This window comes from Macaca thibetana, chromosome 8 (genome assembly GCF_024542745.1).
Source record: "Macaca thibetana thibetana isolate TM-01 chromosome 8, ASM2454274v1, whole genome shotgun sequence".
Lineage (NCBI taxonomy): Eukaryota > Metazoa > Chordata > Mammalia > Primates > Cercopithecidae > Macaca > Macaca thibetana.
Window position 1 is genome coordinate 100,667,685 of NC_065585.1, and position 1,043,247 is coordinate 101,710,931.

The window sequence follows — 1,043,247 nt, forward strand, 5'->3', positions numbered from 1 at the left end:
CAAAAAACTCACACGTTTGTATGGTAATAATTAAGAATTAGGTCCCCTGTTAGGAAACCTGCTGGGTTAAGGATTTTTGATAGGATTGATAAGAAGGCTATGAGTTGTCAGGGGCCTCAGTGCTTTTGGGCTATGCCCTCATTTGCACTGACAACAAGATGGTATTGGAGTGTTATAGGGTCACGGAGAAGACCTTCAATTATCAATTAGAGGTTTTAAATTTACCCTGGCTTTTAAAGGAATAGGGTATACTGTTTTTGTTGCTGTTGTTGTTGTTTTGATTTTTTTTTTTTACTACTTGCATTTCTCTGTCTTTGTCTCTCTTTTTGACTCCCTCTTTGTCTGTCTCTTCCTTTCTATCTCTGACTTTGTCTGTCTCTTCCTCTCTCTGTCTCTCTCTTTGACTTCCTATCTTTCTCTTTCTCTCTCTCTCTCTCATCTCTCTGACACTTCCTCTCTCTCTCTCTCTCTCTCTCTTTCTCTGACTTTCTGTCTCTTTCTCTCTTTTCTTCTTTGACTTTGTCTCTCTCTTTCTCTCTGCTGGTCTTTCCCTGCTGCCAACTGCTTATGCTGCTGTTCTCCCCTCTCCTTCCCCTTTCTGATGGCCTCGGCAGCGTAAGACTGCCACTTCCTTGGGTTTTTGCACTGTGTGCAATAACTCCAGGATTTCCTTGTGGTATTTAATGGGGGTCCCCCAGAGGTTAGGAACTCCCTTACTTTCCATATTGCAGCATGGGCATGTAGAATTAGATAAACATACTTGATATCTGTATACACATTTTTTCTTTTTCCCTTTCCCAGTTCTAAGACTCAAGTAAGTGCCACTAGTTCTGCTAACTGGGTGCTGGTCCCTGGGGGAAGAGGCTTACTTTCAAGTATGGTTATATCACTAACTATGGCATAATCTGCCCTTTGTATCCCATTTTCCACAAATGAACTTCCATCGCTATATAGGTTAAAGTCAGGATTAGCTAAGGGGACTTCTAAGAGATCATCTCGGGTGGCATAATTCTGGACTATAATTTGTTGACAGTCATGCTCGATTGGTTCCTCATCCTCTGGGAGAAAAGTGGCAGGGTTGAGGGCCATGCATGTACGTATTTGAAGCACCAGTTCCTCAAGGAGTAGCACCTGGTATCTAAGTAGGCAGTTGTCTGATAGTCATAAACTTCCTTTGGCACCAAGTATGACATTTACATCATGAGTAGTCCAGACAGTGAGATCCTTTCCATGTATTATTTTGATAGCCACTGACACTAAGACGGTCACCACTGCCACTGCCCATAAACAGTGAGGCCAGCCTTTTGCTACTACATACTACATCAATTTCCTTACTTAGGTATGCCACTGGTTGTGGGATTGTCCCACAAGTCTGAGTAAGGACTCTGAGAGCTATCCCTGCTCTCTCTGTGATGTATAAAGAGAAGTTTTGTCCTGTGGGAAGGCTTAAAGCTGGAGTTTGTACTAGGGCCTGCTTTAAGGTTTTGAAGGCTGTTTCTGCCCCTGGCTCCCATTCTACTAGATAAGTATTTGCCCTCTGAGTCTCCTTGATTAGAGTATAGAGGGGCCTGGCTATCTTGCTGTATCCGGGGATCCATAGTTGGCAAAAGGCGGTAATTCCAGGGAACTCTCACAACTGTTTTACTGCCTTAGGATGAGGATAAGCCAGTATAGGCTGTATTCGTTCCTTGCTGAGGGCCCTGGTTTCTCTGGCTAAGATTAGGCTTAGATATTTGACCTGCTGTAAGCAAACCTGGGCCTTTGACCTAGATGCCTTGTATCCTTGATTAACTAGAAAGTTCAAGAGATCTAGAGTAGCCTGCTGGCATGAGGCTTCCGAACTGGTAGCCAAAAGTAAATCATCCACATACTGAAGGACCAGAGTGCCTGGACTTGAGAAGTGGCCTAGATTTTGGGCCAGTGCCTGACCAAACAGGTGAGGGCTATCCCTAAACCCTTGGGGCAAGACCGTCCGCGTAAGTTGGGACATGTGGTCTGTGGGAGCCTCAAAGACAAAGAGAAACTGCAAGTCAGAGTGCAGGGGAATACAGAAGAAGGCATCCTTGAGGTCCAGAACTGTGAACCGTTCTGCTTCTTCTGGTATTTGAGAGAGCAGGGTATAGGGGTTGGGTACAACTGGATATAGAGGAATTACTGCCTCATTGATGAGTCTAAGATCTTGCACTAGTCTCCACTGACTGGTTTTTGTACTCCTAGAATTGGGGTGTTGCAGGAACTGCTGCATTTCCTTACTAAGCCTTGAACTTTTAAATGTTTAACAATATCCTGTAATCCTTTATGAGTTTCAGACCTTAAGGGATATTGCCTTTGATAAGGAAAAGTGGTGGGGTATTTTAGCCTGATTTGGACTGGGCGGGCATTTTTTGCCCTTCCAAATTGTCCTTCCAATGCCCAGACCTCAGGGTTGATTCCCTCCTCAAGTAGGGGACAAGAAATGGGTAATCTGTTCCCCCTATTCATGTAGATAATAGCTCCAGCTTTGGCTAATATATCCCTCCCCAATAAGGGTGTGGGACTTTCAGGCATGACAAGAAAGGCATGTGAAAAGAGCAAAGTCTCCCAATTACAACTGAGGAGGTGGGAGAAATACCTAGTTACAGGCTGTCCCAGGATTCCTTGGATGGTAACGGTCCTTGAGGGCAGTCATCCAGGACAGGAGATTAGCATGAGAAGGCCATGCCAGTGTCCAGGAGGAAGTCGATTTCCTGGCCCTCAATGGTTAAACATACCCGGGGCTCAGTTAGGGTGATGACATGAGCTGGAGCTTGTCCCGGGCATGCTCAGTCCTGTTGGATCATCTGGTTAGGGGCTTCTGACCCAGAGAACCTTTGTCCTTTGGGTCAGTGCACCTTCCAGTGATTGCCTCAGCATAGCGGACATGGACAAGGGGGCGTCTTGTTTCTTGTTGGACATTCTTTTTTAAAGCATCCTTGTAAACCACACTGATAATATGCCCTACCAGGTGATGGGCCTGCTCCATTTTCTGTCCTCTCTGAACCACCAAAGTTTGTTTGTCTGAGGGCCATGACTAAGGCTGTGGCCTTTCTCTCATCTTGCTTTTCCTTTTGGGCGTGTTCCTCTTGGTCCCCGTTATGGAACACCAAGGTTGCCAGGTTTAATAATACCTCCAGATTTTGTTCAGGGCCCAGGGCTCATTTTTGGAGCTTTCCCCTGATATCTGTGGCTGATTGGGTAATAAATTTAACTTTTAGGATCAATTGACCCTCTAGCAAGTTGGGTGACAGGGGAGTATATTTCCTTAAGGCCTCCCATTGCTGCTTGAGGAAGGCAGGATTTTCTTCCTTTCCCTGAGTTATGGTAGACATCATTGACTGATTCATTGGCTTTTTCCTAATTCTTCTTAGTCCTTCTAGAAGACAGGTCAACAGATGCTTACGACTCCAGTCCCCATGATATGAGTCAAGGTCCCAGTGGGGATCCATACTGGGGATGGCTTACTGACCAGTAGGGAATTTGTCCCTTTCTTTGGCTGTCATTCTATCATTTACTTGACTAAGATACCAGGTATCTCCAAACTCTCGGACTGAAGTTAAAGCTACATTCTTTTCATTAAAGGCCATGGTTTAATCTAACAACAGCATGACATCTCTCCAAGTGAGATAGAAGGTTTGCCCTAGACCCTGTAGGACATCTATGTACCTATCAGGGTCATCTGAAAACTTCCCAAGTCTGCCTTGATCTGCTTGAAATCAGAGAGAGAGAAAGGGACATGTACCCGGGTTTGGCCAAATTCCCCTCCCCCTGCAGCTTGAAGGGGACATAACCAATAACTTGGGGGTTTCTGTGGTCCTTTGGAGATTTCTTTGCTTGTTTCCTTCTGGGTGGGGGAGATTAGAGGAGGCTTATCATTAATAGGAAGGGGAGCTATGGGGAGGTTAGCATATGGGGGTAAGCTGAGAGGTCCTCCTGTGGGATGTAAATTGCAAGCTTTGCATAGTTGTGGATTCTCCTTCAATGAAAAGAAAGCTTAGACATAAGGTATTTCACTCCATTTGCCTTCCCTCTTACAGAAAAAGTCAAGCTGCAGGGTAGTATTGTAATTTATACTTCCCTCAGGTGGCCATTTTTCCCCATCAGAGAGAGAATATTGGGACCAGGCCATAGTACAGAAAAAAATGAGCCACCTCTTTTTCAGGGTTTGCAGGTCAAATTGGTCCCAATGGCTTGGATACATTTCAAGTGTGAGCCTGTTGATGCCTGAGTGTTTCCCATCTGACAGAAAAAGCTGCCTGCGGTTTTAGTTTGTTTCTCTTCCTGCCCAAGAACCCACAATGGTCCCTGGACCCTGTTGATTGGAATAGTTGTGCTCACCGACGTAGCAGCAGAAACAGTAGCTTTCCTCATAGACCACAAGGAGGAGCGAGGAAGGTTGGATTTAGTGGCCCTTACTGACACATTCTCGAAAACTGTTAGAGTCCTAAGCATTCTCCTGTTAGTATTGGGACTTTACTCCTGTCCTATTATGATGTTATGTCCCAAAAATGAAGTGGAGGGCTATACCCTGAGGGAGGGAAGGGATCTCCAGAGTTGGAAGAGTGATGCCTTTTGTACTCACTTATATGAATAGGAAGAATACAATTTCTGAGGCTCCCCTATCCTACCTCAGGAATAGCTGTTGTTAGGCCTGCTTGTCTGAGGAGGGATCCTAAAATTCCAGATAGTACCCCCTACGATGGGACTTTGGGCAAAAACTATGTCTTTCCAATTGGTGAGCCCAGGTCCCTACTAGAAATCATTCTTATAGGAGAAACTAGAAAAGCACCAGAGACAGGGAGTGGTTTTTAGAAGCAGGACTAGTCTTGGAGAATAGAGGTGAGAGGAAGTTTGTCTGACAGGCTTTAGGACCCAGGAGTCAAGGGTCAGCATAGATAGGATAGATAGGCAAGTCTCGCTTGGGTGACATGCCTTTGAGAGTTCCGCTCATGGCCGCAAAATCAACTAACTTGTTGTTGGGACCCGGAGCTGAATGGCTTTCCTCTCTGTCAACCCTAGGCTCAGCCCAGTACAGGAAAAGCAGAAGCTGTTTCCAGGCAAACCAATGCCCCCAACTCTGAAGAGTCAGGAGTTGTTAGAGAGCCCTTTCCCAGAAAGCCTGACACCCGTGTCTTTAGTTCTGTGGCCACACTAGTCTCTTTTAACTGGCCGACACGTGCCCAGTATTTAGCCCCCAAATTCTAAGGAAAAATAGGACAGAATAGCAAACGAAAGGGGTCTGATGGTACTCATCACTTGGTGATTGTCCCATCTGGGTTGCCAAAATGTGCCTGGAATTGGTTCCTTCTGGGGGGTTCTTGGTCTCGCTGACTTCAAGAATAAAGCCGCAGACCCTGGCGGTGAGTGTTACAGTTCTTAAAGATGGTGTCTCCAGAGCTTCGTCCTTCCGATGTTCAGATGTGTCTGGAGTTTCTTCCTTCCCGTGGGTTTGTAGTCTCGGTTGACTTCAGGAGTGAAGCCACAGACCTTCGCAGTGTTACAGCTCATAAACGTAGTATGGACCCAAAGTGTGAGCAGCAGCAAGATTTATTTCAAAGAGTGAAAGAACAAAGCTTCCACAGCAGGCAAGGGGACCGCAGTGAGTTGCTGCTGCTGGCTTGGGTGGCCAGCTTTTATTCCCTTATTTGGCCCCACCCATATCCCGGCCCGCGGGATAGTCAGAGCAGGCCCTGGAGGAGGGGGTGGGAATTTGGGGAACAAGAGACAGGAGAAATGGAGACAAGACAGTGCTCTGATCAAGTCTCGTTTAATGGCGGTAATGCACTGCCTTATATACACTTGGAAGGGAAGGGGTTGGGCTAAGGCGGAAATTATCTCATTGCCAAGGGCGTGGCCAGGTTAGTTTCGGTTTCTCCGGTCGGATGTCATGTTGCGCTTGCGCTATTAAGTAACAATTTTCCCGGGCGCGGGAAAAGTGAGTGAAGAAGAAGCAGGAAGAGCGCCATCTTTAATGAGGTATTAGTACAGGGGAAAAAAAGGCAAAGATAGGGAGAAGGTGTGGGGTGGAAATGAATATAGCTCAGGCGTTTAATCCTCAATTATTATTCACTATGGCCGGGGCGTGCAGCTCCAGACACACCCACATCCTGCCGATTGGTCCATTTTACAGAGCGCTGATTGGTCCATTTAACAGAGTGCTGATTGGTGTGTTTTACAGAGTGCCGATTAGTGCATTTACAAACCTTTAGCTAGACACAGAGTGCTGATTGGCGCATTTTTACAGAGTGCTGATTGGTGCGTTTACAAACCTTTAGCTAGACACAGAGCACTGATTGGCGCATTTTTACAGAGTGCTGATTGGTGCGTTTACAAACCTTCAGTTAGACAGAAAAGTTCCCCAAGTCCCCATCCGATCCAGAAGCCCAGCCCAGCTTCACTTCTCTTCCTGAGTAGCTGAGAAGCCCAGCCCAGCTTCACTTCTCTTCCTGAGTAGCTGAGACTATAGTGCACACCACCATGCCCAGGTTCTTTTTCTTTATTTTCTCTAAATTCTAGGATGCTTTCTCAAGTTTGTGTTATCAGCTACTGCTGTGACAAACCATCTCAAAATGCAATGGCTTAAAACTATTTCTCACAAATTCTTTTTTTTTTTTTTTTTTTTTTTTTGAGACAGGGTCTCTGCCCAGGCTGGAGTGCAGTGGCACAATCATGGCTCACTGCAGCCTTGACCTCCTGGGCTCAGGCAATCCTCCCATCTCAGCCTCCCAAGTAGCTAGGACTACAGGTGCGCCACCATGTACAGCTAATTTTTGTATGTTTTGTAGGTAGAGATGGGGTTTTGCCATGTTGCCCAGGCTGAATTTCTTGCAAATCTATAGGTGAGCTAGGTGGTTCTGTAAATCTGGGCTGGATTCAGCTAATCTTGGCGTGGTTTGCTCTTGTGTCTGTGGTCAGCTGGAGGGCTGACTAGCAGGTGGCTGTCTAGCATAGCTGATGTTGAAATGACCTGGTTCTACTCCAAGTGGTAACTCAACCTCCAGAAGGGAAGCCTGCACACAATCTCATGTCAAAGACACAGGAGCAGTAAAGATTGAAACTCTTCAAGCCTCTGTGTAGATCAAGTATGCAAATGTCTCTTTGGCAAGTTACATGGCTGAGACCAAAATCAAAGTGGGAGGGACTTCAAAGTTACAGGGCAAAGGGCATGGATAGAGGAAGACTATTAATGAGTGCCATTAATGTGATCAGTCTACCACATTTTTTCTTTGTTTTTTTTTTGAGATGAAGTCTCACTCTTGTTCCCAAGGCTGGAGGGCAGTGGCATAATCTCAGCTCACTGCAACCTCTGCCTCCTGGGTTAAAGCAATTCTCCTGCCTCCTGAGTAGCTGGGATTACAGGTGTCTGCCACCATGCCTGGCTAATTTTTGTATTTTTAGTAGAGACGGGGTTTCACCATGTTGGCCAGGCTAGTCTCGAACTCCTGACCTCAGGTGATCTGCCCGCCTCGACCTCCCAAAGTGCTGGGATTACACGTGTGAGCTACCGCACCTGGCCTTCTTTGTTTTATTTATTGATATTCGGCAGAATCAACTCTGTAAATTATGTAGTTTGTTACTGTGTTTTCAGTTTCCACATTGAAGGAGGAGAAGACAGTCAGAGGACTGACACAACCTGCCTTCAAGACATACTACAATGCTACCATAATCCAGACAGTGTGGTACTGGTGACAGAATAGACAAATAAGTCAATGGAACAGAATAGGAAGCTCAGAAATAGACCCACATAAATATAATCAACTGATATTGATAAAGGCTCAAAGGCAATGGAATGGAGAAAGACAGTCTTTTCAACGTTGGTGCTGGAACAACTGGGCATCCGTACGGAAAAAAAAAAAAGATGAATCTATACACAGCCTTTACACGTTTCACAAAAATTTACTCAAAATGGATCATAGAATGAAATGTAAAATGCAAAACTATGAAACTCCTAGAAGACAATGTAGGAGAAAACCTAGACAACTTTGGGTTTGGAGATGATTTTATATTTATTTATTTATTTTTGAGACAGAATCTCCTTTTGTTGCCCAGGCTGAAGTGCAGTGGCATGATCTCGACTCACTGTAACTTTGACCTCCTGGGTTCAAGCAATTCTCCTGCCTCAGCCTCTCGACTAGCTGCGACTACAAGCACACGCCACCAAGCCCAGCTAATTTTTTTTTTTTTTTTTTGTATTTTTAGTAGAGACACGGTTTCACTATATTGGCCAGGTTGGTCTTGAACCCTCACTTCAAGTGATCCCCCTGCCTCAGCCTCCCAACATGCTGGGATTACAGGCATGAGCCACCACTCCTGGCCTTGGAAATGACTTTAGATATAACACTGAAGGCATGATCTGTGAAAGAACTGGTAAGCTGGATTTCACTAAAATTAAAATTTTCTCTCTGTGGAAGACACTTTCAAAAGAGTGAAAAGACAAGCAGAGACTGGGAGAAAATATTTGCAAAAGACATATCTGATAAAGGAATGTTACATGAAACATGCAAACAAACAAACAAAAAACTCTTAAATTACCACAATGAGAAAACAAACAGCCCAATTTAAAAATGGGCCAAGGACTTCAACAGATCTCTCACCAAAGAAGATATACAGAAAGCAAATAAGCAAATGCAAAGATGCTCCACATCATAGGTCATGATGGAAATGCAAATTGAAACAATAACGTATCACTACACACCTATTGGAATAGCATTAATTCAGAATACTGACAACATCACATGCTGGTGAGAATGTGTAGTAACAGAAATTCATTCATTGCTGGTGGGCATGCAAAAATATATATATATATATATCCAGGCCGAGGCCGGGCGCAGTGGCTCATGCCTGTAATCCCAGCACTTTGGGAGGCTGAGGGGGATGCGGATCACCTGAGGTCAGGAGTTCGAAACCAGCCTGGCCAATATACTGAAACCCCGTCTCTACTAAAAATACAAAAATTAGCCAGGCGTGGTGGCAGGCGCCTGTAATCCCAGTTACTCAGGAGGCTGAGGCAGGAGAATCACTTGAACCTGGGAGGCAGAGGTTGCAGCGAGCCGAGATGGTGCCATTGCACTCCAGCCTGGGTGACAGAGCAAGACTCTGTCTCAAAAAAAAGAAAGAAAGAGAGAGAGAGAGAAAGAAGGAAGGAAGGAAGGAAGGAAGGAAGGAAGGAAGGAAGGAAGGAAGGAAGGAAGGAAGGAAGGAAGGAAGGAAGGAAGGAAGGAAGGAAGGAAGGAAGGAAGGAAGGAAGGAAGGAAGAGAGGAAGAAAGAAAGAAAAGAGAAAGAAAGAAAGAAAAGATGCCTTTTCTTTGCTTGGGGTTTAAACACCTGGCTACAAGACACTTTGTATAGGGAAGTTGGGGACTCTAGGGGTAGGATTTGTTTTAATATAATTTATAAATCTTTGGACTGGGGCATGGTGGCTGTTGCCTGTAAGTCAACATTTTAGGAGGATGAGGAGGGAGTATCACTTGAGCCCAGGAATTTAAGACCAGCATAGCCAACATAGGGAGGGAGGTCCCATCTCTACAAAAAGTTTAAAAATTGGCTGGGCGAGGTGGTGCACACCTCTGGTCCTAGCTACCTGGGAGGCTGAGGTGGGAGGATTACTTGAGCCTGGGAGGTTGAAGCTACAGTGAGCCATGATGGCACCAATGCATTCCAACCTGGGTGACAGAGCAAGACCCTGTCTCTAAATAAACAAAGAAATGAAGAAACCTATGATAAATCTCCCTGTTTTCAGACCCACTTTGACCTGCCTAGGAGTCCGAAGGCTTTCTAGGCTCTGCTCTCTGGGTCATGCTCAGCCCCAGCCCTGCAGTCGCAGCCCTGGCTATCAGCAACTTAGGCTTTCCACCGATCTCATCTCTCACCATCACTTCTGTGCACTTTGTGTTTACAGAAATTTGTTGAACTCTCTTGTTTGTTGATGATACCCTTTTCTATTCTCTTTATTGTTGGAGTTTTTAAAATATTAGTAATTAGCATTATAATAGAGTTTCTAAATTTATGTACTCAGTCTGCCATCTGAGATGGAAAATCTTCCATTTCCTTTAGTAATCAAGAAATAATTTCATTGTGGTTTCTCAGGAAGAAAAGAAAGAATATTTTGAATCACAGGGCGTTTTGATGACTAGAATGACTAGAGTTGAGGAAATTCGTGGAAGCTGAGAATGTCTGTCTTCTCATTTCCAAAACAGCTCCTTAAGGCATGAGGACAGGCAGAACTACTGGCTATTCCCAAGCCACGTTAGATGTATTTGGTTCTTTTCTCCCAGGAGCTGAGATCGCGCCATTGCACTCCAGCCTGGGCGACAAAAGCAAAACTCCGTCTCAAAAAAAAAAAAAAAAGTCTCTGCAGATAATTATGGCAACAGCTCATGCTTGTATAGTACTTTATCTTTTGCAAAGTGCAATAACATTGTGACATAATTCTGGTTTTATAGATGAAAACTGTGGCTAAGAGTGTTTGGATATAATCCAACTCAACTTTGCAAACTCAGGGCTGAAGCTTGGGTCTTACTTCTCCAAATTCCATAATTACCCACTTTATCGTGGTGCCACCTTGTTTTACAAGATCATTCTTTAATTATTAAATAATTAACAAGAGAATTCCTTCACAGAACTTAGTCACTTGAAGTTCTATTCTTTCTATTCATAATTTTATTCATATACTTCTTTTCTGGAACTCATCTATTACATTAAGTAGAATAAAGCTATGTTCATTATTTATTATTCATTTATTACTTATATTTTTTCTTTTCTTTTTTTTTTTTTTTTTTTTTTTTGAGACAGAGTCTCACTCTGTTGCCAGGCTGGAGTGCAGTGGCATAATCTTGGCTCACTGCAACCTCCACCTCCCGGGTTCAAAAGATTCTCCTGCCTCAGCCTCCCAAGTAGCAGGGACTACAGGTGCACTCTACCATGCCTAGCTAATTTGTGTATTTTTAGTAGGGACAGGGGTTCACTATGTTGGCCAGGATGGTTTCGATCTCTTGACCTCGTGATCCGCCCACCTTGGCCTCCCAAAGTGCTGGGATTACAGACACCACGCCAGGCCTACTTAAATATTTTAAACTATATATAATGGCTGAAAAGTATGAAGCAAATCTTTAAAGGTGCTTAAATTAAAACCAATAAGAAAATTAGGCCTGAGGCTCGGCGTGGTGGCTTATGCCTGTAATCCCACCACTTTGGGAGGCCAAGGTGGGCAGATCACCTGAGGTCAGGAGTTGGAGACCAGCCTGGCCAACATTACAAAACCCAGTCTCTATTAAAAACACAAAAATTAGCTGAGCATAGTGGCACACACCTGTAATTCCAGCTACTCAGGAGGCTGAAGCACGGGAATCACTTGATCTCAGGAGGTGGAGGTTGCAGTGAGCCGAGATGACACCATTGCACTCCAGCCTGGACTCTGTCCCTTTTTTTTTTTTTTTTTTTTTTTTTTTGAGACGGAGTCTCATTCTGTTGCCCAGGCTGGAGTGCAATGGCACAATCTTGGCTCACTGAAACCTCTGCCTCCCTGGTTCAAGCGATTCTCTTGCCTCAGTGAGCAGCTGGGATTATCGGCATGCACCACCACACCCTGCTAATTCTTTGTATCTTTCATAGAGACAGGGTTCCACCATGTTGGCCAGGCTGGTCTTGAGCTCCTGACCTCGTAATCCACCCGCCTCAGCCTCCCAAAGTGCTGGGATTACAGGCATGAGCCACTAAGCCTGGCCAAGGACCCTGTCTCTTACAAAAAAAAAAAAAAGAAAAAGAAAGAAAGAAAAGAAAAGAAAAGAAAAAGAAAAACAGGAAAAAAAGAAAACAAAAAAAAGAAAATTAGGCCTGACACATTTGGCACATATCATGATCCCTGGCACCACTGCTTACCAAATAAAAAGCTAGCCTGGCCGGGCACAGTGGCTCACGCCTGTAATTCCGGCACTTTGGGAGGCTGAGGTGGGTGGATTGCCTGAGCTCAGATTTCACGACCAGCCTGGGCAACACAATGAAACCCCATCTCTACTAAAATACAGAAAATTAGCCGGACATGGCGGTGTGCTCCTGTAGTCCCAGCTACTCAGGAAGCTGAGCCAGGAGAATTGCGTGAACCTGAGAGGCTGAGGTTGCAGTGAACCGAGATCGCGCCACTGCACTCCAGCCTGGGCGACAGAGCAAGACTCGGTCTCAAAACAAACAAACAAACAAACAAACAAACAAGCAAACAAACAAACAAATAGTCTACATACTAAGTATCTAATTTTTTTGCCTGGTGCGGTAGCTCACACCTGTAATCCCAGCACTTCGGGAGGCTGAAGCAGGCAGATCACCTGAGGTCAGGAGTTCAAGACCAGCCTGGCCAACATGGAGAAACCCCATCTCTATGAAAAATACAAAAATTAGTCCGGGCGAGGTGGCTCACGCCTGTAATCCTAGCACTTTGGGAGGCCGAGGCGGATGGATCATGAGGTCAGGAGATCAAAATTATCCTGGCTAACATGATGAAACCTCGTCTCTACTAAAAACACAAAAAATTAGGCGGGCGTGGTGGCATGCGTCTGTAGTCCCAGCTACTCCGGAGGCTGAGGCAGGAGAATCGCTTGAGCCCAGGAGGCAGAGGTTGCAGTGAATCGAGATCGTGCCACTGCACTCCAGCCTGGGCGACAGAGTGAGACTCTGTCTCAAACAAACAAACAAACAAACAAACAAAAAACACAAAAATTAGCCTGGCGTGGTGGCGAGCACCTGTAATCCCAACTACGCTGGAGGCTTAGGCAAGAGAATAGCTTGAACGCGGGAGAAGGGAGGTTGCAGTGAGTCAAGATCATGCCACTGGACTCCAGCCTGGATGACAAGAGCAAAACTCCATCTCAAAAGAAAAAAATCTATCTAATGTTTTTAACATCCTAGCAAGTAACATAATGTGTACGTGCTTCTTCGATGTTGGCTCGAATACTTGATTGTCAAATAAGCTGGATTTGACATTTTACTCTGAGGGTTCGTTTGTCCGGACTGTGTTTAGGTCTCCATGCAGCCTGCTCATGGATGAGTGAGACATAGCCATTAAGCCTAGGACACAGGGTACAAAAGGAAGGAGGAGAGACTGGGGCTGAGACAAAACAGGGAGCGAGGCAGAGAGAGGAAACGAAATTAGAAAACTGGAAGCAAATAAGAAAAAGGACTTTGTGTTTTCTCAGTGCTGGCATTGCTCTGAAATGGGGAGATGTACAGGAAAGAGAATGACATGCTAATTAATATTCAGGTTACAGAAGCCAAAATGAACTATTTTTTAAGAGTAGAGGTAATTAAATCTCTGCACATACAAAGCAGAAGCTAATAAGCACTTACTGACCATCTACTTCATTGGACTGGTGAGCTTCATGCCTTTAAAATCACAAGAACTGCATAGGTGCCATCATTGCAGAGAACCTGCGCATAGCTGGGGCCTTGCTTTCCTGCCCTCCTCAGGGAGCCAGCTGCTCTGCCCACCCCATGATTGGGCACCAGTGACATCAGCTGCCAGCTGAATAACCAATTAGTGTCACAGAGAAACTGGGTACAGATTAAGGATGGATGTATAACCTCATTGTAGACACCACAGGAACTTTTTCAAAAGACATTTTGAAAAATTACCCATAATCTCATAAACTCAGAGCAGTTACATTATGTAAAGAGTGATTTATGTATAACTAGGCTTTACATTTTTTCTATCCTTTTTTCTTTTTTTTTCTTTTTTCTTTTGAGACAAGGTCTTGCTATGACACTTAGGATAGAATGCAGTGGTACGATTATGGCTCACTGCAGCCTCAAACTCCGGGGCTCAAGTGATCCTCTGGCCCCAGCCTCCCAAGGAGCTAGGACAAAGGTATGCCACCATGCTCAGCTAATTTTTAAATTTTTTGTAGAGATAGGGTCTCACTGTGTTGCCTCCACTAGAATGCAATAGTGAGATCATAGCTCACAGCAGCCTCAAACTCCTGAGCTCAAGCAGTCCTCCCACTTGAGCTTTCTGAGTAGCTAGGACTGCAGGCACATACCACCACTCTCAGCTAATTTTTAAAAATTTTTGTAGAGGCGGTTTCCCACTATGTTGCCTAGGCTGGTCTCGAACTCCTGGCCTCAGGCAATCCTCCCACCTCGGCCTTCCAAAGCACTAGTATTACAGGCGTGAGCCACTGTGCCTGGCTTAAATTTTCGTAACTGTCATATAAAAAACATATAGGCCGGGCGCAGTGGCTCACGCCTGTAATCCCAGCACTTTGGGAGGCTGAGGCGGGCGGATCACAAGGTCAGGAGATCGAGACCACGGTGAAACCCCGTCTCTACTAAAAATACAAAAAATTAGCCGGGCGCGGTTGTGGGCGCCTGTAGTCCCAGCTACTCGGGAGGCTGAGGCAGGAGAATGGCGTGAACCCGGGAAGCGGAGCTTGCAGTGAGCCGAGATCGCGCCACTGCACTCCAGCCTGGGCTGGGCGACAGAGCGAGACTCCGTCTCAAAAAAAAAAAAAAAAAAAAAAACATATAAAAAGTCAAACCACCAAAGTCTGCTGAGCCTTTACCTGTCAGACGAGATCAAAGAATAATGACTCTAGACTTAATCTCTGTGTACTTTTTGTTTGTTTAAGTAACACTCTTAATGTTTAGGCCCCAGGATTCTAAACAATTTTGTACAATTAAAAAAACCATAAACAGGCTGCTGCCTGGGAAAAAAGAATCCTTTGAATATTAAACATGGTATGCTCAATTACAGATTCACTTCTGATCTTAGTAAACATACTCTGCCAATCTTAACAATAATCGCTAGTCTCTGCATACTATTGTGCATTCTTCTTTAATCATCGTATCATTTCCTAAGCAGCCACCTCTGTCTCCAGTCTGTTTTTAACCTTGGGAGTTGCGTCAGTTTTGTTCTGGCTGTGTCGCGGGTCTGCTTAGAATCTTCTCTTGATTCTCCTTTGTCTTTAGAATAAAAAAAACAAGCTTGGGAGTCAGAACACCCTTCCGAGCTGGTTCCTCACTCTATCCTCATCTTCCTTGAGAAATCCTTCTAGGACAGAAGCACGGGTCAGCTCTCCCAGCCCAGAGCTCAAGCTCTGTCCACATAGGGCGCCTACTGGTTTTGCTGGTCTTGTTGGTGTAAAGTGATCATGGTTGAGTGTTATCATCTCCTCAGACGCCTGGCACTTTTGGCTCTTTCCTCTGGTGTGAGCATTACTTGTGTATAATGCGTGCACATCGCCCAGTGGAACAGCCATCATTTTCTTACCGATTTGTATTAAATCCCTGTCAGTTTTCATGATTGAGAAAGTCTTTTCTTGGACCTGTCATTTGCGTTCACTTTGTCCATAGTGTCCTTCAATGAAGAGAAATTCTAAAGTTGACATAAGTTAACTCACGTTTAGCCTAATGCATGTGCTTTGCGAGTTTATAATGCATTCTTCCAGATCTTTCTGTGTTACACCCTCTATCAAATTAGTCATCAACTCCCCTAGAGTCCTGAATTATTTTACTCATACTTCTTGTATTTTGTCCTCGTTAAAGCGTTTCTTTAGTTGTCCTGTCTTGTTTTCTGAATTCTGACCTCCTCAAGGCTAGGGACTGGGAATTATTCATCCTTGAGTCGCCAGCACAGCCTGACTCATGATAGTCAGTGCTGGTGGAAGGAAGGAATGACCCATTTTAGTGGCCGTGTCATTGTCTCCGTTGAATTCTAGGAAGTCATCTCCTCTCACCCTTACAATGCCTTAGCCAAGAACTTTCCATTCCCATGGTCTCTTGCTCACAGTAATTTGGACCATTTGTGGACACTTGGCTCAGACTGAGTGAATCAGAATCTCTCTCCTAAGAATTTAGAACTGGGGCTCAGACAGACTGAGTCAGTTTGCATCTAATGCTGGCCCCAAGAGGTCATGTAGCATCAAGCAGCCATGCAGGGACAGCTGTGCCGGTGATCAGGGATTGAGACTAAGAGGTGGTGTACAGGGAGAAAGCTGTCCTACAGAGCAAAACAGAGCAAGAGCTGGGAAGGGGAGAGAGACTCTGGATCTTCCTTGGTTCCTGACAGGTTTCCAGTTCCTGGTTCTGATTCCTTATGGAGGCTCGGAGTTCAAATCTCTGTCTTCTTTGACCTTGAGAAAGCTTTAGTCGGTCCTTTTTCCTTATAAGCATAGAATCCTTACAGTAGTGATTCATATGTTTTCTACATAAAGAATAATTGCTATTTTCACATTGGTCACTGGAGACAGTATTAACTTGTTCAATATATATTATAGGTAAGGCATCTTCTCAACTCTTACAGCCACACAAAAGTGGACTTAGACATTCAACTTGTCACTAGCTGAGCTCTTTTTTTTTTTTTTTCTTTGAGATAGAGTTTTGCTCTTATTGTCCAGGCTGGAGTGCAGTGGTGCAATCTCAGTGCGAGGCTCATTGCAGCCTCCACCTCCCTGGTTCAAGCAATTCTCCTGCCTCAGCCTCCCAAGTAGCTAGGCTAGGATTACAAGCACCTGCCAACAAGCCCAGCTAATTTTTTTTTTTTTGAGACAAAACCTCGCCCTTGTCCCCCAGGCTGCAGTGCAACAGCACAATCTCGGCTCACTGCAACCTCCACCTCCCAAGTTCAAGCGATTCTCTTGCCTCAGTCTCCCGAGTAGCTGGGATTACAGGCGCCCACCACCACACCTGGCTAATTTTTGTATTTTTAGTAGAGACTGGGTTTCACCATGTTGGTCAGGCTGGTCTCGAACTCCTGACATCAGGTGATCCACCCACCTCAGCCTCCCAAAGTGCTGGGATTACAGGCATGAGTCGCTGTGCTCGGCCAAGCCCAGCTAATATTTTTTTGTATTTTTAGTAGAGACAGGGTTTTGCCATTTTGGCCAGGCCAGTCTCAAACTCCTGACCTCAGGTGATGCACCCACTTCGGCCTCCCAAAGTGCTAGGATTACAGGTGTGAGCCACCATGCCCAGCCCGCTGAGCTCTTTTTTTAACTACACTTTCTATTCTTTTTTTTTTTTTTTTTTTTTGGCTCTGTCACCCAGGCAGGAGTGCAGTGTTGTGATCTCGGCTCACCACAGCCTCTGCCTCCTGGGTTCAAGTGATTCTCCTGCCTCAGCCTCCTGAGTAGCTGGGATTACAGGCGCACCATGCCCAGCTAATTTTTGTGTTTTTAGTAGAGATGGGGTATCGCCATGTTAGCCAGACTGTACATGTTTTATTCTTGAAGTGGGCATGACTATGCTTACCACTTCTGAAATCATGAGGCCTCGTAAAATTTGATTCAGGTTTTGAAATTAACAAAAGTGCCAGGCATGGTAGCTCACACTTATAATCCCAATGCTGTGGGAGGCCAAGGCAGGAGTATCACTTAAGGACAGGAGTCCAAGACCAGCCTGGACAACATAAGAAGATGTCTCTACAAAAAAAAAAAAAAATTTAAATTAGCTGAGAGTGGTGGTGCATGTCTGTAGTCCTAGCTACTCAGGAGGCTGAAGTGGGAGAATCACTTGAGTCCAGGAGTTCAGGGCTGCAGTGAGCTACGATTGTGCCACTGCCCTCCAGTCTGGGCAACAGAGCAAGACCCTATTTTAAGATAAAAATAAAAATAATAAAAGAAATAAATTGGCTGGGCACGGTGGCTCACACCTGTAATCCCAGCACTTTGGGAGGCTGAAGTGGGTGGATCACAAGGTCAGGAGTTCAAGACCAGCCTGTCCAAGATGGTAAAACCCTGTCTCTACTAAAAATACAAAAATTAGCTAGGCATGGTGGCAGCCACCTGTAATCCCAGTTACTTGGGAGGCTGAGGCAGGAGAATTGCTTGAACCCAGGTGGCAGAGGTTGCAGTGAGCTGAGATCATGCCACTGCACTCCAACCTGGGCAACGGAATGAGACTCCATCTCAAAAAAAAAAAAAAAAAAAAAAAAGGAAAATCAAGGTCTAACACCCCTTTCTCCTTAAATCCTGCTATGGTAATTCTAAAGGGTTCTTATCTATTCATTTGAGTAGCTTTGGAATAACATATGCATGTAGTTCTATTACTGTATGTTACTTAAAGTGTGAAACTTCATTATTTAAAAAATTATATAATACAAATATTTTACTCCTAAGAATGATTTTTTCCTGATTTATCCTAGTAATGTATTTATTTATTTACTTACTTATTTCCTTATTTTAGAGACAAGATCTTGCTCTGTCACCCAGGCTGCAGTGCAGTGGTATAGCTTACTGCAGCCTCAAACTCCTGGGCTCAAGTGATCCCCCCACCTCAGCCTCCTGAGTAGCTGGAACTACAGGCAAGCGCCACCACATCTGGCTAATTTATTATTATTATTTTTTGAGATGGAGTCTCGCTATGTCACCCAGTCTGGCCTCAAACTCCTGGCATCGATTATCTGCCTTGGCCTCCCAAAGTGCTGGGATTACAGGCATGAGCCACCATGCCCACCTCTCACCTTATTTTTAGCATAACTTATATAGAGTGGCTCAAAGCAAGCACAACACCAATAATAACAACTCTAATGGAATACATATTCTGTCGGACACTGTGCCAAGCAGTTAACATTGGACATTTCATTTAATCCTGAAAATAATTCTTTATGGGAGAGATATCATCTCCATTTTATAAATGAGGGTGCAGGGCACTGCTGGTAAGAAAAAGAGCTGGGGCCAGGTGTGGTGGCTCACACCTGTAATCCCAGCACTTTGGGAGGCCGAGGCGGGTGGATCACTTGAAGTCAGGAGCTCAAGACTAACCTGGCCAACATGGTGAAACTCCGTCATTACTAAAAATACAAAACATTAGCTAGGTGTGGTGGCAGGCACCTGTAATCCCAGTTACTCTGGAGGCTGAGGCTCAAGAATTGCTTGAAACCGGGAGGCAGAGGTTGCAGTGAACCGAGATCGTGCCACTGCACTCAAGCCTGGGTGACAGAGTAAGACTCTGACTCAAAAAACAAAACAAAAAAACAAAAGAAGAAGAAAGAAAAAAAGCTGCGATTTAAATCCAGGTCCCCAGGTCTGTCTCTGTTCATAGCTTGCATTGCTAATCCCTCCAATATATGCCTAGGGGATGTAGCTACTGACTTCCGTGCTCTGGCTTTTTTTACTGCATATACCTGAACTGCAGGGGAGCCTTTTTTTGTCTATCTTTTGTAACTTGGATATTCTTGAGTCACTGAAGGGAAACTATAGCAAAAAGAGCCATTAGAGGAAGGAAATGAACAAACTTCAAGTCTTATCTTCTTATCTGTGCTCCTAAGGTTATGACTCTTGACTCTCTTTCTGTGATTTATAAAGTGTCAGTATAACTGCTTTGGGGGAAAAGCTAGACTACATTCAGTCCTCAGTTGGAAGCCTGGGTGGCTGCAGACTCAGTGACTCACAGAAGGAATAAACAGGAGAGGAGAAAAGGTACGGAAACCTTCATGTCATACATACACATTACTGAGGATATAGTGTTTTTTTGTTTATTTGTTTTGTTTTGTTTTTGAGATGGAGTTTTGCTCTTGCTGCCCAGGCTGGAGTGCAATGGCGTGATCTCGGCTCACCACAACCTCCGCCTCCCGGGTTCAAGCAATTCTCCTGCCTCAGCCTCCCGAGTAGCTGGGATTATAGGCATGTACTACCATGCCCGGCTAATTTTTTGTATTTTTAATAGAGACGGGGGTTTCTCCATGTTGGTCAGGATGGTCTCGAACTCCCAGTCTCAGGTGATCTGCCCTCCCCGGCCTCCCAAAGTGCTGGGATTACAGGTGTGAGCCACTGCGCTCGGCCACTGAGGATATTTTTTAAAATATCAGAAAGTATTATGGCAGAGTGTCAGTAAAAGAATAACTTTTTCAACAGGAAGTTTTTCTGAATTTAGTTTGTGCAGCAATTTATGTAGACCTGCCTATCATTATGAAAGAGTTTGTCTTCTTTTGTTCTCAGTTATAACCTAAATGACAACCAAGTATGTGAAGTGGCTTTTGTGAACTTGCTACAATCTTTGCATGCCCAGACTTGCCTGGTACAAAATGTACAAAATAGACTTGTGATTTATAAACTGTGGGGTAATCATGTGAACACAAAGGAAAAAAAAGAATCTCTTATATTTGAGTTTTTGAAAATGATACTTTAAAAATATTGTATGAAAAAATTACTTGCTGCCATTTGCTTGACTTTTCTTTATCTCAGAGGGACTTGAATAATAAGGTGGCTTTGTTATCTGATAAATTAGGCATGCTACACCATTCCCCAGGAATAATATCTGTATTATTTTTCTCCCAGAAACAATGCTTGGACCTCTAAATCTTTCTGTTTCTATTAGGAGAATCATAGAAACACAGAGTGGAAAGTCTTTCTTTTTTTTTTTTGTGACGGAGTCTTGGGTATATACATTGGTAACCTATTAAAAACTATACTCTTGAGTATATACATTGGTAACCTATTAAAAACTATATTAAATAACAACAAAGGATTTTACATTATATTCCAAGGGGCTTAGATTGTGTATCACTTAGAATGAACAATCTAGGGTAAAGGAAGTCTTATTCTTAGCAGATGAACAAAGTGAAGCCTACCAAGGTTAATAATATGCTCAAATTCAGTCAGGCGCGGTGGCTCATGCCTATAATCACAGCACTTTGGGAGGCCAAGGCGGGCGGGCGAATCACAAAGTCAGGAGATCTAGACCATCCTGGATAACATGGTGAAACCCTGTCTCTACTAAAAATACAAAAAACTAGCCGGGTGAGGTGGCGGGCTCCTGTAGTCCCAGCTACTCCAGAGGCTGAGGCAGGAGAATGGTGTAAACCCGGTAGGCGGAGCTTGCAGTGAGTTGAGACAGCGCCACTGCACTCCAGCCTGGGTGACAGAGCAAGACTCCATCTCAAAAAAAAAAAACCACACAAAACAAAACAATAATAATAATATCCTCAAATTCAAACAGATACAGCATAGATTGAAACATGCTGGAACTGTTTCTAGTCATGTGTTTTATTAACTGAGTTGCCTAACTCATTTTCTACCTATATTGGTGCTTTCAAACTTGTCCTATAGTACGCAGAAACGTAGAGTTGCCTTTGATTGCATTAAATATAACAATACAAACTGAACAAAAGTCAAATTTTATTTTAACTACTTAGGAGAAAGATAAACTTGATCCTTTCAATTGGCCAATAATGACAAGTAATTATAGAGTTCAAAAGGAAAAAGATTATTTGGACCATGAAGTGACTTCCCTCCATTCAGAATAGTTTGGAGCTAAAATTACTCTCAAACAGCTTGAAAAAGCAAATGTCAAGCTTCAGTCAAAGCTGTTAGTGAGCAGAACTGTGTCTACATTTGTCATATGTTGTTAATGTGTTCATCTCAAATTTCTAAACAGCTATAATTAAGGAGTAGGTTTCTAAAAATTTATAATACTTTTGAAGTCTACCAGATTTGCCAGGGTCTTTTTTTTTTTTTTTTTTTTTTTTTTTTTAACAAAGAAAGGGTATATTTGACAAGTATTAAGTTTGCATAAGTAAGAATTGTTATTAATTCTGTTTCACCATGGCAACGGACCACAGGCCATTAAATAAGGCAGCTTAAGGCCAAAAACATCCAGAAGTTTAAGTAAAGTTAGAATGCAATTAAATAAGCAAATTCTGAGTAATTAACTTTTCAACCACTTTTTATTCATTTAAAATTTGTAGATAAATGAAAATCTGTCCTTGGAACTTGCATTTCTAAAACCCAGTCTCCAGTCCTCTGTGGAAAACATCACAAGTCTTAAAGATGAAAAGAGAGAGCTGACTGATGATCAAAAGTCTCCAAGAAGAAAGGGAAAGAAATCCTTTCCCAGAAAGATTTGCTGATAAAAGCCTTGACTGTTCAAAAGGGAGTATAAAGTTTATCTGCAATTAGCCAGGCTGGCACCTTCTTCAGTGATCTGGGCTATTGACATATTTCCTCAGTAGCAGTCAGTTTCCAATACACACTGTTTGATTATCAATGTTTTATTGACATGTAAGACAGTAATGGGATGTTAGACTTTGCTTAAGAACTATAAGCTGTGGGCAGGGTGTGGTGGTGCCCACCTATAATCCCAACACTTCGGGAGGCTGGAGGATCACTTGAGGTCAGGAGTTTGAGACCAGCCTGAGCAACAGAGCAAGACCCTATCTCAACAACAACAACAACAACAAAAATTAGCCAGGCATGATGGCACACATCTGTAGTTCCAGCTATTCAGGAGGCTGAGGTAGGAGGACTGCTTGAGTCCAGGAGGTGAAGGCTGCATTGAGCCATAATGATGCCACTGCACTCCAGCCTAGGTGACAGAGCCAGACTTTATCTTAAAAAAATTTAAAAATGGGCAGGGTGTGGTGGTTCACACCTATAATCCCAGCACTTTGGGAGGCTGAGGTGGGTGGATCACGAGGTCAGGAGTTCAAGACCAGCCTGGCCAACATAGTGAAACCTCATCTCTACTAAAAATACAAAAATTAGCCAGGTTTGGTGGCAGGCACCTGTAATCCCAGCTACTCGGAAGGTTGAGGCAGAGAACTGCTTGAACCCAGGAGGCGAAGGTTACAGTGAGAGGAGATCATGCCACTACACTCTAGCCTAGGCAATAGAGTGAGACACTGTCTCAAATATAAATAAATAAATACTATAAATTGTGGAAGACAGTGACTCAAATAAATTCAAAACATGATGTTGTGACACTTGGACTAATGTGGTAGTTTGCTAATACTGAGTATAAAAATGGAAAAAGTTAATGTGTAAAAAAATCACCTGCACCATGACTACTCTTTTCTTTTTTTAATTTTGAGACAGAGTCTTGCTCTGTTGCCAGGCTAGAGTGCAGTGGCAGGATCTTGGCTCACTGCAATCCCTGCCTCCCCGGTTCAAGCGATTCTCCTGCCACGCCCAACTAATTTTTGTATTTTTAGTAGAGACGGGGTTTCACCATGTTGGCCAGGCTGGTCTCAATCTCCTGACCTTGTGATCCACCCGCCTTGTCCTCCCAAGATGCTGGGATTACAGGCGTGAGCCACTGTGCCTGGCAGTGGTTTTCCTCAGTCTTAATGGGACATAAGATAGGGTTAAACATGTGATTGGTCCGCCCAAGATTTCCCAAATACCAACTGGGAATTTTGTAGATCACCTGCACCCCCTTTATAGTTCCTTCCCTTTGGAATGCAAATGGATTTGTGTTTGCTGGGATTATCATAAATTGTAAGAGCTTAGAGATGGCAAACCAATTAAAATACTGGTATAGCAAACTAATTTGGAAAGGCAAATGTGTGACTTGGATTGTTTGCTTTTTCAGGTTTTCCATGTAACCACTTTCATTGGCATGATAAATTGAAAGTTTGTTACTGAACATTTTTAAAGAGTAATTATATATTTTTTGAAAAATTTTAACTCCTGGCTGGGCATGGTGGCTCACACCTGTAATCCCTGCACTTTGGGCAGCCAAGGTGGGTGGATCACCTGAGGTTGACAGTTCGAGACCAGCCTGGCCAACATGGTGAAACCCCATCTCTACTAAAAATACAAAAAAATTAGCCAGGCATGGTGGAAGGTGCCTGTGATCCTAGCTACTAGGAAGGCTGAGGCAGGAGAATTGCTTGAACTCAGGAAGCAGAGGTTGTAGTGAGCCGAGATCACACCACTGCACTCCAGCCTGGGCAACATGGCAAGACTCTATCTCAAAACAAAAACAAAAACAAAAACAAACACAAAACCTCCTGAAAAATATCTAGAACACTGTACTCTGGAGTGTTTTCAGGGAAAAATCTATCTTCCTTTTTGAGGGGAAAATCTATTCTGCTTTTTGGAGGGTATTAATAGGATAAGTTGTGCAGATTTACTGACTTTCACAACATGCACTGGACTGCCAGCAAAGAGCTGCAAGAATGGTAGAATCCCTGTTGCTCTCTTTTGTGCTGGGGGAAAAAAAATATGAGAATGAAGTTATTCCATAGACTTGCTACTTTCTGAGACAGCATGGCCCTGGATTCAACCTGATTTGATTAAGTAAATATTTGTTGAACACCTACTATTGTGTCCAGAATTTATTCCTTCCGGTGGGTTCTAGGTCTTGCTGACTTCAAGAATGAAGCCGTGGACCTTCGTGGTGAGTGCTACAGCTCTTAAAGATGGTGCGGACCCAAAGAGTGAGCAGCAACAAGATTTATTGTGAAGAGTGAAAGAACAAAGCTTCCACAGTGTGGAAAGGGACCCGAGCGGGTTGCCACTGCTGGCTGGGGTGGCTGCTGCTGGCTGGGGTGGCCAGCTTTTATTCCCTTATTTGGCTCCACCCACAACCTGCTGATTGGTCCATTTTACAGAGTGCTGATTGGTCCATTTACAATCCTTTAGCTAGACACAGAGCACTGATTGGTGTGTTTACAATCCTCTACCTAGACAGAAAAGTTCCCCAAGTCCCCACTCGACCCAGGAAGTCCAGCTGGCTTCACCTCTCACTATTTCAAGGTACTACAGTGGATCAAGGAAAAACTTGACATGAGAAGAAAGGAAATCAAGTTTTATTTATGTGTGTGTTTTTCTAAAACCAGTTGTAAGTTAAAAACATCCATATATATAGTATTTTACCATATGTTTGTCAGAAACTATCTTTTTATATACCTGCCTTTGTAATGCTCCCATTTGTCCCTGGGCAAACATTTTTTTCCCTGTCTAATCTTCACACTTCTCAATACTGTAAAAGTTTAGGACTGGAAGAGTCACTCACACGTTCACTTTTCTTCATGACTAAGGTGGTGACAAAAAGATTATTATCTGCTGGCCGGGTGCGGTTGCTCACAACTGTAATCTCAGCACTTTGGGAGGCCAAGGCAGGTGGATCACAAGGTCAGGAGTTCAGGACCAGCCTGGCCAACATGCTGAAACCCTGTCTCTGCTAAAAATACAAAAATTAGCCGGGCGTGCTGGCAGGTGCTGGTAATCCCAGCTACTCAGGAGGCTGAGGCAGAGAACTGCTCAAACCTGGGAGGCGGAAGTTACAGTTAGCTGAAATCATGCCACTGCACTCCAGCCTGGGTGAGAGAGTGAGACTCCATCTCCCAAAAGAAAAAGAAAAAAAAGATTATTATCTGCTGTCCTCTGGGCTTCTGGGTTGGGTTGGACTTGGAGAACTTTTCTGTCTAGCTAAAGGATTGTAAACACACCAATCAGCACTCTGTGTCTAGCTAAAGGTTTGTATATGCACCAATCAGCACTCTGTAAAATAGACCAATCAGTGCTCTGTAAAATGGACCAATCAGCAGGATGTAGGCAGGGCCAAATAAGGGAATAAAAGCTGGCCACCCGAGCCAGCAGCGGCAACCCACTTGGGTCCCCTTCCACACTGTGGAAGCTTTGTTCTTTTGCTCTTCACAATAAATCTTGCTGCTGCTAAATCTTTGGGTCTGCACTACCTTTAAGAGCTCTAACACTCACTGCAAAGGTCTATGGCTTCACTCCTGAAGTCAGTAAGACCAGGAACCCACCGGAAGGAACAAACAACTCTGGACGCGCCACCTTTAAGAGCTGTAATACTCACTATGAATGTCTGTGGCTTCACTCCTGGAGTCAACGAGACAATTAACCCACCAGAAGGAAGAAACTCCGAACACATCTGAACATCTGAAGGAACAAACTCCAGACACACCTTCTTTAAGAACTGTAACACTCACCACAAGAGTCTGCGGCTTCATTCTTGAAGTCAGCAAGACCAAGAACCCACTGGAAGGAACCAATTCTGGACACATTTTGGCAACCACAAAGGGACTATTGACTATCACCAAGCGGTGAGTACCATCAGAGCCCTTTCGCTTGCTATTCTGTCCTATTTTTCCTTAGAATTTGGAAGCTAAATACCGGGCACCTGTTGGCCAGTTAAAAGCAACTAGTGTAGTCAGGAGTTGGGAGCATTGGTTTTCCTGGAACCAGCTTCTGCTTTTCCTGTACTTCTGAGCTGAGCCTAGGGTCAACAGAGAGGAAAGCCATTCAGCTTCAGGGTCCCAACAGCAAGTTGGTTGACCCTGAGGCCATGAGTGGAACTCTCAAAGTCACTTTGCCCAAGTGAGACTCGCCTATCTATCCTATCTATCCTGACCCTTGCCTTCTGGGTCCTAATGCCTGTCAGACAAACTTCCTATTGCTTCTCTTCTCCGAGGCTAGTCCTGCTTCTAAAAACCACTGTCCCTGTCTCTGGTGCTTTTCTAGTTTCTTCTATAAGAATGATTTCTAGTATAAACTCCAGGACTCTCTTGCCTTCTTTAGGCACCCGGGCTCCTCACTGATCAGAAAGACATAATTTTTGCCCAAAGCCCCATTGGCGGGGGGACAATCTTCTCTGGAATTTTAGGATCCCTCCTCAGACAAGCAGGCCTAACAAAAGCTATTCCTGAAGCTAGGATATGGGGAGATTCATAAATTGTATCCTTCCTATACATATAAGTGAGGACAAAAGGCATCACCCTTCCAACTCTGGAGATCCCTTCCTTCCCTCAGGGTATGGCCCTCCACTTCATTTTTGGGACATAACATCTTTATAGGACACGGGTAAAGTCCCAATACTAACAGGAGAACGCTTAGGACTCTAACACGTTTTTGAGAATGCATTCGGTAAGAGCCACTAAATCCGATTTTTCTTGGTCCTCCTTGTGGTCTAGGAGGACAGGCAAGGGTGCAGGTTTTTGAGAATGCGTCAGTAAGGATCACTAAATCCGACATTCCTTGGTCCTCCTTGTGGTCTAGGAGGAAAACTAGTGTTTCTGCCGCTGCGTCAGTGAGTGCAACTATTCTGATCAGCAGGGTCCAGGGACTGTTGCGGGTTCTTGGGCAAGGGGTGTTTCTGCTGCTGCGTCAGTCGGTGCAACTATTCCAATCAGCAGGATCCAGGGACTGTTGCATGTTCTTGGGCAGGGAGAGAAACAAGCAAACCAAAATTGCAGGTGGTTTTGTCTTTCAGATGGGAAACACTCAGGCATCAACAAGCACACCCTTGAAATGCGTCCTAAGCCATTGGGACAAATTTGACCTGCAAACCCTGAAAAAGAGGTGGCTCATTTTTTTCTGCACTATGGCCTGGCCCCAATATTCTCTCTCTGATGGGGAAAAATGGCCACCTGAGGGAAGTACAAATTACAATGCTATCCTGCAGTTTGACATTTTCTGTAAGAGTGAAGGCAAATGGAGTGAAATACCTTATGTCTAAGCTTTCTTTTCATTGAAGGACAATCCACAACTTTGCAAAGCTTGCAATTTACATCCCACAGGAGGACCTCTCAGCTTACCCCCATAACTTAGTCTCCATATAGCTCCCCTTTCTATTAATAAGCCTCCTCTAATCTCCCCCACCCAGAAGGAAACGAGCAAAGAAATCTCCAAAGGACCACAGAAACCCCCAGGTTATCAGTTTTGTCCCCTTCAAGCTGTGGGGGGAGGGGAATTTGGCCCAACTCGGGTACATGTCCCCTCCTCCCTCTCTGATTTAAAGCAGATCAAGGCAGATCTGGGAAAGCTTTCAGATAATCCTGATAGGTATATGGATGTCCTACAGGGTCTAGGGCAAACCTTCAATCACACTTGGAGAGATGTCATGCTATTGTTAGATCAAACCCTGGCCGTTAATGAAAGGGCAGCCCAAGAGTTTGGAGATACCTGGTATCTTAGTCAAGTAAATGATAGAATGATAACCAAAGAAAGGGACAAATTCCCTACCAGTCAGAAAGCCGTCTCCAGTATTGATCCCCACTTGGACCTCGACTCAGATCATAGGGACTGGAGTCACAAATATCTGTTGACCTGTGTTCTAGAAGGACTAAGGAGAATTAGGAAAAAGCCCATGAATTATTCAATGATGTCCACCATAACTCAGGGAAATGAAGAAAATCCTTCTGCCTTCCTCTAGCAGCCATGGGAGGCCTTAAGAAAATATACTCCCCTGTCACCTGAATCACTTGAGAGTCAGTTGATTTTTCTTTTTTGAGATGGAGTCTTGCTCTGTTGGCCAGGCTGGAGTTCAATGGTGCGATCTCGGCCCACTGCAAGCTCTGCCTCCTGGGTTCATGCCATCTCCTGCCTCAGCCTCCCAATTAGCTGGAACTACAGGCACCTGCCACCACACCCGGCTAATTTTTTTTTTTGTATTTTTGGTAGAGACGGGGTTTCACCATGTTAGCCAGGATGGTCTCAATCTCCTGAGCTCGTGATCCGCCCACCTTGGCCTCCCAAAGTGCTGGGATTAAAGGCACGAGCCACTACGCCCGGCTGAGGGTCAATTGATTCTAAAAGATAAGTTTGTTACCCTTTCAGCTGCAGATACCAGGAGAAAGCTCCAAAGGTGAGTCCTGGGCCCTGAACAAAATCTGGAGGCCTTATTAAACCTGGCTACCTTGGTGTTCTATAATAGGAACAGGCCCAAAAGGAAAAGCAAGATCAGAGAAAGGCCATAGCCTTAGTCATGGCCCTCAGACAAACAAACCTTGGTGATTCAGAGAGGACACAAAATGGAGCAGGCCAATCACCCGGTAGGGCTCGTTATCAGTGTGGTTTACAAGGACACTTTAAAAAGATTGTCCAGCGAGAAACAAGCCTCCCCTCGACCATGTCTACTATGCTGAGGCAATCACTGGAAGGCACACTGCCCCAGAATGCAATGGTTTTCTAGGCCAGAAGCCCCCAACCAGATGATCCAACAACAGGACTGAGGGAGCCAGGGGCAAGTGCCAGCTTATGTCATCAGCCTCACTGAGTCCCAGGTACGTTTAACCATTGAGGGCCAGGAAATTGACTTCCTCCTGGACACTGGCGCAGCCTTCTCAATGTTAATCTCCTATACTGGATGACCGTCCTCAAGATCTGTTACCATCTGAGGAATCCTGGGACAGCCTGTAACCAGGTATTTCTCTCACCTCCTCAGTTGTAATTGGGGGACTTTGCTCTTTTCACATGCCTTTCTTGTCATGCCTGAAAGTCCCACACCCTTATTGGGGAGGGATATATTAGCCAAAGCTGGAGCTGTTATCTACATGAATATGGGGAACAAGTTACCCATTTCTTGTCTCCTACTTGAGGAGGGAATCAACCCTGAGGTCTGGGCATTGGAAGGACAATTTGGAAGGGCAAAAAATGCCCACCCAGTCCAAATCAGGCTAAAATACCCCACCACTTTTCCTTATCAAAGGCAATATCCCTTAAGGTCTGAAGCTCATAAAGGATTACAGGATATTGTTAAACATTTAAAAGTTCAAAGCTTAGTAAGGAAATGCAGCAGTTCCTGCAACACCCCAATTCTAGGAGTACAAAAACCAAACAGTCAGTGGAGACTAGTGCAAGATCTTAGACTCATCAATGAGGCAGTAATTCCTCTATATCCAGTTGTACCCAACCCCTATACCCTGCTCTCTCAAATACCAGAGGAAGCAGAATGGTTCACTGTTCTGGACCTCAAGGATGCCTTCTTCTGTATTCCCCTGCACTCTGACTTGCAGTTTCTCTTTGCCTTTGAGGATCCCACAGGTCCTCACGTCCCAAATTACACACGTCCCAAATTACATGGACTTTCTTGCCCCAAGGATTTAGGGATAGCCTTCATCTGTTTGGTCAGGCACTGACCCAAGATCTAGGCCACTTCTCAAGTCCAGGCACTCTGGTCCTTCAGTATGTGGATGATTTACTTTTGGCTACCAGTTTGGAAACCTCATGCCAGCAGGCTACTCTAGATCTCTTGAACTTTCTAGTTAATCAAGGGTACAAGGCGTCTAGGTCGAAGGCCCAGGTTTGCTTACAGCAGGTCAAATATCTAAGCCTAATCTTAGCCAGAGAAACCAGGGCCCTCAGCAAGGAATGAATATAGCCTATACTGACTTATCTTCACCCTAAGACATTAAAACAGTTGTGGGGGTTCCTTGGAATTACCGGCTTTTGCCGACTATGAATCCCAGGATACAATGAGATAGCCAGGCCCCTCTATACTCAAATCAAGGAGACTCAGAGGGCAAATACTCATCTAGTAGAACGGGAGCCAGGCACAGAAACAGCCTTCAAAACCTTAAAGCAGGCCCTAGTACAAGCTCCAGCTTTAAGCCTTCCCACAGGACAAAATTTCTCTTTATAACGTCACAGAGAGAGCAGGGATAGCTCTCAGAGTCCTTACTCAGACTTGTGGGACAACCCCACAACCAGTGGCATACCTAAGTAAGGAAATTGATGTAGTAGCAAAAGGCTGGCCTCACTGTTTATGGGCAGTTGCAGTGGTGACCGTCTTAGTGTCAGAGGCTATCAAAATAATACATGGAAAGGATCTCACTGTCTGGACTACTCATGATGTAAATGGCATACTAGGTGCCAAAGGAAGTTTATGGCTATCAGACAACTGCCTATTAGATACCAGGTGCTACTCCTTGAGGGACTGGTGCTTCAAATACGTACATGCATGGCCCTCAACCCTGCCACTTTTCTCCCAGAAGATGGGGAACCAATCGAGCATGACTGTCAACAAATTATAGTCCAGACTTATGTCAACTGAGATGATCTCTTAGAAGTCCCCTTAGCTAATCCTGACCTTAACCTATATAGTGATGGAAGTTCATTTGTGGAGAATGGGATAGAAGGGCAGATTATGCCATAGTTAGTGATGTAACCGTACTTGAAAGTAAGCCTCTTCCCGCAGGGACCAACGCCCAGTTAGCAGAACTAGTGGCAACTACCCAAGCCTTAGAACTGGGAAAGGGAAAAAGAATAAATGTGTATACAGATAGCAAGTATGCTTATCTAATTCTACATGCCCATGCTGCAATATGGAAAGAAAGGGAGTTCCTAACCTCTGGGGGAACCCCCATTAAATACCACAATGAAATTATGGAGTTATTGCACACAGTGCAAAAACCCAAGGAAGTGGCAGTGTTACACTGCCAAAGCCATCGGAAAGGTGAAGGAGAAAAGGCAGAAGGAAACCGTCAGGCAGATGCTGAGGCCAAAATTGCTGCCAGGTGGAACCTTCCATTAGAAATACCTATGGAAGGACCCTTGGTATGGAACAACCCCCTCTAAGAGATTAAGCGCCAGTATTCCCCAACTGAAACAGAATAGGGACTTTCACGGGGGCATAGTTTTCTCACCTCGGGGTGGTTAATGACAGAAGAAGGAAAGGTACTTATACCCAAAGCCAGCCAGTGGAAAAATGCTTAAAACCCTCCACCAAACTTTTCATATGAGTATTGAAAACACTCATCAAATGGCCAAATTCCTATTTACAGGGCCAAGTCTCCTCCGTACTATTTGACAGGTAGTCAAACCCTGTGAGGTGTTCCAAAGGAATAATCCCTTGGTCCATCATAAGGCCCCTTTGGGGGAACAAAGAATAGGTCACTATCCTGGAGAGCACTGGCAGTTAGACTTCACCCATTTGCCTAAGTCAAAGGGATTTCAATATTTGTTGGTCTGTGCTGATACTTTTACAAATTGGGTAGAAGCTTTCCCCTGCAAGACAGAGAAGGCTCAGGAAGTGATTAAAGTCCTAATTCATGAAATAATTCCTAGATTTGGGCTTCCCCAAAGCTTACAGAGGGACAATGGTCTGACTTTTAAAGCCATAATAACTCAGGGAATGTCCAGGATGCTAGGGATACAATATCACCTTCACTGTGCCTGGAGGCCACAATCCTCAGGGAGGGTTGAGAAGGCAATGAAACACTCGAGAGACATTTAAGGAAACTAACACAAGAAGCTTATCTCCCATGGCCTACTATTTTGCCCATGGCCTTGTTGAGAATTCAAAATTCTCCTCACTTATCTTCACCCTCACAAAATAGGGCTCAGTACATATGAAATGCTGTGTGGACGACCTTTTCTCACAAATAACCTCCTACTTGATCAGGAATCAGCCAACTTTGTCAAAGATATAACTTCTTTGGCAAAATATCAACAAAACCTTAAAAACCTACCTGAAGGATGTTACAGAGAAAAAGGAATAGAGTTGTTTCAACCAGGAGATATAGTGTTGGTCAAATCTCTCCCCTCTACCTCCCCATCTATGGACTTTTTGTGGGAAGGACCATACTCAGTAATCCTCTCTACCCCCACTACAGTTAAGGTGTCAGGAGTGGAATCTTGGATTCACCACACCCGAGTCAAATTTTGGACACCCCTGAGGAACCTGTGGGACCGTCAGCTCAGGAGTCCCAAGATCAGCCAGACCAGCCTCGATACACCCGCGAACCATTGGAGGACTTCATCTCCTATTTCGGAAGGAAACATCCCAGACTAAAGAGGCTCCTACCACTGATCCTGAAGAAAAACCCCATCCTCCTTAAAAAAGATAAGTGAAAACCTACATAATCTTTATCTTTAACACCTCTCCTTGCCCCTTCAATGGAATCCTTTTACTATTTCATCATATTATTAAGCAGCATACTAACCATACTCTTTGCGACAGGACTATATACTGTAGCTCCTGCCAGGATGAAAACGAAATAGAACGCAGGGAGCCACTCAGTATGCTCCCAACACCCCTTTCCAGCCACTCACCAGAGCTACCTTGGCAAGTACTCTAGCAGTATGGGAAAATGAAAACAACAAATTCACACACCTTTTTAACATACACAACCAGTTCTGTCTACCCAGCCAAGGTATATTCTTCTTATGTGGAACGTCAACTTATATCTGCCTCCCCACTAACTGGACAGGCACCTGCACCTTAGTCTTTCTAAGTCCCAACATTAACATTGTCCCAGGAAATCAGACCCTATCAGTACCCCTCAAAGCTCAAGTCCATCAGCACAGAGCCATACAACTAATACCCCTACTTATACGGTTAGGAATGGCTACTACTACAGGAACCAGAATAGCCAGTTTGTCTACTTCATTATCCTACTACCCACACACTCTCAAAGGATTTCTCAGACAGTTTGTAAGAAATAATGAAATCTATCCTTACTCTACAATCCCAAATAGACTTTTTGGGAGCAGTGACTCTCCAAAACTACCGAGGTCTAGACCTCCTCACTGCTGAGAAAGGAGGACTCTGCACCTCTTAGGGGAAGAGTGTTGTGTTTACACTAGCCAGTCAGGGATAGTACGAGATGCCACCTGGTGTTTACAGGAAAAGGCTTCTGAAATCAGATGCCTTTCAAACTCTTATACCAACCTCTGGAGTTGGGCAACATGGCTTCTCCCCTTTCTAGGTCCCATGGCAGCCATCTTGCTATTACTTGCCTTCAGGCCCCGTATTTTTAACCTCTTTGTCAAATTTGTTTCCTCTAGGATCAAGGCCATCAAGTTACAGATGGTTTTACAAATGGAACCCCAAATGAGCTCAACTAACAGCTTCTACCAAGGACCCCTGGACCAACCCGCTGGCCCTTTCACTGGCCTAGAGAGTTCCCCTCTGGAGGACACTACAACTGCAGGGCTCCTTCTTTGCCCCTATCCAGCAGGAAGTAGCTAGAGCAGTCATCACCCAATTCCCAACAGCAGTTGGGGTGTCCTGTTTAGAGGGGCTTTGAGAGGTGAAGCCAGCTGGGCTTATGGGTCAGGTGGGGACTTGGAGAACTTTTCTGTCTAGCTAAAGGATTGTAAACATGCCAGTCAGCACTCTGTGTCTAGCTAAAGGTTTGTAAATGCACCAATCAGCACTCCGTAAAATGGACCAATCAGCAGGATGTGGGCGGGGCCAAATAAGGGAATAAAAGCTGGCCACCTGAGCCAGCAGGAGCAACCTGCTGGTGTCCCCTTCCATGCTGTGGAAACTTTGTTCTTTCGTTCTTCACAATAAATGTTGCTGCTGCTCATTCTTTGGGTCTGTACTACCTTTAAGAGCTGTAACACTCACTGTGGAGGTCTGCAACTTCACTCCTGAAGTCAGTGAGACCACGAACCCACCAGAAGGAAGAAACTCCAGACACATCTGAACATCTGAAGGAACAAACTCCGGACACACCATCTTTAAGAACTGTAACACTCACCACGAGGGTCTGCGGCTTCATTCTTGAAGCCAATGAGACCAAGAACCCACCAGAAGGAACCAGTTCTGGACACATTCTGTCTTCCTGTCTCAAGGGGATAAGACAATAGAGTTGACAGCCCTGTTTTAAATGGATTCAAAACTGTAAAATCACCTTTTTTTGAGAAGGAGTTTTGCTCTTGTGGCCCAGGCTGGAGTGCAATGGGGCGATCTTGGCTCACCACAACCTCTACCTTCCGGGTTCAAGTGATCCTCCTGCCTTAGCCTCCAGAGTAGCTGGGATTACAGGCCTGCGCCACCAAGCCCAGTTAATTTTGTATTTTTAGTACAGAGGGGGTTTTTCCGTGTTGGTGAGGCTGGTCTCAAACTCTAGACCTTAGGGGATCCTCCCATCTCAACCTCCCAAAGTGCTGGGATTACAGGCGTGAGCCACTGTGCCCGGCCAGAATCACTTTTTTTTTTTTTTTTTTTTTTTTTTTTTAGGAGTTCTAATGCATTTAATAATTTTGATGGGGAACAGTTGACACTCTGATTGCTAATGTTTAAGATGATAGAGGAGGGCCAGGCGTGGTGGCTCACACCTATAATCCCAGCACCTTGGGAGGCTGGGGTAGGTGGATCACCTGAGATCAATGGAGACCAGCCTGACCAACATGGTGAAACCCCATCTCTACTAAAAATGTAAAAAAGGGTGTGGTGGCGCACATCTGTAATCCCAGCTACACAGGAGACTAAGGCAGGAGAATGGCGTGAACCCAGGAGGCAGAGGTTGCAGTAAACCGAGATTGCAGCTGCACTCCAGCCTGAGCAACAAGAGTGAAACTCTGTCTTGGGGCAGGAGGAGAAAAAAACAAAAAAAGATGATAAGAGGAGAGCAGAATTGGAAGTGGTGGCCAGACAAGAAGGCGAAGTTAATTGCTTACATGATGTGATTTCAGAAGCCATAAACACTTTCTTATCTCTAAAAATTACCACTGCTCTCTAATGTCTAAAAACTTCCTTTCCCTCCTATTGAAACCTCTCTCTGTTAAAATGCAGACCAAACACCCTGTAAGTGTAACGCTTTGACTGTTGTCAGTCATCCAGACTTTTGTGGAAGTGTGTTTTAGATTCCTTTCTGGAAGTAGATTTTGATAGGGAACAGGAGGATATTAGATACTATGGGACTAAGTAGAGAATAAAGAAGCGTAAGCTTGTCTAAGACACCTTAGACACCTCGCCTATTTTTCAGTTTTACTGATGATTGGTATGAGAGGAAAAACAAAACCTGGTTAAATAAGAAATGGATGCATAAATGCTTTTTCTATAAATTAACAAACTTCAAGCTTATAGAAAAAGTTATTCCAGTGCAAGAAACTCCTATATGCTTTTGATCCCCACTTGGTAAAAGCCCCACTTGCTCCATCCGTGTCTCTCCTCATCTGTTCACTCATATGCCTGTAGTTTGCTGAGAACTGACTTTCCATCCGCTGTCACTTCTCTTCAGGCCAAATAGTTTCCTTTAGTATTTCTTGTAGAAAAGATCTGCTGCTGATAAATCCTTTCAATGATCATTTATCTGAACGTATTTCGTTTCTCTAAACATATATGTAATAGCTGCTTTAAAGTTCTTATCTGTTGGCTGGGCATGGTAGGTAGCACATGTGCCTGTAATGCTAGCACTTTGGGAGGCCAAGGTGGGCAGATGGCTTGAGTTCAGGAGTTCGAGATCAGCCTGGGCAACATGGGCAAAACTCCGTCTCTACTAAAAATACAAAAAATTAGCTCAGCATGGTGGTGTGTGACTGTAGTCCCAGCTACTCAAGAGGTAGAGTTGGGAGGATCGCCAGAGCCCGGGAGGTCAAGGCTGCAGTGAGTTGTGATTGTGCCACTGCACCCCAGCCTGGGTGACGGAGTGAGACCCTGACTCAAAAAAATAAAAAAATCAATAAAAATTAAACAAAGTTATTATCTGCCAATCCAATATCTGGGTAATTTTGAAGTCAGTTTCCATTGACTGCTTTTTCTCGGCTACGGACTGCATCATCACATTTTTTTCTCTTTGACTATAGTCTCATTTTCCTGTTCTTTCTGTTCTCATTTGCCTGTTCTTCTCAAATTCCTGTAATTTTTTTATTACATATTGGACATTGTGAATGATACAAAGTCTCTAGATTCTGTTATCTTTCTCTGAAAAGTGTTGATTTTTGTTCTAGCAAGCAAAATTAATTTGGCAAGACTTGAATGGCAATTCCTGTGGTGGCAGCAGCTGAAAACTGCTCAGTTCTTTCAGCTTTTTTTTTTTTTTGAGATATACTTTTTTTTTTTTTTTTTTTTTTTTTTTTTGAGACAGAGTCTTGCTCTGTCACCCAGGCTGGAGTGTAGTGGCCGGATCTCAGCTCACTGCAAGCTCCGCCTCCCGGGTTCCCGCCATTCTCCTGCCTCAGCCTCCCGAGTAGCTGGGACTACAGGCGCCCACCACCTCGCCCGGCTAGTTTTTTGTATTTTACGGGGTTTCACCGTGTTAGCCAGGATAGTCTCGATCTCCTGACCTCGTGATCCGCCCGTCTCGGCCTCCCAAAGTGCTGGGATTACAGGCTTGAGCCACCGCGCCCGGCCTGAGATAGACTTTTGCTCTGTTGCCCAGGCTGCTGGAGTGCGGTGGCACAATCTCATCTCACTGCAACCTCAGCTTCTTTCGTCTTTTTAGCCATTTGCTTCCTGCTAGGCTCCTGAGAGACTACAGACCATAGTTCAAGGATCAGCCAAAAACTTGCCCAAATTTACATGCAGTTCTTCTGTGGTTCACTTCTTTCTGGGATGTCCTGTCCCTGTCATCTCTCCAGAGCCCTGAGTTCTGTCCTCAGAGACCGTGGCTTTCTGCCTGTGTTTCCCCATAGTCCTGAGCTGTGGACTGGGAAATGCCTTCAGGCAAAAAACTGTAGAAATGAGAATCTCAACCGGTGCCCTTCTCTTAAAGGTCATCTTCCTTCTGGTTTGTTTGTCTACATAGAGTTACTTCCATATAGTTGTTGGCGGGGGGGGGGGGGGTGTTCCATTATGTGTTTCGAGATGGAGTCACTCTCTAATGCCCAGGCTGGAGTGTAGCAGTGCGATCTCGGCTCACTGCAACCTCTGCCTCCCGGGTGCAAGCAATTCTCCTGTCTTGGCATCCTGAGTAGCTGGGACTCCAGGCGTGTGAGTTTTGTATTAGTAGAGATGGGGTTTCACCATATTGGCCAGGCCGGTCTCAAACCCCTGACCTCGTGATCCACCTACCTTGGCCTCCCAAAGTGCTGGGATTACAGGCGTGAGCCACTGCACCCAGCCCAAATAGTTGTTTTCTAAATATTTTGTCCTGAACTTATTGTCTCTATCTCCAAGAGTTAGTCTGACACAATTACTCTGCCATTACCAGAAGTGGAGACTACACTTTTAAAAAACACACATAAAAAAATCACCTCTATAAACTATTACAAGTAAATTAATTAATTCAACAAGTAGTTATTGAGCATTTACTTTGGGCTAGTTACTATGCCAATATTAGGTGCTAGAAATCCTTTCAGATATAAAGAATTATATAAAACTAAAGTCAACTTGAATGGGCCTGGTTCTTTAGACTTCAAAATAAAGATGTTATTCAGAGACATTACAATCCCTTCTCCCTACCCACTAAATGAATACCATGTACATTTACTTGTTTTCTCATAGACATTTTACACTTACATGGTTCATTTTCTCAAGAAATTCTGATTGCAGCATTTGCAGTTACCACCACCAAATCAGCTGTAGTTAAACATTCTCAATTTCCTTTGACTAGTTTGAAATTTGTCAAAATATATATTCATAAAAACCCCAGAGATAGAGCCACTCTTTCCTAACAGTGAGACCTCTGTCACTTCTCCATTTGGAAGAAAAGAAATTCTGGAGCTAGAAACATCACCCTGAAGGAGGTGAAAGCACAGTGCTCCTTCAGCATCAAAACCGGCACCAGGGAGGGGCCTCCCCTTTCATTTACCCCACCTTCCAATCTGGATTGTGGAATGTTACTAACCTCCACAAATGGTCTTAGTTTTTTACTATATCTAAATAAAATAAAGGTAAGGCTGGACGCAGTGGCTCATACCTATAATCTCACTTTGGGAGGCCGAGGTGGGTGGATTACCTGAGGTCAGGAATTCGAGACCAGCCTGGCCAACATGGTGAAACCCCATCTCTATGAAAACTATACCAATTAGCCCAGTGTGGTGGCACATGCCAGTAATCCCAGCTACTCGGGAGGCTGAGGCAGGAGAATCACTTGAACCCAGGAGGCAGAGGTTGCAGTGAGCCGAGATGGCGCCACTGCACTCCAGCCTGGATGACAGATTAAGACTCCGTCTCAAATAAAATAAAATAAAATAAAATAAAATAAAATAAAATAAAATAAAATAAAATAAGATAAAAATAAAATAAAATAAAATAAAATAAAAGTAGCGGTTTCATTAGTATAAGGTCCAATGCTGAATGCCACTTATTTTGTTAGAGGTCAAAGAAAGTTTGCATGTCTGTTGTGATGTGTAGGGTTCACCACTTTAGTTCTGAGTTCCTCATTCCCATTCTTAAATCCTCATTCAAGACCTGTCTCACTCACAGGCTTATGGGAGGATAAAGAGGGATGTAAATGGGAGAGGTGGGACATTTTTCCTGCTTTATAGCTTTGTCTAAGTTTGGCTTTGGCTTCATTAAGGAGCCAAGTGGGAAGTACAGGAGCACCAGCCCCTGCCCTCTGGTCCTCACTATTGTGAACATGTTGGAGGTTAGCTCAGTGCCCTTCCTATTTCCGTTAGTTTTCTGGCACCTCTTATTCTAGTTCTGCTATTAGAATAGCCTATGGAAGAGGATCACATAGAGCAAGCACAGGGGAAACACTCTAGAACCAACCATTGAATGAATTACTTGGCTCTATACAATGTTCTTTTGTTCCTTCTCCATTTTCTAGGTTAAATTTATTCTTATATCATCTTAACATCTGAAACTATTTTTTATTACTATTTTATCTTATAGTGAACACTTAAAATACTTCTGATGTTACAGCAGTTTTACCATAAACCTTGCATGTCGTTTTCCGATGAATCATGAGTAACTCAACCAGACACAGCGTGAGGTCAACAGCAAACATCTGTGCCCTTGGAGACGGCCTTCTCCCCTTCACGCAGCTGGCTGGCATCAGCTAAATAGCCAGTTATTTAACACACTCAAGCCGAGCACCAGGGCAGACTGACCAGTGCTTACTGCTGAATATCTTATGCATTAAAAAGGGAAGATGAAACCAGAAGAATACAAGGGTTAATTACTAGCTTATTAGTCGTTCCACTTTTCTTCCAAAGAAAACAGTTCCGTTGAGTCTCAGGTGGATGTTGGGTAGAAGCAGGACAGCCAGACCGCGCCGCTTTGAAGTGTGGTTGCAGGGCTTGCACTCTCCCCAGTTCAGCTGTTGAAGCAGGGAAGAGACTTCAAAGCCAGCTTGCTGTTGTTCCTGCCAGTGGGGTGTGTGCAATTCCCATCGGTTTGCTTTAAGGAAAAAACGGAGAGGAATTCATCTCTCACTTGCCAGGGTTTGATGCTCATCAAACGATCTACTAGTTTGTAGTTATGACCATCTCTATCTAGTGGACACAAAGAAAACAATTCATTTCATTGTGTGACTTATATTTATTTATGTACATTAATTTTACAAATCTGATAGCCAGTTTGTGTAATTTGTTGAGATTGTGCCACGTCAGTGACAAGTAAACCACTCCTACTGCTGATTAAATTCGCTCATGGAAATATACAGTAGTTCTCCTAGGCAAAGGCAAGTTTAGAAGATTGTCCCCTTGCTGCTTTGCTACTACAACCCATAATTACAACTGTTTACAATCCTTTAGTCAGATTTAAATTCGATATATAGGCAGTGCGCTCAAACTCCTTTGTGAGTTAAGAATTATTCTATTTGGTCAGTTCACTTTGTACAATACATTTTTGAACAACACATTTTTTAAAGTAAGTGTAATTTCCCTGAATGATTTTATTTGATTTAAACCTTAATTTTCATTTAAAATGTATATTTTATTTCACAATAAGGGGAAAAGAAAATAATACTTGAAGTCATTATTAACTTTTTTTTTTTTTTTCTGAGATGAAGTCTTGCTCTGTCGCCTAGGCTGGAATGCAGTGGCATGATCTCAGCTCACTGCAACCTCCACCTCTCAGATTCACGCAATTCTGCCTCAGCCTCCCGAGTGGCTGGGATTATAGGCGCAAGCCACCACACCCTTCTAATTTTGTATTTTTAGTAGAGATGGGGTTTAACCATGTTGGCCAGGCTGGTCTCCAACTCCTGACTTCGTGATCCTCCCATCTTGGCCTCCTAAAGTGCTGGGATTTCAGGCATGAGCCACCGGGCCCAGCCAACTAATTCTTATAATTGAAAATAGCTCTAGTTCAAAAATGGATTCTTTTGACTTACGTGGACAATTAAACTTCCCCACTACTACCCAGTCAGTTTTTATTTAAATAAATATGAAAAATTAGGTAAAAACATTTCATTGTATAGTACAGAACAAGAAAAAGAGATGAAGCTCTTTGGGAAAGCTTGGCATGCCAAGTAACCAGACGGCAACATTCGCCAGTGGTAGTACTATTACCGCACAGTTGCCAACACCAACATAGAGGCATCCATTTATTCAACAGCAGGGGCCCAGTATGGCCTAAAGTAGAGCTACCTGGTGGAAATGAAACTGGGGGAAAAAACAAACTCGCTCCTGGGAGCATAATGAGGAAAAAATCTAGTTACAGAAAGCTTTTAAAATTAGCACAGGAGAATGCATCATGATGTAGAAAGGACAGTCTACCATACAAGTTCTGAAGAAGCAAAGGTCATTAATTAAAGAGCTGTTAACAGCATATTCAGGAGGCTGCAGCAGGAGAATTGCTTAAACCTGGGAGGTGGAAGTTGCAGTGAGCAGAGATTGTGCCACTGCACTCCAGCCTGGGTGACAGACTCTGTCTCCAAAAAAAAAAAAAGAGCTGTTAACAATAAATTAATGTTATTGATCTGATCTGATACTTATCACTCACAGAATACAATCGAACAGGAAGTTATTCCAATGGTTGCATTTTTATTTTTTAATATTGTAAATGGTATAAACTCCAGGATTCCCGCTTCCCAAGATGTGTTTTTATTTCTCACTGATTGTATCCTGAAGGAATCACAGGTCTTTGCAAGGTCAAGTCACCATCGCTGGTTACATATATCCTGGATATGTGCAGGTTCCCTGTGTCAAGGCCTTTTGAGCCACTTGTATTTACCTAACAATGACTTGGAGATGCAATTTAAAAAAGCAAAACAATGCACAAAACAATTGGGGAAAAGTCACAAGTAAAATAATTTTATGCAGACAGAAATGTTTTTAAAGCTGTTCACGATTTAGTAGAAAGAATCAGGAGCTTGCAACAATTACTTCTGTTGCTCATTTTCTGAGGCTTCATTCCAATGAGAGCTGCACACTGTCAGCTTGGTTTTGTGGCTGCTGATAGTCGTACTTTCTTGCTATTCACAAAAACAACAAGAAAAAGAAGAGATAAAATTAATAAAACTGCAAAATGATTACTACTTAATATCATTAAATTACAGTCAAGTCATGATTCTTAATAAAGAAATAGTTTTGTCTGTTTCAGAGATAGAGTCTCCCTCTGATGCCCAGGCTGTGGTGCAGTGGCACAAACACAGCTCACTGCAGCTTCAACCTATTGGGCTCAAGCAATCCTCCCACCTCAGCTTCCCAGGTAGCTGAGACCACAGACAGACACCACCACACCCTGCTAATTTTTTTTTTTTTGCAGAGATGGGGTCTCGCCATGTTGTCCAGGCTGGTCTTGAACTCCTGGCCTCAAGGGATCCTCTCGCCTCTGCCTCTTAAAGTGCTGGGATTACAGATACGAGCCACTGCACCCGGCTAAGTAATTAGTCTAGAATTAAAACAATTTTGTTTCTTTGGAAAAGATGTATTACACTTCATGATCCTCTAATTTCTCAACACTGCTGATGCCCATTTTTATATGTTTATTATTATTCATGTATCAGGATTATTCAGAGCTTTAAAACATAAACATTAAGCTATTAAAACTTCAAAATTATATTAATTTTTGAGACAGTGTCTCACTCTGTCACCAAGGATGGAGTGCAGTGGCACAATCATGGCTCACTGCTGCTTTGACCTCCCAGGCTCAAACAATCCTGCCACCTCAGCCTCCCAAGTAGCTGAGACTACTGGCTAACGTCACCACGCCCAGCTAATTTTTTGTATTTTTAGTAGAGACAGGGTTTCACCATGTTGCCCAGACTGGTCTTGAACTCCTGGGCTCAAACGATCATTCTGCCTTGGCCTCCCAAAGTGCTGGGATTACAGGTGTGAGCCATCATGCCTGATCTAAGCTATTAAAATTAATGTTTTGTAATTTCTTCCTTTATTACCTGTCACTTCCATCTTAAAGTTAATAATAATGCTTTTGTCCACACCATAAGGAATTTGACTATATTTTAACTTATAAATCTAACAGGCTTATTGTTGATTAAACATATAATGTCTTCAATATAAACTAGAAGAAAAAATAGATATGCAATTCTGTCTTCTTTTTGTACTTCTAAGAAATGTTTATTGAAGAAAAACTGTCTTAACCTGAAACTAGAGAAAATACAGGGCTAAAAATCTTTGTGTCATCCACTGCTTAGCTTTAAAACTTTCAATTTCTTCTGAGTTCTTGTTTTTTTGAGATGGAGTCTCACTCTGTTGCCCAGGCTGGAGCGCAGTGCACAATCTGGGCTCACTGCAAGCTCTGCCTCCTGGGTTCACGCCATTCTCCTGCCTCAGCCTCCCGAGTAGCTGGGACTACAGGTGCCCGCCACCCTGCCCTGTTCATTTTTTGTATTTTTAGTACAGATGAGTTTTCACTGTGTTAGCCAGGATGGTCTTGATCTCCTGACCTCGTGATCCACCCGCCTTGGCCTCCCAAAGTGCTGAGATTACAGGGGTGAGCCACCGCGCCTGGCCACTCTCTTCTAAGTTTTTCACTAGCCAATAAGGAGATATTATTTGTTTATGCTACTCAGGGTAGATTCAGATTTTTGTAGCCCAAAGCGTACAACTTCAGGAGTCTTCTATTTAAAAAAAGAATTCTGTTGCCTGTTTCTTCTGGAAGCACCAGATTCTGTCAGGACAAGATACATCACGAGCACTAAGGACCCTTTATGCTGGGATTCATTAAATGTGCAAATCCACACATGTGCTCACTGCTTATAAGCATAATGGCTCCCAAAGATGTCCACATCTTGTCCCATAATCTGTGCCTATGTTACCTCACAGGACAAAAGGGACTCTGAAGATGTGATTAAGGTAGGGACCTTGGCATGGGGAGATGACTCTGGATTATCTGCCCAATATAATCAGATGGGCCCTTAAAATTACAGTTTTTTTCCTGCCTAAGTTCTGAGAGAAGGAGATGTGGACATGAAATAGTCAGAAAGATGCAATGCTTTGCAGATGGAGGAAGGGACTGTGACCCAAGGAGTGTGGATGGTTCTGAGAAGCTGGAGGAGGCAAAGACAGGGATTTTCCTTAGAGGCTCTAGAATAACAGAACCATGCAGGCACCCTGAAGTTAGCACAGTACAGCTGCTGTGGAGCTTCTAACCCACACAACTGTAAGACAACATGTTCGTGTGGTTTAAGCCACTACATTTGTGGTAATTCGTTACAGCAGCAATTAGCACAGAAAACTAATATACCTTGCAAACAGAAATTCGGATCAATTTTATTTTATATCATTCCCATCAAAAAAGAAATAAACTGTGGGTTTATAATGTATCTGCTGTGTTACTGAGCATATTACTGACAGTGGATAACTTGTTTTGCGTATGTGTCAATAAAAACTTAGTTCTTTACTTAGAATTTTTCATACAGAGCTCCTGGCTCTGTATTTTTTTTTTTTTTTTTTTTTTTTTTTTTTGTGAGATGAAGTTTCACTCTTGTCCCCCAGCCTGGAGTGTAATGGCGTGATCTCTGCTCACTGCAACCTCTGCCTCCTGGGTTCAAGCGATTCTCCTGCCTCAGCCTCCTGAGTAGTTGGGATTACAGGTGCCCACCACCACGTCCAGCTAATTTTTGTACTTTTAGTAAAGACGGGGTTTCACCACGTTGGCTAGCTGGTCTCGAACTCCTGACCTCAAGTGATCCGCCCGTCTCAGCCTCCCAAAGTGCTAGGATTACAGGCATGAGCCACCACGCCTGGTCCCAGGCTCTGTACTTTTTTTTTTTTTTTTTTTAGCAATACTTATGTTTCTTTAAAAGAATTTTTTTAATGTGGTAAAATATACATAACATAAACTTTACCGCTTTAACCATTTTTAAGTGTACAGTTCAGTGGTATTTCATGTACTCGCATTGCTGTGACCATCACCACCATCTATCCACAGAGCTCTTCTCATCATCCCCAACTGAACTCTGGACCCATTAAACTCCCTATTCCCCTCTTCTGCAGCCCCTGGCAACCACCATTCTACTTTGTATCTCTATGATTTGCCTCATGTAAGTGAAATAATCCAATATTTGTTCTGTTGTGACTGACTTATTTCACTTAGTATACCATCTTCGAGGTTCATCCACGTGTAGCATGTCAGAATGGACTTCCTTTTTTTCTTTTTTTGAGACGGAGTCTTGCTCTGTCGCCCAGGCTAGAGTCCAGTGGCGTGATCTCAGGTCACTGCAACCTCCGCCTCCTGGGTTCAAGCGATTCTCCTGCCTCAGCCTCCCAAGTAGCTGGGATTACAGGCACCCACCAATGCGCCCAGCTAATTTTTGTATTTTTGGTAGAGATGGGGTTTCGCCATCTTGGCCAGCCTGGTCTTGAACTCCTGACCTTGTGATTCACCTACCTCAGTCTCCCAAAGTGCTGAGATTGTAGGTGTGAGCCACCGCTCCCAGCCAGAATGTCCTTCCTTTTAAGGGCTGAATAACATTCTATTGTATGCACCACACTTTGTTTATTCATTCATCTGCTGAGGACATGTGGGTGATTTCCACCTTTTGACTATAGTGAATAATGCTGCTATGTTGAATTAAGTTATATGCCTTATTTTGAGCCAGTATCACATGCAAATGGCATAAAATACAAAAGGAACAAAGGATAAGTATCTGAAAAACATATTAAACATCTGAAAAAAGTACTAAGTTTTCATTACTTACGATTTCTAATAACATTTTGCTAAATGAACTCAATTCCAGAAAATCTATTTTAAACATGCATATGTGTATCTTTCAGCACAGAATACACTTACAAATGGAATACATTTCCAGTTGTTGTCTCAAACGAATCTTGCTTATTGTGTCATAAAAGTTGGGCTCTGACAAAGTTTCCTCTGTAGGTGGCACGCTGAATATCCTCATAATTCTCCTTTTGTTCCTAAACACAAAATCCATGCAGTTTTGTATTAATGTCTATAGAGTTGTAATATGCTTATAATCCTGGTCATCAGCAGCTGTGGCAAAAGGACTTAAATGACAACAAGCCCATTTTACTTTCTATTTTGTCTTTGAGAGCTGCTTCCTTGGCTCAAAGTATTATTTCTTTCATTAAAAAGTATGAGGCTGTGAGAAAAGTAAGTAGCTGAACACATCCAATTAACACAACAAAGTGAAGTTCCTCCATTGTGATTCTCCTCAATCCCCAAAAGCCAAATATCCTATGAGAAAATCACAAACAAGAAAACAGCTGATTTTTCCTTCCTTTCCCGTCATCCAGATAAAGCTAAATGACTGAGCTGGAGAATAAATTGAATGTGAGCAGACCTTAATTTTAGAAAGTAATGAATAAACATATTTCTTAAATACAATAGCATGGCCTTAGTGGAGACATCTTTTTAAAATTAAGAACAGCGTGCCTCCGCTTTTAAAAGAAACATGGGGAGGCGGTGGTGGCTTAGAGGAAAATGGTCACCTGCCAGGTCATCAGTGATGGTCAGGGAGCCTCCTCTCACCACCCCTAGAGTTCATGAGCCAACAGGCCAGCTGCTCCAGGAGGGTTCAGCTGAGATCTGGGTGCAAGTGGGGGCTCTGAATGATTCCTCAGGCCAAACTTAAATTATTTCTGGATTACTAATTACCTTGAACTCTCGAATGCCTTTTTACCTTGGGAGAGGATACCTGTAAAGTATGTGTCTGCAGAAGTATCCCAATGTAACACTGCTCTTCCTCTTTTTAAAGCATCCCCGCACCTCCCCCTTTTTACTGTACTTCTGGGAAAGGAGCCAGGGAATGTGGAAAAGCAGTTAAATTAAGCTACAACATCTGGAATTAAGGCAGGAAATATTCATTGAAGATTTACACTATACGGCACACCAGGGACCCAAAGGTAAAAGACAATAAAGACATGTTGTAGAAAGGACAAACAAGTAATCAGATAAGACTAACGCTGTTTAATAAGTGCTATCATACAGTCATGCACAAAAAAACAAGGAAAAGCTTATACTGGTTGAAGGGAGATTTGCTGAATACATAGGAGTCAGTGTTTCTGCATTCAGGGACTTAAGCCAAAACAATGTGCTCAATGAAGGGTGACAATGAACCCAGGCTGGATGATAAAATTGGGCTATATTAGAAATTACAGAATTGAGAGTTTAGTGCAGCTGGCCTGGGGGCTAAGAGTGGTACTTAACTCTCTATTTCTTAAAGCAATGGGTTTTTTTTGTTTTTGTGATGGAGTCTTACTTTGTTGCCCAGGCTGGAGTGCAGTGGCACGATCTTGGCTCACTGCATCCTCCTCCCAGGTTCAAGTGATGCTCCTGCCTCGGCCTCCTGAGTAGCTGGCATTACAGGATCGCGCCATCACGCCCAGCTAATTTTTGTATTTTTAGTAGAGACGGGGTTTCACCATGTTGGCCAGGCTGGTCTTGAACTCCTGATCTCAGGAGATCCACCTGCCTCAGCCTCCCAAAGTGCTGGGATTACCGGTGTGAGTCACCATGTCTGGTCAGCAATGGGGTTTTCAGAGCCAAACCTTGGCCACCAATGCTTGAGACCAGAGTGGACAGTGTCTGTCAGCACTAGAACAAAAATTATAATGAAATTTATTTTATTTATTTATTTTTTGAGATGGAGTCTCGCTCTGTCACCAGGCTGGAGTGCAGTGGTGCGATCTCGGCTCACGGCAACCTCCAACTCCCTGGTTCGTGATTCTCCTGCCTCAGCCTCCCAAGTAGCTGGGATTACAGGCACGTGCCACCACGTCCAACTACTTTTTGTATTTTTAGTAGAGACAGGGTTTCACCATGTTGTTCAGGATTGTCTCAATTTCCTGACCTCGTGATCCACCCATCTTGGCCTCCCAAAGTGCTGGGATTACAAGTGTGAGCCACTGCACCCAGCCTGATGCAATTACTTTTACGTATTCATTTCATATTTCTTAAACTTGCAAAACTTGTAAATGCACAGTTTTTATCTACCCTGAGAAACAAAAATTTACCTTTTGGCATACATGAAGAGACCGAAGCTAACAAGGATAACTATCAAGTAAACATTGGTGGCTTCATTCCAGGCTTCGTGAACAGTATAATCAATAGAACCATCGTCACCCATCACTCCATAACCCCCAGCCATGGGGCTGTAAGAGAGAAAAGAAAGTAGGGTTTCTTTTAATTAATGATGGTAGCACTGTCTGGAGAAGGGCTGGCAAACATATGGCCTACTGGCCAAATCCAGTCCACTGCCTGTTTGTGTGTGGCCCGTGAGCCAAGAATGGGATTTACATTTCTAAGTGGCACATTTTAAATGGTGCAGTTGGCCCTCTCTATCTGACAGTTCTGCATCTGCATAATCAACCGTGAAAGGAAAATATTTGCAAAAACAATACAAATTTAAAAAAATACATTATACCAACTATTAACATAGCATTTACATTGTACTAGGTATTATAAGTGCTTAGAGATGATTTAAAGTACACAGAGGATGTGCTTAGGTTATATGCAAATACTATGCCATTTTATATCGGGACTTGGGCATCTATGGATTTTGATATCTGAGGGGGTCCTGGCACCAATCTCCCGAATACCAAGGACTGCACCTATACAATATTGATTTTGTTTCAAAGTCCACAAAACCTAAAATATTTACAATCTGGCCCCTTAAGAAACTTGGGATAAAAAATAATATTACTAAAAGGACTGAGCTTGAAATGTTATTGCAGCTTCCAAATTGTAACACCCAGAGGAAAGTAACAGAATACTTTAAAACAGAGACTTCGCTGGTGCCTGTAATCCCAGCACTCTGGGAGGCCGAGGTGGGCGATCACCTGAGGTCAGGAGTTCAAGACCAGCCTGGCTAACATGGTGAAACCCTGTTTCTACTAAAAATACAAAAAATTAGCTGGGCATGATGGCAGGTGCCTGTATTTCCAGTTACCCGGGAGGATGAGGCAGAAGAATCGCTTGAACCTGGGAAGCGGAGGTTGCAGTGAGCCAAGGTCAGGCCACTGCACTGCAGCCTGGGTGACAGAGTGGGACTCTATTCAAAAAAACAAAAACAAAAAACACAGAGACTCAACACCTGGCTGTGCTGCTACAAAAGTGTTGCACAGCAGCCTAGCAAGGATGTGACAGCCAGAACACGGCTCTCTCACCCCCCATGCCTCCCATACTGGGAAAGGTTTGGAGCTTTATCTAGCTTTGGCCTGCTGGACAAATTTGGTTGAAAGAAGCTATGGGATGAAAAGATACATTTTGCTATTGACACAGCTGTGACATCTACCCTAGGAAATGCATTCTTTGGACATTCCCACAGAAAGTTAGAGTGGTCACAGCAAGTGCATCAAACAGCAAGTAAAAGTAATGACTTCTTCTTTGTGTTAGAGAAGTTCACTGAATTTTTCCTTAAAGAGAAAGTTCCTCCCTTGTGTTGGGACATAAAAGGTAAGGCTAAGTAAAATGACCTAATACGTAAAGAAAATCCAGAAGTGTTGTTTTAGACACTCTATATACAGGAGAAAAATGGACAAATATAGGTGATAGCTGCACTGTAGTTTCTGAGAATCAGTCATTTTCTAATACCAAGAAAAAGAGTCTAAAAAGTTTTCGGTGACTTTTTCTACGCTGCCTACAATAATGAAGGCATTGCAAAAATTCTTCCACTAAAATGTCTTGCAGGAGTCCATGCTGTAAGCCTCCGAAGTGTTCATTAGTGTAGATTTGGCCAGCTAGTTAATATATATGTACTGAGGGCAGAGTTCTTTCTTCTAGCTTGCCTCTATATAAGAAGAATGCAGTTTCATTAAGAACAGAGAGGTCTGTTCCTAAGCTACGTGGCATGTTTTTGCCTTTCTGACAACTTGTCTTTGTCAGAAGTTTGGGGACATACTGTACTCCTTTAGAATAAAGTGAGTATCATGAACAGCCATTTAACTTCAACTCTTCAGACTGAAGGCAGGAGTGATTTCACTAAAATAACTATGGGTGTCTGCTGAATATAAAGATTGGTCTCGTGAAAATTAGCCAGGAACAATAAAAACAGAACTTAAATTGTAAACATTTGTAGATGCACTATCTAAATATTATTTAAACACTAGACTATACCCAATTCCTAGATACTGAAGACTGGCTGTGGATTTTTTTTTGAGTGAGAGGTACAGAGGTATTTGGCATATTGACAGTTTGAATTCTTATTCCTCAAAACTAAATTCCAGAGTTCCTCTGAATGTAACTTTATGGTTTATAGTAAGTAATCAGCCTACTTCAGACATGGAAACTTTTGGAAGCCCAGACACTATAACTGTCTGTATAATTTATGGAATCTCAAACTTCGTTGGTGCCAAAGTGTAAAATAGCAACCACCACCACCGTGTTTGGCAAAAAAAAGATGACTTTATGTGTCTTGATTTGAGATGCTGCAGAAGCCCCAGGACAATTATGCAGCAGGGAGGCAGCTTTCGGGATTGAGAGTTATTAACAAATTAGGCAAGAAACGGGGAGCCATACAGCACTGGCCACTAAAACATTTCATCAGTGTCATTTATCTGACAAATTACAAAATGTTTCCTATTTTCTAATGACAAAATGGATCAGAATCAGGTTAATTTCTTGCTTTAATTTTTCGCAAGATGTTGTTAATGTGCCACATGGAATGTATATACATGTACCACAGTAAATGGTATATTCCTACTTAAAGCGCTACTTCCTCCTGCCCCAAATATGCAGGTCTTTAATTACACTTAGGAAAAAATTTCTAATTACTGCTGACACAGAACGGTAAAATTAAACGTGAATTATACAACCTATATTATACAACATGATTGGTATGTCATGAGGTCACTCTTCTGTGCTTCCAGGGACATGCACTTGAGTTATTTTTAGGAGTGTAGTTGTGAAAGATTTGCAGAGGGGAGGCCTTTCCCTCCCAGTCCTCAATCATGATCAATGGCATGACTTTGTAAGGCTGCCAGGAGTAAGGAGTGCTCTGGTCCTGAGTCACAGTACAGACCCACAGCCCACATGCAGCCTGAACTATGACCCCGTCCCCTCCTTCTCGGCATGCCACAGTGTAACCAAGTGTACACACATACACCTGTTGCGTGCTTACTGCGTACCACCACAGCCTTCCTCTGGAATCTAAAGCAAGATACCTTTTTTCACATTTTCCTGTAATGTAATGCTTGAACTATTTCAGTAAGGAGAGGCTAGGATGGGCTGAATTAAGTTCCAAGTGAACATGTGTATCTAAAGTTGCCAATATATGACAACTAGGAGTTGGTTTTAGGTTGCCAAACTTTCAGGATGAGAACTACGTTTTCTTTCCTTTCTTTTCTTTTTTTTTTTTTTTAAAAACAGGGTCTCGCTCTGCCACCCAGGCTGGAGGGCAGTGGTGCGACCTCGGCTCACTGCAGCCTCCACCTCCCGGAATAGAGGGATTCTCCTGCCTCAGCCTCCCAAGTAGTTGGGAATACAGGCAAGTGCCACCATGCCTGGGTAATTTTTTTTTTGTTTTTTAAAGTCGGGGGAGTGGGGGGTCCTCTCACTATACTACCCAGGCTGGTTTCAAAACTCCTGAGCTCAGGCAATCTGCCCGCCTCAGCCTCCCAAAGGGCTGGATTACAGGCGTGAGCCACCATGCCCAGCCGAGAACTACTTTTTCTAGGGACTAGGTCACTGTATCATAGGCTTTAAAATCTGTGTCGTGATTTTGGGTTCCTCATGCCACGTCTAGGTGGTTCTAAAACTGACCACCGCTTGTCATCGTACATTCATGTTACCATTTTTGTCTCTCACTTAGAACTTTGTTATTTTGATACAAATTCACATTGGAACCACTTAGTTCCTAGAGTCCCTTACAACAAAATCCTCTGCATCAATAAATGGGATTTCTTTCTCTCATCCCTCTGAAACACTAAAGGCTTGGCATCCTGAAGCAGAAGAGTACATACAAGCTCACAGGCCTGCACCCAACATCGAGGAAAGCAATTCACAGGTGCTGGGCAGTCCACAGAGTCACTGAATCATCCCAACAACCCTGCTGGGCGGCACTAAAGCTCCATTTCACAGGAAAAGAAGCTGGGGTGGCGGCGGTGGTTATATAACTTGCCCAAAGCCACACGGGCCAGGGCGTGGAGGCGCGGGGCTGTTACACACACGACTCCCAAACCTGAACTCTTCCAGCCTTGGCCCCGATCCTGCGAGACCTGCTCCTTCCGGAAGAAAGTCAAGTGGAGCAGGGAGAAAATGTAATCCTCTCCCAGGAAGCGGCCCGGGTCCCGGGGCGGCCAGGCTCTAGGGACGTTTCCGCCGCCCGCAGGCTGCGCGTGATTCAGCCTCAACCCTCCCGCTGAGCCCCCGCCGCCCTGGCAGATGGGCCGCCGCGACTGGGCCGTGTGCGCTTCCGGAAGCGGGCGACTGGCTGCTCCACGCGACGCCGAGGAGCTCCGCGCCTGGACCGGGCAGGTGGTCGGAGCTTCGGGGACCGCACGGGACCTGGGGCGGGCGGGCGGCGACCCCCCCTTACTCTCGCGTCCGGGGCGGGGCGGGCGGCGCGGGGCGGGGCCGGGTGACGCGGCCCCGCCGGGGACTGGGAGGCGCGGGGACGCGGGGCCACTCACGCTGCCAGCTCCGGAGGCGGCACGCGGCCAGCGCTGCTCCGCTCCGGGGCTCTTTCCCCCGGAGTCGGGGCCGGGCGCGCGGGAACCGGTTACCGAGCGGACCTGGACGCCCTCTGCCTTCGTCATTTCCTGCCGGCCGATCGGTTTCCGGATGAAACGAGGAGCCAGGTCTTTTTTTTTTTTTTTTTTTTTTTTTTTCCCCCCTCCCTTTCCCCTTTTCAGTTTTTTGAGCCGGAGAGACGCAGCTGCGGTCCCCGTGCCGCCCCCGGGCGCGTGAGTGGAGCCGGGCTCCTTTCCCCTCCCCCGCCGCGACCCCCGCCCGGGCTGCGCGCACCGCCCCCCGCAAGCCCCCTGCCCGGACTCCCGGGCTCCCGCGGGTGGGGGCCGGGCTGGCGGGCGCCGGCGGGGCTAGAGGCGGCGGCGGGTTGCGTCCCACGCGCCTGCTGGCCCACGTGGACCTGGCCGTCGCTTGCCGTGCGGCGCCTTTGCGAAAACTCGACGGAAGTGTCAGGGACCCGGGATTACCTGCGAATGCCGGGCGCCTCCTGCCCCGCTGTGCGCGCGTGGGGCGGGACTCGGAGGGGGAGGGGTCGTGTATGTTGTCCCACCTGGCGCGATGAAGCTGGGCAGCGCAGAGGATTTCTTTTTTGGTCTTGAGGGCATAGAGTCCCTTTTCCTATTCACGTGTACTCTTAAGAAAGCGGCTGTTCTCCAAACTGGCTTTCTATTCTCCCCGTCCTAAATGGTGCGTGGCTGACACCGTAGTGTTTTCAAAACTGGATTTGGCCAGGATGCTATAGCGTTGTCAGTGTAAGTGCCTTTTGGCTATTTTTATTTAATTGTGTGGTGACTTGACAGAAGTGTTTCCCAGCTTGACATAGGTAATGAATTTGCATAGGATTTCAGCATCAGTATGGAAGTGATCAGATGTCAGTGGTTGGTGCCACCTTGCAAATAAATGGCCACTGGTCCACGTAGTTCGTCTTTATACATTTTGAGCAAGTTCTCTAGGACCAGCTGACTGGTAATTATAAGTCACAGGAAACCCTGCAGAGATGAGAGCTAACATTGAACACTTAACAAGTTTTCTATTCTTTGTTTCATCTGTTACAATTAAACTCACTTTTGTCTAGGATAAGACCATTAGTTTACGCAAAAACATACTAGCTTAATTTACGGTATTTATATGTATTTATATATAGTGTATATATAATCATATATATATAGTTGTATAACATTTAGTTTGACTCTAAAGTTGGAAAATGAGGAAAATAACAGGTGATGTTGAGTACTGATTGTTTGCGTGGCCTGTGCCAAATGGTGTGCATGCTTTATGTCACTTAATCTCAAAAGATTTGAATACATGAGTTTGATTTCAGTGTGTCCACGTGTGAAACGTGTACATTATTGTTATTGTTTTGTTTTTTTGAGACAGGGTTTTGCTTTTGTTGTCCAGGCTGGAGTTCAATGGCACTATCTTGACTCACTGTGACCTCCGCCTCCCGGGTTCAAGCGATTCTCCTGCCTTAGCCTCCCAGGTAGCTGGGATTACAGGCGCCCGCCACCACGCCCAGCTAAGTTTTGTATTTTTAGTAAAGACGGGGTTTCACCATGTTGGCTAGGCTGGTCTCGAACTCCAGACCTCAGGTGATCCGCCTGCCTTGGCCTCCCAAAATGCTGGGATTACAGGCGTGAGCCACAGCCACCGCTCCCAGCAAACGTGTACATTAAATACTTGTTTCTGCTTTTGTAAAATAAGAGTGTTGGCAATATAAAATGTTACCCATAGAGTAAATTAATGTGTTGTTTCAAGTTGGAATATGGGTTTAAAAATTCATAAAAGCACAATTAGTCCCTTTATTTAGGTGCTGAATAGTTTCCAAAGCCCTGTGTCTCTTATTTATCAAAGTCTCCATTATATAACATTGTTGCCCAGTGAACAGGCGACATTGGAAAAAGGTAAATATTGAGAAAGCCCTAATGGTCCTTTGTTAAATGGCCCCCTCTTTCCATATTTAATTTCTAAGTGACATTCCTAATTAAGGGTAAACAAACATAATGAAACAAGACTAATTTTCTAATACCAAACTAAAAAAAAAACAAAAAACAGTGGACTGGCTATTTGTTGATGAGTCTAGCGCAGTTTTACTGGGCATTTGAATGTTAAGGATGTTATTTACATTGTAGGTAGTTGTGAAAGATTTGTGTGTCTAAGTTTTTGGTTTGCCTTTAAATGTCTTGAACATATGCTTAGTATTGAGTCCAGTACTTTGTGCATTAATAGTAAGTTTTTGATTGGATTTAATTGAATAGTTTTGGCTTCCTTAATTTTAGTTTGAAGATAGAATTTAATGATTTGTGTAGGCATAACAGTTCCAATTAACAATGATTCTGAGATGAGCGTAGGGTTTAACTTAACAGTTCACATTTTCTTGGGAGTTGAAAGGACTGTGTGTCTTCTTTGTAATTAAAAAGCATATGGAACTTAGCTATCAGAAGATTCTGGTGGTCCGTCTTTGGGAAGAGGAAGAGATTAAGAATGCTTTGCTAGTCAGTATTTACAAAAGGGTTTCTTTACTTAAAGTCATTTTCTTTGGGGAGGGGAGGAGTTGAGAGTTGTCATCAATGGAAGGATCTTAGAATGAAAAAGATGTACATGTTTTCTTTTGGAGTGAATTTGTGACTGGAGATGGGGTTTCATCGTGTTAGCCAGGATTGTCTCGATCTCCTGACCTCATGATCCGCCCGCCTCAGCCTCCCAAAGTGCTGGGATTACAGGTGTGAGCCACTGTGCCCGGCCTATGTGCTTTTTAAAGATGGCACTGATTTAGAATACAGTATATTACAGTACATGAAAAAATTTTGGAATTTCTGTATGGTTGTCACTGTTGGAAAGCCATAGTGAGTGTAGTAACAGCATTGGCTCCTGTTCATAAGGCGTTTAAATGATGTGTTTCCTATGACAGGAAGACAAGCCTTTCTCATTCCTTCAAAATTTGGCTCTCAGATGGAGTGCCCTTTAAGCTCCCTGAATGCAGGGACTTCTTCTGTTTCACTCATTGTCTTTTCCCTGGGGCCTAGAACAGAACCTGGCAAACAGTGCTACGTAAACCTTTGTAGAATGAGCACATTCCACTTTCCACTAGTGAAGATCCCACCTGCCTTTAGGTGCAGGGCCACTCCAGCCTCACTTTCTCTGCAATCTGCAGCCCACAATGACTCTTTGAACATTTACTGTGTATACCACACTCTGTGACAGTTAATCTTTTATAGCTTTATATTGATACATGAGTGTTTCATGTATTTTGTTTCCTCACCCAAAATATAAGCTCTTCAATCTATAATATATTACATCTATAATATATAATATATATTACATATAATATAATATTACATCTATTTTATATAATATATATTACATCTATTATATATTATATATGTAATAATATTATATAGAATAGATGTAATATATATATAGAGAGAGTAGGTTTATATTTACCTATTAAATGAATGTTACTGTGGGGAAACATCAAAGATATTCAAAATGGTAGGTAATATTTTAGTTAGGCAAACCTAGTGTACACATGTGAAACAGTACTAGAATTCGGAGCTAAATAAGAGTTAATGCTTATGTTGTGCTTAAAATGTGAACCTCACAACAATCCTTTGAAGTAGGTACAATTATTTCCTCATTTTTCAGAGGAAGAAATGGAGACACAGCAAAGTAATTAAGTTTCTTGCTCAAGATCGTACCGGAAATCATAAGGAGGCAGTCTGGCTCCAGAGGCAGTGTGGTTTCTCTGGGGATATTTACTTTATACTTCGAAGGGAGATCTAAGCACTACTTTTGCAGCTGTAAGAGATGCTCTTTTAAAAATTTCAAAGTAGCGTAAGAGATTGCAGTGTCTCTAAACTGCAGAAGGAATGCTGGATTTTCTATAGAGAGGACATTGATAATGGAATGGTTAAGGGGACATTATATATTGAAATGACTAAAGATGGGGGAGAGAAACTGAAGTTTGAATCTCAAAGCTGAGGATTATAATTCTTTATAGATGCTGAATTCTAGAACAGTGATTCACCAGGACATAGGACAATGACTGCTTGTTACTAATTTAGTATCAAAAAACTTATGCCAAATAAAATAATACTGAATGACACTGGATATCTTACTGCATTTCTTTTTTTAAACGCTTACCAGATTTGATGCCCTAGCGGTAGTAATTTACCTTAATGTGGGTATTACTAAAGGTTTCCTATACACTTCTGTCCATTTGCTTTGTCTTTTTGTGAAAAAAAAAATTTTTTTTTTTTTGAGACAGGTTCTCACTCTGTCGCCCAGGTTAGAGTGCAGTAGTGTGATCTCACTGCAGCCTCTGCCTCAAGCAATCCTCCCACCTCAGCCTCCAGAGTAGCTGGGGCTACAAGCACGCACCACTGTGCTCAACTAATTTTTAAATTTTGTGTAGAGATGAGGTCTCACTATACTGCCCAAGCCAGTCTTGAACTCCTGGGCTCAAACAACCCTCCTCCTCAGCGTCCCAAAATGCTGGGTGCGTCAGTGAGCCATTGTGCCTGGCCTTTTTGTATAATTTATTTTTTTTTAGACAGGATCTGGCTTTGTCGCCCAGGCTGGAGTGCAGCAGCACCATCTCGCCTCACTGCAGCCTCCGCCTCCCGGGTTCAAGTGATTCTCCTGCCTCAGCCTTCTGAGTAGTTGTGATTATAGGCACTTGCCACCACACCAGCTAATTTTTGTATTTTTAATAGAAGACAGGGTTTCACCATGTTGGCCAGGCTGGTCTCAAACTCCTGACCTCAGGTGATCCACCCACCTTGGCCTCCTAAAGTGCTGGGATTACAGGTGTGAGCCACCATGCCCAGCTTTTTTGTAGAATCTTGATCCACTTTTTCAGGTTGTATTGAGCAATAGAGAACACTGTTGGGGTCAGGAGGTCTCTTCAAACCAAGTAATACTGTGGTGGGAAAAAATGTAAAATTGCATGGTTGATTTGGTGACACACCTGGAATAAAGTCAGTTTGAAGCTGTTTAGAATTAGATGAGGGCCTACAAATATCAGCAAGATTAAGAACAGTGGTATTTCTCTGAAAGCGTCAGTATGTCTCCCTTTTGTTGGGAGCTGACAGTATGATTTTGGGGGGCATTGGGCATCAACGGTCACTGAATCTAAATGGCTCCACAGATAGGGGAGTATATACATCACCATACCAGCTGTCCAAGAATCAGGAGGAAGTACCCTTGAATGAAGCATGGGCTGCAAGCCTGGTTAGCAGCCAGGGAGGACACACATACACGTTGCAGGTACAGTATTCTGTATTACACAGATTGTTTCCACTGGGAAGGCTGTTATGTCATTTATCTTGAGGGTAGCTTCAGAATTTGAGTCAGTGATGAAATGACGTGCTGCTTTCGTTATGCTCCCGTAAGAAGAACATTACATATTTTGGGATGGCCTGCGTAAAAGAAACTTGTGATAATGAATATTGACCTACACCTTGTGTTCTGTTTAAGTATCTGAGGAAGTAATTTGGAAAACTTGAATTAAAATAATCTATATTGAAGTTTTTATCCAATTTGCACGTTAGCCCTAATCTTCATTTCAGGCTCTTCCCTGAATGGAAAACTTTTAGGGAAAGAGAGACTGATACACTGATTAATTTATTTTTAGCCTACAAAGCTAGGATAATTTAATGAAATCTCTACTAGTGCCATGTTATGAATTTTAGGGTTGGAGAGCTAGATTCTGGACATGATCTATTCTTTAACTAGGAATGTACAGCAGAATGACCCAGGGTTTATCCTGAAAGTAACACTTAACCCTTGAGATGCAGATTTGGTAGAGCTGCTGCCACAGGCCCTGGACATCAGTATTAAACCATCCTTAAGTGATTCTGGTGCCTCTTCTCCCGTAAGAAAAACCAGTCCTGTATTTTATATTTAAGAAGACCTGGGCAAACAAATGACTTGCCTAGATTTGGTTCAGTGGCACGAAGATTTAATCACCAGATAATACAGTTTCAGAATCCTATGGCTGGAAGAAGTTTACCAAGTCATCAATTCAGTAGTTCATCTTACAGTGGATTATAAACCATGCTTGTCAATTATTTGCAGTACTTTTATTGTATACCCTGTGATGCCCTTTTAAGTTTTTTTGAAAATATTATATACTTAAAACTGAAGTAAAACATTAAAATTTCTTATTAGAATTATTTTTCAGTCTTAGCTGAAATATAATATTGTATGAAAATTTGCACTGCATTATTAGTTTTTTTTTTTTTAATCTAGTTGATTTTCAACTTTTCTTTTTTAAAGGCATCTCCTTGGAAACAATGCCATCTTTGAATGTGAGAGATAAACCTAGTTTCAGCATATCTGCAGCAGAGACCAGTGCATCAGGCTTATTCCCACAGGAAGCCGCCTAAAGCCTGTGGCGCGGCAACCATTTCCAGGACTAAATAATAATGTGTCAGATGCCTGTGAGTGGACTGCCTGGCCAAATGACTCATGAAGATATTCACGGAAGAATAGTCAAAAAACAAAGAAAAGGCACATTATAGAAGCACCTTCAATTCCATCGAGGATTTTTGAGCAGCTAAAGAAGAAAGTTCTGAAAATATGAGTGACAGTTCTCCAGCATGTTTTTTTAGTTGTTTCTTACATTATCTTTGTTAACCCATCCGCTTTTGTGTATAATATTTGAGTTATTTTCCACTACTGCAATGGCTAATAATTTACTTAGGCTCAGAGTTTTACTCTGTATGGACAGAAACACAGGAGGTACCAACAGTGGGAGAACAAATAGGAACAGTTCACTGGGATGTTGGTCCCCAGAAATTGGCTTTTATTGAATAATTCCTAAAGGGTGTGGTGTGCTGAATTGCTTTTTATGGTGATGTGCTGCTGCTTGTTCATACCCATATGACTTTAATTTCACCTTCCTTTATCTACTCCCAGCCTCGGTATATGCCTACTTTTTTTTGAATAATTTTTGGCACTAAAGATCTGATTACCATATTTTTTCAATTTAAAAATTATATCTTCACAAATAGACCTTTGGTATAGTTGCATTTTACCCTAGGTTATTTTCTAGGATCAAGAATAGAACAATTTCTGTTCTTTCCAGCATTATTCTTTACTAATCATATGTTCTTATTCAGTGTTTTGTTGTTCTCATATTCTAGGTGAAAATGAAGGGTAATCTCTATGTTCTATTTTCAGTTTTCTGGGAGATCAGAAAAACATGGGTAATAGAAATGTATGGAAAATTTACAAGGTCTCTTAACCATTGTGTTAAACTTGCATTAAGCTTCTTTTTTAACAATATTGATGTCAGTGTTACCTCTTCTTTCCTTTTTATTTATTTATTTATAGACAGAGTCTCATTCTGTCTCCCAGACTGGTTGGAGTGTGATGATGCAATCATGGCTTACTGCAACCTCTGCCTCCCAGGTACAAGTAATTCTCATGCCTTGGGCTCACGAGTAGCTGGGATATTTAGTAGAGACCAGGCTTCACCATATTGGCTAGGTTGGTCTTGAACTCCCAACCTGAGGTGATCCACCCACTTCAGCCTCCCAAAGTGTTGGGATTAAGGCATGAGCCACCATGCCCGGCCCCTTTTGTTGTTTTGAGGGGCAGGCAGTAAGAAGCAGGGATTTCTTCAAATGCTAGTAAGCACAAAGAGAGAGAGGAAGAAGTTTTTGTAATTAACAAATGAACAGGGCCAGGCATGGTGGCGTGAGACGCCAAGGTGGGCGGATCACAAGGTCAGGAGTTCGAGACCAGCCTGAGCAACATGGTGAAACCCTGCCTCTACTAGAAATACAAAAATTAGCCAGGCATGGTGGTACACGCCTGTAATCCCAGCTAGTCAGGAGGCTGAGGCAGGAGAATCGCTTGAACCTGGGAGGTGGAGGTTGTAGTGAGCTGAGATCACGCCACTGCACTCCAGCTGGGCGACAGAGCGAGACTCTGTCTCAAAAAAAAAAAAAAAAAAAGTCGATCATTAAGGCCATTAATGTGCATGGACAGTTTTTTTGAGATGGAGTCTTACCCTGTTGCCCAGGCTGGAGTGTGATTACTCAGTCTCGGTAAATATAAACCTGCTCTGCAACCTCCACCTCCTGGGGTCAAGCGATTCTCGTGCTTCAGCCTCCCAAGTAGCTGGGATCACAGGCATGCGCCACCACGCCCAGCTAATTTTTGTATTTTTAGTAGAGATGGGGTTTTACCATGTTGGCCAGGCTGGTCTTGAACTCCTGGCCTCAAGTGATGCGCCTGCCTCACCCTCCCAAAGTGCTGGGATTATAGGTGTGAGCCACTGCAGCTGGCCTAATAGACACATTTTTAGTAAGTAGTTTGTTGATTAGAATGAACAGCACTTGCCATGTCGTTGTTTTTAGCTATTATGGCTAAGTCAACCTCATCAACATTTTTTTCTTCTGTAAATTGAGGACAATTTTTACTTTTATGAATGAAGTCTTACCCAGCAGGGAGAAGTATAAACAAAGAAACGTATTTTTAATTTAATGAAGCAAAATTCCATACGTCATTTTAAAAATAGTGTTTCTTTCCCTGATAGGCCTCTTCTGCATCATTCTTTTAGCTTCCTTTTGCCCTGTTTATCACTTGGTCCCACTTTTATATTTTTCCTCTTCAGTCCAGAATTTCTTGTTTAGTTTCTTGTATTTTGCCTACTCCCTCCCTTCTCCATGATTCAGCCTAGTCTTTCCGCCCTCTCTGGATTTGGGTGTGCCTCCTTCCTGTGGGCCACCTCATCTTTTGCTGCTGTTAGCCCTCCTGCCTGCTCACCTGCCGCTTCACCCTCGCCTGTGGTCCACTCGCATACCACTCAGCCCGGTCAGTCCTGCTCCGTTCTCCACTGCTTCGGTCTCCCATGTATTTTTATCTAGCTCTGGTCCCTTCTCGTCTCCACATTTATTTTGTTTTCTTTCTGTGCTTGTTAGTCCTTGTGCACTTGGTCCTTGAGCTCTTTTTCTATTAATAGGTATTACTAGATGGATTTGTTGTCTGCCTTTACATAGAACACACATCCTTAATGTGCATTTCCTGGGTAGCCGGGATGAATCAATTTTTATTAACTTTCCTTCCAACATTGAGCTTCCTGTGTTTTCTGCTTCTAAGAATTAGATTAGTATTCTAGAAGACTAATACAACTTTAAAGACAGTCAAGATAGTCATACTCTACCATTTCAGCCCTTTATTCTAGAGTTTGTGACATTTCTCACTCCCTTAAAAGATTAAAGAACACCCAAAGCAAGTTTGGGGTGGAGGTGGGGAAGGGCAGGAAGAGAAAGGTAAGTGCTATAAAAGGACTCATTGTTAATTTCTAGAAATTGGACTGAAATCTGAAAGCAGAAGCCTTAACATTTTTTAGATAGAAGATCCCTGAAAAGAATAAAAAGTATCCATACTTCTGTTAACTAGTTTTAGTATTGAGTCATTTGTAGTTTACATTCTCCTTTAAGTTTTAAGACCTTCAGTGTTTAACGAAGCAGAGACTGACCAGGCACAGTGGCTCACACCTGTAATCCCAGCACTTTGGGAGGCCGAGGTGGGCGGATCACAAGGTCAGGAGATTGAAACCATCCTGGCCAACATGGTGAAACCCCGTCTCTACTAAAAATACAAAAAAAAATTAGCTGGGCCTATGGCGGGCACCTGTAGTGCCAGCTACTGGGGAGACTGAGGCAGGCGAATCGCTTGAACCCGGGAGGTGGAGGTTGCAGTGAGCTGAGATCACACCATTGCACTCCAGCCTGGGTGACAACGAGACTCAAAAAATAAAAAATAAAATAAATAGAGACTTAATCTTGTAAATACTCATTTTATTTTTGAGAGGCTCGATGTCTCCTTAAATATTAACCTGTGGCATTTTGTAATTATACTGTAATAGTGTCAGAATGCCATTAACAACCAACCCTTTTTGTTTCTTGTGTGGGAAAGCTTATAAATTATGTGGTCTTGCCCCTCTGGACCCTGTAGTTGTAGCATAGTGAAAATGGAGCTTTTGGTAAAACTTTGTATTATGCTGTTGACTCACATTGTCTCATATTTTTCTTTTATACTTCTGTATTCTATGAATATGGTGCTGTCCTGTCATTGAATTATTATAATGTATGTGAACTGCTGGAGGTAGACTGATGTGAGTACAGTTCTTCAACTTAAAAACCCTTATATATCACATTTGTGGTGTTTAAGATATAAGAACAGCCCTACAAAGAGGGGATGATTGTATTGAATATTCTTTCTGCTGAGCCTGCCTTAATTGTGAGGGTGGTGGTTTGGGTATCTTGGAGCTAAAAGAATGGCTAAGAGTCCACTAATGGTCCTGTAGTGTTTACCATCCCTGAGCAGTTAGTAAAGAATGGTCGCAAAGCCACAGTGAGGCTACTAACAAGGAACTTACGTAGATATGCCAGGTCCGGCCTGTGTTCTGGAACTATAGAGATGAATAAGGTATGGTCCTTTCTCTCTGGAGGGTCACAATTGAATAGGGAATATTAATACATGAATGATTGCAGTACAGTGTGGCAAATGCTAAAATATATGCATGTAGCAGCTATTACAGGAGAACTGATTAATAGGGAGAGTCTGGCCAGGCTCGGTGGCTCACGCCTGTAATCCCAGCACTTTGGGAGGCCTAGGTGGGCAGATCACTTGAGGTCAGGAGTTTGAGACCAGCCTGCCCAACATGGTATAAACCCTGTCTCTACTAAAAATACAAAGAAAATTAGCCAGGCGTGGTGGCGGGTATCTGTAATCCCAGCTACTGGGGAGGCTGAGGCAGGAGAATTCCTTGAACCCGGGAGGCGGAGGTTGCAGTGAGCTGAGATCATGCCACTGCACTTCAGCCTGGGCGACAGAATAAGACTGTCTCAAATACAAAACGAAAAAAACTAACCATATTACTTTATAGTCTGTCCCCTCAGACTATAGTTTTTTAACTAAAAAAAAAACCCCTTTTTTTTAGTTAAAAGAAGTTTATTTAGCCTGATCAGTTTACCAGATGTCTTTTTCAGTGACTTTTGTCTCTTCCATAAATCCATTCTCAAAATTTGCAACAGTTGAGCGTATTTGACCAAAATGTGCCACAGGCTTCTGAAGCCTATTCAAGAAGAAGCATGTCAGCATTATTGGAGTAGGTCTTCGCGATGACTGCTTTTGGGAAGATTGGAGTAAAATTTATGGATACAGAAGTTTTGGAGTATGTTAGGAAATTACTAAGTCTTTTTATAGTTGTAATCCCAACACTGGGTTATATATATTTAATACCAACCTGAGTATATTTCCTGAATAATATCTTTTTTGGAGACTTGGACAAAGTTAACTTTTTTGCTTTTTTAAAAGGTGCTGCTTAAACTAACTTCCTTTAACAGAACCAGACTAAACAATCTGCATTTCTAATGTAGAAAAAATATGGCACAGTGATTTGATATTTTGTTTATGGTTTATTATCTTCCTAAGTTATCGGTTCTTTGAAATATGGGTCTCTGGCCTGTATACCATCTGATAAATTAGGTTGGGTAAATTTTTCACCTGAAAAAATTCATTCTTCTGACCCAGGTTGTATGGCTTGGAAAAAAAAAAATCACATATTCATTGCATGATTAAACTTGTCCATTAGATTGTGATTTTGCACGTTATAAGGATTATAACTGGGGTAATTTTAAAATGTTGGTATTTGGATAGAACTACCAGCCCAGGATTTTGATAAAAATCAAAATATATATTGTATCTAAAGTTTCTTTTTAAAAAGTTATTATTTCACTTATAATCAAAAGGTTTAAATAAGTTTAGTGTATATTTTATGATTATTATTATTTTGTATCTATTCAGAGATAGGAAAACTGCATTCCCATAGAAAGGGAGACATGGTGCATTAATATTCCAAAGCTTAGTTTAAGCTGGTGATGATTAGAAAAGTGGCTTTCATTTGTGTTCTCTAGAAGGTTCTCAGTAGTCCTGTGGGCATGTGAACAACAGCATGTATAATCTCCATAATGAATGTCTTGTTAGCAGAAATGTCTGAGGCATTGCTGAGATGCAGAATGAGCTGAGGTACTGATTTTGTCTTTCATGGCTCCCTATTATGTTTTTTGAGAAACTGAGCTTTTCCTGACAGTGTTTAGTTTTTCTTGGATATTAATGCTATTAATAGTAACAGTTTCCATTATGGAGCCTTAGTAGGTTCTTGACATACCTTAACCCATTGCTATTACTTATGTAATTTTCTAATAAAACTTGATGTGATAAAATATATTTTCTGTAATATACTCATAGAATATATGGTTATAAGTAAATAAATAGATGTTGGGGGAGTCCTCCAGATTGGTTGTATTACATTTTTTTTTATTCTTTTAATTTTAAAATTTCTTATTTATTACATTTTAAAAAATGAGGAAATGGGCCAGGTGAGGTAGCTCACACATGTAATTCCAGTGCTTTCAGAGGCCAAGGCAGGAGGATCACTTGAGCCTTGGAGTTCGAGAGTAGCCTAGTTAACATAGCAAGACTCCATCTCTTCAAAAAAAATGTAGCTGGGTATGGTGGCATGTGCCTGTAGTCCCATCTGCTTGGGAAGGTGAAGTGGAAGGATTGCTTGAGCCAAAGAGTTTGTGGTTATGGTGAGGTATGATCACGCCACTGCACTCCAGCCTGTGTGACAGGGGTAAGATCCTGTCTCAAAATAATAATAATAATAATAATAGGCCGGGCTCAGTGGCTCACACCTGTAATCCCAGCACTTTGGGAGGCCAAGGGCGGGGGATCACCTGAGATCAGGAGTTTGAGACCAGCCTGACCGACATGGAGAAACCCCGTCTCTACTAAAAATACAAAAATTAGTCGGGCATGGTGGTGCATGCCTGTAATCCCAGCTACTCAGGAGGCTGAGGCAGGAGAATCACTTGAACCTGGGAGGCAGAGGTCACGGTGAGCCAAGCTCGCGGTGAGCCGAGATCGCACCACCACACTCCAGCCTGGGTGACGAGCGAAACTCCATCTCAACAAAAATTAACAAAAAATAAATAAAGGGGACTTTGAGGGAGGATATGATGGAATTGCCCAAGATTGTGCAGAAAGTAAATGATTAAACCAGGGTTTTAATCTAAGTCTGATTAAATCCTGTGCTTTCAACCAGTTTTCTGTACTGCCTTTTCAAATATTTCCCCTTGAAAAAGTAAAATTTGGCTGTTTTTTAAATGCATATTTTTTTCTTTTTGTGTTTTTGTTTTTGTTTTTGTTTTTGAGACGGAGTCTCGCTCTGTCACCCAGGCTGGAGTGCAGTGGCACAGTCTCTGCTCACTGCAACCTCCGCCTCCTGGGTTCACGCCATTTCCCTGCCTCAACGCCATTCTCCTGCCTCAGCCTCCCAAGTAGCTGGGACTAAAGGCGCCCGCCACCACACGCGGCTAATTTTTTGTATTTTTAGTAGAGACAGGGTTTCGCCGTGTTAGCCAGGATGGTCTCGATCTCCTGACATCATGATCCACTCGCCTCGGCCTCACAAAGTGCTGGGATTACAGGCATGAGCCTCTGTGCCCTGCCATATAAATGCACATTCTTTTGAGCTAAGGAGTACTCTATCAACCTTGTGGTATACTCCTGTTTTTTTTCCCAAAATAACATATCTTTGTTCCCGGTTGTAGAAGTAATGAGGTTCATTGTAAAGAGTAATCAGTGCTTAGTGGTAATAGAAAATCAGGTAATACAGAAAGCTATAAAGAAGAGAGTGGTGAAAATGACTAGTAATTCTACCACCCAGAGGTTAACATTTTGATGTATGGTCTCGCTGACTTTTTGGTGTATAAACACATACACATAATGTTTTAAAAATACAAATAGATTTATAACAGGCATGTTGTTTATAATTCTAATTTCATTTATTATATTTTGGCCATTATTCTATGTCATTATACATTTATATCTTCATTTAAATTTTTTTCCTCCTTTTTTTTTTTTGAGATGGAGTTTCGCTCTTGTTGCCCAAGCTGGAGTGCAATGGCATGATCTCGGCTCACCGCAACCTCCACCTCCTGGGTTCAAGCGATTCTCCTGTTTTAGCTCCTGAGTAGCTAGGATTACAGGTATGCGCCACAATGCCTGGCTAATTTTGTATTTTTAGTAGAGATGGGGTTTCTCCATGTTGGTCAGGCTGGCCTTGAACTCCCGACCTCAGGTGATCCGCCTGCCTCGGCCTCCCAAAGTGCTGGGATTACAGGTCTGAGCCACTGGGCACCCGGCGTTTTCCCCATTTTTAAAAATAAACTGTTTTTAAGAAAAGTTTTAAATTTACAGAAAAGTTGCAAAGATTAATAGAGAGAGCTCCTGTATACTGCACATCTAGTTTCTTTTTTCTTTTGTTTTTTTGAAGTGGAATCTTGCTCTGTCCCTCAGGCTGGAGTGCCATGGCACGATCTTGGCTCACCGCAACCTTAGCCTCCCCAGTAACTGAGATTACAGGCACGCCCCAGCACACCCGGCTAGTTTTTATATTTTTAGTAGCCACGGGGTTTCACCATGTTGGTCAGCCTGGTCTCGCACTCCCGACCTCGTGATCCACCAGCCTCTGCCTCCCAAAGTGCTGGGATTACAGGCGTAAGCCACCACTCCCGGCCCACCTTTTTTTTTTTTTTTTTTTTTTTTTTTTTTTTTTTTTTGTGAGACAGGCTCTTGCTCTGTCACTTAGACTGGAGTGCAATGGTAGGAACTCAGCTAACTGCAGCCTCGATTCTCAGGCTCAACCAGTCCTTCCACCTCAGCTTCCCAAGTAGCTGGTACTACAGGCGGACACCACCATGCATGGCAAGTTTTTCTATTTTTTTGTAAAGGCGTGGTCCTGCTATGTTGCTCAGTCAGTTCTCAAACTCTGGGACTTACGTGATCCACCCACCGTGACCCCCCAAAGTGCTGAGACTCCAGGTGGAAGCCAGTGTGCCTGTTGTCAGTTTCTCCTATTGTTAAGATTTTACATTCATGTCATACATATGCTAAAATTAATGAACCAATATCAATACATTATTATTATCAAAATGTTATACTTTATTCAGATTTCAGTCATTGACTGTGACAGTTTCTGAGGCTTCTTTTTTTTTAATGACCTTGACAGTTTTCAGTCAGATATTTTGTAGAATGTTGCTCAGTTGAGATTCGTTTGTTGTTTTTCTCATGGTTATGCTGGGGTTAGGAGTTTCAGGGAGGGAGAGGCAGCAGGCCGTTTTCATCACATCATTTCAGAGATATATACAGTCAACATGACTCATCAGTGTTGATGTTGACCTTAGTCAGTCTGCTGGGGTCGTGTTTGCCCGGTTTCTCCACTGCAGAGTTTACCTGTTTCTCCTCCTTATGTGTTTCTGTGCTTCCCTTTTGGGAAGGCAGCCCACGCATCAGGAGTGGGAAGTTATGCCTACCTCCTTGAGGGCAGAATATCTATGTAGATGATTTGGAGTTCTGTACAGGAGCTATCTGTCTCCTCCATTTCTTTATTCAACATTTATATCTGTATATACTAGTGAATATACCCTGGGTTAGAATCCAATGCTGCTTTATTTATTGCTCATATTGTTCTAGCTTTTGTTATTGGGAGCTATTTCAGTTGGTTCCTGTGCCCCCTTGCCATATCCTATCATCGTGGGTTTATGTCTTAATTTTTTAAATATCTGCATGGTACTCCATTGTAAGAATGTACTCTACTATAATTTAACCAATCCCTTATTGATGGTAATTTAGGTATCAGATCAGTTGTAAACAATACTGTGATAAGCAGTCTTCAGAAGACATTTATGAAAACGTTCATGTATTCAGAAAGGTCTGCCTATTTTACTTTTTTTTTTTTTTTTGAGACGGAGTCTTGCTCTGTTGCCTAGGCTGGAGTGCAGTGGTGCGATCTTGGCTCACTGCAACCTCCGCCTCCCAGGTGTAAGCAATTCTCCTGCCTCAGCCTCTTGAGTAGTTGGGATTACAGGTGCTCTCCACCACGCCCAGCTAATTTTTATATTTGTGGTAGAGACGGGGTTTCACCATGTTGGTCAGACTGGTCTCAAACTTCCGACCTCAAGCGATCCACCCACCTCGGTCTCCCAAAGTGCTGGGATGATAGGGGTGAGCCACCATGCCCAGCCATTTTACATTTTATGTGATATGTGACTCTTAACAATACCTAAGCGGATTTCAGAGGCGTGAGCATTCTCACGAAAAATAGAGGCATATCTGTCACCAGAGTTGCCTTTCTTCCTTTTTCTGTGTTTTCTTTAGCGAGGGGGTGATGGTGGGTGTGGCACCAACAGTCCTAAAGAGCTGCTTTGAGATCACACTTTTCTGAGACACCTGTGCCTTCTCACTATAGAGTCAGCTACTGTAGACAGCTAACAAAAGATGAATTAAAACTCAATTCAGGAAAAAACGAACAGCATTCTCAGAGTAAAAATATTAGACCTGGAAGCAACCTTAGAAATCATCATGCCTCAACCATGGGTTTTAGAAACAGGAAACTTTTTATTAGGTGAGATGGTTTGCCTGGAATTATGCATTAGCAAAAACATTTAAGAATCTGGATTTCTGCCTAAGTCTCAGAATTTCTTGTTACATGGGTATATTTTATTTTATTTTATTTTTATTTATTTATTTATTTATTTATTTATTTATTTATTTATTTGAGATGGAGTTTTGCTCTTGTTGCCCAGGCTGGAGTGCAATGGCGCAATCTCGGCTCACTGCAACCTCCCGGGTTCAGGCGATTCTCCTGCCTCAGCCTCCCAAGTGGCTGGGATTACAGGCGCTCGCCACCACAGCTGGCTCATTTTTGTATTTTTAGTAGAGACAGGGTTTCACCATGTTGGCCAGGCTGGTCTCAAACTCCTGACCTTGTTTTCTGCCTGCCTTGGCCTCCCAAAGTGCTGGGATTACAGGAGTGAGCCACAGCGCCCAGCCTGCATGGATATATTTTATATCTCATGCAAGGATATACACAATTTTTTATGTTGGAAATTTTTAAACATAAAGAAGACAAAATAGTGTAATTAATCATGTCCCCACCCCCCAGCTTTATCAATTTGTGGCCAATCATGTTAAAACTTCTACCTACTCCCCCCATTACCATGTTACTTTGAAGTAAATCCCACATATTAAATCACTATAAATATTTCAGTATATTCAAAAGGAAAAAACTTTTTTCAAAGCATAACCATAATACCATTTTCATACCTTAAAAGCATTTCTACTTAAGAATATTTAGTTGTAAAAATTTCCAGAAGTTGTGTTTATCATGAATTAAAATGTGGCTTTAGTGAAAATACAGTTCCTTGGTATACCCTCCCAGCAATTAGGGAGAGATTCTGTCCACCAGCAGAATGGCCTGGGTTACAGCTTTTATCAAAATCTGCTGTCTGAGGGTCTTAGTTGAAATAAATAAATTAATCTCCTATTTGAGTTCTTCCGAGGCCGAAAGATTGATAATGACTGTATGGCCCATCTCTCCTGACTATATATTGTTGCTTTTTTACCTTAATTAACTCTTAAGCTTTGTCCGTGAGGAAGAAATTCCAAGGACATATCACAAGAAGAATTATTTTTCAGATTTCGCCACTAGCCGAAGCCACTGATTGGAATGTGGCAGTGGAGCTGTTCCACTCTGATCTTCTGTGAGGGATTTCTGAAGGTCAAGTAAGATTCTTACGTGTAATTTCCTGCATTGGGACTTTACAGATCTTCTAAGAAAACCAACATGTTGATTTTGCATTTGTTTTTAAGAAGATGACTTCAGAGGAAAGAATACCCTTGATATCAGAGATGAACCTAAAGGCAGAATGGACAGTGATTATTCTGTTTTCTTCAGTCAGCACATTAATTGGATTACTTGACTGTTTATGACTTAAAAGGATGATTACTAGTCTCGATGTTTTAAATATTGTCTTTTCCTGGGGTTTCACTTGATCTTTAAAATTAAGTGAGCTACTAGTCCTGTCTCAAAAGCTTTACAACCAGAACAGCAAATTTCCTTTTAAATACCCATTTACTTGCATTGAGTATATGCTATAATTGCCTCTGTCTGTTCACATACTGTTAAAATATGCAGTTTAAATGTCTAAATTGGAGATTAGGTGAAAAAGGCAGAAATTTTCCTCTTGCTTTTTCTAAGAAAGATGAAAACAATCTTAACTGCATGATTTTATTTAAAACTTTTATTGGAAATATTCATTTGCTAGCCAGTATTGTTCATTATACACAGATTTGTGTTTTACTCTAACCTAAGGTTGGAAAAGTCCAACCTTTCAAATGTCAAAACCTTTTGCTTTTGACAACATTGCTGACTTTCCTTTTCCCTGTTTTCTTTCTTGAACAGGCTTTGTTATACTTGATTAGCTTTTTCTCTCCCATTTTGAGCAGCCTCTTTGTATTATTTATGAATTTTAGCTTTTATCTATTTATTTCCATTCAGTGGATACCTTTTGAAAAGGAGAAATCAATGCTAGTTTTCTTTTTGTTTCTGAGTAAAATTTGAAAGATTAATAAAAATAGCCACAGCTTCAAATATATCCTTGGTCAAGTGTATTCAGTTATTATAGGCTGAAGTATAATATGGATTTGAGGTTCTTGGGAGACAGTGTTCAGCCTGCATGCTGTATGTGAATTATGGGCATATTTAAGATTCAGTTCTACAGCATTTTTACCTACTCTATCTATTCTAAGCTACTTTTTTTTTTTTTTTTTTGAGACAGAGTCTTGCTCTGTGGGCCAGGCTGGAGTGCAGTGGCGCGATCTCGGCTCAATGCAACCTCTGCCTCCCGGGTTCAAGCGATTCTCCTGTTTCAGCCTATGCACAGCTGGGACTACAGGCGTGCACCACCACGCCCAGCTAATTTTTGTATTTTTAGTAGAAACTGGGTTTCACCATATTGGCCAGACTGGTCTCGAACTCCTGACCTCATGATCCGCCGGCCTTGGCCTCTCAAAGTGCTGGGATTACAGGCATTAGCCACTGCGCCTAGCCTATAAGCTACTTTTAAACCCCCTTTTTGCTGGGTGCAGTGGTGCATGCCCACAGTCCCAGCACTTTCGGAGGCCAAAGTGGGAGAATTGCTTGAGGCCAGGAGTTCAAGACTAACCTGGGCAACATAGCGAGACTCCTATCCCTACAAATTTTTTTTTTTTTATTAGCCAGGTGGTGCATACCTACAGTCATAGCTACTTTGGAGGTTGAGGCAGGAGGCTCACCTGGGCCCAGGAATTCAAAGGTGTAGTGAGCTATGCTCGCACCACCACACTCCAGCCTGGGTGACAGAACAAGTCTCTAAAGAGAAAAGAAGAGAAGAACCCTTTTTGCTACAATAATACCTTTTTTTTTTGAGATGGAGTCCCACTCTGTCGCCCAGGCTGGAGTGCAGTGACACGATCTTGGCTCACTGCAACCTCCGCCTCCCAGGTTCAAGTGATTCTCCTGTCTCAGCCTCCCAAGTAGCTGGAATTACAGGCACCTGCCACCACACCCGGCTGGTTTTTGTATTTTTAGTGGAGACAGGGTTTCACCGTGTTGGCCAGGCTGGTCTCGAACTGCTGACCTAAGGTAATCCGCCCACCTCGGTCTCCCAAAGTGGTGGGATTACAGGCGTGAGCCACCATGCCCAGCCAGTAGTGCTTTGTCTTAATCCTTTTTGCTTTGAAATTGTATTACTTTCTTAACTTCGACACCTTGGCTACTTGCCAGCGGAGGTTGAATGACTTTCTTGTCTTCTCCATCCTTCAGTGTCCTCCTCTGAAAAGTAAGGATATTTATCAGCCACCACCTCATTGGATTGCCTGTTGAGTTAAATGAGATAGGCTCTAGTACCTGGCACATGACAGCTGCTTGCTCACTATTATTCTGGCAGTCTTGTCTTCTCTAGCCATCCATTTGTATCTTTACCCCCTTACATGTTTGTACCTTCACTTAGGTTAGGGAAAATGGTTTATGTCTCCTAAATAGGTGACCCTCTTCACAAACTTTTAAAAACTTTTTGTTTTTAAATGATTACAGACTCACAGGAAGTTACAAAAGTAGTACGGAGAGGTCCTGTTTACCTTCTACTCAGTTTTCCCCAAAAACCCAGAAAATTGCCATAAATCTGGATAACCCACAGAGGTTATTCAGATTTCCCTGTTTTACATGCACTCATTGGCGAAGTGTTTGCATAGTTCTGTACAGTTTGATCATGTGTAGATTTGTGTCACCACTACCACGATCAAGATACAGAATTGGTTGGACATAGTAGTTCGTACTTGTAACCCCAGCCCTTTGGGAGGCTGACGCAGGAGGATCACTTGAGCCCAGGAGTTTGAGACCAGCCTGGGCAACATGGCAAAACCTCATCTCTACAAAAAGTACAAAAATTAGCCAGGTGTGGTGGCGGTGCACCTGTAGTCCCAGCTACTCAGGAGGCTGAGGTGGGAGCATCACTTGAACCCAGGAGGTTGAGGCTGCAGTGAGCAATGACGATGCCATTGTACTCTAGCCTGGGCAACAGAGGGAGACCCTGTCTCAAGAAGAAAAATACAGAATCGATTCATCACCCCAAGGCTTTTCCTTTGCTACCCCTTCATAGCAAGCCCCTAACCTCCGGTAACCACTAATCTGTTCTTATCTCTGTAATTTTATCATTTTTAGAATACTATATAACTGGAATCATGCAAAATGCAACCTTTTGAGATTGGCTTTTTTCACTCAGCATAATACACTTGAGATCCATTGAGTATTGAGTACACATTGACTCCTGAGTGTCAACAGTTTGTTACTTTTTATTGCTGAGTAGTATTCCATGATGTAGATATACCACAGCCTAGCCATTTGTCCATTGAAGGACATTTGGGTTATTTTCAGTTTTTACAAATAGTATTGCTATGAACATTTGTGTACAGGTTTTTCTGTGGACCTGAGTTTTCATTTCTGTGGGAGAAATGCTGAAGAGTGTGATTGCTAGATCAAATTTTTAAAAAATGGAACATTAGGCTTTTTTGAATATACATGCTAGTGCAGTCAGCACGTATAAACAGTCATTTCTTAATGGCAGCCATTATAAATAATATACATTGCCCCTTGTTTTAAAATATCTTTCTGTATAATTTGCAGCTGAGTCCAAAATATAGAATCCTGTCTTATGTATACTGTAAGACAACACGTACTCAAATATTATTTCCTTTTGTTAATGAATCCCTTTTAATGTTTTATTGAGCTTTTTCTTGTGGGGAATAATAACCATTCTCAGATAGTACATTTGGATGGGAAAAATATTTCAAGTAATGAGTTTTTAAAAAATCAATTACTTGTAATGTGGTAGAGGTTAATTTTTATTTATTTATTTATTTGGTGTTCCTGGGTGGACGTGAAGAATTTTTAAAATACTTACGAAGATTAGCATAAAGAGGCTGGGCGCGATGGCTCATGCCTGTAATCCCAGCACTTTGGGAGGCTGAGGCGGGCAGATCACTTGAAGTCAGGAGTTTGAGACCAGCCTGGCCAACATGGTGAAGCCCCTTTTCTACTAAAATTATAAAAATTAGCCAAGTGTGCTGGTGGGTGCCTGTAATCCCAGCTGCTTGGGAGGCTGAGGCAGGAGAATTGCTTGAACCCAAGAGATGGAGGTTGTAGTGAGCCGAGATCATGTCACTGCACTCCAGCCTGGGCAACAGAGTGAGGCTCTGTCTTAAAAAAAAAAGATTAGCATAAAGAGGTGGGAAATTGGGAAGCTCATTAATTGACTAATGTCCAACAGCATTTCAACTTATTGGTAGAGTAGCACTGGCACTTTTGTTTTCTAAAATGTTTGGGGTCCTAATATGTTTTATAAAATCATTGTGTCCCAGGCTAATACATGATAAATTATTAGAGTGAGGCTACAAATATTCTTTTGAATGCGAGGGGCTCCTAACTATGACAGCCATAAATTTAAGTCACTTTAAGTTGGGCATCAAAAGCCAACGTAAGGACAGTCCAGGTTATGGATGGGAGACAGGCAGGGGCTAGTCCATAGGTTTTGGCTTTCCCAGATGTATCTGACTAGCCTTTACATAACTGATAAAGGAAGTGCTCTTTGTAAGAAGTTAGAAAAAGAGAAGGAAAAGAGTGAAATATAAAAAGCAGTAGTTCTTGACCCCGACTGCATATTCAAAATATTCAAAATGTAGCTTTAAAAACAAAGCAAGTGTCTATGCTGGGCCAGTTCAATTAAAATCTCTGAAAGTGGCGCCCAGGTGTTGGTTTTTTTGTTTTGTTTTGTTTTGTTTGTTTTTGTTTTGTTTTGTTTTTTAAGTTTGAGTCTCGCTCTGTTGCCAGTCTGGAGTGCAGTGGTGCAATCTCGGCTTACTGCAACCTCCGCCTCCCGGGTTCAAGCCATTCTCCTGCCTCAGCTTCTTGAGTAGCTGGGACTACAGGTGCACGCTACCATGGCCAGCTAATTTTTGTATTTTTAGTAGAGACAGGCTTTCACCATGTTGGCCAGGATGGCCTACATCCCTTGACCTTGTGATCCACCTGCCTCAGCTTCCCAAAGTGCTGGGATTACAGGCGTGAGCTACTGCACCCGGCCAGTATTTTAAAAAAATGCTTCCAAGGTGATACTTCTGTTGAGCCAAGATCGAGAACCATTGAACTAACAGGAACAGCATCTATGCTCAAATTTCAGTGCCTTACAGTTTGAGTACACTGCCTGCATCTGTCCTCTGCACATTGGACTACTGTGCGTTCCACATAGCTTTTATTTATGGCTCTGCTGAGATTAGTATTTTCCTGAGGGTGGGGAAAATCACATTTGTGAATGGTGGACACATTTAAACTTCAGATCACAGCTTTAATATGTACAGCAGAATAGTGCTTATGAAGTGGAATCAAATACCCAAAACAGTGAGCAATTCAGAATCATTGAGTAGTCAAAAAGGAGAGTGGGCTTCATCTAGGATACACTATGGGTGGGAAACTTTTTGGGAAATAGAGCATTTAGAAAACCTGTGTGGAGTGTGGGACTGAGCCATCAGAGTACTGACAGAGCCTATTGTGGGCCACATTCTTCTCTTTTTCTAGCTTAATTTTTTACTTTGTAAAACAATATTTACTTGTAACAAGAGAAAGTATACACAGATGAATAAAATACAAGAGTTAATGTCCCACCCATGTTCATAGCCTGATGGGAATTCCTCCCCATTTGTTTCTGTACTCAAAAGTGTGTATAATGACATAGGGTTTGTGAGATTTTTGTTTTTCAAATAGGCTCAAACTCTGAACATGATTCTGAAGCTGGATTTTCCTCCTCAGTATATCATAGATATGCCTCCAGGTCAATAGAAACAGATTTAACTCTTGTTTAAAAAATGTGAATAAAATTTGATAGCCATTATGAATAAAATATGAATAGCCATTTGGTATGACTTTATGTAAAATAATATAGTCAACCATTTCCCTGTGAATGGACATTGAATGGACATTTAGGATGTTTCCTTTCTTTAAAAAAAAAAAAAAGGTTGGCCGGTTGCAGTGGCTCACGCCTGTAATCCCAGCACTTTGGGAGGCCGAGGTGGGTGGATCATGAGGTCAAGAGATCGAGACCATCCTGGCTAACACGGCGAAACCCCATCTCTACTAAAAATACCAAAAATTAGCTGGGCGTGGTGGCACGCACCTATAGTCCCAGCTACTGTGGAGGCTGAGGCAGGAGAATCCCTTGAACCCGGGACGCGGAGGTTGCAGTGAGCCGAGATTGCACTACTGCACTCCAGCTGGGTGACAGAACGAGACTCCGTCTCAAAAATAAATAAATAAATAATTCTTAAAAAAAAATTTGCCACTACAAACAATGTTTTTGTACATACAACCTTAGGGACTTGTGCTTTTTTTCCTAAAGTATTCTTACAATCCATGATTTTGTTTTGGTCAGATTTCTTAGTTTCTGGATGTCTTCTCTATTAGAATAAATGAATTAGTGTCAGTTGATTTCCAGTTAATTGACTCTTTCTGGGTATTAAGTTGGGCTTTAATAGGAAAATCAACTATGTTAGGAATATTTGGATACCGATGAATCCTGGCAACCAAGATGTTCTCCAGAGGCCCTACAATCCCTAGGATGGGGCTCCTTAACAGAAGGCCCATGGTGGTCTTCGTGGAGGTCCGTCAACCACATGGTATTGATTGCAAAATGGTGTGCACTTGGACATTTTATGGCTTTCATTAGATTTTCAAAGGGGCTTTTGCTGCAGATATGGTTAAAATTGATAATATATTTATATTGTCAATTAGAGAATATTACCAAGCCTAAAAAACCTGTAAGGTACTCTTAAGTTCCCATCAATAGCACATTTTTATTTTATTATTTATTTATTTATTTTATTATTATTATTTTTTGAGACAGGCTCTCACTGCAGTTGCCCAGGCTGGAGTGCAGTGGCATGAACACGGCCCACTGCAGCCTCAACTTCCCAGGTTCAGGTGATCCTCCCACCTCGCCCTCCCAAAGTGCTGGGATTATAGGCGTGAGCCACCTCGCCCAGCCTCAGTGGCACATTTTGAATCACAGTATCCTCTTTCTGTAAAGACCTGGATCAAAATAAGTTTATCTAATTTCCAGGTCACATAAAATTAGGAGAGATGACTAATACTATAGATAGCAGATTCTAGTTTCAGAATAATCTGAATAGGTTGTAATAATGTTCTAAAATCAGCAACATGAGATACTAAGGATAAATCATCTCCAGGAGTTGAGAAATGCTTGGGGGTGGTGGACTGTCTCAAGTGCACGAGATGAAAAATAGCTCAGAGTTTATTGGGGCACAGACTTATGTGAGGCATCTCTGTGATGTGGCTGCTAAAAACAGCAAGCTCAGGTTGCACTGATGCGTGCCTAGATTACATCGAGTCTGTTGTCCTGTTTTGTGGGCTAGTTAGAGCACCCTTGATGAATTGTGTTTTAGTCTCTGAACCACAGTTTAGATGAGACATTGGCAAACGAGGGAGGCAGGACTAGTGGTGGATGGAGAAAGGAAGTCATATCAGGAACTGCTGCTAAAGGAGTTTGGTGGTTGGATATGAAGGATGGTATAAAAGGAGAGTTGTAGCAGCCCTTATAGACTAGGGAATAGGAAGACCAGAGGGTGGTATGTAGCTCTTCTGTGCTCAGTAACTGAATGAATGAGTGAAGATTATAAGGCAAAGGATTTTGACTTGGTCTAAGACAGATTCTTGCGGTGGTAAGAGCTCTCCAGCAATGGGATGTGCTGCCCTGGACAGCAATGACCTCCCAGGTCGGGGAACCCTTCAAGCCCAGCCATGGACTAGTCCAAGCTCCAGACCAGATTCCTGCTCTAAGTGAAGGGTTGTACAACAGGACTTCAGAAGTTCTTAACTGGAGTTTTACATTTCTTCTCTTAGGTACTTTAATTCTAAAACAGGAAAAGATTCTAGGATAATATTGTGTTCCCTTTAAAAGTACTTTTATGGAAGGAGTGTTTTTGACTCAAAGGCTACGTGATTGTCAGTACAGGTTTTTCAGAGGTGCTGAGAATTGAAATATAACCGATTTTTATCTGAAACTGCAGTGCATAAGTTACTCCGCTGTTCTACCTGAAGTAACTAGTCTGGACTTGTAGGATAGTGTTTAAGATTTCATTTTGGTTACTTTAGAGAGGAGAAGAATCACAATTTTCCAAATTACAAAAATGACTAAAAAAGGAAATTTCATCACTTCCTGCCCTTGCTATGGCTTCAGGAAGCACAGTCTCCACTAGACCAGTTGTCCTGGCTTCTGACTTGCGTAGCAGCTCTGTGTTTTATATAAAACTGGTGTCATGCTGTGTCATGCCCATGGGTTTGCACCCAAGCTTGCATACCGACCTGTGGAAGTACACCGCCAATATTTGTTGAAGCTGGTTGAGACTAAGCTATCCCTTATGACCCTTTGGTAATTGAAACAATATAAAAATCCTTGAGGTTGTGGAAATACATAAATATTGTCAAACATTTTTATGTAAAACTTTTTTTAAAAAACCCTGTATTTTAGACCCCTGTTCCAAGACACACTAGCAGTCTTAGAATAGTTGGGAGGCTACAGCCACTTATGACCCCAGGATTTCTACTTTTTAGAGTGCCAGGGGGTGGGTTAGAGGTTAGGAAGGTAGCCTCGTGGATTCAAATCTGGCTTTAGCACTTAGTGGCTATGTGACCCTGGTTTCCCAGGTCTGTTCTCTCACTTGCAGAAGAAAGATAGTGATAGACTTTTGCCATTGTGAGTAAGCATTCAGCACAGCGCTGGCGCCGGAGAGAACTCAGAAATACTATATTCTGTTACCATACTTTCTTCTCTCACCTCTTGATCTCTTTCCGATTTTTTCTGATTTAACAGATACTGTCATCTGTATATCTTGTATTATCTTGAACACAGCATGTCTAAAACTGATTTTTTATATCCCTACTCCACCTTGCTCATCCTAAACCTACTCCTGCCATACTCTCCTGTCACCCCTGTTTAATACACAGGTACCATTCATCAGAGGTAGCATGGGGAGAGGTTAATACCACAAGCTCCGGAGTCAAAACTGGGATTCAATTCTGCCCCACTACTTATCTCCATGTGACCTTGGACAAGCCAATTTAACGTCTGTAAATCTCAGATTCTTCAGCTATGAAACAGATGTGATATCAGTCTGTCTTAAAGAATTGGGAAAAATCAGTGAGATCAATACACGTTAAGTGCTTTGTACAGTTCTTGATACTTTGGTGCACAGTACATGTTTATTATTTATAATTCTCACACTAGAAGTGATAGTGTCATCCTGAATTCCTCTTCTTTTCCCCACTGAAGTCATCAATGCTATGATTCTACCTCCAGTCTCTCTTTTTCCATCACTGCCTTTACACCAGGCTTCCCTAAGCTGAATCCATCACTCACAGAGCTTTATCAGCCCCAGAAATTACATGTATGTTTTTTGACATATGTGCATGTTTCTTAGAAAAAGGGCCTTTCTTTTTTTTTTTTAACGGAGTATTACTCCATTGCCCAGGCTGGAGTGCAGTGGTGTGATCTCAGCTCACTGCAACCTCTACCTCCTGAGTTCAAGCAATGCTTCTGCCTCAGCCTCCTAAGTAGCTGGGACTACAGGCGCGTACCACCATGCCCAGGTAATTTTTGTATTTTTAGTAGAGATGGGGTTTCACCATGTTAGCCAGGCTGGTCTCTAACTCCTGACCTCAAATGATCCACCTGCCTCGGCCTCCCCAAGTGCTGGGATTACAGGCATGAGCCACAGCGCCCAGCCGGGGAAGGGCTTTTTAACTTTTATCGTTGGCATTCATGCAAGTCAGTAACCCAAAAAAGGCTAATAATTACTTTTATCTCTTGCCTGTTTCCAGTAGCGTATAAACTAACGGACATTTCTCCCCTAATCTCTGTTTCTAATCTGCTCTTCACACTGTTACCCAATTAACTATTGTTTTAATGTTTTTCTATTGCTATCCTAAGCTGATGCAGTGGTGTTGACTCCCTGTTGCCCACCGGAGTGGTTCTTGCCCACAGGTTAGAATTGCTACATGGGAGTTTTTAAAAACTGCTGATGCCTGGACCCAATTATTATTGCTAACAAATAACAGGCCATCAGCATTTTGTTCTAAAGCTTCTCAGGATATTTTAATTTGTATCCAGAGTTGAGAGCCTCAGAGCTACAGGATAATGGACCCACTCCTTAGCATGGTGCTTATAGGCCCCAGCAATCTAGCACCAATCTATTTTTGCAAGCTAATCTTCTACCTCTTCTCCCATTCATATCCCATCACTTGTATTCAAAACACATACTTCTTGCTATTCCCAGAACCTGCTACATTGTTTTCTACCCCTGAGCCTTTGCCTGTACTGATTGCTCTTCCTAGAATGCCTTTCACTGTTTTTCTGCCTGGGTATTTCCATCGCACAATCTCCCCAAGCCCCAGAGAGAATTGCATCCCTTACTTCTGTTACAGGATTTACCTGCGTTATTATTTATGTACCTGTCTTCCAGGGTACACTGAACTCCTGGAAGATAAGATCCTATTCATTTCTTTTCTCAAGCACTTGTCACCAGGTTGGGAAGCTCCCTGAGAGCCTGATGGATAAATGAACACATGAGAATGTACAACCAGCCGCCTACTCAGGGGAGTCAGGAAATCTATGGGGTTAGGGAATGCAAGTCAATGTGGTATAGGAGTGGTTAAAAGTGCTCAGCAAAGTTTTATCCTCTTCTATTGCTTTTTCATACTTGTGTGAAAAGGAAAGATCTAAATATATGAAGTTTATCATCTAGGATGAGGAAAGTTCAGACCAGCTTTTAAAATACCCCCAAACATTGACTGTCTGAATATAACAGCATAAAGTCATGTCATATGTGTCTCCCAAGACTCCAGCGGTTTCTGAATGAGAGGTGGAGAGGCAGCCACTGTGATAGTGGCAGCTGTTAATTCTGCCCGGTGGATTATTCCAACTGAGTTACTGATATGAAGATGCCCTTATATGGACAGTTCTCCAGACATTATATGTTTCTAATTTTGATCTCACCCCTGGCCTTTGTGTTTTAGCTGCTGTCTAATCCTTCTCTTGGCTATTTTTAATACTTTTTTTCCTCCATGCATCTCAGAATTGTCCAGCATTCTAAAGAATGGCAAGTTAAATGTAATTTATTCTTCCTGTTTTTTCAGTGCCTAGGATTAGTGTAAGCATAAAAGTGGTTTTGAGAGAGATTACTTTAGTAAATGATCTCAGAGATACTCTGTTGGATATTGTTTGAGGGGTGTTTTGTGTTATTCGTTCCTTATCTTAATTATTTTCCTGAGCACTGACTACCACAACACTCTTATGAGAAGAGATGGTGTATTTAAAGCTGATACAAAGAACAGTGACTACTAATCTGATGTTGTGATTTGGGCATGCATAGTTCTGATCTGCTGTGTATGAGCAACCTGAATGCTCTTTATCTAACTAGCTGCTTATTACTTTAATAATTTTAAATAAGAAGGGCAAGAGTTTTCTTTTTCAAAGCCACAATGTTGGTTGGACCTTATAAATATGCTGCGCTTTTACATTTCTATCCATCTTATTGAAAAATATTTTTGGGCTGGGTGTGGTGGCTCAGGCCTGTATTCCCAGCACTTTGGGAGGCCAAGGCGGGCAGATTACTTGAGATCAGGAGTTCGAGACCAGCCTGGCCAATATGGTGAAACCCCATCTGTACTAAAAATGCAAATATTAGCTGGGTGTGGTAGTGCACACCTGTAGTCCCACCTAGTCGAGAGGCTGAGACAGGAGAATCGCTTGAACCCGGGAAGCGGAGGTTACAGTAAGTTGAGATCGTGCCACTGCACTCCAGCCTGAGCATAGCAGTGAGACTCCATCTCCAAAAAAAAAGAAAAGAAAAGAAAAGAAAAAGAGTTTTTTGAGGTTTTTTTTTTTTTTTTTTTTTTTACTGTAAAGAAATCTGGATCTATCCAGAGCTGTTCCTTATGGTTTATATAAAAGGTTCTTAGTTTGGGAAACAAAAAAGGAGAATTTTCAGTTGTTTTTAAAGAGCATTTTTAAAAAACAGATCTGAGTCAAAGAAGTGGGAAATGCATCCTGTCCTGGCAATTGGAGAGGCAAGAATATAATGTCAAAAAGAAGAAACCATCTCTTACAATGAAAGCATTAATGTCTAAAATGGATAATTGGCTTTTATTTTGTGGTCTACAATCAACCATGACTATCCCAGTACTGTTTGTCCACTCCTCTTTTGTGAACCATCCCCCTGTATGATAAAGGAACTGGTCTCTGGCATTTCTCAGAATGGTCTTTTGGATTATTATAATTATTGGGCTATTATAGTTCTGAGAGCCGAGTTGTTGATCCTTCTGGGTTTGGTTTTATGGTTTTTTGGTGGTTTTTTTTTCTTTGTTTTTTGCTTATCTCAGCTACTTTGAAAACGAACACTCATGTTTTTAGTACTTTTTAAATGAAAGACTTAGTACCTAAGGATACAATCACGTACGTTTATCAGGAGACCTATGGAAGTAGCCACCTGCTGTGTTCTTATAGCCAAGTGCAACTAGATCCTCTTATGAATATTTTGTTTCTTAATTTGAGCTTGACTCTGAACTGCTTACCCTAAAAGTGACCACTTTTTTTTTTTTTTTTTTTTTTTGAGATGGAGTCTTGCTCTGTCACCTAGGCTGGAGTGCAGTGGCGCTATCTCGGCTCACTGCAGCCTTTGCCTCCCAGGTTCAAGCGATTCTCCTGCCTCAGCCTCCCGAGCAGCGGGGATTACAGGTGCCCACTATCATGCCCAGCTAATTTTTGTATTTTTAGTAGAGATGGGATTTCACTATGTTGGCCAAGCTGGTCTTGAACTTCTGACCTTGTGATCCACCTGCCTTGGCCTCCCAAGTGCTGGGATTACAGGTGTGAGCCACTGCACCTGGCCAAAAGTGACCACTTCTTAGTTTATCTGTTTGAAAACAGATCATACCCATTTACAGCAAAACTTACAAATTAGAAAACAAATTCTTGATTTCCATGTCTCTTGGAAAATTGGTATCAAGTGTTGTCTTCCACCACACACGTGGGCATCTGCCCTTCAAGCGCCTCTCACAGATGCTCAGAGACTTGAGCAGGAGCCTTGAGAATAGACTTGAAATTATTCACAGTGAAGCTGGAGGCTCTTGGCTGTCATTATGAGGGTCCTTTCAGGCATACCCTGCAAGTTCCCTGTCTACCTGAAATAGGGCTTACATATAAAATACGTATATTTTATAGCTTACATATAAAATATATATATTATATGTATATTTTCTTTTTTTAAAAAAATCCATGTATAAAATATATTTTTTTTTCAAAAATCCATGCCAAGCTCTGATGTAAGTGCTTTATGTGCATTAAGTCATTTTTGCAACAGTCCTAGAAGGTGGATGAATCCTTATCCTCATTTTACAGATGGGCAGGGAGAACTCTGTCAAATAATTTGCCTACTGTCTCAAAGCTAGCGGTTGGTTCAGTTTGACTGAACCCAGGAATATGGCTCTATTAAAAGACTCCTACAGCCCTCTGTTCCTCAGAAAGTCTTAAATTTCAAGTTAAAAGTAGGGTAATCCTTACCTAAAGACTCTAAGTGCTCTTGATACAGACTTGAATGATTGTGAAACAGTATAGGTTTAAATCACAAAAATTCTTATTTTATACCATGTATCAAAAGATTTAGGCAATCAGTAGCTTGTTGCCTGATACTTAATAGTTTTCCTGTTATCGGAGGGAATAAACTGAGAAGTGGATGTTTATGATTAGCAGTTTAGCACAACTCATTATTTCACATTCTACCCAATACAAAATTGGCAATAAGGTTTTGTTTGTGATGGGTAAAGTTTACCTTGGTGACACCTATGAAAAAGTGGTTTCTAAAGAAGTAAATACTATAAAATTGCAGGAAAATGTTACTTATTTCAACATAGTAGAATATTTTCAAGCACTTTTGGTGGGTTTTTTTTTTTTTTTTTTGGTTTTGTTTTTAGTATAATCCAGTAACTATCCTTAGTACTTTCCTTTTAAAAACAGAGGAAACTCAGTTTAACATTGTGTTGATTCAAGTAATAAAACTGCATTTAGAAGTATTTTCAGTTTAGATGTATATCTAGTTCAAGCCAAATTAGTCTGGGATTAGTAAGGTTTTTGTTAACCTAACCTTCAAATTACTGTGGCTGTAAATCTAATGTTTGACTTTTTCTCCAAAATCTTACTGCATTCAGGGTTTCTTGTTTTAGATTAGCTTGCATAGTAATAAATTATAGAAGTGAAGGTTGCAGTTAATAAGCCTGTGCTTGTTTTTCCATTTGAGGTGCATTTATCACATAAGGTATTAGTGCTCTTTTGTTTTGAAGCTAGTGGCCGTGTTGTATCTGTCTCTAGTGGTTTCAAGCCTAGCATCTTTTTGTTTTGTTTTATTTTGTTTTGTTGAGACAAGTTCTCGCTCTGTTGCCCAGGCTGGAATGCATTGGCACAATCATAGCTCACTGCAGCCTCAAACTCCTGGACTCAAGAGATCCTACCACCTCAGCCTCCCAAGTACCTGGGACTGCAGGCAGGTACCACTGCACCTGCTAATTTTTTTTAAATTTTTTTTTTTTTTTAATTTTTAGAGACAAAAAATCTCACTATGTTGCCCAGACTGTTTTCGAATTCCTGGGTTCAAGCAATCCTACGCCCTTGGCCTCCCAAAGTGCTAGGATCATAGGCATGACATTGTGCCTGGCTAAGCCTAGCATCTTGTATCAGCAAGTGCAGAATTATTGCCCCCAAGAGAAAGGAGAAAGCTTCCAGTGTGAAAGTAGAGGAAGGACAGCCTGTGTTCTTTTAACTGAGTGGAGGATGATGTTGGGGTGCATGAAATGTGTCTGACTTGGTGCTCTAGATCTCTATGGACTCCAGACAAAGGAGGAGGAAGGGAAACATTTAAATATGTTTAGCATTTTCTACATACCAGGTACTGTTCTTGGTGATAAAGCTGTATCTATATATCTACACTTATGCATGCCTTTCTATATATATCTATCTGTTTGCTGTATGTGCATAAACATATAAGTTTATTTAACAAAACGTTTATACCAGACACTATTCTACATACTTTACAAATAGAAAACTCATTTAGTCTTCATAATAACCCCATGAGGCATGTATAATTATTATTCCCATTTTAAAAGTGATGAAGGCACAGTGAGAAAGTAATTTCCCAAGACAACTACAAAGTGATGAAGCTGGCATTTGAACCAGGCAACCTTGCTGCAGATGCCACTTTCATTGGATACTTTATAGCCTAGATTTGGAAAAATTAAGTAATTTAGTCATCAAAGCAGCTATTACTTGATGGAGCTTGAATCTCAGTACAAGCTGTCCCCTAGACAAACATAGCTTTCCTTTTTCTCCATCTTTGCTTGTGTGTTGCTTCTGTATAGTGTTCTTTCTACTCCTGCCACTGTTGAGAGCTTAGGAGAAGGTTCCCTTCAAATGCCACTCCCAGGTTGGGTGTGGTGGGCTGTAATCCCAGCACTTTGGGAGGCCGAGGCAGATGGATCCCCTGAGGTCAGGAGTTCAAGACCAGCCTGGATAACTTGGTGAAACCCCATCTCTACTAAAATACAAAAATTAGCCAGGCGTGGTAGCAGATGCCTGTAATCCCAGCTACTTGGGAGGCTGAGGCAGGAGTATCACTTGAACCTGGGAGGTGGAGGCTGCAGTGAGCTGAGGTCATGCCACTACACCCCAGCCTGGAGTTACAGAGCAAGACTCCATCTCAAAACAAACAAAAACAAATACCACTCCCTCCAAGATCCCTTTTTTGAAAATGGAGATGGGCTCTCGATATGGTGCTGAGGCTGGTCTGGGACTCCTGGCCTCAGGCGATCCTCCCACCTCAGCCTCCCAAAGTGTTGAGATTACATTACAGGTGTGAGCCACTGCACCTGGCTGAAGATACCTTTCTTTTTTTTCTTTTTCTTTTTTTGAGACAGAGTCTTGCTCTGTTGCCCAGGGTGGAGTGCAGTGGCACGATCTTGGCTCACTGCAGCCTCTGCCTCCTGGGTTCAAGCGGATTCTCCTGCCTCGGTCTCCTGAATAGCTTGGGACTACAGGTGTGTGCCACCATGCCTGGCTACTTTTTTTTGTATTTTTAATAGAGGCGGGGTTTCACCATGTTGGCCAGGCTGGTCTCGAACTCCTGACCTCAGGTGATCCACCCGCCTCGGCCTCCCAAAGTGCTGGGATGACAGGCGTTAGCCACTGCGCCCGGCCAACCTTTCTTGATTAACACAACTGGAAGCCTCTTCGTTACTTATGTTCCTATTGGAATGAACTTTTAACTTTTGGGATGCTTACTAATTACTAATTACTCCCTTATATGATAAGTTTATGGCCAGTGTCATGACTCTTATCATATTATGAGCCTCTTAAAGGCAGAACTGTCGTTGACACCACTTTCTGTTGTGGTCATGGGCATCCTGCCACTTATACAAATCTTGCAAATGCTTGGGAGTTTCCTGATGGTGCTTTAACAAATGTTTGTTAAATCGATGGCTGTTCTGAATGTAGAGCAGTATGAAAACCCCAAGAGAATTCTAATATAATTTTTAAAATCAACTATGTTAAAATGAGTGTTCAAACAACAGCAGTCATAATGCTGCCTTTACTTTCACAATCCTGATCAAAACTGTCATAAAATTATGCTGAATTAGCTATTTATCAGGGTTTTTAAAATCAATGTCTTGAAGAGTTTACGTCTTTTTTTTTTTTAGCTGAAGAAGATAACAATTTCTTCTGTGTAGAGTTAGAACTCTCTGTTCGTATGTATGTGAATACAGTCCATTTCTGAAGTGTGAAGACTGCATCGCTGTGGATCACACTGGTGTAGCCCTCCTGAGCATGCAGCCTTTTTGGAGAGTATGTATGAGTCAGCTTTTGCTGCATAACAAACCACCTGCTACTAGTGGCTCAAAAAACCAAACATTTATTTCTGTACCTCACAGTTCTGTACGGCACCGGAGTGATTCTGGCTTGAGCGAGCCTGGCTGGACTTTGCAGTTAGCTGGCAGCTGGTTGGCTGTGTGGTTTAAGATGGCCTGACCCACCCATCAGCACTCAGCGGGCTGATCGGCAGCAGGGACTTAGCAGTGATGGCGTGTCCCCACTCCGTGTGGCCTTCTCATATGCAGTAGGGAAGCCAGGGCAGGGCATTTTGGAGTCGCAAGAGAGGGTGAGCCCCCACACGCCAGCACTTTCCAGGGCCCAGCATTATGTTTGCTCTTGTTCTACTGGCCAAGCCCAGAGTCAGTGCGGGAAGGGACTCCCTGGGGTAAGGAAGGAATAGGGGGACTTTACAGCAGCTGTCTGCCCAGACACGTGATTCGCCTGTGTTCTTCAGTCAGTGTCCCTGAATCCTGTGCTAACCTCTGGTTGGGGACATGAGGCCATATCATGGAGAAAATGAAACAGGCTGGCGCAGCTACAGAGTTTTCCAAAGGAGTTAACAAACCTTGGTTTTCCTGAAATACTTAACAACCATTTGAAGTTCCTTTCAACATTTTATTTTTTGAAGAAGCTTCATGCTATAAAAACAGGGAGCCTTTAATCCACACTCAGTCAATATCCCAAATTGCCCTTCAGCAAGTACCACACTGCTGCTAGACCTGCTGTGAGCATAATGGCTCCGGCCGTTTATTGAGACTCTTTGTGTGCCTGTGCTATACACATCTCACTTCCTTCCAACACCGACCCTTGATGTCAGCATAATTATCCCCATTTTACAGGCGAGGAAGCCGAGTCACGGAGGTGAGCTCAGTTACTCAAGGTCAAACAGCTAGTAGGTGGTGGGGTACATTTTGAACCCAGGTCTTTGTGAGTCCACAGCTACAATCCAAAGAATTCCTAACGTAGGCCAGGCACATTTGGTTCACGCCTGTTATCCCAGCACTTTGGGAGACTGAGGTGGGTGGATTGCTTGAAGTCAGGAGTTTGAGACCAGCCTGGCCAACATGGCGAAACCCTGTCTCTACTAAAAATACAAAAATCAGCCGGTCATGGTGGCACACACCTATAATCTCAGCTACTCAGGAGGCTGAGGCAGGAGAATCCTTGAACACAGGAGGCGGAGGTTGCAGTGAGCCAAGATTGCACTACTGTGGCAGAGCGAGACTTTTTCTCAAAATAAATAAATACAGAGAATTCCTAACAAGTTGAGTTTTTTCTTCAATGTTCATTTTTTGGTGGCTTTTTTTCCCTTTGAGATAGAGTCTCACTCTGTCATCCAGGCTGGAGTGGTGGCGTGATCTCGGCTCACTGCAACCCCTGCCTCCCAGGTTCAATTGATTCTCATGCCTCAGCCTCCCAAGTAGCTGGGACTACAGGTGCGTGCCACCATGCCCGGCTAAGTTTTTTGTAGAGATGGGGTTTCGCTACATTAGCCAGGCTGGTCTCGAACTCTTAACCTCAAGTGATCCTCCTGCCTCAACCTTAAATAGTTAGATCAAATAACCAGGTTCAATTTGTTGATAAATAGCTCAGAATAGAAACTTCACTGCTATTTCCAAATGTCATTTTAAAATATTTTAGAATACCTGATTTCTCCATGACCTATCCATGCTTTTCTAAGGTTCCAAAGTAAAATGCAGAATCTTGAGTCATTCCAGAACATAAATTTAAAATTTAATCAGAAAATAACCTTCATTTAAGAAATGAGGGGCCAGGTATGGTGGCTAACGCCTGTAATCCCAGCACTTTGGGAGGCCAAGTTAGGTGGATCACTCGAGCCCAGCCTATTTATTTACTGTCCTATCATAGGCTTGAGACCAGCCGGGGCTACATAGCAAAACTCCTCCGTCTCTACAAAAAATATAAAAATTAGCCAGGTGTGGTGGTGTACACCTGTAGTTCCGGCTACTTGGGAGGCTAAGGTGGGAGGATCGCTTGAGCCTGGGAGGTGGAGGTTGCAGTGAGCCAAGATTGTGCCACTGCACTCCTGCCTGGACAACAGAGTGAGACATCTTCTCAATTAAAAAAAGAAGAAAAGAAAGGGTACTGTGTCCCTCTTGTGTGGCACCCTCCCTCCTCTCCCTGCTGCAGCCATAGCACATCACACATAAACTGCATCTTATACTTGACCCAAGTATTGTATCTGCCTGGGTGAGTCTATTCCTGTCGCTAAAAGGTGAACTCCTTGGACATAGAGACCTTGTCTTTCATCTCTGTATCTGTCCCCAGCACCTGTCATAGTAACTGGAACATGCCAATTTATTTTTTTTTTATTTTTTTTTTTTTTGAGACGGAGTCTCACTTTGTTGCCTAGGCTGGTGTGATCTTGGCAGTGGCGCGATCTTGGCTCACTGCAGCCTCTGCCTCCCGGGTTCAAGAGGATTCTCCTGCCTCAGTCTCCTGAGTAGCTGGAACTACAGGCGTGCAACACCATGCCTGGCTAATTTTTTTTGTATTTTTAGTAGAGACGGGGTTTCACCATGTTGGTCAGGCTGGTCGCAAACTCCTGACCTCGTGATCCACCCACCTCGGCCTCCCAGAGTGCTGGGATTACAGGCATGAACCACCATGCCTTGCCGCCAATTTTTATTGTATGATTTTATAACTAAAATTTCATGTCTAGCAGTGAAATTCTTCTGTCTTCTTTGTTTATTTATCTTCCTTTTAGTCCTTTCTTTCTCCTCAGATCTTTCCCCTTCTATCTATGTCAGTTCCTTCGTTTTCCATAGCTCTCCATTTCTCCCAGCATCTGCTGCTAGTCTAGTCTCCTGGCTCTTAACCTTTTTGAGACACAGACTCTTTTAATGAAGTGATGAAGAAATTTCTCTCTCCAGAAGAAGACACACAGAGAACACAGAATATTTTGCTATTATTTCAAAGGTAAAGAATGCCAAGAAGCCAGGGGCAGTAGTTCATGCCTGTGATCCCAGCACTTTGGGAGGCTGGGGTGGAAGAATCACTTGAGGCCAGGAGTTCGAGGCTGGCCTGGGCAACATGGTGAGACCTCGTCTCTACAAAAAAATTTAAAAATTAGCCAGGTGTGCTGGCACATGCCTGTAGTCCCAGCTACTCAGGAGGCTGAGGTGGGTGGATTGCTTGAGCTCAGGAGGTTGAGGCTCCAGTAAGCCGTGACTGTGCCACTGCACTCCAGCCTGGGTGACAGAATGAGACCCTAGCTCTAAAAAAAGAATGCCAAGTGTCTAAACTTTGAGCTCCTTGAGGACAAAAACTAGGTTTTTTTCATCTTATATGCCTAGTATCTTAGTTGATGTTTATCGAGTGTATGTAAGTGTGCACTTGCCCACAAACACGTAAATATTAGTATATGTTGTAGAAAAGCTGTTGTCAGGAAGATATTTGTACACTCAGGCTTTCCACTATTATAGTCACCAGGCACATGTGGGTACTGAGCATTGGAAGTGTGGATTGTCCAGATTGGAATGTACTAATTGTAAAATATGCACTGGATTGCACAGGCTTGGGGCAGTACAAACAAAAGAATGAAAATATCTCATTAATAGTTTTTATGATTATTACACATTGAAATCTATATTGAGTTAAATAAAATATATTATTAAATTAATTTTACCTCTTTATTGTTACTTTTCTGAAAGCAGCTACTAGAAAATTTTAAATTATACATGTAGTTGCTCATAGAAGGTTGGTATCCGGGTTAATTCATTAGTGTAGATTCATAAACACAGTAATTTTCTTTAATTTCATGGATTCGTTGAACTAAAGATCCCATAGGTCACCGCCTTCCCTGTCCCTCCTCTACCACCAAAAATTAATGAGAACAAACGGGAAGAATTTACTCTGCTTTTAAAGGTACTCTGATACAGATTTTTCTCTACTGTCATAAGTATACCTAGAACAAAAGCACTGTTGACTCAAGTCGTTTCACTAATGAAAAGGAAGCAGCAGAATGACTAATGTAAATTGGAGGAGGCACTGTTTTATTTGGAATGCTTTGGTTCTTCCACTGTGGAACAAGTGTGGCTGCAGTTGAAACAGCAGAGTCATACTAGGCATATCTGATGTGTGAGGAACCGGAGCATTGCTCAGGGTCCCCTGCCATCCGATGAATGGATGTAGGATCCATCATACATCAGATTGCTCCTCTCCAATACAAACTCTGATGCAGAAAAGCACTTGGTGTCGTTGCTTTTTCTTACTTTGTGGTTTAGGGCAGAAATAATATTTTGGCTTAGAGACTTTTCTCCTGAACTATGACATAATAGGATAAGAATATTGTGTCAAAAATAGCCTTACAAGGTCCTTTTTGGCATTAAGACTTCTGGAGTGAGTTTGCGGTAGATTATTGAGAACAGTTCTGTTCATTAGCAGCTAGCCATCTTTGATGAGTGCTGACTTCTCTCCTTTCAGCACAGAGTGGGAAATGGCTGCCTCCCATGACTCTGGGTTGGAGTGAAGGGGAATGCATACCAGCCACCCTCTTGCAGAGGTGGGGCGGGTGCTGGCATAGAGCCTCAGGTTAGGCCGAGGGGATGCAGTCTCAGGCCAGCAGCCGGCAGTGTTTGTAAACAACAGGAGGGAGATTGTGCTGGTGATGTCCAACTCACACCAATGAAGATCAACCGTTTGCACTTTGGGCAGCAGGCTGCAGATAGACAGTGCCTCCTGAGGGCATCGCCATGTTTTAGGGATCCATGTTGTAGGATGCCTGCCTGCAAGAGAGAGTCTAGGAATGCTTTTTAAGCCCCTGGAGTTCAGGCCTGGCGTCTGGGTGTCAAGTAGAGTGAACCTCCTGAAGTCCAAACTAACATGACATTTTAAAATGAGGAAAACAAACAGCTCTGAAAAGGTCTATAGGATTATAGATAAGTGGTTAATATGGAAGATGTTATAAAGGGCTCAGGAGGTGATGGGGTGATCCAGGGTTGGTTGAAGTCATTGACATTGGATCACCCTGTCTTTTATCCATCTGTGGAAAAAAAGAGGAAAACGACATCTCCCAAAGATGCTTGGAGATTTGATTGACGTTTGTAAAGTGCTTTGATATCTTTCATAGAGTGTCCAATAAGAGCAAAATGTGTCATCAGAACTTAGTCTAAAGCAAACTATTCTAAACCATCTTGAGTAGATACTAAGCAGTTAATGTCTTCGTTATAAGTTGTACTTATATTTTTGAGAGAAAGTTTTTCATGTTCTGATTTTCTTTTAAGTATCAGCTGTATGCTTGGTGTCTTTACCTGTTAGCTTGAGTTCCAACATGCTCTGTAGATGGTCAGTCACCTACAGAGGACAATTTTTCTAGCCAAGCAGTAAATCCACCTTAAAATGCTTCTTGCCAAGGACAATGCCTTTGCAAATATTTGAGATGTTTATTCTCAGTTGTGATTTATTACTGAATCTGTGTCTTCATAGCTACTCCTTGGGAGGTGCAGAAGGAGGCAGAGCCAGAAAGCAAGTCCCTGCAATCAGTTCATTATAGAGAAAGAAAAAGCTGTTATTTCAGGGTTCTGGTGGATAGACTTTCCGATATGTATGTTCTGTGTCTATTTAATTTCATGTAGTGCTGCATCTAATCACGCTGTTTAATCGAATAGAATGTCCTTTTGCTTTGCTTTTGCTTGTAAAGAGCACACAGCACTGCCACCTTGTTGCCAAAGTTTGGTCTGATTTGAATGTGCTTAGAAATCAAGTGAATGCCTGTTAGGAAAAAGCTTACTCCTTCTCTTTGTCAGTACTTGCAAAAACAACTTAAAAGAAGTTAGCATTATTGGACTGAATTCAGTAATTAGCATAATCATGATGCTATGTATTGTTCACCAGGGCACGCCCCTTGGCCGCATTTCCCATTAAGAGGACACCGATGTTGTCCTAGTGAATAAATCCCGGCACACATGATGCAAATCAGCGTGTTCCTGCCTGCCGCTTGGCTGCGGTTAATTTTAGCCGGGGTTAGTTCTATGAGTTGTAAAAGTAGAAGTTAGCAAGCTGAAATGTGACTTCTCGGCCTAAGGTGATAGGATATCTATTTTAGACTTCAGATTGTGTTTATGATCAGGAGAGCAGTCTTCTGAAGAATTGTGGCTCAGTTTTCTTGGAAACTACTTGTAAGTACTGGGTGGAATTTTAAGACTTCTCTTTGTTCTTTTCTCCTTAAATCTTCCTAATGTTACCATCATAGTAATGTTTATCTCTTGGGAAAACTGGAAGCTTTGAGGTTGGTACGTTAGAGAAAGCTAAGAAAGGTGGCAAAAGGTTTTTCTTTAAATATCTCCTAGTGCAATAAATCTGCCTCATTCAATTTTCCCAAGAAAAAGTTTTCGATTCTTTCTTATTTTTGCAAAAGCAATCTGTAGATTATTATTTTATGTTAAAATATTTGACTAATGGATATGGTTTCTGTAAATACAGAAACATTGTATTGTGTCATTGAGCTTATTTTCTACTATGGTAACCTAACTCTTGAGAAAAAAAATGTTAAAAGTTCATTCCTGTCATACTCTATGCTACAAGTTTATTTTGTAGAAATAATGGAGTGTCAAATGTAATTTTCTTTAATGTACAGATGGACAGTTTTTTATCTTTTTAAGGGGAATTTTGTGCTACAAAATAAACCCATATACGCCTAAAGAGAAGCACTTTTAAAAATTAATTTAGGAGGAAGGTTTTAGAGAATAATTTAAAGCATCCTCTTTTAGACTGAGTTAGTTATCAAAAGTAACCAAAGACCATGGGATTCTGTAACCTTAACTGCAGTTCATCTAACACGTTATTGCCAACTTAAATTTGTACTGAAGAACACAAAAAATTTTGATATTGAGTATTTTAAACTACATTTGAATCACCTTGCTTATTTAGAAGTGTGTTTGCAGTGTGGACTGACTTCATGCCAAACAGTCTGCTTACAGCAGGGAACCAGGCAGGAATTTCTTCATCAATTAGCAAGTACATGTATCAGCTTTAGGAATATAGATGTTAATGAAACAATTCTCCTAGGCAGTAGGATAGGTGCTTACCAGCTATCTGTGCCTGTCAACTCTAGAGCACGGAAGGAGGCAGGTCCTCGGTTAGTATTGTGAATGCCGTTTTCCTATTTTGAAAAGATGTAGTTAAAGACTTCTTTGTTACTATGTATTGTCTGATTTTAAATGCAAATGACATAAAGTGTCAACAATGAAAGGAAATATTTCAGTGTTCCATTTAATAGGAAAAGAACGAAAGAAAGAAAAGCAGTACTGAATTCTTGGGCTATTTTTAGAAAGAAACTTACTTCATACTTAGTTTTTACTGAGCTGAAGAGAAATTTGCTGTCCAGATGAATTATAATGATAACAGAAGCCTCTAATGTCATCTTCAGCAGTAAAAAGGGTTTCGTTCCAGTAATCCTTTATAAAGAATACGTTTATCCAAAAAATTCTGACTTATTGCTGTTACTTCTTAGTTTTAATTGTTAATAAGGCACCATCAGAATCTCAGTGGAGCATTTTTAAAGGTACACTGTAGTTGGGTATTAGTTTTCAAGCCAGTATTCACTTGACTTATTGTATTTTTAGTCCTGCAAAAAGAGAAAAGCTGATTCGAATTTATCCATTGTTTAATTTCACAGACATTTCTGTAGGTTTTTCTACTACTAGGAAGCGTGTGCTTTATGACGAGTTGCTAAAATGCACATAAACACTTGCGGAGTGTTTGTTTTAATGATTTACGTGCTGAGAGTGGCAGCGGTGAGTGAGAGCGGAGATAGTTTTCCTTATGTAAGTGTTTGCCGGTGCTGCGATTCTCTTTGCTGCTTCTACCCCGTGTGCCTGGTGAAATGATGCTGGCCGTGACTGGTTATGACTTTGGGCGACAAATCATGATGAGCTCTATGCAGAGTCACACACGGGGTGCCCAGGTGCCGAGAAACAGGTCAGCCTTGTGGCCTCAGGAGGAGTCCAGGAGCCGAGCCCGCCTGCCCTTGCCCTGCTGTCCCCACGCGGCAGGTGACCACACGTCTCCCCTGCAGCCCTGTTGGAGCCACTCTCTCCAGCTGCCCGTGCTCTTATCCTACTCCTCCACGTCTTAAAATAGTTACAGACCCAGAGGCTCTGACAGAACCGCTGCCGGTTGCAGGAGATTTATTTCACTGTTACTTTCTGCCTAGAGGGATAGCCTTCGGCTCGGAAGCTTTGAGGGGTTTCTCAGGAACGCAGAGAGGAACGTTTTCTCTGGGACCCCTTGACTCACACGAGGTTTTAATGGGTCCCTTGCCTGCATGGCTAAATGGGAACTGCGCTATGTAACAGGTTGCCTTTTGGCTTGGAGCTGGGATGCTCAGTGATCACATCCCTAGAATGTTCTTTCTCTAAAAGAAATCTTGTCGGAAGAGGCTATGTTATGTGAGTTCCAGCTGTTCATCTAAAGTGGAAGGAGCACCTGCTCCTAAAGTGGAAGGAGCAGGAGGGATGCCTTCAGCTTCCGACCGTCTTAAACACAAGTGTAACATAATGGGATATGGCCCTCGGAAGGAAGACTGACTTCTCGGGCATACAGAGGACTGCTGTCATAATTTAACATGTATTAAGCACCCCACAGCACACGCAGTACACAAGGAAAGCATAGTTCCAACCCACATGCTACAACAAGGCAGGACACAGAAACTGGGCCGCTGACATTCAGTAACTACACTGGCAGAAAAAAATGTGAAAATGAAGAAAAGGGAAACAAAATGAGTGGGGTGGGTTGAGGGTACTTCAGCATTCAGCTCCTCTGGGCTTTTGCCACCTGGGCTGTGCCAGCTGTGCCACCTGGGCTGTGCCTTCCCTTTCTCTTCCATAGCTGGGAAGTGATGGGGACAAGTGACAAGACTGACCGCAGAAGCCTTGCCCCCCACTCTCAGTCCTCTGTTGCAATCCTCCTGCAAAGAGGAGAAGCTTCACAGTTTCACTTGCACCTGAAACTATTATTATTATGTGGAGGGGATAGACTTGTTATAAAGTCCAATAAATATCAAAGCATCTTTCTCCATAAAATGATATTTAGGTAGAAATCTGGAGTTCCGGATTCTCCCTTCCTGAACTGGTTTGCACTTCAACAAGTTACTTAACCCTGCACTGGTTTAGGATATTGAGTCAACTGTAACATTAGCTAGGGAAATGCCTTCAGCTTCTCAGAAGAAAGGCATTATGAAGGTCTACTGAGCATTACTGCAGCTCGTAAAGGAGTTAGAAGCACATGAATCAGAAGAAGGGCTGATAGGCAGACTTGGGTACTGGAGAGTAATAACGTGAGCGGCCTGCGTGGTTCTGTGGTTCTGTGAGTCTGTGAGTCCCTCCCCTCCCCGTGCCCAACCTCAGCCAATCTCTAAGGTTCTGGGTCTAGTTCATGGCTCCACAATGAAAAGAGACTGGGAGAGGGCTCCACAAAGAACCCCCCAAAAAACAAAACAAAACAACACAAAACCAAAAACCAATTGAGGGTTGGAAAATGATACCTATGATAAGAGGGTAGGGAACTTCTGTTATTTAGTGTTCTGTAGCCTGAAAGAGGAAATGAATGACCGGGAGACTCTTAGATTGTTCTTCAAGTATATGTGTGTCTCAGTGCCAAAGAATGGTGACCCACTGGTATCTATTTCCATCGAGAATGAAAGGGTCAGGTCCAGCAAAGGTTAGGCTGGAACAGAGGTGCTGACAGTGGGGACCCTGTTCCTTCAGCATCAGCACAGCCTGGAAACATGTGAGAAATGCAGAATCTCAGGCCCCACCCAGGCCCTGCTGAATCAGAAACCACGGGGTGGGGCCGGCAGCCTGTGTTAAAAAAGTCTCCCAAGTGATTCTGCTGGATGAGATGCAAAGATGGAGGGTATTATAAAATGGGGAATCTGGATGCCAAAAAATGTAACCCTTTTTCCTGAAGTCATCTAAACATGGTATTATATTTGTTTGCAGTATTTTCAATGTACTCTCTAAAGCCAGGAGATAAATGACCTCTCAGAGTCCCTTCCAGCCCTGACTTTGCTCTGGATTTCCTTTTGTCACTTAGAGAAGATTAATAATTAACCAGGAAAATTTTGCAATTACTTTTCTGAGCTAAGACAGTGTTCCTCTCAAATGAGGCTCACCTGAGATAATGTGAGAATAATATTGTGTTAGCATGTGGATCTACTGTATTTTATCATCAGTGTTACCAGATAGACTCTCTCCTCCCCATCTGACCTCACAGCCACCTGAAGGGGTTCTGGGCAGTGTTAGTGAGTAGCCCATATGAGGGGTGGGGAGCTTCATGTTGGCTCATGAGCACTTTATATCACAGACTGCGGCCAGGTTGGTCCCTGTCTTCACAGAGCCCATTTCAGAAGAGGGGGAGCTGCAGGGAAAGTTGGACCCTACCCACCACACCCTAGGAGCAGGAAGCAACATAGAAGGCCCTAACAAATCCAAGCACAGTGGAATGTATTATCTGTGTGTCAGCTCTCCACTAGAGATAGAGGAGAGGGACACATTTTATCTCAACATTTTGTATCTACAACAAATAGCCCAGTGGCACACATAGGATGGACTTAATACAAATAAATTCTAATTCCATTGGAATGGCTAAGGCCACAAGTAAGTGCTCTGCCTTCTCATCTGTAATCAGTTCTCTAGAGTCAGGAAGGTGGCCATTCTCACCTTTCCCGATCAAAACTGTTACTCCTAGGAGTCCCCTATTCATCTCTCTGCTCTCTCTTCCACCCACCTTTATTTGCACATAATAGAAATGCATCTGAATTTAGTTACGCCTGTGCCCTTTTGTATGTTTATTTTCCTTTGTGCTTTCGCTTGACAGAAGTGTCTCCGGTTGAAAACACAGGCCGCTGAGAGTGTCTATTCGTTATACTTTGTATAGCATTTAGGACAATAAAACCTTTTTGTGATCATAATGAAGAAAGGGCTCTCTGAGGACGTTTTGCCAGTGCTGTTTAAAAAGTGTTACACTTCCTGCAGGAGCTAGGTTTTTAAAAATAATAAAGATAAAAATAAAAACTGTCACACAAGTAACGCACTGCCATGTCTGAAAAAGACCCGCCTTACCTTAGCCAGGGAATTTTGGCCCTAATATTTCAGCACTTGAAAATGGGATCTGACCAGGTGCGGTGGCTCACGCCTGTATTCCCAGCACTTTGGGAAGCCACGGCAGGCGGATTACTTGGGGTCAGGAGTTCAACACCAGCCAGACCAACGTGGTGAAACCCCCTCTCTACCAAAAATACAAAAATTAGCCAGGCGTGGTGGTGCACACCTGTAATCCCAGCTACTCGGGAGGCTGAGGCAGGAGAATAGCTTGAACCTGGGAGGTGGAGGTTGCAGTGAGCCAAGATCGCGTCACTACACGCCAGCCTGGGCAACAGAACAAGACTCTGTCTGGAAAAAAAAAAAAAAAGGAGGGATCTGTAGAATCCTTGGCTTTTATAGCATAGTTAATTACATGTTTGCAGAGTATTGAAAATTGCCTCAGGTGAGAAAAGACTGGTGAGGACAGTTTGAGCCAAACTCTAGTTTGCCTGGTCATAAGATATTGATGCTACTATTCAGTCTTTCAATCTTTCAACCTCATTATGTTTCAAACAACTGACCTCTCAGACATGAGGCTGCATGCACTGTTATTTCTACATCTGTGTCTGTTTTCAGAACATATGAGGCCCAGTGAACATGGTGGCTGTACAGAGATAAGATCGACGTGTCTCCTCACTCCAGAGAGCACCGGGAGCTGATCTTAACCCTGAATGAGCCTTTCAATATAAGTAGAGTCTGTGAAACCCATGAACTTCCAATAACTATATAGCCAGTAGGTAACATTCCATGTGTCTGTTTAATTTGGTTCTTAATAATGGCAGCCAAAAAGCTATTTTCATTTCTGTACAAAGAGGAATTACAAATAGTCATTCTTTTCTTGGTATTTCTTCCTTGGAAAAATCACGTTTCTAAAATCAATCTGTAGCTAGTTCACAAATGTGTCATTAAAAATAAGAGAGGTGGCCGGGCACGGTGGCTCACAGCTGTAATCCCAGCACTTTGGGAGGCCAAGGTGGGCGGATCACGAGTCAGGAGATCGAGATCATTCTGGTTAACACAGTGAAACCCCATCTCTACTAAAAAAAAAAACAAAAAAACAAAAAAAAAATTAGCCAAGTGTGGTGGCACGTGCCTGTAGTCCCAGCTAGTCGGGAGGCTAGGGCAGGAGAATCGCTTGAACCCGTGAAACAGAGGTTGCAGGGAGCCGAGATTGCACCATTGCACTCCAGCCTGGGTGACAGAGTGAGACTCCATCTCAAAAAAAATAAATAAGAGTGGTTAAGTGATTTGGGATAAACTTTGTCTCCTTATAGCTGTCCAGTCAAAAAAAATTAAACTTGAAGAAAAAGGTAAAAAAATATATTTTACTTATTATTAGACTGTACAAGATTTATGGACCTAATAATTGAACACAATATCCCCAGAAACAACCTAGTAAGTTACTGATTAAATAATTTATGGTATTTCCATAGCATAGAACACTATGCAGCCATTCAAAATGATGGCGTTAGATGTATATCAAGTAAAAACCAGCAGGTTACAAAACATTATGTGTTTATTACCCCATTTTTATAAAAGCAAGGCACATGTATGTATGTACCTGAGAAAAGAATGTTGCATTTATTATGAGCAATAACTATCTCTAGGAGGTGAGCTTATATGTGATTTTCAACCCTTCTTTTTGGTTACCTGTATGTTAATTTTTTTCTTCAGTGAGCATAGATTACTTATGTAATAATAGAAAACTTTCTTTTTAAAAAAGAACTATTTTAATTCATTTTTATTTTGACTTTTATATTTTATTTAATTCGGCAGTGGCCTCTCAGTTGGCTCATATAAGTAGTGCCTAGTCCAGCCGATAAAGCTAGTATACCAATACATTAATTGTGGTTTTTTTGCAGTAATGGGCCAGTAGCATTTTTCCTTGTTTTACTTTCCCATTTTCTATATTTATCAAATTTTTTGTGAGCACATATTATTATTATTATTAGTTTTGAGACAGGGTCTCATTCTGTCATCCAGGCTGGAGTGAGAGGGGCCATCAGGGCTCACGGCAGCCTTGACTTCCCCGACTCGAGTGATCCTCCCACCTCAGCCTGCCAAGTAGCTGGGACTACCGGCACACACCACCACACCTGGCTAATTTTTTTAATGTTTTATAGAGATGGGGTCTCACTATGTTGCCCAGACTGGTCTTGAACTCCTGAACTGAAACAATCCTCCTGCCTTACTCTCCCAAAGTGCTGTGGTTACAGAGGTGAGCCACCATGCCCAGCCAATATTATTTTTACACTGGAAAAATCTGATTCATTTCTAAGGCAGAGACTTGGGATCATGGCTTTTGGAAAGACACCCACATAAACTGATGTGTAGTGGTCACTGAAAAAGGTTAAATTCTGTTAATTCTGGAGTATTAGAGGTATCCAGCAAGTGTCTGCTTTCATTACCACATTGGATCTTAACAAACTCTATAATCTGATCTCAAATTGGCCAGGATCTCAGACTCAGTATTATTTGGAGAGCAATGGCAGCAAGCTGGGGACTTCAGGATATTTTGAAGTCAATTAAAATAACACTTCTGGTGTTATGATTATCCATTAAAATTTCAGAAGGGCCCAGAGTTCAGAATGTTAAATTCAAAGCAGTGAACGGTGGAACCATGTGCAGTAGGCCTCAGGTAATACAATTTTGAGTGACAGTGATGAGGGATGATGGAAAGAACGCATCCCCTAGCCAGTGTTTCCAGGGCACTTATCTGTGTAGTATCGTGGTGTATCTCACCAGTGTTCACTACATGTGAGAACACTTTAAGAAAGTCTTGGCTCCCTCAGTCACTTCTGCCAGACGCTGCCAGGATGTCCTCATGGCCTTAATCAGAAGGTTATTTTGGGTAACCGTTTTGGTGCTTGTGGCACTTGATTTAAGAAAATCTGGAACAAAGATTGTAGAAAATCTTGAACAAAGTGGGGCTTCCCACCAAAGCAGGCCCCCTTTCCACCTGCTTTACACAGTGCCGCATTAGAGTAAGTTACTTTTGATGGTCATTGAGAGAGGCTCTCCTAAGCCTGGGCCTGGAGCAAAATGGCATTTGTCACTAGGTTTCCTTTGGGCATTGAGGCTGAAATTCAGACTGAATTGAATCTGCTTTCAACAGGACTAAGACCTTAAACTTAATTGAAAACCAAGGCCGGGCGCGGTGGCTCACGCCTGTAATCCCAGCACTTTGGGAGGCCGAGGCGGGCAGATCATGAGGTCAGGAGATCGAGACCATCCTGGCTAACACGGTGAAACCCCGTCTCTACTAAAAATACAAAAAATTAGCAGGGCGCATGGTGGCAGGCGCCTGTAGTCCCGCTACTTGGGAGGCTGAGGCAGGAGAACGGTGTGAACCCGGGAGGCGGAGCTTGCAGTGAGCTGAGATGGCACCACTGCGCACCAGTCTGGGCGACAGAGCGAGATTCCATCTCGGAAAAAAAAGAAAAGAAAAGAAAACCAAGTGCCTTGATAAACTAAAAGGAATCTGGAATCATGTGCTACCATGTTTTGGCCTAGCCTTTAGTTTAGAGCCTTTGTTACTCATAGAAGAGTGTTTCCTGGAATGCTCGGAACTGAGAAAGCTGGTTTTTCAAGTTTCATCTTTACATTTGTCATCCATATGAGGAATGCTCTTCTTTTTATGCTCACCTTCCTTTCTTCATCGTCCTGTGTCTTTCTACTGCAAGTATACGAGAGGAGTAGTCATGACATTCCTCTCTGCCGTATTACTTCCTTAGGAAGTGAAGACACGCCTTGCATGGGCGCATCTTCGTTTTCTTTTTTCTTTTTTTTTTTTTTTTTTTTTTCTGAGGCAGAGTCCTGCTCTGTCACCCAGGCTGGAGTGCAATGGCACAATCTCAGCTCACTGCAACCTTTGCCTCCTGGGTTCAAGCAGTTCTCTTGCCTCAGCCTCCTGAGTAGCTGGGATTACAGGCGCCTACTACCACGCCCAGCTAATTTTTTATATCTTTAGAAGAGACAGGGTCTCACCATGCTGGCTAGGCTGGTCTTGAACTCCTGACCTCGTGATCCGCCCGCCTCGGCCTCCCATGTGCTGGGATTATAGTCCTGAGCCACTGCGCCCGGCCAGGCGCATCTTCATTTTCTCTGGGGGGAAGAAAGAGGTGTGGGTGAACACCTTCACTCATCAGTCAGATATTCAATGAATCGAGTACTGTTCCCAGTGAGATTGTGGGGGGACAGTTCCTAGGACATCAGCATGTCCTGGCTGCCAAGTAGTTCCAACTGAGTTGAGTCCCAAAGCTCTCCTGCACACCATGTGAGTGTAGACGTGCACAACGCCACATCACGATGGAATAGTAGGTGTTAAAATTTGGTTACTTGGCAAGTTGAATGCCTTAAAAGAAGAAGGAGTCTTCTTACTTCCTTAGAAGGGATAGAGCCAGATAAAAAGGATTTTCTGAGACTGTAGACTATGTTGGACAAGGCAGGAAAACTGGTGGTCATCAAGAGAAAGAGAGTGACTTTTTTTTTTTTTTTTTTTTTTGAGATGGAGTCTCACTCTGTCACCCAGGCTGGAGTGCAGTGGCACGATCTCGGCTCACTGCGACCTCTGCCTTCCACGTTCAAGCGATTCTCCTGCCTCAGCCTCCCAAGTAGGTAGGATTACAGGTGCCTGCCACCATGCCCAGCTAATTTTTTTTTTTTTTTTTTTTTTTTTGAGACGAAGTCGCACTCTGTTGCCCAAGCTGCAGTGCAGTGGTGTGATCTCGGCTCACCGCAACCTACACCTCCCTGGTTTAAGTGATTCTCCCGCCTTAGCCTCCTGAGTAGCTGAGACTACAGGCATGTGCCACCGTGCCTGGCTAATTTTATTTTAGTAGAGACGGGGTTTCACTGTTGGCCAGGCTGGTCTTGAACTCCTAACCTCGTGAGTCGCCCGCCTCAGCCTCCCAAAGTTCTGGGATTACAGGCGTGGGTCACCGTGCCCGGCCAATTTTTGTACTTTTGATAGAGACGGGGTTTCGCCATGTTGGCCAGGCTGATCTCTAACCCCTGACTTCAGGTGATCTGCCCGCCTTGGCCTCCCAAAGTGCTGGGATTATAGGCGTGAGCCACCACACTAGCCTGAAAGAGGGTGACTTTTATAAGAGGAAGAAGAGAGTGGATCTCAACTTAAAAACTTGAATTGCATTTATTTCCCTCTTTTTTATCTTTTTTTTGTTTACTTGTTTTTTGCTTATTTGTTTTTATCTTTACTCTGAAGACTAAAAGCAAAAGTAAGAGAGATGAATGTAGTTAACATAGGTGTTAGGAGTTATGAAAGAGCTCATTTGTTATAAAGGTTTTTAAAAGAGTGATTGCCTGAGACCTGACTTGAAATTAAAGTGGCAGCTGTCAGAGGAAGAGGGAATCACTGGGATGTTCTGTCACTTTCTGCCTTGGCTGCTGTGTAGTTAAGTGTCCCTAGGGACTTAGAGGGCAGAGCGCCTGGCAACGCACCTCCTTCTCTTGGGCCTGGTTTTTGCCACCTCTGCTTTTTTTTACATTTGTTTGGTTTCCCCCTAATCTTTAAGCATAGTGTCTTCAGGCCCGTGAGGCATGTCAGCAACAATTAAGTAAATCCAGAGTTTTGGGGTTTTTTGTTTTTGTTTTTGAAACAGAGTCTCACTCTGTCTCTCAGGCTGGAGTACAGTGGCAGGATCTTGGCTCACTGCAACCTCCACCTCCCGGGTTCAAACAATTCTCCCGCCTCAGCCTCCTGAGAAGCTGAGATTACAGGTGGATGCCACCATGCCCGGCTAATTTTTGTATTTTCAGTACAGACAGGGTTTCACCATTTTGGCCAGGCTGGTCTTGAACTCCTGACCTCAAGTGACCCACCCACCTGGGCCTCTCAAAGTGTTGGGATTGCAGACATGAGCCACCACACCCAGCCAAAATCCAGAGTTTTTACTTGAAGAGAAAAGACTCAAAAGCCTCATCCAGAAGAAATGTCTCCTGGTCAGATATAAAAGCCTGACAGTATCATACTATTAACTATTATAATGATAATTTTTTAAGTTTATATTTGTATTGTATTCTGAGAAGAAGTTATCCTCAGCGAGCAGTGGTATAAGAAAGCTTCTGTTTTCTATGTCCCCACTAACTAGTAAGCAGTGAACTTCTAAGAACTCAAGCAATCAAATTGAATCCAGCTTTGTAAGACCAATACAGATATAAAAGTATGTTTTTCTAACAGCAAATCCTGTTTTTTTTTTTTATTTGCACATGGTAGAATTTGCTTTTTCTGGCATACAGTTTTGTGAGTTTGTACACATGCACAGATTTTTGTGACCACCACCACAAACAGGATACACAATAACTTCAGCTCCCTGAAGACCCCTCTTGAGCTGCCCCTTTATTCAGACCCTGCCTTCAACCCTTACTCCCTGAACTGTGGAAGGAGTCTTCGAGCCACACACAGCCATGGTCAAGGGTGAAACTTTGCAGGCTACGGGGGCTTAAGCGCAACCTCTGGCCACTAAGTGGCTTGTGCTGTCCCACAAGTAATCCCTAGCAAGTTGCACTAAAATATAAAAACAAGGGGAAAATCTGAGCGGGGCTGGCAGCTGCACACTGTAGGGGAATAGACTTCAGAGAATCATTAATAGTTCAACCAAGTACCCACACAATTAAGTGACAGCTGCAGGCCTCTGGGAAGTGGGAGTATGAGTGAGCAGAATTGTTATAGTTTATTATTTAAAAGATCCAGTTTTCAATGAAAAGTTATAAGACATGTAAAGAAACTAGCTCGTGTGAAACACACACAGGGCGGGGTAGGGGGCAGACAGTGGAGACGGCTTTTGAGGGGGCCCAGATACTGAACTTAACAGACAGTCTTCAGAGCAGCCATTACACATACGTTCACAGACTAAAGGAAACCATGTTTAAATAATGAAAAGAAGGTATGCTGGCAGACTCACCAAATAGAGAATATTCATGAAGAGATAGAAATTATAAAATAAAAAAAGAACCTGGCCGGGCACGGTGGCTCATGCCTGTAATCCCAGCACTTTGGGAGGCCGAGGCAGGCGGATCCTGAGGTCAGGAGTTCGAGACCAGCCTGACCAACATGGTGAAACCCTGTCTCTACTGAAAAGACAAAAATGAGCCAGGTGTGGTGGCACGCACCTTAATCCCAGCTACTTGAGAGGCTGAGGCAGGAGAATCACTTGAACTCGGGAGGTGGAGGTTGCAGTGAGCTGAGATTGTGCCACTGCACTCCAGCCTGGGAAACAAAGCGAGACTCTGTCTCAAAACACAACAACAACAAAAACCATTTGGAGACACCAAAAGCACAAGGCAACAAAAGTAGGAATATTGGACTATATCAAAATTAAAAGCTTATGTGTATCAAACGATACCACAGAGTGAAAAGGCAACCTTTCAAATGGGAGAAAATATTTACAAATTTATACCTAATAAGGACCCAGAATACATAAAGAACTCCTACAACTCGGCCAGGCGTGGTGGCTCACGCTTGTAGTCCCAGCACTTTGGGAGGCCGAAGTGGGTGTATCACCTGAAGTCAGGAGTTTGAGACCAGCTTGGCCAACATGGCAAAACTCTGTCTCTACTAAAAATACAAAATTAGCTGGCCATGGTAGCAGATACCTGTAATCCCACCTACTTGGGAGCTGAGGCAGGAGAATCCCTTGAACCTAGGAGGCGGAGGTTGTTGTGAGCCGAGATTGCGCCATTGCATTCCAATCTGGGAGACGGAGCAAGACTCCGTCTCAAAAAAAAAAAAAAGAACTCCTATAAGTCAAAAACAAAAAGCAAATGACCTGATTTTTTAAATGGGCACAGGACTTTAATAGACATTTCCCCAAAGAAGACAATACAGACAACCAATAAGCATGTGAAAAGATGCCCAATATCACAAATTATTTGGGAAATGAAAATCAAACCGCAGTGAGATACCACCTCCACCCATTAGGATGGCTATCATATAAAAAGATAAAACCTACAGAAGATAACAGGTGTTGATGAGGGTAATGAGAAATTGGAACCCTTGTACACTATTGGTGAGAATACTAAATGGTGAGGCTGCTGTCAAAAACAGTATGACAGTTCCTCAAAAACTTAAACTTAAGAATTACCACATCCAGCAATTCCACTTCTGGGTATGTATCCAAAAGGACTGAAAGTCTGGTCTCGGAGAGATATTTGTATACCCATTTTAATAGCAGTGTTCGTCTGTAATCCCAGCACTTTGGGAGGCTGAGACAGGCGGATCACGAGGTCAGGAGTTCGAGACCAGCCTGACCAACGTGCTGACACCCCGTCTCTACTAAAAATACAAAAAAAAAAAAAAAAATGGCCGGGCGTGGTGGCGTGCGCCTGTACTCCTAGCTACTCAGAATTGCTTGAACCCAGGAGGCGGAGGTTGCAGTGAGCCAAGATCAACCCACTGTACTCCAGCCTGGGCGACAGAGGCAGACTCTGTCTCAAAAAAAAAAAAAAAAAGCAGTGTTATTCACGGTCGCCAAAAGTCACAGCACAAATGCCCGCTGATGGATGAATAGATAAACACAGTGTGGTCTACATCTACAAGGAAATATTGCTCGGTCTCAAAAAGGAAGGAAATCCTCATACATGCTGCAACGTGGATGAACCCTAAGTGAAATAAACTAGTCACAAAAGGACAAATGCTGTGTCGTTCCACTCATCTGAGGTCCTTAGGCAGTGAGATTCATAGAGGCCGAGGTTGGAATGTTGGTGGCTAGGGGTTGGGGAAAGGCGAGAATGGCAACTTATTGTTTAATGGGTACAGAGTTTCAGTTTTGAAAATGAAAGGAGTTCTGTGGCTGGATGGTGGCAGTGGTTGCACAGCAATGTGAATATACCTAATGCCACTGAACCATACACTTTCAAATGGTTAAGATGGTAAATGTTATGCAATGTATATTTTACCACAATTTAAAAACATTTTTTAAAAGAAACTCTGCAGTTGAAAAGTATGATAACCAAGATGAAAAATTCGCTAGAGAGGTTCTGCAGTAAATTAGAGTTGTCAGAAGAAAGAGATGTTGCTGTAAGGAATGAAGCAATAGAGATGTTGCTGTAAGGAATGAAGAAAAATGAACAGAGCCAGAGAAATGTGGGCCACCATTCAGTGCATCAGCGGGAGAACCAACAGAGAAGGTGCAGAAAACAATATTTCAACACTTAAAAATAATCATGGCCAGGCGCGGTGGCTCACGCCTATAATCCCAACACTTTGGGAGGCCAAGGTGGGTGGATCACTTGAGGTCAGGAGTTCCAGACCAGCCTGGCTAACATAGTGAAACCCTGTTTCTACAAAAATACAAAAATTAGCCCGACGTCGTGGCACATGTCTGTAATCCCAGCTGCCCAGGAGGCTGAGGCAGGAGAATCGCTTGAACCCAGGAGGTGGAGGTTGTAGTGGGCTGAGATCATACCATTGCACTCCAGCCTGGGCGATAGAGCAAGACTCTGTCTCAAAAAGATAAAAAATAAAAATGTTCTGTAGTAATTTAACTTCCCAAATTTGATGAAGAACACTAATGTACACATCCAGACAGCTTAGCCAAATTCAGTTAGGATAGACACAGACATACTGCAGTCAGAAATTTAAGAGACAAAGAAAAACTCTTGGAACCCGCAAGAGAGAAGTGACTGTCAAGTCCAGTGTAACTCAAGGAAGATGGACAGCTGACTTCCATCAGAGGCAGTGAGACTGGGAGGCAGTGGATGACATATTAAAGTGCTGAAAGAATCCTACATCCAGCAAAACTGTCTTTCAAAAGTAAGACAAAATAAAAACACCGCCACGTAAATAACTAGCAGACCTACCTCACTAGAGGAAGGCAGACACGGCAGCTCATGCCTGGAATCCCAGTATTGTGGGAGGCCAAGGCCAGAGGATCGCTTGAGCCCAGGAGCTCTAGGCCAGCCTGGACAACATAGTGAAACCCCATCTCTACCAAAAAAACTAGCGAGGCACATTGGCACACACCTGTAGTCCCACCTAGTTGGGAGGCTGAGGCAGGAGGATCAAGGCTGCAGTGAGCCATGATCATCATGATCGTGCCACTGCACTCCAACCTGGGTGTCAAAAAAGAAAAAAGTAAATAAAAATACTAAAGGAGGTTCTTTAGGCTGAAAGGAAGTGACACTAGACAGTGATTTGAGTCCACACATACACACACACAGCTCTGCTAAAGATAAGTAGTTAATGATAAAAGACAATATAATTACATATTCCTTTTTCTTTCTTAACTAATTTAAAATATCATGAAAGAGCACCTTCTGTCTGGTTGCCCTCCAGTCTGTAAGAAAGTTGTATGCTGTTCTTGAAACAATCTCTCTAGACTCAAGTTTTCTTTTCTTTTCTTTTCTTTTCTTTTTTTTGAGACTGAGTCTTGCTGTCGCCAGGCTGGAGTGCAGCAGCATGATCTCGGCTCACTGCAACCTCTGCCTCCCAGGTTCAAGTGATTCTCCTGCCTCAGCCTCTCGAGTGACTGGGATTACAGGCATGCGCCACGCCACCATGCCCAGCCAATTTTTCTATTTTTAGTGGAGATGAGGTTTTACCATGTTGGGCAGGATGGTCTCAATCTCTTGATCTTGTGATCTGCCCGCCTTGACCTCCCAAAGTGCTAGGATTACAGGTGTGAGCCACCGCATCTGGCCTTTTTTTTTTTTTTTTTGAGATGAGTTTTGTTCTTGTCGCCCAGGCTGGAATGCAGTGACACAGTCTCGGCTCACTGCAACCTCTGCCTCCCAGGTTCAAGCGATTCTCCTGCCTCAACCTCCTGAGTAGCTGAGATTACAGGTGCCTGCCACTACACCTGGCTAATTTTTGTATTTTTAGTAAAGATGAGGTTTCACCATGTTGGCCAGGCTGGTCTCGAACTCCTGACCTCAGGCGATTCACCCGCCTTGACTTCCCAAAGTGCTGGAATTACAGGCGTGAGCCACTGCGTTCGGCCTAGCCCCAAGTTTTCTGAAGGAAAAATGCAGGCACAGGGAGCTTGACAAGCTCCCCTTTTTTTGGAGGGGGGTGCTTTCTGGGTCTTTTATTTGTATGCATTGGGTCCATCACCCCATGAGTGTACCTAGGGAAATCAGCTGACCTCCCTGAACATTCCATGCAGTGAGAGAAGCGGTGAGGAAATAAATGAGTGACTCTGATGCCTGGTCATCTCAGCCCCCCTTTACAGGCACAGTGGGTGGGAGAAGGGAAGGGCTGTGATTGTCCTGACCTCTGGGGAAGGAGGAAAGGTAGGCTGGAGGCTGGGCTGTTAGCACCTCCCGCCCACAGTTTCGAGGGCTCACTCCGGGCCTAGGTTTGCCAGGGTGCCCTTTGGTCCAAATGCAGGCCTTGTGCTTAGTCCTGTGCCCTGTTTCACTCTTGGCCTGGAGGCATTTTTGTACTGCTGATGTCTCAGGGCCAGCTGTGTGGCCGAGATGCTTAGTGGCTGCATGTAGACCAGCAAGCAGAGCACCCGGCTGGCTGAATGCCCTGGGGGTCTGGAAGGCCAGACCCAAGCGCTCCTGCATGATCTGGGAGCAGCCTTTAGCTGCCTGGCTGCCCTCCCAAGTCAGGCTCTCTTGGATCATGGTGGCTGCCAGCCATAGACCACACCCACCCACACTTCATCAGACTGCACACTGTATCTGTCAGGGGACACCGTGGGACTACACCCCATTCTGCCCCCATGGCCTCTCCTGCAAAGCTCGAAGATAGCTTGGAAAGCACAGAGTGCAAGAGAGATGATCTTTATCGTGCATAAGGAATTAAGAGCCATGAGCATTCTCAGAGTGAGGAAATAGTTTTCAAAGAAATCTTATAAAATGTCTTTTCTGTATTGTCTTTTTTAACTGTCATCCCACGGTTTTGTGAAGGTATTAATAATATCAAACCAGTGTTCATGGTTTCTTAATTTAGTAAAAAGATTTCACTCTTAGTAGTCTCCACAGAAGATGAGAGGAGCTGCTAAATTTCTACCTGACTTACCGATCAAATGAACGTTCTTGGGACTATATTGCCTTGTTTAGCCTGTTTATACTGCCAATTTAGCAAGTTATTAGTGGAGTGGAATCAGGTTTTCAGATTTCTGATGAAGCACTTCAGAGACTTGAACAGATTCTTCCAAATCTGTTGGGAGAATGACAAAGAGGAAGAGGCTGCCTAGATCAACTTAATAATCATTTGTCCTCTGTTGCTTTTTCTGCTGGCTAAGAACAATTGCTTAAGAATCTCTGGAATGATAACAAGAAATATGGGGCTGTAAGTTGAGCATGGAAAGGAGTTAAGATAATTTCATTTGTCAGCTCCTCTGTTTATATTAATGTTGCATTAATGGAAAGAATATGCGGTCTTACCAGGAACAAAAAGTTTTATAAGTACCATCCATATTTTTATTGAACCTCTAATAGAATCAAAACAAAGTTAGCAAATAAACATGTAAGAGCCATATCTATTTTCATACATGGTTCCATTTTAAACTGTCGCTGAAGGGAAAGTATTTCCCTAATATAGCTCTTGGAACTTAGCCAAACAGTCCAACATTTCAGGGCACAGAATTGGAACCAGTGATCCTAGGTTTGTCATTTGATAGAAGTTTCGTATGTTAAGCAATTTGCTCACGAATATCTCCCTATTTTTGGTTATGAGTGAAGAAAATATCTAGAATATCTGGGAGGGCGAGGAATCCATCTATGGTACATATGGAAAGGAAGAAAGGAGAAAATGTTGAAGAGCCTTTTCTATGTTAGAGAGTGGGAATAAATTCATAAAGCTTGGCTGTTCTTGTCCCTTGCTTCCAGACAGTAGCGTGCCTCAGACTCTCCAGCAAGGCGATGATCTACTTTAAAAGTCTCTACTGCTGGGGAGTCCACATTTCCAGTGGGAGCTCACTTCGGTGGGCTGCAACCTATTCTGTTATAAATGTGTTTCTCCTATCCAAATACAGTTTGTTTGTTTGTTTTTAAGATGGAGTTTTGCTCTTGTCACCCAGGCTGGAGTGCAGTGGCATGATCTCGCCTCACTGCAACCTCTGCCTCCTGGGTTCAACCAATTCCTCTACCTCAACCTCCCTGGTAGCTGAGATTATAGGCACCCGCCACCCTGCCCGGCTAATTTTTGTATTTTTAGTAGAGACGGAGTCTCACCATGTTGGCCAGGGTGGTCTCAAACTCCTGACCTGAAGTGATCCACCCACCTTGGCCTCCCAAAGTGCTGGGATTACAGGCGTGAGCCACCGCGCCCGACCCAATTTTTTTTTTTTTTTTTTTTTTAAAGAGACTGAGTTTCACTCTTGTTGCCCAGGCTGGAATGCAATGGCACAATCTCAGCTCACTGCAACCTCTGCCTCCCAGGTTCAAGTGATTCTCCTGCCTCAGTCCCCTGAGTAGCTGGGATTACAGGGGCCCGCCACCACGCCTGGCTAATTTTTTGTATTTTCAGTAGAGATGAATTTTCACCATGTAGAGAGATTTCCACTGTGTTGGCCAGGCTGGTCTCGAACCCCTGACCTCAGGTGATCCACTTGCTTTGGCCTCCCAAAGTGCTGGGATTACAGGCATGAGCCACTGTGCCCAGCCAAATACAGTTTTGTTTTTTTTAAGACAGGGTCCTACTCTGTCGTCCAGGCTGAGTGCAGTGACAACACTCCAGTCTCACTGTAACCTCGACCTCCCAGGCTTAGGTGATCTTCCCATCTCAGCCTCCTGGGTAGGTAGGTAATTTTTGTATTTTTAGTAGGGATGGGGTTTCGCCATGATATCCAGGCTGGTCTCAAACTCCTGGGCTCAAGTGATCCGCCCACCTTGACCTCCCAAACTACTGGGATTGCAGGCATGAACCACCTTGCCCAGCCTAAATAATAGTCTTTTTTCTTACATGAAAGACTGTTTCCTTGTGCTGTGTCCTCAAATTAGATAAAGAGAGGCTGATATATTTCCTAATAATAACTTTTTCATTGACTCATTGAATTATAAATGTAAAAGGAAAATGACAAATAAAATCTTATAATTACCTGTCATACGGTCATTCAGATTCCATTTGAACGTCACCAAGGATGGCACTTAGATATCCTGAGGCAGCCTTTCCACTAAAAAAGAAAATATTTTCCATGTAAGTCATGTCGGACCTTGGAAATCTTTTCCTCTTCAGGCCAAATCATCCTAACTCCTCTGACTTTATCTCATTTTAATTATTTTTTGCTGTTTATTTCCTTTTCCTTTAAAAATATATGCACTTAGATTTATTTATTGTAGATTTATGCAATGCCTTCCCAGAGAGTAAGAGGCTGTGTGGAAAACATCTAAATATCACAGAAGCTTTAGGGCTGGGAAGAAACTTCCCTGTAGGAATGAGAAGAATGCAGAGGGAGCGTGGATGGAGCAGGAATGAGACCTGGAAGGAAAAAGGGCAGGGAACGCTGAACCCTCAGGGTCCGAAGCAGGAATCTTAGCTAGAGAACCAAATGGCAAAGTAAGTCTGTCCATGTTCCATAAGTCCACGAAGACCGTTGACTGCACTGCTCAAGACAGGGTCAGAATTTTCCACCCCTCCCCACAGGACAATCCTGTGGCTCACAGTTTCAGGCTAAACGGCCTCTTCCTGGCCCTGTGGTCTCTGGTTGATGTAGAATAATAGACTTGGACAGGACCAGAAGATGTCATCTGATATTGACAATTTTGAAGGGTGAGGGCCCGGCAGCATTCTTGTGAGTCCATTCTCTTTATTAGCCTCCCTCCTTCCCATGTCTCTACCTGCCCACCCCTAGCTTAGGCCAGGAACCCAGGGAGCCTCAGCACCCAGAGTTGAACCTCGTATCATCAGGGCCTGGCAAGTGTCAGCCAGGAGCATCACTTCCTAGTTTCTCAGCATTACTTTCATTTCAGTGCCTCCTACTGTGGTGTGGTGTGGTGTGGACTCATGGGAAGGAGATAGTGCATTTAGGGACTCATTGTTTAAATCTACTTTCAGTGATGCAGCCACATCTTTAAAATGACCAAAATTGGACTCGATTACTGCTAAAGTCCCTTCATACCCTAATGTTCTATGATCTTCTAACTCTGTAAACCAAAACAGGAATAAAAGCGTAATTATAGGTTGCTTCTTGTAAGCATTAGCTTCAAACAGTTTCAGGAGAAAAGAGGCCAGCAGAGTCCTTGGCATCATCGAGATATTTTCTATTCAGTTCAGTCCTGAGGGCCAAACCTCAAGAGAAGCATAAGGAGGATGAGGGAAGAACTGAGAAAGACTCTTTGTGACTGATCGTGGGCCCTTTGGAATATAAGTTGAATACAGGGCTGGGCACAGTGGCTCACGTCTGTAATCCCAGCACTTTGGGAGGCTGAGGCAGGAGAATCAGTTGAGCCCAGGAGTTTGAGACCAGCCTGGGCAACATAGTGAGACCTTGTCTCTACCAAAAAGAAAACAAAATTATCCAAGCATGATGGCGTGTGCCCATAGTCCCAGCTACTAGAGAGGCTGAGGTAGAAGGATTGCTTGAGCCCAGGAGTTTGAGACCAGCCTGGGCAACATAGGGAGACCCCTCCAACCTGTAAAAAAATAAAATAAAAATTACCGGGTGTGGTGGCGCTTGCCTCTAGTCCCAGCTACTCAGGAGGCTGAGACAGGAGGATTACTTGAGCCCAAGAGCTTAAGGCTGCAGTGAGCCATGATCGTGCCACTGCACTCCAGCCTAGACAATAGACTGAGACTCTGCCTCAAAAATAAAAACAAAGGAATAAATAAATAATTGGAATATAGTAGAAGACTCCACACCATGCAGAGACCTTTTTACTAAGCGCTCCAATACTAGACAAAAGGATATTCTTGATGGTGAAAAAGATAAATAAAGAGAATACAAAATGTGTTTTACGTTTTACATCGTAGGTAGTAAGCCTGGAGAAAAATTGAGGCCCCGGCTGAAAACATAAATAGATTAATGGTGAATTCATTTTGTTTATTTAAGAAAACTAAGCCTATTTTTGTGATATGTTCCTAACTTTTTTTTTTTTTTTTTTTTTGAGACAGAGTCTTGCTCTGTCACCCAGGCTGGAGTGCAGTGGCGCGATCTCAGCTCACTGCAAGCTCCGCCTCCTGGGTTCACGCCATTCTCCTGCCTCAGCCTCCCGAGTACCTGGGACTACAGGTGCCTGCCACCACGCCCGGCTAATTTTTTGTATTTTTAGTAGAGACGGGGTTTCACCGTGTTTGCCAGGATGGTCGCGATTTCCTGACCTCGTGATCCACCCGCCTCGGCCTCCCAAAGTGCTGGGATTACAGGCGTGATGTTCCTAACTTTTTTTTTAAAAATGTAGTGTTTTGAAGGGTCTTCCAGTGATAAAGTGGTCATTGCACATCGTAGAAAATTTTGGATAACGTCAAAAAAATAAAAAGAGACCTAGAGAGAAGTGCAATTAACCTGTGGGCTTATTTCCTGAAACTCTTAGCCCACACTCTCTTAAACACAGCGGAGGCCATGTGGCTAATGTCATTGTGTGTTCCCATGTTTCCCCTAGGATCACCATGTTCCAGTGTCATGAAAATCTCTCAAGTTACATCATTGCAGTGGCTACCTAATATTTCATCTTTTAGAAGAAGTTGCCTTAGCCACACCCCTGACTGGGAACATTTAGATGTTTCTTCTTTTTTATGATCATAATAAATGACACTATATTCCACGTCTGCATTATTTGCCCACATTTCAAAGTCTTTGCCTATTTTCTTGAGCAGTTGAGGCTGATGTCATGAAGAGCACTCATACCCCACTGAGTGCTCCTCATTCACAGTAGGGCCCTGGAGTTGCCGTACATCTGACCTGGTCAGTGGACAAGAGCCATTTTCTTTTCTTTTCTTTTCTTTTTTTTTTTTCCCAGACAAGGTCTCGCTCTGTCACCCAGGCTGGAGTACAGTGATTCAATCTCAGGTCGCTGCAACCTCTGCCTCCCAGGTTCAAGTGATGCTCCTGCCTCAGCCTCCCGAGTGGCTGGGATTACAGATGCACACTGCCATGCCGGCTAATTTTTGTATTTTTAGTAGAGGCAGGGTTTTGCTGTGTTGGCCAGGCTGGTCTTAAACTCCTGACCTCAAGTGATGGGCCCGCCTCGGGCCTCCCAAAGTGTTGAGATTACAGGCATGAGCCACTGCACCCAGCTAAGAGCCATTTCAGTAGGAAGATAGCTACTTTTTAAATTATTATTATTTTAAAGAACTGTATAAACCATTTCTAACTGTACTTAGGTAGATACCATTACAGAACCTCTCATCACAGATTCATGACAGTTACCCTTGCAGAACTGATTTCAGAGTTGACTTTGGGGTCACAGATTCAGAGTGACCCTGTGATTGTAGCTTGCCCACACTCAGACTTTCTCTGAGTGACGTCCTTGCAGGTCTTGGTCTATGAAGTGCCCAGAACTTCAGATTTAAAGGATCTTCAGTCTGTGGTTCCCCATGGGAATGATTTTCAGCTGAAATGTTTATATTTGCGTAAACTTAATACTAACAAATGGGTTTCTACCGTGAGATCCTCTAGAAGCCATCTGGAAGGCTTGTCTGTGGAAAGCCGGCTTTTAAAGAAAAGCCTTGTGGATTTGAAGAGAGGTCTGTAGGCTGGCTCTGGAGCAGGCCTTTCCTCTCTTCCCTGGTCCCGGAAGAGTCACGTCCCGAGCCCCTCTCTGTGGGCTTCATGTCTGCAGCACTAAGTCAGCGCCCCCTCGATCGGTCTCCTCGCTGCCATTGTTTCAAATGTGCTGTGACGTACATCACCCCTCCCTGAGTCCTTACTTGACTGAGTGAACTGGCTGGGTTTTCTGTGTCTCAGTGGAAGATTCCTTTTCTCATTGAAAAGAGAACCGTTTTTTTTCTTTCTTTTTTTCACCGTGTAATCTACATACCATCCTAGGGGACTTGGTGGAGGTGGGGGGCAATGCTTGCAATATAGATAAGGGAAAATATCAAAAGTGAACATTACCTTTTATGACCAGTATTTTTTCTGATCACTTTTTTTGAGGTAGACTGTATATACCTCAATAAATAAAGCTCAGCAGTTGTGAGTGAACAGTTTCGTGAGTTTTGACAACACGTGCAGTAACACAGCTACCACCACACTCAAGGTGCACAGCAGAGCACTCCCTGTGTAGACATGGGTTGTTGTTTCTCTTGGGTAACTACACACCAGATTGGGGCTGCTGGGTCATGTGGTGAGTGTACACTGCACTTTTAAGAAATTGCCAATAGTTGGCCAGGCGCAGTGGCTCACGCCTGTAATCCCAGCACTCTGGGAGGCCAAGGTGGGTGGATCACTTGAGGTCAGGAGTTCAAGACCAGCCTGGCCAACATGGTGAAACCCTGTCTCTACTAAAAGTACAAAAATTAGCCAGAGGAGGTAGTGCAGGCCTCGCTACTGGGGAGGCTGAGACAGGAGAATCACTTGAACCTGGGAGGCAAAGGTTGTAGTGAGCAGAGATCGCACCATTGCACTCCAGCCTGGGCGACAGAGTGAGACTACATCTCAAAAAAAAGAAAGAAAAGAAATTGCCAATTGGCTGGGGACGGTGGCTCATACCTGTAATCTCAGCCCTTTGGGAGGCCAAGGCGGGTGGATCACAAGGTCAAGAGATCGAGACCATCCTGGCCAACATGGTGAAACCCCGTCTCTACTAGAAATACAAAAATTAGCTGGGCGTGGTGGTGCGCACCTATGGTCCCAGCTACTCGGGAGGCTGAGGCAGGAGAATTGCTTGAACCCAGGAGGTGGAGATTGCAGTGAGCCGAGATCATGCCACTGTACTTTAGCCTGTGACAGGGCAAGGCTCCATCTCAAAAAGAAAAAAAGAAAAAAAAGAAAAACAAATTGCCAATAGTTTTCCAAAGTGTCTTTACCATGTTGAGTGGTTTTTTTCTTAGCACCCTTTTAGTGTTTCTCTTTGCCTCCCTTCTTCCCTTAAAAAGTCCCTGTCCAGGCTGGGTGCAGTGGCTCGTGCCTGTAATCCCAGCACTTTGGGAGGCCGACCGAGGCAGGCAGTTCACGAGGTCAGGAGTTCAAGACCAACCTGACCAACCCATATGGTGAAGCCTTGTCTCTACTAAAAATACAAAAATTAGCTGGGCATGGTGGGGCGTGCCTGTAATCCCAGCTACTTGGGAAGCTGAGACAGGAGAATTGTTTGAACCCGGGAGATGGAGGTTGCAGCGAGCCGAGATTGCGCCACTGCACTCCAGCCTGGGCCACAGAGCAAGACTCCATCTCAAAAAAAAAGAAAGTCCCTATCCCTCACAACGTGTGTCAGTCTTTAACCAAAAACAAGGTCAGAGTCTGCATGTTGAGGAAGAAGAGCAGGTCTAAGGGAGGAGGCTGGAGAAACCCACAGGACTGGGAAGAGAGTGGGGCACAGGGCTGCCTGAGAAAGATCCTTTCAGAAGGATTTGGGAACCTCTTGTTTGTTATTCTTCCTGTGACAACAGTGATGCCAGTAACTTCAAGTTGCTTGAGGCGAAACACTTCTGCGCAATTAAGTTTGATCCTCACAATAATTCTGTAAAGTGCATGCGCTGTCACTATCCCCATTTTATAGATGCCGCAATTCAAAAAGTGTGTGTGAGGTTCCCAGGGTCAGCCACTAGAGAGGAACAGAACTGCGACAGGACCTTATGCTTCCTGACCTTCACCCCAGGGCTTTATCTGCTAAGAATGGTAATAGTCACCACGTATTGATTGCTGGAATTGAGCTTGGGCCTTCTTTGCATGTAACCGGTGGCGAGGCATCTGCCACAGTCTCCACGGTTCAGGTGAGTCATTGAGGTGACTTACCCAGGGTTGCATAGCCAGGAGCTGGCCGGACGGGAATGGACCTAGAGTCCCTGATTGCAGGTCCTGTGCTCATTGCCCTTCTCCACACAGGAGAAACAAATGCTCCTTTTGTAACCACAGAGAGGAAAGAAGGTGGCAAGCCTTTCTCCTTAGGCAGGTGCTTGCTGGACTTAAGCTGGTGGGCTGAGGGTGTGAGTGTGAAGGAGAAAAGCCGCGTTAAAGAGCATAGGCACAATTGTGGAAATGAGTTGTTTAAGACTGTTTAAGTAGGAGAGGGGATCTCTGGGCTGACACAGTGCCAAGGGGAACATCAAAGTGATTAACAACCTCCCCAAGCAGAACCAGGCCAGGGCGAAGCTGCTCGGGGGCTTGTGCCCGCCACTCTTCCCACCCACGGCGGTCCTGTGGTTCACCTGTGTGAGTTTCACGAGTTTTGACAACATGTACAGTAGTACAGCCACTGCCATATTCAAGGTGCACAGCAAGGGAATCGTCCATTAAGACACAGTAAACCGGCCGGGCACGGTGGCTCAAGCCTATAATCCCAGCACTTTGGGAGGCTGAGGCGGGCGAATCACGAGGTCAGGAGATCAAGACTATCCTGGCTAACATGGTGAAACCCCCGTCTCTACTGAAAAAACAAAAAAATTAGCTGGGCGTGGTGGCGGGCACCTATAGTCCCAGCTACTTGGGAGGCTGAGGCAGGAGAATGGTGTGAACCCGGGAGGCGGAGCTTGCAGTGAGCAGAGATCACGCCACTGCACTCCAGCGTGGGCGACAGAGTAAAACTTCATCTCAAAAAAAAAAAAAAAACACACACACAGTAAACCCGCCTGGTTCACCCATTGAAAAGCCCACCTGTGGTCAGACCCTATCCTAGCCCCAAAAAGCAAAACTGAAAACAATGTGAAAGAGAAGAAAAACCTACTTGGTATTTTTCAGTTCAGTTCCATAAACCATCTATCCTCTCTCCACCCCCATGTTTAATCCACCATCTGGTCCTGTTGGATTTTGCCACTGCAGTTCTCTTAAATCATGGTATTCCCTCCCACCCACCACCATCCACACCCTGGTCCCAGATGCTTCGTCTCATGCCTAAGCCATGCAACGGGCTCCTGACTCATCCTCCATGTTTTTGCTTGCCTTCTATCCAATGTGGTCACCACACTGCAGCCAGAAGGATCTTCTGGGCCCCGGTGTGGTGGCTCACGCCTGTAATCCCAGCACTTTGGGAGGCCAAGTGGGGTGGATCACCTGAGGTCAGGAGTTCAAGATCAGCCTGGCCAACGTGGTGAAACGCCATCTCTACAAAAATACCAAAAAATTAGCCAGGCATGATGGCGGGTGCCTGTAATCCCAGCTACTCAGGAGGCTGAGGCAGGAGAATCTCTTGAACCCGGGAGGCAGAGGTTGTAGTGAGCCAAGATTGCGCCACTGCACTCCAGCCTGGGCGACAGAGTGAGACTTTGTTTTGACTCAAAAACAACAGAAAAATTCCGAAGTCTGGGCCGGGCATGGTGTCTCACACCTGTGATCCCAGCACTTTGGGAGGCCAAGGTAGGAGGATCACTTGAGGATAGGAGTTTGAGACCAGCCGTGGCAGCATAGGGCAACCCACATCTCTACAAAAGATTTAAAAATTAGCAGGGTATGGTGGCACATGCCTGTAGTCCCAACTACTGAGAAGGCTGAGGCAGGAGGATCGCTTGAGCCTGGGAGGTTAAGGCTGCAGTGAGCCATGCTTGTGCCACTGCGTTCCAGCCTGGGTGACACAGCAAAAAAAAGAAAAGCCAAGTCTGGTCACGCCAGTACCCCTCTCTGATTAAAACCCTTCAGTGGCACCCCACTGTCCACATGGTGGCCAGTCTTTAACCAGACCCACCCGACCTTCATCCTGGTTCCTCTCACCCTGGCCTGCCTCCAGGCCCCTCCTTCCCACCATGAGAACCATCTGGAATGAGTGTTTCCCCCGCACCTCCCACACCAGGCCCAGCATGACTCTGGCCGTCTGAGGTCTCAGGTGAGCCTTTGCTGCCTGCTACACCACGTCCCACCGGCTGTGCTCTCACAACACTGTGTGGCACCATCTCCTACCTGCATAGTTCTTGTCACCAGTTTATAGACATTTATGTGTTGATATGATTAGTGTCTGTTTCCTTCACTGGACTTCCCAGATGTGCCAGGACCACATCCATTTTTGTTCATTGCCATATTTCACAGTCAGTAATTGAATATTGTTCATGTTTGCCCTATTGGCAAGGTAGCCCGGCAAACAAGATTTTATCAAGAATTTGTTTATATCTTGAGATAGATCATACTGGCCCCCAATTTTTAAAGTTTTGATTTTCATGTATAGATTTAGTGTGCCTGTCATATTAATAAAATACTCTTTCAGTGGAATGTTGTCTTTTGCCCTTAGAGTGGTCTTTTCATTTGTCTCACTTGGGATCTGAATCTCCAAAATTGCATAGGCTGAAAAATCTTAGAAATGATAACAACTATCAGTGTATATTTTCTGTTTCATTGTGTGCTTATAGCATTGCACATTGATGATGCTCAATATATTTGTATATTTGTTTATTATTTTCATTTGAAAAACATGTAACCACAGTATATAGTTTGGGGAGGAAAGGGAAAAAATTGTCTATAACCTTGCTGTTCAACCTCTGTTATAATTTTAGTATATATTCTTTGGTTTTTTTATATGCATTATTATTTTTTATTTTTATTTTTTATTTTTGAGATGGAGTCTCGCTTTGTCACCCAGGCTGGAGTGCAGTGGCATGATCTTGGCTCACTGCAACCCCTGCCTCCCAAGTTCAAGCAATTCTCCTGCCTCAGCCTCCCGAGTGGCTGGGATTACAAGCATCTGCCACCAGGCCCAGCTAATTTTTGTAGTTTTAGTAAAGATGGGGTTTCACATGTTGGCCAGGCTGGTCTCGAACTCCTGACCTCAAGTGATTCAACCACCTCGGCCTCCCAAAGTTCTGAGATTACTGGCGTGAGCCGTCGCACCCAGCCTTTTATATGCATTTTCAACATTGCCATAATCACAGTGTACATAAAATTGTGTGTCCTGATTTTTCCCTTTAAATAACGTTATTGATGGGTCAGATTATTATATTGTATATGGTGTGGTATTTATTCAGTTCAACTCAAGCGTTTATATGCTTGATACCATTCAAAGAAAATATACAGTGCCTTGGCTCTCCAATAATAGAATACCATAATTACGAAGCTTGCAGTGACATTTTTACTTCATGGATGTATCTTGTGGCATCTCCTTTCCCTCTCAGAAGCAGGAACAGTGGCGTGGGGGAAGGGCTGCTCCTTCTGGGGTCAGGGGAGGCCTCTCTTACATTTGACATTTGAGCAGGCACCTGAATGCAGGGAGGAGGGAGCCGTGCAGCTGTGGGGGAAGATTCTTCCTGCAGAGGGATCCTCAGGTACAAAAGCCCTGAGGTGAGAATGTGCCTGGTCTTTCCAAGGGATTGCAAGGGGACAGTGACACCAGGGCATCATGGGGGAGGGGAGAGGAGCTGAGGCCAGTGAGCTGCAAGGAGGCCTGAAGGGTCTTCCTGACCCTGGTGGGGCCTCTAACTTTTCCTCCTAGTGAGATGGGATAGTGGCATCGTGATAGGATTGCCTCATTCTCCCGGCTTCTGTGTTCCTCTCTGGGGCCCATCAGTTCCTGCCTTGGTCACCCTCCAGATAAGTGACCTCTCGCCAGGCCTGTAAACTCTACCAGACACATGCATGATAACATACTGTGTTCATTGCGTATGCATAAATGTGGAGGTGGGTCGTTGGCCACACCCAGTGGTATCACAGACTCAGATTTGGTTATTGCTGTTCCAGGAAACTGGGCACATTCCACATATTTGAAAAACCATGCAACTAAATTTCTCATTTCTTAATCTTTTGCTCATTTGAGGCAATTGTTCCTTGCTGAAAATAATGATCAAATATGTTTTTCCAATTGCATAAAACAATGTAACCTAGTAAGGATTACTATTAGTCTGTAGTTATTAAGCATGCTTCAACTCCTGACAGTTCTAGAAACCAGGTTTTTTTGTTGTTTTTGGTTGGGGGTGGTTATCCTAATTATAATCTTCCTTGAATTGCTTTATGGTTAGGTCCGTCACATGCCAAAGTTAGATCCCATTAGCAGGCTTAAAACATTTATTTCTGAAAGAACAAACTGTTACAGGTTGCTGAGTATAATTGATTTCTTTTGTTTCCTTTCTGCTACAGGAGGAGACATCACAGCTTTCCCAGATCAGGAGGAAAAATATGGAATGTGTTTTACCGCTGACTGAACACAACCAAATGAACTGTCCTGACAGTAGTTTGCAAACCAGCAGCTAGCAGTTTGTCCAGCCTCTAACATTGTCCAGCACTTTCCAGAGCAAACTCACTGTTTACAAGAACTCTTGGCCTTACGAAGTTTATAACCTCAAGCTTTGTTTATTTAAAATATTCCTGCAAAAGAAAAGTACCCGGCACCCACTTTCCAAAATGGCCATGGATGAGTATTTGTGGATGGTCATTTTGGGTTTCATCATAGCTTTCATCTTGGCCTTTTCTGTTGGTGCAAACGATGTTGCCAACTCCTTTGGTACGGCCGTGGGCTCTGGTGTGGTGACCTTGAGGCAGGCGTGCATTTTAGCTTCAATATTTGAAACCACCGGCTCCGTATTACTAGGAGCCAAAGTAGGAGAAACCATTCGCAAAGGTATCATTGACGTGAACCTGTACAACGAGACGGTGGAGACGCTCATGGCTGGGGAAGTTAGTGCCATGGTTGGTGAGTAGCCTCTTCTCTACGCCGATGGGACATCCGCCCACTGACCCGCTTCCCTACAGTACTTTGCCCATATCCATAAATGTGATTTTTGCTTTGGCTTTTCAAAAACTGGTTGGATGTTTCATATTTACTTTCTTATTTTTGCTTTCTGCATGTTAATTTATGATTTTTAAAGTGTTTAAATATCAGGCAACCATTTATTTTCTCAACTTTTGAGCAAATTTGGTTGCTAAAATAGATTTCAGCTAAGTGAATAATTTTCAGAAAATACAGAAAAAGATCTTGTAGAACAGCGCTTTATTATTTTAGAGTTCTTTGAAAGTTGTCTAAGTTTCCAGGAAGGTTGATTTAGATTTTTTTCTTAAGGTTTTTCATCAATTAGGAGGCAATGTTTTGAAAACTTGGATGTCAAAAATAATATTTATTAGTCTAACTTTTATATTCACAGTTTAAGTTCTAAAGAAGTTACCAAATAAATCTTAAGTGCGTGTGTTTCAAGAAATTCTGGTCTCTTACATTATCTGTCATCCTTTTGTCGACTTTTGTTTTGATTTTCTGATTCTACCTCTGGGAGCTCCATTTGGTATGTTTGTTTTGTTTTCTGGCCAAAAAATAATGTACGTGTTGCCTGGTGATAGCGTGACCTTTTATTGCAGTTTCAAGTTGTCTAGATGAAGTGTGGAGGTGTGTGAACTGTGTGAATAAGCAGAGTGGCTGGTTGGACAGAGTGATTTCCCCATGGCCTAGGCAGACACAGATCCCAGCCCTGTGGGTCCTCCCATCACCTCCCTCGCTACGACAGAAAAGAACCTTCCGGGCAGGCGTGTGTTAAGTGCAGCTGACAGGATTCTTTCTCTGCTTGCCTCTAGGTAGAGATGACGGCACAACAGACAGCTGATGTATACGGGTAATTTGGTTAGGGAGAAGAGGGTTAGAGAGGAATTCTACCACCTTCTGCTTTCAACAGGACATATCCTCTTGTAGGAAGAGTCCTGCAGCAGGAGGTAAGATGCTGGTATACTGAGAATACAGCCACATTCCACGATTCCCGAGTTCTTTATTTTGTCACTTACATTTTATCTTTTTTTTCTTTTTCTTTTTCTTTTTTTTTTGAGACAGAGTCTTGCTCTGTGGCCTAGGCTAGAGTGCAATGGCATGATCTCCGCTCACTACAACCTCTGCCTCCCGGGTTCAAGCTATTTTTTCACCTCAGCCTCCGGAGTAGCTGAGACTACAGGCATGTGCCACCACACCTGGCTAATTTTTGTATTTTTAGTAGAGACAGGGTTTCACCTTGTTGGCCAGGCTAGCGTTGAACTCCTGAACTCAAGCAATCTACCCACATTCGCCTCCCAAAGTGCTAGGATTATAGGCATGAGCCACCACGCCTGGCCTGTCACTTGCCTTTCTTAAACACCCAGAATTTAGAGATTATTGACCAAGTTTACAATGGCCCAATCTCATTTTGTTCCGAAGGCATTTGATCAGAAGCAGCCTGGTGTACTAAGAAATTCCATATGTCCCAAGCACTGTAGGCCGGTAACACATGCCAAGGAGCTCCTACTTCTCAGCTTGACGCTTTGTGTTGTAAAGATGTCAGGTTCAACTTTGGGAGGCCCCCCAAGATGGGGGCCTCTTGATCCCAGGAGTTTGAGACCAGCCTGGGCAACATAGGGAGACCCTGTCTCTACAAAAAAAAATTTAAAAATTAGCTGGGCGTGGTGGCATATGCCTATAGTCCTAGCTGCTTGGGAGGCTGAGGTGGGAGGATTGCTTGAGCCCAGGAGATTGAGGCTGCAGTGAGCTGTGATTGTGCCACTGCACTCCAGCGTGGGCGACACAGTCAGACCCTGTCTCAAAAGAAAAAAAAAAAAAAATCAGGTTCAAGATCACCTTTATTCCAGCAACTATAGTCATTATTGAATTTTACTTACCTTCACGGAACGTATGTATATCTCAGCATAGTCAGATATAATGGAAATTTACCTTAGAAAAATAACCGTTATTTGTAAAATTCACCTTTTTAGTTGTGATAGATATCTAAGATTTAATTCCATCAAGCGGAAATTAAGATTTTTCTAGTCAGGAAAATCTGACTAGATGTGTTGAAAGTATGGGACAAATCAAGAAAAACACTGACAAAATTAAATCTTTTTCTTTCTTTTTTTTTTTTTTTGAGATGGAATCTCGCTCTGTTGCCCAGGCTAGAATGCAATGGCGTGATCTCGGCTCACCTGCAACCTCCGCCTCCCTGGTTCAAGCGATTCTCCTGTCTCAGCCTCCTGAGTAGCTGGGATTACAGGCACCCACCATCACAACCAGCTAATTTTTATATTTTTGGTAGAGACGGGGTTTCACCATGTTGGTCAGGCTGGTCTCGAACTCCTAATCTCGTGATCTTCCCACCTCAGCCTCCCAGGGTGCTGGGATTACAGGCGTGAGCCACCATGCCTGGCCACAAAGTTAAATCTTAACTAAGTTTTTTTCCTTTTGATGGATAAACCTTAGAGGCATGGTGCTGCTTATTAAAGAAATTTGTTAGGGAGGCCACACTGAAGACCTCCGTGTGACTGGAGGGTTCATGAACAGGGCCTCATCTGCTGACTCTTCCTGCGGACAGGATAACTTTTTTCACTTCTCCGTTCCCCACCCCTGCCGTTTGGCTCTTTACTGAAAGAATGAAGGATACTTACCTCAACAAGAATTTGGGTTTACCAAAGCAATTTGGGGTTTTGCTTGAATAACTTGATTTTGTTTGCTTTGGTTTTTAAACTTTTTTTTTTTGTTATGTGGTTAAATGAATCTCAAAGCTTATTTTGTTGGGAATTTGTGTGAGTTACCTAGATTTGTAAAATTGGGGTCTTTGCCCTGGGAGCTATAAATTTAAGGTGGTGGCGTAATTACCATTGGCCAAAACCACAGCTGATTCTGTCCAGATGCCTGAATTCTCCAGTCTTCTGCTTCTAAATCCAACAGTCCTTTTTTCTTCTCCCTCTCTCCCCCTGTCCTTAATTCTATTCTGTTTGATTCTTTTGTTTTCTGTTTTAGTCACTTCTCCCCAAGCCCCTGAGCATCTGTGCTTCCTGACAGAGTTGTGTTAGAGTTAAGGTGGTTGGGTAGAAATTATTGCTGCCAGCAAAACGTCCTGAACAAGTCATCATGTGGGACTAGCTCAGCCCTAAAGCAGTAGTCTGTCCATTTTGTAGGAAACCAGCAATGGTTCCAAAAGTCTGAGAATTCAAAACTCTGCATCTTTTTGTGGAAAGACCCACACTAGCACAAACGAGCCAGCTCCTCGAACCCCTTAAGAAGCACACAGCCCTCTTCCAGCTCCCTCTGCCCAGCCACACTCTGCCACCTCACACCTGCCCGGCAACCTCCCTGGAGCCTGAGCCTTTGCTCTGCCGTTTCTTTCCTCTGCACGGGAATGGTGGCCTCTGAGATGCCCATCTCCCCACTTTCCCTAGGTTGTGTCTTGTACTCTTATCCCATGCTTCATCTCTTTCCTCTGTCAGATGCCATTATCTTACATTAAAGTATCTTTTTCCCTCTCTTCTTCTTGACACTAACGTGATCCCATTTATCTTCAGACATCCCTGAGGCTAAAGTGCTATCACCTACTCCCAGGCCCTCTTGCAGGTATTTCCTGGCCCCGCCAGGCCCTCCCTCAGCTGCCCCCTCTCTCCTCCCCTCCCTGCTAGCCTCACAGGTGGTCCCATTACTCCCTACCTTTCTTTACAAACTCTCCTGCTCCAGGATATATTTTGTAAAGTCAGCCACAGAAAATAGAACAGCTTTCAGGAAGGACAAATCTTATGGTCTGAATTCAACTGGGCAGGTTGATATCATTGTTTCACATCATGAGATTATTTCAATTGTAAGAATCTAGGCCAGGCGCGGTGGCTTACACCTGTAATCCCAGCACTTTGGGAGGCCAAGGTGGGTGGATCACGAGGTCAGGAGATCCAGACCATCTTGGCTAACACGGTGAAACCCCATCTCTACTAGCTGGGCATGGTGGCGGGTGCCTGTAGTCCCAGCTACTCGGGAGGCTGAGGCAGGAGAATGGCGTGAACCCAGGAGGCAGAGCTTGCAGTGAGCCAAGATTGCATCACTGCACTCCAGCCTGGGTGACAGAGTGGGACTCCGAATCAAAGAAAAAAAAAAAAAGAATATAAACCGTATCATGTATTTTCTAAGCTATGAATCTGTGCTATGAAACATGCTCCAAACCCTGGCTCTCTTTTTAAAACCACTAGTCCCCGAGGAGCCCAGGGCTCAGATGTGGAGGCTTAAGGACGTGTCCGCGGGTAGGCCTGGCGCTGCCATGGAGCCTATTATGGGTTTGGCAGCACCAGGCTGGCCCCTTCTCCTCCCAAAGCACGCCTTAGGGATTGACACAGGGTCACAGCCAGCCTCAGCTCAAAGGTCAGCACGCCTAGCACTCATGGGAGCAGCTGTGTGTGTTGCTTCATAAACTGGGTCCTGCACAGCCATAAATGATCCTTCTGCAACTCAGATGCCTTTGAAGGAAATACCAGGGGTTCCCTGAAAAGTGCTGCTGCTGCCAGGCAACCAGGTTTCCAGAATTAACATTCGGGATTAATAACGTGCCCAGCTTATCAGCCAGGCCCTTTGTTCCCCTACAGTTCCATGGGAGCTTTTCAACAACTGCTTCTGAAAGTGATCTCTCCCAGTTGATGCTTTGAATACTCACTACAAAATCTGATCTGCTTATGAAAATATCTGAAGTGAACTGTAGCCTAGAAAAACATTAAACCTAGAAAAGAGTTGGTGAAATTGAGGTAAAAGGACACAAAGCCAACACTAATGAGAACCTCTTAACAATGAGGAATCAGACATACAAATAAAAGGTCCAACATTCTGGGCAGGATCTGAGAGCAGATGCCCAAATTTGGGTTAAATATCATAGTTACTTCTCATAGGAGAGGCACCATCAAAAAGCAGTGTGGGCTAGGTGCAGTGGCTCACTGCATCCAGTGAGCCTGTCATCCCAGCACTTTGGGAGGCCATGGCGGGAGAATGGCTTGAGCCCAGGAGTTCAAGACCAGCCAGGGCAACATAGCAAGACCCCTGTCTCTGCAAACAATTTTAAAAATTAGCTGAGTGTGGCAGCTCATGCCTGTAATCCCAGGGCTTTGGGAGGCTGAAGCAGGAGGATTGCTTAAGGCCAGGAGTTCAAAACCAGCCTGGGTAACATAGCAAGATCCTGTCTCTGCAAAAAAATTTTAAAATTAACCAGGTGTGGTGGTGCACACTTGTAATCTCAGCTACTTGGGAGGTTGAGACAGTAGGATCATTTGAGTCCAGGAGTTTAAGGCTGCAGTGAGCCAAGATTGTGCCACTGTACTCCAGCCTGGGCAAGAGTGAGACCCTGTCTCTACAAAAGAAAAAAAGAAAAGAAAAAAGCAACACGGTATTATACTCTCTTATATAGATAATATAACCTAGCCAATATCTAGTCCTTTTCATTATGTGACTGTAAGGCATAACTACAACAAAATCTTTTCCCAATATATAGCCTTTCTTGTCTTTCTGTGTTCATTCGAGACTTTAATGTCTTGCTTGGTTTTGGCCAAACTTCACCCCAGAACTAGTTCATCCACAGCACCCTCACTGAAAAGTGACAAGGGCAGCCAGTGTGTAGCACCAGGAGACGTGCCTTTAAATGCATCATCTGGCCGGACATGGTGCCTCATGCCTGTAATCCCAGCACTTTGGGAGGCCAAGGCGGGTAGATTACTTGAGGTTAGGAGTTCGAGACCAGTCTGGCTAACATAGTGAAACCCCATCTTTACTAAAAATACAAAAATTAGCCAGATGGGCTTGCTTGAACCCAGGAGACAGAGGTTGCAGTGAGCTGAGATCAGGCCACTGCACTCCAGCCTGGGCAACAGAGCAGGACTGGCTTCAAAAAATAAGTAAATAAATAAATAACCAACATCCCTGTCCCCTCTGTGTTGAGGAAGGGAGAAGCATTCCTTTAACTGAAGTTAATTGAATGATTTTTGTCCAGGCTCTAGCACTTTGTAAAGAAACAATTCACAGAAAATTAAACTCTGAAAGATGTTGTTATTGAGAACATTTCGATTTCTTCCCTTGGTGTCTGCACCTTTGTACTCTGTATCTGATGGGTTTTTGTCCTTCAATCTGTAGGTTCCGCTGTGTGGCAGCTGATCGCTTCCTTCCTGAGGCTTCCAATCTCAGGAACGCACTGCATTGTGGGTTCTACTATAGGATTCTCGCTGGTCGCAATCGGTACCAAAGGTGTGCAGTGGATGGAGCTTGTCAAGATTGGTAATTAGCATTTTATTTTACCTTTAAGAAGGAAAGTTTACGTTTTCTAGAGTAAGTTTTATGTTTTATTACAAGTTACTTTTTTTTTTTGACCCAGAGTCTCACTCTGTTGCCAGGCTAGAGTGCAGTGGTGCAATTTTGGCTCACTGCAATCTCTACTTCCCGGGTTCAAGCCATTCTCCTGCCTCAGCCTCCCGAGTACCTGGGACTACAGGCGTGTGCCACCACACCTGCTAATTTTTGTATTTTTAGTAGAGACGGTGTTTCACCATGTTGGCCAGGATGGTCTTGATCTCTTGACCTCATGATCCGCCTGCCTCAGCCTCCCAAAGCTCTGGGATTACAGGCATGAGCCATCGCACCAGCCACAAGTTAATTTTATATATTTTTCTTCAAATGTTAAAGTTTAAAAGACCTCGATGGGCCAGACGCGGTGACTCGCGCCTATAATCCCAGCACTTTGGGAGGCCAAGGTGGGCAGATCACCTGAGGTCAGGAATTCAAGACCAGCCTGGCCAACATGGTTTAACCCCATCTCTACAAAAATACAAAAATTAGCTGGGCATGATGGCAGGTGCCTACTCGGGAGGCTGAGGCAGGAGAATCACTTTAACCTGGGAGGCAGAGTTTGCAGTGAGCCGAGATCGAGTCACTGCACTCTAGCCTGGGCAACAGAGCAAGACTCTGTCTCAAAAAAAAAAAAAAAGACGTAGATGGTATGGGTAATGCATTTTCCCTTAAAATTCCTGTTTTTTTGTTTTGTTTTGTTTTGTTTTGTTTTGTAGAGATGGAGTCTTGCTCTGTCACCCAGGCTGGAGTACTAGAGTGCAGTGGCGCAATCTCGGCTCACTGCAACCTCCGCCTCCTGAGTTCAAGCAATTCTCCTGCCTCACCCTCCTGAGTAGCTAGGATTACAGGCACATGCTGCCACGCCTAGCTAATTTCTTTTGCATTTTAGTACAGACGGGGTTTCATCATGTTGCCCAGGCTGGTCTTGAACTCCTGAGCTCAGGCAATCCACCTGCCTCGGCCTCCAAAAGTGCTGGGATTACAGGCGTGAGCCACCGCGCCTGGCCAAAATTCCTGTTAATAGAGATAGTGAACTATTATGTGCTAGAGAGTTGTTTAACTCTACTCTTTTGAAATGTTACCTTGTCATCCAGCTTTGGAAATCACCCTCTGTTCTTCCCAGGCAGGTAAGAAATGTATTAGACTTAAGTCAATCTGTAGGTCAGAGAAAGACTGGGCACAGGTGAGGGAGATGCCTGGAATCCAGGAGTTCATAGTCTTGGGGAAGCCTCAAAGTGAGCCCCATGATATGTCCCTGCATTCAACAGATCATCCAGGCCAGGCGCAGTGGCTCAGGCCTATAATTCCAACACTTTGGGAGACCAAGGCAGGAGGATTGCTTTAACCCAGGAGTTCAAGACCAGCCTGAGCAACATAGCAAGACCCCATCTTTACAAAAAAATAAAAATAAAAAAGGAAAATTAGCCTGGTATGATGGTGCACACTTGTAGCCCAGCTACTCAGGAGGCTGAGTTGGGAGGATCACTTGTGCCTCGGAGGTTGAGGCTGCAGTGAGCCGTGATTATGCCACTGCACTCCAGCCCCTGGGTGACAGAGCAAGACCCTGTCTCAAAAAAAGAAAAAAAAAAAGAGGTCATCCAGCCTGCCCTTTGGGAAGAAACACTCTGCCAAGTGTCCTCTCTACCTTGTAAGCCTGCCCGGCAGGGACCAAGACGTAAACCTGCACCCATTCTCAGGTGTCTAACAAGTTAGTGCCTGGCTCGGCTTTTAGCAAGAGGTAAATCCATTCAACTCCACAAATACCAACCCACCCATCGTGAACGGTGCTCTTTCACTCCATTCCCATATTCTGGCTTACTCAGTTTTTTAGAAGAATCATGATGGCCTTAGGAGTCCTGGGTCAAACGGGATCCCTGAGCTGCCCGGTAGGGGCACAGACCACAAGGAAACCCACCTTCCATCCCAGGCTTCTAGAACAGTGGTTCTCAACTCTGGCTACACTGTAGAATGACCTAGGAAGCAATTTAAAAATGCTAATGCCCATACCCCATTCCCAGCCTTTTAAATCAGAATTCTGGGGGTCCAGCCAGAGCCAAACTAGTTTTTGAAAATGCCACAGATGGTTCCACTGTGCAGCCAGAGGCGGGAACTACTTGGCTAGAGGCTAAAAGTTTCAGAGTTCTAGCAGTTAGATGGCAGGAATGAAAGTACCCGGCTGGCCTTGGCACAGGAAATGGAAGTTGACCCAGCTTTTAAATAACCCTTACTGTTGGAACAGCGACCGAGTCTCCGTATGTGCTGATAAGAAGGGCAGGCAGAAAGACTCCATGGGAGGCAGGACTCAGGATGCTGTCTTCTGAGGCCTGAACTCGGGGCAGGGGTTTCTTGACCCTGCACTGGTAGTGTGGTCAGTGGTGTGTGACTGTGTATTGGTGTCTGAGTGTGGCCATAAATGCGTGAAGGTCAGCTCTGCCAAGTCACAGGGCTCGTTAGGTTCTGAATTAAAGGTAAATAATTCTGGAGATATTTATGATTGTATGTAATACATTTTGTTTATCATTGTGTTCTATGAATAGGATCATGATTATGGATGAATTTGAACATTCATTAGATTTTTTTTTTAATTATTCAGTTGCTTCTTGGTTTATATCTCCACTGTTGTCTGGTTTCATGTCTGGCCTGCTGTTTGTACTCATCAGAATTTTCATCTTAAAAAAGGTAAGTGGGGCTGCTACGTTTAATTAAATCCTAGGAACTAATTTTGGCTCTGCTCAGTAGAAATTAATAATGAGAGGGGTGAGAGGAATAATTGTATTCATACATTGTTAAGGAACAGCACCCTGCAGTTAGCGTCAGATGTTATTATAAATAGCCAGAAAGAGCCAAGGTAAATTACCCAGAGATTCCCCCAGAAACAAGCACTGTAAATAGTGTTTCTTGGCTCTGTACTTTAATTCATTAATCAACACTCCCAGAAATTGTGCTGAGAACTCAAAAAGGAAAGGTAATTATTTCCTGAATGTTAAGCAGAATAGAATGAGATAGTGTTAAGCTTTTGAAACTGTCATTAAAAAACAGCTGGAGAATTTCCTTACCCAAATGTGAAGGTGTTTTCCTTTTTTTTTTGTTTGTTTTTTTTTTTGTTTTTAATGGATAGAGCAAGACTGAAACACTGACTCAATTTCAGGAAAGGATAAAAAGAAGGAAATACACCTATTGGGTACATCTTGTCTAAAAAAAAATTAGTGCTTACTGAGATCAGTGTTCTAGACACAAATGTGGCTATTTTTTTTTGTTTGGTGGTCACGAGGTTGCTGCAGTGTTTGATAACCATCGAGTGCGCTCTTTCTCTGCAGGCAGGGACGTACCCTCCAGGCTGTACCTTGCTTGGAAGCTAGCGCAGCCCTTTTCTCGCAGCCTTGCTTGGCCGTCTATTGAAGGGTCCATTCTCTCAGAGAGCACGAACTTGCCCTCACCGTTTCTCACGCTTGCTTCTCCTGGGACCAGGCACACTCATATTCACATCTTAAAGGCACACCCCTGTGTAACCTGCCAGCCTTCACCCCTCCCCTCCTGTCTCTGGAATCCGTGCTCACCTGGCAAGCCCCACTCAGCCCTTAGGTGTCACTTCCCAGGAAGCTGCTCCTCTCCTCCCTTCCCCCAGATTCGCTTGGTCCCCTCTCTTGTGAGCTCTGGCCACAGTCCACCTACGTTTCTTGCTTAGTTGCCTGTTCACTATTTGACTGTAAGATCTCTGAGAGCAGAAACCGTGACCGCCCTGGCCACTTCTGTATTCCAGGGCCCAGCACTGTGCTTAGCACTTACAAGACACTTGGTAAATATTTAGGAGGAGGGAATAACAGATGCTTGGATGAGTGGCAGATGATGGAGGGATGGATAGGTGGAAAGGAGAGAGGGAGAGAAAGGAAGTAGGGGGAAGAAAGAAGACAGGTCAAACAAGAAGTCTGTCAATGAGTTTCGAGAATAAGTTATTTTAGGCCAGGCGCGGTGGATCACTTGAGGTCAGGAGTTCGAGACCAGCCTGGCAGACATCGCGAAACCCCATCTCTACTAAAAAATACAAAAAGTTAGCCCGGCGTGGTGGCTCATGCCTGTAGTCCCAGCTACTTGGGAGGCAGAGACACGAGAATCGCTTGAATGCTGGAGGCAGAGGTTGCAGTGAGCCAAGATCGCACCACTGCACTCCAGTCTGGGTGACAGAGTGAGACTCTGTCTCAAGAGAAAAAAAAAAAAAGATATTTGAGAAAACATACGGTGATTTAATTGAAAACACAGACTCAGCATTGTCCACCTGCAGAAGTTATTGGTTGGGAATCTGTCTTTAGCAGCTGTTGTCCCTAAGAAAACAATGCTGTGGAAACCAGAGGCTACAGGAATTGAGCCTCCCAGCATTTTGTTTTCAGTTCCTCCTGGGTTCTTTTCACGTGATATGTCACAGATGATCATAACTGGCTGTGTCACTCATGCCAGGCTCCAGTGCATTAATCTCGGTGTTTGCCACATGGCTGCCTCCCCTTCCTGGTCTGGTGTGACACTCCCACACTTGAGTCTCATTCTGCCCTGCTCTTGCTGCATCATGCCTCACTGCATTCAACTTGAGCCTCTTGACAAGTGCTCTTGGCTCCTTGAGACATTCCAGAACAGCTCCTTGATGGGCTGTGCTGTTCTGCAAACATACTTGACTTCCAGGTATGTTTGCATTTGGCAGTAGCAGTCTTTGAGATGCTTATCCATACTTCTGCAGCTCTCATCAATTTTTAGACCTAATTTTCCTTTTATCATGGCAGGTAGCATGTTCATGTAAATGTGGCCTTCGTGGTTATTAGAAGTTAGTCACTTTTTGAATTATTTGAGCCACATCTGTGTGCCAGTGCTACATTGATGGGAGTTCCTGGCCCATATTTTTACTTCAAAATTCTCTGTAGATCTGCTAAAAACTCTAAATGTCTCATATTCTCTTAAATGTTATTTAACTGAAAACATGCACAGTACCATTCTTGTGGAACTTACTACATTTAGGGAATGTTGTAGCAGAAGCCTAAAGTAGTAAATAAATGTCAAATGCCAAATAAGTTATTTGACAAGGAACTGCAGTTCTTTTTAACTTCTAATAGTTGAAGGTTAAATACTATACCTTGTGAAAAGATTCGGAAATTCATAGCACATGGTAACGTAGCTAAGATGCGTTGTGTAATAGAGTGTTGTAAAATCTCATGAAGTAATCTGACTCTCTTAGAGGATGCTTGGCGGTTGGAATCTCAAATTATTTGTTGAATGTAGCCAGTTAGGGCCAAACCTGGATTTGGCTGTAGTGAGCACAACGGGTTTTGAGGAAGGAGATGCTGAGCTCTGGGCTTTGGTCCTCCGGAACCGGCTTGACCCAACAGTTCTTTTCTGTTTCCAAGTGTGACATCAGCTCATGTGATTCCAGTGCTTTAATGTGTCTACTGGCCACAACAGTGGGCTCTTTGACATTGCATTTGTGTGGGAGAGATGGCCCCAGCCAATGCCATTTCTGTAGAAGTGGAGCAGATCATAGGCAGTAACAACGCCCATCCTTTTGGCCACACGGGTTTGGGAAGAGTTTCTTGTAATGGTGTTTTGTATCATTGTGTCTGTGTTGGCTCCAAATGCTGCTGGGATCCTGACCTCCCACTCTATCTCCTTGTCCCACAGGAAGACCCTGTTCCCAACGGTCTCCGGGCACTCCCAGTGTTCTATGCTGCTACCATAGCAATCAATGTCTTTTCCATCATGTACACAGGAGCACCAGGTAAGGATCATTGGAAGCACACTCCAGAGGCAAAGGGCATTGTATTCTAACAGTATCAGTTTATTTGGTGCTGGCATTGTTGGCTGACAGTAAAAAGCATTACTCATGGTCATTATGGAATAGGTGCTGGAGGTGTTGGCTGATAGTAAAATACATTACTCATGGTCATTATAGAATAGTAAAAAGAGTGGTAAATGCATTTACTTGTCTTAGTTAAATACCCAAGAGATATGTAGAGTACAAAGGCAGCAGATTTTCAAGTTAGAAAAAAAAATTAAATCCCCACTCTGCCGTTTATGCAGCTGTGTTGCCCCCACAGCTTACTCAGCCCCTCTGAGCCTCAGAACCTGATCTAATCCCACATGCCTGCAGGGTTGCGCAGGGGTCAGGAGAGGGTGTGGAGCACCTGGGGCCACGCCTGGCACCCAGTGAGTGGGACAGTCCATACAACAGCAATGCCCAGCGGAGCTCTAAAGCCATCCACAGCACAGAGTACAGCCCCCTGGAAATATCAGACCAGTTAATCCAGAGACTAGAAGCCATGCTTTGTTTTTTTAGATACCAAAGCCAATGATGCTTTTCTTTGCTGAATTACTCCTTTTCTTGTCATTCTCATGGGTTTTGTTGTTGTTATTGTTGTTGTTGTTGTTGTTGTTTCGAGACAGAGTATCGCTCTGTCACCTAGGCTGGAGTACAATGGCGCGATCTTGGCAAACTGCAACCTCCGCCTCCCAGGTTCAAGCAATTCTCCTGCCTCAGCCTCCTGAGTAACTGGGATTACAGGTGCCCACCACCACACCTGGCTAATTTTTGTATTTTTAGTAGAGACAGGGTTTCACGATGTTGGCCAGGCTGGTCTCAAACTCCTGACCTTGTGATCTGCCCGCCTTGACCTCCCAAAGTGCTGGGATTACAGGCGTGAGCCACTGTGCCCAGCCGCTTTTGTTTTTTGTATAAAGGTTCAGAGGGTTTTTGTGGAGGGGGTTAAACATTATTTATTTATTTTTATTTATTTATTTATTTATTTTGAGATGGAGTCTCGCTCTGTCACCCAGGCTGGAGTGCAGTGGCACGATCTCGGCTCACTGCAACCTTCACCTCCCAGGTTCACACCATTCTCCTGCCTCAGCCTCCCAAGCAGCTGGGACTACAGGCGCCCGCCACCACGCCGGCTAATTTTTTGTACTTTTAGTAGAGACAGGATTTCACCATGTTAGCCAGGATGGTCTCGATCTCCTGACCTCGTGATCCACCCACCTTGGCCTCCCAAAGTGCTGGGATTTCAGACATGAGCCACTGTGCCCGGATTTTTTTTTTTTTTTTCTGTATTGTTCAGGCTGGAGTGCAGTGGTGCAATCATAGCCCACGGCAGGTTCAACCTCATGGGCTGAAGCAATCCTCCCACCTCAGCTCCCTGAGTAGCCGGGACCACAGGTGTGCACCACCATGCCCAGCTAATTTTGTATTTTTTGTAGAGATGGGGACTCTATATTGCCCAGGCTGGCATCGAACTCCTGGCCTCAAGTAATCCTCCTGCCTCAGCTTCCCAAAGTGCTGGGATTACAGGTGTGAGCCATACTGCACCTGGCCTAGTTCTTTTCTTTTAGACCTTGAATAGGAAAAGGAATAAACTTATGTATGGTATTCTTATTTGCACCCATTTCAGCACTGATGAGCTGCTAGCATTCTGTTAAGTATTTCTGTACGTGTTTGCTAGAGAATATCCCTGTTCTATTTGTGAGATGCGCCTCCTACAGCCAGATTGTGGGATCTGTGGTGACAATAGATGGGTTAATTTGTGCTAGTTTTCATCTTGTTAATGTCCTTTATAGATGAAGATTCGGTTATTGGCCATATTTGACAGAAAAGCCTCCCTCTCTGTGTTTTAAAGATGAAATTTCTGCTAACTGACATGTCTTATCGTAATTGAAAAGTGGCCTCTTCCAAAATAGTGGAAATCCTTATTACTTTCTCAAACTAGGACTTCTCAATGTAATGTTCCTCAGATTTTATTACACATATCTAATTATATTTTGTATATTTCAGTACTGCAAATAAATTATTTCTAAATGATTCTAACATTATATAACCTTTTACTGTGACATTTGTGCAGCATTCAGAACATTGATTGTAAAGGCTTAAATACTCAACTGGGCATAGTGGCTCACACCTGTAATCTCAACACTTTGGGAGGCCGAGGTGTGTGGATCACAAGGTCAAGAGATCAAGACCATCCTGGCCAACATGGTGAAACTCCATACCTACTAAAAATACAAAAACTAGCTGGGCGTGATGGTGCGCACCTGTAGTCCCAGCTACTTGAGAGGCTGAGGCAGGAGAATTGCTTGAACCCGGGAGGTGGAGGTTGCAGTGAGCCAAGATTGCACCACTGCACTCCAGCCTGGGTGACAGAGCGAGACTCTGTCTCAAAAAAAAAAGGTTTAAATACTCTCTGTGGGGCTTCCAGACTTTGGGTGATTTGAGGATGAGGGAAGGGGGAGCGCCAGAGCTGCTTTGGGTTCTAGGAAAGCAGGAAGCAAAGGTTGGAGGGATGAGGAGAGCAAGAGGAAGGTGAAATCCCAGTCACAGGTAACAGCAACCTGCTGCCCGTTTAGGTTTGATAATTCATGGACTGGGAAGTGTGTCACAGCTTTTTGAAGCGTGGGCCCCAGGATAAATTTTTTTTTAATTTTTTTTTATTGTACTTTAAGTTCTAGGGTACATGTGCACAACGTGCAGGTTTGTTACATATGTATACTTGTGCCATGTTGGTGTGCTGCACCCATCAACTTGTAAGTGAGGAGGCTGGGCGCAGTGACTTGTGCCTGTAATCCCTGCTGTTTGGGAGGCTGAGAAAGGTGGACCTCTTGAACGAGGTCAAGATTTCTAAAGCAATGTGGCCAACATGGTGAAACCCCGTCTCTAGTAAAAATACAAAAATTAGCTGGGCATGGTGGCGGGCGCCTGGAGTCCCGGCTACCTGGGAGGCTGAGGCAGGAGAATCACTTGAACCTGGGAGGTGGAGATTGCAGTGAGCCGAGATCCCGCCACTGCACTCCAGCCTCGTCGACAAAGCAAGACTCCATCTCAAAAACAAAACAAAACAAAACAATTTCTTTTAAGTGAGTGACAAAGAAAAGCCCCGTTCTAAACCATGGAGCCAGAGTTAAGTGCACCACCTAGCGTGTGAATCCCTCAGACATCTCAGTGCCAGGCACTTGGAAGGCCTGGAGCGCTGGGTTGGAAGTGAACTCTATAGGGGGAGATATCTTAGTCCTTGTTTTGTTTTTTTTTTTTTGAGATGAACTCTTGCACTGTCGCCCAGGCTGAAGTGCAATGGCGCAATCTCAGCTCACTGCAACCTCTGCCTCCCGGGTTCAAGCGATTCTCTTGCTTCAGCCTCCCAAGTAGCTGGGATTACAGGCACCTGCCACCACACCTGGCTAATTTTTTGCATTTTTAGTAGAGATGGGATTTTACTGCGTTGGCCAGGCTGGTCTCGAACTCCTGACCTCGTGATCCGCCTGCCTCGGCCCCTCAAAGCGGGATTACAGACGTGAGCCATCGTGCCTGGCCCCTTGTTCTTATTTTATATGGGCTCTTAGAGCTCAAATTAGCTGAACAGAAAGCAAAGCCTCCTGCAATCACCAGACACCTCCCAGGTTGTTGACTTAAGAGACTGAGCCAGTGAAAGCTGAGGACACCTTCTGTGGTGCCAAGTCCTGAACATGGGAATTGGCATTGATATGGATGGGGTTTTTTCATTTCTGTGTTTTATTTTTTCCACCCTCTATTCTTCTTGCTTCCTGTTTCTCCCAACTGTCAGAAGAAGACAATTATGATTTTTAATAAAAGTCTGACTTTTTCTATACATGGCCTTTTTTTTCATCTCTTCTTTTCCCCATCTTTTGGCTGCAGTTGGCACATTCGCTAAAAATATCATTACTGGGAGAGTAAATTATCTTAGGGAAAATTAAACTGTGATGAATGAGACTCTAAAAATAATATAAATACTAATATAAATACTTCATAGGGTTGTTGTGAGAAATAAATAATGTAAGTGTATTGAACTGAGCTTTATGTGGATTAATCCTTTTAGTCCTCCCAGCTACTCTTGGTGATTGGCAATACAAATAACCTCATTTTATAGGTGGGAAACTGAGGCAGGGCAATGCTGAGTACCCAAGGTCCTGTAACTAGTAGGATGCAGAACCAGAATTTGAACCACACCTCCAGTCCTGAGCCCTGGGGTCTTAGATGTGACATTATACAGATACAGGAGGTAGTTTAAAACACCATGTATAATACCTGGTATGTAATGTTGCAGTTAATGACCATAAAAATTGCATCAACCTTAACAAATTCTTTTTTTTTTTTTGGGACAGAGTGTCGCTCTGTCACCCAGGCTGGAGTGCAGTGGTGCAATCTTGGCTCACTGCAAGCTCCGCCTCCTGGGTTCATGCCATTCTCCTGCCTCAGCCTCCCGAGTAGCTGGGACTACAGGCGTCCGCCACCACGCCCGGCTAATTTTTTGTATTTTTAGTAGAGATGGGGTTTCACCGTGTTAGCCAGGATGGTCTCGAACTCCTGACCTCGTGATCCGCCCACCTCGGCCTCCCAAAGTACTGGGATTAGAGCTGTGAGCCACTGCGCCCGACCTTAACAAATTCTCTCTCTTCTCTTAACTCTCTTTAAAATGTCTTCTGGTATATTTGGGAACCTGGCACACGCTGTCTCTCACTCACTCTCGCTCTCTCTCTCTCTCCCCCCCTTCTCTCTCTCTCTGTCTCTCTCTCTCTCTCTCTCTCTATATATATATATATAATTATTATTTTTTTTTTAAGACAGAGTCTTGCTCTGTCTCCCAGGCTGGAGTGCAGTGGTGCGATCTCACCTCACTGCAAGCTCTGTCTCCTGGGTTCAGGGATTCTCCTGCCTCAGCCTCCCAAGTAGCTGGGACTATAGATGCACGCCACCACACCTGGCTACTTTTTGTATTTTTAGTAGAGACAGGGTTTCACCATGTTGGCCAAGCTAGTCTCAAACCCCTAACCTCAGGTGATCCGCCCATCTCGGCCTCCCAAAGTGCTGGGATTATAGGCGTGAGTCACCATGCCCAGCTATTTTTGTATATATTTAATATACTAGTTAGTGTGAAGCAGCAGCCACCTTCTTAATTAGGAATATAAAAAATCTGGGCTGGTCATGGTGGTTAACACCTGTAATTCCAGCACTTAAGAAGGCTGAAGAGGGAGCATCACTTGAGGCCAGGTGTTCAAGACCAGCCTTGGCAACATAGCAAGACCCCATCTCTACAAAAATAACAAGAATAATAATAAAAATTGTAAAATCTGTATAAGGGAGTAAAGGCTGTCATGAACTATGATTGTGGTCCTGCACTCAAGCCAGAGGACAGAGCGAGGCCCTGTCTCAAAAAAAAAAAAGTCTTTATAAGGATCTTGAAGTTCATTATTCCCTCGAAGCACAAGCAGTATTCCCAGTCCTAAAGTTAGCGTTAGGTTCTGTAGTTGGGTGACTGTTCTGTCAGGAATGTGACATCCCTCCGCTCCCTAAGTCTTATTCCTGATTATAAAGTAAGGCCAGGAGTGGCACCTCCAATCAAGGGACACTATACCCCTGAGATAATGGAGGCAGGGTACCTGGCACAGGGCCCAGCACATCATCAGTGCTTCATACAGTCATTGTCCCGCCCTCTCCTTGGAGATTGGCCCTAGGACCTCCACAGATACCAAAATCCAGCTGGGCATGGTGGCTCACGCCTGTAATCCCAGCACTTTGGGAGACCAAGGCGGGTGGATCACGAGGTCAGGAGATCGAGACCATCCTTGCTAACATGGTGAAACCCCGTCTCTACTAAAAATACAAAAAACTAGCCGGGCGAGGTGGCAGGCGCCTGTAGTCCCAGCTACTTGGGAGGCTGAGGCAGGAGAATTGCATGAACCCAGGAGGCGGAGCTTGCAGTGAGCTGAGATCACACCACTGCACTCCAGCCTGGGAGACTCCGTCTCAAAATAAATAAATAAATAAAGATACCAAAATCCATGTATATTCAAGTCCCTTAAGTTGGCCGGCAGTATCTGCTGAACCACGAACGGAGAAGGCCAACCGTGCCTGTTGGAGGCTATTTTGTTACCCTCAGTCATAATTAACCTAACCCAGTCTTTTGGCCTTAACTTGCCAGAAATTCCTGAGTCATCCTGTCTTTCTGTTTTTCCGCACATCTTTGTATGAAAGAATTCTTACTGGAAGTTTTTCAAGGGGCTTGCCTAGAGGAGAAGAAGGTCATGGCTCTGAAGGTCCCACCATTTTGTTCCTCCAATGAGTCAAAAAAGGACTTTGCTAATATTTTGATTCCTGGGGAATGTTTCTAGAATGTCCAGTGAGTGAGTCAAAATCTTATTTTTATGTAAGCCTTGAAGGTCTTTTGCCCTTCAATGTAGACTTTCATTACATACTGTTTCCTCATGTGGGGTATCTCTGCGAGTCCAGCTGTGTCATCAATAGCCGTGGTGTCCTGGTTCGTGGTTTTGGTGTTTTGTTTTGATTTCCTCTGCTTCTCTACTCTTAGTTATTGTGAAGTTGATTATTTCTTAGGGTTACTTAGTTTGATTTGTGTTACATTTGACATGACTTTTCTCAAAAGTCATTCTTACACTTCAGAGACTAAGTTCGCACTTTTAAAAAATTGTCTTTGCCTTTTTGTTCTTAAAAAATGACTTGCAAGGACTAAAAAATAACTTTAGGAAATAAAATGCTTACTTGGATTAGATACAAGCCTAAGCTTCATTTTTAATGAAAAAGTCTTCAGTTGTGTGGGGCCTGGTTTTGTTCAGTGTTTAAACAGTGAATGCTAAAGTTCATGGCACGCCCCTTTGAACAGTCAAAGCAGGTCACCCAGTTAAGCCTCTGGTAAAGCACCTTCTAAGGCAATGTGTGGTCCCTAGCCAGCAACAGCATGCAGGAACTTGTCAAAATGCAGATTCTGAGGCCCAGCCCTGAACCCACTGAATGCAGCCCAGTGCCCTGTGGTTTCATAGGGAAGCCTCAATGATTTGGAAGCACGTTACAGTTTGAGAACCGTTGCTCTAGGCACGTCTCTTAGCAGAAACATGACTTCCTCATTACTGTTCTAATGTAATGGGTACTCCCAAAAGTTCTAACCCTAACCCAACCTTTGCTCACTCTTTTCCACCAGCAAAGGAATTCCCAACTTAACCAGACCTGGTTCCTGACTTCCCCAGAGCATGTCTGTACCTGAGACATGCCTGCCCCTGCCTCTGCGGCTTCCTCCCCATCCTCTTCCTCCCCCATCTCCTCCCCCTCCTCCTCCTTCCCCTCCTCCTCCTCCCACTCCTCTTCTTCATCTCTTCTTCCTCTTCATCTCTTCCTCCCCCTCCTCCATCTTTTCCTCCTTCTGCTCTTCCATCTCTGTCTCCTCCTCTTTATCTCTTCCCTCTCCTCCTCCTCTTCATCTCTTCCTCCTCCTCCATCTCTTCTTTCTCCTCCTCTTCATCTCTTCCTCCTCCTCTTCCTCTTTATCACTTCTTCCTCCTCCTCTATCTCTTCCTCGTTCTCTTCATCTCTTCCTCCTCCTCTTTCTCTCTTCATCTCTTCTTCCTCCTCCTCTTATCTCTTCCTCCTTCTCCTCTTTATCTCTTCCTCCTCCATTTCTTCCTCCTTCTATCTCTTCCTCCTCCTCCATTTCTTCCTCCTCCTCCATTTCTTCCTCCTCCTTCTCCATCTCTTCCTGTTTCATCTCTTCCTCCTCCTCTATCTCTTCCTCCTTCACTTCATCTCTTCCTCCTCTTCCATCTCTTCCTCCTCCTTCTCCTCTATCTCCATCTCTTCCTCCTCCATCTCTTCCTCCTCCTCCTCCATCTCTTACTCCTCCTCTTCATCTCTTCCTCTTCCTCCTCCATCTTCCTCCTTTTTCATCTCTTCCTCTTCCTCCTCCTCTATCTCTTCCTCCTTCTCCTCTTCATCTTGTCCTCTTCCATCTCTTCCTCCTTCTCCATCTCTTCCTCCTTCTCCATCTCTTCCTCCTTCTCCATCTCTTCCTCCTCCTCCTTATTTCTTCCTTCTCCTCCATCTCTTCTCTTCCCTGTCCTCCTCCTCTTCTTCCTGTTTCTCCTCCCTCTTTGCCCCCTCTTTCTTCTCCTCATCCCCCTCCTCTGGTTTCTCCTCTTCCTTCTCATCTTCCTCCTCCTCCTCTTCTTCCATCTCTTCCTCCTCCCCCTGTTTCTCCTCCAGTTGCAGCTGCTTCTGATCCAGTTTCTAGGAAACCAGGACATCAGAAACCTCTCAGGCCCCCAGTTGGCTTTGTGAGAAGGAGCCCTGCACTCAGAGGGCCTCTTTCTTCCATGCTGTGATTGTGAAGTGCAGGTTGTGGAGAAGCCAGAAATTGCCATTACAGTGATTCCTAGTCTTGGATTGGGGAAGCCCTGGGGTGAGAAGAGTCTCCAGTTATTACCAAGAGCTGGATTCAAAACAAGGTCATTTAAATTCACCTCATTTTCAAAATTATTGCAAATGTACCCTGGTTTGAAAAAGTTGGTACCAGCCAGGCTCAGTGGCTCACACCTGTAATCCCAGCACTTGTGGGAGGCAGAGGCAGGCAGATCACCTGAAGTCAGGAGTTAGAGACCAGCTTAGCCAATATGGAGAAACCCCGTCTCTACTAAAAATACAAAATTAGCTGGGTGTGGTGGTGAGTTCCTGTAATCCCAGCTACTTGGGAGGCTGAGGCGGGAGAATTGCTTGAACCTGGGAGGTGGAGGCTGCAGTGAATGGAGATTGAGCCACTGCATTCCAGCCTGGGCAACAGAGTGAGACTCCATCTCAAAAAAAAAAAAAAAAAAAAAAAAAGGGCCGGGCGCAGGGGCTCACACCTGTAATCCCAGCACTTTTGGGAGGCTGAGGTGGGTGGATCATCTGAGGTCAGGAGTTCGAGACCAGGTTGGCCAATATGGCAAAACCCCATCTCTACTAAAAATACAAAAATTAGCTTGGCATAGTGGCATGTGCCTGTAATCCCAGCTACTTGGGAGGCTGAGGCAAGAGAATCACTTGAACCTGGGAGGTGGAGGTTGCAGTGAGCCGAGATGGCACCACTGTACTCCAGCCTGGGCAATAGAGTAAGACTCTGTCTCAAAAACAAAACACAAAAAGAAACTTGATACCATCTGCTATCTCTCTGTCTCTCTCTCTCTCTGTCTCTCTCTCTCTATATATATATATATTTTTTTTTTTTTTTTTATAGAGCAAATTAGGAAATCACATTTTTAAAATTTTATTTTCTCAACTAAGTTGTTTCAGGATTCCTGTTACATAGGTAGCCCCTCTAATGCTTTGAACATCTTGATCTATCTAGAGCAAAAGACAAAGCTCAGTTTATAAGGCAAGATATTAGAGCAGTTCTGCAAAGGAGATAATCTCTGTGTGAATGTTTACTGTGAGAAGATATTCATAGTATATTGTTATATGACAAAAGCATAGAATAGTTTATAGTGGGATTCTGCTTCTGTTTAATAAAAGGAAAAGAGAAAAATAAATATTCGACATGGTGTCCGTGCCTACCTAGAAAATGCCTGGAAAGATACACACCAAATAGTTCTTACTGTCTCCCTGGGAAATAAGTTGAAGAGGGGAGGATGATGAGGAAGGTTCATATTTGTCCGTCATACACTTCTGTAGGTACTGCTGATATTTTTACGCTAAGCATAGATTATTTATATAATGAAGACAGAGAATCTGTGCATTGAGTCACTGAGAAGGAAGGTTGTAGGGAGGAGATGATGGGTCATGGTATAAGGAAACTGATATGGACTAAAGCCTTATCGGTCCCATATAAGTTTTATTTGTTTATAGATCCTTAGTCATGAGTGTTAGATGTGAAAAACAAGAAGTACAAGGCAATAACAATGGAGACTGAGCTTGTATAAAAAGTTCTATGTACTTCTCCCTAAATGGCTTGAATATTCATCTTATCTTTTGGGAATGTGGAATAGAATTGTAAAGATGCTTGAGGTTAGAGCTAAATCACTATTCATCGTATCTTTGCTGCTCCGCAAATGAAAGGCGCTTGACATGAAAGGCCATTTAGTGGCTAGAGCCAAGAATGGAGACCCAGAGCTCCCAGTGCTGGTTCCTGGCAGCCACTTTTGGCTGAGTGAACATGAGCCACTGAGGCTGTGCCCCACTATGTCCATCCGCAGGGGGAAATGACAGCCGTGTCTTACTGCCTGCTGAAGGCATGATTGTTTGGAAACAATTTGAGATCCGTACCAGAAAGACAATTTAATAGAAAGTATTTTAGTCAAAAACGTTGTTGTGTAGAAGCCAGTCTTGACTTTTTAGGAGAAAAACCGTTTGCCTTGGGTGTGCATTGATTCAGGTGCTGTCCTGTGCTGAATCTTTGTATTGAATTGTTTTTTATCCACAAAACTGGATTTTATATACTTAGTACAATTTGGAGCTGTGTAACACAGGTAATTGTCAGTTTACGTTTTTCACATGCAGGCCTTAAACGTAAATCCTTGTGCTCGTCTGATTCTCTGCTAAATCACCAAACTGCTGGAATACTTCAGTAAGATCCTGTCCGCATTGTGCTCCCCTTCTCACTACTGTGAACAGCTTCCCCTGTTTTCCCAAGTTCCTTCTCTCTTCTTCCTCCTCCATGACGTGTTACTCTGTTTCCCCACCACTCCCCCTGGGTGATGTGTTTCTCTCCTGCTTCCTCTGCCAGTTTCTCATGACTGGGAGGTGATTTTCGAGTTTTCTGGCTATTTCCCAGGCCACATCAGTGGTAGAGGCAGGTGTGACGGCAAAGGTGCAAAGGGCAGGTGATACTATCTTAAGTCTAAGCACAGGGTGAGAAGTCTTGCCCCCGACCTCAGGTTCACCCTTTTGGTGTTGGTCCTGACACTATCTGGGACCCCATGTGACCCTGCTGGGAGCCTGGTGTGGTCCTAGAAGGAGCCCATCAAGTAACCCTTCTTGACTTCTGTTCCGGGCCCGGCTCAGCATGAATGGTAAAAATAGGACCTGATGGCCACAGTGTTCACTCATTTTTGAAATATGTATTTCAGATTGCTTCTCTCTCCCTGTGGTCTGAAGGGTTTGCCTCTCGTAGATCAGTTTGGCACGGTAGCACTAAGCCAAAGTAGCACAATTAGCAATTTTATCATCAGCAAAACCAGAGAAGCAGCAGCAAAACCTCTTCAGGAACCATGCTTTGAAGCCGTGTGGGAGATTGGTGTTGGTGTCAGTTGTTAGTTTGAGGTTGGTAAAGAGCAGGTACCATTCGAGTTGGCAGGAACCAGCTTTGGTGCAATCCTTTGCCACGTGTATGAACCCCTACGTGAAGCTGGACAGCAGACGCTGGGAAGCCTTGGCCCCAGACACAGCCCAGTGCAACCAGCCGAGGGGTCACACAAGCGGCTCTCAGCTTTGGGTGCAGGCGCAGAGCCTGCGTTGGATGGGGCCTACTGGGTGTCAGTGCAGCCGCGTGACAGGGCCAAGTCCATAGCCCTCCAATGTAGTCAGGGGGTTGGGAGCCGAGCAGTTAAGTGTCTGTCCTCCCCCAGTGACCTTCGCTATCACTGAACTAGGTGATTCTGGATTTTTGTTTTTAATACTTATATACATTAATTCTGACTATATATAGTATTAACTACCTATTCTATTAATACAACCTCTTACAATTATAAAAAAAAATTTTTTTTTTTTCTTCTGAGACAGTATCTTGCTCTGTTGCCCAGGCTGGAGTGCAGTGGTGTGATCTCGGCTCACTGCAACTCCGCCCCCTGAGTTCACGCCATTCTCCTGCCTCAGCCTCCTGAGTAGCTGGGACTACAGGTGCCTGCCACCATGCCCAGTTAATTTTTTTGTATTTTTAGTAGAGACGGGGTTTCACCGTGTTAGCCAGGATGGTCTTGATCTCCTGACCTCATGATCCACCCACCTCGGCCTCCCAAAGTGCTGGGATTACAGGTGTGACCCACCGCGCCCAGCCCAAATGTTTAATAGTATGTTTTTCTGTGTGTGTGTGTGTGTGTGTGTGTGTGTGTTTGTTTTGTTTTGTTTTGTTTTGTTGAGGCAGGATCTCACTCTGTTGCCCAGGCTGGAGTTCCATGGCACTATCATAGCTCACTGCAGCCTCAAACTCCAGGGCTCAATAAATCCTCCCACCTTAGCCTCCCAAGTAGTTGGGACTACAGGCATGCACCACTACTCCCAGCTAATCTTTTTATTTTTATTTTGTAGAGACAGGGTGTCACTATGTTGCTCAGGATGGTCTTGAACTCCTGGCTTCAAGTGATCCTCTCACCTCAGCCTCCCAAAGTGCTGGGATTACAGGCATGAGGCACCCTGCCCAGCCTAATAGTACTTCAGTTGAGTAACTTTGTGCTGCTTTGTATGTATAAAATGGTTAACAATATAACAAAGACTGCAAATTTATTTAAGAGCAAAGTGTTAAATAGTTAACCCCTTTGAATTAAATTTTTTAACAATTTACAAAAGTGACATTCTTACTGTATATATATTTTTATTTCTTTTTCTTTTTTATATTTTGTTTTTTACTTTTTTTTAGTAAATTCTCGCAGATCCTTATCTTGTTGTATATATTTTTTAAGTTACCACTATAAAAGTATATGTAATAAAAAGTGAAATTTCCACTCCAGTCTCCCATCTCTCCATAAAGAAATTGGAAACCACTGTATCTTCCCAGAACCTTTTCTGTAAATTCACAGATATGGCAGGAATGTGGAAAGGTGGATGTTTTATTTTTCAAACATAAATTGCATGATGCTATGTGTATATCATACAACTAGCCAGCATTACTCATTGGATCTTGGGCCTCTTTCCTTATCAGTACATACAGACCTACCTAATTCTTAAGACTGTCTACAATAATTATTTCACATTTTCATAATGGTGCATATATTAGTTGTTCTACAAATTCTTGCTATTACAAATAATGCTGTGGTGAGTATTCTTGCACATCTTTCAGTGAGTTTATATACGAGCATGAGTGTTTAACTTGTGCATATATGTGTGTGAATGTGCCTATTGTCACCATTGACAGCAGATGGACAAAATTCAGGGTGATGAGTGCTGGAGATATGACAGTGCTATGAAAAGATGACGTTTTCATACCATGTGCACGTCCACCCTTGGATTGACTAATGTTATTATTGCTAAGTGTGCATTATGGGATTTGAGTGAAGTTTTTCTGCACTGTAATTCCATAAGTTGATGCTTCAAAGAAGAGTTAAATTTGAGGTTAATGTCCTTTTAAAAAACTCTTATTCCTTGGGCCAGGTGGCTCACGCCTGTAATCCCAGCTCTTTGGGAGGCCAAAGCAGGAACATCCCATGAGGCTAGGAGTTTGAGACCAGCCTGGGCAACATCGCAAGACCTTGTCTCTTAAAAATAAAAATAAACAAACAACAACAAAAATCCTTTTATTTCTCAACTGATTTCAAAGAAGTTCTGTGTATGTGGCTAGGGCACATGTCTGTTTAAAGTAGGGCTGCTGGCTGCTGAGGAACTAGGAGAGGCCTCAGTTGTGGGAGCCAGGCAGTGTCCAGACAGCAGCTTCCTGCCACAGGTGGGCTGGGCTGGGGTGGGCATCAGGATGGAAGACAGCTGACTCCTTTCTTTTTTCTTCTTTCTTTTTTTTTGAGACAGAGTTTTACTCTTGTTGCCCAGACTAGAGTGCAATGGCACGATCTCGGTTCACTGCAACCTCCGCCTCACAGGTTCAAGCGATTTTCCTGCCTCAGCCTCCTGAGTAGCTGTGATTACAGGCGCCTGCCACTGCACCCGGCTAATTTTTCATATTTTTAGTAGAGATGGGGTTTCACCGTGTTGGTCAGGCTGGTCTCGAACTCCTGACCTCAGGTGATCCCCCTACCACAGCCTTCCGGAGTGCTGGGATTACAGGTGTGAGCCATCATGCCCGACCTCAGCTGACTCCCCTCTCAGCCGCATTTGTGCGTGCAGCCATTTAGATATCGAAATAATATGTAAATGGATTTCATCCCAACTTAAATATGCTGTTTGTGCCCAGTTGTTAAAATTTTATTTATTTATTTATTTTTATTTTATTTATTTATTTGTTTTGAGATGCAGTCTCACTCCGTTGCCCAGGCTAGAGTGCAGTGGTGCAATCTTGGCTCACAGCAACCTCCCCCTCCTGGGTTCAAATGATTCTTCTGCCTCAGCCTCCCAAGTAGCTGGGATTACAGGCATGCGCCATCGTGCCCAGCTAATTTTTGAATTTTTGTAGAGACAGGGTTTTACCATATTGGCCAGGCTGATCTCGAACTCCTGACCTCAGGTGATCCTCCCACTTTGGCCTCCCAAAGTGCTGGGATTACAGCACCCAGACCCCAGTTGGTAAAATTTTAATAATTAGCTTACTAACTAGTTTAAGCACATATTCGCAAGATATAGGATGTCTTGAACATACAGCTTTCTACTCCAAAAAGTACAGCATGTTTTTTTGGTTGAGAGTTTTATTTACTACAAAATCCAGGCGATTCATTCTCGATTTGGGGAGTGGGAACTCCACTGCCCTGAGGCCTAACCTTGTAGAAGTTTCCCGTAATGACACTGCTTCTCATTTTCCTTCCCAGTGCTCGGCCTGGTTCTCCCCATGTGGGCCATAGCCCTCATTTCCTTTGGTGTCGCCCTCCTGTTCGCTTTCTTTGTGTGGCTCTTCGTATGTCCGTGGATGCGGAGGAAAATAACAGGTATGGGCTTTTTGATTCTTCTGATTTACAGAAATTCTCCTGATTTCCAAAACCTCACATGTAATACGCCATGATCCTTACTTATGGAGGAAGAGGAAGTGTGGGTGACTCCCGAACATACCCCATCCTCTGTCACTCGGTTCCTGAGTGCTTTCTGGCTCAGATGTTTTCTTGATAAGTTGTAACCCAGGTGGGCAGTAAGGTCCCAGTTGCCATGAGTAACTGAAAGTTAACCGTGTAGTCCAGTTCTGCCAGCCTGTGGAAAAACATTAGCCTTCATAGAAATGCAAATTAACACCACAAGGAGATTTTGTTTCCCACCCACATGAATGGCTAAGAGTAAAAAGTTCTCGCCATTCCGTATGTAGGTGAAGAAGTGAAATAATTGGAACTCTCCCAGGTTTATGCTGCAATGTAAAATGGTGCAACCACTTTGGAAGTTAGGTTTGCAGTTTCTTTATAAAGTTAACCTTACACTTACCATGTGGGCCAGTAATTTCACTCCTAGCTATTTATCCAAAGAAATGAAAACATGTGTTCATAAAAAAACTTGTACACAAATCTTTTCGTCATAAAAGCCCAAAGTGGAAACAACCCATGTGTTGGTCAGCAGGCAAATGGGTAACCAAATTGAGTAAATTCATGGGATGGACGACCACGCAGCAATGGAGAGAATGAACTGCTGGGGACCCTACATCGGAAGGCATCCCACAGCCGTGATACCGAGCAGAAGCCCATGATCCAGAAGAGTAGCTATTCTGCATGCTGGCATTTTTCATAGCATTTCCATAAATTTTCATTTAAAAGTTTTATGGATCTTTCCATTAAATTTAAGAATACGGAAAATTTTTCTGTAGCAACAGAAAGCACTGATCGCCTGGGATGGGTGGGGGTTGGAAAAGGCAGCTCAGGAACTTATCAGGGACATAAAATGTCTTTGTTTTCATCGGGGAAGGGGCTTTAGGGTGTGCCCACTTGCAGCAGGTCATCACCTGGGTGCTTAAACTGTATGCAGTTTTGACTGGGCATGGTGGCTTACACCTATAATCCCAGCACTTTGGGAGGCCAAGTTGGGTGGATCACCTGAGGTGAGGAGTTCGAGACCAGCCTGACCAACAAGATAAATAAATCCCTGTCTCTACTGAAAATACAAAAATTAGCCAGGCCCTGGTGGCAGGTGCCTGTAGTCCCAGCTACGCAGGAGGCTGAAACAGGAGAATTGCTTGAACCAGGAGGCGGAGGTTGCAGTGAGCCACTGCACTCCAGCCTGGGCGACACAGCGCAACTCCATCTCAAAAAAATATATATATGCATTGTATTATATTTATATATAAAACCTATAACAATAATTGTATTATTATAGTACTGTAATAATTATACTGTGGAATAATATAATTATTATACTATATAATAACTATAGTATAATATACAATATAGTACTCTACTGTATAGTACTATAATAATTGTATTATTATAGTTATAGTAATTATAACATATATATAATAAAACAAAACAATAAAAATAAAACACATGTTATTAAAAGGAAAGACAGTTTTTAAGAAGAGGAAGAATATGGCTTAGGAAGTCAGTCAGGGCTGTTTTCCTATTCCCAATTCCCCATATTTGAATTTCAAGCCTTGAAGCCACATGCTTTTTACAGAGCTCTCAAAAAACAAGTATTTACATTTGGTCTCAGCATGTACCATAGGGTCACATTTCAGTATGGATATATCTGCATTTGGAGATTCACATTTCGAAGAAGACCAAAATACATGAGACAAAGCATGCTCCTGAATTGGAAGACAGTATAGTAGAGATGCCAGTTCTTCTCAGATTCATCTCTAGACTTTAGACGATTTAAATAGAAATCCCAGCAGGATATTTTGTAGATTTAGACAAGCCACTTTTAAAGTTCATGTAGTAAGTCAAAGAAACTAGATGAGCTGGAACAATTTTGGAAAAGAAAAAAGTTGGAGGATTCATATTAACCTGACTTCAGTACTTGTTATGAAGCCACAAAGCAGTGTGGAATTCGGGAAGAGAGAAACACATAGATGAATGGAACAAGAATAGAGTCTAGAAATAGACCCACACTAATGTGGCCAGTGGGTTTTAGACAAGGGTACAGAAACAGTTCACTGGAGAAAGGACAGTCTTTTCAACAAATGGTTTTGGAGCACTTGACATCCATATGCCAAAATAAGAACCTTAACGTAAACCTTATTTTAAAAATTAGCTTAAAGTGCATCATAGATCTAAATACAAAATTTAAAAAAAAACAAGACTTTTAGGGGAAAAAAATATAAGGGAAAACTTTGTGACCTTGGGTTAAGAAAAGAGATTTTAGATATGACACCAAAAACATGTTCTATAAAAGAACAAGTTGGGCCAGGCACGGTGGCTCACGCCTGTAATCCCAGAACTTTGGGAGGCCAAGGCGGGCAGATCACCTGAGGTCAGGAGTTCAAGACCAGCCTGGCCAACATGGAGAAACCCTGTCTCTCTTAAAAATACAAAATTAGCTGAGTGTGGTGGCTCATGCCTGTAATCCCAGTTACTCGGGAGGCTGAGGCAGGAGAATTGCTTGAACCCGGGAGGCGGAGGTTACAGTGAGGCGAGATCATGCCATTGCACTCCACCCTGGGCAACAAGAGCGAAACTCCGTCTCAAAAAAAAAAAGGGAAAAAAGGACAAATTGATAAATTGTACATCATCAAAATTTGAAATTACTGGTCTGTGAGAAGCACTGTGAATAGAATGGGAGAAAATGTTTGCAAATCCCATACCTACAAAGGACTTGCATTCAAAAAATAAAAAGAAATTTTAGAAAACAAATAACTCAATTAAAAAATGAGCAAAATAGGCCCGGCACAGTGGCACACACCTGTAATCCCAGCACTTTGGGAGGCTGAGGCAGGCGGATCACAAGGTCAGGAGATCGAGACCATCTTGGCCAACATGGTGAAACCCCGTCTCTACTAAAAATACAAAAATTAGCTGGGCGTGGTGGTGCATGCCTGTAATCCCAGCTATTCAGGAGACTGAGCCAGGAGAATCGCTTGAACCAGGGAATCAGAGGTTGCGGTGATCCCAGATCGCGCCACAGCACTCCAGCCTGGTGACAGAGCAAGACTCTGTCTCAAAAAAAAAAGCAAAATAGGCCGGGCTTGGTGGCTCATGCCTGTAATCCCAGCACTTTGGGAGGCCGAAGCAGGCGGATCACAAGGTCAGGATTTTGAGACAAGCCTGGCCAACATGGTGAAACTCCATCTCTACTAAATATACAAAATTAATTGGATATGGTGGCGGGCGCCTCTAATCCTAGCTACTCAGGAGGCTGAGGCAGGGGAATCACTTGAACCTGGGAGGCGGAGGTTGCAGTGAGCCGAGATCATGCCAGTGCACTCCAGTGCACTCCAGCCTGGGCAAAAAGAGTGAAACTCCATCTCAAAAAAAAAAAAAAAAAGCAAAATATTTGAATAGACACTTCACCAAAGAAGATAGATGGGACCAGACACGGTGGCTCACGCCTGTAATCTCAGCACTTTGGGAGGCTGAGGCGGGCAGTTCAGGAGGTCAAGAGATCAAGACCATCCTGGCCAACATCCCGTCTCTACTAAAAATACAAAAATTAGCCGGGTGTGGAGGCGGACGCCTATAGTCCCAGCTACTTGGGAGGCTGAGGCAGGAGAATCGCTTGAACCTGGGAGGCAGAGGTTACAGTGAGCCAAGATTGCGCCACTACACTCCAGCCTGGTGACAGAGCGAGACTCCGTCTCAAAAAAAAAAAGATAGATGGATAGCAGATGAGTCCATGAAAAGGTGCTCAACATCACTAGTCATCGGGAAGTACAAATTCACATCACAGCGAGGTACTACTACCACCTACTTGAACGTCTTTTTAAAAATACTGACAGTAAAGGCCGGGTGCGGTGGCTCACACCTATAATCCCAGCACTTTGGGAGGCCAAGGCAGGCAGATCACAAGGTCAGGAAATCAAGACCATCCTGGCTAACGTGGTGAAACCCCGTCTCTACTAAAAATACAAAAAAATTAGTCGGGCGTGGTGGCGGGCGCCTGTAGTCCCGGCTACTGGGGAGGCTGAGGCAGGAGAATGGCATGAACCCGGGGGATGGAGCTTGCAGTGAGCCGAGATCAAAATTCCGAGAAAGAGAGAGAGAGAGAAAGAGAGAAAGAAAAAGAGAGAGAGAGAAAGAGAAAGAAAGAGAGAGAAAGAAACTGACAGTATTAAATGCTGTCAGTATTTACAAGAATGAAGAGCAACTGGAACCTTGTACATTGCTGGTAAGAATGTCAAATGGTACAGGGAAACTGTTTGTCAACTTCTTATATGGCTAATACTTGCCATAAATATACTCTTAACCACTCCTAGATACTTCCCTAGCAAAATGAAAACTTAAATTCACACAGAAATCTGCACATGAATGTTTATAGCACCTTTATATGCAATCTCCAAAAACCCACATTATTCACAGAATAAATAAATTGTGGTGCCTTTGAACATTTGAATACTACTCAGCAATTAAAAGGAACACATTATTGATCCATGTAACAACATGGATGGATTTCAAAGGCATTATGCTGAGTAGAAAAAGCCAGTCTAAAAAATCACATATTTTATTATTTATTTATGTGACTTTCTGAAAAAGGTAGTTTTTCAGAAATTGAAGTTTCTTATTCTGAGGTTTAAGAAACAGAAGGCCAGTCTAGGTGACTATAGATTTACAGAACATTAGCACTGGAGGGAACTGTGGTATTCGGAACTAACCCTTTTTGTTGTTGTTTTTGGATATGATAACTCAGGCCCTAAATTTCCATCTTTTCCTCAATTGCTGAATTTTCTAGCTAGAGTTTTCCAGGTAACTAATTGAACTTTTGACTTTCTTTTTCTATTTCTTTTCTTTTTTTTTTTTTTTTTGACAGAGTCTCGCTCTGTCACCCAGGCTGGAGTGCAGTGGCACAATCCTGGCTCACTGCAAACTCTGCCACCTGGGTTTAAGAGATTCTCTGCCTCAGCCTCCCAAGTAGCTGGAATTACAGGCGCCCGCCACCATGCCTGGCTAATTTTTATATTTTTAGTGGAGACAGGATTTGACCATATTGTCCAGGCTGGTCTCAAACTCCTGACCTGGTGATCCACCTGCTTCGGCCTCCCAAAGTGCTGGGATTACAGGTATGAGCCACCATACCTGGTTTTGACTTCATTTTTTCTATCTAGCTATAACTTTTTTTGTTTTTTTCCAAAATCAGTGCTAAAGCATAAAGATACAGATTCACTTTTTAATATTCATGTTTCAATAATAAGAATTCTCTTCCAGAATGTTTGGTATGACTTTGTTTTTTTAGGCAAATTACAAAAAGAAGGTGCTTTATCACGAGTATCTGACGAAAGCCTCAGTAAAGTTCAGGAAGCAGAGTCCCCAGTATTTAAAGAGCTACCAGGTGCCAAGGCTAATGATGACAGCACCATCCCGCTCACAGGAGCAGCAGGGGAGACGTCGGGGACCTCAGAAGGCACCTCTGCAGGCAGCCACCCTCGGGCTGCATACGGTAAGATGTGCCTGGAGAGCTTTGGTTCCGTGGCAGCACAGAGAAGTTCCCTGGGGAGGACCAGCTGGGCCTGGCTGTGGGCAATCTGGTTTTAATGCACAAAAGGATCCCTCGGTTTTATAATTTGAGAAAACCCAGAAGCTAGGGAGGCCTCAGGAAACCATTCCAGTCAGCAGAGCAGGCTCACTCTTGTCCTGTGATTTCTTCCAAGAGCTGTTTATAGTCTCACCGGAGGCGCTGGGGCCATACACTGTATGTCTGTGCTGCACCCACTCAGCTACTTATGCAGATCTCCATGCCCCAGGAGTTACCAAATTGCTGAACATCGGTTAACCCAGCTTACTATGGAAGATGCAAAGAGAAAGCTAAATTTGTAACCAAGGAGGTGGTCCCACCATCAAATCACAGAAACCTTAGAAAATGTCCAGACTGGCTGGGTGGTGGCTCACGCCTGTCATCCCAACACTGGGAGGCCGAGGTGTGTGGATCACCTGAGGTCAGGAGTTCAAGACCAGCCTGACCAACATTATAAAACTCCATCTCTACTAAAAATACAAAAAGTAGCTGGGCACGGTGGTGGGCGCCTGTAATCCCTGCTACTCAGGAGGCTGAGGCAGGAGAATCGCTTGAACCTGGGAGGCGGAGGTTGCAGTGAGCCGAGATTGCGCCATTGCACTCCAGCCTGGGCAACAGAGTGAGACTCCATCTCAAAAAAAAAAAAGAAAAGAAAAGATCCAGACCATTCTGTGTCCTTTAGACTCTCAATGTTTGTGGCAGTACCAGGGGAGCACAGCTTCACCAAAGCCAGCCCCGGTGGGTTCTGGCACCTGCCTGCCATAGGTGCAGTCTCAGATGTGGCCCAGAGAAGGCAAATTCATTTTGCCTGACTCATCTCAGATACTGCCTATGACAGTCATGACTGACCTTTTAAGATGCACCTAAAAAATTAGCCGGGATGATGGTGCACACCTGTAATCCCAGATGCTTGGGAGGCTGAGGCGGGAGAATCACTTGAGTCCAGGAGTTGGTGTGCAACTATGATTGCACCGCTGCACTCCAGCCTGGGTGGCAGAGCTGAGACCCTGTCTCTAAAAACAAAACCAAAACAGAAGTACCTGGAATATCAACCTTACATGAAGTGGGTTTTGTCTCAAGTATGAAGTTTTTCTAAGATGAGTTTCTTAACATTCTCCTTGTGTTGGTTTCTAGAAACAGAAAACAAGCGCCAAGTGCCATAGTAATTTCTGGAAGACACTTTTTAGCAGAACTTAAGATGTTTTGAAAATACCACATTCTTAGTTTTACCCTTTTATTGTATGTTTCCACGTTTATTATTATTATTATTATTATTATTGTTATTTTTAGTGGTAACCATATTACATGTCCTTTATGGCCAACTTAGAAAAGAAAGTATATGTTAATAAGTCATCCCCAGCCTTCCGGAGATAAGTGCCATGAAATAGTAGGGAGTGTTTCCTTTGCTTATATTTGAAAGGCTGGGGCTGGGCACGTTGTCTCACACCTGTAATCCCAGCACTTTGGGAGGCCAAGGCAAGCGGGCGGATCACAAGGTTAGGAACTTGAGACCATTCTGGCTAACATGGTGAAACCCCGTCTCTACTAAAAATACAAAAAAAAAGTTAGCTGGGCATGGTGTCGCGCTTGTCCCCGCTACTCAGGAGGCCGAGGGAGGAGAATCGCTTGAACCCTGGAGGCAAAGGTTGCAGTGAGCCGAGATGGCGCCATTGTACTCCAGCCTGAGGACAGAGCGAGGCTCCGCCTCAAAAAAAAAAAAAAAAAAAAAGACTGGAAAATGAGACCTTCTCTAACCCTTTTCAGGAAGGGCGCTGTCCATGACCCATGGCTCTGTGAAATCGCCCGTCTCCAACGGCACCTTCGGCTTCGACGGCCATACCAGGAGCGACGGTCATGTGTACCACACCGTGCACAAAGACTCGGGGCTCTACAAAGACCTGCTGCACAAAATCCACATCGACAGGGGCCCCGAGGAGAAGCCGGCCCAGGAAAGCAACTACAGGCTGCTGCGCCGTAACAACAGTTACACCTGCTACACCGCAGCCATCTGCGGGCTGCCAGTGCACGCCACCTTCCGAGCTGCGGACTCATCGGCCCCAGAGGACAGCGAGAAGCTGGTGGGAGACACCGTGTCCTACTCCAAGAAGAGACTGCGCTACGACAGCTACTCGAGCTACTGCAACGCGGTGGCAGAGGCGGAGATCGAGGCGGAGGAGGGTGGCGTGGAGATGAAACTGGCTTCAGAGCTGGCCGATCCTGACCAGCCACGAGAGGACCCTGCGGAGGAGGAGAAGGAGGAGAAGGACGCGCCCGAGGTGCATCTCCTGTTCCATTTCCTGCAAGTCCTCACCGCCTGTTTCGGGTCGTTTGCTCACGGCGGCAATGACGTGAGGTGGGTGTGTTCATTCATTCAACAACGGTCCTTGAGGCTTCGCCAGGGGCCAGCGCTGTGCGGGTGCCGGGATCCAGCAGTGAACGGCACCGATGGAAGCCCCTGCCCGGGGTAGGGGTGCACAGGCGGTGGTGGAAAGATCCATAAGTAAGCATTGCGTGCAGGACAGCGAGAAGTGTTAACAGGAAAGTAAGGTAGGTAGACTCGGGGCAGGAGCCTCCGGGATGGCAATGCGACCTGGGCTGCCCAGGGAACGGTTGGCCGGTGACGGAGGTGCAGGGGCGGCCACATGGCGTTAGCAGGAAGGAAAACGGCAGGTGCAGTCTTGAGGCGGGCACAAGATGCCTGCCTCCAGGATGAGCTAGGATAGGGTCGCCGGTCTGCGGGTTGTGGATGCAGAGCGCGTGGCCCATGGACATAGGAAGGAAGGTCTCACCTGGAGAGGGGAGCAGTGGAGATGTGATCAGGGGCCACACAGGGCACGTTTGACAGGGGCACTGGCTTTGGACAACGGCCTGGACATGGATGTGAGAGAAGAAGGAAAGAGGCAGCTGCCAAGACTGGAGCCGTGGCCTTGGCAAAGGCGAGAGTGGAGCTGCTGTCTGTTAGGGATGACCGAGGCCCTGGATGCAGCCAGGGAGCAATGCTGCTGTTCAGGCTGAGCAGACAGCGGCCGTGTACACCTGAGTTCAGGACAGGCCAGGCTGGGTGCCGAGCAGGTAACATGGGTTACCTGGGTGAGAAGCGCTGGGGCAGCGAGGCAGGCAGGCGGGAGGCAGAGTGCACGGACGGAGGAAACAGCAAGAAGGTGTGCCGAACCAGGATGCTAGAACTTCTAGGAAGTGATTTAATTTTAATTTTTTTTTTTTTTTTTTTTTTTTTTTAAGACAGAATCTCACTCTGTTCCCCAGGCTGGAATGCAGTGGCCTGATCTCGGCTCACTTCAACCTCCTCCTCCCAAGTTCAAGTGATTCTCCTGTCTCAGCCTTCCCAAGCAACTGAGATTGCAGACGCTCACCACCCAGCCCAGCTAATTTTTCTATTTCTAGTAGAGACGGGGTTTCCCACGTTGACCAGGCTGGTCTCAAACTCCTGACCTCGGCCAGGCGCGGTGGCTCACGCCTGTAATCCCAGCACTTTGGGAGGCCAAGGCAGGCGGATCACGAGGTCAGGAGATGGAGACCATCCTGGCTAACACAGTGAAACCCCGCCTCTACTAAAAATACAAAAAAATTAGCCGAGCATGGTGGCAGGCCCCTGTAGTCCCAGCTACTCGGGAGGCTGAGGCAGGAGAATGGTGTGAACCCAGGAGGCGGAGGTTGCAGTGAACTGAGATCCGGCCACTGCACTCCAGCCTGGGCGACAAAGTTAGAGTCCATCTCAAACAACAACAACAACAACAAAAATCTCCTGACTTTAGGTGATCCGCCCACCTCAGCCTTCCAAAGTGCTGGGATTACAGGTGTGAGCCACCGCGCCCAGCCATCCTTCAGTGACATCTTTAACCCAGTGAGAAGGCTCCACCCCTCTCGTGGGCTTTAGTTCTCCCCACTGCATGGTGCAGCCGCTGGAGCTGCCACCTGAGCCTGCAGGTCACCCCACATGGTAATGTCACAGGCATCCTGCAAATGAGTGTGTAGTGACAGGCAGATATGACCCTCCAACCTTGACCCCACCAACCCCACCCGCCCCACCCCATGCCCAGGCCTGGTGTGCAAGAAGCAGGGCGGCCTCCTGGGGCCTCAGAGCCCCAAGTTTGGGTCTCTGCTGTCGTCTTCCAGCTGTGTAACCCCTAGACAAGGCACTTGCTTTTCCGAAGTCTCTGTTTCCCAATCTGTAAAATGCGGGAAAACGAGTCCCAACCTCCCAGGCTTCCCCTGTGTAACATGCTCAGGATGGTGCTCCCCACTCACTCGGTTTCCGTCCGTTTCTGCTTGTGCTGTCACTGGCATGGTCAGCCACTGACGGTTCAGGGGACTGTGCCGTTGTCGTCTTCTGTTGCAGTCAGTGACTCCCCATGGGCTGCGCACAACGCCTCCCCACATGCAGCTGCGTCTCTGCTCTTTGCTGCAGACGAACCTGGGCATCTTATGTTCTGCTCAGCATCACATGGGCGTTTCTGTGATATTTTATTTGGTATTTTCTTGGAGACAGCATGCTCTGTCCTACGTTAGTAACTTTTTGTCTGCCCCACACCGTCCTGCTTCCTCCTCATCAAGCATTCTTGATGGAAGGCCTGGCACTGGCAGAGCACTAGAAACTGGGCCCCCATCCATTAGAAGTTTAAACGCCAATTAGGGAGATGAGAAAAACATATTCATGGAAAAATCACAACATACTCTCTCCCACTCACACACTCAGCTGCACACACACACGCACAGACACACATGCACATTGACACATGCACTCACACACACTCACACATGCACTCACACACGCACACTCACACATGCACTCACACACACGCACACTCACACATGCACTCACACACACGCACACTCACACATGCACTCACGCACCCTCACACATGCACTCACACACGCACACTCACACATGCACTCACACACGCACATTCACACATGCACTCATGCACATTCACACACACCATGTTTCATTTCAAAGGAAGCGTCTAGGCAGTGGCTGCTCGGGTAACTGTAGAATTCCGAGCAGTTGCTTGCAGTGTGGGGACTTCTGGGGCTTTGGAGCAGGGAGGGTGTCTAGTGAAAACACCATTCTAGAAGTCATCTGAGAAGAGGCGTCCATGCATTCGGCATGAGGTTGAGCTCCGAGGCCTCATCACTGAGCTGCCATGGCCTATCCTACCCCGTCTCTAACACCCCTCTGAGCCGGGGTGGGCATCTCTCAGAGATGGGATCTGATGCTCAGGGTCACGCAGCGAGACCAAAGCCAACTTGGAAGCCAGTTCCAGTGACTCAGTGACACCCAGTCTACATAGCTGGCTGGGGGAGGAGACAAGAGCCAGGGAAGCTGTTAAGAGCACCTCGGGGCCTGTATGGGCTCCAGGGGCCTGACAGACATAAGCAGTGAAGGGACTGGAGCCCATGCAGGAGGGCCTGAAGCAGCCTGGGCCGTGCCCACTCTGCCACCTCAGAGGTGGGATCCTGGCCTCGGTTTCCTTGTCAGTAAGACGGGAGCAACAGTGCCCGCTGTGCAGGGCAGCTATGGGAATGGATGCTTAGCAAAATGTTGCCACCCATAGTATGGGGCCTGACAGTCTGTCCCAAACTGGCAGCTAATGTTAGTACCAGCAGCAGGGGGTGGCAGAGAAAATAGAAATTTGAGGAAAAAAGGAAGAAAAAAATAACTTGGCTGTTGTGTTGTGAACTTGGTTGTTTAAAAAATTAATTTTGGCCAGGCGTGGTGGCTCATGCCTGTAATCCTAGCACTTTGGGAGGCCGAGGTGGGTGGATCACTTGAGGTCAGGAGTTCGAAACCAGCCAGGCCAACATGGTAAGTGAAACCCCATCTCTACTCAAAATACAAAAATTAGCTGGGTGTGGTGGTACGTGCCTGTTGTCCTAACTACTCGAGAAGCTGAGGCAGGAGAATCAATTGAACCCAGGAGGTGGAGGTTGCAGTAAGCCAAGATCGCACCACTGTACTCCAGCCTGGGAGACAGAGTGAAACTCGGTCTCAAAAAAAAAAAAAATCAATTAATTTAATAGACCGGGCACAATGGCTTACACCTATAATCTCAACACTTTCGGAGGCCGAGGTGGGCAGATCACCTGAGGTTGGGTGTTCAAGACCAGCCTAGACAACATGGTGAAACCCCACCTCTACTAAAAATACAAAAATTAGCTAGGCCTGGTGCTGGGCACTTGTGGTCCCAGCTGCTCGGGAGGCTGAGGCACGAGAATCACTTGAACCCAGGAGGCAGAGGTTGCGGTGAGCCGAGATTGCGCCACTGTACTCCACCCTGGTGAGATTGCGCCACTGCACTCCAGCCTGGGCAACAGAGGGAGACTCTGTCTCAAAAATAATAATAAATTACACACCTATTAGGATGGCTACCACTTAAAAAAAAAAAAAGTAACAAGTGTTGTGAAGGATGTAGAGAAATGGTAACCCTGTGCACTGTTAGTAGGGGTGTAAAATGGTGTAACCACTATGGAAAACAGGATGGAGGCTCCTCAAAAAATTAAACAGACCTCCCCTATGATCCAGCATTCCTGCTTCTGGGTATACATACAGAAGAATTGAAAGCAGAGTCTCAAAGAGATATTTGTACCCCATGTTCAAAGCACTGCCGTTTGTCGTAGGCAAGAGGGGAGAGCAACCCAGATGTCCACTGAATGGAAACAAAATGTGTCCGTGCATACAGTGGAGTATTATTTAGCCTTAAAAAAGAAGGAAGTCCTGTCACCTGCTGTAACATGGATGAACCTGGAGGACATTAGGCTAAGTTAAATAAACCATCACAAAAAGATAAATACTACTCATGCCTGTAATCCCAGCACTTTGGGAGGCTGAGGGGCGGATCATGAGGTCAGGAGATCAAGACCATCCTGGCTAACATAGTGAAACCCCGTCTGTACTAAAAATACAAAAAATTAGCTAGGCATGGTGGCACGTGCCTGTAGTCCCAGCTACTCAGGAGGCTGAGGCAGGAGACTTGCTTGAACGCGGGAGGTGGATGTTGCAGTGAGCCAAAATCACGTTGCTGCACTCCAGCCTGGGCGACCGAGCAAGACTCCGTCTCAAAAAAAAGATAAATATGATTCCACTTCTGTGAGCTGTCTACAGCAGTCAAATTCCTGGAACTAGAAAGTAGAATGGTGGTTGCCATTAGCTGCAGGGAGGGGCAGTGGGAATTTGTTTGAAGAGTACAGAGTTTCACATTTGCAAGATGAACAAGCTCTGGAGATCTGTTTCACAACAATGTAAATATACTTAACACTGCTGAACTATAAATAAGATTGATTACAATGGTAAATATTATGTTATGCTTTTTACCAAAATTTTAAAAAAAATCATTTTGACCATGAATAGATGATATAGATGAACCTCAAATACACCAAGATGAGCTATGCTCAAGACAAAAGTCACCATGTACGGGAATACCTGGGAGACACTGTGGGTTCCATTCCAGACCACTGCAATAAAACAAGTTTCACAATACCCATGAAGTTTTTGGTGTCCCAGCACATAGAAAAGTTATGTTTCTGTAATGGTGTACCATAGTCTATTAAATGTGTCTAAAAAACAATGTATATACCTTAATTTGAAAATACTTTATTGCTAAAAAATAATGCTAGCAACCCTGTGAACATTCAGCAAATCATAATTTTGCTGATGGAGGGTCTGGGCCTTGATGTTGATGTCTGCTGACTCATCAGGGTGGTGGTGATTAAAGGTTGGGGTGGCTGTGGCCATTTCTTAAATTAAGACAGCCATGAAATTTGCTGCATCAATTAACTCTTCCTTTCACAAAAGATTTCTTTGTAGCATGCAATGCAATTTGATAGCATTTTACCCACTGTAGAATTTCTTTCAAAATTGGAGTCAGTCCCCTCACACCCAGCCTCTGCTCTGACAACTGGGTTTGTGGAATATTCTAAATCCTTTGTTGTCATCTCAACAATGTTCACAGCATCTTCACCAGGAGTAGCTTCCATCTCAAAAAGCTTTCTTTGCTCATCCATACCAAGCACCTCCTCATCTGTTCAAGTTTTGTCTTGAGATTGCAGCAGTTCAGTCACATCGCCAAACTCCACTTCTAGTTCTCTTGCTATTTCCACCACATCTACAGTGGCTTCCTTCATTAAAGTTTTGAATCTCTCAAAGTCATATGTGAGAGTCGGAATCACCTTCTTCCAAACTCCTGTTAATGTTGGTATTTTCACTTCCTCCCATGAATCACAAATGTTCTATTGGCATCTAGAATGGGGAATCCTTTCCAGAAGGTTTCAATGGACTCCCTAGACCCATCAGAGGAATCACTATCTATGGCAGCTCTAGCCCTACAAAGTGTATATCTTAAGTAAAATAAGACTTGAAAGTCAAATTGCTCCTTGATCCATGGGCTGCAGAACAGATGCTGTATTTGCAGACAGGAGAACAACATTTATCTCCTTGCATATCTCCATCAGAGCTCTCTGGTGACCAAGTGCATTGTCAATGAGCAGTAATATTTTGAAATATTAATTTTTTTTCTGAGCAGTAGGTCTCAACAGTGGGCTTAAAATATTCAGTAAACCATACTGTAAACAGATGTGCTTTGTTGTTCCATTTCTAGAACACAGGCAGAGTAGATTTAGCATCATTCCTAAGAGCAATAGGATTTTTGGAATAGTAAGTGAACATTGGCTTCAACTAAAGTTACCAGCTGCATTAGCCTCTGAGAAGAGAGTCAGCCTGTCCCTTGAAGGCAGGCATTGCCTTCTCTCTGGCTATGGAAGTCCTAGCTGGCATCTTCTTCCAATAGAAGACTGTTTCTTCTACATTGAAAATTTATTGTTACTGTAACCACCTTCATCAATGATCTTAGCTGGATCTTCTGGAGAACTCGCTGCAGCTTCTCCATCAGCACTTGCTGCTTCACCTTGCACTTTTATGCTATAAAGATGGCTTCTTTCCTTAAACCTCCTGAAGCAACCTCTGCTAGCTTCCAGCTTTTCTTTAGCTTCCTGACTTCTCTCAGCCTTCACAGAATTGAAGAGAACTAGGGCCTTGCTCTGGATTAGGCTTTGACTTAAGGGAATGTTGTGGCTGGTTAGATCTTCTATCCAGACCACTTAGACTGTCTGCATGTCAGCACTAGGGCTGTTTTGCTTTCTTATTATTCATGTGTTCATTGGAGTAGCACTTTAAATTTCCTTCAAGAAGCTTTCCCTTTGCATTCACAACTTGGCTAACTGGCCCAAGAGGCCTAGCTTTTGGCCTATCTCTGATTTTGATATGCCTTCCTCACTAAGCTTAATCATTTCTAGTTTTTGATTTAAACTGAGAGACATGCAACTCTTCCTTTCAGTTGAACACTTAGAGGCCACTGTAGGGTAATTTATTGGCTTAATTTCAATATAGCAATATCTCAGGAAATAGGCAGGAGGAGAGGGAGAGAGACAGGGGAGTGAGCGGTCAGTGGAGCAGGGAGAACACACATAGCAGTTATCAGTGAAGCTTACCGTCTCATATGGGAACAGTTCATGGCACCCCAAAACAATTATAATAGTGACATAAAAGATCACTGATCACAGATCACCATAACAGACATGATAATAATGAAAAGGTCAGGAATACTATGAGAATTACCAGAATGTGACACAGAGACATGACGTGAGCACATACCGCTGGAAAATCGCGTCAGTGGACTTGCTCGATGCAGGGGTGCCACAAACCTCAAATTCGTAAAAAAACGTCGTATCTGAAGGCCAGGTGCAGTGGCTCATGCCTGTAATCCCAACACTTTGGGAGGCCAAAGTGGGCAGATCACAAGGTCAGGGGTTCGAGACCAGCCTGGCCAACATGGTGAAACCCCATCTCTACTAAAAATACAAAAATTAGTCGGGTGTGGTGGCCCACAGCTGTAGTCTCAATTACTCGGGAGGCTGAGGCAGGAGAATCGCTTGAACCTGGGAGGCAGAGGTTGCAGTGAGCCGAGATCACACCACTGCACTCCAGCCTGGGCAACAGAGTAAGACTCCGTCTCAGAAAAAAAAAAAAAAAAAAGAAAAAGAAAAAACATCATATCTGTGGAGTGTGATAAAGTGAATAAAATGAAGCACAATAAAACAAAGTCACCTGTATCATGTACATATATCGTTAATCTTTTCTCTTTTTGCATATATCGTTAATCTTTTCTCTTTTTATTTTTCCCAGTAATGCCATCGGTCCCCTGGTAGCTTTGTGGCTGATTTACAAACAAGGCGGGGTAATGCAAGAAGCAGCTACACCCGTCTGGCTGCTGTTTTATGGAGGAGTTGGAATCTGCACAGGCCTCTGGGTCTGGGGGAGAAGAGTGATCCAGACCATGGGGAAAGACCTCACTCCCATCACGCCGTCCAGGTAAGCCTGGGCTGGTCACGGGAAGGGCAGGTCTTGTCATCCGAGGCCTGGCTAGAGCTGCCTGGCTGTGTCTGAACAGCCTGCTCAGCACCGGCAGTCGGCAGCGAGTCACAGGGAGGAGGGGACAGTGGGCAAGAATGGCCCTACTTACCATGCCACCTATCCTTGCCCTCCCTCACTGTGTCCCGGCCCCCAGCCACAGGGTCCCTGAGATGAGGAGCGGGAAGGGCAGACAAGCAGGGGTAGCAGAGCAGAGCAGGCAGGGAGGAGAGAAGCAGCTCACCCTTAGCCAGCACGGGGGCCAGAGGCAGGTGGGCAGGGAGGGCACAGACTTAAGCAAGCCCCCAGGCTGGCCTTTCCTGAAAGTTCTCTGGCCACCCCAGCTCTCAGCAACCTCCCTGCTGGGGTTACTTTCCTCTTGCTCTGCCAGACAGCGAGGCGCCCCCTGTCATCATGGGTGAGCTCTGGAGGCTTTAAATGTGGTCTCTCAACTGCATAGCCTTTAGCTGCATCAGGGGTTAAAGGAACTTCCAGAACTTTCAGAACATGACCAAAAATTGGAGCCACCTGTGGTAGGAAATCTCTCTCTTTTTAAAACATACGGGAGGTTTCCTTTTCCTACAGGCTCTGGGAGTTTCAGGAAGTGATCCAAAGGCACCCAGGGTGGGGAGGACCGGAACCCAGGTTTCATCACGCAGCTCTGCCCTGCATCTGCAGAGAAACCTAAAATAGCTCCAGTGAGCCTCCTATATAAATTTCCAATTTTAAGTTCTCATTTGAAAATAATTTCAATAAAAGATATTTTAGAATATTGATTTGAAGAAAAATTCGTAATCTGAGAAAAATACATTTTTGCAATAAGTGCACATTTTTTAAATGAGAGCATAGTTTTTCCTTTGCGTTTTAGAAATGACTGATTTACTATCTTACTGCACAGCAGGAATGTCTGGCCCAGTGTGTGGTCTTTGAAACGTATCAGAAAGCCAGGCTTCTGGGGGCCGTGCACAAGAAAACGCAGCCTTGGTGGGAATCGCTGTCATTGAGCAGCGACCTCTTGTTCTGTTAAAGTTGATCTTGCCCAGTCAGCAGTCGGCAGTCACCCCAGAGAATGTTCTGGCAAGCCTTTGTCACCCGTGGGGTGTCAGGGAGGCGATACAGAGGACGCCCGTGACGTGTCTCATGCTCCCCCCGCAGCGGCTTCACGATCGAGCTGGCCTCAGCCTTCACGGTGGTGATCGCCTCCAACATTGGGCTTCCAGTCAGCACTACGCACTGCAAGGTAGGCCCCTGCTAGCCGGGAGCCCTTCTCCAGGCCACTGGGATGGGTCAGGGCCACCGGACCACATGCGAGGGAAGCTGTAGGGCTCTGTAGATGGTTGTGCAAAACGCATCTCCAGGTTCTCTGGGTCTCTGAGACCTTGTTTTCCTCCATCTGCCCCCTCCACCATCCTCCTCTCGGTAGGACAACACCATCCCTTGTTCAGACCTGGCTTTTCCAAGGCAGAATGAATGCTAGGGCTGGTCTGCCTGGGACTGTCCTGCTGCCCTCCCACTGCTTCCACGGTGAAGTTTGATTGGCATCCTGTGTGCCCTGAGCATACCTATGGGCTCACTTGGGAGCCTGCCACTTGGTCCAGCCATTGAGGGGACTGGGGGTTGACAGTGGAAATAGCAATTAACAAAAATCATCTCTGTGGAATTGTAGGGCACGGTTGTTTCTGGTTTTGTTCCTTATATGATGTTCAAAGTGACTGTATTGCCATAAATTCCCCATGAGGGGTAATGACTGATACCGACCACTGAGGAGTGCTCTGAAACCTACAGCTGGACGAGAGAGGGCTGCTGGTCGTGGTGTGGAAAGTTGGAGCTGCAGGGAGGAGCCCTGAAGACCAGTGAAGAGGAAATGGGCTCTGGGAGTTTCAGGGAGTGATCCATAGGTGGCCAGGGTGGGGAGGACCAGAACCTGGGTTGGGAGGACCACAGCCCGGGTCTCATCACCCCACTCTGCCCAGTATCTGCAGATACTTCTAAAATAGCTCCGGTGAGCCTCTGTATATAGACACACTCACCAGTCTCAACAAAGCGAAAGTCACTTCCGGATTTTTCCTAGGTTCATTCATTTGTATCATTCAAGAAAAACTAATTGGCGTTTGCTGCGTGGGGGCAGAGTCCTCGGCACTAGAAGGAATATATGAGCCCTCATAACAGACACAGCCACCCATGTTTATATTTACTCATAATTTTAAGATTCCAGCCAATATGTTTAAAAGAAAACTCCAAGCAAAGGCAAGTGGCTTCATGCTTCAAACACCCAGGTCAGGTGGCCCTCACAAGAGTATCTGGAGTGGCCCAGCAGCGTGTTTCCAAGCTGGGGCTCTGCGCATGCGGAATCAGCCTCAGTGGAAAGAGTTTGTTTTGTGTTTTCCTTTTTTGCTACCATATACAGAAATATTTCAATTTCCACAAAGTTTCTGTATAGAAATCCCCCTACTCACTGATTATCAGGAGAGTGCTGGTACTGTGCTCCACACCACACACGTGGTGTGCCGCCTCCTCTCCACAGGAAGCCTGTGGGGGCGGAACTGTCACTCCCAGTCCACAGGTGAGGAGACTGGGTTCCCTCAGAGCTGGGCCGCTTGCTGTGTGCACACAGCCACATGTGGTAGATCCAGGATTCAGATCTTCGCCTCAGGCCACACACCTTCTCGTTCAGGTCCCCATCAGCACCATTGTGGTGCCCAACCATGGCCAAGGTGCCTGGGGCAAGCACTCCACTGGCGCCATGAACATGAGCTCCCTCAGTCTCCCCAAGAACCTTCCCCAGCTTCACAGATGAGGAAACTGAGGCAGAGGAAAGTTAAGTAATGTGCCCGAGATTACACAGCCAGGGAGCAGCCCAGCTGAGGCGCCCACGTGGACAGCATAGCCAGCGTCGTCCTCCCCCGCTCCGCCTGGCAAGCATGGGGGAGGAAGGCAGGAAGAGGTGCGGGTGCGCCCGCCGCCCATTCATTGTGATTTCCTAATGTGGGTTATTTAAAACTTACCAGAGAAGTACATATTCACTGAAATATTTCAAACAATACAACACTATAAGGAATGAAAAGTAACATCTTCCCCGGACTCCACGTTACTTCCATTCACTGTGGTGTGTGGAGCGTGGAAGAGACGCATGTAGCTAAATATATTCTTTTTCCAAGGACACGGGCTTGTGACTTTTCTATAGGCCTCAGTTGTCTTTTGGAATGCTTTTAAACACATGTAATGCCATCTTTTTAATGATTAACCTACACTTAAGCAAGACTGCTGAAGGCTAACTCTTCCACACCAGTTGAAATAGCTTTTTTTTTTTTTGAGATGGAGTCTCACTCTGTCACCCAGGCTGGAGTGCAGTGGCATGATCTTGGCTGACTGCAAGCTCTGCCTCCTGGGTTCACGCCATTCTCCTGCCTCAGCCTCCTGAGTAGCTGGGACTCCAGGCGCCTGCCACCACGCCTGGCTAATTTTTTATATTTTTAGTAGAGATGAGTTTTCACCATATTAGCCAGGATGGTCTCGATCTCCTGACCTCGTGATCCACCCGCCTTGGCCTCCCAAAGTGCTGGGATTATAGACATGAGCCACCATGCCCGGCCAGTTTTGTTTCCTTTGAGCTGGTGATGGGTAGTATTAGGATAGCTTGTTGGCACTTAAAGCAGGTCTCCCTGAATGGGACTGCAGTGGGGTGCCATCTGTAAAATAGACAAGACAGGTCACAACTTGGGTTTGAGTCAGTTTGTCCGATATCATTGATCATGGACTTCTGGACAAGGCCCAGAGCTATTCCCTGTGAGCACTAAGGACACAGCCTCAGCTCTCAGGAACTTGCAGTGTAGTTGGAGAGCAGATGGCTCTCATCAGAGTCCAAATAATAGAAGTGCTGAGAAGAGTTCACAGTTGTCGTTACTCCACAACACTTATTCTCTCATATCACATATTTCCCCTGCACACAACAGTCCCCAAATGGCAAATGTGGGATGAACTATGAGAGCCGTGGGATGGCGTGAAGAATGGGGCCCTCTGTGAGTGAGGCTGTGAATCTGGAAACATTCAAAGGGTATTGATGTCCACATAAAGTCATAGTTGAATTGCATCAGTTTTCAGGATAATTATCCTGTGTTTGATTTTTAAGTTTCTTGCTTAGAGCCATCTAATAGAAGGTAGGGAAAAGTTGGGGACTTGGCAGGAAATAAGATGGAAACTATTGTTTAAAATGAGTTTTTGAATGTATCTAGGTACATGTTATTGATTTATGCTTCCTTCTAAGTATACATGGCTAAGTGCATAGATTTGTTTTATTTTGTTTTGTTTTGTTTGAGACAGAGTCTCGCTTTGACGCCCAAGCTGGAGTATAGAGGCTTGATCTTGGCTCACTGCAACCTCTGCCTCCTGGGTTCAAGCAGTTCTCCTGCCTCAGCCTCCTGAGTAGCTGAGATTACAGGCATGCACCACCACACTTGGCTAATTTTTGTATTTTTAGTAGAAATGGGGTTTCTCCATGTTAGCCAGGCTGGTCTTGAACTCCTGACCTAAAGTGGTCTGCCTGCCTCGGCCTTCCAAAGTGCTGGAATTACAGGCATGAGCCACTGCGCCTGGCCTAAGTACATAGTTTAAATTTTGTTGTAGCCTATTTCAAAACATTTATGAAACCATACTATATTATGTGATATATGTGCTGAATGTATAACGTGGGAAAAAACAATTAGAAAAGTCCTGTTATCACATTTTATTCCAGAAGGCATATATAAGACAGTCTGTTTGATGAATTTCACCCTGTATGTGTTCCGGTTTCATACATTTTGTATTTCATATCAGAGGACTCAGTTTATCAGATACTTTCCTGGAATAATTCCTTTGAGTAGGGTCAAAAGCCTTAATTGGCCAGGCACAGTGGCCCATGCCTGTAATCCCAGCTACTCGGGAGGCTGAGGCCGGAGAATCGCTTGAACCTGGGAGGCGGAGGTTGTGGTGAGTGGAGATTGCACCATTGCACTCCAGCCTGGGCAACAAGAGCAAAACTACCCCCTGCCCGCCCCCCCCCAAAAAAAAAAACAGAAGCCTTAATTGAAGACATAGAAACTGGTCTTGAAAATAAAAGAATCCTCAGATGTTATGTTTCAGCAACTCGTTCGTCGTTCTTCCATTCTGTGATCCTTAATCACCTTTGGTCTTTAGCCCTAGCAGATAACACACAGTGCCGCTACTGAGCACAGTCGCTCTTGTGTGTGCTCTTTAATAGGAATTTGGAAGTCATGTTCTACAGAATGTTTTAATTCCATACTGGGTGGATTGAGATTATTCCTGTTTGTGGATCACCCACATTGTCAATCTTCACTGATGACATAGATGATGATTCAACCACCATTTCAGTTTGGAACAGCATATAGGGAACACTACTTATTTCAGATGTAGGATTATAATTTCTAATTTAATTTATAATTCTTGCTCTCTGGTCCCCATTCTTCTCAACAATTTTTTTGCTATAACTACCTGATGATGGCCTTAAACTGGAAACACACTCGATTTATTAAAAGGGAAGTTAGAACACAGCAAAAAATACCATTTTACATCCACAGAAGACATGATCAGTAACAAAGACATAGTACTCTGGATCTTTTATGAATCAAATAACATATAACTAAATACATAAAATTGTTAAGAACTCAGAAATTACTGTCTTAGCCTATGATAAATGAAGTATAGAAAAAGTATGTGGGAATATAAAGAATTTGAACATTTATTTAGAGCAGCATAATTAATAACTACGTACAAGCTTTTACCCTGCTGATCATATGCCTTCCTGTCAAGCATCATGAAACATTTATAAAAATCCTAAAATCAGAAAACCATGATAAAAATCTCTATAAAATTTTAAAAACAGGCCTGGCATCGTGGCTCACACCTATAATCCCAGCACTTTGGGAGGCTGAGGTAGGAGGATCACTTGAGCCCAGAAGTTTGAAACCAGTCTGGGCAACATAATGAGGCCCTGTCTCTATTTTATAAAAATTAAAATTTAAATTAAAAAACAATTTTTAAACATACATTGTGCTAACCATGATCTCTAATTACAATAAAATTAAACTAGAAATTAATTATATATTGAAATAAGAATGTATCCCAACGGAGACTTTTTAATGGGTTTTTAAGGTAGCAATTGAATTAAGGAGTTTAGAAAAATACAATGATAGCTTTCTCAGAAAATAATAAAAGCTATAATAATGTGTGTGTCTGTGGGTGGATACAAATGGCAAAACCTGTGGCAACCAAGTTATGCTAAGATGAAAATTCATATCTTTAAATGGTTTAATTGATCAAAGGGAAAATAAAATAACCAAGTATTAAAATTAGGATTTTGTAAAAAGTCCAGGACAATAAAAATTGAGGAAACAGGTTGTAAGAAATATAGAAGCAAAATTAAGTAAAAACAAAATAAGGGGAGAGGAAAGTGGCTACTAATAAAATATCAGATCACATCAAGGAAAAGAGGGAGGGAATTAAGTGGGGGAAGGAGGAAGACATTGTGATGACAGATAGAGAAGACCATTGTTTCCATTATTAAATAAACCACACAGCTATATGCTAAGAATTTGAAAACCCCTGTGAATTATTTTCTGCAACAATATACATGACAAAGAAATATTGGCCTAAGAAGTAGAAAAAAGTGGAAAATCTGACCCAGAACAATAGGATGAAATTAAGGGAGTTCTCCAAAAATAACTGTTCTCACCTAAAAAAGCAAAAAGTTGCTAGGGGTGGGGTGGGTGAGGATACTGCTGACTAGATGAATTAATTAGAATCTTTTCCACTTAAACAAAAAAAGCAGCTCTCACACGATCTAAACTTTGCCACCATGTAGGAGGAAAAACAAAACTAGAAAACCTCTCCCGTTTGTGCTCTGGCGTACACCGAATAACCCTAATACCAAACCTAATTTAAACTATCACGAACAATGGTATCTCTGTTTACTGATGAATATTGATTGTAAAAACTTTAAGCAAGATGCTGATAAATGACATCAACAATATTTGGCTGGGCGTGGTGCTCACGCCTGTAATTCCAGCACTTTTGGAGGCTGAGGTGGGCAGATCACATTAGGTCAGGAGTTCAAGACCAGCCTGGCCAACATGGCAAAACCCTCTCTCTACTAAAAATACAAAAATTAGCCAGGTGTGGTGGCGGGCGCCTATAATCCCAGCTACTAGGGAGGCTGAGGCAGGAGAATTGCTTGAACCCAGGAGATAGAGGTTGCAGTGAGCTGAGATCATGCCACTGCACTTCAGCCTGGGCGACAGAGCAAGACTCCGTCTCAAAACAATACTATACAAGAACCTTTCAGCAGGACCAAATTGATCAAGATTACCAGAAGGTGGGCTCCCTTCGTGACAGGGCAGGGCTGCATCACCCACCACCAGCGCCTGTGCAGGGCTAGGCCCTTGCAGGGGCTCAAGATGGGTATATGGGCAGCTTCAGTATAGTATGCCTTAGCAATCCACTTAAAAAGAAAAAAAAAAAAAAAAAAAGATGTCTGTTGAGATATAAGCCAAAAAGACATTTGATGATACTCAATTTTTATTTATTTTTTTTTCTTTCTTTTTTTTTTTTTTGAGACAGCATTTCACTCTTGTTGCCCAGTCTGGAGTGCAATGGCATGATCTTGGCTCACCACAACCTCTGCCTCCCGGGTTCAAGCAATTCTCCTCCCTCAGCCTCCCAAGTAGCTGGGATTACAGGTGTGCGGCACCACACCCGGCTAATTTTGTATTTTTAGTAGAGACAGGGTTTCTCCATGTTGGTCAGGCTGGTCTTGAACTCCCGACCTCAGGTGGTCTGCCCACCTCGGCCTCCCAAAGTGCTGGGATTACAGGCGTGAGCCACCGTGGCCGGCCAATATTCAGTATTTCTAAAACACTACTCAAGTTCATAAGAGTGACCAAGTCCAAGATAAAAATAGAAAAATCCAGCACTTACTCATCAACAATAGCCAATTAGAAAATGTAACGGAAGGGAAAAAAACTGCCATCATAATTGCAGCAAAAATAAAAGGTCTCTCAGAATTATCCTAATAAGCACTGTGAGTGGCACCAGGTACAGTGGTGTGTTCCTGTAGTCCCAGCTACTCAGGAGGCTGAGGGCACGAGGACAGTCCGAACCCAGGAGTTCAAGACCAGTCTAGGCAACATAGTAAGACCCCATCTCTAAATAACTAAATAAATAATTTTTTAAAGAAGAAATGTGAGTGATATATGTGGAAGAGGCATAAAACTGCTCAGAGGTATAAAAAGATAATCTGAATATGAGACGTAACATGCTATTGGATGGGAAAACCAGATGTTGTAATGAAGTCACTTCTCCCTAAATACATCCTGAACAGGATTTACTTGGAACTTTACAAAATGAGACTAAAGAATACATTTTGGGGGCCGGGCGCGGTGGCTCAAGCCTGTAATCCCAGCACTTTGGGAGGCCGAGACGGGCGGATCACGAGGTCAGGAGATCGAGAGACGATCCCGGCTAACACGGTGAAACCCCGTCTCTACTAAAAAATACAAAAAAATAGCCAGGCGAGGTGGCGGGCGCCTGTAGTCCCAGCTACTCGGGAGGCTGAGGCAGGAGAATGGCGTAAACCCGGGAGGCGGAGCTTGCAGTGAGCTGAGATCCGGCCACTGCACTCCAGCCCGGGCGACAGAGCAAGACTTCGTCTCAAAAAAAAAAAAAAAAAAAAAAAAAAAAAAGAATACATTTTGGTGAAATAAATTATCAGCAATATAATGATCTAACAAGAAAACTGATCTAACAAGAAATGATCTAACAAGAAAACTGAAAGGAGGAACTAGCCTTACCTGACATGTAATGTCATATAAGGAAACAAAAGTCAAGAGTAGGTCCCGGGAGGAGGGGTTGGGAACTGGGCATTAGTGTTTTATGGGGCAGTTTCCATGTGGGATGATGGAAAAGGTTCTGGAGACACATTGTGGAGATGGTCTGCAAAACAATGTGATGGTACTTAATGCCTCTAAATGGTATGCTGAAAAATCACTAAAACTGTAAGTTTTATGTTATGTATATTTTACCACAACAATTGTTAAAAGTAGATACCTGGATAAGAACAGAGTAGATAGCAATGGATGGAACCTGTTCCATATGAGCATATATTTTGAAAAAGGGAAAATTTAACCAGTAAGTGTTTGAAAGGTTGGATAGCTGACTGTCAGTCTAGAAAAACAAAATTAGACCACTCTCAAAATACATGAATGTAAATCTGATGGCTTAAATAATATTTTTTAAATATTCTTAAATTTAGAGTAAAATGGAACTTTATTTTAGAAAAATAAAATGGAATTAAATATTTATCAAATATTCAAGCCAAAGATAAATCACAGAAGAAAATTATAGCATATTTTACTGCATGAAGTTAGAAACTTGAAAGTGAAACAAAGCAAAATACTACCTAGAGAAAATATGTGTATTCAGTATCACAGAGTTAATATCATTATTCAGTGAAGACTACACATAAATAAGGAACACATTAGATTTTATGTAAATGGACAAAATACATGAAGAGACTTTTTTTTTTTTTTTTTTTTTTGAGACGAAGCCTCACTCTGTCGCCCAGGCTGGAGTGCAGTGGCACAATCTCGGCTCACTGCAACCTCCGCCTCCCCAGTTCAAGCGATTCTCCTGCCTCGGCCTTCTGAGTAGCTGGGACTACAGGTGTGTGCCACCATGCCCAGCTAATTTTTTGTATTTTTGGTAGAGACAGGGTTTCACCATGTTAGCCAGGATGGTCTCGATCTTCTGACCTCGTGTCCGCCCGCCTTGGCCTCCCAAAGTGCTGGGATTACAGGTGTGAGCCGCTGCGCCTGGCCGACAATTTGTATATGTCAAAGCTAGAGAGAGTGAAATTCAGTAAATATATTTTTAAAAGTTCAGCCTTAATTGTTACTAAAGATACGCAAATTAAAGCAGCAACAGTGCATCTTTTTGCCGGTTAATTAGCCAAAAAAAGAACAACTTACATGATATTTATCATGCGCTGATATTCACAGATTATGGATGACACTACATTTACAGCTGTTTATAAAACTATTTGTCATTAGGTATTAAGATCCTAAAACATGTTGGGAGAGGAAAGAGCTCTTCCTTGAAGTAGAACTCCATGTGAGAAATTGGAATGGAGTTTGGTAAATCACCATTTTATTTTATTTTATTTCTTTTTATTTTATTTTTTTGAGACTGAGTCTCATTCTGTTGCCCAGGCTGGAGTGCAGTATCGCGATCTTGGCTCACTGCAAGTAGCTGGGATTCCAGGTGTGCACCACCATACCCGGCTAATTTTTGTATTTTTAGTAGAGATGGGGTTTCACCATGTTGGTCAGGCTGGTCTCGAACTCCTGACCTCAAGTGATCCACCCACCTCGGCCTCCTGAAGTGCTGGAATTACAGGCATGAGCCACCACGCCCAGCCTGGTAAATCACCATTTTATAGCCATCATCATAAACATTGGATTGTGAAATCTTTAGCAGAAGGGGAAAGTGAGGTTTGATAAGATGCAGGATATTTTAATCATATTAAAATATCTCTTCACAGATTGTGGCAAATGTCAAAAATTAGTGAATTTGGGTAAAGAGAAAACAGGAGTTCTTGCAGCTTTTCTCTAAGTTTCAAATTATTTCAAGATACATTTTAAATGTTCCTTGTTAACTACAGTCGATTTCAGGGAATTTTTTTTTTTTTTGAGACAGAGTCTTGCTCTGTCACCCAGGCTGGAGTGCAGTGGCGTGATCTTGGCTCACTGCAAGCTCCGCCTCCCGGGTTCACGCCATTCTCTTGCCTCAGCCTCCTGAGTAGCTGGGACTACAGGCGCCCGCCACCACGCCTGGCTAATTTTTTGTATTTTTAGTAGAGACAGGTTTTCACCGTATTAGCCAGGATGGTCTCGATCTCCTGACCTCATGATTCGCCCACCTCAGCCTCCCAAAGTGCTGGGATTACAGGCGTGAGCCACTGCGCCCGGCCGGGAATATTATTTTTAAAGCCAAAATCCAGCCTGGGCACAGTGGCTCACACCTGTAATCCCAGCACTTTGGGAGGTCGAGGCAGGCTGATCACTTGAGGCCAGGAGTTTGAGACCAGCCTGACCAACATGACAAAACCCCATGTCTACTAAAAAATATGAAAATTAGCTGGATGTGGTGGCGCTTGCCTGTAATCCCAGCTACTCAGGAGGCTGAGACAGGAGAATCACTTGCACCTGGGAGACGGAGGTTGCAGTGAGCTGAGATTGCACCACTGCACTTCAGCACTTTAGGAGGCCGAGGAGGGAGGGTCACTTGAGGTGAGGAGTTTGAGATCAGCCTGGCCAACATGGTGAAACTCCATCTCTACTAAAAATATGAAAATTAGCCGAGGGTGGTGGCGCACACCTGTAATCCCAGCTGCTCAGGAGGCTAAGGCAGGAGAATTGCTTGAACCTGGAAGATGGAGGTTGCAGTAAGCTGAGATCACGCCACTGCACTCCAGCCTGGGAGACAGAATGAGACTCTGTCTCAAAACAACTATATAAAAACTATATAAAGAGCTATATGCTGAAGAGAAGAATACCCAAACAATTCTACCTAAAATCTAAGCTATTTTACAAGCTTTAACAAATGTAGGGGACTGGGTAATGTTGTAGTAGAGCTTGTTTCTGAGATTAGCCCACGTACCTTGGTTGAGTATAGCCTTTGTGGCTCACCTGTTTTTACTTTGCAATGTCTGTACTCCCACAGGTGGGCTCGGTGGTGGCCGTGGGCTGGATCCGCTCCCGCAAGGCTGTGGACTGGCGCCTTTTTCGGAACATCTTCGTGGCCTGGTTCGTGACCGTCCCTGTGGCTGGGCTGTTCAGCGCTGCTGTCATGGCTCTTCTCATGTATGGGATCCTTCCATATGTGTGATTTGTCTTCTTCCAGCTGCAAACAGCTAAAGGGATGGTCTGGTGTGGGCGTGTGGGAAACACGTGCCCTTGTGCCACACATACACATCCTGGCCTTGCACGGCTCTCATGACCAGCTCTCCGCCTCCCTTCCAGGAGGCTCCATCCCACACTGTTCACCTGGGCTGCGGAGACTCACCTTCTCGAGCTAACTTAACTACTGTACATAATAATATGTATTAAACTGGTATCCTGGTGATATAATGTGGTGCAGTTACTTATATATTAAATATCTATTGTATCCATAGAATAGGCAGCGTTATTTCAAACATATTCAAGTTGGAAGTGGAAATCATTGCCTAGAAGTCAATATTCAGTAAATCTTGTACATAACTATTTCGATGGCAAATGTTAAGCCTTTTAAAAGGAAAGAGTAGATTGGAAAATGATTTTTTTCCAAATGATGTTTTTCCCTTCTAATATACTATAAGGTGATGAGCTTCAGGACAGGCGACACGACCCTGCAGAGGCTGCGTGCCGTGGGATGCCAGCGGGATGGGAGCTCACAAGTGCTTTCACTGAAGATTTGTTCATATATTGTGTATTGATTCTTGTGTAATATATCATCATTGCTTTTGTAAATACGTAAAGCTGTAATTTTTTAATGGTGTGCTTCCCTTACACTTTTTTGATCAGAGAATTTTGGAAAGTACCAAAGAAGCAGGGGAATCGTTGGCCAGTGTTACATTTTCACATTGTCTGTCTCCCACCCTCACTGATCATGCCTGCCCCGGACCAGCGTGTGGCGGTGACACCGTCACCCAGCATGCGCCACGCCGTGGCTCCCACCAGCAGTGCCACCGCCGCCACCACACCCCAGATCCCGCCCGCCCTGCAGTGGCCTTTCCTTGTCATCAGAGTAGAGAATGCACAGGTGTTGGTGAGGGCATGCGGCTGAGCACTACATGTCAAGTCCAGGGTCAGTTTTCATCCCAATTCTCCCGGCAGCCCGAAGAATGGATCCTTGTCTCAAATGTCAGCACAAAGGAGGCTTTTTCTGTGCTTTGACATTCTAGCGGTTCAGGGATGGGAGGGAGGGGAAATCCTGGACGCTGGATGGAGTATTTCTCTGAGGCCCACACGAAGCTGGACATCCCCAGGCTCTACTCTATCCCATTGGAGTCTCTTCTTTTTTGATAGCGGGAGGGAGGAAGTACGACTAATGTTGGAGCCTGAAACTATGGAAATGCTGCTAAAATTTTTATATTGACAAACATTTTCTTGGTACTTCATTGTGATTTTTCATTAATCAACCATATTAAATTTATAATAAAAAATGCCCCTCGGAAGTTTGCCTCTGAAGCCTTTTCCTCAATATTGACAATTTTTCTTTCAGCGTTTCCACAAAAACCAAAGCTATAAAATTTGGTCCTTGTATTTTTTCACATACCCTTTGTTCATTTCCCTTATTTGACTACTGTACGGGTTTGTACAGAAAACACAGGTGAGCAGGAAAGGGAGGCATGGCATCCCCACCCCGCACTCAGAAACCCACAGTCAGCAGCTCATGGAGCAGTCGGTTGCCACGTTCAGGGCTGAGGACCAAGCAGGGAAGTGCAGATCTTATCCTTTGCTCAAGCAGCCAAAAACACCCTGGCTTGCAGCTTCTGGAGCCCCCAGAGGGAAACCCCTTAATCCTCTGCAGCGGTGGCGGCACAAGCTCCAACTCCCTTAGGAGCTGTGAAGGCGACAGATGAAGCAAAGTGGCAGGTATAAAAAATGCATCTTGTGACTGGGCGCGGTGGCTCACGCCTGTAATCCCAGCACTTTGTGAGGCTGAGGCGGGTGGATCATGAGGTCAGGAGATGGCGACCTTCCTGACCAACATGGTGAAACCCCCATTTCTACTAAAATACAAAAAAATTAGACCGGCATGGTAGCGTGCACCTGTAGTCCCAGCTACTTGGGAGGCTGAGGCAGGGGAATTTGCTTGAACCCTGGAGGCAGAGGTTGCAGTGAGCCGAGATTGTGCCACTGCACTCTAGCCTGGTGACAAAGACTCCATCTCAAAAAAAAAAAATGCATCTCCACTAAGAGCCCTGCCCTTTCTGGTGTTTAAAATGGCACCTTAAGTCCTTCATTTCCCCACTTCAAGAAAAGATCGATTTTCCTCCCAAATCTATGTAAGTAATAGCACAACACAATGCAGGTGAACCTTGTGCAGCCCAAACAGTGCAGGATTCAGGCAGAGGCATGTTAGCCACCCCTGTCCAGGGAGGAGGGCTGCCACCTGGGAGCCCCAGCCCGGCCCGGCAGACAGGACAGGCAGGACGGCAGGGGCAGCATCTTGGGATGAGAGGGGAACAGGCCACACTCACCACGTTGAGCATTCTTGTGACTGAGCACAGGCGCCTCAGTGGCAGTTCTGGGAGAAGCCTCGCCTACCCACACCCCTGCCCAGCCTCGCTGTGATCTGACACACAGGGCCGCCTGGCCAGCCAATCCCCGACAAGGGAGAGAAGTCACTCCACCTGGGACCCCTCCTGCAAGGTGGCTCCTGTGGGTGGCTGGGGGTGCTGCAAGCCAAGGGCGGGAAAGCAGAGTGCCCAGGGAGCCAAGCAAGGTGGTGGGAGAGTTTGGTCAGCTGAGGCCAAGCATGGACCATCTCCAAGCCGGAGGGGACGCTGGCAGAGGCTCCCTGTCTTGGGCCACCAGCCCACAGTTCTACCCAGAGAATCTTTCCTGAGTTCACCAGCCTCTTCCTCTGATAATGCAGAGTCCTCAGACAGAGGGAACCCCGGCCTGCTGCTCACTGCGATTCTTTTCATGGGATCCCTTTACTCCACCTGAGAGAACCGTGGGGAGGCCTAGAGACTCCTCTCTTTCCTGCTGTCTGGGCTTCTCTGAGGGGGCAAAGTCTGGATGCTGTCAGAGGAGCTTGAGTTCCGAAGACAATGGTCTTTTTTAACTTCATTACTGCTTTTCCAAAGGGAATGAACTTTTTTTTTTTTTAGACAGTCTTTGTAACCCAAGCTAGAGTACAATGGCGCGATCTCAGCTCACTGCAACCTCTATCTCCCATGCTCAAGTGATTCTTGTGCCTCAGCCTCCCGAGTAGCTGGGACTACAGGCACCTGCCACCACACCCGGCTTTTTTTTTTTTTTTCTGTCTGTTTGTTGAGATGGAGTCTCACTCTGTCGCCAAGGCTGGAGTGCAATGGCACGATCTCAGCTCACTGCAACCTCTGCCACCAGGGTTCAAGCAATTCGCCTGCCTCAGCCTCCTGAGTAGCTGGGACTACAGGTGCCTGCCACCGCACCTGGCTATTTTTTTTTTTTTTTTTTTTTTTTTTTGTATTTTTAGTAGAGACGGGGTTTCACCATCTTGGTCAGGCTGGTCTTGAACTCCTGACCTCATGATCCACCCGCCTCAGCCTCCCAAAGATATTTGGGATTACAGGTGTGAGTGACCACTCCCAGCCAGGAATGAACTTTAGAGCAAATATCTAGACACAACAGATTCATTTTCAACAAGATAATTTTTTTAAATAAGCCCTCTCCACCTCACCTTCTTTAAAGAAGCTGAATTCTTAATCAGTAGGGATCTCAAGCTGCAGAATAAACATTTAAAATCAGCATCGTTCAGGATGACATGTAAAGATCTCTGGCCTCTGGGTTTATTTGATGACAAAGTGAGGTGACGAAAAGGCCCTCCGTGTAGCTGGCACAGTGAGTTTTGAGGCATCCCAGGACGAGGCTGTTGCTGAACTGTGCTTGTCCAGGGCAGACCACACTTGCCAGTGCCTTGAAGGGTCCTGGAGTCTGGCAGAACCGGGCGCAGAGGTCAGCTCCTGCTTCACTAACCCTGGGCCACTTCCATTGCTCCTATTAGAGCCAGTTTTCTTGTGTACAAAATGGGCCAAGGGACCCTTTCCCAGGAGTGTGAGGAATCAGGGCATCGGCATGAAAAAGGGATCACCCCAGGGCCTGGCACCAAGCAGGGGCTCCCTGGGTAAGCATTTGTCCCTCTCGTGAGTGAATCCTTTATTTTTATGGGTGATTCCCCTCAGGAGGACGACTCTCAGGACAGCATTAATGGGATGATCAAGAAAAGGAATAGAAAAGAGACCACAGTTAAAACAAAACCACTAGAGACAAGAACGCTAGCGAATCGGTTTCCTGCATGATGGGGGACTGGGGAGACCTGTAGAATGTGGTTACATAAGTGGGCAGTGGAGCTCTGCTCTTGGATTAACTGTCACCCTCTTAAATATTTTTATGTTTTATTATATTGAAAAAACAATAGGCCAGCCGCAGTGGCTCACAACTGTAACCCCAGCACTTTGGGAGGCTGAGGCGGGTGGATCACTTGAGATCAGAAGTTCAAGACCAGCCTGGACAAAATGGTGAAACCCTCTACTAAAAATACAAAAAAAAATTAGCCGGGTGTGGTGGCACACACCTATAATCCCAGCTACTCGGGAGGCTGAGGCAGAACTGCTTGAACCCAGGAGGCAGAGGTTGCAGTGAGCCGAGATCATGCCATTGCACTCCAACCTGGGCAACTGGAGAGCGAAACTGTATCTCAAAAAAAAAAAAAAAGCATGACTCATATTATGAAAAAAAAAAAAAAAAAAGTCACTTATATCCCATCATCCTGCCAGCACTCTTCTGAAACATTTTCATTTCCCTTATTTTACTGGATCTTTGAAACACCTGTAGCTGGCCGGCCACTGCAGGCACAAAAGCCCCGAATGAGAAAAAGTTTCGGGGCCAACTCGTCTGGGGCCAGGGCAGGCCCCAGGCTTCCTGGCCTTATCTGGAGTCTTCCGGTTCAGCAACAGCCAGGCCCGTCCACAGCTGTGGTCTCCATAAAAGGGGACTGTGGGTAGGCCCAGGAGGAAGTTCCAGGAAGGAGCACTGCGAGAGGTGGCTAGGAGCTTGGAAAGGAAGCCTAGGAAGAGAGGGTGAGGGCTCATTCCGCCTGTTTCTATAAACGAAACACGAGAAATCAATATGATCTTAAGTGAAGGGTTTCAGACTCAGTGAGGATGAGCATCTGCTCTCCGTGTGGCTAGAACAAAATCTACTTACACAGCAAAAGGGATTTGGGCCAGAGTAAGATGGAGAATTTCCTTGCTTTTCCCGAGACTTGCCATTTAGAGGTTAAACCAGACCCTGATTAGAGACTGCAATGAGTGGTAGGGAGTGGGGCAAGGAGGTCAAAAGTAAGAGGGTCTTAAAGGGCTCCAGGCAGAAAGCACGGACGAGGAAGCTGTGGGCATCTCTGTTTGGCAGCAACAACAGCGGCACCTGGTGGGGTCGAGTTTAATTGCAACTATAACTATCTGTCCCTTTCGATTGCAGCAGTGAAGTCACCTCACTGAGTGTTAATTATACCATAATTCAGAGTTGCAAGAAATGCTCAGAAGTGCCAGGAATGGTCTGTGTTTCTTTGGTGGTCACAGGGAACTGTGATCGCCTGCCGAAGGAGAACCTCGGTCCCTAAACAGAAATCCCCTTGCCTGGGAGGCCTGACCAAGGTTCGCCTGCCTGAGGGCTCCTGTTCAGCAAACATCATCCACCAGTGCCTACCACCTGGCACGCGACGGCCTGGCCGCTGCAGGAAGGAAGACAGAGAGGCCTCCAGTGCTCGTGGGCAGAGGAGAGACAGGCACACAGCTGCAGCACAGCGCTTGCCGCCCAGGCTGTGTTCACCGGAGCTGGGAGAGGTCGGGAGTTATCAGAACAGAGGCGGCAATGCGGCCGAGACTCCATGTGCGAAGGGCACCCAACGCACAGGTTCCGCCTAGGGAACGGTGACTTTTGGATGCCTGCAGAATTTCCGAGGAGAGACATCCGCCAGGCAGCTCGAAATAAAGGTTTGGAGTTCAAGAGGGAGTTCTGCTATGGAGAAATGCTTCGGGAAAGAGCTTCAGGAGGCAGCTGTCCAGGAGGCAGGTGGGAGTGGCAGTTTACCGAGCAGGGCGGGTTATGAGCCCCGGAAGGCGGCAAGCACAAGCTCCACTCCCCTAGCCCCAGGCTTGGACGCCCTCCGCAGGTGGGCAGCCAGATCCCGGGGAGGGCCGGGGCCAACTGTGCCTACGCTGCACAGGAATGCTGTGCCCCGTCCTTAACCTTCCTTCCACGTGACTGGACCCCATTTGGAATCCACTTTTTCTTCCCACCCCCTTTAATCCACTCCGCCAGAGGAAAGGAGTGTATTTGGTAACTATTGGGGAAGAAGGAACTGGGCGTGTTGGAGTCTGCCCCCCTTGGGAGGGAGGCTGACCTCAGAACACAGGCGCTCCGGTCTCCTCCGGGCCATCCAACCTCTGCAGGAGGGGAGGCGTGCCCGGCTCGACATTGCCGGTGACTAACGCTAAGCCACAGCCTCACCAGGCCTTTCTCGGTGGGAAAAGCGACATTCATGGAGGTCTATCCAATAGCACCCTGTCCTAATTTACAATTCGCTGTTTTTTTAAGAGACGGGGCTCTCTTTATGTTGCCCAGGCTGGTCTCGAATTCCTAGGCTTAAGAGCTACTCCAGCCTCGGCCTCCGAAAGTTTTAGGATTCCCGGTGTGAACCACCGCGCGGCCACACCGCGTGGCCATGATTTGTTCAAAGCTGGGCAAGGCCGGCGGCGCTAGTATCCCACCACCCTTCCCTGAGAGGCCGCTGGGGCGCAGTGCGGCCCACGATTAAGGGCGCGCGGGATCTGAAAATGCCCCTCGTGCTAACACACACGTCTTCACCCAGAATCGGGGTGTGGGTTACAGGGGAGGCAGCACCTGAGCGCCAGCACTGGTGTGGTGGGCAAGGGAAAAGGGGGCTTTGCTTCTCAAGGGCAGCCGAGGAAGCGGCATGCGGAAGGCCGGGCTTGGCGTGGGGACCCCAAGCGTTTACAGAGAACGCTCAGAGGGCCGCGCGGCTCCGGCCCCTTCTGAGCTCCCTTCCGAGTCCCTGCGCTAGAAGCGAGCCTCCGAGAACAGGCACAGGAAACCAGACGAAACCGTAGGACAGCACTGTCCTCCTCTGTCCCTTAAGCAGACCCTCGGCATAGGACGACGGTCAGCGATGCACCGCGACATCGTCCCGGTCACTTGCGGGAAAATTAGTATGTAAAATAGGATGCGTTCACTTAACATTTGGCTCACGCCTGTAATCCCAGCACTTTGGGAGGCCGAGGCGGGTGGATCACCTGAGGTCAGGAGTTCCAGATGAGCCTGGCCAGCATGGTGAAACCCCGCCCTCTACTAAAAACACAAAAAAGTAGCTGGGCGTGGTGGCTGGCACCTGTAATCCCAGCTACTCGGGAGGCTGAGGCAGGAAAATCGCTTGAACCCAGGAGGCGGAGGTTGCAGGGACCGAAATCGTGCAGCCTGGGCGACACAGTGAGACTCCGCCTCAAAAAAAACAAAAAGAAAAGAAAAGAAAAACCCCATGCTTGTTAGTCTCTTACCACAAGAAACACTCGTCCTCCTGCGTCACCCTCCATCGGGGGAGCCTTGCTAAGGGCAGCGAGCGGAAACCAGGGCGTCTCCCCTAGGCCGGAACCGTGCTCCACGTGGGACGCCCGCCAGCCAGTGCAGCCGCTGGGCCTCCGCCTCCTCCAAACTGTAAGAGTCCTAAGAGCTTTCTCCTGATTACAGAAATAATGCGAAACTTGCTTTAGAAAACTGGAAAAGTATACAGTAAATAAGGATATTTATAATTCCACCTTCCTGAGATAATGAGTATTAACATTTTGGAGCATTTTCTATATTTGCAATCACATTTTTAAAAATAAAATATTAATATAAACCTAGAGGCATATCCCTTTCATCCACTTCAAGCCATCAATACAAATAACTTCCACCCAAGAAACAGAGGCCTCAGGGTTCCCCTGCTGCCCCTTCCTCTCTGTCCCTTACCTGCAGGTGGAATAGTCCTGCCTCTGACACAGAGCCAGGGTCCCGGGCAGCTCATTCATCCCCCATACCCCAGAGGGACGCCGGCAGCCACTGTTGGCCCACGGGGCCCCCTCCACACTCGCGCTGCAGGGAAGGGCCTTCCAGTAAAAGACACAAGGTGAATTATACTAAGTTACAGTTCACCCCTTCTCACCCCTTTTCCATTTGTTTTACTTTATCTCTGGTAATGGTGGTTCAACCCACAAATATAACATCAGAGAAATAGAACTGTCATGTGGTTGGTATCATAGATGTTTTCTGACATACATGCCATCTAGTTCCTACCCAGTTACCCCTAATTTGGGTAAAGGATATTGTCTAGTTAAGATCATCTTTGAGGGAGGATACCTTGCACTGACATTTCCAAAAAGCAAATGTGTCTAGTTGTTTGTAAGACAACTCATGTGGAAATGCAGCAAGGAATCTGAAGGGGCAAAGGAGAACTGTAAATAACCAGTCAACGCAGTTCCATCTCACTGGCAATGGAGGGAAAGCAAAAAAAAACAAGCTATCATTCTCACCCATAAAACGTAAAAACTTCAAACTTAGGTAACAGTCAAAATATTGCTGAGGATGGGCCGGGCGCTGTGGCTCACGCCTATAATCCCAGCACTTTGGGAGACCAAGGTGGGAGGATCATGAGGTCAGGAGTTCGAGACCAGGCTGGCCAACATGGTGAAACCCCGTCTCCACTAAAAATACAAAAATTAGCCCAGCGTGGTGGCACACATCTATAATCCCAGCTACTCAGGAGGCTGAAGCAGAATTGCTTGAACCTGGGAAGCGGAGGTTGCAGTGAACCAAGATCACCCCATTGCACTGCAGCCTGGGCAACTGGAGTAGCAATTTGCAAGACTCCATCTCAAAAAATAAATAAAAATTAAAATTAAAAAAAAAATACTGAGGATGTGGGGAAACGGACACTCAAGCACCATCGATATAGAAATTGGTACAAAATTTTTGGAGGGCAAGTCTGTACTACTTAGCAAATGCATATGCCCTATGGCTCAGCAATTTCAATTCTAGAAATCTATTCTACAGAACTACACTGTCCAATATCCAATATAGTAGCCACTGGCCACATGTTATTTAAATTTAATTAAAATTAAATTAAGCCTGGGCAACATGGTGAAACCCAACCTCTACAAAAAAATACAAAAATTAGCCAGGTGTGCTGGCATGAGCCTGTCGTCCCAGCTACTCAGGAAGCTGAGATGGGAGGATCACCTGAGGCTGGGGAGGTTGAGGCTGCAGTGAGCCATGATCACACCACTGCATTCCAGCCCAGGCAACACAGCAAGACTGTCTCAAAAAATTAATTTAATTTGAATTAAAATTTTAGTTCTTCAGTTCCCCTAGTTGCATTTCAGGTGATCCATAGTCCTATGTGGCTAGTGCCTGCCACACAGGATAGTGCAGAGACAGATCACCTTCGTCACCCAGAAAGCTCTGCTGGGCAGTGCTGGCACAGGAACAGTCACAGAAATAGACAAGGGGCCGGGCGCGGTGACACACACCTGTAATCCCAGCACTTTGGGAGGCCAAGGCAGGCAGATTCCTTGAGGCCAGGGGTTCAAGACCAGCCTGGCCAACATGGTGAAACCCCATCTCTACTAAAAAAAAATTAGCCAGGCATCATGGCAGACGCCTGTAGTCCCAGCTACTCAGGAGACTGAGGCAGGATAATTGCCTGAACCCAGGAGGCAGAGGTTGCAGAAAGCCAAGATTGCGCCACTGTACTCTAGCCTGGGAGACAGAGCAAGACTCAATCTCAAAAAAGAGAAAAAAAAAAAAAAGACAAGGACATTCAATGCAGCATTGTTTATAAAGCAAAAAACTGAATATAAGCAAAAAAGGGGAATAGTTAGGTAATGTCACATTTATACTACAGCATGCAAAAAACAAAAATATGAAGCAGACGTGAGCAAATAGTATACTGCAAAACAAGATATCCAATTCTTTTTTTTTTTAGATGGAGTCTCACTCTTGTCACCCAGGCTGGAGTGCAATGGCGCCATCTCAGCTCCCTGCCACCTCCGCCTCCTGCTTCAAGCGATTTTCCTGCCTCAGCCTCCTGAGTAGCTGGGATTACAGGCGCCCGCCACCACGCCCAGCTAACTTGTATTTTTAGTATTTTTCACCATGTGGCCAGGCTTGTCTTAAACTTCTGACCTCAGGTGATCCACCTGCCTTGGCCTCCCAAAGTGCTGGAATTACAGGCATGAGCCACCACGCCCGGCCAAGGTATCTGTGTTAATGTTTTGTATATATAAATAGATATTTACGTAATCTCTAAAGATACTGAAACATATCTTCAAGGACATATCAAACTGTCAGTGGCAGAAGAAAAGGAATTAAGAGAGAAGAATGAGAATTTTCACTTTTATTTACTTCTAAATTGAACTTGTTTAGAAACAAACTCAAACAGCAAACTGCATTGCTGTACTTTTTTAAAAAAAGAGATATGCAGGGAAGACCCACTCAGGAGCCCCTCTCTGCAGGAGAGAGCTTTTCTTTCCTCTTTTCTCTTGCCTATTAAACCTCCACTCTTAAACTCACTTCTTGTGTGTCCATGTCCTCGATTTCCCTGGCATGAGACAACAAACCTCGGGTATTTACCCCAGACAGCAACGCCGCTTCATTTTGGGGCCCTGTCCAGGATTGGAAAGTGCACTCATCGGAAAGAATGTTGCTGAAGATGCAACATCCAAATGGTGCTACAGATGGAGCCACGCATGGACACACCTACCTTTCTTCCGAGGACCCTTAAATCAACCCCAGGAGAAGCCTTAACTGCTGTTCCCCACATGACACCCCTCTTCAGCAGGAAGTAGCCAGAAAGAGTCATCATCCAATACCCCCTTAACAGCAGTGAGTTACTACTCCTTATAGGGGAAATGATACCAGAGCTAGAAGGAAATTATTTAGGCAGATAGTGAGAGTAAGAGACTCATTGGTAAGGTTTCCTTTTAATAAAAAGCAACCCCCAAATCATTTCTAACAAAGAAACACCCTGAAAAAAATCAAGCTGCAAACATAGATTAAGCAAGCTGGAAGCTTGCATGGGTACATGCCAGCAGCTGTGCCAGTAGGAAAAGGCTATCGGCGGGCCAGGCATGTTCAACATGGAGGCTTCCTCTTCCCTTTTGTCACATGTGCAGTAAAAAGGCAGGCAACACGGCACTAGCCAGGTAGAGACCCCATCAGCATAATAAAAGATTAGGGTGGGATGGCCAGCTTCTTCATGCTAACAGCACACCTGGTCCTATCAATCTCTCAGACCCGATGTAAATCAGACACCACCTCCTCAAGCTAGCCTATAAAACCCTATGCATTTCATCATGAAACCGGAAGACCCACTCAGGAACCCCTCTCTCTGCAAAAGAGCTTTTCTCTTTTCTCTCAACTATTAAACCTCTGCTCTTAAACTCAAAAAAAAAAAAGATTTTCAAAGGACTTCTACTTTTAGGAAGATGATTTACCAGTGATCCCTGAGGATATTATAGTCTGCTCATTTCTTCTCTAAATTGGTACTTCATTCCTTGGTTATCATTTTTCTATACTAGTAATAAAAAATGATGTTTCTGCAGCCCAGGAGGAGCCCCAGAAGTGTCCACCCAGCTCTGGCCTCCTCCCATCTCTCCTCCCCATGCTTCCCCAAATGCACTCTTCCCTCAACCATCTTTTCACCCACTCACACCCACACTTTCTCAGCAGCTGCACACAACTCCTGGGGTGATGCGACCCTATCACACCACAAGCCAACAGATGTGCCGCTCCCCAGCACAACCATGTTCACTGCTTCCTTCCTCAGCCTGCCCTGTGAGAGCAAGAGCAGACAGAGCAGGGCTCAGTGAAGTGAAAGGGACTGGCGGCAGCCCCGACACTTTAGACACAAATCTCGCCTGTGAAAGTGCTTCTTAAAACAAATCACATCAAAGGTAAGAAAACCACCACCAGCAAGTCAGATGAGCAGTTATGTTCCAAATGTGATGGGTTTATTTTATTTTACTCTGATGCAAAACCAAAGATTCCACTATAGCACAGAGACCAATATATTACAAGGTCATGAAAAAATGGTGTGGGACATGCAGGACGTGATGTACAAATTGGAGGGTCAGATCGTCTCCTCTAACATGACACTACACTGTCGCTGAGGAACACATTTAATAACACTGCAGAACTGAACTGAAACATGGCACAAACATGACAACTTCCAGGCATGCCTTCAAGCGCCTCCCTCAGGAGGGATTCGCAACCCCTAGACTTCAGTGTGGGGAGAATTACAATTCTTTGGAAGAATAAAAAGTTCACACTTTTGAAATTTCACAGAAGAATTTTAAGGCCAAAACACAGTGGGTTCATTTCTCTTCACTTCCAGGGACAAATCTGATGCTTTCCTCAAACCACATTAAGCTTCCAGTTCAAATCCCAAGCCAACCTTGTGACCTCCTGCACTGAAGTTCTTCCCATCGATTAAAGCTGATAAAGTCAATTTGACTCCTAGGAAGAAGAAAACACCACAATCACTTGTAACAAGTAACAATTAGATCTGAACTTTCTAGAAACAACAGATGGAATCAATGGTGTGGATTGTAGCTGGGTATAAGAGCTATAAGCAAACAGCTATTGCTCAATTGGTTATTTATAACCATCTGATGTGTAATGAGGAACGCATGATCATGGCAAACTTTCTCTGAAGTTCAGGGTTAAGGGCAATGAGTGATCAACCAAACTCAAAAGGCCAGAGTGACCACATTATAGTCAGAAATACATACTTTTTTAATGAAAAAGTATTTGATCTGTTTTGTTTTCTGTCTGAACAACCAAATGTTACAAAATGGTCCGAATCAACTTACAGTGACTATAGGTTGTTCTGCAGGTTATTTTCATTTTTTTCCTCTATCACTTTCCACCCCAGACCCTCTGTTACTAATTCCTTTACTTACCTGGTCGAAGGGTCTGAGTATAACCCAGTCCAATCAGGCTGGCATTATTTACTTTAGCCTAAGATTAAGAGATAGAATAATAACATAAAACAGTGAATTACAGATCAGTCCAATACAACTATCACTTTGTGCATCAGGTTTCCAACGCTAAAAGCACCCTAGGGCCAATCTGGAATTACTGATTTTTTTTTTTTTTTTTTTGAGATGAAGTTTCGTTCTCGTTACCCAGGCTGGAGTGCAATGGCACGATCTCAGCTCACTGCAACCTCCGCCTCCCGGGTCCAAGCCATTCTCCTGCCTCAGCCTCCCAAGTAGCTGGGATTACGGGCATGCATCCCCATGCCCAGCTAATTTTGTATTTTTAGTAGAGATGGGGTTTCACCATATTGGCCAGGTTGGTCTCAAACTCCTGACCTCAGGTGATCCCCCGCCTCAGCCTCCCAAAGTGCTGGGATTACAGGCGTGAGCCATCGTGCCGGGCCAGAATTACTGATCTTTTAAGTCAGCAGGACTTGTATGGGTGGGACGTACCTTAAGAATGCATGCTTCAAGGCCTCCAGCAAAATTTTTAAACACTACACAACCAAACACCCTGAATTCCCTGAGATACCAGCTGACAATCTCTCACAGTGGTTACAGCATGAACTCGGGTGACAGAAAAACAGATCTAGGTTCAAACTGTGGCACTGCCAGTTACTACGTGACCTTGGGCAAGTTAGCTGACCTTTCTAAGGCTCAGTTTTCTCATCAGTATAACAGGGATGAGGATAACACTACTCGCCACATGGAGTGGTTGTGAGGGTTAAATGACATAATATACGTAAAGCCTTTAGCACAGTACATGAAATTTAAGAGCTCAGTGTTATTTTTAATAAGAGTTACTATAGCAACAGAAATAGTCATCTAATCTCATGAATTTCCAAATAAGAAAATTCTAAGGCCAAAGTGATAAAATGACTTGAGAAGGTCAGACAACAAATATACAGGAAGAGCTTGGCACAGAAGAACCCCTATGTCCTGACTTCAAGCATAATTTTTTTTTTTTTTTGATAGACTCTCACTCTGTCACCCAGGCTAGAGAGCAATGGTGTGATCTTGGCTCACTGCAATCTTTGCAACTGCCGGGTTCAAGCAATTCTCCTGCCTCAGCCTCCCTAGTAGCTGGGACTACAGGTGTCCCCTACCACGCCCACCTAATTTTTGTATTTTTAGTAAAGATAGGGTTTCACCATGTTGGCCAGGCTGGTCTCGAACTCCTGAGCTTAGGTGATCCACACACCTCGGCCTCCCAAAGTGCTAGAATTACAGGCATGCGCCACTGTGCCTGGCCATATTATATTCTTTTCACTACACAATGAGCTGGCTTATTAACGTTAATAAAGAATAAGCAAGCTACACTCATATCACAACATTCACTGAAAAGTTAGACACAAACATAAGAGCAGATCCAATCTGGCAGCACATTCTTACAGAGAGAGAAGTTCTACAATCCAGCTTGTACTTAGCAGCAATGCCAAAACGGGTGTTGTTACTCCCAGCCGTCCAAGCAAGGTTTATGGATGTTTCAATCTTCTCATTAACCTTCTGGTAGATAGAACCTCCAAACTCAGTGCCGTCGTTCCTGTTTTCATAGATAAGAAAACGTCATAAATATCTAGTTTGTACCATTGTTATTATGGTATGAAAACAAATTCTAAGACTATCTAAACAAGGATCCCATTTTGTAACTATAGATTTCGGCAAATTTCTAGCATAAATGACTACTAAACAAAACACAGAACTAAATCCAGCTATGCCAGTAATGACTGCTTAATTAAAACGTAACACTTGATCCATTTACTTGGCTCCTCCACATGATGTGAGTTTCTTAAGACAATTCAATTAAGCACAAAGGCAGACACCTCAGGTAAGTATAATCTATAGGTCTCTGAGAAGTTCATAGAACTTAGAAACTTCAAAGTAGAGTTCAATAAAGATTCTGCAAAAAAAATAAAAAGGTAGAGGTACAGGAATAAAACCAATTCTGGATTTCCTTTGAAACACAATCCTACAGTTACAAAGCACCCTCCTACAATACCTAGGGTGCACTGCTCCAGCAAACCACCTTAGTTATTGCTTCCAAGCATGCCAGAGATGAGTCCTTGGGTTTTCACGGTTTTCCTGGTAATACTGTTTCATCAATTTCAGTAACTGTCTGTCTGTACCACTGCTTGCCTTTGTTTTAGCCATCATTAAGTGAATTAGAGCATCTAGCAGAGAGGAATCTGCGACAGTTTAAAAACACAGTTTGCCCTTTGCTTCTTCTTCCTGGTACAGGAGCAGTGTCCAGTAGGCCCAACATAAAATACTATGTAAAAGTTCCGATTCATCCCGCCAACATGGTTCGGCCTACATAGCTGAATCCCAGGACTCTCTCAGAGCACCTGTTACTTCTGAATGCATTAGCGGTACCTGGGTTCCAACCAAGAATACCTGAAACCTCCACAGAATTACTGGGATGTCCCAGGATGCTCTAATCAATTTGGTGGTTGTTGTTGGTGACCCAAACAGACCTGCTTCCACATACTGTCAAGATAAGAGGGGAGCAGAGAAAGCAGTAACATCTCCAAAGGGTCATCTTACCATGAGGTAAGCCATGCTCTGGGCTCCCTCTATCCCAGTGGTTCTTCTACAGAGACTAGAGCTTCCTGAAGTTTGGGGTGTAGGCTGAGGGGCCAGTGACCACCAGCAGCACAGCCTGCACACCACATGCACCAGCCTCCTGGCAAGGTTTTGCTATGAGGATAGCACCACAAGGATGGATATTCACCAAGACATGCTAAATCTAAGCACCATCACCTCTCAGTATGCTAATAGCAACAATCTTTTGGGCAACTGCAATGACACTAAGGAATAAATTATAAACACTCACACATGTGTGTGCAGCTGGAAGTCCGCAGCCTTGTAACCCAGGGCGAAATTATTCTGTGACAGTTTGGATTTGGCTGTGTCAAAACTCATCTGATAGCCAGCAAGCCACCCTTCGAAGGCCAACACAGCCCAGCCATAGATGGTTGGTCCAGAAAAATCTATATCAACATTACTGCCAACACTAAAACAATCCCGTTTATAGGAAGCCTTCAATTTCCCACTCTTCTTTCTGCAACAAACCAACAAACAAACAAAAATGATGAAAACAACATGAGTTTTTACTATTGTCTAAGAATTTTTGGAGTAAGATCCTCTCTCTCATCTTCCAGTGTAAATATTGTTTTGCTACATGCCACATATATATTAAAAACATTTCAAATGACCTAGTTCTACAAATATATTACTCATTATAAGTTCAAATGACAGGATACTTCATGATTTATTTCGTAAAGGCATGAACAAAAGTACAAGAATGAGTAAGAGGCTGGGCGCAGTGGCTCCCATCTGTAATCCCAGCACTTTGGGAGGTCGAGGTGGGCAGATGACGAGGTCAGATTGAGACCATTCTGGCCAACATGGTGAAACCCCGTCTCTACTAAAAATACAAAAATTAGCTGGGTGTGGTGGCACATGCCTGTAGTGCCAGTTACTCAGGAGGCTGAGGCAGGAGAACCGCTTGAACCTGGAAGGCAGAGGTTGCAGTGAGCCAGGATCATGCCACTGTACTCCAGCCTGGTGACAGAGCAACACTCCATCTCAAAAAAAAAAAAAAAAAAAAACAAGAATGAATGAGACACTTCACTGCCAAATTAATAATCTGAAGATGTACATATACAGACGTATGAGAAGCCAAATCTCTTTAAATGTTTCCAAATGCCAAATGCCACAAAGAGTTAATCCCCAATACACATTATTAACCTATCATGGAGAGAAGTGTGCTTTTATGAAGGATGATATCAAAAAAATGAAATTAGGCCAGGCACGGTGGCTCACACCTGTATTCCCAGCACTCTGGGAGGCTGAGATGGGTGGATCACAAGGTCAAGAGATCGAGACCATCCTGGCCAACATGGTAAAACTCCGTCTCTACTAAAAATACAAAAATTAGCTGGGTGTGGTGGTGCGTGCCTGTAGTCCCAGCTACTTGGGAGGCTGAGGCAGGAGAATTGCTTGAACCCAGGAGGCAGAGGTTGCAGTGAGCTGAGACAGCGCCACTGCACTCCAGCTGGGGCGACACAGCAAGATTCCATCTCAAAAAAAAAGAAAAAAGAAAATAATATTTGTCCGAAAGATAACTGAGGTGTGTGACAGAAAGAACACACCTGTTGTTACGGCTGAGACAAATGTCACTTTGCATTCACCTAGCACCTCTATCCTTCAGATAGTATAGACCCACATTAGGCAGATAGGAAATGACACAATCCCCCTTTTTTCACATGAGGAAATTGAGGCCAAGACGTTGGGGGATTTACAGAGGCTAAGAAATCAAGTAGGCAGCAGAACTAATCATTATAGCATTTGAGAGCCAGGAGATCACCCTCTTAAGAAATTAACTTTTCAGCACCATAAGATAGGGTGAGGAAAAAAAAAAAGGAATTTTCTTTTTTTTTTTTTTTCTTTTTTTTTTTTGAGATGGAGTCTTGCTCTGTCACCCAGGCTGGAGTATAGTGGCGTGATCTCAGCTCACTGCAAGCTCCGCCTCTCGGGGTTCACACCATTCTCCTGCCTCAGCCTCCTGAGTAGCTGGGACTACAGATGCCCACCACCACTCCTGGCTAAGCTTTTGTATTTTTTAGTAGATATTTAGTTTCACCTTGATAGCCAGGATGGTCTCGATCTCTTGACCTCGTGATCCTTCCGTCTTGGCCTCCCAAAGTGCTGGGATTACAGGCGTGAGCCACCGCGCCCAGCCAAAAGGAATTAACTTTTTCAGCAGAATACCACGTCCATCAAACTTCAGAATTGCTTAAGATTCATCTATGGTCTCAAGACTCTCCTAGCTCCTAAATTTTTTCTACTATGTGTCTCTCTGAAATAGATTTATACATTTTTGTTCATCTATTCAGTTTTCAAATTGTTCATCCTGCCTTGGGGGGGAGGGATCTTCCTTTATCTGTACTACATATACAAGGTCTCCAATATTCCTTATAGCAACCTTCTAAGTTCTTCCTGCCTCTGAACTTTGTACTATATCTTCTTATTCTAAAGTTCTCTACCCCTTCAGCCTCCAAAAACATTTCAGGAAATAGGATTTGAACAATTACCCTGTGTTCGGTACAAATATGGTATCAAGAGTCAGTTTCAACCCTTCAGCCAACTGAAAAACAAAGATTTAAAATAAATAATTAGTAATTTTCAATCATTTATCCAACTGAAGAAACCAATTCTAAAGTCTCCTCTAAGTTCTTTAACAAAAAAAAGAAGTCATTCAAGAAAGCAAAATATTAAATTATGTAATAAGTGAGCTCTCCATCCTCCTGTCCCCTCACCCCAGCCTTCATCATGGTTCTCTCACCAAAAAATGGGGCAAATCCTATTTTAACAAGTTACATAAAATACAGTTCAAAACCAAACAGAATTCTCATACAACAAAATCATCTTGATACCTTCTTGAAAGAGTGGCAATGAGATAACCTGACATTTAACAAGCAAGCTAAGTCATTTTGCTCAGTTTTGCATGTACATTATCTATACATGGCGTCTATATCAAAAACAGTGCCCTGTACAGAGTAGGCACTTGACAAATATGTAATAGATTTTCTCCTTGAAAACATGAGAACATTTTAGAAGAATTTTTCTGTCAAGCCAATTTTACAACAATTACAAAACTAAACCAAATTTCCGCAAATAGTTTGTTCTACCCAGGAGAAGCTCAGCTGTGTAACACAGAACCAGTCAGAACAAAGATGTAATGTAATAATCAGAGTAGTCACAAATAAAGCCTTATTTTCTAGAAACATAAGACATCAAAAAAGGCCACATGCAGAGAAAAAATATGGCTACTAGATAGGTTGTAAGATCTCTTTTGATTATATTTGAGGTATGTTCATCATTCAGTCTACAAGATAAATTGAACCTATGAATAACTTCTAATGCTTTCTCTTACCTTATTCTCCCAAGAGATTTCTGTCCCTAGAGTATTGTCCGTGTTCCATTTTTGGGTGAAGGTAAGTCCATAGTTACAGACCTTATATTTGGTTTCTAGGTTGCCTGATGCTTTCCCTGTATCAGTGTAAGCATGACCAGAAGTAGAAAATTCCTGGTAAGCAAGAAAAAATAATTACTTTAAAATTAGCTCATCAAATAGAAAATACTCACTTTGGAAGGCAGTGTTCAATGCATCAGAAACAATACCATTTACTGTTTGCCACAGCCCTATTCTAGAGAAACTTCTTTCCTCCTTTCCCCTTGCTTTTCCAGTCCCTAAATATTTTAACCAGTTCCGCCAGGCGCAGTGGCTCACGCCTGTAATCCCAGCATGTTAGGAGGCCAAGGCAAGTGGATCCCTTGAGTCCAGGAGTTCGAGATCAGCCTGTGCAACATGGCGAAACCCCATCTCTACAAAAGATACAAAAAATTAGCCAGGCATGATGGCACACGACTATAGTCCCAGCCTGAGTCCAGGAGGCAGAGGTTGCAGTGAGCCGAGATCATGCCACTTCACCCTAGCCTGGGAAACAGAGTGAGCCCTGTCTCAATACCAGTTTCAGATCTTTCCATTATTCTATTTCTCTTACTGATATTTCTTTTTCCATATACTCTCTTACTAAATGGAAATCCTAAATTCTCTCCTTTAAAAAAGAGGTATCTTTACTGAAAACAAATGCCTTTACTAAAAAGACCAAAAATATTGCATCTTAAACATTTTACTTTCATGACCTAAAAAAAGATTATCGGTTCTCTGCTATATGTTTCAAACTATCAGTTAATTTCAAGGTCCTTAAAAATTCCAAAATACTGCCCTCTTCCTTTTTAATAGGGTCAACACTTTACTACTTCCTTTAAAAAAATATGTATTATTTTATTGTGGTAAATACATTTAACATAAATTTTACCATTTTAATAATGTTTTAAGTGTACAGTGAAGTGGCATTAAGTACAGTCACACTGCTGTGAAAACTTTAACGCTTTTGTGTGCAAAACCGCAAAACTTCTGCTTAGACAATTTCAATATTTGAAAGTACTACCCATTTTTCAAAATAAAGTGGAATGCTATAATTTATCCTTCTTTCCCCCTTTATATCCTGTCTACCTTTAAGAGTGCCTTCTATCAAACAGTTACTATGAATGATTTAAAATACATCCTTTGCCCTAGTTCAGTGTCCTTTAAGTCATATGACAATAAGCAATTAGAAATAGACCTCCTTCTGCAGAAAGCAGTCAGCACCTGTCACTGACAATCTATGAACTGTCAAGAAAAAACATTCTGATTGGTCCTGTTTTAGGGAGCATTTCTGAAATCCTGCCAACAGTAATGAGATGCTGCCAACCCTGACCAGTCTTTTTCACTGCCTGCAACATGAATCCTCTCCTTAACAAATACCCTGCCCCCTACCTCTAGTTCTACAGGCAGATGAGACAACTGGGAAGCTATGATCTGTTTATCAACACCACACAGAATGGTTTCAAAGACAGTATCATGCTGCACATTTAGGGGAAGGCCTTAGTAAGAAAATGATAACGTGTTAATCATGTTTACCTGTTCACATAATTATTTTAATGTGACAATCATTTTTCTTTTAGTAGATCCAACTATCTAGTGTTTTATTTTTTACATTTACTTTTCACAAACTTGACAAGTATAACAAATGCAAATCTTAATTTTGGTGTTAGAAAAACCTTATGGACAAAATTAAGGTAGAGGGGTAGTCTACATTTCTCCCTTGTCAGCATCAATTCTTAGTTTGAAGGTCTGTCACAAATCTAAAATGCCACAGGTACAAATCTCAAAAACAAAGGCTAGAATTGTTCTAAGTTGAGTTCCAGGCTCATGATTCACAATTCAGTTTGTGGCCAATTTCAAAATTTGTTCAAACAAGTGCAAAACACATTTGTAACATGCATATAACATGCATATAGCTCTACATTAAATGCTTAGTAAGCAACAAAACAAACAAAAATGTTACTGTGAAGTAGATGGCATATGAGAAAAATATCAAGACACAATCTAAGAAATTTGGAACAATGATTGAAATTTATCCTAAATCAATACCAGAAACCAAAAGCAGCCATAAAAACAAGCATACAAATAAGCTTTTTTTTCTTACCATCTGAATGAATATTACCACACAACAGCAGCATGAAAGGGAGATAAAATTTTAGTTGATAATTTTTGCAACACAAACCTAACGAGCAAATTCTGGAACCTACACAAAGTGAGTATGATTCTTCTATTTTAACAGAACTATATACACAGCGTGCCCATCTTAGTAAGGTAGGTGCATATATATTTATTTACTCTAGAGAAACCCAGGGAAAGAATGATGGTCACGAACCATAATTATATGCAGTATCATTAGAATTCCACATGCCTTTGTCCTTCTAATTATACATCCAGAAATAAAATCTGCATGGGTTTGAATGGATAAATACCAAAAACAATGCAGCCAATGAGAAGAAATCAGAGTAAGATGAATCAAAACTTAACCTACTAGCTGAAATTTACTGAATAAAACCAATTTTGTTTGTTTGTTTTGGAGACGGAGTCTTGCGTTGTCGCCCAGGCTGGAGTGCAGTGGCGCGATCTCTGCTCACTGCAAGCTCCATCTCCCGGGTTCACGCCATTCTCCTGCCTCAGCCTCCCAAGTAGTCGGGACTATAGGTGCCCACCACTACGTCTGGCTAATTTTTTGTATTTTTAGTAGAGACAGCATTTCACCATGTTAGGCAGGATGGTCTCGATCTCCTGACCTCGTGATTCGCCCACCATGCCCGGCCCCTTTTTTTTTTTTTTTTTTTTTAAGACGAAGTCTCACTCTGTCACCCAGGCTGGAGTACAATGGCTTGGTCTCGGCTCACTGCAACCTCCGCCTCCTAGGTTCAAACGATTCTCCCGCCTCAGCCTCCCGAGTAGCTGGGACTATGCGCGTACCACCACACCCAGCTAATTTTTGTATTTTTAGTAGAGACGGGGTTTTGCTATGTTGGCCAGGCTGGTCTTGAACTCCTAATCTCGTGACCCGCCCACCTTGGCCTCCCAAAGTGCTGGGATTACAGGTGTGAGCCACCATGCCCAGTCAAAAGCTATTGTTAATGATACTTTGAAAATATGCCAACATAGCCTTTACTATAGTCTTTACTTCCAATAAAAAATACTTTATAAACATAAGTTAAAAACTGTAGAATAATGTACATGTATACATGCAGAAATACATTTTATATATTTTGTTTCTACTAATCATAAAGGGGCAAAGTAAAGTTAATTTGTTTTTGTAAAAGCTTAATAAAATTTCCATGAATCCATTATCATAGAAGTAAGGTTTTTGGTGCCCATATACATATTCATGAAAGTATATATTTTTTGATATTTCTTGACCCATGTCAAAAAATATATATTCTACATTTTCTGAGTGAAAGCTGTAGTATACTCTGAGAAACACAAAAGGTCTCTTCAAGAATTCAACTTGGTTGTTTATTTTAATTGGCTAAGAATGCTGTTTGGAATCTGAGAGGACAAAGCTGTGGGTAAGACAGCATGGTGCTGGTTCAAGTAACTAGACTGTCATGATTTTACACAGATTCCTTTAAGTTAATTATGTTACATCCATTAAAAATATATTAGATACTCACCACTCCACTACAAGACTTGGTTTTCAGGTCTATCTTGACCATGCCAAAGCCTATACAAGCACACACAAAAACACAGTAATGTACAAAATGTGACATTCACTACAGTTTTTGCAACTCAGAAATTATGAAATAGCCTATAGTACCTTTCATATGAAAAATGCATTCATATGAAAAATTTCATTAGGTGAGAGTTCCTCAAGAAACTGAATTATAAACAAATAAATTCAGTATAATTTTCAAGCCCTTAAAATGAATAAAGATATACTTTTAAAATGTAAGTTAAAGAAAAAAATAAATGAAAGGAATATGCACTATTCCAAGAATCAAAATTGCTGAAAATAGTGTGCTGCTGTATATATTGCTCAAAATATACAGCTAACATTACTAGTTAATAAGAAAAAATCAAATATGTACAGCACAAAAATTTAGGTTAAATTTTAAAACCTAAAAAATAATATTTAGGATCACAATACACATTACTTCAAATAAGTCAAAAGTTATGTTGTCACTTTCATAAAAACAATGCCATTGTTTGGAGGGAGGAAAAGTATTACCCCTACTTTAATTGTCCCCAGGGCTAGACAAAGAAGACATAAATGTTATATATATTATTCTACATTACAGGTAACATTAAATATGGACATATATATCCATCTGTATATGTATATAATTGCTTTTAACGCTTGAAAGGGGTTCTACCTCTAAAGAATGAGGTCTAATAGCCTGTTAATAGTTATCCCCTTAAATCTTGTGAAGTGGATTAATGCTGACTTACCCTTATTTTACTAGCACAGTATTTACACACAGTAGGCATTCAACACTAACTTTTACCCCAAATTGTAAAGTTACAATAGCATACTTACCATATCCTTTGTTGAAGACATCCTTAGCAGCCTTTCCTAGGTCACAGTAAGTTGGTGTGTTACACATATCTTATAAAGAAAAACAGGGCAAAGGAATAAAAATAACCATTTAGTATTTATTCACCCACAGTTCTGCTGTTTCATCCTATGAGAAGAAGTATACAGTGTTCTCTTCCTTTGTATCATTGATGCTTTAACGCAATCAAAGGTATGAGATGGCAATCTGCTCCTTAAAAAACAGAGCTTTCCAGAATACTGAGAATAAAACAGTTTTCCCGTGAGATTCAGAGGTCATCTTTCTGATTGCATTTCAAAGAAAAGTAAGTTCTTACAGGATGAAAAAGATGCTATGTTAAACTGGACTTCTTTTAAAAATATATGCAAAATTTACCTTAGAAAAATCTCTCTCAGGCTCTTATGAAACCAAAGACCTGTATAAGACAACAATGGAAATTTTTGAAGAAACTGTTAAAAGATGCAATCAAAATCCTCAGGGTTAACATTTTTCTCCTCTGAAATTCAGTTCTTAAAATAAGAATTTACCATATGAATTGAAGTGTATTCATCTAGAATATATTTTCTCTCAAAGCTCTTAAAAGTGCCATAATTTTACCCATTAACCAGAAATATGATAGATTCTACCTGCAGCAACCTGCTTACCAAAAGTGTAGTAAACTCTGAAGTTAAAGCCTTCAAAAATCTCAGGTGCCTTGGGTTTTCATCTTGCCTACTAAAAATTTGCCCAGCTTTGCTACTGGTAATATGACCCTCACATCAAATTCTGAGAGCTATCAACACTGCTGAATATCTCATTCCTTTGCCCTCTTTGTATCATGGGAAATCTTCCTGCAGCAGGTTCTTCTGTATTCCTCTAGCAGACTCAAAAGCTATGTCTAAGCAGTTACAGAGCCACCTCTAGCAGTGCCATTAGCCCATAGTCAGAAAAATCCAGAGTATCAGCTAGCCCTTGCAATTGCTATGCCTGAATGATCTACATATTTAAGCTCGTATTTATTTATATATAGCCCAGCTCTTAATCTAGACTCCTGCTAAGCTTCTGCCTACCCCATCATACCAAACATATAGATATGATGCACTTAAATGGGAATGCATTTAAATTTTGTTCCTTAACATAAACCTATCAAATATGACAGACACTATGATATAAAGAGACTAGTATAAAAAACTAAAAAGGAAAAAAAATGAAAGAGCAAAGGGTACTATAAATATACTGACTCATTCCATAGTAAAACTTTGCTCTAAGCTACAAGGTTTCATAATTCACTTACGGAACGATTATTTTACAATTCAATCCTTTGTACTAAAGTGATCAATTCTAGCCTTTTTATATTATCCCAATTGCAATTTGATATTACTCTTTATGATTACAACGGATGTTGATATTTGTTGAAATTTTATCCAGTATTATCCCAATTGCAATTTGATATTACTCTTTATGATTACAACGGATGTTGATATTTGTTGAAATTTTGCCAGAAGTCTGTAATTTGGGAGGTAAGCAGGCAGTATATATTGAAATAGAAATGTTAAAGCTTTACAGTCTGGTTTTTCATACTGCCGAGAAAAGATACACTTAAGTGTTTAGAAGCACCATATATACGTCTAGGGACTATTTAAAATATTTCAGCATATTGTTGTTTTTCAAAACCAGTACCAGATACTATGCAAAAGTCACGTAGCTGGTTTAGTTTACTAACTGACCTCAATTCTGCCTAGTTCAAGCTGACTTTTTCCGGCCTATGACTCTGATGGGAAATGCACTGCTAGTATGATCAAGCAAAAATCGAGAACAGAAACTTCATGTTCCTCGAGAGTAAAGCTACAACCACACGTCTCCACCAGCTCTACAGAATGCACCTGCCCATAGATGTGCACACTGCACAGAGGCTGCAGGAGACGCAGACGGGGAGAGGCGTTAGCCGGGTACTACTGGTTTACAAAGCCACTAACTTGACAGCCAGTACAGAGCCCGTTTCGTTCCTCGCTTCTCCGTTTTGAATTGCACGCAGGGCACCCTCCGTCGGCCGTAAGGAGAGGAGGACTGGCCTGATGCTCCACAGCAATTCCGGAAGGCAGGGGCGGGAGGGGGACGGGTGTGGGGTTCGAGGATTCAACTTCCCTAGAACCGATCTCCTTTCTAGCTGACCCCTGGGAGGACAGTGCGGTCCACACGCCGGCGGGGGAGGTCGCGGCCCGCGCCCGGAGGCCACTTGCCCCGCCGTGCTGCGGCTTCATCGCCTGAGGTGGCCCGGGGTGGGTCCCGGCGGGAGCCAGCGGCCCCGGTCCGCCGCGCCCCGCCCGGCCCGCGCCCCAGTAGCCTGCTCTCTGCCCACAGAGCCTCCGTTAGGGCCGCCTCCCGCCTGGCACTCTGCTCGGCCGTGGCCCACCGCTCTCCGGGCCTGGAGCCCACGCGGCCTCGGTTCTCCTCACCTCCACCCCGAGGGCCTGTCTCCGCTCTGCCCGGGCAACGCTGAAGGTCTTCAAATCAACGCCGTCCGCGCCTGCGCGGCCTCGCACCCCCAGCTGCGCCTGCGCGCCGCGCCTCCACCAGAGCGCCAGTGCGCCGGCGTGTTGAGCCACGGTCGCGCGCTACGGAGCAAGGCGCGGAGACGAACAGCCGGGCAGAGCCAGCACCACCAACTGTCCGGCTCCGCGGCGCGCATGCGCATGAGGGTCCGGTGTGCACAGTGGGGTTAACTGGAGGCGCAAGAGGCCGGGGACCGCACCTGTGCCCGCGAGGGGACTCAATCTCGCGAGAATGCGCGAGGTTGCTAGTTACTGTTGCCATGGGCGCGGCCGCGAAAAGGCGGCGGTGTGCCGGATCCCTGGTTGAGGCATGACGCAGGCCGGAGTGTAGTGGCACGATCTTGGCTCACTGGCGCCTCGACCTCCTGGGCTCAAGCCATTCTCCTGCCTCAGCCTCCTGAGTAGGAGGGTACACAGGCGAGCGCCACTACTTCCGGCTAGTTTACTTTTTTTTTTTTTTGTAAAGACAGGAATCTCCCTGTTTCCCAGGCTGGTCTTGAAGTCCACGGCATAAGTGATCCGCCCTCCTGCGCCTCGCAGAGTGCGGGGATCACAGGCCTGAGCCCACCCCAGCCCCTTATGGGAATTTCATTTCAGACTGACCAGGCTTCAAGAGTGTCACTCTTAGGTCATCTCTTAAGGATGAGAATACATAGGTCCCAAGGGAGTAAGTGATTGATTCAAGATCCCACAAGTAGTGATCAATCTCTCTGATGTGAAGGTAGCCTTTTCTCTTTAGTGAGTAATCTATGGGAGTGATACTTTGAAACCATATGAACATCCTCAACGGTCCATTGATCATTTCAGCCTGAATCAATTATTATTATGGTGGTTCAATTATTATTATGGAGTTTGAGACAAGCCTAGGCAATATGTTGAACCCCTAGAGAGATGATAATTCCAACGGGAGAGGATGTGGAGGAGAAAAAGCTCTTCCGTAGAGGAGAAGACCAACTAATAAAGGTAGAATAGATGATAGATACAGAAAATCATCATCTTGGAACCACCATAATAATAATTGATTCAGGCTGAAATGATCAATGGACCGTTGAGGATGTTCATATGGTTTCAAAGTATCACCCCCACAGATTACTCACTAAAGAGAAAAGGCTACCTTCACATCAGAGAGATTGATCAAACGGGGGATGGTAGGGACTGACATATGCCCCCGGTGTGAGGCACAGAGAGGGACACAGAGATAATATTCTAGTAAAAGTGTGTAATTTGCCTCTCTTCACGACGAAACAATCAGGCAAATCCAAACTGAGAGACCTGCAAGACAACTGCCAGTCTTCAAAAATGTCAGTTTCTTGAAAGATTAAGAAAAAGGCTAATGAACTGCTCTAGATTAAAGGAAGCCAAACACGTGACACTAAAAGCAATGTGTGATCCTAAATTAGACCCTGAATAAAAACCAAACAAACAAAACCAGCTACTGAGGAGTTATTGGGACAATCGGGGAAATTTGAATAGAGAGTAGATTATCATTGCAACAATGTAAAATTTTCTGAGGGGGCCCTGGGTGCAGTGGCTCACGCCTGTAATCCTAGCATTCTGGGAGGTCGAGGGGGGCGGATCACTTGAGGTCAGGAGTTCCACACCAGCCTAGCCAATATGGTGAAACTCCATCTCTAGTAAAAATACAGAAAATTAGCTGGGCATGGTGGTGGGTGCCTGTCATCCCAGCTACTGGGGAGGCTGAAGCAGGAGAATCACTTGAACCCAGGAGGTGGACGTTGCAGTGAGCCAAGATTGTGCCATTGCACTCCAACCTGAGTGACAGGGTGAGACTCCTTCTAAAAAATAAAAAAATCCTAAAGTTAGTGTACCTTGGTTATGCAGAAATGGCCTTGATTTTAGGAGACGCATGCTGAAGTATTTAGAAGTGAAATAACATGTATCTGCAACTAACCCTCAAATGGTCCAGAAAAAAGAAAAAACAAATATGAAAAAATGTTAACAATCAAGGTGGAACGTATGTGTGTTCATTGCACTATTCTTGAAAATTTCCACTGAGTTTTAAGTATTTTTGAAATAAAAGAAATAGGCCCGCACAAACTCTGTGATGCTCCACAGTACACAATACCAAGTTGCTGCTTGAATCAAATATCAGATTTGCCCTCTGTGTGAAAGGTATTTGAAGTTGATAAGAGATAAGACACATGTCCCCAAGAGACTCATAATGTAAGACTTGGACAAATATCTGCTGAATGAGGCCAAATATGGTCAATGTCATAAGCAAAGTAGTATAACCTAGAAGCGGAAATAAAGTGAGCTTAGGAGTCCAAAGAGCTGAATTTGTGTCTCAGCTCTGCCAACTCTGTGGTCTTAGGCAAGCATTAACCTCTCTCTGCCTCAGTTTCCACATCTGTGAAATAGAACTAACTTAATATCTACTCAGAGGATTGTAGTGGATATTAAATAATGTATCCAGGCCGGGTGCCACGGCTCACTCCTGTAATCCTAGCAGTTTGGAAGACCGAGGCAGTGGATCGCTTGAGCCCAGGAGTTTGAGACAAGCCTAGGCAATATGTTGAACCCCATCTCTACAAAAAATACAAAAATTAACCGGGCACGGGTGGCCTGTGCCTGTAGTCCCAGCTACTTGGGAGGCTGAGCTGGGATGATCACTTGAGCCCAGGGAGGTCAAGGCTGCTGTGAGCTGTGATTGCACCACTGCACTATAGCCTGGCCGACAGAGGGAGGCACCATCTCCAAAAATAAATAATGTATCCACAGCACATAATTTACCTGGCATATGGAGAATGCTCATCAGTAAATAACAATGTGAAAATAAAGGAGTTGGTTGGGCGCAGTGGCTCACGCCTGTAATCCCAGCACTTTGGGAGGCCAAGGTGGGCAGAACATGAGGCCAAGAGGTCGAGACCATTCTGGTCAACACGGTGAAACCCCATCTCTACTAAAAATAAAAAAATTAGCTGGGCGTGGTGGCAGGCACCTGTAGTCCCAGCTGCTCGGGAGGCTGAGGCAGGAGAATCGCTTGAACCCGGGAGACAGTGGTTGCACTGAGCCAAGATCATGTCAGTGCACTCCAGCCTGACAACAGAGTGAGACTCCGTCTCAAAAATAAATTAATTAATTAAATTAAAAAAGAAAAGAAAAGAAAGGAGTGTAGACCACATGCGGTGGTTCACACCTATAATCCTAGTGCTTTAGGAGGCTCAGGCGGGTGGATCACCTGAGATAAGTTCGAGACCAGCCTGGCCAATATGGTGAAAACCCATCTCTACTAAAAATACAAAAATTAGCCGGGTGTGGGGGCACATGCCTGTAGTCCCAGCTACTCAGGAGACTGAGGTAGGAGAATTGCTTGAACCTGGGAGGTGGAGGTTGCAGTGAGCTGAGATTGCCCCACTTCACTCTAGCCTGGGCTACAGAGCGAAACTCCCTCTCAAACAAAACAGAACAAAACAAAAAGAAGAAAGAAAAGAAAGGAGTTTAAAAGCTATACAGGCAAAACTCACATTTTTCATATACATATGAATATTAGAGCCACAACTTCAGCCTATGCTGTAAGGTCAGGAGTAGAAGTGTAGGCTGAGCAACATAGTGAGACCCCATCTCTAAAAACATCATTTTTAATTAGCTGAGGGTTATGGTGGCCTTCTGTAGTCCTGACTACTGAGCAGGCAGAGGTGGGAGGATGGATGGCTTGAGCCTGGGAGGCTAAGGCTAGAGTGAACTATGATCATACACTGTACCCCAGCCTGAGTGACAGACCAAGACCCTTATCTGTTAAGAAAAAAGTTTTTAATGGAAATTTCACAACATTCTGTTATCTGAAGGTTTTCTTCTGAAAGGACCCAATACCACCAGTCCCAGGTAATCCAGAAAGACCTGAAGCAAGAAGGTGATGAGAAGACCATGAAGGAAGTCAGCTGCTGCAGGAAGGATCCGTCCTTTGCTTCCCGTCCCTCTAGTCCTGTCCAGTTAGCTGGGTCTAGATTCACACTTAATGTCCTTATCAAGACTGGCCTTCATTGGCCAGGCGCAGTGGCTCACGCCTGTAATCACACTTTGGGAGGCTGAGGCGGGTGGATCACCTGAGCTCAGGAGTTTGAGACCAGCCTGGCCAACATGGTGAAACCCTGTCTCTACTAAAAATACAAAAAAAAAAAAAAAAAAATTAGCTGGCATGGTGGCAAGCATCTCAGCTTGCCAGCTTGCCAGTAATCCCAGCTACTCAAGAAGTTGAGTCAGGAGAATCGCTTGAACCCAGAAGGTGGCAATTGCCCTGAGCAGAGATCGTGCCATTGCACCATTGCACTCCAGTCTGGGAAACAAGAATGAAACTCTGTCTCAAAAAAAAAAAAAAAAAGAGAGAGAAAAAAAAAAGACTGGCCTTCACCACCTCAGAACTACAGCCAAATAATGCACTGGTTCTCACATTCTCATTCCCCACTCACACTGCGATCTAAACTCTTGGGAAGTGTGGAAAGGGCTTTCTCGGTCCAAATCCTGATACAAATACCATGGCATTCTCCTGTCAAATCAATAGAATCAGAGTTTTAGAGCTAGGAAGGGACTCTCAATGCCTTCCTTTAAGGAATGTTTGCTAAGCGCCTTTCGTGTCCAGGGCATGATGACAGTGCTCAGAGCTGCCATCCAGGGAGACACCCACAGCGTCCGAGTGCAGAGTCCCAGGGAGATGCCGTCCCCAACGGAGCAGGCTCCCAGCACAGGTCACCCACTGAGCCAAGGTAACCTTCTGGTCTTCCCCTGTGGCCTTGTTCAGATAAAATTCTTGGAAGGTTAGTGTAGTTTTACTCTCAGAGATTGAAAAACCAGCTGGGAACAGAAGCTCTTCTGTAAAGATTTCATAGCTCAGTTACCATGAGTGTAGGATATGATAAGATTCTAAAGCCAGCTGTGTAATTCAATTCCATTTCTTTAAAGAAAAAGGGCTGGTCTGGCATAGTGGCTCATGCCTGTAATCCCAGCACCTTAGGAAGTTGAGGCAGGAAGATCACTTGAGGCCAGGAGTTGAAGATCTGCTTGAAAAACATAGCAAGACCCCCATCTTTATAAAAAATAAAAAAATTAGCTGAGCATGGTGGCACACGCCTGTGTTCCCAGCTACTCAGGAGGTGCTGGGAGGATTGCTTGAGACGGGGAGGTTGAGGCTACGGTGAGCTGAGATGGTGCCACTGCACTCCAGCCTGGGTGACACAGTGAGACACTATCTCAAAACAAAAACAAAACAAAATCAAAAGACAACCCAAATGGCCAACATCTACAGGACATTAAATGAACTATAATACATCCATATTCTGGGTTGTGGTATAGCCAAGGGTTCTGATAATACTTGATGATCTTGAAGAAAGGCTCAGTGAAAAAAGAAAAAGGAGGGAACAAAAGTGTATGTACAGTGTAATCCCAATTGTGTGTGTGTGTGTGTGCGCGCGCGTTGTAATTTTACTTTAAGAAGCAAGGGAGCAATAAACATAAACATCAAGTTGGGTACAGTGGTACACACCCGTATCCCCAGGTACTTGGGAGGCTGAGGCGGGAGGATCACTTGAGCCCAGAAGTTCCAGGCTGTAGTGCACGCTGATCCTGCCTGTGAATGGCCACTGCACTCCAGCCCAGGCAACATAGTGAGACCTCGTCTCTAAAAACAACAATCTCAGTGTATACCTCCAATGGGGAGGCAGACAGAGGGATTGGGAAGAAGAGGCACACATGAGCAGATGTAGGCATTAGTAATGGCTAGTTTTGGAGCTGACGGTAGATTAATTATATTGTATATTAAATAAATAAATGCTGCATGTACATATGTATACATGACTGCATAGAAAAAATTGGGAAAATTTTACCAAAATTTCTAGATATCTGATTTTAATTTTCTTCATACTTTTCTGTATTTTCCAACATTTCTAAGATTTGGGGATGCATTTCTTTTATAATTGAAAAAGTGAGGCTCACTTGCATAAGATGGGGAAGTACCTAGATGTATGAGAAGGACAGTGCTATCCCATGGGGAATTTCCACCAGAAATTGAGAAATGCTCCTGGAATCACGAGCCTGGACTTTGTGCTGGGCCTTCTGAATGTGCACCTCACTCTTTGCCACAAGGGGGAGCAAGGAGACAAGGTAAAAGAGAAGCCAGACCTGTGGGGGCGGGGGAGGGGCAGGTGGGGTGGCGGGGGTCGGGGGAGGGGCAGGGGTTGTGTGTGGAGGCGCCAAGGTGACAACCACCCGTCCCACTCCCCCCGGGTCCCCAGAGCCTCACCCAAGAGCTTCATGAGGTTATGAACACAGCTATGAATTAGGATCAAAGCTGTGTCTGAGGACTTTCTACCAAAGAATCTAATTTGTTTTGTTTTTAGATCTTTTTCTCTTTTTTTGAGATGGGGTGTCACTCTGTTGCCTAGGCTGGAGTGCAGCAGTGCCATCTTGGCTCACTGCAGCTTCAACCTCCCAGAATCAAGCGATCTTCCCGCCTCACCCGAGTAGCTGGGACTATAGGTGTGAACCACCACGCCAGGCTAATTTTTCTATTTTTTATAGAAATGGGGTCTCAATATGTTACCCAGACTGGTCTTAAACTACTGAGCTCAAGCAGTCCTCCTGCCTTGTCCTCCCAAAGTGCCGGAATTAGAGTGCCTGGCCGCAAGTCTAATTTGAATGTCAGAAGGGCAGCAAGTAATTACTAAGTCGTTTTATGGAGAAACTAATGTTGTCACTGTACCACACACAGCTACGTTACAGCCCTGATGACGCCACCTACAAGTCATTTAGTCTCAGTCACTTCCTAGTGAAGCTCTAGCCTCCCATTTAATCAGAGACAGTTTGACTAAGAAGGAGGTGACATACACCCAGAGTCGTAATTGGAAAATAGCCCAGGCAGTGTTCCTTGTGATTTTATGTTGTTTCCATCAACTTGGTGTTTGGAAATAGACGTCAGTTAGTGAGTGTAGTGGGCACAGAGGAAAGAATGAGCTTTGAAACAAGAATTCTTATGTTCAGATCCCAGGTCTGCAGCCCCCTGGTTGTGCACCTGTGGCAGGTTACTGGTCCCTCCCAGTCTCGGTGTCTTCATTTTTAACATGGAGATGCCCAAAGGGAAACTCCTGGCTGGGTAAGGCCCCCCCTAGAGGGAGGCTTCAACTGCAGGCAGCTTTCTTTGGCCAAAGTCCTGGGAAGGCCTGGACAACACTCAAGGTAGGAGCCTGGGACAGAGGGGCCAAGATCACACCCGTTGAGCCAGATACACCTCAACACCTAGAAAGACTGGGTTTCCTAATGCAACAGAATTCACAACTTACATCTAAGGAAAAGAATCAGACGTAGCTGTGCGCTGTGGCTCATGCCTGTAATCCCAACACTTTGGGAGGCCAAGGTGAGAGGATTGCTTGAGCCCAAGAGTTCAAGACCAGCCTGGGCAACATAGCAAGACCCCATCTCTACAAAAAATACAAAAATTAGCTGTTGTGGTGGCATGCGCCTGTAGTCCCAGCTACTCGGGGAGCTGAGCCCAGGAGTTTGAGGCTACCAGTGAGCTGTGCTTGCACCACTGCACTCCAGCCCAGGTGGCAAAATGAGACCCTGTCCCTAAAAATAAAGAATTGAAGAGTGATACCCAGTTTGGTCTGCATCTTAGGGCCCAGATCCAAAGATGGCAGACCCCCCCACCCATGTTTTGTGTCCCATGAACATGTCAGCCACAGCGTGGCACAGAGGAAGGAAAGCAGGATAGTGCCCAGGAACAAGGCAGGGAGGGTGAGGCACGTAGGACCTAGGAAGGCACAAATGGACACAACTTAATGATTTTTTTTTTTCTTTTTTGAGACAGAGTCTTGCTTTGTTCCCCAGGCTGGAGGGCAGTGGCGTGATCTTGGTTCACTGCAACCTCCTCCTCCCAGGTTCAAGTGATTCTTCTGCCTCAGCCTCCTGAGTAGCGGGGATTACAGGTGCGCACCACCATGCCTGGCTAATTTTTGTATTTTTAGTAGAGACGGGGTTTCGCCATGTTGGCCAGTCTGGTCTCGAACTCCTGATCTCAAGTGATCTGCCCGCCTCGGACTCGCAAAGTGTTGGATTACAGGTGTGAGCCACCTTGTCCGGCCAACCTGATTTTATTTTAAAACAAAACAATGGCAGAGCCTATCTTTGAGGAAGGAGAGTCCAGGAAGCCTGGTGCTACTCCCAGCCAGATGCCTGATGTGGAATCAGGACAACTCCAAGGCTGTTGCTGTGGAAAGGGAGGTTCCCTGCACCAGCACATTGCACAGCTCCAAAGGCATGGGCCATGTGCATGGAACACGGTCCAAAGGTGCCTCCTGGAGCTGAGCAACTTGGGGGCCATGGCAGATGCCAGTCCAATCTCCCAGAACACTGGTGTGTAAAAGGCCCTCAAGACCAGAAGGAACTGAGGCTGAGCATGACATGACCTGCCACAGGCCACACGGTCTGCAAAAGTGGCTGGCACCAGTCACCCTGGCATCCCCCCTGTGCTGTCCCTGGGTGCTGCCTTTCACTCCCCAGCCTTGTGGAGGGCTGGCCTTACCTTCTGACCTCAGGGAACCAAATGGCAACGTTTCTGTCATCTCTGTGATCACATCCTGTGGTTGTCTGCCTGCCCCATCAACATGCCCCTTCTCATCTTTTATTTTATGGAACATTTCCTGTGAGATTCTGCCAAAGACCTGCTTGCTTCCGTTACTTTGATTTTATTTTAAGGAAAGCAAAATTTATGGAAATCAAACTGGTTTTGACACAGGAGGCATAACAAATAAAACTTTCCATTCCTGGGTGAGTATAAACAATCGGACACCCAGCCTTTGACGTGAACCACAGCAGCTGTCGTGCAGGAGGACACAGGTGGCAGGTCTCAAACACAAGTCTGCAATTTTTATCCAAAGAGTGGAATTAGTGTGGAAACTGGAACCTCTGGAAATTTCTTTTTGAGAAATTTCATTTGCTCTAAGCTTAGTCAGTATTACTCGATTTTAGTGTCCCCATGGGCCAGGTGCTCACTACAAAACTTGAAGCATCAGCCTGAGATTTTCAGTTAACCCATAATCCTTGCCAGGGGGCATCAATATGGCAGCGCCTTGGCCAGAACTTTGCACGACGGCTTCCTTTGTTCTGTGGCTAAAGAAGTGTCTTGCAGTGCCGCTTTTCAAAAGACAGCCATGGCTCCAGGTGCCACTCAGGAAGGCTTGTGGAGTGGGTTCTGCGAGGTCGTCGCTGCTGTGGCCTGTGCATGAAGCTTGTGGCCTGGCCTAAAAGCAGAGAGGACGCCCTTTAAACAGAAACATTTTTAAAGTTTTCCTCTCCCCACTTACTTCTCCCTGCCATCCTCTCCCCACTGCCCCATCACCTCTAATCCCCAAATAATGGAGATGCAGGCTCCTGGCAGTAGACGCTGCCACAGGGGCATTTCACTTCAGTTGTTAGCATTCTTGCTGAGGGACAGTGTGCTGATTAGTAGAGGCAAGCAGCCTTGGGAAATCTGAAAATATACCGAAAGTCATTTTCCAGAAACTACTTCACATACCTACTTTCCTCCAAAATTGCTCTGGCTTTTTAGAGACCGAAATCCCAGTCTTATTGCAAAACGAGGCCTCAGATTAACAGATATTTTTCTTTGATGAGTTGTATTGAACACATATCCATTGACAGCCTGCCAAGGTAGGGCCATGGTAGATGCTAGGCACTAAAGTCTATGGAAGATGGAAAGTTCTGGCCTGGAAAATGGATGAGAGGCATTTGTTTAGAGGGTTTTTTGTTGTGTTTTTTGTTTGTTTGTTTGTTTTAAGATGGAGTCTTGCTCTATTGCCCAGGCCGGAGTGCAGTAGTCCAGTCTTGGCTCATTGCAGACTCTTCCTCCTGGGTTCAAGCAATTTTTCTGCCTCAGCCTCCCGAGTAGCTGGGATTACAGGTGTGTGCCACCACGCCCAGCTAATTTTTGTATTTTAGTAGGGATGCAGTTTCAACCATGTTGGCCAGGCTGGACTCGAACTCCTGACCTCAAGTGATCCACCCTCCTCAGCCTCCCAAAGTGCTGGGATTACAGGCATGAGCCACCGCACCCCGCTCGAGTTTATGGTCTAGTTGCAGAGACATAGAAGTAGGTGATTACAGTGGGGTTTTAGAAGCACTGTGACGAACTGGTGTATGCACAGAGCAGGGCAGACAGCGGAGGGGAGGCCCAGCTAGTGATGGAGTCAGACCCGGCCCCAAAGCCCACATTCTCTCAGTGCTGAGACAGAGACAGAGACGGACAGACATAGACAGACAGGGGGTCGCTTTTCAGCATTGTTCAGCCCCTGTTGGTGACCCTCTGGCATCTGGTGCCTGCACCCGCTCCTCTCCTCTGTCTCTCACAGGCAAAACGGAGAGCATGGTTCCTGAAAGACACAGTGGCTACTCTTATATCTCCACAGTAGATATCCTGCAAACGGTTGATTGTGCGGACAGCTTTTCTCAAGGCACCCTGTTATCCTGCTCCCTCAACCTGATTTTCATCCTGAATTCTCTGTCTCTAGGCCCACCTCTACCCACCCAGTGCACCAAATCGGAGAGGGCAGGATCATCCCAACTCCCCACTCCCACATCCAGTGATGCAGCTTGAACTTCAGACTCCCATCCTTTGCTTGGTTCCCATTGTCACTGTGCACTGCCTCAAATTGGACCCTTCATTGTCATCGGGGCAATGATAACTGAGTCCTAAGTGGCCCCCAGCCTCCCCTCTCTCCCAGTGCAACCTAAGCACCACACTGCCACCAGCATTGTGCCCTGAAAGCAAATTAGATAACACCAGTGTCTTTCTTTCTCTTTTCTTTCTTTCTCTCTTTCTCTTTCTTTCTTTCTCTCTTTCTCTTTCTCCTTCTTTCCTTCTCTCTTTCTTCCTTTCTTTCTCTCACTTTGTTTCTCTTTTTCCCTTTCTTTCTCCTTCCTTTCTCTCTCCTTCCTTCCTTTCTTTATTCTTCCTTTATTTTTTCCTTCCTTCCTCCCTTTCTTTCTTTCTTTTTTCCTTCCTTCCTTCCTTTCTCTCACTTTCTTTCTTCTTTCTTTCTCTCTTTCTCCTTCCTTTCTCTCTCTTCTTTCCTTTCATTTTTCTTCCTTTCATTTTTTTCCTTCTTTTCTTCCTTTCACCCTTCCTTCCTTCTTTCCTCTCTCTCCTTCCTTCCTTTTTTCCTCTCTCTCCTTCCTTCCTTTTCTTTTTCTTTCTTTCTTTCTTTCTTTCTTTCTTTCTTTCTTTCTTTCTTTTTCTTTCTTTCTTCCCTTTCTTCCTTCTTTCTCCTCTCTCTTCTCTTCTCCTTCCTTCCTTCCTTCCTTCCTTCCTTCTTTTTGGTGGGAGGACAGGGTCTCGCTTTGTCACCCAGGCTTGAGTGCAGCGATATGATCATGCAGCCTTGAACTCCTATGCTCAAGCGATCCTCTTACCTCAGCCTCCTGAACAGCTAGGACTACAGACACGTGCCACCACACCAGGGTAATTTTTGTATTTTTCGTAGAGATGGAGTCTTGTTATGTTGCCCAGGCTGGTCTTGAACTCCTGGCTTCAAGTGATCCTCCCACCTCAGCCTCCCAAGTAACAGAGACTCCAGGCACATGCTGGCATGCCCAGCTGATGTTTTTTATTTTTTGTGGAGACAAGGTCTTGCTTTGTTGTTCGGGCTCCCTGCCTCAAGTGCTCCCTGCTCCCTGGCCTCAAGTGGTCCTCTTGCCTTATCCTCCTCACGAAGTGCTGGGTACAAGCATGAGCCACTGCACCCAGCTGACCATGCCATTCTCAGTCTGAAATATCTCCAATGACTTTATATCGTGCAGAGAATAGAATCTGATTTTCTTAGCACAGCATATCAGGGTCTGCATCTTGCTTCATCTCGTCCTTCCATCATCTGCCGCAGCCACAGAATCTCTCACTAGCACCTGAGTGCACCTCCTCGCCCTCGCACACACCTCACCCTCTGAGCCCAGGTGAGGACATCTCCAACTTCCCAACCTAGGAAGCTCCTATGCAACCACAAAATTCAGCTCAAATATTACCTCATCTGTAAACACATTCCTTTATTTCTCTAGAAAGTCTCAATCATGCCTTCCTCTGTATTTATATCTTTATAAGTCCTCCACCCTTACATTATACCTTTATTTTAGTGCTTGACATAATATATTGAAATCAATTATAATATATTGAAATCATCCATACATATATGTCTTCTGTCTGGACCTCACACTTGCTGTCTCTCTCACCCAGGCCCAGTCATCCATACATACAAGTTTTCTGTCTGAATCTTTCTCTCTCTGGATCTCTCTCTCTCTCTTTAGAGAGAGAGAGAATATGTATATAGAGAGAGGGTGGAGTGCAGAATATATATATATAGAGAGAGAGAGGGTGGAGTGTAGTGGTGCAATTATAGCTCACTGCACCTCACTGCAGCCTCAATCTCCTGGGCTTAAATGATCCTCCCACCTGAGCTTCCTGAGTCGCTGAAACTACAGGTGAACACCACTATGCCTGGCTAATTTTTTTGTGGGGGGATGGAGTCTCACTCTGTCGCCGAGGCTGGAGTGCAGTGGCACCGTGTTGGCTCACCACAACCTCCGTCTCCTGGGTTCAAACAATTCTCCTGCCTCAGCCTCCCAAGTAGCTGGGATTACAGGCGCCCACCACCACGCCTGGCTAGTTTTTATATTTTTGGTAGAGACGGGGTTTCACTGTATTGGCCAGGCTGGTCTCGAACTCCTGACCTCAGGTGATCCACCCACCTTGGCCTCCCAAAGTGCTGAGGATTACAGGCGTCAGCCACCGCGCCTGACCTTTTTTTTTTTCTTTTTTTGTGGAGACAGAATCTCAATATTTTTTTTTTGTGGAGACAGAATCTCAGATTTTCCTGAACGAAAATCTGTTTACCCCATTCTCAACTCCAACAATCCTAGGCCAACCCGCTACAATCCCCATCATCCTATTCCCCATGTTACTAATCCCAACCTCTAAATATCTTATTAACAATCGACTAATTACCATTCAACAAAACCTAACTCAACTTACTCTAAAACAAATAATAATAATTCACAACGTTAAAGGACAAACCTGATCTCTAATACTAACGTCTCTAATTGCCTTTATTACCACAACAAACCTCTTAGGACTCCTGCCCCACTCATTTACACCAACCACCCAACTTTCCATAAACCTAGCCATAGCAATTCCCCTATGAGCTGGCACAGTGATCATAGGGCTTCGCTTTAAAACTAAAAATTCCCTGGCTCATCTTCTACCACAAGGTACACCCACACCACTCATTCCTATACTAGTAATAATCGAAACTATTAGCCTACTTATTCAACCAGTAGCCCTAGCTGTACGACTAACCGCCAATATCACAGCTGGCCATCTACTAATGCACCTAATTGGAAACGCTGTACTAGTACTATTAACCATCAACTTCTCCATTGCCCTACTAACCACTATACTCCTAACACTACTAACCGTCCTAGAAATTGCAGTAGCCCTGATCCAAGCCTACGTCTTCACACTCTTAGTCAGCCTCTATCTACACAACAACACCTAATGACTCACCAACTCCATGCCTATCACATAGTTAAACCCAGTCCCTGGCCACTGACAGGAGCCCTATCAGCTCTTCTGATAACATCTGGCTTAGTTATATGATTCCACTTCTACTCTACCACCCTACTGGTAGTAGGCCTACTAACCAACACACTAACCTTATATCAATGGTGACGTGATATTGTACGAGAGAGCACATATCAAGGCCACCACACAACACCCGTCCAAAAAAGCCTTCGATATGGAATAACATTGTTCATCATCTCAGAAGTCTTCTTCTTTATTAGCTTCTTCTGAGCATTTTACCACTCAAGTCTTGCCCCAACACCCTGCTTGGGAGGCCATTGACCACCAACAGGCATTACCCCTTTAAACCCCCTAGAAGTACCCCTCCTAAACACCTCCGTACTACTCGCATCCGGAGTCACAATCACCTGAGCCCATCACAGCCTCATAAATAGTAGCCGAAAACAAACAATCCAAGCCCTACTTATTACAATTCTACTAGGTACCTACTTCACTCTACTACCAATCTCAGAATACTTTGAAGCACCTTTCACCATCTCCAATGGCATTTACGGTTCAACATTTTTCGTCGCCACAGGCTTCCATGGGCTTCACGTTATTATTGGATCCACATTCCTTTTTATTTGCCTCATTCGCCAACTACTATACCATTTCACATCAAACCACCATTTCGGCTTCGAGGCCGCCGCTTGATACTGGCACTTCGTAGATGTCGTCTGACTATTCCTCTATATTTCTATCTATTGATGAGGGTCCTACTCTTTTAGTATAACCAGTACAATTGACTTCCAATCAATTAGTTTTGACAATATTCAAAAAAGAGTAATCAACCTAGTACTAGCCTTAATAATCAATACCCTCTTAACCTCGCTACTAATAATTATCATATTCTGATTACCCCAACTCAACTCCTATGCAGAAAAAACTAACCCCTACGAGTGTGGATTTGATCCCCTAAATCCTGCTCGCATCCCATTCTCAATAAAGTTTTTCCTAGTCACCATCACTTTTCTACTATTTGACCTAGAGATCGCTCTACTACTATCCCTACCGTGAGCTATCCAAACAACAAACCTCCCAATAATAATCAAATCAACCATTGCTTTTATCATTATCCTAATTCTCAGTTTAGCCTACGAATGAACTCAAAAAGGACTAGATTGGACCGAGTTGGTAAGTAGTTTAAACAAAACAAATGATTTCGACTCATTAGATTATGATAGCCATACTAACCAAATGACTCCTACCCACATAAACATTATATTAGCATTTACCATCTCACTTCTAGGCATATTAATTTACCGTTCACACCTAATAGCTTCCCTCCTCTGTCTAGAAGGAATAAATAATATCACTTTTTATCATAACTGCCCTCATTGCCTCGAACATACATTTCCCTTTAATCAACATTATACCCATCATCCTACTAGTATTTGCCGCTTGCGAAGCAGCAGTAGGCCTTGCCTTACTAATCTCAATCTCCAATACATATGGGCTAGATTATATTTGCAACTTAAGCCTGCTTCAATGCTAAAAATAATCATTCCCACAATCATGCTACTACCTGTGACATGATTCTCCAAAAATAATACAATCTGAATCAACTTGACTACACACAGCCTAACTATCAGCCTCATTCCCCTATTATTCTTTAACCAAACCAACAACAATCTCCTTAATTACTCAACCTACTTATCCTCCGACCCACTAACAACACCCCTCCTAATACTGACTGCCTGACTCCTACCCCTCATAATTATAGCGAGTCAATATCACCTATGCAACGAACCCCCTTCACAAAAGAAACTTTACCTTTCCATAATAATTTTCCTACAAATCACCTTAATTCTGACATTCATGGCTACAGACCTAATTATATTCTACATTCTATTTGAAACCACCCTCATTCCCACCCTAATTATCATCACTAAATGAGGCAACCAAGCAGAACGTCTCAACGCAAGCACATATTTTCTATTCTACACACTAACTGGCTCTCTACCCCTACTCATTATACTAAACCACACCTACAACAACACAGGCTCACTAAACATTATACTACTAACATTCACAAACCAAAAACTAACAACTACCTGATCCCACAACTTTACCTGACTAGCATGCATAATAGCTTTTATAACAAAAATACCTCTATATGGCTTACACTTATGACTCCCCAAAGCTCATGTTGAAGCCCCTATTGCAGGATCAATAGTTCTTGCCGCGGTACTCCTAAAACTAGGTGGCTATGGCATAATATGACTTACTTCCATTCTTGACCCCTTAACAGAACACATGGCCTATCCATTCCTTATGTTATCCCTATGAGGCATAATCATAACAAGCTCAACATGTCTCCAACAAACAGACTTAAAATCACTCATCGCATACTCTTCTGTAAGTCACATAGCCCTAGTAATCGTAGCCTCCCTCATCTAAACCCCCTGAAGCTTCTCTGGCGCAACCATCCTTATAATTGCCCATGGACTTACCTCCTCCATATATTTCTGCCTAGCTAACTCAAACTATGAACATACCCACAGCCGCATCATACTACTATCTCGAGGACTCCAAACCCTACTCCCATTAATAGCCTTTTGATGATTCACAGTAAACCTCACCAATCTTGCCCTACCCCCCACCATCAACCTACTAGGCGAACTCTTTGTGATCACAACCTTATTTTCCTGATCCCATATTACTATTATACTAACAGGACTCAACATACTAATCACAGCTCTCTACTCCCTCCACATGTTTATCACAATGCAACGAGGAACACTTACATACCACATAATTAACATAAAACCTTCCTTCACACGAGAAAATACATTAATATTTATACACCTCGCCCCGATTATTCTTCTATCCCTCAACCCCAACATCATTCTAGGGTTTACCTCCTGTAAATATAGTTTAATCAAAACATTAGATTGTGAACCTAACTATAGAAGCCTACCACTTCTTATTTACCGAGAAAACTCGCAAGGACTGCTAATCCATGCTTCCGTGTTTAAAATTACGGCTTTCTCAACTTTTAAAGGATAACAGCTATCCATTGGCCTTAGGAGCCAAAAACATTGGTGCAACTCCAAATAAAAGTAACAACCATGTATACTCCTATTATAATAACAACCCTCACCTCCCTAACTCTCCCAATCTTTGCCGCCCTCATCAACCCTAACAAAAAACGCTCATACCCAAATTATGTAAAATCAACTGTAATATATGCTTTTGTTACTAGCTTTCTTTCAACAACCTTATACATTTTCCTAAACCAAGAAACAATCATTTGGAGTTGACATTGAATAATAACCCAAACATTAAATCTAACATTAAGCTTTAAACTAGATTACTTCTCCATAATATTCATTCCAATCGCACTATTCATCACCTGGTCCATTATAGAATTCTCGCTATGATACATAAGCTCAGATCCAAATATCAATCAATTCTTCAAATACCTCCTTATTTTCCTCACTGCCATACTAATTCTAGTCACCGCTAACAACCTTTTCCTACTCTTCATTGGCTGAGAGGGCGTAGGAATTATATCTTTCCTCCTAATTAGCTGATGACATGCTCGAACAGACGCCAACACAGCAGCCATCCAAGCAATCCTATATAACCGCATTGGTGACATTGGTCTTATCCTAGCTATAACATGATTTCTCTTACATTACAACTCATGAGACTTTCAACAAATACTAGCCCTGAACTCCAACTTAAATCTCCTTCCACTAATAGGTATTCTCCTGGCAGCAGCAGGAAAATCAGCCCAATTTGGCCTCCACCCCGACTGCCTTCTGCCATGGAAGGCCCAACTCCAGTCTCAGCTTTACTTCACTCTAGCACCATAGTCGTCGCCGGAGTATTCTTACTCATTCGCTTCCACCCTTTAATAGAAAACAACATATTGATCCAAAATCTTACATTATGCCTAGGAGCCATTACCACCCTATTCACAGCCATTTGCACTCTCACACAAAACGATATTAAAAAAATTGTAGCCTTCTCTACTTCAAGCCAACTAGGTCTGATAATAGTCACCATTGGCATTAACCAACCATACCTAGCATTCCTACACGTCTGCACTCCCCAGTTCAGGAGATCTTCCCACCTTGGCCTCCCAAAGTGCTGAGATTACAGGTGTGAGCCACTCTGCCAGGCCATTGGAGTTTCAAATTTTATTCCCGACATCTAATCTGAGGCTCTGCTCCTGCTAAGTGCTCAGTGGCTGTTTGTGCCGTGTTACAGGAGTTCCCATCGGTTCTTTTCACCTGTGTATATTGCCAGGGGCTTTTGGTAACCTGAAATTCCCTTACAGTGAGGCAGCAGGAAGCAGAGAAACCCAGCAGAGACAGAACCCTGGGGCTCTCTCCTTTATCCTTGGTCATAATTGTCCAACTTCAAAATAAATTCTGTAACACCCCTAGTCACCAGGGTTATCACGCTATCAAAGGGTGTTTGATGTTGTCAGTTTAAGGGATTAAAATAAGTAACTTCCATTATGAGAGGTAGACAAGCAACACCAACCCAAGGACGAGAGCCAAGTAGTGGGAAGGCTTGAATCACCTGCATCACCTTCAGAACGGCGCTGCATTACTCAAAATTGAGAATGTTCTCATGCACAGAATGCCGAGATTCATGTTAATGAACTGATGTTAGGTTGTTCTGCAGGAAAACGTAGTAAATAATAAGATTATCATTTATGGCATAGAAAAAAATGCACTTTCAGATGACTCTATGCTAAGAGCAATGAAACAATGAAGAAAAAAATGATTTTTTGACACAGATCTAGATTGTTCTACTCTTAAAGTATTTACGACAGTGATAAGCACATGTCTAAATTACCTGAGTTCTCTAATAGTCCAAATGGGGAAAAAAAAAAAAATCAGACAGGAAAGGGATGAAGCAGAAGTTTTAAAAAATTCGTATTAGGAAAATTGGAAATACATGAAATTTCATCTGAAATCAGCCAGAGACTTGGATCCTCATTTTGCTTAAGTGAGTTTTACATAATGCAGTGCACCTGATCTTAGCCAAAAGGCCGAGAAGCGATACATAATACCATGCAAATTAAATATATTGCTGATAAAATGGACCCAAAGCTTCTACTGAATTGTGTAAAATGGGCTTTCTATCATTGTCCCCACCACTGAAAAATGGGACTTTCATAAATTACATTACTTTCCTAAGAACCTTAACTTCAAACAGTTCAATTTTCATTTAAAGGAAAGTAATTTCCCAAATGGCATTTAGTCAGAACAGGTGCTGTTACATCTGGATGCCAGAGCTAATCAGGGGGCGTTTTCTCTTTTTCTATCTGTCTTCACTATCTGAAGCCCAGTTTACAGCTTCTCATTGTATTTTGTACCTCATTAGTTTTTGGCATCCTCTATAGCATATTGGCCAGTATGATTCATCCTTTCTTTGAGCACAATTAGCTGTGAAAACAGATCTTAGGACAGACTCCCTCCCTACCCCCAAAGGATTACTGAAGGTAGGAAATGCAGGTGATTATCAGTTTGCCTTTGATACAGACATCCTGCTCTGCCGTGGCCCTTTGAACTATCTTTGATATGCAATAATTAAGAGGGATTCAACCCCTGGAGGAGAAGCCGCGTGGCCCTGCCTCTTCTCTCCTTCTATTGAGTCCTTGTTTTGAACGATTGATCAAACAGATTTGAAGGGATTTGTTGAAGCTTGTGTGGGGCAGGAGGAAGGAACAGAACGGGGAGGGGGCACATCTGGTTATAAATAGTTTCAGGAGGAACCTGCTGGTCAGACTTTGCTCAGCCGATTTCACGCACCTTACTCACACTAAGGTTTGCTTCTCTTTCAGAAAAAGCAGTGACAAACAGACGACATACTGAGTTGCCACCTTAGTGGAAGCTCTGCTCTGGGTGGAGAGCAGCCTCGCTTCGGTGACGCACAGTGCTGAGACCCTCCAGGAGCCCAGGGATTGAAGGATGGCGGCGGCCGTCCTGCTGGGACTGAGCTGGCTCTGCTCTCCCCTGGGAGCTCTGGTCCTGGACTTCAACAACATCAGGAGCTCTGCCGACCTGCTTGGGGCCCGGAAGGTAAGGCTGCTAGGGAGGGGTTGAGGTACGGGGCTGCTGACAGTCGGGGTGTTCTGTTTGGGCTTCAGTAAGTCGTTTTGATTCATGTGTGAAATGTCTTATCTAGCAGGTAAATTGAATTGGTTTTGGATTTGGGAGGGCACCCTGGTAGGATCAGTGGCCTTAGCATGAATGTATGAAATAAATACAGTGGCTTTTCACATCATTTGGCCATAAGTTTGTCTATAAATCAGGGAATAAACGAACACTTTGGAAGCTCTACCATGTGCCAGCTCTTTTACATGTGATACCTCATGTACTCCTTCCTCACAATTTGAGATAGATGAAACACCCCCTAATTCCAGATGAGGAAATAAGACTCAGAGATTTTGAAGAGCTTACCCAAGCTCACAAAGCTGGCAAACATGGGAATGAGAATTTAAACAGAGGACCATGATGCATTGCCTTGTCACCGTCTAACTTCACAGAGAGAGTTGTTTTAGGGATCGCTTTATATATGTGTATATGTTATTATATATCCTATCTATTATTACATATATCATATATACTATACCAACATTAAAAGTATCAACTGTGGATGAGAACAATTGATCTTCGCTATCTCTTTCTCTATGTCAATGAGGCATCATTGAAAATCAAAGGACAGTTCACTTAGGGAGGGTCTGCAAGCTAAATGTGATTCACTAGAGTGAAAAATCAAACAAGAATGCCCAAAACATCAATAGTATATTTAATTAAACTGCAGCCAGCTTCTAGAGTTAAGATATATTGAAAATCTCATAATCACCTGTTAAGACACACATAGGAAACCATTTTTTTCCATTTTCACAAAGAGCACAGGAAAACTAAATTCTGAGTTAAGACAATTTTTCAAACTCAAATAGCCTTTGCAGGGCCTGGGTCTCTCCCCAGGTGACCTGAGCTTCCCTTTGTGGGAGAAAACCATTTCCACTGGAAAATAAGATGCTGCCTGGGGTTTGTCACAGCGCCACTGTCCTTTGGCTCCCTCCACCTCCTGCCTTCCATCGTGTTGGGTTTCCTAGCCTTGTGACAACAGATTCCCTCCACAGGGCTCACAGTGCCTGTCTGACACGGACTGCAATACCAGAAAGTTCTGCCTCCAGTCCCACAATGAGAAGCCGTTCTGTGCTACATGTCGTGGGTTGCAGAGGAGGTGCCAGCGAGATGCCATGTGCTGCCCTGGGACACTCTGCATGAATGGTGAGCGACCATAACACCAACAGTGGTTTTTAAACCAAAGGTAGTGTCTAAGCCCCATAGACTAGCACATTCCAGGGTAGATACTCTCTAATGGCGCTTCCTAGATTCATGCTTGAAGTAAGTTTATGCAGCTGCCTTTTCTTTTCCTTTTTTTCGGAGATGGAGTTTCCAGGCTGGAGTGCAATGGCATGATCTCAGCTCACTGCAGCCTTGGCCTCCCGGGTTCAGGCGGTTCTCTTGCCTCAGTCTCTGGAGTAACTGGCATTACAGGCGTGCACTACCACGCCCGGCTAATTTTTGTGGTTTTAGTAGAGACAGGGTTTCACCATGTTGGTCAGGCTAGTCTCGACCTCCTGACCTCAGGCGATCCACCTACCTCGGCCTCCCAAAGTGCTGGGATTACAGGCATAAGCCACCAGGCCTGGCCTGCCTTTTCTTCATGAAACAAAATAATTTATTTCCTGGCAACAGCTCTTGCCAATGACTTGGAGATAATGATTTTAAAGGAAAGACTCAAGTTGGAATCATTCAAATACTTCCATTTCCACTTGGATACCATTAACTACCTTTAATGGAATCCAACTTCCACTTAACTACTTTCTCTGCCATATGTGAGCATGTAAATATTTAGTGCATGTCCCAGAAATCTAGAAAGTTATATATAAACTGAAGGCAGAGGTGCTACTAAACTATGCAACAGTAGGATAATTAGTGTGTCTGTGTTTCTCCCCCTTGAAGTTAGTAATTCTAGTTATACCTGGTTGTCCCTCAGATGTTTGTATTACGATGGAAGACGCAACCCCAAAATTGGAAAGGCAGCTTGATGAGCAAGATGGCACACATGCAGAAGTAACAACTGGGCACCCAGTCCAGGAAAACCAACCCAAGAGGAAGCCAAGTATTAAGAAATCACAAGGCAGGAAGGGTAAGAACAGCATTCTGAGCACATTTTATTTCAGAAATGCATTTTCTCCTCCCAGCCTCTTAAGGATAGGGTGAGATTGATTTTATTCTTCTCCATCCCAGAAACACTTAGGGAGCACGTGCTGTTTGTAATCTCTTTCTATAAGAAGCTGTGGGGGTCATGTACAGAGTACCCTAAGGTAGTCTGCAGCCAGTAACAACAATTCCGATGGGTAGGGGTGGAGTCGCCATTGCATTACCGCTTTTAGCGTAAGACCTAGCTCTGTGAGACCCACGTGCTGTGTCTATTTTTACTTTGTGTCTGTCAGTCGTAGGTCCCATTCCCTTATCCCAGTAGCAAACCCCCGGCAGGCCACTTTCCTTATTTATCACTAAAGCCCACATTAACCTTGTTACAGGACAAGAGGGAGAAAGTTGTCTGAGAACTTTTGACTGTGGCCCTGGACTTTGCTGTGCTCGTCATTTTTGGACGAAAATTTGTAAGCCAGTCCTTTTGGAGGGACAGGTCTGCTCCAGGAGAGGGCATAAAGACACTGCTCAAGCTCCAGAAATCTTCCAGCGTTGCGACTGTGGCCCCGGACTACTGTGTCGAAGCCAACGGACCAGCAATCGGCAGCATGCACGGTTACGAGTATGCCAAAAAATAGAAAAGCTATAAATATTTCAAAATAAAGAAGAATCTACATTGCATTTGAGCTCAATCTTGGACATTAACTTTAAAATGCTTCCATACAGATCTCTCTTAAAATCAAATCTTGTAGCAAGTGAAATAGCCTGAAACTAGAGAACTAAGAGTTGGCGACCTTGTGATGAATGAAACTAGCTTTAGCTTTTTGTCCGGTTTTCCAGAAAACTGATGGGACTCTGTAACAAAAAAAATTTATTTCTAATCTAGGGACTCAATTAATTCAAATCTTCAAGAATTGAGGCCCGGCGCAGTGGCTCACGCCTGTAATCCCAGCACTTTGGGAGGCTGAGGCGGGTGGATCACGAGGTCAGGAGTTTGAGACCAGACTGGCCAACACAGTAAAACCTTGTCTCTGCTAAAAAATACAAAAAATTAGCTGGGCATGGTGGCAGGCGCCTGTAATCCCAGCTACTTGGGAAATTGAGGCAGGAGAATTGCTTGAACCCAGGAGGCGGAGGTTGCAATGAGCCGAGATCGCACCATTGCACTCCAGCCCAGGCAACAGTGCGAGACTCCGTCTCAAAACAACAACAAAGAATTGAAATTGTATATATTTACAGTGTACAGCATGATGTTTTGAAATACATATACTATAACCGAGTCACATCTCTCTCTCCAAATACATCTTTAAGCAATTTCTGGTAAAGGGCTGGTGCCTGACAGTATCCTAGGGGGTAAAAATGATAGCACCTAAAGTTTTTTTTTTTTTTTTTGAGACGGAGTCTCGCTCTGTCGCCCAGGCTGGAGTGCAGTGGCCGGATCTCAGCTCACTGCAAGCTCCGCCTCCCGGGTTTACGCCATTCTCCTGCCTCAGCCTCCCGAGTAGCTGGGACTACAGGCGCCCGCCACCTCGCCCGGCTAGTTTTTTTGTATTTTTAGTAGAGACGGGGTTTCACCATGTTAGCCAGGATGGTCTCGATCTCCTGACCTTGGATAGCACCTAAAGTTAAAAGTAAGTTAATTCTTACATCTTACCAGGGAAAATTATCACAGCAAATACTATATTTTTCCTTAAAAACTCTATTGTTTATTTCCATTCATTTCTTAGAAGGGAAATGGCATTTCACTACAAAATAATTTGGTTAATAAAGAAGTTTCAAAAGATATCTTATATTTGTATAGTCCTTTGCAAGTTATAAAGCATTTTCACGTTTTCAGTAGCTTTACTTACCATTTGATACCTTTGTCTATTTTATATTTATATAATTTTAATATTTGAAAGGCAGGGCTTTCAAGGAGTGTTTTTATTTATACATTTTGACCACTTGCACTTAAAAGCCCAGAGGAAGACTCGGGCAAAAAAGTGAAATTTTTGTTTGGAGTTTAAAAGGCTGTATTTTGTGCATAGTAGAAGTGGTTGTGCTTAGGGGAGCTCTTTCTAGTGGATTTCAAGCAAGTGCTACAGATTTCATTTAAGAGATAAACCATACACCTGTTTTTCTATTCAGGTTATAAGTATATATTGCAAGATTCAATGATATGGTTTGGACATTTGTCCCTTCCGTAACTCCTGGCTGAAATGTGACCTCCAGTACTGGAGGTGGGGCCTGGTGACTGGACAATGAGGGCGGACTCCTCATGAATGGCTCAGCACCATCCCCTTGGTGATAAGTGAGTTCTGTTAGTTGACACAAGATCGGGTTGTTTAAGAGTGTGGCACCTTCTCTCTCTCTCTCTCGCTCCTGCTTTCGCCATGTGAAGTGCCTGCTGCTGCTTCATCTCCCACCAGGAGTAAAACCTTCCTGAGGCCTCCCAGCAAGCTTAGCAGATACCAGTGCCATGCTTCCTATACAGTCTGCAGAACCATGAGCCAATTAAACCTTTTTCCTTCATAAACTACCCAGTCTCCAGTATTCTTTTAGAGCAATGTAAGAATGGACTGATACAATCAAATATGGGCAAAACAAAAAATTAAATTTATGAAGGTCTCTAGTTTATTTTTTTGAGATGGAGTCTCACTCTGTTGCCCAGACTAGAGTATAGTGGTATGATCTTGGCTCACTGCAACCTCCGCCTCCCAGGTTCAAGCAATTTTCCCACCTCGGCCTCCTAAGTAGCTGGGATTACAGGCACTTGCCATCACCCCTAGCTAATTTTTGTATTTTTGGTAGAGACAGGGTTTCACCATGTTGGCCAGGCTAGTCTCCAACTGCTGACCTCAGGCCATCCACCTGCCCCAGCCTCCCGAAGTACTGGGATTACAGGCATGAACCACCGTGCCCGGCCCCCCTAGTTTCTAGAAAATATTGAACAATCTTCCAGAGGCTAGTCTCTGGGTATACCTTAATTAACTAATTTGTGATCAGTAAGTAGGGGTAATGTGGTTTATAGCCTAGAGCAGAATATGAGAAAATAAAAACTCCCATTAAAGATCTGCTATCATCTCATATTTCTCTCTACCAAACCCATAGTAAAGTATGATCATGAACATAATATGAAAATTTAAACTAAACATATTTGCTAAGAAAATAAGAACATCATTATCCAATAACAGTACACAAGGTTTTATTGACTACATTGCAAGCGAAAGCATGAAGAAGAAACAATCATTTAAAAACACTAAAGACCCTTACATAGCAAAGGTTAAGAAATAAATTAAGACTCCTATTGTGCTGTGTCTGCCAGGGAGGACACAGGCCTCATTCACTCCGGTCCTTGGGTTCTCGGTATTTCCACTGGATGTAATCAAAGATGTCTTTCTCACTATCCACTGGCAGGGGTTCTCCAGCAACTCCTACAAGTACAGAGAGAAAAAACTTATTGTAAGAACCCGTTTTATAGTTTAGTTATAGAGGGTTCAAAATTAAAAGCTGTGTGGGATTTGCTTTCAGAAGAAAAAGGAAAATGGTAACCAAGTCACTAAAAAAGAAAGACATTGGCAGACGTGGTAGCTCACGCCTGTAATCCCAGCACTTTGGGAGGTTGAGGCGGGCGGATCACCTGAGGTCAGGAGTTCAAGACCAGCCTGACCAACATGGAGAAACCCCATCTCTACTAAAAATACAAAATTAGCCGGGTGTGGTGGCGCATGCCTGTAATCCCAGCTACTCAGGAGGCTGAGGCAGGAGAATCGCTTGAACCCAGGAGGCAGAGGTTGCAGTGAGCTGAGAATGTGCCATTGCACTCCATCCTGGGCAACAAGAGCGAAACTCTATTTCAAAAAAAAAAAAGACACTGACCACTCTATTGTCTCCCAGGAGCCTGTGCTGGAGCTTCGTCTTGTGAGTCACCAGTGCCACAAAGGGAACCTGGGGATCCCAGCTAGAGTCACTCAAGTCATCCTCACTCTTGATTGTCCTCTCTGCTGGAGCCAGTATGTATTATATAAAATACTCTAGTGAGTTCCTTTGCAACTCGGTTCTTGGACTAGCAGCACTGGCATCTAGAACAAGCTTATCCAACCTATGGCCTGTGGGCCGCATGCGGCCCAGCACAGCTTTGAATGTGGCCCAACACAAATTTGTAAACTTTCTTAAAACACGATGAGATGTTTTCGTGATTTTTTTCTTTAAAGCTCATCAGCTATCATGAGTATTGGTGTATTTTATGTGTGGCCCAAGACAATTATTCTTCTTCCAGTGTGGCCCAGGGAAGCTATAAGATTGGAAACCTCTGATCTAGAAGCTTACTAGAAATGCAGAATCCTGAGCCCCACTGCAAGCCCAAGGAGTTAGAATCTGAATTTAGTGAGGCCCCCGTGTTGCTGGTATGCATACTGAATTGTGAGAAGTTCTGCCCTAGTCTACCAGGGATGAAAGCCTTATTTTATACTTTGAGGACAAAATGACAAAAATTCATTCTCCTAGTAGAGAACGGTAAACCACATAGTATACTGTGAAATGTTAACAGGACCCATTAAGCATAGATTCAGCAATCCTTATTCTTTAAACTTTAAAAGCATGGGGCCAAAGATACTGTGGCACTAAAAGCAAAGTGTGTGGCAATGAAAACAATGATACTTGAGTTTTTCAGGGGTCTTGGAGGTACATTAAACAACAGCAAAAAACAAAAACCTTTTTAGATGAGTAAGATATTTTACTGAGCATGCAAGGATTTAATCCATTTTAACAAAGCTAGAAATAACACTTGCCTTGATGGCTTTCAACTGAGGGCCTAGGAGCATGTTATGCATTACATCCTTTCTTGTTGCCTGAAGGACTAAAAATACAAAGAAACTACACTAACTGGCATAGTTATTAGAAGGTTTGCTAAACCAAAGTATCTTTGAAAATTACCTTCTCTCGAGATGAGAAATGATCTCTAATACACACATGGACACTCACCAGTGACTCCCAAGGGACGGATGGTGTACTCATTGATTGTGAAACCCTTTTCTAGGGCATGAGCCCTCATATTCTTATTGAAAATATCACTCCCAGTGAAATAGAGAACACCACAGTAATACTGATCTTTGGGTATCAACCTAAAAAAAATGGACAGTAGATACATTTTTTTTACCATGCATTTCAAGTTTAGCAAATATAGGACTCCTAAAATCAATAAGGAACAAAATACCTAAGATAAGCCTAAGTGGTCTAATAAATTGAAGAGAAGACTATCATGAGGTAGACTGCTCAAATCACCCCAACCTTGTAATTTGTTTACGTTTCTATGAACTTTGTTCTGAAAGAGGCGTGGAGAAATGAAATCGCATTATCACTTAATACAACTAACTTAGCCCAGGCAGGAAATGACTTTTGAGCTGTGGAAGGCATCATGGTGAGGTGCAAATCTGGAGAAAATAAATCAGAGTCTGTAGACAGTCATTACTCTTCATATACTTTGGAGCTAAACATTGCATTTGGCAAGAACATATGGCTCTCGGGAGTAAAAAGAGGCTCTAGATATGAATGTGAACTCCAAGATACAAAAAGGGAGGGAGAAAACGAGACAAGTTTGGAAAAGTTAACAGGTCAGCAACAAAGTCTGAACAATACCTGATATCAATTCTTCTGTGTGGATATTCTTTTTCATCATTTTTACTGGGAAGCTGGCAAACACCCTAAAATGAATATTTTAAACCAAGTTTAAAGATGTTCTAAACTTAAGGCTTAATTTTAATCAAGCAAAACACAAGGTCATTTTTGTTTTTAATATTAGCAGCTCTAGAATTCTGAGTACTTTTAGCAGCTTCTGTGAGTGATACACTATCCCACCTTTCTATTACACTTCATGATAATTAGAGAACTACACGAAACCGCAAATGAGGATTCTCATTATGAGGATTTGGCCTTTGCATGATTCTAAACAAGAAACTAATCAAAGAAAACACTGAACACAAAACACAGACATCAAAATAAACAGAAGAGAGCAAGGTGGAAGAAACGATTATGCAGGAAGAAGAAAATAAACAAAAAAGCTACCAGTAATAGTCTCAGATAACGGAAGATAGTCTATCCATGAAGCAAGGACAGAATACTACAGAAAACCCTCAGGGAAAAGTTTAAATCAAAATTTAAAATGATAGGTAGCAGAAGTAAAAGAGTTTGAAATTGAAGAAATCTCTCAGATACTAGAAGGGAGAAAGACACGGAAAATAAGAAAAATATGAGATCAGAAAATGAGAGGATCACTTTCTTCCTTCTCCACAGGTTAAGTTTTCATTATACTTCTACAGTTTCCAAACAAAAGTTATTCAAGTCTGTTTTATCTTTTCCCTTTCCAGAAAAATGGACAAAAAATCTGGACTGGTCAGTAACCCATACATATGTAAAACAAGCTATTAGCACCACCAAATTTCCAATTAAAAGTATCAAATGCTACATTCTAAGAAAAATACACAAGTGACAAGCTTCTGGTCCCCAAGAGTGGTCAAGTTAACACATGCCACTAAAAGCCATACTTTTTCACTCAGCAAAATAGAAAAATTAAAATCTAAACTAATTCTTGAGCTGTTCCTATGGAAGAAAGATTAATGAAACATGTTTACCTTCAAAATACCTACCTTCTTAGGAACTAACAAGTTCCAACTCAACTTCCACCTTCAAGTGGATCAGAAGTCATTTCCACCTGGAATTACCAGGAGGTATTACCTTGCGGATGCGGATGTCTAGATGCCACAGGGAATGATGTTGCTGTTTGTCACATCAGTAATAGGATTTTATCTCATGGCTTTGTTCCTTTCCTTGAGGCTAATTTTATTTCCTGCACTTTTTCTGAAGTGCTAATGTTAAAGAATTTCTCTGTTTTACTGTAAATTCTGTATTAGATTGAGTGGATTAGCTTTGTTTGGCATTTCATCTGGGGAGCTTCATACTGAGTGTCTGAAATAAAGCCTCTTTCATTTCCTCACAGTAGCCATGGTATCTCCTATTGTCCCTTGAATTCTTACTGCAGATATTTCACAGAAAATCACCCAAGGCCAAACTTGCACAAAATACTGAAATTTGAATGACACTCACCTTACATAAAACCAATAGTTAAATGCAGAGGAAACTGTTTTTTTCTTCTGAGTGCTACTATATTCACAGGAAGAACAGCTCAATTATCTAAAGACTATGATTGTACAAGATGATCTGGAATAACCATGGCTTTCCTACTGTTTGTTTACTATTAGCTTAAAGGAATTTGTATCTTGAAGATAACTTGCAAAACACATGGAGAGGCATATCTTTAAGACTAGTAAGTGGTGATAGCAAGAAGAGGTTTTGCAAAAATATGGAATGAGAATGGTTTATTTCACTACCTAAGTTGAAATCATTTTGCAGCCAGTTTCCTTTTAGAAGCCTAGAGCTCTTAGCTTCTTCGGATATCTTGGTCACGCTCATTCCCATAGGCTTGCTGCTTGGACTCCTGCCTGGCTCTCTCTTCCCTCAGATATCTGCTTAGCTAACTCCCTATGTCTTTCCCTAAGTCTCATGTTCTCAATGAGGCTGCCTCCAACCACACTATTTAATACTGCCTCCTGCACTCTCCTCTCCCCTACACCCTGTTCCTCCTTTTTAAAAAATAGCACTTAACGGCCGGGCGCGGTGGCTCAGGCCTGTAATCCCAGCACTTTGGGAGGCCGAGGCAGGTGGATCACGAGGTCAGGAGATCAAGACCATCCTGGCTAACACGGTGAAACCCCGTCTCTACTAAAAATATAAGAAAATTAGCCGGGCGAGGTGGCCGGCGCCTGTAGTCCCAGCTACTCGGGAGGCTGAGGCAGGAGAATGGCGTGAACCCGGGAGGCGGAGCTTGCAGTGAGCCGAGATCGCGCCACTGCACTCCAGCCTGGGCAACAGAGTGAGACTCCATCTCAAAAAAAATAAAAAATAAAAAATAAAAAATAAAAAACACTTACTACTCTAACCTATTATATAATTCACATATTTATTATGTTCATTGTTAACTATCAGTCCCTTCCCACAATCCTCAAATGTGAGTTTTACTTAAATTCATGGATACATCCCAAGCTTCCAGAACAGTGCCTGGAATGCTTGTATGTATTTGCTGAATTGACTGAATACAACTTCTGCCCTGGGGGTGCTCACTCTCCTCATTCTGTTCTTCTTTCATGGCACCATCCTCTCTCTATCCCTTCCTTTGTTCCCCAATCTAATCCTTACCAGGTCACCTTCCTCTCCTGATCCATTTCCACACAGATGACATCTTATATTTGTGCAGCTCTCTTTGTACAACTCTTGGAAGATCCAGTATCTCTGAAGTTGTGCAAATTCTTATTTGTACATCAAATAATTGCACAAACTCTTCAAAGTTTCCACATATATTATTTAATTTTGATCTGCATAACAGTCTTCTGATGTAGGGCAAATATCAATTTTAAAGATAAAACTCAGGCCTTTTAGAAGTAAATCCACCTTCCCAATGCCACACAGAGTATTAGTAATGGAGCCAGAATAAGACCCTCTATCTTCTATATCCAAATCTATTCTTCCATAATGAAAGATACAAACCACCTCTTAACTGTCTCTAAAATTGATTTGAAAGTTGACCTCGAGTGCTTCTCTTCCTAACAATGATTACAAATGTCAAAACAGCACGCTCAACTATGGTATTTTTTTAAGTTCCAGGGACTATGAACCACAGGTATAACATCCAAATTTTGTCAAAAACCACCGAGATGGATTCCTACGTCGCAACCTAAAGATCTTAGTTTCTTGTTCTTATTGTCATCTGAATCTTCTACACTTAAAAACAAATAAACAGACCCAGTCTTCTTGTGTTTTAGCCTGTTTTCTTCTGGAGATATGTCTGGGGGATGCTTTCCTGTCAATACCGCTAGATGTGCTGCCAGATGTATGATTTAAAGACTGGGAAGTCAAGATAGGGCATGGTTCCTACAATCCCAGGTCTATCCTAGGATGGGTGAGTGGCCTTAGTCTTCATTCCTGTGGCACACGCACAGTGAGGTCTAAACTAGCCTCATCTCTAGCAATAACTGGGATTTGGCTGCCCTTGCACTTCCTAGGCAAAGCGTTTTCTTTCTTTGATTGAGCAACTACTGGGACAACCCAAGTCCACCACTATCAACAAGATCACAAAGACCTGGCTACCCACCTTTCCTTTTCAGGTTACATCCAGCCCACTAGATGATACTTTTTCCTTTTTTTGGGAGGGTGAGGGAGTCTTGCTCTGTCGCCCAGGCTGGAATGCAATGGCGCAATCTCAGCTCACTGCAACCACTGCCTGCCAGGTTCAAGCGATCCTTCCATCTCAGCCTCCTCAGTAGCTGGGATTACAGGCGCCCACCACCACGCCCAGCTAATTTTTGTATTTTTAGTAGAGACGGGGTTTCGCCATGTTGGCCAGGCTGGTCTCAAACTCCTGACCTCAGGGGATTCACCTGCCTCAGCCTCCCAAAGTGCTGAGATTATAGGTGTGAGTCACCATGCTAGGCCCTTTTACCTTGTATTCTTGCTAGCTGGATTCCTATAGCTTCTGTTGGTTTTTCCTCTGGATTTCTCTTCAAATACAGCAGAACACCATTAAGATTATAAAAAATGGCTTCTGCCATGGTAGTGTGGAAATACCTTCCTAGTCATTAACTCTGAAAATAGTTGGCACACTTCCCAGTAAGGATTTCTAGTGACTTTCCCAGGGATGATACTTGAGGAAGAGATTTAGGCCAGAGAGGTCCCCAGAATATGCCCAGATGTAGCAAGACACTTTTCTACTGTGCAAAACATCCAGCTTGTCTAGCAGATATTGTTTTCAGGATTTTATCTGACTGAATATTCTTAAATGTAAGATTCATGAACATTCATTTGGAGTGAATTAAAATTCACCTAAATTTGAAAAGGCTGTTCATGGGGCATACACAAGCCCTATTTTTAATACCATCTCATGTATGTATATACTTTTGGAAACAGAGTAAGACTTCAAAACCTCACAGAGTCAAGAGAACAAATCAGAGATTTAATTTCCAAAGACTGACTAGAACCTTTACTTTTATCTTTCTAAAGTTCGTTTGGAAGCGTTGTTGAAGTGTGACCAGCTTAGAAAATACACTTTCACAGCCCACTAATATCACCATGCTGAACTTAATGACATGATTTTTTATATGTGTGTGGGTTAAATATACACGACATACAATTTACTATCTATTTGCCATCTCTTTTTTTTTCTTTTCTTTTCTTTTTTGAGATGGGGTCTTGCTCTGTCACCCAGGCTAGAGTGCAGTAATGCGATCATGGCTCACTATACCCTCAAACTCCTGGGCTCAAGCCATTCTCCGACCTTAGCCTCCCAAGTCACTGGGATTATGGACATGAGTCACTGTGCCTGACTACTATTTTAACCATTTTTAAGTGTACCATTCTGTGGCATTAAGTACATTCACATTGTTGTGCAACCATCGCCACCATCCATGTCCAGAATGTTTTCATCTTCCGCAACTGAAACTCTGTGCCATTTAAACAGGAACTCCCTATTACCCCCTCCTTCCAGGCCCTGGCAAACACCACTCTACTTTCTGAATGACATGACAATTTAATTATCTTTCTCAACTATCTTCTAGTTTTGGCTAAAACTCTTGTCAAATCTATGCACTGAGACGCTTACTAATTTTAGCATGTCAACTCTCTAAAAGCACAGTCTCTTTCCTTTCAGTCATATAACCCGGGAAAAGTGGGGTGTGGAGAAAATTGACTCAAATGATGTATATAAGTGACAGAACACTAAATGTCACCTTAAGAAAGAAGTAAGAGGCCCGGGCACAGTGGCTCATGTATGTAATCCCAGTACTCTGGGAGGGCAAGGAGGGTGGATCACTTGAGATGAGGAGTTCGAGACCAGTCTGAGCAACATGGTGAAACCCCATCTCCACAAAAAATACAAAAATTAGCCGGGCATGGTGATGTGTACCTTTAGTCCCAGCTACTCAGGAGGTTGAGGTGGGAGGACTGCTTGAACCCCAGAGATTGAGGCTGCAGTGAGCCATGTTTCGCCACTGCACTACAGCCTAGGTGACAGACCAAGACCCTGTCTCAAAAAAGAGGAAGAGTCTTAATTCTAGGCTGGGCACAGTGGCTCATGCCTGTAATCCCAGCACTTTGGGAGGCCGAGGCAGGCAGATCACCTGAGGTCAGGAGTTCGAGACCAGCCCAGACAACATGGTGAAACCCAGTCTCTACTAAAAATATAAAAATTAGTTGGGCATGGTGGCAGGCGCCTGAAATCCCAGCTACTCGGCAGGGTGAGGCAGGAGAATCGCTTGAACCCGGGAGGTGGAGGTTACAGTGAGCCGAGATTACCCCACTGCACTCCAGCCTGGGTGATAAGAGTAAAACTCCATCTCAAAAAAAAAAAAAAAAAGAATCTCAATTCTAGATTTCTATCTGCCTTCCTGTTGGTATACAGAATCACTTATTAATCTGCTTTTAATCCATTAGCCATTCATCTTGAATTATTAAGTCTTAATTCCCCCCCAATCAACTTCCCTCGTTACCATTCCATGTAACATGTTTCTTCCCCTGAGTGTTCTATCACAGACCGTGATGACTTTTCTTTCTTTGGTGTTGAAATAGATTAATATTTTTCAATCAATTCTAACTTCACTTATTGAAGAATTCTGAGTCAGAGAAGATGAGAACCATTTGCTATTTTAGGGAAAAACTTAATGTGTGTCAAAGTCATTACTGATATTTTCAAAAAGCAGATTATGCCTCATTAACTATTCTTTTTTTTTTGAGACAGAGTCTCGCTCTGTCACCCAGGCTGGAGTGCAGTGGTATGATCTCGGCTCACTGCAACCTCTGCCTCCCGGGTTCAAGTGATTCTCCTGCCTCAGCCTCCCAAGTAGCTGGGACTACAGGCGCCCGCCACCATGCCTGGCTAATTTTTGGTATTTTTAATAGAGACAGGGTTTCACCATGTTAGCCAGGATGGTCTTGATCACCTGACCTCACGATCTGCCCACCTCGGCCTCCCAAAGAGCTGGGATTATCCTGCCATGCCCGGGCCTAATTAACTATTCTGATGACACCTGTTATTTACAAGTGGAGAATTAAAAGAAAATTCTTTCCTAAAATATTCTGAGAGTAGTTATGAGAATCAGGCATCCTGCTGATTATTTTTCTTTAAAGTCTCATGGATACTCTATTTGTTGACAGTAATTCAAAGCTACCATGAAGTCACACACTCAGAATGGTTACTAAACAGTCTCCAAGTTTTTTTTTTAGATGTGCTAACTCTTAACAAGTACTTACCATGAACTTTGTCTCACCCTTCGACAGGGTATCTGTGATAAAACGAACCTTCTGTAACTGCTCCACAACCTGATGTAACAGTTTTGGCTGCAGAATCATAATTAGGGAATAAGAAAAAGAGTAATTACTTTGTAATGGTAAGAAAATATTTAACAATATCTTTAGAGACAGAGTCTTGCTATATTGCACAGACTAGAGATTGTGCTCTTCACAGGTACAATCATGGCAAACTATAGCCTTGAACTCCTGGACTCAAGTGATCCTCCTACCTCAGCATCCAGAGTACCAGGAACAACATCATGCCTGGCTAAGAAACCGTTTTTTTTGGCAGCGAATTGAGCCCGGAAAGAAAACATTTTTAACATGAGTTTTCTAATTATTTATGGAGAAATCTCTCTTTTTTTTTTTTTAAGACAGAGTCTCGCTCTGTTGCCAGGCTGGAGTGCAGTGGTATGATCTCAGCTCACTGCAACCTTTGTCTCCCAGGTTCAAGTGATTCTCCTGCCTCAGCATCCCGAGTAGCTGCGACTACAGGCATGCACCACCGCGCCCAGTTAATTTTTATATTTTTAGTGGAGACGGGGTTTCACGATGTTGGGCAGGATGGTCTCGATCTCTTGACCTCGTGATCTGCCTATCTTGGCCTCCCAAAGTGTTGGGATTACATGCGCGAGCCACCGTGCCCGGCCATCTCTATGTTTTTTAATGTTCTGAGCAAGTACTTTTTCCAATAGAAAATTCACCTTTGAAACATATTTTTAGAAACCACTGTTTAAGGTATTATGATTGTTAAAATAATGATCAGTTGTATTTATCTGTTTCCTTAAATCAAAGAGTTTTACTGTTCTTGAAATGGCTCATGGGAAAAAAAACCAAAGAGTCAGCTGTTTCATCTTTTAAAGGCATATGTTGTAAAATAAAAAATGTTTTGCCTTCACAGGTTTTCTAATAGAAGTAAGGTTTCTCAATATTTCATTTTTTAAGTGAAAATATTCCTTTAATGAAAACCTGATTATAGTATTTCTAACATATTTATCACAGATAGTAAGTCGTTCTAAAACTATTGTATTAGATGTCATCTCTTTCAAATGTTAGACTGTCCTCCCAGCTCCTCATGGAAGAACAATAGGTATCCCTTTGGAGAAATTTGCCTTTCGCAGAATTCAATCAGTACAGAGCTCTTCAGTAGACTTTTCGGGAAGGCAAAACCAAAACTTATTCTGAAAATATCAACTATCATTTAAAAAGTGAAATTCACTGTTGTGTAAGACTGATCACATTGATTATAAATGCTGAGGCACCTGTTTGGTTGATTCCGAAGTGAAGCTGGGATGGGTCAGGAGAACATCCATGTCACCACTGGACTCTGCACCTGTGATGACAGAAGACACATATGAGATTGTCCACATAAATGTATCAGTTGGGCAAATGGAACCAAGCTGATGACACACACAGAAGAGCCTTACTTCTTACAGCCTAACTTTCTATTTCACTGTGCTTCATAGTCAGAATTAGTTAAAAGATTTCAATTTTCTGTCCAACTATTCAGGTGTATTGATGTAGACAGCAGAATCTGTGATGACAACAGTAATCGGCATTAGATACACATTGCATACAGTAAGTTAATTTAATGTGTTAAAAATGCACCTAAGTAACTACTCAATAATGAATAAAAACAATGTTTTAAAATAGCTTTAAAATACACCTATGAACAACTCTATATGTAAAAATCTCAAATTAAACAATATACTGTAACTCTATAAAAGTCAATCAGAAAACTCATTTCGGCCGGGCACAGTGGCTCATGCCTGTAATCCCAGCGCTTTGAGAGGCTGAGGCCACAGGATCGCTGAGCCCAGCAGTTCGAGACCAACCCAGTCAACATAGAGAGACCCAGGCTCTCTCTTTTTTTTTTTTTTTTAAAAAAAAGAAAACTCACTTCAATTCCTATGATTGAACTCAATTAATCGATCTATACTCTACAACCACATAGCTTCAGGCAAGTTACATGCAGCTATTTAAACCTTTCTTTTCCTATATTCTATGAAATTCTGTCTCCACTTAGATGGAATTTGTTCATTTTACTTTTTTTCAGTGTTGCAAATGAGGACTCTTCATTCCTCTAGACCTCAGTTTTCTTATATGTAAACTACTAAAAACTACTTCATCTGCTATTGTGTAAATAAAAACATATGTAAAAGCATCCACTATAGTGCCTGGTATACAGCATAAAAGAATCCAGTCTATCTCCTGCCTTGCATTTTGATAAGTACAATAGAGGCCAAACATACTTTTGGTGACTAAAGATCTTGCAGTGTCTTTGAGATCCTCTCACTTCAGCCTCCCAAAGTGCTGGGATTACAAGCATGAGCCACGGCGCCTTAACCAAATATTTAAATATAAAGAAGGCTAGGCCGGGCACGGCAGCTCACATGTATAATCCCAGAACTTTGGGAGGCCAAGGTGCGCGGATCACTTGAGGTCAGGAGTTCAAGACCAGTCTGGCCAACATGGTGAAACCGTATTTCTACTAAAAAAAAAAAAAAAAAATGGGGCGGAGCAAGATGGCCGAATAGGAACAGCTCCAGTCTCCAACTCCCAGCGCGAGCGACACAGAAGACAGGTGATTTCTGCATTTTCAACTGAGGTACTGGGTTTATCTCACTAGGGAGTGCCTGAAAATCAGTGCTGGTCAGCTGCTGCAGCCTGACCAGCAAGAGCTGAAGCAGGGCGAGGCATCGCCTCACCTGGGAAGCGCAAGGGGGAAGAGAATCCCTTTTCCTAGCCAGGGGAACTGAGACACACAACACCTGGAAAATCGGGTAACTTCCACCCCAATACTGCGCTCTACCAAGGATCTTAGCAAATGGGCACACCAGGAGACTATATCCCACACCTGGCCGGGAGGGTCCCACGCCCACAGAGCCTCCCTCATTGCTAGCACAGCAGTCTGCGATCTCCCAGCAAGGCAGCAGCAAGGCTGGGGGAGGGGTGCCCGCCTTTGCTGAGGCTTAAGTAGATAAACAAAGCAGCTGGGAAGCTCGAACTGGGTGGAGCTCACAGCAGCTCAAGGAGTCCTGCCTGTCTCTGTAGACTCCACCTCTGGGGACAGGGCACAGCTAAACAACAACAACAACAACAACCAGCTGAAACCTCTGCAGACGCAAACAACTCTGTCTGACAGCTTTGAAGTGAGCAGTGGATCTCCCAACACGGAGGCTGAGATCTGAGAACCGACAGACTACCTGCTCAAGTGGGTCCCTGACCCCTGAGTAGCCTAACTGGGAGACATCCCCCACTAGGGGCAGACCGACACCCCACACCTCACACGGTGGAGTACACCCCTGAGAGGAAGCTTCCATAGCAAGAATCAGACAGGTACACTTGCTGTTCGGCAGTATTCTATCTTCTGCAGCCTCTGCTGCTGATACCCAGGCAAACAGGGTCTGGAGTGGAACTCAAGCAATCTCCAACAGACTTACAGCTGAGGGTCCTGACTGTTAGAATGAAAACTAACAAACAGAAAGGACACCCACACCAAAACCCCATCAGTACATCACCATCATCAAAGACCAGAGGCAGATAAAACCACAAAGATGGGGAAAAAGCAGGGCAGAAAAGCTGGAAATTCAAAAAATAAGAGCACATCGCCCCCTGCAAAGGAAAGCAGCTCATCGCCAGCGACGGATCAAAGCTGGACGGAGAATGACTTTGACGAGATGAGAGAAGAAGGCTCCAGTCCATCAAACTTCTCAGAGCTAAAGGAGGAATTACGTACCCAGCGCAAAGAAACTAAAAATCTTGAAAAAAAAGTGGAAGAATTGATAACTAGAATAATTAATGCAGAGAAGGCCATAAACGAATGGACAGAGATGAAAACCATGACACGAGAAATACGTGACAAATGCACAAGCTTCAGTAACCGACTTGATCAACTGGAAGAAAGAGTATCAGCGATTGAGGATCAAATGAATGAAATGAAGCGAGAAGAGAAACCTAAAGAAAAAAGAAGAAAAAGAAATGAACAAAGCCTGCAAGAAGTATGGGATTATGTAAAAAGACCAAATCGACGTCTGATTGGGGTGCCTGAAAGTGAGGGGGAAAATGGAACCAAGTTGGAAAACACTCTGCAGGATATCATCCAGGAGAACTTCCCCAACCTAGTAGGGCAGGCCAACATTCAAATTCAGGAAATACAGAGAACGCCACAAAAATACTCCTCGAGAAGAGCAACTCCAAGACACATAATTGCCAGATTCACCAAAGTTGAAATGAAGGAAAAAATCTTAAGGGCAGCCAGAGAGAAAGGTCGGGTTACCCACAAAGGGAAGCCCATCAGACTAACAGCAGATCTCTCGGCAGAAACTCTACAAGCCAGAAGAGAGTGGGGGCCAATATTCAACATTCTTAAAGAAAAGAATTTTAAACCCAGAATTTCATATCCAGCCAAACTAAGTTTCATAAGTGAAGGAGAAATAAAATCCTTTACAGATAAGTAAATGCTTAGAGATTCTGTCACCACCAGGCCTGCCTTACAAGAGACCCTGAAGGAAGCACTAAACATGGAAAGGAACAACCGGTACCAGCCATTGCAAAAACATGCCAAAATGTAAAGACCACCGAGGCTAGGAAGAAACTGCATCAAGTAACGAGCAAAATAACCAGTTAATATCATAATGGCAGGATCAAGTTCACACATAACAATATTAACCTTAAATGTAAATAGACTAGATGCTCCAATTAAAAGACACAGACTGGCAAACTGGATACAGTGAAGACCCATCAGTTTGCTGTATTCAGGAGACCCATCTCACGTGCAGAGACATACATAGACTCAAAATAAAGGGATGGAGGAAGGTCTACCAAGCAAATGGAGAACAAAAAAAAGCAGGGGTTGCAATACTAGTCTCTGACAAAACAGACTTTAAACCATCAAAGATCAAAAGAGACAAAGAAGGCCATTACATAATGGTAAAGGGATCAATTCAACAGGAAGAGCTAACTATCCTAAATATATATGCACCCAATACAGGAGCACCCAGATTGATAAAGCAAGTCCTTAAAGACTTACAAAGAGACTTAGACTCCCATACAATAATAATGGGAGACTTCAACACCCCACTGTCAACATTAGACAGATCAACGAGACAGAAAGTTAACAAGGATATACAGGAATTGAACTCATCTCTGCAGCAAGCAGACCTAATAGACATCTACAGAACTCTCCACCCCACATCAACAGAATATACATTCTACTCAGCACCAAATCACACTTATTCCAAAATTGACCACATAATTGGAAGTAAAGCACTCCTCAGCAAATGTACAAGAACAGAAATTATAACAAACTGTCTCTCAGACCACAGTGCAATCAAACTAGAACTCAGGACTAAGAAACTCAATCAAAACCGCTCAACTACATGGAAACTGAATAACCTGCTCCTGAATGACTACTGGGTACATAACGAAATGAAGACAGAAATAAAGATGTTCTTTGAAACCAATGGGAACAAAGATACAACATACCAGAATCTCTGGACCACATTTAAAGCAGTGTGTAGAGGGAAATTTATAGCACTAAATGCCCACAAGAGAAAGCTGGAAAGATCTAAAATTGACACTCTAACATCACAATTAAAAGAACTAGAGAAGCAAGAGCAAACACATTCAAAAGCTAGCAGAAGGCAAGAAATCACTAAGATCAGAGCAGAACTGAAGGAGATAGAGACACAAAAAACCCTCCAAAAAATCAATGAATCCAGGAGTTGGTTTTTTGAAAAGATCAACAAAATTGATAGACCGCTAGCAAGACTAATAAAGAAGAAAAGAGAGAAGAATCAAATAGATGCAATAAAAAATGATAAAGGGGTCAGCACCACCGACCCCACAGAAATACAAACTACCATCAGAGAATACTATAAACACCTCTATGCAAATAAACTAGAAAATCTAGAAGAAATGGATAATTTCCTGGACACTTACACTCTCCCAAGACTAAACCAGGAAGAAGCTGAATTCCTGAATAGACCAATAGCAGGCTCTGAAATTGAGGCAAGAATTAATAGCCTACTAACGAAAAAAAGTCCAGGACCAGATGGATTCACAGCTAAATTATACCAGAGGTACAAGGAGGAGCTAGTACCATTCCTTCTGAAACTATTCCAATCAATAGAAAAAGAGGGAATCCTCCCTAACTCATTTTATGAGGCCAACATCATCCTGATACCAAAGCCTGGCAGAGACACAACAAAAAAAGAGAATTTTAGACCAATATCCCTGATGAACATCGATGCAAAAATCCTCAATAAAATACTGGCAAACCAGATCCAGCAGCACATCCAAAAGCTTATCCACCATGATCAAGTGGGCTTCATCCCTGGGATGCAAGGCTGGTTCAACATATGGAAGTCAACAAACGTAATCCAGCATATAAACAGAACCAAAGACAAAAACCACATGATTATCTCAATAGATGCAGAAAAGGCCTTTGACAAAATTCAACAGCCCTTAATGCTAAAAACGCTCAATAAATTCGGTATTGATAGAACGTATCTCAAAATAATAAGAGCTATTTATGACAAACCCACAGCCAATATCATACTGAATGGGCAAAAACTGGAAAAATTCCCTTTGAAAACTGGCACAAGACAGGGATGCCCTCTCTCACCACTCCTATTCAACACAGTGTTGGAAGTTCTGGCTAGGGCAATCAGGCAAGAGAAAGAAATCAAGGGTATTCAGTTAGGAAAAGAAGAAGTCAAGTTGTCCCTGTTTGCAGATGACATGATTGTATATTTAGAAAACCCCATTGTCTCAGCCCAAAATCTCCTTAAGCTGATAAGAAACTTCAGCAAAGTCTCAGGATACAAAATTAATGTGCAAAAATCACAAGCATTCTTATACACCAGTAATAGACAAACAGAGAGCCAAATCATGAATGAACTTCCATTCACAATTGCTTCAAAGAGAATGAAATACCTAGGAATCCAACTTACTAAGGATGTAAAGGACCTCTTCAAGGAGAACTACAAGCCACTGCTCAGTGAAATAAAAGAGGACACAAACAAATGGAAGAACATACCATGCTCATGGATAGGAAGAATCAATATCGTGAAAATGGCCATACTGCCCAAGGTAATTCATAGATTCAATGCCATCCCCATCAAGCTACCAATGAGTTTCTTCACAGAATTGGAAAAAACTGCTTTAAAGTTCATATGGAACCAAAAAAGAGCCCGCATTGCCAAGACAATCCTAAGTCAAAAGAGCAAAGCTGGAGGCATCACGCTACCTGACTTCAAACTATACTACAAGGCTACAGTAACCAAAACAGCATGGTACTGGTACCAAAACAGAGATACAGACCAATGGAACAGAACAGAGTCCTCAGAAATAATACCACACATGTACAGCCATCTGATCTTTGAGAAACCTGAGAAAAACAAGAAACGGGGAAAGCATTCCCTATTTAATAAATGGTGCTGGGAAAACTGGCTAGCCATAAGTAGAAAGCTGAAACTGGATCCTTTCTTTACTCCTTATATGAAAATTAATTCAAGATGGATTAGAGACTTAAATATTAGACCTAATACCATAAAAACCCTAGAAGAAAACCTAGGTAATACCATTCAGGACACAGGCATGGGCAAGGACTTCATGTCTAAAACACCAAAAGCAACAGCAACAAAAGCCAAAATTGACAAATGGGATCTAATTAAACTAAAGAACTTCTGCACAGCAAAAGAAACTACCATCAGAGTGAACAGGCAACCTACAGAATGGGAGAAAATTTTTGCAATCTACTCATCAGACAAAGGGCTAATATCCAGAACCTACAAAGAACTCAAACAAATTTACAAGAAAAAAACAAACAACCCCATCGAAAAGTGGGCAACAGATATGAACAGACAGTTCTCAAAAGAAGACATTCATACAGCCAACAGACACATGAAAAATGCTCATCATCACTGGCCATCAGAGAAATGCAAATCAAAACCACAATGAGATACCATCTCACACCAGTTAGAATGGCAATCATTAAAAAGTCAGGAAACAACAGGTGCTGGAGAGAATGTGGAGAAATAGGAACACTTTTACACTGTTGGTGGGATTGTAAACTAGTTCAACCATTATGGAAAACAGTATGGCGATTCCTTAAGGATCTAGAACTAGAAGTACCATATGACCCAGCCATCCCATTACTGGGTATATACCCAAAGGATTATAAATCATGCTGCTATAAAGACACATGCACACATATGTTTATTGTGGCACTATTCACAATAGCAAAGACTTGGAATCAACCCAAATGTCCATCAGTGACAGACTGGATTAAGAAAATGTGGCACATATACACCATGGAATACTATGCAGCCATAAAAAAGGATGAGTTTGTGTCCTTTGTAGGGACATGGATGCAGCTGGAAACCATCATTCTCAGCAAACTATCGCAAGAACAGAAAACCAAACACCGCATGTTCTCACTCATAGGTGGGAACTGAACAATGAAATCACTTGGACTCGGGAAGGGGAACATCACACACCGGGGCCTATCACGGGGAGGGGGGAGGGGGGAGGGATTGCATTGGGAGTTATACCTGATGTAAATGACGAGTTGATGGGTGCTGACGAGTTGATGGGTGCAGCACGCCAACATGGCACAAGTATACATATGTAACAAACCTGCACGTTATCCACATGTACCCTAGAACTTAAAGTATAATTAAAAAAAAAAATACAAAAATTTGCCAGGCATGGTGGTGTGTGCCTGTAATCTCAGCTACTCAGGAGGTTGAGGCAGGAGAATTGCTTGAATCTGGGAAGCAGAGGTTGCAATGAGCTGAGATCACACCACTGCACTCCAGCCTGGGCGACACAGCGAGACACCACCTCAAAAAGAAAAAGAAGACTAGACTGTGTACTGGACATCCATGGAAGCTATTTTAGTAAAGGAAATTCTACGCCTTCTCTTCTTCTCATTTCCTTCTCCTAAAAGCTGGATGTCTTTCACCCTCTGCCTACCAACAACGTTTCACTTTATCTAAAAAAACAAAAACCAAAAAACTGTATGAGCAAAAAAACAGAAACAACCCAAGGGTCCATTAATAGGGGACTGGATAAATAAATGAAGTATGATACATGCATACAACTGAATGTTATGCAGCTACAAAAAAGAATAAGGGGCCAGATACGGTGGTTCATGCCTGTAATATCAGCACTTTGGGAGGCTGAGGTGGGTGGATCACTTGAGCCAAGAGTTGAGACCAGCCCAGGCAACATAGTAAAACCAGGTCTCTACCAAAAAAAAAAAAAAAAATTAGCCGGGTGTGTTGGCACATGCCTGTGGTCCCAGCTACTCTAGAGGTTGAAGTGGGAGGATCACTTCAGCACAGGAGGCGGAGGTTGCAGTGAGCCGAGATCACGCCACTACACTCCAGCCTGGGTGACAGAGAGAGACCCCATCTCAAAAAATAAATAAAGAAGGAAGTTTTCTACATACTGATATGGAAAAATCTCCAGGATATATTTGTAAGTGAAAAAAGCAAGGTATAGTATTGTATACGTATTATGTTACTTTATGAAAGAAAGGGAGAAGAAAGAAATAAAGGTGGTATACTAACATGTAGTTGTATTTTCAGGAAGAAACATTACAAGAATCCATAGGGAAGTGGTTCTTAATGGGACTTAGTAGGAAGAAGTAGGAAGGAGTGCACAGGGACTGTGGAAGTGAGACATCTTAGTGTATACCTTTTTATGTGAAAGCATATAACCATACAACATACCCCAAAAAAGTAAAAATAAAATAGAAATAAATAAATCCAGGAAGGTTGTCATAGCCATGATAGCAAGCATGTGGCTTGCTGTACCTCCAAATCTACATTTTGAAAAGACAGAATCCCAATTCCCACCTAAGGAGGTTCTTATTTAGCAGATTTGTAGGAGGGTACAACAACATGTATTTTTTTTTTTTAAGTCCTAGGTATTTCTGATGCAGACATACTTGAACAACTGGTTAATTTCAGTTCTCTCATTTTGCAAGTATGGAATCTAAGATCAGGAGAGACATAACAGTGGTAGATTTGGCCTCAGACCCCAGGTCTTTTGACCCCGGTCCAACGTTCTTTCTACTAATCAGTGAGTATGGATTTAGTCTTCTCTCCCCAACTCTAGATTCTTACAGCAGCTACCCAGAGTATTCCTGACAGGCCATCACCTACTTCCTAGACAAAATTCCATAGGTGACCAGAGATTCAGTTCAGGTATCTATTCTATCTACTCCAACATACTCTAAAATGTTTTAAATAAGGTTTTTCTACTCCAATTTTAAAAGTTAACTTTTTTTTGAGACGTAGTCTCGCTCTGTTGCCCAGGCTGGAGTGCAGTGGCGCGATTTCGGCTCACTGCAAGCTCCACCTCCCAGGTTCATGCCATTCTCCTGCCTCAGCCTCCCAAGTAGCTGGGACTACAGGTGCCCGCCACCACGCTCGGCTAATTTTTTGTATTTTTAGTAGAGACAGGGTTTCACCGTGTTAGCCAGGATAGTCTCGATCTCCTGACCTCATGATCCGCCCGCCTCAGCCTCCCATAGTGTTGGGATTACAGGCGTGAGCCACTGTGCCTGGCCAAAAGTTAATATTTTTAAGCATGTATGAGTTTTTCAAAATTTTAAATCAGTAAGACACCAGGATTGTGTGGTTCTTTCTTTGCTCACATTCACATAGTAAGCAGAACTCTTCTGATGAATCCGCTTGTTGTAAGAATTGGTTTTGAACTGGTACTTCTAAAACATTATTCTTAGCTCTATTATAGAAAACTTGGGCAGTCAGGCATGGTGGCTCACGCCTGTAATCCCAGCACTTTGGGAGGCCGAGGTGAGCGGATCACGAGGCCAAGAGATTGAGACCATCCTGGCCAACATGGTGAAACCCCGTTTCTACTAAAAATACAAAAATTAGCTGAGCATGGTGGCACGCGCCTGTAGTCCCAGCTACGCAGGAGGCTGAGGCAGGAGAATCACTTGAACCTGGGAGGCAGAGGTTGCAGTGAGCCAAGATGGCACCACTGCACTCCAGCCTGGTGAGAGAGTGAGACTCTGTCTCAAAAAAAAAAAAAAAAAAAAAAAAAAAGAAAGGTAAATTAACAAAACTACCCACAATTTCACTATCATCTAGCCAAAGAGCCAAAGACTACCATTACTAGCATTTCAATATACTTAAAGTCATTTAATAAGTGTCATTAAAACTAGTCATTAAAATATCATCCTATAATAAAATCAGGATGAATTTCCCCTTGTTACATATTCCCATCTATAAACAAATACCCTTAACTAATACTACTAGGTCTTAGTGAGTCTATGAAGTACCACAAATTACATCTTTTTAATCCAAGTTCTTCACATACATTAGGCAATTTTAGTATCAGGGCAAAAATAACCCAACATTAGGAAGTATGTTACCTCTTCTAAAACTGCCACAGACTGTAGCAATGTATTCAGAATCCACTTTTTTAACTTCATTTAGTACAATATCCTAATAGAAGAAAAATTAAGTCAGTATTCCCAAAATGGCTTTTCACACGTGACACTCTCAATTCTAATCAAAGAATATAATTTGACACATCTTACTTGCATTTGTAACATCTCTTCACGAGGAATTCTTTTTTCAAAGTCCCCAAAGTATCTATAAAGACAGAATAAGTAGACAAAAGATTTTTGCAAAATTTAAATCTCCTTAAAAATTAAATTGTCTTTTATAACAATTGTCCAGGCCATACCAGCAGATCATTCTCACAAATCAAGGCTAGAATGAATTCATTGAGAAGACAACAGCAAAATTGGGGGTGGGATGAATGGGGGAAGGTTTATTCCTAAATTGGATCAAAATCCTTAAGTGTCATCCTTTGTAATATTTGAAAGACTCCATCTAAACTTATTTGTAAATAAGCTACCTATTCATGTAACAAGAGTAAATAAATACATTTAAGTTAGGGCATAATTTCAAAGTAGACTGCTCTCTACTGACAAGGCAAGGGGTTATGGTTTATGGCTCTTACAACCTGCAAAATTATATTTTCAAATACTATCCTGTAACATGGATGAACTCAGACAACAATATGCTAAGTGAAAGAAGTCAGTCACAAAAGACCACATACTGTATGACTTCATTTACATTAAGTGTCCAGAATAGGCAAATCCGTAGAGATAGAAAGTAGATGAGCAGCTGCCTAGGTCTAACGTGGGTGTAGGGGGAGGCAATGGGGGAATGACTAGTAATAGGTACAGGGTTCTTTCTGAGATAACAAAATGTCCTAAAACTGACTGTAGTGATGGTTGCACAACTCTGTGAATATACTAAAAGTCACTGAATTGTATATTTTAAATGGATGAATTACAGGACATATGAATTACATCTCAATAAGGCTGTTAGGAAACTCAGTGTGAAACAACATCTAAGCATATGCTTCAGCATGATGAAGCGCCTGTTCACAGCCAATTCTCACCAAACCAGTTCTTCAGAAGACCTCCATTTACTACAGAAATGCCAGGAAAGCAAGAATCATACCATCTAGGTCTCTTACTGGCTCAAGATTTTGGAATGGTAGTGTAAGTTTAAAATATTATGGTAAAGCATCAATAGGAAAATTCAAAAGGTTATTAGAACTGAATCACCCACAACACTATATAATGCCAGAAGAGATATATATAGTGCTTATGCACTATAACTGTACAAAATAATTATTGATGCTGATATAGAAATATGCCTAGGAGTTATTCCTATATGGTTATTTAGGTATGAGGTTTGTCCTTTTTTTTAATTTAGTTTTTCATATTCATGTCCTATCTTCTTGGGTAGACTATAAACTCCTTAAAAGTTATACTCAACCTCTCTATATCTTTACCTCAAACCTAGTGTAGTGCTTTGTACAATGTGAGCATGAAATAAAAACCCACTGACTGCCTGATACACTCAGTCCTAGGTATTTCAAGAGGAAGTTCCCTGCTAAAGTCGAAAGAATAAGGGAAATCCTCAAAACAAGTAAACTAGAAAGCAAAAGTGAAAGCATTGTGTGAACACAGGTAGATACTCTATAGAAGTCCACAAATCTTAGCACTTCTGAATAGGAAAATGGTTGTGGTTTAGCTAAGTTTGAAGAGTCCTTGTGGTATATAAAAGAATGTCTATAAAAATTTTACTTTTACATCTCAAGTGTCAAAAGAAAATTTGCCATCTTACTTCAGCCCAATTCGCTGATGATGGTTCAATTTATCTTCATTTTTTCTGAGATCTGTACAGAAGATAAATAAAGATAAATAAATTGACATGTTAATTTAAATGCTTTTCAGGGGAAAAATGCTAAACTCAATGACTTTTTATAAAGAACCACCTGGGGAACAAATACACTGAAATGACTGAAAACATAATGAGAAAAAAATTTCAGATATGAAGAGCTAGATAAAAGTGACTCTTAGGGCTGGGCACGGTGGCTCACACCTGTAATCCCAGCACTTTGGGAGGCCAAGGCGGGCGGATCACGAGGTCAGGAGTTCGAGACCAGCCTGGCCAACATGGTGAAACCCCATCTCTACTGAAAATGCAAAAAATTGGGCATGGTGGTGTGCCCCTGTAATCCCAGCTACTTGGGAGGCTGAGGCAAGAGAATCACTTGAACCCGGGAGGTGGAAGCTGCAGTGAGCCAAGATTGCACCACTGCAATCCAGCCTTGGCAACAGAGTGAGACCCTATTTCAGGAAAAACAAACAAACAAACAAAAAACCAGAATGACACCAAATTTTACTGACTACAGCAAAAAACAACCTTATAAGAACCAATATGGTTTAATTTATTCTAAGAGTAGCAGTAGTAACAACAACTTCTAAATGTTTTCTGATTAACTAGGTTTATTCATATTATTCATTTTTCTTTCACTCTTTCATTCCATTAGTACTGAGTAGTAGATTTGTGCAGTCATTGTGCTAAAAATCCTGTGAAGCCGGGCGCAGTGGCTCATGCCTGTAATCCCAGCACTTTGGGAGGCCGAGGCGGGAGGATCATGTCAGGAGTTCGAGCCTAGCCTGACCAACACGGTGAAACCCCATCTCTACTAAAACTTCAAAAATTAGCCAGGCATGGTGCTGCGCACCTGTAATCCCAGCTACTCAGGAGGCTGGGGCAGAAGAATCACTTGAACCCAAGTGGCAGAGGTTGCAGTGAGTTGAGATCGCACCACTGCACTTCTGGGCAGACAGAGCAAGACTCTGTCTCCAAAAAAAAAAAAAAATCCTTTTGAAAGGAAAACTATTACTGTACCTGCATTTTTTAACTTAAAAATTGTCGTAACATCCCATATTAAGTCTAAAAGTGACTTAGTTCCATTCAGGTGTCCCTTTATTGGACATGAGTCCAGCTGTGAGCCTTGTTAAAGAAACAGCAAGATAAACATGCTTAAAAAGCAATTCCTACAAGCCCCCTTATAGTCACAAATACACACATTCACTCTGGAGATATAAAATGGAGAAAAATAAGCATCTTTATGAAACATAGAGCACTTAATATTTCCTATGGTTGTGTGCACACAGAATACACTAAGGTATATGACTAAAACTGAAGTGGAAATATTGAGTGTGTTATATAGATATATATAGTTATAGATATCAATAGTTGTATTACTTATCTGTGAATTGTAAAATAATATAAAAACCAGAACAGTAGATCCTTGACACTCCCAAGAGATGCAACTCAATACCTCCAAGAAACCCACAGATTCTTGACCCCTTTAGCCAATCATTTCTCTCATATAAGCTGTCTATACCACAAGCAGCAAAGCATAAACCCCCTATGAGATGCACATGTAGAGTTCATTCTCTAGCAATATGGCTCACACAAATTCTTAACTTAGTAATATTACTAATCATGCCTCATAAGAGTTGGTTACCATTTTTAAGTAGTACTTACTATGTACCAAGCACTCTGCTAAGGGCTTTAAATACATTATTGCATTTAATCGTATGAAGCACAAATACCCATTTTGTAGGTGTGAAAACTGAAGCAATAAGGTCATCCATTCTTAAAAAAGTAGTGGAGGTGGGATTCAAAGCCAGGTCAGTCTCCAAAACCTGCCTAACCACTGGACTGCTTGCAAACAGCTGAACTCACAAATACTAAATCCCAAATGCCAAGGATACGCTGTAATGAATCCATATGTGTACATACACCCATGAAAAGTATAAAGAGATACTTACATGTAAAGGATTACTATATTTAAGGAAAACATTTTATAATTACTTGTTAGGCTCTATTTTTATCTTTTTTTTCAAAGCAAAAATTTCTTTAATAACCATTACAAATCTCTTACAGAATCTTTCTCAATAATATATAACTTAGCTTTTAATCTGATACAAGATTTTATTGCTTAAAATTTTATTAAAGAAATAAAGGGGGCTGGGCGCAGTGGCTCACGCCTGTAATCCCAGCACTTTGGGAGGCCAAGGTGGGCAGATCACGATGTCAGATCGAGACCAACCTGGCTAACACGGTGAAACCCCGTCTCTACTAAAAATACAAAAAAAAAAAAAAAAAAATTAGCTGGGTGTGGTGGTGGGTGCCTGTAGTCCCAGCTACTTGGGAGACTGAGGTAGAATAGCATGAACCCGGAAGGCAGAGCTTGCAGTGAGCCTAGATCACGCCACTACACTCCAGCTTCGGTGACAGAGCAAAACTCCATCTCAAAAAAAGAAAAAGAAATAAAGGCAATTTAGATATTTGAAAAATCTGCAAATGATAACTATTTCATTGCTTTTAGGGCAAGAGATTGGTTCTTGGTCTTTTTTTTTTTTTTTTTTTTTTGAGACGGAGTCTCACTCTGTAATCCAGGCTGGAGTGCAGTGGCACCACCTCGGCTCACTGCAACCTCTGCCTCCTGGGTTCAAGCAATTCTCCTGCCTCAGCCTCCTGAGTAGCAGGGATTACAGGTGCCTGCCACCACGCCTGGCTAATTTTGTATTTTTAGTAGAGATAGGGTTTCACCACGTTGGCTATACTGGTCTTGAACTCCTGACCTCAAGTGATTCGCCTGCCTCCCAAAGTGCTGGGATTACAGGTGTAAGCCACCATGCCCGGCCCTAGTTCTTGGTCTTCTTAGTTTTCTCTGAGTTAGTTACAAACCTAAAAATGTTTATGATGGTAATATAAACTATACCCTATACCTACTCTACTACAGAGTTAAAAAGAAAATCTTATCATTTGTATCTGATTGAGAATGGATTTTTCAATTTGAAGTTTGTTAGAGCACTAATGGTACTTCAGGACCATATTTAACCTGGAATTAGTGACCTACAGTCATACTCACCTTCTAGTGTTTTAATTCCTTCATCTACAAACTTCCTTGCAGCAGATGGACTACAAAAAGAAAAGCATTACTTCAATAATGGGTGAAACTTGGGATTCTTGTTAACAACCATGTCTTAATAGTAAGAAGAGTTGCTATTAAGCTAAACAAGACCTGCTAAAATGTTGCATGGCCACTTTGGTAATGTTTAACTTTATCCAAAGTATGAATTATTGAAGTGTCAATCATTAGGAAGACAACTATGAACTCAGACATGAAAAAGATGTCTAAGCAGCTGCTGTCATACTGCGCATGTACAGATGGCACTTGAAAACCGTTCATTCATTGAACTAAGATTTACTAAGAGCCATTATGTGTCAGATACTCTTCTGGGTGGTGAAAACGTAGCAGGAATAAGAATGTAAGTGGGTAGATAGAGACAATAGATAGTTACATAAACAAGAAAAATATCAGTGGATAAATTAAAATAGAATGATATGACAGAATGGCTGGGTCCTACTTTAGACTGAGTGGTATAAGGCCTTTGAGATGATACCTAAGCTGAGGTTTGAATGACTAAAGAACCAGCTATCTAGGGGATCAAAGAGAAAAACATTTCGGGAAAAGGAAACAATTAGTGCCAGGGCCCTAAGGCTGGCATGAGCTTGGCCTGTTCAAGAGAAGAGAAAAATTAGGATGCATAGAGTGATGTAAGTGATGGTATGAGGTGCTATGGAGCAGTACACAGGTGTTACACTCTGCTGTGCTTTTACAGTCATGGTGATAGGTTTGGATTTTATTCTGAGTGCAATGGAAAGCTATTAGAAGACACCACACAAAGCAATGACAAAATCTGATTTAGGTTTCTAAAATATCACTTTATTCATATAAATAAATCAGAATGTCAGAAATGACTAAAGATGCTCTTATAGGATGGGCGCAGAAGGAACCTTACTGACTAACCCAACTTCTCTCTTATTTCATAAGGAAGAACACAGAAACCTAGAAAGATGAAGCGATTTGCTAAGGTCACAAATCTAGCTGGTGCTAGCATTGGGACCATTACTCAGATTTCCTGACTCTCTTCTCACCATACCAGTTTGTAGCATAATAAAGCAGGAGCGGGGAACAGAAAGAAAAGGATACACACAAATATAAACATGCAAGCACAACAGTCTGAGGCCACAGTGTTTTGGGACAAATAAACCTATATCATTCAATAAGCTGTGCAAATATCATCACATTATATTGTGATATAGAAACTGATACTGATGTTAGTTAGGAAGGCAATGCAGCATAGAAGAAACAGAACTGAACTCGGAGTCAGAAGATATGGGTTCAAATCTGGCTCTGCCATGGTTACTCATGTTCTATATTCAACTTTCAGTTCTCTTGCCTGGAAAAAAGGGATAATAGATGCTCTCTAAAACACCTTGTGGTTCACACCTATAATCCCAGCATTCTGGGAGGCTGAAGTGGGAGGATTGCTTGAGGCCAGGCATTCAAGACCAGCCTAGGCAACATAGGGAGACATCTTCTCTACAAAAAATAACAAAAATTGGCCACACATGGTAGCACAACCCTGTCGTCTCAGCTACTCAAAAGGAGTACTAAGGCAGGAGAGTCACTTTACCCCAAGAGTTCAAAGTTACAGTGAGCTATAATAGCACCACTGCACTCCAGCCTGGATGGCAGAGTAAGACCCTATCTCTAAAAAAAAAAAAAAAAAAAAAAAAAAAAAAAAATTGTAATTCCTCTAATGAAAATTTTAAAATGGCCTTGAGTCCCCCAAGGAGTCATGCTCATTTTCAATATACTAGGTTTAAGAATTTAATATGTTTTAGAATAACTTTCACTGAAAATGCTGCCATTTAAAGAACAAATCATTATATTTAAAGGAATGCCCCATGCCATAAAGATGAGAGCACTAAAGTCTTAATATTTCAATGTTAATCTTTACTTCAGCCAGTGTCAAAAAAGCCCCCCTTGGTACTAGTTCAAATTTTAAGATAATAATCCCTTCATTTAAAAATGCCTGAAGCTGGGCAAGGGGGTGTGCACCTATAATCCAAGCCTTACTTGGGAGGCTGAGGAAGAAGAATCACTTGAGCCCAGGAGTTTAAGGCCTGCATGGGCAATATAGCGACCCTGTCTCAATAAAAAATAATTTAAAAAAAAATTGAGGGCTTGTTCCATTCATGAGGTGCTATGATAAATATCATAATAAATATAAATAGAAACAAAAGACGCCAAGCTGGAGCAGGAAATAGATGCACACGGAACAAGTGGTAGTGGAGTTCAGAGGAAGGAGAGGTTCTTTCTGGCTGGGGAACCAAACTGGTTTCATGAAGGAGGTAACATTTGCCTTGGATGGGGCCTTTACAGTAGAGGCATTATCTGAAGAATCAGCCTCAGATCATAAGCTATGGAAGGGTGAACTGTATGGCTAAGGTAGAGAGGTGGTGAAGTACAGGTTTTGAGAAACAGCAAGTAATTTACTTTGGCTAACAAGAAAAATAAGCCAATTGACGACTGTGTCTGCTTAAAAAATAGTTCTTACCCAATGCCACTAACTCGAGTCAGGAAATTGATGGATGAACTCGTATCATCCTGCCGAATCTTTAAGAAAAGAAAAAAGTCTAACAATAATTTAAGAATGCTTTGAGGACTTAAATGATCTTATTGGAAACATACCAGTCTGCTAAAAGACATGAAGAGCTATTTACAATTGCCTGGATGACCCACACAAAATTATTCACAGGTAATCTAGGGAGTAAAAGGTGAATAACAGAGTAACTGAAGATGTCTTATCTCTTAAGTTATCCAATACTTTTAAAAGGTCTATTCATAACAGATCAGAAGTGATATAATTACTATCATAGGGCTGAAATAAAACCATAAAAATGCTTGGGAGAGTTTAAACACAGAAATTCTAAAAGATGACCGGGTGCAGTGGCTCATGCCTGTAATCCCAGCACTTTGGGAGGCCAAGGCAGGTGGATCACGAGGTCAGGAGTTCAAGACCATCCTGGCTGACACGGTGAAACCCCATCTCTACTAAAATACAAAAAATTAGCCAGGCATGGTGGCAGGCACCTGTAGTCCCAGCTACTCGGGAGGCTGAGGCAGGAGAATGGCATGAACCCGGAAGGCGGAGCTTGCAGTGAGCCGAGATCGCACCACTGCACTTCAGCCTGGGTGACAGAGCAAGATTCCGTCTCAAAAAAATAAATAAATAAATTTTAAAAGATAACGATCTTTTAGTCAAAAGTTCATAATCTCTTTTCTGAATAGTACTGAAAATGATGAGCCAACTCTACTATAGGTATTAACAGTCGCTTAAATGCCACATAAAACAAGTGAACATTTTATAGAAACAATATTCAAAATTTTAAAGATACAATAGTTAAAGCCATCAACTCCACTCACCTCATTTCCTGTGAGTTTCACTAGAGTGAATGGCATCAGTCACCCTGCAATGACGCTACATAGTGGCCATAAAGGCAGATACTATAATTAATGAAGTAAACAAGTTAAAATTTTACCTTTTCCAGTTTACGTAATTTTCCAGTTGCTAAAAACTCATCAATCTTTTCAGCAATTTTTGTTCCTACTCCAGGCTACATGGAAAATTAGAAATATAAAAGTCATATGAATATAATGCTTACCAAATCATTAAAAGATAAAGTAAAAAGCAGAAAATGAAAAACAAATGAATACCATGTGATAAGGTTCTGAAATAAAGGATATAGAAAATTGAACCCCAGTGAAAATAAATTCTCCCAAAGACAGAATGCTTATATGAATGACAAGAGGGAAACCCTGACAAAATAATTATAAATATATCTTATTTAAAATTAACTTTTGTTATAGAAAAATTAGAAAATACAGAGTTGCATAAAGAAGAGCATTCACTTACCAGTCTCATTACCCTGAAAAGTAAAATCATCTGTAAACTCATTCTCCAACATTTGGTATATATTATTTGACATCTTTTCTGCTTACAAATATAGGCAGAATTAGTTGGGTGACGTACACACTCTGTTCTTAATACATCAGGAGCAAATTTCCATACCAATAAATAAATCCAACAGTATCTTTAATGGCTGCACAGTATATCATTGTATAAATGCATAATAATTTAATTAGCAAATACCCTCCAGGTAAACATGTATATTGTTTCCAATTATTTGACAGTATAATAATATTCATAAAATTCCTTTGGAACAGAGGTTGTCAAGCTTCTGCATACATCAGCATCACATGGGGGCACTTGGTAAAACACAGAATGCTGAGTTCCACCCTAGAGTTTCTCATTCACCATGTCTGGGGTAGGGCCAAGAATATGCCTAAGTTCTCAGGGGACGCTGATGCTGCTGGCCTAGACACCTCGTTCTAAGAAGCACTGCTCTGGAACTGCACATTCCAACGTGGTACATTAGCCATATATGACAATTTAAGTTTAGATTAATTACAATTTAAAATTCTATTCTTCAGTCACAACATCCACATTTCAAGAACTCAACGGCCAAATGTGGCTCGTGGTTGCTGTATTGGGCAGCACTTCTCTAGAATCTAAGTTTTAGGAGAGCAGAGATCCTGTCTTTTCATTGTTTTATCCCTAGTGACTGGCATACAGGTGATCAAAAATTATGAATTAATGAATCCTAGTAGTTACACATCTCTATTAGTTTCCTTAGGAAAAATATGTCAAAGTGGAATTGCTAGGTCAAAGGATATATACATTCTGACAAAGCAGCCTTCGGAAAGGCTGTAACAACCAACACTTTCATGGGCAGTAAATGAGTGTCCTTTTTTTCACATCTTTCTCCACACTGCATGTATTTGATGGGCACTATATAGTGTTTTGCTTAATTTGCAACTTTGGTATCAGTAAAATTGAACTTTTTTTCATGTGTATTGGTCCTTTTTAGTTAAACATTCAGCATGCTTAATAACAGGTGTGCCAGTTATTTCTGACTGCCTCTTAGGCCTAAGTTCACTCATCAATATTCTTGATTTATTTGATGTTTAATAAATGTCCCCAAATTACTGAAAGCATATTCAAGCTTGGAAAATAGCAATTACCAGATAGAAATGAACAAAAGAGTTAGAAAGCAGAATAGATTAGAAAAAGGAAACTGCTCAGGCTCATTTCCTGTATCAGAAGATTTTTTAAAAGGTAATTATTTTTCCCTTTACAGATAGCGCTACAATAATTTTACTCAATAACATACTGACCTCAAGCAATTTAGACCCAAGCTACTTTCTATACCTAACATTAAGGAATAAAAGGCAAACTACTCACTCTGGAAATTTCAGATTTCTAGAATTACTGAGAAGTAATAGATTAGATAATCTAGAATAATTTCTAGAATTACTGACAAGTAATTCTAGAAATGGGCTAGATAGTAGCTCTGTGATTCTTAAATGATTGTGAAAAGGCACAATGATGAGATTTTTACATCCAGTCTTGTGCAAAAGGAATTTTGGATACCTTTGTATTCTTTTTAGGAATATACCATAAGCGCAGATTTCAGATGAAGTGTATCAGAGCTTTTCAGAAGTTTTTCTCTAAGAAATGAGCAGGCTATTTGCAATAAACATAAAAAAGGAAGTACTGCAGGGATAAAAGAGGAACTGAAAGGAAGCAGGAGTGGTTCCTGAGACTATCAATGGGTCAGTTCACCAAGACAGAAACTCAGAATTAAAGTCTAATGTATTTGTAACTTACTTGGCTAGTCTATTTAAGGAGGATATACTGATGCTGAGAACTGTCTATGCCACAAGGATTTAAAGCCTATATATCAGAGCATGATTTGTACTGAATAACAAAGTCAAGGTTAAGATGTGGCACATGTTGAATGTGGACAATTTGTCACTAAATTACAAGATGTCCAAGATTATGATAATGTTATGACTCTGAAGGGCAAAAATATAATGGCAATTATGGGCCAGGCATGGTGGCTCACACTTGTAATCCCAGCACTTTGGGAGGCTGAGGCAGGAGGATCACTTGAGCCCAAGAGTTCAAGACTAGCCTGGCAACATAACAAGATCCAATCTCTACAAAAGAAATTTTAAAAAGTATATATATATATAGAGAGAGAGAGAGATATATCCGAGTGTGGTGGTGCATGCCTGTAGTCCCAGCTACTCAGGAGGCTAAGATGGGAGGATCGCTTGGCTGGAGATCAGGGCTGCAGCAGTAAGCTGTGATCATGCCACCACTGCACTCCAGCCTGAGTGACAGAGCAAGATCCTGTCTCAAAAAAAAAAAAAAAAAAGGGGCAATTATGGCTCATCTCCTGAGAAGGTTAAAGATAATCAAATATTAATACTCAAATTCCAGAGAACGTTTGTGAAACATTAATAGGTAAAGAACAAAAGGAGGTGATAACTATCAGGATCTGGACTAATCAAAAGTCATCTCAGGCTAGGCGCAGTGGCTCACAACTGTAATCCCAGCACTTTGGGAGGCTCAAGGCAGTGGATCACCTGAGGTCAGGAGTTTGAGACCAGCCTGGCCAACATAGTGAAACCCGGTCTCTACCAAAAATACAAAAATTAGCTGGGCGTGGTGACGCATGCCTGTAGTCCCAGCGATTCGGGAGGCTGAGGCAGGAGAATCACTTGAACCCCAGAGGCGGAGGCTGCAGTGAGCCAAGATCGTGCCACTGCACTCTAGCCTGAGCAACAGGGTGAGACTCTGTCTCAAAACAAACAAGTCATATTAATTTGACATCTTTCACAAAAGATGAATAAGATATGGTCCTTAAATTTGAGGAACTTTGAATCATTTAGTAAGATTTAGATGAGACAACAATCTGACTATCAATAGATAGACCATCTCAGGATATTCTTAGTGATATTACAGGTTGAGTATCCCTAATACAAAAATCCACATTCCAGAATGTCCAAAATCTGAAGCATTTTGAGTGCTGACATGACACTCAAAGGAAATGAAATGCTCATTGGAGTATTTTGGATTTTGGATTTTCCGGTTAGGAATATTCAACCATATACAAATATTCCAAAAAGAAAAAAAAATCCAAAATCCAAAATACTTCTGTTCCCAAGCATTTCAGATAAGGGGTATTATATTACAAATTAACAAGGGATGTGACCCTCTAGAAACTGTGATACGGTACACAAGGCTTCATGGAAATTACAGAGAATAGGGCTAAATGCCATAAAATAAAAGGGGCTTAATCATGTGCTTATTAGTAAGATCTCTCTGGGGAACACGCACCCTCACTAACTCACATAGGTTCCTACACCTGGGGATCAGAGAAAAATAGGTGGGGACCAGATATGCTAGTGCCACTTGGTCGCCCTTCTTAAAAACCAACACTCAAGTTGAAATTCAATGTGAGTACATGTATATATTGTAACAGAGAGGAAGAAAACTGTAATTACAAATATTTTAAAAAATTTTAACCCATCTTCCCCCAAATGAAAACATTTTGAGCTTGAAAAAGTGTGTATGAAACAGCATGAATGCCATTCCAAGAAATCAGGAGTAGTGAAATCAGCCTGTGTGGGTCAAGGCCGCTTCACATAGGCAAGTTTGGTTTGGTGGAAACCCACCAAATTTGTACACATGTGAACTCTTCGATCAACATGCTAACTAAACTTACCAATTTCTTAGCTTCAGCTCCACTCTTTATTTTGTATGGGTATTTTGCTATAACAGATGCTGCTTTTCTATAAGGAAAGAGAAAAAGGAAAACCAATTAGAAATCCAGCAGGGCCTTCATTTTTCTTAAACTGGAATATATATACAAGCAAATATCTATGCTTATGGTTTCACCAAGATAACTAATTTTCTTTTTTTTTGTTTTTTGGTATTTTTTGAGATGGAGTCTCCCTCTGTCACCAGGCTGGAGTGCAGTGGTGTGATCTCAGCTCACTGGAACCTCCGCCTCCCGGGTTCAAGTGATTAACTTGCCTCAGCCTCTCGAGTAGCTGGGACTACAGGCGTACATCATCACACCCGGAGTTTTCTGTATTTTAGTGGAGATGGTGTTTCACCATGTTGGCCAGGATGGTGTCGATCTCCTGACCTCGTGATCCACCCGCCTTGGCCTCCCAAAGTGCCAGGATTACAGGAGCGAGCCACTGTGCCTGGCCTAATTTTCTATCTCCATATGAAATTTCAAACTCACATGAGCTGACAGACCACCTACTATATGTCTAGCTTTTTTTTTTTTTTTTTTTTGAGACGGAGTTTTGCTTGTTGCCCAGGCTGGAGTGCAATGGCGCAATCTCAGCTCACCACAACCTCTGCCTCCTGGGTTCAAGCGATTCTCCTGCCTCAGCTTCCCGAGTTGCTGGGATTATAGGCGCCTGCCACCACACCCGGGTAATTTTTTGTATTTTTAGTAGAGATGGGGTTTCTCCATGTTGGCCAGGCTGGTCTCGAACTCAGACCTCAGGTGATCCACTTGCCTTAGCCTCCCAAAGTGCTAGGATTACAGGCGTGAATCACTGCTCCCGGCCACTTTTTTTTTTTGAGACGGAGTCTCGCTCTGTCGCCCAGGCTGGAGTGCAGTGGCGTGATCTCCGCTCACTGCAACCTCCGCTTCCTGTGTTCAAGCAATTCTCCTCCCTCAGCCTCCCGAGTAGCTGGGATTACAGGCATGAGCCACTACGCCTGGCTAATTTTTTTGTATTTTTAGTAGAGACAGGGTTTCACCATGTTGGCCAGGCTCATCTCGAACTCCTTACCTTGTGATCTGTCCACCATGGCCTCCAAAAGTGCTGGGATTACAGGCATGAGCCACCGCGCCTGACCTATGTCTAACTTTTAAAGTATCTTGAAAAGCTCCACATTTGAGAATAACTGAATTTAAACCCTATACGTCAGAGTATGATTTGTACTGAGTAACCAAGTGACTTGTTTTGATTTGTGCTGACTAACAAAGTGATTTAAACTGTATACATAATACTCAAGGGATGGGGAGACCAGCTGTCTTTCTTTCTTTAGGAGTAGAAATTATCACTGGGTCCCCTTTTTTAAAATAGCCAGTTTTTAGAAATTGTTCATAACTCCCTCATAAAAATGTGCCACATTTGAATTATTAGACACCAGATCTGCTTATGGATACCTATTTTATTTTGAGATGGAGTCGCCCAGGCTGGAGTGCAGTGGTGCCATCTCAACTCACTGCAGCCTCTGCCTCCCAGGTTCAAGTGATTCTCCTGCCTTAGCCTCCTGAGTAGCTGGACTACAGGTGTGTGCTTCCACACCTGGCTAATTTTGTACTTTTTTTTGAGACGGAGTCTCGCTCTGTCGCCCAGGCTGGAGTGCAGTGGCACGATCTCGGCTCACCGCAAGCTCCGCCTCCCAGGTTCACGCCATTCTCCTGCCTCAGCCTCCCGAGCAGCTGGGACTACAGGCACCTGCCACCACGCGCCCTAATTTTTTGTATTTTTAGTAGAGACGGGGTTTCGCCATGTTAGCCAGGCGATCTGCTAACCTCACCTGCTAAGATCACCTTGTGATCTGCCCGCCTTGGCCTCCCAAAGTGCCGGGATTACAGGCATGAGCCACTGTGCCCAGTCAATTGTGTATTTTTAGTAGAGACAGGTTTTCACCATGTTGGCCAGGCTGGTTTCCAACTCCTGACCTCAAATGATCCACCTGCTTCGGTCTTCCAAAGTGCTGGGATTACAGGCATGAGCCACAGCATCCAGCCCTTGGATAGCTATTTTAAAATTCATAGTTTCAAATTGTATTCCCTTATGTCCCCACATCAATTTATTTATTTTTTTAATGGAGATGGGCTGTTCCTATGTTGCCCAGGTTGGTCTTGAACTCCTGGGCTCAAGCCACCCACCCGCCTTGGCCTCCCAAAGTGTTGGGATTATAGACATGAGCCACCATGCCTGGCCCCTATATCAGTTTTTAAAAATTGTTTCCACCTTTCCACCCCCTAGTGCTGCTGGGCCTGCAGATCTCTGTTCCACAGCATGGAGTTTGTTAAAGTTGTTAAGAATAAGGCCTACTTTAAGAGATACCAAATGAAATTTAAAGATGACAAGATGGTAAAACTGACTACTATGCTCAGAAATGCTTGGTAATACAGGATAAAAATAAATACAACACACCCCAATACAGGATGATAGTTCATGTAACAAACAGAGATATGATTTGTCAGATTGCTTATGCCCGTATAGAGGGGGATATGATAGCCTGCGCAGCATATGCACATGAACTGCCAAAATATGGTGTGAAGGTTGGCCTGACAAATTATGCTGCAGCGTATTGTACTGGCCTGCTGCTGGCCCACAGGTTTCTCAATAGGTTTGGCATTGGACAAGATCTATGAAGGCCAAGTGGAGGTGACTGGCAATGAATACAATGTGGAAAGCATTGATGGTCCACCAAGTGCCTTTACCTGCTATTTGGATGCAGGCCTTGCGAGAATTACCACTGGCAATAAAGTTTTTGGTGACCTGGATGGAGGTTTGTCTATCCCTCACAGTACCAAATGATTCCCTGGTTATGATTCTGAAAGCAAGGAATTCAATGCAGAAGTACACCAGAAGCACATCATAGGCCAGAATGTTGCAGATTACATGCGCTACTTAATGGAAGAAGATAAAGATGCTTACAAGAAACAGTTCTCTCAATACATAAAGAATAGCATAACTTCAGACATGATGGAGGAGATGTATAAGAAAGCTCATGCTGCTACAGGAGAGAATCCAGTCTATGAAAAGAAGCCCAAGAAAGAAGTTAAAAAGAAGAGGTGGAACCGTCCCAAAATGTTCCTTGCTCAGAAGAAAGATCGCATAGCTCAAAAGAAGGTAAGCTTCCTCAGGGCTCAGGAGCGGGCTGCTGAGAACTAAACCAAACCAATTTTCTATGAGGATTTTTCAGATAAAGACAATAAACTTATGGACAGAAAAAAAAAAAAAAAACTGTTCCCATTGCAGTTCAGCATAAATCAGTGACCTGTAATTCTTGTCCACCTGCACACATATCCAGCTTGTTAATCTGCTGACAGATTAGATACATCCTGGGAGCTCGCCGATGGTATTCTGTCCATAATTTCAATGCAAAATGTAATTCAGAGTTGATGCTGATGAGAAGTGACAGTACAGCTAAGTCAAAAGCATAAATACTGGATAGTCTTTGGAACCTTGGATTTTCATTCTGTTATAGCACAAATAACCCTTTAGATTTGGATCTGAACTTCTTTCTAAGCACATGACTGATGATGAATCTGAAAAGATATATTTATAAGTAAAGAAGCAGGCAACAACAGTTTATGGAGGGGATCATTTCAGGAAAGGCAAGTAGTTCCAGGTCATTGGCACTGTGAGGCAAAGTCTAAAAGGGAAGAAGAATCAGATGAAAGGCCTTTTATATGTTATGATGTATTTGGGTTTTATCAAGGTAAAGAGAAAATATTATTTAATTATTTGAATGACAAGATCAGATAACTATTTTCAAAAGAATATTTTGGCCACAATCAAGAGAAATGCCTACTGGGAAAGAGAGAAGCACGCAGGAGTGGTAGGGAATCACCTGCTTTTCCAGACTTACTTCCCACTCACACCATACCCCTTAAGCAAACTGAATTTCTGACTCCTAGAAAACATTATACTCTTCATGTCTCAATGCTTTGGCACATTTTATTTGTCTAGACTGCTGGCCCTCTCACTTATCCCCTGATGAGCTTCTTCAAACTAAACACCTCCTTTCTGAGGCCTGCTGCGATCCAAATAGAATACAAAGTTGAATATCTCTACGATTTTGAATGATCAAATGCATAGATGATAATACAATTATTTTACTTTACATAGGAAGTCACAGAAGTAAGGAAGGAAGGGAGCACAATCAGCTCTGAACTGTGTGGAGTGGAAATGAAAGAAGGGAGCTGACTTGGGATAAAGACAGCTGACTAGGGCTAAAAATGTGGAAAACAGTCCAGTGATACAGATTTGGAGTCACCAATATAAGTGGCATTTCAAAGTCAAGAATGGCAAGATTGCCAGGGAAACTACAGAAGTAAGAAAAGAGGGCTAAGGGCAGGCAGACTTCCTGGAACCACAGGTTAATTATCCCTTATCTGAAATGCCTGTGACCATCATTGTTTCAGATTTTGAATTTGTTTCAGGGTTTAGAATATTTGCATATGCATAATAAGATATCTTAGGGATATGTGAGGTCCAAGTCTAAACACAAAATTCATTTACATTTCTCATACACCTTACACACATACCCTGAAGGTACTCTTATACAATCATTTTAATAATTTTTTGCATGAAACACAGTGTTGACCATTTTGACTGCCACCTACCACATGAGATTGGATGTGGAATTTTCCACTTGTGTCATCATGTCGGCAATCATTCAGATTTTAGAGCATTTCAAATTTTCAGATTAGGGATGCTAAACCTATACAAACATTAAAAGGTAAGACAGAAGAAGAGATGAAAGACCAGAAAGAGTGTCACTACAGAAGTCACGAGACTTTCACAGCATGAGCTATGGAGGAATGCCACTGAGAGTCCAATAAGATGAGATGTAGGTGAGAGGATTTTCAGAGCAGTGGTAGGTCCAGGCAAGGACTGAACTTCTTAATGAGTAAATGATTAGGTATTAAGAAGTCCAGGCAAGGAATGAAGATTTTTCAAGAAGATTCACTGTAAAGTGAGAAAAGAGATAAGGTACTAGCTAGAGGGAAGTTAAGATTGTTTTGGTTTTGCTTTTAAGAGCTGAGGGACTTGTACATATTTATAGGCTAAGGAGGGCTGGCACCGAGGCTGATGCCTGGAATCTCAGCACTCTGGGAGGCCGAGGTGGGTGGACCATTTGAGCTCAGGAGTTGGGAGACCAGCCTGGGCAACATAGCAAAACCCAGTCTCTACAAAAAACCGAAAAAAAAAGAAAGAAAGAAGGAGAGAAAAAAAAAAAAAGAAATAAGGTGGGTGTGGTGGCATGCGCCTGTAGTCCCAGCCACTCAGGAGGCTGAGGTGGGAAGATCGCTTGAGGCTGGAAGATTGAAGCTGCAGTGAGCCGTGATCATGCCACAGCGAGACCCTGTCTCAAACAAACAAACAAACATACATACATACAAACATACATACATACATAAATATAGGCTAAGGAGTAGAAGTAGGTGGATGTGGAAAGAATGAATGGGATAAGGTCCCTGGTGAGATGAACAAGGACAGGATCCCATGAAGGTGAGATCAGGATCCCACAGGATCAGCTTCAGACCAACCAGAAGAAAAAACGTGATTCCTTGAACCACACGTATTTCACAGTATGGACTTCATCCGCTGTCTTTCATTATTGTTAAAATTACACCGCATTTCTAGTAATTCGTGTTTGATGATGAGAAAAATACATATCAGGCTACAGCTATCTGCAATCAGAATTGGGAACTTATCTGAACTGATCCTATAAAGCGCTGCCCACATTCTTCAAGAAATACTGAGTAAAGTACCAGCCTCGATTCTTGCTTTTTTCCCGCTCTTGCAGATGGACCAAATATCCACTGGGCCCTCAGTCCTGTTAACTGCCACACCAAACAGGGTATCCCAGAACGTATGCTACCCGAAAATGCTGCACTGTCCCACCTGTAAGCATTGTACTTGTGGATAGCTTGGCTCACGTTCTTCTCAAAGTTTGCGAGTTCTGAAAGGCAACAGAAGGCTCGAGTGAACAAGAACCACGAGTAAACAAACGAGAACTGTTTTCTGGAAGGGCATGTGGCAGCCTCTAAGATACAGTGACCACCCATTTCCTTCAAGGGCCAGACCAAAAGCAGCCCAAGCGATGGCCCAGGTGTCGCCGGCAGGACTGACGACCAGCCAGGGGCGCCGGAGGGAGATCCCCACGGAAGACGACCCGCTGCAAGGAGCCAACCCCACCCACTGGACAGTCGGGGTGGGAGAGAAGAAAGGCAGGCGAAGGGGCTGGAAAGAAAGAAGAAAGCCAGCGGGGCCCGGCCCGGTGCTAACCCGTGAGCATGTCGGTGATTCCCCCGTTGAGAGTCTCCTGCGGCGCCTTCCGTTTGCTCATGGCGGCCTGCACCCGAGAACCCCAGAGTGTTCAGAACCAGGGCCCTCTCCCAGCTTGAAGGAGGTACCAGGACTTAGACAGGGGTGCAGGAGCAACCCAGCTCCGGCGCGACCGGCGCGACCGGCGGAACAATGGCTGTCCCTGACAGGGGGCGCGGCGCACGGCGCTTGTTGTGACGTCACGCGTCCTGGGCAGGGCGGGACAAAGCGGGGCGGGGCTAGAGGGGCGCGCCCGCCCGCGGCCGGTGAGTAGAGGGAACCCGGAGGGTTTGTGGACTCGTGGACGCGGACTCGGCGCGGAGGAAATAGGCACCTCAGAATGACAGCCCAGGGGCCTTCCTTTGGGAAGACCTGGAGTTCTGACTTAAGAGATTAAATCCGTTTTCCCAGTATTTATCTGGCATCCTTTCCTTAGAAGGGAAAACAGGAGTGCGATCTTGATTCTGAAATACTTGGCGCTGGTGGGTTGGCTTCCTGCACATAAATGTGCATTGTAATAGCGACCCAATGCATGGCGCATTTTGTTCGAGGTCAGAGGCGACTCTGGCGTCACACTGTCAAAACTTTCTCTAACGATACCGGGCAGTCCACACTCCAGTGCAGCCCCTTAGTACTAGGGCGCTGCCGGAGCCTGTCGTGAACCATGCCGAGGAGTCCTTCCGCACACAACGTGTTAGTACACCTGCCAACCAGTGTCAAAAGATATTTTATTTTTAATCCCCCTACCTTTGCGGTAGGGACCAAATTAATGAAGAGACTGCAAGAAACGGAGAAGTGTTTTATCTAGATCATGAGCAATGGAACCCTCATTATAACATGATGACCTACATCTGAGAAATTTACAATCTGCTCGAGAAATGGAAATGTGACATCAGCAATAGTTTATTTTACAAGCGTAACTCCTGGGTTCATATCGAACTGCAATTCCAGGCAATTGCTTTGTGCATCGACAAATTAAAATCTTATTACAAAATGATATGTAGTTGCTGTAGAGAAATCTGGAAAATGTATAAAAGGAGAAAATGAAAATCAGTGATCTCACCCTACAGCTGAACTATTATTAATATTTTGGGACATACACTTCTAGTCTTCTAACCCAGTCTGTTAAAAATTCCCATTATTTTCCAATATTTTCCAATAAATATTAGTTTCTTTGATTAGCAAGGCTGTGGTGATTATGTTTCCTTACAGTATCAGTGTATATCTTAAGTTATGCTTATTGGAAATCTGTAATTCTTCTTTTTTTGAATTTCCTATTCATATCATTTACTCATTTTTCTAATGGGGGTAGTTTGTTACTAATCTGGTAGATCTTTCTATATATTACTATTTGCCCTTTTATGGATAGCTTTTGTAAAAATTTTGTAAATATTTGTTTTCCTCAATTTAGTACTTGCTTTTTAACTTTATGCCTGCAACTTCTTAACTATCTGATTAGTTAAGCTGCAGTGAGCCATGATCACTCTCATTTATTCTCTTTATTCTCACCGTCATTTACTTATGACTTGTCCTAGTTTTTCCCGTTCACATTTTTTTCTGTCCAATCTCTATTCCAGGTGATATTCAGATTATTTTGCTCTGAAGAATTATTCCTCCTTAAATAAAAATGTATTTACCTCTGAATTTTAAAAGTTACAAACGTAGGGAACTGTGGGATCATTTTTACAATTTTCTTTGGTTTTTTTGAGACAGAGTTTCGCTCTTGTCCCCCAGGCCAGAGTTCAATGGCATGATCTCGGCTCACTGCAACCTCTGCCTCCCCGGTTCAAGTGATTCTCCTGCCTCAGCCTCCCTAGTAGCTGGGATTACAGGATCCCGCCACCACGCCCAGCTAATTTTTGTATTTTTAGTAGAGATGGGGTTTCACCATGTTGGCCAGGCTGGTCTCAAACTCCTGACCTTGGCCTTGGCCTCCTAAAGGGCTAGGATTATGGGCGTGAGCCACTGCACCCAGCCCATTTTTACAAATATTATATTTTTAAAATTAGTGCCAGAGAAACCAAGGAAAATAATCCATTATCTGTCATCTTAGAATAACCTACATTTGATCTGCTTCACAACTTTCTTCTTGAAATAACTTGCTTCAATTGGCTTCTAAGATTCCACATGCTCTGGGTTTCCTTTTTCCTCACTGGCTGCTCCTCAGCAGGGTGTGTGTGTGTGCGTGCACACGCGTGTGCACGTGAGCAATGGTTCCCAGCTCCTCCTCCACTCTCCAGCCTTTATGGGAAATGGCTTCACACTTCAATCTTCAAACCAGCTTTTCCACCTTGTCCAGTTTTACCTGTTTAAATGGCATGTCTAGCTTGAAGTCTCCTAAACTCATAGTTCAAGTCCTGACCTGTCCCTTGAGTTCCAGTCTCATACATCAGGCTGTCTGCTGGATAGCCCTAGTCCATTATAGGCATCTCAAAGATAAAGTGTCCTAAAGAACTCCTGACTCTTGCCCCACCAGCTTCTCTTTAACTTTCCCCCATCTCAGTTAATAGCATTTTAATCCACCCTGCTATCAGGCCAAACCCATAGGAGTCATTCTTAATTGCTCTTTTCACACCCCACATCCCGTCTGCCAGCAGACCTTATCTGTTCTCTCAGGAATATGTGCTGAACTGGATGACCACTCAACCCTTCAGCTGCCACTGCCCTAGCTCAAACTTCCATGACCTCCTGAACTGTTGCCAAAGCCTCCTCAGTGGGCTTCCTGCTTCTGCTCTTGTCCTCTTACAGAACATTCCCCAAACAGGACGGGTGATCTTTTCAGGATGTAGTATCAAAATATGTCCCTATTTATTTATACACCCTCCCACTGCACTTAGGATAAAATCCAAGCTCCTGGCGGGGCGCAGTGGCTCGTGCCTGTAATTCCAGCACTTTGGGAGGCTGAGGCTGGTGGATCACCTGAGGTCAGGAGTTCCAGATCAGCCTAGTCAACATGGTGAAACCCCATTTCTACTAAAAATACAAAAAGTAGCCAGGCATGGTGGTGGGCGCCTGTAATCCCAGCTACTTGGGAGGCTGAGGCAGGAGAATTGTTTGAACCCTGGAGGCGGAGGCTGCAGTAAGCCGAGATCGCGCTACTGCCCTCCAGTCTGGGCAACGAGAGAGTCTTAAAAAAAAAAAAAAAAAAAAAAAATCCAAGCTCCTTTTCATGGCCCACAAGGCCTTATGTGATCCATCTCCTGCCTGCTCTCCTACTGCATTTCTTCCCACTTTTCTCGTTTAGGACACACACATGTCCCTATTTCATGCATACATGTGCCTGCTCAGTGTTGTCCCCTCATTGTATGGGTCTTTCCCTGGCTGCCTTCTTCTCATCACTCAGGTCCCAGACTGGCAGTCACACCCTTGTCACGTTCCTGGACCAGGCCCAGGCCCAGGTTTTTACCGTGTGTGTGTTTCCTTCATAGCACTAAGAAGGACTGGAAACTTTCACATATGGCTTGCACATTATGCACTCCTGCTCACTCCCACCAATGTGCAATGCCAGCTCCATGGGAGAAGGGACTTAATTTTTGTTTCCACATAAGTACTCGATAAATATTAATATCTTAAATTGCAGTTTTGCTGAAGTGTCAAACATGGCCACCTGTAATCCCAGCACTCCGGGGGGCGGAGGCAGGAGGATCAAGTCCAGGAGTTCAAGACCAGACTGGGCAACATGGCGAGACCCCATCTCTTTTACAAAAATAAGAAAAATGTACCGGGTATGGTGGCATGAAGAGATGAAGCATGGGACTCTTGGACTCACTCAACCATCTCAATAGATGCCAGGAATAGAGATGGGATTATCCCAGAAAATTTGTGGAGGACCCTCTTGTCTAATGGCATTGAACTCCAAGACATACACAGGGGACCCACAAGGTTTTTGAGAATGTTACATCAGCAGAAACAGCTTAGCCTGGAAGTGACAGACAGAGTGTGAAATGAGAAAAGCCTATTGAATTCCAAACTGCTAAAGGCAGGAAATGGATTGATAGAGCTACTGGGCTGCAAACATGCCATCCTTCAAGAAAAAGCAAGAATGACTCCAGGGGCGGATCCAGGGGCACAGAGACAGAGGCTAGAGAAGCAGACAGAAGTGATGGATGCAGAGACACAGGCCTATGATGTCACTGTGAGCACAGACTCAGAGGCCTATGGAGCCACCATGGGTACAGAGAGGCCCATGGTTCTGCTGTGAGCAGACACAAAGGTCTGCAGAACTGCTGTGGGCCCAGTGGGTGGCACTTCAAGCTAGGGAATTATTTTCAGGCCTTGAATCCTAATAGAATTTTCTCTGCTGGATCGAAATTGGTTGGGAATGGTGACTTCTTTATCCCTTCAAATTTTCCCTTTCAGAATGAGAACATCTATCACATGCCTATTACATCAGTCTTAAATAAATGTATTTATCCAAATTCCAAAGTTATTTAGAAGCTGATAACCTGTAGTATCACAGGTCCACAGCCAGAGAAATTTAATCCTAAAATGAATCATGCATGGGGTCTCACCCACATCTGATTAGATGATGAGATGCAGGACTTCTGAGCTAATATATAGATGCAAATTTGGTCTTAGTTCATGCTGTATGAGTTGACACTTTGGGAGATGTTGGGCAGAATAAATGTATTTTTCATGCAGGACAAATACAGATTTTGGGGTGCCAGAGAGTGGATTGTAGTGGGCTGAATGGTGGCCCCCAAGAAGAGGTCCATATCATAATCCCCAGAGCCTGTATTACCTCATATGGCAAACTGTGATTACATGAAATATCTTGAGAGAAAGTGCTTATCCTGGGTTTTTCAAATTGGCTCTAAATCCAATGGCAAGTATTATTGTAAGAGATACATAGCAGAGATGTGACAGAGAAAACGGCAGCAATATGACCTAAAGGCAGAGATGCAGTCACAAGTCAAGGATTGCCTGAAGCCACCAGAAGCTGGATGCCACCAGGGACAGAACCCCCCTAGAGCCTTCAGAAGAGGTGTGGTCCTGTTCACATCTTTATTTCAGACTTCTGGCCTCCAGAACTGGGAGAGAATAAGTTTCTGTCATTTAAGCCACCAAAGTTGTGGTAACTGACTACAGCAGGTCTAGGAAACTAACGCAGGTAGAGAGAGCAGGCTTTCTTGAGGCTTTCTTGTCTGTGCCCATTGGTCGGCTTCTCCAGCACTCAATCTTTTTGTTGTTGTTGTTTTGAGACATAGTCTCGCTGTGTCACCCAGGCTGGAGTGCAGTGGCATGATCTTGGCTCACTGCAACCTCCGCCTCCCGGGTTCAAGCGATTCTCCTGCCTCAGCCTCCTGAGTAGCTGGGATTACAGCTTCATGCCACCACACCCAGCTAATTTTTGTATTTTTAGTAGAGATGGGGTTTCACCACGTTGGTCAGGCTGGTCTCAAACTCCTGACCTCCTGATCCACCCGCCTTGGCCTCCTAAAGCCAGCACTCAATCTTGAGACAAAAAGAAAAGCCACGGAATAACTACCAGAGTCGTTCCTCAGATCCCAAGGTCCAGGGATAGTCTTCCATCTTATATCTACATTTCAGAGTCTTGTGTTTGTTTACATGACCAAGGAGTTTAGCTGTACTTACTGAGAGGAAAAAGTGTATCTTTTTATGTTTTAAAAGTGTATGTTTAGTAGAGACAGGGTTTCTCCATGTTGGTCAGGCTGGTCTCAAACTCCCGACCTCAGGTGATCTGCCTGCCTCAGCCTCCCAAAGTGTTGGAAATACAGGCGTGAGCCACCGCGCCTGGCCTGGCTTTTCACTTTTTAATCAATTATACTGTTCCAGCCATAAACTTTTTTTTTTTTCCATTTTTCTTTCTTTTCACAACTTGTTCTGTAACTGAACAGCCATAAACTTTTAAAATGACTGCTTTGGTTGGCATTTTCCTGGTCAAAATTCTTCAGTGGCCTGTAACATAAGCTTACAGCCTTTAGCCCAACATCCTTTCCCTCCCCAATCTGACCCCATCCTTGCCTTTTGGGTGTTATTTCCCACTGTCATTTACCAGGTTTCCAAAATCGTGCTTTATTAAATGCTACTTCATTGGAATGTTAATACATGTTTCACACACACAATCAGCAGGAGAAAATGTTTCTATAGCCAAATGACATTGGTAAACAGTGTTTTTACACAAAGTTAAGCGGGTTTCTTTATTTTAAGTCTTTTCAGATACTTTCCCAGTACATAGTGTGAATCTCCATAAAGCAAGTGAAACATTAATCATTCCCTAAACTTACTTGACCAAAGAACGCTTCATTCTATCTCCATACTTGTGAAAGTCTCCTACTCCAACTTTCTTCTCCAAAAACACTCACCTGTTTGTGATCATCTGAACTCATTTTATGCTCTTGCCTTTATATAAAAGAGAAGTTCTGTGAAATGTTGAAGAAGCAGGGTTATGGCACTAGTAATGATCCAGGCACGATACATTATTTAGTTCAGAAACCCTAACCATCGGTATTCTAACAGTGGATTGTGGAACCCAGTATGAGTGTTTGAGACATGTTACAAAATATAGAAGCTATTTTTAAAATGAATCCATTTAATACTGCTAGATGCTGGGAGAGACAGGGACTCCCCAGCCCAGCACTGCCACACGCACACATTCTTGAGCAGGAACGGAGACGTGGGCATGGTGTGGGCAGGCCAGCGGTCAGCAGATATCCTTTCTGTCCCTCCTCTGTGACAATCACCCCCAAGTAATCTTTGGGACTCAGAATAAGGCAGCTGCTCTCCTACCCTTACTACGGTGAGTCTCTCTGTGGCTGAAAGGACCACAGATGGAGAGCTTGGCACTCACTCCAACTTTGCCGAAAAGAGGACAACCCCCAGAGCAGTAGGTAAAAATACAATTTTAGCAGCAGTGAAATAATAAGAGGAAGTGAGGATGGGGCCAGGCCACAACTATAATTAAACTGTCTGTTTAAGAGAAGCTGAATCCAGAAGAAACACAAGCTGTAAAGTGAGAGAGGACAGGGAGCGGGGCCATTGGAGAGCAGGAGAGGACAGGCTGGCACCAAGCGCTGCTCCGACTCTGCCCTGAAAGATTTGAATTGGACACTGTCCAGTCACGTGTGTGGCAAACCGTACTCCAAGCACTTTTCTCAAGGCAGAGGAAGGAGCTGCTGTGGCTGTAGCCCTGAACGCTCGTGGGGCCGGCATCGTGCGCTGGGCCTCTGTAATGGAGGACCTCCAGTGTGCAGACAAGGTGCCGGCAGTGCCTGCGGAGGGCTGCGCCCTGGGTCCTGGGTGAAAGTCACAGCTGCTTAAGTGAGAGCTCCATCTGGATACCAGAGACTGCTGGGCCATCAGTGCAGCAGGAACCGCCATGTGAGAGCTGCAGCCAGGCAGCCCCACGTCAGGAGGCCTGCTCCAGGCAGCCACATGTCAGGGGGTCGAGTCCCCCCACTGCACAAGGTCTGCTATGGACAGCCCCATGTCAGGGGGTCAAGTTCCCCCACATCAGGAGGCCTGCTCCAGGCAGCTGTGCTCTTCTTCTTCCGTCTGTAACCAGCTCCAGTCTAGGGCCTGAAAGTCAACAGACATGTTACACAAATACAACAGCCACCAACACATTTCAGGTTATTGTTACTCTTCAGGAGGCAATCAGGACAATTTAGAAATATACTGAAACCCGGCCGGGTGCAGTGGCTCACGCCTGTAATCCCAACACTTTGGGAGGCCAAGGTGGGCAGATCATGACGTCAGGAGTTCGAGACCAGCCTGGCCAAAATGGTGAAACCCTGTTTCTACTAAAAATACAAAAATTAGCCTGGCGTGGTGGCAAGCTCCTATAGTCCCAGCTACTTAGGAGGCTGAGGCAGAAGAATCACTTGAACCTGGGAGGCAGGGGTTGCAGTGAGCTGAGATCATACCATTGCTTTCCAGCCTGGGCGAAAGAGCGAGACTCCATCTCAAAAAAAAAACAACAAACAAAAATAAAAAGAAATATATTGAAACCCCTTTATTGGCTAGGTATGGTGGCTCATGCCTGTGGTCCCAGCACTTTGGGAGCCAGAGGCGAGCGGATTGCTTGAGGCCAGGAGTTCAAGACCAGCCTGGGCAACATAGCAAGACCCAGGCTGCATAAAATAAATAAATTAATTAAACAAATACAAATTAAAAAGCCAAACCCTTTTATTAATAAGTTTTGTGACTGCAGGGCACTCTTGAGCTAAGTTACATATTCAAACTGTACAGGATCTTTTCTTTGGATTGGCTCAGAGTCCTTAAGATTCTGTGACTGTGGGAATTAGAAAGGCGATGTCAGTACCACCGTGGCTCACAGCACTCACTCTCGTGCTCACTGTGGGTAGCTAATCTCAGCTATGGATTTCCAGCCTCACCACATGACTCGGCCTGATGAGACTTCCTCTTCCTCCCACGGACGTGCAAGTAAGCAATGAACTGATCAAAACATTATTGTGCCAGGAGGAAGAGAGCAGCAAGAAATACAGAATGCCCACAGACTGGAGGAGGACATGCGACTACATCAGCAAAGGCTGCAATTCACAGTAGTATCCCCTGCAATTCTTCTGAAAAGCTTAAAGTTAGGGGAGGTTAGCAAGTGATTAGCAGGTAAAGACCATGTAAAGATCTAGGCAAATGATGCAGGATTCTCTCAACAATGAAGCTTTGTCTTAATGTACCTATATCTTGACTAGTGGTCTCATAACTAGTACTACCTACTGCTAAGCTCCAAGGCCCTGAGGACATGGCCATGGCTGGTTCCCGCTCCCAGCCCAGCACTCAACACACAAATCCTCAGCAGTAGTACCAACGGTGCAGGTGGGGACAGGCTTCTGGGGAAAATGCTACCTTCCTCCTCATCATAGGAATTAAGTGTTGCAAGGATTAAATAAGATAATGCATATATGTAGTTGTAAGCCTTCAATAATTGTTAGTCATCACTATTATTATGAATAATAAAAAATGTGTAATGGAAAATTATAAATATGCACTGAAAAAATCAGCTGGGTGTGGTGACGCACGCCTATAGTCCCAGCTACTCAGGAGGCTGAGGCATGAGAATCACTTCAACCCGGGAAGCAGAGGTTGCAGTGAGCCAAGATCATGCCACCGCACTCCAGCCTGGGTGACAGGGAAAGACCCTGTCATAAACAAACAAACAAACACTGAGGTTGGGGATAATGCCAGATTGTGTTTCCATTTTCTTTTCTCTTTTGCTATAGAATGAAAGGACATGGAATCGCAGGGGGCTCACACAGGCTGTTACCGTGAAACTCTGGTCTTGCTCCCTCACGGTGTCCTGTATGGCATTTTCTAGCAGGGTGCACAGGTTATGTGCTTCGGCCACCAGTTCTTCACTAAAGAAAATGATCAAATTATTAGAAAGCGATCATTATTAGTTATCAGAGCTAACACTGCTATTTTAAAATATGCTAAAGAGTTTTGATAATACTTTTTAAATGAAGTAACAATTATTTTGATCCTGAGTGTCTTAAAACACCAACCCATTGACTAATACTTTCATCTTGTTATGCACTTTCCACACATGAGCATTACTGCCAAAAGGGCAAACAGATCTCCATAAAAAGTCAGAAGTAAAAAGAGCTCTTTCTGCTTTCTGACTTACTAGATAGCTGAATTTAATTCTCAAACTGCCAAAATCTAAAGATATTCTCCAAATCACCTGTTTTCCAATTTCTGAAGTAGACAAAAAAAAAAGGGCCAACCAATTTATCAGGGTTCCATAGTTCCTTGGAATCTGTTGAAAAGCAGTTCTGGGATTTGGTTTCATCTAATCTGATCTCTCTCTTTTCTATAATAAGAAACCCATGTTTCCTCTGAGGATTGGGCCACATTGAGAAAGCGCAGCATGTAATAAAACATCTTTTTCTAACCTCAGCTCTATGCTGTGGGGAGACAAGAGACATCCTACATACCCAGGTCTACCTTTCTAGAGCTTTGAGGACATCATTGAAGGGAATAAGCCACGTAAGGGAAGACGGTGCCCCGGAACTCCTCTCACTCTGCAAAATGTGACAATCTGATGGCAGGAGCTCAGAGTACATTTTTGCCAAACCTCAGCTACAGGGCCTCTAGCTAGGCTAAAGGCTCAGTGCCTGCCCCAGAAGGGAATGGAAGAGGCTCCTGGCCTAGCTACTATACTCCAGGAGCTCATGAGAGGTTGGGGAAGTACTTTTTATTTAACAAAAAAAAGGGCCGGATGCGGTGGCTCACGCCTGTAATCCCAGCACTTTGGGAGACTGAGGCGGACGGATCACCTGAGGTCTGGAGTTTAAGACCAGCCAGACCAACAGGCTGGAGAAACCCTGTCTCTAATAAAAACACAAATTTAGCAAGGCCTGGTGGCTCATGCCTGTAATCCCAGCTACTCGGGAGGCTGAGGCAGGAGAATCGCGTGAACCCAGGAGGCTGAGTTTGAGGTGAGCTGAGATTGCGCCATTGCACTCCAGCCTGGGCAACAAGAGCGAAACTCCGTCTCAAAAAAAAAAAAGAGAAGCAGTCTCACTACGTTGCCCAGGCTTGCCTCAAACTCCTGCAAACCTCCTGCCTCGGCCTCCCAAAGTGCTAGGATTACAAGAATGTGCCATACGGCCGAGAGAAAATTAAGTATCCAAGGTCACATAAATATCAAAATAGGCTACAAAGTCCCCAAGGACAAGAACAAGATTCTTCAAAGCAGACTGTATTGAGATATAATTTACATACCATAAAGCTCACCCATTTAAAGTGTACAATTCAAGGGTTTTTGCATATTTACAGAGTTGTGCAACCATCACCATGTCTAGTTTCAGAATGTTTTCTTCATCCTCAGAAGAAACCTTGCATTATCAGTCACTCCCATCCTCCTCCCCTGCCCCAGGCAATCATCAGTGTTTCCCATGCCTAGAGATTAGTTCCTGCAGAAACCCATAGAGCCCTGCACACAGAAGGTGTCAAACAAAACAAACCACAGGAAGGGACGACCGTGGGAACAGAGGTGGCCTGCAGTGTGCTGGAGAATGGGCGGAGGGCTGCTAGACACAGACTGCTGGGCCCCAACCCTGAGCTCCCAAGTGAGGTCTCCGGCAGGACCTGAGAATTTGATACTGTGCTACTGGCACAGATGAGACCTGAAGAAAGCTCAGACCTGAGCATCTATAACGGAGGGGGAAGCTGTTATTCATGACTGACCAAGGAATACCTTGGTCAGAGTGGTATTTTGTGAAGATTAATTCAACCACACAGGGCTTGGCAGCAGAAAGGCAGGAGGCAGGAGGCAGAAAGCCCTGCCGCCATGGTTCAGGCAAGAGGAGGCAGAGGACGGGAAGAACGGGAAGGTCAGTGGCACCAGAAGGAGGGTGGTGACTCGGTAACTCAAGGGAGTGGTAGGGTGAGTGGGGGCAGATGGCTCAGGGGAGATGAAAGATGAAGTGGGCCTCCCTGAAGGGAATGTGGCTTCCTATGGATAAAAGGTAGCAGCATGTGCCCAACCAGCATTTCCAATGTTCTCATTAAGCAGTTAGTCATCCAAGCCTTGGACAAAGAAACTAGTTAGTAAGTTTCAAGGGACTAGGAGAGCAAAACATGTAACACTTTTGTCCCCACAGGACCTAGCAGATGCAACAAACATCCAGAGAGGTAGTGATATCATTGGACAGACATTTACCAGTGACAAACGCCTCCATCCCCAATCTCCTGACGTGCCCTCGACAGTCACACTTGGCGCTGCTAACGGGGACCTACCTCTTCTTGGCTGGTTCGGGTAAGCTGTTGGAGGCCGTGGAGGGCTGAGACATCAGCTGCCCAGGCTGGCTAAGTCGAGAGGCATTCATGCTATCCGGGCTTCCACTGACAGGACCACGGACCTTGCTCTAGGGGACAAAATCAAAAGAAATTAGGAGCCAAGTGACGAATCACATTTTGCATTCACACCACAGTATTTTCTCAGGAGACAACTGACTGCCAGATGCCAGAGCTAACCCTACAGCCTACCAGTCGGCACCCCTACCTGGGGGGCAGCTGGTGCTTCACATCTGGCTTCAAAAGTGTTTCTGTATCAACAGGGGGACTTTTGAGGAAAGGATTCTAAATTTAAGGAGACCTGGGTGCCTACATTTATTGCAGGTTTTTTTATTTTCATCGGCTTTATTGCTTGATTGATTGATAATGATTGAGAGTCTCGCTCTGTCACCCAGGTGGAGTGCAATGAGCGATCTTGGCTCACTGTAACCTCCACCTCCTGGGTTCAAGCAATTCTCCTGCCTCAGCCTCCCAAGTAGCTGGGACTACAGGCATGTGCCACTACACCCAGCTAATTTTTGTATTTTTAGTAGAGACAGTGTTTCACCGTATTGACCAGGCTGGTCTCGAACTCCTGACCTCAGGTGATCTGCCTCAGCCTCCCAAAGTTCTAGGATTCATGATCCACTGCATCCGGCCCCTTAATGAACTTTTACAAGAAAAGAACAGGAAAGTATTTTTACTCTTTTCCAGGTAGAAGACAGACACACACACAAAGGCTATGGGAGTTCCTGTGGCTCATATCCTCTATGACCTGGCTGAGAAGAAACCAGGATGCACTGACTCCGAAGGGGCTGCAGCCACTGCTCCTCCCAGCCCAAAGGGTCAAGCAGGGGCTCCTGTTCCAGCTACCTGAGCCTCCTCAGCTCACAGCCCATGACCGCCGGCCAACCTTCAGGTCACCCCTCCACTGATCTCTGCCCTGCATGGTCCCCAACCCACCTGTGTAGTCCCCCAACCCCCGCTCCTGGCACTCACTGCGGCCTGCAGTCCTTCATCCCCTCACATGTCCCTCAGGCCGTGGAACCCTCCTGGCTCCACATCCTCCCCTCTAGCGAAACCTCAAGGCCCACAAGTCAAGGAGCCATGCAAGCGCCCAAGCCTCCATTCCTGGTCCTCCTGCTGCACCTTCCCTGCTGACCATGCCTGGGAGAGGCCCAGCATTGACCTCCTGTGCTTCTGCCCTTGACCGAAAGTGTGGCAGGGGATGGCTCCTGCGCTGCCTGGCTCCCTCCCTGCCAGGCCCTGCCCCAGCTCCTGCCCCGCCCCGTCCTGTGCTGCACAGGGGTGGCTCAACTCCAACCCTGCTGAGGGGCCCTTCTCAGTGCTGAGGTTGGCCAAGGGCTCAGATTCTCCAGCTGCCTGGAGAGGGACTTCCCAAAATCCCAGATGTGATCATATCCCCACACTCAATTCCTTTAATATCAAGGGAAAAGACAGATACTGCGATGTGTCCTGTGTGCTTTGAAAATGGACATGGGCCAGGCGCAGTAGCTCATGCCATTAATCCCAGCACTTTGGGAGGCCAAGGCAGGTGGATCTCTTGAGGCCAGGAGTTCGAGACCAGCCTGGCCAACACGGTGGAACCCCATCTCTACTAAAAATACAAAAATTAGCCAGGTGTGGTGGGATGAGCCTATAGTCCCAGCTACTCGGGAGGCTGAGGCAGGAGAATCACTTGAACCTGAGAGGTGGAGGTTGCAGTGAACTGAGATTGCACAGCTGCACTTCAGCATGGGAGACAGAGCAAGATGTTGTCTTGAAAAAAAAAAAAAAGAAAAGAAAACAAAGTGTGGCCCGCGTAAGCTCACCCTTGCCTACCTCAGCAGCTTCATCCTCCATCGTAGCCTTCCCCACACACACCAGCCTATCCCCACTCGGAACACACTGACTCCCCAGGCTCTCTGCCTTTGATAAAGCAACGTCTCTGTCCTGGAACATCCTCACTCTTCAGCTGGAACAGCTCCTTGTGAACCTTCTTGTTGCTCCCTCTCCTCTAAGACAAACTAGAGCTCCCCCTGTGCATGGAAACTGCAGCTCATGCCTCCTGGAGCTGCTTCCTAGCCCTTCCTGCCCTGAACGGCTCTTACTCATGCCTCTATCTGTGCCCCTCAAAGGATCAGGCCCTCCTTGGAACAGGTGCCATGCCTTCTCACCTGTGTGTCTTGCTGGGCATACAGTTAGCACTCAATAAATGCTCAAGGGATATAGACGGCACATCAGGCTATCACCTGTGCACACCTGCACCTCCCTCTCCTCTTCAGATCCTCTCTACCTTGTCATCCTGCTTTCTCCCTTTCTTCTCTTCTTACCGGAGGATGTGTCACTCCCACTCCCAAGGCATGCCCAGTGCTCTGGCACGTGACCCCAGCCCCTCTGTTCTCTGCACTGTGTGTGGATTGTCCCCTCTGCCTTTGACAATGAGAATCTCCTAATGCACCACCTCCTGCTTCCACCATGAGCAATGATCTCCCTGTCTCCTTCCCTTTGCTCTTAAAGGCAACTGATGCCTAAATCACTCTTCCATTCATGTCACCTTCTCTGCAGCCTTTCACAATGGGGCTTGCACTCCCAGCAGCTCTGGCTCCCATGACACGGCCAGGTCTGCCCGTCTTAGTTCTTGGCTGTTTCATTTCCCATTTCCCCACCGTGTGGCATTCCGTGGACTCACAGCTACGTTAAGATGGTGTGCACAGAAAGCCTGGCTTATGGCACTGAGGGCAGCGCAGACGCAGATGATGGTCAACCAAGGTGCACTGCTGTGCATGATGGTGGGCTGAATTGGTGGCCCTAAGAAGGATATACCCACATCCCAACTCCTGGAGCATGTGAGTGTGAGAGTACTTGGAGAAAACGTCCTTAGAGATCCTGAGATGACATCACTCTGGGCTATTTGGGTGGGACCCAAATCCAATGACAAGTGTTCTTGTAAGAGTCACAGATAAGGGACACAGGGGTCACACGAAGACAGAAACAGAGACTGGAGTCACACACCAAAGAACACCTGGAGCCACCGGGAGCTGGAAGAAGCAAGGATGGTCCCTCCCCAAGAGCCCTCAGAGGGAGCTCAACCCTGCTCACACGGGACTTCTGGGCTCTAGAGCTCAGATAACACATTTGTTTTTGTTTTTAGTAGAGACAGCTCTGTTGCCCAGGTTGGAGGGCAGTGGCATAATCACAGCTCACTGCAGCCTTGAACTCCTGGGCTCAAGCAATCCTCCCACTTTGGCCTCCCCAAATTGCTGGGGTTACAGGCATGAGTCACCGTGCCTAGCCCAAATTTCTGTTGTTTTAGCCCTTCAGTTTGTGCTAATCTTTATAGTAGCCACAGGAAAGTAATACACAGATGAATGAAAATGATTAGCACAGGTCCTTCCTCTGACCTCCCTGCTCACACCAAGTCAAATAACAGCGAAGTGAAACCTGAGCAGCAGCCGAGTGGACTGCTGGTGGCTCTATGGCGTCCCGTGTGGAATGGCGGCAGTACACGGAGGCAGAAAGGCACAGGAGGCTGATGGGCCAAGGGCCTGGGGCCACAGCACTCACTCACACAAGCAATCTTCAGGAGATTCCAGAGCTCCTTCTGCCGCTTCTCCTGCAGCCGGACAACAGTCTTCTCATCCTCATTCATTAAGCTCACCACCTCTTCCACCTTGGGCAACAGTTCCAGCGCCTTCTGCTTGCAAACCACAGTTTTACTGCAAAGAATAAACATGACAAACTAATGGCATTTGGGCTGGAGAAAATGGAACCCATGGCAGCTGTGCATCCAGTCAGCAGCTGCAGAAAGTCTCTTCATGAGGTCCAGTGAATCAGAGAGGAGGGAGGAAGGTGGCCTCACACCCAGCCTGCATCTCCCAGTCCTTCCTCCAGAGTAGGAAGGGCGGGGCTCATACCTGAGCTGTGTATAGATCACTCGCACTTTCTTCTCGAAGCTCTGAATTGCCTGAAGCAGCAGCCGTACCATTTCCTGACTGTCACCCTCAGTTCGCTGGTCTGGAGAGGGGAGGGTAGCATAGTTCCTCAAGGAAGCCAGCAGAGAGTAGTGATGCCCCATAAATGAGATAAGGAGAAGCCCAAGGCAGACACAGAACCCCACTTACCTCGAGGCTTTTCCCTTAGTCTCCTGTACAGCTCCCTTGCTTGCTCCTCTCTAAAATATACAAAGAAGTTCTGTCTAGATTTGAGGTCAAATATGGCTAATTTTTATATTTTTTTGGTAGAGATAGAGTTTCACCACATTGCCCAGGCTGGTCTCGAACTTCTCGGCTCACAAGCAATCTTCTTACCTTGGTCTCCCAAAGTGCTGAGATTACAGGTGTGAGCCACTGTGCCCAGCCAAAAATATATATATATTTTTAAATTAGCTGAGCACGGTGGCATGCGCCTGTAGTCCCAGTTACCTGGGAGGCTGAGGTGGGAGGACTGCATGAGCCTGGGAGGTCAAGGCTGCAGTGAGCTATGATTGTGCCACTGCACTCCTGCCTGGGCAACAGGGCAAGACCCTGTCTCTTAAATAATACAAATACAAATAAAAGAACTAGAGGAGAATAAAGGGTTGATTAGAGAAAAGACAGAATCAAAGTTCTGACATTTGGAGCTCCTGTCCTAAGAATCCTAGTGAGAGAATCAGGGAACACTGCTGAGCTCACGGTGACACAGCCCTCAAGAGGCTGACCCGGCCTGCCCGGTTCCCTCCATCTGCACGCCAGGAGGACATGTGATCTCCTTCAGGTAGGAGTGATCTGCCTAGACCCCTCCTCCCCTCCTGGAGTCAATGCCAAATACCTGACAAAGACTCAAACGAACGGATTCCAGGTCCGAATTCCCCCTTGTCAGGTTCTTCCTTCTCTACTTCTCTATCTTACTTTCTGTTCTGAGCTATGCCTGGGTCAGGGTGGGTGGGACAAATCAGGGGAGTCTGATACAGGGGTAGAGGCTGCTTGCATTTTAGAGCCTTTACAGATTATGGCCTCCGTCTCAAATGCGTTACCTGAATTCATCCTTACAACTTCGTGAGGTAAGACTGCTTTTCTTGCCACTGAACAGATTTGGAAACTGAGGCTCAGTGATGATTTGCTGGAGGTGACCCCACAGGGGAGCATGCTCTAGAGAATGGTCCCACACAGCCACTGAGGGTGCCCTGGACACACACACCGAAGCTCCAGGGTTATCTGTATGTGCTAGGCACAGAGGGGCCCCCCAGTCAGTACTCACAGGTCGTCCAACGTTCCCCCCTGCTTCCGGCCCATGGGGCTCCTCTGTAAGTCCACGATGTCCGTCTGCAGAGCCATCATCCGTTCTACCAGGAGTTTCACTTCGTTCTCCTAATGGAAAAGCTGTGCTAATGTCAACTGATGTGGTAGGAGCATGCTGAGATGCAAGATCTGAGGAGGAGCGAGACCTGGGGACCCTCCACATTGCCTGAGGACTCTCAATGGACTGGCTCAAAGGAATGTGGACTGTGGGGTCAGAATGGCTGCGCTTACATCTAGGGTCCACCACTTTCTAGCTATGTGACCCCTTGGCAAGTTACTTACCCCCAGCTGCAGTTTCCTTTTGCATAAAATAGGCTTCTAACAGGGCTATTTGAGGAGTGAAGTAAGATGAAGTACTTAAAGCCTCTGGCATGGTGCCTGGCACACAGAAGATGCCCAAGGCACATTACTTTCTCTTCTCTTCATCTGTCTATGCCGATGCTACGGGGCAGGGAGGCCCAGACTGCTTTATTTCATAGATTATGAGGCTCAAGATGGGGAGGAGCACTCACCCCTTCTATGGTTAATATTCACCATGAAACACACATACACCCCATCAGTACTGATTGATAAAAAGCGATACTGAGACACAGGGGAAGATCCTTGCCCAAGCACACAGGGGAAAACAGAGGATTCGTCCAGGAAAAAGCCCCAGAGCCTGACTTCAATCTTCAGTTCGTGTGACGTTCATTTAGTCACACATATTTCCTTTGCCTTCATAATTAACGTTTTTTGGTGACATCTGATTCACGTTGTCCTGAGACTTTCTGCCTGGACCTTTTATTTCCTATGGATTTAGCGTCCCAACAAAATTAGTCAAAAACCTTCAACAAGAGGGGGTGTTGATCATCCATCCAATGCCCTTCCTAACAGGAAATGGTCTCGGCTTTTCCCCAAGGGAACCTAACACTTGCTTCTTATTTAAATCTGGACCATCGCCATCCATTCACGCAACTCTTGCATTTGGCCACAGAGGGGCTCCCTTTACTGGCTACTCTTAGCCTCTTTCCAGCTGGTCCAGTCAAGTTCAAAGCATGGTGAGGAACACCTGATTTTTGACAGAGATCGACCCAGTGTTTGATGAGAAAGTGAAAAGTAGGAGCAAAACCTCACCCCCTCGGTAAGTTCAGAAACCCCAAATGAGTCTCCTACCCGCCCACAGAGCTCCACGGCCTGCTCCATTTCCCTCCAGGCCAGCAGCAGTTTATCTGATGCTGAAAAAAAAATTGAGAAGGAAAAACAAAACAAAACAAAATAAAAACACCACAAAACTGAAACAGAAATAAGCAACTCAATTATAATAGGACAAAAGAAACCTTAGAAAAAGAAAAAAAAAATGGTGTCTTTAAACTCATTGCAAAGTGCACACTCACTGATCCCAAACTCAGTTTGCTCGCTGTACTTCTCCAGGTCAATCTGGATGCTGGTTTTGAAGAAATCCAACTTGGCCTTGAGCTGCTGAGACATGGAAGCCATGGAATTCTTCATCTTGGAGAGGCAGCTGTTGTTCCGGAGGAGATTCATCCTGCAGGGACCACAAGGAACAGAGTCTAGGAGCATCTCTGGGATCCAAATTCCATTTCCTGCACAATAACAAAACCCCCTCAAATGTCAAGGGAGGTCCCTGCTATAATTATCATCATCATCGCTATTATTATAGCAGCCACTTATAACCCAAGGACGATTTCCTCGCCCTCAGCAATGCCTGAGGTTCTGCACCAAACTTGGCACCAGGCAAAGGAAGACACGAAAGGCCAATAATGTTGGCAAACGAGTCACACTGGAGAAAGAGTCCATAAGTCCCCAGCAGCACAGTCAGGGGAGTTTTGCTAATCCACATGGCAGTGAGCTCCTCTGGGTTCCCAATCCGTCCACAGCGCGGCCAGCCCAGCCTCAGTTCCATACTCCTCGCCCTGGGCCGACCACACTCACCTCATCAGGTCTAAAGGGGCCTGCCTCAGTCCAGCCCACCCAACTGCTTCCCGTCTGTCCAAACCAGTGTCTCCCTTTTGTTGCTCATTAACAGTTGCTTCTGGGTCCCTGCCTCAGCCACCTCCCTGTGGCCAAAGCCACCAAGCAATTTTAAATAAATTAAGTTTAAAAAAAAAGCCTGGCACACTACATGGCGGCTCGCTGTCCCTGCTGCAGCCGGTTGCAATCCTCCTTTAGGGTCTGGATGCTGTGCCAGACCTGGCCCCACACCTTCCTCAGCTGGAAGAAGGCGAGGTTCCTCTTGGGCTCTTGAACTGGAGACAAAGACAGAGGCAATTGTCAAAAAATAACCACAATAACTCTCCTACAATTAACCACATCCTGCCTTCAACACTGCTGGCACTTTCACGTTTTATACCTACTATAGGATCATGTAACTTTGGAGGGTGTTATGCCTGGTTACTGTCACATACATGTATTTGTACCAACAGCATGTACCAGTGGTCAATAAGTAGCTGTTGATTTGAAGAAACACTTTATGAACCATTTGGACACATATGTATATAGGGTCATATATTTTCAATAGAATTTTTTTTTTTTTTTTTTAAGAGACAAGGTCTCACTCTTGTCACCCAGGCTGGCATGCAGTGGGAGTGATCATGACTCACTGCAGCCTTGAATTCTCAGGCTCAAGTGATCCTTCTGCCTCAGCCTCCTGAATAGCTGGACTACAGGCATGCACCACAACATCTGGCTAATTTCTAAATTTTTTGTAGAGATGAGAGCTTACTATATTACCCAGGCTGGTCTTGAACTCCTGGGCTCAAGCGATCCTCCTGCCTCAGCCTCCCAAAGTCCTGGGATTACAGGCGTGAGCCACCATGCCCAGCCTAGGAGGTTGAAATTCACTAATGGTTTCCTGTACTGTCTCTTGCCTGGCTACTCTTTGCATGTCCTAAATAAGGAAGGCTGCCCTGAGGACTGGCGATACTAATTTCCTTCATGTGGCTCCCCTTTCCTTAGTCCAGTCTCCCTCCCCTGCCTTGTCCCACATATTATAACTGATTATTTAGAAAAACAAAACAAAACAAATTCTTACGGATACAGCTGACACTTTCAGGTTGGGGCCGTGGGGAGATCTGAGTCTCATAGGTGATTTTACTGTTGTCAAAGAGAAAAACAAGATCCATGTCCAATGTGCGGCCCTCATTTAACTGCAAAGGGACAAGAACAAAATGAATCTTGTGGATCCAATCCTCTCTTTTCTAATAATGAAGAGGTTCCAGAGCTTTCCCCACTGTTTGGCAAGAGCATCATCTTCAGCCAGCAAGTACGAAGCATACATGAAGTCTTTCTCCCAACGTTTCCAGCCTACACTTACTGTTGGAACACACTCCTTATTTACAAACTTATTACATTCTATTTTACTGTCATCCCTGTGAAGTTCAGAAATTCACTATATACTTCCCTATGCAATGATTATTTCTCATATGATAACTTTATCTCCACAAGTCAGGTGAGAAGCTCTTTTTGAGCAGAGGCCATGTCTTACACGGCTATAGTTAACACAGGTGCCTAACACAGAGGCCATCATAAATAGTTTCAGTTGACTCAAGACAGTGCAGCATCTTTTTTTTTTTTTTTTTTTTTTTTTTAAGTATACTTGGAAGAGGGCCAAGCTGGCAACTTGAGCGATTCAAGTACTACCGCATCATTTTTTGCAATAAAGGCAAGAGAACGGTCTTGGAGGGTCTGGAAGTAACAAGTCCAGCAAGGAGATTTGTGTTTCCTATCAGGCCACACAGAGGACACCATACTCCAACTTAAACACCAGGCAGGTATCCACACTGTATGATAAACAGACTACATGACAAAGCAGAATTGAAATCTGAAGGTGTGTTGAGTTTCCCAAGAGGCACAGCCAAGGGAAACAGGGTGGTGTGTACGAAGCCAGGGCTTACCTTGCCATCTGAAATACACTGAGTGGCAGGTTTATCGGGGATCAACGCCAGGCCCGCTTCCTGCAGCAGCTCCTGGTCCTCCTCTGGGATGCCCGTGTCCTGCTGGATTCTGGCCTTCAAGCTCTGCAGACTCTCGTCCTCTGTCACAGGGTAGGTGTGGATGGTGCCTGTGACCATGTTCAAGATATGAACCAGCTGCAACACAACCCAGATGTTACTGGAAAACCAATTTCTTCAAGGAGATGCGCATCTATTTGCCTAGGTCCTCTCTCTGCTACTCCCAACATTTCCCAACCACACAAAGCAACGGCCTGGCTTGACGGAGGGAGGTCAGGTGCCATGTTTCGCATATTTTCGTCTTTCATAATCCTGTCTGTGGCTATGACCTCATAGCCAATGTCAAATAGCACAACTGTCCTTTCTTTACTTATGCAGAAAGACTGATGCAGGAGCCTAAACTTTCTCAGTAAGTCAGCTGGCCCCATCCCCTGCTCTATCCTAAGAAGTGCATGCTCCGCTGGGGACCCCAGCTTTTGCCTCAGGGCTAACTTGGCTCCATGCTCACCTTTAAGTTTAAGATGTCATCCAGGGCCTTGAAGCAGCCATTGGGCCCATACGTGGGATCTGTGCCCCTCTGTCGGGGATGCCACATCAGCATCAGTTGCAGCCACTTCTCCAGTCGCTCAGCCAGGACACTGTGGAGAGGAGCAGAGTGTGTGAGGAGACACTTCCAGCCAATGTTGGGCTACAGTGTGTGTCTCCCAGTATATGCACAGATGGCAGCCAACAGATGGTGATTGAAAATGAAAATGGGTTTATCAGAAACAGTATAGACATTTCCAATCAATTATTCAGGTGTTCACACCTCTCTCCTGAATTCTAAAATACCCTGAAATTAGAGATTCCTGACCTCCAAATAGCTGCCTAAGAATGACCCATGAAGGCCAGGCACAGTGGCTCATGCCTGTAATCCCAGCACTTTGGGAGGCCAAGGCAGGTGGATCACTTGAGGTCAGGAGTTTGAGACCAGCCCGGCCAACATGGTGAAACCCCATCTCGACTAAAAATACAAAAATCAGCCGGGCATGGTGGTGCGCGCCTGTAATCCCAGCTACTCAGGAGGCTGAGGCAGGAGAATCAGTTGAACCTGGGAGGCAAAGGTTGCAGTGAGCCGAGATTGTGTCACACTGCACCCTAGCCTGGGTGACAGAGGGAGACTGTCTCAAAAAAAAAAAAAAGAAAGAAAAAGAATGACCCATGAGGTTTTTAAAATACACTTTATAAGCACATCCTAGCTCAGGTGACCCCTACAGAATCTAGATCCCACGCTGCCAGATGTAGTGGTTCACATGACAAACTCCAAGCTCCTTCCCCTGGCCCTGCAGAGCCTGCCTCCTGTGAGCACTCAAACCCTTTCCTGAGGCCAAGACAGCTACCCACCACCTCCCAAACGTGCCTTGCTCACTTTAATCTTTCCCCTTAGAATTTCCTTCCTCCTTCCTCTTCATCTGTCCACGTCCTGCACATCTGTCTAGACCCTTCCAAAAAGTTCTAGCTTTTCCCACGTCATTCCTTATAGCACTAGTCCATCCAATCTTCTCTTCCACCCTTTAAATATGGTAATCATTATCCATGCCACTCAATTATGTGTGACTGCCTCGTAGCTTTCTTTTGCATTGTTACCCAATTCTGTACAATTACACAATATTATTAATTGTTTAGATTCTGGCTCTGAGACTGGATTGTAATGCCATTCAAATGACAAAGATTTATTTGTTGACTGTGACACAGAATTGGGCCACATGAGGGGTAGAAAGAGAAATAAGGTATAATTCCCTGCCCTTAAAAGGACTGCTGTTGAATCAGAGACAAACCCTATGCAAAACCAAATGTGATACAAGGTAGAGGCTATTAAGGGTAATAAGAGGCACAGATAAATTGTTATGTGAACTTAGAATAAGAGATGATTTCTAGGGAGATGAGGGAAGGAAACCCATTCTAGATTTAAGATTAAGAAGGACTATGTCAATTTCTTACTCACAGGACGATATTCTGATAACCTGTTTAAAAGTTATCAGATGTCACTTCAGACTTGAATTTCTTTTTTTTTTTTTTTTTTGAGATGGAGTCTCACTCTGTCACCCAGGCTGGAGTGCAATGGCGCAATCTCAGCTCACTGCAACCTCTGCCTCCTGGGTTCAAGCGATTCTCCTGTCTCAGCCTCCTGAGTAGCTGGGATTACAGGCGTGTGCCACCACTCCTAATTTTCGCATTTTTAGTAGAGATGGGGTTTCACCATGTTGGCCAGGCTGGTCTTGAACTCCTGACCTCAGGTGATCCACCCACCTTGGCCTCCCAAAGTGTTAGGATTACAAGCGTGAGCCACCACGCCCAGTCCAGACTTGTATTTCTAAAAAAGGGAAGAAAAATATGTATTCGTGTAATGCTGCTGTGCCTTACCTGTTAAGATTATTGGGGTAGGGTAAAGAGCTTGAAAACTTCACTGTTCCATTCAAGTCTTCGCTGACAACAATATCCACCTCACTCTTCTGCCGGACTTTCGAATGCCTGCAAATATGAATCTTGTTAGGTGCAGTCACACGTTGCTATAACAGGGACACATTCTAAGAAATTCATCATTAGGTGATTTAGTCCTTGTGTGAACCGAACACAAACCTAGATGGTTTAGCCTACTACACACCTAGGCTATATAGTACATCCTATTGCCCTAGGCTACAAACCTGTACAGCATGCTCCGGTACTGAATACTGTAGGCCAGGGTTAACACAATGATAAATATTCGTGTATCTAAACATATCTAAACCCAGAAAAGGTACAGCAAAAATACAGTATTATAATCTCATGAGACCACTGTCATCTATGCAGTCAATTGTTGACTGGGATGTCAATGAAATATACAGTTATACACATCCCTATGACACTTAGCACTCAAGAGCCACTTTACATTTATAATATCAGTTTACAACTATACAGATTTATAGCCCCAATCTTTTCATTCACATTGAGTCAGGCGGATTCTTTGAGAGTTTAAGACTGGTCAGGACTGCCTGAATGAGTTTTTGAAAAGCAACCTTTAGCAGAGTCACTGACCATCTTGTGCCCAGAGTTCTGCAGACAGTACTACTGCCTCCTTATCTCATCCTTGTTTTTTCCTTCTCATTTGCTCTATCTTCTGTTTCATCTACTACACACTCTTGTGTTTTGACAGAGGTTAAAACTGGGACTTCCAAACCTAGATTACAGTATGCATACAACATTTACATAAAATATGCAAAACCTACGCACACACATAGATACTTCCCTCTAAATGTACACAGCTAAATACTGTTTCTAAGGATAAATGAACTTATACATTTCCCAACTTAGGGAACTTCTTGGGGTATCTGAAGTAGTATTTGAAGGTAAAAATAATTTTTTTTTCTGTCACCCAGGCTGGAATGCAGTGGCACAATCACAGCTTACTGCAGCCTCAACCTTGTAGGCTCAAGCAATCATCCCTCCTCAGCCTCCTAAATAGCTGGGACTACAGGTGTGCACCACCATACCCAGTTAATTTCTGTATTTTTTGTAGAGATGGGGTTTCGCCATGTTGCCTAGGCTAGTCTGAAACTCCTGGACTCAAGCAATCCACCCACTTTGGCCTCCCAGAGTGTTAGGATTATAGGGGTAAGCCACAGTGCCTGGCCAATAAAAATAATCTTTTTTTTTTTGAGACGGAGTCTCGCTCTGTCGCCCAGGCTGGAGTGCAGTGGCTGGATCTTGGCTCACTGCAAGCTCCGCCTCCCGGGTTTACGCCATTCTCCTGCCTCAGCCTCCCGTGTAGCTGGGACTACAGGCGCCCGCTACCTCGCCCGGCTAGTTTTTTGTATTTTTTAGTAGAGACGGGGTTTCACTGTGTTAGCCAGGATGGTCTTGATCTCCTGACCTCGTGATCCGCCCGTCTCGGCCTCCCAAAGTGCTGGGATTACAGGCTTGAGCCACCGCGCCCGGCCAAATAAAAACAATCTACATGCAACTGGCTTCAAATCTTGGTAATAAGAAGAGTAGTTTGAATAATACTTCATAGATAACCAAGTATTCTGACACAGATCATTTATTCACTTAAGGCCATGACAGGCCCATGTGGCAGACATTATTTTTAGTCCCCCAATTTGGACCAAAGGAAATGATGATCAAATGATTTGTCCAAGGTCACGCAACAGAGTAGCAGAATCAGGGGCTCAAACCCAATGTCTGGTGTTCTTTCTATTCTGTCTGAATGTCCAACTATTCTCAAAACATCTGGGAAATTCAAATAAAAAATGCTTTGCTCCAAACAATTTTCATTGGCAAGTGGTGAACCAGCCTATCAGGAGCACACTGGAAAGCTAGAAGAGCCGGAGCATGGCAGAGGCTGGTGCTTTACCACTTGGGCTGAAACTGACAGCTGTAAGTCGGGGGCTCCAAGACTTTCTAATTATCTAAGTGTGGAATAAGCCTCTCATAGAAAACTGAAGTTGTTGATGGGAAATTTAAAAAGGACCCAAAATAAGATGCTTATTGCTGGGGCTTGTCCTAAAATGTATTTCAAAGTGGCTTTATAATAGAATTGTAAAGCCCAAATTGCATTTGTCTGGAAATCACTATTTGCCTGCCATCTGAGAGAAGATAGTGAAATTTTTTAAAAGTTGCCCAAAGCATTAAAAACTAGATTAGTCCACAAAACAGCTCCTTATTGGGTTTCAGAAAAATCTACTTGAAACTGGCCACCTGGCCCTCCAGCGCTGATAAGGGAAGCTCTAGGAAGATGGCTCTGCAGACAACAGATTTCCTACGAGGATGCTGGGCCATTAGGAATGTATTTTCAAAAAGCACCTGCTCTTCTAGTTCTAATGGATTTTAACTCATCTTGTCATAAATAAGAGAAATGCTCAACAAGTGATCAGAAGAAATGCAATAATTCCTTTAGTTAAAACCACTATAGATGTGCAGTGAGCCCAGATCATGCCACTACACTCCAGCCTGGGCAACAGAGTGAGATTTTGTCTCAAAAACAAAAACAAAAACAAAAAAACACTATAGATGTACATGTAATTTAAAGCGATTTTTATAATGCGTACACTGTAAAGTGTGACTATAAATTAATGAACAAATTCCTCAATATTCCAGAACCTATGTAGCTAAAGGAGCAATGCCTGTTTTAAAATAAGTCACCACAGTGGGGCAAACTTTGCCATTTCTCCAAACTCAGGGCAGGGACCTCCCTCACTGGGAGGTAAACGTGGAATTGAACAGACTGCCATCACCTAAGACCACTTTTCTGGAATTGATTTCAAAGGATACACTTTATTCTTTTTCTTTCTTTCTTTTTTTTTTTTTTTGGTAAGACCACAGAGTCTTGCTCTGTTGACCAGACTAGAGTGCAGCAGTGCGATCTTGGCTCACCACAACCCCCGCCTCCTGGGTTCTAGCAATTCTCCTGTTTCAGCCTCCCAAGTAGCTGGGATTATAGGCGTGTGCCACCACGCCCAGCTAATTTTTGTATTTTTAGTAGAGATGGGGTTTCATCATGTTGGCCAGGCTGGTCTCAAACTTCTGACCTCAGGTGATCCACCTGCCTCAGCCTCCCAAACTGCTGGGATTACAGGTGTGAGCCACCATGCCCGGCCCACTTTATTCCTATAAATAGATATTCTCATGATGTACACACTTGTCCTCTGAAAACATTCATGTTTTGTTTTCATTACTTCCAGAAGGTGACAATAGCCAGCATTGGCAAGGATGTGGTGAAAGGGGCAGTGTCCACACTCCAGGTGGAGACGTGTATTTATATGACCTTCCTGGTGAGCAATTTGCTAACTAACATGTATCAAAAACCTTTACAACGTGCAAAGTCTTTAATCTGTTATTTCCCTTTCTAGGTATTATCCTAGGGAAACAACTGTGTGCAAGAATTTCCCTACAAGGATGTTATTCTTAGTGTTATTTTAAGAAATAAAAATTATCAACGTGCTTCCAACCACGGGGGATAAGTTAAATGAACCACAGCACAGCCATCCAATGAAATAACAGACATTATAAATAATACGGAAAAACATAAAGCATTTTCGACATCTAGTTTGAAAGGCAGGTTGTATGAGGATATTATAGTAACCTATTTTTGTTTGTTTAAAAAGTACAAAAATATAACACTGAAGAGCCTGGAGACACAAAACTGTTCATAGTGATTGTTTTCCAATTATGGGATGACAGTTGATTCCTGCTTTTTTACTGTTTCCATATTTTACAAAACACAAAAATGAAGCAAAGTTAATCTGGCAAATATTAAGGGGTAATTAAACTGTGCAGTACTATTTAAGTTCAAAAGAATAATTTTTTGTGTTGCAGATAAATTGACTCAAAAAGAAATTCTCATGGTGTGAAAAGCTTGAAAGCATGTGCAGGACCGTGTTCAGATAATGCTACCATTGGGGTAAAAAAGAGGGGAAATATCAATGTACAAATAAACAAACATATGCCAATTTACTGGAACACATAGCAAACATCCCTGGAAGATACGAAAACCCTGGAAGATATGAAAACGTTCTTGGAAGACAGCAGGTGCCTGTGGGGAGGGATATGAGTGCCTGGGAGGCTGGTGTGACTTTTCACTGCATACTCCCTTATTCTGGAAATTTGAGCCACGTGAACTTACTATGGTTCCAAAAAAATTAAAACTTGAAATAAGTAAATTTTGAGCAGCAGGAGCATCATTTAAACTAGTGTGTGGCCTCTCAAGGAAAAATCCTAAATGAAATCTAACTGATTTGGGGGAATATTCATTTTTAAATTATGCCTTTCAGTAATAATTAACTTTTTTCTCTTCTTTTCTGCCCCCAGTTCTTTATTTAAACTGACAAATAAAAACGGTCTATATTTATCATGTACAACATGATGTACACATTGTGGAATGACTATATTGAGCTAATTACCATATGCATTACCTCACATACCATTTTTGGTGGTAATAATTAACTTTTATATAAACATATCCTGAACAATGCATTATTTCTTTAATCAGTAAAACAAAAGCTAAAGAATACAGAGTAATTCTACAAATCTTCATTGTATCCTTTAATTTATTAGAAAAATTTTTGTGTAATTTATTAAGTTCACAATTTCAGCTACATTCTTATGCTTTATGCTCAGTTTTTTTTTTTTTTTTTTTTTTTTAATCTTTGTTTATTTTGAGACAGAGTCTCACTCTGTTGGCCAGGCTGGAGTGCAGTGGTGCGACCTCTGCCTCCTGGGTTTAAGCAATTCTCCCACCTCAGCCCAGCTGGGATTACAGGCACCAGCCACCACACCCGGCTAGGGTTTTTAGTAGAGATGAGGTTTCACCATGTTGGCCAGGCTGGTCTGGAACTCCTGGTCTCAAGTGATCCACCTGCTTCGGCCTCCCAAAGTGCCGGGATTACTGTACCCGGTCATGTTCTTACACTTTAAAAAAAAAATTTATATTGAGGTTGTGGTAAAATTTGTCAACAATTTTCCACATATTTCCTCCTGACTTGTCATGCATACATGTGTTTTCTTCCTGTTTACTAACACACAGCATTCTCAGTGTAAGTGCACATATTCACACAATAGTCTTACTTCTGAACCCAGAGCAGATGATATTGACACAGCATTGTATTTAAAAGATGTGAAGGCTCAGAATCCACATGAAGACTTAACAGCTACTCTGTATCTATTAACAGGTCCTTGGAGCACAGACCGCCCCCCTACTCGTGCTAGATCCTGACAGGCCTTCCTCTCGGAAGAGACACAACACAGATCTCCCAGGCCCGGTGATGGGGCGCCAGGGAAACAGGGTACGTGAAGAGAAAGGAGCAGACGGGCTCCCTCCTCCATCCAGGTGCCCCGGCCCCACTCACCACTGCACGGGCTGCCAGTTGGGGAGGAAGGGCCGGAAGCCCGTGATGCACTCGAAGGCCAGGGTGCCAAAGCTCCAGTAGTCGACGGTCACTGTGTACTTCTGCTGCTCCAGCAGCTCTGGGGCCTGCAGCGACACGAGGGGGCACACCTGAGCTGCTCCTCTCATGGGGGACCATGGCAGGAGGGGGCAGCCAGCCAACTGCTTTTACCCCAGGCTTTCCTGGCTCCATCCCAGGGGGCACTGGCACATGCCTGCAGGGCGAGGAGGGCACTCCAGGCATGTTTAGCGGGTATGTCATGCTACCATTTCTAAGACCTTTCTATGCCCCACTCACTCCAGTAAGTCCTGATTGAGGGGCTAAAGATTCAGGGCCAGAGTACATCACACACCCCTCACTGGGCTTTAACTTCTCCCCTTTAAAAATGAGAGTTGCAGGCCAGGCGCAGTGGCTCACACCTGTAATTCCAGCACTTTGGGAGGCGGAGCCAGGCAGATTACTTGAGGTCAGGAGTTTGAGATCAGCCTGGCCAACATGGTGAAACCCCATCTCTACTAAAAATACAAAAATTAGCTGGGCATGGTGGCATGCACCTTTAGTCCCAGCTACTCAGGAGGCTGAGGCACAAGAATTGCTTGAACCTGGGAAGTGGAGGTTCCAGTGAGCCGAGACCATGCCACTGCACTCCAGCCTGGGCAACAGAGTGAGCCCCCATCTCAAAAAAAAAAAAAAAAAAAAAAGAACGAAAGAAGGAAAAAAGGAAAAAAAAAAGAGAGTTGCAGCATTTCAGGCGCTCATTGAAAATTAGCTTAAGGCAGGATGCAGTCGTGGGTGCTGTGTAGACATGGGAAGAGAGGCTACAAATGTTAAAGGAAAATGATGCCAGGCTGTCTACACCAAATACACACATTAAGTGCTGGCTGAACCCCTGAACCAGGTACCATGTGGTTGCAGAAAAGGCCAGGATATTTAGAAACAGGCAGGGAAAATGTGATGCATGGCTGCTGCTGAGGCAGAGAGAGCTGGGGTGACCGAGGAAGGGAACGCAGCACAGGCGTGCTGGGGGTGCAGACTGGGCTCAGCAGGTGGGTGGAGACAGAAAGGACCAGGGCAAGCAAAAGCACAGAGACAGGGTGGTGCATGGTCTGGTTGGAAATATGAAGCTTAAGGAAGGGCCTGGAAGACCAAACCAAGAGAAGACATTCCGGGATGGGTAGGTCAACCTCTATGTCTGGTTAAGGACAGATGTTTTAGCTCATGTGAGTACATGACTTGACTCAGCTCCTGGTTAGAGCATGGGGTCCCCCTTGCTCAGCTGCTGCTGAGCTGAGGAGGACTCCAGAAGGACCTACCAAATCACACGTCATATGAACACAGGCACCTGAATCACTGTCCCCTGCGAGTCCTGCTCTGAAAGCTGCAGACTCCTTAAGTCAATCCCAACTGTGGAGGCTACTGCCATCAGCAAGCAACCTAAGACAGGTCTTGCTGGGGAGCTGTGCTAAGCCCTCCTGGAATCTAACTGCCTTCTGCCTCTTCACTGCCCCTACCTCGCCCGCTATTCACTCCTGTTTGGTGTGATTCCTTCTCTACACAGTATCAGGAGTGGGCTTTCCAAAGAGTTGCTCTTTCTCCCACTTAAAACCTATCAATCTCTGCAGAGGTTTTAAGATAAAGTCTAGAACTTAGCCCAGCCCTGAAGGCCCTTCATAATCTGTGCCCTACCTCGCTGTCAGCTTCAACTCAAGACTCTCTTTTCCTTTTGTGCTCAGTTCCGGCCACACCTTCAGGTCTTCCTGTGTGTGATCCCTTTGCATGGAATTCCCCCTCCTGTCCCCCACCTCCAGCCCTTTTCACCTCCTCACCCTTCAAGTCCCAGACCAGGCTGAGGCCACCCAATACATAATTTCGCAACACCCTGCACTCTTGCTTTGTAACATTCACCGCAACTGTAATTTCTTAGTTATCTGTGTAAGCATCACAGTAATGCCTGCTTTCCTGCTAAACTCTAAGGTCTGAAGGCAGAAAAGGGCTTCTCTTTTTTCCCCATTGCACCACCAGCCCTGAGCACAGTGCCTGACACAATATTCTTGAATTAGTGACTCAAACAGAAACCTAATATTCAGACCAAATAATGTAAACAAAGAGTGGGGAGCTCAGAGCTCTGATCCCTCCTCAGTGGCCCCTGAGATACCTCATAGAAACTGTGGTCTCAGCCAGACTTAGTGACTCCTGCCTGTAGTCTTAGCTGCTCAGGAGGCTGAGGTGGGAGGACCACTCGAGACCAGCATGGATCTGTTTAAAACCCTTTCCTTTCAGAGAAGACGCTGAAGCACAGAGAGGCTAGGAGATGGTGCAAGGTACATGAGCCCTCTGGACATCAGAGAAGATGACCACATCCCTCCACAGGGCATCTGGTGGCAAAAAATGCTGACTCGACCAGGTTATGGGTGTGACCTTATGCATCTCCAAAACATTCAGAGAGCAGGTGGGACTCAGGTGCTGGGAGTAAGGTGGGAGAGGAGCCCCACAAATGCAGAAGCAGGGAGGAGCCGACAGGCAAACAGGCAAAGCCCACTTCTTACCAGGTACTGCAGGGTCCCCACGAATGACGTGCAAAGACTGCCCTGATCCAGCTCCTTGGCATATCCTAGGTCAATAATTTTGTGTATTAACTAAAACAAAAGGAAGGAGAAATCTGAGGGTTACAAGAACACAATGTCCTTCTACAAGGAATCTGACTGCCTGGTATTAGAGCAGAGGTATTTCTGAATTCCCAGGTACTATTAGATCCCAAACTCCCAAGGAGCTGCCAGATACACAAAAGAATGTCCTCGACATGGTAGATTCAGGGCAAAAGAAGAGGCATATTGTAAAAATGCTAGGCACATGTCCTCCCACACTCTGCCACGCATCATCAGAGGGAAGCTGAATGAACAGAACAGGCACCAGCCCTCAAGATGGCTAAACCCAGACTTGAAACAGGAAGGACCGCGCCAGCCTCTTCTCAGTAAATACCCTCAGTTCCCAAATCTGAGCACCACTGACAGGAGTGAGTGTGAACTGGAACAAGGGCGAGCCCTGTGGTAGTCACAGACCAGGCCTAGGTGCTGAGGGCAGCTGTATGGGAAGGGATTAGGTGATCTAAGAACTCAATCACGGCATTCCACTCAGCTGAGCCTGTGCTCACCACCCCAGCTGAACACATAGAGTGGGTAAAAACCGCAATGTCAAGCTCGAGGGGCAGTCAACACCATGTCCGAGCCAGGTAGCCACTGAGGAGGCCACAAAGAGCTCTGGGGAAACTATAGGCTGGACCAGGCTCGGCAGCAGACGCCAATCCCGGTGCCTCTTCCCAGCCACATACACAACCAACTGATCACTGGTTTCCATATAGCATTGAGAGGCGAGGCTCTTAAGGAAGATGGAAAACAAGAAGTCGATTTCCAAGAAGCGCTAGTCCCAGAGGCTAGGGGTGGAGGTAGGAAGGCAAACATTATTTTCCTTATCAGATTCCTGCAACTTGAGCAACTAACAATGTAATCCATTCAAACCTGCCTCAATCTGCAACAACTTTTTTGCTGAATTTTGTTTCAAATCAAACAGCATTCCCAGAGAATCAAAGCACAGGCAAGGAAATGCAAATACACACAAATATGCAGAGTATGCTCCTTTCCTCCCAGGCCACTTCCCGGCGCGCCCACCTGAGGCTTTCCAAGTCCCAGGAGCGTCACTTACCCTCTGTTCTCCTTGCTGCAGGACGATGTTTTCTGGCTTTAGATCCCGATGGATGATTCTGTTTTCATGAAGGTATCTAAGTGCAGAGGCTGAGGAAGGCGGGATGAGGAGTGAGTTTTTCTTAAGCCTAAAAAATGCTTTTCATGACAGAATCGCCTCTCCTGCAAAAGATAAATGCTGCGTGCCCCTGAAACATACTCTGACTTGTAGCGCAACACCTCACGGTGGAGGGCAGGGGCCCTGCTATATGAGGCTTAACATCGGAATCTGGCTTACTTGAGCAAAGCGCTCTTTGCCTTGCATCCATGAGGTCACCAACTGCAGCCTAGAGCAGTGCTTCTCAAACTATACTACCTGGACCAGCAGCAAACACGCTTGTTCAAAATGTGAAATTCTCGGGCCCCACCTGAGACCTCTGGATTCGAGTCTCAGGGGATGACCCCACCATCTGTGTTAACAAACTCTCCAGGTGATGCTGACGCCAATAAAGTTTTGAGAAGGGAAGCGTCTTTGGTCTAGGGGCTCAAAAATCTAAATTCTATAGGGTAGGCAAGGAGGAAGGGCCCTTGGGGACAGAATCCTATGGTCATATGATTGACAGTCCCAAGAGGTCAGAACCGGCTTCCAGGAACAGCAGGGAGGCAGAAGAGAACAGGGACACCTCCCACACATACAGACAGCCCAACACAGATTTACTATGTGCCCAGTTCTCTGGGAGGTTCTATGAAGGATATAAAATAAGAGGTGTGATCCCCAACTTTAAAGAGCTCAGAATCTAGTTGGAAGAAAGCAGACTGCACAACACTGGCTACGGAGGCATTTGATACCAAGAGCTTCTGCTGTGAGGAGGCAACATGATGATGTCACACAAGGAAGGAACAGCCTGCAGCTCAGACGGCAAGAAGGACATGATTTTACCCTCAAGAGAGGGTGAATAACTTTGACAGACATCCTAGCTCACTGCACTATAAAAGAAAGAAATGAAATAAATAGTATTGAAATGAGATAAAATTATTTTTATTTGGAGATGCTATGACTGTAGCCTAGAGAGCTCAACAGACTAAACACCAGAAAAAATTTAGCCAGTTGTCTGGAAACCAACAAATCAATAGCTTTTCTCTATGTTAGCTATATCCAGTTGCACTGGAAAAGAAAAAATATCCCATTCACATTAGCAACAAAAACTCTAAAACACCATGGGATACATGTAGCAAAAAGAGCAGTGTATGCAGGAAAGCCATATGGTATAAATAGAACAGTGCAAATAACATTAAAAGGTTTTCAAAGTTTATGTAAAAGATATTATAAGCAAAGCCAAAAGACAAGAGAGGTGGAGAAACAATATCCACAACACATATGCCAAAGAGTAAAGATACCTAATAGATAAAAAGCACTTACAAATCAGTAAGAGAGCAACTCAGAAGAAAAATGGGGCTGGGTGCGGTGGCTCATGCCTGTAATCCCAACAATTTGGGAGGCCAAGGCGAGCGAATCACCTGAGGTCAGGCGTTCAAGACTAGCTTGGCCAACATGGTGAGACCCTGTATCTGATAAAAATACAAAAAAATTAGCTGGGTGGGGTGGCGGACCCCTGTAATCCCAGCTACTCGGGAAGCTGAGGCAAGAGAATTGCTTGAACCCAGGAGGCAGAGGTTGCAGTGAGCCGAGATAATGGCCACTGCACTCCAGCCTGGGTGACAGAGTAAGACTCCATCTAAAAAAAAAAAAGAAAGAAAAATGGGCAAAGAACGTCAAGTGGTGAGAACGCACAGAAAAAGAGATATAAATGGTGACAATTATATGAAAAGTTGCTTCACTTCACTGGTAGCCCAAGGATACTTACTGCATATCTTGAATGAAATAATTAGAAACAAACAGAAAGTCATTAGGAAATGGTAGAACAAATTATGGTAGTGCCACATTAGAACAGGCAACTCTTGGGTTTGTATTTTCTGACTCAGAGGGATAGTTAATGGTATGATCTGTTTCTTGTTTAAAACTTAAAAAGTCAAAACCACTAACACTGAGAGGTTTAACGATGAGCCGCTATGCTGCCGCTGCCACCACCATTCTCCCTCTCTCTGTCTCTAAGGGCAAACCGGGGAGGGGAAGACCCCTGAGGCCCGGGCAGCGATCCTGTCTGCTGTCATGGGCGTGGGCCTCTGTGCAGGGCAGCGGAAAAGCCTTCCACAGAAACTGAATGAGCAAACACGCTCTGCACACGCTCTAAGCTGAGCATTTCCTGAAGACATATTTAAGAGTCAAACTGAGAGCTGAACAACTGACTTCCACCTTATTAACGGAGTTCCAGCTCAGAACATTAAGCTATATATGGTGAGTATCTCTTATCCAAAATGCTTGGGATTTTTCGGTTTTTCGTTGTTTTTTGTTTTTTTGTTTTTTTTGATTTTGGAATACTGGCATATTCCTAATGAACCCAAGCTTAAACGCAAAATTCATTTGTTTCATATATACCTTATATGAAACAACTGAATTTTTATAAATGATTTTATAGTCTGATGGTAATTTTATACAACAGTTTTAATAATTTTGTGCATGGAACAAAGTTTGTGTTAAGTACTTAAGTGTGGAACTTTCCACTTTTGGCATCATGTCAGTGTTCAAAAACCTTCAGATTTTACAGCCCTTTAGATTTTGGACTTTGGGATTAGGGATGCTCAATCTGTGGTGCCAGATCCCTTCTTACATCTGCTCTTTTAAGTCCAGCCTTCGACCATGTGGTTCCAACATTTCATACTGTTCCTTATTTTTCATTTCCTTCCTAAGTGACAGAGTAGATTAGCTTAGGTCCAATTAATGTCCAGATGAGGTGAAAGACTCGCTGCTTTCCATGGGCCTAAAAAATTCTATTTCATCTTGTTCTCAATTGTGTTAATGTTTAAAGATCAATGCTTCTCATCAGCACTTCTATTTTTGTTTTACTAGTTTTTATTTAAAGTCAAAGCAAAGCATAATGAAGTAAATGAAGTATAAAAAATAGCTGCAGTAACACAGCCTTGAGACGGGGATGGCACTGCTGTTGAATATGAACTACTGGCTGGCAGAGAGCAAAGCCATGTGATAACTCAAAGTGTCTGTTAACTGATAGGTTCACAAAAGACCTGTGTTGGTATATGTCAGGCTGCTGAAGTGTATCAGGATGTAATACATAAAAGTGTAGGTTTGTTTTTTCCAAAGCAGAATGTATGGAAGTTAAGATATTGTAATTTGTGCAAGTACACAAGCCCAGACTAAGACAAGGCCCCCAGAGCTGGAGGCATAACATCTCAGGGCAAAACCCAGGGCAGAAGCAGGTGAGATGTCCCCAGGACCCCCCAGTGTAAAGGAGAAGCATTCAGATCAGACTGAAGGCACCACTCTCTATGCCACACGGATTAGAGTTGTCACCAGATCTTCAGTGAGGAGGGGCAGGAGGTTGGTAACTGAATACTCTACTATTAATATCTGTCTATTTTTATGCTTAAACAACTGTACAAAACAAACTTTATTCCTCATTTCGGGGTTGTTATCTATTCTCAAATACCTCTGTCAACTTAATAAAGTCCAGATTTAAAGAGTCCAACAGGTATTGATACACAAAGTTTCTGGTACTGAAATGTAAAAATTCTGATAGGCAAGTCCTCTTAAATGTACCCTGCAGAGAATAAACTTTCAAAATGCTTGGTTCAGTATCACTGTGCTACATTTTACAAAACAGTACTTCAGAGCTGAAGTGAAATGAATCAAAATTGTCTCAAGCCCAGAGAATCTAACTTCGTTTAAATTCAATGGAAAATGAGATATTGAGATAAAGAAAAATACTGTTGTATCTGGAAGTCTATTAAAAATCTAAATGCCTGGCAATAGCAATAAGACATGTTTATAAAAATTGAAAGCCACACCACAAAGCATAAATGTGTACCAGGTTATTTCTCATGTTCCCATTACAGAGAAGAGCTGTGAGAAGCACCACACTGCAAACTGTTAAGCTGTTCACAACTACACAGTGAGGCCGGGCATGCTGGCTCACACCTGTAATCCCAGCACTTTTGGAGGTCGAGGTAGGAGAATCCCTTGAGGCCAAGAGTTTGAGACCAGCCTAGGCAATATAGCAAGACCCTGTCTCTACAAAAAATTTTTTTAATTAGCTAGGCATGGTGGTGCCCACCTTCATCCCAGCTACGTGGGAGGCTGAGGTGAGAGGGTCAGTCACTAGAGCCCAGGAGTTCAAGGCTGCAGTGAAACATGATCATGCCACTGCCCTCCAGCCTGGACAACAGAGCAATACCCTGCCTCTAGAAAAATCCAAAAACTAAAATAAACGACACAGTACAGTGTATGCAGGAAAAACACAAAAAGTAAGATAAATGACACAGCGCATTTCCACAGAGCGGGTCCACGTGGCAGACTTGCCATAGGAAGATAACAGCCTCCTTCTCTCGCCCTCTCAGGAGCCGTGCCCCAGTGGTCACCCCAGCCTCTCCCTGGCTCATGAGGAAGGCACAAACACACAACTGAAGAACATGACAATCCTGTGGGTCTTATTGATGAATCACAGCTCCAAATAACAGCCCTATGTATTTTTTTCCGATGACAAACCACAAACTGGGGAACAGATAAGGGCAGTTAGACTTCCAAGGAAAAAGCAGTTTTATAAGAGTGGGTCCATGAATCTCTATTTATCACAAGTTTAGAGGGATGACTAAGTTCCCTTCAGAACATTTTTGTTAGAGCTACATTCTATAGAGAACAGGTGGAAAGATAAATGGTCCAAAAGGCTGAGATAGAGGTTAGAAGGGTCACTGGCTGGTAATCCAAGTCACCACTGAGTAAGAACGGCAACAGTATGTCCGTTCCCTCGGTAAAACCCCTGCCTGGGTCCTACTGTGCCAGCCACTTCAATGTCACTGGGCTTCCCAAACAAAACAGACTGGAAGGCCAGCTGTGGACACAGGGAGAGAGACTGAGTCTGGCTAATTAGGGTACTTGGCTAAAATAGCCTTTGATTAATCAGTGAGGCAGCAAGGCAGTAATGCTGGGTGCCGAGGAGAAAGTGTGACAACTTCACTAATTCATTCAACAAGGCTCTATTGAGTGTCCACAATCTGCACACAATGGGAAATGTTGTCACTGAATCAAAGCCTTTTCCTAACTTCCTGCACAGTCTGGACAACTGGGTCCCCAAACCCAGAGGTCAGCCCTCACTGCCAAGGCACAGATAGAAATCACAGAGCAGTAATGGCAATGCCAAGTGTCAAAGGAGCAAATGAGGTGACACCAGCAGAAGGACCCACAGGAGAATCAGGCAGCCCCCACAGAGGGGCAGGTCTGCAGCTGTGCGCAAAGGACGGGCAGGTTCAGGGTCTCTGTGAGGTGCGAGAACGCGTGCGAGGCCAGCTTCCACAGGGGGTTTGGAATCACACACACAGAGGCTGTGTGGGTCACGAGAGGTTGGCAGCAGGATCATGCCTAGAATCTGGGGCTGTGACAGGTGGGTTTGGAATCACACACAGAGGCTGGCGAGTGGGTTCCGAGGATTAGAATCTGTGGGTTCTGTGTCACACAGAGGTTGGCAGGTGGGTTCCACACACAGAGGAGGTGGGTTCATGCCTAGAATCTGGCGGGTGGGTTCTGTGGGTCACACACAGAGGCTGGCAGGTGGGTTCTGTGGGTCACACACAGAGGCTGGCAGGTGGGTTCCGAGGATCATGCCTAGAATCTGGCGGGTGGGTTCTGTGGGTCACACACAGAGGCTGGCAGATGGGTTCTGTGGGTCACACACAGAGGCTGGCAGGTGGGTTCCGAGGATCATGCCTAGAATCTGGCGGGTGGGTTCTGTGGGTCACACACAGAGGCTTGCAGGTGGGTTCCGTGGGTCATACACAGAGGTTGGCAGGTGGGTTCCGAGGGTCACACCCGGAGGCTGGCAGGTGGGTTCCAAGGGTCACACACAGGTTGATGGGTGGGTCCCGTGGGTCATGCCCAGGGCTGGCTGCCATGGGTGGGAGAAAGGCACAGTGAAGGGGCTGGGAGTGCCCTTCCAAGACAGAAGGGTAGGTTAGCACACAGGGTTAAGGAGGCCAGGGAGGAGGTCACTGCAGGGATTTGCTCTGATATTGAATCAGTGGAAGCAGCGGTCTGCAGCCTCCGTAATGCAAGGCTATGAGCAGGAGCGGGGGCTGACTCTGAGGGACCAGGTTCGACACGGACACTCGGTCCTGGGCAGCAGGCAGAAAATGGCACCGTGACACAAGAGACAGGGTGGCAGGAGGGACCTGGCTGAAGAAGACGACCAGGGCTTCTACTGGAAGTGACTTTGGAAGAAAGACCCAGCGGACGTGGATATGACTTTAGGATGAGTTCAGGGTTGAATTCCAGATTCTGGGAACAATATGGTGAGAAACAGGCCACGAGAACAGCCAGGCAAACAGAAAGTCGAGGAGCAGCAGCCAGCTGGCGCAGGGGCAGGGAGGGAAGGATGGACAGGCCAACGGAGGGGCAGGCAGTGGAGATGAGACACAGAGCCTGTGGGAAGCAGTTAGGCCACCAGCTAGGGGATGTCAGAGATGTCCCGGGGTCACCATTCCGAAAGCCAGATTCCTGGACAGTGAAATGGAGTTGTTAGAGGGAGATGGGACCGTAGAGAGCACTCAGAGGTCCAAACCCCTCATCCTAAAGCAGGGGACGCTGTGGCCACGACATTCCGTGCCTCACCCAAGGCTCTAGAGCTGTAAAGTGGAGGAGCCATGACTGAGGGCTGGCTGTCTTCTCTCTCACTGTTACTGTATTTATTAACCTGGTTACTTATGCTTTCCAAAAAGCTTTCTGTGCAAATGATCTGTGGTCAGGTCATCATCTTTTGTTATAATCCACACCTCAGTCAGACGGATGCATTCAACAGAACCAGTCAGAAGATCCACAGTGCTAGACAGTGCACCTGATGTGCAGTTCCCGGAATGGAGTTGTCTTCCCCAAAGCCAAGTGTTTTCTCTGAAACCCTCTGCTCTTTAACACTGAAGTCCTGGACACCTGTTAGGAGCAGCTCCGGCAGGAACAGAGGTGGGGCTCAGAGAAGGAAGCAGGGACAGCAACAGAGGGGTGGGTTCCCGAAGGCTTGGGGCACAGGATGGTGTTACCACAGCAGACTGGCCACCTGCAGAATCCAGGAAGGCTGATTCCAATCTAAGATCTGGTAAGGCCCAAGCGGGCCCAGCAGAGTCACACCCCACCAGGCAGGAGAGAGTGCTGCAGCCTGCCCCATAATCTCGAGTGCTCAGAATTTGGCGCCTCTGTTACCAAAAGAAAACACACGCCAATGTTTTCCAAAGGATAATGAGCAAGACTGTTTAAATAGAGTCCACGCACATATAACTTCCTTGAGCTATTTTAGGGTCACATTATGTGGCAGTCCACATCATTTCCAGCTGCTCCACCTAGGTCCCGGGTCTCCTATCAGCATGGAGTGATGGTCTGGCGGAAGAGTCCTGGCCAGGACGCAGGGGGCTCACCTCTGTGCCCACCAGGCAGCTGCTCAGTTCCTTTTTTTTTTTTTTTTGGAGACAGAGTCTCGCTCTTGCTGTCCAGGCTGGAGTACAATGGCACAATCCCAGCTCACTGCAACCTCTGCCTCCCGAGTTCAAGTGATTCTCCTGCCTCAGTCTCCTGAGTAGCTAGAACTACAGGCACACACCACCACACCCAGCTAATTTTTGTATTTTTAGTAGAGATGGGGTTTCACCATGTTGGCCAGGCTGGTCTCAAACTCTTGACCTCAGGTTATCCACCTGCCTTGGCCTCCCACAGTACTGGGATTCTAGGCATGAGCCACCCTGCCATCTGCTCATTTCTCACAGGCACTCTGCAGCATCTTCTTGGGCAATTTGAAATTCAGTGGAAAAATCCTATCCATGTCTATTATCTTGACACTGTTCTGAGCAGGTGTCTCTGGGAGGTTAGCGGCACAGAAGAGAGTGGGGGCCAACAGTTTAATCCAGAAGAGTAGGAAATGAATCCGGACCCAGGGGTCAAGGGTGTGGCTCTGCCACTTATCTTAAGTCAACCTGGCAGAGAATAGCACTGGCAACTCCAACAAAGGAAATGTGGGGCCAGCACTTGGAACAAACTGGAACAAAATATGCTCAGGAAATGCTCCAAAATACAAAAGAGCTATGTTAGATGAACTCTGGCTCAGTCACCAGATCCTTGCAAAAAGAAATTTAATGGATTTGGTACACAAATCAGAAACAGGGATAAAAGTAAAATACGAGCTCATACGAGCAGCCTCAACCACAAAACTGGGGCTGCACTGCACCCAAAATGTGGTGGAGACGGGAACGGGTCTGAGGAAGGCCGGCCTCTTCTAGGATGGGAGTCTCAGAAGGCATCCACCCATGTGGTTCTCTGGATCCAGCCTCAGCTCATGCCCTAAAGAAGGCACTGAGGGTTTCCAAAATGGGGAGGCCAAAAATCAAAATCCAGAGCAGGAAGGAAATGAGCAAGGAACTAACACTTGCTGACTGCATATTCTGCAGAAACAGAGCACTGTGCTAGAAGCTTTATTTATATCACCTCATTTTATTCCACAACAATTCTAACAAGGTAAGTAACACTCCCATTTTACCACTAATAAGAGGGTGTAAGTAACGTGCCCACAGTCACACTGCTAATACGCAGAGGAGCTAGTATTGGACCTGGAGCTGTTCATGATGTGTGGACATCTGATTTAAATAATAATAATAATAATAAAATAAACTAGGTCCTTACTTATTTTAATTTCCTTTAGGATTTATTTCATTCATTTGACAATTTTTTTTTTTTTTTTTTTTTTTTTTTTTTGAGATGGAGCTTCACTCTTATTGCCCAGGCTGGAGTGCAATGGAGCCATCTTGGCTCACTGCAACCCCCGCCTCCCAGGTTCAAGTGATTCTCCTGCCTCAGCCCCCAACAAGTGGCTGGCATTACAGGCATGCACCACCACACCTGGCTAATTTAGTTTTTGTTTTTGTTTTTCGTACTTTTAGTAGAGACAGGGTTTCACCATGTTGGCCAGGCTGGCCTCAAACTCCTGACCTCATGATCCGCCCACCTCGGCCTCCCAAAGTGCTGGGATTACAGGTGAGAGCCACCGCATCCAGCCTAATTTAGTATTTTTAGTAGAGACGGGGTTTCTCCATGTTGGTCAGGCTCGTCTCAAACTCCTGACCTCAGGCGATCAGCCCGCTTCCGCCTCCCAAAGTGCTGGGATTACAGGCATGAGCCACCGCACCCAGCCCTCATTTGATAAGTATTTATAGAGAAGCTGATATACTGCTATTCTAGATGCTGGAGATATAGCAGTGACTGAAGTTTGTGCCCTTAAGAAGTTTAACTGTAGTGTACTAGTTAGTACTTCAAAGTCGAATTATTTCCAACCTCAGGGTCACAGAGAAGACAGAGAATCAGCAACGTACAGAATTTAATATTCACCTACCTATCTATCTGTAAGAGACCTGTAGCACACAAGCACTTAAGAACCCACCTGTTTTCATTATTCTAATTTATGTGTAACTTAAATACATAGACACACACAATTTGAATACAATAATACAAAAGCTACCACACAAGTCAATGGTAACTGAATTCAAACTGGACTCAGACTAAAAGAATACGTAACCAGAGCACCTGCAGAATAAACAACCATGTGAGGAAGCTGAGAGTTATGTGCACTTGTGCCTATATATATATTTTTTTTTTCCAAGACGGAGTCTCACTCTGTCACCAGACTGGAGTACAATGGCTCGATCTCGGCTTACTGCAACCTCTCCGCCTCCTGGGTTCAAGCAATTCTCTGCCTCAGCCTCCCGAGTAGCTGGAATTACAAGCGCCCGTCACCACGCCCAGCTAATTTTTGTGTTTTTAGTAGAGATGGGGTTTCACCATCTTGGTCAGACTGGTCTTGAACTCCTGACCTTGTGATCCACCCGCCTCAGCCCCCACAAAGTGTTGCAGGCATGAGCCACGGCGCCCTGCACTTGTGCCAATAATTTAAAGACTTTTGGCCAGGCATGGTGGCTTATGCCTGTAATCCCAGCACTTTGGGAGGCTGAGATGGGTGGATCACTTGAGGTCAAGGGTTCGAGACCATCCTGGCCAACATGGTGAAACCCCGTCTCTACTAAAAATACAACAGTTAGCCAGGTGTGGTGGCACGCACCTGTAATCCCAGCTACTCAGGAGGCTCGCGGAGGAGAATCACTTGGATCTGGGAGGCAGAGGTTGCAGTGAGCCAAGGTCGCCTACTGCACTCCAGCCTGGGCAACAGAGTGACCCACCGTCTCAAAAAAAAAAAAAAAGGACTTTCGTAATAACTACTTGCTAAAGTCATCAATAGCCTAAGGAGTGAAAGAAAAATATCTAAGAGAAAAACATCAAAAAAATAATAATAATAATAATAACTTGACAAAGCTCTAACCAAAGAGAAACAAAATAAAAGTCACCCATGAAAAGCAAGAGAATATTCTCTAACCTGCTAACCTGCCTTCAACCCAGTTCGACAGAGAACAAATGAAGAATCTGGCCACTGATGTAAAAAATACAATCGAGTAAGCCTCCAAGCAAAACATGGATGGGTGAGCCTTGGGTCAGGCAGTCAAGAAAACAAGTGAAATTTCTAACTGATGGATTATGCTCTAGGAAGACAGACAAGATTCATGCGGGCCATGCACAGGGGGTCCCTTGGGCCAGCACTGGGTGCTCACTTGAGTCAAATAAAACTGGTGTAATGTCAACTTATCCTCCATGTGAAATCCACCCAAAGGGACGAAGACATAGCACAGAGAAAGATGGGAATTTTCTATGTCAGACTATTTGGATCTTAACCTTAATTATGTCATTGCTTGACTTTTCCCCTTCCTTTTCTTCTTGCTTCTCCTCTGTCAAAAGCAGCAGTCAGGAAGAGACCAGATCCACACTAGCAAGACAAAGTGTTGGACCATCAACCCTTCCAGGCCCTGGCTTAGAGAACACAGCTTTACAAATGAAGGAGAATGTTAACATCTGGTGAACTGAGGGGAATGGTATGTGAGTTTCGCTGTAATACTCTTTTAACTTTTCTATATTTTTGACAATTTTCAAAAAAAAGCTTGAGCAAACAAAAAGAAAAAATATATACAGCTTTGAAAGGTTGAGGTAGGGGAGGGATGAAAATGGCATCAGTCTCCAAATCTGGGGGCAAAGAGTCAAAGATAAATTATCGATAACTCTAAACCTTAGACCCCAACTATCAACTTGCACCAACAACCTTGGAGATTATTTAAAAAAAAAAAACCCTGAGCAAGTCCCTCTCTCTTGTGACGTCTGTCTCCCCAGGCTGGGGCCCGGTGCTGACCTTCAGCACCCAGCCCTCAGGCCCCTACTGAGTGGGCGCCAGGGTCTAGGAGGCTCCATTGGCCTCTGCAGGCTGAGGCCACTCTTCTCAATGAATGGCCAGCTTGGCCTTCTCAGAGGGTGCCGCAGATGCCCTCATTTGGGGATGCCAACAGTACCCAAGGGATTAAACAAGGACAGTTTTTCCTACGCCTCTCATTGGCAAAGAACTGCCAACGTGGGAGCGGAAAAATTCACTGCCAAGGGACAAAACTCATTCGAATGACAACCTATTCCAGTGCCAGCCATTCCAGGAAAGGAGGGAGGGGAGCTTCATAATGGGAAAGGAAATCTGTTATTCCCTACACATCATAATTCACCTGATGAGTTAATCAGGAAGGAAGGGAAACCTATTTGAGTTCAGCGTCTGTCTGGCTGACTCCTTTTTGATCTCCCTACTCCACTACGGTCCCCCCTCCCCCGGCTCCCATTACCCCTCCACAGAGACCAAAGGATTGAAGTGTCTGCCTGCAGTGCTCCGCAGGGACTCATGGGGCACCACACTCTCCCTGAAGGACATGGCCTGACTTCCAGGGCTGGGATTTACCAATGTCACTCAGCAAGGTGAGGATGGCACCTTCCCGCAGACCACAGCAATTCTCAAACTGGTTCAGGTACTGTCAAGAAAGTGAGAAGCGGCATCAGAGCTGGTGGTCACAAACCACCAGAAACCCACACGTGTCTCTTACCAGCCCATGTGATGGAAGTGCTGACCCTGGGCCCTAGTCTTTAGGGGACCTGCTTTTGAGGAAGCTAGGGCAGCAGGACTAGCAGGGATTGGCCGGAGGAGGAGGAGGAAGAAGAGGAGGACGAAGCAGTCCTGACCACCCCAGGGCTCTCACATCCTCACAGCAAGGGGCCCCTGGGGCGAGGAAAGTTCGATTCTCACTGGCTGCTGCAGTTCTGAGCAAGGCAGGACGAAGTCTAAGCACAGGAAATAGGAATTATCTGTGCCTGAGGGTCCTAGAGACAGGCCAGGCTGGGAGGGCATCACTGGAAACCACCCTCCGACCACCATCCTGCCATCTCCTAGCCACGTAGGTGTCGGTAACAGTAGGGAATGGTTACTGAGCACTGACTACGTGCCAGGGGCTGGAAGAGCTCTGCACGGATTAGCTTGGCAAAGCCTTCCCTGCGTGACCTCATTTAATACTAACCACCACCACTGAGTAAGTACGGGTGGAATCCCCATGTTGGAGGAGGAAACTGAGGTTACACGGTTGAATACCTGTCAGCTCGCACAGCTGTGAAAGGGCAGTGCTGGAATGCGGTGCCAGGTCAATCTGAAACTCAAGCCCAGGTCCTTAATCCCCTGCCTTCCTGGCCCCCTCGACTGTCAAGAGGCTCCGTGTGCTGCTGGGAGCTGGCCTCTGAAGAAGGCAGAGAGAGGAGCTTCCCAGCTGAGCCTCACCGTCAGGAACTCACATCATGTTCATAAACCCTCAAGAGTCTGTTCACGTACCTAGCATGTATACTTTTAACATTGACTCTTACATGTCCCCATGTGCTGGCCAAGCCTGCCTCTCCTTGCCCACGGATGTATTATAGATTTGAACTTTTTAGAGGGAACAAAGGAAACAACAGACAACAAGACAGTGGGCAACAGTGTCCTCCCCTAACCCCACTGGGTGACAGCAAGGATAGGGGTTCCTTAGGATGCGAGTCCTTCCTGCCTCCCCCTCAATCATCCTGCAACCCACGCCAGGTCAGTCATGTTAAACTTTCCATCTCTTCTTCTCTGGCTCATTGGCTCTTTGCCACCTAAAAGACCAAGTCGAAAAGCCTCTGCCTCACTTCAGAGCCCTCTGTAATCTGGCCACATCCCACCTACTTCCAGGCTGCCCTCTGGGAAGTCTCCACTTGACTACAACATGGCTTTATCTCTACACAGCTGCAGTCAGTAATGGGTGACTGTCAAAGGTTAGAAAAATAAGGAAAAAATCAAAGTGCTGTCAAGTTCCCCCATCTCTCACTGTGGGTCATGCCAAGGGCTGTGTTCATATCCTGCTGTGAGTGCCACTCCCAGGACATGCCTATCTCCAGGGAGAGCCACTCTGGCAGGCCAAGCCCACGGCAAGTTTCCTTTTATTTTATTTATCTGTCTATTTCTTCTGAGACAGGATTATCTTTTTTCATGAGACTGAGTCTTGCTCTGTCGCCTAGGCTGGCATGCAGTGGCGCAATCATAGCTCCCTGTAGCCTCAACCTCCCAGGCTCAAGCCATCCTCCCAGTCCAGCCTCCGAAATAGTAGGGACTACAAGCGCACACTACCACACCTGGCTAATTTTTCGTTTTTTATTTTTTGAGGAGATAGGGCCTTGGTATGTTGCCCAGGCTGGTCTCAAACTCCTGGCCTCAAGCTATCCTCCTGTCTCAGCTTCCCAAAGTGGAAAGCTTTTGGTTTTTTTTTAAGAGGCACAAGGGCCTGGAGGAACAGTAAGAGTAGCACCTGAAGTGTGTCTGGGAATAGCCACTGAAAGGGAATAAACGCCTGGGCTCCCACCCTCACTATTGTGACCCTTCCAAAGTAAAGAGGTGCACTCGCAGAGTAACCGACCTCGTTTTCAATTAAAATAAAAATTTTTTTGGCTGGGCGCAGTGGCTCACACCTGTAATCCCAGCACTTTGGGAGGCTGAGGTGGGTGATCATTTGAGGTCAGGAGTTCGAGACCAGCCTGGCTGGTATGGCGAAACCCTGCCTCTACCAAAAATACAAAAGTTAGCTGGGCATGGGGGTGGGCACCTATAATCCCAGCTTCTCGGGAGGCTGAGGCAGGAGAATCGCTTGGACCCAGGAGGCGGAGGCTGCAGTGAGTCGAGATCACGCCACTGCACTCCAGCCTGGGCAATAGAGCGAGACTCTGTCTCAAAAAAAAAAAATATTTTGTTCAGAGCTTCCAGTTATCATGTTATATGGCCTTATTCAGTCTTAGAGATGGAGAGGTGGCCTGCGGCTAGGTCTGTGTGGACTGGGACCCAGGCTCTGTTGCTACAGCTGTGTGAGGCCCAACCTCTCTGGGCTGTGATATCCACCCGTGATGTGGGAACCATACCTGTGCACTCATGTGTGAGCTGTTGGAAATCGAATGAGGTAACATGTACTAGCAGGCTATGTGGTACTATCATAGGGAACAACGGGGAGGAGGGCACCCAACTGCCCCTGAGACCAGAAGGGGCTGCCATCCACCCACCAGAAGTGAACACTCTAGGGAACAGGAGGTGGTGTGGTGAGAAGGTGGAGAGCAGAGCCCCACAGATGAGTCCAGGTGGGTCAGGTGGGTTGGGTGGGTCGGATGGGTTGGGGCAGGTCTGCAGCCCTGGCCCAGCTCTCTGATCATGAATCCCACTCCCTCTCTTCTATGCTCCCTGCCCCCATGTGTGGTGCTGTCCCATCTCTGGAATAAGATCCCTCCTAATAAGGAGAGCAGTGGCGCTGGCACCAAAGGCCTAACGTGGCCCTAACACGCCCAGGGAGGAAGCATTTGTTTTGGAACTTGCCCAGTCCTTCCCCACGCCCAAACCTGTGATGAGTTTTCCTTGTCATTGGAATAATCCCAGCAGAGTGTGCAGCACGCCCTTCCCCCTTCCCTGGTGTTCTCGGAAGTGCCTCTGACTTACACACACACCAGCCCCAGGTGGGCAGGGAACAGAGGATCTGAGAGGCAAAGCAGCCCTGCTGGAGTTGCTGGGGGTCCCCAAGCTTCCTGATGATTACAGAAGTGAAAGGTCTTCCCATCCCCCTTCCTGGTGTCCCACCTGCCCAGACAGGCTGTATGCCTGGCAGCCGCGGGAGCCTCACCTTCCGGAGATCTCCTCCTTGGCAATACTCCATGGCCAGCAGGGGCAAGTCATTGGGCGCCAAGTTCTGCATCCCCTCAGGGACATCTCGGGCAGCCACCACATTGGGGTGCGTCAGCCTAGGAAGGAGGAAAACCGATGAGAGCAGAGCCAGACTCCTGCCCAGACCCATCCCTATCACCCCCATCAGGTCTCAGCAACAAAGGCCCAGGATAACCCAGGGCTTCGAAACAGAGGAAGACAGAGCCCAGTACGGGTGGCCAACTGCAATGCCCCGGTCAGTGGCGTGCACCCAGCCCCACCCGCAGCACCAGAACTCAGACCCTGAGGGCACACTCCGTGTAACTTCCATTTTCTGTGCGTGCTACATCCCAAGTCCTCATCGTGCTGCCAAACTGCTCCTTTGAAGACCTTCCAATCTCATGCCCTCCACATGGGGGGGATGTGTCACACATGCAAGCAGGCAAACGAGGTGGTGCCTGCTCTTTTTGTTCTCGTATTTTTTTTCTTTTCTCTGTTTATTTTTCGGCAGGTTGATTCACTCACACACATCACCCCAAGGTGGACACACAGAGAGGGATTTGAGAAGGAACTCATGTAACCAGATAGAACCATGATGTAACCAAATGGCACTTCCTCTTTTTAAGAGGCTGGCAGAGGAGCCCCTGCTTGGTGTCCTCCTCGCTGGCTCTTTTGGAGCCCACCTCACTAGCTAGGGGGTCAGCAGCCACCGGGCAGATGGACGGCCCAGTCTCCACACTAGAGGAATAAATGTCAGCGGCAGCATGACAGCAGAGAACGGTCATGTACCACCTTGGAACTGGAAATACAGGAGGAAAGAAGGCTTTTTTTTGGCTGACAAAGGAAAAGTCACTGTGATAACTGTGTTAACTTATTTAATATAATGAAACTGATGAAAAGTCCCCGACAAGGCCCAGTGTGGACTTTAGCTGCTCTTCCTCTGGCATCTTTAGAAGCAGCAGAGTCACCGTGGAGACTGTCGGGCTGGCGCCCTGATGGAGGGGCAGAGATTTAAGACTCTCCTCTTTTTTTTTTTTTTTTTTTTTTTTAAATTAGACGGAGTCTCGCTCTGTCGCCCAGGCTGGAGTGCAGTGGCGCGATCCTGGCTCACTGCAAGCTCCGCCTCCCGGGTTCACATCATTCTCCTGCCTCAGCCACCCAGGTAGCTGAGACTACAGGCGCCCACTACCAAGCCTGGCTAATTTTTGGTATTTTTAGTAGAGATGGGGTTTCATTGTGTTAGCCAGGATGGTCTCAATCTCCTTACCTCGTGATCCACCTGCCTCAGCCTCCCAAAGTGCTGGGATTACAGGCGTGAGCCACTGCGCCCAGCAAGACTCTCCTTTCTAGACACACCAGGGGCTGCTGCTCCAGCTTTCCCTTGGGGTGCGCAAGGCCCTCACCTTCTCATGATCTGGATCTCCAGGCACCACCGCTCTCGATTCCGGGGGCTGAGCTCCTGCCGGCACTGCTTGATGGCAATCTGCTCACCTGTTTCCTACAGAAACAGCACAGTGGGGACCAGCAGAGCGAGCTGCAGGCCAAATCCCACCCTGTCTGCTGCATGGGAGGGATCTCCAGTCCTCAGGTGTCACCTGCAATCACCTCCTGGTGCTCCGAGGTCACATGTACACACCAATCGACAGCCACGTAGCACCTGCCCTTCGGGCTGTCTCCTTACCACCCCACCTCTCACCCAACCGCTCCAGCCTCATTTCTTTTTCTTTTTTTTGAGATAGAGCCTTGCTCTGTCGCCCAGGCTGAAGTGCACTGGCACAATCTCAGCTCACTGCAACCTCCACCTCCCGTGTTCAAATAATTCTTGTGCCTCAGCCTCCTGAGTAGCTGGGATTACAGGCATGCGCAACCATGCCTGGCAAATTTTTGTATTTTTAGTAGACACGGGTTTCATCATGTTGGTGAGGCTGGTCTTGAACTCCTGACCTCAAGTGATCTGCCTGCCTTGCCCTCTCAATGTGCTGGGATTACAGACGTGAGCCACCACACCCAGCCTCTCCCACCTCATTTCTATCCATCCAGAGACTACAGAGGCTTCAGGGCCCTGCTCCATTCCCAGCCCCGCCATGAAACCTCTGCTGACCATTCCTGCCCAGAGAGGTTTCTCTGTCGGAACCCTGGCTGCTGCTGTATTAGGCTGACCCATGGGACACTGCTAATTGACCATATTGACCTACAAAAATAGCACCTGCATGTGGTTCAGCCTAATAGTGAACACCACGTTGAGTGTCTTCATTGTTTCATGTGAGTTTTGTCCTTTCAGAACACAAGCATAATGTAACATAATATAGCAGATGAAACACTGGCTAGTTCAAATTCTAACTGTGCCATTTACTAGCTATGTGACCTTGGGTAAACCACTTGGTCTGACTCAGTTTCTTCTGTAAAATGGGAATACTGACACCCATATTTCAAGGCTTGAAAACAAGCCTCTAGCAGGTATTGGTAACCCCGCAGAGCAGGGAACCCAGGTCATCTGAGTACTCCTGTTTAAAATCCTGCAGAGATTGGCTCCCACCTGCATTTCCAGCCGCTCTCCCACGACACTGCAGCCAGATGGCACCACCCACCCTGGCGCTTGGCCCTGCTCCTCTACACTTGCCAGCACAGGTGCATGGGCACCACAGTCTGCCCAACTCAAGAGGGTCTCGCCCTCCACTATACTCAGTGCACATGCCAAAGAGTTACTTTCTGCAGAGTAATGGGCTGTTTTCTCTTCTCTTTGTCAAATTATAGACTTGTCCATCTTCATGGGCTTTAACTTCTACCCAGGTAACCAGCAGCATCCTCAGCAGTGGCTCCTGCACCTGGCGAATCATGAACTGAGCCACTGGCTCCTGGCGGTCTCCCCTCTTCTCCCTGGTGCATGAGTGGGGACTCTGGAGACAGGCAGGCCCTGAGGCTGTGGCACAAGCAGCAGGGAGAGCGGCTCTGGCCTCAGGCACTCCAGCTGCCACAAGGGAGTCACCACTGCACCACTGTCACCTCTTTTGGCCATGGGGGGTCTCCAGGACAACTGCGGGGCAGCAGCTGCCCCAGGCAGCAGCTCCCAGAGCCCCAGCCTGAGAGCCGATCCTGCCACCGCTAAACAAGCTGACCTGCACCAACATCCTGCACCTCCTGTGTACCTACAGCACAAAACTCCCAACCCACACACACACCTGGGCAAGAGCCGCGCCTGCAGTGTGGCACAGGGTACCCAACAGTAGAAGATTTCAGAACTGTACCAGACCCTACTGTGGCTCACTTGAAGGATGTCCTAGAGGCCCTGTTAGGCCAATTTCTGTTTTCTCAGTTTATGAAGATACAAACTTGATGGCTCTGTACCCCAGGTGGGACTGATGGTTATAAAAGGACAAGTTTGGCCCTTTTTGTATCTTGCCCTTTCGCCTTCACCCTGCCTTGATCTTGGACTTCCTAGCCTCTAGGACTATAAGAAATAAAATTGTTATAAATTACGCATTCTCAGTTACTCTGTGATAGCAGCACTGACACACTGCTACAGACACTTGCCTCCAGTTAGGCGGAGTTTGCAGAGGAGCTTAGACGTGGGGAACACAGGGTTCCACAAACAGAGACTGATGGCCCCGCTGCAGCGTGAGGTGCCGTTGCCAAGAGCATCTATCCACCTCCATCCACCCTGCAACATTTCCATGGACAGTATTCCAAGCAATGGTTTAGCCAAAGAGACTGTAACTCATGGTTCGCTACCTCAGAATGACTGAGACTAAACCAAGATACCAAAAAATCTGCAGCAACTTAACTTCAATACACAGAAGAGTGCACTTGTTGTCTATTGCTGCTGTAACAAATTACCACAAACTTGGTGGCTTAAAATAATACACCTTATTTCCTTGCAGTTCTATCTGCTGAAGCCTGACGTGCGTCTGCCAGAGCTAGGATGTTGGTGAGGCTGTGCTCCATCTAGAGGCTCTAGGGGAGAGTCTGTTTCCCTGCTTTTCCCTCTGCATCTTCTAGAAGCGCCACTTTCTTCAGCTCGTGGCCCCTTAGCCCATCCTGGCGTCAGCCATGGCCCGCCATTTTCCTCACATGCATCAGCTGACACTGGCTCTGCTACCTCCCTCTCCCACGTTTAAGAACCCTTGAGATTACACTGGGACCCCCAGGGAAGCCAGGTCAATCTCCCCATCTCAGGTCAGCTGATTAGGAAACCTAATTTCATCTGTAACCTTAATTTCCTTTTGCCATGCTGCCCCACCCAGTCATAGGTTCAGAGATTAGGATGCAGATTTCTTGGTGGGGTTGGGGGGAATTATTCTACCTACCACAAATGAAACAGGACAGATAATCAGATTTAAAAAGTAGATTAGATGACTCAGTTTATTAAGTGATTTTAGGTCATCTGTCTAGCTACAAATTGGATAATTGCAGTCTTTTGCCCAACACAAACACTGGACCTGATACACAGCTGTCACTTGGCCCAACCCAGAATCAGGAAGAGATTTTGATACTGAAGACTTGAAATTAGTCTTAAATATCCAAATGCAAACTAAAAAGACTGAACTCAGCAATGTGAACACTGAACAAGTCTTTAAATATCTGGGCATAGAGACCAAAACTAACTTTCTACTCACAGACAGCTCAGCTTCGCCCTAGAGTTGAGGTGAAATCCTAACTTCCTGGGCCTAGGAAGGTCTGCTGTAGATACAGACACACTTAAACTTTTCCTAACACAGTGGCCTTCATCTGCCTCTAGGAAGTATTCTGAAATATTCCCAGTTTTTCCATGAGTAATGTTTCATTTGAAACAGAAATGCAAACAGAATTACTTTGTTATTAAAAACATGCCTGCTCTAGAAAGCGAAATTCAATTAAAACAGCACAGAAGCAGGCTACGAACACCGGTTCTGAAACCCCGGGGAGTTTGTTCTTCACTAGCAGTGGAATTCGAACAGATGTAAAGTAAGAAGGTTGGCTTACTTTATTTTTCCTAGAATCTACTGAGTCTTAGCTTAGTTCTGTGGAAACCCAGACTAGGCCTGAGCCATGTCAGTACCCAACTTCTGGTACGTGAACTCCTCGTGAAGGACAAAACTCAAAACTGCTTTGTGGCCGGGCGTGGTGGCTCATGCCTATAATCCCAGCACTTTGGGAGACCAAGGCAGGTAGATCACTAGAGCCCAGGGGTTTGAGACCAGCCTGGGCAACATGGCAAGACTCTGTCTCTACTAAAAATATTTTTTTAAACTAGCCAGGCATAGTCATAGATGCCTGTAGTTCCAGCTACTTGGGAGGCCGAGGTGGGAGAATCTCCTGAGCCTGGGAAGTCAAGTCTGGACAATACAGTGAGACCTGCATTGAGCTGTGATCGCGCTGCTGCACTCCAGCCTGGGCTACTGGAGTGACACCCTGTCTTGAAAAATAAACACACACAAAACAACAACAGAAAACTGGTCTGTATTTTGAGAAAAGGGAGAAAGGTTCCCCTGTATGTCCAGATTGAATGTAGTGATTATGAAGGTCCTCAGAGTTTGCAATTCCTTGCCTTTGATGCATGAAAACATAAAACTTGTGTATAAGCATGTGTGTCATAAGGTGTAAAAAAGGCAGAGGGGAAGCACATCCTCAGACTAAAAGGTGCCTGGCAGATGCGAGCTGAAGACCAGTCACAGGAGAAACAAAAGGGGCTGGCCCAGCTTCCTGAAGTTCACCTCTTTCAATGACTCAGGGGAAACTCACAGAGGCAAAGAGCTACGTTTAGACCCTTAGCACAGAAAGCCCAGTGTCCCGTTATCATGGCAAGCGTCCAACCAGGCCACTGTGGACACGGGGACAATTAGTAACAACCTCCTCCTCCTTCTCAGACCCCACCTCCTGAGATGAGTGCTTCAGAAAGGAGGCACAAGGCTGGGGGCAGAGAGACTGGGCAGGAGGACCCAGAGCTGGAAGCCAACAGGTCCGGGATCCAGCTGCAGTTTCACCCGACTCAGCAGGTAGTCGACTGAACACACCCTGGGCCCCAGCATCGCCTGCTCTATGCTATGAGGGCCATAACTTCTTCACCCTACTCCCTATAGTGCAGACCCCCACTGGGCACAGTGGCCTCCCGCCTCACCCATGGGAGCTAGGCGCTTGGGCTCCGGAGACAAGTAGGTCCAGGTATAACTCCCTCCCCCACCGCATGGTAAAGGTGCATTAGGAGCCCATGTATAAGCCCTGGGTCCTTATCCATAAGATGGGGATGGGTCCATCCACTCCAGGGATGTCAGCTAAAATGAAACACAGCATCCGAACACAGGGAGCCAGGAATAAACGACCACAGCCTCACTTTCTTTTCTGGCCCCGTGGAGATGCTGCTCTGCCCACTTGAGTCGACCTCTGTTTTCCAGCGAGGCCCTCGAAAGTCTACCTCCTTTCCAGATCCTGCTAAAGCTCCATTCACCCCAAGAAGCCTCCCTTCCCCAGCATTCAGGAGAGATCATGCGGACAGGGAACCCAGCTCGGCTGCCATATGATGCCCTGGAGAAACAGCAGCCATTGTTATCCATGCAGTTCGGTGCTTGGATTTAGACTCACTTACCGCGTTCCTGAATGCTCCCTGGATCACTGTGATCAGAGAGTAAGCACACGAAGGGCAGGGCCCTTTTTTTCCTGGTATCCCCGACAGAGCTTGGGCCCAGGCTCTATAAATCCCTAGAGAAGTGACTGAATGGAGCAGAGGCTTTAAGGCTTCCAAGCACAGAGATAAGCTGGGGTGAGCTTTGTCTTGTCCCCTGAAGGGGCGAGTTCAGGTCCGTGCTGCTTCATAGAAGGGATTGTTAACACTCTGCCTTCTAACATCCAGTGCACACACTGCCTCCTCCACCTCAACAAGCATTCCACAGGGCTCCAGGCAGCACTTCCTGGCCCTCCTCACAGCCAAGTGCACACAGAACATGACGATATCGCAAGGTACTCTGGGTCGCTTCCAGAAGGCAGCTGACCTACCTCCTGCCCAGCCATATTGGGGACCCAGCAATGAGGGGATCAATATTGGAGAATCCCCATCATCCATGCGAAAAGTGGGGACCCACAGCCAAGATGCTGACAGAGCCAGGATCTGAACCCAGGTCTGTGTGACTGAGTCTCATGTTCCCACCCCTACTCCCAAACCATGTTGCCAGGTGGGGGCACTTGGTTACCTCCTCCTCCTCCTCCTTTGTATTTAACAGAGGTCTCACTGAAAATGTCAGCCTGTCTAAACCGTACTGGGAAGCGGTTTGTGCTGACCCTGAGCTGGAGGTCTTAGCGAGTTCCAACACAGTGTGGAATGGTGAGGCCCACGCATGGCAGGAGAACCACAAGAACAGGGGAAGCAGGTTGGTGGGGCTCGCTTGTTAACTGCCCTCCCTCCCTGGGAAACACTCAATGTGGGGTTCTTTGTCTAACAAGGAAGACTTATAAGTGTTTTGTTCTCCAAAGAAGCATTTTTCAACCAAGCGCAGTGGCTCATGCCTGAAATCCCAGCACTTTGGGAGGCCAAGGCAGGAGGACTGCTTGAGCCCAGGAGTTCGAGACCAGCCTGGGCAACATAGAACGACCTCATCTCTACAAAAAAAAAAAAAAAATTAGCCAGGCATGGGGTCTCATGCCTGTAGTCCCAGCTACTCAGGAGGCCAAAGTGGGAGGACTCCTTGACCCTAGGAGTTCAAGGCTGCAGTGAGCCCTGATCGAGCCACTGCACTCCAGTCTGGGTGACAGAGGGAGACCCTGTCTCAAAAAACAAACAACAAAAAACCAATAAAGAAGTGTTTTCCCCTTCCTGCTTCAAAGAGGTTCAGACTGTAGGGAACAAGGAGAGCCTAAGGAACACCGAGGCCCCACCCCGAGTCCCCACCACGGAGAGGCCACAGGCACAATGGAAAAACACGAGGTTGGGTTCCGAACAGACGCAGGTTCCAATCCTAGCCTCTTTGCTTGCGAGCTCAGCCTCTGTGGGTGAGTCACAGAGACTGTGCTTCAGTCTCCTCAACTACAAAATGGGAACAAAGACAACAGTACTTCCTTTTAGAGATGTGAGGGCTGGAGAGAAAGCACATAAATACGTAGTTTGATGCTGGTGCATAGTAGGTTCTCAGTAAATGATACTTCTGATTATCAGGCCACTATCTCTGACTGAGGATACCCATGCTTAGGGGCTTTTTCATGTAATTTCTATCGTGATAACTAAAACATTCCCTCTTCTGCAGACCAGATACAATGCATGGAGTGTCAGGAAAGTGCACACTTGTTATGTGGAGTAAAACCATGAGAGTTAAGGAACCAACACTACCATAGCCCAGCTGCTTCTTTTACGAGGCTGTGAACAGAGGGGTCCCCAACAGAGAACACAAACGCTCATCTTCTGAACTTGGACAATGACCAAAGACCTCTCCTTAGCACCCAAAGCAGCCCTAGAGATTTCCCAAACTTAGGGAGAACCCATGGGGAAGGAAGGTAGAGAGCTTCCTGGCCTGGGCCGCTCACGGGTAGGCATCCACTGAGGACCTGCAGGCACTCCACTCCTCCTGCTCCCTTCCACCTCTACTCCACCACTAAGCCCTGTTGATTCCACCCCTTAAATATACTTCTCTCTCTCTTTTTTTTTTTTTTTTAGACAGAGTTTCGCTCCTGTTGCCCAGGCTGGAGTGCAGTAGCACAATCTCGGCTCACTGCAACCTCCGCCCCCTGGGTTCAAGCAATTCTCCTGCCTCAGCCTCCTGAGTAGCTGGTATTACAGGCATCCGCCACCACACCTGGCTAATTTTGTATTTTTAGTAGAGACAGGGTTTCTCTACGTTGGTCAGGCTGGTCTCGAACTCCCAACCTCAGGTGATCTGCCTGCCTCTGCTCCCAAAGTGCTGGGATTACAGGCGTAAGCCACCGCACCAGGTCTAAATATCGTTTAAGTCTGCCCTCCCCTCTCCATCTCTCACCTGGACGACTCCAAAACATTCAGACCTGGTCTGCCTGCATCACTGGGACGGTGCCAGTGACACTGTAGTAGCAGCCACCGAGAGCTAGTTGTTAACTATTCAGGAATCTGGCCGGAGCGGGCTGTTAAACTGCTGGTGGCTTGAAGTCAGCCCTGGTGGGAGTAGCTACCCCATAAGAACTGCTGCGCACTATGGATCAGGGCATTTCTTCCCAGAGCTGATTTTTTCCTAGCACGCCGCCCACTGCTTGGGCCCTCCCAATCTGTTCCCATGGGCACAGCACCTCCCTCTAACATTGTTCCACAGCTCCTCCATAAAAACAAAACCTCTTCAGCTGAAACTGCCCAAAAAACGCCACAGGGTCTGACTTACACAGTCCACCCTCAGCCACCCAGGCACTTGTACCCCATCCTCCCTTCGGGCCACACTGGCCTTCGGTCCTGCCCACTTGCCACACCTGCCCTCCACAGGGGCCCTCAGGAGCCTCTCCCTTGGCCTGGAACTCTCCTCCCACCTTCTCTGCCAAGCTGACTTCTACTAGGACCTCAGTTCAAGTGCCACTTCCTTGGGGAACCTCCTCTGACACTGACTGATCCCACCCCAACGAAAGGTCTCAGTGCACTGGGTCCTTCTCCCAACTTGCACTTTATAATACTTAGGAGCTTACATTTATAATTAGTTGACTAATGGCTCTTTCCCTTCTCCAAAGGTCCGCTTTAGTCACCACTGTACACATAATAGACATTAGATAAATATTTGTGGACTGGCAGAGTGGATGATTTGGGTCACCTAGCACATATACAACGTCAGGCACTTGCTACAGAAGAACTGAAGGAACTCCAAGGCCAGACCCAACCCTGGCTGACCAGGAATGCAGGGTCCTGACGACACTTACTCTCGTCAGACAGGAAGGGCGGCACAGGAGCCGGCCTGGAGAAACTCACCGGGAGAACCAGTTCCCACGGAACAAAGTCATCCCAAACAGGTTTGTGGAGGAGGTAGCCTAGAGTTCATCCTGGAGGAACATGCAGGAGAGGGAGGCCTGTTCGACGAGAGGGCTCAGCACCCGAACCAGGGGCAGCCAAGGGAAGGAATGACAGAGAGGCAGGTGCAAACAGACTGCATGGGGTTCAGCCGGCAGGAGGAGGAAGCTGGCTTTTGGCTTTTTAAAAGTACATAACAGGCCAGGCGCCTGTTAGTGGCTCATGCCTGTAATCCCAACACTTTGGGAGGCCAACATGGACAGATCACTTGAGGTCAAGAGTTTGAGAACAGCATGGCCAACATGGTGAAACCCTGTCTCTACTAAAAATACAAAAACTAGGCTGGGCACAGTGGCTCATCCCTGTAATTCCAGCACTTTGGGAGGCCGAGGCGGGTGGATTGCCTGAGATTGGGAGTTCAAGACCAGCCTGGACAGCATGGTGAAACCCCGTGTCTACTAAAAATATAAAAACTAGCCGGGTGTGGTGGCAGGTGCCTGTAATCCCAACTACTTGGGAAGCTGAAGCAGGAAAATCGCTTGAACCCAGGAGGCGGAGGTTGCAGTGAGCCGAGATCGCGCCAACGCACTCCAGCCTGGGCAACAGTTTGTGACTCCGTCACACACACAAAAAAGAAAAATTAGCTGGGTGTAGCCAGGTGTGGTGGCTTATGCCTGTAATCCTAGCACTTTGGGAGGCCGAGGTGGGCAGATCACAAGGTCACGAGATCGAGACCATCCTGGCTAACACGGTGAAACCCCATCTCTACCAAAAATACATAAAAAATTAGCCAGGCATGGTGGCAGGTGCCTATAGTCCCAGCTACTCGGGAGGCTGAGGCAGGAGAATGGCATGATCCCGGGAGACGGAGCTTGCAGTGAGCCAAGATCACGCTACTACACTCCAGCCTGGGTGATAGAGCAAGACTCCGTCTCAAAAAAAAAAAAAAAAATTAGCCGGTCATGATGGCGCTGCCTGTAATCCCAGCTACTCAGGAGGCTGAGGCAGGAGAATCGCTTGAACCCAGAGGATGGAGGCTGCAGTGACCCGAGATCACACCTGTCTCAGCTGAGCGTGAGACTGTCTCAAAAAAAAAAAAAAAAAAAAAAAAAAAAAAAGAAAACATGGGAAGTGCTTCAGGGTCTGGGAAAAGATTTTATGGATAAGCACAGTTAACAGAGGCAAAAGTAGACAAATGAGATTACATCAAACTAAAAAGCTTCTGCACGGCAAAAGAAAAAACAGAGTAAACCTATGGAACCTGTGGAGACAACCTATGAAATAGGAGAAATTGTTTGCAAACTATCCATCCAACAAGGGATTAATATCAAGAATATGCAAGGAACTCAAACAACTCAACAGCAAAATAATAAATCATCCAATTTTTAAAATGGGCAAATGATTTGAAGAGGAATTTCTCAAAGACTTACAGATGGTCAACAAGTATATGATAAAATGTTCAATATCACTAATCATCAGACAAATGCAAATCAAAACCACAATGAGATGTCATCTCACCACAGTTAAAATGGCTATTATCAGAAAGACAAAAAAGAACAAATGAAGGCAAGGATGTGGAGAAAGGGAAACTCTATACACTATTGGTGGGAATGTAAATTAGCACAGCCATTATGGAAAATAGTATGGCGGTTCCTTGAAAAACTACAAATAAGGCTAGCGCAGTGGCTCACGCCTTAGTTTCAACAGGTTGAGAGGCTGAGGCAGGCAGATCACCTGAGGTCAGGAGTTCGAGACCAGCCTGGCCAAAATGGCAAAACCCTGTCTCTACTAAAAACATAAAAATTAGCCGGGTGTGGTGGCACACACCTGTAATCCCAGCTACTTGGAGGCTGAAGCAGGAGAACTGCTTGAACCCAGGAGGCAGAGGTTGCAGTGAGCCGAGATCATGTCACTGCACTCCAGCCTGGGTGACAGAGCCTGAGACCAGCCTCCGTCTCAAAAAAAAAAGAAAAACTATAAATAGAATTACCATATGATCCAGCAATCCCACTAGTGGGTATCTATCCAAAGGAAAGGAAATCAGTTTATCAAAGAGATATTGGCACCCTCATGTTTACTGCAGCACTATTCACAATGGCCAAAATATGAAATCAACCTAAATGTCAACCTAATGTCCATCAATGAACAAATGAATAAAGAAAATGTAGTACACAGACACAATGGACTCTCTTATTCAGCCATAAAAAAGAACGAAGTCCTGTCATCTGTGGCAACATGGATGAGCCTGGAGGGCATTACATTAAGGGAATTAAGCCAGGCCCAGAGAGGTAAATACCGCATGTTCTCACTCATCTGTGGGAGCTAATAAAAAACAGATCTCAGTTGGTTAAAATCAGTAGGCTGACACCTGGGATTACCAGCACTTTGAGAGGCTGAGGTGGGAGGATCACTTGTGTCCAGGAATTCGAGACCAGCCTGGGCAACAGAGACCTCCTATCTACAAAAACACAAAAAATCAGCCGGGCGTGGTGACACATACCTGCAGTCCCAGCTACTCAGGAGGTTGAGGCAGAAGGATCATTTGAGCCCAGGAGGTCAAGGCTGCAGTGACCCATGATGGCACCACTGCTCTCAGCCTGGATGACAGATTGAGACCCTGTCTCCAAAGAAATTAAAAATTAAAAAAAAAAAAAGGCCAGGCATGGTGGCTCATGCCTGTAATCCCAGCATTTTGGGAGGCCGAGGCAGGCAGATCGCCTGAAGTCAGGAGTTCGAGACCAGCCTGGCCAACATGGTGAAACCCTATCTCTACTAAAAACACAAAAATTAGCCAGGTGTGGTGGTGCACGGCTGTAATCACAGCTACTTGGGAGGCTGAGACTGGAGAATCACTTGAACCCAGGATATGCCGGTTGCAGTGAGCTGAGATTGTGCCACTGCACTTCAGCTTGGGCAACAGAGCGAGACTCCATCTCAAAAAAAAAAAAAAACTGATCTCAGCCAGCCTCGGTGGTTCACACCTGTAATCCCAATACTTTGGCAGGCTGAGGCGGGGGGGGATCACCTAAGTTCAGGAGTTCAAGACCAGCCTGGCCAACATGGTGAAACCCCATCTCTACTAAAAATACAAAAATTAGCCAGGTGTGGTGGCAGGCACCTGTAATCTCAGCTACTCGGGAGTCTGAGGCAGGAGAATTGCTTGAACCTGGGAGGCAGAGGTTGCAGTGAGCCAAGATCGCGCCATTGCACTCCAGCCTGGATGACAAGAGCAAAACTCCATCTCAAAAACACAACAACAACAACAAAAGACTGATCTCACAGAAGTAGAAAGTAGAACAGTGGTCACCAGAGGCAGGAAAGGGTGAGGGTGTGGGGGCTGGGGTGTGGAGGGGAATAGGGAGGGACTGGTTAATGGGTACAAAATTATAGTTAGGTAGAATAAGTTATAGTATTCTATAGAACAACAGGGTGACTACAGTGAATAAAACTTTATTATACATTTCAGGCCGGACGCAGTGGCTCACGCTTGTATTCCAAGCACTTTGGGCAGCTGAGGTGGGTGGAACACCTGAGGTCAGGAGTTCGAGACCAGCCCAGCCAACATGGTTAAACCCCATTTCTACTAAAAATACAATAATTAGCCGGGCATGGTGGTGCACACCTGTAATTCCAGGTACTCAGGAGGCTGAGGCAGGATAATCACTTGAACTCGAGAGGCGGAGGTTGCAGTGAGCCAAGATCGCACCACTGCACTCCAGCCTGGGCAACAGTGCTAGACTCCATCTCCGGGGAAAAAAAAAAAAAATTATTGTGTATTTCAAAATAGCCAGAAGAAAGAATTTTGACTGTTTCCAACAAAAAGGATAAGTGTTTCAAGTGATGAATATGCCAATTACGCTGATTTGATCATTACACATTAGGTGTCAAAATATCACACTGTCCCCCATAAATATGTACAATTATTATGTGTCAATTAAAAATAAAAACAGGCCAGGTTCAATGACTCATGGCTGTAATCCCAGCACTTTGAGAGGCCAAGGCAGGAAGATCACTTGAGGCCAGGAGTTCTAGACTAGCCTGGACATTGAGAGACCACCATCACTACAAAAAATTAAAAAAAAAAACCTCAGCTGAGGCCATGTCCCATGGCTCAGGCCTGTAATCCCAACATTTTGGGAGGCAAAGGCGGGAAGACTGCCTGAGGACGCGAGTTCGAGACAAGCCTGGGCAACATAGCAAGACCCCATCTCTACAAAATTAAAATAATTCTCACTTTCATGTGGATCTGCTTATTTTGTACCGTGCAATACTGGGAAGACATCATAATTGGCAAATATTATAAATACTTTTTTTTTTTTTTGAGACAGGGTCTCATTTTGTAGCCCAGGCTGGAATGCAGTGACACTGTCTCAGCTCACTGAAACCTCCGCCTCCTGGGTTCAAGCGATTCTCCTGCCTCAGCCTCCTGAGTAGCTGAAGTTACAGGCACGTACCACCACAGCAGCTAATTTTGTATTTTTAGTAGAGATGAGGTTTCACCATGTTGGCCAGGCTGGTCTCAAACTCCTGACCTCAAGTGATCCTCCCTCCTAGGCCTCCCAAAGTGCTGGGATTACAGGCGTGAGCCAATGTACCTGACATTTTAAATAATTTCTAAAAAATGGTTTTGAAACAAGGTCTCCCTCTGTCACCCAGGCTAGAGTGCAGTGGCACAATCATAGCTCACTACAGCCTCAAACTCCTGGGCAAGAAATCTTCCCACATCAGCCTCCAATGTAGTGGGACTACAGGTACGCACCATGGCTGCCTAATTTTTTTTTTTTTTTTTTTTTTTTTTTTTTGAGATGGAGTCTCAATCTGTTGCCCAGGCTGGAGTGCAGCAGCGCAATCTCCGCTCACTGCAACCTCCGCCTCCTGGGTTCAAGCGATTCTCCTGCCTCAGCCTCCCAAGTAGCTGGGACTACAGGCACGTCCCACCAAGCCTGGCTAATTCTTTGTATTTTTAGTAGAGATGGGGTTTCACGGTGTTAGCCAAGATGGTCTCTATCTCCTGACCACGTGATCTGCCTGCCTCAGCCTCCCAAAGTGCTGAGATTACAGGTGTAAGCCACCACGCCCAGCTGGCTGCCTAATTTTTAAAACTTTTTTGTAGAGACGAGGTCTTGCTATGTTGCCCAGGCTGTTCTTGAACTCCTGGCATCAAGGAATTAAAATATTTTAAACTATTTAATTATCCTCATCCTTTAAATTTTCCTATTTCTGTATGTTTTATAACATATATCAGTATATATTAGTACATGATATTCTACTGTAACCATATATATATATAAAATACAGACTAAGAGCTTATCTTTATTTTACTGTTTATTTAGGTGACATAGTCAATAAAGCTTGGAGACCACTAACCTGGAGTCAGCTCAGAAGTCCTGAAGCCCTCTTCCCAGTCCCCTATTCACTGTCCCAAGATGACCAAAGCCAAAGGTGAGCCCTTGGCCCAGTAGGATCAGAGAAAGTGGAGGCAGTGAGGAGGGAGCCTGGCTTCCCGCCCCTCCCCAAGCTGCACAGAGGGCCTACCTGATTGTGCCATCGGATGACATTTCCAAATCCCCCTGTCCCAAGGCGCTCTTTCATTTCCCAGGCCCCACATGTCTGGGTTGTCAGGGAAGGTGACCAGCTCATACTGATGTCGTGCTAACTCTGTAAGCAATTTGGGATGGGGAAAAAAGGTTAGGATTAAGAAAAAAAAATGGAGTTCAAAGAGATGGAGAAGGCAAGAGATACCACTGCTCTCGAATGGGAGAGAAGAAAAATACAACTGGTTTTTTACTTTGTAAAGAAACTAATGTGTTTGGTTTGTCCAAACTTTGTGGCAAACTTTTGTCCCTCTCACCCTCCCCCATCCGGTTGCTGTGGCATCAGGCAGGGAAGAAAGTCACCGAGGGAGGCGATGTCCACGCCCCTGCCCCAGCGAGGGGATCCCCGGCGGACTCCACCAGGGGCGCCCGGGCCTGCCCGCCTTCTGCCCGAGGTGGCAGGGACAGAACCTACTTCTGAGCGTCCCCTCGGTCACGTGTTTCTTTACAACGTTCCCATAAATCGCAGGTTTCCCTCAAAGCCACCCACCCCCAAGAAGCCATCCCAGCCAGGGCTGTTTCTCCTGGCTTCCCGAACTCCAATCCGCACGAGTGAAACGCTCCCCAGTCCGCAAGCTGCGACTTTCCAGCGGCACAGAGGGGTCTTCTGGGCCTTGCAGGCAGCGGAGCGGCGGGGCCTGCAGGTGGCACCCGGGCCGCACCCGCGAGGGGGACTCACCTGTCGGCAGGGACGCGGGGCAGGGGGAGGGCTCCCCGGGGCGGGGGAGGCGGGTCTGGGGCGGCCGGACCCTGGGCTCTGATACCCCTCTGAAAACATTAAAATGCGGGAATCTTAACGCGGGCAGCGCGGCGCGACTTCCTCAAACACTTCCTGCTCTGACATCACTGAGCACGTGGGCCGCGGCCGCTCTTAAAGTGGCCGCGAGGGGCGCGAGGCTGACCAGGTCCGGATGCTGCGAGCGCCGCGGGCCAGGTGGGCCTGTCCCGGGACCCGCAACCGGGCGACTTCCCGGGGGCGGGGGTGGCGTGTGGCCTCTAGAATAAACTGAGGGAAAGTGGACAGACTGTGCTCACCGATTTAAAAGAACAGCCCTGAAATGACCCCCGTTACGCCCTGTTCTCTTTAGACAAGTGACTTCCACCTGGAGCCGTTTCTGGGCCCGGGCATGGGGATTTCCTCACCCGGCCGCCTAGGCTTTCACCTCGGTGGAATTTCCCGCGCCCCTGCTGGGATGATTTAGGGACTGTTGGCTATAACTGCCCTTGCCGCCCGCCCTACTGCGGGCGCTCCCCTGTCTGTGGGGGGTGCTTGGCTGGGTGTGGAGAAGGATCAATCACAGCTGACTCCTCAGAGGTGACAGCCCCCGCCCCCTTAAAAACAAGAAAAGACCTAGAAGTGTGAAGCCAAACTGCAGCCCCACCCCCAGTGACAGGAGGAAACCGCGAGGCGCACAGCCTAAGGTTCATCATTCATCTCCTTCTGCTTGGAGTCAGAATGTCCTCCCTGCTGAGTTCCTCCGTTTTGTGGCATTACATTAGTGGACAAAGGAGGTGTGTGTGTGTGTTGCTATATTTTATTCAAGCAGGAAAAAACTACCAAAGGAACCTGAAGATGATAATAATAGCTCACATCTATAGAGTGCTTACACAGTGCAGGGCTCTGTTCTAAATCTCTGAACTTAGATTTCCTTACTCAATCCTCAGGGCAACCCTGTAAATTGGACAATACTGCATTATTATTATTATTATTATTATTATTATTATTATTATTATTTCGCTCTGTCACCCAGGCTGGAGTGCAGTGGTGTGATCACAGCTCACTGCAGCCTCCAACTCTTGTGCTCAAATGATTCTCCTGACTACAGGTGCATGGCCGCCATACCTGGTGGCGGGGGTCTCACTCACTGAGTTGCCCAGGCTAGTCTCGAACTCCTGGGCTCAAGGGATCCAGCCGCCTGGACCTCCCAAAGTGTTGGAATTACAGGTGTGAGCCACCGCACCTGGTCTGCATTATTATTATTTCCAAGGCACAGGGCTGCTACGTAGATGAACTGATACTCAAACTCTAGCAACTGGTTCCCGGGTTCTAAATGGGTGGTTAAAAGTAGCATGTTAAGTTCAGAGGGAGGCAAACTGGATTTTGAATTCAGATACTGCTGTTGACTACCTCTGAGGCACTGGGGCTGGTTTGTTAAACACTCTGAGCATCTATTTCCTCTTTTAAAATTTAGGCAGTATTAGGTTGAATTGCATTTAATTGTCATTTTTTGGAAATTGAAAACAGCCAAAACATCAGTGACAAAGATCAGCAGTTTCATCTGCTTCACTGTAATAGCAGGGGGACAGGCGGGCTCACAGAAAGTCATAGAAAGGAGGCCACCCCAGAGTTGTTGTGAGGGACAAATGAGGTATTGATAGCAGCAGTGCCTGACAGCCCTGGGGTTGAAGTTAACTCAGGGACAGATCTCAACCCAAACATAGGGGTCAGTGGTGTCCAGGGCTGTGCTAGGCAGGCTGGCTGCTCTGTTTCTTTTCCCTCCCCCTCCCCTCCCCTCCCCTCCCCTCCCCCTCCCCTCCCCTCCCCTCCCCTCCCCTCTCCTCTTTCTTTTTCTTTCTCTCTCTCCTTTCCTTTTCCTTCCTTCCTTCCTTCCTTCCTTCCTTCCTTCCTTCCTTCCTTCCTTCCTTCCTTCCTTCCTTCCTTCCTTCCTTCCTTCCCCCTCCCCTCCCTCCCATCCCCTCCCCTCCCTTCCAGGCTACTTAGTTTCTTTCTCCCTTCCCCTTCCCCTTCCCTTTCCCCTTCCCTTCCCTACCTTTCTTCCTTCCTTTCTTTCCTTTCCCTTTCCTCCCCTCCCCTCTTCTCTCCTCTCCTTTCTCTTTTTCTTTCTCTTTCTCGTTCTCTCTTTTCCTTGCTTCTTTCCTTCCTGCATGCATGCCTGCCTGCCTGCCTTCCTCCTCCCCCCTCCCCTCCCCTCCCCTTCCCTTCTCTTCCCGTCCTGGCTACTTAGTTTCTTTCTTTTCTTTTCTTTCCTTCCCTTCCCTTTCCTTCCTTCCTTTCTCTCTTTCTTTCTCTTTCTCTTTCTTTCTCCTTCCTTTCTTCTTTCCTTTCCTTTCCTCCCTTCCCCTCCCCTCTCCTCTCTTCCCTTCCCCTCCCCTCCCCTTCCCTTCCCGGCTGCTCAATTTCTTTCTTTTCTTTCCTTTCTTTTTTCCTTTCCTTTCCTTTCCTTTCCTTTATTTTTTCTTTCTTGACAGGGCCTCTCTCTATCGCCCACTTTGGAGTGTAGTGGCAGGATGCTCACTGCAGCCTTGACCTCCTGGGTTCAAGGGGTCCTCCCACCTTAGCCTCCCCACTACCTGGGATTACAGGCACACGCCACCATGACCAGCTAATTTTTAAATTTTATTTTGTTGAGACGAGGTCTCACTATGTTGCTCAGAGTTGGCTCAAACTCCTGGCCTCAAAGCAATCCTCCCACCTTGGCCTCCCAAAGTGCAGGGATTACAGGTGTGAGCCACCGCTCCTGACCTGGCATTTCTTGATTACTCCCAGCTAAATGGCAAGCTCAGCCTCAAGGCTGGAAGCAACAGGAACATGAGTAAATAGTTGTAACACAAGTAGAATAGTGCCTGCATTGTCTAAATGCAATATAAGTGTTTGCTTAATAAGTAACTTTTTTAAATAAAATATGTATTGGCCAGGTGAGGTGGCTCATGCCTGTAATCCCAGCACTTTGGGAGGCTGAGGTAGGCAGATCACTTGAAGTCAGGAATTTGAGACCAGCCTGGCCAACATGGTGAAACCCTGTCTCTATGAAAAATACAAAAATTAGCTGGGCATGGTGGCGAGTGCCTGTAATCCCAGCTACTTGGGAGACTGAGGCAGAAGAATTGCTCGAACCCAGGAGTTGGAGGTTGCAGTAAGTGGAGATCGCACCAGTGCACTATAGCATGGGCAACAGAGCTAGACTCCATCTCGGGAAAAAAAAAAAAAAATTAGGCCGGGTGCAGTGACTCACCCCTGTAATCCCAGCATTTTGGGAGGCCGAGGCAGGCAGATCACCTGAGGTCATGAGTTCAAGACTAGCCTGGCCAACATAGTGAAACCCCGTCTCTACTAAAAATACAAAAATTAGGCCGGGCACAGTGGCTTACGCCTGTAATGCCAGCACTTTGGAGGCCGAGGTGGGTGGATCATGAGGTCAGGAGATCAAGACCTTCCTGGCTGACATGGTGAAACCCCATCTCTACTAAAAATACAAAAAAAAAAAAAAAAAATAGCTGGGCATGCTGGTGCGTGCCTATAATCCAAGCTACTTGGGAGGCTGAGGTAGGAGAATCACTTGAACCCAGAAAGCAGAGGTTACTGTGAGCTGAGATTGTGCCATTGCACTCTAGCCTGGGCGATGAGGGAAACTCCGTCTCAAAAAAAAAAAGAAAAAAAAATTATTCAGCATCTGTATGTGCTGGGCACTGTGGAGAGTCTATTTCCAGTACCATGTCATAAAAAAGTTCTCTTTAATCCTATCATCTCTGAAAAACACTGTCCCTGAGAAACTTACCGAGACATCCGCTAATATGCCAAAAGTTTACTCTGCGCTCCTGTAATTTGAATCTTCATTTTGCTCAGCTCAAAATAACTTGGCTTTCAACAGAACATAAATCTCTCTGATAGGGTCACGTATTACTAGACTTTTTTTTCTTCAGTTAATCATGGCCCAGGAAGGGGCCTCTGGGTTTTATCATATTCCAAGATATTTATTATCTTAAGCTCAATTTTCTATCCAGATAAGACATGTTTAGATATCTCTGCCTGCATCTGGTTTCTGTCCTCCTCTGGAGACATGAGCAGACAGTTTACAAAAGATATTTTCAGATTCAGCAGAAAAAGGTCCCTTTTTCTTCCTGCTTTGAGGCTGACTGTGCTATTTAGCTGTGCTATAGGGAAATCAAGAAATACTGACCAGCCAGAGTGCCTAGCTCAGCCCAGGGCATTACTGACCCAGGGGATCCAAGCAATGGAATGAGATCTCATCAGAAGCACTTAGAATCTTACTGGGTTTTTAAGACCCACAGAGAGCCATCAAGTAAGGACAGACAAAGGCCAGGCAATATAAAATCACACACGAATTTGGTCTGCAGTAATTAGTACCACAGTACAGTACCGTTATAGGAAAGGGGTCCTGATCCAGACCCCAAGAGAGGGTTCTTGGATCTGGTGCAAGAAAGAATTCAGGGTGAGTCAGTAAAGTGAAAGCAAGTTTATTAAGAAAGTAAAGGAATAACAGAACGGCTACTCCGCAGACAGAGCAGCCCCCCAGGGCTGCTGGTTGCCCATTTTTATGTTTATTTCTTGATGATACGCTAAACAAGGGGTGGATTATTCATGCCTCCCTTTTTTAGACCGTATAGGGTAACTTCCTGACGTTACCATGGCATTTGTAAATTGTCATGGCGCTGGTGGGAGTATAACAGTGAGGACAACCAGAGGTCACTCTCGTGGCCATCTTGGTTTTGGTGGGTTAAAGCCGGCTTCTTTACTGAAACCTGTTTTATCTGCAGGGTCTTTATGACCTATATCTTGTGCTGACCTCCTATCTCATCCTGTGACTTAGAATGCCTTAACCATCTGAGAATGCAGCCCAGTAGATCTCAGCCTCATTTTACCCAGCTCCTATTCAAGATGGAGTTGCTCTGGTTCAAATGCTTCTGACAGTACTAGTGATAAGGATAAGGTTTCTGAGCACTGTTAAATTTAAAATGAAATCTTGTTCCCAGAGTAAGTCAAAGATAACTGTCTTCTTACTCAGTCTTTTATGTCATCCACTGATCAGACTCTGCTCTCTCACCTGATGGCAATGAAGCGCAGCAACACTGAGCTCCTCCGAGTGAAGAAATCATTGTTTTCTGCACAACCTGGAGCTGAATCATAGAAGAAGACAGCTTGAAAGATAAGAGGCCGTAAGGCAGACCACAGAGGATGGGGAGGATTTCCCCAGAACCCCAGCCCCCACAGTCAGTTCTGGTTCAGCGATTTCAGCAACTCTTTCTTGACCCATCTGATTTTGTTTTATCCCAGCCCTGCAGAGAAAGGACTCTACAGGTCAGGACTTGCTTCTTCAACAAACAAAAACTCCTCTGCCAGAAAAGTTGGAGAAACTAGTTTAGTCGGAGGATATGAAGAAGTCACATCCTCTTTGTTCTGGGGACCTTGTTCTGGGGACCTTGGTGGGAGATGAGGGTGGGCTGGTGGAGACGAGGGTGAGAATGAACCTTACCGCAGACCCTTTGGGCTCCCCTTCTGGCTGCAGAAGAGGAAGGGAAGGAAATTGGCCAGCTGCTGTCTCTGTGACTGGACTTGGGCCAATCAAGAAACTGAGAGGAGCAGGGCCAGCCAGGCTGTTGTGCCTCAAACTTAGGCAGAAACAAGAAAAGGCAACGATTTGGGGCTCTGAGTCACCCTCTCTGGAGAAAAGAGAGCTTGGAGGAGGAAATCACTTTTTGAGCTCCCTTTGCTTTTACACACACATGTGTTTATTCCAGTAAATTCAAACCAAAGAGGAAGAAGTCATGAAAGGGCAGCTGCCACCTCAGGCTGTGGTGGCCGAGACAAAGGATATGGGCTGGATGTAGATGTCTAAGAAACCAACAGGTATGCTTTTCGGCTTACCTTGGTTCTGAGCGCCTACTTTTGACCCATGGGATCAAAGATATTGTTCACTGCTCCATTCCCAGCACCTGGTACATCATAGGTACTCAATAAAAATTTTACCAAATGAATGAGAGAAATGGCCAATACAAAGACTGGCCAATACTAAGAGTGAAACAGCACTCTTTAGCCTTGGGCTATGCATTGTCTTTGGAGCTTGAGAGATGTGAGTTCCAATCCTGGCTCTGTCTTTTCTCGGCTTTGTGAACTCAGGCAGTTTATTGACCCTCACGGAGCCTCAGTTTTCTCTTCCATGAAGTAGGGGTGAATAAAACCTACTCCTCATGGAGATAATATACATAAAAGTGCAGAGCCTGATGCTTGTGAAGCCCCCTTTGAATATTAGTTATTAATGCGTTACTTTTTTAATGCGGTAACCCAGAAGTTGGCTGATATTCTTGTTCTGTGATTCAAGTGAAATGGGCTCTGGCTGGGCGCAGTGGCTCACGCCTATAATCCCTGCACTTTGGGAGGCCGAGACTGGCGGATCACCTGAGGTCAGGAGTTCAAGACCAGCCTAGGCAACATGGTGAAACCCTGTCTCTACTTTAAAAAATACAAAAAAATTAGCCAGGCGTGGTGGTGGGCACCTGTAATCCCAGCTACTTGGGAGGCTGAGGCAGGAGAATTACTTGAACCCGGGAGGCGGAGGTTGCAGTGTACTGATTGTGCCACTGCATTCCAGCCTGGGCGACAGAGCGAGAGTCCATCTCAAAAAAGAAAAAAAAGGGCCGGGCGTGGTAGCTCATGCCTGTAATCCCAGCACTTTGGGAGGCCAAGGCAGGCAGATCACATGAGGTCGGGAGTTTGAGACCAGCCTGACCAACATGAAGAAACCCCGGCTCTACTAAAAATAGAAAATTTGCCGGGCATAGTGGCACATGCCTGTAATCCCAGCTACTCAGGAGGCTGAGGAAGGAGACTCACTTGAACTCAGGAGGCAGAGGTTGTGGTGAGCCAAGATCAGGCCATTGCACTCCAGCCTGGGCAACAAGAGTGAAACTCTGTCTCAAAAAATAATAATTAAAAAAAAATGAAATGGGCTCCAAGCTCCACATCTTCCCCACTCCCCTTGCAATGCAAGGCCCCTATCCTTTCACCTCTCCCCTCTCCCCGGGACCTTGGTGTCAGAGGTGGCAGTGTGCACTGGTGGTTGAGGCAGTTGGATGTTTTTTAGTCACCTCTGCCTCTGACCTTCTACTTTTGCTAAACTCTTAACTGCCTTTGCGTTTTTTTTGTTTGTTTGTTTTTGTTTTTGTTTTTGTTTTTTTTGGAGTCTAGGTCCTACTTTGTCATCCATCTTGGAGTGCAGTGGCATGATCATAGCTCATGCAGCCTTGAAGTCCTGGGTTCAAGTGATGCTCCCACCTCAGCCTCCCCAGTAGCTGGGACCACAGGTGTGCGCCACCACTCCCAGCTAATTTGCTCTACTTTTTAAAAGATAGGGTCTCACTATGTTGCCCAGGCTGATCTGGAACTCCTGGGCTCAAGCAGTCCTCCTGCCTTGGCCTCCCAAAGTGCTGGAATTTCAGATGGGAGCCACCCTGCTTGGTTCAATTCCGTTTGTTTACTTTTTAGTGTGAAGGTTGTTCTCCACTACCACCAAATATAGGGTCAAGATTCCACATTTGGCCTGGGTACTGTGGCTCACACCTGTAATCCCAGCACTTTGGGAGGCCAAGGCAAGTGGATCAATTGAGCCCAGGAGTTTGAGACCAGCCTGGGCAACATGGCAAAACCTTGTCTCTACTAAAAATACAAAAATTAGCCAGGCATGGTGGCGGGTGCCTGTAATCACAACTACTCAAGAGGCTCAGGCAGCAGAATCACTTGAACTTGGGAGACAGAGGCTGTAGTGAGCCAAGATCGTGCCACTGCACTTGAGCCTGGGTAACAGAGCAAGACTGTCTCAAACAAATAAATAAATAAAAAGATCTACATTTGGGGAAGTGGCAGGGGTCAGCACATCTGGAGTGCAATGGATAAGCCTCACTCTGGGAGAACCACGTTCGTGAGCATGGCCTCTCCCCTGCCAGGTCAAGATAAAGGCCAATTTTGATTTATTAGGTTGGTACAAGAGTTATTGAGGTTTTTGACGTAATAATTTCTTAATATCCTTTCTAGAGAATTTCTAAGGTGTGGGCAGACTGCTGGGTTGGGCTGGATTTCTCCTGTCTGAGGAATCAGAGGCCAGAGGTGACCAAATGACTGACCCAACTGGGTAAATCCAGGCTTAGTGACCCCAGAACAACACGAGGCTGGCTGGGCTATGGTGCGAAAGGACCGCTCATCACTGAGACTGCAGAGCCTGTGCCAAGAAAGAAGAAGAGAGGCTAGGCGTGGTGGCTCACGCCTGTAATCCCAACACTTTGGGAGGCCAAGGCAGGCGGATTGCAAGGTCAGGAGATCAAGACCATCCTGGCTAACACGGTGAAACCAAGTCTCTACTAAAAATACAAAAAATTAGCTGGTCGTAGTGGCAGGTGCCTGTAGTCCCAGCTGCTCGGAAGGCTGAGACAGAAGAATGGCATGAATCTGGGAAGCGGAGCTTGCAGTGAGCCGGGATCACACCACTGCACTCCAGCCTGGGGGACAGAGCAAGACTCTGTCTCAAAAAAAAAAGAATGAGGAAGAGAGAACAGAAGAAAAAAAGAAGCTGGTTTGGAGGGAGCATGGTGGAAAGGGTCACTAGGCAGCAGAGATGTGAACTTTAACCAAACCCTGGGCTGTGTTGCAACTCAGCTACAGACCCCAGTCCCTCCTGGGCTCACGCCTCTCTCTGCACTTCCCCTTGTCATTCGTGCCTGGCCCTCCTACCTGCCTGTCCCAACTTTTCCTTTCTGCAGGAGTCTGCTGGTGACTATCCGGGAGGCCAGATCACTGTAGGAGACTGGAATATGCCACTCAAGATAGGCGTTTTTGGCATACGGATTATTCTGAGAAACAGCAACTGAAGAAGCAGCTCTGAAAGCAGAGTAAAAATGACCCTTTTGCCTGGGCATTGTGGCGGGCACCTATAATCCCAGCTACTCGGGAAGCTGAGGCAGGAGAATCACTTGAACCTGGGAGGCAGAGGTTGCAGTAAACTGAGATGGCGCCATTGCACTCCAGCTTGGGTGACAAGAGTAAAACTCCATCTCAAAAAAAAAAAAAAAAAAAAAAAAGTTTAAGGCCGGGCATGGTGGCTCACACCTGTAGTCCCAGCACTTTGGGAGGCTGAGACAGGTGGATCACCTGATGTCAGGAGTTCAAGACCAGCCTGACCAACATGGTGAAACCCTGTCTCTACTAAAAATACAAAAATTAGCCAGGCATGGTGATGGGTGCCTGTAATCCCAGCTACTTGGGAGGCTGAGGCAGGAGAGTCGCTTGAACTAGGGAGGCGGAGGCTGCAGTGAGCTGAGATCATGCTACTGCACTCCAGCCTGGGTGACAGAGTGAGACTCATCTCAAAAAATTAAATTAAATTAAAGATTGTAAAAGCTACCCTTTTGTAAGGGAAATTGACATCTATAGAAACCATCTCTCTGCTGTTTTCTGATAGTCTCAGAAACAACAAAAAATGTCTCTTTCCAGGCATAGCGGCTCATGCCTATAATCCTAGCACATTGGGAAGCCCAGGCAGGAGGATCACTTGAGCCCAGGAGTTTGAGACTAGCCTGGGCAATATAGGGAGACCCCATCTCTACAAAAAAATCAAAATATTAGTTGGGTGTGGTGTCATGCCTGTAGTCCCAGCTACTGGAGAGGCTGAGGTAGGAGGGTCACTTGAAATCAGGAATTTGAGACCAGCAAGACTTTATCTCTAATTAATTTAAAAATGTATAATTAAAAATAAAATTAAAAATACTATAAAAATGTATAATTAAAAATAAAATGTATAAATAAAAATAAAAATGTATAATTAAAAATAAAAATAAAAAAATAAAAATAAAATAAAATTAATTTAAAAATAAAATATAATTCTCTATATATACTTAAATACCAGAAAAACCCAGCTGGCCATGGTGGTTCACACCTGTAATCCCAGGACTTTGGGAGGCCAAGGCGGGTGGATCACCTTAGGTCAGGAGTTCGAAACCAGCCTGGCCAACATGGTGAAACCCCATCTCTACTAAAAATACAAAAAATTAGCCAGGCATAGTGGCGGGCGCCTGTAATCCCAGTTCCTCGGGAGACTGAGGCAGGAGAATCGCTTGAACCCGGGAGGCAGAGTTTGCAGTGAGCCAAAATCATGCCATTGCATTCCAGCCCGGGCAACAGAAGTGAAACTGCATCTCAAAAAACAAACAGAAAAACGCATCTCCATTTGTAAGGGTTTCTCTGTCCCTATACCAGGAAGAGAAGTGTGGCTCTAATTCACCAGAAACTCTAATCATTAGAGAAGACATCAACATAAATCTGCACTACAAACCTTAGCTTTGCTTACCAAGCTTTTTCAGGACACCACCCCATAACTGTCCACCCCCAAACCGTCCTTGCTTTGTTTCACCTGGAGATGGTATTTAAGTCCGAATTCTAAGTCACCCTTCTAGATTTTACTCATTTCTCTGGGTATCTCCTATGAATACTTGAAATATACATATTGTTAAACTTCCGTTTGTTTTTCTCTTGTTAATCTGCCATTTTGTTACAGGAGGTCTCAGCCGGGAACACAGAAAGGATATAGAGAAAATTATTGTTCTGCCCCTACAGTTTTAGTGACCCAGATGGGATCTCTGGTACACCCTACCTGCTCTACAATTGGGATCCCTGGAAAAGTGACAGAATCTGGCAACGGGTAAGAATGTAGCGTCGGCCGGGTGTGGTGGCTCACACCTGTAATCCCAGTATTTTGGGAGGCCAAGGGAGGTGGACCACTTTAGCCCAGGAGTTTGGGACCAGCCTGGGCAAGATGACAAGACCCAGTCGCTACTAAAAATACAAACAAATTAGCCGGGCGTAGTGGCTCCTGCCTGTAATCTCAGCACTTTGGGAGGCCGAGGCTGGTGGATCACTTGAGTCTAGGAGTTTGAGATCAGCCTGGTCAACATGGCAAGTCCCCGTCTCTACTAAAAATACAAAAAATTAACCGGGCATGGTGGTGTGCACTTGTAGTCCCAACTACTCGGGAAGCTGAGGCAGGAGGATCACTTGAGCCCAGGAAATTGAGGCTGCAGTGAGCCGTGATTACACCACTGCACTCCAACCTCAGCAATGAGCATGAGACCCTGTCTCAAAAAAATAAAAAGTAGGCCGGGCGTGGTGGCTCGTGCCTGTATTCCCAGCACTTTGGGAGGCCAAGGTAGGCAGATCACGAGGTCAGGAGATCGAGACCATCCTGGCTAACAAGGTGAAACCCCATCTCTACTAAAAATTCAAAAAAATCAGCCGTGTGTGGTGGTGGGCACCTGTAGTCCCAGTTACTCAGGAGGCTGAGGCAGGAGAATGGCATGAAGCCAGGAGGCAGAGCTTGCAGTGAGCCAAGATTGCGCCACTGTACTCCAGCCTGGGTAACAGAGCAAGACTGTCTCAAAAAAAAAAAAAAAAAAAATTAAAAATTAAATAAATAAATACATAAATAGATAAGCAAAATAATATGGTAGGTAGCACTTCTGGATCTGTGTGGTACCAGTCAAGGGAGGAAGGTACAAGTTTCTCTTTTGTGCCTTCTATCTCAAGTTCACATTAGCAGGAGAAATCATTTGTAAGAATTAATTTTTTTGGACAGTGACTCTGGTGAAATGTGGTTTGGGGTAACCATTGGTTATTGATCCTTTCACTCCCAGGGACAGTTACTGCTTTCCTGTTTGTGTCCTAAAAACGTAGCGTGGCTATCCAACTGCTGGGGCACCCAGATTATCCAGGCTGCCTGTCCTGGCTACCAACTGCCAGGCTAGGGACACCCCAGAATATGGCCAGCCAACCACCAGGTCAGGGACACCCAGGAATATAACCAGACAGAAAGAGAAGCGTGGGCTGCATCCCATCTGTGACCAGTGTCTGTCAACCTAAAATCATTGAATGGTCAGAACCTAGTTCAAAGACAGGTCATCAGCACAAAGTTGAAGACTGCAGTCCAGGACACACTTCCAAGTTGCCTTGGGGACTGCTCCAGACAACAAAAGAGAGGCTCAAGTTTTTAAAGGAAAAAAATAACAAATCAGGAAAGGGAGATTTACAAAAGTTGTTTGTCAGGAATTCTCATTGGTTTACAGAAATAACTTTGGTTATTTTTATAAATAACATTGGTGATTGGCTGTGCATTGTTGAACTACAGGGTGTATGGCATTTTATGGCTACTTGGTGACAGTTAGTCTAGAGCCCCCATAGCAAGTGGCTGCTAGAGGTAATTATTTCACTCAAGGGGGAGAGGGACGTGACTGGTATTACATTTTAAATGCCTTTCTGGGTCTCATAATTTAAAGGGGCTCGCATTCCTCAAATGAAATATATTTCTTGGAAGGGGAGGTGAATAGGGTCTCACTGTCACCCAGGCTGGAGGGCTGTGGCGTGATCATGGCTCACTGCAGCCTCGACCTCCCCAGGTTTAAGCAATCCTCCCATCTCAGCCTCCTGAGTAACTGGGACTACAGGTGTACATCAGCACATGGAGCTAATATTTGTATTTTTTTGCAGAGGCGGCGTCTCACCATGTTGCCCAGGCTGGTCTCAAACCCTTGAGCTCAAATGATCCACCTGCCCCGGTCCCCCAAAGTGCTGGGATTACAGTGTAGGCCATAACATCTAGCCAGATGAAATCATTTTTCTTTTTCTCATATCCTACCAACCATTGCCAGCTCTTGGGGTGTTATCTAAAACTTTCTTCCCTTGACTGTCTATGGGAATGGCTCCCTAGTCTATGGAAAGGGCTGTATCTTTGCATCCTGTTTGGAGAGGCCTCTCATTTCTGTGGTTAAGCCATAAAAGGCTCATTGGTTTTAAGTCCTAAGAGGCTTATGACTTTGGTCTTCAGTCATTTGCTAAGTACACATTTTCTGTAAAAGAAAAAGGAGAAAAACTATTCAAATAGGAGTTCAATATTGCCAGGAATACTTAGTGTTTGTCCCAGGAGAATTTGATAATAGGTTTTGTGTGGTTTTTTTTGTTTGTTTGTTTTTGTTTTGAGACGGAGTCTCGCTCTGTCACCCAGGCTGGAGTGCAGTGGTGCCTCTCGGCTCACTGCAACCTCCGCCTCCCAGGTTCAAGTGATTCCCCTGCCTCAGCCTCCCAAGTAGCTGGGATTACAGACATGTGCTATCACGCCCGGCTAATTTTTGTATTTTAAGTAGGATTTAAAATGGGGTTTCACCATATTGGTCAGGCCGGTCTCAAACTCCTGACCTCCTGATCCTCCCAACTCGGCCTCCCAAAGTGCTGGGATTATAGGCATGAGCCACTGCGCCCAGCCTTGAAAGCCTTTTTTTTTTTTTAAAGGAGCTCTATGGTCAGAAGTTGGCCTGACTAGAAGCCAATATTCAGACCCTAGTAGGAGTTACTGTTTTAAGTCGTCTCTGTTCTGTCGAGCTAATCCTGCAGCTCCCATGGGAATGTCTCCATCGCCTGAAACTCCCTTCCTGAAGCCCCGCTGTCTATGTGCTCAACCAACTCTGTCACCTACCTATGGCTGGTGCAGTTTTGCTGAGCCAATAAATACGGGACTTTATTGGCTTCTTTGGAGAACTTGAGATCTCCCGACCCTGGCTCCGCGACAACCTCTTCCTTCCTGTTGCTCCTGTTTCTCTTCCCTTCTCTCATGTTCTCTCCAGTTCTCTCTTTTTTTTTTTTTTTTTTTTTGAGATGGAGTCTTACTCTCTTGCCCAGGCTGGAGTGCAGTGGCATAATCTCAGCTCACTGCAACCTCCACCTCTGGGGTTCAAGCAATTCTCCTGCCTCGGCCTCCCGAGTAGCTGGGATTACAGACTCCTGCCACCATGCCTGGCTAATTTTTTGTATTTTCAAAGAGACAGGGTTACGCCGTTTTGTTCAGGTGGTCTCGAGCTCCTGAGCTCAGGCAATCCACCCACCTTGGCCTCCCAAAGCACTAGGATTACAGGCGTGAGCCACTGAGCCCGGCCAATTAAACTCTTAACTTTACTGCAATGCCGTGCTCTTCGTTTGTGCAGCAGGCAGGAAGAACCTGTCAGGCAGTTATAAAAATAGGATAAAAGTATATAAATGAGCTTTTAACAATGATTTTGGTTTATAACATGTCTACTAAAAATAGTTTCCCAAATCTCTTTGGTAACTTATACTCAGGGTTTTGCTAAGTTAAGTTAAATTAAACGATAAATATTCACTGCATACCTGGATATTTTCCAAATATAATAAAACATTGAAGCATTAATTGCTGAATATATGTCTGTCTACTCTTGGCTTCTTAGTACGAGAGACTCCAGATGTTTGAGTGTGTTAGTAAACATGTCCCATGCCACACTGAAAAACTGTGGACACAGGCTGGGCACTACAGGCTGGGCACGGTAGCTCATGCCTGTAATCCCAGCACTTTGGGAGGCCAAGGGGAGCAGATCACCTTAGGTCGGGAGTTTGAGACCAGCCTGACCAACCTGGAGAAACTCTGTCTCTACTAAAAATACAAAATTAGCCAGATATGGCGCATGCCTGTAATCCCAGCTGCTCAGGAGGCTGAGGCACAAGAATCACTTGAACCTGAGTGGCAGAGGTTGCGGTGAACGGAAATTGCGTCATTGCACTCCAGCCTGGGCAACGAGAGTGAAACTCCATCTCGAAAAAAAAAAGAAAAAAAGAAAAACTGCTATGAAAAAATATATGTCTCTAAAAATTATAAAACGGTATATTCATAAATTTGCCTGTCTACAGAATGCTAGTGTGACAGTTCATGATTGCTTAATTTCTAGTGAACACTAGAAACTTCTTAATGATTGCTTAATTTCTTAATGATTGCTTAGTTTCTAGTGAAAACCGGAAGGTGTAAAGAACAAAAGTTGTATGCAAGGAAAATAGGATATGGGATTTCTGTAAGATAAAGTATGAAGCAGTTGGGCGTGGTGGCTCAAGCCTGTAATCCCAGCACTTTGGGAGGCCGAGGCAGGCAAATCACCTGAGGTCAGGAGTTCAAGACGAACCTGGCCAATATGATAAAACCCTGTCTCTACTGAAAATAAAAAATTAGCTGGGTGTGGTGGCATGCGCCTGTAGTCCCAGCTACTCAGGAGGCTGAGGCAGGAGACTCACTTGAACCCGGGAGGTGGAGGCTTGCAGTGAGCCAAGATGGTGCCACTATACTCTAGCCTGGGTAACAGAGCGAGATTCCATCTCAGAAAAAAAAAAAAAAAAAAAAAAATGAAGCATTAATATGTGTCTCTGTTGAGAAAAAGGAGAGTAATTTGATTCATGTTTAGAGTTTATATAAAGGCAGTTTCAGAATGAAAAAGGAGAATGAATGAAAGACAAAAATTGAGGCCAGGCACGGTGGCTCACACCTGTAATCCCAGCACTTTGGGAGGCCAAGGTGGGCAGATCACGAGGTCAGGAGATCGAGACCATCCTGGCTAACATGGTGAAACCCTGTCTGTACTAAAAATACAAAAAATTAGCTGGGAGTGGTGGCGGACGCCTGTAGTCCTAGCTATTCGGGAGGCTGAAGCAGGAGAATGGCGTAAACCCAGGAGGTGGAGCTTGCAGTGAGCGGAGATCACGCCACTGCACTCCATCCAGCCTGGGCGACAGAGCGAGACTCCATCTCAAAAAAAAAAAAAAAAAGAAAGACAAAAACTGAATGGAGCCAGGCATGATGGCACATGCCTGTAGTTGTAGCTACTCAAGAGGCCAAGGCAAGAGTATTGCTTGAGCCCAGGAGTTTGAGACCAGTTGAGGCAACATAGCAAGACTGTCTCAAAACAAACAAACAAATAAACAAAAAAACCCTGAATAGATTTAGAAAGTTAGAAAGAGAGAGAGATTCTTGTGTGATTAAGTTGGCTAAAATTGAATCAATTTATTATAAGGATCTCAAAGATGAGCTTTAATATCAAAAGTACAATCCAAAACTAGAGTTTCATCTTCTCTCTTAAAATTACAAAGTTTTATTGGAGTATTGGACTTCTCTTGATAAAATACTATGGAAGGGTTTTCTTTACCGTCTATGTAATCTGTGTAGGAAATCTAGAATTTGCTTAGGTGGAAAAAAATATGCGTCTTATCAGAATAGTTTCCTGTGTTTCATATTGTCTTTATCAGGTCTTTGATTACTTAAGAAGACTCAGTCTTCTCTATTAAAAGAGCTAAGTTAAAAAAAACAAAATCTATATACATTTCTGTGATTACCTCTGAAATTTTCCAGTGCTTTGGTTAAATGGATAACTGAGTAATGTTTTACAGTGACCTGTGATCCTATTTAATCAAAAACTTTAGTCTTTTGCCTTTTTTAAAAAAATCTGTCCTTTAAAAACTTTGTTTAGAGATGAGGTCTCCTCCTATGTTGCCCAGTCTGATCTCGAACTCCTGGGCTCAGGTGATCCTCCTGCCTTGGCTTCCCAAAGTGCTGGGATTATAGGCATGAGTCACTGAGCCCAGCCATCTTTTGGCGTTTTTGACAACTTTGCAAAATCAAACTCTACATGAAGTCTTTGACCTTGAACTAACTTTGGAATTTTCCTGAAGACCCCTAAAAAGTCACAAAGGACTTGTCTTCCTTCTTTTTTATTTTTTTTGAGATGGAGTCTCACTCTGTTGCCAGGCTGGAGTGCAGTGGCGTAATCTTGGCTCACTGTAACCTCTGCCTCTGGGTTCAAGAGATTCTCCTGCCTCAGCATCCCGAGTAGCTGGGCCTACAGGCATGCACCACCACAACCAGCTAATCTTTGTATTTTTAGTAGAGATGGGGTTTCACCATGTTGGCCAAGATGGTCTCAATTGGTTGACCTCGTAATCTGCCTGCCTCAGCCTCCCAAAGTGCTGAGATTACAGGCGTGAGCCACCGTACCCAGCCTTGTCTTTCTTCTTATAAAAACAAACTTGTTAAATTAATTTGGTATGTTAAATTACATGGGAAGCATTGTTAAAAAAGAAGTGATGCTAAACCTTCTTTATATTATATTTGTATGTATTTATGTTATAATGTGTTCCAGAAATTGCGTGAAGTTCCTAGAGATCTGATGGGTCCTGATATAATGGTGTCAGTTATAATTCTAGTTATTATCTTAAAATGTATGTGACAGAAGTAACTGAATTTTTTTCTCAATTGTATTACAATGAATTGTCATCCTTTAACCATGGCCATTTAAAGTATTTTGTCATCCACAGACAGTTAATTGTTTTATTTTGATGCATTCCTAAAAGCTTTTGCAAACAACTGTAATATGAACCACCATGCTTATGTGGTTTCTTTGCATGGCTACTGTGCTAATGAGTAAGAAAAGTCACTTCCTGGTAGGCCCAGAAACCTCAAGAAAGTGCATTTGTATTTAAGGAAATTCATGGAGAAAACTCAAGTACACATTCCTGATGACTTTAAGATCATACCGTTGAACTTCCTGAACACTAATGGAAAAACTGACTCATTCATGAAATTGCTAACCAAAGATCAAGCAGAACAAGAATTAATTACATTGGACTAGATGACTGGCTCACTGCCACCTCCGCCTCTTGGGTTCAAGTGATTCTCCTGCCTCAGCCTCCCGAGTAGCTGGGATTATAGGTGCCTGCCATACCCACAACTAATTTTTTGTATTTTTGGTAGAGACGGGGTTTCACTATGTTGGCCAGGCTGGTCTCAAACTCCTCACCTCAGGTGATCCACCTGCCTCAGCCTCCCAAAGTGCTGGGATTACAGGCATGAGACACCGTGCCCGACTGATGGTTGTAATTCTTAGGACTTCTTGTTTTAGGACATTTCTGGGTCTTTAATGGTTTTTCTCTTTTTTCTTAAGCTAACTAAAATTTACAGCAATTGGGTAAATTATACCTTCGTAAACAGAATTAAAACATTTATCCTTTTTTCTCTACCTGATCCCTGTAGAATTCAGAAACTCTTACTAGCTATTCTTATTTTCATGACTATATAGTTACTTTCTTTTTCTTTTCTTTTCTTTTTTTTTTTTTTTTTTTTTTGAGATGGAGTTTCACACTTGTCACCCAGGCTGGAGTGCAATGGTGCAATCTCAGCTCACTGCAACTTCCCCCTCTGGGGTTCAAGCGATTCTCCTGCCTCAGCCTCCCGAGTACCTGGGATTACAGGTGCCTGCCACCATGCCCGGCTAATTTTTTTGCATTTTTAGTAGAGATGGGGTTTCACTATGTTGGCCAGGCTGGTCTTGAACTCCTGAACTCGTGATCCACCCACCTCGGCCTCCCAAAGTGCTGGGATTACAGGTGTGATCCACCGTGCTTGGCACTATATAGTTATTTTCATAAATTCAGTAAGAATCTAGTCTCCTTATAACAGGGACACAATTGAAAACCTTGATTATATTGCTAAGATGTTGACTGGAATATCAAATATGAAAATGAACATATAATCAGATATGATCAGACAGTTTTAAGGAACTAAGGTTGACTTTATGGAGCCAAAAAGCCAACCTCGTGCTTTGCTTATGTGGTTTCTTTAAGTGGTTGCCTTACAGATGAATAAGAAAGGTCACTTCCTGGCAGACCTCAGGTATATTGGGGACATCAAGAAAAGAATAATTCATCAAAGTCTATAGATATTGCAGGCAAAGTTGAAACAAGCCAGACAAGTTCTCTTTGTATTCTTGAGAGACTAGGAAAGTCTGACCTGAGATTCCTTATTAAAAGTTCCAGCAAAGCAGACTTAAAAAGAGCCTTTTTTTTTTTTTAATTAAAAAGTAAACTTTAATGTCAAAAATGCAAACTTGGGGAAGACAGAAAAGATCACACACAAGACTGTCACTTCACACTTGGAAGGTTGCACAGCAGCCAGACAGAGGCACTCCTCACTTCCCAGACGTGGTGGCAGCAGGGCAGTGGCGCTCTTCACTTGCCAGACAGGGCAGCAGCTAGACAGAGGTACTCCTCATATCCCAGAGGGGGCAGCAGCTGGGCAGGGGTACTCCTCATATCCCAGACGGTGGGCAGCCGGGCAGAGGGGCACTTCACTTCCCAGACGGGGTGGCCGGGCAGAGGCGCTCCTTATTTCCCAGACAGTTGGGCGGCTGGGCAGTGGCGCTCCTCACTTCCCAGATGGTGGGCAGCTGGGCAGTGGCGCTCCTGACATCCCAAATGGGACGGCAGCCGGGCAGAGGCCCTCATCACTTCCCAGATGAGTTGGCCAGGCAGAGGCGCTCCTAACTTCCCAGTCAGTTGGGTGGCTGGGCAGAAGCGCTCCTCACTTCCCAGACAGGGTGGTGGCCAGGCAGAGGCGCTCCTCACTTCTCAGATGGGGCAGCGGCTGGGCAGAGGCCCTCATCACTTCCCAGACGGTGGGCAGCCAGGCAGGGGCGCTCCTCACTTCCCAGACTGTGGGCAGCTGGGCAAAGGCACTCCTTACTTCCCAGATGGTTGGCAGCTGGGCAGAGGCGCTCCTCATGTCCCGAATGGTTGGCAGCTAGGCAGAGGCGCTCCTCACATTGCCGACGGTGGGCGGTGGGCGGCCGGGCAGAGGTGATCCTCACTTCCCAGACGGTAGGTGGCCGGGCAGAGGTGATCCTCACTTCCCAGACGGTAGGTGGCTGGGCAGAGGTGATCCTCACTTCCCAGACGGGGCAGTGGCCAAGAGCCTACATGATTAATCACTACTCTTGTTGCACTTAATCAGGGCAAGTATAATGAGACTAGACTGATTTTGCAAATTAGTCTTTACTGTGACTATCTTTGGAAGAAATGGGGGTGAAAGAGAGAAATATTGTTTTAGTAAAAAAACTATCATGCATCTGTAAAAAGTAAAGTAGAGGTTCCTCTTCAAAGACTTTCCTCCCCGTCTAATTAGGAATAAATAGTAACTTCTCTCAGAAGCAAAATTTATTCAAAGACCTGTTCTTAAATATCTGCTAATTGTAATAAAGAAATCAATGTACTTTATGTTCTTAGCTCCCACAATTTAGCCTAAATATTTGCCCTGGCATGCTTATACTGGTCCAAGCAAGCATTGGTCATAGCCTGTTCCTCTTCCTTATTTGAAGGTGTTTTTACCTTTCTCAGCATTCCACGTTACTTCCTCCTTCCTTTGTTCTCCTCTGCCTTTGCCTCTTTTAAAAAGTTGTAAGTTGCTAGAATACAGAATGTGAGGTCCTGTTGCAGCCAGTGGAAACCGGGCACAGCAGTAGGGTGAATGCAGCAGGTTGTAAATCACTCTGTCTCCTTTGTTTGGTGTATTCTTGTGGCAAAACTGCTGGCGAGTGAACCCTTTCTGCAGAAAGTATAAAAATGGCCTTGCTGAGTAAATTAAATTTATGTTCAAGTACTATTTCTTTACGGCACCAGGGAACAGGCATTTCAAACACACCCATGATTAGATTCTAGTTCTGTTCATTGTCTTTGAAGTTTTGTTATTTACCTGCAAACTGGACTGGATCCCCAATTCTAGTTTCCTCCAATATCTGGTTATGACTCTCCAAACTAACATTCCAATTTTTTTCCAACCCTTCTGACTTGAAATCACTAAGAACAAAAGCTGCTCTTTTCATGAAGCTGCAAAACCTGAAGCTGCTTGACTTCATATTAACTTCAGAGTGTCGATGAAGAGTCAGACTCTTTGATCGATGATCAAATCAAACATTTGATTGATGTCAAATGTATTCATCATCAATCAAATACATTTAAGAAATACATTGGTTTGGTCCAGAAAGACAAGACAACTGAAAGCAGGGGCATTCAGGCTACAGGTAAATTGAAACATTTTCTGGTTGAAAATTGGTTGAATTTGTCTAAAGACCTGCGATGATAGAAAGGAAATGTTCAGGTTAAAATAAAAGATTGTGGAGACCAAGGTTCTTTTGAAGTCTTATAGTGGCTGCCCTTAGAGATGATAGATGTTTAGATGATAGATGTTTCCTATTCAGATGTTTAAAAAGTGCTAGACTCTTAGTTAATCTCTTCAGAATTGGGAGGGCCTGGAAGAAAAAGATCTAGCTTTGTTAATAGAGATTCTTTACAGATACAAATTTTCCCCCATAAAGGACAGCTTTGCAGGGCCATTTCAAAATATGGCAAATACACGTTTTGGGTTAAAATATTTTAATTTTCTTCTTTGTCACATTATACCAGGGTCAGATTGGAAAGTAAGTCACAATATATAGGGTTAAATAAAACCCATTGGATGAGAATTTATGGTTTGTAGAGGAATGACCCCTTTGTACTTTTTAAGGTGTAATGATTCATTTGAAATTTCCTTTTGTATGAGGAATGAGGAAGGGATTCAGCACTATTTCTTTTCCCCAGCAGACTAGCTTATTATTCCAGACATTTATTTAAAAATCTGTCTTGGCTGGGTGCGGTGGCTCATGCCTGTAATCCCAGCACATTGGGAGGCCAAGGCAGGAGGATTGCTTGAGCGCAGGAGTTCAAGACTGGCCTCATCAACGTAGTGAGACTTGGTCTTTACCAAAACTTTAAAAAATTACCTGGGTGTGGTGGCACGCACCTGTAGTCCCAGCTATTAGTGAGGTGGTGTTGCTTATCTGGGGTAATACCTGAGGTTCATTGCCTTACACCAAGGAAATAGAGGATGCAGACATACGCAGGAATCAGTTTAAGAGCAGAGGTTTAATAGGCAAAAGAAAGAGAATAGCTGTCTCTCCTGCAGAGAGAGAGGGACTCCTGAGTGGGTCATCCTGTTTGGTGGTGGGACACATGGGGATTTATAGAGGAGCTTGAGGAGGTGGTGTCTGATTTACATATGGCACAAGAGATTGGTCGGACCAGGTGTGCTGTTTGCACAGTGCAAAGAAGCTGGCCATCCCACCCTAATCTTTTATTATGTAAGTGGGGTCTCTACCTGTCCAGTGCCATGTTGCCTGCTTTTTTACTGCATATGTAGGGACAAAGAAAAGGGAAGATGGAGCCTCCATGTTGAACGTGCCTGGCCTCCAGGCAGCCTTTTCCTATTGGCGCAGCAGCCAGCATTCACTTGCTTATCTATGTCTGCAGCTTTATTTTACAGGCTGCTCTTTGTTTGAAAAGAAATGATTTGGGGACTGCTTTTTATTAAAAGGGAAACTTTGCCAAGGACTCTCTTACCCTGACTAAATGCCTAAATAATTTATTTCTAGCTCCTGTATCATTAGGAGGCTGAGGTGAGAGGTTTCCTTGAGCCTGGGAGGTCGAGGCTGCAGTGAGCTTGACAGGCAACTGCACTCCAGCCTGGGTGACAGAGCCAGACCCTGTCTCAAAAAAAAAAAAAAAAAAAAAAAGAAAAAAAAAAACCCCTAAAAATGTGTCTTATTTCTCACTACACTGAAATGCCACTTGTATCATAAACTTCATTCTCACTTGTTTTAATCTATTTTTGGACTCTATTTTGTTTAACTCATTTTGTTAGAGTAGGTGATTTGGCAGACATGAGCAGGGCAGGAGAGCACCTCCCCCAAACCACCTCCCGGCCCCACCACAACCACTCCAGGAATATCAGGTGACCATCTTGCTGAAATAGTCATTGGTCACAACTGGTGCCAGGAAAAGGCAGTCTCCCAATGGCTAGAAACACCTGAAGCTGGTGATCGGCAGCTTCACATTAAGATCTCAGGAGTTGGGCGAGTGGGCTCAAGCATGCACACCAAGAGGCAAAATGCTGGAGTTTAACTGGTATATGACCTTCCTCTAGGAATGTTCGACTGGTAAGGGAAGAATGCCCCACATGACCATGCACACAACTGCAGTAAACACACTGCGCATGTGGCCCCTCCTAAGTGCTGGCAGGCCACGGTGCATGTATAAGACCCCAAGTCAAAGCTCAAATGGTGCACTTGGATCTCTCAAGTCACCTACTTGGCCCTCTTCAAGTGTACTTCCTTTCCTTCCTGCTCTAAAACTTGCCTCAGTCTCTCACTCTGCCTTATGCCCCTTGGATGAGTTCTTTCCTCTGAGGAGGCAAGAAATGTGGTTGCTGCAAACCCGTATGGATTTGTCTCTGCTAACAATCTCTCCATTTGTTTCTTTTCTTTTCTTTTTTTTTTTTTTTTTTTTTTGAGACAGAGTCTTGCTCTATCACCCGGGTTGGAGTGCAGTGGCTCAATCTCAGCTCACTGCAACCTCTGCCCCAGGTTCAAGCGATTCTCCTGTCTTAGCCTCCGTAGCAGCTGGGATTAGAGGTATCTGCCACCATGCCTGGCTAATTTTTGCATTTTTAGTAGATGTAGAAAATAAAAAGTTTCCTCTTCAAAGTTTTCCTTCTTATTAAAGAATAAATCATAAGTGTTAGAAATAATAGTTTCATTTAAAGACTAACTTTCTTCAAGCCTCCTGGCTTTGTACTAATAACCGTGTGTTAAGCCCTATCCTATGTAACTGTTGGACATGCTCACAGGCACGTTACAGCTCACAGCCTATGCTCCTTCCTTATTTGGAAATGTTATTGCTTCCTTAAACCTTTCGTAAGCAACTTCTTTGTTCTTCCCTGCACTTACCTATTTAGGAAAGTTTTAGGATATTAGCAAATCGGGTGTCAGTTTAAGATTGTGATGTCCTGCTCCAACCAATGGATGCAGAATACAGCAGTAAGGATGACCCAAATGCGTAAGGAATAAATATGTCTGCTTTTCCTTTGTTCAAGGGTGCTCTCGCCATTTTTCCATCTGCAATTGAGCAGCCTTTCTGCAGAAAGTAAAGATGGCCTTGCTGAGATATCTTTTGTCTCTGTGCTGACTTTTCTTCGTGGCACTGATTATCTATTTCTAACAATTTTGGTATTTCTGACAGTAGAGGTGGGGTTTCACCATGTTGGCCAGGCTGGTCTTAAGTTCCTGACCTCAAGTGATCCGCCCACCTTGGTCTCCCAACGTACTGGGATAACACACGTGAGCCACTGCACGCAGCTCTTCATTTGTTTCTCTAGGAACTATTTTAATCACTGTAACTTCATAATATGTTTTTTGTTTGTTTGTTTGTTTGTTTGTTTGTGAGACAAACCAGCCCAGGCTGGAGTACAGTGGTGTGATCATAGCTCCCTGCAGCCTTGATCTTCCAGGTTCTAGCAATCCTCCTGCCTCAGCCTCCTAGCTGGAATTACAGACACACACCACTGAAACCACCATTACAAAAAGCATATCAGTGAGAAAATGATGGCAATGGGAAAGATCTGATCTTGCCAAGCCCCCTCACCACCATCCCCCACCCTGTCTTTGGCCTTCTGGCTGCCCTTAATTATTCCTGGGCTTAGGCCAAGATAACTTTGGGAGACATTTAGTTTATAGTTTAAACGATAGTAGCCCTTCCCCAAACTCAACTGCCTTTATAATACTAATGAGAGAGCACCAGGCTAGGAGGATAGAGGATCCTGAATTCTCCTAGGGTATAGATGTAAATGATTGCCAGCCATTATTCTGAAGGTCACAAAATATGCAACTTCCCCCAATTACTCCTGCAGATAACATCACTACTGTAGAACCAATGATTGGCCTTTTGAGATGTCTTTTCAGGTTTTTTTGCATGTCTAATACGGATGGCTCCATGTGGATCCACCAACTGCTCCTGTGGCCCCATCCGGAAGTGACTCAGTGCCCGGAAGGACCATTTCCCACACCCCTGTGATTGCATTCCCAACCAACCAGCAGCAAGCACTCATTACCTAGTCACCCCAATCCCTTTCCTCAAACTACCTTTTAAAAACCGTAGCCCCCAAATGCTCTAGGACACTGATTTGAGAAAAAAAAAAAAAAACTCCAGTTTTTCATTCAGCCAGCTCTGTGTGAATTAAACTCTCCACTGCAATTCCCCTGCCTTGATAAATTGGCTCCATCTGGGCAGTGGGCAAGAAGAATTCATTGGGCAGTTACACCACCACGCCCAGCGTATTTTATTTATTTATTTATTTATAGTGAAGACGAGGTCTCACTGTGTTGCTCAAGCTAGTCTTGAACTCCTGAGCTCAAGTGATCCTCCTTCCTCCACCTCCTAAAGTGCCAGGATGACAGGTGTGAGCCACCGTGCCCATCCCATAATGTCTTAACATCTGGAGAATAATACATGTTTTCTTTAATACTCAAAATAATTCAATGAGTAAAATCCTTCTTCCATGATTGCAAATGAGGAAATGGAAGAGCAGTGAAGCAACTTGTCCCTGACCACAGGGATGTTAAGTGCAACCCTGAGATCTGCACTAGCCTCTGCATTTCTCTCCAGGGCCTTTTTGAATGCATGGCCTTCTAGTAGAGCTTTGTGGTTTCTCATGTCATCCTAAGACTCAGAAAGGCCGTCAGGTTTCCCGTGGTACAATCAAAAGTCTTATAATTTGTTGGTCTTGTTAGTCTTAGATAGTCCCAGTTAATAGAAAAATAATATACACACACACACACACACACACACACACATACATATATAAATTATAAGGATATTTTGTCTTTTTTTTTTTTTTTAAACAGGGGCCTGCTCTGTCGCCCAGGCTGGAGTTCAGTGGCACTAACACAGCCAACCGCAGCCTTGACCTCCCAGGCTTATGCAACCCTCCCATCTCAGCCTCCCAAGAAACTGGGACCACAGGCATGGGCCATCACGCCTGGCCAATTTTTCAATTTTTTTGTAGAGATGGGGTCTCCCTGTGTTGCTCAGGCTGATCTCAAACTCCTGGGCTCAAGTGATCCTCCTGTCTTGGTTTCCCAAAGTGCTGGGATTACAGGTGTGAGCTACCATTCCCAGCCCAATAAAAAAAAATCCTGTTCTATGTAAGAAATGTTGAATAAGAGTTGTATTATCAAATTTTTGTAAAGTGAATCCCTTTTCAAATGAACCATTGTAAAAGAATTCTTGAAAGAACTTCCAGTAAAGCAGAGTCCTTTTGCAATTGTAAAATTTGCACCTGTGCTTATCTGTTTTGTGATTCAAATTTGGAGGGGATATTTGGGTCTCTTTTTTTGTTTGTTTGTTTGTTTGTTTGCTTTTTAGGCAGAGTCTCTGTTGCCAGACTGGAGTACAGTGGCATGGTCTCAGCTCACTATAACCTCCGCCTCCTGGGTTCAAGTGATTCTCCTGCTTCAGCCTCCCGAATGGCTGGGACTACAGGTGCATGCCACCACACCTGGCCCTTTTTGTATTTTCAGTAGAGACAGGGTTTCACCATGTTGGCCAGGCTGGTCTTGAACTCCTGACTTCATGATCCACCCGCCTTGGCCTCCCAAAGCGCTGGGATTACAGGCATGAGCCACTGCGCCCAGTTATTTCGGTCTCTTAAAAAGAGGCATACCCACCCAATTAAAGTCAAATTGCATTATGGAAAATGTTCGTGAAAATCAAAGCTCTCTGTAAAAAGAGCAGTAACGTTGGACTCTAAGGTAAAGATCAGTGCTTCCTGGAAAACATCTATCTTTCTACATCACCAGCAATTGATATGCACTGAACAGCTGCTTGGCAAAAATGGCCAGAATGATGAATGGTAGTATCAATACTCCAAGACAGGGGTCTCCAAACCCTGGACCGAAGACAGGTCCCTGTCTGTGGCCTGTTAGGAACCAGGCTGTACACCAGGAGGTGAGTGGTGGGCAAGTGAGCATTACCACCTGTATTAGTCCATTTCCACACTGCTATAAAGTGTAAGATATACCTGAGACAGTAATTTATAAATGAAGGAGGTTTAATTGATTCACAGTTCCACATAGCTGGGGAGGCCTCAGGAAACTTACTGGTGGAGGCAGTTTTTTTTTTTTTTTTTTTTTTTCCGAGACGGACTCTCACTCTGTCACCCAGGCTGGAGTGCAGTGGCGAGATCTCAGCTCACTACAGCCTCCGCCTCCTGGGTTCAAGCAATTCTCCTGCCTCAGCCTCCTGAGTAGCTGGAATTATAGGCGCCCATTACTGTGCCCAGCTAATTTTTGTATTTTTAGTAGAGACAGAGTTTCACCATGTTGGCCAGGCTGGTCTTGAGCTCCTGACCTTGTGATCCACTCGCCTCAGGCTCCCAAAGTGCTGGGATTACACTATGAGCCACCACGCCCGGCGCAGGCACTTTCTTCACAAGGCAGCAGGAAAGATAGAGAAAAGCCCAGAGGAAACTGTCACTTATAAAACAATCAGATCTCATGAGAACTCCCTCACTATCATGGGAACAGTATGGGGAAACTGCCCCCATGATCCAACCACCTCCCACCAGGTCTCTCCCTCAACACCTGAGGATTCCAATTCAAGAAGAGATTTGGGTGGGTACACAAAACCTAACTATATCATTCTGCCCCTGCCCCCTCCCAAATCTCATGGCCCCTTCACATTTCAAAACCAATCATGTCTTCCCAACAGTCCCTCAGAGTCTTAATTCATTCCAGTATTAACCCAAAGTTCCAGTCCAAAGTCTCATCTGAGATTAGGCAAGTCCCTTCTGCCTATGAGCCTGTAAAGTCAAAAGCAAGTTAGTTACTTCCTAGATACAGAGGTACAGGCATTGGGCAAATTTTCCCATTCCAAATGGGAGAAATTGGCCAAAACCAAGGGGCCAGGCGTCTCACGCAGGTCCAAAATCCAGCAGGGCAGTCATTAAATCTTAAAGCTCCAAAATAATATCCTTTGACTCCATGTCTCACATCCAAAATGTGCTGATGCATGGCCTTGGGCAGCTCTGCCCCTGTGGCTTTGCAGGGTACAGCCCACCCCCTCCGACTGCCGGCTGCTTTCACAAGCAGGCATTGAGTGTTTGTGGCGTGTGTCTGTGGCTTCTACAGGTGCATGGTGCAAGTTGTCAGTGAATATACCATTCTGGGGTCTGAAGGATGGTGGCCTCTTCTCATAGCTCCACTAGGCTGCCTGAGCTCCGCCTCCTGTCAGATCAGTGGCGGCCTCAGATTCTCCTAGGAGCAGGAACCCTATTGTAAACTGCACATATGAGGGATCTAGGTTGTGTGCTCCCTATGGGAATCTAACTAATGCCTGATGATCTGAGGTGGAATAATTTCATCCCAAAACCGTTCCCCCTCACTCCCACCCCAACCCCAGGTCCGTGGAAAAATTGTCTCCCACGAAACCGGTCCCTGGTGCCAAAAAGGTAAGGGACTGCTGCTGTAAGAAACCAGTCCCAATTTCCTTAGACAGAACACTTGAAATTGCCATGTAGGGATAGTCAAAGGGTGGAAAAGCTGCTTAAGAAGCTGTTTTCTCCTGGTCCTTCTCCCTGAGATTCTGCAGTTTTATGCAACAAGATCAAGAAGGTATCATTGCACATAGATGTTTACTGATATCGCAGAGCTAAGATTTAGTGAGCATCGCTTGATGCCTGATCTGTGCTAGGGGCCTGATAAATCTCACCGGATCCTGACATAGAAGTTTTATTATACATATCTTTCCCATTTTGATACTTTTTAAAGTGCGAGACAATGTATTTTGGGGAGACGGGAACCAGAGCAATAGAGAATCATTTTTTAGAAAGTGAAACTCTGACAAAGCCATTCACAGACATAAACTCTTCTGCAATTTTTTTTTCACTTAGTACTATATCTTGAAACCATATCTGGGCTGAGCACTGTGACTCACACCTGTAATTCCAACACTTTGGGAGGCCAAGGGGGGTGGATCGCTTGAGCTCAGAAATTTGAGACCACCCTGGACAACATATCGAGACCCTGTCTCTACAAAAATTAGCCTGGTGCGGTGGCATGCCCCTGCAGTCCCAGCTGCTCAGGAGGTTGAGGTGGGAGGATTGCCTGAGCCTGGGAGGTTGATGCTGCAGTGAGCTGTGATTGTGCCACCGCACTCTAGCCTGGGTGACAGAGCAAGACCCTGTCTCAAAACAAAAAACAAAACATAAAGAAAGCATAAAAGAAAATATCTCTGCATCAGATCTTATTCTTTTTAACAGCAGGATCATATTCCATTGGATTGATGTATCACTTCTTAATTAACCATTTCCTTGTTTATGGTTGTTTCCAATTTTGGCTACTGCAAAAGTGCTGCAATAAACATCCTTTTACGTGTATCTGCAGTAAACATCCTTGTACATGTCAAGAGTTTCAGAGAAGTTCCTAGAGGTGAAATGGCTGCTTCAAAAAGTAAGCAGATATAAATATTGTTAATAGTTCTTGCCCAACTGCTTTCCAGAATGTTTGTGTTTTCAGTACATTTTCCAGATAAGGGCTCTTGGGTCTTGTAAACTAAGGGCTGTCTTTCCTTTCTGAGCTTTAGAGTACTTGATTCTATAATGATTACAGAACGATGAAACGATGAGCCCCTCGAGACAGGATTTCACTCTTTCTTTATCTTGCTGTCAAATGCATGCCAAGTGTGTTCAGACAGAACCTGCATTACTCTCTGCCTGGCCGTGTGATTCTCCACCACTCAAAGGCTTCTCCAACACATTTCTGTGTGGCTCCCTGGGAGCTGCTGGCAGATGGCCTGGGGCCTGTCAATGAGCCTTTGTGAACACAATCAGTTTGCAGAACTGAGGGAGTGAGGTGTCCTGACCCATTTTCTGCTTCCATCACACCAGAAGTTGTAAACTCATGGTGTCATTGGAGACATGAGGGAGAGGTATTCCCAACACGTAAAGAATCATCAAACTAGAATTTCTTTTATTATTAATATTAATATTAATATTATTATTATTTTAATTTATGAGATGGAGTCTTGTTCTTTCACCAGGCTGGAGTGCAGTGGCACGATCTCAGCTAACTGCAACCTCCACCACCTGGGTTCAAGCAATTCCCCTGCCTCAGCCTCCTGAGTAGCTGGGACTATAGGTGCACACCACCACACCTGGCTAATTTTTTTTTTTTTTTTTTGTATTTTAGTAGAGATGGGGTTTTACCATGTAGACCAGGATGGTCTTGATCTCCTGACCTCGTGATCCTCCTGCCTCGGCCTCCCAAAGTGCCAGGATTACAGGCGTGAGCCACCACACCCGGCCCAAACTAGACTTTCTAAAGAAAGGGCCCAAAAGCCCTTGGAAAGTAAATCATTTTGGCAACAACATGCTCTCAGACCAGTCTCTCAAATGCCACAGAAGAGCTTTTTCCATAGGTCATAAACTAGAGTACAGAGCTAGCACTGAAGTGCAGTTCAGCCTGGTAGGGCATAGGAAATAGCACTTTTGTGTGTGGTCAGTTTGGACACTGGGTCTTTCTAAACCCTGACCCAATTACAGACGGCATCCCAATGTAGCTAGATAATCTATTGATAGACAACAATTTCACATATAAAATGAAATTCTAATTGGGAGGCTGAGTCAGAAGGATCACGTTGGCCCAGGAGGTCAAGGCTGCAGTGAACTGTGATCGCACCAGTGCACTCCATCCTGGGTGACAGAACAAGATCCCATCTCTAAAAATTAAAAAAAATATTCAATTACTTTTTCAAATTATTATTAATTAGCACAGGAATACCTCAAGGGAGATTAAAAGAAGTAAAAGGAATGTGGCATACTTAAATCAGGTCTATTTACCCAAAATATAACCAATAGCTCCATATGTGTCTGTTTGTTAACCATCTCCATCAATGACACAGTGCTGGGACTGCCTGGGAAGCCCCTTCCCTTATTTTCTAAAGGGGAAACAGAATGGGCTCTGTTCCATGATCTTCTCCCAAATAGGATAATTGACTACCCTGTGTCAAGTAAGACTGGAAGACTCTGAAGATTTAAAAATAATTAATCCTTTCAAATAAAATTACCTGACCTGTGTAACAAACACATGGGCCTGGATTTTCTCATTTTGGGTGGGTGACCTCAAAGCACGGCAAAACTTCCAAATAAAATAAGGAATGCATTTTGTGAAACATGTTCATAAATATAATTGACAGAAACAAAACTTGGTTTCCAGAAGCAGTTACCCTAAGGATAGTAGGAACTTGTTTTGCAGTTTGTATAGACAATCGGGCATACAGGCTTGGAGTTAGATTAGAATGCCCTAATGGGGTAGCTGTAGATTAATCCACACCTGCCTAGATGATCCTACATCATCTGAGTTCAGCCAGTTTCTACATATATTCTGATTTTTCCATATGAACAAAATTCTAGACCATGTGCAATTGCAAAACCTCAAATATTATGTGACCCAATAAATGAGCTTGTCCAAATACATAGACTCTTAAAATGATTAACCCAGAATCTAGGACTGTTTATCCTTATTTTAACGTTCTGAACAACATGACCCTACTCACTACCAGTTACAAACTGGCTTCCTGTGAATACTGTCTGTTTAAATTAAACTCAATTCTACCATCTGACCAAACTTCAAACCGAAGTGTCTTTATGGAGTGCTATAAGCAGTAGCACCAACACTTTCATGTGAAGTTACACTAGTTATTCTTCTACTGTCCATGATGTCAATTAATAGTTGAGATCATGATGAATCCTAACCAAAACTCAGGAAAGCGGTGGGATATAAAACCTCCAGAGATGTTTTGGGGCTCTGAGAACACAGATCTGTAACCAGCTACCCCAATTTTTCTAAGAAATAGTTTAATTATGTTTTCTCTTTCTTCTTTTTCCTCCTTTTCCCCACCTCCTACTTTAGCTCTTTAGAAATGCAATAGCAGCCTATTACTGCCTCTTCATCAGACATTTCTTAGAGGGCAAATTCATCTAACGTTGTGCTTAGACACGAACAGAACGTTCACCCACCATGAGGCTGCCTCAAGAGATAACAGTCGATTTACAATCCAAAGTCCCACTACAGAACTCTCTCCCCCACTGGAGAGTTTTAGGCCAGTTTTACAACCCATTTCTGCCCATGAAAATGCCAGTCCAACTGCCCAGTAGGTAAGATACTAAGCTGGCATGAGGACCACCCCCCACCTGCTCACCTCCTCCCCTGCCTTTCAAAAGTGCCCACTTTCTGCTCCAAGAGCAAAGCAGTACCCTTAAGCCAGGAAACCTGTACTTCTTCCCCTAAACTGGCTTTGGAATAAAAGCCACTTTATACCAGACCTTGCTCTTCTGAATTGGATTCTGCAAGTAGTAGAATAGACCCTGCATTTTGGTTACAATCTGGGCCTTCGTCAAGTGGCCTGCTCATTACTGTAAAGTCTGGTCCTACAGCCATCATGTGGAAATGGCACTGGATGTGGCCAGGGCCAGTGTCCCTCAGCTCCCTGTAGAGCATCAGAAGGGACTGGGGGAGGCTCAGAGCACCAGCAGCAACTTCTCAGCATGGATGAGGGGACACTGGGCAGAGGTGACACTGGCTATACAAGCCAGAGGCCGTGGAAGGACTGCAGGCATCAGTGGCAGATGCTGCAGCAAGTGAGGTCAATGACCAGCGACCAGGCCAAATGGAGGACATTGCTGTACAGGGTGGCGGAAGATAGTGTGGACCAGTACTACTCCCCACCCTCTACAGGACTCAGCTACAATTCATCTATCAACCACATACATAGAATTCTCATTATACCTTAATTATGGGTTAGAGACCCTACTTCCTTGATGCATCCACTTGACAACATCCACCTTAATATCTCTAATTTACTTTTAGTGTAAAATACTGCTATAAGGTGAGCTCTGCTAATAATGGCATCTAAACCCCACAATACTAGTTCTATTCAAAATCCTATTTTTCAATGCTAGGAATCTTTATCCCAACCATAGGGATGATGCCGTAATCTGCTTACTTTATTTATTTATGTATATTTATTTACTTTATTTCTTATGTATATTTATTTATTTATTTATTTATTTATTTTTGAGACAGAGTCTCGCTTTGTCACCCAGGCTGGAGTGCAGTGGTGCAATCTCAGCTCACTGCAATCTCTGCTTCCTGGGTTCAGGCGATTCTCGTGCGTCAGCCTCCTGAGTAGCCGGGATTACAGGCGTGCACCAACATGCCCGGATAAATTTTGTATTTTTAGTAGAGATGGGGTTTCACCATGTTGGCCAGGCCGACTTCAAACTCCTGACCTCAAGTGATCTGCCTGCTTCAGCCTCCCAAAGTGTTGGGATTACAGGTGTGAGCCACCACGCCAGGCCATCTGCTTACTTTAAATGGGTACCCTTTTTCATATTAACTGATCTCTCTCCTCTGATATTAGTTCGACCATCTAACTGAAGCTTGAGTTCCATACTAACCAGTTCTACCCATTCTCTTTGTGTTCTCCTGCCAGCATTAACATGACTTTTACCACTGCTACTTATAAGCAGGTGGTCTGATAGATGCCTATCAATTCCACTCTATTCTACCACAAAGGGTTGAAGCTTTCTATTTTTTCATTTGTTTCCAGTAGGTTTGTCATTGCTCATTGAAGCATTTTTAGGATGACTGCTTTAAAATCTTTGTCAGATAGTTCTAACATCTCAGCGTTGGCCTCTGTTGATTGTCTTTTTTCATTCGGTTTGAGATCTTCCTGGTTCTTGCTGTGATGAGTGTTTTTTTAAAGGAAAATTCCTTGCTTATTAAGAATGTCACATTTTGAAACTAGAAGCAGTAAAGTGTATGAAAAGTTTAAAATATAAATTTCAGAAAACTCTTACAGCAACAGAAAAGCAGAATAAAGAAAACTTAAAAACACAGACACAGCCTTTTCCTATTACTGTGCCATAATTAACATCAAGTAGCCAACCAGTTTTTCCCCAGAAAACGGTATTACATTCTCTGCCTCCTGGGCCACAGATTTTCAACTGGCCCTTCCTAAGCAAAACAAACAAACAAAAAAAACAAAAACAAACAAAACAAAACAAAAACAGAAAAGAAAAAGAAAAAGAAAAAAAAAAGATTCCAACATATCTAAAGGCATCAACAGTTGGGAATAAACCAGTAGCTTCTTAATTCAACCCTGACAAACAGTGGAAACAAAGATTAAAAGCATCTGATTTTTTCTTTTAACATTTGACTATAATGGCAAAAATGATAAAGATCATGTAATATCTGTTTTCCTAGCACAGCCAGACAGAAAAGAAGGTTGAATTGCAATAAGAAAAAATTCATTTTGTGGGTGTCCTAAATGTACCACATTATATATATATAATATATATAATATATATATATATTTTTTTTTGGCGGGAACAGAGTCTTGCTCTGTCACCCACGCTGGAGTGCAATGGCATGATCTCGGCTCACTGCAACTCTGCCTCCTGGGTTCAAGCAATTCTTTTGCCTCAGCCTCCCAAGTAGCTGGGACTAAAGGCACGTGCCACCATGCCCAGCTAATTTTTGTATTTTTAGTAGAGATGGGGTTTCACCATATTGGCCAGGCTGGCCTCGAACTCCTGACCTCGTGGTCCACCCGCCTTGGCCTCCCAAAGTGCTGGGATTACAAGGCATGAGCCACAGTGTCTGGCCCACATTCTGTTTTCAAGGTGTGTGGCAATATAGATTACTTGCTGTTTCTTTCTCTTTTTTTTTGAGACAGAGTCTCGCTCTGTCCCCCAGGCTGGAGTGCAGTGGTGCGATCTCGGCTCACTGCAAGTTCCGCCTCCTGGGTTCAGACCGTTCTCCTGCCTCGGCCTCCCGAGTAGCTGGGACTACAGGTGCCCACCACCACGCCTGGCTAATTTTTTTGTATTTTTAGTAGAGACGGGGTTTCACCGTGTTAGCCAGGATGGTCTCAATCTCCTGACCTCATGATCTGCCCACCTCGGCCTCCCAAAGTGCTGGGATTACAGGTGTGAGCCACCGTGCCTGGCCCCAATTACTTGCTATTTCTAAATAAACTTAAGAGACAGGCTAAGAACGAACACTTCTAATAAGGTTATAAATAATGGGGGAACAAAAAAAACCAAAGTGATTCCTCAAAAAAAAAAAACCAAAACAACCAGTATTTGGCTAACAAATTGTCAAGTGGTGTCACATGTTTGATTATGAAAGCATCTTGTGCAACCATCTTTAATTTTTCAAATTTTCTTATGTCTAGAGGCTGTATCATAGTTTATGTACAGAACAAGCAAATTTAAGTATTCTGTTAACGTGCAAATGACTTGGGAATCCAAAAATCAGTTTGTTATAAAGGAAAACAGAAATTCAAAAAGGTTTTTCCTGGAAGGCATATCATCATTCAGTTTAAAATCTTGTATTTATGGTTTTTAAAAATTGCCTTTTACAGTTGGGCACTGTGGCTCACACCTATAATCCCAACACTTTGGGAGGCTGAGGTGGGTGGATCACCTAAGGTCAGGAGTTCAAGACCAGCCTGGCCAACATGGCAAAACCCTGTCTCTACTAAAAATACAAAAATTAGCTGCACATGGTGGTGGGTGCCTATAATCCCAGCTACTTGGGAGGCTGAGGTGGGAGAATCACTTGAACCTGGGAGGCAGAGGTTACAGTGAGCTGAGATTGCGCCATTGCACTCCAGCCTCGACGAGAAGAGCAAAACACTGTCTCAAAAATAAATAAATAAATAAAAATCACCTTTTACAAAAATGGTTGGCTCATTTGAAACCATTCAAAAGAAAGTATTTGTTTTGGAAAAACAAATACACTGTTGTTGGGCCTCAAATTGGTAATTTGTCAATTTTGGATGCTGACTCTTAATACAATATAAAGGAGGTCCAATTTAAAAACATGTTAAATTAGGCTGGGCTGGTGGGGAGAGCCAAGCAGGTCGGGCTAGGCCACTTGAGGAATGGCAGAGGCAGCGGCCCGGAGGGCAGGTAAAGGGAGCAAGAAGGAAATGGGAAGGGGGATGAGGGTCATGCTGTTGGGCTTTGAGGACAGTCGCCCCCGGCTCACAGGAGAGGCCCCATGGCTGTGGCTGCTGACATGAAGACTCCAGTCAAAGGAACTGTGTTGAGTGTCTTTTGATTGACCCATGGACATTTGGGGCATTAGACTATGAGTCTCTGGATCTTACTTAAAGCATGTGTTTTAGCTTGCTTGCTCTGATACCACTCTGGCAGGGGAGGAGAAGCAGCCTCATCACAGTCAGATGGGGGTACAGGTCCAGGTGTAATCACTAGATGGATTCTTCTTGTGTTCTGCACAGACAAAACCAAATCACAGAGACAGCAGTGTTGCAGTAGAGAAAGAGTTTAATTAATGCAAAGCTCGCCAAGCAAAAGGATGGGAGTTTATTACTCAAGTAAGTCTCCTGAAGAATTCAGAGGCTAGGGATTTTATGGCTAATTTAGCAAGCAGAGGCTAGGGAATGGGTGCTGCTGATTGGTAGGGGATGAAATCACAGGGGTGTGAAAATGAGTCCTCTGGGTGGTGGCCACAGGACTGGGTGAGTCATGACTCTTGGGTCCAGGTGGAGTCAGTTGGTCCCAGAATTAAAAAGCCTGAAAAATACCACAAAAGACCAATCTTAGGTTCTACAACAGGGATGTTATCTATAGAAGTGATTGGGGAAGTCACACATCTTGTGACCTCTGGCACCATGACTCCCAACTAGTAAAGGATTATAGGAAAGCCACCTAAGGAACCATGGTTGGTTATCATTTAACTACACCTGCATCTTAGCAAAATTCAGGCCTCTCCCATCATCCTCATCTTGTGGACTTTCATTAGTCTTACAAAGGCTGTTTCAGTCCCTGAACAAGGAGGGAGTCAGTTTTATGGAGGGGCTATTATCATCCTTGCTTTAAAGTTAAACTATAAACTAAATTCCTCCCATGGCTAGCTTGGCTTGCACTCAGGAATGAGTGAGGACAGCCAGCCTTAAGACTAGAAGCAAGATGGACCCAGCCATGCTAGATTTCTCTCACTCTCATAATTTCAGCAAAGATGATTTCACATGCTCCCTGCTCCCCACTCAGCCAATGTTGGTTCTCAAGGGTGGGGACTCATTACTGCTAGGCAGGGACAATGTTTTCCACTAACACTTCTCTGGCTGGCAGGGATTGGAATTCCTAGTTACTGCTCCCCACTTGGTCTCTACTGATACTAAGTTGTGGGGTCGCCTTGTTACCCCTCGGTCTTGGTGAAAGTCCTTATTCTTTTTTTTTTTTGAGACAGGGCCTTGCTCTGTTGCCCAAACTGAAGTGCGGTGGTACCATCTCAGCTAACTGCAACCTTGACCTCCTGGGCTCTAGTGGTCCTCCTACCTCAGCCTCTGAAGTAGCTGGGACTATAGGCATGCACTACCACACCTAGCTAATTTTTGTAGAAAGGGGGTCTTACTCTGTTGCCCAAGATGATGTTGAACTTCTACATTCAAGCAATCCTCCTGCCTTGGCCTCCCAAAGTGCTGGGATTACAGGTGTGAGCTACTGCACCTGGCCAGTCCATATTCTTCACCAGGCTCTTCTGTAACCCCCAGAAGAGAGGAGCAGATCCCCCTCATCATAACCTGGGGAGAGAAAGAGTCCCCCACTTGGCCTTTACTGGTAGGGGTGGGTGTCAGTCCAGAATTTTTTCTTCGATGTTTGGCAAGGTATAAACTAAAAATAAGATCCTAAGGCCCACATCAACTGAATGGGCCCCCTCTTGACCAAGGGAACCCTAGAAAAACCTTAAAAACTGAATTCCCAGGCACTACGGGAAGGGAGGTCAGATATGCCCTATTATATCCCTCCCTTTCAGAGTTTAGGTGGAGCAACTGATGAGTATTAATGTTAAAATAGAGATCATAAGACTAGGCCAGGCACGGTGGCTCATGCCTGTAATCCCAGCACTTTGGGAGGCCAAGGCAGCAGGATCACCTAAGCTCAGGAGATCGAGACCAGCCTGGCTAACATGATGAAACCCTATCTCTACTAAAAATACAAAAATTAGCTGGGCATGGTGGTGGGCATCTGTAATCCCAGCCACTCAGGAGGCTAAGGCAGGAGGATTGCTTGAACCCGGGAGGCGGAGATTGCAGTAAGCCGAGATTGCACCACTCCACTCCATCCTGGGCAACAGTGAGTCTCTATCTCAAAAAACAAACAAAAAACATCAGCCTTCTCTCATAAAAGAGATAAGATTGGGGGTGTTTTTTTAAAAAACAACTACATTGGCTGGGTGTGGTGGTTCATGCCTGTAATCTCAGCACTTTGGGAGGCTGAGGTGGAAGGATTGCTTGAGCTCAAGAGCTCAAGACCAGCCTGGGCAACATGGTGAGACCTTGTCTCTAATTTTAAAAATATTTTAAATTAAAATTTTGAAATATTTTTTAAAAGCTATGTTAGTTTTTGTATTTGCTCTTGAAATTTTTTTTCACTTTGGTTATATGGATAACTAAGTATTGTTTCACAGTTACCTGTGATTTCTTTGTGTGTGTGTGTGTGAGAGAGAGAGACGGAGTTTCGCTCTTTTTGCCCAGGCTGGAGTGCAGTGGCACAATCTCAGCTCACCGCAACCTCCACTTCCTGGGTTAAAGCAATTCTCGTCTCAGCCTCCGAAGTAGTTGGGATCACAGGCATGCGTCATCACGCCGGGCTAATTTTTAGTAGAGACGAGGTTTCTCCATGTTGGTCACGCTGGTCTCAAACTCCCAGCCTCAGGTGATCCACCTGCCTCGGCCTTCCAAAGTGCTGGGATTACAGGCATGAGCCACTACACCCAGCCCCTGTTGATTTATTTTAATCAAGAATTTTAAACGTTTTGACAGTTTTGACAACTTTCCCAAATTAAAATCTAAATGAAGTCTTTTTGACCTAGAACTCACTCTGAGATTTTACAGAGAGGTATTAAACTAATTAGGCTTATTTGATATGTTAAATTACATAGGAAGCATGACTGAAAAAGAAGTAGCCAGGCACAGTGGCTCACACCTGGAGTCCCAGCATTTTGGGAGGTCAAGGTGGGGGGATTGCTTGAGGCCAGGAGTTCAAGACCAGCCTTTGCAACATGGCAAGACCCCATCTCTAAATATTAAAAAAAATAAAAAGAAAGAGAGAGAGAGAGAGAGAAAGAAAGAGAGAGAGAGAGAGAGAAGTGATGCTTAATCTTTTAAAAGTTTCCTTTGTATGGATATATGTTATTAATATGAATGTTCCATGCTATGTCCTGGTATAATGCTATCAGTCATAATTCTAGTTTTTTGTTGTTGTTGTTTCTTGAGATGGAGTCTCACTCTGTTACCAGGCTGGAGTGTAGTCATGTGATCTCAGCTCACTGCAATCTTCGCCCCCCAACCCCCACCTGGTTCAAGCAATTCTCCTGCCTCAACAGGCGCCTGCCACCATGGCTAGCTAATTTTTGTATTTTTAGTGGAGATGGGGTTTCACCATGTTGGCCAGGCTGAGCCAGTGGGTTCTTACCGCCCACTGCACAAACAAAATCAAGTCACTCAGACCATGGCATTGCAGTAAAGACAGTTTAATTGACATGAGGCTGGCCATGCCACGTGGGAGATGAAGTTATTACTCAAATCAATCTCCCCAAACACTTGGAGGTTAGGGGGTTTTCAAAGATAGTTTGGTGGGCAGGCCGGTAAAGTAGAGGGAATGCTGATTGTTTGGGTTGGAGATGAAATCACAGGAAATTGAAGCTGTCCTCTTATGCTGAGTCAGTTCCTAGGTGGGGGCCACAAGACTGGTTGGTGGGGCCATCTGGTTGTCAGAAATGCAAAAACTTGAAAAGTCATCTCAAAATGTCAATCAGGCCATGTGCGGTGGCTCATGCCTATAATCTCAGCAATATGGGGCACCAAGGTGGGTGGATCACTTGAGGCCAGGAGTTTGAGACCACCCCGGTCAACATAGAGAAACCCTGACTCTAGTAAAAATACAAAAAATTAGCTGGGTGTGGTGGTGTACACCTGTAATCCCAGCTACTTGGGAGACTGAGGCACGAGAATCGCTTGAACCTGGAAAGCAGAGGTTGCAGTGAGCTGAGATTGTGCCACTGCACTCCAGCCTGGGTGACAGAGGAAGACTCTGTCAAAAAAGAGAGAAAGAAAGAAGGAAAGATAGAAAAGAAAGGAGAGGAAAGGAAAGGAAAGGAAAGGAAAGGAAGGAAAGAAAGAAAAAGAAAAAGAAAGAATGAATGAAAGAAAGAAAGAATGAAAGAAAGAATGAAAGAAAAGAAAGAAAGAAAGAAAAAAAGAAAGAAAGAAAGAAAGAAAGAAAGAAAGAAAGAAAGAAAGAAAGAAAGAAAGAAAGAAAGAAAAGGAAGGAAGGAAAGAAGGAAGGAAGGAGAAAGAATCCACAGTAACTAAAGTAAAAAGAAAAAAATCAAAAAGAAAAAGAAAAACATTTTGACATCAAAAAGCCAACGTTAGATTCTAGAGTAGTGATGTTATCGTCACGAGTAATTGGAGAAGTTGCAAATCTTATGACCTCCGGAATAACGGCAGGTAATTATTTGGAATTCGAGCCCTTCTCTTTCTCTTAACTTGGTGGCCTTTCATTAGTTTTATAACAGTTCAGTTTTGGGGAAGGACCATCATCATTTAAACTATAAAATAGGCCAGCACAATTGCTCACGCCTGTAGTCTCAGCACTTTGGGAGGCCAAGGTAAGCGTATCACCTGAGGTCAGGAGTTCGAGACCAGCCTTGCCAACATGGTGAAACCCCATCTCTATTGAAAGTACAAAAATTAATCAGGTATGGTGGTGAACGCCCGTAATCTCAGCTACTTAGGAGGCTGAGGCATGAGAATTGCTTGAACTTGGGAAGTGGAGGTTGCAGTGAGCCAAGATTGCACCACTGCACTCCAGCCTGGGTGATGGAGTGAGACTCCGTCTCAAAAAATAAAATAAAATAAAATGAAGTATAAAATAAATTTCTCCCAAAGTTAGCTTGGCCCACGCCCAAGAATGAACAGACAGCCAATCTGTGCAGCTACAGACAAATGCAGTCAGACACATCAGATTTATCTTCCTGTCTTAATTTTGCAAAGGTGATTTCATTATTGCCTTAAAATGTGTATCACGGAAATAATCACATTTTCTTATCAATTACATTATAATGAACTCTCATAAAATCTTTAATCATGACCATTTTAAGAATTTCATCATCCACAGTTAATTGTTTTATTTTTGTTACAGTGGGAAGCTAGTCAGGCAGAAACAGGGCAGGAGCAGGCCTCACGCCTCACCAGGCGACCATCAGGTGATGGTCATGGAATTGCCTTTGCAAAATGACTGAGACAGTGAAAGAGGTCTAACTTAACCCACCCCATCTTGCTTCTAACCTCCAAGCTGCCCTTATTCATTCCTGGGCATAGGTTGAACTAACTTTGGAAGAAACTCAGTTTATAGCTTATAGTTTAAAACAAAGATGATAGTGGCCCATTCCCAAAGCAGATCTGCTTCTTGCCTGGGAACTAGATTACCTTTGTAGGACTGACACTAGCCACAAGAGTAGAAATTATGGTTTAGGAGTCATGCAGCTGGAGGCTACAAGATTCTGACCCTCCCTAAACTGTTCCTAAGATCAGTGCTTGATATTTTGCAGACCCTGTACTTGATGGATCAGCTGGCACCATCCAGTTCAATAAACTGACTCATCTGATCTTGCAGCCCGCACCTAGGAACTGACTCAGTGAAAGACAGCTTCAACTCCCTATGATTTCATCCCTGACAAATCAGCTCTCCTGGCTCCTGGCTTCCTCCCACCCACCAAGTTGTCCTTAAAAACTCTGCTCCCCGTCTTCCGGTATGTCCAGAATTGGTGGGTTCCTGGTCTCACTGACTTCAAGAATGAAGCCACAGACCTTCATGGTGAGTGTTACAGTTCTTAAAGATCGTGTGTCCGGAGGTTGTTCCTTCTGATGTTCGGACGTGTTTGGAGTTTCTTCCTTCTGGTGGGTTCGTGGTCTCCCTGAGCCTCAGGAGTGAAGTTGCAGACCTTCACAGTGAATATTACAGTTCTTAAGGCAGCACGGCTGTTCATTTCTCCCGGTGGGTTCATAGTCTTGCTGGCCTCAGGAGTGAAGCTACAGACCTTCCCCCTGAGTGTTACAGCTCATAAAGGCAGTGCGGACCCAAAGAGCAAAAGAATAAAGCTTCCACACCAGGGAAAGGGAGGCAACCAGACTGCCGTGGCTGCCTTGGGCAGCCTGCTTTTATTCCCTTATCTGGCCCCACCCACATCCTGCTGATTGGTCCATTTTACAGAGAGCTGATTGGTCCGTTTTGACAGAATGCTGATGGGTGCATTTACAATCCTTTAGCTAGACACAGAGTGCTAGACAGAAAAGTTCTCCAAGTCCCCACTAGATTAGCTGGATACAGAGTACTGATTGGTGTATTTACAAACCTTGAGCTAGACACAGGGTACTGATTGGTGCGTTTAGAATCCCTGAGCTAGACATAAATGTTCTCCAAGTCCCCACTAGACTCAGGAGCCCAGCTGGCTTCACCTAGTGGATCCCATGCCTGGGCTGCGGGCGGAGCTGCCCGCCAGTCCCATGCCACCTGCCTGCACTCCTCAGCCCTTGGGTGGTCAGTGGGACCAGGCACCACACGGAGCAGCGGGTGGTGCCCGTTGGGGAGGTTCGGGCAGCGTGGGAGCCCACCGGCGGGGAGGCTCGGGCATGGTGGGCTGCAGGTCCCCAGCCCTGTCCTGCGGGGAGGTGGCTGAGGCCCTGCGAGAACTCCCGTGGGTGGGCCACCAGTGCTGGGGGACCTGGCGCACCCTCCATAGCTGCTGACCCAGCTGCTAAGCCCCTCACTGCCAGGGGCCAGTGGTGCTGGCCGGCCGACCAATCCAAGTGTGGGGCCCGCCGAACCCGTGCCCACCCAGAACTCACGCTGGCCCGCGAGCGCTGCATGCAGCCCCAGTTCTCGCCCATGCCTCTCCCTCCACACCTCCTTGCAAGCAGAATAAGCTGGCTCCGGCCTCCGCCAGCCCAGAGAGGGACTCCCACAGTGCAGTGGTGGGCTGAAGTGCTCCTCAAGCACGGCCAGAATGGACGCGGAGGCTGAGAAGGCACAGAGAGGGAGGGAGGGCTGCTAGCATGTTGTCACCTCTCACTGGGAGAGACTGATTTGAGTAATAATAAAACTCCGGTCTCCTGCACAGCCAGCTCTGTGTGAATTAGTCTTTCTCTGTTGCAATTCCCCTGTGTTGATGAATTGGCTCTCTCTAGGAGGTGAACAAGATGAACCCCTTGGGTGGTTACAATCAGGCAGTTGTCACACTGCCTCTCTAAAATAATAATTCGTCCCAGCCACTGCCAAAGAAAGGCAGTCTCCCTATAGATTAAAAAAAACCCTGAAACTGGTGATCAGCATCTTCCTGATAAGATCTCAGGAGTTGGGCGAGTGAGTTCAAGCATGCACATTAAGAGGCAAAATGGCGGAGTTTAACTGATATATGACCTTCTTGGGGTATTCCACTGGAAAAGGAATGCAAGATGCTGGAAGTATGCCAACATATAAAGCCCCAAGTCAAAAGGTCAAACCTGGCTGGGCACGGTGGCTCACACCTGTAATCCTAGCACTTTGGGAGGCCAAGGCAGGCAGATCACTTGAGGTCAGAAGCTTGAGACCAGCCTGGCCAACATGGTGAAACCTTGTCTCTACTAAAAATACAAAATTAGCCGTGCATGGTGGTGTACACCTGTAATCCCAGCTACTCACTTGGGAGGCTGAGGGAGGAGAATTGCTTGAACCCAGGATGTGGAGGCTGCAGTGAGCTGAGATCAAGCCATTGCACTCCACCCTGGTCAAGAGCGAAACTCCATCATATAAAAAAAATTAAAAAATAAAAAGGTCAAACCCCACACTTGACCTCCAAGATGTCCACATGGCTCTCTTCCAAGTGTACTTTCTTTTCATTACTGCTCTAAAGCTTTTTAATAAACTTTCACTCCTGCTCTGAAACTTGCCTTGGACTCTTCTTCTGCCTTATGCCCCTCAGTCCAGAATTCTGATAATGAAACTGGTGGGTTCTTAAAACTGCTAACCAAGATAAAGCAGAACAAGAATTAATTACCTGGGACTAAATAAACTGAGGAGGCTGATTATAATTTTTATGACTCCTTGTTTGAAACATTGCTTTTTTAAATGTTTTGTTTTTTCCTGATTTAAGGAAATTTTTTTTTCTTTTTCTTAAGCTAACTATAATTTACAGCAATCTGGTAAATTATACGTTTGTAAACAGAATTGAAGTATTTATTTTTTTCTCTCTACCTGTTCCATCTGGAATTCAGAACTCTTACGAAGCAGTCTTATTTTCATGGCAATGTAGTTTTTTGCATAGGTTCAATGAGAATCTGTTCTGTGTATAATAGAACACAACTGGAAACACTGGTGATATTACCAATTATTTCACTGAGCCATACATGAGAAGAACGTGCACAGAATCAGATATGACCTGACTGTTTTTGGGAACTAAAGAGGACTTTAAGGAACCAATAAGGCGTTTTGGAGGAATTGACTTGGTACCTGGCTCAAAAGGGCTCCTGGCCTTATGGTGTCAACCTAAAAGGAAGAAGTTGTGGCAAAATTAGTACAAGTAAAATGTTTATTTGAGTCACGCTTGAGGATTGCAACCCAGGAACACAGATTCAAGTTGCCCTGAATACGTACTCTGCTTAGCAGCAATTACAAGTGGATTTTTATGGGAGAGAAGAGGCAGTTTCTGAGTTGTTTACGAAGAATTTACATTAAAACAACATGAGTTATTGATTGGCTATACATCGTTAAACTGAGAGTGTGGGTTATAGTGTCTGTTATAGCATTGTTGTGTTAATTTATAGCTACCTGTGGTAATAGCAACAGGTTCAAGAGATGAATACATAGCTCAACAGAGGGGGAGTAGAATGTGTAGAATGTGATTGCTGTCAGCACACTGATCATAAGACCCCCTCGTTCACCAAAAGCTAAAGGGCCTTAGCAGCAAGCACACTGTAAGGCATACCACATCTTGTTTGACCATGTCACCCCGGAATCAGCAGTGATTTTTAAAACTCAAATGATACATGAGGGTTTGACTAAGCTATCCTCAGAATGGTAAATTTCATCCTAGCAACTGAATTTAAGTGAATGGTGTCATTGACTTAAACAAGTACTCTCCAGTGTGCAGTATGTTTAAAATTTAAAAAGTGGCTGGACGCAGTGATTCATGCCTGGGATTTACTCATTTTTTAGGTATCACCCATGTATACATGAGGCACACATGTAATTAAACATCTGCTGCTTTTTCTCTTGTAATCTGTCTTTTGTTACAGGGGTCTATCCTGTCCACCTAAAAGGAAGGGATTGAGACACAAAGTATAATTTAAAGAGTCTACTTGAGACAACGTGAGGACAGCTGCCTAGAGGACTCTGACTCAAGCAACCTCGAATAGAAGCTCCATTTGGTCTTGGCTACAAGTGGATTTTTAAAGGCAATAAAAGGGGGATACAAAGTTGCTTGTCCAGAATTCTCATTGTTTACAGAAATAGCACTGATTTGTGATTGGCCGTATATTGTTATAAGGTACAGGGTATGTGTCATAGTGTGCAGTGCACCATTCTTAGGTTAATTCACTACTTGTGGCACTAGCCGTCTCAAAAAAAAAAAAAAAAAAAAGTAGTTTCAATAGATGAACACATAGCTCAGTGGGGAGCAGGACATGATTGCTGGCTCATTTTTATGCCTCTCTGGGGTTGAATAATTTCTTTTCTTTTTTCTTTTTTTTTTCCTGAAACAAAGTCTCACTCTGTTGCCCAGGCTCCAATGCAGTGGTGCAATCTGGGCTCCCTGCAACCTCTGCCTCCTGGGTTCAAGCAATTCTCATGCCTCAGCCTCCAGAGTAGCTGGGATTGCAGGCATCCGCCACCACACTCAGGTAATTTTTGGTGTATTTATTAGAGGTAGAGTTTTGCCATGTTGGCCGTGCTGGTTCTTGAACTTCTGGGCTCAAGTGATTTGCCCGCCTAGGCCTCCCAAAGTGCTGGGATTACAGCCTGGGGATGCTAATTTAAAAGGCTCACTTTCATCACATAAAAGTTATTTTCTCAGTTCCAATTAAGAACTGTGGGCCAGACGCGGTGGCTCAAGCCTGTTATCCCAGCACTTTGGGAGGCCGAGACGGGCGGATCACAAGGTCAGGAGATCGAGACCATCCTGGCTAACACGGTGAAACCCCGTCTCTACTAAAAAATACAAACTAGCCGGGCGAGGTGGTGGCGCCTGTAGTCCCAGCTACTCGGGAGGCTGAGGCAGGAGAATGGTGGGAACCCAGGAGGCGGAGCTTGCAGTGAGCTGAGATCCGGCCACTGCACTCCAGCCTGGGCAACAGAGCGAGACTCCGTCTCAAAAAAAAAAAAAAAAAAAGAACTGTGTATAATAGAAAATGATCTTTCCTCCTCTACGTAAACATTACTGTTTTATTGGTAGGTCTAAATTAACTATTTACAGCTCTCTAGTTGTATGGAATCATTATAATAGAATGTAGGAAATTTGTATATCAATTAATTAATTAAGACAGTGTCTTGCTCTGTCACCCAGGCTGGAGTGTAGTGGCACAATCATAGCTCACTGCAACCTCAATTCGCCTAGGCTCAAGTGATCCTCCTGCCTCAGCCTTCTGAGTAGCTGGGACTACAGGCGTGTGTCACTAAACCCAGCTAATTTTTTAAAAATTTGTAGTAGAGGTGAAGTCTCACTATGTTTCCCAGGCTGGTCTCCAACTCTTGAGCTCAAACAGTCTTCCTGCCTCAGCCTCCCAAAGTACTGGGACCATAGATGTGCCCCAAGGTACTTGGCCGAGGATCCTTCTTCTTGGCACTGGGCCACTGTTCAAAGCAATTTCTAGGCTGAAATATAGACAGCTAGTATCTGAATCTTTCTTCAAGATCATGCAACCCAAAATTAACCTTCATTCTCTTAAATAAAACATTATGACAATGAATTCATGACTAATAGATCTATAGTCATGCATAACTGGTTTCATATGTTGGATATCTTTTGTTTTGTTTTATTTTAATGTAACCTTAGCAGAAAAACAGAAAAGTGCACAAATCATATGGATACAGTTTGCCATCACCCAGGTCACATGGTATCTTATTAAATATGAAGGATGCTGCAATCCTGATATGGCCATGGAAACCGAAAAATAGGATCACAGCTTGCCAAGTGCAATCTGGAAATGCTGTTTACTTAATGTTTGTGAGTAGTCAGGCGCGGTGGCTCACGCCTGTAATTCCAGCATTTCGGGAGGCCGAGGCCACTGCACTCCAGCCTGGGTGACAGAGTAAGACTCCATCTCAAAAAAAAAAAAGTATAAAGTAGAAATAAATATAAAATTAAATTAATCTAATTAATTCACCACAAATCCTCCCACCTCCCTGAATTACTAACCCTATTACTTTTATTATCTTGTTAAGCCTCTAAAGGAAGATTAGTATCTACAACAGCAATAGCTATTACACTATATGAGAAGGCTAATTGTTAAGTATAAACAATGTTTAAGTTACTAATGCGTCCTATAATACTTGTAAATTGGATTTACATTTATGTAAACTACTTGATTTTGTGCTTTAATAACGACACAGGCTGGGCATGGAGGCTCACACCTGTAATCCCAGCACTTTGGGAGGCCGAGGTATGCGGATCACTTGAGGTCAAGAGTTTGAGACCAGCCTGGCTAACATGATGAAACCCTGTCTCCACTAAAAATACAAAAATTAGCCAGGTGTGGTGGTGGGTGCCTGTAGTCCCAGCTGCTTGGGAGGCTGAGGCAGAGAAACACTTGAACCCCGGAGATGTAGGTTGCAGTGAGCCAAGATCACACCACTGCACTCCAGCTTGGGCAACAGAGTGAGACTCTGTCTCAAAAAAAGTAATAATAATACAGACACAGGACACAAAAGCTTCCCGAGTTAACTTAGCTTATATGAGAGCCGGGCAATGGAAACCCACAGACGGGCTTTTATAGGCCCAGAAGCATAGAGGTTGGGCCTGGCTTCACTGTTAGTTGTCAGCAGAACTATGCATGGGAGCATCAGCACACTGATCATAAGGGCCCCTCGTTCACCGAAAGCTCAAGGGCCCTGGCAGCAAGCACACCATGAGGCAGTTCACCATATCTTGTTCGACTGTGTCACCTGGAAATCAGCAGTGATTTTGAAAAATCAAGTGATACCTGAGGGTTTAACTAAGCTATCCTCGGAATGGTAAATTTCATTCTAACATAGTAACTGAATTCATACCATTCACTTAAACCAGTACTCACCAATGTACAGTATGTTTAAGATTTACAAAGTGAAGTTAAGTTTCAACTAAATCATGGATGGCTCCAGCTGAAATAAAAATGAAGCTAAAACTATTTTTCCATTTTTGAAGGGGAGGGGTTCCAACACAGAAAAGTTGAAAGAATGGTACTATGAAAATCTATACACCTTCCACCCAGATTAAACAATTGCTGACATATTATCATATTTGTGCATTCTTTCTCTCTCAACCTGTCTCTTAGGTGGACAGATGAGAGATACATAGATAGCTAAATAGAAAATGTTTGTTTAGATTTTGCTATACCATTTGAAAATAAGCTGTAGAAATTATTATGAATGACAGGTCATCCCTAAATATTACAGTGTGAATATTCTTTTTTTTTTTCGAGATGGAGTCTCACTCTGTGACCCAGGCTAGAGTGTAGTGGCATGATTTCGGCTCACTGCAACCTCCCCCTCTTGGGTTCAAGCGATGCTCCTGCCTCAGCTTCCCAAAAACCTGGCACTACAGGCACCACCACCTCACCCGGCCTTTTTTTTTTTTTTTTTTTTTTTTTTTTTTTTTTTTTTTTTTGAGACAGAGTTTCGTTCTCATCACCCAGGCTAGACTGCAGTGGCGCAGTCTCGGCTCACTGCAACCTCCACCTCCCAAGTTCAAGCGATTCTTCTGTCTCAGCCTCCCAAGTAGCTGGGATTACAGGCACCAGCCACCACCCCCGGCTAATTTTTGTATTTTTAGTAGAGACAGGGTTTTACCGTGTTGGCCAGGCTGTTCTCAAACTCCTGACCTTGGGTGATCTGCCCACCTTGGCTTCTCAAAATGCTGGGATTACAGGTGTGGGCCACTGCTCCCAGCCTCCAGTGTTAATCTTCTAAGAATAATCTCCTATGTAAGCACAGTACTATTATCAGACCTATAAGAACAAATCATATTTCCATAAGATCATCTACATGCAAACCGTATTCCAATTTCTGAAATGATCCCAGGAATGTCTTTTGTAGCTGTCATTGTTTGCAAGCGCTAGTTGTGTGTTCTTCCATCATCCCTTTCAGCCTAGCCCTGAAACACCCAGACCTTTTTTTCCCCCTCCATAACTTTAATTTTTTTTTTCTTCTTTTTTAGAGACAGGATCTTGCTGTGCCACCCAGGCTAGAGTACAGTGGTGCGATCGCAGCTCACTGCACTTTGAATTCCCAGGCTCAAGCGATCCTCCCACTTCAGTCTCCTGAGTAGCTGGGACCACAGGCACATGCCACCGTGCCCTATCCGTTTAATTTTTAAACATTTTTTTGTAGAGACAGGGTCTCACTATGTTGCCCAGGCTGGTTTTGAACTCCCGGCTTCAAGTGGCCCTCCTGCCTTGGCCTCCCAAAGTGCTAGGGTTACAGGTGTGTGCCACTGCATCTGGCTGACCTTGAATTTGTGGTAAGTCTGGGACAGTTGTCTTGTGGAATGTTACACAGGTTGAAGTTGCCTAGATTTGTGTAATTGATCTCTTGATGGCTTTTTAAAGTTTTTCTCTATCCCCTCTGCTTCCAGGGACCTGGAAGTTACATTTACCACCTTGAATAGACTCAGATTAAACATTGTGGACAAGAAAGAGTTCATGAATGATAGGGTGTACTTTTTGCATCACATAAGGAGGTACATTGGGTGAGGTTGTTCCACTATCTGTGAGGCTAATTTTGATTGCCTTATTAAAGTGGTGACTGCCAGATCTCTCCATCATAAAACTACATTTTCTCTTTGCAACTCGCAATGAATCTGTGCATAATTATTTAGTGCCATGAAAATATTCTGTTTACCATAACCTTTCACCTGATGGTTTTAGTATCTGTTGATAATTCTTGACTAAATAAATTATTACATTTAGGTTTGTAAGTAGGTGATATTACAAAAATGATTTTAATATTAGAGAATACATAAGTCGAGACCCTGACGAGAAGTAGATATCTCACCATGTTTTGTCCTAAATACAGACAAAGAATTTTTTTACCAGAGAACTGCAAGTAATGGCTTAACATTAAATGTGTGGTGCTAATATCTCTCTGAGAACCTCTTCTAGAAATGATATTCTCCTATAACCTCAGCTTATTTGCCCACCATATCAGCAAAGCCTTGGTTGAATAGAAGAGTCAGTACAAGTGTAGTTATAAAACTGTTAGGAAGGCCGGGTGCAGTGGCTCACACCTGTAATCTCAGCACTCTGAGAGGCCAAAGCGGGAGGATCATGAGGTCAGGAGTTTGAGACCAGCCTGACCAGCATGGTGAAACACCGTCTCTAGTAAAAATACAAAAGTTAGCCTGGCATGGTGGCGTGTACCTGTAATCCCAGCTACTTGGAAGGCTGAGGCAGGTTAATTGCTTGAACCCGGGAGGCAGAAGTTGCAACGAGCACAGATTGCACCACTGCACTCCAGCCTGAGTGACAGAGTGAGACTCCATCTCACAAAAGAAGAAAATAAAAAACTGTTAGGAAAAGCGCAGACTTTAAATTTAAATCAACAGGCTACATTCACTTGCTTAGACTACAATGTTAATGAAGGTCTCCATGGTTAAATAGTCCAAAGGAGAATTTGACAATTAATAAAACAGTCCATAAAGTGCTCATACACCACCCCTCTCTCTCCTCAATGAAAAATCTGTAATTCATAATATGATGCATTTTATTGGAACTTCTAAGGACATGAGTCAGAACATGGTAAGAATGCTAAAAGGTTTCGATGATCAAATTATAGCTCAGTCCAAGAAACTAATTTACTAGGGGTAGTTTTGGGGACATCTGATTACTCTGAATTCACCCTAGTCCTTTCCCAAGTCTAATTAAATTGTGTTTAACATTTCCCAAAATATTCATATTCAGTCATTGACATGAACAACACTGGGAATCTAGAAGAAGTGCTACGTAATCCTTTCGTAGCTCATAAGCAGATGGTTGAGTTTTCATGCTCATGGGTGGATGTGCCTCCCTCAAAACTTATCAAGATGTCGGCACACTACCTGTGTGATGTAAATTTTTAAAAAGAAAAAAAAGAAACAGTGCTGTATGAAAATAACAAAGTAGGCCGGGTGCGGTGACTCACACCTGTAATCTCAACACTTTAGGAGGCCGAGGTGGGTGGAACACCTGAGGTCAGGAGTTCGGGACCAGACTGACCAATATGGTGAAACCCCATCTCTACTAAGAATACAAAAGTTAGCCGGGCATGGTGGCATGAGCCTGTAATCCCAGCTACTCGAGAGGCTGAGGCAAGAGAATCGCTTGAACCTGGGAGGCAGAGGTTGTAGTGAGCTGAGATTGCGCCACTGTACTCCGACCTGGGTGACAGAGTGAGACTCCATCTCAAGAAAACAAAAACAAAACAAAACAAAACAAAAAACAACAACAACAAAAGAAAATAACAAAGTAATAATAAAAGTGAGCAAAGACAAAAACTTACGTAGTTAGCATAAAAAATTAACTGGAACTATACACCCAACTCTTATCAGTTTAAAATCCCATAACTAACGTTAACAGTTAACAGAATGAAGTCATCTATGTTGCAAAATAGTGAGAAGATTTATTAATAGTGGAAGAGGCCAACTTCACTTTGACGTAGTTGTTTAAATGGAACTTGGGTTAAACTTTAAATACGCTTTTACCAATAATAACCTTAGGATTATTTTAATAGAAAAAGGAGGTACAGCTATTTGGAAATAAGGAATATTATTTGCCCATGAAGAAAAACACCAAAATTCCCTAGCAGGCATAAGAGAAGTCATCAATTAAGTGGCTTAAGTCCTATAATCAACCGGCACTTTTTTTTTTTTTTTTTGAGACGGAGTTTCACTCTGTTGCCCAGGCTGAAGTGCAGTGACGTGATCTCTGCTCACTGCAACCTCCACCTCCTGAGTTCATGCGATTCTCCTGCCTCAGCCTCCCCAGTAGCTGGGACTACAGACATGTGCCACCATGCCCAGCTAATTTTTGTATTTTTAGTAGAGATGGGGTTTCACCATCTTGATCAGGCTGGTCTTGAACTCCTGACTTCAAGCGATCCGCCCACCTCAGCCTCCCAAAGGATTACAGATGTGAGCTACTGAGCCTAGTCTCAACCAGCACTCTTAACAGTCCGTTGAAGAATTCTCCAACCTTTTTGGCACCAGGGACTGGTTTTGTAGAAGACAATTTTTCTATGAACCAGGGTTGTGGGTCATGGTTTCAGGAAGATATAAGAGGATTACATTTATTATGCACTTTATTTCTATTGTTATTACATGTAATATATAATGAAATAATGGTACGACTCAGCATAATGTGTAGAATCAGTGGGAGCCCTGCACTTGTTTTCCTGCAACTAGACAGTTCCGTCTAGGGGTGATGGGAGACAGTGACAGATCATCAGGCATTAGATTCTGATAAGGAGCACACACACAACCTAGATCCCTCGCATGCGCAGTTCACAATAGGGCTCACACTCCTGTGGGAATCTAATGCTGCTGCTGATCCGACAGGAAGCAGAGCTCAGGTGGTAATGCTAGCTGGCCTGCCACTCACCTCCTGCTATGTGGCCCGGTTCCTAACAGGCCATGGACTGGTACCAGTCCATGGCCCGGAGGTTGGGGATTCCTGTGCCATTGGACTTGTCTATATATTTCTAGAAAAAATAATATTATGTAAATTAGAAATAAGAAAATCAGATTTGTTAGCACACTTTCATTTAAAGGAGAATTAGGATAGAAGTAGGCTGGAAGTGTGAGATAGGGACCAGATCCGGGAGACCTTGAGTTCTAGAGTCTGCACATTTTCCCACAGGTAGCAGAGTGTCAGTGAAGGTTGTGGAACGAGGTGGCAATGTGTACAACACGTGGTTGGGAGATGACTAGGGGCACCCCTCTGAGAAATAACATCTAATACAAGCTGAACACTGCAGGCCCAGCTGACATGTTTTCTTCAGTCGTCAGAGCTATTCTGCAAAGTGAATATTGTCCCTGTCGGAACAGGCTCAGAGAGCATGTGTCTCGCTGAAGGCCACACTACTGGTAAATTGTGGAACTAAGATTTAAAACAGGTGTCTGATGTGGGAGCTGGCATTCTTCCTTCCACCACAGGCAGTGGCCATGAGGAAGCAGCTGCTGCAGCCAGAAATGTAGAAACCCTGCCTGCCACGGCAAGAGAGGGCACTGGCCTGGCACATGGGTTTCTCCTGTTTTTCCGGGGACATTGGCACAACCAGGGCATCCTCTGGGCTTACGTGTCCCTCTCCTCTCCCCATCCCTGCTGCTATGTGCGTGACCTTGGAAAAACCACCTTATCTTCTCTTTAGATGGCTAAAGACTTGGCAAAGGAATGAATTAACAGGGCACAGGATGTACACACCCTACGCAGAGTGGCAATTTCAGAGACGAGGTGTTCGGCTGTCACCCTCAAATGTGTCATTTCAACATTTTTCTACTCACTTCCTTCTTACCTACTTAAAACCATTATTGTTGCCAAAAACAGGGATGGGACAGGTACACTCAAGGGGAAGAATTTGGAAGAGGAAATTTGTAGGGGCTCATGATGTTTTCTGAACTCGGAATGTAACTTGATTCTGAATATATAAAGAATATCACTTTAGAAGTTATCAAAGGAATGGAATTGGGGTTAGTGATTGTTTCAGGGTACAAGTGCAAAGTCACGTCTCCATTGTTTCTCAGATCTTAACGTGCACATGAAACACTGGAGGATCTTTTTGTAATAAAGCTTCTAGTTCAGCAGGTCTGGGGTGGAGCCCGGGAATCTGCATTTCTCACAAGCTCCCAGTTGCTGCTGGTCCCAAGTCCACACTTTGAGTTGCAAGGAGCCAGATTTCTTTGCTGTTTTTAAAATTTTATATATATATATATATATATATATAGAGAGAGAGAGAGAGAGAGAGAGAGAGAGAGAGAGTCTCAGTCTGTCACCCAGGCTGGAGTGCAGTGGTGCTATCTCAGCTCACTGCAACATCCACCTTCTGGGCTCAAGCGATTCTCCTGCCTCAGCCTCCCGAGTAGCTGGGATTACAGGCACCTGCCACCATGCCTGGCTAATTTTGTATTTTTAGTAAAGACAGGGTTTCGCCATATTGGCCAGGCTGGTCTCACACTCATGACCTCAGGTGATCCACCCACTTCGGCCTCCCGAAGTGCCTGGATTACAGGTATGAGCCACCACACTTGGCTGAACCAGACTTCTTTAAAGATAAATCTCTATAAAATGGTGGCAGAAGGTCTTGCTTGGTGTGGAGTAAATGTGAAGGAGTAAATAAAAGGCATTTGTACAAATGATGCACTTCAGTACTAATTGTTTAACTCAACAGATATTCGGTGAGGATTCCCCAAATGCCTGGTGCATATGACAGAGGAAAAGGGACCTGTTCTTGCAAATGGCTCCAACTTTCAGAGAGTGGAATGAAAAGAACCAAAATGTTCTGCAACTAAGCAACCGAGTAAACTGGGTGCAGAGAGGAGATGAGCTGGGGCTGACGCCTCAGCAGGAATCTCTGGAATTCCTCTCGCCTGGTGACCTCAGTCACAGAGCTGCGGAGCCACGACCCCTTGGGTGGGCTCCGGGTGGGTCTCAGCCAGGACGAAGGGAGCAGAGCAGACAAACACTCCACTCCCTTCTCCCCAAGGGAGCCAGGCTTTTGCATCCCCAGGCAGCTTCCCAGAGTGAGTGGCCAACGCCTTGAGGTCCCCACCCTGTACCACCCCAGGTTCCAGGGTCCAACTCTGGGAAATCGTGGCATTCTCTGAACCCTTCCTGCTGGTGGGGTGAGGAGGGGGGTGGTTCCTGGCAGTAGGATGAGGGAGGAAAAGCATCCTGGGTCTCAGGCTCCGTTGGAGGCTGCGCTGTGGAGAGAGCAGGGGTCCAGCTCCTGGAGGATCTGGGTTGGACCGGACTCTGCCACTTAGAGAAAGCAGTGAACGTTGAGCTAGTGTTGCTGTTGCAAAATGGGATGTGTAACACCTACCTCATCAAATTTCGTGAGAATGAATGAGATCATTAATCATTTACGTAAACTATCTGGAACAGCGATGAAACCCAGAGGCTCCATTAGTTCCTATTCTCCCTGCCCTGAGGATAAAGACCAAAGCCCTTAGCGTGGCTCACAGTGCCTCTCAGAGCTGGCCCCGCCTCCCTGTCTAGCCTAATCTCTGGCTTTCACCTCCCCCAACTCCAGCCACACTGATGGGCTGAGACTGCCACGGCCGCCACGATGCCATGCTGCAGGGCTTGGGCTCCCACCTATGCCCCCCTTTCCAGCAGTGCCCCTCGCCCCAGCCTGCTTGGCAAATGCCTACTTCCCTTATTCAGGTCTGCACAGCAATGCCTGTCCTACGAAGCCTGTCCCATTCTAACCCCCTGCTCAGTAAAAGCGACCCGTCCCTCCTTTGAGCTGCTTCTGTCCTGTGTGTCTCCTCTCTAGTGTAAGGTGGCAAACAACAGCCTACGGACTAAATCCAAATCACCACCCGATTTTGTAAATAACCTCTCACTCTGTCACCCAGGCTGGAATGCAGTGGCACGATCTCAGCTAACTGTAACCTCCGCCTCCCGGGTTTAAGTGATTCTCCTCCCTCAGCCTCCTGCGTAGCTGGGATTACAGGCACGCGACAGCACTCCTGGCTAGTTTTTGCATTTTTAGTAGAGATGGGGTTTCACCATGTTGGCCAGGCTGGTCTCCAACTTCTGACCTCAAGTGATCCACCTGCCTCAGCCTCCCAAAATGCTGGGATTACAGGCATGAGCCACTGTGTCTGGCCTAGAAATAACATTTTATTAGAACACAGCCACACTCATTGCATAGGGTCCCTGGCTGTTTTCACACTGCAAGGGCACAATTGTGTAGTTACGACAGAGATCATGCGGCCTGTACAGCCTACACTATTCACCACCCGGCCCTTCCCAGAAAAGTGTTTCCACCCGTCAGCTCTAGCACTTCCCTGTCTCCTTTCCCTAGACTTCTGAGACTTTGTCCTGAGGGCCAAGAACAAATGTCACAGCTTCTGCAGCACGCTACCTGGCCTAGCAGAACCCAGCACTGAGGAGGAGAAGGCTGAGCACATAATCATATGCGTGTTTTCATCTTTGTCCTTCTCATTCCCAGGGGAGTGAGGGCCCCTCCTGTGCCTTGAATTAGAGGCATAGGTTCTGTTTGATGGAAGCAAGGCTTCCTGGGTCCTAATAAGTAGACCAGAGTGAAACTGTGATGTGAAGCAGCCTCTCTGGATCAGGAAAAGCTCCGTCAGGAGAGATTCCCCTCCTGGCACAGTGCTCCTGAGGACAGCTTCCAGGACGTCCTAGAACCAGAGAGAGGACTCTGGGGATAGGAGAACAGCAGGGAAACCTGGCAGAAGTTCTGTCCGAGGAAGTGTTATACAGTCAGATTTTATAAATGTCAGATTTTGACAAACGATCAAATCAGTTTCTTAGGAAGTGATGATGACATTAAACTGGCTGAGACTTTTTTTTTTTTTTTTTTTTTTGTAGAGACGGGATCTCCCTATGTTGCCCAGGCTGGCCTCAAACTCCTGAGCTCAAGCAATTCTTCTGCCTCACTCTCTCAAAGTGCTGGGATTACAGAAGTGAGCCACTGCTCCTCTCCCTACCCTTTTTCTTCAAGAGACATGGTCTTGCTCTGTCGCCCAGGCTGGAGTGCAGTGGAGCAATCATAGCTCAATGCAGCCTCAATCTTCCAGGCTCAAGCAATCCTCCTACCTCAGCTTCCTGAGTAGCTGAGACTACAGGTGTGTGCCACCATGCCTGGCTAATTTTTTATTTTTTATTTTTTTAGAGATGGGGTCTTGCTATATTGCCCAAGCTGGTCTGAAACTCCTGGCTTCAAGCAATCCTCCCACCTTGGCCTCCCAAAGCTCTGGGATTGTAGCCGGGAGTCACCACACCTGGCCTGTTTTTAAAATTATAGTCAGGTCAAGGGAACCCGTGGTGGTGAAATGTTTGAAACCTTGACAACAGGAGTGCCAGTGGTCACGGTTGGTTACAGCAAGAGGCCAGACCCCAGAGGCCTCCCCTGCATGCTGGATAATCTTGTTGGGGGCACAAGAGAGCCACACAGAATCACAGAGACATGCGTTTGCTAATGGCAGTCACTCTCAGGAACACAGCCTCTCCCAGGGACCTGAAACCACCAGGAAATAAGAATGCAGGTTCCTGGGTTCCCAGAATGTTCTCTGCGGTGGGCGTGCCAGCACACACCAACAGGGGGCCCTGGTCCTTTGATGTCTTCTGTCACCACTGAGGAAGTTTGGACCATCCACTGAAGCACATTCTCCTTTCAGCTTGGGAGGGTAGGTGACTTAATATATTAATACACACTTGAGTTTGACTTTTTGTCCAACTCCTGGCTGCTGGATAGGAGCACTTCAGATGTATTTTTGTTTATTCCTTTACCTTGAATCGTTTATAGGAATTTGGCAGTCAGGCACTACTTGCTTTTTAGGGGAGGCAGGAGTGCTTCAGGGAAATGGTGCCGTTCAGCCACTGGGTGCTTTGCTCCCTGCACTGTTGACCCCCTAAACCCCCAGTGCTTCCACTAGCACAGCTGGAGGACCCCAGGGCGGCCTGAACAACATCCCATGCAGCTGGGCTCCCAGGCAGAGCTGCAGAGGTAGCTGCATTCCTTCCCACCTTCTCTGCTCCCGATCCTCCTTTCTGGTCTGTGCAGTTTACAAAGTTACTTATTAGGGAATAATAATTTAATGTATGCTTGATTATAGAAATGTTGCACAAAATCTCCTTTGATCCTCTAAACCCCCTTTAGGGTAGATAGTGTCAGGTGCATTCCCATTTTATTTAATTTTGTTTTATTTATTTATTTAAGAGACAGGGTCTTGCTCTGTCACCCAGCCTGGAGTGCAGTCACATGAACATGGCTCACTGCAGCCTCAACCTCCTGGACTCAAGCAAACAATCCTCCCACCTCACCCTCAGCCTCTCGAGTCACTGTTAGCACAGGCAGACACCAAGCCAGGCTAATTTTCTAAAATGTTTTGTAGAGACGAGATCTCACTGTGTTGCTCAGGCTGGTCTCAAACTCCTGAGCTCAAGTGATCCCTCTGCTTCAGCCTCTCAAAGTGCTGGGGTCACAGGCAGGAGCCACTGTGCCCCGCTCACATTCCCATTTTACAGATGAGGAAACTCGGTCCAAGAAGCGAAGTGGCTTGCTCAGTGGCTCACGGCAGATGGTTTTGCGTGTGGTTTGACCTCTGGATCATGTTGATGTTAATGCGGGATGCCAGGGCCTTTGGGTAGATGTGTTGCACGTGTGGGCCTGTTCCCCCATTGGCCTCCTTCAGCCTCGTTCAGCTGGAAAATGGCTTCCCCTCCGGGCCCTGTGGCACAGCCAGGACAGCTCTGCCCTTCCGGAGCACAACCTCCTGCTGCTCTGACATCCTAGTGGCTGAGCGCAGGCCAGGAGGCTGCCAACATCTGCAGGGACAACTTAAAGACTCTGGCCAGGCGATGCCTTTGGCATCTGTGGGGATGCAAAATGGGCCACCTGTCCTGGCCCCGCACGGTGGAGGCTGCTGTGAGGGCAAAGTGCCACCGCAGCTGCAGCTTCCCGGATTGGCACCTGCCCTCTGGCCAGGAGGGCTGCAGCCACTGAGACCAATGGTTCCTGTGCTCAGCCGGGGGCTCCTAACTGGGAGATGGGCACAGAAGGCCCCAGAGGAGATGTGGGGCAGTTGTGGGACTCAGGAAGGGTTCTCTGTTCCCATCATGAGTGAGCAAGCAGGAGGAAATATCATGCAAAGTCTCAGGAATGTTCTGCGGAGACAGGAGCCCCACTTGCCCCCTCTGCCTTGGGGACCAGCCGCAGCATCTGCAGGGGTAGCCTGAGCTCCAGGAAGCCACAGGACATGCAACTGCCACCGCAATCCCTCCTGGCCAGCATGCTGTCATCGGTGTTTCTCCTCTGGTGTGGGCTCTGCGTGCAGCGCAGCAGACAAAACATCAACAAACTCCGTCCTCACTTGAGCTGCCTTCTGGGAGGCTGACAGGTGGCCCAAAGGCATGGAGTGTCTCTGTGCATGGTGCCCTGGCTGGAACCCAGATTCCACTGTGGTTGGCCTTGTTGGTTTCCCTTATGTACCGATGAGCAAACCTGTGGCCATAGGCAAGTCACCTGACCTCTCTGGGCCTTGGTTTCCTGTTCTGTGCATTGGGTATGACACCATCTCTGTCTGTTTCTCAGGATATGACACTTGTGAAGAGCAGATGTGGTGGTGTGCATGAAGGAGTTTTGTGAAAGGCGATGCACTTACAAAGTTGGTCCTTAGGCCCACCTGGGGTCTGCAAGGCAGGCTCTTGGGGAATTCTCTTGCTTCTCCTTGTTCGATTCTCCTTCCTCTCTCCCTCTTCTCTCCAAATCCTTACCATCCTTGAGGTATCGTGGTGGTGGTATGATGACTTGGAGGGCCACGCCATGCAGAATCAGGAATCACTGTCACCTTCCTTGATGACTCAGAATACTTTCATTTCCCCACCGCTGCTTCCTTCTCTGCTCCATGTTAGAGTGACCCCCCTGGCTTATCTGTGGTTTCACTTTCCACAGGGTAACTACCCGTGGTATAGCACTCACTGCAGCCTTGACCTCCTGGGCTGCAGAGATCGTCTTACCTCAGCCTCCCAAGTAGCTGGACCACAGGCGCAAACCATCATGCCTGGCTAATTTTCTGTACTTTTTTGTAAAGATGAGGTCGGTCTCACTATGTTGCCCAGGCTGATCTTGAACTCCTGGCTTCAAGCGATCCTTCACCTTGACCTCCCAAAGTGCTGGGATTACAGGTGTGAGCCACACCGTGCCCAGCTCAGAACTATAATAAGTTGAGAAAGTGGTATATAGAGAGAGACCACAGTCACATAACTTTTATTATAGTACCTTGATATGATTGTTCTATTTTACTATTGGTTGTTGTTGTTAGTCTGTTGCCACGCCTAATTTATACATTAACCATGTTTTTTTGTTTGTTTTTTTTTTTTTAATTTTTTTTTGAGACACGGTGTCCCTCTGTCGCCCAGGCTGGAGTGCAATGGCACGATCTCGGCTCACTTCAGTCTTCGCCTCTTGGATTCAAGTTATTCTCATGCCTCAGTCTTCTGAGTAGCTGGGACTACAGGTACACGCCACCACACCCGGCTAAGTTTTTTATTTTTAGTAGAGACAGGGTTTTACCATGTTGCCCAGGCTGATCTCGAACTCCTGACCTCAAGTGATCCACTTGCCTCGGCCTCCCAAAGTGCTGGGATTACAGGCATGAGCCACCGCGCCCGGCCACATTAACCTTGATCCTAAGTATGGATGTATAGGGAAGAGCATTTTATATATAGTGCTTGGTACTACTCATGGATTCAGGCATCCATTGGGATCTTGGAACACATCCTTGTGGTTAAGGGGGACAGCTGTGTGTGATGGCCCTCCCAGCTCCCTGCCTCCTGCTCCTGGAGTCTCCACAGCTCCTCAGCGCTACTCCTCCCTATCTTTCAGCCCTTTGCCCTCTGTCAGCCTAGACTCAATGACCCATCGTGAACCATTGCCACCGTGCCCATTGACATGCTGGAAACTCTTTCCTTCTTATTCTAAACCCAAGTCCCTGTCAACACTCTCTACTGGGGAAGCACACTTACTGCTTTGGTTTCTAATATGATTTCAGAGCAATTACCTTGCAAACCTTTAGCAACAACCTCTCCTGTGCTGTTAACCCTTTGAGGGAGTGTGCATTTTTTAAAAGTTGGCATCGGGCACAGTGGCTCAAGCCTGTATCCCAGCACTTTGGGAGGTCAAGGCGGGTGGATCACCTAAGGTCAGGAGTTCAAGACCAGCATGGCCAATATGGTGAAACCCCATATCTACTAAAAACACAAAAATTAGCCGGGCATGGTAGTGGGCTACACAGGAGGGTGAGGCGGGAGAATCGTTTGAACTCGGGAGGCGGAGGTTGCAGTGAGCCGAGATCACATCATTGCACTCCAGCCAGGGTGACAGAGCAAGACTCTGTCTCAAAAAAAAAAAAAAAACAAGTTGGCATCAATGTGTTTTTCCATCTGATTTATGTCTTCACATTATAGCATACTTTCTGCATGAGCCCACACATATCAGATGGTAACTTTGGAATGGGTGGGTCTGTGCCATTGTCCCGGCACAGCTGTGAGAGTGGTGACAGGCAGGTCAGCAGGTGCGTGCAGAGGGGCTTTCTTCTACATTGGAGTTCAGGTCGGATGATTCGGGTCCATAGTGCTCATTCAGGGCTCTGTGTTCTGGTGGCTTCTGTTGATTTCTAATAAAAGCTGCAGACTGAGCCAGTCCTGCACACACAGGGAGATAGGACAACGGACATTTGGAATGTGATTAAGCCCATCAATCCAATCGGTGACTAAAATCAGACAGGAAGCTGTGTGCCCCTAGATAAAGACAGGCTGGGGGGAAAATGATCTCAAGTTCATTTCGATTGGCGCAAACTCCTCACAGAGGAAAAAATGTACAGTTAGAATGAAGCAAAAGAACAGCTCTATAAAATATGTGTCACTTCCCCTGGCGAGGAGGAGAGAGGAGATACGGAAAGCTGCACCAAAGCTGTATTCACTGGACAAAAATGCTTGACTCAGGAAGGAGGCCGGGGCGGCGAGTCCTGTGATGCCATGGCGGGAGGTGGGTCCCACGTAAACAGTGGTGTTCCTGTCACCCCGAGCACATGCAGTCTCCCGTGGGTGACCAGAACTGATGCAAGAGCCTCTGCTGCGGAAGTCATCATGCTCTCCTGGAACGCGCCTGCCCCCAGGTCTGAGTGATCTCATTACTGAGGTGAGTAGGGCTTTGGCCACTCTCCCAAAGGAGCCCACCCCAGACGCAGCCATGGCCTGGGACTCTGGAGTCACCCTGGGGTCAGAAGGAATTGAGTTATCCATATTCACTTGGTTTTGGTTATTTTCAGTGTTATTTGTTTGTTTATTTATTTATTTTTTAGTTTTAGAGACAGGCTTTCACTCTGTCTCCCAGGCTGGAGTGCAGTGATGCGATCACAGCTCACTGCAACCTCAACTTTTCAGGCTCAAGGGATCCTTTCACCTCAGCCTCCTAAGTAGCTGGAACTACAGGCATGTGCCACCACACCTAATTTTTGAATTATTTGTAGAGATGGGGTCTCGCCATGTTGCCCAAGCTGGTCTCAAACTTCTAGGCTCAAGGAATCCTCCCACCTTGGCCTCCCAAAGTGCTGGGATTACAGGAGTGAGCCACCTCGCCTGACCTGGTGTTGTTATTTTAAAACAAGAAAAGAAATGACCAGAAAGGCTGAAAGGAAACAAGCACCATCCTCCATAGGAGGCTGCAAAGGTTGGTGGCACCAGGTCCAGAAGAAGAAGGACCCATAGAGCAGAAACCAAAACTCCAGCACCAGCCGGGTGGCATTTGGAAGTGCCTCAGCACAGCCACTTTGCAGAGTTTGCACGTTTAAAATAGGGAGTAGGCTGGGCACAGTTGTTCATGCCTGTAATCTCAGCACTTTAGGAGGCTGAGGCAGGCAGATAACTTGAGTTCAGGAGTTCGAGACCAGTCTGGCCGACATGGTGAAACCCTGTCTCTATCAAAAAAAAAAAAAAAAAATTAGCCAGGCATGGCTAAGTAGTGCCTGTAATCCCAACTACTCAGGAGGCTGAGGTGAGAGAATCACTTGAACCGGGGAGGTGGAGGTTGCAGTGAGCCAAGATCATGCCACTGCACTTCAGCCTGGGCAACAGAGTGAGACCCTGTCTCAAAATTAATTAAGTTAAATAAAGAGTAGCTCAATTTTACCGAACAGATTGACCATAGACACCCTTAAAATTATAAGACTGTGATAAAATTCCTATATTCATTAGCTATGATATACTTGGATATGTAAATAAGCAGATGGCAGTGAATGTTCTCACAGACCAAATATTTCTGCAAATAAAATTAAATTCTTATGTATAATATGCATACATAAATATAGATATGATTTTATAATATCAGAAATGATAATATTTTTCATTTGCAAGTACTTTCTTTTTTTTAATTTTTAGAGTTTGGGGTCTTGCTCTGTTGCCCAGGCTGTACTGCAGTGGCATGATCATAGCTCACTGCAGCCCTGGGATCCTGGGCTAAAGTGGTCTGCCTGTCTCAGCCTCCTGAATGGCTTCTTCTTTTTTTTTTTTTTTTTTTTGAGACGGAGTTTCGCTCTTGTTGCCCAGCCTGGAGTGCAATGGCACGATCTCAGCTCACAGTAACCTCCACCTCCCAGATTCAAGCCCTGAATGACTTTTAAAAAATATTTTCTCAGAGTCAGGGTCTTGCTCTGTTGCCCAGACTGGTCTCAAACTTCTGGACTCAAGCGAACCCTCCTGTCTTGGCCTCCCAAAGTGCTTGGATTATAGATGTTAACCACTGCATCTTGTCAATATTTTTTGAATTAATAGACATTCCTTAGAGCAGTTTCAGGTTTACAGAAAAATTGAACAGGAAGCACAGAGTTCCCCTATTATTATCCCTTCTCTTCCCTCCGCAGTTTCCCCTGTTATTATCTTCCACTTAGTGCAGTGATATTGTTTTTTGTTTAAACTACTATTGTTTTTCGGTTTTTAGACAGTCAAAACAAAGTTGTAGACCTATCATTATCTTGTATGGGAATTTTAAAAATGTATTTTACTCGGCTAATGTATTAGTCCGTTCTCATGCTGCTGTAAAGAAATACCCGAGACTGGGTAATTTATAAAGAAAAGAGGTTTAATGGACTCAGTTCCCCATGGCTGGCAGACCATCAGGAAACTTACAATCATGGAGGAAGGCACCTCTTCACAGGGCGGCAGAAGAGAGAATGAGCACAAGCAGGGGAAATGCCAGACGATAATAAAACCACTAGAACTCGTGAGACTCACTCATTATCACTAGAACAGCTTGAGGAAAACCGCCCCCATGATCCAATTACCTCCACCTGGTCCTGCCCTTGACACGTAGGGATTATGGGGATTACAGTTAAAGGTGAGATTTGGGTGGGGACACAGAGCCAAACCATATCAGCTAAATAGTCAAAAAAATTACTGCTCTGAGAGAATTCTCCAATTCTTAACTTTGTAGCCTTGGTTCTTTTTCGTGTGTGTGACCTATGTTGCTTAGGAGACAGTTGGAGAAAATTTCAGTCAGGGGCTCTTTAAAGTTCCTTTCTTCATCTTTGAGAGAAGAGTATGAGGCTTTCCCTTGCAAAGTTCTTTCCTTCTGAGGATGGATATAGCTAAAGAACAAAGCTACAAAAAATGTTTATAAAACAGTTTACTAAGTCACCAATAGCATGTCCCAAAGTGTTTTCCTTCCCATGGTATCCTATTTGAGTCAAATAATAATCCTGTGAGTTTACTTCTCTTATCTGAAACGCAAGGAACCTATAGCTTAGCAAAGGCAAATGGACTTGCCCAGAGTCGCACAACTGACCTCAGAGGAGAGAAAGGAAACTTTTTGACTTCCAGGCGCAGGCTCATTCCAGTAGTCTGCATATTCACCAGCTCGGGGCAGGGTTGGGGGGGGGGTGTTTATTTGAAGATTGATAGCTGGGGATGTGGGATGTGTTAGGAGGCTCAAAAGAGGTAGATTTAGGAGCAGAGAAAGTTCTGTGTTGAAGAATCAGCAAACCAATCTAAGAAACTCAACTCACTCCACAAAAGAATTGATTGAAAATGAGATGTGTTCAAAAATAATTTGAATAAACTCATGGACACTCCATCATAAGGAATAAGGAAAATTCCTATTCTTCTGACATGCTTCCATGAACAACCAGGCCCTTCCAGGGCCAGAGAGAGAGTGTTGGGCTGGTCACCCAGTGTGGAGCCAGTACGTCTACTTTTATGAAAGCCATTTAGAAGCATCACTAAAGGAACTGAAAAACAATTCACCAATAATGACAGTACTCCAACATCTAATTTTCTCTTCTAATCTCTATCCATACATCTATGTAGTGTTTACATTACTATTATTTTTTGAGATGGAGTCTCACTTTTGTTGCACAATCTTGGCTCACTGCAACCTCCACCTCCCAGGTTCAAGTGATTCTCTTGCCTCAGCTTCCCGAGTAGCTGGGATTACAAGTGCCCGCCACCACGACTGGCTAATTTTTGTATTTTTAGTAGAAATGGGGTTTCACCACGTTGGCCAGGCTTGTCTCGAACTCGTGACCTCAAGTGGTCTGCCTGCCTCAGCCTCCCAAAGGGCTGGGATTATGGGCGTGACACACAATGCCTGACCTACATTATTTATATCACAGCTCATGTACAAATTTATTTTCTTCTTCTTTTGGGCAAGGCAATTTTATGACTGATTTTGATATGTCGGTATAATTATGTTACCAGTCATCCCAATGGTTACACAATATTGCACTATTCTAACATGTCCTAGTCTACTAGGCCCCTATTTTTTGACATCTAAGTTATTTTCAGTTTTTAGATAGTCAAAACAATGTTGAATACCTATCATTATCTTGTATGGGGATTTAAAAATGCATGTCAGCAGGCTAAATATTCAAAAAATTACTACTCCAAGAGAATAATCCAATTTTTAACTTAATATTTTGAAACAATCTCAAACTTACCAAAGAGTTGCAAGAATAAAGACCTCCTGCTACAGTTTGGTGAACAGCTCTTAACAAGAATAAGATTTGTAAGAGTTCTTCCCATGCCTTCAGCTTGTCCTGTTTTATGTTTCTCGTTGTTTGTGTGGAATTCACACAACTGGTGCTGTTACCACCATGGGAGTCTAGTCTAGATCAGTGGTCTTCAGCCTTTTTTGCACCAGGGACCAGTTTTGTAGAAGATAGTTTTTCCACGGACGGGGGAGGGGAGATACTTTCGGGATGATTCAAGAGGATTACATTTATTGTGCACTTTATTTCTATTATTATTACATTGTAAAATATAATGAAATAATGGTATGACTCAGCATAATGTAGAATTAGTGGGAGCCCTGAGCTTGTTTTCTTACAACTAGACGGTCCCATCTGGGGGTGATAGAAGACAGTGACAGATCATCAGGCATTAGATTCTTATAAGAAGTGCACAACCTAGATCCCTCGCATGTGCAGTTCACAGTAGGGTTTGCACTTCTATGAGACTCTAGTGCCACTGCTGATCTCACCGAGGCGCAGCTCAGGCAGTAATGCGAGCGATGGGGAGCAGCTGTAAACACAGATGACGCTTCACTGGCTCTCCAGCCACTCACCTTCTGCTGTGCAGCCTGGTTCCTTACAGGCCATGGACAGATACCAGTCCACGGCCCGGGGGTCAGGGATTCCTGGTCTAGATTGAGACCCAGACAAGACGTGCACAATAACACCGATTTCAGATCCATCATGACATTTACCCCATCCCCTGGAAAACCAGATGACTACCAAAATTAAATTTTAGTTTAGACACAAAATGTCCGTCTTCTGGTCCAAAACCAGCTTGTCATAAGTTTCTTGCCCACTTTTCCTTTCTCTGAGTTTCCAGAGACATCACATCATTTCTTACCCAGCTGAAAAGAGTCTCAGCATGGCTCTCTTTCGAATGCCCATCCTGCCACCTGCCCCAGTGAGAAGGGTCCGAGCAGCCCCTGTTCTCTGCCCCTGCCACCTGCATGACTCATGCATTCCACGGAGGAGGCGCCCGCTGCAGAAACAGCCGGGCTGGGAAAAGCTCTGCAGCAATTCCCCATCCAGTTTCCCTGTGCCCACTTTGTATCTGTGTTATCTAGGCCTGGATTTATTTCTCTGTTTTGAAAACGAAGGACTTTGATAAAATGTTCCCAGGATGTGAGGTCACCAAGATTTATTTCCCATTTTTTCTATTCTTTTCTTTTCCTCGAAGTGATCCCTTGACTAAAATCAAGCCTCCCACTGTCACCTTATCAGCCTGCCCACTCCTACTTCTGCATTCTCAGGCTTCCCCAGAATCTGTCCAAGGGAAACCGATCTCAATTCAGAAGGAACACAGATACCCCAGTTTCTAGGGCTGCAGGGTATTACTGGGTCTTAATCATTCGGGTATATTTCAGCAAAGCTCAGGGCCCCGGCTAATGATCTGCAAACCCTCTCCTCTCAGTCTCCCATTGTTTAGCCCCTATTTATGAGTGAATGCATGTGGTCGTTCACTTTCTGTCCCTGAGTTATTTCAGTTAGGATAATGGCCTCCAGTTTCATCCATGTTGCTCCAAAAGACAGACTTTATTGTTTTTTATGGCTTTGTCATATTCCTTGGTGTATATGTGCATTTTCTTTATCCAGTCCTCCATTGATGGACACTTAGGTTGATTCTGTGCCTTTGCTACTGTGAATTGTGCTGTTATGAATTGTGTGTGATAAACACATGAGCGCAGGTGTCTTTTTGATGTAATGAATTCTTTTTTTTTTTTGAATAGATACTCAGTAGTGGGATTGCTGGGTCAAATGGATGTCCTATTTTTAGTTACTTGGGAAATCTCCATGTTGTTTTCCATAGAGGTTCGAGTTCCAGTATTTAAGTGCAACCATTCAGTGGAAAACCATCCTCTCAAGAGTTCAAATGAGAGTCCTCCTGACCAGCACTCCCTGCTGAACCACAATGCCCCACCCCCCAAAAAAGCTTCCCTCCTCACCATCTTAGACCACCTGACCATCTTAGACCACCTGACCATCTTAGACCACCTCACCATCTTAGACCACCTCACCATCTTAGACCACCTCACCATCTTAGACCACATTGCAGCAAAGCAGCCCCGTGCCCACCAGACAGACCCACAGTTGCTGCCGCTCATGGGAGGTCTACCTCCCACGCTCAGCAGGCGACCCACCCCCAGTGCCCCTTTTCTACAATGACCATCAGCAGGGCTGCAGCTTGATAAAAATGTGGAAAAGCAGTTTGAAAGCAATGTGAAAAGCAGTTAGGTGCCTTTCAACTTCAAACTCAGCACTCATGGTTTGACACATATGAGTATATTTAGGATCAGAATGTATGAAATCTGGCCTCTCCTGGATAGTCGGTCATCCCGCAATTTCCTCTGCCAAACTTCTCTTCCCTCCCTGCATTCTTTCTTTCACCTCTCTCTAATTTTTAAAAGGTCTGGTCTCAGCCAGACATGAACCAATGATGATAGATGCTCCTGCTGAGCCCCATGATGTGCCAGGGACCTGACATGCATGGCTTCTCTCTGATCCTCACGTGACCTGCAGATGCAAAAGCCAGAGCTCAGCATAGTTGAAAACCTTGACTGAGGTCATACCCCAGTTACTGGCACAGCCAGATTTAAACCTAAGACTTTCCCCTACACCACAGGGCTTTTATTTCTTAGTCATCTGAAAAGGTGTCAGCAAGGGAAATGGCTTGTCTATTTCCAGGGGCATTTTACAAGCAAACACTGAAAGGCTTCTGTGGGCTTAAGGGCTGATGGCTTTGATCGAATTTCAGGCATGTTGGCCCCAAGGCCCTGTGTATATTCCCTGGGCCCACTCGAGGGGATGCTGGCGTCAGAAACTCCCCAGAGGCCACCTACTGCAGCCCTGCACTTTACAGGGAAGAGAGAGATTCTCCCTAAAATTACAGAGCTGGGCCTGAGATGCCTACTGGAGCAAATCCCCATGGGGGCACCTCCCACCGCAGGTGAGCCAGAGGCTAGTCCTGCCTTCTCAGTGGCTACCCCCCTAAGCTCCCGCCACCACACAAAGTGTTCCAATCTTAACCTCTCATGTCCTGAGAGGCCAGAGCTACAGCCACAGATTCCAGAAGGCACCCCACTCCCAGCCCCAGCCTGGTGCCTTTAGAATTATAAACACTTCTTGTCATCACAGGGTCCTGAAAGTCCCTTTTAAGTCTTGGACATTAAGACTCTAAAGGAAGATGAATCTTAAGATCCCGTCCCACTTCCAAATTCCTGCGATTCGATGACATCAGGGCTGTGAATAATCTGCCTGGCCCGAAGCCAGGATGGGCTGTGCTGCTTCCACCGTGAACTTCCTCCCCCTGCTTTATAAAAACAGGCCCGCCCCAGCTCCCTCATGGCCCTGTCCACTGAGCATCCTCCCGCCACACAGAAACCCGCCCAGCCGGGGCCACCGACCCCACCCCCTGCCTGGAAACTTAAAGGAGGCTGGAGCTGTTCAGGGAGCTCAAAGCTGAGATCCTACCGGAGTCCAGGGCTAGAGAGAAAACCTCTGCGAGGAAAGGCAAGGAGCAAGCCGCGGTAGGTCGGGTTTCTGTGTTGGGGTCTGTCTCCTCTTCTGTCTCTTAAAAGTCTTTCCAGCAAGCTAAGCCAGTGAAGGAATGCTTTAACCAACGGACCAACTTTGTAATTCAGGCAACTAGAGGATCCGCTAGAATCCACTCCAGAGGGGAGGTGTCTGTTTGCATTTGCATGTGATTGGGATAGGCTGGAGTGTTTTGGAGGTGAGAGGGAGTCAGGGGAAGGGAGACTAGGGAGTTTGCATTCATTGGAGGAGCCTCTGCTGGCAGAGTAAGGGGGAAGGTGAAAAGAACGATACAGAAATGCCTCAAATAGGCTGTGGGAGCACCTCAAGACGAGCAGGCAATAAAAGGAAAATCGGCTGCCTTGGGACACGTGGCTGTGACAGCTGGGAGGGCCCTCTGGGGTCCCCCAGTTTCCTCCCTCCCCCGATGAACCCCCAGGAAGGAACTGAGGCTGTGGATGGAGCAGAGGGGCCTTACTTCCAGAGCACTATTCGCTAGTTGCTGGGAGAGGGAAGCAGGTGGCTTTCGCGCCCCACATTACCCCGTGGGGTAGAGAAATGTCTCTGATCTCCTCCCTAGGTGCCACCCCCACAAGTCTCCACAGGTCAGTTTGGCCCTCTGGCTTTTTGCCCAGGGTGCATCAGTCAAGCGTGCAGTCCTCCTTAAAGGACATTTTAATTACAGGGGAAAAAACTAACATCAATGTCTTTTATTCCTAAAGCACTCTGCAGAAAGCATGTGGGGTTCTCTAGATTTTCACTGTTATTATCTTTATTTTCTTAACCTCACAGGGAGGGAGAGAGGAAGGGAGGGAGGGAAGAGGAAAACATGCCGAGGTCCCAGGTAACTAATGACAAACTCAAGCTCAAAGAAGTGTGGTAACAAGGATGCATTTGGCGGCCAATTGGGAATAATATGGTAGTCTCCTGTAGCTCCTTGATGACAGAAAAAATGTCGTGTGTGTGTGTGTATGTGTGTGCATTGCAATCCCAGGAAGCGGTCCTGCAAATACCATTGTCAGGTGGAGTTCCCTCAAAGGTGACTTCCTAGCAGTACTTGCTGTGGCAAGAACACTCATTCTGGGATCTAGAATCAATCCACGACGGTCAGCTTGAGCTGCTGGGTGCGTGCTTCCTGTGCAGGCAGAGTCGGACTCCAGCACTGGCAGGGACACCGTGAGTATTGAGATATGAATAGCTCCATCCTGCCCACCCATTTATTCCACCTAAAATGTTCTCAAAGACACCAGCCTCCAAGCTCTGGATCAAATGATAAAGCCCAAGATCAAAATCTCAGGAGCAAATGAAAGCTGCCCTGTCTCCAAAGTGCTCCTTCTCTGCCCAACTCCCCAAGACCAGCTCGGTTTATTTCACGATGGCTTGCATCGGATTCTCCCAGTGTCTGTGGCTCCCCCTGCTTCATCACAGACCTGGGACAGTCCAGGCAGCCAGGGAGTAGCTGGGAATAGCAGTTCCCCTTTGTTGGTTTTTGAGTTCACTGAGGCTTTGATTTCCCCCAGGGCCTGACATTGCTGAGCAGAGTCAGTGGCCAGTAGATTTCAAAGGATTTCAACAAACAGCCCAGGCATTCCTTTGTCAACCCAAAAGTAACTGAGACAGGTCTGTCAATTTAGAAAGTTTATTTTGCCAGTGTTAAGAACACACCTGTGACACAGCCTCCAGAGGTCCTGAGGACATGTGTCCAAGGTGGCCAAGGTGCGGCTTGGTTTCATACATTTCAGGGAGACATGAGACATCAATCAATGCATGTAAAGTGTGCACCCGTTCGGTCTGGAAAGGCAGGACAACTGGAAGTAGGAGCTTCCAGGTCATAGGTAGAGAAGAGAAGATATCATTCTTCTGCGTCTTTGTCAGCCTTTCACTGAATACACAATTTACATGTGAGGGGGGGCAGAGGAAGAGTCACTTATGCCTTAGTTGGCTCAGTGAATCTACTTTTTTTTTTTTCCGAGACGGAGTTTCACTCTTGTTGCCCAGGCTAGAGTGCAATGGCGTAATCCTGGCTAGTGCAACCTCCACTTCCCAGGTTTAAGTGATTCTCCTGCCTCAGCCTCCTGAGTAGCTGGGATTACAGGCGCCTGCCACCACACCCGGCTAATTTTTGTGTTTTTAGTAGAGACAGGGTTTCACCATGTTGGCCAGACTGGTCTTGAACTCCTGACCTCAGGTGATCCACCCACCTCGGCCTCCTGAAGTGCTGGGATTACAGGCATGAGCCACCATGCCTGGCCTGAATCTTCATTTTTACAAAAACAATAGGGCAGAGGAAGCAATCAGATATGTGTTTGTCTCAGGTGAGCAGAGGGATGACTTTGAGTTCTGTCCTTTGTCCTGCACCCATTTGCATTGCCAAGGTGAAGTTCAGCAGAACTGTTTTAGCGTACAGATCTTGAAGTCCACAAGGAGTTTCCTTGTGGGTAAATTGTGAGGGAGGTATGTAGCTTTTTATCTTTGTAGCTGTCTTATGTAGGAATAAAATGGGAGGCAGGTTTGCCTCATGCAGTTCCCAGCTTGGCTTTTCCCTTTGGCTTAGTGATTTGGGGGTCTTGAGATTTATTTTCCTTTCATACCTTGGTAGTGTCACTTGAAGCCACCATTACCATCTAAGGCTTTTCTTTCTTTCTTTTCTTTCTTTCTTTCTTTCTTTCTTTCTTTCTTTCTTTCTTTCTTTCTTTCTTTCTTTCTTTCTTTCTTTCTTTCCTTCCTTCCTTCCTTCCTTCCTTCCTTCCTTCCTTCCTTCCTTCCTTCCTTCCTTCCTTCCTTCCTTCCTTCCTTCCTTCCTTCCTTCTTTCTTTCTTTCTTTCTTTCTTTCTTTCTTTCTTTCTTTCTTTCTTTCTTTCTTTCTTTCTTTCTTTCTTTCTTTCTTTCTTTCTTTCTTTTTGTTTTTCTTCTTTTTGGTAAGTGAGTAGCCAGGACTAAAGCACATTTGGGAAAACTTACTGTGTAGCTCAGGCGAGGCCTATTACTCTTCTGCCAACAGGTGTTTTTTTGGTCAAGGGGTTTTATAGCAGCCTAACAGGGCCTTTTGCTGGGTTCCTCCATTTGGAAAAAGTAGTGCTGGCTTCAGGATTTCCAAAGAGTATGTAAAGGTTATTCTCAATCCTATGGCTGAGGGGGCAACATGGCTGATAAACAATGGTGGTGAATGTAGCTCCCCTTGGAATTCAAAATCCTCCTACTTCTCTGTGATACTGAGTATCTGGTGGTGAGGAGAACTTTAGGTTTTTAGTTGAGATGCCAAGTTTTCCTTTTATTTTTATTTATTTATTTGTTTATTTTGAGATGGAGTCTTGCTCTGTCGCCCAGGTTGGAGTGCAGTGGCATGATCTCAGCTCACTGCAACCTCCACCTCCATGGTTCAAGCAATTTTCCTGTCTTAGCCTCCTGAGCAGCTGGGATTACAGGCATATGCCACCACGCCCGGCTAATTTTTGTATTTTTAGTAGAGATGAGTTTTCACCATGTTGATCAGGCTGGTCTCAAACTCCTGACCTTGTGATGCCCTCCTCCTCCAAAGTGCTGGAACTATAGGCATGAGCCACCGTGCCCGGCCAATGTTTCTTTTTTTTTTTTTTTTGAGACAGAGTCTCACTTGGTCACCCAGGCTGGGGTGCAGTGGCACGATCTTGGCTCACCGCAGCCTCTGCCTCCTGGGTTCAAGCGGTTCTCCCGCCTCTGCCTCCTGAATAGCTAGGATTGCAAGTGCCCGCCATCACACCGGGCTAAGTTTTCACCATGTTGGCCAGGCTGGTCTTGAACACCTGACCCTAAGTGATCTGCCTGCCTTGGCCTCCCAAAGTATTGGGATTACAGGCGTGAGCCACCACGCCCAGACAGGTTTTCCTTTGATTATTTGGCATTACGCATCTGCAGTCTCAAAATACATTTTTTCCTTTCTCTGAGTGACTTCCGCTTCTGCTTTGACGAGACTGTTGGGACGGACAATGAGGGACCAGTGCATTCTGCTCATTCCTTCTTGGGGCCATTTCTTTCATATATACGGGAGAAAATTTCTGTCCATAGTGTCAGGCTATAAACCTCATCCTAGTCAGCCAGCTCACAAAACCATATGGTGGGTCTCACATCAAACCAGGTAAAAGAGTGAGGATGATTTAGACTCAAAGAAAATTAGAGCTAGAAAGAAATTTAAAGCTCATCCACTCTGCTCCAACCCTAAGTCAAGCCACATGGTCTTCTGATAGTGACTGTTTTCTACCTACATATAAAGACAGCACATTCTCTTAGCAATATGTGTTTGTATATGTGTGTGTGTATATACATATATTTAGAGACAAGGTCTGACTCCATCACCCAGGCTGGAGTGCAGCAGTGTGATCATAGGTCACTGAACCTTCAAACTCCTGGGCTCAAGTGATCCTCCATCTCAGCCTCCCAAGTAGCTAGGACTACAGGTGCATGCTGCCACATCCAGCAAATTACAAAATTTTTTTTGTAGAAGCAGGGTTTTGCTTTGTTGCCCAGGCTGGTCTCAAACTCCTGGCCTCAAGCGACCCTCTTGCCATGGCTTCACAAAGTGCTGGGATTGCAGGCAAGAGCCACTGTGCCCAGCCCCTCTTAGTGATAATTTGCATATTATATATTCAAAAAATATTTTCTATTTATGCCACTTGGGAAACTTCTGTAGAATGGGATAGAGGGACAGATAAACCCAATTCTTGATCCACTGAAAAATAACACCTGTGACAGAGTGAAGATGAAACAGGTGCTGGGCGCACACCAAGTGTTTTAGAAACATTTTTGAACTCAACTTTGCCTGAGTTGTGGTGCTGATCATGACTGCCAGGGAATGCTAGCCAGCTGTTCTTCCTATACAAGTTACATGACTGGGTGTCTGCAGCAGCTGCCCCACTGTGAATTGCACACACCAATGGCCAAGACCCAGCAACAACTTGGCCAACAGGCCCAACCGACGCGCATGGGTGGCCACGTGATGCTCCTGACACACGCACCGGTGGCTAGGGGAAGTTTTTTGAGGATTGATCAGAAGATCTGATTCCACCTGGAGCCTCTGAAGTGATCACTTCCGGGCTAGGCTGAACCCGGATACCAAGAGACCTATGTATTGAGAGCCTTTTGTGTTTATTATGTAGTCACAAATATTCCATTAACATATAGTTAGGCATTAGAGAATCCATGCTGGATTCCTCCAAAGGCCCCTAGATCCTTAGAACACTCAGAGATTCCAAAGCACACGTCCTCCTAGGACACCCTGGCAGGAGAGCCCGTGGGCGACTCTCACCTTTGCCTGCTGTCGGGGCCTGTGCTGATGGGTAGGGGCTCTGTGCTTGCTGTGGCCCAGGCCTAAGCTGTGGGGATGTGCTCTGTCGGGAGCAGACCCCTTCGCTGTCTGCCTAACTCCTTCGTGTGTTCCCGGAACAGCTTCTGTGTTATGCATTCCAGAAAGCCTGCCTGACCACCCCCACCTCAGCAAGCCTGGGATGGACAACCTCCCCCACATTCCACTCCAAGCCTACTCCCATCCCCCGCCTGCTGAGTGGTATGGCACTGCTCTGCTGTACCCTGAGTGTCTAGTTATTCATCAGGCCCCATCCTAACTATGAGCTCTTTCAGGATAAGAGCTGTGTCTTTGCATGGCCAGAGCCTGTGCCAGGGCACGGCTGGTGCCCCATACACGTTGATGGTGAATAGATAGCACAGGTAGATCATTGTCTGTGAGTACTTAACAGAGAAGCAGCTCACACGGGTGCTTGAGACCTGTGGGGGAGAGGTGGGGGTCTGGTAGGCGCTCGGAGGAGGACACCCCTGTAGCTTCTCCAGTCCCATAGATGGGACTCTTGATGTGGGCAGTTTTATTTTAGCTGAGTCTCCAGAAGGCAGGGGACGGGGACTGGTAGGGGATGCTAAACCTGGTAACCCAGTATGGATGAGCTAACAGAGGCCAGGCGCGCAGCTCCTGCCTGTAATCCCAGCACTTTGGGAGCCCAAGGTGGGCGGGTTGCTTGAGCCAAGGAGTTCGAGACCAACCTGGGTCCCAAACCTAGCGAGACTCTGTCTCTACAAAAAAATGAAAAAAAAAAAAAAAAATTAGCCGGACATGGTGGCATGCACCTGTAGTCCCAGTTACTTGAGAAGCTGAGGTGGGAGGATCACTTGAGTCCGGGAGGTTGAGACTGCAGTGAGTTGCGATCACGCCACTGCACTCCAGTCTGGGTGACAGGGCGAGACCCTGTCTCAAAATAAAGAAATAAATAAGAAAGAGAGACTACTGGTCAACTTGATTTCTGCTGGTTATTCTCTTTCTGTCATGTTCACCGAAAAGAGAAACTTGTTGTATTTTATCTTGTTGTAACAAGAGCCAGTGTCTACCACCTGGGCTACTGAGAGAAAGGGAAGGGGTTTTTTCTGGGAAGCTCCAATTTACTTATTTCTCTCATGTGATGCCTCTGACTTTCATGGTGTGGCCTGGTCAGATGGGCCTTATCAATAGAGATGGCCTGATGTCCCAGCTGTCTCATCTCAGCGGCTAGTTCCGGCTTCTGCTGGGAGTCCACAGTGGCCTCTGCATGCATGGTGTGGGAAAGGCAAATAAAAAAGCAGATTAAAAACCAGATTAAAGACACCACCCTGTATTTAGGAAATAATGGTTCCTGTTGATACTGTTCTACGAACACAGATGAAGGCACAAAATTCTACATCAACTGCAGAGAATTGGTTATAGACTAACACAGGTGGTCAGATGATCTAGGAAGCAGGATTCAGGATTAACAGGGATCCCTGAGGACCCCATGGAGCATGGCATCTCCTCTGCATCAGCAGCTTCAAGTCGTTCCAGGGAGAAGCTGGAAGCCTCAGTGCTTTTGCTGAAGAAGGATGTTCATGACAGTAGGTGCAGGTCGTTCCTGCCGTGCACCCAGGTGTGGGGGAAGGACTTTGCTGCTGCTTCTCTAACTACCTTACAATTCAGCAAGACGGAAATGATTAGCCCATGACAAAAACCAGGAAACAGGCTCAGAGAGAGTGAGTTGCTCACACAGGACCTGTACTATAAATGCAGTTAGATTTCCAGGTTGAGAATCCAGTGACCACGCCCCTTCTTTGTGGCATTCTGCTGTTGTATACCACGTGGAACACATTAAGAACGTTATGGCCAGGTGTGGTGGCTCATGCCCGTAATCCCAGCACTTTGGGAGGCTGAGGCGGGCGGATCACCTGAGTTTGGGAGTTTGAGACCAGCCTGGCCAGCATGCCGAAACCTTGTCTCTACTAAAAATACAAAAATTAGCTGGGCGTGGTGGCATGCACTTGTAATCCAAGCTACTCGGGAGACTGAAGAAGGAGAATTGCTTGAACCCAGCAGGTGAAGTTTGCAGTGAGCTGAGATTGCTCCATTGCACTCCAGCCTGGGCGACAGAGTGAAACTCCATCTCAAAAAAAAAAAAAAAAAGAATGTTACAATTCGGTGTCACATAGACAGTGAGGAATAGTGGAAAGAGTGTTAGGTTTGGGGTAAGAGAACTGTGTCCCCTGGGCTTGAGTCCTGATGCCAACTCTCACAGGATGTGTCACCATACAGCACGACCCTTATACTTTTTTTTTTTTTTTTGAGACAGGGTCTCGCTCTGTCACCCAAACTGGAGTGCAGTGGTATGATCACAGCTCACTGCCGCCTCAAACACCCAGGTTAAGGCCATCCTCCCACCTCAGCCTCCCAAGTAGCTGGGACTACAGGCATGCACCACCATGCCCAACTAATTTTTTTGTATTTTTTGTTGAGATGGGGTTTTGCCATGTTGCCCAGGCAGGTCTCAAACTCCTGGACGCAAATGATCCACCCTCCTCAGCCTCCCAAAGTGTTGGGATTAGAGACGTGAGCCACTGCTCTCATCCCCTTACACTTTTTTGAAGTTCAGTTCTTCCGTCTGTAAAAACGAGGTAATAATATTGCCTCAGATTACTTAATGGATGTGAAAGCGTTTTGTAAACTCTGTGCCTGGAAAGGTGGAAGCTACTCAAATACCTGTTGAGTGAGTGGCATTAATCCGTGTACATTTCTCAGGCAACAATAATGTTACTTTCATGTAAGGCCAGTAAAATGTGGGTAAAGTCATGTAACAATACAATGAAAGTTTCTGATCAGTATTTCCTAATTCAAGTGTGTTGAAATGTGGAGTTGGGCTGGAGAATTGTCAAATCATTGAGTATTTAATTACCATGTGGTGATGTTTGCTTTAGGGAGTGGAAGGAACATAAGGAACGAACCACCTCCATCACGGAAGATGACACTCATTTAGATTCACTTTAGATCTCAGGGCTTGTTTAGATGCAGACTTTGCGGTTAACATTTTATTGTACTGACTGATTTAGTTTTCACCAGGTGGACCTTGTGTTTGCTTCAGAAGGATCTAAGTTTATTAGGACAGGGTTTCTTCTGTTTTGATTGTGGGAGGAGGCAGGATAGACTTCTGTTTTCCTAGACCGGAAACCAACATTCCCCACTCCTCTAAATAACCAGGATTACCAGGCAGAGGGTGGGGCATCGAGGAGATGACAGCTGTGCATGCCTGCTCTAGGTTTTTCTGAGTTTAATTCCATATAGCTTAGACACAGGCCATATGCCTACATTTGGAAGATGCTTTGGAGAAAATTCTGCTCTGATGGGTGGGGGACAGGGTGTGCCAGGAAAAGATTCTATTCTTTTGAAGACACGGGGTCTTGCTATGTTGCCTAGGCTGGTCTTGAACTCCTCACCTCAAGTGATCCTCCTGCCTCAGCCTCCTGAGTTGCTAGGACTACAGATGCAAACCACCACACCCAGCTCTGAGATGATTCTATTCTCTTCACCTTATTGGAATTGGCGAAATTAGATAAGAAACAGACTCTTCCTCTCTTCTCCCCTGGATATAAATGTTCTGTTAAGAGAGGGAAAATAACCATTTAGCCTATAGCAAATCACCTTTTCAAAAAGTTAAGAATTACTTATGTGATGGTAGTTTTTGAAAGTGGTTTTTATTTTGAGATCATGGCCTCTGTAATACACAGGGCCTGGAGAAGTCAGATGAGAGCTACCAGGCTCAAAGCTCCTGTCCCGAACAAAGTGGTGCTTTCGTGGGAGCACGCCACCCTTTCCAAGGCTAGTTCCTCTCCCAGCATCACACTTCGGCTCTCATCCTGCTCTAGAAACGTGCCTTTGCTGGTCCAAGGAATCCTGGTCGTTTCTTTTCTTAATTGTTGGCATCCATCTGGGCTATGGTGGTTGTGGCGGGGGTGGCAGTGGAGAGTGTGTTGTTTTAAACCCGTGAGTCATTTTAGGGTATTGATACTCTTGGAGACTGACTTTCTCTTGCTCAGATTTTCAGAGAGACCTTTTGCAAAGCAACAATAACCTAAGAATCTCCTTGACCAAAGACAAATGTAGCAAACTTTGCACATGGTGCAACATTTGATAATGGTATCAATTTACATTTGTGTTTTCCTTGCAATTTCCCTCCTCCTCTAGCTTGCTCATGTTTCTGCCTTCTTCTTGCTGGCAAGAGTACAGACTATAATTCTCCAGTTCACTAACATCTGGAGTGACTGCACTGTTTGCAATTTGATTGATTGACTACATGTGTACAGTTCCTGTACTGCAAGTCACTTTTCTATATAATCTTTTTTGAGATGAAGTCCTGCTGTGTCACCCAGGCTGGAGTGCAGTAGCATGATCTTGGCTCACTGCAACCTCCGCCTCCCGGGTTCAAGCGATTCTCCTGCCTCAGCCTCCCAAGTGACTGGGATTACAGTCATCTGCCACCATGCCCGGCTAATTTTTTTGTATTTTTAGGAGAGATGGGGTTTCACCATGTTGGCCAGGTTTGTTTTGAACCCCTGACCTCAAGAGATCCACCTGCCTCGGCCTCCCAAAGTGCTGGGATTACAGGCATGAGCCACCGCATCTGGCCATATAATCTATTTTTTTAAAAATGTTTTTGTATTAAAATAGATAGAGACAGAGTCTCATTGTGTTGCCCAGGCTGATCTCGAACTCCTGGGTTCAAGTGATCCTCCCACCCTGGCCTCTCGAAGTGCTGGGGTTACAGGCGTGAACCACCTCATGAGGCCTCACTTTCCTATATAATCGAAACAATAGATCTATAGCGCCATTTGTAAGAGTTTCCCAGTTTATACCGCATGTGACACTCCCTATATCACATGTCCTCACAGCAGAACAGAAACCACAGGATGTCAGCCCCAGAGGCAACCTTGGAGCATCCAGTCCACTTGGTTTTGCATTGCTGGCAGGAGCTTTTATGTCAAAATATAGATACTTTTTCGAAGGTCAGCACATTAATTTTTTTTTCAGTCATTTTTATCTTATGTGAATAAGCTGATTAGTTCCTTTGCTAGGAGCTGGTTTTTATGGAGGGAAGATGGGGCTGGTAGAAGCAGATAGAGGGAGAAGTAATACACAGGCACTGAGACAGCACCCCACCGACTTTCCCCTGTCCCTCTTCCAGTTGGCCTCCTCCTTTCCAGGGGCTGTGCCCAATCCAGAATCAGTTATTCACTGGTGCCCATCGACCATCATTTCCCCATGTGGCCACCACAGAAATGAACACCACCTTTCTGGTTGGCATGATCATCAATTTCTCAGCCAAAACGGCACACATCCTTGGCTCTGGGAAACAGTACATCTCCCAGGAAAGGGAGCTTACAGCACAGTACCCCACTTCCTGGTTACCAGACTATTGTTCCTATTTTCCCCGAGAACAGTCATCATTCACAGGTTGTTCGGCGGGGCCCGGGAACAGAGTCACTCCGGTTGCTACAGCCAACAGACCAAACACGGCTTCCAGGCAGGAAGGTCAGAGCTGCTCTGCAGGACGCACACGCAGATTGGAAGCAGATAGGGCCGGCCAAGCACAGATATGCTGGCTGTGTCCTACACACAGGTGCCTGCACACACATGCTTCAGATCCAGGCTGCACTCTATCAGCCAACCCATGGACTCTGTTTTTTCTAATTTGCACAGATTCTTTGTCAACCTGCCATGCCCTGAGGCTGTTGAACTTCATCCAACAGAGAGGGAGCCTTTTGCAAATCTAAAAAAATCAACTTTGTGTGCTAGGGTGGCCTGACAGGGCTAGGCCTTGGGGTCTTGGGGACCAGCATTCCACCTCTCCTCTCATATAGTGATTCCGGATTCCAGCCCAGCAAAAGTCAGTCAACCTTGGGGCCTTCCTTTCTTTTATCCTTTCTTTTTTTTCCCTTTTCTGTCTTTCTGTGCGTCCCTTCCTACCCCCTTCCTTCCTTCTTCTCATTTGCCCGTTTTTTGATTTTCTTTTTTTTTTCAGTTCTTTGATGATCCTGAGAAGCTACTAAATATAGCAAAAGGGAGATAACACATAACAAAATTAGAAGTCTTTCTATTTATAAAAATGAGCCTCTGAAGGCTTCTACCATCCCTTCCGCCAATGTCATCTCTCACCCGGGCCTCGCCAGAGCACTCGTGGACCTCCCTTCGGTGAGGCCCAAAGTCCATCCCAGCCACGCCCTGCGGTCCCTAGTCTGAGTCCATGGTTCTGGCTTTCACTCTGCTCTGCATCCCGGCACTGCCCCCAGACCTCGACGCCCACCTCTTCAGCGAAGGCAAAACAAGGACACATTTTTCCTCCCTCTCTTCTCTCTTTCTTGTTTTCAGACTGCACTGTTTTTCTGCTGGCCGGATGACTCATTTCTTTGTCATCTCTTACCCCACTCGGCCTTTCCAGCTGCTCGAATCGCCTCTGCGTGGTGCAGACTGAGCTATCGCCCCGCTGGGGTGAGATTCACTTGCACTGAATCAGCTCAAGGTGCAGGAAGGTCCAGGGAGGCCAAGGAAGAGAAGAAACAAGTCTCCAACTCTCTCAGGAGCAAAGACAAAAATATGTTCCTGCTCTCTTATCTCGTATTCAGATTGTTCAGTTGCAAAAGGGTTGAACATGATGCAGCCGGTGGTGTGTGTGGACCGGCCCTAGGTCGTGCTCCTCCTCCATCTGGTCCCCCCACCCCTAGTTATCCAGAAAGGGGGATGTTCCCAGGCAATGCCAACATGTCCATACTGCACTCTTTTTTTTTTTTTTTTTTTTTTTTTTTTTTTTTTTTTTTTTTGAGACGGAGTCTCACGCTGTTGCCCAGGCTGGAGTGCAGTGGCGCGATCTCGGCTCACTGCAAGCTCCGCCTCCCGGGTTCCCGCCATTCTCCTGCCTCAGCCTCCCGAGTAGCTGGGACTACAGGCGTCCGCCACCGCGCCCGGCTAATTTTTTGTATTTTTAGTAGAGACGGGGTTTCACTGTGGTCTCGATCTCCTGACCTTGTGATCCGCCCGCCTCGGCCTCCCAAAGTGCTGGGATTACAGGCTTGAGCCACCGCGCCCGGCCATACTGCACTCTTGACGTTGCAGTTTCCCGGCATCTGGGATTGCATTCCGTTTAGAAGGACTTTGAGTTCTTGAAATAAAACAGTATCTTGGTGGGCATCTGGAAAAAACACCCAAACTGATATCCCAGGCTGGGGTGCAGGACCCTATCGAGAGGGCTGGGTGGTGTGGACAGCACAATGAAGAAGGTCAAGTTCCTTGTACTCACTTATTTGTTGTTTCATTCAGAATTCCTGTGAAGTGGGAGCTCTCACCATCCTTGGGTCTTACTTAAGAGTAAGGAGTGGGGTAACCTAGAAATACATGAACATCAGGGAGAAATGGGGAGGGAGTTTCACATGAGCTATTTTTACAAGATTAAGTAATGGGATAAAATTAAAAAGGGGAATTTAAGAGGAATTTTGGGAAGTTCTGAGAAACAGGACATTTGAGGAAAGCTGAGAAAGAGAAGATCTGGAGTAAGTCTCCGTGATGAGAAGATTCCACCCCACACTTCTGTTTTGGGTGGCCTTGGCTTCTGACTCCCTTTCCTCTGAAACTGCCTGGAGCCAGGGAGTAGCACAGCTGCTTCCTCCCAGGGAGAAAGGGATCCCCGAAGAGCGCACTGCAGGGAGACCTCGGGCACTGCGGGCACAAAGGCTGGAGACGGCACTTCTGTTCCCTTGTGATGGGATAGGTGCAGGGAGGCTGGGAGGGTGCCAGGCTCGTGAGCCTCCCTCTGGGCCATGTTTTCCCATTGGAATCACTGTACCCAGAGCCTCCTGCAGGCTTCCCTCTCCCTCTCCCTACACCCCTCTGCCTGACACAGCAGCCCAGGGAGAATTCGTCAGGCATGAAATGTAGTGAGGCGAGGAGGGTGATCAGCACCTCCCTCGGAGGAGCTCTTTTGAAAGTAATGATCAAAGATCCAGAGCCGGACCCAGGCAAGGAGGCAAGGCCTGGAAGCCCCTATGCATGCCTCCATGCCCTTAGGACGCTCAGGGAAGCGGGAGGGTGGGACCTAAAGTTGTTGTGACCAAAGGGAAATGAGTCAGGGAAAGAAATGCCATGCTTCAATTTTTGTGGATGAAGGAGGGAGCAGGCCGCCAGACCACAAAATAACACCCGACCGACTAACCTACTTTGAGCTGCCAAGGGCAGGATCACAGGGGAGAAGCAGATGGAAACTGGGGCTCTGGGGTCCAGGAAGATCTGAGTCTTCCGACCAAACACCAGCTGCCTCCCCTCCTTCCTGCAAATATGCACATTGCCAGATCTGTTGCAGTCTATGGAAAAGGAGACAGATGTTCGGCAGAGTGGTGGGGAGGGGTGGAGGTTGGGCTGGCGGCCTCTGCTTTGTGGGGAGACCCTCAGGCAGGGGAGTAGGCTCCATCCCGCATGGAGGAACCTGGGCAGTCTAAGACAGGCTGGCTGTATGATGTGCTGGCAATAAAATCCCGACGGCTTCCGCTGCAGAGGTCCAGGAGGACATGACTGTGGCTCCATCTAGTCAGGCCCAGGGCGGGAATGCCCTTCCAGGAAACCAAGCCAGAGTGCTGTGGTCTCTGGGCTGCCAAAGAAGTCTCAGAAATGGTCTAGCCCTTCAGCCCACAGAAATCTCTGGGCAAAATTATCTCCCAGCATTGACAGATGAATGGATAAACAAAATGTGTTCTATCCCACAGTAGAGTATTATTCAACCTTAAAAAGGAAGGAAAAATGCTGGGCGCGGTGGCTCAAGCCTGATCCCAGCACTTTGGAAGGCTGAGGAAGGAGGATCATTTGAGCCTAGGAGTTTGAGACTAGCCTGGACAACATTGAGAAACCTTGTCTCTACATACACACACACACACACACACACACACACACACACACACACACACACACACAGACTCTCTCTCTCTCTCTCTCTCTCAGCCAGGCACGGTGGCATATGCCTGAAGTCCCAGCTCTTTGGGAAGCTGAGGCAGGAGGATGTCTTGAGCCTGGTGGGTCAAGGCTGCAGTGAACCGTGTTCGTGCCACTGCACTCCAGTCTGGATGACAGAGCGAGACCCTGTCTCAAAAAAAAGAAAGAAAGAAAAAAGGAAAAAAAAAAAAAGGACATGCTACAGCATGGATACACCTTGAAGACATTTGCAAAGTGAAATAAACCAGTCACAAAAGAAGAAACACTGTCTGATTCCAATTCTAGGATGTATGTAGAGCAGTCAGATTCCTACAGACAGAAAGTAGCAGGGTGGCTGCTGGGGGGAAATGGGGAATGGGGAGTTACTCTCTGGTGGCTACAGAGTTTCAGTTGGGGGTGATGGAGAAGTTCTGGAGATTGGTGGTCACAATGTGACATGCTTAATTCCACTGAACTGTGCACTTAACATCATTAAGGTGGTAAATTTTGTGCTATGTGTATTTTACAACAATACAAAATACGTAGTTTCTAGAATCCTCTTCTAGATGTATGTCTGGCGTTTCTCCCGCCGGGCTGGCGCTGGAGGAAGCCAGCCAGGACAACATTGCGACTTCTCCTCCTCTGTTGCCATCATGGACTTCTCGCACCACGTGATCAAGCTCTTTTTTTCTCTTCTTCCAGAATTTAAGGGACGCTGTGAAGCAATCATGAATGCAATGAAGAGAGGGCTCTGCTGTGTGCTGCTGTTGTGTGGAGCAGTCTTTGCTTCGCCCAGCCAGGTGGGTGTCCAGGATCCCTATGTCCTGCCCCTCGAGGCTGCAATGCTTCCGGAGGCTCCAGGAGTCTGCATCCATCTGGGCCACGGGGGTGGGAATGCTGTCAGGGAGCAGAGAGGCACAGGGACCAAGGGCTGCATCGCTGCAGAGCACACAGCACACACTCCCTTCGGTACAGCAGACTCTGTATTTTCGGCCCAGTGCAGAGCCCAGGCACTTATTTTGACCTGAGTAAGCAGTTAATTCCACTCCCTGCCTGTGCCTGCATTTTTTTGCCGCTGTTTTTAAAGAATGTATTTGAATTAATCCATAAAATACAGTTGTCCCTCATATCTGTGGAGTATTTGTTCCAGGACCCCCAAGGATACCAAAATCCAGAAATACACAAGTTCCTCATATAAAATGGTGCAGAGTTTGCATATCCTATATACACCCTCCTGTATACTTTAAATCATCTCTAAATTACTTATAATACCTAGTATAATGTTAATGCTATGTAAATAGTTGTTATAATGTATTTTTTAATTTGCGTTATTTTTATTGTTGTATTATTTATATATTTTTTGGAGACAGGGTCTCACTCTGTCACCCAGGCTGGAGTGCAATGGCACAATCATAGCTCACACAGCATCAAACTCTAGGCTTAAGCCTTGGCCTCCCAAAGCTCTGGGGTTACAGGTGTGAGCCACAAGCCCGGCTTATATTATTATTTTTAATTTTTCAAATATTTTACATCTGTTTTGGTTGAATCCACAGACATGGAACCTGCAGATATACAAGGTGGACTGTATTTATAAAAGACAATGCAGGGCAAGGCACAGTGGCTCACACCTGTAATCCCAGCACTTTGGGAGGCCGAGGTGGGAGGATCACTTGAGCCCAGGAGTTTGAGACCAGCCTGGGCAATATAGTGAGACCCTATCTCTACAAAAAATTCAAAAATTAGTCAGGTGTGTAGTGGTATGCACTTGTGGTCCCAGCTACTCGGGAGGCTGAGGCGGGAGGATCGCTTAAGCCCAGGAGGTTGAGATTTTGGTGAGCTATGATTGCGCTAATGCACTCTAGCCTGGGTGACAAACTGAGATCCTGTCTCAAAAAAAAAAAAAGGCAATGCAAGTGCCATGAGCCACAGCAGAGGCGAGCTGCCCTCATGGTGTCTACTCTCTAGCTGAGATGGAAGTGCTACACACACTCTCTGAAAATGCCTAGCAATAGAGGGCCTCATGGAAGTCCAAACTAGCCACACCTCTCCCCTAGAGTGGGGAGAGCCCAGGTGACTGTGTGGAGTAGACAGGCAGCTGCAACTCCACTGCCCAATATGGTGGCCACTGACCATGTGTAGTGGTTTAAATTTAAAAGAATTAAAGTTAAACATTGTTTCTTAGTCCACTGGCCACATTCCAAGCCCTCGGTGGCCCTGTATCGCGTCTGTCGTGGACAGCACAGACAGAAAACATTTCCACCATGCGGAAAGCTCTTCTGGACAGTGCCAGTCAGAAAGGAGAGGAAAAATTGGACTAGAAGGCAGGAGATGGACTTTCACTTGGGCCAGTTACCCGAGGGGGTCTCTGAGCAGGGGCATCTGGCCGGCAGGTTCCTGTGGGCTTCTGGGTTGGCCACCTTTACTCTTAGTACACCTGGCATGTGCTGATCCTTCCTCCACCTCTGGTTTCTTGGCAGGAAATCCACGCCCGATTTAGAAGAGGAGCCAGATCTTACCAAGGTCGGGTGAAGCTGAGGGGTACATGGGGTCATCGGAGTGGGAGGCAGAACGGGGGTGCGGGGTGCATCAGGCCCTATGAGGCCTTCTTCCACCTGCCACCTGCCTACGGTGTGACAGTGCCATTGCAGCATGATTCTACAGAGATGCCTGTGTCGGCACCATTCTCCCATCAGCTGCGGCCACGGGGCGGGTTCTGATTCTGAGGGAAGCAGAAACAGGTGTCCCCCCAAGGAGCCAGGCTGTCAGGGATCACAACCTGGTGGGGGGCGGGGGGCAGCCACTAGCCCAAGATCCTGGTTATACAGATCAGAAGGCGGAGCCCAGGAGAGAGCAAGCGGCTTGCCCAGGGCCACACAGCTGCCAGCAGCAGGGTGAGGGCAGTCACGGCGGAGGCCAGCCCCATGCTCTGGGTCTCATCCTAGGCTGTGATCCCACCACAGGGCGCCAGCGGCTTTGGTAACAACATCCCTGTGTATCCATTTCCCTCTGGTGATCTAACTGGGATGTCCCAACCGGAATGTCCCACCCAGGCAACCCCCAGACATGGTGGGGTCTCTAAGTCCACGCCTAGAGTTGACTCTAGAAGGCTGAGGAATGCGAGGCCCAGCTTCAGGTCCAAAACTACTAACCCAGGCCCTCCATTTCCCTCCTTCACGACCCAGTTCCTTTGAGTCTGGAAGACTCCGCAATACCCTTTGTAAAGGTGTTAAAAAAGGAGTGAGTCACACCTCGACTCTTAATGCCTTCACTGTTGGATGGCCTCCTGCTTCCTACGAGGGTATCCTGGCATCAGCGACCTCAAAAGCAGCAAGGGTCTGACTCACAGTGGGCACGTGCTACTTCTTTAATTAACTGAAATTAAAGTTGTTGTTTTTTAAGTTGGCATTCTGACTTGAAAACAGAAAGATGGCATGAGAATATTAATGGGAGTACTTCAACTACTTTCAGTATGCCAAAAATACTTGGAGAAGTAGCACATTTTCTGCAAAAACTAAAATGTCAATTTTCTTTGGGGCCAAAAATGCATCATTTCTGTGTGGTAATACTTATGTGGATCAAAAACTCTGGTAGACAGTTATGCATATATATATTTGTTGATTAATTACAATGAGAAAAAGTCCAGGTGCAATGGCTCACATCTGTAACTCCAGCACTTTGGGAGGTTGATCCAGGAGGATGGCTTGAGCCCTGGAGTTCAAGACCAGCCTGGGCAACATAGTGAGACACTCCCCCCGCCGCCTCTCCCACCCCACCCCGCCTCTACAAAAAAATTTAAAAATTAGCTGGGTGTGGTGGTGTGCACTTGTACTCCCAGCTACTTGGGAGGTTGGCGCAGGAGGATTGCTTGAGCCTGGGAGGCAGAGGTTGCAGTGAGCCAAGATAGTACCGCTGCACTCCAGCCTGGGTAACAGAGACCCTAAAAAAAGGAAAAAAAGAAAAAGAAAAAGAAAAAATTAGGCTGGGCGCGGTGGCTCACGCCTGTAATCCCAGCACTTTGGGAAGCCAAGGCAGGCAGATTACTTGAGATCAGGAGTTTAAGACCAGCCTGACCAATATGGTGAAACCCCATCTCTACCAAAAATACAAAAATTAGCCGGGCATGGTGGCGGGCACCTGTAATCCCAGCTACTCAGGAGGCTGAGGCAGGAGAATCACTTGAACCCGGGAGGTGGAGGTTGCAGTGAGCCAAGATCGTGCCACTGCACTCCAGCCTGGGCGACAGAGTAAGATTTTGTCTCTAAATAAATAAATAATATGAGAAGGTACTCAATGGCACTCAGAAAAGAAATGCAAATTTATTTTATTTTATTTTGAGATGGAGTCTTGCTTTGTCGCCCAGGCTGGAGTGCAGTGGTGCAATCTCAGCTCACTGCAACCTCCACTTCCTGCGTTCAAGCGATTCTCCTGCCTCAGCCTCCTGAGTAGCTGGGATTATAGGCACCTGCCACCATGCCTGGCTAATTTTTGTATTTTTAGTAGAGACAGGGTTTCACCATGTTGGCCAGGCTAGTCTCCGAACTCCTGACCTCAAGTGATCCGCCCACCTCGGCCTCCCAAAGTGCTGGGATTACAGGCGTTAGCCACCATGTCCGGCCAGTATTCGTTATCTTTTTGTCTTCCAGTTGTGCCTCTTCAGTAAGGGAGTATGCAATGGAGTCTATAGAAAGCAAGTGAGGGAGTTTTCTCAGTAGGTCCAAGGGTGGTAAGTCATTTCATCTTGAGTCATACTCTAATGAGGCTGGCCTGTCTTTTCTCATAGTGATCTGCAGAGATGAGAAAACGCAGATGATATACCAGCAACATCAGTCATGGCTGCGCCCCATGCTCAGAAGCAACCGGGTGGAATACTGCTGGTGCAACAGTGGCAGGGCACAGTGCCACTCAGTGCCTGTCAAAAGTACGTACTGAGGCTGCGAGGTGACGCATGCCTGTGATCCCAGCACTTTAGGAGGCCAAAGTGGGAGGATCACTGGAGCTCGGGAGTTCAAGACCAATCTGGGCAACATAGCAAGTCCCCTCTCTCTACAAAAAATAAAATTAGCCAGACCTGGTATGTAGTCCCAACTACTTGGGAGGCTGAGGTAAAAGGATCACTTGAGCCCAGGAGTTGGAGGCTGCAGTAATCTATGATTGTGCCACTGCACTTCAGCCTCGGTGACAGGGCAAGCCCCCATCTCTAAAACAAAACAAAACAACACAACACAAACAAAAACAAAAACACAGAAAAGCCCAGTACAAATCGACTTTAAGCTGAGGCTTCGAGTTCAGGGGTCCAGTCTCATGAGCCCTGTCCTTCATGGTCCCCAGCAAGTTCAAATCTTCAAAAGGAGCCTCCAGGCCTGTTCGGCCTTAGGCAAAGGTGAAGGTATAAGCAGAAAAGGGAGCAAGACCAAGTGACCTTGGGCAAATGCCCAATTGCCTCAGTTTCCTCAGCTGTAAAGAGGCAGGAATAACAGTACACACTTCATGGTTTGCTGTGAGGATTAAATTAGCTAATTTTTGTAGACTGTACAACAGTGCCTGGCACGTAGAGCACATTCTTAATATTTTAACTCACATCATCCTTGGAGCTGCTTTGAAAGTACAGGGGACCCTTGAACAACACTTGTCTGACCTGCAGGGTCCACTTATGCATGGATTTTTTTCAACCAAAGGCAGGATGAAAACAGTATTTGTAGGATGCGGAACAGTATTTGTAGTGTGTTGCACACTGCGGGACTTGAGTGTGTGTGGATTGTGGTAGACAGGGCTCCTGGAACCATGGCGTGAGCACACAGAGGGAGGCTGTCATTAGGGGCTTGTTTATACTCAACAGGTTGCAGCGAGCCAAGGTGTTTCAATGGCGGCACCTGCCAGCAGGCCCTGTACTTCTCAGATTTCGTGTGCCAGTGCCCTGAAGGATTTGCTGGGAAGCACTGTGAAATAGGTGAGTAGGTGGGAGCATGTGAGAGGAGCTGAAATCCCACCTCCCCAGTTCTCCCCCACAGGAAGGAAAGGTAGGGTGCGGATGGCAGGGCCAAGGGTGGGGGCCAGGGACAGCACAGGCGCTTCTGCCATGGGTCGGGAAGCACAGTGCCAGGCAGCAGGCAGAGCCCAGGTGTGAACCTGGATCCAGGCTGGCACCCTCACCGCCCAGCCTATGGCTTCCCAGCCAGCCTGCGTCAGGCCTGGGGGATGACAGGGCAGAGAGGGGAGCCTCCTGAGGGCTGAATGAAAGGGGATTCCCATGTGAGGCATCCGTGCCCTGCTTTCCATCAGATACCAGGGCCACGTGCTACGAGGACCAGGGCATCAGCTACAGAGGCACATGGAGCACAGCAGAGAGCGGCGCCGAGTGCACCAACTGGAACAGCAGCGCACTGGCCCAGAAGCCCTACAGCGGGCGCAGGCCTGACGCCATCAGGCTGGGCTTGGGGAACCACAACTACTGCAGGTGAGGGCACATCCCCCAGGAGGGTTTCCCCCCGTAAGAAGCTGCTATGGCTGGGGAAAGATTCTGTCAGGGTTCTCCCAAGAAACATAACCAATATAGGATAGATGGATGGATGGATGGATGGATGGATGGATGGATGGATGGATGGACAGATGATAAATAGATGATAGATGGATAGATGATAGATGATAGACAGATGATAGGTGATACATTGATAGATAATAGATGATTGATAGATGATAGATTAGATAGATGATAGACACATAGATGATAGATAGTAGATGTAAGATGATAGATGATAGATAGATAGATGACGGACAGATAGATGATAGAGAGATAGGAGAGAGAGAAAGAGAGAGAGTGTGTGTGTGAACCCAAAGTATCTGAGACAGGTATCAATCAATTTAGAAAGTTGATTTTGCCAAGGTTAAGGACACCCCTGTGACATAGCCTCAGGAGGTCCTGAGGACATGTGCCCAAGGTGGTCAGGGCACAGCTTGCCTTTAGACATTTTAGGGAGTCATGAGACATCAATCAGCATGTGTGAGGTGTACATCCGTTTGGTCTGGAAAGGTGGGATAACTTGAAGCAAGGGCTTCCAGGCCATAGGTAGGTAAGAGACAAAAGGCTGTATTCTGAGTCCTTGATCAGTTTTTCACTGAACACACAATTGAGTCTGGCTCAGTTGATCTGCATTTTTACATAAACAATAGGGCAGAGGAAGCAATCAAATATGCATTTGTCTCAGGTAAGCAGAGGGATGACTTTCTGTCCTGCACCTGGGAAGATCAGCTATCCACTGACAATGCCAAGGTGAAAGTCAACAGAACTGTTTTAGGGTAAAGATCTTCAGGCCCACAAGGAATTTCCTTGTAGGGAATTAAAAAAAAAAAAAAAAAAAAAAAAAAAAAAACAACGAAAAAAACCTTTGCAACTACCTTATTGAGGAATAAAATGAGAGGCAGGTTAGCCATAGTTCCTGGCTTGACATTTCCCTTGGCTCACTGACGCTGGGGTCCCCAGATTTGTTTTCCTTTCATACCAGATAGAAAGACATTTATGTTAAGGAACTGGCTGACAGGATCGTGGGGGCTGGGAAGTCTGAAACATGTAGGTAAGCCAGGCTGGAAATGCAGGCAGGAGCTGAGGCTGCTGTCTTAAGGCAGAATTTCTTATTCAGGAAACCTCATATTTGCTCTTAAGGCCTTTAAGTAATTGGATGAGGCCCAACTACATTATCTAGGACAATTTCCTTTTCTAAAGTCAGCCGGCTGTAGGTACTAACCACATCTATAAAACACTTTCACAACTCCTAGATGAATGTTTGATTAACTGACTGGGTGCCACAGCCTGGCCAAGTTGACACATAAGACTATTCCAGTCCACGCCTTGTCAACTTGGCACCCACATGCAACTCCTTAAACCATACTTCACCGCCAAGTAAACACAGGAACAAAATCATACTCCTGCCTAACATGATACAACTACCAGTGTATAACCAAAAATGCACTCCTGGCTGGGCGCAGTGGCTCATGCCTGTAATCCCAGCACTTTGGGAGGCCGAGGCAGGTGGATCGCCTGAGGTCAGGAGTTCAAGACCAGCCTGGCCAACACGGTGAAACCTCGTCTCTACTAAAAATATAAAAACTAGCCAGGCATAGTGGTGGACGCCTGTAATCCCAGCTACTCAGGAAGCTGAGGCTGGAGAAATGCCCAAACCCAGGAAGCAGAGGTTGCGGTGAGCAGAGATGCGCTGCTGCACTCCAGCCTGGGAGAAAGAGCGAGACTCTGTCTCAAAAAAAAGAAAAAAAAAAGCACTCCCCATTCCTCCAGAAAAGGATACCAAACCTTGGGTCCTAGAGGAGAGGCTTCACCTTTGACCTACCCTGGCCCTTCCCTTGGCTGATTTTTCAGAAACCCAGACCGAGACTCAAAGCCCTGGTGCTACGTCTTTAAGGCGGGGAAGTACAGTTCAGAGTTCTGCAGCACCCCCGCCTGCTCTGAGGGTAAGTGGCAACCATCCCGCCTTTCCCTGAGCGTCCCTGGGGGAGGAGAGTCTGGGAGGACAGGCCGACAGCCCTCCTGCACCTGAGGGGAGAAAGGGGAGGCCAGGAGTGAGTCATTTTGGTTGCAGAGGGAAGAAAGACAGGACTTAGGTCTGTGCCTGGGCTTGGCCTCTGACTGGCTATTTGTCTGACCTGGAGCTGATCTCCTCACACTCTGACCCTCAGTTTCCTCCACTATGGAGGAGAGGATGGGGCTGAATCAGTGGTTTTCAGTCCTTTTGAGAATGAATGAAGATTCTCCCTTTTTTGATTAATGGGTGAATGGGCCTTTCTCTCTCTTTTGCTCCCTCTCAAACCTTTTAATGCAAAAACAAACAAACAAACAAACAAAAAAACCAAACTTCCAAAATTGAACAAAGAAAATATTGTTACAAGGCCAGGCACAGTGGCTTATGCCTGTAATCCCAGCACTTTGGAAGGCTAAGGCGGGTGGATAACCTGAGGTCAGGAGTTTGAGACCAGCCTGGCCAACATGAGGAAACTGTGTATCTACTAAAAATACAAAACTTAGCTGGGTGTGGTGGCAGGCACCTGTAGTCCCAGCTACTCAGGAGGCTGAGGCAGGAGAATTGCTTGAACCTGGGAGGTGGAGGTTTCAGTGAGCCAAGATGATGTCACTGCACTCCAACCTGGGCGATGGAATAAAAAAACTGTTTCAAATAAAAAAAAAAGAAAGAAAAAAATCCTAAGTTACAGAAAGGTACTATGAATTCAGTGGTGCTTTTACAAATCATTACATTATTTATCACAGCACTATGAAAGATATTTTTTTAAGTTCTAAATATTTTTAGGGCAGGCACAGTGGCTCATGTCTATAATCCCAGCACTTTGGGAGGCTGAGGTGGGAGAAATGCTTGAGCCCAGGAGTTTGAGACCAGCCTGGGCAACAAAGTGAGACTCCATCTCTACAAAAAATACAAAAATTAGTAAGGTGTGGTGGCACATGCCGATGGTCCCAGCTGCTTGGGAGCCTGAGGTGGGAGGATCGCTTGAGCCCGGGAGATTGAGGCCGTGGTGAGCAATGATTGTGCCACTGCACTCCAGCCTGGGTGACAGTGGGATCCTGTCTCAAAATAAATACATAAATATGTGTGTGTGTGTATGTGTATATATATATAAAACACACATATATTAAATTTGTACATGATATATATAAACACGCATCAGCTATGTGCATTCAGCACCCAGGTCCACAGGTGATGCCTGTGACTCTGAAGACTTTATGGTGACTCTAAAGCATCCTCCCCATCCCCCATGATCTGGTCTAAATGAGGACTTGCAGATCTAGATAATCTTGAAAATCCCTTCCATTTATGGTATTTATGTATAGAAGTACACTTTGTCAGTTTCAGGTGGGGAGAAAAAAATGGAAAAATGGGGGAAATAGATGAAAACAGGCAGCACTCTACGGCTCATCCCCTCCTCCGTCCCAAGCCCATCATCAGATCCTCAGGACACTGGCAGACACAGTCTGAGAAATAACTCCCACCCCAGCCCTACTGAAGCACCTTGGTTCACCGCAGCCTGTTAAGTGTACACAAGGAAACCCCTACCAGCTTTCAAAGCAGCTCCAGAAACAGTCCCCACTCATGGAACGCAGCAGCCTTCCTGCTGAACCTGAAGATGCCCCCAGTCTGTCTCTCAACACAGCAATCTAGGGAGCCACTTCCGGTGGAGATGAAACCCCCCTGCCATCTCTAAGTAAAAGGACTCAAAGAAGGGGAAAAAGGCTCAGGCTGGGCGCGGTGGCTCACACCTGTAATCCTAGCACTTTGGGAGGCTGAGGCAGGCAGATCACCTGAGGTCAGGAGTTCAAGACCAGCCTGACCAACATGGTGAAACCCCATCTCAACTAAAAATACAAAATTAGCCTAGCATGGTGGTGCATGCCTGTAACCCCACCTACTTGGGAGGCTGAGTTAGGAGAATCGCTTGAACCCAGGAGGTGGCAGTTGCAGTGAGCCGAGATCGCACATTATACTCCAGCCTGGGCAACAAAAGGGGAAGTGTGAGGTGTTACACTCTTCTCAGTGCCGGGCTAGTGGCCTCCAGCTTCCCCAGCTGGCAGCTCTTCTTCAAGCCCCAGCCCCGACTTGCATGCTTCAGAATTTGTTTTTGTTTCAGTTTGAGAATTCTTTTCTTCTAGGAAACAGTGACTGCTACCTTGGGAATGGGTTAGCCTACCGTGGCACCCACAGCCTCACCGCATCGGGTGCCTCCTGCCTCCCGTGGAATTCCATGATGCTGATAGGCAAGGTTTACACAGCACAGAACCCCAATGCCCAGGCACTGGGCCTGGGCAAACATAATTACTGCCGGTAGGTAGCACAGGGGCGGGGGGTTCAGGTTTTGGCAGAACGTGGGATTAGGGTGTGAGATGGGGGAAGATTCAATGCCTCAAGTTACATGACAGACCCAGTATGTGGGAAACACCCATCAATACTATCTAGTCCAACCTCTTTACTTGCTAGAATAACACTTATTGTGAAAAGGAAGGTCTGCCAGTTTTCCAACCCAAATCCCAAGTTAAGGGTCCTGGCCTGTAACCATTTAGTCCTCAGTTGTTCTCATGACATCTTTATTCCAACGATTTGTAAGAGTTCCATAACAGGACAGCTCACACAGTTCTGCCCAACAACCCTATGAGATTAGAACACGGCATTACTGATTGCATAACAAAGTTAAAGAGAAGTTCTCCTAGGGTGGGGGTGTGCCACAAAGTCAAGATGAACTCAGCGTCCTCCCTCCCAGCTCAGTGGTTTTCATCGGTTTACTGAGTCTCCTACTCTTACATGGCCTGTGATGTGACTGAAAATGGGATTGCAAACCTTAAACTCCTGACCTGGTCTGGTGGTGTACGCCTGTAATCCCAGCACTTTGGGAGGTTGAGGCAGGAGGATCACTTGAGCCCACGAGTTCAAGACCAACCTGGGCAACATGGCAAGACCCCATCTCTGTAAAAATTAAAAAATAAGAAGATAAAAAGGAAACGTTAAACTCCCTTATCATTTAGGAATCCTGATGGGGACGCCAAGCCCTGGTGCCACGTGCTGAAGAACCGCAGGCTGACATGGGAGTACTGTGATGTGCCCTCCTGCTGTAAGGACTGGGCCCCGGCCACCTCCCTGCACCTGGTTTCCCTTCTTCACCATCTCCTCGCCACTTTCTAGGCCTCCATGGCTGTCCGGTGCAGATTGTGTGCCTACCAGACTTCCAGGCTGGGTGGGGAGGGGGCTTCCATGACTGAAGCCATGGTGGGTGGACAGGTGTCCATGTCCCATGCATGGGGGTGGTGGGGAGTGGCGAGAAGAAAGAAAAGAACACAGCAACCTCTCTGAGAAGTCAGTAGGCTCTACCCCACTCTCTCTAGACGCCTCTATTGGTGATGCTGAGAGTAATGGGGAATGAGGAGGAGGCCTCGCATGCATGGCTCCTTAGATAATAAAGTGCCTTCATCACATTCGTCCAATAGCGTGGTGGAGGTGGTCTTCCCACCTCCAGTTCACTGAGTAGGAAGCAGTCTCCCAGACGCCAGGTGGCCTGCCCAAGCTTGCTGGGCGCCGGGAGGTAAAGCCAGGGCCTGCCCTCATGCCCTCTGACCCCAAGGCATGTACTTCCACTGTGAGCTCTCCCGCGTTTCCTGCTGACCTAGTTCACACAGGGGAGCTGGCTCACGACGTGGGTGAGAGATACGAGATTCAAGTTGGTGCATATTGCTACAAAATGAAACTTTAGTTTGGAAATGGCTGGTGAGTAGGTTATTAATCAGCTCCTGTGAACACACAGATCAACCATGTTCCCCAAGGAACACAAGTCTAATTGGGACGATGAGACACAGACCACCAGCTAACTCACACCCAAGGGCATTAGTGTGAGTCCGCAGTGGTCCGTGCCCCTAAGCTCCTCAGAGCTGAGCAGGCGGGGACGTCAGGAAAGCTTTGCGAGGAGGCAGGATTGCACATGGGCCTTGAAGCATGGGTAAGGTTGGGCAGATGGAAAAGAAGTGAGCAGGCATTCCTCAGAAGGAAGCTGCAATCCTTTATTTCTTAGGCCAGGAAATGGCTGTAGGAAAACATTAGAAGAAATGAAGGATGGCAGATCCCCAGTTTTGGAGTCAAACATACTTGGGAACTAATCCGGGTGCCACTGCAACCTTGGGCAAAAAAAAAGGAGTCTCCGCCTCCTGAAACTCATTGCTGTGAGAACTAAAGAGAATGTATGGACAACACTTGGCATGCTGATCCCACCAAGTGAAAGTTGTGGTTTTACAGCCACGCAGATGGCCCCCTCCCTCTACCTACACACATGCAGGAGGCCTGTGGGTCTGACAGCTTCCTCATCCTTTCCTCCGAAGCCACCTGCGGCCTGAGACAGTACAGCCAGCCTCAGTTTCGCATCAAAGGAGGGCTCTTCACCGACATCGCCTCCCACCCCTGGCAGGCTGCCATCTTTGCCAAGCACAGGAGGTTGCCGGGAGAGCGGTTCCTGTGCGGGGGCATACTCATCAGCTCCTGCTGGATTCTCTCCGCCGCCCACTGCTTCCAGGAGAGGTAGGGGCTCGGAAACCTAGCTGGTTTTTCCATCCTCTAAGGCCTAGAAACCAAGCCCTTTAGGGGAAATCCCACAGCAAAAATAGCATTCTAAGGCTGTTTCTCCACCAGGTTTCCACCCCACCACCTGACGGTGATCTTGGGCAGAACATACCGGGTGGTCCCTGGTGAGGAAGAGCAGAAGTTTGAAGTAGAAAAATACATTGTCCATAAGGAATTCGATGATGACACTTACGACAATGACATTGGTAAGAGCTCGTCGTTCCCGGCTCCAGTTCACACTCAGATCACACAACACACCCACATGCACTCACCTGTGTTTACACGCACGGGCCTCCTCCTCCAGCCCGTCCCTCCTGCGTGTTTCTCCCCTCCCAGGGACGTGGCCCTCACGCCCGCTCACTCCTCCTTTCTCTCTCCCAGCGCTACTGCAGCTGAAATCAGATTCGTCCCACTGTGCACAGGAGAGCAGCGTGGTCCGCACTGTGTGCCTCCCCCCGGCGGACCTGCAGCTGCCGGACTGGACTGAGTGTGAGCTCTCCGGCTACGGCAGGCATGAGGCCTGTAAGTGGAAGGATGTCTCGGCCCCATCCTGTCTGCAGGACAGCAGGGGAGGCTGCGGTCCACCAGAGGAAAATGGGGTCAGGAGAGTGAGGTTCCAGTCCGGGTCAGGCACTGATGCCAGTCCCCTGTCTCCCTGTGAAGTGGGGGTCTGTCTCTGCTGTCCCTGCCTCACAGGGACACTGCAGGCCAGGAAAGAACACAACAGTATGAAGACCTCAAAGTGCTGCAGGTGTTGGGAAGGTTCTGAGTAGGAAGTGGAGTACAGTAGCTAAGCGTGTGGGTTCTGGGAAGCTGGAGTTGCATAGACCTGATTTCAAATCCCACTTGCTGAACTATGTGACCGTGGACATGGACTTTTATTTTGAACTCTTCCCAGCCTCAGTTTCCTCATTGGTAAAGTGGAGACAGAACTATCTCCCTAATTAGATTAGGAGGGTTAAATGAGATACCATTGAACAAATGGTTGTCAGCTGGGGTGATTTTGTCCCCCAGGAAACGTTTGGCGAGGTCTGGAGACATTTTTGGTTGTTACGGTTCAGGGTGAGGGTTAACACCAGCCTTCAGTGAGTGCAGCCAGGGACGCTGCACACTGCAGGGCTCAGGACTGTCCCCGTCCCCCACAATAGGGACCTGCCTGGTCCGAAGCATCAGCAGTGCCACTAGGGAGAGGCTGGGGGTTCAGTCCCGGAATCCTGTTGTTTTTGTGGGTCAAAACGATAAAATACCAGCAGTCTCATAGGATTCGACCTAATATATGTTGAATCTAGATCAATGTTAGCTATTGGAAAATTTGGCTTTCTCTTTCTAAAAGGTTTATAAATAACTTTCCCTAAAACCATATGACGGTTCTCCCCTTTCAGTGTCTCCTTTCTATTCGGAGCGGCTGAAGGAGGCTCATGTCAGACTGTACCCATCCAGCCGCTGCACATCACAACACTTACTTAACAGAACGGTCACCGACAACATGCTGTGTGCTGGAGACACTCGGAGCGGCGGGCCCCAGGCGAACCTGCACGACGCCTGCCAGGTAAACAGGAGTGGCGCGCCCATGCTGGGCACAACCCAGGGGAAAATGCCCCTGGGACAACAGGTTCTTCACCAAGGAAAAAAAAGTTATCACCAGAGCGATTTCCTCTTAGCGATACCCCTGGGGATTCTAGATGAGGGCCTCAGAGAATAAAGCAACTGGGGGAAGATCAAAGTCCCCTAAACCTAAGAACTTTAAACTGCAGGAAATTTCCCCAGGATCTGCACAAGAAACTCCACCTGTACAGGATTTCCTTTCAGCCCAGGCAATTGATTGACTGTTGAAGTGATGGAGAGAGCCACACAATTAAGAAATGTTTGCCACGGCCTGGTGTGGTGGCTCATGCCTGTAATCCCAGCACTTTGGGAGGCTAAGGCGGGCGGATCACCTGAGGTCAGGAGTTCGAGACCAGCCTGACCAACATGGAGAAACCCCATCTCTAATAAAAATACAAAATTAGCCGGGCGCGGTGGCTCAAGCCTGTAATCCCAGCACTTTGGGAGGCCGAGACGGGCGGATCACGAGTTCAGGAGATCGAGACCATCCTGGCTAACACGGTGAAACCCCGTCTCTACTAAAATACAAAAAAAAAAATTAGCCGGGCGAGGTGGCGGGCGCCTGTACTCCCAGCTACTCGGGAGGCTGAGGCAGGAGAATGGCGTGAACCCGGGAGGCGGGGCTTGCAGTGAGCTGAGATCCAGCCACTGCACTCCAGCCTGGGCGACAGAGCCAGACTCCGTCTCAAAAAAAAAAAAAAAAAATACAAAATTAGCCTGGCGTGGTGGCACATGCGTGTAATCCCAGCTACTCGAGAGGCTGAGGCAGGAGAATCGCTTGAATCCAGGAGGCAGAGGTTGCAGTGAGCCGAGATTGCGCCATTGCACTCCAGCCTAGGCAACAAGAGCGAAACTCGGTCTCAAAAAAAAAAAAAAGAAGAAAGAAAGAAGTGTTTGCCTCTGTTGGTGCTAGAGAATTGGAGTCTGCTTTGTAGAAGGAGAAGGTAGAAAGGCAACTTATTGGGAAGCAGGATCTAGATGATGCGAGAAAGAAGTTTTCAAAACTCACATTCAGCCCTAATACTCTGGGAAAGCACACTATTTGGAGTCCTTTGTGTGGGCATCCTTATCAGAATTAGTACTTATATTTCATGATTAGCCAGATACGGGGGTGCAGGAGGACAGGCCAGTCTGCTGGTATTAAGACCTACACATAGCCAAGGAATTGATCTTCCTCAGACATTTCAGTGTCTGCAGTGTGCCAAGCTCTTCTTTAGGGGCTGGGAGTAGAAGAGATACAAAGAGAAGTGAGGCCAGGCTCTGGCACTGAAGGATGTGTGGGCTTTGTTTTTGCAAGGCAGTCATATCAGCGGTTTCCCCTCTGATTCCCTGACAGTACTTAGTTTCTTTTTGAATGGTTACTTCAGAAACCTCAGCTGTACCACCCAGTTTACACTCCAAAAACAAAAAGGTTGTACCAAAGTGAAACCATTATCTATCTGCATGCTTAAAAGCAAAACCAAATCATTTTAATATAAGAACAGCTAACAATTACCAAGACTTTTACTAGATGTCTTCCATTGCTTTTCACGCATTTTTCTACTGAATGCCATAACCACCCTATGGTTAGTATTAATATTATCTCTATGGTACCGATAAGAAAACCATGGTTAGTCTAAGGCCACTCAGCTAGTAGGTGGTGGAGCCAAGCCAGGGTTTTTGAGGCCTGAAACGTTTGAGTAATTAACTCTACTTTACCAGAATAGATACAGCCTAATCCTCCAGAGGACCAAGATAACTGAGATACAATTTTCCCACTCTTCAGTAAGTCTCCACTTAACAGCATGCCAGGAAAAAACAGGTTCTTAGAAACTGCAACTGTAAGTGAAATGACGTATAACAAAACCAATTTTACCATCAGCTAATTCCAAAACCAATTTTACCATCAGCTAATTCCAAAACCAATTTTACCATCAGCTAATCGATATAAATAAGAGTTGGTCAGGTGCGGTGACTCATCCCTATAATCCCAGCACTTTGAGAGGCTGAGGCAGGCAGATCACCTGACCAAGGAGACCAGCCTGACCAACATGGTGAAACCCTGTCTCCACTAAAAACACAAAAATTAGCCAGGTGTGGTGGCACATGCCCATAAGCACGAGAATTGCTTGAACCCCGGAGGCAGAGGCCACAATGAGCTGAGATTGCGCCACTGCACCCTAGCCTGGGTGGGTGACAGAGTGAGACTCCATCTCAAAAAAAAAAAAAAAAGATAAAAAGAGTGAAGTTCTTGTGGCAATATTTCTAGTCATAAAAATATCAGCAAACTTCTAAAGACCCAAAACACTTCTAACATTCAATATTGACATAAACACAACATTTAAGAAAAGTTAATAAAAACAAATGGTATTTATTCACCCAATTTTTGGAGAATAAGTGAGTGATGGCAGTCGAAATAGTGGTGGGTTAATTCAGGGAATAAATGTTTGCAAAGCAAAAATGGTAAGGAACACCTTACTGCCATGAAGTTCAAAAACAATCACAAATAGGGCAGGCTCCCTGACTGCCTCCACACCTCACAGTTTATCATCATTCATTCGTGTATTTATCATAGACCAGACAGGTTTTTACTTTATAACACTTTGTATTCATTCATTCATTTTCCAACCTGCTTATTTGAATTCAGGGTCTCAGGTGGGGGTGGCCAGAGCCATCTGGCAGCTCGGGGTACCAGGCAGGACCAGCCCTGGACAGATGCCACCAACCTATTACAGAGCCACTGACACCCACACTCACTCAGACTGGGCCCATGTAGACACATCCTCAGTCGGCCTAACGTGCAAGCTTTGGGATGTGGAAGGAAACCAGGATACCCGGACAAAACCCAGGCAGACAGTGTCCCCAGACAGGAATTGATTTTTTTTTTCTTGTCAATGTTATAATGAAATGACATTGAATGGAATATTATTGAAGGGCTTGCTGTATTTTGAAGAATACAATGTTCATGCTGCACATACTTTCTCCAGATAGTCTGCTTTTTTTTGCAAACACTAAACCTGCTATCTCCTTTGCAGGGTGATTCGGGAGGCCCCCTGGTGTGTCTGAATGGTGGCCGCATGACTTTGGTGGGCATCATCAGCTGGGGCCTGGGCTGTGGACAGAAGGATGTCCCGGGTGTGTACACCAAGGTCACCAACTACCTAGACTGGATTCAAGACAACATGCAACCGTGACCAGGAACAACCGACTCCTCAAAAGCAAATGAGACCCTGCCTCTTCCTCTTTAGAAGACACTGCAAAGGCAGAGTGCTTCTCTATACAGACATCTCCAGACCCACCACACCGCAGGAGCAGGAGGAGACCCTATAGGAGAGGGAAGAGTGCATTTTCCCAGATACTTCCCATTTTGGAAGTTTTCAGGAGTTGGTCTGATTGCAGGATGCTCTGTCAGATGGGAAGACATGAATGCACACTAGCCTCTCCAGGAATGCCTCCTCCCAGGGCAGAAAGTGGCCATGCCACCCTGTTTTCAGCTAAAGCTCAACCTCCTGACCTGTCACCGTGAGCAGCTTTGGAAACAGGACCACAAAGATAAAAGTATGTCTCAATAGTAAAACATAACAAGATCTTTCAGGAAAGACGGATTGCATTAGAAACAGACAGTATATTTATAGTCATAAGAGCCCAGCAGGGCCTCAACATTGGGGCAGGCTGGCCAGCCTGTCATGTTCCTCAAAAGCACCCTTGACATCAAGTCTCCTTCCCCTTTACCCACTCCCCGGCTCTCGGAAGGTATTCCTTTTGTGTACAGTGTAAAGTGTAAATCCTTTTTCTTTATAAACTTTAGAGTAGCATGAAAGAATTGTATCATTTGAACAACTAGGCTTTAGCATATTTATAGCAATCCATGTTAGTTTTTACTGTTGCCACAACCCTGTTTTATACTATACTTAATAAATTCAGATATATTTTTCACGGTTTTTCCAAAATCAGAGTGGAATGGTTTTGATATAGATGCTGTATCCCACTGTTTATTCATGTTCACATTTTAAAATCATTTGGAATTCTGCTTCACTTGTTCAACATGTACACAACACCTGTAACATACAAGGTTAGGTGCTCTGGAACAGGAAAAGGAGGAACAGGGATGCTTGGTCTGATGGGATGATCGGCATTTAGAGAAGTACTAAGGTACAATGGAGCTGGCCACAAAAGGGCAGACTTGTAGTGGAACTCAGTTGCAAGAGGGTTTGGGGAATCTTAAGGAAAAAAATAACTGGGTGAGATGTGGACTGTGGACAGGTGTGGAAAAGGCACTCTCCATGGAGATGTGAGTATCTAGAGGACCAAGAGAGGGGAATACAGGGAGAAATGAGGAGTTGAGCTTGTCTGAAGTGAACTTCAGGAAGAGGAACATAGGCTGGAATTTAGATTATGGGGGCTCTGAACACCAAACTGATTTTGGACTTAATTGACTTAATTCTGTAGGCAACCAGCAGCCATGGAGATTTGTGCTCAGGGAAGTGAGGAACTAAGCATGCCCTAGGAAAATTAACCAGAGGGTGGCTGGCGAGCGAGCAGACAGCAGGAGAGGAATGTTGTGGGGATAGGGAGGAAGAACCTCGCACGACCTTGCTAACACAGCAACATCCCAACTGTTGGTTCGGCCTAGAAGCTGGTATTTGGGCCATCTGTTTCCCATTCTGTCTTAATTTTCTGCTCATTAGCAAGAACCCCTAGACCAGTCCACACAAGTATGTTATCTAAGTAAGGCTGCATTCTGCTTCTCTTAGATTACTTTCTACTCGTGAGATGCAACCCCTATTCCTGGCTGCTGCCTGGCAGCTTTTGTTCTCGCTGACATCCTAGTTCCAAGAATAAATCAGATGCTGCAATGCTGCTGTTGGGGATATGCTGACACAGCTCCTCAGAGAGGAGAAAGGTGGTCTCTCTGGTGGAGTTGTCAGAACTGCTCAGTTTAGAGGTTCTTGGAAGAAAAGACCTTTAAACTCACAAAAGAAAGAGATTCTTTTAACACCCAAGAGCTTGATTGGGGTGGGGGGAGGCAGTGGGGGACATCCCTGAAGTGCTGAAGTCCCTAGGCCAGTAAGTAAATGCAGGTCACAGAGACTTAAGTCACATATTTCTTGACTTCAGACTGCTCACTTGCATGTTCTACAATTTTTAGACAGATGTGTATCTCAGTCATTTCAGAAAAACATTGTCTGAGGCCAGCAACGGTGGCTCATGCCTATAATTCCAGCACTTTAGGAGGTTGAGGTGGGCGGATCACTTGAGGCCAGGAGTTCGAGACCAGCCTGGCCAACATGGCGAAACCCCAACTCTACTAAAAACACAAAAGTTAGCCAGGTGCGGTGGTGCATGCCTGTGGCTCCAGCTACTTGGAACACTGAGGCAGGAGAATCACTCGAGCCTGGGAGGCAGAGGTTGCAGTGAGCTGAAATTGTGTCACTACACTAAGGCCTGGGCAACAGAGCAAGACTCTGTCTTAAAAAAAAAAAAAAAAAAAAAAAAAAAGAAAAACACTGAGGATCAGTACAAAGGAACCCCCAGCCACTGAATCTCTGGCAGAAATTCAGCTGATTTCATCCCCTCCCCCTTTGCAGGACAAGCTCTTCTTCAGGATTAATGAAATGAACTGAGGCAATGAGGCCCCTGGGGATGGAAAAGGGAGGTTAAAAGGCCCGAGCATTCCTCCCACACAGTCTTGGAACCACAGACTAGATAGAGACAATTGCTCAGAAGAGGCCCCTGACTGAGGGACGGGGCCCCAGCCCAGCGAGGCAAATTCTAAAACACAAAGAGCAACACATCATTACCGGGAACGGGTGTCAGGGGAAATTAAATATCATCTCCTCATTATTCCCAGCTAGTTAATAAAACAAATAGATGGTAACAGCCCAGGAGAACAAGATCTCCAGGTACCTGTGCAACTCTTCCTACTGGGTGAAGACCTAGAGGAACTCGGATGGTGACACTGTACCCTCCCAGAGCCCCAGTCATGTCTGTTTATCAAAAAGTGCATAAACTTTTGGTTACACTTAACTTCAAAAGCCAAAGACTCATGCAATCCTCAGTACTTAGGATCTTGAAGGAAGTTTGAATTTGAAATTCAATTTCCTTTTATTTATTTTGTTTTATTTTGAGATGGGGTCTCACTCTTTTTGCCCAGGCTGGAGTGCAGTGACGCGATCTCGGCTCACTGCAACCTCCACCTCACGGGTTCAAGCGATTCTCCTGCCTCAGCCTCCCGAGTAGCTGGGATTACAGGTGCCCGCCACCAGGCCTGGCTAATTTTTGTATTTTTCAGTAGAGATGGGTTTTGTCATGTTGGCCAGGCTGGTCAAATTTCCTTTTAAAAATTCTAACAGTTTGCCAGGCACAGGGGCTCATGCCTGTAATCCCAGCACTTTGGGAGGCCGAGGCGGGCAGATCGTGAGTTCAGGAGTTCAAGACCAGCCTGGCCAACATAGTGAAACCCTGTCTCTACTAAAAATACAAAAAAAAAAAAAAAAAATAATTTAGCTGGGCATGGTGGTGGGCGCCTGTAATCCTAGCTACTCAGAAGTCTGAGGCAGGAGAAAAGCTTGAACCCGGGAGGTGGAGATTGCACTGAGCCGAGATCGCTCCACTGCACACCAGCCCGGGCAACAGTGTGAGACTCCGTCTCAAAAAAAAAAAAAAAAAAAAAAAAAAAATTCTAACTATTAACATGAGTATTGATGGCATAGAGTCTCCACCTACTGGCCACAGAGAAAAGTACATGTATACAACCAACTTCCTCTGCCACCACCAGGGTCAGAGCACCAGGAGCACAGGCAAAGAGGCAGTCAACACTGGCTGAGAGGGAGAACGGGTGGAGCACTAGCTGGCACTGAACACTCACAGCGACTACACACAAGTTTTAAGGTCTTTTCACAGCCATGAGATGTTTACAGAAAATAGTTACAGGTGTGGCGTAACAATCGGCTCCCAGTGCCTTATCTTGTAAGAAGCCTGTCCTGGAATAAAGATGCCAAGTACCGTGACACCGTTTCAAGCCTAAATTAACAAGACAAGAGAAGCAGGTCAAGAGAATGGGGAAAGTGCTAGACTAAATGCCTGCAGTTTCAACGGTTTCGTCTTTTAAAGCCCTGGTGAAAAATAACTAGCACAACCCTAAAAATGATGTTAATATCAGTATCCGCTATCTTCCAGATGCGACCAGAGAACTGACTGAAACACATGCTTTAGGTCTGCTGGCTGGAGAGGACAGAAGCGGTAAGATCCTCCCAAGTCGATGAGTTCCTTACTCACTGCTTCTACTGAGGTGTGAGTGGCATAGCATTATTGTTAGTTCTGGTAACAAACCACTTAGGACATAGAGGACTGGTGAAACTCAACTTTATTAAACTTAAACAGAGAAGCTACTTCTGCACATGTTAAACACACACGGAACCGAACAGCTTGATGGAGACACCCTACACTGCTTATGCTGACACTGCAGGGATGGTGGTGGCGATGCCTGCTTCACTCCATGGTCTGCACCACATGTGACAGGACAGTTATTTCATCTATGCTTACACCTGCAGGTCCTTTACTCTAGAAACACTCTATATCTTCTTAGGTGCTTCCCTTGAAACAGGATGAGTTCTAGAGGAAATAAAACAGCTGCACTTAAAAACCTAGAAATATTCAGGGACCAAGATTAGTTGTTCCGTGACCTAGGAAACCTTAGGATCCTGTAGGTCCCTCAGGAGAAGTGCTTCCAAGTACTCGGGAATTGTGGGGCAGAGATGATTCCCTTTCCGTGGTGGATGTGTATGTCACTCCAGGACAAATTGCGGAGTGATGGAATGTGGAACACATCCGGTTGTGTCCAGTACACTTTATCCCAGAGGAAAATCACAAAGCAACACAACTCTGCAGCAAAAACTAGTCCCAAAGTCGGAAGATAAAACTAGCAAAAACTTTGCACAATATTTAGAGAAAAGCTCTAGGGTGTGGAGAGTATGGGTCTTCCTTTTTCTCCATGCACAAAGCAGAGCACAGTATCATTCCTTAAGCTATACTTAAACGAAAAACCTTTTGTATACATATATAAATAGTAATAGATACACTGAACTAGGACAAAAATGAGCCACTGGGAAAGCAAGCCCGAGGTATCCCTTTAGTTGCCATGTTTCTTAAACTGGGTTGCTTACACCCATGATCAACACAGTCCATCTTCCTATAGCACTGATTTTATTCAGAGATTTAGGGGAAATGTTTTGTCTTAGAATGAAAAGGGACTGGTAGATATTAATGAATACATGATAGAGTACAAAAGAAAAGACTGTGAGGAAATAACTTTACCAAGCAGCTTCAAGGATCAACCACACCCTCGATGGTAAGCTTTCTCTTTTCCTAGGGCAACAGATGGAAAAGTTTCCAACCAACGGGAAGGTTAGGATCTGGTACCAGTCCAGCACTGACAAATGGAGATACGAGCTCACTCACTCACAGCCGTGCCCACCTTCATGGAAGAGTTGGCCCTCTCTACTCCAGTACGATGACACACAATCCCTGGCTGCACTGGGGATTATGAGATTGGCTTCTCTGAAACTCTCCTACTTTTAAAAAATCCTGTGGAAGGATCAGGTAACAGGAAAATGGCTGGTGAATTCTGTAAAAGGAATTGAGTAGAACTGTTTTGGGTTAGAAAAGAAGCATTTTAGGCAGCCACCATGGGAAGAAGGCAGGTCACCTTCTCACTGAAGACAAGAGACCAAGTGCTGATGGACAGCAACAGGCAGGCAGTGTCTGAAAACTAGTCCGATACCATCATGGTCTTCGAGGGAAAATCTGATTTCACCGGGGTTTCCATGTCAATAGCGGACTCAAATTTAAAAAGCCTCCAGTCCATTTCCAGAAGTACAAGTGTTTTCTACATGAGTAGAGGAATGAGAAAGAAACCAACTCAACTCTTTCCTTCCCAGCCCTCCTTAAAGTAGAGCCTGACCACTTTTCTTGCCAATCTTTCATTTCAGTGTCTCCTCCTAACTCCTTTACTTCTTTTTCCTCTTTCTTCTCCTTCATAGATCAGATCCTTAACTGGTCTTTCCTTGACTAACATTCATTTTCTTCCCATCTTTCTTTTTTTCTAATCTTTCTACCTTAAAAATCAACAAAGAAGTATTTCATTGGCTTTAGATAATTAAAGCCAAGCAAGCTAAACAATGCTGGTCTTTTCTATAGAAACCATGTTTAAAATGGTTACATAAGCACCAAGCTTCCTACCCCCATCACACACCTCGTCCTTGAGAACTGGTGTTGCTGTGTTTCAGTTCCATCCAGTTCTCCCTGGTGACCTTTTCCTCCCTTGATTAGTTCCATGGCACTGAAGGCTAAGGAAAAAAGGGAGCGGGTGGGTCCAGGAGGGGACTGACCTAGGAGACAGGCTGATTTTTTTTTTACTTTTAGACAAGTAAGAAATGAAAAAGTGTGCAATACTATTCCCTCTGCAAATGCTCCCTTCAGGTTCGAACTTGGAACTTTCCAGCTTTGGTCATGTATTTTATGCCCTTAAAGGGTTTGTACTTTTCTCCATACATATCCAGACGATTCACCTTGAGTCCTAGAAAGGAGGGAGAGAGGGAAAATAGACATGAGAATTATTCAAAAGGAGCAGGTCACCTGTTTCTGTTCACTTCAATACACTGAGGTCAGTGGGACCGAAGTCGCTGTGACAGGGAACCACTTATGCAGAGCAGATGGATTCTCCAGTCTCAGGACAGATACAGCAAAAAAAAGGCTCCAACAGACAAGCTACCTATGAGAAGACCTGTCCCTAAAGTGGAAAGGGCACAAAGTGATGTGCAGACTGAAATGAGGATAAGGAAAAAATTAGACCACTGCATGATTTTTCTCAAATTATTGGACTGAATAAATGAATTAATAACAAAACAAATGAATAGTGAAGTAAATTATAACTAAAGGAATTAACAATGAAAGTGATAATAAATGAATGCTTCCTAAGTATTCTCACTAGACTAAGCCAAAAATATTTTATACTGTATACAGCTTTATAGTTTATCGTTTTAAGATGGAAGAGCTTATATGTTAAATGAATTCCAATCACTTAAATTGTATAAGGCCCGTTTGTACAGAAAAATAGAAACTTCATATAAAGCTAAAATCATCTCCTTTCCACATCACAGAGTTATTCTAAGGATTAAAAGAGAAAACACATGAAAAGAGCTTAAAACAGTGCCTGGAACATAGTAAATGCCCCCAAAGTGGGAACTGATCACTATCGTGTTAAGGTCGGCACAGACTATAGTGAACTGACCTGGAAAGGCCTAGTCATTCCAAAATAGAAATAAGAGCAAACATGAAAGTCTTCTGAAATCAGGAGAAAGGAGTGGAAATTACTCTTCAGTTGTAGCTGAGAATGCACATGCATTCTCATACTGAAAACCTTGGGAACCTGAAATGAACAACCCTAAGATGATCTAAAAATGGCTGGTGAACACTTTCTTCTACCAATACTGTTTCTTTCTCAGTGTGTCTCAGGCACTTTTATTCAGGTCACTTATGCCAACTTCAAAGGAAGGATTGTAAATTTTCCCAAGAAACGTGCCATAAAAGATGTTACTAAAGATTGCATATCAGGTAATGAAACTAAACCTTGTAAACAGGAAGCCCAGAAAAGTCTCCTGGTGCCTGTGCCGTGTGGCAGAAAGCCATTTTTGTTCCCTTTGGAGCCTCTTGAGCTCTGGGTCACTTACCAGAAATGGCCAACTGCTGGATCTTAAACTGCAGGTTAATTGTGGGATTTTCATCTGGTTTGGAAGCTCCAGCCTGAAGACTCATGGTCCCCTTCAAATTTGGTGGCTTTTGTGGATTTATTTTTCCTACATCCCAAGACAGCATCTTCAAGGAAAATAAAAATGGAGAAGCGGTCTTTCCAAAAAATAGTTACAGCAGAATCCTGCATTTGAGGTGGCTGAGATCTAAACTCAGGGCACCTGTCCACAACATTATAAGCTGCCTCTGGGTATCTTTCCATTGAGAATCCTATGTGTTACTGTTAAGTTATCTCGCAGTTTAGAAAACAAGGTCCCTTTGATTCATCTCACCTTCCAAACAAGGTCTAGAGTCTACGCAGAGAGCCTGCAGACTGGTTTCTGCTTAAGTTAACATCAGCAATTCAAGATGTCCTGCTCATCCCTACCTTTGTGACTGGGTCGAATGTGTGTGTCCCCTGTGATGGAGTAAGGCTCATGTTCAGGACCCCCTTGGGCATCTGGCTGGTGACAGTCACTCCCTCGATGGTCTTCCCCATCGTCTGCTTGGGTCCCACCGTTATTTCAAAGCGTCCAAGGGAACTACTGTCCCGGAAACTGATGTTATGTTTGACATACACTGGGATTGCAACCAGACTGGAAATGAGAGACAAAGAGCCATTTCATTTGTGCACTGGGAAAAGAGTAGTTCTCTCTTCTTTCTGCCTGTGGGTAGCTTCTTCTCCCTTAACTGTGTCCTAACTTTTTATCTGAAAAAATAAACAGAAAAAAACCCCAGTAATCTATTTTTTTCTTTTTGAAAAGCTAAAATACTGTCTAGTAAGTAAATTAACTTTTCTAAATGACTCTGAATAATATAAACAAAATCAAAGAGTATACTACTATGAGAAAGGCATAATGTACAAAAATGTACTGTCATTATGACCCTGTTTTTAACTTGTAACATGTGACCAATCATCATTTGCACTGGGGAGAATAATATTCATAGCTCAAGGGCCTTTTATAATTTTTTTCTTTTTTTTTTTTTCGACAGGGTCTGGCTCGGTCACCCTGGTTGGAGTGCAGTGGCATGATCATAGCTCACTGCAGCACTCGACCTACCAGGCTCAAGTGATCCTCCCACCTCTGCCTCCTGAGTAGCTGGGACCACAGGCACACAACATCGTGCCCCGCTAATTTTTACTCTTTTTTTTTTTTGTAGAGGCAGGGTTTGGCCATGCTGCCCATGCCTGGTCTCAAACTCTTGGGCTCAAGTGATCCTCTTGTCTCTACATTTTAGGATGTTTTCATCTGACCTCATCTGGTCCTTACAAAAACCCCACAAGGTAGGGTAGGCTGTCATGATTTGACAGAAGAAAAGGATTCAGAGAAGTCAAGGAATAATCCTGAAGTAATAACAGTTCCTAACATTTATTGAGTACTTCCTGTTTGCCAGTCACTATGCTAAATGGTTTATATCCAGTTAACCCCCACCGTGTTTAATCCTCCCAGTAAGTATGAAATAGATATTGCTACTGTAACTATGCAGTAGGTACTGATTTTATAGGTCAATACTGATGTCCTTATACTTAACTGAGATTAAGTAACTTGCCCAAGGTTCTAAGACTGAAGATAGAGTTTAAGTCCAGGGAGTCTGATTTCAGAGGCTGCAGCCTCAAGCACTCAGATATTTTCCCAAATGATTCACTCCACATCACACGGGAAGCGACTGGTGGCTCTGAGGCCTCCTGACTCTCTTCTGTCTGCATACCTTATACTATTCAAAACTGCTTCCAAAAGCCTTTAGATTCCAAATTAGAGAATGTTCAAGACCAAAAATCACTGCATTTTATGCTTTTTCATAGCATAACTTCATGCTTCTTTTAGATCAGGGACATTGAACACAGTATGCCCAGATTCTGATTTGAGAAAATAATGTTCTTGTTTAGACACATAACAACAACAAAAATAACAGCAAACTTAATGAGCACTTCTTTGTGTTAAGCACTATTCAGATTCTCTTATTCAATCTTCAGAACTTTTACTATTTTCAATTTACAGATGAGAAAAGAGATACATAGAGGTTAAGCAACTCACCTGAGATTACCCAATTAGTAACCACAGAAGCTGGAATGTGAACCCACGTAACTCTAGAGCCTGAGTTCTTAATCACTACAGATATGGTTTCCACATACACGTACATACACAGATTCCATTCTTAATTATAAGAGCTGCTTACTTCTGTGCACTGACATGGTAAGACAGCAGGCGGAAGTTTCCATCAGGAGGGATGAAGGAGAGGATGCGCTCAGATTCCCAGCGCTTGAAACGAACACAAGGATGGAAGCTGACATCATCCAACAACCTAGGGTTCTACAGTCACCAGGAGAGGAGAAGCAAGAAGTGGGCATTAAACACCCGCTGTGCTTTCAGGAAAGCAATTTAAATGCCGTTTTTTATTAAAACACACACCACACACACACAGAAATCATGTGGTAACTTCTAGAAAATTCAAGCCTGAGACAAGCCTCGTGGCTGTCCTAATTATTTTTTCTTGTTCTATTCCATTCCCACTGCTCTGTCTTTCCAGCAGCATTTAATTTCTCATCCCAAGAACTCAATCTCTGGCCCAGGATTTTACCATGAAGGAAAGTGTAAGATCCGGCATGCCAGTCAGCTTGACACAGGCATCAATCACCCCCTGGATCTCGGCAGTAATTGTGGAGCCTGAGACAGGAATAAGACAAAAAGAACAGATTACTGAAACCTTCTCTGTCCTTCTCAACAAACTTACCTCCTCTCTCCTTCTTTTCCTCTCTCCCTCCCCTTCCTCTCTCTCCCTTTCTTTCCTTCTGTCTAGCCATCCAATTCATTTATACAATCCATCTATCCATCATTCTGAACACTTAACAACTGCATATCAAGTATGAGACACTATGGTGAGGAAATGGTGATAAAAAGATTAATGAGGTAGTTATTAGCCTAAAGGAGTTTTCAGTCTAGTATCAGAATTAAACAGAGCACCATTATTTTAGCCAACAGTTCAGAAAACTTCCTATCAGAAACTGTTCTCCCTAAGGTCGCCAGTGAGCTCTGCTGCTATAGTGAGTGGCCACTCCCGGTCTCTATCCTACAGGTCCTCTCTGTGGCATGTGTCACTGTCGATCACTTCTGCCTTCTCAAACATCCCTTCCTCCTAACCTTTCCTGGTGTCCTCCTATTTTCCCAGCTCCTCTTCCTCAGTGTCTTCGGCAGGTTCTCTTTCTTTGCACATCCCTTAAATGCTTTTTCAGTTCTGAACTTCTATTTTCTTTCACTTTACACACTCTCCTGGGTTATTTTGCCTACTTCCCAAGGCTTCAATGTTCATTTACAGCCTATTATTACCTATTCTTTTTTCAAGTTCAGCCCCAATCCTGCCTAATGGACATCTCCACTTGGATGTCACTGAGGCACATGTCAGAAGTGAGTCCATTCTCTCACGCCCTGAACCCGGTGCTCCCATTTCCCCACCTGTGTGATGGCACCATCTATCCTGCTGCCTAAGCCAGAAACACAGACACATCCCTGACGACGTCCACTTCCTCTGCCCACATCCAGCCAATGATCAGCTCCTCTCTTTTCGAGGACTCACCTCTCTCTGGTCTGTGCATTCTTCTCTGTCCTCATTGTACTATGGACGTCTATGTTTTGGGCCTGGATTTCAGCCTCCTAGCTGCTCCCTGCCTTCAGGCCCACCCCACTTTAGACCATTCTTCACACAGCAGCCAGACTCATCGCTCTAAACTACAAGTCTCATCAAGTCACTCCCCAACTTAAAACTCTTCAATCACTCACATCTGCCCTCCTTAAACTGGCAGGCAAGGTTCTTCATGATCTGGCCATATATATTTTACATTTTCGTTGAGGTAAAACAGTAAAATGTAAAAATCTTAAAGTGTACAGCTCAATGAATTTTAAAATATATATACATTTATGCAAATACTAGCTACAGCAAGATACGGAACATTTTCAGCATCCAAGAGCTCCCTCTTACCCATCCCAGGTAATCCACATCCCCAAAATTCTGACTTCTATTACCTTAGACTAAATTGCATCTGTTTTCAAACTTCATATACATGTAATCCCACTGTCTATAATCTTATGCATCTGATTTTTTGCTCAATATTGTGATGTTTGCGCATACTTTGCTCCCAAATCCACACATCTTAATAACTTCATTTCATTCCACCGATGAAGCATAAACACCTCCACCTCTCGGTTGTGTTTTGCTCAGGGGTGGGTACCTCTCATATGCTCCACCTTTTTACCTTCCTCTTTCCCTCACTAGACTAAACTAAGCTTTCTGCAGCTGCAGACTATGTCTTATTCATCATCGAGTGCCCACTCTCTAGCACTGTGCTATGATGCAAGTTTTCAATAAGCATCTGTTGAACGAATAAGTTCACTAATGTGAAGAGGTTTCTTTTTAATTAAAAACAGGGTCTTACTATGTTGCCCAGGCTAGAGTGCAGCTGTTATTCACAGGCATAATCATAGCTCATTGCAGTCTCCAACTACCAGGCTTAAGTAATCCTCTCGCCTCAGCCTCCCAACAGTTGGGACTACAGGCACATTACCACCATGACTTGCTTCTACAAATTCTGAAGCTCTAGGACTTCTAGTCATATTTACCTAATTCAGAATACACAGAAAAGGCGGCACCCTGAATTTTGTGATTACAACTTTAGTTCTGCCATCAAAACTGGAAGCCACTTTCAAGAAGGAAATTTAATCAATAAGAAAGTTAATTTGTTACTTCTTTTTTTTTTTTTTTTTTTGAACAGGGTCTTGCTGTTGACCAGGCTGGAGTGCAGTGTCATGATCAGGCCTTACTGCAACGTCAACTTCCCAGGCTCAAGCAATCCTCCCACCTCAGCCCCTCACGAAGCTAGGAATACAGGCATGAACCACTACACTCAGCTAATTTTTTTCACTTCTTATAGAGATGGGGTCTCACTATGTTGCTCAGGGTCTCACTATATTGCTCAGGCTGGTCTTAAACTCCAGGGCTCAAGCAGTCCTCCCGCCTCGGCTTCCCAAAGTGCTGGGATTACAGGCATGAGTCACTGCATCTGGCCTGTTACTTCTCTTTTTTATTCAAGACGTTAGTATTATGGTGCAGACCAGGATTTATTTCATACTTTCACTTGCTTTATTGAAAAGCAAGTGAAAGTATGAAATAAATCCTGGTCTGCACCATAATACTAACGTCCATTCCCAGTACCCAGCACAGTGCCTGGCACAAAGTAGGCACTAAATTAAAGTGCATGACCTTGAATGGGGGTTAATTCTGAAACTATAAGCATTATATGAAAGAGGCCCCTTTCTATTTTCATATTTCTGAGAACATATTAAAAGCACCTACCTGATTTATCAATAATTGCATCAATCTCTTCAATCACATCAAAATAGGCCTCATTGTTGGTGTATTTCACCCCAGTCCGTCGCCAAGGCACCACTGACAGCTGCCCAGTGGGAAGTTGGTCACCCACATTGGTGCTTCCTGAGACAATTAATATTACTGTATTTTAAGACCATTTTGACTCTAGAAACCACAGAACACCTCCCTGGAAGTTTCTATGCTCCCATTATTCATGCACTCAATTGAATAATTTTTCAAACATAAGATGAGATTTTCCCCAACTTCCATATAGGGTAACTTTGTCTATTTTTAAAACCTCTTGTTGCCATCTGGTCTGCCTCTTCAAACAGAATAAAGGTTTAAGAAAAAGTTACCTGAGAAACAGATATCATATTTTGGTTTTGAAAGTAACCTGAACTTAGTATCTCAGATTCCACAATAGCTTACAGTTTAAATAATGTATTGGCTTTCAGTAGAGTTGGTAATCTACATATAGATATAAAAATTTCATGGGTAAAAACAGTATTTGAGCCTGAGGTAGGTTCTTAGGTACATTTATGGTAGGTATTAAAATGTACATATCAACATGATCTGTCTCATTCCTAAGTTCCAACACTGAAACTTAGGAATAGAATACAAATTTGATCTCTCCCTGTCTTTAAGAATTGTAGATCAATTCCTTCACTAGTTTTTTCCTTTATAGGCATAATTTTTTTTTTAATTCAAAAGGTTTTATACCGACACAATAAAATACATTAATTTAAATTCTATTTCCTTCTTCCATTACCTGGATCCTTTTATTTTCTGTCTTTAAAAAAATTTTTTTTGAGATAGAGTCTTGCTCTATTGCCCAGGCTAGAGTGCAGTGGTATAATCTTGGCTCACTGCAACCTCTGCCTTCTGGGTTCAAGCAATTCTCCTAACTCAGCCTCCCGACTAGCTGTGACTACAGGCGCGCACCACCACGCCCAGCTAATTTTTGTATTTTTAGTAGAGACGGGGTTTCACTATGTTGGCCAGGCTGGTCTTGAACTCCTGACCTTGTGATCCACCCGCCTCGGCCTCCCAAAGTGCTGGGATTACAGGTGTGAGCCACCATGACCAGCTAAACAAAATTTTTTAAGAGATAGGGTCTTCCTATGCTGCCCATGCTGGAGTGCAGTGGCTATTCGCAGATACAATCATAACTCACTGCAGCCCTGACCTCCTGGGCGCAAGTGATCCTCCCACATTAGCCTCCAGAGCAGCTGGGACCACAGGCATGCGCCACCATGCCTGGTTAATTTTTGTATTTTTTTGTAAAGACAGGGTTTCGAAACCATCTTGGCCAGGCTGGTTTCGAACTCCTGTACTCAAGTGATCCTCCCACCTCGGCCTCCTAAAGTATTGGATACAGGCGTGAGCCAAAGTGTCAGGCCCATTTCAACTTTTCAAAAGTGGTTCTTAGATACCCTCTTCTAGATTAAAGTGAGATACAGGCTTAACTAACTTCATAATATTCGTAAATGATTTAGGCACTAACAAAGCTTTCAAGGCTTAAAATGAACTCAGAATACTGAAGAAACCACCAACTTTGTTTCCTTAAAAAGAGGAACTATGTATTAAAATGTATCATCAAGATATAATAATCAAAGCAGTCTAGGGAAAAGGCAAGAAAGCCTGAAAACAGACCAAGAATCCACAATGACAGGACAAGATAGAAATGTCATTCTAAAACAGGGGAAAAGGATAAATTACACAATGGTGCTAGGACAACTATTTTGAAGAAAGAAACATTATTGTACACCAAGATAATTTTCAAATGGATTAAATAATTAAATCCAAAAATAAAATCACAAACTAACTAGAATAGACATTTGAAAAAGATCTTCCCTTCTCTGAGATCAAAAAGACATTCTCCTGCTTTTGTCTAATAATTATAAAGTTTGTGTTTAGCTCCTTAACCTAGCTGGAATTTATTTTGTGTATAGTATGAAGTGGAGGGACTTAATTTTTTCCATATTGAAGCTGACTGTCCTAACACAATATAGTTAACAACTGGCCCCTGGTCCACTGATTTGATAAATGACCACATCTATCTACACCAAATTCCTATAAAAGCAAGAGTCGGTTTCTGGACTCTTTTATCCCAGTGATCTATCTGTCTGTTACTGGACAAATACCAAATTTTAAAAACTACCCAAACTTCATACAGATTGAGTAATCTTTATCTGAAATGTTCGGGACCAGAAATGTTTCAAATTTTGGATTTTTTAAAATGTTGGAATATCTGGATTATACCAGTTGAGCATCCCAAATTCAAAAATCTGAAATCCTCCAATGAGCATTTCCTTTGAGTGTCACGTCAGTGTCCAAAAAGTTTTGGATTGTAGAGCATTCTGGATTTTGGATTTGGGATGTTCAACCTGTAATATATCTTACATTACATTTTATAGGACACATTTTATCTTTCCGCTTTTTAAAAATATTATTTTCAAAACTCTCTTGGGTCTTGTAGGATGTCTACTGTATGAATATTTGTCTTGTGTACTATACAAACTTAACCTGTAGTGATATTTAACAGGGCAAATCTTCCCAACAACCCCTTTGTAATTCTTTTTCAAAACTGTCCTGGCTATTCTTGCAATATTTATGCTTTTAAAATGCATTTTTCAATCAGTTTGTAAAATTCCATGAATATGTTCGTTTATGCATTAAACAAGACCCAAAATGTAAAACCTTAATGAAACAGAATGATTAATTTGATTAAATCAAAACATTTAGAATGTGGCTAAACTACACCAGAACAAAGCTAAATCACAAGTGACAGATTGTAAGAAAATATCTGTAATGCAGTAATCAAAAGACATAAAGATCTCCCATAAAAGAGATTATTTTAAATCCATATGAAAAAAGAAAAACATTTCAACAACAAAAAAATGAACAAAGGACATGAAAAGGTAATTCACAATAGAGGGAAAACAGTCAATAAATACTTGAAAAGATTTTAGTCTCCTTAATAACAAAAAATGACTGTGTAAATACAAGATATCAATAAACTATCAAATTGCCAATGTTTCTAAAAAATTATTAATGACAAATTGACTATAGCACTTTGAAATTGTTACTGAAAGTATAAATTGGCCTAACTTTTCTGGAGGGCTACACATTATGGTACTTAAAATGTATACGCCCCTTGACACAGCATTGCTACCTCTACTACTTAAAAGAAATCATCCAGATGTGCACACCAAGGTTCAAGTATAAGAATGGTAATCTTTATTATTTAAAAGAACAAAAATATCAGTAACATCTTAATTAGGGATTCAGTAAAAACTGAAAAACTTTGGGTCCACACATGAAAGAAAACTGTAAGTTATTAAAAATGAAGGCCAGGTGTGGTAGCTCCCACCTGTAAGCCCAGAACTTTGGGAGGCGGAGGTGGGTGGATCACTTGAGGTCAGGCGTTCGAGACCAGCATAGTCAACATGATGAAACCACATCTCTACTAAAGAATACAAAAATTAGCTGGGCATGGTAGCGTGTGCCTGTAATCCCAGCTACTAGGGAGGCTGTGGCAGGAGAATCACTTGAGCCCGGGAGGCAGAGGTTGTGGGGAGTTGAGAGCGCACCACTGCACTCCAGCCTGGGCGACACAGCAAGACGCCATCTCAAAAAAAAAAAAAAAAAAAAAAAGAAAAAGAAGAAAAAGAACAAGAACCATGTACAAGACATCATCATGGGATAATGTTCATAAAATATTATATGTTAAAAGTGTGGTGGGATTAAGAGTGATTTTTACATTCTTTGTGCTTTTCTGTATTTCTGAGGTTTTTACAATAATCATGTGTTTCTTCTGTAATCAGAAAAAAATATTTTTAAAGAACATTTCATTTTGTCATCAAAACCAGGGTATTTTCCACAAAGCAAAAATATTATTTCAGGTTGTACTCAGTTTACAAGAGTGGCCAGGTGCGGTGGCTCACGCCTGTAATCCTAGGACTTTGGGAGGCTGAGGCAGGTGGATCCCCTGAGGTCAGGAGTTTAAGATCAGCCTGGTCAACATAGTGAAACACCATCTCTACTAAAAATACAAAAATTAGCTGGGTGTGGTGGTGCATGCCTGTAATCCTAGCTACTCAGGAGGCTGAGGCAGGAGAATCACTACGACCCAGGAGGCAGAGGTTGCAGGGAGCCAAGATCACGCCACTGCACTCCAGCCTGGGTGACAGAGGGAGACTCTGTCTCAAAAAAAAAAAAAAAAAAATCTACAAAGAGCAAAATTAAAACACTGGGACACCTGAGATCCCCAAAGACAAACACTCAAAACAATGTGTGACACTGGACTAAGTCACTCAGGCTGCAGGATGGCCACTCTCTATCGGTTTCCCCCTCTGCCATACCTGTGATGGTGTTGACAACCGTTCGAAGGATAGTGGGAGGCTTTATGAGTTCTTTAAGAATGTTCGACTCGGTAGCCAATGGAAAACCATTGTCAAGCATCTCTTCCAATACCTCATAAACCACAACCACATTGTCTTTGATCACTGGCTCTGAACAGACTCCAAAATAATCCTGATGGAGATAGAATACATGCATTGATCACTCAGATACTGTAAAATAAATAAATAAATAAATAAATAAATAAATAAATAAATAAAAAGAATGTGCCTACAGAGAATAAGGATCTGGCCTGTCCATGTGTTACTGTGCTACTCTTCTACAATGAGGGAATGCAGCATAACCATAGTTCTCCTAGGCAGTCTGTTTGGTAGAGAGCACTAGCCTGGCTTATGGTACTACTGTGATTACTAGCTTCCTCTACAAACAAGAGGAACTTAAATCTTTGGGTTAATTTCCTCAACTTGATAAAATACACAGAATACAAAATTGAATCTTGATTATATATGCTTATGAACAAGAATTTGAAAGAATTACACAAAATAATACTTGATATAACAAAGAACAGTACATGAAAATCTTTACCCCTACTGTTGTGCTATTTCTTAATATTCATGCAGTGAATAAGAGTTGAGAGGGGAAAAAAATGAAATGAGGGGGACAAGCTAGCACACCTGAAAATCCCTCTGGATCATCTTTAAGATGCTAAGATTCCAAGAACTCTTTGTCCTTTTATTTAAAAGGCTACCGTTAGATGCTAAATTATCTGGATTGTGGGAAAGTACTGGATTTCAAACCCGAAAACCTAGATTATAATTTTGTCATTTGTAGATTAAGTCATGTTAACTAATTTTGATCTTGATTCTTTAATGGTATAATCAGGATAACACCATTGGAGGCACAGGGCTGTAAGAACTAGGCATGACTAATTAAGCACTAACGCTCATGAATGTACTTTGTAAACTATAAAGCACTACAAAATGGAATGTGTGATCTTTAGCAAGAAATGTTCATGGCCATTCAATGTTCCCTTCTAGCAACGTCAGTATGTCTTTTACAGGACCTCTGAGAGAGTCACAAAACCCTCCTGAACTCATAGAATGAAGGAAAACTTACCCCTTTTGAGAAAGTCCATTCTATTCATGAACAGCTCTGATCATTCCAAAGTTCGTTCTTTTGCTAAACTGAAATTTGCCTCCTAGCTCTGTTTTACAGAGCAAGTGTATGTAACAGCCCTGCAATTATTTGAAAACTATGAGTTTTCACTTCAGTTTTTTTCTTCTCAGAGCCACACTTTCAAGATACTTGTGCAGTTCATAATAACGTATGGTTTCCAGGTTGTTTCACCATCTTTCCATTTCTTTGATATCCAAAACTGAACAGACTCTACTAGAGTCTAAATTACATTAGATAACGTCAATTATCTACAAGATTCCAATACCCAGGTCACCTAAGAGTCAGGAATATATTCCTAAAACAAAAAGATTTCCTCTTTTTAAGAGAAAAATTCTCATTTTGAATGAGAATTCAAAAGAAAAAAAAGTCACATATTTCCTTCCCAAGAGTGACTTATTTTTAAAAAATAAAACACCACTAGGTTTTATAAACCAGGCATCATGTGAACTAAGCAGCTGGAAAGGAGCCTCGCAATACGGCCAAGTGCTGCAGCCAGCCAGTGAGCCTGCAATTCTATTGCCAGGCTGCTCCTGACACATTCCGGTCCTGGAAAAAATCATGTTGCTGGAAAGGACGCACATCAGAGAAGACCTGATAATCAGGATGTCCACTGACTTTTAACAAGTGCTTCAAATGTGACAAGCTCTGAAGTCTCAGACTTCCAAATTAGCACCTTTACTCTGCTTTCCCAAATTCCTCTGTGGTTTCAACTAGATCAAACAACTCTTCTCACTTCCTGTCTTGTAATAAGTTACATTAGTATGGCCATATGAAGCGGCTGTCAGTTCCACCAGTGGAACCGTTCATCTTAGAATGGGTAAAGTATCACATGCAGAAATCATAACAAGCCCTAGTTACAGTGGTTTAGGATCACAACTCCTGGGTTCTTCTAGTTCTTCCACATACTGGGCTTATCATACTTAGGTTTTCACTGCACAAAGGGGCTGGTATGCTGCATGAGAATTGAAATTCCAAAATAGTAGTACTATCAGAGAGTATTTGCAGGGGAAAACACAAAACGTATTTTAATTTTCTTGGGAAGGGAAGTTGTTCTAGACGTGAGTACAAGAGAAATCACTCTTTGACTTGCTTTTTAACTTTTATCATAGTATGTGAGTCCTCATTCTCTTCTCCAATTCCACAATTCCAGTGTTCATATGACTCATTCCAGACCTCATATGACACAGAACTTAAACCAAAGGGCCCTTGCTTCTCATTCGAGTTATGCATATAACCACAACAGTTAGAAGCTGAGTGGTTCTGTTGGGAGAAGGTTCCTGTGTGTGAATCCAGGGCCGGTGCAGTCTAAACTCCTGTGCTGCAAGTGGCATTGTGTCCTGCTATCACTGACCTCCCTTAGACACCACTCCCTAAGTTCTTAAAATCTATTCCTGAAGAAAAAGCTTAAAATGAAAACTGCCTCATAAAATGGCTCACTTAAATTCTTATAGGCACATGAGATTTCCCAATCTCATCTTTGCAAGCAGAGCTCATCAGTAGCACTCTCTCGCTAAAAAGAAACACCCCAAACCTGAGAACTAGTACAGGTTCGTGAATTACGCGACTGTGACAGTTAAATTAAGCATTGCTTAGCTTGTTCTACTTGTTCTTTTCTAAAACTTTACGCAATCACTTTCTGATGCAACTCAAAGCAACGCAGATAATAGGATCACGACCACCAGGCAAAAACAACCTAAACTCTAATTTGTGAGCAAAAAGTAGAATCAGAGCTACAAAGGCTATATACAGTCATCACAAATAGGTTGGCTTTCCCACGCAAGAGGTTCAAAAGTATTCCATTTGTCATTTTGTATGCAGCCAATTCAATAAATAGAAACCAGAAACTTATCAGATGGGAAAGGAAGTGAGTAATACCAGAGTTTTGATTTTTTTTTTTTTAAGTTTCTTAATGGAGGCTTTATACAACGGAAACAGGACTATAAAGACACTTCACGGTTTACATATATGAACTTTCCCACATTCACGAACCTGAAATGTGTCCACCACTCGGTGAAGAAACTCAATGACAAACAGAGGGGGGACCTCCGTCTGGATCACAGCCACAAAAAAGATCTTGTGGCGGTAAACACTTAAGAGATAGTGGTGAGGGGTAGGGATAACTGGAGGCACATTTTCTGCCTCAGTAGCTCTCTCTTGCGCCTCAAAAAAGTAATCACAAACAGAACGGCTGACCACACTTTTCCAGTGTTTCTCCAGGAAAATGTCTCCAGAGGAGTTGATCAAGAAAAGACTATGAATCATGGTGGCGATTGTCAGTGACAGAAGAAAGCCTTTTTCAGTCTGAAAGCCTCAGGACTCTGTAAATTTTCAACTCTAAAAACAAAAGCAGCAATATTCAGTTCCATTCAACCAAAACGTCCTCCCCATCTTTTCCCAACAGTCCAAGACTTACCCATCTTTCAAGACCAGGCCCAATCTTCCCCTCCTGCATGAGCCTGAAGATAGCCCTCCCTTGAATTCCAAAGGATAATGATCAGCCATCTGACTGTCAATCATATACTCCCAGTTATCTTTACTATCGCCCGAATTGCATCCATTTAAAATAGTACTTAATCTGTGGGTGTCTATTTTCTCAACCAAACTGCAAGCTCCTTGAAGAAAAGGACCGTGCCTCATGTTTTGTGTTGCCTGACTGCAACACAATCAGAGTTCTTTGAAGAGGGCTTCGAAGAACACTGAATTTGATGTCATGTTCTGGCAACAGCTCACGCATATACAAGAAATGTGCAGCTTAATAATACGATAGCCACTGTGGGATCACCGAGCACTTGAAAGGTAACTGGTGCGAACTGAGATGTGCTGTAAGTGTAAGACACACGACAAATTTGGAAGGCTTTGTATGAAAAAAAAAAATTCAAATCTTACCAATAATTTAATATTGATTATATGTTGTAATAATATTTTGGATATCCTGGGTTAATTCAAATATATTAAAATTAATTTAACCTGTTTTATTATTTTAAGGTGGTTACCAGAACACGTACAATTAGATATGTGGTTCGCTTTCCATTTCTGCCCGCCAGAATAGGTGGGAGGAATGGAAAGCTGCTCTTGGGGGTCTTTATTCATCCAATCAGATCTGTTCTCTGAGCACTCCTTAAGCACTTGTTAATGCAGTAAGACATTGGAGGCCTTTAAAAAGATCCCTTGGGGCTCCCACCTGTGACCCCAGCACTTAGGGAGGCCTCCGCGGGCAGATCGCTGGAGCTCAGGTCGAGACCAGCCTGGGCAACAGAGCGAGACCCCGCCTCCAAAAAAAAAAAAAATTCCCCTGGGGGACAGACACCCCAAGGCCCTCAGGCGGTTGCATCTCTCCGGCGCCAGTCCCCAGGATGTGGCCATTCCGCGGACCGGCGCAGGTGGTCAAAACGCAGAGGCCTGCGGTGCCCAGCGCTGCCGGACGAGACGGCGGGAGAGAGGGACAGCCGGACATGCAAGGGAGAGGCGGCGGCCCAGGCGGGCGGTCCCTGGGCTGGCCCCGGCCCAGAGCCGGCGGCGACGGAGGCCGCGGGGCTGCGGGCGGGCAGGGGCCGGGCTAAAGGGGCACGCCCGTTCCCGGGTGAAGAGCTCAGGGGCGCCGGGCCGCGCCAGCGAGCGCACGTGCGCTGCCATGGCAACAGTGTCCCCTCCGCCCGCCGCCGCCGCGGCGCCGGAGCGGACCCCTCCCCGAGCCCTGAACCCGGCCCCTCACCTCTCCCTGCCGCGTCCCGCAGCCCTGAGAGGTCGCCCGGCGGTATCCCGAGATCCCGCCCCCGCGCCGCGCATCCCGGCCCCGACACTCTCGCGCCCCCTTCTGCCCCCGCCCCAGGCCCGGGGTCGTCACTACTCCTCACCCTGCCTAGCTGCTCACAGAGCCCACCGCTCCTAGGCGCGGACAGGCCCTGCCCCGCCCACCGCGCGCGCTGAGGCAGCCGCTCGCCCGCTGATTGGCCGACCCGGGAGCCTCGCGACCGCTCCGCCCACGATCTGCGCCTGAAGGCCGCTGATTGGGCATCTGGGAGCCGCTTCTCCCCTCTGATTGATCGCTGTTGGCGGCTTGCCCTGTTGTCGGGCTCGAGTACCCCGATTGGCCCTGTTGAGGCCCCGGTCATCTCCGATTGGTGCAGCTCTGTAGCCCCGAGCTCTGATTGGAGGTCGAAGACAGTGCGGGCCGGTCGGCCCCAATCATCCAGTCACAAAGGGCTGGGGCGGCCGCTGCGCTCGGGTGATTGCGGAGTGCTCCTGGAGGGGGCGCTGGAGTATGTGTGTGCCGGGGCGGGGTGGCTTCCGGGCAGGAGTTGCTGACAGCACCTCGCGGGTGATAAATCCTGAGGGCAGCGACTACCCTTCGCTCCATCGGTGCCTTTGGGAAGAGCCGCTTTCTCTGTTGTACCGAGCCCTGGGTCAGGTCTACGCGGCTGGCGCTGGAGCCTCTGACGCCGAGCCCTGAACCCCTACTCTGGAGGCCCCTAGCCCCACTGGGCCGCGGCAGGGCGCCTACCCTCCAGAATCTCAGTTCCCAGACGGGGAGTGAGGGGCTGGACGGGTCTCTCCACTGCTTTGGAGACCTCAGGACTTGGATACGCTTTTGAGTGGTCCCAGTCGTCGTGATCCACGACGGCGTGGAGTAGAAGTCAGGATCAGGGGTCGCCCCAGTGTCGCAGGAAGTCAGGCCCAGATGCGGTGAGGCGTCGCCAGCCTTGGATCCAGCAGTGGACACTGGTGACAGTGGCGACCTCGCCGATGAGGGGTTCGCCCTCCCTGGCATTAGTTTTCACTTTGGTGAAATGGAGCGTGGGTGGCAGCTCCTCCACACACGAGCCCTTTGCTGAGGTGGTGCGGTGGGGGGTTCTCTCCACGCTTGCTAAGGGCAGACAGTTGGCTGACTTTGAACTAAGGAGAAAAGCCAGAAGCAAAATGGCAGAATGGTGTGACGCTGGTTGGGCTTAGGGACACTGGTGCCAGAGGACTTGGCTTGAATCCGCTCCAACACTTACAACCTGGGTGACGGTGAGAAGGAACTCCTCTAAACTTCAAGTTCCTCAGTTCTCAAATAAGGACGTGAATAGTACCTCCTCCTAGAGTTGTGAGGATTGAGTTAGAGAATGCTAGCAATTGTTATGCCCTAAGGAACAGCACACGATACGATAACACGTGATAATGTGTGTCGAAGGTGCAGAAATGCAGTCGCTGCTGTGAGCATCTCATTCATTCACTGAATTAACATTTGCCGAAAACCGCCAGGTATCGTCCTGTGCTTGATGCTAGAGATGCTGGAGACTGCTGTCACAGGCATTGTCCCTGTGGTTACAGGGCCCAGCAGGAAAGACAAATGAGAAGCAAGGGACTGCAATGCAGTGTGATGAATAAGGAACGCATAGCGGGTGGGAGGAGTGCTGTAGAGATGGCTGACCTAGAGTCAGGGAAGACCCTCTACCTTGAAACCTGAAAATGAGAATGGATCCCTCAAACGCAGGTATAGATGGACAGAGAAAAAAGTACATGAGGAAGGCTCTGGAGATGAGCAAGTTAAGTATAGCTGAGCTGGAATGGTAGGAAGAGTGCAGGGAGATGAGGCTGGAAAGGTAAGTAGGAGCCAAGTGGTTGCGAACCTCGGAATTGCTAATATTTATAAAACACTGTGCCATACACTGTGTTTTAAATTTGTAAGTACCATTCCATAAATATTTAGTGAGCTACCATGTGCCAGGCACTGTTCCAGTGCTTGGATACATAACACCAGTAAACGAAAGACAAAAATCCCTTGGGGCTGGGCGCAGTGGCTCACGCCTGTGATCCCAGCACTTTGGGAGGCCAAGGTGGGTAGATCACTTGAGATCAGGAGTTCAAGACCAGCCTGGCCAACATGATGAAACCCTGTCTCTACTAAAATTAATTAGCCAGGTGTGATGGCACGTGCCTGTGGTCCCAGCTACTCAGGAGGCTGAGACAGGAGAATCGCTTGAACCCAGGAGGCAGAGGTAGCAGTGAGCCAAGATTGCACCACTGCACTCCAACCTGGGCGACAGAGTGAGACTCTGTCTCAAAAAAAAAAAAAAAAAATCCGTGTCATAGTGAAGCTTATATTCTAGTGGAGGAAAGACAGATAATCAATAAACATAAGTAAAGTACATAGTAGGTTATAAGATGACATGGGCAATAAAAAGAAAAAAAACTCTATCAGGAGTGTTATGGGATTGGAGGGCAAATTACAGTTTTAAGAGAGTAGTGAGAATAAGCCTCATTTAGAAGAGACATTAGCGCCAAGACTTGAAGAAGGCAGAGAGTTAACTATAGAGAGATCTCAGGGGAAAGCGTTCCAGGAAAGGGAACAGGCACTGCAAAGCCTGTAAAGCCAGAATGCTCCTGGGGAGTTCCTGGAGCAGGAAGGGTGACAGTGTGGCTGGAGTGAAATGAGCGCAGGGTAAAGGAAGAGACAAGGTTACAGGCTGGGTGGCCTGATCACACAGGGGCTGGAAAACTCTTTTAAAGATTATGGAGAGCCCATGGAGTGTTTGGACAAAGGGATGATAGGATCTGATTTATCAGTCATCTGGGTTGAGAAGACTGTGCAAGGAGACCAGTGAGGAGGCCGCTTCAGTGACCCAGGTGAGAGGTGATGGAGCTCAGACCAGGCTGTGGCCATGGAGGTGGTGAGGAGGAGGTGGACTGTGCATGAGTCTCCAGGAGGAGCCAGCTGGATTTTCAGATGGATGGGATGTGGGGAGTGAGAACAAGAGAGAAGCGAGGGCCACTGAGCTTCAGCATGGAGAAGGATAGTTTAATCAACTGAGACTAGAAAGACTATGGGTAGGCCAGGTGTGGTGGCTCACACCTGTAATTCCAGCACTTTGGGAGGCTGAGGCAGGTGGATCACCTGAGGTAAGGAGTTCGAGACCAGCTTGGCCAACATGATGAAACCCTATCTCTACTAAAAATACAAAATTTAGCCGGGTGTGGTGGCGGGTGCCTGTAATTCCAGCTACTCAGGAGGCTGAGGCAAAAGAATTGCTTAAACCTGGAAGGCGGAAGTTGCAGTGAGCCGAGATTGTGCCACTGCACTCCAGCCTGGGCAATAAAGCAAGACTCCATCTCAAAAAAAAAAAAAAAGAAAGAAAGAAAGGAAGACTATGGTAGGGCAGATTGGAAGGGAGAAAACTCAGGAGTTTGGTTTTGGACATGTTAACTTTATTATATGTGTTAGTCCATTTTGCTTTGCTATGAAGCAGGGAGGTCCAATCTTTTTGGCTTCCCTGGGCCTCTTTGGAAGAATAATTGTCTTGGGCCACACATAAAATACAGTAACACTAACAATAGCTGATGAGCTAAAAAAAAAAAAAAAAAAAAATCACAAAGAAATCTGATAATGTTTTAAGAGAGTTTATGAGTTCGTATTGGGCTGCATTCAGAGCTATCCTGGGCCGCATGCAGCCTATGGGCCTCGGGCTGGAAAAGCTTGCTATAAAGGATTACCTGAGACTCACTAATTTATAATAAATGTAAAAGAAGTTTATTTTGCTCATGGTTCTGTAGGCTATGCAAGCGTGGCACCAGCATCTGCTCAGCTTCTAGTGAGGCTTCAGGAAGCTTTCACTTATGGCAGAAGGTGAAAGGGGAGCAGGCAGTTGCATGGTGAAAGTAGAAGCGAGCGAGCGAGAGAGAGAGAGAGAGAGGAGGTGCCAGGCTCCTTTAAACAACCAGCTCTCTTGTAAACCAACAGAGTGAGAACTCACTCATTAGCACGGGGAGGGCACCAAGCCATTCACAAGGGATCCACCCCCATGACACCTACTAGACCCACCTCCAAAACTGGGGATCACATTCCAACATAAGATTTGGAGGGGACAAACATCCAAACTATATCAATGTATCTGTGAGCTCCATTAGCTATCCAATTGATGTTGAGAAGGCAACTGGACATATGAGTCCAGGGTTCAGGAGAGTGGCCTGAGCTTGAGATATAAATTTGGGTGTTTTTAGTACCTGGATATTTAAAGTAGTAGGACCTGTTGCGATGACTGAGGGAAAGAGCGTGGAGAGATAAGAGAACCAGATTCTAGGGGCTCTCCAAATTTAAGAGTTCACATAAGAGAGGAGGATCCGGAATCATGTAATTCCCCCAACTATAAAATGAATTACTGTTGTGATCCCCTTTTTGTAGATGAGGAAGGTGCAAAGACTGCTTAAATAACCTGCCTAAGGTCAAACAGCAAAACTGTGATTCAAGGACGTTGGAAGATCTGAGCAGAATGGCTCAGATTCCACACCTTCTATCTCTAAGCCCAGGAACCCACTGAAGAAACGTGAAGCAGGAGAGTGGCACGCTTTCAGATTTCCATTTCAGAAAGACTACGTGTGCAGGATGGACTGGAACAGGCTGAGCCTGGAGGCTGGGAGGTCATTTAGACAATTGCAGCAATCCCTAGGAGAGAGCTTGTGCCTGGAGCCATGAGGCAGGGATTAGAGAGAAGTGGATGCCTTCCAGAGAAGATAGGGATTAGGGATTAGTGGAATGTCGGTGGTGAGGCAGAGTAGGTTTCTAATTCAGGCAACAACGTGGATGGAAGCATCATGCATTGAGATGGGGATCACTGGAAGAGAGGCCCCTTGAGGGGAGGGTGTATGAATCCAGTCATATAGCAATGCCTGGGGGCATGAGCCAAGTTGACACTCAAGTATTTGTTGAATTGAATCAAGTAACATAGAATGTGAGAGCTCATATAATACTTTCCCATGACTTTAAGAGAGGCCACAGGAAATCTTTGACAAACGATAAGTCAGTCTATTTTGTGCATAAAAATCTCTAGGGAAAGATTTTCTAAAGCTGCCACTGACAAACCATTCTGGTGTTTAACAGCTGAGAAATTTTTCTACCATAAAAAGTCAATCCCAGCTATCAGGATTCACTGAGAACCATTTATTTATTTATTTATTTATTTATTTATTTATTTCTATTTAATTTTTGGTCCCAGACAAGAAGGGCCTTGCCCACCCAGAAAGACATTTTTTTCAGAGCTCCAACGTCATTTCTGTGGCTTTGCCACTTCCTCCCTGTTCACACGTATGCTCTCCTTGCAACACACCTCACTACCGGTCATGCACTGAAGCAATGGAATGCCTTCTCCTCATACCCCACTTCTCACAGAGCCCTCTACCTGGCACATGTTTGTCTTTTTCTAATTCTATTTTGGAAATTCGCTCCAGCCCGCAAGGCCCAGCCATATGTTTCCTCCTCCACAAAGTCTGTTTGAAGCTTCATACCCCCACACTGGGAGTAATGTTTCCCTCCTCTGTGATCAAAGAGCATTTCCCGGCTCTTTCATGTAGCCTACAGAGCGGGCACACTCTGCCATGCATCAGTGTGTGCATCTGCTGACCAAATCTGGATTCTAAGCTCTTTGGGAAACCATAGTGTTTGTCTCACACTGTCTAGTGAACAATCACCTATTAAACTAACAGTGATGGAGTGCTTACAACCTCCTGGACACCGCGGGTAGAAAGATGCGGTACTCTATGTTACTTCAAGGAACATACAGTCAAGTGGAGGGAGGAGTTAAAGAACAGACTGCTCCCCTTATCAAAACCAGGCCAGGCGGCGTGGCTCACACCTGCAATCCCAGCACTTTGGGAGTCTGAGGCAGGTGGGTCACCTGAAGTCAAGAGTTCGAAACTAGCTTGGCCAACATGGGGAAACCTTGTCTCTACTAAAAAAAAAAAAAAAAAAAAAAAAAAAAATTAGCTGACCGTGGTGGCGTGCGCCTATGGTCTCAGCTACTCGGGGAGGCTGAGGCAGGAGAATCGCTTGAACCCAGGAGGCGGAGGTTGCAGTGAGCCAAGATCGCGCCACTGTACTCCAGCCTGGGCCACAGACGGAAACTCCATCTAAAAAAAAATCAAAACCAGCTCCGTCAAGCCTGGCCATGAAAGGAGCCCGTCCATGTGGAGAGGAGAAACTGAACCTGACACCCTACTCTAGAAAAAGAGACCCACCTTCCCCTTAGGGACCTCTCACTGCTGGCTACAACTCCCACCACCATAGTGGTTTTGGGAAGGTCAGTATCCCTTTAACTCTTCAATGGCATTTAGACACACTATTTTTTTGTTGTTTGTTTAATTTTCTATGGCAGAGCAGAAACTAGGATGGACATTTATCCAAAGCTTGTTTAAAGACTTGAAGATAGACCGGGCGCAGTGGCTCATGCCTGTAATCCCAACATTTTGGGAGACAGAGGTGGGTGGATCAGTTGAGGTCAGGAGTTCCAGACCAGCCTGGTCAACATGGTGAAACCCTGTTTCTACTAAAAATACAAAAATTAGCCGGGCATGGTGGCGGCCGCTTGTAATCCCAGCTACTTGGGAGGCTGAGGCATGAGAATAGCTTGAACCTGGGAGGCGGAGTTTGCAGTGAACCAAGATCGTGCCACTGCACTCCAGCCTGTGTGATAGAGCGAGACTCAGTCTCAAAAAAAAAAAAAAAAAAAAAGACCTGAAGATAACAGGAAGTGAGCAGAAAGAGTAACATGCAACTAAAAATGTAGCTCACAAATGTGATCCAATCCTGGCATCTTAGATGTCTCTATGGGATGCACACCGGCTTCTGGGGGCAGGGGTGCTGTGTACCTCCTTTCACCCAGGAACCCCAGGAAGCCATCTCAAGTTCCTGAAATCCAAGCCCTGTCTGACAAGGAGACAGCAGCCTCCCTCTCCTGGTGGCCTCAGGCTGGCTTCCTGGTTCCAGTCTCCTGAGGGACATAATTATTGCACCAAATGGTCCCTTCTCCAGCTGATTAACCATAAGAATATCCAATCATGAGGCCACACTCTTGCCTCAGGGGCATGGCATTATTCTGTGGCTTGTTAGCAGACGCTCCAAGGTTCTTTCTCTACGCTTTCCCTGGATGGCTTCATGAGTGTACTACTGTTTTCATGATGACAGCTCTCAATGTATCTCCAACCTTAACTGTTTTCCCCAGCATAGTAAACAATACTACCATCCACCCAGCTACTCAAACCCATGAGTCATCCTCAAGTCCTCCATTACCCTCATCTCCTCATGTAATCAGAAGCACACCCTGTGGATTCTATCATTAATGTACATCAAGAATTCAGGCTCTCTCCGATGTAATGTCATCACTCTAGTCCAGGCCACCATCACCACTTCCCTGAAAGATGATAATCACTGCTGTACTGGCCTCCCATTTCTACTCTCACCCCTCCAATTCATTTTCTATATAGCAGCAAAAGTGAACTTTTAAAACTGTAAACAGTTATGTGCAGCTTGGAACCCATCAATGCATTCCGATGGCATTAAATCAGAAATGCCTTTACTTCTTTTTTTTTTTTTTTTTCCTTAGAGTCAGGGTCTCACTGTGTTGCCCAGGCTAGAGTGCAGTGGTGTGATCATAGCTCATTGCAGCCTTGAACTCCTGGACTCAAGCAATACTCCCGCTTCAGCCTCCAGAGTAAATGGGACTACAGGCATGCAACCACACCTGACTACCTTTACCAGTTATCTGTCCTCTCCATCTCTCCAGCTGAATCTCTTGCCACACCTCTCCACCACTCACCCCCACTCTCAGCTCTGGGCCTAGAATATGCTCTTTCCTCTGCTTGGAAGCTCCTGTTCTTCCTTTAAGTCTTCCTTTATGGTACCTTCTCAGGAAGTCTTCCATTAAGCACCTTGTCTAAATCTACCCCCCATCTTCCTCTTCCTCTACCACCCTAAGTATTCTGTCTCTATTCTTTATAATACCCATCACAGCTTGTAATTACTGTGTTTATTTCTCTGTGGTCTCTTCTTCTTTGTCAGTCTTCCCCCCTAGAGTACATGCCCCCTGAGGGCAGGCACTATGTCTGTCCTGCTCACCTTTGTAGTCATTGCCTAGCATAAATCTGGCACCCAGGATATTTCAATAAATGTTTGTTGCCCTGTGAAAAACAGTTTGGGGATCTCTCAAAGAACTTAAAATAGCACTACCATTCAACCCAGCAATCCCATTACTGGACATATATCCAAAGGAAATAAATTGTTCTACCAAAAAGACACATGCACCCGTATGTTCATCACTGTGCTATTCACAACAGCAAAGACATGGAATCAACCTAGGTGCCCATCAACGGTGGATTGGATAAAGAAAATGTGGTACATATACACCGTGGAATACTATGTAGCCATAAAACAGAGTGAAATCATGTCATTTGCAGCAACATGGATGCAGCTGGAGGCCATTATCCTAAGCAAATTAATGCAGAAACAGAAAAGCAAATACTGCATGTTTTCACTTGTAAGTGGGAGCTAAATGTTAGGTACACACAGACACAAAGATGGGAACAATAAACACTGGGATCCCAAAAGAGGGGGAAAGGGAGGAAGTCAAGGGTTGAAAAACTACCTATGGGTACTGCGCTCACTACTTGGCCGACGGGATCATTAAAGCCTCAGCATCATGCAATATATTCATGTAACAAACCTGCACGTGCACCCCTGAATCTAAAATTTTAAATAAATGTTTGTGGCTTACATGGACTGTTGTGATTACCTTCCACTGTTGGTGAAGGAGGGGGATCCCTGCCCTAAAAAGTATAAGATGGCCAAACACATGACACCTGGCCCTGGACGGATGAGGTTGACAGCAGTTTATTCACAATGTAAACTCACAGCTGCAGGAGGAGGAGATTGCAGACTGTGGGGGCTGCATTCTGGAGTAGAGCAAACCCCGAGAGGCAGCTTTGGTAAATACAAGAGGGCAGGATGGCCCTTGGTTCCCATTGGAGCATGTGATTGGTTTGTTTGAATTATTTCACAGGCTAATGGGAGGGTGAAGCTCAATAGGTTGAGAACTGCATGGGGTGCAGCTTGTCCTGCTGACAGAATTAGCCAGGGATGTCTGGTGAGATGAGGGGAATTCACAAGCCTTTGGGCCCTGTGATCTTCAAGAATGTCAAGGTCGCACTTGAAAGTTTAGTTCTTACCATACATGGATCTATAATAGCATCTGGACAAGAGACATACACATATAGTAGCCAGAGGCAGGGGGTTGGGAGAAGAGATTATTTTATTACAAGACTAAGTGAATGAATTATTATACTATAGCCCTGTGATTTGTATATACGGGCTACTAGATGAGTAACTAATAAGTTTCCTTAAAAAACTGAATTCCTAATCCTACTTTTTTTTTGAGACATGGTCTCACTCTCACCCAGGCTGGAGTACAGTGGCGTGATCTTGGCTCACTGCTGCAGCCTTCACCTCCCGGGCTTAAGTGATCCTCCCACCTCAGCCTCTCAAGCAGCTGGGACTACTGGTGTGTGGTCACCATACCTGGCTAATTTTTCTATTTTTTTTTGTAGAGACAGGGCTTCACAACATTGCCCAGGCTGGTCTCGAACAGGACTCAAGCAATTTGCCTGCCTCGGCTCCCAAAGTGCTAGGGTTGCAGGTGTGAGCCACTGTGCCAGGCCCCCTAATTCTCCTTTATTCTTGTCCTAAATGGGAGCCCATGGGGATTATGCTTAGCTGCATGTAACAGAAAAGCCAAATAACACTGGCTTAAACAAGATAGGGGTTTAGTTTTCTCTCCACATCATGAGAAGTCAAGAAGTTCATAAATCCAGAGCTGGAATGGCAGCTTCCATCATGGACTCAGACATCTCTTAGCTTGTCATTCTACCCTTCCTGGGGGTGGAGCTTTCATCCTCATGCTCATAACGTTGTTGCTGTGGCTCCAGGCATCAAGCTATATTCCAGGCAGAAAAGAGAAAAGATAAAAGCAAATAGGCATGAGCCAACTGAGTTGGCTCCCTTTAAGGAACTTTTCCTGAATTCCACTAGTACTCTCTTGTTCAGATAATATTATGTTAAAAGAGGTCCTGGGATTGTTCTTAGCTGGGCACATTACTGCCCCCACTGCCACTTCCAAAATGGATTCTGTGAATAAGGAAGACAGGAGAATGGATATCCAATAGGCAACTAACAAACAAGCAATCCACAGCCAGTGGGAGTGAACAGTGTGATTACAATCAGTGAATAGAGTGAATATTTTAATTAAGGTCTGGAATTGAAGGGCTTAGGTAAGATGGACTGGAAAACAGGAAGGTCCACAAGATAGCCTTTACTTAAATTTTTTTTTTCTTTTCTTTTTTTTTTTTTTGAGGGTCTTGCTCTGTTGCCGAGACTGGCCTTGAGCTGCTGGTCTCAAGCAATCTTCCAGCTTCAGCCTCCTGAGTTGGGATTACAGGCACAAGCCACAGTGCTCCACCTTTTATTTAATCTTGTTAGAAAACAAGACAGAAACATGTCCATTGTGAAAACAAGGTACAGTACGTGATGCCAGGGTAAGGGTCATGTCTGAAAGCATCGTGGGGATGACAAGCAATCACAAGGTCATCGCTACAAACTGGCAGTGTGGCCTCAGGAGTTTACCTCGGGAGGTCCTTGGGTCTCATGGGTCTTAAAATGAGAGGATTGAACTATTATCTGTAAGATATTTCCCAACTCTAAAATTCTAGTGGTCATTTTTTTTTTTTTTAAGAGAGGGTCTGGCTCTGCTGACCAGGCTTAAAGTACAGTGGCATGATCTCTGGTCACTGCAACCTATGCCTCCTTGACTCAAGTCATCCTGCAACCTCAGCCTTCAGAGTAGCTGGCACCACAGGTGTGCACCACCATGCCTGGCTAATTTTTTTTATTTTAAAGGATGGGGGTTTCACCATATTGCCCAGGCTGGTCCTGAACTCCTGGGCTCAAGGGATCCTTCCGCCTCAGCCTTCCAAAGTACTGGAATTACAGGTGTGAGCGACCACACCTGGCCAACTTTTATTTTAATTAAGGGAAATATTTTAGACAAATGGAAGGTTTCATAGAAAACAGATGAAGAGCTGGGTGAGACAGCACACACCTGTATTCTCAACTACTCAGGAAGCTGTGGGCGGATCGATTGACCCCAGGAGTTCATGACTGTTCTGGGCAACAGAGCAAAACTCTATCTCTGAAAACAAAACCAACCAATCAACCAAGAAACAAAAAAGATCAAGCAGAGGTGCTCCAGAGGACGCAGGAATAGAATTCCGGAGCAATGTCTACTTGGCCTCCGTCTTCATTCCATGGTGGCCCCTGAGTCTTGTGGCGCTCACTTCTACATAGTTCCATGTGTGACTTCAACAAAATAAAATGACGCACTTATTGGTTAAAAATCAGACAGATTACCATCAGATATGGAAAATTGCTTTTACTTGATAATAAGAATCTTACGCACTTTATACCAAAGCCATCACATTAAATAACTAGCGTTTCAAATTTTGACACTGCATAATAAACACTCATTTGAAATGACTGGAGAAATATTCATCAAATCTCATGGAAGAATGACAGAATTTTCTCCAGAATTTATAGGAAAAGAAAAGAGGTTGGACTGTCAGGAAACGTTTTCAGGGTAACATACTTACTATTTTCTAGATAGTTACTCAGATAACACTTGTACGCAGAGGGAAACACACCCCTGAGCTTTGCAAACACTTGTTTCCTGTGTGTCAGACTTGCCTGCATCCTGTTTATCAAATGGAACTGATATTGGTTGGACGCAAAGACCAGAACAACTTACCTCTCATTGGTCACCTGCTTTTCTTTGTCATACTTTTAGCGTTTACAAAGTTTTAAAAATGTGTTTATCATTTGGTAATTATTTTTAAACTTTATTAGAAAATACAGTCTCAGTTCTGAACAAATTATCCTTAAATTTCTTCCTCTAGTAGTTACACTTTTCAGTATCAGTGAAGTTTTATGACTCCTCTATTTTTCCTACCCGCACAGCATCTAAAGTGTGTCTTTACAGAATAGCTGGAAGTCCCAGCTTTATCCTCTCTCCGCGTTTCCCTCTCACAGCCCCCTCCTCTTGGACTCTGCTCTTCCTCTCAGCACCGTAACCTCTTTTATTTCCAGATAGGTTTTGTAAACACCATCTGTTCTCATCTTAGGATCCCTGTGGCAGATGATAGGTGAACCCCACATCCCAGACACATGACCACCAAAGATATCCTTGCCTTTTTAATGTTTATCAAGTTCCTCCTCAGACAACAGAAAGTAAGTCATATTTAGGTATTTATGAAAGGTAACACAGACCTTTAAAAATATGATCATGATACATTTCGAATGAGAACTGTGTGAAAAACATACAGGTCCTATTGTTTCCCTAGTCGTTTTGTCTTTTCTTCAACCAGAAAATGATCCGCTGCCAGCGACAGGGAGACACACAACTGGTCCTTATTCTAAGGACCGGGCCCAGCCTGGAATGCGGTCCAGCGAGGAGTTCTTGCGCCGGCCGCTGGGACGGGGCGGTAATGAGCCGCTGATTTCTGAAGGTGGTGCTGTTGGGTGTGAGGGGAGATCTGGCTCGCCCTGGAACTCAGCAAGCGGCGTGCAAAAAGGAAGCCGCGATTTCCAAGGCGGATTCCCCTCGCTGGGACACTAATCTTGAGAGTGAGACTTCTAAGGACTCTGAGAGTTTGAGGCAGAGGCAGAACGGCTCTGGGCTGAGTGATGGGGAGGATACCAGCACCCAGCGCGGGTGGCGGGCGCGGGGCCGAGCGCGCGCATCCAGGGGCGCCTTGGGGACTGGGCGCGGAGAAGAGTTGCCGGGAGGAGAGAAAGGGTGGCGCTGGAAACCAAATGGCTTTCATCCCCTGGAGACAAAGAGGTGCCTTCTTTTGACAACAGCTGCCAGTGGCACACACACCATACGGCGGGGCGGGCGGGGGAGGGGAGCCCGGGAGGAGAGCGTCTAAGGCGGGGACCGGCTCTGACTTTCAATAATGGGTGGTTGCCATGGTGACGGGCCAGGCATCTGAAGGGGCGACTGAAAGCACCCATTGTTCTGGGGCCCGGCTGCCTGGGTTGTGCCTGTTCCTAAGCGACACCTTTAGACACCTCCCTCCGTGCAGCGGCGAGCTGCGGCCCGCGGCTGGGAGCACCTCCGCGGGAGTTTCACACCAGGGCCCCAGACCGCAGATTGCAGCGCCATCGCGGCTGCACGCGCGCTGCATAACGGAGGGCAGCGCCGCCTCCCATGCACTATCCACTCGAAATCCGAGCGCGATGCGCGCCCGCCTGGGCCCAGACGCGCAGGCCGGGACACGCAGCTCCGCCCGCTCCCCGCTGTCCCGGGGAGACTTCGAATAACAATGCGGAGCAGGACCTGGTGACTCCACAGATAACTCGCGGAGGTCTGGGGCGAGGGCACTCGGGAAAGCCCCGCAGAGTCACTTTGCAGTCGTACTGGAAGGAAAAGCAGGACGGAATCACAAGATAAAGAAGATTAAAAGTAACACGGCAGCGTTGCAATGTTGCTTGTAAGAGCAAGCAGCTGGAAACAACCTAAAAGTCCGTCCCTGGGGGCTGGGTGAATGATATGGGGCGCATCCCTCTGCGGGAACACTAAGCTGCCATTAAAGAGTACAGGGCAGCTGTATTTGCTGAGACGTGGAAAATTTCCCGTGTATTCTAAGTAATAAAGTGCAAAAGAGTATGAGTAGGGTGCATCTCTGGAAGTGGTTGCTTCTTAGGATGGTCACTGGGACTAGGAGTGGAGGAGAGAAAGAAAATTTGCTTTTCACCATACTAGAATCTTCCACACCTTTTGAATTTTGCCGTTTATACTATGTCTTACCTGTAAAGAAAAAAGAACTTTGAAATAAAATTGCATTTGCTTGAACACTGTCTAATGAGATGTGCCACTTTCCATAAAGCATCTGAACTCATTTTTAGTGCTTTAATAAATATTAATTTTTAAAATATATATGCACAAATGCCATTAGCCCACAGATATGTAGAAGTAGTGGCAGTGGCAAGTTAGAGATAAAAATACACACTTATTTCCTGCCTTCCTGTGGTGCAGAGATGGACGGAGCCAGCTGTCATTCAAGGAGCCTGCTGTATAACCCATCTATTATTATATCACGTTAATCACAGGGCCTTCAGATTAAACAAACATGACATTAGGGAAATTTTCCTAGTTACAAAATGGTATATAATCAGTGAAATGGACTACTGAACACCAAATGTCATGGATGATTTTTTTTTTTTTTTTTTTTTTTTTTTTTTTTTTTTGAGAGGAGTCAAGCTGCCACCCAGGCTGGAGTGCAATGGCGCAATCTCTGCTCACTGCAACCTCCGCCTCCCGGTTTCAAGTGATTCTCCTGCCTCAGCCTCTGGAGTAGCTGGGACTACAGGTGCCCACCACCACGCCCAGCTAATTTTATTTTATTTTATTTGTATTTTTAGTAGAGATGGGGTTTCACCATGTTGGTCAGGCTGGTCTTGAACCCCTGACCTCAGGTGATCCACCTGCCTCGACCTCCCAAAGTGCTGGGATTACAGGTGGGAGCCACTGCACCTGGCCATGGATGTTATTTCTACACAAATAAAAATAATCATTACTTAGCAATGACTTCAGTGACTAATGATAGTAAGTTAACATCTATTGAGCATTTACTGTGTGCCTTATTGAGCACTGGGTTTAGAGTTTGATATGCAGGCCGGGAGCAGTGGCTTATGCCTGTAATCCCAGCATTTTGGGAGACCGAGGAGGGTGGATCACTTGAGGTCAGGAGTTGAAGACCAGCTTGGCCAACATGGTGAAACCCCGTCTCTACTAAAAATACAAAATTAGCTGGCCATGGTGGCATGGGCCTGTAGTCCCAGCTACTTGGGAGGCTAAGGCAGGAGAATCACTTGAACCTGGGAGGCTGAGGCTGCAGTGAGCCAAAAGGGCAATATATTGAGACTCAGTTTAAAAAAAAAAAAAAGTTTGATATGCATTATTTTAATCTTCAAAACAATTTCCCTATTTCACAAATGAAGAAACAGAAACATTCTTCAGTTTACCTGATATCACACAACTAAGAAAGCCACAGTCTGGATTTGAATTCACATCTGACTGACTCTAAAACTTAAGTTTTTAACCTCTACCCTACCTATTACTTTTAAAATTATAGTGAAAATTCAGGCTCAGTGTGACTGTCTGTAATCCTGTAGTTTCACGAATTGAATAAAAGGTGTCTAAAGGTTGAGAACTAGATTACCTTTGAGGAAACAGTTGCAAAGTATAGCAGGTATAGCTGATGTAGTCTTCATCTCAGTCCATAACTAAAGTTTAATTGGAATCCAGTCAAGCTCATTTGTTTGTGTTGTCTACGGCTGCTTCTCTGCTACTATGGCAGAGTTGAGTACTTGTAACAACCAAAGATATTGACTAAATGGACCTTTACAGAAATGTTTGCTGATCCTTGTTCTAGAGGGATGGTCATGTACTCAGAAAGGCAAAAGAGAACAAAACTTTTAGAATTTAAAAATACCAGCCCCATTCTAAATGTGTTATTTTCATATTCACCCAAGTACTCCATTCCTGTTCAAAATCCCATATTCAGGCCAGGGGTGTTGGCTCACACCTGTAATCCCAGCACTTCGGGAGGTTGAGGTGGGTGGATCATTTTAGGTCAGGAGTTCAAGAGCAGCTTGGCCAATATGGTGAGACTCCCATCTCTACTAAAAATACAAAAATTAGCCAGGCATGGTGGTGAGTGCCTTCTAATCCCAGCTACTTGGGAGGCTGAGGTCGGAGAATTGCTTAAACCCGGGAGACAGAAGTTGCAGTGAGCCGAGATGGTGCCACTGTACTCCAGCCTGGGCAAGAGAGTGAGACTCCAATTCAAAAAAAAAAAAAAAAAAAAAAACACACAAAATTGCATATTCAGTGCTGACCTAAAGAGCTTTAGCATTTGGGGAAATAACACCCGTTTTTAACAGGATGAATATGGTATGGATTTCATTCAACCACAAAGCCTCTTTTTTATGCTTGATTGGAGCCAAAAGGCTGAGAAGCAATAGGGTTCTTCTTTGGTTTTGTTTTTTGGTTGGTTTTTCTGTGAGAAGGAGCTAGCTTACCTATGAGCACACATCCTTTGCTCCTGAGTCTGTTCTTAAGCAAAGACTTTCCAGGAAAAGAAATAAGCCAAGGATAGATGATATTTTGCCAAAATGAAGTAATTATTATGGCTTGAGATATATATACACCGTACTTGGAACCGACTTAGAGAGATGATTGCCAGTTTTCCTTAGATTTCAAATAACAGTGCTCCTTTTTAAAAAGTTTTAATGGCTCTAGAAAACATACCGAAGATTGTGTGAATTTGTAGAAGAGGACAGGGCTCTCTGTCAGGACCGTGGCCACCAATTGCAGGGTGGAACTTTCAGTGAAACTGATGTGAAGGGATATGAATTCCAGTTACCCCTTCTCTTGTCACTGTCTCTGTCACCTTCTGCCCCAGAGAGGTGACAGTTGCTCCTTGTTGCACAACCAGAAATCCAAGGTTATGCTTATGGACATCACCTGCTTCTAAGAGCCAAAAGCTGTAGGTGTCTTTAGGCAACATGCCAGATGGCTTTGAAATTTTGTTTCTTTAAGCTGGGAAGAACTCTCTAGAAGCTCCTCCACCCAGCTAACAGTTGACCTGTGTTGGCTTGTTTAAAACACTCATGAAATTGGCCATAGTACAAAACTCTTATGAAGCACTGGGCTTACCAGTAGAAACAGAGTACGTCTATGTTATTATGGTAGAGCTATCACTACTCAATATCACTTGTAGGTCTAGGCAAATACTAATTCTAGCTAATAAAAATTAGGTTCTGATTATAGAATCTGGGTGGTGGGTATATGGGTGTTTACTGTACATTTATTTTTTCTTTTCTCTCTTTCTTATTCTATTTTTTATAATTTTTTATATTTTTTGGAGACAGGGTCTCTCTCTGTTGGCCAGGCTGGAGTTCAGTGGCTCACTGCAGGCTCCACCTGCTGTGCTGTGCAAGCCATCCTCCCACCTCAGCCTCCTGAGTAGGTGGACTACAGGTGTGCACCACCACACCCGGCTAATTTTTATTCATTCATTTATTTATTTATTTATTTATTTTGAGATGAAGTCTCGCTCTGTCACCCAGGCTGGGATGCAGTGACACTCACTGCAGCCTCTACCTCCTGGGTTCAAGCGATTCTTGTATCTCAGCCTCCCAAGTAGCTGGGACTACAGGCACGTACCACCACACCTGGCTAATTTTTATATTTTTAGTAGAGACAGGGTTTTACCATGTTGTCCAGGCTAGTTTGTAACACTTGGGCTCAAGTGATCCTCCCACCTCAGCCTCCCAGAGTGCTGGGATTGCAGGTATGAGCCACCGCACCCAGTCATTTACTGTGATGTCTTACAAATTTCCTATATGTTTGAAGTTTTTTCTAACCAAATGCTGGGAAAAAATTAGATTCCGGTCTGAAAGCTGTCTTTTCTCCAGTTTTCTGGAAGACAAAACAAGATTGAGAAAATATTAGAACTTAGGTAAAAACATATATATCCTCTCCCCCAAAAATACCTCAATTAAGATCATAAGGATTCTATGAATAATAAAAATACAAGATAAGATTCATAAGCTATGATAATGTTAATGATCTTTTCCTAAGCCTTGAAAACACTTTGGGAAAAACATTTGGACATTTCCTAATAAAATAATTCCCAGGATTATTCTTTTTTTTTTTTTTTTTTTGAGACGGAGTCTCGCTCTGTCGCCCAGGCTGGAGTGCAGTGGCCGGATCTCAGCTCACTGCAAGCTCCGCCTCCCGGGTTTACGCCATTCTCCTGCCTCAGCCTCCGGAGTAGCTGGGACTACAGGCGCCCACCACCTCTCCCGGCTAGTTTTTTGTACTTTTTTGGGTAGAGACGGGGTTTCACCATGTTACCCAGGATGGTCTCGATCTCCTGACCTTGTGATCCGCCCGTCTCGGCCTCCCAAAGTGCTGGGATTACAGGCTTGAGCCACCGCGCCCGGCCCCCAGGATTATTCTTAAATTATCAATGAATAATAGTAAGACTAATTGTGTGTGTAAGCGGAATGTTCTCCTCCCATTCAGACTTAAATTGCCATTACTTAATTGTTTCTAACTCCCAAGTAGCCCTCTTTGAACACTTTCATCTCCCGGAAGTTACCAAAAAGCCTCAACCCATGAGGATGTTGAAGTTCCCTCTTTCATTTTCTCTCAGCTCCCTAATAAGCATCCATTGCCATCTCTTGCTACAGCTCCCAAACTACCCCCGAGCTTCTACTCAGTCCACCTCTCAGCATTTTCTGCACACATATAAACAAGCAGAGAAGAATATGAAGTGACTACTGAACATTGTACTTTTGGCTAATTAGACCTAATGAATTTTCTTAGCTTACTGGTATTTTTATATTAATATACTGATATTTCATATTCATATACTATTACACCCTAAACCTAATCCCCCGCTCCACAAAAAAGTCTCTTAAGTACATAAGGAGCTACGTATTTAGCTTAATAAGAAAAAAGAAAGAAATTGAAGAAGAGAAAATGAAAATAACAATAAAAAGTGAAATTGAAAACTGATCAAGCAAAAAAGAGAGAAAGTAAGGGAGATGGGGAGAGTTAATACGTACAAAAAAATAGAAAGAATGAATAAGACCTAGTATTTGGTAGCACAACAGGGTGACTATGGTCAATAATAATTTAATTATACATTTTAAAAAATACTGAAAGAGGGGCAGGGCACAGTGGCTTACGCCTGTAATCCCAGCACTTGAGAGGCCAAGGTGGAAAGATCATTTATTTGAGGGCAGGAGTTCGAGACCAGCCTGACCAACATGGTGAAACCCCATCTCTACTAAAAAACAAAAATTAGCCGGGCGTGTTGGCTGGTGCCTGAAATCTGAGCTACGTGGGAAGCTGAGGCAGGAGAATTGCTAGAACCCAGGAGGCAGAGGTTGCAGTGAGCTGAGATCATGCCACCATACTCCAGCCTGAGTGACAGAGCAAGACTCCATCTGAAAAATAAATAAATAAAATAAAAATTACTAAAAGAGTATAATCAGGTTGCTTGTAACACAGAGGATAAATGCTTCAGGGGATGGATACCCCATTTATTTATTTATTTATTTATTTATGTGTTTTTTTGAGACAGTCTCGCTCTGTTACCCAGGCTGGAGTACAATGCCACGATCTCGGCTTACTGCAACCTCCACCTCCCAGGTTCAAGCGATTCTCCTGCCTCAGCCTCCCGAGTAGCTGGGACTATAGGCGTGCACCACCAGGCCCAGCTAATTTTTCTAGTTTTAGTAGAGATGCGGTTTCACCATGTTGGCCAGGATGGTCTCAATCTCTTGACCTCGTGATCAGCCCACCTCGGCCTCCCAAAGTGCTGGGATTACAGCCATGAGCCACCAGACCTGGCCAGATACCAGATTTTACATGATCTGATTATTATGCACTGCATGCCTGCATCAAAACATCTCATGTCGTCCATAAATATATACACTTGCTATGTACCCACAAAAATTAAAATAAAAAATTAAAAAGGGGGAAAGTAAAGTAAAAATAAAAAGAATAAGAAAGATACAACCATGAATACGGGACAGATTAAAGATATAAATGTTTACTTCACAAAATTATGTGGCAGCAAATATGATAATCTAGAGGAAATGGGTAACTTCCAGGTAGCATATGAATTACCAGAAATGACCCAAAAGAAAATGGAAAATCTGAATGGTCCATTATCATAGAAGAAATCGGAAAGGTTATTAGACATCTTTCATTAGAAGAAGAGGAAACAAGTCCGGCATGGTGACTCAGACCTGTAATCCCAGCACTTTGGGATGCTGAGGTGAGCAGAGGTGAGCAGATCACTTGAGGTCAGGAGTTCGAGACCAGCCTGGCCAACATGGTGAAACCCTGTCTCTACTAAAAATACAAAAATTAGCCAGGCATGGTGGCGCATGCCTGTAATCCCAGCTACTCGGGAGGCTGAGGCAAGAAAATTGTTTGAACCTGTGAGGTGGAGGCTGCAGTGAGCTGAGATCACACCACTGCACTCCAGCCTGGGCGAGAGAGTGAGACTCTGTCTCAAAAAAAAAAAAGAGATAGTATAAAAACTGTTATCAAAGTGATCTCCATGGAATGAGAGCAGAATAATACAAAACAAGGAGCAACAGAGAGCAGAGGATAGAAAATAACTTTCAGAAATTTAAAATATGACTATCTACATAAAAAACTCAATAACACATTTGGGAGAGTAAGTCTAGGAAATCTCCCAGAAAGTATAGAAACAAAGACAAAAGTATAGAAAACAGAAGATAACATATAAGAGAAATAGAAGACCATTTCAGGAAGTCTAATTTTTATTTTATTTTATTTTATTTTATTTTATGAGAGAGAGTCTCACTCTGTCATCCAGGCTAGAGTGCAGTGGAGCGATCTCCGCTCACTGCAACCTCTGCCTCCTGGGTTCAAGACATTCTCCTACCTCAACCTCCCGAGTAGCTGGGACTACAGATGCACACCACCATGCCTTACTAATTTTTTGTATTTTTTGGTAGAGACGGAATTTTGCCATGTTGGCCAGGCTGGTCGCGAACTCCTGGCCCTCAAGTGATCTGCCTGCTTCAGCTTCCCAAAGTGCTGGGATTATAAGCCCAAGCTACCGCACCTGGCCCTTATCAATAGGAATGCTATTGTAAGTAGAGAAAAGGAAGTTGTTTTGGGTTTTTTTTTTTTTTAACTGGTAAGTTTCCTAGTACTGAAGGGAAGTAAATCACTGAGTATCTAAATTGAAATAAATCAATGAGTGCCTAGGTCAAAGAATGAAAATCAATCACAGTAAAACAAAGAAACAACTAAAACCTACATGGATGCAAATTTTTTAAAGTGGAGAAAAAAGAAAAGGAGGAGGTGGGGAGAAATTGATAGGTTGCCTGGTGCCTTTGACCAGGTGGGGAATAAGAAAGAGAAGTTATATAACGTAGTTCTATTGAAGAATGAAGGAAGAATGATTTGGGTACATAGAAACCTGAGCAAGTGAACGAACAAAAAGTAATCATTAACTTCAGGAAAAACAGAAAGTAACACAAGAAAAAAAATGTCGTCATAGCATATTAATTGGCTCATCAGTGAACATAATTTAACTAATCGTTACAAACTCCATCAACACTGGGACTTTATTTGGATTACTAATGAATCTCTAGCACCTGCAGTAGTGCCTGACACATAGTATGCCCTCAAAAAAAATTGATGAATTAATGAATGAGTACTGAATAATAACATTAATGGCGATATAATGACTAGAAGAATGTGGGAGGAGAAGGTTTAGAAAGGCTGACGCTTTCTCCTGTATAATAGAAAATCCTCAAGTAAAGTAACAACAACAACAAAAAGGTAGGGATGGGGTGAGTCAAGAAATAATTGTAAAAGAATATGGAAGTATAATCCTGAAATAAATAGCTAAAAGAGTTGCAAGTGTCTGGCCTTGGGGCGTGGGATTTAGTGGATGTGGGTGGGCAGAGAATCTTATTTTCTTAATTATCATCTTTGTAATATAAAGAGAGACAAACTGGAATGGCCCTGGGGCTTCGTTTCCTCCACCTCTGCACCCCTACAGTAATTTATCGAGAAGTTAGCTGAGCAGGTCTGAATTAGCTCAACAGAAGAACCAGCAGCCTCTGGCTGATAATAAGAGCTCAACTCGTTTACAATCCCACCAACAGTGTAAAAGTGTTCTTATTTCTCCACATCCTCTCCAGCACCTGTTGTTTCCTGACTTTTTAATGATCGCCATTCTAACTGGTGTGAGATGGTATCTCATTGTGGTTTTGATTTGCATTTCTCTGATGGCCAGTGATAATGAGCATTTTTTCATGTGTCTGTTGGCTGTATGAATGTCTTCTTTTGAGAAATGTCTGTTCACTTGGACTCAGGAAGGGGAACATCACACACCGGGGCCTATCATGGGGAGGGGGGAGGGGGGGAGGGGGGGGAGGAGGGGGGGAGGGATTGCATTGGGAGTTATACCTGATGTAAATGACGAGTTGATGGGTGCAGCACACCAACATGACACAAGTATACATATGTAACAAACCTGCACGTTATGCACATGTACCCTACAACTTAAACTATAATAATAATAAATAAATTAAAAATAAATTAATAAATAAATAAATTAATTTAAAAAAACCACCAAAAAAAAAAAGAGCTCAACTCTGGAGGCTCCTCAGCTCAGCTTCTTCTCCCCAAGGAGGTTCCCACTGTTGCCTAACTGACTCAACATTCCCTGCAACTTTCCAACTCCCCTATAAACATGCAAAACAGCATGGGGTGGAATCCTTCTCCTGGAGCTCTTTCTGCTGTAGAATGGCTGTGCCCAGGCACATCTCTAGGTGAGAAAATTAGAGTTGTGAGCACTGAAGATTCCCTGCCTGTCAATGTCCCAGTGAGCCTTGTTTTAAATATGTATGCAGTCTGTGCCTTTTAGGACACCATTGTACTGTTTTACTTTGTAAGCCAAATATGTTGTACTGCTTTGGTTAAAAATAAAAAACTAACTTTTACTGGAAAAACTTGATATCACATGTAAAAGAAAGAAGTTGGACCCTTACCTTATACAATATACAAAAATTACCTTGAAATGGATCAAAAACCTCAGTGAGAGACAGAAACTATGAAACTCATAGAAGAAAACATAGGAGAAGTGTCATGTCTTTGGATTTAGCAAGGATTTCCTGGATATGATACCTAGAGCACAGCAACACAAGAAAGAATAGATAAATTGAACATCAAAATTAAAACTTTCAGCCAGGTATGGTGGCTCACACCTATAATCCCAGCACTTTGGAAGGCCAAGGTAGATTACCTGAAGTCAGGAGTTTGAGACCAGCTTGGCCAACATGATGAAACCCATCTCTACTAAAAATACAAAAAATTCCCCAGGCATGGTGACACAAGCCTGTAATCCCAGCTACTCGGGAGGCTGAGGCAGGAGAATCATTTGAACTTGGGAGGCAGAGGTTGCAGTGAGTGGAGATCACGCTATTGCAATCCAGCCTGGGCAGCAGAGAGCACCTCCATCTCAAAAAAAAAAAAAAAAAAAATTAAAACTTTCATGCACGAAAGGACACAATCAACAGAATGAAAAGACAACCCATGGAACAGGAGAAAATATCGACATGCCATATGTCTGATAAGGGGTTAACATCCAGAATACATAGAGAACTCCTAGAACTCAACAACAAAAAAACCCAGCCTGACTATAAGAATGGGCAATGGACTGAATAGGCATTGTTCCAAAGAAGATATACAAATGCCAATGATGTCTCAATCAGGGTGAGAGAAAAAATAAAAACAAAACAAAACAACAAATAGCCAATAAGCACATAAAAAGTGCTCAGCATCACTAATCATTAGGGAAATGCAAAGCAAAGCCACAGTGAGATGTCATCTCCTAGCCATTGGGATGGCTACTATTAAAAAAAAATCAGACAGAAAATTACAAGTGTTGATGAGGATGTGAAGAAATTGGAACTTTTGTACAACGTTGGTGGAAATGTAAAATGGTGTAGCCACGGCCGGGTGCGGTGGCTCAAGCCTGTAATCCCAGCACTTTGGGAGGCCGAGGCGGGTGGATCACGAGGTCAGGAGATCGAGACCATCCTGGCTAACATGGTGAAACCCCCGTCTCTACTAAAAATACAAAAAACTAGCCGGGCGAGGTGGCGGGCGCCTGTAGTCCCAGCTACTCGGAGGCTGAGGCGGGAGAATGGCGTGAACCCGGAAGGCGGAGCTTGAAGTGAGCCGAGATCGCGCCACCGCACTCCAGCCTGGGCGACACAGCGAGACTCCGTCTCAAAAAAAAAAAAAAAAAAAAAAAAAAGGTGTAGCCACTATGGAGAATAGCATGGTAGTGTCTCAAAAAATTAAAAATAGAATTACTATGTTTTTCAGCACTTCCACTTCTTGGTATATACCTCAAGGGATTAAAAGCAGGTAAGTGGGAGCTAAGTTATGGGTATGCAAAGGCATACAGAATGGTATAATTGACAATAGAGAATCAGAAAGGGGGAGGCTGGGAGGTGGGGAGGGATGTAAAACTACCTATTGGGTACAATGCACACTACTCAGGTGATGGGTGCACTAAAATCCTAGACTTCATTCTGTGCAATTCATCCATGTAACCAAACTCACATGTAACCCTAAAGCCACTGGAATATATATATATATAAAAAAGAAAGCAGGAACTCGAAGAGATATTTGTACACTTATGTCTATAGCTCCATTATTTGCAATTGCCAAAAGGTAGAAGCAACCTACGTGTCCACTGAGGATAAATGGATGAACAAAATGTGGTATTATTTTGTGGTAATATGTGGTGCAATAAAATATTATAGAGCCTTTAAAAAGAAGGAAATTCTGACAAATGCTATTATTGGGATGAACTTTAAGGACATTATGCTAAGTGAAATAAGCCAGTCACAAAAAGGCAAAACTGTATGATTACGTTTATATGAAGTGGCTAGATTAGGCAAATTCATAGAAGTAGAGGAGAAAGACAACTGCCAGGAGCTAGGAGGAGGGGAAAGTAGGGTGTTGCTTGATAGGTATAAAATTTCAGTTTTGCAAGAGGAAAAGCTCTGGAGATTGATTGTACAACAATGTGAATACACTTAACACTACTAAACTGTGCGCTCAGAAATTGTTAAGATGGCAAATTTTGCTACGTGTATTTTTTCCACAATTAATTATTTTTTTTTTTTTTTGAGACAAGGTCTCACTTTGTCACCCAGGCTGCAATCACGGCTCACTGCACCTTTGACCTCCTGGGCTCAAGTGATCCTCCCACCTCAGCCTCCCCATAGCTGAGATTACAGGTGTGTGCCACTACACCCGGATAATTATTTTTTTGTAAAGACGGGGTCTCACTATGTCACACAGGCTGGTCTCGAACTCTTGGGCTCAAGTGATCTTTCTACGTTGGCCTTCCAAAGTGCTGGAATTACAGGCATGTGCTACAGCACCCAGCCCTAAAATGTTTTTAAATTAACTCAAAATGGATTAAAGATCTTAATGTAAAAGCTAAAACTATAAAACTCTTAGAAGGAAACATAGGTGCAAGTCTATGTGACTTTGGATTAGGCAGTAGTTTCTTAGGTATGACACCGAAAGAATGGGCAGCAAAGAAAAATAGAAATATTGTATTTTATTCAAGTTAAATAGATACTATCAAGAAGGCAAAGAGACAACCCAAAAAATGGCGGATAATATTTGCAAATCATGTGTCAGGTAAGGGACTAGCATCTAGAATATTTAAAGAACATTTATAATTCAACAGGAAAAAGATAAATAACCAATTTTAAAATGTGCAAAGCATTTATATAGACATTTCTCTGAAGAAAATATTCAAGTGGCCAATAGGTGGAGGAAAAGATGCCCCAAATCATCAGTCAACAGGGAAATGGCAATGAAAACCACAAGGAGATGTCACTTTATACCTGCTAAGAAGGTTATAATCAAAAGAGAAGAGAAGAGAAAAGAAGGAAGGAGAAAAAGAAAGCAGAAACTGTTAGTGAGGATGTGAAGAAATTGTAACCCCGTAGCTCACACCTGTAGTCCCAGCACTTCAGGGAGCCCAAGGCAGGAGGTTCACTTGAGGTCAGGAGTTCCAGGCCAGTCTGGGCAACATAGTGAGACCCCCATCTCTACAAAAAATAAAAAATTTAAAAATTAGCTGTGTGTGGTGGCACATGCCTGTAGTCCCAGTGACTCAGGTGGCAGAGGTGGGAGGATCCCCTGAGCCCAGGAAGTGGAGGCTGCAATGAGCCGTGATCGTGCTCCACTGCATGACAGAGCAAGAGGTCATCTCTACAAAAATAAAGAATTGGAGCCTTCATCTATTGCTTCTGGGAATGTAAAATGGTGCAGTGGCTGTATAAAACAGTTTGGTGGGTCTTCAATAAGTTAAACATAGAATTGCCATATGAGAGCCCACACCTGATGGCTGGCCCCGCCCCACATACCCAGCCCAGCGCCTTCTCTGCACCAGGAAGCCAAGCTGTCCAGCAGGTAGGCCACGGCCAGACCACCGAGAGGCCACAGTGGGCCACATCCAATGTCTTCATGAAGTTTGACCAGCTTCATGTTTAAGGAGGTCTTCCACGGGTTTGCCCAGAGCTGTGATGGCTTATTGACAAGGAAGGCCCGGCCTCGCTGGGGAAGAACCACACGGTGAACAGCTAGAGGGTGAGATGAGCCAGGCCCCAGGGCCCATCGACTTCTCCATGCTGCTCACTGTGTTTGGGGAGCAGCTGAACCGCATGGACCCTGAGGATGTGATCTGCAACACTTCAATGAGGAAGCCTCAACTTCAGGTTTTATCCAGGAAGCCCACTACTGTGACCACCTCACACACCAGCAAAGGGGTGAGTTGTACCCGGAGGTGCCTGTTGACAAGAAAGGCAACTTTAACTATGTGGAGTTCACCTGCATTCTCAATCACGGCACAAAGAACAGAGATCACTAGGCCATCCCAGTTATCCTGACACCCAGGCCCTGTTCCCAGTCACCCCTCCCCGCACATACACTCTGTACCAGCTCCATGCCCACGACCCTGCAAGACCCTCTTGGGGGTCCCCACTTCGAGAGGTTAGGATCCCAGCTCCCAGTGGAGGAAATGGGCCAAGAAATGTGAATGCCAGGCAAGGAGCATACTACGGAGCTGAGGCCGGTGTTTCTACCATGACCCCAGGGCCGGGGGAGGGAGTCTCGGTCCCCTCCAAGGAAAGACCACCTTCTGGGGAGATGGGCCAAGGGCAGGAACTGAAGGCACCAAGGGAAGGCTCCTCAAGAGAGCCCAGGCCTTGGCCGAGGCCTGCCCATTCCTGGGCTGCCCTCTAGGAGGAAGGTTCCTTGAGTTGTGGGATATGACCGACTTCACATGCATTCTCACATAAACACAAGCTCACCAAGGTCCCCTCTCAAAGGACAGGATGCCAGACCCCTCCCCTGCACCCTGTCCGGCACCAGAGCACACCCACACACAGCACACTACCCACAGTGGGAGTGTACTCACAAGGACACAGAGGGAGGGACATCCGACCCAGGGGAGGCAGAATCTCCAACAGAGGGCTGAGCACTGAAAAGAAAAAGAAAGAATTACTGTGTAAACCAGCAATTCCACTCTTAGGTATAGGCCCAAGAGAATTGAAAACATATGTTCACGCAAAAACTTGTGCACAAATGTTTACAGCAGCATTATTCGCAACAGCACAAAACTGGAGATAACCCAAATGTCCATCAACCAATGAACGGAGACACAAAATGTGATATATTCATGCGGTGGGCTACTATTCAGCCATAAAAAGGAATGAAATGCTGCTCTAGGCTACATCGGGACGAACCTTGAAAACATGATGCTAAGTTGACTGGGTGTGGTGGCTCACACCTGTAGTCCCAGCACTTTGGGATGCGGAGAAGGTCAGATCACCTGAGGTCAGGAGTTCAATACCAGCCTGGCCAACATGGTGAAACCCCATCTCTACCAAAAATATAAAAATTAGCCGGGCATGGTGGTGGGCTCCTATAATCCCAGCTACTCGGGAGGCTGAGGCAGGAGAATCGCTTGAATCCAGGAGGCAGAGGTTGCAGTGAGTGGAGATTGTGTCGCTGCACTCCAGCCTGGGTGACAGAGTGAGACTCTGTCTTAAAAGACAAACAAACAAACAAGTTACGCTAAGTGAATGGAGACAGGCACCAAAGACCATGTGTTATATGATTCTATTTATGTGAAATGTACAGAATGGGAAAGTCCATTGAACAGAAAGTAGATTTGTGGTTGCTAGGGGATAGGGAGGGGAGAAAATTGCCACTAATTACTTATAGGTACAGGGTTTCTTTTCAGGTGATGAAAATGTTCTAGAGTTGATAGTGGTGATGGTTGCACAACATATTCACTATAACTAAAACCACTAAAGTGTATACTTCAAAATGGGTGAATTTTATGTCATATAATTTATGTTTGATTTTTTAAAATGAAAAAAATATTATGGGGATGGATTTAAAATTACAAAAAAAATCCCAAATAAAATAATCATTCATTATACCATTATCTAGTATTAACCCTGTTAAGCATATTTACTTCTATAAATTATTTATATGTGTACAAACAATAAGTCTTCATAATTTAAATAATGTAGTTTATATAAAGAAGTTTGAAGATGAAAAAAATCACTCCAAATCCCATCAATTATTACCTTTAGGGAAATGTTAGTTCTAGATATAGCACACACCTGCCGACATAAACACACACCCCCCCCCAAAAGAAGAGAAAGGTTTTATTAGAATAGGATTAAGTATAAGATGTTATTTTAAAGTATACGATTTAATTGTATTCGCATTTGATAGAGTAAAAAGAAAGTGAAATACATCTAGAGGAACTGTTGAATTTTCAAGTAAATGCTTCTGCACAATAAAATATGTTGTTAAAAATCTTCTAGGTTTAAAGAGTTGGAGACAGAGAAGGAGGGAGAGAGAAAGGAGAGGCAAAAAACGCTAGAGATTATGAAAAATAAAGCTAGTGTCTATTTTTAAAAACTCTATGGTTCCATTTCAGGTAGCAGCCAGTGTTCTCCTGCTTTGGAAGATGAAGGCATAGCTCTTACTCTCTCCCAGCCCCCCGGGTTGGTTTGTTTGTTTATTGATGTGGAATTTCCTTCTTATCTCCCAGACTGGAGTCCAATGGCGCAGTCTCGGCTCACTGCAACCTCTGCCTCCCAGGTTCAAGCGATTCTCCTGCCTCAGCCTCCCGAGTAGACCATGGCTGGCTAATTTTTGTATTTTTAGTAGAGATGGGGTTTCACCACGTTGGCAAGGCTGGTCTCGAACTCCTAACCTCAGCTGATCCTGGGATTACAGGAGTGAGCCACCGTGCCAAGTCCAGCCCCCATGTTTTATGCCCTCTGTGGTATCATTAGTTATATTGCTATTCTCATACTGTCCAGGTTTGTATCAGTCACATGCTCCGATGTAACAATAATCCAATAGGTGGTCATTCTTGAGCTGGATTTTATGGAGTTTGTGCTCACAGCCAGTTTTGGTTTGTTTGTTTTTTAACGGTGGCTTCTGCATTTCTGGATTGTTTGTGGTGATTCATCTTGGAATCATCTGGATTTCATTGTCAAGCAGTTTGTTTTTTTCCTAAGAAGAACTCATGGTTTTGTATTTCCTGAGATTTTTCATGCCTATGAATGTCTTCCTATTGACTTTGCTCATGAAAACATCTTGCCTGGCTATTAATTCTTGGGTCATAGGTTTTGTTTTTTGATTAGAATTTTCTTGTTTTTTTTTTTTTTTTTTGAGACAGAGTCTCGCTCTGTCGCCCAGGCTGGAGTGCAGTGGCCGGATCTCAGCTCACTGCAAGCTCCGTCTCCCGGGTTTACGCCATTCTCCTGCCTCAGCCTCCCGAGTAGCCGGGACTACAGGCGCCCGACACCTCGCCCAGCTAGTTTTTTTGTATTTTTTAGTAGAGACGGGGTTTCACCATGTTAGCCAGGATGGTCTCGATCTCCTGACGTCGTGATCCGCCTGTCTCGGCCTCCCAAAGTGCTGGGATTACAGGCTTGAGCCATTGATTAGAATTTTCTAACTACAGCTCCTTTGACCTGGGGTTTTAAGCACTGTTGTGTCCCTCTTTTGGGTAATTTCAGTTTATGTCTAAATCCCTAGAGACTTCTTTCCTTATCCTTTAAATTCACAGGAGATATCTTGGAGAGGAGTTTATCAAGTTCTCCTGGTACGTTGTATTATGCTGTATTTTGTATACTCTGCAGATTTAGTTTTTTCTTCAGTTTTAGTTGTGTCATCCTATATGACATAGTTTAACATAACTACTTTCTACTTCTTGGGTTCTTTGTACATATGTTAGATTATCTTTATCTGTCTTCCATATGTTTTAGATTCCCCAGTTATTTTACTGTCTTTGTCTTATTCATCTACATTTGCTATGATTATTTTCAGCCTTTCCCCTTTGTCATTCATTCCTTTATTAATGCTGTTTATTCTGATTGTTGTTCTTTCAAATTTATTTATTTATTTATTTATTTGTCTGAGACAGGGTCTCAATCTGTCAATCTCAATCGTGATTGTGCAGTGGCACAATCACGGCTCATTGCAGCCTCAACCTCCCAGGCTCAGGTGATCCTCCCACCTCAGCCCCCTGAGCAGCTGGGAATATAGTTGTGTGCCACCACACCTGGCTAATTTTTGTATTTTTTGTAGAGACAGGGTTTCGCCATGTTGCCCAGGCTGGTCTCAAAATCCTGGGCTTAAACGATCCATCTGCCTCGGCTTCCCAAGGTGCTAGGATTACAGGCATTAGTCACTGTGCCAGGCCTCTAATTAATTTATTCTATAATATGTTAACTTGGACCTTGGTTACTTCCTAGTTCTGAATTCCCCCTCTCTGTGTCATCTTTGAGCTTGTTTTATTGTGTTCATATTCTTTTTTTTTTTTTTTTTTGCAACGGAGTCTCACTCTGTTGACCAGGCTGGAGTGCAGAGGCACGAACTTGGCTTACTGCAACCTCCGCCTCCTGGGCTCAAGTGATTCTCCTGCCTCGGTCTCCCAAGTAGCTGGGATTACAGGTGTATGCCACTGCGCCCAGCTAATTTTTGTATTTTCAGTAGAGATGGGGTTTCACTATGTTGTCCAGGCTGCCCTTTAACTCCTGACCTCAAGTGATCCACCTGCCTCAGCCTCCCAAAGTGCCGAAATTATAGATTTGAGCCACCGCACCCAGCCAAAGACATTTTTCTCTTTTCCTTGCATTATATATATATTTTTTCCCAGTTGGACCCTTCTCTGTTTCTTTTTGGTGGCGGGCCTGGGGTGGGGGTGTGGCTGTAAGAACCTTTATCTCCTGATATACCATGGTGAAAATGAAAAATGGTGCAGCTGCGCTTTGGAAAATGGTTTGGTCATGCCTCAATATGCTAAACATAAGAGTTACCAAATGATCCAGTTTAACTCATAGCTGTATACCCAAGAGAATTCAAAACATGTCCACACAAAACCCTGTACATAGCAGCATTATTAAAAATGGCTAAAAAAGTAGAAATAATCAAATATCCGTTAACAAATGAATGTATGAAAAAAAGGTTGTGTATTCATACAATGGACTGTAATTCAGGCATAAAAAAGAATGCATTCAGATACATGCTACAGCAGGATACACCTTGAAAGCATTATGCTAAGTGAAAGAAGCCGGGTACCAAAGACCACGTATCGTATGATTGCATTTATGTGAAATACCCAGAAGTGGTTGGATTCGCTATATAATTAAAGGTGGGGCTGAGAGGATTTGCTGACACATTGGTTGGGAGGTATGGGAGAAAGGAGAGCCAAGAACGACTTTGAAGCTGTTGACCTCAGCACCTGGCAAGAATGAGACTGCTACTCTCTACCAAGATGAAGAGGACCAGAGGAGCAGGGACAGGTGAAATATTAGAAGGTTGGCTTGGGACGGGTTAAATTTTAGATGCTTCCAAGTGGAGCAGTTGAGGAGTGTGGTGTAATAAAGAATATATCTTTGTTCTGGGTCTCTGGCACACAGCTTCAAAAAACTCTTGGAATTTCCTGAGTGACAGCGACAGGAATGCGCTTGTTATGCTAATGAGGTGACTCTAGGCCTTAGATGGCTTCAGGATGGGGGCTGGTCACCAGAAAGAACTGCCTTGTGAATAGAGGGTTGCAACTTTGGGTCAGCCTCATCCCTGGGACGGGAGGGTGACTGGAGATGGAGTTCAATCCCATAGCCTGGGAACAAAAATCAATGAAAACCCTGGACACCAAGGTTGAGATGCACTTCCTGGTTGATGATCAGTCACATGACAGGAGAGGGCACAGAAGCTCTGCACTCCCTCCCAGACCTCACCCTGTGTGCATCCTTTATAGGAAGTATAGCACCTTCAGTCAGCTCTGTCCATCATGTTAGGGAATTACTGAACCTGAGGGGGTCGCAGTAAGGGAGGAGACCTCCCCTCGTATTGTCTTATGCCCAATTTCTTATGCCTCCAAAGAAAGAAGAAGTCAAAACTAAAAGGCAGAAATGAAATCCACAGGCAGACAGCCTGGCGCCACACTCTGAGCCTGGTAGTTAAAGATCGACCCTGACCTAATCGGTTATGTTATCTGTAGATTACAGACATTGTATAGAAAAGCAATGGCTGGAGGAGGGCATTGGTCTGTTTTCTGAAAGGCAGAATGAGCAGAAGGTTCATATGCAGACAGAAATGACCCAGGAGGAAGGTAAACATTTACACAGAAGAGGGACCTGGATCAGGGCAAGCAGGGCGAGTGAGAGGGAGCTGGGACAGGGTCCCGTGCACCGTGCCAGCCCCGGTGACAGCAAGACACAGTTCACCCACAGTGCAGGAGACAAGACACAGTACATGGCAGAGAGGGCTGTGTGGGAGCAGTGCCAGGTGCCTACAGAAACTCTGCTCTAATTACTGTTGTCACAGTTTGGATGATCTAGAAGTAGACACTGAGACAGAGATGTTTATCAGAGATCAACACCTATGAACGGAAAGCAAGAGTAGGCAGAGGAAGAAGGCAAACTGGGAGGCGGGCCCAATACAGCTTGACTGGCCTAGTGGGGCACTCTGGAGGTTGCATTGTCTACCAGGGTTGTCCTTCTGTGGGCTGTCCTCTGCAGCCAGCTTCCCTGGCCCATTCTGCAGCCTAAATATGCTGGGATTCTTTGGGTTCTCCTAGTAAAAGGCTGTTGTACAGGTGTGGCTATGCTCGATGCCAGCTGTGCACCCCTGGGGTGTCCTGAGGACTGTGCCTCTTCCGGTCCACTAGGTCTTGTAACTGCCTCAGAGAGCTGTGTGTCCAGGGCCACTCATCATTGGATCTGCTGCCATGTACATTGGTTCAATATCTCTGATCCAGGAAGAGGGACATTTGGGACAGGAAGAGGGATGCGTGGTGTGCAGGGTGGGTGTCTGGCAGGCTGCACATGGGAAGAGCAAGAGAAAGATCATGAAAATAAATGGGCTGGGCATGGTGGCACACACCTATAATCCCAGCACTTTGGGAGGCCAAGGCGGGTAGATCACCTGAGGTCAAGAGTTCGAGCAACATGGTGAAACCCTGTCTCTACTAAAAATAGAAAAATTAGCCAAGTGTGGTGGTGGGTGCTTGTAATCCCAGCTATTCAGGAGGCTGAGGCAGGAGAATCGCTTGAGCCCAGGAGGCAGAGGTTGCAGTGAATCAAGATTGCACCACTGCACTCCAGACTGGGCGACAGAGCGAGACTCCATTTCAAAAAAGAAAAAAAAGAAAAGAAAGAAATGGAAGATGGACCAAATTAGATGAACCAATTCAAATCCCAAGAACAGCCTCATGAATCAAGACTAGGTCACTCTCAGCTCTCCACTGAAATGACCTCTCTTGGGGCAAATGTGGCTTACTGTCCATAGCCATGAACTGCTCATTAGGTCATTCCTGGGCCCTGTGACATGGGAAATCTTTCCTTGGTCTGTGCATCTTCTGTTTGGCCCTCTGGACCCACCCCCATCTCTTCCCTGCCCTGACCTTTGCTCTGGGAGGCTGACCTGTACAAGTTAGTCAGTTCCCTCCCTCTTTGGGTTGGGTTCAGTCAATAGGGAGCACCATCAGGAAATGGGAAGCAAGGAGGAGAGTGAGGCCAGAGTATTTGTTCCTCTGACTCTCCTCTGATGCCACCCTAGGCTAGCTGTGCCATTGGACAGTAAGTCATTGGTTCTCTCAAAGCAGCTTAATCCACATGACTCTCCTTCAGGCTACAGGCATGCTTTCCCCCCTATTCTCTCAGACTCCATTCTACAGAGTCCTGTCTAGTCTTTGCATAGTTTGCTTTTACCTTACCCATATTTTGGGAATTAGTCCCTTTGCAAATAAACCCTTCTCAAATATTACATTTCTTGTCCCTGCCTTCTAAGTCTTGATCTGCTGCCAGAGCAGCTGGGAGTGGAGGACAAAAAGAACTGGGCGCAGAAACTGTAGTCAGAGGAGAGTAGGTATCAGTGAGGACCCTCGCAGGTGCCATGGTCAAAACCCAGGAGACCGTGGGAAACAGAAACCATAGGCTTACGTAACTCAAGAGCACACAGGCCATCTTTCTGCAGGTACAACTGATCTAAGGATGGAAATACTTCCTCAAGGCCCTGTCTCTTGTTTCATCTGCTGCTTTTGCTCGAAGTGTTTGTTTTATTCATAGGCAAGCTCTGGTTTTGAGGAGGCAAAGATGGCTAAAGGCAACACGCTGACTAAAGGCTTCAGCCAAAGATGACTAAAGGCTTTAGCACTGATCCCATAGAAAGGAAGAATCTCTTTCCTGGCAGCACCAGCAGAAGTCCTGAGTCTTTCGCTGATTGGCTTGATTTGGGTCACACGCTCGTTCTGAACCAATCATGATGACCAGGGCATGGTGTCACAGAATTGTCCAGACTTGGTTCATCTGCCTAGCTCTGAGGTGGAAGGTGGTGGACGGCCAACCTCGCTTGCAATACATAGTGTGAGTTCTCTGTAAGGAAGAAGAGCTCTATCACTGGCAGTGGGGTAGAAAAATGATCTAGGACAGCAGAAGTGAAAGCTCTCACAGTTCAGTGTAAGTGACTTCAGGGTGGAGGTATCAGTAGTGGCTTTTGGGAATTCTGCAAAACTGCTATACTCCTTTCCCCTGGAGGTAGGTGATAGAACAACATGGCCCTGTTTCCACACTTGGTGGTCAGCCTGACAGATGGTCAAATTGGGAGAGGTAGGTTCTAGGGGATTGTGAATTGCTTTGAAGTTCGTCACTATCCCCTAAAATGAGAAATAACTTCGGGCCTCCAAGTCTGTTTAGATATCTCACAAGCAATGCTATCAACAGTGTGAGGCTCTGAGAGCCACAGCAAGGGAGACCCAAGTGAATGCACCCTCAGCCCGGCAAGAAGAGCCCCAGTGCAAGAACTGTAGGGCCCAGCAGGCAGATGCAGATGTGTGGGGGCTCAGCCCCTATGAGCCTCCACCTGGCTGCCCTCCCTGGAGCCTACACATTTACATCATGAGGGCGTGCCATGAAGCCTCATTGGAACCCTGCACCTTGAGTTTCGCTCTCCTTCAAGGAATTCTCTGGGACCCACTGCACTGATTTTATTTTTGCCATACCAGTTCACGTAAGAAACTCTACCTGGTCAAGAGAACCTTATGCGATGACTCACGTCCTTAATCCCAGCACTTTGGGAGACCCAGGCAGGAGGATCCCTTGAGGCTAGGAGTTCCAGATCAGCCTGGGCAACACAGGGAGACCCTGTCTCAAAACAAATTTTTAAAATTAGCCAGGGATGGTGGCATGCACCTGTAGTCTCAGTTGCTTGGGGGGCTGAGAGAGGAGGATCACTTGAGCCTAGGAGATTGAAACTGCAGTGAGCTATGATTGTGCCACTACACTCCAGCAGCCTGGACAAGACCCTGCCTCTTAAAAAAAAAAAACCCAAAAAACAAAAACAAACCCTAAGCTCAGCCTTCCTCACCCCCACCATGCTGGTGCTAATGGTCTCACTGTGGGGAGTGGGATGTCCAGTTCGTGGCTGGTTCTACTGGGGCAGGACCAAAATTTCGGGCAACTATAGCCACCTTATGGAGAGGACTTCCCATGCTTCTAAGATAGTTCATTCTGCCAATTGCCCTGCTAAATCTACATTCTTGCAGAGCTGTGAAGAGTATGTGTCTCCTGTTCTGTCTTCCATTTGCTCCATCAAATTCTCAATTTTCCCTCACAAGGTAGCTATGGAGTGAAGGTGTGTTGGGGGCTGTGAGCCAGGAGTTAATGGGCCTCCAACCCTCCAGGAGCCAGAGAAGAGTCCAGAAGCCAGGAAACGACAGGACGTGGGGCTCACTCAGTCTGGCTATGGGGACTGTCAGCAGGAAAATGGCCCTGGCCACATGGAAGGTCATCTTGCTTGTCAGTCAGACCTTCTGAGCCAGAAGATATCCAGAAATGAATGGGCAAAGCTGGGGTCAATCACAGAGAAGAAAAGATGTAATGAAGTGCAGACATGAACTAGGGATGGGCGGAGTTATAAATACTCCAGACACCAGGCTTCTAGCAAAGCAAAGTCCTTTTATATTTAGCTGTCATATCCTCATCCAGTAGCAAGTCAGTCTGAAAGGGGCAGACTCCAGCGGACATGGGCTTGCCTGTAGGCACCTAAAGGGAGGGTCCCAGCTGGCTAGTTTAGGCTAGAAACTCCCAGGCCATATTAATTGCCCTGAAGGCCAAATTGCAAAATCCAACTGGGTCAGAGGTGCAGAGTCTGCCTGCCTTTCTCAGAAAAAGAGTCAACAAGCAGTCAGGAGGCAGTTTGGGGAGAGGGAAGGCAGGTAACAAGTAGAGTTGTACTCCAGAGAATTGGTTAAGGTGAGGTCCCAAAGTCAAAAGTATCCTGGAAGCAGACAGGAAGCCAGGAGTATGAAGAGGTGGAACTGATGACCATAGTGGCAGAATGTATTGTTCCTTGGAGAAGACCCTGGCCTAGGATAAGTTTGCATAGATGCCTGGACCTCGCCTCAGCATGGTTCCTGCCTGAGGATGCCCCAGGTGCAGGGTGTTAGAGCCGCAGGCTTTGGCCGGACACCCAGACTACAGAAATACATGGGGCTCCTCCAGGGAGAGAACTAAGCCTCAAACAGGGCTTGCGGGACTCAGAGCCCTGCACGGAGGTAAACAGGTGAAGTCTGCAGGACTTAACTTAGAAGCGGGCAGGGCATGGGGAATAAGGAGTAGAGGAATAGGAGATGGTAAATGGAGCTGAGCACACGGATGATTGAGACCTGACACAAGAATCCCTGCTGCGGCGAAGACTAGCGCCGTTTCCGGTCCTCCTCTGACGGCGTTCTCTAGTGGGCATTCAGTTTGGTGGCCATAGCTATGAACCTTTCCTGGGCCAGCTATGGTCACCTAGGGACACTCTGGAGTGACCCCAAAGGCCATATTTTGGAGGACAGGGGGTGTATGTTCTCTGTCCTTCCATGAACCCTCCATGGCTCACAGACCTGCTCACTCACTTCACCAGCTCAGTAAGGGCCAGCAGCTTCCTGCTCCTCAGAAACCCTGCTCTCCAGAGTTACTTTCTCAGGATTTTCACTTTTGAATCCCAGCCCCTATGCTGCGATAAGCCCACGTGACATGGAGAGGCCATAGGTAGATGCTCTAGTCGCAGCTGAGCCCAGCCTTTAGTTAGCCCAGCCCAGTCACCAGACATATAAAGAAAAGAGTCACTGAACAATTCCAGCCCTCAGCCATTTGAATCCTGCCAAGGTATGGGATCAGGTGGAGCACTGTCCCTCTCGTGCCTTGGCCGAATTCCTGATGCACACAATCTAAGCGTTGTGATCAAATGGCTACTATTTTACACCATGGATTTGGGGTGGTTTATTATGCAGCAGTAGATTTTAGAATAGGTTCCAAGCCTTCAAAAGCAAGCCTATTGAGAGTGTTCTTCCCATTTGTGGATGAGGGCTGGGCTTCTATGCCTGCAGGTACAGTGGGCAGGGGGCAGCGGATGGAGAAGGGGAGGAAATTGCACACTTCTCTGAACCTTTCTTAACCTTTCTGTAGGCAGCCTCATCTTCAATCCACCTTGAAAAAGGTCCAAGTAGCCTTTTGAGGTTGGAGCCCGGCCTTGAACCTCAGCCCAGCTGACTGATCCTGCCAGTCTCTAGTCCTCAAGACCAGACACTCTTCTCCTCCAAATTCTAGTTGATTCCTGCATCATCTTAGATCAAGCTTGTCCAACCCACAGCCCACCAGCCACATTCGGCCCAGGATGGCTTTGAATGCGGCCCAACACAAATTTGGAAACTTTCTTAGAACACTATGAGGTTTTTTGCATTTTTTTTTTTTAGCTCATCAGCTATTGTTAGTGTATTTTATATGTGGCCCAAGGCAATTTTTCTTCTTCCAATGTGGCCCAGGGAAGCAAAAGATTGGACACCCCTATCCTAGATGGTTCTCAATTGGAGATACTACCCAGGTCCTCATATCAGCCCTGGGTCATCATAGGCATTTAATATGTCTTTTATAAATGAATGAATTAATGACCTGTGATTTTGAGGCTGAAAGCTATGGCAGTTTAAACCACAGGACTTCATATCCTTTTTGTTTCAGACCCCATACACATCAGGGCTTGAGCTTCTGGGATTACAGATGTGGACATCGTGGGGGATGATTATTCTACCAGTCACAAGTGGGAATAGCGAGAATGATAGGAATGGCTTCTCTTCCAAGAGTCTGAGGAAGGCCTTTAGTAAGGGAGGGGGCTCCACAAAGTGCTGATAATATTTAGTTTAAGAAAACACCCAGAAGATAATTCCAGAGATGCACATTTCCTGTGTGAGGCAAGGCAATATGTATTGTTCAGTTTGCAATTTGGGGTTGGGGAAGGGGTTTCCAAGAGGTACTCCTATAGGGACTAGTCAGATGGAGGAGGGTGGTAGGTAGCGAGTCCCATCCTTGGAAATAAAAGTGCTGAGGTGAAGCCTCACCATCCCCAAAGCTTCTCAGGTGCATTAGATCAGGGGCCCCTGATGGACAAACTTCCAGCCGTAACTTCTCCATGTTTCCTCTGCAACAAATAAAAATTAAGCCACAAAGTCCTATGTGCTCATTTGTTGGGGTCAGCTCTACAAGTGAGAGTAAGGAACACTGTGGTCCAGTGGTTGGCAGGCTTTAGGGGAGAGAGAAGGTGGAGAAAACATCCCTGACCCAGAGTGGAGGTGGCAGCTGCTGAGGAAGAGGATAGAAGACAGAATCTTAGCCCTATGAGTAAAAGAGAAGGAAAAGCAGGTTCCTGGAAGAGGCTCTTAGAGTGGAGCAACTGAAAGATGCATGCATAATCTTCTAACATCTGGTGAGCTCTGGGAAGCACAAGCTGTCCTTGATTCCCACTGGATTTCATGCCTGATCAACATGTATCCCAGGGCAGAGGCTGGGGGTAGTGAAACACATATATTTCAAACTTTGCGGGTAAAACTGAGGCTGACTCAGTTGCTCTAGAGTCATCTGAACAGATGGGTTGTAGACATGGATTTGGATGTTGTTCCCTAAATGTGGACCTGGAACCCAGCTCCTGTGGTCTGAATGCTTGTGTCCCCTCCAATATTCATGTTGAAACAGAATTCCCAGAGCAATAGTGGTGGGGTCTTTAGGAGGTGATTAGGCCATGAGGACTCTACCCTCATGCATGGGATCAGTGCCCTCATGGGAGCGCTTGAGGGAGTGTGTTTGACTCTTCCATCCTTTCCTCCCTGAGAGAACACAATAAAAAGGTGCCATCTTGGAAGCAGAGAGCAGCCCTCACCAGACACAGAATCTATCAGTGTCTTGATCTCGGACTTCTCAGCCTCCAGAACTGTGAGAAATAAATTTCTATTATTTATAAATTACCCTGTCTGTGGCATTTTCTTATAGCAGCAGGAATGGATTAAGATACCAGGGTCCCACTCATCACTTCAGAGAGCCTTATCAGACTGAAGGAGTTCACCAGCCAGCCTTTGTAGCAGCCCAGGTACCTAGAGCAGGTCTAGGAGGTCGGGGAGCACTAGTATCAGGGGCAAGCCCCTACTGAGCTCTATGATGACATAAACAGAGTTCTAGGACATTCGTTAGATGGTAGCCCTGGCAGGTGAGGTGAATAAGCAGACAAAGCCATACTGTAGAGATTTATTCAAAAAGTACTTGTAAGATTTGTGAACTTGGATCTAAAAAGGAGAAGAGATCTGTGCTCCAGGAATTAGGGAGATCACAGGAATCAGAATGAGCAAACTAAAGCTATTTTGAAGAGGTACTGACACCATCTTGACACAATAGATATTTGAAACCCAACTGTAAATGGAGTTTGTACTGAAGAAGTGGGGTGGAAGACCACGGCAACGGGTCTCCAGGGAAGCCATGGGAAGAAACCCTTTGGCCAGGAAAAGAAATGCAACTGAGTGAGTGAGAGGGAATTCCAGCAAATCTCCCCTCCTATGACCTTGGGGCTTCTGGTACAGAGGAGGCCAGAAATTGTCTACGGCCCAGCGGGGCTCCCTGAAGATAGGAACTGAAGAACTCTGCCAAATTCATCTGAACATAAACCTGTGGGAGAAGAGAGGACTTTTGACCAGGTGGAATTAAGAGAATTCCCAGAAGCTTCCGGAAGTTAATGAAATCCTGGTATTGTTTGAATGTTGGAACATGGAATTGAGAGCCACTTAATGTTTCATATACCCACCTAGGCAAAGAAATAGAATCAATGAGGTTTTTTTTTCAAACGGAGGTTGTCTAAGTCCAAGTCTAGCCACTTAACATGAGGTATGTGTGTTCATAAAATACTTTCCACGAATTAAAACTATTTGTGGCCACTTGGTCCTATCATCTGTGAAACTAATTACATGTGGGATTTTATGAAAGATGGCATGGGTTAAGGTGCTATGTAACTGCTGCAATAAATTCACTTGGGGGAGAAGTTCAGGGTCTTCCAAAGGGACTTTTAGGGGGTATCCAACAAGGCTGAAGGCAAACCAGGGAGGTCCAATCAGCTGCAATCACCATGCACCACTCCATGGAGCTGCAAATACATCCACATCTGGAATGCTGGTTTTCTCAGGATGAGAAGAAACCACACCTCTTCCAACCTGGTCTCACAGGTTGAGTTGGTTTTGTGGAGTCCCCTGGAGCTTGCTGTGGTTCACTTAGAAACTTCTTATACTATGCCAACAGAGTATTGGGCCTTGCACATACATGCAGACCCACCCGTCTTCCTGTGCTACATTCAGTTGCTAAGGAACATAACTTGAATTGCATCTGAGGGAATTCATCCTTCATGAAGATTATTGCTTCTCTGAGAAAACCTAAATTTCATGGGATCCTCAATCATTACAATGGAAAATCAAGAAGGCAGTGTAAAGACATGATGAAGACAGGGAGACCATTTGAAAGGTTCTTACATGGCTTAATTTTCTGACCATATGGAGGAATTAATGATCAGCCAGTACAGTGGAGACAGTTGCTGCAAACTCATCTGTAACCTTGCTCAAAAAATGAGTGCAGTTTGTAGATCAAAGTTGCATCTGGTGCCAAATGATGGAATTCAGAGCCCTATCAGTGAAAATCAAGTGTATCCGCTCTCCAGAAAGCAGCAGGGGAGTGGCCACAGAGGGCCCCCATGAGGCCAGAGAGAATGTTCTGCAGGAGTCATTCCTGCCTTTTCCCTGGCCTCCTATCCCACATCATGTGTCCCAGGCAGGCTAACTAACTCCTATACGTTTCTTTTATCTGCTCTTTTCTTTCCATTCCCATCACCAAAGCATTAGTCATTTCTCTTCTGCTCTATTGCAAACATCACCTCAACTGATCTCTCTGCCTGCATTCCTGCCCGACTTGAGTTAATCCTTCACACTCCCCTCAGCATTGACTGATTCACTCCATTACTGGAAATCCTTCAATAAAACCCCACTGGGGCTGGGTGGTAGCCCATGTTGGTAATACCAGCACTTTGGGAGGTTGAGGTGGGAGCATCACTAGAGGCCAGGAGTTCAAGTCCAGCCTGGGCAACATGGTCAGACCTTGTCTCTACAAAAAATTTAAAAATTAGCTGGGTGTGGTGGTGCATGCCTGTAGTCCCAGCTATTCACCAGGCTGAGACTGGAGGATCACTTGAGCCTAGGAGTCTGAGGCTGTAGTGAGCTATGATCACACCACTGCACTCCAGCCTGGACAACAGAGTGAGACTTTGTCTCAAACCACCGCCCGCCCAACAGAAACTCCATTGGGTATCTACAGTACAATAAGATCCAAACTTTTGCTCTTCACTAAAAAAACTTTTTTTTTGAGACACGGCCCTCGGTATTGACAGGTGAATTTGCCGTCTCTATTGACAGGTGAACCCGTTCTCTGTACTGATACCTGGACCTGCCTTCTGTATTGGCAGATGGACACGCCCTCTGTATTGACAGGCAGACCCACCCTCTGTATTGACAGCTGGACCCACTGATACGGTTTGGCTGTGTCCCCACTCGAATCTCATCTTGAGTTGTAGGTCCCATAATTCCCTGGTGCTGTGGGACATAATTGAATTATGGGGACAGTTTCCCCCATACTGTTCTCTTGGTAGTGAATCAGTCTCATGTGAGCTGATGTTTTTATTAGGGGACACTCCTTTTGCTTGGCTTTCATTCTCTCGTTTGCCCTCATGTAAGACATGCCTTTTGCCTTCCACCATGATTGTGAGGCCTCCTCAGCCACATGGAACCGTGAGTCTATTAAACCTCTTTTTTGTTTATAAATTACCCAGTCTCAGGTATGTCTTTTATCAGCAGTGTGAAAATGAGCTAATACACCCGCCCTCTGTATTGACAGATGAATGCCCTCTCTATTGACAGGTGGACCCGCCCTCTGTATTGACAGGTGGGCCCACCCTCTATATTGACAGGTGGACCCGCCCTCGTGATTGACAGGTGGACCCGCCCTCGTGATTGACAGGTGGACCCGCCCTCTGTATTGACAGGTGGGCCCGCCCTCTGTATTGACAAGTTGATCCTTTCTCTGTACTGACAGATGGATCCTCCCTCTGTACTGACAGCTGGACCCGCCCTCTGTATTGACAAGTAGATCCTTCCTCTGTACTAACAGGTGGATCCACCCTCTATACTGACAGCTGGACCTGCCCTCTGTATTGACAGGTGAATCCTCTTTCTGTATTCACAGGTAGCTTCCTCCCTCTGTATTCACAGGTGGATCCTTGCTCTGTATTGACAGCTGGACCCGCCCTCTGTATTGACAGGTGGACCCACCCTCTGTATTGACCGTTGGACCTGCCCTCTGTATTCACACGTGGATCTACCCTCTGTATTGACAGCTGGACCCGCCCTATGTATTGATAGCTAGACCCTCACTCTGTATTGACAGCTGGACCCGCCCTCCGTATTGACAGCTGGACCTGCCCTCTGTATTGACAGGAGGACCTACCTTCTGTATTGACAGGTGGATTCTCCCTTCGTATTGACAGGTGGATCTTCTCTCTCCATTGACAGGTGGACCCGCCCTCTCTATTGACAGTTGGACCCGCCCTCCGTATTGACAGGTGGGTCCGCCCTTCGTATTGACAGGTGAACCCGCCCTCTGTATTGACAGGTGAACCCGCCCTCTGTATTGACAGGTGAACCCGCCCTCTATATTGACAGTTGGACCTGCCCTCTGTATTGACAGGTGGAGCCACCCTCTGCATTGACAGGTGGACGCATTCTCTGTATTGACCACTGGACCTGCCCTCTGTATTCACATGTGGATCTACCCCCTGTATTGACAGCTGGACCCACCCTATGTATTGATAGCTGGACCCTCACTCTGTATTGACAGCTGGACCGTCTGTATTGACAGCTGGACCCGCCCTCCATATTGACAGCTGGATCCACCCTTCATATTGACAGCTGGACCTGCCCTCCGTATTGACAGCTGGACCTGCACTCTGTATTGACACGTGTACCCAGCTCATTGGGCCCATCTTGGCCTCAGTCCAGGTGTTTGGTGCTCTCAGGCCTTCCCTGCCTTCTCTAAGCAGGTGGATGCTTCTTCCTCCCCACTCACATTCCCGTAAAGCTATGCTGGAGGACCACCCATGGCATTAGAGTTCATGGCATGGATGTCTGACTTCCCATGGAACTGTGAGCTCCTCAAGGGCAGCTTCATGTCATTTACTGTATCCCTTGTACCTCCCAGAACACTGAGTAACTCATGTTAAGAAACTCATCAATTGTTTTAATTATTATTTTTTTCAGGCACAGCCTTATGGATGTAAAAACTCATCGATTTTAAAAAATGAATATTTATTGTGTTTTTCTTTTTCTTTCTTTCTTTCTTTTTTTTTTTTTTTTTGTTGCCCAGGTTGGAATGCAGTGGTGTGATCTCAGCTCACTGCAACCTCCGCCTCTCGGGCTCAAGTCATTCTCTGGCCTCAGCCTCCTGAGTAGCTGGGGTTACAGGCACCCACCACCACGCCTGGCTAATTTTTGTACTTTTAGTAAAGACAGGATTTTGCCATGTTGGCCAGGCTTGTCTTGAACTCCTGACCTCAAGTAATCCGCCCTCTTCGGCCTCCCAAAATGTTGAGATTACAGGTGTGAACCACCGTGCCAATACTTATTCATTTCTCAAGATTTCTCATGCCTTTCTTTCATTGATTCCAGTCTCTAACACCTTCTCCTTAGGCCTTTCTTCCTTGTTAGATCTATGTATCCTCTTTTTCCTCTCCACAATAGTTACCCCATCTGTACTTCCTCCCCCTGTGCAGAATTTTTCAAAGTGGAGTATACAGACCCCAAATCATAATACATTATAAATATCTCTAAATATCCCAAGTGCCAAGACACATTGATGGAGAAACAGTGCCCAGATCCACACCTCCATCTGGAAGGAGGACCAAGTTCCACCCTTTACAACAACCAGTAAAGCTAATTCTAAGTCTTCATTGACTCGAGGGTGGAGTCTCTGGAGCTGCAGTGCCTTTTAAGTCCTACTGCACACGTGCCATCATGGAAACACTTTCGATAAGAGTCAAAGAGGAAATGTCAGCGTGCAGTGGCCCACCCCTGCAATCCCAGCACTTTGGGAGGCCGAGGCAGGTGAATCACTTGAGGCCAGGAGTTTGAGACCAGCCTGGCCAACATGACGAAACCCCATCTCTACTAAAAATACTAAAATTAGCTGGGTGTGGTGGAATGTGCCTGTAGTCCCAGCTACTTGGGAGGTTGAAGCAGGAGGATCACTTTAACCTGGGAGGCAGAGGCTGAAGTGAGCCAAGATTGTGCCACTGTACTCCAGCCTGGGAAACAGAGTGAGACTCTGTCTCAAAAAAAAAAAAAAAAAAAAAAAAAAAAAAAAGGTAGAAATGTCAAAATCTTGAATCTCTGAAATTTTGGGCAAGAGGTGCAAGTACCCTTTTTACAATACTCCTTTACTTGTTTAGTTGTTTGGGTGGGAGGGAGTTTATTGCCTTAAATAATTCCATCTTTAAATAGTTCCCTCAGCCAGGCGTGGTGGCTCACACCTGTAATCCCGGCACTTTGGGAAGCCGAGGCAGGCAGATCATGAGGTCAAGAGATCGAGACGATCCTGGCCAACATGGTGAAACCAGATCTCTACTAAAAATACAAAAATTAGCCAGGCATGGTGGTGCATGCCTGTAGTCCTAGCTACTTGGGAGGCTGAGGGAGGAGAATTGCTTGAACCCAGGAGGTGAAACTTGCAGTGAGCCAAGATCAGGTCACTGCACTCCAGCCTGGGCAACAGAGCGAGACCCCATCTCAAAAAAAAAATAAGTAAATAAATAAATACTTCCAGTTCCTTTAGCCTTTTTGGAACTATATACTTTTCCTGACATGTGTTGCTTCCCCTGAGCCCGAATTCCTCTTGAACGCTTGTGTCGCCCTGTGGAGAGGCTGCCCATCAGGATCTTCCCAGCCAGTGAATCTTGGGGAAACTCCCCAGGGAGTTTACATGTACAGAACTTTTAGTCATGTTAGCAATAGCTCCTCACTCTTAAATATGCCTCATCAAGCAACAACAAAAAGTCATGTTCACTCATGAAACCAAGGGCAGCTGGGGGCTCCTGACTTGGACACAACACAATCTAATGAGTAACTGCCCTAAATCAGAGGCTGCTCTCTATGAAGAGATATCTAGACCAAGTATGGTCTAGTTTGCTATAAATACGAGAGTCCATGCAACATAATAATGGCTAAAGTTTTGTTTTGTTTTGTTTTGTTTGAGACAGGGCTTCACTCTGTTGCCCAGGCTGGAGTACAGTGATGTGATCTTGGCTCACTGCAGTCTTGACCTCCAGGACTCAAGTGATCCTCCTGCCTCAGCCTCCTGAGTAGCTGGGACTACAGGTGCATGGCTTTTTTTTTTTTTTTTTTTTTTTTTTTTTATTTCATAGAGACAGGGTTTTGCCATGTTGTCCAGGCTGGTCTCAAACTCCTGGACTCAAGCAATCCATCTGACTCAGCCTCCCAAAGTGCTGGGATTACAGGTATGAGCCATCGTGCCTGGCCGGGCCAAAGTTCTTTGGCTTCGTTCAGCCTGTATTAGTTTAGCCCACATAACCTGGCACAGATCCTCTGGATCCTCACTTCCCTCATGCTTCCTTGCACCTCTGCCCCCACCAGCCCCAGCCAGTATAACCTGTACATCTCCTACTACTGCCCACACTGGTGATTTGCTCCTGTTCTCCCTGCCTCTGGCAGGGCTTCCTCCCTCCATGCATATATCTATTTACAAATAATCTGTGGCTGGGCATGGTGGCTCACACCGGTAATCCCAGCACTTTGGGAGGATGGTGGTGGGTGCCTATAGTCCCAGCTACTCAGGAGGCTGAGGCAGGAGCATGGCTTGAACCCAGAAGGTGGAGGTTGCGGTGAGCTGAGATCATGCCACTGCACTCCAGCCTGGGTGACAGAGTGAGACTTCATCTCAATATAAATAAATAAATAAATAAATAAATAGTTACCTATTTATTAATTCATATGTTCTGCTCTGACGTCTTTGCCACCCTTTGTCTTTTTTCTCCTGTTAAACTGAAATCAGAAAAAACTGCTCAATTTGGCCAGGTGTGGTGGCTCATGCCTATATTCCCAGCACTTTAGAGGCCAAGGCGGGTGGATCACTTGAAGTCAGGAGTTAGAGACCAGCCTAGCCAACATGGTAAAACCCCATCTCTACTAAAAATACAAAAGAAAAGCCAGGCATGGTGGCAGGTGCCTGTAATCCCAGTTACTCAGGGGGCTGAGGCAGGAGAATTGCTTGAACCTGGGAGGTGGAGGTTGCAGTGAACCAAGATTGTGCCACTGCACTCCAGCCTGGATGACAGAGCCAGACTCCATCTCAAAAAAAAGAAAAAAGCAACAACAACAACAACAAAAACTGCCCAATTTACACCGTGTGCAAATGTGCTAATAACTATCATTTGCTGAGCATTTACTTTATGCCATGCATGGTGGGGATCTGTACAATCTAATTAAAAATATAAAACCTTATGAAGGTAAATATATTTGTTTTGTATTTGAGGAAACTGAGGCTCAGACAGATCACGTGGTTCCCAAGAGTTACAAAGTGAGTGAATGTTAGAGCTGAAATAGGATCCCAAGACTAACTCAAAACCTATAATTACTTTTCTATAATTTTTCTATGCAATAAATAAGTTACCGTATGTGAAAATAATTTTTTGAATATAGAAATGTAGTGTTTATTGACAGGTTTGATTTGTTTTTATGACTTACAAAGATTAAAAACATTCTTTGAAGAAAAGTTGATCCAAATTACCAAGTTATAACTGGAGCCGAGGTTTATCCTCTTTGGACACATTTCTTCTTTGACCTCTAATCAGAAGTGTCTCCATGTCAGGGTGAGGGTGAGGCTGCCCCTAGATCTGCTTGATGGACAGAGCCGGGGAATGTGTGTGTGTCTCTGTGTGTGTGTGTCTGTGTGTGTGTGCACACATCAACATCTATATTTATTTTATTATCCATCTGTATATACTGAAAACCATGAGCTCACACCAATACCTCTAATTTTTTTTTTGAGACAGGGTCTCACTCTGATGCCCAGGCTGGAGTGCAGTAGTATGAGCTCAGCTCACTGCAGCCTCAACCTCCTGGGCTCAAGTGATCCTCCCACCTCAGCCTCCCAAGTAGCCAGGACTACAGGCACACGTCACCATAACCAGCCAAGTTTTTATATTTTTTTGTAGACATGGGGGTCTCACTATGTTACCCAGGCTGGTCTCAAACTCCTAGGCTCAAGGAATTCTCCCACTTCAGCATCCCAAAGTGCCAGGATTATAAGGGTGAGCCACCATGCGTAGCCCAGTATCTCTAATTCAGTCTAATTTCTCCCTTCTCATTTTGTATCTCCCTTCTCATTTTGTATCTCCTTTTTCTGATCCCTAGAAAGCTGCTCCCATTTTTCTGAATATATATATTTACTTTTTTTTTTTTTTTTTTGAGAGGGGTTTTTGCTCTTACTGATCAGGCTGGAGTGCAGTGGTGCAACCTTGGCTCATTGCAACCTCTGCCTCCCATGTTCAAGCGATTCTCCTGCCTCAGCTTCCCAAGGAGCTGGAATTACAGGCATGTGCTACCATGCCTGGCTAAATTTTGTATTTTTATAAACCCCGTAGAGATGGAGTTTTGCTATGTTGGTCAGGCTGGTCTAGAACTCCTGACCTCAAGTGATCCACCTGCCTCGGCCTCCCAAAGTGCTGGGATTACAGCCATGAGCCACTGCACCCATCCATGAATATGCATATTTACTTTTGAATCAGCGCCCTGCTTGGGTGTGTGCTCTGTCTCCTAATACCTGCACCTCCTTGCCCTGCCAGAGCTCAGACACTGCATCCAGTCCCAGTCCCAGCTACAATGTATGAGAGCCCGTAAATCTCAGAGCTGGGACTTGAACCAGGCAGATCAACTTGAGTGTCCGTGATCTTAGTTTTTGTACTGAATTATTCAGCAGAGAGAAAAAGCAAAAAGGCAAATACGTCTCTTTTTGACTTTTTGAACATATGGAACACAATTATAATAACTGTTTTAATGTCCTTGTCTGCTAATCCTGGCTTCTGTGTCAGTTCTATGTCAGTTTTGATTGATGTATTTATCTCCTTACTATGGGTCATATTTTCCTTCTTGCATGACTGGTTATTTTTTATTGGATGTCAGACACCATGAATTTTACTTCACTGGGTGCTGGATATGTTTGTGTTCCTATAAATAATTGTGTGCTTTGTTCTGCAATGCAGTTAAGTTTGTTGGAAACAGTTCAATCCCTTTGGGTTGCTTTCATGATTTGGTGGGAGGGGTCTGGCGCTGTGCTCAGCTTAGGCTAATTACTCCTCACCGCTGAGGCTAGTTTCTCCTGGGAAGCCTCCCTGGTGTCTGGGACTCTTCAGGCTTCCACTCTGGCTGGTGGAAACAGACCTGGTCCTGGTTCCGTGTGAGGGCTGAGCACACTTGAAATCTGTTGGGTGGTTCTGTACCCAGAGTCTGATTGTTCCCTGGCACATCTGCACTGCTCAGCACTCAGTGAAGGCTCAGGAAGATCCTCTGCAGATCTCTGAGCTCTCTCCCTCTCTCCACGCAGCTCTCGCTGGGACTTTGCCCCAAGAACTTTAGTCCCAGTGGCCTTTCTCCATTCTCAGCTCCATCTCCCTCACCCAGGGAATCCCCTGAGCTCTGCCTCAGTCTCTCCTGCCTGTGCCCTGGCCTGGGAACCCTCACAGGCTGAGGCAATTGTAGGGTCAGCTCATTTCCCTCCTGTCTCATGGGACTCACTGTCCTTCACTGCCTGATGTCCAGCATCTTGAAAACTGATGTTTCGTATATTTTGTCTATTTTTTGTGGTTGCTGTTGTTTCAGGCAAAAGAGTAAATGCGGCCCTGGTTGCTCCATGGTTACTGGAAATGGAGAAATAGCAATACATATTTAAGATAAATGTATTTTTAAAAATTCTTAAACTCTTAACCCCCAATATATTTCTCAATTCAGATTCTGCGACAACTGGTATTTTGAAGATCCCATAAAGTTTCCAAGTTATGAGAGTTAAAAATGATCCTAACAGACAGGAAAGGGCCTCTGAAATCCTGGTTAAAGAGTGGTGGCTAGAAGTATTCCTGTCTCTGTTTCTGATGGTTAGTGCAACTTACTTTTAAAGAATGTTTAATAATTCTTACAGAATATCGGCAATATGCCTATAACTATGCTCAAGAATTAAGGGAGTGCCAGGCCCAGTGGCTCACGCCTGTAATCCCAGCACTTTGCGGGGCCAAGGCGGGTGGATTGCTTGAGGTCAGGAGTTGGAGACCAGCCTGGCCAACATGGTGAAACCCTATCTCTACTAAAAAAATACAAAACATTAGCCAGACCTGGTGGCAGGTGCCTGTAATCCCAGCTACTTGGGAGGCTAAGGCAGGAGAATCGTTTGAATCAGGGAGGCGGAGGTTGCAGTGAGCCAATACGGCACACCGTACTCCAGCCTGGGCAACAGAGTGAGACTCAATCTTAAAATAATAATAATAATAATAATAATAATAATAATAAAGAATTAAGGGAGCAGTCCTACCCTTAAAGAACTTGCAAATTTTCAGGGAGACAGACATTTACACATGCAAAATGAAATCACAGGGTAGAATTGCTAATGTTTAGACGACTGATTAAGACAGTGAGTATAAAATATGATATGCTAGAAAGTATCTTGTTCCTGATAATAGACACTGGTAGGGTGTTCTACCCCACTCACCTTTCTTTTCAAAACACTTCCATTCAAATAGATTAACATTCCCACGTTACCCGCTTCATTTGACAAGAACAAAAAGTTGACATGCTATAGCAGATACGGTAGATTGGTTCTCTCAATACTTATTTCAACTTCTCTTCTAAGGTACCTTCTTGCACTGCAAAAACAGGAAACCTGAAAAATGATTCTTCCCAGACTCCCTTGCAGCTGGGGGTCTGGATGGGATTCAGTTTCCACCAATCAGATGCCTCTTTTTTCAAAAGTAGATATGCAACTGAATCAAGTGGGAAGAAAGGCAGCAGGCACTGCTTTTGCAGGTATGAATTGCAGCAGGTGCAGCACAGCTTTGGAGTTGACTGTTGCAGTGGTATTGCTTATCCACTGGACACAGCCAAGGCAGCGTGTTCCTGATCTTCAGAATCTGTGAAAGCAATATGGTAGCAGCCCCCTGGACTCCCGACAGGCTAAGCTTATGATGCTCTAGACAAGACGTCCTCCACCAGCGGCTATTTTGCTCCCAGTGGGGGCATTTAGCAAAGTCTAGACACATTTCTTTCTTTTTTTGACATAGGGTCTTCCTCTGTCACCCAGGCTGGAGTGCAGTGGTGCAATCATAGCTCACTGCAGCCTCAAACTCCCAGGCTCAAGCAATCCTCCCCGTCTTAGCCTCCTGATAGCTAGGACTACAGGCACATGCCACCATGTCTGGGTAATTTTTAAAACTTTTTTTGTAGAGATGGAATCTCCCTATGTTGCCTAGGCTGGTTTTGAATTCCTGGGCTCAAGTGATCCTCTGGCTTCAGCCTCCCAAATTGCTGCGATTACAGGCATGAGCTGCAGTGCCCAGCCTGGAGACATTTCTTATTGTTGTGACTGAGGGTGTGCTATCTGTATCTAGTGTGCTATGCCAGTGATGTTGTGAGACATCCTGCAATGCACAGGACAGCCCCCTCCACAAAGAATTATCCTGTCCTAAATGTCAACCGTGTCTGTCCTAGAGCCTGCGTTTTGCATGGTGGTGTCCTGATTCCAAAAGCTTCCAGTAATGATGAAGTAGCCATTCCCTCAGGTGGTTTGCTTTTTTTTTTTTTTTTTTTTTTTGAGACGGAGTTTCACTCTTATTGCCCAGGCTGGAGTGCAATGGCACGATCTCAGCTCACTGCAACCCCCGCCTCCCAGGTTCAAGCAATTCTCCTGCCTCAGCCTCCCGGGTAGCTAGGATTACAGGCATGTGCCACCATGCCCAGTTAATTTTTGTATTTTTAGTAGAGACGGGGGTTTCACCATGCTGGTCAGGCTGGTCTCGAACTCCTGACCTCAGGTAATCCTCTCACCTTGGACTCCCAAAGTGCTGGGATTACAGGCTTAAACCACCGCGCCCAGCCAGGCGGTTTACTTTTATTTGCATTTATGATTATTTGCATTTATGTTACTGGATTTATTCCTGAGCCATAACATTTTGTTTCTTTGGTTTCTTTTGGCATATCTTTTTCTTCTGTGAAACTGCCTCTTCCAGTTTAGGAACAATTTGTTCTTCTTCAGGAAGTGTCATCTCAGAGTGTCAAGAGGCGTGCATGCATGGGCTCATCTGACCGTGAGCTCTCTCAGTTCCATAGGCCATCTTGGGGGCTTTGTTCGCCTTCATGTGCTCAATGACTAGACAATCTACCTCCAAATTCTTAAGGTCAGCATTACTCTCTGTATTTTGGGGCAGCAATAATTCAGCACTCTTTTTGGGCCACTGACCCTGCATTACCCCCACTGTCTGGCCTGGGCACTGCTGTCAACTCCACCATGGTAAGGCAGCAGGGCACACGTCGCTTCTGTGTTGTGGCGTCTTTCAGATACTGGGTAGCTTTTGGTATAGGCAAAGCCTTGATGGCCTGGGCAGTTTCACGGGTATTCCTGAAGTGAACATAAAGATTTGAACTTTGTGATTTGTGCAATCTTGTGGGGTTTTCTGGGTCAAGTGAGTAATGCACCATTTTCAGAGATTAACTTAGGCCACTTACGGGAAAAGCAGAGGGTCACTTGGGCCCTGTCATTCTGAGACTCATTCCTAGAGGTCCAGCCTAAAGCCTGCTTTTCCAACTCACAAACATTTCTGTAAGCATCTAATTCCTTGGATTAAATTGCTTTTCTGTTTAAGATACCCAGAGCCGTTTCTAATTTGCAATTGAAACCTGACACACATGCCACTGCAGGAACTGATCCCCTATGATCTCGCCATTGAAAAAATGCACAAAATGTGATTTTGTGCTAACGAACCATGAGAAGTGTTAAGCTCTTGTGTATTTTTTTTTCTGTCTCCTTTTACTCGTGGAGGCATCTGTCAATCTGTATATAGAATCATGTCTAATACGCTTGCTCCAAGGTTTTTAAGATACTACAAAGCAAAGATACCCAGAAAGCAAGAAGAAGATGAAAGGGAGCTTTAACGATGTGTCAGGAAAAACATTCCTGACATTTTCAAACATAAACAAACAGACAAACAAGAATGCACGCAGGTCTGGAGTGGGCATGAAGGCTTGCTGGAGGCAGCACTGGGCCAGGGGGAGAGCAAGGACACTGGTCAAGAGCAGCTGTTTGGGTTCGAACCCTGGCTCTGTGTCCTGGGGAAGTTGATTAACTTCATCTATAAGTTGGTAATTGATAATAGTCTCTATGTCACAGGGACAAATAATCCATATATGTAAAGCATGCAATTGCCGCTTGATGCATAATAATACTTTCCTATTTTTATTTTTTTTTTAGACAGGGTTTTCACTGTCACCCAGGCTAGAATGCAGTGATGCAATCACGACTCACTGCAGCCTCGACTTCCTGGGCTCAGGTGATTCTCCCACGTCAGCCCCCTGAGTAGAGGGGACCACAGGCATGTGCCACCACGCCCAGCTAATTTTCGTTTTTTTGTTTTGTTTTGTTTGAGACAGTGTCTCGCTCTGTTGTGCAGGCTAGAATGCAGTGGTGTGATCTCTGTTCACTGCAACCTCTGCTTCCCAGTTCAAGCGATTCTCATGTCTCAGCCTCCTGAGTAGCTGGGATTACAGGTGTGCACCACCATGCCCAGCTAATTTTTGTATTTTTAGTAGAGACGGGGTTTCACCATGTTGGCCAAGCTGGTCTCGAACTCCTTACCTCAAGTGATCCTCCCACCTTGGCCTCCCGAAGTGCTGGGATTACAGGTGTGAGCCACTGCATCCAGCAGTAGTGCTTTTAAAAGTTATATTAAATCAAATAAAAATGGAGGTAGAACTTCAGTTGGATAGAATGCGCATTATCAAATGAGTGAAGAAATTTTTGAGGTAGGTAAAAGAATAGCAAGGCTGGAGCACAGGAAGGAAACTGGCTCCAGTTCTGTGCACGCTGGTATCAAGAGATGGTGACATCAAATATCGGCAGAGTAAGGGAAGGGTAAGGGTGGAGGGTCTTGAACAGCTTTCTAAATAGGCTGGGTTGTAGCCTGCAAAAACTTGAGATGCAGCTGGGCACTGTGGCTCATGCCTGTAATCTCAGCACTTTGGGAGACCAAGGCAGGCGGATCACCTGAGGTCAGGAGTTTGAGACCAGCCTGACCAACATGGCAAAATGCCATGTCTACTAAAAATACAAAAAATTAGCCAGGCGTGGTGCATGCCTGTAATCTCAGCTACTTGGGAGGCTGAGGCACAAGAATTGCTTGAACCGGGTAGGTGGAGGTTGCAGTGAATCGAGATCTTGCCACTGCACTCCAGCCTGGGCAACAGAGTGAGACTCCGTCTCAAAAAATAAATAAGTAAAATTGAGATGCTACTGAAGGGTGTTCAGCAGGCAAGGAATGTGGAGACAGTGATGTTTTAGGAAGAGTGCCTGAAGGGACTTTTTGGGTGTAATCCCACACTTTCATGCCAACCAGACACACCCACAAGCCAGTTGCCAGTTGGCCCATAAAAGGACGCTTTTACACCCACAAATGTTGATGGCAGCCATGTAACCTTTCTCCACTTTAAACCTGCTGTCTTGCCCAAGGCAGCTTCAGTGACCCAAGCAGCGGAAGGGAAGTTTGGGATTTAGTGAGTAATTAATTTTAATAAATGGTGGTCTTAAAAATCCCATAGTTATTCTATAAAATTCTATTTTAGTTAAAAAATTATTGGTGTCCCTTGGCTGATATTTTTTAAATGTCTGAACCAGATCTTTACGGGTCCTAAGGGCTCCCTGGTCTTATGAATTCAATCTTCTTGGACAATATCTTCCACAGTCATCCATCTCAGGTCATTCCCACAACCAGTCACCCCAAATGACAAACTAAGCATGAACGGTTCTTTCTTTCTTTTCTATATGATGTGAGGGGGGGGAGTCTTTTGGGTGGTTTAATCAAAAACAGGATAATTCCAAATTTATTTTTGTTATCTGAACTAAGCCCATGGCATTTGGAAATGAAGATGTTAGAAATATCTAGAAAATAGACTATAGAGTTCTGGGTGCAGGGAGGGGATAGGAGAGAGGAGAATGTTGAGGATCATTCTGGTGGATTTGGTGTTAGTGATTGGACGGGTAGCATCACTGAGAAGGAAAGAAGGAGGATCAGGGCCATCACCGTAACTTTACATGGTCCAGTGCAAAATAAAAATGCAAGATCTTGTTGAGGCTAGGCATGGTGGCTTATGCCTGTAATCCCAGCACTTTGGGAGGCCAAGGTAGGAAGAACACTTGAGCCCATGAGTTCAAGACCAGGCTGGGCAACATAGTGAGACCCTGTGTCTGTTAAAAAAATTTTTTTTAAAAATTTTTTCTGTAAAAGACCCCTTGCTGGAAATGCAGGAAAAACTCTTTTCCATTTCTTCTGTGACCGCTCTCTTTCAGCTTGTCATGGTGGTCTTCACTTCCTATTTAAAGTTGTCCTCCCTTGGATACAGATATTCATAAGGTGAGTCCGACCCTCACAGACTCCTGGGGCCCATACCTCATGATTGGGCACAGGGCTAGCAGGTTCCCAGCTTCTACCAGCCAGGTACCAATGTTCCTATAAGTCGAGCCAGGCATCTCTCCTTCCCAGGTGCCTGTAGTCCCAACCCACAGAAGATGGGTGGCTGTCAAGAGTATTGCTACTTCTGTGCCAGGCCAATGTGAGGTGCCTGGATAGTGGCGGGCAACAGGCTTTCCCTTGCTTAACTGCCCCCTGAATGTACCATGGCACCTCCAGCCTGGGACTGCATGGTCACTGCTATGCCTTGCCCTGAGATACCACAGTGTACGTGGGCCCAACCCATGCCCAGGACTCCAGCCCAGGTGATGCAGAAGGTGGCAGCAGTCACAGAGGATGGGAAGGGGAGACCTGTGGTGCCAGGGAGCAGGAGAGGTGGGCTGAGAGCCTGTCCCAGATGTACAGGGATGGTATGTCAACTGAAGCTCCAAGCATGCAGCACACTCTCCATTGTCCCATAGGACTTCGCTGACAAAACACACATTCAAAGATAACATTATTAAGCATTTCAAAACAGCTATCAAAGGGCATTAAACGTCAGGCATGGGGACTTTCTGAGCACAGGGTATGACTCAACAACTGTGCAGTGTGGCTACACTGTTGCACAGCTGTTGCTATGTTCTGAATATTTGTGTTCCCCTATAATTCATATGTTGAAACCCTAATTCTCCGTGTGACTGTGTTTGGAGATAGGGCTTTTAGGAGGTAATTAAGGTGAAATGAGGTCATAAGGGTAGATCCTAATCCAATAAGACTTGTGTCCCTATAGGAAGAGAGAGAGGCCAGGCTCAGTGGCTCACACCTGTAATCTCAGCACTTTGGGAGGCTGAGGCAGGTGGATCACTTGAGGTCAGGAGTTCGAGACCAGCCTAGCCAACATGGTGAAACCCTGTCTCTACTAAAAATACAAAAATTAGCCAGGCATGGTGGCACACGCTTATAATCCCAGCTACTCAGGAGGCTGATGCAGGAGAGAGTTGCTTGAATACAGGAGGCAGAGGTTTCAGTGAGCCGAGATCGCACCACTGCACTCCAGCTTGGATGACAGAAAATGAAGAGAGGGAGAGACAGTAAACTACACTTTCTCAACGAGCATGCATCGAGGAAAGGCCTTGTGAGCACACACGAGAAGGCAGCCGTCTGCAAGCCAGAAAGAGAGCCCTCATCAGAACATGCAGACGCCCTGATCTCAGACTTCCAGGCCCCAGAATTGTGAGAACATAAATTTCTGTTGTTTAAGACACTCAGTCTATGGCATTTTGTTCTGGCAGCCTGAGCCATCTAATGCACCTGTGGAGCCAGACCTGGGAGCAGGAAGATCATGAATTCCATTATGAACCTGTTAAGTTAGCGGATCTAAGTGACATTCAACTGGGAATTCCTCGTATACAAAATAATAGATCCAGTGGCCATGAGGGAAGCTAGAAATACCAGTTTGGGAGCCATTAATATACAAATAGTAATTAGATCCATGGGAGTGGATGAGATCACCCAAGCATGGTGTTTGAAGTGAGAAGAGAGTGAAGTTAGAAACCAAAGTGGGGGTGCCAACATTTAGAAGGTGGCTGAAAGACAAAGAGTAGGAAAGATCAAAAAGAAAGGAGGAAATCCAAGAGTACAGCATAGTATTCTGGAAACCAAAGAAAGGTAGACTATAGTCAGCTTGTTAAACACTGTTAGCAAGTCAAGCAAGACAAAGATTGGAGAATGCCTGGTGGATCTGGCCACGAGGAGGTCTTGGGAAGGTAATCTGGTTTGCAGAGTGAAACTAGAAGCCAAACTGGGATGAGGTGAGGAGTGTAAGGGTGAGAGACAGCATGGGGAAGCCCTATGTCAATGGGGCTGTATCAGATCCACCCACAAGCTGTAAAGGTTGAGATTCCTGGGCTCTTCGTGAAGGGACTATGATTTGGTAGCTCTGGGATGAGACCCAAGAATCTGTTGTTGTTGTATTTTTCCTTTTCCGAGCTCTAGATGATTTTGATGCCCTGGCAGGTTTGGGAACTACTGAGAGAATGCAAATAACATGAACTGCATTCAGAGAGACTTGATTCTGTCACATTTTAGCTGTTTGAACCAGAATGAGACACTTCAATCTCTGAGCTTCAGGTACCTAATTCACACACAAAACAGTGATAGTCTTGCTTTGTGTTATTGATTTGAAGATTGGAGTATATATATAATCTGGCGCAGAGTAAATATTTAGTAAATAGCGGCCAGTGCTACCAACAGTGGATAGAGTGAATACAGACTTTCTCTCAATAAAGAGGTTGGCCAGGAGGGGCAGGAGAAAGTAGGATCAATCCTTACAGTACTACAGCTCAAAGAGGGACAGTATTTTGTCTTGTCTTGATTTTTGTAAGATAGCAGAGATGTTAGCACGTCTGTAAGCTGGGACACGAGGGCGAAGTAGGGTACGATGAGCCCGTATCTCTGAGTTGACAGGAGGAACTGCCACGAAAGAACAGATGGAAGGATAAGCTTTGGGCAGAAGAAATGCCTTGGGAAGTTAGTTGGTGTGAGGGCAGGACATTCAGGGGTTTCACTCCTAATAATTCCATTTTTTTTCTGTGACGTGGGAGGCAGTGTCATATACCAAGAGGGGTAGGAATCTTGAGTGTAGGCACAGGTCTGGAGAGAAAGTGTTGGGAGTGTGAGGAATGAGAGAGCTGGATGACAAAAGATACACAGATAGGGTAACAAGGGTGCCAAGGGCTTAGTTTAGATTAGAGGCCACCAATTTCTTCTTTGCTTCTCTCTATAATATCTGTGCCGCCTTTAGCTAGCCTCTATATTTGTTTGGAAACAACAGATACACCACTGATAGGTGCTGAATGTCTGCTCCAGGCACTGCACTAAACATTTTTCACGTGTTATCTCACTTAATCCTTACAACAGTCCCACCATGTAGGTACCATCCATGTATAGACGATGAGCTGAGGCTTAGAGAAGTTCATTAATTTGCCCAAGGTTACACAGCTAAGTAGTTGCACAGAAGGATCTCTATTTCAGATCTGACTCCAGAGTTTTTGTTCTTAACTGTGGCACACCACACATTAATTGGGATTAGATTTTGTTGGCACACATAATGGAAAATAAAAACGTGGATCAGAGAAGATACAGGTTTATTCTTTTTCTTTTCTTTTCTTTTTTTTTTTTTTTTGAGACTGAGTCTTTTTCTGTTGCCCAGGCTGGAGTGCAGTGGTGTGATTTTGCCTCATTGTAACCTCCGTCTCCTGGGTTTAAGTGACTCTCCTGCCTCAACCTCCCGAGTAGCCGGGACTACAGACGCCTGGCTAATTTTTGTATTTTTAGTAGAGACAGGGTTCCACCATGTTGGCCAGGCTGGTCTTGAACTCCTGACCTCAGGTGATCCATCCACTTCGGCCTTCCAAAGGGCTGGGATTACAGGCATGAGCCACTGCACCTGGCCAGGTTTATTCTTTTTCATGTAATGGAAACTCAGAGGCAGGGAGCTCACGACTGGGATGGCAGCTCCACAATCATCAGGTTTCCAGGCCTTTTCTATCTTTCTGGTCCACATCTTTAACATGTGACTTCCATTCGCAAGGTTGCTTCATTGCCCAAATGGCTCTTGGAGTTCCAAACTTTACATCCACATTCCAGAAAGCAAGAAGGTACAAGAAGCGAAAGGGGGCCTATCAGGGCCTGCCCTCCATTTGAAGAACTTGCCTGCAAGTCCTACCCAATTACTTCTGCGTACATCTCACTGATGTAAGATCTTCTCCATAGATACAGGAGAAACAGGAGTATGTCATCTTAAGGGCACATTTTGCTATCCATAACATAATTGAGTTTTGTTAGTAAGGAAGGAGAAAGAAGATATTGGGTGGCAACTAGCATTGTTTGCCATACAATGAGTCTCACATATACTTGAAACCATAGGGGGAAATCTGTTAATTCTCATTTCATTAATATGCAAGCCAAGTAGTTCTTGCTAAACTTTCCAGACCCACTAAGAAGCAGGTGTGCTTGGCTGGGCACGGTGGCTCACACCTCTAATCCCAGCACTTTGGGAGGCCAAGGCGGGGAGATCACCTGAAGTCTGGAGTTCGAGACCAGCCTGAACAACATGGAGAAACCATATCTCTATTAAAAATACAAAATTAGCCAGGTGTGGTGGCACATGCTTGTAATCCCAGCTACTTGGGAGGCTGAGACAGGAGAATCGCTTGAACCCGGGAGGCGGAGATTGTGGTGAGCCGAGATTGCGCCATTGCATTGTAGCCTGGGCAACAAGAGCGAAACTCCGTCTCTAAATACATAAAGCAGGCATGCTTTCTCAGTAGTAGATTCATACTAGAATGCTTCAATAATGTCTTAATGTGAAGGCGTAATTATTACATAAATTAGAGACATTCTAGCACCTAGTGAGAGAGGATCGAACACAAATTGACTTAACCTTAAAACAAACTGGCTTAAACCTTGATTAGGCTAGCTGGTGAAGCCTAGTGGGCCTTGGAGGTATTTTGGGCAGAATGACTCCTGATAAAAGTTGAGGCTAGGCCAGGCACGGTGGCTCATACCTGTAATCCCAGCACTTTGGGAGGCCGAGGTGGGTGGATCACTTGAGGTGAGGAGTTTGAGGCCAGCCTGGCCAACATGGTAAAACCCCGTCTCTACTAAAAATACAAAAATTAGCCGGGCATGGTGGTACATGCCTGTAAAATCCCAGCTACTCAGGAGGCTGAGGCAGGAGAATTGTTTGAACCCAGGAGGTGGAGGTTGCAGTGAGCCGAGATCATGTCATTGCACTCCAGCCTGGGCGACAGAGCCAGACTCCGTTTTAAAAAAAAAAGTCGGCCGGGCGCGGTGGCTCAAGCCTGTAATCCCAGCACTTTGGGAGGCCGAGATGGGCGGATCACGAGGTCAGGAGATCGAGACCATCCTGGCTAACATGGTGAAACCCCGTCTCTACTAAAAAATACAAAAAAAACTAGCCGGGCGAGGTGGCGGGCGCCTGTAGTCCCAGCTACTCGGGAGGCTGAGGCAGGAGAATGGCGTAAACCCGGGAGGCGGAGCTTGCAGTGAGCTGAGATCCGGCCACTGCACTCCAGCCTGGGAGACAGAGCGAAACTCCGCCTCAAAAAAAAAAAAAAAAAAAAAGTCAAGGCCACATGTTTCTTCGCCACATCCACAGAAAAAGAATAAGTTTGTTTTTCCAGTGATCTCCCTTAAGTGCAAGGAAGAAACTTTCCAGCAACCTTCGGTGCAACTTTTCGTCAGTTACTTGAGCCAAAATGCCCCTTCTTTTTAAATTAGATTAAATGTTATTTTACTTAGAGACAGGGTCTCACTCAGTCGCCAAGGCTGGAGTGCAACATTGCAATCAGCTCACTGCAGCCTTGAACTCCTTGACTCAAATAATCCTCCTGTTTCAGCCTCCTGAGTAGCTGGGACCACAGGCACCATGCTCAGCTAATAGGATGCCCCTTCTCAAACAAGGTATGGTACAAAAGATAAGAACAGCTGTAGACTAATAGGTCCACCCTGCTTTAGGTCATTTCAGTTTCCCCAACCATATTGCTGCTAGACAGAGACGAAGGACAATGTTATCTATAGCATTTTCCACCCCCCAAACATAGTAGAAGACATTTTTGTATTCCTGTGTTCTCATCATGAAATATAATGTATTACAATGTTCTTGATTTCTTTGTTTGGTAGGTTTTTTTGTTTGTTTGTCTTGTTTTTAAGACAAGTCTGGCTCTGTTGCCCTGGCTGGAGTCCATGTGATCTCAGCTCACTGCAACCTCCACCTCCTGGGTTCCAGTGATACTCCTACCTCTGCCTCCCTGGTAGCTGGGATTACAGGTGCATGCCACCACGCCCGGCTACTTTTTGTATTTTTACTAGAGATGGGTTTCACCATGTTGGCCGGGCTGGTCTCGAACTCCTGACTCCAGGTGATCTGCCCGCTTCAGTCTCCCAAAGTGCTGGGATTACAGGCGTGAGCCACCTCGCCCAGCCTAATGTTCTTGACAAATGGTTGAAAATGTTATTTATTGCTCATGGATGGGAGTATCTTAAAAACGGTAAAAATGGAATTTGTCAAATACAAATGAGAAAATGGAAAGAAATGGAAAAAGATAGTAAAGCTACATAAATTCACAGCCTTACTGTTGTGATTAGCAAGAGTTTCATTTTTCCCTACATGGGAATATTGATACTTTTCAAAGAAAAATGTTAAGGTATGTGGTTAATCCTTACATCCTTTATAGGTTTATTAAATATTTTTGGATTCACCTTTTACTGAATTTTGTGAAAGAATCTAAAGACAGAAAGAACTCCATCTCGAACCTAAGAGCAGGAAAAGTTATTAGGTTTCTGTAGCTTCTGGTTTCCATGGTAGAGGGGCTTCTGGAAGAGCAGAAATCCCCCTTTTCCTCTACCCGACTCTACCTTTCTTCTCTGGGAGTGGGAGTAGCTTATCTAAATGGTCAGTTGCAGATAAGGAATCGGGAAGATACATCCAGTGTGAAAATCTATTATTACTAACTGTATTTTTCACTCTATTTACATTTATTATTACTGATATGATGGAATTTATTTCTTTATCTGCAAAAAGAACATAAATTTAGTTTTTAAACATAAAACCATTCCATATTTTGCCCTTTACTAGTTTTAAAGATATGCACTAAAATTTTTTTCTTTTAGTAGTTACCCTTGGAATTTACACCACCTACCTTAATAAAACCTAATGATAATTCATGTCTTTAGCTTTACACCAAATTATCCTTTAATTCCAGCCACCCGCTTCTAGGGTTGCATTGCCATTGGGTCTAACCAGGCATTTCCTTTTCTTTTTAATTTTAAAGACTTTATTATTTTTTTTAGAGCAGTTTTAGGTTCACAGCAAAATCAAGATGAAAGTATAGGCCAGGTGTGGTGGCTCATGCCTCTAGTCCCAGCACTTTGGGAGGCCGAGAAGGGCGGATCACTTGAGGTCAGGAGTTCAAGACCAGCCTGGCCGATATGGTGAAACTCTATCTCTACTAAAAATACAAAACTTAGCCAGGCGTGGTGGCAGGCGCCTGTAGTCCCAGCTACTCAGGAGGCTGAGGCAGCAGAATCACTTGAACCCAGGAGGCGGAGGTTGCAATGAGCCAAGATCATACCACTACACTCCGGCCTGGGCGACAGAGTGAGACCATGTCTCAAAAAAAGAAAAAGAAAAAAAAAAAGAGGAAAATACAGAGGTTCTCCATATACTCCTGCCCCTACATGCGTACAGCCTCCCCCATTATAAACATCCCCCACCAGAGCAATACCCCTGCTATAACCCATGAACCTACATTGACACATCATTTTCACCCAAAGCCCATAGTTTGCATTAGGGTTTACTCTTGGTATTGTATATTCTATGGGTTTGGATAAATGTATAATGACATGTGTCCACCATTGTAGTATCATACAGGGTATTTTTCACTGCCCTACGTGTTCCACGTAGTCACCCTTCCCTCTCTGCTAACCCCTGACAGCCACTGATCTTTTTATTGTCACCATAATTTTGCCTCTTCCAGGATGTTGTATGGTTGGAATAATGCAATATGTAGACTTTTCAGATTGGTTTATTTCACTTAGCAATCTGCATTTAAGGTTTCTTCATGTCTTTTCATGACGTGATCGCTCATTTATTTTGACTGCTGAACAAGATTCCATTGTTTGGATGTGACACAGTTTATCTGTTGAGCTACGAAAGTGCTCTTGCTGTTCTTTTTAGCCCACAAATTAGACATTATTACTGCTTTCTAACCACCAATGTTTGCTTAGAATGACCCACATTTCAGATCTTTTTTCCAGGAATACTTTCTTTCCTTGTGAAATATATCCTTTGTAAATTCTTAGTAGAAAGCAAATTGCTTTTTATTTATCCTTCTTGGCATTTATAAGAATTTCTGAATCTGTGAATTACTGTCTTTCATCAGTTATAAAAAATTCTCAGCAACTATTACTTTAATGTTGCCTCTCCCTCATTCTATTACCTTCTCCGAGAACTTGTAGGACATGTACGGCAACTTCTCACTTTACAGGTACATATCTTTTTTTTTTTTTTTTTTTAATGGAGTCTCGCTCTGTCACCCAGGCTAGAGTTCAGTGGCGCAATCTTGTCTCACTGCAAACTCCACCTCCCAGGTTCAGGTGATTCTCCTGCCTCAGCTTCCCAAGCAACTGCAATTACAGGTGCCTGACACCACACTTGGCTAATTTTTGTATTTTTAGTAGAGATGGGGTTTCACCATGTTGGCTAGACTGGTCTAGAGCTCCTGACCTCAAGTGATCCTCAAGTGATCCACCGTCTTGGCCACCCAAAATGCTGGGATTACAGGTGTGAGCCACCACACTGGCCTACAAGCACTTACCTAATGAGTGGCTAGGTTTGTTAAGGCTGCTATAACAAAAACAGCTTAGAGTGGGTGGCTTATCAACAACAGAAACATATTTCTCACAGGTCTGGAGGCTGGGAAGTCCAAGATCAAGGTGCTAGCATGGTCAGGTTCTGGTGAGGGCCCCTTTCTTGGTTCACAGATGGCTGTGTTCTTGCTGTTTCTCAGGGAAGAAGTGGGATGGGCTCTCTCTGGGGCCTCTTTTTAAAAGGCACTAATCTCATCGTGTGCCCTTAAGACTTAATCACCTCTCAAAGGCTCTACCTCCTAATACCATCACCTTGCGGATTGAGATTTTGACATACGAATTTCTGGGGAACATGAACATGCAGACCATAGCGAGCAGTCTCTCACAGTCTGTTTCTTGTTTCTGACCTACAGTCTTTGAAATCCCTACAAATTTACCCTTTAGTTCAGTATTTAAACTTTTCCAGTATGCTGTTTAACTTTTCTGGTTTTTTTTTCAACATTCTACTATGATAATTTTCAAAATAAGGATAAATTGAAAAAATATTACATTAAACTCTCATATACCCACCATCTATATTTTACAACTAATATTTTACTATCCTTGTTTTATCACATATCTTTCCACTATTGACCCCTCTATGCATAATCTCTACATTGTGCACACCAAAGTAAGTTGCAGCATCAGTGGATTTACTCCTGAATCTCCCATTTAGTTTTCATTTTAGATTTACATAATTTCCATTTCTAAAAGGTCCATTTACTTCTCTTTCATATATATTCAGTCATTTCTGATGGTCTCTTGATCATCACTTCTCTTTCCAATTCCTTTCATTTCTTAAACATCTTAGAAATATTTACTTTATAATCTATATCTGAAGTTCTCAGATTTGGCAATTAAAAATATAGAATGGCCCAGGCATGGTGGTTCATGCCTATATTCCCAGCACTTTGGGAGGCTGAGGCAGGTGGATTGCTTGAGGTCAGGAGTTTGAGACCAGCCTGGCCAACATAGTGAAACATCGCCTCTACTAAGAATACAAAACTTAGCCAAGTATGGTGGTGCATGCCTGTAATCCCTACTCAAGAGGCTAAGGCATAAGAATCGCTTGAACTGGGGAGGTAGAGACTGCAGTGAGCCGAGACTGGGTCACTGCACTCCAGCCTGGGCAAGAGAGCGAGATCCTATCTCAAAAAAAATAAACAAATAAAAATTAAAAAAATAAAAAAACAGAACATAGGCCAGGTGTGGTGGCACAGGGCTGTAATCCCAGTGCTTTCAGAGGCTGGGGTTGGAGGATCACTTGAGCCAGGGAGGTCAAGTTTCCAGTGAGCCATGGTCCCACCACTGCACTCCAGCCTGGGCAACAGAGTAAGATCCTGTCTCAAAAAATACATAATTTTTAAAAAAATAATAAAAACACAAATACAGAATACCAAATTAAATTTGAATTTCAGGTAATTAACAAATAATGTTTTAGTATAAGTTTGTCCAAAATATTGTGTGGGACATACTTAGGCTAAACATTTATTCATTGCTTATCTGAAATTCAAAGTTAGCTGGGAACCAATATTTTATTTGGATATTATCTGTTAACTCCATATCTGAAGGCTCTATAGGGCTGATTGGTTTGTATTGCTGAATCTTACTCATGAAAACCTGTTTCCTTGTGTATTTTGTGATTTGGAGGTTGCTAGCTCATCTTTTTCAAAATTTCTCTTTCACACTTCTTTCATGCCTAGATAGAGGGTACATTCCTCCACGGAGCTGCATCTGCTTCTTCCAGGTGTCTGGGGCATTGCAGATCTGGTCCACTTCTTTTTATTTTTTTCAAGACAGAGTCTCACTCTGTTGCCCAGTCTAGAGTGCAGTGGTACGATCGTGGCTCACTATAGCCTCAACCTCCTGGGCTCCAGTGATCCTCCCACCTCAGCTCCCAGAGTAGCTAGGACTACGGGCACATGCCATCACAGCCAGTTAATTTTTGTATTTTTAGTAGAGACGGGTTTTACCATGTTGCCCAGGCTGGTCTCAAACTCTTCAGCTCAAGCGATCTGCCCACCTTGCCTTGGCCTCACAAAGTGCTGGGATTACAGGTGTGAGCCACAGCACCTGACCTCTCATTCATTTTTTTTTTTTTTTTTTTTTTGAGACAGAGTCTCACTCTGTCACTCAGGTTAGAGTACAGTGGCGTGATCTCAGCTCACTGCAAACTCTGCCTCCTGGGTTCAAGTGATTCTCATGTCTCAGCCTTCTGAGTAGCTGGGACTACAGACATGCACCATCACACCCAGGTAATTTTTGTATTTTTAGTAGAGACGGGGTTTCACCATGTTGGCTAGGCTGATCTTGAACTCCTGACCTCAAGTGATCCACCCGCCTTGGCCTCCCAAAGTGCTGGGATTATAGGTGTGAGCCACACACCTGGCCTGAGGACTAATTCTGGCTTTCAAATTTTATCATTTAAGAATACACTTCATTAGGCTATAGCTGCCATAGATAGTGATTCCTCAGATGGATACGGGCAAAGCAAATTGAAGACCTTCTGGAAAGAATTCACCATTCTAGATGCCATTAAGAACATTTGTGATTCATGAGAAGAGATCAAAATATCAGCATTAACAGGAGTTTGGAAGAAGTCAACCCTCACGGATGACTTTGAGGGGTTCATGACTTCAACAGAGGAAGTAACTGTGGATGTGGTGGAAATAGCAAGAGAAGTAGAATTAGAAGTGGAGTCTACAGATGCAACTGAATTGCTGCAACCGTGTGATCAAACTTGAAACAGATGAAGAGTTGCTTCTTATGGATGAACAAAGAAAGTGGTTTCTGGAGATAGAATCTACTCCTGGTGAAGATGCTGTGAACATTGTTGAAATGACAACAAAGGATTTAGTATATTAAACAAATTAATAATTAAAGCAGCAGCAGGCTTTGAGAGGATCAGCTCTAATTTTGAAAGTTCTCCTGTGGGTAAAATGCTATCAGACAGCATCACAGGCTACAGAGAAATCTTTAGCTCAAGAGGAGTCAATCTATGTGGCAAACTCCATTGTTGTCTTATTCTAAGAAATTGCCACAGCCCCCTCAACCTTAAGTACCCATCACCACGATCAGCCAGCAGACCCTCCACCAGCAAAATCATTACAACCCACTGAAAGCTCAGATGATTGTCACATTTTTAAGCAATAAAGTATTTTTAAATTAAAGTATGGGCCGGGTGCAGTGGCTCACACTTGTATTCCCAGCACTTTGGGATGCTGAGGTGGGCAGATCACCTGAGGTCAGGAGTTTGAGACCAGCCTGGCCAACACAGTGAAACCCTATCTCTACTAAAAATACAAAAATTAGCCGGGACTGGTGGTGGGCGCCTGTAATCCCAGCTACTCGAGATGCTGAGGCAGGAGAATCGTTTGTACCTGGGAGGCAGAGGTTGCAGTGAGCCGAGATTGTGCCATTGCACTCCAGCCTGGGCGACAGAGTGAGACTTTGTCTTAAAATAAATAAATAAAATAAATAAACTATGTATTTTTTTAGACATAATGCTATTGCACACTCAATAGACTACATTATAGTGTAAACATAGCATTTATATGGACTGGGAAACCAAAATAATTTTTTGTGACTTGTTGTATTGTGGTAATTTGGTTGATTGAGGTAATTTGGAACTGAACCCACAGTATCTCGGAGTGGGTTCAGTTGGTACTGCTGGTACTGCTGCCACAGGGCAGAGGCTGTGGGTCGCTATGGAGCAACTTCAGTGTTACTCCCTGCCCTCCATGGACTTCTGTGCTGCTTTGCTCCTGGCATCAAAGAAATTCCACCTGCATTCTTCAGATGCATCCATTTATTTAAATGAGCGATTTTAAGATTTTGGTGGGATTTTTAGATCTTTTGTAGACCCTCTGGTTAGCCTTATTGCTGGCAACCTGTGTTCTTTATTCATCAGACGGTCTTTTGATTTTATAAAGAGTTGTTTCCGGAGTTGTTAAATATGGAGATCTATCCAGGCAGACCCTATCTGATTGCTAACATCTATAAGAAAAAATAAGCAGAATTCCTTTCACAATTCTATCTTACCTTGAGAAGTTAATCTTTTTTCTGGGTGTGCCACATGGTAGAAAAGTAAATCAATTAAAGTAGCCACATTAAAAAGAAACAAAAAACCAACCAAGACAGTGCAACTGGAATGACCAGCTTCACCAGTTCAGTCACACACACAAAGTCACATCCCTGTAGTATTCAAAGTAATCTACCTTACCGGAGAGAGAACTGGAGACCCTGATCAGTCCACTAGTGATCCCCATTTCCATTGCTACAGAACCCACTCCCTACCCTGGGGTTCCTCAGGTACAGGCTCTTTATTTCTTCTCCAGGCACCCTGCCCCTGCTAGTCACACTCTCCCGCATGGCCTGGATGCCTGCATCAGGAGGCGTGGCATGACAACGTTCCTGTTTACCCTGCTACCCTCATCATCCAGTCTGGGTTTTGGTTCAGATTCCCATTCCCTCATAACAAGCAACTGCCTGCAGACACTTGAGATCTTTTCCTGATAGAGGACCCCCAGGCAGGCCTGGAATAATCTAATAACATTGTACCTCAAGACAGGAGGAATGTGTGCATGAGAGTCTCAATCCTGTAATGCCCTGGAGAAATTGGGACCATATGCAAAATTTCCTTTTCACTTCACAGCATAGCAAGGAGTATTGGGAATGGCAGCCTTTATCCAATCATTTAAAAATGGTCACGCTACATCCTTATTCCAGGGTAATAAGGGGTTAATTAAGAAGCACCACTCGAGGCCCTGAGCGGGTAGCTCACACCTGTAATCCCAGCACTTTGGGTGGCCAGGGCGGGTGGATCACTTGAGGTCAGGAGTTTGAGACCCTGTGTCTACTAAAAATAAAAATAAAAAAATTAGCCAGGCATGGTGGCACACACCAGTAATCTCAGCTACTTGGGAGGCTAAGCCACAAGAATCACTTGAACCCAGGAGGCAGAGGTTGCAGTGGGCTGAGATCATACCACTGCACTCCAGCCTGGGTAACAGAGCAAGACAATCAAAAAAAAAAAAAAAAAACACTCAAATGATTGCATTGTCTCAGAAAAAAAATTTACTCCCAAGATGAGGTGCCTTATGATCTCCAGCACTAGATGTAAAAGCAAATGGAAACTTGTATTTATGTATTTATTTATTTTTAATTTTAATTTTTTGAAAAGAAAAAGAATGATCTTAAATCAATAACATCACTTTCCAGCTTAATAACCTGGGGTGGGGGGGCGGGAAGAACAAACTAAACCCAAAGCAAGCAGAAAGAAGGAGAAAATGAAGGCTAGAGTGGGAATAAATGAAATAGAGGATAGAAAAATAACAGAAAATACAGCCTGGGTAACGTGGTGAGATCCAATTTCTAAAAAAATTAGCTGGGCTTGGTGGCACATACCTGTAGTCCCAGCTATTTGGGAGGCTGGGGTGGGAGGATTGCTTGAACCCAGGAGGTAGAGCCTGCAGTGAGTGGAGATTGCACCTCTGTAGTTCAGCCTGGGTGACAAAGTGAGACACTGTCTTAAAAAAAAAGAAAGAGGCCAGGCAAGGTGGCTCACGCCTGTAATCCCAGCCCTTCGGGAGGCTGAGGCACGTGGGATCACCTGAGGTCAGGAGTTTGAGACCAGCCTAGCTAACATAGTGAAACCCCGTTCCTACTAAAAATACAAAAAATTAGCTGGGTATGGTGGTGCGTGCCTGTAATCCTAGCTACTCGGGGGGCTGAGGCAGAAGAATCGCTTGAACCCGGAAGGTAGAGTTTGCAGTGAGCCAAGATCACGCCACTGCACTCTAGCAGCTTGGCAACAAAAGTGAAACTCCATCTCAAACAAAACAAAAAAAAAAAAAAAAAGAAAGAAGGAAGGAAGGAAGGAAGGAAGGAAGGAAGGAAGGAAGGAAGGAAGGAAGGAAGGAAAGAAGGAAGGAGAAAAGAAAAGAAAAAAAATAAACGAAACCAAAAGTTGTTTCTCTTCAAAAGATCAGCAAAATTGATAAGCCTTCAGTTAGACCAAGGAATTAAAAAGAGACAGAAAACTTAAACTCCTAATTTTTAAAAAAATTTTTAAATTTATTTTTATTTTTTATCTTTTTTGAGACGGAGTTTTACTCTTGTTGCCTGGGCTGGAGTGCAATGGCACGATCTTGGCTTACTGCAACCTCCACCTCCCAGATTCAAGCCATTCTCCTGCCTCAGCCTTCTGATTAGCTGGGATTACAGACGCAGTTGGCTAAATTACCGGCTAATTTTTGTATTTTCAGTAGAGATGGGATTCCACCATGTCGGCCAGGCTGGTATCAAACTCCTGACCTCAGGTGATCTGCCTGCATCGGCCTCCCAAAGTGCTGGGATTACAGGTGTGAGTCACTGTGCCCAGCCTCAAACTACTAAAATTAGAACTGAAAAAGGGGACATCATTCCAACCGACAGGAGAAACAAAGGATTAAAAGGGAATACCATGAACAACTGTATGTCAACAAATTAGACAATTTGGATGAAATGGACACATTTCTAGAAAGACACAAAGTACAAAAACTGAATCAAGAAAAACCAGAAGATCTGAATAGGCCTATAACAAGTTAAAAAATTGAATTAGTAACTTTAAAACTTCCCGCAAAGAAAAACTCGGGCACAGGCGACCGCACTGGTGAATTCTACCAAACACTTAAATAAGAATCATACCAATTATTTATAAACAATTCCAAAAAGCAGAAGAGGAAGTAGCTTCCCAGTTCATTCAATGAGAACAGTACTACTCTGATTCCAAAACCAGATGAAGATATACAAGGAAAAAAACCCTACAGACCAATAGCGGTTATGAATATAGATGTAAAAATCCTCAACAAAACACTAGCAAGCTAAACGCAGAAACATATAAAAAGGATTATACATCATGACCACGTGGGAACTATCCTGGGAATGCTAGGTTGATTTAAGATCTAAGAGTCAATTATTGGAATATTACAAATTAATAGAATCAAGGGCAAAAACCACTTGATCATTTCAATAAATGCAGACAAAGCAAGTGACAAAATCTGACACCTTTTCATGATAAAAATGCTTAAAAAAAAAGGATAGAAAAGTCTTCCTCAACCTGATAATGGATAGAAGGAAGCTATAAAAACCCAATGGTGGCCAGGCGCAGTGGCTCATGGTTGTAATCTCAGCACATTGGGAGGCCAAGGCGGGTGGATTACCTGAGGTCAGGAGTTTGAGACCAGCCTGGCCAACCTGGTGAAACCCTGTCTCTATTAAAAATACAAAAATTAGCCAGGCATGGTGGCATGTGCCTCTAATCCCAGCTACTGCTACTCAGGAGGCTGAAGCAAGAGAATTGCTTGAACTTGGGAGGTGGAGGTTGCAGTGAGCCAAGATTGCACCACTGCACTCCAGCCTGGGTGACAGAGTAAGACTGAGTCTCAGAAAACAAAAACAGCCAGGTGCAGTGGCTCACGCCTGTAATCCCAGGACTTTGGGAGGCCGAGGCAGGCAGATCACAGGTCAGGAATTTGAGATCAGCCTGGCCAACATGGTGAAACTCCATCTCTACTAAAAATACAAAACTTAGCCAGGCGTGGTGGCAGGCGCCTGTAATTCCAGCTACTTGGGAGGCTGAGGCAGGACAATCGCTTGAGCCTGGGAGGTGGAGGTTGCAGTGAGCCGAGATTGCACTATTGCACTCCAGCCTGGGAGACAAGAGCAAGTCTTCGTCTCAAAAAAAAAAAACAAAAAACAAACAACAACAACAACAACAACAAACCCCAGTGGTAAAAGACCAAATGTTTTCCCCTAAGACTGGCAAGAAGACAAGGATGTCCGCTCTAGCCACTTCTCTTTAACATTGTACTGGAGGTTCTAGCCATGCAAATTAGGCAAGACAAGGAAATAAAATGTATCTAACTTGGAAAAGAAAAGTAAAACTATTTCTATTTACAGATGACATGGTCTCGTATAGAGAAAATTCTAAGGAGTCCACGAAAATCATTAGCCCTAATAACCAAGTTCAGCAAGTTTGCAGGATACAAGATCAATAACAAAAATCAACTATTTTTATACATTAGCGATTAACATTCTAAATATGAAATTAAGAAGTCAGTTCCGGCTGGGCTTGGTGGCTCATGCCTGTAATCCCAGCACTTTGGGAAGCCGAGGCGGGTGCATCATGAGGTCAAGAGATCAAGACCATCCTGGCCAACATGGTGAAATCCCATCTCTACTAAAAATACAAAAATTAGCCGGGCATGGTGGCACGCGCCTGTAATCCCAGCTATTTGAGAGGCTGAGGCAGGAGAATTGTTTGAACCCAGGAGGCGGAGGTTGCAGTGAGCCAAGATCGGCCACTGCACTCTGGCCTAGTGACAGAGCAAGACTCCGTCAAAAAAAAAAAAAAGAAGTCAATTCCGTTTATAATGGCATTAAAAAGAATAAAATCCTTAGGTATAAATTTAACAACAGAGGTGTAAGACTTGTACATGCAGAACTATAAAATGTTGAAAGAAATTTAATAAGATCTCAATAGGCTGGGCATGTGGCTTGTGTCTGTAATCCCAGCATTTCAGGAGGCCAAGGTGGGCGGATCACTTGAGGTCAGGAGTTTGAGACCAGCCTGGCCAACATGGTGAAACCCCATCTCTACTAAAAGTACAAAAAAATTAGCCTGGTGTGGTGGCGGGCACCTGTAATCCCAGCTACTTGGGAGGCTGAGGCAGGAGAATCACTTGAACCTGGGAGAGAGAGGTTGCAGTGAGCTGAGATCACGCCACTGCACTCCAGCCTGGGCGACAGAGTGAGACTGTCTTGAAAAAAAGAAAGAAAGAAAGAAAGAAAGAAAGAAAGAAAAGATCACAATAAATGAGAAGACCTCACATGTTCATGGATGGGAAAATTTAATATTGTTAAGATGGCAATACTCCCCAAAGTGGTCTACAGATTCAGTGCAATCTCTACATCGAAAAATTCCAGCTGGCTTTTTTGCAGAAATGTACAAACTGACCCTAAAATTCTCATGGAATTCAAGGGACCCAGAAGAGCCAAGACCACTTGTAAAAAGAACAAAGGAGCCAGGCGCGGTTCACAGCTATAGTCTCAGCTATTTGGGAGGCTGAGGCTGGGGGACTGCTTGAGACTAAGAGTTTGAGGCCAGCTGTGTCTTTACAAAAGAAAGAAAGAAGGAAGGAAGGAAGGAAGGAAGGAAGGAAGGAAGGAAGGAAGGAAGGAAGGAAGGAAGGAAGGAAGGAAGGAGGGAGGGAGGGAGGGAGGGAGGGAAGGGGGAGGGAGGGAGGGAGGGGGAGGGATGGAGGGAAGAAGGAAGGAGAGAGAAAGAAAGAGAAAGAAAGAAAAATAAGACACAATTTACAAATTCAACATGTGTTATAAGGCTTCAATAATCAAGATGGTGAGGTATTGGCACACAGGCAGGCATGTAGATCTATGAAACAGAAATAAACCTTTACATTTATGGTAAATTGATTTTGGAAAACGGTCTCAAAACTATTTAACAGGGAAATAATAGTGTATTCAACAAATTGTACTAGAAAAACTAGGTATCCTCATGCAAAAGAATGAAGCTAGATCTCTATTTCACACTGTACACAAGACATAACTCAAAATGGATCAAAGACCTAAATAAAACTGTTATAAGAGGCTGGGTATAGTGGCTCATGCCTGTAATCCCAGCACTTTGGGAGGCCGAGGCTGGTGGATCACCTGAGGTCAAAACTTTGAGACCAGCCTGACCAATATGGTGAAACCCCGTCTCTACTAAAATTACAAAAAAATAAGCTAGGCGTGGTGGCGTGCACCTGTAGTCCCAGCTACTCGGGGGGCTGAGGCAGGAGAATCACTTGAACCCAGGAGAAGGAGGTTGCAGTGAGTTGAGATCACGCCACTGCACTCCAGCCTGGGCGACAGAGCAAGACTCTGTCTCAAAAAACAAACAAAAAAACACTGTTATAAGAAAACAGGAATAAATCGTCATGACCTTCAGTTGGGCAATGGTTTCTTACCTATGACTTCGAAAACACAAGCAATACAAGAAAAAAATAATTTGGACTTCATGAGAATTAAAAACTTGTGTTGCAAATGATTCCATCAAGAAAGCAAAAAGATGCCGGGCATGGTGGCTCACACCTGTAATCCCAGAACTTTGGGAGGCTGGGGCGGGCAGATCACGAAGTCAGCAGTTTGAGACCAGCCTGGCCAAGATGGTGAAACCCCGTCTCTACTAAAAATACAAAAATTAGTTGGGCATGGTGGTGGGCGCCTGTAATCCCAGCTACTCGGGAGGCTGAGGCGGTAGAATCGCTTGAACCCGGGAGGCGGAGGTTGCAGTGAGCCGAGATCGTGCCATTGCACTCCAGCCTGGGTGACAGAGCAAGACTCTGTCTCAAAAAAAGAAGAAGAAAAAAAAATCTCAGCAATAAAAAGACAACCCAATTTAAAATGGGCAAATGATTTGATTAGACTTTTCTCTAAAGAAGATACCTAATGGTAAATGAGCACATGAAAAGATGCTCGGCCTCACTAATCATTAGTGAAATCAACACTACAACAAGAGACTGCTTTACACCCACTAGGATGACTATAATCAAAAATATGAACACGTTTTAAGGATGTGGAGAAATAGCAATCCTCAGAGCTTGTTGCTGGGAGTGTAAAATAGCGTAGACTCTTTGAAAAACAATTTGGTAATTCCTTAAAAATTTAAACATAGAGTTACACATAACCCAACAATTTCACTCCTAGGTATATACCCAAGAGAAATGAAAACATACATCCACATATAAACTTGTATTCAGATGAATGTCTGTAGCAGCATTATTCATGATTGCCCCAAACTGGGAACAACATAATGTCCATCAACATGTGTTGATGGCTAAATAAAATGTGGTATAACCATACAGTGGAATATTATTCAGCTGCAAAAACAAAAAAAATACTGCCTGGGTCCAGTAGCTCATGCCAGTAATCCCAGGACTTTAGGAGGCTGGGGTGGGAGGATCACTTGAGCCCAGGAGTTCAAGTCCAGCCTGGGCAACATGGTGAGGACCAATCTTTTCAAAAAATTAAAAAATTAGCCAGGTGTGGTGGTACAGCTACTTGGAAGGCTGAAGTGGGAGGATTATGTAAGCCCAAGAGGTCGAGGCTGCAGTGAGCTGTGATTGCACCACTGTACTCCAGCCTGGGCAACAGAGTGAGATCCCGTCTCCAAAAGAAAGAAAGAAAGAAGGAAAGAAAAAAGAAATAAAGTACTGATACCTGCTACATGCTACAATACAAATGAACTTTGAAACCATTATGCTAAGTGAAAGAATTGAGTCACAAAAAACACACATTGTATTCTGTATGATGCAATTTATGTGAAATGTCCAGAATAGGCAAATCTAGAGAGGTAAAGTTAGATGAATGCTTGTTAAGAGCCGGGTGTGTGGGTTGGAGGGGTAAAAGGGAGATAGGGAGTAATAGCTGATAGGCATGGTTTTTTTTTTTTAGGGAGAATGAAAATATTCTAAAGTTATATCGGGGTGATAGCTGCACAACCCTGTGAACTTAGTAAAAAGCATTGAGCTGTAGGTTTTAAATGAGTCAATTTTATGGTATGTGACTTATAACTCAGAAGGTTGTTTCTTAAAAAAATAACTTCATCAATGAGGGGCAAGTAGAAGTCACATACCTCCAGAGGAAACAGAAAAGAAACTGCAAACTTTTCTGTGACATAAATGGTCTGTATCCTTCAAAAGTGCCGGTATCATGAAGGACAAACAATGGTTTGGGAAATTTGCCAGATTAGGGACACGCCACATGTGATCCTGGACTGGATCCTAGAGAGAAAAATGTCTTAAAGGATATATTTGGGACAATTAACAAAATTAGAATGTAGATTATAGATGAGATTAAAGTATTGTGTCAATGTCAAATTTTCTGAACTTCATAACTGTACTATGGTTAGGTAAGAAAATATCTTGTTTTTTTCTCTTCTTTTTTGAGACAGGGGTCTCACTCTGTTACCCAGGCTGGAGTTCAGTGGCTCAATCTTGGCTCACTGCTCACTGGAGATAACGTGAGCTCCTGGGCACAAGTGATCCTCCCATATCAGCCTCCCAAGTAGCTAGGATGACAGGTGTGCACCACCACACCTGGCTAATTTTTATTTTTTGTAGAGCTGGGGTCTCCTATGTTGCCCAGGCTCTTGAACTCCAAGCCTCAAGCGATCCTCCTGTCTCAGCTCCCAAAACGTTGGGATTATAGGAGTGAGCCACTGTGCCTGGCCAATATCTTTGTTATAAAGAAGAAACCCTAAAGTCAGAGGCATGATGTCTGCAATCTACTCTACCATGGAGAGAGTAAAAATCAACACAAAAGGAATATATACATGTTTACATCAAATTATTATATCTTACTATATACACACATAAACTTATGTGTATATATGTACATAAAACAATATAAAACATGTAACCAAATATAATATACATACACACACACGTATACACAGAGAGAATTATGACAAACAGATAAACTTCAAAAAAATCTTTGGATAAAAGATACACAAAATTTTCTCTAAATTATTCTTGTAACTTTCCCACATGTTTGAAGTAATTACAAAATAAAAAGGATTTATAATATAAGTCTATGGGGGCCAGGTGTGGAGGCTCACATCTGTATTCCCAGCATTTAGGGAGGCTGAGGGGGAGGATTGCTTGAGTCCAGGAGTTTGAGACCAGTCTGGGAAACATAGCAAGACCCTGTCTCTGTAAAACTTTAAAAATTGGCCCGGCACAGTGGCTCATGCCTGTAATCCCAGCACTTTGGGAGGTCGAGGTGCGGGGTTGGGGGGGGATCACGAGGTCAGGAGTTTTCGACCAGCCTGGCCAACATTGTGAAACCCCCATCTCTACTAAAAATACAAAAATTAGCCAAGTCTGGTGGCGGGCGTCACGTAATCACAGCTACTTGGGAGGCTGAGGCAGGAGAATCGCTTGAAACCAGGAGGCGGAGTTTGTGGTGAGCTGAGATCGCACCATTGCACTCCAACCTGGGCGACAGAGCGAGACGCTGTCTCAATAAAAAACAAAAAACAAAAAACAAACAAACAAAAACTTTAAAAATTAGCTAGGTGTGGTGGTGTACACCTCTGGTTCCAGCTACTCCAGAGGCTGAGGCAGGAGGATCCCTTGAGCCCAGGGGTGAGCTGCAGCTAGCTATGATCACACCACTGTAGTCCAGCCTAAGTGACAGGGGAAGGCCTCAAAAAGCCTGAGTCCAACTTTAAAGAGTTTCCTCTTTTATTTAAAACAAAAAAACAAACAAACAAACCAACAAACACACAGCGCTTCCCTTACCGTGCTTGCTGAGCTCCCGCGCCCGCGGAGCTCGCGCCAGGCTCCTGGGAAAGGACGGGGCCTGTTACTCGGGAGCAGCTGCTCCAGTGCTCCTCCAGGCCCCGATCGGGCTAAGCCGGCGGCCTCCCTCCCTTCACCTTTCCTCTCTTGGCGGGACCCTGCGGCAGGCGAGTGACTGCGACCACGCCTGAAAGGCGACTCTTCTGATTCAAGATGACCAATGATTCAAGAAGAACCTCTTCCCAAGAAAGTTCGACTGAGTGAAACAGACTTCAAAGTTATGGCAAGAGATGATTAATTCTAAGATGGAAACAATATGAAGCATATGTACAAGCTTTGGAGGGCAAGTACACAGAGCTTAACTCTAATGATGTAAGTAGCCTAACAGAGTCTGAAGAAAAACTAAAGCAACAACAGCAGGGTCTGCACGCGGGGAAAACATCCTGGTAATGCGACTAACAACCAAGGAACGACAGATGCAAGAGTGTACTACTCAAATCCAGTACCTCAAGCAAGTCCAGCAGCTGAGCCTTGCCCAGCTGAGATCAACAATGGTAGACCCAGCGATCAAACTTGGTTTTCCTAAAAATGAAAGGTGAACTGGAATAGACTAAAGATAAACTGGAACAAGCCCAAAATGAACTGAGTGCCTGGAATTTTACGCCTGATAGAGGCCTGATGGCGTCAGACTATTCCGAAGAAGTGGCCACCTCTGAAAAATTCCCCTTCTAGAACATGTAGACACTTGAGAAATGCTTCTGTTTGAAGAATATAGAGGGAGAAACAGAAGTCTTAAGTCTGTGGCACACTGTGTCTTCAGACTGTTTGAAGGAATGAAAACCTAGAGATTTTAAATCATGAATTGAACATGTAAAATTCCAGTCAAATGTAAAAATGGAATATGCATCGCTCTTAACCTCGAGCATAGTGACTTAGAGACACTGTGTATCAGTTTTGCCAATAAGACTGGACTTCATTATTGCTGTTGAACTTCTCGGTCAAAACTCAAATGAGGTGAATTTTGCCCTTAAAGGGTTTATTTGCTGAGAACCAACTTTTAATAGTCACGAGAGAATCAAATAATAGATGTCAGTATAAGGAGCGCATATATTTAACCATTTAGTTTGGGGCTCTATATTACTTGCTTGAGCCTTAATCAATGTGATTTTATTCAATGGTTTGTTCTTTGAATGGTTGCAAAAACTGTAGATTATCTTACTGAGGACTGTACAAACATGAAGGTGCGGTATGAAACTTCAGGTTGAAACTGTTTGAAGCATTATAAACATTCATGTCACAACTAGATTGTATAAGGATATTAGCTGTGATGAGACTCACTGCATTATCTTTTTAGTGAATTTTATGAAATCCCCATTCCATTCAACAGGCACATGTTTAAAAGAGCATTGTCGTTGGTGTTAATGGGGGAATGTGTTCCTTCATTGTATTTGGCCCTTTTGTATTGCACTCTTGATATTAAATTAAATGTGCCTTGAAATAAACAAACACACACAAAAAATTTTTACAACAAATATGACAAGGGGTTAATAGGTATTAAGTCTTTTTTTTTTTTTTTTTTTTTTTTCCTTTTGAGATGGAGTCTTACTCTGTCACCCAGGCTGGAGTGCAGTGGCTCCATCTGGGCTGACCGAAACCTCCGCCTCCCGGGTTTAAGCGATTCTCCTGCCTCAGCCTCCAGAGTAGCTGGGATTACAGGCCTGAGCCACCACACCTGGCCCAATAGGTATGACTTCTGTCGTTATGATCTCATGTGGCACAGTGAAAGATGCAGGTACCTGAAGATCAAAGAGGGTTTCTCACATTGTATGGGCTAAGTTCCCCCAACTCTCCTTGTTTGCCTTACTTCCAAGAAAAGGGCAGTTCCGTGGGCTCTGCATGGTTTCTGGCCTTGACCCTAGCTGACTGCACAGAGAAAATCAGACCGCACAGAGAAAATCTTCTCCAAATGGAGCCTCCATCACCTGATTCACCTCTTTACGACCCCATATCTGGTGGATAAGGCTATTCTGGTTTGGCTTTTTTTGGACTATGGTGTAGGATTTTAGATTTATTCAAGTGATTTTTTTAAACTATAAAATGTAACAAACACATGAGTATTTAAAAATATATATGTTCATTTTTGGGGATAACAATAATATAAACACCCATGTTCCATCCATCAGGCTACGAAATAGAGTAGTATCCCCCTCTCTCTGCCCCAAATCATCCCTTCCTTCCCCCTCCGCTCCTGACGTTTGTGATAACCATTCCTTTGCTTCTCTTCCTGGTCTTGATCCCCAACATGTATTTCCCTAAACAATACACTGTTCAACTCTGCCTGTTTTGAACTTTGTATAAATGGATCTTGTTGTAATGGTTTTTTTTTTTTTTTTTTTCCTGCGACTTACTTATTTCACTCAATGTTATGTTTTTGATGAATTTTCCCTATTAAGGATATCTTGTTAAAATCTGCCTATTGAATTTAAAAAATAAATATTAATTCTGGATGGAGGGTCAATAGATGTTTGTTAAATTCTCTGCATTTCTAGGATTTTTCCTGCAAGTTAAATTACATTAAATTTAAAAGTGCATGCTTGGGTCTGCCTTTCAAAAAATTTTCTAGGCCGGGTGCAGTGGCTCACACCTGTAATCCCAGTACTTTGGGAGGCCAAGGCAGCTGGATCATGAGGTCAGGAGTTCGAGACCAGCCTAGCCAAGATGGTGAAACCCCGTCTCTACTAAAAATACAAAAATTAGCTGGGCATGGTGGTAGGCGCCTGTAATCCCAGCTACTCAGGAGGCTGAGGCAGCAGAATTGCTTGAACCCGGGAGGCGGAGGTTGCAGTGAGCCGAGATGGCGCCACTGTACTCCAGCCTGGGTGACAGAGCAAGACTCTGTCTCAAATAATAATAATAATGATAATAATAATAATAAACTTTCTAGAGTCATGGATGAGGATGATTTGTCAATGTGTATGGCTGATAATCATGTTTTTCTGGGCTTTTATACCTGACTACTTTTATGACCTTGAGCTATTTTAATCATGGATCAGTTGCTAGCCTTGTGGACCATTGGCTATATACTTAAACATTCTTTTATTTTTTTCTCTCTCTTTAAAGTAGGGAATAGGATTCACCCCGTCATTTTGTTGTGACATAACATTCTTTGAGGGAAGTTACTGATATTGGAAATCAGATTTAAAGAATCTAACAATTTTAAGATACATCATTTATTTAACACTTTCAGCTTTCTGAGAAAAAAAGAAGGAAAGGAGGGAGAGAGGGGGGAAAGAAAGAAAAAAGAAGAAAATGAAAAAAAGACCACCACAATGAATTTACAAATCCTCCCAAAGTGCATCATAGTATCAAGAAAACACAGTAATTGGCCAGGCGTGGTGGCTCACGCCTGTAATCCCAGCACTTCGGGAAGCCAAGGTGGGCGGATCATGAGGTCAAGAGATCAAGACCATCCTGGCAACATGGTGAAACCCCGTCTCTACTAAAAATACAAAAATTAGCTGGGCGTGGTGGCACGCGCCTGTAATCCCAGCTACTCGGGAGGCTGAGGTAGGAGAATCACTTGAACCTGGGAGGTGGAGGATGCAGTGAGCTGAGATCTTGTCACTGTACTCCAGCCTGGGTGACAGAGCAAGGGTCCATCTCAAAAAAAAAAAAAAAAAAGAAAAAAAGAAAATATAGTAATTAACGCCTTCTGCCAGGATCACCGTCTTGGCCTGACTCCTTTTCTAACATGCCAAAGGACAGAAGAAGCCCTCTTTCCGGACCCTTCTGTTTCTCATAGAGAGGCTCAGCCTCTATCCTACGTGACTGGGAGAGTGGGTAGTTGCTAAGAACTTGGTAAAGTGGTAGAAATACAGTTAGACCAAGACAAGGGATTAATACAGTAGATTAAGCACATGCATCCCATTTTGTTCCCTTCTGAACTTTTACTAAAACAAGAATAAGAATATGCTTTTTTCTGTTGTTTTTTGAGACAAGGTCTCACTTTGTTGCTGAGGCTAGGGTACTGCGGCACAATCATAACTCACTGCAGCCTTGAACTCCTGGGCTCGAGCGATCCTCCTGCCTCAGTCTGCCAAGTAGTGGGACTACAGGTGTGCATCACCATATCTGGCTATTTATTTTTAATTTTTTTGTAGAAATGGGGTCTCATTATGTTGCCCAGGCTGGTCTTGAACTCTTGGCTTCAAGTGATCCTCCCACCTCGGCCTCTCAGAATGCTGGGATGACAGGCATGAGTCAGCATTCCTGGCCAAAACAATACTTTTTAAAAAGATGTAACAATAGTGAAGAGAATAGGAATGGAGGCAAAAACTTTGACAACTAGAAAGCAGATGTTCATGTGGTTCCGACTTTGAAGACTTCAGGGAGCTGGATTCTCAAGACTGTAGTAAAGGAAGCTCACAAGTAGTTAAAATTACACTGAAGAATCTTGAAAAAAAGGAAAATTGTCAGCACTAGGTACCTCTGGAATTTGGGATTAAGGGAATGTTTAAAATAAGGAGGACTGGGTAAAGCTGTATGTGAAAGTGAAATATCTAGATCTTCCTCCCCAGTTGTACACCACTGGGCAACAGTTTCTCATCAACATATGATCAATAAATTAGGTTTATCCTCTAGAGAAGATAAAACAGAAAGTCTCTGGATTGGCGGATGCCACCCACATTTGAGGGTATAGGTAACATATTCAAAAGCCAGAAGATTAAGAAACAGTTTGTGAGAATATATTTGTTCTCAGGAAATATACATTGAAGTATGAAGAGGTTAATGGACATTGTGTAGCAATCTCTACTCCCAAATGGTTCAGAAAAAATAAATATTAATTTGTGTGTGTGTGTTGGGGGCAAAATATTAAATGTAGCAAAATGCTAAAAATTGGTAAATCTGGGATAAAGAATATATGGGCATTCTCAGGACTTTTCTTGCAACTTTTATCTAAATTTGAAGTTACTTTAAAATAAAAAGGGTTTTTTTTTTTTTTTTTTTTTAAAGAGAGACAATATGCATACTGAATACTGAATGCAGAGACCACCACATCCTTTCTGCCTCTACCCGTTGGCTATCAAAAGCCCTATGGCCAGATCCTTACCTTACAGAATAATATCCCTCTCTATGGAGTTTGAGCAGCTCAAGAGGAAGGACTTAATGTTACTTAACTGGGGGATTCTCTCCCCAACAGCCCACTGAAAATGACTCCTATAGCACTCTATGCCTCACCCACATGGTCAGATCTTCCAATCACCTCTTTAGTACTCCACACTTAAGCATAAACAGACAGCAGCAAGGCAAGATAGATACCAAAGCAAACAGAAAAAGCCCCACTTAGAGAATTAGAGATTATGCAAGGGGAAAACTGGGGGGCGGAAACTATCATTAATATTCTCTGAGAGATAAGGCGTTACATTCATGAAACAAGAAGATCCTCTTCTATTAAAAGGAACGTTCAGAGAATAGAAAATAGCTCTTAGAAATTTTTTAAATGTTAGTAAAAATGAAGAAATCCATAAAAAATTAGAAAAATAAATTTTTAGGAGTACCCCAAAAGTAGAGAAAAAAGACAAAGAGATAGAAAATTAAAGAGAAAAGGGGCCAGGCGCCGTGGCTCAAGCCTGTAATCCCAGCACTTTGGGAGGCCGAGAGGGGCGGATCACGAGGTCAGGAAATCGAGACCATCGTGGCTAACACGGTGAAACCCCGTCTCTACTAAAAAAATACAAAAAAAAAAAAAAAAAAAAATAGCCAGGCGTGGTGGCAGGCGCCTGTAGTCCCAGCTACTCAGGAGGCTGAGGCAGGAGAATGGCGTGAACCCAGGAGGCGGAGCTTGCAGTGAGCCGAGATCCGGTCACTGCACTCCGGCCTGGGCGACAGAGCGAGACTCCACCTCAAAAAAAAAAAAAAAAAAAAAAAAAAGAGAAAAGGGGATAAAATAAGATTATCTATCTGGTGGATCCAAAACCCAAACAATAGGAGATCCAGAAAAAGGGAAAATGAGAAGCAGATATCAGCAAAGAAATAATTAAAGAAAACTTATCAGGACGAATAACAAATTGTCAGATTGAAAGCCCCATTGAGTGTCTGACACAATAGATTAAAAGACTTACACCAAGATACATCACTGTGAATTTTCAGAACATTTGGAACAGAGAAAACTCTACAAGCCTCTAGAGACAGAATGGAATCTGAATGGTTTTGGATTTCTCCTTAGAAACTCTAGAAGCAAAAGGACTACAGAGACTAAGGGAAATTATTTTCAGGCCAGGTGTGGTGGCTCACACCTGTAATCCCAGCACTTTGGGAGGCCAAGGCAGGTGCATCACCTGAAATCAGGAAAACTCCTGATTTCAGACTGGCCAACATGGCAAAACTCCATCTCTATTAAAAATACAAAAGTTAGCTGGGTGTGGTGGCACATGCCCATAGTTCCAGCTACTCAGGGGGCTGAGGCAGGAGAATCACTTAAATCCCAGGAGGCGGAGGCTGCATTGAGCCAAGATCGCGTCACTACACTCCAACCTCGGCAACAGAGCAACACTCTGTCTCAAAAAAAAAAAAAATTTTCATATATAATTTTATTTTTATACCCAGCTCAGTTATCATTCATGTATGAAGATAGATTAGAGCTGGGTGTGGTAGCTCATGCTTTATAATCCCAGCACTTTGGGAGGCTGAGGCAGGAAGATTGCTTGAGCCCAGGAGTTCAAGAACAGCCTGGGCAACATGGTAAGACCCTGTTGCTACAAAAAATAATCTTAAAAATTAGCTGGGCATGGCAGTGCATGCCTGTAGTCTCAGCTATTCAGGAACCAGAGGCAGAAAGATTGCTTGAGCCTGGTAGGTCGAGGCTGCAGTGAGCTGTGATTGTGCCACTGCATTACAGCCTGGATGACAGAGCAAGACCCTGTCTCAAAAAAAAAAAAAAAAATATATATATATATATATATATATATACACACACACACACACGCACATACACACACATATAGAGAGAGATATAGATAGATTACAAACATTTTCAGATCTTCAAAAATCTCTCCCCCAAATTTGCCTCCCATCTACTCTTGATTCAAGATGCTCTCAAACAAACAAACCAACAAACAAAACTTAGTCAAGAACCAGGACATATATCAGTAAAAAGAAGATTCTAGACAGAAGAAGGGCAAAGGAAATACAAGCAGGACAATGAAAAGAGGTTCTAGGACCATAGTTACACAGCAGATGTACAGGGCAACATGTTTAGCACATTCAAACTGTCAACATATTGAAGGTTATAATTTCCAAGATCCCTGTTGCTATTCAACCATCTTTTCTTTTCTTTTTTTTTTTTTTGAGATGGAGTTTCACTCTTGTTGCCTAGGCTGGAGTGCAATGGTGCAACCTCGGCTCACCGCAACTTCCGCCTCCAGGGTTCAAGTGATTTTCCTGCCTCAGCCTCCCAAGTAGCTGAGATTACAGGCATGCATACATAACCACGCCCAGCTAATTTCATATCTTTTTAGTAGAGGCGGGGTTTCTCCATGTTGCTCAGGCTCATCTTGAACTCCTGACCTCAGGTGATCTGCCCACCTCAGCCTCCCAAAGGGTTGGGATTACAGGCGTGAGCCACTGCGCCCAGGTGAGTCATCTTTTCAACTTGAGGACAGAGTGAGCCTGGCACTGATTCTTTTTTTTTTTTTTTTTTTAGATGGAGTTTCCCACTGTCACCTGGGCTGGAGTACAGTGGCACAATCTTGGCTCACTGCAACCTCCGCCTCCCAGATTCAAGCGATTCTCCTGCCTCAGCCTCCCAAGTAGCTCGCCATCACGCCCGGCTAATTTGTTTTATTTTTAGTAGAGATGGGGTTTCACTGTGTTGGCCAGGATGGTCTCCTGACCTCGTGATCCACCCCACCCCCCGCCCCTCGCCTTGGCCTCCAAAGTGCTGAGATTACAGGCATGAGCCACCACAGCCTGGCACTGATTCTTATCTAACGTGGCTTGGCTTAAAGCCATATGCTAATGAATTTCTGCTCTTCTTTCTATGTCCTGCTGCTTAAATCAACTGAAGACTTTTAACTTCACCCCACAGAAGTAGTCTGTTTTGATTTACTCATGAGCACTAGAAGTAGGTTATAAGCGGCCGGGTGCAGTGGCTCACGCCTGTAATCTCAGCACTTTGGGAGGCCGAGGCAGGTGAATCATGAGGTCAGGAGTTCAAGACTAGCCTGGCCAATGTGGTGAAACCCTGTCTCTACTGAAAATACAAAAATTAGCTGGGCGTGGTGGTGGCGTGTGCCTGTAATTCCAGCTACATAGGAGGCTGAGGCAGGAGAATTGCTTGAAACCAAGAGGTGCAGATTGCAGTGAGCCAAGGTTATGCCACTGGACTCCAGCCAGGGTGACAGAGGGAGACTCTGTCTCAAAAAAAAAAAAGAAGTAGGTCATAAGCATAGAAGCATAAAATACACACTTTAAGAGGCTGAGGCAGGAAGATTACGTGAGGCCTGGAGTTTGAGACCAGCCTGGGCAACATAGCAAGGCCGCATGTCTACAAAATATTAAGAAAACAAACTTAGCTGAGTATGGTGGCACACATTTGTAGTTTCAGCTACTTAGGAGGCTGAGTCAGGAGGATTGGTTGAGCCCAGAAGTTCAAGGCTACAGTGAGCTGTGGTTGGGCCACTGCACTCCAGCCTGGATGACAGAACAAGATCCTGTATCTTAAAGAAAAGAAAAGGGGGCATAAAATACAAAGCAACTCACTCCCACACATTTCTGTCATGTATCCACCACCAAGTCTATATACGCTCCAGCTAAGCCTGATGGCCCAGCCATGCTGAGCCCTGTGATAGCCCACCTCACTCATGATCTTACCCACTGACCCGCACATAACAGCAGCCCTTTCTCTACAGAACTGGGTTTTTATTTGTTATGCACTTTTAAAAAATAAACAACCTATTATTTAGGAATACAAATTAAGATGGAAAACTAAAGAAAAGCAAGAAATTATCAACACAGGATAGTGATTACCTGAAAGTTGGGGAGGGGGAAATGGAGGGAAATGCAGCTGGAGGGAGAACATTAAAGGTACTAGTAATGTTTTATTTATCAACATGAGTGTGTACAGGGGTGTGTGTATGTGTGTGTGGGTTTTTTGTTTTTCGTTTTTGTTTTTGTTTTTGTTTTTGAGACAGGGTCTTCCTCTGTTGTCCAGGCTAGAGTGCAGTGGTGTGATCTCGGCTCACTGAAACCTCCACCTCCTGGGTTCAAGTGATTCTCATGCCTCAGCCTCCCGAGCACCTGGGATTATAGGTGCCTGCCACAACACCTGACTAATTGTTGCATCTTTAGTAGAGACGGGGTTCCGCCATGTTGGCCAGGCTGTTTGGAACTCCTGATCTCAAGTGATCCACCCACCTCAGCCTCCCAAAGTGCTGGGATTATAGGCATGAGCCACCACACCCAGCCCTGAATATCTGTGTTAGGTACTGTTGCCTTCCTGGGTGAAGGACATCAATGACCATTTATTTCCTCTGAAGTAGCTGGTTCATCATGAACTTCCTTTTTTTGCAGGGGGGTGGGATGCAGTCTTGCTCTGTCACCCAGGCTGGAGTGCAGTGGTGCAATCTTGGCTCTCTGGCCTCTCAGGTTCAAGTGATTCTCCTGCCTCAGCCTCCTGAGTAGCTGGGATTACAGGTGGGAGCCACCATGCTTGGCCGGTCATGAACTTTCTAATTCAGATAGTTACTGTGTCGTTCATGACGGTGGTCAATCCTTAGACTGCCAGGGAAGAAAAAAGGGCAGACTAATTTAAAACAATTTTTTCCTCGAGGAATTTCAATGATCCCCTTACAATCCATTTTTAAGTGCTCAAGTAGTTCTGTCTGGTTAGAGGAGGGGTCAATGTGACCAAGTGCAGGAGGTGAATCTCTAAAGGCAGACAATGCCAGGTCATGAAGAACCTTGTGTGCTGAAATCATTCTGTGTTACAGGGAGGTCTCCCGCTAAGCCAGGATGAAGATGAAGTGTGTGCTGCCAATGACCTCCACCCCTGGCCTTCCTTCATCAGTGCATCTTGGGTAGATCAGGACACACTGTGGAACTCTAGCAACACGTAATATGGGAGCTCACAGGAAATGCCATAGCTTCTTAAATCAGGTCAGCAGTTTTTTGAGAAACAGCTCTTGCCTTGCCACTGGTCTTTGGTAGAAGTTGAACATCTAGCCATTAGACACCAAGGCACCAGGTAAGCTGAGCTGCTTTACGTGGACCAGGTGTCAGCTGATCCAATCAGCCACTATATTGCTACTGCTCACTGGTGCTACATCTTCCAAAGGAACAGATACATGTAACGAGGACTAGGCCAGAACAGGTCCTGGAAGATGGCTGCTTCAAGAACAGATGGATCAAAGTCTCCGTGCGGTGGCTCATGCTTGTATTACCAACACTTTGCAAGGCCGAGGCAGACAGATCACCTGGGGTCAGGAGTTTGAGACCAGCTTGGCCAACATGGTGATATCCCGTCTCTACTAAAAATATAAAAATTAGCTAGGCTTGGTGGTGCCTGCCTGTAATCCCAGCTACTTGGGAGGCTGTGGCAGGAGAATTACTTGAACCTGGGAGGTGGAGTTTGCAGTGAGCTGAGATCATGTCACTGTACTCCAGCCTGGGCAACAGAGTGAGACTCCATCTTCCCCCCACCAAAAAAAAAAAAAAAAAAAAAAAAAAAAAAAAGAACAGATGGAAGATATTTGCAGTATGTCTACTTATGGTGCACTCTGGCCCCCACTTAACTGTGGGCACTACTATGTCCTTATGGAGAATTCTTCACTAAATCCAACTGAATGAGGAAAAACTATTTTGAGCCTGACTTACCAGCGAAATTTGTGGTGCTGTAGTCTTACAAGTTGTCCTGGGGCTGGGTGTGGTGGCTTATGCCTGTAATCCCAGCACTTTGGGAGGCTGAGGCGGGCGAATCACCTGAGGTCAGGAGTTGGAGACCAGCCTGGCCAACATGGTGAAACCTTGTCTCTATTAAAAATACAAAATTAGCCAGGCGTGGTGCTGTGTGCCTGTAATCCCAGCTACTTTGGAGGCTGAGACAGGAGAATTGCTTCAACCCAGGAGGTGGAGGTTGCAGTGTTTGGAGATGGCACCATTGCACTCCAGCCTGGGCAACAAGAGCAAAACTCCATCTCAAAAAAAGAAGAAGAAGAAGAAGAGTAGGAGGAGGAGGAGAAGAAGAAGAAGGAGAAGAAGAAGAAGAAAAAGAAGAAGAAGAGGAAGAAGAGGAAGAAGAGGAAGAAGAGGAAGAAGAGGAAGAAGAAGAAGAAGAAGAAGAAGAAGAAGAAGAAGAAGAAGAAGAAGAAGAAGAAGAAGAAGAAGAAGAAGAAGAAGAAGAAGAAGAAGAAGTTGTCCTGAAGGACAGTGAAACAGAAAAATCCTCCAGCCAGATAGAACATTAAGCAGCGCATCTCCTTGTCCAGCTCATCAAGAAGAGAATAGCCTGAATTGAGAACCTACCTCAGTTCACAAGTAAAGGCTGGTGGCTGGACTGGATGATCAGTGACTTGGAATGACCTTGATTTGGAGGGTAGCTGCTTAGGGGAGGAGGTTTGAGGACAGACCTCTCAGAACTGGCCAGTAGTATGCAACTCTCTGTGCCCAGATAGATGTTCACCAACAGCCCTATGCTAAGAAGAAGCCTCCTAATAACCAGGTTGGCAAGATGACTGGAGCCAGCTGCCTCCTTCTCTCACCACTTTAGTGCTTGCTCAATGACTCATGAATAAAGTGGCAGTGGTGGCAAGTTAGGAGCTGTGCAAAACCTCATCAACGTGAACTTCCCTTCACCAAAGCCAGCCTTGGGTATCATGGGCTCATAGCCATTGCTTTGGCCTAGCATGCCAGCAGCAGCCACCAGTCCTGAGTCCCCGTATGGTATCACTTCCAGGAATCAGTTGTTATGTGGTAGTAGACTGATTACAAACCAAAGGACCTCTTCAGTCCTGAAGAGGCTAACAATCCATCCTCACAAGGAAGGAGACGTAGGGGGCAACAGTACATCCTCACAAGGAGGGGTACGTATGCTTACTTTGCATTTGTTTTCTTTGCCTGTTGTACTTGTAGCACCTCCATCAATGGACTTACAGAAAGTTATACTTATCATAGGACTCCTGAATAATATTACCTGTAACCTAAAAAGTCAGTCCACACTGAAAAAAGAAAAGGACTGGGGTTTATCTTCTCAGGATTCATTGATCTTACTGTGTACTCAATCACCTAACAGCAGCTAGCTGCTCATTTACAAGGGTAGCATGGTCAAGTGGGAACAATAATGTAATTGCCAACCGCTACAGAGAGACGAAGCAGGAGAAAACTTGCCCATCTGAATGGAACTGGACATGCAGAATCATGTGGATAGGAAAAAGCAGCATATCTGAGGCACTGCAGGTAGTTAAGAAGGGCAGAATATAGGGCAGGCAGGTGAGCTTTGTGGGTCCCACTGTAATCCCAACACTCGGGAGGCTGAGGCAGGTGGATCATTTGAGGTCAGGAGTTCGAGACCAGCCTGGCTAACATGGTGAAACTCTGTCACTACTAAAAATGCAAAAATTAGCTGGGCGTGGTGGCACGCAACCCGGGCTTTCCCCCACAGGTGATAGGAAGCCAAAGATGGTTGCTATAAGATCGACCGGGACAGTTTACATTTTGGAGGAAAGCCTCATAACCTCCTCCCCTCCGCAAGCCTTGCCTCCATGCATACCCCCCTCCCCACAAGGATAGTTTATTTCCTGAGTCCTCAATGTTTTAATATTGTGTCCACAAATTCTTTGACACTACTCCTTCCCAGAGGTGGGGCTTCCCCTTCTCGTTACATGCTGGCTGGATTTGGTCACTGGTATCTAACAATACAATGGAAAGGAACGACTTTACAGTGGAGAAATCCGCTTAACTGAACCATCGAGGTTAATATCACATAGCCCCTGATATGATGTGATGAGAAGGACATGTCACCTGTCCTATTCCCAAAAGCTGGGAGAGGGTTACACAGAAACATTCTGCATTATCTTTGCACCTCTTCCGTTAAATCTGAAATTATTTCAAAATTAAAGTTTAAAAAATGATTTCAGAGTAAAAATGTTTAAAAGTGGGGGATGACTTCGCTTCCAAAAGATCCTCAGTAAATGGGATTTTTATTTATTATTTATTCAAGACAGGGTCTCACTCTTTCACCCAGACTGGGGTGCAGTGGCACAATCTCAGTTCACCACAACCTCTGCCTCCCAGGCTCAAGCGTTCTCCTGCCTCAGCATTCCTAGTAGCTGAGGTTACAGGCGCGTGCCCAGCTAATTGTTGTATTTTTAGTAGAGACAGGGTTTCACTATGTTAGCCAGGCTGGTCTCGAACTCCTGACCTCAAATGATCCACCCACCTCAGCCTCCCAAAGTGTTGGGATTATAGGCGTGAGCCACTGCACCCGGCCTGGATTTTTATTTAATTAATTAATTTATTTATTTATTTATTTTTGAGATGTAGTCTTGCTCTTTCCCCTAGGCTGGAGTGCAGTGGCCCAATCTCAGCTCACTGCAACCTCTGCCTCCCAGGTTCAAGCAATTCTCGTGTCTTAGCCTCCCGAGTAGCTGGGACTACAGGCACCTACCACCATGCCCAGCTAAACGTTGTATTTTTAGTAGAGACGGGGTTTCGCCATGTTGGCCAGCCTGTTTGGAACTCCTGACCTCGGGTGATCCATCCCCCTCAGCCTCCCAAAGTGCTGGGATTACAGGTGTGAGCCATCGCACCTGGCCTCAGCCTGGATTTTTAAAGAATATATTGGCCAGGCACAGTGGCTCACGCCTGTAATCCCAGGACTTTGGGAGGCCGAGGTGGGTAGATCACGAAATCAGGAGATCAAGACCATCCTGGCTAACACGGTGAAACCCCATCTCTACTAAAAATACAAAAAATTAGCCGGGTGTGGTGGCAGGCGCCTGTAGTCTCAGATACTCCGAAGGCTGAGACAGGAGAATGGCATGAACCCAGGAGGCGAGGCAGAACTTGCAGTGAGCCAAGATCGGCCACTGCACTCCAGCTTGGGCGACAGAGCAAGACTACACCTCAAAAAAAAAAAAAAAAAAAAAAATATATTTTGGGCCAGGCATGGTGGCTCACGTCTGTAATCCCAGCACTTTGGGAGGCTGAGGTGGGTGTATCACTAGGTCAGGAGTTGGAGACCAGCCTGACCAACATGGTGAAACCCTGTGTGTACTAAAAATACAAAAATTAGCCGGGCTTGGTGGCATGCACCTGTACTCCCAGATACTCAGGAGTCTGAGGCAGGAGAATTGCTTGAACCTGAGAGGTGGAGCTTGCAGTGAGCCAAGATTGCGCCACTGCTCTCCAGCCTGGGCAACAGAGGGAGACCCTGTCTCAGAAAAGAAAAAGAGAGAGAGAGAAAAAAAAAAGACATGAGCCGTGTGCAGTGGCTTGCATTTGTAGTCCTAGCTACTCTGGAGGTTGAGGCAGGAGGATCACCTAAGGCCAGGAGTTTGAGACCATCCTGGGCAACATAGCAAGATCCAGTTGCTACAAAAATTTTTTTTTTTAATTAGTAGAGTGTTACAGGCAAGAGCCTGTAGTCCCAGCTATTCAGGAGACTGAGGTAGGAGCATCCCTTGGGCCCAGGAGTTCCAAGCTGCATTGAGCTGTGATTGGGCTACTGTACTCCAGCCTGGGCATCGGCAAGACTGGGTCTCAAAAACAAAACAGAACAAACAAAAGAAAATAGAAATAAAGAAATATTAAAGATAAAGATAGAAATTAAGGGCAGGAGAGACGTACAACAGAGAAGATCAATAAAATCAGACATTTTTTTTTGAAAAAATTCATAGCATTGATAAACTTGTCAATAATATTCAAGCAAAAAAAGAATGCAAAAATAATATTAAGAATGATAAAGAAAATGTATTTACAGGCTGGGTGTGGTGCCTCGCGCCTGTAATCCCAGTACTTTGGGAGGACGAGGCGGGAGGATCACCAGGTCAGGAGATCGAAACCTTCCTGACTAACATGGTGAAACCTCATCTCTATTAAAAATACAAAAAAATAGCTGGGCGTGGTGGTGCGTGCCTGTAGCCCCAGCTACTCAGGAGGCTGAGGCAGGAGAATGGCGTGAACCTGGGAGGTAGAGCTTGCAGTGAGCTGAGATTGCGCCACTGCCTGGGCAACAGAGCAAGACTCTGTCTCCAAAAAAATAAATAAATAAAAATAAAGAAAATGTATTTACAGATACAACAGAAATCACATGGCTTATACAAGGATATTATAAACAACTTACTGAAAACTAAATGAAATGGATACATTCTTAGAAAAATATGTTATCAAAACTGGTTACAGAAGATAAAAAGCATAACAATCTTATGACCGTTAAGAAATTGAATCAGTATGCAAACATTTTCCTGTGAAGAAAATACTACATCTGGATGTTTTTCTTGATGAATTTCTCCAAATGTTTAAAGAAAAAATAATTATGTTTTATAAAACTTTTTAGAGTATAGAAAAAGAAGGAACGCTCCTTTCTCATTTCATGAAGCAAGCATAACTTTGATACAAAACCAAGCAAGAGGCCGGGCGTGGTGGCTCATACCTGTAATCCCAGAACTTTGAGGGGTCAACGCGGGAGGATCACCTGAGGTCAAGAGTTCAAGACCAGCGAACATGGTGAAACCCCATCTCTACCAGAAATACAAAAATTAGCCGGGTGTGGTGATGCATGCCTGTAATCCCAACTACTAGGGAGCCTGAGGCAGGAGCATCGCTTGAACTCAGGAGGTTGCAGTGAGCCAAGATTGCGACACTGCATTCCAGCCTGGGTGACAGAGCAAGACTGTCTCAAAACAAAAAACAAAACAACTATTAGCGATGTGGAAATAGAAGGGAAGTTCTTCGTCCTCATAAAGAGGATCCTCAGAATACCTATAGCAAACATCATCCTTAATTTGAAAGCATTCCTTGTAAGATTAGAAGCAAGATAAGGGTACCAACTATCATCGCATAAATGACAAAAAAGGGAAAGAATACCTTTATGTAAATGAATAATAGGAACTTCCACTCAGCAAAAGACACTCTTAAGACTGAAAAGAAAAGCTTAAAACTAGGGGACATAATATGCAACGTATATGAACTGACATATATCAGTACTTCGAATATATGAAGAACTAAGAAAAATATAAGCAATCCAACAGGAAAATAGACAAAAGACTTGAAGAAGAGATTCCCAGAAAAGAAAACTCAAATGGCCAATAAACAAAGGTCAATCTCACTAGTAATCAGGTAAATGCAAATTAAAATACTACAAATAATAACAACTCTAATAAGAGTTAACACTTATATTGTGGTCTCTATATAAAACTTAGACTGGTTTAGTGCCACAACTATATATAGTAACTTTAAAAATTCTCACAACAATCCTATGTCATAGTATGGTAGGTATTAGTGCTATTCACTAATATACCTTGCATGAGAAAACATAAGAATCCTTAAAATCATGTAGTATAAATCCAGCAAACTGTCCTTTTTCAAAGTTTTATGACAATCCTGTACTTTGTATTTCCACAAGACTTTAGAATTTGCTTGTCATTTTCTTTTCCTTTTTTTTTTCTTTTTGAGATGGAGTTTCACTCTTGTCACCCAGGTTGTAGTGCAGTGTCGTGATCTCAGTTCACTGCAACATCTGCCTTCCGGGTTCAAGTGATTCTCCTGCCTCAGCCTCCCCAGTAGCTGGGATAACAGGCATGCACCACCATGCCCGGCTAACTTTTGTATTTTTAGTAGAGACAAGGTTTCACCATGTTGGCCAGACTGATCTCGAACCCCTGACCACAGGTAGTCCACCTGCCTTGGTCTCCCAAAGTGCTGGGATTACAAGTGTGAGCCACGGCGCCCAGCCTGCTTGTCAGTTTCTATAAACAAAGCCTGCTGAGATTATGATTACAATTGCATTGAATCCATAGCTCAACTTGGGAATAATTGATATCCTAACACCACTGAGTTTTCCAACCACAAAACAAGGTGTATCTTTCCATTTTCTTAGTTCTTTTTCTTTTTTTTTTGAGACAAAGTTTTGCTCTTGTTGCCCAGGCTGGAGTGCAATGTGGGTGATGATCTCTGCTCACTGCAACCTCCGCCTCCCAGGTTCAAGCGATTCTCCTGCCTCAGCCTCCCGAGTAGCTGGGATTACAGGTGCCCACCACCAGGTCCAACTAATTTTTTTTGTATTTTTAGTAGAGAGAGGGTTTCACTATGTAGGCCAGGCTGGTCTCGAACTCCTGATCTCAGGTGATTCACTCACCTCAGCCTCCCAAAGTGCTGGGATTACAGGTGTGAGCCACTGTGCCCGGCCCCATTTTCTTAGTTCTTAGCTCTTGGCAATATTTTATAGCATTCAATGAACAGATCTTTCACTTATTTTGTCAGATTTATCCCCAAAGCTTTCATAGTTTTAAGCAACTGTAAAAAGCTAGTTTTTTTTTTTAAATTTTAACCGCCAACTGTTTGTTGTTAGTATATAGAAATACACTTTATTTTTTTAAAAATTCTGGTAAAATACACAAAACATAAAATTTACCATCTTAACAATTTTTAGGTGTTCACAGGTGTTAAAAATACATTGATATTCTACAGCCATCACCACTATTCATCTCCAGAACTCTTTTCATCTTGTAAAACCAAATATCTGTACCTATTAAATAATAACTCCCCACTTTTCTTTTCCTCCAGCACCTGGCAACTACTATACAACTTTCCATGTCTGTAAATTTGACTACTTTATGTAAGGGAAATGATACAATATTTATATTTTTGCTACTGGCCTATTTCACTTGACACAATGTCCTCAAGTTTCATCAATGTTGTAGCATATGTCAGAATTTCCTTCCCTTTTTAAGGCCCAATAATATTCCGCTGTATGTATATACCACGTTTTGTTTATCCATTCATCTGCTGATGAACATTTGGGTTGCTGCCACTTCTTGGCTACTGTGAATACTGCTACTATGAACATGGGTATACAAACATCTCTTCCAGATTCTGTTTTCAATTTTTTTTTTTTTTTTTTTTTGAGGTGGAGTCTCACTCTGTCGCCCAGGCTGGAGTGCAGTGGCCCAATCTCGGCTCACTGCAACCTCTGCCCCCCGGGTTCAAGAAATTCTCCCACCTCAGGCTCCCGAGTAGCTGGGATTACAGGCTCGCGCCACCACGCCCAGCTAATTTTTGTATTTGTAGTAGAGACAGAGTTTCGCTATGTTGGCCAGGCTGGTCTCAAACTCCTGACCTCAGGTGATCCGCTCGCTTTGGCCTCCCAAAGTCTGGGATTATAGGTGTAAGCCACCGCGCCTGGCCTGTTTTCAATTCTTTTGGATATATATCCAGAAGTGAGATTGCTAGATCTTATGGTAACTCTATTTTTCACTTTTGAGGAAGCTTTATACTGTTTTCCACAGTGGCTGCACCATCTTATATTCTTAACAACACTACACAAGGACTCCAATTTTTCCACATGCTTACCAACACTTCTTGTTTTTTTTTTGTTTGTTTTTTTGAGACGGAGTCTTGCTCTGTCGCCCAGGCTGGAGTGCAGTGGTGAGATCCCGGCTCACTGCAAGCTCCGCCTCCCGGGTTCACGCCATTCTCCTGCCTCAGCCTCCGGAGCAGCTGGGAGTACAGGCGCCCACCATCACACCCGGCTAAGTTTTTTGTATGTTTAGTAGAGACGAGGTTTCACCGTGTTAGCCAGGATGGTCTCGATTCCCGATCTCGTGATCCGCCCGCTTTGGCCTGCCAAAGTGCTGGGATTACAGGCGTGAGCCACCTCCTCCGGCCCACTTCTTGTTTTTTTGTTTTTGTTTTGTTTTGAGACGGAGTCTTGCTCTGTTGCCAGGCTGGAGTGCAGTGGTGAGATTTCCGCATACTGCAATCTCTGCCTCCTGTGTTCGAGCAATTCCCCTACCTCAGACTCCTGGGTAGCTGGGACTAGGCGTGCACCACCATGCCCAGCTAATTTTTTTCATTTTAGTAGAGACGGGGTTTCATCGTGTTGGCCAGGATGGTCTCGATCTCCTGACCTCGTGATCCGCTCGCCTCGGCCTCCCAAAGTGCTGGGATTACAGGCGTGAGCCACTGCGCCCAGCAATTTTGTGTGTTTTGTTAGTAGCCATTCTACTGGGTGTGAAATGATATCTCATTGTGGTTTTGATTTTGGATTTCCCTAATGATTAGTCATGTTGAGCATCTTTTTAATGTGTTTATTGGTAATTTGTATATTTTCTTTGGAAAAACATCGGTTCAAATCTCTTGACCATTTTTGGATTGAGTTGTTGTTTTTATACTTGATGTTTGTATATTGATTTTTTTTTTTTGATACGAAGTCTCGCTCTGTTACCCGGCTGGAGTGCAATGGTGGGATCTCAGCTCTCTGCAACCACCGCCTTCCGGGTTCAAGCAATTCTCCTGCCTCAGCCTCCTGAGTAACTGGGACTACAGGCACACACTACCATACCCAGCTAATTTTTCTATTTTTAGCAGAGATGGGGTTTCACCATGTTGGCCAGGATGGTCTCGATCTCCTGAACACGTGATCTACCCGCCTGGCCTCTCAAAGTGCTGGGATTACAGGCATGAGCCATGATGCCTGGCCATATGTTGATCTTATATCCTGCAACCTCGATAAACTTATTAATTCTAGTAGTTGTTTGTAGGATATGCTAGATATTCGATCATGTCATCTTTGAATAAAGATAGCTTTCTTTCCAATCTGGATGACTTTTCAGTGCAATAATCTGTGCCTGACTTTTAACTATAAATTTCGTCATTTTTATAGATACAGGATTATTCAAATCATCTACTTATTCTTACGTGACTTTTAGTACATTGTCTTCCAAGGAATTTTTTTCATTCAATCTAGTTCTTAAATGTATTGCCATAAAGTTGTTCACAATATTCCTTTTTTTTAAAGCACTTAAAAAGTCTATAGTTGTTTTTCATTCCTCATATTGTTAATTTATGCTTTCTATTTTCCTAGTCAATCTTCTTAGAACTTTATCAATTTTATTAAGCTTTTCAAAGAAGTCTTTTGGTTTCTTTGATTTTCTCTATTGCTTTTCTGCTTTCCATTTCATTGATTGGTGCTCTTCATTATTTCCTCCTTTTTACTTACTATGGGGCTTGTTCTTTCTCTTCCAATTTTTTTGAGTAGATGCTTAGTTAATGGATTTGAGATATCTCTTCTAATAAGACCATTTACATTTCTCTCTAGGTATAGATTTAGCTGTATTCCATAAATTTTGATATGTTTCTTTTTATGCGCATTCAATGAAACATCCGTTCAAATTTCTTGAACATCTGTTTTAGAAGTTTTCTAACTTCTTTTGTCATTTCTAACTTCTCTTTGACTTATGTTGTTTGATCTGCAAATATTTTGTTTTCCAGACTAATTTCATTTTGATCAGCAATCATACTTCATATAATTTTAATCTCTTAAATGTATTGAAATTTATTTTACAACACAGAACATAGTCTATCTTGGTGAATATTTTCTGCATGCTGGCAGAGTACATGGATTCTTTTGTTGTTGGGTACAATGTCCTACAAACAAGTAGCTCAAGTTAATTGACAATATTGTTCAAGTATTCTATATCATTACTCCTTTTCTTTCTACTTAAAAACATCAATTATTAACATAGTGTTGAAATCCTAAACTTTAATTGTGGATTTCTCTATTTTTCCTTTAGGTGCTCAGTATTTTTTTATTTTTTATTTCTTATTTTTTATTTTTTTGAGTCAGAGTCTCACTCTGTCACCCAGGCTGGACTGCAGTGGCTCAATCTTGGCTTACTGCAACCTCTGCCTCCTAGGTTCAAGCGATTCTCCTGCCTCAGCCTCCTGAGTAGCTGGGATTATAGGCATGCGCCACCACGCCTGGCTAATTTTCGTATTTTTAGTAGAGATGGGTTTTCACCATGTTGGACAGGCTGGTCTCAAATGCCTGACCTTGTGATCAGCCCGCCTTGGCCTCCCAAAATGCTGGGATTACAGGCATGAGCCACCATGCCCAGTGGCTCTCAGTTTTTGATTCAGCATTTTGTAGGCCTGTTATTTGTTCCATAAGCATTTTGGATTGTTGTGTCTATTTGATAAATTGACTCTCGTATCATTCTGAAATATTCATCTTTATTCCTGGTAATATTCCCTGTTCTGAAATCTATCTGATAGTAATACTGTCACTCCATCAGTCTTTTGGTTAGTGTTTGCCTGGCATGTATTTTTCATTCTTTCGCATTTAACATATTTGTGTCTTTTTATCTAAAACGTGTTTCTGTAGCCAGCACATACTTTGCTCTTGCTTTTATATACAATCTGATAATCTCTGCTTTTTAATTTGATGTTTAGACCACTTATATTTAATATAATTATCAACATAGTTGAGTTTAAGTGTATCATCTTGCTATAGTTTTCTATTTGTCTAATCTAGTTTTTACTCCTTTTTTTTCTTCTTTTCCTGTTTTCTTCTAAATTGAGTACTTTTGTGACTCTTTTATTTCCACTATTGGCCTAGTAGCTGTACTGTAGTTTTATTATTACTTTCAGTGGTTGTTGTAACGTTTACAATATGCATCTTTAGCTTACTACAGTCTACCTTCAAATGATGATTTGCCACTGTATGTACAGTGTAAAACTTTGTAACCATTATTCCCATTTCTCCACATTCCCCCTATTATCCATTTTACTATTACATAAGTTTTAAACCCCATAATACATTGTTATTAATTTGCCTTACACAATCATCTTATAAAGAATAAAAAAATTGTACTTATCCACACATTTCACAATTACAGAGTTCTTAACATTTATCTGTAAATCAAAATTTCAGTCTAGTATCCTTTCCCATTATTTTTGAAGAAGTATCTTCAATATTCCTGGAAGTTCATGCTTGCTACTGATAAACTACCTTAGTGCGTGCTCTCTCTCTCTCTCTCTCTCTCTCTCTCTCTGACAAAGTCTTGCTCTGGAAGTTCATATTTTCTAGTGATAAACTATCTTAGCTTTTTTCTTTCCCTCCCTCCCCTGTCTCCCTCCCTTTATTCCTTTTTTTTTTTTTTTTTGAGACAAGGTCTTGCTCTGTCACTCAGGCACTGCAGCCTTGACCTCCTAGGCTCAAGCAGTCCTCCCACCTCAGCCTCTCAACTAGCTGGAATTACAGGCATGCACCACCACATCCAGCTATTTTTCAATTTTTTATTTTGATAGAGATGGGTGTCTCACTATGTTGCCTAGGCTGGTCTTGAACTCCTGGTGTCAAGCGATCCTCCTCCCTTGGGCTCTTATCGTGCTGGGATTACAGGTGTGAGCCACTGCACTCAGTTGCTTTTTTTCTTTTCTTTCTTTTTTTTTTTTTGAGACAGAGTCTCACACTGTTACCCAGGCTGGAGTGCAATGGCATGATCTTGGCTCACTACAACCTCTGCCTACCGGGTTCAAGCGATTCTCCTGCCTCAGCCTCCCAAGTAGCTGGGACTATAGGCATGTGCCACCATGCCCGGCTGTTTTGTATTTTTAGTAGAGACAGAGTTTCACCATGTTGGAGAGGCTGCTCTTGAACCCCTGACTTCAGGTGATCCACCTGTCTCAGCCTCCCAAAGTGTTGGGATTACAGGCGTGAGCCACTGCACCCAGCCACTTTTTTCTTTTTTGTCTGAAACATTTTTATTTATCATTCATTTCTGAAAGATATTTTTGCTGAGTAAAGAATTCTAGGTTGATTTTTAAAAATCTTTCAGCAATCTGAAGACTTTTTTTTCTTGGTTGAATAGTTTCTAATAACAAGTCTAATGTAATTCCTGTCCTTGTTCTTTCCTGTGTATTATCCTTTTTTTCTGGCTGATATTAAGACTTGCGCCTGGTTTCAGCAATTTTACTATAATGTGCCTTGGTGTGGTTACAATTTTATATTCCGCTTAGTGTTATTTGAATGCCTTGAATTTGTGGGTTTATAGTTTTTATTAAATTTGGGACTATTTCAGCCATTATTTCTTCAAATCCCCCACGTTCCTTTTAATATAGGCAAATTCATTTTCAGTACCAAGATGACACCCTCCTGAGGACTAAGGACAAAATGTACAGACAGGTCTTCCTATTCTGGCTGGTGAAAACAGGCACAATTTCCATTCATACGGGAGCTCTGGGAATTGTTTTTCCTGCCTTTTTTTGGTGGTTTGTTTTCCCAATTAGTTTCCAATTAGTCTCTTCTCAAATATGTGCAAATCAATGCTCATCCAAAGAAGCAAAAGGACCCCTCTGTAGATATTTGGAGTTGTATGTCTATGTAGCTTTCCCGTTTCTGGTTCTCTGTCCTCCAAACTTTAGCTACACTGGCCTCCCTGAATCCTGATATTTGTCTCCTCAAGTCAGCAGTATTGCTGGGCTTTGGGCTCTGCCACTGCCTGTCCTGTGGCCTGGAAACTGTTGCAAGGCAGTAGGCTGGGGCAATTAGATGGCTCAACTTGTTTACTTATCTTACCTTAGCAATCAGTATCCTACACTGTCTATTGTCCAATGTCTGAAAACCATTGTTTCATATATTTTGTCAGAAAACCTATGTCAGAAAACTATTTTTTATTCCAGATGTTTAAGAGGGTAGGATAAATCCAGTCCCCATTACTTAATTGTTGTCAGAGCAAATGTTCATACCTGGAAAGCATTTTAAAATACAGAGCCAAATTAATCTCTTAGAAACTCAGATCTAGTAGGTCTGGTATGGAATTCTGGACTCTTTTACTTATTAAAAAGTACTGAGATGATTCTGATACACAGACAGTGTTGTAAACTATATCTTGATACCTCAGGCAGAACCTTGTTCAGACATTTATTTTTGTTTTACTGAGGGGGAAGGCAAGATCATTTCATTTGAAAAACATTTCCTGGTTCTGAGTATAATGGGGGTACTTATAGCCAACCAATAATCCAGCTGAAAACAATTAGGAGAGCCAGCTAAAGCATAAAACATCTGTTTGAAGGCATCAGCGAGCTGCTGAAGCAACCAGGACTTATGAGGACACAATCTCAGAGAAGGGGAAACTGTATGTAGAGGTGAGCTGACATTCAGCAGTACCTTTGTTCCTTGGGGAAATTCTGGGCATAAGGCCAGAGTCTGAGTTTTGGTTCTGAGTACAGAAAGAGGCCCTAATAGGCAAAGACACCACCAGGGATGATTCTGCCAGTTCAGCAAGGTTGGAGAGACAAACTTAAGAACAAGAGGGGCCAGATTCCCAGTGAGAAGGGAGGGGTAAATAATTGAGCCCTGTACTGTCAATCTCCCTCAAGTCATTTTCCAAATTCTGAAGATGCACGAGACAGAAGGTTAAAAAGCTAAGCAGAAAGCCTCTGAAAAGCGGAGTGAAGAGATTTTGACCGTCTCATGGTTCTGCAGAAACAAGAATTAGAGTTCAGTATCCATTGGGATGAAGGGTCCCAGGGAACACACACAACTTTCAGTTGGAACCCCCAGAGGCTTATGCTACTGGAAGCAGCAGCAGAAAAGAGGTGAATTAAATCTTGCCAAAATCCAACCCCAAGTTAACTCAGTCTCCGGTTGATTAAGGTGATTAGCTCTCACTCTAAATGCTTTGCAAAGGAGAGTGGGAATCCTTCTCTGGATGAAGATAATACTATCCTCTACAATTTTTCATACTTGAATGTATGACATTCTATTAAAAATTCTCAGACAAGCTAAGAGCCAGGAAAAAAAATGACCCAAACCAATGGAAAGAATATACAATAGAAATAGATCCACAGAAGATTCAGCTATTGTAATGATCAGAAAGAGCTTTAAAATGTCTAGGGTTAAAAAATATCTAGGATTGGTATGTTCAAGAAAAGAGAGGCAACAGCAGAGAAAATACATATATAAATAAATAATTTCTCCAAATGAATTTGATTTTAAGAATCATATGAAAATTCTAGAACTTAAAAATATAATAACCAAAATTAAGAACTCACAAATGGGTTTAAAAGTACACAATTAAATAGAAAATATACCGACTCATGCATAGAGGAAAAAAAGGTGGGGAAAAAGATGGTAAGAAATACAGATGGTAAGCAATGAAAAATTCTGACATATGTATAATTTAAACCCTAAAAGGAAAGGAGAGAGAAGAGATAGTGACCAAGAATTTCCTAAAAGATATAAACCCACAAATGCAACGGACTCCGTGTACACCCATTGCACTCATGAACCTAAGTAGGACAAATACAAAGAAAACCACATCTAGACACATCATAGTAAAGCTGTTGACAACTAAAGATAAGAAAAAATCCTAAAAGGAGTCAAAGGCAAAAAGACATTACTTTCAAAGGAATAAAAGGGAGTGACAGAAATCAGAAGACAATGGAAAAACATCTTCAGAGTGCTGGGGAAAAAAAACAAAACAACAACAAAAAAAAAACCTTGACAAACCAGAATGCTATACCCAGCAAAAATACGAAGGACAATGCAAAGTTTTAGGCAATAAAACCCCACAAAAAACAAAAAGCAAAAACTCAAACAATCTTGGAGAGAACTTGTCATCAGCAGACCTGCTGTAAAACAGAGGAATTATTCAAATAGAAGGAAAACCTTCTGACAGAAGCACAGAAATGCATATTGGAATGAAGAACAATATAAGGATAGATATGTAGGTTAATCTAAATGAGTATTTATTGAACAGAACAATAAGTATAAATTCTTGTGGGGCTTAAAATACACACACAGTTAAAATCCATGACAACAATAAACACAGAAGGGAGATGGGTAGGTGGAGACACAGTATTTTAATGTCTTGGCATTACTGGGGAAGTGATAAAAATAATTATTTATTAGAAGGTAGTAAGTCAAAAAGCAATGTTGTAATCTCTAAAACTAGTAATGTATAATTTAAAAATTAATAGAGGGGGTAATGATATAGTTAAAATATTTTAATTAATTCAAAAGAAGGCAAAAAGCAGAGAACAAGGGATGTGAAATAGGTGATCCAAAATAAATGGTAAGATGTTGGGCATACATCCAAATATACCAGTAATTATATTAAATGTAAATGGACTAAAGATTTTTCCTGTTGAAACCAGGACAGAGCAATCTTCCAATTTCAGGCTGGCATGGACTCTGTATAAGACATAATTAACAAGTACAAGTGAAAAGGCAGGGATTCCTAAAGCAAAATATGCAAGGGGGAAATAACCTTTAGCTGCCAGCTCCACAGGGCTGAATCGAGTAAAGTTTGAGCTAAGAAAAACTATCCTTTCAGAGTGCAGATTGCTTTTTAACTTGCAAATGATGAAGACTTTAATCTGTCTTTGTTGCAAGATTTTTATTTTGAGAAGACCTCCTGAATGTGCCATTTAGTTATGCAAATGTAAAGCAGAGATTCTTTATGGAAGCTGTGTGAAAAGCTCAACTATGCTTTGTTGTTACAAATTGTTTTAAATTCTTGCTACTGTTTAATCCCCAGTTTGGTCTTTTCAGAGGGATGGCTGTGGCCAGTTTTCTTCCAAATTATCCAAAAGTAAACACAACTCATCTCTGTATTATTTTTCTTCTGAAGGGCACACACTATAGTCTCACATGAAGAACTCATTGTCTTTGTATTAATATGACTTTACCTGCCCTCTTTGGGAAATAAAAATCTGCCTATTCTACTAAAAGAGAATATATATAATTTTTTTTTTTTTTTTCTGGAGGCGATTTCATTACAAACAGGGACCATTTTACCTGAGAATGTGTCTATCTGATTCATCTGGGATGAAAGCGATCCTTTCTATTGGATTATTACGTATTCCAAATTTCTCTACTGCTTTGGAGATTGGGCTTGAAAGTAGGTGATGAACGGCAACTCAGTCAACCTCACTACATTACACTTCTGTTTCTGTCAGTGTCAGGATATTGATTTGGCTGGACCATCATCTGAAAAGTTATTATTCTTATTGAATGGTCCAGAGTCTACGGTATGGAAGGTAGGGCTACGGATTAGAGTGGAGACGGGACAGATAGAAAAGTTTGGGTTCCCTCTCGCTGTGTCTCCCAGGCTGGAGTGCAGTGGCGATCATAGTTCACTGGAACTCCTGGGCTCAAGCAGGCCTCCGGAGTAGCTGGGCTACAGGAGCGCCCCACCACGACCGGCTTTCTTAACGGCTTAAAAAATTGTTCATTCACGAGCAACATTTTTTTTTTAAACCATCTACTACAGTACTTGTACAACATTATTCTAAGCGCTGGAGATGCAGAGTCATTATAGGAGAGCATTTACCAGGAAATGTATTCGGAATATATAGATAGATAGACCACATATAAGTGCAAAATGAGTAGAGCAAATGATACTACTACATAAGTTCAGAAGAGGAAGTCAGCATGGAAGTTAAGGCAATGGGTGAGAGGGAGGCCCTTAAAAGCTAAAGCTGAGATACAATGAGGTATTGGGGGCGACAGTCTAGGTGGGGTCGGTCGTACGGGGTTGGGGACAGGGCAGAGAAAGGTCTGGCAGCAGGATACACTTCCACGTAAACGATTAAACATTTAGTATGTCTTTTTCATGTCTACTGTCTTTCCAGTGAATGCAGAAAAAAAAAGTATGACTCGGCCAGGTACAGTGTCTCACACCTGTAATCCCAGCACTTTGGCAGGCCGAGGAGGCCGGATCACTTGAAGTTAGGGGTTCGAGACCAGCAGCCTGGCCAACATGGTGAAACCCCGTCTCTACTAGAAATACAAAAATAAGCCAGGCATGGTGGCGGGCGCCTGTAGTCCCAGCCACTCGGGAGGATAAGGCAGGAGAATCGCTTGAACCCGGGAGTTTGAGGTTGCAGTGAGCCAAGATCGCACCACTGCACTCCAGCCTGGGCAACAGAGCGAGACTGTCTCAAAAAAAAAAAAAAAAAAAAAAAAAAAAAAAGTATGACTCAATCTCTGCATCAAATACTTTAAACTAAATGAAAGGCAAGACAAAGAAACGTCCATGCAGCCAGTAGAGGACAGGCAGGCCATGAAGTGCCTGCTCCTGGTTCCGCCCTAAGTACGGACAAGAGTTCTGCACAGGGCAAGAAGGGAAGACCGGCTTTGGAATAAGACAAATCTCAGTCCCAGGCTCAGGTGCGCGCCACACACTAGCTGTGTGACCTCGTCCAAGTCACATGACCCAGGTCTGTGGAGTTTCCCATAAAATAGCTCTAGTGAGGTCCAAGGACCCTCTCAGTTGCTGGGGGAAGGAAGAAATGAAGTCACTGCTGAAAGGCTTAAGACGGGTGCCTCTCGTTCCACCCTCTCCCCAATCTTCCCACCAACAGAAGAGAGCCGTCGGGGGCTGAGACGAGCAGCCAGGGGTGAGGACGGGAAACCGCCTCCTCGCAGCCCTCCAGGCCCCGCCCTCGGGCGGACCCCGGTCTCGGGCTCCGGACAGTCGCTCTGCAGGCAAATGAGTGGGGAGGGAGAGCTCACTAACTGTAAACAGACGCCGCTGAGAGTTCCCATCCTGCGTGGCTGCCGGATTTCCGTGCCACACTGAAGCCACCCCACCCAGGCGCCTGCCCTCAGTTTCCCCAGTGGTGGCATGGGGTGCACCAGCTCCTCCTCTCCCGGGTCGCCGTCTGACTTAAACGCGTGAGAACGTACAGAAACAGCCGACGCTCAACGGCCTCCAGCCCCACGGAGTCCTCCTCCCACCCTGGCTTTGGCCTTTTGTACCGGCCCCACGTGACCCCGCCGGCCGGCTCTTCCCTGCTGCCCCGCCCCGCCCTCCGGCCTTTCCCGGCTCTCGGCCCAGCTCTTCCCGCTCTCGGCCGCCCCCCTCCCGCGCTGCCGGGCCTCCGCCTCCCCTCGCCTCCCGCCCAGGCTCTTCCCGCTGCCTCCCCCAGGCCGCCGTTCCCTCGCGACGCTCCCCTCCCCCCGCGGCTGTTCCGCCGCCTCGCCTCCCCTCCCCCCGGCTGGAGCTCACTGTCTCCAAGATGGCGGCCGTGTCAGTTTGGGGCATCTCCGCGGTCCGGCCCGGGTCCCCGGGATCCGGGCTCTACTTCCTCCCGGTAAGTAGCCGAGGGGCCGTCTCCGGCAGCCCCTGGCCGCCCAGCCCGAGGCTGAGCCGCTCCAGGGCCCACTCCGCTGCCTCGCGGGGTCGGCGGGCCGCTGCAGGCCCCGCCGCGGCCTGCGCCGCCTCCCGCTGCTCTGCGCCAGGCCTCGGGCTGGGGCGCCGTGGCCGCCCCCTCGCGCCCGCCCGCCCGGCCCGCCCGCCCGGCGCCCGGCTGCCCCAACTCGCGGCCCGCGCGCCGCCGCCCGGCCCCGCGCTCGCGGGCCCCGCGCCCCCGACCCCGCCGGCCGGGCCCGCCCTGGGGGAGCCGGCGGGTGGGCGGGCGGCGAGCGGCCCAGGCCGCGGAGCCTCGGGCTGGCGGAGCCGGCGAGCCCACTCTCCCTCGGGGCGCGCCCACCCGCCCGCCGCGCGCAGTGCCGGCCGGGCCGGGTCGCTTCTCCCCGCGCTCGCGGGCGCTAGGGCTCCGGCTCGGGTTCCGGCTCCGGCTTGGGCTCCAGCCGGGGGCGCGGGGATCCAAGCCGGGCTGAGGCAGCGAGCGGGGCTGACAGGCCGGCGGGTGTTGTGGTGCGAGGCGCAGCACGTGTGGTGGTGTGTCTGCCGGGCTGTCAGCCCCGCCGCCGAGGGGAGGCCGGGCGCCTGTCAACCTCGCCGCTTGGCTCGGTGCACGACTGTCAGGCTCCAGCAGCCCGCGCCGCCCTGGAGCCGGCCCCCAGAGCTTAGGGTGCGGAGCTGGGCCGGGGCGATGCACCGCTCTGAACTCCTTCACGTGATTTCATTGTTAACTTGTGCTCTGGGTCTGTTTCCATCGCGTGGAAACGGCGCAGCGCCCATCGGCGTGCTGCGGGGCTGTGCGGATCCAAGTTTTTAAAGTTTCTTGCTCTTTGAAAAGAGAGCGCGAAGACGTGTTTGGGGGTGGGGAATGGGGACGGGAAGGACTGTCGGAAGCGAGTTGCGCTTGCTCTAGCCGCTAGTGTACTTTCCGGGAGTTAAGATCCGAGGCTGCAGGCGCTTGACTTTCCGAAGACCAGGAGACTGATGACAATCCCGGCCGGAAAGACAATGAGTGACTGTCACTCATTTTTTTTACCTGCGAAGCTTAGTTAATTAGGACGTTCGTTCCCAGCTTCTTAAACTCAGGTTGTAGCTTCTCTTTTAGTTTAGACTTAATATCTGTATAATGAGCTTGCTTGGAGTAATAATACTCTGATATTTACCCTCTTGAGACCCTCACCAAATTGAAGCATAGCTCTCCCAGGGGGCTTCTATTTAGGCAGCTAATTTAAAAACAAATCTTGGCTCAGGTTTGAATGTTTGCTTCACTCTTTTCTTTCCTATCAGAGTTAATAGTAATATCTCTTTCCTAGTGTGTATTAGTTTTCCGTTTGATTTTAATGTCTACTAAGAATAGTTGCTGTGGGAGCCATTTGTCTAGCATTGTTTATATTGTAATGCAAATGATCTCTAGAATGAGAGCAGAAGTTCTAAAAAACACTTCAGTTAAACTTAGTTTTCGAGGTAAAAGAGTTAGATTCAGAATTCAGTATTTTAGTGATTAAATAAAATTGCAAGTTAGATTCAGAATTCAGTATTTTAGTGATTAAATAAAATTGCATCTACCAGATTCTTTTGTAGGGATACTTACTTTGATTCAGAGAGACAGTATGTTTGTGTTTATGTTTTATTAGTGTTCGTTTCAGGACAGCAATCTTGAATTTATATCTTTATTATTTGGGTGTCTCTTTAGACCCACAAGTAGCCGGTACATTTCTTTTTCTGTACTGTACATTTGACATGTAGTATGTGCGTTGACCCCAGTGATTCTGGGCCTTCCTCACGTCTAGTTTTCCTGTCTATGGATTACTTATATGCAGTTTGACAGTTGTGACTCTCTTCAGCATATGGATAGAAACATCTTAGTTTGGATTAGGAGAAGCTATCAGCATATAATTCTTAAAATTTGAATGTAAGGAAACATCTTAGTTTGGGTTAGGAGAAGCTATCAGCATATAATTCTTAAAATTTGAATGTAAGTGAATTATTGTTAAATTCAGGCAGCACTTTCACACTAGGCTATTTTCAATAGTATTTTTGTTTCCATTAGGAAAGATTAAGGTAATACTATACTTAAATTATAAACTGGGTGTGCATATTGTATTCATTGTTTCTTTTCATATAAGAAATAGCTAAAATTTTCTCAATCGTTTTCTGCCTATCTTATTGACTGTTTTTGTCCACTCTGAATGTCTAGAATTTTGAAAGATGAAAGATTCACTCTTACTTTCATTGCAGGATTCTTTCTACTAATCCAGATACTTGTTGAAGTGCTGACTAGTTTCTTGGGGAAAGATGTCAAGGAAGAGTTGAAATTCCTAGACTGGTGAGCAGAGATTGCGGAGTACAGAATAGCCATCACCCCCTCTGGTTAGTGGTAGCTTCAGGTCATTCTTAGAACACTCATCGTGTTTCCTCTTTGTATCCTAATTACTCATGTTTTTTTTTTTCTTTTGTTTTTTATCCCAATGGTTTACATACATGATTGTTTTGGAATGTTAATAGATAAGTTTGGAAATTGGCAAAGGTGCCCACTAAACACTTGCTGTTTGATTGCTTTAAGATGAGGATGCTTATTTTCGTTCGAAATAGGTGTTGGTAGAAAACTGACCTTATTTTCATTGCTTTTCAGGCATAAGATGCACATTTTTCTGCTCTGAAGCCGGGAATGAAATATTCTTGAGTTCTTACAGCTTTATGACAAGACCTATGTGTGGTGCTATTGAGAAATTCATTGGGAAGTTGGAAGACATTTCAAACAACAGGTTGTTTTGGTTTCTATAGTACAATTGGGGAGGCATTCTGTTTTGTGAAAGGAGGAAGGACTTAGGCCAGAAAACTTGTATGCTATGGTTAACTGGTTCCCAGCCTCCGAGAATCTTGGTTTCCATGGTGTAAAACTTACTCAGCATCAGGATAAGGGATAACGACTCTATGGATATACAGAATCCTTCACCATGGTAAAACTCGCAAACCCGCTTTATACTGAGTGGATTTTGGAGGCCATCAAAAAAGTGAAAAAGCAGAAACAGCGTCCTTCAGAAGAAAGGATATGCAATGCTGTGTCTTCATCCCATGGCTTGGATCGTAAAACTGTTTTAGAACAATTGGAGTTGAGTGTTAAAGATGGAACGATTTTAAAAGTCTCAAATAAAGGACTCAATTCCTATAAAGATCCTGATAATCCTGGGCGAATAGCACTTCCTAAGCCTCGGAACCATGGAAAATTGGATAATAAACAAAATGTGGATTGGAATAAACTGATAAAGCGGGCAGTTGAGGGCTTGGCAGAGTCTGGTGGCTCAACTTTGAAAAGCATTGAACGTTTTTTGAAAGGTCAGAAGGATGTGTCTGCGTTATTTGGAGGCAGTGCTGCCTCTGGCTTTCACCAGCAGTTACGATTGGCTATCAAACGTGCCATTGGCCATGGCAGACTCCTTAAAGATGGACCTCTTTATCGGCTCAACACTAAAGCAACCAATGTGGATGGGAAAGAGTGTTGTGAGTCTCTTTCCTGTTTACCTCCAGTGTCCCTTCTTCCACATGAAAAGGATAAGGTAAGAATGGCATATGCCTCCGGGTTTATAGAGCTGATGATATAGGATGCTACAAATTCACATTTCTGGGAAGTTATATTCAAGTTTTTTGTTTGGGGACTTTAGTGGAGTCATCACCTCTGGTTTTTTATTGGTGAGTTGTAGCTATGAGAACATAGATTTGTTCTGGTACTTTGAAATATTTGAAGCCTAAGATAAAAATGTAGAATGTTAATCTTCCTAAAAGAACTTTTTTACATTGCAATGAAAAAGTGGCATATTAGTTTAAAACCTTTTTTTAAAAACTTTTTTTTATTATTTTGCTTGAGGAGTAGTCCAGCGTGAGACTATAAAACTTTTAACTAAAGGTTCTTACAATGCCTTACTACTGGAAGTTGATGAGCAGCCAAATCCTGGAGACTTGAATTTGAAACAAGCAGATGACTCTGAGAACCTGTCTTTTTCTATTTTCCATTTTGTTGCAGATTACTCGTTAGACAGGAATGAGACAGATTCTCATGACCCATAGGCGCAACTAAGCAAACTTAGCAATTCTTGTTTCTGCTGTTTGTATTATAGCTTTCTATCATGTATTATGGCTTTGCATATGATCAAGTCCTGAATGTTGTTATTTATGACAGCTGTAGTTGCATGGGACAGGAACACAGTATCCTAAATTAGAAGAGTTCTGGAGGGCCTGGTACAGTAGTTCATGCCTGTAATCCCAGCGCTTTGGGAGACTGGGACAGGAGGATGGCTTGAGCCTAGGAGTTTGAGCCCAGTCTGAGGAATATAGCGAGACCCATGTCCACCAAAAATAGAAAAATTAGCCAGGTATGGGCACGCCTGTAGTCCTAGCTACTTGAGAGGCTGTGTTGGGGAGGATTGCTTGAGTACAGGGGTCTGAGGCTCCAGTGAGCTATGCTCTCACCACTGCACTCCAGCCTGGACAACTGAGTGACACCTGTTCTAAAAACAGAAAGGTAAAGTTCTGGAGAGTTGGAAGTTTTGATGCCCAGGTGTATACTTTACTCTGTTGTGTTTTAGGATGTTATTGTGTATAGTTGAAAGTACGACTTCTTAAACAGTAAATTTTGGTGCTTAAATAGATATTTGGAGATTAGGAGAATTTTGTTAGTACCTGTTTTTTACATTGATCTAGTATCTTCGCTGTAAATTTTCTTGAGGTGCTTAGAGCAGTGATGCTTTAAGTTGCTGCACACCTTGGTAGACATAAGTAAAATGGTCTTCATTTTGCTTAAGATGATGGGGGTACTCCTAGGGTGGAAAGATGGTAAAGTTAACATTGAATGTATTTTGAAAATTTGAGATTTGATCTAAATTTGTTGTATTATTAGCAGCCCACTGAATACCTGGAGATTTTTCTTCAACAATTGAAAATTAACAGTATTTTTCTTGGATGAAAGTTTTAGAGATCTATTCTAGGGTTCAATTTTCCCTGTGAACATTGAAATAAAACAATCTTGCTGTTATTACTCTTGAAATGATTCTCATATAGTCATGAATTGACAGAGAATCTCATTCATAAAATGGCTCTATATAATTTGAGCGTTTATTAAGAGTATATATTAAAAATTCAAAGTAGACAAGTAATTAAAATGCTTTATTCTGTATGCTCTAAGAACTCTTACCTGTAGAAACTTTATCACATGTGGCTGAAGTTAAATACAATGATTGGATTGCTACAATTTTTAAATGATCTAACAGGTTAACTGCCTGGAAACAGGAAATAATTTATAGTTAGATCAATTCAGTGCCATACCTGTGAAGTAGATGTTATAAGTTCTTGTTAACCTGTTTGCTTTTATTTATTTTTGAGTCGGAGTCTCGCTCTGTCGCCCAGGCTGAAGTGCAGTGGTGCAGTCTCACTCACTGCAATCTCCGCCTCCCAGGTTCAAGCGATTCTCTTGCCTAAGCCTCCCAAGTAGCTGGGATTAACATGCACCACTATGCCCGGGTAATTTTTGTATTTTTAGTAGACACGGGGTTTCACCTTGTTGGCCAGGCTGGTCTCGAACCCCTGACCTCAGGTGATCCACCCGCCTCTGCCTCCCAAAGTGTTGGGATTACAGGCGTGAACCACCGTGCCTGGCCTGTTGTTTGCTTTTATTGTAATTACACTTGCTTGAATTATCAATAGATATTTTAATTTTAAAAAATATTAGCCATATAAAAATGTCATTTGATCCGCCCATCTCGGCCTCCCAAAGTGCTGGGATTACAGGCTTGAGCCACCGCGAGGTCAGGAGATCGAGACCATCCTGGCTAACACGGTGAAACCCCGTCTCTACTAAGAAATACAAAAAATAGCCGGGCGAGGTGGCGGGCGCCTGTAGTCCCAGCTACTCGGGAGGCTGAGGCAGGAGAATGGCGTGAACCCGGGAGGCGGAGCTTGCAGTGAGCTGAGATCCGGCCACTGCACTCCAGCCTGGGCTACAGAGCGAGACTCAGTCTCAAAAAAAAAAAAAAAAAAAAAAGTCATTTGAGCATATTTTTAAAAGGTAGTCAGTATAGTACAGTGCAAGACAAGTCCAAGTCCTAGAACCCTGGGATTTTACTTTTGGAAGGGACCCTGAGAACCGTCTAATCCAACAGTCCTTATTTTGCAGCTAAGGACCTTTGTTGAGGCCATTTCATAGCACCTTTGCATTAAGAAAAGTTTAACTCAGTAGAGATGTGCTGTTTTGCTTTGACTGGAGTTCAGTGGTGTGATCTCAGCTCACTGCAGCCTTTGCCTCCCAGGTTCAAGCGATTGTCCTGTCTCAGCCTCCTGAGTAGCTGGGAGTATAGATGTGTGCCACCATGCCTGGCTACTTTTTTTTTGTTTGTTTGTATTTTTAGTAGAGACAGGGTTTCACCATGTTGGCTAGGCTGGTCTCAACTCCTGACCTAAAGCGACCTGCCGACCTCGGCCTCTCAAAGTGCGGAGATTATTGGAATGAGCCACCGTACCTGGCCCCATTTGCTTTTGGAGAAATAAAGTGAGAAAAACAAAAGTGATTTAATAATTGAAAAAATGAAAAAGAAATACCCATTTGCTTACATTGCTTTCATATATAGTTTTTTTTTTTTTTTTAAGACGGAATTTCGCTGAAGTGCAAATGGCACTTGGCTCACCGCAGCCTCCACCGCCCAGGTTCAAGCAATTCCCCTGCCTCAGCCTCCCAAGTAGCTGGGATTACAGGCATGCACCACCATGCCCAGCTAATTTTGTATTTTTAGTAGAGACAGGGTTTCTTCCCATTGGTCAGGCTGGTCTCAAACTCCCAACCTCAGGTGATCCACCCACCTCAGCCTCCCAAAGTGCTGGACCGCGCCCTGCCTATAGTGTTGTTAACTGAAGTAACTCAATTTAGACATGTGGGAAAATAGAGTTTGTTTCTTTGAGTAAGTAGACTTGTATGTGTACTGATCTCTTTGGAAAACTAATTTCATGATAACATCTATTAAATTAGAGTTGATGAGCTCTGTTCTGTATTTTTAAATGGAGTCTTATTTTCAGTAGTGAATTACCTGTGTGACTTCCCCCAAAGAAAGGAAAAGTTTACATTCAAAATCGTAATACAGTGAACTCTAGGGTGAGGGATTATTCCTTTGAACAGATTATCTCTGCCCTTTTTATTGTATTTTAACTATTTTCTTTCCTTCAAACTACGCAGTCAGTTCATATGCAGAATTGATGGTTTGCTGTTACGAACCTAGATGTTCTCAAAAAAAAAAAAAAATTATCCAGAGTTTATTTGACAGTGATGGAGAAAGGAAGGTGTATAGGTCAGAAGTAGTTTCACTTTTAGGCATTAATTGGTTTGGCATATAGTCGTTGAACACCTACTGTGGACCAGGCAATCTGCTTGGAACAGAAACAGTTCTGTCTTCTCTGGGATGCTAATGCAGGGATTTCTATTAACCTGACCAACTGTAAGGTGAAGATGAAATTCAAAGACTGCGTGGAGTAACCTGAGCAAGTTCCTCTTTACTTTTTCCGGTTTCAATTCTACCTTTTTTTGTGTGTGTGATACTAACCTTTGGAAGGAATTGTATGTTAGATTTTCAGCAGTGGTTTTGATCCTTTTGGGAGATCAACTGTGTTGGAATACGTTTAAGAGGAGTTTTTGTGAAGACATTTGAACTTTAGTCTGTATTCTTCTCACATTGATAAGTACTGAGGAGAATCCATGTGATACTATGATTAAAAGTTTTTTGGCCGGGCCTGGTGGCTCAGGCCTGTAATCCCAGCACTTTGGGATGCCGAGGGGGGCAGATCACCTGAGGTCAGGAGTTCAGGACCAGCCTGGCCAACATGGTGAAACCCTGTCTCTACAGCAATACAAAAATTAGCCTGGCATGATGGTGGGTGCCTGTAATCCTAGCTACTCGGAAGGCTGAGGCAGGACAATCACTTGAACCTGGGAGGTGGAGGTTGTAGTGAGCCTAGATTGTGCCTCTGCACTCCAACCTGGGCAACAGAGCAAGACTCCATCCCAAAAAAAAAAAAAGTTTTTAACCCATGTTATAAGGGAAATTTTTGAGCTAACTTTAGAGTGTGGTAGTTCATGGTGAGTTTATTTATTTGTTTATTTACTATGTGCCAGGCGTTACTTTAATGCTGTACGTATATTAACTCATTTAATCTTCTAACATAACTAGCTACTGTTAGGTTAGCTAGCTATTAATAACATAACAGTACTAGCAGTGAAATAGGTACTTTTATTTTACAGGTGAAGAAACTGAGGCATAAAAGAGATTTCAGTACCTTGCAGAAGTCACACAAATATTAGGTGGCAGAGCTAGGATTTGAATTTGGGCAGTCTGGCTCCAAATTATTTCTAATAGCCATACTGACCACCTCTTAGGAGCAGTAACGTATGATGGCTATCACTGCACTCAAGTACAAACTCGTGAATGTCCTTGGTGTTAACTTCATAGCACATTTCCTAATTGTAAAAGGACAAATTCCCCACCCCCCTTCGTTGTTTGTGTCCATTTTTCTTTTTTGCAGAACAGATTTGAAAACTCACTTTGGACCAGTGATAAGAACGTGTTAGGAACCAAAGATTATGAGTAATCTAGTTTTGTATATCTGAGGTCCATTAAAAAAAGGTTTTGCCTACATGCCGTTTTTTTTCCCTTAAAGATAATTTCTATGCTTACTAGTTTTCATTTCAGTTGTCACTAACAGAAATTTTCTGATAGGCATGGTAGGGATCAGTTGTATGGCTATACCAGAGTGCTTTAATTTGGGACAGAAATACTGCTTTCCTTGAATCATGGGATTATAGGTGAGGAGAATAGTGTGTAACTGGCTTAAATAGCAACTTCCTCCTTGTAAATTTCTTTTTGATATATAGATATTACTGTAAGGTAATTTATTCCATTTACTTCACTTATTCATTATTTATTTAGCAAACATTTGAATGCCTGCCGTGAACAGTGGATTTAGGACTTAGGTCCTGTGAGGGGATTAAAGCAGACAGAATAGAGATACAAAATACATTTTTTGAAAGCCTTTTTTAGTTTATGAACTGTTAATTTTTTTATATTATTATTTTTTCATACCAATTAAGTGTTATGACTTTGAGAAATAATTAGATGTTTAGTGGGCAAGGCAATTATTTGAGATTGTGATGGTCCATTTAAAAAATTATCTTTATATAGTGAGTCTTGGAAAGATTCAGTTTCCTTCCAAGAATAATTTTCGCCTGATTTCAAACTTCTGAGTTCATTTTACACACTGACATAATTTACTTGAATATATATAGTTTGTGTTCTGTATTACTAGCCCAGAAAAGTATTCTCTTTCATGGTAATCAGCCAACTCATTAAAAGTGTTGTTATTTGGTGGCATAGTATTTTAGAACAGAATTATAATTTGCTAAAGCATTCAGTTGGAAAGGGAAGAGAGGTATTGTCAACTAATGTTATTGTTCAGGTTACTCCCAGCTAGGTAACCTGGAGCAGAAAGATCCAATGATAAATCTCTTTCCTTTCACTCTAAGTTACATCTCTATGGTCAACTCTTAGTAGAGTCAAAATTATTTTGTTTTATTGGAATTTATATTTTAAATTATAGAGTAAGTAGAGCGGAATTTGACTGGAATTTAGAATTTAAATTTTTGATGTAGAGATACTGATTAAAATGTGGATTTTTTTTTTTTTTTTGAGAGATGGAGTTTTGCTTTGTTGCCCAGGCTGGAGTGCAGTGGTGCAACCTCCACCTCCTGGGTTCAAGTGATTCTCCTGCCTCAGCCTCCCGAGTAAGCTGGGATTATAGGTGCATGCCATCATGCCCGGCTAATTTTTATATTTTTAGTAGAGATGGGGTTTCCACCAGGTTGGCCAGGCTGGTCTTGAACTCCTGACCTCATGATCCGCCTGCCTTGGCCTCCCAAAGTGTTGGGATTACAGGCGTGAGCCACCGCGCCTGGCCAGGGATATATTTTTAAGTTACTGAAAGTTAAGAGTGATCAAGTTTTGATTTAGCTATTTGGAAATGACCTTTATAGTAGAGTTGTTTCACATTTTATATGTTAGAATCATGGTATTTTATAATTGTTAACCAATGTAAGCTTGGAAATTTCAATTTCAGATTCTTGCTTTGATACTGTATAAAAAGGAAATGAATAGTTGTCCATGCTGTTAAGTTCAGGGCTACGTGGACTGCTTGACAGAATGATTGATCACTTTGGAAAACAGAAAAACAAAAAATCTTCTGAAAGCAAAAGATAAAATACTGAGGATACAATGATGTGGTAAACATAGATATTGTAATATTATCACGTATGAAATGGATTGATCTCAATAATTGTTACATTTAATAATTTAAAAATTTTTTATGACATACATTTCTTTTTTTTTTTTTTTCGAAATGGAGTCTTGCTCTGTCGCTTAGGCTGGAGTGCAGTGGCCTGATCTCAGCTCACTGCAACCTCCGCCTTCCAGGTTCAAGCAATTCTACTGCCTCCCCCGCCTGCCGGCTGTGATTACAGGCATGTGCCACCATACCCACCTAATTTTTGTATTTTTAATAGAAACGGGGTTTCCCCATGTTGGCCAGTTCTGTTCTGGAACTCCTGACTTCAGGTGATCCGCCCACCTCTGCCTCTGCCTCCACCTCCCGAAGTGCTAGGATTACAGACATGAGCCACCACGCCCGGCCCATGCCGTACATTTCTGACATCATTGTTCATACCATTTGTTTGTGACTCCAAATGTACCAGGAGTAGTGGGCTAGAAATAAAAATTTGTTACTAACAAGTCATTGAGGTGGATTAATTGTAAATCTGGTTAGGAACTAACTTTGTCTCAGCAGATTTATTCTTTAAAAATTCAGAAATTGAAAAATAACTCCGAGATATGTTGTAAAATAGTATCTGTTTAAGTGCAGTCAGCTGTACAGTTTTTTTTTTTTTGAGACGGAATCTCACCCTGTTGCCCAGACTGCAGTGCAGTGGTGCAACCTTGGCTCACTGCAACTTCTGCCTCCAGGTTCAAGCGATTCTCCTGCCTCAGTCTCCCGAAGAGCTGGGATTGCAGGCATGCGCCACCACGCCCAACGAATTTTTGTATTTTTAATAAAGATAGGGCTTCACTGTGTTGGCCAGGCTAATCTTGAACTCCTGACCTCAGGTAATCCACCTGCTTTGGCCTCCCAAAGTGCTGAGATTATAGGTGTAAGCCCCTGTACCTGGCCAAGTGTACAGATGTTTTTGATCTTCTAGCTCAATGATTTTTGGTAATTTTCAGCCCATGACACACCCCGAAATAAAACTACTGAACTACTAAAGCTTGGGTTAGCCATTACTAATCCAAAGTTCTATACCAAACCAATTTTTCTTTTCTTTCTTTCTTTCTTTTTTTTTTTTTTTTTGAGACAGAGTCTTGCTCTTGTCGCTTAGGCTGGAGTGCAATGGTGCGATCTTGGCTCACTGCAACATCCACCTCCCAGGTTCAGGCGATTCTCCTGCCTCAGCCTCCTGAGTAGCTGGGATTATAGGCACCCGCCACCACGCCCGGCTAATTTTTTGTATTTTTAGTAGAGACAGGGTTTTGCCATGTTGGCCAGGCTTGTCTCGAACTCCTGATCCACCCGCCTTGACCTCCAAAGTGCTGGGATTACAGGTGTGAGCCGCCACACTCAGCCACCAATTTTTTTTATACTTACAACCTAGACATTTTTCTAGCGACTGAGTACTTTACTCTTTCTTGGTCTACCTTCCAATTGGTGAAATAAAAGAAGAAATTAATGAAGACATCAGGTACCACAAATGGCTTCAGGAATAGAAATCTAGAGGATCTAACCATCTTAACTTCGTTTTTTCTTTGCCCTGCATCAGTAGGCTAAGGGAATGTAAAGAGTTGCTTATAGAAACCTATTAATAGCTAACATTTGTTAAAGGCTGATGATGTGTTGGAGACTTTTTTTTTTTTTTGAGACGGAGTCTCGCTCTGTCACCCAGGCTGGAGTGCAGTGGCCGGATCTCAGCTCACTGGGAGATTTTTTTTAGAGCTTTACCATGTACTTTCTTATTGAAGTCTCAAAAGAACTCTATATGATTAAGTTTTATAGGCACATGATGTTTATTTAATAGGTATTTAATAGTATTTAATAATACAAGTTTTCATGTGTCTTGTAGAAAACTAAATGGAAAATGAATATAAGGAAATGCAAAATACATTAAGTTTCTTTTTTATCCTTGCTGCCTGTTTTTCTTTAGTTCATCCTGGACATGTGGGCCAATACTTTTTTTGTTACACTTACGTTTAATACTAGGAGAGCAAATACATAACAGGAACTGTGATGAATCTGCAAAGAAAATTTATATCATTCAGTCTTCTTGAAGCTGTAAGAATCTCCTTAACATCTTTTAGATTTATTTTCTCTTTGCATTTAAAGTTTTAGAGAAAGTATATTTGTCATACCGACTTGGTTCTTAGCTATGTAAGAGGACCAAAATCTAGGTGCCAAGTTTGCTGGTTTAAATAGAATTAAAAATTTATTTTTTTCTGGTGTCCTGGAGAGTGTTTCTTAAAATTATAATAATGAGTACTTTTCATGCTCTGATTTATGTATAGGAATTATTAAGAGCTTCATTCTGATAAAGTTGTTTACCAGTTGGCTACTCAGGGGTGGAGTCATTTCACAAAGGATCTGCAGCGAGTGAATTAGACCAAGAGTAACTTCACCCTTCTGCTTGTCCCAGCTGGAGCAGGATTAGGACTCATTCAGCTGCAGCTGGTTCCCAGGAAAATGAAAGCAGTTCCTTCTGGTTTTTTCCTTTCACATGAAAGTCATAGTTCCCAACAGATGGCTTTCATCAGCCCTGTACATGTATCTTTAAATTCAAGGCCAAGGAATTACTTTCAACTTCATTAGGGAACAGGTGAAGAAACCGTTTGTAGTGTGGCACTATTTTGTTAGGGGTTGAAATTAAGCATAGAGATTACAGTAGTATGCCATTCCGGGTCAAAATAGTTTTTAACTGTCAGCAATTAAACAAAATAAGACTGCTAAGGAGAAGTAAGTCTGGCTGTAGTGTTGATTGAGGTATCTTTTATGGTTTAATTCTATTATGCTTACAAAATACAGATTATTAGAAAAAAAGACTTGTATCTTCTGCATTTTATTGAATGTTGAGCCAGTAGCTATTTTGGATCACAGTGATTCTAATCTGATTTCACAAATAATAGGGAAATTTGAGAGCCAAAGACGTTGAAATGTCTTGTCCAGTGCCACACAGCAAGTTAATACCATCTGGGAGAACTGGTCAGGCCCTTCTCAGTTCTGTGCTTTTTTCATTATGCTGTAGTACTGCTTTATGGCCTTAGAGAGCAGTGAGCCTAAAATAATTTAGTTAGAATTCTCTTCCTTAATGGAAACCATAGAATAAATCTTGTCTAGAGAATTTTGGTGGTATTGTAAGCCACAAGTATATAAATCTGCTATTTCAGTGTGTGAAAATAGCTATACACTCTTGTTAGAGTTTTGAAACAACTTTTTGGGAAAAGACTGCTTTCTTATGGCCCAAATGAGAGGAATCAAGGTTTTCTTAAGTTGTTGGCTAAATATTAGAAGAGGAACATGTTGAGCTACCTTAATGCTGGAAGAAAAAGTACTCCTTGAGTTTTGGAAAAAAAAGTCAATTTAAAGGTAAGTCTAATTTTCAGTAGGTCTGCAACACAAATGACCTCTGAGTGACTTGGATAGTTGGTTAGAATTTAAAATTCTTGAGACTGAGCTAGAGATAGCAAGGTACAAACCTTTCTATTGATGAAGTAATTTTTACCAAAGACGTTAAATATGGGTGGACCAGAAGTATATAGTCTAGCACTTCTATAAACATAGCGTCTGGGAGGAGCTTGAAAGAGTTGTAATGTTACCTGTAAACAGACCATGTGGGGAAGACCGCAGACAGCGCCTCATTTTTTCTTTATTGGTCTTTATGACTAACACTTCATCTCTGCATCACTTGTGCTTTGTTGTAAAACTTAACAAGTACGTTAGAATAGTGGCAAATAAAGGATAAGTTATTTGTAAAATAACTGGGCGATTTTAAGATTATAGGTGTAACTTGTTAAGAAGAAGATAACTGGTGTGGAAATAAAATCTAGCAGCCAAATAAAAAAAAACTTTTAATGTGTGAAAGAATATAATAGTTGCTTCTTTTGCCGTTTACCATTTATGTAGAATAGGTGATTCCGCAGGTCTAGAGGTGTTGTCAGACTTGTACTATGGGCTGCGTTTTCCTCCAGAGAATTGTGAAATGTAGTTGACCTGGAGAGCTGCTAAGTGTTGGTTTTCAATTCTTTGAGCTTAGTAAAGTCTAGGTTCCTTTTTTCTTAGTCATTGGGTACAGCGAAGCATTTAACTCCTGAGTTTTCTAGAACCTTTAACAGAACTCTCAGAAACATTATTATTATTTTTGTGTGTGGAGTGTGATTCTGTACTTTAATGGTTTTCCAATTTTTCTATTCAGGGCATCTTTAAATATCTTAGTATTTAGACCCTCTTTCACCATCTTCCTACCTTACTTTTTTCCATGCCACTCAGTTTTTCTTTAATTCTGTAATATAAATCCAAAGCCCTATTCTTTGGAAAGCAGTGGTTCCTGGCACTAACTTCACTTTAGCATTAGCTGAGGAAGCTTAAAATATAAATACCAAACCAGTTAAATTTGACTAGCAGTGAGGCCCAGGTTTCAGTTTTTTTTTTTTTTTTTTTTTTTTTTTTTTAGAATGTTTATCTGATGTGCAGCTGGGGTTGAGAACCATTGCTCTAATGCTTAGAACAAACATCTCTGTAGTGAGGACTGCCTAAGAGTCAGGAGACAGAAGAAGCAGGTACTTTTTAGCCTCATAATTGACATTCAAACAAATAGATGAAATAGCATACTTCACACACACCCTCATGAACACACTGTGGACCCAGGACAGTGTACTTCTGGAAATATACATTCTGTTTTATTGTCCTCCCTGGCTGTAACTGCTCTAATCTTCCACCTTTCTTTCTCCTTACTCTCACTGCTTTATCTCGTGAAGATCTTTTGTGGTATATAGTTGCGAGAAAGTTACCTGTATGATTCCGACAGGTGCCCTCCCATCACTCTGATACTGTTCTCATTGCTTGGCCTTATGGCACATCCTCACTCACTCACTACTACTGCATCATGTTGGCAAACTCCAGTCATTTACCTTCTCTGCTTTTCTTTTTTTTTGAGACGTAGTCTTGCTCTGTCACCTAGGCTGGTGTGCAGTGGTGCAATCTCTGCTCACTGCAACCTCTGTCTCCTGGGTTCAAGCGATTCTTCTGCCTCAGCCTTACAAGTAGCTGGGATTACAGGTGCCTCCTACCACGGCTGGATAATTTTTGTATTTTTTTTTTTTAGCGGAGATGGGGTTTTACCATGTTGGCCAGGCTGGTCTCGAACTCCTGACCTCAGGTGATCTGCCCACCTCGGCCTCCTAAAGTGCTGGGATTGCAGGCATGAGCCATTGTGTCCACCCTGTCTGCTTTAACTTTGGGGGACATCTCATGACCATGTGGTGGTGGGATGCCACTTACAAATTTGTGGCCTCCAATCTCAACTCTACCGTCTGCTTGAAGATGAATGTCTGTGTATAGTCTCTTCTGTCTGCAGAAATTCAGTATTTCCTCCCACCTTTTTTTTTTCTCATTTTCAGTAGATACTCTCATATGCTACATCATAGAGATAATGGAATCTGTCCAATTGAGTTCGTTGAGTTTATACCCCCTCGTGCCGTCCTAAATACATCTGTGCTTATTTCTGCCCCCTTTGCTACCTTCTCATAGGACAGTGAAAGAAGTGTGAAAGGCTCATCTCTCCATTCTTTTTCAGGACCCCATTCTCTCCTACCTCAGGGGCCGTGTGCCATCAAAAGTAGTCACATTTTTTGACTCGGTCTTTCTCTCTCACTTCTTAGTCCTTAGCCAGCGGAAGCCTCTCCCATTAGAGTAAAAACAACAAAAAAAACCACTGCAGATCCTTCTTTCCGTGTATACCCTGTCTGTTTCTTTTCATTTTTAAACTTCTTGAAAAAAGTCTATCTTCATTCCACGTCTGCTGCAATCTGGCTTTTGGCCCTAGAGCAGCACTATTTGAAACTGCTCTTGTGGGTTCGTTGACCATTCATTCTTCCCTTTACTCTGGGATAATTCTTAGATGTCTCCCCCGTCTTCCCATCTTTCTGGTAATTCCTTTGCAGTTTATTGACATTTTATCTTTTGCCTGTATCCTAGATGTTGGATTCCCTAAGGTTCTGTTCTTCACTCGTTTCTTATTGTTTCAACTTTCCTGAGTTGTCTCTAGACCTCTGTGTTCTGTACTGATGACTCTAATTTCATATCTTAATTTGAGAGCTCTCTTCTGATCTCTGGACTTGTATATTCCATTGTGTAGTATTTTATGTATGCTCCCAGGCTGACTTCAAGAGCTGTCTTCATCTCCATCCTACATATATCTGTACACACTTGCATCATAGCCCATTTTACATAGTATTTTTTTAGCCTGTCTCCTATTAGTGACTTTGGGTTCTTGTTTTTCATTTTTGTATTTCCATCTATCTGTCAGTATCTGGTGGTTTTGTTTGTTTGTTTGTTTTTAATTAAAAAAATTGTGTAGGATATCAGATTCACGATGGCTCAGATGGAATTTATCAACTTCCTTTAACTGGCTGTCATTTCTTACGGTGGTAAGAGCCATTGCCATTGACTCTGATGCTTAAAATGGAAACTTTGGTGTCATCTTCCATACCTCACTTATCTGTCTTTTGGATTCAGTTCTATTCCATCCTGTCTTCTGTCTTATACTTTTTAACATATTTTATTTAACCTCTTGTGTATTCGAGGTCCTTTGTTAGAGCAGGTCCTCATCATTTCTCTCCTGATTACCTTAGTAGTTTCTTCCCATTGATTTTCCTTCCTCCAGTATCTTCTTCGTCTAGTCCACATTATTGCCAAAATGATTTTATTAAGAAGTGATTAAGAACACAGGCACAAAGACCAGACCATCTGGGATTTCTATCCCACACTGGGACTACTTGCTTTATGACCTTGGGTAATTTGCTTAACCATTCTTTGCCCCATTTTCTTCTATAAAATGGGAATAATACAGTGCTTATCTCATAGTGAAGTTGTGAGAATTTAATGAGTTAATATATATCTGGGCTAACAGAACTTTGTGCAGTTATAGAACTATTCTGTATCTGTACTGCCCTCTGTGGTATCCAGAGCCGTGTGTAGCTATTGAGCTCTTGCAATATGGCTATTTGAGGAAGGAGCTGACTTTTAAATTTTATTTAGTTATAATTTAATTGAGATAGCCACATATGTCTAGTAGCTGCTATAATGGACAGAATATGTAAAGTCCTTAGAAATAGTGTTTAGCACATATGTACTCCATCAATGTTAGCTATTATTACCATTTTTCAAAAATTAAACTTCTCTGCTTAAAATCCTTCAGTGCCAAATTCTGCAATATAGTATATTTGAGTTGTAACCCATTCCCCTGTGTTGCTCCACACTTGTCAGTTGCCACTTCTTCATAATGCCCTCTGTGTTCCACTATACCAGTTCTCAAAGTGTGGATGTGGAGGACTAGCACCAGCAATAGTGTCCCCCAAAAACTTGTTTGAAATGCAGATTCTTGAGCCATATTCCAGGCCTATTCAATCAGAAACTGAATTTGGGGCTTTGCAACCCGTATGTGAATAAGTCCTCCAGGCGATTCTGATGCACACTTAAGTTCCAGAGCCATTGTATTGCATCAGTCTCCCTGCAGTTCTTCAGATCTGCCTTGTTTTTCCTTGCCCCTATATTTTTCTCCTGTCTGGAATGATTATTATCCATTCTTTCTTCCTCATTAATTAGTGCTTCAACCTTGCAGACTTAGTTTAGTCAAGTTTCTTTGTTTCTTCCACCTTATCAGCCTGCTCCCAGGCTGACTTCAAGAGCTGTCTTCATCTCCATCCTACATATATCTGTACACACTTGCATCGTAGCCCATTTTACATAGTATTTTTTTAGCCTGTCTCCTATTAGTGGATTTAGGTTCTTGTTTTTCATCTTTGTATTTCCATCTATCTGGCAGTATCTGGTTGTTTTGTTTGTTTTTAATTTGTTTTAATTAAAAAATTTTTAAGTGTTTTGTTTGGGTTGTTTCATATGTATTAAGCATCTTCCAGGGACCGGCACAGTGATTAGGAGTGACAGAGTAGGTAAAGCAGACATCGTCTCTGTAATAAATACACATGGTGATAAGTGCTCTGATGAAGTAAAATAGAGCACTGTGGAAACACAGAGGAGGGGGTGGAGAAGGTCAGGGAAGTCTGTTCAGAGGAAGTCACATGTGAGGTAAGTGAAGTGGGGAAGCAAATGGGTGGGGTGGGAAAGAGAGTAGTTCCTGAAAAGGGAACAGCATGTACAAAGGCCTAGAAGCAAAACATTGTATGCACGTAGTAACTGTTTAATTGGATATGAATTTTAAAAATCACATGTCTAACTTTTAGCTCTCGGTTTCGAAGACACCACCCTTCCCAGCAAACATTGCATTTTATATGCTTCTGTATTTTTAAAGCAGTTTTCATACTTGATATCACACTTTGAGTCGATGGTTATGGTGTGATAGGGTAACTTCCAAGCCAGAAGGATACATCTTTTTACTTATTGCCTTTTAAAGCAGAAAAAAGGATTTGTTTTGTCTGAAAATTATTCTACAGGGCTAGGAACACATCAGTGGTAACAGAGGTAAACACATTACTCTTAATGAGTAAGAATAGCCAAGGTTTGGCCGGGCATGGTGGCTCACGCCTGTAATCCCAACACTTTGGGAGGCTGAGATGGGCAGATCACGAGGTCAGGAGTTCGAGACCACCCTGGCCAACATGGTGAATGTCTCTACTAAAAATACAAAAATTAGCCGGGCATGGTGGTAGGTGCCTGTAATCCCAGCTACTCGGGAGGCTGAGGCAGGAGAATCGCTTGAACCTGGGAGGCAGAGGTTGCAGTGCGTTGAGATGACTGCCACTGCACTCCAGGCTGGGCAGCAGAGCAAGACTCCATCTCAAAAAAAAAAAAAAGAAAAAAAAAAAGCCAAGGTTTTAAACAAGCTTTAGACCATTGAGAAAGCATATCATTAGGAAGGCTGAAGGCAGCCAGCGTGCCAACTGCAACTGTTGTCACTTTTTTAGCCTCCCTCTGTATTGGCTCTTCTTGCTCTTGTTGCTGCCATCCCACGCTTCCTGTTGTTCTTATTAGCCCTCCATTGTAAGAGTAACGTGGCATTTGTTAATGTGCTGTGCAAGCTCCAACTATTAATTTGCTACTGAATATTTCCTTTTGTCTCTTTGAGACTTTATGTAATTTTTAGTAAAATAAAAACTCTCCTTTTGCTCTCTGAATTCTTTGTAAGTGGGTTGTCTTCGTAATTTATTAACTTTGAAAGAAGACTGATAAAAATACAGTTTTGTTTCTCATAACTTTAGCCAATTGGGACAAACCTAGAGAAGAAGGAAAAAGGGAGATACGATCTGTTCCCCTAAAACTTTATATGGATGGTAATATTGAAATATTGCAGATATTGAAGAATTTTGCTTTCACATACATACATTTTTTGATGTAACAATTTTGTACAGAGGTACAAAAGATAGGCAGTCCAGATGCTATGATCACCAAGTTTTACTTAGTCAGAATTATATAGTTAAGGGAATAAATGGAAATAGAGCCTAGGGTCTGTTCAATCTTAGTACTCCTTCAGCCACATCAAGCTGCCTGTTGTTCAAGACTACAGTATTTCATGAAAATGACAAGCATTAGAAAACAAGTACGGCTAGGCATAGTGGCTCATGCCTGTAATCCTACAGACTTTGGGAGGCTGAGATGGGTGGATCACCTGAGGTCAGGAGTTCGAGACCAGCCTGGCCAACATGGCGAAACCCCATCTCTACTAAAAATACAAAAATTAGCCAGGTGTGATGGTGGGTGCCTGTAATCCCAGCTACTTGGGAGGCTGAGGCAGGGAGCATTGCTTGAACCTGGGAGGTGGAGGTTGCAGTGAGCCAAGATCATGCCACTGCACTTCAGCCTGGGCAACAGAGCTAGACTCTGTCTCCAAAAAAAAAAAAAAAAAAAAAAAGTGAATGCTCCTTCAATATTTGTTTCATAGATCTGTGAAACCTTTTATCAAATCATAGGTATTAGTCTTTGAATCCAGCTCGCAGCACTTTCTAACGATGCCCAGAGTGTTCTTAGAATTGAAACCATCATGTTTGAACTAGAAGGGGGATGATAGAAGTTGATAAAAAAATTATTCAGCTCTCTTTATCCTCTCAAAATTTGTGGCCTCTAGATGAAAAGGAGAAAATAGGGTTTCAGATGCATTCTAGAAATGCTTGATGCCTTAGCTAAAAAGTACCATTTGCCACTTCCTACAAGATAGTATTTGTTTTGTATTAACCATATAATATTTTTAAAAGTTAAAAAAACTGTTTTCTCAGTAGGAAATGTATTCATCACTGTATAAAATTCAAAAAGTACAAAAGAGAATTCTGTGAAAAGTATTATTCTAAGTCCTATTCCCTAGCTACTTGGCTCCCGTCTGGGAGGCAGCCAGTGAGTCGTATGTTTCTTTTGTACCTTTGAAAGAGATTGTATGTGTACACAAGTGATCACTTTATATATACATTTCTTCTGTCCCTTTTTTTTTTTGGCAGTAGTAGCATGCCTTAACATACTCCTTTGCATCTTATTTTTTTTTTTTTCTCACCACTTAACAATATATGCTCATGCACTGCATAACAATGTTGCAGTCAACAGTAGACCACATATACAAAGGTTGTCCCATAAAATTTTAACGGAGAGGCCAGGCATGGTGGCTAACCCCTGTCATCCTAGCACTTTGTGAGGCTGAAGCAGGCAGATCACTTGAGGTCAGGAGTTAGAGACCAGCCTGACCAACATGGTGAAACCCTGTCTCTACTAAAAATACAAAAAAAAAATAAAATAAAATAAAATTAGTTGGATGTGGTGGCAGGCTTCAGTAATCCCAGCTCCTTGGGAGGCTGAGGCACAAGTATCACTGGAACCCAGGAGGCAGAGGTTGCTGTGAGCCGAGATCCCGCCACTGCACTCCAGCCTGGGTGACAGAACAAAACTCTTGTCTCAAAAAAAAAAAAATTTTTTTTTAATAGAGGTGAAATTAAGGAGGCTTAAAGATGGGTGACTAGAGGACCCCAATATTCACTTTCTCCAAAGGTGGACCAAAACAACCAGTAGATAATCACATTTTGAATACAGCATCTAAGAGAGAACACTGAAATTTAACACAGAAAGGATGAGGAATCTCTGAAGCACAGGAGGAGAGGGAAGTGAACATCTGGCCTGGCTGGGATTGGCTTGGAGCCAGGAGAAAGTCCCCAGTGTGGAGAAAAGGCAAGAGACAGAGATCCCCAGTGATCTGTGTTCCCATCATGGACTCCTGTAATCTGGCCTTAGGAGAGCTTCTTGGCCCTCATGGGCCCTGATACTAGAATAGGAGAATAGGGAGCTGCCTGGAGTCTGTGCAACAGCATTATTCCAGAGAGGGAGTTCATGCTGCCGCTCTCACCACTCCCTTCCCCCGAGACCCAGTGAGCTGCAACAGGGTGCCATTTTGAGAGTCAAGCCCCCGACTAGACCATATCTTGGTCTGGGGCCCAATTGCCCTTGAATCTCCATATCCCTAGTGCCCTGATGACATGTTCCTGTGTCCATCCAGAGGGCTGCAGCATCACAACGCCAGCTGGACCCAGCAGTGCAGAGCATAATAATTCTCCAGAAAGAGTCTAATGAAAAAAAAAATTTATAAAATTCCTGGGAAACAGTTCGAAATAATATTAAAGAAGCTCAGTGAAATACAAGGGTACACAATATAAAGAAATCAGAAAAATAATTCATGATCTGAATGAGAAATTTAACAGATAACATAAACAAGAAACAAATTGTATAACTGAAGAATTCAACGAATGAAATAAAAGCTGTAATTGAGGCTGGTCATGGTGGCCCATTCCTGTAATCAGTCCCAGCATTTTGGGAGACCAAGGTGGGAGGATCCCTTGAGCCCAGGAGTTTGAGACCAGCCTGGGCAACAGTGAGTCCCCTGTCTCTGGAACCGTGATCATGCCACTGCACTCCAGTCTGGGCAACAGAGTGAGAACCTGTCTCAAAAAAAAAAAAAAAAAAAAAAAGCTGCAATGGAGTACTTTAACTATAGACTAGATCAAGCAGAAGAAAGGACGTCTAGATTTGAAGACAGGTCTTTTGAAATAATTGTCATACAAAAAAATAAGAAGAAAGCATATGTGACATGGGAGGGACACCATAATGTGACCAAATATTTGATTGTTGGGTATTCCAGAAGAAGAGAGGGGCAAAGGCATAGAAAATCTATTTAATGAATAATTCATTAAATTATTACTGAAATAATAACTGAAAACTTCTTAAATTGTACAAAAGATATAGACATACAGATTTAGGAAACGAAAAGATTTCAAAATAGATTCAGTCCAAAAGGAGTTCTCCCAAGGCACATTATAGTCAAACTGTCACAAAGACAGCGAATTCTAAAAATAGCAGGAGAGAAGCAGTGAATCACATATAAGGGAATCCCCATCAGAATAACAGCAGAAACCTTATAGGCCAGGAGAGAATGGGATGATATATTCAAAATACTGAAAGAATGAAACTACTGGCCAAGAATGTTACACCTAACAAGCTGTCTTTTTAGAATGAAAGATAAATTCTTTCCCAGATAAGAAAAAATCAAGGGAAATTATCAACACTAGATGGCCCTACAAGAAATGCTTAAGGGAGTTCTACATCTGAAAGTGAAAGGACAGTATGTACTGCCATGAAAACCTGCAAATACGTAAAACTTACTAGAAGAGCAGACATACAAATGAGAAAGAGAAAGGACCCAAATATTACTACAGAAAATTACCAAACTGCAGTGATAACCAACGAGAGAGGAAGAAAGGAACAAGGATACACAAAACAACCAGAAAGTTAACAAAATACAGAATGAGTATTCAGCTATCAATAATAATCTTGAATCAGATTAAATTACACACTTAAAATATATAGATTAGGTGATTTTTTTAAAAGACCCAACTATATGCTGCCTACAGCAAACTTACCTCACCTATAAAGACATACGGACTGAAAGTGAAGGGATGGAACAAGGTATTTTATGCAAATAGAAACCGAAAGCGATTAGGAGTACTATACTTCTATCAGATAAAGTGGACGTTAAGTCAAAAACTGCAAAAAGATATAACATGAGTCATTACATAATGATAATGGGATCAGTACAGCAAGAGGATATAACAATTGTAAATATATATGCACCCAATACAGAAGCACCCAGATACATAAAGCAAATATTATTAGATCTAAAGGGAGAGAACAACTCCACTATGGTAATAGTTGGGGACTTCAACACTTCACTCTCAGAATTGGGCAGGTCAGCGGTGCAGAAAATCAGCAAAAACTTTGGATTTAAACCACATTTTACACCAAATGGACCTGACTGGTATTTACAGAACATTTTATCCTGCAGCCAGAGAATACACATTCTTTTCATCAGCACATGGATAATTCTCTAGGGTAGACCATGCTTGTTGGTAGACCAACAATTCTCAACAAATTTTTTAAAACCAAAATCATATCATGTATTTTCTTAGACCAAAATGGAATGAAACTAGATATCCACAAGAAGAGAAACTTTGGAAACCATATAAATACAAGGAAATTAAACAGCATGCTCCCTAACAGTCACTGGGTCAATGAAGATACTAAGAATGAAATAAAAAAAATTCTTGAAATAAATGGGATATAGCAAAAGCAGAGCTAAGAGGGAAGTTTACAGCCAATAAGTGCCTCCATTAAAAATGTAGAAAGATATCACATAAACTACCTAATGCTGCACCTCAAGGAATTAGAAAAGTAAAAGCAAACCAAATCCTCAAATTAGTAGAAAGAAAGAAATAATAAAGGCAGGAGCAGAAATAAACAAAATAGAAACTGAAAAAATACAAAAAATCAACAAAATGAAAAGTTAGTTTTTTAAAAAGACAAAATTGATAAACTGCTAGCAAGACTAACCAAGAGAAAAGACAGAAGACCCAAATAAATTAGAAATGAAAAAGGAGACATTACAGCTAATACCACAGAAGTACAAAGGATCATCAGCAACTATTATGAACAACCGTATGCTAACAAATTGGAAAACTAGAGGAAATGGATACATTACTGGACACGTACAACCTACCAAAATTGAACCAGGAAGAAATAGAATACCTGAACACCCAGTGATGAGTAACACAATTGAATCAGAAATAAAAAGTTTCCAAAAAGCAAAGCCTAGGACCAGATGGTTTTCCTCTCAATTCTACCTGCTGAATTTTACCAAACTTAAGAAGAAGAACAAACACCAGTTCTTCTCAAACTATTCCAAAAAATTAAAGAGGAGGGAGTTCTTCCTAACTCACTCTACAAGGCCAGCATTATCCCAATACCAAATCCAGGTAAGAATACAACAAAAACAAAAAGAAAACTACAGGCCGATAGTCATGATGAACATCCGTGCAAAAATCCTCAACAAAATACTAACAATCCAGCAACAATAAAAATGATAATACACCATAATTAATTGGGATTTATCCTAAGGATGCATATTCAAATATGTTCATGTTCAACATATGCAAATCAATAAATGATACATTGCATCAACAGAATGAAGGACAAATATCTTGATAATTTCAATAGATGCAGAAAAAGCATTTGATAAAATTCAACGTCTTTTCATGATAAAACCTCTCAACAAATTAGGCATAAAAGGAACATACTTTATTAATAAGGGCTGTACATGACAAACCCACAGCTAACATTATACTAAGTGGGGAAAAGCTGAAAGCCTTTTCTCTAAGAATTGGAATAAGACAAGGTTGCCCACTCTCACATCTCTTATTCAGCGTAGTACTGGAAATCCCAACCAGAGCATTCAGGCAAGAGAAAGAAAAGGCATCCAGATTGGAAAAGAGTAAGTCAAATTGTCCCTCTTTACAGACAACATGATCTCATATATAGAAAAACATGAAGACTCTACAAAAAAACTCTTAGAACTGATAACACAAATTCAATAGAGTTGCAGGATACAAAATCAACATGCAAAAATCAGTAGTGTTTCCATACACCAATAACAAAAGAATGGAAAAAGAAATGAAGCAATCCCACTTACAAAGCTACCAAGACAATCACACAAAACCTAGTTATAAATTTAACCAAGGAGGTAGAAGACCTCTATAAGGAAAACTAAAACAGTGATTAAAAAAAAAACATGGAGGACACAAACAAATGGGAAGACATCCCCTGTTCATGGATTGGAAGCATTACTGTTGTTGAAATGACCGTATTACCCAAAGCAATCTACAGATTAAATGTAATCCCCATAAAAATACCATTGACATTCTTTACAGAAATAGAAAAAACAATCCTAAAATTTGTACGGAACCACAAAAGACCCTGAATAGCCAAAGCAATCGTGATCAAAAAGAACAAAGCTGGAGGCATCACACTACTTGACTTGAAAATATATTACAAAGCTGTAGTAACTAATTCAGCAAGTTGGTGTAAAAACACACAGACCACTGGGACAGAATAGATAACTCAGAAGTAAATCCTTGTATTTACAGCCAGCTGAGTTTCAGTAAAGGTGCCAAGAGCATACACTGATGAAAGGACAATCTCTTTAATAAATGTTGCTGGGAAAACTGGATGTCCATAAGCAGAAGAATGAAACTAGACCTCTATTTCTCACTTAATGCAAAAATCAGCTCAAAATGGATTAAAGACTTAAATGTAAGGTCTGAAACTATAAAACTACTTGAAGAAAACATAAGACAAGAAACTGCAAGAAAACAAGAAAGCTTAAGGACATTGATACAGGCAAAGATTTTGTGGTTAAGACCTCGAAAGCATGGACAACAAAAACAAAAAATAGACCAACAGGAATATATTAAACTAAGGAGCTTGTGCACGACAAAGAAAACAACATAATGAAGAGACAACCGGTAGAGTGGGAGAAAATATTTGCCAACTATTCATCCAACAAGGGACTAATATCTAGAATGTACTAGGAACTCAAACAACTCAAAGACAAGAAAACCAAATAATCCTATTAACAAGTTGGCAAAGGATCTGAATAGACATTTCTCAAAAGAATACATACAGATGGCCAACAGGTATATAAAAAAAAATGCTCAGCCAGGTGCAGTGGCTCACATCTGTAATCCCAGCACTTTGGGAGGCTGAGGCGAGCAGATCACCTGTGGTCAGGAGTTCGAGACCAGCCTACCCAACATGGTGAAACCCCATCTCTACTAAAAATACACAAAATTAGCTGGGTGTGGTGATGGGTGCCTGTAATCCCGGCTGCTTGGAAGGCTGAGGCTGGAGAATCACTTGAACCTGGGAGGCGGAGGTTGCAGTGAGCCAAGATCATGCCACTGCACTCCAGCCTGGCCAACAAGAGCGAAACTCCCATCTCAAAAAAAAAAAAAAAAAAAACAACAACAACAACAACAACAAAACTCAGCATCACTAATCATCAGGGAAATGCAAATCAAAACCATAATGAGATATCGTTCTACCTTATCAGAATGGCTGCTGTCAAAAAGACAAAAAATAAGTGCTGGTGAGGATAGGGAGAAAAGGGAACTCTTGTAATTGTTGTGAGAATATAAATTAGTATAGCCATTATGGAGAACAGTATGGAGGTTTCTCAAAAACTAAAAGTAGAATTACCATATGTTCCAGCAGTTCCACTACTAGGTGCTTATGTAAAGGAAGGGGAATCAGCATATCAAAGGGATACTTCTACCCCCATATTTATTGCAGCACCGTTCGCAATAGCTAAGATATGGAATCAACCCAAGTGTCTATGAGTGGTTAAATGGATAAAGAAAATTTTATATATATGTACGTATATATACACACCATGGAATACCACTCAGCTATCAAAAAAGAATGAAACTCTATCATTTGTAGCAACACGGATGGAACTGAAAACCATTATTTTAAATGAAATAAGCCAGCCACAGAATGACAAATATCACATATTCTCACTTACTATGTGAGAGTAAAAACAGTTGACTCATGGAGGTAGAGAATAGAATGATAGTTACCAAAGTCTGAGATGGGCGAGGGGTGGGGTGGATGAAGAGAGGTTGGTTAATGGGTACAAACATACAGTTAGAAGGAATTAAGTTCTAATGCTCATTGCTTAGTAGGGTAACTATAGTCAACAGCAATATATTGCATATATCAAAATAGTTAGATGATTTCAAGTGTTACCAACACAAATGATAAATGTTTGAGGTGATGGATATCCTAAATACCCTGATTTGATCATTACGCATTGTATGCAGGTATCAATATTACATGTATCTCATAAATATGTACAATTATGAATATATTAAAAATTAAAAATTATTACAGTGGCGCTGAACAGTTTCTACACCTAGTGATGTCATAGACATTGTAATGTACATAGTGTGCACTACTCAGCATGTTTGTGGTGGTATTGGTGTAAACAAACCTGTGCTGCCAGTCTTACAAGAGCTTAGCACATACTATTATTTATACTACATAATACTTGATTATAAGCAACTGCCCGTTACTGGTTTATGTATTACAGTTGTTATTATTTTAGAGTGTACTCCTCCTTATTAAAAAGAGTTTACAATAAAACAGTCCCAGGCAGGTCCTTCAGGAAGTATTCCAAAAGAAGGCATTGTTACCATAGGAGATGACAGCTCCATCTGTGTTTTCACCCCACTTTCCAGTGGGGAAAGATGGGGTCAGTGGAAGACAGTGATGTTGATGATCCTGACCCTGTGTAGGCTTACGCTAATGTTCAATGTTTGTTTTTTAATGCTTAACAAAAATGGTACAAAAAAAATTTTTTTTCTTAGATAAAAGTTTATAGAATAAGGATATAAAGTTAAGTAGGCCGGACGTGGTGGTTCACACCTGTAGTCGCAGCACTTTGGGAGGCCAAGGCAGGTGAATCACTGGAGCCTAGGAGTTTGCAACCAGCTTGGGCAACATGACAAAACCCCGTCTCTACAAAAATACAAAAATTAGCCAGACGTGGTGGCGCACGCCTATAGTCCCAGCTACTTGGGAGGCTGAGGTGGGAGGATCACTTGAGCTTGGGAAGTTGAGGCTACAATGAGCCAACATCATGCCACTGCACTCCAGTCTGGGCAACAGAGTGTGACCCTGTCTTAAAAAAATAAGTAAATATTTTTGTACAGCTGTACTGTACAGTGTGTGTTTTGAGTAGTGTTATTACAAGAGAATTTTAAAAGTAAAAGTAATTAAAATGCTTATAATGTAAAAAGTTACATTGTGGTAAGGTTAACATTATTGAAGATAGAAATTTTTTTTACAAATTTAGTGTAGCCTAGGTGTTCATTGTTTATAAAGTTTAGATTAGTGTATAGTAATGTGTTAGGCTTTTGTGTTCACTCACCACTCATTCACTGGACTTTCTTGGGGCAAATTCTAGTTCTGCAAGCTCCATTTGTGTTAAGTGCCCCATACAGGTATACCAATTAAAAAAATCTTGTATATTGTATTTTTACTGTTCCTTTTCTATGTTTAGATACTCAAAATCTTACCATTGTGTTACAGTTGCCTACAATATTCAGTGCAGCGACACATTGTACAGGTTTGTAGCTAGGAGCTGTAGCCTATACCATATAGCCTAGGTGTGTAGTAAACTATACAGTCTAGGTATGTGTAAGTGTACTTTATGATGTTGCACAATGATGAAATTGTCTAATGACATATTTCTCAGCATGAATCCCCATCATTAAGTGACACATGACTGTATCTTAAAGGATGTTTCATATCAGTACATTAGGCTTAGTAATGTTTCATTGTATGGTGTGTCATAATTTATACATTTTTATATGTAGCCCCTTGTTAATGGATATTTGTTTCTAATTTTTTTGTGATGACAAATAATGCTGCATTAATAACTTCATTTGTATATCATTTCACTTATAAGTCCCTAGGAGTAGAATTATTGGGTCAAAGAGTGTTATGACATTACAATTTTGATATTCCTGTATTTTTTTCCATAGAGAGTCATCAACAGTATGTGAGAGTCACTGCTTCCCTATACCCTTTGCAATACACTGTAAACTTTTTGATTTTTGGCAGTCTGACAAGTGAAAAATCTTTACCCACTTTTGACTACATGGTTTCACTCACAAGGGAGTTTGCTCTTCCAGCCTAATGACCAAAGACAACATCTAATTTGTATTTGTACTGTTAGGCTGTTTTAACCCTGATTTTCCAAAAAAAAATGTACAGTTCTTAGAGGTAATCATATATATATATTTTTAAACTGTTACTATGTTGCTTTATAAATATCTAGGTCTTTTTGCTGGGTCTGATTTGAAAGTGGTGACCTGATAGATTTCTGTTAACCTTACCACAGTGTGACTTTTTACATACTGTATTTTACAAACCTGATACAGTATCAGGTTTGATCCTGATAGGTTTATCAGTCTTTTAAAGTGCCCATTATGTGTACTTATATTTGAAAACCTGTATAATTTTGAATACATATTATATGCTAGGTATTATATTTAGGTCACAGCAACCCTTTAAAGAAGATTGTCTATGTTATAGATGAAACGAAGGCTCATAGAGGTCAAGCAGTTTGCCTGTAGCGTATTAGAATGTAGATGCTGGTAGAGTCTTCAAAAGAGAAAAATACACATTCGGAGTTGAGATAAACTGAAATTGTTAAACTTGTGCAATAATTAAAAGTATTAACTGAGTTTTGTTTTGTTTTGTTTTTGAGATAGAGTCTTACTCTGTTGTCCAGGTTGGAGTGCAGTGGTGCGATTTCCGCTCACTGCAGCCTACAAGAATCACTGCTCACTGCAGGTACAAGAATCAAGCGATTCTTGTACCTCACTCTCCAGAGTAGCTGGGACTACAGGTATGCTAATTAGCCAGCCTAATTTTTGTATTTTTAGTAGAGGTGGGGTTTCTCCATGTTGGCAGGCTGATCTTGAACTCCTGGCTTCAAACGATCTGCCCGCCTTGGCCTCCCAAAGTGCTGAGATTACAGGTGTGTGCCACTGTGCCTGGCCTAAAGTACTCCCTGAGTTTTTACAACACAAATTCTCATTAGTTTAGGACTTGAATAAGAGTATTAAGAGCACAGATTGCAGTCTCACCATTCACTTGTTATTTGATCTTTAAATTACTTAATTCTCCATGGGCTTCAGTTTCCTTTTCTATAAAAGAGGGATAGTATTATAATAGTACCTAAATTACAAAATTTATAAAGCAACCATACCTTTTTAAAGATTGTGATTAGCGTGATCATGTCATTCTGATTTTTTTGTGATGACCAATAGTACTGCATTAATAACTTCATTTGTATATCATTTCACTTACAGGTCCCTAGGAGTGGACTCCCCCATGCAGTGGTTTTTTAGCCTGTTTCAAAAATAAAGAGCAAGAAATAGTGCTGACTTCCCTCTCTTTTCTCCAGTAAAACAAAACAAAACAAAACAAAGTATCAGTTTGTTAACTCACAGAATATTGCCTTGGTATTTTAAGACCATTTGAAATTTTCATGAACACATAAATTTTAATATGACATAGAAGTAGACATCTAGGTAACATAAAACCATTTGTCACATTTTATAATCTATTTAAATTAGGATGGATATTTTTTGATCATATGCCTTTGGGAAAGGCAAAGTATTTTAACAATATTCCTATTCCCCCTTATTTGGCCCCATGTTTTAGTATTTGAAAGTAACAGTGTATCTCTCTTTCCTCAATAAAAGAACAGTAACAAGGACGACAGACTTCTTCATAAAAAATAACAAGAAGAAGAAGAAGCAGAGTACCCCCCTCCCCATTGTTAAAGTTGTTAAAATAAGTCTTTATTTTATATCTTGAAAGCTCAAGATCAAGTTACAGAGCTGTTTTTTCCCCATGCAAAGTAGCCTGGTTCATATTAGGAATGAAAAGAATGACTGTAATATAATTAAGCACCGTGTTGTGTAGCACTGCTTCTCAAGTTTTCATTTGGGGATTTTGTTAAAATGAAGTTTCAGATATTTGATGAGGTCTGAGATTTTGCATTTTTAAAAAGCTCCCCAGTATTCTACTGCTGCACAAAACACACTTTGAGTAGCACGTTTCTGTAGGACTAACCTATCTTTTACTCTTGACTAATTATCTTAAATCATATGCTTATTTTCAGACATTCATTCAGCAGATTTCTGCTGAATGTCTATGTCCCGGGCACTATGCTAGGTACTGGGGTTACTAGGGATGCTGGGTAGATAGTCTGCTCTCAGGCAAGTGGGGAAGCCAAAGAAATAACAACAAAGTATATGTAGGTGGTGATGGGAAAGTCCAGGGAGCTGATAATCTTAAGCACAAAAACTACTTTTTGACAGATTTATGAAGACAGTGAACCTAGTTTGTCTGATATCGTGGTATCTAGGTTCCCAATAGGCGTAGAATGGAGGATATTCATTGGATATCAGTCTAGAATCGTTGTTGGCAAACTCTTTCTGTAAATAAAAGGCAGGATAGTAAATATTTTAGGCTTTGCAGGCCATACGGTCTCTGCTAATTACTCAAGTCTGTGAACCAGGTAACATGTAAATGATTGTGTGTTCCAGTAAGATTTTATTTACAAAACCAGGTGGTAGACTGGATTTGGCTTGCAGGCTATAGTTCTAAAATGGCAGCGTATCACTCTTCACTTACAAGATATGAAAATAGTTTAAAGTAATGATTTATTTAAAAAAGGAGGTAATTACATTGATAATATCACTGCATCACTGATTCATTTGCATTTGAATATGCTATCTTGGAACATTAGTTGTTTATATACCTAGGGATACCCCGAGAATATATTATACGTGTGATTGTCATTTGTCTTGTATATCACTGGGGGAAAAAAAAGGTTAGGTTCTATTGCTTGGAACTTTAGTTAGAACTCCTAAAGAGCTGCACAAATGCCCAGTTTTCCCTTCTCTGTTATTTGGGGGAAAGAAGCCATGATATATAGAAGGAGTTACAGAATTTCAGTATAGGTATGCAATGAAGCATTTCTGTAAATTGCTTTTTCTGGACAATATTGAAAACTATGTAATCCCCAGACCAGAAGAGGACATCCCTGGTTACTGTGTTACCATCATTTAGAGTAATGAATAGAATTTAGGATCTGGAGTTTACCTTTTGGTTTCATCACTTAACTCGTGAATTTGGCAGAGTATTTAACCTCTTTGCCCTCAGTTTCTTCATGAGATAATGATACTGCAACATACTTTTGAAAATCATAAAAAAACACACAATATTTGATGGCAGCTAGTATAGTGCTAGAAAATAGTGAGCCCTCTATAGATGTTACTTTCTTCTCTTCTGACCTGCTTGCAGAGCAATTTACTAATGTACTGAAGGAAATAGGAAAAAAATATTCCTGGCATATAAGAATCTTAAAATTTTCTTGGAGTTGTATATAAAAATAAAGAGGGACACTTTGAAAATAAGATGCAAACCAATGTAAGACCTCTCAATAGAGGTATCTCAAACAGGTAAAAGTATCATTTAGTTGTAGGACTAAAAGTCTTAGGACTTCTTTAAATTCAAACCCTTGTATTTTACAGATGAGATCAAATGACTTTCCCTAAATGCTGATATGTTGTCTTTTTGTGTGGAGAATATTCTCTAACATTCATTGATAACCAGATGCTATTGCCCCTTGGTTAGGAATTTAAGTTAAATTTATCCGTTTCTGTTTAAGCACCGAATAACTTGTTCCACGTGGGTTTTTTTTTTTTTTTTTTTAATTTGAGACATGGTCTCTCTCTGTCGCCAGGCTGGAGTGCAGTGGTGCGATCTTGGCTCACTGTAGCCTCCGCCTCCCCAGTTCAAGTGATTCTCCTGCCTCAGCCTCTCAAGTAGCTGGGATTATAGGAGTGGCCACCACGCCCAGCTAATTTTGTAATTTTAGTAGAGATAGGGTTTCATCGTGTTGGCCAGGCTGGTCTCGAATTCCTGACCTCAGGTGATCCGTCCACCTCGGCCTCCCAAAATGTTGGGATTACAGGCATGAGCCACCTTGCCCAGCCTGTTCTACGTGTTTTTAATACTTAGGAAGTGTTGACACATACAATTTTCTGGCCTTAACAGAGATGGTTGGTAGCTATTCATAGGCCTGACTGTAAATTAAATAATTTTTATTGGCTTATTTACTTTTTTGAGACACTTTTGCTCTTGTTGCCCAGGCTGGAGTGCAGTGGCACAATCTCGGCTTACTGCAACCTGCACCTCCTGGATTCAAGCGATTCTCCTACTTCAGCCTCCCAAGTAGCTGGAATTACAGGCATGTGCCACCACGCCTGGCTAATTTTTCTATTTTTAGTAGAGACTGGATTTCACCATGTTGGCCAGGCTGGTTTTGAACTCTTGACCCCAGGTGATCCTCCTGCTTCAGCCTCCCAAAGTGCAAAGATTACAAGCCTGAGCCACTGCGCCTGGCCTAATAATTTTTCTCTCTTTAATATTGCCACTAGGAACAATTTTCTATGACATTTTTGTAGCTCTATGGTAAACCAACTTGGAATTTCTTTACAGAGCTTAGGATTTACAATACTGTTAGTCTCTTTGAGTTGTATTAGTAGAAAGGAAGGGTAGCCGGGCGCGGTGGCTCACGCCTGTAATCCCAGCACTTTGGGAGGCCGAGGCGGGCGGATCACAAGGTCAGGAGATCGAGACCACGGTGAAACCCCGTCTCTACTAAAAATACAAAAAATTAGCCGGGCGCGGTTGTGGGTGCCTGTAGTCCCAGCTACTCGGGAGGCTGAGGCAGGAGAATGGCGTGAACCCGGGAGGCGGAGCTTGCAGTGAGCCGAGATCGCGCCACTGCACTCCAGCCTGGGCGACAGAGCGAGACTCCGTCTCAAAAAAAAAAAAAAAAGAAAGGAAGGGTAACGGTAAATACTGACAAGCAAAAAATACAAAGTAATTGCTGTTGGGCAGCTTTAGTCATGCCTCTTTTATCTGTCTCCTTTTGCCTTGGTTCAGGCCCTCGTCTTTTCTTTCTTGGGTTATTGTAGTTGTCTTTCAGATGGTTTCCCTTTAGTCGTTCAGTAAATAAGTGGTGACACATGATAGGTACTTCTAAGTGTGGAGAATTCAGCAGTAAACCAGATGGATCAACCTCCCTGCCCTTGTGGAGCTTATTATTTAGCAGACTTTAGCTCTATACTTTGAGAGCTTCCCTCTCTACTTTTGTCTGAGTGCTCTCTCTAAAATATGTCCATCCAGTGTTCAGAATCCTCAAGTGCAAGTGGAGTGGGTTTCTGTTGTCTTTTGGATAAGGTTTGGGCTCCTTAGCCTTTATTGCAACTTCATCTCTTGCCATGCTCTTCTTAACCCTCTGCCTTCCAGCACACTGTAGTCCCTTGCTGGCACCACACTGTCTTAACATTTTTATACATACATTTCTGTCTGCAAATTCATTCCTTTAGGTCCCCCCACCCCAACAAACAATATTCATCTTTTAAGCCTCTTTGACTTACCCACTACCACCTCTCTGCTTTGGTGCCATGACTCCCTTCTTTTATAAACAAATATATTCTCATAGTACATTAGGCATACTGATACTATGACGTTTTTCTCCCTGTATTATGATAGTCTGTTTATTTATCTGCCTGTCCTACAAGAATTAAAGGCAAAGGCTGCTTTTTTGTTTATTTTTCACAGTCTCTCAAGGGGCCTGGCTCATAGTGGTTTGAAATATTAATTGAACAAATGAATCAATGGCCCAGACTTCTACTATCTCAATGCTGTCAACCTGACAGCATGCTGGGGGTTCATTCAGTAACCCTTTAAATTAGTGGAGTGCTTATTACTATGTGCCGGTGATAGAGACACATAGATAATCTGTCCTCAGATGAGTCCACAGTAAGGCTGACAGCTTCCTTATTTTCACAGCCTACTATCTTTTAAATTTTATATATATTTATTAGAAAACTAATAAGTAGTCTCTATCAAGTATCTAAACAAGTGTTGAGAGTATCTTTTTATTGAAGTAGTGGCTTAAACTATTGAAGAGATATTGATACAAACTTGGGGAAAATAAAAGTGTATGTAGTGCTGATTTTTTTTGCATCCCTCAGAGATCCAGAGTTATTTGGATAGTTCGGTAATATATCAAATATATTTTGAAAAACTGTGTTTGTTAAGTTGTTTTTAGTATCTTTAAAAATGTGAAGGCTTATAAAATTATATTTTTCTAATTAAGAGCAAGTTTGGACCTGTAAGTGCTACCCTTGGAGAAAAATTTCTTCCATCTCCCTCCCCTCTTCATAGTAAATCCATCTACTTGTATATCTCTGAATTTCACCTGTGTCCCCCCTTTTTAAAGAGTAGATTAGTTGTTTTCACATTACCTCTTTGACCTTTATTTTATGGATATTACAGTTTGCCTTTTGTATTTACAACCATTAATCTCTCAACCTGTTGTTTTATGTTTATGGAGATGTTAAGTGTTTTTTGTACTTCATGATGGTTTTTCAATTCAAGGATATACAAATATCCTTGGGTATCCCGAAGATAAATGCATTATTTTGGAAACAACTGTTAGAATATACATTATGTGCAAATTTGTTATAAGGGAAAGGTTTAATCATTGAAATGAACTTTGCTATTAATTTTTATATTGCCTGCATTTAATAGTAATTTTAAAACAGAAGAGAGTTGTGTTTCTCAAATTGCTTCCTTGGTACCCAGTTCCTGAATATGTGTTCAGAGAACAGCGAATTCCAAGGCAGAATAAGCATAGCAAATGGTGCATATTCATATTTCACATAAACATAGCGAAGGAATTGTGGAATTCCCACCTCTACACCTGTTTAGCTTTGCTAACTTAGCTTATTTGTATAAGGGAAGACAACTTCCCTTCCCTCATCTGTTGCCTCCCTTAAGACCTGTTTGGGAAACACTGCTGTTACATGTGATTTCTGGAACTCTAATGTCCTGGTACCTTGCCTTTTGGTTATTTAATGGGAGTTAGAGTCTTTGCCTCATCTGCATTTGCAGTAAAATGTCTGTGGGAGTTACTTCAAGGGGAAAAATGAGCTAGTCTGTTGCAATTGGAAAAGTCTATGTCTAGAGTGTGTCTATATGCATGAACAAACTTTGCTATTTTTAAATTCCTGTGTGAACATCAGATTTTTTGGCTGTTTTGGTGTATTGGAGTAGGAATAGATAAATTGATGTTCAGCTCAGTTCATAGCATTGCATGGGACAAAAAGATGGTTAATACAAAATTATGATGAAATCAAAATGGCTTTTTGAAAACCTAAATTTTCAAGTGAAAAATATCCTTCAATATACATATTTAACTCACCTTTTATTACCTATTCCTCTGCTGAAAGGATAGAATAGTACATATGCCAGGAGTTGAAATTTATCTATATATTGAAATTTGTGTGTACAACTGTATAGGAGGTTGTGGTTTGGCAGCGAAAGCTTTCTAGATCACTAATTTGTAAGTGCTTTGAAGGTAGAGTGTTCAATGTCTCTTACATCTTTATATTGCCCACAGGCAAATGCTGTTTTATGAGTGGCAGTAATTTGTGTTCTGAACTTAAAGCAAGAAATATTTTGTATAGGATCTGCTTTTAAGTGCTTTTGTGGTATCTGAAAAGTTGTTTGCATAGTTATCTCCTCATATGTGTGCCCTCCTGGCTTCCCAGTTCTGCTTTCCCCCAGCTCATCCATGTCGAAGGGATCTGGCTGTAGATTGCAACTCTGCTTACTGTATAGCAGAGGGCTGCCAGCTTGGTAGTCCGGATTCTTTTTAGCACAGAAGGGACATGAGACCATAGCCCTGACCGCATTGAACATATTATTTGTGAGCTTTGAGAAGTTTTTGTGAATAATATTGGCAGGCAACCTCTGACTTTGACGTTATAGCCTACTCTGTTATATTGTTCTGCTCTCTTCTGCCTTACTATCTCCCTTCATGCTCTGGTTATCCCATTTGAAATAGTGTTTCTGGAGGCTTAAAGATGAGTGGTTGAACGGTTATGAACAGTGATTTCTCAGCTACTTAGAGAACTGAACCTATAATTTAACCTGACCTAGCCTAATCCTGACCATGTAACTACATTTAATAACTGCACATACCAAAGTATTTCATTGGATCACATACTGCTCCAGCTTCTACTTCAGTTTCTGTCTCCCTTGTGTATGAGGTTGCTTATTCTAGTTGAGTAATATCTCTGAATTTCTTCCATTATTTATTTAAAAAGTGCTAATATGCTGTCCTCCGGGCCCCATTTAATCTTTTTCTGTGTTCTTATTTTCCTTGCTTTTCTTTAGCCCCCCGATCTGTCCTTGTCTTATTGCTGTAACCCCCTGCCCCTTATTGATCATACAGTGGATTGCAGGTATATTTGTTGACTTAATTATGTATGTGTTTTAAGAAACTGGTTGCCTGAGGCATTTCTGCGTGCGTGTTTTAAAAGACAGCGTTGCCTCTTGATCTCACGCCAGAAATGTGGTTCGTTTAACTGGTATTTTATCTTCAATTGATTTTTCTGTGGAGTTTGGCCCTGGATATATAGTATGGGTATAGATGATTGTGAATGGCCTATAATAGCTGTTTACAGATTATGACCCAGAAATTATTTTGCTTTGTATTGTGTATGGAACAGTTTGGTATGAAAATTAACTGTAGCAGAAGCATAGTTAACTTTAATAGCGTATCTGGCATCTCTTTTTCTCACACACCACATCTAGTCCAGTAGCAAATCCTTTTGGCTGTGCCCATTAGAACAGGGGTTAGCTAATTATGGCCCCCACCTCTTTCTGTATAGTTCATGAGCTAAAAGTCTTTTTACATTTCTAAATGGTTGAAAAATATTAAAATGATACTTAAAACACATGCAAATCATATGTAATTCAGATTTCAGTGTCCATAAGTAAAATTGTATTGGAGCACAGCCACATTTGTTTTCATTTCTGTGTTGTCCATGGCTTCTTACATGCTACCGCGGCAGACTTGAGTAATTGTAACAGAGACCCTGTGACCTCGGAACTGAATATATTTACCGTCTGGTCTTTTACAGACAGTTTGCCAAACCCTGATCTGGTGTATATCCAGAATCTAGCACTTTTTACTTCCCTCTTGACTAAGTCATTGTTCTTGCCTCCTAATTGAAATCCTTGCTTCTGTTCTTGTCCCTTTAAATCTGCACAGTCAGTGGAGTGATCTTTTTAGAAAGTAAACCACTCTCTGTTTAGATAAAATAGGTTAATAAATAAATATCAAGGACAGTTTTGAATGAAAGTTATAGAAGGACCATTAACCTTGGTTAGGATAGGAGCAAGGAACCCCATATCTTGTGTTTAAATGCTGTTGAATACAGAAGTGACTATACATATGTGTCCATGAGCATTTGTAATTGAAAAATGGCAGAGCCAAGGCTGGGTGGGGTGGCTCACGCCTGTAGTCCCAGCACTTTGGGAGCCAAGGTGGGTGGATCACGAGGAGACCATCCTGGCCAACATGGTGAAATCCTGTCTCTACTAAAAATACAAAAATTAGCTGGGCTTTGTGGCACGTGCCTGTAGTCCCAGCTACTTGGGAGGCTGAGGCAGGAGAATCACTTGAACCTGGGAGGCGGAGGTTGCAGTGAGCCGAGATCACGCCACTGCACTCCAGCCTGGCGACAGAGCAAGACTCCATCTAAAAAAAAAGAAAAAGAAAAATGGCAGAACCACCTCACTCTGTATTTATTTATCTATAAATTTACATGCAGTAATGCATTCTTTTCTGTGTCTAGTTTTACAAGTTTTGATAAATGCATAGGATTGTATAACCATCACCACAATCAAGATATAAGAAAGATCCATTATTCACTCAAAAAAAAAACTAGGCTTTTGTAGTCATCACCCTCCCCCAGCCTGGCAAACCACTGAGCTATTATTCTCCCTATAATACTACATTTTCCAGACTGTTCATATAAATGGAATCATGTATAGTCTTTTAAGTTTGGCTTATTTCATTTGACATAATGCTTTTGCGATTCATTCACGTTGTTGTCAATAGTTTGTTCCTTTTTGTTGCTGAGTATTATTCCATGGTGTGGTAGGTACACCATAGTTTGTTTATCTCTTCCCCTATTGAGGGACATTTGGTTTCAGTTTTTGGCAATTATGAATAAGCCTGCTATAAACGTTCATATATAGGTTTTTGTGTGAATATAGTACATTAGTTTCCTGTGGCTGCTGTAACAAATCGCCAAACTGGATAGCTTTGAAACAGCAGAAATTTATTCCCTCACTATCCTGAGGGTCAGAAGTCTGAAATCAGTATTACTGGACTGAACTCAAGGTGTTGGCAGGGGCACATTGTCCCTGCAGGCGTTCTGAGCTTCTGGTGGCTCTTGGCATTTCTTGGCTTGTGGCCAGCAGCAACATCACTCCCATCTCTGCCTCTTCACATCATGTCTTCTCCTTTGTGTGTGTGTCACCTGTCCCTCTGCTTCTCTAAGGCCACTTGTCACAACATGTATGGCCCGCTTAGATAATCCAGGATAACCAACCCCCCATCCGAAAATTCTTAATGTAATCACACTCAAAAAGACCCTTTTCCCAAATAATTATCCTTTACAGGTTCCAAGGATTAGGATGAGCTGTCTGTGGGGGATTTCAGTCTACTACTCTAGGTTTTCATTTGACTTGGGCAAATAACTAGGAGGTGTATTGCTGGGTTGTATGGTAATGGTATGTTTAACTTTTATAAGAAACTGCTAAGCTGTTTCCATAGTGGCTGTACTGTTTTGCATGCCTACCAGCTATGTATGAGTATCTCATTTATTCAGACTCCTCACTGGTACTTGTTATTGCCATTTTAAAAAGCCATTCTAATAGGTATGTAGTGGTATTTCATTGTGATTTTAATTTGCATTTCCCTAACGATTGGTTGTGTGAAGCATCTTTTCATGTGTTTGATGTACATACCTTCTTTGGTGAAGTGTCTCTTCAAGTAGTTTGCCTATTTTCTTGGCAGGGGGCCGGATTTCCTCTTTGTTATTCTTTTTTTTTTCCTCTTCTTTTTTCCCCCATACCTCTGTTCTCCCTAAAGTTAGTTTTGGGCTCCAGGGAATTGGGAAGATATTTGTGCTTTTATAATCCTTTATATTCCTCAATATTTCCTTGCCACAAACTTGTTCTGAGTTTGTTTGTTTTTTGAGACGGAGTTACACTCTTGTTGCCCAGGCCGGAGTGCAATGGCACGACCTCAGCTCACCACAACCTCCACCTCCTGGGTTCAAGTGATTCTCCTGCCTCAGCCTTCCAAGTAGCTGGGATTACAGGCATGCACCACCCACACCCAGCTGATTTTGTTTTGTATTTTTGATAGAGACGGGGTTTCTCCATGTTGATCAGGCTAGTCTCGAACTCCTGACCTCAGGTGATCCACCCACCTCAGCCTCCCAAAGTGCTGGGATTACAGGTGTGAGCTACTGCGCCCAGCTTGTTCTGAGTTTCTAAAACTAGGTATATTAGACTTGGTTTCTTTTCTGGCTTTTGATAGATTTTCTCAGAAAAGAAAATATAATCTAAATTAACATGTAGTGGGTATGTTAGGTCTGGGATTGCAAGTGACTGAAGCCCTTGAGTAAAAAGGGCAATCTGTTAGTACATAGGACCAAACTATAAGGAATGATAGGGATGGAATTGGTTTTGGGGACAACTGATCTGGGAATTAGATTATTGCCTGGATTATCTCCTCTTCTCTCTGCTCTCTCTTTGAATTGATTACATTGTTTTCTGTCTCAGATGAGCTTTCTCCAAATGATTGGGATCATGGTTGCTGGTGTTTTAGGACGCGTATCCTTCTATTTCAGTGACCCCAGAGGAAGAAGAGGGACCTTCTTTGCAAATAGGCTTAGGAAACCCTGGGAAAGCAAAGAAGAATCTGGTGTCAAGAATGATTGGGCACACAGTAGAGCACAAACAGTTTATAATGCTGGCTGGGAGTGACTGCTGGGTTAGTGAAGGCGAGGACCATCATATGATTTGTTATACAAGCCGGATCACTTTTGAGATGAAGGGAAGTACTAGGACAACAAATGTAAACTTGGGCTGTCTCACATACCCCAGTGATGGGGAGGTGATAATCAGACTTGTTGCACAGTAGGGTGCTCTGAGGCTGAGGGTTTGGAATTGGGAAGAGACTTGCCTAAGTGTGTGTGGAAGAAAGCCAGGGTAGAGCTTTGGGCTTTATTGAATCTTTTTGAGGTAAGCCAAGATTTCTGTAGATCTGCCCTAATTGGTTAAATGTAATTGCTTTATGGATAAAGTTGAAGTTCTAGAATCTGAACCCCATTTCTACTTTCTCATGGGAAACTAGTTCTGTGCTCTGATACAGTGTTTACTCAACAAATACATGGATTGTCTGATCTGCAGTTTTCTGGCCTATTGTCAATAGATGGTATTGACAATACCAGTCACCGAGGCTGGATTGCAGTGGTGCGATCTCGGCTCACTGCAACCTCTGCCTCCTGGGTTCAAGTGATTCTCTTGCTTCAGCCTCCAGAGTAGCTGGGACTACATGCGTGCACAACCACACCCAGCTGATTTTTGTATTTTTAGTAGAGACAGGGTTTCACAATGTTTGCCAGGCTGATCTTGAACTCCTGACCTCAGGTGATCCGCCTGCCTCTGCCTTGGCCTCCCAAAGTTCTGGGATTACAGGTGTGAGCCACTACCCCCAACCTGAGCCACTGTGACTGTCCTGTTTTTTTTTTTTTGTTTTTTCTGGTTGGGTAAATGTGTACTTTTTCTTTAATGAGACCTGTGCTTTTTACAAAGGATTGTGTTTTGTTTTGTTTTGTTTTGTTTTGTTTTTGAGACAGGGTTTTGCCCTCTCGCGAGGCTGTAAGTGCTGTGATCATGGCTCACTGTAGCCTCAGTTTTCTGGACTCAAGTAATCCTTTCACCTCAGCCTTCTGTGTAGCTGGTACCACAGGTGCATGTCACCATGCTCAGCTAATACTTAAATTTTTTGTAGAGACAAGGTCTCCATGTGTTTCCCAGACCGGTCTTGAACTCCTGGGCTCAAGCAATCCTCCCACCTCAGCCTCCCCAAATGCTGAGATTACAGGCATGGGCCACTGCGCCTGGCCTGACAAAGGATGTTAATGTTCAATACGTTCTGGAAAAACAGGAAAAAAAAATTAAAGGTTTTGTGAAGAATGTAAAATGCACACACATGCACACATTAGTCTTCTCAGGGTCACATGCCACCTTTTCCACGAAGATACTTGTTGTGGCCTTTTATGGAGGGTGTTTTTTTTTTTTTTTTTTTTTTTTTTTTTTAAACTTACATACTGGATTATCTGCACCTAGCACAGTGGTGCTGTATGTGGTTGTTCAGCAAGTATCCAGTTCCTGTGAAGTCTCCTAAGATAACAGCATAAGATAATATTTAACATTTTTATTTTCATATAAACTAATAGCATTGCCTTTTAATATTTTACTTCAGATTACTTTATGGTTCCTGTTGTTTTATTCAAGTTCTACAGATCTAGTTACTGTTATCCCCATTTTATGGTCAAGGAAAGAGATCCATGGTAGTTAACTAACTGATTTTCTCTCTTATGTAGCTAGTTACTTATATGCAATGCTCTCACTTATGTATTTTCTGCAACTAATTAAACTAAAACTTGAGAGCATGCTATTAAAGGGTGAATGATGATATATGATTTGAGATACTTGGTAGGAAAGCCAGCCTTGTACAGGGTGCTGTGTATGCAGAGTCATTTACTGTAGAGTTTACATTAAAGATTGATTTTCAGGGTAAAAAATTACTCTCTTCATCTTTGATACTGCTTTATTCACCAGCTTTTAAATTACAGTTTTAAAATGTCTTCTATATATAGACTTTCTAGAACTATACCAATACAGTTGCCATTAGGTGCATGTAGCTAAATTTAAATTAATTAAAGTAATGATAACCACTAGCCACATTTCAGTTACCCCCTAGCTCATATGTGGCTAGTGGTTACAGTATTGGACAACAGAGATATAGAACATTTCATCATCCCAGAAAGTTTTACTAGACGGCACTGTTCTTGAGAATAGTGTTAAAAAAAAGTCACTTGAGGGGCTAGACACCGTGTCTCATGCCTGTAATCCCAGCACTTTGGAAGGCCACGGCAGAGGCAGGCGGATCACTTGAGGTCAGGAGTTTGAGACCAGCCTGCGCAACATGGTGAAACCCTCTCTACTCAAAAAATATATGAAACTTAGCTGGGTGTGGTGATGCACGCCTGTAATCCCAGCTACTTGGGAGGATGAGGCAAGAGAATCACTTGAACCCAGGAGGCAGAGGTTGCAGTGAGCCAAGATTGTGCCACTGCACTCCAGCCTGGGCGACAGAGTGAGACCCTGTATCAAAAAAAGAAAATACTGTTTAAGGACGGGGTTTCATTTTTTAGGCTCTAGGATTTTTGGAGTTGAAAATATTAGCTTTAGATTATCCTAATGAGGGGAGCTTTGTGACTTACTATCTGTAGATCAAGCCAGTCATGTTCACACTTTGCCTAATCTTTTACTAGTCTCTCTGGCTCTGTATACATCAGCCATACTTGGCTGAGAGTTTTTTGTGGGGGTGGGGGGAGTGGGGGGTTAAGTAGTACGGAATTTGCAAGTATTTGTTTTATGTAGTTAAAGCCTTGATGCTTAATATCTTTTCCTTATCAATAAAATAAAGGTAATGAGATACCAACTGTATAGAATTTGAATTAATTGACAGGGGTTATGAAGTTAACAATCAAAATTTTAATGAACCTTCTAGTCCTAGTCCCAGGAGAAACCTTTGCTGTGTTTTGAAGATATCTCAACTTCATCTCTCCTTCTCTAGACTCCTAAGCCCTTAAAGCTCAGTGTTGTGCCTTATAGAACTCAGTCCACACACTTCTGAAGTAACTGCTCTGGACCAGTCACTGTCTTACATAATTTACTAATTCATGTATGATTACCTTTAACTAGATAATGAGGTCCTTGAAAGTAAGAAACCCTGTTTCCAATAGGCCTGACTGTTTCTATGAGCTATACGTTCTGATCTGTAGTTTTATATTCCAGGTACAGTTTTCGTTTTGATATTACTATTGTGTACACACATGTGCACATGGACACATACACATATATACTCTCAGACACCTACTTACAAGAATGCTAAGAACAGCGAACTGTCCTAGGTACAGATAAGACTAGACTCTTCTAGGGTCCCTAAACTGTTTTTTTTTTTTTTTTTTTTTTTTTGAGATGGAGTCTCTGTCACCCAGGCTGGAGTGCAGTGGCGCAATCTCAACTCACTGCAGCCTCCACCTCCCAGGTTCAAACGATTCTCCACCTCAGCCTCCCGAGTAGCTGAGATTACAGGCGCCCGCCTCCACGGCCAGCTAATTTTTTTGGTATTTTTAGTAGAGACGGGGTTTCACCATCTTGGCCAGGCTGGTCTTGAACTCCTGACCTTGTGATCCACCCGCCTCAGCCTCCAAAGTGCTGGGATTATAGGCGTGAGCCACCGCGCCCGGCAAATGTTTCTTAAAATTCATTTTTATTCTTCCTAGTCCTTGGCAAAGTGGTGTGTATATTAGGTATTATGAAGGTAATTGTTATTTGACAGTATACTTGTGCTTCTCAAAAACTTTATTTCTGTGGTAGCATATGCTTGTAGTTGGCTGGGACCAGATCAGGTCAGGCTTTTTTGCAGAATACAAGTTATTTCCCTATAGGGTTAGTATCCCCACCTTCTTCCCCCAAGAACTGAAATCATTTTCAGAAGGAAGTCATTGCTTCTGAATCAAGACTTTAATTATGGGCTTTTCTTCTTTTCAAAGGCAGTTCCTTTTCTGCAGTTGTTCTTTGGATGGATGGATGGATGGATGGATGGATGGATGGATGGATGTTGTGGGGAGGGGGGGGGAGAGAGAGAGAGAGAGTGTGTGTGTGTGTGTATTTGCTTGCAGCATTTGAATATGTGCAGCACATTGGCTTTCTAGACATCCTTTGTATAGTAACAGCATGTGTGGAAGGGCTGGCAGCCTGTAAAACAGTTTTTCTCCTCTTCCCCCTCCTTGCAACCTCACTCCCTCTCTGGATCTGGTGACATTACATAGATAAATGTGCTGGCTAGGAAAACAGCAGAAGGAGTTGAATGTCTGCCAAAAATTTGCAGCATGAAACCAAGCTGGCTGCTTCATCCTGGCTTTCCTGATCTCTTATTGTGTGTGTGCAGTCTGCATTTGTCAGGGCTTTCCTTACTGAGCATTACGTCACTATGTTCTCCACCCTTATCATACTGTCTTTTCTTTTGAGAGCTACTGTCCTCGGGCTTCAAACTCGTTAAACACTTAAGGCTTTATTTATACTGTTATGGATGTAGTATTGAAGATGAAATATATTTAAGTCAGATACATTTTAATTTGATGTAATGTTAACTTAGAGTATGCTTTTGTATGTTTCTGAGCAACATTAGGGTAATGTAGAGAATATCTTTTCAAAGGACTTTGAAGACAGAAAAGTACTGATTTTTTTTAAACACGAATATTTATAATGACTTTATAAGAATCAAAATCTGGAAGCAATTCAAATGTTCCTCAAATGAGGAATGGACTGTGGCCTAGTCGTACAATGGAATGCTACTAGCAATGAAAAGGAACAAACTATGACACAGCCATTAACATGAATGAATCTCACATGTAATCTGCTAAGCAAAAGAAGCTAGACTCACAAGGCTACTGACTGTATGATTCCATTTATATGTAGAAATAGTGACTTTTTTTAGAGATGGAGTTTCACTCTTGTCGCCCAGGCTGGAGTACAGTGGCATGATATTGGCTCATTGCAACCTCTGCCTCCCAGGTTCAAGTGATTCTTCTGCCTCAGCCTCTAAGTAGCTGTGACTACAGGTGCGCGCCACCACACCCGGCTAATATTTTTGTATTTTTAATAGAGATGGGGTTTCACCGTGTTGGCCAGGCTGCTCTCAAACTCCTGACCTCAGGTGATCTGCTCGCCTCGGCTTCCCAAAGTGCTGGGACTACAGGTGTGAGTCACCGCACCCGGCCGAAGTACTGATTTTTAACGTTGATCAGCATTGTGAATAGTCATTTCTAGAACAAATGATCTCATTTACTAGTCTATTGAATTAAAGATGGTAATGTAGGATCTTGAAAGTTGGGGTTCTTATTTTCAAGATTTTTTATAAAGTTGAAAAATATGTCAGTGGTTTTCGAGGGAAAAATTAGCTTTTCAGTTTTTTTTTTTTTTTTTTTTTTTGAGACGGAGTCTTGCTCTGTCGCCCAGGCTGGAGTGCAGTGGCCGGATCCCAGCTTACTGCAAGCTCCGCCTCCCGGGTTTACGCCATTCTCCTGCCTCAGCCTCCCGAGTAGCTGGGATTACAGGCACCCGCCACCTCGCCCGGCTAGTTTTTTTGTATTTTTTAGTAGAGACGGGGTTTCACTGTGTTAGCCAGGATGGTCTCGATCTCCTGACCTCGTGATCCGCCCGTCTTGGCCTAGCTTTTCATTCTTCGCAAGGTCTGGTGAGAGTGCTTGAATCTATGTCTGAAAAAAGGACTTTGCCTATTAAAGCTTTATGTAGTTATTTAAAAAATAAGTGTGCTCCTACTTCTTTTTTTCCTGAATCCTTTAGGCTTATACAGTTTAGGAAAGCATTAATTTGAATCAGTTTATTCAGGCACCTTATCTATAATACTTTCATTATGTTTGTTACTTAGCATATGCTATCCTGTATTGTAATGTTAATGCACACATGTTAATTTTACAACTAGATCATAAGACCCAGCAGCAGGGAGCTAGTTTTATTATATATTTGTTTCTCTTTTTTTTTTTTTTTTTTTTTGAGACGGAGTCTTGCTCTGCCGCCCAGGCTGGGGTGCAGTGGCCGGATCTCAGCTCACTGCAAGCTCCGCCTCCCAGGTTTACGCCATTCTCCTGCCTCAGCCTCCCGAGTAGCTGGGACTACAGGCGCCCGCCACCTCACCCGGCTACTTTTTTGTATTTTTTAGTAGAGACGGGGTTTCACCGTGTTAGCCAGGATGGTCTCGATCTCCTGACCTCGTGATCCGCCCGTCTCGGCCTCCCAAAGTGCTGGGATTATAGGCTTGAGCCACCGCGCCTTATGCACAATAATGGTCTGTGTAGGTAACATTAAAGATACAAATAGTATGAGGTGATTTCGCTAGCTGACTACTAGTGTGTTAAGGCTGTTATAACAGAATACTGTAGACTAAATGGCTTAAACAACAGAAATTTGTTTTCTCACAATTTTGGAAACTGGAAGTTGCAAATCAAGGCACTGGCAAGGTTATCCTCTCTCCATGTCTTGCAGATGGTCACCTTTTTGCTGTGTCCTCACACAGGCTTTTCTCTGTGAGTACACTCCTGATTTCTCTTCCTCTTATAAGGATACCAGTCCTGTTGGATTAGTGCCCCATCTTTATGATCTATTTAACCTTAATTACCTCTGTTAAAGGCTTTCTGTCCAAATAGAGTCACATTGAGGAATTAGGGCTTCACCATATGAATTTTTGCAGGGAGCAAAATTTAGCCTATAACACTGACCTCCTGAAGATAGGTAGGTATGCCAGGTTGCTAAGATACTAAATATAATCCACATTGGATACTTCAGTAAAGAAAATGATGTGTAGGGAATTGATAAAGCAGATGCTGGAGAACTGAAATGCAAAATGGAAAATTGAAGTAACGCCGAGGTAATAACTTCTGGAATCAGCTACAACCCCATGGGCTGGGGGAACAACAAAAAAAAAGAGATGTGAATTATTAGAAGCTTGGAGCGGGGGCTTCATGGAGCTGAGATTCAGACTTACAAGGAAGGCCCATTGCCTGATTACTTTCAAAGACTTGAGCGAGAGGCCCCACAAAGTTGGGTCTCAGATCTCTCAGAAAGATGCCTTGCCCTGCTGCTGTTGGGCTTTCTGGGAAGCATGGTAAGTCTAGTTCCGAGAGAGCTGAAAAGAAGCCGAAGACTGGAAACAACCGTTTCTCCTCAGAAAGGGCCAACGCTAGGGTTCCAGTGGCAGGATAGGAGATAGCAAGGAGCAAGTCCGTTCTTTTGTCAACTTTATGTTCTAGTCTTCCTCTAGTGTGTTCCTGGCTGGTGGAGCTGAACGGGAAGCCACCTGACAGGAGAAAGGAAGTATGTAGAATCCGAGCCCCACATCATAAGGCCCGGTAGAGAAGAGTGAACTTGGACTTGAAACACAGCAGCTTAATAGCTGGTACACATAGAGAGGTGGGAGTACAGCCTCTCTGAAATTTACTTCGGCAGTATGGATCAAAAATCTTAGAAATGTGCATACCTTTTGGCCCAGTAATTCCAGTTCAAGGAATATGTCCTAAGGAAATAATCCAAAAAGTAGTAAAGATGTAAGTACAAAGCTGTTTGACTGCAGTATTGCATATAATAAAAAATTAGAAGTAATTTAAATGCTCATCAATATGGGATTGGTCGAATTACCTTATAGCATTTAGTGAAGTGTTACATAGCCTTAAGAAAGATGATAGTGATTTGAATTTGTTGATGTGGAAATAAAAATTTAGCAAAAAAGCAGATTATACCCCATCCTGCTATGGACTCATCTGTGTGTATGTGTGGGTTTTGTTTTTTGTTTTTTGTTTTTGAGCAGAGTCTCGCTCTTGTCACCCAGGCTGGAGTGCAGTGGTGCAGTCTTGGCTCACTGCAACCTCCACCCCCCAGGTTCAAGTGATACTCGTGCTTCAGCCTCCCGAGTAGCTGGGATTACAGGTACACACCACCACGCTCGGCTAATTTTTGTATTTTTAGAAGAGATGGGGTGTTGCTATATTTGCCAGACTGATTGTTTTGTTTTGTTTTGTTTAAAATCTGTGTAAAGAAAAAGCTGAAAACAATATACAGGAAAAGAGACAGTATAACATCAGGTTGAAGAATGCAAGCTCTGGAGCCAGACTGCCTGGATTTGTATCTGGGCTGTGCCACTTACATCTTTATGACTTGGGTAACCCAAATTAATCTTTCTGGGGATGTTTCCTATCTGGAAAGTGGTGATGATACTACCTTCCCCATAGGACAGTTGTGAGGTCTGAAGGTTTTAATACCTGTAAAGCGTACAGAACAGTGCTTGTGATTAAGTTCTCAGTAGATGCTGGCTATTAGGAGGAGGAAGTGAAAGATTAGGAGAAAATTTTAGTCTTATCTCTCATTTTATTATCAAAATTTTAGTATGAATGTTACGATTTTATAATTAGGATAAATAGTAAAGCTTTTCTGTTGAAACTAAAAACAGTAAAGCAGACAAAGACGTACTAAGTATCTTTGTTTACATGTAGAAGACCTAGAACTCCAAGATGCTCTCTTTGTAGGTAACCAAGCATTTCCTGCTGCAGCCTAGATGTAGCTGACAACTGAGTCTTGTCTTTTGACAAGCCCCTATTCCTTGTTGTAGGAGAGTTTCATTCTTCTCAAGATCTGTACAGATCTCCAGGGACTTGATTGTTACACTCACTTCTGGCTAGGTTCCCAAGGCCTTCATCTAACTTTTGCCCTAGCTCCTTGGGTGTTTCTCTTCCCTCTGTACTGCACAGAATCAAACTTAAGCCCCATGCCTTTTAAAAAATTACTGAAAAATTACTCACTTTTTTTTTTTAGTGGGCTGCGAGTTTCAAGATTTTTATTGTAGCATAGAAAAAATTTAGAACGGAGTCTTACAGTTTTTTAAAAAGTCCCTTGACCACATTGCCTCTAGGAACTTGTTACTAGCCGCCACTTACTCTACATTTCAACCTCCTTCCACCTTTCTTGACCCTCTCAATGCCTTGTCTTAGTTTCTTAGGTAGAAAAGTTTTTGTCTTACTAAGTTACAGAGACACTAATGTGCTGTGTTAAAATAAAAGGTCTTATTACTAATGTTTTAGTTACATTTAGGAACCTGCTGTAGCTTCCACATTTTTGTCTATCTTTTCCCCTTTCTTAATAATTCTCTGAGAGTGGAAAAAGGGAGTAAAAGATTGATTTCTATTTGCTATGAATAATGCTGTTCTTTGATGAAGGCAGCAGAGAACCTCCGGTCAGTATTTGTTTTAAATATTCAACTTTAAACCATTCTACGCTATATTATGTTACTATCACTATTTACCAATAATAGAAACCCAGCATTTTCTACCTGTAAAGCCTCCTTCCTCCTTCTTCCTTCTCTCCTTCCTCTCCCTCCCTCACATTTTAGCTATAGATTGTTCACTTGAGCAACTGAGTTGAAAACTGCATAATGTATTTAGAGTTAGGAACTTGGAGTCAGAATATCTACCTGACTTTGAATGTTACTTTTGTCACTTTACTAGTCATGTGCACCCTTGACAGTGATTTTTTTCTTTGTTTAAGGAGCGTATAATCATTTTTGAAGATCCCTTTTAGTTCCAAACCTCATGATTCTGATAACAGAACCTTGCATTCTATTAGCTATGTATCAGTTATTATTCTTCTAGGTCTTGAAGAAAATGATGCTATTTGCCGATTTGTTCAAGTGTTCTTAAACTTCTATTTGGCCAAAATAAATGCCTACAATAACAATCTTTTAAAAATTTAATGAACATGAAAGTATTGTTGAACATCTTGCTTCTTCTAAAATATCACTTTTTTTTTCTTCTGTTTTTTTTTTTTGAGATAGAGTCTTGCTCTGTCGCCCAGTCTGGAGTGCAATGGCGTGATCTTGGCTCACTGCAACCTCCGCCTCCTGGGTTTGAGTGATTCTCCTGCCTCAGCCTCTTGAGTAGCTGGGATTACAGGCGCCTGCCACCACACCCCACTAATTTTTGTATTTTTGGTAGAGATGAGGTTTCACTAGGTTGGGCAGACAGGTCTCAAAGTCTTGACCTCAGATGATCCACCTGCATCAGCCTCCCAAAGTGCTGGGATTACAGGCGTGAGCCACTGTGCCTGGCAACCATCACTTCTATATGTATTTTAGCATAGAAATATTCTTTTGCTAATGCTCTTATACTCAAGTACCACTAAATTATTTTTTAGGTGGGTAATACGCAGTGTGGTAAATGTGTGTGTACAAAGACTTTAAAACTCTTAGTGCAATTGTGTAAGTAAATACCATATATACAGAATTTCTTAGGCCACAGGAAATTTTAATTAACTTGCCTATTTCAGGAAGTTAAAATAGAACTAAAACTTGCCCTGAATTAAGAAGTAGCAGTCAGTTAACAAAAATAAGCTTTGAAGGATAGATACAGTTTTGAAAAAGGTGTAGCATAAACTAGCACTTACTAGGTGTTTCTTACATTTGAATTACACAGCTATAACTTTATCTGATTTAATCTTCACATTAACTTGAAAGGCAGGTATGTTGTATTTTAACACTAAAAAGGTTAAGTAACCTGCTCAAAGTGATGCCACAGTGGCAGAACCTAGTCTGTTTCTAAGTACTGCTGAGCTGATTCTTGTAGGTAGAGATACAAATGACTTTGAGAGAAGGGGTAAAATACCCTGGAGAATGAGCGTAAAGTATGATTTCTGAAGATGAATGAGTAGATTAGGAATAAAGGAAGATAGAGTGAGAAAGTTAGTTTAGTTTATAAAGGAGGGAATTGAATTCCAGCCTGTGGGAGTTGACAGTTGAGAAATATTCTGTAAGTTTTGAGCCAGGCAAATGACTGGATACAAATAGTATTTAAGGAGGATTAATCTGGTAGCAATATGCAGAAAAAAGTCAAAGGAAAGGAAGAGTAGAGGGAGTCAGTCTGTGTAGGAGATTGAATATGGTGACATGACTGAGTCAGGAGAGAGGTATGTAAAAGAAACTAAAGTAGAAAGAAAAGGATCACAAAGGAAGGGAGAGGCAATAATAATTTTTAAGTATCATTCCGTATTTGGATGAATGAGGAAAATTATGTATCACTGACAAATAGAAAGTGGAGCTTTCAAATAACCACTAAACCTGTGAAAGAAAGATAACACTTTACAGTTTCTTAGCTTCGAATTTAAATTCAGCAAATATAGATATTGTCATTTTTGATGTCACTTCTGATTAAGAAATAGAACATTGTTATAGTATCTTAATAGATGATTGGTTTCTCATCTCAGTTTCCAATAATCTACATATATAGTACAACTGGAAATTGAAGTTGATCATTACTGATCTAATTGTATCCTTAACTTTGACCAATAATCCTATTGATGTCTAATTGTAGAAATCATTGAATGAACTCATCATAATAAAAATGAATTCAATTTAGCATCCCTATTAAAGTTTTATAATGGCTAATGGGTTATGTTGGAGTTGATTAAAATTATAGAAAGTTATAGACTATGAATAATGCAAATTATAGGTCTTTTCCCAGGCCATTCATGTTTTTTTTTTTTTTAATTATAAATCTTTTGCAAGTGTGTACTTTTGAGAACAGATTATCCTTAAAAATGTTTAATAAGCAGTCATAGAATACTTGATAGTATGTGGGATGCTGAAGAACTTAAAGTCCACCCAAATATAGTTTCCTTGAAGATACAGAATCTAGGAGGAAAGGCTCTGAGTAAGTAATGATAAATGGAGCTAAGCATGGTTTTGTTGCATTTAAATTTCAACAAACGCTTACTTAGTATATACAAATTCACTTGAGGTGAATTAAGTGGTGATATCTGCTCACCTAGGATATCAGTTTGGAAAAGGTGGATAAAAATGGAATTCAAAACTGTCAGAAAGGATTTGGTAGGCTATTATTAGTGAAAGAATGAAAAACTTGGTAACATTAACATGGAGGGCTTGCCTGAGTGAAAGAGAACCATATGTTTTAGAATGTTCAGCTTGCTTCTTCCTCAAAGTGTCAGCACTTTCTAACAAAGGATGAGTTTCCTAAAGGGAGTATGTGTGCTAGTTTGTTACTCTTATGATATTGGAAATAACTAATTTTGCAAAGATTCTCTTAAAAGGCTTACTTTTTTGGTGTGTGAGTGGAAAATATGAATGGTACTTAATTGGTTTCTAATTGTTTTGTGTGGATTTTGTCTTTTGAATTGATAAGTGCTTTGAAAATGTGAATACAACCTTTTCTTTGATTGACTCAAATTTTTATGTTATGTTAAAATGTCCACCAAGGAGTAACATTTACTAGACTTCTTATTGTGTATTGGGTTATATTTTGACAACCTTGCAATATTCATTTTCCTCATGCCCAGCCATTGAGCATCATTTTGGTTTCCTTCACTGTACCATGCCTGAGAATACTCCAATTTTCCACTCTTCTAAGCTTAAGACTTACTGCTCTTTATCCTTCAGGTACTTATATAGTAGAGTGCTTGTCTGTAGATGTTTATCAACTTATAGATAACATCTCTGCTGAAAATTATTTGTCTCAAGTTCTGTGAAACAAATACCCACCGAAGAAAGTTAATTTCAGGTTAAATTTACTTTACTTGATTATAACTGTGGGAGAAGAAAGGGGTGGGATAAAGTGCCAGGGAGCCACTAGAAGACTGGAGTGGCAGTGTAGGTTGTAGTTGTAGAGGGATAGATTTGAGAGAAGGTTATGGTGGTTTATGCTCAGGGTAACCTGGATGGATAAGATATATGGTGAAAGAATTTTTTGTTTGATACTGAAAAGTGTTTGATTGTTAGGTTTAATTCTTAGACTTACTTCACAAGAAAATTGTTAAGACATAAAGGTGAGTTGTTTTTATGCAATTGGATTAAAAGATAACTAACTTGCATGTAGGTACAGTGAAAATAAAATGGCTAACATTTAAATTCAGTAGCCAAATATAATTGTTATTAGTAACTTTTTTTTTCATTTTTGATGGGCCACAATTATATACAATTATATTTCTAATTCTGTTTACTGCATACAAGATTTAACATTCCTAGGATTCTACAGGAATGGTTAAAAATACAGGTTTCAAGATGAGAACAAATTATAGTAGTTGCTTTTCATTGCATGAGTTTTGACCTATTACTTAAATCATCTGATTTGTGAAAATATGAAAAATTTGTACTAATTGGTTTTGTTCATTTTTTATTATGGTAAAATTTATATAAAAATTTACCATTTTAACTATTTTTTAAGTGTAAAATTCAGTGGCATTAAGTACATTCACACTGTCGTGATACCATTACCACCATCCATTTCTTTCTCATTCATTCAGAACTTTTCCATCATCTCAAATAGACTCTGTATCCATTAAACAATAACTTCCCATTCTCCACTTCCCATGGCCTTTGATAACCTGTTTTATTTTCTGTCTCTATGAATTTGCCTATTCTAGGTACCTCATATAAATGGAATCATATAATGTGTCCTTTTGTGGTACACTACTAGATTTTAAAGAAATGAGTTGCAATAATTATAGTTGAACGTAAGTTTTATGTATGCTTTAGTCTGTTTTCTGCTACTGTAACAGAACGCCACATACTGGGTAATTTATAAAGTAAAGATGTTTATTTGGTTCATAGTTTTGGAGACTGAGAAGTCCAAGATCAAGGGGCCACATCTCTCTGTGAGGGCCTTCTTGCAGTGCCATAACATGGCATAAGGGCAGAAGATAGAAGCGAGCATTATGAGACAGGAAAAGGGGGCCAAATTCCAACGATAACTAGCCCACTCCCCTGATAACAGCATTAATCTGGTGATGAGGGCGGAGCCCTCATGGCCCAATTATCTTCCGAAAGCCCCCACCCACCTCTTAACACCAGACTTGGAGGGGACATTGAAACCATAGATATTTTATAGATGTTTTGTGTTTAAGTCTATAGAAGGATGTGCTCATTATTCTTTTTTTGTTGCTTAGTGCATGTTTGAGTGTTATAGGGAGTATTACATGAATTATATATGTACTTCTGCCATACTCTTTTAATTGGCTATGCCAGTGTGTCTCAGTAATTTCCAGTGGCTGTAAAACTTGAGAAATTTTGTAGCTTTTAGAAAGCGCATACCTGTATTGCCTGATTGCTTATGAAGTGATCTCTTAGAGGTTTCCAAAGTCAGGAGTTTGAGTTTACAAGTGCAGTTTTTTCCCATGAAAATTTCAGTGGTGACAAATTATAGAATTTATCATTCAGTTCAGTCTTAAAAGAACTAGAAATAATTACATATAATAAAACAGGTTCTTGACTGTTCTTTTTGTCAGTGTTTAAGAACAGAGACAAAGTTAGATTTGAGTTCCTCAGAAGATACTAGAAAATATAGATAATTACAGGTTTATGGCCTTTAAAAAAATTAAAGACGGTATTGGGGGAAATAAATGAAAATTGAAACCGGGCGTGGTGGCTCACGCCTGTAATCCCAGCACTCTGGGAAGCCAAGGTGGGTGGATCACCTGCGGTTAAGAGTTCGAGACCGGCCTGACCAACATAGTGAAACCCCATCTCAACTAAAGATACAAAATTAGCTGGGTGTGGTCGCGCATGCTTGTAATCCCAGTTACTCGAGAGGCTGAGGCAGGAGAATCGCTTGAACCCAGGAGGCGGAGGTTGCAGTGAGCCGAGATCGCCTCATTGCACTCCAACCTGGGCAAGAACAGCAAAACTCTGTCTCAAAAAAAAAAGAAAAGAAATGAAAATTGGACTTTAAGATGAGAATATCTCAGATATATCTGTATATCTAGAAAATGTCATTATTTAAGATATTCTAAATGGTTATGATTAAAAATTCTTTCATGGTATAAACTTTAACAGAGAACATTGGGCAAAATTTTTACTGTTCCTGTTTTTAAAAGTTATTTCTAAAAGTTCAAGTCAGAATGCCTACTTGTTACAGAATCATCCACCCTGTGTTTGCCTCAATACTGCCATCTGGTGATTATTATAGCGATCTCAACTTGGTGCTTAAGGAGATGTAGGGCAACCGATGACACAAGGTACACAATCTTGGTACCCTCTGCCACAAGTCTCCCTCTGCTTTTGAGTTGCTGTAGCAGAAATCTTACTTAGTTATGGCCATGAAATCACTTTGTGAGATTGCTTTGTAACCAGTAGACCTTTTCTGTACTGCTGTGATTATTATTGCAGTGCACATGGCTTTTTATCAGGTTCATACCAACTCATTGTTCTTTCTGTGTAAGGTACTCTTATTTTATCTAGTTCTACAAGGTAATTCAATTAATTATGCAGCAATACTTATTGAGTTTACTAGGCATTGTTTTTGTTTTTGTTTTTATTTTTTTTTGAGATGGAGTCTCGGTCTTGTTGCCCAGGCTAGAGTGCAGTGGCACAATCTCGGCTCACTGCAACCTCCGCCTCCTGGGTCCAAGCGATTCTCCTGCCTCAGCCTCCTGAATAGCTGGGATTACAGGCGCCCACCACCATGCCCAGCTAATTTTTGTATTTTTAGTAGAGACGGGGTTTCAGCATGTTGGCCAGGCTGCTCTCGAACTCCTGACCTCGTGATCCACCCGCCTCAGCCTCCCAAAGTGCTGGGATTACAGGCATGAGCCACCGTGCCCTGCTTAGGCATTGTTTTTAGTAGTAGGAATATGGTCCTAAAAAACAGATGAAAATCAGAGCCTTCATAGAAGTTTCATTTAGTTAAGAATAAGATATACATACATGTTAATTAGTGAAAAGGGTTAAGGGGAAAAAAACAAAGCAGGGAAGGAACTTGTAAATTATTGGGGTTGGTGGGTTGCTTTTAAATGCTAGATGGGGTGTTCAAAAAAAGCCTTACTGAGAAGGTGACTTCCTGAGTAGAGATCTGAAAGATCTAGGGACAAGTATTCTAGATATAGAAGGAAAGCAGATGCAAAGGCCCTGTGCCTGTAACCGCTGCCTTGAAAACCTAATCAAGGAAGCTGGAGTGGAGTGTAGAGGGAGAGAGCAATAGAAGATGAGGTCACAGAGGCAACCGAGGGGGAAAACAGGGGAGTACAGATCACATGGGACCTTGTAGTTCATGTGGCATTTAATCTGAGATGGAAGCAATTGGACTGGAGAGTTTGGGGCAGCTGAATGACATGCTTTGATTTACCTTTTAACAGATTCACTGTGGCTGCTGTGGTTAATGGTGTGTAAAGTCATTTGCTACAACCTTTTTTCTTTTACTAGTTGTAGGAACAGGTTTACTTTATATAGATCATGGGAACAATACAGTATAAGAAGCTTGGATAGGTCTGAGAGAAACATATGGCATATTTTCTGTCTCTGCACAGATTTTTAAAAGTTGTATTCACTGATTATCAGTAGTTTTTGTCTTTGTGATACAGAGCAATTGAAATCAGCTTGTAGACTTTTACTTGGAAAATACTATGACTATCTCTTCTATTTTTCCTATAACCACCTTAGTGCATTACAGATTCATATCTTACGGTGAACCCAATATAGTTTTAGCCCTACCTAACTGGGTTTCATGCTCATTAATAGTTTGGGAATGAGAGTGATCTGGAGTTACAATTTTTAGATGCTTTTAACAATATAGTTTGGCATACTGTAAAACAAATCATGGTGTACTGATTAGCAGTACTATTTGACCAACAAATTAAAGAAAACTGATAGACTGTGTCTTAACCTAGATGATTTATTTAAACCATTTGTTGCTGTAGCTCATCAGCTGAAATGATTAAACCCCCAAGGTACTGTTACTCTTTCCCAAATTGCACTTAAAAAACAAACTGAAATTATCACTTAGTTAAAATGTCATGATCATTGTCAGTAATAGTAGTTCTCTGTGGATTCACTTTGGTTTGGCAGCTGAAAAGTTTATTATTTTTATGTTTGGCCAAAGAATATGCGTCTTCAATGGGGAGCGTGCCATGTGTGACTGAAAACTGTTTTTATACAGCTTGGCTCTGCTTGGAATAACGCCTTTATTTGGCTTAACAAATTGCTTTTCAGCTTTATTTTCACACTGTAAATATCAATATTGTATAAACTTAAGTTGTCATTATTGGGACTAATCAGCAAATTGTTTTGTGTCATGAGTAAGCAAGGTCTAAGACGGATTATTTGATAAGTGCTAGAATAATTTGGTTAAACTGTCTATCCAGCTCTAAGTAACAACACAGCCAGTTTGAATCACTGCGCCTCCACCCTTCATTTTCATGAGTAGGTGTGAATGGCTGAAGCTAATTTGGTTTGGGATAGACAACGTCTAGTAATGTGAAACTGGCCATATATAAAAGAAGTATTAACAGTAGTAATATTACAGGGAGCATACAGGAACATGGGGTACAATTTTGCTAGGGGTTTCTTAGTTATGATTTTGAATACCTTTTTTTTTTTTTTTTTTTTTTTTTTTTTTTTTTGCAGTTAGAAACTTTACTGTCTTGTTCTGGGTGATAAAGACACATGTTTGAAGACACAGATTACTCCGTAGTCTTAACTTTCTAAGACTGTTTCCTATGCTGAAGAAGAAAACAAACTATTGTTTTCCAGACTTTCTCCTTTTTTTCCCTTTTATGTTTGTTAAGTAGTAATAAAATGATCTAATCTGTCCCTGAGAAGTATAGCAGATTGGCCAAGTATTTTGCCATACTTAAGTATGTTAATTTTGGTAATTTAGTTTGAATTGTGATACTGTTCTCAGTCTTCCCTCTAGTCCCTGTCCTAAAATAGGCTTTTCTTCAGTGATTGCTCTAAACCCAACTTTGTTCCTTTTTAAATCCAGACTGCTGAAGTGATATAATGTGCTTTATATGTGAACGTGGTACTGTGACCCACCGTTCATAGGTCGCTACATTGAATTGTGTATATATCCCTCAAGCAGAACAACTTTTCCATACTCTCACCCCTGTTTTATAAAGGATGGTGTAGTGGAGAGAGGCCCAGTAAGAAGAGTTGACACATTCTTTGGTCTTCACTGCCTCTAAGGATGATCGTTGCTCCCTATGGACAAATTTTTCTGATATGAAGTTCTTTCCGTCTGTTAATACCATTATCTTGGCTTTAGAGGCAGAGACTGTTATTTACCAATATTCTTTTCTTTAACTGTCTTTGCAAAACTTTCTTATCTTGGGAACTGTCATCATTTTTACTGATAAAGACATTTATATGATTCTTCTAAAATCATGCCTTCTCAGCTTCTTGACTTCCAGATTCCATTATGTTCATTCTTGCTTTCTTCAGTACTGACCCAGAATGCAAGCTCCATGAGACATGGGCTGTGTCTGCCTCATTACCACTGCGCCCTCAGTGTCTAGGAGTGCTTATTATTAAAGAATTCATGCGACCAGGCGTGGTGGCTCACGCCTGTAATCCCAGCACTTTGGGAGGCCAAGACAGGTGGATCAGGAGATCGAGACCATCCTGGCTAACATGGTGAAACCCCGTCTCTACTAAAAATACAAAAAATTAGCTGGGCGTGGTGGTGGGCGCCTGTAGTCCCAGCTACTCGGGAGGCTGAGGCAGGAGAATGGTGTGAACCCGGGAGGCGGAGCTTGCAGTGAGGTGAGACCGCACCACTGTACTCCAGCCTGGGCGACAGAGCAAGACTCTGTCTCAAAAAAAAAAAAAAAAAAAAAAAAAAAATTCATGCATGTTTGCCATTTGGGGTTTCCTTCATTAGCCAGAACCTTATACTTAAGATTGAAGCTGCAAACTCTAACATGCCTAGGTCCCAGCTACTCAGGTAGCTGGAGGCAGGAGGATTGCTTGAGTCCAGGAGTTCACGTCTGCAGTGAGTCATGATCATGCCTCTGAATAGCCACTGCACTCCAGCATGGGCCTATGTTCCACAAAACATAGACCCTGTCCACAAAACAAACAAACAAATGAAACAAAAAATGAATAAAAGAAATCACAAACGTTAAAGCTCCTCTGCTGATATAATCTTCAATCCTCCTTTTCCAATTCTTTCACCTCCTATTGAACCTTTGTAGTTTTATCCTGATTCTTACAGTACTTTAACTCCTTACACTTCCAGCTTGTCAGCTCCCTTCTTCTTATGATGGTCAGCCTCTACTTTGTGATCTGCCATTTGAGAAACGTCTGCATTTGCACTCGAGGGCCCCTTACCCTGTGGCTTATACCTCTCTAGCTCTCTGTTTTTGTCAGTCCAAGGCTTCAGAAGTGTTTAAAAAGTTGTATAACTATTTTGATGGGATCCAGTATAAATGAATTCTTTCAAATCATAGCTTCATGTTTAGAGCTGATGGACAGTTTTATTTTCTGTCACCAGTTGCTTCCGCCTTCCACACAGAGACTTTGAGACCTTTGCAGCTCCCTGTAAATGCCCAAACCATCAATTTTTCTTATGGCAAGTAATGTTGCCTTTTGTTTTAGTGGAAATATGGAGGCCATTTTGCAGGGGCTTCCTCAACTTTTTTCTCACGTATTTTCAGTTTATTCTCTTTCTTAATGCATACTTCCCTGATTCTATCTTGACTGAAGGATGTGTGTCTGCTTTCTGTTTTGATGGGGGGCGTTTTTGTTATGTGTGTTTTTGAACCCACTCAATCTTTCCTCTCAGTTTTCTTGGTCAATTATTACTTTTTCATGTTCTTTCTGGCCAATCCGTGCGCCACATTTACCAGGTGATTTTATTTCCCATTTTCCAGAAATAATGGAGGCTGTCAGAAATGGGCATCCCCCCATCCCTCCTACAAACAATGTATTTCTATTAAGCCAGTATCTTTACCTATGCTTTACAATTCATCTGTTCTTTTTAAAATCAGAACAGTAATCTAATAGGTCCAGTCTCTTACTACATTTGTCTTCCGTTCTACATTTAAATAGGTTTAGTCTTTCCCATCTTGAACACCTGGAATACATTAAAACCTATTGCAGTTTCTTTTTAGCTGCCTTTTATCTGTCCCTTCATGGCAGTTTTTTGGTCCTGTGACTTTAGTTCTTATTCTGTCACTGAAAAGGGCTCTCTCACAATGATGCCTTCAACTATTTCTCAATTGCAGAATCTAGTAGATACCTTTTTTTTTTTTTTTTTTTTTTTTTTTTTTGACAGAGTCTCGCTGTGTTGCCAGGCGGGAGTGCAGTGGCATGATCATGGCTCACCGCAGCCTTGACTTTCTGGGCTCAAGTGATCCTCCTACCTCACCCTCTCAAGTAGCTGGGACTACAGGTGCTTACCACCGTACCCGGCTAATTGTTGTATTTTTTGTAGAGATGGGGTTTTGCTTGCTGCCCAGGTTCCAGTAGATACTTTATCTTTCCAAAATTGATTATTGATTACTCTCTACTTGTTGAAGTTCTTGTGTCATTGCTTCTTTTGCTTCTGTTTTCTCTTAGATTGGTCCTTTGTGGTCTCCTTTTTTTTCTCAGGTGTTTGTGAATCTTGGTATGCTTCTCTCAGTCTTTATCCCATTTCTGTACTCCCCTCTCCTTACTTTCTACCCTTTTCTACCCACTCCACGTTCTTACTGAGTACTGTCAGTTATCACCTGCAGGTTGATATCTTTTCAGTCTATCTTTAGCCTGTTTTCTAAGTTCCAAACTTTAATGTCCAAATCACTATTGATATTTCTTGAAGAATATTCCAAGGTACCATGGTCCTATACTATATTTTTTATTAATTTAAATTTAACTCTCTAATTAAAATATACATACAGAAAATGCACGGATTTTAAGTGTACACCTTAATTACACATAATTAACATCTATGAAACCACCATCCACGTCCTGAAAGAGAACATTACCAGCACCTCAGAAATCTGTTTACAATTCACTACTGCTTCCTTCCTTTCCAAAGGTAACCACTTTCCTGACATAACAGTGTAGAACTATATTTGAACATTACATTAAAAAATTGTACAGGGTGTATTCTTTTGTCTGTTCTTTCAGTGTGGTTTGTGATATTCATCCATGTTGTTGGCAACATTTGTTTATTTTTATTACTGTGTTAACATTGTACTGTATGAATACAGCACAGTTTATCTGTTTAGCCACTTAATTATTTGGGTAATTTTTGTTTGAATAAAATATTATGAATAATGCTGCTCTGAACATTTTGGTGCATGTTTTATGAATATATACTTCAGTTGCTTGTATAGCTAGCAGTGGAAGTGCTGGATCATGTGGTATGCACATGTTCAATTTTAGTAGATAATGTCAACATTTTCAAATTCGTCTTGTTAATTTATATTTATATTCCTGTCAGCAGTGTATGTTGCTGTTCAACTTTTTTTTTTTTTTTTTGAGACAGAATCTCATCCTGGCACCCAGTCTGGAGTGCCATGGCACAATTTTGACTCACTGCAACCTCTGCCTCCCGGGTTCAAATGATTCTTCTGCCTCAGCCTCCCGACTAGCTGGGATTACAGATGCCCACCACCATGCCCAGCTAATTTTTTGTGTGTTTTCAGTAGAGACAGGGTTTCACCACGTTGGCCAGGCTAGTCTTGAACTCTTGACCTTGTTATCTGCCTGCCTTGGCCTGCCAAAGCGCTGGGATTACAGACGTGAGCCACCGCACCTGGCCGTTGTTCCACTTTTTAATCAACCCTCAGTATTACCAGTCTTCATAATATTAGCCATTCTCGAAAGTCTATTTTCTTGATGACTAATGAGGTTGAACATCTTTCCTTATGTTTGTTGGCCTTTCATGTGCTATTCATGTATTTTCTGTGGGAAAGTACCTGTGGAAGTTTTTGCCATCTGTGTTGAACTGTCTGCCTCTTCCTTACTGCAGTGTAAAAGTTCTTTATCTATACTGGATATGGGCCATTTGTTGGTTAAATTTGTTGTTCATGTCTTACATTCTGTGGCTTGCCTTTTCATTTTCTTAGTGCTGTCTTCCCAGACTCTTGTCTTCCTTACTGTGCTTCCCTCCCCAAAGCAATTAGCCATCAAGTCCTGACAATTTTATCTTTTAATATCTTTTATCTTCTTTTCTGCATTTCTTTGCTCAGCACCTTAATACAGTCCTTCTTTGCTCATGGCCTGGATTATAGATCACATCCCTTGCAATCAATTTTTAACTGCTTATAGAATGACTTTTCTAAAATTTAAATCTTGGCTGTACTGTTCCTCTGCCTAAAATCTCCCAGTTGTACCTTAGAGGCTACAGAATAAAGCTTAAATCTCATGACTTCCTAGGCCTTCTTTAGAGTCCCCCGCCCCCCAAATTTTTACTGCTGGATAAAGTCTTTCCTGACCTACTTCCCCAGTTCTTTTTTCATACTGCTTTTTGAGGAAAGGATGTGGTAGGCTTAATTATGATTAAGCCATAGTTATTAAGACAACTAGCCGTTCATCTCTCAGTCTCTTGGCTGAGCACTACTGTTAGCTTGTTTGTGTTGGATGTTTTGATATTGGTGTTCCACCTAACTCTCTCATTAATCTGTTTGCTTTTCTGGCTTATTCTCTGCCAGCCACTTAGTTATTGGTGTTCTCACCTTAGCTGTCTTCTTCATACCTTTCTCCATGAGAAAACTCATCAATTCTGATGGCTCTAATGCCATTTTGTATGTATATGACTTCTAGATTTTTAAATCCAGACCAGTCTCTGTCTTAAAGTTCAGATCTCCCTGTATTATATTGTCAGTGGGTATTGCTACATGAATGTTAATGTATTTTATTTTATTTTTTATTTTATTTTAGTTTAGTTTAGTTTTAGTTTAGTTTATATTTTTCCAAAATGGAGTTTTGCTCTTGTCACCCAGACTGGAGTGCAGTAGTGCGATCTCGGCTCACTACAACCTCTACCTCCCAGGTTCAAGCAATTCTTCTGCCTCAGCCTCCCAAGTAGCTGGGATTACAGGCGCACATCACCATACCCGACTAATTTTTGTATTTTTAGTAGAGATGGTTTCACCATGTTGGCCAACTGGTCTTGAATTCCTGACCTCAGGTGGTCTGCCCGCCTTGGCCTCCCAAAGTGCTGAGATTTACAGGTGTGAGCCACTGCGCCCAGCTACATAAGCATTTTTAAGCTCAGTAAGCCCCAAACTGAGCTCACATTCCACTCCCAAACCTGATTCTGTATTTTCTACCTTTTTGTACACCTTTTTGAACCTGGTGGGGCTGCCTGTTAAATACTTCTGGAAAAACTGAAGTCAAAGGGTACTTCTGTGAAAGTACCTCCTTCCCTACTTTCCTCCTCTGTTTTCCATTACTATAGTTCTATCATAGTACCTACAAACATTTTATTGTACTTTCTCTGTTCTCCCCAGTAGACTAAAAGCATCTCAATACTTTGTCCTTGGGGAAGCAAGCAAATGAATGAATGAATGAACGAACGAATGCATGCATGCATCTTGAGGGCTTTCCATTGCCATCCTGCACAGTGCCTAGCATAAACAGTTGAGAGGTGACTAAGGGTACCTCCAACTAAACAAATTTAAAATGGAACTCATCAGTTTCCTCCAAATTGCTTTCCTCCAAACTTTCTGCTTTAAAATGGCTTGCTGTGCACAGTTGATAGCGTCACCATCTTTTCAGTCCCCTTAGTCATATTTAACTCACTTTCTTTTTCTGCTACTCTCACAACTGGTTTTAAGCCCATTGCTGTTTCTCTGTTTCATTTCCTTAGCTTTGGTTCAAGTTTTCATCTTGTCTCCCCCAAATCATTGTAATCACTGTTTAAATGTTTTACCTATCTTTGGAGTTTTCCCTGTTCGTCTTTGATATTGCTACAATACTCATTTTTCTCCAAGTGATTACCTCTTGGTTCTGTAAAGTTGCCTATAGGATCAAATCCAATTTAAAAAATTTTTTTATTTTTGTTTTAAAGCTGTATTTAGGTATAATTGATATATAAAAAATACAAATATTCAATGTATACATTTTAATGAGTTTGAGTCCAACTTCTTTACCTTCGGTGGCAGTCTTCACGAACTTATCTAGCTTCTTTTATTTTTTTTCTCTCCCTTATGGCAGAAACTATATGATTTAAGCATTGGCCTTACCAGACTGCACACCTAAGTCTGTTCTGTTTATACTACCTCTATTGCCTTCTCTCCATCACTCTTAGGAGGAACATAGATTAAACAAACCACTCTTAACACTTGTTAGCTATTGTCCTTGGACAAGTTTCTAAAGATCCCATAACATAGTACTGGTGCTTAATACATGTTGTTTTCCCCTTTCAACCTTTCCCTTTCTCCACATCACTGTTGCAATTTCTCTTTCCTACTGCTAGAAAACACTTACTGTTTCTCTCTTATAGCACTTAATGTCTTCTGCCGTGGAGTCACTGTGTCTGTGTTTACTTGTATATATCTTACTGCTCTTCTACTAGATCACATGCTTTTTCGAGGCTTACACTGTGTCTTCTTGAAGTTATTCCAGTTGAATTTTTCAGTCTTAAGGGTTTGCTTTTTAAAATCCACACTGTATCATTTAGGTTCTAAGTGATGAACCTGATTGGGATAGGATTTTTTGGAGTAAAAAGTTTCTGAATGGTCATCACAAGGACCATTGTGATGTAAAGGCCCAGGCAGAGCAGGCTTTGTAAAAACTCACCTACTTAGTTGGAATTTAGGAGAGTAATAACAATTGTCCTAAACTTACTCTGGTAGGAATTTAAAACTATAATTTTGATGTCTTTATGGTAATACTAAATAAAAGTATTAGTACTGGAATGAATTGTGTTTTTCTTCACAGCCGGTTGCTGAACCAATCCCCATCTGTAGTTTCTGTCTTGGTACAAAAGAACAAAACCGAGAAAAGAAGCCAGAGGAACTCATCTCCTGTGCCGATTGTGGCAACAGTGGTATGTGATTTCCTTCTGTTTTTCTTCTAAAATGTGTTATGAAGGCAAGCAGAAAGTATGTTGACTTGAGTTTGTGTCCTTAATCCTTATGAAATTAATACAGTCATACATCTTTTAATTATGGAGGATACATTCTGAGAAACATGTCCTTAGGTACTTTAATCATCATGTGAACATCATCGAGTATTGTGACACAAACCAAGAGGGATGGCCTACTACACACCTGGGTTATATGGTGTAGTCTGTTGCTCAAAGGCTCAAAGCTGTACAGCACTGAATGTTGTAGGCAGTTGTAACACTGGCGAATATATGTGTATCTAAACATATCTAAGTATAGAAAAAGTACCATAAAATTACAGTAGTATGACCTTATGGGACTATAGTCATATGTTGTCTGGTTTTTTTTGTTTGTTTGTTTTTGAGACAGAGTCTTCCTCTGTCACCCAGGCTGGAGTGCGGTGGCGTGATCTTGGTTCACTGCAACCTCTGCCTCCTGAGTTCAAGCAATTTTCCAGCCCCAACCTCTCAAGTAGGTGGGATTACAGGCGCCTGCCACCACGCCTGGCTAATTTTTATATTTTTAGTAGAGACAAGGTTTCACCATATTGGCCAGGTTGGTCTCAAACTCCTGACCTCAGGTGATCTGCCTGCCTTGGCCTCCCAAAGTGCTGGGATTACAGATGTGAGCCACCACGCCCGGCCATATGTGGGCTGTATTTGATTGAAACGTTATTGTGTGGTGCATGACTGTATTTTAATTTGATTATGGTTTTAGGTAATTGAGATGAGCTTCTGCACTAGGGGATTTGAATATGTAGCTGAAATATGTAATTCAGTTAATTTAAATCAGGTCTTAGTTTTTTTTTTTATATAAAACACTTTCTGTGGGGTTATTTTTTCCTGTTGGTCTTTACATTTCAGTATTTAACATCTGCTTAAATCACAGCAATCAGTTTGAAGTTATTGCTGGTTTCTTTAATAATCTCTACTTAGTCTTTCTTGATTTATGCCTCAGGCTTGATGAATTGAACCAGGATGATAACAGATTTGTTTTTCTTGATGGAAACTTACATATGTCACATTGGGAAATAGTGTTGATACTGCAGTCTAGCGAGCAATATGAAATTCTAGGCCCTAAGAAAGATTTTGCAGAATCTTCTAATTTGCCAGTTCCAGAGATATTCTTGCTCTATATTTCAAGAACTCACAAGATTGGCTGGGCACGGTGGCTCACGCCTGTAATCCCAACACTTTGGGATGCTGAGGCGGGCAGATCACGAGGTCAAGAGATCGAGACCATCCTGGCCAACATGGTGAAACACCATCACTACTAAAAGTACAAAAATTAGCCAGGCGTGGTGGTGCGCACCTGTAGTCCCAGCTACTCGGGAGGCTGAGGCAGGAGAACTACTTGAACCCAGTAGTCAGAGGTTGCAGTGACCTGAGATGGCATCACTGTACTCCAGCCTGGCGACAGAGTGAGACTCTGTCTCAAAAAAAAAAAACTCACAAGACCTTACAGGAAGGCCTTAGCAAACTAGCGTTATCTTTGACCATTGGCTTAATTTTCAATGTTTTACAGTGATAACAACCATGATTTAGCTCAGAAAACAGAAACCACACTAGATACTTCAAGAGGAAGGAAGGTAAATATTGGAATTAGGTGTTTGTGAAATCGTCGTCAGGGCTGAAGAGGCAAGCTGGAGGTTGGACTTTAAGGACTGACTCTGGGTGCATTGCAGAACTGACCCATCCGAGGAGTCACTGTGTCTGCCTCTATGTGGAAGAGGTGGAAGCAGGAGGGAGTCCACTGCACAACAGTTGCACTCTGTAGTTGGTGCTGAAGTGCTAAGTTTGGCCATCATTACAATAGCTCTGGATATCCACGAGGGAGAAGCGTAGATACAGTTGTTTCCATGACTTTGCTTCTCATTAGAAAATAGTATTAGGAGGAGGATGATCTTTGCTTTGTTTTTGCCTTTCAAATATCCCTGGAGAACACATCCACTTGTCAGAACTTGGAGCCTAGCTTCAAAGGAGTCTAAGAAGTACGATGTTTTAGCTTTTCAGTTTTTATGCGCAGTAGAAAGTGAGAATAGATCTTGAGTGCTAGGTAATCATATTCAGCGTGCTATCACAAACCAAAATGAACTCTGGATGGATTTAATAGTTAAATATAAACCATAAATCATAAAAGATTAAATAAAAATATAATGGCATGCCATACAATGCAGTGATTTTCAAATCCCCCAATTAAAACCCAAATATATGAAACAGAATGAGTTGTTCTAGGTGGGGTGGGATTGAAATGGAGGAGAAGGGAGTGTTGTGTTTGCAGCCCTACCTTCTAAGTAGCATTATATTTGAGGTGGTCTCTGTCTCTCTAAGCTAAGGATGAGTGTAATTTGAAAACTATTACTGTAGTGGTAACATGTGTTTTTTGAGACAGAGTCTCACCCAGGCTGGAGTGCAGTGGCACGATCTTGGCTCACTGCAAGTTCTACCTCCTGGGTTCATGCCATTCTCCTGCCTCACCCTCCGGAGTAGCTGGGATTACAGGTGCCTGCCACCACGCCCGGCTAATTTTTTGTGTTTTTAGTAGAAACGGGGTTTCACTGTGTTAGCCAGGATGGTCTCGATCTCCTGACCTCGTAATCTTCCCGCCTTGACCTCCCAAAGTGTTGGGATTACAGGCGTGAACTACCGCGCCCGGCCCCCGTAGCGGTAACTTTTAAAGAAATTGTAGAACAGTTAAAACTACTAGTTATCTGTTGCTGCAGAAATAAATTACTCTAAATCTTAACAGCTTAAAGCAACAAAACATTTTTTACTTCATACTGTTTCTGTGGGTCAGGAATTCGGGAGTTGCTTATCTGGGTGGCTTTTGACTTGGTATCTTTCATGAGATTGCTGCCAAGATTTTAACTGGTGCTGCAGTCATCTGAAAGCTTCCATGATGGCTCATTTACGTGGCTGGCAAGTTGCTGCTGCCGCGGGTCTGTCGACAAGAAGCTTCAGTTCCGTGCCATGTGGACATCTTCACAGGGCTGCATGCATGTCTGCAGTGTGGCAGCTGGCCTCCCCTGATGGGGATCTGAGAGAGAGAGAGTGAGGTGGAATCTGCAGTGTGTTTTATAACCTGGCCTTAGAGTCACACTGTGTTATTTCAGCAATACCTTCTTGGTTATGCAGATCAACCCAGTTCATTATGGGAGGGAGCTGTGAGAGTATGACTAGCAGGAGGCAAGAATGCGTAGGGAGCAGCTTGAAAACTGGCTGTCACAATAGCCAAAGAAGAACAGCATGGGCATAGCTGGATATATGAACATTTATATTTTCTAAATTAACAAGTAACATACCTAAAATAGAAAGAGCAAGAATAATTTGGGGAAAATAACTGCTTTAAATATGGCAAAGGGCCAAAAGCTGTCTAAGTATAAAGAACGTGTTTACATTTCTAAACATAAAGTCCAAAGAGCAGAGCCTGTGAACTGGCAATTTATAGGAAAGAAAACTAGTTGAGCCTATGAAAAGTGTTTTACTCAAGTAATAGTAGGAACACATACCACAGTAGCAGTGAAGTATCATTGTATAGCATTTATAATAATCACAATTGAAAGATAACAGACCTAGAGCTCATGTAATTGTGCTAAAACACTTGTTCTTTTGCTGGTGGCACTGTATATCATAGTTTTTGGAAAATGTTTTGGCAGTGCATATCAAGCTATAAAAATGTTTAATTCATTTGACTAATCAATTCCACTTTCAGGAATTCATTCTAAGGAATTAAAAGAAGTAAAGGATCTGTGAACATGAAATAATTAATTTTAGTGTTCCATAGTCTCAGTAGTATTTAACAATAGGGAAATGGTTATGCAGGTTATAGTGTATCAATCAGTGGAATATGATCAGTTTAAGGAATATAAAGTTTACTTAAATAAAAATTTAAAACAAAACAAAAACTGTAAATATGCTAAAATTACAGTCATGCAGAGCTTTCAGCTAGTTTAAACAGGAAAGTCTAACATAAAAATGGCCATTATTCTAGGATGATAGGACTATGGGTGAAATTTTCACACCTTTTGGATTTTCTTTCAGTGTTAGTGATATTTTGAGAATAAACTTGCTGTCTCATAAAAATGAAAATCCTTTGAGAATAGAAAAGAGAGGAGAAGATGATTTAACAAGCCCTTTCTCTCACCAAAGAAAAATAAGCACAACCAACTTTTAGAGGAGAGGGACAGTCTTTTCAGAGTTGAGGGGAAATTGACTACCCTTAAGTTTTGAGAATCACACTGATAACTATCTCTTGGAAGAGGAAGCATTTTTTTTCTCTTGCTATTCATTCTGAGCACAGTAGAAATACTGCTTTTGGTTTTAGTTTTAGCTTGCATGCCTTAAATTGTGAGCAGATAACTCACTTTAAGTGATAGGATTTTTATTATATGCAGGAATCCCCCTTATTCTTGGAGATTTCAAGACCCACAGTGGATGCCTGAAACCTTGGATAAAACCGAACTCTGTGTATATGGTGCAATGTTTTTCCTTGTGCATGTGCATACATACATGCGATAAAGTTTAATTTATAAATTAGGCACAGTAAGAGGTTAAGAATAATAGATAACAAAATAGAACAATTATAACAACATGCCAGCATCACTAGTTTTGTGCTTTGGGACCATTATGAAGTAAAATAAGGGTTACTCCAACACAAGCATGATAATAACACCAGCATGGTGACACCAGCGACAGTCTGATAACCGAGACGAACACTAAGTGACTAACAAGTGGGTAGTGTATGCAGTGTGGGTGATCGCAGCCCAGCTGGGACAGCAGATCTCATTATGCTACTCAGAACAGTGCCCAGCTTAAAACTTAGGAGTTGCTTATTTAATATTTTCATACTGCAGTTGACTATGGGTAACTAAAACCTCAGAAAGCAAAACTGCAGATAAGGGGACTAGCTGTATTTTTCAAATTACAAAGTAACACGTTATCATTTGAAAAATGACAGCACAGGCCGGGCGCGGTGGCTCACGCCTTTAATCGCACCACTTTGGGAGGCTGAGGTGGGCGGATCATGAGGTCAGGAGATTGAGAGCATCCTGGCTAACACGGTGAAACCCCGTGTCTATTAAAAATACAAAAAAATTAGCCAGGTGTGGTGGCAGGCGCCTGTAGTCCCAGCTACTCGGGAGGCTGAGGCAGGAGAATGGCGTGAACCTGGGAGGCAGAGCTTGCAGTGAGCCCAGATCGCGCCACTGCATTCCAGCTTGGGTGACAGAGCAAGACTCCATCTCAGAAAAAAAAAAAAGACAGCACAAAAGGGTATAAACTGAGACATAAAATCCTTCTTGATATATATAGCTCAGTTTTCTAGGATGTTATCAATGTAAACAGCTTTTTGTATGTTATATCAGTAATCATATATGAACTTTTCTCATATGAACATATATGTATTCATTCTCGTGTGTATATATATATATATATATATATCTCATTTTTCAGGCAGTTGTTCCAGTAGCATTTAGAATAGCCAGTAGCCAGTAGCCTCTTTAAACTACATGTCATTAGTTTAGAATACTTGCTAATTTAGACTTGGATTATGTCTAGATAATTTGTAAAGCACTTAATTATATATTTGCAGAGAGACTAAGCCACATTAAAGAAATACTCCCCAAATTTCTTTGAGCAGTACAGAGGCATTAATTTAGGATGGTCAGTTGATATAGACACACACACACACACACACACACACACACACACACCCCGGATATGTACAAACATAATGCTTTGATGTAGGCTTAATAAATGTTTGGAGTTTGTCAAGTTTTTTTAATAATCAGATTGTGGGGAGGGTCCTAGCTTCATCTTTAACATTAATAAAACTGAATTGTGGTGCCAAGTCCTGATGAGAAATGTGTGGCAGGCTTCCTGGAATATCTTACTTTATTTGATATGTATTTTGTATTTAAGATGATTGCCTTTTTCTACATCATTTCTTTAGTACAATAGCAAAATGCTTCTTGATTGTTTTCATTCATGAACATTCTCCCTCGTATTAGGCCATCCATCCTGTTTAAAGTTTTCCCCTGAACTAACGGTTCGAGTGAAGGCCTTACGGTGGCAGTGCATTGAGTGTAAAACGTGCAGCTCCTGTCGAGATCAAGGCAAAAATGCGGTGAGTATCTTTCCCTTCTAATATGGGTGTTTCATTTAGTAGTAGAATGTACGACCAGCATTTTCATCTAAGTATGACTGGTTATTTTTCAGACACTTGGTCCAGTAGCATTTAGAATAGCCAGTAGCCGCTTTAAACTACATGTCATTAGTTTAGAATACTTGCTAATTTAGATTTGGATTATGTCTAGGTAATTTGTAAAGCACTTAATTATATATTTGCAGACAGACTAAGCCACATTAAAGAAATACTCCCCAAATTTCTTTGAGCAGTACAGAGGCATTCATTTAGGATGGTCAGTTGATATATTAATTAGAAATCACCCTTTTTCTCATTATTAAAGCAGACAGGGGTTAGCTTATTTCTGGTTATTGGATATTTGAAATTAGTGGAACTTTAGCTCTTTGTCAAAGATTGGCTGGAATATAACTTTTTGCTAACTCTGTCTGTTTACATAGTTAATGCAAATTAAGGAAACTTTTAATGTTATGGTTGCTCTTTTTTTTTTTTTTTTTTTTAGATGGAGTCTTACTCTGTCGCCCAGGCTGGAGTGCAGTGGCACGATCTTGGCTCACTGCAACCTCTGCCTCTCTGGTTCAAGCAGTTCTCCTGCCTCAGCCTCCTGAGTAGCTGGGATTATGGGCACGTGCCACCACTCCCGGCTAATTTTTGTATGTTTTGTAGGGGCGGGGTTTCACCATGTTGGTCAGGCTAGTCTCGAACTCATGACCTTGTGGTCCACCCGCCTCGACCTCCCAAAGTGCTGGGATTATAGGCATGAGCCACTGCGCCTGGCTCATCTCTTTTTTTTAAGATCCCTGAAGCTTTCCAGGTTTTAGGTGGTCATGATCCTAACATGTTTCTGCTTCATAAGGTTAAGCGAACTGTCCTTTCTTTTTTCTGATAGGATAACATGCTCTTTTGTGATTCGTGTGACCGAGGTTTTCACATGGAGTGTTGTGATCCACCACTCACCCGTATGCCAAAAGGTGAGAAATACTTTCTGAAATCAAACTGGGAGTATAAAGGAGTATGTTAGTGAAAGCACATTTTATCTACTTTGTTAAATGAAATAATAATTGGATCTTTCTTTTTGAGGTTGTGTAAGTAGGAAGAGAACTGTCACCTTAAAAGGTGGGGATAGTCTTTCTGATTAGACATCTTAACATTCTTATATGATATGGATTTATTGTTATTTTCAATATCTAGGCATCCATGAAGGGTGAAGTGGTTCATTTATACATATTTGCTAGTCTCTAGCTAGAAGATAAAATACTTGCCTTAAATATATCTTGAAATATCTCTTTATTGAAAGGAGGAAATAAAATAGTATTAGGTCGTGTTGATTATATCACTGCTTAGCACTTTTGAGGGCTCTAAAACTATAGAGATATGGTTTATTCAGAACTTAAAAACCTTTTTATGAAATACTTTATGAAATAAAAAGTTTATATATATGTGTGTGTGTGTGTGTGTGTGTGTATATATATATATAGATGAAATACATTCTGAACAAATAAATGTCCAAATTGTAAGGGCGCAGCTTAATGTTACTCTCTTTTGATTCCTGTTCATTAAGAGGTATTTAGTTTGGGCACAGCTGCCTCATGGTTGGACGTCCATATTCATATGCTTATAATTTCTTTTAAAAAAAAACTTCAGCCAGTCACCCCTTTTTGTCCTATCACAAATTCCATTTTAACTCTGATTTTATAATTTATAGGCTTCTTAAGTAAAATGCCTATAGGATATTTCATAATATTTGTTTGGAAAAAGTTTTCCTGTGGATAGAAAAGGACTTAACCATACTTTGTAGCCATGTTAACACTTTAGGTTTTTACTTGAATTCACTTATTCCACCCCCTCACCCATGGAGTGTCACTCTGTCACCCAGAATCTTGGCTCACTGCCGCCTCCACCTACCAAGTTCAAAGCGTTTCTCTGTCTCTGCCTCCCATGTAGCTTGGTTTATAGGCGTGCCACCACACCCGGCTAATTTTTGCATTTTTAGTAGAGACAGGGTTTTGCCATGTTGGCCAGGCTGGTCTTGAACTCCTGGCCTCAAGTGATCCGTCTGCCTCGGCCTCCCAAAGTGCTGGGGTTATAGGCGTGAACCACTGCGCCCAGCCTGAATTCACTTACTGATTGTTACTTTTTGAAAAATCTTAAATTTATAAGTATTAAAAAATAAATGCTCACTTTTTCCACTTACATAAAGTCTGAGCAAGGGGCCTTCTAAGAGTCCTTCAAGATAAGAAAGTTTTTTTTTTGTTTTGTTTTTTGGAGATGGAGTCTCCCTCTGTTGCCCAGACTGGAGTGCAGCGGCATAATCTCAGCTCACTGTACCTTCTGCCTCCTGGGTTCAAGTGATTCTCCTGCCTCAGCCTCCTGAGTAGCTGGGACTAGAGGCACATCACCATGCCCAGCTAATTTTTTTTTTGAGATGGAGTCTGGCTTTGTCTCGCCCAGGCTGGAGCGCAGTGATGCAATCTCGGCTCACTGCACCTCTGCCTCACGGGTTCAGGTGATTTTCCTACCTCAGCCTCCCGAGTAGCTGGAACTACAGGCCCATGCCACCATGCCTGACTAATTTTTTGTGTTTTTAGTGGAGACAGGGTTTCACCATGTTAGGATGGTCTCGATCTCCTGACCTCATGATCTGCCCACCTTGGCCTCCCAAAGTGTTGGGATTACAGGCGTGAGCCACTGCGTCTGGCCTGCAGCTAATTTTTTTTTTGTAGAGATGGGGTTTCACCATGTTGGCCAGGCTTGTCTCAAACTCCTGACCTCAGGTAATCGGCCCACCTCAGCCCCTCAAAGTGGTGGGATTACAGGCATGAACCACTGCGCCCAGCCAAGAAAGATTTCCTTAGGACTCTATTCCTGTGTGGTTAACTTCTACAAAAGAGATTATATAGCAGCTTTAGGCAGGAAACTTTTTTGTTTTTTTTTGAGATGGGGTCTCACTCTGTCGCCCAGGCTGGAATGCAGTGGTGCGATCTTGGCTCACTGCGACCTCTGCCTCCCGGGTTCAAGCAATTCTCCTGCCTCAGCCTCTCAAGTAGCTGGGACTACAGGCACATACCACCATGCCCAGCTAATTTTTGTATTTTTGGTAGAGACAGGGTTTCACCATGTTGGCCAGGCTGGTCTTAAACTCCTGACCTCAGGTGACCCACCCGCCTTGGCTTCAGTGGACTTCAGGTACAGTCAGTGGACTTCAAGTGCAGACTTGAAGGTGTATGTGAGTCTCTTCCAATTATTTGTAGAATTTTGTGTGTATATGTTTTAATGTTTATTTTGGGTGGGGGGGCGGTATTCATCAGATTTTCTAATGACAATCTTTTACCTGAAAAAGTTAAGATTCTGTCTTAAGACTATCTGAAACCTTTTAGTATATTTATGTCTGTCACACTCGTATGTGGAATTTTATTTTTTTATAGGCATGTGGATATGTCAAATATGTCGACCTAGGAAAAAAGGACGAAAACTTCTACAAAAGAAGGCAGCACAGATAAAACGGCGTTATGCTAATCCAATAGGACGTCCAAAAAACAGGTTAAAGAAACAAAACACGGTGTAAGTTGTACTTGTGGCAAGGTGAGGGGAGAAAAGGATAGGGTCTTCTCTATAGCGTAGGATTCACTTGTTTTCTCTATGAAAAAACTTTTCCATTGTCATATCTGGCACTTTTGTATAATAATAATGGCTAACACTTACTGAGCCCTTAATAAGTGCCAGATACTGTTCTTAGTGCTTTACATGCATTGAATTGTTTAATTCTCCCAGCAACCCAGTGAAATATAGCTGCTGTTGTTAACTTTCGTTTTTCAAAGGAAGAAACTAAGGCATAGTACATGTTGAACTGGGATGAAAATCCAAGTAGTCTGGCACCAAAGTCTGACTCTTAACCATTGCCTTATGTTGTTTCTCTTATATAAAAACAGGAAAGAAAAAGTTGTTACTGTGACATTTCACATGTCCCTCTCCTGATCTTGTCTCAGTTGTTAATATCTATTAGGTGTACAAACCACTGGATAGGTTCTTCCTGTTGAGGTGATGGCTAAGTCCCATTTTTGTGTTCTTGGAATGTAAAATAATTTGAATGTTTTCATCTATTAGCAGAAATCAGAAATTGTGGACTAGAAAGCTGGGCTATGTCTGGAGGAGGTGGGGCAAGATTCAGAAGCTAGTTTTGTCTTTTTAAAAATATCTGTAGTAACTCACCTTTGATAAATATGTAAATATCTTCAGGCTCGTCAACCTCCCTTTATTCTCAAAAGTTTTACTTACCTTTTTTACACGTAAGACTATCTTGAAGGTGATATAACTGAAATGAATGGGCATTAGCAACCTGAAGTGTGCAGAACCGGTATTGTAGTCTGTATTCAAAATCTTAAATCCAGCTTTGATTTTCCTATAAAATGATCTTTTGATTCCCGGCCTTCAAAGAATAACCTGGCCTTGTGTTTTAGAGATAAAAGTATAACTTTGAGTTGGTGCAGAGATCACAGTGTAGTAGAACTTTATACCTGGAAGGATCTTAGTTGTTCTTAGTCCAGTTCTCATTTTACAGATGAAGACGTATGTTTAGAAAAAATGTGATTTGTCCAAGTTGTACAGCTAGTAAGAGAGAGAGTTATGACTAGAACAAGTCTTCTGACTCCTGGCCTATAATTCTTTGCACTATAAGTAGGCTTCCTGGAAATAGATGTTTCTAATATTTAATTTTCATTCATAGAGTACTATTTATAGTTTGCAGAATATTCTTAAAAATACAGATTTTAATAAAGGTATAGGTTACTTACTAATTGTATGTTGTGTATTAAATAGGAACCCTATAAGTATCTTTTTTAATAGTTACCCTTTCTCCTGTTTAATTATTTAGATCAAAAGGTCCCTTCAGCAAAGTTCGAACTGGCCCTGGAAGGGGTAGGAAACGAAAAATGACTCTTTCCAGCCAATCAGCATCATCATCATCAGAAGAAGGATATTTAGAACGGATAGATGGCTTGGACTTCTGCAGAGATAGCAGTGTCTCCTTGAAGTTCAACAAGAAAACCAAAGGGCTCATTGATGGCCTTACCAAATTTTTTACCCCTTCCCCTGATGGGCGGAAAGCTCGTGGGGAAGTGGTGGACTACTCTGAGCAATATCGAATCAGAAAGAGGGGCAACAGGAAATCAAGCACTTCAGATTGGCCCACAGGTAAGAGTTTAGAACAAACTTAGAAACAAATAGTATTCTGTACATGTATTATTTGGGATAACACTAATTATCTATAATAGATTTATATTTGATTATAAAAAATTGGTTATATAATATAAGAACACATTGAAAAAAACATATAGATGATACTGAGGTAGTAACTATGGCAGAAATTTAGAGGATGGAGATAAAGTTGCAGAATGGGACAATAGGAACTCTTAGGCAACAGGAAGCTGCTTTTTTATAGAAGCGCAGAGAATCTGCCTACAGAAACTTGGGGTGTAACCTTGAGGATTACTTTACATTTCATAAATTACTGAAGAAATCATATGGTGAATGTTGTGATGCCTGCTTATTCCAGGAAGGAAACTGGAAAGAATAGAGCTGGGTAAAATGCTGTTTATCTAAGCATAAAGAAAAGACCAAAATATATGCAGATGTGATGAGGTCATTGACTTTTCTACTTCAGATCTTGACAAATATAGTTGTAAGTCATGGATTGCACTTAAAAAGGGAGAGACAGAACGACAGCTCCAGGCTGCTTGTGTATCAGGCTAAGTTCCCTAGTTTTCAAAGTAGAAAACATCTATGGAGAGGACTTAATAATGTAGCAGATCATTCAAGTCAGAGGATAAGAATTTGATTAACTGTCTAATAAATTAAAGCTTAAAATAGCCTTATTGCTGAGCCTTGAATTTAGAGAAACTAACCCTGTGAAGGAAGTAGAAAGGGCTTGAAGAAAGTAGAATGAGAATGAACTCCTTTGGATCACAAAGGCCAGAGTTGTAGTGTCTCATCTACTGCAAGAGAATTCCCTGACCTTGGTTTCCTCCCTGAATGTCTCCTCGGTGAGTGAGAGTGTATTCACTGCTCTCATTCCTGCTTTCATAACTAGTTGATTGTCCAGTGCAGGAGAGAAAGTCCTTGTAATTGTTAGAGTCCCCTTTGTATGCTTTATTGATTGGTCTTTCACCATAGTGATGATCAGCTAATTACTCTTTTAAGCATTCAAGACTCTTCATGTCTTTATCAGCCTGCAGATAAGCTCTGGGTCTGAGCATGTTTATCTAAGAAAATATGCAATCCGTTTAAACTTGGAAAGAATCTCAAAGTAAATCCTAATGAAAGACATTTTTGAATTAACCTTTTGTACTGGAGATGGTTTATTAGAAAAATTACTAGAAAGCTTTTGAAATAGAAATTGTTAGAGCAAATGTATCAAGTATATGGAGAACCAATATTGAATTTTAGGCAGTGGTGTGAGCATTTGCTTTAATAGGCTCTGTCATTTTCTTTATGAATTATAAAGTTTAAGTACCGAATGCTGTATTAGAGAGGTGCCTGCATCATGCACTAGGGGGCGTTAAAGTCACATAGTACCTTTAGACTGTACTTTTTTCTTCCAGTTTGGGAATGTTGTCAACAGTGAGTCCTTGACCTTTTTCTTCTTGTGTTAGGTTAATAATAGATGGCCTATATGGGCAGTTGACTTGAGAAGAACTGTCACCAATTGGTCTTTTCAGCCATACTCATAAAAAGAGCAAATGAGCCCATCAGCAGTGTCATCTTCAACTGCAAAGGATAATGATCTGCATAATTCCCAAATACTATTTTCACTGGTTTTTTGCCCACTTGAGGAAGTTCCATCATTTTGTAGATAATTATCATACGTTTTCATATTTACCCAGATGATTATCATCTGTTATCCTCAGGTTTGTGGAGTTTGTGCTTTAAAAGGGCACCCAGAATGTGATGGGAGTTAGCACTTCTGACATCAGTTAAGGTAGCTCAAGAGGTTTTTTTGAACATTAATACATTAAACCTATACTAAAAGTGTCAAATTTATACTGTTTCAAAATGAAATTTATAATCCTTATACCATTTTTCTGTCTGCCTTTCTGTGTATTAAAATATAATCTTTTAATGAAATTTAAATTTAGTTATATAATATTTTTAGGAAGCTTTAAGACAATTCAGGATTTCCACTATAAGGCAGATTTAATACATAAATATTATTTATTGAGTAGTATTCTTCTAGGAGTCAATTTAATGCTATATTCTTCTTTGTTATATATTAAGTTATTCAAATTTAAATAAATACTTGAAATTTTTTCTAGTTCATGTATTAATCTGAGGATAGTTAACATGTGAGCTCTTTTTTTATATGCAGACAATCAGGATGGCTGGGATGGCAAACAAGAAAATGAGGAGCGACTTTTCGGGAGCCAGGAAATCATGACTGAGAAAGATATGGAATTATTTCGTGATATCCAAGAACAAGCACTGCAGGTAAAGTTGGATATTCAGGTTGGACAATCAAGCAACTTGTTCATGGCTGAGAAACAGCAGATTAATTACATTATGGGCTAAGCACTAACAGCAGTTTGCCTAGTCTCAGAATAGCGGTGGTTTGTGTGTATATGTAGTTCTGCTGGTTATAATATTCCTTTCAAACCCATGAAAACTGCTTTGGTTTTGCAGATAAGCACATGGCTTTGACTAGGCTTTGACTATCAGTATTAAATAAGCTTGGTTTATTTTTGTCTTACTGTATGAAGAATTTGGGATTTGACCAAAAACAAACAAAAGACAAGCTTCTCATGAGTGATAATAAAGCACCCATATTTATTAATTCAAGAAATATTTCATGCCTGTAATCCTAGCACTTTGCCAGGGTGGGTGGATTGCTTGAGTCCGGGAGTTCGAGACCAGCTAGGGCAACATGGCGAAACCCCATCTCTACAAAAAATAGAAAAATTAGCCAGGCATGGTGGTGTACAACTGTAGTCACAGCTATTTAGGAGGCTGAGGCAGGAGAATTGCTTGAGTTGAGGAAGTGGAGGTTGCAGTGAGCTGAGATCATGCCACTGTACTCCAGCCTGGGTGACAGTGAGACCCTGTCTTTAAAAAAAAAAAAAAAAAAAAAAAAATTGCAATTCTTTGACACATGGCAAGATTATATAGGCAAAGAGTCTATGTGCCAGATGCTGGAGATGCCAGTGAATGACTGAATTCTTTCCCTGAACTATACGAGAGATTTCTGAATAAATAATGTCATTAACATGAAAAGTTCAATTATAGAATACTTCGTGTTTTGGGAGAATAGGGAAGCCAGCTTCTACTTCTGCCTGGGGAGGTCAGAGGAGGATTCATTGAGGGGCCTTAAAGGATATGTAGGAGTTGTGCATATCCCTTAAAGGGATATGTAGAGAGTTGGTTCTTATATAATCAGAAGGAACAGAAGTGAAGATGGAATAGACTTGAAGATAAGGGAAAACATGCTTAATTGTGGGAATTAAAATGGCTCAGGATAAAGAATATAGGGTGTGGAGAATGTCAGGAGGTGGTGTTGGAAAAGTGCAGGGGCTGGATCATAAAGGCTCTTCCAGATTATGTTCATTTATTTTTTGTCTTTTCCTTCTTTGCCACCAGCAAATGTACCATGTAAGCCAAGTTCTCTATCTCTTATCTTGAAAAGGGTTTCTAGGCTGGGTGCAGTGGCTGGCTCACTCCTGTACTCCCAGCACTTTGGGAGGCCGAGGTGGTTGGATCACAAGGTCAGGAGTTCGAGACCAGCCTGGCCAGCATTGTGAAACCCCGTCTGCTAAAAATACAAAAATTAGCCAGGCATGGTGACACATGCCCGTAGTCTCAGCTACTCGGGAGGCGGAGGCAGAAGAATCGTTTGAACCCAGGAGGTAGAGGTTGCAGTGAGCCGAGATCATGCCACACCACTCCAGTCTGGGCAACAGGGTGAGACTCCATCTCAGAAAAAAAAAAAATTCTAAGGCTGATGCCGAAGATTCTAGGGAAAACTCTTTGTATTAAGAGACCCAGTGGTGGTGAATAGACTGTTGATGTCGGTCATTGTGTGAGTACTTTTGAAAATATAAAACAGCAGTACAAATACTCAGTACACATTTACTCAGCATTCTGCTGTATTATGATTTAACAAAATATTAGCTTTGAGTCAGGTGGACCTGGGTTCAAGTCTTGGTCTGTCGTTTACTAACTTCTGCTTTGAGCAAGTTGCCCTCAAAGCTTGTTTCCTTTCCTGCTAATATGTTGTTATAGGTACTCTAGTAGAAATCTACATGGACTTCAGTGGGAACTGAAAGAAGGCAGTAATTATGTTCTTCCTGACTGAAAGAATTGTTTTTTTTCCTCCCCCGAGTAAGTTGCAGACATAATGTTAATATCCCTTTACTCCTAATTATTTATGTATATTTCCTAAAAACAAAAATGTTCTCATACATGACCATGGTCCAGTCATCAAATCAGGAATTTAACACAAATGAAGTACTATTATCTAATTTAGTTATCACGTCTCTCTAAGTCTCCTTCCAATTGGGAACAGTTCCTCAGTCTTTATCTTTCATGACCTTGACAGTTTTGAAGTGCACAGGTCATTTATTTTATAGAATGTCATCACTTTGAGCTTGTTTTATTTTTCATGCTTAGAAAATTCCACAGGTGTGCTGTGTCCTCCTCAGTGTGTCACATCAGAAGGCATGTAATATCCAAGTTCTCATCACAAGTGCTGCTAACAGTGACCACCTGGTTTAGGTGGTGTCCATGTTTCTTCTCTAACATTATTACTTTCTAGCTATAATTAAATATCTTGGGACATACTTTGAGACAGAAATGCAAATATCCTGTTTTTTATCAAACTTTTATCTACCACATTTAGCATCCAGAGATGATTCTTGCCTGAATCATTTGCTTTGTTGGTGGCCAAACATTATTTTCTAGTTCAATCATTTCTTTGGCATTTATTAATTGGCATTCTACTGTAAGAAGAAGCTTTTTCTTCTTCCTATTTATTCATTTTATTTAAACTCATAGATTATTTTATGGGTTATAATCCATTGCTATTAGTGTTTATTTTGATGCTTAAGTTGTTCCAGATTTAGGCAGAGGGGAACTCCTTTCTAGAAGCTCCTGTGTCCTTTTAACACATCATCATCATTTTTATTTACTTCTGGCCATAGCAAGATGTTCTAGGCTCTTACTGTTGGGCTACAACATAGATCCTGGCTTTTAGTGGTAAACGAGAGTAAATGGTAGCTCTATCCTGTACTTGCTTAGGGCCACAGAGATGTCATCTTGATTTTTTTTTTTCTCTGTCATACTTCACTTTCAGTCCATCAGCAAATCCTAATGGTTCTGCCTTCAGAATATGTCTGTATTTGCTACTGCCAACCCACTGTCATCGCTGGCTCAGGCTGCTATAATTGCCTCCAGACTAAACTTGCTTCTGCTTTTGCCCCTACCCCACTTTCTATTTTATTTACACGGGGGCCAGGGTAATTATTTTCAGACGTAAGTTGGATTATACTACTCCCTTGCTCAGAAAACCTTTCATGTCTTTCAGTCTTCTTTAGAATAAAACAAACAAACAAACAAACAAAAAAACAAAAACAGTCTGTTCTCTCATCTCCAATGCTGTATATGATCTTGTGCCTGCCTCCCTCTTTGGCTGCTCTTCTTGCTCTCAGGCTACTCCAGCCACAGCCGCTGCCTCTTCCTCAGACACACCAAGCACGTCTGCCTTGGGCCTTTGCAGTTGCTGCACCTTGCCTCGATGCCCCTTCCTCTAGAGTCAGTGATTTGGTAGGTTCACTGCCCATTCCATTTGTCTTGACTCCCACACGAAGATAGCTTACAGCCCATTTGGTCCCTCTATCCCCTGACATGCCTGCTTTTTCTGCATAGTACCTATCACCTCTTGAATTTAAATTTTTTATTTCTAGAATGTAAGTGCCTTGAGAACGAGGACTTTCTTTTTGGTCACTGCTGTCTACTGAGTACTTGGAATATAGTAAAGCCTCAGTAAATACTTGCCTAATGAATGGAGGATATTGAATGAAATTTTCTTCTGGGAGAAATGGAGCAGGGGTTGAAATAATAGAAAGGTGCAAGAAGGATGACCAAAGAGAGTTAAACGGGGTGCTAAGCCCCGCTGAGGCTTGGGGAGACAGTGTAAATGCTTATTGATGGTAATCGGGCTAATCCTATGTTTCTTTCTAGCAGTTTATTAAACCCAGGATTGTCTGTGTATGTGTTGGCACCAAGGAAATAAACAGCTAGATCTTGGAAGTCTAATTCATGCTTATTCTTGTTGGCAGTGCCCTGAAATTCTGATGATGTTGCTACTTCTCCATGAGGCTTATTCATTAGCATCATGCACCTTCTTTGGTACCAGCACTATAGGGCAAACAAAAAGACACAGACTCTGCCTTCATGAAGCTTTTGGTTTCACAAATAGATAATAAACACTCATAAAAATAAAACTGTACTTACAAACTGATAGTAGGAAGGAAAGAAGAATGCAGTGAGGGATTCTGACTGGCTGGGCTACGGTGCTGAGGATTGGGGTTGGAGTGTTTATGAGAAGGGAAGACTTTTGAAGAAGTAACAATTTATACATAGTTCCAAAAGATTATTCAAAAGTCAGCAGAGTGAAGAGCTAGAGAAGAATATTTCAGAGACAAGGGGACTGCCTATGTAAACATATAAGGGAGTGAAAGTAGTTGATAAACTTGAGGAACTGAAGTTCAGTGTAACTCAAGTACTGTGAACAAAAGAGTTGCACAAGGTGAAGCTGGGGAAATAGACTGAGTCCAGAAGTTAGGATTGGGGTTTTTATCGTAATTGCAATGGAAAGACATTGAATGGTTTTTACCAAACAGCAAGATAAATTTTATTTAAAAAGTGGTTTTTCTTGGCTACTACATAAAGAGTGGTTTAGAATTAAGCAAAAGTGGAAGCTGGAAAACCACTTTGCAGGCTTTTCCAGTGATCAGGATGAGAAAAGATGTTAGCTAGGACTAGAGGGGTGGTGGTAGAAAAGCGAGAGAAGTGGATGGATTTAGATGTATTTTGGAGATGGAATCAGCAGAACTTAGTGATGAGTTTACTGTGTAGCTTGAGGGAGCAAGAGATGATCAAAGATGACTTCCAGATTCTCTGACTTAATAATGAAAGTGATTTGAAGCTACTTGGGAAAGTTCATGTTGACTAGAGGACATTTTGAATAATAAAAAGATTCATAAATATAGTGCAGAAAGTCATTTTTAGAGCATAGATATAGCTTAGAAGCTGCTTGAACCGATGTTTCAAAAATTTTGGAGGAAGATTTTATCACAGGGTCTTTGGTAGTCTTACAGCAACATCAGCAAAAGACATATGGTAAAGGAATCAATATTAGAATCCATCCAACTAATAACACATTGTTTATTGAATGCCTGCTATGTTCTAGAAACTATGCTATGTGTAGGGGCTATCAGAAAGACATAATTTCTGTTCTCTTAGAGCTTATAGTCTGGAAGGGACTATCTTGAATAATCAAACTTTGCATGGAACATTATCTAAGTCAAAGATAATTGAAATGTTGAGCAAGATTTATTTCAAAAGGAGTCAGCCACTCATTGCTTTTGATTTTTTAAAAAAACTATTGCAGGCAGTAGGGTAAGTACGGATGTAGTTTGCCTGGTACTGTGTTCCATCATTATCTATACAACATACACTTCCATGAAAAAGAACCACCTCTGGATACAAAAGTGGAAGCATAAAAATTTAGTAGTATAGGTTTTTGTTCTAGAATTTTATTTCAACTATGATCTTATGAGCTTGGAGAAATTACTTTTCTTAAAAGGCTCTATCAGTAGAAAGAAGCATTTGTATTCAGTTCATTCCAGTGGAGCATGACAACCTTCTTGAAATATATAGAATGATTTTTACATAAAATATCAAAGAGCACATTGTATTTTCATACGAATTTTAATGCTTTCTGATTTTGAAGGATTCCTTTGGTTTTTGTGTGGTTCTGGGAAGTTTCAGAGCATTTTTGAAATCCGTGTGGGTTATTAAAATTTCTTCTTTGCTTGAAGAATTAAATCATTATTAAAAATATAGTAAGCTAGGTTCAACAACTTTATTAACCCCACGATGTAGAGGTGTTATGCCATTTTACATATGAGGAAACCAGCACTTTTAGTTCAGTGACTTCCTGTAAGTTTTTATGCTAGTAATAGTGCAGCCAAAATTAAAACTTAGGCCTGTGTGACTTCCAATTCTGTACCCTTAATCACCGTAAAATCCTGCATTATTCTGTATGCAGGATGTTATGGGAGTAGCAAAATCATTAGGCATGTGCTAAATGCAGGTAGGTAAAGGTGCTTAGGAAGATACACAGCAGACAGTAGCTTAGAGTACCAATGAAACATAGTGCATTGCTGTATTAAATAATTCAGACTTGTCTCATATGTTCACAGTATACTAAAATGTGTGAGAATTGGTGCAATCTGAGATGATCACAGAAGCAGCAGGCCTCAGGAATGATGAGGATTTAGGTAGATGGAGAGAACTAGGGCCTATCAGGTGGAGTAAACAACATTAACTTCAGCTTTGAGGAAGAAATGACTACTATACAGAAGTCCCTGCTTATCCACCAGTGATACGCTCCAAGATCCCCAGTAGATGCCTGAAACCAGGGACTGTACTGAACCCTGTATGTACTGTATTGTGTTTTTTCCTATACATACATACCTATGCTAAAGTTTAATTTATAAATTAGGCATAATAAAATATTAATAATAAAACAATTTTAACAGTATACTGTAATAAAAGTTATGTGAATGTGGTCTCTAAATCTCTTAGTGTGCTATTGTACTGTACTCACTCTTCTGACGGTGTCAGATGATAAAATTTGCACTGAGGCTGACGACAGATAACTAGTACCGCGGAAAGCAAAGCTGGGGATAAGGGGAGACTCCTATAAATAATTCTAGCTGGAGGGCAAAGATATATTATCTGTGTATTCCAAGAACCTGCCACTGAGATAGCAAGCAGAAACTCACATTTATCTGCCACTCACTGCGTGAATGGCATAGTGCTCTAAGTTCTGTGCAAATATCAACTCGTTTAATCTTTTCAACAAATCTAATAGTGACTTGCCCAACTAAGTTGACTCAGTGAGATAGGATTTGAACTGTGCTAGCTTTTTCTAGTTCCCAGGCTCTTAACTACTATCTTAATAAGTAAAGTTGTACTAAATTATCCAGTGAACTAAGAATACATCTATGCAGCCTTTAATATGTGACTTAGTTTAATGGGTACTTTAACACACTAAACATCCCCCCACTTCCCATGCCTACTTTCAGCAATATCAAAAAGAAATCACTTAAACAACAGCAAAAAGATGTCATGGGGGTACCTTAAAATCCTGTCATGCTGAAACTAACATCTTGTTACTAGCTTTCAAAACCCTCCAAAATGCAGCTTAATACTAGTAATTCAATGTATTACTTACCATTGCCCAACAGATGTTCCACCCTGTTTTATCTCAAACTAAACTCCAGCCATTCCTCACTTTGCATGGTGCGATGTTAACTGAAACCCATGCTTATCGAACTAAGGTAGATTGAAGGAACAGGAGATGATCAAAGATGACTTCCAGGTTCTCTGACTTACTGTAATAAAGAAAGTGGTTTTAAGCCAGCTGGGAAAGTTCATCTTGGCTAGATAAGAGGATGTTTTGAATAATAAAAAGACTCATAAAGGTAATGCAGAAAGTCATTTTTGAGGGCATAGATACAGCTTAGAAACTGCTTCACTTGTGTTAGGGTTGGCAAAATATGGCCTGTGGCCCAGTCCCATCCACAGCCTGTTTTGTATGACCTGCAAGTTAAGGATGGTTTTAATATTTTTAAATAGTTGAACAAAAATAAAAAGAATAATATTTAGGGACATGTGAAAATTATGTGAAAAATGTCAGTGTTCGTAAATAAAGTTTCATTACAACACACACACAAAACCCATGCATATCAGAACTAAAGTCAAATCTGTCACCTCAGAAGCAAGGACACAATTCTGATGTGTACCTGTTTCCATTAACACAGTGCCATCAAAAACAAGGACTGCCTGTCTTACAACACCTTTATGGGCATATACTATGTTTTCTATATCATCTCCACAGTGTGACTTGCATGTAGTAAGTCCTCAAATATTTGTTGATATGATGGGCCAATAATCACCCTATCTCATGGAGTAAGTCCTCAAATATTTGTTGATCTGATTGGCCAATAATCACCCTATCTCCTAATCCCCCTTTTATCTGTGGTTTTGCTTTCCATGGTTTCAGTTACCCTTGGTTAGCCAAGGTCTGAATTTTATTATCATCATTATCTCCTCCTCCTCCTCCTCATCATCAGAAGGGTGCATACTGTGCAGTAGGATATTTTGAGACAGACCACAATTCGCGTAACTTTTATTACAGTACATCGTTGTAATTGTCCTATTTTTAGTTATTGTTGTTAATCTCTTTCTGTGCCTAATCTATAAATTAAACATTATCATAGGTATGGATGTATAAGAAAAAACATAGTATATACAGGTTGAATATCCCTTATCCAAAATGCTTGGCACCAGAAGTGTTTTGGATTTTGAATTTTTTTTCCCCAAATTTTGGAGTATTTGCATCATATGCTTAGCAGTTGAGCATCCTGAATTCAAAATCTGCAATGTTCTAATGAGCATTTCGTTTGAGTGTCATTAGTGCTCAAAACGTTTCAGATTTTGCAGCATTTCAGGTTTCAGATTTTCAGATTAGGTATACTCAACTTGTATAACATTTAATACTGTCTGCAATTTTCAGGCATTCACTGTGGGTTTTGGAACAGTGTATTCCCAGTGGGTGGATAAGGGGGACTATTGAATAAATGAGTAATTAAAGCCATGTGGTTAGTAATAGATAACCCTCTTACTATATGCCAAATACTATATTCAGCATTATATATTTGTTTCATTTAATGCAACTTTGTTATTAATTACTTGGCCTTATTTTACAAATGAAGAAACGGAAACATTAGAAGGATTATTTTACCTAGAGTTATAAATTGGTAAGTTTCAGAGTAATATTTGAACTCTGGTATTGTGACACCATGGCCTTAATTCTTAACTGCTTAATTTATGATACAGTATTACTATGGAGATATGCATAAGTTACAGTGAGAATGAACACGAAGACATCTAGGGATGTTATTGTTCTATTTTTAGTTATTGTGGTTAACTACAATTTTAAGTCTTCGTAGAGGAGGTGACATTTGTGTAGGGTGTTGAAGGGATGAGTAAGAGTTTACTATTGGAGAAGAGTGAGAAGGCATTTCTAGTAGAAAGTTTGGGTGTGAGAAATCTTATATTCTTGGAGCTGTGTGTAGTTGGTTGGAGTTCAAACAAGAGATGAGATTGGAAAGGTACTAGATCATGAAGATGTTGTGTTTCATATTAAGAGTTTTTACTTAATCTTGTAGGTAAAGTAGTTCTTTAAAGTAGTTAAATAGTAGCTAAATAGCTCTTGGGGAACTGCTAAAGAATTTCTAAAAAGTGGATGACATATTTGCATTTTAGAAACTCAACTCTGGTGATACTGTGAGCAATGGATTGGAGAACACCTGAGCAAGGGACCAGTCAGATGATTACAATAGTCAAAATGAAAAGTGACTAGGGCCTAAATGAAGGTAGAAGAGATAGATAGGAGACAGAGATAGATAATCATTTTGAGAAAGACTTAAGATAGAATGGAAAAGACTACTGTTGGATTGGGAGTTAGGATTGAAGGAGAGGGCAGAACCAAGTAGGTCTTCTAGTGTTCTATTTGGAGTAGATGATGATATTACATGTAGGAATATAGGAAGAGGAGCATATTTAGATGGAAGAAGAGACCATGCTTACATAGGTGTGGGACTGTGTGAAATCTAAAGTGGAGAACTTTGGTAGACGGCTGTGTACATGTATATACAGGAGACCTTGGGTAGGAGATTTGCCATGTTACCAGCACACAGGTGATTGTTGATAAAGTTTTTGTCTTGGATAATATTTATCTAATAATAAATATAACTGATTACTGGTTACCATGTTCCAAACACTAGAGATTTAGCAGTGAACAAAACATTAAAAAAAAAAATTCCTTACTCTTGGGAGCTAACAGTTTAGTTTGGGTTGGAATGGGGTAAAATAAATGGTATGCCATGTGGTAGTGTTATGGAGAAAAAGCAGGGGAGGAAGAGGGAGAATTCAGAGGGAGAGGATTAATGTGTGCAATGTTAAATTGGTTGGTTGGGGACTGTCTCTCTGACATTTAGCAAAAACCTGAAGGAGGTGAGGAGATGAAACATGTAGGTAACGGGGGAATAGCATTCCAGGCATAGGAACAGGAAATGCAAAGACCCCGAGTCACGATTTGTGCATGATCAAAGAAGCACAAGGAAGCCAAAGTGATTAGAACCAGGTAAGGCTCAAAATAGCAGATGGCAAGGACAGAAAGGTAACGGAAGGCTGGCTTTTGTAGGGTCTTCTTGGCTGTTGTAAGGACTTTTACTTTTACTCTGAATGAGATAGGAACCCTGGGAGGGTTTTGAGCAGAAGAGTGACTTTGGTTTTAACAGGATTACTCTGGCTCCTGTGTAGATTGAGGCGGGGCGGGGGTCGGGGTGGGGGGCGGAGGGCAGTATAGAAGCAGGGAGAACTTTGGGAGACTCTTAAAATTATTGAAGTAAGAGACGTGGTGTTTTGGATCATGGTGGTAGTAGTGGAATTGGAATTCCCGATTATGTTTTGAAGGTAGACCCATTGGGATATGTTGATGCATTGTGAAAGCAGGGAATCCGAGACGATGCCAGAACACAGTTGGAAGATGGAGTTGCATCTGCTGAGATGGGGGAATAGGAAGAGCACATTTGGGGAAAAAATTTAGGAGTTTGATTTTGGATGCGTTAAACTTGACATGCTTATAAGACAGTTCAAGAGGGGATATCAAGTAGATAGTGGGATATGTGTCTCTGGAGTTCAAAGAACAGGTCTGGGCTGAAAATTTCGATTCAGGACTCACCAGCAAGTAGGTTGTTTTTTGAAAAATGAGACTAGATGAGATCACCAAGGGAGAAGAGAAGAACTTTGAGTCTAGGTTATTCCAACTTTTAGAGATTGGAGAAACTGAGAAGGAATGGCCAGTAAAGTAGGAAAAAAACCATGAAGGTGTAGTTCCTTAGAAGCTAAGTGAAGAATGTGTTGTAAGAAGGAAGGATCAGTTTTTAAATTCTGCAAATAGACGAAGTAAGATGAGAACTGAAAATTGACTGTCCAGCTTAGCAACAAGGAGGTAATCTTGAGAAACTGTTTCCATGATGGGGACAGGGGAGGGTGAAGAGATAATTGGAGTGGGTTCAAGAAAGAATGGAAGGAGAAATTGGTTATAGTAGTAATATGTGGCCACAGCTTTTGAGATTTTTTACAGTAATTAGGAGCAGAGAAAGGGAGAGTTGGACAGAGCTGTGAGGGCTAAAGAAGATACCCTTTTTTTTTTTTTTGAGATTCAGTCTTGCTCTGTCACCAGGCTGGAGTGCAGTGGCACCATCTCAGCTCACTGCAACCTCTGCCTCCTGGGTTCAAGGGCCTGCCTCAGCCTCCTGAGTAGCTGGTACTACAGGTGCACGCCACCACTGCCAACTAATTTTTGTATTTTGTATTTTTAGTAGGGATGGGGTTTCACCATGTTGGCCAGGATGGTCTCAATCTCTTGACCTTGTGATCCGCCCACCTTGGCCTCCCAAAGTGCTAGGATTACAGGGTGAGCCACCATGCCTCCCCCGCCCTTTTTTTTTTTTTTTTAATATGGAAGGAATAACAGCTCTTTGTATGCTGATGGAATGCCCTGGTAGAGGGAAAGCTGATGATGCAGAAGATGGGAGGGGGACTGTTGGGTGATGTTCTTTGGCTAGGGAGCAGGAAGATGTTATCTCATGGGAAGCTGTAGGCTCAGGAGCTCAATCTCTATCCACGATATTGGTGAAAGGCAGAATGTGTGGCACAAAGGTGGAGGCAGACCGATGTGGGTGGGAAAAATTGCAGAAGTTTTATTTTGATTTTGTCCAGTTTAGTGCAGTGGGAAGCAAAAGCATTGGCTGAAAGTGAAGGTGGTGGAATAAGCAGGGTTGGAGGCTTGAGCAGAGGAGAAAGGATGCAGTTGTCTTTCAGAACAGGAGAGTGGAGTAGGAAGCATCAGGACCTGCTTGAGGTTTGTGGGTAGGAGTATAATGTGAGACTGGGTAGCATGATTCTCTGTTTTTCTCCACCCATGTTCACATTGAGGTAATAACTTGGATTACGTGAAGAGTTGAATTTAATAGGGGTTAGGATTTTGTTGTTAAATTAGAAGAGAAGCAAGAGAGTTAAAGGTCTCTGCAAAGGGTGGAATTACAGGGAAAAACCTTAGAATCTAAGCTGTGTAGAGAGAAAGGAGGGCATGAGGAGAGTGGAAAACTGATGGAAGCACTGGATTATGGGTCCTCCGGATGGAAAAGATGGCCGAGGACAGAATTCTAGATTTTTGTCAATATTTTATAGTAAAAGAACTAGCAAAGGAGATGGATAAAGAGAAGTCTGAGTGTAGAGCAAAAAGGCTTAGGAAAAGGGAAAGATAAGAAGTATATAGTGTCTTGAGCATTTGTGGCTTAGCTAGGTATCATTGTTTATACGGGTCACAATATCCAGAATCCTGAAATCTAAGGAGTCCTGAAAACTTGAAAAAAAATCATTGTGGCAACATAAAAGTTATTTTAACCAGACTTTTCTTTTCTTTCTTTTTTTTTTTTTTTTGAGACAGATTCTTACTCTTGTCACCCAGGCTGGAGTGCAGTGGTGCCATCTCAGCTCACTGCAAGCTCCGCCTCCCGGATTCACGCCATTCTCCTGCCTCAGCCTCCCGAGTAGCTGGGATTACAGGTGCCTGCCACCATGCCCGGCTGATTTTTTGTATTTTTAGTAGAGACAGGGTTTCACCGTGTTAGCCAGGATGGTCTCAATCTCCTGACATCGTGATCTGCCCGCCTTTGCCTTCCAAAGTGCTGGGATTGCAGGCGTGAGCCACTGCACCTGGCCTAACCAGACCTTTTTTTTTTTTTTTTTTTTTGAGACGGAGTCTTGCTCTGTTGTCCAGGCTGGAGTGCAGTGGCGCGATCTTGGCTCACTGCAAGCTCCACCTCCCGCGTTCATGCTATTCTCCCACCTCAGCCTCCCGAGTAGCTGGGATTACAGGCGCTTGCCACCACGCCTGGCTAATTTTTTGTATTTTTGATAGAGACAGGGTTTCACCATTCACAGGATGGTCTCGATCTCCTGACCTCGTGATCCGCCCACCTCGGCCTCCCAAAGTGCTGGGATTACAGGCGTGAGCCACCGCGCCTGTCCCCAGACCATTTTTAAGTGTGCAATTTGGTGGCATTAAAGACATTCACCTTGTTATGCAATCATCACCATCATCTATTTCCAGAACTTTTTCATCTTGCAAAACTGGAACTCTGTACCCATTAAACAACTCCCAATCCCCCCCGCCCCTGGTAAACATCATTCTATCTTCTGCCTTTATTAATTTGTCTACTCTAGGTACCATAAGTAGAATTATACAATATTTGTCCTTTTGTGTCTGGCTATTTCACTTAGCATAATGTCACCAAGGTTTATCTGTATTTTAGTCTGTGGCAGAATTGCCTTCCTTTTTTCTTTTTTTCTTTTTATAAGACCGAGTCTTGCACTGTTGCCCAGGCTGGAGTGCAGTGGTGCAGTCTTGGCTCATTGCAACCTCTGCCTCCCGGGTTCAACCGATTCTTCTGTGTCAGCCTTCCGAGTAGCTGGGACTACAGGCACGTGCCACCACACCCAGCTAATTGTTGTATTTTTAGTAGAGTCGGGGTTTCACCACGTTGGCCAGGATGGTCTCAATCTCTTGACCTCGTGACCTCGGCCTCCCAAAGTGCTGGGATTACAGGAGTGAGCCACCGGTGCCCGACCATTGCCTTCCTCTTTAAGGCTGGAGAATATTCTCTTCTATGTATGTACCACATTTGGTTTATCCATTCATCCGTCAGTGGATACTTGGGTTGTTTCGACCTTTTGATTATTGTAAATAGTGCTGCTATGAACATGGGTGTGCAAATAGATACCCATATACAAAGAACTGCTTTCAGTTCTTTGGGGTCTATACTCAGCAGTGGAATTGCTAGATTATGTGGTAATTCTGTTTGCTTTTTTGAGGAACCATCATACTGTTTTCCACAGCAGCTGTGCCATTTTATATTCCCACCAGCAATGGGACAAGGGTTCTGATGTTTCTACATCTTCACCAACATCTGTTATTTTCTGGTGTTCTACATTTAAAAATAATAACCATCCTAATGGGTGTGAAGTAGTATCTGATTGTGGTTTGATTTACGTTTTCCTAATTATTATTGATGTTGAGCATCTTTTCACGAGCTTATTGACCATCTGTATATCTTCTTTGGAGAACAGAAAGAAATTTTTTTCCAACTCATTTTGCAATAAGGTCCCACTTGACCTGAACTGAGTTACTGGCAAAACATGATCTCACCTGACGTGAGACTATTTATATTCCTTACTTATGCCAGTTAATGTGAATATTCATATGCTTTGCTAAAGAAATTTTAGTGTGTCTGATTATGGAGTGCTGCCCCAAATCCTACTAGGGCTATACACATGCATATACTATACACATGTATGTACTAATACTTCTATAAAATTAGAAAAAATCAGAATTCCAAAACACATTCTACTCTAGTCCAAGGGTTTTGGGTTAAGAGTTTGTGGACTTCTAGCTTCATTTCTTTGGAAAACCAAGTTCCAGGTTTTAAAAACTTACAAACTTTGGGAATTTAGGGAGGAATTAGTTGAGGGCTATCTCTACTTCCGTCACATCTCAACCCATGTCATTCTTTTCTGTCTTTATGCTTCACTTGCCGTTCCTGCCCCGGTGCTTTTGCCTCTTAACCTCTCTGAGGCTTATTTTTTCATCTGCAGAGTGGGTATATTGTTTTCTACTTTGAAGGATGGATTGTGGGGACCAAAGGAGGTAATGACATAAGGCTCAGGTCAGAGTCCAGCACAGTAGGTGCTCCACAAATGCTGATTTGCTCTAGTTCTTAAATTCATACTCTCTCTGTTGTGGAGCATGTGAATTCGTTCTTTCATACCTCTTTCATCATGTAACTTAATCCCTAATGAATGGAATTACTTACTATAGTGTTTCTGTGTGAAAATGTTCAAATGCCAAAAAGACATCTCTTCTCCCCACATTTCCCAGCCTCACACTGATAATAAAGAGTTACCCCCCCCCCAAAACATTGCACCCCCATGGGGAATGGAGAGGCAAGGGCAAATGAGAGTGCTCCAGTGGACAGATGAGGGAAGGCAGCAGCTCTGTGTTTACAAAAATTATTAAATTATTTACACAATTTTGGTGTCCCTACTAAATCCAGCGTTGGGGATACTACAAGAATGGCATTTTAATGTTAGAAATTGGAATTAGATGAGTCATTTAATGGAAGCTTAATTTTTTTGTAGAAGAGTAATAATCTTTTCATATAAACCGGCGGTAATAAAAGCTTTATTATCTAGCAGTAGGCATAAAGTTTTCTTTTAGTTTAGCCCAATTACTAGTGCATTTAATCTGCCCCCTTGCCACTCCCTGTTAGTTATCTTAGATTAAAAGGTCAGTTCTGGCCTGGAACGTTTGTCTTCTTTTAAATAATTTGGCATATTTAAATGAGGAGGACATGAAGTGGCAGAACTTGAGTTAAACATTTAAATATATTTTGTGCCCTTGGTTATATTAGACACCTGCTGCTTTGGAAAGTGACATGTTTAACGAAAACGTACTTTGGCTGAAATGTTAAAATAAAATGACCTAGCAAAGATAACCTTATAGTTCAGATATGACAGTTTGATTTTGGTTAGGACTGGAATGAGTGGTTTCTAGGTAGCCATTTCTTCCTCCCTGTGTAGAGAGCCTTGCTAATTTTTAAACCTTTGTAAGAGGAAACACCCTTGCTGTGGAGGCTTGCTCAGGGGAGCTGGGAGTGGAGGCGGGCTCGCACATGAGCGCATGTGTAGGAGCGTTTCGCGGTGCAAAGGTTAAGGGCGGATGTGGGCAGAGGGGAACCTCCCACAGGTCCCATTCTGGACAGACGTGCGTAGTTGTGGTGATGTGCAAACAGCTGTACTGGAACTGGATATCCACTTTCACGTCGGGCATCCGCCTAGAAGAGCAGCTGGCAGCTGATGGGAACACCGTCAAACAACAGGCAGTGTTGCAGCAGGTGCCTGACTTTGACTTTCGGGCTTTCTCTCTGATCCTTGCCTCAGGAAGTTAGATCTGGTTTCTGGTATTTGGTTATTTTGAAAGTTTCCTATACTGTTGTTACTACTTTTGAGTTGTAAAGATAGATGAAAAGATACTACTTTATGAGTTAGAGTAGTTGATTCTAAAATGTAGTTTCAAGAACAGCCGTTAAAAAATCTTTTTACAAAGTTCTGTTTGGGTTTTGAGAAATGAAAGAAATCTTACTTTAACCCTGTGTTATGTATTCTTTATTGTTTTTGTTTTTGTATTTAGAGGAGCCCCAGTACTTGTTGGTGTTATAACACAATTCATCCCACAAACAGATGTTTGTCTTTTGTTTTGAGGTGTCTAAGGAAGAGCTTGAGGTTTCACTTGGCTACATTCCAGTATGAAACCTGAGTTAAGTCCCTTGGCCTTTTATAAAAGAGAACGGTTAGAAAGACCAGAGAGTTCTCTAATGAGTTATGGTGAAGTGGTGAAGAGACTTCTTTTTCAGAAATGAATTTGTGTAAAACCAATGAATAAAAATCTCTGTTCTTTTTAGTTTTGTTATAAAATATGTGTGTGTGTCTACATGCTCCAACAAGGAATTTTTACTAATCTCTTAGTGGTCTTTAAAGTATAAAATTGAAGCATAATTTCAGTTGTACTTTTGGGGAAGAGTTATTAATACTTGTATTTGGTTAGGCTAAACTCTTTGTCTTTTGCTTGTCAATTAGTATTTATAGAGCATCCATGATAAATCTGCATGCACACACATGGACATGAGTGTGTATATGCATCTGTTGCTAGATTGGGTGCAGAGCAAGTCACGTTGCCCTTGAGTTAACGTGTTAAGACCCTTGACAGCCTTTGTTTTCTTGAGCTACGTACTTAGGTTTGAGTTTCTGATCTGGAAAGTCAGGGAAGTCATAAAGGCTTTAAAAGTTATTCTCTGTTTGGATAGTGTAGTTCAGATTATTGCAGGGATGAGGGGCGTATAGATTGTTTTCATTGTAAAGAGAAGGTAGAAAAAAGAAGGTCTATATATAACAGTATCTTTTTCTTTGGTTAAATCTATGCAGAGCTAGTAATGAAGGGAATTTTAGGCGTAGTATAAAATGAAGACTCTCTTGATATTTGTTTTGTCTGATTCTTTTTATATTTCTCTTAAATATCTACTTTCCCAAACTAGAAAATCATCCTTTGTGTGCTTATGTGTTCAGTAGGGCATCTCCATTGTTGTCAGCAGAGGCAGTGTGGTAGGACTTCAGCAAATATGCAGTGTCCCTCTCCCTTACTTGTAAATTATTCTTTATCTTATATCTCCAAGTAGCAGCAGTTTCTCTTTAATATTAAGTCACTAAGAGTGAGTTTAGTTGAGGAAAATATTTTTAGTGTTATTAAATGTAGAAATGCAGGAACACCAGATGCATTTGTTTCCAAGAGATTTATTAGCATTTTTATTCTTCATCTGGGTGCTCTATTTAAGGAATAATATAACTTATTTCAAAATATGTTAGCTTGTTCTAGCTTTGTTTTTGTTTTCGTGTTTCTCCTTTGGAGTCCTGAGAAGACAACATTTAGATTCAGAACTTTGTTATCTCAGTGTGTCTAATTTAGCTAACTTTTGAATGTATTTCTTGACTGCACAGAAAGTTGGAGTGACTGGTCCCCCTGATCCACAAGTCCGCTGTCCCTCTGTCATTGAGTTTGGGAAGTATGAAATTCACACCTGGTACTCCTCCCCATATCCTCAAGAATACTCAAGGTATGTTTTGAGAGACCCTTGACCTTCTGTTTTGAGATCCATAGAAGTCTGGAACTGGAAGGGATCTTGAAGATGTTTGAGTCCGCTTTATCCTTGACATTTGAGGAAACTGGGGGCTTTTAAATGTCCGTAATAGCAGCAGCTTTGGTAGCCACTTCATCTCAGTTTGCTTTAGATGTTATCTTCTGTAACCTCTCAGACGCTGATGTTTAAAATGAGAAACCCAAATGCATGGTCACAATAAAAGGGGAAGGCTTTTTTTTTGAGAGAAATTTGTCTTCACTCCTATCACTAAGAATTTTGAAAAAGAGAAGAGACTCATATATAAATTAATATAAAGTTTCAGTTGATTAGCCTTTGATCTGAATATTTATAATTTGGCAAACTTAGTAAATGGTGTGTTTTCCCAGAAAAAATTGGACAAATGGTGTAAAATTATATATAAATAGTTTGGGCTTCCAGATATATTAATAACCATTGATCACTCACCAGCTTGGTGGCGCTAAAGTGGTCTCATGACTCAGCTCTGAAATTGGCAAGTTATGTAACCTTAAAAGCTGCCCAACTGCTCTGCGCCTCAGTTTCCTCATCTGTAAAGCAGAGATAGTAATAGTGCTTACTTCGTGGGGATATTAAGACCATTAAATGAGCTACAGCATGTAAATCACTTAGAAAATGGTAAGTGCTCAATAATGTCAATTATTATATTTTTTCTTTATGGTTAAAATTAAAAGATGAAATAAGATGAGATCAGAAAATTAAATACTAGTTAATTGAAGTGCAGTAGTGACATTAATGCTCTCTAATCTATAAACTACTTATGCCTCAGTTTCCCATTTAGCAGGGTGTTACAAGAAATAATACGTCATGGTGCTTTGTGGGTTAAATACATGTTCAGAATATTCTCATCCTGTAAGTTTTCACCCATTTAGTAACATTGCCTGTCCAAAATATTAGCAAAATTTATTTAGTACTTTACAATATATTGAGTGCCTTAACATGGGTTATTTCCAAAAAACTAGGAATAGGCCAGTATAGTTGTTAAAAGGGCCACCCAGTAAAACTCATTTATCTTTTAACTTTTTCTTGCCATATAATAACTTGCTTCTCTAGTCTATAGTTGAAGTAGAAAAATAGGGGTAAGAATGCCATTTCAGACAGCGACCTCAAAGTGACAACAAACAAAAACAGAAGAAAAAGCAAAACTCCAGGAAACTAACATACAAGCTCATGAAACACAATAATTGAGGGCCATTTACTGTAGGATCAGTTATCCCCAAACACTGTGGTGTGTCTTCAAGGCAGCACATGGTATCATGAGCTGACAACAGTTAATCTGACTTTAAGATAAGGTTACACTGTATTTGCATTTCCATATTATATATGTATATATATTATACATATATATATTATGTATAATATATATTATTCCTCAGGAGTTCTGAATAGCCAAGATCTTTTATGACTGAAAAGAAATATGCCAAGGACACGTCGCCTGTAATCATTCAAGAGAATGATGAGAATGGAATAATAAACTGTTGTCTTTTAAAATAGATGTTTAAAGGATTCATTGAAAATGTAACTTTTGTTCTGATGAGATTTTCATTAGAAAGAGGTGTGAGGAGACTATCAGTAAAAGAATAAATAATGGCATCAAAAAATAACTAAAAAAAGTATAGTAGGAAACAGTAGAAAACAGAAACAGGGTAGGAACTTGTAAAGTTCATCAACTTCCTTAAGCATATATTTTTTCATCCATTGGGTAGGGTTCTTTGAGTTTTCAATTAGAAAATATCCTGTAATTTTTAATAGGTTCTTGAGTAATTATGACTTTTTGCTATCTTTATATTCATAGTTCTCTTGGTTACGTTTTTTAAAAATTATATTTATTTAAGTGAACTTGAAACTTGAGGTGACTAAAATGTTTGGACATCTTACATTTTCCAAATAATAAACCTCTATTCTTAATTTTGTTACTGCTTATTTATTATTTTGTGCTAAACTACTTATAAGTTATTTTCTTATTAAAGGTTTTAAACACTGTAACGTACAAAAACAGGGCAGTAGGAGCAAACAAAAATGAAAAGATCACAAGGACAACCTCTTTTGGGAAGTGAGATTATGCTTTAGGGAGTGTCCTTTCATATCCAAATATTTGTGTATGCATCGTCTAAGTAATCTTGTATCCCTGTCTTTAAAAATCAAAACAAAACAATGAAGCAATAATACTGTTTCATTTGGAGCAGTGTGATTAAGTCTCAGACATTATAGAGTGTAAAACAGGGTTTTAACTATGAATTTCTCCCACAGTGGTGCCCACACATGGCAGAGACGGGTTCATCACGAAACCTACTCTGCCATTAAGAGCATGACATAGATAGGCTTAAGGCAAAAGAAATTGTCATCATGGGATGCCCTCTGCTCCTGTGCTGCTTAGAGCTTAGCTTATAATAACCTCTTTGCTTTGAGATCCTAAAGAGGCAGATTCCTAGGTGATAGAGTAGCCTAGGAAGATTCCTCTGCCTTTTGATTCTCCTCTGGGCTTTATTTGATGCTTAGATTATGAGATTGTCACTAGAACCAGTTTGATCATTCTCATCATTCTAGTTACTGAAGAAGAAACCAAATAGGATCCCTAATGCCTTTGGCTATTAAATTATTGAGTAAAATTGATGAAAGAAGAATACAAATAATAATTGTTAAGTAATAGCAACTGTTATTACCGTCCATTGAGCTTGGTACTGGACTAAGCATCTCTGGTGTAATTCCGTGAGATGAATATTACTGTCTTCATTTTGCAGACCTGGTGCCAGACAGTACAGTGTATAAGTGGCAGAACTTGAAACTCACTTCTCTCTTACTACGTAGCCATAACCATTAACCACTGGGCCTGTGCTACTCCATGTAGCATGTATATCTAGGTTGATCTCACTTGACTTGTACTATAATCTTAGATTTAAGTAATATTTGGTATAAATTATATTGTTACATTAAAAATTTGCTACAAGTTGACTGCACAAACTGCTACTATGTTGCGCCATGTTCAGAAGCCAGAAAGTACTGTAGAAATTCCTGAGAATAATAATTGCATCATTCTAGAAGTTAGAGAAGCACGCCCAGCTGCAGCACAGCCCTGGTTCCATGGGCTGGGTTGTCAGCGTTGCGGCAGACTTTAGAATAAACTTCCAGTGTGGAGGAGGTGACGCTTCACGTACACTTGATCAAAACCACCGTACAGCTACATATTTGATAGCTGAGACCTAGGTCCTGCCAGGAAGAAGATCACTAAAAGCAGCCCCCAACAAGATTCTCCAGAGCTAGGAGTATTCATAATCGTTATAAATACATTTCATTTCATGCAGTCTCATGTTCTTTCTTTATGATAGATCTTTTTTCAGTGAGAGAACGGCAGTTGTTTATAATATTACTAGAAATATTTTGGTTTTCCAGTAGTGGTTTTCCAGATGATTCCCTTTAGATTAGCAGTGTCATCCCAGTGGGCTTGGTTCTAATAAAGTAAGGGGCTTTTAAAATGTTTCCAGCGAGAACTGGATTGGAATAAAGTAGATCACAATGCTTGTTTTCAGTTTACTATTTTTCACATAATAAGGTTCACGAAAGTTGTTTCTTTTTTTTAATCATCAATTAAATGCCATACATGCCATACATCTTGCCATTCTAAGGAAGTGGCATGAACTCTTCATTTACTGGAGAAGACTTGACAGTAATTTTCTCAGAGCTTTTATTTCTCCTGATGTTTCTTGAGCAATTTGGTTACTGTGACAGCATTAAACATTTTTGGCCTTCTCTCACAGACCTTAGGAAATAAATTGTACTTTCTTTCCCTCTCTCTCTCCCTCCCTCCCTCCCTCCCTCCTTCCCTTCCTTGCTCCCTCCCTTGCTCCCTCCCTCCCTTCCTTGCTCCCTCTCTCCCTCCCTCCCTCCCTCCCTGCCTCCCTCCCTCCCTCCCTGCCTCCCTCCCTTCCTTGCTCCCCTCCCTCCCTTCCTTGCTCCCTCCCTCCCTTCCTTGCTCCCTCTCTCCCTTCCTCTCTCCCCTCTCTTCCTTCTGTTTCCAGAAAAGTAATTAGCATTTATTGAATGTTTTCTATTTTTTAATTGACAGATGAAATTGCATATATTATGTGCAACATGATGTTTTGAAATATACACGTTATGAAATACGACTAAATCTAGCTAATTAACATAAATGGTACTTTATTTTCATGTCTCTGTGCTAAGATCTAACAGTTGGATTGGATGCTGTTAAAGTTGGCATTTATCTTTACCATGATTTGGTAAATGATCTGTCACTGTTTTTTACTCTATCATTTTTACAAAAATACTTTAAAAAGCACAAAATTTTTAAAGTTTCTCAGATTCGTATTATAGGAAGTATTTAGTTGTAATATTTAGCCCTCAAAGTGAAACTGTACACAGATAGTGTTACTTCTGTATCTTCATGCTGTGACAAGTTAAGATTGCTCATTGAGAATTTAGCACAGGTAAGAGGTAAGTAAAACAGTTAGGGAGGGAGGTGCCACCCATTACATCTACATAAGGAGACACATTCTTCCTCTTCAAAAAGAAATTACTCAGAATCCAGGTATTCAGGAAGGTGGTCTCACAGTTATAGGTCACCTGTAAGGCTTATTTAATACATTTAGTGCTCATATTAGATGATGCAGTTTATAAGGAGCCATTTCATTCTGTGGTTTGTAGCTCTGGTGGTGAAGAAGGAAAAACCTCTTCATCTGGTGGTTCCTCCTGAATAGTGGGGCTTGAGGCAGAATGCAGTGGAAACAAAGTAGCCAACGACACATTGCTTTCCATGCTCTTAGCTCCTGCTTCTTGACTTTAATTTATAGTGCCAGTTCATTATTTGTTTCACTCAGTGCTTAATTTTGGAGTGGTTGTACTAATAATATAATTACAAGTTGTATTGGTGTGGCTAACATTAGAGATTTTGAAAAACAATATTGTATACCATAGATGTTTAGTAATATTATAGTACAAAAGTTCCTTGAAAGCTTTTAGTGTGCTGAATTGAATGACAGTTTAAAAAATAAAAATAAGATGTGAGATTATATGGGAAGAATTAATGCACATTGTGAATCCCCCAGGAAAGGTGGGAAAAAGCATGTGCCCTCTTGCCGTTATTTGAGCACGAAATTCTTAGTACCTGCAGGATTCATGTTCCGTAAATAAACCTTGGGAAAAACTTTAATAGAATGTTAGTTGTTTTCAGATAAATTGTAATTATATTTTAAAAGCTGCTTTCAAAGTGGGAACTTGAAAAAATAGTTGTGGTCTTCACACAAACCAAACATTTTTGTGTGTGTTAACCTACTTAGCAAATATTATTTGCTTTAATTCTAGGGTAATATTTTAAGCATAACTATCCAAATTGATAGCAACTAAATTAATTTTTTCTTTTCATCTCAGTACTTAATATGAGACAAGATACAGTAATTTATTTGAATTATATATTTTGTCATTTTACCATCCAATATTTTTGCATATGCAGTTTTTTTGTTTTTTTTTTTTAAACCTGTTACCTGGGTAGTAATGAGAGGCAAAAAGATGATAATTGTGCAAGTTTGAAATTCTCTAAAATATAAAGCCCTGTCTTTTTTGTTTAATTATCACTTACAGGCTTCCCAAATTGTATCTTTGTGAATTTTGTCTAAAATATATGAAAAGTAGAACTATTCTGCAGCAGCACATGAAGAAATGTGGTTGGTTCCATCCTCCTGCCAATGAGATTTACAGAAAGAATAATATTTCTGTCTTTGAGGTAAGGTAGATACTTAGTAATTGTCCTCTAATCCATTTCAAAAGTAGGGCCACCTATATTGCATCTATTGTGCAACTTACTATTGTCTTACTATTTTATGTATCACTAAAAAGGAAAAAGTTCTAATTACAATTTTTAAAACTTCATTTGATTATAAAATGCCAGTTGATTTTGCATAAAGATGTGATAAAAGTACATCTTAGAATCTATGAAATATGGCATTTAAATGAAAGGATTTCTATCACTTATTTAAAAGGAATATCTCACAGAGCTCTGTTTAATAGTAAATCTTAACGTGATAATGATGATGTGTGACCTCTGCTCTCTGATTCTCTATTGCTGTCAGTAGTGCTCTTGATCCTCAGTTCTGTGGTTTTCGTGCCAAATATTAATTGAATACTTGCTTATGTGCCCTGTTACTTACTCTAACAGTAAAATTTCAGATTGTCGGGATCCCCTCAGTCTCTCACTTTCTTGGTCCTCCCTAAGACTCTTAAGTGATCAGTAGAGGAGTTCTTTACCTTGGGAGAAGCTGGGATAGGTGTGGTATAAAATACTGTTTGAAAAGGATATTAAACTACCTGGGTTGTTTAGGAGTTCTGTTAGTATCCCAGACAGTGTCTTGGGAGCTAATGTGGGCATCCATTGGCATTTTGATAAAAGAGAAAGCTCTGGCAACTCCATCAACACAGACAAGGCTGCCAGGAGTGAAAGAGCAGAGTGCTCCTGGGCCTGGCCAACCTGGAGCTGCATTTACCACATGATTACTTGAGGAACCCACTTGGTACTTCTGCTTGGCAATAGTTAGTACCCCCTCAAGTAGTTTTATCTGGGTTCAAGCCCGATTGTGTAGTCAGATTGCATTGCTTCAGGCTGCTGGCATAGATTAGACTACATAGTTACATCTTATTTTACCTAATAAATGTATTTTAGAAGGATTGTATTTAGATCTTTCGTTGTGTTAAATACTTTGAAAATGAAGCTTGCTATCCAAAGGATTGCCACAATTCGTCTTTTTATTAAAGCAAAAATTGCTCTTTTAAAACCAGATTATCACCTCCTTATCTGGCTGTTCCTGCTTTGTTGAAGGTACGGTGTTTTATATATTTGGTTGTCTTAAAACAGTAGATACCAGCCAGGCGTGGTGGCTCACGCCTGTAATCCCAGCACTTTGGGAGGCCGAGGCAGGTGGATCACGAGGTCAGGAGATCGAGACCATCCTGGCTAACACGGTGAAACCTCGTCTCTACTAAAAATACAAAAAAAAAAAAAAAATTAACTGGGCGTGGTGGCGGGCACCTGTAGTCCCACTACTCAGGAGGCTGAGACAGGAGAATGGCATGAACCCGGGAGGCGGAGTTTGCAGTGAGCCAAGATCGGGCCACTGCGCTGCAGCCTGGGCGATAGAGTGAGACTGTCTCAAAACAAACAAACAAAAAAAACCCAGATACCATAATACTGCTATTTCAAAGGATGGCTTCCAGGTTCCATAGTGTTCTGGTCATGGACACCTTCTCCTAGGCTGGACTGTGGATATCTAGAGTTGCTTTTAACTGATACATATTATTCTAGAACTAAAGAGACACTCTATTGACTGTTTTGTTCCGTTTATTTCTCTAGGTTGATGGGAATGTGAGTACCATTTATTGTCAAAACCTGTGTCTCTTGGCAAAGTTGTTTCTTGACCACAAAACCCTCTATTATGATGTGGAGCCATTTCTTTTTTATGTACTAACACAGAATGATGTCAAGGGCTGCCACCTTGTTGGCTACTTTTCTAAAGTAAGTATGTTAGCTTAAAGTTTGTTTGAATTCTTATGGAAATCTGAAACAGTCTTTGCTGGTTCTCACTCGGGGACACAACAAGATGCAGCACCTCCTAGGTGTCATCTAGTTGTTTGGAAAGAATAGAAGAAACATTTGGAAACTTACCAGGTGCTAGAAGGTGCTTAGTAACATTCAACAACCTGTATTCTCCGAGGAGTATAGACTGCTGGCAGTACTCATGAGGAAAGTTTTAAATGGCTTCGCTTCCCATGGTAATAACATGGAACTTGTGAAATAAACAGTCATTAGCTCTCTGAGTTCTGTCTCAGCTTAAATCTTCTTTTCTTAATTTGAACTTTAGGCATAGAAATAAGAGTAGTAAGGCATTTTGATTAAAGAATATTTTATCCTTTTTTAATCTTCCATTCCCTTAGAGGGAAAAAGTTTCTTTTCTAGTCAGACAGCATAAAAGATATACTTTTTATTTAAGCAAGCCCATAGTAAAATCTTAAGTGTATAAAACAGTTAAGGGGAAGTACTAGCTTTTTATAAGCATTTATAAGAATTGTTTAGGCTACTTCATTAGTTAGATATGACTTAAAATATACTGACTCATTTATAAAATTATAAAAATGACTATTTTGTTTGAAGTTAGATACAACGAATAGGACTGCTCTGAGTAGCACCAGAGCAGGAGAGAAAGAAAACTCTGACATAATTAATGAGTCTTCTCACTTCTGAGTGGCACACTGATTCATCATTTGTAGCTTTACAGATTGTTTCGGACTCAGATTCCAGTGCTGATCCTTAGGCATTGGCGTACTGTTTTTGAGTTGCAGATGGTGTTGGATGACATTGTTTTGTTTTATAGTTTTACTCTCCTGGGATGGTTGCTTTGTGGGTAATGGCAGTGACTTGACATTATCTTATCTTCTCCCAGTTGGGTAGTTTTTTCTTGATGTATATTGCTATTCCCAAAGGACCAGGGCTGTGGGTTTTGGCCATTAGTCTTTGTTTCTTAATTAGCATTATTACTCACTTTTACCAGCCTGTTTTAAAACTTGACTTGTATTTTCTCCACCAGGAAAAGCACTGCCAACAGAAGTACAATGTTTCCTGTATAATGATTCTTCCTCAATACCAGCGTAAGGGCTATGGCAGGTTTCTCATCGATTTCAGTAAGGATTATATTAATTTCTCATTGGTCTCTTCCAGTGGACCTTCTGTATATATATTTTTAAAGATTTGTAGGTGCTTTGTTGGCTGCTGGTATCGTTTGTCATATTGCTGTATGAGCCTTTAAAACCTAAAGCCACTGCTGGACATTGTGGCTCATGCCTATAATCCCAGCACTTTGGAAAACTGGGGTGGGAGGATTGCTTGAGCCCAGTAGTTCAAGACCAGCTTAGGCAACATGTCAAGACCCTGTATCTACAAAAAATGTAAAAAGTTAGGTGGGCATGATGGCATGCACCTAGGGTTCCACCTACTCAGGAAGCAGAAGTGAGAGGATCACTTGAGCACCCAGGAGGTTGAGGCTGCAGTGAGCAGTGCTACCCCTGCATTGTAGGCTCGAGCCTGGGCCACAGAGCAAGACTCTGTCTCAAAATAAAAATGAAAATAAATAAAACCTAAAGCAACACGTTCCTTTTTATTTTGGTTGGACACAAAATATTTTTAAACAGCTAATATTGAATAAAATTTTGTGTGATGTATAGCATATACCTTTAATTTCCAACTGTTCTTTTACAGTGGAACTTAGTTTTATGCAGTAATACTAATAATACTAAAAACATTGTTTAACTACTTCAGTTAGAGATAATAAGGAAGTACTGTGAGCCAGGCGCAGTGGCTCACACCTGTAATCCCAACACTTTGGGAGGCCAAGGTGGGCGGATCACGAGGTCAGAAGTTCGAGACCAGCCTGTGCAACATGGCAAAACCTCATCTGTATTAAAAATATAAAAAATTAGCTGGGTGTGGTGGCAGGCACATGTAATCCCAGCTATTCGGGAGGCTGAGGCAGAAGAATTGGTGGAACCCGGGAGGCGGAGGTTGCAGTGAGCTGAGATCATGCCACGGCACTCCAGCCTGGGCAATGAGGGAAACTCCATCTCAAAAAAAAAAAAAAAAAAAAAGAAGAAGAAAGAAGAAGTACTGTGCCTGCCCTAGTTTTGTTATTCAGTTATCTGAGAAAATGTGTGCATTTTTTAGGTAGGCTCTACCTAGCGGTTAAACATACGCAACACATCTTTAAATATCTGAAGAAGTGAATGATAGAGAAAATTGTTTAATCTGAGTTCAAAAGTGACAGCTCACAGTTGTGAAGAGATCATTGTGGAACTGTATTTTGTTTCACACGTTGGTGAAACAAAGTGAAATAGTAATTTGAGGGACTATTTTACCTCAGATACTGCTATAAAATGATATTTAAATGAATATATGCAGAACTAATGGTTCAAACAAAGGATTTTGATTCCAGTCTTGAGATGTTAATTAAGCCTCTTGGCTTTAGACTGTCCTTCTGTTTATATTTTATTGGAAGCATGTACTACTGGTTGTTTTACACATTTTCTGGTCTTTTTAGATGAGCAGTAGGGGATGGAACTCAGATTACTTCCTTTAATGTTAATATATTGTTTTGAAATAGGACTGAATTAGACATGTTATATATACCATTAAATTGCAAAGTTAGGAAAAATATTTTCCTTTTGGTGATTGGGGGGGGGGGGGTTGTGTGTTTGTGGTATAAAAACTGTCCATGCAATAACAGTAATGTTTGTATTTACTTTTCCTAATGTAATATGTTTCCAAAATAACATTCTTAGACTGGTTTTACGTTTTCTTTAAACAGTAAAAATAACTTTCTCTGCTATCTCCATTTTCAATGCTTTTCCTTAGAAGTTAGGCCTTTGTTTTTCAGTTCTTGAGAGTCATGCACTATAGAGGACAGAGTCCACAGTTCCACACTTATGTTGGCAGTCCTGCTTGCCTAGAGTTGGAGTGATAGGTAATTGTGAGGAGTTTTGGTTGAAGTGAAAGATTGTCATCCAATTCGCTCACAGAACTACAGTTTTAATAGGATTATGTGAAAAGGAAGGCATTCTTTTGTCCTTTGGACTTCTCAGTTCAGATACAGCAGTTGCCACCTAGTGGTCCAAATAAAGCATGCAAGGCTTGTTTTCTCCAGAACGTTGAACGAAACTGTTAAGAGTCCTGATTTTTAACACTTTGAATATTTTAACAAGGTGACTAATACTAACTGTAGACATAATAATACTTAGTCTTCAATACATATAAGTTTTGTATTCTTTTTGCAAATTTGTTTTAAAGTAGTTTTGCAATTTTTTTCTTTTTTTTTTTTTTGAAGGAGTTTATCTTTGGAGTTATTCTTGGTTGTAGAAGAGGGGATTGTTATTTTGGTGAATCCAGTTTTCCAGAGTCTCTAACCTAGTTCTGATTTGAGTTACTTGTGATTCTTTAGGTTATTTGTTATCAAAGCGTGAAGGCCAAGCAGGGTCTCCAGAGAAACCATTATCCGATCTGGGTCGTCTTTCCTACATGGCATATTGGAAAAGTGTAATATTGGAGTGCCTTTATCACCAAAATGACAAGCAGATCAGCATTAAGAAATTAAGCAAGTTAACTGGAATCTGCCCTCAAGACATCACTTCCACACTCCACCACCTACGAATGCTGGACTTCCGTAGTGACCAGTGAGTATCACATCCTTTTGTATACCTTTGAAAGATAATTAGGTTGAAGTTTTTTGGATCAGCCAGTCAGATTATTGATGAAAGGGCATTAACTAATATAAATGATATACTTGGTGATAATGAGATATCATTTTCCTTTCTAGGATATTTTATTTGATTGACTATATATATATATATGGCCTATATATAGTCTCTATATATGCTTTTTAAACTGAACTGTTTTTCTGGTATTCCTGCTAATTTTTGAACCTAAGCTACTGAATCTTTCATATTCTAGTATTGGGAGCTCTTTCACAATATAAGAAGTAACCAGTCTGGAAACAGAGTCGTTAAATAAAATGCCCATGATAAATTTTCATATAAATGGCACAAAGTGAATATAGATTGAAAGGAAGAACAACAATTCACCCTTCCCTAAAGTGGTCAGGAAAAGGTCACAAAGAAAGGAGGCATTTGAGCCAAATAAATGGAGAATAGGAAAGAGAGTGCAAAAGAGCAGCAGAACTTCTGGAGCGGGACATGTGAGACAGTAGGCAGTGAAAACAGCCCGCGGCCACGGTAGAGAGCGAAGTGTTTGTCCTGCTTCACACTCCTGGTTGTCTTCATGTGGTGGCACATTTCTGCATTCCATCTTCCCGGGCAGGCTATCTTTGCAGTACCCATCATCTTCTACAGGCTTCACCGGGGGTCTCATCTCCACATTCATTTTTATGTACATCTCGTACATGGTTGATTGCTATAAACTTTTCTCTGGTTCCAGATTTGTGATTATCCGCCGGGAAAAACTTATCCAGGATCACATGGCAAAGCGTCAGCTGAATTTGCGACCTGTAGATGTAGATCCAGAATGTTTGCGCTGGACTCCAGTCATAGTGTCCAACTCTGTGGTCTCAGAGGAAGAAGAAGAGGAGGCTGAGGAAGGAGAAAACGAAGAGCCACAGTGCCAGGAAAGAGAATTAGAGATCAGTGTAAGGGCACGAATAGTCTCTATTTTTGATGACAGAAGATACATTTTTGATTTCATGAGTATTTATGATAATGTATTATGATAATCTTTCACAAAAAAGTAAATTCACATTAGAACGTCAAGAGTTTTATTTCAGTGGTAGAGATTTCAGGAAGACTGGGCCTGGTTTACTTAGGTATTTTTAAGCCTTTGACAATTAGGAGGAGACCATCAAATTTCTTATAATGTGTTACTTGTGAGAAAAATACTTCTTACGAGGGTGCCAAGAAGCAGCTCAATTTTAAGCTGGATAGTAGTTGAGAAATCTGAATTGAATCCAAATCTGACAGTTTTAAAAAATGAAACGGAGGTTGGATGTGGTGGTTCACGCCTGTAATCTCAGCGCTTTAGGAGGCCCAGGCAGGAGGACTGCTTGAGACTAGAAGTTCAGGACAACCAGGGAAATATAGTGAGGACCCATGTTTACCAAAAAAACCAACAACAAAATGAAGTGGAGATACTATTAAGTAACTATTGTAAACTTGTGTATGTTTTCTAATGGAGCACCAAAACATCCCATGGACACACAGATCTCTTTAGCCGTTAAAGGGTTGCTGGTGAACTGTAGTGCGTGTGTCATTGTCAGTATTCTTCATGTGATGCATACTTTTATAGCTCTTTTTTTAAGGCAGTGCTTCATCTTTTCAACACCTGTGTCCTTTAATAAACATAAAAAATCCCATGCCCCTCTTTAGTGCAGTTTAATTTTCAAAATGAAATTATTCTGAATAAAAGTAAATTTTTAAATTACATAAATTTTCTTTCGTATTTCTCAAATGCCTCCTTCCTCTTGCCCATGTCATGTGTCCCAAGATCCTGTCTCCTCCACCCTGTTTACAAATTTTTATTTCTGAGAAATTTTATTAAACAATCTCATTTAACATTTAAAAGAACAATAGTATTCACTTTGCTTATTGAGGGTGCTACTGCAGAAAGGTTCAGAGCACAGGCTCTAGAGTCAGACTGCCAGGCTTTCTATCCCAGCATCTTCACTTGTTCTTGCGTGATCTGGGGCAGATTACTTAAATTTTTTTGTACCCCACACACCTCATTTGTAAAGTGGAGATGTAGTGGTAATTCTCCGTATGATTGTTGGGGAGATTAAATGAATAATGCATATATAGAATTTAAAACAGTGCTGAAACAGGAAATATCCATGTTAAATAATTGATCATTTTCTTTTTAAAGCTCAGTTTCCTTTTCTTCTCTCAGTACTTAAAAGGTCAGAATAGGTAAATGTAAGCAAACAAGACTGAAAAATTAACCAGCATTGTTTTATTTTCTAAAATCAGGTGGGAAAGTCTGTGTCTCGTGAGAACAAAGAACAAGATTCTTATTCAGTAGAAAGTGAAAAGAAACCAGAAGTTACGGCTCCAGTCAGTTCTACACGTTTGAACAAACAAGTCCTTCCTCGTGATAGTCTTCCTGCAAATAGCCAGCCATCTCGGAGGGGCCGCTGGGGGAGGAAGAACAGAAAAACCCAGGAACGCTTCGGTGATAAAGATTCTAAACTGCTCTTGGAAGAGACGTCTTCAGCTCCTCAGGAACAATATGGAGAATGTGAGGAGAAATCAGAAGCCACCCAGGAACAATACACTGAAAGTGAAGAACAGCTGGTGGCCTCTCAGGAGCAGCTAAGCCAGGATGGGAAACCTGACCTTCCCAAAAGAAGACTCAGTGAGGGGGTTGAGCCCTGGCGAGGACAGCTCAAGAAAAGCCCTGAGGCTCTGAAGTGCAGATTAACAGAAGGAAATGAGAGGCTGCCCCGCCGCTACAGTGAAGGTGACAGGGCTGTCCTCAGGGGCTTCAGTGAGAGCAGCGAGGAGGAGGAAGAGCCGGAAAGCCCTCGGTCAAGCTCGCCACCAATTCTCACAAAGCCCACGCTGAAGCGAAAGGTAAGGCATTTCTTTCCAGGTCTTCTCTTCCTCTAATTCCAGTTTATCATACACCTTTTCATTTTAGCTTACACTTCTGAAAGAGTATAAGTTAGAAATTCCTAGTGTGTTGCTTTATAAACCTTAAGCCTCTATATATTGTAGCTCAAGATCTTCCCAGTGAGCATTTGAGATGTGTGTGTTTGACTTCTTTGATTCATGGGAATTCACTTAGAAATCATAAGCTTATTTAAGGGCTCCACCTCCTGGGATGCAAACAAACTTTTTTTCAGCTTACTGGTTTAATGTTCAAATCATGACTTTTAGGGGCTTTAAAGATATTTTTGAAGTATGTACAGATTAGAAGTGTTTATGTTAGAAAAGGAGGCCAAAATATTACATAATTAATTGGAAAGTGAACATAGTGCTGCTGTACTCAGAGTGAAGTCACTCATCTTGGGTGCTACTGTTTTCTCTGTACTCGCCCCACTTCTCACACATGGCTTCAGTGGTTTAACTTGGTCTCTCTTGCTTTAAAAACATTTTCTAAACTATATTCCATCATAATGATAGCCAATTAGTTATTAAATAATGTATGATGATGATAATGAATTCTGTTAAGCCATTTGCCAGAAACATCCCAGGCTATGGAGTCAATTTTAAGCATTGCCAGGAGGCAGCCAGACTAAAGCGAGGCCGCTCCCTGGAAGAGCCACTCAGCCAGCTTCCAGCCACAGCAGCACAATCGTTCCTTTCCTTACAGGGTCTTGAAAAGCAAGGCAGGATCTTTTTTTTTTTAAAGAATAATATCTTTAGAGCAGTTTTACATTTACAGAATTGCTGCAAAGAAAGTACAGAGAGTTCTCGCATACCCCAACCAGTTTCCTCTATTATTAATCCCTTGCGTTGGTGTGGTATATCTATCACAGTTACTGAACCAGTGTAGATACAGCAGTAACTAGAGTTCTTACTTTATTCAGATTTCCATAGTTTTCCCTAACGTCCTTTTTCTGTTCAGGATCCCACCCAGCATATCGCATTACATTTAGTAGTCGTGTGTCTTTAGGTTCCTCTTGGTTTTGGTAGTTTCTCAGAATTTCCTTAGTGTCGATGGCTTTCACAGTTTTGAGAATGACTGGTCAGGTATTTATAGATGATCCCTCGTGATATTAGAATGAGGTAATATATTCTTGACAGGAAGACAATAGAGGTAAAGTGCCATTCTCATCATACAACTAAAGGGTACCTGTCGGCATATATCTATCAGTATGTATAGGGAAACTGTGCATAGTGGTCACTCTTGTAATCCTAGCTGCTTGGGAGGCTGAGGTGGGAGGATCACTTGAGCTGGAGGCTGTCGTGCACAATGATTGTACCTGTAAATCGCCACTGCACTCCAACCTGCGTGACGTAGCAAGACCCCATCTGTAAAAATAAAAAGAAAAGTATCAAATATGAGGATATTATCAATATGATTTTTCCCTGTTGAAGTTAACTTTGATGACCTGGCTTAAGATATTGTTTGTCAGGTTTCTACTTCTCTTTTTTATTTTCCCTGTACTGGAAGAAAGTCACTGTGCATATAGCCACACTTAAGATTTCTGTCCCCTCAGAATGGATGCTCACCATAAATTTGAATTTCTGCTTGTGAGATTTGTCCTTTCTCCCTCATCTGTTTATTTGTCCAAGCATTTATTTATATCATTATGGACTCAGATATTTACGTGATACTTCGGCTTATAATCCACTACTACTACTTTTTAAAATTTGTTGCTCAAATTGTTCCAGTTTTGACCATGAGGAGCTCTTTTCTCTCTTTCTGTTTCCCTTTTGGGCTTCTTTTTCTCCCCCCCACCCCCAGATGGAATCTTACTCTGTCACCTAGGCTGGAGTGGAGGGGCATGATCTCAGCTCACTGCAACCTCCACCTCCTGGGATGCAAGCAATGCTCCCACCTCAGCCTCTTGAATAGCTGGGACTACAGGCATGTTCCAACACGCCTGGCTAATTTTTTGTACTTTTGATAGAGACAGGGTTTTGCTATGTTGCTCAGGCTGGTCTTGAACTCCTGAGCTCAGGCAGTCCACCTGCCTTGGCCTCCAAGGTGCTAGGATTACAGGTATGAGCCACCGCACCTGGCCTCCTGTGTTTAACATATATACTGTTGTTGTCGTTGTGGAGTCTTTTTGTTTGGTTTTAAGCATTTCCTTTTTTGGCACTACAAGATGCTTCAAGTTCATCTTGTATATTTCATGCCCTAGTCCTAGAATCAGCCATTTCTCCAAGGACCAGGCCATTTCTAATCTAATTTGAAAATTACATACTCAATTGGGACTAGTAAGTTTGAAGCAGAGAAAAGTTGAACATTGACTAACTCTGCTGTTCATTGCATGATCATGAAGAATAGATCTTTGTCATCCTACCGCTTATATTGCCAATTTATGAAGTAAAACAAATAATGTTAAAAAAAAAAAAAAAGAATAGGCAGTAAGCTCACATGCAAAGTAATTTTGAAGTTAATGCATAAATGCTTTGACTGGATGTGTGAACTTAAGCAAGTGTTATAGCCTTTCTGACTTCCGTAGAATGAAGGGATTGGATTAGATCATCTCTGGGGCATCCTCTCTTATTTTGTGATCTTAGTTGTATAATTTAAGCTACTTGGTCAGTCCAGTGCAAAGTTGTGCTCAGTGTGCCCAAATTTCAGTAACAGATTTATTTTACTTTTGAAATATTTCACTAACACTGAGTAAATACATTTCAGCCCCATATTTCTACATTCCACAACTTTTTATGAGTAGTTCATGAAAATGGCATACAACTTTACTGATAGTTCTGCAAACCTTCACAGTAGTGCTATAAGACAAAGTGTTTTTATTTCTCTTTTGCTCTTAAGGAAAAGTTAAGGGATTAGCCTCTGGGTCATTTCAGTATTAAAATAGGCAACTCTCTAGGGTGCTAAATTTAACTGAACTATTAAGAGAATTATAATGTCTGCTATTTGGAGATGGCTGCCTGTTCTTTTACAAAGTTGTGTTCAGTTGCCTAACACCTTTGTATGTATAATAAGTATATTATCTTACTATAGTATTTTGAAATAATATTCAAAATATTTTTTGGCAAACAACATCCTCATTTTATATGTGCTAATTCTATTTGGTTTTAAAACTGTTTTCGTGTTATTAATAGAAAGGATAGTGTTCCTAACTGTAAATACTTGCTTTCTCTATTAAACAGAAACCATTTCTCCACCGAAGGAGGAGAGTCCGAAAGCGCAAACACCACAATAGCAGTGTAGTCACGGAAACTATTTCTGAGACCACTGAAGTGTTAGATGAACCTTTTGAAGATTCTGACTCCGAGAGGCCAATGCCAAGATTAGAACCCACATTTGAGATCGATGAAGAAGAGGAGGAAGAGGATGAAAATGAACTTTTCCCTAGAGAATACTTCCATTGTTTGTCTTCGCAGGATGTACTCAGGTGTCAGTCCTCTTCTAAGAGGAAGTCTAAAGATGAAGAAGAAGATGAAGAGTCAGATGATGCTGATGGTATGTTTTACAGAACTCACTTACTGTGGATTATCGTCTTCAGATATACAGCAGTAGCAGTGACAGACCTTCAGTAAAAAGGCTAAAAAATGAACACAACCCACTAAGCAAGAAAAGGAACATTTGGCAGTCTCTAAAAAGTTGTATCAAGTACATCCATGCTGATTTTTAAATGTGTTTTCCCTTCAACTCAGAACTTGTATTAATTTGCCTCTGCAGAAAATATCTTATAATTAGGCAACTGTTCTTTTTTGCCTAATGCTTTCTAAGCCTTTATCAGAATCTTTAGTTAATGGGAGAGTTGGACTCAGCATCAGGAAGATGTAGTAACCCTTCACTAGAATGTGCATTCTCTAGACCTAATCTGTTTTGCTCATTGTTGTATGCTGAGTGCTTAAGCCAGGTGCTCAGTAAGTAGTGTTAAATGAGTGAATGCTAAGAAGACAATTCTCCAGAAAGAGCAGATTCATGTAAATGAGAACTTGTGTCAGATCTGTTCAGGAGTCTTTCCTGAATTGTTTCTCTAATGTGTCTTACCCAACTAGTAGTAAATTTCTCACAAATGGTAACAATAATTCAAAATACATTTTATAGTGTAGATACAAATCCAACTATTTACTTTTAAAGTAGCCTAGTTGTCATTTCTTCTCTAGAGATACTGAAACTAGCTCTCATATATATGAGCCAGGTCAGAAACAAGTCTTTTTCACCCTAGCCTAAAGTTTTCCCGGTGTGTCATGCTGTCTGCATCTGCAGAGTGTTTATCTCCCGTGGGCTCAGAATGAGCTTTTTTACTTTGTTGGGTAAATTTGAAGAAATCTGTTTGTCCAGTCTTGGTACATAAACCTTTAGCTTTTATACATTAACTAGTTGAACTTTTTAATTCTTTTAAAAATTCAGTTTCAAGTCTAGAAGATAAACTTGCATTTCCTCCATTCTCATATTGTCTATATAACAAATACTTTTTTTTTAATTTTTTTTTTTGAGATGCAGTCTCTCTCTGTCACCCAGGCTGGAGTGCAGTGGCACAATCTCAGCTCACTGCAACCTCCACCTCCCGGGTTCAAGCGATTCTCATGCCTCAGCCTCCCAAGTAGTTGGGATTATAGGTGCACGCCGCCACGCCTGGCTAATTTTTGTATTTTCAGTAGAGACGGAGTTTCACCATGTTGGCCAGGCTGGTCTCAAACTCCTGACCTCAAAGTGATCCGCCTGCCTCGGACTCCCAAAGTGCTGGGATTACAGGCCTGGCCAACAAATACTTTTAATATAGTGATAAGATGAATGAGTTCTTTGCTCTATCATGAATGATTCTACAAAGTTTAACTTGTTATGTTTTGAAATACATAACTAAGAAACTAAAAATTTATTTTGTAAATTTGGCACTTTACATTCTGTCTTAGATCATTGTACGCTAAAATAGTACCCCTGATGAAGTTCCCGTTGACTTAGATTTTTGCTGATGCAGCCATTTCCTTTGTTGACTTTCAAGTTGCTACTACTAACTGTGTCTTCTTTTTAGCCGTGCTCCCACCGCATCATGTTCTTGTCTTGGTATTCTTATCCTTTAAAAATTAATGGGGAATGTGAGTGTACTTAATGCCATTGAACTTCCACTTAGAAATGGTTAAAATTTTAAGTTTTATGTTACATATAGTTTACCATTGTTTTTTTAAAATGCTAATAATATAAAATTTATTTTTAATGAATGTAATTGGTGCTTTAATTTTTTCTTGTTTGTCTAGGTCTAAATGTCAGTTTTTGTCTAGGACTAAATAAATGCTTTGCAGCTATTCCCATACAAACATAGCATTAACTGAACAGCTGTTCACATACAATGGCTCAGTCATGGCCTAGAGTAATTGGCTCATCATACTACCTGAAGTGATGATTTGTGGAAACTAAGAAAATCGGAGATACAATATAAATCACAAGCAGAAAAAAAAAGAGGAAATAAGCTAATTTGTAATTTTAGTAGAGACAACTTGATAAAAGTACTGCTTACTACTAATTTGCCTCTTTATAAAGTTCATCTCCATTTTACAGATGAAGAAACTGAAACGTAGAGTAACTTCCCACAGCCATGCAGCTGATGATGATAGTCTTGAATTGGTTCGAACTAGTGTCTTATAACATAATGCTGACCAGGATTCTTTCATAGTTCTGCCAATTCACTGTGACTTAGAATGTCACTAATTAGTTTTATCCTGTAGGTTCTTAACTTTAAAATAAAGACAATCAGCAGTTTTTAAAAGTAATGATTAATAAAGTCATTTCTTTTGTACATGCTAGTCTCAGAAGAAAGAACTAGAAAATGTAAGACCTTGTAACCTGTCTTTATTTTTTTTTTCCCTTCCTGTGTAGACACTCCTATCCTAAAGCCAGTATCTCTCTTGCGAAAACGTGATGTGAAGAATTCTCCTCTTGAGCCAGATACATCCACACCTTTGAAAAAGAAAAAGGGATGGCCCAAAGGCAAGAGTCGCAAACCAATCCACTGGAAGAAAAGACCTGGTCGAAAACCAGGATTTAAGTTGAGTCGGGAAATCATGCCAGTTTCTACTCAAGCATGCGTCATTGAGCCCGTTGTCCCCATTCCTAAAGCTGGACGTAGACCCAAGATCCAGGAGAGTGAAGAAACTGTTGAGCCAAAAGAAGACATGCCCCTAACCGAGGAGAGGAAGGAGGAGGAGATGCAAGCAGAGGCAGAAGAAGCTGAAGAGGGTGAGGAAGAGGATGCAGCCAGCAGTGAAGTCCCAGTAGCCTCTCCAGCAGACAGCAGCAATAGTCCTGAGACCGAAACTAAGGAGCCCGAGGTGGAGGAGGAAGAAGAGAAGCCCCGTGTCTCAGAGGAGCAGAGGCAGTCAGAGGAGGAGCAGCAGGAATTAGAGGAGCCAGAACCAGAGGAGGAGGAGGATGCAGCTGCAGAGACTGCCCAGAATGATGACCACGATGCTGATGATGAGGATGATGGCCACCTGGAGTCCACAAAGAAAAAGGAGCTGGAGGAACAGCCCACGAGGGAAGATGTCAAGGAGGAGCCTGGTGTTCAAGAGTCTTTTTTAGATGCTAATACGCAGAAGAGTAGGGAAAAGATAAAGGATAAAGAGGAAACTGAGCTGGATTCCGAAGAGGAGCAACCTTCCCATGACACGTCCGTGGTGTCAGAGCAGATGCCTGGGTCTGAGGACGACCATGAAGAAGACTCCCACACTAAGGAAGAGTTAATCGAATTAAAAGAGGAGGAAGAGATTCCTCATAGTGAACTGGATCTGGAAACTGTACAGGCAGTGCAGTCTTTGACTCAAGAAGAAAGCAATGAGCATGAGAGCGCCTACCAGGACTGTGAGGAAACTCTCGCAGCATGTCAGACTCTGCAGAGTTATACCCAGGCTGACGAGGACCCTCAGATGTCCATGGTTGAAGACTGTCATGCATCAGAACATAACAGCCCTATCTCCTCTGTTCAGTCTCACCCCAGCCAGTCAGTCCGTTCAGTCAGCAGTCCCAACGTGCCTGCCCTTGAGAGTGGCTACACCCAGATCAGCCCGGAACAAGGATCCCTGTCCGCACCCTCTATGCAGAACATGGAGACCAGCCCCATGATGGATGTGCCTTCCGTATCAGACCACTCTCAGCAGGTGGTGGACAGCGGCTTCAGTGACCTGGGCAGCATTGAGAGCACCACTGAAAACTATGAGAACCCGAGCAGTTATGACTCCACGATGGGCGGCAGCATCTGTGGGAATAGCTCTTCCCAAAGCAGCTGCTCCTACGGTGGGCTGTCGTCCTCCAGCAGCCTCACCCAGAGCAGCTGTGTGGTCACTCAGCAGATGGCCAGCATGGGCAGCAGCTGCAGCATGATGCAGCAGAGCAGTGTCCAGCCTGCTGCCAACTGCAGCATCAAATCACCTCAGAGCTGTGTGGTGGAGAGGCCTCCCAGTAACCAGCAGCAGCAGCCACCGCCACCACCTCCACAGCAGCCGCAGCCACCGCCGCCACAACCACAACCAGCACCACAGCCTCCACCACCCCAGCAGCAGCCACAGCAGCAGCCGCAGCCTCAGCCCCAGCAGCCTCCACCCCCACCCCCTCCCCAGCAGCAGCCCCCGCTGTCACAGTGTAGTATGAATAACAGTTTCACCCCAGCTCCTATGATCATGGAGATACCAGAATCTGGAAGCACTGGGAACATAAGTATCTATGAGAGGATTCCAGGGGATTTTGGTGCTGGCAGCTACTCTCAACCATCAGCCACCTTCAGCCTAGCCAAGCTGCAGCAGCTGACCAACACCATTATGGACCCTCATGCCATGCCTTATAGCCATTCTCCTGCTGTGACTTCCTATGCAACCAGTGTTTCTCTGTCCAATACAGGACTGGCTCAGCTGGCTCCATCTCATCCCTTAGCTGGGACTCCTCAAGCACAAGCCACCATGACGCCACCCCCAAACTTGGCATCCACTACCATGAACCTCACGTCTCCTCTGCTCCAGTGCAACATGTCTGCCACCAACATTGGCATTCCTCACACGCAGAGATTGCAAGGGCAAATGCCAGTGAAGGGGCACATTTCCATCCGCTCCAAGTCTGCACCACTGCCCTCTGCGGCTGCTCACCAGCAGCAGCTGTATGGCCGCAGCCCGTCGGCAGTTGCCATGCAGGCTGGCCCTCGTGCACTGGCTGTTCAGCGTGGCATGAACATGGGGGTTAATCTGATGCCTACCCCCGCCTATAATGTCAATTCCATGAATATGAACACCTTGAATGCCATGAACAGCTATCGAATGACACAGCCCATGATGAACAGCAGTTACCATAGTAACCCTGCCTACATGAACCAGACAGCACAGTATCCTATGCAGATGCAGATGGGAATGATGGGGAGCCAGGCCTATACCCAGCAGCCTATGCAGCCAAACCCTCATGGGAACATGATGTACACGGGCCCCTCCCATCACAGCTACATGAACGCTGCTGGCGTGCCCAAGCAGTCACTCAATGGACCTTACATGAGAAGATGAGCAAGATGGACTTGCAATCAAAAACTTAAATATATATAAATAAAGGAACCTTTTATACTGACAAACCAGAGAAAAATGGACCTTTTTCCAGTTAAAATATTGCTGTAGATTTAGAGGAATTTTTCTTTGGTTTATTTTATTTTTTAGAAAACCTGATCTTCTCTTTTTTTGGGTTCATTTTGTTCTGGGTTTTGGTTTTCTTCACAATCTTGAACATTTTACAGTAGAACTCATCTAAAAATGGATTTGGGGATGGGGAAACATGCACAAAATCTTTTCATAATTAAAAAGAGCCTTACTTTCTTTACATACCACATGGACAGAATTTGTGTAAAAGTGAATTATCTTTATTTTAAAATGTATGTTTCCCCTCACTGTTTGCAGCTCCCAGTGTTGTCATTTTTAAATGTTATATACATCTCAAGGGTTAACCAGACCCTTTCCTCCAAACCCAACCTTTCATTTCCTACTTCATTCCAGCAGGAGGCACTTAGGGGAGACTTGGACGGGGACATGGAGAACAACCCAAGCTCCTTAAACTTATTATTATTGTTAATATTATTATTATTATTATTAATAAAGTGAGGCAGGAAAATGCTTCTCCTTTTAAAATCCCCTCCACTCCCCACACACACACACCTCTTGAAACCCTTCCCCAAGAATGTTTCTTTATAGACGGACTTCATTGAAATCTTTGTTCTTGAATCAAGTGTAATATAATTTTCTTCTTTTTTAAAATACTCCCACTCAGCACTCAGAGACACAAAAATACTGTAAGTCTCAATTAACAGCAGAATCTCAGAGAAAAGCTGTTTGCAATCCAAATCCAGCCTTTGGAGGAATAGAGATGGTCAATTAACAATCAAAAAGAGGAGATTAACCTCTTGTTTTTTACCACCTGGTGAATCAGCCATAACGCACACACGCCACCTAGCCTCTTGTTTCTAGTATGTACTTTGAAATGCTAACTGAGGGTCTTGATGCTTGAGCCTTTGACTGATAAAACTCAAATAGCAGTCCCCAGTGATTTGCCTCTTAACGTTCTTTCTTAAAATGTTGGTGGATGACTGTACATTTTAGTGATTTGAAAAATAACTGACAAACCATTGACACTGTTTATTTTTATGTTGGAAGAGATGGCGCAGATGCGTGTCAGAAGGGAGATCACAGTGTGAGTTTCATAGCTATTTAAATGATACATACCTCTAGTTTTTGTTTGTCTTTTGAGGTCTTGAGTTCATCCCCTGTGAATCAGAGTGCACAAGCACCTCTCCTGTGAGTGGCTAATGAGAAGAGGGACAGACCGACCACCAGCACAGTAGGGCAGATCTGGACAGCAGGATGTTATAACGCAGGTTCATGTGTTGGCTCCCAACTCCCTTCTGTTTTTCTCTCGTGCAACTAGTTCGCCCATTCTCTTCCTTTTACTTGCTCCAGGGATAGGTAAAAAAAAAAAAATATATATATATATATATGTGTGTGTGTGTGTGTATATATATATATATATATTCCATCATTAGAAGATGGAAACTATTATACCATTTGGTATGTGCAGTCAAATATCCAAAAGGGGGAAGTACTGCTTCAAGAAATATCTGTAAGCATTAAATTCTCTCCTTTATTTGTACATTTTATATAGATAAATTTTTAAAGTACTAATTAGGCATTAACTTTTTTCAAATGCACAGGTTTGTTGGTTTTTTTATACACTTTAATTGATTTTCTCAAGCGTGCTAGGTAGAAACAGGCAGAATTCCACATCTTCCCACTCTCAGCTCTGAGCATGTGCAAGGCTGTGTAGGACCCAGTTTCTCTGTATATACTATTCCAGTTCCCAGTCATCTATGTAGAAAGTGCACTGTGCTGCCCTCGCCCTACATTTTCAGCTGTGTCATTGCTTCCTGGTTGGGGTGGGGACGGGGTGGGTCGGGAGGGAGGTATATTGGGAGGAGGGTGGGTCAAGGCAGAAGGAGAAGCTGTTGAAATGAGGGCCGTGAATTCAGTTTATGTTGGTTTGCGGTTGTGTTTGGTTTTGTTTCTTTAAAAAAAATTCAATCGGGCAGCTCCCTTTTCCACAAGCCTCTTTGTGACTGTAGAACTATTGTAGAAAAAAATGTTCTTTTCTATATTATAAAAGAAATTATCCAACACAGTAATATTGGTACCTGTCATTTTTTCACTTCTGTTTAAAAAAAATGTATTTTTAGCAAGATAACTTGGGTAATCTTCTAAAAAATAAATTTAAAAACTCACTGTTAGTGACTTTGATGCCTTTTAAAATGAGAGCTTTTTCATTTCATTCCATCTTTAAAATTTTTTATCTTTGTTGTAGAATATTAAAAACTATTTTAAGAAAGATAAAAATTCTCTTTAAAGAGATCTCTAGCGTGTGTGAATAGAGCTCCAGATGCCTCTAAAAGCCGCATGTACAAAGGAAGCCACGTCTATCCTGTCTGTTTATATTTGCTTTTCCTGTTTTGTAACCTCTTTGTACTTTGTTCCTGGTGACTTGTAAGCTAAGGGGAAGGGGTGCCTAGATGCCTTTGTATCTCTCCATGTCACGCGCTCCTGGGCCAGCTGGCCTCCCTTCCTCTCCTTGTATGTAATATCTTTTTTCCCCTTTCTAGCAAGTACTTTCAAAAGAACTCTGTACATTTTAACATAAAAAATAAATTATGTTGAGCCATTTTGGATGTCTGTCTTGCATGTGGAGTTTTTCTCCCTTCCCAGAATGTCAGAACTCTTCATTTCTTGTTCTACACCCAGAGACCTATAAACATTAGCCTTTTCATTTCCCTCTCTGTTATAGAAGTACAAGTCCATGGCCTTGCTTTGAAATTCTGGTTTTCATTTATGTCTGTGTTTAAATGCCAACAATATGGATGGGTTTTCCATTTCCAAAGAACATGGCAGAGTAACCCTACTTTGGATTTTGTAGGGGCATTCATATGAAAAGCTTCTAAAGGGATTTTAATTCCCGTCCCCTGGGCCTCCCCCAAAAAAGCAATTGCAATAACAAGTAGCTCCTAGACTTGTGATAAATTGGAGGAATAATTTTTATAGATCTTATTTTACAATGTAACAGTATTTTTAAAGGAAAGCGTTTTTGTTTTTTTTTTTCTCATTTCATTTTACCTAATTGGGTAATCTAGGAAGATTTGTCATTCTCGTTTTGCCAGAATTCAAGGCTCTGAACACTGACTACTTTTTAGTGTTCTCTTTTGGGTTGTGTTTGCCTCTCATCATTTAGAATTGTGGACAGGAGGCAGAGTCCAGAAAATTAGATGGGAAATTGGCCTTAGTTTCTGGCGGTAGGCACTAAGGCAGATTCAAGTTTTAGCGGCCTCCACACTTCCTCGCACACTGAGGAGTTGAGGAACTGTACATGACATTACCTATAGCAGACATTTGTTCTGTATAGTCATGTCATCTCAAAAGGAATGGTTTGTGTCCCTTGATTTCTTGGCTGGCTTACATAACCATTATTTGGACACAGGCTGTGTCACTGTGCTATGCAGTTACTAGTGGATTGTCTTGAAAACATTCTTGCCTTGCTACTGAAAAGTATTGCTTAAAGTAATTTCAACATAAAGCAATTCTGTTTTTTCAGTATAAGAGAATGTAGCCAAAGACCGTATTCTAGACTTTCAAAAAGCATATATGAATATATTTACTATATATTGCATTTAAGTAAAATTTGAATTATATAATCCCATGGAACGAATGAATTGTTCGGAGTAGGGGAGGTGTTCCTATTTCTTTGTTGTCTGTCCACATCCTGCAGAGAGTAGATGGGGGAGGAAAATGAAGTGACACACAGTCAATGTGTGTGATACTGAGAGCCCTAGTCCACCAACCTATTGTCGAACATTCAGAAACTAGAGCACCAGGAATCCCATTCTTTTAAAGCCTTTCTGGGCACTTTAGGTGGTGCTTGGCTTCCTTTGTAGCATGGTGGCACCTGTATGAACTCCCTGAACACCAGAGTCTTGGCAGCCTCACAATTCCAGCTCTTTAGGTGAAAATTATTTCAGCTTATCCAAATCACAGCTCAGGCAGTGTGGTGATTTTCGTCATATTCCTTCCTTTAGTTCATAATGTACAAGATGTGGGTCAATGGTGATGGTAATTGAAAGGAATAGTGAAAGAAACAAAAATTGCTATCTTCGGCAGAACAGAGTATCCAGGATCCTTATGATGAGTGGTGGGGAAAAGGAGCTCTACTTCTTATTGATGTGATATTCAAGAAATCTAAAAATTTGAATGATTCCTGTAAACTCAAAGTATAATTTAGAGTAATATTTTTAGTGTTGGCAAGTGTCTAGAATTCTTTTTTTTTTTTTTTTTTTTCCAAGATGGAGTCTTGCTCTGTCGCTCAGGCTGGAGTGCAGTGGCACGATCTCGGCTCACTGCAGGCTCCGCCTCCTGGATTCATGCCATTCTCCTGCCTCAGCCTCCTGAGTAGCTGTGACTACGGGCGCCTGCCCCCAGGCCCAGCTGATTTTTTTGTGTTTTTAGTAGAGGTGGGGTTTCACCATGTTAACCAGGATGGTCTAGATCTCCTGACCTCATGATCGGCCTCCCAAAGTGCTAGGATTACAGGCATGAGCCACTGCGCCCGGTCGTGTCTGAATTCTTGAGCATGGTCATCCAAGTAAAAGCCTACAGTCCCCAGAACAAAACCCAACCCATTTTTGCTAATAAGTTTCTGTTAGTGGGCAGGATGGGTTTGTTATGTAAATTGATATGATTACGTAACACAACATAGACCCATAGATTTTCTTTCCAGAATGACAGCTACAGATGGGGCTTCATGGAGATTTTTAGCTATGTTAGTAAGGAGCCTACATACTGGTATACCAATTGCATAAAGCCTCAAAAGGGTGGCAGCTGTCATTTTTGCCTAAAATAAGGAAAACTTGAGATATGATGGACTTTGGTTTTTGATGTCTTTTAAAGCCCTAGACAGAGATAGTCATAGGGAATGTTTTCCTGTGGCTATTAACGAACAAACTTTGTGATTGTGAAATACACATTCTTGTTATTTCAAGGAGAAAATGTTCTAACATTTAACTTTTTACTAAATAGACATTTCTGAAAGTCACATTTAAGCCATTTCAAAAAAGAAATAGTGAATGTGTTCTCTGGGATGGTGAGTTCATTTTTAACTGTTCTTAGTTTATACATGCACAAAGATGAGCCAGTAAGGTAAGCATGATGAACCGATGAGCCGGTAAGATAAGCATGATGAACCAACGTCAGCTGTCGCCTCTGCTTCAAGTGCACACCAATGTTTCACTTTAGAGCTGGTGCATTTAATTGGAATTTCTATTAATATGCATTGAAAAATGAACATCTACTTAATGTTGGAAGACATGAGTCATTCAAATCACCTCTCATTAAAATTGGCCTTAAAGAGCTTTTTGAGCCCCAGAATCTTAATATTTTAAAAGTTTTATATAAAACCTTTAAATTGGTATCCTGAGTTTAAAGTCTGTTGTGAACAAAGTAAAGAAAAACGTTCATACACAATTTCCTTGCTAAGACTGAGGCTCTGTCCCATGTACAAGCAAGTTTTACTGGTTTAATTGATGTGTTACATTTAGTAAAATTGCTTGATTTAATTTTTTTCTTTTCTTTCTTTTTTCTTGAGACAGAGTCTGACTCTGTCACCCAGGCTGGAGTGCAGTGGCACTATCACAGCTCACTGCAGCCTCGACCTCTTGGGCTCAAGTGATCCTCCCACCTCAGCCTTTCCAAATGCTATGGTTTTCTTTGTAAATGAAGGTTAATAAAGCAATTGTAGTCAATTACATCAAAATGGTTGAATTTGATCATAGTTTTCCAAAGAAAATGAAAACATTGACAAAGAGACAGTGATTAAGACTTTACTAAAGGCAAGGACTTCTTGCAAAATGGGATGATTACATGTTTTCAAAGAAGTTTGTCTTCCTGTTTAGAGAAAACAGCTAAAATTAACTAGAACTCCTAACCTGACATCCTCAAAGGATGACTGAAAGTTGTAAATCTGAAAGCTGAATAATATGGAATATTGCAAGAACAACTTTAAAGGCCAGGGAAGTAGTTCAATAAAAAGAACAGAGGAATACAAAGCCAAGCAGACCCAAGCCAGCTGCTGCCACTCACCTTTGCTGAGTCACTGCCCGGCGATCTCAGGTTGCAGTGCTGCTTCTATCAGGCGGCTCCCCGCTCCATGGGGTCGGCCTTGCTGCTGGCAGGCTGCTTTCTAAACTGCTTTCCTCTGCAGCCTCAGGTGTCACGCAAAGACATGAAAATGCTCATGCAATAGAGGGACTTGGTTCCCTTACATCTTTTTTAAACCCCTTGTTATTGTGAAAATAAAGCACATACAGAAAAGTCAATAAAACATATGTAGCTGAATGCATTTGTCTAAAGTGAATACCTCTGTACAAATAAATCAGGCTGTAAAATAGAACAGCAGTTCAGTAGTCCCTCCACTGTGGCTCAGAGGGCCCTTCCTAAGCAGAGTCTTCCCTCCCAAGCGGAGATAATCACCACACAGGCTTAGGCGGTAAATCTTTTTCTTGTATCTTACTACCTAGGTGTGCATTATTAAGCATCGTAGCTTTGCTCTATCGTGTTTTGAAGATGACGGAAATGGAATCACACAGTTTGCATCTGTACGATTGTGAGATTTTGTTTATGAGATGTTTGTGAGATTTGTTTATGAAGTTGGATGTTGCTGTAGTTCATTTATTTTAACTACTGTATAATATTCTATTATATGACTACAGAAAATGTGTTTATACATTCTAAAGTTGTCAAATATATAGGTTTCAGTTTGGGTTATTACCAATGATGCTGCTGTGTTTAATCCCACATGCATCTGGTGCACATTTGCAGACATTGCTCATAGGTATGCTCCTAAAAGGGGAATTGCTGGATGATCAGGCAGGTGTAACTCCAGCTGCACCACCTAATGCCAAGCTCAAAAGTAACCATTCAATTTCTTCTTTTTGGCCCCCATCAGCTGTGTATGAGAGTTCTTGTTATTCCACATTCTTGTCAATACTTGATATTTTCAAATATTTCAATTTCTGCCAGTCTGGTGTGTGTGTGTAGTGGAATCTCTGTGATTTTCTTTTGCATTTCTCTGATTACTAATGAGGTTGAGTACCTTTTCATATGCTTATTGGCTATTTGAGGTTCCTCATTTGTGAAGAGTGTGTTTAAGTCTTGTGCCTGGATCGTTATTGAATTGCCTTTTTCTTATTGATTTATAGGAGCACTTCATATACTTTGAATAAGAGTTTTTGGTCAGTTACATATGTTACACATATCTTCTGCCATTCTGGGACTTGCCCTTTCACTTTAAGGATATCTTTTGATGAACATAAGTTTTTAATGTGTTCCAAGTTCAATAATATCTTCCTTTATGGGTAGAGCTTTTTTCTGTGTGGGTTGGGAAATCTTTCCCTACTCTGAGATTATAATGATTTTATCTGATATTCTCTAGTTTCTAACAGCTTCATTATTTTGCTTACATCGTTAAATCTTTAATATATCTGAAATTGATTTTTGTTCATGGTATGAGGTAGGGACCAGTTTCATTTTTTCCTCATATGGAGACACAGTTCTGACAGCATTCATTCTTTCTCCACTGCTCTATGTCAAGTGTCTATATATGCATCAGCCTATTTCTGGACGATTTATTCTGCTTCATTGATCTCTATGTCTATTCTGGCTTGATTACTGTAGCTACAAAATAAATCTTCATATTAAGTAAAGCAAGTCCTCCTCCTAAGTTGTTTTTCTTCTTCAGAAGTGATTGACCCTTCTAGGCTTTGTGCATGTCCACATATTTTTAGAATTAATGTATTAGATTCCTAAATGATCATATTGACATTTTATATTGATTGCATTTATTCTAAAAATCAATTTAATGAAAATTGACAACAGAATTGATTCTTCCATTCATTGAACATAATATATATATATATATTTTGGTCTTACAACACTGGCTCAGTACAGTGTTGAAGTCATTAGAGCAGGCATACCCTTAATCAGATGAAGAACTATCCATTCAATTCCTAGTTTCCTAAGAGTATTTATCATAAAAGGATGTTGAATTTTATCAAACACTTTTTCTGCATTATTGGAAAGGCATGATTTTTCTCTCTCATACACACATGCATTGCATATAATTAAACACAAGATAATTTCATATCAATTCGGAAGGGATAAATGGAATTAAAGTGCTTCAGTGTCTTTCCAATGTCATGATTAATATTACTGAGAAAGATACTTTTTTTGAAAGACACATATTTTAATTTCCAGGGTAATCACTAAAAGAACAGAAACAGTGTGTAACTTCCAAAATAATACAAGGAGAAAATGGAATGATAAAATGTAAAAAATAATCTGAAGGGAACAAAGGAGAGAAAAGACAAAGACATGTAAATAGAAAACCCATTATAAATAGACTTAAACCCAAATATATCAGTAATCAAGTGATTTGTAAATGGACTAAATATTCCAATTAAATGACACAGATGATTAGAAAAAGCTTAAAAATCTTATATGTTGTTTATAAGAGAAACATCAAAAACATAAGAAAAACAAAAGTTAAAAAAATACAAAAACTGAGAGGCGGAGCAAGATGGCCGAATAGGAACAGCTCCAGTCTCCAGCTCCCAGCGCGACTGACACAGAAGACAGGTGATTTCTGCATTGTCAACTGAGGTACTGGGTTCATCTCACTGGGGAGTGCCGGACAATCGGTGCTGGTCAGCTGTTGCAGCCCGACAAGCGAGAGCTGAAGCAGGGTGAGGCATCGCCTCACCTGGGAAGTGCAAGGGGGAAGGGAATCCCTTTTCCTAGCCAGGGGAACTGAGACACACAACACCTGGAAAATCGGGTAACTCCCACCCTAATACTGCGCTTTAAACAAACGGGCACACCAGGAGATTATATCCCACACCTGGCCGGGAGGGTCCCACGCCCATGGAGCCTTATTGCTAGCACAGCAGTCTGCGATCTAACCGCAAGGCAGCCACGAGGCTGGCGGAGGGGCGCCCGCCATTGCTGAGGCTTAAGTAGGTAAACAAAGCCCTGGGAAGATCGAACTGGGTGGAGCTCACAGCAGTTCAAGGAGGCCTGCCAGTCTCTGTAGACTGCACCTCTGGGGACAGGGCACAGCTAAACAACAACAACAACAAAGCAGCAGAAACCTCTGCAGATGCAAGCAACTCTGACAGCTTTGAAGAGAGCGGTGGATCTCCCAACACGGAGGTTGAGATCTGAGAACGGACAGACTGCCTGCTCAAGTGAGTCCCTGACCCCTGAGTAGCCTAACTGGGAGACATCCTCCACTAGGGGCAGACCGACACCCCACACCTCACACGGTGGAGTACACCCCTGAGAGGAAGCTTCCAAAGCAAGAATCAGACAGGTACACTCGCTGTTCAGCAGTATTCTATCTTCTGCAGCCTCTGCTGCTGACACCCAGGCAAACAGGGTCTGGAGTGGAACTCAAGCAATCTCCAACAGACCTACAGCTGAGGGTCCTGACTGTTAGAATGAAAACTAACAAACAGGAAGGACACCCACACCAAAACCCCATCAGTACGTCACCATCATCAAAGACCAGAGGCAGATAAAACCACAAAGATGGGGAAAAAGCAGGGCAGAAAAGCTGGAAATTCAAAAAATAAGAGCGCATCTCCCCCTTCCAAAGCAATGCAGCTCATCGCCAGCAACGGATCAAAGCTGGACGGAGAATGACTTTGAGGAGATGAGAGAAGAAGGCTTCAGTCCATCAAACTTCTCAGAGCTAAAGGAGGAATTACGTACCCAGCGCAAAGAAACTAAAAAGCTTGAAAAAAGAGTGGAAGAATTGATAACCAGAATAATTAATGCAGAGAAGGCCATAAACGAACGGACAGAGATGAAAACCATGACACGAGAAATACGTGACAAATGCACAAGCTTCAGTAACCGACTTGATCAACTGGAAGAAAGAGTATCAGCGATTGAGGATCAAATGAATGAAATGAAGCGAGAAGAGAAATCTAAAGAAAAAAGAAGAAAAAGAAATGAACAAAGCCTGCAAGAAGTATGGGATTATGTAAAAAGACCAAATCTACGTCTGATTGGGGTGCCTGAAAGTGAGGGGGAAAATGGAACCAAGTTGGAAAACATCCTTCAGGATATCATCCAGGAGAACTTCCCCAATCTAGTAGGGCAGGCCAACATTCAAATTCAGGAAATACAGAGAACGCCACAAAGATACTCCTCGAGAAGAGTAACTCCAAGACACATAATTGCCAGATTCACCAAAGTTGAAATGAAGGAAAAAATCTTAAGGGCAGTCAGAGAGAAAGGTCGGGTTACCCACAAAGGGAAGCCCATCAGACTAACAGCAGATCTCTTGGCAGAAACTATACAAGCCAGAAGAGAGTGGGGGCCAATATTCAACATTCTTAAAGAAAAGAATTTTCAACCCAGAATTTCATATCCAGCCAAACTAAGTTTCATAAGTGAAGGAGAAATAAAATCCTTTACAGATAAGCAAAAGCTTAGAGATTTTGTCACCACCAGGCCTGCCTTACAAGAGACCCTGAAGGAAGCACTAAACATGGAAAGGAACAACTGGTACCAGCCATCGCAAAAACATGCCAAAATGTAAAGACCATCAAGGCTAGGAAGAAACTGCATCAAGTAACGAGCAAAATAACCAGTTAATATCATAATGGCAGGATCAAGTTCACACATGACAATATTAACCTTAAATGTAAATGGACTAAATGCTCCAATTAAAACACACAGACTGGCAAACTGGATAAAGAGTCAAGACCCATCAGTCTGCTGTATTCAGGAGACCCATCTCACATGCAGAGACATACATAGGCTCAAAATAAAGGGATGGAGGAAGATCTACCAAGCAAATGGAGAACAAAAAAAAGCAGGGGTTGCAATACTAGTCTCTGATAAAACAGACTTTAAACCATCAAAGATCAAAAGAGACAAAGAAGGCCATTACATAATGGTAAAGGGATCAATTCAACAGGAAGAGCTAACTATCCTAAATATATATGCACCCAATACAGGAGCACCCAGATTCATAAAGCAAGTCCTTAGAGACTTACAAAGAGACTTAGACTCCCATACAATAATAATGGGAGACTTCAACACCCCACTGTCAACATTAGACAGATCAATGAGACAGAAAGTTAACAAGGATATCCAGGAATTGAACTCATCTCTGCAGCAAGCAGACCTAATAGACATCTACAGAACTCTCCACCCCAAATCAACAGAATATACATTCCTCTCAGCACCACATCGCACTTATTCCAAAATTGACCACATAGTTGGAAGTAAAGCACTCCTCAGCAAATGTAAAAGAACAGAAAGTATAACAAACTGTCTCTCAGACCACAGTGCAATCAAACTAGAACTCAGGATTAAGAAACTAAATCAAAACCGCTCAACTACATGGAAACTGAACAACCTGCTCCTGAATGACTACTGGGTACATAACGAAATGAAGGCAGAAATAAAGATGTTCTTTGAAACCAATGAGAACAAAGATACAACATGCCAGGATCTCTGGGACACATTTAAAGCAGTGTGTAGAGGGAAATTTATAGCACCAAATGCCCACAAGAGAAAGCTGGAAAGATCTAAAATTGACACTCTAACATCACAATTAAAAGAACTAAAGAAGCAAGAGCAAACACATTCAAAAGCTAGCAGAAGGCAAGAAATAACTAAGATCAGAGCAGAACTGAAGGAGATAGAGACACAAAAAACCCTCCAAAAAATCAATGAATCCAGGAGTTGGTTTTTTGAAAAGATCAACAAAATTGATAGACCACTAGCAAGACTAATAAAGAAGAAAAGAGAGAAGAATCAAATAGACGCAATAAAAAATGATAAAGGGGATATCACCACTGACCCCACAGAAATACAAACTACCATCAGAGAATACTATAAACACCTCTACGCAAATAAACTAGAAAATCTAGAAGAAATGGATAATTTCCTGGACACTTACACTCTCCCAAGACTAAACCAGGAAAAAGCTGAATCCCTGAATAGACCAATAGTAGGCTCTGAAATTGAGGCAATAATTAATAGCCTACCAACCAAAAAAAGTCCAGGACCAGATGGATTCACAGCTGAATTCTACCAGAGGTACAAGAAGGAGCTGGTACCATTCCTTCTGAAACTATTCCAATCAACAGAAAAAGAGGGAATTCTCCCTAACTCATTTTATGAGGCCAACATCATCCTAGTACCAAAGCCACAGAGACACAACAAAAAAAGAGAATTTTAGACCAATATCCCTGATGAACATTGATGCAAAAATCCTCAATAAAATACTGGCAAACTGGATCCAGCAGCACATCAAAAAGCTTATCCACCATGATCAAGTGGGCTTCATCCCTGGGATGTAAGTCTGGTTCAACATACGAAAGTCAACAAACGTAATCCAGCATATAAACAGAACCAAAGACAAAAACCACATGATTATCTCAATAGATGCAGAAAAGGCCTTTGACAAAATTCAACAGCCCTTCGTGCTAAAAACTCTCAATTTGGTATTGATGGAACGTATCTCAAAATAATAAGAGCTATTTATGACAAACCCACAGCCAATGTCATACTGAATGGGCAAAAACTGGAAAAATTCCCTTTGAAAACTGGCGCAAGACAGGGATGCCCTCTCTCACCACTCCTATTCAACATAGTGTTGGAAGTTCTGGCTAGGGCAATCAGGCAAGAGAAAGAAATAAAGGGTATTCAGTTAGGAAAAGAAGAAGTCAAATTGTCCCTGTTTGCAGATGACATGATTGTATATTTAGAAAACCCCATTGTCTCAGCCCAAAATCTCCTTAAGCTGATAAGAAACTTCAGCAAAGTCTCAGGATACAAAATTAATGTGCAAAAATCACAAGCATTCTTATACACCAGTAACAGACAAACACAGAGCCAAATCATGAATGAACTTCCATTCACAATTGCTTCAAAGAGAATAAAATACCTAGGAATCCAACTTACAAGAGATGTAAAGGACCTCTTCAAGGAGAACTACAAACCACTTCTCAGTGAAATAAAAGAGGACATAAACAAATGGAAGAACATACTATGCTCATCGATAGGAAGAATCAATATCATGAAAATGGCCATACTGCCCAAGGTAATTTATAGATTCAATGCCATCTCCATCAAGCTACCAATGAGTTTCTTCACAGAATTGGAAAAAACTGCTTTAAAGTTCATATGGAACCACAAAAGAGCCCACATCTCCAAGACAATCCTAAGTCAAAAGAACAAAGCTGGAGGCATCACGCTACCTGACTTCGAACTATACTACAAGGCTACAGTAACCAAAACAGCAAGGTACTGGTACCAAAACAGAGATATAGACCAATGGAACAGAACAGAGTCCTCAGAAATAATACCACACATCTACAGCCATCTGATCTTTGACAAAGCTGAGAAAAACAAGAAATGGGGAAAGGATTCCCTATTTAATAAATGGTGCTGGGAAAATTGGCTAGCCATAAGTAGAAAGCTGAAACTGGATCCTTTCCTTACTCCTTATACGAAAATTAATTCAAGATGGATTAGAGACTTAAATGTTAGACCTAATACCATAAAAACCCTAGAAGAAAACCTAGGTAATACCATTCAGGACATAGGCATGGGCAAGGACTTCATGTCTAAAATACCAAAAGCAACGGCAACAAAAACCAAAATTGACAAATGGGATCTAATTAAACTAAAGAGCTTCTGCACAGCAAAAGAAACTACCATCAGAGTGAACAGGCAACCTACAGAATGGGAGAAAAGTTTTGCAATCTACTCATCAGACAAAGGGCTAATATCCAGAACCTACAAAGAACTCAAACAAATTTATAAGAAAAAAACAAACAACCCCATCAAAAAGTGGGCAAAGGATATGAACAGACATTTCTCAAAAGAGGACATTCATACAGCCACCAGACACATGAAAAAATGCTCATCATCACTGGCCATCAGAGAAATGCAAATCAAAACCACAATGAGATACCATCTCACACCAGTTAGAATGGCAATCATTAAAAAGTCAGGAAACAACAGGTGCTGGAGAGGATGTGGAGAAACAGGAACACTTTTACACTGTTGGTGGGATTGTAAACTTGTTCAACCATTATGGAAAACAGTATGGCGATTCCTCAAGGATCTAGAACTAGAAGTACCATATGACCCAGCCATCCCATTACTGGGTATATACCCAAAGGATTATAAATCATGCTGCTATAAAGACACATGCACATGTATGTTTATTGCAGCACGATTCACAATAGCAAAGACTTGGAATCAACCCAAATGTCCATCAGTGACAGACTGGATTAAGAAAATGTGGCACATATACACCATGGACTACTATGCAGCCATAAAAAAGGATGAGTTTGTGTCTTTGGAGGGACATAGATGCAGCTAGAAACCATCATTCTCAGCAAACTATCGCAAAAACAGAAAACCAAACACCGCATGTTCTCATAGGTGGGAACTGAACAATGAGATCACTTGGACTCGGGAAGGGGAACATCACACACCGGGGCCTATCACTGGGAGGGGGGAGGGGGGAGAGATTGCATTAGGAGTTATACCTGATGTAAATGACGAGTTGATGGGTGCTGACGAGTTGATGGGTGCAGCACACCAACATGGCACAAGTATACATATGTAACAAACCTGCACGTTATGCCCATGTACCCCAGAACTTAAAGTATAATAAAAAAAAAAACTATGTTAGGAAATCACTAACAAAAGAAAGCATTAGTATAGGTATATTAATATGAGACAAAATAGAATTTAAGGCAAAAAGGATTACCAAAATAAAGAGGGTTAATAATGGTAAAAGTTTGAATTCATCAGGAAGGTATAAAAATTCTAAATTCATTTGGCCTTATTAATGTGATCCTAAAATATGTAAGTCAAAAATGGGCAAAACTATAATGAGAGAAAAATCATAGAGGGAGTTTTTTTTTTTTTTTTTTTTTAATTAATATACTTGATTTACTAGACCAGTTTTAGGTTCACAGCAAAATTGAGTGGAAAGTACAAAATGTTCCTTGTCCCCACACATGTACAGCCTCCCCGATTATTGGCATCCTCCTCCACAGTGGTACATTTGTTACAATTGATCTACATTATCACCCAAAGTCTATAGTTGATATTAGAGTTCACTCTTCATGTTATACATTCTATGGCTTTTCCCAAATATATGATGACCTCTGTCCATCATCATACAGAATAGTTTGACTCCCCTAAAAATTTTCTGCCCAGTCATCCCTCCCCGCTATTCCTTGGCAACCTCTAATCTTATTCCTGTTTCCATAGATTTGTCTTTTTCAGAATGTCATATAATTGGAGTCATACCACATGTGACCTTTCAGATTGGCTTCTTTCACTTAGTAATAATATGCATCTAAGTTTCTTCCGTGTTTTTTCATGGCCTGACAGCTCATGTCTTTTTAGTGCTAAATAATATTCCATGGTCTGGATGTACCAGTTTATCCATTCATCTACAGAAGGACATCTGGTTCTTGCCAATGCTGGCTATTGTGAACAGAACTGATAAATGTCTGTTTGCAAGTTTTTGTGTGCAGACAAGTTTTGAGTTTATTTGTATGAATACCAAGAAGGACAATTGCTGGATTATATGGTAAGAGAATGTTTAGTTTTGTAAGAAGTTACCAAATTGTCTTCTAATGTGACTGTACTGTTTTGCATTCCCACCAGCAATGAATAAGAGTTCCTGTTGCTCCACATCCTCACCAATATTTGGTGTTGTCAATGTTTTGACAACAGAACTGCTAAAAGAAAGTTCTTTGGTGGCTCATACCTATAATCCCAGCACTTTGGGACGCTGAGGTGGGTGGATCACCGGAGGTCAGGAATTCGAGACCAGCCTGGCCAACATGGTGTAACCCTGTCTCTACTAAAAATACAAAATTAGCCTGGCATGGTGGCACATGCCTGTAATCCCAGCTACTTGGGAGGCTGAGGCAGGAGAATCACTTGAACTCTGGAGGTGGAGGTTGCAGTGAGCTCAGATTGTCCTATTGCACACTAACCTGGGCAACAAGAGCAAAACTCCATCTTAAAAAAAAAAAAAAAAAGATAACTGGAAAATTCCCAGATATTTAGAAATTAAGAAATACTTTTAAATAATTAATGAGCCAAAGAAGACTAGAAATTAGGAAATCTGCCCGGGTGCGGTAGCTCACACCTGTAATCCCAGCACTTTGGGAGGCTGAGGCAGGCGGATCACAAGGTCAAGAGATTGAGACCATCCTGGCCAACATGGTGAAATCCCCTCTCTACTAAAAATTAGCTGGGCGTGGTGGCACACGCCTGTAGTCCCAGTTACTTGGGAGGGTGAGGCAGGAGAAATGTTGGAACCTGGGAGGCGGAGGTTGCAGTGAGCCGAGATCACACCACTGCACTCCAGCCTGGGTGACACAGCAAGACTCCATCTCAAAACAAACAGACAAACAACAACAAAAAAAACTGAAATAAGTATTGATGCAAGGATATTATGTCTGGAATTTGCTTCAAAATAGTCCAGCGTTGGTCTAAATGAAATAGTATTAACAATAAGCTGATAATTGTTGAAATTGGCTAGTGAGTACATGGGGGCTCATGACACTATTCTCTCTACTTTTGAAGATATTGAAAGGCTAAAGAAGTATTTAGAGGGAAATTTATGGCCTTAATGAAAAATGTATGTAGTCAAAAAAGAAAAAAAGAGCCAAAGATGAACGGCCACTGTGCACCCACTAGATTAACGTCAAAAGGATTGAAAATATAAAGTATTGGCTGGGCTTGGTGGCTCACACCTATAATCCCAGCACTTTGGGAGGTGGAGGAAGGTGGATCACTTGAGGTCAGGAGTTTGAGACAAGCCTGACCAACATGGTGAAACCCTATCTCTCCTAAAAATACAAAAATTAGCCAGGCATGGTGGTGCACACCTGTAATCCCAGCTACTTGGGAGGCTAAGGTGGGAGAATTGCCTGAACCCGGGAGGTGGAGGTTGCAGTGAGCCGAGATGGCACCACTGCATTATTCCAGCCTAAGCAACAGAGAGAAACTCCGTCTCAAAAAGAAAAGAAAAAAAAAATAAAGTATTAATGAGAATGTGAAGCAACTTATAAACTACTATGGGAGTATAAGTTAGTTTAACTACTTTTGAAAGCTTCTTGGCATTATCTGGTACAGTTGAAGCTATGCCTGTTCCGTCCCCCAGCAATTCCACTGTAAGTTACAAACTTAGAGAAATTTAAGTCCATGTGTCTCAGGGTACATGTACAAGAATGTTCACAACAGCATAATTTGTAGTGGCCCAAAACAGTCCACATACCATCACTATAGAATGGTTATTTGCAGTATGTACATGCCAAATTCTACATGCCAATGAAATTGAAAGAACTACAGTTAAATGCAGTGAATGAATCTGAAGTATAATGTGCAAAAGAAGCCAAAAAAAGAATACCTAGGACACCAAAAAACACAATCCATTAAAGAAAAAAAAACTGATAAATTGAATTTCATTGAAACAAAACAAAACAAAACTCCTGCTCTTTGAAAGACACCATTAAAAAATGAAAAGTTTGGCCACAGGGTGGGAGATATGCATATTTACAATATGTATATCTGACAAAGGACTGGTGTCCAATATGTAAAGAACTCTTTCAACTTGGTAATATAAACAACCTAATTTTAAAAAATGGGTAGGAGATTTGAACAGACACTTTACCAAAGAAGATATATGAATGACCAATATGTGAAAAGATGTTTAGTATTATTAGTCAGTAAGGAAATACAAATTACAACTGCAGCGAGATACTGTTTCCCACAATTAGAATGGAAAAGACTAAAAAGTGACCATGTTAAGTGTTGGTCAGGACATGGAGAAATTTGTACTCTCATGTATCACTGATGGGAGTGTAAGAGAGTAAACCACATTGAAAAGCAGCACTATGGCCATTTCTTAAAAAGTTAAACATACACTTCCCACATCCGTCCCAGCAGGTCCACTCCTAGGTATTTACCCGAGAGAAACAGAAGCACATGTTCCCCCAAAGACTTCTACACAAATGTCTGTAGCAGCTTGAGTCACAAATGACCAACACTGGGAAGAACCCAGATGTCCATTAGCTGTTGAGTAGACACACATGGCATAGCCATACAATGGAACAGTAACTGTCCAATAAAGGACATACACAACAATATGAGTGAATCCCAAAACGCTTTGCTGAGCAAAAGAAGCCAGATTCAAAGAGTACTTTCTATATCATTCAGTTTATGTAAAACTTTAGAAAAGGCAAAACTGCTGGGCGTGCCTGTACTCCCAGCAACTTGGGAGGCTGAGGAACGAGAATCACTTGAACACTGGAGGTGGAGGTTGCAGTGAGCTAAGACTGTGCCACTGCACTCCAGCACGGGGAGCAAAGTGAGACTCTATCTCAAAAAAAAAAAAAAAAAAAAAAAGAAAGAAAAGACAAAACTGACCTACGGTGACGGAGAGCAGAGCAGGGGTTGCTGGGCATTGGGGGAGAGATTAACTGCAAAGGGCACAGGAAATTTCCGGGGCAATGGAAATGTTCTGTATCTAGATGACATCTAGCAAACTGCACACAAAAATGGATACATTTTACTGTGTATAAATTATACCTAATCAAATTTAATTTTTTAAAAAATAAGTGATATTCATACACCCCAGTAGCATTATTCATAATACCCCAAAGATGGAAACAACCCAAATATTCATGAACAGATGAATGGATGAACAGATGTGGTCTATTCACACCACGGGATATGACTCACCCTTTAAGAGGAAGGGGTTGCTGCACACCCTGCACCGCAGATGCACCTTGAGGGTGCGACACAGAATGAAAAGGCCAGTCACAAAGGGACGGATCCCATGTAGATGAGGCATCTCCAGAGCCCTGCCTGGTGGTCACGCCATCCGCCTGCAGGCCCCTGGATGGCCCACTAAACACCTGTGCCAGCCGCTGAGTGTTGGGTGGCTCCTATGCAGTTTTACAGTGGCAGTCACTAAGTCATTGGAAACACCTTGACAGGGCGAGGGGACATGTGGGGGGATTTTGAGTGGAGGATTGTTATCATCTGTCCTACACCTGCTGTGCTGTGGAGGACCAGGGTGGAAACGTGGGGAACAGCAAAGAGGCTACTGCGGTGGCCTGGCTGAGACTTGATGGTGGCTGGGACAGGGAAACCATGATGGAGGTGAAGGGAAGGTCAGGGCTCGGGTTATATTTTGGGTATAATACCAGTGCAATACCAAGTTAAAGAGTTTGCATTTGGGTGGGTGGGCAGGTAAGAGATGGCAGCTGAAGGGCAATTGCAGGTTTGGGGGGAAGATGGGGTCAAGATCTGAGACAACCTTTGAGGCAGTGGTGAGGGTGGAGTGGAGTGAGGTGGGGCAGGAGTCTGAGACCGACAGCCTGGAAGAAAGCCTGGCAGTGGCCAGGAGACTACGCCTGTATGGACTGGGTGACCCAGGAGAGCCACGTCGAAGGGTGAGTGCATGAAGCCATGGGCTACCACCAACACCTTAGCACAAAATTGGCACTGGGTCAGTCATGTGAACTTAAGGGAAATAGGCAAAGAATGGATGCATTTTAATGGGTGCAGATAAGGGAGAAAGGTCTTAACTTGGGGCTCTGGGTGATAAATAGGATTATGGGGGGAGGGTGGAGGCTGAGGGGCATGGACAGCAGGAGAGACCTGGATATCTCCAAGTCAGGGAAGCGGGACAAGATGGAAGGGAAGGAAAATCTCCTACGAGCCTGTGCTAACAAGAGAGTGTGGTCCCAGCATAAAGACAGACATATAGACCAATGGAACAGAAAAAAGAGATCAGAACTAAACCCTCGTGTGAAGACGGGCAACTGATTCTCAACAAGGATGCCAAAGCCATTCAGTAGGGAAATGACAGACTTTTCTTTTTTTTTTTTTTTTGAGACGGAGTCTCGCTCTGCCGCCCAGGCTGGAGTGCAGTGGCCGGATCTCAGCTCACTGCAAGCTCCGCCTCCCGGGTTGACGCCATTCTCCTGCCTCAGCCTCCCGAGTAGTTGGGACTACAGGCGCCCGCCACCGCGCCCGGCTAGTTTTTTGTATTTTTTAGTAGAGACGGGGTTTCGCCGTGTTAGCCAGGATGGTCTCGATCTCCTGACGTCGTGATCCGCCCGTCTCGGCCTCCCAAAGTGCTGGGATTACAGGCTTGAGCCACCGCGCCCGGCCGGAAATGACAGACTTTTCAACAAATAATGCTGAGAAAACTGGATATCCACATGCAAAAGAATGAAGCCACACCCTTGTTTCACACTACACACACACACACACAAACACACACACACGCACACACACACGCAAAACTCAAAATGGATCACAAAACAAAATGTGAAAGCGAACTCTACAAAGCCCTTGTTAGGGAAAAGTTTCATGACACTGGATTTGGCAGTGATTTCCCGGACATGACACCAAAAGCTCAGGCAACAAAAGAGAAAATAGACAAATTGAACTTCATCAAGATTAAAAACATTTTGTGAATCAAAGGACACTATCAAAAGAGAGAGAAGGCGACTCACGTAATGGAAGAAAACATTTGCAAGTTTCCTTTTGGAGAAAGGATTAATATCTAGACTATACAAAGAATCTTACAACTCAAAGACAAAAAACGGAGCAACTCAATTAGAAATCGGGTGCGGCAGGGCATGGTGGTTCACGCCTATAATCCCAGCACTTTGGGAGGCTGAGGTGGGAGGATCACTTGAGCCCAGGAGTTTGAGACCAATTCTGGCAACATGGTGAAACCCCGTCTCTACAAAAAATACAAAAATTAGCCAGGGCTGGTGGTGTGTGCTTGTAGTCCCAGCTACTTGGGAGGCTAAGGTGGGAGGATTGCTTGAACCTGGGAGGCACAGGTTGCAGTGGGCCTCAATCACACTACTGCACTCCAGCCTGGGTGACAGAGTTAGACCCTGTCTCAAAAAATTAAAAAAAAAAAAAAAAAAAAAGAGAGAGAAATTGGATGAGAGACTTGAATAGATATTTCCCCAAATACGATATACAAAAAACCAATAAAGACATGAAAAAAATGCTCAATTTCACTAATCTTTAGGAAAATATGAACCAAAAGCACATTTAGCTCTGACCTCATACCCATTAGGCTTACTATTATCAAAAAACAGAAAACAGTAAGCATTGGTGAGGATGTTGTGTAACTGGAGCCTTTGTGCTGTGTTGGTAAGAATGCAAAATTGAATGACTGCTGTGGAAAGCAGTAGGGCAGTTTCTCAAAAAATTAAACAGAATTACCATATGATCCAACAATTCCACTTCTGGGCCTATATCCAAAAGGAATGAAAGCAGGGGCTCACACAGACATTTGTCCACCTATGTTCCTAGCAGGCTACTTCACAATGGCCAAAAGGCAAAATCAACACAAGTATCCATAGACAGAGGAACAGACCACAAAATATAGTCAATCCACACAATGGAATATTATTCAGCCTTAAAAAGGAAGGGGATTCTGACACATACTGCAACAGAGATGCACCTTGGAGACATTATGCTAAGTGAAAGAAGCCAGTCACAAAAATACAAATGTTACACAATTCCACTTATACAAGGTACCTGGAATAGGCAAATTCAGACACAGAAAGTTTGGTGCAAAAGTAAATTGCGGTTTTTATATTGTTGAAATTTGCCATTTGATATTGGAATACATTCTTAAATCAATGTGGTTATGTTACACATCATTTTAATGTGCATTTCTCACTTTATTTTTTTGCTAATGACTTATTACTGTTGTTTTTTCTATATTTATTTATATTAGACTATGGAAATGATGTTAGACAAAAAGCAAATTTCAGCGATTTTCTTATTCAAGTTCAAAATGGGTCATAAAGCAGCAGACACAACTCTCAACATCAACAACACATTTGGCCCTGGAACTGCTAACGAATGTAAGTGCAATGGTGGTTTGGGAAGTTTTACAAAGGAGATGAGAGCCCTGAAGATGAGGAGTGTATGGCCGGCCATCAAAAGATGACAACAACCAGTTGAGAGCAATCATCAAAGCTGATCCTCTTACAACCACTCGAGAGGTTGCCGAAGAACTCAACGTAGATGATTCTATGGTCCTTTGGCATTTGAAGCAAATTGGAAAGGTGAAAAAGCTCGGTAAGTGGTTGCCTCATGAGCTGAGCAAAATTAAAAAAAAAACAAACAAAAAACCGTCATTTTGAAGTGTCATCTTCTCTTATTCTACTCAACAACAAGGAACCATTTCGAGATTGAATTGTGATGTGCCATGAAAAGTGGATTTTATACAACTGGTGATGACCGGCTCCATGGTTGGACTGAGAAGAAGCTCCAAAGCACTTCCCAGAGCCAAACTTGCACCAAAAAAAGGTCATGGTCACTGTTTGGTGGTCGGCTGCCGGTCTGATCCACTACAGCTTTCTGACTCCCAGCCAAACCAATACACCTGAGAAGTATGTTTGGCAAATCGATGAGACACACTGAAAATTGCCACGCCTGCAGCCGGCATTGGTCAACAGAAAGGGCCTGATTCTTCTCTGACAATGCCCGACTGACCGCACATCACAAAACCAATGCTTCAGAAGCTAAACGAATTGGGCTATGAAGTTTTGCTCATCTGCCATATTCACCTGACCTCTCGCCAACCAACTACCACTTCTTCAAGCATCTCGACAACTTTTTGCAGGGAAAATGCTTCCACAACCAGCAGGATGCAGAAAATGCTCTCCAAGAGTTTGTCGAATCCCGAAGCATGGATTTTTATGCTACAGGAGTAAACAAACTTATTTCTCATTGGCAAAAATGTGTTGATTGTAATGGTTCCTATGTTGATTAATAAAGATGTGTTTGAGCCTAGTTATAACGATTTAAAATTCACGGTCCTAAACCTCAATTCCTTTTGCACCAATTAGGCACCCCTGGAGAGTAGTTACCAGGGGCTGCAGGGAGGGCGAATTGGGGAGTTACTATTTTTTTTTTGTTTGGAGTGCAGTGGTGCAATCTCGGTTCACCACAACCTCCACCTCCTGGGTTCAAGCGATTCTACTGTCTCAGCCTTCGGAGTAGCTGGGACTACAGGCACACGCCACCACACCGGGCTAATTTTTGTATTTTTAGTAGAGACAGGGTTTCACTATGTTGGCCAGGCTGGTCTCAAACTCCTGACCTCATGATCCGCCCTCCTTGGCCTCCCAAAGTGCTGGGCTTCCAGGCGTCAGCCACTGCACCAGGCTGAGAGTTACCGTTAACAGGGACAGAGCTGCAGTTTGGCAAGAGGAAAAGGTTCTGGAGATAGATAGTTTTGATGGTTGCACAACAATGTGAATGTAGTTAGTGCCCCTGAACTGCGCATCTAAAAATAGTTAAAATGGTAAATATTTGTGTTACATATAGGTTGGTATATACATATTTTTTTAAGTGAAGAAGGAGAGCCGACAAAGGAGTGCCAGGAACCAGTTTATTCAGAATCATTTCTAAGAGACAGCCCTGATCACGGGGCTGGGGCTCTAAAGGGTTCATGGCCAGCAGGAAGGTGGGTCTGGTCCTCTGTGAGCAGGGTCAAGTGAGGGATTGGGGGGAACTTGAGAGCTGACAGCGCCTGCAGGAAGGATAAATAAGGAGCAGTGGAAAGGAAACTAGGCTCGCAGTGGCAGGAGTCCTCCTTGGTGGTTCTGCCAGGAGGTAACCAAGACTCTGCAGGAGAGAGATGTCAGAGCACACAGGTAGCCAAAGAAGAGCCTTTAACATTCTGTTCTTAGGCTGGGTGCGGTGGCTCATGCTGAGGAAAGAGAGAGACCCTCTCATATTGTTTTACATTGTTTTATACCCAGTACCTGTTTTAAGAAAAAACAAGGAAGTAAAACCAAGACAGGCAGCCCAGTGCCAGGCCTGAAACCAGGCCTGGGCCTGCCTGGCCTAAACCCAGTAGTTACAAATCAACTCATAACTTAGAAACCAATGTTATTCATAGATTCCGGACATTGTATAGAAGAACATTGTGAAACTCCCTGCCCTGTTCTGTTTCTCTCTGACCACCAGTGCAGGCAGCCCCTGTCACGTACTCCCTACTTGCTCAAATCAATCACGACCCTTTTATGTAAAATCTTTAGTGCTGTGAGCCCTAAAAAGGGACAGAAATTGTGCACTCAGGGAGCTAGGATTTTGAGACGGTAGCTTGCCAATGCTCCCAGCTGAATAAAGCCCTTCCTTTTACAACTTGGTGGCTGAGGAGTTCTTGTCTGTGGCCTGTCCTGCTATATTTCTTGGTTCCCTGACCAGGAAGCGAGGTGGCTGAGGCAGCCCCTTAGGCGGCTTACGCCTGCCCTGTGGAGCATCTCTGTGGGGGACTCCGGCCAGCCTGAGTGATGTGAACCAAAGAGCGCTCCTGGGTAGGCAATTGTCCCGGTGGAATGCCTCGCCAGAGCAGGGTGTAGCAGGCCCCCACGGAGGATTAATACAGTGGCTGAACCCGGGGAGGGAACTGGCACTGGGAGTTCGGACATCTGAAACTTGGTAAGACTAGTCTTTGGAACTTGCCCACTCCATTTGAGTGGAAGTGTGGCCTGATCACCCATGGCATGCCTTTATTGGCACTTTGGTGGACTGGTCTTGGGAAATTGCTTACTCCATCTGAGTAGAAGCGTGGCCTGATCACCCACTGTGTGCCTGTACGGACACTTTGGTTTTTGTTTTTGACTTGACTTGGATTGCTTGATACTTTGGTTTTGGTTTTGACCTGGCTTGGATTTCTGGATACTCTGATTTTGGTTTTGATTTTGGTTGGTGTAAACTGCAGAAATGTGTGTGTGTCCTTTTTTACCTGTTTTTTTTTTGTTGTTGTTGTTGTTGTTTGTTTGTTTTGTGATGCGCGTGTGGCGTGAGCATGGTGTTTTGTCTCAAAGAAGCATGGGTCAGGCACAAATAAGCCCACCCCAGCAGGAACTATGTTAAAAAATTTCAAGAAAGGGAAAAAAGCGGGGAGGCAAAATTTATATAAAAAGAGAGTTATATGGTAAATTCTTGTCCTGAAATAAATTAACTGGTTGTTTTAAAAACAAAAAGTTTGTAATAAGTCAGAAAGTTGAAATATGTTGAAAAATTGTCTGCAAAAGTCATAAAAGTAAAAAGTTATAAAAAATTTTTATGCAAAAAATGTTGTGTAATTTAGAAGTAATAAGGCCTCCTGAGTACTACTGAAGAAACAGTTTATGTGTAAGGTGTATAATAAAAGTAAAACATACCTTTGGTAAAAAGATTATAGGGAGGCATAAAAATGTGGATTTTTACCTACATTAAAAGGTTAAAAAATTATTGTTTTAAAAGTTTAAGCAAGTTTTAAAATGTTAATTGTAAAGAAAATTCTGTGTGTAAACATATTAGCTAAAGTTGAAAAGGTATCATCCAGTTTTTCTGTGAACTGGACGTTAAAGTAAAATGCAATAGGTTTTTCTTAAAGCATCAACCTACTCTTTAACAAAAATTATAAAAGGTTAAAAAAAGTCTATAAAATCTTACCTTATGATCAAACATAAAAACTTGGATAAATATGTCTACAAGGTTTTATTAAAATTAAGTTTAACATTAATAACATACTAATATACAGGTAAAATTTAGCTTATCTTGTATACACATCATACAAGAAGCATTATTAAATATAAAATGGTGTTTAGCTTTCTTTGGTCTAAAAACTAATAAAGATAGGTGCTAAAGAAAATGTTCATTTTACTAAAGGATCATAAAAGTTAAAGACTTAAAACAAACTTTGGCAATTAAGACAGCATACCAAGATGCAAATGCCTGGTTAAAATGGATCAAATATTCCATCTGCACGTTAAACAAAAGCAATTGTTATGCTTGTGCACATGGCAGGCCACAGGCCCTGATTGTCCCCCTTCCACTAAGGTGGTCCTCCAGTCGACCAGGCGTGGGCTGCATGGTAGCTGTTTCCCAGGATTCTACAGCCTGGAGTAATAAGTCATGCCAGACTCTCTCTGCTATATCCCAGAGTCCCTGTGAGTCAGCCCCCAAGAGTAATCCAACTTCTGTTTCCCAACACTAAGTTCACTTTGTGTCTCTCATGGCAGGGAGGAGACTTAGCATTCCTTGGAGACCTGAAGGGATGCGATGAGCTTAAGAATTTTCAAGAGCTTATCAATCAGTCAGCCCTCGTTCATCCCCGAGCAGATGTGTGGTGGTATTGTGGTAGACCTTTACTGGGCACTCTGCCGAATAACTAGAGTAGCACTTGTACTTTAGTCCATTTGGCTATCCCTTTCACCCTGGCATTTCATCAACCAGAGGAAGAAAAAAAAACAATAAGATATCGTAAAGTGAGAGAAGCCCCTTATAGGTCTTTCAACTCTCACATCTATTTAGATGCAATTGGAGCCCCGCAAGGAATACCAGGTCAATTTAAAATTTGAAATTAGTTACAGGATTTAAGTCAATATTTTGGTAGAAGACAGCCAATAAAAATGTAGATTAGATAAACTATATCTAATATAACCAATAGCAATGAGCTTTTCATGAGTTAAAAAGAAAAACTCATATCGGCCCCAGACCTGAGGCTACCTGACCTGACAAAACTCTTTACACTCTATGTGTCAAAAAGAAAAAAAATTGCAGTTGGAATTTTAACCCAGACTGTAGGGCCCTGGCCAAGGCCAGTGGCCTATCTCTCAAAACAACTAGATGGGGTTTCCAAAGGCTGGCCCCCATGTCCAAGGGCCCTGGCGGCAATGGCCCTGTTAGCACAAGAAGCAAATAAGCTAACTCTTAGGTAAAACCTAAAGTCCCCCCCCGCCATGCTGTGGTAATTTTAATAAATACCAAAGGACACCATTAGCTAATGAATGCTAGACTAACTAGATACCAAAGTTCACTCTGTGAAAATCCCCACATAACCACTGAAGTTTGCAACACCCTAAACCCTGCCACCTTGCTACTGGTATCAGAGAGCCCAGTTAAATGTAATTGTGTAAAAGTACTGGACTTAGTTTATTCTAGTGAGCCCAACCTCTGAGACCATCCTTAAACATCAGTAGACTGGGAGCTGTACGTGGATGGGAGCAGCTTCGCCAACTCCTGCAAAGTGACTCTGAAGAAGATGACAAGCCCTGATCCAGTCACACCCAGAAGCTGATTGGTCCACGCATGGCCGAAGCATGAGGAAACTCATTGCAGGACTCATTTTCCTTGAAATTTGGACTTGTACAGTAGGAACTTCAACTGACCTTCCTCAGACTGAGGGCTGTTCCCAGTATATATACATCAAGGCACTGAGGTAGGATAAAAGATTGCTACAGTCCTATTATTTTATGGTTGTTATAAGTGTACCAGGACTCTAAAAGAAACTTGTTTGTATAATGCTATTCTATCCAAGGTATGTAGCCCAGGAAATAACCAACCTGATGCATGTTATGACCCATTTTAAGCCTCCCATGATCACAGTTTTTAAAATAAAATTAAGGACTGATCCTTTTCTAGGTGATACAAGTAAAGTAATAGCTAGGACAGAAGAAAGAGGGGTCTCCAAGCATATAACCCTAAAATTTAATGCTTGTGCCACTATCAATAGCAATCAGCATAGAATAAGATGCAGTTCTTTAAATTAAAAAAAAAAAAAAGGTTTTACACGGCAGGAAATGAATATATCTGCCATGAATTAAGCTCATATGCAAATGTGTGTAATTACTGGTCTTGTGTAATCTAGACTACTTAAAAAAATGATAAAATACTTTTTAGCTCCAAAAAGGAGAAGGCAGCCCCTCCTGTACAAGTGGAAGCTGCACCCCTTGAAATTAATAATTACAAATCCCTTAAACCCAAGGTAAACAAAAGGAGAACATGTATCTCTGGGCATCAATAGAAAAGGACTAGGTCCTAAAGTAAATATCTTAGTAAAAGAGGAGGTTCGTAAACTGTCTCTGGAACCAGTATTTCAGACTTTCTATGATAAACTAAATGTGCCAGTACCAGAGACTCCAGGAAAAAACAGAAATTTGTTTTTGCAATTAGCCAAGCATGTAGCCCAATCTGTAAATGTCACTTCATGTTATGTTTGTGAAAAAACTGTAATAAGAGATCAATGGCCATAAGAAGCCCAAGAATTAGTGCCTATAGACCCAGTTCCTGAGGAACTCCCGGCCCAAAAGAATCACCCTGATCATCTCTAGGCTCTAAAAGTCTCAATTATTGGACAATATTGCATAGCTAAGAAAAAGAAAAAAATTCACTCGTTCTGTAGGATGACTTAGTTGTCTGGGGCAAAAACTGTATAATGGTACCAAAAAAACAGTTACATGGTGGAGTTCCAATTACACAGAAGGAGATCCGTTCAGTAAATTTCCAAGGTTGCAGACTGTCTGGACCCACCCAGAATTCCACCAGGACTGGACTGCCCCCACCAGGTTATACTGGATATGTAGACATAAACCTATGCTAAGCTGCCTGACCAGTGGACAGGTGGTTGTGTTATTGGGCACTATTAAACCATCTTTCTTCCTACTGCCCATAAAAGCAAGTGAACTCCTGGGCTTCCCTGTCTATGCTTCCCGTGGAAAATGAAGCATAGCCACAGGTAATGAAAAAGATGGTAAATGAACTCCTAAAAAATTATACAATACTATAGGCCTGCCACTTAGACACAAGACGGCTCATGGGAATACTGGACCCCCATTTACATGCTCAACCAAACCATACGGTTGCAAGCTGTTTTAAAAATCATCACTAATAAAACCAGTCAAGCCTTGACTGTTCTGGCCTGGCAAGAAACTCGGATAAGAAGTGCTATCTATCAAAATAGATTGGCTCTTGACTACTTGCTAACAGCTGAAATAGAGGTCTATAAGAAATTTAACCTTACTAATTACTGTCTACACATATACTGTCAAAGGCAAGTAGTTAAAGACATAGTTAAAAATATGACAAAACTGACACATGTGCCCGTACAAGTGTAGCACAAATTCAACCCTGAAGCCATGTTTAAAAATTAGTTCCCAGCACTAGAACGATTTAAAACTCTTATAATAAAAGTTATAATAGTAATAAGAACCTGCTTACTGCTCCCTTGTTTGCTACCTGTACTTCTTCAAATGATAAAAAAGCTTCATTGCTATCTTAGTTCACCAAAATGCTTCAGCACAAGTGTACTATATGAATCACTATCAATCTATTGTACAAAAAGACATAAGTAGCAAAAATAAGAGTGACAACTCCCACTAATAAAAAGTGAGAGTCTCAAAGGGGGGAAATGAGGAAAGAGAGAAACCCTCTCATATTGTTTTACATTGTTTTATACCCAGTACCTGTTTTAAGAAAAAACAAGGAAGTGAACCAAGATAGGCAGCCTGGCACCACGCCCAAAACCAGGCCTGGGCCTGCCTGGCCTAAACCCAGTAGTTACAAATCAACTCATAACTTAGAAACCAATGTTATTCATAGATTCCGGACATTGTATAGAAGAACATTGTGAAACTCCCTGCCCTGTTCTGTTTCTCTCTGACCACCAGTGCAGGCAGCCCCTGTCACGTACCCCCTACTTGCTCAAATCAGTCACGACCCTGTTATGTAAAATCTTTAGTGTTATGAGCCCTAAAAAGGGACAGAAATTGTGCACTCAGGGAGCTCGGATTTTGAGACGGTAGCTTGCCGATGCTCCCAGCTGAATAAAGCCCTTCCTTCTACAACTTGGTGTCTGAGAGGTTTTGTCTGCAGCCCGTCCTGCTACAATGCCTGTAATCCCAGCACTTTGGGAGGCTGAGGCACTTTGGGGTGGATGGCCTGAGGTCAGGAGTTCAAGACAACCTGGCCAATATGGTGAAACCCCATCTCTACTGGAAATACAAAAATTAGCTGGGCATGGTGGCAAGCACCTGTAATCCCAGCTACCTGGAAGGCTGAGGCAGGAGAATTGCTTGAATGCAGGAGGCAGAAGTTGCAGTGAGCCGAGATGGTGCCATTGTACTCCAGCCTAGGTGACAAGAGCGAAACTCCGTCTCCAGAAAAAATGTAAGGCTTTCACATGTCAGAGAAGCAGAAGTGCATACAGGACATACAATGAAAAGTTTAATTCCTCTCTCTGCCCCAACTCTTCTGTTCCCTTCCCCATAGCAGACAGTTCCCATGTGTATCTCAGCAGAGACAGACACAGCTGTCTATAAGTATGCCCACGCCACCTAGCTCTCCTCTTGTGTTTGAGTACACAGATGAAAGACTACTTTCTTCATCTGATTTGTATCACCTATTCTATGGGATCATCTTGTTCTTTTTTTTTTCACCTTTTTGAGACAGTCTCACTCTGTCACCCAGGCTACAGTGCAGTGGTGTGATCACAGCTCAGTGCAACCTCAACCTCCCAGGCTCAAGCAATCCCCCGACCTCAGCCTCCTGAGTAGCTGGGACTACAGAGGTGTGCCACCATGCCCAGCAAATTTTTTTATTTCTATTTTTTTAAAGAAAAGGTCTCTCTACATTGCCCAGACTAGTCTTGAACTCCCAGGCTCAAGCTATCCTCCCGCCTCGCCTTGGCCTCCCAAAGTACTGTGATTACAGATGTGAGCCACAGTGCCTGCCCACCTTGTTCTTTTAAAGGCTTATAGTACTCCATTGCAGGGATGTGTCATATGCCTATAGGCTAATGCAAACCACTATTCACTTTTTCCTGTAACCTCCTAGGTTTTTTCCTCTTAAGCAACTGGTGGGAGCATAGGTGCGGAATTCCCCCACCCCCGACACGTTTCTGTGCACTGGGCTATGCAACAGACATGTTCAGTCAGCACATGGATGAAGGACGGGACCTCTGCCTCTGCATGCCTGTGCCATCTCTGAAATTCTCTGGGCCTGCACCACCTCCCTGCCCTCTGCGTGCACTTTCATTCTGCTCCTTCTCACTGAGGAATGAGGGGGGGCCTGGCTGTGAAGTCTTTGGAACCCCGTTCTGTGATGTGTCTTTCACTTTCCCTCTGTCACAGCTGGACTCAAAGGAAGCTTCGAGGGACACCTAGGGGACTGGAAGCTCAGGCGTGTGTGATGGGCACAGAGGTTTCTGTGGGCTGATCTGGGAGGAAGATTCCTCCCTCCCCTGACTTCTCCCCTTTCCTGGAGCCACCACTCGGCTGCTCGGGGCTCACACCAGCCCCTGAGGGCAAAGCTGGGAGCCCACAGCGGCAATCAGTAACTCTGTGAGGGAGAAATGAAAAGGTCAAGAGAAGTCCAAAGTATTTGTAAGCATTTTACCAAAGAAATGCCAAGACAGCTGTATCTACCTTGATGTAGTACAAATGCCCTAAATAGTATTATAGGAATTACAATTTGTAAGTCAAATCACATTTTATGAGCACAAAAGGAAAACCACCGCTAAGGAAATGCACATTGAATCCTTAAAAATAAAGAAAAAAGAACTTTTAGTCAAACCATCACCCTTCCCTTTGGCCCTCTGCCTTTGCTTGATGTTTTCGGCATTTACACTTGTTATCTGTTGAGTCTTCTTAAAGCAAGGCCCGCAGTTGCAGAAAATTCACTGGAGGAAAAAAAAAAATCTGCATTTATGTCTCTCAGGGTGTGTTTTTAAATACCAAACAGAAGGGCAGGAGGGAAGAAAACGATGTGCCTTCTGGAGCCACAAAAAGGTTAAGAAATGAAAAGGCTGTTTCACAGTTGGCAGGAGGAAGAAGGTGACAGGGAGGAAGCAGCCTGCAAATGAACAAGCAAAAGCGTGGTATGAATGACCGTGACAAGTGTCTCCGAGAATGAGTCCATGTTCAGAGCTCACAAAGAAATCTTCCAGAAAATAAAGAAAAAACTAGGAACATCAGGATGCTCCAGAGGCCTTGCAAAAACAGCTGTGGCTTTAATTAATTGATCGAGTCAATATACATTAACTATAGATGTTAATTATGTTATATTAAGATAGTGGCTGCCTTACCAGGCTTTGTTAAAGGCACAGCGGATAAGGCAGAAAGTGAAACAGACAAGACTCCCTGCCTTCCTGGGGCTCACACTGCAGCAGGGGACACAGGCCAGGAATTCAAGGCATGGTTAAAACACACAGTGTGGCAGACAGACAGTGATGAGTGCCCGAGGAGCAAAACCCAAGCAGGAAGGGGCGCTGAGGCAGGCCAGATGGAAGGTAATGGGGCAGGGGTACGGGAGGCTGTTATGTGCTGAGCTGTCCCCCCAAAAATCCATGTTGAGATCCTCACCCTTACCCATCAGAATGTGACTGCATTTGCACACAGACCTTTAAGTGATTCGGTTAAATGGCATTATTGGGGTAGGTCCTAAGGCAATAGGACTGGTGTCCTATGAGACAAGATTAGGACCTGCACGCACAGGGGGAAGGCCACAGGGAGGCACAGGGAGGAGACAGCCTCTGCAAGCCAAAGAGGGGGAGGCCTCGGGGGAAGCCAGTTCTGCTGACACCTTGATCCCGGACTTCTCAGACCCAGAATTGTGAGAAAATGGACGTCCGAGGTTGCAGGCACCCGGGCTGTGGTAGTTTGTTATGGAAGCCCGAGCAGACCAATAGAAAGAGCTCGCTGTGAAAGCTAACTTTTGGGGCCGGGCGCGGTGGTTTATGCCTGCAATCCCAGCAGTTTGGGAGGCCAAGGTGGGTGGATCACCTGAGGTCAGGAGTTTGAGACCAGCCTGGCTAACATGGCAAAACCGCATCCCTACTAAAGGCATAAAACTTAGCTGGGTGTGATGGCTGGCGCCTGTAGTCCCAGCTACTGTGAAGGCTGAGGCAGGAGGTTCACTTGAACCTGGGAGGTGGTGATTGCCATGAGCCAAGATCACACCACTGCAGTCCAGTCTGGGTGATAAAGTGAGATTCCATCTCAACAAAAAAAAGAAAAAAAAAAGAAAGTTAACTTTTGTGTGATGCTCAGAGGGAAGTGAGGGAATGTGCCAGGCAGAGGGTGTGGGGAAGCAGACAGCAGGTGCAAAGGCCCTGAGGCAGGAGGTGCCCAGACAGCCAGCAGGGCAGCAGGTGGATTACAGAGCTGGGAGGTGGCAGGAGCAGGTTTGGCTTTTACTTTTTAGATGGGCAAGTGTTGGAGGGTTTTGAACAGAGGAGTGAGACATGGTCTGATCTAATTTGAGCAGAATTGCTCTGGCTGCTAATTGGAACAGGCATCATGTAGACAAGGGGGAAACAGGAACAAGTTAGTGGGTTGTTTACACTTTAGGAGAGAGAGGATGGTGGTGTGAACAAGGGCAGGGCAGAGAGCACCCCTTTCGGATGCAATTGGAAGGTGGAGTCAGTGGGACTGGCTGACAGATCACATGTGGGATATGAGAGAAGAGTTAGGAGAACTGTGTTTTGCTCTGAACAGCTGGAGGCATGAAGCTGGCATGGCCTGGGATACATGAGATAGTGGGAGGAGCCAGGGGTAAGACTCAGCTCTGGGCATGTTAGGTCAGAGAAGTGGGTTGGAAATCCAGGTGCAGGTGTGAAAACGGTAGGTGGCCATTGAACTTCAGGGAGGGTGTGGCATGAAGATGTGCAGGTGGGAGTGGCCAGCTGATGGATGTGTCTAAACCACCAGATGGTGAGAGCATTTCGAGTAGGCACAGGAAGGAACGGGGTGCAGGGACAGTGCCCTTGGATGCCCAGTACTCAAAGGCAGGGAGTGAGAAGGAGCAGCCAGGATGGTCAGAGGAGAAACAGACAAGGTGGGTCTCAGGCACCAAGGACACGCTGTGCTGGAGATGGGGGAGTGGCCAGTGACCAGCTCTGTTGAACGCTGCTGATGGGCTGAGTCAGATGGGACTGAGTGTGGCCTCTGGAGCCATGGGTGGAGGCCTGATGAGGGTGAGAGAGTAGGAGGCAAGGAATCAGAGGCAGCTAAGGCTAAAAATTGGGTGAAGAAGTGAAAACAGCAAAGGTTTTTTTTTTGTTTTGCTTTCAATTTTTTGGAGAGATGGGGTCTTGCTATGTTGCCCAGGCTGGTCTGGAACTCCTGGCCTCAAGCAATCCTCCGAATTGGTCTCCAAAGTGCTGGGATTATAGAGGTTTTAGGAGATGGAAGGGAATTGTTGGACTAGGTGCTCCAAGGCCAGAGTGGGCTGTGGCTCCTTTCCCTGTCTCACCTCTGCAGACTCTCTGTGCAGTGCACACACACTGGTGCCTACCCTGGAGCCACTGTGCTAGGTGCTCTGGACCCTGGAGACCAAGGAGTGGAGGTGTCAGCCCCTCCCAACCCCACTCCACGCCCCACTCCCTTCAGTTGGCTGCATGACCTGGTTCTGGGGACTGAATCTGAGCCTAAGTGCCTCGGCTCCTAGGCTGACTCATTTCCCTTCTCCTGCCCAGAGCTGCTGTAGTCTGCAATGGGTCCTGGGCTGGGATGGGGGAATCTATAACTCCCGTCCATCCTGTGCACAGACAGTCCAGCAGGACCAAGTCCCAAGGAGCACGCTCAGGTGACATCAGGGCTGGGCGCTCAACTGTGCTCTGCAGCGTGCCTCCTGCGACCCGCTGGCTGTGGCGGTTGAGTGAGATAATGAACTCAGAGCCCAGTTGGTGCCTGGCACCTGGCAGGGGCTCCGGGGGTGATTGGTGGATGACAGGCAAGACTGAAGGGCACTGAGGGAGGGGGCAGGCACACGACTGACTTGTGATGGGTGTCCTCACAGAAGGGGGCATCTGCCCAATGGGTTCCGGGTTCCAGCAGGGTCATCTGGAGATGGCTCTGCAGCCAGTGAGCCTTGGAGGACAGGGAGACCTGCAGGGGAGAGAGCGGGCCTGAGTCGATGCATGTGGCGCTTCAGCTTCATACGCGACTGGGTTGGGGTCAGCAAGCCCTCTTCTCCTGCTGGAATGAGGGCGGCAGGGGATGAGACTAGAAGCCAGGGAGGGGCTGAGCCAGGAGCCTCGACAGCCACCCCAGGGACTCATTACTCTATTGGCGGGGAGAGGAAGCTTGCTGCTGAAGGCTTAATTCAGGGGAGAAGAGAGCGTGAGGGGTTGAATTGTGGCCCCCCCAAAAGATGCTGCAGTCCCAATCCCCAGGACCTGCGACCATCACCTTGGAACCAGTCATTTAACTTGGTGTGTAACATATCATTTGGAAAAAGTGTCTGTTGATCAAATTGAGATGAGGTCATTAATGTGGGCCCTCATCCAAGTGACTGGTGTCCTTTTAAGGGGACATTTGGACACAGGGACAGATGCATCAAGGGAATCTGATGGGGAGATGCAGGGAGAAGAGACAGGCTTCCATCTCCAAGCCAAGGAGCACCTGAGCCACGAGGAGCAAGCAGGGAGGCCTGGGACAGATGCTTCCTTGCAGCCTTGAGGAGTGACCTTGACCTTGACTTCCAGCCTCCACGCTTGGGAGACACCTCCGTTGTCCTCCCCGCCACTCCCTGACAAGCTGCCACAGCAAGGGGTGAGGTGTATGGGGGAGATTTAGGAGGTGAGGAGGCTGCCCTACAGTGACACACAGAGGCAGGGGATTTGGCTGATGGGGTTAACAAGCAAAAGAGACTCTGCCCAATGTGCAAGAAGCTGGTGCTGCGACACTGGGCTTTTGAGAAAAGAAAGTTTTGATTGCTAGTGGGCTAACAAGGAGATAGGCATCCAGCTCACATCTGTCTCCAAGTGCTGGCTTTAAGGCAGGAATTTTATTAGAAAAGGTTAAGGGAGTGGATTCTGGGATTAGTAGGTGATTGGTGGAGGGAAAAAGGAGGTCTGGAAAGTTCTTACACCTGTGCAGTTGTCTCTTCCTGCCTCCTCATGGGTCCCATGTGCAAATTCTGAGGAAGTTAGCATGACATATGCAGTGGAAATTCAGGCTGTGACATTAGCAGGTGGGCTCTGTGCAGACTTAGTTGGCCATATTGGTTCCAACCAATTGCAACCGGTTTTAAAATCTCGCAAGCAGAGGGAGTTTCAGTGTTTCCGGAAGTTGTCTTTTCTTATCTGCTATCCTGAAAACTCAAACTATTAGTCATTAGGTTTTTTTTTTTAAAGCTCTGGGGCACGGTTTCAGTGGGTAACAGCCAAAGCCCAGGGACACTAGTGGAGGGCCCAGGGAGGGGCAGTGGCCATGGAACAAGAGGAGAGTGATGTCTGGGGTGAGCCGATGGACGCCAGTGTCCATGTGCAGCACAGCCACGTGGCTTGGAAGATGGGACTTAGGCACCAACGATGGCTCCATGCAAGACTGGGCCTGCAGACTCACCCTGGTAGGGAGGGACGTCCCTCAGGAGCTCCTGGAAGGAAACTGGCATGGAAAGGGAATGAGGAGGAGCTCATGGATGGAGTAGGATTAGGAAAATACCACTGTGAAATAGTAAGAAATATGTACATTGTTATCTGGCCCTGGTTTCTGACATATAGCTCCTAATATTGCTGTAGAAAGGGGTGCTGGAAGAATCTTTTGTTCTAATATTTGCCCTTTGACCCTGGTTCCTGACACAGAGCTCCTAATCCCTTGGCAGTTCCTGGGTGATCGGAGCCTCTTTTGTTCTAATGAGGTGACTCTTGGTGGGCTCTGGATGGCATCAAGATGGGTTGGTTGCCAGGGTGCTAAAGGTCAAAACAGTACTTGCCTTTTTTGGAGGGGCACTGACATTGGAGGTAAGAGAGAGCACACGGGGGTGGGTGGAGCTGGAAATGTGGGCTTGGGCTGGGTGGGTTCACAGAGGTGTGTATGTAAATTGTATACATGGGCCGGGTGTGGTGGCTCACGCATGTAATCCCAGCACTTTGGGAGCCAAGGCAGGTGGATCACCTGAGGTCAGGAGCTCGAGACCAATCCGGCCAATATGGTGAAACCTCGTCTCTACTAAAAATACAAAAATTAGTCCAGTGTGGTGGTGGGCACCTATAACCCCAGCTACTGGGGAGGCTGAGGCAGGAGAATAGCTTGAACCCAGGAGGCGGAGATTGCAGTGAGCAGAGATCGAGCCACTGCTCTCCAGCCTGGACAACAGAGCAAGAGTCCATCTTAAAAAAAAACAATTAATTAAATTAAAATAAATAAATAGTATGCATGCAGGGGAGAGACCATGAGCCGTGGCTGCAGTCTATCCATAGCAGTTGAATCAGTCTGAATTTTCATAAGATCCTTAGGTGACATGAGTACATGTGTAAATTTGAGAACTTTGAAGAAAGTTCTCTGAACTTTGAAGAAAGCCTCTGAAATCGAGTGAGTAAGAAGACTGGGGGCTGTAAAGGAGAGGAAACGGGGCTCCCTGGGATGCCCAGGTTTCTGCCTGGGTTAACTGGGGACTGAGGAGCCAGGAGGTGACTTCTGATGGTGCACTGGGCGGACTCCTTGCCTCAGTCTTCCGAAAGAGGTCAAGGCTAGAGTTATAGATCTGGGCATGCGGGTGCTAGTGGAAGCCAGGGCTAAGATCATAGAGGGAGAAGGTATAAACTGAAAAAGAGCCCAGGCAGAAGTTTTATTAGTGAGCCCTATAGAAAACATTCAGGAGCTGGGAGGAGAGCAACGAGAGAGTGGAGTCTCAGGAATGGGGGAGATACACCGCCAGGTCAAAGGCTCCAGGGAATCAGATCCAAATGTGTCCATAGGTTCCACGGTGGCAAGAGAATTTGGAGTGTAGTTGGGCTGCACCCGGGAGTAACAGGCTGGAGGAGCTGGTGACAGGCACAACATGGGGACGCGGTGAGAGCAGGGCTCTCTGACAGCCCGGTTTTCTGAGGAGGTGAGAAGGAGTGGGGTCCAAAGGTATCAAGAAGGGTTGGATGCATACATGTTTCGGTGGTGCAGAAGGGAGGGCACTGAGCCCACACAGCCCATGGCTTCCATTTCCCTCCAGAGTTGAAGGCACTGTCACCACGGAGGGGCAAGGTGGTGGCCACTTTGGGTGGGAGAGTGCAGAAGAGGGAGCAGTAGGGGCCTCACCCACACGCAGGCCTGAGGACCCAGCCAGCCTCCCCTTTCCTCCCCTCCCTTCCTTCTCTTTCTCTCTCTTTTTTTTTTTTTTTTTTTTTTTTTTTTTTTTTTTTTTTTTTTTTTTTTTTGAGACACAGTCTCTGTCTGTTGCCCAGGCTGGAGTGCAGTGGCACCATCTTGGCTCATTGCAACCTCTGCCTCCTGGGTTCAAGTGATTCTCCTGCCTCAGCCTCCCAAGTAACTGGGATTACAGGTATGCACCATCACACCCAGCTAATTTTTGTATGTTTTAGTAGAGATGAAGTTTCATGATGTTAGTCAGGCTGGTCTCAAACTCCTGACCTCAGGTGATCCACCCGCCTTGGCCTCCCAAAGTGCTGGGATTACAGGCAGGAGCCACCATGCCTGGCCTTACTCCAGCACTTTCTACGAATCTGGATGTAAACCCTCTTCCTGCTTTTCTGTTTTTCTCTGAACACCTTGGGTTATAGGCTCTTTTATCTCTTCAAATTCCACCCTGGAACATGCAATTATGAAAAGGACAGATTGCTGTCGTTGGTAAACCTTGGACAGGAAATTAGGAATCCGTGAGCTCAATATTCACCTTTGCTATGAACTCCTGACATTATTTTGGTCAAGCATAGGGGAGAGTGAAAGCTCTCCTCAAATATTTGAAGGGCTATCACACAGAAGCAGGGCTTGAATAATTTCAGTGTAGCATTAGATGGCAGAGCAGGGCTGGTGTGCACACACCTGGGGAGATGGCTTGAACCCTGTGGGAAATGGACAGAAGCCCTCTTGGGGAGTGGTCTGGTCTGGGAATGTGAGAGTGAGCAGAAGAAGCCTCCCATTTGGGAAGTGCAAGGCAGTTCTTTCTCATTCTGCAATTCTAATTTTCCATTTGTCTTCCTGTTTTATCCTCTATATTCATGGCTCCTGGATAACCTCTCCTGGATCAAACTTGACCTGAACACCTATAGGGTGTGGCATTGGACTGGATGGCTGAGGCCCCACAGCCCTCTGCCCTCAGAGGAGTCAGGACTGGTAGATACTGGTTGGCTCCTTCTTTCCTGAAAGGGATTAATGGTACATGGACAGAACCTTCCAGGCCCACCCTCAATTTAGGATGTTTGTTCTAAGTAGCAATAAAAGTACAGTCTCTAAAGATTGACTGTTTTGTTTCAAATCTGAGGTCCATGACTTAGTAGCCATTGATCTTGAACAAGTTTTTCATTCTCTCCGTGCCTCAGTTTCCTTATCTGTAAAATGGTGATGATAATGGCATCTGCCTCATGGAGTTGTTCTTAGGGTTAAATACGCTTAGAAGAATGCCCGGTGCTCTCATTATGTTTTAGCTATTTATATTATTTAGTTCAAGAGGCAGTTTTTATCTTGAGAAGCTTTATTAATTATTAATAATGTTTCTTTTAAAAACACAAGTCAGTCTAGTAGCATAAATGCATACACTCAGGATGGGACTGGGAACCAGATGGAAATCTTAGGGAAGAAGGCAGCAAAGATGTAAAAATGGACTCCATTCCCCTTTACTTAGCAGCTAAATAAAAAGGCCCCACTGAAATACAGAATTTCCTTGAGTAATAAGCATCCCTATATTAAAAAAAAAAGAAGCACTGGGGCTGTCTTCTGTACTAGAGTTCAGACCCACTCTCCACACCACTTCCCTGCATGTTGAGTGACCAACTGTCCTCACCCATGGGTTAGTGACCCCCACCGTGGGTGTGTGCCAGATTCTGTGGCTCCCAAGAAATGATGAGAAGAGCCTGAGAATGAATGGTGGGAACCCAGCAGGGACACCTCAGTGAGGGGTGTGGCCGCAGTGGAGGAGGTGGCTCTTTGGTGACCACAGTGGGGGAGTCTTTTGTCTTTTGATGCTGTGTGGGGGTCACTGTGGGTTCTGTTTCTATCACTTTGGAGGAATAGGTTGGCCTTTTGGTTGCCTGCCTGGGGATATTATTTTATGTGGCTAACTCAGGTTACTAATACTTCTACACTTGGGAAAACCAGCTGAGTCACTGTCAAAATCGGTCACCTGATGGTTCCTTTTAGGTCAGGCCTTGCATTAGGCAGCTTGGGCCTGAATTCTGACTCTGCTCCATCAGAATGTGACCTGGGGGAAGTCACTTAAACACATGCAGCCTGTCTTGGTCTGTTCGTGTTGCTATAAAGGAATACCCGAGGCTGGGTCATTTATAAAGAAGAAATGTTTATTTGGCTCACAGTTCTACAGAAAGTGTGATGCCAACATCTGCGTCTGGGGAAGGCCTCAGGTTGCTTCCAGTCATGGTGGGAAGGGAAGGAGAGCCAGCGTGCAAAGAGATCATACAGCAAGAGAGGAAGCAAGAGAGAGGGGAGGGGCCTGGCTCTTCCTAACAACCATTTCTAGTGGGAACTAAGAGTGAAAACTCACTCACCCACAAGGGAGGGCATTAATTGTCCCTTCATAAGGCAGCCACCTCCTCAGCCCAAACACCTCTCATTAGGCCTCACTTCCAGCTTTGGGGATCAAATTTCAACAGAGGTTTGGAGAGGACAAACATCCAAACTATGGTACAGACTTGGCTTCCTCATATGGAAAACAGGGCCATCAGTGCTTTTGTTATGAGAAATCAATGTTTGATATATGATCAGCAATGCTTGGGGCACAGCAAAGAATCTTGTCAGTGAGTGGTGATTATGATGCTGCTGCTGCTGATGGTGATGATGATGATGATAATGATAATGATGTTGGTGATGGTGATCCTGGTGATGATGATGCTGGGGATGGTGATGGTGATGATGATGATGCTGGTGATGATACTGGTGATGGTGATGCTGATGATGGTGATGCTGGTGATGATGATGGTGATGATGATGATGATGGGGATGATGATGGTGATGATGATGATGATGATGCTGATGATGGGGATGGTGATGATGTGGATGGTAATGATGAGGATGATGATGCTGGTGATGCTGATGATGGGGATGGTGATGATGTGGATGGTAATGATGAGGATGATGATGCTGGTGATGCTGATGATGGTGATGCTGGTAATGACGATGATGATGATGGTGATGATGCTGGTGATGGTGATGCTGGTAATGACGATGATGATGATGGTGATGATGCTGGTGATGGTGATGCTGATGATGGTGATGCTGGTAATGATGATGGTGATGATGCTGGGGATGATGATAGGGATGATGATGGGGATGATGATGGTGATGATGATGATGGTGATGATGATGCTAGTGGTGATGATGATGGGGATAGTGATGATGGTGATGATGATGAGGGGATGATGATGATGGTGATGATGATAATGGTGATGCTGCTGCTGCTGGCGATGATGAAGATGATGCTGGTGATGATGAAACTAGTGATGGTGATGATGATAATGGTGATAATGATGCTGCTGCTGCTGATGAGGACGATGCTGGTGATGATGAAACTAGTGATGGTGGTGATGGTGATGATGATGGGGATGATGACATTGGTGATGATGCTGATGATGGTGATGATGGTGATGATGTTGGTGTTGGTGATAATGGTAACGATGATGATGGTGATGAAGATGCTGGAGATGGTGATGATGGTGATGATGATGGGGATGATGATGATGATGCTGGAGATGGTGATGATAGTGATGATGATGGGGATGATGATGATGGTGATGATAGTGATGATGGTGATAATGATGTGGTGATGATGATGATGGGGATGATGATGGTGATATGATGGGGATGATGATCATGGTCATGATGATGCTGGTGATGATGATGCTGGTGATGACAATGTTGCTGATGATGATGATAGGGATGGCAATGATGGTGATGATGATGATGGGATGATAATGATGGTGATGATGATGATGGGATGATGATGATGGTGATGATGGTGATGATGATGATGATGGTGATGATTATCCTGGTGATGATGATGGTGATGATGATGCTGGTGATGGTGATGATGATGATGATACTGGTGATGGTGATGATGGTGATGATGGTGATGATGATGCTGGTGATGATGCTGGTGATGATGCTGGTGATGGTGATGATGGTGATGATGATGCTGATGATGTTGATGCTGGTGATGGTGATGATGATGCTGGTGATGATGCTGGTGATGTTCATGCTGGTGATGGTGATGATGATGATGGTGATGATGGTGATGGTGATGATGGTGATGATGATGATATGAATGATGATGATGAGGATGATGATGCTGGTGATGATGCTGGTGATGGTGATGATGGTGATGATGATGATGTGAACGATGATGATGGTGATGATGCTGGTGATGATGATGCTGGTGATGGTGATTGTGGTGATGGTGATGATGGTGATGGTGATGATGGAGATAATGATGATGGTGATGATGAGGATGATGATGATGATGCTGGTGACGTTGATGCTGGTGATGGTGATGATGTTGATGATGATGCTGCTGATGGTGATGATGGTGATGATGATGGTGATGGTGATGATGATGTGAATGATGATGATGAGGATGATGATGCTGGTCATGATGCTGGTGATGGTGATGATGGTGATGATGATGTGAATGATGATGATGGTGATGATGCTGCTGGTGATGATGATACTGGTGATGGTGATGATGGTGATGATGAGGATGATGATGATGGTGATGATGCTGGTGATGTTGATGCTGGTGATGGTGATGATGGTGATGGTGATGGTGATGATGGTGATGGTGAGGATGAATATGATGGCGATGATGCTAGTGATGATGATGATGATGGTCTGTTGCAATGGGGAGTATGGAAAAGGGTTGCATCATCTTTTCTCTGAACAGGAGTGAGGAAGCTCCTCTGGCTACTGAGATGCTGGTGTTGCCCTGGTCCCTCATTTCAGTAGGAACTCAGCTAGAGCTCCCACCATTTACTTATCACTCTCATGGTGTCCAGATCAGCCTGTTAGAGGCTTCGGACCATAGCTTCAATACTACATTCCCACTTTCTCTTTCTCAGCCTGAAATCTTCCCAATATATAATAGGATACAGGGGAGCTACCTCATAAGTAGACCAGGGACATGAACAGGACTCTCATTGTACCCCAACTGAGATTTTTGAATATTCAGGGCCACAGTCACCACTCTAAGTGTTGATATGAGGGGGACTCAGGCAAGACTTTCCTATCTACCAAGTGCTGTCTGCTGTTCCTTAAGGATAATATATTCCCTTTGAGTCAGAGAGATTATTGTTTCTTTCTAATCTTCAAAAGGCTTCTATAAAGATTTAGATCTACAGGAGGAATCACGGTTCTGGGGCTGAAGGAGCCTTAGACACCAACTAGTCCATGAAGAAACTGACACTCCGTACAGCGCTTGATGTTTTACTGAAACATTTAACATTCTCTTTCTCTTCTGGTCCTCCTGACAATCCTTCGAAGGAGGTAATATCAGCACTCTTGTTTATAGATAAGGAAATGGAGTGATTTAGTGCAGTGCAATGGTTAAGACTCCACAGCCAGCTGCTCAGGATTCAAGTTCTGGTTCCGCTATATTTTATTTTATTTTATTTTATTTTATTTTATTTTATTTTTAGAGACAATGTCTCACCCTGTCACCCAGAATGGAGTGCAGTGGTGCAATCATAGCTCACTGCAGCCTCAAACCCCTGGGCTTAAGTGATCTTCCTACCTCAGCTTCCTGAGTAGCTGGGACAATACTCATGAGCCACCATGCCTGGCTAATTGTTTTATTTTTTGTAGAGACAGGGTCTCACTATGTTGCCTAAGGTGGTCTTGAACTCCTGGGCTCAAGTGATCCCCCAGCCTCAGCCTCCCAAAGCACTGGGATTACAGGCAGCTCCACTATTTACTAGCTGTGTGACCTTGAATAAATTACTCAGCCTCTCTGTGCCTCATCTTTCCTATCTGTAAAATGGTGATAATGCTTGGTGCAATGGAAATGCTGCTATTTTTTAATGATTATTCCTTAAACCAGGACACAGTAGACCTGTGAATTTCTTCAACACATGTTTATCAAGCCCCTACTATTTGTCAGGCACTATGCAACTGCTGCAGATACCAGTGAGCAAAACCAGACACTACCCCTTCCCTTATGGAGATTCAAGTCTAGTGAGAGAGCTATGCATGAATCCAATCAACCACACTAATGTAAAATTACATGTGTCATGAAGGAGGCACACATGATGTTACTGCAAGAGGATAGAGCCAGTCTGGAGACCCCAGGGAAGTGAAGACCGCAGTGAAATCTGATGAGTGAGTTGGAGTTAGCTAGACTGGGGATGGGGGTGGAGAGGACACAGGGCAGTCTGGGCAGGGGCCATCAAGGACACAGCAGCCTGGTAGAGGGACGACATGGACCTGCTCAAAGCCTGCTGAGGCTGGAGCACAGGGACCAGCACAGACCTGGGCGAGATGAGTCAGTGGGTAGGAAGTGCCTGATCATTCAGGTCTTCATAGGCGGTGTAACAGATTCTGATCTTCAGGAGCAAAAAGGAAGGATGCTAAGTGGAGAAGTGACAATAGCCAGATCTGTGATGTGCAGTCCATCCTGCAGTGGAGGGTGGACAGGTGGGTGGCCAGAGGGAATGGAGACATGACTGTGAGGAGGCCCAGGGGAACAGTGGCCCTGGGGCCCGTGCTCAAGGAAGAGGGCTGTGCTGGAGGTAAAATACGTGTGTTGTCGGTAGGTTGATTACAGCCCAGGCCAGGGGGTGAGTTGGCCTGGGGAGACAGTCTAGAGCTGTGCTGTGTAATAGAGTAACCACTAGTCAAATGTAACTATTAAGCCATTAAAATGTGCCAGGTCTGAATTTAGGTATGCTGTAAGTGTGAAATACACACTGAATGTTGAGCTTAGTAAAAATGTGAAATGCCTTATTCATAATAAATCCATTGCATGCTGATGAAATATTTTGAATATATTGAATTAAAATGTATTATTAAAATTCATTTTACCAGTTTCTTTTTTTTTTTTTAAAGATATGGCTACTTGCAAATTTAAATTCCATACGAAATTGGGATTTGTGGGTTGCACGGTGTCCAGAGTGAGGAGACTTCAGTCCAGGACCCAGCCCTGGGAAATCGTCTTCAAAACAAGGCTTCTGCCGGAAGACTGCAGGTGGAGAAGGGGCTGGAAGGGCAGAGGCGTGGGGGAGGGGGGTGGTGGGAGGCGGGGGGAGGTCCTGTGAGGCAGCGCTTGCGGGCTGCAGGGGTCAGAGACAAGGCCCAGTTGCTCCCAAGTTTGCACAGCGTGGGGCCCAGCTCGCAGGCCCAGGACGTCGTTCTCTGCAGCTTGGTAGACGCCTCCTTTCTGGGCTCTAGCCTGGCTGGGTAAATGTCTACAGTAAGCCCTCAGCTTAGGGAAGGCAGAAGGAGGCAGACTATTTCATAATAACTCTTCTCCGAGTCTCAAATATTGTTTTTCACAACTCCTTCCTTAGCCGTTTGTGGAAAAAGAGCTCATCCCACGAGATGGAGAGGTAGTGGGTGGGCGGTAGCTCCCGAGCCGGGGACCCCGGCTGGCTCCTGTGCCGCGTGACGGGGTGGTTGGCTGAGCCCGAGGCCCCCTCCGCCTGCCGCAGGCTGGGTTGGCGCTGCGGACCCAAGTGCAGCTCTTCTCCGCGGGGCACGGGCGCAGGCGGCGTCCCCAGGGAGGGGTGCGCGGGAGCGCCGGGGATGGAGGGCGGGCGGGCCTGGAGCGGGGACCTAGTTCCACTTCTGTCCCAAAAAGACTCAAAGGAAAACAATTTACTTGATCCTGGACACGTTTTCATCTATAATTGGGAAATATGCAAATGAAAAGGCCCACATGGCCTGAAAGGGGCAAATCAAGCTCCCAGCGCGCGACTCGGGGAACTGGCTTTTCCCCAGGGAGCCCCGGAGGCGCGCGACCCCCGCCGAGGGCGCCCGGGGCGGAACCGCGCGGCTGGCTTTGGGGTGGCGCGTCCGGGCCCTCAGGGGCCGCCGCCCGGGGGCGCCCCAGGCCCGCCCCCCGCCCTCTGCCGCCTGCTCTCCCGGCAGAGCCTGCCCTCCCGGCAGAGCCTCCGCTCCCGCGATGTCGCCGCGCTCGCCGCCGCCAGGCGCGCTGGTCCGCCGGGTCGACCGGGCGCGGGGCGCGCCGCCCGCCGCAGCCTGCCCTCTTTCCCCGGCTTGGCCCTGCGGCCCGCGGCGGGGTCCGGGGTAGAGCGGCCGCTTTGTTCCCGCCGCCCGACGGCGAGGGGCTCTGCAAAGGCGGAAGCCCGGCGCTAGCCATGACCCCGTGCGGACGCCCAGCTCGCCCAGCCTCGTCGCTCCGGCCGGGCCCCCGGGCCTTCCCGCGCTGAGCGCCCGAGTCCGCCCCCTCCGCGGCCGCTCACCGCCCGCCGCCGCCGCAGTACAAGCCGCCTCCCCGCCCCCGCCCCCCCGCGCCGCCGCCGCCGCCGCCGCCGCCGCCGCCGCAGGAGAGGGAGGGAGGCGGAGGGAGGGAGGCGGCGGGCCCAGCCCAGAGCCCGTCCCGGGCGCCGGCGAGCGAGCTCCGGCCGCGGCGGCAGCGCCATCCCGGGCCGCGGGCAGCCGCGCCTCGCCCTCCGCGCCCGGAGCTGCCTTCGCCTTCCCGCGGCCCCGCCGCAGCCGGCCCGCGGCGCGCCACGGACGCTGTCCCCTCGGCGGAGCAGAGACCCCTTCCCCTTCTTAGTGGGTGTCGTCTCTGGGATCGCTGAGCGCTAGGGGTTCAGGAGGCGGGGACGGGAGCGCCGTGACACGCCATGGCTCAAGCGGCCAAACAGCTGAAGAAAATCAAAGACATCGAGGCGCAGGCCCTCCAGGAGCAGAAGGAGAAGGAGGAATCCAACAGGAAGCGGAGAAACCGCTCCCGTGACCGAAAGAAGAAGGTAGGAGGGGGCGGCGGTGAAAGCGCCGCGGCGCCTGGAAGTGGCTGCTGGGGACAGGGGTCGGGCGGCCCGGGACGCGTTGGGGCGCGGGGCCCGGTGCGGCGGAGTTGGGGGCACCCGAACGGGGAGGGCTTCGTGGGCGCAGAGGAGGGACGGAGGCTTCTGCGCGGCCGGGAAGGGGACAGGGCGGGAGGCTGGAAGGGCAGAGCGGGTGGCCGGGAGGCTGAGGGCGCGCAGAGCCGCCCGCCCGCTGCTCGCGGAGACCTTTCAGAACCTTGGACAGCGCCCGGCAGGCCCGCGGGGCTCTAGGACCAACTTTCCCGACCTTGGCTACCAGCCGCGGGTGGTGGGCTGCCCTGCTCGGGCGCGCCGCCCCCGCTGGCTTTCCAGGAGAGCTGGTTTGGGTAAACGCGGCTCCAGTCTCCGGGGGGGCAGATCTGCCCGGCGCCTCCCTAGGTGACCCACTCTGGCGCGGAGACCTTCTTTCCCAGGTGTCTCTGAACTGGAGTGGGGCTCCTGACCTTCCTTGACCCTTCTCAGGGAGCACCTTTCCTGACCCTCCGGATCTGGTAGCGGAAAAGAAGGCGCCTTCTCCTCTCCTCGGGGCATTTGGCAACATCTTATGCTCAGGTCACTCAAGATGAGCCACCCATGACAGGGAGGGGAAGTTCCTTTGGAAGCCAGGCACTGGTGCTCCAGCCTGGCCCGAAGGCCTGGTCAGAGACCAGCTCTGTCCATGGGCAGGCATCCCGGGTATTTCTGTGCCGGAGTGCCGAGACAAGATAGGCCTGTAAAGACCCAAACCTCCAGGGGCAACTGTTGCTGTTTTTAGCCCTTTTTGGGTCTGGGGTCCTCTTACCCCTGATCAAAGCACCTTGAGAAACACCTTAGGTCAGAAACACCTTTGATGGTGAAGGGAGGGTGACAGAAGTCAGGGTGCCTTAGAGCCACGGAGGAGGCCAAGAGTACGTGGGTGTAATTCTGGGAATCGGAGATGCTGAACTCTGGCTTCAGGAGAGCCATTTTCACCTGAAGAAGTCGATGTGGGACCCAGCCTGCACTGCTGCCTGGCAAGGAGTGGGACCCCTCAGGCTTCCAGGGAGAGGCTCTGGCCTTGGTTGAGAAAGAAACATGGTTTCTTTTCCTGAAACTGTCTCATTCTGAGAAAGAAGTTTGGAGCCTGTGGCTGACAGCAGAGTGTTGGGGAGCAGGCTGTCTGTGGGCCACACACCCCTTGACAGTTGGTCAGCAGACCAACATCCATCCTCTTCCTAGAGATGTTCTCTGGTTTCAATGGAAGTAACCAGCACTCTCTAGGCTTTCCTGTACCCTTCCAAAACCGACGTCCCCACCTCCCTTGAGGGATTGCCATCTTGTGTGTAAATAGTAGTTTCACAAAGACACCACCCCTTTAGAGGACCGAAAAGGGGCCTTTCCCAAACCGATGATGAATCAGAGTTTGGGTTGGTGCCACCGAGAGAGAATCTCCGCAGGTCCCTCTGCGGGGGTCTAAAATACCAGAGCCCGTCTTGTGAGTCAGGCAGGGGAAGTCTGGCTCTACGCTGCGATGCTCACCCACTTTCTTGGCGTGAATGTAAACTTCTTCTCGGTAAGGAGTGCTCTGTGTTTCCATTCCTGCCTCCTGCTTTTGGAGCCAAGGCGCTCCTCTTCGAGCTGCTCACTCAATGTTCTCATCCACCTCTCTCTCCCAGGCTTCCTTCTTGACGCTCCTGACACCATAAATCATTTTTTGAAAATAGTCAAAAAAACCCTCTCCCACCCCCTCTCCTGTGATTCCTTTCCATTCTGTGAAAATTTCCTTTAATATAACTCTGAATTCTGAATATGTGTAATACACACATATAAAAGTGGTGATTTCAATATTCTTTTTGCTTCTTTGGTCTTAATCTTTACATTCATAGTAAACCTCATTTCTTTTTTTTCTTTTGGTGATAGATGATAATATTTAATATATTCCTCCCCCCAAATGGTGTTATCTTGTTTTACTAGCCGGTCGCAGCATACTGCGTCAGTAAGCGTTCAAAAATCTTCCATTCAGATTTTCATTATTTTATGCAGTATCCTGGGTGCTATGATTAATATAACGATGAGAAAATTTTCATTTAAAGTGATAGCAGTGACGCAAACTATTAGGACAGATTCTTTGGGTGCAGGGGAGATGGTATGGGGTGGGATATAGGGATGCTTTGTTCGTTTTTTGTAAGGGCTATGAGTTTTCTCAGCCATTGGGATGGTCTTGAGGGCCATCTCAGAGAATAGAGTTACAATTTATAGCAAAATTGAAAATCACAAGCAGATGGAAAGCTCTAGAGGGAAAGGTGAGGGAGGCAGTGCAGAAAGGAGCATTTGAACAAAGCTTACACGGGGCCTGGTGAGGCAGAGGGCCTAGGGCTAACTCAAAGGTTCATATAAGGTGAAGTCTAACTAAGCCATTTTTCATGAAGGAGATAATTTTTCAAGGTGAAGTGTATTAAAATCAGGCAGCTGAGGACTTTACAGCTGCTCACACAGACTACAGAGTGTGTGGACCCAGCCTCCGTTTCTTATACCAGCACGCAGAAAGAATCTCATACATGCAAACAAACATTTTATTCCAGGATATTGGTCTCTTGTGTGGATAGGTAGCTGAGCCAAGGGCATTCTGAATTAACTTAAAGGAAACGTGTTTGTCCCATGGGTAACCTACTTACCAGGGACTGACTGAGCAGACCGCATCCCTCCCGTTTGTAGAAATAACCGCGGTTGTAACTTTGGCGACGGTTGCAGTTTTTACAGTTGATGATATTGTGTGGGAAGGCGCTTGCTAAGGGGTGCTGTGTGCGGCGGGTGGAGGAGGCTGGTGTTGTGACGCACTGACTGACACAGATAGAAGCTACCTCGACACAGGGAACTGAGCTAAACTCTAGAGCTCTAACGATTCCTGCTTCTCATGGGGCTTCATTCAGTGCTGTGCATGTGCAGAGCCAACCTTGTCAGCCACTTGCTGTTGTAGCTGCAGCTTAAAAATAAATCAAGCATTTATGATATTTACTGATAAGTCCCTCTGCTTTTGAAGGTTGGAATGGAAATAAATTGCAAAGCATGTGTAAAGCAGGCATTTGCATGAAGAATGACAGCTTTTGAGGGCTGAGGGAGCCTGTGGCATAAGAATGTGTGTGCTTTTTATGTTTACCCAGAGCTTGAGGGTAGGAGGAGAAGAGGACAGGGAGGTGGGAGGAAAAGTGAGGCAGAGGATGGAAGAAGGCAGAATTCAAGGAAGGAAGAGTGGATAGGGAGAGAAGCGCTGACGCCTTGGCCCTGAGTGACAGGTTCACACTAAGCCGGCTACCTTCAACACTATGAGACCCCAGGGTAGTGTTTACTCAGCTCTCTCCTTGTCCCTAGTTATGTTCACCTACTTCATCCTCTGATGGTGAAAGAAAAGGACCATGTCCTATTCATAGCTGTGTACCTGACACCTAGCTCAGTACCTGACACAAGCAGCAGGCAGTGGATGTTGGTGGAGTGAATGGTTGAATGAGTGAATTAATATAATATTAATCTCTGCTTGCCCAGATGTTGTCTTGGTTGCAGGCATGTGTTCCGGTGAATAATACACCCTTTGACTGACTGTCTTTTGGGGGCATCTGGAAAAAGCCTGATCTTTTTTCCTTTTCTAATCATTTTCAAAGCAATAGAGATTTGTAGGCACGCAGTGGAACCATCTAATCTTTTGGTGCAGTGAATTCCACCACTGAGCATGTAGTTAGTTCCTTGCAGGGTCTCTGCTACACTAAATGTCAAGTGGGTTTAGACCTTTGTAACAACAACAGTGTTTGCACAGGGTCCCAAGGAGCCAGGCACTCACAAGGAGGGATGGAGGAAGAGTGCAGGAAGAGAGAAAAAAAGCCCAGATGTGGAGAGTGGCCTCTGCCACTTAGCTGTGCAGGCAGCTCCATCAGTCTTTCCAGTCTATGCAGCAGTAATCGAAGAGCCTGCAGCCTTCCTCTCTCAGCAGGAGGAGACCCTGCTCCTGGACAGGAGGGTTTTTTGTGGATCCAATGATTGGAATCACAGGGGAGATTTGGGGTGGGGGCATCTGCGTGAGACTGGAGGATTGACAAGGAGGCTTGGTGGGTCTGGAGGTGGGGAAAGCGGGATGGAGGGAGGAAAGTTAAGCATTAGAATCATATCGGCCCATGACTCTCATTTGCAAAAGGCCTCAAATTTCAACTTCTGCTGTTATCTCCAAAAGGTTTTATAAATCCAATCCAAGAGATCGCCGACAGAATTGAAAGAGAACAGTGCTCATCACACATCTTTAATCTGGGTCCTGTTGCTAAACCATTTCACTAATATATGTTGTGGCATTAATGGATATTTATATGTAAAGCCTCAATTTGGCTTTTGATTAGCATATTTATGTTGTATTGCATGTGAATTATTAGAGCGTTGGTTTCTTTGTTGCAAGCCTTTAAAACATACCACAACTTTGGTATCCCTGCTTTGGCATTTCTTCTTATTTTAGTACCTTGGGAGCCTCAATAAATGGAGGTGGGCCTGCCTCTCTGGAGCTCTGGGAGGTGCCGGCAGGGGCTGAAGATGTGGGAATTTTCCCAGCCTGCCTCCTGTCCATTTTTTCAGTCCAGCTCCTCCCTCCTTGCTGCAGAGGTAGCAGCAGTGGGGGCTGTTCCCAGGAGCTCTCCTCACTTCCCAGCCATAGGCTAGACCAGGAGAGCAGGGTTTTGAGGGCCGAGAAGATGTTACACTCTGATTTTCGGCTGCTGCTCCACCTCTATGAGAGGTGGCTGTGAGGAACAAGTGATATGCAAACCATCTAATGCAGGACTGTCTCAGAGCAGGGGCAGCAGCAGCCGAAATTCAGAACCTGGAGCAAGTCACCTCCCTGGGCAGGGGGACATGAGCCAGCTTCCAGTGTCTCCCCATTTCTTTTGCTCACCCCAGCAAAGGCTGCTGGCTCACCAGTTCTGCTCCTCTCTTCTCAATGTGGCAACACTTAAAAAAAAAAAAAAAAAAAAAAAAAAAAAAAACCATCTGAGGCTTCTTCCCCGTTTTCACAATAAAAATGAGCGCGTAGTGGCGAGTGTGTCCTATGTACAGGCACTCTTCATCTGTGTCAGCTCGCCCCTGCGTCTGCTTTGGCAACACCTTTGAATAGGCAGTCCTGTCATTGATTCCTTGCTCCTTCAATGTCAAAGCCCATCACTGTCGCCTGCAAGAAACCTTTCATATCTGCCCCCTCCTCACCCCCACCCCACCGCTCTCTCTGCGCCTTTCACACATACACACATGCACATGCAGAAGTTCTTGTTTTATCTCTTCTACTAAATTGTAAGCACTTTGAAGCCAATGCTTGAGTCTTTGTACATAACCATTCACTACATATCTATGGCTTGTAGAATTGGTTGAAAAGCTACATTTAACTAGTACAGGTTTTTTTTCTTAGTTGTTCTTTCTGATTTTGAGAAGGTTGACCCTAAAAAATTGGTACCAAGTAAAACTATTGTTTCCCCCCACCTTGAATTATTCTGACTGAAATAAAATCTATTGTACTGTTTTTTCTTTTCTTTTTTATTTTTTTTTAGATGGAGTCTTGTTCTATCGCCCAGGCTGGAGTATAGTGGTACAATCTCGGCTCACTGCAACCTCCACCTCCTGGGTTCAAGTGATTCTCCTGCCTCAGCCTCCAGAGTAGCTGGGACTACAGGTGCACGTCACCATGCCTGGTTAACTTTTGTATTTTTAGTAGAGGTGGCATTTCACTATGTTGGCCAGGCTGGTCTTGAACTCCTGACCTCAGGTGATCCGCCTGCCTTGGCCTCCCAAAGTGCTGGGATTACAGGCGTGAGCCATCACACCCCCACCCAGCTAGTATTTGTTTTTTTGAGAAAGGCAAATCAACTTTGCCTGGTTCTCTATCTCCATTTCTGGTTCTTGAGAAGCTCAAAAGTCTGCCTCCTACAGAACACTGGCTTGAAGTCGGCTGCCCGGGTTCCAGTTTGAGCTCTTGCATGTATCAGCTACGTGTGCATAATAAGCCTCTGAATTTCCTCCAACCTCAGTTTGCTCATCTGTAAAATAGGGATGAGGATCAAATGAGATAATAAATGAGAGCGTGCTTTGTAAATTTTAAAATTCCCATATATTTAATGGATTATAGCTAATAATATAATGATTGTTCATAAAGTTATTCTTTCTAATAAATCCTTTACCAAGGTTCATGCCTGGCCTTCCAGGGGCATTGTGAAGTCTTGAGGTTTGCTGGGGAAGGCCAGCTTGTTATTCTTTCAGTACGGAGAAATGAGAAAAGGATACTTTATATCATATCTTCATTTCATTTTCAGGAAAAAAATGAATTTTCTATTTGGACAGGATTTTTATTGCAGACCTGCTCAGTAATCTGCATGGATTCAGTCGACAACTTCCAGGTGGGCCTAGATACTTGTAAGCTTTATTGAAGTCCTGTGTGGCACCTGTGCTGTATATCAGAGGGGAACATAAAAGGGCTTCCTAACTTTGCTGAGACTCCCATGGCTGTTAGATGAACAGGTAGTAAATCTGGGTGTGAACTGTCACAGATAATGGAATGTGTGGTGTTATGGGGAGACCAGATTCCTCTGGCGGAGACTCTCTGGATCTTGGGCACACAAAGCACAGCACATTCTCCAAGAAAGGAAAACTTGCACTGGAGACACTCAAAGTGAAAGCAAAGATGTAATGGCCAGCCAATTAAAAAAAGAAGAGAGCACCATTTTTTCCTTCTCATTTACTTCCAGTGTGACTGGACTCTTCTTCTCAAAGATTTCCCTGTATTTTTACAAGGAAATTGTACATGTCCCATTGCTTTTGCATCCATTGGCGAGCATTGACAATGGTACTTGCAAAAAAACTTCTTTCTTTATCAAGGGAGGTGCCTGCACTTATAAGGGTCTCTAGTGTTCCTCGTGCATGACATGTGTTATCATGCTCTGTCGCCCAATAGGTTGGTAACCCCAGAACTGGGGCTCCAACCCAGACACACCTGACTCCAAAGCTTATTCACAGCCCACAGCACTAGACTACTCCCCCAGGTACTGGTTGTGCCCTTAGGATATTCAAAGCTATGCTAGGCACTGAGAGAAGAGTCAAAGCTGAAGCTGTCTTGCCTTCTCTGTCTGGACACGGTGACTCATGCCTGTAATCCCACCACTTTGGGAGCTGAGATGGGAGGATCACTTGAGGCTAGGCATTCAAGACCAACCTGGGCAACATAGTGAGACCCAGTCTCCACAAGAAACTTAAAAACTGAAGATAGTTTTCCTTCTTTGAAGTGAAGGACTTACAAATTAGTGGAAAAGCTGCCAGAGGTGGAAGTAACCTCAGGCAGAGGATGGAGAGCATAGGGCAAAGCCCGTGGCCTCTGGTTCCAATGGAAATGTGGGTGTCCGAGGCCCCTCTGAATGTCTTGGAGCTGAGGACTCTGTCCACCGGGCCCTGAGATTAACATAGAGTGCAGATGAAAAAGCAGGTGAAAACGGAGTCCTGGGGTTTCGGCTTTGTTTCTGGCTAGTCTGTCTCTTAACAGGTTAACTTTCCTCTTAACTTCTGTTTGGAGATTCTCTGTTCACCACATCGTCAAGTCCACATCTTCTCTATATAATCACTTCATAATGTGTGGATACTAGTCAATACCCAGGGGTGGCATTGCTGCCATGATCATCTGTTTTTCCTGTTATCTGGGACTTTAGCTTTTCATGTGGATGCTTCCCAGGCCTGTCCCAGAAGTACCTGCCAGGAGCCGGACACGGAGATGATACGATGAGCAGGGTGTGAACGGATGAGCCCGGCTGGCTCTTGCTCCACAGCTCTCTCCCGGCTCTTGCATCCCCGTGGTTCTGTCGCCTGCCCCTAAGAAGTCGGGTGGTCTGAGTAGTTTCCAATGTGCGATATCACATTTGCATACAAATGTACATATGTAAGTGTGTGTATGTGTGTGTATATATGGCCAGATGCCAACAGGGGACCCTTCTTGATTTGGCGTTTGGGCAGTTTGTTAGTTGGTGCCTTCCATTGAGCTTGGGAAAGAGGAGGGGGACGGGTTAGGAGGAAGATGGTGAGTTCTTGGCATGTGGCATAGGTGGCTTCCTGGGGCTCTCACCTGATAGAGGGAGAGAGCTCATAGAAAACATCTTCAACAGCAGGGGCAGCTGCCGGGCTTGCAGTGGGAGGAGCTGGCAGTCAGTTCAAGTCTATGCCCTCCAGCTAGGCCCTGGAACACAGAGCTTCTAAGCATTGGCTTTAAGTACGACACACACATGACCAAGCTGACAGGGTGTTAGGACAGCTAAGGATGCTGATGGTCCCACCCAGAAGCCAGCCCCACCGGCTGGAGGTGGGCTCAGGGAGCAGGACCCAGCCACTCTTAAAGACAGGACTTTGGTGCCATCACCCATGTGGTGACATGTTTTACATTCACCAAAAACATGCTTAAAATGTTTTTAAGAATATTCTTTTAATTGAAAATAGGAATATGCTTCAGTTGTTGTGTTATGTTCACTTGAAATTGACACAATCTACACTTGTATACATAATATACGTGGAGTAGACCAGGAAGACTCAGGGCCAGAGTAGCCAAGTAACATGTCATCAGACAGAGAAATACACACTGTGTGAGCAGTGGTCATCTTTGTCATGTATGTTTCTGGGTGATTAAATTTTCTTTTTTATCCTTTTCTGTATTTTTAATAATTGTTCAAAATAAACTGGGCGCAGTGGCTCATGCCTGTAATCCCAGCACTGTGGGAGGCTGAGGCAAGAGAACTGCTTGAGGCCAGGAGCTCAAGACCAGTCTGGGCAACATAGCGAGACCCTGTCTCTACAAAAACTAAGAAAATTAGCCAGGTGTGGTGGCATGCCTGTAGTCCCACCTACTCAGGAGGCTGAGGCAGGAGATTCACTTGAGCCCAGGGGAGTTTGAGGCTGCAGTGAGCTATGATGGTGCCACTGCACTCTAGCTTGGGTGACAGAGTGAGACTCTGTCTCTAAAAAAAAAAAAAAAAAGAAAGAAAAGAAAGAAAAGAAGAAAAGAAAAAAAATGTTAAAAATAAACAAGTTATCAAGACACAGAAAGAAGAAGCAGAGGACGCCCCACCTGTCTAAGAGGGTAGCAGGGCTTTCTCTGCCTGTGTGTCTTCTGGAGATGAAATCTGGAATTTATAGCTGACGCCACACCCTCAGTAAGGGATTCCAAGGTGCTGTGGACTAGAGCCAAGTAGGTAACGGAATGTACTGGCTCAAAGTGGAGCTGAAGCATGGCCCCCAAGAGCCTGGGCAGTTGGGTCTTGGCATGTGAAGCCTTCCATTGTAAACCAACTTGAAAATGCGTGTGTGTTGGGCTTAATACTCCCTTCTGCAGCCAGGGGGATCTTCCAAAAATGCAAATCAGATCCTGACACTCCCTTCTTTCAATCCTTCAGTGGCTTCCTAATTGCCCTTAGAATGAAGTCCAGGCTGATTAACCAGGCTTCCTCCCTTCCAACCCCTGAATCTACTCCCTAGCTGCCTCTCCTGTCTTATCGCTCTTTCCTGCGTCCTGCACTGGGCTGTACACTGATACTTGGAAACGTATGCCTTCACTTGCTTTTAGACCTTCCTGTGTGCCGCATCCTTGGCCTCCAACATTAATGTCAAGTCCTCCGTCAGAACGCAGTTGGAACATTGCCTCCAGTGTCCTAGATGAGGTTGGGCTCCCCTCTCCCATATGATTCCAGTATACCCTTGGGCAAGGGGGCCAGAGCATCAGCAGAGCTTTAGTGTGCATCAGGAGGTCATCTTGGTGAAATCGAAGCAGTAATGAAGAGCTGTGACCTGTGGAGTGAGATGGAGTCAGGTGTTTACTAGCTGACTTTGAGCAAGTTGCTCAGTAGAGCTCCCTGAGTCTCAGTTTTGTCATTTGTAAGGTGGAGAGAATACTACCCACCCCACAGCTATGCAGGGCTGTTGGGAGGATTGAATGACTTCATATATGGGAAGTACCTGGCATATAAGCACTTCATAAATGGCATGGCAATGCCTCAGCTTCCACCCATACTCACCTTGGGGCTGCCCATAAAATCCAAGACACGAGCATTAGCAGGCTGTGGACCTGGGGGTGGCTGGCAGAGAGAAACACATGTCTGCACCTGAGCCCTGAGTGGGTAAATAGATGAAGACTTAAAAAATGTGGCCCTTGGAGTTTTCCTCTTTAATCCTGAACAAGACTTAAAAGATGAATGTCCGGTCCCACTTGGCTAAATTCTCACCTTGTATTTATTAATTTAAATACAGCGTTAGCCTTTCTGGAGATGGCCATCAGGTCAAATGCCAAGGTTGGTAGTACTCAACTAGTATTACTGCCAGTTTCTTAAATGAATTAGTAAAGACTTTGGAGAAATATGAACCTGATCTGAAACTCAGAGTGAAGAATCAGAAACAGCCCAGTCAGGCAAATTTCAAAGTCTGAAACGTCCGTAGAGTTGCACTGAATTTATGGAGACAGTAGATTCTCCTGCAGCGTAGAGATTTGGCCAATTCATTGTAATGCCATTTGCAAGAACTGCTTTGGTTTCTACCATTGACCATACTCTGGAGAGGAGACTGTTTCCCTGCTGATCTCAGGTTACATAGTGCCAGTGGGAAGGGAAGGCCCTTCCACAGCTTGTCTACCCTATGAAGTCTTGGGAAGGGACAGGCGTGTGACGGATCCAGTCAGCAAGTCTCCTCTGATTCAGGATAGCACACAATGCAAGGGAACCAGTGCCTGTCCGCCGACATGGAGCAATGTCTGGAAATCATGGTGTTTTACCAAGTTCTTGAGCTGTTGCACTTAACTACAATATCTGCTTTAGGCAGAGGAAGTCATAGTCAAACCATTTGTCTCTTTTAAAAAAATTGTCTTCTTGCCATTCACATGTGTCACTTCATTCTTGAGAAGATCTGCATTGAAGGACACCTGGACTACAGCTGATGTGGTTGAATGTTAGCACTTTAAACCCAGATGTCAATACTGCCCTACACAGGACTTAAAGACACAGATGGAAAAAACGTATTTTATGGTTCTGTACCGGGCACCATCACCAGATTTTTCAGGAAGAACTTTTAAGGCTAACTCCAGTGAACTCACCGTCCTCACTGCTGCTGGAGTCTCCATTTCATCCCTGCCTCCTCTAGTCTTGCCCTTCGAATCTGGTCTTTATCTTGCAGTGAGAACCCCCCCCCTTTTTTTTTTTCAAACACAAATGTGATAGTTGTCACTTCCCTTCCTAAAACTCTTCAGTTGCTTTCCACTGCCTTGAGGATGAAGTCAGACCCTTCCCCACTGCCGACCACTGCGCCTCACCCCTCCTCAAGCCTCCCTGTGTTCCTAGGATTTGCTGAGCTCCCTTGCTCCACACCTTGCTCAGGCCGCTCCCTCTCCAGAACTCAGTCTGATTCCCACTCATCCCTTGTTTGTTTGTTTATTTATTTTGAGACAAGGTCTCACCCTGTCTCCCAGGCTGGAGGGCGGTGGCAGGATCACAGTTTGTTGCAGCCTTAAACTCCTAGGCTTGAACAATTCTCCCAACACAGCCTCTGAGTAGTTAGGACTACAGGCATGCACCACCAAACCCAGGTATTTTTTTTTTGTTTCTTGTAGAGACAGAGTCTCACTTTGTTGCCTGGGCTGGTCTCCAACTCCTGGGCTCAAGTGATCCTCCTGCCTCAGCCTCCCAAAGCTGTGGGATTACAGATGTGAGCTGCTGTGCTCGGCCTCTACTCATCCTTTAAGCTTCACCTCCTCCAGGAAGCTTTCCTGAGGCTGGGTCTGAGATACTATGGAAGAAGTGCCTGCCCTGAGGGATACTGGATGCAGTGGTGACCAGATCCCTTCCCACTCTGCCACTGTGTGTTAGCTGAGGCAGTTTCCCAGGCCCTTTAATGTAATGGCACCTTTATTATTTATTCATTTATTTATTTGAGACGGATTCTCACTCTGTCGCCCAGGCTGGAGTGCAATGGCGTGTTCTTGGCTCACTGAAACCTCCACCTCCTGAGTTCAAGTGATTCTCCTGCTTCACCCTCCCAAGTAGCTGGGATTACAGGCACGTGCCACCGTGCCCGGCTCATGTTTTATTCTTGTAGAGACAGGGCCTGCCTCGGCCTCCCAAAGTGCTGGGATTACAGGTGTGAGCCACTGCGCCCAACCGTAGTGGCACGTTTAATGAAGTCCTAGAGCAACTCTGTGAGGAAATGGAACCAATGCATTCCCTGGCATTTCCCAGTTAACTGAGCCTGAGAACAATCTGAGTTGTAGGAGCCTCTGCCGCTCCGGTGCCACTCCCTCTGATTTATGAGCATTAACTGTGCTGCTGTGGATGAAGAGAACCTGCCCTCGAGAACAGATCTGCGCTTAGTTCCAGTCCTCTTGACTGTCCTGTGTAGCTTTGGACACAGAGGCTCTCCTGCTTCTGAGCCTCTGTTTCCCTGCCTCTAAAATGAGGGCTTTAGTTTAAAGGACTCTTAAGACCCTTCTGGGGAGCTGGGTGCTGTAGCTCATGCCTGTAATCCCAGCTCTTTGGGTGGCCAAGGTGGGAAGATCCCTTCAGCCCAGGAGTTCAAGACCAGCCTGGGCCACACAGGAAGACCCCATCTCTACAAAAAATTTAAAAATTAACCAGGTGTGGTGGTGCATGCCTGTATTCCCAGCTACTCAGGAGGTTAAGGTGGGAGGATTGCTTGAACCCAGGAGGTTGAGGCTGCAGTGAACTATGACTGTTCCATGAACTCTAGCCTGGGCAACAGAGTGAGACTCTGTCTCAAAAGAAAAAAAAAAAAAAAGATGAGATCCTTCCCGGTACCTGTTATGCTCTGATTATGTGGGTTTACAAGGCCACAGGGCAGAATGGTTTCAGATGCCAGCTGGCTTACATGGGCCTAAGGTTGCTTGAAGGGAAATCTGGATGGGTGGTGGCACCAGACTGCAAAGCATATGAGTGTGAACAGACATGCAAAAGGCCATCCAGCTCATCAGTACCCCATTCCACCTGGCCTCTCATTGCTCCCATGCTGACCCTGTTGTGGCTGATATGGGGAGGAATCTGTGCTGCTGAAGTGCCCGGGCCACATGCACTGTGGGAGTGTGGGCTGTGCTCTTCGTTAACAGAGCTGGCCATTTGGATATGTGTTTTTGAAGACTGTCTCTCGCTGAGCCTGTGTAATCAGGCACCCCTGTGACTCTATAAACCTCTGGCTGAGGCCAGAGAGGAGGTGCCCCTTTCTGTTGGCCAAAAGAGTGACCTCGGGGAGGGTGGAGAGCACCTGCCTCAGGTGAACAGGGAATGCAGGAGGCAGAATGGTGTCTGTTTTCAGTGCAAGGTGACTGGGTCTGTCACACACCACCAAGTTGCTTTCAAGGTCAAGGGGACAGTCATCCTCCTCTGTGGAGCCTGGAGGAGCGTGGAGGCCCTAACTCCAGAGGGAGAGGGGGCTAAGCAGCCCTGGCTGCCTGTTTTCCTGGAAAGCAACTCAGGCAATCCCACAGCCCAGAGCACTGGCGACGAAACCAGGGTCAGACAGGCCTGGCTTTTTGGAGGCTTGGCTTGTAGTAGTGAATTTGATATTTTTGGTAAATCCCAGCTTCTTCCGTTTCTGAGGACTCAGGATTCTCAGGAGAGATCTGTCTCCCGGTTCACCCTGGCTGAAGTTCCTTTTCAATTTCAGTCCCACCCAGTGCCCATCTCCAATGCCCTGGGATGCATTCCTCACTGGTTGTCATGGAAGCTCCAGGTGCTGAACACCTTTTGCATTTTTCTCCAGCAGCTGCTCAGCTGGGGCTGGGGAGAGGAGAGAGGGAACTCCCCCAGGAAGGTGATGGGCAGGTTTGGGCTGCTGTTGAGCTGGAACCCTCTACTGTGGCTGCATGTACAGGGAGATGAACCCTGGAAACTCAGCCTTCCAGGAGCCCCAGGGCGTGGGGCCTGCACCGTGTGGACGGTGACCCATGGTGTCACATGGAGCTCAGTGGCTCACCAGGTGCTTCCCAGGGCATTATGTCATTGATCTTCCCAGCAACGCTGTGGAGAAGCAGGTATCATGTTTCCCATTTCACATGAGAGAAAACTAAGGCTCAGGAAGATGAAGTGCATTTCACACTACTGCTCAGTGGCAGAGGTAGGGGGAAGCCTTGAACAGTCCCTCTCCAAAGTCCTGATTTATAACAAGCAGGCAGTGACAGATGTAGGGTTTGTGATTTGAAATTCATGTCATTTTCTCATCTATCAACTGCCCACCCAGCTACTAGCAGGAAAAGAGCCAGGCCCCGTCACCTGTGACTGACCTTCTCTCCATGAAAGGAGACAGGGAAGGCAGGGACCATCTGTGATGGCTGTGCTCCCCACTCAAGCCCACTCGGCCCTCACAAGCCAGGCAGGTGCGTGGGGATGGTGTTTTACAGGTGAGGACCTCTGAAGGCTCAAGAAGGTGAAGTCCTTTGCTCACATCACATGTCTAATGAGAGCCACAGCTGGGGTTTGTCCCAGCTGCCTGATTTTAACATCCTTGCCTTACTGCTTCCAGGGCTATTGTGAGGATTAAATGAAATGAATGAAGTAAGTACCTAAGAGGAGAAAAGTGAGAGGCAGAAGGCTAAACAGAAAGGTTTTGAAAGCATGTAACACAGAGCCTAGATCTTGATGGGAATGTTATATACCTGTTCCCTTGACTGTAAGATAAAATAGTATCCCCACCTTGTATTAGCATCCAACTCCCACCCTGAGTACAGAAGGCATGTACTCCCGAGACAGAACCAATCCCATAGATACAGATACAGACATAGACACACATAGACATAGACATAGATCTGTACATACCACACACCCGGGTATGGGCAGTGCCTTAGAATGGGAACATTAGGAACTGAAGCTGCTGGGCTTGACTCTGCCTCTCAGGAAGTGGCTGGGTGACCTTGGGGAAATAACTGTGTGTCTCTGGGCCTCTGTTTTTTCACATGTAGAACAAAGAGCTTCTAGTCCGGACTAGACTAGAAGACACAGCCTCTTGGAAGGGACCTTGCGAATCTCACACCCCATCCCCTTCATGAGGAAACTGCCATCTGGAGAAAGGAAATGGCTTGTCCAGATCACAGAGCTATTTTTAGTGGCCAAGTAAGCACTAGAACTAGATCTCCAGGCCCAACTCTGTACTCTGGCAAGAAATCCCAGCCCTTATGAGCAATGGCTCTTGGAGCACAATGTGCTGAGAGGAACTCTGAGAAGACAAGGGGGATGCTGTTCTTTTGTTCCACGCGGAAATGGCCCTTGGCCCTACCAGGTAAGGCAGCAAAGTGCAGAGCCTGCAGTAATGGGAGGTGCCCATCTGCACTGCTGGTGCAGATTGCTAAATTATTCAGGACCCACCAGGCACCTCTGCGGGGGGAGAAACCTGCCAGGGAGCTCCAGTTTGGATGCAGAAGCCTGAGCCCTCTCTGGGACCTGGTGCAAGGAAATGTGTCCTGGATAGATTATTCCAAACTGCTCCTCGTCCCAGTGTCCTAATTAGTGCTCTTTGCATGCCTCACATAGCTCAGGTATTTGCGGGGTTTGGTGGATGCCCACACCAGCCCCCCTGCAAAGAACTGGCCCTGGGGGCACATGCAGTATTGCAGGACATATCAGTGGGGCAGGCCCTTAGTTCAAAGACAACCTACTCATCCTGCAAATAAGGAAACTGAGGCCTGGGGTGAGGGCAGCCGCTTTCCCGGGGTTCACAGCTAAGCATTAAAGTCCAGAAGAAAAAAAATCACTCCTGGGATGCCTTCCCCAACTTTATTAAACAGGAATAATTGTTCCCTCTTCCGTGTTCCATTAACACTGATAATCTCACTCACGGCTTTGTTTCAGAGATTGGCAAACTTTTACTGTGCAGGACCTGGCAGTAAATATTTCAGTCTCTGTTGCAAATACTCAGCTCCGCTGGCGAAGCATGGAAGCAGCCATAGGCAATACACAAACAAACGAGCATGGCCATGTTCCAATAAAACTTTATTTATGCACTCTGAAATTTGAATTTCATTTAATTTTCACACATTACGAAATGTTTTTCTTTTCTCTCCTAACCACTTAAAAATGTAAAAATCATTCTCAGCTCCCGTGCTATGCAAAAAATGGGCAGCGGGCTAGACCTGGCCCTTGAGTAGAGTTTGCCATCCCCTGGGTTAAACCCTTGTTGTTCTTGCTGGACGGCACAGAGGCAGCACCTTGGTCCCCTTTGCATTCCCAAAACTCGTTGGTTGAATGAATGAATCTGGTAATTTGCACTAAATGCAGACACACGGAATAATCATTATTAACACCTTAAACAATCTTTTGAGAGAGGGAGGCAGAAGAGGCATTATTGCCCCTCTTTTATGGATGGGACAACTGAGGCCATAGGACTGGTCTGTGGGAGGAGCCCCAGGGCTTCTGATTCCTACTCCAGCGGGAGTGTTGCTGTGACCAAGGTCTGAGCGGGGCTGTGCTGGTTGTTGGTCCTTCTCAGTCGGGGGAAGCTCCAATGAACTGGGCCAGCAGGACGGCTGGATGAAAGAGAATCTGTCCAGCGGCACATCTTTCAGTTGTGGAAACAGGAACAATCTGGCGCCTGCCTGGGTAAAAGGCCTGTGGCAGAATGGTTTGGTCTCCTTCCTACATCTCTCTGGCATTGCACTCCTTGAATGAGAGGCAGCAGTGCCTGTTCTGTTGAGAGGGAATCGTTACACATAGCTAAAATTAGATGTTTTGTTTGAATTATGTTAATTTGATTTAATTGCTGGGGAATGTCAATGTTCTTGAGAAATCCAGGCGCTCTGGCAGGTCTTGGTGAATAATAGTAATCCCTTACATTGGTGTAGTGCCTCCCGACCCAGACGCCACCTTCATGATCTCATTCAATCTCTCACAACAAACTCAGAAGGGCAGCAACCCCCGAGGAGGTGATCCCTGATTTTCCGGACTGGGAAGCTGGGGTCCCCACTGATTAACTTACATTCCCCAGGTCACGGCTCTCGGGAGGCAGAGCTAGGACAGGAACACATGTCTGATTTCTCTATGGCTTCTATTCCACTGGGCTATATTTTAAACACATTGTCACGCTTTTTTTCAATTTTTCAATTTTTATTTTTTATTTTTGAGACTGAGTCTCGCTTTGTCTTCCAGGCTGAAATGCAGTGGCGCAATCTCAGCTCACTGCAACTCTGTCTCCCAGACTCAAGCAATTCTCCTGCTTCACCCTCCTGAGTAGCTGGGATTACAGGCATCTACCACCATGCCTGGCTAATTTTTGTGTTTTCAGTAGAGATGGGGTTTCACCATGTTGGCCAGGCTGGTCTCGAACTCCTGACCTCAAGTGATCCGTCTGCTTCAGCCTCCCAAAGTGCTGAGATTATCGGCATGAGCCACCGCACCAGGCCCCTCTTGTATTTTTTTGACATGTAGGCAAGGCTGGCTTTATCAGTCGACAACCTGTCCAGTTACATAAGGTCCTGTCCTTAAAAGGGTCCTGTGCTTGTTTCAATGCTCTGTTCTGTGTTAAAATTACTCATTGTTTTTTTAACGAGGGGTCCCACATTTTCATTTTGTCCTGGGCTATGCAAATTAAATAGCCAGTCCTGGCTGTAAGATCATCTTCCTGGGCTAGCACTTGTATTTTTCTATCCAATTAACCTTGAGTGCAATTTGATCTTGACCATGGCTACTGGGATGTCCAGAGGAGCTTTTTGTAAACAACTCCCTCGGAACCTGTCTAAAGGTGTAATTTCCATGTGGCTTCTGGCGAGAAGGCCAAGTCAGCTGGCTACTGCTGTTCCTTCCACCTTTGCCTCTGGACTTAGTCCCTGTGCAGGCAGGGACCATATATGAGAGGTGAGCTTGAAGATGTAGGGGTGTGTCTGTCCCCTGCCCAGGGCGGGGCAGCAGGCTGGATGCAGAGTAAACCTTCGGGTACCGTCTTCCTGGTGAGGGTAGAGAGGAAGAGCCACCCCAACTCTCCAGAACTGGCCCGGACTCAATTCTCTATTAGTTTTTGTTATTGTTGCCGATGACATTTGGGATGGTTTGGTAAGTCACATAACGGGTTTGAGAAAAGTGGGTGTCTGGTACTGCTATGGACTCTGCCACCTTCCAGAATGTTCATGCACGTGCTTTCAGTTGACTGTTTTCCGGGAATCCCAATAGCCTAGTCACTGACCTTCTGCTGGGTGCCAGGCTGTGTGTCCAGCCTTCCTGCCCAGGTCCCAGCCTCCTGTCCCTGTCCTCTCCCTTACACGGACCCAGCCCTACTCGCCTTAGCTCTGTTCCTCAGGCACGTCTACCTGGCTCCTGTCTTCAGGCCTTCGTGCTTCAGGCTGTCCCTGTCTTCTCCACAGCCATGAACGAAGCTACTCCACTCCTTTTTGTTGTCCTTAGCTCAGATGTTGCTTCCTCAGAGAGAACTGCCCAGACAACTGCTCTCCAGTGGCCACTTCGCCCCCGCCCAGCTCCCATCCACCTGCTTTATCACATCATTTTGTTTCATTTTCTTCACTATCTGGAATGGTCCTATTTATTTCTGTTTTATTGTCCGTCTCTCTCTTCCTCCACTAAAAAATAAATTCTGTGAAAGCAGCGACTTTTTCTGTCTCCTGAACTAGATTTCCAGAATCTGGAGGAGTGCTTGGCACACAGTTGGTGCTCCGTAAGTGTATATCCAACAAAACAATGGATTGACACCACAGTCTTGCAGCTGGGGCACTATGAGCGTCACTTCCTAGATGGGGTAGTGGAGACCCTGGAGGAATTCAGCAACTCGCCCAGGGTCTCAGCTGGAAAGGAGGGCTGTTGTCTGCATCCCCAACACACATCTCCCACCATCAGCGGCCTGCCGGCCACCGTGAGCCTGCTCCTTGCCCCAGCCTGGAGCACGAGACTGGTGGTTAGGAGGCCACGGTCTGGACCAGGATGTGTGCTTCTCCAGCGGGTCCCACCCTTCTCACCTGCCCTGTGGAATGGTGATTTCTTTCCCAGGTCCCTTCTATGACAGTGTGGAAGTTCCATAACAAATATTTTTAATTATTATTTTTTTTCATAACTACTGGGTCTCACTGTGTGGCCCATCTGGCTTTGAACTCCCAGCCTCAAGCAATCCTCCTGCCTCAGCCTCCCAAAGCACTGGGATTACAGGTGTGACCCACTGTGCTCAGCCCATAAGCCTTTTTTTTTTGAAGATGGTCACAGAAGTTATCCTGAGTAGCAAATTTGAAAATATGAGTTTTTCCATGAAATCCCTTTTGGTTTTACATTGATTAAATGGCCTTTATTAAAACGAACAAATTCTACCAAATCCATCCAATCCCCTCACACATGGTAAGAATAGATGAGATAACGTCTGCAAACTGCTCCGAAAAGTTAAAAGTAGTGCAGCCAGATGAGGGGTTACCATTCCCCAACAAACCTTTCATCTTCATCTCGGTGTCTTAATAAACATGACACGGGCGATGAGGATCAGGTCAGGGGATTTTAGGCATTCCCTTCCTTGTGCATTCTCCAGCCTTCAGGCTGGAAACCAGAGCCCTTTAGTGGTGTGAAGGACAGCGTGTAGGTTTCTGACTTGGACAGGCCAGGCTGGGGTCGGCTGAGTATTAAGTACTGGTTGTGCGAACCTGGGACTACTCACTTAGCTCAGCTTTCTTACCTGTAAGATAGGTCATCAGTTCCTCCTTGACACCTCCATGTGCCTGTGAGGTTTCAAGGTTACCTTCAAAGCGCCCCAGCCCCCAGGGGGCACGATCAATGTCAGTCAGCTCCTCTCCAGGTGGGGCCTGTCCCGGGGCGAGGCGCTGCTACTGAGCGGCCAGAGAACCTGGGTGGGGACAGGGCCCGCTGGCCGAGGGGCTGCGCGTCCGGGAGAGAGGCGACTGGGCGGTCGGTGCCAGGGCGCCAGGGTGCCGCGGCTGGAGCGCTGGCAGCGCCCCACGTGCTGGCGAGGCCAGACAGGGCCGTCCCCGCGCCTGCCTGGGAAGCGCCGCCTCGGGAGCCCAGTGAGGGAGGGCGGCCGGCGCTCCGAGCTCTAGGGCAAGGAAGTCGGTTTCTATATTTGGGCAGGAGGCGTGAGGCCAGGGGATTGGTGGAAGCTCCTGCCCTGACCATTGCGGGCCGCGAACCTGCGAGGTCGCGGGACGTGCGCGCGCGGGGCCAGGCGCGGGTGTGTGCGCGCAGGCAGGTGTGCGAGTGTGCGCCCCGGCGCGCGCCGGCCCTTCTGGGGAGCCTCGGATGCAGCTGGAGGAATGAAGGCAAAGTGGGTGTGCTCGGTCTCCTTTCTCGTGCCGGCTGCCTCACAGTCCCTGCGCCGTGTAACACTAGATCATCTGCAAAACACTGCCAAAAGGGAAAAAGCAAGATGCGGCTGTCCCGGGAGAAATGGCGCCCACAGTGCAGTGGTGTTAAGTGGGAGTTTGTCCTCCCCCTGCAAAGCGTGTTCTCATAGGAGCAGCAAGGAGGCTTCCCAGCTGCTTGGGAAGAGGGACCGGCTAACCCAGATTCATTCCATCGTCACTGACTGCATCCGTGGCGCAGCAGGAGAAAGGAATGGCCATGGGAAGCAGCCACTTAATACTGCACAGATGTGCCTGTCTGCCGAGCCTTGGCACTGGAGCTGGGCTGCCCACTGGGAAGAGCCAGGAGTTTGGAGTTGGATGGATCTAGGGTTAAGCCCAGGTTCCATCAGGTGTCACCTGGCAGAGTTCCTTGTAGCTCCTCTTGGCAGGCCCGTGGTGACTTTATCAAGAACTTGTGGAGGCCCAGTATTGGGTACGCCCATCTCCATCCATGTTGACCCATTCTTTGCACTGATCCCCTGCCTCCTCCTGCCTCCAGTTCTTTAAAATGCCTGCTGCCGCCAGCCTCAAAACTTCCTCCCGGTGGCAAGGAACTGCAGAGTTTTAGGGTCTCCTGTGGGGGAGAAGAGGTGCAGGAGCACCCCCCATCTGGGTGACCAGGACTTGGAGGAACAGGACAGGAGAGCTTGGAGTTCAGGAGGAGAAAGGGCCGGAAGAGGGGAACCCGGTCATGCCGTACCCTTTCCAGCCCAGCTCTGCTCCCTCCCCTCTCCCATCCCAGCCCCATAAAGGGACCAAGGCAGGTGGTCCTGCTGGGCCCGTTCTCTCTAGACCACCACAAACTGCCACCCAGTCTCTCCCGAGGGTGCTGCAGCGGGGACAGCGCATTTTGTTCCATAGTCAGACTGTGGGGTTACATTGCAAGTGCCAGGAGGAGTTGCCCAGTGGAGGGTCAGTCGTGATGGTGGAAATGACCTTGGGTATTTTTCCAACTTTGGAATGGGAAGATCAAAAGCAAGAACTCACTCAGAGTCAAAGAATGACCATGAAGGAGAAGCAGTGGGAGACAAGGAGGCCAGAACCCAGAAAGCACAATTCTCGGTTGTCATGCGGGCAGGTGACCCGGATGTGCAGCCAAGACTTTAAGAAAAGAGTGCTTTGCTAAATGGTTCTCACTCCCTACTCACTGCCTTTTTCCTGGGCCCAGTGCAACTTTTCAAAATTCAATTATGATGGATGTGAGAAAAAATATAAGATCTGAAATAGAGGCCTTTGAGATAAGTGGCTGTGGGCCTTGCTCTGAAGGCGGCCACAGGAGGCTCTATTTTTGTTGTAGCTGCAGTCCAACAAGGATGTCCCCGAGACAGTTCAGGGTGCAAGCCCCATACCTGGTCCACCCCTAAGTGCCGCTGCCCTACTCCCTACTTACCTGCAGGACATCCAAACATCTGAGCTGTTGCCTTTCAAGTCCCCATCCTTCCCTGTTGTGTGTCCACAGGTCTCTTAGTACTTAGGAGCCCATGTGTGTGTGCATGTGTGCTTGTGTGTGTACATGTGTGTGCCTGCATGTGTGCACTGTGTGTGCATGTGTGTTTGTGTGTGTAGGCAGAGTGTGTTGGTTTGAGCTTGGTTGGGTCTGTTTGGCTCCTGGAGTAACTTGTCCAGCCAAGGCCACAGGTTTGCCAGCCTCCCCTTGGTTCAGCATATAAGGCAGTCATGCTGGTTACCAGGTTTTCCCAACAAAGCCACAAAGTGATCAGGGAAGCGAAGCTGGGTCTGCAGCATCTAAGGTCTCTGAGGTCCAGTGCTGTGAAGCCGGCAAGGCCCAGGCTCCACTCCACAGCTGTGCAATATGGCAGGAGCCCCTGCCTACCCCTGAAAATACCAGTGAGCCTCAACCTGACACGTGCCAGCTTACAGAGGGCTCGGCTCTGGTCTATGCTGTTTAATTTTATTCTTATAAAGGCATCGTGATTCCAGTGAGAATTTGGACTAGCCTAGCTTGGATGCAACTCCTGGCTCCACCACTTGTAACCACAGGCCAGTTAACCCTTTTCAGTCTCAGTTTCTTGTCTGCAAAATGGGGATAAGATTAATAATAGCGTGCCTTGGAGGGTTATTGTGAGGATTAAATGAGATCGTGAATAGGATGTGCCTGTTTCACCAGCCATGCTGAGTGGAACTCATTCACCAATGCTGACATCACCATCTTCAGTTTGCAAGTAAGGAAAGCGAGGCCTGGGAAGCAGATATCCCTAAGAGAAAGCGGCACTGTCAGGACGCGATGAACCAAATATGACTTCAAAATCTTTCTTATGTGGAGGTCCACAAAACACAGAGATAATGACATTGCATGAAGGTTTGAGGCAATCGGGAAGAAAATGTAGTCACTTGTTTCTTTATAGACTAAATCCATCAAATCTTTTACATAGAATAGTGACTTTTTTCTTTTTTGCAGAGAAAATAAACGATAAAGGGGGGGGAGGGGAGAGCTCAGGTGGAATGAGCAGGAGACGAGAATGGCTCGCTCCGCATGGCTGGCTTCAGCCTTCCCCTCTGCAGCGTGCCCACGAGAGACTTCTTTTCCGTTGAAGAGGATTGAGGATTTAATATTGTGTTTTTATACATTACGTTACCCATTGTTCTACCTCACACTCTCTGCCTTTGTCAGCCGAGACACGGACCCTACAGACTCCCCAGCGGGAAGGCAGATGTGGGTTGGCTCGTGAGGGCGGCTGTGCGCTGAGGCTTTGGGTGCTATGGGAAGGGTCCCAGCAGACCTCCTGCAGGTTATTCCAGGGAGAGATGTGGGCAGGCCTCTGTCTTTCCGGGATGTTACTGAGTCATTCTGAAGGTATCTCCTCTTGGCTTGTTTCAAACCTTAAGGTCCCTTTGTAATCCAGGCTGAGAATTGTAAGGTGAGCACCTCCCATTCCCCACTTGGGGCACACCCTAGGGAAGCTGGCCATGCGTCCGCAGCTGGATGCGCTCCCCACGGCTCCAAGGCCTCTGACATGGGGCTTCTGCCCTCACTGCCACCTTCACCGGGCATGACTTTCCAGAAATGTGGCTTATTTAGTAGGGAGAAGAAGCTGGGGGTCTGGAATTGGGGCTAGATTCGAACCCTGGCTTCCACCTGCACTGCTTCTGTGGCTCCTGGCACTCTTTGGACTCTGACGTGAGGAAAGAGCAGCACTGGGGGATTTAATGGGATAGCTGCACAGAGGCCTCGCCTGAGGGCCTGGCAGGAAGTGGAGTGCATGCTGGGGTGGGTGGCTGGACAGGGGGTGCTGTGTGCACTCACTGGGACTCAGGCCCCTTAGCCATAGGGACGCTGCTCTTCGGCTGTAGTTAAGCTCCACTTGGGAGCTGAGGCCTCCAGGCAGTCGGCTTCTCTCCTCTGCACAAGATGTTCAACTTGAAGTCATCTTGCAGCACCCTTTTGGAGGAAACGTTTTGTATGACTAAGACCACGAACCAGCTTGGGCAACGCTGGCTCATCTGTTTCTGAAATATTAAACACTCTCCAAAGTGGGTTAGACTCAGCAAAGTGAGGACAGCAGCTGATAAATAATAAACCCATCCAGGGCTGCTGCGGCCCTGTTGTCTGGAGCGTGGATGCCTGGCCCGGACCCTCCCTTCCGCCATCTCAGGGGGCTCCGTTCCAGCCAGGATCCTTGGGAGGGACTTCGAGGTCTGCTTGTGCTGGGTGGGTTCAGAGCAAGCACAGCTCGTGCCCTCTGCTCCGCAGCAGCTACCATTGCTGTGGAATTTCAAGTATTTCACACGCAAGTTTTCTATCAGAACTGAGATGCATGGCGTCTTAGCTTGCTAGGGCTGGCGTAACCAAGTCCCACAGACAGGGTGCCTTGACCAGCAGACATTTATTGTCTCCCTCTTGTGGAGGCTGAAAGTCCAAGAACAAGGTGTCGGCAGGATCGGCTCCTTTGGCGGACTGTAGGAGAGTACATGCCCAGGTGGTCTGCCGGCAGTCTTTTGCATTTCTTGGCTGGTAGGACCATCGCCCACCCCGATCTTCTACGTAGGGTGCTCTCCCTGCATCTGCCTCTATGTCTGCATTTCCCCTTTTCATAAAGGCACCATAGGCTGGACGCAGTGGCTCACATCTGCAATCCTGGTGCTTTGGGAGGCTGAGATGGGAGGATGACTCGAGCCCAGGAATTTGACGCTGCACTGAGCTGTGATCATGCTGCTGCCCTCCAGCCTGGGTGAGACAGCGACCCTGTCTCTAAAACCTAAATAGCATCTACTATAGCTCCAGCGGCTGCCTCGATTCTGCAGAGGTTTGGAGGTCCATTGGTAGCCCCACCCTTCAGCAGCTTCCAGTCACTGGGAGAGAGAAGATGCAACCTCATAAATGCGTCAGAAACAATGCAGGGGCGATGGGAAGGCACCCTGGACCTGTGCGGTGTTTCCCCCGGAAGCTCCTGGGGTGCGGGTCATAGTAGCAGAGGCCTCTTAGAGTCAAAGGTGTGACCCGTGAGGGGCAGATAGACGTGCTCTGTAGGACCCGGAGGCTGCAGAGAGGGCCAGCCCTGAGGAAGGGCCTTCCTGAGAGAACAGGAAGGGATGAACATTCATGCCCATTTGAGAGCCAGGAGTGCTGGGAGAAGCTCATCCTTGATTCCAGAAGGAGTGTTCACCAAGCAGAGGTTCCGACCCATGACTGCCAGCAGCACCACGTGCCCACATGCTCTGGTGCGAAGCGGAGCCCAGGTGCCATGGCCAGAACGCTGCCAACAAGAACAAAAGCTTGGTCAGCTAAAGCCAGGGACTCGGCTAATGTGTGTGCCGGACCCACCCTTTCTGCCTCCTCTTCCAGCTCAGCTTTGAGTGGGCTCACATTTATTTGGTTGGCCTCCCTTGGCCCATCATCAAGCAAATGCTCCCTCACGCCGGCCACACGTTCTCAGACCTCTGGCAGCTTTGCCCAGTAGCCTCACGTTTCTCATGCAGCTCCTTCCGTGATCCGTGGGGCTAGAGCTCAGAGAGTCCCCTTGATATTGTGGGGTGAAGCATCCCCAGTCACAGGGGCTGAGGCTCAGGGAGTCCTTTAGAATGGAGGGACACTCATGTCCCTGGAACCTTGCTTGAGGTGTGAGTCATGAGTGGAGCTCAGAGCATGTCGTCTGAACAAATGAACGCGAGTGAATGATGGAGAAGCTGACTCAGCCTTGTTTTCAGAAGGGACAGAGGTGGACTTGCATAAAAAGACTGTGCTCATTGAAATCTCTCTCTCTCTCTGTCTCTTTTATAGCAAAAACTTAGGCTGGTCATGCTTATCCTCCTCACCTTCACATGCATAATCTCAGGCATTTGGTAAAGACTGGCATTCTCTGCTGGATCTCTCAGCCTCCTCATTTCATTCGGGGCATAGAGGTAGGGCCCTCTGTTGGTAGAGCTGCTGGTGGTGTTACTTGCAGAGGGGTCCTTGAACCGCCTGAATCCCTAAAATGGTTTTAGGCCTCTAGGGCACCGATTAAAATGGCAGGGCCTACCCTCTCAGCCTGCTGAATTGGATTCTCCAGGGGTAGGACTCAAGACTCTGTATCTTAGATCCTTTCTTTTTGGGATCTTCTTAGTAAGTCATCTGTACACTAAAGTTTGAGAATTATTGCACTCAGAGGCCAACGTTATTGCCAAATAATTGAGCTTTTGGATGTGTAACAATATTGAAAATATAAGCAAGCTCCAGTTACCATTTTGACTGAACATCAGCTTTTCCTATAACCTGGGTCAGCAAATTGCAGTCTGGTGTCGACTGACGGTGGCCTATGGAGCATGCGGATGTCTGGAAGCACCCCCAGGCCTCGGCGGGCACAGACCTCTGTGAGTTCTCAGGGTGCTTTTCCTACAAGGCAGCATTTCTCAGCACAGTCCTGATCCTGGTCTTCCCTGGTCAGTGTTCAATGCCCAGGTTTTTCTTTCTTTTTTTTACATATTAGATGGTCTTGCTCTGTCACCCAGGCTGGAATGCAGTGGTACAATCATGGCTCACTGCAGCCTCTGCCTCCCAGGCTCTAGCTATCTTCCTGCCTCAGTCTCCCAAGTACCTGGGACAACAGTTAAGAGCCACCACGCCGGGCTAATTTTCAGGTCCCATCTTTTAAAATGCAGCCTCTGGGTTGTGCCTCAGAATTACTGAATTAAGATCTCAGAGGATGGGGTCCTCAAATCTGCATTTTAAAGCAAGATCCTTGATGATTCTTCTGTCCAGTGAAGTTTGAGGAGCCCAGCACTCTCTTCCCTGCCTGAGACCCTGAGGAGGGCGAGGGGCTCCTGCCAGTCTTGAGTCAGAACATCAGGGATGGAAGGGAAGGGACCATCCAGTCCAAACATGCAGTTTTAGGGATTAGGAACAATTCGTTTTTTGACACCTCCCACTCTGGATTTTGATCTTTTCCTCCTTTCTCAGCCCAGAAAGAGTCACCTAAAGAAGAAGACCATTGTTTATTGAGTTTCTCATAAGAATCAGGCCTGTGCTTTGCTTTCCTCATCCCATCTAATCTTGCCAACGAATAGTAAATGGTTTTACGTAAATATTTCGCTTTATGATCAGGACATGCTTTAGCTGGATGCTGGAACCCTGGGTGTTCCCATTCCTTCTCCCCTCTCTGAGCCTCATCTTTCTCATTCCGTTTGCTTTTGTTAAATAGGCCTTGGGTGTAGTGTCTCCTATCTGAAAGTTCGAGTGGCTGTTATAAAATTTGTTCCAGGAACTTTGCTCTCTGCACACCCCTCTGAAAATTTCTAAGCTCTTTTAAAAAGATTTTGAAGGGAACAGTTTTGATGCAGTGATTCCTTGTCCCAGGCTTTAGTGAGCTTTGTAAATAATGTATCAGACCAGGGTCGATAGCTTATGGTACATGATTTAAGATTCCTACCAGAAGATCTGCTGGAAGAGGTTCCCGGGCACATTTCTTAATTATTCACAAGGTATATAAAGTCATAAATCATTTACAAAATGATAATAAATGCTGCAAACACTTCTGATGAGATTTCGTACACTGTCTGGAAGCTGCGTTGACGCCTTGGACCTTTAGAAAGTCTCTGAGAGGACGAACCCTGCCTGAATAATTGCTCATCATCTTGGTGCAGTGATTCTGAACTGGGAATGTTTTTATCCTTCCCCACCACCCCAGGGGACATTTGGCAAACTCTAGAAACATGTAAGATGTCATAATTGCGAGGAAGGGTGAAACTAGCACCTAGTAGGTAGAGGCCAGAGATACCAAACACCCTTCAATTTGCAGGATGGTGCCCTACAGCAAGGAATTATGTGGCCCCAAAAGGCCCCAATAGTGCTGAGATTGAGAAACCCTGCCTTAATACTGTTATCATGCTTTTATCATTAAAACCTGCTTTAGGCCGGGTACAGTGGCTCATGCCTGTAATCCCAGCACTTTGGGAGGCCAAGGCTGGTGGATCACTTGAAGTCAAGAGTTCAAGACCAGCTTGGCCAAAATGGTGAAACTTAGCCTTTACTAAAAATACGAAAATTAGCTAGGTGTGGTGATGGGCACCTGTAATCCCAGCTACCTGGGAGGCTGAGGCATGAGAATTACTTGAACCTGGGAGGCAGAGGTTGCAGTGAGCTGAGATTGCACTACTGTACTCCAGCCTGGATGACGGAGAGAGAATCTGTCTCAAAACAAACAAACAAACACACACCTGCTTTAGAAATATTATTTAACCGTCCAAAAATATTTACAGAGCTTCGATTGTGTGCCTTGTCCTGTGCTAGGTATTGGGGATACAGAGATGAAGAACACTGACATTTCAGTGGGGGAGACAGCTAACAGCTTAGAGGGGTGATGGGGAAGAAACCCAAGCTGTGTCTTGATGGACATGCGTGATCTGCTCAAGCAAAAAAGAGGATGTCACCTAGCCTGATGGTGTGTGTGTGGCATGGGTGCTGCTGGGTGGAAGGTTGTGGTGGGCAGAGGGAATGGCATGGGAAAAGGTCTGCAGGAAACAGGGCTTGACGCTTGGGCTCTGGGAGTCATTTGCTGTGGCTGGAGTGGAGATCACTTGGGGCTGTTATCAGGTCCAGGACCCTCCTGTGCAGAAACTTCATTTCTTAGGCATTTTAAGAGATTTTATGCATTTTAGGAGATTTGTATTATTTTTGGTATTAACCAGGCACTGTGAGAAGCATGAGCATCTTTGGCTCATGAGTGTCTTATTTGAGAGCTGATGTTCCCTCCTTTTGCAGAACTTTGCAGCCCCCTGTTTCACCCCCTCCACTCTGGAACAAGCCCATCACAAGATGAGAGGAAGAGGGGCATCATCAGAGATTGGGGTGCTGGCCTGACACTCATTCTTCTTGGGGTCTTGTCCTGAGACAGCTCTTTCTAGGGCCTCCTAATGGAGTCCTAGCAACTTGTGCCTTCGCTGCTTCTCCTGGTGTTGGGGCCTGTACCTCCCCATGCTAAGAACCAACTGATCAGATGGATGTAAAATTTATACTAGGTTAGATGGGACACTGTAGGGAGGTTCCTCAAAAAATTAAAAATAGAATCACCATAGGATCCAGCAATTCCATTTTTGGGTATATACCCAAAGGAATTGAAAGCAGGAACCCAAACAGATGTTTGTACATCCATGTTCACTGCAGACTTATTAACAACAGCCAAAAAGTGGAAGCAATCCGCCTTTGATGGGTGAGTGGATAAAGAAAATGCAGTGTATACATACCACCATGGACTGTTATTCAGCCTTAAATAGCAGGAAGGGCAATGCTGCACCCTCCACATGGGTGAACCTTGAGGACAATGTGCTGAGTGAAATAAGCCAGTCAAAAGGACAAACTCTGTATGATTCCTAGAGTAGTCAAATGCACAGAGACAGAAAGTAGAACAGTGATTTCCAGTGGGAGAAAGCAATGAGGAGTTAGTGTTTAATGTGTACAGAGTTTCACTTTGCAGGATGAAAAGAATTCTGTGGTTGGATGGTGGTGATGGTATCACAGCAATGTGAATGTACTTAATGTCCCTGAACTGTAGACTTAAGAATGGTTAAGGCATCCAGGCACAGTGACTCGCACCTGTCATCTCAGCACTTTGGGAGGCCAAGGCAGGAGGATTACTTGAGGCCAGGAGTTCAAGACCAGCCTGGGCAACACAGTGGGACCCTGTCTCTACAAAAAATAAAAAATAAAATCAGCTAGGTTTGGTGGTGCACACCTGTGGTCTCAGCTACTCCGGAAGTCGAGATGGGAGAATCACTTGAGCCTAGGTGATCAAGGCTGCAATGAGCTGTGATCACGCCATTGCCTTTCAGCCTGAGTAACAGAGTGAGACCCTGTCCCCCTAACCACCACCACCTCCAAAAAAAGAAAGAAAATTACCTTTGGGAAAGGGTGAAGGCATGATATCCTAAGACAAAAGAGGAAGCAGGTTCTCTGGTGGCCCCAAGAGAAGGGAGGGCAGGCTCCATACGTCCCCACTGAACGGTATGTGCATAGTTCCTCCAGGGTCTGGCCGAGGCCAGTGTCATGGTGGAGAAGCGAGAGCTGGGCATGGAGCTCTGGGTTAGCAGGGGCACTTCAGACCCACTGAGTGTGGAATGTATCAGAGTGGCACTGTCACATTCCTACCTTGGAGAGATTTTCTGAGATTACTACGGATAGTGGCTTTGAAGGCTGGTGCAGGGATAGGGGAGAGAGAGAGAGAATGGTGATGAGGGGATGGAGGCGATTAAGAGGCGAGTCCTGGGGGGAAATCAGGAAAGCAGTGGAAGGGGGATGGGAAGAAGGAGATTGAACCTCCCAGAAGTCCTACCTGGGACTGATGTGGGGAGGAGGGAGAGGGGAGAATCTAGGCTGACTCCCAGGTCCTGGTGAGGCTGGCTGAGTGCATGATGGCGCGTGCATTGTGCGGAAAGGAGAAGAGAGAATTGGAGGAAGGGAGGGAGTTAGCAGCTCCAATTCACAGGTGTGCAGCTTCAGGTGCTGCAGGGCCATCTGCTCTGAGCCAGTGGGACCTGTGAATTTGGAGGTCTGGACTGGAGATGCAGATCTGGGAGGCCTCGGAGCACTGAGGAAGCCATTCCTTCCTCACCCAGGGAGTATCTACTGGGCTCCAGCTATGAGTTCAGTCGTGTGTTAGGCACGGTGGGCACCCGTGTGTTCATTGAGCTGTGTGTTCAGCTGAGAGCTGCTGAGTCTCCTGTGGGAGCGGGGCACCTTGCTAGGAACAGAAATGGGAGGAAGGCGCCGCTCAGCAAATGCAGTTCCGGAAAATGCGCTGCTTCAAAGAGACCATGAGTTTTAACACTTGTTTCAAGTCCCGCCTCAGCCATGAATCCAAATTCACGAGATGGGTGAGTCAGTGGGAGCTCATGGACCCCAAGCTCTTGGAGCCCTTGGGTGGCCAGGGAGGCCTCAGCTCAGAGGGTGTGTGCAGCGTCACACACTGGACGCTTGCAGACCCCACCACCTTGTGACTGGTCGGAATAGGGGTGATCCCCTTCTGGAGCCTCAAGGCTTCTGAAAGGGGTTGCCATGTTTCTGGCTGGTCCCCTCTTGCCATGTGTGATCGGGTTGGTCCATGCTCTGAGCCTGAGACAGGCCTACCCTGGGAGGAGAAGCTGAGTTGTTTGGGCTGGGAAATGCTTATGAGAGATGCTTTCTAAACATCCAGGTGTTTGGCTTCATGTGGACATGGCTTTGGTCAGGGAGCCGAGGGAAGGGCTATCAGTTTCTTCTGTCCTGGATGCTCCGCACACCCGCTCAGCCGTGGTTCCATGAGTGATGATGGTTAGGTTGATGAGGGATCTGAGTTATCCTTTCCCTGCCTGCCTCACCCGCTAAGCGCTTATCTCTCTGCAGGGTTTAATTTCCCTCCAATTCTTCCATTTATTTTATTTACGATGCAGTAACTGGCAGAAGTAGCCGTGGTTTGCTGTTGCTTACAAGGAAGCCGAGTGTGGTTACCAGTCAGTAAATTCTGCGCTATCAGTTGAGGGGATCTCATGTGCAAGGAGGAGCCAGGGATGAGGGAGAGTAGGGAGGACTCAGCATGCGGCCAGCAGCTCTGGTGGTGGGCAGGAGGTGCACTCACAGGCTGGCTCGCCTCCGCTCAGGGGATCGTCCACATCCCACGGGCCAATCAAGAGAGTCTCCTAGGCATTTAAATAAAGAAACATTCTTATAAGGTTTTCACATATAACCCAATAGGAGAAATAATTTTCCGTTTGGCAAGATGTGGCCTCTTGGAGGAAATGGTACCCTCTTTTTTTTTTATTTTTATTTTTTTGAGACAGAGTCTTGCTCTGTCGCCCAGGCTGGAGTGCAGTGGCGTGATCTTGGCTCACTACAAGCTCTGCCTCCCGGGTTCATGCCATTTTCCTGCCTCAGCCCCCCGAGTAGCTGGGACTACAGGCGCCGGATGCCACGCCCAGCTAATTTTTTGTATTTTTAGTAGAGACGGGGTTTCACCGTGTTAGCCAAGGTGATCTCGATCTCCTGACCTCGTGATCTGCCTACCTTGGCCTCCCAAAGTGCTGGGATTACAGGCGTGAGCCACCGCGCCCGGCTATTGGTACACTTGAATTAACAAAAGCACAGAACATGCAGCAGACTCATTCATTGCACCAGTTTCATAGAATAAGAACCCACAAACTGGCCCTTAGCATGTGGTAAGCGCCTGGATGTGTGGCAACAGCCTGAAAGAAACCACATTCGCTATTCTGGGAGGTAGAGGAGCCTCTGTTCCAGGCCCCAGCACAGAACCTCTTTCAACTTGTATGACATTAGCGAGACAGCTTCTGGTTTCAGTTTCTCCCTCTGCAAATGGGATTCATGATACCTCACCAGCAAGGGTGATGTGCAGAAGGTTTATCAACCAGCCAGCTTAGGCTTTAACCAACCCAAAGCTAAGATCTGGTGAGCTTTACCCAAAGGAACAATGTTAGAGTTCACTGTATAGTACTAATAAGGGAGGAAGTAAGTTACCAAGCACATGGCTTCATTTTAGCCAGAAAATATTTACGTGCCAAACATGCCTAGCAAGACAACAGCCAAGGTATACACAGGTTTGAAATTACCTTTAGTTGGTGAGATTATGATGATTTCCCCTTTATTTTTCTCTGCTGAATGTGCTTTCTAATTTTTCTATAATGAAAATGAATTTCCTTATAATACACTTTTTAATCCAGTGCAAAAAAATTCTCGATGTTAAACTTTTTATTTTTTATTTTTAGAGACAGGGTGTCTTTCTGTCACCTAGGCTGGAGTGCATGGCTCACTGCAGCCTGGAACTCCTGGGCTCAAGCAATCCTCCTGCCTCAGCCTCCTGAATAGCTGGGACTATCGGTGCATACCACCATCCCCAGCCAATTTTTAAAGAAATTTTTGTAGAGACAGGGGTCTTGCCATGTTGCCCAGGCTGGTCCTGAACTCCTGATCTCAAGTGATTCTCCTGCCTCAGCCTCTCAAAGTGCCGAGATTACAGGTGTGAGCCACCGCACCTGGCCTGCAGTAGTTTTCCTTTTTTCCCCTTTTGAACTTGTTTAGTTTTTCCTGGTTTTTTTTTTTTTTTTTTTTTTTTTCCTCTGAGCGTCCTCTCTCATCCCCTTCCTCTGTTCCTCGTCCTAATTTTAAGGAATTTTCACTTAAACAAACATTTCCCCAGCCTTTTGGCTTGCAAAAATTGGATATAAAATATTTCCATTCTTTTAAAAATGTTGAATGTGTCCTTTCTGCCATCAAACAGGTGCTCCTCTGTCTTCTCCAGTCTGACCTGGGAAGATGAATCAGCAGGTCCACCTGGGGTGCAGGCTGGGAGAGGGTGGCTTCTTCTGTTTGCTCTCTCTGTTCAGGGCTGGGAGGTGCTACCTGCCTTCCAATGTACCTGCATTTCAGCTCAGCCTCAACCCAGCTTGAGGCATAGTGTTTCTAGACAGCATTTTGTAGATAAGGAAACTAAAGCTTAGAAAGGTTAAATAACTCGTCCTCTGCCTCCCAGCTAGCAGTGCCAGAGCTGAGAGCTGCACCCTGGACTAGGAAGTTCATGTATATCTGTATCTAGCTCTGTTATGCCCCAAGCAGAAATAATGTCCCTGGGAATCCGGCCCTTGGGAGGCCAGAGGGAGAGGGAAGAGGTTAAAGACATTTTGCCAATTTCCCTGAAATTTTGTTCCAGTTCCAAGTCACCTAGATTCACCCCGTCTGAGCAGGGCCTGGTGCTATTTGTAAAATTGGCATATCTGCTTCTGATCTAGAGAGGGACCTCTGGGGATGAGAAGAAAAATGTGGGTTTAAGGCAGGAGCGTGCAAGAGGAGGCTCGCGGAGGTGGGCACTGCTGTACATGAAAGTGGCTGAGTGTGTTTGCTAAGAAGGCGTGCTCAGAAAGTTCAATGTGAGTCTCCTGTAAGATTCAGCAAGGAACGCAGGGGTGCGGGGAGAGGGAGAGGCCGAGAAACTGCCTTTGCCTCGGGTCCTCCCAGATACCCGTCCTTTGGTATTTCCTCAGAGGGCTTGGGTTCGCTCCTGCGCTTGTTTCTGCTGCAGTACCTGGCATGGGCCTGGCCATCTCTGGTGACTTGGTAGGGTCTGCTCAGCCCCAGAGCACAGAGACCTGGAGATGAGTGAACACAGGCACTGAGTGAGCTCTCGCCACTGAATCAGCAGCAGAGTGGGGTCTCCCAGGCCACGGCTGCTGCTTCAGTAGCAGAGTTCTGAAGTGGTATACCCAAAGTGTGTTCTACGGGGTTCTACCAAAAACCAAACTACAGTTCCACGCTTAAACAAGCCATGCATTTTTTTCCCGCGGGCCCTTTCGAAGCCTTTATTAGTGCAGCTGTTCAGTGGGGGTTCTGTTCTGCAGTGTTCCCAAACACCTTTGACTGAGGAACCCTTTCATCATGGAGCATATGGTAGAACTTGTTTCCACAGAACACACTTTGGGAAATGCTACTCTCCAGGAGTGTGCCCAAGACTGTGAAACACTGCATGCTGGACACATGCTCATTAGCGAGCCCTGAATTGGATGGAGGGCTTTATTCAGTGCATGGTGTTGCTCTCCTTGTCCGGAGTTCATTCCGCCAAAGCCTGGTATCCGCAGGCCTGTCTTTTCCAAGCACACATCACCCAGACAGCCCTCATCCTCAGCCACACACAAAGGGCTCGGCTCCTGTTGATTCTTCTGTGAGGCTATAGGTTCAGGGCACCCTGCTAGCATTTTGATCACTCAGGCCAGTTTTTCTAGGGTTAAGGCATTTCCGAGGTTGTTAAAATGGCAGAGGAGTTTTCCGGAAGCAGCAGTTCTGTTCATAAACTGCTGGAGAACATTTGGCCGGCTCTCTGCAGGCTTCTGTTGGTAGCAGTGCAGCCTCGATGGTGCTCCAGGCACAGCCGGGGAGGCACTCGGGCACTGAGGACCCTTAAGGTTTTTCATTTGGCCCCCACAGCAATCCTCAGAGGGTCACTTCCTGGGAAATATTCTTACTGACTTGTAAAGTCCTTCACTTATTGCTGTTCTCCATATTTGGGAGAGATGCCGATGTTAACAACACCGCTTCTTGTTGGAAGGCAAATTCAGCTCTGGGCACTTGCCTGTATTCATCCTCCCAGCACCTCACGAGTTAGGTTCTTTCATTCCCCCATTTTTCAGATGAGGGACCTGAGGTTCAGAGAGGTTAAGTAGCCTGCTCAGGTCACACAGCTGAAGCTGGCCTTCCCACCACAGCCTACAGCGTCTTAGCACCTGGATGTCTCATGAGTGCATTCACAGGGGCTCTTAGCTTGGCCTGGTTGTGTGTTTACCAAGAATGTTAGACCTGGTCTTGACTGTTTGACTGCTCCACGTTGTGGACAAGGCTGATCGAGCTTCTCTTTATAGTTCGGGGTCCTCTTGCCTGTGAATGCCAGCAGTGGAATCTGCCTAAGCCAAAGTGAAACCTCACTGCTTGCTTGGAGGCCGCATCTGGGCCAAGCAGGACTGTCCAGCATAGGGGATAAATCTTGAGTTATTCTTAGCCTGCAGATTTTAATGATCTGGCTCCTCCGGGCTTTGGAGACTTAGCAAAATTTTTAAATGTCCATCTAGCACACAGGCTCCCCCTCCAGCCCCCACCCCGGCAGTTTCCTCTTTTATGCCATAAATGTTTGAGCAGATTCAGTCTGTAGTCTGCCTTGTCTTGTTTGCTGACGGTAGGTGTTAAGAGGGCCATGTCCTTGCTCCAGATGCTTCTCTCTGACCGTGGCCACCTCCCCACTTCCCTTTCGTTAGTGAGATCAAGCCTTTGGTGGCAGAGGTCAGCAGAGAGGGTTGGCAATTTTCTAGAGAATCTGGACTGTAGACACATCAATTCTTCCAGCTGGTTGGGGCCAGAGTCATCCGTCAAGCTGCCTGTTGTGGCTGCGGCCAGCCCGGAGCCCCTGCTTGGACTTATAAAGTTCCAGTCCCTCAGAGGTGGGAAGACAGGCAGTTCATAACCCCACGCTTAACAGGCTTCATGAATAGGTTCATTCCTGGCAACACAGCCGAGGAAGAAATCAATCAATCAATAAGTGTTTATTGAGCAGAGTCTGTGACTGTCAAAAAAGTAGCCACTAAGGCTGGGCACAGTGGCTCACACCTGTAATCTCAGCACTTCTGGGATGCCGAGGTGGGCGGATCACCAGAGGTCAGGAGTTCGAGACCAGCCTGGCCAACATGGCAAAACCCTATCTCTACTAAAAATACAAAAATTCGTCAGGTGTGGTGGTGTGTGCCTGTGATCCCAGCTACTCAGGAGGCTGAAGCAGGAGAATCACTTGAACCTGGGAGGTGGAGGTTGCAGTGAGCCAAGATCATGTCACTGCATTCCAGCCTGGGCGACAGAATGAGACTGTCTCAAAACAAACAAACAAACAAACAAACAAAAAAAATAACCCCACTAAAACAATATGGATTTAAGAGACTCAACTTTTGTTGGAGGGCCAAGCCCAGGGAAAATTCTCGTAGGTGCCCCATCGTCCTCCCACCTGCTGCCCAGGGGGCTTTCTTTCCTTCCGTGCTGTTCCTCTCCTGTCCTAGGTTTCCTGCTGCACCGTGGGGCCTCAGAGACCCCATGGGGGGCCTGCGCTCTTTCGGCGGGCATCCCCAGGACCTGATTCCCTTGACCCCTTTCAGTGTCCTGTTCCTGAGGCCCTGCTCTCCTGGGGCACCAAGCTGAACCTGGTGGGGTCAGCAACTAATAGCCTGGGGTGGCTGGGGGCCGCCCCTCTGCGCCTGGGTCTGGCCTCCCTCCCTCCTTGCAGCCTTCCTGAGCTGAGTCTCTCCATTCTCAGAGCCTGTCATCCACCCTTCTCCAGGGAGCCGCTCCTCAGCCCTGTTCCACACACAGGTAATGAGAACAGCCTGGATTTATTAAGCTCCCTGCCAGTCACCCTGATACCAGGTGTTTTACATAAGCATGTCATTTAATTCACACAACAAACTGTGAAGCAGGTTTTATTGTTGCTGGTTTTGGTTTGGTTTGTTTTTTTCTAGACAAGGAGACTAAGATAAACTTGTCCTGGATTTTACAGGGGATCCCACAGAAGGAGCGGAATCCAGGCCTAATCCACCTGACGCCTGAGCCGGGCTCTTGGCCCCCAAGCCCTCTGCGGGTCCCATCTGTGCTCACATCTGAACAGTTCTCTTGGCACTGACTGTTTGCACCCGAGGTCATCACGGTCTTCTGTGTTTCTGTTCATTTCTCCAGTGGACGCCCAGCTTGGGGCACAGTCCACGGGGTCTCCCCCAGTGTTTCTCATGTAGGGAGAATTGCTCAGCAGTGCTTGGGCAGATGATTTGGGCATCACCCTCTTGCCCTAGGTGAATTTTCTTTTCTTCTTTTTTTTTTTTTTTTGAGATGGAGTCATTGAGTCACCCAGGCTGGATTGCGGTGGTACAATCTTGGCTCACTCTAACCACCACCTTCTAAGTGCAAGCAATTATCCTGCCTAAACCTGTTTTATCTTTTTAGAGACAGGGTCTTGCTGTGTCACCCAGGCTGGAGTGCAGTGGCACAGTCGTAGCTCACTGCAGCCTCCAACTCCCGGGCTCAAGTGAGCCTCCAGCTGCAGCCTCCTGAGTAGCTGGGATTACAGGTACATGCCACCAAGCCTGAATAATTTTTAAAAATTATTTTGTAGAAATGGGGAGTCTTTCTATGTTGCCCAGAATGGTCTCAAACTCCTGGGCTGAAGTGATCCTCCTGCTATGGCCTCCCAAAGTGCTGGGATTACAGGCATGAGCTACCGTGCCTGGCCCCCTTGGTGGATATTTATTTATTTATTTATTTATTTGTTTATTTATTTATTTTTGAGACGGAGTCTCACTCTGTCACCCAGGCTGGAGTGCAGTGGCACGATCTTGTCTCACTGCAACCTCTACCTTGTGGGTCCAAGCGATTCTCCTGCCTCAGCCTCTCTAGTAGCTGGGATTACAGGCATGCGTCACCATACCTGGCCAATTTGTTTTTTTTTGAGACGGAGTTTCGTTCTTGTTGCCCAGGCTGGAGAGCAATGGTGTGATCTCAGCTCACCAGAACCTCCGCCTCCCGGATTCAAGTGATTCTCCTGCCTCAGCCTCCCGAGTAGCTGGGATTACAGGCATGTGCCACCATGCCCGGCTAATTTTGTATTTTTAGTAGAGATGGGGTTTCTTCCATGTTGGTCAGGCTGATCTAGAACTCCCAACCTCAGGTGATCTGCCTGACTCGGCCTCCCAAAGTGCTGGGATTACCGGCGTGAGCCACCGCATCTGGCTTAATTTTTGTAATTGTAATTTTAGTAGAGATGGGGTTTTACCATGTTGCCCAGGCTGGCCTTGAACACTTGACCTCAAGTGATACACCTGCCTAGGCCTCCCAAAGTGCTGGGATTATAGGTGTGAGCCACCGCGCCCAGCCACTAGGTGGATTTTTGACAGAGCCCATTAAAATGCCTTCACACCAATGAATGAGTCAAAGAGGGGTTCAAAGTACTTTAGAGTAAGAGAATTTCTTCAGTTCTCATTAATGGAAAGGGGGCGGAAAAGATGCCAGGAGCAGTAGCTGACGCCTGTAATCCCAGCACTTTAGGAGGCTGAGGTTGGCAGATCGCTTTGAGGTCAGGAGTTTGAGACCAGCCTGACCAACATGGTGAAGCCCTGTCTCTACTGAAAATACAAAAATTAGCCGGGCATGGTGGTGCGCATCTGTGATACCAGCGACTTGGGAGGCTGAAGCAGGAGAATTGCCTGAACCTGGGATGTGGAGGTTGCAGTGAACCAAGATGGTGCCACTGTACTCTAGCCTGGGCGACAAGGTGAAACCCTGTCTCAAAAAAAAAAAAAAAAAAAAAAAAAAAAAGAAGGAGGGCTATGTTGTGGTTGATAAGGTTGAGTGTTCCTTATCCAGAATGCCTGGGGCCAGAAATGTTTTGGATTTCAGATTTTTTTTTTTGGATTTTGGAACATTTGCATTATATATTTACCAACCAAACATCGCTAACCCCAAATTCCAAAATCTAAAATGCTCCAATGAGCATTATGTTTTGAGCATCATGTTGGCACTCAAAATGTTCCTAATGTTGGAGCATTTTGTGATTTCAGATTTTTGGATTAGTGTTACTCAACCTGTAGTCACTTTTCATGCGTTATCTGAAAACCCTGTGAGTTAGTTTCATTCCCAGTTTTCAGATAAGAAACTGAGACTCAGAGAGATCAAGTGGCTTTGTTAAAGAAACAGCTGTTAAATAAAGAACTGGGATTCGAATCCAGATTTTCCAGATCATAATATCCTAGGCAGTTTCTGGCCTGCATAAGGCCTCTCCTCTCTAACTTCTAAATCATATTTGGGCAGAGAATTGAAGACAACTCCTGTTGGTGTTAACATTAGTTGAGGTGCAGTCCTGCTTAGAAGACCAGAGCAAAGGCCTAGAGTTTGCATTTCTATCAGGGATTATTAACCTAGAATTTCTGGACCTTAGGGACTCTACAAATAGCTCTTAAGAAGTTCTCTTGAAATTGAAAGCAAAATGTGCACGTGTGCATTTTCCCTGGAAGAGAGGAGTCATTGCTTTTGTCAGTTTCTCAAATGTGTCCATGATTCAAGCAAGGTTGGGGACTTCCACTTTAGAGGGACAAAAACCAGATTTCTCCCAAAGAGCATTTCGTCCATGGACTTCTGGTGGAGCAGACTGTCCTGGCTTGTTGACATCAGAATTTCCCATGCTGAGGGTATTGGGGCGAACGATCTCGCCATGCCCCTTTGAAGCTCTAGATTCAGAATGTCATGGCTTTAAGTCCACAGGGACTGCAGTCTCCAGGCCCGGCCTACAGTAAGTGATGAATTGGATGTGACAGAACTGGATGGTAGGGAGCCAGGAGCTGTAGGATTTTCCACTTGGCAAAGGCAGGTTCTGAGTGAAGTCCTGCCCCCTTGGGTTAATGCATTCGGTGTTTTTGCTGATGCTGGGGAAAGGAGAAGGATGTCTCCAGCCTGCAGAGCACACTCGCAGCAGAGTCCCCACCTTCAGATCATCCAAATCTTGTCATGTCCACGTTTATAGAAACAGAGAGCCGGTTATCTGGGGTAGGCAGTGACCTTCCTCCTGACTTTTTTCTCAGAATGGTTTGGTTTCCAATGTGGTTGAAAAACAGACACAACAGATAGCCTGCAGTGGCTCTGTGCGTTCCTTTATACAGAAAGCGGCTTCTTTGATTGACTTGCTCTGTGAAAAATCCTCTCTAAACATGACCCAGTGATCCAAAATGTGGATGGAGGGAGGAGGATGGCCTCTGTGCAGTGCTTTGTTACATATCTTTCTCCTCTCAAGCACCTTTTAAAAGGGAGCTCTCATATGGGCTTTGTAGTCCACTTTCTTCACTGACAAATAAAAAATGGAAAGTGGATGAGTCTGGAGATCACCGGGATTCTAGCTGTTCATCTCCTGGTGACTTTGGTCACGTAACATTTTTGTGTCCTATCTCTCAATGCATCTCATTTATTTATTCAATTGTTCCTGTACCTATCTATCTATCTACCTGTCAATCATCTGGTCAACTAACATTTCTTGAGTGTCAGCTACTTGACTGACACTGGGAATACAGAGATGAATAAGACATGGTCTCTGAGCTCTGGATACTAGAGCAATGGTTCTCGATGTTTATATGCACACGAATCACCTGGGAATCTTGGGAAACGCAGATTCTGAGTCATAGGTCTAAAATAGGGCCCAGTGTCCTGCTTTTCTTTTTTTTTTCTTTTGAGATAGGGCTGCATTCTATCTCCCAGGATGGAATGCAGTGATGCAATTATAGCTCACTGCAGCCTCCAACTCCTGGGCTCAAGTGATCCTCCCACCTCAGCCTCCTGAGTAGCTGGGACTACAGCTGTGCGCCACCAAACCTGGCTAATTTTTTTAAAAAAAATTTCTTGTAGAGATTTGGGTCCTACTATGTTGCCCAGGCCAGTCTGAACTTCTGGCCTGAAGTAATCCTCCTATGTTGGCCTCCTGAAGCACTGGGATTGCAAATGTGAACCACCATGACCAGCGTGTTCAGCATTTTAAAAATACTCCCAGGTGGGGCCGATGCTGCTGGCTAAAACAAGAGCCAGTAACTGGAAGGCCTTCACTGCCTCCCTTGTCTCTCTTTTCACCACCTCTCACTGAAGCATTATGGTGAAGGCCCAGTACAGAAAGCATGTGAAGGTGCTTTAGAAAGCAGAAGGCATGTTTCAGATATGATGCTCGTGCTTGCCGTGCATCCTTTCTGGGTCTCCAGACAATTAGGTGAAATAGAGGGTTCAGTTGGAATTATTTGGCTCTGTGATTGGCTTGATGGGACTGGGGACCAGGCTGAGCTGGATGGATACCGGCAGAGTCAGGTTTTAATCTAGATTGGGAGTCACAGCAAGCAGTTACATAAGTTCAGTGCTCTCTCTCCTCTCCTTCCCATTTCCTCGTTTCATGGGAGCTGAAATGAGCTGAAACGTTTTATACGAAAGATGCTCTCTCTCTCTCCTGGGAGTGCCCAGAGCCCTGGCACAGCCCAGCTGGAGCAGCGACCCACTGCAGGAAGATGTGGTTTAGCCATTTACCTAATTGGCAAGATTGGAAGCCATAATAAATAGCCAAGTATCTAATCAAATATTAATTAGTGAATAAATACTGTTAGTCTGATAAGGAGAAGGCATTTCAGTCCTTCATAGGAAAATGGTCATGTATATTAAGCCCAAATTGAGCAGAGAGGTTCTTCATTAGCCAATAAAATATTAACCCAGGGGGTCAAGTGCGGTGGCTCCTGCCTGTAATTCGAGTGCTTTGGGAGACTAAGGTGGGAGGATTGCCGGAGCCTAGGAGTTTGAGGCTGCAGTGAGCTATGATCATACCACTGAACTCTAGCCTGGGTGACAGAACGAGACCCTGTTTCTAAAAATAAAATAAAATTAAATTAAAAAATAAAATAAAATAAGTAAAATCCCAAGGGAAGGTGAGTTTGTGTCTCACCAATGCCCAGCCTCTGTTATAAGGTGGTGGGGGTAGGGATGAAGAGGTTGAATTTAGAGAGGAAAAGAACCAGTTTATTCTAGTGTAGTCTTTTTGCCATCTTTAAAATGTAAAAATTAAAATAAATTTGATTTTTAAAAGGAGCAGTGCATCAAGACAGCCTAGAGCAAAATCAATAATAAAAATTCAAGTTGAAAAATTACCCATAGGAAGAAAAACATTAAGTGTTCTGACCTCAGAAGAAAGAAACGTCTAAAATATATTTCGTTGATCTTGTCAGAGCGTTTTTAAGTTTGCTATTTTTCCCTCCCTCTTTTGCCTTTGCGATGCAGAAATTCTGAAAGTTTATTTCAACACTGCCCTGAAGAGACGTTGTAAGCAAAGTTGGCAGACATTTTTGTAGAGTTAATCATTTTTCAGCAAACCTTGACTCTCTTTGGCATGTCAGTATCAGGAAGAAAGCCAGGAAAGAGAACTGTTTTGTTCTCTTGTAAATTGACAATAGTCGTGTTCCTGAAAAGTTGAATGTCAAATGAATTTTTGTCAATTGAGTCTTATTTCTGAATGCACTGGGGGAATCTCATAGGTGTCAAAATGAAGATGCCTTTCGGGTAAGCGAATACTTTCCCTTTCTCACTGTTTTACATGGAAAGATTGTTTCTAAGACTGGATTTTTGTATTTTGAGTCTGCTTAAAGCAGCCACCACATATAGACAAAGAAGGAAAGGATAAATTGTCCCCATCACAGCCTGTGAGGTTCAGGCTAAACTCTGGGGGACATGTCCTTGAGCCAGGTCAAACATGGCAAAGCCTCAGACAAGCCTTACTCACGGAAGACTTCCAGGCCTTGGGCAAACCCAGGCACTTGATGGCCAGGACACTGAGCTGGTTGGGGAGAGGATTGCCTTGAGGCCAAACAGACCTGGGTGAGCTCCTGACTCCATCACCTATCAGCGGCATCAACCTCGATAAATCATCAGACCGTGGTGAGTTGCTGCTCCTCGGCTCTGTGACCAGGCGAAGGATGTTTCCCTTAGAAGCTGCTTAAGGGATGAAATGAGATTGTGCCTAGTAAATAGCAGGTGCTCAATAAGTGGTAGCCATATTTAGTGAGGGGGCTGGAGGTCTTTGGGTGCAGAGCCCCTCTGCCAAACCGTGGCCTCTTGGGGTCTCTCCCAGCCTCTTCCTCTGTATGTCCCCCATTTGTGCGCACTCTGTGCTGTGCTTCCTCTCAGTGAGCAGCATAGGAGGTGCCTTGGTCATCAGCAGAGCCTCTTGCAAGTACATGAGAGGCAAGCGGTGGCACCAGGATGTCACAGGGACCTCCTAGTTTTCACACCCTGCTTTGGCCTGCATGTTCCCTTGAAGCTCTCAGGCAGGGGCCACGTCTTAGGGCGAGCCAGGCCGTCTGTGACCCAGCATCTGCTCCATGGCTAAGGGCCCCTGAGTACTCACCCTTTCTTTCTCCCCACCAAATGCCTTCCCAAGGCATCGCTGTGGCCTCTTCCTTGCCTTCCAAGGCCCAGAACCCCTAACTTTGCTCTCCTTCCCTCTACCTGAATATTCTCTCCTAGGTAGGCATCCTGGGCTGAGCCATCTACTACTAGCCATGTGTGATCTCAATATGCTACTTTTCTTCCTAAAGCCTCAGTTTCCTCAGTTATAAAATGGGCGTGGTGATGTCTGAACATGCAGGATAATATAGAGAAAGCCTCTGAAGAGGGTTATGAATATGAACTTGCTTGTGCTCAGGACTGGGGGACAATGGTAGAGGAATGTCATAGCTGAGCCAGTTAACACACTTGTGCTTAGCCGGGTCTTAAAAAAAAAAATTAATAGAGACAGGATCTGCCTCTGTCACCCAGGCTGGAGTACAGTGCCACAATCATGGCTCACTGCAGCCTCGACCTCCTGGGCTCAAGTGATCCTCCCACCTCAGCCTCCTGAGGAGCTGGGACTGCAGGCCCATGCCACTGCTCTGACTAATGTTTTTTTAAAAATTTTTTTGTAGAGATGGAGTCTTGCTGTGTTGCCCAGGCTGGTCTCAAACTCCTGGCCTCCAGCAATCCTCCCATCTTAGCCTCCCAAAGCACTGGGATTACAGGTGTGAGCCATGCACCCAGCTGCCTGGGCTTTTAATACTTAGATGTGAAGGAGCAGCCTCCAGAGGTGGAGTGGTACTGCAGGGAGTGAGGCCCAGCAGGCAGGAAGGGCAGGAGGCAGTCAGTACCACCGCTTGCCTGCCCTGTGCCTAGCACGGAGCTAAGCGTTTGGCCTCATGTGAGCCCTGGTCTAGACCTAGTAGATTCAGATCTTGTTGGGAGCAGGGTGGGGCTCTGGCTTTTCCGTGGGCCTGCAACGCCCACTGCCTCATTGCTGGAGTGTTCTCTGCTGTCCTCGTGGGCCCTGGTGAAGCTTCAAGGGAGGAAGAGAAAGAAGAGATGGACGAAGAGAGAAACTGCTGAGTAAGCTGATGTCCATGCTGTGCCATTAATATTGATCACAATTTGATCGATTTCATTCTGTGAACTCTGCAGCTCCAGTATTGATCTCTAAGCACTAAAATTGAATAGGGAGGCACCTTACTGTCAAAGGTCAGCTCAGAGCTGGAGCAAGTTTTGATTGAAAAGACACAGTTAAGATTTCTGGGGAGGTGCCTTCTTTTCCAGAGACCACAGAAATCTCAACCAGTCTTCTCTTTACCAGACGCCCACCTGGTGTTGACTCACCCCGCCTCCCTTAGAAAGAGGCCAGGTAGCCTATGTGGTGACATGCATGTGAGCTTTGCCATGAGACTAACCTGGGCTTCGCTCCCGGCTCAGCCACTTACTAGCTGAGGCTTCAGGCATATTGCTTAAGCTTTTCATTCATTTGTTTTTCATTCAATAATTAGTTATTGTCGGCCAGGCATGGTAGCTCATGCCTGTAATCCCAGCACTTTGGGAGGCTAAGGCAGGTGGATGGCTTGAGCTCAGGAGTTTGAGACCAGCCGGGGCAACATAGTGAGACCCCATCTCTGCAAAAATATAAAAAATTATCTGGGTGTGGTGGCTCATACCTGTAGTCCCGGCTGCTCAGGAGGCTAAGGCAGGAGGATCACTTGGTCCCAGGAGGTCGTGGTTGCAGTGAGCTATAATTGCACCACTGCATTCCAGCTTGGGTGACAAAGCAAGACTCTGTCTCTAAAAGATAAATAAATTCATAAAGACAGATTAAAAATGACTATTTATTGAACACCTACTGTATACCAGGTACTCAATATGCCAGTGAGTTAGTTAGACCTGCTACTGTTTTGGTCATTTTATTTTTCCTTTCTGGAAGAAACAACTTTTGATTTTAAATGTTTATTATGAAAAATGTCAACTATACTCAGGTGAAGAGTTGTCGCCGTGAGCCCCACTTAACCATCGTTTAGTTTCAACAGTTATTGGGCATTCAGGTGGAACTTTTAGCCCATGGGCTAAACGATGGCTGCACTGGAACAAGAGTGAAAGGAAATTGCTGGGACCACCCCCGCCCCCAAGCCTCAGTTTCTTCATCTGCAAAATGGAAAAACTCTACTTACCTTATAAAGGGTGAAGCGAGTGACTTCACGAAGCGTGCTGAGCCTGGTGCCGGCAGGAGGGTGAGGACCTCATGTGTGGGAGCGGTCGCAGGGCTGTGGGGAGGCTGCAGTGAGGGACTGTCTGAGAGCCGCTGCCGGGGCTCTGACGGCGTGATCAGAGGAAGGCGATAAAGGTTTGTGGCGATCCCTGTGGTGATGCTGTCTGCTTGTAGCACAGTGCCTGGCCAATTGCAGGCGCTCCACAGATAATGGAGAAGATGAAGATGGTGAATAAGTTTTCTCAAACTTCAGCATGCTTGGTGAAAACGAGTTAAGAGGAAGAGAGAAAATTGTGAGTGATGTGCTGATGAGAGGAGCTGAGAGATCACGTAGAAAAGACATTGTCCCGTTAGGTGCAATAACAGAGCACTAACTATTAAAGAATGAAAACACTGAAGTGATGGAAAGCCCTGAGCCTGTGGTGGGCACCTTCCCTGTGCGGTGGTGGGATCCGAGGGGATTGTTGTCATGCTCAGGATCCTGCGTTTGCCTTCAAGGGGTTACCCTCTATTTGGGGGACATAGGACAGGAGCTCCTTATAAATGACTCCTTTTTTTTTTTTTTTTTTTTTTTTTTTTGCGACGTTGTCTCGCTCTGTCTCCCAGGCTGGAGTGCAGTGGTGTGATCTTGGCTCACTGCAGTCTCCACCTCCCAGGTTCAAGCTATTCTCCTACTTCAGCCTCCCTAGTAGCTGGGATTACAGGCACTTGCCACCATGCCTGGCTAATTTTTGTATTTTTAGTAGAGACGGAGTTTCACCACAGCCCAAGGCCAAAGAAGAGCTGCCATGGAGTGAGGCGGATGAACTGGCCTATTACTTGTACAGACAGTAAGTGCTCTTGAGTTCAGAAGAGCACAGGTCCCTTCCAGTGGAGACATCAGGGCAGCCTCACCCAGAAGGTTTCTGTTAGGCCTTCAAAGATGGACAGGGGATATGAAGTGAGCCCCTCCAAATGTGGTTCAGAGGTCCCTAAAATAATGCTGAAGCTTGGTTCCAAGTTCACACACTTTAGTCATTTTTGAATTCCCTTGGGTTTGATTCCAGTCCCTGGTGCCCTTTCTGGTCCTGGAGGGTGGAAACTTCAATCAATAATGCTCCAGGTGGACGGAGGCAGGTCAAGCTCCAGGTGGATGGGGGCAGGTGGCACCCGGGGCAGTGGTCACAGGCCTGGAGACTGGATCTGGCCCAGGGCCCCTGAAGCAATATTCCCTGCAGTGGGGAATGGGCTTTGCAGTGCAACCTGGGGCCATCTACTCCCTGCTGGGACTTGATGTATCCAGTTGTAAAATGTGGATACCAATGCCAGGCTGTCTGCACAGTTATATAAGGATTACATGAGATCACCGTAAGCACAGTAAATTCAGCTGTCCAGACCTGGGGCTATTTTCAAGTTGGTGTAGTCTTGTCTGTCTTTCAAAAAGTGTGAGATTTTTTTCTTCACCTTCAAGGGATCCATGTATCCCCAACTCCCAGTGTTCTGGGCAATTTGATGAGAGACAGGGTCTCAGGGCACAGACAAGAGTGCCCCCAAACCAGGCCAGGGGCCCAGGGCTGGCCTCTGGGGAAGGGCATCCACAGTGTCAGTCTTGGGCCTGGTCTCCCTGGGCCTAGCTCTGCAGTGACCAATGGTGCTACACACAGGCGTGAGTGACTGTTAATGCTTCATGCTTCCCACTTGCCTGTGAGATCTTCACATTTTAGCCAAGAACCTTCTAGAGTCCAAAGGGATTACTTACTCTATGGTGGAAAGTTGGGAAACTGTGTGATCCAGCAGAAAAAAATCACTGGATGTTTTATGCAGAGGAATGTGCTAGAAATTTATGGCATAATAATGTATATTGCACAGTTTTATTTATTTATTTTATTATTATTATTATTATTTTTGAGATTGAGTCTCACTGTATCCCCCAGGCTGGAGTGCAGTGGCGCGATCTCGGCTCACTGCAATGTCCACCTCCCAGGTTCAAGCGATTCTTGTGCCTCAGCCTCCCAAGTAGCTGAGATTACAGGCACATGCCATCACACCCAGCTAAGTTTTGTATTTTGAGTAGAGACAGGGTTTCACCATGTTGGCCAGGCTGGTCTCGAACTCCTGACCTCAGGTGATCTGCCCCTCAAGTGATCTGCCCAGGTTGGCCTCCAAAAGTGCTGGGATTATAGGTGTGAGACACTGTGCCTGGCCCACAGTTCTATTTTTTAAAGAAAATGATAAATCTATCAGATAATCATGAGTACATGCATATAAATGCACATACAAAAAGATTCAGGACACACATCACACTGCCAGCTCTGGTGAATTTGGGTGCGTATGTGGGGAATCTGGGATAAAAGGCAAGGTGGCCAAGAACGCAGCTCTGTAATGTCTTAATTTTGCACAAGAAGACTATAATTTCTATGTTAGAGCAGGAACTTGGAATCAGGTTGCTGGATCTCTGAATCTCTGCATGTGTAAAATGAAGATGAGTAATCCTTCACAAGCTGTCTTGGGGATTGAATGAAATGATGCTTATATAGCTCCTATCGCAATACTTGGCTTATGGAATTCCATCAATAAAAGTCAGTGTCATTTTCACCTCCGTAGCAGGTCGTGGATGCTCACCTGCCTTTTCTCTTCTGCTCCCCAATGAAGACCATATTCCCCGGCCTCTCTTGCAGTCAGCAATCATGTGACTGGTTCTGGCCAGTGAAATGTGTGCACACAATGCCGGGCGCGGTGGCTCACGCCTGTAATCCCAGCACTTTGGGAGGCCGAGGCGGGCGGATCACAAGGTCAGGAGATCGAGACCACGGTGAAACCCCGTTTCTACTAAAAATATAAAAAATTAGCCGGGCGCGGTGGCGGGCGCCTGTAGTCCCAGCTACTCAGGAGGCTGAGGCAGGAGAATGGCGTGAACCCGGGAGGCGGAGCTTGCAGTGAGCCGAGATTGCGCCACTGCACTCCAGCCTGGGCGACAGAGCGAGACTCTGTCTCAAAAAAAAAAAAAAAAAAAAAAAGAAATGTGTGCACACAAGATGTGTGTTATTTCAGGCCTGGCCGTAAATCCACCTGCACCGTCTTCCTTGCTTTCACCTCCTCAGGTAAACCTTAGAGCTGAAGGTGTCATCCCTAAGTGTCCACCTGGACAACAGCCATCTGGAAAGCCAGCTGGTTCACATTAGACTGGTAGGAGCAAGAAGTGAACTCCTAGTGTTAAGCCACTGAGATTTTGGGGTCGTTTGTTGTCAGTGCTAGGTATATTAAATTACCCTACTTTATTTGCTGTCAGGGTTCTGAGTTTGTGATTCTGTTTTGCTGCCTAAATCTCAGTTTCTTCACGGGAAGGTGAGAAAGTCACATTTTTTTGCTTTTGTTTCTGGCCTCAAGGGCTGCGTGTGAAAATCCCATGAGAGGCGATGGTCATGCCACTCTGTGAACGTTGCAGGGAGTGGCAGGCCGAGGTATTCGGGTTGTGTCCTGGAGCTGGGCTTTCTCCAGGACCCCAGGCCATGTGGAACAGACCAGGTAGGGTGGGCTGTGTGCTTGAGGCTCTTAATGAGGAAGGCCTGGCTGCAGACCATCTGCAGAGCAGGGTGGGAGGGTGTGGGAAAAAGGAGCCCAGATGAGGGCTGCCGGGTGTCCTCCAGCTGTGAGAACAGCCTGTGGCCAGGGGTGGTTGCTGCAGCTTCTTTAGTTACCATAGAATCCATGGATAAGGCACGGATCAATTTCCAGGATCAATTAACTGCAGGCGGATAAGAGACTCAATGTGTTTGGGGGATTGGCTATTGCCCAAGCCAAAGCAAAAACTTGCACTGTAAGCAGTAATTAAGAAGCAATTTGCCCTTGGCCCCTGTTCCTGGGACAAATGCCAGCCGCTGCGAGCCTTCAGAGTTGCCTGACTTCAGGAGTCAGCTCAGATGGGGCAGGTGACACACGTCTGCATGTGCTGCAGCCCACGTGGGCCTTGGCAGAGCTCTGCCATCGTAGCTCCAGGCCCGGCTCATCTGGTGCTCTGTTCTGTGGGTGAATATGGCTGGAAAGGGCCTTTAAGGGCACACAGGTGAATCTGCCCATTCGGCCAGTTGCCAGCATAATGGGCAGCGTGGGCCTGCGGAGAGAGCTCTGGGCTCTGTGGCAGGACCCTGGACTCTGCTCAGCACTTCGTCTTAGTCTGTAACAAGCTTTGTAAGTCCAGCCACACCACAGTCATACTCCAGGCCTGCTTTGTCCCCCATAAAATGGCCAGAGGCGTCTTGTTTGTCCAATCATAGACCCTGGAGACACAGTGCAGTGCAGGTAGCCAGCATCCCTGAGTTTGTAGAGCCTCCTGGCTGGTCCATTATTGTGCCCTGTTAGCTTAAGAATTATCAGCTTCCATGCATGCTAAACACTGAAATCTGAAGCCTTCTATTTTGCAGAGAAAATGGTAGAAATGAATATGGAGAGAAGGTAGGGGGAAAAAGATGGAAGAAAGCAGGACTTTTGGTGATCCTGATATATCAACATTCTGCAAATCCCTGAAGTACATTCAGCATGTACTTTCTGCATGGGAAGCTGAAAACGGTTTTGGTATGTTTATGGAAGTAGCAGGAGGGGAAGGAGAAAAACAGATGGAAAAGGGGAACAGAAAAACACATTCCCATTTGCTTTTACTCATGCTCAGATCATTTAGTGAGGAGGCATAATTTATGCACATCTATGCAAATGAGCCAGGTTCCTAGAGTTAATCATTTCTCCCTTCTTCACTAACAGAGTGGGTGCAACTGCAGTAGGAAGGGAGTGAGTCATTGTTTCATGATCCAGACCCCCCCAAGCCCCAGACTCTTCTCCCCAAAGGCACACACCACACCATGGTCAGTGCCATTGGACTTCTTGAGGGGAGACCCCACTGTGCTCAGTGAGGCCACTGCAAACAGCAGAAATGAAAAGAGAACACAAACAGAAATCACCAGTCAATTGGTTCAAGAATTCACATCTTTTGTTTTTGAAATGGAGTATCGTTCTGTCACCCAGACTGGAGTGCAGTGGCATGATCTTGGCAACTACAACCTCTGCCTCCCAGGCGAGTTTAAGCAATTCCCCTGCTGCAGCCTCCCAAGTAGCTGGGTCTACAGGCACATGCCGCTACGCCTGGATAATTTTTTGTATTTTTATAGAGACGGGGTTTCATCGTGTTGCCCAGGCTGGACTCGAACTCCTGAGCTCAGGCAATCCCCCTGCCTCGGCCTCCCAAAGTGCTAGGATTACAAGCATGAGCCACTGCACCTGGCCTGGAATTCACATCTTTGTGTGACATGATTGGCCACCAGTTACTTTCAGGGGTAGAGTCTCTTTCAAAATAAACAGGAAATTGGTCTATCTGCTGAGTAGAGGCAGCTCTTCCGCATTACAATCCTGGGGCTGGTACAGATTCCATCCCTGACCAGTGGGTGTGCAGCGGGTCCAGAAAGTGCATCCTGGGGACAGGGGCAGGGGCCTGCTCATCTGTCTTCCTCTCCCAGCTCCTCTTCCCTCTGGCTGTCCCTCACTCACCCCCTTCTAACCTGCTTGGACCAAGACATCACATCTTCTGGGGTCCAATGCTGAAAGGACCATTTCATTAAGAACAAAAACAACTTACATTGATAAGCTGATTGCAGTTTACAAAGCTCTTTAGAGACTTTTTATCCCTATTTGTTCGTTACCACGTCTCTTTGGAGGCAGAGCTGTACTCAGAGCTGTGGAAGCCTAGGCTCAGGGAGATTCTGAGGCATGCCTGAGATCATGTTAGAGACGGGTGGCAGGGCTGGGACTCTGAGCCTTCGACTGCAGCTCCTGTGCTGCCCGCCCCACTGTGGCACTGTGTGTGTGGTGGTGCATCAGTTGGGGGGAGGGGTGTGTGCCTGTTGTGTATGGCTGGGTGGGGAGGCTGGGGCTCAGGTGATGGAGGTGAGGGAGGGTGTCCTCTCTACTTGTTTGTCCTGGGCCAAGAGGTACAGAGGGTCTCTGTTCCCATCTGCCCACTTTTCTGACCTGGATCTACCCATTCGCCAGCACCTCCAATATAGCTTTTTCTGACTGTTCTTATTGGACCAGGTCACACCCATGGTTCATCTATAGACTTCCCCGAGGGTATACCAGGGTCTGCCAGGGTGAAGAGTTGGACCAGGGCAGGGCACAGATGCCCTCCTCTCAAAAGGCAGGGACAGGTCCAGTGAAGTGGCTCATGCTTGTAATCCCAACACTTTGGGAAGCCGAGGTGGGAGGATTGCTTAAGGCCAGGAGTTCAAGACCAGTCAGGACAACATAGTAAGACCCCATCCCTATAAAAAATACAAAAGTAGCTGAGTGTGATGATGCATGCCTATAGTCCCAGCTACTGGGGAGGCTGAGGCAGGAGGATCACTTGAGCCCAGGAGTTGGAGACTGCAGTGAGCCATGATTGTGCCATTGCACTTTAGCCTGGGTGACACAGCAAGACCTCTTTGGCTTCCCTCAATGACAAATGTGTGATTTCATGGCATGAGATTTATGGAGACCTGTCTCTCTCTGATTCCAGCCTGCATCATACATATCTTGAGTTAACAAGATCCGTACATGTACAAGCTGCTGCAAATTTGTCCTGAAATCACCTTGAAGAAGGGATCTGCTCTCTGGCAGAGAGAGTAGAGAGATCTGGCATTGTGGGGTTTGGTGAACAAGTTAGTGTCTGCCAGTCCTTCTCATGAGATTTTTCTAGATTCTTATCACCACTATCTCTTTGGCCTTTCCAGGAAGGCCCAAGCAGGCCTCCAGCAGCAGAATGAATCTTCTGATCGCCCCTAGCTGCCCTGTCTGCACCATGGACCATGCGCCTGCCCTGTGTGCCGGACCAGGGCTAAGAGCATTGCTGCAGGCTCCCACCTTTAAACACACATTCAGAGAGAGATAACAGAGACTGGGAGGAGTGTGGGGTGGGCGGGGAGTTGGGGCGGGGGGAAATGAAGAGAAGTGGGTGAAAGGGTACAAGTGCACAGTAAGATGGAGCAGATTCAATGTCTGATCGCAGAGCAGGGTGACTATACTTCACAACAATGTTTTATACTTGGGTGATGGACACGGGAATACCTTGACTTGATCACTACACATTAAATATGTGTAACAAAATCTCTCATGTATCCCAGGAATTTGCACAAATAAAAAATGTAAGGCAATGTAAGCATACTTTGTTAAAACATATAAACATCGGCTGGGTGTGGTGGCTCACGCCTGTAATCCCAGCACTTTGGGAAGTCGAGGTGGGCGGATCACCTGAGGTCAAGAGTTCAAGACCAGTCTGGCCAACGTGGTGAAACCCCGTCTCTAATAAAAGTACAAAAATTAGCTGGGCGTGGTTGTGCACACCTGTAGTCCCAGCTACTCAGGAGGCGGAGGCAGGAGAGTCGCTTGAACCTGGGAGGCGGAGGTTGCAGTGAGAAGAGATCATGCCACTGCACTCCAGCCTGGGCGACAGAGGGAGACTCTGTCTCAAAACAAACAAACGAACAATCCCCCAAAAATGTGTTCAGTTATTTTATCTAAATAATCTAAATAATAGATTCACACAGTTCAGTGAAAGCAGCACTCCCCAAACCCACACCTTTCAATGCCCAGCCCCAGTCCCAAACAAAGTCGCCTTAACTGTTTCTGTGTTTAGTTCCCCGGGAGGCCCCCTCCACATCTGCATTAATATGTGCTTTCCTGTAACCTCCACCACAATTACACGAGGCGGGCGGTCTTCATCTCACAGATGAAGAAACTGAGGCTTACAGGGATATGTGGTTCTCACAGGGTTGCTTGTGCTAAGAAAAGGCAGAGCCAGGGCTTCATTCCTATTTTTATTTTTAAATTTTATTTTATTTTAGTTTTTTGAGATGGAGTCTTGCTCTGTTGCCTGGGCTAGAGAGCAATGGCATGAGCTTGGCTCATTACAATCTCCGCCTCCCGGGTTCAAGTGATTCTCCTGCCTCAGCCTCCCAAGTAGCTGGGATTATAGGTGCCCACCACCGTGCCTGGCTAATTTTTTGTATTTTTAGTAGAGACAGGGGTTTCACTATGTTGGCCAGGCTGGTCTCGAACTCCTGACCTCGTAATCTGCCCGCCTTGGCCTCCCAAAGTGCTGGGATTACAGGCATGAGCCACTGTGTCCGGCCTCATTCCAGATCTTTACTCGAAAACCACAGCACTGAACAGGGAGCAACGCTTTACTTCCTGCCCTGCCCACCCTGGTGCCTCCTGGGCCGCTGCCTCCCTTGCGGTGGCCTGGGTCACAGTCAAAGCAGTGCCTTCTCACTTCCAGCCAAGGTGTCTCTACAGCCGCTCCTACCACAGAGGCTGCCCCGCCTCCTCTCATCCTTGTCCAGATAAGTGGAACACATGATGCAACTGTCACTCCAGCAACAGGAGCAACAACAGGATAGAGCTACACTGGCTGGGGGAGTCCCCATGGCAGGTGACATGAGCTGCTTCTCTGCCCCAGGAGGTGCCTTAGGGTCCTGGCCATAGGGGGTTACCAGTTAGGACCACATCTCTGGGTTTACCCTTTGAGGAGGAAGTACAGAGAGGGGCAGGGGTCTTGATGTGTGGCAGAAAGGGTCATTTTTTTCCTTTTCCTTTTTTACAGTTTCATTGATACGTGATTGATATGCAAAAAACCCTGTGTGTATTTGATGTATACATTTGATGAGTTTGGACATCTGCACACACCTGTGAAACCATCATTATCAAATGGTGATAGATACATCCATCACTTCCAAAGGTGTCCTTGTACGCCCCTGTTTTTGTTTGTTTGTCTGCTTTTGTGTTAAGAACGCTTAGCTGGGGGGTCATCCTCCTAACAAATGCTTCAGTGCCTGGTGCGGTGTTGTTTACTGTAGGTACCATATTGTACATTGGATAGCTAGAACTCATTCATCTTGCGTAGTGAAACTTATGCCTACTGAGCAGCAAATCCCCAGCTCTCCCTCACCCAGCCCCTGGCAACCACCATTCTAGTCTCTGCTTTTATGGGTTTGACTATTTTAGTCCTCTGTTTAAGTGGAATCATGCAGCGTTTGTCCCCGTAGGCCTGGCTTATTTCGCTAAGCGTAACATCCTCCAAGTTCCCAGTAGGATTTCCCTCATTTTCAAGGCCGAATAATATTCTGTGGTATGAATAAATCACATTTTCTCAATCCATTCATTTGACATTGGACACGTGAGCTGTTTCCATGTCTTGGCTGCGTGAATATTGCCGCAGTGAACGTGGTGCTGCAGGTATCTCCTGGAAATTCTGATTTTCATTCTTTTGATGAATACTCGGAAGTGGACTGATGACGGGTTACACGGTAGATTCGCAGTAATTGCTGAAAGACCCTCCACACTGTTCTCCGTAGCAGCGACACCATTTCCTGTTCCCCATTGGTGGATAAGTCTTCCGATTTCTCCATGACCTGGCCGGCACTCCTTGTTTGTTTCGATATGGCCATCCTCACAGGCGTGAGGTGAAAGGAGGGATTACCGCCGTTTCAAGTGGGCCTCTCTGTGGTGTTGATATGCTCCTTATGGAATTCAGTTGTATTACGGGTTGCATGTTTGGGTCCCTGCTCCCAATCCTTACATTGAAGCTCTAGTTCCCAGTGTGGCGGTCTTTGGAGACCCCACCTTTGGGAGGTAATTGAGCCATGAGGGTAGAGCTCCCGTGATGGGACTTGTTAGAAGACCAAGAGACACCGGAGCTCCCCTCTCAGCCGTGTGAGGACACAGAGAGAAGCCAGCTGCCAGCAAGCCAGGACGACAGCTCTCACCCAGAACCAAATCTGCTGGCACCTGGACCTCTGATGTCCAACCCCCAGAAATGTGAGGAATAAAGGTTTGTCTAAGCCATCAGATCTATGTTATTTTGTTATAGCAGTCAGAGCGAAGACAAATTGAAATATGAAAAAAAGAGGTAGGTATAAAATTAAGTAGTATCATTAATGAGTATATATTTTTTATAACATGTTTTATTTGTAAAGAGTGTGCCTTTAGTTCCAGTTACTTGGGAGGCTGAGGTGAGAGGATCGCTTGAGTCCAGGAGATCTGGGCTGTAGTGTGCTATGTCAATCAGAGGCGTACACTAAGTTCAGCATCAATATGGTGACAACTCGGGAGTAGGGGACTGGCAGGTTACCTAAGGAGGGGTGAACCAGCCCGGGTTGGAAAAGGTCAAAATTCCTGTGCCGATCGGTAGTGGGATCATGCTTGTGAATAGCCACTGTGCTCCAGCCTGGGCAACGCAGTGAGACCCCATCTCTTTAAAAAATAAAAATTTTAAAAGAAAAAATAAAGTTTAAATCTATAGAAAATTTGCAAGGCTTGTACAGAGAGCTCCCATAAGCCCCACGCACAGTTTCTCTACTGGTAACATCTTCCATGAGTATGCTTCATTTGTTGTAATGAATGAACCAGTGTTGATACAGTTTTATTAACTAGACATCTGTACATTATTCGGATTTCCTTATATTTTTCCTCATGTCCTTTTGCTGTCCTAGGGACCCATCCAGGATGCCACATGACGTTTAGCTGTCATGCCTCTTTAGGTTCCTTTTGACTGTGACGGTGTCTCAGATTTTCCTTGTCTTTGGCCACCTCGACAGATGACCCCTGGTTTTCTGGAATGTCATTTTGGCTGAGGTGGTTGTCATAAGTCATTGGTGAAGGGGATGAAGTCCCACAGTGGGTGAGGATTTGGGGCTGAATACACTCTCCTGGGCAATGTTTCTGGCAAAGGAATTTTTATCCCACCCATCTGTGCCTTCCAAAGATATGAAAATCATCTCTAGGGCCTGGGAAGGCCAAGCCCATCTCCTGCTAAACACTGTTTGTTTCACAGTTTTCTGAGGACAAAGTGGTCTGCTGTGTCTGCTTCACAATGGCCCCTGAGTCCATTGCAGCTCAGGCAGGTATAATGAGTGGGCAGAGAGTGGGTTTATATCCCAGATCTGCCACTAACAGCCAGGGAACCTGGCCAAGTGACTGGGTTTTCTTATCTCAGATGAAGTGAGGATAACAGTTGGCTCCATCTTAGTTAATGTGTGCAGAGTCCTCAGAACATGCTTGGCACAGGGTCAGTACTATCTACCTGGCTCCCATCATTATTATATAAAAGCACCAGTTTTAACTGGAAGTTACTGACACATAGAGGAGACAGGCGACTTTTTCTTTCTGCAGCATGACTACTAACTGGTGCAGGTGGTATGGTCATCATTGCATGTGTGTTTTTTTTTTTTTTTTTTTTTTTTTTTTTGTGAGAGGGAGTCTCACTCTGTCACCCAAGCTGGAGTGCAGTGGCGCCATCTCGGCTCACTGCAACCTCCACCTTCTGGGTTCAAGTGATTCTCCTGCCTCAGCCTCCCAAGTAGCTAGGATTATGGGCATGCACCACCATACCCTACTAATTTTTGTACTTTTAGTAGAGGCAGGGTTTCACCATGTTGGCCAGGCTGGTCTCCAACCCCTGACCTCAGGTGATCTGCCAGCCTCGGCCTCCCAAAGTGTTAGGATTACGGGCGTGAGCTACCGTGCCCAGTCCATTGTTGCATCTTTAACAATCACTTTAAAACATAATACAGCAGTCTGGGGCACACGGTAAGTGCTTACTATTAATAAATGTTAGCTTTACTAGTAGAGTGTGTTTTACAAATACCCTGGGCTTCTGGCCATCCAGGTTATTCAGGTCCTACAGCCTGGAAACTGTTAACTTCAGATGTACTCAAATGGACTAGCCTTCAAACCCTGGCTGCCCTCACACTAGCTGTGTGATCTTGGGCAATTCACCAAAACTTTCTGTGCCCTGCTTTCCCCATCTATAAAAAAGGATAACAATAGTACCTCCAGTATCCTCAGTGTGAGGATAAAGTGAGGGGAGGGGTGTCTGGAGTATGTAAAGTGCTCAATAAACGGTGGCAATTTATGTTATTAACACATCTGTGAGCACTGTCCTTGTAGGCCTTGGTGAGGGGCGAGGGAGGGATCACAAATGGCAGGAGAAGACGGATGTGTGGAGGAGGTGATGTCGGAGGTCCAGTCACCCCTCCCCTAGAACTCAGGGTGACCAGAGCCTGCTCTGCAGCCTTGGCCATTCAGGCGAATGAGCTTACAGTGTTCACCAGGTGTCATGCCATTAAATTAACGTTATTTATTTATTTATTTTTTGAGACGAGCCTTGTTCTGTTGCCCAGGCTGTAGTGCAATGGTGTGATCTCGGCTCATGGCAACCTCTGCCTCCTGGGTTCAAGTGATTCTCCTGCCTCAGCCTCCTGAGTAGCTGGGATTCCAGGCACCTGCCACCACACCCTGCTGATTTTTGTATTTTTAGTAGAGATGGGGTTTCACCATGTTGTCCAGGCTGGTCTTGAACTCCTGACCTCAAGTGATCTGCCCATCTCAGCCTCCCAAAGTGCTGGGATTACAGGCGTGAGCCACCGTGCCCAGCCTGAATTAACACTTTTTAAGCTCTACTGTGTGCATGGACTGGCTAAATGCATTCATACATATTATTTCATTTAATTTTCACAAATATCCCACTTGACAGGTGGAGAAATGAATGTTCAAATAACCATCCTTGGATCAGGAGGTCACTAATGGTGGAGTAGGAAGCTCACTTGTCCGTGCATTTCCCCCCCAACTCCTGAGCAAAAGGACCATGGCTTGAGTAATAAAAAACACACCATCTTTCGTTCTGGAAAGTAGACTGATATGTACGCCAGGGCAGGGACTGCTTCTCTCTTGGTCACTTTTGTCCCGGAACTGGGTTTGTGAGTGGCACCTAGTAAGTGCTGGATGAAGGTGTGACTGTAGAGATTATAGCTATAAATCTCTCCTGCGTTATTTGTCTCACCTGAGACTTAAAATGACTCTGTGACAAAGGGGTTGATGATATTATCTCCATTTTACCAGTCAAGGAAATGTACGGGAAAGACACATTTATCGAGGGTCTTCTCTCAATGGGCGTTTTGCTGGTTTTATCTCATTTAACCAGTGCACATTGCCCTTGGGGGGACGTCACACAACTACTGACCACAGACCAGGACCAAGACCTCTGCATCCAGACCCCAGGCCCACGCTGTGCCCAATGCCTTGGAAACCTCTTACTCTCCCTTTTTTTTTTTTTCTTTCAGAGATAGCTTCTTACCCTATATTCCAGGCTGGAGTACAGTGGTGCAATCATAGCTCACTGCAACCTCCCACTCCTGGGCTCAAGTGATCCTCCTACTTCAGCCTCTTGAGTGGCTGGGATTACAAGTGTGTGCCACTATGCCCGGCTAATTAAAAAAAAAGTTTTTTTTTTTTTATAGAGACAGGAGTCTCAGTATGTTACCCAGGCTGGTGTTGAACCCCTGGCCCCAAGCAAAGCCTCCTAAAGCACTGCGATTACAGAGGTGACCACTGCATCCACCTCTTACCCTTGTCTTGAGAGGCCCCTGCCCTCATGGCCCTTAGCCCGGGCTGAGTTTTCGCTGGTTGGAAGCCAGGGCACTGAAGAATGGAACTTGGTCTAGGAGCCCAGCACCACCTGGGGGAGGGGAAGCCTGGACACATTGCTGGGTGGTGTCAGGAAAGGGCCCAGCACTGGCTGTGCTCACAGCAGGGTGCCGCCACAATGAGTTCCTGCTCTATAGTCACACGGTCCCTGCTATTGCAGACAGGAGACAGAGAAGAAATTACTGGAGAATGGAAACCTCGCTCAATGAATGTATGTGACGGATGACTTCCTCTCCCCTCAGAAACACCAAGAATGGAGGGGTGTTTTTTCTTTGGGTTGTGAATGAAAATACTGAACTGTTGGCAGGATTTTGTGGCGACGGGATTTGCAGCAAAGAAGGAGGCCACTCTGACGCGTCCGGTGAGATGCTGTGGGTTCTGGGGGACTTCCGGCCTAGTTGGAGCCTCCCAGAGTGGCTGAAGCGTCTTGCTGGGTCCTCTGACAGCTGTGTCGTCCCTGAGAGTTCCAGGGGAAGCATCGCCACCCCAACCTGAACATCTGTGCTGGGCACGGCCCAGAGAGAGGCTTGCAGACCAGCAGATCAGACCTGAGCTGTGGTCCTTCCGGCTCCCCTGCCTCTCTTCCTGCCCTCTCCTTCGCCTCTCCCCCTGTCCTCTCCCCTCCCTGGTGGGGCCTGCGGGAGACTCTGGGAGCTTGTGCGGGGCATGAGGGTCCTTCCCAGGCGGGGTGACACCGCAGGCTTCTCCGTGACAGTGTGCCTGACCCTGAACGACCATCTCAGGTGACAGACATCTGGGCCGTTGTGTAGGCCGGGAGGCAGCACGCTTCCGCCAAAGACCAGATAGTAAATATTTCAGACTCTGAGGACCACATGTTCTAGGTCGCATCTATTCTTCTGTCTTTGAGTCCTTTTCTCAACTATTTAAAAATGTAAAAACCATTCTTGGCGCAGGCTGCACAGAAGCAGCCCTGCGGCCAGTGTGGGCTCTGCTGGCGGCAGCATCCCCTGCTCCCCGCTCCTCCTCCAACCCCCTCAAAACCTGGATCTTTTCTGTGGAAGCCCCTGTAACAAGGTGACTGTGCAGCCTCGGCCCGAAGGTCTTTGCAGAGTATACGCCTGCTAGCTTTTTAAAATATATATATTTAATTTTTATTTTATTTTATTTTTGAGACGGAGTCTCGCTCTGTCTCCCAGGCTGGAGTGCAGTGATACGATCTCAGCTCACTGCAACCTCCACCTCCCGGGTTCAAGCGATTCTCCTGCCTCAGCATCCATAGTAGCTGGGATTACAGGCACCCGCCACCACGCCTGGGTAATTTTTGTATTTTTAGTAGAAACGGGGTTTCACCATTTTGGTCAGGCTGGTCTTGAACTCCTGACCTCAGGTGATCCACCTGCCTCGGCCTCCCAAAGTGTTGGGATTACAGGCATGAGCCACCCTACCCCGCTTACACCTGCTAACTTTTGCAAAGGGACCCCTGGCCCTCCAATGGCTACAACACCTGCTTGCTTCTTGCCCTGCGCCCGTTGTAGCTGCTCTGACCTAATTCCTAAGCGCATCTGGCTGCCTTCAAATCAGACAGTAAGTTGTAGGGTCCTTTAGCCGCCCTGGGGCAGGATGATGGCCATTCTGGGTCAGGACCCTGCCCTCCAGCTCCTCCCGGGCAGCGGAGATGATCCCTGCACTGAGTGTGTAATGGCAAGAGGTGAGCAGTAGGCGGCAGCACTGAGCTGTATTTGCTGAGTTCTGCCCTCAAGAGGATCCAGAGCTTAGACCCAATAGGATGTGGCCTTTGCATGCTCATCCCTGGACAGACAGCTATGCTGAGCCCCAGCATGGGAGCAGGTGCTCCGGAATCCCTCCCCAGGGCCCCGTCTGCTGCATGGCCTCCGCTAAGACCGGGCTGTATTCCTGTACTTCTTGGGGCCTCTTCAATGCCTTCAGAATCTTCACCATAGTGACCACCTAAGGCCAACTCCGGACTCTGAGAACCTCCCTCAGCAGGTCCAGGTCCAGCCACACCTGTGCAACTGTGGCTGAAACGCTGAAGAGAGGCCGGGCCAGGCTGGAGACCACAGGACAGCCTCTGTGGTGACTTGTGTCCTAGGTTTGGGGATGGGGTTTGACCGGCCAGGGCAGGTCTTGGGGTTTGCAAGAGCCAGGGGTTTGCAAGAACAAAGCCCCAGTGCTGCCTCCGACGTGGGCGCCGTGTCATTTGCCTTCTCCTAGCCAGCTGGTTGGTGTTGGGAAGCTGAAGCACATATTTTCCTGCCCCTTCCTCGCCTCCTGCGTCCCATTATTCTCCCGAGTCTGCTGGCATTGCCTCCAGGTTTTCTCAATCCTACCCCTGCTCTCTGCCCCACGGCCATGGCCTTGTGGAGGCCTCAGCAGCCCGAGCCTGGACAGCCTCCTGACAAGCCACCCTTCTCCTACCGGAGTGACCTTTCCAAAATGCATGGAGGACCCTGTGGCTCTGACCTGCTGAGAGACCCCTGGCTGCTCGGGACAGGGGGAAACCCCCCACTGATCATGCCAGGCCTCCATCTGGTGCCCTCTCACCCTCTGATGTCACGCCCGAGCCACACCATGTTCCCCACGTACTCCAGCGGTTTCTCACCTCCATGCCTTTATCCACGCAGGGCCCTCTGCCTGGAGCCCTGTCCCTCCACAGCCTCTTCCTGGCTGACCTCTGCTTTTCCTTTCACACTACGGTCAGGCAGGGCCTCGGGGCTCTTAGTCCAATCCTGCAGCTCCTCAGCGCTCTGGGATTCCGGGACTCTGCTGTATGCTTGCCCCTAGAACACGACCTCTTGAGTGCCAGGATTGTTCTGTACACATCTTAGCTGCCACAGCACCAACACAGAGCCCGGAACACAGTGGTGCCTAATAACTGCCTGTTCACTGATGAAAAGATAGGGCCCTTCATCAGTCCCATCTTTGGGACACCCAGGGACAGGAGACGTACCAGTCTTGTGCAGTGACCATTATCATCTTCAGCTTTCTTTCTTTTCACACCCCCCTTTTCCATGTCTAAGCTAACCTAAATCCCCACGCTTCCCCTTAGCCTTGTTCCATCAACCTTGCAGATGGAGGCCAGCTGCTTAGCATCTGCTGGAGCTTTTAATATAAATTCTGGACAGATTTTCCCTTTGTTAATGGCAAAATAAAACGCCCCAGAAAGGAAGCACCACCCCCTTCCCTACATTGCAGGGACCCATGGGTTTCACCACCCCCAGACACCTGCTATCACCACAGGGCACTTGGAAGGTGTAGAAACCCCTGTGGGCCACCTGGGGTGACTGGGGGAGACCTGGGAGGCTGGGCTGCGTGCAGAGTCTATCTAGGGGTTTCTAGGGGTGATCCGTGTGTCCTTTGAGACGGTCTGATGGGTACCGGAGGGAGGCCTGGGATGGGCCTCCCTCCCCGCAGCCTGCTCAGGAAGAGGTGCTCAGGCTGGTGTGCCTTTCCCTCTCATGCCACCCACATCTGGCTTCTGAGCCCAGATTGTAGTAGGGGTGGGAGTTGGAGAGGGCATGCTGTTTGCTTTTTCTGCGCCTTCCTCAGCACCCCAGGTTGTTTTGGGGCCAGGTGTCTTGAGAGTTTGCCTAACAGACCCAGTTCTCTAATTCCCAGGAGATGAGCCAAGAAGCAAATTACGTGGGTGTACGGATCTAGAGTTACTGAGATGTAATGGACTACCTTCTGGTGTGGTGACCATAGGCACGCCCCTGTGGGTGGGGACAGAGTTGCCAGATTTAGCAAATAAAAACACATGCAAATACTGCACAGGAGAGACTTGTACCAGAACGTTATTTATTGTTTATCTGAAATTCAAATGATTCGGGTATCCTGTATTTCCTCTGGGAACCCTCTGGGAACCCTGGTGGAGAAGAAATCTCCCTTGCAGGGAGGGGGCACTCCCAGTGTCTGCCTTGCAAGAAGATGGGGGTCCTCCCCAGCTACAGGGGACTGGGCAGCTGTCCCTGGTATCAGGGTCACTCCTCTTGGCTCTGTTTTCTTGGGTCTTCAGGGCTTTGGGACAGCCTGGGGGTGAGAGAGTGGCTTTTGCTTCACTGGTACTGGCTAGGAGGTGGGCAGGGCATGGAGGAGGGGGTGTTAATACCTGGTTTGTTTCAACCTTACTGGCTCTAAACCTGTAGTCAGGTGAGGGGATGCATTCTGATCTAACATCTGCTGTGCTGTGAGCTGCGAAGGGAAGGGTCTGGCCGGTGCATGAGGCTGGTGGGAAGTGGCAGTGGGGAGGGAGGTGGGTCCCAGGGAACGTGGGTTAACTTTGGGGACACTTCTTTTTCCCCATCTCTCCCCTTCTGGTGGGGAGCCATAATGTCTTACAGGATCTGGGCTTGATTTTTTAAATACTTTCTAGGATTTATTTTGAAAATTCACATGCAGTAAAATTCACATTCAGCCCTGTGAGTTCTGACAAATGCACAGTTATATATCATCACCATGGTCAAGATACAGACAGATCCATTGCCCTGCAAAATTCTCTCCCCCCTTTTCCCACTCCTGCCACCACAGATCTATTCTTCACCCCTGGATTTTCCCTTTTCCCAATTGTCTCCTAAATGGGATCATAGAGTCCGAAGGCCTTGCATCGGTGTAGCAGTATGCCTTTGGGATGCACCCATGTTGCTGTGCGAATCCATATTCGTTCCTCTGTAGCACTCCACTGTACAGACGTGCTGCGGTTGGTTTATTCATTCACACGCTGAGGACGTCCCGACGTCCAGCCTGGGGCAGTGATAAGTAAAAATAAAGCTCTGCACATTTGGGTACAGGTTTTTGTGTTAACCTTCTCAATGGTCTCGCTTCCTTCCCTGCTTCCGTCCCTCCCTCCCTCCCTCCCTTTTCTTTCCTTTCATTCCTTTTTTTCTTTCTTTATTTCTTTTCTTTTCTTTCTTTTTTTTTTTTTTGATGGGCTCTTGCTCTGTCGCCCAGGCTGGAGTGCAGTGGCACAATCTTGGCTCACTTGCAACCTCTGCCTCCTGGAGTCAAGCAAGTCTCCTGCCTCAGTTTCCTGAGTAGCTGGAACTACAGGCATGTGCCATCATACCCCACCAATTTTTGTATTTTTAGCAGAGATGGAGTTTCACCACGTTGTCCAGGCTGGTCTCAAACTTTTAACCTCAAGTGATCCGCCCACCTTGGCCTCCCAAAGTGCTGGGATTACGTGCATGAGCCACCACGCCTGGTCAACATGGGTTTTCATTTATCGGGTAAATACCCAGGAGTGGGATTGCTGGGTCACGTACAAAGTATGTTACCGTTAGAAGAAGAAACTGTTAGGACTTGAGATATAAGTGCTCACAGCTGCCCACACTTTTCAGACAATAGCCCCAGATTGCTGAGGGGCTTTTGGTTTTACAGATGGGGAAATGGAGGCCTTGAGAGGTCAGAAGACGAGTCCAGAGTTTTAAGGAAAGTCGTCGTCAAGGTCCAGGCAGAGCCTCATCTCCTGTCTCCCAGGCCGCTGTGCTTTCGTCTGTATCTCAGTTCCCTTCATCATCTGTTGCTGCAACCTTATTCTCATGGGATCCGTTTATGGGACACATTGGGCCACCAACAATGAGCTTCTCCATGCACTGATAAGGAATGTGACCAAAAAGATTAATTCATTTGGTGAAGTGACCAAGTGATTCTGTAAACAGCTGTGTTGATGAACAGAATCCATCTTCAAAGGTTATGACAGTATTATACACACAGCCCTCATGCTGGCCCTTTGGCTTGATGGAGCTGTCTGCAAAATTATTCTTCAATGATTCATCTACCAAATTACTCTTCTCAGATCTTTTCAAGCAGAACCGACACAGAACTGGTGTCTGCGTTTCTTTGGCACTGGGTAGGTAGGAGCTGTTTGCTTTCCTTATTCGTTTCTGACTCCCTTTGCCTTGGGATTTGGGTCCTATCCCCGAAAACCCTAGTCCCAGACCACCTTTTCTTTATCTGCTTCAAGCTTAGAATCAAGAGAGCAGTTCCTGACACTCCCGGGGAATCTTGGCTTTACCACAATTCCAGCTTTTGAATATTTCAATGGAGGATTAATTGTTATTCATGCTGTCATTGTTATGTAGGTCATTTTTTCTTTGGATCAAGTTGATGGGATTTTATTATCTGTGGAAAGCAGCCATATACCAGAATGAAGAATACTTTTGATTGATGATTTAGCTTAAAAATAGTTTGCTATTTTAATAAGCCTCATTCGGGAGCAAATGACCCCAGAGGGGAACTTGGTGCTTATCTAGTAGCCTATGTATTTTGCAGAGAATTTCTAGAAATGTGTGTGTTTTGAAGAAAATAAGAGGGGCTTTGGCTGTTTGGTCCTGGAGATGGGTCTAGCAGCCTGGGGTGGGGGCATCTCTTGGTCTCTCCTAGCTGACCCCTGCCCAGAGAACTGCAGTGCCCCTCACCCAGATAAAAGGTGTGCCTGGAGTGGCTGAGTGTTTCTAGTTGGATTACTGCGGGCTCAACATTAGATTCACCAAATCGTTATTTAGTACTTACTCTGTGCTAGGCAAAACGTGCTAGATACTTTCATTGATGTTATTGGAGGAATATCTAGGCAAAGAGAGGAGACCTCACTTATAAAAACTAAAGACCTTGTCACGTCAGATTTCTTTTTAAAAGGCAGTTAGGGATGACAGTTTTAAACAATGAGCTCCCCTAGTGCCCTTCCGATTGAGAATCACAAAGAGCATCTAAATTTTGGAAGACTATTAACTGTATCCTGGGGAGCTGTAAATGCCAGGTCTCACAGGGTGAGTGGGACTAGGAGAAGGCATCGACTGGACGCTGGGGTCAGTTGCCTGGGAGCGAACCCAGCTCCACTCCCTGCTGTGGCCTTAAGCAAGTAGCACTTAACTTCTCTGAGCCTGTTTCTGCATCTGAAAAATGGGGATTGGTCATGACCCCACTCATAAGGTTGCGATGGGCATGCCACACGCTGAGAAACATCAGTAAGGTGGCAAGGGTGGCGAAGACGCTGTTCCTTGGGTTTTATTCCAGCAACGAAAGCTAAGTTCATCAAGCCACAAGAAGAAACCTCAGATTTTTATCCCCCTAGGAAATGTGAAAATTGAGGGTTTCGTTTGAAGCCTTGTGGCGGAAGCTTCTGAAAGCCGAGTCACAGATCTTGCACAGTGCTGTCCTAAACGCCGCTGATGTGCAAACAATGGCCCCCATCCCCGTAGAGGGGGCACGATCGGACAGCAGAGACTGCGGCAGGGTGTCCAGGGAGCAGGGGACCCTCACGTGCGGGTCTAGACGGGAGACTAGTATTTATTTACTAATTCTTTCAACAGCGGCCATGGAATCAAGGTGGCCTAGAGGGCGCCAGGAGGTGCTCTGGACTGGAGAGGACGGGCGGCCGGTCCTCGAATGGACCCCGCCCTGGGTCCCGAAAAGAAGGGCGACGCCCCGGGTCACCCGCGACTTCTGCGGAACCCGCCTTTGCCGCGCAGTTCTCGGGATTCGCGGGAAGGAGGCGCAGCCTCCCAGGCCCAACTCTCTCCCCAGCACTTTCGCGTGGAAAATCTTCAGGAAAATGAAATGTGGCTCCCCGTAGCCCCCTACCCAAAGATGTAAAGGACTCTGGAACAGGCGCGAGGAGCAGTTCCTGTTTCATTACGAGCGCCCCCTCCCCAACCCGGTCATTGTAGTGCGAACCAGAACAATCCAATTAACAGAATTAGTGCTACTGTTCCAGGAACTGAAGAGGCCTCGGTATGGGAATCCCCAGAGTAATAAACAGCACGTGGTAGGAGCGCAGAGGAGGAGACTCGCTCCACCTTGTGGCGGTGACGTGTTTATAAGGAAGGGAGGCTTCCCGGAGGAGGTGGCAGGACACAGAGGCTGGCGGCCACAAACGGGATCTGTAATTCAGTGCCCGCCATCACGCACCTGGCCTGGCCCTGTGCAGCGTGGAAGCTGGAGATGGGGAAGGTGGAGAATGAGAGTTCATGGCGTGCCGGGCCTGAGCTGAAGGAGGCGGCGCTGCTGCACGCACAGACGTGGGAAGGCGGCCCAGGGCGGCTGCGTGGTGTAGGGCACAGCCCAGCACGTGCGGGGCGGGGCGGGGCGGGAGGATGGGCGGGAACGGCGCTGGGTGTTCCTGCTTGCTCCTCCTCTAGCTCGCAGCCTTTCGTAGGAAATTAAATATTCAGCACCGGGTGATGGAGGACCGACAGGGAACTCCAGCCTGGTGCCCAGGGCCTGGAATCAAAATCCCTGAGTGCCCGCGGCCCTGGGGTGGGGCTGAACCCTGAATGATCTTAGTCTGTTTTAATAGGACTAAAGTGGGGGCAAACTGTGGGGGCTTCCTCTTTATTGGTTAGGCAAGGGTGTGTGTGTGGGTGGCGGGCGGTGTGTATCTGTGTATGCATGTGTGAGTGCGTGTGTGTCTGTGCGTGTGTGCATGTGTGTGGGCGTGCGCATGTGTAGGGGGTGTGTGGGTGTGTGTGGGGTGTGGGTGTGTGGGGTGTGTGAGTGGGTGTATGGGTGTCTGTGGATGTGAGTATGTGTGAGTGGGAGTGGGTGTGCATGAGTATGAGTGTATGTGAGTGTGTATGTATATGGGGGGATGTGTGTGGGGATGGGTGGTTGTTAGTGTGTGTGTGTGTGTGTGTGTGTGAAGAAATAGCCTTTGTAAAACGCGGTCAAAAATACCTTTTATTACTTTAATGTTAGAAAATAACTGTAGTTAACTTGTAATCCTGTCTAACCTACATTTCCTTTTAAAGGCCATTTTATTTTGTTTTATTTTAAAGCTGTGAAGATAGTATGTGAAGGAGAGTTTGCATCTCATTATTTCTTCATTTGATGCTTGACTAATTCAGGCCCTAAATTCCAACTCAGAGAGCAGTCCAAAACGCTCGCAGCTGGTAAGATGGGTGCATCTTGGCTAGCTACTCTGGCGGAGGCATATATCTCATTCACACCAGCAAGGGGAAAGGCTGGATTAGGAAAACGCAAGATGGGAGTCCTGTACTTTTCTAGGACAAAACTTACAAGTATTGCTACCATTAGATGGATATTTATTCCTGGCTTCCAGCAACCTTGTCTGAGAATTTTCACTTTTGCATAGAAACAAAAAAAGGGCAGGAGAATATGGAACTCAAATAATATGAAGCAATCTGAAAATCAGCAAATATTACTGAGCGCTACTATGTATAAGACAAGGTTGCTGATTGTTAAGGGCTTATGTTATTACCAGCAACAGAAAACCAATTCTCAAAGTCATTAGAAAAGACAATAGATCAAGCAGTGAATTACGCAATCTGTGTGGCAAAGGCTGAACATATTGACAGGAACATACATACATACAACCAGAATTATTAGGCCAGGCTTTTCGGGACAGAGAATTAAAGGCAGGGAAAGATTTAGATGGGTGGAGGGGAGGAGAGGGGAATTCGAAAACCCACATGGAGATCTAAGGATAAGAGCAGAATGTTTATTGTTATGATGAGGCTAGAAAAAAAATGCGGGGTACAAAATATTATGCATGGTATAATTCCAGTTTTGGAAAAACATGTATTATTAATGTGCAAAGAAAAAAGACTAAGCAAATGCATCAAAATGTAAATCATGTTTAGGATGTAATAGATTATGGGTGATTTTTAGTTTCCTCTGTTTACTTTTTGTTATTTTCTATTTTCAATGAAATGATTTATTCTTATCATTAGAAAATAAAATGTTGTTCATTAGTTGGAGAGGGGCCAGCTCAGGTGCTGGTGGGATGGTAGGACACTCAGCACACAGTGGGCCTGGGGTGCAGGGGAATCCAGAGGCCCAGGCGGCAGGGACAGAGGTCAGGGGATGGTGCTGAGCCGGGGAATGGGTGGTGCAGGCTGTCTCTGAGACCTGGGCAGCAGGAGCGAGCATGGTGACCAGAGGAGGAAGGGACCAGCTCTGAGGTTACATCGAGGTGGCAGAACTCCCACCTTTCCTAGAGCCCCAGCCTGTTTTCTCTGGGGACAGTTACAGTGAGTAACTTAGACCCTGTGGGGTCACAGACAATCAGTGATGGGCCAGAGTAGCCTTTTCTAGAAAAATAGGGCAATTGCACAGGCAGCAAAGGGAGGATTAGAAATCTCACAGCTGGCAGGTTGGGGGCACCGAGGACCCCTCCCCTCTATAGGATTGGATGCTAGGGGTGTACATTCCCTAGTTCTGACATTCCTGAGTCATCAGACCTCTTTGGATTAGGACTAAAGGCTTGTTGACTGCCTACAAAAAGTCACTAGTGGGCAGGACCAAGGGTGTATTAATGTGTTCTCATGCTCCTAATAAAGACATACCTGAGACTGAGTAATTTATTAAGACAAAGAGGTTTAATGGACTCACAGTTCCACATGGCTGGGGAGGCCTCACAATCATGGCAGAAGGCAAAGGAGAGTAAAGGCACGTCTTACATGACAGCAGGCAAGAGAACATGTGCAGGGGAACTCTCCTTTATAGAACCATCAGATCTCGTAAGACTTATTTACTATCGCAAGAACAGCGTGGGAAAGAACCACCCCCATGATTCAATACCTCCCACCGGGTCACTCCCACAACATATGGGAATTATGGGAACTACAGTTCAAGATGAGATTTGGGTGGGGACACAGCCAAACCATATGGAAGGGTAAGGTGAAATCCCAACATGCTGTCCAGTCTCCACTGGGAGAAAATGGACTTGTTTCGAGTGCTGAGCTCAGACCTGGTGGTTCACTGAGAAGCTTAGCTTGGTCAACAAGACACAGTTCTCAGAGGCCGTTGCCACACAGATACCTGCGGAAACACTGAACCGTCAGTGGCCAAAACGACTTCTGACTGGATGGTGGACGTGGGAGGCCAGAGTGTGATTAAAGTGAAAGTGTGACCCCAAGGCCAGTTCTAGGGGGGACAGAGCTGGAGAGGTTTTGCAGCTTACTAACAATTGTGATTAAATATTAATAGAGTATTGATCATTTATATTCACAGAAGTACGTTTCTTTACCTAATCCACAGAACAGTAACATCATGAACTCAAAATCTTTTCAGCGAGAAGCCTATGTCATGGGAAACTAGAATGGAAGTGCATTTGGAAGAACAAAACTGTCCTAGTTGGGCAGCTGGGTCCTGGGCAGAATGCGGCCTAAGTTCCTGTTTCCACCCGGAAGTAGCCGGGCTGAGCCCCAAGGACTTCCTTCCTGTTGTGGCCTCTATGCTCAGGGAGCCCTGAAGGGTCATCTTTAGGTTACTCTGCTGGTAACTTGTGAAATTTGGGCTCCCTATTTTGCTCCAGCCACTTGAGATCAGTGGAAGGCAAGAAATGGGGGCCCTTCACCCTCAAGTGGACCCCACCTCTAGAACTTTGGGAAGGGACTCAGGCCCTGCAGCTGGCCAGCCCCAGCTCCGCAACCAGCCCTCCACACCCCCTTCTTTCACACTGTGTGAGCTCGGGCACAACCAGGGGAGTTAGTGAGTCTTTTGCCTACACTCCTGAGCAGATACCTTGAATGAGATTCAAGAGAATCCCACACTATGCTGAACTCTGCTGTCTAGAAAATAAGAGTGGCGAAGGTGGGGTCAGGGCAGAACTCCACCTTTCCTAGAGCCCCAGATTGCTTTCTCTGGGGACAGCTTATTTAGAATTCATGACCCATCTTTTTGCGGAATAGAATGCCCCCTGTTCCTTGAATCACGATATCTACCACCGTTTTGCCTAATCACAGAACGGTGGGTTTTCTGTGGAAATAGAGTTTCTGTTTCCATAGGAGTGGTGACATGAAAGCAGCGAAAATTTGCAAAGTCTGAAAATGAATTTACAAAGGAATCATTTTTCATGTAGTTTGTGCTGACATGTTTCCAGGACTGGAAAGTGAAGGGACTTTTTGTTGTGATTACTCATGGCACAACAAACATAGTAGGTGCTTTAAAAACATGTGTTGCATGAATGAGTTAATGACCCAAAGTCATAATAATGATTATAAGACTTTTTAAGTTTAAAAATACTCAAAAAGGGCCGGACATGGTGGCTCACACCTGTAATCCCAGCACTTTGGGAGGCCAAGGCTGTTGGATCACCTAAAGTCAGGAGTTTGAGACCAGCCTGGCCAACATGGTGAAACCCCATCCCATCTCTACTAAAAATACAAAACTTAACCAGGCGTGGTGGCACGTGCCCGTAATCCCAGCTACTTGGGAGGCTGAGGCAGGAGAATTGCTTGAACCTGGGAGGTGGAGGCTGCAGTGAGCCGAGATCACACCACTGCACTCCAGCCTGGGCGACAGAGCGAGACTCTGTCTCAAAAACTAAACAAGACAAAACAAAAAATACTCAAAAAGATACAATTTGCTACTTGGGAATACATATGTATGTTGTAAAAGTATACAGAAGTATGTTGAATGATAAATGCCAAATTAATAATACTGGGTTAGGAGGGAGGTGTCGGAGAAGGTGCAGAGAGTGAACTTCACTGTGTGGGTAGTGTTTTATTAAAAATGTTTTTAAAATTTATTTTCAGATAGAGTCTTGCTCTGTTGTCCAGGCTGGAATACAGTGGCACAATCGTAGCTCACTGCAAGCCTTGAACTCCCAGACTCAAGCAATCCTCCCACCTCAACCTCCTGAGTAGCTGGAACTACAGACTCATGCCACCATGCCTGGATAATTTTTTTTTTTTTTAGTTTTTGTAGAGACGTGGTCTTGCTGTGTTGCCCAGGCTGGTCTCAAACTCCTGGACTTAAGGGCTCCTCCTGCCTCGGCCTCCCAAAGTGCTATTTCTTGAGCTGAGTAGTGGATACCTGCGTTTATTTTTCTTTACTCATTTTTGTTTGTCTTCAACATTGCATAATACATTTAGAAGATACATACAACTACATTGAAAAAGTATCGTTAATATAAAGATTACTTCACTGGAGAAAAAGCGGAGGGTGGAAAGTTGAGTAAATATGTCTGTTTCTTCCCCAAGCTGGGCGTTTGTTTTTTTTTTCTAATGTTGTGCATTTACTCCCACTCCCTTTCTTATCTACACCCACCACTTCTCTCCCCATAGACGGTCCCTTGTAGCGTTTCCAAGTAATTCTATCTTCAGCTACCGGCTAGAAGGTAAATGCTCCCATTCATCAGTATGGAGGCTCTTCATGAGATCTGAGCAACTTCATTTCTTACAGATACCACCTAATAAAAAGGTCATGCGCCGTGTATGAGAGAAGACAGGTTTGTGGGCACCCCTTCTGCCCATATTGCAGGAGTTTACCCTTCCTGCCTCCGTTCCTGCTCAGAGCAGCCTGTCATGTAGGCGTTAGCATTCCTGTTTCACAAATTGGCAAGGCAGGCTCAGCGGTGCTCAGCGACTACCCAGAATAAGGCACACATGGAGCGCCCCAGATCAGCCTGGGATAAAACTGGGCTGACATCCAAGTCGCCCTCCACCCCTCCTGCTCTCACTGTGCTTCCCGTACAGGGGTGCAAATCCAGCCTCATTGCTGGCTCTTGACCATGTGACCAGCAGCCCCTGTTGGTGGGATGGTTGCAGGGTCAAGGATCCAAGGCAGTAGCTCCGGAGGCCTGTGACCCTCTCTGGCCTTTTGGGGGATTAGCTCATCATCCTCATTGCAAGCACAAGTCCTGCGGTCTCCTGGGTCCTTGTACCCAGCAGTGTGCAGGGTACAAGGATGCAGAAAGAAGTCATTAGAGCTTCTATGTATCCAGATTTTAAAAATATCACCCTTTAAACATTTCTATTTTGTTGTGTGTTTTATATGGCACATCATGTATTGACACAAGATAATACAGGTATATGATTTAAAAATATGTTAATATGTGTATGTTAAGATACCTGCTCAAAAAATATTTTTATTGATAGAAGTGTAAAGTTCTAAAAGTTTAGAGATCGTACTCTGCCAAACGGATCCACCTCATTCCCAATCAGCCATTAGCACACAAGCTTGCTGTCTTCCAGCACAGAGCTACGCCAATCCTGGGCTGAGTGAGCTTGGACACATATGTGGTTGCAACGATGCTCTTGGGGATATTGGTGAAATCATGACAAATTAGAGAGGTCAACTGGAGACAGGTAGATGTCTCACCCTTCCTCCCTCCCTCCCTTCCTTCCTTCCTTCCTTTTTTTGTGATGGAGTCTCACTCTGTGGCCCAGGCTGGAGTGCAATGGTGCGATCTTGGCTCACTGCAACCTCCGCCTCCTGGGTTCAAGCGATTCTCTTGCCTCAGCCTCCAGCGTAGCTGGGATTACAGGCGTGCGCCACCAGGCTAATTTTTTTGTATTTTTAGTAGAGATGAGGTTTCACCATGTTGACCAGGTTGGTCTCCAACTCACCTTAGGTGATCCACCCACCTTGGCCTCCCAAAGTGCTGGGATTACAGGCATAAGCCACTGCGCCTGGCCAATGTCTCACTTTTTAAGACAGCAGGTTTCATAAGGCCAAATTCCTGAAAAAAATGTTAGAATTGATTATTAAACAGATAGTTTATCACTGATTAGGGGAAAAGCAGTGTTCCCTGGCAGCTAGCGTGGGTTCACCAAGAGGAAGTCACGGCCAACTAAACTCATTTCCTTTATGATACTCAACAATGGCTTATTGGGATAAGTCATTCATTTGTTTGGCCTTTCACGCATGCATGCGTTCAGGGTCCACTTGGCAGGTAATTACTGAGCACTTATTTTGGTTTAAAGCCCTATGGTTGGATGCCATCTAGTGATAAATATATTGCAATCTCTGCCCCCAAAGAGTTTTCTTTTTAATGAAGGAGACAACCACGTACACAGATAACTATAGTACAATAAAGTACTCCCTAAGTGCCACAAGTGACATAAACAAATAGACCATCCTTTTTAGCAAGGAAAGAAAATATTACAACTCCTGTATATATTTATTTTTTAATATCATATTTCCAATCTTTATCTATTTTGTGTATGTTTTATATTGACAAGGTCTCTCATGATTTTATAGACTGATGGGGCTCAGGACATATCACCCCAAAATATGACCTTAGGAGACCAGAATATGCCACCCTCAACTATACTTCTGTGGCATATTTCGAGCTGGTTATTCTGAGAAACTGCAGACACAGAAGTAGCACTGAAAAGCTGTTCCTTTGTTAAAGAAATTTGCATCTGTAAAGGAAATCTACGTAGTAAAATTGTCTATATCAGGGACAGAGTTGCTCCAGACAACTTTTATTGCCCAAGGTACTTTTTATCTGCCCAGCAAGATAGCTTTCATTCATCATACATTTCCTCCCTTCGCCCTCCCACTGGTGGTCACCACCTCCCTGCAGCCCTGGCCCCTCTTCCTTTGTGTAGCTCAGGACGCCGTATCAGCTTCAATAATCTGACCCTTCATCGAATCTCATATTTTGTGGGACTCTCATGTGTACATATGCAATTAAAAATGGTTTTTCTCCTGTTAATCTGGTTTATGTCAATTTAATTCCTAGCCCAGCCAAAGGACCTAGAAAGTGGGGAAAGCGCTGTTTTGCTTCCCTACAGTTGGTGCCCAGTGTGGGTCATCACTGGCTGGGACCAGCTTGCTCTGGTACTGCTGCAGCTACAGGATCCTGGGACCCCTGAGAAAACACCGGCCACAGGTAACATTTTGTACCAAATTAGGTTCCTGAATCTGTGCCTGCAGAGTCTGGTCAAAATGAGAGTGGTGGCTGGGTGTGGGGGCTTATGCCCATAATGCTAGTGCTTTGGGAGACCCAGGTGGGAGGATTGCTTGAGACTAGGTGTTTGAGACCAGCCTAAGCAACATAGGGAGAACACATCTACACACACACACACACACACACACACAAATTTAGCTTGGTGTGGTGGTGCACACCTGCCATCTCAGCTACTCAGGAGGCTGAGGCAGGAGGATCACTTGAGTCCAGGAGTTTGAGGCTGCAATGAGCAATGATTGTACCACTGCATTCTAGCCCGGGTGACAGAGTGAGACCTCATCTTAAAAAAAAAAAAGAAAAAAAAAAAAAAAAAAAAAAAAAACCCTGAGATCTAAATTTAGATTAGAAAACGTGTGTGAATTAGTTCCTGTGGAGCAACTCTGATGTTTTGGGGGAGTATGAGTATTTTTATTTTCTGACCCTCTCCCTCCCAGAGATGGTCATTGTTTTCCTGCCTGTGTTTCTTGTGTCATGTGTCATAAGGAGGAGACTCCCAGAGCAGGATCAGTGGCATGCGCCCTACATAAGCCAGTGGTTTGAGCTGGCCTCACAGGCTGCTGAGTTCATGGTTCTCACCATATTGGTGTCTGTTTAGACGAACTTTGCTGTGTGTCCCTGAGACAGAAGAAAATGGATGAGAGTCTCCTTCCAGCTTGTTTTATGTCGTGAGATCCTGTCTTTCCGATCAGAGAGAATACTGTCTGGCCTCTGCCAGTCTGGGGTGCACGTGTCAGCTTGTGTCGGGAGGCCAGTGCAGTAGGCTGGGAGCCCGAGTCACAAGCCATAAGCAGTATTCTCTCTGTGACTGTGCCTGCTTTCGGGAGTTTGTCTTCAGAGGTCCCAGTTCTTAAGGGCCCTTGTCATCCCAACCTTTGATTGCTTGGTTAGCACTGGGAAAGTCCAATCCCAGTAGGTCCTGCCTGGCATCATAGATTGACAGGCTGGTGCCTAGAAGCTCCCCATGTGTCCAAGGGAGGCTGGAGGCACCATTTTCACAAACACCATCCCTTCCACCTGTGGCAATGAAGATCTTAGCTTTCTTTGTCCGTCTGTGGGAATGAACTCTTCAATCATGGGAGCTGTGTCTTCTGTGCCCACTTTCTAAACCTGCAAGTTACCTCTGGGTCTTTCTATGAAAAGACTTATTGGAGCTGAGTGGGGTGGCCCAGCCTGTAATCCTAGTGTTACAGTCTCGACATGCATCACAGTGTAGCAGTCTCTCATTGCCTGAGGTAGTACCTGAAGTCCTTTGTCTTCCGACCAAGAAATTTAAGGAACGTGGACACCAAGGGTGAGGTTGGAGCAAAAGTTTAACAAATGAAAGAAGAAAGCTCTCTGCTGTGGAGAGGGGACCCAGAAGAGGGTTGCTGTTTTTACAGTTGAATGCAAAGGCTTGTTTACGAGAAACCAGTGAGGGCTGGGCATCAATAAGGCTGGAAGCTCCACCCTGTCCTTCTAGTGCGCATGCAGGCCCTTAGCTTGAGTTACTCCATATTGCTTTGTTACCTTTACTGTGCATGTGTTAGGGGACAGAATTTTCCATTGCCGGCCTGTCTGGGCAAGTTACCTGTGTAGCCTTTCTTATCTGTGCTGCTGTGGGCATGCCTTTGGCAAGCCCCGCTGTGCAAGATCCCTTATCTGTGCCTGCAGACTGTTCTTTTGTTTGAAAGGGTCAACCGAGAACCCACTTTAACTGCCTGACCAGGTTTTTTCCATTCTCCTCTTTCACTAGCATTTAGGGAGGCAGAGGCAGGAGGATTGCTTGAACCCACGAGTTCAAGACCAGCCTGGGCAATATAGTGAGGAGGGAAAAAGAAAGAAAGAAAAAAGAAAGAAAAGACTTACTGGTTTGAGTCACTACCTCTGGCTATATTTGAAAAAATTTTTAGAGAGCTCGCATCCCGAACAACTGTCTTACAGATGATACCTGTGGGATAATCCAACTGAAAAGAAGACATAATGGATTTAATGATTAGCCTTAGGGCCCCTTTAGCAAGAGTAAAAGCAGAAATCAAGTTTAGAACCAAGTTAAAATTGCTTAAATTTGACCTAAATTCCTCTTCTGTGCTCTCCTATATCCACAACTCCCTGGCTCTGGCCCTCGGGAAGATCTCTGGAGCTCTGGGCCCCTGATTTAAAATGTCACTCCTCCAACTCCAGCTCCATTTTCTCAGCAAATTCCATTAGCTCAGGCGGGAAACATTTGTAGGAATGGGTTTGAATTGAGTCTTGGTGTTGGGGTACCCATTAGTTATTAACCCTTTCCCTCCCGTGGATAGCTATTGCTTTCCTATATGTCTTCTTTTGTTTTTTCTTCCCCAAGAGCTTTGTTTGACTTTGCAACCAGCGGGGGCACTTGGGTTATTGGGCCTGTGTGTGCAGGTGGCCAGCCAAAAGGTTGGAAACCTCCAAGAATGTGGCTGGACAGAAACATGGGTGCAGCCCATTGGCAGCTGGCACACCAACTGTTGCCAGCTCTCAGGAGCATTGTCTCAGTGTTTCTCTCTGTGGCTGTCTTTGAGAGTGACCCTGGATTGTGAAAGGGCTGCATCTTTTCTATCTCTCTTTGGAGATGCCTCATGCATCCGTGGTTCAGTGGTGAAAAGCATGTTTGTTTTAGTCTTGAGTCACTTGTTAGGTATATCTTCGGTTTAGAGCTTTGGTTTATATAGAGCATGATAGGAACTTCTTCCTTTAGCTCTTCCCTCCTAAGCTAAAATGGAACTGTGTACTCAGAAATAAAGAAAACAGTTTATTATTAAAACTTTTCAAAGACAAATAGCTCTACCTCTAGAATACAGGAATATTTTGATTTCCATCCTAGTTGGAAATCTGTTTCCTGATATGAAGGAGCAAACTGAGAATCGGACGGATGGGTCAGCATCTTGACATTCAGGCTGCAACCCAGTGCTTAGGGCAATTAAAAACAACTGTCCTTGTCTTACATGTTGAGGCTTTATCACAACAGGAATGTGCCTCTAGAAGCAATTCAAAGCCCACCTAGCCTTCTTACCGGTACCCAAACCTCACCTGTTCATCTCAAGATGCTTGCAGAAACCTCAACAAATCAGAACATTGGAAACACAACTGTCTTGCATTTAAGAAAAAGAAGGAAAAGTTTAAATAGATTTATCCTAGGCTTCTGATAATAGGCAAATGTGCCCCCAAAACTCTTTCCTGTTGAAAACTTGAATTCTTTCTCTGTGTTTTTGAGATGTAACTTTTCTAACCTGTCTTATCTAAGAACAATCCTTCTTGAAGTGCAAACTTCAGGGAGATGATTCTCAGGTTAAAAATAAAGAAAAAAAAAAGAAACTATTTGGAAACTGGCAAATGAAAAGTCTTGACTACAAAAGCATGAGCCACCTAAGCAGGGAACCTTCACTGGTCCCATTTGCCAGATCCAGCTATTCTCTTATAAGTGAGTTTTGAATTATTGTATCTGGCACATGATTAAAATTTAGAAAGATCTGTTTCTGTCTGTATGTTTATGTATGTCTATGTATGTATGTATGTCATGTAATGCGATATTTTCTGTCTCTGGATGAGGTCTATTAAATTGGCTTAAAGAAAAATAAGTGCTTATAAAAATTATTGTCTCAGAAAAAGAGAAACTAACCAAAATGCTTTTCAACTTCATGTAACCGATAAAATTTGGTAAATAAAAATATTATTGGCCAGACCTGGTGGCTCACGCCTGTAATCCCAGCACTTTGGGAAGCTGAGGTGGGAGGACTGCTTGAGGTTGGAAGGGCAAGACCAGCCTGGGCAACATAACAAGAACCCTGTGTCTACAAAAAATAAACTTTTTACATTTTTATTTTCAGACTGCATAGTAATCTCCAGAATTCTAATAAGGAAACTGATAGATTCATGAAACTGCTAATAACATGAAGCAGAATAAGAACTAATTACATAGTTTTTCATAGGCGTGGTGGTACATGCCTATAGTCCCAGCTACTTGGGAGGCTGAGGTGGGAGGATCCCTTGTGCCCAGGAGTTCGAGGCTGCAGTGAACTATGATTGCACCACTGCCTTCCAGCCTGGGTGACAGAGCAAGACCTTACCTCTAAATAAGAAAAAAATGAATATTATTTGTTTAATTAAAACAGGCATGTCTTCAGAATTGTTAGCATTCAATATAATGCAAACAAATTTTCATCTCTTAGATGTTTAAAATCATAAGATTATGGGTTCAACCTAAGAGCAACTGTGCAAGTAAAACTGCAGTATCCATTACTGTGTGTATATCAAACACAGCAGTAAGACAAAAATCCAATTATTTAACTTTTTATGTTATTGCTTTTGTGACTCTCATAACATGCAGGTGCTATGAAAATAGTTAATGGAAACAGCGTTTCCATTATTACTGAATAGCTGAATAGTTCCATTCAACTATTAAAATAGTTAATGGAAATGATGGCTAGCTTTATCTAATGTCTTATTTAATTTTTATGAATAATCCAAGTATAATTGTTAAGAAAAAGTGAATTACACAGATGTAAGAGTGATAAAGGTTTGTAAATGGATTTTGAAACAGTAATTATGTTTTATAATATATCTGTTTAAAAAGGTTTCCCGGCCGGGCGCGGTGGCTCAAGCCTGTAATCCCAGCACTTTGGGAGGCCGAGACGGGCGGATCATGAGGTCAGGAGATAGAGACCATCCTGGCTGACACGGTGAAACCCCGTCTCTACTAAAAAATACAAAAAACTAGCCGGGCGAGGTGGCGGGCGCCTGTAGTCCCAGATACTCGGGAGGCTGAGGCAGGAGAATGGCGTGAACCCGGGATGTGGAGCTTGCAGTGAGCCGAGATCTGGCCACTGCACTCCAGCCTGGGCAGCAGAGCGAGACTCTGTCTCAAAAAAAAAAAAAAAAAAAAAAAAAAAAAAAAAAAAAAAAAAGTTTCCCAATCTCTTTGGTAACTATACCCTTAGATATCTTCATCAAATGTCTAGTTTAAGATAAAATACTGAAACATTAACTGGTGAACATAAATTTAAGTTTATTTACATTTGGGTTCTTAAATTTTATAGAAAGACAAAACATACTTGGGTTAGTAAATATGTCCTGTTCCACATTGAAAAAGTATTCTATGAGGAAGCAGGAAGCTATATTTCTAGAAACGATGAAATATGCAGTCAGCAAATGTTATGTGACTGTTCAAAATTGCTTGCTTCCTAGGTTTTCACTGGAAATTAGGGTTACTAAGTCTTAAAATTCTAATAATGTAATTAAAACTACTATAAATGATAAGAAAAACAATTCTGTATGGGAAGTGTACAAGGAAAGTAAGTTGTTATAAGGCATGAGGTTTTTTTTTGTTGAGGGAAAATAACTTTGTCTAGTTTAGAGGTTATTAAAAGGTTGTTTCAAAATGAAAGAAGGAAAGATGGGGGAAAACTGAACGGATATGAAGTTGGGAAGAAAGAGAGAAAGAGGGATCCCATAGGGTCAAACTGACTAAAATGGAATACATTTATTATAATGGTTTTTAAAATGAGCCTTAATATCAAAAGTACACTGATGCCAAACTAGAATTTAGTCTTCTCTTCTAACAACAAGTGTGCTTTGTAGTCTTAATAAGAGATAGGGAAAATTTTTTTTCCACCTTTTGAGTGATCTGCCTTAAAAAAAAAAAAAAGAGAATTCTGTGTTTTATCAAAATAATTTCCTGTGCTTCCTGTTTTCATTATTAGGTCTTTGATTACTTAAGAAAACTGAGTCTTCTCAATGTTAAAAGAGTTGAGGCTTTTTATGATTATGTAAGCTTTTAAATATTTGCCTTTAAGATCTCATGTCACTTTGATTTTACTTCATAATGATCTGTGATCCTATTTAATTAAGTGTTTAAACCTTTCGATATTGGCACTTTCCAAAATCAAATTCAAAGTTAATCTTTTTGACCTGGAAATAACTTTGGGATTTTTCAGATGGGACCCTGGAAGTTTTCAAAACCAATTGTTCTCTCTTCTTATAAAACATACCTGGTAAGCTAATTAGGCTTATTTTATGTTACATTTGCATGGAAAGCATTATCAAGTAGGAAATGATGTTTAACCTTCTTTGAGTTATGTGGATATATGTTATTACATGCAATTCCTAGAAATCTGCTAAGTTCTGATAAATCAGTCATGATTCTAGTTGTTATTTTAAGATGTTGTTTGCCATGGAAATACAATGAATAATAAAACAATAAAATAAATAAAAATTTAAAAATAAAAAATAAAACAATAAAAATAAACAAATAGCTTGTCAGGTGCATCATTATTATAATGAACTCTCTTCTGATCTTTAACCATGGCTATTTTAAGTCTTTGTCATCCATTTATTGTTTTACTTTAATTCTCTAAAAGCTTCTTTAAGGAGATTTACAGAAAACACTCTGACAAATATTTTGGAATACAGGTTTCTGATAACTTTAAGATCATACCATGAGACTGCATAGTAATCTCCAGAATTCTAGTAAGGAAACTGGTAGATTCATGAAACTGCTAATAACATGAAGCAGAATAAGAACTAATTACATGCAACTGAATGAGCCCAGGAGGAATACTTTTTTTTTTATTATTATTATTAGGCGGAGTCTCGCTCTGTCCCCCAGGCTGGAGTGTAGTGGTGCGATCTCGGTTCACTGCAAGCTCCGCCTCCCGGGTTCACGCCAGTCTCCTGCCTCAGCCTCCTGAGTAGCTGGGACTACAGGCGCCCGCCACCACACCCGGCTAGTTTTTGTATTTTTAGTAGAGACAGGGTTTCACCATGTTGGCCAGGTTGGTCTTGAATTCCTGACCTCGTGATCCACCTGCCTCGGCCTCCCAAAGTGCTAGGATTACGGGCATGAGCCACTGTGCACGGCCTCTATGTGGCAATATAGTTCTTTGCATAAGTTTAATAAGAATCTGTTCTTGTAACGGGACACAATTGGAAACACTGATTATGTTACCAATGCTTTGACTGGAATGTCACATTTTATAATATGCCGGACAACTTTAAGGACCTAAGGTTGACTTTATGGAGCCAATGAAGCCCTTGAAAAACAAAACAACCGATGTGGTACCTTGAATCCATGGTTCATATGGTAACATTAAAGGTGGGTAAGAAATGTCACTTCTTGGCAGGCCCAGGAACCTCAGGATATTTTAGGGATCTTGAAAAGAGAGGAATTCACCCCAATCTACAGGTGTTACAGACAAAGTTTGATGGCAAGTCCTTTGCTTAGCTTCCTAGCCTTAATAGGCTTTTAAAAGTCCAATCTGAGATTCCTTATTAAAAGTTTCAGAAAAACAGACTTCAAAGAGCTTATATGATCAATCACTATTCTTGCTGCACTTTTGTAAATGCTCAGGCCAAGTTTAAGAAGACTAAAGTTATTTTGCAGATATATTAGTCTTGCTGTAATTATTTTTGGTAAAATTGGAGGTGACTGTAAGAAAATCCATGTTTCAGTAGAAACTATAGGGTACCTGTTGTTATATTCTGGCCTTCATGTTCCTTGAGATGTTTATCTACCTCTAAACTGGACTGGAACCTGAATTTCCTTAATATCTGGCTATGACTCTACAAGCTAACATTTCAGAATTTCTCCCACCTTTCTGACTTGGAATCACTAAAAACAAAAGTTGTCCATTTCCGGAAGCCCTGCAAGCTGAAGCCAGATAACCTGATGTGAACTTTGGAGAAATCACCACAACATCTTATGTATGGATAACCTTTGTGCCTATTGCCCTGTGGGCCACATAGACCACCAGAGACATTCAAACTGCAAAAGGTGCTTCGTTATAACCCACAATGTAGAAATTTTCTCAACTGGCTGCCCTCCAGACTCAGAAATTTGGTTTATTCTCTCCTCCAGTTATTAACTTACATTTTCCTTTTGTAGCCATAGAAATGACTCTTTGGTGGATTATTGAACAATCTACCAACTCAGTTTCTGGACTAAAAAACTTCTTGGGAGAGTTTCAGCCTGTCCGGGGCCTGTTAGGAACCGGGCTGCACAGCAGGAGGTGAGCAATGAGCCAGGAAGCATTGCTGCCTGAGCTCCGCCTCCTGTCAGGTCAGCGAATGCATCAGATTCTCATAGGAGTGTGAACCCCATTGTGAACTGTGCATGAGAGGGATCTAGGTTGCACACTCTTTATAATTTAACTAATGTCTGATGATCTGAGGTGGAACAGTTTCATCCCGAAACCATCTCCCAACCTCCGGTCTGTGGAAATATTGTCTTCCACAAAACTGGTCCCTGGTGCCAAAAAGCTTGGGGACCTCTATTCTCTGGTGTTATTTCATGCTGGTTATTCTAAGAAACTACAGACACAAGAGTAGCTCTAAGAAGTTGTCCTTTTGTCAAGGAAATCTACATCTATAAAGGAAACCTACAGTAATGAAAGTATCTTTATCAGGAAGAGGACTGCTCTAGACAACTTTTACTTTTTATCTGCACAGCAGGACAACCTTTGCTGACCATGCATTTCCTCCGTTGACCTTCCATGGCTGGCCACTGCCTCCTCCTGGAGGCCCCAGGACCTTCTTCCTTTCTACAGCTTAGGACACTATCAGTTTCAAACATCCGACCCTTGAGTCTCATATATTGTGGGATTTCCATGCATAAGTAGTATATAATTATTTTTTTTCTCCCTGTTCATCTGTATTATGTCAACTTAATTTATAGCACAGCCAAAGAACCTAGAACAGTGGAGAGAAGCCATTTTTTTGCTCCCCTGCAGACAAAATGAAGGAAAGTGAAGATATTTGAGTTGGATGATGATAACGAAGTGATTTGGAACTCATGGAACAACTATACATTAAGTGGGTTACTTGATGAATTAATATCAGCCTCAAGGGAGAGCTTTAGTGATGTGCTGCTGGGCCCCATCCCTGGCCATGTACTGATTAACATTCCAGTTTACAGTTGCCTGCAGACATAGCAAGCAGCTTCATTTAATTCTCAGGGAGCCGGATCATTAAATGTATTCAGATGAGTGGAGGCTATAATTGCTCTTTGTCTTGTGTTAGGACATATACAGGTATGTTGTCACCACCTCTGAAAGATCTTGAGAAACATGGACAAACTGAAAGTACAGTCAGAGAAATTAACCATAATAATGATAACAATAGTTACATGTACTGAGCGCATACCACATGTGAGCACTGCGTTGAGTATTGCACTGGCACAACCTCACGGAGTCCTCACAGCAGCCCTGTGAGGCAGACACTATTGGCAGTCCCACTGTGCAGCTGGACACACTGAGGTTTGGGAGGTTCTGTGCTCTGGCCTCTGCAGCACAAAGACTGGTGGAAGGGTCTGGCCTGTGGCCTGGAGAGGGCAGTCTGAGCCAGGGAGGGCAGTGCCATCCTATGTGTGGATGAAAGCTGAGGGGAAGGCTGTGGGTTTATTCCAAATGGAGCTGATGCGCAGAAGTGGAAGCAGAAGGTAGGAGCTGCGGGGCAATGGCAGCTCCTGTGTGAGGAGGGACTTCGAGTCTTCTGAAACTGCCTTTGCAGAATTCTAAGTAATGAGAGAAAGCTAACGTGACTGACTCCATCTTGCTTCTAATCTCATAGGCTAACTTATTTCTTGTTTTGTTTTTTGCTTATTCTGGCATGGAGGCCAAGATAACTATGAGAGGAATTTAGTTTATAGTTAAACTTTGAGGCAAGGAAAACTGAAACCCCAGCTCCCTTCCTCGGAGCCTGAAGCTGCATTCAGGAAACAAGGTTTGAATTACGGTAGAGGCTTGAGCTTTGCTAAAGGATAGGCAGAGTTAAACAATGAGCTGCCATGCTTAGCTTGTTTTTCTATAAATTGTGTACTGCCCCAGGGTCATGCAACCAGGGTAGGCAGGATTTATAACTTCTCTGACTATCCCTAGAGATAACATCACTACTGTGAAACCTAAAGAAGGGGCCTTTGAGATATTTTTTCAGATTTAGCATTTCCTCAGACCAAGAACCCCAACCTGGTCTTGAGACCCGCACCCGGGAACCGACGCACCTGCGTGAAGACGATTTTAGGCACCTCTGTGATGCCATCCATTGCTTCAGTTTCCCAGCCCCTGCCTGCCAAAGTACCCTTAAAATACCCCGGCCTCCGAATTTCTGGGGAGACAGGTGTGAGAAGTTTCTCCCGTTCTCTTGGCTCTCCCGGCCCTGTGGTCATGAGGCCTTCCTTTGGGGCAGTGCCTGTTCTCAGCACATTTGGCTTTCTGGGCAGCGGGCAAGATGAACCCATCCAGCTGTTACGCTTCGGCGGCACATTGCTCTGGAAGGCCAACGAGAGGCTGCACAGCTCCTCCTCAGGGATGCCAGAAGAGGAGTTCCACCCTGGATGACTCAGAGATGCTCTGCTCCTGTATGGCCCGATGGATCTGCAGCCACTGCTTACAGACAGTGGGTTTGCCAGCCACTAAAGAGCCTTCACACGGCTTCAGGGCAGCCTCAGCAGAGGGGCCACAGATGGCTTCACCATGGAAACACGTTCTTTCTGGGGAGGTCAGATTCACGGCCTGAGGGGTGCAGGAAACAAGCTGGAGTGGCCATTGCCCGAGCTTTCCCTTTTTTGGGGGGAAATAGAAAATAGCCTTCAACGTTTACACCTCCTGACATGAAACCGCAGATTCGCTGATTCTTCAGCTAATTTGTGCACATTCAGCATTTGTCAGTCTGACAGACTTTCCTCCCCCAGAGCCACCTGGATTTAGGAAATGCCAAGCTATGAATAATCAGGCCGACCTCGCCCAGGTCTGAAAGCAGAAAGGAAAGAGTTTGGGCGTTTAAATGCCCTTCAGGTTGGAGAATGACCCTTCAACAGGATGTTTTACGTTTTAAACTTTATAATCAGCAAATCAGGGGTAAAAACGGAATTTAGGGGAACCTGAAGCGAAATTCTTTTCATTCTCTCTCTCTGTCCCCCCTCCCCACTACCTGCATATAACATGCCCTCCCCACATCTGTGGATCCCCGTGGCTCACAGTAACATGACAGTGGGAGAGCACAAGCCATCAGTTAACCCGAAACAACAGGACTGATTATTTTCACAAAGTAGGAGAGGCAGAGCACCTAGGGTTTAGTCAGAAGAATGGATTCCAGCCTCAGTCGGTAATTAGCTGTAGGATCATGGGCAGTGCAGTTTAATGTTCTAAGTTTCAATTCTTCCCTATTTTTTTTTTTTTTTGTAGAGACAGGGTCTCACTATGTCACCTGGGTTGAACTGTAGTAGCACGATCATAGCTCACTACAGTCTGACCTCCTGGGCTCAAACGATCCTCCTGCCTCAGCCTCCCAAGTAGCTGGGGCTACAGGCATGCACCCCCATGCCTGGCTGATTAAAAAATATTTTTGTAGAGGTGGGGTCTTGCTGTGTTGCCCAGGCTGGTCTTGAACTTCTGGCCTCAAGTGTTCCTCCTACCTTGGCTCTCAAAGTAGCTGGAATGACAGGCGTGAGCCACCATGCCCAGTCCCAATTCCTCCCTTTGTAAAACAGAAATAATAACAATTTTTCATGATAATTGAAACTCCAGGATGGTTTTGAGTATCACACACCATAGTGCATGTTGACGCATTTGCTAATTGCTCTACGTTATTTCTATAATGATTATAAGATGGAGACCTCCTGCTGGCTTGGAAGTGTTCACAGAGCTGCGTATTTGGTGTAGATGTAGTGTTTGTTTTATGGATCCTCAAAGGATTGGGATAATTAGCTAAATAAATCTTGGCTAAGCCAGCATGTGTAAGGTAGTCATGCCCTTAGCTCAGTAACATGTACAAAAAAGACCCGTAAGGCATGAGATCAAAGTGGAGATTAAGAATGACTCCCCAGTAAAGGAGAGTCACCTGGGGAAGTGTGAGCCCTGGACGAACCACACTTGTGTGGTCACCTGGATCTGGCCATCCACAGGCAAGAACAAGACTTGCAGGGCAGTCATGCAACTGGGTGACTAGTGGGGATGATAATCCTATAGCAAAAAGTTAAAGAATAATAATATCAAATACCCTTTGCCAGCACGGTGCAGAGAAACACTCATTTTCTGGTTGGAAAATCTATAATGCCAATAAGGCCTCAGAAATGTTCATAAGCTTTGACTTCAGCCAGTCTAGAAAATTATCTGGGAAAGATCTTAAGGAAATAGTCACATTCAAGAGCACAAAATCTTAATTGTAACATTGTTTAAATTAGCAAAAAAAAATTAGGAAGCATCTATGTGCAGCAGTAGGGGGTGGATTAAATGAAACAGCAAACATTCTTTTTATTTTTATTATTTATTATTATTATTTTTGAGACAGAGTCTCGCTCTGTCACCCAGGCTGGAGTGCAGTGGGCATGATATTGACTCACTGCAACCTCTGCCTCCCAGGTTCACTTGATTCTCCTGCCTCAGCCTTCCAAGTAGCTGGGATTACAGGCGCCAGCCAGCAGGCCTGGCTAATTTTTGTATTTTTAACAGAGACGGAGTTTCACTATGTTGGTCAGACTGGTCTCGAACTCTGACCTCAAGTGATCCACCTGCTTCGACCTCCCAAAGTGCTGAGATTACAGGCTTGAGGCACTGTGCCTTCCTTACAACAGGTAAGTGGCATGTCCCAGGTTCCATGGCCTAAGTAACAAAGACTTGCCCAGGACTTGAGACCGTCTTACTCCAGTGCTTTTCTCTAGACAAGGAGCTGTCAGGACAAGTTGCTGTGGAATTGAAACAACCCCATGGGAACTCACATGTGATCAGAAATTGCATGGTGGGTCTGCAGCGGTGGGCCGGAGCGGTCTGAGTTGGTGCAGCAGGTAGCCACAGGGCGCGGCACTCATAGAGGAGGTGGAGTGTCCCCGGCCCTGGCATGCTCTGCAGAGAAGACCCTTTCTGGGTCTGGGCTTAGAGCAGAGGGCTGCCGACCTTGGGGCTGGCCAGGCACGGTCTCCACAAGGAGTCCTTCTCTTCCTCTTTCATCATCATCTCTTCTCCCTCCTCCTCCTCCCCTCCTCCTCTTTCCCTCCCTCCTCCTTCCCCCTTCTTTTGTCCCCATTCCTCTCCTCTTTCTCCCCTCCTCCTCCTCTTTGTAGAGAGAAACCCAGTCCTCCTTCTCACTCCCTTCTTTGGCTCCCCCTTGTAGATGCTGGGAGAGAGGGAAGTTTTGGAGACATGATCTGGCTTTCTTCAATTAGCATCCTTTGAATACTAATATTTTACTCTCAGATTTAAAAACAAGACAGAGGAAGTCAGTGCCCTAAGATTTCAAATATTATCTCAGAGGGGATCAGAGATTTTATGTGAAACCGCCCGGCCTCATCAGTGTCCTCTTCATCATGACCACTGCCACCACCAGCACCGTGCAATCCATCCAGGACACCAACCCCTCTTCAATGCCATTTCCTGCCAACTCCTAGGGATAGTCCTGCTCACAGATACAAGGTGCGATGTTGAACCAGCCATTCACAGAAAGAAGGTGAAAGGGCCATGACAGACAGGGCAGTACAGACTCTCTGTTTCCAATGCTGGACTTGAAGGGAGTATAAATTAACATAAATAAACTACAAGTGACTTGAAGCCACATTAGAGTCTTATCTGGGAGGCAATACAGTGTCATGGTTAAGCATGAGACTTGGATTGAAGTCTCCATTTGTCACTGGTTCTGTGACCTTGGTAAGCCTCTCTCTTGCCTTGGTCATCTAATCAGTAACAGGGGGGTTATCACAGTGCCTGCCTCATCAGACTGCTGGCCTCATGAGTGAATAATGATGCAGAACTCTAGATCGGGTCTGTTTTCTTCACCCATTGCATACCTAGTACTATCGCTGGCACATAATAGGCACTTGGTAAATATTACGAGAAAGACAGATGAGTGAATAAATGAATGATGAACAAATGAATGAATGAGAACATAGTAAGTGCTTAATAAATGTTAATTATTAGCATAGTGAAGTATCTAATTCTTCCATCCCCTCTTTTTCTCACATCTGTGGATGGTAAAACTGTTAGCAGCAGGAGCATGATCCAATGCAGGCATAACCAGGGATTTCTGAGGACAAGAAGGGCCTGAGACATCTATAAACTGGATGATCATCATGGAAAACCATTGAGAGCGGAGTCTGTCACAATCTGCTCTCTTACAACATTGTGTTGCTTTTTTCTTTTGAGACAGAGTCTAGCTCCGTCGCCAAGGCTGGAGCGCAGCGGCATCATCATAGCTCACTGTAGCCTCAAACTCCCAGGCTCAAGTGATTCTCCTGTCTCCCGAATAGCTGGGCTTACAGGTGCCATCATGCCCAGCTAATTTTTGTATTTTCAGTAGAGACAGGGTTTCGCCATGTTGCCCAGGCTGGTCTTGAACTCCTGACCTCAAGTGATCTTCCCTCCTTGGCCTCTGAAAGTGCCAGGATTACCGACACGAACCACTGCACCTGGCCTGTGCTGCTTTTATATTATCTTTTTCCTCCTTTTTTCCCTTTATCTTGCTCCTTTTTATACACAATAGTGCAAAGAACAGGGGATGCATGAACTTTGCTCTGGAAAGATCCTGGACAAATTGTGTTATCTCCCTAGGCTGCCATTTTATTCTCAAAATGAGGACATGGGCGCCATCACTCTCTGAGTTCTTGTCCAGTCTATCATAGTCTGGTTCTGTGATTTTTAAAAAATAGCTTAACGCCAAGGTATATTTGAGTGCCTAAACTTGCAGTTTCAAAGTGTAGCCTGGGGACCCAGGGAGCTCCCCAAAGACCCTTTCAAGGGGTTCTAGGGTCAAAATTCTTCACAATACAGCAATGTTATTGGAATTTTTCACTTTCTCTCTCTTGGAAATGTAAAGGATATGAAAAGCTCATTAATATTCTTTGTGATTCCACTCTGTAACCAGCCTTTAAGAAATTACCACTTGCTGAGTTTTTATGTGGTATACAAAAGAATTTCACAGTTAACTGAAAAGGCTATTAAAGTACTCTTCCTTTTTCCAGCTACATATCCAAGTGAAGCCAGATCTTCATATACCTCAACCGACACAACCTATTCCACCACATTGATGTAGATAGCAATATGGGAACGTATCTGTTTTTTCTTAAGCCAGACATTAAACAAATTTGCAAAAATGGAAAGCAGTGACCCTCTTTGCACTGATTTTTTTTGGAAAATATAGTTATTTTTCAGAAAAATATGTTGTCTATATTAATGTGAAATTGGTTTATTATGCTATGTTCAAATGAACTAATATATACATAGTTTTAGAAACTCTCAGTTTTAATTTCTGATATAGTAAATCTTGCTAGATATAACTCACATTTAAGAAAGAGCTCTATGGGGCTGGGTGGAGTGGCTCATGCTTGTAATCTCAGCACTTGGGGAGGCTGAATCAGGAGGATCGCTTGAGCCCAGGAGTTCAAGGCCAGCCTGGGCAACATAGTGAGATCCTGTCTCTACAAAAAATAAATTTAAAAAATTAGCCGGGTGCAGTGGCACAAGCCTGTAGTCCCAGATACCTAGAGGCTGAGGTGGGAAGATTGCTTGAGCTCAGGAGTTCTAGACTGTAGCAAGCCATGATCGTAATAATGTGCCCCTATCTGGGTGACAGAGCAAGAATCTGAGAGAGAGAGAGAGACAGAGAGAGAGAAAGAACTTTATGAGAGAGAGAGAGAGAGAGAGAGAAAAGAGCTCTATGACAGCGAGAAAGACACACACACACACACACACAGAAAGAAAGAAACAGCTCTATGGGGTCCTTAATATTTTTTAATGTAAAAGGGTCCCGAGATCAAAAAGTTTGAGTTCCATTCAACAATATTCGAAGTTTACCAGAATGAGTGGGAGTTTGTCCTTGAATTTTTAAAAAATTAATTAAGCATCTGTTGTTTAACCTCTTAAAGCTTTTAGTTCCCCCACCCTTCATGTAGACTTTTAAAAAAGACTGAGGTCACTTCTCTGTTTTCATCGTGTTTTGCCTGAATGTGGGAATTTCACAGCACTCTAAGCCAGTGCCGAGCAGATGGAGATGTGTAAGGTTTAAGCGAATGAGAATCAAGTTTTCAGAATCTGGAATATGTTCTAAAATATTGATCTCTTAAACTCGTAGCCTGAGCAAACATTTAACATTAAATAAAGTAAATCAGTAATCTCCCTCCCATAGTTACCCTCTCATTGAAAAAGACCAGATTATTTTGCAGGCAATTAATTAATCCCTCTCATAGCCAGGGACAGAAACCAGCCAACTCACCTTGTGAGTTTAGTATGGTATGATACTAAAACTGGAGACAATTTAGGAAAATAAAATGATAGGCCAATGTGGGGGTTTTAAATATGTACATATTCTTCAATATACTTCCCTTGGACAATTCTGCTGCCGTTGAGGGTGGGCTGGTTTAGTGATTTGCTTCTAGCAAATAGAATGTGGCAGAAGAAGACATCACATGATATGTGATGTCTAGACTAGGCCATGATAGCCTCGTGGCTTCTGACTTCTCTCTTGGGTCACTCTGGGAAAAGCTAGCTGCAGTGTAAGAGGATGGTTGGCAGTCCTATGGAAGGTCCATGTGGTGAGGAGCTGAGAGCTTCTGTCAGCAGCCATAGGAGGATCTTGGAAGTGAATCCCAGCCCCAGTTGGGCCTTCAGATGACTGCATCCCCAGCTGACATCTTAATGGCAACTTCTTGAGAGATGCTGTGCCAGTACCACCCAGAGGAGTTGCCCCTGAATTCCCGATCCACAGAAACTCTGAAATACTAAATTTATGTATTTTAAATCAGCACAATTGGGGGCTACTTTGTTATGCAGCAGTAGCAAAATAAAATAGCCAATATAACTTATGAATATACAGGTGTAAAAATCCTGTAGAAAATTCCACAACTCTAATTCAGTGGTGCTATATTACAAATAATTCATTATGACCAAGAAGGGTTTAATTCAAAAATGGAAGGATAGTTTAGCATTAGAAAAATCTATTAATGCAGTGTACCACCTTCACAAAAAAGGAAAAGAAAAATTTGGATTTCAACATTCATTCATGATTAAAATTTTAATAAACTGAGACTAGAAGCTAACTTCCTTAACAATAAAAAGATATTCACAAAAGTCCTACATAAACATTATACTTAATAGTAAAACTTTAAAAGCAGCTCCATTTAAGTCAGCAACTAGATAAATGTCCTATCACTGTTTCCGTTCAAAAATATATTGGATATCTTACCCAACATAATAGAGCAAGAAAAGCAAAGAAGGGGCACAAAAACTGTAAAAGAAGAGAACAAAATGTCCTGATTTGTGAATAATAATTGTCTATAGAGAAAAATCAAAGAGAATCATCGTCAATGTTTTTGAAGGCTAGTCAAGTGAAGCAGTGGGGATGGAGAAGGGACAAATAAATCTGTAACTGAATGTGATCAATTAATTGTAAACATCACTGCACTCGGACCAGCCAGGGACAAACTATGAGACCTCATAAAAGAGCTCAACAAAATTTCTGGCTACAGGCTCAAAATACAAAAATTTATATATCTGTAGAGTGTAACAACCCAATAAAAATATCAAACAAGAGGGCAAAGGACCAAGAGAAGCTTTGATGCTTTTTTTTCTCTCTCTCTCCCTCCCTCTTCCCTTCCCTTCCCTTCCCTTCCCTTCCCTTCCCTTCCCTTCCCTTCCCTTCCCTTCCCTTCCCTTCCCTTCCCTTCCCTTCCCTCCCCTTCTCTTCCCTTCTTTCTTTCTTCTATCGTCTTTCTCTCTCTCTCTCTCTTTCTCTCTTTCTTTCTTTCTTCTTTTAGATAGGGTCTCATTTTCATTACCCAGGCTGGAGTGCCGTGGCATGATCATTGCTCACGGTGGCCTCAATGACTTCCTAGGTGATCCTCCCACCTCAGCCTCCCCAGTAGCTGGGACTACAGATGCGAGCGACCATGCCTGGCTACTTTTTTCTATTTTTAGTAGAGATGGGGTTTTGCCATGTTGCCCAGGCTGATCTCGAACTCCTTGGCTCAAGTGATCGGCCTCCCAGAGTGCTGGGATGACAGGCATGGGCCACTGCGCCCGGCCGTTATGATGCTTTTCTAGAGGAATAAGCAAGGAGACTTCCTCAACAATACAAAGACTTATTACAGACAATATTAAAACTTACTATAAAACGTATTATTAGTTGCAGTGGCAATGAAGACAGTATGACATCAGTACTGAGATAGACTTACAGGCCAATGGATCATAGACTCTCCAACAGACTCATGCATGTGGAGACTTAATAAACGATGAACATGACACTGCAGTTCAGTGGGGAGAGGATGGGCTATTCAATCAATGGTGCACAGATATTTCATTATCCACATGGTAAAAATCAGAACTCAACTCACATCATACACAAAATAAGTCAAGTGGATTTAAAGACCTAAATATGAGAAAACTATAGGCTGGACGTGGTGGCTCACACCTGTAATCCCAGCACTTTGGGAGGCTGAGGCAGGCAGATCACTTGAAATCAGGAGTTTGAGATCAGCCTGACCCCTGTGGTAAAACCCTGTCTCTACTAAAAATACAAACATTAGCCAGGCGTGATGGCGAGTGCCTGTAGTCCCAGCTACTCAGGAGGCTGAGGCAGGAGAATTGCTGGAACCCGGGAGGCGGAGGTTGCAGTGGGCTGAGATGGTGCTGTTGCACTCTAGCCGGGGCAACAAAGCAAGACTCCATCTCAAAAACAAAACAAAACAAAACAAAAACCCTATAAAAGAAATATAATACAGAAAAAAACTGTATAAGCTCAGGGTAGAAGTGGACTTCTTAAATAAGACAAAAGAAACACAAATCATAAAGAAAATGATTGACATATTTGACACATTAAAATTGACATTGGTTCATCAAAAGATACCATTTTAAAAAGTGGAAAGAGCTACACACTGGGAGAAGATATTTTCAATGCACATAACTGAAAAATGATTCGTATTCAGACTGCAGAGAACTCCTCCACCTCGATAAGAAAAAGCAAACATCACAGAAAAATGGGCAAAAGGCTTGAATAGTAATTTCATAGAAGAGGAAAAGTAAATGGCCCATAAACATGTGAAAAGATGCTCAATCTCATTAGTAATCATGGAAATACAAATAAAAAGCACCACGCCATACCATTTTATACCAACCAGATTGACAAAAATGTTAACGTCTGACAATACCAAATGTTGCTGAACTTGCAGGGCAACCACATCACCCTGCTATTGAGAGTGTAAATTGGAAAAGCCAATTTCAAAAACAAGTCGGTGTTATCTAGTAAGAGGGAAGATACACATACGGTACAATTTAGTAATTCTCCTGCTAGCATATACACTAGAAAGATCTTCCACACATGCACTGGGAAGCTTTTATAAGAATGTTCATAGCAATAATGTTTCAATAGGAAAGAGTTGAAAACAGCTCAAATTCCATTAGCAGTAAAATGGATAAATATTTGTGGTCTTAGCAACTCAGGAGGCTGAGGCAGGAAGATTGCTTGAGCCCAGGAGTTCAAGGCTGCAGTGAATCATGATGGGGTCACTGCACTCCAAGCCTTGGTGACAGAATGAGATCCCATCGGGAAAATAAGTAAATATTGTGTACTATTTGCCTTCAATGGAATATCACACAGCAGTGAAAAGGAATAAATGAATCCTGGCTGAATTTCAGGAACATCATGTTGTAGCAAAAATGCAAAGAAAAAAATTCACACGACATAATTCTATTTATTCACAGTCAGAAAACATGGCAAAACTAAACAAGACATTGTTTGAAGATACAACCATAAGGTGAAACCCCGTCTCTACTAAAAATACAAAAATTAGCTGGGCGTGGTGGCACATGCCTGTAGTCCCAGCTACTCGGGAGGCTGAGGCAGGAGGATGGCTTGAACCTGGCAGGCAGAGCTGAGATCGCGCCACTGCACTCCAGCCTGGCGACAGAGCGAGACTCCGTCTCAAAAAACAAAAAACAAACAAACAACAATCATACAACCATAAGTGGCAAAACTATAGAGAGAAACAAGGGATGATAAACACAAAATTCAGGATAATGTTTCCATCTCTGTTGGGGAGGGGAGCACAGCATGAGGTTGATGGAATCCCATGAAAGACTGGGGCATTAGAACCCAGAGCCTCTTTGTTAGCTGGGTCATGGGTGCATGACAGTATTGGTTTATTATCTTTTTGATGCCTTCCAGATGGGTATAAATATAGATGGGGAATGTGTATTGGCTAACTGTGAACTGAATTAAAGTGTTAATCTAATGCAAAATGGTGCACATGGCCTCCAGACCCTAGATCCAAATGGTTTGGGTAGAAACCTGGCACCGCGTCTTCTTGAGTAGCTCTCTTAATCTCCCCGTGTCTCCGTTTCTTCACAACGACTGGATCTGACAAGAGTGGATTACAGCGAAATTATAAGGGTTATATGTAATACTTAATATTTTGTCAGATGCTTAAAGCAGTACCTGGTACCAGGAAAGCACTATATATATGTTAAACAAAGGGTGGGGGCTTGTGAAGAGGTTTGGGGGAGTGGAGGGGAGCACTGAATTTTCGAGGCATTCTCATAAACCGGGAGCAAAACTTTAAAGGCCTGGCACTGCACTTCCAGTGTGGGGACAGCTTTTGTGGCCCTCTTTCAGAGACTGGGGGGAAGCAAGGTATTCTGTGGCAGATAACTTGGGAAGTTCTTCGGGCAGTCTGTTGATGAAGGGAGGGACAAATGTCACTCCAATTCACAGTCCATGACATGCCTGTCCTTAGTTCCTTGTCATGGGGGGAGCTGCTTCCAGGGGTGAATTTGGGGGTCTCAAGCACATCGTGAGTCCGGTTCACTGAAACCAAGCTGCGTGAGTAACCAGCCCAGCTCCTTCTCACCTGGGTGTTCGCCTGCCCCCGAGCACACCTGGCCTTTTCCTCCGCTTCCTGTATCCAAGGGAGAGGAGCCTTATGTTGCCTGAGGGGACCTGGTTCTGGGGTTAAATTCTGAAATGATCTGGCTCCCAGAGAAGCTGTGCTGGCCTGTCTCAGGCCTGAGGGACTGGGGAGGCACCATGTTGCCACCAGAAGCACTGCAGAAGGAACTAGCAGGATCCTAAGCTTTGGAATTATACTCTGTTCCTAAAGGACGTTTCCTGCATCATGTGACACTCTGTGTTCATATGCTGGTGTTCTCTCTTCTGAGTGTGGGAACTCCAAAGAGAAAAATATTGTTCCTCCTCTTCCCTGGATGGTGAAACGGCTTCTAGCTTTCATCACTCCTGCTGGTGACAACCGTAGGTTTGTTCCAGAAGCCGTTACTGAGCACTTGCTGTGTTCCGAGTCTGCTATTATTTCAGCCTCATTCTTGCCCCCGAATGGGGCGCAGGCCATACTGCCCCTTCATGAATGAGCCTGGCCCAGTATTTGTTGCCAAGTGAGATCACCTGTCCTTTGGGGAGGCTGTCTGAAATCATGTCTAATGTGACCTGCTTCTTTTACATTTTTTAGCTTTCTGGCTCCCTCAAAACAAACAAACAAACAAACAAACAAACAAACAACAAAAATAGCCATTGTTTTGAGTCCAAGTGCTTCAAAAGGCTCCTGCTTAAGGACTGTGCTGTGGTAGACATGGCGGTTCCTTCTAGCCCAGATGTGGCCTAGAACTGTGTCAGCTCTGTCAGGCACTAGTACCCAGGGAGATGGCCCAGCCCCTGTAGGGTGCGCTCCAGCTGCTGTGGGAAACACAGAGGGTTCATGAAGCCGATCTCCGTGGCATCGTTCCGCAGCAGCTGTGCCCTCATGGCAAGGCTGGTTTGGTGCTGCAGGAAAGCTCTAAAGCCAGATGGCAGCCTTGTCAGGGGACCTGGACCAGTGTGGGCCCAGCAGGAGGCCAAGCACCATGTGAGGAGAGCTGGAGAGACCCTTCTCAGGGAAGACTGCACCAGCGGCCCCCAGCGGCGACACCCACCCCTAGAGGAAACCATGGAGGGAGACAGCCCCCACCTTAATGGCACCACCCCCAGGCTCCAGGGAGGCTGCCATGCCCCTGGCCCGGCAGCTCAGCTCGTCGGGGTCATCTGTTCCCTCTGCCAGCCACCAACTGCCATTCCAGGGCGTGGTATTCTCACTGATAAAGCCACTCTGGGCATACGTACACCTCATCCCATTGTTGGATGTGGACCTTGCAAAAGAAGGCTTCCTAGGCCAGGCCTACAGGAGCTTGGCCTGGGATGGTCCAGCCTGGCTGGCGGGCAGCCCCGACCTTCTGGCAGCTGCGGGACCGCCTGGGCGCCCCGCCACCCCAACCTCCTAGCCGCTGTTTGTGGTGACTCACCTCTGGTTCCCAGGAACGTTGTTATTTTTGACCCTGATGTTATTAAGATTGTGCCCAGATTCCCTGCAAATCGTCCACTAAGCAGCATGGGGCCCTAGTGAAAGCACGCGGAGAACAGAGGGCCCAGGGTTGCTGGGCAGCGCACTCCGGAGGCTCCCCAGCCTTGGAGAGCTCCAGCCTCCCCCGGGGGTGGTGGGGAGGTATGGCCGGAAGGACTCCTGCGCCCCACACCCGCAGCGCCGACGGGGCGTGGCCCTGGCCCAGCTTTCCCTGGCTGCTCCCAACCCCGGGGCACCCAAGGGCCCGAGCTTCCTCTACAGAGCCTCCCCATCCTTGTGGGGGGCGGGAGGGGGGGATCAACCAGGAAAGGCAAATTGTGTAGATGCCACTACAAAGAAATTCCCGCTTAACATTGCTTCCCCTGCACCCAGCAACTTTCAGACCAGCAGAAGAGGAGGTGCCCTGCCCGAGACTAAACCAGACTCGCTTCATTTACTACCCTGTCAGCGTGTGGCCTGATGGCCAACTCTGGGCTCTGAAAGCTCTCCCAGGCTGCTGCCGATGTCGGGGCACCCAGAGGTCCGCGCCGGCAGAGGCCTGTGGAGCGGGGCCGCCTGGGGTTGGAGGGGGAGGTGTTCTTGTAATCTGCGGTCCCCAGGCGGGCGCCACCCCTCCACCCGCCCGTGCCGGGAGCGCCCGGCCCGATAGCGCGCGCCTCCGGGGCCGATAAGGCCCTCGGGGGCCCGGCCCGCACGTCACAGGCCCCGCAGAGGCTGCGGGGAGTCCGCCAGCCCCAGCTGCTCCTCCTCAAGCCCCGACGGCCCCTCGGCGGGCCCCTGCTGAGGGACCGGCATGCCCTGGTCGGTGGGCTTCCGCAAAGTGAGTACTGGGCGGCTGCTCGGGTGGACGGGGGCGATGTCAGGAGGGGGCCACCCAGGCCGCTGCGGTGGATAGCACGCGGGCAAGGGCAGCTTTGCACCCCCCTGCCTCCCCGCGGCCTCCCTGCCTTAGCAGAGCGGCACATCGGCCTTGTAGCTGAAGGGAGCAGGTGGACTCTGCCCTACTAGCTCAAGCCAGTACATATTTTTTACATTCAGAGATTTGCTGTCAAATTGAGTTCCAACTACCTGGGTCTCTGAATTATGTCCTGTCAGCAACAGCGCTGGGGAGGGATGGTTTTTGGATTATAGTCCAAATCTATTGAGATCCTAGAAGCTTTCCTTTGAGTCTGCTAAACTGCGTTTTGTAGGTGTATCATCACAGGCTGCAGGGTGGGCCTCCCGGCTAGGTGGCTGTCACTGTCATTTGGAAGGGGACTTTGGCTTGTTTTCTCAAAGACCCACGGAGGCCGGTGGTCTCAGGGTCACACCTGCTCGGTTCTTTGGATTTATGTTGTTAATTCATGGCGGGAAAGACATCTACCAAGGAAGGAAAAGAGCGGTAGCATGGCCCTGGGAGATAGGCTCTCATGAATATTTTTCAAGTGATAACGGCGCGTTAGCAAGGCCAGCCCAGCCTTCTCGTTCTCCCTGTGTAGATAGGACCCGTCCTATCTCTGCCTGGCAGCACGGCCAGCCTGCACCATGTGTCAGTGTCCTGTGCTGGGTACGGTTCTTAGTTTGGTGATGGGTTCAGAGCCCAGAGTTGGCCATCAGGCCACACGCTGAGAGGGTAGTAAATGGCCACCAGGCCACACGCTGAGAGGGTAGTAAATGAAGTGAGTCTGGTTTAGTCGCAGGCAGGGCACCTCCTCTTCTGCTGGTCTGAAAGTTGCTGGGTGCAGGGGAAGCAATATTAAGCAGGAATTTCTTTGTAGTGGCCTCTGCACAATTTGCCTTTCCTGGTTGATTTTTTTCCCCCTAAGGATGGGGAGGCTCTGTAGAGGAAGCTTTAGTTCCACCAGTGGCAAGCACTTCAGGTTAAGTTTGTAGAGTCTTTTTCCTCTCACCGGGCCACTCCAGGGCAGAGGTTCAGGGTGAGCCTTGGAGACCTGCTCATAGCCAACTTTGGAAGGAGGCAGGTGACTGCAGGTGTCCCGTGTAATGTGTGAACTGTCTTCAGGCTCAAACACAAGTCTTTTGCAGGAATAAGGAATGGCCGATGGAAAAAACGGGTAAAATTAGCCTCCTTTCACAAACCAAGTCACAGCCTCAAGCCGCTTTTCTCTGTGTCTCAGTTTCCTTGTGTGGAAAACGAGTCTGCTGTGAGACTGAAGTGAGGTACTCGGTTATGAAAACATTAGCAAAGGGGACAGAGGCTTGAAGTTGGTTATTGTAACGATGATCCATATACTCAGCTCACTCTTGACTTTATGGGTCAGTTATAATTAGTTTCTTCTCTGTTATTGGTATATAATAATTTACTTCTTTGTGGGATACATGTGAGTGTTTGTCTCATGCATAGAATGTGTACTGACCAAGACAGGGTATTTGGGGTGTCCATGGCCTTGAATGTTTATCATTTTTACATGTTGGTATCATTTCAAGTCCTCTCTTCTGGTAACTTTGAAATGTACACGGTATTGTTGCTATTACAGTATAGTCACCCTAATCTGCTATAACACCAGAAGTTATTTCTTCTCTCTAACGGTATGTTTGTACTCATAACCAATCTCTCTTCGTTCCCCTTGCCCCCTACCCACCCCTCCTGGTCTCTGGTATCTATTATTCTATTCTCTAGGTCCAAGAAATCAACTTTTTTAGCTCCCATGTATGACTGAGAACGTTCAGTATTTGTCTTTCTGCGCCTGGCTTATCTCACTTAGCATAATGACCTCCACTTTCATCCACGTTGCTACATGATTTCATTCTTTTTCATGCCTCAGTGGTATTCCGTTGTGCAACTGTAATTAGTTTTTATATTTATTTAATTATTATTATTATTATTATTATTATTGAGATAGAGTCTCACTCTGTTGTCCAGGCTGGAGTGCAGTGGTGTGATGTTGGCTCACTGCAACCTCTGCCTCCCGTGTTCAAGCAATCCTCGTGCCTCAGCCTCCTGAGTAGCTGGGACTACAGGTGTGCGCCACCCTGCCTGGCTAATTTTTGTATTTTTAGGTCTCAGTCTCACCATGTTGGCCAGGCTGGTCTCAAACTCCTGACCTCAGGTGATCCACCCACTTCAGTCTCCCAAAGTCCTGCGATTATAGGCGTGAGCCACTGCACCTGGTCTATAATGGTTTTTAAACCCAGGTTGCCACCTCTCACCCCAAAATGGTTCTGCCAGTGTCTCTGCAAAACCAGCTGACTTATTTTGAGATTAATCAAACTGAAATATATTTAGAAAAGCAGGTTTCAGTTGTTGTTGAGAAAACGAACAGAGAAAATAGAGTGTTTTCTAAAGGTAAAGTGACTAAAAACCTTTGTCCTCGAGGTCTGTGTAACAACCTTTACGACCAGGCACGGTGGCTCATGCCTGTAATCCCAGCACTTTGGGACGCCGAGGCAGATGGATCATGAGGTCAGGAGTTGGAGGCCAGCCTGGTCAATAGGGGGAAACCCCGTCTCTATTAAAAATACAAAAAATTAGCCAGGCATGGTGGCGTGTGCCTGTAGTCCCAGCTACTCAGGAGGCTGAGGTGGGAGAATCGCTTGAACCTGGGAGGTGGAGGCTGCAGTGAGCCGAGATCATGCCACTGCATTCCAGCCTGGGTGATGGAGCGAGGCTCTGTCTCAGAAACAAACAAACAAAACAATCTTTAACAAACATTTATGAAGCACCTATTGTGTATTAGGTCCTGTTGGGGCACCAGAAATATGGCAGTGAATAAAACTGACAAAAACTCTGTCCTTGCAGAGCTTATTTCCTGGCAGGGAAAGGAAATAGACTAAAAACAAAATAAAGGAGTCAACTACATTCTGTTGAAAGGTGAAAAGTCAGTCCTGTTATTGAGGGAGAGGGAAGTGGGCAAGGGAAATAGGATGTGTGGGGAGTTCTGCAATTGAAATAGAGTGCTCTGAGACAGCCTCAGTGAGGTGCCATTGGATAAAGAGGTGAAGGAGACAGCCAGGCCCAACTCCAGAGGAAACAGCACATGCAAAGGTCCCGGGGCAGGAGTGTGTCATGGGATTAACCAGGAGGCCAGTGTGGCTAGAGCAGAGTGAGGCAGGAGGAGCAGGAGGAGGTGAGGTCGGAGAGACTGGGAAAGGGGCACAGGTGCAGAAAACACAGGGCTTTGTACATTGATGTGGGGATTTTACTTCCGCCTCGAGCGAGATGAGAATCATTAGACGGTATTGGTATGATGCAAATGGCACCATTTGACTTCTACCTATATCTATGACTTCCTAATGCCTTTGAAACCAGGGATTCACATTTTGTAGGGATGGGCTACCAAATTAAACCACCTGATATAGTGTGGCAAATGGTGTTATCATGCAATTCTGATGCAACTGTTCTCAACTTGCTTCCCTCTGGGATACATAGGGCTGGTTGTTGACATTGTTCTGCATGACGTATTTCATGGCCATACCTGGGTATTAATAATCCCCCTCTCTCTTACACTTTCCTATTTAATGAGAAAATAGATAGTGCTATAGATGCTTCTTACTTAATAATTTACCACTGGTAATATTTAAAAGGAGATGGGAGCCACTATAAAATCACAATTCATATGTAGTATATGAACTTTTGATCACAGCTACAGAAGATCCTTCGTGGTCTTCTTGGGACCTTGGCATGGATAAAGCGGACCAAGGTTCTGGAGCACGAGCTGTCAAGAAAGCTTGGGTGTAAGCATGCAAGAGCAGCGCTGTGATAGAGGGGAACCTTGAATGTGTTCTAAGTTTTAAAAACTAGCAGTGGTCTTCTTACAGGTGGTCTCACTCCCTCTAATCCATTCTTCACACACAACCAAAGTGCTGTTTTAGAAGGGCAAATCTTACCACTTCTCTTTCTTGCTTTAAATCTTCAGCCGCTTGACAGTGTTCTCAGGACAGTGTAGACTCCTTCCTGAGATGCCTCCTGTCCTGATCCTGCACTGTTTTATTTTGTTTGTTTGTTTATTTGTTTGTTTGTTTGAGACAGGGTCTCCCTGTGTCACCCAGGCTGGAGTGCAGTGGCACAAGCATAGCTCACTGTAGCCTCCAACTCCTGGGCTCAAGTGATCCTCCTTCCTCAGCCTCCAGATTAGCTGGGACTATAGGTGTGTGCACCTCCACATTCGGCTAATTTTTGTATTTTTTGTAGAGATAGGGGTCTCACTATGTTGCCCAGGCTAGTTTCAAACTCCTGGCCTCAAGTGAGCTTCACTCCTTGGCCTCTCAAAGCACAGGGTTTACAGGCATGAGCCACCACACCTGGCCCTGGACTACTTCTTACTCAGCACTCCCACAATAATTGTTCCAGGACACTGTCAGTTCCTTCAACAGACTGCACTTGGAAATTTTTATATAATATTCAGAAACTCCACATGGGTGGGACTCGGGCTTGCCTTGTTCACTGCTGTGACCTTGGCACTTAGCACAGTGCCTGCCACTTGGTAGATGCTCATTAAATGTTGGTTGCATTCATGAACGAACAGTAAATTATTTGCAGAACACCTCGTGGTCGATGACTGCTTAGCAGTTTGCTCACAAACCTGTGATTGAAAATTATTGCTCTAGGGTTTGTGTGGATGCCTTTTTAGATACTCTGCTCTTGGGATTTTTTAAAATTCATAAAATAGTTTCTCCTTCCTCTGAACTCTCATTGCACTTTATCAGAACCTCCCTCAGGGCCCTCCTCATTTTCCACACCTCCCTGCTTATTTATATATATGTCATCCCTCCTCCCCGCTGTGAGCGGGCGGGAGGCGGGCAGCAGCTCCATCTGACTCATCTTTGAGTCACTTCCTCTTATTTTCCCTGGCTTCTACCAAGGTCTTGAACGTGGGGCTGAAAAATAGATTTGTTAAATGAATTAATTGGAAACCCATGAATGAGTCTGAGATCCTGCTTCTCCTTCACTTGCCCAGATCGTGAGCTTTGGCTGTTAGGAAAATGTTGGGCCAATTGATGTTGGGAAAATTTGGAAAATAAATTTGCAAGCTAGCCCCGTGCGGGAGTAGGTGGTCACAGCCTGACGCCCCTGCCGGCCGAGGGTTCTCGGCACAACCCAGCCTGGACTGCAGCCCTCTCGGGGCAAGTGTGGTGTTTGTCGTCACTCTCCGACAGGCAGTGACAACCAATTAGAAATCTAGTGAGAAGTGGCATTGTTTTTCCTGCTGCCTCTCACTCACCCTTGACCATCACCCTCCCCTCGGCTGCTGCTCTCTGAGCAGAGGTTGATTTATCTCCTGAATTTACAGTAGGGGCTCAGGAAGAAAAGCGCATTACAGGAGGAAGGCTGACTGCTGCTAATGGGCCCGGCTGAGCAGCTGCTGAAACCTATTGGCGTGTAGGGGAAGGTGGCCCAGGAATGAGACAGGGTGTGTTGCCTGTGCAGAAAACTTGTTTATAGACAGATTAGGAAAAACAAAGCAAACGACCTTCTGCCCCCAGCCTTTCTCTCCTATAGGAACTCCTGGAAGGGTTTTTCTTCCTGAGAAAGCTCTGGGCCCCCCAGTGGTGTCTGGAAGGCAGCAGGGAGCCTCTTGGCCCTCCCCCAGGGTGATATTGGTCAGAACACTGTTATGCCCTTTCCAGAAGTGGGAAATGAAGCAATATTTTGGAAGAAAGGGCACCTGGTTTCAGTTTCCTTCAGAAAGTTAGTGCCTGCGCACTTTGGGAGGCTGAGGTGGGTGGATCACGAGGTCAAGAGATCAAGACCATCCTGGCCAACGTGGTGAAACCCTGTCCCTACTAAAAATACAAAAATCAGCTGGGCATGATGGCGCATGTCTGTAATCCCAGCTACTCAGGAGACAGAGGCAGGAGAATCACTTGAACCTGGGAGGTGGAGGTTGCAGTGAGCAGAGCTGCACTCTAGCCTGGAGACAGAGAAAGATTCTGTTCAAAAAAAAAAAAAAAGAAAAAGAAAAAAGAAAGTTAGTGCCTCCCAGTGGATCACCTGAGGTCAGGAGCTTGAGACCAGCCTGGCCAACATGGAAAACCCCATCTCTAAAAATACAAAAACTAGCCAGGCATGGTGGTAGGCACCTGTAATCCCAGCTACTTGGGAGGCCGAGGCAGGAAAATCACTTGAACCCAGGAGGCGGAGGTTGCAGTGAGCCGAGAGGGAGAGGCCATCTCAAAAAAAAAAAAAAAAAAAAAAGTACTGAGGAAAGCTGAAAAGAGGCTGGCAGAGGCCCAGCCCTTCTCCACACCTAGGGGCGCAGCCACTGATTGAGGATGATGATGATTTGCAAACAGTGGAGCGGATTCCAGCTACTCAGAAAACCTATTAGCAGCTTGTGCAACCACCTGGTGCCCTCTGTCCTGCTCTCTGCCCACTCTGGCAACCTCTTCTCTGGGTGGGGAAGCTAGGCTGGGCCAGGGTGTGTACCTGTAGTTTGCTTTTTCTCCAAAGGGAGGCAATGGCGAGAGGCTCCTCATCTGCCATCTGTCTAACCTCTAACATGTCTAAGTCCCGCTTGGGGCTGGCTAATGTTCTGTCTACACGGCGTGAGTTGAAGGTGCCAGAATATCTTCGTAGTCCTTGAATACCTCCTCCAACCCCCATTAACCAGGAGGTCTAAAGTTCCGCCATCAGAGATTATTCCTTAGGTTCTTAAAGGGGTTTTATATCTCAAAGTCTTCTATTAATTGCATGCATTTAAAGCTGTATAATAGGATCTTGAGTTGTACAGATGCAGGGAACTAGTGGGATTAGTTGAGGATTAGGCATACGCCAGGAGTGAGATTCAGGGCAGTTCATGAATTGGGCGGGCGGGGAGGTGCAGAGGTGTTGGTGCAGTGGTTAGGAGGAAAGGGGAAGCTTGCTCCCTGAGTTAGGATAGGAATGGGCTCAAGATTCCTTCCCAAGCTGGGTGCAGTGGCTTACGCCTGTAATCCCAGCACTTTGGGAGGCGGAGGCGGGCGGATCACCTGAGGTCCAGAGTTCGAGACCAGCATGGCCAACATGGTGAAACCACGTCTCTACTAAAAATACAAAAATTCGCTGGGTGTGGTGGTGGGTGCCTATAATCTCAGCTACTTGGGAGGCTGAGGCAGGAGAATTGCTTGAACCCAGGAGGCAGAGGTTGCAGTGAGCTAAGATCGCACCATTGCACGCCAGCGCAGGTGACAAGAGTGAAAATCTGTCTCAGAAAAAAAAAAAAAAATCCTTCCCAAGTGGTCAGATACCCTAGGACAGTCTGGCCTATCACAGCATGGAGAGTGCAATTTGGTGAGTGATGTAGGACTTACAGTGGACCTGGAGGTGGGTGACAGGAATTACCCGGATTCTGAATACCTTTTTCATGAACGCGTCATCCAGGTGGCGACAGGGTCGGCCCAGGAGTTGGCTGGACTGCGTGGCCTGAGATCCCTGGGGTTTTATCCCTTGCCTCTCTACCAGCTTTTCAAACCTTCTGTGTGGAATTATATAGTTTTACCATACAAGAAGCACAGAACTTTCTTTATATATTTCATCTTAATGTGGTATTGAAACTGTCCTCGGATGTAGGTAACACTGTCCTCACTTTCTAGATGAGGAAACAGGGTAGAACAGTTAGTTGATTGGCCTACGTTTCCCAGCAAGGTTTCCAGCTCACGTCTGTCTCCTAACCCTTTAAGACAGACACTCTTCACCATACTGGTCATGCTGAAACTGTTATTTAGATGCCTGTCTCCCCACTAGTCTGCAGTCCCAATACCCAGACTGCCCGGTGCAGGTGAACCCATCCACGCAGGGCCTTGAGGCTGGCACTGTGACCGTAGGGACCCAGCAGCACAGCATATGGTCCAGCTTGTGGGCACCGCAGCCAGAGCGGCTGACCTCCAACCTGTGCTCTGCTGCTTTCTGGACGTTATCCTTTGCCAGATATGTGCGCTCCCCGCATCTCCAGTCCGCACCTGGAAACTGAAGACCATCATGGTTGTCCTGAGGAAATCATAGCCAGCCTTTTGGGAAATGTTGGTGATTATAAACTTTTTTGGAATCACAGTTTCTTCTCTGGATCAATAACTCTTAACCTTCTAAGAACTTTGGAAATTTTAAAAAGATCTTTCTACCTTCCACGTACCTTTGACTCAGGCCAACAGAATGTATGGCGTAGGAAACAGTAAATCACACAGTCCCTTGTTCTCAGGAAGTGGGAAATGCTACTTTCAAACAATACCATGGAGGCTGAAACAGGGAAGAGTGAACGCTCTGGCCAAGGAAGCCAGGGAGTGTGCCAGGGAAGCTTTGCAGAGGAAGAGAACTTTGAATGGGCCTTGAGGAATCTGTAGAATTTCACAAAACAGAAAACCTCATGAAAAGTGTGGCTTGTGTGTTTGGGAGAGGTGTGGGATCCAGTGTTGAGGGACACGTGGGGTGGACAGAGTAGGAGATGAGGATGAAGAGATAGAGAGGGGCTGGTTTGAGGAGGTTTCTGAACGTCAGCCTGAGACTTTGGTCTTTAGTCCACAGGGTTGGGGAAGCCCACAAAGGTTTTGAGTAGGAAAGTGTTACGGCTTCAGGAAGCCCCCTCTGGCAAGACCCTCTCAAAGAGGGGTCACTGGAGTGAAAATACTGCTCCTCTACTGGCAAGGCTTGATGAGGTCCTAAATAGAGGGAACTGGAAGATCATGAACATTCTTCAGTAGCTACTGTGTACCTGCCACAGTGCTACGTGATTAAATATCGCAGCATGTTTAATGCTCGCAGCAGCCATATAAAAATTACCCATGTTACAGATAAGGAAACTGAGATTGCAGCTAGGAAGAGTGATGAAATAAAGTTGCTTATTGGGGATACTGACTGGCTGGTCAAGCAAGTGCCCTTGTGGTCTGAGATGTAGTTCCGGTAACTTGATTTTGAGACATAACCAGAGGATAGCAGGTTTGGAAACTGACTTAATGCACCTCACAGGTGTCTGTTGTTTGCGTCAGCACTCCAACTTCACAATAAGAAATCCTCCGGTCCTCTGTCTTTCTTCTGTGTTCTTGTTCACTTGTGTTCTCTGGTCAGTGAATTCTGTCCTATCAAGAAAACCTAAAAGGCAAGTCAGTTACAACCAATGTCCTGGTAAGGGCGCAATCAGAAAAACAGGAGGCGACATCATCTTGAATCTGTCATCAAGGCTGTGCTATGGCATGATGAATCATGCATGCCCCATAGCCGAGAGCACCATGTTTGTTACAAATTACTGATTAAACAACATTGGAATAGAAAATGAGTCTCACTGCCCAGTGTCAACGCCAATCCGATTGATAGCAGCTGCCTGGGATGCTGTGTTGAGAGAGATTCTGAAGGCACTTTTAGACTATATGGGCTAGAGTGCTCTGATAACTTAGCAACCTCTGCCAGGGGTACTGAGGGGCAGGGTGGTGTGTTACTGGGAGTGTTATGGTAGCCATTTCTAGGTCACTGGTGTTTTTCCTTCTTTTCCTCCTCCTCCTCTCCTCTCCTCCCCTCCCCCCTCCCCTCCTCTCCCCCTCCCTCCCTCCCTTCCTCTCTCTTTCTCTCTCTCTCTCTCTCTCCCCCTCCCTCCCTCCCTTCCTTCTTCTTCCTTTCGAGACAGGGTCTTACTGTGTCACCCAGGCTGGAGTGCTGTGGTCATGGCCCACTGCAGCCTCCACCTCCTGGGCTCAAGTGATCCTCCTACCTCAGCCTGCCAAGTAGCTGGGACTACAGGTGCAGGCCAGCACGTCTGGCTATTTTTTTCTACTTTCTGTCTCCTTCTTTAGTTTAGCCTTAATCAGATGAGCCATGTTTTGACTGCTATTTACTTAAGAGACATCCTGTTTTTCAAGGATGTTTGAAGCTAGCTGGGGCTATGCATCTGTGTTGATTGCACTGGTTTACCTCTCAGAAGGTCATATGATACCACACGGTTTCCAGTTCCTTATCTCTCCTAGCTACCCCTGTCAGGTTGGGCTGGGGGTAGGGGGGTGGGTCTCCCTTAAATATAGGTCAGAGAGCCAGTAAGTGGCAGGGTCTGACCTAGGACTGTGTGAATTCTAAGCCCAGCTCTTTCTACTATGCTGAATCCATAAGTTGGGGAGGCTTTTCATTACTAAATAGGTGTGAATTGCCATTCAATATCACCAGCCAGAGCGGACTTTTCCCACATTTTTTACATAATCACCCACAAACCATGACTGCTCATTTCCACTGGCCTCCCCCAGGGCCAGCCCCTCCACCCCTGTTTCCCTGCCCCTGTCCAAGCCCAGCCCACCCCTCTGGGCCAGGCCAGGGCCTGCCCTCCTGTCCAGCTTCCTGGCTCCTCACCCTCTGGGCCCCTTAAGGCCATGACCCCCATCAGGCATCCCTCTGTGCTTTGGGATGTCGCTGGCACTGAATAAATACATGTGGAGTGGAAAAATGAATGACCACCGGACACCCACTCTGACTTGAGTGTGTGGGAAACCATGAAAACGTGTCAAGCTTCTTGCGTTGAGTGATTTGTTAAAGGGAACTTGTTCCACCACCACCTTTGTTCTTTTCTCTTTATGGCATCTGCCATAGAAACAGCCTTTCATTAGAACCACTGTGTTTCTCAGATTTGGTTAAAAAGCATCGGCAGGTGGAGTGATGAACTGGCAAATTGAGAGACTTGAATTTCCAGGCTTCATCTAGATAGTCTTCCTGCGGAGTTTTGAAAATTCACTTCGTTTTCAGTGTCCTCATGCCTGCATTTGAGAAACGGAGATGCTAGTGTGTGGCACCGACCACCACAGAGGTGCATGGTGGTGAGTGCTGGGCCAGGATTAGCAAATAGCTCCGAATGTCTCAGGCACAAAGCGGTACTTAAATAGCCACTCCAGGATTAGGATAACTGTTCTCAGCCCTTCTCTCGACTCTGTTAGTTTGTAACGTGGCCACTGGGGGCTTGTCCCTAGCCTTTGAATAAATGGGATGGCTTCAGAGCCAGCAGTGGCTGGGGCAGCCTGAAGGTGTTGTTGAAAGATTTTTGCTTTGCTTGTTTGCATCTAATTTTATTTCTTTACCAATAAAGATGCTTTCTCTTCAGGGGCATTATTATGACTGTGACCTGGGCGGAGCCTGTCTACAGGGTCCCCTGGGTTCTCTCAGGGCTCAGGGGCAGCAGGCAGGGCTGCCTGTAGAGGCCCCTCCAGCCCTGCCTCCTACAGGGAGCACCCCCTCTGAGATGTTCCTAATTCCTGGCCCCTGGCAAGATGCGAACTCCTCCTCTTCTTTTAGTGTCTGTGGTGGTTTCTCTGAAAAGCACTTAAGAGCCTGGAAGGGGAGATGGGCTGTGCCTCGACCACAAATGCCGCCAAAAGGAACCTGCAACAAGAGGTACAACGCTTTGAGGGAAAACTGCAAGGGAGGGAATAGGGAACGATCCGCAGGGAGGCGCCTTTAAGTTGGCTGTAAGGGACACTTCAGCGTGGAGGGAGAAGGGACGCAGGAGGGCTCCCAGGCGGAGAGTACGGCTGCCCGGCAGTGCGGAAAGCGTGAGGTCAGCTCGGACCCTCCGCTGCCAAGTGGACCCAGAAGGGCTGGGCAAGGCTCCGCCGGGGTGTTTAAAGGGTCTGGAAAACACCAAGGAGCAATGGACGACTCTGAGCGGGAGGACCCTTGCAGTGCGCGATCTGGAAAGGAAGGAAGCCTGGATACCAAGATCAATTCGGCAGCGCCTGCGGGAAGGCACAGACCGGAAGTGATGAAGACCCCACCTCAGGGATGCGCAGCGAGCAGGGCAGCAGTGCTTGGGACTGGAGTGACCACACCCAGAAGAGGGGAAGGTCAGACCCCAGCCAAGCCTCATTGAAGAACCATGCATGCAGGAGCGCATTTTATCCCCATAGTTATCCCGTGAGGTCACTGCAGGCTACAGATAAAGACACTGAGGCACAGAGAGATTGATTTACTCACCTCTCCATAGCTAGACAGCTGCGGACTAGGACAGGAAGCCAGGCAAGCTGACTTCAGAGTCAGAGTCCTTAATCACAAACTCATTCTGCTTCATGTGGTTTTATTATCTAATTAATTGCTTTTAGAGACAGGGTCTTGCTCTGTCACCCAGACTGGAGTGCAGTGGTGTGATCATAGCTCACTGTAACCTTGAACTCCTGGGCTCAAGCCATCCTCCTGCCTCAGCCTTCCGAGTAGCCAGGACCATAGTCATGCACCACACCCCTGGGTAATTTTTTAAAAATTTTTTGTAGAGAAGAGGTCTTGCTATGTTGCCCAGGCTGGTCTTGAACTCCTGGACTCAAGTGACCCTCTTGCCTTGGCCTGCCAAACTGCTGGGATTATAGGAGTGAGCCATCATGCCCAGTCTCATTCTGCTTTCGTTTGAGGGGCAGAAACAGGAGACTCAAGAGAAGAAGCTGGGGCTCGAGGGCTGGCAAAGCCCAGCGTCGCTCCTCCAGGTCCTGTGAGGCATTTCAGATGGGACCCTTGGAAGCCCGCTGACCACATGTGTGACCCCAGGGGAGGCCCATCTTTTGGAAACTTTGTATCACCTGCTTTGCCCATTCCTTCAAGAAACCCTGATTTGTTGAAGGAACATAGTTCGTTCCACTATGTACAGGGTTTTCTTCTGAACTCAGAAAATCAAAAACAAAACCACCTTAAAAACTGTGTACACATCAAGACTCAAAGCCCAGATGCATTGCAGGATGTTTGTTTAATTTGCAAAACCTTCACCATGAGGTTTCTTTGAGTAATTAGCTCCCAAGTGCACATGAAAAATATTATAGATAAAAACATTTGTGGAAGGCAAAAAAAAAAAAAAAAAAAAAAAAAAAAAAAAAAAAAAAAGCTTTAACTGAATAGATTTAGATATACTTGCATGCTAAAAAGTGTCCAAAATGTTTCTGGTTTTCTCCTTGCCTTTCATATTTGTCAGCGAATTTAATGACAAACATCAATTACCTGAAAAATGCCCTTGGGGTAGGTGGTAGCATAGAATTGTATTACAATACAGATCTCGTTGAAGGAGTGAATACTTAATATACTAATGTTCACATGTACAGAGCCAGAAAATTAGAGAATTGATTAATTGTATCCCAAAAGGATGCTTCGTTTTAAGACGGAATTCACTAAATACTGAGAGCTATTGCGTTAAAGTTCTTTGTTTTGATGGTGTTAGTTCCTGGGGACCAGGAGGCTAAGAGTGGGGAATGGGATAGAGAGGGTGAGGGTGAGAGAGTGGGGTAGAGAAATATAGTGAAGTGTTAAAAGCTCGGTCAGAGTGAAAATAACCATCCTTTCCCAAAGCGTGTTTATTATGTGGGGGAAATAAAGAGTTTTAGAGTCAAATGTGATTATGGAATCTTGGCTTAAACATTGTTCATCAGTTTCTCCAAGAATGCTCACAGCTTTTTTTTTTTTTTTTTTTTTTTTTTTGAGACGGAGTCTCGCTCTGTCGCCCAGGCTGGAGTGCAGTGGCGCGATCTCGGCTCACTGCAAGCTCCGCCTCCCGGGTTCACGCCATTCTCCTGCCTCAGCCTCCCGAGTAGCTGGGACTACAGGCGCCCACAACTGCGCCCGGCTAATTTTTTGTATTTTTAGTAGAGACGGGGTTTCACCGTGGTCTCGATCTCCTGACCTTGTGATCCGCCCGCCTCAGCCTCCCAAAGTGCTGGGATTACAGGCGTGAGCCACCGCGCCCGGCAAGCTTTTTTTTTTTTTTTTTTGAGGTAGGATCTTGCGATGCCACCAAGGCTCCCTAGGCTGGAGTGCAGTGATGCAATCATAGCCCACTGCAGCCTCTATCTCCTGGGCTCAAGTGATTCTCCCATAGCTGGGACTATAGGTGCATGCCACCATGCCCAGCTCATTAAAAACAATTGTTTTTAGAGACAGAGTCTTGCTATGTTGCCCAGGCTGGTGGCAAACTCCTGGCCTCAAGTGATCCTCCCACTTTGGCCTCCTAAAGTGCTGGAATTAAAGGTATGAGCCACCATACCTGGCCCTGCTCAGGGCTTTAATATACTTCCTTGGTTTGTGACTCTCTAAGGACAAGGTTTTCATTGTCCACATTTACTTACCCAGAGCCCCCTTTGGATTGGTGTGGGTGACATTACACAGGGCTGGTGTTCCTGGGAACACACTTTGGGAAATGCAGTGTCAGTCTCCATTAAGAGGATGGCATTCAGATTTTCCTTTATTGGAGAGACCTTGATCGTTGGATGAACGTCAGCAGGGGTTCAATGAGGAAAAGGGTCTTTCTCCGTGCCTGGGAGAAACCTTGGAGGAACAGAGGAAAAGAGAATACTGAAAAGGCTGAAAAAAGTCCAGATTTGTCACCAGGTTGCTACCAGCGAGAGTAGAGATTCACTCCTTGGTGCTCCAGGGAAGAACCTGGGAAAGGGTGGGGTAGAAGTCACAGGAAAGCAGATTTCAACTTGAGATGAGAAAGAACTTTCCAAAAATTAGAATTCTCTGAAGAGGGAAGTATTTGACCAGAGTCTTGTGAATAATTTTGGAGGAGGGACAGTTGCATGGACCGGGAGTAGGACTTGGGAGACCTTCAAAACGATCTCCTTCAATGACTGGATTACCAGTTAGACAGCTCTCAGAGGAAATAGGACTTGGTTCACAGAAACCCCACGCACTGCATTCAATTAATTAGGTGCACCATTACTTTGCTAAGAATTGACTTATTTGAATGTTGTCTAATTTCTTCCTCCTCCTGGGCCTGTGTAGCTTTGATAGTTTGCATGGCTGGTTTAACAGCTCTCTGTGGAAATGAGAAAATCATTCAATCAGATGAAATGGATTTGGGATGAGCAAAGGAGCTTTTTTCAGTGTGGATATTTTAGAAACGCCTATACCATTTAGATTACAGTAGTTAGAAATCTTGGGACTTCAGCTAGCATCTAATGATCAAGTTAATGAAATACTTGAAATTTGATAAACTGAATAGGATGGAATCTTTTCATCTAATTTGGGATCCAGATTTACACCTTGTTTACTTGGATTTGCTAGGTGATTAGAGAGGCTCTAACTCCAAATGCATAAGATGAAGTAAACATTGATGTATACAATGTGATGCATTTCGATTCAAATAAAATGCTTAGAATTCAACTCACCAAGAATCTGAGACCCCCTGAGACGGTTCTCAATAGGCGGCCCCACCCTTCCTGGGTGTCAGGAAGTACCTGGAGCAACAAGGGCCTTACAATGTTTAGGGGAAGACTTGCTGGATGCAGGGCTGACTCAGTTCCTACGCTGCTCCCTCTGGGAAATAAAATCTTATTTTGGGGAGGAAACTGGGGAGCGGAATGGTTCAGTGGCTTGCTGCTTAGCAGCAAATAGATAAAAGGAGACACAGAGGGTGACATTAAGGGACTCGCAGAAGGGCAGCTTTACTTCCCCTGTTTGAAATACCTACCCAAGAAATGCCAGGCAAAGCCTCACCCGACACGGTGGGCTCCCCTGCAGCAAGCCCCTGCGTTTTCTTCTTGGCCCTGTGTTTTGGCCTTGTGAGTTTGCGTGTTTGGTTTGAAAGCTCTCTATGGAAATAGTCAGTTATTTTTTCCATCAGGTGGCCCCAAGGCAGGGGATGTGGCAGCAGGAACCCTTGCTGAAGGGCCCCCGGCCCAAGTGAGATGGAGCTGGTGTCAAGCACATAAGCAATGTTTCCTCTAGATGGAGGGCTCTGCACATTGTCATGAACCCCTGTTTTGTGCCTAGCCTTTAAAAATCCCAGTTATTTAAATCCCTGGGTTTACTTAGCTCCATTCCCAGTTTGGCCAGGGGTATTTCTTGGCACTCTGTCCCTGACTGTGACGTAGACCCTTAGCTGTGAGGCAGCAGGGGAGCCGCCAGCAGTGGGGACCCCCAGCCCTCACTCAATGTGCTCTCCACGCCCTCCTAGCCCCAGCCCCCGGGATGGACCCTGAAGCTAACCTCTGCCCCCAGCCGTCTTGGCCTTGGAGACCCTCTGCCTCCCTCCTGGCTCTGGGTCACCACCCTGGGGCAGGGTCTGTGCTCCCCTGGCTCTGTTGATTGCTGGTCTCTGCCCTCAGCTCCATCCCTTCCCATGAAGGGCAGGGAGCAGCCATCTGTGCAGACTCCAGTGGGGTGACTGTGGAATGGGCTGGCCCAGACCACAGGGGATGTGGTCTCTGGTGCCACCTCTGTCATGCCTTCTGCTCTTGCTGGGATGGGGACTGAGGTGTGTTTATTCCTCTGCAGAAGACAACAGCAGTGTGGTAGATGACTGCAGAAGGGAGGGCAGGGTGGTGGAAATACAGTGAGAGGGCCTAGGAAGGTGGTCCCTGGACGTGATACCCACGCAACAGGCACTGTGCGTAGCTGTGCTGGGGCGAGAACAGATTCTCGTGAATTCTGCCTAAAAGGCGTATCTTGGAATTGCCTGGCATGGTGGCCCTATCCAGTTGGGGAATGGCTGCTCAGCAGGGAGTCCTAGCTGGTAGGCTTGTGTGTAGTCCAGAGCTTGCCACCTTTTAGAGAAACTGCAGAGAGCCGGGAGATGGAGGTGGCTGGACAGGCTTTGGCGTGCATGGGCCACAGATGGATCGCACTGCACATCACCAGTAACACCTCCTGTTGGCTTTCAGCTCTTCTCTACAGCCTTCCAAATGGAGTCCCCAGTGAAAACAGAAAGTGGTGACTGTTTTCCAGAGAGGGAGACTTTCCACAAATATAGAAGAACTAGGCAGAGATGTTTCTCTTGAGCACTTCTGGTTAGACGTTTTACAAGTTTTCTAGTGAGAAGAGATTAGAAATTTAAATGTCAGAACCACTCTTGATTTCTTTTTGTAGTATATTCTCTCCCCACCCCCAGCTGCATCCTCCTCATCATCCTCTCCCCCAACTGCCCCCAGCCCCACACACTAACCCCTTGGGACCCACTCTTGGTTTCCTTGTCTCAAGTTGCCTTGATATATGCACACACACACACACACATCCATGCATGCATGCACAGACACACACATGTATGAACATATATACACAAATACAAACTCATACATGCACATACTCGTGCATACACATACACATACACACGTGCACACACAGGCACATGTGCACACACATGCATGCACATGCATGTGCACACATGTTCCCTCTGGGTGGCCCATAGAACACACATTCCCTTGGCAGCCAGCGCCACCAAGGCCTCAGACTCCAGGAACACCCTGACCCTCAGTGTCCAAGACACATCGACCCACTACGGAGGGAGGAATCTACTGAGGGAGAAGTGTCCCCTCCCCTTCCCACCCCCTGGGTGGGCAGAGGAGAGCATCTCACCCCCCAGAGAGGAGGAGAATAAGCTGAAGGCTCTCTGGTGAGTCACTCAGGTTAACTCAACAAACTCCTATAGGCATTTGCAAAATGTTAATGCTATTCATGAATTCAACTGGAGTCCAAGAGGAAATAATGGAAAGTTATTGGTCAAAAATCGAGAAGAGGCTGGGTGCGGTGTCTCATGCCAGTAATCCCAGCTCTTTTGGTGGCCGAGGTGGGCGGATTGCTGGAACCCAGGAGTTCAAGACCAGACTGAGCAGCATAGCAAGACTCCATCTCTAAAAAAAAAATTCTAAAAGAAGTGAACCCAGGCCAACTCTCTAGTCCGATTGACCAGTTGCCTCCCAGGTGAGTCCCCAGGGAGGCCCTGGGAGGACTATGTCAGCTGTCATTGACTTCAGCATCCCTCCATTGGCCTCAGCACAGGGTAGGCACTTGGCAAATGCAAAACACTAATTAGAGTTAGTGGCCTGAACAAGGCACTACCGTGCTCTGTAGCAAAAGCTGTCGATGGAGAACCAAGAACCTCCCTAGAGTCTCTCTCATGGCTTTCCCAGCCAGATCCCATGTCTCTCTTACTCATTACTTCCTCAGAGTTCCTGAGCTTCCTGTTGTTGCACAGGCATCTTTGAAGCACAAGAGCAGCATGCTCGTGGGGGCCGACTTGGCTCCGGTTGCTGAGTTCAAATCCCAGCCCCACCACTTCTCTGCTGTGTGACCTTGGGCAAGATTTTTAACCTCTCTGTGCCCTGTTTTCCACTTGTAAAATCAGGATAAGTGGAAAACCTGCTTTATAAAGTTGCTGTGAGGGTTAAGTGGGTGAACACTTGTAAAATGCTTAGAGCAGTACCCAGCGCCTCCTAAATGCTATCGATTCCTGTCTTTTCTTTCTTCTTTTCGTTCCTCCACCAGTGCCTCTAACTGCTTGTCCCATGGGCATCAAACTACAGGCTGAGCACAGTGGCTCATGCCTGTAATCCCAGTACTTTGGGAGCCCAAGGCAAGAGGATCACTTGAGGCCAGGAGTTTGAGACCATCCTGGGCAGCATAGTGAGATCCTCATCTCAACAAAAACTAAATGAAAAACATTAGCCAGGTGTGGTGGTGCTCACCTGTAGTCCCACCTCCTTGGGAGGCTGAGGTGGAAGGCCCACTTGAGCCCAGGAGTTCGAGGCTGCAGTGAGATATGATTGTGCCACTGGACTCCAGCCTGGGCAACGGAGTGAGAAAAAGGAAAAAAAAAGTTGCCTAACATCTGTAGGTGTAGAGAAGGACATTCCAGACCAAGCAAGGGGCATATCTCAGGGACAGGAGAGGGATGGAGTGGGGCACTAGAGTGGTCTCCCACTGCATGGAGCTTACCTGTCACAACCTGGGCATGTCCAGGTGCTGCGGCCTTATCCCCGCCTGCATCCAGCTCCCCAAGTGTCACCTCCTCAGAAAGGCCTCAGGGACCAAACACTATCGGGCACCGCACCCCACAGCCCTCTCCATCCCCACTCCACGTTTGATTTTCTTCTTAGCACTCACCACTTCCCTGTGGGATAAATAGATCTTACTGCTCATCTGTCTCTCTCTCCTCCTGCCTATAGGAATATCAGCTCTGTGTGCACAGGATTCCTGCCTGTCTGTTCAGTGTCAGATCCTAAACAAGGCCCGGCCCCTCCACAGGCACACACATAGTTTTTAAATGACTGAATAGATCTAAAAATCATCACTTTATTTTCCTCTTTGTATAAAATCTTTGTGAGGGATGGAAACTCCCTCCAACCTCACAACAGGAGACATTTAAGGCTGTAAAGGCTATACGATCATTAGCAACGAATCATTCCTTTACATAACATTCACACAGCTTCCTACAGTAGGCATATTTATGTTATCGTCTAACATACATGCTTTAATTTTCAAGCATTTGGTTCTGGATCCACACATTCTCTCCAGGAGGTCAGGAAGCCTGTGTTCTCTGATTATCTTTTATAATCAAGAAGATTCTGGAACACAGTGGCCTTCAAAAAAGCATTAGTGGTGTTGAAATGGATCCCCACGACTTTCTAAAACCTGGCAATCTTTGAAGATTCTGTTCAATTCTCACTGCTCCATCAAAGATGCACCCAGAGCTGTAGCTCTCTCTGATCTCAGCCACTCCCATGAACTCCTGGCGGTTCTTGTTGCAACCTCTCATTTGGTATTTAATTGTACACTGTCTTGGGGCATCTCTTGAGCTACTATCTTACTGAGTATGTAACCCTTTTATTGTCCTATTTTTCATAGAACTCTATCTTTCACCTCTATTAGTTTGCAGTCTTTCCAAGAGTAGGAACCAAACAGCATTTACTTTTTTTGTGTCTACCACTGGGTGCTCAGATTGTACAATGCAATTCAACAGTTCACATTTGAATGAAAGAATAAATGAATGAGGAAAAAGCCTATCTAGTCCCATCGAATTTTTGCATTGAGACTTTATCTCTGTGACCCTCACCCGAAAAGCACTTGAGGCACTAGAGGCGGATATGGATATTGGCAATGATGTTCCTTCGGAAATGTTGATTGGCATCTTGGTATCTTATTTCAGAAATCCTGGAAATGTCTCTCTGAAGACTAAAGCTCAGTCATTCCAGAAACGATGCGTTGGCTGTTTTTGTGTGATACTTGATTCACTGTGCATTTTTCATTCTTTCTCTAACACTTGACATCCCTCTATTCAGGAGTTCAAGGTCACGGGTGCTGAGACAGGTCACTTTGAAAAGGAGATTATGAAAGTGGATTTCAGCACTGATGTTAGAGTAGAAATGAGGTCTTCACTTCACAAATTCATGCAACTGCAGAGGTGGAAAGAACGTTGCCGGCACAGCCATAACGTTATTGTTGTTGTTGTTTGAGACCAAGTCTTGCTGTGTCGCCCAGGGCCCAGGCTGGAGTGCAGTGCCGTGATTTCAGCTCACTGCAGCCTCTGCCTCTGGGTTCTAATGATTTTCCTGCCTCAGCCTCTTGGGTAGGTGGGATTATAGGTGCACGCCACCACGCCCGGCTAATTTTTGTATTTTTAGTAGAGACGGGGTTTCACCATGTTGGCCAGGCTGGTCTCAAACTCCTGACCTCAGGTGATCCACCAGCCTCAGCCTTGCAAACTGCTGGGATTACAGGTGTGAGCCACTGCACCCAGCCGTAATTCCTTAAAAAGACATGAAGCCAAGGCTTTAAGAAGGGGGCCTCTAGATACCCTTCAATACTGTGCAGATAAGAAATATCCAGATTAGACACATACCTTAGGATTCCCCTGGAGTGGGCAGGGTTTTCTACAGATAAGCAACATAGAAAGAAATGAAGCTGTGGTTGACAGTTTAGAGCTTATTTCCTCACCTTTTAAATTGAAATAGTTATAAAAAGGGTGATATAAATACTGTATGAAAAGATACCTGAAAGAGCAGCCAGCCAGAATTCATAAGAGGATTAAATTGAAAGATAATGGTCCCTCTTCAATTATTAAAATAATACGATGAGCCCCCATGTGAAGTATTATGTGTGGCACCTGCTCTTGTTGCCTTGGTAGTAAAGAGAAAACAGGACTAGGAAGTTGAGGGCTGATTCCAAGGTGTTTTCCAGTGGTAGCTGCTAAGCACCCTGTTGAAAGGAGTTTAAGTGCATCTTGGAGGAAGGAGCCTGTCTTCCTGTTGTTAAGTTGTACAAATGGAAAAATTCAGGAGGCACAGGTAGGCCAGTTAGTAATTTAATTGGGTTTAATTGCAATGTTTTGGCTCTGGGAAGAGAGGGGAAACCTCTGCAGTCAGCATTTAGCCAGTGGAAGCCACCCCTTATCAGCAGGGTCCCAATGACGACGAGTAAGTGGGTTTTACAGCAGAGGGTCCCCCGGGCTTGGTCTACCTCATTATCCTTTCTTGGAGTCTAGGATCATTCTGGGCCAGCCGGGAAGGCCTAGCACCAGCTCCTGGAGCTTCTTTCTCTTGGTTCAGAAGTGTGCAATGGCGGTTACATGATGATATTACTGTTGTAATTCTAGAGAGCTCGATTGGAGTGGGCTGGGATTATTGATTCAAGGACTCCCCATTTCTCTATGGCTCTTGTAAAGGACAGATTCCCCCCTCTTTAAACCCTGGAGGGCCTAGTTCATGGAAACAGATGCGTCACATTTCTGCATTGAACGTGATGGTGATTGGTGGCTGGCATCTTTTCTGAATAGAGATAATGGCCAAATTATTAAAGATGCCCCGGTTGCACCCAAATTTCCAAGACTGAGCAACTCTTATTGGAGAATATTGAATTTCAGTTTTCCCCTCTACCCTAAAAATACCTTGGGTTGCAGGATGGTGCAAAGCCCAGGGTCAGTCCCTCTGCTGTGTTCCATGCACTGCCCCAGGCATCATGTTACTCCTGGGGGACTTTGGACAAATGACTTAATGTTTTTGTGCCTTAGCTACTTCTGTGAAATGGGAATAATAATAGTTGCTAACTCATAGGGTAGTTGTGAGGGTTAAATGTATTAACACATCTAACATGCTTTGAACAATACTTGGCTCACACATTGTAGCTGTTACTATTATTACTGTTATTATTAGAAGTAAGGTCTCACCTGTTGCCCAGGCTAGAGTGTCATGGCAGGATCATAGCTCACTGCAGCCTTGAACTCTGGCCTCAGGCAACAATTTTCCCACCTCAGCCTCCCGGGTAGCTGGGACTACAGATGCGCACCATCATGTATGGCTAATTTAAATTTTTTTGTGTGTATAGAGAAACAGAGATCTTGCTATGTTGCCCAGGTTGGTCTCAAATTCCTGGCCTCAAGTGATCTTCTTGCCTTAGCCTCCCAAAGTGCTGGGATTACAGGCGTAAGCCACCATGCCTTGCTGACTGTAGCTTTATTATTATTATTGTCTTCAAATCGGTTTCCCCTTCCTGCTCTTAATTCTGTATCTCATGGTCTCTGTGGTGAATCATCATGGGCTAGAGGGTGTGGAGGGGGCCTTCCAGGCCCAGTTCCCAATGGATGGTTCAAGGCTACCTTCTCCATGCAGGGAAAGCCTTGCTCTAGAGGCTGAACAAACTCCAGGGGTACAGACCCCAAATTCCAGGGTCACAAGCCCCTCTGGAATCTTGGGCAGGTCTCTCTGGCTGGCAATGGGCCACCCATTCTGGCTGTGTCCCTTGGGGTGAATTGTTTAAATAAAGGAGAAGCCTCAGGGGACCCCCTGGTTGGCCCTGCCTGCTCCAGATGGCAGCTCATATCAGGCAAAGTTGCATTTCTAAGGAAGGGTGGGAACCTTTCTTCATTGCTAAGGGTGAGCGTGCCATGCAGGGCTGTCCAACCCCTGGGCATCCTTCAGAAACTCTGGAGCCATGGGGTTCACTGCCAGTACTTAAGCCTGTTTGGCAATTTGAAAAAAAAGGAGTCCCTATTTTCCCTATTAGCACCGTCCCAGTGAGTTTGATTTTGCAGTTTCTCCGGTATGTGCTCCTCCTTCTCGCATACCAGCAGGCTGCAGAGGAAGGTTTCCCTAATGTTTGGAAACACTGAAGGTAGTTTAGTAAATGGGCCCATTCTGGCAGTGCCACTCATCCACGTTTTCCAAAATGTGTGTAATTTCCACTCTAGTCTCGGCTCCCCAGTCCGCAATATGTTCTGAAGTGTCAGTTCTAAATGCAGCCCATTCCTTGCACGGTGGGGAAATGTGGCATGCTCTGTGGCATGGGCCAGGGCTCTTGGTGATGTGGGTGCACTTGGAATTCTATTTAGGCACCCACATGACACCCCAACATCTTCCCATCCTCAGCAGAAAGATGTAAACTATTGAAGAGCTGTCTGCTTCGCTGCCTTGGGACTGAAGAAACAGAATTGCTCTCTTGGGCGTGACTGGCAATTTAGGACTAATGGAGATTGTGGGGAAAGGACGGATAGGGCAGGTTGGGGTGTGAAGGCTTTTTTCTGCAACACGGCCCTGGCCCTGGGATGGGAAGCACCTGAAACTTCTCTGCCTAGAAGACGACAGTGGTCCCAAGGCTGTTTCTACAGGGGCCATAACAGCACATGGGGGCATGAACAGTTTAGTCAGCCAGCCCCGAATATCTGATTAATTTAGAAATCTGAATTGACTAGATTCCAATCCAGCTAACGTTTATTGAGCCCCTGTTGTGTGGCCAGCATTGTGCTTAAACTCATGTCTGTTATTTTGAGCATGCCTGATGGGAGCTCCTATCTGGTTGACATGGGGCACATAACTGCATCGTGTTCCGCTCAGGAAACATGTATTGAGTGCTGCTTCTGTGCTAGGCTTGGGGATTCTGAGTTGGGCGGAGATGAGAAGAGACCTCATCTCCTACTTCCCTGCCCAGGGAGTCCTGGGTGGTCCCAGAACTGTTCAGCAGAAGCATTTGCTTAATCTCAAGGCATTTTGTTCTTTAGGAATTCTGGTTCTATTTCTTATCCAAAAAGAGACACAGATACTGAAGCTGAAATTTGTTATTGTACATAAAACATTCTGTTCGCTTCATCTGGTTATTTGATGGGAAACAGTGGCGTTTGGATGCCTGTTTATTTCTCACTATTGGGAAAATAATCCTGTCCCCTGCAGGCTTGCCACTTGGGTCCACTCCCCATCCTCCTCCAGCACCGTGACTGGGTTTCTGGGGAGCTGGGCACTATGGCCATGGGGAACTTAGACTTTTTGGGTCTTCCTGTTGTAAATTCTTGGCTGTGGGCTCTGCAGTGCATGCAGGAGGGAGTGGGGGTTCCAGAGCATATGATTTGAAAATAGGAAGAAGGGGGAGATGCCAGATATATAAAAAGCACATAGATTTTTTCACACTGGGGGTAGGGGGATTAAAAAAAATCTCAATTCTGAAAAATAGACCCAGTGTGCAAAACCTTTTCCAACTCACAAGCTTATTACGAGTCAAATTCCACCAAAGCCGTGCCAAAGAGTGGGCCTGTAACCCAAGAGATCCCTTTGGAAGGACTGTCAATATCTGATCCCAGGAATAAGGGGAACCCCTGTGTGTGTGAAGAGAAAATCTTAGGTTCAGCTGTGCCTCCCCGCTTCCCTCCCTCCTCCAGGGATCTCGGGTTTAATGTTGGCCCTTTTTGGAATCCACACAGCACCTTTCTCATGGGTTTAAAAATAGACTCTAGGGCTGCCAACCCTCTTAAAAAGAACATGATGGAGATCGGTGCCAACTCTGTGGGGCCTGATCTGGGCTCTGATCACCTCCCTAAATAGACCCCCGCACTTGCCATCCCTTACTCCAGCCAGGCTGGGTGCCCAGGGTACCTTAATTGACCACTGGGCACTCCCCACACAAAGTTAAATAGAAAAACAACCAAGACTCCATTCCCCTTTCCCTTTCTTCTGTCACTGCCATCAAGGTTTAGAAGGAATGACCAGGTTTGGAGGGGGTCAGGTTGGATTTCTGATTCAATTCAATGTGACATTTGTGTGGAACATTCTGTAAAGTTCCTTCCTAGTTAATAACATTTCCCCGACAGCGATGCTCTTGGTGGCTGACACACTCCCCAGGGTGGTCGCTGGCTGGGTCTGAGTGGCGATAAACCAGCCTGCCTTTCTCAGTAAAGGGTGGAGTTCCTGGTACCCACCCTTATCGGTGGTGCCCAGAGTCTCTAGGAACGGGGGTGGCTCCTTGGGTGGGTGGGGATGGAACAGATGGAAGGAGGGTCAGGAGGAGAGCTGAACGGGTCAGCGGGCCACAGCCAGCAGCAGGACACTGCAGCCACAGCCAGCAGCAGGACACTGCAAGGGCAGCTGCGGACAGGGAGCGTGGGGGCACAACTGAGTCCACACATTGTTTCTTTGCTGCAGAGAATATGGGCATTGAAAAGGGTGCATTGTAAGCCCAAGAGGTCTGGGTGCAGGGCAGAGCTTTGAGATTTCTTGGGGTCTTGATTTCGGCCATGGGTGTTTGACCCTGGGTAATCAGTGATGAGGCCTCGATTTTCCAGTGTTGAGGTGATATCAGTGACACCCCACACCTCTGGGGGAGATGTTAACCTTTGACAAAAGCTTTAGTCGAGAAGAAATGGAGGGCAGGAGGAAAAAAGAGGGTCAGCTGTCATTGATGGAACACTTACCGTGTGCCGGAAGTGATGGTCAGCATTTTACATTATCCTCCCAATATTGGAGAGATGGGTAAAGCTATTTTCATTTTACTGATGAAGAAATCAACACTCAGAAAAGTTATTTCCTTTATCAAAAGCTGCACAGCTCTACTGATTTAGAGTCTCTTAAGAGGCTGTCCAGAAAGCAAATAGTGTTGTTGCTATTGAGTTCCGGGTTTGAGTTGATTGAATAGGAGGGTTAAGCGGGATAGTCATTGCCACAGGGCCTGAGCTGCCAGGACGCCCTTCTCTCGAATCCTGGGGCTGCGTGATCTCAGCTCTGATGTCCCTGTAGAGAGCAGCCACCTCAAGTCTCCGACTGGCCACCATTTGAAGCAGCCTGGACCTGCTCGCATGGGAGACCACTCGCATGGGATTCTTTGCCGCAGGCTTGTGTTCTTCCAGCTCATGAAATCCCTGCAGGAACTGACAGCAGCAGCAGCCTGTCAAGTGTCCCGGAGTCCCTGTCTACACCGAGAACAGCCCACCACATCAAGCTAGGAGCAAGCTGGGGGTTTAAGTGCTGCACAGTCTATTTCTTCCCTTTCTTCTCTCCCACATCATCCCCGCTTGGCATAGCTGCATGTGGCCCAGAGGACAGAACCCCACAGGCGAGGCCTCCAGCGTTTCATTATGCTTGTCCGCAGAGAGACCTGCAAGGAGACAGTCGGTAAAATATTTAGCAAGATGGGAAAAGCCTGAAGACTCCATGAAGCTACAGGCTAGAACAGTGGTCTGTGTCTGCCAAGAGTCTTTAGCCTTTTCTTCAGCCCATCAATTCCTTTCTGGTGGTTTGTTTTGATCTCACCGGCAGATCTTAGCACACTAAATGCCTACATTAAAATGTGCAGCCTTGAAGTATGAACAAAATGGAGATGGAGAAGCAGGATGATTATTTGTGGTCTAAGGGTGTGGTTGTGAGGGAAGGTTGAGGGGACAGTCAGTTATGGGGAAAAGAACAATAGTTTAGCTTTCTGAATCTTTCTGAAAAGAACAATAGTTTAGCTTTCTGAGCCCAAAAAGACCCTTCCAAGTCATACAGCTTACCGAGTGGTCTATATGCCAGATCAAATGTTGAGGTTATTTTTTTTTCCTGCCATCCTGAAGGATCTCCTGCAAAGATTAACCCCTTTCTGACTAATGAGTTCTATTAAGTCACGTATCTCTTATAGCTGGAAAGTTCTTTCTGTGGAATCTAAATCTTTTCCATAGCAACTGAATCCCAAGACTTAGAGTTTCTTTATGATTCATGGAAATGGTGGGGACATCATTCTTCTAACACCAGTCAGTAATCCCTGTGTTTAGCACTGCCCAGCACTGTGCCAGTCATATAGAGGAGTAAGTGGGGAAAGCAAGGGAGAGGGACTGGGAATTTGGAACATGAGAACCAAGCTGTCTCTGCCTGGGAGACATTTAGAATTCAGTCCCAGTGGCAGGGACCACACTTGGGAATTGGTACCACATAATTAGCTCCACTGTGGCATTTCAGGCTGCAGTGCTGGAATTTATGTTTCAAGGGCTCTCTCCCTTAGCTTTATCATCTCAGCTCCTTTAACCTCAGGCCTCACTGAGCAACATGTTTGTAGTTGTGTCCTTTCTCCTCCTCTTGGGCCTTGCCTGACTCATCACCTGTCTAAGTTTCAAAGCCTCAACCCTAAGGAGGTCATGACTAATGTCAAGAATTCTTGGCAGTTCTGAGAACTTAAGTCCTCTGATAATACTTCAGCATCTTTCCCATTACACTCAGAGTGCTGTGGGTTGTATTCAGCTTCTGGTCCATTATGACTATCACATCTTTTTCTTTGTGATTATATATAACCCACAGTATTGTATAATAAGAAGAAAGACACAGCTTAAGAATTATAAGAACTGGGTACCAAAATGCGACTGGAAATGTTTTGCTACTGAGCTTTGAATATTTTACTTGTAAGAACTGTTTATCTCACCTTTAAGACAGATATTCTGTATAGATAGAACTCTGAAAACTCAGTAAGAAAACAAACTTTCCAATTAAAAAATAGACAAAAGATTTGAACAGATGTATCACCAAAGAAGATATATAGGCCGGGCGCGGTGGCTTACGCCCCTGTAATTCCAACACTCTGGGAGGCCTAGGCAGGCGGATCACCTGAGGTCAGGAGTTCAAGACCGGCCTGACCAACGTGGAGAAATCCCATCTCTACTAAAAAAATTCAAAATTAGCTGGGCATGTTGGCACATGCCTGCAATCCCAGCTACTCAGGAGTCTAAGGCAGGAGAATCGCTTGAAACTGGGAGGCGGAGTTTGCAGTGAGCCGGGATCTTGCCATTACACTCCAACCTGGGCAACAGGAGCGAAACTCTGTCTTAAATAAATAAATAAATAAATAAATAAATAAATAAATAAGAAAAAAAAAGAAGATATATAGATGGCAGATAAGTACCTGAAAAAGGTGTTTGATATTATCAGTTATTGGGGAAATGCAATAGACCCCTTCTCTACAAAAATTTTTTTTTAAAAATTCGCCATGTGGTGCATCTATTAGGATGTCTGAATTAAGACAGACCATACCAAGTCTTGACAAGGATGTGGACTGGCTGGCAGGAGGCAGGGAATACCAAGGGGCATGAGGAAACTTTTGGAGGTGATTATGCCCATTATCTTATGTGGCCCTGGTTTCAGGAATATACATATGCCAAAACTTAGTAAATTGTACGTTTTAAATGTGCAACTCATAGTGAGTCAATTAATCCTCAAATAGAAATAGTTGCTAAAAAAAAATAGTATCTCTTTCAGTTCATTGTGAAAGTCAATTGCATTCGTGTTTTTGAAAGTATTGTACATATGATTTATTCATTTGAGCAGGGAATTTTCTCTCTCTCTCTCTAAATATTAATGTTGGAACAGTGCATTAGAATCTCTTGAGATATTCCACAGGGCTGTGATCAGGGATGTTCCAGTAACCATCATTTGTTAATTGGAGCTCTCTGTGTAGAGGATTCTAGCAAATCTGGAAGGTGGTTTTCAGAGGCGTGAGGCAAGAGACCTGGAGGGTGAGCTGGGCTTTAGCAGCGTGTGCCTGGGGAGGGAAGGGGCTGCATGACTTACATCCAGACAGGCTGCTGCCTTCCAGAGGGTGCCCATCCTCAAGTTCAGCCCCAGTGCTGTGGAGGGTCTTATGCCTGGAGAATTCTCACATTGTCGTCTTCAAATACCAGTTTTTTGTTTTTTTTTTTGAGACGGAGTCTCGCTCTGTCGCCCAGGCTGGAGTGCAGTGGCGCGATCTCGGCTCACTGCAAGCTCCGCCTCCCGGGTTCATGCCATTCTCCTGCCTCAGCCTCCCGAGTAGCTGGGACTACAGGCGCCCACAACCGCGCCCAGCTAATTTTTTGTATTTTTAGTAGAGATGGGGTTTCACCGTGGTCTCGATCTCCTGACCTTGTGATCCGCCCGCCTTGGCCTCCCAAAGTGCTGGGATTACAGGCGTGAGCCACCGCGCCCGGCCCAAATACCAGTTTTTTTTAACACCCATGGGGAGGAGTAGTATTATTACACTTCAGGTCCCTGTTTTTGGCAATACCCTGGCTTTTTCTCTTGATCTTTGATTATCCCACTTCCTTGGGACGCCCGCCGATTGCTGCATGGCTTTGAAGAGTACCTGGTTTGCTTTGTAACACACTCTCATAGTATTTTCTTCTTTTTTAATTTTTAACTTGTTTTTTTTTTAGAGACAGGGTCTCACTCTTGTCACCCGGGCTGGAGAACAGTGGTGCAATCATGGCTCACTGCAGCCTCCAACTCCTGGGCTCAGGTAATCCTCCTGTCACAGCCTCCTGAGTAGCCAGGACTACAGGCATGTGCCACCATGACTGGCTAATTAAATTTGTGCGTGTGTGTGTGTGTGTGTGTGTGGAGACAGGGGGTCTCGCTATGTTGCCCAAACTGGTCTTGAACTCCTGGCCTCAAGCAATCCTCCCGCCTCAGCCTCCTAAAATGCTGGGATTATGATCCTTCAAGATCATCCCCCACATTATCTGTTCCTGGCGCTGAGCACACTATTGTTAGGAATCTTGCTGGTGCTGCTAGTGGCAGGGCTTTGGATCAGTTTGGCTCCGAACAGGTTGGACCCACCATTTACTAGTGGTGACCTTGGTCTCGACCCATTACCTTCCTGGGCTCAGATTATTCATTTATCTAACTGTAGTAGCGTTGCCTGCCTTATGGGTGGCTGTGAGGATTAAGTGAAATAATGCAGTATGTCCATCAGCTAATAGGCGCTGAGCATGCTAGTTCCTCACCAACGCACAGCTGTACTGTACAATGTCAGGGGACAGTGGGAGAGGAAAAGAGCATTTGGTATTGTGTCTTGACTGTGACTTGAAGCCATCACGAAGCCGACTCATGATACAAAACACCTATGATCTGAACAAGCCATATTGCTAGGGGCCCAGTTACCTGACACTGCTTTTACTGACGGTTCCCTCATCCCTCTGAATTGAGCCTACTCTTGATGATGTCACCCCAAGTCTTCTCCAAAACCCCTGACATGGGTTTTGACATCTGCCCCTGAAATGACTGCATGAAAAGGCGATGGTGGTCCCAGGACAGAACACTGGTTGCTTACTGCACGGACACAGCCTCGGGTGACGCTAGTTAACCACCAGCGTCAGAGCAGTGCGGGAGACAGCGGGGAGTGACAGCTCTGCTCTCCTGCAACCCAGCTGCGTCTCGCGTGGCGGCTCTCAGGCAGAATCTGGAATAGGCTGATTAACTGGTATCTCAGGACACGATGGAAGAACTCAAAACATGCAAATCGGTTATGGGGCATAAATAGAGTTTGCTGAGCTCACCCCGGCCGCGTCTCGGCAGGCTCCGGGGCCCATTTACTGGGGCATTCGGGGCGGCGGGAGGCAGGGCGGGAGGCCATGCAGCTTGGAGCTCCCCACCTCCATTGGACGTGTGTGCCTCCCCTCCGCAGGGGCAGGACGCCCGCCCCGCGCCCGCCGGCCGGCACCTGCAGCTGGGGCTGCACCCCCGCCCGCGCCACCGCGCGCACCCCCTCCGCAGGGCTTGGCAGCAGATGCCTGCTCTCTGGAGAGCGCTTCGCATTAACTTTCCCATCTGACATAATCATGGAGAGAAAATGAAGAGATCCCATTAGCGGCGGGCTGGCGGGCGGGAGAGCGCAGGGCCAGGGCCTGGCCGGGGCGAGCGGAGGGCGCCTGTATTTTTAGCCAGATGCCGCGTAACTTGCTGGCGCTCCCCGCGCAGCCCAGCAGATAACCGGGAGGGGGAGCGGGAGCCGGGCTCGGATTTCAGCGCGGGCGCCGGACGATGGCAGCGCGACAGGGCAGGTCCGGGCCAGACCCTGCGGTGAGTGCACGAGCTGTCGCGGTGGCCGGTCCGGGGCCGGGGCGCGGGGACCGGGGCCGGGGCTGGGGCTCTGCGTCCGTCCTGCGGGCTGTGGCTCCGTGCCTGGCTCCCCGGCGCCAACTTTCTCGGGCGGGTGCGGGCTCGCGCGCCGGGGCTGCCCTTCTGCTGCCGAGGCTTCTAGCAGGATCCAGAGGAAAATTCCTCTGGCCTGAAGGCTGCGGCCGCGGAGGGGCTGGAGCTGGGGCTGGGAGGCAGCGGGACCTGTGGCCTGCCCGGGAGAGGCGCACGGGCTGGAGCGTGGAGCCGCCGCCGGAGTGCCCCGAGGGGGGCCGGGCCCTGGCAGAGGCCGAGTCCCCTCACCCCAGGGGGAGAGCCTGGCCACGTAGATTCAGCAGAGGGTGGGAGATGCACGGCCTTGGTCTGGGCGGGCCCCTGGCCTGCGGCACGTCTGGCCCCTAAAACTCAGAAACGTGAGGCGCCCGAAGGCCCCCAGGTAGCAGAAAATGAATGGGGCAGAGGAAGGCAGACCTGTTGGGCGCCTTGGCAAGCCTAGAGCTCTTCGCCGCTGTCCCCTTCGATCCTCGCAGCCCCCTGGCAGGATCCCCATTTTAGCAATGGGGAAGTGGAGTTTTGGGGTCTTGGATGAGCACAGCATCAAGTGGCCAAGCAGCGCATCCCAGCCAGGTCTTCCCCAGCGACATCCCAGCCCACCCTGGGTGGGGTGCAGACAGCACAGGGAACCCCAGGGATTTTCCCAAGGTCCCGAGTTCGGGTTGAGAGATTAAGAGGGAGCCCAGCACTCCCGCTCAGGCGTCTTGTTTCCTCAATGACACCTTTGACTTGTTCATTTTATTTTTGCCAATGGTAGTCAGACTGGGGAGTCTGGAGACAGTTTGTAAAGCTGTAACAGCACACCTTTCTGGAAGGCAAAAGGAAAGACGCATAATAAAACACACACTCAGTAGGGCCCAGTGTTCACCTCTGTTTCTCCATCATCAAGGGAGTAAAGGCAGGGCTACCCGGGTATGCTGGCTGGGGACAGCTGTCTTTCCTCATACCCCAGTGCAGCTCTCTGATTCCCCACGCACAAGCAGACAGCTCCACATCAGGGCTGCTGCCTGTCTTCTGGCTGGGCTGCAGGTCCCCCAGGAAAGGACCTGGAATCTCTTCCTGAGAGCTCTGACAGTGGCTATGTTAAAGAAACTACATTTTGCTTCAACAAGACCCCTTGGGAAAGTGGTATTGCCTTATCACTGTTTACAGCAATTGGTATTAGCTCAGTTTCCATTCGCCTTTCTAGATAGGAATTTTGTACTAAAGATCTTGAGAAGGTCAGTCTGATTTGTTCTAGGGAAAACTTAGGCCACCCCAACCCCCTGAGAAGGTGTGAAGAGGCCCTGGGGTTCTCTCACCTGGGTCTGCCTGCCCGTGTTTCTGAACGTCCCCTGCTCATGGGTGACGACATGTTGACATTCTGCAGTGTGTTTCCGGCCCCTCCCTCCGAGGATACTGGAGCCCCCTCGCTCACCATGTATTGCTATATTAGTATCTGCTCAGGAAGTGCAAGTTTAATAATAGTCTGGGTGTCTCAGGTAACCAGGATTCACCACCCTTTCAGAGCAGGCCTGATGAGAACTTAATTCCTAGGAAGAATTCTGTTCCTGCGCGGTGGCTCACGCCTGTAATCCCAGCACTTTGGGAGGCCGAGGCGGGCGGATCACAAGGTCAGGCGATCGAGACCACGGTGAAACCCCGTCTCTACTAAAAATACAAAAAATTAGCCGGGCGCGGTTGTGGGCGCCTGTAGTCCCAGCTACTCGGGAGGCTGAGGCAGGAGAATGGCGTGAACCCGGGAGGCGGAGCTTGCAGTGAGCCGAGATCGCGCCACTGCACTCCAGCCTGCGCGACAGAGCCAGACTCCGTCTCAAAAAAAAAAAAAAAAAAGAATTCTGTTCCCTTCCTTCTCTTCCATTCCCTTCCTCCTGACATGGGCACAGCCTCCAAACCCAGGCAGAAGGCTTTCTCCAGCCAGAGCTGAACTGGAGAGGACCCTTATGAGCACTAAAAAATGACTAGGTCAGCACAGTGGTGCATACTTGTAATCCCAACATTTTGGGAGGCTGAGGTGGGAAGATTGCTTGAGGCCAGGAGTTCAAGACCAGCCTGGGCAACATAGGGAGACCTTATCTCTAGAAAAAATAAAGAAATTAGCCAGGTGTGGTGGTGCACGCCTGTAGTTCCAGCTATTCGGGGGAAGGGGATGTTGAGGCAGGAGGATCTCTTGAGCCTGGGACTTTGAGGCTGCAGTGAGCTATAATTGCACTGCTGGGGGACCACTCTGAAAGAAAGAGGGAGACGCTATCTTGAAAGAAAGAAAGAAAGAAAGAAAGAAAGAGAGAGAGAGAAAGAAAAAGAAAGAAAGGAAGGAAGGAGAGAAAGAGAGAGAGAAAGAAAAAGAAAGAAAGAAAGAAAGAGAAAGACAAAAGGGAAGGAAGGAAGGAGGGAAGGAGGGAGGGAAGGAAGGAAAGAAGGAAAGAAGAAAGGAAGGAAGGGATATGATTGGCTCAGGAAGCAGTATAGCACAATAGTTAAGAAGATGCTACATAGACTCAAACCCTGGCCACGCTACATATTAGCTGTGTGACTTTGGACAAGTTACTTTTCTGTGACTTGGTCACTTCATCTATAAAGAGGAGATAACAAAACACCTGCCTTGTGACATTATTCTGAGGAGTGAGTGAATCAATTTATGTGGCATGTTTAAAACCTAGGGAGAGCTTTGTGAAAGTAAACTTGTTTTGTTTTGAAAGGAAGTTCAGGCACATCACATTGATTAGGCAGCAGGGATGCAGGCACAGCAGAATGTCTGCTGTGTGCAGATCCCCGAACACGCACACAGGTAGAATTAAATTAAAATGAAGCTGGAGACAAGGAGAGGAAGAGACACCAGAAGACAGCTTTGGTGGGGTGCACAGCAGAGGTGCCAGTGCCTCATTGGTGACAGGGATTTGTGGACACGGTGGGTTAGTTTTCTGTATAGGATGAGCAGACCTCCTGGCCTCCCAATCTGGGAATGGATGAGCCTTGGTCAGGTTTGTATTTTGTTGCTGTTGTTTTTCGGGTCAGTATGCACTCAGGTAAATATTTTGAATGGAACACATTGGATTCATTGGACACTCCTCCTGCCCTGTTGCATTTGTTGGATGTACCCAGGACAGGTCATTGAATTGGAGCAGTTGGACTAGACAGATGGGCAGTAGGGACTTAGCAGAACATGATGGTAAAGATGAGTGTCACATCCCAACAAGGGCCATTTGCTCTGTAGCTGAAATATTTCCTGGCCCTTAGGAAGTTCTCAATGAATACTCATGGAATGGATCCATGGGTGCATGCATGCACATATGACCCCTTTATAACACAATCACTTGATTGTTCAGATCAAGAGAGCAAGGACCTCTATTCTGAGTTATTGTTCTCTCTTTACCCTAGCAGGATATTGGTCTTGAAATAAGACCCCAGTAAATACATTGTAGAATTAAACTAAGTGATGTGTGGTTGCTACTGGGAGTGGCATCATTATCTGTAGTTCACCTCCCAGATGCCCTGAGGATCCTGCTGAGTCCTGACTACTCTACGTCTGTAGAAGACCAAAAAAAAAAAAAAAAAAAAAAAAAAAAAGAAAGAAAAAAAAAGCTTTAGCAGTTGCACTTCACTGCTAACTATCTAGGTGACCTTAGCCAGTCACTTTACTTCCCCAGGCCTCAATTTTATCATCAGTGACAAGAAGGGCTGGAACTAGATGGTTCCTTTCTAGAGACCTGTCTTGGTCTGAATAGAGTGCTCAGGGACAGAGCCCAGACCTAGTGGGACCTCCCAGCATTTTTCCTCTGCCATGGATTAACTGTTTAATTGGCATGGGCATGTAGGCCTGCCCAGCAGCCCGCCTGTCAGGGCTGCCTGGACACCTTCAGGCTTGAAATTGCTGAGAACACCCTTGGGGTCAAGGGCAGTGGAAAGGCATATACTTCAGTGGGGTACCCCTGGATTGAATCACCCCAAGTGTTTATCTGCAGAACTTGGGCAAGTTATTAACCTCTCCAAATCTCAGTTTCATCACTTCTAAAATGGGGATAATAATTATACCTACCCACAGGTTGTGATGAGAATTAAAAGATATAATGCTGGTAATACATTTGACCCAATGGTTGGTATTATAATTTTAGTATTCTATTATGGCAACGACAGAAACGGTTTAGCCTTCCTCAGTCAAGTCCAGATGGGGCTTCCCTTACCCTCTATGTATGTGGTGTTTTTTTTTTTTTTTTTTTTTTTTTTTGAGACAGAGTCTCGCTCTGTTGTCCGGCTGGAGTGCAGTGTCGCAATCTCAGCTCGCTGCAAACTCTGCCTCCCAGGTCCAAGTTGATTCTTCTGCCTCACACTCCCAAGTAGCTGGGATTACAGGCACGCACCACCATGCCCGGCTACTTTTTGTATTTTTAGTAGAGATTGGGTTTCACCATGTTGACCAGGCTGGTCTCTAATTCCTGGCCTCAAGTGATCCACCTGCCTCAGCCTCCCAAAGTGCTGAGATTACAGGAACCACCGCGCCCAGCCAGTTTGTCATAAATATTCTTCTTTGCTTCCTGGATTCAGTGCTTTGAACAGTCAAACAGTGTCATTAGCAGATATTGCGTCTATTTTTATCCACCCATTCTCAGGTTTTCAGCCTGAATCCTATTATTGTGCCATAAATGGTAGTTAATTGGTGGGAGAAATGTCTCTTTAACACTCTTATTCTTGGGGAATAATATAGTGTTTTTCCTAGTAATTGAATCTAGACAGACTTTCTGAATCAGCAGGCATAAATAGACATTTATCTGAGAGACTAAACCTTGACTGGGTTTTCTCTGGAAACCCAGCTCATGCCTAGAGAGCCAACAGTTTGATCTTCATTTCTGAAATATTTCCTGCCCCACAGATGCCTTGCTGAGGAACCTAGGATGTGAATGTCATGTGCTTTAGGTCAAGGGAGGCCTCGCCCTAGCAGACACTTAATGCTCTGGAGGATTCAAAAGAGATAGAAGACTTGGTCGCTGCCCCAAGAAGCAAACAGTTTGGCTGGGGAGACAAGACTTGCCTGAATTAAATAGCTAGAGAAAGAGATATTTTAAGTGCATTAAAAAAAAAAAAAAACAACCAAGCTCCTGTTTTGTGGTTTCTAGATTTAAAGATGAAATACTGAGTGTCTAAGCATAGTGTCATTCATGCAGGAAGTAGCCACCATCGGGGCCTTGAACAGAAGAAGGATTGGAATTAGCAAACCAGAGGGAGACAGAGCTTCAGGGCCCAGGGAGGAGGAACGTGCAGGCCAGGAGGTAGACAGAGCATGGGAATGTCACAGAGGACAAGGGAGGTGAGAAGGGGCTCCTGCCGCCATGGGGACCACGAGATGAGTGTGCTTTATGAGCAGGCAGCCACAGGGCTTGTACTTGAACTTGAGCTTACATCATAGAGGGCCCATGTGGGACCCGAGGTTGGGAAGGGCTGGCAGGAAGTCAGGATTTGGGGAAGACCAGTGAGGCAGGGATGGAGGAGGTTGGCTGGGAGGCAGAGGGAGGAAGCGGTACTTCTGCAGGCCTGGGGTTGTGGGCGGGGTTGACGGGTGGTGCGGGGCAGCACCTGAATGTGGAGGGAGGACCCCTGTCTGGAAGGCTGGAGAGCCCTACTGCTGACACCCTGGGGACTCCCTGTTTCAATGGTGAAGACGTGAAGCGCTGCTTTGGGGAGGAGGATGAGAGTTCTATTTGGTCTTCGGCTGTAGATTTGGAGTCTTCTGTGTTCAAGGGTGTTCAAGGGTGGTCATCACTAGTGTGTGCATGAGTTTCCCATGTCTGCTGTAACAAATCACCACACACTTAGTGGCTTAACACTACAGAGATGTGTTCTCTCAACATCTGGAGGCTGGAGGTCTAAATCAAGGCCTCCACAGGGTCACACTCCCTCCAGGGCTTCAGGGTCCTCTTCCATGAGCCTCCACCTCCCAGAGGTTCCTTGCTTCCTTGTGCATGGCTAAAGACACTCCAGTCTCTGGCTCTGTCTTCACATAGCTTCACCTCTGTGCGTGTGCATACATGTGTGTGCACATGTGTATATGTGTATGTCTGCACATGTGTGTGTGTGCACATGGGTCTCTGTGTGCACGTGTATGTGTGCGTGTGTGTGTGTGTCTGTGCATGTGTGTATGTGTATGTGTGCATCTCTTGGTGTGCATGTGTGTGCATGCATCTGTATGTGTGCAAATCTGTGTGTGTGTGTGCATGTGTACGTGTGTGCATGTGTGTCTTCTCCTTTTCTGTCTTTTATAAGGACATTTGTCATTGAATTTAGGGCCAGCCAAGATAATCTAGGATGATCTCATCTCAAGATCCATGACTTAATTACATCTACAAAGACTTGTTTTTCAAATAAGGTCACCTTCACAGGTTCCAGGGATGAGAGTGTGGACGTATCTTTTGGGGGACACCATTCAGCCCACTGCAGCATGTTTTTTTTTTTTTTTTTTTTTAGGAGGGCACGTAGAGGAAGGAGACAAAGTGCCTGGGTGGAGAGGAAGCCACTGTGGGTCTTCTGTGGGAATGGCGTCACATGCTTCTCCCATTTGTGGCTTGTCACATGACCACTCGCACGCCTTCAACTCAGCCTTGTATGCAACTATGCGCCAAGCACTATTTATTCCCTTTAAGCATGATGAAAAGGGGACAAGAAAGGCTTTACTCTCCCCAGCTTACAGATAAGGAAATAGAAGCCGAGGATGTCTAAGTACCCGGGGGCACTCAGCTAGACCCAGTGGAGTGGCTCTGAGTCTAGGCCACCAGCTCCAATGCCTGAGGACTGGACTTTAATCATTACATTTGTCTTTGTGAGTGTGTTAGCCTGTTCTCACACTGCTAATAAAGATGTACCCGAGACTGGGTAATTTATAAAGGAAAGAGGTTTAATGGACTGATAGTTCAACATGGCTGGGGAGGCCTCACAATCATGGCAAAAGATGAAGGAAGAGCAAAGGCATGTCTTACATGGCAGCAGGCAAGAAAGTATGTGCAGGGGATCTCTTCTTTATAAAACTATCAGATCTCATGAGACTTATTCACTATCATGAGAACAGCATGGGAAAAACCAGCCCCCATGATTCAAGTACCTCCCACCGGGTCCCTCCCAGGACATGTGGGAATTATGGGAGCTACAATTCAAGATGAGATTTAGGTGGGAACACAGCCAAACCATATCAATTAGTAAACTTTATTTTATTGTCCTCAGCTCTCACCCTCTCTGGCTGTCACTCATCTTTAAAGCAAACAGATGTTCCTGGGGGCAGGGTCTGAGCTGCATGGGGTGGGTGACGTAGCACCAGCTAAGGAACAGAAAGGCTTCACTCTCATTCAATAAATCTGGTGGGGGGCACCCGGTGGTAAAGCTGAGTCCAAGCTGGCTGCAGAGCTGGGAGGTTCAGCTCATGAATTTTGGAGTCACACTGCCTGCATCTGAGTCCCAGCTGTGCCTCCTCCCTGCTGTGGGATGCTGCACGAGGCACTTCTGCTCTCTGTGCCTCAGCCCACTCATCTGTAAAATGGGACTCTGCAATCCTACTTACCTCTTGAGTATTTAAAATTAGGATAAAATGCACATGTGTGCGTGTGCATGTGTGTGAATATATATTATTGTCATCCTTTGGTATCCGTGGGAGATTTGTTCCAGAACCCACTGCAGATACCAAAATCCACAGATTCCTCAAGTTCCTCATATAAAGTGATAATGTGTTTGCATATAACCTACCCACATCCTCATATATACTTTAAATCATCTCTAGATTTCTTATAATACCTAATGTAAGTGTTTTGTAAATAATTGTTATACAGCATTGCTTTTCTGTATTACTTTTTTTTTTTTTTTTTTTTTTTTTTTTTTGAGACAGAGTCTTGCTTTGTCACCAGGCTGGAGTGCAGTGGTGCGATCTTGGCTCACTGCAACTTCCACCTCCCAGGTTCAAGTGATTCTCCTGCCTCAGCCTCCTGAGTAGCTGGGACTACAGGCGCACATCACCACGCCCAGCTAATTTTTGTATTTTTAGTAGAGATGGGGTTTCACCATGGTGGCCAGAATTGTCTCAGTCTCTTGACCTCGTGATCCACCTGCTTCGGCCTCCCAAAGTGCTGGCATTACAGGCGTGAGCCACCACACCCGGCCTTCTGTTAGTATTCCTTTTTATTTTAATATCATTATTTTTATTTTCTTTTCCTGCAAATTTTCCATCCACGGTTGGTTGAATAAATGGGTTTGACTGTATATGTAAAGTGCTAATAATGGTTCTTAACACATAGTAAGTGCTATGTGCTGTTTACTTAAAAAACAAAAACACAGGGCCGGGCATGGTAGCTCATGCCTGTAATCCCAGCACTTTCAGAGGCCAGGACAGGAGGATTGCTTGAGCCCAGGAGTTCGAGACCAGCCTGGGGAACATAGTGAGACCCCATCTCTAAAAAGGAAAAACAGGCAAATAAAAACACAAAACAGTTCCAAAGAGCCCAGGCTTGGTTCCTTTGGTGCCTGCATTCATGACTCTTGGGGCCAGGGACCTCTGTGATATTGCAAACTCTTCAGCAAGACTGTGGAGCCCCCGAAACCTCAGAGCAAGGAGGACACCAGGCTGTGCTGTGCACTTGCCATCGGAATGGGCTCCCTCTCAAAGGCTGATTCTTCCTGAGTCCAAACCAAGAATATTTGGTTATAAAAATACCGAAAGGGGACCAGGCACGGTGGCTCAGGCCTGTAACCCCAACACTTTGGGAGACCAAGGTGGAAGGATCGCTTGAGCTCAGGAGTTTGAGACCAGCCTGAGCAACATAGTGATGCCCTGTCTCTATAAAAAAGTTTAAAAAAAATAATTGGGCATGGTGGTGCACACCTGTAGTCCCAGCTACTTGGGAGGATCTCTTGAGCCCAGGAATTCAAGGCTGCAGCGAACTGTGCTTGTGCCACTGCACTCCAGCAGCCTGGGTGACAGAGTAAGACTCTCTTAAAAAAACAAAAACAAAAAACCACAGGAAAGGAGGCCTGGGTGTGAAGGCAGTTCACCCCAAGAACAGTCCAACCAGGGGCTCTAGGGCTCCTGTGCACACCTGGTGTCACTGTGGGCACCAGGGTGCCACATCAGAGGATGCAGGGGCTTCTGCAGGGGCCTGGGGCTTGAATGGGGCGGAGAAGTCATTAATATACCCAGGACACTCAATGTCTGTTGTTTTTCCTCACAGGCCGATGCTGCTACCAGCTTTCTGAGAGCAGCAAGATCAGGTAACTTGGACAAAGCTTTGGATCACCTGCGGAATGGGGTAGACATTAACACCTGTAACCAGGTAAGCGGGATGGAGGCAGGCCTGTTGTCTCTGAAGAGTAGCTCTTGCCTGATGCCATTTCCTGAGAGCTTTGAAACTGCCTCTATTAACCTTTTCCCAGTGGCCTCAAAACTCCCCCATGGCTTCTGCCTGCGGAAGGCCCTAACCTTGCTGTTTCCACTTCTGCCGTGGCCCAGGGCCCCACAGAGAAGTGCTGATGCCTGAACAGTGTGGGCGAGGCCCGCATAGATCCCCTGCAGTCTCCTCGCTTAGAAGTTCCAGTCAGTCCCTGCTGTTGTCTTAGAATATGTGGCCTTTGAATTGGGGCAGGAGGAAGAGCCTTTGAAAGATACTGTGTCAGTAGGGACGTTCAGTCTCCTTTGTCCACCGGCAGTCTGTGTGGGTTCTCGGCTAGCCTGAGAAGAAAGTCGGGGAATGAGGCCCCGCTTTGGTCAGGTGCTGACAAAGGCAGGTGGGCTTGGGTTGAGGGTGGCGGGGCTGGCACAGAGGCTGGCACTCCAGGGCTCCTGAGTGACACAGCTGAGCCTTAGCTTCAGGAGGGGCTGGCTAGGAAACAAAATGTGTTCGGGTTGGGTTGGAGGGCAGAGACTCAGGCTTGGAGCCAAAGATCCAGGAACTGACTGAATAGAGAGGAAATGACCCTCCAGGAAGGGAACAGGTGTGCGGTTTGGGCTTGTGGATTGGTGACAGGTTTTGTTTGTTTGTAGATACTTGCCTGCCAATTAAGTTGTTTAGTTACACATGCTAATTGTTTCTAATTTAGAATACACTTATCCATTGCGACCTTTTTAAAACCATCTTAGCCATTAAAAATGTGTTCTTAATTGTGGTAAAATATACAGCATAGAATTTCCTGTCTTAATCATTTTTCGGCATACGGTTCAATGGGATTAAGTCCATTCATATTATCCTGTAACCATCATCATCTCCAGAACTCTTTTCATGTTGCAAAACTGAAACTCTGTACTCTTTAAACACTTACGCTTCATTTCCGACTACTCCCCAGCCCCTGGTGACCACCCTTCAACTTCCAATCTCTCCGAATTATTATAGGGACCTCACAGAAGCAGAATCCTGCTATATTTGTACTTTTGTGACTGACTTCTTTTATTTAGCATAATGTCTTCATGGTTCCTCTGTACTTTAGTGGCTTGTATGACTTTTCCAAGCTAGCAGGGCCAGATTTTCTGAATGTAGGTTAACTTTTCCATGGGCCACATGCCTCTGTCCTACCCCCTCATCTACAGTTTCCCTACCCTTCCTGCCCCTGTTTAAAATGCAAAATACCGTCTGGTGCAGTGGCTCACACCTGTAATCCCAGCACTCTGGGAGGCTGAGGCGGGCAGATCACCTGAGGTCAGGAGTTTGAGAGCAGCCTGGCCAACGTGGAGAAACCCCATCTCTATTAAAAATACAAAAATTAGCTGGGCGTGGTGGTACATGCCTGTAATCCCAGCTACTTGGGAGGCTGAGACAGGAGAATTGCTTGAACCCAGGAGGCAGAGGTTGCAGTGAGCCCAGATCATGCCATTGTACTCCAGCCTGGGTGACAGAGCGAGACTCCATCTCAAAAATAAAATAAAATAGACTGGGCGTGGTGGCTCACACCTGTAATCCCAGCACTTAGGGAGGCCGAGGTGGGCAGATCACAAGGTCAAAAGTTCAAGACTAGCCTGGCCAATATGGTGAAGCCCTGTCTCTGCTAAAAATACTAAAATTAGCCGGGCATGGTGGTGCACGCCTGTAGTCCCAGCTACTTGGGAGGCTGAGGCAGAAGAATTGCTAGAACCCAGGAGGTGGAGATTGCAGTGAGCTGAGATCACACCACTGCATTCCAGCCTGGGCAACAGAGTGAAACTCTGTCTCAAAAAAATAATAATAATAAATAATAAATAAGTAAGTAAATAAATAAATAAATAAAATGCAAAGTACTACCTGCCCCTACTCCTAGGACTGAGACCCCATTTGGATTAAGATGGTCTTGCAGTGGCAGAAATTCACAGCTAAAAGATCAGAGAGAATGGAGCAGTGTGGTGTGTGATAGGAAACAGAAGTAGGTGTGTGATAGGAAGCAAAGCCTCTGGCAGTGCACTTTAGAGGGAAAGTGAGGTATGTGGACCTGACTGGAATTTGCAAACTGGATGAGGGACCAGGCCCTCCACCCCTTTTCTCATCCCTCCACCCAGAAATGCCAACATCCACATATCCACAGCCCAAAGGACATTGTGGTGGTTGTAACCAAGCATCCGCTCAGGCTGACCTTTGCACAGCAGGTTGAAAGTCTGAGCCCATTTTTTGATGCCAAGAGGTGGATGCAGCAAAGTCTGGGGGCAGGGTGAGGGTCCTGGTGTGAGAGTTGTTCGGGAGACAGGGTCTGGGACCTTCTTAGCACCACACCTCCAAAAGCAGCTGCACAGGCTCCAGCTGTGTTGCCCCAGCCCCCCATAGGCAGGGGGATTGCTCACTCTCTCCACCTGGGATGTGTTCTTGGGCTTGCAGAGATGCACACCTGGAGGCTTTCTTTGTTCTTGCTATGACTGGAGAATTGCAGATGTGTTTCTCTGCAGTGCAGTTCTCAGTGGAGGTGAATCACACCTTCAGAGGCCTTCCAAGGGTTAAGATTTTAGCTGTCAAAGGAATCCATTCAGCTAAAATGGGGACAACTGAACGTGTGTGAGACTTGAGCCAGGACTCATTTTCTGTGTGAAATTGGAAGATTTTGATGCCACCCGGGGAATAGCTATGTCCTGATTGGTCTCCCGTTGGAGAGGCCTTGGTGTAACTGCCTTGTCACTCTGCCTTCTCTCCTCAGAGCACCTCTTCGGTTCATTTTGGGCTCAGAGAGCAGCAAGCACTGAGGCATTATTTGCACTTTATTGACACCATTTCCGATCGGCTCAGCGCCAGTGACAAGTGGCTGTCAGCCCTGCTTGAGGTTGAGGGGAGGCTCCTGCCTCAGACTCAAGACTGCAGTCCTGGCTAAGCCTGGCCTCTCTTTCAAAGAGGATACTGCTGCAAGTTAGGCAATGAGTGTCAGAAGGGAACGAAAGGATGCATCGAGCGCAAAGCCCCTTGCTGCTGGTTAATTCCCACAGCTGCCAGATGTGGCCCTGTTGGTCCCTGTCTTATGGTCTATGGCTGAGCAGGACAGGTAGCTGCGGGTGACTGCGCCTGGAAGGGAGCTGATCAGGGTTCTCTGAACCTCATTCTGGTTGCACAGGGCAGTTTGGTTTTGCTGTTGGCGGGACAGTCCTGGTAGTGGGGGAAGGACTCCAGTGACTGAACCCATGCCTGCATGAAACCCACGAGTGCACCCAGCGGGACGATCCTGCATCTGCTTAATGTGCACAGGGCCAGCCTCTTAATGCTACTAGAGCTTTCTGCTCTTTAAAACACGCATAAAAGCAAGCTGTTGTCCCGGGGTCATGGCAAGATAATTTGCTTTCAGCTTGAATCTTCTGAGCTGATGGACTGTGGTGGTGGTAACAGGGCAAATACTTATCCTTACATAAGTAACACACTTTCAAATAGTATGTTTTTGTGGAAAGAATGCATACTGTTTGCCATAATAGGAAGTAATTAAGTAGTGTAGATAGAGGAACTCTTGGCTTATATAAGAGACGTCTGAATATTCAGGGCAGTTCCTTGTTGCATAGACTGTGCCTACTAATGTTCTATCATCATTATCATTACCATGTCTACAGGAAAGAAGAAATTTATATGTAAGAACACACACATGCATGCATACATGAGCCCCCTTATATGAATGCCAATTTTAAAATTTATTGTTTGCACTTTAGATGGCTGTGTCCAATGTACTTCCTGTGCATCTCCACATGTATATGGAGAGCTGGGCTGAAGGAATAGAATAATTTCATTTTAAAATCATGGTCCTTATCCACTCTGAACTGTAATCTATTGGCAGTGACAGCTATTAATCAAATAATGACATAAACAGATATGCATACCAAAAACTATGTTAGGAACCATGAATGGAAGGCAGAGAGTATATGAGAGGACTTCCTTAGAGTCAGAGGTCAGAGAAGGCTACCATGAGGAAGAAACAGCTGAGCTGAGGGGGGAGCAGGGGCGAATGAGATGAAGCGAGGGAGAATATGCTGGTCTTAGAGAGCAGCCTGTGCAAAGCCCCAGAGGCAGGGAAAGGAGCAGAGGGTTGAAGGAAGGCCAGAGTGGGCGCAGTGCAGACAGCACGAGAGGCCAGGCGAGGTGGAGCTGGGATCATGCTAGAGCTTACAGGTAGGGGCGAGAGTCACAACATTCAGCGACTGAGACAGGGACATAAAGATGGGAACAGGAGACACTGGGAACTATGGGTGGGGGAGGGCGGGAGGAGGGCATGGGTGGAAAAACTAACTATTGGGTACTGTGTTCACTACCTGAGTGACAGGATCATATGTCCTCCAAACCTCAGCGTCATGCAGTACATTCATGTAACAAACCTGCACAGGTACCCCTGAATCTAAACTAGAAGTTGAAATTATAAACAACTGGGACAGCGTGCCCCTGGGCCAGAGCAGTGTGTGTGCATGCATGTGTGTGCTCACCAGCTGCACCAGACGTTAACCCTATAGTTGCTGACTGAAGGGAAGAGGCCTGGGTGGGGGACAGCAGCCAGAGCAGCAGGGATGGGGTACTTAAGAGCCTGCAGCAGGCCGGCGCGATGGCTCATGCCTGTGATCCCAGCACTTTGGGAGGCCAAGGTAGGTGGATCACCTGAGGTCAAGTGTTTGAGATCAGCCTGGCCAACATGGTGGAACTATTTAGTCTCTACTAAAATAAAAAAAATTAGCCGGGCATGATGGCAGGCACCTGTAATTCCAGCTACTTGGGAAGCTGAGGCAGGAGAATCTCTTGAACCCAGGAGGCAGAGGTTGCGGTGAGCCAAGATCGAGCCACTGCACTCCAGCTTGGGCAACAGAGCAAGACTCTGTCTCAAAAAAAAAAAAAAAAAAAAAAAGCCTGCGGCAGTGGCCACTGACCTGGAGGAGTGGGGCATTTCAGCATTTAACACCTGCGCAGCTGTATTGCTGTGTCCTGGTTGAATATTCCCCCCTTGCAGAAGCCACATGAAGGATTCCAGTCTTTCTCCCGAGCATAGAGGAAAGTGAACCACAGACTGAAGCACAGGAGTGACGTGATTAAGGGTGTGCTTTAAAGGGTCTCACTGGCTACCTCATGGAAAACAGGCGGAGGGCCCAGTGGTGCAGTGGGGGAGCCTGTGTGAGCCCAGCAGCACCGGAGGGATGTATGGGCAGCTTAGATGAGGGTCGTGGCTGTGGAGATGGAGCAAAGCCAAGCAGGCTTGGGTGATGGGTTGGATGGGGCACTGAGGGGAAGGAGACTTGAGAATGACCTTCGGAGGACTGGCTTCCATGGCAGGTGGGTGGTGGCACCATCCGCTAAATGAGAGATGCTGGGAGTGGACCGGTGTGTGGAAACATGGGGGAGGAGTCAAAAGCAGAGCTGTGTCCAGATCCCGGTAAGGAGGCTCTGAGGAATCCGAGCAGAAATATATAGTAAGCAGTTGGATATTTGAGCCTGGAATTCAGATAAGAGGTCCAGCCCAAAGATAGATATTTGGAAGTCATTCAGCCTTCGAGGAAGTCAAGTGCTGGCGGGGGCTGATGAGAGCAGGGAGGAAAGGCATGTTGAATATACTCCCACTCGCCTGTGTGGGGTCATTCCACAGCACTCATTAAGCACCCACTCTGTGCCAGGCCTATTCTAGGCACTGAACAAGACAGACAAAATAGTCTGCGTGCTGGTGGCCTGTGCGTGCTGGTGAAGGAAATAGACAATAGCTAAGAGGATGGGCACATACCTGAAGTCAGCTGACGGGAGACGCTGGGGAGGAGGAAGGTCAAGGTGCCTATTTCAGTGGGGTGGTTGGAGGGCTGTCTAGGGAGACAACATTTAAGAGGCCTGGAAGAAGTAAGGGAGAGAGCCATGTGGTTTCTGGGGAACAGCATTCTTGGGAGAGCAGAAAACACGTGCAAAGGCCCTGGGACAGGAGTGACAGTGGTTTGCTTGGGGAACAGTGAGGCTGGAGTTGAGTGATGGAAGGGAACGTGGTAGGCAGTGGGGTGGGAGGAGTGCCTGGGGCCAGATCAAGGAGGGCTTGCATTGGTGAGGGTTTAGATTTTGCCATAAGGGTGAAGTCATTTGATGGTGTTACACAAGAGATGCTTATGCTGATGGAGGTTTCTAAACAATTGCCCTTGCTGCTGTGTGGAGGACAGACTCGGGGCACAGGGACAGGAGCAGCAAGACTGGTGAGGAGGCTGGTGTGGGGGGCAAGGTGGAACCCCGTGGTGGCTTTGAATAAGGGGGAGAGAAGAGAGGTGGGGAGGCCAGAGGACTTGTTGCCCAGGCTTGGAGTGTTATCACCTGAGATGTGGTAGTCTGAGCACACATTTTACCGGGGCCCCTTACGCAGCCCGGGACTGGGTCATTCTTGCTGCTGGAGCAGCCACATAGCAATGGGTTGGTAGATTCCATCTTAGCTCAACAGCCACTGTGAAGACAGCCCTGATCCCCATAGCTTGAAGCCATCCCTGCCTTTGTGATGTGTGAGTACCTCTCTTAAGGCTTAAGCCTAGCCGGCCCCACTATGTGGCGTGGTAACATTGAGCAGGTCTTCCTTCTCCTGGTGGGCTCCATGCTGCAGGAAGGCAAAGCCCATAACTGGGGACTCTGTTTCTCCACAGCACCTGGCATAGGATGTGTCCTATATTAGATGCTCTGGCATTTGTCTTCATAAATGGCCACATAATTGTGCACAGACCAGTATTAGCTTCACATGCTCAGTTTCCAGAATTATTGTTAGATTGATATCAAATCAATTTTTTTTTCTCATGGAGACTATAAGCAATACAAAAATACTTTCTGGGATGAAGTAACTGACTATATACATTAATGAGTCAACCAAATAAAATAAAACTAGAAAAGACCAGTGCCAGCCTGTGTCCCCTGAATTCCTACAATTGTCAGATTGACGTGGATGCTCCACTGGGGGCTGTGAGCTGGAATCCCAGGGGCAAAAAGCCTCACGGTTTTAGTTTTCTGCTCTATTCTGATGACGCTGACACTTGCTGGTTCATTTAGCCTTCCTGATAGGAAAGAAAGAGCTTGAGGCTCCAGGAGATAATTTTCCGTGAAGAGGAGAAGCCTTGTCATCTGCGACTCAGTGTAAGGCAGAGTTAAAAGTGAGGACGTCCCAGAGCAGCCCAGGCGCCGTTGGTCCTCTTTGCCTGTCTCATTTTTCTCCATAGTGCTTGCTACTGCCTGCCTTCATATGCATGTATGTGTCTGCTTATTTTTGTCTTCACTAAATTGTAGGCATCTTAAGGGGAGAGGGCTTTGCTTTCCTCATTGCTCCATATCAGGATCCTGCTTAACCTGTAGTAGGTGCTCATAAACTCCGTTGACAGACTGAATAAAAAGGGAAAAAAAAAAGCAGCGATGTTGTTTGCTGTAGCTATGAATGGTGAAAGCTTATATATTTTATACTTAGACCACGTAGGAACTAGACTAAACACCATCACTTTGTAAGAGTCTTGTGCAATCGTGCATACTTAGGATAATGACGCCTGCAATAAGCACGGCTCAGATGCTGACATTAGCCCCACAGATCGAGTATTTGGCAATATTTGCTGCAGCGTCCAGAAGCTCGACCATCTGAATGATCACAAAAGCATAAACGATTTCCAGTGCAAAAGCCCACTGAAAGCACCTGAAACCATGCCAGTTCCCTGGATGTGCCCTAAATTTCCACATGTGCATTAGGAAGCCCTATTATTGTTGGGCTCTTGTTTATCTTGAAGGTAAAGGGTTGCCGGCATTAGGAATAAATGGAGCACCTATAACAATAATTTCTGCTACAGTGTAGTATTTTCTATAGCAGCCAAATGCCAAGTCTTTTGATCAGGATTTCTTGGGCTCCAGTGATGGTGGTAATTACGACCTTTCCACGCTATAGAATCTTAGGGCTTAGTGGAACTCACGGCATTCAATTTTCATTTTATAGCTCAGGAAACTGAGGTCTAGAAGTTACTTCTGAATATCTTATGCTGTATTACTTTGGATTTGGTGAGTTGGGCTTAAGAAGTCCAAGATGAGGCTGGGCGCGGTGGCTCATGCCTGTAATGCCAGCACTTTGGGATGCCGAGGTAGGCAGATCACCTGAGGCTGGGAGTTCGAGACCAGCCTGACCAACATAGAGAAACCCCATCTCTACTAAAAATACAAAATTAGCTGAGCGTTGTGACGCATGCCTGTAATCCCAGCTACTCGGGAGGCTGAGGCACAAGAATCACTTGAACCTGGGAGGCAGAGGTTGTGGTAACCTGAGATTGCACCACTGCACTCCAGCCTGGGCAACAAGAGCGAAACTCTGTCTCAAAAAAAAAAAAAAAAAAAAAAAAAAAAAGTACAAGATGAGGCCAGGCACAATAGCTCACACCTGTAATCCCAGCACTTTGGGAGGACGAGGCAGGTGGATCACCTGAGGTCAGGAATTCGAGACCAGCCTGATCAACAAGGTGAAACCCCGTCTCTACTAAAAATAAAAAAATTAGCCGGGCATTGGTGGTGGATGCCTACAATCTCAGCTACTTGGGAGTCTGAGGCAGGAGAACCACTTGAACCTGGCAGAAGTTGCAGTGAGCCAAGATTGCACCACTGCAGGCCTGGGCAACAGAGCAAGACTCCATCTCAAAAACAAACAAACAAACAAACAAACAAAAAATCCAAGATGAAATTTCTCTGCTCATTCATTTATTCTGCAAACACGTATTGATCAATTACAATGACCCGTGCACCATGCTAGAGACTAGGGCTAACCAGGACGAGTAAATTCATGCCCTGTTCTCAAAGAACTCGGAGGCAGGTAAAAGGTCCAGCTTGTAGATAAAAGATTACAAATTCAGTATTGTAAGTGCCATCCTGAAGGAGTACACGAGATGTTTTTGTCCGTGTAATCATTCATTCAACAAATATTTTTTGAGCTGTTCTAATGTTCCAAGAGCCAGCCAGTCAAAGATGAGCAGGTCCCGGGACCTGCTCTTACATCGTTTCTGGTCTAAGGGTAATGGCTGGCCTGCTAATGAGTCAGAGAAAGGTCGTGAAGGAAGGAGTCTCCTAGTAGAGAACTGGGAAACAGGAATTGCTGTGAGAAGGAACAGACTGCAAAGGCTGGAGTGCCAAAGGGCACTGGGGCAGGGGGCAGTTTGGTGGAGATTGGGGTACATGAAATGAAAGAGGGTGAGGATGGTGGTCGATCCATCTTAGGAGGTTAGAGCTAGATCTGTATAGATCTAGAACCTGGCACCTTTCTCTGTCGTCGTTTTTTTCTTAGGAACTGTTGACAAGCATAGAAAAATGTATTAAACTACATAGCTCTCTGATCCTACCTGCACCCCCAAAACACACAGAAAGCCTTCCTAATATGATGGTGTTGTGGTATTAAAGCTTCTTTAGACTTGCTGCCTTGGTGCAGCTCTGGAATAGTGATGAGGAAGAGAAAATGTTTCACTGGAGCCCTCACCTGGGAAATGAGTGTTCTGTGTTAAATAGTTAAACCAGATATGCAGTTAGGTGCCCCTATGCCTGGCACCTTGTGCCTGCTCCACCATTAATGCTCACATTACCCTGAGAGTTGTTTAGAGCAGGTGCTTGACCAGGGAGGCTGGGGAGACTCAGAGAGGTGAAGAGCCTCAGAGCCCAGGACTGAGACGCCCAGCCCAAGCCTCTGTACTTACTCAGAGGATGGATTTGACACTGCACAGCAAGCCTGTTATTGCTCTGGGTGATCTGCCCCAGACTGATTTCATTTTCCCTTCCTCTGCAACCAAGGAAGAGCTAGTTGACCAGTTCAGTTACATAAAAATCTTCATTTGTAGTCACAGCAGCGACATTCCGTGGAATCCTGGGGACTAGGCAAAGGGTGACTAGCACCTTCAGGAATGATCGGAACATAGTGCAAGGAAAGCACGCTCTCTAAACTCCACTTTATGCTTTCATTGCTCTAGGAATTTAGAATATGAAGACCAGATGTGATCTTCATAGTGCTGAGAGACTAAGAAAAAAGATAGGCTTGTGTGTGGTTCCATGAAAGTGCATTCAATTCTGCAAACTCTTATGCACCAGGCTCCATGCTAGGACCTGATTACCAAGGTGAGCAAAACACAGGATCTCAAAAAATTCAGGCCTTTGGGATAGACAGACACAAGCACAGATAAATGCAATTCTGTGTGATGACGGTCTTGAGAGAGTTATCAAGGGCCATGGGAACATGGCCAAGAAAGCAATCCACTTTTAGGGGGCTGGAAATAGGGTACAGTGTGGCAAAGAGAGCGGACAGGGAAAGTCACAGTCAAAATGACACTGGGTCTGGGCCTTGAGGAAGATTCGCCTCTCTGGTTGTTAGAGGAAATGCTGAAAGCAGATCCCATGGTTGTGATGAGACTAGAGGAGGAATGAGAATTGGCCGCGATTGTTTGCATTCTACTGTGACTTCTTTGGTGTAAATCCTTTCTGTCCGTTTTGACAAGCCTTGGCTCTGATTTTAACTCTCTTACGTTCCCCGAAACCACTGTTAACAGTTTATATGAATCTTGGCATATTTTTTTCTGTACATGCAAAACACATGGCTTAACTGTTTTCTGCAAGCTGTTACGTTGTCTTATTCTTGGAATTGTGGAATTCAGAGGAAACTAGAAGCTCAGAGCAGTTTTGTCATTGCAAAGCAGCATAAATTGAAGGCTGGGAGGTCATATATAAGGACAGTTTTAGAAGTCCAGGGTTCTTTTCTCCTGACCCCACTGCCCTTCTTCTGAAGGTCTGGGTCTTTTTTTGTTTTGTTTTTAAAAAGAATACCAAGATCTCGGGCATAGATGCTCTTTCTAGTCCATAGGAGATATTCTTAGCTGCTGAGCTGCATTTCAGAGTCCCATTCTCTCATTAACTCAAGCTCACACTTCCTCCTCCACCTTCCCAAGGGCCTATCAACCTCTGCAGTTGATGTGCTGCTGAGCTACAGGATTTCTCAGAGCACAGGGCTGCTGCGAGTTCTGTACAATCAGAGTAGAAAGAAGGTGAACTGAGGTTGATTCATTTCCTTGCAGAGCTCTAAAATCGTTGTGCATTCCTTTTCTTTAAGGTAATGAAAAGGATTAGAGTGTTTTTCCTCCTCATGAGTATCTAGCAAACTGTGAATCTTAAGTGCTACCTGGGCAGGAAGGCTAAAGTTAGATTGCAAGAAAGCAAACAGGGAAAATGCTCAGAGGCGGTCGCCTCCCTTTCCATCTGCACCACCTCTCTCTGAGTTTGTGCTGTCCTCTCAGTTTCTTCCCTTATTCTGTCTTTCCAGCCCCTAGGCAAGAGACAGGTTTGCAAAGGAGATCAGGTGTGACTTTCTACTATGGTTATGGCAGTTGCTTCAGCTCTGCCTGGCTTCTGATTCATTAGATTCCACGATCATGTATTTTTAGCAGACCTTTCCCACCAAGCGGTCTCTGGGGAGCCATAAACTATCTGGGTTAGAAACAGGCTGCAGGTGGTGTGGCCCCACAGAACGAGAGGCCTGCCCTCCAGAAGCGGTCGCCCCCATCAGCAGGTTTCCCTGTGGGTTGAGGGATGTTCTCTTAGCGTGTTTGATTGCACTCTGGGGTTTCCATCCTGGAATAATATCACAACTCCAGTAAAGGTCGTGCCTCACGGGTCCTTTACAAATAGGACAGATGCACAGCCACTCAGAAGGATGAGGCGGGAGGATGGTTTGAGCCCAGGAGTTCACGACCAGCCTGAGCAACATAGTGAGACCTTGTCCTACAGAATAAATAAATAATTTAGAAATTAAACATTAAAAAACAAATTAGCCAGGCATGGCCCTGCACCTGTAGTCCCGGCTCCTCAGGAGGATCGTCTGAGCCCAGAAGTTCAAGGTTGTGGTGAGCTGTGATCTCCCCTGTGAATAGCCATGGTACTCCAGCCTGGGAAACATAGCAAGACCCCATCTCTAAAAGCAAGAAAGAAACAAACCGGCCAGGCATAGTGGCTCATGCCTGTAATCCCAGCACTTTGGGAGGCTGAGGTGGGCAGATCACGAGGTCAGGAGATAGAGACTATCCTGGCTAACATGGTGAAACCCCGTCTCTACTAAAAGTACAAAAATATAGCTGGGCGTGGTGGTGGGCGCCTGTAGTGCCAGCTACTTGGGAGGCTAAGGCAGGAGAATGCCGTGAACCTGGGAGGCAGAGCTTGCAGTGAGCCGAGATCGCACCACTGGACTCCAGCCTGGGCGACAGAGCAAGACTCCATCTCAAAAAAAAAAAAAAAAAAAAAAAAAAAAAGAAAGAAAAACCAGGACAGATAGATGTAATTATAACTTCATAGTGGCTGTGATTCCCAAATGTGTAGAAGCCCCAGTGGGCCACCTGTCCCCTACTGAGACCCCAGAATTACCCCCACAACATCACTCTTCTCCTGCACAGCCTCTGCAGCTCACCACCACTCCTCTTTACCTCCCATTAAAAAAATTGTTTAGTAGTTCCAAATCTACAGAAAAGTTACAAGAACCATACAGAGAATTCCTGCGTCTCTGGTGTCTGCATTCTCTACGCCCGTTCTCCTGCACTTCCTGTCCCTGTCCATCTGTCTATAATGTAGGACGTGTGACATGATTCTGCACATCCCCAGATAGTCCAGTGTATACCATCCAAAAGTAAGGGTACTTTCCCATGTATCCATCCCACGTGCCTGCCAATCTGGAAATCAACATTGATGCAACACAACCATCCAATCCACAGATTCCATTAAGATTTTGCCAACTGTCCCAACAATTTAGCCCTCTCTCTGTGCCTCCTTCCCTCACATCTCCCCACCCCTTCCTCTTCCTCTTTCTCCCTCACCTCACTTTCCTGCTCCCCTCCCTCCTTTCCTTTCTTTTTCTGTCTCTCTGTCTCTGTCTGTTTTCTCTCACTGCCTCTGTTCCCCTCCACCTTTTTCTGTCTCTCTCTGTTTCAGAAATCTCTCCAGGAAGATATTTAGCATTTAGTTGTCACGTTTCATCAGCCTCCTTCCATCTGGAATAGGCCCTCAGCATGCCCATTTCTCCTATGTTTGACTGTTTCCATGCTGTAGTTTGAACCTCTGCTGTCTGTCTGATGCTGCCTCATGGCCATATGGCCATGCTTGACAGGAATACCATAGAAATCATGCTCCCTCCCCACTCCTGGGGATGTTAATCTTGATCACCCAGTAAAATTGGTGTCAGCCACATTTTTCTACTGTAAGTTCACTGATTTTCCCTTTGTAATTGATCAGTATTGTGTTGGGGGAGGGATATATTTCAGTCTAAAGGGATCCACTGATGGGAGCCCATTGATGACATCTGCCTGTATCAGCTGCTGCTATGGTGGCTCCAGAGAGTGATTCCCCATTTCCATCATGTCTTCTACAGTTTTTAGCTGGCGTTCTACTAAAGGATAAGCTTTTTCTTCTCCCCATTCATTTATTTTTTCTTTATTTGTGTAAACCTGTTTGGACTCATGGATCCATCTTCCATTTGATGGGTTTCAACCTGATACTCCGATGACTTATTTTAATGGTCAAGTCTAAGCTGGGCCAATAGGAGTCCTTCCCATCAGTTGGCTTCTTCATCCTTTGACATGTCCTCCTCATTCCTTGAGCATTTTCCTACTTTCTGGCACAAGGTGCCCCAGGCTCATTTTGTACTTGCCCTGCCCCAGCCCTGGCTCAGCGCTTCTCCAAAGATCCCTGGTTCCTATTAGTGGAGACAGCACTTAGACACCAGGGTCCGGTCCCCAGTGTGCCAGTTGCTCCGGGTTGTCATACGTCTGTGTGCATGCATGTGTGCATACACGAGTCTGTTAACTACATCTACAGCTGTCTATGTATATATATTTTACGAATCAATGAGATCACGCCAATATTTTTTCGATTCCAGCCCAGTGCTCAGAATTCTTTCTAGCCTTTCCTTTCCCCATGTTTGTACAGTCCTTCAGACAGCGGGAGGCCTGAATGCCACTGATGCCCATCCTCCTTAACGTATTCACTGACTTGTTTGCTCAGTGTGACAACCTCCCAACCACTCCATTAGCTGTCCTCTTTCTCAGACCCCAGACACGCTGCTGCCCACGCCCTGCAGGGCACCTCTCTGCTCACTGCCCTATAAGGCCGATATCACTCCCGGCTGGGTGGGGAGGGAGGGAGAAGGATGACAAGGGAAGATGGGAAAGCACCCCTTCAGCTTTGATTTCCTTTCTGTTTTGGTTGAAATTTTGATGTAGGCAATTTGAGGAAAGAAATCAAAACTTATATAGCTCTAGTAATTTTTTAAATGTGTCTCAATTCATTTCCTCTTCCAGCCAAACCATCGTGCTGTCACTCCTTCCCTTCCCATCATCCGCTCTGTTTCCTGTGGCTCCATAGTCTTTGCATTGCTTTCTTCCCTACTCTTTCTTTCATTCTCATCAGTTTGAGAATTTGGAGTAAGAATGGCAGTCACTCCAGTCCTTCTTTTCCTCTCTGTAACTCCAGTTTAGGCTCTTCTCTCCTACTCGGCTGCAGGGCTGCAGACCTGCAGACCTGCAAATATAATATATTCTGTTGTGGTCTCACTCCACAAACAAGGACCAATAATAGAGCAAAGTGAGAGGTAACACACGTACAGGTTGGTTGCTATTTGGGGAATTAAGCTTCTGTGACATCGAGTATAACACTTGCTTGTTTATAGCGAACTCAACAGAGAATCCAGATTGAATAGGAAACTGGGATATGAAATATATCCCACTAACCTAGGACATTAAATAGAAACATCCACTATGTAGACAGCTTCCTCCTTATCACAAGCAAGATCTTCTGACCGGATCTTTACTGCCTGCATGGGTAAATGTAAAAGCATCTAGGCATTTCTTTTCTCACCTTTCATTTTATTTACTCTGGGGTCCTCAGACTCCTTGGTGTCTCTGCCACTGCTATTGGGCCTGTTTTTTCCAGGACTGCAGTGCCTTCCATCCCCATAACATCTTCCCCTGGCCAGTGCTTCCTTGCCTCTGGGCCTGGCTCGACCAATCATTGGATAGTAGCTGTTGATGGATGCAAACGTTGTGTTTCCCGAGTGTTATATGAACATGTTTCCTAGGTTCTCCAGAAATACAGCTCAAAGAAAGGGAGTGGGGGTCTGAGCAGTGAGTTTCAGGAGGTGTGGGGTGGGGAGGTCCTCAGTCACAGGACACAGCTGAAGCTGCCTGCTCCATAGAGACAGGGCCAGCCTTGTGCACAGGTGAAATAAACAGCTGTGTGGAAAGGACGTGTGAGGGCTGTGTATCCTCATGGGAATGTAGGCATTTGCTTTTGAGATGTTCTTGCAGTTTTGCAGAGACACCAAGGCCTTTCTGTTTCAAACCGTTCCCCTTCTCTTGACAGGCAGAGTTAAATTCCCTGTGTCTCCTGTATTCATACACTTGGAAATCAATTAGTGCAATTGGGGCAATCAGAAGAGCTAAACAGAGGAATCATTTAATGAGAACAAATGTCTGGAATTGTGTATCTTGCCAATGGAATTTCTCACAGTTGGTGCAAGAAAATACTCCAAATCGAATCAATCAGGCTGAATGTGACTTTTTTCTTCTTTGTAAAAATGTTAAAAGAAACATAGCCAGCTGAGGTCTCCTTCCCCGCCCATCACACAGATCCCTTTTCAGAACAATTCTGTCAATTGACATCTCACCTGAAAAAGAGCAAAGGCAGACGCACAACTCCAGGTGTGTGTGCTTGGCATGAAGGTTTTTGCCAAAAAGAGCCTTAAAAGGTTATCTGCTGTGTTAGGACCATTTGGAAAGAGATCATAGGGGGCCAGCTGGCCTTAAGGGCTCAGTACAGGGAGTATGTAGGATGCAGAAGGCTGCAGAGAGCATGGCTCCTACCCTGACGATGAGAAAAAGCTCGATAATCTACAAAACGGTCATTTTTTCCTGAACCCATCTCATGCCTGCCTGAGGCAGTAAGGCAGCCGAGTAAACAGAAATTAAAACAGAAGCCAGGCTCTCTAAGAAGCAGGCCACATAAATCACTTCAGCTTTGGCAGAGGTCGGGAAAGAGTGGTGTTCACCATACAAGCCAAAATCTTTTTTTTTTTTTTTTTTTTTTTTTCAGATAAGGTCTCACTCCACCACTCGGGCTCAAGAGCAATGGTGCAACCATAGCTCACTGCAGCCTTGAACTGCTGGGCTCAAGGGATCCTCCCACCTCAGCCTCCCAAAGTGCTGGGATTACAAGCCACCACACCCAGCCACCAAAATCTTAAAAGTTCTTGAAGGCCAAGTGTCGGCTGGTGTGTCTGGAACAGGCTTTTCTCCATGGGCCCCCCATGAGAAGTATTGGGATATGTCAGGAGCCAGATGAGGCCCCCTCAGCAGCCAGGTGTGCAGGAGGTGACCCTTGGCTATTCAGGCAGGGGTGGAGGGAGGAACGGACATGAAGCTTTCACTGCTTCTCCAGATCTTTCCCTCGTGTGAAGCAAAAACAGACCCTCTCACCTTTATTTTTATTTTTGAAATTGTGGTAACATTTATTCTGAGAATAAAACAGGCCTCCCGTACCCCACTCCTATGGGACACTCTGAGAGGAGGGAAGCCCAGTTCTGGGTGGAGTGGGCTGGAAGCCCCACCCATCTGTAAATGGGACTTCCAGGTCCCTGGGGGTGCATGAGGTGAACAAGGCAATTGCTGTTCCCCACCCACCCAGCATCCTCACCTGCCCTGTCCCCGTCCTGGGGACCAGAGATCCCTGCATGGCCAGGAGCCAGCCCAGCCTACCTGTAAGAGCAGGCCTGTTAACCCAGTGCTGTCCGGGTGTGGGAGGCAGTGCCTGGCCCCAGGCTGAAGCCCACAGATCTGCCAGTTGGGCCTGGTTTGCACCTGTATCCCAGGGGACATGGTCGAGCAAAGATCCGTGTGTCAGCCCCACAGGCCTGAGCTGGCTTATCCAGCACTCACTGCACCCCCAACTCAGGAACCTTAATTTGAAGTAGACACTGAGGGGTAGTGATTACATGAATGTGTATATAGAGTGCACGCATATAGAGATACACCAATCCTTAGACCATTCACCTAGAGGAGGAATAGAAACAAACTGCCTCAGCCAGGGGAAGGGTAGGAAACATTCCTGCCAACAACTTGCTGCTGCAGGGAAGGTAGGAGCAGCCACCTTGGGACTCCTAGGGGAGGGGCTGGAGATTGTGTTGGGCCCGGGATTCTACACCAATAACAAGCAGGCAGCTGGACGTGGTGGCTCACGCCTGTAATCCCAGCACTTTAGGAGGCCGAGACGGGTAGACCACCTAAGTTCAGGAGTTCGAGACCAGTCTGGCCAATATGGTGAAACCCCATCTCTACTAAAAATACAACAAATTAGCCAGGCGTGGTGGCAGACACCTGTAATCCCAGCTACTTGGGAGGCTGAGGCAGGAGAATTGCTTAAACTTGGGAGGTGGAGGTTACAATGAACCAAGATCATGCCACTGCACTCCAGCCTGGGCAACAAGAGTGAAACTCCATCTCAAAAAAAAAAAAAAAAAAAAATCAAAAATCAAAACAAACACACACAAAAATAAGTAGGGGTCGGCTACTGCTGGGGGAGGAACAAGAAACTCACACCCAAGACCAATGCAAGTGAGACAGGTTTTGCTGCCACAGAGAAGGGGGAAGGATTGCTAAACATGGAAGAGAAATCCCACCTTGGAGGGCCAGATGTACAGAGCCTGCCTAACACTGAAGCTGGAGCACAACAAAAGAGAACATGCTCATTACTACCAGCCTAACATGTTATAATAAGCAAGAGCAGGCCACTGCTGGGAGAAGAGTAGGAGCATGGAGAAAGACTGCATTTAAGGCCCAGGCATGCAGGATGGCTGGAAGTTGAGGGAAGTCAGGAACACTCACACAAAAAAACCCTGGCACCCCATCTCCAACTCAAAGTTCAAGATAACCACAGTCTACCTTTATAAGAATGTGAAGGCTGTGGTGCACTGAAAGTAACAACAAAACTCAAACTCAGGTCAACCCCTAAGATTGACTCAGCTTTCCCACCTCCATGCTGACAACTTCACAGAAGAAGAGGCATGTTCATTTCCAGCCATAAAAACTATTTACCTCAGTCTCTACTGCTCTTCTATGCTTGATGTCTGACACTCAACCAAAAATTATCACACACCAAAAAAAAAAAAAAGAAAGAAAAAAACCAATGAACTATTTTCAAGAGACAAAGCAATAAACAGAATCAGACCTAGAGATGACCACAATGTTGGATGTTGGAAGTATTAGATAGACTTTAAAATAACTATGATTAATATGTTAAAGGATCTAGTGGGAAAAGCGGGTAACATTCATGAGTAGATGGAAAATTTCGGCAGAGAGATGGAAACTATAAGAAAAAGTCCAATGAAATGCTGAAAGCAAAAGACACTTTCTCAGAAATGAAGAATTTCTTCAACAGGTTCATCAGTAGACTGGACATAGCTAAGGAGAGAATCAAAGAACTTGAAGATAAGTCAATAGAAATAATTCAAATTGAAACAAAAGAGAGAAAAGGGGGAAAAAACAAACCAAAACAGAGCAGCCAAGAGCTATGGGACAACATCAGCTGGTCTAAAACACATGTAATTGGAGCTCCGGGAGGCAGTATCTGTAGGAAAAGGACTCTAGTGAACTGGTGTTTTCCTCCAGGAAAAGCCATATGGTTAAAAAATGGCCACAAGCTGTTATTGCTTTTCTCCCCAGCTTCTAATTTAGTGAAATCATTTACTCTTATATCCTTCCACTTCCTTCTTGCTTATCTTCTACACCCTGTTATTTGAGGGAAGAAATGTGTGATTTATCCACACCCCCAAACCCCTTTAACAGCCTGTCTGCCGTTTGGCTTCAAGAAAAGTGGCTGTGAAGGTGAGAGGGAGTCACCAAAAAGATTCAAAGCAAGTCTCAGCAAGCTGCCTTTTAGCAACCAAGCTAACTTAAACTTGATTTAGCTAAAGTAAAACATGATTCTCAGTTTTGAAGAGGTGGTAAATTACAGTTCATCTCTGTCCATAGTTACAGCTAAGAACAAATAGCTCACATAATTTGCACTCCTCCTCCTCCTTCTCATTTGAGCAATGAAAAATCTGCTTAAAGAAAAAGGAAGTATTAGATATGGTACTTATCCACGAAATGCTCTTTTGGATATCAGAAGTGGTCTCCTGTATAAACTAGTTATACATTTAATAAGACAGCTGTACAAGCTCCTTTGTGTGTGTGTGCAGGAGGTTCATTTTCAGATGTTCAGCAACTTCCGCTGCTAGATGGTGGTGACTTGTGGCTGTCACCACCCCTTAGGTAGGTAGACGCAGCCATCTACCTACTAAGACCAGTTGCTGGAGGAGAGGTGCTGCTGGGGTCTGGATGTTTGTGCATCTCTTGTATCCAAATGCTTTGGGAAAGGAAGAGGAGGTTACTTGCTGAGAGAGCTGGTAGCATATTTTAGCTTATGGGTTTAGAATCTAAACTCAGACACGCTTCTCATCCTGTTGTTGTTAATGAACTTGCAACCCTGTCTTTGTGCAGGTGGGCTCCTCTGCCTTGAAAAGGCCTCTGTGAAGCTTTCTGGGCCTTCTTGACAGAGCAACTCCTTTCTCCTCTGTGCCACCTCTACCCCTTTACATGCTGTTTGGGACCTTTTTCACATGATTTTGCGTTTTTTTTTTTAATGCATCTGTGCTCCCTACAAAACTGAGTTCTTCAAGGGAAACAGTTTGTGTTTGATTCATTTCTAGCACAGGGCTAGACACAGACTAGATTCTCAATAAATATTTGTTGAGTTGGGTTAAGTAATTGCTCAGCGTTTGATGGCAACAGTGCTCACACCTGTGTTTGAGACGAGTGCTTCTGCAGTCCCGTCCCCATGTGGTTTTTACAGGCATTGCATTCCCAGGCCATCTTGCATCTCTCTCATGAACTGTGCCCAATGGGGTTTGATTCAGTGGCCCTGCTGAGAACAGTGGATTCAGATCCCCATAGTAATAGACTGGGAAGTGATTTAGGGTGACTATGTTAAAGACAAATTTACACTAAAGTGAGAAAACATTTTTCAAAAATCATAAAGAAGATGGAGGTCACTGAGCCAGTATCTGGGATGGAGGGAGAGTGCAGCTCTGCGAGAGGCGGGCCTACTCAGGAGGCCCCTTTCGTGGCAAGGGTCCTTACTCTCTGCCCTTTGCGAGGGAAGCGCAGGACCCAGGAAGGGAAGAAAGGGGATTTTCTGCAGATCAGGGCGATGAATAAAATCCTAGAGATCAATTGCCGAGGTCACATCCATTCGTTAGCTCTAAACTTCATGGAGACCAGAAAAGGGAAGATATGCTTTCATCATCTGATAAAAAGAAACACAGTCGTTTGGGGTTTTGTTTTGGTTTTTTGAGACAGAGTCTCTCTCAGTCACCCAGGCTGGAATTCAGTGGTGTGATCTCTGCTCGCTGCAACCTTGGCCTCCCAGGTTCAAACAGTTCTCCTGTCTCAGCCTCTTGAGTAGCTGGGACTACAGACGTGTGTCACCACGTCTTGCTAATTGTTGTATTTTTAGTAGAGACAGAGTTTCTCCATGCTGGCCAGGCTGGTCTCGAACTCCTGCCCTCAAGTGATCCAGCTGCTTCGGTTCCCAAAGTTCTGGGATTACAGATGTGAGCCACCGTGCCCAGCCAGTTATCACAGTAGTTTTTAGGGGGAAGAAAACCAAAACTCTTTTTTCCTGGGAATTCCAGGTTGGTCCTGTGTGTGGGTGTGCCCTGGAGAGGCTGTGTGGCCTCTGCCAATCATTTGACTACTCTGGGCCTCAACTTCCTCAGCTGCAGATGAAAGGGTGGAGTTCAGGGACCTCTAATATCCCTTTTGAGTCCTGCATTCTCTGGTCAGACAGTATATCTAGAATGCCTCCAGATTGAAATCCTGACATTGGCCTCAAAGAGCAGGGGCCGGCCGGCCCAGAGCATTAGCAGCAAGCATTAGCTATTTTCTTTCCAGGCTTGCTGGTTTTGCGGCTTTGATGCATTCAGGACCCACAAATGCTCATCAGAGCGACTGTGCTGCCCAAGTAAACACTAAAACCCCAGCCGTCAGCACTGAGTCAAGGCTGGCTGCCGCTGCGAGTCAGCTTCCCGCAGTAAGCAGCCCGCGGCAGCTGCCGGACTGTCACTCCAGCCGCGCCCACAGCCACAAACACCACCCCAGTTCCCAAGCAATCACAGGGCATCCGCTGTCAGCACCAGGAAGCTTCTTGATAAGGTTGTCGCTGGGTTGGAAGAGCGCTTGCAGAAATGCTGTGTGCTGCCTGAAAAAGCTCACCCTGCTCTGAGAAGGAGCAGGGACTCCTTCCTGCCCACCCACCCCAGAAAAGAGTTGCAAGATGGCAGAAGCAAGAATGACTCCGGGCTACCAGCGCACTGGTCACTCAACAAATTGCTTTGCAGTGAATTTTTCTTGCAAATCGAGGGGAGGGGAACTGGTTTCTGCCTGCCCAGTGCTCTCTCCCCTTCTCCTGGATTCCCATTTGGCCCTCAAGCACTTTCTCCCTCTCTATTACCCAGAATGGCTCTGACCTAGCTTTCTCTGATAAACTCATTCACACCGGGTGAGAAGAATCCACACAGCTTTGGACCCTTCAGTGAATGGTGTGCAAAATCTGCAAGAGGAGGAAATCTAATGGCCAGTGGTCATTTTCAGGCATTTGCATGAGGAAATATTTGGTGAACCACCCTCTCTCCCCTACACACACACCCTGGCAAGGCTGGCTGTGCTGATAGGCGGGGGTGTAGGGCTGCCCTGACCTACATAGGAGATAGTTAATGTTCCCTTTGCAGCCCCCTCTCATTTCTCTAACATCCAAGGCACCTGTTATATTTCCTCTGTCCAAGGCCCCCACATAAAAGAAGCACTGGACCCCTTCCATTCTCCTATCATGACTTTGGGTGACTTTCCTCTGCTAGTTATGGCAAAGCAATTTGCCTAATCTGTGAATGGGCTAATGCACTCCCATTCCCATGTAGAATACTTGTGTTTGAACAAGAACCTCCTGAAAATGATGCCCTGACACAGTGGGAGAGCTGGAATTTGAGGAACGCAGGGTGGGGCTGCGGAGATATTTGGGGACATGTGAGTCAGGGACCCCACACATCATACCTGCAGAAACCAAGCCCTCTGTCTAGGTGGCGAGGATCTATTTCATGAGCTGGAGCCTGCAGTGGCTCTGAGGCCTCCCCTGGAAAGGAACAAGATAGAACAGAATTAATCAAAACGGGAGGCCAGGAGGAGGAGGAGGAACAGGAGAGGAGGGGAAAATTGCTAGTGGGGAAGGAGGAGGACAGGAACAAAATAAAAAAGCGGGGGGTGGAGTTTGCTCACTGACTAAAATCATTTTCTATACGGAGCCAAGATCAACTCATCTGTTGGAATTGATATTTTGCTCCTTCATGTTGTCAGACTTATTTGTGGCTCCGAGTAGCACTCCTTGATGTCAGCTTTTGCCAGAAAGTTTCAAGACCTTTCAGGGCAAGGATCAGAAGAGCAGGAAGCATGAGAGTGATACATAAAACTTGAGCTTGGCTGCCTTCCATAAAGCACAGTGGCAGCTTCACCAAATGCAGTTGGAACTTTAATTGGTTAAATTTTAATTGGTTCTGCTCTTGTGGGCTAAGGGTTGGGCAGGGAAAATGTTTTTGTTTGTTTGTTTGTTTTTGCTTTGCCTAAAGCTTAACTGTCAGCCAGGCTTCTTTGGTCACCTTTGAAATTATGGGATGGCAAAGGGGCTATTTTATGTTTTATATTTATTTTTATTTTTGAGACAGGGTCTGGCCCTGTCACCCAGGCTGGAGGGCAGTAGCAGGATCTCAGCTCACTGTAGCCTCAAACTCCCGGGCTCAGGTGATTCTCCCACCTCAGCCCGCTGAGTAGCTGGAACTATAGGAACACACCACCACACCTGGCTACTTCTGTGGGTTTTTTTTTTTTTTTTTTTTTTTTTTGTAGAGATAGGGTTTTACCACGTTGCCCAGGCTGGTCTCAAAATCCTGGGCTCAAGCAACCAGGCTGCTTCAGCCTCCCAAAGTGCTGGGGCTATAGGCATGAGCTACTGTACTGGGCCAAAGGGGCTATTTTAATACTGATTTTTCTATTGAGGAAATCTTACAGCTGGGTGGTTGGTGGTATTCATTTCTCATATGAGCTTGCTTCAAAGTTTAACATCTTATCAAACATATGTCTATTTCTACAAGCGTTTAGGATGCACTGGTGTTACCACTTTGCTTTTCTTGGTCACTGCTGTGAAAATTAACCAGGAGTTGAAGCTACATCATTTTAATTAAGTGGGCTGCCTAAAGCCTGGCCTCAACCTGAAATTCAAGGTCACCATGGGTCTTGTGAAAGCTTCCTGCGCAATTCCCATCTGGGAGTGGTGGGCCAGTTCTTGCCCTTCCTTTCTACCTCTGCTCTGCTGTGACCTGAGGCGTGAAGGGGAGGCTGGGTGGCCCTGCCCTGTGCCCTTTTCAACCCCTAGACACCCTCCACTCCTTCCCTCCAGTGCTGTGAACACCTCAGGGCTGGGAAGGGGCCTGGGCCCCCACTGGGACCTGCAGAATGCACCATTTGACTAACCATCCCGTTCCCGCCTCTCTGCTCTTTACAGAATGGGTTGAATGGCTTGCATCTGGCCTCTAAGGAAGGCCATGTGAAAATGGTGGTTGAACTTCTGCACAAAGAAATCATTCTAGAAACAACAACCAAGGTATGTCTCACAGGGAGTGGGGGAGCTTTGCATTGAAAATTCAAGTTTGTGAGTCCTTCCTTAGAAATCAGTCCTTCATGAGAGAACTCAGGCATGCATCTGAATTTCTCTTATCCTTCCAATCACTTTCTATTGATTCTCTGAATCCCTGAAGCTGCCTGAAACAGACCCCGTTTCCAGAAAGATTCAGTGGGCCTTTATTCTCATCACTAGGTTACATATCTAAAACTACAGCCCTTTCCTGGTTGCTCTATGCTTTCTCAGGGTCTTTGACTCTAACTCAGTGTCCAAGGGCTCTGAAAGCGCCAGTCAGGTGCCTGGAGTTGAATCCCAGCAACGTACTTCACACTCTGCGACCTGGGATGAGTTACTTGGCCACTATGAAGCCTCAGCTTTGTCTGTAAAATGGAGATTATAATGCTTAGTTGCAGGGTTGGTATGAAAATTAAGTGAGATGGCATACATCAAATGCCTGGATGTATTTATTGGATGGATGTATTTACTGCTTATTGGATCTATTTATTGATTACTGATGTATTAATGATTATTGATTCCTATAGTAAGGAATCAATAAATACTGGTGACCATGTTGTTGCTGAGGGTTGTAGACAAGAATCCAGATCTCTTTCAGTTTTCCTTCTCCAGCAAGTCTTCCTTGTTCAGCCCCAAACTGATTTCCTCTCCTCGCTAATGACCTGGAACAGCATTCTCTTTCACGAGGAGGCGTTTGGCATGCGGCGAGGTCAGGCATCCACAGTAATGTATTTCACTCCATTTCAGTAGATTATAAACACCAGTGACTCAACTTCTGAAATCCCAGAGTCATGAAATTGATACGTCTACAGATTGCAAAATAAGTTTCATTTTTTACCTGTCACGCATCTTATTTATCAAACAGGATGCAACCAGCAATTAAAAATAAAACCAAACAGGCTGGGCACAGTGGCTTATGCCTGTAATCCCAACACTTTGGGAGGCCGAGGCGGGAGGATCACCTGAGGTCAGGAGTTTGAGACCAGCCCAGCCAACATGGCGAAACCCCATCTCTACTAAACATACAAAAATTAGCCAGGCATGGTGGCGCAGGCCTGTAATCCCAGCTATTCGGGAGGCTGAGGCAGGAGAATCGCTTGAATCCAGGAGGCGGAGGTTGCAGTGAGCTGAGATCACGCCATTGCACTCCAGCCTGGGTGACAGAGACAGACTGCCTCTCAAAAATAAATAAATAAAATAAAACAAACAAAAAATCATCTCCATTTGCTAACTCAAGTATTATCTCCCTAGTTCTTGTTTTCTCTTCTCCTCCCTCCTCTGTTCCTTTCCTATGTTTTTGTTCTGGAGTTCTTTCCCCACTAGCCTCTTATTTTCCATTTGGTATTTATTACACGTGATCTCACACACAGCCTCAATTTCAGTTCCATGCAGCAGACAGTTTGCTGCCTCTCAAGCAGAGAGTGTAGAAGAACAATACGTAGAGAACAGATATAATTTATGGTTATGAAGTGAACTACCAAAATATTATGAAGGTAGAATCATCTCTCAGGTAAAATTCTGTAATTTTCATGTCATTTCCTGAATGTGAAAAGATCTTATTGCACTTTTGGGTAAAATAAACTGAATTGCTCTTTCTGACTGGATATGGGGTATTTTTTTCCCAAATTCTATGTCAAATTCCAATTGTTCCCACCCTGCTTCTTGTGTGGATGAAGGATGAGATGATTTTCTCCGCACACTCCCACGTACCTGGCTGTGAGCTGCGTGCCATCTGACCTGCCCCGCGTGTGCCGGAGCGGCGCCTGCCCTGGCGTGCCTTCAAGGGCTCCGGAAACACGAGGCTTCCGTGCTTTGACTATTTCCGAATCTCCTCCCCAGGTTGTGATTTTGCAAGTGAACACTTGGTGTGTCTTTTTTATTTTTAGAAATTTTCTAAGCCAACGTGGCTTTGGAATACCATCCAGAGAGAGAGGGGAAAAAAAGGTGGAACTGAAACCGTGGGCTGGGGAAGAGTCACAACAGATTGGGGACTGTGATGGGGCTCCCAGGCAGCAGAAAGATGAAAAAAAAAAAAAAGAAAAAGAGTAAAAAGCCAAAACCAATTTAGATTCCTAAAATGTACTTAGAAATTTTAAAAGCATAAAACAAATGCATTCTCTCCCCATCCTCCTATCTCCAGATCTTAAAGACTGGAGCTCGGCACCTAAGCTGTTAATGAACGGGGACAGCTTTCATCTCCACTGGAGAAAAGCCTGCTCTCTCACTCGGGGTCCCTCTCCCCCTTCCACTTGCATTCACCCAGCACCCATGCAACCATCGTCCCTGCTCTGAGCTCTGTGAGCCCCTGAAAATAGAGAAATTGGGTATTTGTGGAGCAAAATACAGCTAAGTGATTTTTCCTGCTCCTTTGAGGCAATGGTCTTTCATATTGAGGGAGGGGCAGAGGAAACAGAGGCTCACAAATCCCTTTTCCTGTGACTCCCACGACTTAGGCCAGGGGCCTTCTTGAGCCTCATAATGTGTGTGTATAGATAGGGGAAAGGAGGTCCACTTCCAGAATTTTCCCTGTGTTCTTATTGGTCACTTACGCTGCCCTTGGTCCAGCTGGCTTGAACCAAGATCCATAGCCAGGGTTCCACCACTGATGAGCTCCCCCAGACAGGGGGGCCTTCCCCTCCTCGTGGGGTAAGGAAAGCTCTCATATCGCGGGACTTCAGGCAGGAAGGCTCAGATGGAAAGAAACATTTGACGTGAGCCTCTTGATGTCTCCATGGCCTCTGTGCCTCCATGCTGGCCCGGGCCTGCTGTGCTTATGCCCAGGAAGCGTGTGACCAGTGAATGAAAGGACCCAGGATGCCTCCTTCTTTTCCATGGGAGCCCAGAAGACGCTACTTGGAGCTCAGCATCCTGGTGTCTAGAAAAGTTTCTGGTGCCAGCAGCCGTGCTGCATTTGGTACAGCAGGTGCCAAGCCTCTCAATGGAGGCTCTTTGGACTTCTATGAAAAATTATTAATGAACTTCCAGACTTTCATATCTGGCATTTATTCTCCAATGGATACTTGAGGAAGAACTTTGTTCTTCATCAAATAGAACTTGAGGAGAAATCAAAAAGACAACTTCAGGAGGCAACAAATGGGAAGTGCCTGCCTTTAAACAAACAAACAAACAAACAAAAAAACCGGTTTTATGCCTTTTTTTTTTTTTAAAGACACAGAGACTGGGTCTCACTGTTTCCCAGGCTGGTCTTGAACTCCTGGACTCAAGCAATCCTCCTACCTTGGCCTCCCAAAGCACCAGGATTACGAATGTGAGCTGCTGTACCCAGCCCCAGGCTTTATGTTTCAATTACCAGGCAGAGTACAAGAAATAGACCTGGGCTGCTTCCCAGCCCCCAGGGCGGCCTCATGGGCCTGCCTCCCTGACCCAGGAAAGCTGGGTCAGCAGCGGCTGGGGGGCCACACGGCTGGGCCCCGGGCTGCTCTCTTCCATCTCAGTGAGGAAGCTTTTCCTCCAGGTGACAGGTGCCACCGGGCAAGGTCAGAGTCCGAAGTCCCTGCCTGTCCGTTCTTAAGTTTCTTGAAATGGATTAGTTAACGATTATGTAGTTTAGTAAAAAGAACTACATACTGTCTAAACTCTAAAAACGAGGTTGTTTGAGATCTCTGCTCCTTAAGTAGTGCAGGGACAGATGGGTCCGACCATGGACCCTTTTTCTGCACTCGCCCTATTTGACGGAAGCATGGAGTGGAGCCTGCCCACCCCCGCCCCCGAACTCCCTGAATGGGGGCGCAGGTGCAGGACACCCAGGGGAGTCCACCCCCAGAGGCAGTGCTGACATTCTGGTCCAGGACCCCCGGGGGCTGGCAGGAGCCTGGCTGGAAGGCTGTGGGTATCCCGGCAACAGATGGAGGCTGCTGGACCTGTCTGTGAATTGTTGTTAAATATCCAAGAAGAATCCAGACAAGAAAACCTGAGAACGTTAAACTCATGTTCTCAGGCCCACGCCTGTAATCCCAGAGCTCTGAGAGGCTGAAACGGGAGACCAGCCTGGGCAACAAAGTGAGAGCCCGTCTCTGCAAAAATTTTAAAAATTAGCTGGGCACGGTGGCACACACCTTAGTCCCACCTACGCAGGAGGCTGAGGTGGGAGGATTGCTTGAGCCCAGGAGTTGGAGGCTGCAGTGAGCTATGAAGGTGCCACTGCGATCCAGCCTGGGTGTTAGAGTGAGAGCTCCAGTTCTAAAAACAAAACAAAACAAAAACATACTTTCTCGGAACCTGCCTTATTTCTCAGTCTCTGCTGTTGGTTCTCATCTTTTATGAAGTTTAAAACAATTACATGCCTTGTTTTCCTCCAGTGTTTATTCTCTCCAGTTTTTTTCTACTCTCCGATTTGGTGAACCCTTACTCGTTACATTTTGCCTACTAGTATGTCGCATATTCTTTGTATTTTTCTTGGTCAGATTGTATTCCATTTATTAACCCCCATTTATTTTCTGATTTTTCTTCTCTTCCCTACATACATAGTAGAGTTGATCTTACCCTTTCCTTTACTGTCTAATACTTTCCTCACTCTCCTGCCTACCATCTCTTTGTCCCCTCCACTGCAGCTTGTGGTCTGTGGGTATCCCTGGGATGGTGTCAAAGGTGTGGGCCTGAGGGACCTGCCGGCCTCCTTTCCCAGTGCTCCCAGGCCTCTCAGAGGGCTTGTTGCCTTGCAGGGTTGCAGGCTGAGCGGAGCTGCAGGTCCACGGAGGGTCAGCTCGCTGACAAGCCTTCCAGTGTGTGTCCTGAGGGACACTGACGTGCCGTCTGCTAGGGACAGGACACCGCACCCACACAGCAGATTAGGTGTTCAGAAGTTGTGTGTGTTGGCGGAGGCTCTTTTTTTCTTTTATAAACATTTTTTGATTTTTAATTATTATGGATACATAATAATAATAATCATAATAATAATAAAGGAGTTGTTTTGACATGGCTGCAGTCTCCTTCAACCGCACCTCTCAGTGTCATCTGTCCCCTTCCTGCGCCACTCCAATTACACCAGCCAATGCTGATGGTCTTCTTTTTAAATGTTTTTCTTTTTATAGATTGAGGGGGTACGAATGCAGCTTTCTTCCATGGATACATTGTGTAGTGGTGAAGCCTGGGCTGTTAGTGTGGCCATCACCCAAATAGTGGGCATCACACCCAAAAGATAATTTCTCATCGCCCCCACCTCCCACCCCCTGAGTCTTCAGTGTCTCTCTACCCTCTGTATGTCCACGTGTGCACATTATGTAGCTCATATTTACGAGTGAGAACATGCAGTATTTGACTTTCTGTTTCTGAGTTGCTTCATGTAAGATACTGGCCTCCAGTTCCATCCGAGTTGCTGCAGAAGACCTGATTTCCTTCTTTTCTATGGCTCTTGCAGCATTGTTTTTCATAGACAACAGGCAGGATTTTCCTCCCTGTACTTTCAGTGTGATTTCAGGATGTGCGAGGGGTCAAGCACACACGTGTGTCCTTTCTACCCCTTTTGGCCATGAAGAAAGCCCCCGGGTCCTTCAAGCAGCACCTGTCCACAGACCTTTGCTGGTCCCATAGCAGGCCCAGTGGGAAACCGCCTCTGTTCCCTTCCCCTGTGTGTTTCAGAAGGGGAACACGGCCCTGCACATCGCCGCCCTGGCCGGGCAGGACGAGGTGGTCCGGGAGCTTGTCAACTATGGCGCCAACGTCAATGCCCAGTCACAGGTAATGGCTCTCTGCTCTGTACTAGAGGGTGCTGCCTTTCCATACGTGCTTCCTCTTTCCTGCTCCCTCGTGCATCCACTGGCAGCTGTGTTAACACACACACTGTGGGGCAGGACCTAGATTTCTCAGGAGCGTGTCTCCAAGCAGTGGTGAAGACATCCTTTATTATTTCTCATGCATAGACCGCACGTCCTAAGCATGACGGGGTTGAACTGTTGTGGACCTAAGCCAAATAATATGTCCAGTTATGGCCCAGGTGGAGAGAGAAATGGAGGACTGGAGGAATGAGGCACGGGGTGCAGCATTGATGACATCAATGAGGAGTATGTGAGCCGAAGAGATTGACCTACGGTGGCGAGGGGAGGCACAGCCTCTGTGGCCTTTTGTAATAATCCCAGGATGCCAGTCACCGTGACAATGAGTTTCCTTAGGAGGGGTCAGGTGGGAGGAAATGGAATGAAGAGAGTGCTGTCCTCCAGGTGAGAGGATGTTGTGCTGGTGTCGGCCTTTCTTACATTGCGGATGGATGCTAATGATGTCCTCTCTTGGTTTACAGAAAGGTTTTACACCCCTGTACATGGCAGCACAAGAGAACCACTTGGAAGTGGTTAAGTTTTTACTGGAAAATGGAGCTAACCAGAACGTAGCCACGGAAGTAAGTACCTTGGAAAAATGTTGTCACCACCGGAAGTCTCCCAGTGACACCTTCCTGGGTGTGTGGCTTGGGGCGCATCCATGTAGTGATGGATGACCTTCAGGTCGCTGCACTAATCCTGAGCACTGTCGAGTTCTGCAAGGGAATAATGACAAAGTTGTGGGTCTTGAAGAAGGCCCAGACACGTACCAAAGAAACGACGTCACACTTGAGGACGTCATTCCTGCTATGGCCAATACTTGTGACTGGAGGGGCAGGCAAAGCATGCGTGTGTATGGTTGGCAAGTTTGTATTGGGCCTTAATGAGAAAGGCTTTTGCCACAAAACCACCATGCACCCTTGGACAATTCTCATTCGCTGTGGTCCTGAGTCTTGTCACTGGCGAAATAATGAAATTGGACTAGATAGAGCCAAGGAGTCTCTTGACTATTAACTTTGGATGGCTCAATGACATGCTTTGTTGTCATTCCGTTTTATCAGTTCCTGGGGTCCTGTGCCCCTTAGTATATCCACAACTGAGGGAATTAGTAATAGTAGCTCATGGCCAAGCACAGTGGCTCATGCCTGTAATCCCACTGCTTTGGGAGTCTGAGGTGGAAGGATCACTTGAGGCTAGGAATTCAAGACCAGCCTGGGCAACACAGCAAGACCCCATCTCTACAGAAAAAGAAAATTAGCTGGGTGTGGTGGTGTGTGCCTGATTCCTAGCTACTTGGGAGGCCGAAGTGGGAGGATCACTTGAGCCCAAGAGGTCAAGGCTGCAGTGAGCCATGATTGCACCACTGCACTCCAGCCTGAGTGACAGAGCGAGACCCCAGTCTCAAAAATAAAATAATAATAATAGTAGTAGTAGTAGTAGTAGTAGCTCACAATTGAATTCTCAGGGCCTGGTGTGGACTCTGGCCTTTGGTCAGTGTTAATAATGTTCTGCTTTGTCAAGGCACTATCCTGGCACCAGCAGATGGGGTGAGAAGGGGAGCAGGCAAAGAATCCGAGCAGTCAAAATTTCTTAAAACAAATCAAACTGGAAGCAAATTATAAAGGAAAACTAAAGGAATGCTAAAGAAAAATTTGGCAGGTTCTGTGAGATTGCAGAGAAAGGAAGTGGAGGCAGGAAGGGCTTCAGGGAGGAGGTGGCATTTAGGCTGAACTTGGTGGATGAAGAGGGCTTTGGTGGAGGGAGGTCCCTCAGGCTGGCGCCGCTGGGAGCATGAGCCCGAGGGGCAAGGGTGTGTCCTGTGTGAAGGGCAGCTAGGTTCAGACGAGTCAGAGCAAAGCGTTTTCCTCCTCTGGCCAGGACGGGTTCACGCCTCTGGCGGTGGCCCTGCAGCAGGGCCACGAAAACGTCGTCGCGCACCTCATCAACTACGGCACCAAGGGAAAGGTGCGCCTCCCGGCCCTGCACATCGCGGCCCGCAACGACGACACGCGCACGGCTGCGGTGCTGCTGCAGAATGACCCCAACCCGGACGTGCTTTCCAAGGTGAGGGCGAGGCGGAGGGAGGAGCCCTGGGCCGCGGATGCCGACGGGCTCAGGGCGCACTGAGTACACCTTGCGACTTCCCAAGCAGGAGCCCCGAGCGTGCGGGGCCGCACGCTCATCCCAGCGTGCTCACGGAGCGTCCCCACCCCAGGACGCAGAGGGGCCCCTGGACAGCCCTGCTCTAAATCCCTGGCAGCGCGGGTGGTTCCTGTTGCTCCAGGTCATCTGGAAATGTGTCCAGGCGGGCAGGGCGAGTCACCCTGGAACGCCAGAAGGCGGCCTTCCTGGTGTTCCTTCATCCCTCCTCCCGGGCTGCCCCGTAGTGGAGGGAGGAGGCGTGCAGGAGTTGGGGTGTGGAGAAAGGGGGTCCGGGGCTCTGCACAGTCACCTGGGCATGCTCTCCGGTGTTCGGAGGCACTGCTGATCTGCTGTCTGTAAGCTGAGGCTGCTGGTTCTCTTTTAGTGGAAATGGATTTGCTGGAGTTATTCACCGTCCCCTCCTGCACCCCGCCCCTCCCCTCTTCCGCCGGCCCCAGATCCACCGGGTTTTGTCTGGAAAACATCTGGGTGGGGTTAGGCCTGGCTTGAGGCTCTGGAAGAGAGTGATGACAATGGACAGAGGCTGAGGCAGGAGGATGGTTTGAGCCCAGGAGTTGGAGACCAGCCTGGACAACCTAGTGAGACCCCACCTCTTAACATTTTTTTTTTAATTAGCTGGGCATGATTTTGTTCGCCTGTAGTCCCAGCTACTGGGGAGGCTGAGGTGGGAAGATTGCTTGAGCCCAGGAGGTCAAGGCTGAAGTGAGCTGTGATCACATCACACTGCACTCCAGCCTGGGCGACACAGTGAGACCCTGTCTAAATGGAGAGGAAAAAAAAAGAAAGAAAAAAAAAAAAAGACCATGGCCCCATCACATTTTCATTCATGAATGAAAATCTCTTTGTCGGTGATCACTCTGACGAACGGGCCCACAGAGTCTGAGGTTAGCATATAAGTCGGTTTGCTCAGGGTGGATACCCAGCTTTTGAATACACTGTGCCACAGAGCCTCTCTTGACCCCCTCACCAAATGTTCCCACCCATCAAAATCTCCTTTGTCTGTAAAGTCCTGTCGCCCCACCTGAGTTTCGGGCATCCCAGGGCTGACTCTGAGATAGAAGTAAATCACATATGACAAGTTTCTCCCCCTCTGTTGTGCCCTAGACGGGATTCACGCCCCTGCACATTGCGGCCCACTACGAGAACCTCAACGTGGCCCAGTTACTCCTCAACAGGGGAGCCAGCGTCAATTTCACGCCACAGGTAACCTGGGGCAGGTGCGCCCTCACTGTCTGGGGGCTTGGGGCTAGCAGGTGCTCCTGCCTTGGCACCATGGATTTCATCCCAGTGGCAGAAGTGCCTGTGGGTCAAACAGCCCTGCTGTCTGTTCACCCTCCTTGCTGGCAGGTTTCTGACCATCCACTACCCAGTTTCTACCTGCTTTGCTTGAGAAAACCCTAAAGTCCATTTGCCCATCCTAGAAGTGGGAAATCTGGAGGGCAGAGAGTGATTTCCAAATAACTGACTTTCCTGCAGTCTGTTATGTTGACTCTGGGAGGCGTGGGCTTGGCTGGTGTGGTGGGATGACCCATCCTGTTGGCAGGTCCTTACAGGTTTTAAAATGTCTTAGGCTAGAAATGCCCTGACAGCACCATTGCAGGACTGGGGGCTGGGGGCTGGGGACATGGGGAGCGGGTGCACAGCAGCTGCATTCCAGGGAAGGATGACACACCCTGATGTCCTGCTTCCTCCCTTCAGAATGGCATCACGCCCCTGCACATCGCCTCCCGCAGGGGCAACGTGATCATGGTGCGGCTACTGCTGGATCGGGGAGCCCAGATAGAAACCAAGACCAAGGTGGGTGCCAGCAGGCTCCGCAGCCAGGCAGGGGGAGGGATTTCCCCCCTCACGAACCTCACCCAGAGCAGCGGGCCCTTGGTGACCTAGTTAGGGATGCACCAGCAGCCTCCTGGAGCTGCCTGCAGCAGTATTCTGGGCAGTGCCGCGTGCAGTGGGAGGCAGTAGTAAAACTGTGCTGAGGTCGAGCTGGTGCTTGAGGAAACGTCAGCACTCGCGTGGGCTGGGACGATGCCATAGGCAGTCTTCTCTCCAATGACCTCTGATAGCTGCCTTTTGGGCTTTCTGTTTTTGACTCTGTCTTTTAAAGGACGAATTGACACCTCTCCACTGTGCAGCTCGAAATGGGCACGTGCGAATCTCAGAGATCCTGCTGGACCACGGGGCACCAATCCAAGCCAAAACCAAGGTGTGTGCTTCCTTCCTGTGAGGAGCATTTTTTAGGCAGGGCTCCAGGTCCAACAGACCTGGCATCAAATCCTATTTCTGTAAAACAGAAATGCTAATACTACTAAATGAATAGCACCTTTGACATTTATTACAAGGCCTGTCACATAGGAGGCACTCAGTGTAGCTCTAATTCATAACTAGATCAGGGTCGGCAAACTTTTTATCTAAAGGACCAGGTATTAGACAATTTTAGGCTTTGCAGGCCATGGTCCCTGTTGCAGTGATTCAACACTGCCAACGTAGCAGAAAAGCAGCCATAGGCAATATGCAAACTAGGGCCCGTGTTCTAATAAAACGTTATTGACCAACACTGGTGGCGGGGCAGATTTGACCCACAGGTTGTATAGTTTGCCTACTACTGCTCTAGATCAATCCCCATGTCTCCCTTCCTAGCTCCAGAAAAGACAGGCACTAAGTACTCTGAGAAGTCTTCAGAGCCCGGGTCAGACTAAAGCAAAGTTAAAAAGAAAAAAACACAGTTCTTCTCAGGCTCCATTACAGGCCGGAGAAAAGGCTTGTTACGTGATTCTAACATAAGGACTTAAGTCTTCCAGGGAAGAAAGCTGTCAGCCACACAGAGCTGCCTGAGCCTGCTCCAGGCCCTCTGCCCCGTGAATTGAGCTGTGTCAGAGCAGAGCAAGGCAGAAGACAGGCCCACTCACGGCTACCCAGGATGTTTCCCACGAGCAGTTCTGTCATGAAATGATGGCTCAGTCCATACAGTGAGAGCTGATTTATTCCCGACACATTATCATGTTCTGTTCTGTAGAGCTGTCGTTAATTTGGGTCATGATTCATAGTCCCCACACTGGCTCTTGTTTGTGTCTGTGTGTGCTGTTGCATGAGGGTGTCCTCTACTAAAGCAGTCTCTCATTTAACCCTCCATCCTTGGCTGATTTGCTGTGTGACTCTGAACATGTGTCTTGCCCTCTCTGTGTTTCAGTTTCCTCATCTGGAGAGCCCCCGCCCTCTCTCCTAGGATTGTTGCGACGACCATGTGAGATAATGTCTTCAAAAGTATATCTAACAGTGAAACTCCTCAGCTAAATGAAAGTAGAATTGCTACTATCAGTTAGATTATTAGGTCAGGAAATTCCCAACATTTTTCCAGGAGTGCTGTATTTAAACATAATACATGACCAGAAGTTAAGATATTTTGTTTTATTATCCAGATCATTAGAATGGGGCTGAAAGGAATGCTTATGAAAAGTATTTTCTGAGAATATGAGAATATGTGACTTTTCCATTGGGAACTATGGTACAACCTTTCTGAAATGCAAGTGTAACTAACTGAGTTAGCTCAGTCCACCCTAACAAAGAACCACACGTTGAGTAGGTTAAACAACAGAAACTTACTGTCTCACACTTTCAGAGGCTGGAGGGTCAAGATCAAGGTGTCAGCAGGGTTGGTTCTTTTTTGTGTGTGTGTGACAGAGTCTCTCTCTGTCGCCCAGGCTGGAGTGCAGTGACATGATCTTGGCTCACTGCAACTTCCACTTCCTGGGTTCAAGCAATTCTTGTGCCTCAGACTCCCGAGTAGCTAGGATTACAGATATGCACCACCATGCCTGGCAAATTTTTGTATTTTTAGTAGAGACAGGGTTTCGCCATGTTAGCCAGGCTGGTCTTGAACTCCTGACCTCAGGCGATCCGCCCGCCTCAGCTTCCCAAAGTGCTGGGATTACAGGCATGAGCCACTGTGCCTGGCCTTTTTTTGTGTGTGTGTGTGATGAAGTCTCGCTCAGTCACCCAGGCTGGAGTGCAGCAGTGTGATCTGCACTCACTGCAACCTCCACCTCACAGGTTCAATCAATTCTCATGCCTCAGCCTCCCAAGTAGCTGGGCTTGCAGGTACATGCCACCTCACCTGACTAATTTTTGTATTTTTGGTAGAGATGGGGATTCACCTTGTTGGCCAGGCTAGTCTCAAACTCCTGGCCTCAAGTGATATGCCCACCTCGGCCTCCCAAAGTGCTGGAATTACAGGGGTGAGCTACAGTGCCTGGCAGGGTCGGTTCCTTCTGAGGCTGTGAGGGAGCATCTTTTCCAGGTCTCTCCCCAAGCTTCTGGTGGTTTGAGCACAATCTTTGGTTTCCTTGGCTTATAGAAGCATCATGCTGACCTCTGCCTTCATCTTCATGTGGCATCTTCCTGCTGTGCAGGTGTCCAAATCTGCCTATTTCTAAGGACTCCAGTCATAGATTAGAACTCACACTAATGACCTCGTTTTAGCTCATTACATCCCCAAAGACCCTGTTTCCAAACAAGGTCACATTCTGAGGTCCTGGGGGTTAAGACTGCAGCATATGAATTTTGTTGGGACCTAATTCAGTCTGTAACACTAACATCTGCTGTCATGGAACCTGATTTGCGTCTTCCTTGATGAAAATCCTCTCATTTCCACTTTCGAAAAGCTGAAGTCCCAAGTCCTGAGCTCCTAGCCTTTCTTGGCGCAGCCCCGGGCTCCTCTCCAGCCCGCCTCCATGCTTGCCATCACTTTGCCCTGGCCTGTCGAACTGCATGGAGGCCCCTGGGTTCCCCTAGGGTAGCTGCCTCTGTGATGTTGCCCATGCTGCTCCCTTCACTAGGATGTTCTTCTCCTTGGTCCTCCTGGTGAACTTCCATTCAGCTCCTTTCAAGTCCTAGTTTAGGCCTCACCTCCTCCCTCCCGGTGCCCCTCCTTCATCAGGGACGCCATCTGTTTGATTCTCACCTCTGTGCTTTGATCATTTTTCATCCCACTTCAGGGCACTGAAAGACACCACCATGTTTGTCTACAAGCTTCCTTGGGCCAGGGGTTATGTCTGTTCTCTTCTGTTTCCACAGAGCTTAACCCATACCAGGAGCATATTAATCACTTGATAAGTATGTGTTGAATTAATGTCTGAATGAATGAGTGAGTCTCCTCTCTCTTTAATGTTTTTTCAGCAAATTGCTGTTTGAGAAATGAGTATCCTTAATGAATTTTCTTTAACTGAACTGCATTTGACAGGGACAAGGAAATTTAGATCCAAGTTCTATTTTATCATCATTCATTCATTCATTTATTCAAAATTGCATAATTTAAGGACCACAATGTGTATTACATGAATTTACTGGGCACTGTGGGGCATTTAAGAAGAAATATTAGGCTCAGTCACTGATCTTAAGAGGCATACAAGTAAAGAGAAAAGATGAAAAGATACACTCCCCTAAACAGTTAACTATGAATGTAATTGGGCAAATATGAGAATAAGGTCCAAGTGCATGGCGCAGATAAGGAAAGCCCACTGGAGTCTAGGGTGGTCAGGGAAAGCTTTCTGGAAGAGATGGGGCTGCTGGAGATGGCTTTGAAGGTTTGGCCAGGTGGAAAGGAGAATGTCTGTGGTCAGAGACTGGCAGAAGTGTGGAGGCCAGGGTGAGCCAAGCTCCCTCCGGAGCCTTGTGGAAGCATCGTGTAGGGAAGAAGTAGGGAGTGACGTTGGAGTCGTCCTGAATCTCCATGCTCGGGCCCCAGAAGGCTTTGTGATTGCTTGTGTTTTCCTCTTTACCCAGAACGGCCTGTCCCCAATTCACATGGCGGCTCAGGGAGACCACCTCGACTGTGTCCGGCTCCTGTTGCAATACGACGCAGAGATAGATGACATCACCCTGGACCACCTGACCCCGCTCCACGTGGCTGCCCACTGCGGACACCACAGGGTGGCCAAGGTCCTTCTGGATAAAGGGGCCAAACCCAACTCCAGAGCCCTGGTGAGTGGGGGGCTGCTGGAGAAGGTGCAGAGGGTTAGGGCAGGCTCAGGGCAGGACCAGAGAGGCATGGCTGGACCTGTGGGAAGGGCGGCAGGTGCCCAGAGCTCCCCAGATTCGAGGCCTGAGAAGTGGGGTGTGACAGCACAGGATGGTGGGGGCCCTGTGTGCACCCCTCTTGCACCCTCCACTGCACACCCAGCTAGGTATCGACCCCTGCCCCTGGTGACCAGGCCGAGGTCAGGGGTGAGTTTGGGCCCAGGAAACCGGACTCAGGAAGCATCCTGCATGGTAGGTATACAGGCTTGGGGCACCTGTCCAGTGGAGTCAGGCCTGGAGCTGAGTGATTCCTTAGGGGCTGCGTGGCTTTCTGAGCTGCTTTGGGGATGAGTGAGGTGGCTGGAGCTGAGCATCCTTCGTCCACAGAGGGGCTTGCAGTTCTCATGGCACTCGTGTAAAGGGAAGCTCAAGCCCAGAGCAAATCCCTTCTGTGGTTCCTCTGCCTCCTTCCCAGGACAGGGGCTCCCAGGGAGGTCTGGGGATCCAGTAGGACTGTAGCTTTGCACTAAGCATGCCCGTAACCACATCTCCTCTCTGCCCCTTTCCAGGGCAGCAGAACTGAGGGGCAGGATATCCTCCAGGGATAGCAGAGGATGGCTCATTCACTCACTCACTCACTCAAAAAAGCTTTCACTGAGCAATGCCCGCAGGCCACATGCTATTGTAGGGGAGTTGGGATTTCCCAGCCTCAGGACTATTGATATTTGGGGTCGATATTTGTGGTCTTATGTGTTGTAGGATGTTTAGCAGCATCCCGGGCCTCTACCCACTAGGCACTCATAGCTCTCCTTCCCTAGTTGACAATAAAAAATGTCCCCAGACATTGCCACATGTTTTGGCGGTGAGGTGCAAATGATACCCCCCACCACCACCTCCCACGTTTGAGAACCACTGCCTTAAGTGGGTAAAGCACTGAAAAAACAGACAAAAACAAACATACTTTTCTGCCCGTCAGAGTTTATATTCAGAGTACATCACACTTTAGAGCAGAAATCCATTTCACTAAAAATGATCAGTGGTTTCAGGGAAGAGGGAACATGATTTGCTTCACAAAAGTACTCTTTTATTGTAAATTTACCCTTAGGGGACTTTAAACAGCAGGATCTTTTAGTGCATCCAAAATGTGAATAAATTTTTTAAAAAGGTTTATAAACAACATGTTCAGGAACATATGTAGTGCATCAAGTGAGAGCCACCTGTCTCTTACGTGATTTGCATTAATTGACATTGTAAGACTAATCAATTGGCATTAATTCATTGATTGGTCTGTGGGCATCTGCTGGTGGCCTGGGCAGCAGCTGCCTTTTAGAGCAGCGAGGTGGTCTTCTGGGCGTTCCTTGGGCCCGTGTGTAAGCTCCTGCTTGTCTGTCTTCCTTTGTGTGGGCTGCAGAATGGCTTTACCCCCTTACACATCGCCTGCAAAAAGAACCACGTTCGTGTCATGGAGCTGCTGCTGAAGACGGGAGCCTCAATTGACGCGGTCACCGAGGTAGGAGAGACTGCAGAGGAGCCTGGGGGCAGGCCCGTGGTCTCCCCCGACCCACCTTCTCTAAGATTCGCTCTTTGTAGCTTTGTGTGGCTGCAGGGGTGTGTGCGTCTGCAAGTCTGGACTGCTGGAAGGAATGAATTAGAGGTGACTAAGACAGGGGAACATGAGTCAAGTCTCATGGAGCTTTCCAAGATCAGACACAATTTTTGCAAGTTGTAAGAGTGGGCACAACTTGCCCACGGTAATTTTTTTCTCCAACCATTTTCTTGGAAGCAAACCCACCTCATATAACTCCATTTTCTTGGAAAACCATTTGTGAAAGCGTTAGATGCCGTCAGGTTCTCTCTTCTTCAGGGGAGCGGAAAGACTCCCCACTTATCTCACTCTGCCCTTGTCTGTTTCAGTCTGGCCTGACACCTCTCCACGTGGCCTCCTTCATGGGGCACCTTCCCATCGTGAAGAACCTCCTGCAGCGGGGGGCATCGCCCAACGTCTCCAACGTGGTAAGCCCTCAGGCAGGCAAGGGACTTGCTCCTCTAGACCAAGAGTTCAGAGGGCAGCTTTCACCAGTGCTCCCGGGCCTCTTCTCTGGGGACAGAGCTACAATTCCCAGAATAGCCAATGCTTCAGACTGGGGGAGGACATCCCCGTGTACTGACGCTTTCTGGATGAAATTTCTCACACATCCGTAAACCTTGGAGGTTTTGTTTTGGACAATAATTTTGGAACGTCTATAAGTGTTCACTGGGAATACATTTACATTTTTGAATATTCATTAGCTCTGGGGTTTACTTTTAAGTGTACCTAGAATATACAGATGCACACATGCACTCACATACATGCCTGCACCTGCACACATGCACACACACACACACATACATACATGCGCATGCACACAAGCACACACACCAGACTAAAGAGTGCCTGCTGGGGCAACTCCACCTCTTGGACAAAAACCCACCAAGCCACTCGAAGCTGCACTTCCTAGCTCTGTGTGTGCAGTTTTGGACAGCAGGCATGTATGAACAGTTCTACAATTTTGTTATTTTATAGAAAGTGGAGACCCCGCTACATATGGCAGCCAGAGCTGGGCACACGGAAGTGGCCAAATATTTACTCCAGAACAAAGCCAAAGTCAACGCCAAGGCCAAGGTGAGTTGTGAAGGCAGGAAGAGAAGGGTTTCAGATATGAGCAGTTCCAGCACTGTGCAGAGAACCCATCCTCATTCCAGGCAGGGCTGCAGTACTGTGGCCTGGGGATCGCTTTTCATCCCGATCAGGCCGCTCCGCGTGCTCCGACTCTGCTTTGCAGGGGGTTTGAGAAGACCAGGGATATTTTTGCATTAGAGCCACATTTCTTTAAAATAAGGAAAGTCCAAGGTGCATGGTTGGGCTGAGTATGTCCTGGGCTAACGACGACAGTTGCCGTGTAAGGAGGCGGGCAACCTTTTGAAGAAAGCATTGCCAGTGAAAATCAGGCAAGAATTACTTGATCTAAAACTGGAGGATTCCCCCTTGCTGTAAGCACATTTTGCAGGGGTTGGAGGAGTAGGCAGTGAGAAGAGCTGTGGAGTTTGCCAGTTGCTCGCTCGGCCAACAGCAGGCTTCCTAACCACAGGCCACGATGGGTTCTCCTTAGAGTCAGGCCTGTGATTTGTGTTTGGGGCCCTCGAGGGATGCCTCCAGCTGGGCCCCATGAGACCTGGCCCAGGCAGCTCGACAGCAGCATTCAGAAACAGGAAGCTGGGGGTGTGGATGGAAAAGTCCTCATTCTCTGTCAGCAGTTGAGACTCCCCTGACCCCAGCACAGAGAAAATCAAAGTAGAATTCAAGCAGAAAGACAAGCGCATCCTCTCAGAAAGGATGTGGGAGACGGATGAGCAACCACACTGCATTGAGTGCCTTTTATGCACAAACGCAGAAACGTGTGCATTATCTGCTTGATCCCAGATGAGCCCTAGCAAGTAGACGTTATTATTCCCATTTTACAGATGGGAGGGCTGGGTCTTTGGGAAATTAGGTAGAAATAACAGCTCACTTGAAGAGCTGTTGTAAGGATTCAGTAGGATACAGCATATTGGTTCCTGTAACTCAGAGATTTGGTTCAAACCCTGACTCTTCATCTTCTTAGCTGTGTGACCTTGAGAAGGTCACTTGCCCTCTCTGGGCCCTGCCTTGCTTCTCTGTAAGATGAAAAGTTGGATTTGGTAACATCAGCATTTCTTCTTCTTTGCTTTCGCTTCGGGGTCCAGGATGACCAGACCCCACTTCACTGTGCAGCTCGCATCGGCCACACAAACATGGTGAAGCTCCTGCTGGAAAACAATGCCAACCCCAACCTGGCCACCACTGCTGGGCACACGCCCCTGCACATCGCAGCTCGTGAGGGCCACGTGGAAACAGTCCTGGCCCTTCTGGAAAAGGAAGCATCCCAGGCCTGCATGACCAAGGTACAACCTCCCTCCTCTCGGTCTAAGGAAGCAACAGGCTCACTCAGCCAGGCCTGGGGCTTGGAGGGGAATTCGTACCTGGTTCTCTTTGTCACCTCAGTGATGTTGCAAGCAACTGGAAGGGTCATCACACTCGGGGCTGCCTGCCACCTGCAAGCCCGATGTGTCTCCATCCTTCCCCAAAACGGGAGGTCAACCACAGCTTCTCACACACCCAGCCAGCCTTCGTCCATTTATCATGGCACAATTATTAGTCGAAACCTGCTTTGGGCAAGTCACAGACGGGTTCTGGGGATATGAGAAGGATTAAGACTCATACCCTGCCCTCAGCTAGCCAGCAATCAACTACCACTGCGAGGTGGTCGAGACCCTCTCGCCAGAGGAGCGTGTACAGCAAGTGCAGGGATGCCTGCCCACTCCTCAGGTCTTCAGCCTCCTGGAGGGCTCAAAAATGGCTGTGCCTTTGCTTTTATTGGCATCTCCATGCCAGCGGAAGGGGACAGCCTCCTTTGCCCTTTCTTCAGAGAGGACAGCCCTGGGGCCCCGATGTCCTGACGGCCTGTCTTTCTCCTCAGAAAGGATTTACCCCTCTGCACGTGGCGGCCAAGTACGGGAAGGTGCGGGTGGCAGAGCTGCTGCTGGAGCGGGACGCACACCCGAATGCTGCTGGAAAAGTGAGTTTGAACCCCGCCCTCCCCTGCAGCTCTCAGGTTAGAGGCAAGAACAGAGGATGGAATTCAGCTCTTGCAGATTCCATCTCTCGCTTATGTTGTCCATCCTTTTTTTTCTTTTCTTTTTTTTTTTTTTTTTTTTTTGAGATGGGGTCTCTCTCTGTTGCCCAGGCTGGAGTGCAGTGGTGCCATTATGGCTCACTACAATTTCGACTCCTGGGCTCAAACCATCCTTGGGTGTCAGCCTCCTGAGTAGCTGGGACTACAAGCAGGTGCCACCATGCCCGGCTCTAACTTAAAAAAAAAAAAAATATTATAGAGACAGGGTCTCACTATGTTGCCCAGGCTAGTCTCAAACCCTGGGCTCGGGTGATCTTCCCTCTTCAGCCTCCCGTAGCTCTGGGATTACAGGTGCGAGCCACTGCACCCGGCCTGTTCATGTTTCCATGTGTAGCATCGAGAGAGAACGCCCTTTGGAAAGACTGGCCTTTCTGTCAACGGCCTTATCCGTTTGGAAAGACTCGACGGCCTTCTCTGGGTGAATGTGCTGACCTCACTGCCCACGTCCCCTCTGGTTCCCACAGGGCTCTGGGTCCTGTCCCGACATTCTGTCGTGACTCCAAGTTAAGACTGGCCTGGGAAGGATTTTAAACAGGATTTTACTGTGTAAAATAGGTGCTGCCATGCCTAAAGGGAGCCCTGGGAGAAAGTCCGTGGGAGTGACATCTGGTCTCTTTTGTCTTTGTCCTCTGCAGAATGGCCTGACCCCCCTGCACGTGGCCGTCCATCACAACAACCTGGACATCGTCAAGCTGCTGCTTCCCCGGGGTGGCTCCCCGCACAGCCCCGCCTGGGTAAGACTGGCGCCTCTCCCCAGCTGCCCCCGGAGAGCAGGTCACCTGCTACCTTCCAGTCCCTCAGGGAGGGGGGTTTCCGCAGCAGCCCAGGCGTTTTGCGTTCTGTAGCTATTTTTACCTCAGAAATCATGCCTCACTTTCACACATGTTACCTGTCCTGTAATCGTGCTATTCAGGGTCCAGGAGTGGGATGGGAAGTGGGTAACAATTCCCAGCCAGGGCTTACCTCGCAGAGGCAGAACTTGTTTTATACAGCAAATGTGTCCCCAAGCAGTTGCACGTCAGCTGGGTTTTGTAAACTGACTGTCAGAGATCGGTGTGGATAAAAATCCCTGGGGAGTGGTGAGCCTGGTTCTAGCAGATTCCGACTCTGTGGGACTGTGCAGTGTGGCCTGGAAGCCTCATTTTTAACCTACTCTCTGCGTGGTTCCGGGGCTGGGGCCACAGCGACCGTACTTTGAGAAATCCTCAGGGCTGCTGGTGAGCTTGCTGGAACCTGGAAGCAAGGGACCTCTTTAAAATGAGAATGATCACCTCCAAATTCATTTCTCTCTGAGATCAGACTTTTCGATGGTGGCATTTTTGTAGAGAGGCTTACCTAAATATGAGACACGTTGGCCCGGCCTCACACCAGCTTCAGAGGTGAGCTGCTCAGAGCAGCAGGTTCCGTGACTTTTGAGGGAATCAGAGGAGGGAGCAGATGGGTAGCTTCTGGAAGACCCCACGGGATTGGGTAGTACAAGGATGAAGCTGGAAGGATCATTTTTGGGAACAGGCTGCCTGCTGTGGGAAGACAAGGCTGTGTAGGGGTAGGTGCCATGGGACTGGTGGCCAGCGGGGAGAAGGGGAGAGGAGAGGGAGCGGGGCCAGGAAGACAAAAGCCACACACAGTCCCCGCACTCTGTGGGGCAGCCAGGCGCACGGGAAACAGGATAATCTATGGGAGAGCAAACCCTGGTGATCCGTCATGTGGCAGGTGTCCAAGTGCCACAGAGAAGGAGCCTAAGGGTGGGACCCCCCATGACTCCAGCCAACACCTGCTGGCTTAGGGCCGCCGCAGCCCAGGCGGGGAGCCTCAGTGTCGTTGCGGCGCGTTCTCCCTCCCTGGACAGACGCGTGTCCCCATCTTGCAGCATCGCTCTTCTGCAGACGCCGGCTCCCGACAGCTCTGTCTCCTCCTGTCCTCGCTACTGCTGCAGCGAGCCCCACGTCGCTGTGCAGAGGGAGCACACGGCCCTGCTGCGATGTCGACTTACTCCTGCCTCTAAAAATAAAAACCTGGACTCCCTTCCTCCTCCTCACTCCCCTACTTATATAAAAGGAAAGGGAGCCAGGTTCATTATATTTAAAAAGAACTAAATCCAAGCACAAACGCTGTACAGATGGGCTTTGTTTCCATGGCAAAAAATAGTTTCCAAAGTAGTCTGGCAATTTTGTAGAATTTCACATGCAAATCTCTCTGCACCCAAACCAAACCCTCCCCTTTCTAATTTTGATGCTAATGTTTGAACATTTGGGCAGAGCTCCCTCCGTATGCATTCCTTAGGATGAGCTCATTTCCTTGGGAAAGAAGAGCCTTTTGCGGGCACACATTCCTCCCTCCCCTCTCCATGACTTTCCAGCCTAGTTGTCCTTGTCCTTGTCACCTGCAGAAGTTCATTCGTTCCTTTCAGTCCTGGTTTAGGGGAAGCTCTGTTCTGTGAACACTCCGTGTTCTGAGAGTGACAGTGGCACTTGTATCTCAATTTTAACCAGAGGTTTACCTGGCAGCCTGAGCAATGTCCAGGGCAGGCCTACTCTTGGGCAGGACAGGGGGCTGGCCTTGCCAGTGTGGACATCACTGCTTCCCAGGTAGCTTGGGATTCCTGAGGATACATCCATGAACACACTGCAGATTGCTCAAGTGATGGTCTTTTGTACATCAAAAGATGGCCTAATAGGGCCAGGAACAGTGGCCCAAGCCTGTAATCCCAGCACTTTGGGAGGCCGAGGCAGGCGGATCGCTTGAGGTCAGGAGTTCAAGACCATCCTGGCCAACATGGTGAAACCTCGCCTCTACTAAAAATACAAAAATTAGCTGGGCATGGCGGCATGCACCTCTAATCTCAGCTACTTGGGAGGCTGAGACAGGAGAATCATTTGAACCCGGGAGGCAGAGATTGCAGTGAGCCAAGATCTCACCACTGCACTCCAGACTGGGCAACAGAGTGACACTCTGTCTCAAAAAAAAAAAAAAAGCCTAATAATCATTGCTTTCATGTAGTTATTAATGGAAAAACCAGACTCCATAAAGTATTTCTGAGGTTTATTCTGAGCGGATGTGATAACCATGGCCCTGGGCAACACAGTATCAAGAGGTCCTGAGAAAGCGTGTCTGGGGCGGGTTACAGTTTGGTTTTATACATTTAGGGAGGCAGGAGTTATAGGTAAAAACATAAATCAATACATGGAAGGTATATATTGACAAAAATACCTAGAAACAGGGGCCCAGAGGTTATAGGCAGATTCAGAGATTCTTTAATTTGCAGTTGGTTAAAGGAGTAAAGCTTTATCTAAAAGTTTGGAATCAGCAGAAAAGAATTAAGTTGAGAGAAGGGTCTGTTCACCAGTGTCCTGGGCCGAGTGACCTCTAGGGGGTGTGTGACTCAGCCCTTGCCTATTGTGGCCTTGGGTCCTGTTGATAATTTGGTGTCTTGTCACAAAGAGTCCCTTTAGTTAGTCTTATGATCTCTTTTAACATGAATGTTGGTCAGTTGTGCCTAAACTCCGAAAGGGAGTGGGTATAGCAAGGCGTGTCCAACCTCCCTTCCTTCATGGCTGGGAATTCAGTTCTTAAGGTTTTTCTGGGATCTCTTTGGCCCAACTGAGGTCTGTTTGAGGGCTTAGGGTTTAATTTTTCGTTTCCATAGTGAAAGGCTTCTCTGGGCCGGCGCTGACTGGTGCTCTGTGTCTCGTTATGGGGAGGCTTAGCCCCATTTTGAGCCGACCCTGCATCTCAGGCTGGATCTGTGGTATCGCACCCCATTCCTTTGCTCTCTTTTAATACAGTGCAAAAATCATGCTGTTTAATTAAACTTATTATAATCCAAATGCCGATCTTGTTACATGAACACAACCTACAAAGAACAATTTAATGTTTTCTCATAACATAATCAAATTAAAAAGGAAGAATACTAGAAAGGATTATCACTCGTCATTCTTCAAAAAGAATGATTTTTCAATTTAATTCAATTCCTTGGGTAAGTCACAACTTTTCATTTCACCACAAAAGCCGCCTATGGGCCCACTTTGCTGAGCTTTCTCTGTACCTAGGGCTTTGACGGCCTTGGCCGGCACCTTTCTTTCCCTTTCCTCTTCCTGACCAGTGATCCTGGCAGAATCAGAAATGTTAGTTTCCACAGTAAGAGAGTGGCTGGCAGGGAGAACTCAGTCCTCAGCCAGAGGAATGCTGGCCGAGGTGGGGAAATCTCGTGCCCTGAGACAGATCCCACATTGGGCAGCCATCTGCTATGGGCCTGGGTGGGCACATGTCCAGGACGTCCTCCAGGCTGGCATTGCCCTTAACCCTGAGTGCCCTAGGGCCTTGCTACTGAAAATGTGGTCCCTGGACCAGCATTGTCAGCATCACCTGGGAGCTTGCTAGAAATGCACAATCTTGGGCCCCCCCTAGTGCCTCTGAATCAGACACTGCATTTTAACAAGGTCCCAAGGGATTGTGTACACATCAGAGTTTGAGAACCACTGTTCTAGGTGGAATTACCTGGGCTGTACAGTCAGAAGGTCAGGGCTGGGTTATCTGTTGTTCTGCTTACTATGTGACATTAGATAAGGCGCTTAACCTCACAGAGAATTGGCCTCTTTCTCCACACGATGTGATAATAATAAAAATGCCTGCCCTAGTGACCTTATGTGGTTTTAATGAAGCACAAAAAAGATAACGCAGGTAAAAGTGGTTTTTGGCAGTGATGAGCAAAGGCGCCCACCTGGGAACCGTCTCCTGCCTGCAGGGAGATAAGGAGTGTGCTCCAGAGTGTACACCCATGCACTGCTTCCTTCATTAAGACAGTCTTGCTATCAATGATAATAATAAAAACAAAAATTGGCTGAATAAACAGTGCACAGTGACATCATTGATTTACTCTTGAGGCAAGCTCCTTCATCTCATTATGCAATTATAATGTCTTGCAAACCAGTGCACTACAAAACCATGACACACAGGTGCATTACTTTTTAAAACTTTCATGTGTAGAGACAAGGTCTTACTCTACTGCAGGCCATAGTGCAGTGGTACGATCAGAGCTCACTGCAACCTCCAACTCCTTAGCTCAAGCCATCCTCCCACCTCAGCCTCCTGAGTAGCTATAGGCATGCATCACCATGCCCAGTTAATTTTTTAATTTTTTTGTAGAGATAGGGTCTAGCTATGTTGCCCAGGCTGGTCTCAAACTCCTGGCCTCAAGTGATCCTCACACCTCAGCCTCCCAAAGTGTTGGGAATACAGGCATGAGCCACTGTGCCCTGCCAACTTTTTATATCTTAATTTTGGAACATACCTTCACATATAGTATCATGTTTGGTCTACCTAACAACTTTGAGAAATTAAAAAGATAGACGCTATTATCCACTTTTAATGACTTAAAAGATACAGAAGGAAGTCTAGGTCATGGAATATCTTGCCCTGGGTCACACAGATAGTTAACAGTGGAGTGAGGACTGTCCCACATCCTCAAGTCCCTTGCCAGGTGCATGTCCCTTAAACCACCCTGCCTAATGCCGGCAAGGCCCAGAGGGCAGCACTTGGCCCAGCTGCACTGGGAAAAAAAGGGGCTGTTGTTTCTTCTTCTTTATGAAATATTTGGGGTTTTTGGCTCTTATTGCAGGAAGGAAGAAATGAGAACCTTTCATTTCCTTACCTGGCCTTCCAGTTGTTCTCTTCCTGTCCAGAAGTTTGTCAGAGCATAACAGAAAACACATGGTGAAAAAAGGTGGACATACAGAGGCTCTGCAAGCCTGAGGCGCTGGCTCTAAATCAAATGGGTTTTGTTTGTTTGTTTGTTTGTTTACCTAAATTGCTCCTGGGTGACGCCAGCCCTGCTCATTGGGTGTCCAGCCGGCCAAGAACCAGACTCAGCCCCTGCTCATGTGTTGATATTGTCAGCTCAGCATTCCTGTAACCAGGCCCTGGGTGGCTTCTTCTGTTTCAGAATGGCTACACCCCTTTGCACATCGCTGCCAAGCAGAACCAGGTGGAGGTGGCCCGCAGTCTGCTGCAGTATGGGGGCTCAGCAAATGCCGAGTCGGTGCAAGGTGTGACGCCCCTTCACCTGGCCGCCCAGGAGGGCCACGCAGAGATGGTGGCTCTGCTGCTCTCGAAACAAGCCAATGGCAACCTGGGGAACAAGGTAGACATGACGTCTTTGGATCTGCCCTGAGTGCTGGCTAACAACGTGTGGTGTCTGCATATTAAGTATCTATGTGTGCCCAGGTTCTGAGTTAGGGCTGTGTGTGTGTAAACCTTGGAACAGCCCTGTGTACATTTCACCTTCATTTTATAAATGAATAAACAGAAAGGTTGCTTATTCCCAAGATGGCAGGATTCTGAGCCTTTCTGATGCCAAAGCCTTTGCTGATCTTTCTAAACAGATTGACTTAAGGATCTGCAGAAAGATCAATATTAAAATCCATAATACACTTTCCCAAATATAGGCCGGTGCCTACCTTCAGAAGTACATTCTATCATTTGGGACTAAATATTCTATGTTCTGTGGGGAAAGATGTTTTAAAACTACTGACCTATACACTAGGAGTTCTTACTCCAGCGACAATAGGTATGTGAGGATAAAGCCTTCTAAAACTGCGCACACATCTGGGGAGGAAGGGTGTGTGAGCAGTTTTCTGGGTGAAGTGTTCAGTGTTTCTCAGCTTCTCAAAGGAATGTGTGACCCAAAAAAAGACTAAAAATCACTTCTTTTTTAAATAACAGTTTTATCGAAATATAATTCACCTAGAAGGCACCCTTTCAAACGCTACAATTCAATGTTTTTTAGTATTTTTACAGAATTCAGCAGCCTATGATCTAACTCTAGAACACTTTCATCACCCGCAAAGGGAACCCCGTACCTGTTAGCAGTCACTTCCCGCTTCCCCCAGAGCCCCCGGTCCCTCGCAACCGCCAATCTTTCAGTCTCTAGGAATTTGTCTGTTCTGGACATTTCATATAAGTGGAACCACGCGATGTGAACAACCACTTCTTCGATGATATATTCACATAGCAAATACTCAGAAAGGCAAGCATTTTCAGGGCAACTTAAGATTTCTTAAAAACCTGTAGATTTTGTACAAAATCTGGCACATTTTGTACAAATTTGAACAGTTGACCCCCAATGAGGGAACCGTTCTGGTAGGACCATTATATTCATTATATCTCATGGCATTCTGGGTTCCTTCACTGCCCCACTTAATGGGAGCTTTGACAGGACACAGTAAGGTGACTGGTAACCCACTCTGTCATCCACACGCCGCCCTCACGAGGCAGATTATTGGTGTTAGCTCAAGAATGAGGCAGAGCGCCTGCCTGAGAGGCTGACAGTCACTCCTCAACTGAGGACTGTTCTCATTTGAGCCATCCCCGGTCTGCCTGCAGGACAGGCCCGCCAGTTCTGGCCACAGTGGCATGTGGTGGGGTGTCATGACTACCCACAAGCCTCTGGTCAGCCTGTGGGATGTGCAGAAGGCAGAGGAGGGCAAGTGGAGTCCCGTAGAGGGGACATGGTCTGTGCCTACAGAGAAATCCAGCTTTGTTGGTCCCACGTTAGCAAAGGGTATTGAGGCAAAGTCCAGGGGAGAGAAGACTTTTCTGACATTTTCCTGTGGGTGCCCACACGTCAAACAACATCTCTGATACCTTACTGCCTTCCTGAGGAAGCTGTGATGCCACGTGCAAGAATATGGTCCGTTCACTCCTGGTGGGATGCTTTGCCCTCTTGACCATGCCAGCACTGGCTGCGCAGTGATAACAGTATGGTACTTTATTTATTTATTTATTTATTTATTTAAGATGGAGTGTTGCTCTGTCACCCAGTCTGGAGTGCAGTGGTGCGATCTCGGCTCACTGCAACCTCTGCCTCCCAGGTTCAAGTGATTCTCCTGCCTCAGCCACCCAAGCAGCTGGGATTACAGGCATGAGCCACCATGCCCTGCTTATTTTTGTATTTTTAGTAAAGATGGGGGTCTAACCATGTTGGCCAGGCTGGTCTCGAACTCCTGACCTCAGGTGATCCACCCACCTTGGCCTTCAAAAGTGCTGGGATGACAGGCATGTGCTGCCGTACCCAGCCAGTGTGCTTCATTTAAACAGCACTGTGTGCCTCTCAATGTGCTTCACCTGTGCTTTCTCCAGCACTCCTCACCTTGCCCCTGAGATGGATCCATGATAACCCCTATTGTCTAGATTAGGAAACCAAGGCTACAGGGCTCTGAAATTCACCATGGAAATAGGGCATTCTTTATTGGGAAGTCCATAAAGCACCAACACTGGGAAAGTGCCATAAAGTTCATCTAGATCAGAAGTCAGGAAACTACGGGCCTGTGGGCCAAATCTGGTCCACCACTTGTTTGTGTAAATAAAGTTTTATTGGAACACAGCCATGCCCATTCATTTAAATGTTAGTCATACAGAGACATGGCCAAAAATATTGATCATCTGGCCCTTAACAGAAAAAGTTGCCAACCCCTGGTCTAGTGTAACCACCTTACTTTTTAGATAAGGACATTGGGGCCCAGAACAAGAAGAGCTTTGCCTGGAGCCAAATAACTAGTTGGTGACTGCAAAGTCAGCTTCAGCTCCCAGACCTCAGAGCTCTTTCCTTGTGGCCTGGAATTCTTTACTTGCTAGAAGGTAATGAACATCTTTTTCTTTGCAGAGTGGACTCACTCCTCTCCATCTGGTAGCACAGGAAGGCCACGTTCCAGTGGCAGACGTGCTGATCAAACACGGCGTCATGGTGGATGCCACCACCCGGGTAAGGCAGGCAGCTGGAACTTCAGTCTGTGTGGACTGCTTGCTCACACTTCAGAACTGAATCTTCCACGGGGCTTTGAAACCCCGAAGACCCAGTGGAACATTCTTCCCTGCCACTTCCTAGAGCGGGCAGTGGAGTTTGAAAACGCTACTCCTAATTACCTCACTTTCCCATGGGGGATTTTTAAAGTTTGCTAGACCTTTGAGCCTCTGCAGAGAGAAAGTGGGACGAATGTTTAATCATGACTCTAAGACCTGTCTAATACGAGTAGTCAGCATGTCAAAATGTCAAGTTTCCCCAGATTCACACAAAAGCTTAGCTCCTTTTCTTCCAGCACTTGGTTAAATTCAGTTCAGCTTTCTCTGAACCTCTGATGTGTGCAAGGAGCTATGTGAATGGAATCTGGCATCAAGGCGTCTGCAGTTTGGTGTGGAGGTGATCGCCAGGGACAGGAAGGAAGAGCGTGATCTGATATTTACTCTTAAGAGAGGAGCTGGGAGCACAGAGGGCAGAGGTGGTGTTTTTAGTCGGTGCGAGGAGGCGGGCTTCATGGAAGAAGCCACATTTTGTTTCTTTTCCCCACAAGGGAACCATATTAAAAGGAAGGGACAGTGACAGGACCAGGAACTCCTGCCCCCTCCAGAGTAGCACAGAAATGCCAGCAACAATGTTATGCTGAAGTCACCCTGAGAAAAGTCTGGAAACTGTTTTGTCTCCAACTGCCTACAGCTTCCACAGGAACCTGCTTAAAATCTAAGAATGTTCTGGATCTTTGAGGCTTCACTTGCAGGCCCTGTTTAGTCTTTTGGGGTCCTGCACCAAAAGACCCTGTCCTGTGGGTTAGAATGTCCTTGAGGATCCCAAAGTCACCCCATTATGGGAAGAACCTGCGCTTGGGTGGTCTCTGGAATCTGGCACCAGCTTCCCGGGACACTTGGGACCAAGGAGCTCAGAGGGCCTTGGCCTGCCTGCCCACAGGAAGCATTACCAGAAAATTCAGCAGGACAGACTCCTTGAACAGCCCAGACTCACATGAGCAAATGTCCCAAGCCCATGCATTTCAATAAGCAATGATCAGTTCCCGTAAATTCCATCACGCCACAACTAAGTCACTTGGACAGCCTTTTGGGGGTTTTTCAATGGGATTTCAGCTTTCTAATGGAAATAAGCCTGTTGTCATTGGAGTGAACATGACCTCACATCCCCATCTGCCCTCATCTCAGCGCCATTCCCAGGCCTGAAAGCTATCTCTTCCTCTTGAAATAGCCCCCTGGGATTCTGTGACGCTGCTCCCTCCAGGTTTCCCTCTCTCTCTCTTCTGCCTTGGCCTCACTCCCTCGGCCCCACTTTTCACCCTCCACTTTATCCTGGGGGACCTCACTCACCTCCAAAGCTCTCAGATCTCCCATGCACTGACGACCCCAGCATAGCCCTCTTCTTGCGGTTCAGTGTCCATTTTCCAGTTGCCAGGTTGACGTCTCCCCTTGGGTCTCCCACAAGCATCTCAGCCTGGTGGTGTCTGCCCAGCAGCAGCCATTCAGCTTGTCAGTGTCAGCCTTCAAGGGGCTCCCTGTCCATTTTTTCTTTGAATCGGCTGCTTTGGGAAGGATTTCATGTGATGCCCAGCTCAGGAGAGCTCCGGTCACTCCTTCTCATCTGCTTTTCAGATGGGCTACACTCCCCTCCATGTGGCCAGTCACTACGGAAACATCAAGCTGGTGAAGTTTCTGCTGCAGCACCAGGCAGATGTAAACGCCAAGACCAAGGTACAGGGATGCCCTAGCCCCGACTCCTGCGCTGACCCTTCTCCATGCCACATCAGGGTGCAGCCAGAGCTGCTGCTCTGGGCCACTAGGGGTTCCACCACAGTTGACCGTGGACACTGAAGGAAGAAAGGGGGAAAATGCATTTTATTAATGTCCCACTTCGAAGATGGACAGGCACTATCATGTGTAGGCAGGTCTCTGTCTAATGGTTGGCTAACCCTGCCAAAATGTCTGCTTGCTTTGCAGCTAGGATACAGCCCCCTGCACCAGGCAGCCCAGCAGGGACACACAGACGTCGTGACTCTGCTTCTGAAAAACGGTGCTTCCCCAAACGAGGTCAGCTCGGTGAGTACACTCTCTCTCCTGAGTTTAGAAAACTGCTCCCCGTGGCAGCAGCCCTGGGTGACCTCCCCTAACCATAGAGGTTAATGCACATGTCTGGGGCCTGGACGGGGCCGCAAGACCCTAAAGCCATAGCTACCTTGGATACCCTGGGGATGGGGCACTGTGATCAGTTCCTCTTTCTGGTGAATTGATCGTTTTCCTTTTAAGCACCATTTTCCCTCCTCTTTTATGTTTATTAAAATATCCTTCTTGAGTGCGAGTGCAGTGGCTCACGCCTGTAATCACAGCACTTTGGGAGGCTAAGGAGGGAGGATTGCTTGAGGGCAGGAGTTCAGGACCAGTCTGGGCAACACAGTGAGTGCCTGAATCTATAAAATAATTTTTTTAATTATGTGGATGTGGTGACACATATTAGCTGTAGTCCCAGCTAACTGGGAGGCTGAAGTGGGAGGATAGCCTGAGTCCAGGAAGTCGAGGCTGCAGGGAGTTGTGATTGCGCCACTGCAGTTCAGTGTCCATTTTCCAGTTGCCCACTTGAAAGCCAGCCTGGAAGACAGAGCAAGACCTTGTGTCTTTATATATATATATACACACACACACACACACACACAGAGACATATACATATATATATGCACATACACACATATATACCATATATATAAATATTTGTTGAAACCCATTCTAAAATATGTGAAACTGTTTTCAATATGGTGCAAGTGAACATAGTTCAATGTCCTGGGTGGTTCCTGATCTTTCAAGGCTCGAGGTTATCTTTAGTGACATCAGCAATCATTGTTCACTATGAGCTTTCTCATCTGACCATGAGGAGGTTCTATGAAATTATCTCCATGTTTGCTTCTATCTCTGAAATAATGTGGACCCCCTTGGCTGGGTGCAGTGGCTCACACCTGTAATCCCAGCACTTTGGGAGGCCAAGGCAGGTGGATCACTTGAGGTCAGGAGTTAGAGACCAGCCTGGCCAACACTCCAGGGCGAGTGTCTCTACTAAAAATATTTTTAAAAAATTAGCCGAGTGAGGTGACAGGCACCTGTAGTCCCAGCTACTCGGGAAGCTGAGGCACAAGAACCACTTGAGTCCAGGAGGCAGAAGTTACAGTGAGCCTAGATTGCGCCACTGCACGCCAGCCTGGGCGACAGAGTGAGACTCTGTCTCACACACACACACAAAAGTGGATCCTTGATTGTAGATGGGGTTGCAGAAATTGCAGCTGCAGCTGGGCTTGAATCTGAACGGAGCCCAAGGCACATCCTAGAAGTAGAGAGGTCAAAAGAAAAATCAAGCCTCAGTATCCATTTATGATCACGTAGCTCTTTCTCTTGGAATCAAAGTAGAAAGTATGCCCTTGCTGTGTTTCTGGTGATTTGTGATTTCTGAGTATTCTGATTAGAGTTCATTGAAGTATATGGATTAATTCAACTACTTTAATACCCCATCACTGACACCCAAGAACAGACTTTGGGAGCAGCAAGCAGCCTCCCTCTGTCCTCATCTTCCTAAAACTGCATCTGCTAACTTCCTGACCTCCTTCCCGGTGGGCACCCACTTGGCAGAGCCTGACTTCTCCTTGGGAGATTTCCCCTGCTGGGTTGCAAGGCCCCACACTTGACACTGCAGATCAAAAGCACCCCTGCCCTCCCTCCTCCCACACCCATCTCTGGGTGTTGCTGCTAACACACATCTAGGCACACACACGTGCAGGGATCTCGTTCTGGGCCCCACGGTGACATCTGTCCACTCAGGTTCTCCTGAACAACTAGAAGGTGAACTCGATCTGTGTCTAAGGGGCCAGCCCCACCTGCTAGACTCCATCCTCTGACTGCACCCGGGCTGCTCTTTTCCCAGGATGGAACCACACCTCTGGCCATAGCCAAGCGCTTGGGCTACATTTCTGTCACCGACGTGCTCAAGGTCGTCACGGATGAAACCAGTTTCGTGGTATGTCTGCCTCTCCCCCGCACCCACCCCGGACATACTCAGCCTGGCGCAGAGGCGTGCCCGGGGTTACTCTGGAAGTGGGGTGCGTTCTGGGGCTCCAGGACGCCGGTCGGAGGCGCAGCGCCCAACGGGTGGGAACTTGTCCTCCTTCCAGCGGGGCTGTGCTGCCACCTAGCGGCGTGAGGACTCGGGGCAGGACCAGCATTCCGAGCAACAGTGGAGTGGATGGGGTTTGGGGAGATGGGAAGCCAGTTTTCCCGGGTCCCATCTCAGTGGTTCCTGCCCGGCAGCTTCTAGGCTGAGCACCTCCTCCGTCCGTTTTTCTGCGTTTGGGGCACACCCCACAGGCGTGACCAGGGAACCGCTGGGCTGGTAAAAAATGTGTGCGGCTCTAGTTTGGGTTGAATTATCTGCTTTTTCTCATTTTAGTTAGTCAGTGATAAGCATCGGATGAGTTTCCCTGAGACAGTTGATGAGATCCTGGATGTCTCGGAAGATGAAGGTAAAGTTGGGGTAATGAGCTCAGGCTGGTGGGGACAGAGGGGCCCTGGGCACCCTCCAAGGGGGCTTCCTGCCACCTGCCGGCTTTGCCCCCTTACAACACGCCCAAGAGCTGTAGATGGACACTGAAAGTGGGGAGACCTGCTTTTTATAGCTGTTGTCTATTATCAAAAATACTACTCTATTAATACAATCTTAGGTGAAGGAACATTGACTAAATTTAAAATTCCGTGAAGTTTCAAAAACACATGTGTGTTTGCATAGATTATGGATGTGTTATCAAATTGGAGCATGGTTCTACTCAGACCAACTCTCAGCCCATGAGGAACTGTAATAAAATTCTGTCTGGTTCTTTCTTTATGCTTTGAATGAATACTAAGTGGATTATTCAAAATCTGTGAGAATGCCTTTTAAGCTGCACTTCAACCACATAGCGGGTCAGTAGGTTTTGGGTTATTTCTGTGATTATGAAATTACTATAGTCTGGCTGGGTGCCTGGGTTCATGCCTGCAATCCCAGAATTTTGGGCAGCCAAGGTTGGAGGATTGCTTGAGGCTAGGAGTTCAAGACCAGCCTTGGGCAATAAAGGGAGACCCCCGTCTCTACAAAAAAAAATTGGAACTAAAAATTAGTGGGGTGTGGTGGTGCACATTTATAGTCCCAGCTTCTCTCGAGGCTGAGGTGGGAGGATTGCTTGAGTCCAGGAGCTTGAGGCTGCAGTGAGCTGTAATCACCCCACTGCACTCCAGCCTGGGTGACAGAGCCAGACCCTGTCTCTAAAAGAAAAAGAAAGAAATTACTATAGTCTCAGCTTGTATGAACTACAGAATGCTTCCAGTATTTTCCTACCCCCAACAAACCTTATTTCATCACTAATTAGATGGGGATATTGAGCAGTAAGATCCTCAACTCTGGGGATGTTGAATAGTGGGGTGGGCTGGATCAGCTCGGTAGTCCTTTCCATCTGGGTTATTCCATGGTTGTATAACTTTGTCAACTAGAGAAGCAGAGCTGTCTGGTGCTCCTTTGGATAATATATGTCTCTCGCTTTAACTGCCTTCAATGTGGTCCTTCTTTCAACTCTGCTCTCCTTTGCTTTCCAGGAACTGCTCATATAACTATAATGGGTATGAAACGCTTTCTGTTTCCTGTGGTCTTTTCTCACTAGAGTGCATTTCACCCTAAGCAACCCAGAGGCTCACTAATCCATTCCTGCTTTCCATCTTCCTCTGACAGCGAATAACCTGGAGCCAGGAGCTCAACTAAACCAAGGAATTCACACCCATGAGACCCATGCCCGGCAGGCAGCTCCTGCCTGTCCATCTCTGTGTCTGTGCCCATGCCACCATGTTTGTGATCATAACTGCATGAGCTGTTGTTCTTCCATCCTGTTAGCTCCAGATCACAAGCCATGGTGCTCACTGCTGGGTGGCATTGAATGACCCCTCAAGGTTGAGGGCCGGGGCTCCAGCTCCAGTTCAAACTAGGAGAGAGAAACAAAGGGGCAGTCAGAGGTGCAGGCAGCTGATTGACCCGTAGTTTGAACCTCTTTGTGATGGGTTTTGGAAGTAATGAGGTTTTGGCTGCCACGGTTACAGAAAATTCTCCAACCCTTTGAAATGAGTGGGTCCAGTTCCACTGTAGTTTGTTCTTCTGTTGGTGTGGAGTGGAAAAGAGCAGTAGCAGTTCCTTCTTTGGTGTCATTGCACCCTAAAAGGGCTGTTTTGAATTGGAACTAAGCGAAGAAAGTTCTTTCTGGCTGTGTCTTTGGCTTCCTGCAAAGCCTCAGGCATCTAAGATGTCAGGAGCTGGCTGCCCTGCTCTCTGTCCCAGAGCTGGAGGACCAGGACTGGGCAAAGACATTGCTCCCGGTCTCCTTGCAGCATCAAGGCCTTCCCCACTCCTCAGGAGCAAGCCCTGAGAGGCGGAGTGGGAACAGAGCTTTTTAAAAAGTAAGAGGGACTCTTCTCCCTCTACCTTGTCGCTCACTTGAGCTCTTGCTGTTTCAGGGGAAGAACTCATCGGCTCCAAGCCTGAGAGGCCGGATTCCAGGGATGTCGATGAAGAGAAGGAGCTCCTGGATTTTGTGCCAAAGCTAGACCAAGTGTGAGCAGCGCTCCTGGGAGGGTCCCTAGGAGGATGCTGAGGTGTAGCCCTGTGGCTCAGAGCAGGGATTCCAGAGGGAGGAAGAGCACAGCAGGCCAGGTGCTGGGCATGCTGCCCACAGAGAGAGACGGTTTGCACCTTAGGATGCACTAGCTGTGCACCTGAGCCACCAGGGCAGGAGGAGGCCTTCCTCACACCATGCTGCCTGGATGCCTCTCTGCTCCTCTTCCAGTGTCCCCTCCTCTCCCAGGCTCCCCTCATTCACAGCCTTATATCCACACCCCCTCTCCATCTTATGCACACTCAACTTCTCATCCAAAAGTTGAGGAACATGGCCGGGCGCGGTAGCTCACACCTGTAATCCCAGCACTTTGGGAGACTGAGGCAGGAGGATCACCTGAGGTCCGGAGTTCATGACCAACCTGACCAACATGGTGAAACCCCGTCTCTACTAAAAATACAGAAAAATAGCTGAATGTGGCGGTGTGCATCTATAGTCCCAGCTACTTGGGAGGCTGAGGCAGGAGAACTGCTTGAACCCGGAGGTGGAGGTTGCAGTGAGCCAAGATTGTGCCACTGTACTCCAGCCTGGGTAATAAGAGTGAAACTCCATCTCAAAAAAAAAAAAAAAAAAAAAGTTGAGGAAGATTCACATTAGAAACTATTGCCAGGCTAAGCTCGAACTCTGACTGCATCCCTCTGCCCCTGAGGTATGTTAGGTACAAGCCAGGGGAGATTCGGTCTGCCTGGACCACATCTCTCATTTCTCCCGTGACTGCTGTGAGTTATCTCACCGTGGGCACAGGGTACACAGGGACATTTTGCAAAGCAATCTAATATCAACGACTTTGTAGAAACACTAAGCCCTAGGTGTTTTCTGAAAAGACGGAAATGTCCCTGAACAAGCGGGGAGTGAAACCACGGGCCATTTGCTCCACTTGAATTTGCTAGACATCTGTTAGAAAGAAATACAGAGCTGTAACCCTGACCATAAGCAACTTACGATTCATTTGGTGGGATTGAAATGCACACCAAGTGGTCATATAGCAACACAGAAAGATATATTGTTAGCCAGAGCAAGGATTCTGTCAACAGGTTCTAAAGGAGGAGAAAGGGGTGGCGAGTGCAGGTTGGAGTCATTGGGGAGGACTTCATGGAGGAGGAGGCAGTCCTTCCACCAGGTTGTGAAGGGCAGTCAGGCTCCGGAGTGGAAAGCGGGAGGGAGAGACTTGGAGGCAAGAGGAAGAGGAAGCTGTGTGCACATGTGGATCAGCCCTGTGATGTTCTGGTGTTCTTGGCACGCAGGGTGGAATCTCCAGCCATCCCCAGGATTCCCTGTGTCACACCTGAGACGGTGGTGATCAGGTCAGAAGAGCAGGAGCAGGTAAGAAGCTGCTTGTCTGTGGTTTCCCCACGTGGAGAGCATGAGTACCCCGGGACAGTGATTGTTGAGGGGTGGCCTGTACATAGCACAATAGACACTGATAGCTCACATGCCACTCACTGTCCAACTGGCATTCCACGCTTGGACGCCTTAAAATGGTGCAACATCGGCGGCATTGGGTGGGCCGCGTCTGGGAGAGATGGTCAGATGGGGCCCTATCCTGTGGTGGCTCAGTCCTTGGATGCAGCCCAGGACAGCAGCAGTGAGAAACCTGCGGGTCCTTGACCAGCCCACTGTCTTCAACTCTTGGCCTAGGGTAGGAATTCCAGCCAGCAGATGTTTACTGGATTCCTGCTGTGCGCCCTGGACAGGCTCAGGCAGGAGGGCTGGACACCTGCCTCCTGGGAGCCAGGGCCCAACCGGAAAGAGTGGACTCGGACGCGTGAACCCAGTTAGCACAGAACCGGGAGGGAGAGCAGGGGAGTGCTCCACTGTGTGGTGTGAGTGCTGGCAGAGTGCAGAGCAGGGAGGCCCTAACCAGCCCCAGGGTGGCCGGGAGTATCTGTGGAGGAGGTGAGATGTGGGGAGTGGAGAGGATTAGATCAACAAGGGTGAGGGACAAGGATGTTCTGGACTGGGGGAAAAGCAGACGTGAAGATCTAGAGAGCACCAAGGCCGGGCTCAGGTCCTGCTGGCTGTGCCAGGGCAGGCTGGCATCCCTGTAGTTGCAATGTTACCCTAAGGCAAGTCCCCGCTATACAGGTGAGGAAGCAGGAAGCCCCACAAGGGCGGGAATCTGTTGTGTTCACCTCATGGACTCCAGATGTCCACAGGGCAGGTAGCCCACCCACAGCTAAGTGGTGAGGCGGTCATGGTGCTGGGATGCAGTGCCCGTCCTAGAGGAAGTTGGCCTGCCGAGGGCAGGGCTTCCCGTGGGCAGAGCTGGAAAGAAGGGGGCAGGTCTGCAGCAGGTGCAGTGGGCCTGGGGGCCAGGAGTCAGACTGAATGGTGAGGACTGGCTCCATCCATTCCAAGGCTGTGTCCCAGGGTCTTGAGCCCAGGAGAGGCATGGAGGTGGGAGGAAGCTCCTGTCTCCTTTTAGACTCCAGGACAGCCTTGTCTGATAGGGCGGTGGGGTCCTGTGGGAGCACTTTCTCCACATGCACCTGGTTTCTAGCAGCAAGGCTCTTCCAAGCCTCCATGCCCTGGTACGGCATCCAGCCGGCCAGGGAGGAAGTGGAACAGGAGGACCTCTTCTCTGTCCTCAGGCATCTAAAGAGTACGATGAGGACTCCCTTATCCCCAGCAGTCCGGCCACCGAGACCTCAGACAACATCAGCCCGGTGGCCAGCCCGGTGCACACAGGGTGAGTGGCGGGCGCAGGGCTCGGGGACTCCTGTCTCCATCTCCCAGAGGGGATGCAGAAGCCCAGCGTGCATCTGCCCCACTCCTAGGTTTCTGGTGAGCTTCATGGTCGACGCCCGGGGTGGTTCCATGAGAGGAAGTCGCCACAACGGCCTGCGTGTGGTGATCCCACCACGGACGTGCGCAGCGCCCACCCGCATCACCTGCCGCCTGGTCAAGCCCCAGAAGCTCAGCACGCCACCCCCACTGGCCGAGGAGGAAGGCCTGGCCAGCAGGATCATCGCGCTGGGGCCCACAGGGGCCCAGTTCCTGAGGTGAGCATGCACAGGCAGCCCATGTCCTCACCTGTCCCTGTGCCACGGAGGCCACGCCATCTCCACTGTCCCGACGGGGAAACAAAACTGGGTGCCCCTCCCCTTTTCCTGACTTTTCTTAACACACGAAGGCATCCATAGCCCTGAGAGGGCTTACAACTCTCAGATCTCAGATCAGGCATGATAACTCACGCCTGTAATTCCAATGCTTTGGGAGGCTGAGGTGAGAGCATCGCTTGAGGCCAGGAGTTCGAGACCAGCCTGGAAAACATAGCAAGACCCCGTCATTGTAAAAAATAAAAAACAAAACCAAAAAAACAACTCTTAAATATTGCGTGACACTAGAGACAAGGCCAATCTGAGGCCCTGAGGGTCTGACCATTTATGCACTGAGAGTCCCCAGGAAGACAGCCTCCCTGGCTGTTTCCCCTGCGGACGAGCGAAGTACGCAGCTCCAGAGGCCTATGGCCCACCTCCCTGAAGCAGCCTGGGCTCCTCCTGGAGCTTTGCTACCCTTCAGGCACCATGGGTGTGATGTGGGGACAGGGCTGACCAGGAGGCCTTGCCTTCTACCTCTGTCCACCCTCCTGGCCCCGCTCAGAGCGGTCACCACAATTTGCAAAGCAGCAAGTTTTCTCATTGACCTTTCTTTGTCCTCAAAGCGTCCCTCCGAAGGAAATGTCATTATGACCAGTTGATAGATGAGGTTACCCGTGTAGGGATGTCAGATGGATTTTTAGAATCAGGTGCAAGGACAGGATCCTTAGGTCGTGGGAGCAGAGCCCCCGTGAAATGAGACTGGCCCTGCCCTCACTGTTACTGCAAGCCTGGTGGGGAGCAAGCAGGGCTGTGGGAAGCCCGGGGGACCCCCCACGGGTCTGGTCCACTTAGAGACCTGCCTGCAGGTAGGGCCTCCACGTGGCTGTGGAAGCGCCTTCTCCATCTGGGTGGGAGCCGGCAGCCCCATCCCTCCCTGTGCCCTGCCTGCCCTGTGTGAGCACCTCCCCACCACCACGGTGTCCTTGCCTCAGCCCTGTAATCGTGGAGATCCCGCACTTTGCCTCCCATGGCCGTGGAGACCGGGAGCTCGTGGTTCTGAGGAGTGAAAACGGCTCCGTGTGGAAGGAGCACAGGAGCCGCTATGGAGAGAGCTACCTGGATCAGATCCTCAACGGGATGGACGAAGGTAGTAGGGGGAATCCCAGGGCTGGGTCCCCTCCTTGCGGAAGAGGGGTTTGAGTTGCACCTTAAAGGTGGTCTTTCAGGGCCACCTGGAGTTTGGGAATCCCCAAGAGGCTGGAAATGGCCTGGTGTGGACAAGCCCTGGGTCCCCAGGATGTGTGAGGGGATGCTCAGCTGCTGCCTGCAGCCGCATCTGCTCTGCTGGGCCTCTGGGCCTGGGCACTTCTTCTGGCCACTATGCCTCCCGGCACCTGGAGAGGGTGTGTGCACTGGGTCTTGGGGACAAGGAGGCTCTGGGCCCCTGGAAGGCCTGAATCTGTGCCTGATGTGACCGGGGTGGTGGCCTGTGTGTGTGATTCCAGAGCTGGGGAGCCTGGAGGAGCTGGAGAAGAAGAGGGTGTGCCGAATCATCACCACCGACTTCCCGCTGTACTTTGTGATCATGTCGCGGCTCTGCCAGGACTACGACACCATCGGTCCCGAAGGGGGCTCCCTGAAGAGCAAGCTGGTGCCCCTGGTACAGGCAACGTTCCCGGAGAATGCAGTCACCAAGAGAGTGAAGCTGGCTCTGCAGGTGACAGCTCTCCTCCCCGCCAGGTCCTGGGGGTGGACTGAACTCCAGGCCCCGGGAAGGCCACCCTCTTCCCCAGGACATCCCCATGCTTTTGTCCAGTGCTTTGAAATACCACAGTGGAGATCTGACTTTAAAGCTCAAAGGAGAGTTCAGTGGGAAGGGGTGAGGTGGAAGCTCCCTGATAAGGTGCATCCATCAAGCTGCATGACCCGGTCTGTGCAGCATGCGGGAACCGCATGACCTCTGGGAGCTGGCCGTGATGCGAACAAAGATGCACCAGCCCTGGGAGTAAGAAGCAGAGGAGAAGGGGAGAAAGGGCTCAGGAAGGCGAGCTCCACCATGTCAGTCCTGCGGTCCAACAGCAGAGGGGACCCCATGCACCGACGGCCACTCTCTCCGGGCATGGAGCTGCCTCCAGTCTGACTAGCCCCTCTCCTGCTTGGGCCTGAGTGTCCTGCCTCTGTCATTTCACAGGCCCAGCCTGTCCCAGATGAGCTTGTCACTAAGCTCCTGGGCAACCAGGCCACATTCAGCCCCATTGTCACCGTGGAGCCCCGGCGCCGGAAGTTCCACCGCCCCATCGGACTTCGGATCCCGCTACCTCCTTCCTGGACCGACAACCCGAGGGACAGCGGGGAGGGAGACACCACCAGCCTGCGCCTGCTTTGCAGCGTCATTGGTGAGAGGGGCCCCTGTCTCAGACTTGTGTTCTCCACAGCTGCAGTGCTTCTGGAACACAGTAGGGGGGTGACACGAGAAGGCGAGGCCAGCAATCCCCTTAGTTTTTGTTGGCTTCCCTGGGAGTGAGGTGCTCTTCCAAGAGGTGGAAGGATGATGCATCTGCATAAAAGTCCATGCCCATGCAGTGGCTCACGCCTGTAATCCCAGCACTTCGGGAGGCCGAGGCAGGTGGATCACCTGAGGTCAAGAGTTCGAGACAAGCCTGACCAACATGGAGAAACCCCATCTCTACTAAAAATACAAAAATTAGTCAGGCGTGGTGGTGCACGCCTGTAAACCCAGCTACTCCAGAGGCTGAGGCAGGAGAATTGCTTGAACCTGGGAGGTGGAGGTTGCAGTGAGCCGAGTTCATTCCACTCCTGGGCAACAAGCATGAAACTCCATCTAAAAATAAAAAAAAAAAAAAAGTCCATGGCCCTGGGGAAGAACCCTCCAAGCCCTAGGAGGAGGGGCATGCAGGTCGCTAGGAGGAAGGGCAGAGGGTGAGGGTAGGTGTGCCCAGGGCTGCAGACCAAGTGAGCCTCACCCAGTCTCACCTTGCACACCAGGGCCTTAGCATTTTAGTAAGCTCCATGCTTACGTCCTGAAGACTGTCCCCAGCCCCGTTTCTGCCGGTGTTACAGGAGGAACAGACCAAGCTCAGTGGGAAGACATAACAGGAACCACCAAACTTGTATATGCCAACGAGTGCGCCAACTTCACCACCAACGTCTCCGCCAGGTGAGACAAGGCCAGCCCAGCCCAGCACTGTGTGGGCCATCCTCAGGCCTGAGACTGAGGCTCCCTCACTGTCCCCTCCACATGGAAGCCTCTGTGACCACAGGTGTGGCGAGAGTAGCCATGGCGTGGTTCATGGGCTGCTTCCATCTGGACGGAAAGGATGCTCTCTGTTGGGCACTTGGGAACACATTATAACGTGCCCACCTTTTTAGGTTTTGGCTGTCAGACTGTCCTCGGACCGCTGAGGCTGTGAACTTCGCCACCCTGCTGTACAAAGAGCTCACCGCAGTGCCCTACATGGCCAAATTCGTCATCTTTGCCAAGATGAATGACCCCCGAGAGGGGCGCCTGCGCTGCTACTGCATGACGGATGATAAAGTGGACAAGACCCTGGAGCAGCATGAGAACTTCGTGGAGGTGGCCCGGAGCAGGGACATAGAGGTACGGGGCTGGGCCCTGCACCGCCTCTGGGACAAACCCTCCCGCCATTTCTCCAGAACAGCCCTGCCTGGTGCAGGCCGGAAGTCCTCCCTCTGTAGACGAGGGGCTCCACAGCTGTCTCTCTTTGAGACCCCTCTTGAGAAGCATCTTAGATAAGCTTCAGGAAAGGTGAGAGATGCCACCATGCACATATCAGAGGAGGCTGCAGGCTTTTGGTCCAGTGATCTGTGAAAAGAGTTGGCATTTGCAGAAGGTCTTGTGCACCAGAGACTATTAAAAGTGCTGGACAGGCCAGGCGCAGTGGCTCACGCCTGTCATCTCAACACTTTGGGAGGCCGAGGTGGGCGGATCACCTGAGGTCAGGAGTTAGAGACCAGCCTGGCCAACATGGTGAAACCCTGTCTCTACTAAAAATACAAAAATTAGCCGGCGTGGTGGCACAGGCCTGTAATCCCAGCTACTCGGGTGGCTGAGACAGGAGAATCACTTGAACCCGGGAGGCAGAGGTTGCAGTGAGCCGAGATCGCACCGCTGCTCTCCAGCCTGGGCGACAGAGCAAGACTCTGTCTTAAAAAACAAAAAACAAAAAACAGTACTAGCCAGCTGGGTATGGTGGTGGGGGCAAGAAACAAAACAAAAAACAAACAAACGAAAGTGCTGGCCAGGCTCAGTGGCTCATGCCTATAATCCCAACACTTTGGAAGGCTGAGGCAGGTGGATTGCTTTGAGCCTAGGAGTTTGAGACCAGCCTGGGCAACATAGTGAGATGCCATCTCTATTAAAGAAATAACTAAAAATGTTTTTCTTGCATAATCTCATTTAATTCTCATATTTGTGGGTACCTTTATTATTCCTTATTTAGGTATTAAGAAACTGAGGCTGAGAGGTTAAGTAATGTGCCCATGGTCACACAGCTAAGTGAATGGTCGAGACAGGATTTATCCAGGTCATCTCTGGCCCGAGTCCACACTGTGACCTGCTGTGCTAGAGTTTCAGTAGCACCCAAGTAAGGAGGCAGAGGAAAGGGCTCAACAGATAATGCGCAGAGTGAAGGCATGGGGGCTAGGTCTGAACCGGTTCCCAACCCTAAGAGACCCACTTGGTTTAAGATGTGTAGTAAGCCAGCAGTGATCTAAGCCTCAGAATCTGTGCTGAGTTTTCCTGGGGAAGGCTGAGGGCCCCGTAGAACAAGCGCAGGACTGGAACCTTGGTTCTAATCCTGTCTTAGGCACTAACGAGGCAAACCGGTTTTTCTCTTTGGGCCTCAATTTTCTCAACTGTCAAATGGGTTAATGATAACTTCTCAGTTGAAAGCTTTATATATACACAGTAGGGACCATTATTATCGGTGAGATTAAAATAGAGCAAGTGCTTTCCAGCTCTTCTCATGAACAAAGCATCTTTGGACAGACGTAAAAACAGAATCTTGGTTTTATTTTTAGAAACAGGATCTCAGTCTGTTGCCCAGGCTGGAGTGCAGTGGTGCCATCATGCCCACTGCAGCCTCAAACTCCTGTCCTCCAGTGATCCTCCTGCCTCAGCATCCCACGTAGCTGGGACTACAGGCACTTGCCACCACACCTGGCTAATTTTTAACATTTTTTTTGTAAAGATGGGGATCTCCTTGTGTTGCCCAGGCTGGTCTCAAACTCCTGAACTCAAGCAATCTTCCCACTTTGGCCTTCTAAAATGGAGGGATTACAGGCATGAGCCGCAATGCCCAGCCCAGAACCAGGATTTTTTGTTGGTGGTGGTGGTGTTTTTTTGTTTGTTTGTTTGTTTGTTTTTCAGAAACTATGTTATGATATTCAAGTGACGTTTTGGAGTACTTGATAGCAATTCTCATCAACATCTCAGGGATCTTAGAAGATCGCTACATGTAACAAAATCCATTGAAGTCAGGAAGCATGCCTCATTGATCACAATTTTAGAAATAAAGCCTTTCCCAAAACAAATAGTGGATTTCTCAGCACACACCCCCATGCCTCTTGCTGTGGCAGGGTGTGTCTTGGAGAGGGAAGGACCGAAGGTTGAAGGTGGGACATCTGGGCCCTTCTCTCCCTGACAAGCTGTATCTGCTTTTCCTCTCCTGTAGGTGTTGGAAGGAATGTCCCTCTTTGCAGAACTCTCCGGGAACTTGGTGCCTGTGAAGAAAGCTGCCCAGCAGCGGAGCTTCCACTTCCAGTCATTTCGGGAGAACCGTCTGGCCATACCTGTAAAGGTGCCGGCACCCTCTGGCTGACCTCTCCTCTGGGTCTAGGAAGTTGGGGAGGCAGAATTCTCTAAACCAGACAGCCCAGTGGCCTAGGAAAGGGCCCCTGAATTCTCCTTTGTGTGATTGAGTTTAGGTGAGGGACAGCAGTCGAGAGCCGGGAGGGTCCCTGTCATTTCTGCGCAAGGCGATGAAGTACGAGGACACCCAGCACATACTCTGCCACCTGAACATCACCATGCCCCCCTGCAGCAAGGTGAGCTGGCACCTGCCGAGGAGCCTTGGCCAGAGAAGGCTTCCCCATAGGCGGTCCCCAAACAGACCCCAAGTCCAGCACTTCCAAGGGGCTTCTTTCTGGTGGAACCTTTGAGTCCCCCGAGGCACACAAAGGTGCTGAGCTCTCCTCCACATGCTCATGTTGTGGCCTGGGGGGAGACCGTGCCCTGGCCCTCTCTGCAATTCACGTGCAGCGCTGGTTATGTGACAGGAGGAACAAATGTTGGTATGAGATGGTGATGGGCACATTCACGCTGTGGACCCTGGGCTCCCTAGGTGTGAAGGTGGCAAGGGGCCCTAAGAGCATCTGCCTCAGTATCCCTGGCCCGAGGCCTCCAAGGTTCGCACCAAGGAGAGCTGCTAAGGTCTCCCAGCCCCGGCATGGCTTCTCTCAGGCCGCTTTTTCATCTACCTGCTTATCTTCCCAGGGTGCTAGGCCCTCACAGAAGGGAAGCCTGGTGTCCTCAGCCACTGCAAACACCCAGGGTTTTGAGCTCAGCAAAGGAGTCTTGGCCACGTATGTTCATTTGTCGATACCTGTAAGAGTATCCCAGTCACCACCTCTGCTAGGGACTTTGGAGGGATCATACGTCTCCAGACCGTCTCCGTGGTTTTCGTTGGTGTTGTTTTGCTGTTGTTGTTGTTTTAATCATTAGCCTTCCATGCTAAACTAGGAAAGAAGCAAGGTTACATTCATAAGTCCATGGCTCAATCTCTTTTCTTTTTGGGGATGAGATGAGGGTGAACCAACTTATCTTTCAAAAGAGGATTTTCAGGCTGGGCACAGAGGCTCATGCCTGTAACCCCAGTGCTTTGGGAGGCTGGGACAAGAGGATTGCTTGAGCCCAGAAGTTCAAGACTAACCTGGGCAACATAGTGAGATCCTGTCTGTACAAAAAAATAAAAATGAAAAATTAGCTGGGCATGGTGGCATGCACCTGTAGTCCCCAGCACTCGGGAGGCTGAGGCAGAAGGATCACTTGAGACCAGGAGTTTGAGGCTGCAGTGAGCCATGATCGTGCCATTGCACTGCACTCTAGCTTCAGAGACAGAGTGAGACCCTGGCTCTTAAAAACAAAAGAGAGAATATTTTTCTGCAGCCTTGGGCAAGCATCTGGATGCTTTCCACAGGGCTGTGATGTTAAGGCCTTAGGGCAGTACAGAAACGGGTCTTTGAAGCAGAAAGAAATCCAAAAAGAAAAACAATTGTTTTAAGTTCAAACCCAGCTCCACCACCTATTAACTGGGTGATCTTGGGCAAGGAACTTAGTCTCTCCATGCTTCAGTTTCCTTATTGATGAAATGGTAGTAATACAGTACCCAGCTCCTACGTTGCCATGAACATTAAATAGGGCCTCACAGGTGATGGGGTGACGTGAGCTTGCCGTTATTATGACTGTGATTAATAACGCATGTACACTTCGTCAGCTTCCCTTCACTCCCACTCCTCCCATGCGTTACTCTTTGTGCTAAGTCCCTGAAGAAACGGACTGTTTACCAGGACTGGGGTCAGCCTTCCCCACCCCTGCATCATAGGAGCTCAGATCACCTTCTCTAGGAAGGTGGGGAGAGTCCAAAACCCAAAGCACCCTTTCTTCTTCTGCAGGGAAGCGGAGCTGAAGATAGGAGAAGGACCCCCACACCCCTGGCCCTGCGATACAGCATTCTCAGTGAGTCCACACCAGGTACAGCCTCTGTGTGATAATGCATGCTTGCTCCCTTCCCAAGAAGGGTGGGTGTGAGCTTATCTCCCTGCAGCCCTGTGAGGGCTCTGCTGAGGTGCCGCTCGCTCAGCCAGTTCCAAAAGCAGCTGCAGAGCTGACTCGGGTCTTCCCCTGATCTTGCAGAGAGTCTAGACAATCACCCCAGTGCACACGGAAGGCACGTCCATCAAAGGCCGTATCCTCACGCCTGTCGACTGTATCCTGCCCTGGCTACTAAATGAAATCTAATGCTTCTCCCCAGGTCTTCTCAGCGGGACAGACCAGGCAGAGAAGATGGCTGTTATCTCAGAGCACCTCGGTCTCAGCTGGGCAGGTGAGTGTGGAATTGGGGGCAGAAAAGCACTTTGTCCGTCTCACCTACCCTCTTCCCCCGTAATGAGCAATGAATGAGGCATTTCTAACCCTCCTTTTATCACCCATGGGTTATCTGATTTGTGATTGTCTGAGCTGGGTCTGCTGTCCAAGCCACACCATTGAGTGCCCATGGAAGGGGGAGCCCCCTGCCTCCCTCTCTGTCTGACTTTCCTTTCTAAGAAAGAATCAACTTTTGAGGTTACAGGCGACCTTGAAAAGGAGGGAAGGAGAGGGCAAGTCTTAACATATTTCACTATAGTCCGTGGCTGTGCCTGGATCTCGCAGAAGTCCTGCCAGGCGTCGGGGTCGATCTTATTTAAGGGAGGCAGGTGGGCAAATAAAGTGAAGGCTCAGAATGTGCTGTGCCCAACCACAGACCCTAGAACTGGATTCTCCCTGTGTAACCGCAGCAGGTCCATTGCCCGATGTGAATGGCAAGTCAAGACACACGGAGACACAGGGTTGCAGCAGTGAAAGAGGCTTAATCACAGGGCCACCAAACAAGGAGGGAGGAGGAAACCTCAAATCCATCTCCCCAAGGAGGCGTTCAGGGTTAGGGCTGTTAAAGGCTTTGGAGTGGCTGAAGTGTGGAGGTGGTTGATTGGTTGGAAAGTACAGGGTGAAGTCATGGACAGGGAGAGGAAGAAGCTACGTTCTCGTGCTGATCCCTGCCTTCAGACTGGTTGCTGGAATTGGGATTCTGAAAACCATCTTAAGGGATCCTTAAACAGAAGCCTAATGTCAGAAACCCTGTCTTTAGGAACAATGGGGGTGCAAGTGGTCAGTATCCAGCACTGTGTGGCTTTGAGCAACAAAGAAGAGGACCCAAATGCAGCTTGGTGAATGCTTAATTATAACTGTATTTCTGTCCAGAGCCCAGCGCTCAATTCTTGTTGACGCTGAGAAGATGGCTTCCCCTCCCCCTCCTTATTTTTTGTTAGCCTTTATATGAGTAGACTCCCTTCATTCACTTCACTTCACTTCATTCACTAAAGAAGACTTTAGACATACTCAGAAACCTTTTGGCAATAACTTGTGAAAAGACAGAAGTCCAGACATGGCTCCTTCTTTAAACCATGACTGCTGGCTGCTCAGGGGGCGTGTATGTGCATGCATGTGTGCGCGCATATGTGTTGTGAGTGTGTGCACGTTTGTGTTGTGTGTGCGTGTTCTGATTCTCACCATCACTTTCTCCCCAGTCTTCTTCATCCTTGAAATTAAACTCTAATGCTATTTTCCTTCTAAAGAAATAACAATAAACATAATGGGGGATCTTGGCTAACAGTCTGCATTATTGCCTTGCATTTAGATGGGAACTTGTATTTTCATTTTAAATGTAAATAACACCTCTCTCTGAAGAAGCATAAGCTCAGGAGTCCATTTCTGTTCTCACTGGTTCTCGGCAGCAGGGCGTGGTGTCCTGGTGTGGCCAAGGCAGCGCTGGGGTGAGAATTGGCAGGTGCGGCTCCCTCCTGGCTCAGGGACTCACTGACTCTGTGACCTTGCAGAAGTTGCTGACCTTGCTGAAAGGTCATGTCATCTCATATTGGAAGTTATGAAAGGAAGAAAGGACATTTAATCATTCATTCATTCATTCATTCAGGACCTATTTATCAAGCACCCCTCCTATTCTTCCATTTTCTGGAGATATAAAGGTATAGGTGCTGGCATTTCATAAGGAACTTCTTGATAAGAAGGAAGACCAAATCCACAGGGAGGCTGCCTCAGAGCTCCCTGTGCTCCCCACTGGGTGCCCTCACGCCCCAGTGCCCACCCAGCCTGTGTGCTGGAGGCCCCCTGCATGGCTCACATTTGCCGTTGTTTCTTTGCTTGCAGAGTTGGCCCGGGAGCTGCAGTTCAGTGTGGAAGACATCAATAGGATCCGAGTGGAAAATCCCAACTCCCTGTTGGAGCAGAGCGTGGCCTTGCTGAACCTCTGGGTCATCCGTGAAGGCCAAAACACAGACAGTCAGTACCGTCCCGCTGAGGAAGCCTGTCCTAGGACCTCCTCCCCACCCAACTGTTCTTTCTTCAAATTCCATTCATGACACTGGCCTCTGGAGTCAGTCTGTCTGTCTCTCTCACACACACGCATGCGCCTCTCGCATCAGGAGGTCTCCAGGCAGTCCTGCCGGAAGGCATGATCAGAGAAGCTTGGCCTCAGCCTTTCTAATATCCTTGGAATAAGATAAAAATTGCAAAGCCTGGCACAGTGGCTCCCACCTGTAGTCCCCACACTTTGGGAGGCCAAGGTGGGAGGATTGCTTGAGCACAGGAGTTTGAGAGCAGACTATGTAACATAACCCTTTAAAAATTAGCTGGGTGTGGTGGCACACACCTGTAGTCCCAACTACTCTGGAGGCTGAGGCAGGAGGATCACTTGAGCCTGGGAGGTCAAGGCTTCAGTGAGCTACAGTTGCACTGCTGCACTCCAGCCTGGGCAACAAGCAAAACCCTGACTCTAAAAAACATAAAATAAAAATTGCTTCAGGACTCCTAGATGACAATGTGTGTGCAGGGTATATGACTCATCTTTGAGGTCTTCCTGTTGAATTTCCCAAGCAAATGAGTATTGTCCTCTCAGGACACAGTCTGGGTAAGCTGGACCCCAGTCTGAACCAGTTCTCATTCTCCCAGGAGCTTCCTCCAACCTGGAGGGAACTTTGCCTCGTTCTCTTTTCAGCTCCTCCTCAACCAGATTCCCAGACTCAAAACCACTAAGTAGAAATTGAGTGTTTGCATTTGCATCTCAAATCATCTGGCAAGGACCAAGAATTTCAAAAGGACAGAATCTAATCATTCTAATCCTTATTTTCTTGTAGTACTCCTCTTAGATTACAAAAATAAAAATAAAAATAAAAAACAGTCTTTCTAGACTTTTAAATTGGCCACTGTGGTGGGCGCGGTGGCTCACGCCTATAATCCCAGCACTTTGGGAGGCCAAGACAGGCAGATCACTTGAAGTCAGGAGTTCGAGACAAGCCTGGCCAACATGGCAAAACCCTGTCTCTACTAAAAGTACAAAAATTAGCCGGGTGAGGTGGCATGCACCTGTAATCTGAGCTACTCAGGAGGCTGAGACACGAGAATTGCTTGAACCTGGGAGATGGACAGTGAACCAAGATTGCCCCACTGCACTCCCGCCTGGGTGACAGAGTGAGACCAATAAATAAAATAATTTACTATTTTTTTGGTAACAGGCCAGTAAATAAAATAACTGCCCACTGTTAGCGTTTGGAAAAGATCTGTTGAAGTATAAAAAGTATTCTCCCAAGAGGAAGTTTGTTTTGATTCTAAGAAAAGAGGGTACCTCCACCTTCTGAAAAAAATTATCTCCCTTCTCCATCTTCATCCTGACCCCATTTTCTGAGCCCATGTGATCCTTGCTCGCTGGCCTGGAGTAACGCATATCTCTCTTCTGCAACCACAGTGGAAAATCTGTGCACAGCCCTGCAGAGCATCGACCGTGGCGAGATCGTGAACATGCTGGAGGGTTCTGGCCGACAGAGCCGCAACTTGAAGCCAGACAGGCGGCACACGGACCGCGACTACTCGCTGTCACCCTCCCAGATGAATGGTGAGTGTCACCTGGACCAGGTGGGGGCTGAGCCGGGGCCCTGCCCTTCAGGCATCAGCACCAATAACCCCTTCCCATAATACTTCATCCCTCAAAGCCCGCTCTGCCTCCCACTGGTGGGAGGGCTGGTTTGTTAGCAATGAGTTCCTCCTTTCGGGGGGAAGCAGAGGTGAAGGAGAGAGAGATGGCTGCTCCTGTATAGGTGGGCATCGCCTGCCGACTGTGCCTCTGCAGCCCTGCAGAATGGCCTCCAGGCCCTTGCCATCAGCAACTGCATCCCCAGAGGGCCTGGTGTATGAGAAAAAGCTGAGTCAGAGGCAGCCAGCTAGACATTGCCCCTAAACAGCTGCAGACTTTCCAGTAGCTCTTTGCAAGGCGTGGGCCCTCTTTGGGGTGTCAGTGTCCCCATCTGTAAAACAGTCAGTGGTTGGGAAGCAGAGGGCCATTCCTGGCCCAAGGTCTAGCACAGTTTAACTGGGCGATGTTTTACAAATCCTGCTGCGGCCACTTCTAGGGACTGAGCAGTTTGCTCTTCCTGGAGCTGGGTCTCTCTGCTTTTTCCTCTCTCCCTTTTGTATCATCTCATCTCCTTCCCCTCATTCTTTGTTGATGTGACTCAGCATGGCACGGGTCCCCCATGAGATCCAGCCCAAGGAGAGGATGTACAGGAGTCTGTGACCTCTGCCCCCAAGCCCCTGTCACTCCTGGGCCAGGGCCCCTCACAACCCCTTCCTCGCCCACCCCCTCTCTGGCCAGCGGGCACATAAACGGTGAGGCCCCACTCTCCGGCCAGGAGGTCTGGGTTCTAGGCCCTTCCTTCCTGCCAGCTCCCTGCATGACTGAGCCCTCTCCCCTTCTGTAAAATCAGCAAGTTGGATTGGATCCCTAAAATTCCTTACAGACCTTGAAACAAAATTTCCATGTCTGTGACATGGCATCCTCAGGTGGCTGACCTGTCACCCTGGATGCCTGCATGGTGATGTGTATGCTCCTCAAGCTCCTCGTCTTAAGGGCCATCCCCGCCACGCCCAGACTGAGGGTGGGCACCTGTGACTGGGTACACAGTTGGGGGACGCAGCCGAGGGCGAGTCCCAGGTGGACCTGGGCACGGAGCCCCTGCCAGGGGACCCTGTGCTCGCTGAGCCCTCCCTATTCCCTACCCCACATCCTGTGACTCCTGAAGTGTGCCATTTCGCACCCTGGAAGCAGGGCCCATCTGCTGATCACGTCCCAGCCCCTCTCTTCTGCCTCTAACCTCATGTTGACCTCTGTGCACCCATGCTATCGTGCTGCCTGTCTCCACTGTCTCCACTGTCCCCATTTCGGCAGGCACAGAGCCGGCCATGTCCACATGCATGTCATGGCCCCCAGCCCTGTCTCCCCACGCATCTCATGGCTGTGTCCTAGGCGTACATGTGTGTGCGCCTGTGTGTGTGTGCATATGTGTGTGCGCGTGTGTGCATGCATGTGCGTGTATGTGAGTGTGTGTGTTCGCATGTGTGCGTGTGTGTGCACGGGTGTTGCTGTGTGGTGCTGCCTGCTGCGTGTGCCCAGCCCTCTCCCTGGGTCCACCCCCTTGGGGATTCCAGCCTCCCCTCAGGGGACCTGGCTGGAGCTTTACAGGAGCTCAGTGGGCCAAGGGCAGTTGAGGGAGGTCACAAACCTGGGGAAATTCTGGTGACAAAGCTCCTCTGCCTTCCCGTGTGTGGAGGCTTCTTTAACATCCAGCGCGTACTTTCGGTCAAGTCAGAGGGGCACGCTTTTGATTTCCTGTGCCCTGATTAAGCACCTACAGGACTATGGGCCACCAGAACCGCTTGAGTGTGAATATTCACAGTTACAGACCTGGGCATCTGTGAGCATCTCCCCGGGCCACAGACCCCTGGCCTCTGCCAGGCTTTGAGGCATTCTTGCCCGAGTGGTTCTCAATCCCTGTGTGGGACTGGGCCTGTGTACTCCATGTCTGCTGAAAGCGCTCTGCTTCAGGGGGTCAGCCCATTTGGCAAATATTTTTCAAGCATCAACCGCACGCCAGGCACTGTGCTAGGCAGGAGAGAGATACCTGTTCTCAACCAGACAAAACAAAACAAAACAAAACAAAAATCTGCCTTCGTGGAACTTTTCCCTCCTGTGAGGAGAACCACGCGGGGGACTGTATCACGCACCAGCAGTTACCGCACATGGTGCAGGAGAAACAGACCAGAGTCGGGGCTTGGGGGACTCATGGTGCAAGGGAAGCGGGTGGCGTTGGAGCACTTGCCGGAGATGAGGTGGGAGCCATGCGTCAGCGCTGAGGAGGAAGATTTCAGGGCAGGGAGTGTGAAGAGGGCTTTCCTGATGTGTTCACAGGATGGGGCTGGAGGCGGAGGCAAAGGGACAGCGGGAGAGAGGGCAGGCGTGGCGGCTGAAGGGGTGGCACGGAGCCCACCCATAGACTGTCATGAGGACATTGGGTTTGATGTGGAGTGAGCTGGAAAGCCACCAGAGGGTTCTGGCCAAAGAGTGGCATGACTGCACTTCAGTCTTTGAGGGAGCCCTCTCCCGAGTAGTTGATTTCAGATGGTCACAGTCGAATGCTCCGTGCTTCCTGGCTACTCTGTGCAGCCTCAGCAGCCCCCGATGGCCTCTCTGGCGGGTCCCCGTTAGACCCAGCTCTGTGCCCCATGTACCCTCCCCCGGCCCCAGCAGACTGATGCACCGATGCCCTGCTTGGTCTAGAATTGGCGTCTTTATATTTTTCCTGCCTTCCTCCCTGCCCCAGAAAGTCTGGCCCTCATCTGGATGCCCTTGTGGTCTGGAGAGGTGGTGGCAGGACAGTCAGAGGTCTGAGGGGTTGGGGGGGCACTACAGGCTCTGCAGCTTCTCTGCTGTCCCCTGGGCAGGGCTCGTGATGGCCTAACCTGGTGCCCACCCAGCCCACTGCACCGATGCCCACAGTCGGACCTCGGCTCCTTTGTGCTTTTCCTGGTCCCTCTGCGTGTCTGAGCCTCCTTCTGAGGCCCTGGGACTCCGGGCAGTGATAGGCAGCTCTGTGAGAGCGCCATAAGTGGGTGGTGTCCGGGAATTAGAAGCCTGAGGCTGTCTCTCCCTGCATAGCTCTGCTCGCCACCAGCGCCTGAATTGGCCAGAGCAGAGGCACTCAGGCCAAAAGGCCAGTGTGCTTCTCCCACACAGGACAAAACTGCCCAGGCCCTGGGAATAAACATGAAAAAAGCATGGCCTATAGAGCCAAAATAAAATAGCATGTTTCTGAAAATAAAACAGACTTCCCTTGTGAGAGGAGAAATGGTCATCTCACACCCATGTGAGCTCCATTTGGCCTGATAAATCAGACACAAACTAATGTCTACTTGGGAATAAAACATGTTTTATTTCCCTCAATTCTTCACAACTGTGGCTAGTGAAGTGTGGCCTTGTCTGGGGCGAGGCTGTCTGATGACCCCTGTTGCCTTGCCCCATTTGCTGCTGACATTATGCTAGCAGGACGATTATTACCTCTGGGTCAGCACAGAACCAGGGCAGTGACCTGAATGAGGAGGGACCACCTGACCGTATGCGGCCCCAAACTGATATGTGTGGCTGGCTGCCTTTTACCTGACTTCCCCAACATGTAGCCCCAAGAGGAGGTCTCTAGACTGAGGGAGGGGCTGGGGACCCAGGTGTGGTGGGGCTGCGTGAGACTACCAGAGAGACAGACATTCTGGAACTCACCCTGGGGGATCCAGTGGACCTGCCTATGGTCTGGTCCACCCCAGACCTGTGAGATGTTCCTCATAAGGATGCACTTGTGCTTCTGCGAGTATTGCTCCAGCTTCATAGTGATCCCCACCAGCACCAGGAGTACAGCTAGCTACCTGTAGCGTTGGATCTCAGCCTGCATGGCTGGGAGAGGGAGCAGCTGGGCATGCACCCTAAATACTGCTACCAGGGAAGGAGTCTCAGAGTGAAGACAAGCAGGGACTTCCTGCAGAGGTGGTACATGTGCTCTCTGTATCCATACATTTTTTTTTTTTTTTGAGATGGAGTTTCACTCTTGTTGCCCAGGCTGGAGTGCAATGGTGCGATCTCGGCTCACTACAACCTCTGCCTCCAGGGTTCAAGCGATTCTCCTGCCTCAGCCTCTCGAGTAGCTGAGACTACAGGTGCCTGCCACCATAGCCAGATAATTTTTATATTTTTAGTAGAGACACGGGGCCCACCATGTTGGCCAGGCTGGCCTCGAACTCCTGACCTCAGGTGATCCACCCACCTCAGCCTCCCAAAGTGCTGGGATTACAGGCATGAGCTACCGCACCCGGCCCCTTACATCTTTATTTGGGTGAAGTTCCATTAAAGTGAATACCGTGGAAGTCTCAAGGTGGGAAAGTCACAAAAGGAACCCAAGAATGAGCCTCAAGTGTTCTGTGGCTACAAAGCTGCCCTCTCCCAGTTCTCAAGTCTCATCCCAATTTCAAGGAGTGATGAAATGTTCATCCAGCCAAATCCAAGGAGCCATGTCAGATGCAATGTGTGCCACTTCTGGCCAAGACAGGGTAACAGGGACTGGATATACCCTCCTGCTTGAAACTACTGCAGACCAAAAAAAAAATGGACATAATATATGAAACAACAGTTTTTAAGACATTGGATGTCAAATAACAAAGGACATTGATCCACAAAGCATGGGAAATCAATGAAGTGAGTCCTACAGCTGTCTAGTTTACTGTTTTGAAAGTCCAAGGAGACCAAGACAGCTGGAGTTCTCAAGACAGAGCACCAGAGAGGAGACAGTTGCACAGATAGAACACTCTGGAGACCTGTAGAGGGTCCCCCACAAATTTCAGATGAGTATTAGCCAGCTTTTCCCAATTAATCTCTCACAGCCTTTGTTCAGGAGACAAAAAAGGATCTCATCTGAGACATAGGGAAAAATTAACCCCCAAAGCTCCAGTCCTTCCTAATAAAATTTGAAAGCAAAATGCAAAAGGATCAAACTGCTTCCAAGTAACTTAACTGCATAACAGAACAAAGCTCAAGCATACAGGGATACAAAAACATCCAGCACTCCACAAGGTAAAATTCGCAATGTCCAGCATTCAATTAGGAGTAACCAGACACACAAAAAGGCAGGAAAACAGGATCCATAATGCGGAGAAAAATCAACCCATTGAAACTGACCCAGAGTTGACAAATATGTTAGAATTAACAGACAAAGGGCTGGGCTTGGTGGCTCAGCACTTTGGGAGGCCGAGGTGGGCGGATCACCTGAGGTCAAGAGTTTAAGACCAGCCTGGCCATCACGGTGAAACCCTGTCTCTACTAAAAATACAAAAAAATTAGCTGGGTGAGGTGGCGGGCACCTGTAATCCCAGCTACTCAGGAGGCTGAGGCAGGAGAATCGCTTGAACTCAGGAGGCAGAGGTTGCAGTGAGCCGAGATAGTGCCATTGCATTCCAGCCTGGGCAACAAAGGTGAGATTCTGTCTCAAAAAAAAAAAAAAAAAATAGCAAAGATAGTAAAACAGTGATTGTAACTGTATTTCAGATATTAAAAAAAAAAAGTTAAGTAGAGACATGGAAGATATTTTTTAAAGGCCCAAGCCAATCTTCTAGAGATGAAACTGTAATGTGTAGGATGAATACACTGGATAGGATTAGACATTAGATACTGCAGAAGAAAAGATTAGTGAACTTGACAATATAGCAAGAGAAACTCCAAATATTTTTCTTTTCTTTCTGTTTTGGAGAAACAGAAAGTGAGCTATGGGGAAATTTCAAGTTACCTAATATGTGAAAACAGTTCCCAACAGAAAAGAAGGAAGAAAAAGTATTGTAAGAAATTCGAAGCTGGGCACAGTGGCTTATGCCTGTAATACCAGCACTTTGGGAGGCTGAGGTGGGTGGATCACATGTGGTCAGAAGTTTGAGACCAGCCTGGCCATAGTGAAACCTAGTGTTTCAACATAGTGAAACCCTGTCTCCACTAAAAAAATATACAAAAGTTAGCTGGGCATGGTGGTGCACGACTGTAGTCCCAGCTACTTGAGAGGCCAAGGCAGGAGAACTGCTTGAACCCAGGAGGTGGAGGTTGCAGTGAACCGAGATTACATTACTGCACTCCAGCCTGGGCAACAGAGTTCTCAACCATCCCCCCACAAAAAAAAGAAAAAGAAAAAAAAGAAATATAGACAAAAATTTGCCAAATTTGATAAAAATCATAAAGACATAGATCCAACAAGTTTGATGAACCCCATGCGCAGGAAACATGTGAGCAACTCTATCAGGGCACATTATTAGCAAACTGGTCAAAACCAGTGGTAAAGAGAAAAATCTTAAAAGCAATCAGAGGGGGAAAAAAATGTGTTATGTACAAGGGAACCAAAATAAGACTGACATCAGATTTCTTATTAGAAACAGCACAAGCCAAGGATGGGCATGGTGGCTCATGCTTGTAATCCTGGCACTTTGGGAGGTCAAGGTGGGTGGACCACTTGAGCTCAGGAGTTCGAGACCAGCCTGGGCAACGTGGTGAAACCCCATCTCTACAAAAAATACAAACATTAGCCGTGCATGGTGGTGCATGCCTGTACTTCTAGCTACTCAGGAGGCTGAGGCAGGAGAATCGCTTGAGCCCAGGAGGCAGAGGTTGCAGTGAACCAAGATTGCACCATTGCACTACAGCTTGGGTAACAGGAGTGAAACCTGTCTCAAAAAAAAAAAAAAAAAAAGAAAAGAAAAGAAAAGAAAAAAGGAAAAAGAAAGAAAAAAAGGAACAACACAAGCCAGAACATGGTATGGCATCTTTAAAGTATGCCACATCTTTAAAGAGGAAAGAAACAATATCTCCAAAGTAACCTAGACTTCTGTACCTAGCACAGTAACTTCAAAAATGAAAGCAAAATAAAGAGTGTTCTACCTTAAGAAATTAGAAAAAGAAGAGCAAATTAAACCTAAAATCATAGAATAAAGGAAATAATAAAGATTAGAGTGGAAATCAGTGACATAGAAAGCAGAAAAACTTGGAGAAACTTAATGAAACCAAAAGCTGGTGATTTGAAAAGATCAATAACATTGATAAACCTCTAGCCAAACTGATTATGAAAAAAGAGAAGACCTGCAGATTACCAATATCAGGAATAAGGAATATATACTACCTATAGAATATCTACAGGTAGTAAAAGGACAATAAAGGGATACTGTGACAATTTTATGTCAGTAAATTGGAAAACAGGTGAAATCAACAAATTCCTTGAAAGACACAAACTCTCAAAGCTCACTTAGGAAGAAACAGATATAGCCCCATATAAATGGAAGACATTAAATGTATGGTTTGGAACATTCCTACAAAGAAAAGTCCATGCCCAGATGGCTTCACTGGTGAATTCTACCAAACATTTAAGGAAGAAACAACTGGTTTAGAAAATTGAAAATGAGAAAATACTTCTCAGCTAAGTTTATGAGGCCAGCATTACCCTGATATTGGGAAGAAAGACAATCAACAAGAAAACTGCAGACCAATATCATTTATGAATATTTATGCAAAAAATATAAACTAACATGAACTTGGATTATTACCTTGTGTACAAAAATCAACTCTAAATGGGTCATAGATTAAATGTAATATCTAAAACTTAAAACTTCTAGAAGAAAACATAAGAAAAAAACCTTAAAAATCTTGGTTAAGACAAAGATTTCTCAGATACAACACCAAAAGCACAATCCATAAAAGAACAGATTGACAAATTGGTCTTCATCAAAATCAAAACTTCTGCTCTTCAAAATACACTGTTAAGAAAATGAAAAGACGAGATACAGACTGGGAGAAAATATTGGCAAATAACCATCTGCTATAGTATTGGAACATATAAAGAACTCTCAAAACTTAATAATAAGAAAACAACTCAGTTTTTAGATTGAACAAAAGATTCGAACAGACTTTTCACCCAGAATATATACACAAGGCAAATAAGCACATGAAAATATGCTCAACATCATTACTCATTAGGGAAATACAAATCAAAACTATAAGGAGGTACCACCACACACCAAAAAGAATGGTTAAAATTAAAAAGGCTGGCCATATAAAGTGTTGGTGAGGATATGGGAGAACTGGAACTCTCATACACCACTGGTGGGACTGCAAAATGGTACAACCACTTGATCATTTCTTATAAAGTTAAACATACACCTACTGTACGGTCAAGTCATTCCATTCCTAGTTATTTACCCAAGAGAAAAGAAAGCATTATGTTCATACAGACTAGCAGCTTTATTTGTAATAGCCACAAACTGGAAGCAACCCAAATGTCCATTGGCAGGTAAATAGATTTGCAAACTGTGATATATCCGTCCAATGGACTATGGCTTAACAACAGAAATAAATTATTGATACATGCGTCAGCATGGATGAAACACAAATGACTGTGTTGAGTGAAAGAAGCCAGGCTTAAAAAAAAGAGAGAGTGCATACTGTATGAATCCATTTATGTAAAATCCTGGGGAATGCAAAGTGATGTATAGTGACGAAAAGAAGATCAGGGTCACCTGGGAATGGTTTGGGGGTTGGTGGAGGGGGAAAGGGGAGGGAGAGATTACAAAGAAGCTTGAGAAGACCTTTCTGGGGTGACAAATGTCCATTTTCTTATTTGAGGTGATGGCTTCATGGGGGTACACATGTTCACAATGCATCAATTTACCCCCTTTTAAAGATACACATTTATTGAATGTCAAACATACCTCAACAAAGCTATTTTTAAAAGAGATTAATGGCAAAGTCTATGGGAAAGACCAAACTTACTAGCTATGTGACCTTCCCCAAGTTGCTAAACCTCTAGTTTCCTAATGTATAAAGTAGGAATCACATTATTTTCCTTGTAGGGTTGTTGTGGCAATTAAAAATAACACGTAAGATATGTTTTGCACTAAAAATACGCTCAATGGTCGGGTGCAGTGGCTGAACCCTGTAATCCCAGCACTTTGAGAGGCTGAGGCAGGCAGATCACTTGAGGTCAGCAGTTTGAGACCAGCCTGGCTAACAGGGTGAAACCCTGTTTCTACTAAAAATACAAAAATTGGCCAGGTGTCATGGTGCATACCTGTAATCCGAGCTACTCCCAGTGGAGAGGCTGAGGCAGGAGAATCACTTGAACCCGAAGGCAGAGGTTACAGTGAGCTGAGACTGCATTACTGTGCTCCAGCCTGGGCAACAGAGCAAGACTCTGCTTCAAAAAAAAACAACAACAACAAAAATGCTCAGTATGTGATGTAAATTAAAAAATGCTCGCAAGAGTAATAAGAAAAATAATCATCACTTGACCCCAAAATGTCCTGCTTTTGTATATCTGGAGGGCTTTCTATGAAGGGTTTGAAGGCCAGAGCCCTGGTCAGCTATATATCATTCCTCAAGTCACAGTTTCATGTACAGTGACTTGGAGTTCATTTCATGGTAAGATGTGACCCATTTCATCTTTTCTTCCCACTCCCTCCTCCTTGTTCTTCCTAGTTTGGCCAGAGCTAAAAGGGGTTTCCCTCAGTGTCTGCCATTGTGCAGCCCTGCTCCCAGCCACCCCACCTTCACAGGCTCATCCTCCCCGCTCATTTGGGACCTGGAACCAAGTAGACTTGTAGGGAAGAAAACTTTCCTGGGGAGATTAAGAGAATGCATGCCGAGTACACAGCCCGGCTCCGGGCACGTTGAACACACAGGTACATGTTAGCAATTGCAGTTCCACTAAATGTGCCTGAGGTCTTTCTGTTCCAGCTGCTGGGTCCTCACACACCTGGAGAGCTCTGCAGTGGTCATGGGGCTAGTGGAGGCCCAATCCTGTTGTAGAAAAGGGTGGGGACAGGAAAGCAGACATCAGCCCTGTCCTCATGGGTTTGCATTTCCGAGAACAGCCTTAGCAAGGGCCCTAGGACAGCCTCAGAGATGGGAGGGATCAACAGGAGCGGAAGCTGTGAAAATGCCATGAAACAAGAAGCTGGCCCATCTGTGAGTGTGTGGGTGAGAGTGTGTGTGAGTGTGTGTATGTGTGTGAGTGTGTGTGTGTGTTCGTGTTCATGTGTGTTGGGGATTTGTCATCCCCTAGCACAGGGCCTGGCATGTAATGGGACCTCTCTTGTTTTGGTTGAACAGTGAGTGGATGAGAATAAATGGAGCTAGTGATGTAAAAGCAGGGGAGCAGGTGATCAGGAGCTGAGGCCCTTAACGGAGGGTTAAGAGGGCAAGAAAGGAGCCCACCTGGCTTGAATCAAAGCACAGCCTGGGGGCAGTTGGATGTGAGTAGAGGTGGGGGTAGGGACTGAATGGCAGAATGGAGCATTTGAACTAGGTTTGAACTCTAGGCTGGGGGTTGTCTGGACATCTCTGGATGGCAGGAAGGTCCCTAGAGAGATGCAAGGGGCAGCCCTGCCCATTCACAGGGTTCACTTTCAGCTCCGTGGGCTTTCCAGCTGCTGTAAGCACGTACTTGTTTCCTGGTTTCCTAGACAGGCCAAGCCCATTGGAGAATCTTGTCTTCTATTCCCTTCTCCCACCCACAGAGGCACCTGCTCTGAAGGGACATCAGAGACCTCTTTCTCCTGTAGCAGAGGTCCTTGCTCCCAGCCAGAGGAGGGCTGAGAAGCCCCGGATGGAACGCTGATGCCCCCGCAAATGCACATGTGCGTGCATGCCACTCACTCAGTGTCACGGTCACTTATGAACATCAGGGAGCCAGTGCCAAAGCCAACCAGAACATCAGCAGGGACTCCCATCCCAGCCAGGGAGCAGGGAACGACAGATGGGCAGGCCATGGTGACTACGGGTCATGCGCTCAGGGCATGAGCGAGCTGGCTCCCATCCCACCAGGTCAGTGCTGACCTGCAGCTGGGACAAACAGCTCGGGGCTCTTGGACACAGGGCTTTGGGGCGGGCAGACCTGGTGCCTCTTGGTGCCTTCTGACCTTGCCCCTTTTGAGCCCTAAGAGCCCTCCCCTCTGGCACTTTAGATCATTCAGAGTTTCTAGAACCAATAAGCAACTTGAGAAGGGTGACACCTGGCCACACCAGAAGGTTGTTTCCCATGTGACCACCACATTGAGGTCTATGGGTGTTTGGTATACCCTGGTAGGCCCCTCAAGGGCAGCCTGGTTACTACCCCTGGTTCTGGTGGCTTTTCCTTCCCTTTAAGGTACATCCCTGAGAACCTAAGAACTGAGCTAAAGTGAAGTTTTGAGTAGAGGAGCTATATCTATTTCTGCCCAGCCATGGAGAAGTGGAGCTTTCGCGGGATCAGAGACAGATTGGAGCACAAGTCCTTTGGATAAAGGCTTCTTTATCTAGTGCTCTGAACTGGATAAGAAAGAGTCCAATCTCCTCTTCACCATCCAGCAGGGAGCTCCCCCATCTCTGCCTCACACCCTGGCTGCCCCCACCCAATTCAGAGCCTTGCTTCTCTTGCCTGGATGCCCAGGCAGTAGCCAGAAGGCCTGAGCATTGGGCCTGGAGCTTGGAAAGCCCCAACCCACCCTGAATGTGCATGCACCTCTCTGGCCGTGCCTGCGTGTGTGTGTGTGTGTGCGTGTGCGTTGACCTGCATGTGAATGCGTGGGACAGGAATCGCTGCTGGAGCATGTTGCCCTCTGTCTGCCCATCCAGGTTACTCCTCGCTGCAGGACGAGCTGCTGTCCCCTGCCTCCCTGGGCTGTGCGCTTTCCTCTCCGCTACGTGCAGACCAGTACTGGAACGAGGTGGCCGTCCTAGACGCCATCCCCTTGGCGGCCACGGAGCATGACACCATGCTGGAGATGTCTGACATGCAGGTGTGGTCCGCGGGCCTCACGCCTTCCCTGGTCACTGCTGAGGACTCCTCTCTGGAGTGCAGCAAGGCCGAGGACTCTGACGCCACAGGTCACGAGTGGAAGTTGGAGGGGGCACTCTCAGAGGAACCGCGGGGCCCCGAGTTGGGCTCTCTGGAACTTGTGGAGGACGACACAGTGGATTCAGATGCCACAAATGGCCTTATCGATTTGCTTGAACAGGAGGAAGGTCAGAGGTCAGAAGAGAAGCTGCCAGGTTCTAAGAGGCAGGATGACGCGACAGGTGCAGGGCAGGACTCAGAGAATGAAGTGTCTCTTGTTTCAGGCCATCAGAGGGGGCAAGCCCGAGTCACATACTCCCCCACCGTGAGTCAGGTGACGGAGAGGAGTCAGGACAGGTAAGAGCTTGACTGCGGGAGCAGGGTCCCTCTTTGTCTTCTGGGCTCCTGGGTAAGATTGTGCCTGGCAGTGAGGACAGAGGTGTTGGTGTTGATGCCAACCCTGACGCTGGGTTCTAATTGCACAGGAGCAAATACATTCAGTCTGGCAGACGCCATATATAGGAGTGTAGGTGCCATCTGCAAAAGCCAGTGCCTCCCCAAGACCCCACCAGGTATGCCCAGCAGGAGAGACCCCGAGGAGCACTGAGAGAGCACACGTTGGGACATTAGGGCGACGGGAGAGCTCACTTACATACATTAGGGCACTTGGAGGTCTCACTTAGGGACATTAGCCTGCTGGGAGGGCTCACTTAAGGACATTAGGCTGCTGGGAGGGCTCACTTAGGGACATTAGGCTGCTGAGAGGGCTAACTTAGGGACATTAGGGCACCCGTAAGGCTCACTTACGGACATTAGGGTGCCAGGAGGGCTCACTTAGGGACATTAGGGCACCCGGAAGGCTCACTTATGGACATTAGAGCACTAGGAGGGCTCACTTAGGGACATTAGGGCGCTGGGAGGGCTCACTTACGGAACATTAGGCTGCTGAGAGGGCTCACTTGGGGACAGTAGGGCTCGGAAAGAGCTCACTTAGGGATATTCGGGGCACCGAGAGGGCTCACTTGGGGACATTAGGGCACGGGGAGAGCTCACTTAGGGATATTAGGGTGCTGGGAGGGCTCACTTAGGACATCGGGGCACTGGGAGAGCTCACTTAGGGACATTAGGGTGCTGGGAGAGCTCACGTAGAGACATTAGGGGGCTGGGAGTGCTCACTTAGGGACATGAGAGCACTGGGAGAACACACATAAGGACATTATGGCGTGGGGAGGGCTCACTTAGGGACATTATGGCGTGGGGAGGGCTCACTTAGGGACATTAGCGTGCCGGGAGGGCTCATTTTGGTACATTAGGGCACTGGGAGGGTTCACTTAGGGATATTAGGGTGACGGGAGGTCTCACTTAGGGACATTGGGGCACTGGGGGGCTCATTTCTGGACATTAGGGCACCAGGAGGGCTCACTCAGGGACATTAGGGTGCCAGGAGGGCTCACTCAGGGACATTAGGGCACCGGGAGGGCTCACTTAGGACATCGGGGCACTGGGAGAGCTCACTTAGGGACATTAGGATGCTGGGAGAGCTCACATAGAGACATTAGGGGGCTGGGAGCACTCAGGGACATGAGGGCACTGGGAGAACTCAGGGACATTAGAGGGTGGGGAGGGCTCATTCAGGGACATTAGGGCATGGGGAGGGCTCACTCAGGAATATTAGGGTGCCAGGAGGGCTCATTTAGGGACATTAGGGCACTGGGAGGGCTCACTCAGGGACATAAGGGTGCCGAGAGGGCTCACTTAGGGACATAGGGCATGGGGATAACTCACTTAGGGACATTAGGGCACCAGGAGGGCTCATTTAGGGACATTAGGGCACAGGGAGGGCTCACTTAGGGACATTAGGGTGCTGGGAGGGCTCACTTAGGGACATAGGGCATGGGGATAACTCACTTAGGGACATTAGGGCACTGGGAAGGCTCATTTAGGGGCATTAGAGCATGGGGAGGACTCACTTAGGGACATTAGGGCACCGGGAGGACTCACTTAGGGGCATTAGAGCATGGGGAGGACTCACTTAGGGACATTAGGGCACTGGGAGGACTCACTTAGGGACATTAGGGCACTGGGAGGACTCAGGGACATTAGAGCATGGGGAGAACTCAGGGACATTAGGGCACCGGGAGGACTCACTTAGGGACATTAGAGCATGGGGAGGACTCACTTAGGGACATTAGGGCACTGGGAGGACTCACTTAGGGACATTAGAGCATGGGGAGGACTCACTTAGGGACATTAGGGCACCAGGAGGACTCACTTAGGGACATTAGAGCATGGGGAGGACTCACTTAGGGACATTAGGGCACTGGGAGAGCTCACTTAGGGACATTAGAGCGTGGGGAGGACTCACTTAGGGACATTAGGGCACCGGGAGGACTCAGGGACATTAGAGCATGGGGAGGACTCACTTAGGGACATTAGGGCACTGGGAGGACTCAGGGACATAGGGCATGGGGAGGACTCACTTAGGGACATTAGAGCTTGGGGAGGACTCACTTAGGGACATTAGGGCACCAGGAGGACTCACTTAGGATCATTAGGGTGTCGGGAGGGCTCACTTAGGGATGTTAGGGCACGGGGAGGGCTCACTTAGGGACATTAGAGCATGGGGAGAGCTCACTTAGGGACATTAGAGCGTGGGGAGGGCTCACTTAGGGACATTAGAGCATGGGGAGAGCTCACTTAGGGTCATTAGGGAGCCGGGAGGGCTCACTTAGGGACAGTAGGGTGCCAGGAGGGCTCACTTAGGACATCAAGGCACTGGGAGGGCTCGCTTAGGACATTGGGGTACTGGGAGAGCTCACTTACAGACATTAGGGTGCCTGGATTGCTCACTTAGGGATATTAGTGTGCCAGGAAGGCTCACTTGGGAACATTAGGGTGCCAGGACGGCTCATTCAGGGACATTAGGGCACTGGGAGGGCTCACTCAGGGACATAAGGGTGCACTTAGGTCCACTTAGGGACATAGGGCATGGGGATAACTCACTTAGGGACATTAGGACACTGGGAGGGCTCATTTAGGGGCATTAGGGCGTGGGGAGGGCTCACTTAGGGACATTAGGGTGCCAGGAGGGCTCACTTAGGGACATTAGAGCATGAGGAGGGCTCACTTAGGGACATTAGAGCATGAGGAGGGCTCACTTAGGGACATTAGGGCACTGGGATGACTCACTTAGGGACATAGGGTGTGGGGAGAACTCACTTAGGGACATTAGGGCACCGAGAGGACTCACTTAGGGATATTAGGGCACCGAGAGGACTCACTTAGGATCATTAGGGTGTCGGGAGGGCTCACTTAGGGACATAGGGTGTGGGGAGGACTCACTTAGGGACATTAGGGCACCAAGAGGACTCAGGATCATTAGGGTGTTGGGAGGACTCACTTAGGATCATTAGGGTGTCGGGAGGGCTCACTTAGGGACATTAGAGCATGGGGAGGACTCACTTAGGAACATTAGGGCACCAGGAGGACTCAGGATCATTAGGGTGTCGGGAGGGCTCACTTAGGGATGTTAGGGCACCGGGAGGACTCACTTACGGACATTAGAGTGTGGGGAGAGCTCACTTAGGGTCATTAGGGAGCTAGGAGGACTCACTTAGGGACAGTAGGGTGCCAGGAGGGCTCACTTAGGACATCAAGGCACCGGGAGGACTCACTTAGGGACATTAGAGCATGGGGAGGACTCACTTAGGAACATTAGGGCACCAGGAGTACTCACTTAGGATCATTAGGGTGTCGGGAGGGCTCACTTAGGGACGTTAGGGCATGGGGAGGACTCACTTAGGAACATTAGGGCACCAGGAGGACTCAGGATCATTAGGGTGTCGGGAGGGCTCACTTAGGGATGTTAGGGCACCGGGAGGACTCACTTATGGACATTAGAGCATGGGGAGAGCTCACTTAGGGTCATTAGGGAGCTGGGAGGGCTCACCTAGGGACAGTAGGGTGCCAGGAGGGCTCACTTAGGGCATCGAGGCACTGGAAGGGCTCACTTAGGACATTGGGGTACTGGGAGAGCTCACTTACGGACATTAGGGTGCCTGGATTGCTCACTTAGAGCCATTAGTGCATGGAAAGGGCTCACTTAGGGACATTAGGGCACCAGGACGGCTCACTTGGGGACATTAGGGGGCCGGGAGGGCCCACTTCAGGACATTAGGGCGATGGGAGGGCTCATTTAGGAACATTAGGGCACCCAGAGGGCTCACTTAGGGACATTAGGCTGCTGGGAGGGCTCACTTAGGGACATTAGGGCACTGGAAGTGCTCACTTAGGGACATTAGGGAGCTGGGAGGGCTCACTTAGGGACATCAGGGCACCAGAAGAGCTCACTTAGGGACATAACAGTACTAGGAGGGCTCACTTAGGGACATTAGGGTGCCAGGAGGGCTCACTTAGGGACATCAGGCTGCTGGGAGGACCCACTTAGGAACACTGGGGCACTGGGAGGGCTCAGTTAGGGCCATTAGGGCACTGGGAGGGCTCACTTAGAGCATCAGGGTGCTGGGAGAGCTCACTTAGGGACATCAGGGCACCGGGAGGGCTCACTTAGGGACATTAGGCTGCTGGGAGAACTCATGTAGGGACATTAGGGGGCTGGGAGGGCTCACTGAGGGACATGAGGGTACTGGGAGGGCTCACTTGAGGACATTAGGGCTCAAGGAGGGCTCACTTAGGGACATCAGGGGCTTGGAGGGCCCACTTAGGGACATCAGGGCGCCGGGAGGGCTCACTTAGGGATATTAGGACACGGAGAGGGCTCTTTTAGGAACACTGGGGCATGGGGAGGGCTTGCTTAGGGACGTGAGGGCACACAGAGGGCTCGTACAGGAGAGCAATGATGAGGCTGGGGGAGACGATGGGTCAGTGTGCTGCTGGAACTGGTGTTCTGAGCTCCTCTCCCTCTGCGTGCTTCTGGTTGAAGGCCATATTTAGTTGAAGACCATATTTAGAAGCACCAGTACCCAGGGAAGTTATTTGTGTGCAGTCACACAGCCTGCATGTGATGGAGCTGAGAATGGCGCCCTCCCCACTTATCCCCTTTGAAGGAGGAGCTGGTGGGCTTATCTGGGGCAGGACAGAGCTTTCAGCTGTAGAGCAGTGGGTCTCTCCTCCCCAAGCTTCCTGGGCTGAGAAGACCCCCCCACCCTCCGTGCTGCAGCAGAAAAGCAGCGTCAGCAGGTCAGGAGAAGGGGGTGCATTTCCCAGACACTGCGAGTCTGCAGCCGAGGGCAGGCTCACCTTGGAGCTCTCATCGTCCCATCTGGGCCAGGGCCTACACTACGCCCCTCTGCTGAGTGCAGGGAAGGATGCCAAGGCAAGCCAGGCCCTTGCGGTTACAGAAAGAGATGAGACAGACATGAGGTGGGGCTCACGTTGTCCTCCTGGGCTAGCACAGGAAGCAGATGACAGAGGAATCCCCTTTCCTTCAGGTCACCTGGCTTGCTAAGTTTTCCCTAAAGAAAGGACACGGTTCTTGTGCCCCCAGGCAGCTGTTCCAGGCCCCCACCCCAAGGAGCTCAGGACTGGCCAGGTAAAGGAAAGCTATTCTCGTGTCCTTTCCCCACCTGTGTGACCCCTCAGTCCCACCCTGAGGCCCAGGCTGGTAGGGTCATTCCACAGGATCCGTTCAGCGTAGCCCCAGTGCCCTAACAGGAAGGGAAAGGAAGTAGTTTGGAAGTTGAGACAGCAAAGATTCAATTTTTTTTCCTACACAAATCCTTGGATTCATGGGGAGGATTGAACAGATGGAGCTTAAGCCGGTGTGAAGTGAAATAGTGGCCTTCCTGGGAGAGAGGCACCTTCCTGGGACGGCCGTTCCTTCAACAAGCATTTATTGAGCACCTGCGGGGGCTGAATGCTGGCCCCTGCATTATCCAGCATTGCTAACTGGGAACATGAACGCCTGGGCTCTAGGCCTATTGTGTCACTTCCTGGCGCTGTGACCTTGGTCAGCCTTCTAATGGGGACAGATGAATTTCATCCACTCACTCAACAGTATTTATTGAGTGCCTACTGTGTGCCAGGCACCTATAAAGAGTGCCTGGGTGCCAGCATCGAATGAAACAGAAAAAAGTCTCTACCTGCAAGAAGCGTAGTTCTAGCAGGGAAACTAATAAGAAACAAGATAAAGTAAATAAAATTAGAAGTCATTAAAACAGAAATTCTAGATAATATGTGCTAAAAAGAAAAATCAAGCAGAGAAGGAGGACAGGAGGTAGGAGTGTGTGTGGAAAGAAGGCCAGCTGGAATTACAGATGGGCGGCCAGGGGAGGCCTGCATGAGTGCCAGCTGACAGACTTCAAGGAATTGAGGGTGAGCGTGAGGACATCTCAGGGAGGAGGCCCCATAGAAGGCCTAGCCCTGTGAAGGAGACCGTGCCTGGCACGTGCCCTAACAGAGTAACCAAGCCCATGAAGCTAGGGAGGGGAGGGTGAGCAGGGTAAGCTGTACCTGCCTTGAGAGGAGGCTGGCGCAACCTGGCAGAGAAGCAGGAGGTGCGTCGGGAGGAAAGGGCCGTGGGCTTATGGGCTGGAACGGCAGCGGTGGCCGTGCTGAGAGGTGGGTGGGTGCAGGACATATTTCCGAAGCATCTGCTGGCAAATACAATGTGAGGTAAGAGAGGAAGAGAGGGGTCAAGGAGGGCAGTGATGTCCTCGACCTGCCCGCTGCAAGGATGAAGATACCTGGGATGGCAGCAGGGATGGGGTGGGACAGGCTAGGGGAGAAGATTCTGAGTGTGGATTGGATCTCACTGTCCTGGAGATGCTGAGTAGAGATCCAAAGTAGACCTGTGAGCCAGACCCATCTCTACAAAATTTTTTAAATAGCTGGACGTGGTGGCATGTGCCTGCAGCCCCAGCTGCTCAAGTGGCTGAGGCGGGAGGATGGCTTGAGCCCAGGAGTGCAGAGCTGCAGTGAGCTGTGATTGTACCACTGCACTCCAGCCTGGGAGACAGAGTGAAGCACTGTCTCAGAAAACAACAAAGCAGAGATGTGGAGGAGGCAGCGGGATGCACACAGCTGTAGTTCGAGGAGGAGAGCTGAGCTGGAGACACACATCCAGGCACGCTGAGCATAGAGATGGGCTTTGGAACCATAGGATAAACAAGCTTGCTTAGGAAGCGGATGTGGACAATGGTGAGGTCTGAGAACTGAATCCCAGGGCGCTCCAATGTTCAGAAGTCAGGAAAGTTATGAGGAATCAGCAGAGGACACGGAGCAACAGTGGCCAGAGAGGAAGGGGGGACACCAGGCCAGCACCTTCCAAGAGCCACGGGAGAATATGTCTCGAGGGGGAGAGAATGACCACCTTGTCAGATGAGGACTGCTGAATGGGAAGGGCCCAGAAAGCAGAAGGAGGTGGTGGCAGAGTTTGAGGATGTGGGATGAGAGTGGAGGCCCCAGTGTTTGGACCATTAGGGTGAGCCAAGTGCCCTGGGAGCCCCAAGGGCGAGCCGTTCACCCACAGCGAGGGACCAGTGGCCTTTCCACCTGGACAGCATTAGATGGGCCACGTGTACCCCTCTGAACCACAGCAGTGAGGTGGGCAGTGTGCTCACGTGCTCCTGACCTTTGGGGGGATAAGAGGACAGTCCGTGTCCTTGATGAGCCAGAGCTCTGGAGGGGGAGAGTGTCTAAAAGGAGTGAGACTGCTGGGTGACCAGGTGTCGTTTCTCTCTCCCCGGCCGGCCATCTGCTGCCTCCCCTGGACCCCAGACTGCAGGACTGGGATCCAGACGGCTCCATTGTCTCATACCTGCAAGATGCTGCACAAGGTTCCTGGCGAGAGGAGGTCACGCAAGACCCACACTTATTCCAGAGAACGAGCACCACGACCGAAGGGCTAGAGCCCAGTGGATCTCAGGAGTCTGAGAACGTCCTGGTGTCTGTAAGCGAGCACACGCGGACAGAACAGCCCGAGGCTGAGAGCTCCCAGGCCGATAGGGACCAGAGGCAGCAAGGTCAAGGAGAGCAGGTGCAGGAGGCCAGGAACACCTTCACCCAGGTGGTGCAGGTAAGAGCCTGAGGGGAGCTGCATGCTGCTATTCCTTCCCAGCAGCGGAAGGGACCGGGACTCCAGGGCTGCCTCTCAGACACTCAAGCCCTGAGCTAAGCATATCTCCTTCCTTTAACACTTGTGGTGGTGCTTCCCTTTCTCTAGAAGTCAAGGGTAAGGCCTGCCTTTCTGCCTCCCGGATCCCTGCTAAGGTGCCTGTACCCATTGGGCAGCTGCTGATCAGAGTGGCTGAGCAACTTGCTCAAGACCACAGTTTCAGAAGTGGGCTCTGAGCTAGGTCTGGCTGACTCCAAAGTTGTGGCTTTTGTTGGTTTTCTTGTTCCGTCTCGTTTTAGAAAGGGCTAGGAACCCAGCACTGGGCGTCGGGCTTACTCTCCTCCTACAGTGTCCTGTGTGATGTGCCCAAGGTGCTCTCTTTCCAGCACCTCAGGGTCCTCATTGGTAAAGGAGGGAGTGATTGGAATGTCGCTGAAGTTACTTGGCTCTGGAATTCTGTGGCTATTCAGGTGGACTCTGGATGGCGGTCACCAAGTAGAAGAGGGGCTCTGGGATAGAGAGGTTTCCTCTCCTGCTCCTGATTTCCCGGGCCTCTCCCTCTCCCGGCCCTCCCTCTCCCGGCCCTCCCTCCTTTCTTCCACTTCTCTGGACTCCCTTTGAGTTTGCTGAACTTAATTTTGTTTGATTCATTCCCCCCTCCCCATTCCCAGGCTCCATGATGATCTACTTGTGGCCAATCTTGTTTCATCTGCACCCCCACTTTCTCCCGCTGACCTATTATTTGGAAGCACATCCTGGCCATCATATTAATGGGTGTCTTTTCCATTTGTGTTCTTATAAAACATGCACCGCTGTTCTCCACATTTGCGTGTTTAGTGTGTACATGAACGACATGTTCTGTCTCTTCCTGTTTTCAGGCCTCATCCAGGCATGGTGCTTCCTCCTCTCCTTCCTCTCTTTCTTTCCTTCTCTCCCTTCTTTTCTACCTGAACCTCAGACTCCAGGACTAGGGTGGCTCTGGAAGGAAGACCCTGAGCTGCCGGCCATAGAACTGCTAGGAATTCAGTCAGGTTTTATTTAGAATGCTCCCCTGCCAAGTATGTGCCCCAGGCGGGGCCAGCACCTGTGTGCACTCCTCACCACAGGTGGCCCGTGCATTTCTTCCATCAGGCCCTCCTGGGCACCTAGTTCTCCTGCTCCCAGAGCACACATGATCTTAACTGGGTCTCTTCTCCTGAATCCCTGGGGAAAGAGAAAGACGCCTATAGCACTTTTTCCCACTGCCTCTCTGCAGTCAGCCTTTGGTGGGGGGAGCTAGAAGGGCCTTCTAGATCACACATCCAACCCCCTCAATTATAAACGAGGGCACTGCAGACCAGAGGAGCCAAGGGCTTTCTCCAGAGTCACACAGTGGACCAATGTCAGGGACCAGGAGGGTCAGATCCCTCAGTTCCCAAGCCCTACATCCTCACGTCCAGCATGCACGTGCAAGGCCAGCATGCCCAGCCCAGAACTGGAGACGCTGATAGGAGGGCCCGGCAGGCTGCTGCCGGTGCCTGTCTCACAGGCCCCAAGGGCTGATAAGGAGACCCTTGAAGGTGACTGATGGTTTGCAAAGCACCCGCTTATTAGTATTTCCACTGGACCTCTGAAAACAGTGACAGGGAGATAGAGAGATTGCTTGTAACTTGGGACTTGGGAGGTGGCCTGAAATGACTGTGACCCAGCTGATTTCCCTGAGGACTTAGGAGGAAATATCTGAAGTTGGACTCTTCTTGACTGGGCCAAAACCAGATGTTTCCCCATGCCTGGCTTCTTTGCACATACTTTTCCCCATGCTTTCTTGTTGAAATGAGGAGCATTGTGGAGTGAAAGGCATTTGGAATGTGACTCCTCCGTTTACTTCCTCCTCTACCTAGGCAGAATACTTTACTTCTGTTTCCTTTGTGTAAAACGGGAAGACAATAGAACCTCCTTGGTTAGGCTTGTGGTAAGGTGTCTCTGAATTAACGTGAAATCCACAAAGAACCATGCACTATCACAAGCATTTGCCATTATTATTCATAGTGTTAGCATTCAAAAGCGGCATGATTGTCCCAGCAGCCTTGAGGGAGAGGAGTGGGGAGAGCACTTTAATCCCTGCTTCACAGATAAGGAAACTGAGGCACAGAGAAGGTACCCAGCCTTCCCAAGACCCCACAGTAGGTGAGTTGCGGGGTCAGTCTGCTGTGTCCCGGATCTGTGTTCTTTCTGCCATGCTGCATTGCCACTCAGAGAGGAACAACCTGATCTAGAAAGTGAAATTTTTTCCAGCCACAGCTGCTGCGGCTGCATTTGTGAATCAGCTCTGTAAACACGAGTTAATATGCGTGGTTCCTGTTCAGTGGGCGTTGATAGCCCAGCCCTGGAAGAGCCTTTAAGGACAGGCCTTAAATAGACACACCAGCTCCACGCTTCAGTTTCGGGAGGCTGTGCCCCGTAAAGGAAGGGTGCAAGGGCCTGCGAGCTGATAAGAATTACAGACTGGCTTCCAGGTGGCCCCACCACCTGTGCTGGGCCCCTGCTGGGCTGACTTGACTGTCCGCGAGCCCATCACTCACCCTTTTGGGGCAATTTTTGAAACAGACAAGTGTTCAGGGTATTAGCTGGTCTCATCCCTACCATGCTGGGGAACATCATTCAGATCACTGCAGTAGCAGCCCAAGGAGACACACAAGTAGCTGGTTTCTCGGGCCATATTATTTTCTGAAAGTAAGAAACTTTCCGTGGGCAGAACTCTTTCTAGTTCCCATGGGGACGGGCAGGATAGGCAAGAGGCCGAGCCCCCACTTCCAGCTCTCTGGACAGGGCGGGGCAGGGCGGGGTTAGGCAGCAGTGGGTGTCACTCACACAGTGACTTTCACTTGTGCTTTCAGTGCTCAGGACATGGGCACCTGCCAGCTTCCTTCTAGCCCGGTTGGACAGCTCCAGCAGCTGGTTTGGGGAGCTAAAATTGTAGGAGCGTGATGTCACCCAGGCCACTAAGGGCAGAGCCTGGCTGCTGGGCAGAAGGGCACTTGGGCTGGGCTGCTTCAGCCGAGAGGGCCATTCGGTGTCCTACCCAGAGAGAGAGAAACAGTGAGAGACGAAGAGAGCAAACCCGAGAGATAGGGAGGGGGAATGCAAGGGGTCCCTGGGGGATTCAGGAGTCCCAGTGGAGAATGAGAGGTGGGCCACCCGTGGCGGTCTGGCCCCTGGCTGCTCTGGTCCCCGGAGGACCGGGCTGGTGAGGAGGTGAGGATGTGGACTTTCGTCACCCAGCTCCTGGTCACACTGGTGCTGCTGAGTTTCTTCCTGGTCAGCTGTCAGAACGTGATGCACATTGTCAGGGGGTCCCTGTGCTTCGTGCTGAAGCACATCCACCAGGAGCTGGACAAGGAGCTGGGGGAGAGCGAGGGCGTCAGTGACGACGAGGAGACCATCTCCACCAGGGTGGTCCGGCGGCGGGTCTTCCTGAAGGTAACCGCCTGGCAGGAGGCCGGCGGGGCTGGCGGTGTGGGCGCCGGAGGCCAGGGCTGAGGGGACACTGCTGTGGGGAGCTCCGGACCGAGAGTTGGGAGACACTGGAAGAAAAGGACCAGGAGGTCCCCCCGGGATCAGGTTGTGTATGGGAGCCAGAGTGTGTATGGTGCCCACCAGAACCTGCCCTCTGGTGCCCAGTGCGTTGTGACAGTGACATTAAACACTCAGCTTTGGGTCTCAGGAGGCTGTGCTCGTCCTGTTTCCTTCTTTGTTTCTTTCCTCTTTCTCTCTTTTCTCTCTCTTCTCTTCTCTTTTTTCTTTTGTTTTTAAAGGTGAAGTCTTGCTCTTTAGTCCAGGCCGGAGTGCAGTGGCATGGTCATGGCTCACTGTAACCTGGGCTCACTGTAAATTCCTGGGCTCGAGTGATCCTCCCACCTCAGCCTTCTGAGTAGCTGGGACTACAGGCACACACCACCATGCCTGGCTATTTTTAAAAATTTTCCGTAGAGACGGGGGCTCACTATGTTGCCCAGGTTGGTCTTGAACTCCTGGACTCAAGTGGTCCTCTGGCCTTGGCCTCCCAAAGTGCTGGGATTGCAGGCATGTGCCACCATGGGATTGCACCTGGATTGTCCTGTTTCTGTCACCAACTGGCTCTGGGATTTCGGGCAAGTCACATTCTGGGTGATGCTGCCTGTCGAAGGGCTTTTCTATATTGCAAAGTGCTGTAAAAATAGGAAACAGGTGCCTCACTTCCTCTCTCAGGGCCTCCTCCGTCAGACTTGCATAATTGCCCCCATTTTGCCGGTTCCCAGGGGGTGTTGTGAGGGCCGAGTGCACAATTGCAAGCTTGGGCTGTTCATCTTCAGGCCTCCCAGACCCTCAGGGGCGTCGCCCACGCCCTGGGAGCCCTGGCGTGGCTCCCGCTGCATGCTGAGCCGGAGTTTCCTGCTGGGGGAGTTATTGGGCCATGGCTATTTTGGCTGCTGCTGTTTCATTTCCTCTTCCTCCCAGACTCCCACTCACCAATCTTGCATTTTCTCCTCTTCTCTAATTCCAGGGGAATGAGTTTCAGAATATTCCAGGGGAGCAGGTGACAGAGGAACAGTTCACGGATGAGCAGGGCAACATTGTCACCAAGAAGGTGGGTGTAGAGTGTTGTTCCCCTCTGTGCTGGGGACAGGCAGGTGGGCTAGAAGCTAAAAGGCGGTAGAAGCCAGCAGCTTCTCCCTGCTGCCCTCACAGCAGGTGAGCACGGCCAGGCTGGCTGCCCCTGTGCCCAGGAGGGATGGAGGGCCCAGGAGCTGGGAGCTTTGGTCATCTGCAGTCCAGACACGGTGTCCTCACAACTGCTTTGTCTGAGTCAACCTGAATAGCTTCTGCTGCTCCCTTCCAGAAGGGCCGGCCCCAAGGAAATATCCCAGACCTAGTCCCATGATACCTAACCCTGAAAACAGCTGTTAAACAAGCAGTTTGAGCATCCCAGGCCTACCATGGGCCTCCTTAAATAAAATGGATGTGGGCAGGTGTGTCGGCTCACACCTGTGATCCCAGCACTTTGGGAGGCCAAGGCAGGAGGATCGCTTGAGCCCAGGCATTTAGATGAGCCTGGGCAATATGGCAAGACTTCATCTCTAAAAAATTTTTAAAAAAGGAAGAAAGAAATACACACACACACACACAAAGTTAGCCAGGCATGGTGGCGCATGCCTGTAGTCACAGCTATTCAGGAAGCTGAGGCAGGAGGATCACTTAAACCCAGCAGTTCAAGGCTGCATAAGCTTTGATTGAGCCACTGTACTCCAGCTCCAGCCTAGGTGACAGAGTGAGACCCCGTCACCATAATTAAATAATTTAAAGGAAGTGAAAACGCATTGGATTGGTAGCAGATATTAATTCAGAGACATGATCTTGCCTGTCAAGTATGGGGCACGGTGCTAGCTATGGGTAAAAGAGAGGAGGAGCCAAGGCAGGGTCTCGAATGTGCTTCTGCTGGGGTGCAGCTCGCATCACCTTGGAGCGAGGCTGCTTGTGTGTCTGTCTTTCCTCCTGCACTGTGAGCTGCTTGCTGGCAGGGACCGTGTCTGGCTGATGTTTCATCTCCCACTCAGACCACATGGCAGGTACAGAGTAAAGGGTTTGAATATTTGGACAGGTGAATACGGGAGTGGGTGGGCGAAAAAGAGATGCCCTCTGCCCTTAGGCGCCTGGGAGTAGAATGGGGAAGAGCGCAAACTTCCATCCATACCAAAAAGCAAAACAGAAGGCTGTGGGCTCAAGGGGGAGGTCACACCCAGTCACACCTTGGTCATGGAATGGCACTGCCAAGGCCCCTTCAGGGCTGTCTGGCAGAGGGTTTTCCGTAAAGCGATGGGGCAAAGGCTGTCCCTCTTCTTGGCCTCTCAAGGAGGGGCTCCTAGGACAAAGGCTACCTCCCCCACTCGGAGCTCATTCCTGGGACCTGCTCTTGAGGGCTTGACCAGCGTTTTTTGTTTTTGTTTTTGTTTTTGTTTTTTTTATACAGAGTGTTGCTCTGTCGACCAGGCTGGAGTGCAGTGGTGTGGTCTAAGCTCACTGCAACCTCCACCCACCAGGTTCAAGTGATTCTCCTGCCACAGACTCCTGAGTAGCTGGGATTACAGGTGCCTGCCACCGCACCCGGCTAATTTTTGTCTTTTTAGTAGAGACAGGGTTTCACCATGTTGGCCAGGCTGGTTTCAAGCTCCTGACCTCAGATGATCTGCCCATCAGCCTCCCAAAGTGCTGGGATTACAGACATGAGCCCCCGTGCCCGGCCTGACCAGCCCTTTCCTCCTTCCCTTCCTCTCCCAGATCATTCGCAAGGTGGTTCGGCAGATAGACTTGTCCAGCGCCGACGCTGCCCAGGAGCACGAGGAGGTGACTGTCACAGGGCCCCTGGAGGATCCCAGTGAGCTGGAGGTCGATATTGATTCCTTTATGAAACATGCCAAGGTACTGAGGCTCCCGCGGCCCTGGGGGACCCAGCGCCATCACTGCCGCCTCGCTCTGCCCATCTTGCCGGGCCATCTGCGTGACACCTCCCTCCACTCACCTCTTCATGAGCTCCCTCCAGTCTCCCTTCTCCCCTGTGGGCAGTGTGTCTGCCGCCTCCGTGTAGCCTCCTTTCAATTTTCTGCCTGTGTTCTGCCCATCTTTGCCATCTATCCTGCTTTCTGTCTCTGCTGCTGTCTGCAGGTGGAGCTGAGAGGGAGTGGCCTACAACCGGACCTGATAGAGGGCAGGAAAGGGGCGCAGATAGTGAAGCGGGCCAGCCTGAAAAGGGGGAAACAGTGACCCCGAGCCGCTCTCCTTGGAGTAGCCTCTCGGGAGGTAACGCAGCCCTTCTCATCCCCTCTGCATGGCCTGTTCTTTGGTGGAGTGGCTGCTCCCTGTCTCACCCGATCCCCTCCCAGCCACCCCAGCATGATGTGGGACAAACAACTTGCGGCTATGTCTCGAGGCAGAGATTCTCGCTTCCCAGCCCTACTAACAGCAGCTCTGAGCCCCAGCTTCCTCATCAAGGAAACAGAGTTAATAACATCCACTTAACAGGGACCGCACGGTTTTGTAAGAATGCCTTTTGGGCCGGGCACAGTGGCTCATATCTGTAATCCCAGCATTTTGTGAGGTCGGGGCGAGAGGATTGCTTGAGGCCAGGAGTTCAAGACCAGCCTAGGCAACAGAGCAAGACCCCATCTCAAAAAAAAACAAAAAGCCAGAAAGAAAAAAATGCTCTTTGAAGAGTAAAAGCACTCTGTAAATCTAAGTGGTAATATTATCTTGGAAACCAAGCAATGGGGGTCTAGAAGGTGGTGGACAGGGCACTGGAGAGAACAGGAGAGTCTGTCTGGGCTGTGATGTTTCAACATAAGAGCTCCAAGACTGAGGACTGGACTGTCTCTTGAACCTGGAGCCCAGCTACAGTTCTGACCTGGCCAAGGCTTAGCTTCTCCTTGGTGTTTTGTGAAACATGTTGCTCCCTTGCTTTCTAGGAAAGGGCTGAGCTGACAGGCCTAAGGGGTGGACGACATGCTTTCTGCAAGTCAGGAGGCCGTCAGGGTTGGGGCCTGGGCCATGGTGCATGTGTGTGAGCACGGGGTAGTGTGGCCACGGAGCAGGGGCGTGCCGTGCCGTGCCGTGCCATGAGGGAGGGACATGAAGACGCTGCACGATCGCGACCGTCTCCAGCAGGTGTGTGCGGTGCTGGGGGCTTCAGTGGCCGGCTCTGATCTCCATCCTCCCTGGGGCATCCTGTACTGAGCTGCCCCGAGGCCCTTCATGCTGCCCAGCTCGGGGCAGCTCAGTACAGGATACCTCGGGGTGGGAGTCAGCAGGAGGTGAGGGGGCATGGTGGCCCCAGTGCAGCACTAACCGGGTCGTTACCATTCACACCCCAGGGCCTGACTCTGGGGCCGAGCAGCAAGGAGGCTCTGGCTTTCCGCTTTCGGCAAAAATCAGGGCCTGCTGCCTCCTGAGCCACCAAAAGTGCTGACTCTGGGCTTCCCGATATATCTCAGCACTTGGGCAAAAAAGAGGACTGGCAGATCCAGTTATAGGATAAAATTAGACCTGACATCTCAGCAGCTTAAGGAGGTCACCGTGTTAACCCCTGCACTGCCAGGGGTCCCACTAGGCTGCTGGTTTAGAAGACTCTGAGTAGCTGCTGTTGGGTCCTGGAAAGAACCCAAAGATGCAAATAATGTTTAAAAGCAGCAAACGGAAAGGAAGAGTACACTCTTCTGACTTGTTTTTCTTATGATAGCAGTGGCAGCTGTGGCTTTAGATTTCTGTTTGGCTCAGGTTCTATGGATGCTCCTGAGTGGGAGAGAGGCAGCCCAAAAGCCAAGCTAGGGGGAAGGAGGGAGCCTTGAATTTCATTTTAATTTGCTGTAAATGATCAGCAGTGTGGCTGAAGCCCCCACCCCAGGTGATTAAGGACCAGATCACACTAGCGTGGGTGTCAGAAACACGGAGCAGCCCGGCTCTGGGACAGCACTTTGCCCTCTGTCAGTGACAGGCACAGGGACAAGTGTGACAGTGGCGGCGGGGGAAGGGGGCGAGGAGGGGCGAGAGCAGTGGCGAGGGAGAGGTGGAGAAAAGCTCCTGCTGAAGTCCCAGAGGGTTAGGGGACAGCATTAAATGCCCTACCCTCCCAACCAGGGCTAAGGCTACAGAGAAGACGGTTGAGGGCCCGAAGGCTTTCTAATTTACTGCCCCCACCCCCGACAAGCATGTACAGTCGATCCTCATCATTCACCGATTTGGCATTTGCGAATTCGCCTACTCATTAACATTTATCTGTAGCCCCAAAGCTGACACTCACCGTGCTTTTGCTCATTCATGGGCATGCACACAGGGGCAAAAAGTTTGAGTCGCCCAACACATGCAGTCCCAGCTGAGGATGGACAAAGCCACACTCTGCCTCGGTGTTTCATACTATAAATAAGTGTCCTCCTCACAGCTTGTGTAGTGCCACATTTTTCGAATTTTTGGTTTCATTGTTTAGAATGGCCCCTGAGGGAAACGCTATCTGGTGTGAAGCGCAAGAAGGCTGCGATGTTCCTTAAGGAGAGAACGGACATCAGATAAGCTCTGCTCAGGGATGAGTTAGAGTGCCTGTGCTGGTGAAGTCAGTGTTAATGAGTCAACCCTATATATTACATAAGGTGTCTTGAAACAGAAACGCACCTAAGACAAAGTTATGTATTTATTCATCAGTTGACCAAAATATTGTGGTCAGAGGCTCGCGGGAGCCTAACCTTGTATTTCCCTTAGGAGCAGTGGTTCAGTATTCGCTAATTCCATGTTCACAGCGACTTATTTGTTTATTTATTTATATTTTGAGAGGGAGTCTTGCTCTGTTGCCCAGGCTGGAGTGCAGTGGCACTATCTTGGCTCACTGCAACCTCCATCTCCCAGGTTCAAGCAATCCTCCTGCCTCAGCCTCCTGAGTAGCCAGGATTACAGGCGTGTGCTACCACCCTTGGCTAATTTTTGTATTTTTAGTAGAGACAGGATTTCACCATGTTGGCCAGGCTGGTCTCGAGCTCCTCACCTCAAGCAACCCGCCCTCCTCAGCCTCCCAAAGCGCTGGGATTACAGGCATGAGCCGCTGCGTGTAGCCTCAAACAGTGACTAATTTATAGAACGGAGCTATTGCAAATGACTAGAATGGGCTGTATTTGTTTCAAAGAGTGAAAGCTGGAGCTTGTGTGTCTAGAATTAAGGCCTCTTCCTCCTGCTTCCAGGTTGTATGGCCTTAAGTCATGTAAAAGCCCTGAGCTTCAGTCTCCTCAAGGGAGGATGAAAATAGTCCCTTTCGATGTGTCACACTTCAAGAAAAAGGTTTCAAAATAATAATGGTAACTGTGAGCACTGATGTGAAGAGAGTAAGTAAGAACATATATGCCCTGGGACTCAAATAATTGCAGGTCTTGTTTGTAGTGTGACTCAGAGCAAGTCAAATGATCTCCCTAAGCCTCAGGTTCCTTAGCCATAAAATAGCAATAATGCCAGCATTTCCCTTGTAGGATGGTTATGATGGTTGCTGAGTTTATGTTTGTGAAAGGGCTGTCTAGGGCTGGGCATAGTGACTCATGCCTGTAATCCCAGCACTTTGGGAGGCTGAGGCAGGAGGACCACTTGAGATGAGCCTGGGCAATGTGGGAGGACCCTGTCTCTAAAAAAAATTTTTAAATTAGCTGGCCATGGTGGCATACACCTGTAGTTCCAGCCTCTTGGGAAGCTGAGGTGGGAGGATCGCTTGAGCCCAGGAGTTCAAGGCTGCAGTGAGCTACGATTGTACCACTGCAATCTAGCCTGGACAACAGAGCAAGATTCTGTCTCTAAATGAAATAAAAATAAAGAATGAAAGAGACTCTTTTCTAACCTTTTGAAAGGTGAGGGGACCCAGGAGAAGAGGTCAGAACAATGCAGGAGTCCTGAGCAGAGTGAGGTGACCTAGATCCTCATCCCACCCCTGTTCTTGCCACTGCACCTCCAGAGTCTCAGTTTACCAAGGGATGAAATGGGCAGTCATGCCAGCATGATCTCTGAGGTCTGAACTTTCTCTTCTGCTCAGTGCCTGGGCAGTAAAGTAGATGGGAGATCCTAGACTATCTTTCCTAGGCCGCACATTCCATGATGGTCTCTTATTTGAGGATTGCTTCCCCTTGGGGCAGGCACCGTGGGGAGCACCAGGAGGCTGTTCTTGCCCTCGGTGTTTCTAATCCAACCAGGGAAATATGCAGACATCAAAAAGCACAAACGGACAGAGACGGTAACATTGCTAGAGAGCCAAGTAATTGTTCACATTCATACAATGCTAAGCACCTATGTGTCTTGACTTTTTTAAACATCACACCTCTCTAATGGGTAGGTCCTATTACTGCCCTCATTTTACAGCAGAGAAAACTGAGTCACAGAGCGGGTACGGCACTTGACTGAGGTCAGGCAGCACGGGACTTGAACCCAGGTGGTCTGGCTCCAGAGTTCATGTTCTTACCCATTCGACTCTGCCATCTCCCGATCAGAAAAGGCAGCCTCTTTTTTTTTTTTTTTTTTTTTTTGTATTTTGTATTTTTACAAAATACAAAAGGGAGAGCTTCCAGAGTGGAGAGGGGTCTGCTCCAAGGATCAGGAAAGTTTTGTGGGGTGGAAATGTTGAGGGCGGCAGGCAGAACCTCTGCAGAAAGGAGAGTGGAAGGCAGCCTTGACAGGAGAAGCGTGACCAAAGGCAGAGAACAGGAGGGTAGAGCATGTTCAGAGGCTTAGAGGAGACAGTCAGGCCTGACTGATGTGATGGCCCGGCAGTGATGAAAGCATCTTTCCTCTACGGTGACAGCACTGTCCACCGACTGCGGCAGCGGTTCCCGGTTTTACAGTTCTACAGCAGCCCCTGGCAAGGAACCCGGCACCACCCTCCCATCCCTGGGGAACCACCCAAGAGCTGAGCTCTCCCTGCTCCCTTCCAACACTCCTCCCCAACACCTTCACCTGGAGAACCCAAGACAGCTCCATGTCTGGGGATGGCGCCACCTGGGGATGAGCTCCTGCCCCCCTGTGTCACTTCCTGCCCTGCCCAAGAGATTGTCACCTTCTCCCTATTGAAGCATCCTCCTTTCCCCAGTGGTCCCAGGGTCCCTGCAGATAGAACATGAGTGGCTGGTCTTGAAAACATGGAGTTTTCACCCCAGGTTGGAGGCTGGAGGCCCCATGGGAACAGGAGAGTTTTCTCACTGCGAATCCCAGGCTGAAGAATGTAGGCTTAGCTCCTCCAACAAATCTGCTCTTCTCCAGACTAGGACTCAATACAGGAGGAGGAGAGGAGGATGCATCTGCTTTTCAGAGATCTTGTCCATCTGAGGGGAATGGGGAGAGCAGCCAGAGGCAGCAGTCAGGAAGAGCTGTGGACCAGAGCTGAAGGGGAGCTGTCACCCTTGAAGCATGAGCTCCCAAAGCCAGGGAGCCTGTCCGCACCATCCCTGGGTCCCCAAGGCTGGCGCATGGCAGACATCAGTGCATGTTGGCAGAGCTGAACTGAGAAAGTGAAGGTGTCACCTAGCCTCACCTAACCCCTTCTTGGCACAAGCCCTGGCTCAAGAAAAATGGCCCTTCCTAAGTACAAGGATCTGCTGGGGGGATGTCTCCCCAGGTGACCACATAGGCACAGGGGCCTCTGCTCCTCTCCCAGGACATGGAGCACAGCACTGTCCTTGGCCCATACAGTGAGGCATCCTGGAGCGCTCGAGCACTCAGAAGGAATTCATGAGGCCTATGTGGCGGCTCTGAGGAACAGCCTCTGCATAAGGAGCAAGAGAAGGAGGGCAGCATCTCAGGAGGTTGGGCCTGCAAGAGCAGCACCCTCTGCACGTCGCCTTGCCTGGGGAGACTGTTTTTCCTGAGTCAGATTCGGCCTGAGCTGCCAGCACAAAACTCTGTGTGTAGGGTTTTTGCTGGACGTTGCCCTTTTGCATTCTAAGTGACCGCTTCTCTCTTTGTGTCTCCCAGGATCACACCTCGACACCCAACCCCTGAACCCCACACACTCTGCCATGCACACAGGAGGAGAGCTGGACCTGAGGGCCACCGCAGCGGTGCACACGTTCCTCTGGGCTGACGGCATGACCTCTGTAAGGGACTCCCGCTAGTCCCCTCTTCGCATGAATGACTGACTGTAGACGCATGACCTCCAGGCTTCAATCCTGCCTCTTGCAATGACAGCTGATCTGTCGGAACCAGGACACAAAAGGAGCAAGAAGCGGGGAGAGAGAGGGATAGAAAACAGGCGCGGGAGAGCGTGTGAACGCAAAAGTGAATGAGGGCTTTTTGTGGCTGGGGATGGGTTTTGGTTTTTGGGGGTTTTTTTAGTTGTTTTGACTTTGTACAGGGTACTTTTTCCCGACCTCATCTGTCAGAAATCCATGTGGGCTTCCTGGAAAGAAAAAAAAGAAAGAAAGAAAGAAAGAAAACTAGGCATGAAATCAGTTTAGCCACCTTAATCTTAAGCCATGTCCTCATCTGCCCACCCTCCCCAACCCAACCTACACACCTCCATTCCACTTGTGACACCCCCTCCACTCCCTGGTGACGCTCCTGCCAGATCGCTCTACATGACATTCAGGACACACACACACACACACACACACACACACCCCACTCGCCTCCACTGAATCTACACACAGATTTTACTGTGACTTCTGAAGCTGTATAGACTCTGCTGTGGATAAACTGGAATTTTTTATGTTGTCTCTCTCTCTCTCTCTCTCTGCCAATTTCAGTACAAGTCATCTTCCAACGGAAAATCATTACCTTGAGAGTGCATTCGGGGTTCCTTGTGTTAGGGACTTAAGAATCTGAGGCGAGGACTCCCAGGCTTACCTGTAGGGCTCAAAGGGAGCCAGGACCCCATCTGAAAGGGTCTCCTCTCTCAGTCGGGGGACGGGCCGGTGGCTGACCCAGGATTGCACCAGCATGTCCATAGAGAAGAGATTTTCTATATCTTCAAGCACTATATCATAGTCCGTGTTCAAAGTGTAAACTGTACAGTAATCAGCCTTGTGTATATGAAAAACAATAAATACTATGCAAACCAATAGAAACATTTAGCAGTATGTACAGAGCCTGACAGCACAGCTCCTGAGGACTTCTGTGGCTTCAGGAGAAGGAGCTGTGGCCTGCCTTTCAGTGAAAGAGGAAGGAAAGGAATAGGGCTAGTGAATGTATCTGCCAGTTCTTAGAAGTCAGGACCACCCAAGGTCTCCCAGAGTGAACTTGGTGCTCTAAGTCCAGGCAGCCTGCAGGCTGGGGGCCCTGGGTGCAGGTGCCAGGCTCGAGGCTGTTCCCTGTCTGCCTCGGTGCCTCCCCTCTGCCCAGCCCCTGTGGCCTCTTGGAGAGGCCAGCCAGGGAGCTCCCTGGATCGCATGACCAGTGGTAGCAGAGTTGGTGGCAGAGAGCCTGGACGCCAAGAGGCCGGGGCCAGGCTCTGGGTCAGGGCAGAAAGGAGACAGCTGGCAGTTCCTCGCCTCGGTGCCATCAGGGAGGAGCCTTAAGTTCCACTAGAGCCTCCGGCCCAGGGAGGCCCCAATCAGCACAATCCCTGCCCGCCCTCGCGGCGGGCGTCCCCAGGGCCAGGAGAGAGAGACAGGGCTGGCTCCTCTCGACCCCGGAGCCGCGGTGTGGACGGCCTGGCCCCGTCCGCCCCGCCGCTCTGCGGGAGTGTCCTCGGGACACACTTAAATCTTCCAAGTAGCACAGAAGCCCCCTCCACGTCAGAGGCCCCCTGGCCGCGGGGCCTGTGAGCGGAGAGGGGCCCTGCCTCCCCCACAAGTCCGCTCCGATGCACCCAGGGCCGAGCAGGCCCCGGGGCGGCCGAGGCACCTTGTCTGCCGGGGGCGGGGCTGCTTTTGCTTCCTTAGAGGGGCGGGCAGGGAGAGGAAGCTCTAGCTCCGGGCCTCAGTTTCCCCGAGGCTGCCTCTGAAGAGCTGCAGGGCGAGCCTGGACGGCTGCCGTCGCCGCCAGAAGCCACCCTGGCCCGGCCTCCAGGGCGCAGAGGCGCCCCCATTCTTCCCCCCATCCCGGGGGCCACGGCAGGGCGGTCGCGCAGCGCTGCTGGGACCGATTCGATGACGGCCCAAGGAAGCTGGGCGCAGGGCTCGCCTCCCCCGCCTCGATCCTGCACCTTCCTCTCCCAGGTCGCCGCTGCAGCCAACCCAGTAGCCCCCTTAGCGCCCCCGCGGGCCCCGCGGCTCCAGGCTCCGCTTTGGCACCTCTGCTCCGGCTGGCATGGCTGCACGCTCCGGCTGCTAGTAGGAGCCCTTAGGGGAGGAGTTTGGGGTCTCCACACGATGCCTAGAGAATGCTGCAGTCTGCACATTAGACGCTTTTTAGAAGTTTTGAAATTACCTTGATTTTTTTAATTGTTATGAAAATGGATCTTTTCTTGACTCTCCCACATGCTCTGTTATGGGAGAGAATCCCCTACCCCACTCTGATGTATAGACCATTCTCCCTACACCAGCCGAACCAATGTCAAAATTAATAAAGAAATGGACTAATGGCACAGGGCTCTATCTCTCCTTCCCGCTCGTCTTTAGGGGGTAAGGGGTGCTGAGGCCAGCCTAAAGCCTGGGTTGGGATGTGAAGGAATCTATGGGTGGGGCTCAGGTCCCAGAGAGCCTGCCAATGCGCAGTCCTCCCAGAAGCCTGGACAATCCCTTAATCAGGACCCCTGACCTGGGAGAGGCCTCCAGAGAGGTGGCAGAGTAGATTTCTATTCCACCTGATGGCTCCCATGGGATGGGGAGAAGCTGGGGGTCGGGGGAGGGGGCACCACAACTCACCAAGATTCTTGGCCAGGCCCCCAGCTGGCATGCACTGAGGGTGCTCCCCAGCATTTCCTAGGAAGGCATCTGGCCCCAGTACTCAATGCCATTCAAAGTTCAAGAACTTTTTCTTGCTGTAGGGAAAAAATTGCCCTGTTTCTAACTAGTCGCTAACACTTCCTGCAAGGCTGGTCGCCAAGCTGACCTCAGTTTCCTCATCTGTCTAATGGAAGAATGGGTTAGGTGGTTGCTAAAGTCTCTTCAGTTTCTCATCCTAGGGGTGCCAGACACCAATGCCTTTGTCAGGCTTGGCATCTGTAATCCCAGCACTTTGGGAGGCCGAGACGGGCGGATCACTAGGTCAGGAGATCGAGACCATCCTGGCTAACACGGTGAAACCCCGTCTCTACTAAAAAATACAAAAAACTAGCCGGGCGAGGTGGCGGGCGCCTGTAGTCCCAGCTACTCAGGAGGCTGAGACAGGAGAATGGCCCGAACCCGGGAGGCGGAGCTTGCGGTGAGCTGAGATCCGGCCACTGCACTCCAGCCTGGGCGACAGAGCGAGACTCCGTCTCAAAAAAAAAAAAAAAAAAAAAAAAAAAAAAAAAAAAAAAGAATCAAATCATTGGCTGTGGCTTTCCTGCCACATAAATTCCCCATCATGAGGGGGTGATGGAGTCACAATCCCAAGGCCCCTGGAGCACCCAGTCCCACCCCGCTCCAAGCCTCTCTCCTGGAATCGGAGAGGCCGTCCAGGCCAGTGGGCATTCGCAGCAGGTCATCTGCAGCACCCAGGGGGCTTTTCAAAACGCAGTTTCAGAATCACAGTTGCCTGGGTGGGATTGGGTGGTGACGCCGAGAACCAGAACCAGGTCTATCAGATGGCTGTGGCACTCAGCCTGGGGGCAAAGCCATCTCAGACGAAGACATAGCTCTTTTCCCTTTAAACCAAATTTGTAGAGAATCATTCCACACCCTTTGTGAGGTCTTTCTTGCATAACCTAAATCCTTTTGCTACAGAGGGTCAGCTTCTGCGTGAGAAGGAAGCTCGCCCTGAGCCCTGGGGTCCTTTGCTCCCCACTGAAAACCAAGATGGTCTGGAAACCCAGGAGAAGCTCAGTGAAGCAGTGCCTCTCGTCTCCCACCTACCAGGGCGGCCTCTGGGGAGTGAGAGATCAAGCTCTGCAGAGCTCATGCCTGGTCAGGAAGGGCTCTGGGGCCACCAGGCACAGAGATGAGCAGAAGTCCGTCTGTCTGGCAGTCACAATCTTTCCTGGCATTTTACATGTTCAGGCCAGTGGCATGCTAGTTTCCATTTTTAGAGAAAAACTGCAGGGAAGAATCCTGCCCAGTCCAGAAATCACCCATATACCTGGAACGTGGGCTCCAACTCCTCTATACCTTGGTTTCCCTGTTTGTAAAATGAGAGTTTCGCTCAATAAAGCCTTGTACATTATAAAAATTTATTCAAGGAAAAAAAAAAAAGCATATGCATGCTCTGTGATTCAGCCCAGTCCCGTGCATCAACTACTAACTGAGCTCCAACAGAGTGCCTGGCACGGGGCTCCACCACCCTCTCAGCCATCAGGGATTTCAAAACTGGGCACCACACCAGACAGAGCATGGCCATTGCTCCAGCCGAGGCACAAATGAGGAAGAGATTCTGATAGGGAGGTCAGGGAAGGCCGACTAGAGGTGGAGGCAAGAACAGGCACGCAGGGTGGCCCTCTTTTCAGCCTCCTGCAGCTGGAGGAGGCACACCCCGGCACTGTCAGGGCTGCCCATGCCCCACCCTGCCCTCTGCCCAGCAGGCTCCCACCCTAGGCTCTCAAGCCAGCCACAGGGACTTGCATCCCCCAGAAAGCAATGCCACTCGGCCTCTTACCCCATCCCCACACTTACCCAATCTTAAGCCACTTACCCCATCCCCCCATGAGGAACGGAAGGAAGAGCCTGTGTTCTCCTGTGGAGCTTGGACATCTGCACATAAAGGGGCCGGCGCAGCTCCCGGACAGTGGCCTCGGAGTTCAGCCTCATCTCCCCCAGGGAAACAGCTGCTTGGGAGCCTCCCGGGGCCCCCAAGACACTCACCTTTTCCTAGATGCTAGACTTGCGGGGAGCAGATGGACCCTCTGGCGATGAGCAGGGCTTCTAGAGCTAATTCGCTCTCTGTCTTTCTCACACACACGCGCACGCACGCACACACACACACACACACACACACACACACACACCCCCTGGCTGATTTTACAGTCAATCTTTCAAAGTGCAATTTGTCTAGGAAAAGCCAATGTGAGGCTCGTGTGTGCCCCGACCAATGGTGGCGCGGCTCCGGCGGCTCAGCCAGTCTCGGGCCTGTATTCTAATGGGCCGTATCTTTATCAGGGAAATGTTCCTTCTCTGAACTTAAAACTTCTCATGTAGGGTCCCCAGACTCAGAGGCAGAAAGGGGGTCTCAGCTGAGGCGTAGGGGGCCACCCAGTCCAGCCAGGGCAAGGAGAGAGGCCAGGAGCCCCGGGGAGGCCTCCCACCTGCCCCGAGCACCTGACTTCCGAGCAGCTGACCGGGTGCCGGTGCCTGGGCCAGGGCCTGGCCGAGGCCTTAGGTGGGAGGCAGTCAGGGGCTCAGCGTTGGTCCTGACCCTCCAGGCCTGCCATGAGATTTGGGGCTAGAGTGTGGGCTCTTGGGTTTTAGGGGCCTGGAGAAGCCTTCCCTGTCCTGACTGGGAGATCATGGAGTCCAACCTGCAGGGGACCTTCCTGCTGAACAACACGCCGCTGGCTCAGTTTCCGGAGATGAAGGCCCCTGTGTGCCAGTACTCAGTGCAGAACTCCTTCTACAAGCTCAGCCCCACGGGGCTGGGCCCCCAGCTGGCCGCGGGGACCCCCCACGGGATCACGGACATCCTGAGCAGGCCCGTGGCTGCACCGAACAGCAGCCTCCTCTCCGGCTACTCCCACGTGGCAGGCTTCGGGGGGCTCAGCTCGCAGGGGGTCTACTACAGCCCCCAGGTAGGAAATTTTTCCAAGGCTGGAAACGAGTACCCCACCCGGACCCGGAACTGCTGGGCGGACACCGGCCAGGACTGGCGAGGCAGTCGGCAGTGCAGCAACAGTGAGTACGGGGCCTCCCCAGCCACTTACCCGCACCCACCAGGCCCCTAGGGGCAGAGAATGAGGAGGGGCCTCCTCCCGGGCACCCCACACCACTGCCTTCTCCCCCAGCCACCATTAATCCCTGGACTCGTGGCCTCAGCTCAGTGCAGGCTGAGTTCCACCCGCTCTTCCTTCCCATCCGGCAGTGCTTGGACACAGGTGTCTGAGCCACCCCCCGTCACCTGCTGCCCCCTTAGCTGCCCTCCTAGGGCCCCCGGCAGTTCCAGATCTAGAGAAGGCCCCATAGCCCACACCTGCAGGGTCCAGCAGGCAGCCCATCTCGCTTCTGCAGCCCAGGGTGCATGCATCCACTTCTTCACCCAAAGCAGGCAAATGCTACCCTGTGAGGAAGACATGCCAGCTTACCTTCCCAGACAGCCCTGGCATCACTCAGGGGTGCAGAACACACCCTGACCCCATCCAGGTCCAGCCTTTGAGCCAGGGGACTGATGCCCACCACATCCTCTGGTTTCTAGCAACAGCAGCCGCACCAAGTAGCCTGTCTCCGGGAGTTGCTGCTGAGCCCAGCTGAATTTGGTCCTGGCTGTGGGGAAGCAGGGGGCCTCTTCTCAGCCCACCCATCCCTCAGCCAAGGTTTTCAGAGGGTGGGCCTGTGATGCCATTCAGGGTTACTGGAGGAGGTGGCAGGGCGTGCCCGGGCAGGTGAGGCTCCGCTGGGAGGCGGGGAGGTGAGAGTTTTTGGAACCTTCCCTGTGCCACTGAAGCCCTGTCCACGTCAGGCAGGGGCCTCCACTTCTGTCTCATCTCTGGGCTCCCCCACGCCAATAGGGGCTTGGGGCCAACCTAGGAATCCCCAAAAGCACATCTGTCCCCCCATTTGCTACTCTGCCTTGCCAGGCACACTGCCTGACAGCCACCCCTCCATGGGCTGCCACCCATCCCTGTGCCCCTTGAGGTGAAGGCCTCCTCTCTCAGATCCTGTTTTAGGCTTGGCTTCGGGGGCGCTTTAAGCCTCAGCTGGCTCTCTCTTCCCTCCATCTCCCCCTCCCCTGTCCACATCCCACACACTACCTCTTCAGTCCTGAATGCAGGTACACACACAGGGACATAGCCAAGAAAGTCAGTGGCTAATGAAGGCAAAGGCAGACAGACTTGAAGATGATCTCTCAGGAGGGCCCTTCCTCTCTCTGTGCCTCAGTTTCCTCACCTGTAACTTGAGCTGTCAGACTGCACAGAACAAGGCCTGACACATGGGAATTCTGACTCCCCTGAGCCCACTTTCCACAACTCCTTCTCAAGCCGGCTGCCCTGGCCAGGCTGGAGGTCTCTGGCCTCTGTTCCAGGCTCTCCAGGGTGGTTTAGGCCACATAACTTCCAGGCCTGGTGACATGGGGAAGTAGCAGCTTGGGGCTTGGGGTTCCCCCTCCCTGGTTTCCTGGAGACCTGGGAAGTAGGGTCTCAAGAGCAAGGAAGTTGGCAGAAGCCAGGGGTGGAGGGAATTCACAGGCCCCGGTCCCTAATTATAGGAGAAGGGTGACCTGAAGGGACATCCCTGGGACAGAGAAGGAACTCCTGTTGCCCCTCAGAAGAAGGCAACATCAGCGAGTATTGAGAAATTTAGACAGAGAGGCATGAGGCTCTGCTGCCCCTCAGTCCCCTTACCCTAGGATAGCTGCCCTCTTGGAGCCCTGTCCACCCAGGCAGGGCAGAGGTCACAGTCACTGTTCTCCAATATCAAGAATGCTGGTCAGGGGAAAGGAATCTTGGTGTCCTGGCAACCTGTGCAGGAAGGAGAGGACAGGCATGGTTGTTGCCCTGACAGTGGTGCCTAGCCTCAGGGTCCCCACTTACTCTACTAACCCCACACTTCCTTCCTCCTGCCAGCCCCAGATCCCCTAAGTGACAGCATACACAAGAAGAAGCACACCCGGCCCACCTTCACGGGGCACCAGATCTTTGCCCTGGAGAAAACCTTTGAGCAGACCAAGTACTTGGCTGGCCCTGAGAGGGCGCGGCTGGCATACTCCCTGGGCATGACTGAATCACAGGTCAAGGTAAGTCTGTGCGGGAGGTGGCGCCTGCCCTGCAGGGAGGAGCCTGCTGGACAGGACGGCACTTCGCTGGAGAGAGGTGGCCACACAACGCAGCCCCCCAGAGCACAGCTGTACTGGTGTCTGGGCAGTGCCTGCCTAACCCTGGAGCCTGTGATAATTAACCATAGCCAGGAAAAGGCAATCATCCACTGAGCCCCATTCTCAGAGCCTTATGTGCGGCACCTCATTTCATCATCTCAGCAAGCCGGGGAGACGGTATTATTACCCATGTCGCAGATGAAGATCAGTGTCTCCCGCCTCAGAGAGCTGGGAGAGCTGGCAGAGCTGGGATTCAACCCCAGATGTGGGGGGACTCCAACCTCAGGCTTTCCCTCTCCCCCCGTATTTGGCCAAAAATTCCAAGCACTGTCGGCAGCCTCTGGCCCAGATTCATGCTTGATGCCTGGAGCAAAAGGAGCTGACCTCAGTTTACCAATCTTTAAGATGAAGACAACGCCTTCTTCTACTAAGCAGGATCGGATGGGCTATCGGGGGCATGGAGCCTTGTCGCCCATGCCAGGGCTAGGGAAGGTGAACCCAGGCTCTCCCACTCCACACGCAGGGGCCCCAAATGTCCCCTAAATAGACCTGGGGAAACCTGTTTCTACCGCCTCAGAGTCTGGGGGCAACTTTCCCCATTTTGATGCTAGATCTCTCTTGGGACTTTGAGTCGGGGCACCGAAGCTCAAGAAAGCTCGGAACTGTGCAGGAACTGCTGGCTCAGTGACTCGGCGACGGGCCTAAGGATGCAGCACGGGCAGCTGGCACCTGGGTCTGGGCTTTGCTCAGGGCCCTGGGGCCTCCGAGCTCCCACCCGCTAAGCCCTCCTCATCAGCCGCTCAACTGCCCTGGGGCGAGAGCTGGGGGGGAAGAGGCAGACTCCCCTGCACGTCTTTCTGCTTCTGAGGTGCATTCCTGCACTCTTCAACTATCCCAAGGAATGGACCAACGTTACTTTTCTAACCAGGGGAACAATTATTTATGAAGTAGGGTGAGGGTCTATGAAGCCCAGAGGAGGGACTGCTCATAAGCACCTTCCAACGAGTACCAGGGCTAAGCCTTCCACCCCCGCACTCCGCATCTTCCACCTAGAACCCAGGCGGAAGAAGAGGAAGAGGAAAAGGAGGAGGAGGAGGAGGAGGAGGAGGAGGAGGAGGAGGAGGAGGAGGAGGCGGCGGCGGCGGCGGCGGCGGCGGCGGCGGCAACACGGGGGAGTTGAGGGAGGGGAGGGGAGGGCTCTTGCGCTCACGTTTTTAAATTTTATTGTCCTTCCCCAACAGAAACGTGAATGTGACAGTCACTTGGTTGTTGAACCATTTGTTTAGCTGTAGCAGGGTGGCTGTTCCCGCGTCCCGTGCGCGCTGTGGCCCTGTGCCCTTCACAGTCTTTCTCATCGCAGGTGTGGTTCCAGAACCGCAGGACCAAGTGGCGGAAGAAGAGCGCCCTGGAACCCTCGTCCTCCACGCCCCGGGCCCCGGGCGGCGCGGGCGCGGGCGCAGGCGGGGACCGCGCACCCTCGGAGAACGAGGACGACGAGTACAACAAGCCGCTGGACCCTGACTCTGACGATGAGAAGATCCGCCTGCTGCTGCGCAAGCACCGCGCCGCCTTCTCGGTGCTCAGCCTGGGAGCGCACAGCGTCTGACGCCCGCCGTCCAGGCCCGGGATCCTGGCTGCAGCCCGCGGGGGAACGCCGAGGAGCCTACCTTCCCCTCCCCTTCCCCACGCTGCTGGGGGCGCAGGGACTGAGCCTTCTGATGAGAGGCGCGTGGAGAAGGTGGAGGAGGAGTGGCAGGTGCAGGGGAGGAGGCGGAAGAAGAGGAGGGGAGGCGGGAGAGGAGGAGAAAAGGAGGGAAAGGGGACAGGCATCTTAGCTAAGGGAGGAGGAGGCGAGGAGGGAGGCACAGCACTCCTGAGACCGGGAAGCCGCTGCCCCTTGCACCTCCGCGGGCTTCGCCTGCCACTTCTGCAGATTCACAAGTGGACAGAGGACTAAAATGACCAGGCTCTGCAGCCAGAAAACTGGCTGTGGGGTCCCAGACATGCCACCGTGATCCAACTTTTGTGGGGGTGGGGGGCAGGACATCCCAGGAAGGGAGGCAGCTGGCTGGGGAGTCAGAAGACCAGAGTCTTGGGCCCCAAGCCAGCTGCTGGCTGCAGAAGAAAAGACAGGTGAGTGGCCAGGTGCACTCCTCAGATCTGTGCACAGGAAGGATCCCACTGGAGGGGCCAGAGCTGAGCACCTAACCCAGGCTGCAGGAATCTGCCTCCAGGAGGGCAAGTGGGACATCTCAGTGAAGAATAAACGCCCCTGACACTCCAGAATGATGGCCCCTGAGCTGCGGAAATCCCCTTGGCCTCCCTTCTCCGATTTACCCTCAGGGTCAATACCTCTGAGACCGGAAGACACGGAAAATCCCTGACAACCGGGAAAAGGGGAGGATGCAGGGAGAGGTGAGGCGGGGACGGTGTACCCAAGGGCTGCCCACCTGGGCATCATTTGGTGCTGATATAAGGACAGGCCTACCCAGAGAGAAGGAGCATCCCATCTGGGGAGGAAAGGAAGGGCTGGGAACAGCACCCCTCCAACAAGGCAGGAAAGGAGAAGGAGAGCCCCTCCAGCTGGGTGAAGGATGCCAGGGAGGGGCTGAACCACGGCCTGCTGGGAATCATGGCCCTTCCTTTCCTCGGACAATCTTGCGGTCTGGCACTGGAGCTGGTGCTGACAGGGACGCTGGCCAACAGAGTGGTATTTTTCACCCAGGTGATCTGAGCTGCTGGCAGGTAGGGGGTGGGCTGGGGGAGGTGGGTGGGGACTGGTGGTAGAGGAATGCAGCCCAGAAGGGACTGAGCATTTGCCCATCCTTGTTGGCTTTCAAAAAATAAACAGTAAAAATAAAAGTCCCATGAACCTTATGGCTCCTGTACTTCTGTGAAAGGAACGAACGGCAGGAAACTGGCTGTGAGGTCCCAGACTTGCCAGCTGTGGGGACTTCCCCGAGGGCCGTTGTCTAGTCTCCTGGGGACATTCGTGCTCTGACAGGTTGCACAACACAGGTTATTTGAAACCTCACTGGTAGATGCCAGACACTGTCCCCAGGTGCTGAGAAACCCAAGATGAATTTTATGGGGTCCCTGATCTCCAGGAATTTATAGCCTAGTGGGGAAAATGATCTGTGTGGAGAATTGGGTATCATAAGAAAAATAAGGAGGGAGAGACTAGAAGAGCTAACTTTAACAGAACACCTGCTAATTTCTCCCCTGTAGAATGTCTGGATTATCACTGACCCCACAAGAAAACTAGGCAGTAGGTATCATCTTCAATGCATGGAGGAGAAAACCAAATCTCAGAAAGTTCCTAAACCAAGTCACAGAAGTGGGAAGAGGCAACCTCAGAGTAGATCCCAAGGCCCTTTCAGCCACTTCCTTGGGTTGTGAAGGGCACCCTTCAAAGCCTTTTCTGTCAAATGAGAGGCTAGAACCAAAAGTAGTTTAAGGCCCTCCAACTTCAACAATCTATGCAACTAGGCTTGACCCCTTTGCTCTCCCAAGAAGTCCATCGTCCATCCTTGGACCCCCAGGACAGGTGAACCTGGCTCTGGAACCAGCCTGAGAGGGGATGAGGGTGGAGGAAGACCCTAGCTAGGAGCATCTCAGAAAAGTGGCGCACCCACCTTTCCTAAGACCCTTAGTGGAACTGGAGGACAGTGGGGAACATGACCAGAAAATGCAGAATGTGTGCAAACTTCCACCCTCCATCTGTGAAGATGCCCAAGCTCAGGTGTCAGTCTCTTCCCTTGGAAAGCGGAAAGGAGAAAAGAAGGGAATTGAGCACAATCTCTGTGTGCACACTGAGAAGCTGTGCTCTGTCACGGGTGTCCTGAGTGGGTCCTACAGTGGCTACAGCAGGAGAGGACCCTAGAATTCAGCACAGGCTTCAAAGAAGAAAAGTCTCTGTGTCCCTGGGAGGCTCGCGATTCACTGAGTGCTGCAGGCAGGAAAAGGCTATCACATAGCCCAGGTGCGAAGTCACCAAGCAGGTATGGAGGAAGATGCCAGTGACATAAAAACTGTGTTTACTTATCTTTTTCTGAAGCATGCTGTAATCTTAACTGCTCTATTGTAGCTGTAATTCCGGCATGTCTGATTCAAGTCGTTTGGGGGCAATATGAAATCAAGCCTGGGGAGAGTTTTTCCCAGGAGACATTTGCTGATCTAAACAAGACCTCCTTCGACCTCAAAGTTCTGGGTCACCTGCCACTGGAACCTTTAGCTAAAAGACTCCAGCTTTCCAGGCCGTTTCTTCTAACTCTACGCTGCCTTTCAGGTACTGCCTGGACATAAGGCCAAGCACAGGAGAGGCACTGCCTCTCATTTCCCTAACGATCATGCTGAAGCATATTCAAAAGACTAGATTTGGAGTTCAAAGGAGGAGAAAACTCAAAGGTGGATGATCCAGATTCCCAAGGGTGATTCGAGATAAGTCTGGCCCTCTGCAGATATACACACGTGTGAATGCATGTGCATGCCTGTGTGTGCACACGTGTGTGTGTGTATTACTTGGGAGAACACAAGGCTATTTCACTTCGTCCATCATAAAGAAATCATAAGCCGGCCAGGTGTGGTGGCTCACACCTGTAATCCCAGTACTTTGGGAGGCTGAGACGGGTAGATCACTTGAGGCCAGGAGTTCAAGACCAGCCTAGCCAACATGGTGAAACCTTGTCTCTACTAAAAATACAAAAATTAGCTGGGTGTGGTGGTGAGTGCTTGTAGTCCCAGTTACTCAGGAGGTTGAGGTGGGAGAATCCCTTGAACCTGGGAGGTGGAGGTTGCAGTGAGCTAAGATTGCACCACTGCACTCCAGCCTGGGTGACAGAGTGAAACTGTCTCAAAAAAAGAAAAGAAAAAGAAATCATAAGCCATAGGCTCCACTTTTATCCCTGCTCATAAATAGAACTTCTTGTATATTCTGGGTTGAATTAACAAACATACAAAAAGCAACAGAACTTTGGAAATGCATGCTCCCTGCAGCTCCTCTCTTACCACATTACAAACTTTTCAGAGACAAAAGGAAAGAAATTAAGTCCCATGTCCATGACAGCTGTGGCGTCTGCTCTGACAGGTGGCTCCATGGGCTACACCAAGTAGGGACTGATTCTGCCATAGCCGTCATCTTTGTGGCTTCCGCTATCAGCAGGACCCGGGATATGTCTTCAGCAGGTTGGGGGGTGAGGGTGGACGGATGTCCATGCCTTACCAGGCTCACAGTGGCCATATGCTGATTGTAACAATCAGAAAGAAGACAAAGAGGCCAGGTGCGGTGGCTCACGCCTATAATCCCAGCACTTTAGGAGGCCAAGGTGGGCAGATCACCTGAGATCAGGAGTTGGAGACCGGCCTGGGCAACATGGTGAAACCTCTCTCTACTAAAAATACAAAAATTAGCTGGGCATGATGGTGGGCACCTATAATCCCAGCTACTGGGGAGGCTGAGGCAGGAGAATCGCTTGAACCCAGGAGGCGGAGGTTGCAGTGAGCTGAGATGACTCCACTGCACTCCAGCCTGGGCAACAGGGCAAGACTCCATCTCAAAAAAGAAAAAAAAAAAAAAAAAAAAGGCGACAAGGTGCTGAAGTCCCACTTCTGGTAACCCCTCCTCATCCTCAGGTCACCCCTAGGTTTTGACCCCTGAAACTGGCTGTCCCTGCAGCATGGGTTAGGGGAATGGAGTCAGTTAGATAGGGGCTTAAACCACAGCTCCACCACTCTTCGTATCATTGGGCCAGTTACTTAACCTCTGAACCTCAGTTTACTCATCTGTAAAATGGGAATAATTCCACACCTTGCAAGGTTTCTGTGCTATTAGAACTAACGCATGGGCCTGGCATACACAGTAAATAGTAGCCCTGTATTATTCAGAGAGGGCTTTGGTGTGAGTGTCGGTGTCCCCTCCAAAATTTACATGTCAAAACTTAACTCCCAAGGTGATAGTATTGAAAGGTAGGGCCTTTGTGAGGTGATAAGGCCATCAGGGCTTCATCCTCATGGATCGGATTCCTGCCCTTATAAAAGGGCTTGAGGAAGTTAGTTCGACCCTTTTTGCTCTTCCATTCCTTCCACCATGTGAAGACATAGCATTCAAGTCACCACCTTGGAAGCACAGACCAGGCCCTTGCCAGACACTGAACCTACCAGCACCTTGATTTTGGACTTCCCAACCTCCAGAACTGTGAGAAATAAATGTCTATCATTTGTAAATTACCCAGTCTCAGATATTCTGCTAAAATGCCACAGATGGACTAAGATAAGGCTGGCAGTCCTGAGTTTGAATCCCCACTTCACAAAGTAGTAACTGGGCTGCCAGGACTGGTTAGTTAAGCTCTTCAACTCCACTGTTCTCACCTGTAAAATGAAGGAGATGAACCACTTCTGCAAGACAGATGAGACGATTCAAATGGAATCATGCACAAAGCATAGAATGGTGCAGGCACTTAAACATTGGCACACTCACACTCTCTCCTTCCTCTCAAATTCACGCCACCAGTAAGCGGCAGAGCCAGTTCTAATCTGGTCTTCTTAACAATGGGACAAGCTGGTCCAAAATCACAGCTATCCACTCCTGTAACAGTCCTGGCAAGTCAACTACTAGCTGGGAAGCTACGGAAGGACTCAATGAGTGACCAGATTAGTTTATCTGCAAGCCCCTGAGATCTGAACTCTAGAGTAGGGGTCTGAACAAGATGCCCAGGGCTGAATTCAGCATGCAGATGTGTTTGTTCATGGAACAGTACTTTTATAGAAACTGTAGCTTGCCAGGTGTGGTGGCTCATGCCTATAATCCCAGCACTTTGGGAGGCCGAGGCGGATGGATCACCTGAGGTCAGGAGGTCGAGATCAGCTTGGCCAGCATAGCGAAGCCCTGTCTCTACCAAAAATACAAAAATTAGCCAGGCATGGTAGCACACGTCTGTAATCCCAGCTACTTGGGAGGTTGAGGCAGGAGAATCACTTAAACCTGGGAGGCAAAGGTTGCAGTGAGCCAAGGTCGCACCCCTGCACCCCAGCTTGGGTGACAGAGCAAGACCCTGTCTCAAAAAACAAAGAAAGAAACTGTAGCTTGCCTCTAGGCAGGACGAGCCTGGCCCAGTGAGTGACCCACCATTTCCCACGTCCCACACCTGGGTTCCACAGCAACATCACCTGTCTGGCTCAGGCAGGTGTTTGAGTCTGTGCACCTGCTATAAACCTCACTATGCAAAGAAGTGGTCCATGCACAGAAGCAGCAGCCTCCCTTGGGAAATTTTAGAAATGTGGTGTTTCGGGCCTTATTTCAGACCTCCTGAATCAGAATCTGCATTTCAACAAATTCCCTGCTGGTGTGAGGAGATCCAGAGCAGACATGTCTGTGTGCACATGTGTGGACAGCACCCCTCTTCTCAGATACAGTGCCTGGATGCTATCGTTTGGATATTTGTCCCCGCCATCTCCAATGTTGAGACGTGATCCCCAACCTAATGGGAGGTGTTTGAGTCGTAGGGGTGGACGCCCTCACCAGATGCTCAGTCTCCCAGCCAGCAGAATAATGAGCCAAAGAAATCTCTTTTCTTGGCCAGGTGCGGTGGCTCACACCTGCAATCCCAGCATTTTGGGAAGCCAAGGTGGGCAGATCATCTGAGGTCAGGAGTTCGAGACCAGCCTGACCAACATGGCAAAACCCTGCCTTTACTAAAAAATACAAAAATTAGCTGAGTGTGGTGGTGGGCACCTGTAATCCCAGCTATCAGGGGGCTGAGGCAGGGAGAACTGCTTGAACCCGGGAGGCGAAGGTTGCAGCAAGCTGAGATTGTGCCACTGCATGTCAGCCTGGGTGACAGAGTGAGACTCCATCTCAAAAGAAAAGAAAAGAAAAGAAACCTCTTTTCTTTATAAATTACCCCACCTTAAGGTATGTCTTTATAGCAATGCAAATGGACTAAGACACTGGCCCAAATTGGAGGCTCAATGAAAAAATCGTTAAACAAGTACAGATAGGTATGCGCAGATGAGCATGGGCAACACAGCTGGAACTCGACTGTGAGCAGAATAAGGAAAAGCTTCTGAGGACCAGAGGGCAGCTGCCATAGAGTCCATGCAATGCTCTCCCAGGTAAGGCCAAGAGATTCACAGGTGCAAGACTAGACTCCGAGGGTCCCATCAGTGAAGACACAGGGAAGCAAACCACTAGCAGAGGCTGAAGGAGGCAGAAGGAGGAAGCCCAGGAGTTCAGCCTCTGATAGCACTGAAAACCCAATCCAAAGTCAGAGGACATCACAGGACTCCTGTTTAGAATGAGGCTCCACAGTAATTGAGATTAGCTCTGTTTTTTTTTTTTTTTTTTTTTTTTTTTTTATCTTCTGCTTCAAATGGCCAGGACAGCATAATATTCTAGAAGATTTTCATTGGAACATTATCTTGCTTAGAACAATTCATTCACCCTTGATAATGTGCAGATAAACAAAATGGTACCAAATACATACAAATCCTGTAATCACTGTTGGATCACATCATTTCAGCTTGGTTCTGAGATTGGGCTGGGAGTTTATGGAGGAATCTAATACAGGCTTCTGCTTGAAAGGATTTCCCATCATCCCAAGGCAGAGGTCCTGGGAACGAGGCTAAGAGGTTCCCTGTGGTCATCTTGTCCCCAGGGCCTGGAGCTCTGACAGGACCCTTCTGGCCTCAGACCAGGCTGCTGAAGAGGTGCTTGTGTGTTCCCTATAATGCAGGAGGCCCAGGTGCAGGGGAGACTCCAGCACCTTCTAAGAAATGGGCTCGACTGGGTGCGGTGGCTCACGCCTGTAATCCCAGAATTTTGGGAGGCCGAGGTGGGTGGATCACCTGAGGTCAGGAGTTTGAGAACAGCCTAGCCAACATGGCGAAATCCCATCTCTACTAAAATTACAAAAATTAGCTGGGCGTGGTGGCGAGCACCTGTAATCCCAGCTACTGGGAAGGCTGAGGCAGGAGAATCACTTGAACCGGGGGGTGGAGGTTGCAGTGAGCTGAGATCGTACCACTTCACTCCATTCTGGGGGACAGAGCGAGACTCCATCTAAAAAAAAAAAAAAGAAAAAGAAAAAGAAAGAAAAAAGAAATGGGATATTTCTATTAATAAATGCCTCACATTCACGCTTTTATCCTCCAACAGCTGTGCATGATTAACACCCCCATTTTCCAGATGAAGAAGCTGAAGCAGGCAGGTTCACTGGAGTGCCCCAGGCCCATGGCTTCTCAGTGGTGATTCAGCTCCACTCCAAAGCACATGCTTTGTGCCCTCACCACACTGCAACGGAACAGCCAAGCCTGCCCCACTCCTGCTGCTACTTTCTGCAGACATTTATTAAACATTCACTATGTGCTAGGCACCGTTCTAGGTGCTTTACTTAGCTCGTGTAATTTTCAAAAATCCGTATCAAATAGGCACTACTATTACACCCACTGTCTTGCCAGGACATGGCACGGAGAAGTTAAGTAAACTGTCCTAAGTCACACAGCTTAATCCCGGAAGACAAACCCTGAAGCTCCCGCTCTTAACCACCATAAAAACACCATAAAAAGGGAGAGGAGAGAAGGCCTGTTTGAATTAAGGCTGGGCTATTGAACTGTTTAAAAGAAAATGAAGGTCATATGTGCTGTAAATGAAAATCTATGCAATCAACATTTGAGGTCTGCCTTTTGCCTTGCTCTGTGCTTAGAGCTGGGGATAGTGACAAGGGCGAGCTCCCTACCTTGCTGACCTCACAGTCTAGAGGACTGCACCAAGAAACGAAGGGAATGCGGCTGCTAGTGCTCTGAGGAATGGCTTCACCAGGCACAGAGGGACCTGTGGGAGGCAGTGGTTAAGAAGCAAGAACATTAAGTAATGTACACTAGCAATAACGCGACTCACAATCGATCCACACAGCATCATTCTCACCAAAAGCATTACATCCTTTAACATATAAGGATTACTAAACATATTCTTTAACATATAAAGAGTACTAAAATAAAGGTAAGTGTTTCAGTAAGAATCATCGTGTCTACATTACCTAAAATTAAGAACTCATAGAATTTCAATGAGACTATATAGTATATGAAAAGCCATGACCAAATTCCCATTTTTAACAACATACTAATATAACTCACTAACATACTAACAATATACTCACTATTACAAGCTGAAGTTTTTCAAGACACTTCCTTATACATTATTATTTTTTTGAGACAGAGTCTTACTCTGTGCCCAGGCTGGAGTACAGTTTCACAATCATGGCTCACTGCATCCTCTACCTCCTGGGCTCAAGCAATCCTCCCATCTCAGCCTCTCCAGTAGCTGGGACCACAGGTGCGCGCCACCACGCCCAGCTAATTTTTTGTATTTTTTATAGAGACAGGGTCTCATATGTTCCCCAGAATGGTCTCGAACTGCTGGGCTTAAGTCATCTATCTGCCTCAGCCTCCCAAAATGCTGGGATTACAGATGTGAGCCACTGTGCCTGGCTGTCTTGTACATTATTTTTTGTTTTATTAAAATGTTAATTATAAATTGATGGTTTATAATTGTGTATATCTTGGGGGTTGAAAGTGATGCTATGTTTATGAATAGGAAGTGGAATAATTAAATTAGGCTAATTAACAGATCCATCACCTCAAATACTTATCATTTTTTGTGATGAGAGCATAGAAATTTAGTCTCTTTGCAGTTTTGAAATGTACAATACACTATTATTAACTATATTCACTACACTGTGCAATAGAGCTCAAATAAAACCTCACTCCTGGCCTGGCGCGGTGGCTCACGCCTGTAATCTCAGCACTTTGGGAGGCAGATCACGAGGTTAGGAGATTGAGACCATCCTGGCTAACACGGTGAAACCCCATCTTTACTAAAAACACAAAAAATTAGCTGGGCGTGGTAGTGCGCACCTGTAATCCCAGCTACTCAGGAGGCTGAGGCAGGAGAATTGCTTGAACCTGGGAGGTGGAGGTTGCAGTGAGCTGAGACCATGCCACTGCACTCCAGCCTGGTGACAAAAGTGAGACTCTGTCTCAAAAACGAACAAACAACCAACCTCATTTTTCTTGTCTAATTGTGTGGGAGACCATCATCTCCCCACTCTCCCAACCCCTGGTCTCTGTAATTATCACTCTACTCTCTGCTACTGTGAATTCAATTGTCTGAGACTCCACATATGAGTGAGAACATGTGGTATTTGTCCTGTGATTGGTTTATTTTACTTAGCATAATGTTCTTCAATTCCATCCATGATGTCGCAAATGACAGGATTTCCTTCTTTTTTAAGGCTGAATAATATTCCATCGTGACATATACCACATTTTCCTTATCTACTCGTCTATGATGGATGGACACAGGTTGATTCCAAATCTTGGCCATTGTGAATAGTGCTGCAATAAACGTGGGAGTGCAGGTATCTCTTTGATATATTGATTTCCTTTCCTAATAGGCGACTGCTGGATCATATGGGAGCTCTGGTTTTAGTTTTAGGAATGAATCTCCATGCTGTTTTCCATAATACCTAATCTAATTTACATTCCCACCAAGAGCAGATAAGGGTTTTCTTTACTTCACATCCTCAATAACACTTGTATTTTTGATAATAGTCATTCTGACAGGTGTGAGGCGATAGCTCATTGTGGTTTTAATTTGCATTCCCTAATGATTAGTGAGGTGGAGCATTGTTTTTTTCATGTCTCTTGGCCATTTGTATGTCTTATTTTCAGAAATGTCTATTCAGGTTCTGTGTCCATTTTTTAATTGTGTTGTTTGTTTTCTTGCTATCAAAGTGTTTGATTTGTTTTGGGGGGTTTTGTTTTGTTTTGTTTCCTGAGACAGAGTCTTGCTCTGTCACCCAGGCCAGAGTGCAGTGGTGCAAACTCGGCTCACTGCAACCTCTGCCTCCCAGGCTCAAGCAATTCTCCTGCTTCAGCCTCCTGAGTAGCTGAGAATACAGGCACCTGCCACCACGCCCGGCTAATTTTTGTATTTTTAGTAGAGATGGGATTTTACCATATTGGTCAGGCTGGTCTCAAACTCCTGACCTCAGGTGATCCACCTGCCTCAGCCTCCCAAAGTGCTGGTATTACAGGCGTGAACCACCACGCCCGGCCTATTTGCAATTTTTTTGTCCCAGTCTATAAGTTGGCTTCTTACTCTCGTCATCATTTCCTTTGCTATGCAGAAGCTTTTTCATTTGATATGACCCCATTTATCTATTTTTGCTTTTGTTGCCTGTGCTTTTGGGGTCAAAGCCAAAATATCATTGTTCAGACCAATGTTGTGCAGTTTTTCCCTTATGTTTTCTTTTAGAAGTTTTACAGTTTCTGGTTTTACATTTAAGCCTTTAATTCAGTGTGAGTTGATTTTTGTATGTGATGAGAGATAAGAGTCTTATTTCACTCTTCTGTATGTGGATATCCAGTTTTCCCAACACCATTTATCGGAGAGGTTATACTTCGCCCATTGTGTGTTCTTGGCATCTTTGTCAAAAATCAGGCTGGGCACAATGACTCACGCCTGTAATCCCAGAACTTTGGGAGGCCGAAGTGGGCAGATCACTTGAGGTCAGGAGTTTGAGACCAACCTGGCCAACATGGCAAAGTCTTGTCTCTACTAAAAATACAAATATTAGCTGGGCATGGTGGTGGGCACCTGTATTCCCAGCTACTCGGGAGACTGAGGCAGGAGAATTGCTTGAACCTGGGAGGTGGAGGTTGCAGTGAGCCAACATTGTGCCACTGCACTTCAGCCTGGGTGACAGAGTGAAACTGTGTCTCAAAAAAAAAAAAAAGAGTAATTGCCCATACGTGTGTGGGATCATATCTGGACTCTACTCAGTTCCATTGTTTGGTGCTTCTATTTTTATGCCAGTACCATGCTGTTTTAATTACTATAGCTTTGTAGTATGGTTTGAAGTCAGGTAGTGTGATGCCTCCAGCTTTGTTCTTTTTGCTCGTGATTGCCTTGGCTATTCAGGATTTTTTGTGGTTCCATGTGAATTTTAGGATTTTTTTTTTATTTCTATGAAAAATGACATTGGAATTTTGATAGGGATTGCATTCTTGAACATTATTTCGTAATTCTCAGACCAGCCATCCAGTTTTATTCCTGATTTGCAGATGAGAACACTGAGGCATGCAGTGCTGAGAAGACTTTTCTGAGGCCAGAACTCTAGTAAGTGTGAGGTCTGGGGCTGACACCCCTGCCCTCCAGCTCTCATCTAGATCTGTGTCCACTCCCCAGGTGTATAAAGGCCTGAAGTTCCAAGCTACAGTGGACACAAGAGGATGAGAGGAAGTCTTCTAACCAAAGGCACGCTGATCAAATGTGTTCCAGTTCATTTTCACAGCAAGCATCATATTTACTGGAGTGGTTCCTGCTGCTTTGTAGCTGGCTGCCAGTATTCCTGGATGGAGCAGATACCCCTCAGCCAGCAATGTTCATGTAGGCAGCTTCCCAACCCGCCTGATGACCAGACTAGTCAGACACATAGACCCCATAGCCAGCAGGGATATTCAGACTCAGTGGGAGGTGGGAGGGGAAGGGAGGGGCAGCCTAGGAAACTACCCGGTTAACAAGTGCCCCAGGGACTTGCGACGGAGGCATTTCGGAAAGTGATTTTTTTAAAAAAAAATTAAAGTTCTGGGATACATGTGCTGAACGCGCAGGTTTGTTACATAGGTATACATGTGCCATGGTGGTTTGCTGCACCCATCAATCTGTCATCTAGGTTTTAAGCCCTGCATGCATTAGGCATGTGTCCTAATGCTCTCCCTCCTGGGAAAGAGTGATTTTTAAAGCCCAATTTGATTTAAATCCATATGTTTTGGTTCTCCCTGCCCCCTATGGAGTTGTCCATATATGATCTAAGTTGATTTCTGTAGTTTTTCCTTCTTCCCCAGATGATAAAGATACGAATGACCCGGAAAGGTGGCAAGGGTGAAAGAGCAGGGACAGGCCCAGGCGTCCTGCTGCGCAATGCCCGCGGAAGGTCTTACGGAAGAAAACCTTCGTAGGCTCTTGGGGTTTAAGATCGTGTTTATTTATTTTCTCAAGAGACCCTGCTTTAGCAGAATTTGCTAAATTGCTGCTGCTCAGTGCTGGAAAGAAAGCAACGCCAGCCTTACAATTCTAGCATGGCTCTGCCTGAGAGCTGGCGCTTCTGTTTGGTGGAGGCCTGCTGTGTCTGGCTGCTTGTGGCATGGCCTTGTCTGCCTACCACCTGGTGAGGGGGTCCTCAGGAGATCCTGGCAGTCCCTGGATCTGAAACAGCCTGCGACTGGGGCGACTCCACCCCTGCACCCGCTTTCATGATCTGCCACCGGCTGTTCTGCTAAGAAGAGAGGCTGTAGGGCTTCTTCTTGCCCTATTCAAGCTGTGCTGAACCTACAAAGTCACAAGGCAGAAACGGCTCTGATCCAATCTTATTGCTGCATCACTCGCAGGCCCAGGAGTCCCCTCCCTTTAGGTCAAGGCCCTGATGCTCCTCTGCCAGCTGTCCCACCTCAGAAGCCCCAGCTTGTCCTCTCCAATGCTATTGTTTACTCTTCAGAGCCATAAAGCAAAGACTGATCCTACATTTGACCTTGGCCTTGGGCACAAATGGAGGGAGGATCTGGTTTGCACAGGTGGGAGGAGAGTTTCCGGTGACTGGCAGGGGCAGGGGTAGGGGCAGGGGCAGGGGTAGAGGTAGGGGCAGACTGACTAGGGACCCCATTTGCAGGTCTGTTGAGAAGTTCTCCTTGTCAGAAATAACCCCAGGGGCAGGACACAAAAAGCCCACATTCTTTATCCAATAACTCCTTGATTCTGTTGCTGCTAGGGAAAGGTACCAGCGCCCAAGGAGGAGCTGTGGCGTTGGAAGCAGAGTGGGGAGGCTGCTTCTCCTCCCACGTCCAGCAGCCTGCAGCCTCCTTCCCTCCGCCAGCCCAGAAGGCATGTGTTCCAAAGCCCCTCATTAGGCCGCTCTTAGCAAGCAAACAAGTATCATTAATCTTGGTAAAGTTAGTGAAAGCACATTCACCTGTCCAAGCAAGAGAATTAATGTTGTGTCAATAGGAAATCAGTGTTTACCCCTGGCCTTTCTCTCTTCCCTTTACTACAAAAAGCCCAGGCAGGGTGGGACAGCCCCAATGCCAGACCACAGCCAGACGAGGGAAAAACAAAAAGCCAAAATGCAGGGGTCGGGGTGTGATGGAGCTGGGAGGGCAGGGGCAGGAAAGGCCCTCCTGAGGGTGAGCTCTTGGGGGCAGAGGACAGAAGCCCTCAACCTCAGACAAGGCGGCGGGGGGTGGCGACCACAGGGCCTCGGGGTCAGAGGCTGACATTGGATTGTGGGTCCCTAGGAGGACATGATCCCCCCAGCCCAGTCCTACAAACAGAGGTGTCAGCAGGAGATACCGCCTTTCCAATGCACATGCCTGTGGCTCTCTCTCTCCATGCCTGCAGTCACATGGAACGGTTACAGGAAAGAGGTCCCGATCCAGACCCCAAGAGAGGGCTCTTGGATCTCTCACAAGAAAGAATTCAGGGTGAGTCTACAGAGTAAAGTGAAAGCAAGTTTGTTAAGAAAGTAGAGGATTAAGGCCAGGTCCGGTGGCTCACGCCTGTAATCTCAGCACTTCGGGAGGCCAAGGCAGGTGGATCACTTGAGGTCAGAAATTCAGGACCAGCCTGGCCAAAAGGTGAAACCCCATCTCTACTAAAAATACAAAAATTAGCTGGGTGTCATGGTGGGCGCCTATTATCCCAGCTACTCAGGAGGCTGAGGCATGAGAATCGCTTGAACCCAGGAGGCAGAAGTTACAGTGAGCGGAAATCACACCACTGCACCCCAGCCTGGTGACAGAGTGAGACTCTGTCTCAAAAAAAAAAAAAAAAAAAAAAAAAGTAGAGGAATAACAGAATGGCTACTCCATGGACAGAGCAGCCCTGACAGCTACCGGTTGCCCGTTTTTATGGTTATTTTTGATGATACGCTAAACAAGGGATGGATTATTCATGCCTCCCCTTTTAGACCATATAGGGTAACTCCCTGACGTTGACATGGCATTCGTAAACTGTCATGGCACTGGTGGGAGTACAACAGTAAGGACGACCGGAGGTCACTCTCGTCACCATCTTGGTTTTGGTGGGATTTGGCCGGCTTCCTTACCACAACTTGTTTTATCAGCAAGGACTTTATGACCTGTATCTTGTGCTGACCTCCGATCTCATCCTGTAACTAAGAATGCCTTAACTTCCTGGGAATGCAGCCCAGAGGTCTCAGCCTCATTTTACCCAGCTCCTATTCAAGATGGAGTTGCTGTGGTTCACAGGCCTCTGACAGAGCTGCATGGGCTGAGTGGGACCAGGCAAATGACAAAGGAGCTGCTGCTCGTTCCACCTACCAAGTGCCAGGTGCTGTGTGGGGCCTGAAAGCTAATCTCCAGGAGTCCTACAGGGCAGGTATCCACTCTACCTTTCTGTCAGATAAGGAAGAGATATTACTGTGCTGAGAAACTAAATAGGCTAGCCACGAAGACATACATGGAGGAAGCGGGTATGAACCCAGGCCCCACCCAAAGCCAGTGTTCCCCAGTGATCATCACAGACACACACACATTCACTCCAGGAAGGATCGGCCCCAGCTCAGGAGGTCAAGTGTAAAGCAAGCCCCCCGGGCCATTCCCTGCTGCCCCCTTAAGCCCGGGCAGGCCTGGCTGTGGGAGGCTCCGGGAGAGGCAGGGTTGGGACTGTGCATGCCTGTGTGCCCCAGGAAAAGAAACCCAGCAGGCCGATAAGATCTCTGTTTCCAGAGCAAAGCACCAATTAAACACAAGGCAGATGTGAGCAAATAAAGCTGTGGCGTCCAGAGAGAAAATCAATACTAGATTATATGTCCCGGCCCAATCATATACCAATTAATACCAAGCGGGTGGGGCGAGGGAGATAAGTCCACGGCCAGAACCAGGGCTGGCTGTGCCGCCCCCGAGGCCCACGCCCTCCAACTTTCCAGAATGTGGGGCGGGGGGCGGGGGGCAGCCGGCAGCCCTTCTCAGCAGGGACTGGGACCCCTGAGTCTCGAGGGCCTGGACCTTAGCTCTCCGGGGAGCCCCGTGAGCGGGAAGCACATGGGAGGGCAGGAAATGTTGTCTGCCTGCATGGGGCCCACTGGGCCTGGACACAGGGGCAGGGGAGCAAGGGCTGCTGTGGGAGGGTGGTGCCCCTGGGAAGCAGTGGGCGACCCAGACCCTGTGGACAGTTTGCAGGATGGTTAATGCACCCCGGAAGAAATAAGGGACTTGCTCTTCGGAAGTGATAGGAAACTAGGCAAACATGGAAAAACTAGAAAACACAGTTCTCACCCCAAGAAGTGAGGCTGAAGTCTCTGGTTGTTCCGTCCATATTTTATTGAATGAGAAGTACAGTCAAGCAGTTAATAAATCATTTTCCAGAGGGGTGACAAAAGACAGGCAGTGAAGGCTTGCAGCACAGGAGCCAGTGACAGTTACGGTGGGTGTGGGGTGGCACTGCCCAGGACATTCTGTGGAAGGGCTTCAGGCCCATCACTGAGTGCCGGGGAAGAGGCAGCATGACACCCCGTCGCCCGCCAGCAGGTGGAGTGTACCCAGCACAGGGGGCCCCTGCCCCAGGGAGGTGGTTTCGGCATCGTCAGATGGACAAGCCAAGAGTGCTGGTGTCCCAGGGAGGGGAAATCTGGCTGTGGGCTCGGGGGCCAGACGTTGGCAGGTTTTGTGGAAAGAGATGCTTGCTCTAGACCCTCTGTCCTGGCCCCACAGAGCAGTCATAGACCGTCAAATCCCCTTCCACAAAATCTCCCAAAGTCCTTGGGGAAAGCAGACCCCGGATGTGCAAGAAACAGAACAAAGTGGAAGGAAAGGTGGCAAATGACTGATGAGCCAGGCACCTGCGTCCAGTGTTGCCCTACCGGAAGCCCCTGCCCGGAGCTCCTGCAGTGGCCTGAATACTCCCCGCACACGAGTCCCGGAGGTAGAGGCCCTTCCTGAGTGGGAGTTTCATGGGCTGTGGACTGTTGCATGCGAAAGAAAAGGGAAATTTGCTAGCTGAATATTTTTTAGACATTTTGCAAGATGCACGGCCTCCCTGACAATTTTTAATGTACTAACTGCCTGGTCCAGTGAGCTGATTAATTGTTGCTGGAGAGATCAATAAAAAACAGAAAATTAAAACAATTTTAAAGTGATTAAGTAGTTTAACACCTGTCTCCCGTCACGTCAGCGCAGGAAGAAAAATAAAGCAGGTGTCGAAGGGGCCTCCTGAACCAAGAGAAAACAGCGCCTGCCTGGGAGAAATGACAAATCACAGCTGGCGGATCAATCTGCGTACGCGCAGCCCTTCCCCAAGCCCACGCCGAGCAGCAGGAACCGGGACCCCGGCCCGGGGCTGGGCCCTCCCAGCCTCTGTTTCCAGCCTCTCCTGCAGAGGCTGAGCAGGGCCTCTATGACCCCCACCCAGTCCTGACTCCTTAGCAGGGAGAGGCAAGGTGTTCGTTTGTATTTGGAACACAGGGCAAGAGGGAGCAGAGGGAGCCTCCGAACATCTGCCTAGAATTCTAGATGGATCAGAAGGGAAGGCACCAGTTAACCTCTTGATCTCACATCCAGCCATCCAGAGCTGAGTCTGTGCGTATGGAGGAGTTCGAATGCACTGAAAGTACATTTTGGTTGCCCAGGCAAGGTGTGTCACACCTGTAATCCCAGCACTTTGGGAGGCCAAGAAAGGAGGATTGCTTGAGGCCAGGAGTTCAACATCAACCTGGGCGGCATGGTGAGACCCTACCTCTACAAAAAATTTAAAACATTAGCTCAGTGTGGTGGTGTGTGCCTATAGTCCCAGCTACTTGGGAGGCTGAGGCAGGAGGATTGCTTGAACCCAGGAGCCCAAGCTGTAGTGAGTCATGAACATGATCACACCACTGCACTCCAGCCTGGGCAACAAAGTGAGATCTAGTCTCAAAATAACAACTGGGCTGGGTGCAGTGGCTCATGCCTGTAATCCCAGCACTTTGGGAGGCTGAGGCGGGTGGATCACCTGAGGTCAGGAGTTCAAGACCAGCCTGACAAACATGGTGAAACCCTGTCTCTTCTAAAAACTACAAAAATTAGCGGGGCATGGTGGCACGTGCCTGTAATCCCAGCTACTCAGGAGGATGAGGCAGGAGAATCACTTGAACCTGGGAGGCAGAGGTTGCAGTGAGTCGAGATCATGCCACTGCACTCAGCTTGGGCAACAGAGCAAGACTCTGTCTCAAAAACAAACAAACAAAGCAACAACCAATAAATGCATTTTGGGACCTGTGGGTTCAAGGGAAGGGAGTGCAGTCATGGCTACTCTTGGAATTACCAGGTCTCCTCTTTTGCTCTCGAGGGAGACAGAGCCTCCTGACATCCGCCTTGCTGTGGCTTCCCGCTGGTGACATCAACAGGTGGTGCAGGTACCTGCCGGGTGATGGCCCAAATCCCCTTATCCCATCTTTAGCCAACCTCACTCCTCTGGCCCCCATCAGCAACTGTAATGGCAGCTGCCAAGCAAGAGCCATTCCTTTCCCAGTTTAATGTATTTGACTCCTGCATAGGAAGTAACCTCACGGAGTACGAGAAAGCCTGAGATCATTCTTTAGCCTCCCCAGCAAAGTGCTCCTAACAGTGCAGTGGGATGGGTGTGGGCACGGGAAGTGAGGTGTCGGGGAGCCAGCACACTGAAGCCCTCACTGAAACGTTTCAGAAGTGTCCTGCTTAACCCCGAAAGTGGACTTGAAGTCTGTACGTGTTAACATGCAAGGTGCGCTGGGAATCCACATCCATGGTGTCCCCCGGCTTCACTGGCCAGCCTGGCACATTCCTGGGGGCAGGGCTGGAAGTCTTTGGAAGAGAAACTAGGTCCTTGACCAGCCTCCTGCACGTGGGCACAGCCTGGACCACACTCCTGTAAACCACTCTATTAGCATTCGCCTGCTCTGCGGGACACTCAGACCTGTTTTCTGCCGTCCAGTTTCCTAACCACCCTCAAGGTCCCGAGACCAGAAGAGAAAAGGAAATCCTAACAATCCCAGAGAAGGCCCGCAGCCTCACTTCTTACCGAGAGTCCTGCTGTCAAAAGCCCTTGTGTGTTCCCATCCGCTCCACTAAGCATGAATGGGAAGGAAGTCCGCAGCGGCAGCCTGAACGAGGGAGGGTCAAGAAGGTGTTCCAACTATTCGCTTTAATAAAAACGTTTATTAGAAACACTAGAATAGAAAGTGTTTTCCCTTTCCTACAACTTCCCCCTGGGTGAGAATTCTGGTTGCATCGTCAGTGGTTGGGTTACTCTATGTAAGACCATCTGTTTGGGGCCATATTCGTCTCGATGAAAAGTGCCAAACTTTTCACAGCAAACTCTATGCCAATGAAAATCTCACAAAACGGCATTTCCAGTCTTCAGCTATTGGCCCACACTTAAAAAAATAATCCACACAGCCTGATTGCTGCAAAAGACTGTCTCCTGGCACATCTTCCTGCCACAGGTGACTCTGGTGGCAATTTGGCCAGGAAGGAAGCTAAAGGGTCCTGCCATACGAGCTTCTCTTGTTGATGCCAGATGTCTGCTGGCAAAGGGTGCCTGCCCCAGGGTGCATCCCCAGCTGGGAGAGGGCCGGTAGGTGCCACCCCAGAATGCAGCCCAGCAGGGGCATTCAGCCCTGGCACCTGGGCACTCTTGGAGACCAACACAAAGTTCTCAACTCGGCGCCCTCTGGCCTGCGGCTGATCCCTGCAGAGTAAGCCTCAGGATGACGGAGATAAAGTTTCCCTGGGCCCAAGTTCCAAACTCGGCCGTTTTGTTTCTGTTAAAATGCAATTGTTTTTCTCTGGAGTGTGTGGTGACTGCTCTGCGTCAGGAAGATGTATGAAAACCTCCACTTCAATTCGGCATCCCTTTTCTCCCAGACAAACACGGTCGGATTTTAATAAATCAAAGAGCCACACTGTTTAATAAAAATTTATTGACTTACAAGTGATTATTTATCAAAAGACCATTAATAGCAGGTACTGAAATGATGTGTTACTGGGTGGTGCTGGGAGACTAATAGGAAATCAATGCAGCTGGCCGGCCAGAATGCATATGAGAAGCCCACCCCCAGGCAGCCAGTGCAATCACCCCCACAACACACGCCAGGCGCCACCCCCGGCGCAATGAAAAGTTCCCCCTTTTTATTTATCGTTTACAAATGAAATGATCAATACTTTTAATCTAGAGCAAAATTTATTAACTTTCCCATCGGAGAGAGACATATTGACTGGGGGGGGGAGCGGGGTGTGTGTGCTGTAGAAGACGGATGGCCGCGTGCCCGTCTCTTAACCTGTCTGCGAGGCAGTGCGCCTGCAGCTGCCCTTCCAGCCCACGGGCAGGGCCACCCAGGACAAGTACACCTGGAGAAGCCAAGTCTGGCCACCCGGGATGCACAGCAGGCAGGTGGGACCTATGACACGGGGGGATCCTTCATGCATCAGGGGACAGCAGCAAGCACTAGCCCAGACAATCAAGTTCCTGGCCAATTCCAGGAAGGAAACGGCAGGATTCAGGGACCCAGATTTCCACAGGACAACAGGGTTAGTGCCCACTGTTTGTTCTGCCGTGAAGGTCACACGATGGCGCCCAAAAGTGCCTGTCACTGGTCTGGGATGGACATTCAGGGATCTGGAGCACTCCCCTGACCCCTCACACATCAAGCCTCTTCTATCTCTGAAAGGCAGCAGCAGGGACTGGATTCTGACACAGTGAAGCATCAAGTCCCAAAGCTGGTTCTGCTGTCAAGGGAATCCCACTAGCTTTATTAAAAAATGCCCTCTTGGCTGGGTGCGGTGGCTCATGCCTGTAATCCCAGAACTTTGGGAGACTGAGGAGAATCACCTGAGATCAGGAGTTTGAGACCAGCCTGACCAACATGGTGAAACCCAGTCTACTAAATACAACAAATTAGCTGGGTGTGCTGGTGCATGCCCGTAATCTCAGCTACTTGGAGGCTGAGGCATAAGAATCACTTGATGGTGGAGGTTGCAGTGAACTGAGATTGTGCCATTGCACTCCAGCATGGGCAACAAGAGTGAAACTCTGTGTTGAAAAAAAAAAAAATTCCCTTTCTAACTGGTGGGTGGAAGGTCTCATGTTTGAGTAAAAAAGGCTGTCCGAGATCCACAAAGGACACTGCCCAGCCTGAGAGCAGTGTGGCACCAGCCCCACGGCTGCCTAAAGCCCTTGAGGTCACCCTCAAGTGGGTTAGTTCCTCTAGCCCCGATGTTTTAGAGAAGCAATGGATTCAGAGGTGACCTCCCATATTTCCAAACCCAGAAGACTTCAGAGATCAAAACCAAAGTTTGAACTATGGGCTTCAAAATAGAAAATTCAGATGTGGACGGGGTCTCTGAGGTCATCTAGCCAAGTCCCTAGTTATGACTCAGGAGACAGACGCAGAGAAGTGAAGATGCAGCAGGCTTGGAGGGGGGTTAGCAGCAGGCCAGCACTTGTTGCACTCATTACACTACTGGGTGTCATTCCCAGCTCAGCCCCACCCTCACTGGGGCAACAGGAGGGAACACATTATTTTGTACTTTGCATATTTCTAAGTGTCTTGAGGTTTTGTCCCATAAGACCAACTCAAGTCATCTCAAACCAGATACTCTATGGGTCACTTGGGGCCTGCAGGACCCCTAATTTAAAAGGATGGAGCAGTCGCCTGGATGATGATAGAAGGCATACACAGAAAGGGGAGGTTTTGTTTCTGCAGGCGTGAGAGTCAGTCCTCTCCTCACTGCCTGGCCCGCACAGGACTTCCCTCCACAGCGCTGACTCCACGTGACTTCACACCAGGTGTGGCCATACCTGCCGGCAGGGGCTGCAGACAGCTGTGCTGAATGTGAGACCAACAAAAGCAAAACCTGTGTGTGTATACATAAATACCTATGCAAATCACGAAAGTAACAAATCATAGTTTCAGATGAACCTTTTAAAAGAGAACCTGATCTTTAAGACCAATTACTGATCCCTCCAGTTAGTTTACAAACACTGTAAACATCACCTATAAAAGCTGGAAATCACTTTTTATTCTTAAGCATTCTGTAAAACAGTTCCTAAGAGACTGTTATTAGTCATAACACTGACTTTATTTTTTTTTTCAGTCTTCATTTCAGAGCAAAAAGAGGATTTCCCCTGGGCTGGCAACAGGGTAGGTGAGGAAATGGGAGGCTTTCCCGGGGAGGTCACAGGTAGGCGCAGAGAAAGGGAGACTGCAGGGCCCACCCAGCAGGTCCCCACATGACAAAGTGGATCCGTCTGCAGCCCCACGAACACGGCTTCACTCCCACCCCTCCCTGAACTGCAGGACAGAGGGCAACCTTAGGGACACGACACTTAGCACCACTGGCACAAAATCCTGAGAGGCGTCATGACTGTGCCACAAGGGAGCGTGGGTCCCAAGTGAGGGCTAGTGGCACATGAATGGGGGGCTGAGGGGCATGAAATTGGTGAAACCCCAGAACCCAGAGGGGCTGTTTGGCCTTGGCTCTGCCTCCACTGTGACTGTACAGCAGGCACCAGTGGCCGAGTCTTTTCCCTGTGGTGCCTGCTCTGGCTGTGTGGAAGCCACCAGGCAGCACACGCCCTGCCCACCCTGCCCCTCTGCAGCCCTCCCGGGGCCCCTGCTCCTCCCCCGCCCTGGAGTTTACTCATTGCTTCTCCTAGGCCTCACATCAGCACCCCTTGTACCCCCAATCTCTGGAGAAATTCACGTCTGTGCTGGAAATTCTAAATTACCCAAAGATCTGCAAGCATCTGAGACGAGCCCGTTCACCTTCTCAGCTGCAGGCTTCCTCGATCCAGCAGTCAGGCAGCTTCTCCGCAGCCCCAGGGCCATGCTCCCAGAAGAGAACGGGAATTCTCACCAGAAGCCCGCTACTCAGGGCCACAGCCAGGGGAGAAAGTAAAGGGAGAAGTCCCCCAGTTCATTCACCAGCCAGTTTTATTTACTCACAAGAACAAATCCAAAGCCCAGGGCAGCAGCTCTGAGCTCAGGCCTGCCCTGCCCCGTTTTGTGGGCCTGTACTTGAAACACTGAACGTGACGTGTCCTTCACTCACCCGCAGCACTTTAATCCCCACAACAGCCCTGTGAGGTAGGAATCACCACGCTTCCCCCCGACTCAGGTTACAGATGGGGAAACTGAGACACACATTCAACAGAGCGCGCATCACATGGGGAGTTCAGGGTTAGCCTGGAGTATGAACACATGTTCTCCCCACGGCCCAGTCAGCGGCCCACCTGGCCTCTTCCCCTTCCTTTGGTGACCCCATCAGCAGCAGCATAAAAATCTAACCCTTCATTTTGCTGAAAGCCCCTGCACATGACAATTTCCTTTCTATCATGTCTGCAGAGCTCCAAGGCTGGGGGCAATGTTGAGGCTGAAGCCAGCCACAGTGCCTCAGCTGTGCCTTTCCTGGAGAGCGGGTGGCCACCCCCAGCACATCCCTGGCACACAGGCTTGCATAACAGACTCTTGTCCCGCCATCCCTAGCACAAGAACATGGCCACATCTCCCCAACCGCTCAGCCCGCACAGCGTGCACAGGTGGGGAGTTCACTTTAATGGCATTCCTCCAACGACTTATTGTAAAAGAAACAAGGCATCTCGTCCTGGGTCGTGACACCCAGCAGCATCCGTTCAGACCACCAAGGGCAGGCTGCGCCGGGTGCACAGGGATCCCGCTGCAGCACGGCGAAAGCCGGAGTCCTGGGATGCAGAGCAGCCCGGGGAGCCCTGGAGTCTGGAAAGGACACAGCAGTGGGGGCCGCGGCGGCAACTCCAGCTCCGAGCCCGTCGGCACTCCGCACGGTGGCCCCAGCCAGCTGGCGGCAGGCTCAGGAGCGGCTCCTGTCCTCGTGGTTCCCCACGATCATCTTGCTGTACAGCTTCTGCTGCTCCTCCTTGAATGTGTCCTTCACCTTCTCCCTCTTCAGGCCCCCATCCCTGGAGAGACAAAGGCTGGATGTAGTAACAGCCAAGAGGATTCCCAGGCACCCTCACATCATGGGAGATGCACCGTGTTGCCCAAATACCAAGAAAAACCTGCCAGAAACAGGGTACCCCGTGGCACTCTCACCAAGACAACCTCAGGGGATCTGGGGCTCTGGGCTCCCAATATTCACCCTTTCTATCTCAGAAGGTCCACTCTTGCCCTGGAGTTAGAATTTACTACTCACATTGAAAGTACTTGGTAACTGCTTAAACCTACCAAGGAGTTTACAATTCTTTCTACTCTAACATTCATCTTCACCTCACAAAGGAAAAGGAGGAATTCTGGCATTACGGAAGGTAGACATGCTTCCAAAATATCGACTCATATCTGTAATATCGATCTGTAAAATGTCATTTGTTTAATTCAGACCCAGGGATACTCCGAATTCATGCAGAGAGCTAACACAAGGGGTAACGCGCGTTCTGACTTCTTCCATGCTCAAAAAAGAGTGCCGTCAGGAATGGAGGTTTATCTCCGGGGCTGCCTCTCAGAGTCTCAACCTCACTGCCCCAGGGCCTCCCTGCAGCAGCCCCAAACCAACCCACCAGACTTGGGGTTGTTTCGTTACAGTCCCATTCCCTCTTGCCTGCTGGTCCCCTCTGTGCCTACACTCTAGAATTATCACCACCTTCAACAACTTATAAAAATCCAAGCCCGCTTTCAGTCTCTCCACTACACCCTTTAAAATCCATAGCAAAGGCATGGTTTTTAAAAGCAGCCACTCTGTCTTTCTTAGAGGTGGGAAGATGGGGCAGAAGTTAAACCTTGAAGCTCTAAAAGTCTGTTAGATGTGGATGCAAAATCTAGCTCCAGTGCTAATGTTATGACTTTGGAAAAAAGTGATTTAACCTGAGTATCAGTTTCTCATCTGTAAAATGGGAACACTGTTTACAGGGCTGCAGCTACTGTGAGGGTGAAAGAGATGATCACACAGGGCCCCAGAAGCTCAGTGGCTGGCACATAGTGAGTGCACAATCCACGCTAGCATTTTTTAAAAGGCCATGATCTGAGAGCCAATCTAATCCCTGAGACTATACAGTTGGGTTTACAATGTAAATTTCTACCCTTTCTTTTCTCATAGATAATGCCCATCTAAGTCAAATGCTCTCCCCAGTTGACCCTTGGCTCTTAAACCTAAGTGACCCACAGAGTGGAAAAGTTTCTCTGAACCAGCATTCACCTCTGGTCACTCTCCTACTGTTTGGGATAAAACTATCTTATACTCTAGTATAAGGGCTGGTCAAATGCAGCCCATGGGCCACATCCAGCTGATACCTGTTTTTGTAAATAAAGTTTTATTGGAACACAGCCATGCTCACTGGTTTATAGACTATCTGTTTTCACACTACAATGGCAGAGATCAGTAGCTCCAACAGACACCATATGACCTGCAAACCCTAAAATATATACTGACTACAGAAAAAGTATGTCAATCCTGCTCTATTAGGTAATAAGCTGAATACAACACACACAACCTTTGCCTTTCTAAGGATGGTTCAATTTTGCCAGATACACTGGGACCAGGGAAAGTCACCCTGCCTTCTTGAGGTTTTCAGATCAGTAGCAGGTCATGCCCACCCAGAGAAGGACACTGTCCAGGTGTCCTGGAAAACAGGTTCAAACCCCAGAAAGGTACACAGAATCAACTGCTTCAGTCCAGGTGTCCCTGATCCAGCTTCCCCAAGGTCAAGGAAGCACAGGGCACTTCTGGGTTGGAATTCAGGGAGAGTCAAACTGCTCTCTCTAGAGCTGACAAGTTGAATTCTCCACAGCAGGGGGAATGACATGTAAGTGAAGTCAATGACACAGCATCTGCTGCAGGAACTCAGCTGATAAGGCCTGGCTCTAAACTTACCACAGCAGGTCCACCAGTCCTCCCTGCCTGGCAATGGCAGATTTCACCCTATTCGCAAACTGGACAGCATCTTCATCTGCCTGTAAGAAAGAACAAATGAGACCACTCAGCCCCGGCTTGACGTTACACAGAGCAGGTGCAGATCTGTCTGGGGCAGGCACTCACCTCTCTAGTCATGGGAGGCAGGTACCACACACTGCAGACAATGGCCCAGCTGGTCATCATTCGCAGCAGGTACGTCACCATCCCATATTTGCTGCTGTTCCAGAAGGCATCGCCGAATTGAGGGTCATACTGAAAACAACGGAAAGCTGAAGGTAAGACGTGAGTAGTTCTCACGTGTGCGAGTCCACAGCGATTGCTCTGAGTGACTCCACTGGGCCGTGCTGGTACTGGGGCGCTGCTCCCTGACCCTGCATGAGTACTGCGGAAGCCCCTCTCCATGTGGCCGGTTCTGACTGCGAGCAACACTGCTCTCCCCCGAGGGACCTGGCCTCTGCTGCAGATCAGTAAGGAAGGCTCCCCTGACAGCCTGCCTCAAGCAAATGTCTCCCTCTTTGGTTAGTTTCAGGTCTTACTCATAGGTATATAAAGTTTTCAAACATCTTCAAAACCAGGGAGAAAAGGATCATGCACTCCCATGTACCCATTCCCTGATTCAACCACCGCCAACGTTTCCCACTTGTTCCATCTCTCCCCTCCCAGCATCCCGTCATTCATCTAGTGTACCTCCCCCAAATAAAGATATTTTCTTACACAAACACCAAGTTTTAAATATGATTTCTGGTGCCCAGACCAGGGAGGAAACTATTAGAAAGCTTTTGCATTTACACTTTCAACAAAGTCAGTCCTCTGTTCAGGACACGGCTCTGTGCTCACGCTGACAGCCCCGGGAGGTCTCAACCACATAGGCTGCTTCTACCATGAAGCAGGTATCAGATCCTTTCATTTGCCAGTGACTCTAATGGAGGCAAAAGGCAGCACTTCAGTGGCGTTTTGCGGAAAATGTGGCTGCAGCTGTGACCCACATTCTCACCAAACCAGCAGCTGGAGGGGCAGGTGATCAGGGTGGGTAAGCTCCGGAGGAAGTTGCGCAAGGAGCAACAGGAGGACCTGGGCGCTTGAGAACGCCTGGACAAAGTGCCTGGTGCTGCTAGCAAATGTCTGAAGGGATCCTGTACACAAGGCAGTAGGCTGACCTTGTGCAAACACCCAGGACCAGAGTGGAAAAATAAAGGAGCCAGAATTTCAAGAGTTATGCCACACGGCCATGCTGCCAACAACATCAAAAATGCCCTTTTCCTGGGAAAGCCTGAGAAGCAGCCCAGGGCAGGGTCCTGCATGTGAGCATGGGCTGGGGTGGGGTTGAACTCTATGATCTTTTAGGCCTTTCCAGCCTAACTTTTATGATCCACAGTATAAAAACTGGATAATTTTGACAAGACTGTGGCCCTAACTACAAAAATGAAGGTAATTTAGGCTTAATTATAGAAGCTAAGAAATTTAGATTTAACCACAGAAGGCTTAATGAGTTATTATAATACCAACAGAAACAAGGGAAAATAATAAGTTTTTAAAACTAAGCTAATCTGTATGATCAGAAAGAATTTTTTTTAAAAATTATTATTACATATATATATTTTTTGAGCTAAGAGTCTCGCACTGTCACCCAGGCTGGAGTGCAGTGGCGCTATCTCGGCTCACTGCAAGCTCCGCCTCTTGGATTTATGCCATTCTCCTGCCTCAGCCTCCTGAGTAGCTAGGGCTACAGGCGCCTGCCACTATGCCCAGCTAATTTTTTTGTATTTTTAGTAGAGACGGGGTTTTACCATATTGGCCAGGCTTGTCTCAAACTCCTGGCCTTAAGTGATCCACCTGCCTCAGCCTCCCAAAGTGCTGGGATTACGTGCATGAACCACCGCACCTGGTCATGTCGTTACATTTCATAAAGCCTGATATGGACAGAAATTCTGATGTCACAAGAGTGTGAGAACCCTTTGTTTCGGGCTGATTCTCTATTCCACACTGGGCAGTGTGTGTGGACAGAGAAACAAGGCAGAAGCTCAACACAGTGACACACTCCTCACATCAGGTCATGGCGGAATTCCGGAATTCCGGTGGGAATATAAGAAGAGCCTGGAAATCACTAAGGTTATCCAAGTTTGGTTACCAATAAAGGGTTCACAAAAACCAGTAATCTGTAGACCAGATGTTCTTAGCCATACATGGGCTCTACCCTGTGGACTGAATGGAAATGTATCTAAAATTTATAAGCATTTTACTTTGGAGAGGAGCGGAAACTCCTCAGGGTTCGTGTTTCAACAGCAGCTAAGAGCACTGCTTCAGAACTGTGGCTGCCACAGTGTGGTCCCAATAGGCACCATCAGTGCCACCCAGAACATGTTAGAATGGAAATTCAGAAGACCCAGAGGGGTGGCTCAGGCCTGTAATCCCAGCACTTTGAGAGGCCAAGGCAGGCGGATCACTTGAGCCCAGGAGTTCTAGACCAGTCTGGGGTGAAACTCTGTCTCTACAAAAATTAAAAAATTAGCTGGGTGTGGTGGCGTGCACCTATAATCCCAGCTACTTGGGAGGCTGAGACACGAGAATCACCTGAATGTGGGAGGTCGAGGTTGCAGTGAGTCATGATTGTGCCACTGCACTCCAGCCCGGGTGACAGACTGAGACCCTGCCTCAAAAGAAAAAGAACAGGAAGTTCAGAAACCCCGGGTGTGGGGCCCAGCAATCTGCATTTTAACAATCCCTCCAGGCAATGCTAATGCAGCCTAAGTTCAAGAGCCACTGTTCTGGGGGGAGCGGTAAGGGCTTCCATTCAGCAGCTTCATGGTCACACTGCAAAGCACCTGTCCTCGTTTTGCCAGAATATAGGATGCAGATGCCACTCCCCACTCCCACACCCAAGGCAGACTCTGCTACCAGACTATGTTCCTCTTTCTTGCTATACCCAGACACTGCATCCTCAGGCTCTGGTGAGTCCTAACCTGTCAATCAGAGTCCCCTGCAGGCAATATTCATCTGCCATCCCTGGCCTGGTCCTCTGCCTAAATGATGAACAGTGAGTGGCTGGTAAGCATCTGTCTCACCAGGAACAACACCTCTCCAGTGGCACTGGCAAGGTGAAAAGAAAGTCAGAACCAACTCTACAGAATGCTCTGCAGACAACCCACAGTCCCCTATAAAAGAAATTCTAAGCGTGAGCCTGACTCATATCTGCTCACCATTTTACCGAGCTCTCAGGCTGCAGTCTAAATACTTTAACCACACTGAGGATGGCCTGTGTTTTGTAGGTGTCATGATGTGAGGCCTCGTGGATGTGGAGAGGGTAAGAGCAGGGAGGAACAAAGTGCAGATGACTGGCTAATCACATCCTATAGCTCTGGGTGTCTGAAGGGTTAGAGCAGCAGTTCCTAAAGCGTTGACGTAGATTAGATAAACTCCCAGGGTCCATCTCATTGTTAGGAGCTGCTGTAGGTCTAAAAGATGACACGACTAAAAGCAGTGAAGCCGTTTCTCCCACTGCGCTGGAATAAGGAACCCCCCCATTCTCGCAGCTCCCCCAAAATGCAAAAATCCAGCTTGAAACTACACCTCTGTGCCCTGCAATCAGTCACCTTTCCAGGTGGACGGGCCTACCTTCCAGCTAGGTTTATGAAGGTAAGAAGTGAAGGGCTTGCCATTTCCTGAATAGTGGCGGCAGCAGCATGCAGGCAGGAATCTGGCTGTCCCCCATCCCACACTCCCCAGGCCCTTCTAAGGGGGTGCTGAGTGCTCAGCATCCTCCTCTGGCAGCACTTGACCCACATCAGCCCAGTCCCATGTCACTCTGCTGAGGGCATCAACCACAGACTGGTGACCCCGGCTCCTTCCTCCACCTCCTCCTGCTGCGCTCCACTCACAGCAGCTCCAATAATGACAGTGTGTACCATCGGAGGTCTTGTACCTTGATAGCAACAGGGTAAACTGTGGCTCCAATTTCAAAACTTCCCTTTTTGAACATCATCACCGATGTATTATTGATGCAGGTTCCTAAAATGCAGGAGACAATAAAATGCCATTTCTGTTGGCCCTTTACCCCAGATATTAGGTGTTTCTTAAAGACTAAGCACAATAGTCAAAATTCTTCTAATGGTTCCTCCAGTAAGATACATCTGTCATCTCCCTAACTTAAAAACAAACACTTAACGAGACAGGCAAGATGGTGCCTCCAATTCTCCTGCTACAGGACCACTTTCCCTGATTCACGCACACAGCCTGGATAAAGCAGAGATGCACAGTGGTCTTAGGAGGACTCCACGAGCTCCATGAGGAGCTGAAACATTACAGAAGAAATTCCTGCATTTGGGGAGTTTACACTATGGCATTCTTAGTTCAAATTCTGAACTTGCCTGAGTTTTTAGTCCTATTTCCAATCTAAAGGGGACCTAACATTATTCAGTGAAAACAGATAACCCCAACAAGGGCTGAGGGCCTTGGTTCCCACGAAACATCAGCATCACACTCTTGCACTCCTCACAGAAGCGCTTTATGGCAACCAACCCCTTCTTACCTTCTGGGAAGATGAGGATAGGCAGCTTGCTTTTATCTTGCACATGTTCAGTCAGTCTTTCAAAGAGGAAAAAAAAATGAAGGATCAGACAACCTTATACACATCGTCAAAATACGTTTATAAATAACTTATTTGTGACACTAGTTTCAATTATAAGAAGTTAACAAGCATGACCGTGTCCTTTTAAACCCATCATCTAATGCTCATCAAGAAAAAATGTATATGGATAGAGAAAATCAGGTTACTATTTAATTCACAGAACTGTTCAATTCTGTGTGAACATCGGAGCACCAACGATGCCACTCAACCTGGGGGCCACTTGAAGGAGACGCCTGCCACAAGGCCTGGGCACGGCCCCCTCAATAAACCTGTGGCACTAGACTGTGTAACAGTTGTGAGGCTGGGCCCAGCCCTGCTGGCTCAACACTCTGTCCCTGAGATGCACCAAAGGGAGTTAGGAGAGGGTTCATCTGTCTCTATGGAAGATAATCTCAGCTGTCTTTTCTTATTTGTTATTTTTTGAGACAGGATATCCCTGTGTTGCCCAGGCTGGAATACAGTGGTGCAATCACAGCTCACTGCAGTCTCACCCTTCCCGGCTCAAGCGATCCTCCTACGTCAGCCTCCCAAGTAGCTGGGACTACAGGAGCGTACCACCACGCTTGGCTAATTTTAAATTTTTTGTAGAGATGAGGTCTCCCTGTGTTGCTCAGGCTGGTCTTGAACTCCCGGGCTCTCAAAGCACTGGGATTACAGGCCTGAGCCACCATGTGTGGCTTGGTCTCAACTGTCTTGATGTTTCTTTCTGCTGCGAATCTCTTTGCATTACTTACACCAGATTCACCTTCTTAAAGTTTGGAAACAGAGCAGTACTTTGTTCCACTGCCCTAGGTTTCTTTTTATTTGTGATAAATGAATTCATTTTGAGGTTTCAAATAGCAGTGAAAGTTCGTATTTTGTTTATTACGATGGGTACAATGAATAAAAAAAGGTTAAGAAACATTATTAACTTGGTAAATAATACTAGGGTTTCTATACTTTTTTTAAATTTTAAGACAGAGTCTCACTCTGTTGCCCAGGCTGGAGTGCAATGGCACGATCTCGGCTCACTGCAACCTCTGCCTCCTTGGTTCAAGCGATTCTCCTGCCTCAGTCTCCCTAGTAGCTGAGATTACAGATGCCCGTTACCACACTCAGCTAATTTTTATATTTTTAGTATTTTGTATTTTTACCATGTTGGTCAGGCTAGTCTCGAACTCCTGACCTCAAGTGATCTGCCCACCTCGGCCTCCCACAGTGCTGGGATTACAGGCATGAGCCACCACACCCGGCCACTTTTAAAATCTCATGTTTTAGGAAAAGATTATTATGAAAGCAGTATAGGCTTATGATAGAAGGCACATAACTACACTGTGGAGGGATAACTCCCTGAAACCTTTTCAGCATTCTAACCCGCCAAGCAGAACAGCAGTGTTCTGTCCATTACCTCTTAGCCACCAGGTGGCGATCCTTCACTTCCGAGCGCTCAAACCAGACGTGTGGGCAGGCCTTCACCATGGCTCTCTGAATCACACCCATGAGTCCCCCGTGCACTTGACCCACCTAAGCACAGGCACAGGACCCATTAGTAGTGAAGCCATCCTCACACAAATCTCCCCACTCTAGGAAGCCCTAGATCTCACAAAATAAGCAATCCAACCTCTCACCTCTAACGCTTGCTGGTCCAACCTCTTACCTCTAACACTTGCTGGCTGGAGGTTGCTCACTGCCAAGAAACCACTACCAAGACTCCCCAAATCTTAAACTTCTCCTTTTAATCAGTAATACTAGAAATAGGTAATTAAAAACATAACCGAAACCCCTAAGACAAAATACTAAAGTAGTGCAAATCCCTGTGTAAAACTGCCCCTCCCTGGGCAGATTCTCAGATACTCTGGACACAGTCCTTGCCAGCTCCTCCCTCTCCCCATGCTGGTCTGCCTGACCGCCCTCAGCATCCTCTCCAACCACATTCACCACTCACTCTACCCAGGGTATCTCCTATCACAGTCCCACAGAGCCCCCACAGTGACAGTAAGGTGGTGGCCCACGCATAAAAGTGTTTATGTGAAGGGTCCAGGAGCCTCCTAGACCCTCCTGGCCCTGACCAGTCTAAAGCAGGAAGTCTTGCCTCAAGAATGCACTGGAAAGAGCTCTTACCATGGCATAATAGCCATCGCTGGCCAAGATGATCACATCGATAGGTGAGGTATGATTGGCCACACAGATGCCACCATTTCTTGGTCTGTTTTCCCTGGGTTTAAATGTATGCAAAACAACCAAAATTAGTGTGAAACAGTTCATGTAACACACCTCTCACCTCACACGCTTCATCTGCTCTAACTAAAAGCTCAGAAGTGTCTTCCCATTTGGCCAAGTATAGGTGGGTGGTGTTTCCTGCAGTGCCATTTCCCTTCCTATTGATACAAAGCACTCTCACCTGTCATGGTAGGTGATGATGGCTGTCAGTGCTCGCACGCAGATCCGGTAACACATTAAGTGAACATGTTTACTCATGAACTCCTTAAACCTGCAACAACAGGACAAGGATTCTGGGTTTTATTTTACATACAGGAAGACAGAAACAGTTGCTGACTTGAATAGTTCAGCAGTCCTTTATGACGGCAAAGTGCTTTTATAGACATGAGCACGTACAGGAAAGCCCTGTGATGCATGACCACCTTTATGTTCACACATGAGGAAAGAAAGAGGGGACAGGGAGACTTGCTTACATCCACCCAAATCAGTGGGTGGAGAATTCACAGCCTAGAATTTGGCATCGGCAGACCACAGGCGGGCTGAATTCCGTTCCCCCAGTCAACACCCAGTGGCAGGCCCAAGGCCAGAGGCCAACCTCCTCACCCACCCAGGTAGAAGAAAGGTTTCCAAGCCCCAGAATTTCCTGAAGGGAGCAAAATATTCTTCATAAACAGACAAAACCTCCCTACATCTCGTATCATTTTAAAAACTGTATTGTCTCACCACTTTATCCACACAGTCAACTGCTCAAAACTAAACAACAAGCTGTAAAATCTGTTAACATCTGAGTCTCGGACTCTACATGTTTGTGGCTTCTCCCTTTTGTCTTTAAAATGGGAAGAACGCGAGGGCTAAAGGACAAAAAGAACAGTCATAGATCAAAATAAAAAAAAGTAAAGACTTTACTGCTGATGCCATTGTTACCACTGGGTTGTTGTTGTTATTATTATTATTATTAGAAACAGAGTCTCGCTCTGTCACCCAGGCTGGAGTGCAGTGGTATGGTGTTGGCTCACTGCAACCTCTGCCTACCGGATTCAAGGATTCTCCTGCCTCAGCTTCCCAAGTAGCTGGGATTACAGGCAGCCGCCACCACACCCGGCTAATTTTTGTATTTTTAGTAGAGACAGGGTTTCGCCATGCTGGCCAGGCTGGTCTTGAACTCCTGACTTCAGGTGATCGGCCCACCTCAGCCTCCCAAAGTGCTGGGATTACAGGCATGAGCCACCACACCTGGCCACCACTGGGTTATTTAATCCATCTAAGATTCCATGGCTTTGGTTGTGTCCAAAGAAGGGGCCTGGCCTTCGATATCTGAGCACCATTCCCAGAACTAACTGCCCTTTAGGCGTGGACTGCCACATTCTACTCACCTCCCATTTGGCAAGTATCCCACCACAGTTGTGCCCACCACCAGAAGGCTAATTCCTGTGAAAGCCAGCGCTATCCTGTAAGAAGAAGAAAAGTTAGAGCACAGCCAGCAAATCCTTGCACCAAGCAGAACTGAAGGTGTGAAAATCACACTGGGCATCACAAAAACCACCCCCAAGACCTGCTCACCTGGGATCTGGACCAGAGTTCACCTAGAAATGTGAGCAGGCCTATCAGAACCAGAGATCCTTTTGATTCCAACTGACAGTGAGCCATGGGTCTGGCTCTCAGCCGCCAGCATCTCCTGAGGCCTCAGCAGCTGGAAGGCTGGAAAACCCTAAGCAGGCTGTTCTGCCGCAGGGCTGCTCCCTGCTGCCCACCCCTTCCCTATGGCTGAAAACCCCGGCGGAAGCACAGCTTCCCTCTGAAGCAACAGGAGGTGGAGCCAGAAGGGTATTAGCATCTGGCAAGGCACACTCAGAGCAGCACACGGTGCAGAGAAGCTGAAAGATCAATACTGCCTCTGTACCTGAGAGGCAAGCTTCAGGAAAGAATAAGCCATGTCCAGGGAGGAGTGGCAGAAAGCACACAATGTTCCCTATCCCCGTGTTTGCTGTGATCTAGACAAGCAAGCTGTCTTTAAGAAATCCAACTATTTCTGTCTGATATGCAGACAATCCAAGGGCCTCTAAAAGAAAATCACCAGTGTACCCCTCCAAAGAGTCACATGGCCTGGCTAGTGACAGTCATTCCCTTCTTTCTAAAACGGGAACACACAGCGGAGCAGGCAGGTGGGCCGTGCACCAAGTGGGGTGGCAGCAGCGAGCCCCACTCCCCACAGGCCCTGCCTCACCTGAGCGGCAGCAGGAAGCAGTACCGAATCAGCACTCCTAACCCCCACAGGACCGTGAGCCGAAGGCTGATGTACTGGAAGTTATAATTGGTTCTGCTCAGCAGGTTCCAGGATTCCAGTTCTTCTGCTGAGAATCTCTTTGTCACCTCATCGTCCATAATGGTCTCCATTCCTTTCCGGCAAAAGTAGAAAATGTCAGAGAGCTCGAACTCTGGAGTGTTGTCCAGAGCCTTACTACTGCCACTTCGACGAATCTCTTTGATCTCTTCTTCTAGTGAAGTGGGATCCTTTGCAATGATTCCTGCAAAAGAGTGTGTCCCTGTCAAGCAGCATGCTGCGGGAGAGCACGTGAGACATACTCAGAGCACACATCCTGCACTAATGCAGGGAAGAGTGTGTGTGGCACCAGAAGCACTGGGGAACACTGTTCAAATGGACCTCTCAGGACAAGGACCACACCCCCATCTTACCATTGGTGTAGGGCTTGTAAAGCTGGTGGTTCTTCTCCTTGGCTCCTCGCTCCATTCTCAAGGTAGCCCACTGGGAGGGGAAGGAAGCAAGATACAAGAGAGAGAATGAGATCTGTTTTCAATCAGTGAACACCTCCATTTCTGTTCTGTGAAAGCCTCAGTCCCAGTCACTTAAGACCGTAGCCAAGAAGCACAGAGTCTAGAAGGAAACTCAAACCACCTCTCCCCCGAGAAGCCCCTTCCTTGACAGCTGGGACCAAGAGTTAAGTCACCTTAAGCAAAACACTGGGAACTTCAAGAAGCTGGGGTGCGTTCCTCAGGCCTGGTTCCTCACTGCCTACGTCTCTTTGTCTCCGGGCTGTAGGGAGCTCACTTGCTGACAACACAGACCTCACAATTCCTCCTGCACTGCCCCATGGCAGCTACTCAAAACAGCGAAGCCAGACATCCTGTAAACTACTGCCTGCCACCAAATTACTCCAAGCAAGCAGCAATTTTCATTTTCGAGGAGACAAAGAACTTGAGCAATACATATGTTTGGACCGTCCAGTAACAGGAGTAACATTTTAATGATAGAATCCCACAACTTAACATTGAAAGGCGTGGGAGTGGCTTAATAGTGTTAAAGGAGAAAAAGAACACTATCAGGAAACCAAAAAAAACCCAGATTCAATTCCCAAGTTTACACTCACTAGCTGTGTTCATTAAGCAACCCATTCCAAGTCTCTGAATCTTGATCTCTTTATCTGCAAAACAGGATTGATACTACCTCAACCTCCTACTTCACGGGGTCACTTAGGATCAAATGAGATCGTGTATGGGACAAAACTGGGGAAATGCAAAGCACTCTGTCCTCATTATTACTGAAATAACACAGATTCTGGAACAGACCTAGGAAGAAGACGCTTTTCCTAGAACCCCTCTTCATTAAAACTTTCGCTGGTATAAGACAGCTGGTATAAGAGGCTGGTTCTCTTCCACTATCAAATGAGAGGTGAAAATGTGGGTGCACTTATCCCCTCTTGGATATGGTATCACTAGAGAGAAAGCTATGTCATGTCCACAGCGAGTCAGAGAAACAGAACAGGCATTTCAAAAGCCTCAAACTTCAGCTTCCACGGTTATGCATGGTGGGCACGAGCCCATCATCCCACAGCACAGGAAGATGCACATGGCCCAGGGCACATGGTGCAGATTCTGCTGGCAAAGCCCAAAGGGTCAGCAAGACTGCACCACGTGGTCCAGCAAAGCCGAATGCTGCACACGAGTTTAATCAGTGATCTGACCTCATCTGGAAATCTCAAACCCCACAGTCTAGAAAGGAAGGTGGCTCACAAAGTCACCACGCAAAGAAAGTTCAAAGGCAAGAAAACTCACATGAGTTTCTCTGTTTCAGATATTTGGCCATTGATGTCTTTTGGCTCTAAGCACAGATGAGCTTTCCTTTAAAAATGTTAATACCTAAAATGGAGGAAAGTAAATCTCATCTGGTTTCCTGGAACTAGAGAAGAGGTGAAAAGGGGCAAGAGAGTTCACAAGAATCCTGGCATGCAGAAACACAGGTCACTCAACCAGAATTTAGGGTTCTACATTTTGGCCAGGCTCTGTTTTGGCACCGCAAGAATAATCAGAAGTGAACAACTTGGGGTCAGACGCAGCGGAGCTCACGCCTGTAATCCGAACACTTTGGGAGGCCAAGGCAGGAAGATTGGTTGAGCCCAGGAGTTTGAGACCAGCCTGGGCAACATGGCAAAATCCCGTATCTAAAAAATACAAAAAAATTAGCTAGGCATAGTGGTGTGTGCCTGTAGTCCCAGCTACTCCAGAGGCTGAGATGGGAGCCAGGGGAAGTTGAGGCTGCAGTGAGCGGAGATTGCACGGCTGCACTCTAGCCTCGGGAGACAGAGCAAGATCCTGTCTCCGAAAAAAAAAAAAAAAGAGAGAAACTTGATTCTGTACTGACAATTCTGAGACTCCATGAGACTGCAACAGACGGAGACTATATGACATCAGGCCTCTTGTGGATGACTATTTCAGTCTGAGGACTGTTTCAATGTGCAAAATTCAAGATGGCTACAGTCTCTGTCATCACAGGAAAGGGATCTGCTAATTGAGATTCTACATCTCCTAGTTCTGTGGCAGTTCAGTAATAAACATCCCTTTGGCCTCACACTTTTTAACTTCAGGAACATGACAAAACATGTCTGTGTTTAGGAAAGAATTGTCCAAAGTCACAAGGGCAGGGGAAATGAGGAGAGGGCTGAACAGCCTGTTAAGAAATGGCTGATCAGGTGGCTGAGTGCAGTGGCTCACACCTGTAATCACAGCATTACAGGCAGGAGGATCATTTAAGCCCAGGAGTTTAAGAAATGGCTGATCAATGAACTGGATCCTTTTGGCTGAAAGAAACCAAAATATTTCATCCCGAAATATACTTCTTTGTCATATTTCAAGATGACTGTTCAGAAGGACTGGAAATGCAAGAATAACGGAGAAGCTGTCTTTTGCAGGAGGAATTTGCATCTGTAGAGGAGACAAAGTGAAGTAAACAACAGATGCCAATGGGCTTTCTCTGAAGCACCTCCCTCCTTGTCCGAATCTAGAAAGAACTGAGAGACGCCTTTAAAGGTCTGAAAGAAACACTTAGCATCTACACTCTTGAAGGGCTGCTATCTGTGAGGCTTCGTCTATCTGTGAGGCTTCATCTACACGAGACCACCTGTGCCAGCCAGGCCTCCTCTTCTCTCCCTCTTGTTACCTACTGCCACCTGATTTACCACCATAGCCTGTTTTTTGGCCATGCTCGGAGCCCCCACTGCTTCTGTAACCTCAAATGCTACAAAAGCATCAACCATCTGGCTATTTCTTTGAGATCTTTGTAAACTGTGCACATTAATAAATCTGTATGTCTTTTCTTTTATTAATCTGCTTTTGAGAGTTGATTTTTCAGTGAATCTTCAGAGGGCAAAGGATGCTTTCCCTTGGCCCCTACAAACCCTACTGGACCAAATCAAAGGGCCTCTGGGAAAACACTGCTTCTCTGCACTATACTCACACAGCACACTCCTGACACCAGATGTGTGAGGAATGCCACCCCCAAACCCAAACCAAGCAAATCTTCAGCAGGCACCAGCTGGGTGTCCTCTAATTCAATTCAATTCTGAGGCTATCGACCTGGAGTTGGTATCAGATTCCACAAGTTATGAGAGTCAGTCCCGTATGACTGCCCCTACTTCAGATGCAAGTTGAAAGTCTCATGTGACCCATACTTCTGACTGACCAGCTATAAATCAGGGTTCCCACAACCCCTCGTCAGGTTCAATTTGCTGGAGTGACTCCCAAGACTCAGGGTAATGGTTTACTTCCATGTATGGCTTTATGATAAAGGACACACAGCTCAGGAAGCACCAGATGGAAGAGATGCATAGGGCAAGATATGCAAGCCCTTGCCATTTCTCCCAAGAGGATGCTCTCACCCAGCTGCCTCCCGGTTCATGCCCTGTTCTCTGCACTCCCTTATTCCCTATTGAATTGCTTCCCTCTTGCCTCCCTCCAATCCACCTGAACACATGCTACCAGAGTCCAGCCACGTCACTTTCTTGTTCAAAAACCTTCAACGGGCTGGGCGCAGTGGATCACGCCCGTAATCCCAGAACTCTGGGAGGCTGAGGCGGGTGGATCACTTGAGGTCAGGAGTTTGAGACCAGCCTGGTCAACATGGCAAAACCCCATCTCTACTAAAACTACAAAAATAGTCAGGTGTGGGGGCACAGGCCTGTAACCCTAGCTACTCAGGGGGCTGAGGCAGGAGAATCACTTGAACCCAGGACGCGGAGACTGCAGTGAGCCAAGATTGCACCACTGCACTCCAGCCTGGGCAACAGAGGGAGACTGTCTCCAAAAAAAAAAAAAAAAAAACCTTCACTGACTTCAATGACTTCCCAATGCCTGAAGTTCAGTATTATAACCCACGTCAGTCCCTCCATGTTCCCAATGTTTTTGCTCTACTGAACTATGTGCCATCTCTGAATAAGACTTACCTTTTCGCCTTTATCAACTGTGCTTCTAGAATGTTCTATCCTTTTCCCTTTTAGGATCCAGTTCAAATGTCAAATCTAAGAAATGCTACCTACTCAATTCCTGCAATCAGAATTCACCTCTGCCTGTGTACTTCAACTGGTATCCCATTCTGAATTAGTTATATATGCATATATTTGTCTCTCCTACTAGACTACACACACCTCAAGAGGCAGGAGCCAGAACTTACCCCTTTGTGCATTTCAGCACAGTCTGAGAGAGTGCTTTCCACTTAGTAGGCAGTCACTGATTTAATTTATCAACTCCCAATATTTCTCTCCATCAAGGTCTCCTTATGGAAAAGTAGAACCAAAATGACAAAATCTGGAACTATTTCCTATCATCTTTCCCCCAATTCCTGTCTCCTTCAGTTTGTCCTTTAACCTACTCAAGGCTATGTTAAAATCACACTCATCAGGGTAGGTAGGATGACCTCTTTCACTACAACCATGTAAAAGGAGTATTAATACTCCTGCTCTCTGGACAAAGAAACACTGGAAAGTTCAATGCCTTTTCAGAGCCAGTAATGGAAGCCCTGGGATTCAAGGTAACAACTGCCTGACCTAGCACGAATGCCCATCGCCCTAGTCTCTTCAGCTTCTCCTTCTTCACCACTAGTTTCTTCAGCTTCTTCACCACTAGTTTCTTCAGCTTCTTCACCACCAGCCTCTTCAGCTTCTCCACAACTGCCACTGGTTTCTATGACTCTCCACCAACAAGTTCCACCTTGGAGTTTAACACAGATCACATTACAGCTGTCTCATCTTCTCTAACGTGACCTGATCAACTCCTTTCACATCATTTATTCTCATCTTTCTCCTTTACATCCAGGCTTTATCTTCTCCCCTCTTCCAGGTCATTTTCAACTCAGCTGAGAGTCTACTCCTGGGAATTCTGCTCTTAGTGATACCATCGCCACTGTGGAGAGGGTTCATGTGAAGCACAAACATTAAGCAAACAGACTAAAACCCTTCCAGTCACATGCTGCTCTCTGCACACAAAGATCTTCTGTGACTCAGCATGAACAGGACCTGCACTGAGTTAGGGCTTCCAGGAAAGGGAATAGAAACGACATTGATCCACCCATATCCTCTCCATATTCCTCATCACTTGGCAGGTACACAGATATTTTCTCCTAGTTCCTTTATATTGGGAGAACTAGTCATGGGAAAGGAGCTGTAGGCCAGGGCTTGCTTAGGTCTGCCAAAAGCACAGGTATATGTACCGCATGAACTATTAGGTATCCAGTTTTAGTGATCTTTATGAAGAATGCGGACTGTGGTTGCCAGGGGCTGGCGGAGGGAGGAATGGGGAGTGAATGCTTAACGAGTGTGGGGTTTCCTTTGGACTGATGAAAATGTGAACTGGACAGAAAACAATGTGAATATAGTAAACGCTACTGAACTGTTCACTCTAAAATTATTAACTTTATGTTGTCAATTTCCCCTTGGTTTTCTTAAATGTGAAAAAAAAAACCATATGCTTATAGACATACTAAGTACCAAAAAAGATAAAACCCAAGATTCAATGATAAACATAAAAATATTTCCCAATATAATGTAACATTTCATATCGCTCACTTAATCTGAGTAGTTTTCTTCATTGATAAAAATGCAGATAAATAAAATGCAGGTTAATAAAATGCCCTGTCTACCACAGAATTATAAGGAATCAAAGAAAAATGATAAAAGTTACTCTCAAAACCAGAAGATACAATATGGGCCAGGAACGGTGGTGCAGGCCTGTAATCCCAGCACTTTGGGAGGCTGAGATGGGCAGATCACTTGAGGGGTCAGGAGTTCGAGACCAGCATGGGCAATGTGGTGAAACCCTGTCTCCACTAAAAACACAACAAAATTAGCCAGGTGTGGTGGCATGTGCCTGTAGTCCCAGCTACTCAGGAGGCTGAGGCAGGTGAATTGTTTGAACCTGGGAGGCAGAAGTTGCAGTGAGCCGTGATTGCGCCACTGCATTCTGGCCTGGGTGACAGAGTGAGACTCTGTCTCAAAAAAAAAAGAAAAAAAAAAAGATACAATATGAACAAACAATGTTGTATTATTTTTACTACTGTAAGTGCACTTCTCAAATTATACATGAATCCCTAAAGATTTGGTGACTACTAAAAACAGACATTACAATTAAATCACCAAATCTGTGCAGAGGTATTTAAGTCTTATGGGAGAGAGCAACTTCCAAAAAACATCACTTCTCACCCATTTCCTTACAATGTGACCAGTTTGGTATAATTCAACGGTCAGGTAAGTTCTGATATATGTTTAGAAATGTATCCTTCGCCTTTAAAGAAAATAAAACAATTCCAATGCCCTTTTCTGTCCATTCTTTTAGTCTGAAATGCAAGGACCTACTTAGAATAAATGACTGGAAGAGAAGAGGCTTTCCCATGCTTCTCAAGTGAGGGAATATGCCTGCCGCAGCTTTGAGCTATGGCATCAGTTATGTAAGAAGAGACAGAGACTGGCAGTGCTTTTCTTTAATTCTAAGCCCCATTCTCTTTGAAATAAACAGGCGACATGTGCAGTCATGGCATAGGTCCCTCAGCTCAGCGTAAATCAAACATACAAGTACCTTTCAAAAGTACACGTTTAGTTATTCTTCTTACTCAAAAAGCCACTTCCCATTCTCCCAACTTTCTCCCTGTCTAATAAAGAGATAACAATAGGCCTGTAAGAATAACTCTTTTTGCTAAATGCACTTCTACCCTCCTCTGTGAAGCAACCTTTTGTAACAGCACAACTTACCGCAAAGATTTTTAACAAAGTTTTCATGTAGAGTTTGCGGATACCAAAGGAGACTCCAAAAATGGCTGGCACTATGATGAAAACGAGGAGGAGGGTGAAGAGGACAGTCAGGGAGATGCCCAGAAGGTTGACAATCAGGCTATCAAAAGGCAGCAACAGGAACATGATGGAAGATCCAGGCCAGGCCAGCACCTGCCTCCCCAAGAACAAACTGTAGCCTTCAGATGGTCCTTCCCGACAGCACCAGCCAGGGAAAGGAAGCAAGTTCCCGAAGAACAGCAAACCCCATTCCAAAGTCCACACCCCTCAACCGCCTGAATAGAAGGCCTGGGAAGAGAAGGACAGGAAAACACGGCCACAGGAGGCAGCTGCAAACGCCAGGTCTCCCCAGAACGGATGGACTCTAAAGATGAATGAAGCTCGATGGGTCTTCAGTAAAAGCATCCGAGTCCAGATGGAATTTCTGTGCAAGTGAGCAGTGAGGGCAGGGGCTCTGCTCTGCTGTCCTGATGCTGCTTCCAGAGGTTTTACATGGTTTTCCTGCCCAAGAGCATTCAACAGATAAATCTGTCCCTGTCGCTGCCAGAAGTACCAAGAAGAGTTCAACTTGGTGCCAGAAAAATCCTGATAACTTCTGTGGAGGGGTAATCACTGGCACTTTACACAGAAGGCTTTTGAACTTGAATATGTGGAAATTAAATAATTGTTTTACTTAAAATTCCTTCATAAGCTGAAAACCATGTTCACTGTAGAGAGTTCATTATCTGGCCCCATCCTCCTCTGGTGAGGCTCCTGGCACTCACAGCTTCCAGGACCCTCCTACCTGGAGAGCTACAGTCTTTGCCAGCAGGAAAGAGATGCTGGCACACAATGTCTCATAATGCAAGTGCTGAGTGTAACTCCAGACGCATCTGGCATTGGTTTCCTCTGGACACTCTTCTCCCTAAGGCTCCCTTTCTTAGCGGTGACCTGGGTTCTTGGCAAATAGCTGCTTACATGCTGCCAAAGCTGGGGGAGGGAAACAGAAACACTGTCAGTCACACAAATCAAGAGGAGAAATGTCAATATGCTGGGGACCAGGGGGACTGTTTCAGGGTAAGCCTAAAACTGTCAGTGTGGTCAATGCCCACTTTTCAAGTCATCAAGGTCAAAGAGACCAGGCAGAGCCAACAGGTGGCAGACATGAATGTGGGAGGGAAACATAGAGGTTTCAGTTTTCAACCCAAATGATACGACCTGTGGTCAAACTTTCTGAATAGAAAATACGTGTATACGAGACACATTTGAAAGATAAAAAGCATGTGCTATGGAAAGTACATCTCCTTACTACCTGTCCCCCAGGTATTCAGAGTGGTTCTGCACAGGTGCCGCCAAAGGTTGTAACCACCTCTGTGTTCTTCCCAAGACATTCTGTGCTTAAACAAGGAAATCACAATGGTTCTCCATCACCACTGGCCCCCAGGCTGGGCAACAACCACATATTATTCTTCACCTTGCTTTTTGTTTTTGTTTTTAGCTTAACACATCTCAGAAGAATGTCCCATCAATACACATAGAGTTCCCTCACTCTGCAGGTGCACAGTTTTCAACTTAAGAATGTGCCACAACTTAGTTCACCAGTCTCTTAAGGTTAAACACTGATATTTCTACTTTTTTTTTTTTTGTATAAATAATGTTGTAAGGAATAACCAGGTACATGCGTGACTTAGTACACAAAATGTGCTTAGAAAATATATTTTCGGGGTAAATTCCTAGAAATGGAATTGCAGAGGAAAAGAAAATACACATTTTTAAATTTGCAAGATCTTGTCGTATTTTCCATATAGAGATGAACCTCCTCCAGCCTCTCCCCACACGGGTCACCCATTGTGAAATTCCACTATTTCAAATATCTCACAAAAGTATTCCAATTTTATATCACACATTCCAAATCCCTGAACTTGGGAGTATCCTATCAACTCTCTCTGGCAAACATTTTGGCTTCACACCAATCACCCTCAGGCTGTTCCCAACACTTAGAAGTTCAAGAAACTGAACAAATTAACAAGTACTGACTTCGCCTTAAAATCTGCTCAATGTTTTAAGGGAGGAGACCACCCCTCATCTTGTCTTTATGCCCAATTTCTGCCTCCAAAGAAAGAAGCAGCATAAAATCTAAAAGGCAGAAATGGAATCCACAGACAGACAGCCCAGCACCATGCCCTGGGCCTGGTAGTTAAACATCAGCCCCTGACCTAACTGCTTATGTTATCTATAGATTCCAGACATTGTATGGAAAAGCATCGTGAAAATCCCTGTCCTGTTCTGTTCCCTTCTGATTACCGGTGCATGCAGCCCCCAGTCACGCACCCCCTGCTTGCTCAATCAATCAGACGCTCTCACGTGGACCCCCTTAGAGTTGTAAGCCCTCAAAAGGGACAGGAATTGCTCACTCGGGGAGCTCGGTTTTTGGAGACATGAGTCCTCTGATGCTCCCAGCTGAATAAAGCCCTTTCCTTCTACAACTCGGTGTCTGAGAGGTTCTTATCTGCGGCTCATCCTGTTACAGTTCTAGAGAACTCAAGGCCGTTCCCTTGTTACCTCGTTTGTTTATCCCCAGCCCATCAATCTGTATGATTTCCATTTTACACATCAGGAAGCTGAAAGAGGTAGTTGCAGACCCAGTTCCTCTGTACGACTCCATGACATTCACACGTCTGAGGACGAAATGCTCCAGTCTACAAGGACATGCTAATCAGTGGCGCTGAGTCATGAACCCTAGTTCCTAGTTCTGATGGCCACTTCTTACGTTTCCTTCCACTTTCACATTGTCACTGCTATTGCCAACATTGACTGAGTGCTTACAACATGCCAAGCACTGCGCTAAGGAGCATTTCACATACACCACCCTCACGTAATCCTCACGATGGCTGTACGGTGGAGTCATTGTCATCCTGATCTACAGGTGAGGACGCTGAGGCTGGGAAGATTAAGGGAGTCAAGTCACCCAGGGTTGCAGAGAGTTGGAAGCAGGACAAGAGCATCCGTCTCCAGGACCCTGCTCTGTAAACCCTATTCCTTCCTATCTCCCAAACTACGTGCTTTAAAATGAAGTAGCACTGGCCAGGTGCGGTGGCTCACGCCTGTAAGCCCACTTTGGGAGGCTGAGGCAGGCGGATCACCTGAGGTTGGGAGTTCGAGACCTGCCTGGCCAACATGGCGAAACCCCATCGCGACTAAAAATACAAAAATGAGCTGAGCATCATGGAGCATGCCTGCAATCTCAACTACTCAGGAGGCAGGAGAATTGCTTGGACCAGGGAGGCAGAGGTTGCAGTGAGCCGAAATCGCCGCCACTGCACTCCAGCCTGGGAGACAGAACAGGACTCTGTCTCAAAAAAAAAAAAAAAAAAAAAAAAAAAAAAAAGAAGTAAGTAGTACTTCCTTCAAGCCAGACTGCTCTACAGAACTTCTTTTTTTTTTTTTTTTTTTTTTTTTTTTGAGACAGAGTCTTGCTCTGTCGCCCAGGCTGGGGTGCAGTGGCCGGATCTCAGCTCACTGCAAGCTCCGCCTCCCGGGTTTAGACCATTCTTTCTTGTGATTAGACAAAACCATCAGGATCTGGACTCCAGTATTAGAATTTGGTCGTGTTCTCAAAATCCAAGATACAGACATGCTCTTGTATTTTCATAAACACTCATACACGCCAGTTTTCTAACCGTGTTCTAGAGGCAGTTCAGGCACCTGAGCTACCAAAGTCCTCAGGCCTATCCAGGACAACATCTCCTTTCCTCCTTCATTGCTGTCTCCCCACTCCCCGTGGACAGGACTGCCGTGGGAAAGAGGCAGCAAGGGCCTCTGTCCTACTGGTCAGGGTTACCCTGAGTTCCACAGACCCAAGGTGACTGACACCAGGGTCACTTTGACCCCCATGCCAGAGTGTAGATCACTCCTCTAAGGATCACAACTGAAAATTCCCAAGGTTATTCTGGGTTCATGTCCCCAAACCAGTAAACACGTGTAGCAATAAACCAATTTCTTCACCTAGTTCAGGGGTTGGCCAATTATAGCCCACATCTGGCTACAGTCTTTTTCACAAAGGCTCATGAGTTTTTACATTCTTAGACTCTTTTAAACAGATGCAAAAAACAAAGAAGATTTGACAAAGACCATGGCCTACAGACCCTAAAATACTCACTATCTGCCCCTTATAGGAAGAGTTTGCACTCATGACCTTGCTGGTCTTTCCTCCGCTCAGAGGCCCCCTGCTGGCTCTCCCAGTCCCATCCCATCCCACCCCATCCCACCCCGCCACACCCTACCCCGAGTTCCTTTTGCTGAATGCCAGCCTCCAGGACAGAGAACACCAAACTGGCCGAACAAGTTATTAGGCCAACACTAAACAATACTCACACAAATTCTTAGAAGTAGAGGAAAGAGCAAGCCAACTGAGTTTATCGAATCAGTAGTGTTTGGAAACTGAAAACTCATTAAAGCCAGAGGGAACTAGTGGCTGAAGGTCCCCTTAATACAGACTTTGATGTGTGGAAATATCAAAACTGTTCACATCAGAACTAAATCCAACCACAATTTCTAGATAACCGTTCATTTACGAGAGGCTATGACTTTGCCTCAAGTAAATATAAGCATGACCTCTTAAGAATGTGAGCTGGGGAAGCCATTCATTCACAGGAATATTCACTTATTCTCTCAACATCCACAGCTGGGTTCCAACCAAACTCACCCAGAATCATCAGGGCCAACGTTCCCCAACAGGCCAAACATTCTAGAGAATCAGCTAGTTCTGAGCCTTTTAGGAAGGAAGCTGCCTCCATTCCAGGAAGGCAACAGAGCCCATCACTAAGCTAACCTAACTCTTCAACCCATGGAATGGCAAATTCGGGCCTTTAGGCCCCCTAACGGCCTCAGTTCTTGGAGTGACTAGTTCATTCATTCAACAAATACTCACTGGGCACACAGTGTGTGCCAGACAGTACACCATGTGTTAGCTGTTGTTCAGCGGTGAAAAGATATGCCCATCCGGAAACAAGCACACAAAAAGTCGTAATTTCAAACTATGATGACTGTAGACAAGGAAAATAGACTCCTGGAAAAGAAAAGAAAACAAAGGAAAAGAAGAGAAAAGAGAGAAGAAAGAAAAGGAAAGGGAAAAGGAAAAGAAAAGAAAAGAAAAAAAAAAAAAGAACAAAACAGAACAGAACTTAATTTAAATCAAGGCATCTACACCAATTCCGTCCCAATCATTGGACTGGGACTATTATCACTCCTAACTGCAGAATCAAATACTTTTCAGTCGGCTCTCTGTGACATATCCCAACTCAGGGACTGTAACTGCTAGAATATGTGCAGACAGAGGCCCTGTGCCAACCCAAAAGGTAAAAGAAAGGCCACTTTATTAATACATGCTTAGATCACACAAGAATGCACATATTTTTAGAGCACACCAAGCACAATGCCAGTCATATGTTAGATCTCAATGAATGGTACATATTATCATTTCATTAGAATCAGAAGAAACTTAGTCGTCAGCGCTAGGTACCAAACTTCAAGAAGGCTTAGAGAGGAAGGCATTATAATGTATGACACAAAATACACAGGCCAAACAACACAACTTGCCTAGCAAGCAGTAAGTGTTCAATAAAAAGGTTAGCCATAAAACAGAGAAATTCAAACTGAAAGTACAGTGAGATGGTAAAGAAATTCTGATAAACCACTGTACTGGTGAGAATGAAAAAATATCCTCAAATACTGCTGGTTGGAGTGTAAAATGGGTTTAACCTCTACAAAGAACAATTTAGCGACTGCCATCAAAATTTTAAATGTACATAACCTTAGATCCAGCAATTCCACTTCTAGAAATTTATCCTAAGGATAAATCAGACCAGTGGTTCCCAACCAAGGATGATTTCTTTTTACGCCCTTGAGGAGCATCTGGCAACATGTGCAGGGATTTCTGGCTGCCATGACTTGGGATGGGAGTGCTACTACTGGCATCTAGTGCAGTGCACAGGGCAGAGATGATGCTGCACATCTTACAAAGCACAGGACAGCTCCCACACAATGAGGAACTGTTCAGCCCCAAACGTCAGTAGTGCAGAAGTGTATAAATCCTGTATTTTAAAGCATGAGCAAAGTGATAATATGTGCTGGGTTACTGACTGCAGCATAGTCTGTAATATCAAAACAAACATCAGTGTCTCCCAATAGAGGACATAATGGAATACTATTCATCTGAGCCCCTGTCACTAGGAAGGAGAAGGGGAATTTGAAGGTATTTCCCAAGAAGTAATGACATTACACTAATGGGGTTTTCAACTACCACTTTTGCCTAAAGGTGTTTATATGCCTCTAAAATGGCTGGAGCATGCTTTCTCATTCAGAAAGTGCACACGGCCTGACAGGAAGGCAAACACTGCCACAGTCAGTGTCTGCAGAGCATACTGGGGGCAAACGAGACTCTTCAGAAAACAGGAACACAAATGCTTGAGGCTTCAAGATGGCACTCTGTGTAAACGCATTAGTAAAAAATGAGACTCTCACAGTAATTCTGAATCAGGACAGCTGGTATCCATGCACAGATGGCAGGGGCATGAGCCACGTGGGCCCTCAGAGACCCACACAGAGCCATCCCCTGGCCACTAAAGGCTGCACTGGTTCTCTACCCAGCATGCTCATTTGCATCACTGGGCCTCAGCCCAGATGAAATATATTAGAATATCTGCAGGTACAATCTGGATTTGTTCTTAAGACACTTGAGCGATTCTAATGTGTAGTCAGTTGAGACTACCGGGTTAAGGGTTCTTACCAGTTAACTGAGAAAGGACAACTGAAACTGAGAAGACAACCATCTCCGAGCACAAATTACCCACAAGTAAAAGGCATCTAGTTCTCTAAAAAAAGGAGGGGGATCACATTCATAAGAGAGGTGGTGAGGATCTAGAATGACAACCCAGGACATGAAACCCAGTGGAAGCCCTTCAGTACTGGAGAGCACTCAGAAGGTCAGATCGGACTGGCTGTCACCTAGAAAAAGTGGATTTGCTTGGGACACCTGATGCAAGGGAATTGGTTTTATGGTTGGCAGGTATGGGATGCAAATTCTAGCTCAATACTAAGAATCCAACCCTCATGCTTTTATGGTTGGAATGTAAGCTAGTGCAGCTCGGAGAATGGTTAAACAAAGTTACCATGTACCTCACAATTCCACTCCTAGGTATATACCCAAGAGAAAGACAAACTGTCTACACCAAAAAAATTGCACATGAATGCTTACAATGGCATTAATCAGAACAGCCAAAAGACAGAAACAACCAAAATGTCCATCAGCTGATGACTGGATAAACAAAATGTGGTGCATCCATACAGTGGAATCTTTGGCCATAAAAATGAAGAAATGATACATGCTATAACATGGATGAATCTTCAAAACATCATATTAAGTGAATAAAACTCATCAAAAAGATCACATATTGATTCCACTTATACAAACAGCCAAATCTACACAGAAAGAGATTATTGGTTACCTCAGAGCTGGCGAGAGTGGGGAGATACGAGAGTGACAGCTAAAAGGTCTCTGAGGTGATGAAAACGTTCTAAAACTATGTTGATGACTGTACACACCTGTGAACATTATAAACCCCAATGAACTGGATACTTTCATTGGGTGAACTGTAAGTCAATAAAGCTATTTTTAAAAGAATCTAAGATTGAGTTGTTCAAAAAGAATAGGCTGTATAGGGAGACCTTCACCTACATCCGCATTCTGCCGAGTGGCAGATAAGTTATGGTGGTTACACTAGATGTCTTTTAAAATTCCTTCCTGAAACAAGTTTTTTGTCCTTACGTCTTTATTTAAAATTGCAGAATATGAGGGAAGCAGTAAAGCATGATGGCCAAACATACAGGGAATCAGACAAGCTACATTCAAAACCAGGCTCCCAGGCCGGGCGAGGTAGCTCAAGCCTGTAATCCCAGCACTTTGGGAGGCTGAGACGGGCGGATCACGAGGTCAGGAGATCGAGACCATCCTGGCTAACATGGTGAAACCCCGTCTCTACTAAAAAATACAAAAAAAAACTAGCCGGGTGAGGTGGCGGGCGCCTGTAGTCCCAGCTACTCGGGAGGCTGAGGCAGGAGAATGGCACAAACCCGGGAGGTGGAGCTTGCAGTGAGCTGAGATGCGGCCACTGCACTCCAGCCTGGGAAACAGAGCGAGACTCCGTCTCAAAAAAAAAAAAAAAAAAAAAAAAAACCCCAGCCTCCCCTACCTTCTGACTGTCTGACCTCAAAAAAGTCACATTCCATGCTTCAGATTTCTCATCTGTAAAATGGGAATAATACATATCCTGTGGTATTGTTGTGAAGATTGAACGTGATGCCTATCAAGCTATCAGTGTAGTGCTTGGCACAAAATCATCTATAAATAGAAGCTTCTACTACTAATCATCACTATAAAGCTGGAGGCAATAATAAAAAAATGATGACAAAACCACAACTTTATTAGTTAATCTTTCAGATTTCTAGTCCAACCTCTTCATTTTATGGCTCAAATAACTGAGCCTTGGAAGGGTTCGATGACAGGGACAAGTTACAAAACTGTCTGGTAACAGAGGCAGGACTAATGCCCATCTGATACCCAGTCGGGTGCGCTTCCTACTCCCCAGGCCGACTCCTCACTTGCTTTGGGGTGGGTTACAATTCAGAGAAAAGCATCCATTTCTCCTAGTTTACTTACTGTCAGAACATAGGCCCATCAAATGCCCCATCTGTGATGTAAACAAACATGCACACACAGGCACGAGGAAATGTATGCTAGGCTGAATTTAATGTCGAGTGTATCAGGACTAGTAGAGTGTTAAGAAATTTGCTTGACTAGGATTCTGCTGCTTAGTGGGGAAAGTGCATAATGTTTCCAAAGAGGGTAGCTCTCAGAGCGACTCGGTTGACATGAACCTGAAGTGCTGAAAACCCAGAACACACACAGTTGGCATCAATCCTGGATAAAATAAATCACTCAAGACAAAGCCAGGATCCAACCAGCCAAAGGATGATTCAACTCACAGGGAAGATAGAACATGGTCAGGTTCAGGGCCTTGGTCTTATCTAAGATCATTATGCCCTCCAGAACTTTCTTGAGTTAGAACTGGCACTGGTACCAAGTTCACCCCAATGTAACGGAACCATCTATTGAAGCTGGCAAAACAAAAAATAGAAAACAAAACAAAAAAGACAGAGTATATTTTAATGGGACAATTTGATTTGCTGGAGCTTTAAGACCCACGACAATTCATTATTCGACCTGAACACTGCTCTGATGGCTCCATTTCAATACCAGTTCTTGACATCTGAGTACTGTATATGTAATTAGAAGCAACTTCCTGGCCTTTTTCTTGTTTAAAAAATCTTTTTATCCAGTTTATTTCACTCAGCATAATTATATTGAGAACCATCCACGTTGCTGCATGTGTCAACAGTTTCTTTCTCTTGATTGCTGAGCTGTATTGCAGTATATGGATATATCACAGTTTCTTCATCCATTCCCCTACTGATGGACATTAAGATTGTTCCAGTTTGGGGCTATTACAAATAAAGGTGCTATCTACAAGTCTTTGTATGGACATATACTTCATTTCTCTTGGGTAAATACCTAGGAGTGGAATGACAAATTCCAAAATGAGTTGTACCATTTTGTATTCCCACTAGCAGCGTAGGAAGTCCCACTTGTTCCACATCTTCACCAATACTTGATATGGTCAGTCTTTTAAATTTAGACATATCACTGGCCAGGCGCAGTGGCTCGCACCTGTAATCCCAGCACTCTGGGAGGCCGAGGCGGGCAGATCACTTGAGGCCAGTTCAACACCAGCCTGGCCAACAAGGAGAGACCCCATTTCTACTAAAAAACCAAAAATTAGGCAGGCATGGTGGCTTATTCCTATAATCCCAGCTATTTGGGAGGCTTACGTGGGAGGATCACCTGAGCCCAGGAGGCTGAGGCCGCAGTGAGCCCTGATAGTGCCACTGCACTCCAGCCTGAGCAACAGAGCAACACTCTTGTCTTAAAAAATGAAAGCTTTTCATCACAAATGCACAAATTTGTGACATCAGACTTTTTTGTTCATCTCTCTGCAAATTCAAAATACTTCTAATTGTGCAAAGAAAAAAATCACTAAAACAGGAAAGAAAAAAACAATGACAACCACAAACTCTAACCTCAGACCTGAACATTACTAAGCAAAATAAAATGTTCCTTCATGTTCCACTGACAGTGATTCTCTGCAGTCCAACAGAGCAGCCACTAACCACGTATGACCTTGGAGTACTTGAAATGTGCTGTGAATGTAAAATACACACTGGAGTTCTATGACTTCGTATGAAAAAACGCATGTAAAATATCCCATTAATAGTTTTTATATTGATTATGGATTAAAGTAATATTTTGGATAAACTAAGTTAAATAAAATATATTGTTAAAATTATTTTCACCTGTTTCTTTTTACTTTATAATTATTTTTTTTAAATTTAAATTGACTTTCATTTGTAGGAGCTAAAAATGAGGTCATGGAGGTAGACAGTAGAATATAATAGATACCAGAGGCTGGGAAGGGTGGACGTTGAGAGCTTGGTTAATGGATAGAAAAAAAAAACTTACATGGAACAAATGAGTTCCAGTATTCAAGAGCAAAGTAGGATGACTATAGTTAACAATTTCTTGTACATATATATATATTTTTTTATTTTTATTTTTATTTTTTATTTTTGAGATAGTCTCATTCTGTAGCCTGTGCCGGAGTGCAGTGGCGCGATCTTTGCTCACTGCATCCTCTGCCTCCTGGGTTCAAGCAATTCTCATGCCTCAGCCTCCCTCATATCTGGGATTACAGGCACAGGCCACCACACCCAGCTAGTTTTGTGTTTTTAGTAGAGAAGGGGTTTCATCATGTTGGCCAGGATGATTTCAAACTCCTGACCGCAAGTGATCCATCCACTTCGGCTTCCCAAAGTGCTGGGGTTACAGGTATGAGCCACCACGTTGGGCCAGTTTCTTGTGTATTTTAATTTCAAATGTTAAGTAGAAGATTTGAAATGTTCCCAACACAAAGAGATGATGTATGTTTCAGGTGCTGGATATCCTAAATCCTCTAATTTTATCATTACACGTTCTATCCACGTGGGCAAATACTACTGTACACTATAAATATGTAAAATTACTGTTCCTCAATTTTTTCAAAATTGATACATACATTTACATATTTATAGGGCACAATGTGATGTTTTGAGATACACACACACACACACACACACACACACTCTCTCTCTCTCTCTCCCCCCTTGTGGAACGATTAAATCAACCTAATCTATTTCCTTGTGCTTTTTAAAAAAGCATCACTATAAAATTTTAAATTGTATATATAGCATATATAATATTTCTATGGGACAGCACTGATCAAAAATTTTTAAAGGAGACTCTGAAAATAATATACCTTCAGCCGGGCGCAGTGGCTCACGCCTGTAATCCCAGCACTTTGGGAGGCTGAGGCAGGCAGATCGCGAGGTCAGGAGATCAAGACCATCCTGGCTAACATGGTGAAACCCCGTCTCTACTAAAAATACACAAAAAAATTAGCTGGGTGTCATGGCGGGCGCCTGTAGTCCCAGCTACTTGTTAGGTTGAGGCAGGAGAATGGTGTGAACCCGGGAGGCGGAGCCTGCTGTGAGCTGAGATCCCACCACAGCACTCCAGCCTGGGTGACAGACCAAGACTGCCATCTCAAATAATAATAATAATAATAATAACAACATATCTTCAACTGGCAAAGAAAGACATGTGTGCGTGTGTGTGTATATATATATATATACACACATATATATATAATTTCCCACCCTATTTCTCCGAGAAGAAAATGGTACAGCAGAGAGGGCTTAGATCTGGAACCAGGACTACTCTTAGGTTCCAGGCACAATTCTTACTGTCTGGTCTATGTGTCCTTGAATAAATCATTCAGCTTCAGCCGCATGCAGTGTCTCACGCCTGTAATCCCAACAGTTTGGGAGACTGAGGCAGGTGAGTCACCTGAGGTCAGGAGTTTGAGACCAGACTGGCCAACATGGTGAAACCCCGTCTCTACTAAAAATACAAAAATTAACTGGGCGTGGTGGCGCACGCCTGTAATCCCAGCTACTCGGGAGGCTGAGGTAGGAAAATCATCTGAGCTCAGGAGGTGGAGGGTTGCACAGAGCCGAGATCTCACCACCGCACTTCAGGCTGGGCGACAGAGGGAGATTCAGCCTCAAAAAAAAATTAAAAAAAAAAAAAAAAAAAAATCACTGAACTTCCCTTAAGTTTCCTGACTTTTTTTTTTTTTTTAAATTCAGAAAAGTCAACAAAGGCCAGGTGTGGTGGCTCATGTCTGTAATCCCAATCGTTTGGGCAGCTGAGGCGGGAGGACTGTTTGAGCCAGGGAGGTTGAGGGTGCAGTGATCCTTGATCATGCCACTACACTCCAGCCTGGGCCACAGATCAAGACCATCTCCGTAAAATAAATAGGTAAAAGTCAAGCGCAAACGTATTACACTCCTGTTTTACAAAGTATTTTTCCATTACGGCAGATCTTCAGCTTACAAATTAACTGGAGGTGGGATCCAAACATACTAAGATTATACAAGGCAAAATGAAGAGAGCCCTAGATGAGCCTCTGTGTTTGTGTGGCATGAGCACGTGTCTGCATGTGTTTTAAAGGTGAAAGAGTACACTGAAGGACTCAGGGTAAACTCTAAGCACTTAGAAGGCTCCTTCTAACTCTAAAATTCTATTCTCTTAAAAAGCCTTAATCATACTGTACGCTACTACATGGTTTAGTGATACACGGAACAGATGATATTCCGTCAAGTTTTCCCGGTAAACACAATGACACATTAGGAAGTAAATGACATGCCGTAATGAGGTTTTACTTTACCCGAACAAAAAATTCTGCAGTACAGTTCAAGTTTAACCAGGGCAAAATAACCTCCAGATAGCTCAGAGTTTTGTTTTGTTTTGAATACAAGCTAACTTTTGGTGACAAGCACACACAAGAAAAGTGGATTTTTCTTTAGCAGAAAACACTCAGCAAGTTAGGCTAGCCTCCGAAAAGACTAGCCACAGCACTCCTCACACCAAACACAAAATAGACACAACAGTCTCCTCCTCCTCGTCCCTCCTCTATCTTTAGGGGTAATGATATACCATGACACTCAAATGCTGTTATTGCAGTGGTACTTCCATAAACTGGACAAACATGACAACTATTGTATTTAGGTCACAAACTCACAAAAGAAAAATCCATTCTGAAAGTAAGTTGACAACTATATCATCATATAATTAACCTAAACTTCCATGAAAACTCAAAGATCCCTAACATGAGGAATTGCTTGTTTCCAGCATTCCTTGTAGAGGTAGAATATCCCCATTTTAAGGGTAGGAAAATTGAGGAACAAGTACTGAATTCACAAGTCTTCGCTGAGATAAGGAAACGTAATAGCATAAACTTTGCTAGGAAATGCATATTATGGTTTTGTAAGAAAGTCTAACCCACGGTCCAAGAAGCCCAGATTTTTATCTGTTAATGGCATGAAAGGCTTTCTGAGACGATTCTATTGTTCTCTCAGAAAAAGAAGAGTAACAGTCCCAAGTCATTCTGGTTTCCCTTAGTAACTCTTTCTTAAATAGTTGTGAATGTTATCTACATAGTTTATAGCTTGTTCTTATTCTCAAACTGGTATACCAGTTCTAAGGTCAGAATTTTATCATGCTCCCTAAAAACTACTATCAGAACTTCTCATCTGTCCCAAGTCGATTTTTAAAAATAATTTAAGGCATTTCTTAAAATTCTGGAATTTGGTGGAAAAGCTCATGTTTGCCTATCCAAACCCTCCATGAATGTAAGCGTCTTCATCCACAGCCCTCCTACACATTTCTCTTTCCTGAAGGCAAACCTAAAGGCAAGCAGTATGGGTCAGTGGAACCGCAGCCTGGAGGCAGAGGCGGGATTTCCAGCCTCTGGACCTCCAAGGGCTCAGAAAAAATGAAAACATTGGACAGGACATTCCAAATGTTCTCATCCAGATCTGAAATACTTTTTTTCTTTTTTTGAGACGAGTCTCGTTCTGTCGCCCAGGCTGGAGTGCAGCGGCCCAATTTCGGCTCACTGCAACCTCTGCCTCCCAAGTTCAAGCGATTCTCCTGCCTCAGCCTCCCAACTAGCTGGGATTACAGGCACTCGCCACCACGCCCGGCTATTTTTTGTATTTTTAGTATAGGCGGGGTTTCACCATGTTGGCCAGGCTGGTCTTGAACTCCTGACCTTAGGGTGATCCGCCCGCCTCAGCCTCCCAAAGTGCTGGAATTACCGGCGTGAGCCATCGCGCCCGGCCATACTTTTTCTTTTAACCTGTTCGATCATGTTAAGATACCTTTTGCTGTGCTCTTTCTTCAACTCTATTGTGTGTTTCTTAAGACCTCATAAGAGTGGCCTGTGTTCCAAAACAAAAAGTATGACTTCGTAGGGTGGTTTTCATTATGGAACTGAAGCTACTTTTGACAGACTCACCTTGCATCAAGTTCTCCCTGAGACAACGGGAGGGGAAATGTGTGGGGTGTGGATGGAACAGGAATAGCCACAGTTAAGTGGCTGAGGAGGCCAGACCAAGTACAAAGTACATGCTGGTTCCCTATTCCATCTATTTTCCTGTGTCTGAAATTCTCCAAAATACAAAGTTTAAAAAAAAAAAAAAAAAAAAAAAAAAAAAAAAAAAAAAAAAAAACATCTCTTTCAAAGAGAAAGAAGTATACTCGATTGGCATTATTACAGGATTTTGTCTGCAGACTTTGGTATGGTATAACTGCTCTTCACACCATTTCCCTTGGATTGAAATAGAATCTACAAGACATGAAACTAATCAGAACTCCTCAAAGCTCAGCCAAAATTAAGGAAAACGAACCAGAACCAAAATTCCTCAAATAACCTCAAGGTTATCAATGAGAAGATTCATGGTGATACTTGGCAGAGGATGGAACTCATTTCCATTGTGCTACACCGTATGTCTCCTATAAGCTATTTTCCGCACTTCTGAAGAGCTAAACTTCAGCCTTCTGTGACATGGAAAGCGAGGAAATAAACAAGCCCCAGTGAGAGGAGGATGCCTCGGAGGGCGCTGAAATAAAAAAGGAAAGACAAGGGATTTCGCGAGTTAAGAAATCCTAAAGAAAGAAAAATGGGAGCATGCATTTGGTGAAAGAGAGGGGAAAGACAAGCATCTCAGGGCAACCAGAGAACACAGGAAGGGGAATGACAGGGGAAGGCGCTTCCTGGCGCTCCAACGCCCTGCAGCTCTCGCCACCCACATCCCCGGACTCCCGGGGCGGGAGGGCTGCGGACACCTGGGACTCGGGGGAGGCGCGGGGCTCCGAGGAAACGGGCTCGGAGGGCAGGGGAGCGGAGAGGCGGGCAACCGGGGCTCGGGGCGGGCGCGGACCGTTCCATCGGGGACGGGGGGCACCCGCTCCACCCGCCGGGGATCCCCGGGGCGCCGCGATGGTGCCTCCTGACGCCGGCGCGGCGTCGCCGGGGCGTCCCAGACCGCAGGCCCCGCGCGGCCGCCCGAACCCGGCCTCCTCGTCCCGCTCTAGGCTCCCCGGAGGCCGGGGACTTTGAAGGAAGGGGCCAGCTCTTTCCTACTTACCGACCGCGAAGCTCAGCAGCTCCAAATCCCGCCGCGACCGCTCCCTCCCGCCCTTGCCAACGCCGCGGGCCCAAGCTGCGTCAGGACGTGCGCGCGCCCGCCTTTGTCTACGCCGCCCAACGTGACCTTGCGCCCACCGCCCCGCGCGCTCCCGCCGGGCGCGCGCGGGCCGGCAGGGCGGGGGCCTAGGAAGAGGCGGGTGCCGCGTGGCCGGGCCCGCGGGGTGGGCGCGCCCGGGAAGCGAGGAGTCGCCCCCTGGCGGACGAGGGGCCACTGCCCGGGGCGGGGCGGGAGCGGGAGAGGCCGGGCCCTGGCCGCCCCTCCGCTGGCGCGTCCCTGTCAGATAAGCAGAGCGCTTCCCTGCGTCAGGACCCGATACTGGCTCCCTACCTGGAGGTTCGCACGTGCGTTCCGGAGAGGGTGAAATCAACCCTGCACCGCGGGAAGAGGCTAGAGTCACGAAATCACATTGTCTTCTTGGGGCTGCTGTCCGTGTGCAGCGACACTCTGCCCGTAGAGGACTGAGCTCAGGGCCTGGTACGCTCAAGATCTGTTAGCTGCCAGCACCATCACCCCCATCATCACCACGACCACCGTCATCACCAGCAGCATCCCTTAATCTTGTCTGCCTTGCTTCTCAAGCAAGGTGCTCCAGGAGTGGGTGTGGGCCACCTTTGCCCTCCCTGGCAGATGCAACTTGCCAACTTCCACCTCCACTTGGACCTGCTGTCTCTACTCAAGTCCAGCTGGTGCCTGCTGGAGTTTCTTAGCATATCTTCTGATTTCACACGCCTAACCCAAGCTTATTATCTCCCCTAATATTGGACCTCTTTAAAATATATATTACCTTTCTCTTTCCTGTTCTGAAAAGACAGTTTGCCTTTAGTGCCAAGCCCTCTCCGCCGGTTTACGCTGTACACTGCTGTCAGATTGTCATTCCATGCTAAATGCATAATCTGATAATGAAATCTTTAGGGTAAAGTCCACATTCTTAGACCTCAAAATCTCTGTAAAAATAATGGGCAGGGTATGGTAGTTCATGCCGGTAATCCCAGCGTTTTGGGAGGCCAAGGCAGGAGGATCTCTTGAGGCCAGGAGTTTGAGACTAGCCGGGGCGACATAATGAGACCCCCACTTCTACAAAAATTTTTAAAATTAAAAAAAAGAGTGGGGGGAGCGGGGCGCAGGTAGCTCACGCCTGTGATCCCAGCACTTTGAGAGGCAGAGGCGGGCAGATCACTTGAAGCCAGGAGTTTGAGACCAGCCTGGCCAACATGGTGAAACCCCGTCTCTACTAAAAATACAAAACTTAGCCGGGGCTGGTGGCTCGCACCTGTAATCCCGGCTACTACGGAGGCTGAGACAGGAGAATTGCATGAACCCAGGAGACAGATGTTGCAGTGAACTGAGATTGTGGCACTGTACTCTAGCCTGGGTGACAGAGCGAGACCCTATCTCAAAAAAAGAAAGAAAGAAAGAAAGAAAAGAATAACCACTTTGCTCCAAAACACTGGACTACTCATCTCCACCAAATATAACTAAATGTTACCCATTTGGAACTGATCACATATTTATTAACTCAATCACTTATCCATTCATTGAGCCCTTGTTACTTGCCCAGCTTTTTTGGGGATCCCAATTCAAGATTGAGTAATGCATGGCCATGTCTAATCTTCAACTACATTAAATTCCATAAGAGGGCCGGGCGCGGTGGCTCACGCCTGTAATCTCAGCACTTTGGGAGGCCGAGGTGGGCGAATCACGAGGTCAGGAGATCGAGACCACCGTAAAACCCCATCTCTACTGAAAATACAAAAAAGTAGCCGGGCGCGGTGGTGGGTGCCTGTAGTCCCAGCTACTCGGGAGGCTGAGGCAGGAGAATGGCATGAACCCGGGAGACAGAGCTTGCAGTGAGCCGGGATCGCGCCACTGCACTCCAGCCTGGGCGACAGAGCAAGACTCCGTCTCAAAAAAAAAAAAAAAAAAAAAAAAAAAAAAAACTCCGTAAGAGAAGAAACTACCGGGCGCCGTGGCTCACGCCTGTAATCCCAGCACTTAGGGAGGCCAAGGCGGGCGGATCACGAGGTCAGGCATTAATTTAGTGAAACCCCGTCTTTACTAAAAATACAAAAATTAGCCGGGCGTGGTGGTGCACACCTGTAATCCCAGCTACTGGGGAGGCTGATGCAGGAGAATCGCTTGAACCTGGGAGGCGGAAGTAGCAGTGAGCTGAGATCTCACCACTGCACTCCAGCCTGGGCGACAGAGGGAGAATCCACCTCAAAAAAAAAAAAAAAAAAAGAGAGAAACCAGACATCATACATTTTTGTGTTCTCCACAGTGCTAGGAATAGGGATTTAAAGTGGCCACTAGGATCTCAGCTGCTCTTTGGAGTCTTATGCCTGGTCTCGTTTTCTGCCCCCAGAACCACTCTTGGAAGTAGCCCACTCATCTGCTCTACTCTGTTTGTGTTCTCATGATATTTTGTCACAATTCTCACATCTACTAGTTCTTTGTACACAATATTGAAATCTTCAAATATTTCACACGTATTAGAAGCTCAAGAGAAAATGGTGTTGATTGATTCTTTGCCCAAGCAAATAGTAGGCTCAATTGTTGGGTATTGACACTGATACACACACACCTTGTGAGTGTGCACATTCACTGGCACATTCTCTAAACTTCTGAAGTGCAGGAAGGCAATCAGACTTCCCTCTGAGCGGGAAGCCAACATGAACTGGGTAAATATAGTTCCTGTAGGCACCAAAACTTTTATCACATTCGTTTCTAGGTACAAGGAATATAAATGGAGCAGATGAAACAAGCAAGTCATGCTTGAAATGCTTGACACAAAGCAGACCTAGCTTTAGAGAAGGCCTCCTGCCCATAGCATGACCGAGCTTATAGCCAACACTGAACTTCTTGTCGCTGTGAATATGGGCTGTCCTTAGGTTATTGTTGGCAGTATTTTCACATTCTAGAATGAAAAAACTCATACTACAGAAACTATAGGAGTAATTTTTAAAACCTGATGAAAGGTAGTCCTTTAGAAGAAAGAGATCACAAGATTTAGATCCTACCCCATACTAACTTTGAATTCATTCATAGTATGAGGGCATTTCCCCAAAATGCGTGTTTGCTCTGTACATGGTGCACAGTGCTGTGAGCCTAGGAAGGACTCCTTTTCCCAGGAGAATACCATGCCTGTGCTGTACAACTTATCTTTCTTCCAAAGTCAACCTTAACCTCTACGAAGACTTTGCCATTCATTAAGAGGTGAATCTGTAACTGTTGACTGCACAATCAGCAACATCAATGCTCATTTCCAAGCACCAAAAGAAAAAGCCAAAGAAAGCAAAAGAAATATTATTTTTAAAAAATGTTTTAAATTACGGTAAAACCTAAAATTTATTACACCATCTTAAGCAGTTCTTTTTTTTTTTTTTTTTTTTTGACAGAGTTTCACTCTGTTGCCCAGACTGGAGTACAGTGGTGCAATCTCGGCTCACTGCAACCTCTGCCTCCTGGTTCAAGCGATTCTTCTGCCTCAGCCTCCCGAGTAGCTAGGACTACAGGTGCGTGCCACCACACCCAGATAATTTTTGTATTTTTAGTGGAGATGGGGTTTCACCATATTGGGCAGGCTGCTCTCAAACTCCTGACCTTACGTGATCCACCCACCTTGGCCTCCCAAAGTGCCGGGATTACAGACATGAGCCACTGGGCCTGGCCCATCTTAATCATTTCTAAGTGTACAGTGCAGTGGTGTTAAATATATTCGCATTATTGTGAATCTTCAGAAATTTTTCATCAAGGCTGGGGGTGGTATCTAATGCCTGTAATTCTGGTTATTTGGGAAGCTGAGGCAAGTGGATTGCTCGAGCCCAGGAGTTCAAGACCAAGCCTGGGAAACATGGGGGAACCCAATCTCTACAAAAATGAAAGAAAGAAAGAAATTTTTCATCTTAAAAAATTCACATTGTATACCCACACACACACAAAAATCATTTCTCTTCTCTCTAACCCCAATAAAAACCATTCTACCACTCTACGTTCTTCTAATGGGAGTTTGAGTACTATACCTCATATAAATAGTCAGAATTTGCCTTTTTGTGGCTGGCTTATCTCACTTAGCACGGTGTCCTCCAGATTCATCCATGTTGTAGCATGTGTCAGAGTTTCCTTTTTTTTAGGGCTAATATTCCATTGTATGTATGTATGTATTTATTTTGAGACGGAGTTTTTGCTCGTTTCCCAGGCTGGAGTGCAATGGCATGATCTTGGCTCACTGCAACCTCCGTCTCCCAGGTTCAAGAGACTCTCCTGTCTCAGCCTCCAAAATAGCTGGGATTACAGGTGGGCGCTACCATGCCTGGCTAATTTTTTGTTGCTGTTGTTTTATTTTTAGTAGAGATGGGGTTTCACCATGTTGATCAGGCTGGTCTCGAACTCCTGACCTCAAGTTATCCACCCACTTCAGCCTCCTAAAGTGCTGGGATTATATGCAT

General features: G+C 45.3%; 12 protein-coding genes, 1 long non-coding RNA gene, 2 other non-coding genes and 4 pseudogenes across 55 annotated transcripts in view; 13 read left to right on the top strand and 6 right to left on the bottom strand.

Moving 5' to 3' along the window:
* Positions 1 to 41,036: 41,036 nt before the first annotated feature.
* SMIM19 (small integral membrane protein 19) lies at positions 41,037 to 52,661 on the bottom strand. Its single transcript, XM_050800457.1, has 4 exons — positions 52,609 to 52,661; positions 47,470 to 47,607; positions 45,287 to 45,411; positions 41,037 to 41,504 (listed from the first exon to the last, which is right to left on the bottom strand). Exons 2-4 carry the CDS (start codon positions 47,601 to 47,603, stop codon positions 41,440 to 41,442), a joined length of 324 nt encoding a protein of 107 aa, XP_050656414.1. The 5' UTR covers positions 47,604 to 47,607; positions 52,609 to 52,661; the 3' UTR covers positions 41,037 to 41,439.
* Positions 51,563 to 178,543, top strand: SLC20A2 (solute carrier family 20 member 2). 13 transcript variants are annotated; one of them, XM_050800402.1, is made up of 13 exons: positions 52,813 to 52,893; positions 57,288 to 57,406; positions 58,418 to 59,554; positions 121,745 to 122,297; positions 128,475 to 128,615; positions 131,278 to 131,363; positions 134,343 to 134,439; positions 149,103 to 149,219; positions 154,588 to 154,791; positions 156,631 to 157,219; positions 165,062 to 165,247; positions 166,442 to 166,526; positions 177,056 to 178,543. In XM_050800402.1, exons 4-13 carry the CDS (start codon positions 122,009 to 122,011, stop codon positions 177,218 to 177,220), a joined length of 1,959 nt encoding a protein of 652 aa, XP_050656359.1. In that variant the 5' UTR covers positions 52,813 to 52,893; positions 57,288 to 57,406; positions 58,418 to 59,554; positions 121,745 to 122,008; the 3' UTR covers positions 177,221 to 178,543. The 13 variants fall into 13 exon arrangements, with proteins under 13 accessions (XP_050656353.1, XP_050656357.1, XP_050656351.1 ...); XM_050800400.1 differs by lacking the exons at positions 52,813 to 52,893; positions 57,288 to 57,406 and adding an exon at positions 52,078 to 52,251; XM_050800398.1 differs by lacking the exon at positions 52,813 to 52,893 and adding an exon at positions 52,181 to 52,251 and having other exon boundaries at positions 57,288 to 59,554.
* Positions 178,544 to 189,127: 10,584 nt separating this feature from the next.
* VDAC3 (voltage dependent anion channel 3) lies at positions 189,128 to 203,417 on the bottom strand. 3 transcript variants are annotated; one of them, XM_050800431.1, is made up of 10 exons: positions 203,114 to 203,417; positions 201,054 to 201,093; positions 200,663 to 200,731; positions 199,800 to 199,849; positions 196,117 to 196,269; positions 195,275 to 195,327; positions 193,012 to 193,239; positions 191,571 to 191,721; positions 190,101 to 190,158; positions 189,128 to 189,654 (listed from the first exon to the last, which is right to left on the bottom strand). In XM_050800431.1, exons 3-10 carry the CDS (start codon positions 200,727 to 200,729, stop codon positions 189,563 to 189,565), a joined length of 852 nt encoding a protein of 283 aa, XP_050656388.1. In that variant the 5' UTR covers positions 200,730 to 200,731; positions 201,054 to 201,093; positions 203,114 to 203,417; the 3' UTR covers positions 189,128 to 189,562. The 3 variants fall into 3 exon arrangements, with proteins under 3 accessions (XP_050656388.1, XP_050656389.1, XP_050656386.1); XM_050800432.1 differs by lacking the exon at positions 203,114 to 203,417 and adding an exon at positions 202,634 to 202,782; XM_050800429.1 differs by lacking the exon at positions 201,054 to 201,093 and having other exon boundaries at positions 203,114 to 203,240.
* Positions 203,418 to 207,761: 4,344 nt separating this feature from the next.
* Positions 207,762 to 217,226, top strand: LOC126960702 (ATP synthase subunit a-like; annotated as a pseudogene).
* Positions 217,227 to 222,511: 5,285 nt separating this feature from the next.
* On the top strand, positions 222,512 to 226,382 carry DKK4 (dickkopf WNT signaling pathway inhibitor 4). The gene is made up of 4 exons (XM_050800460.1): positions 222,512 to 222,865; positions 223,936 to 224,086; positions 224,859 to 225,011; positions 225,409 to 226,382. Exons 1-4 carry the CDS (start codon positions 222,755 to 222,757, stop codon positions 225,666 to 225,668), a joined length of 675 nt encoding a protein of 224 aa, XP_050656417.1. The 5' UTR covers positions 222,512 to 222,754; the 3' UTR covers positions 225,669 to 226,382.
* A 1,804-nt stretch (positions 226,383 to 228,186) lies between these two features.
* On the bottom strand, positions 228,187 to 907,520 carry POLB (DNA polymerase beta). The gene is made up of 15 exons (XM_050800426.1): positions 907,511 to 907,520; positions 267,656 to 267,838; positions 267,272 to 267,329; positions 261,313 to 261,379; positions 257,218 to 257,292; positions 256,233 to 256,291; positions 253,694 to 253,743; positions 250,582 to 250,633; positions 248,973 to 249,027; positions 248,805 to 248,877; positions 238,651 to 238,721; positions 237,350 to 237,436; positions 230,636 to 230,700; positions 229,982 to 230,121; positions 228,187 to 228,432 (listed from the first exon to the last, which is right to left on the bottom strand). Exons 2-15 carry the CDS (start codon positions 267,714 to 267,716, stop codon positions 228,338 to 228,340), a joined length of 1,008 nt encoding a protein of 335 aa, XP_050656383.1. The 5' UTR covers positions 267,717 to 267,838; positions 907,511 to 907,520; the 3' UTR covers positions 228,187 to 228,337.
* On the top strand, positions 263,636 to 264,530 carry LOC126960785 (60S ribosomal protein L5-like; annotated as a pseudogene).
* On the bottom strand, positions 273,706 to 331,872 carry IKBKB (inhibitor of nuclear factor kappa B kinase subunit beta). Of its 4 annotated transcripts, XM_050800383.1 has the most exons (22): positions 331,693 to 331,872; positions 330,955 to 331,077; positions 316,907 to 317,001; positions 315,484 to 315,601; positions 312,231 to 312,300; positions 300,281 to 300,369; positions 299,128 to 299,217; positions 296,543 to 296,667; positions 291,087 to 291,194; positions 289,192 to 289,321; positions 288,627 to 288,821; positions 287,765 to 287,879; positions 286,856 to 286,979; positions 286,107 to 286,258; positions 285,886 to 285,947; positions 284,693 to 284,802; positions 283,579 to 283,628; positions 283,372 to 283,471; positions 283,026 to 283,173; positions 279,419 to 279,546; positions 276,942 to 277,032; positions 273,706 to 275,233 (listed from the first exon to the last, which is right to left on the bottom strand). In XM_050800383.1, exons 2-22 carry the CDS (start codon positions 331,057 to 331,059, stop codon positions 275,168 to 275,170), a joined length of 2,271 nt encoding a protein of 756 aa, XP_050656340.1. In that variant the 5' UTR covers positions 331,060 to 331,077; positions 331,693 to 331,872; the 3' UTR covers positions 273,706 to 275,167. The 4 variants fall into 4 exon arrangements, with proteins under 4 accessions (XP_050656340.1, XP_050656342.1, XP_050656339.1 ...); XM_050800385.1 differs by lacking the exon at positions 316,907 to 317,001; XM_050800382.1 differs by lacking the exon at positions 273,706 to 275,233 and having other exon boundaries at positions 275,258 to 277,032.
* Positions 332,214 to 350,456, top strand: LOC126960797 (uncharacterized). Its single transcript, XR_007728111.1, has 3 exons — positions 332,214 to 332,525; positions 342,314 to 342,457; positions 350,262 to 350,456. It is a non-coding gene; the product is annotated as an uncharacterized LOC126960797 (long non-coding RNA).
* On the top strand, positions 350,663 to 351,386 carry LOC126960703 (uncharacterized; annotated as a pseudogene).
* Positions 382,591 to 382,692, top strand: LOC126961952 (small nucleolar RNA U13). Its single transcript, XR_007728529.1, has one exon. It is a non-coding gene; the product is annotated as a small nucleolar RNA U13 (small nucleolar RNA).
* PLAT (plasminogen activator, tissue type) lies at positions 393,330 to 433,813 on the top strand. Of its 2 annotated transcripts, none has more exons than XM_050800407.1 (14): positions 393,330 to 393,511; positions 415,870 to 415,967; positions 417,645 to 417,687; positions 419,948 to 420,085; positions 421,004 to 421,114; positions 421,447 to 421,621; positions 423,536 to 423,627; positions 425,834 to 426,005; positions 426,701 to 426,786; positions 428,042 to 428,237; positions 428,349 to 428,485; positions 428,661 to 428,801; positions 429,662 to 429,828; positions 432,899 to 433,813. In XM_050800407.1, the coding sequence occupies exons 2-14, from the start codon at positions 415,896 to 415,898 to the stop codon at positions 433,055 to 433,057; spliced, it is 1,689 nt and encodes a 562-aa protein (XP_050656364.1). In that variant the 5' UTR covers positions 393,330 to 393,511; positions 415,870 to 415,895; the 3' UTR covers positions 433,058 to 433,813. The 2 variants fall into 2 exon arrangements, with proteins under 2 accessions (XP_050656364.1, XP_050656363.1); XM_050800406.1 differs by lacking the exon at positions 393,330 to 393,511 and adding an exon at positions 400,668 to 400,900.
* On the bottom strand, positions 437,213 to 455,475 carry AP3M2 (adaptor related protein complex 3 subunit mu 2). Of its 6 annotated transcripts, XM_050800415.1 has the most exons (10): positions 455,405 to 455,467; positions 453,964 to 454,022; positions 453,540 to 453,884; positions 450,377 to 450,548; positions 445,998 to 446,135; positions 443,232 to 443,317; positions 442,830 to 442,963; positions 441,040 to 441,247; positions 440,594 to 440,738; positions 437,213 to 439,440 (listed from the first exon to the last, which is right to left on the bottom strand). In XM_050800415.1, the coding sequence occupies exons 3-10, from the start codon at positions 453,810 to 453,812 to the stop codon at positions 439,340 to 439,342; spliced, it is 1,257 nt and encodes a 418-aa protein (XP_050656372.1). In that variant the 5' UTR covers positions 453,813 to 453,884; positions 453,964 to 454,022; positions 455,405 to 455,467; the 3' UTR covers positions 437,213 to 439,339. The 6 variants fall into 6 exon arrangements, with proteins under 6 accessions (XP_050656372.1, XP_050656370.1, XP_050656373.1 ...); XM_050800413.1 differs by lacking the exon at positions 453,964 to 454,022 and having other exon boundaries at positions 455,405 to 455,475; XM_050800416.1 differs by lacking the exon at positions 453,540 to 453,884 and having other exon boundaries at positions 455,405 to 455,475.
* LOC126960780 (pre-mRNA-splicing regulator WTAP-like) lies at positions 532,618 to 533,225 on the top strand (annotated as a pseudogene).
* On the top strand, positions 561,463 to 684,258 carry KAT6A (lysine acetyltransferase 6A). Of its 4 annotated transcripts, none has more exons than XM_050800350.1 (18): positions 561,494 to 561,588; positions 563,880 to 564,011; positions 564,274 to 565,198; positions 627,397 to 627,505; positions 633,571 to 633,686; positions 634,594 to 634,675; positions 637,130 to 637,265; positions 638,575 to 638,894; positions 641,065 to 641,183; positions 658,719 to 658,834; positions 664,487 to 664,628; positions 666,249 to 666,410; positions 667,480 to 667,573; positions 669,880 to 670,111; positions 670,872 to 671,079; positions 672,410 to 673,012; positions 676,229 to 676,541; positions 678,906 to 684,258. In XM_050800350.1, the coding sequence occupies exons 3-18, from the start codon at positions 564,599 to 564,601 to the stop codon at positions 681,563 to 681,565; spliced, it is 6,012 nt and encodes a 2,003-aa protein (XP_050656307.1). In that variant the 5' UTR covers positions 561,494 to 561,588; positions 563,880 to 564,011; positions 564,274 to 564,598; the 3' UTR covers positions 681,566 to 684,258. The 4 variants fall into 4 exon arrangements, with proteins under 4 accessions (XP_050656308.1, XP_050656307.1, XP_050656310.1 ...); XM_050800353.1 differs by having other exon boundaries at positions 637,130 to 637,244; XM_050800352.1 differs by having other exon boundaries at positions 563,880 to 563,967.
* On the top strand, positions 570,219 to 570,290 carry LOC126961937 (small nucleolar RNA SNORD112). The gene has a single exon (XR_007728516.1). It is a non-coding gene; the product is annotated as a small nucleolar RNA SNORD112 (small nucleolar RNA).
* On the top strand, positions 728,005 to 974,197 carry ANK1 (ankyrin 1). Of its 13 annotated transcripts, none has more exons than XM_050800354.1 (44): positions 728,005 to 728,411; positions 866,278 to 866,379; positions 890,128 to 890,226; positions 895,858 to 895,956; positions 896,513 to 896,611; positions 897,909 to 898,094; positions 899,298 to 899,396; positions 899,892 to 899,990; positions 900,301 to 900,399; positions 903,975 to 904,172; positions 905,620 to 905,718; positions 906,123 to 906,221; positions 906,772 to 906,870; positions 907,971 to 908,168; positions 908,744 to 908,842; positions 909,595 to 909,693; positions 914,901 to 915,098; positions 917,619 to 917,717; positions 919,385 to 919,483; positions 919,730 to 919,828; positions 921,694 to 921,786; positions 922,216 to 922,288; positions 923,391 to 923,414; positions 924,297 to 924,393; positions 925,699 to 925,777; positions 927,046 to 927,143; positions 927,232 to 927,456; positions 928,488 to 928,642; positions 929,001 to 929,212; positions 929,687 to 929,891; positions 930,577 to 930,673; positions 930,886 to 931,114; positions 933,210 to 933,335; positions 933,463 to 933,582; positions 935,209 to 935,287; positions 935,568 to 935,639; positions 937,517 to 937,648; positions 939,111 to 939,257; positions 950,874 to 951,432; positions 958,813 to 959,110; positions 963,672 to 963,755; positions 965,444 to 965,584; positions 965,828 to 965,962; positions 971,642 to 974,197. In XM_050800354.1, exons 1-43 carry the CDS (start codon positions 728,286 to 728,288, stop codon positions 965,924 to 965,926), a joined length of 5,838 nt encoding a protein of 1,945 aa, XP_050656311.1. In that variant the 5' UTR covers positions 728,005 to 728,285; the 3' UTR covers positions 965,927 to 965,962; positions 971,642 to 974,197. The 13 variants fall into 13 exon arrangements, with proteins under 13 accessions (XP_050656311.1, XP_050656318.1, XP_050656313.1 ...); XM_050800355.1 differs by having other exon boundaries at positions 728,200 to 728,411; positions 935,209 to 935,272; XM_050800362.1 differs by having other exon boundaries at positions 728,201 to 728,411; positions 951,360 to 951,432.
* A 2,631-nt stretch (positions 974,198 to 976,828) lies between these two features.
* NKX6-3 (NK6 homeobox 3) lies at positions 976,829 to 982,579 on the top strand. The gene is made up of 3 exons (XM_050800434.1): positions 976,829 to 977,568; positions 979,455 to 979,624; positions 981,063 to 982,579. The coding sequence occupies exons 1-3, from the start codon at positions 977,187 to 977,189 to the stop codon at positions 981,306 to 981,308; spliced, it is 798 nt and encodes a 265-aa protein (XP_050656391.1). The 5' UTR covers positions 976,829 to 977,186; the 3' UTR covers positions 981,309 to 982,579.
* A 21,119-nt stretch (positions 982,580 to 1,003,698) lies between these two features.
* Positions 1,003,699 to 1,043,247, bottom strand: part of GPAT4 (glycerol-3-phosphate acyltransferase 4) — a 46,484-nt gene continuing 6,935 nt past the window's right edge. The window contains exons 1-13 of one of the 3 annotated variants that reach the window (XM_050800410.1): positions 1,038,740 to 1,038,895; positions 1,023,020 to 1,024,027; positions 1,016,184 to 1,016,253; positions 1,015,714 to 1,016,014; positions 1,014,863 to 1,014,937; positions 1,013,671 to 1,013,760; positions 1,013,391 to 1,013,484; positions 1,012,678 to 1,012,793; positions 1,011,192 to 1,011,247; positions 1,010,586 to 1,010,671; positions 1,006,790 to 1,006,918; positions 1,006,625 to 1,006,704; positions 1,003,699 to 1,004,720 (exon numbers count right to left, since the gene is read on the bottom strand). In XM_050800410.1, the coding sequence (XP_050656367.1) occupies positions 1,004,612 to 1,004,720; positions 1,006,625 to 1,006,704; positions 1,006,790 to 1,006,918; positions 1,010,586 to 1,010,671; positions 1,011,192 to 1,011,247; positions 1,012,678 to 1,012,793; positions 1,013,391 to 1,013,484; positions 1,013,671 to 1,013,760; positions 1,014,863 to 1,014,937; positions 1,015,714 to 1,016,014; positions 1,016,184 to 1,016,253; positions 1,023,020 to 1,023,184 (1,371 nt within the window). In that variant the 5' untranslated portion in view covers positions 1,023,185 to 1,024,027; positions 1,038,740 to 1,038,895 and the 3' untranslated portion in view covers positions 1,003,699 to 1,004,611. Of the gene's footprint in view, positions 1,004,721 to 1,006,624; positions 1,006,705 to 1,006,789; positions 1,006,919 to 1,010,585; positions 1,010,672 to 1,011,191; positions 1,011,248 to 1,012,677; positions 1,012,794 to 1,013,390; positions 1,013,485 to 1,013,670; positions 1,013,761 to 1,014,862; positions 1,014,938 to 1,015,713; positions 1,016,015 to 1,016,183; positions 1,016,254 to 1,023,019; positions 1,024,028 to 1,038,739; positions 1,038,896 to 1,043,247 lie in introns of those variants that run through there. The other 2 variants (XM_050800411.1, XM_050800412.1) reach the window with 2 other exon arrangements.

Coding starts and splice junctions, on each gene's coding strand:
- POLB (XM_050800426.1), bottom strand. CDS start 267,716: ATGAGCAAACGGAAGGCGCCGCAGGAGACTCTCAACGGGGGAATCACC. Junction 267,330..267,655: donor AATCACCGACATGCTCACGG/GTTAGCACCGGG, acceptor GTTGCCTTTCAG/AACTCGCAAACTTTGAGAAG. Junction 253,744..256,232: donor ACTCGAGTTAGTGGCATTGG/GTAAGAACTATT, acceptor TTCTTTTTGTAG/TCCATCTGCTGCAAGGAAGT.
- IKBKB (XM_050800382.1), bottom strand. CDS start 331,059: ATGAGCTGGTCACCTTCCCTGACAACCCAGACATGTGGGGCCTGGGAA. Junction 296,668..299,127: donor TGGGGACCCTGCAGTACCTG/GTAAGAAGTGGG, acceptor GTGTCGCTGCAG/GCCCCAGAGCTGCTGGAGCA. Junction 289,322..291,086: donor TACCCCAATAATCTTAACAG/GTAAGGCACAGC, acceptor TCCTCTCCACAG/TGTCCTGGCTGAGCGACTGG.
- NKX6-3 (XM_050800434.1), top strand. CDS start 977,187: ATGGAGTCCAACCTGCAGGGGACCTTCCTGCTGAACAACACGCCGCTG. Junction 977,569..979,454: donor CAGTCGGCAGTGCAGCAACA/GTGAGTACGGGG, acceptor TCCTCCTGCCAG/CCCCAGATCCCCTAAGTGAC. Junction 979,625..981,062: donor TGACTGAATCACAGGTCAAG/GTAAGTCTGTGC, acceptor TTCTCATCGCAG/GTGTGGTTCCAGAACCGCAG.
- PLAT (XM_050800407.1), top strand. CDS start 415,896: ATGAATGCAATGAAGAGAGGGCTCTGCTGTGTGCTGCTGTTGTGTGGA. Junction 421,115..421,446: donor TGGGAAGCACTGTGAAATAG/GTGAGTAGGTGG, acceptor GCTTTCCATCAG/ATACCAGGGCCACGTGCTAC. Junction 426,787..428,041: donor CTGTGATGTGCCCTCCTGCT/GTAAGGACTGGG, acceptor TTTCCTCCGAAG/CCACCTGCGGCCTGAGACAG.
- KAT6A (XM_050800351.1), top strand. CDS start 564,599: ATGGTAAAACTCGCAAACCCGCTTTATACTGAGTGGATTTTGGAGGCC. Junction 565,199..627,396: donor TTCCACATGAAAAGGATAAG/GTAAGAATGGCA, acceptor TTTTCTTCACAG/CCGGTTGCTGAACCAATCCC. Junction 671,080..672,409: donor AAAGAGAATTAGAGATCAGT/GTAAGGGCACGA, acceptor TTCTAAAATCAG/GTGGGAAAGTCTGTGTCTCG.
- SMIM19 (XM_050800457.1), bottom strand. CDS start 47,603: ATGGCTGGGGGTTATGGAGTGATGGGTGACGATGGTTCTATTGATTAT. Junction 45,412..47,469: donor CTCTTCATGTATGCCAAAAG/GTAAATTTTTGT, acceptor TTTTGTGTTTAG/GAACAAAAGGAGAATTATGA. Junction 41,505..45,286: donor ACTGGAAATGTATTCCATTT/GTAAGTGTATTC, acceptor TTTTGTGAATAG/CAAGAAAGTACGACTATCAG.
- ANK1 (XM_050800354.1), top strand. CDS start 728,286: ATGGCTCAAGCGGCCAAACAGCTGAAGAAAATCAAAGACATCGAGGCG. Junction 728,412..866,277: donor CCCGTGACCGAAAGAAGAAG/GTAGGAGGGGGC, acceptor TTTTCCTCACAG/GCCGATGCTGCTACCAGCTT. Junction 951,433..958,812: donor ACGGAGAGGAGTCAGGACAG/GTAAGAGCTTGA, acceptor CCTGGACCCCAG/ACTGCAGGACTGGGATCCAG.
- SLC20A2 (XM_050800396.1), top strand. CDS start 122,009: ATGGCCATGGATGAGTATTTGTGGATGGTCATTTTGGGTTTCATCATA. Junction 154,792..156,630: donor CCACCCTCGGGCTGCATACG/GTAAGATGTGCC, acceptor AACCCTTTTCAG/GAAGGGCGCTGTCCATGACC. Junction 166,527..177,055: donor TCAGCACTACGCACTGCAAG/GTAGGCCCCTGC, acceptor GTACTCCCACAG/GTGGGCTCGGTGGTGGCCGT.
- DKK4 (XM_050800460.1), top strand. CDS start 222,755: ATGGCGGCGGCCGTCCTGCTGGGACTGAGCTGGCTCTGCTCTCCCCTG. Junction 222,866..223,935: donor ACCTGCTTGGGGCCCGGAAG/GTAAGGCTGCTA, acceptor TTCCCTCCACAG/GGCTCACAGTGCCTGTCTGA. Junction 225,012..225,408: donor GAAATCACAAGGCAGGAAGG/GTAAGAACAGCA, acceptor ACCTTGTTACAG/GACAAGAGGGAGAAAGTTGT.
- VDAC3 (XM_050800431.1), bottom strand. CDS start 200,729: ATGTGTAACACACCAACTTACTGTGACCTAGGAAAGGCTGCTAAGGAT. Junction 196,270..199,799: donor CCAAGTCTTGTAGTGGAGTG/GTGAGTATCTAA, acceptor CTTGCTTACCAG/GAATTTTCTACTTCTGGTCA. Junction 195,328..196,116: donor AAATCTCTTGGGAGAATAAG/GTAAGAGAAAGC, acceptor TTTGTTTTTCAG/TTGGCTGAAGGGTTGAAACT.
- AP3M2 (XM_050800413.1), bottom strand. CDS start 453,812: ATGATTCATAGTCTTTTCTTGATCAACTCCTCTGGAGACATTTTCCTG. Junction 443,318..445,997: donor TGCAATTATTGATAAATCAG/GTAGGTGCTTTT, acceptor TTCCTGTCTCAG/GCTCCACAATTACTGCCGAG. Junction 440,739..441,039: donor CATTCGACCCAGTCACAAAG/GTAGGGATGAGC, acceptor TTTTCCTTGAAG/ATGCTGTCTTGGGATGTAGG.